General features: G+C 37.2%; 5 protein-coding genes, 3 long non-coding RNA genes, 1 other non-coding gene and 2 pseudogenes across 29 annotated transcripts in view; 5 read left to right on the top strand and 6 right to left on the bottom strand.

Annotated features, from left to right (window-relative positions):
• Positions 1-60,810: 60,810 nt before the first annotated feature.
• LOC103789015 (uncharacterized) lies at positions 60,811-785,634 on the bottom strand. Of its 4 annotated transcripts, none has more exons than XR_013530711.1 (11): positions 785,459-785,634; positions 692,946-693,072; positions 624,185-624,319; positions 466,939-467,026; positions 369,960-370,025; positions 279,731-279,887; positions 244,722-244,929; positions 166,873-166,925; positions 164,059-164,174; positions 87,311-87,526; positions 60,811-61,006 (listed from the first exon to the last, which is right to left on the bottom strand). It is a non-coding gene; the product is annotated as an uncharacterized LOC103789015 (long non-coding RNA). The 4 variants fall into 4 exon arrangements; XR_013530712.1 differs by having other exon boundaries at positions 164,059-164,178; XR_013530713.1 differs by lacking the exon at positions 244,722-244,929.
• Positions 712,027-712,476, bottom strand: LOC100405676 (high mobility group nucleosome binding domain 1 pseudogene; annotated as a pseudogene).
• Positions 785,635-796,374: 10,740 nt separating the features above from the next.
• LOC118151692 (U1 spliceosomal RNA) lies at positions 796,375-796,538 on the top strand. The gene has a single exon (XR_004740131.1). It is a non-coding gene; the product is annotated as a U1 spliceosomal RNA (small nuclear RNA).
• A 7,099-nt stretch (positions 796,539-803,637) lies between these two features.
• Positions 803,638-810,768, top strand: CCNG1 (cyclin G1). Its single transcript, XM_035284393.3, has 8 exons — positions 803,638-803,847; positions 804,988-805,251; positions 806,801-807,054; positions 807,958-808,036; positions 808,117-808,215; positions 808,438-808,562; positions 808,612-808,632; positions 809,435-810,768. Exons 2-8 carry the CDS (start codon positions 804,988-804,990, stop codon positions 809,499-809,501), a joined length of 909 nt encoding a protein of 302 aa, XP_035140284.1. The 5' UTR covers positions 803,638-803,847; the 3' UTR covers positions 809,502-810,768.
• An 8,287-nt stretch (positions 810,769-819,055) lies between these two features.
• On the bottom strand, positions 819,056-825,187 carry NUDCD2 (NudC domain containing 2). Its single transcript, XM_002744139.7, has 4 exons — positions 824,946-825,187; positions 822,905-822,953; positions 822,265-822,416; positions 819,056-819,525 (listed from the first exon to the last, which is right to left on the bottom strand). The coding sequence occupies exons 1-4, from the start codon at positions 825,132-825,134 to the stop codon at positions 819,442-819,444; spliced, it is 474 nt and encodes a 157-aa protein (XP_002744185.3). The 5' UTR covers positions 825,135-825,187; the 3' UTR covers positions 819,056-819,441.
• A 42-nt stretch (positions 825,188-825,229) lies between these two features.
• HMMR (hyaluronan mediated motility receptor) lies at positions 825,230-858,108 on the top strand. 2 transcript variants are annotated; one of them, XM_078358898.1, is made up of 18 exons: positions 825,230-825,406; positions 829,436-829,534; positions 830,281-830,360; positions 833,633-833,680; positions 835,568-835,756; positions 836,561-836,647; positions 836,738-836,838; positions 838,499-838,573; positions 838,702-838,880; positions 839,372-839,520; positions 840,726-840,940; positions 846,059-846,175; positions 850,476-850,622; positions 851,128-851,280; positions 851,374-851,473; positions 852,167-852,343; positions 856,312-856,474; positions 857,294-858,108. In XM_078358898.1, exons 6-18 carry the CDS (start codon positions 836,612-836,614, stop codon positions 857,311-857,313), a joined length of 1,632 nt encoding a protein of 543 aa, XP_078215024.1. In that variant the 5' UTR covers positions 825,230-825,406; positions 829,436-829,534; positions 830,281-830,360; positions 833,633-833,680; positions 835,568-835,756; positions 836,561-836,611; the 3' UTR covers positions 857,314-858,108. The 2 variants fall into 2 exon arrangements, with proteins under 2 accessions (XP_078215024.1, XP_008982845.3); XM_008984597.4 differs by lacking the exon at positions 825,230-825,406 and adding an exon at positions 825,602-825,829.
• Positions 858,109-871,978: 13,870 nt separating this feature from the next.
• Positions 871,979-887,108, top strand: MAT2B (methionine adenosyltransferase 2 non-catalytic beta subunit). 3 transcript variants are annotated; one of them, XM_002744141.7, is made up of 7 exons: positions 871,979-872,118; positions 880,363-880,557; positions 881,930-882,044; positions 882,214-882,366; positions 883,862-884,055; positions 885,344-885,457; positions 885,969-887,108. In XM_002744141.7, the coding sequence occupies exons 1-7, from the start codon at positions 872,089-872,091 to the stop codon at positions 886,137-886,139; spliced, it is 972 nt and encodes a 323-aa protein (XP_002744187.1). In that variant the 5' UTR covers positions 871,979-872,088; the 3' UTR covers positions 886,140-887,108. The 3 variants fall into 3 exon arrangements, with proteins under 3 accessions (XP_002744187.1, XP_078215042.1, XP_002744186.1); XM_078358916.1 differs by lacking the exon at positions 871,979-872,118 and adding an exon at positions 874,246-874,647; XM_002744140.7 differs by lacking the exon at positions 871,979-872,118 and adding an exon at positions 874,246-874,416.
• Positions 887,109-1,058,524: 171,416 nt separating this feature from the next.
• LOC100409079 (uncharacterized) lies at positions 1,058,525-1,079,128 on the bottom strand (annotated as a pseudogene). Its single transcript, XR_013530715.1, has 5 exons — positions 1,077,883-1,079,128; positions 1,075,137-1,075,343; positions 1,067,430-1,067,485; positions 1,065,575-1,065,636; positions 1,058,525-1,063,195 (listed from the first exon to the last, which is right to left on the bottom strand). The product of XR_013530715.1 is annotated as an uncharacterized LOC100409079 (transcript).
• LOC144580716 (uncharacterized) overlaps positions 1,078,176-1,153,433 on the top strand; it is a 611,731-nt gene continuing 536,473 nt past the window's right edge. For 4 of the 14 annotated variants that reach the window (XR_013530719.1, XR_013530718.1, XR_013530716.1 and 1 more), the window contains exons 1-6: positions 1,078,176-1,079,019; positions 1,080,946-1,081,061; positions 1,101,761-1,105,624; positions 1,105,707-1,105,900; positions 1,106,718-1,106,787; positions 1,109,240-1,109,353. This is a non-coding gene — a long non-coding RNA (uncharacterized LOC144580716). Of the gene's footprint in view, positions 1,079,430-1,080,945; positions 1,081,062-1,083,613; positions 1,097,652-1,101,760; positions 1,105,625-1,105,706; positions 1,105,917-1,106,717; positions 1,106,788-1,109,239; positions 1,109,354-1,153,433 lie in introns of all 14 variants that reach the window. The other 10 variants (XR_013530721.1, XR_013530717.1, XR_013530724.1 and 7 more) reach the window with 8 other exon arrangements.
• On the bottom strand, positions 1,099,815-1,100,880 carry LOC100409442 (putative NBPF family member NBPF5). Its single transcript, XM_078365962.1, is given in 2 exon segments — positions 1,099,815-1,100,207; positions 1,100,209-1,100,880. Coding segments are annotated over 2 exon segments (1,065 nt in total).
• Positions 1,105,573-1,122,307, bottom strand: LOC118150125 (uncharacterized). Its single transcript, XR_004737989.3, has 3 exons — positions 1,122,078-1,122,307; positions 1,108,115-1,108,236; positions 1,105,573-1,105,870 (listed from the first exon to the last, which is right to left on the bottom strand). It is a non-coding gene; the product is annotated as an uncharacterized LOC118150125 (long non-coding RNA).

A 1,153,433-nucleotide genomic window follows, 5' to 3' on the forward strand; every position in this document is an offset into this window, starting at 1 on the left:
AAAAAAGGACTTTTATAAGTGAAGATAAAATGTTTATAAAACTTCATACTTCTCATTTTATATCATGTCTCAACATTTTCAACTTGTTTTATCTTATTTGGCTTACCGAAAAAAACAAATGAAACCTTTCAGAACACACAACTAACTCAGCAATATTACTAAGACTTTAATCCTTATCTCCAAAGTCCTGTTCTGTGCCTTCTAGGCATTCTTTACATTACCACATTACCACTGCTACACTCCCATATATTTTCTTTTCTTTTCTTTTTTTTCACCCAGTCTGGAGTGCAGTGGTGTGATTTGGGCTCACTGCAACCTCTGCCTCCTGAATTCAAGTGATTCTCCTGACTCAGCCTCCTGAGTAACTGGGACTACAGGTGTCTGCCACCATGCCCAGCCAATTTTTGTATTTTTAGTAGAGATGAGGTTTCACCTCATGTTGGCCAGGCTAGTCTCAAACTTGTGGCCTCAGGTGATACACCCACCTCAGACTTCTTTAGGGACTCACATGTTCATACATAGATTAGTATTCATCCAATGTTTTGGGTGGATTTTAAATGTAGATTTTTGGTCTTTTATGGCTCTTCCTCCTGAATACCCTCACCCTCCCATTCTTTCTTGCTGGCTATTTTTTCAAATTTAACACTTTCCAACTTCAAACTAATAAATAGCATCTCATTGCTGCTCTAGCAGAACTGAAATATTACAGTTTATCTTTTCATATGTATGTTCCTCTAATTTCTCCCAACTTTTGGTCCATTTTTAGTATTTTCAATAGTTACTTCTATTTTGTTGAGATTGTATAATTTTTTTCTTGTAATAAGTTTGGCCTAATTACTTCTCCATTTCTAGAACCCAGAAAATTTACTCCTCCATTCCTAGAAAGCAGAGGTCTATCTCATATATTTCAAAACTAAAGTGAAAAGTTAGTTTTCACATCTTTCTTATGTGACTTGTTGCATATGTAAATATGATAATCTCTTAAAGACCAAAATGTGAGTTATTTTGCAAAGTGCCTTTGTGTGTGTATATAAAATGTGAAATATTTGTTGCATGCATAGCACATGAAGTAATTAGGTATTTAAGAATCATACATTCTTATTCTTATTCATTTATTCCCAAGGTTATCTATTTTCTTCTACAGCCTATGACACTTGGGATATAGATTTTTTGGGGTTTCACTGATATCTCCTCTAGTAATATGTAAAGTGATCACAAGACCATTAGAATACATTTGAATTTCCCACAAAAATAGAAATTTTCATGTGATCTATTGCTTTCAGTTTTTTCCGTTTCTATTATTTTTCACTACAAAGTTAACATTAATCTAGAATTACAAATGTTTTTAGTTGGACTCCAATCTTTGAGCAGCTAAAAGGAAAGTTTGAAAGCAAGGAATAAAGATGAAAAGAAATTTTTAAAACAATAGCTCTATGAAGATAACTCAAGACAATCCAGAAAACAGAGAAAGAATTTTTATCCATGTTAAATTTTGGTGGTAATTCCAGAATGCTCTCATTCTTATACTCTTTAAAATTGTTAATTACTATATTTAATTAAGGCAAAATACAAAGTCAGTATGTGTGCATATTTTCAAAAGACAAAACACATTACAAGACTTCAGTTATCGTGACTTTAAATTAGTTTTCTCTGCACAAATTTGCATTGCTGGTCAGAAAGGTATTTGAAGCCAGAAATAAAGGTCAACTCTGCCAGAAACGGTGGCTCACACCTGTAATCTTAGCACTTTGGGAGGCGGAGGGGGATGGATCACCTGAGGTCTGGACTTGGAGACCAGCCTGACCAGTATGGAGAAACTGTGTCTCTACTAAAAAATACGAAATTAGCCAGGCATGGTGGAGCTTGCCTGTAATCCCAGGTACTCGGGAGGCTGAGGCAGGAGAATCTCTTGAACCCAGGAGGCAGAGGTTGTGGTGAGCCAAGATTGAGCCATTGTATTTCAGCCTGAGCAACAAGAACTAAACTCCATCTCAGAAAAAGAAAAAAAAAGGAAGGCCAGCTCAACTATCTTTAATTGTTTAATAATTTTGTGTTTATTTACATATATATACAAATATATAAACATACTTAAATGAAGTCATTCTTTCATTAGCCAAAGACCACATACAAATGAAAGATGTTATTGAAATAAATAAGAAAACATACGATAGGGTTACACTTCAGAAATGGATTTATTATATATATTTCAAGTATATTTGATTCTTCTGTAAAACTTTTTAGTATTCCATATACTCAGTTCTAAAGTAGAATCTCAGCAACTTTTTATATGTAGCTGGGGTTAATAAGTGCTGAAAACATGGTTTATGGGGAAGTCACTTAAACTGAACAGGAAACGTTTTTGTTTGCTAATTTCACAATGTTTTTAGAAGACAGTTCTATAATTGCAGCATTCAGAAGATTAAAGAGACACTTTATCAGAGAGCAAGAAAATGTTGTTAACCAGAAAACAGTACCTCAGAAGAAAATTAAATATGATAAAATGATAAAAATTCCATTTACCTTGATACAATTTATCAGTAACTCAATGATAAGTGCAAACAAGGGAGCTAAAGATGTGAAAGAGATCGTTTAAGAATTTTAGGCAGTATATCGCAAAGGCAGAGAGTTGGTACAGCTCTATAAAATGCACCTCTAAGAAAGAGCAAGATTATAAAAATAGGCATCAGCACTGATAATACTGATAGTAAACTGCTGCAAGCACTAAGGGAAGTTTAAAATTGGAGGAATGAGCAAAATAATAAAATAATCCATAGAAAGCCGTTTGGTTTATTGAAACTGGTGTGCCCTTTATACCACAGAGGAGTGTACCTGAAGGCTTTGAAGGATGCATTTCTTTTTTCTTTTTATTTTAATTTTATTTTTTTGAATTCCAACTTTTATTTTAAGTCAGCAGTTACATGTGCCAAGGTGGTTGGCTGCACAGATCACCTAGCATCCATTAGTTATTCTTCCTGATGCTCTCCCTCCTCCCAACCCCTGCCCTCCAACAGGCCCCAGTGTTTGTTGTTCCCCATGTGTCCGTATGTTCTCATCATTTATCTCCCACCTATAAGTGAGAACATGCGGTATTTGGTTTTCTGTTCCTGATTACTTTGCTGAGGGAAATTGCTTCCACCTACATCCATGTCCCTGCAAAAGACATGATCGCATTCCATTTTATGGCTGCATGGTATTCTATAGTGTATATGGACCACATTTTCTTTATCCAGTCTTTCATTGATGGGCATTTAGGTTGAATCCATGTCTTTGCTCATGAATAGTGCTGCAATGGACATACACGTGCACGTATCTTTATAACACAAAGATTTATATTTCTTTGGGTGTATATCCAGTAACGGGATTGCTAGATCAAATGGGATTTCTGCCTCCAGGTCTTTGAGGAATCGCCACAGTGTCTTCCACAATGGTTGAACTAATTTATATTCCCCCCAACAGTGTAAAAGCATTCCTTTTTCTTCACAACCTTGTCAGCATCTGTTTTTGACCTTTTTTTAAATTGTACTTTACATTCGGGGGTACACGTGCAGATCATGCAGGTTGCTCCATAGGTACATACATGGCAATGTGGTTTGCTGCCTCCATCCCGCCATCACCTACATCTGGTATTTCTCCCCATGGTCTCCCTCCCCAACCTCCACACCCTCCCACTGTCCCTCCCTTTCTCCCTCAACAGACCCCAGTGTGTGATGCTCCCCTCCATATCCATGTGTTCTCATTGTTCAACACCCACCTATGAGTCAGAACAAGTGGTGTTTGATTTTCTGTTCTTGTGTCAGTTTGCTGAGAATGATGGTTTCCAGATTCATCCATGTCCTGACAAAGGATATAAATGCATGATTTTTTATGGCTGCATAGTATTCATGGTGTATATGTGCCACATTTTCCTTGTCCAGTCTATCATCAATTGGCATTTGGGTTGGTTCCAGTTCTTTGCTATTGTAAACAGTGCCACAATGAACATACATGTGCATGTGTCATAATAATAGAATGATTTATAATCCTTTGGTATATACCCAGTAATGGGATTGCTGGGTCAAATGGAATTTCTATTTCTAGGTCCTTGAGGAAGCGCCACACTGTCTTCCACAATGGCTGAACTAGTTTACACTCCCATCAACAGTGTAAAAGTGTTCTTATTTCTCCACATCCTCTCCAGCATATGTTGTCTCCAGATTTTTTAATGATCACCATTCTAACTGGTGTAAGGTGGTATCTCAATGTGGTTTTAATTTACATTTCTCTAATAACCAGTAATGATGAGCATTTTTTCCTATGTTTGTTGGCATCATATATGTCTTCTGTTGAAAAGTCTCTGTTCATATCCTTTACCCACTTTTGGATGGGTTTGTTTTTTACTTGTAAACTTGTTTTAGTTCTTTGTGGATTCTGGATATCAGCCCTTTGTCAGAGGGGTGGATTGCAAAAATTTTTCCCATTCTATTGGTTGCCAGTTAACTCTAATGATTCTTTCTTTTTTTTTTTTTTTTTTTTTAATTTTTTATTGGATTATAGGTTTTGGGGTACATGAGCAGAGCATGCAAGACAGTTGCGTAGGTACACACATGGCAGTGTGCTTTGCTTTTCTTCTCCCCTTCACCCACACTTGGCATTTCTCCCCAGGCTATCCCTCCCCACCTCCCCCTCCCACTGGCCCTCCCCTTTTCCCCCCAATAGACCCCAGTGTTTAGTACTCCCCTTTCTGTGTCCATGTGTTCTCATTTTTCATCACCCACCTATGAGTGAGAATATGCGGTGTTTCATTTTCTGTTCTTGTGTCAGTTTGCTGAGGATGATGTTTTCCAGATTCATCCATGTCCCTACAAACGACACGAACTCATCATTTCTGATTGCTGCATAATATTCCATGGTGTATATGTGCCACATTTTTCCAATCCAGTCTATTATCAATGGGCATTTGGGTTGATTCCAGGTCTTTGCTATTGTAAACAGTGCTGCAATGAACATTCGTGTACATGTGTCCTTATAGTAGAACGATTTATAGTCTTTTGGATATATACCCAGTAATGGGATTGCTGGGTCAAATGGAATTTCTATTTCTAAGGCCTTGAGGAATCGCCACACTGTCTTCCACAATGGTTGAACTAATTTACACTCCCACCAACAGTGTAAAAGTGTTCCTTTTTCTCCACATCCTCTCCAGCATCTGTTGTCTCCAGATGCTGTACAGAAGCTCTAGAGTTTAACTAGGTCACATTTCTCTATTTTGGCTTTTGTTGCCAATGCTTTTGGTGTTTAGGTCATGAAGTCCTTGCCTATGCCTATGTCCTGAATCGTTTTGCCTAGATTTTCTTCTAGGGTTTTTATGGTGTTAGGTCTTATGTTTAAGTCTTTAATCCATCTGGAGTTAATTTTAATATAAGGTGTCAGGAAGGGTTCCAGTTTCTGCTTTCTGCACATGGCTAGCCAGTTTTCCCAACACCATTTATTGAATAGAGAATCCTTTCCCAATTGCTTATTTTTGTCAGTTTTGTAGATCAGATGGTTGTTGATGGGTGGCATTCCCTCCAAGGCCCCTGTTCTGTTCCATTGGTCTATATCTCTGTTTTGTTACCAGTACCATGCTGTTTTGATTACTGTAGCTTTATAGTGTAGTTTGAAATCAGGTAGCATGATGCCTCCAGCTTTGTTCTTTTTGTTTAGGATTGTCTTGGCTATGCGGGCTCTCTTTTGGTTCCATATGAAGTTTAAGGTGGTTTCTTCCAGTTCTGTGAAGAAGCTCATTGGTAGCTTGATGGGGATAGCATTCATCCTATAAATAACTTTGGGCAGTATGGCCATCTTCACGATATTGATTCTTCCTAACCATGAGCATGGAATGTTTCTTCATTTGTTTGTGTTCTCTCTTATTTTCTTGAGCAGTAGTTTGTTGTTTTCCTTGAAGAGGTCCTTTACATTCTTTGTTAGTTGTATTCCTAAGTATCTTATTCTCTTTGCAGCAATTGTGAATGAGAGTTTGCTCATGATTTGGCTGTGTTAGTCTGTTTTGGTGTGTAGAAATGCTTGTGATTTTTGCACAATGATTTCGTATCCTGAGACTTTAATGAAGTTGCTTCTCAGTTTCAGGAGATTTTGGGCTATGATTGTAGGGTCTTCTAAATATACAATCATGCCATCTGCAAATGGAGACAATTTGACTTCCTCTTTTCCTAATTGAATACGCTTTATTTTTTTTTTCTTACCTAGTTGCTTTGGGTAGAACTTCCAATACGATATTGAGTAGGAGTGGTGAGAGAGGGCATCCTTGTCTAGTGCCAGATTTCAGAGGGAATGCTTCCTGTTTTTTCCCATTCAGTATGACATTGGCTGTAGGTTTGTCATAAATATCATTCATTCTTTTGTGATATGTTCCTTCAATACCAGTTTATTGTGAATTTTTAGTATGAAAGGTTGTTGAATTTTGTCAAAGGCCTTCTCAGCATCTATTGAGATAATCATGTGGTTTTTGTCTTTGGTCCTGTTTATGTGGTTCATTAGGTTTATAGACTTGCGTATGTTGAACCAGCCTTGCATCCCTATAATGAAGCCTACTTGATCATGATAGATAAGCTTTTTGATGTGCTGTTGCAATTGGTTTGCCAGTATATTATTGAAGATTTTTGCATCTATATTCATCATGGATATTGGCCTGAAGTTTTCTTTTTTTGTTGAGTCTCTGCCAACAAAAGGTATCAGGATGATGTTGGTCTCATAAAATGATTTGGGAAAGATTCCCACTTTTTGTATTGTTTGGAATAGTTTCAGAAGAAATGGTACCAGCTCCTTTTTGTATGTCAGGTAGAATTCAGGTGTGAACATGTCTGGACCTGGACTTTATTTGGTTGGTAGGCCTCAACTTCAGCTCTTGCTATTGATCTGTCCAATGTTTCAACTTATTCCTGGTTTAGGCTTGGAAGGGTGCAAGTGTCCAGGAATTTATCCATTTCTTTTATGTTTACTTGTTTATGTGCATAGAGTTGTTTGTAGTAATCTCTTATTGTAGTTTATATTTCTGTGGAGTCAGCAGAAATAAAGGGGATGATATCCCTTTTATTTTTTTTTATTCCATCTATTTGATTCTTTCCCCCTTTCTTTATTATTAAACTGGCTAGCAGTCTATTTAACTGATCTTTTCAAAAAAAAAACCCTGGATTTATTAATTTTTTAAGGTTTTTTTGTGTGTCTATCTCCTTCATTTCTACTCTGATCTTAGTTATTTATTGTCTTTTGCTGGCTTTTGAGTTCTTTTGATCTTGCTCCTCTAGCTCTTTCAATTTTGATGATAGGGTGTCAATTTTAGATCTTTTCTCACTTCTCTGGTTATTGCTATAAATTACTCTCTAGTCACTGCTTTAAATATGTCCCAGAGATTCTAGTATGTTGTGTCTTCATTCTTGTTGGTTTCAAAGAACATCTTTATTTCTGCCTTCATTTCATTGTTTATCCAGTTGACATTCAAGAGCCAGTTGTTCAGTTCCCATGAAGTTGTGAGATTCTGAGTTAGTTTCTTAATTCTGAGCTCTAATTTGATTGCACTGTGGTCTGAGAGACTGTTTGTTATGATTTCCCTTCTTTCACATTTGCTCAGAAGTGATTTACTTCCAATTATGTTGTCAATATTAGAGTAGGTGCCATGTGGTGCTGAGAAGAATGTATATTCTGTGGATTTGGGGTGGAGATTTCTGTAGATGTCTATTAGGTCCACTTGGTTCAGATCTGAGTTCAAGTCCTGGATATTCTTGTTAATTTTCTGTCTTGTTGATCTGTCTAATATTGACAGCAGAGTGTTAAAGTCTCCCACTATTATTGTGTGGGAGTCTAAGTCTCTTTGTAGGTCGTTAAGAGCTTGCTTTATGTACCTGCTCCCGTATTGAGTGCATATATATTTAGAATCATTAGTTCTTCTTGATGCATTGATCCTTTTACCATTATGTAACGCCCTTCTTTGTCTCGTTTGATCTTTATTGGTTTAAAGTCCATTTTATCAGAGACTAGGATTGCAACTCCTGCTTTTTTGTGCTTTCTGGCTTGATAAATGTTCCTCCATCCCTTCACTTTTAGCCTATGTTTGTCCTTGCACTTGATGTGTTTCCTGAATACAGCACACTGAGGGGTTTTGACTTTTTATAAAATTTGCCTGTCTTTGTCTTTTGATTGGGGCATTTAGTCCATTTACATTTAAGGTTAATATTGTTATGTGTGAATTTGATCCTGCCATTTTGATGCTAGCTGGATGTTTTGCCCATTAGTTGACACATTTTCTTCATTGTGTTGATGGTCTTTACCATTTGATATGTTTTTGGAGTGGCTGGTATTGGTTGTTCCTTTCCTTGTTTAGTGCTTCTTTCAGAAGCTCTTGTAAGGCAGGCCTGGTGATGATGAAATCTCTTAGCAATTGCTTGCCCATAAAGAATTTTCTTTCACCTTCATAGCCAATGTGACTGGTGTGAGACAGTATCTCATTGTGGTTTGGTTTTTAGTTGCATTTCTTTAGTAATCAGTGATTTTGATTTGTTAGATTGATAGAATGCAATAATTTTATCCAATTTTGTAAGTTGCCTGTTTATTCTGATGATCGTTTCTTTTAGAGCACACATTTCCTCACCATTTTTAAATTATTGTCATAGAAGTATCCTTTGTCCTCTCTAAATCATCTATTTCCACTGAAAAAAAGTTTTTGTATTTAAAGATGTAGTTTACGTTTGTATTAAAGTCATGTGTTATTTTGTAATAATGAATGCACTTTGATTAAAGGGAATTCTGTCATATTATTTGCTGCAGAGAAGTGAAATAGAAAGTTTTCAAAATTTGAAAACTTAATAATTCTTAGATCATTTGCAAAATAAAAGTTGTATGATTCTATATGTAGTTTCCATCTTTGCATATAGTTAGGAGTGGATTAGTTGATTGCTACTAAAATCCAGCATGATGTATTTAAAGCTGATACAGACTTATATGGATGATAGTTAAATCATTATTTGTCATGGGAGATAAGTAGGTCTTACGTTTTAAAATATATTTAGCAAGTCACCTGGTTGAAAAATTTAGCCAAAACTTTAGACCCCATGTGGTGGTTTGTAGCAGTCTTATCGAATGGATCCTACTTCCAGCACTAAGAGATTGTAAAACCTTCAATTACTGACTTTATTTCTGAAAGCCCTGATTATTTCATTTAATAGACTTCACAATAGTACTCATCTGTTAAATATGTTAGGAGTATTAAAACTGCAAATCCTGAAAAGCTGAGCAACAAATTCACTCTCTGGTAATTAGTTAATTTCCAAAAATTTGTAGTTAATAACTCATTTGATCCACATAATCATTAACACGATCTGTCTAGCAATATTATTTTTTCAGGCTTTATGATATAATATATTGGTGACTTGGAACCAAATAGAAATCAGACAGGTATCTTTGTAATCCTAAATTTTCCACTCTATAAGCTCCAAAATAGCATGATAACAAATGTCCCATTCTACAGTAAAAGCAGCCCACAGTAAGGAGAACATTTTGTATAAAACAACCTTCTATTTCATCTAATATGTGAATGATTTTATCATATATTTTGGTAATCAGCTATTTACTATAGTTTCATTAGATTATTCTAATTCTTATTCCATGAGAGTTCTTTTTTTGTTGTTATCAGATCCTGATTTCTTTAATACCACTCTACATGAAAATTTGCATGACCATTTTCTTTCCAGAGAAAGAACACTCTTTGGATATGGTGATACATCAAATTAATGAGGAAATAAACTTGTTTCTCATAAATTGACCATCATAAAAAGACTAAAATTCTCACAAGTGCTAGGAACAAAAAAAAAGCTATTATAAATTATAAAAGTAAAAGAAAAGCCAACATAATATGAAGGAAATTTTGTATTTTGAAAATCTCCAGAAGTTAAGTTTTGGAGTTACCAAGAAAAAAATGAACTAAGGAATATTCCTAGGGTAAAATAAGATGATTTGGTCAACGCCAATTTCTTTAAAAAAATTTTTGAATAAAATAAAGGATTTAGTTGACTATTATAGGGCCTATGATCTACTTACTTTATATTTCCCAGAGTTTCATTTCAAAAAAATTCAGTAGGGCGGCTATATTTGCCCCAAACCAAATTTCAATGAGATAAGTAACTACTGAAATAGACATTTTATTCATGAGTTTTTTGTCAGTTTGAGTTAAACCAATTATACGTAATGATACATTTAACACATGGTAGGATAGCTCTTCTGTCCAATATAGTAATTTTATGTGTATATGTTTGTATGTGCACATGTATATGTATATTTATGCCTATGTATATTAAAATGTATATCTGTATACCGAGCTATCTCCTCACTATACTATGTAATGACTGAAGCATCAGCTGCTCTAAAGGGCATTTACCACTTAAGAAACTGGGTTGTTTGATACTGGCAGCTGCATAAAACTCGATGGATAAAGCTTTGGGTAGTGCAAGAGGGGGAAACTCCTACAAGATAAAATGATGCTTGGGTAACTATATCTTCATTGAGAGATTAGACAAGAAAAAAACAATGCCTGCAAAGAAAGATAAAGCATAAGATTTTGTTTTCATACCAGTATCGTTTAGGAAAATCAAAAGCTTCCCTAAGAACCTACTCAATTACACTGTCAATTTTTATTTCTAACCTCTATGTTTATAGTGTCTGAAACACTAAAACAAATCTATAGGTATGTTGGAAGTACCAAGTAGTTCTCTGATAAATTAATGAAACATGTTAACTAGAAATATTAAAAGCAGCTAGAGGAAAACAAAGTCCAAAATCAACACCGAAGAACAAAATAAGAAAGAAAATATAAGGTAATATCTTCTAAGGATGTAAGGAAAGAAAGATGTAGAAAACCAGAACATTATCAAACTAATTTTAATAATTGACATTTTGGATATTTCTAGAACACACACTCAATAACGTCAGAATGTACATTTTGCTCAAGTGCACTATAGAGTCCACAAGTAGTCCCAAACCTGTATGGACAGCTGATTGTTTACACAGATGCAAAGGTATTTTAATGGAGAAAAGATAGCTACTTCGACAAATAGAGTAGAATCAATTGGATATACTTAGATGAAAAAGATATGAAAAGAAAATAAAAACAATATTCTGTCTGTAAATCAACAACATATACAAAAGACAACTCAAAGTGGATACTGCTATGATTTAAATGTGCCCCCAAAGTTCATGTGTTAGAAACTTAATCCCCAATACAGAAGTACTGAAAAGTAGGGCCTAATAAGAAGTTATTAGGTTATGAGGACTCCGCCCTTGTGAATGAATTAGTATCATTATCATGGGACTGTGTTAGTTGTTAAGAGAGTGGCCTTCTTATAAAAGCAACTTTGAACTCCCCTTGCTGGCTTGTTCTGTTGTGCACTCTTACCCTTCTGCCTTCCACAATGGAATGAAGCAGCAAGAAGACCTTCACCAGATGTAGGCCCCTTTACCTTGGATGTCTTGGCCTCCAGAATGGTTAAAAAAACAGTAATTTATTTATGTTACCCAGCCTGTGGCATTTTATATAGCAATATATAAAAAACTTAGACAAACATACATGTAAATCTAAAACCTTAATAAAACTATAAAATTTTTTGAGCTAACATAGGATAAAATCATCATGATTTTGAGTTAGGCATAAAAAGAAAAATAATTCCTCAGTACAATGGAACACTGATGAATGGCAGACTTCTAATCTGATGTAATAGAAACCAGTAAGCAATGGGATGAATGACTGAAATAAAAGAAAAAATTGGGCAAGAATTCTTTATCTAGCAAAACTATCCTTCAGAAATCATGGTGAGAAAAGATATTTCTAGATAAATCAAGACTAGTATAATTTATTGCTAGTAAACTTGCCTTTCAAGAAATACTACCGGAAGTCTCTGAAGGAGACATTCTAGATGTTATGGCAACGACTCTGGTTCCTGATTTTTATTTTCCCCCTGACAATTGTTCTTGTTTTTTTATTAAGTATCATGTCCAGACTAAATTAATTACATCTGTCTTTCTTACAGTGAATGTCAGCTCATACACAATTTATTATGATTGTTATTATTATTTTAAGCATGGCAGCTTAGAAGTAGCATATGTCTGCATTGCAGGGCCAGGACTAAGGCGAGGAAAGCAAGGAGGCTTGGAAGAAAAATTTAAGGAGGGATTGCTTGCAGTGTTGTGCAATACAGGATTGATTCATGTGTCTGTGTGTAGTCTGCATGGTAAACTCAAAGTTAGCCAGTTTTTAATCTGCCCTGATATACTTTTTGCTGGAACCTCTCACGTATCTTTTGGATGTTTGCCCAGCCTCCTGCAAGCCAGTAATATGTAGATATGTTGAGCTATCTCCAACCTTGGAAGCAAATGTGGGTAGACTCTGTGTTCAGTCAAGCATACTCAGAGTATATCAAGCCTGTCTCTGGCCATCTCACCTCCCAGATTCTCCTGTTAAATCCCTGGTTAGTCTGTTGCTCACCTCAACTGGGACTACAATCTTAGTCTAGGATATATTCAGGCCTTTCCCTTCCTCTGCTAGATACGGGTTTCCTGTCTTCTACTAGAAATTAATTAATCCCTTTTCCAGCCTCAGAGCTGCTGATTTTCTTAGATCATCCTCTGTGATAGAATCACCATGCCAACTTAACTGAGAGATGGTGACAGGAATGCTCCAGGCAAGAACTCGATAAACTCCTACTATTCTTGAATAGTCTGAAATTTAGTACTTTCTCATGAAAACAAAAAAACAAAAGACCTCGTATCAGTTTGCTGTATGCTTTAAGCTGCATCCCAGACCATATAGAGTCATTTTTTGCAGTCCTATCCAAGTGTGTAATTGCTTTTGGGGAGAGGATTTGCCAGTCTCCTCACCCTGACATGCTAAAAGTAGCCTTCTTTCATTTGACCATTTGGGAAAAATTTTTTCACATATGAATTGAGCCTACAGCTGAAAGTGCCAATTTCACAGAATTTATGTGTAGATCAAATGATATAATAGGCAGCATTGACTGATGGCTTATTTAATACTATAAACTATTCTAAGCAATTAAAATATTTACTTTATTTAATTCCCCAAAAATTCTGAATGCTTAGACACCCTAATTATCTAATTCTTGAGATGAGAAAACTGAAGGAATTGAGAAGTTAAGTTGTCCAATGTCACAGCTAGTGAGAAGAGAATGGATTCAGACTGAGAAGCTGCACTGTTAACTCCCATATTCTGCTACCTAAATTTAAAATTATAAGAATAAGATTTTGGTTTTGTTGTAGTTCATATTCTATCCCAGGCCCCAGATATTTATAGAACCTGTCAATCAATGATTCCTCTAATGATTTTTTGTTATCTATATCAGCTCCATGTCTTAGAGTGAATAATCTGTAGTTATAAATAGAATCAGAGTTTGCAGAACAGAGGGCAACAAGTCAAAGAGATTTTGATTAGGAAGCTAAGGGCCATGGCATGGAAATCATAGGGCAAAAGAGCACATGGCCTGTCTGGTTGTCATTTTGATAAAGTGATTTTTTTCCCTTTGGGGATAGTCAGAGTTTATGAGTCATTTTAAGTCAGCTGTCTGAAACATCTTTCTGATAAGCAAAGTTGTGCTGACAAGCAAATCATGTATATATTTTTCCATAACACTGTTTCTTCAGGCTTGAGGACATAACACATAGTGTTTTATTGTCTTATCGTAATTTGATTTTTTACTAAGGTCTTACTAGATACACAGAAAGGGTATCAGTGGAAAGGATACAATTGCAGTCTGGGTGATGACACAACATTTCTCATGGAGATGGATAAAACACAGCGAAACAATCTTCCCACTTTATCAGTTTATGTCATTGTGTATTTCCACTGGTGGCCACATGGAGGAAATGCAGTTGAAGTTTCCTTTGAAATACACAAATACACTCTAGATCTCTTGCAATAACAATCATTCACCCTACAGTAGCCTTTCTCATTTGTCAACATAATGTCCAGCATAAAAAACAGTGGCCACTTTTAATTTTAAATACCATTTATTCTGTATTTGTTTTCAAAGTAAATGTCAGTTGGGGAAACCAATGCATCAGTGTTTAAGTTGGATGTGACTGAATTGTAAAGCACTTCTGATTTCATGCTGAAAGTACCTGGGCTTGGTAACAGGGATGCCCAGGAGTGTACCCCTACAATCATCTTAGATTCAAATTCAGCTCCATCACCTACTAACACTGTAATATTGGTCTAATCCTGTTAATTCCCTAAGCACTGGTTTCATGACTGTCTGTAACAACACTTCTCTAACCTATCTTGTAAAGCTTTTGTAAGGGTGAAATAACATAATATTTATAAATTCTAATAGTGAAGGCAAAATCACTATATAATTACCATTTAAGGATATTTTGTTAATGAAAACCATTCATATGCAAGTTTTACACATATTTTTACAATGGATGACAATAATTATGCTTGCTGCTAATGTGGATTACATTAACATCACTCTTCTTTAATTTTATTCTCACACTGAGACCCCCCGATGGTCTCAAATTTAATTTTAAGAAAGAACCAACTAAAAGTAAGTTTAGATTGTTTCATATGGAGGACTGGATTATTTTATTGGTGAGCTGTAATGAAATCATTTTGTTTTGCAAGATAATCATTACAGGCATCCGATATACAAGAGCACAAAGACAACATTCCATGAATAGGGTATATGAAATCAACAGGATGTAGATGGCTATATATTTAGGAAAAAGAGAATAAGTTTTAAAATGGAATGGAACCAAATTCAAGTCCTGATTCTACTCATTTTTAGGCAAAGCACTTAACTGAACCTCTTTTTCCTGCTTGATTAAGTGGAAATAACAGAATTGCATCGCATCTACTGAGTATTCACTACAAACGAAGTGCTATATTACACATACATCATTTCCTTTTCAGAAAAACACAATGAAGAAGTTCTATTAGTATGTCCATTTCACAGATAATGTAACTGAGGCTTTCTGCATTTGGGTTACTTACTCCAGGTCACAAAGATGGTATATGGTAGAGTCAGTATCTGCATCCAGTCATATGATTCTAAAGCTGTATACTTCATAAATAAATTAAAATATCTCCTTAACACTTTAATATGATTACATTCATATATATAATGTTATAGTCATTTATCATTAGATGTTATTTGTAATTAAGAGGTTATATTTATACATATTTTTACATGTATAGTTTATATATAATGTCTTTATAGATAATCAGCAAATGACCTGTTGAATTCTTCTAAGATATCATCAAAGATTTTAACAAACTTATGTAATATTAATTATTTCAGGTATTGAACTATGGGTTTTTACCCAATTTAACTGATTGAATTTATATGAAAAACATTTTGAAGCAAATATTATCTATTAATTAAGTAGATTAGTAAGAAAAGAGGTCCAGGCAATTGAGTGACTTTTTCTCAATCACACAGTTGCTACTAAGTAGAAAAATTGGGATTTATTTAAATTTGATTTACTGGCTCCAATGTTCAGATCTTCTCACTGTCACACTAAGGATTTAAACTATGCTCTGTGGCTTATAAATATATTATTGATAATTTTTTTCTTAACAACACATCACATATTTTTTCCTCCATCTTTAAAAAAAAAACTTCCATTATTCTATGAACACATGCCAGGAGTGCAATTAATATATGCCAGGGAAGATGGATGAATATCGTGGTTACCAACAGGCATCTTTCTATGAATTCATAAACATTTTAAATCAGAGATAATGGCAACACTTGATAGACGTTCTGTTTTCAAGTATCTATTACTGTATATATTTCATAATCATCACTTTCTCATCTTATCGCACAAAATAATTTGTGCAATACATATGAAACTGTCAAAATCTCTGATTGCTTAATGCAACATGAAAGTAAACTGATGTGAACCTGGGTGGATAAAGGGGAGAAAATCCAGAGATGCCATGTGACAGTATTTTCTTAATAGTGAGTAATCTCATCTGGTAATCATGGCTCTTTTAATTTTTGGAGGTAAATTACCTAGACAGGAAATCAGAAACTCAAGAAAATGTCCACATTTCCTCACAGCATAATTCTGGGGTTTTTTTCTGCATTGGTAAACATACTGGAAAAAAAATTATGACTCTTTGAAATAGTTAAGAAATCATACAGACCTGGCTTCAATTCTGATATTCATCCCTATTCAGCTGGAATAACGTGAGTGAGATACTTAACCTTAACCTATGTCTCATTTATAAAGTGGAAAATTGAGTTATAGTGAGGATCACATGAGACAGTACATGTAGAGTACAGTGCCCAGTAGCTATTATTATTGCTGATAGTCAGGAGCAGGAGATTTTCCTTAATTTCACTCAGGTTCCTAACGGTAACAAGGTATTCATTGTTGATATCTTAAAATCTTCCTGATAATTGTGGGAAATCTTAAGAAAATGACTGTAAAATTTTTTTCAACTTTTTTTTTGCATTTCTATTTTTATGACTGGACTTTTGACGTTCATTATTTTGCCTTGTTATGTGACAGATCTTTGTAGTGTACATGGGAGGTAGGAGGAGAATGATTACCAACGGTCTTTGCTTTCCAAAATGTTGTAATCTATAGCAGGAAACAGACATAAATACAACTCTAGAAAAACTGTGCCACAGTAAGTTCTAAGTAATTGAAGAGTAACAGAAGAGTAACAACATGTCCGAGGGAGGAGAAAATCAGTGTGCTTCGGGGGATTTGGGAACAGTCAGAGCAGGAGAGGGACTTTAAAATGCTAGATCAGAAATCATTGAAGGGATATTAAAATAGAGAAAAATCAAGTAGAACTTAAGCAAATTTTTGGTAAGTGATAGATGATAGGCAGCAATAGAAGACCAAAACTAGACGTAAATTGATGAAGAATAGAGTGCAAGGAATAGTTTAAAACAGGTCAATTTGTTGCTTATTCAGGAGACTCCAAATCAAATAAGTAATCATTACACAACCTACCAGGTAGAGAAAAGTCATAAAATCACTTTAAGTAAACAACTACAGTATCTTCTATAACCTCCATGTCATATATCACCTATATTTGTTGGTATTTAAAATCTCCAATTAGTAGCACTGGAGTATGTCTTGGTGATTTATTATCTTTTGTGTTTTATAATTTTTAACAGTAAATTTGTGCTTATAAGAGGTGTTTACTTAATTTTTAAATCATTTTTGCCTGAATTTTAAATCATTCATAGCCTGAAGTGTGAAGGCAACATACTCTGAGGATGATTCTTCATTGTCCATATAGGGTGCATAAGATTATTGGTTCTGGGAACTTTTTTTGTTAATAATCTTAATTAATAATATTTCTATTAGGTAAATAGTGCTGAAGTTTGACCAATTACCTCTTCGTAGGTATGGCTGGGAGCCCTATTTCTAACTACGGCTTTCTTTCGTATTTTATCTCCAGACCATGAGAGGATCTAGACTATCTTACAAAAGGGACAGTACTTCTTGGATTTTCAATTCAGGCAAAAATCTCAGAACTTACTCCTCATGATGCACAAGCATAATGTCACGTTCTGACTTTCATTTGACTGTTGAAATCTCCACTCCTGTAGGCTACATTATCATCTGATACTCTAGTAGGCTGCAGGTCGTTGGTTGCTCACAATTCTGACTTTGAATTCTTCTTTTCTTGTATATACATATTTCTTTTTGTTTGCTTTTCAATGGTTTATTGAGATATATTTCACATATCCATATCATTCACCTATTTAAAGTATACAATTCATAAGTTTTAGTAAATTCATGGAGTTGTGCTTTCATCAGCACAATTTTTGAATATTTTTACCACCCTTAAAATAAACCACATACCTATTATCAGTTTCTCTCAATCCTCCCCTCTTATCCAGCTGTGGAAAACCACTAACCTGCTTTCCTCTCTATACATTTGCCTATTCTGGAAATTTCATTCAGATCGAAGTATTCAAAGTATACAAAGTGGTCCTTTGTAAGTGGTTCCATTTACTTAGCATAATTTTTTCAAGGTTCATCCATGTCGGAGCATTCATCAGTACTTATTTCTTTTTGTCAATGAATAATATTACATTGTATGTTTCCACCATATTTTCTTTATCCATTCATCAGTTGATGGACATCTATGCTGCATCCATTTTATTTCTATTATGAATAATGCTACTATGAAAATAAATGTATACGTTTTTCAGTATATATTGTTCTTACATGCCTTGGGGTGGAATTATTGGGTCAAATGATAACTTTATGATTATTATGGCACTGCCAGACTTTTTCCAAAGTGACTACTATGCTGCAGTTTTTCATTACATATATGGTTATAGTTGTTATAACTTGCTAATGACCCTCATTTCATTCTACAATATATTTTACCATTTTATAATTTATAAAATTTAAAATTTATTGAAAATTTAAATCAGTTTTGCCTGATGTTAGCATAGCCACACCACTATTATTATTTTTTCCTCTGAGACAGGTTCTCTCTGTTTTTCAGGTTGGCTTTGAACTCCTTGGATCAAGTGATCACTGCTCCTCAACCTCCCAAGTAACTTTGACTGCAGGTGTACACCACCATGCCTGGATACGCTACCTTAGTATTTTTATGTTTGCTCTTTTTATTATAAGTCATTTTTCAAACTTTATATTTAACTTATTTATGTATTTGAATCTAAAGTGTGACTTCTGTTGACAACACACAATAGGATATATTTTTCTTTTTAAATCCAGTCTGATAGTCTTTGCCTCTTCATTATTTTATCCATTTAGATTTAATGTTATTATAATATAGTTGAATTTTTATTTACCATGTTACTTGTTTTCTATATGTTTCATGACTTTTTTTGTACCTTTATTTCTTTTACTGTTTTGTTTGCGTTAGGTAAAGATAGTAAAATATTTTAATCTCTTTAATGAGTTTTTCACTACATTATTGAGTTATTATTATTACTATTATTATTATTAGAGACAGGGTCTTGCTCTTTCACCCAGGCTGGAATGCAGAGGTTCCATCATGGCTCACTGTAACCTCTGCCTCCCAGGATCAAGCCATATCCTTCTACCTCAGTCTAGCCAATATGGCAAAACTCCATTTCTACTAAAGAATACAAAGTTAGCCAGGTGTGGTGGTGCAGGCCTGTAGTCTCACCTACTCAGGAGACTGAAGCACAAGAATCACTTGAATGAATTCAGGAGGCAGAGGCTGCAGGGAGCTGAGACCATGCCACTGCACTTCACTCTGGATGACAGAGCAAGACTCAGTCTCAAAAAAAAAAAAGATATTTATCTGCAGATGCCCATATCAAATGGAGTTACTTGTAAACAGTGCATATTAAACATTTATTGCAACTCCTGACACAAAAGCGTTCAATATATATTAGTTTTTAGCTATATGATATAGAAAAAGTAGTTAAAAAATGAATGTCAATATATTTAACATTACTCAACTAGTATAAAATATATCTTCATTGTTGAATGAGAATAGTTTATTTTTCACTTTCTTTTATTATCTATGAAAAAAGGAAAATAGTCTTTATTACTTGACTTTTTACACATATATTTTAGAAATATATATTTAAATTTATGCAGAAAGGGCTGGATGCATTGGTTCACAACTGAGGGATCTGTGGGGATCGCTCCCATGTGAGGCCCCTAGAAAATGGGCCTCGCCATATGGTGAGCTTGAGCCCGGACACAGATCCCTGGTTGGAGGAGTCAAGCTGAGGGAAAGCAGGAACCAAGAGAGGGACTATGCTATTCAAAATAATTAACAGACATTACTTAATGGATATGAGGACTTGGGAGGCATTGTGTCCACTTTTGGCTTCTTATGGTTTATTGCTTGATTGTGCTCATTTTGGACCCTTGTTACCTTCATTGTCAAATATTAAGTATTTACACTTGGTAACTTACTTACCATAACTTACTGGGTGTAACTGTAACTTACTTACCATAACTTACTGAGCATAACTGTAACTTACTTACCATAACTTACTGGGCATAACTGTACCTTACTTACTGTAACTTACTGGGCATAACTGACTTACTGGGCTTAACTTACTGGGCGTAACTTAGTGGGTGTAACTTGCTTACTGTAATTTAAGTATGTTGATCTGGCGTAAACAACATTAACTTCAGAAAAGTATATAATGGAACATATTGCAAAAATAAAATTGCTGCTTGGACATAGCCTAAGCCAGCGCTCCAGACTCCGCTTTTCTTTTTTCTTTCACTTCCACGCACTCTCTCCCTCAGGTTGAACGAGACATCTATGTTGGCGGTCTTGGGGACTCCCGCAGGTCGGTAGCTCCCTGGCAGACGTGCCGGACCCCAACACATATCTGTAATCCCAGTACTTTGGGAGGCCAAGGAAAGCAGATCACTTGAGACCAGGATCTTGAGACCAGCCTGGCCAACATGTTGAAACCCCATCTCTACTAAAAATAAAAAAATAGCCAGGTGTGGTGGTGCACACTTGTAATTCCAGGTACTTGGGAGGCTGAAGCAGAAAAATCACTTGAAACTGGGAGGCAGAGGTTGCAGTGAGCAGAGATCACACCACTGTACTCCAGCCTGGGCAACAGAGTAAGACTCTGTCTTTAAATAAATAAATAAATAAAACAAATCTATGCAGAAAGAAATATCAGAAAATATTGAGTCGACTTGATGGTATTTACAACCCTTAGATGTGGAAGTAATCGGGTGTATTTAAATAGATCTAAGTCATTTTCCTACTTGGTACCAGGCTCTTAGGTGGGCATCTTTAGCCAGTGTTCCCTAAATTATGGTTCTCTAAATTCACAATGGGCCTTTCATGTAAAATACTCCAAAATTCTTAAGATTATCACTCTTGACAGTAGTATTTTTAAAACATTTTAAGCTATGATTTGTTTTGAATTCTCAAAGTGTTTTTATGGAATATTAGCATTTCATGTAAATACACAATGATTATCTGGATATCTGTGGAACATCTTTGTGTTTTATATGTCTAGACCTGAGTAGTTTGAAATTAATTGAATAATAAAATAATGCTGGTAAAGTTCTGTTTAAAGTATTGGCTAGCAGGTACTTTTGTTTATAATCAGGAGGGTTCAGATGACATTGATACACATGTTCAAATAGTTGCATGTGGTAGATTTAGATGTTATGATTACATTTGAATGTTACATATATAAAAACCCTACATTTGAAGGGAGTCTGGTTTTATTGTGATATTGAAGTCTCTCAGCTTTCTAAAGGACAATTTTGGTCCTACTGGCTTCTTTTTTGCATTGTTTTAAATAAAGGAGGCCAGAATAACAGATATTAATTTTTGCATGGTTACATGAAAATCACGCACTCATTTTTTATTTATTGTTTTTTCCTCAATCTTTTCTTTAAAAGACTGAAGGCAAACTTATAGATATGTTTTAATCATCAGTTATCCTCATACAACAGATACCTGAACCATTCATTAAGACATTAATTAGCTTTTGTATGTAATACAAGAGTTGTTTTATTTTGTAACTCATATAGTCATGGGCAAAACAAAATATATAATTTTAAATTATAAAATGTTTCTCTTAACTCTCATCCAACTAACCTCATGTCACTGAAAACACAAAAGAATAATCATGGTGACTTGGGGATTAATTAACTGGGTTTTTGTTTGTGGTCTTTTTAAATCAGTTGAGATTAAAGTGAATCTACAAAAATTCTTTTAAAAGTGAACATTTAGTATAAACTGAAACTCAAGCTGGAGTTTTGAATGATGATTAATCTTAGATTTTTCTCTCTTCTCAAATGTATGCTATTATAGCTTAATCAAGCATTTATCAGTATCATGGAACTAGATGTAAATTTTTCTTCAATGATTAAAAGTAATTTTATTACTTCATTTTCACATTAAGTGTAATTTTTGCAGTAGAGTGTTTTTCAGGCTCTGTTAATAACATTTAACGTAGTGCCCCTAGAGACAGAAAGAGGCAGCCATCTTCAGAAGTCAGAACTTCTCCCTTCTTACCTTTTGCAGCCTTTGATATAATTCAACTACATAGAGAAATAAAGAATAAGGAAAATTGAATTTTCTTAAGATTGCATGTTAAAAAAGAATTCTTCAACATACTATTTGGCTAAAAATGCAAATGTCTACAGTTGCTAGACAGGTAGTCTAAATAAACTGCGTGCTGGAAATGGTGAACTGGAAGATGCTGTCTCACTAAAGTGGCAGCAGGTCAGGTTCCAACTCACTGTTTCTAGCAAGAATGGAGTCTAGTATTTAAAAGACTACAGATTGCTTAGGAGAAGCCAACTATCCGGATATATGTGTACATGAAGGTATGTATGTGTGTGTTTGTGTGAGAATTCTCACAATTCACAAAGCATTGACTTCAATTTTCAAAACACATTACTACTTCCTTTTCTTTCTCTCCCCTCAAAAAAATCTAGGTATATTTGTTTCAGAGGCCACCATTCTGCATCCTGTATATGTCATCATTATCATTACAGTGAGTAGTGATATTATATTTTTTATCAATATACCAATAATTTATTGTAATCAAGGTTTGTTTGGAAAATAATGCATAATATACTGTATGTTTATGATGGATTTATTAAGAGTATTATTACAATGTCAACAGTCTACATAGATGTAGCTTGGTTTGATGGAAAGAGTAATCATTTTAGAAGTCAGTTCCAGTTTTAATACTCTGTTCTTCTACATATTGGCTACAGGAACTTAAGAAGTTTGATTGACTTTACCAAGCCTCAGATTCTCAATCTGTAAAATAATAATATTATTTACATTGCAGGATTATTGTGAAGTGTAGAACTGATGAATTAATAAAGCCTTCTCATCATGTTTGACTTACAAACAGACTGTATGGTACATCTGTTCAATGACACATTCCACAATCATTAAAATCATATTTTAATGAAAGCTAGGAACTACCCTATTTTACTCAACATACAAAAACCTTTAATAATTAATATATTTTGGATGTCTCAAATATCATACTGAATTGTAACCCCCAGTGTTGAAAGTGGGGCCTGGTGGGAAGTTACTGGGCCATGGAGGCAGATTCCTTATGGCTTGGTGGTGTTCTCATGATACAAAGTTCTCGTGCAATCTGCTTACTTAAAAGTATGGCACATACCCCCATCTTTTTTGCCTCTGCTCCCAGTAGGTGAAATGTCTGCTCCCACTTCCTCTTCCACCATGATTTTAAGCTTCCTGAGGCCTTCATCATGAAGCCAAACAGATGGTGGCACCATGCTTCCTGTATAGCCTGCTATGAGCAAATTAAACCTTTTTCTGATAAATCACTCAGCCTAAGGTGTTTCTTTATAGCAATTCACAGAGTCTAACACAGAAAATTGGTACGTGCCGTAAAGATACCAAAAAATGTTGAAGTAGCTTTAGAATTGGGAAACAGGAAGATATTGGAAGACTTTGGAGGGTTTAGAGGAAGGCAGGAAAAATCTGGAACTTCTTAGAGACTGGTTAAATGGCTGTGATCAAAATGCTGGTTGTGATATGAACAATGAATGAAGTCTCAAATGAAAATGAGGAATGTATGGGAAACTGGAGGAAGGATCACCTTTGCTATGCCTTAGCAAAGGACGTAATTGTATTGTGTCATCACACTAGGGATCTGTGAAAATTTGAACCTGGGAGTGTCATGACCTTGGGTATTTGGTGGAAGAAATTTCTAAGCAGCAAAGAAAGCATTCAAGGTATGACATGGCTGCTTCTAAGAGACTATGCTCTGATGCAGGCAAAGAAATGACACAAATCTGAAACATAAAAATAAAATATATATATTGCAAATTAGGTTCAGGGAAACATGTGAAGATCATTCAGTATTGTTGCATAGGTACATAAATGGCAATGTGGTTTGCTGCCTCCATCCCCCTGTCACCTATATCTGGCATTTCCCCCTCTCTAACCTCCCTACCCTCAGCTGCCCTTCTCCTATTGCCCCTCAACAGATCCCAGTGTGTGTTGTTCCCCTTCCTGTGTCCATGTGTTTTCATTGTTCAACATCCACCTATGAGTGAGAACATGCTGTGCTTGATTTTCTGTTCTGTCAGTTTGCTGAGAATGATGTTTTCCAGTTTCATCCATGTCCCTACAAAGGACATGAACTCATTGTTTTTTATGGCTGCATAGTATTCCATGGGGTATATGTGCCACAGTTTCCCTTTCATTCTATCATCAGTGGGCATTTGGGTTGGTTCCAGGTCTTTGCTATTGTAAACAGTACCTCAATGAACATATGTGTGCACGTGTCTTTATAACAGAATGATTTATAGTCCTTTGGATATATACCCAGTAATGGGATTGCTGAGTCAAATGGAATATCTATTTCTAGGTCCTTGAGGAATTGCCACACTGTCTTCCACAATGGTTGAACTAGTTTACACTCCCACCAACAGTAAAAAAAAAGTGTTCCTATTTCTCCACATCCTCTCCAGCATCTGTTATCTCCAGATTTTTTGATGATGGTCATTCTAACTGGCATGAGATGGTATCTTAATGTGGTTTAGATTTGCATGTCTCTAATGACCAGTGATGATTAGCATTTTTTCATATATTTGTTGGCCTCATATATGTCGTCCTTTGAAAAGTGACTGTTCATATCCATTGCCCACTTTTGAATGGGTTCATTTGTTTGTTTTCTTGTAAATCTGTTTTAGTTCTTTGTAGATTCTGGATATTAGCCTTTTGTCAGATGGGTAGATTGCAAAAAGTTTTTCTGATTCTGTTGGTTGCCGGTTTACATTAATGATGTTTTCTTTTGCTGTGCAGAAGCTCTGGAGTTTAATTAGGTCCCATTTGTCTATTTTGGCTTTTGTTGCCAATGCTTTTGGTGTTTTAGTCATGAAGTCCTTGCCTATGCCTATGTCCTGAATGGTTTTGCCTAGGTTTTCTTCTAGGGTTTTTATGGTGTTAGGTCTTATGTATAATTCTTTAATCCATCTGGAGTTAATTTTAGTGTAAGGTGTCAGGAAGGGGCCAGTTTCTGCTTTCTGCATATGGCTAGCCAGTTTTCCCAAAACCATTTATTAATAAGGGAATCCTTTCCCCATTGCTTGTTTTTGTCAGGTTTGTTGAAGATGAGATGGTTGTAGATGTGTGGCATTCCCTCCAAGGCCTATGTTCTGTTCCATTGGTCTATATCTGTTTTGGTACCAGTACCATGCTGTTTTGATTACTGTAGCCTTGTATAGTCTGAAGTCAGGTAATGTGGTGCCTCAGCCTTGTTCTTTTTGCTTAGGATTGTCTTGGCTCTGCAGGCTGTCTTTTGGTTCCATATGAAGTTTAAGGTGCTTTTTTTCGAGTTCTGTGAAGAAGGTCATTGGTAGCTTGATGGGGATAGCATTGATTCTGTAAATTACTTTGGGCAGTATAGACATTTTCACGATATTGATTCTTCCTAACCATGAACATGGAATATTTCTCCATCTGTTTGTGTCCTCTCTTATTTCGTTGAGCAGTGGTTTGTAGTTTTCCTTGAAGAGGTCCCTTACATTCCTTGTAAGTTGTATTCCTAGGTATTTTATTCTTTTTGTAGCAATTGTGAATAGCAGTTCGTTCTTGATTTGGCTCTCTTTAAGTCTGTTATTGGTGTATAGGAATGCTTGCGATTTCTGCACATTGATTTTTGTATTCCGAGACTTTGCTGAAGTTGTTTATTAGTTTCAGGAGATTCTGGGCTGCGACGATGGGGTCTTCTAAATATACAATCATGTCATCTGCAAATAGAGAGAATCTGACTTCCTCCTTTCCTAATTGAGTACCATTTATTTCTTTCTCTTGCCTGATTGCTGTGGCTAGAACTTCCAATACTATATTGACTAGGAATGGTGAGAGAGGGCACCCTTGTCTAGTGCCAGATTTCAAAGGGAATGCTTCCAGTTTTTGCCCATTCAGTATGATACTGGCTGTGGGTTTATCATAAATAGCTTTTCCTATTTTGAGATATATTCCATTGATACCAAGCAAATTGAGAGTTTTTAGCATAAGGGGCTGTTGAATTTTGTCAAAGGCATTCTCTACATCTATTGAGATAATCATGTGGTGTTTGTCTTTGCTTCTGTTTATGTGGTGGATTACGTGTATAGACTTGAGTGTTTTGAACCAGGCTTGCATCCGCATAATGAAGCCTACTTGGTAGTGATGGATTAGCTTTTTGATGTGCTGTTGCAGTTGGTTTGCCAGTATTTTATTGAAGATTTTTGCATCTATGTTCATCATGGATATTGGCCTGAAGTTTTCTTTTTTTGTTGAGTCTCTGCTGGGTTTTGGGATCAGGATGATGTTGGTCTCATAAAATGATTTGGGAAGGATTCCCTCTTTTTTGGATTGTTTGGAATAGTTTTAGAAGGATGGTACCAGTTCTTCTTTGTATGTCTGGTAGAATTTGGCTGTGAACCCATTTGGACCTGGGCTTCTTTTAGTTGGTAGGCTCTTAATTGCTGCCTCAACTTCAGCCCTTGCTATTGGTCTATTCTGGGTTGAACTTCTTCCTGGTTTAGGATTGGGAGGGTGCAAGTATCCAGGAATTTATCCATTTCTTCCATATTTACTTGTTTATGTGCATGGAGTTGTTTGTAGTAATCTCTGATGGTAATTTGTATTTCTGTGGAATTGGTAGTGATACCCCCTTTATCATTTTTTATTGCAACTATTTGATTCTTCTCCCTTTTCTTTTTTGTTAATCTGGCTAGCAGTCTATTTTGTTGATCTTTTCAAAAAACCAGCTCCTGGATTTATTGATTTTTATTTTTGTGTCTCTGTCTCCTTCAGTTCTGCTCTGATATTCGTTATTTCTTGTCTTCTACTAGCTTTTGAGTTGTTTTGATCTTGCTGTCTAACTCTTTCAATGTTGATGATAGGGCGTCAATTTTAGATCTTTCCTCACTTCTCTGATGGGCATTTATTACTATAAATTTCCCTCTAGTCACTGCTTTAAATGTGTCCCAGAGATTCTGGTATGTTGTGTCTTCATTCTTGTTGGTTTCAAAGAACATCTTTATTTCTCTCTTCATTTCATTGTTTATCCAATCAACATTCAAGAGCCAGTTGTTCAGTTTCCATGAAGTTGTGAGAGTCTGAGTTAGTGTCTTAATCCTGAGTTCTAATTTAATTGCACTGTGGTCTGAGAGACTGTTTGTTACTATTTCCTTTCTTTTGCATATGCTGAGGAGTGATTTAATTCCAATTATGTGGTCAGTTTTAGAGTAGGTGCTATGTGGCACTGAGAAGAATGTATATTCTGTGGATTTGGGGTAGAGAATTCTGTAGAAGTCTATTAGGTTTGCTTGGTCCAGATGTGAGTTCCAATCCTCGATATCCTTGTTAATTTTCTGTCTCATTGATCTGTCTAATACCAACAGTGGAGTGTTGAAGTCTCCCACTATTAATGTGTGGGAGTCTAAGTCTCTTTGTAGATCATTAAGAACTTGCTTAATGTATCTGATTGCTCCTGTATTGGGTGCATATATATTTAGAATCATTAGCTCTTCTTGTTGCATTGATACTTTTACTGTTATGCAATGCCCTTCATCTCTTTTGATTTTTGTTGGTTTAAAGTCCATTTTATCAGAGACTACAATTGCAACTCCTTTTTGCTTTCCATTTGCTTGATAAATCTTCCTCCATCCCTTTGCTTTTAGCCTATATGTGTCCTTGCATGTGAGATCAGTTTCTTGAATACAGCACACTGATGGGTTTTGACTTTTTATCCAATTTGCCCGTCTTTGTCTTTTGACTGGGACGTTTAGCCCATTTACATTTAAGGTTAATATTGTTACATGTGAATTTGATCCTGCCATTTTGATGCTAGTTGGTGGTTTTGCCCATTAGTTGACACAGTCTTTTCATTGTGTCGATGCGCTTTACCATTTGGTACCTGGCATGGCTGGTGCTAGTTGTTCCTTTCTATGTTTAGTGCTTCTTTCAGGAGCCCTTGTAAGGCAGACTTGGTGGTCACGAAATCTCTCAGCAATTGCTTGTTCACAAAGGATTTTATTTCTCCTTCACCTATGAAGATTAGTTTGGCTGGATATGAAATTCTACGTTGAAAGTTCTTTTCTTTAAGGATGTTGAATACTCGTGAGATATGGTTGTTTAAAAGTGGGGCACCTCCCCTCGCATCTTTCTTGTTCCTGCCACTTGTGATGCCTGCTCTCTCTTCACCTTCTTCCAGGATTGTAAGCTTCCAGAAGCTATCACCAAAAGCTGAGCAGATGTTGGCCCCATGCTTCCTGTATAGCCTGCAGATCTGTGAGCCTGCAGAACTTTTCCCATAAATTACCAAATCTCATGTATTTATAACAATGCAAAAATAACCTAACAAAATAATATTAGATATTTTAATTCCACAATAAAAAATAATAGGCCCAAGTGTTGCACATACACATTCACTGTCCATACTTCCATGCATCCATCCATCCATGCATCCATGTAATATTCATTCATTCATTAAAAATATGTACTAATTGTAAACTGTATGTGAAGTACTGTGCTAAATAAAGCTTATTTAAGCACAAAAATAAATGCTAGTCCCTATTTGCTGTAGACATTTTGAAAAAAACATGGTGACTGACATAAAATAAGGAACAAGAAAGGGGCAGATAAGGGGTTGCAAGTTTGATTTGAGGGGATGACGTCTAAACCAAAATACCAAAATGGAGAATTTTCCAGCAAAAGGAAGAATTAAGGTAAGAGTGTTCTTCTCATATAAAGGTTCCAGGGGAGATGAAAGCTTCAGAGATTAGTTCATTAGAGAAACAGAAGGAAGGCTGATAGATATGTATTTTGTGGCAGTCTTAAATTATCTCAATAAACTTTCCTAGTGTGCCTAAAGCTGCCTCACAAATCTGAATCATCAATCCATTATCAGTAAAAGTACCTGGACATATCTTGCTTTTATCTTTTCTATTTTTTTCTTTCCTAATTTTCTACTTTCTTTCCTAAACATTTGTTATGTAGACAACATTAAATTATCCCAGAACTAATATTATGACATTCCTATAATGTAGACAGTAATAATCATTTGGTAAATAAATGATTCAATGAAATAAATAGTAAAATTGAGACACAGACCAGCTTTTAAAATGAGGGGAGTTGGAAAGCCATAAATAAATAACTCTAATGAAGATAATAAAACATAAGCATCAATGAAAATTAAACACTCTTCATAAATGCCTAAAGTTGAAGCATTTTTAGACTAAGGCCATCATCAATAAGACTTGTATTTATCATATAAACAACAATACACATACTCTGTCTCATGTCAGGAATAAGTAGTCTTCCTTCCTATGTCTCAATTTCATTTAATAAATTTTTTTAGAAAATTGAATGACTACTTTTAGTACCCATAAGGTAATACTCTTTTTAAATTGTGTGAGACAATAATTTAATGTAAGTCAATCAGTACATACTCATATATGAAACATAATGCTGTCATTTTATTTTTTCATTCACAATTTCAGCACCTGTGATGTACAAGATGATTTGCCCAGGATGGCAATGTAAATATAAATAACATAAAAACCCTATTCAGAAGACTCCCTAAGGAAGATCAACAAAAATATTTACAATGAAGATGGAGGATTGGTATAGAAGAAATATGTCCTAAATATTCTAGAGGCTAAAACAGAAAGGATTCAACTATGGGGGAAGAAGTCACACACGACTTCTCAAAAATAAAGAACAATTTATTAGGCTGTTAAAAGTGTATGGGTTATAAGATGGTTGTATCAATACAGTAGAGAGATCTTTGGCTTTTGATATGGAAATGGAGGAAAAATAATTGATTATATGTAAATACCAAAATATGTTGTATCTGTTACTGTGTGTTATTGGCATTCAAGATGGACAGTCGACCATATGAACTATTGTTACTAAAGAAGGCTTTGAAGAGAAGAAAATTTAATCTGTGCCTTGGATGAAATTCTAGGATATAAAGAACACAAAAAAGCCATTGAAGATTATATAACTTCTATAAAAAGGAAGGAGGATTCAGTTATGGAACAGAGACGACTTGGGCCCACATGCTTCTCTTATTTTTTTTCCAATACTGCAAATATGCTGTTCACATTGTCATTGAATTCCAACCCTTCCATTCGTGCACTAGATCCGCTGTTCTTTTGCCTATTCAAGGACATGAATCCAGTGGTTTACTCACATCATTCTGACACCATAATTTCTTCTTTTTCTTCTAGATGCTTTCCCTCAGCTTACATATACATTGTAATTTCTACCATCATGTAAAGCAAATCCTCTCTTGACTTCATTTCCCTCTCCATCTAAGACCAATAATTCATTCTCATTTACATCAAAACATTCTGAAAATTTTATATACTCACTTTTTCCAATGTCTTCCCATTTATTTTTTATTGGTTCCTTCCTATCAGTCTGTTGCCTCCAATCTTCTTTGCTTATTTCATCTCACATCCCCAAACACTAAAGAAAGCTCAGTTTTAAACTATTTGTGCTTTTTGTTGTATTTATTTGTATAGTTTTATTCTTTTAAATTACTATTTAAAAATAATGTCTCCCAAAGTTATTTTTCTAATCCAAGTTGCTCCTATGAACTTTCATTCTTAAATGTTCAACTGCTTATCAGACATCTCCACTTGCATGTATAATAATAGACATCTCAAAATTATAGCATATTGATCTAAGTTTTTCCACTCCTCAATCCCTCAAATTTATTCCTCACACAATCTTGTCCATCTCAGTTAATGGGAATATAATCCTTCCAGTTGCTAAGGCCAAACCTCTGGATTCATTCCCGACTTGCAATCAATCAGCATTTTCTATTGGCTCTATTTTCCAATATCTTCAGAAAACTCATCACCTCTACTACCACTCTGGGTCAAGAATATCTCTTGCCTGGGTAATGTCCATAGCTATCCAAGTGTTTTGCCATCTTTAGCTACCCCACAGTTTCTTAATATTTAAACAACTCATTATTTATGCAACAGTCTAGTTATTTTTTTGAAATGTACTTCAAAACATATTATTTCTAAACCAGCAATGACTGCCTATTTTACTCAGATTCAAAGCCAAACCCATTCAATGACTTAAAATATCTTACATGATCTCACCTCTCGTTGCTTAAGGGTATACTGAAGCTCATTCCTCTGCCTGTAACATTCTCCTTCAAGATATTTCATATCCGTGTATCAATTTCATTCTTCATCTCCGTTGGGGCTTAGGTCAAATATCGTGCTTCCATCAAGTCCTTTTCTGCCCTTCATTTTGAAACATCCCTGTATCTCCTTATTTCCTGCAGTATAATCCTCTCTCTATACCACTGATCACTATGTACATATCAGTATCTATATTTATAGCTGTCTACCTATATAACATTTAATTGCTAATTTTTTTTCTGAAGACAGAGATTTCTTTTTGTCTGTTTTATTAGCTACTGAATCTCTGGTACCCAGAAAAATGTCTGACATCAGGTAATTATTCAATGAATATCTTAAATGAATTAATGAATAAATGATTGGATCAGTTTTACTGAGGTTAAAATACTGTAGAACATTAACATTATAGTGGAATATTATGATAATTTTTAAAATTACTTATGTATAAATTACCTATATCAGAGTAGAGGGTGTGGAAAATAAAAATGATACAGAACATGTCATGTATGAAAAACAGAACTGTGTCCCTGCCCAGTTAGGTAGTGACAGGCTCATATCACCTATTTTGCCTTCTTTTCTTGTCTTGGCTGCCTCTCACAGAAGCAGCAGTAAGGTAGATGCTTTTATACAGTGCCTGAACATAGGGTAAAATAATATTGAATCATATTTTCAGTAATTAATGATGTTTTCATTTTCTGTGATTCCTCCTTTGAGAAATCTTGCTTTTTTAACTAAGAGAGTGAAGGCTTCTGACTCAGAATCTTCAAGAAGCAACCATATTTATAGATAAGATTTAACAATATTTTGGTTTATTACACTAACGTGACATATTTTCTTCTCAGAGTAAAATATGTTATCTCTTAAAATACATTTATTTAATAAATTGGAAAATTTATGTAAAGACAAATATTTAAAAATTAACAAGCTTTTGGTGTGCAAAATGGCAAAATAATGAAGGTGATCCAAGAATAAGTGCATATATTAAACTTTAATTGAGTAAGAAAATGACTAAATTTGAGAAAATGGTAAGGTTTTTATCCAGTCAGGATTAGAACATTTATACAATAATATTGTCTTAGCTTTATCACAGAACTTAAAAAAGATTGGCTTGAAATAAAATATCTTTAACCTTCCTATCAATTCCTCAAGGCACAGCAAGTAGGATATTAGAATTAGTTCATACATATCTAATTAATGAGCCTGATACTTGAACATCTGCATGTTGCTCCTCATTTATTTTCCTTCTCTTGCAAAAACTTTCTCAACAGTCAAATTATATATAATAGAGCCAATTAGTAGAGAAGTCTGAATTTCTTATGAGAAGACATGGTTAGCTTAGCATTAAACCTGATTTTCTTACTTCATCTCTTTCCATTTCTCTTTTTCTGCTGCCAGTCTGAGTACAGTAACTATGAGTTACAGATTAAAACAAAGAGCCAAGGTAAAGCTATGACAAAAATAATAGCACTAGGTTTGGAAGGTCATCTACTGAATGTCAGCCCTGTCCTCATTTGGCATAACTAGAGGGCTTGAACAAAATTCCCAGAAATTGGAATCATTTCCTGCTGTCTACTCTATAAATCTTTACTTGGAGGTGGATGGCTATCACTGGTCCCTCATTTTTTTAATATGGTCAGGCTTCCTCTAATTCTTTTCTGATACTATTTCTCCTTTCAGAAATTGCCACCATTGTTCTCTACCAATGTTTCAAACCCCAAATAAAATCCCAATTCTCAATGAAGCCTTCTTAGATTATAGTAGCCACCATCGGTCTCTAGTAGTGCTCTTTTAAATGTTGTTTTCTCAAACACACAACTAACATTTGGTGTGTAAGCTGGCCATTTACTGGTTTTCTGTTGCAAAAAATTAGCAGTTTATTACACACAATCTTGTCCTCAATAATCATTTCATATAGTTAAAATGTTCCTTTTCGGGGCTAGAAGTGGCATTATATTCCTTTTAATACCTATAAGGCCTAGAATATGTATGTATATACCTGTAGAATGCATGATTTTGGAAACCATTTGGAACAGAAATGTCAATAACTTACTTGTCCTAATTACATAAGAGAATGCCTGCATGTGTTTTGAAATTTCCGCTCTTACTGATGAGAGGCTTCCATTTAATAAATATCCAGCTGTGACAGCTAAAATTAACCTATCTTTCTGTAACATTCAGTAGAATGCTCCATAAGACTGCACTGGAGTGGAATGCAGATTTTGCCAATTTTAGAACCTTTGGGAATATAGGGCACTTTTTTAGCTGCGATTGATGGCGGCACCAGTGTGCCAAACATCATAGGCTTTTGTCTTGCTAAATTTATAAATATTATGTAATTATCATTGTAGTAATGAAAGTTATTCATTGGTATGCTTACTGGGACACTGGGCACCTAAGATATTTAAATGTGTTATGCCAATTCTGTGATATAAGTATGGTTGTTACCCAAATTTTACAAATCAGGAACTGAGACCCACATAGTATGTAAAAGACAGAAATAAAATTCAGTCTGGCCCATTTCAAAGTTTACACATTGAAACATTAAGAGATTTTTTTCAGTTAAAAGAACAATAACAACAAAATAATCATAGTGAATGGATATAATCCAGAGTCACCCATTAGGTTCAAACCATTTCTCTTAAACCCCACCTTAGGAAAGTGTACCCCATACACACAACTCTGAAGCCAGAAGCCTCTCACTCTCAGAGAAAGTCTCCTCCTCTTTGTCCTGCTCTTTATTTCTAATACTGTCTTTGCCTTGGTAGATTCTATTTTGTACCTCTTGTCTAGTACTTGATTTTCTGCAGCAGTACTTGATCTCACCTTTGTCCTTTTTTGCTGGATTTCAGATATATATATCTCAATACCATTCCTTACCAATATACCTACAGTATATTGCCTACTGAGTAGAAATCACTGTCCCCGTATGTTATAATATGGGTCCTCATAATTGCTCAACCTGGCATATGGACTGCCACCTTTATATGAGGAGGCCTCTATCTGTTCATCAATCCAACAGACATTCTACTAAGTTTCTTCTATATGTCATAGTTTCAACAAGTATGAAAGACATCAAATGTTACAATGGAGCAGAACTCCTATGATCATGGATTCTACATTATATATTTTGAATTGTGAAGGTTTCCTGTTGCTGTTGTAACAAATTATCACAAATTTAGTGGCTGAAACATCATTAGCTTATTACCTTACAGTTCTGTAGTCTGGGAGTTTGGCATGAGGCTCCTGGGCTGAAAATCAAGGTGTAAACATTACTCTCTGAAGGTTCTGTGGGAGTTTCTGTCTCTTTACCTATTCAGCTTCCAGAGGCTGCCCACATTACTTGGCATGTGATCTTCTTCCTCCACCTTCAAGGCTATCAACTTTGCAACTGTTTGTGTCTTTCTTACATACTTACATCTCCCTATAACTCTACTCTTCTGTATCCTTATTTGCACATTTTAAATCCTTTGTGTTCACTTTGGGAGGCTGAGGCAGGCAGATCACTTGAGGTCAGGAGTTCAAAACCAACCTGGCTAACATGGTGAAAACTCATCTCTACTAAAAATACAAAAATCTCAGCTACTTGGGAGGCTGAGGCAGGTGAAATTGCTTAAACCCAGGAGGCAGAGGTTGCAGTGAGCCAAGATTGCACCACTGCACTCCATCCTGGGTGACAGAGAGAGACACTATCTCAAAATAAACAACCAAAAAAATTCCTTTGTATTTATACCAGATCAGCTGGATAATTCATGATAATTTCCCTATTTCAAGGTCAACTGATATCAACCTTAATCTGCAACCTTAATTCAATTTTGCCATGTAACCTAACATATACACAGATTCCAGGGAATGAGAAAAATACATTTCGTATGTGGAGGGGTGGCATTATTCTGTTTATCAGAGAAGGTGAAAGGGATATCAGAGAAAGAGAGATCTGTGAGAAACAAAACACAGAATATGGAAAGCACAGATAATGTATTGGGAATATCATAAATAGAAGTCCTACCTCATGTTTCATGAAGACATCTTGCAAATATAGATAACTAACAAGTACAGATAATGTATAGGGAATATCATAAATAGAAGTCCTACCTCATGTTTCATGAAGACATCTTGCAAATATAGATAACTAACAAGATTGCAAAAGCATATGAGCATTTGTTGCCAGTGGCTTCATTTGTCAAAGTAAGTTACAAAATATTAATAAATATGTAACTATGACAGACAAAGGGCAGCATATAAGTAAGGGGAAGATGAAAGGCCTCGAATGCTAATAACCCACATTGAAATTAGCAGACTCACTTCAGCCTAAAATGTCACTCCTGACATGTAGCTTCAGCACATCCATTCCCCTTTTAGAAGGTGGATTTTCTTCAACTTTCACTCAGGAGTAGGGTTCGGGTGTAGGAGGGGCCACTTAGTGAGATGCCGGCTTTAGCCCTCCCAATGTCAAGGCACAGAACATTTGTTTTAGGTCCAATTAAAGGTCTTTGGCTGGAGTAAATAAATAGAATGTTGGGCTTTAAGACAAACAGTGTGGAATTATATTTGTGATGAGTCATAAATGTTTAGAGTACTTTTGGTAAAAGATTATATTAACTTTTTTTAAATTTTATGTTAGGTTCAGGAGTACACGTGCAGGTTTGTTTGTAAGTAAGTTGCACATCATGGGGGTTTGTTGTACAGATTATTTTGCCACTCATGTAATGAGCATAGTATCAAATAGGTAGGTTTTCTTCAATCTTCTGACTCCTACCCACCTCCATCTCTAAGTAGGCCCCAGTGTCTGTCGGTCCTTTCATTGTGCCTATGTCTACTCAATATTTAGCTTCTATTTATAAGAGAACATCCGGTATTTTGCTTTTCAGTTCACTTAGGGTCATGGCCCACAGTTCCATGCATGTTGCTGCAAAAGACCATGGCTTTATTATTTTTATGGCTGTGTAGTGTTCCATGATGCATATGTACCATATTTTCTTTATCTAATCTACTATTGATGGGCATTTAGATTGATTCCATGGCTTTGCTGTTGTGATACAGCTGCAATGAATATATGACTGCCTGTGCCTTTATGGTAGAATTATTTATAGTCCTTTTTGGGATATAATCTCTTTAAAATAATATCACCTAATCTTTCAATTTCAATAATAGGATTGCTGAGTCAAAAGGTAGTTCTGTTTTAAGTTCTTTAATAAATCACCGCTTTCCATAATGGCTCAATTAATTTACATTCCCATGACCAGTGTATAAGCATTCCCTTTTTCTACAACTTCAACAGCATCTGTTATTTATTTACTTTTTAATAGTAACCATTCTGACTGGTGTGAGATAGTATTCCATTGTGGTTTTGATTTGTATTTCTCTAAAGCAGCAATTTGCAAACTTTTTAGCATCAGAGACCAGTTTGGTGGATGACAATTTTTCCACGGATGAGGTTGGGATGCTTTTGGGATAAAACTGTTCCACCTCAGATCTTTAGATATTTATAAGGAATGCACAACCTAGATTCCTTGCACAGTTCACAGTAGCATTCATGCTCCTATGAGAATCTAATGCCATAGACTGCTACTGGTTCACAACCTGGTAGCTGGGGACCCCTGATTTAGAGATTAGTGATGTTGAGTATTTCTTCATATTCTTATTGGCCACATGTGTGTCTTCTTTTGAGAAGTGTTGTTAATATCCTTTCCCCACTTTTTAATGGAGTTGTTTTTTGCTTGTTGATGTTATTTATTTTATTTATTTATTTATTTATTTTGAGACAGAGTCTTGATCTATTGCCCAGGCTGGAGTGCAGTGGTGTGATCTCGGCTCACTGCAATCTCCACCTCTGAGGTTGAAGCGATTCTCCTGCCTCAGCTTCCAGAGTAGCTGGGATTACAGATCCCCACTACCATGTCCAGATAATTCTTGTATTTTTAGTAGAGACAAGTTTTCACCATGTTGGTCGGTTGGTCTTGAACTTCAGACCTCAGGTGATCCATCTGCCTTGGCCTCCCAAAGTGTTGGGATTACAAGTGTGAGCCAACGCATTGCCCTTGGCTTCTTTATTTGATTTTCTTATAGATTCTGGATTTTAGACCTTTGTTGGTTGCATAGTTTGCAAATGTTTTCTCCCATTCTGTAGGTTGCCTGTTTATTCTGTTGGTAGTTTCTTCTCCTGTCCAGAAGCTGTTTAGTTTAATTAGGTCCCATCTGTCACTTTTTTGTTGTTGCAATTGTTTTGGAAACTGTCACAAAATCTTTGCAAAGGCCTATGTTCAGAATGGTATTTCCTAGGTTATTTCCCAGGGTTTTTAAAGTTTTAAGTTTTATATTTAAGTTTTTAATCCATCTTGATTTTTGTATATAGTGTAAGGAAGGGATCCAGCTTCAATCTTCTGTATATGGCCAGCCAGTTATCCCAGAACCATTCATTGAAAAGGAAGTCTTTTTTCCATTGCTTGTTGTTGTCACCTTTATTAAAGATCAAATGGTTTTAGTTGTGCAGCTGTATTTCTGGGCTCTTCATTCTGTGCCATTGGCCTATGTGTCTGTTTTTGTACCAGTATCATGCCTTTTTGGTTACTGTAGCCTTGTAGTATAGTTTGAAATTGGGTAATATGATACCTCCAGCTTTTTCTTTTGTTTAGAATTGCCTTGGCTCTTCAGGCTCTTTTTTGGTTCCATATGAATTTTAAAATAGCTTTTTCTAGTTTTATTGAAGAATGTTTTTGGTAGTTTTATAAGAATAGCATTGAATCTGTAAATTGCTTTCGGTAGCATAGCCATATTAACAATATTTATTTTTTCCACCCATGAGCATTAAGAATCTTTAAGAACTCATTTCCCACTGAGAAACCTTGGGTATTACAATTTTCTTTTCTTTTCTTTCCTCTTTAAAATAATATCACCTAAGCTTTCAATTTTGAAGACATAAGCAAGCTTTATTTTCTCCAGGAAAATTCTCCAAACTCTATTTTTAGTCAGTTGCCTACATCTTACCATTTAGCATTTGACTGTATACCAATATCTATTATTCCATAAGTTTTCTGCTACCTTAGAATGATTTTCCAATTTCATTACATGTTCTTCAAAGGCCACTTTAAATGAGAACACATGGACATAGGGAGGGGAGCATCACACACTGGGGTCTGTCAGGGAGGGGGAAATAAGGCAGGGACAGTGGGGGTTGGGGAATTGGTGAGAAATAGCATGGGGAGAAATACCAGATATAGGTGATGGGAAAGAAGGCAGAAAATCACACTGCCATGTGTGTACCTATGCAACAATCTTGCATGTTCTTCACATGTACCCCAAAACCTAAAATGCAATAAAAAATAAATAAAAATAAATCTTTATGTCTTCATAGTGATCAGTATATAAGAAATACAGGTGAGAACATCTGAAGGAACCAAGTCAGATACACTTCTCTTAAGTCAATTTATAATTCAAATGTGTTTAAATTTTTTTTTATCATTGCAATTAGCACAAGCATTTATGATTATATATATCATGCCTATGTATGCTTAAGTCTCACCTAATTGCAATAAGTAAGAAAAATCAAAATACCAGAATTACTATGTGTCAGAAGCCGTTTATTGCCAGTATTTTTTCTACGTTATCTCATTGAATATTGGTAAAAGCCTTAGATCACAGATTATTGTGAAGATTATGTGAAGGAATATGTATATATAAAGTCTTAGGCACAGGGTCTGACCAATAATCAGCTTTCAAAAACTGTTAGCTAAACTTAAAAAAAAATCTATATTGTATTTTTTACCAAAACAGCTAGAGTTCAATATTTTCAATGCCTCAATGTTTTGGTATTTAATAAAAACAGCCCCTGAATAAGAAGGAAGATATTATTAATAGCATAGTAAGTTATTCCGACCTTGTGTGGCTCATTTTCTTCCTCATGGACTCTTCTCAGTATCCACAGGCATTTGTTAACATTTCCCAGGAGTAGACAGCTTGCTTAATTTGCTTCCTATGGCATTACAATTATTCCATAACTAGAATTTTTTAAGTTAGGGGTCTTGAATGACTAAATTATAATGACCAGACATTTCAAAGCATCCAACAAAGCAATCTGAGCTCTGTGAAAATCTGAAGGCATTAGTGTAATGGCCTCCCTGCAGAGAGAAGGACAACATGAGAAAGAGTCACATTTTCTTTGTTTTCAAATAAAGCATCCAATTTTCAGAAGTCGCACTAGAGAAAAATGCCATTCTTTTGATTTGGAGTATACAACAATTGGGTAGTGTACGCACACTGACATACCTCAGGTGGGTTCACGTCAGAGAGACCTACTGAAGAGCTGCAGGAAGGAAGGCAATGAATACTAAACCTGAGGCAAACAACAAATGAGTCTGAGTATCTTTGAAAAAATGCTGCATCCTGTAACAAATCTTGAAAGAAAATAGGTATCTACTTAATTTTTGAAATTAAGTACATTAATTTCCATTATAATTTATCAATCATCAAAGCCAGCTTGTAGAATAGAGCTTGGGATGCTGTTCTTCAACGTGCTTCAGCAATTCTCAGGATTTAGCATTGCCTTAAGCTAAAATCATCATAGAGGTCCCACCTGGTATTTTAGTGTAAACTTAAAATATTATTGGTGCTGAACAGGAATATTGCATTTGGACAGCCATCTATCATGTACTCCCTTATTTCATTGTCTAGAGAATTGAAATACTTCAGTAATGAAATGGAAAACAGTGGAGGAGGAAACCAGATTTTTCACTCCTTTCTACTCCACATTTTTCATGAAAGTTGAACTATCAAACTCTTTTTCCAGCCCAGGTTTTTTAAGACCCCCTGGATGCATTTCACTCCCTGAATATCTTTACCTGGTTCCATCGTGTTCCTGACAACAGTTTCTCTTCCAGCTCTGCAACCTGAGGGCAAAATTTCAGAAGCTCATTTTGATATACTTTATGTAAGGAAAGCAATCATTTCACATAGTAGGAAAGCCACCTGGGTATAAAATACTCAACTTCATATATTTGGGTACAGTGATACCAGTCTTTAGATGACCAGTAAAGAAATAGTTTCTTAGTTTTTAAGCTTGTTTTGACACCCTATTTTACTTAGTTTTGTGACACGATTCACTACATTCATAGGTATGCCAATGATAATAAAGTTGAGACACCATTCTTTAAAAAACTAACTAGTCTAACTTGGGTGAAACATGTTACCCTCTGTCATCTATTTATTTAATATTTTATTCAACTGTTGGTATGTAATATATGAACAATAATAATAAAAACACCATCATCGAAAATGTACAAGGGGAGCTGGGAAGATGGTGGAATAGGAACAGCTCTAGTCTGCAGCGCCCAGAGAGACCAATGCAGATGGGAGGTGATTTTTGCATTTCCAACTGAGGTACCCTCTTCATCTCACTGGGACTGGTTTGGCAGTGGATGCAGCTCATGGAGGGCATGCAGAAGGAGGGTGGGCATTGCCTCATCCAGGAAGTATGAGAAGCAAGGGGCCTCCCTTTCCCAGCCCAGGGAAGCCATGAGGTACTGTGCTATCCAACCCAGATACTACATTTTTTCCATGGATTTTGCAATCTGCAGAGCAGGAGATTACCTTGTGTGCCTATACCACCAGGGTCTTGGGTTTAAAGCAAAAATGGGCAGCTGTTTGGGCAGACACTGATCTAGCTACAGGAGTTTTTGTTTTTGTTTTTCATACCCCATTGGCACCTGGAACACCAGCAAGACAGAACTAACTGTTCACTCCCCTAGAAAGGAGGTTGAAGCCAGGAAGCCAAATGGTCTCTCTCAGCAGGTCCCACTTTCAGAGACCCCAGCAAGCTAAGAACCACTGGCTTAAAATTCTTATTGCCAGCACAACAGTCTGAAGTTGACCTGGGACAATCAAGCTTGGTGGGGGATCAGTCTGCCATTTTTGAGGCTTGAGTAGGTAGTTTTCCCCTGACAGTACTAACGAGGTCTGGAAATTCAGACTGGGTGGAATTCAACACAGTGCAGCAAAGTGGTTGTGGCCAGGCTGTCTATCTAGATTCCTCTTTACTGGGCAGCAGCCCCAGTCAGGGGCTTATAGGTGCCCTGGGACAGAGCACCTGGGGGAAGGGGCAGCTGTGGGTACAGCTTCAGCAGACTTTAACATTCCTACTTGTCAGCTCTGAAAACAGCTGCAGATCCTGACAAGGAGAATTCTCCCAGCACAACACTCGAGATCTACTAAGGGACAGACTGTCTCCTCAAGCAGGTTCCTGACCCCTCTCTACCTGGGAGAGACCTCCCAACAGGGTCTGGCATCAGCCTAGTGCAACACTGGGATAAAGTTTCCCTTTGAAAACCAGTACAAGACAAGAATGTCCTCTCTTACTATTCCTATTCAACATAGTGTTGGAAGTTCTGGCCAAAGCAATCAGGCAAGAGAAAGAAATAAAGCATATTCAGATAGGAAAAGAGGAAGTCAAACTGTCTCTATTTACCAATAACATGATTGTATATTTAGAAAATCCTATCACCTCAGTCCCAAAACTCTTAAGTCTCAGGATACAACAAAGTCTCAGGATACAAAATCAATGGGCAAATATCACAAGCATTATGATACACCAATAATAGACAAGCAGAGAGCCAAATAATGAGTTAACTCCCATTCAAAATTGCTACAAAGAAAATAAAACACCTAGTAATACAACTTACAGGGGATGTGAAGGACCTCTTCAAGGAGAACCAGATACCACTGTTCAAGGAAATAAAACAGGACACAAACAAATAAAAAAGTATTCCATGCTCATGGATAGGAAGAACCAATATCATGGAAATGGCCATACTACCCAAAGTAATTTAGAGATTCAGTGCTATTCCCATCAAGCTACCATTGACTTTCTTCAAATAATTAGAAAAAAACTACTTTAAATTTCATATGAAACAAAAAAGAGCCCATGTGGCCAAGATTATTCTAAGCAAAAAGACAAAATCTGGAGGCATCCTGCTACCTGACTTAAAACCATACTATAAGGCTACAGTAACCAAAACAGCATGGTACTGGTACCAATACAGATATATAGACCAATGGAACAGCACAAGGGCATCAGAAATAACATCATACATGTACCACCATTTGATCTTCAACAAACCTGACAAAAACAAGCAATGGGGAAAGGAATCCCTATTTAATAAATGACTGGGAAAATTGGCTAGCCATATGCAGAAAACAGAAACTGGACCCTTTTCACATATTTTATATAAAAATTAACTCAAGATGGATTAAAGTCTTAAGCATAAAACCACAAAAACCTTAGAAGAACACCTAGGCAATACCATTCAAGACATAAGCATGGGCTAAAACACCAAAAGCAACTGTAATAAAAGCCAAAATTGATAATTGGGATCTAATTAAACTAAAGAACTTCTGCCCAGCAAAAGAAAGAATCATCAGAATGAAAGGCAACCTACAAATTGGAGAAAAATTTTGCAATCTATTCATCTAACAAAGAGCTAATATCCAGAATATACAAGGAATGTAAACAAATTTACAAGGAAAAAACAAACAACCCCATCAAACAGTGGGTGAAGGATATGAATAGACACTTCTTAAAAGAAGACATTTATGCAGCCAACAGACATGAAAAACAGCTCATCATCACTGGTCATCAGAGAAACACATGTGAAAACCACAATGAGATACCATCTCATGCCAGTTAGAATGGCAATTATTAAAAAGTCTGGAAACAACATGCTGGTGAGGATGTGGAGAAATAGGAATGCTTTTACACTGTTGGTGGGAGTGTAAATTAGTTCAACCATTGTGGAAGACAGCGTGGCAATTTCTGAAGGATATAGAACCAGAAATGTTTGACCCAGCAATCCCAATACTGGGTATATACCCAAAAGATTAAAAATTATTCTCCTATAAAAAACATGCACACATATGTTTATTTCAGCACTATTTCCAATAGCAAAGATTTGGACCCAACTCAAATGCCCATCAATGATAGATTGGATAAAGAAAATGTGGCAAAAATACACCATGGAATACTATGCAGCCATACAGAAAAATGAGCTCATGTCTTTTGCAGGGACATGAATGAAGCTGGAAATCATAATCCTCAGCAAACTATCACAGGAACAGAAAACCAAACATCACGTGTTCTCAGTCATAAATGAGAGTTGAAGAATGAGGACACATGGACACAGGGAGTGGCATATCACACACTGAGACTTGTTGGGGGTTGGGGGCAGGGCAGAGAGAGCACTGGGACAAATACCTAATGCATGTAGGGCTTAAAACCTAGATGACTGGCTGAACAGTGCAGCAAACCACCGTGGTACATGTATACCTATGTAACAAACCTGCACATTCAGCACATGCATCCCAGAACTTAAAGGAAAAAAAGAGAAAATTTAAAATGGCATTGTAATGGCTAAATCTGTATCATCTGTCATGTTAATTAATCCTCACAAAATAATTTTATGTGTCAAGTACTATTGTTTCACAAATGACAAAAATAAAGCACAGTGTGATTTAAGATCTTTGCCTAAGATCACACAAGTGCATAGCAGTCAGGATTTGAACTTAGGGAGCATGGCAACAAATGACCACACTCTGAAGACTCTCATGTACTTTGAAGTTAGTTGTTTATTCCACCTCTTTTCTCATATAGGAAAAAGGAATTGAGGATGGAAATCTAATATTTGATGAAGACTCAGTGTGCAAGTAATCATTGATGCACGATTTTTTTTATTCTGAGGTCTTTGTAATTTTCTTTATAGAGCACCAAAACAATAAAGAGCTTCTCAAATGGCAGTATTCAATGCTTTATAATATTAACTCATTTGGTGTGCATAACAACTCTATGAGGTAGGTTTTATTGTTATGGCCATTTTCTAATTGAAGTGTCTTCTGTGCAAATAAGTAATTTACCCAGGATTTTTCAGCTACTGAATAGCAAGATATTCATATACATGGTTCTCTATAGTTACCATAAATCTCATTAACAGTTCAATTAAGTGAATGGTTTCCACACTCAGAGGAGACTTTTTTTAATACCTGTGCTTTAACCAAGAAAGGCTGGGATATGGCTGTTAGTGATGGGACATTTTTTTTTCTGTCCTCTAGGAGTCACATTAAATAAGTTCTTCTTCACAAAAATCACTGGGCTAATTTTAATTTCTCACAGAATGTCTAAATTATTTCTCATAGCTCTTTCTGAAACAGTGGCCTTCCTAGGTTTCTAAGAACAGAAAAGCCAGTTAAGCTGTTGTATATACCAGGGCAATGATGAGAACAGATTTCACTTTGAGAGATTTAGTATCAGCTTCTCCAATAGAAAAAAAAAAGAGGTTTAGGAATGGTTTCAACAAGATGCAAAAGCCAGATTCTTATTTTCTAAAACTCACCATTTGCATGAGCTGCATGACTTAGTATGACAGGAAGTTATTGGTTTTGAAATTCTGAAACTAGAAATTATAAATATCTAGTAGAACTTAATAACACATTTGTTTTAGTCCATTTTTGAACTGCTAAAAAAAACTAAGTCAAATAATTTATAAAGAAAAGATATTTTACTGGCCCATGGTTTCACAGGCTGTTCCTGAAGCATGGTTGAGGAGGTCTCAGGAAACTTACAATCATAGCAGAAGGAGAAGAGGAAGGAGACATCTTTTCATATGGCCAGAGCAGGAGGAAGAGAGAGAAAGGGGAGGCGCTACATACTTTTTCTTTTTTTTACTTTAGGTTCTGGGGTATATGTGCAGGTCACGTAGGGTTGTTGCATAGGTGTATACATAACCGGGTGGTTTGCTGCCTCTATTCCTCCTTTGACTATATCTGGCATTTCTCCCCACATACTTTTAAACAATGGCATCTCACGAAAACTCACTCACTGTTGCAAGAACAGCAAGGAGGAAGTCTGCCCTCAGTATTCAGTCACTTCCTACCAGGCCTCTCCTCCAAAACTGAGGATTACAATTTGGCATGAGATTTAGGTGGGGACACAAATCCAAACCATATCATTCTGTCCCACCCCTCTCAAATCTCATGTCCTTTTCACTTTGCAAAACACAATCATCTCTTCTCAATAGTCCCTCAAGTCTTAACTCACTTCAGCATTAACAAAAAAGTTCACAGTCTAACAGCTCATCTGAGACAAGGTTAGTTGCTTCCACCTATGAACCTATAAAATCAAAACAAGTTAGTTATTTCCAAGATGCAACAGGGGGGAATGCATTGGGTAAATACTCTCTTTCCACAAAAGAAGAAATCAGCAAAAAGCAGGGACAACAGGCCTTGTGCAAATCCGAAACCCAGCAGAGCAGTCATTACAACTTAAAACTCCACAATAGTCTCCTTTGACCACATGTCTCAGATCCAGGCAACACTAATCCAAGGGGTGAGATCCCAAGATATTGGGAAGCTCTGCTTCTATGGCTTTGCAGGGTACAGCCCCTGCAGCTGCTTTCATGGGCTGGTGTTGAATGCCTGAGGTTTTTCCAAAAGCATGGTACAAGCTGTCAGTGGATCTGCCATTCTATTGTACAGTCTGAAGGATGGTAGACCTATTCTCACAGGCCCAATAGGCAGTCCCCTGTGGAGACTCTGTCTGGAAGCTCCAAACCCACATTTCCTCTTGGCACTTACCCTAGTACACATTCTCCATGAAGCCACCATCCCTGAAGCAGACTTCTGCCTGGACATTCAGGCATTTCAATACATCCTCTGAAATATAGGTGCAGGCTCCCAAGCCTCAACTCTCACACCCTACACCCCTATAGATTTAACACCACATGAAAGCCATCAAGGCTTATGGCTTGTACCTTCTTAAACAGCAGCCTGAGCTTATATTGCCTTTTTTAGTCATGGCTGGAGGTGAAAGAAGTATAATTCAGGGTGCCATGTCCTGAGCCTGCACAGAGCAGGAGGGCCCTGGCCCTGGCCCTGGCCCACGAAACCATTCTTCCTTCATATGCCTCCAGGACTGCAATGGGAGAAGCTGCCTTGAAGGTCTCTGAAATGCCTTTAAGGCATTATCCCCATTTTCCGGACTACTGACATTTGGCTCCCCTTTACTTATGCAAATTTCTGAAGCCAGCTTAAATTCTTCCCAAAAAATGGGTTTTTCTTTCCTACCATATGGCCAGGTTGCAAACTTTTCAAATTTTTATATTCTGCTTCCCTTTTAAATATATGTTTTAGTTTTACATCTCTTTTGCTCATGAATATAAGAATAAGCTTCTAGAAGCAGCCAGGCCATGTCTTGAATGTCTTGCTGCTTAGAAATTTCTTCTACCAAATGCCCTAAATCATCACTCTCAAGTTCAAAGTTCCACAGATTTCTAGAGCAGGGGCACAATATCTCCAAACTCTCTGTCAAGAAATAACAAAAGTGATTCTTGCTTCAGTTCTCAGTAAGTTCCACATCTCCATCTGAGACCTCTTCAGCCTGGACTTCATTGTCCATATCACAATCAGCAATTTGGTCACAAGAATATAACAAGTATCTAGGAAGTTCCATATGTTCCCTTATCTTGTTTTCTTCTTCTGAGCCCTCCACACTCTTCCAATCTCTTCCCATTACCCAACTCCAAAGCTGCTTTCATACTTTCAGGTATCTTTATAGCAGTGCCCCTCTTCTTGGTATCAATTTTCTGTATTAGTCTGTTCTCACACTGATATAAAAAATACATGAGACTTGGTAATTTATAAAGAAAAGAGGTTTAATTGGCTTATGATTACAGAAGCTGTACAGGAAGCATGACTGGGGAGGACTCAGGAAACTTACAGTCATGGCAGAACTTAAATAGGAAGGAGGCATTTCTTCACATGGCCAGAGCAGGTGGAAGAGAGTAAAAGGGGAGATGCTCCACACTTTTAAATAACCAGATCCCATGATAACTCACTCACTATCATGATAATAGCAAGGGGGATATTTGATCCCAGGATCAAATCACCTCTTACAAGGCCCCTCCTCCAACACTGGGTACTAAAATTTGACGTGAGATTTGGGTGGGGACACAAATCTAAAGCATGTCAATGTTTATTATTTAAAACATTATATTTTCTTGTGTGTTTTTAAAACTGATATTTATTTGAATTACATTTTTATGATAAAATCATTTATCTCTGGAAATTATCTAAGCAGTTTCAAAAGGAAAATAATTAAACCAGTGAGAGAGATAATCTAAGTAGCAAAAGTGCTACAGAGATATGAAATATCAAAGTGGAGAGAAATTTCTAGTAAAATAAAAATTCCAAAGATACAAAAATGTGATTTGATTGGGTCAATTGCCATGGGTTAATAAAGCTGTGGCTACTGACCACATTAAGGTAAGAAGATAAATTTCCACAAAATACTTCAAGGAAACTTGTCTTTTCTTACTTGCTTGCTTTTCTGCTTTTGTTCTTTTTCTTGTAATGTTGACAACCGAGATGAATTAGCAGCTATTCCCGCCAATTGAAATATTCATCTTTCTAGTTTATCTCTAGAAGATTAAATATAGTGCCAGAAAATTAATCACTTTGGAGAATCCAAAAATCTATACATTGCATGATGAAATGTTTGATCAGCACATTTCATTTTCATGATGAATTGGGAAAAAATAAAAATAAAGTTCCTTTACTGCAGAGTATTGTACATTGGCTTATTTAAAACAAACACATAACCTGATATACAAGCCATTGAAAACAATGTAAAAGCCAAATCATTTCCCAAGAAAAACAACATCTTTTCGATAAAAATTAGTATGAGACTATAAGCTTCATGAGAGCCAGCATAGTGTTTTCTTACTCACAGCTGCATTTCTAACACTGTTATACAGAGTAAATGTCCTCAAACCTTTTAAGTGAATGTATCTCTTCCATACAACAGCTTCCTGAAAATGTCCAGATGCCAGAAGTTCCACATCAACTCACCTTTTCAACCCAATCTTGAAATTGCCGAGCTCAGCATTCCAGTTCCAAATGCCTGCAACTTGTTTTGCAAACTTATGTGTATACTCTTTTGAACTCTAGCCCTCATAATGTATGAAACTGAACTTTTCTTGGGCTCCATCAATATGCTATTGCAAGTAAGAAATACTTCTACCACCTGTCCTCTCTCTTCAAAACTCAGCTTAACCAGGTCAGTTCACTTAATTCTTCAACAACCAAAGAGAATGAGGTTAAGAACTCACTCTTGAGAAAACAGTCAGTTATGGTTGTGGACAATGGTTTATGAGTTTCTGAAAAAAAGAAGCTTTTCAGAAGAAAGAGAAAAAAGAAAAGTATGTGACTACTTCTACTATAAGTGAAAAGAAAACAGAAATTACTGTCTCATGTGAGCAGATAGGATTGCTCTGCTGATGCAGTTTTCATCTTGCACAGTTCATTATTGTACTAATGACATCTCTTACTCTGGTCCCAGGTCTCTAGTGAAGAAGCCACTATGTCTAAAATTGCTTCCCACCTGTGACGGCCATTCTCCTGCAGAAATTCCTTCATTTAAGGGGCTTGTAATTCTTATGCAAGTACAGTCTGTGCACTACACACCGGCCTATGGATCCTCATCAAAGCCCTATTTCTATTTTCTTTTCTTCAGCCTCTGTGTTTTAAGTCAGTAATTTTTCTCTTCTGACTCCAAATGAAAAACCAAATTCAAAAATTAAGCATAAACGTTATCTCCATAGATATACCTGCATTATGTATAATAATAATATTACTATGAGCTTCTCCTTTTCAGGATATCAAACACCAGAGATAGGTAGTATGAATTATGCTCTGCAGGCACACTGCCCAATGTTCACACTGGTATCTACACATTCAGGCCTGATACTGTCCCATTTAAAATGTCTTGCCATAATCATGTACTGTATGTGCAGAATCATACTTTACTATTCCAAAGGGGAATAAAAATAACTCAGTACAGCTGGCTAAGAGCATACTGTTTCATGTTTCCAACCGAGTATCTCTTTGAAAAACAATCCTCATGGATTGTGAATCATGGCATCAACCAATCACCACTTGAGGAAAAAGCTGGCATAGTAATTGAGATTCCTTCCTAGAGTGACCAAGAGAATGGCTTGCCTATTTTTATGAGTTAAAATCAAGCTGCAAGCTCCCAGTCTGTCCTCTGTCCTTATAAAGAGTCGACAACATTTTGTTGTCTATCAATATCCCATTCGGTGCATCTCAACCTGCTGGGGATTTTTATGCCTTAGTTTATTAAAATACATGTTGTACTTTCTTGGTGTGACCAAAAATAAACAATGGCTCATACTGTGCGTGGGTTCTTGCTCATGACAGTCCAGACTGCTAACAGATTGCTAATACGTTAACAGCTCTATTTTAAGACTCTCAAAAAATGCAATTTTTAATGCCATTTGTGGAGTTGAATTCTCCATGATATGAGTATTGCATGGGAATGTTGGGATAGATGCTGAGAACTCCGTACACTTTCTACATGGTAGCATGATGCCTCCAGCTTTGTTCTTTTTGCTTAGAACTGTCTTGGCTATGCAGGCTCTCTTTTGGTTCCATATGAAGTTTAAGGTGGTTTTTTCCAGCTCTGTGAAGAAGGTCTTTGGTAGCTTGATGGGGAGAGTGTTGAATCCATAAATTACTTTGGGCAGTATTGCCATTTTCACGATATTGATTCTTCCTAACCATGAGCATGGAATGTTTCTCCATTTGTTTGTGTCCTCTCTTATTTCCTTGAGCAGTGGTTTGTAGTTCTCCTCGAAAAGGTCCTTTACATCCTTTGTTAGTTGTATTCCTAGGTGTCTTATTCTCTTTGTAGCAATTGTGAATGGGAGTTCCCTCATGATTTAGCTCTGTGTTAGTCTGTTATCAGTGTATAGAAATGCTTGTGATTTCTGCACAATGATTTTGTATCCTGAGATGTCTTATTTCCTTAAACTCCATGAACTAACCTCTGTTAGCTTCTTGCTTTTCTTCTGCAGCTCCCTTGTCTCTCTTAGCCCTTATGGAATTGAAGCCAGTTAGGGCCTTGCTCCGGCTTATGTTTTGACTTAAGGAACAGCTATGGCCAATTTGATCTTGCAGCCAGACCACTAAAACCTTCTCCATATCAGCAATAAAGCTATTTCCCTTTGTTATCATTGGTGTGTTCACTGGAATAGCACATTTCATTTCCTTCAGTAACTTTTTCTTCGCATGCACAACTTGGTTAACTATTTGGCCCAAGAGGCCTAGTTGTTTGGCCTATTTTGGCTTCTGACGTACCTTCCTCACTAAACTAAATCATTTCTAGATATTTATTTAAAATGAGAGAGTTTTATTTAAAGAGTTACTTGTAACTATTTCTTTCACTGAAACATATAGAGCCCACTCTACAATTATTGACAGGACTAATTTCAATATTGTTGTGTCTCAGGGAATAGTGAGGCTGGAAGAGAGAGGAAGCTATGGGAGAACAGCTGCTCGATGAAGCAGTCAGAACACCTGCATTTATTGATTAAGTCCATCATCTTATATTCATGCAGTTTGTGGTACCCTCAAAACAATTACAACAGTCACACCAAAGATCCCTGATCACAGAACACCATAACATGTATTATAAAACTGAAAAAGTTTAACATTTTGTAAGAATTACCATAACATGACACAGAGACACCAAGTGAGCAGATGCTATTGGACAAATTATTCCAAAATACTTGCTTGACACAGGGTTGTCACAAACCATCAATTTCTAAGAAACATAATATATTTGGAGTGCAAGAAATAAAGCACAATAAAACAAAGTATGTGCGCAAGCACACTAAACTTCTATTATACATGGATTAAAATAAGATAAATAATATAAAAATGTGGTTGTATCCAACCTTGACTTTATTGTAGAAACTTGTATTAATATAGTCTAGTAACTACAGTAAAATCTTGACAATTTCTTTGTTTGATATTTTCTCATCTCTGAATAATTTAAAACAACTTGTATTATTGGAACAGGGAGTTACAGTCCTCAGAAAGGGTAGATACTAAGCATTTTAAAAAGGTAGATAATATCATTTGCAGAAACTGAATAAACATATACTCATTTATATGCGTAAAATTACTCATCGTATGGGAGCTATGTAGTTTCATATCCCTGCCTTTGCCAGTTTTAATTCACACAGCTGGATCTACTGATTGTCTAATTTGAAGCTCTTGAACATCTCATTTGATAATGTTGAACCAGATGAAAGTGTCAAAGTAATGCCAACTCCATTAGCCCTTGGGGTATTGCAATATAATTGAACTTTATATAAGCCCAAAGATCTGTGAAGTGCTGAGAGTATGGGGCAGAATAGACTAGGCACTTTTAATCTCTCTCTCTATCCCTCTCACAATCCACCCTTATTGACCTACAATCTTTGTGTGATTCCTGCTTTACAGACAGCAGAATGTTATATGTCTTTCTAAGACAAAACTTCTGTCCTCAAGCTAGTGCAGTTTTTTTTTTCTGAATAATATGGTCTTACTTCTCAGATCCTCTTAACTTCCAGAATCCCAAATAATAATTTGCTGTCACCATCTTAATTATAATTATAATATTTAACATTTGCTGAGTACTTATTAAATATCAGACATTCTACAAAGAGCTTTATGCAAATGGTCTCATTAAATTTCTCAACAGTTCATAATGTTGATATCATCTACTTCTTATACACATGAAGAAACCGACATCCATATCAAACCACTTGCCAGGATGAGATAACTGAGGCTCCCCAAGAGTTAATCAAATTCAGAGTAAAGTGTATTCATTTTTCTCAGAAATAGAAAAAAAAATCTCAAAATTTATATGCAACCGCGAAAGACCCCAAATAGCCACAGCAATCCTGAGCAAAAAGAACAGAGTTGAAAGTATCATATTGCCTGATTTCAAATTATATTACAAAGCTATAGTAACCAAAACAGTATGGTACTGATATGAAAACAGACACATAGACCAATAGAACAGAATAGAGAACCCAGAATAAAACTACACATTTATAGTCAACTCATTTTTTTTTTTTTTGAGATGGAGTTTTGCTCTTGTTACCCAGGCTGGAGTGCAATGGCGCAATCTTGGCTCACTGCAACCTCCACCTCCTGGGTTCAGGCAATTCTCCTGCCTCGGCCTCCTGAGTAGCTGGGATTACAGGCAAGCACCACTGTGTCCAGCTAATTTTTTGTATTTTTAGTAGAGACGGGGTTTCACCATGTTGACCAGGATGGTCTCAATCTCTTGACCTCATGATCCACCCACCTTGACCTCCCATAAGTGCTGGGATTACAGGCGTGAGCCACCACGCCCGGCCAGTCAACTCATTTTTGACAAAGCTGCCAAGAACATACTTTTGGGAAAGGATAGTCTCTTTAATAAATGGTGCTGAGAAAGCTGTTTATCCACATGCAGAAGAATGAAATTAAACCTTATGTCTCATCATATACAAAAAAATAAAATAAATATGGATCAAATATTTAAATTTAGTATCTGAAGCTATCAAACTACTGGAAGAAAACACTGGAGAAATGCTCTAAGACATTGATCTGAGCAAAGATTTCTTAAGACCCCAAAAGTGCAAGCAACAAAATAAAAATAGGCAAATGAGATCACATAAAGCTAAAAAGCTTCTGCACAGGAAATAAAATAACAACGTGAAAATACGACCCACAGAAAGAGAGAAAATATTTGCAAACTGCCCCTTTGACAAGTGATTAATAACCAGAATATATAAGAAGTTCAATCAACTCAATAGCAAAAAACAAAATCTGATTTAAAAATGGGCAAAAGATCTGAATAGACATTTTTCAAGAGAAGACATACAAATGGCCAATATTATATGAAAACATGTTCAATGTGGCTAATCATCATAAAACTTCAAATCAAAATTGCAATCAGATATCAGTTAAAGGGCTTTTATAAAAAGACAATAACAGATGTTGGTGAGAATGCCAAGAAAGGAGAACCCTTGTACACTTTTGATGGGAATATAAATTAGTACAGATACTATGGAAAACAATTTGGAGGTGCCTCAAAAAAACTAAAAATATAACTAACATATGATCCAGCAATTCCACTAATGTCTGTGTACTCATCCTGCCTCAAAAAAGGGAAATCATTATATTGAAGAAATATCCGCACCTCCAAGTTCATTGCAGCCCTATTCACAATAGCCAGGATATGGAATCAACCTAAGTGTCCATCAATAGATGAATGGATAAAGAAAACATGGTGTATATATACACAGTGGCATATTATTCAGCCATTAAAAAATAAAATCCTGTCATTTGTAACAACATGGATAGAACTGCAGGTCATATTTCATGAAATAAGCTAGGCATAGAATGACAAATACTGCATATCTCAGTCATATGTGGGAGCTAAAATGTTGGTCTCATGTAAGTAGAGAGTACGACAATGGTTACCAGATGTTGGGAAGGGTGGTGGGTCAGGGGGATTAAATATAGATTGGTTAATGGGTACAAAAATACAGTTAGATTAAAAAAATAAGATCTCATGTTCAGTAGCACAATAAGGCAACTATAGTTAACAATAATGTTTTATATTTTAATATAACTAAAAAAACAGAATTGGAATGTTCCTAATAAGTAAATAATAAATGTTTGAGGTGATGGATTTCCTGATTACTCCAATTTAGTCATTAAACATTATGTTCTTGTATTAAACTATTGCACACAACCCCTAAATATGTACAATTATATATCCATACAAATTAAAAATTAAAATGCAATTAAAAAAGTGAAATCACTTGACCAAGACCACTCTGTTAGTAAGTTGTGGGTTCAAATTTTAATTTGCATTTGAGTGTCAGCTAAGCCTAGGCTCTTAACAAATACTCGATGCTTATTTTCTATCTCTCTCACATTTTCCCCCCATCAACAAACACAACTTTCTCATCATTTTCAAAGCCCAGTTCTAGTCTGTTTACTTGACCATTTGCCCAAATGCCTCTTTAAGAAACAAGAGCCTAGACCTTCTCAACAGGGTGGTCTTTGTGGCAGAGCGTTACTTTTCACCATGCCATTATAGTATGCTTTTTACTGAAATCAGCTCTCATTATCTCAAAATTAGCAGCTCTATTGTGCCTCTAAAATATCCACATGTAATTTGGGTTTAGGGTGCTCCTTAATATATCTTCAACTATGTGTGGAATTAAGGGAAATACTATTTGTGTATTTAGATTAGAGATTGTGAATAAATTAAAATGTTCGTTTTTTAACGTTGGAATTTAAAAAATTTACATCTCCAATGTAATATAGCAGCTCCTTTCATCTCTATAAATATGTCATTAACTCTAAGTATAGGCTTTGACTCACTGAACTTTCTCATTTTTTATGACACTAGTACCTCAGTTTCTGTTTCAGTTTATCAGATCAATAATGTAGAAAACATATTACTGAAAAAACTATTTGAATCAGCAGATCAAATATCCTAGAAGATTTAAAGGAGATTATGTAGGCTCTAGGCAATCATTTAAGGAAGCTAAATCTTTATTGGCTTTAGAAAGATGCAAAAATTGCTTAACATTCTGAAATATCAGTTGAAAGACATAATATTTGTTGTAGAATAAGCAAAAAAGATAATGCTAAAAATAAAACATCTATTGTTGGATAACCATGGGCTTAAGATCAATTTTTTCTAGCAAGACATTTCTAGAAAAAGCAAGAAACCATTTACTACACATGATTTTGGGATAGAAGTAAAACTTTAATATAGAATATGCATTTACTCTTAATGTATTACTAGCTTTAGGAGAAACAAAACTAGAAGGACGATAAAGAAAATATTTTCCCATTCTAATTTTTTTAAAAAGGTAAGTCCAGCGTAATAACAAGCTGTCAATTTGGAAAATTAATATGAAGGAAACCTGTGACCTGCTATTGAAATTGAGAAGCTCCAGAAATGTTGATGTTTTAGATTTAGGAGAACAGAACTTTGTCCTGTTAAACTTTATATAATGTAGAACCTTTAATTGCAAGAACAGAAACCCAACCCAAGTTTACTTTATTTTAAAAGGAAATGTTGGCCGGGCACGGTGGCTCAAGCCTGTAATCCCAGCACTTTGGGAGGCTGAGGTAGGTGGATCACGAGGTCAAGAGATCGAGACCATCCTGGTCAACATGGTGAAACCCCGTCTCTACTAAAAATACAAAAAATTAGCTGGGCACTGTGGCGCGTGCCTGTAATCCCAGCTACTCAGGAGGCTGAGGCAGGAGAATTGCCTGAACCCAGGGGGCGGAGGTTGCGGTGAGCCGAGATCGCGCCATTGCACTCCAGCCTGGGTAACAAGATCGAAACTCCGTCTCAAAAAAAAAAAGGAAATGTTTTGGTTCATGTCACTGTAATGCCTATAGCTTAGGATGTGATTGTGCCTGTAAGGCCAAACAATGTCTTATGTGCTGGTAGTTTTCTCACAATCATTAATTTCTTTATTCCTCCCTATTGGATTGACTATTGGCCTTTGCTATGCCAATCTTACAAGCTTCCAGCGCCAATTTTATTTAAGAGATAGATTTCCTCCTCCCAAAAGTTTGGAATTGAAGTCATTGTCCCTAATCGGGTAATAAGTCAAACTCTAAACCAATCATTTTGGCCAAGGAGATATAATTATCAGATTGTAGGCAGGCTTAGAACCAGGGGTTCGTTCAATTCTCATCAAACCATCTGGACTTAAGGGGAGAGAGGAACCCATGGAAACTGGGATGCTATTGCAAAATGAAGCAAGAACTGATGCTGGAGAGACAAAGCCACAAGATTCACTATAAGAATTGATCATTCTTTCATCTTTCTTTCTCTCGTTTCCTTCCTCTGAATAAAACAAACACTGAAACACCTCTGTTTCTTTTTTATCCGTATTTACCCTTCAGTATAGCCCTCAAAACTAACAACGGTTCCTTGAATGAGTCAATGCTTTCATTCTGTACATGCCAGGTCCCACTGCCTGAATTGTCTGTCTCTCCCTTATTCTCTTGGAGTGTCTTCTCTCTCTTGTTACTACACGGCCAATTTCATTAATGTTCAGTTTAAATGTCAGTTCCTCAAAGAAGACTTGGAGGTCTTGGTTTAGAAACTGATTTATCTATTGCCCTCTTAGATTAAAAACCAAATGAAAGTCTTTGCCCTTTTACACATGAGAAAGCATTTGCATCACTGAAGACCAGAAGCGGAGACCTAATGAATGCGCTGTATTGCATGATGGTAATACTGACTGAGAACATAAATGTACTGAAAGTGGAGATGGACAAAGAATGCAATCTGGAAAGAGTAAATTATCATGGCTAGAGAAAAATAAATAGAAAAGTTTGTTGAAGAGGGAAAAGTCGGAAAGGTCATAATTCTACAGTGGGTATAGTCTATGTGTATTTTACAGTGTTCAGTGGCTGCATTGAACCAAATATAAGCTGATGTGTGAAAATTTTAAAAAACCCAATGGCAATAAAATCATAAAATCCAAAGCGACTACATAATTGAAAAACACAAACAACATTCTGGGCAACTATTTCTAAAGTACCTCTTGCTCCTCTTTGATAATTTAAAAATAAATAAGTAAAACCACAGAGGCTACAAAAATATACTTAGAATGAATAAGATCTAGTATTTGATAGCACAACACAATGATTGCAGTCAGTAGGAATCTATTATCCATTTTAAAATAACTAAAAAACTATAACTGGAATGTTAGTAACAAAGAAATCATAAATGCTTGAGGTGATAGATACTCCATTTACCTTGATATGATTATTACACATTACATGCCTGTATCGAAATATCTCATGTACTCAAAAGATATATACATCTACTATCTACCCATAAATATTAAAAATTAAAAACAGAGGAAACAATTTAAAAAGAATAAAGGCATTTTTCAGGCTCTTTTTATATTATTTTTCAAATCTGCACTTTTGGCTGAGTTCTAAAATTTTAAATTAACAAAATGCTCAGTAAAGTTAATGACGTAAAATCCCATTTTCCTTATTTTGCATTTTTTAGACCGAAGTTCTTTGAATAAAATAAAGGAAACTCTGTTCTTGTGATCTGGGATACTCTCTTCTCACTGTCCTTGCTTAGCTAACTTCTGCTTAACAAGAAGTCAGCTCAAATGCCATTTCTTCAAAGAAACATTTACCTTGAGCAATTAATAAAAATTTTGGTCCAGCTGCAATGCTCCTATAGCGCTTTGCATTTTTCCCTCACTTATCACATATTTTTACTTGGAGACTATTTGTTTTTTGTCTGTGCTCCCTCCCAGGCTGCAAGTTCCATGAGGGCAGTGTATATGTCTGTTTAGTTTCTCCACAGTATGCCCAAAGGTAAGCCTGGTTCCGAAGAAGGCACTCAATAAATATGTGTGGAATGAGTAAATGTTACCTGTCCTCAAGACTCGGCACAAGTACCTGCAACTCCAGGCAGCCATCCTTGATACCACTGCCTATAGATGCCCTTGTTTGACTCAGAGGGCTCTGTATATACCACTGTCCTAGCACCTACCATATTGTACTGAATCCATTATTAATAGTGTCCTTCATTTCCTATAGGAGGCCTGACACAGTACCTGAAATACAAAAGGTACTAGAGTGAAGATTGTGTAATAAATGAATGTGTAAGTGAAGAAAATAATGAGTGTGCCCTACCTACATTAGTCTCCTCATGCAGAGGCACACGCAGTGCTCTAACTTGTCTGAGGAACCAAGAATCCCCTAAGCTGAATACCTCTGAAATATACTCTTCAGTTGGAAAGGTTACTGCCCAGAAACAAAATATGCAGTCATAAAGACCTCATCTTTTAAAGATGTTTTTTAGAGTCAAGCTTTTAGAATCCTCACTATCTTACAAAGTGAGAAAATATTTTTAGTGACTTGATTCTGAAGTTCGGCAATGTGACAATATAACAGTGTCGTTAACTACACTTTCCATCATGTGAATGAAGATTAAATAGTTGACACATTCCTTGTGAGGCACCGTGATTCCAGGATAATTCAGCTGCTCTTCAGGTAGTACATTAAGTGTGAGTGATTCATAACACCTGAGGAGCAGTGTGACTCCTCTTAAAAAATGCTAATAGAAAAACCAAATCACAGCCTGCAGGTCCCTCTCAGATGAAATAAATGAAGTTATATTTTTGACTACTAAATTTCCTTTTCATTTGGGATTTGCAAGAGACTCAAATGCCTTTGTGTATAAGAGAAATTTCATGATTAATAAAATGTGCTTTTGTTAGCAGCTAGGAAATCATACCTATATTGTGTACGTGTGCATGTGTACAAATGATTGATTAATATGTCAATTTCATATATAGATATATGTTTTGCATATACTATCTATACATAAATATTATATACACGTATAATGTACATCTGTTCTTTCAACAAATATGTATTAAGCATCAACCATGTACCAGTCAATGCTCTAGGCCCTAGGAGTGCACTAGTGCACTAGTGAATATAGCATAGAGTTCTTATCCTCATGGAGTTAATATTCTAAGAAAAGACATAAGAACAAATAAATAAAACATTCTGGTAAGTTTTTCAGGGATTGAACAGGGTAATATAATAACTAGGAAGGAGAACCACTTCATTCCATTTGTATACATATACATATTTGTAATAGGTAAAATGTACTAAACATTGCAATGAAAATCTGGCACATATTTTTAAAAAATACAACAGTGTAATAACATTATTTTTAAGAAATGTAAATAATAGATATTTTACATTTTCACATTTAAGCAGTCAAATACTTTCATTTACTCTGTGCATTTAAAAAAAATCAGATGATTCCCACACTTGGATTTTTCTAAACCTTCAGAATACTACAGATAAGATTGTTATTGATATTTTTCAAGGCGGCATTCTTAAATATAGTCTGACAAGCATCATCTGAGATGCTTTTGTAAATTCCAGATTCTGGTTGACCATCTTTAGATCTACATAACCATGATTTTGCGGATGGGACCTGCAAATATTACGTATTTTAAAAGCTCCCAAGATGATTTAGATAACTGACTAGGTTTAAGATCTATTCATCTAAGATGTTCATAATGGGCATAAAAAGACTCAGAGTAGTGTTTTTGAGATCCCGGTCACAGAGTGATATGGTTTGGCTTTGTGTCCCCACCCAAATATCATTTTGAATTATAATCCCTGTGTGTCAGTGGAGGTACCAGGTGGGAGGTGATTGGATCATGGGGGCAGTTTCCTTGCATGCTTGTCTTGTGATAGTGTGTTCTCATGAGAGCTGATGGCTTTAAAGTGTGTCACTTCCTCATTCTCTCACACATTCCCTCCTGCCACCTTGCAAAGGAGGTGCCTGCTTCTTCTTCACCTTCTGTCATGGTTTAAGTTTCCTGAGGACTCCTAGTCACACTCCCTGTTAAGCCTCCAGAAGTGTGAGTCAATTAAACCTCTTTTCTTTATAATTACCCAGTCTCCCATAGTATTCTTAATAGCAGTGTGAGAACGGACTAATACACACATCATGATAAAAATGCAGATGACTGCTCCCAACCTAGGAATCCTGATTCACCAAATCTAGATAGCTACTCATCTAGCTTTTGTAAAACTCCCTTGAGCATTGTAATGCACAACTACATTTTTGGAAATCATTGTTTTGAAGAAAATATGTCAGACAGAAAAATTGCCTGTAGGTACAAATATGGTAATTCTTTCAACAAATGTGGGGCAGACTACCAACGACTTTTCAAACAACTTCTTATAACAAAATGCTACAGAGTATGCCAACTCCTAATAGAGCTTTATAAGAAAATGCTTTTTTGGAAGAAATGTGAGTAGATGTTTACAATGGCTGAGAGTAACGTATATTTTGCTAGCTAGTTTCCAGGAGCATCTACTGGTTATTGCATGTAAATGAGAATGAAAGTTAATTTATGCATGCATGAGGAGACTTCAGATTTGCCCTGACGTTATTCCTTAAGAGAGTTGTTAGGCATGAAGACCAAATGATGAAATCGACGTTTATCCAGACATGAAACTTAGTGTACCTTTAGTTATTTTCTCATGTTTGTTCTCCTTTTACTTGGAAAATATAACTCTGTTCTTAACCATTTTTCTAGTCATTTCTTGATCCCTACTGAGTTATTACCCCTTTCAATGAATGACTTGCACTAGTTGAAACAAAAAGTTCTCATTTGAGCTGAAAACTATGGGTGAGGAAGGGGTTGGAATGGGATGTATGGCTTCAAGTAGAAAAAATAAAGAGGAAATGTGCAGATGGGCAGAAGGTATGACTTTCTCAGAGCACCTCAATGGGGAGCAATGATGTCTATGTGGGAATATATATCATAATGGCATACTATGAACATAAGAGCTTCCTCAATTCCTCAGGAATCAGGCTCAAAAGAGAGCAGGTATGTGGAAAATATTTGGTGAAAGAAAGGGAAGAAATAGATAGATTATTGAATGCCCTATGATTACTGAAAAGTAAATACCACACAAATCTACTGTAATTTCAACTATATGGCACTGAGTAAGAGAGCTGACCTACAGCTCAACAGAAGAAAACAGAATTTCTAGAAAATGAGCTGATTATATGTGAAAATTTCAAAAGCATTTAAATTAAACTTAATATGGATTAGTGGAATAATAATAAATCAAGTAAGAAAAACATAGCAACTCTCAATAAGCTGTTGCTATTTTTAAATATATTATCAAATATAATAAAATGAGATTTTACCCTTTTGGAGATGAGCTTGAAGAACAACTTGGAAGCTGTATATCCTTATTCCATTCTGTCACCTTGGCTTTGAGATGGCATATCCTGAACTCACCAAATAGTTCATATCTTTAAGAGCATCCCCCTTCAATTACCATATCAGGCTTCTTTCTATAAAGTTTCACTCTGGAAAGTCAACTGTCTGAGAAACTTGTAGGATTCCTTTAATCAGAAGTAAAGAAGCAAAAAAGATTTAAAAATTTTATACCTTTTTAAAATAACACAGTCATTTTTAGAAGGAAAGCATCTGCATTTATCTCAAGTTGACAGTTATTAATATAATACATCTCAGATTATAAATATATCACAATGTTGGTAAAGAGAGCATTTTTAAAACTAATAAGAACATGCCTTTAATTATGAAAAAACATTCTATAGACATTCCTAACAATATAGCATGTCAGTATATTCTCATCAACAATACCATCTTTGTTTTTAAATTTTACTAAGATGACAGATAACATTCTATGTTTTTATCATGCACAACATAAAGTATATAATATATACATTCATGATATATACAGCATTTTATAGACACACACACACACACACACATACACACATTGTGAAATGGTTAAATCTAGCTAGTTAACAACTGCATTACCTCTAGTTATCCTTTTAAAATAACATTTATCTTTTCTGTGGGTAGAGCACATAACAAATAACCACTTTCTTACATTTTTTTATGAATAGAATATATCACCCTTAACTATAGTCACCTTGCTGCACAATAGATCTCATGACATTTTCCTCCATCTTATTATGTATCCTTTGACCAACAATATCTTCCCATCTCTCTATCTCCCCAACCACCTCTGCTTCTGGTAACCATCATTATACTCTCTACCTTATATAATATAAACTTTTTAAGATTCCACATATGAGTGAGATCATGAGGTACTTCTCTTTCTGTGCCTGGCTTATTTTACTTAACATAATGTCCTCCAGGTTCATTCATGTGGTTACAAAGTACAGAATTCTTTTTCTTTTATAACTCAATAGTATTTCATTCTGTATATTTTCCTTATTCATTTCTTATTTCTTAATTTCTGTATTCATTTTCTTATTCAGTTCTGTATATTTTCCTTATTCGTTCACCTATCAATGTACACTTTGATTGATTCTGCGTCTTGGCTATTGTGAATAAACATGAGAGTGTAGGTATCTCTTGGACATGCTGATTTCATTTTTTGGATATAAACTCAGTAGAAAAATTGCCAAAAAATATGTTAGTTCTATTTTGAATTTTTGCAAAATTTCCATATGATTTTTCATAGTAGCTGTACTAACTTACATTTTCTCTGATAGTGTGTAAGAGTTCCCCTTTCTCCACATCCATGCCAATACCTGTTATCTTTGTCTTTTGATAATAGCCTTTCTAACTGGGAGATACCTCATCGTGGTTTTGATTTACATATCCTTGATGTATAGTGATGTGGACTAATATTTTTATATACCTGTTGACAGTTTCTCTTTTTTTCTTTTTGAGAAATTTCTACTTCAATCTTTTGCTCATTTTAAAAAGGTTTTTTGATTTTTTGCTGTTAAATTGTTTGAGTTCCTTATGTATTTTGGACATTAACCCCTTGTCAGTGTATATCTTAAAGATATTTTCTCTCATTCTGTAGGTTGTCACTTATTCGTTAACAACATTGTGTTTAGGTATTTGCATTTACACTGAGTACAAACTGAAATTGATGTTGTTTAGCTAAATAGTAGAAATTCTTTCCCATGTCCAAGAATGCTTGCTGAGAATCATTTCTCATACATAATTTTGCGAAATGACAAGAGCATAATGGTTCTAAGTACAATAGCATTAAGTGACTCAGAAGCAACCATGATTTCCAGTTTTGAACTGAAACAAAGCCAAAAGAAACAATCAAGTTTATTATAGGCCTCTGCCAAATGAATAGCAGAAAATAATCCATTGCAAAAAATGAAAAGCCTCCATTATTTTTGCTCATGTCCCTTATAGTGTGCCATCAATGTATAACAAAACTAAAGCCTGATGCATTCAGAAATAATATTTTCACTGCAACCTTTATTCAGGCACCTATATACATCTATTTATATATGTAAACAGATTAAAGTTAATATTTATCCTTATTTGCTCTGTTTTTTGACACATGTAATTATAACAAGACTCAGTATAATTTATATTATTACTTGATATTTAAAATGCATGGTCTAGAGTTTGCTGCAGGACACTGCTGTACATAATTAGCAGTTATTTTAAAAATATTCAACCAGAACTTTTTAAAAAAGGTTATTACCAAATGAAAATATAACTGTCCTGTTTCCAGTGGCTTGTAACAAAAAGAAATGCATTTACAATTCAACAAGGAATTATTTTGAAAAGAATTCTTTCTAAGGCCTAATTTCTCCAGATACAATAAAACTTTTTCTGGTGACACTGTTCTTCACAAATCAACATCAAACACGTCAGCCAAATATAATTTCAAACTATTGTCATGTTATATTTAATCTAGTCAGTTTTCCAAATATTAAGGTTGAATATACTAATCACATCATCCTTCTATATGACAGATCCAACAAGTAAAGAAATCTTACTGGTAACTTTCTTATACATGCAAAAATCAGGCCTTCCATTAATTTATTTTAAACAGTTTTCTATTTGGAAAATTTTGACTATTTTCAAAAATCCTTCATTTGATTTTCTCCCCACTCCTTCAAAGCTCCCAAAAATCTCAGAAAGAAAAATGGAAAGCTGCAGCATTAACTTACATACACATTAGCTCTTACCATCTATACTGGGTGCATTGTTTCATTTGTTTTACCAGGTTTAGAATGGACTGAAGGTTAATTGGAAAATATTTCAGAAGAAAAAGTGGTAGTACGAGGTCAAACAGTTTTTGGAGACATGACGTCTCATATTTTTTATGGGAAAAATGTTAAATTCAGGAACTTTCTAGTTTTTTTTTTAAAGTAGGGAAATTTTTGTCTATGTAAAACCTGGCTATGGTATGTGAAAGAAATAAAAATAAAGTTTCTGCAGATCCACTTTACTTAGCAGGTTAAGCAATATTTGTCACTATAGTCTTCAAGAGTCCTTTACATGAGCTTAGTCTATTTTTTCCAAGTGTACATCATAACATTCTTTGTTTCTAGGATAGGGACTGCTCTCTCCACCTTCCGAAATCCTGTACGTCTATTGACATTATCTCTAAAACCCTTCTCTTTTGAGTTACCTTCCATGGCTACCTGGCTGAATATTATATATTTTACTGACCCTTAGAACTTAATCTGCATGTATTTTCACTATGTATATATTTTTCTAGCTAGTCATCAATATTGTAACTTTTTGAGGCAACAGATATGCCTGATTCATCTTTGTAGCTTCTAGAACACAGTTATATGCACAAAATAAACATGTTGACTTGAATGAATTTGAGTAAGAATGGCCCATTAAATCTATGGAAAGAGCATAAAATTTTAGTTAAAAATTTCCTGACATCCAATATTTAAGTCTAATCCAAATACATCAGTACCTGCAGTCATAAACCAAGCTCCCTCTTGAAAACAATGTTTTCAGTTATTATGATAAAATCAAATGCTCAAGTGTTTCAAACTATTGTCAAAATGTCATTCAATCAGATGAAAGTAAAATCACCAAGGAAAAAATAGATGGAGGAAATAAAAATAATATCTAAAGATCATGAAATTGTTTTGAAGTGATCCTTAAAATTATAATGTACTATAAAAAGAATCTATGAAACTCTAGGCACCTGTCATGCAAATAGTTCCTTTTCAGGCACTATAATAATGGTGGTTATTATTCTTCTAGTATTTACTATTTGACAAATATGTCCTAAGCACATTAGATTTATTGTTTCATTTGTTACACAGTGGTCCTAAATTACTATATATCACTGACTCATAATAATCCTATGCATTATTGTGAGCATGACTAGTTTTAAGATGAGGAAGCTGAGTGTGACAACAGAATTGTATACTCACTGGATAGCTTCTCCACACTTCCCACTGCACCTAGCTGAAGCTGAGGTTATGTGACTAGCTCTGAACAACTGACTATGCATGGAATTAATAGATATTACTCAATGTGCAGTATATAGTATGGGTGTGAGCTTGCAAATTTTTTTATTCTCCAGGAGTGAGACTTTGAGATGATGATGATGTCAAAATATTGAAGCATTTTGGCCTACTTGGTAGTCAAATGTGGCATTCAGATTTCAAACATGGCATGGTCACCGATCTGCAGATTATATGAGCAAGAAATATATCTTTGCTGTGTTAAGCCACTGGCATTTGGGAACAAATTTTTACCACGGTATGACTTAATCTACTCTAGCAAGTACTCTAGGTCTCTACATTTTGTTTTATTTTAAATTTTGAAAAACGGTTTAGTAATTTTGAGAGAAGTTTATTTTATACCAAACCTTAGAGTCTTTCACAGTATGCTTCTTGTAGAAAAGCAATTCCAAAATTATAATGTACTATAAAAAGAATCTATGAAACTCTAGGCACCTGTCATGCAAATAGTTCCTTTTCAGGCACTATAATAATGGTGGTTATTATTCTTTTAGTATTTACTATTTGACAAATATGTCCTAAGCACATTAGATTTATTGTTTCATTTGTTACACAGTGGTCCTAAATTACTATATATCACTGACCAAGTGGTTTCTCTGGAATATGATTGCCTATGTCATATCTGCAGCATCAACAAAACATCACTGGCTTTCTTTGGTGGGACAGTGAATGGTATCTGTGCCAAGGTCATTCTGTGGAGATCAGATACAAGAGAAGCAACTGCTCCCTGAGTTGGTACTTCATCCTAATCAAATCCTCTCTCTGGGAAGTACAAATTCTAGGTACACAGGAAGAAGCAAGCTACTGGAGTCTAGCTCCAATTCTTTAAATAATACTGAGCTCAGGCTCCTATTCTCCATGAGATCATTTATATGAGCTTGGAAGTCTGAAATCCAAAATAAATGTCAAGCTGCCAAGGATGTTTCCCCAGCTATTTTCTTTTCATGTGTTCTTATAATAAATCCAGAGCAACAAAAACAATCTGACCTTGTCTCTTCTTGGAAATCACAAAGAACTTAATAAAGATATTTATTTCTTTTTTAAACAGCATGTTTTCAAAGTCTGGCATGTGCATTACCCTAAATGTCCTATAAAATTGTAGCCTAAGTATGTTATACTTCCACAAGTTGTTTCACAATTACATTTTCTAAAATGGGTATCAATTTGTAGTTATTTGCAAAAATGACAATCAATAATTCCAAATTGTTATGAATTGTGTTGCTTTTCTAATGTATATGTGTGTTCTGTGTGTGTGTGTGTGTGTGTGTGCATGTGCACCTGATATCTGAAGCTACGATTGCTGCTGTCTCTTTTCACAAGAAAGCCCTGTTTATCCTTAATAAGACTGCTTTGCATGCAAAAATTTTGCAACTAAAATGACCCAGAAGGACACATGCTTTTTAGCATACTAATTGCTTTTGCCATGAGGAGAAAATAATACCTTGTAGCTGGCTTTGCATTTCCTAAGCTACACATGTAGACATCCACATCCAGAAGGGAAATTCACTTAATGTGCTTTGTAACTTTCATAAATGATTGCCCAGTGGACCTGCAGGTCCCACTGGGCCTAGGGTATGGTACAACACATAGATTTGAAGCTGTGTTATTATTATAGATGTGTGATATGGGAAAAAAGGAGGAGAAGTCAAGCTTTATGTGCCATTGCAAGCTAAAATGTTAATCTAGTTACTTTTTAACATTTAATTAATAATACTTGGTTTCTTAAACCATCTAGGTAAAGATTATAGATGCCAAGTGCTCATTGAAATGATAAATATACCTTAGTATATTTTCTGCTGCTATAACAGAATTCCATAGACTGGGTAGTTTATAAAATAGAATTGTATTTGGCTCATGGTTCTGGAGGTTGGGAACCTCCAGAGCATGGCACAGGCATCTGGCAAGGCTGTCATCACGTGGCAAATGGGTAGAAGGGAAAAAAAGCAGAATGGTGAGGGAACGAGTGAGCACAAGAGACAGAGAGAGAAAATCAGAAAATTTTCATTTTTTAAATCAGGATATTACTCCCACAATAACTAACCCACTACCTGGATAATGGCATTTAACCATTCATAAGGGAAGAGTCCTCATGACCTAATCACCTCTTAAAGGCTGTGAGCTCAAGTGAGGTATCTTAGAGAGTGTACAGACTTCAGAAAAGTAGGCTTAGTACAAACCTCAGAGACACACTAGAACTAACATGGTCAGAGGGCCCTAAAAAGAGCAGAAAGAATTATTCACAGTAAGAAATGGAAGAAGAGAGAGTTTAATGTCACAGGACTGAAGAAAAGAACAGTTTTTAGGGAAGAAGTAGTTTTATCAATAGTGACAAAGAATGTATCAATATTGATACAGTAGTTGTTATCAATAGTGAAGAAGCAGTTGTTACCAATAGTGACAAACAAACATTAATTGATGAAATCGAGTCAGATAATGCCCGAAAAATGGCCATTGTATTTAACATCTAGAGACTTATTCCTATCCTTGTTGAGATCAGATTCAATAGAGTGGTAAGGAAAGAAGACAAATGATCTTGTGTTGAATGTTTGATGTACAAGTGATAACCAAGTAGACATTCTCGCAAGCAAGTTGGCCATCGATGAAAAGAATAAGAGATGCTGCTAGCTTGATAGGGATATTAGATTAGAATATATATACACACACATATATATACACCGTATAGGTTTGTGCAAAAGTAATTGCAGGTTTTCCTGTTACTTTCAATGGCAAAACTGCAATTAGCTTTGTACCAACCATATGTATACACGAATATATGCACACACACATATACATATATATATCATATCAAATATATGTCTTATATCCATATAAATTATTTATATATATAAGTATTCGATGATATTTAAATTCTCTTTTAGAAAGTAGTAAAAGAAGAGATATAAGATAAAAGAAGAAAAAAGTAATTGTTAATAGATAATTGGGCACTGAAGCTACCAGATGCAGATATATAGAAACTAGTGTAGTTTTTTCTTTGTATTGAAGAATACAAACCATGGTATTACAAAAAGTAATACTGAGTATTCATATATCTATAAATATTTTAGCCCAGCTTAGATGACGCTTTGTCTTCAAACTTTCTCAAAGATTCTGGAATCAGTCATTCATTAATGGTTTTACCTGGCTTTTTGAAATAATTACAAATAAAAAGAAGCTAGGTAAATCGATATGCCACTACTTTATCATACTTTTGTTTCCAAACCAAAGCAGAGTCCGCTCTTCTGGTTCAACAAGGCCATATGTCTACAGAGAGGTTTCCAGTGGGAGGGAGGAGGGTGACTGCAGGGCACCAAGCAAGGAGAATTGGGTAGCTCAAAGGCAAGACCCAATTTTCCCAATGGCTTGCAGGTTCAGGATGTTTAAAGGCAAGGAGGCAGTTAAAGCAACCTCATAAATCAATACATAGAGTCTATTCATTGATTTGACCTAAAAGGACAAGACATCTCAAAGCAGGGGCTTATAGGTCATAGGTAGTTTCAAAGATTTTTCTGATTTTTTAATTGGTTAAGAAGGTAAAGCTTTATCTAAAACTTTGGGGTCAGCAGAAAAGAATGTTAGCTCTAACTGTGGGTGTGACTTCCTCCAAAACCCTCAGGATGAATTTCAGAACAAAGAACAGCTTCAGAGGTCAGTCCTCAGTTCCCTTATACCTGAGGTCTACGTGCCAGTGAATCTCTGTGATGGGGAGTCCAGATTCATGAAAAACAACTCAGAAACATACGTTATCTTCAGTTTCTATAGGGAACATCTCATAACTCTAACCTCCATGGCTAATAGTGTTTTAAGCTACTATTACCTTCTTGCTTATACTGTTACTCAGTTACTTCTTAGTGCTAGTTAGGTGCTTAGTTAGGTACCCTGGAAGGAACTCAAGATTTTCCATTATCTCCATGCTGATTGGGGAGTGTTGTAGGGTGCCTGGCAGACCTCTTAGAGGGTGCCCCTGTTCTGTTTCATTTTTACAACTTGTGCATAGATACATCTGGTTTGTACAGAAAATTAAGTGAAGCCATAGTTCCAAATTGTATAACTTTAACATTCTTGTAGATTTCTATAGAAACACCATGGAAAACCTTATCTCCTTCCATTTTTCTATCTATCTTTCATCTATCTATCTACCTATCATCTATCTATCTATTCCCATGTATCTTTTGTTTCAGATGAAATATTTAATTCTGTAATTTCTGCATATTTTATATTTGTGTTTCTTTAGTAAACCTGCATTCTGTATATATTTTTCAAATTATGTGGAACTATTTATTTAATTAAATAAAGACTATAGGGATGAAACCTTCAACAGAACCTTAAAAAAATATGTTACTCTATTAAAAAATATAAATAGGCAGATGTCCAATTATTTAGTTGAGTATAGAAATACAGTTTCCCCTCTAGGCAAAAGCATCATTTGGATTCTGAATTAAAGCTCTCAAGCATAAAAAAATTAAGTGTAGAAGATAATTGATTAGCTTTTTATACAACTATCTCATAATCCAATTCACCAAAAAATTATACAGTGCACAATGACCATTTAATTTATGAAGAGCTCATTAATTTCATTGTTGCTTCAAGCAATGTTCAAAGAGAATTTTGAAGATATCGTTGCTATGTGGCTTAAGGCCATAGTTACTCACATTCAATCCCAAAGGTATTTTATAACAGATGGAAATAAAAATGACATGGAATCACAGCAATCTGAAAATGACTTTATAGTTTGGTAAATTTATACAATATTTTCACTTAAATGAAGAATTTTTAGAAATCAACATATTCGATTTTAATTTCCTCATGTATCTTTCCTTGGACAGATGGAAAAAGCCAAACAATACCTAACAATGTGTCAACAGCATAATGGAATTCATGCTTTAACAAATTGACTAAATAATGGCTCACAGTTAGAAAAATAGATTTTTAAGTAGTCTACTTACAGTCTTCATCTATATTTTAAAGACATTTCTTTCAAGGGTTTTAAACACTGTGTATTTGGTTTGTTAGGTAATGCAATGTATCATGTTTTGTCTTTAGGGCAAACAAAATAAACATATCAACTACTCTAGCAGTAAGAACTTCCAAGAAGCGTGGAAGTGAAAGGAACTGAGGAGACTGCTGAAACTTCTTGGGGAAGAAAATAGAATCTGACATATTCTAGCATCTTCTGTCAAGGAAGCCATAGAGAAAGTCAAAAGAGCTTAGGACAGGTGGAATAATGCCTACAATTCTTCCTGCTGTGAGAGGAGTGCAAATTAAACTTCACTGGCTTCACAGGTAAGAGTAAAAGGCATTGCAAAACTAGCCACTCTTCCCTACAGGAAAATTCATGACACTGAATTCTAGGAGGCACTACATACATGAAACTCTCCACATACATGAGACCCTACCCACAGCAATGAAGAAATGACCCCAATATTGCATGAAATGTGTTCCTAGCAAGAAAACTATATCATACAGTAGCAGCTGACTCTGCTATTTTGAAAATGAATATTTCTTGATTATGAGTCAATTTAACCCTCTACCTTTACAACAAAAATACATAGTGACTTGAGCCTTATTTCATCCTTCATGGTGCAGTAAGGCAGAGAAAACAAACCACAAATCCCCCGTAATTACAAAATTAAGTTCTGTGCAAACCATACAAATTCTTACACTCATCTTCCACTTAACTTTGAATGTGGAGACTTGACCTTAGCAGAGCAAATTTTGGTTTGATTTTTCTCTCAGCAGCTGCCTCTTTTTAAATGACTCACCAAGCTTATCATATATGATACACTTGTTTACAAGGAGTCTTGGTCTTAATTAGCAAGGGTACAATTCAATGGCACATGTAGTAATTTTCCTGGAAGTAAAAGCTTAATATCAACTAAAGTGACAAATCACAAACATCAGGTCAGCCAGATGCACAAGTTACCAAAAGAAAAAGATTTTTTTAAAAAATGTATTACCTTCTGGAACCAAAATGCTGTGAGGTCTTGCAGAAGAAGTAAGCTATGTGTTCATTTGTTTGTTGATTTTTTTTTTTGTTCATTTTGAGGCAAAGAGATTAAGAAATGAGTGATGTCTTTCTTCAGCATAGTTTATATTTACATACTGTATTTATGTTTGGAGAGAAATTAAATTTTCAGTAGAAAGAAACTCCTATGGACAGGATTATAAACACGTAAAAAGAATATATATGAAGCACCAAACTTCATAAGTCAAGCACAATTGAAACCTGGGCAACTTAGGAAATAGAAACAATTGGAAAATTACTTTCAGCCATGAACTGGGGATGATCCAATTTCCCAGAAGAAAACCCCGGGCTGGAGTTTCACATCCATCTGTTGGCTGGTCAAGCAGCCAAAAGTATACCTTTTACATACTTTTGTATACTTTATTTGAAAGTATACAGAAGGTAAAGAAGGAAACCTATAACTGGATATTTGGCCTGTGTCTTATCATTGTCCTTAGGTACATTTATTTTCTGCTAAAATTATCAATAGTTTCTTTTTCTTGCTATTTCAAAGGCTGGCTTATCTGCTCTTATACCATTAAGCCTATGTTGTACCCACCTACAATGTATCAGGTACCATATAATATAAACTGAAAATTGTTAATTAAATAACCTTAAGTTATTGAACTCAACCCATAGTAACATTCATAGGAAAGACAACTGAATTTTCAGTGCAAGCAGAGCTATGCTAGATGCATGTGGCTAATAACATTTTTTTTTCATGAAGCAATTTGAGGTATTCTACAGGAAAGGAAAGATAGATCTTTAGACAGAAAAATATCCTGGAGCTTACCACCCATCCATGTCAGCCCTACTGTTCACTGTTGTAAAGCAATGAACAACTTACAAAACTGTTTGTAAGTTGACCATAAGATGAAATTTAAGTTTGGCTGCTTTCTTTTGTCATAATATCCCTGGCACATGCACTTCTATTTGCCTGATTATTCCCTTATCCACTGCAGAGGAGAGGATTACTTTATTGCTAAGACATGAGGAAAAAAAGAAAACCTCTCTTGAATTTAGAGGACATTAAAAACTCCCCATAGCACCCTAGTGTGTTTGTATGTTTGTGTTGAGGGGAGAATTTTCCCATGTGATATACCCACTGATAATTCTCTAGGTAATCTGTCTACATAATGTTTCAAAACAAAATAGTTACAAACACAGAAGCTATTTGAAAATGTATTTATGGAAAACATGCTATGCATAAATATTCTGATTTTTGTAAAAGTAATAATATTTTAGTGCAATAAAAGAACTTACAGTCTATTAAAATTCAAAAATTGCTTCTAATCCAGAGCATCCCCTGTGACTTTTAAATACATTTTAATGTATATTTATTATTAAGAGTTATAAAGTAGCAGAGCTTATTTAAAATACCATAATAGGCTTATTAAACTTTGGTAAATTGTTTTTACCAAAGATTTATTTCAGAGAGATTTATTTTTTACCTAAAATAGTGCCCTCCTTGTCTGTAGAGTCTCATGAACTTTAGATCCCCTGACTGGGATTAGCATTCTTTCCACTGCGGTGGAGCTACAATCTTAAGTGTGTTGCCATGAACAGCCAGTGTTTCAAGAGAATCATTGAAAAGGTCCTTGAGATGCCTTTAGGATCCCACGAGAATATGGCAGGAGTGAAGCAATTGACTTCAAGGAGGAATTTGACTATTTTGTGTCCACACCGTTTTCTATTTACTCGATCATAAACATGAACACCGTAGAAATATTTTATTTTTCTTGAAGCCTCTCGCAATACCTCTGCTCCTGAAAAACACACACATTTTCATCCTGATGAAGCCAGTTTGCTAATCAGCAAGGTGCACCAAAAAGTCAAGTGCAATCAGGTGTTAAGAAAGAAGCTATTAGGGGAAAAAAAATATTTAAGAATCAGAAGCAGAAGTCATATTAAATGTTAATGCTTCTGTCTCTAAACTTAGAAGATTTTGCTTTGTGACATTTAATTTCTGTTCTCATCTATATTACTCATCTGCCTTTCTAATTACATTTTGCATTCACTCCCAATATCAACCTCTTCTACTAGTTTATGTCAATATGAAGCTAGTTCCTTTCAGCAAAGCAGGTCTTGAAGCAATTCTAATGAATCATAGTAAACTCTAAAGAGGTAGCTAGTTTAGACTCAACTCAATATGTTTTTGTTCAGTTTCTCAATTTTTAAAATAGACACATCACATTTTTATACACAACTCTTTAATGTGGTCAAATCAAGGGATGTTGGAGGTGAAACTTCTGTTCCAATAACATTTTAGAGTAATGCATGATAATAATTATTGAAACAATAGACTACAATACTTTTCTTATATTGACCTTTGGAAACTAACTATGGATCATGCTTACTGATTTTAAAGATTCTTTTATAAAAAATTATCATCTGAGAACGGGATTAAGTCAGACATGGCTCTTACAGGAACTCATTTCTACCATGACCCTGACAATTGAAACCATACAGAAATATACTTAATCAGCATTGGGAAACTGTTAAGGATTATAAGATCAAAAGAAAATTGTTTTCCTCTAAAACGGTATTTCTCAACCATAACAAAATATTTTTTAAAAAGCCCATGAGGAGCTTTTTACAAAATATTCACATCTAGATCTCAATGAACCCACCAAACAAACAAAAGTCAAGATTTTCTGGTGATGAAATTCATACTTGGCATTATTTCAGAGTTCCCCAGGTGTGGTCAATGTGTAGCTAGGGTTGACTAGAAAGTACAACACACACACACACACACACACACACCCCAAAGTAGTCATTTAAAGATTCCAGTGAATTGGATTAACATATATTCCCTAAGTTTCTGAAGAGTCATATATAAAGATGTTCCCTAAATTATAGTGGCAAAAGACCTCATGGATATTTTGCTGAATAAGAAATGCACACATTTTCCAAAATACATTAAATTGTTGGTAAAGATTTTAAAAAGACTTCAAAGAGGATAGAGTTGAGCACAGCATTCCTCAGTTTAGAACTATTGGAAGAAATTCATAAGACCTCAAGAACCCAGAAATTTGTTTATCAGAAATAAATTCTTTAACATTATGGTTCCTTTTATGTTTCTTTAAATACTGCAAAACAAATGTATGGGAGGCCATTGTTTTAGGCTCCTGTACTAGGCCCCATCAGACCAGACTACACCTGAATGGAATCACTTGTATAAAGTGCCATGTAATGAATGGAAACTGCGAAGGGGGCTAGTTTTCCCCAAATCTGTAGATTCCAGGAAACATGAGTCATTGTAACAAGGAAGTTCACATGTGTTTTAACCCCACAAGGAAAGTAATTTGGAATTGAGCAATCCACATTTTGTTTTCTGTTTCTGATTTCTTCAGTCCTTTTCTGCCTATTGAAGCCAAAGTCCTCTGCTTAGCTCATCAGAACACTTACTCTATTTTATAGAATAAGATGTTGCCTCATCGTAGAATCACAAATAAAAGACAATTAAGATTTTTAAACTAAATGTATTGTAATTTTTCTATTTTGACAATTCTTTCAGATATTTTCCAAATAATTCTTACAATGCTACTTAGAAACAAATCATTATCCCCTTGGAGGTCATCTGAGATATGTTAAATACTAAATTTTTTTGTCATTGAAAGAAATCACAACATGATCTATTACTTGTTATTCTTGTGGGTTGTTTTTTCTTCCATCATGAATTTGTTATCAAACTGAGGACTTTTCTGGACATAATATTTTTTATTAGCTCAGTTGATTCTTCATCAGTTTAGAAGCCCATTTTTTAGCATGTACATTCTCTCTCTCTCTCTCTCTCTCTCTCTCACACACACACACACACACACACACATTACTTTCCATTGTGTAACACTGCTATTGTGTCTTCCTGTCCACCACTGCCTAAATTACCTTCTTGGATCTGAAGCTCTGTCACATTAGTCTTTATGTTGGATCTTTCATGCTTGTTAGTGTGAGTCATAAAAATGAGAGTGATTATAATAATGCATGGTGAATCTTTTAAGAATGTAAGCAGGAATACTGATAAAGATATTGGGGCCTAGGTGGCCCAGATTTGCCCAGTACACAGTAAAACTATTCACAGGTAGGAGTTTGCAGATTAGAAAACTACCAATAAATAGTTATACTTTATTTTTCACGTATTATCCTAATGTCTCCACATCCCACTAACTCTTGAATGCACTACCCAATTTTTACTGACTCCTAATCCTCTTCTGTACACATGGGAAATATAATTCCTCAAAATCTCTCACAAGTTATATTTCTGGAGCTTCCCTGAACTTATATTCGCTTACAAATAGTATTTCAATTTTGATGCTGCTGATGCCTCCTCCATCAATTCTCATACTCCACAGAACTTCAACAATCTGTAACTAAATGAGATGCTCTTTAACACTGGGTTAGCTACAGAGTGAAGTACTCCACATCTCAACAAGTACTTCTAAGTGAATTAAATCTTTTAACTAGCAAACCTGATCTCGACCTGCCAAAAAAAACTTTACCTATTTTTCTTAATCATATCAGGACCAGTCACCATGCAGTGTCCAAGAATCCACTTGCCTGAGGCTCATGTTCCACTGTGAAATTTAGTTGATTGATTCGGTCCACGTCTTCCTTTATATCCCTTTGCAATAGGAATACCGGTATCTCTCCTCTCCCCAGGCCACAGTACAAGAGTCAAGCCCGTTTCTGTTTAAACCTGTCACTAACACAGTTTAAACAGTTTTCCCTACTGTTTTGCATCTAATGATTGGCATTAGATGCAAATCATTATTACAGAGTTGTTACTGCTTGCTTAGCTCTAAATTTTAGTTATATAAGTCTGATTTATGGTGCCAGAAACCCTGCCACATGTGATTTTCTCTCAGGCAAGATGGGAACTCTTTAAGACGGATTAAGTCTTCAATGCTTGGCTCCTTACTATGGTTCAATAAAGGTTATTGGACAATTATACAAATAAAATGTTGCAGGATTACTAAAGGGTAGAAAATGGTTAGGAATATCTAATATAGACTGTTTATGTTATAGAATTCTTTTTAAATTGAGAACCAGACTTTTCTCTTGGCTTAAAAAAGTGCCAAAGATATTTTTAAAAAATCATAAAGCCATCCTCATCCCCTAATTCCTCACTCAACGTAGAGGAATTATTGCTCTTGACTTCCCTTGGAAGAGCATTTCTGTGCTACAGCTTGAAAAGTGCACTTATCCCAGTAATAAAGGTTAAATCTATCTCAAGGAGCAGCTATTTTGCATAGGTAGGGCCACATGGAGGGATGACATACTGTGTAACAGCTATTTGGGTCAGAAGAACATGGGTGGTGGTAATGGGATTATTTTTTTTCAATTTGATTTCTGAGTCCTAAGACTAAAAACCTTAAAGAACACAGCCTCTCTTCTGAGTAAATGTAATGAGTTTCGAAGCCCTATTTACATTTCATTCATTAGATTTGTCTTTTGCATCTTTTTCTAGGAAGGAAGGGAGGAATAATATTTTTTCTCATATTATAGAAAAGACAAAAACAATTCCCGGCCTCTTAATACACTTGCAGTACCAGAATTCCACTTCAGCACACAGCAATGTAATTGATTTTTTAAACTTCAGTGCCTAGCACAGTGTCCTGCACATTTATATATTTCTTTTATTCAGTAAGTATTGAGCTTCTAGTAAGTTCTCAGTAAATATCTATGATAGTCTTATAAATCAAAGTGATAAAGAAGGTAAATAAGACTGTGGAATAATGATGAAAGGATAATGTCACTACACTGTGATTTTCTTCCAGGCAACAGCCATTTAAAAATAGTAAAGTTGCTGGCACATAAAATGTACCTAATAATATTTTTAAAAATAAGTTGATAAATTGTGACATGATCAGAAAATAAGACCTAAGCCAAGAAATGAAGACAGCAAGGATATTTTATGAGGAAATGTATGCATGATGCCATTCAGGGGTAGAAGCCTTTGAAGATGAACATGGATGACCCAGTATGCAACATGCACCTACGCTTTTTGGAATTGTTCAAGAACATGAGGCACTGTGTCTGTCCTCTCACTCATCTTACCATTTGGAGTTAAAAGCAAGACACACAGAAGTACTTGCTTTTGTGAAAAAGTGAGCACATTTGCATATGGTACTGTAGAAGAATTTAAGACAGTGTCAACTGAATGATGCAGACACACTTGAGTACAGAGGACTGTACAGAAACTTTGGGTTTCTTAAAGATGGTAAGACTTAGGCTATTCTCATTTAACAAATTATCCAAGTACTTTTTCTAAATGTATGTTCCTGGTAAACATCTATGTTTAAGAATATAAGTAAAACTTTTTGTCAGAGAAATACCAATTCTCTCTCTCTCTCTCTCTGTGTGTGTGTGTGTGTGTGTGTGTGTGTGTGTTCAGAAGTATAATTATATTTTATATATTGATCAAAATTTGTTAACCTGCAAGAGGATTTACAAAAAAAGTATATGCTTGTAAAAAATCACTGATTTAAATTAGACACAAGTAGACTTGTAAAACTGTTGGTAGCTTATAAGCCAAGGCCTAAAATGATAATCATTCACATTTCTTTCATCTATGATTACTTCATGACAACTATTTTGTTAAATATCTAAATACTGGTACCATTATGAGATTTTTTTTTTTTTTTTACTTCCCAAATAGCTTCCAACATGATGCTGAGAAATTTACTAATTCACATAAAGAGATGAATCACTGGACAATCTTAAATTATCTAATGTGATTTCCAGGTAAGCAAAGATTAAGAAACTTACTTTAAAAATCCAAGAATTCAAGAAAGGAATATTCATTTTTCTGCAATTAAAATATCAAAGAAAAATTTTCATAAGTTGTCCCTGAAAAGATTATAAAAATGAATAGCTTCAGCTGGCCTGACACACATTACAAAAGACAGAAATGGAAATAGATAGTATCATTGAGTATTCAGAAACTTGAAATGTATTAGGTTATTTGAACCTCTGCTCTTAGCAATTAGGACTTTGGGCATACAAACCCTTTGAAAAATCAGGTAATTGCAGGTTTGAATTTTTTTAAAAAGTGCTTTAAATGTGGTTGAAGCAACACTCAATTGATCTACTTCATAACCTTGGGGATAGGAAATAATTTTTAACAAAGGTCAAGGATTAAGTACTGAAAGAGGTAGAAGAGTCACACAGAAGTTAGTCAACACAGCAAGGAAGGCAAGAATCAATTATGTCAAAATTGCCCTTAAATTATCTATAAAATATATGTCACATAACTCTGCGTACTCAACCTAGTCCATAAAATAATTTGCTTACTAAAAGTTGAGAAACACTGAAGTAGACAAAGGAAAGAAAAATATAAAGTCTATATGCAGATGTATGAAAATCTCATCATTTTGCTTTTTCTACAATTATGAAGTTCCTAGAGGTAAGGGGTGGAGGGTGAGTGAAGGATTCTAAAGTGTTTGTCCTTGCATATTTTTAAATATTGTCTTCATATCTCAATATATTTAATAGATTTATTAACTGTTGTGAGAGTTTAAGTTCTAAAGTAAATGCATAATGTAAATCTACTAGTACATGACTCCCCTGTATCTTAGAAGGACCCCTTGCTTCCAGACTCTCCCTAACTGCCCTTTCAGGGTACCTGATTATCACACATGACTTACCAATGTAGACAATGATTTGACAATAACAGTTGTCAACTTAACAAAAAAAGTGAGGCAAAATTAACATAAGTAGAGAGCTTATTTGAGCCAAATTTGAGGAATGCAACCCAGAAAACACACCTACAAAGTTTGAGAGGTGTTCCAAGTTGGGGTAGTTACAGATTTTTTTTTAATTTTATTTTAGGTTCTGGGTTACATGTGCAGGTCATGCAGGGTTGTTGCATAGGTGCATGCATAACCAGGTGGTTTGCTGCCTCTATGCCCCCTTTGACTATATCTGGCATTTCTCCCCATTTTATCCTTCCCCACCCTCCCCACCCCCAGCTGTCCCTTCCCTAGCCCCCCTGCAACTGCCCCCAATGTGTGATGCTCCTCTCCCTGAGTCCACATATTCTCATTGTTCAACACCAGCCTGTGAGTGAGAACATGCAGTGCTGGTTTTCTGTTCTTGTGTCAGTTTGCTGAGAATGATGGTTTCCAGATTCATCCATGTCCCTACAAAGACATGAACTCATCACTTTTTATGGCTGCATAGTATTCCATGGTGTATATGTGCCACATTTTTTTTCGGTCCAGTCTATCATTGATGGGAATTTGGGTTGGTTCCAGGTCTTTGCTATTGCAAACAGTGCCACAGTGAACATGCATGTGCATGTGTCTTTATAATAGAATAATTTATAACCCTTTGGATATATACCCAGTAATGGGATTGCTGGGTCAAATGGAATTTCTATTTCTAGGTCCTTAAGGAATCGCCACACTGTCTTCCACAATGGTTGAACTAATTTACATTCCCACCAACAGTGTAAAAGTGTTCCTTTTTCTCCACATCCTCTCCAGCATCTGTTGTGTCCAGATTTTTTAATGATCACCATTCTAACTGGCATGAGATAGTATCTCAATGTGGTTTTGATTTGCATTTCTCTAATGACTACTGATGATGAGCATTTTTTCATGTTTGTTCAGATTTTTAAGGATAAACTGAAGTGAAATAGCAGGATAGTTGCAGTCTATTCATATGGAAATACCACGGGTTAACAAAATTAAGTGACTGGATGATTGGCTAAAGGATACAGTACTTCTTGGAATAGTTATTACCAATTACGAGTTTGTGATTAACCTCTACTTCTTGGAATTCTTTATGTAAGCAAGAGGAGTCCATGAATTTCAGGAGAAAGAGTGTGGCTTATTTGTCCAAATTTGTTCTCATAGTCAAAATGCAAATGTTTTATGAAAAAGGTAATTGCATGATTTTTGGTAAAGTAAACTAATTAAACTATCTGTAGATAGTTTAATTCATACTGCCCAGGTCTGAATGTATAGTTTCATTAAGGATATTGTTATTTATCTCTGCTGTCTAATACAGAAGCCACTAGCTACATATGGTTATTTAAGATAACTTAATTAAAGTTAAATAAAATTTTAAAATCAGCAGGCAGATCATGAGGTCAGTAGTTTGAGACCAGCCTGTCCAGCATGGCAAAACCCTGTCTCTACTAAAAATACAAAATTTAGCTGGGCATGGGGCACGTGCCTGTAATTCCAGCTACTCAGGAGGCTGAGGCAGGAGAATCACTTCAACCTGAAAGGCAGAAGTTGCAGTGAGCCAAAATCATGCCACTACACTCCAGCCTGAGTGACAGAATGAGACTCTATCTCAAAAAAAAAAAAACCAGAAATCAGTTACTCAATTACGCTAGCCATCTTTTCAGTGCTCAGTGGCCACGTGTGCCTAGTGGTTGCCATTATGGACAGTACAAATATGGAATATTTCCATTATTATTAAGAGCTCTATTGAACAGCACTGGTACACTCATGAATTTGTTTCATGGTATTATTTCTACGGGAAAACTACACAAGTGGGTGGAATAAATTTGGGATAACCAACTGATAGTAAGTTGAAAGCTATCTATAATTAACTTCGAGCCATGTATCTTCATGAACATGATGACAGTCTGCAATGAATAATCTCATTTTGCTGATTAATAAAACATTTTATTTTTAGACCAAAATGAATGAAATGCTGTGCTGTGACATTATGAAAATAGCAAGATACAATCTAGCCTATTAGGCTTTACAAAAAATTCATCTCTAATGTGTGTCTGTGGGGGGGTGTACACACAATCTTTTAGGGGCAGATGATATTTTTGATTTAATGATGATTCTAAAATTGAATGTATTTGAGCCAAGAAAAAAATTAAGTATGGTGGCTGCTATTGAGGGAAATTGTATGGCCCTTTGTCCTTCACCCCTGGCGACTGTTCATTTCTGAGAAAGAAATTTTGGGCACAAATGTCAATAACATGCTAATCTCCTCTGTAGAGATTTCATTTTCAAATAAAAGCTTTCTTCTTTGATTTTCATATTGAACACTTGGGTTCAAAGGCACAGAGCTACATAAGTAAGACAGTATAGATAGCCTTTTTCTCATACGGTCACATTTCCAACAGGCCTCTGTTGCTCCCTCAGTCCTGTAAAGAGGTTTACATTTTTCCTTTAATGTTTCAGTAATGTGAGTCTATAAAACAAACTGATAATACACAGATAAATAAGAAAAATGCATTCATATTTTTTACATGCACATGTGTGCACGGGAATTATATTAAATATGACAACTCTAAGAAACAGCTCCACGGCTGATGCTTTTATACCATCTTGAAATTACAAAAAGAATGGGGGCTGAGAGCATGGCAAAACAGTTTTTGGTGGCAAAACAGGTTATGGAAAAGGAAGAAGAGGAGGCCTGGCCAGCAAAACATCTCCTGTTATACAGACAAAACCTCACCGATAGCAGCCCTCAGAGTCTAGAGGGTCAATATTTCTTTCAGACCTTTAAAAGTGTCAGACTCTTAATCTTTTCTAGAGTTGGAGAAGGAAGGGTCTCAGGAAAGACTGGCAACAACCATGCAGATTTTCACTGCAGATGCAATTCTCTCCCACAAAAGGCAGCTTTGCAGGATTACTTCTGTCTGCAGTCCCTCTGAACAGCCACTTCAAACTATATCAAAATACATTTTGAGGTATCCAAAGCAGAATAAATGCATACAGGCATAAAAGAGGTAAACAAATACTGAGAAATGGACTCAGGTCAACTTTTCATGTTGACTGTCTCACTGATTTTCATTCCAAATCCAATTCACTCATTCATTCAATAATTATTATTTAGTATATAGTGCATGCTAGATACTGTTCTATGCACAAGACAAAGCAGGTCCCTACTCTCAAGGGACTTCAAGTCTACTGGGACTTGAGTAAGCCAAAGAGAAGGAAGACAATGAAAACCATAAACAAATACATAAACAGGACAATGTCAAATAGTGACATATGCTATGAAGAAAATAAAACAGGCTAATGAGAGAGAGGTGGCTCACATAATGGGTTATTTTGGGTAGGGTGTTCAGAAAAGTCATCCTTAGGGGTGACACTTGAGCTGACAGCTAAATGATGAGTAGACATTAGCTTTACAAAGACAAAGGAGTATGGAATTTTGAGAGAACTGCAAATGCAAAAATGCCTGAAACAGAGACATCTTCAGTGTGCATAAGAAATTTTAAAAAGGAAAAAAAAAAAGGCTAGGGTTGCTACAGTGTGGAAAAGAGAAAGAATGGTAGTGGCGAATTTAGAGACAGAAGGAAGGTATTAGAGTCTTGTAGACATGGTAATACATTAGGAGTTTATTTTAATTGCGATTTGAAGCCATTTGAAGCATTTTAAACAGGGAAGTGAGACAATCTGATTTTTATTTTTAGATCAGTCAAGTGACTTTGTGAAGAATGAACTAAAGGATGCAACAGAGCAGCAGAAATAGGAACAACAAGAGGCAGGTTGTTGCGACATTTTCACTAAAATAGTGATATGACTAGGGCCAGTAGAGGAAATTCTGCGAAATAGTCAATCCAACATCTATGTTGGATGTAAAATAGACTTGATTTGCTAATGGATAAGAGCAATAATAAAAAGGAAGAAGGAGGTTAAAGGACCCTAGACTTTATCCTGAGCAAGTGGGTGCATGATGGTTTTATTAACCTAAGCGTGGTTGTCAGTAGCTATGCTACTGAATTATTCTTACATAGAGGACAACTGTCAACGTTCATTCAGTCCAGCAAACCATAGAAGAGAGTTATTTCACAGTCACCAATTTGGTCATTGGAAACATTCTCTGATCAGAGATGAAACCCCCTAATTAGAGCCAATGTAGTTAATATAATATGACAAAGAAACACTACACTATACTTACTTTTATCTCGATATATATTAGTAACTTTACCATGTGCATAAATTAATATATATACCCTTAAGATATCAATACTCAGAATGGAGTGAGATGGTAAATATAAACCATCTCCATATCCTGAGATATGAGTTCAAATTCTTTCTTGGTAATGTGTAATTTTGGATGAGTCACTTCATCTCTTAAATCTCATCTGAAAGTAGAGGCAATCGTGTTACTTTATAGGAATGTAGGAAGACTGAATAAGATACTTTATGTAAAACACTTCAAATACTTCCTGTACTATGAAAATGTTCAGTAAATAAAGAAGTCCCTCTTTCTTCTCTTTCTCATTCCCTTGAGTTATTGCCAAGTTGTCATTCAGCCTTATCTACTCCACCAATTTAGCAATATTAGCATAAATATTGCATATGAGGTCATTCTTGCATTGCTATAAAAAATATCTGAGACTGGGTCATTTATAAAGAAAGGAGAATTAATTGGCTCATGGTTCTGCAGGCTGTGCAGGAAGCATGGTGCTGGGCTTCTGGGGAGGCCTCAGGGAGCTTTTGCTCATGGCAGACAGAAGGTAAAGCAGGAGCAGACACTTCACATGGTAAAAGCAGGAGGAGGAGAGGGAAGGGAGGTGCCACACCTTAACACAACCAGCTCTTAAGAACTCTCTGTCATGAGGACAGCCCCAAGCTATGAAGGATCTGCCTCTATGATCAAAATACCTCCCACGAAGCATCACCTCCAACACTGAGAATTACATTTTAACATGGATCTGGGTGGGGATAAATATCCAAACCACATCAGATTGCGTCTAACTCCTGATAGTGTCAGCCAGAGTTACAAATTTGTGTCTTATTTTCCTCTTGTGTGTGCACTGATGGGTCAGAGGTAGATTATGATAATTGGCCAGATGTTGCTCACTTGTCAATTCCTGGAATAACAGGGTAGGCTCAGAATTCTTGATTTCATGAAGATGAGAGTATAGTGATTCCACAATGCAAAATTAGAATGAGGTTACCTGAAGAGAGAGTAATGAATGCCGATCAGAAGAAAAACATCTGCTGCTATACATCTGAATGTTTTTCTTGAAGGAAATTTAGAAAATTAATAATTATTTTCCAAATTTCATTCTAAAAATACTAATCTTGCCAGTTCCTTCTCATCACGGAACAGCTTTGTCAGTATTATAAGGTAAGATCAGCTCTAGACAAGAAGTTGCTAGCTGAATTTCTAATCCTATCTTTATTGCTAATCAGCTTTTAGAAGTGGAGACAAGAGAAAACTTTGCTGCACCCTCAGGATGAGAAAACAAGAAACTCTAATTTATATTTTTTAAAGAAATACAGAATTCTGCATATAGATCTAACTAGAGATCAAATCTGGTCATGGGTCGATATTAATCCTCCAGTATTGCTAGCACCCAGAGGTTTCTATGTTACTCTCTTCTGACTGATTCCACAGAACAGGAATTCTTCTAGGGTGTTGATAGAAAGAATTTTACCCTCTAATAGGAGGTAAAAGAAGGTAAGTTTACTTTCTCAGCCAACTACTGCTTTCACTGTTTGGATGAAAACATGGCGTCAAAATTAACACCTTTCCTAAGGAAAGGAGAGTAGCTACTTGAAAGGGGTTGGGTTTGGAAAAAGTCATTGAAGAACTGAATGAATTTCAGCAACTGTCAATCTCTAGAATTGGTTTTGTAGGTTCAAGAAAAAAGTTCCCCTTTTGCCCTCTGAAGATCACTGAAAATCACCAATAAAAGACAGCTTAGTAAGAGAAAACATATACAGATGTATTTGACCAGAAGCCTTCAGAAGGAAGACCTCAAAGATACAAGGGAAACTCCATTTTTATGCTTGGGTTCAACAAAGTATAAAGAGCCATATAGAAATATGATTGGACAGTAAAGGTAAGATCTAATGCTAATAGATGGAACAGAGAAGCCCCAAAAGACCTGACTGTTTAGATTCTTCTTTGCTTGTCTACGCAGCAGTTTCTCCTTTCAGGTATGGGGCAGGACCCTGTCTGGAATGGGGGTCTTAAAACCTGTAATCAAAAAATGTAGGTCAGATAATTTCTTTAGGACCAGTTTTTACACAGAGAGGCAGAGGGAAAGATATGAGTAAAGTTCTTAGGTTTTATGGCTGGCTTTGGGGAAAAGGTGTTCTGGTTTCTATTACCCACTTTGGGGAAGAGAGATTCTAGTTTCTATGGCTAGCCTCAGGGAGACAAGGGACCAAATATAGGGGGGCAGGTGAAGGTCAGAGAAAACTTTTGCTTCTGAGGCCTTCATTTCAGGGTATCATTTTCTGATCTTCGAAAGATTTAAGTGAGAAAAATTAAACGATTCTGGTCTAATGAGATGCTAGTTGAGATTTTTGTTATGCCAAAGGAATTCCAACTGATAAGACAAGTATAATGTATTATGACGAGCCTTGCAAATATTCTGAGAACGAGAACATTAAAGCAAGATAAGTAGTATACATAGGACAAATGCCAGGAATTTTTAACCAAGAATTCACAGACCTCTGTGTTCTACGAACTCTGTCGAACTGTATGGTAAACTATGTGTACATATGCATACTTCCCAGGAAATTGTTGAACTAATATTTAAGTAGGCATGTGATCCAGAACAGGTATGTGATTAAAAATAGATTATTATCTTCTCCCATTGCTATATTTGTTACGGCATGACATAGTAGGCATTCAATAAATATTTAAATGAATAATTCAAAGATATTAAATAAATGCAAAGATAAATAAATGAGCAATTCAGTAAACAATGTCAACATTCTGCCTGTATATTCTGGATAGGTGCTGAAATACGAGATTTCAGTAGTGCCACTACATTACCACTCCTCAAAAATCCTGCATCCTAAAGGAGAAAAAAAAGGCATGGAAATTATTTTGCTCTGGAATGGTAACTGATAAGATAAATTTGCACACAGACGTTACTGAAGTACAGAGACCAGGCCTCTGTCTCAATAGAGAGTCACATTTTATAGACTCTAGACCCCTTCGGTGGTAATAAGAAATCCGCTCCAGAGAATTGACACAGTCTGAGGTTTAACTCTGAAGAAGAATCTAGTATACAGAGTAGTAGGTTGAATAGTATCTCCCAAAATTCATGTTCACCTGGAACCTTAGAATGTGGCTTCCTTTGCTGACATAATTAGTAAAAATGAAGTCAGACTGGACTACGGTAAATCCTAATTTTAATGACTGATGTTCCCATAGAAAGAACAGCGGGCACAGAGAGGCACACACAGGGAAGAAGGCATTAGAGTGGCAGGAATCAGAGCCATGCAGCTACAAGCCAAGCAATGCCCAAGATTTCTGGCACCCAGCAGAAACCAAGAGAGAGGCATGGAACAGACTTTCCCTCAAAGTCTCCAGAAGAGACTAATCCTGCCAACATCTGAATTTCAGATTTATTCCCTCCTAAAGCATTTGTGAATTAATTTCTGTTGTTTTAAGCCACCCATTTGTGGTCATCTGTTACAGCCCTGGAAAACTAATACAGGTGTAAGGCATTGGCCTGTAGAGGAAGGCTCAGGAAAAGCCATATGAAGAAAAGAAAGTGAGCTCAATTTAAAAGCTAATTCAAAGTTCTTGGCTGGGTTCACTCAAATTTAAAACAAACAAAAAGATCATAATAAAATATTTCAAAAGCTGCATCTATTCCAGAATTTTTCAATGGTCATGAGAAATCTACACCAGCATAACAGCAAAGTCACTTACCAGAGTCTGAGCTTTGTTAAACTATGAAAAAGAGCCCATCATCAAGCGTTTCCATTCTTGCCATTGGAGTGTGAATCCAATACTGACAAAATTGCCAGGAACTTATTGAAAAACAAATTTTGTGCTGACTGCCGTTTTCAATTTAGTAAGCCTCCAAACAAATCAACGAGGTCAAACAGCTAACCTGCCCAGAAAACTCATGGAAGGGAAATACTCATCCCACTGAAGGAATGATAAATCATGTATTTCTAGCTGATTAATACTGTTTTCCATGCGGTTTTGCTTTCCATTAACAACTAAGAAAATAACACCCATTCTTAGTGACTTAGACATGTGCATTATATTTTGTATTAATTCTATTTTTAATTTTGGGTATAAAAAAGTTAATCACTATATAAAAATATTTGTTATGTAAAATATATAAAATAAACACTAGTAATATAAATATCAAGCATTACACATGTAGAACGTTTTCACTCATAAACATCTGAATCACATAAAGGGGAAAATGGTTATATGCTGGGTTTTAAATTGAACAAGATATTTAAAGTAATAAAAATGTAATTAAAAGCAACTGAGAATCCTGCAGGGTGTCCACTCCAGAACTTTTGCAAAGTTTTGTTCATAGTCGCCCTCTTCATTCTTTGCTCCTATTCCTCAGGAGCTGGAATTGGAAGGAAAGCCCAAGTAATAATTACTCCAAAGATGTCGGTGCTTTATATCACCATATTTAGAAACTTCTATATACCATGCACTGGAATCAGGAATTCTCATGTACTTACGTAATTATCGTTATTTTAATTGTCAAAGAGCTAGTAAAGCTTATTCACTGCTCCATTTCTCAATTGCAGCAAACAGCTACAGTCCTATCTTCTGGAGAAAGGTTTTTGTCTGAAAACTGGAAGATTTTACTATTACTTCCTCCTTTAAGATTTCCTCAGGTCCTTAGATTCATCTTCTTCTCTTTACCCTAGGCCAACCACAGTTTTAAGCTCCTTCTGGAAGACAGAAAGCACATGTAGAACATGACCAAAATATCATGAAGGACAATCAGTGATATCAATAAGGTCATGATTCCTTATTATGATGACAGGTTTGTGTTGTCAAACATTTTTTGATCACTTACCCTGTGCTAGTAATGCTAGGCATGGGGTTCTAGGGGAAAAATGGATGTAATCTCCTATAGAAGACAATATTGTTTCTTTTAACTTGGGTGCATTACTGTTACTTCCTTGAGATCATAGTCTTCTTACTCTCCATCCACTCCTGACCATCTTGGAAACATCAGTTTTAGAATCCAGCAGAATTATTATTAGTACTAATTTCTGTGTTAGTCTCTATAGTTAAAGAAACATTTTGATAGTACTATCATGTGGCCAGATGGACTTCTCTTCCTATCTTGGGATGTTGTGTGTGTGTACTGAGGAAGAGAATCTGGAATCCTCCCAGGACCTCACAAGCTGATGATTATGTATCATCTCTTCCATTTACAGTTGGTTCAAAGTAACTCCGAATGAGAAATTTTAAAACATTTAAAGAGGTACATTTCTTCTACTCATTTTGCACTCTGTCCTCACAGGGTAAAATTTAGTCTTCTTATATAATAGTTACAACCAAGTGGCCAAATTGCTCACCTTTTAACATTCTATTTTTAACTACCTATGTGCACTAAAAACAAAACACAATGCAGCAGTAAAGGCACTAGCCTGCCATGTTTAGACCAAGGAGGAGTGATATTGTAGATGTTATAATTTACTTACTGTGAAATTCTTCTTAAGGAGAGATTCCAGAAATGCTTATGAACTAAAGGAACTATAACATTTAAATAGCCTCAGACTGCTATGTTCTTCTCCCAAAATACAAGAACTTTTATCACAATCAAAAGCTTTTGGCATACCCTTTTCTCCTAAATTCTGTTAACATTTACTTGCTGATATAGTATTACAGCTATACCGAATTGCTCTATTGTTGCCTTTAAGAATGGAAATGAGCTGAATTGTCCAATTTCTTTGTTTCATACCAAGCAAGTATACCCACCTACATTTTCATTTTTGTTTTGTTTTTGTTTTTTTGCAGACAGAGTGTCACTCTGTTGCCCAAGCTGGGGCACAGGGGTACCATCTTGGCTCAATGCAACCTCCACCTCCTGAGTTTAAGCAATTCTCCTGCCTCAGCTTCCAGAGTAGCGAAGTTTACAGGCACCCACCACCATGCCTAGTTAACCATTTTTTGTTTTTGAGTCAGAGCCTTGGTCTGTCTTCAAGCTGGAGTGCAGTGGTACAATCTGGGTTCACTGCAACCTCCACCTCGCGGGTTCAAGAGATTTCCCTGCCTCAGCCTCCTGATCAGTTGGGACTACAGGTTAGTGCCACCATGCCCAGCTAAGTTTTTGTATTATAGTGAAAACAGGGTTTCACTATGTTGTCCAGGATGGTCTCAATCTCCTGACCTCGTGATCTGCCCACCTCGGCCTCCCAAAGTGCTGGGATTATGGGTGTCAGCCACCGCGCTTGGCCTGTATTTTTAGTAGAGATGGATTTTCACTGTGTTGGCTAGGCCGGTCTCAAACTCCCAACCTCATTTGATCCTGCCCTGCCACAGCCTCCCAAAGTGCTAGGATTACAGGTGTGAGCCATGGCACCCAGCCCCCACCCACATTTAGCTATGCTGATTATGCTTACTTTTCATTCTCTTTCATTAGAAAGTTTGGAAACAACTTTTTCTGTCTTTTTTTTTTTAATTTAAGGGTTTTAATTTAAATCTCAAGTGATTCTTTTTCTTTTGTGTATTATGAAGAATTATTTAGACATCAAACTGTCTCCTTCGCAAATAATATTAAAAACATTCAGACTGAAAAACTCCCTATTATCCTGATGGTAAGACAACATTAAATGTTCATGAGGAAATATTTTATAACCAAATATTAATAGGCAATTATCTTCCAGAAGATATATTGATAAAAGTCTTTCAATGATGTGACACTAGGTAATAGATAATTGTATTTATTATAGCCATTTGCTTCAGTTATTCTCTAAAGTTAATTTTGTTCTGTCTAATGTTATTTTAATTAAATATACACTGCAAGTAGGTCAGTGTTGTTAGATGTTGGGTCAATATAGTTATGAGGCAGTTTATATTTATAATGACTCTCTTGCTTCTTTCTAGCAACATTTAATGATCTATAAATTAAAACAGAATTGGATTGCCTCTTTAATTGTTCTAAGAATTATCTTCAAGAGATAAACGTTCAAAGTAAGCTAACATCCAATGAATGGAATTGAGAGTTGATGACACACACACACACATACATATATATATATGTACATATAATATACATCTTGATTGTAAAATTTATGTCTGGGACATGTAAAAGTATATGTGTGTGTATGTGTGTGTGTGTAATTATTCTGGTGACAACAGCAATGAGTCGAAGAAGGAAAACCTCAGTAGTCACCAAATTTGTAGAGACAGTCTCAAAATCATCTTCACTGAATGAGCAAGAAATTTGTGTCCACCGTCACAATTTAAAAGGTGATGTTTATAAATTAAACTTCAGGAAGGCCCTCCCAACTAGAAGGTCCTATCAACTTGACCCTCATATTTCAATAACACATCTGAGTGGTTAACAGACATACAGAAATATCAAAGTGCTCACAGTATTACCTAATATTTCTTGATCAGACAGAATAAGCTTTGTGTCTGGGATATGTAAAAGAATGTTTCTGCCATGGGCACAGCCTAAGTACCCATTTCTTGGTCATTTGTAAGTTGGGATATGCTATAAAATGCTAAAATAGAAGAAAAAAAAGTATACTATACCTTAAGGTTTTTGATGTTGAAGACGATTTCTTTTTAGGGTATGGGAATGCAATGGAAGAAAATCTCTTCCTACGCACCTCCTTTCACTAAATGTAAAACTAACTTAGAGCGATTGAATCCTTCTTTTAAGTCACAGGTTCCATTTGAAAAATGTAATAGTCTATCTCACAAATAAGCATAGTCTCATCTAAAAGATGGAAAAATCTCTAAAATTTTAGAAAACAAAGTTCCAGAAATGTGTTTATTCATTAATACATTCCACAGCCCTACCTATATCTGGTATAAAGACAGCTGCAGGGAATATAGCAGCAATGATCCAAAGCATTTGAAATAGGAACATCTTGCTTTCATGGAACTATTCATTTAGCGAATAAGATAAGAGATGCACAACAACCATGATATGAAGATATAAATGTTCAGAACTAAGAGAGTGGTGTGGTGTGACACAAATTAGGTCATGAAAAAGGCTGTTCCTATTATGTTTGAAATGCTCCAAGCATCAATCATTATTTCTATGCATGTTCACATTTTCTTGTATAAGCCAAATATTTTCTAACCTGTGGTGTGTGTGTTTTCTGAAGTGTTAATCCTTTGACAAAGGAAGAATATAGCACGAGGGAAGGAGAGAGGAAGGTGGTAAAGTTGTATGTTTCTGAACGGTCCCAATCCAGACCAAAAACATTCAATTCAAATGTTAGTTACTATGGTTATCATTCCTATTTTTAATATTATTAATAACCAACCCCAAGACTCACACCAAGATGTAACTGAAGCCTCTATATTATGAATATAGGTCAACATTTTCTAAATTGCATTGTGCAGAGAATACTTAGTCTGTGAAACATTCGTTGGGGTTATGTTTTCTAAAAAAGTTTATCTTCCACTGTCAAGTAGATTTGAGAAATGCTGGCTTCGTCATTCAGGGAAAGTCTTCAAGACTTTTTTGAGTCTTTAATATAATTCTCCAATGGGGGGCACATACCAATGGCACAGCTTATCTGAGGACAGAATTCTTTTTCTCTTTATCCATTGCTACACTGTTTTTTAAGGTACACAATTTGAACTCCTAAATGGATGCCTATGGAAATTCTGTTAAGCTCAAGACTAGAAAGAGGAGACTGGCTAGAATTCACTCTCTTGTCATCCCTGGCTGGGTTATTTTAATCCAACATCTATATCTATCTATTTATCTATCTATCTATCTATCTATCTATCTATCTATCTATCTATCTATCTATCTATCTATCATCTATCTCTATCATCTATCTATCTGCCTGTCCATCCATTCATCCATCTATCCATCCATCTCTCTCTTAATTTTCCCTATTTTTATGACTTACAGAAAGTCAGATGGTACAGAGCAAGGTTCCTTGAGATCAGGGCAGGTAAAGTTTTTCCAGAAGCTGCAATATTGTGGGCACTAACATCATGCTTCTTAGGATAGACATGATCTGATATGGTAATCTAGGTTCTGAGGAGGAAAGCAGATTACTGAATGACGATATGAATTGAAGATAATGTTTACATCCAATGTGATTTGCTTTAGTTTGCTTTTCTCTCTGAACTTAGAAATTAAACAAATGCATTTTATAATGTAGATATAGACACATATATGACCAAGGTTGTAGTTCATTCTTGTTCTTGAAGGAAAGAAAGCTGCATTCCAAGTAGGCTTAAAGCATGATTTATTGAAATGTATTTCATTATGTATCGCACTTTGAATTCTGCATAGCAGGGCACTCTACTAATGATCATCTTTTTGAGTACTAACTCTACATTTTTCTTTCCTTTTCTATCATTCTCCCCAGTGCAAGTTTTCCTTATGTTGCTGTGACTCAACAGGGTGTTGGTTTGAGTAGCTATCAGGACTGGCATTAAGGTGAAGAAAGTAAGGTTCTGACCTCAGGGACAGAATAACAAGCTACCAAAATGACAAGCAAACCAGAAATTAAGATAAATAATATTTTAGTGAAATAATTTTAAAGTCAAAATTAATGTCAAACATCTATGATAAACAAAACATAAACATTTTGAGTAATCATAATGCTGATTTTTCAGTTTTGCCTGAGGCTCTAATACCGCTCTGCATGGCACCAGTAAAAGCCTCTTTAATCAGAATTTCCCTGGGCTGCATTCTGTCAACCTTACATCTGAGGATATTCAGTTGCCTTAAGTTGATTTTTACATAACCAGTATGAACAAGCACATTCGAAAACAAACAGTTTAATTCAGTCATTTAAGGTGTTATTTTGTTAACAGCCATTAAGTATTCAGTAGCTAGATTAAACTGATTGTTTTCTTTTTCTCTAAACTGGTTTGTAAATAGATAAATCCTACATTATAGATCAATTAAAAGTATAAATACTACTTATTAACATTCTCATGGAAAGCTCAAAGCCCAGGAAAGTTAACACAAGGTCAAATAAATACTATCAGATTCTGAACACAGAAGTTGTCTTTTCCACACTCAGGTTAAACTTTATTTTTGGCAAATAAAAGCAAAAATCATGATACTAACTTTTTTTTACTTTCATAAATGTGTTAGACCTATTTTGATAATTTTTCGAAGGGTTAGAATGAGGGATTTGGTTAGTTTTGCTAAATAAGCTCTATGAACCATTATTCTACTGCCCTCTATTGTTTCATAGTGAATAATAATGTCCTCGGGCAGGATCAAGTATAGAGTAAAATATCTTTGGCAGAGCTTTTGTATATATGTCTCTATATATTTACTGATAACCTAAAATATCTCCTGGAAGGCAAAACATATGTTTGGAAATCTACAATTCCAATTTTGTAAAATGTTGACATTCATACTCAGTACAAAATATTAAGATTTATTACATTTACGTTACTTATTTCAATAAATACAGTACATTTAAAAATAACTGTTGATCTCCAGATTCATCCATGTCCCTACAAAGGACACGAACTCATTCTCAGCAAACTGACACAAGAACAGAAAATGAAATACCGCATATTCTCACTCATAGGCGGGTGATGAAAAATGAGAACACATGAACACAGGGAAGGGAGTACTACACACTGGGGTCTATTGGAGGGAATAGGGGAGGGACAGTGGTGGGGTGGAGCTGGGGAGGGATAGCCTGGGGAGAATGCCAAATGTGGGTGAAGGGGAGGAAGGTAGCAAAACACACTGCCATGTGTGTACCTATGCAACTATCTTGCATGTTCTGCACGTGTACCCCAAAACCTAAAATGCAATAAAAAATAAAATAAAATAACTGTTGAAATATATAATTGTACAAAGAAGAATGTCAAAGTTCTCTAAATCCTATATCCAGAGATAAACACTATTGACAATTGACTCTATTCTTTCTGAGTTTACTGTACACTATTTTAGTCCAAAAAAAAATCTCCCTAACAAATATTCCTAAGTAAACTTTTGCTTTTACTCAACCAGTCTTTTTTTTTTTCTCAATCAGTTCTTATTAATATTTTCAGTGATCAATTGATTAAGCACATTTCCCATGAGGACTCTTGCTAGGAACAATGAATGAGGGCTACTTAAATAAGCAAAATAAAATTACTCAGTAACCTTGACTAACATATGACAATAAGCTTGAAACAGCCAACTAAAGAACACGAATGGCAGCATGACGTTGTAAAAATGAATCACAACTATGAAAGGAATAAGAAGCAGAGTGGCAAATGTAGTGTAGCTCACTTCTGTTGAGAGATGGTTATAAAAGGTTTTTTCATTTTGGAGAAAACATGGATGAAGGGGAGGGAGAGGGCATTATATCAAGTGTCATGTGAGGACTGAGCAGAGCAGTGGTGGGTTGTGCCACAGTGAGAGCGAGTAAGAGTCTTATTGAGAGCAGTGGGAACAAAAGCAAAATAAAAAACAGAAAACCTGACTTGGCTCACGCTAGACTGTGAGCTCCCTAAGTAGAGTAACTATTTCATGGTGTCTGAGGCATTCTCAGATCAGGATGTAGCAGATAATAAGCAGCAAAACGATGTTAAAATATAACAATTTTACAAAGGAGAGAGAATGGAGGTAAAGGAGGGACGAGGAAGCAGTTGAGGAAAACAGAGAAGAAAGGAAGAATAAAAAAGAAAGAAAAAAGAAAACAGGGAGGGAGGATCACAGACAATACTGAGAAACACAGTATTTATATATCCAGATATGTGTTGGCATACTGGATGAAGAGCACAGCTAATAAAAATGTCATCCATGAACAAAAAAGGAAAGTTTAAATTTCATCTGAAGTGCACCCAGGTAGACATTGAATTTTTGAGCAGGTGAATGATAGGATAAAAATATAGTTTGACCTTTGGAGATATGTATAAGTGCACAATAAATAAATGTTGACATTAACCAATCATGCAGAATGGTATTTGTAATAACATATTATTGTTAATGATTATCTTCCTGAAATTGTAATATACAGGGTAACATTTCCAACACTCCCTAGCCTGCTTAATCCATCTGCTATTCACTCATACATTTATTCGTAGAGCAAGCATTCATTGTATATCTTATAAGTGAGGGACATTGTTCCAGATCTAACAAGAAAATGAAGATTATTTATTTATACATGTACTTGTGCTGCACCTTTTTCCAAAAAGGATTTAAGACAAGGAAGTGTGATTAATATATGATTGCATCTCTTAAGAAGGCTGTAATCCCAGTGGGGAAGATGATAGGCCTGTATAATAAAAGAAATAAAAATAAATAAATTAATGCCATAAGTGAATGTATAAAATCATTTTATGAATGCTCAAAGGAGGGTAAAATGATTTCCAAATTCCTTAACTGAGGGAGTCTAGAGAAAAGATAAGTTGTAAGAGTAGAAATGTGAAGTAGATAGAATTCTAACAGGGAGACCAGAAGAGAAGGAGAGGGGAGAACAAGGGAGGGGAGGGGACAGGAGGGGAGGGGAGGAGAGGACATATACAGGGTATCACACGTATAAAGTGAGGTACTTGGCTGGGAATATGGCAGCTTCAAGGAATAGCAAAACATATGAAGAGGCCACAGTCCAGGTGGATGGGACATTGTTAGGTAGTGATGCAAATGTACTCAGTGCTAGATAATGTCACAGATTACTGATGGTGTTAAATACCATATGAAGTTTGGATTTTTCTTTTCTGTGAGAATAAAATATTTTCAGTCAACATAGGAAGAATCCATCTGAGTTTATAAAGTAATGCTATTAAGAGTATAGCAGTGAAGTTTAGATAGAACAGATAAGAGCCAAAGGACCATAAGGAAGGTTGCTCTAATACTCCAAAGTACATATGACTAAGGCTTTAAGTTTTTATGCTGGGAAAAATGCAAAATTGAATGAATCAACTATATTTAGTAACTAATATTATGAGAGAGGGTGAGTATAAGAAGTTGGTGAAATATGATGCTTCCAGCTTTAGTGATCAAGAGGTCAGTGATTTCAGAAGAATCTTAGATTTCAGAAGAAAGACTACTAATTAAATTTTTTGGGGTGTGGGGATTTTTTGGATTAGCATGGTATCTAAGAGGGTATATTATACACAGAACTATAAAGAGATATAAAAAGATATTTGGACTTCAGGTACAAATTTAGAAGTCATCCTAAGCAAGGAGATTTTAGGTTAAGCCATTAGACCAAAATTTCAGGGAGATGTTTCTGAGCTAGAATAAATTAGGACGGTAGACACAACCTAGAGAATAGCTATACTTCAAAAGCAGACAAAGGAACAGAGACACGAAAAGAAGTGGCCAGACATGCAAAAGGTAGAATACAATTATGATTTATTACTGATATATACTTCAGGTTATTAAAAAGATGTTTTTATTATAATAGACATAGGTATTATATTATTCTGTTAGGAATAGATATGACCCTGAGTAGCTAGCTATATTTCACCCATATAACTATGGGTACTGTTACATTCTTTGACATATGGACAGAACTTAGATGCAAAATTGTGGTTTTAATTCTTGCAAATGTGTGGGGGGGGGTTAAAAAAGTTATTTATTAAATTATACAATAAAGTCAACTTTTCCAGTGTATAAGTATATGCATTTTAAAATATATATTTATGAATATATCACCACAATCAAAATGCAGAATAGTTTCGTCAGCCAGAAAACCCCCTCATGCTCTCTCCTAGCAGTTTGTCATCATAATCTTCCTCCATCCCATCCTCTGTTCTGTTAATCTGTTCTCCATCAATACCAATTTTTCCAGAATATTTTATAAATAAAACCATACAGTATGTAGCCCTATGAGAATAGCTACTTTCACTGAACATAATGCCTTGGATTTACATGCATGATTTTTTATGTATCAATGGTTTATTCCTTTTTATTTTTGATAAGTGTCCCATTGTATAGATATACTACAATTTATGCATTTATCCATTGAAGGATTTCATAGGGGGTTGTTCCAGTTTTTGGCAATTATGAACACAGTTGTTATATGTTTTGTGAGAATATAAATTCATTTCTATAAGGTAAACACTCAGATGAGGAGTTGCTGGGTCATAAGGTGCTTTTAACTATGTAATAAACTGCCAAATTGTTTTTCAGTGACATTTTACATTTTCCAACAGCAGTGGATGAAAATGCCAGTTGTTTTACATTTTCTCAAGTACTTGGTATTGGCTATTTTAGCCATTCTAATAAGTGCAAAAAAGGTATCACATCGTGGTCATAATTTTCATTCCCCTATTGGCTGATGATGTTAAATATCTTTTCATTTGCCCATTTGCCATCTCTGTATACTCTTCAGTAAAGTGTGTGAGGCTGTAAGGCCTGTATTTTCCATATCTTTATTTCTATTTGCCTCACTTTTTGGCCTTGTTTTAATTTTTTTTCAACTTCTCTCTACTATACTTTCTTTTAAAAGCCACCTTAAATATTCCTGGAATAAGTATGCTGGGTAAGATGGGAGATAACACATAATTACATATAAATAGTTAAATATGCAAATAAATATCTTTCCTGATTTTAAAAGCTCAGGGGCCGGGCGCGGTGGCTCAAGCCTGTAATCCCAGCACTTTGGGAGGCCGAGGCGGGTGGATCACGAGGTCAAGAGATCGAGACCATCCTGGTCAACATGGTGAAAGCCCATCTCTACTAAAAATACAAAAAATTAGCTGGGCATGGTGGCGCGTGCCTGTAATCCCAGCTACTCGGGAGGCTGAGGCAGGAGAATTGCCTGAACCCGGGAGGCGGAGGTTGCAGTGAGCCGAGATCGCGCCATTGCACTCCAGCCTGGGTAACAAGAGCAAAACTCCGTCTCAAAAAAAAACTCAGGAAAATATTAAATTTTCTCAAGGGAATTTCTAATTTACCTAATCAGATTTGTAACTATGTAGTCCTATAAAAGAAGTTGGTTAAAGATTAATCAAGAACAGAGAATCCCATTCTTTTTCTTACTACTTCCTTATAGATAGGACTCTTTTGATGAGGACCAAATAGATTGGAATTTGAAATATTTTAATCAATGAAATTCATATTTACAGAAAATACAGGTACTCGCTATAAATTTAAACATAATGCTTGATTTTTTTATTTTTAGGACAGACTGGCATACTGATTGTATTAAGAAGACCTGAAAGCCCTAGGGCAAGAGGTATCTTCTAAATAAACAGAGTACTGTTATTTCCCCAGGCTCTGAAGAGAGGTTCTGGAACATCAGCCAGAGCTTAATTAAGGAGTCTCTGCATTGTCTCTGCATTGCTGAAATTGTCTCTAGCAGCTTTCTCCTGGCTGCTTGAAGAACTGTCCAGCAAATGAATTGCTGAAAACAAATATGGCATTTTTGCTGTAATTAGCTCAAATAAACCTGTAATCAAATGGCAGCACGTAGACTTCCATATCACATTTTCTCTCATATCACTGGTTTATCTAGAGCAATATAAATTTTCCAAAAAGATAAAAAAATATTAAAGGCCAAGACATGTTTCTCTTTTATTACCTCAAACTAACACCACATATCATTAAGTTCTAAAAATCAAATTCCAATCTACCAAGGCATCACAAAACTAATCAGATAATGGCTTAGAAAATTATATAAGAATAATGTGAGAACTTAGAGAGACAATAAAATACAAGTCAGAGAACTAAGCTGGAAGCATAAAACATTTTCATACATATTGTAATAATTTTCCAACCCCTTTGTGTATAATTTAAGAGTAATTTTCATCACAATTTTATCAGATCTTGATGTGGAGGGAGACTTTCAAGAGAAAAAAATCAGTGGAAATTCAAAATGTAATTATAAGGATTAGTCATTTCAAATAAAAATAATGTTATTTCATATGGTTCTTGGGTTTATTGTGAAAAATGACATATTTTTGAATTTATTAAAATTATCTTCATGCAGAGAGACATTTCTGACAGCCTTTAAATAAGCTTAATTCACAACCTATTAAAATACACATCTTAAAAAGTGCTTGCTTATATTAACTTTTTTTACACTGAAAACATGCTTAATTTCCCTTTAATGTACTTTTTATTAATCAATAATTAAATGAAAATGCTATTTCACATTAATATCTTGCCTGTGGCCAAAATTCTAATTCTCATTACCCATGTTACTATATTCTGGAGATAATTAAAGGGAGAATGAGATATCATATACTCTCTTAAAATTCACAGCATACTTTACAATAATGACTTCAATGTTTTTCCACGCTTTAGAAAGCTTATGCAGCAATTATTCATTTGCCTCCATTTTCCGGTGATGCTTCATCATTGCAAACAGAAAAGAGAAGAGAATAAAAGTTGAGCAAGAAGGTGAGGTTTTGAAAGCTAAAAGAAAAAAAGAGAAAGGAAAGAAAAGTTCTCTTGGTCTCTGAGCTATTGTGAAGGAAGTCAAACAAAGTGGATGATCTCAGGGGCCAGCCTTGATGCTTGCAAAATGTCAAAAAGCAGTGAGCAAGCAACATTACTTGGGACTTAAAAAGAAACCTGGTGTGACTGCAATTCATAAGATCTGCTGCAGGAATGGACATCAAATCTTCCCTCTCCTTTCCTCAAGGATATATATATATACATATGAAAAATAAAATGAATAGTAATTACATATATACTCACAATTGTTAGGTTAACAGTGAAAACTGAATCCTAAGTGCCAAATAAGTAAAGAAATTAAATCAAGTATTTCTCAAGGACTGGCATCAGCTTTTCAGGATAATCTTTTGAGGCTGGTGATTAGTAAACTGTATCTTGTATTACAGGTCAGTTGTTTTCAAAGTGTGTTTTCTGGACTAGCAGCATCAGCATCATCTTGGAACTTAGAATTGCAAATTTTCAGATTCTACCCCAGACCTACTAAATCAGAAACTTTGCATTGGGTATTCCAGCAATCTTCATTTCAACAAGCCCTTCTAGGGGTTTCTGATGTATTCTAAAATTTTAGAAACATTGGTCTAAGTAAAACTATGACACACTGGTGTAATCTGGAGGTAGTTTTTTTTATTCATTTGCTTATCTATTAATTGAGCTTCTACTAGGTGTCAGGCTCTAGAGATATATTGTAAGCAACATAACCTAGTCCCTGACCTTGTGCAATTTACAATCTAGAAACAATAGACAATCAAGAAATAAGCAAATAAAATAATTAAAACTGTGAAATAAAGGCCATTAAATAAACAGAGTACTGGAATAGGAATGACAGGGAGAAAACTACTTTGAGTGACAAGATCATGGAAAGTTTTTCTAAGGAGATAATAAGACATCTACTTTCAACATACGGCCTGGCAATGAAAGCATCATCATTACCTAGAAGCTTCTTTTAAATAAAGAATCTCAGGGCTTACTCAAAACATACTGAATCAGTGTCTGCTTCTGAACAAGGTCTCTAGATGTCAGATGATTTGTAAGGACAATAAGAAGCAATCATGTAAAAGAAAAGAAAAAGCCAACTAGGTGATGGGGTGGCATGTGCAGTCATTAAATCAACATGTGCAAAGGCTCTGTAACAGGAAACATCTTAGTGTAAATTTTAGAGTCTCCATGGAATTCAAACATTTATTCCCATGCAACCAGATTTAATCCCCTCAGAAGCATGTAAGAAAAGTTGCTCTGCCACTTCCTGTTACTAAGAACATAAAATCATGCCCCATCACCATTTATTTTTTTTCCAATGAATCCCAGAATAACTGTTTAGAACTATCTGTAAGGAAATTTAATTTCCTGACCCTTATTTTTTTCTGTGACAAAGCTGTATCGTCACATTCTGATTCGTCTCACAATTTACGTTATGTATAACCACTCAGGATTTGCATGACTTGTGACTTTAAAAAAAAAGGATAACTCGGCCAGGTGCAGTGGCTCATGCATGTAATTCCAGCACACTGGGAGACTGAGACGGGCAGATCACAAGGTCAGGAGTTCAAGACCAGACTGGCCAACATAGTGAAACCCCGTCTCTACTAAAAAGTACAATAATTTACTGGAAATGGTGGCTCATGCCTGTAATCCCAGCTACTTGCGAGGCTGACGTAGAATTGCTTGACCGGGACCCGGGAGTTGAAGGTCACAGTGAGCCAAGATCCCGCCACCGCACTCCAGCCTGGGCTACAGGGTGAGACTCCATTCAAAAAAAAAAGGATGACTCAATTAAACAATTTATTTAGTTTATATAAATACTTCATTTGATGAGCAATTTTGATACTGCAATACTGTTATTGTTATAAACACTACTCTCATAATATAGAGGGCTTAAATTTACTTAGAGGTAGAGATTGTTAAATTCTAGAAAGTTAGGCTTTTTTTCAGTTACTTAGTGTGATATTTAATTTTTGATACAGAGATAGCCAATATGAGGCATGGAAATGAGAAAGAGAATAAAAACCTGGAAAAGAATAACGTTATTACCTCAACCTATGGATGATTACTACAAGATACCTATCCCTGAGCTAAGCACTAGGTATAATAGAAAGACAGACATTTAATAAGAAAATAATTCTGTAACATTTGTATTCTCATGTCCAGTATCTCATATTTTCACTTGAAAAGGCAAAGAGATTAATGATTTTCCTGAGGTTTAGACAGTAGGACACCCTGGCAGGGTAGGGCGTGCAGAAGGGGAGGTAGTTGGACTGAACGGCAGAATTTAAATTCAAAGCTGTGTGATTCTGAAAAAGTACTTGAATTACAGTGCTTTCCAAACATCAACCATTGTTTTACTTCTATTGCAAAACTGTTACACCCAAATGAAACTTACACTGCTATTACTTTATTTCCATAAACAAATTTTACTGTGTATCACTCCCATAAATGAAAGTATATTCTTCTTAATTGAATTGAAAAGGGAGTAACTTATCCAGCTTCACCGCCATTTAATGTCTATTCCATAAATCATTTAATTGTAAATGATCAGACTGGAGCAACCCACACCCTCAAGGACTATTAGATTACACCTCACATATAACTGTTGACGTGAAAACAGACCGTTTTCCACTATATTTTAAGGAGTAAGCTTATTTCCTAGTTAATAAACACCATGTCAACTGATCAAATAACTTTAAACATACTTCTTATGAATATAGAATATAATCGAGTAAAATCAAGATGTATTCAGATTAGATGATCCTTGAGCACTGGACCGGCTCTCATGAGCCATCAAACTGTTTCTGGGATAAATAGAGACTGGAGAACAGAGACCTGGGTTCAATCCTGGACAGCCCTACATATTAGTTTTGTTACCATGGTCAGGTAACTTCTTTAGGCCATAGTTTCCTAAGGATAATAGATGAAAATAACAAGTGACTAACTGATAACATTATTGGATGTTTAAATGAGAGAGCATATGAGATTTAGTAAAGTACCCAGCACATGGTAAAAGTCCGATATGTGTTGCTGTGATAATCATTGTCATATACAAACGGTGGGGTAACAGAGAGGAAGCACCAATTTTTTGAATGCATACTATTATTCATCTGCAAGTTAAGCTGCAAACGGCAAGTAATGGCATGTCTTTCTTGACAGAAACAAAAATTTTCCATCAGATAGACCACTGTGTATGATTTCCATCAGATAGATCACTGTGTGTAAGTAGGCTATTTGTATGACTATTGAAAAATGTAGGTCCGGGCCCAGTGGCTCACGCCTGTAATCCCAGCACATTGGGAGGCCGAGGCGGGTGGATCACGAGGTCAAGACATCGAGACCATCCTGGTCAAACAAGGTGAAACGCCGTCTCTACTAAAAAAAAAAAAAAAAAAAAAAAAAAAAATTAGCTGGGCACGGTGGCACGTGCCTGTAGTCCCATCTACGCGGGAGGCTGAGGCAGGAGAATTGCTTGAACCCAGGAGGCGGAGGTTGCAGTGAGCCGAGATTGCGCCATTGCACTCCAGCCTGGATAACAAGGGCGAAAACTCTGTCTCAAAAAAAAAAAAGAACTAGAAAACTGTATACTAAGTTTTTGGAGTAAATTTGAACTCAAATAAATTCCAATGTTACCTGAAGTTATTTGAACATCACAGCATAGACTGTGCTTTGTAAAATTTTTGTTTCTGCTGCCAACCTTCACAGTGCCTCCCCTGCTACGGTCATCAGAATGAAACACTGATACCATATGTTAATGGCTCAAAATTTCACAGTCATATACAGTATTTAAAAATTACTTCCAGCCTCTGTGACCCATTCAGCAAACAGGAAGAAATTTGTTTTTAAAAAAACTCACAAATCTTTAAAAGTGGATTGCTTCGATATTAATAGAAGTATATGAAAGAAGCACATTATATAAAAAATATTTTTTCTTGCTAGATGTTATTTAAATTATGACAATTATGATGACTCTTTATTCTTACAACCAACATATCTTAGGCATCTGTCTGCTATGTTCATCTCTCTAGTCTTATGAATAAATATATTATAAAATATATAATACATATCATATTCTGGCATGAATTTAAAAATAGCTATATAAGGAAGCATGCAATTTACTCGGTGCTTTAATAGTTAACTTTTAGTAATTGCAGCATACTTAGTTTCTTCTGTTCTATAAGTATTAACTCACAGAACATATCCTCTCAGCAAGAACCCATATTACAGATGATGAAACAGATACGGCCAAAGTCCCACAGCTAATAAGTGATGGCACACGGTTTAAACTCATAGTCTGGTGTCAGTGGTGCCCATATTCCAGTGACTTTATAATTATAAATAATGATGGTGGCAATAATAATTAAGTCTCCTTTATAATCTGCACGTATATTTATATAATTTTTTACAAAAAACCTTGTTTTTATCTTATGATTGCAAAACCATATACTGTACCTTATAATTTTAAAAAAGCAGATAATGAAAGACAGCTCTTTCTATAGTTTATTATCAAATGTTATCAGCAGATAATTTTAAAAAAGCAGATAATGAAAGACAGCTCTTTCTATAGTTTATTATCAAATGTTATCAGCTGCATAAAAAACATTGAGTCTAACCTGTTTTCATCGTGAGAATGTTTTTTTCTCTGTAGAATATTTAGTATCAGGTTTCATGACCTTCAGAGCAAATTTCTTCTAGATTCACGTGCTGAAAAGCAATCCCAACTAATTCTATTCCCAAGACAAGTACCTTCTCTGAACTTTACATAGATGTCTTACAAAACTGAAACACATTCAGAAATTTTTATATAGCAGTTTCTGTGTTTGCTATATAATGTCTTTTTGTTGGTCACTTGTTATTTTATACACCATCTTGATTTGGTGATCATGACTCTCAATAATCAGTAGAATTGTGGATTCTGGAACTAAACCAAGTATCATCGCACCTTTACTTAATTGTACATTTTAAAATAACTGAAACAGTGTAATTGGATTATTTGTAACATAAAAGGTACATGCTTGAGGGGATGGATACCCCATTTTCCATGAAGTGATTATTTCATGTTGCATACCTGTATCAAAATATCTGGTGTACCTGAAAAATACATATAGCTACTATGTATTCACAAAAATTTAGAAAATGTTTTTAAAAGGTATAATCACACCTAGGTCAGCCCCCACTTTTTATTTCTCAATCATATATAAACTGAGACACACCATGTAACCAACTGTCAGATATTATTCCATGAAGGTGTTAATAAAAACGGCAGAGTTCTGAGGGATGATCACGACATTGGATTTCATGGCCCCTTGTCTTCCATGAACTCTCCTCTGCTAACAGAAGTCTGTTACCTGATTTCATTGCCAAAGTTACCTGTTTCTAAGATTCACATATATTTCCATGAAATAATATTCTCTAATATATAAATTGAGTCATTAGAAGTAGTGATGGAATAATCAAGGAAACAATAGAAAAAGTGAAAGCATAATGATGGTAATTGAAAGAAAACATAGGCTTTGTTTAGTATTTTCTACGAGTCCCTAGGTTAAGTGCTTTCCATGCAGTTTCATTTAATCCTCACAAGAGTCCATGCTGTTGTGCAATCCAAAAGCCAATGACTGTCAAACACAATTATCATGTTGAGATACTACAATAAAGATTCACACATGTGGGGCCGGGCGTGGCGGCTCACACCTGTAATCCCAGCACTTTGGGAGGCTGAGGCGGGTGAATCACAAGGTCAAGAGATCGAGACCATCCTGATCAACAAGGTGAAACCCCGTCTTTACTAAAAATACAAAAATTAGCTGGGCATGGTGGCGTGCGCCTGTAGTCCCAGCTACTCGGGAGGCTGAGGCAGGAGAATTGCTTGAATTCAGGAGGCGGAGGTTGCGGTGAGCCAAGATCACACCATTGCACTCCAGCCTGGGCAACAAGAGTGAAACTCCATTTCAAAAAATAAAAGATTCACACATGTGTACAAAATCTGTTATGGCTGCAAACAAAACTTTGCTTGGCCTTGAAAACCTGCTTATTTTTGTATAAACTATTTAATAATTACCATATAAAATTTAAGTGTTTTGATGTTCATTGGAAGGATTTTAAAACAGTCATATAAATTAGAAGAATATCTACAATAATGAATGAAATATAGCTGTAAATTTTTGGTCATATACAACATCTCTCAAGACTGTCATGTGTGGCTTTTGATTCACTTTTTCAAAGTATGATCTTTATATTTGCAGTACTCACATTTGAATTTAGACACTGCAAGTCCTCAATAGTTAGTAGGCACAGGTACTGGATTACCTACCTGTCATTCAAATGCTTTAATGGGACTCCAAAATATGTTTTAGTTTTGTTAAATGAAAGGGCAAGAAAAAAGAAGAGAGATGGAAGTACGAAAGAAGAGAGAAAACCTAGAAGAGCAAAGAACTGATTCTACATCTGTATGAAAAAATTGATAACCCACAGTTATCACCATCACTCAGTTTTTAAAAATAATGTGTGAAGGCATATAGCAAGTTAAAATCTTGTATTTTTAAAAAAGATTTTACTTGTTGATGATCTTCTTCACCAAAGGCTTTTTCTATGAGGTTTTTTTACACTTAAAAATTTATCTGTCTTCAGCTCATGTACATGATAAAATTCCTTTCGACAAAAAAAAAATTCCTACACTGTTAAGTACTATTTGTGTGTTCATCTTCAAAATGAGAAAACTGAAATTCAGAGTACTTAAGTAACTGGCCTAATATAATACATTTTGTAGGTGTCAGGACTAAAATACAAACCCAAGTCTTTCTTATGTGAGAGTAAATTATTTGAACTCTCCCGGTAGTAAATCATAACATCTAACGTCTGTAAAAACAGCAGTTCACAACATCCAGATGGAAATTTGGATTGATCTTTTAAAATTATGTCATATATAAAAATTAATAGGTTAGAGCTAAAGTAATATTAGTACTTATGTTCTATGTTGCAACAAAGTTAATGGAAAATTATATTCGTTATCAGTAATGTGAATTACACCTTGCAGAATGATGTGTACTGAATGCAAATGAGCTTCACTTTGCAAAATGCCTATTGAAGAGCTCAGTATCAGCAAAACAGACATGCTCATTATCGATTGGTAAAGATCTTAATATTTGTTTTGGATAAAAATAAACTATCAACTAGAGATGAAGTCAGTGCTCTGAGGAAAATTCTTTTCTGCTACTAGGGTGAGAAGTCAGATGTACTTAAAAAGCTTGCTGAGCAAGTGTGCAAAGTTCATCATATTTTCACACTTAGATGATGGTGATTGGTGACTAAGAATCATGTTTGGAAAGAATATTTTATTGGCAGTGATTTAAAAATACCACTGTTTATTAACTCAGATGTGGTTAGGTAAGTTGCCAGATGCTGTATCTACACGATAGAACTAAATATTATTCATGTTACAAAAAGAAACTTGAAACCGCTACAGGTGCCTCCCTGATGACATAGATAATAGAGACAGATAAAATTAGAGCTATGAACCATCTTTCAGCAGCATCTCCTGTAGATAGGTTGCTAGATTAGAAAAATATTATTGATGGATATTTAAGAGATTTATATACTAACCACGGCTGTAGGCTTATCTGATTTTCTACCTCTTTCTTATTCATAAGAAAGATATCCACTGGATAAGATAACATCAAATATTTATTTAGTTCTGACATGCCTTGATTTTAGAATTCAGTGGCTAGATCTTTAACTTCCCCATAATCATAGACTTGTTGTTAGCTACTGAATGGCTAGAAGTAATTTTGGAAAGTTAACTTTGAATGCTTTAGGGATCTCATACTTGAAGTGTTCAAAATTAACAGTCTACTGATCAACTATTCTGTGACAGACTGAGTGCTAAGTACTTTGTGCTACTGACTTATCTTCACAACCTTGTAAGATCCAAGTGGTGGCTCTATTAGAGATGGAGAAATTGAGATTTAGAGAAATTGCCTAAGGTCACATTCCTAGTGAGGGACATGCAATTAAGAGATATTTTTTTAAATTGTTGTTTATCTGACATTCAAATTTAACTGGGTACCCAATATTTTTATTTGCTAAATTGGGCAACCCTAATTCAGGCTCATCTTATTCCAAAGCCTTCTAATGTATTGTATTCTGCTGAATTTATTGTTTTTATATTCATTTACATTTTCTCATGAGCATTTCACAAAAAACCTAAGAGGAAAACAGTATTTTCCACATAGTATTCTTGATGTAAAGAGAAATAAAACATTTTTCAAGGTCAAGTAAATATCGTTTTTGAGGTACCATTTTCCTATGTTGCAATTATAAGATTTTGATGATATAAAAGACCTAGGCTTTGAATAAAATTCAAGCACTGTGTGTGCCACATGGTACGTATTTAATAGATGTTTATTGATGATTATTTTGTTAGTGCCACCACCATTATTGTTATTACTATAGGAGTCATCAGGACTGCTTAAGATTTAGAATCTTTTGTACACAGGGATACACAGGGTTTCTCTAAAAAATAGCTTCACAGATGACATATCGTCATATCCAATAAGCAACTTGAAATCATTAGCAAAACAGGAGACAAACACAAATGTTGAATGAGAGAAGAAAATGGTCATGTTTGAAAGGCTACCAATGGGTCTCTGACTAATTTTAGTGGACCATAAATGCTTTAGGAATCACCAGAGAGTAGAAAAACAAAAAGCGATTTAACTCATAAGTACCCCCCACTCCTCGGTTCTATACAGGGAAGAGCACAACATGCAGGAAAATTTGATTCTCAGATTTAACATCTCTGACTATCCACATGACCTTGGACACCTTATTTGGCTCCTCTAAACGCTGGATTCACATCTTTCAAATGGGGAAAACTTATATCATTGGGTGGTTATGACTGTTAAATGAGATACATATGCAAAGTGATTACTTAGCACATTGTCCAAATAAGTGCTGGCTATTAGTATTACCAATTTTGTTTCTCCATTCCTATTTAAAATACTTTGGTGCTCCTTCACAAACAACTTGAAATATGATTTAACTGTGGTTTCAATGAAGCTGACTCACCTGGTTAAATATGTCAAAATAATTTGTGGCTGCATATTTAATTTAAGTTGCCTATACCCTAATATTTGGGCTCAGTTAGGCCAGACTAATTAATTGTTTTGACAGCTGTCCCACTGGGCTGTTTAGGATTAATGGCTTAATGGCTTTGTTCCCACCTTAGCATCCTTTTTCAGGAGAACTAACTCTTGCAGGAAACGCCCATGATGCTATAATAAAAAAAACAAAATAAAATTAATCTTTGCAAATTCTTTCAGCAAAGGCCTAGCATAACTAGCACTTCTTACTGCTACTCTACCCTTTGCTTCCAGTTTACACTGGGGTTTTAGTTTATTGTATCTCTTGGTAACAAATGTTCACAAAGCTTCAAGCCACCATCACTGAACATTAATACCTTATAACTGTGGTCAGATGTGGTGGCTCATGCCTATAATCCCAGCACTTTAGAAGGCCAAGGTGGGTAAATCACTTGAGGTCAGGAGTTCAAGACTAGCCTGGCCAACACAGTGAAACTTCATCTCTACTAAAAATACAAAAATTAGCTGGGTGTGGTGGCACATGCCAGTAATCCCAGCTACTCAGGAGCCTGAGGCAGGAGAATTACTTGTGCTTGGGAGGTGGAGACTGCAGTGAGCAGAGATTGTGGCACTATACTCCAGCCTGGGTAACAAGACAAGACCCTGTCTCAAAAATATATATACCTTTTGTAACTGGATTTCAAACTATTTTCTAACTCATAAGCTTGTTCATCTGTCTTGAGAGGGAATTATTAAAATCAGTCAAACTGTAATCACAGGCCACAAAAGTGATTATTCTCTGCTGGGAGGCTATAGCAGGTTTTGTTTTATTTATTTATTTATTTTTGAGACAGAGTTTCGCTCTTGTTACACAGGCTGGAGTGCAATGGCGCTATCTCGGCTCACCGCAACCTCCGCCTCCTGGGTTCAGGCAATTCTCCTGCCTCAGCCTCCCGAGTAGCTGGGATTACAGGCGTGCACCACCATGCCCAGCTAATTTTTCGTATTTTTAGTAGAGACGGGCTTTCACCATGTTGACCAGGATGGTCTCGATCTCTTGACCTCATGATCCACCTGCCTCGGCCTCCCAATATAGCAGGTTTTAAGCAAAACAGGCAAACAAACAAAAGCTGAAACACAGAAGTCAACTCATAGTCTACTTCTGCTTCTCTCTGTGAAGGCTGTGTGTGAGCACTTCAAGTTGCAACTTATTTTCATACTAAAAAGTGTTCCTGTCCGAAAGTAGAATCATCCAAGGGAAACTTTTAAGATGATTACCTGGAATAGTATAGTGGCCAGTCACATTCACATTCAATTTGCTTCTGTCTCAGGAGAAAAAAAAAATAGAGCCACTCACAAAGTTAGAGGTCACTATCTCCAAAGTCTACAGAGCCAGACAGGTTACAGCAGCTTCTAACCTACAGTCGATATCTGCCATGTAGGAATAGAGTCTGGTGCTGTATTATTCTGCCATTTTTTTTTTTTTTACACAAGAAGAAAGAAGTATAGACTTTGTGCAAATTTATTGACTGTTAAATATCGGCAGCTAATTTAACTATTTGAGATATGTTTGTTACTAGAACTTTCAGGGAAGACCCAGTTAATGAACTACTGGATGAAGATTTGTTTCAAATCCTGAAAGATTGCCCAAATTAATTATTTTTAAAATATCTTAACTTGAATATATAGTAGTGCTAGAGCTAGTGAGATGCATTGTCATTTTACAGGTACCATATGCAATATCTATGCAGTTTGTCATGACTTTTCCTAGCCTTTATTGACCATTGGCTTGATGAAGTCCTCTGTAGGATACACACCAGAGGAACTATGGTATTTCATCCTGTTCAGTGAAAAGCACATTCTTTGCTTATGCCATAACAATGAGCCAAAGATCCATGTTCCTTTAGTCTCTTCCCTTTGGATCTCTCCTTTAATTACTGGCAATAGGATAACAGTTACCCTCCTTGGGTAGGTTCTCTCAATTTCTATGACTCCATTTCATGTGACTCCAGACCTCCAAGTTTGACAAAGAATCATTAGTGGTAACATGTATGAGACTTCATAACAGGTTTGCGTTACTATATTTAGGGAGTTGTCTCATCCTATAAACAATGATTATCCATTAATTTTAGAGATGAATACCTTTCTGCAAAGTGATAAAGCAAGAGCATCACCATCTTGGACAAACAACGTCATTTTAAGTTCCCCTTGATTAAATCCAGCCCAAAAATATCAGCCTAATGGCTAATGTCAGCATGATCATAAGCCACAAGGGGCATCTCTGACTAGAAACATTCCAACCCTGAGATAAAGCCCTCTCTGACCAGAAACATACCAACTCTGTTATAACCTCCCCCTCTGACCAAAAACACGCCAGCCTTGAGATAACCTCTCCTCCACCAGAGACATTCCAACCCTGCAATCAAACTCTCCTCTACACAGAAACATTCTGAACCTGCGATAAGCTCTCATTCCCTCAAACCTTAAATATCCTTAGTCTGTAAGAGAGAATGCTCCTGACGGAAATTGCCAGAAGCCCCTTTCAGGTTTATTCTCCAAAATAAACCTGTCTTTGACTGCTGAACCACTTTTTGTGTTTCTTTCTTCTTTCTTTAACTTTTTAACTCTTACATTTGGTACTGAAACCCAGGATGGGTATTGGGGTAGAGGCTCTCTTGCAACCCAGGAAGCAATAGTCAGCAGCAGCAACTCATCCCGTGCTAACTCCTGGATCCTGAGAGTCTCTGGCCAACCACCCCATCTCTTACTTCATTTTTTGAGTGATTTGCATGAGGAGAACAACTAATCTGAAGAGAACTGCAAGGGTCAGGCTAGGGCTACTTGCTGGTGGGCTCCCAAAACCCTTAAGTCTCAGGGACCACCGCTGACCATCTGCAATGGTATTTCACTCTCCAACCCTTGTCCCCTCTTCCTCCTTCCTCCCTTCTCAGTCTCTCTCTCTCTCTCTCCCCCCTCCAACCCCTGTGTGTGTGTTCCTTGTGTGATGTCAGTCTAGGAGGCCCTTTGCCAATTCCAACCAGAACATCCAACATCAGAACATCCAACAACAATCCATCCAACTAGTGAGAATTGCCTTCCCCTGGCTTTCTTGCAGTACCTAGAAAGTCAGGCCTGCCATCCTGGTCCTTGGAGGACCAGAGGGACTAATCTAGAAGAAGTCTTGGGGATGCCCGGTTTGTTCTCAGCTTGACCATTCTCTTCAAAAAGAGGAGTCTGGGTCTCTGTCTTTCATATGCGGATAACTAGAACAAAAACAGACAGCTTTGCCCTCCTCCTACCAGTCCATATGGGTGCCAATCACCCCCACATTCCTAAATCCTCTGCACTGGGGTGTCTCCTTCACAACCTTGCCAAACTTGGCTTATGGGGTAGCCTAAAGCCAAAGCCTTTTGCTTTTTATTGCAACATGGTCTGGCCCCAGTAAAAATTAGATAATGACAGCCGATGGCCCAAAAATGGTACCTTTGACTTTCAAATTCTCAGGGACCTTGACAACTTTATAAGCAGGAATGGCAAATGGGAAGAGGTTCCCTATATAGGCTTTTCTTCTTTTTTTTTTTTTTTTTTTTTTGAGATGGAGTTTTGCTCTTGTTACCCAGGCTGGAGTGCAATGGCGTAGCTCACCACAACCTCCGCCTCCTGGGTTCAGGCAATTCTCCTGCCTCAGCCTCCTGAGTAGTTGGGATTACTGGCACGTGCCACAATGCCCAGCTAATTTTTTGTATTTTTAGTAGAGATGGGGTTTCACCATGTTGACCAGGATGGTCTCGATCTCCTGACCTCGTGATCCACCCACCTCAGCCTCCCAAGAAATCCTTCTTCTTAATGAAAACTTTTCTGGGTCTCTCCTTCCACTGAAACCAATGTTTACTTATTATTTAATATTCTTATCTCATTACATAGGCTAAGATTTTCAAAAAAATGTTAACAAAATAGATTAATAGTAGGAATCCTTGTTTCAGCTCCAGTTAATAGAAATACCTTCAGTGTTTCATTGTTATATTTAAGGTTCTCATTTGATTTAATACTCTACTTCTGCATTTAAAAAAAAATTCAGTATTAGTTTGTTATGGGTTTTCTTTAGGAATTTGTGTTTAAATCTCTATAATGATCTTTAGCAGCACCCAAACAATTTTGCTCTGCTTTGTTTATTAATGTGATTCATTAGAGATGTTGAACCAAGCTTGCCTGCCTGAAATAAACTCAACTGAATCACATAAAATTATTTACTATACTGTAGACATACTTTGAAAATAACTATTCAGTATGTTTACATCTATATTCAAAAGTAAGATTATTATATACCCTAATGTTTCAGTGTTGCTTGGATTAGTTCTGAATGTACTTCATTTCCCTCTTTTACAATACTTCTGTCCATATTTAGAAAACCATGTCCCTTCTTGGGAATCCGAGACTGACAAAATATCTTAGAACCAGAGGAGAAAAAGTTGCGACAAAAATGACAGTCAAGAAATGAAATGTTAATCACGGAAAATGTACTGTCACTCAGGAAAAAAAAAATGCTGATGTAAAGACACAGGGGAAATCTTTTTGCAATATCTCCAGAGTAATAATTATCCATTATGTAGCATGGTCTGATAATATGTCTATTTTTATGTCTACATATTGTCACTTCAGAAAATGAATGAGAAAAATAAACTTAATAACTAAAGGCAGGAGAACATTAAATTTAAATGCTACTTTATGTATACAATTGTCTGTCATTTTAGTACATAGCGCCAAATATTTGAGTGCTATATTTTATGAGACTTTAAAGAAAAGAAATCCTAATGTGAACTTTTACTCTCAATATGTACTTTTATTTATTTTAGTTAACTAGATATGTTCACCCTAAAATTAATGGAAAGAAACTGCAAAACAGGTTTTCTTTTTCAGATTTAATGCCTACTCAAATATTATGCTCTAACGGACAAACAGAAAATTGAGGAAAAAATGAAAATTATCTTTCAAAACCATAACTTCCACAAAAGCTGTCAAAGTATCTTATGAAAATTATTTATCACTGCATTTCAATAAAGCAGAGATCATTTTCAGTTTAAATAATTGTGTGTCACTTTAAAGATTAACATAGTTGGAGATTTTACAGTAATTTACAGAGTTCCTTTATAAACCCAATTGCTTCTATGTAAATTTAAAAATACCTCCATATAAAGTAACAATATCTAGTTAGCAAGAACACATATAAATAAAAATGAATTCATTAAGCATGATAGAATGACTGCCTACAATAAAAAGAGAAATGGGAATAGAGTGTGTAGGGGGAGGTGATGAAGAAGAAATTTTACAAAAGCCTCTTATGATTAAGCTATTGTAAGTATAAAGGTGATGTCACCTCTAAAATCTGCTTGTTAAAAACCAGGGAAAAGTTAACATGCTAGGAAAATATACCCCCTTACTTTTGTCTAATTAAAAATATTATCTCCTCCCCTGTCTCTGTGAGAAGAGAAAAGATCATGACAAACTAAAAGGCCTGGATATTTCAGCCTAAATGGAAGAAAGCAATTCTCTGTGTAGAAATGATGATTCCATTCCACGTGATCTCCTTCAAGTTACCACGATGGCCACGAAAGCATTTGTGTTTGGGATTTTCTATGTATTATAAATAACTAAAATTAATACTCATAGAATTAAGACTATATTTTTCATGCTAATTTAGAGGATTGTGAAATATTTCTTGAGGATTCTTAATGCATAGTATTATCAATTTTAGTAAATTAACTTATTTACCCAAATAAGCAAAAACCTTTAGGAAAGAAATCACAGTAACCCCTGTGAACTACTGCCTCACACTCCAAACTCATAAAACTTTCCGACTGCCTTATCTCCCTGGGAGCGAAATATTTGGTAGATTTAGTAATTTTCATAAGACTTCAGTTGAATATTTTAATTTCTAGCCTATCTTGTGGAAAGAGTGGGTGCTTAAAATACTGAATTGTGTTTATTGAGTAAAATAAACATTCTTTTTGTGTTCCTATTGTTGACATTTTCCATGGTTTAACTAAAGGGGGATTATATAGTTCGGGGGATCTCAAATTTTAGCAGGCATCACACTCACCAGGAAGGCTTACTAAACATAAATTTCTGGACCCTTTCCCAAAGTTTCTCATTCAGTAGATCTGGGATGGGATTAGAGAATTTTCATTTTTGAAAGTACCCAGGTGATGCTATTAGTCCAGAGTTCTAATGTTAAGAACCACCACAGCCACAATGTAATTGTGAAGTTATGGGTTATGCATTTTAAATAACAGATTATTAGTAATATTGCTGTCATAAGAAATATTTACAACTGCAAATAACATTTGTATATGAAATTCATCACCTTAGGCCTATCGACAGAACGCCCTAAAAGATAAAGCCTCTCTTTAAGGAATTCTTCCATTATTTCTAGTTGTGTAAGAAGCCTCCAGTAAGCATACAGCATGGCCTTGCATAGCAAATACCCTTTTTGATGTATCTTTAGTTAAAATATGGGAGAAGAATACTAATCTTAACAACTTACAAAGAAGAAAGATATATACCTCAGGATTTTATAAACAACTTAGTGATTTTTAAAGCAGAATTATCAGGATTGTAAAATGGATTATTTAAAATTTACCAATGTACATTGTTTTATTGAAAAAAACTTTAAAAACTTTTCATACACACACATAGTCTCTGACTACATAATCCACTGCTCATGTTCAAAATCATATATTTCATTCAAGCTTATGAGCCCATGTACTATATGACAATGTTTTGTGTATTAGTTAAATTATAATTTTGAGTGATTCGTATATTTAAAATACAGCTTAAAATATTTATGTGCATTATCACACATCTTCTATGGGAAAAGACCAATTATTTTAAATACGTTAAAGGCAACATCTAATTTTTAAAAATTTCTAAAACTAATTTTATACTAAGTATCTTAATAGTTAACAATTTAAACTGTGCCTTAGATCTTTTACAATATTACAGCTATCAGTATTCTTAAAAAATAAAATTAAAATAACTACCTCTATTAGGATATTTTATTTAAGTACTTTATTAATATATGCTTTAACAGTGTAATGGCTCCATTGTTATTATTACCTACATTATATATTCTTAATAAACAAAAACTATCTGTCTTAGTTCATTTGGTCTGCTATAACAAAATCCCGTAGACAGAGTAGCTTATAAATACAGGAAATTTATTACTTACAGTTCTGGAGCCTGGAAATTCCAAGATCAAGATGTTGGCAGATTCAGAGTCTGGTGAGGCCCTAATTCCTGACTCATAGATAATGACTTCTCTCTGTTTCCACACCTGGTGGAAAAATCAAGGCAGCTTTCTGGGTTCTCTTTCATTAGGGCACTAAACTATTCATGATTGCTCCACCCTCACAATCTAATCATCTCCCAAAGTCTCTGCCTTCTTACATTTTCACATTGCTGATAAGGCTTTCAACATATAAACTTTTGGGGAGCATAAACATTCAGACCAGAGCAGCACCCAAATAAAAACACGGGGTATTTATTCAGAGCTTTCAACAGCAAAGAAAATCGTCACCATCACTTGCGTTTAACAAAGACTCAATGGCAGACTGGAGGAAGACCAAACTTTATAGTAACGAAAAAGAAGCCTTCAGGTTCTTCTTCTGATTGGAGATTGACATAAGAAAGCAGTAGGTGGGCTAACTAAAAGTTGGCAATTTATATGAATGGTTTGGGAAGCATATTTGACTTTCCCTAGTTGGTCCTGAATTGAAAGCAGAGGCAAATATAGGGAAGTTTGGCAGTTATTGATCCAGTCCTAGGCGTTTTGGACTGATTGCTGCAGAAGTTACAGTTTGGCTTCCCAGATCAAAGAGACTGTAGATGAGAGTTTCCACTTTCATCTATTATCTGGCCATTGTCCATTTTTATATTTTATAACTTATCCATATGATATTTAAACAATAGGGACCCTACATCTTCATGTAAACCTATGATCAGTAATATATGAACTCCTAAGGGTGCACTCAGAGCTAGTAAAATTATCTTTGTTGGTGTTCCACAATAAAAATCCTGATTAAATGAATAAGACAGAGGTGCTCAAATAGTTACTCTTAATCCAACATGATGTGATCACTGTTGTACACACAAAATGCTGATCTGAATAGAAAATACTTGTTCACTCAACAAATATTCATTGAGCACCATAGTGTTTGTCAAATCCTATGAAATCTAAAATACCGCTCTAACACTTCCTTTATCTTCTTGTATGAGAATCTGGTTTTCCCTTGGGGAGTCTCATCATTGGCTTTTTTTATATAGTTTAAATTCTGGGATACATGTGCAGAACGTGCAGATTTGTTACAAAGGTACACATGTGCCATGGTGGTTTGCTGTAGCCATCAACCCGTCATCTACCATTGACTACCATTTGTCCTAATGCTCTCTCTCCCCTTGCTCCCCATCCCCCAATGGGCCCTGGTGTGTGATGCTTCTCTTCCTGTGTCCATGTGTTCTCACTGTTCAACTCCCACTTATGACTGAGAATATGCAGTGTATGTAAATAAAGAGGATGAAGTGAAGTCACAAAGTTATTTACTTGGTGTACATCCTATGCAAATGAAGAGGATGTTTCCAGTCATAGCTGAAGTAGAGGTACAAAGTTATTCTCTTGGTCTTAGAAAGTTGGGGATTATTTTCCCCCATTTGATTTAGTTCTAGGAAGTCCTTAGGTTCTCTGCCCCCAGACCTTATTCTCATGCCTCAGTGGCACCATCTTCTCTGACCTGGACCATTCAGTGTCCTTCTAACTAGCTTCTGTTTTACTTTTACACCCAAGTTTCACGCTGTTCTCTACACATTAACCAGAGTGACTCTTGCCCAATATAAATCAAACCAATCATTGCTCTCTACAGAAACCTTTTCGTAGATGCTGTCACTTTTTTTTACAAATACAATATAAAGTGTTAACATGGTCCCGGAATATCTCACTTATGATTTTATATTGCAACCACTTCTCTCCAGGCTTAATTAAATTTTTCTTGTTCTTTGAACATGACAGAAACCTCAGGGATTTTTGCATATGCGGTTCCTTCTGTTTGGAAGGCTCTTCTCCCAGATGTCTCAAGTACTTCCTCCTACTTTATTCATACCAATATTAAACCAGCACCTCCCAAGGACACTTTCTCTGACTACCATGTTTATTTATTTATTTTTCAAATTTTTAATTTTTCGGATGGGAGTCTCAATCTGTTGCCCAGGCTAGAGTGAGATAGCATGATCACGGCTCACTGCAGCCTCGAACTCCTGGGCTCAAGCAATCTTCCCACCTCAGCCTCCCAGGTAGCTGGAACTACATGCGAGCATCATGAAACCTGGCTAATTTTCTTTTTTTTAGAGAAGGGATTTCGCCATGTTGCCCAGGCTGGTTTCAAACTCCTGGCCTTAAGCAGTTCTCCCACTTCAGACTCCCAAAGTGCTGGGATTACAAGCAAAAATGGTAGCTGGCTTGACTACCATTTTTAAAAGAACACCTTCCATCACTCTCTATCTTTTTCCTATGTTTCAAATTATTGTAGATTTTTGTCATTTTATTTACCTACTTATATTGTGTGTCTTTGTCATTCCTTATAAAAATGTAAACTTGAGGCTGGGCGCGGTGGCTCATGTCTGTAATCTCAGCACTTTCAGAGGCTGAGGTGGGTGGATCACGAGGTCAAGAAATCGAGACCATCCTGGTAAACAAGGTGAAACACCCTTTCTACTAAAAATACAAAAATTAGCTGGGCATGGTGGCACGTGCCTGTAGTCCCAGCTACTCGGGAGGCTGAGGCAGGAGAATTGCCTGAACCCAGGAAGCAGAGGTTGCGGTGAGCCGAGATCGCACCATTGCACTCCAGCCTGGGTAAGAAGAGTGAAACTCTGTCTCAAAACAAAACAAAACAAAACAACAAACAAACAAACGTAAAATTGATAAGAGCAAAGGTTTTGTCTCTTATCTGTTGTAATATTTTGGAGTCTAAACCATGACTGCCTCATAGTAGATATTCAGATAAAAACAAAGATATGAATAAAGGCACATTAACTATAAACCAGGCTTTTGTTCTGGTCCTGCCATCACACAACATGTGTTGAATATTAAAGAGAAAATAACCAAAACAAAAGCCAGATAATTACGAATGATGAAAGTGCTGTGAAAGAAATACAGTAAGTGATGTGTTTTGCAGGACTGAGTGAGACACCCTGAGGTGGGCCAAGAAAGGCATTTCTGAGGAAATGATATTTAATGGGAGCCTGGAGGTTAATTAAGACAACCTCTGAAAAAGCTAAAAGAAAAATACTTTCATAGAGAAAATCATACATATCAAAGTCCTATATTAAAAAAATAAAATGCTATGCAACTGACTTAAAGTAAGACTACCAAAGAGAAGCCGTATGAATAAATGCATGAGTAAACCAATGAATAAATTGATCAAACAGCAAGTAAAGAGATGTTACTTAAGAGTATTTGTACAATGATCTAAGCCTATGGTAAGATTTAATTTTTGATGATCACCAGAATTACCTGTGCCCTCATAGCCTAAACATAAGCCTGACCTTTGCCCCAAAATAACTACTTTGCTGGTAGCATATGGGCTAAGCTATTACACACTCATTGTAACCAGCACCACACTACTTTCAATGCTTTCAAAATACAGAATACGCAGATGGATGAGGCTATCCTGACACCTATTTAAGCAACTCAAAGTGAGTTTTAAACAGGAGTATATCAACAGCAAAGACAGAGAAAAATAAATTGTAGTTCCAGGTCTGACAGCAGCTTAAAAGGCAGCCTTGGCTACTGCACCGTGGTGCATGCCTGTAATCCCAGCACTTTGGGAGTCTGAGGCGGGCGGATCACGTGGTCAAGAGATCAAGACCATCCTGGCTAAGGTGGTGAAACCCCCGTCCCTATTAAAATACAAAACTTAGCTGGATGTGGTTGTGCGTGCCTGTAGACCCAGTTACTTGGGAGCCTGAGGCAGGAACATCGCTTGAACCCGGGAGGGGGGCGTTGCAGTGAGCCAAGATCACACCACCCCACCACACTCCAGCCTGGCAACAGAGCAAGACTCCATCTCAAAAAAAAAAAAAAAAAAAAGGCAGCCTTGCATTCATCGCGTCAAGTTACTGCATTTTCGTGTTTTTTGTTTTTTGTTACCCTTCAAAATAATGAGGAGGCTTTGACTAGATCATTGGTTGTCACATTGTGCACAGTGGAACTGACAAAGGGGTTCCCTTACGGAAGAGCTAACCAGAACAAGTAGACTTTTGGGCACTGAGCTCTGCTGTGACCAGAGAAGTACTGCATTTATTATCCGTTTTAGGAAATATTGAGGTTCCATGTAAGATTTAATTTTAAAGTAGATTTCTGTGCATATATTGATAGATACATAGTTAAAATTTTAATGGTAGAATCTAGGTTCTTAAAATATGGCATTCACTCTAAAATTATTTCAAGTTCTCTCTATATGTGAAATGTTTTAAACTCAAATGTTAAAACATGGGTTCTGCTAAAAAAGTTATAGAGTCCTTTGGTGTATTTTAAGCGTTTAATAGTTTTTATATCCTATGAATCAATGAAGTTTGTAATCTAGCCTTTGTATTTTAGAAACAGTTGTTAATATAATACTAATATATCAATGTTTAAATTGTTGAGTAATTATTGAATCTACATAATCTTATAGAGGATTACATGAAGCTTCAAGGCAGAGATGCTCTTATTTTTTTCTAGGTTACCAGTAATCAGCACAAGAACAAGCTCAAAAGAATCACATATCTGGTGTGTGTGTGTGTATGTGCGTGTGTCTGTGTGTGAGATTTTCAATAAAAGTAAAGAGAGGGCATAATAGTTTTTCAGAATTTTGCTCCTTAGTTCAGTTGAAACCAAGTTCCTGTCACAGGACCAGTAAAGATTAGGAATGCGGACACCTGAGGACAATTAGAGTGGAATATATTGCGTAACAGGAAAAAAGGAAAAATAAACCCTCAGCAAAGCGAGAGGGGGTTCTGCCAGCAGGCCCCCCACCTCACAGACTGATTCCAGGCCACCATACTGAGCTGAAGAGGCCAGGCCCCTCCCCCTTGCACAAGGCATGGACTTCCCATGGCTCCACCTCCTTTTCTCAATGTGCAAGCAAGTAGGAGATTCTACAGGGGCCCTCCCCTTTATCTGCCTTTTGCATCTTTCTTTGATAATGCAATTTCATTTTAGTAAGTATAAAGACCCTGTTACCATTAGGCCCTCAAAATTGTTTTGTACAGTTGAGTTTACAAGGTAGATTTTGCATTTGTGCAATATTCTTTCATTTCTCTTATTTTGAGGATGCTAAAAAAATAATAATGCAAAACAGAGTAAGAGCAGTGTGATTTAGGCAAAGTGAAACCACCATTGCAAAATTGTAACTGAGACAGTGAAAGATATCTGACCTAACCACCTCCATCTTGCTTCTAACCGCCAAGCTGTCCTCCTTGTTCATTCCTGGGCATAGGCTGAACTAACTTTGCAAGGAACCCAAAAACTGACTCAGTGACGAGAAGATTGCTTCCACTCCCTACAATTTCATCTCTGACCTGACCAATCAGCACTCCCGGCTCACTGGCTTCCCCACACCCACCAAGTTGTCTTTAAAAGCTCTGATCCCTGAATACTTGGGGAGACTGATTTGGGTAATAATAAAACTCCAGTCTCCTGCACAGCCAACTCTGCATGAATTACCCTTTCTCTATTGCAATTCCCATGTCTTGATAAATCAGGTCTGCCTAGGCAGCAGGCAAGGTGAACCCATTGGCAGGTATAAAAGTACTCACCAAAGAAAGCTCTGTCAGCTATTTAAGCCATCACCTCAGCAAGGTACATGACTAATTGCCATCATAATGTCCCAAACACTTTGCAGTGATTATCAAATCCCTCTCACCACCCAGCCCTGTGAATAGGGACAGAATTTTTTTCTTTCCTTTTTCAAAACATTATCAGATTCTATTTAATCTCAGAACATCAGTCTTTGAAGACTAGGAATATAATTAAGGTTACATAGGTTTGGCATTTGTTACAAACACTGATTTCCCTGTGTCCAATGGCAAAGAAATAGGGATAGTGATTATTTTATGAGTATTCCTTAAGGACATCTTAGAAAAGCCATTTACTGCAATAAATATCAAAACAGCAAATAATCAATGTAAACCTGACGTTCTAATATTCATACTGAAAAAAAATAAAATACACAAAAGATTTTTATGTTTAGTTCACAGATTGTAGAGCCAGGCATTCAGATTTTTCATTTAATGTTCACTGCATTTCATGACAATGACAGCAGGAGGTTACAAGCAGTTTCATCCGTGATCTGCTGACACATTAGTGAGTAAATTATGTCTCCTCAAATGTCTTCTGCTAAGTGGGTAAACATGCAGAGAATTATACTTTTGTTCAAATGGATTTTTCTTCCCATACTCTAATGACTTTTAGATGGTCTATGTTCATTTTACTTGTTAATTACAGTCTTATGCACACTGAAGCTGATGAATCTCTAATTCATTCGTATTAGGAGCAAGTAGTGTATTTCCAAATAGTTTCACTAATGAGAAGGTAGTTCACTGATATAGCAAATCAGAGTTTTAAAGAGCCAGCTAAAAATGGTATACCCTGATTAACTATGGTTTAGCAGTCATTACCTATTGTGTTTTAATAAAGAGATAAAGAATGACTAAGTGAATGCTTATTTTGTACCAGAAACTACCATAAATGTTTCAACTGTTGTATCTCATAGAATTGTAACAATCTTTTGAAGAATATTATTTGTTCTTAATTTCAAAGATGAGGAAACTAAAAATTGACAAGGCAACCTGTTCAGTCACATAGCTAGACAGTGGCAAAGCTAGGATGCCACCCAGTGCTGTTTGATTCTAAGGCCCAAATATCTGACCACTGCATTTGATAGTCCTTGTCCAATTACATTTCACTGTAACCCACACCAGACTAGATTGGAGGAAATTAATGCTTTTGTTTGCATAACAGCTTTATGCAAACAAAATTTTGATGACCATCAACTTTTCACCATCAAAATTTTGATGATCAAATGCAAATTTTTGTTTGCATCAACAAGATATGCCAACTCTTGTTGACATATTCTTTCTGAATTATCTTAGCATGTGAAAATGAAAATTGAAAATAAATATATTTTTATTTCCAACTTTTATTCCAATTTCAGGTGTCCAGGTACAAGAACTACAGGTTTGTTACATAGGTAAACATGTGCCATGATGGTTTGCTGCACAAACCATCGCATCATCTAAAAATTAAGTTCCTTATGAATTCTGGATTTTATATCTTGTCAGATGCATAGTTTGTAAATATTTCCTCCTATTCTGTAGGTTGTTTGTTTACTCTGTTGGTAGTTTCTTTTCCTGTACAGAAGTTCTTTCATCTAATTAGATTCCATTCATCAATTTTTGTTTTTATTGCAGTTGCTTTTGGCATCTTCATCCTGAAATCTTTGCCGTGGCCTATGTTCAGAATGGTAGTTCCTAGATTATTTTCTAGAGTTTTTGAAATTTTAAGTTTTACATTTAAGCATTTAATCCATCTTTAGTTGATTTTTTGTATATGTTATAAGGAAGGGTCCAGCCTCAATCTTCTGTATATGGCTAGCCAGTTAACCCAGCACCATTTATTGAATATGGAGTCTTTTCCCATTGGTTACTTTTGTCACCTTTGTCAAAGATCAGATGGTTGTGGGTGTGCAGCTTTATTTTTAGGCTATTTATTATGTTCCATTGGACTATGTGTCTGTTTTTTTATGAGTACCATGCTGTTTTGGTTACTGTAGCCCTGTAGCATAGTTTAAAGATGGGTAATGTGATGGCTCTGGCATTATTCTTTTTGTTAAGGGTTACCTTGGTTATTTGGGGTTTTTTTTTTGGTTTCAAATGAATTTTAAAATAGTTTTTCCTAATTCTGTGAAGAATATCAATGGTAGTTTAAAGGAGATAGCATTGAATCTATGATTTACTTTGGACAGTATGGCCATTCTTATGAAATTGATTCTTTCTATCCATAAGCATGGAATGTTTTTCTATTTGTTTGTGTCTTCTCTGATTTCTTTGAGCATGGTTTACAGTTCTCCTTGAAGATGTCCCTCCACTTCCCTTGTTAGCTATATTCCTAGGTATGTTATTCTTTTTGTGGAAATTGTGAATGCGAGTTCATTCATGATTTGATTCTCAACTTGCCTATTGTTGGTATATAGGAATGCTAGCAATTTTTGCACATTGATATTTTATCAGACTTTGATGAAGTTGCTTATCAGCTTAAGAAGTTTTGGGGCTGAGATGATGGGGTTTTCTAGATCTAGGATCATGTCATTTGCAAAGAAAGATAGTTTGACTTCCTCTCTTCCTATCTAAATAGCCCTTATTTGAATACCCCTTCTTTCTTTCCTTTGACTGACTGCCCTGGCCAGAACTTCCAATACTGTGTTGAATAGGAGGAGCAAGTGAGGGCATCTTTGTCTCATGCTGATTTTCAAGGGAAATGCTTCATCTTTTGCCCATTCAGCATGATTTTGGCAGTGGGTTTGTCATATATGACGGGGGGTATGTTTCTATGATACCTAGTTTATTCAGTGTTTTTAACATAAAGTGATGTTGGATTTTATCAAGGGCCTTTTCTGCATCTATTGAGACAATCATGTGGTTTTTGTCTTTGGATCTGTTTATGTGATGAATCACACTTATTGATTTGCATATGTTGAACCAAACTGATATCCTGAGGATGAAGCCAGCTTGATCGTGGTGGATAAGCTTTTTGATGTGCTGCTGAATTCATGCTGCCAGTATTTTGTTGAGGATTTTTGCATCAACGCTCATCAAGGATATTGGCCTAAAGTTTTATTTTTGTTGTTGTTATTGTATCTCTGCCAGGTTTTGGTATCAGGATGATTCTGGCCTCATAGAATGAGTTAGAGAAAAAAGAGTTCCTCCTTTTCAATTGTTTGGAATAGTTTCAATAGGAATAGTACCACCTCTTCTCTTTAACTCTGGTAGAATTCAGCTGTGAATCCGTCTGGTCCTGAGCTATTTTTGGTTAGTAGGCTACTTATTACTGCCTTGATTTCAGAATTTGTTGTTGGTCTACTCAGGGATTCAGTTTCTTCCTGGCTAAGTATTGGTGAGTGTATGTGTCCAGGAATTTATCAATTACTTCTAAATTTTCTAGTTTATGTGCATAGAGTTGTTTATAGTATTTTCTGATGGTTGTTGTATTTCTGTGCTGTCAGTGGTGATATATCCCTTATTATTTCTGATTGTGTTTATTTGAATCTTCTCTCTTTTCTTCTTTATTAGTCTAGCTAGTAATCTATTTTATTATTGTTCTTCCAAAAAAAAAAAGCTCCTGGATTTCTTGACCTTTTGAAGGTCTTTTCTTGTCCCCATCTCCTCCAATTCCACTCTGATCTTGGTTATTTCTTATTTTCTGCTAGCTTTGGGGTTTGTTTGCTCTTGGTTTCCTAATTCTTTTAGTTGTGATGTGAGTTTGTTAACTTGAGATCTCTCTAGCTTTCTGATGTGGGCATTTAGTACTATAAATTTCCCTCTTAACACTAGCTTAGCTGAGTCCCAGTGATTATGGCACATTGTATCTTTGTCCTCATTTGTTTCAAAGAACATCTTGATTTCTGCCTTAATTTTATTACTTGACAGGGTTGTTCTATTTCCATGTAGTTATAGGGCTTTGAATGAACTTTTTAGTCTTGAGTCCTAATTTGATCGAGCTGTGGTCTGAGACTGCTTGTTATGATTTCAATTCTGTTGCATTTGCTAAGAAGTGTTTTACTTCTGATTATGTGATCAATTTTAGAGTAAGTGCTGTCTGGTGATGAGAAGAATGTATATGATTTTGTTTTTAAGTGGAGAGTACTAATGGTATCTAACAGGTCTACTTGATCCAGAGATGAGTTCAGGTCCTGAATATCTTTGCTAATTTTCTGTCTTGATCATCTAATATTGTCAATGGGGTGTTAAAGTCTCCCATTATTATTATGTGGCCATCTAAGTTTCTTTGTAGGTCTCTAATAACATGCTTTATGAATCTGGGTGCTCCTATATTGGGTGCATATATATTTAGGATAGTTAGCTCTTCTTGTTGAATTGAATTCTTTATGATTATGTAATGAACTTCTTTGTCGTTTTTGATCTTTGCTGCTTTAAAGATTGTTTTGTCAGAAATTAGCATTGCAACCTTTGCTTTTTTTCAGCTTTCCATTTGCTTGGTAAATATTTCTCCATCCCTTTATTTTGAGCCTATCTTTGTCTTTGCATGTGTGATGGGTCTCTTGATGACAGCATACAAGTAAGTCTTGACTCTTTATTCAATTTGCCATTCTGTGTCTTTTAATTGGGGGCATTTAGCCTATTTTAGCCTATATTTAAGGTTAGTAATGCTATGCGTGAATTAGGTCCTGTCAGCATGATGCTAGTTGGTTATTTTGCAATCTTGTTTATGTGTTTCCTAATGTCACTTGTCTGTGTACTTCACCGTATGCTTTTCTAGTGGCTGGTAACAGTTTTTCCTTCCCTTTATTTAGTGCTTCCTTGAGGAGCTCTTGTAAAGCAGTTCTGATGATAACAAATTCCTTCAGCAATTTTTTGTGTGAAATGGATCTTATTTCTCCTTTGCTTACGAAGCTTAGTTTGGCCAGATATTAAATCCTGGGTTGGAAATTCTTTTCTTTAAGAATACTGAACATTGACCCCAATCTCTTCTGACTTGGAGGGTTTCCACTGAGAGGCCATCTGTTAGTCTCATGGGGTTCCCTTTGTAGGTGACCTTGAGTTTCTCTCCAGCTGCCCTGAACACTTTTTCTTTAATTTTGACCTTAGAGAATCTGATGATTATATGTCTTGGGGATGGTCTTCTCATGGAGTATCTTACTGGAATTTTCTGCATTTCTTGACTTTGAATGTTGGCCTGTCTTTCTAGGTTTGATAAGCTATCCTGGGTGATATCCCAAAGTATGTTTTCCAGGGAAAATTGAAAATATTTTTAAAAACTTCCTGGACTTTGCAAAGATAATATTTTGGCAAGGAATGTATATATTTATAAAATTAAGTTTGCCAGCATGTAATAACCAGAAGAAGAAAAAAGGTAATAAATTAAATAAATTTCACTTTCAAATTATGTATTTGGCAATAAAAGTAAAGATATGACACTAATTAATTGGTTTTCTAATGCTTTTTCTTTACTTACAATCTTTAAATGTGTACTGGGCTTTGGAATACTACAATGTGTATTGATACTCCACAAATACTTGATAGTTCATAATATTTTATATTTTAATGATAAATAACTGATTTATACCATAGAATTAAAGTCAACTTATGGCTCTCAAAAAACCCAGCTAGGCATGATGGCTCATGCCTATAATCCCAGCACTTTGGGGGCCCAGCCTGACCAACATGGTGAAACCTCATCTCTACTAAAATATAAAAATTAGCCAGGTGTGGTGGTTTAAGACCAGCCTGACCAACATGGTGAAACCTCATCTCTACTAAAATACAAAAATTAGCCAGGTGTGGTGGCAGGCACATGTAATCTCAACTTCTTGGGAGGCTGAGGCAGGAGAATCACTTGAACCCAGGATGCAGAGGTTGCAGTGAGCCAAGATTACACCACTGCACTACAAGCTAGGTGACAGAGGAAGACTCCCTTTTAAAAACAAAAACAAATAACAGAAATAAAAAAAAAACTAGGCCTTGTAAAATTGCATTTTTGCCACTCTTTTCCTCATATGTAATCTATCATTCAATTTAAACTTGGTATAGTGATGCTGCTGAATCTGCCAGTGCCCCTTTTCCTGCCTGCTAAATAAAGCTTGATTTTATTCTAAAATACAAACCTATCTTATGCATGTGATTGGGAGTTAAGCATATTATCAGTCAAAGGGACATATTTTTAATTAATTCAATATAGTCAAATGACCCAATGAAGCCCAGTGTCCTCAAGCCTAGGATTTCTTTAGGGGACTGAGTTAGGAAAGACAGTCTCTTTCAAAAAGGAATGCTAATCAATAAATGTAATATACCACATTAATAGAATTAAGAATGAAAATAATATGATCACCCCAATAGATTTAGCAAAAGCTATTGACAAAATCCAGGATATTTTCATAATTAGAGCTCTCAAAAGGTAGGTATAGAAGGAATATTCTTCCATATAGTAAATTCTATATATGACAAGCTCACTCTAAAATTATACTTAATGGGAAAAGCTGAAAGTTTTTCCTCTAAGATGAAGAATAAAACAAGGATTCCTACTCTTACCTTTTCTATTCAGCATAGCTCTGAAAGTCCTCACTAGAGCAAGCAGGCAAAAAGAAAAGAGAGAAGGAAAAAAGAAAGGAAGAAAAGGCCTCCAAATTAAACAGGAAGAAGTAAAATTGTCTCTGTGTTCATATAGCATAAGTTCATATATAGAAAATGCTAAAGACTCTACCAAAAAAACTCTTATAAATAATTTTAAAAATGCAGGCAAGTTGCAGGACAAGATCAGCATGCAAAAATCAGTAGTGTTTCTATACACTAACAACAGACTATGGAAAAAGAAATCAAGAAAACAATCTCATTTGCAATAGTATCAAAAAATACTTAGGAATAAATTTAACCAAGAAGGCAAAAGATATGTATACTAAGAAATTGTAAAATATTGATGAAATAAATTGAAGGAGTCATAAGTAAATGGAAATATATCTCATGTTTATGAATCAAAATAATCCACATTGTCAAAAATGTCCATTCTCTCCAAAGCAATCTACAGATTAAAATTCCACTGGTATTTTTTCATAGAAATAGAAAAACAATCCAAAAATGCATACAAAACTATAAAAGCCTCCAAATATCAAAGGCAATCTTGAACAAAAGAAAACTGAAGGTATCACACTTCCTGATTTCAAATTATATTACAAAGCTATAGTAATCAAAACAGTATGGTACTGACATTAAAAGACACATCAATAGAAAAGAATAGAAAGCCCAGAAATAAACTCATATGTATACAATCAACCACTCTTTGATAAAGGCCTCAAATATATTCAATGGGGAAGGATGGACACTTCAATAAGTGTTGTTGAGAAAACTGAATATCCACATACAAAAATTAAATTAAATTAAATCCTTTTGTTTCATCAAACACAAAAATCAACTCACAATGTATTAAACACCTAATACATTTATAAGACCTAAACTGTAAAACACTTACAAGAAAATAGGGGAAAAGTTTTATGATGTTAGTCCTGGCAATCATTTTTTAGATATGAGCCAAGAGTCACAGAAAACAAAAGCAAAAAAGACAAATGGGACTACATCAAACTAGATAGTTATTGCACAGCAAAGAAAATAATCAACAAAATGAAAAGACACCTTATAGAATGAGAGAAAATATTTGCAAGCCACATATCTGATACAGAGTTAATATTCAAAATATAGAAGAAACTCATTCAACTCAATTGTGAGAAAAGAAAAAAAAAGCTAACAACCCTGTTAAAATACAGGCAAAAGAACTGAATACATATTTTTCCAAAGAAAACATACAAATGAACAAAAGAGATATAAAAAGATGTTCAATGTTAACTATTCATCATGAAAATGCAAAGGAAAGCCACAAGGACATAAAGCTTCATACCTGTTAGGATGGCTATTATCATAAAAAGGCAAATGATAACAAGTCCTCATAGAGATGTAGAGAAAAGGGAGCCCTTACATACTGTTGGTGGGAATGAAAATCGGTAAAAATCATGGAAAACAGCATGGAGGCTCCTCAAAAAAAAAAATCTACCATATGATCCAGCAGAATCTCAATTCTGGGTAAATATCCTAAGGAAATAAAATCACTATTCAGAGCTAAATCTACACTCCTATGTTCATTGCAGCATTATTCACAATAATCAAAATTTGGAAACAGTCTAAACATCTCTCAACAGAGCAATGGATTAGAAAATTATAACATATAATAAATCTAACTATATATATTACAATATCTATTACAATTTCTTTATCCATTCATCTTTAAGAAACAGATTGTATATTGTATGTAGAAATTGTACATTCACACCATATGTATATATACACACACAGTGGAATATTATTTAGCTTTAAAGGAGAAGGAAATTCTGCTATTTGCTACATGAATAAACCCTGAGGACATTATGTTAAGTAATTGAAATAGCCAGATATAGAAAGAAAATATTGTATGATTTCTATTGCTTGTAGAATCTTAAAAAGTTGAGCTCATAGAAACAGAGAGAAGTGTAGTTATCAAGGGTCAAGGCCCAAGGGAAATGGGAGGTTGGTTACAGCACATACTTTTAACTGTAAGATAAATAAGTTCTGGAAATCGAATGTAATATATGGTGACTACAGTTAATAATAATGTATTATATACTAGAAATTTACTAAGAACATAGATATTAAGTATTCTTAGCACATATACATGCACAAACACACACACAATAATAACTATGTAAGGTAATGGATATGTTAATTAGCTTGATTGTGCTTATCATTTTATAACATATACATATTTCAAAACATCATGCTGTACCACACCAGTAGGTACTACTTTTGTTTACAAACAAATGTATGTTCATGCAAAAAAATGAACGAGTATTGCTAAGCAAATAAGTTGTGAGCCTGGATCTGCTGTTAATCCTTCTTCTACCTTTAAAGAAGACTAACCAGAGACTAAAGTCACCCTAAAAGAAAGCAGACTCAAGCAAAGGAAGGAGAAAGAACCCTGAAAACATCATTTGAGCACCTGGACTCAGCTCTGTCAGAAGCGTAGGGCTTCCCAGGTAGATTTTTATTTCCTGAGGCTATAAAAGTCCTGTTTTGTGTAAGCCTTATAAGTGGGTTTCTGGCATTTGTACCAGAAAGAGTCCTGTTAATATATTTTGGACCAAATGAAAGAAATAATCACTAGGGTGCAACACACATACAAAACTGAGGTTGCTTACTTATAATTAAAAATCACCTTCATATGGAAATTCTACTCTCTATATTGGAGGGCAATTAAGGAAAAAAAATATGGCGGTTGCAAAAATAGATTCCTGGCCTTAGCCCCAGAAATCACTACACAAATCCAATGTAATGTAGGTAAACATATCCACTTATTCTCTCATTGGCTCCCCACATTCCACAGATTCTTTTCATTGTGAAAACATGGTATCATTTACTGAAAAGACATAGCTTCTTTATAAGGCAAGAAGATAGTTGTCAAGGGATAAGACAATACAATGGAGTTAAAAGGCAGAAGACCTGGTCCTAAAAGCCTATCACTTTTTTTCCTGTGGTTGTCAATGTTTCATCAATTAAATAGGGATAACAAAATTTGCTGTGCTACTCAGGTTTATTGATAAAGAATACAAAAGAATGTTTATGTGTAACCAGTGGAAATACATGATACACATGTAAAACTTCAAAGCTTTGTTTGCATTACTTAATCACTAAAATGTGTTTCACAACAGAAAGAAAATTTTAAATCATAAACGTAAACCAGTTTTTATATTCCCAATAGAAATGTCTATTTTGAAAAATAACAAAAAGGATTTAACTTGCATAAGGCATGCTTCCTGAGTTTACTATCCAGTTGAGGAATAAAAAAGGGATAAAATTAGCCACATCTACCTTCTGTGTGTTGAGAACTGTGGTATCTCTGAGCTTGTAGAAGCAGATGTCACAATTCCAACTACAAAGTTATTGGTATTTTTTCTCTTTTAAAAGGGTTTTGAAATGATTCCTGCAGTAGTCACATAGTCTAAATGTTGTTCTCTTTATTTTATTTTATTTTATTTATTTTTTTTATTGCATTTTAGGTTTTGGGGTACATGTGCAGAGCATGCAATACAGTTGCATAGGTACACGCATGGCAGTGTGTTTTGTTTGCTTTCTCCCCTTCACCCACATTTGGTATTTCTCCCCAGGCAATCCCTCCCCACCTCCCCCTCCCACTGGCCCTCCCCTTTCCCCCCTATAGACCCCAGTGTTTAGTACTCCCCTCTCTGTGTCCATGTGTTCTCATTTTTCATCACCCGCCTATGAGTGAGAATATGCGGTGTTTCATTTGCTGTTCTTGTGTCAGTTTGCTGAGGATGATGTTCTCCAGATTCATCCATGTCCCTTTAAATACTATAGAAAGATCACCTCTCTGCTCTAACAGGTAAGTGTAGTGTTGTTCTGTTGTCCTGCTGACATTATCACTTCACAGGTGGCTTTAGTGGCACTTAAACTGACATTGCTCTTGATTGCCAAATGAACCCTTAACCTTTGCCAACAGTCTAGGTATGAAAGAACAAATGTGACCCCACTGACCTTTGGAAGCTGCCTGTTGGAGGTTTTTAGAAGAAACCATAAAGAAGAATTCTTAAATGATCATACTCAAATCACCATCTTTCTCACACCTACTGCTGTGAGTCACTGCACAAAGTGCCATGCTTATGAACTTGCATTAATTAGCAAATGTAATCAAAGTTGATTATAATTAATTATGCAATTATGAACATTCCAAGTTTAATTCCACCAAAATTATTTCATAAACTATGTTTTGAGTGAGACCTGGCTAAAGGAAAATAGATATGAAATAACCCTAAATCACATTTAATAGTCATTTGACAACAATCCATACAACCAACATGTGTATGTAGATTTCTGTTCATGTACCCGATTACTGATAAAACATTAATATCCCTAATTCTGCACTCATTTTCAAAGGCATGGTCTAAAATTCATGTTGACTTTAACATATGATATTGCTTAGTGACCTCTTAAATTGAGCTGTGAGCCATCACAGTATACGTTGCTGTGGTTATATGCTAGTATGCAGAGGATACAACATTGAACAATACAGAAGTTCTCTTTCCCTCAAACAGACTAAAATCCAGCAGAATATAGTAAATTTGATTAATGGATCAATACACACATGGAAAGATATGTGACAATGCAAATATAGCAAAATGGTAATTGTGGAATCTAGGTGGAGAATAAACATAAATGTTGAATCTATAATTCTTTCAACTTCTCTGTATGACAATTTTCACTATAAAATTTTAGATTAAAATGCAGCAATAGACATAGAAAATCTACAAACAAAAAATTCTTATCATGAGAGATGCACAAATTATTACGGGAGCTAATCATTTTTAAGGAATCAAGGAGGGAGTCTCAGATTTTCAGATGGAGATCACAGTAGGCATTAAGATGGTTACCCCAACAATTATTTTGTGAAGCCATGTGTTTGGTAGAGATGGACTCTATCTCCCAGTTGTGGGTTCTTTTTTTTTTTTGAGACGGAGTTTCGCTCTTGTTACCCAGGCTGGAGTGCAATGGCGCGATCTCGGCTCACCGCAACCTCCGCCTCCTGGGTTCAGGCAATTCTCCTGCCTCAGCCTCCTGGGTAGCTGGGATTACAGGCACGCGCCACCGTGCCCAGCTAATTTTTTTGTATTTTTAGTAGAGACGGGGTTTCACCATGTTGACCAGGATAGTCTCGATCTCTTGACCTCGTGATCCACCTGCCTCAGCCTCCCAAAGTGCTGGGATTACAGGCTTGAGCCACCGCGCCCGGCCTGTGGGTTCTATTGATTCAACTAATTTCGACCTAAGCCAATCACTATATAACAATTTACTGTAATTGAGATTGGGTAAAAAATAAGGCATGTGACTGACTTGAGGCCAAAGCAGAAAGAGTAGGTATTTTCTTGGGATGTAGAGAACTTTCTTTCTTGGATAGTTAAAAAAAAAAAAAAAAAAAAAGCTATCAGAAGCCATTTCTGTCTCTCTTTTGCATAGTGTGATATGCTTTGGTTGACAACTAGGATTGCTACACATTCATTTTTTTCTATTGTGATAGAAACAAAACTTAGGCCGGGCGCGGTGGCTCAAGCCTGTAATCCCAGCACTTTGGGAGGCCGAGGCGGGTGGATCACGAGGTCAAGAGATCGAGACCATCCTGGTCAACATGGTGAAACCCCGTCTCTACTAAAAATTACAAAAAATTAGCTGGGCATGGTGGCGCGTGCCTGTAATCCCAGCTACTCAGGAGGCTGAGGCAGGAGAATTGCCTGAACCCAGGGGGCGGAGGTTGCGGTGAGCCGAGATTGCGCCATTGCACTCCAGCCTGGGTAACAAGAGCGAAACTCCGTCTCAAAAAAAAAAAAAAAAAAAAAAAAAAAAAGCAAAACTTATAGCTGACAACTCAGAGTCCCCAGTGATGTCTTAAAGCCAGTGACAAGGTCAAGTTTACCCACAGACTTTCAAATTATGTGTGCTAATAAAGTTATTTTATTTCAAAAGTCATTTAGAATTACTGTTTTTAATTATTACAGCATAGATATGTGGCTGACATAGAAAAATCTTTTTATTGTTCATTTTGTTCTTAATATATATTGTTCCTAATTTCTCAATTTTAAGTGACTTTTTCAGTGTTTTGCAGCACCTGAAACGTACTCTCAGATGATAGGTCAAAAGACAATATGAATCAAAATACATGGTATTCTAATCCTACCTCGAGCTCATGGAACATTCTACTCCTACTTCTAGCTCCTTTAGCTAGAGGATTTTGATTCTCTCTCATTACCTCCAGAATTGCTTAGTTGTTGTCGATCCCAGGACATCATAGGTATCCGAATTTGATTGTCTCCCAACATTCCAAATTCTCAATTTGGTCATACATTAAAATCTGATAACAAACTTTTAACAGTGTTATAATCAAACAAATGTCTATTTGGAAATAGCTCAACCCATCTGTTACTATTTTTTCTCTGTTTTTAAACCAAAGCCTCCTCAAATGTTTATAATCGTAAAGAATAAACAAATACAAGCAAATACTGTCATTGTTTAAAAAATATATTCAGTGTTTGGGGAATGAAGGATAACTTTCTAAATAAATATTCAGGATCTAATATTGGCATACTTTATGACTACATCCACATATCCATTCAGGAAATTACTGAAAAGAGTTCTGACTACATTGTGGGGGTCTGTGTATCAGTGAAACATATTTTGCTCACTGCACCAATCTGTAAAAATTCTAAATTTTTCTCCATTTTTATTGGTCATTCTTGCAGATTTAAAGTAAAAATCTTTTGACCTGTAAATGATGGTAATATTCTATAAGGAGAGGTATATCTGGAGTGAAAACCCAAGAGCAGGAATGAACATCAAATATGTCTTCAACAGTCCTCAAATTCCTTTTCACAGTACTTTTCCTCTTTCTTCCAAATTCTGCTTCCCATCTCTGAACCTCTATACCCAAGACACTTGGTGCTGGTACGCTCTCTTATCTATATGGCTCACTTGTTGAAAGACCAGCTTTTATTCCACATCTCAGCCATTTTTGTCCTTTTATACGTTTTCTATTGTTACCAAAACAAATTACTATGAACATAGTGACTTACACAACAGAAACGTATTATATGAGAATTCTATGGGTTAGACAGCTAGGCATTCCCCGGGTCCAGATAGTTTTCTGTTCCAGGTTTCTCAAGGGCAGAATCAACATGTTACTGTGTTACTTTCTGGCATCTCCAGGGACAAATTTGTTTCCAAGTTTATTCAGATTGTTAGCCAAATTCAGATCTTTACAATTGTATGTCTGAGATTCTCATTTTCTTGCTTGCTGGTAGCAGTGGGTGAAGTGGGTCGTTCTCAACTTATGGCAGTTGAAATGCCCATCTTGGCTCACAGCTTTCTTCCCTCCATCTTCAAAGCCAGCAGCACAGTTGGTCTTCATGCTTTGCATCTCTCTGATCTCCCTGTTAGCCTCATTTCTCCTCTTACTTCTCTCTTCTACGTCTCTCTGACACTTCTTCTCCCACTTCTGCTTTTAAAGACTCATGAGATTAATCTCTTTATGTTAAAGTGAGTCGATTAATATTCTAAAATTTCTTCTACAAAGTTATTTCACAGTATCATCTACATTAGTATCTCACTGGAAATTCAGGGGATGGTATTGAAGTTGCTCCTTAGACTTTTGCCTCACCGCATTCCTCCATTCTTCAAAAATGCAATCATATTTCCATATTCCAGTCTGTCGGCCAGGAAAAAGGATTTACATTTTACTTAAGATTTATGGTGATTGGAGTTTACTAGCATCTTTCTTCCAAATGTCACATACATACATAAATATATAGGAGTCTTGCTCTGTTGTCCAGGCTGGAGTGCAGTGGCACGATCGATCTCTGCTCAATGCAACTTCCATCTCCCGGGTTCAAGTGATTCTCCTGCCTCAGCTTCCCGAGTAAGCTGGGATTACAGGCACATACTACCATGCCTGGCTAATTTTTGTATTTTTAGTAGAGATGGGGTTTCACCTTGTTGGCCTGGCTGGTCTCAAACTCCTGACATAATGTTACCATCCCACCTCGGCCTCCCAAAATGTTAGAATTAACAGGTGTGAGCCACTGCGCCTAGCCTTGATATATACTTTTTAGATGTTTACTTTAATGGGAAATCCTGATGAGGGAAAATATTTTGGACGCTCTTTTAAAATATTCTTTATATAATTACATTAGAGTATAATTTCTGGAGTTTTTATAATTCCCTACAGAAAATAAACAATGAATTCTACACTCCCACTTTTGGAACAGTGAACCTCTTTCCTCTGTTTGGGGACTTCCTCATCTTCTGACTGTCCGTCTTCCACTGTAAGAGCTACAGGGCTCTGACAGAGTCATGTGACCTATCCTTAGCCTGGTAAGTCTATCAGAACCAGTCATTAAAAAAGGGAGGGTGTAATGATGGATCACTTTCTCTTTATAGCAACAGTAGCAGTATCTGAAAATTATAGGACCAAGCTAAACTTTCAGTTTCATCAATAAGCCAATTTATTATTCAGTTTTGAACAGAGTTTCTGGCTGCATAACTTTGAGTTTGTTTTCCAGGACCTCAACAATTATACAAACTCCCAATATCCTTTTAACAAACTCATTGTCTGTTTAATCAGCCAAAGTCTGCTTTCGTCATTTGCAACCAAGAACAATATCCAACGTGCTAGTGAAGACGTTAAAGGAGGTCATGACACTTCACAGGGAACTCGACTTACTGCAACCCATGGCTCAGGTTCTCGAGAATGGACTACAACTTTGCTTGTCCTAATGGATCTCTGCCACTCATCCAGGGATTTTCCATTTGAAATAATTTATGGTTTTTGGAAATTGTCAGTTTAATTCCTACTTTATTTTTGTTTTGATATCAAGTCACTTTTCCCCCCATTACATTACTCAGTGTTCAATGATTTCTAAGCAAAATAAAAATTGACTGTCAATTTTGATACATTTGCATAAGAAATTAGTGTAATGGTTTTTAAATTGCATTCCAGTGAAATAAATTCATAGTCACAGTAATTCAGAAGAAAAACTGCATATTTTTTCTTTAATAAAATATAGAGTTTTGCATTTAGAAGATTAAAATTCAACTCCTTATGCACTTAGGCAAGCCTTGAGAATAGTTTTGAAGAACAGCAACAGAAACAACAATAAAGAGCCAAAGTATAAACATTGTTTTTAGCCTGAATCATTCATTTGGGACTGAACACTGACTCACGCTTATAATCCCACACTTTGGGAAGCTGAAGCAGAGGGGTGCTTGAGCCCAGGAGTTCCAGACTAGCCTGGGCCCCATAATGAGTCTTCATCTCTACAAAATAATAATAATAATAAATCATTCATTTGGCTGCACAATGCATTGTTTATTCCTCACTGTCTTGCTCTCTGTTGGCACAAATCACATGGAGCTAAGAGAGCCCATAATTCTAAGCGGTACCATCTCCAAAAACTTCAAATGATGAATAAAATTTGAAGTAGACACCTCAGAAAAAAATTAAAAACTCTAATAAAAACTAAATTTAAAAGGGAAAGAACATAGAAATCATGCACCAATATTTTTTGTCCACTGATATTACTACTTTTTATTTTGAGATACTGGATAGAGAAATGTCTAAGTTTTGTGCTGCTAAAACAAAATGCATTTTACTAATTTATAAAAAATAGAAATTTATTTCTTGCAGTTCTGGAAATTGGAAAATTTAAGGTCAAAGTACCAGCAGGGTCAGTGTCTGTTGTGAGCCAGATCTCTGCTTTCAAGATGGTGCCTTGAATGCAGTGTCCTCATATGGGAGAGGAGCAAAAGAGGGAAAGGACCCAAGCTATTTTCCTCCAGCCTCTTGATAAGGCACTAATTCATTTATAAGGACAGAGACCTCATTACTTAATCATTTCTCAAAAGGCCCCTAACTCTTAATACCAACACAATGAGTACTAAGTTTCAACATACATTTCGTAGGGGACACATTCAAACATTCAAACCATAGTAAACAGTTAAATAGTCAAGTTACCCAAAATACATCTTTATACTCTCTATTATGCCTTAAATCCAACCCTGGTTCTGAATCTAGATAGCAGGTCTAACTGAGATGATGCTCTTGACTTATATCTGGTTTACTATTACATATATTTTTAAAGTTAGTATTTGTTAATACTAACAAATTTTTGACTGCGTGCAGTAATTCACACCTATAATCCCAACACTTCAGGAGGCTGAGGGAGGCAGAATCCTTGAGTCCAGGAGTTCAAGACCAGCCTAGATAACATGGTGAAACCCCCTTTCTACAAAAATAAATTTTTAATACTTGGGCATGGTGGCACACATCTGTGGTTCCAGCTACTTAGGCGACTGAGATGGAAGGATTGCTGAAGCTCAGGAATTTGAGACTTCAGTGAGCTATGATTGCAGCACTACATTTCAGCTTGCACAATAAAGTGAGACCTCATCTCTAAAAAAGAAAAGGTTCTTTAAAGCATGACATCTTGTTGAATCATGGAATCATGATTCTTCCCCAATATCTTCAAAGGAAACTTTCACTAGAAACACTATTTATTTTGTGCCAATTTAAAATTCATAGAATACAGATAGTACACTAGGGAAGTTAGAGTTAACAACAATTTGTTTATTTCAAAATAGCTAGAAAAGAATTTAAATGTTTCCAACACAAAGAAAAGACAAATGTTAGAGGTGACAGATGTCCCAGTTACTCTGATTTGATCATTATACATTGTATACAAGTATCAAAGTATTACATATACCCCCAAAATGTATAACCATTATATATCGATAAAAACATATATATTTACAGAATACATATTCCAGAACTTTCTTTGTAGGCTGTGACTAGCTCTAACAAACTTTTACAGGCAAGTCATTACAGATAACTGTCTTATTAAAATTAAATAACACTAGGTTCATTTAATCTTACCTGACTCAAATGCTATAAATAAAATTAAGCATTTTATGAACACTAAATAGAGTGTATTTGTATAAGTGTGTGTGTGTGTGTGTGCGTACGTGCGCGCGCGCGCGTGTGTGTGTGTGTGTGTGTGTGTGTGTGAAGCATTCAATGCCCTCCCTCCTTGGAGGGCAATTCTTCATTGCAAATATAATTGGTGGGTTACTGAACATCACATCCCTCTATAGAAGTTGGGCACACAAGAGCTATACAATCCTATTCTGCCCACTTAATTGACAGCCATATGGACATACATGCACCTATCACAAGGTCCCAAATCTACTCTATTTTACTTGATTGGGAGGTAAACAGGAAGAACAGTTGTATACTTTCTTTTTTCCACTCTTGTTGCCCAGGCTGCAGTGCAGTGGCACAATCTCGGCTCACTGCAACCTCCACCTCCCGGGTTCAAGGAATTCTTCTGCCTCAGCCTCCTGAGTAGATGGGATTACAGGCATGTGCCATCATGCCTGACTAATTTTGTATTTTTAATGGAGACAGGGTTTCACCATGTTGGCCAGGCTGGTTTTGAACTCCTGACCTCAGGTGATCCACCTGCCTCGGCCTCCCATAGTGCTGGGATTACAGGTGTGAGCCACCGTGCCTGGCCAGAACAGTTATATTCTTGAATATGGTATGGAGCTCCCTGCTTCCAAGCCTCAGGCAAGCTTTTCCTCTACCTCTCTTGCCATCCTAAATACCTTACAAGTCTGGCTCTCCAGCCTTTAGTCTACTCTGTGAATTCCTAAAGCTTTTTATTTAATTTCTTTCTTTCCTCAGGATATTGAGAGTTTGTTTCAGTTGTTTTCAATAAGGAAACTAAAAACTCAAGAGTAACTGATGTTAAGTTTTAAAGAATGGTATTGACTACTTATAACAGTACCAGATATTTGGGATAAGTAATTTTATGTATGAATGAAGGGCATGAAATGTAATATTGTTGTTAGGTTTACAAACATTAACTGATTATCTGAATCGCCCCTCTTTTTCCATCTCCTTTTATAATAGCGTTAGAAATATTCTAGTAAATAGCTCAGCATTCTCTTTTCCAAGCAAGGACGTCCAAATTTTTTGAAAATAAAAAAAAGTCAGGTTTAAATCTTGGATTTAGCAAATATGTACTGTTTTAAAAAGACTAAATGAAAAACAGAAGAGAAATATTTGTAAAATCAACTTTGACTGCCATGATGATTATATACAAAGTTTGAGAAAACTGTTTATGCTTGCTTCTCCTACCTTCTGCAACTGAGCTTATGTACTTTCACTGATTACATTTTATTTGACATAAGTGAGAAGCTAAGTAAGTAAAAGCACTTCTAAAAAGATCTGTAACCAGGATCATCGTATTAGTGTTGCAGACAACAAACTCAGCTCATGAGCCTGCCTTCAGATTTAATTCTAGATGTCCTTTCTCTCTTGCACATGTGAATAAATAGAAAAAAGATTTCTGTTAGCTCGATGTCTGGTTTAAGCAGAAATGCAATCAACATGGTTCCTAAGTGTTATGTGTACACTTTCTAACTTAATTTTCTCAGCATTATTTAGACACGCTCACTGCTTAAACCTGATAGGAAGCCTTCCCACCCATACCAATTAACCTAACCCTGCAATTTGGTGTTACCTGGTTGTCCTTGAATCCTCCCTTGTTCTCCTCTATGCTGCTTATTTGAATTGGTTTGAATCCTTGCCCAGAAAGTGTTTGTAATCTAAAAATTGTCTTAATCTTTTTGGTACAACTTTTCTTGCTCTTTAATTTCCTGAGAAAACCAAGTGAATTTCCAAACTTTTCTGCAGATCACAGGAAACACTATTTTTTTAAGTACAATTCTCTTTTCGTGTTTTGCCCATAGACACTGGCATGCTAAAAACAGCAGTCATTGGCCAAGCCACAATAAAGAGCTTCTCTCCTTTCCATTCTTATGGGCTTTCTAGGTGTTTCTGTAAGATCCATGAGGGAAAGAAAAGACAAAAATATTTCTCATCTGTCAAGTTAATACTCTCTGCAAGTTAATCATTGGAAAATATATATCTGTTGAGAGCTATGAAGTCAACTGTGAACTTGGAATTATAAATTCTATGGATATTTGAGATTGGGTTTATATAAATGAATGAAGCTTAGAGAAATCTACAAGATGGCTCAAACAGAAAATTAATTACTAACCCATATGTACTTAGGATCATAAAAGCAAGAGACGGTCACTAGAAGGGATGAGTACATTCTCTGAAAAATATTTTATTTAAAAATTGGTACTCTTTAGGTCATCACCTTTAGCCCTTCTATAAGTAACCTTGAAATTACAGAATGGGCTCATGGATTTAATTGGATTATTTGGATATATGAATTTACAGATTTGTCTTCAAATAAGGACAAGGAGGTAGGTATCCACACTCCTTCAGCATTAGAGAGAAAGTAACTAAGACTTAAAATTGATAACATGTCCAGAGTTGCATACTAGTAGCTGATAGAGGCAGTATTTGAATGCAGGTCTATGTGGCTACAGAGTTTAAGTTCTTAAACACTTCTAATCTCCATGGAGAGCTACAAACATTTATTTCATAAATATAAATCTTACACATGGAAACTTCTTTGAGATGAAAGTTCTACCTGGCAGGAACAACTCTACTTGTACTGTTTATCCTTGGCAATGGGAAGGGAAGTCAGTCACATGAAAGCCAGAATTTTTTCCATCTATGCAACAATAATTTTCCTTTCTTTTTTAAAACAAGAGAAGAGTTGACATTTCTCAAAGGACATGACATGAATACAAACTAAATAGAGCTTTTGCTTAACCTGTAATTATAATAATCTGTATGTTCAAAAGTTCTAACTCTGAGACCAAACATACTTATAAGCAATGATCTGGTGACTCAGTCCTTTTGTAGAATTATACGATGAGCCAGGATAAAACATATTCCAGATATATAGGAGACTGGGTGCTTTGAATGGTTTATTTTGTATGCATGTGTGTGAATGTGTGTGGGTGTTTGTGTCTAATAGACATAGATAAAAAGGACAGTATTCAATACCATCTAGTTTCAAATAGTTATTTTAAGAGTTACCAAATGATACGTGTCTTCAGGGCATAGGGTGCTTTTAATCTTTTATTCAAATAACCCCATGTATCCTAGAATTCATGCGTAAGTTGATTTTTCTTTAATATGTTGACTGTTTTCCTCCTTTAAAAGCATGTGATTAAAACTGCATACTCTGAAATTGTCTTTGTTATATTTTATTTACTGCTGAGATGCTTGCTACATCAAAATATATCAGAAAAGGCTGAAATAAATAGCTAACCACATTACAGAATATGGTAGTAAACTGTGATGAGCTTAGAACTATGTATATTGTATTACTATGTCTTCTCAGTTTTCAAGCTGCAATTTGTAAAATAACTGTTTTTCCTCTGAACAAACATTTCACCAACAAATGGAATTTTGTATTTGTTCATGTCCTAATATATTTGATAGGAAATTTTTAAAAACAAATATGTGTGTGTGTGCATGTGTTGCGTAAGTCAGAGCCCACAAAATTAGAGTCTATGGGCTTTTGTTCATCTACAGAAAATTTTACCTGAACATAAATTTAAGCCAGTGTTTAAACCATATGAGAATATAGACTCTGGATTTCCTCATAAACTCTCCTATATTAAAAGCAGTAGTTGGACAAGGTGATCCTTTAGCTCTTTTGGTTTGAAACAGTCTGGGATGTTGAGTCACCCTTTGCTGAACATAGAGGGTTGCTCTCTACCATTTTAAAATAAAACATGTTCTGCAATTACCATTAAAGTGATACTTTCCCATGGTAGAGCTGGAGAGGAGGTTAATAGGAATGAATGGTAAAGTTGTTGACAACTCTCAAAGGTAACACCTTCCAAATTTTAGAGTATATAAGAACCACCTGTGAACTTGTAAAAATGCAGATTCTGTGCTATACCCTCAAAGGTCACAATTGAGAGATTTGGGATGGAGACCTGAGTATTTGCGTTTTGATTCCATAAGAGTCCCAGGTGAGGCTTATGTTGCTACACAGACCACAGTCCCACAGTCAGCACAGACTGACAGGAATTAGAATCTCAACCATTCAATTGACATCATATACAAAAATTAGCTCAAAATGTAATCAAAATCCTATAATCTTCATGATCCTGAATTATGCAAATATTTTGTTTTATATACGACACAAAACACATTATTGTCAACAAAAACAAATGACCAGGCATCATCAAAATTGAAAACTTTTTTTTGAGACAGAATTTTGCTCTTGTTGCCCAGGCTGGAGTGCAATGGTGCTATCTTGGCTCACTGCAACCTGCACCTCCTGGCTTCAAACAATTCTCTTGCCTCAGCCTCCTGAGTAGCTGTGACTACAGAACCCACCACTAACCACCAAGTCTGGATAATGTTGTATTTTTAGTAGAGACAGGGTTTCACCATATTGTTTACTTTGGTCTCAAACTCCTGACCTCAGGTGATCCACAAACCTTGGCTTCCCAAAAGGCTGGGATTACAGGTGTGAGCCACTGTGCCCGGCTGAAAATGTTTTTTGTTTGTTTGTTTGTTTGTTTGTTTTTGGCTTCAAATGACACCAGTAAGAAGGAGAAAGAATTCAACATAGTAGATATTTTGTGTAAATAATATATCTAATGGGGGACTTACACCAAGAATATATAAAGAATTCTTACAACTGTATAATAAAAAGATAAATAACCCAATTTTAAAATGGCAAAGAATTTGATAGGCATTCATCGAAAGCAGAGTTGTACAGAGACAGCCACAGCAACACACAGAGCTGTCTGTTGGGTTGTGGGTGAGGTACGAAACTAAGGGGGCTGCTCCAGAAGGGAGTATGAACACTTTAGGGGAAGAGAAATTCTTATTGTCTTGCTTTCTCCTCCACCTCTGCTGAAGAATTTTATGCTGTGACTGGATATTTATATGACATTATGGTGGATAATAAGTTGCAGTTATTACAGAGAAATTTCTTGGACACAGACTGCCAGGAGTTTGAAGACATAAAACATGTTCTGCAATTACCTACGGAATAAACTCACATACATGCCTATTTTTAATGAATGTATTTCTTTGGGAGAAAAGTATATTAAAGACCAGCTGCTGGAGCAGATACTTGGTTTTAACATGGCAGCCTTTACGACATTATAGCACCATAAAGTTGAAGTGTTTGGTGACATATTTGACATGCTGTTTACATTACAGGTCTGACAGCTTTTAAAGAACAATTTCTAGACTACAGAGAAGAAAAGCAAGCATTCATCTCTCTCTCTCTCTACACATACATAGATAGATTCCTCTCTCTCTCACTATATATATATAGTGAGAGAGAGAGAGAGAAGCTATACATAGAGAGAGATGAATCTTTGAATAATGAAAATTTCAAATAAAGAAGAGACTTTCATTATTCAAAGTCTCTCTTAAGCATTATTTTAAAATGTTTTAAAAATATATTTAAAATATATATATTAAAATATATATATTATTAAAAATATTTTTAATAATGCTTAAGAGAGAATTTTAGAAACAAGGTTGGGATTGGGATAAGCAGTGGTTTAGTGGTGACTTCATTGTGCAAATCATTGTCTATGCTAGCTTCCCAGAACGATCTGAAACACTCGGTCCTACCTCTAGCCAATTAATGAGATCATTCTGATGTCACTAGCCTAAAAGGCCAATAGGCTCAGCTAATAATGACATACAAATATATTTTGAAAGACTTACTATGTTCTGCAACTGTTCCTTCATGTGAGGAATTGATTGGCCAAAACCATAACGACCTGACTCTCCTAGACATATTTCTCCCGAAACACCTTCTTGTATTCATTAACTTTATAGTTTCCCTGAAGTGTTTAGTAACCGCGATACTCCTCTCCTCCCCAAGTAAACACCTGTCTCAGATGTTTCTCAGTCAGACTCCTCCAAAGCAAGCCCATGTCAAGCATTTCACCCGGAGGGCCCCTGGCCCAGGAGACATGTTGGCATGTTCACAGCATGGAATAACTCACCATCAAGAGCCCTCTTTGTCCCAGCAACTTTACATGAATCTTTCTGCACACTCACAGCTCTTTTTTACATGGTTCAGAGTTTGAGTCCTTCAGTCTCAATGGGTTTTTTAAATACTTATCTAGCATGTTACTCAAGCCTGCTGCCTGTCCTGATATTTCTGAATCTTCCATGATGACAGCTTGTCTTGGCTTTAGGAATCAACTGATGAAAAAGATGACCTTTACCTAAAAACTACAGGTGAAAATCAACTATTAGTCTTAACATTTGCAGTCATTGTGTCACTATGTCTTCTTCTGGTCTTGATGTAGTACCACTGTTTCTAGAAGTGTCTCTTAAACATTATTTAAAAATATATATATTGATGAATACTCAAGCTTATCTAGTGGTTATCATCTTGAAATTTGCATTATTCAAAAACCAAATTATTATATGCTGTGTGCTTTTTAGTCTTTAGTGCTATGAAGGCAAAAATGCTTCCTACCTTGTCCTTTGTTCCCATTTTACCAGGAATTAATAAATGTATGCTGTGTTTGGAGACAGACTAAAAGGTATTCTGTTCTTATAGCATGTTAAGCGTGTCTGTGCAGATTTGCAGAAAATTCTTTCTGTTTAAACCAGTTTGTTAGTCTCACTTTTGGAGTAGGTACATACTCTGTAATTCCTTCTTCTTCCTGTCAAAATCTCTTCTACCAAGACAGTGTTCCCCTGATTGAGCTCAATATGAGCAGAAGCTAGTAAACAGCTTTACTGGTTGTCTGTCTGTTTTGGTTTAGTACAGTTTGGTAGAATATTACGAGAAAACACATGTCACATATCTAGAAAAAAATGTAGTAGCTTAATTCCCAATCCTTTGAGGTTTTAAAAGTAAAAATAAGGATCTGTACTGACTTTCCACATCAATGAGCTACAAGACATGTGTTTTTCCACACTGATATGTTGATTAAATACTTTTGCACCATGAAGGACAAAAGCAGATATGCAACTGACCAATAAGTACATGAAAAGATTCTCAACTTTATTAAACACCCAGAAAATTAAAATCAAAACCAGGATGAGATGCTTCTTTACACACACTAGGATGGTTGTAATCAAAACAAAGGACAATTAGCAAGTGTTGGTAAGGATATGAAACCATCATATGTTGTTGGCGAGAATGTAAAACGGTGCAGTTCCCTGGAAAAACAGTCTGGCAGTTTCTCAAAATGTTAAACATTGATTAATTCAAGGATAACTTATTAAGCAATTTCACTCACAGGTACAGGTGAAAGTGTACGTCCAGAAAAAATTATTTATAATATTAAACAAATGAGAACAACCCAAATGCCCATCAACTGATAAAATGTGTGATATCCGTAAAACGGAATCCTATTTGGCAATAAAAAGGAATGAATTTCTGACGTCTGCTACAACACAAATTAACTTTGAAAACATGCCAGTTAAAAGAACTAAGTTACAAAGAAACTACACATTTTGATAATTTCTTTATATGAAATGTCTAGAATAAACACATTTATAAAGACAGTAAGTAGGTTAGTGAAGTGGATAGGAGGATTTTCCAGGGTAATGGCTAGGGTGTGGGTGGTTACTTTCAGGAGTAATAAAAATATTCTAAAATCAGTTTTGTTCATGGACACACAACTCTCAGAATATGCTAGAAACATTCAAGCATACAGTTTAAGTGGGTGAATTGTATGCTATGTGAATTATATCTCAATAAAGACCTTTTTGTAAAGACACTCAACAATATTCATTGAGCAACTACTGCATATTGATCACGGTCTTTTCCCTCTTTGTGACCTTCTAAGTTTCTGATTAAATAGCAATTCTTGAAATTTTTTCTAACCACCTTTTCCATTGACCTGATTTGATGCTTTGACTAAGTACTTTCAACACGCCCTATACTTCCCCTTCAAAGTATGTCTCAGACTTTAATTGATTAATTATTCCATGTTCTGTCACCTTTCTCAGATTCTAAGCTTCAGTGACCATGAATATCTTGTCTTCTATTATCACCATAACTTACTACAGTGCTTGGTAGAGGTGATACTTAATAAGTTATTCTTGAATTAATCAATGAAGAACATATGGCCTTTTGGGATTATAAACTTCCTTATTTATAATTTCATAACACTCCTGTAGCATGAGGTGAAGAGAAAGTGAAGGACTTCTGCTATTCACAAGCATGGCCAAGGGGGAAGACAAAGTGACTTTCATTGCTACCAAAGAGCACAGTGGCATATTTTTAAAAGGAGCATCAGATTGCAGTAAGAAGACATTAAGATCCAGATTACGTGTTTTTAGCTGTGCAACCCTGGGCAAATTCTTTCACCCAGAAACTTCTGCATATCAGTGAAATGCTGAAAATTATACCCACTTCTACTTTCTCCTCCCAGTGGTTTGGAAGATAACCTAAATGTTAACCCCTGGTTAAAATGTGAAACTGTACAATTGTAATGTGTTAGTGTTGTAGTATACTAGCAAAGAAGTCAAGCTGTGCAATTAAGGAAAGACTTGTGTTTACAGCAGAGCCCTCTAACAGTTATTCTAAAGTGCCTACACAGCAGCCAGCCTTTCTTCCTTGCTAACGATCCAATTTTGTTTGAGCAGCCATATGCCTATCTCTGAAAAATGAATTATGACTGGTCTGAGCAAATTATTAGAATGATATTTCCTTTACCTGCAGCTGCTCTCAGAATGAACAAGTGATGCAGTTCTTGCCAAAAAACGTACTCTAAATTCATTGTATGCTCCAGGAAAAGATTTTCCTCCTTGAAAAGAGGCACTCCAAGAAAAACTGTTTCTATTCACCTGTTTTGCTTCCTGCGTAAGATTCTTACCTATAAGGGCCTGAGGCTTAACAACGCTGCCGCCATCCTTTAGCCATGAAGGCAGGAACAAGAGAACCAGAGAAGCTGCACCAACGATGGCTACTGAGTCAACCTTGGAACCACATACCCCAGACGTCTTGTCATGTAAGTTGAATGACTGCCTTTGATAGGGTTTTGTAACAGTTGTTTTTGAAAGCATTCTATCTAATACTCAGCTCTTTGGGAAATGCAATGGCATGGTGACCTGGGGAAGACTAGGAATCTATCAGAATGCCTTTCTACGCTATGTAAAGCAGCAGCAGATTAACTTCCCTTTGTGTTTTGCCATTTTAGAGCAGTAACTATAGGCAATTAAATTTTTGAAAATTGGAAAACTTGTTCCTTAATTTAGGCAGATGAATTGAAATGATAAAAGGTATTTTAAAATGTTCATGTCTAAGCCCCTGTCACACTAATTTTGATGAAAGGAGAGAAGACAAAGCACAGGAGAAAAGGGTGGGATTTGCAAACCTGCGGGATGTGCTGATCTCTATTGTATTAAGAGATTCCTATAGATGCATGACACTGCTTTCAACAAGGCACAATGTATAGTTGAAGGCTAATTATACAATTATCTGTGTGGCTTGTGTAGTCTTGCTCTCCCAGCCAACATCTGTTTCTTTCGTTAGAGTAATCATATTAATGCAGCTGTGAGGGGCAAAAATACAGAAGCAGAGACACACACACTAATAATTTGTGACAATTCTTTCATCATTTTATCAAATAAAGAGAGTTGTTTATACCCAGTTGAGTTTCTCTTGGAGGTGATTTTATTGAAAATAAATGCTAACTCTCCACCCAAACAATGAATGGCTTACTTAATGGAGAGTTAGTACTTGTGTATTTTCTTAATATTCAATCTTATTAATATTTCTTAATACTGCCTGAAAAGAACAACCATTGACACATTATTTTCAATCATTTTATTTCTTTTCTCCTCAGAGATAAACCCAAGGCAGTCTGAGCTTTGGCAAATACAAATCAGCAATTCTCCAAATTTTAGCACCATATTTCTCTTTTATTTCCTTTTCTAGACCATTGTATTAGTCCATTCTCACATTTCTATAAAGAAAGACCTGAGACTGGGTAATTTATTAAAAAGGGGGCTTAACTAGCTCATAGTTCTGCAGGCTGTACAGGAAGCAAGATGCTGGTATCTGCTCAGCTTCTGGAAAGGCCTCAGGAAATTTGCAATCATAGTGGAAGGCAAAGGGAGAGCAGGCACATCCAGAGCAGGAGCATGAGAACAGGGAGGGAGGTGCTACACACTTAATGACCAGATCTCAAGAGAACTCACTCACTATCACGAGGACAGTACCAAGAGGGACATTGCTAAACCATTCATGAGAAATCTTCCCCCATAATACAATCACCTCCCCCCAGGCTCCATCTCCAATGTTGGAGACTAAATTTCAATATAAGATTTGGGCAGACACACAGCCAAACCATATTAATCATGGACCCTGAGCTTTTGTAAAATATCTCTCAAACCATATATATTAAGAATTTTTGAACCATGAAGACACATGTGACTGTATAAGTTTCACAGATCAGCATGAGCTAGAGTGAAGAATTGTTGGATTTCAGTTTAATTTGGTATGCAGATATAAATGAAGAGTAGGTAATATGTGGTCTCCGTTAGGCATTTGAAACATTGAAAATAACTCACAGACCCTCTGCTTATTGAAGAGAGTATGAGAAGAGAATCTAGGTTCAGAGTCACTGGTAGGCCATGTGGGCTATTCTGGAGAAGATACTTTGACCAAAAAAAAAAAAAAAAAAAAAAAAAAAGACCCTCTTGCATTTGGTAAGATCATCCTATTTACCCAAGCCCACATCTCCAAGTAATTCCACCAGTAAGTAATAGAAGGGGCTGTCATGTACTTACATAGCCAGAACAGCTAAGTTAGCCCTGAGATGAAAAATAATCTAACAAGATTACCTTTGCACCTCATTTTTCTCTGTGATAGTAAAGAAAATGACCTAAACTACCTCACATGAGACTCCCAGATCAACCCTATTGTCACTTTACTTGACATCGTCCTTCACACTAACATTGTTCATTCCCTTTCTCTAATTTCATAAGTCATGATAACCTTAAGAATACTCTTCTAAACTCTCTTCTGATCACTAAAATGCCATTCTTTCTTATAAGTACATATAGAATCAATTCATTATGAAGTAATATTTTCCTTCCCTGAAATCCTGAACTATATGTACTCTTCCCCACATTATTTGCCCATGCATGGTCTGTCCTAGATTATTTTACTATGCATAGCCTATTCCAAATTATAGCAGCATATACAGCCCACAGTGTATTAATTTTATCATGATTGCTATTATTTTTAACAATAGATACCCGTTATTCTTTACATATTGTGTGCTTCATAAATATATGTCAGGGTTACATCTTACATCTAAGGGTATATTCTGAGAACAGTCTTTCTCTTCTCCTAGCCTAGTCCAAAGTAGAAACAAGACTCGAAGAAGGTTTTGACCTAAATATATGTCCTTGATCAAAAAGTGACTGTGTCTCCCCTTGAGTCTTAGATGAAGAAATTATCACTAGACTTCTTTTTGATATTTTTTTCTCAATCAACACCCCGTGCATTTATAAAAACATGGTTTGAGAAAAGGCCAGGAATAGACAGAGAGGAAAAGAGTAGAGGGTTCTGATTAACTAAGAATAAAGAAGTTTTCATTATTGAGGACCATGGGGAGGCAAGTGGAAAGGGCAATTCTTCCAGTTATTCTCGGGAATGGATGACTCTTAATTTAAGGAAAACCCACTATCTCAACAGTCCTGATCACTTATAAGTCCCTGAACTAAGGGTATCCACATTTGGGAATTGTTATGTGGTTCTTCTTACTTACTCTGAATTAAGAGGCTTTGGTCCATTTCTATTTAGAAGGATTTCATAAAAACCTATTTTAAGGTTTATATATCTCCTAAGTTTACCTCAATTATAAACCTCTAAAGAACTAGAATAGTATTAAATTCATCCTCAGGATACAGCAAATATCCTACTAGTTAACCAGAGAAATTTAAAGACAACTTTACTATTTTACTTCTCTCTCTAAGATATAAAGTACTAGTAAACAAATTTTTTCAGGTTTATCTACTGTATAATTTGTGACATCATTGATCGTGAAGGAATTATTTTTGCCACCTAATTAGTGAAACAAACCTCCACTTAGCACCTTGTGCTGAAAACATGTCAGCACTTCATTACAAAGGTATTGGAAACTGCAATCTGGTTGCTATGGTGACAACAAGCTCCCATGGGGAGTTTTGTGTTTAGCTGGCAAACCCAGATCAGACAGAACGTGATTAAGAGGAAAGAATCCAACTTAAAGCACTTTTGTGCCCAAAACACTGCAAAATTATGTCTTTGAAACTGCCAATTTCAAATAAAATCATTGCATAAGTCTCCATAGAAATAGAGAAGTTTCTTTTTTTTGGCATCTCATTATCCTATGACCTGCATTTTTTACTTTGAACATAAGAATTATGATCACAGCAACACTCAGAACATAATCCCCATTGTTTCAATATTTTATTGATTCCAATAATGCATAAATGATGTTAGAAGTTACACACTTAAGCCAAGGCCACAAAGGTGAAAGATGTATGGCCTTAATACAAAAAGTAAGTCAGAAACAAAGACTGCTTTATGTTAATATGATTGCGTGACAATAATTGACAGAGAAGCATGGTAAAAAGACAAGTCATTAAAAGTTATAGCTTTGTTTGGTTAAATGCCAGGTTTTTTCCTGTCTGGCCTATAATGGGCTACTGCTGCATTCATTTGCCATGCTTGATTTGTACAATTTGACCTATATATAATTGATGTCCTGGGTCCATACTAAAATATAGAAAATATGCCAGTTGGCAAGTGATTATTGGGCTTTCGCTCATTCCAAAACAAATATACCACTTTGATTCATTATACTTTAACCCTCCTTTTTAAAATATAGTTGATTTCAAAATATTTAATGCCTTATTTGCATAACCCAATTCAACATCTAAACAAGGCATAACCCTGCTTAGGCTGGAGTAATCAGCTCTGTCATTTGTGACAGAAAAAGCAGAAACCAAAAGACCTAGAGAAGTGTAGTAGGAGATAGGGTTTGTGCTTGAGTTTGATTTCTAAGAAATAGAAGAAGATAAAAAAAAGTACTGATAACTGCCTCTACCCCAGCACTCCCCAAACAAACAAACAAACAAACAAACAAAAAACAACCAGTGTGAGTTGCCGCAGAAGGAATGATGCTAGCAGCAGACACTTTCCTTGGCTTCCCAATTTTTGGGAAGATTATACATCCCCATCTCACTGAGCCCAGGAGTGACCACATGACTTGGTTTCATTAATGTAATGTTGGAAAAAATAAAATGTGTTTACTCTGATCAGAAGTATAGGAGCCATCTCATGGTCCACATGTCTGGTTTTCGCTGTCTGTAAAAAATGTTCTAGATAAAGACTACTTTGTCTACCTGGATTATAGACCAAAGACAACACAAAACAAATCAGTTCTGATCTGCAATGCAAATACATTTTAAGTGAAAAATGAACATTTGTTATTTTACTCCACTGAAATTTGGGGGATATTTTTCACTTTAGCATAACTAAATTTATATTTTTTATATTAATTTCTGGTTAATATATGGCTGTGCACCTGTTCACTTACATGCCAAGTCTAAGTATCTCAGAAACACTATTATTGCCATTTTTCTCTCCCTCTGAATTTCCCTTTCTTTACGGTCTCAGTCCCATCAGCATGAAAACATATTTAAATAATAACTATGCAACTAAAAGGAATTCTTCCTGTATGCCAGCGATTGCCCCATATCCCTCTTCCTCTTTACAACAAAGCTCCTCCAAAAAGCAGTTTATAATTTCAGTGTTCACTTCTTCTTCCTACATTATCTCTTATTCTTATCAGAGTATTTTTCATGTCATTTCTCAAAATACCAAATTCAACAGTCAATGATCAATCCTTATCTTAACTTGGTCTATCAATAACATTTGTCATTTCAGAGCTCCTTTCTTCTTAAAGTCCTTCACTTGGTCTTTGACTATTTTCCTACTCCTTTACTCTTTTATTTTCTAGCCCTTCCTCTTCTAATCATTGAAGTGTCCAAGGTCCGACTTTTGACTCATTCTAGTTTTACCCTTTTAAAGCAATTTATGTATTAGTATATTATAATAGGTACTGTCAACTCTATATTTCCACATCCAGGTTAGACATTATCTACAAAATCCAGACTCCTATTTTTACTGCCAAATCAGCATCTTCATCTGACTGTCTTATAGACATCTCAAACTAATCAGGTTATAAATAGAATGCTTGAGTAGTTCCCTCAAACTAGTGTTTCCTACAATCTTTCTTTTCTTCATTATTCTTTCAGTTACTCAAGCCAAAATTCTAGAGTCATTCTTGGCTCTTAATTTACTCTCATCTCATGCCAATATGTCAAAAAATACAAACCTTCAAAACCCAGAGTTTCATTACCCGCTCTGAAAACCTTCATTTATACCACCCTGATTCAGGGTGGTATCATCATCTCTCACCTACTCTGCCTGTGTCAATGCTTGCATCCTTCTAGACTATTCTCTTCACTGCAGTACAGATTGTTTTAAATATATAATCATAATACAAAGTCAGATTATAAGATTTATTTGGTTAACATACTCCAGTGACTTATCCATTTCATAGAATAATATCCAAAGTCTACCATGACACATTATCCGTTGCATGATCTGGCCTCCTATTTGCTTTTTGATTTCACATTTGTTCCATTCCATCCAGTCTGACCTCTAGTCTAGACATCACCCTACCTTGCATTGTATTGGCTGTTCCTTCTTCCTGGAATGCTACTGCATATGATACAAGCATGGCTTGTATTGTTTTTCCCTTGCACTCTGCACACAAATACCAAATCTTTGAGGAGGCTTGCCCTGACTACCTCGTATAAAATAGCCCTGGCTCATTATTTTTTATATTTCTTTATTTTTCTTTAAATTACTTATTACCATCTCACCTAATGGATATATATTTGGTGAGCGAGTATTCCCCCTACAATAGAATGTGAATTCCTTGAAAATTCCTTGTATGTTTTCTTTTATTTTATTGCTGTATCCCTGATATCTAATACAAACAGCTGAAGTATTCAAAATAATTTAAGTAAATGAGTTAATTAATGTATTTTATCAAATTCTCCTTTTCTCTTTACCAATTGACAGCAAGTACATTCTAATGCTAGAAGTTGTTGTTTGTATTGTTTCTATATTATTTCCATAACTTCTCAGTGACTTCTATAGTTAAACTATGTTAAATATTCCCATTTAATCTGATGCCTTTTGCCTTAAATTCAACTTTTGCTTATGTAACTATCATCATTGCTACTTCTATGTGGTTTTATTTCTATAATAATTTCCACATTCTTATAGAGGTTGAGCATCCCAAGTCAGAAATTTAAAGTCCAAAGCCTGAAATTATTTTGAGCACTAACTTGATTCTCAAAGGAAATGCTCATTACAGCATTTTGGATTTTAGATTTTTGGATTTTGAATACTCAATCTGTAAGTCTAATACAAACTTTCCAAAATCAAAAAGAATTTAAAATCCAAAATACTTCTGATCTCAAACATTTAGGATAAGAGATATTCAATCTATATTTTAAATTGTTACATGTTTCTTACAAATATCTTCTAAATTGATTTTTTATTTTAATTTGCATGCATTTAAGGAGTACAAGTGAACTTTTGTAATATGGATCTATTGCATAATGATGAAGTCTGGGTTTTATTGTAACCATCACTCACTAAATGGATTGTGTAATTATTTTAGAAGAAACTTTTCATAGGAAAATATACTTTAAACATTAGAATTATTACTATTTAGGATCAATTACTCCTGTTATTTTTTTGTGTGTGCCATACTTCCATGTGATATGTATTTTTTCTTTTTCTAAATTTGCTAAGCTGGATATAGTGTACCTCCTTTTCTCTATTTTATTTGTTTGGATATATACATATACATATACTGATATACATGTATATGTATATATATTTATATACACATAAAATTCTAGTAATTATGTAACTATTGTATTTACCTATATTGTATTAATGATAATAATTAATAAATATCTACAGTGTATCCCTTGAATAAATTAAGATGTTACCATATCTTTTATCTTTCCTTTTTTGTCTCCTAGATTTTGTTGAAATAATTTGTAATTTTGCTCCAGATTGTCAAATCTGATTATTAACATTTATTTAGAACTAATTATGAGTTTAAATAATTGTACGCAACACAAAATTGTATATACTAAACTTTACAGCTTTTTCAAATTTACTCATTTTTTGATGAAGTATATTAAGCAAAAACCAAAAACCAGAATTAGGTTTGGGGATGAATGTTTTAATTCCTGATTAAGTCTAAAAATTGATTTATTCTGTCCTCATTTGTGAAGATTGACTGAAATTGTATTTTACGTATAATATTCTTCTTTTTCAGCGCATTTAGACATCACTTTATTGGTTTGTTTCATCCTGTGATGCCAAGTACAAACAATATATGTCTGACTGTCAAGCTATTATAGAACACGTCTTTGTTCATTGTAGGTATATATGAACGAGCTTTTAGCTTGATTCCTATTAGAAGCTAAAGTATATTTCCCACATCTAAGCAAAATATCTTGTCTGCCTTGCAATGCATAAAGAACTAAACTTCCAAGAGAAACTTGGAGGAGTGATGAGGGAAAGGTAACATAGCTCCTGGAGTTTTCTTTTAGAGAAGAGAAGCAGCATGCCTTTCCAGTGTTGGAAGCGCCTTACCTGCCCTTACATTTATATGGGGCATGGCTTGATACTTCCTCTGCCTCAAAGCTCACTAAAGACAGTGTCCTCCTATAGATCTCCAACTTTATCTGAAGAAACGGGCTCAGCCTTTGCTCCAACCCATTCACTCTCCCAGATCTTAATGCCTTTTTTTTCTGGGGTGGAAATTTATTATATATATTTATAATATATAATAAATATATATATTATATATAATATATAACATAAAATAAAAATATATAATATTTTTTATTATAATAAAGTATAATTTATTATGCTTTAATTTCTGGGGTACATGTGCAGGTTTGTTACATAGGTATACACCTGCCATGGTGGTGGTTTGCTGCATCCATCACCCTGTCATCTACATTAGGTATTTCTCCCAATGCTATCCCTCCCCAGTCCCCTCACCCCCTGCTGTTTGTCCCCTAGCCCCACACCCTCCTGGCCCCAGTGTGTGATGTTCCCCTCCCTAAGTCTGTGTGTTCTCATTGTTCAAAACCCACTTATGAGTGAGAACATGCAGTGTTTGGTTTTCTGTTCTTGTGTCAGTTTGCTGACAATGATGGCTTCCAGTTTCATTCATGTCCCTGCAAAGGACATGAACTCATCCTTTTTATGGCTGCATAGTATTCCACGGTGTATATGTGCCACATTTCTTTTATCCAACCTGTCATTGATGGGCATTTGGGTTGGTTCCAAGTATTTGCTATCAGGAACAATGCGACAATAAACACACATGTGCATGTCTTTATAATAGAATGATTTATAATCCTTCGGGTATATATACAGTAATGGGATTGCTGGGTCAAATTGTATTTCTATTTCTAGATCCTTGAGGAATCGACACACTGTCTTCCACAATGGTTGAATTAATTTACACTCCCACCAACAGTATAAAAGTGTTCCTATTTCACCACATCCTCTCCAGCATCTGTTGTCTCCTGATTTTTTATTGATTGCCATTATAACTGGTGTGAGGTGGTATCACAATGTGGTTTTGATTTGCATTTCTCTAATGACCAGTCATAATTAGGATTTTTTCATATGTTTGTTGGCTGCATAAATGTCTTCTTTTGAAAAGTGTTTGTTTGTATCCTCTGCTTACTTTTTGATGGGGTTGGTTTTTTCTTGTAAATTTGTTTAAGTTCTTTATAGATTTGGGGTATTAGCCCTTTGTCAGATGGGTAGATTGCAAAAATTTTTTCACATTCTGTTGGTTGCTGGTTCACCCTATTGTTAGTTTCTCTTGCTGTGCAGAAGCTCTTAAATTTAATTAGATTCCTTTAATAATCATGTTATCCTGGTGGGGCGTAGTAGCTCACACCTGTAATGCCAGCACTTTGGAAGCCCGAGGTGGGCAAATCACAAGATCAGAAGTTTGAGACCAGCCTGGCCAACATGGTGAAAACCCATCACTAAAAATACAAAAAATTAGCTGGGCATGGTGATAGGCACCTGTAATCCCAGCTACTCTGGAGGCTGAGGCAGGAGAATCAGTTGAACCCAGGAGGCAGAGGTTGCGGTGAGCCAAGATTATGCCACTGCACTCCAGCCCAGGTGACAGTGTGAGACTCCATTTCAAAAACAAAAAATAATAATAGTATTAATAATCATGTAATTCTAGGGATTTTCTGAGGAAAGTCACTTATGGGAAATTATTTCTTTCTTCTGTATGGGCCACTGGTTCTTTCTGGAAATTCTGTAATTGGAGTGGAGGAGGTTTTCTCTTATTAACCTTTTTGTTAAAAATCATATTGTTTCTGTTAAAGAAATATGAATTTTTGTTAAAAATATGATTTTTAACAAAAAGGTTAATAAGAGAAAACCTCCTCCACTCCAATTACAGAATTTCCAGAAAGAACCAGTGGCCCATACAGAAGAAAGAAATAATTTCCCATAAGTGACTTTTCTCAGAAAATCCCTAGAATTACATGATTATTAATACTATTATTGGTGATGAAAAATGAGAACACATGGACACAGAGAGGGGAGTACTAAACACTGGGGTCTATAGGGGGAAAAGGGGAGGGCCAGTGGGAGGGGGAGGTGGGGAGGGATTGCCAGGGGAGAAATACCAAATGTGGGTGAAGGGGAGAAAGCAAACAAAACACACTGCCCTGTGTGTACCTATGCAACTGTATTGCATGCTCTGCACATGTACCCCCAAACCTAAAATGCAATAAAAAGAAAAAAAAATCATATTGTTATTTTAGTGATCATAACTTAATGCTTTAATTATGTTATATTCTAAAATAGTTTTTATTTGTATGTGGGCATTTTACTGTGTTTTAACTATGTTTTAAGATATTGGTTTGGAGGATTATCATAATTTGTCTCACTTAAAATGAGAAACAGGTTAGATGTGGTGGCATGTGCCTGTAGTCCCAACTACTCTGGAGGGTTCAGTGGGAGGACAGCTTGAGCCCAGGAGCTCTGGGCTGTAGTGCACTATGCTGCTTGGTGGCCGCACTAAGGTACTGAGTTCAGGATTAATGTGATAACCTCTCTGGAGCAGGAGACCCCCACATTGCCTAAAAAGAGGCAAACTGGCCCAGGTCAGAAACAGGGCAGGTCAAAACTCCCATCCTTTGTTCTTACTTATAAGTGGGAGCTGAACAATGAGAACACATGGAGGCAGGGAGGGGAACAACACACACTGAGGCCTGCTGTGGGAGGGCAGGGGGCAGTGGAGGAGAGCATTAGGGAAAAGAGCTAATGCATACTGGGCTTAACACCTAGGTTATGGGTTAATAGGAGCAGCAAATCACCATGGCACATGTTTACCTATGTAACAAACCTGCACATCCTGCACAGGTACCCTGGAACTTAAAAAAATATAATACAATAAAATATAAATAAAAAACAAATAAAATATACAACACATAAAATTTTTTTTTAATCTTGCAATTAAAAAAAAAAAAAACAAAACTCCCATGCTGATTAGTAGTAGGATCACACCTGTGAATAAATAGCCACTGGACTCCATCCCAGGAAATATAGTAAGACCCTGTCTCTAAATGAAATAAAATAAGAAAATGGCTTCTAGTTAGATTTTTGTAAATAATGTTTTGTTTTATAGCTGGAGTACTGATTTAAGCAGAACCCTTAATAAAAATGCTTGATTTTCTCACCATGGAATATTATGCAGCCATAAAAAACGATGAGTTTGTGTCCTTTGTAGGGACATGGATGAACCTGGAAACCATCTCTCAGCAAACTGACACAAGAACAGAAAATCAAACACCACATGTTCTCACTCATAGGTGGATGTTGAACAATGAGAACACATGGACACAGGGAGGGGAGTATCACACACTGGGGTCTGTTGGGGGGTAATAGGGAAGGGACAGCGGGGGGTGGGGAGTTGGGGAGAGATAGCATGGGGAGAAATGCCAGATATAGGTGAAGGGGAGGAAGGCAGCAAATCACGCTGCCATGTGTGTACCTATGCAACAATCTTGCATGTTCTTCATATGTACACCCAAACCTAAAATGCAATAAATAAAAAAAAAAAATGTTTTTTTTTTTTTATTGGATTTTAGGTTTTGGGGTACATGAGCAGAGCATGCAAGACAGTTGCGTAGGTACACACATGGCAGTGTGCTTTGCTTTTCTTCTCCCCTTCACCCACATTTGGCATTTCTCCCCAGGCTATCCCTCCCCACCTCCCCCTCCCACTGGCCCTCCCCTTTTCCCCCCAATAGACCCCAGTGTTTAGTATTCCCCTTTCTGTGTCCATGTGTTCTCATTTTTCATCACCCGCCTGATTTTCAAAATAATTTTGTTCTGCCATTTAAATGTGATTTGTGAAATGGAGAGAGATAATCTTTAGTTCCCAGTTAGTTATATTAAGTCGGAAATGTGTAAACGCTAATAAAACAATGTGTTCTTCAGTCTCTTATTTTGAGCCTCTTCCACAGCACTGACAGCATAACAAAGGCTAGAGCTTGTGTCATATGTAATATGCAATCATTCAAAACACTACCACATGGGAATTGGCTATACACTACATCGTATAACAAAAATGACCTTGATGCTATGCATGAAATAGGGCATCCTAAAATCTTCACATTTCTATCTATATATTCCTTTTCATGTGGGGCTGTAACTCAATCTGTGCCAAGATCTCTAGCAAATGCATTCTGAAACACATAGCTGGCAAAAGGAACGATGGAAAATGTATTAAATAAGCATCAAGTACTTTGATTTGAAAAAAAGAATATCAAATCCTAAGAGGAGAATAGAGGACAGATATTCAGGAATTTTTCTACACCTTATTTTACTAAAATTTGTATTAATTTATGTTTAAGCATCTGGCTGAGGCCCCAGGTCAGTACAATTTTAACTTATGAATAGTCTTCAATCAAAAAAGTTGGAGAAAGTTTCTTATAGCTCTCAATAGTAAGAATAAGAAAAAGTGTTACATAAATGCATTATTCTTAAGCCTGTGAGAGTCCATGGAAGTCATCTATAGCTCTCATTCTCAACCACTATATGTATTAAAAAAAAATGTTACAGCTTAAGTGATATTGAATTTTCAGTGTTCGAGAGTTACAATTTATTTTCTATTAATCTAAATACTTTTTCATTTTAGGAAAACAAAGTATGTTTGTTTGTTTAATTTATAACTATATACCTTCCCTACTTTGAGAAAGGATTTGAATTAGCTTACTAAACAACAACAACAAGGCCCATAATACAATAAAACTGTTTAGAATGGAAATAAAATAAACTAAGAAGAAAACATGAACGAAGCAAAAATCCAGCTAATGTGCTTTCTATACATAGTTGATTTTAATTTACATTAGGTTTAAGCTGCTTTATTTTTGAGTCAGGACAAAAGAAAGAATGTGAGAGAGAAGAATGTGAATTATTATTTCAGTTAATATGTTTGCATCAAGAAAAAAGTGAAAAGCAATGGCAAAGAGAAAAATATGAAACATTTATTAAGTGCCTACTTTGTGACAGAAATGGTGTTAAGACATACACAAACATATATTTTGCGAAAAAAAAAAACTCGTCATCTTGAAAATCCTTTAAACTATAAATATCATTCTCATTTTACAGGTAAGAAAACAGCCTCTAAAAGATGAATAGTTTTTCAAAGTTCCCATTACAGGAAGGTGATATGCCCAGGATTTAATTTTGGTCTTGTTACACCAAAATAGCTTTCATAGACCATAACTAAGAGTTCTAAAAATAAATATAATCTCAGAATATCCACATGCATGCACATACATGCATCCAATATATACACACAACACACATAGAATATCAAAATGCTTCTCTCCATGTTCAAAAGCTGGGAGAGGAATGATACATCACTTCGGTCTGTAGACTCTTCTTGGCTATTAAAGGACAAGTTTGGGAATGTTGGGATGTGGTAGAACAAGGATCTTCTTTCCTTTCCTTATAGGAAGATAATTCTGGACTCAGCAAATGATCATCAAGTTGAATCATCAGCTCAAAACTACAAAGTGGATTTTACACAAATGTGTCACAATCCATTTTATGTAAGTAACTATGGCCATGCTGAGGTATTTCTCAGATCACATCCAGGGATGAAGGAGAGGCCCAGAGAATTGAATTTCTCCTGGCTCCTCCCTAACCTGCTTTGAAAATAGCAGTTCTATTTAAAACTTTTTTTTTTTTTTAAACGGAGTCTTGGCCGTGCGCGGTGGCTCAAGTCTGTAGTCCCAGCACTTTGGGAGGCCGAGGCGGGTGGATCACGAGGTCAAGAGATCGAGACCATCCTGGTCAACATGGTGAAACCCCGTCTCTACTAAAGATACAAAAAATTAGCTGGGCATGGTGGCGCGTGCCTGTAATCCCAGCTACTCAGGAGGCTGAGGCAGGAGAATTGCCTGAACCCAGGAGGCGGAGGTTGCGGTGAGCCGAGATTGCGCCATTGCACTCCAGTTTGGGTAACAAGAGCGAAACTCCGTCTCAAAAAAAAAAAGAAAGAAACAGAGTTTTACTCTGTCTCCAGGCTGGAGTGCAGTGGCGTGATCTTGGCTCACCGCAACCTCCGCCTCTCGGAGTCAAGCGATTCTCCTGCCTCAGCCTTCTAAGTAACTGGGATTACAGGCATGAGCCACCACACCCAGCTAATATTTGTATTTTTAGTAGAGAAGGGGTTTACCCATGTTGGCCAGGATGGTCTTGGTCTCTTGATCTTGCGATCTGCCCGTCTCCACCTCCCAACGTGCTGGGATTACAAACATGAGCCACCATGCCCGGCCTATTTAAAACTATTTTATATATTGGCACGACTTTATATGCAGCTGGCTATTACTGTATAACAAATTATTCCTAAGCTTAACCACCTAAAAATTATTATTTATTTTTTTACACGGTTTTGAGAGTCAGCAATCTAGGATCAGCTTAGCTGTGTTGTTATGATTCGGGGTCATACATGAGGTTGCAATTAAGATGTTGGTCAATGCTGCAGTCATCTGGCTCCAGGATGACTCATTAACATGGCTGTTAGCTAAAGGCTTCAGTTCTTACCACATGGGCTTCTTCATATGGCTAGCCCTCATGACATGGCAGTTAGCCTCTTCCAGAGTAAGTGACTCAAGAGAGGGAGCAGTGTCCTTCTTGACCTAGTTCCTTCCTGTCATTTCTGCCATATTCTATTAGAGGTGTGTCAGTAAGTCTAGCCTACACTCAAAGCAAGAAGGATTAGATACCACTTGCTAGGGGAAGGAGCATTGAAGGAGTAGACATACGTGAACCAGAGGAAAGAAAATTTGTAGACATATTTTCAAACCACAAAATAATTCCACATAAAATGCCATTTTTTAAAGTGTTTTGCTGCCTTAAAAAACAAAAGTTTAGGCCAGGCCCGGTGGCTCAGGCCAATAATCCCAGCACTTTGGGAGGCCGAGGCGGGTGGATCACGAGGTCAAGAGATCGAGACCTACCTGGTCAACAAGGTGAAACCTCGTCTCTACTAAAAATACAAAAGTTAGCTGGGTGTGGTGGTGTGCGCCTGTAGTCCCAGCTACTTAGGAGGCTGAGGCAGGAGAATTGCTTGAACCCAGGAGGCGGAGGTTGCAGTGAGCGGAGATCGCGCCATTGCACTCCAGCCTGGGTAACGAGCGAAACTCTCTCTCAAAAAAAAAAAGTTTAGAAAATGTTTCTCTGAATTAACTTCAATAATGTATGACAATTCAATTGTATTCCAATTTAGTCATTACAAAGCGTGTTCTTAAGACACCTTGCCAGAGGAACATAGAAAATTATGAAAACAGCAGTATAAGAGATGGTCTAAAATTTTATGAAATAGTCCATAAATATTAAGCAATATTTAAACGCTTTTGAGAACCTCTTTATCTCCTATAAAGACTATAGTAGGTTTATATATTGAATTTATAATGACATATATAGGACGCTCTAAAGAAGTGTGAACTATCAGTGAAATATAACCTGGGCTTTTGGCCATGAAACAATCATACTGAGCAGACAAGTGCTGATTGTTGATGCTAATATATTTCTGAGATCAGTGATACAGATAATTTCTAGTTTTATTCGTTCCAGTGGTATCAAGTTTAGATATCTACCTTATAGTTCAACCTGAGCATTAAGAGAGTCATAAATTGAAATTGAAAATATATAGCTATTAAGTTCAGGAATTAATTAAACAGGCATTGTTGAAATCCAAGTTAATAACCTGAAAGATTAAGAGATTAAAACCACCAAAAAATTCCACATAAGATGCCATTTTAAAAAATCATTCGATTTTGTCATAAGCTGATGCAAAAAATCATAATAAAGGAAAATAATAAGAAAGCATTAGAGAGTTGAAAGATGAATCCAAGAGTACTATCTACAAATAATAAGTAATCCAGAAAGAAAAAGCAAGAGATAAACATAGAAAAAGCATGATTAAGTAAATTTTTAAATTTTTCCTTAGAAAAAAATTTAGGAAGGAACTGTAATCAGAAATACAAATGTTACGATGGAGGAATCATTACTAGAGAACAAACTGAATAAGGGCAAGCAATTAACTTTGCAGAGTACACAGTTCAATCTAAATAGATAACGATACAGTGGCTGCAAATACGTAATTTAGGCACTAAGTAAGGCTTGCTGGCATAGAAAATACACACTATTTGTGAAAACATCATGACAGTCTGGCGCTAAAAGTACTAAGATATCTCAGAAAAAAATACACAAATAGATCATTAAAAATGGATAAGATAATAGAGGTAGACTGTTATCAGTATCTCCTTTCAGACAATAAGAAAACAGAAAAAGTTTATTATGAGGAGAAATTATTTATAAATTACTTTCATATAATAAATATATTTTACTATAAGCAAAGGTATGAGGCCATTAGAACAATAGAATGTACAATAAAACTCCCAAATAGCAGCTTGTCCCTACCAGTAAAAATGAAATGGCAAAAGGTAAACAATAATGTAATATAAACAGTAGACATACATGAACCAAAGGAAGGAAAATCTATTATATCCATTGTTATGCTAAATATGAACAATTAAAGCATTCACACTTTTGAATGAAAAAGATATCACGAAAGAAAACAAATAAATCATTCTATAGTCACACTTGTAAAGGGTCATTATTTATGAAGGACATTGGATGAGAAAAAGTAGAGAGACAGGAAGAAAGGAAGCAAGGAGAGTGCTTGGGAAGGAGAGAGAATCCTGTAAGACTTCACTGGAAACTTCCTCCTATGCTTATTAGAATTATTCACCCAGTCCAAGTACAGTGGCTCTTACCTGTAATTTCAGCACTTTGGGAGGCCAAGGCAGGAGGATCACTTAAACCCAGTGTTGGAGGCTGCTGTGAGCCATGATTACACTACTACGCTCCAGCCTGGGTAACAGTGGAGACCCTGTCTCAAAAACACAAACCAAAAACAGAGTAAGAATTACTCATCCAGTTACAAAGCAGAAGGAAAAACTTATTTTTAAAAAATTACTTAAGTTCCAGGATACATGTGTAAGATGTGCAGGTTTGTTCCATAGGTAAACATGTGCCATCATGGTTTACTGAACCTATCAACCCATCACCTAGGTATTAAGCCCCACGTGCATTAGCTATTTATCCTGATGCTCTCCCTTCCCTTCCCTGTCCCCAGACAGGCCCCAGTGTATGTTATTCCCCTCCATGTGTCCATGTGTTTTTATGGTTCAGCTCCCTCTTGTAGGTAAGAACATGTGGTGTTTGGTTTTCTGCTCCTCCATTAGTTTGCTGAGGATAATGGCTTCCAACTCCATCCACATCCCTGCAAAGAACATGATCTCATTCCTTTTTAGAGCTGCATAGTATTCCATGGGTACATGTACCACATTTCTTGTATACAGTTTATCACTGATGGGCACTTGGGTTGATTCCATGTCTTTGCTACTATGAATATTGCAGCAGTGAACATACACATGTGTGAATCACCATAATAGAATGACTTATATTCCTTTATATACCCAGCAATGGGATTGCTGGGTCAAATGGTATTTCTCATTCTAAATCTCTGAAGAATCACCACACTGTCTTCCACAATGGTTGAACTCATTTACATTCACATCGACAGTGTAAAAGCATTCCTGTGTCTCCACAGCTTCATCAGCATCTGTTGTTTCTCAGCTTTTTAATAATTGCCATTCTGACTGGAGTGACATGGTATCTCATGGTAGTTTTGATTTGCATTTCTCTAATAATTAGTGGTATTAAGCTTGCTCATGTCTTTGCCCACTTTTTAATGGGGTTGTTTTTTTTTTCTTGTAAATTCATTTAAGTTCCTTGTATATTCTGGATATTAGACTTTTGTCAGATGGATAGATTGCAAAATTTTTCTCCCATTCTGTAGGTTATCTATTTACTGTGATGATAGTTTCTTTTGCTGTGAAGAAGCTCTTTAGTTTAATCAGATCCCATTTGCCAGTTTTTGCTTTTGTCGCAACTGAAATCTTTGCCCTTGCTTACCTATGTCATGTGTGGTATTGCCTAGATTTTGTTCTAGGGTTTTTATAGTTTGAGGGTTTATATCTAAGGCTTTAATCTATCTTGAGTTAATTTTTGCATAAGGTATAAGAAAGGGGCAGTTTCAATGGAAACAGTTATTTAAAAGTTATCACCAGAGTTGGGGAAGATTTTTTAAGAAGTTCTGAAGATGGATGGTGGTGATTGCACAACAATGTGAATATAGTTAATGCCATGGAGTTGTACCCCTAAAAAGAGTTAATATAATAAATTTTGTTATTTATATTTAACCACAAGAAAAAAGTTAACACCTGGCTATTTGTGGTTTTAGTGTTCTAATAACTTTTAATGACATAGGAAAATATTAAGGTAACAACAACAACAAAAAAAGAGAGACAGAGAAAGAAAAGAAAATAATAGCCACTTAGTAGCAGTCCATCATTTAAGTCGAAATATGAACACAGAAAGTTTTCATTTGTTATTTTGAATGCCTACCATGCTCTTTTTTATTTAAAATGTGGCTTTGGAAACTAGAAAAGTACTCCTGGCTCTCAGCTCAAAGCAATATTGAGAAAATGTTGAATAAAAGGATAAAGGATGTGAATGCTTTTGTTCTAGATTCTTCTGCTTTTGGGTAGACACATATCATCTCAACTTCCTGATTCTCTCTATTCCCCTAGTAGAAAGCCATCAATACTGCCACAGTCAATTCGAGATATGCCCTCTGTATTAGTTTGTTCTCACACTGCTATAAATATCTGAAACTGGGTAATTTATAAAGAAAAGAAGTTTAGTTGGCTCATGGTTCTGCAGGCTGTACAGGAAACATGGCAGCATCTGCTTCTGGGGAGGCCTCGGGAAACACAATCACGGCAGAAGGCAAAGGGGATACAGGCTGGTCTTACAGAGCTGGAGCAGGAGGAAATTTGGGGCAGGCGGGGGAGGGGTTTCACATTTGTGAAACAAACAGATCTCATGAGAACTCGCTCACTATACAGTACCAAGGGGGGATGGTGCTAAACCATTTATGAGACACCTACCCCCATGATGCAGTCACCTCCCACCTGGTCCCACCTGGAACACTGGAGACTACCACTCCACATCAGATTTGGGCAGGGCACAGATTCAAAGCATACTACCCTATAGCTTCATGTAGCCCATACTCAGTGTATTTTTCTGCTAGAGTGGCCATATCAAAGTACCAGAAACTAGTGGCTTAAACAACAGAAATTTTATCTTCCCCAGAATTCTGGAGGCTAGAAGTCTGAGATCAAGGTGTCAGTAGAGTTGGTTTCTGCCAAGGTCTTCTTGTTTTGTAGATAGTTATGTTCTCCTTGTAGCTTCTCACAGTCTCTCCTCTGTGTGTGTCTGTGTCCTAATCTCCTCTTTAAAAACAGAGTCATATTGGATTAGTGACCACCCTTATGACCTAATTTTAATTAATTACCTCTCTACAGAGCCTTTTCCAAATACAGTCAAATTGTGAGATACTGGGAAATTAAGACTTGGATGATTCAAATTAATGGGAACACAGTTTAACACCTAATCCCTGGCTTCTTTTATAGCTGCTTGCTGAGGATAGGAGGGACAGCATTTCACTCACTCAGACTTACCAATGGGCAGGCTGCCAGGAGGCATGTTGTTGTTCATCTTCCACTTGCAAAATCTATAAAGAGACAGCTTGGAATTACCAGGGCCAGGATATATAGAACATAGCTTCACCAGCAAAACAATAGTCTCTGATTATTATATTATGGCATTAACCTGGATGTTTTCTGCCAGGCACTTGGTGAATATGGACTAGAGACAGAAATAAGAAAATGCTTGATAAAACCTGAAAGTTAGGATCTGAGTCATCTTCTTTTCCTGACTAGATGGCATTTCTCTCAAATCAAATTAGTAATTTTTGTTTAAGTTGCAAATGATTAAGGTTTACTACAACTTTTAAGGATTTCAAAATACATATGGTCTAGGAGGAGGGGGTGTAGAAAAGATAATATAATCAGCTTCAGAAATATAGAATAAGTTTCTTTGAAGTGTCTCTGTTCATTCATCAATCAAATATTGTTTTAGTATCTATCATATTAGAAGCACTCTACTAGTTGCTATAAACAACAATTACTGGAAGAGACCATCTCTGTCTTCTCTGGGCTTACAGCCTGGTGGAGAGAGATACTACGGGCTATATACCTTCTCTTCAGATCGCACATATCATAAAAGATGATGGAATATTCAAGCTGGAATGAAAAACATCAAATATTCTCAAACTTACTCTAAATTTGAATCTTTCAAAGTTCTATAAAAGTATTGTTATTTGAGAAACACTAAATTAAAAATGGATCATAGAATAAACAGTTTTCTAAAGAAGGTATACAAATGGCCAATAAGCACATCATTATCACCAGGGAAATGCAAATCAAAAGCACACTGAGTTACTACTTTGTATGCATGAGGTTGGCTGTAATGAAAAGGACAGGTAATAACAACTATTCTTGAGAATGTGAAGGAAATGGATCCATCACACACTGCTTGTAGACTTGTAAATGCTACAGCCATTTTGGAAAAGAATCTAGACATGCCACAAAGTATTAAACATATTCAGCATTTACCCAGAAATTTCACTCCTAAGTATATATCCCAAGAAAACAAAAAACATATGTTCCTATAAACATTGTTACACATTCAGAGCAGCATTATTCATAATGTCCAAAAATCAAGAACTCAAGCATCAATCAAGTGATGAATTGATAAGTAAATGTGGTATATTCACAGAATGAAATATACTTAACTATACAAAGAAAGGAAGTTCTGATTCATGCAGCAACAGGGACAAACCTTGAAACATTATGCTGAATGAAAGAAGTCAGTCACAAAAGACAACCTACTGCACGATTCCATTTGTATGAAATGTTCAGAAAAGGCAAATGTATAGATACCGAAAGCAGATTAGTGGTTCCCTAGGGTTTCTGAGAATTTGGAGGGAAATGGGACCTGACTGCTAATTGGAATGAGGCTTCTAGGTGGCTCCTTAGTCAAGGGGTATGATTCATGTTGGTAGGGGGTGCAGGAATGAGGCTTCGTTTTGGGGTGGTGAAATTGTTCTGAAATAGTGACAATGATTGCACAACTTCGTGAATATATGAAAAACTAACTTTAAACAGATGAATTATATGCTATATGAGTTATATCTCAATAAAGCTGTTATTTTTAAAATGCCAATTACTTCCATTTTAAACATCTTGTCAATATCACCTTAAGTATAATGAAAAAACAGGTACTAAAATATAATCATTATAATCATTAACATAACCCAGATTATGTATTTATTCTTCACAATTTTCATCAAAATCATGGCTTAACCTTAGCAAAGTCAGCGAAGGAATCACATTTTTCTAGCTCTCAGAACAATGTTCTTTCTAGTACACCATCATAATGCTTAATAATTTCTCCTGATTTATTGCATTCACAAGATAGTATAGTGAATATCACTCCATGGAATCCTGCAGTGCATTACACAAACAGCAGTACACAGTGACCCTGATTGGGTCACCATTCCAAAAGTTAAAAGAGGTCTACCATTAAATATTTGAACTCTCAAAGGTTATATAAACCCTGATTTGCTTACTGGGACTAACCATATATCTTGCATTTTATTATCTTTTCCCAGGACCATAAAATCAGAACTAGGAAAAGCAAAGCATTTACTGACAGCGTTTATTACAATTTACCTCTCTGAAAAGAAACCAGTGAAATCAGGGACCGCTCACTAGGTGAACAAATATGTCTCGGTGATTTTCTCCGGGTTAGCAACCCCAAGCAACCGTCAAAAACAAACCTAAATTACTTTAGCTTTAGAGGAATGCAAAAAGTCAACATATGATAAAATTTGGTAATTTAATTTGTTTCTTTTAATTTAATTTTCACACACCAGAGGTGCAGGCTAAAAGGGTGTTAAAATACAGAGAACAACTTTATAGAATTATCCTTGCTCCCTGTAAGAGGTTATGAAGATGACATTGGGGAGAATTTCCCTGAACCACTGAATTTTAATGCATGGCTGATTTGGGCATTTTGAGATGAATTGAGTAAAGGGCTGTTTTTCTTGAGATTTACTGTGTGCATAGATCAAAAATGCACATCCTTGGTGTTTCCCTGAGGTCCTTATGTTGTCTATTTAGAAGGCAGTGCACTATACAAGTACAATGCTGAATCATGTTTGGTCTATGGAGATGCTGGACACAATTTATTTTTAAACACTGATTCTTCTTCAAATGGTCCAGTGATAAAAAAAATTTATTTAAATAATAGAATAAGAAAATTGATATATTTAATAGCTTAAAAATCATGAAGAAACACAACTCATTCTACAGTAATAGTTATTAAAACGTTAATGTTACCTTTATTTTTTATTAGAAAGGTAATGTCTATGTCTTAAAAAAAGGTTAAATATAAAGAACATTTTCACTATCCTACGAGCCACTAGCATAAAACAATGTTAACATGTCAGTGAATTTCTTTCCATTTCTCTTCCTCATGTATGATCTGTTTTGTTTTTTAAATCATCAGCTGAAGCCATGCTGTTTATCTTTACAGTTTGGGTCCAATGTGCAGTATTTAAATTGAACTGTCATGTTCTTTACACACACACATATAACAAACACACTTCACTCATCATTCTCTCATCCAAAAGACAAGTACAATTTGCTCTAGTTTTCTTACTTTAGCCAGAATATGTACCCCGCTGCCTTGGAAGATAAAAGGTGAAAAATTCCAGAATTTAGAGCTGATTAGTCTGGTCCAAACAGTTCCCAAAACATGGGGTTGAAATGAAACCTCAAGAAGGGCAGTTGCCCCTGTCAATGCTGAAACATGCCAGCATCCTGGTGCTAATGCTTGGACCTGAACCTTCTTTTGAAGAAGTTAATGCTTTTCCAGGCAGGTCACAGAATTTCTTTAAGATGGAAGGTGGACATGGACAATCTTTCCATCAGTAATACAGGATCTAAGAATGTTTTACGCCATCACTGGCCTTGGATTCCAATATTATAACTATTCAGATTCAGTCACAAGAGCCATTTTGCTGAAGCCTTGCTAGCTGTCACCCATAAAAGAGCAATACCATTGTTTTTTTTTTAACCTGTAGTTTTAGAGCAGAGAAAAGCTTATTCAATCATGCTGTGACCTTCTACGTTTATTGACTATTTCATTGCTTAGGTTACATTGCTTTGACCTGATCCCACGGCCTCACTCAGGTCTTCTTCAGTCCAAATGTCTTAGGAGAAAAGAGTTGGGTCTTGATCCTAGCTCTCTAAAAAAGTTCCCAGGCACCTTATATAAATGAGCTCATTAATTCCAAGACAAACTTCCAGTTGCAAAAATCGCTGCCGTTCTTTAGGAGATAAAATAAAATTTTGCCTCAGCAAACCTACTTACTATAAAGACAAGGCAATATCATTTGGTAATCAAGAGCATGGGTTCTGAAGCCTCAGTGTCTTGGTTGAAATATCATCCATGTCATTTACTTTCTTTCTGACCTTCGTCAAAACACTACAAATGTTCTGTTCCTAGACTTCCTTGTTTGCATAACAGGAACGGTATCGCTTCTTCCTTTACAGAGTTGTTATGAGAATTCAGTAAGTTTACAAATGTAACGCACTTAGAAAAGTGTCATAAACACTGAGTACATGCTGGCTATCAGTATCTTGATTGTTTGTACTTTTGATATTTTGTTACTTTTAATGGCTACCTATTTTGTATTGAGTGTAAGGTTATTCAACAGTTCTCTCATAATTGGACATTTAGTATCTTTTCAGTTTTTACTATTAGAAACTATTATTTATTTTGATATAAACATCTTTGTGCATGTTTTTTCATTTTTAGGGGTTTCTTTGAGTTCCATTTTCCCCAAATGGAAATTAATAAATTAAAAAATAAATAGTTTAAAGCACCTGATACATTTTGCCAAAATGTCTTACAGGACCACTCTGATTATTCTCACCAGTTTTGGCATCAATTTAGTCTCAGAATTCAGAAGGTAAAATATGAAGAAGAAAAATGCATTTAGAAAAGTGTCATGTCACAAACACAAAGGAAACATGAAATAAACACAAGGATTTTATATCAACATAGTTTCTAATAGTAAAAACTGAAAAGAAACTAAGACTCTCCCAAAAGATTTTTTTAAAGATTTCAAACACAACCATCAGGCATTATTATGGCTCTTACCTGTCCTCATCTTTTGTTCTGAGAGCAATAATACTATGCCAAATTTACATGAAGATGTTCCTTGCTTTTGACTTTTTGAGGACTTGAATTTCAACTCAATAAAAACACAAAATTCTAGCTGACTGTAATACAAAGTCTCAATTGATATATCTGTCAGTTAATATTGCTTAACCATTTACTGTGTCAAAAGCCCTACAATGAAATCAGGAGAAATAAAGGAGTAACTTAGAGGAAAATACCCTGAGATAAACCAGAAAAACTTAACTGAAGGTAGTAGAGAAAGAAAGCTTGGAAAAACAAACTCCTTCCCTCCTGTCAAATGTCATTATAGAATAGCAGCATGCCACAGTAGTTAATCTAAGCTCTGGGATTAGACTGACTAGTGCAAATGTGAAATCCATCGCAAAAAACAAATTTTACTTTGAGCTAATCTTATCGTTAAATTTAGATAAAATCACACGGTATGTTGTATGTAAGTTTCAATATGGAGTTTATTGTGCATAGTGCAGGTATGACTGAATTTAGTTTGTCCCCTAATATTCAGCTCCCGACTCCTCCTACACATTTTGATGGGCATGTGGCCACGCAGCTATACCACATGCCCCAGCAAACCTTGCATCTGTGCCTGGCCGTGTGATAGAGTTTTGGCCATTGCGATGTGAAAAAAAATTAAAAGTACAATGTCTGGATATCACCTTTAAAAGGAGTGGGTGTGTACTCCATAGGCCTCTGCGTCTTCCTACAGGCTGATACTTGGTGAGAAGTGGTTTACCCCAGGCAGAGAGGACCACTGGAATCTTGGGGGAACTGCTCTTCGAAAATGTATAATGAATAGAATCTGAGTGCATGGGGTGAATTGTAATAGACACAGTGATGTGTCCCTCAAGAAGACTTGTGGCCTCCGCTGCTAGGAGTGATGACAACTAGCAGCCTTGAGCTGGTATAACCTTAAGGGATTGCCTCAGTTGTGAAGAGTCACTGAGTTCAAGGATATACCCTTTCCAAGGAAGCACACATTCAAAGACTAGTTGTGGTGGGTGGGGCGGGGTGGTGAAAGCCCAGACATTTCTGCCCAGAAAGGGACAATTTTGATGGGCCATTTTAACTCTGTGGGATCAACCTCAGCTGTCATCATACCTGCATTTCAGCTCTACCTCTCTCATTGCCCTAACTTGCTTCCTTCCGCTTCCACAGATTTTACTCCCACTGGTAGCCCCTAATGAAAACTGCATGTGCAACAATTGGTTTCAGAACCTGTGGCAGAGAATCCATCCTTTTGTGACATACATTTTATTCCTTGTACTCCTTGAAACACATTATTCACTTAGATTATAGACACCATAGTCATCTGTTTTTGTTTTGTTTTTTTCTATTTCTGTGGCCAGTATTTATTCACCCTTTTAGGTTATTTCCCTAATTCATCATGCCCCAAAATTCCTTTTTAGGTTATTTCCCTAATTCATCATATCTCACTTCCTAGTCCTTCTCCTTTTTTTAAAAACTCTCCCCACATTCTCTTGCTGATATTAGCTGGTTGTGTTGCTTTAAATACCATGCAATCTGTTTTCAATAGAGCAGCCAAAACAGTTATGTTAAAATACCGAGTTATGTCACTCCTTTCCTGAAAATCATTCCACAACTTATCTCAATCGAAGTCTAACCCAGTTCTCTGTTTTTGCTGGTTACAATAGTCTGCAAGACCTGATACCATTGGTTCTCAACCCTCGATGTACCTTAGAATCACCTGGAGATCTTTAATCACTACTCCAGCCTGAAACTCACCACAAACAAATTCAATAAGAATATCTGGAGTTAATATATGGTCCTCACTAATTATATAGCTCTTAAGAAGGGCATCTGGCATACATCTAAAGTTAAGGTGCACTGCCTCAGAACTCTAATTTCTTATTCTCTCTGATCTCCTCTCCTAGCACTCTGGCCACATCTCACTGAGTTTCAGTCTTACTGGACCCTTTCTCACTTTTTAACACACTAAGCAACACTCTGTACTCTGAGCTTACTATTTTCTCTGTTTAAGATGCTTTCCCTCATATATCTGCATGACTCACTCCTTCACCAGCCTCATATCTCTCACAAACTTCACTGACCCATGTAGTCATTTTCTGACTTACCTATTTGAAATTGTCACCCCCTTCTTCAAAATTTTTAATTTCACCAAAGCATTTATCATATGTCATTAAAAGTGTTTTACTTATTTGTTATTTCTGAACTTCCTATGCTAGGTTCCTATGGCCATTGTAACAAATTACTACATACTCCATCTTAAAATAACACGAATTTATTATCTTACAGTTCTGGAGGTCTGAATTTCAAGATGGAAGTTACTAGGCTAAAGTCCAAGGTGTCAGCAGGGCTTTGTTTCTTCTAGAAGCTATAAAGAGAATTCATTTCCTTGCCCTCTCCAGCCTCTGAAGATTGCTGGCATCCCTTGGATCATGGCCCCATTCCTCCTTTTGCAAAGTCAACAATTACAGTACTCGGGCCTCTGCTTCTGTAGTCACACTTCCTTCTCTGAGCTAACTCATCTGCTTTTCATTTTTTCTTATGAGAATTCTTGTAATTATATTGGGCAGCCTGATAATCTACGATAATCTTCCTAAGTCAAAATTCTTAATTACATTTGCAAAGTCCCTTTGCCATATAAGGTAATATAATCACAGGTTCCAGAGACTGGGATGTAGGTATCTTTTGGGGCCATTATTCTGCCTATTAACTTCCTCCTCTCAAATGTATTCTCCTTGAGAGAGGAATTTCTGTCCACTTGGGTCACTGCTCTATCCCTGGTACTTAGGCAGTGCCTTTTTTATTGTTTAATAATTTGCTTAATTAATTTATTAATTCAGTGACCTGTGACTCATCCAAAGCTGAGATGAACCCAATGGGTAATGAACATCTTGGAGATTTTTCCACCTCATCAAGTTATTTTATTTGACTACACATGATATGCTAGAAGGAAATTCATTTTTACACAGTGCTTTTAATAGCGAAAGTATGCTATCCTAAAATATTTTATGAACATCTGCTTTATATTTGCTACCAAGCCCATAAGGGACAATCTTAGCAGAATCAAAGCCAGATTCACTCAGCTTAGAGCTCAAACCAGACAGTTAAAATAAATTTAGATGGAGGAAAGCACTCCAAAGATTCTTAGACTCATCAAACCACAGACAGATTGGGAAGAAATATTTAAAGGTCACTTAATATATTCCCCTGTCATCATAAGAGATATAAAGTTCACAAACTTAGGCTTATCACTGTTTTAAAATTTGAACTTACCTTTGAGCTCTTTGAGATAAGGTATTATATCTTATTTATTTTTTATCTTCAGTACCTAGTACAGAGTAAGCATTCAATATGTGTTCTGGAATGATATATTGAATAAATAAATGTAACATAAAATTCTTCATTCCATAAAAGTCTAACATGGAGCTGAAAACCAAATTTAGAGAAAATAAGCACCTCATCTTTATGAACTAAAAAGAATTTTATAAAATGAGCTATATCACCATATCTCTAAATCAATTACAATGGTACCAAGAAATAACCGCTATGGCTGCAGCTATAGTAAAGCACATCCTTGATTACTGTTAAAGTCTGGTTTGCACTTATATCAATGACCTTTCCAACCATTCTCCCAAGTACACAAGGCAAATCTTAGAAATCATCTCTGCTTTTCCGCTTTCTCTCTCATCTTTATAGTCCAGCCACCACCAAAACCTGGGGCTCTGTTTTCAACTATATCCCTTGTAAAAGTCATTGTTAATGTTCAGCAAATATCCCCATTCTCTTGCAAATTTCCTAATCCCATGCAGTTAGGTTGGAGTCATAGGAATAATTTAGTCAAAGAAATCTGAGTGGCAACAGTGGGTACCTCCAAGGCAATTAGGAACTGATGGGCATCCTCTTCATCTGCTGTAGTGACATTAAAGTCCGCCTGTTCCAGACAGGACGGCTAGAAGATTGAAGATACTGGGATTCTTGAGTCACCATTTGGAGGACAGCCACTTTGGAGAGCTTCCCAAACTGTTTCAGACTGTGAGATAAATGCACTTATATCGGGTCCAGCCACTGAGATTATGGGATTTGGGTATTGTAGCCGCTAGCATTAATTACTCTAGTAAATAACAAGATCAGTATCAGGAAAGGGCAGGGACTTCTTTAACAAAAATTAAAACAAAAATATGTGGTGTCTCCTCAGGAGTCAAATGTCAGGACAGCCAGGAAAGGGATGTTGGAGGTTCTAAATGTATTGATCCTTCGTATATAGAAAGAAAACATGTGATTATGCTATTACGTACAGCAATTTATGATCATATAATTACTGAGCTAGCAACTCTAGGGAAATAACTGTAGAATAGAAAATTAGTAGTGTTAGTTGCCTAGTATAGGCTCTGAAAATGTTACCTCATCACAGAGGCCTTTTCTCTCCTCTCCACTCACAAGTTAACCCTTTATTCTACTTTACAATGCTTCACATTACTCGTCATTATCCTAAATTATAATATATCTTTGTTTATTCACTGGGAACCTATCTTACTAGAATAAAATCTCCATGAGAAAAAGGCTTGTCTCTCATTTACCACTTTATCATTAGAATCATTAACAATACCTGACAAATAATAGCAAAAATGTATAAAACAAATAAAAGAATGAATCGATACTCTCTATTGTTTCAGATGAAGGTTCCTTAATGTTTGTCAGTACCTGTCTTCCCTTCTCCTTCTCTCTCTCCCACTCCCTTTCACCTTCTTGTTCATGTTCACCGTCTCTCATCTCTTTTCTTTATGTATCTGCTTTATCTTTCTTTCCCTAAACACTGGTTTCTTTGCTTCCAAGTTGATATAGCAGCCCCACAGCATCCAAATTAATATGTTATCTCGGCCGGGCGAGGTGGCTCAAGCCTGGAATCCCAGCACTTTGGGAGGCCGAGGCGGGTGGATCACAAGGTCAAGAGATTGAGACCATCCTGGTCAACATGGTGAAACCCCGTATCTACTAAAAATCAAAAACTTAGCTGGGCATGGTAGCACATGCCTGTAATCCCAGCTACTCAGGAGGCGGAGGCAGGAGAATTGCTTGAACCCAGGAGGCGGAGATTGCAGTGAGCTGAGATCGTGCCATTGCACTGCAGCCTGGGAACAAGAGCGAAACTCCATCTCAAAAAAAAAAAAAAAAAAATATATATATATATATATAAAATCTCACCATACTTTAATTGCAAATTATTTTGAGAAATACTCTGATCTACTCTGGGTAATTTATGACCAACTCTTCATGGTCATCTGAGGAGAGGGGTATATACACAGTTGTCTATGTCCATAGCAAAAATCTCAAAAAAGTGTCTACTGCAAATGCTCTTGACAATAGAATGATAAAGATGATCAATAAATTTTCAAATAACAATCTTCTATTTAGAAACATAAATATTTTATTAAGTGGTTTCTCAGGAAACCACACACAAAAAAATTAATTTTAAAAGCCCTAAAAATTACATTCAAAAAAGGAAGTAGATGGCTGAGTGATACTATTATTTTGAAGAGCAAGAAAATAATAAATATTTAAATCAAATTGTATGCAAGGCAATATTCCAAAATCTTTGGGATTACTTATTTACAATCACATGTTTGAAGCAGCATTTTCTTTATTGGGAGAATATTAAATGATGATATGAGAAGAAAGAAAAATGGAATGAAAGTTATAAAAATAGAAGTATCTATCATCTTAAATTCCATATTCAATTGTTTTACTTCCTTTGTCTTTCTTTTAGGAAAAGAAAACTTAAATAGCTCAAGCAACCAATTCATAAGCAGATGGGAAAGAAAGTTTGCAAAAGTTTAGCATTTTCTTGGAAAAGCCACAGATTAAACTAAATGTTTTGTCAGGAGAAACCCCATTTATGAGTGTGATTTGTCCATAAAAATATCAACTAAGTTAAAATAAATGTATAGCTTATACTTTATGCAATATACAGTAAATATCACCCCATTTATAGTCTAGTTTAATCAAGTACAATTGCATTCTGATTTGGGAAAATAATTTTAATATATTATTTTATCACTGATAATTTTTAATGTACAAATTATGTACATAGCTTTATAATATACACATATGTATACACACATAAGCACACAGTATGTGTTGGATGAAAACATTAAAACTTAGTTTTAAAGCTACATCATAAATGAGCATCTTATCTCTTGCTTCTTCACAAATTCTTCAGACATCCATTGTCCTCTGCTGCCTGAAAACTGTCAAATTTTACAAAAACATGAGGTCTTTTTATTTTACTCCAAAAAAGGTCTCTTCTCTTTTCCTTCCCACACCAATTAGAAAATATATTCCAGAAAGCCAAATAGATGATTATGTGATGTTCTACACTGTAAAAATATTTTAACATTCCCTTCTTTTATCTTATTCATTTAGGAAGAGAATGAGATAGAGGAGAGAGAGAGTGTGTGTTTGTGTGTGTGTTTGTACACAATATACATAGTGTTGAAGAAACAATAGTGAATAAACCAACCTTCTGCCCTCAAATACTTAGGGTTTGATTAATAAATCTTATTAAGCCCTTACTATATGCTAATAGGCAATATGCAAAGTATAGTATCTCATTTTATTCTTTAAACCTTTGAGCAAGGGTTAATACCATTTGAAAGATGTGATCAATTATTTAACAAGCCCAAGCTCAGATAGTAACATTTTTTAAGTCTCTGGATATCTAATCTTCAAAAGCAAATATTAGTCATTGTGATTGCATTTGAGGTATAATTTGATAAAATTTGGGTAAGAGCCTAGGAACCCCAGAATCCCCTTTTATCAAATATTTCTTATATGATTGCTGAGGAAGCTAAATACATCCAATACTATTAAACAGAAACCCAAAATATTGCTCTAATTCTTAGCGGGATAGCAAGAACATCCGAATGCAAGACTTTCTTGTAAGCTAGCTCAAATACATCACCTTTAGACTCCAGCCCTAAGAAGGCTTGTCTGTCTTACCGGGGATACAACTCAATCAGGATGATTTCCTAAGGTTTAGGGAATGTTCTAAAAGGAAGCAGAGAGATACAAGAAGTGGAACTGACCGTCCCATATAGAAGTTCAACTTAGTCCCCTTACAAGTCCTGGAGATAAGGAAGACAGTAGAAAGAAAAGATACACCGTGACCCTAACCACTAGTAGCAATGGCCCAACCACTGATCCACAGTCTGAAGAATCAGATTGGATTTTTCTCCCTTTTGGTGAACAAACAAAATCAACAACAACAACAAACAAACAAAAACAGTGTCGCAGAAAAGAATGAGCATTTTCCCTCACATTAAACTAGTATATGTTTAAAGCCAGAATATGACTCCTGTCTTTTTTTTTTTTCACTTTAAGAACAATTATTTTAACTGCTCTCCCTTAAAAAAAAAGTTTTGTTAGCTTTGTATCTTTAAAAGAGAGCATTATTTACAGAAATGGCCCCCTAACTGATAAAATACTCAAATGATTATTTTTAATCACAAAAGCTGCCTCTGCTTCTATTTCCAGAAAACCATTTCTTCCTGCTATAGCTTACTCAGCCTATTCTTCACATGTGTATTCTAACCAAAGCAGATTTTCTCAGATATCATTAACTCTACATTTTAAGGAACAATCCAAAACTTTCCATGGGTGGTATTTGGTGGCAACAGAGAGATCACCAATAATTATCACGATTAATATATGCAAAAGAATGAAAATGTTAGTGAAAAACTTATGTAAATTAAAAAAATATATTTCTTATTTGCTTTTAACTTTAAACCTGTAATATTAATTAAAGCACTAAGTCTTCTTGCTTATCAGAGATGCTTATTTTGGGTAGTATGGGAAATACAACTCATGGAAACCTAATATCACTGTTGTTAAGTTGTACTACTTTTAAAAACACATTCACAACCTTTCTTCCAGCACCAGATTTCAAGACAGGTATGCTCTTCTATAGCTCTGTCTTTGACATTTGTTTTCCCTAGTTCTGTATTTTTTCCTCTTTCTTTACCTTGTGATTTCTGAATGAGCAGTCTTTAATACTTAGATCATATGATGAGTGCTTTAGCATTCCATCTCAGAATTCTGTCCCTGTAGAATTGTACACTTTCTAATTTGAGAACTTGCCACAGCATTTGCTGTGCCACAACACTGAAATTTTCAAAAAAGAAACCATATTCTATTCAACTCTGAAATCATCTGCACCCAAAATCCATCACAGTTTCGGCCTGCAAAATGAACAATGTTTAGAACAATGTTTAGAATGGACAATGAATGAACAATGTCCAGAAATCCACAACTCTAAACTCCCAGACAATTACACCTCTCTCCACAATCCCTCATCTCTTAATAATAACCACATGAATATAGCAAGCAAGTTCTGACTTGGTGTTTTAATCTCTATATAGTTTTGGGAAGTCTATGTCTTAGAAGATTTCTGGGGCCTAAAAAGATTAATTCATGGTGACTCATTCTGATCCATATTACACAGGACAACAAATTGTAAAAACTCAAAAGTTTTCAGAGTCCAATCCTACATTATTTACACGAACAGAGCCAATAGTGTAATTTTGCTACAGACATTATCCCTGGATTTATTATATTTTGTTGCTTTGTTTAGGTTTTCCTTATATAATTAAAAACATGTATGTTTATAAATGACCTTAAGTCGTTCAGAAAAAAAATTGAGAAATGGATAGACAAATGAATGATATATGAACTGACAATTTCTATTCCTTCCATTCGTTTTTATAAGCCACTGACAAATGCGAGTTCTCTAGTTCTAATATAGCACTACATTAAGTTTAATACTGAAAACACAATTGGTTATTTAAAATTTGATGTTGGGCATTCTCTCAGCACACACTTTCTACATCAGAAAGTTAGAGTTTCACTGTCCTTAATTCCCATCTCTAAACTCATTTCATATCCAAACAAGTTATTTTATTCAATAAATATTTATAAAGCTCCCTCCTGACATGCATTCAAAGTTGTTCTGTCAAAGAGAAAAGGTTAGTGAAGCTCAATTAGACCAAATGGAATGCTTGGGAGAACAGAACTGTCTTTGGCATTTTTTGAACACTAATACTGAGTGAGTCGATTCTGTGCCCTTGGACAAGGAATTTTATAGCTCTGGGCTGGAACTGAAAAGTTTGTCAGTAGCACCCACCCACACCAATCTATATATGGGGATGGGATAAACCATCACATAAGGGTTACACATAATTGTGTAAAGAAAAACTTGTTTTCAGGTAAGCATTTCCCAGCTATTTCATGTATTTAAAGAGAGCCTACACTGTTGCTTTGAGACTGATAAATATGTGCTCTATTCCACCTCAGTGGAAGGTACTATCGAGAGCAGAAATATCTTCAGAAGAGACAACTAAGCAGAATATTTAAGGAATCTCCTGGAAAATAAAGGAGATGCTAATCTCCAATTCACTGAAACTCCAATTGCTCATCTTTTAATTGTGCTTCTTAGGTAAAAGCTCCAATGTACAGTAATTTCCAGCTTGGTCACCAGAGAATTCTCATTTAAACACTGGATATAAACAGCTGAACCTGAGACTCAGACTGAGCAAATATTCAGTTTGGTAAGACAAATGCCTGTTATAGCTGTAGATCTGAAAAGAACCATGTAGCTCTAAAACATAATGCCTACAGCTCCATAGGATAAAGCAAAAGCAAATGTAGATCTTTTCTGTTACATGACTGATTTGTGTAACTGATAACGAAAAATTCTTCCAATATTAAGAAGTTACATAGAAATACAAAAAATTTTTTTTGATGGTAATGAAGTAAGAAGAGGGGGAATGGGTGAAATAATCAGCGTTTTTATTTCTTATCCCAACTATTTGTTACCAAGAGAGGTTCCCACACAAAAGCATTTCTAAATTATTAGTCAATGTTAGACATTTTGCCATCAAATCAAAAATACATCAGTTTTGATATTTAATGCTGCCACTAATTTGCTATATAAGTTTCTTTGTAAATCACTATTTTATCAACAAAAATGAAATAATATCTTTCCTCCATATCTTTACAACTTGTTACAAGAATAAAATGAGGTGTTAGGTAAAGTTATGCATTTATAGTCAAAAATCAATTGCTTGAAATAAGCCAACTGTCTATGAAGATCCTGCAATACATCAAATCAATAAAACTAAAACAAGAAAACAAAATAAGTCAATTGTCTAAATATGGATATGAGAGAATATACTTAAAACTATACTCAAAAAATAATATAATCTCTCATGGACACTTTAATGAACAGGTACTAAAAAGCTAATAAAATCTGAGACTATAAAAATAAAACTATTGTCTAGCTTAAGGGACACAACAGGGCACAATATTCCATATGGGTCATATTAAGTAGACATTGCTCAGAACTTTGAGAGCCTATACAAAGGGATATGTGAAGTGTTTGGAGACTGTGTCACAGGAACAGACTTTGAAACAATCAAGATGATTAGCCTGGGCAAGTAAAGTTTTAGAAGTATTGTCATTAGAACAGTACATTAACACAAGAAATTTGAATTAAAATACACCTAGCAATTACAGCTCTCCACAAGTGAAAAGACAATGCAGCAAAGCAGGGAACTTTCTGTCATTAGAGGGGTTCAGGTATAGGCTAGATAATCAGCTGACAGAGTGCTCTAGAGAAGATATCCTATGTATGCTCCAAAGTCTCTTACAACCAGACAATTTTTAAATTGGGATATAACAGTGATTTTTATTGTTTTTGAATTATACAGTATTACATTATTTATTTACATGCTACCACTCCACAGAAAAACACATATGCACAAGCCCACTTAACACTGAGTTGCTAAACCAAGGACCTAGTTGTGTATACACACACACACACACACACACACACACACACAAGTTCTGGGGTACATGTGCAGAACATGCGGGTTTGTTACATAGGTATACACATGCCACTGTGGTTTGCTGCATCCATCACCCCATCATCTACGTTAGGCATTTCTCCTAATGCTCTCCCTCCCCTATCCCCCAACCACCTGCTATCCCTTCCCCATACCCCCACACTTCTACAGCTCCTAGTGTGTGTGTGATGTTCCCCTCCCTGTGTCCATGTGTTCTCATTGGTCAACACTCACTTATGAGTGAGAGCATGCAGTGTTTGGTTTTCTGTTCTTGTGTCAGTTTACTAACAATGATGGTTTCCAGCTTTATCCATGTCCCCGCAAAGGACATGAACTCATCCCTCTTTAGAGCTGCATAATATTCCATGGTGTATATGTGCCACATTTTCTTTATCCAGTCTATCATTTATTGGATTTGGGTTGGTCCCCAATCTTTGCTATTGTGAACAGTGTCACAATAAACATTTGTGTGCATGTGTCTTCATAATAGAATGATTTACAATCTTTGGGTATATACCCAGTAATGGGAGTGTAAACTAGTTCAGCCATTGTGGAAGACAGTGTGGTGATTCCTCAAGGATCTAGAACTAGAAATACCATTTGACCCAACAGTAATTTTCAAATTAATAGTATTAGACAAAGGAAAGACTTTATCATCCTGTAGAAATACATTTCTCCAATATAAAAATCATTGAGTAATAGAGCTCACTATCCTATTTCAGACTGTTAGCATAGATTTAAATAAAGAACTTTCCATGAGCTGTGCAATTTAAAAACGCCTTAGCTTTTATAGCATGTACATATTTATCTGAGGTTACACATAATCAAATAAATACCAAAACTTTCCTAGATTTTGTAAACATACCTAGGAAAATTAGAAATTTACTCTAAAGTCATAATTGACTACATGATCAAATTAATTACATAATTTGGCTCTTTATTCTTTCTGCTATTCAAGTGCACTGAGTAAGCTCAAACAGGATTAGCTGGCTCATTCTAAATCCAGATACTTAGACTAAGATTTTGAGACTGTAATTGCCCACATTCACTATCTCCTGAAGGGAGTTATAGAATCAATTGTCATCACAGAGTGATAGAGCTTTTAGAAAATGACAGACAATCCCCTGACAAAATGCCTCAACCTCAATTTCTCAAAGTTGCGTGATGATCAAATAAAACATTTCTGTGACCTAGATCTGACTCCAAGTCAAGAAGCTAAAACTCCTGACCCAACGTTCAGCCATTTTATTTCATAGATAAGTAAACCCAGTGGATGTTGGGTTAAATAAGTGACTTTTTCAAGGTCACATGGTAAATTACGGCAAAGCCAGATCTCGATTCCATGTGTTCTGTTTTGGTTGCATCACACTTTTCAGTTATGTGTTTAACTCTATTACCGAAACCCAGAGCCTACGGTTCTGATATTTAAAATATTTTCATGCATGTAAAGATTGCGTTTCTTTGTTCATTGATGTCTAATACAAATTCCCTATTCTTTTTGCTTTTTCTATTAATAAAAGACTATAATGTGAAGTAAAACACAGAGAAAAAAATGATATGAACATATTTAGCAAGTACCCCTCTGAGTCTTGGTGAAATGCTATACCACTTTGTAAATTAAAAAGATCCAAAACTGGAATGCATTCTGAGAGGCTTAGTCAATAATGAAAATTGAGCCTTCCATACTCTATGCATATCCAGTTCTGCTACATTTGCAAAGAGTTTTTGTGGGGGAGAACAATAAACAATCTTATAATCCCAAGTAGGATTGGTCCGGCATGGATCTTCACAGTCTTCTATTATTAAAAGAAACTCTGTTAGAACAAACCAAAGAGAAATAAATATTTTCTTTCTAATAAGTCATTTACAGATAGACTAACATCCCACTTTTTTTCCACAGCCTAAACATATGTTATTGCATCCTCAGAAAGAGTCATTTTTGCTTAGATGAGACGTGGCAAGAAATTGGAGCCTTGAATCCAGTGATCTGCAAGGATGACATCATACCAGGAATAATCATCATGTTTACATTGGTTATGTCCATGAGGACATTAAGCATTTGTTGCTCCTATATAGGCCAGAGGAGAGAAACAAAAATTCTAATGAGTATCATTATTGAAGTGGCTTCAATCTCTGGGTCCAAATACAATTATTATTTGACATTTAATCTTCTGATTATATAGGGATTATTCAATGCCAATTTATCTCTTCTGGAAATTTGTTTTTCATTCTTAAAATAGAAGCAAGTACAGCTCTACCTTGCACACAATGATGAAAGATGAGCACATGCAGCTCAATCTATTTTTATGAATGAATTGGTTTGATTTCCTTTTTGGCAACTGCAGACTCAAAGCATAAGAATAAATGTGTTCATTCAACAAAAAATGCGTCTTGTTTGATTGAATAATGCTCTGAGCCAAGCAAAAGAGTCTTAGAAAAATGGAAAAGATCTGCAAGGAAGTCAGTGAGATATTCATATCTTAATGGAGATGAAACCACTCTCTCACTGGGATTTTTTAAAGACAAAGTTAGAGAGTCTTGTTGAGTATGAGAGTAGTAGGCAGATATTTCCTATTGGCCCTTAGCTGCTAAACAATAACACTTCTCTAGTCATTCCCTGGTCCCAGGACTACTATGTATCTAGTCTCTAGTATTAGTACTTCGTGTGTCCATTGGGATTTTGTTGGTTGTAATCAACACAAACCCACACTGAATAAGCACAAAAGATAAGGAGTTTTCTAGAAAGTTGTCATATAACACAAATTCAAAGATAATACCCATGAGCCACATTCAGGAAAGAACAAGAATTAGGTAACCTCTACTCAATGTTCAAATTCCCATAGGAACATGTGTGGCTTAATTTGGGACACTATGCTAAGAGAAGCCAGAATACTCTGGTAATTTCAGCAAAACTGCACAGAGGAAAGGTAACTTCCCAAAAGGAAAAGGAGGTGCTGTTATCAAATGGGAAGGGGAAGAAATCAAGTAGGTACTACATTGTCCTTTATATTTTTCGTCATTGATCAATGCACGATTGAGAACACGGATTCCAACAGAGGCCAAGAACATCAATACAGGCTCTTGACCAGTCCTCTTGATTTGTCTCCATCTTACTCTAGTCTTGGTTTCTGACCAAAAGTATATTTTCAACACTCCCTATTTGGGACCAGGCCTGTACCTGGGAACTCTTGCTGTTTTATACTTTTGTATCACAAGGACATAAAACTACCAAAGACCAGGGTAAAAACTGGTGGGATTTTGTTTGTTTTTATTTTAGTTTTGTAAAATACCTAATAATTTACTGCTAATGGTTTCTAAGCATCCCTACCTATCAGTCTAGAGTTCATTATAACAGAGTTCATTTTCTTGTAGTATCAAACAAGAAAAATTCATTTTATAAAACTCAGGGCAAATAACTCCTGATTTTTAGATTCACAAACTTTTGAACTTAAGGTGAACATAAGGATTCAAGGATTATTTCTGTATTTACAATGAACAACTAAAAACAGTTTTACATGCCCAATATGCCACAGGGGGCATTTTGACCAATGAATATTTTATAATGTGCTTAGTCAGACTAAAAGAAATTTTTATCATACCACCAGCAGCTGGAGCACCAATTGCTAGCATTTCCTCAAGTTTCAGGATATTTCAGACCTGGAGCTGGATGCTTTGCCGCCATCAGTCTCTAACACGGATGGTCACTTGTGAGAAGAATGGCTCTATTTCCATGTAGACTGAAAGTCTTCAGTGGTTAATTAACATACCTGAAATTATTTAGCTAGCAAATGCTTAAAACTGGAGGTTAAAGAAAGGCTTATTGGTCCCAAGGCTTATTGGTTCCACTGTGCCTTAATTCCACAAATCCACCAGATATTTTGTATATTATTTAAGAGAAATAAATCTAATTTATTCTTAGGTATTCCAAATTTAATTCAAGTGAATTAGGTACAGAAGACATCAATAACTTTTTAAATAAAAGAGGGTAAAATTCATTATGGGGAGGTCAAGAGCACCTATAATATGTGAATTCATGCTTAAAAATAAATTATAATAACTAACAAATTCAGCTGATAGCCTTTTTTTAAAAAAAAGTCTCATTACTCAGGTCATACTAGGAAGTAACAACATAATGAGAAATAATCTAACCACATGATAAAAATCATGGTTAATATTTATTGAGCACTCACAATGTGCTGAATATTAAATTTAAAAATACACTTCCTTCTCCCCACATCCTATTCTTCTTCCTTTCTCCTACACTGAAGTTGTTTTCTGTCCTTCTATACATGGTTTCTCATCATTGACCTTACTGACATTTTGGATTCTTTGTTGTAGGGGGCAGTCCTATGCATTGCAGGATGTTTAGCACTGTCTCTGGCATCAACCCACTAAACGCCAGTAGCACCACTGTCCACAGTGTGACAACCAAAACTATCTCCAGGCTGAGCCCAGTGGCTCATGCCTGTAATCCCAGAGGTGGGTGGATCGTTTGAGGTCAGGAGTTCAAGACCAGCCTGGCCAACATGGTGAAAACACGCCTCTACTAGAATCACAAAAATTAACTGAGCATGGTGGTGGGTACCTGTAGTCCCAGCTACTCAGGAGGCTGAGGCAGGAGAATTGCTTGAACCTGGGAGGTAGAGGTTACAGTGAGATCGCACCACTGCACTCCAGACTGGGTGACATATCAAGACGCCATGTCAAAAAAATAAATAAAATAATAAATAAATAGATTTTTTTAAAGTATCTCCAGAATTACCCAGAAGTGCTAAGAGAAGAGAAGAGGTAAAAATCACTCCCAGCTGAGATCCACTGTTCCAGTGACTCCTTTCTGTACCTGTTGCTTGTACCCATCCCTGCCACCTTTGCAAGAATCTCACCCTGTCTATAGTAACTTTTCTCTCTACAATCTTTAAATGCTCCAAATTGTTTCTTCCATTGGCTTTAAATACACAAGAAACTGCCTTTTAAGGATGGTGATTAATTAATTTAAATATTCTCCTGACCCTAATGTTTGTATCGGCTCCCATCCTGTCACTCTCCCCCGCTTCCTAGCTAAATTTGCTGGAAAAGCCATCTATTCTGATGTTCATTTTCTCACCCTCCTTTTCCTTCTTATTCCCATCTTTATTGGCTTATCCTTCTCCTTCTCTCTTTCCTTGGGTCCTGTGTACAAGTTCCTGATTTTCCTTTCTTTTTAAAAGTTTCTTGCCTCCTCCTTTTTCCCTCTCAGTTTCTTCTCTCTCTTATTTTCTCTTTTCTTCCCTCTCCCTTCTCTTTCTCCTTTTCTCTTTCCCTCTCTCCCTCTTTCTCTCTGTACCCTCTTTTCTGACTCTCTTCTCTCTCTTTTCTCTCTCCCCTCCCTGCACCTCTCTCTCTTAGACTCCACTTCTTTACTATAAAATTGTGGACTTTCTCAAGGCTGCTTCCTAATTCTTCTACTCAAGGTTCTCTGCCTCAGTAATCTCAGTCATCCCCTAGCTTTATAGGTGCATGTATGATGATGACTCACAAAATTTATCCCTGTCTCTTAGATCTCTTCTTGAAGCATCAACTAACCACATGTGTCCAACTGATGAGTTGACATTTCCTTTCAAAGATCCTAAAGCACCTCAAATTCCACATGTCCAAAATAGAACTTAAGGTCATTTTATCTTCCAAACTACTTTTTGTCCATTTCTTTTTTTAAAAAATGTATTGTATTAAACTTTAGGTTCTGGGGTACATGCGCAGAACATGCAAGACTGTTGCATAGGTACATACATGGTGATTTCTTTATTACAGTAATTGAATCTTTGATCTATTCCCACTTGTTATACAAGTGGGAAATGTGTCATTCCTAAAACTTACATCTTACCTTCCTATCTAGTTAATCACAAAAATATGTAAGGTTAGTGATTTATATGAATCTTAAATACCTCTCAGTTCTAATCTTTTTTTATATATATTTTCATCAGTTCCAGCCTAGAATACTACCTTCTTCTCATACCTAGTTAGGAGTTATGACAATAGTCTGGCACTGGGTCTGTGGAATCTGTTCTGGCCCACTCCAGCAGGTAAGTCACAGCAAGGTTGAGTGACATATATTTATAATGCAGGTCACTGATCTCATTAACTCTACGCCTTTAAAATCTTTAAGTGGTTCCTTAGTGCCTTGTGAAATACTCAATACTTAAAGTTTATATAATAAGCAAATCATATACAAGGCACAACAGCAAACTCATCATCAAGCTATAAGCCAGTGAGACCTATAATGATAATAATAATAACAATAACAACAAAGTCAAAACACAGAAGCTTTATTATGAACCAGGTACTAATCTCTAAGCATTTTACATACATTAGCTAATTTTATACTCACAGCAGCTCTAAGAAGTAGACACTATCTTTGTGCCCACTTTACAGATCAAGAGCTGAGGTAGAGAGTTGAAGTGATCTTAAAAAGACACATAACCGGCCGGGCGCGGTGGCTCAAGCCTGTAATCCCAGCACTTTGGGAGGCCGAGGCGGGTGGATCACGAGGACAACAGATCGAGACCATCCTGGTCAACATGGTGAAACCCCGTCTCTACTAAAAATACAAAAAATTAGCTGGGCATGATGGTGCGTGCCTGTAATCCCAGCTACTCAGGAGGCTGAGGCAGGAGAATTGCTGGAACCCAGGAGGTTGAGGTTGCAGTGAGCCGAGATCGCGACATTGCACTCCAGCCTGGGTAACAAGAGCGAAACTCCGTCTCAAAAAAGAAAAGACACATAACCATTAAGAGTGAAAGACAAGACTCAAATTCCACTAGTCTGGCTCCAGGTCCACATTCAAGATGATTACACTACAGTATCTCTCAATAATATAAGACATTTAATTAGCTCATAATATAGTCACCAGAATTTTTACTTAACTGAACTTTTCTTACCACTTTTACAGTGGTAAACACCATAAAAATTAGAAGAAAAAAAAAGGCATTCAATTGCTACCATTTAGGAACCATCTAAAATGTTCAATTAAATGTGTGTTGTAATAATGCTATCTTCTAAAGTGCTTGGACATGGAGGAAACAGAATCACCACCCAACTATGAAATGGAATGTATCAAGGAAAAGAGGAGAGTCATGTTAAAAATATAAAGTGCTCTCAACGCTACGAAACAGGATTTAATGCATTACAACTACTAAAGAAGAAGAAGGCATCAATCTGAAGGGAAAAGAGAATTTACAACGACTTACTTTTGCTATAAACAACCAGTCCCAACAACAACAGAAAACAGGCTGACATTTATTTTGCATTTACTGTAAGGAAGAAACTGAGCAGAGTCATTTAAGGCAGTAACTTATTTGCTTCTCGCAGCAATTGTGTTTGTGATAAATATTATCACCTGTAATTTGCAGGCAGCTAACTGAGGCTAGAACAACACTGCTAGAAAGGCTGAGGGCTGGAATTTGAACCCAATTTAGTATAACTCAAGTAATTATTTAAAAAAAAAAAAACCTTTTCAGAGAAAAAGAAAACATCACAAACACACTAATATAAACATAGGTCAGATCTTCCTAGGTTCCATCTGATAATGAGACTGCCTTTACAAGGCCATGACAAAGAAATCTATGAGAAAATCCTGGGAGGCTCAAGAGAAGGTAGGAAAATTTACTTATACAACAGCATTTCTCTTTCTTTCTTTCTTTTTTTGAGACGGAGTTTCGCTCTTGTTACCCAGGCTGGAGTGCAATGGTGCGATCTTGGCTCACCGCAACCTCTGCCTCCTGGGTTCAGGCAATTCTCCTGCCTCAGCCTCCTGAGTAGCTGGGATTACAGGCATGCACCACCATGCCCGGCTAATTTTTTGTATTTTTAGTAGAGACGGGGTTTCACCCTGTTGACCAGGATGGTCTTGATCTCTTGACCTCGTGATCCACCCACCTCAGCCTCCCAAAGTGCTGGGATTACAGGCGTGAGCCACTGCTTCTGGCCTGCTTTTCTCTTCTTCTCTGCTCTGAGATTTTGTTAATTGGGTTTCAAAGTGAGAAGCTGTTCTCTAGCAAAAGTGTCCTGCTCCAGCCTTTAGGTAGGTTAATTTTTTAAATGACAGATCATTCTCCAAGCACTACACAGCAGGGTTACTCAAGACAGGCAGTAACTAAAGATCTTGGCGACCAAGTCAGTATTGGGGAGTATTATTGGCTAAAAAATAAAAATGAATGTTTAAATTCAAATAAAAGCTGAATTGACAGAAGGTTGTCCCTTATTCTTCCTGACCACTAGAGAACTTGCTTGGAAATAATTACTTTTAGCATGTATTCAAAATGCCTGCATGAGAGGCCACTGTTCCAATGTATGAAAACTAGAAGGGATTGGATATCACTTCAAGACTCTGTAGGTGGCAGAGCTCCTAACATAAGTCTTCATTTAGAATGCCTCTCAGGATTTGCCTAACCATAAGCTTCTTTCTCTAAAGCATCTACATGGGTAAGATAACTTTTACTCAGATGAAAAATTAAAGTTTTAAAGAACAATAACAATTTGGAAAGAACAAAATCATCTGGTTGTGAAGAAAGATGAAACATGTTGCATAATATTCTTGGACATTTGTAGAAAGATATCTCTTTTCCTGAAGATGGATACAGTACAAAGCACATCTAAGGCTCTGTGATTAGACACATATATGACTTCAGTAAACATTTATTCAGTATGTCTTAGAACATGATATGATTGTTAAAAGCATGATTTTTATTTATTCTGCACTTTGCAGCAGAAAAAAAGGCTGACTTAAATATTCAAGCCACAGTTTACAATGCAATTCTAAATTCATGTCATAAAGAAATTAAGATAGTTATTAGGTAGCTTGCAAGAGCATTGTTTTAGAAAATAAAACAGAATGATTTTCCATTATTACTATTAGAAAACATGACCTATGTTGTGATAGTAGAGATGTCAGTTATATTAGGCTAAAGTACTCTAAAAATACACAAAATTCTAACGGCTCAAACACAATAGTTTCCCACTTCTTTCTCACTGTAAAGTAGGTGGTGTTGGCAGGTGGCTCTTTTCTTCACAGTAATACGGAGCTTGTACTTCTCTTCTGCCTTACCTAGATCCCTATCAATTTCTGTGCCCTGTCAGACAAAGAGAATAAAGAGCACACCCACTTTTTAGAGGCCATAACCCAGAAGAAATAGACATTCCACTCACATTTCATTAATAAAAACAAGGTGCATGGCCAAGTACAGATGTGAGAGGGGCCAGAACAGTAATCTCGGTCTGGGAAACCATCATACAACCATGCCTCTACTGCTACAAAAAAGAAAAAAGCATTTTGACTGCCACTTAGTCATCTCCATCACAGATTAACAAGAGTAAAAATTCAGCTTCACTGACAACAAAATTTCAAAGACACAATGTTTACAGTACAGGTTCCAAGGACCAATCATTCAAAATCAATATAAACAAATAAGGAAAACAGCACACATAATTCTAAAGTAAAAAGAATCAAAATATTGGCAGAGCATCATAAAGAAGAAATACGAATTCAATTTTTGGATCTGTGGTCAACAGTTGTGCTATTTTAGGCTGTTTCACTCCACAGAGGAGGCAGAATATAGCAAGAAAGTCAGACAGACCTGATTTAAATTAAGGCTGTGTGTACATCTAGGTGTGTTAGCTTGGGAGAGTCAAATAAACTCTCTGATTCAGTTTCCACTTCTCTAAAATGGAATTAACAGCATCTGTTCATATGAGTTCTTTTAACTGATTACTATGGAAAAAGATAGCAGAGTTCATGGTGCAAAATAAATGTTAAATGAAAAATAATGAGTATCATTATTACTATTTCTCATATAATTTTAAATTTTATAGGTTACCTCAACCTACCTAAAAACCAAGGCAAAATGCTGCCATATTTGAATACTATAAATCTTGTTTCCAAGTCCCTATAACATTTTCTTCATTCTTGAACCATAAAACTTCTTGAGCAGATCTGACCTGTGCTTTGACATCCCTTTCTGGCTGCTTATCCAGACCAGGCACTTTTCATATGACATACCGTTATCAATTTGTCTACATATTTTCTGTTTCCTTAGCTTGTTGATCTATTTTTCCATCAGACAACATTTGAATATATACTGCAGAATGGCATCTAACTCGTATCTGGAAGAAACAGATTATCTTTTTGGAGTCTTTCTTTTTGCAGCATTGAATCTGAGCCATTTGGTCTCCATTATTAAATGTAAAAAAAAAAATTAGTAGGTATAACTGAGAGCAAATAGTACAGACTTTAGAGTCAGACAGATCTGCTTTTGACTCTTGATTCTAGAAATTATTCCCTGTGTTAATTTGGGTATGTTACTAACTCTGGGCCTTATTTTCTTTATCCTCAAAATGGGAGGCATGCCATATTTTAAGATCTTTGAAATCAAATATCTCACGTTGATCACTCAGTTATTCATTATTATATTCCCAGTGCCTACCAGAGTGCCCTCCACATAATAGGCAACTAATGAGGTATCACTTTTAGTATTATCAGTTATAGAATATTATTAAAGATACCTAGAGAGATGGTACACAGCTCTAGGGAGAAGTAAAAAGTCATGTGTCACAGGTAACAGATTTTACTATGACAGATTATAGAAGAGCTAAACAAACAAACGCATCAAGCTAAAGACCACCCCTTACTTAGTCAGAATTCTTAACAAAGACGATTTTAGATACAGGATTCCATGTTAGCACATGACCAAATGCTCCTAGATACAAAAAACCCTAAAGGTCCTAATGAAAATATCTTCAGAAAAAAAGAAGGAGAAAAGTGAAATTTGAATTTATTTATTAAACTGAATCGCTGACATCTCTAACTTGAAGGCTATAGAAATAGATGAAGATTTGTCTCTAAAAGAATAACCAAAGATATCAGGTCCCCTAGAGGTTTATGTTGTAAAGTGAGCCTTACAGATATTTTCAATGAAATTATCTGACCACTTATAATAACAGACAATATTAATAAACTCCTCTTTAACTACATATGCATTGAGACCATCAAAATGTGCTGAAGACCTGATAGCACCATCTGCTTATCTTTTCAGTAGTCCTGGAACTAATGTGTTTTATTCACGTGCAGCAGTTACTTACTAAGCATTTCATTGTTTAAAACACAAATTGGTCTTTTATAACACAAATTTTGGGGGAACTGCATGTCCCCATAAAGCAATAAGGTATATTTTAATTTTGCCGCATGACATGACACATTCAGCTTCAATGATTTGCGTTGAGTCACTCAAATTATGAACAGTGGTTCCAAGGCACAAATGCAAACTAGGTCTGGTCGTGTTTTTGCATTTAAAAATACAGGGAAAAATGGCAATTGGAACAAACAGTGTTCAGTCCTTTTCAGAGTTTTGTTTTTAGTCAATGTCACAAACTGAACCACAGATTCAGCATAGCTTCATCTCAAAGCAAGCAATCAATAACTTACCATGGAGACACATTATGATTTTGGAAGACTTAGTAAGTTGTGCAACATAATTTTCTATTTTTGTTAACTCCATGCCTCTATCCTTAACGCAGAGAAGGCTTTAATATGCATCAAGGAAGGCAGCCCTGCAATTCTGTTCCCTCTGAGTCTGTGCTTATCAGAATAACAAACTGAATGGTAGAAACCAGAACTGGGGAAAAAAAAAAAAAGAAAGAAAGCGAATGTAAGAATTATGTTTGAGAGGAGGCAAAAGACAAGATTGCTTGGGTTGATTTTCCTCTCTCCAGCTGTAATCCTTTATAATGCTAAAATAAGATGGAAGTATCATCCTTCCAATTAGGCACCTTTATTTGGCATAGGGCCTTAGAATGCTCATATTCTGCTGGCCAGGCCCAGCAAGACCAGCACCCATGGCTTCAAATCAAAGTACTCAAATCCAGAGAGGAAGCTCAGGTTCTAGGAAATTATAGCAGTAGTTCCCGGCCCTTCAAGTAATGCGAAGGAAATCATTAAGGGAAACATAAAAAGTGAGTAGCAATGGAATTTCAATTACAGTCATATAAAAAACTATGCACACCCAAGATATCTCAAAGTCCTCTGGCCTTTGGGGGTCTCATTTGCAATATCCAGATGAGGTGGATCCATTTTATGCACAGTAGGAAAGCATTAGATATTTTCATTGGCTCCCAAGGGCCTATATCCTTTTGATCCATTTATAACATAGCCTAATTTCTAACTATTATTCTCATCCTCTCTTACTGTCTCTTTTTTATGATTTATTTTCTTATTGAAGATAGAGCAGGCAGTATAGCACATGGGAAAAATAAAGTTGAAAGAAGATTAGGGTTCAAATGCCTGCTCTGTGACTTACTAACACAACTCACAGAGTTAACAGTGGATTAAAATACATAAAAGTTATAATGTCCTGGCAGGAAATTCCTTGTAATTAAACAATATTACCACTGTATGAGAATTTCTGCATTATGAGATCTAACCCTATTAAGCAAAAGGAATTAAGCATTATTATATTTTTTAATTTGCTTAATTAATAATTTTACTTGAGAGGCTGTGCCCTGAGTTATCTGAAAGTCTCTAAATAAAGATTAGAGTGTATATATTTTAAAGCATATTTTTTCAATCCTAGCAAGTAAGTTGTTCCATTTTAGAAATATGGATGCTAACATCCAGAGATGTTAAGTATTTAGCTCAAAACCACAGATGGAAGCCAGAGCCTGTTTTAAAAACACACTCTCCTGACTGGTAGTTGTTTCTCTTCTGGGCAGATGGCCCTAGCTTTCTGCACCAGGTCCTAGATCTCTACCTTCCTCCAAGAATTTACATTTCACTGAGCCCAGCAAGTCTTTTAGATTCTTGCTTATCTCTAAAGCATTGATTCGCAATCAAATTAAAGGCAGCAATAAGATAAATAAAAAAGCTCCTTCAGAGAAGTGTCTCCTCATAATGCTGGGACACAGTTGAGTGACATCTTGACTTTCAGCCATATGACCCTTCTATAGAGCCACAGAAAATTAAATTCATTTGAAGACATTGCAGGGAGAGGTGGCTTCAAAGACAGTAGGGTTTCATAATGAGAATCATTTTTACACCAAAATACTTAGAGCCCTCATTATTTTATTGTAATGAGGCTTTTCCAACAGGCTTTGAAATTTTCATGTTGTTGTTGTTTTAATGTTCTCAAATAATTTAATCTGAATGACAAAAGGCACTGTAAAACAGTTACAGTGCCTATATGTCACCATTTTAGAACTTAATCTTTGAATCAATATTCCCTTCAGAAACTACTTTTAAATATAAATGAATAGCAGGTATGGGTTAGATACTTAATGCATTCTCTTTGGTTTAAATTAATTAATAATACTAACCATTACCTTTTTTGGAGTGTTGGCCATATGCTAAGTTGTGAACTAATCACTTTACATGAATTATCTTTAAACTGTGCAACAACTGTTTGAGAGATGATCTCAATAAATATTTGTTAGAACCAATCAATGTAATAAACCCTGGGGGATACAGTTTTCTGTCTGTCTGAAATGTCCCTCTCCTTTCTTTGGCTTCTGTTGGAGCATTACTCCATACCCTGTGTGGTCTCCTGGATGTTTTCAATTAAGAAGACTACCTTCTCCAACCACAGGGAGGGTAAACCCTAGACTGGCCATTGAGAGCACCATCAATCTCTTGACCACAGTAATAACTCCAGCAAGGCCAATCAGGTAATTGTTAGGTCACTGGAATGGAAAATTCTTCTTGGCTTATTCATTGTGGGGATATAAGTCTTGGGGTGACAGAGGCCTTCTTTTCTAATACAGAAAGAGTCTGAGAGTGAAACTGAGCAGAGGAAAAAACGGCTAACAGACGAAAAGAGTAACACTGACCTAGAAACATCTTTTGAACCTCTGAACAACTACGCCTAAAGCCAAAATTCTCCGTGAATTCCAGTCAGTCAGATTCCCTTGCTGGTCAATGTAGTTGGGTATGTATTTCTGTTACTTACAACCAATATTTTTTTTTTTTAATTTTTTATTGGATTTTAGGTTTTGGGATACATGAGCAGAGCATGTAAGACAGTTGCGTAGGAACACACATGGCAGTGTGCTTTTCTTTCCTTCTCCCCTTCACCCACATTTGGCATTTCTCCCCAGGCTATCCCTCCCCACCTCCCCCTCCCACTGGCCCTCCCCTTTTCCCCCCAATAGACCCCAGTGTTTAGTACTCCCCTTTCTGTGTCCATGTGTTCTCATTTTTCATCACCCACCTATGACACAAGAACAACCAACATTTTATGAATTAATTCCATTTTACAGATGAAAAATGTTATACTCCGATGTGTCAAATATAGTACTTAAAGTCACCAAAATACATGATGAGCCAAAGTTTAAAGCCAGGTCTCTAGGCTCCATAGCAGATGTGCCAGCATAGAAATTGGTGTGGGAATCCAGTATTTGCTGCCCTTGAAGCCATCACGTACTTTAAGCATTTGTTCCTCTAGTTGGTGATAATTTGTCAATTGTTCTCTAAATCTTAATCCTCCTTACCATCCACGGAACATGCTTCTGAGACAATGGTAGAGACCAGGAGAGTGAAGAAACTAAGTGGTATATCCAATATCCAACTTTGATCATTGTACTAAACAAGGATTAGAAGGTGAGAGAGGAAAAACGAAAAAAAAAAAAAAATCCTCCCCTTAAGGAGTACTGAATTTAAGAACATGCAGAGAGACACATGAATATGTAATTATAACATAATGTGATACGTATCATACGAGAGTTATTTATTCACATTGAGCTTTAAGAGAAAAGTATGAAAAGATATCTAAAGAATGTAAGGGATAATACTTAAACTGAGAATAAAAGAGGAATAGAAATGTACCCATTATAAAAAGTAGAAACAATAATCCAAACCAATAATACAGTATTTTCAAATTCAGTCAGTCAGATATAGTCAGAAAGTCAGACATAGTCAGAAGATGGATTTTGATAAGCATCAAATTTATGACTCCAACTTCATTAGCACCACTCTGGCATTTATTTTTGAACTAAATACATCAGTGCTTTAATTCCAGTGCTTTGTGTACTCTTCTAGGTTGTTTTAGGGTAAATCTATTTTACTCAGTTCAACAAATATTTATAGAATACTTTTTTTGTGATAGGAAATGAGTTGATGTGTGTGCAGGGGCAGGGGTGGAAGGTGGGAAGAAGCTCCTTGGACATGAAGGATGTATTCACAATAGTCATGTTCTTCAAAGAAGTTGAGGGAGAGATACAAACAAATAATCTCAATGAAATAGAAGTAGTATTTGTCTTTTGCCGTAAGAACACAAAGAGAGGGCATTTTGTAATAAGACGACTCAGAGGAAGCTATGTGGAGGTTATGCCACCTGACCCGAAAGAAGGAAGAGTTAGAATGAGACTGATGAAAAATATAGTAAGGGGGGCATTCTAGGCAAAAGGAGTAACTTGAACAAATATTTAAAGGAGTGAACTACACAGAGTATGCAAAGAATTTAAAATAATATGGTGTTCTGTCAGTACAAAGTAGCTGGAGAGGAGAGACTGGGTCAGGGAAGACTAAAAGTCTGTAACTTTACCCCATAGGCAAATGTGACAATATCATTCTGGTTTTAGCTGTAATGTGGAGAATAGAGCTAAGTAGAGGGGAATTAAACACCTAGATAGGAGAAGTAGGTGTTTAATTCTCCTCTACTTAGCTCCATTCTCCACAAAACTTTAAGCCTACTTCATGCATTTTTTTTTTTTTGAGACAGAATTCTACTCTTGTTGCCCAGGCTTGAGTGCAGTGGCAGGATCTTGGCTCACAGCAACCTCCTCCTTCTGGGTTCAAGCAATTCTCTTGCCTCAGCATCCCGGGTAGCTGCGATTACAGGTGCCCGCCACCATGCCCAGCTAATTTTGTATTTTTAGTAGAGGTGGGGTTTCTCAATGTAAATCAGACTAATCTCAAACTACTGACCTCAGGTGATCTGCCCGCCTCGGCCTCCCAAAGTTCTGGGATTACAGGCATGAGCCACTGCATTGAGCCTACTTCATGCATTTTTAAACCATGTGATTATATAGACACAGTAGTCCATCCAGTTTTGGGAGCAAGCTATAATTCAGGATCACTTAGACTCCTTCTCTATTAGCCAAGGGATTGAAAGAAAGCTGTTACAATCCTTTGGCCTCTCTGGATTATAAGGACAAGATAATAGTGGAGCTTGGCCATATAGGTTATATAGGTTAAAGATGAAAGCCACATCTAAGGTTAGATGTTAAAGAAGCCTCAAATCTTTTAAAGATTCCTCTACTCAAGAAAGGATTTTACTTGGTCCTTCCCTTGGCAAGCCTAGACAAATAAAATATTGTTGGCAGAAAAATAAATTATACAGTTCATTGCTCAAACCAATACAACAAAATCAACTGTGTGGATGTCCTTTGTTTTAAAATCATACTGAAGTTCTCATTGTAATAGCTCAAAGGTCAATTCATATCAGAGTTGTCCTAAAGTAGATCTGGAAGTGCATTTATCCAGTTACTTTAATGTGGCGTGTGTGTGTGTGTGTGTTTGGGTGTGTGAGAACTGTGAAATCTGAGTATACAAGGCATGTCAACATTATCATGAATAAGAAAAGCAATCCCAAGGATAGTATTCTTCATAGTTACAATCTACAAACTAACCAGTTTTCAGAGTTAGTGTGAACTGAGAAGTGGAGAAAAACTGACTTTTTGAAATACCATATTTGGAATATTTAGAAATTCTTTAAGAAGCCCAGCAGAAATTCTGTCTTTGAGGGTAATCCATGCTCATGTGATACAGTCATCCTCTGAGATTCTTCTGTGTCTTAGAGCTTAGGAAATGGTGGGAAACACCAGCATTTATCATGATAGCATATTCATCTAATTTGATAAGTTTTATTTAAAAAATTTAGAGCTTTGATTTTGGTTAGCTTGTCACATTGACAATGACTATAAGCCAGCTCAATCTTTCTCAAGGAAAAAAATGTTACAGTAATGCCATTATGTCTCATAAAATCCACAGAAGTAGAACTATCAAAGAGTTACATGCATATGATACAGATAATGTAGAATTATTGGTGGATCAGGTAGGTGTTGATTTTATTGTCCCACATCCATTCAACCACTTCTATAAACAGAACATCCATTAAATGCCAGATCTGTGAAAATCAACTTTTTCTCCTTATCCCAAAGTTGTTCGATGATATCAACACTACCGTAATCTCTAAGAAGGTCATGTAGCCTGTTCTGAAACTACTCAGCATACTTTATTCTTTGCTGCCAGTGATTTGTTCAAGGATAGAATTGTGGTCCATGTTGTAACAATTATAACCATCAAAACTCACTTCTGAGAGTTCTTTCTAAACAGTAAAGTGGACTCTATTTATCAGGATAGGGTAGACTATGCTGTACGCTGGCAAAGGGTCTTTGCTTATTGCAGGCACTCAAGGGCTAAGGCTAACAGAGACTCCATCTTGACACAGACTTCCATGATTACTGAACAAGGGAAGAGAGAATTTGGCCAACAGTAAACACCCCTTTCCCTCTAAATTCATTGGCCAAAAGAAATCATGAGGCCATGCTTGAGTTTGAATTATCAGAGAAGGGTACTTCTACCATGGGCCAGAAGGTTATTAAACACTTGTGAGTAGCCCAAATGATTCTCATGGACTGTTCCTATATTCATAATATTCTGTTTGCTTTTTCTTATTTGAAAAATATACTCACCACCTTTCCACCCAAGGGACAACTCCAAAATCCCATCCAAATATGTCTTTAAGCCTAAAGTTTGAAATTTCTATTTTCATCTTTATCTGGTCTGCCTGATACAGAGACTCAAACTAACAAACACACAGTCAATATACAATAGTGAAAAGGAGATAGAATTTCTATAATAAATACTTTTATACAGAGAGGTGAATAATGGCATCCCATGGAAAACACTGACCTCTTGTACTTGAGAAATAACACACGTCGTGAGGCATTTGACTCTGGGGGGTTTAGAAGTTTCTTTGGTTAGGCTCTAATTCTGACCATTCTTCAGTCTTTGACTCCCTTGGCTCTTGGCTGTCACTTTTGGAGAAAACTTCCTTTTCCACCATCTGATATCATTAGATCTGAAGAGAGCCAGCTGAATATGTCTGCCTTCCTTGGAAACTAACACTGGTTCTGCCCATCAGAACTTTGGAAACACAAAGTCATTTTCAGTCTCAAACAGCCACAGCCTGTTTCTTCTTGTGGCAATTCACTGCTTTCAAAACTTAGTGAGTTTCAGAGGTATCTGAGTCTGGTGGTCTTTACTTATGCAATAGCCATACCCACAAGTCTTTTGGAGAGATGCCTCTATTTCTGTTGAAATGTGAGGATGGTGAGTCTCTCTGTCTCCATGGATCAGCTTAGTCTTTCGTCCCATTGCTCGCTTTATCCTGGGCCATTTTTATCCAACTGAAAGGATTTATTCAATACCACTTTAATGATAAAGAAAAAGTTGGCTTTACTTTCAACTGAATCCTTGCTTCAGGTCTGAGTTCTAATTGAATTTGTAGTGCAGATCTCTTCTCAGTGTTATCTTTTACCCATTAGAAATAAGAATCAACAGGCCTCTTCCAACCTTGAAATTTTCTGTATTTCTAGACACTCTCCTGTCCCTTTTATTCATGCTTGCATAATGGCAAATAATTTCCTGAGTGGAACTATTGCTCACAGGTTTCTTATTAGAGGACAACAAAAGTAAGTAAACACACTAATAACATTCTGTTTTCTAGTATTTTCACCTACAGTTCAAAATCACTAGGCACATTATATGTCTGCAAAGTTATTATAGGCAATTTCGCTAAATCTTTCACCACTTCATAGATGAATCATGATTTTTCCACCTTGAACATTTTTCTCACCACTTTCCAACAGGCCCTGAAGTCAATGCCACATAGATTAGGTTTTCTGTTTTATAACATCTCATTTCAGTGCCCATTTTTATAGTGGTCAGGTTAGGCTCCATTCTACCACTGTAATAATCAACCTCTAAATATCTGTAAATTAAAGCACAAATGCTTATTTCTCACACATTCTGCATGCTCATGATCGGTCAGCAAAGAGGGTCTGCACATTGTAGGCTATCAGGGGTCAGACTGATGAAGGCTGTTACCTGACAGATGCCTTAGGTGATTACATAGCCTGGGAAAACACAATGTCAAGAATCACACGTTAGTTCTTAAAGCACTCTTTCTTTCTCTCTCTCTTTTTCTCTATCTCTCATTATTTGAACTTAGCATTTGGACTCCTGGAAGTTGTGTGGATAATTAGAGATAATTAGTTTGTCCAAGATGATCCAATTAAGTGGAAGATTTATCTGAACTTCAAAAATAACAAAACAGTTCAGATTACACTATTTATTTGAATCCTTGATTACGTTGTACCTAAAGCCAGATGACTCCTGGGCTTTTCATTACGTTAAGCTACTGCCATTTTCAAGTGAAATCTTACCAAATAGGACAAGGCAAATTACAACTGGGTTTCAGGAACAGCTAGAATTTGGCACTCAAAGTTCCTGCATTTTCTGTCTTTATGTCTCTTTAGGTATCAGCTTCATTATTTCTATTGCTAGAAGCTGACCTTCTCCTCAAGGCATAAAGAGCAGTTTCCATAAATACCGGATTTTTGAATATTGAGCTCAGTCTCTAGAGTAAAAGTTCCTGTTCTCTTTTGGATTCATGTAAAAAAATCCTAGGGAAGGAATCATTCATTAGCTGAAATTAAGAAAGTGCCCAACACAATCCCTGAACTGTTTCTTAAAGAGCTAACCAGTAATATGACCAGCTCTTGAGATGAAATCTCTGACCCCCTTAAAACAATAAATAATTAACAGGGGCTAGGGATGAGGTTTGACATGGCTGTTCCTGCGGAAATCACATGGATCAGTAAGCTAGAGATCACAATTCACAATTTGAAGATTGTCCAATACGTGGCTTTCACATCAAATATTAAAGTAATATCAGGCCAGGTACATTGGCTCATGCCTGTAATTCCAGCACTTTGAGAGTCTGAGGCAGGCAGATAACATGAAGCCAGGAGTTTGAGACCAGCCTGGCCAACATGGCAAGCCCCATCTCTACTAAAAATACAAAAATTAGTCAAGATGGTGGTACCCAGCTCCCAGCTACTCAAGAGGCTGAGGCAGGAGGATCACTTGAATCCAGGAGGGGGAGGTTGCCGTGAGCCAAGATAGTATCACTGTACTCCAGCCTGGGCAACTGAGCAAGACCCCATCTCCTAAATAAATAAATAAGTAAATAAAGTAATATCAAATGAAAGAAATAACTTTAAATCTAATCAAATATACAAGTCAGCCTTATTTCTACAATCTTGTTAAAATTCTAAAATTCACAGATATTTTATATCTTAGCAACCTTGTCTGAAGATGTTATTTTATACCTGTTGATGGACCATTTAATAAAATATTTCTGTTCATGTAAAGGAAGGAACTATTTATACTGCATTTGGTGATTATCAAAAACAAATTTCATATAAATTTATCAACATTTAAAGTACTTATTAAATGTCTATAATATACTTGCAACTGTTCTAAGTATCAAAAATGTATATCCTACCCAACAAATATAACTTTAGAACTAAATTTTATTTAAATATTTTATCATTGAACATATTCATAAGTAAAGTCCATTAAATAATTTAAACTATATTATACATTTGATGTATGTATTATTGCTATAAAACATTTCCACAACCAAATAACGAAACAACACAAATGTATTCTCTTACAGTTTGACTGTAAGTCTGACATAGGTTTCACTGAACTAAAATCAAGGTGTTAGAAGTGCTATGTTATCTGGAGGCTATCAGGGAAAATCTGTTTCCCTGCAATTTTCCAGCTTATGAGAGGATACTCACATTTCTTGGCCCATGGCCATCTTCAGAACCAGCAATATTGAATCTTTCTGATCCTTCTTACAAAGTCATATATTTTTCTGAGTGCTGCAGAAAAATGTTCTCCAATCTAAAGAACTCATGATTAGTTTGAGCCTGCCTGGATAACCACGCATATTCTCTGATCTAAAGTCCTTTCCTTAATCACATCTGCAGAGTCCCTTTTGCCCTATAACATAACATAGTCACAGGCAATGTGGATTTGGAAGTGAACATTTGGAAGCGGAGTGCAAGAATTATTCTGCCTACCATGATGTATCCAATTCATTTGAATGCTTCAAACACCTTTAAAAGTAGGCAAAATCACACAAATACAAGCATGACAAAATGTTCTATACTTACACAAATTTATTCTCAAAATAACACCAATTTTTTAAGAAGTTTGTCTTTATTTTAAACTAGTTTTATACCATCTTAAAATAATGATAGGCTTAGTTTGAGATCTCTATAGGGTATCAGAAAAATTACTATGAAACCTTTTGGTAAATGCAGTAATTCTAAGAAAGAGAATTCTTTCTTAGACTAGCTAAGGTGATAGAATCTGGGTCACTGATCAATGGATTCTTGATCAGGGCTCAGGACTTGACTGACTTCTTCCAAGGTGATTCAAATTCAAGTCACTGGTACTGAGGCCGACCTTGCCCTTTTTATAGATAAATTGCACTTGTTACGTCAATAAGACTTTTTGTTTAAGGTCCATGCCTCTGCAATAGATTTCAGTTCTCTCAGGTTGGGATCTACTGCCAAAGTGATAGATTTTTAAAACCCTGCTTAGTTTGCGTTACACAACTCATTGTTTGTCAGTTTGACACATTGACCTGTTCTCTTAGAATTCTTTAAAAGTTGATGCATTCCTTTTTAACATAGTATTACAATTAGCAAGGCTATCTAGAGGTTTTATCTCCTAAAAAATAAGGGATTGAGTCTAGGTAGTTAAATTCTATTTTTGAGAAATGTGCCTATTTGTAATCCAGGGACATACTATATAACTTTTGCTACTTGATAATTATATACAGACTTACTGTTCCTTTTGATAAATAGAGTTCTAAGATTTCAAAGACTATTATTTGTAACTTACAACTCTCTGTGTTTATTCTTTACTGTGTATCTGGATATAAACATACATTATTGGCAGATTCCTAATGAATACTATAAACACTATTTTTTTTAGACAGAATCTCACTCTGCCACCCAGGCTGGAGTGCAGTGGCCTGATCTCAGCTCACTGCAACCTCTACCTCCTGGGTTCAAGTGATTCTCCTGCCTCAGCCTCCCAAGTAGCTGGGATTACAGAAATGTGCCACCATGCCCAGCTAATTTTTGAATTTTTAGTAGAGACAAGGTTTCACCATGTTAGCCAGGCTGGTTTCAAACTCCTGACCTCAGGTGATTCACCTGCGTTGGCCTCCCAAAGTCCTGTGATTACAGCCATGAGCCACCACGCCAGGACTGGCCTATAAACACTTTTTAAAACATGCATGTACACACATACACATATATACATATGCATATTATCTATCTATCTAAACTGCTAGTTAGGAAAAATAAATTCATACCAAGGAGTACTATTTAAATTAATTAACAACTAGGAGAGTTCAAATGTCAATTCATCAGAACAGATGCCACCTCACAAAGAATAAATATAGCAGTAAATATCCACTGGTACATCCACAACAATGAATGCCTATCGAATATTAACCTTTATTACACTCTATATTTTCTAAGTTTCAAGAACACATGACCCTTAACAAACTAAAATTATTTTAATAGCTTTGATTGTTGTTGTCACTGGCATTATTTTTATTGATCTTGTCCTCAGATTTCTTAATCAATACAAACCCCTTAAGTTAGCTCCTTTTTCCTTCCAGCACTCACCTCTCAAGGCATTCTGACTCCTCTTAGAGAAGATTATTGGACACCCAAATCAAGGGGTAAAATGCATGAGGGTGGGTAGTGGTTAAATTTTTCTCTTTAATTGGACCACTTGTGGAAGAGCTATAAGATATTTTAAAGTTACAGGTTATTACAAATATTCCAATATGGTAGTGTCTGATCCCTCTCTTTAAAACAAAAATAAGTTTTATACTTTAAAAGTTTCTACTACAAAAACACCTCAAAACATATTAATACTCAAACACTTTATTCTAGTTTTTAGAGAAGTTCTATTTTCCTAATTCTGATCTAACTTTTCAACAGGTGCACAAATCCTTTAAACTTGAGAACTCTGATGACTGTAACCTCTATTTATTAAACCACATGAACAACACTAATGATATTTAGTAGTTATTTTAGTTAGCTGATTGGGAGAGGCAACACAAAAATGAGGTAACCTGTGCTGAATCCTATCCAAATTGATAGAGAAGTCATGACATTTATGATCAATGAAATTGTGAAAAGACCTACTTAGGCTAAATAATCATTTTTTCCTGTTTTTAAAAGACATAAAGAGAAAATCAGGTGAATAGTGATTAGGAGCTTAAAGCTTAACAAATGGCACAATTTAAATTTAAAATGCCTAATCCTATTTCAAAGTTCATCTATTTAGACTCTATATTTTCTCAAATTTTAAAAAGCACCTGCAGCTTTTTAAATTGGAACTACATATTTAATATTCTGGCATTATGGCCAGTCATTGAGAACAACATTTTGAAAATGTGTTCTTCAAAGTGATGAGGTCTTCTGGAGAATCTACTAATTGAAGTATATTAGTTCACGCTGCTGATAAAGACATACCCGAGACTGGGAAGAAAAAGAGGTTTAATTGGACTTAAACATCCACGTGGCTGAGGAGGCCTCTGAATCATGGAGGAAGCAAAAGGCACTTCTTACATGGTGACAGCAGGAGAAAATGAGAATGATGCAAAAGCAGAAACCTCTGATAAAACTATCAGATCTCATGAGACTTATTCACTACTATGAGAATAGCATGGAGGAAAGCGCCCCTGTGTTTCAAATTATCTCCCATCAGGTTTCTCCTACACACATGGAAATTATGGGAATAAAATTCAAGATGAGATTCGGGTGGGGACACAGAGCCAAACCATATCATTCCACCCCTGGCCCCTCCAAATCCCAAGTCCTCATATTTCAAAACTGATCATGCCTTCCCAACAGTCCCCCAAAGTCTTAACTCTTTTCAGCATTAACCCAAACGTCCACAGTCCAAAGTCTCATCTGAAACAAGGCAAGTCCCTTCTGTCTACAAGCCTATAAAATCAAAAGCAAGCTAGTTACTTCCTGGACACAATGGACATACAAAATGGGTAAATACAGCCATCCCAAAGGGGAGAAATTAGCCAAAACAAAGGGGTTTCAGGGTTCAAGCAAGTCTGAAATCCAAAGGGCAGTAAAATATTAAAGCTCCAAAGTGATCTCCTTTGACTCCAGTTCTCACATCCAGGTCATGCTGATGCAACGGGTGGGTTTGCATAGTCTTGGGCAGCTCCATCTCTGTGTCTTTGCAGGGTATAGTCCCACTCCTGGCTACTTTCACAGCCTAGTATTGAATGTATGTGGTTTTTCCAGGTGCACAGTGCCAGCTGTCAGTGGATCTACCATTGCAGGGTCTGGAGGACAGTGGCCCTCTTCTCACAGCTCCATCTCAGTGGTGCCCTGGTAGGGACTCTGTGTGAGGACTCTGACCCCACATTTCTTTTCTGCACTGCCCCAACAGAGGTTCTCCTAGAGGGCCCTGCCCCTGCAGCACACCTTTGTCAGGGTTTCCAGGAGTTTCCATACATATTCTGAAATCTAGGTGGAGGTTCCTGAATATTAATTCCTGACTTCTGTGCACCCACAGGCTCAACGCCACATGGAAGCTGCCTAAACCTGGGGCTTCCACCCTCCGAAGCAACAGCCTGAGCTGTACCTTGGCCCCTTGTAGTCATTGCTGGAATGGCTGGAATGCAGGGCACTAAGTCCCTAGACTGCACACAGCATGAGGACCTTGGGCCTTGTTCACCCTTTTTTTCTAGCCCTCCAGGCCTGTGATAGGAGGGGCTGCTGTGAAGACCTCTGACATGTCCTGGACACATTTTCTTCATTGTCTTGGGGATTAACATTTGGCTCCTCTTTACTTATGCATATTTCTGCAGCTAACTTGAATTTCTCCTCAGAAAATGAAAAAGAGTTTTTCTTTTCTATCACATTGCCAGGCTGCAAATTCTCCAAACTTTGATGCTGTGCTTCCCTTATTAAACTGGATGCCTTTCACAGCACCCAAGTCATATCTGACTGTTTTGCTGCTTAGAAATTTCTTCTACCAGATTCTCTAAATCATCTCAAGTTCAAAGTTCCACAAATCTCTGGGGCAGGGGCAAAATGCCTCCAGTCTCTTTGCTAAAACGTAACAAGAGTCACCTTTGCTCCAGTTCCCAACAAGTTCCTCATCTCCATCTGAGACCAGCTCAGCCTGGACGTTATTGTTCATATTACCACCAGCATTTTGGCCAATGCTATTCAACAAGTCTTTAGGACGTTTCAAACTTTCTCACATTTTCTTATCTTCTTCTGAGCCCTCCAAACTCTTCCAAACTCTGCCTGTTACTCAGCTCCAAAGTTGATTCCATATGTTTGGGTATCTTTGCAGCACCACCCTACTCTGCTAGAACCAATTTACTGTATTAGTCCATTTTCATGCTGCTTAAAGACATACCCGAGACCAAGAAAAGACACTTAATTGGACTTACAGTTCCACCTGGCTGGGGAGGCCTCAGCATCACAGTGGAAGGCAAAAGGCACTTCTTACAAGGTGGCAGCAAGAGAAAATGAGAAGTATGCAAAAGCAGAAACCCCTAATAAAACCATCAAATCTTGTGATCATTATTGACTACCATGAGAACAGTAGGGGGGAAAATCACCCCCATGATTCAAATTATCTCCCACCAGTTCCCTCCCACAACATGCAGGAATTATGGAAGTGAAATTCAAGATGAGATTTGGGTAGGGACACAGAACCAAATCATACCATCAAGAAAATAGTATTTTATTTTATAATATTTCTCTCCTAGCAATATGAGTAAGTGGCTATTAAAAATAGTAGGCACAGTAATTGTTTTTTATTTAGGAGAGTTTAGTCTCTCCAATTTGGCCTTGAATTTTTTTTTTTTTTGAGATGGAATTTCGCTCTTCTTACCCAGGCTGGAGTGCAATGGCGCAATCTTCGCTCACCGCAACCTCTGCCTCCTGGGTTCAGGCAATTCTCCTTCCTCAGCCTCCTGAGTAGCTGGGATTACAGGCATGCACCACCATGACCAGCTAATTTTTTGTATTTTTAGTAGAGATGGGGTTTCACCATGTTGACCAGGATGGTCTCGATCTCTTGACCTTGTGATCCACCCACCTCAGCCTCCCAAAGTGCTGGGATTACAGGCGTGAGCCACTGCACTTGGCCTGGCCTTGAATTTTTTAAATAATTTACCCATCTACTCATTCAATAAAAATGTATCTATAATTTAGAGTTCTACATTCTGGAAATAAAATGATGAAGAAAGCATATGCCCTTTTCCTGTAATTCTGTTTTGTCTTTTCCTAGCCATTCCCAACCTCTTCCTCCAAGATATTTCTTACCAAGATTTTAGAATTCTGCTCAGAAATTATATTCTCTGGAAACCCTTTATTGATCTCCCAAGACTAGAAAATATCCTTTCCATGTGCTTTCAAGATACTCTATTTAGCTTTTTTGTGGTATTTATATCCTAGATGGTCACTGGCTGTATTCTTCTGAATTCACAGTACATCCTGCCCTCCTTCAGTGCCCTGAATGCAATTGCTATATCATTCACCATGGTGTTCACACTGCCTAAATACTAAAACAATCAGATCTCCATCAATACTTATTGGTTGAATTAATACCAGTTAATGTGGGTGGTGTCCCTACTTCCCAAACTTTTACTCTTTAATGAGTCCATACTGCAGGCATAAGTACTGCAGAAGTTTAAGCATAGCACTATAGTAGGCACAGAATGTAAGGAGAGCAACAAAGGGAAGCCAGAGAACGGGCTCATGGTGAGTCACGGTCATTTCAAGTTGGAGTTGATAGCTATATCATCTACATCTAGAGGGCTGAATTTATTTAAGGGGAAACTTCATCAGAGCTTGCAGAGGGCTTGAGTTTCTTGGTAACTTACCAAAACTTTAAATAGATTTTTTCTGCCCCACTCTGAAAGACAGGTGAGAGAAGAATGCCTCTCCATTTCAAGTTAATCAGTGTTTTACTGTAAATTGAACGAACAAGTAGACAAATATCCCCACACCAAGGTCTAAGTGAATGAAAGATAGGAGCTTATCAACTGTCACTGCTGTCAAAGTGCTCCAATTTCACTCTCTGGCATTCTTCCTATTATGGAAGGGAAAAGATACCAACATGGAAAAATGACCAGGAGAAATGCAGGCTGAAATGAACCGGGTTATCATTACTTGTCTTAAGAACAGATAACTAAAGGCAGAGATTAGAAATTCACATTAAAATAGAGAGAGAATGACATCTACTGGTTGAGAGAATTTGGCCTTGTAGATAGCTAGTAATGGTTTTTCCCCATAAAGTTTAAATGTTTTCCTTTCTTCTTACATATATAACTCCAAATAATGATAATGGAAATTATCTACACACAATGAGGGTGGAATTGCCCTATTATCTATGCAATTCTAATAACAATGAAAGAAAGTTAATCCTTAATTGTCTGGCATTGCAGTTAGAAGTATTTTAAAAAAGACTTTAAATGACATTGACTTAATTTCTGTATATGTATAAGCAGTATTTTACGATAGCCTCTTGTACCAAACTGTCAACTTTCCTGTAAATAAAAATGTGTATGTGACAATTTTAAAAATCATTTATTGTACAAATCATAGGAGCTTTCCACACTAAATATTATTTATACTCCTAAAATCAATTATTAAGGGAAAAAATATGTGTGACCTTGGGTTTGGTGATAAGTTTTTAGCTCTATCACCCAAAGCATAATCTCAAAAAAACTGATAAATTGGACTTCATTAAAATTAAAAACTATTCTGTTAAGGACACTGCTGAGGCAGTGAAAAGACAAGCCTCAGACTGGGAGAGATTATTTCATTTTACTTTTTTTATATCTAAACAGTCCCACTGAGATTCTTCCCCTTCCTGTAAGGAGAGTTGAGGTTTCATATGGCATTTAGATGTACTCATGGGTTGTCACAGCTGAAGGCAAGGCTGCAATCAAAGGAGAGTCCATTTAAAAAAAAATAAAAACTTCAGATGAGAAATGAAAAGCTCAAATATTAACATTTGTTCTCTTATCTAGAAAAACAATGTAATAGGAACAAATTAATTTGAGCAGATATTTTGCTTTAAGTACTTTAGAGAAATTTTTATTTTAAGATAAAGAGAAATCCTTTCAAGGCCAGTGATATTAAAATAAACTTAATCATTGAATTTCAACCTTTCCAGCATTTGCTTTCTTCCCATAAATAACATTAAAGGACCAAAATTCAAATCAATAGTACCAAACTTACCTAGTTAAATCTAAGTCAAACATTATGTCCTAACTAATCTCCACTTCTCAGATTTACATGTTTCAACAGTTAGAATTATAGCCTTTACGACTGATTTTCTTCAAATTCAATTAGGGAACAAAGGGCTGTTTTAAAAAATCATAGCAGAGTTAAACATATACAGTCATGCATCACTTAACAACAGGGATATTTTCTGAGAAATGTGTCATTAGATGATGTCATTGCTGTGTGAACATCATAGAGTTATTTACATAAACCTTGATGGTGGAGCCTACCACACACCTAAGCTGTATGGTATAGCCTCTTGTTTCTAGGCTACAAATATTTACAGTATGTTACTGTACTGAAAACTGTAGGCAATTATAACACAATGGTAAGTATTTCTTTATATAAGCAGACTATACAACTAACATTCAGAAGAAAAGGGTTAAGAATACAAAATATCAGTTAATGGATACATAATCTTACACAGTCAAGTTGACATAGCCTGTTATACATAAAAGAAAATAGCAAAATTAAATTCTCATTGATAAATGAAGCACTCCAGCTTGCATTTCATTTTAGTATTATCTACGTCTGACCATAGGAAAACCATTTTTTCTAAATAAAACTTACTTTCATTTTTCTGAGCATAGAAGCAATTTGATATGATATTACTTGGAAACCATTTACAACCACAAATTTTAAAAATTACATGTAATTTTACCACTCCAGAAAAATTCAATCAACATTCTATTTTATTTCAAATGTCAACCTTATTTTAAAAATTAAATTGGGATTATAGCACACATGCTATTTTCATCTAGTTTATAATATATAAACAGAATTCTTACCAAAATATGTTTATGTCATAAGTTCTCTCCCATGTCAAGAAAACATTTTTTCAGTCTTTAATGGCTGCTTAGTCTTTCAGTATTTGATGAACCACAACTTATCTAATAAATTTCTCTAAAACCAAATATGTGGACTGCTTCAAACATTCACTATTAGAAGAAATGATAATATTTCTTGCTTTAATTGGTCTTTTTTGGCCATTGACCTACATTATCAATAGTCTATTTTTTTCCAGAATCTCAGCAGTCTTATTACCCTTTTCCATTGTAATTTCAGCTACTATTGTTTTTCTACTAACAAGATATTTGATCCAATATTTCCAATTGTCAGGGTCAAAAGTGAAATCTTATCTTTGAGTCTCCTTATTTAACAGATAACTTCACACATTTTGAAAAACCCAAACTTCCCCCGCCTATTACTTCACTCGCTAAGGTAACTTTGAATTTGTCATACAAATTTTATCTAACTCACTTTTACTTTGTAAGGTTTCATTTAAAACATTTTAACATTTGCCTGTGGCTTGAGACCCACAAGAACAACAAAGCTGATTATGTAACTTTTTTAAAGATACAGTTAATATATTTCTGAAACCAGAGACCAGAGGTGAATGGTCCAGACTGCTGGGGCTGCTCAGCTTCATCAGGTCAGGCAGGAATGTGGCTTCCTTCCATTGTTTTGTTGTTATTTTAGTTTTTGTGGGTTTTTGGTTGACACATAAGAATTGTACATATTTATGGGATACAGTGTGATGGTTTCATGCATGTATACATTGTGTAATCAGTATAACTAGTGTATCCATCACCTCAAACGCTTATCTTTTTTTGTTGTTGTGAAAACATTCAAAAGCCTCCCTTCCAGCTATTTGGAAGTATACAATACATTGTTGTTGCCTATAGTCACCCTGATCTATAGAATGCCAGAATTTATTATTTCCAACTGTGACTTTTTAGGTACACTCATCACCCAGTCAGTGGACACTGCACACAATGTGTAGTCTTTTTAAACATTCCATGTATGAGTGACCATCTGTCATTTGTCCTGTGCTTAGCTTATTTCACTTAACATAATGTTCTCTGAGCTCATCATGTAGTCACAAAGGACAGGATGTTCTATTTTTTGGCTGAATAGTATTTCATTATGAAGGTATACCACATTTTCAAAAATCCATGGATCAATCTGTGAACTTTTAGGTTGATTCATTATCTTGGCTATTGTGAATAGCACTGCAGTAAATGTGGGAGTGCAGATTTTTTTGACTAATTAAACTTTGACATACTGGTTTAATTTTCTTTGGATATATACCCAGTAGTGGGATTGTTGAATCACATAGTAGTTTTATTTTCAATTTTTGAGAAACCTCCATTATATTGTCTGTAATGGCTGTGCTAATTTACAATCCCAGCAACAGTCTATGAGTTCCCCTTTCTCCACATCCTGAGCAGAATTTGTTACCTTTTGTCTTCTGATAACTTGTTTTAGTGGCCACCCCCTGCCATGTTATACCACAACTCTCTCACTATGGAGGACTTAAATAGCAGTTTCACTGAGATATAATTCACATAAAATTCACTCTTTTCAAAGTGTACAATTCAGTGGGTTTCAGCGTATACAAAGAGTCATTCAGCAGGGTTCTTAATAATTCAATCCCAAAGGCATTAAGTAGAGTAAAGCTAAGTAAGTTTTTATGCACTGGCATAGGGGAAATGTGGTGGCCTGGAGAGAAGTAGACTAAAGTGTCTCCACAAATGTGAAGCTCCAAGCAGAATATTAGAGCCTGAATGAGGCATGGGGGACAAACCTGAAGAAGGGTAGTATGAAGTGCCAGAGCCCACCAGGATGAGAAGGGCATCCATGGTGGGCAGAGAGAGGATCAGTGTACCCAGATGCTTCTAGGAGAGCCTGAGCAGGATAAGTCAAGCATCCCCATAAGAGTGTGGTCCAGCATGACATGAGCCCAGCAGCATGAGAACATGCTATAGCATGAGCAAGTATCCAGGAGTGGGAATTCAGAGATGACCAGTGTGAAGAGGGCATCATCACAGAGAAAGAATGGCAATAGCAATAGAAGATGGGTTAAGTACAGAGAATTGACCAAATAAGTACACATATAAGAATAATAGGAGCCAGTCTTATGTCAGAGAACAGTGCTATAACTAGGCAAAAATGAGCTCTGTTATGATCCCTGAGGAGACAAAGTGAAATTGGAAATGTATGTGAATTTATGGTTTTTAATATATAATAGACTTAGAAATAAATGTGGAAGTAAGTGCACATGCATATATATGTGCCTATATTTACGGCATTCGCTGACATGGCCTAGAACCAAAACTGCCCTTAATGACAAGCATACCTAATGCTCCTGGTTTTTTTTTTTAATACTCATCTCCATCAAAAGGCACTTAGACTAATTATAAAAATGACTGCTTCCAAAACAGAGGCAGCAAAAGTAAAAGAGGAGCCTGGGACATATTTTTGTGCTAGAAAGCAAGCCAGTATTAAAGGAATTATAGGCCATGTCAAAGGGACATAAAGAAAGCTTGAAAGAGGCTCTTCTTGGCCAAATCTGAGGCAATTAGACAATCAAAATAACCAAAGTGATGAGTTAAAAAGCACTGGCAAAAATAGAAAGCGATGAGTCTATAATTTGATGAAGAATGGGGTAGATAAAAAGTAAGGCCCCACAAAATATTTATTAATTACAAAAGAGATAATAGCATCTGGCAGACGCCAACTTAATCAGTCATCAAAGTGAACATCATTAGTAGTTCAGCAGATCAGAATTATGTGTCACCTGATAGGGTGCAGGGAGAAGGACACACCATCACTTCTGCAGCATTCCTGATAAAAATTCAGAATTTAATATAGTCATGAGTAAGCAAAAGACAGACACAAATTAAAGGACGTTTGAAAAAATAACTAGTCTCATCTTCAAAAGTGTCAAGGCCATGAAAGTCAAGAAAAATCTGAAGAGAAATTGTTCCAAAATGAAAGAGAGTAAACGTCCATGACAACCAAACACAGTGAGACTCTGAACTGCTCTTCTGGTTATAAAAAAAAAATACTGGGATAACTGGTATAACTAGCATAGGATTAGTGTATTTATGATGGTAATATGTCTGTATTAATTTACTGATTTTGGCATTTTTGCAAATGTGATGATGTAAAACAATGGGGAATATTCTGCAGGTAGAGCAATGTTCTATTGCTTCAAAAGAATAAAAGATAAATTTCAAAGCTACGGGTAGCATGAGAAAAATTCTAAAGCAATTTGTTAAGCCCAAAATGCAGTAAGTACGCACTAAAGTATTAGGTGGCAACAGGGCATCAGGTTACTCTCTGAAATTTTACAGGAATAAAAAGTAATTTGTCCTTTCCTGTAAATTTGAGATGGTTTCAAAATATTTTAACATCCCAATGAAAAAGGATCTGAATTTCAGATAAATAGTAACATTCAATTCTTTTCATCATCTACAAAAGCCAACATATGACTGCAGGAATTGAAAATAGCTCACAAGGCTCAGGAAGACTGTCTTGTTTGATTTTTCCCACCTAGGAGAAAGAAAGCAGAGCCACAAAAGAATTATGCTTCTTCTTTCTCAGCTTCAAGAGGACATTTGATCATCAAAGCACAACTTTCTTTCTGCTTCTTGCAGAAAATTTTACCTGCATAACTGCCAAGTACCTCCTGAATTCAGCACCTAGGACAGTGTTTGGTAGATAGTAATAACATAGTGGTGGTCATAGAACACTCTTACTCAAGGTTATGCAGCTAGTGAAGGTTAAAGCCAGAATTTGAAAGTGAATTATTTGGCTTTAAGAGTCCCAGTAAACAAATATTTGTTGACTAAAACTTAACAAATGTACTCTTATTAATTGAGTAGTTTATTAAGCATGAAAAGGCTAATTCTCCCACTGGATTGCTTTTTTAAATCATCGAAGATATAATATTGGTCTGGTTTTTTTTAAAGCATCTGTATGTAAGGGCAATGTAAGCCATAATGTGATAGTCAATTTTGTTTGTCGAAATAATTACACAGAGGAAAATGCAGCTAATAAATTCAGTTTTAACAATAAGATACAGAATGTTCCAGTCATTCATATAATCATTTATTCATTCACTCAAAATAGATGTATTCTCTACTTCTCCCCAGAATGTGATTAAAAATATGAGCGCAAAGACAACAATAGCAAAGCAACATAACAAAAACAGGCTTAAATAAATCACTGAGGAAAATATTCAAAATGTTGTCACAAAATCTAAAACAAAAGCCAAAATAAGAATAAGAGGGAAAAGGAACCAGCATTGACATAAAATAGCAATAGCTCACATGTTTTCTAAGCGTCGGAGAATTATATGTTATTATCTCACTAACTTTTTACTACTTTTTGGATATGGTATGATTCATTGAGGAATCAAAACTAAATTGAAGTAGTAATATTCAGCTACCTGTCAATTCTCTCATAGAATTAGAGAGAAAACAGTTAATATATAAATCAACTGAAAATCCAGAAAGACAAAGTGGTTTGATTTTGCAAGTACAGGTGAACTGTTTTCCAAATGTGGTTATAGGGCAGGTCACTGGTGCTATTTGGGGAAATACAGAGAATGGTGAATTAACTGAATGTATTCCAATGTTCTGATTGTTTCCAAAGGAAAAAAAAAAGACAAATTTCCAAACAAAATTCCTGAAAATAAAATTAAAGTAATTGAATATACAGAAAATTCACAAGCATTTAAAAAATAAACTAGATCATTAAGGTTCACTAAAATAATAATGGCAATATCTCTCATTTATTGAGTACTTACTACATGCCAGGTACTATTCTAGTGTCTATATAAAAATTAATCCATTTAACCCTGCAAATATCCTATGAAATAGAAAAAATGCCATTTTTAGATGGAAAATGGAGACATAGATAGGTTTAATGATTTCTGCAAAATCATTCATATGACAATTGGCAGAATCAGAATTTTAATTCCAGCAGAATGATTTTAGAGCCTACACTTATGATATACTTTTGTTAGAAAAATACACAATGAAAATGTTATTGGTAAAGTGCAAGTACCCCAACATTATCCTATTGGGTGCCTGGCATATACTAAGCATGCAAAGGGTATTTGTTGAGTGAATGAGTCTTCTAGCTACTTCTATTATTTTTGCCTCAACACCTTTACGCATGTTGTTTCATTTGCCTAGAATATTTCCTCAAATTTTTTTTAAAGAGAGCGTGTTTTCAACATTTGGATCTGAGGCTGGGTATTTTCTCCACAGATAGACTTCTCCAACTGCCTTTACAACAAGGACACCAGGCAAACATTGAGACAAATATCCACACATATTCAGGCTGATCTCATCTTGGAATCATGAAATCTATCTACTTTACTTATTTACTTGTAGTTAGTTTGTTCCGAGTAAGATATAAGTTGTAAAAGAACAAGAACCCTGTCTACCATGTTCATAATTCTGTGCTCCTACTAGGCTTTTAATAAATGTTTGATGAATAATTGGATGAATGGATGAATAGATGGAAAGAAGGATGGATAAATAATGTATCTGGATATGAGATAGGCATTTGGTCATAACTTTTATGGTATCCAGGTGGGCTATATGTATTTTCAGCTGGTTAAATTACCAAACCTCCAAAATCTTCAATTTACCAAACTAATAACAGATTAGAGAAGTTCTCAAATTGCATGATAAAGGATTTCATCTTTAACACTTTCCAAAGTTTTTTTTTGTTTTGTAAAAAAATAAAAATAAAATGTAAAAACCTGAATCCATAAGCTCTAACATAGATGTCTAAAATATTTTATATTCAATTATTTTTGTTTCAATATCAGTAGACAATCTCTAGAATCATTTCTACACTCACAAACATTGTTATCATTTCAACATAGTACATACTAAGGCTTCACCTATGCTGTTCTTGTTCTGTGTGTGCGTGTGTGTGTGTGTGTGTGTGTGTGACAAAAAGTTGAAAATAAGAATATACACAGGAAGCATTTTAAAAATTGTTTTGCAATGGCCATAAAAGCCTAAGTTGTTACTTTTTAAACACATATGTCCAGAAATGCTATTAAAAAGAAATTGCAGTTTAATACCATGAATAAATATTAGATTCATAGGGAAAATGATGCTTTATAGGCATATACTAAACATTAGAAGATATGAGGATTCCTGCTTTAGAAAGTATACATCAAGTAGATGTTTGAATGGCATTTTCATTCTTCCCTAAACATGAGCATGTCTTCTTAGGTCATGTATAAATGACAACATAAATATAAGGAAATCTGAAAACGTAGCTCCTTTCCTCTCTCTATTCCCTACTCTGTCACTTGGTATCCTTACTTAGAAGCAGGACAGAGCACTGGATTCCAAATATTTTATTCCCCTCTTTCATAATCATGGCATGACACTGCCCACAAACAAACACACTCAACATATTCTTTTCTGATACAACACCATTCCATTAGCCATAATAATTTGAACAATCTTAAATATTACTTTTAGGAAGAACTGCTAACCTCAGTCAATTTGGGTACCTGTTCAGAAAACTATTTTCAGTCAAGGAAGACCTTTTGATGTCCCAAATCATGCATTGTGGGCACTTTCTCTATGCCTAACCTGAACCTTGCATTCTCTATCTGAGGCTGTATGCATTTCAGGTCCTGGGCATAGTCAACATGGAAAGACTGCCATCTACTGAATGACAGGCAACTAATTTGGAATATTGATGCATGTTTGATTTAATCTTGCTTGTGATAACTTGGTTTTGTTTTTTAATTGCAGATATCACTAATCCAGTCATTTCAAGGAGAAGGTAAGAGGATGACTAGCATGGAAGTGGTGACTGACAGTAGGTCAAGAATAATTTCCAAAATAGCCACTTGTTGTGTTACAAATAAAGTAACAATCAGGTAATTCTCAGTTGAATAAGAATTAGTAAAAACAGAATAACAAATTTCTTGGGTTAAATCCCAATATACATACTGAGTTTATATTGCCTTATTCACCTTTTCTGCCTGCAAAAGCTGTTATCAAGCTTTTCCTTGCTGAAACTATAAAATCAGAACAGTCCACTAACAGGCAAAAACAAAAAACAAACAAACAAAAATCCCACAATCTATCAAATCAAAGACGGACAATTCATAAAGATTTCTCACACCTTTCTGTGCATCTTCATCCATGTGATCCTTGCCTCTGCTTATCTACAACTTCACAAATCCAACCCCATAGATAAAAGTAAAGAGTTTTCTCCAAATTCTTACAATAATGGAAAATATTCATTATGAGCCACAACAACAACAAAAAAAGAAGTTTTAAATCACCATCCATGATTATCTGAAGTTTAAAGAAAAGTTAGTGTTGGGAAATCAAATATGAACTCATCAGAGAAAATAGTAGATCATCCTCCAATTCACTATCCGTGAATGTTGAGTTCATTAGCGAAAACAGAAAGCACAGATGCAGAAACCAGCTAATTTACAGAAAGGTTACCTGAATGATGCCAAGTACTTTCCAAATACAAATAAAAGCTTGATTAATGGCTTAACAGCCAATGAAGCTCATTTAAATTCACTCATGGGGGAAAATGTAATTTTCGAACTATGCTAATAAAATCTCACTGTTTCTTGTACTAAATGAACTTTATTAACTTCATTGTTTAAATTCATGATTACTTAACTTTTAAAATGTGTTTACTGTTAAAAACTCAATAGTTTATTTCATTATTTTAATAAGTCATTAATCAAATACCAAAAAAACAACCTCTAAAGTCATGCTTTAACAATGTGTTAATGTGTACTTTCCTTTCGAAATGATCTGACTCCTATATGTATACTTTAATCAATATTTCACCATCATTATAAATTTTCAACAAGTGAACAAATGTATGAATTCTATATACAAATAAATTAGAGCTCTCAAGTTATTTGTGAAAAGCCAAAGTAACGTATTTGCTAATAAATCTGTAAAGATTCTACTTTCCCAGAAAATAATATGCATATATATATATATATATATATATATAGATGTTTTCTTTTTGGTAAAAATACTAAAAATAGCAGCACAAGTTAGTGAGACCATCTTAGAAGATGCATACTAAGAATTTAGAAATAAAAAATTATAAGTATATGATTTAAATTCTAAGTATTCAACAAGATAGATAAATCAAGCAAATCTGTCAGAATATTTGCTTAAGAATCACAATAACAAATACCAATTATTGTTAAATATAGATTTTATGTATACATCTATATATGTACTCATTTTTCTTTCAATGTTTCTGTATGTTTAAAAATCCAGGTAACATAGATTAGGGAAAGGAAATAGCAGAAACCTCAAATAGAAGAGTTTCTGTTTTGCATATTTGAAAAATGCCCAGTCTCAAAAATGTTATTTTTGAGTGCTATTGATGAATGTATCAATCTAAACATATATCTTTATTATTATGCTCTAATATCAGAATTGGTGATACCTACAATTTAGGTATATATCAATAAAGATTTGCTATCCATAGATATTTTAGGGTCTCACAATTGTTAGAAAGCCCAAATAGGTTGAAAGTCTGGTTGGTTATTACACAAAGTAGAGCATCAAAATGACTAAAAAGGATTGAAAAACAGATACTCATATTACCAGACAAAGAGCTGGGTAACCATCTCCCTACTAATAAAGCATTATTTTCAATTTGAACTCATTCTAATTAACAGAACCTTAAAACTAAACTCTGGAAAATAAAGTAAACAATACCTCAGCACATCGATACATATATATACTATACAGGGACAGATGTTCATTTTTAAAAGTAGTCTCAATATGCACTTCTAAAATATAAAAGGGAGGAGCTCTGCAGACCAGCTCCCCAAGGAAAGGAGTGAAAATTCTTTTTAAAAGTATTTAAAGTCTCTCACCTTATTCTTAAGAACATAAAGGGAAATTAAGAAATATTTAATCAAGAAAATCCACTGAAATTCAGTAAGAACATTGAAAGTCTGGCGAATTTGAAGCATGAACTGCTCCCTCCTTCCTCCCACCCAATCTAGCATGATGGAAACTCCATTACAATTTAGTGTAGCCATGAACAGAGCTCCCTTTTCTCAGAAACCAATCAAGAGTTATGGTATTGTTGCTATATTCCCAGGAAGAGCTGGCATTTCTCATCCCATCCCTCACCCCCAGCTATATGGGTTATAGAAATTAAGTTTCAGGGAGTGCAGTTGAGAGGGAAAGAGCTCTCCTTACACCTAACCCTCACTTGTGCAGCAGAGGATACTGAGAATAATGGGGCCCTAATTGCCCTCACTTGGTTCATCTGTAGGGCAAAGGATCTGTGCCGGAGAGCCTTGCTAAGAACACAAAAGACAACTTCGTGGGTATCTCACAGAGAGAAGCATGCCACTGTCCTTATCACCAGTTCAGAAGTCCTGGGTCAGAGACTGTCCCAGGGAGAAAAGGTAGGCCATAAGCAGATAGCTTCAAAGGTCTCTCCAAAGAAATGCCTAACCAAGCTCTTTTGTTGGTAAGTAATTAATGGGAAATTGGTAACTTTATTAGAGGTATAAACTACACTACTGACAAACTAGCTTACCACAGAGAACCAGGAAAAGGAGGTAAGGCCCTTCCTGGAACTGAAAAAAAACTTCTAACACTAACCTCAAAAATTACCCCTGAAAGGAATCCTGATTAAAGTGGATCAAGTATGGTGGAAAAATTTATGCACCAAGGCAATGTTGAAAACAATAAAACAATTAACTGGAACTTAGTGAAGCTTAACAGCTGGATGTGGTGGTAGTGCAGGACAATCGAAGACGGGCCTGCTAAAACCATTATCATTTCAGAATAACTACATCCCAAAGGCTGAACCCTCTGAGAAGTAATATCAGAGGATTCACAATGCAAGAGAAATAGATCTTACTAAAACAGTCCAGTCAGTTATTAAATAAGTAAGCAAATGACAATAAGAAGTCCAAATGAAGACCAGTAACCAGAGTCACTATATGTCAATACATGATAAATGTCATAATATATTGATATTAATATATTATATAACATTGTACACTAACATATTCTATATTAATATATTATTAATTCACAAGAAGAGCTGGATGTCAGCATTTCTCATCCCATCCCTCACCCCCAACTATATGTTATACAAATTAAATTTCAGGGAGTGCAGTCAAGAAAGCAAGAGCTCTCCTTGTACCTAACCCTCACTTGTGAGGGAAAGGACACTGAGAATAATGGGGCCTATAGAATAATATTCTATATTAACATATTAGTAACAATGTATAATATACATTATAGTAATACACAATATGTAATATATTAATTATATGTTATTAACATAATATATTTGTAATATAACATATTATCAGTCATTATATTGACTATTAATATATATCAATATGTAAATATATTTTATAATATATTAACATATATTCTATTCTATAAGTATATTATTAGTGACTATAATACATTAACATATTATATAAAATGCACATTTTCCAACAAAAATTATGAAACTAAAGAATAGCAATGTGTGACTCATATACCAGAGAGAAAGCAGTGAACTGAAACTGAAAGTGACAAGACATTAGATTTAACAAAGACTTGAAATTTGCTGTATGGTCAAAGAACTAAATGAAACCATAATAATGGTGACAATGGCTTATCAAGTAAGTGGACAATATCACCAAAGGAATAGAACTTAAAAAATAACCAAATAGAATTATGGAGCTGAAAGTACAATAACTGAAATAAAATATTTGTCAAAGTGACTCAACAATAGGTATGTACTAACAAAATAAAGAATTCGTGAACTTGAAGATAAATTAACAAAGTTCATGCAATCTGAGAAACAGAACAAACGGAATGAAGAAAAACAGAATCTCAGAGAAATGTGGAACACTTTTAATCACACTAACATACACATAAGAGAGAAAAAATATTGGGAAAAATAATGCTTCAAGTATAAAATTCCAAATTTATTAAGAAACAACAACCTATACTTCCAAAAAGCTTAACAAACTCCAAATACAATTAAAAACAAAGAAATACACACATAGAGACACCATAATGAAAACTCTGAAAGTCAGTCAAGGAAAAATATCTTCTAAAAGTGGCAATAAATAAATAAATAAATGATTCATCACCTACAAGAAAACCACAATAAAATTAGCAGCAGACATCTCTTCAGAAACAATGGAGAGCAGAAGACAGTTGACAAATAATACTCAACCAATGCTTGGGAGGTGGGAGGACAAAACCTGTCAACCAAGAATTCTATATCCAGCATAACTGTTTTTCAAAAATAAAGGATTGTATACCATGACAAAGTGGTGTTTATTCCAGGAATGCAAGTTTGGTTGAAAATTCAAAAATAAGTTAATACAACACACCATGTCAACAGAATAAATATAAAACTCACCTCATCAACTCAATAGAGTCAGAAAGTGTATTTGACCATATCCAAAACATTCATGATAGAAATATTCAATGAACACAATAGAAAGAAACTTCTTCAACCTGATAAAGGATATCTATAAAAACCCATAACTGCCATTATACTTAATGGTATAATGGTATGAAATAATGGTATGAAAAATTATATTATTTTTCTCTAAGTCGTTTAACAAAACAAGAATGTATTCTCTTGCCATTTCCACTTAATATTCTTTTAAGATTTCTAAAGAGGGCAATTGAGTAAGAAAAATAAAGGTATTTAAAGCAACAACAAGGAAGTAACACTATCTCTCTTCCTAGATAGCATAATCTTATATACAGAAAATTTTAAAAATTTGTCTAAAAAACTATTATGACTAATAAAATGTTCAGAAAGTTTGCAAAATAAATATATAAAATTCAGTGTATTTCTATATGCTTGCAATAAAATAAAAATAAAAATAAGAAAATTATTTTATTTTAAAATAGCATCAAAAATAATAAAGTGCTTAGAAATAAAATTTACGAAAAGGAATGCAAAATTTATACTCTGAAAATGTCAAAATATTTTTCAGAGAAATTAAGAAGTTCCAAATAAACAGAAAACCATTCTATGCTGATAGATTGAAAGATCTAATATTGTTTAGTTGGCTGTTATTATGGAATAAGTTGTGCCCTGCTTCCAACATTTATATGTTCACATCCTAATTAATCCTCAGGACCTGAGAATGTGACTATATTTTGATACAGGGTCTTTAAAGAGGCAATTAAGTTAAAATAAAGTCATTAGGATGGACCTTATCTAAAATGACTGATGTCCTTATAAGAACAGGAAATTTGCACACAGATACATATATTGGGAAAAATGATGTAAAAACACAGGTAGATGTTGGCCATCTATGAGCCAAGGAGAGAAGCTCCAGAAGAAACCAACCATGCTGATCCCCTGATCATAGACTTCTAGGCTTCAGAGTTGCAAGAAAATAAATTCCTAACAGAAATAATCCCCCCAATTGACCTATAGATTCAATGCAATTCCCATCAGAATCCCAGCTGGTTTCTGTGTAAAAATTGACAATTTGCTTTTAAAATTCATATGGAAACTCAAGTAACCTGGCAACAGTAAAAACATTCTTGAAAAAGAACAAATTTAGAGGTTTGACACTTGTCAATTGCAAACTTAAGGCAAACCTACAGTAATCAAAACAGCATACTATTTGTATAAAGATAGAACAGATCAAAGGAATAGAACTGAGTATCCAGAAATAAGCTCTCACATTCATTATCAATTGATTCTCAACAAAGGCTCTGAGACAATTTAATGGTGGGGGGAAGAAATCTTCTCAACAAATGATGCTGGGAGAACTGGATATCCATTTACAGAAGGAAAAATTTGCACCCCTATATCACACCATGTACCAGAATTAACTGAAAGTGAATTAATAACCTATAAGTGAGAAGTATCACTATAACACTCTTGGCAAAAGAACATAGGCACAAATCTTAACATCCTTAGGTTTGGTAATGTTTTCTTAGATAAGACACCAAAAACACAAGCAACAACAAATATATTGATAAATTTGACTTCCTCAATATTAAAGACATTTGCACTTCAAAAAACATTATCAAGAATATAAATAAATAACCCAGAAAATGGGAGAGAATATTTGCAAATTATATGTCTGATATGGGACTTGTATCTAAACTATCTAAAAAACTCTTAAAGTCATTAGTAAATCATGTAACCCAGTTAAAATAGACAAAGAATTTGAATAGCTATCTTTTCAAAGAAGATACACAAATAACCAATAAGTACATGGGAAACATGTTCAGTACCATTAGTGATTAGGGAAATGCAAATCAACATCATAAATGAGATACCACCTCATACTCACTGTGGTCGTTATACCAAAAAGATAAATAATCAGTGTTCGAGAGGATATAGAGAATCAGAACTCATATGCTGCTGGTAGAAATATAATAGTGGAGCCACTTTAGAAAACGGTGTGACTATTCCTCAAATGATTAAACACAGAGCTAATATATGATCTAGCAATTGCATTACTAGGTATATATTCAAGAGAAATGAAAATGTATCCACAAAAACTTGCCCACAAATATTAACAGAAGCTTTATTCTTAATAGTCAAAAGGTAGAAACAACCCAATGTCCATCAAGTGATAAATGAATAAACAAAATATGGATACATTATCATAAATTGGAACATTTTTTCAGCAATAAAAACTCATTACAAACTCAGTTGGCTGAGGAGAATCACTTGAACTCAGAAGGTGGAGTTTGCAGTGAGCCAAGATTGTGCCATTGCACTCCAGCCTGGGCAACAAGAGCGAAACTGTCTCAAAAAAAAAAAAAAAAAAAAAAAAACAACGGATACATACATGCCAAGTGTGAGAAGCCCATCACACAATACCACATAGCATGTGCTTCACTTTATGTTAAATGTCTAGAATAGGCAAATTTATGGAGACAAAACATATACTAGTAGCTGCTTGGATGGCAAGAGGGATGGAAGAATGGGGAAGGAGGGAAAGGGCAAAGATGTTTTAAAACTTACTATGGTGATTGTTGAACAACTGTGAATATTCTAAAATCATTGGATTTTATACTTTAAATGACTTAATTGTATGGTATGTGAATTGTATTTTAATAAAGTTGTTACACAAAAGATTTATCTCACTTTTCCCATCTCATGTCTATGTATTTCATCAAATAACATATAAATTATTAGTGATGGATATACAATAACCAGTCCTTTAGATATTCTATCACAAGAGTAGAGACAATTAAGTTTTAATAAAAATAATGAGAATATGTAAGATGAAACCTCTATATAGGGTGTCACTGAATCCTATAAGAAGAGATACCTTACAAAGACTTGACGGGTTAGAAAGGAATGCCAGGAATTACCTAAACTGATTTCTGAGGAAGTATGGCATAATAGGCAAAGCATTCCAGTAATACACCAGAGCATGCACAAGTTCCAGAGGCAAGATAAACTATATGGCAGGAGGAGGGACCCTGAATTGTAAGCATGCAATATGGCTAGAAAAAAAATTAAAGGGAGAGAGAAAAAAACAGGTTTAGAGTAGATGGGGACCACATTGTTTCATTGATTGGCCAGAGGAGAGTAGGGCTTCGTGATTACAAGTGGAAACAGTCTGCTTCTACAGGATCATATTGCTTCATGCAGTATTCTTTATTGTTGGTGACTTCCTGATTTATTGTGTCTTACATGTGTTTCTTAGAGGTTTCAGGGATTCACAAAACAGGGAAAATTTTACTTGCAGTTTATACTCAATCTCTGTGAAATGTCACTTTTTTTCTTAATATTATTTGTGTTTTCTCTTCAAATCAAATCACCTGGTATCATGTTCTTCATAAGTCTCATGACTGTTACTTTTTAATATTGTTTTCTTTCTCCCACTGCAATATAATAGCTATGAAAGCAGGAGGCCTGTTTTGTTTACTGCTGCATCTTCAATGCCCCAACTAATTTATAAAACATAGTAGGAATTCAACACATCTATGTAGAATCAATGAAAATACATTAATCTTTCATTGGTTTCCAATTTCACTTATCTGTTTAAGATATTTTAAGAATATGTGGAATTCACATACCTTTACAGAGATTTCCCATGAATGGAAGAAGAATTGGTGATGGGGAGGGACTGGGAAAGGGTAAGGAAACTTGTTTTTCTCAAATTTATATTTTGAAAGGTAGATACATTGATATCCTTTAAGAAGTTGAGAACATAATATCAAATATCAGCTTCTGAAAGAATCTCATTAAGGTATTGACCTTTGGAGCACATGTCAAACACACTGATTTACCTAGGTGAGCAAGAATCCAAAGCTTCATCTGGATTTTCTATTTTTCTTTGTCATATTTAGTTTCAAAAAACTGACTTACATGGTTGCCATGGAAATGAGTGAAATGGTGAATCATGAAGCTTTTAGAAGAATACTGCATAAATGTAAGAATGGGCTATTTTTATTAATATTTTTACAATATTGGTAAATCTCATGACACAGAAGATTCTTTAGAAAAAGAGAAAAGTTGATTATAGTTCTAACCCTCAGTATGTTATGTAAATGCTGTGAAAAAAATTAATGCATTGTTGCAATGAATAAAAAAATACAGAAAGATTGGTTCTATATTCTGATTTTTTATTTTATATAAGTAAATATATCATAAATCATAACCTCTCTGAAGCAATGTAATAACAAATAAGAACCTATACATGTGTATAGGCTCTCTTGTCTAAGGTCAGCATCATAAAGTCTTTCCTCTTTACTGTCAACCTAGGCACACAGCTCTTTTTCTGTGAAGCCCAGCTCTTCTTTAAAAAGCTTCTGACATCTTTTAATGTGAGAAGAAACAAGTGTACATCTGTGAACCCAATAAGGTAACCATAGTGGGGACAAGGTATGAGCAGTTCTGAAAATATTAACTGACCATCGTTTAGAAGAATGAAAAAATCCACAAGATATAATCAGATTCCCCAGGTGGAAAATGAATACCAAAGAGCTTTCAACTTTATGTGTGAATTACATACTATGGTTTCTTTATAATAGCAGCTAATATAGCACAATTACATTATTTTTGGCTTATTAAGAAATATTCATTCTCAAATTAAATAATTTCAAATTGGCTTTATTCAACATATATGCAATAGCTACAATCGATTGACTTTCAAACATGATTAGTAAGATAGTAGCTTACACAAGACCAACTAAATTTATTGCTTTCATGACTGCTGCCACCTTGAAGACTGTTATCATATCTGAATGGTGTTTATTGAGCAGAGTATATTTTCTTTTTTGTTCCAAAGCTAATTCTTCAAGTTCTTTTGTCATTTTAGAAAAGGAGATAACCATAAGGACTAGTAAGCTAAGATGTAATCAACCTGCACTTTACTAGTTTTCTGGATGTTAAGGGATAGTTGCCAAATGGCACTTTGACATATATTGTTAAAAACTCTAAAATAAACGTTTACTTTCAACTTAAACTTTTAAGTACTGAATGGTGTTCTAGAAGTCCTTTCTATGAGAACTAACAGTTTTCTTCTGCATTAAATATATGAGAACATAAGGGTTACCTTTAAGGCTCCTACAATTATAACATATTTTAATTTGATGAGTCTCATTTATCCCTCCAAGAATATTATAAGATCAATAAATAATACAAAACAGATTTGCCTGTTATGGAAAGTCAAGGAAAGTAATTTCTTCTAGTGATAGAGAGAAATATTAGGAGATGAAAGAAATATTCAAAAGATTGTGTGTGGTGTTTGAAGTTACCTGCCATGATAGAATAATCAATAGCTAACTGGAAAGACCTTCATTTGATCATTCATGCCTCACTGTTCATAAGCATTATTAAATATTCTCTTGGTTTCTCAGCAGGTTGTCTTTGAAGTTGCCACATGGAACATTTTTGTGCATGAAGGATTATAATTCACAAAAAAATGTGATACTGACAGGTAGCTATAAGATAAAAAGAGATATAATAAACTTGCACAAGTTCATCAATTACTCACTGACCTTGAGTTACAGGATTATTTTTATCAAAATATGCTTGTTTCTTCTTGAAAAGTCAGTTTTGCCAAATGGCCCACCATAGTCTATTGACTATGTAGAAGTACTGGACATAGAGAAAACATTTAAATTATAGTTGGTACATTATATGGGAGATGTTAATAAAGATGCAATGAATATTTTTTCACCCAAGTATTTTTGTCAGAAGTTATGATAAATTAAAATCATTTTTTAGGATCATCATATTTTGCCAACAAAATTATTAATGAAAACATTTGCTGAGTCAAAATAAGAACTCAGAACTGCTGTGTCATTAGTGTTGTTGCTTTTCAAAATTCTAAATATGTAGCAAACCTGAATCAAAGCACAAGTGTCAGCTGAAAGAGGAATTTTATACATGACCACAAAGGCGGTATGGCCAAAAGCATTGAAATGGCTCATGTTTACAAAAATCTAAGATCCTACAGAAAATTTGTAATTTATGAAGGAGAATGAACCCTCAGGGAGGAGTCAGTTTTGACTATCATTTCATTCTTACACACACACACTCTCTCTCTCTCTCTCTCTCATTTGAAAAGATCTCACAAACCAATGCTAATGGTAAGAGTGAGATGAAATTTACATGAAGAACTTCATGACATGATCCTTAAACAATGACAAATCTTCCATTCCACCATAATGTTCCTATTCAGTCAAAAGGCATTTATTAATATTTGCAATAGGAACTGAAAATACAAGGATAAACAAGCCACATTCCTTACTCTCAAATCATGGGGAAAGCAGGCAGATAAACAGATCGCACTATTGTGTAACAAAACCCTATTCACAGAGAACAGCACTTGATTCTACCAGGGGGAGCCAAGAAAATGTCCATAGAGAAGATGATGTTTTTACTAAGCCTTGATGAGTAAGTAGGAGCTTGCTATACTGAGAAAATATGAGATGACAATCTCTAAAAAACACACAGGTTGGGTAAAAAACAGGAGTTTTGAAACTCATGCGCAGTTTGAGAATCATGAAACGTTCAGTGTTATAGAGCACAGAATGCAAAGAATAATGTGGCTAGTATAGGTGAAGCAGGGTTGTTGTTACCGTTTTTTACATTTTCAGCAGTTAAAACAGCAGAGAGCAGTTTGAACACAAGATTTAGTTAGAGCAGTGGTAACATTAAGGAAGCTAATCAGTAAGGTTTATAACAGATTGCATTATAGAAAAATACAACAAATAGAAATAGAGAAACGAGGGGCAAGGCAGAAGTTAAGGATGATGCTAAACCTTCCTGCATATATTTTCAGTGATAATGCCACTCTAGATAGAAAATAAAAAGAAAAAACCTAAAGGCAATGAATTCAATTTTTTACATTTTAAGTTTGAATTACAAATTCACTTGGTTTTAGTAACAAAGGAGAGGAGTCAGGTGCAGGAGACGCTGTTGGAATAAACAACTCAAGATGGCACTTGAAATTTGGGGAGTAAATAGTATCACTCATGGACAGCAAGAAGGAAAAATAAAGAATCAAGGACATTAAGGAATAAAGGAGAATGAGGAGAAGTCAAAAGTTCAGAGGAAAGCTAGGGGCATGGAGGTGAGGAGTGGGCAGGTAGTGAGGTAGAATGATTTTCTGAAAGCCTCAAAAGATTCCTCTAAGGAAGAAAAGCAGAGGGGATTGTGACAAGACTGTAAAACACAGAAAAAAGGTCAAAGAAAAACTGAAACAGGCCACTGGGTTTAGCAATTGAAAAAAAAGCCATTAGACTTTGAAAGAAGACTGTCTGTGTAACAGGAATACAAACCAGGTGTCCCTGGACTGAAGAGTTGAAATGAAGTGATGATGTGGAAACAACACTACTAAGTATAAAATTTCCAGAAGGATGCAAGAGAGTAACTAAATTTAGTTTAGCTAAAGGTGTTAAGTGTGAGTGCAGCTTTATTGCTTTTTTTTTTTTTTCATAGAAGGAGGGGCAAATAGGAATACCTAAGTGTGTTTTTAAACAAAGCACTTTTATACAAAGTGACTGGAGAGAAAGACAAAAACTAATGCACAAAGTTCTAAATAATTTGTAATAGAGCCTTAATCTTAGAAAAGGTAAAAAAAAACATGCTTATCTCAGATGAAACAAGAAGATAAAATGACCTTCAGAATTTAGGCATGTTTAGAAAAAGCAAGGAGCAAAGAAGTAAATGTTGTAGCATAATAACTTCTATTTTCTTTGAAATGTCCATTTCTCATCACTTGGGAAGTGTTGATATGGCTAGGATCTGTGTCTCTATCCAAATCTCCTGTTCAATTACAATCCCCAATGTTGGAGCTGGTGCCTGGGTGATTGGATCATGGTGGTGCTATCTCATGAATGTTTTAGCACCACCCCTTGGGTGCTATTCTAGTGATAGTGATATGAATGAATTATCCTGAGATCTGGTTGTTTAAGAGTGTGTAGCCCTTCCCCACCATTCCTCCAGCTCATGCCATATAAGAGGTGCCTGCTTCCCCTTCGCCTACTACCATGATTGTAAGTTTCCTTGCGGCCTCTACAGAAGCTGAACAGAAGCCACTATGTTTCTACAGTCTGCAGAACTGTGAGTCGATTAAACCTCTTTTCTTTATACGTTACCCAGTCTCACGTATTTCTTATTTATTTATTTATTTATTTATTTATTTATTTATTTATTTATTGTTGAGATAAGAGTTTGACTTGTTGCCCAGCCTGGAGTGCAATGGCATAGTCTCGATTCACTGCAACCTCTGCCTCCTGGGTTTAAGCGATTTTCCTGTCTCAGCCCCTGAAGTAGCTGAGATTATAGGTGCCTACCACCACGTCCAGCTAATTTTTGTATTTTTAGTAGACTTGGGGTTTCACCATGTTGGTCATGCAGGTCTCAAACTTCTGACCTCATATGATCCGCCCGCCTCAGCATCCTAAAGTGCTGGGATTACAGGTGTGAGCCACCACAGCTGGCCTCACGTATTTCTTTATAGCAATGCAAGAACAAACTAATACAAAGGTTTGCAAATCATAGCAAAATTTGTTAATCTAGTGATTAGAGATATGAAGATAAATTAGTTTTGGTATTTTGGTTATGAGGTCTATTAAAAATTCAAAATTATTCACAGTAACACAGTTGAGGGTTACTAATCAACACCTTTGGGTCATTTTCTGTCCTGAACATAGCTAATCTCGTCCTCATACACAATGTATGCCTATACATTTAACTAACTATAATTTCTTTTTTTTTTTTTTTTTGAGATGGAGTTTCACTCTTGTGGAAACCCAGAATACAAAACCTTTCAAATCTTAGAAATATGAGCTGGATGGGAATGCCAAAAGGCTACTAGGTACTGTGTTGCTTTTATATGGAGTCATATGATACTTAAAATAATGGAAACATTTGGCAGGGTATGGTGGCTCATGCCTATAATCCCAGAACTTTGGGAGGCCATGGCGGGCAGATCACTTAAGCAGAGGAGTTCAAGATCAGCCTGGGCAACATGATAAGACCCTGTCTCTACAAAATACACACATACAAACTGGGTAAGCTGGTGCAAGCCTGTGGTCCCAGCTACTCAGGGAGCTAAGGTGGGAGGATTGTTGGAGCCCAGAGATTCCAGGAAGCAGAGGTTGCAGTAAGCCGAGATTGTACCAGTGCTCTCCAGCCTGGGTGACAAAGACCCTGTCTCAAAAATATAAACTTTTAAAAATAAATAAAATAATCAATAATTCCTACCATAAATAAGATCCACTGGCCTGAGATTTATATCCAGACTTGTCATTTAAAAAAAAAAACTCCTTTGTTTTCTTTTTTTATTGGTGTTATTCTGCCTTAAGAAGAAAATCTGGAAAAGCAGTTTATTAAAATTCATTTCTTCAAGCAGAGTTAAATCACAAATGGGGAAAATTATCCAAAACTTGGAAAAGGGCAAGACAGATTAATGGATATCCTTCAGGATCATGATCCACATTTTCTAGTGGACCCCATGGGGATTGTTCAGTTCCATAAGCTGAACATCTTGATCTGACTTTCTATTGATTACTCAATTTTATATATCTCTAGTGACAGAAACTAACTTGATGAAATCTGGCAAAAATGTAAATTATTCTTACCCATAACAATGCAAATGAATTTTGTCTGGTGAAAATCCAATTGATTTATGCCTTGTAGAGTAGATAACAAATATTACATTTAACATCCTATATGATATTAACCAGCTTTGAATCTGTTCACAAATTCATTTACATAATCTTGCACACACACACACACAAACACACACACACACAAACATACACACACTGCAGTTATTCAAATTGTTCTTTGAACTAGTTTAACATCTTACTTGTTTTCTCATTAACTCATGAGTTAAATAAAATCTATGCTGTAGTCATTTTATATTTTTAAGAGTCACGAGTTATTTTTTTCTAAAATTGAGCTTTGCACAAAGCAGCTAAGTAAACTGGATACTTACTTTTAAAAAACATCTGTCGGCCGGGCGCGGTGGCTCACGCCTGTAATCCCAGCACTTTGGGAGGCTGAGGAGGGTGGATCACAAGGTTAAGAGATCGAGACCATCCTGGTCAACATGGTGAAACCCTGTCTCTACTAAAAATACAAAAAATTAGCTGGCCATGGTGGTGCGTGCCTGTAATCCCAGCTAGCTACTCAGGAGGCTGAGGCAGGAGAATTGCCTGAACCCAGTAGGCAGAGGCTGTGGTGAGCCGAGATCATGCCATTGCACTCCAGCCTGGGTAACGGGCGAAACTCCATCTCAAAAAAAGAAAAAAAAAAAATCTTTCTAAAATCATGTCTTCCAGATCTTCCAAAAAAAAATCCCTCATTATATCAATGTCACAACATTAACAAAGTAAATTTAAAGTCACAGTCTTACATTTATATCAGTTCACCACTGGAATATATTCAATTTTGTCAATAAAAAAATAAGATTAAGTAAAATTGAATTAGAACTGTACATATTTGTGTAATAAAACATCTGCTTATTGTGAAATAAATGTTATACCGAGTAAGTATTAGCTAAAATATTGACAAGTATATCCTTAGTTAGTGTGGAGCAATTTTTATAATAAAATCTGCACTTTGTCTAACAAGTTTCCATAGATATTTAAGAGAAACACAAATTGAAATGAAAGAAAATAGAGTTTGAAATTTTAGCATAAAAACTACATAGAATAACTTCGCATTTTAGGTAAATATTCAAAACATATACTTAATTACTGCCTTACTTTTTCATGTAATGAAATAGAATAAATTATTCAATCCCTTAATTTTAAATTTTATATAAAAATGCTAATAGAAAAAGCAAGTATATATTAAGAAAATTTGAACCATCGTCCTTTTTAAAAAAAGTTATAAATTTACCAATCTTAATTCACCAGTCCATAGAAATGACTTACTTTATGAACTCCATTTTAGCTCAAAAATAAATGTTTCCATGATTCAGAAAATTTGTTTTTCTGAATATCCATAAACGTTAACCTCATATAGTTAGTGATTTACATAGACAGACTCACCATTTAGATATTCAGAAAAAGTCATTTGTATAATGACCATATCAACAAGAAACAAAGACGCTCTATTAGTTGACTCTAACCATGTGACTGTGCAGATGAGGTTTCCTAGTTTGGTCATGTAAGGGACAATTCTGAGTATAAGACCAACATGCTCCATATATCTCAACAGTGAGGATTTTGCCTCCATCTGTTTTAATCATTTACTATAGATTAAGTATTGGTATTTATGAAAGAGTAATAAGGATACAATTTGAAATGACAAGCTCATTATACAAAAAAGTACACAAAGTACTAAGTGAGTAAACAGAGAGAGAGAGAACAAATATGTATTTGAGTGTGTGTGTATGTGTGTGTGTGTGTAGAAAAAAAGCCTGGAAAGAAACCATCTGAACTGCTGATAGTAATACCTTCTAAACCAGTTTATAGTGGATATGTTTGTTACTGTCTTCATAATTTTCTAATTTTTTCCCTAATTTTTTACAGTGAAATTGAATTTATCAAGTCTTTGTTTTTTCATCTGTCACAGATAGTGCTACTCATTTTTCTCTCTTCAAACTTTTCATCTGTTGTATCTTCACTTAAGTGTTTCTAAAGCTCAAGAAGAATCATGCTTCCCATTGTTTTCACAGTTGTTTCTATTTTGAAATAGAGTTGAGTTCACTGAGTAGACTCATAAACTCTCAACTATGGCCAAGTCCACACATTAACACCTTGTGACTGAGCAGTACAAATGTTTTACATGCCTTTAAGCTCACTTTGAGTAAGTCACGTGGCATAACTCTCCAGTATTACAAGAAAAAAATCCCCTCTGTAGGTATATCAATGACTTACTAGGAAGGAGTACTTTATTACATGGATATTTGCAAACTCAGGATAAAACTGATTATTACCAAGGAATTAAACACCATATTTTCAGTACTCAAACTAGAAGCAAATGGCCCTTTCCTAACAGCTATTTTATATCCTAATCATTATATTTCTTCTACATGGTTACAAAATAAACATATAAAATGAAAATGGCATTTGGAAATGCATTTTTGTTGTACCTCAAAGACTGAGAATATTAGTTTTATCTAGTACTTAGGAAAGTCCCACAGATATGCAATATTTTTTTCTGGAGTCAAGAGATTTTTAGAAAATGGTAGCTTCAGTGAATCCCAACTTGGTATGAATCTCAACTTGGTTAGCCTCTTAGTTCTCATCTGTCTACCTTTGTTGAGTAAGCAGCTAGTGGGAAGAGCAGACAGATGGGATACAAATGTGTCCCAACTATGCATTCCTCCTGATGAAGACAGTTCCTCTAGATCAGAAGTTGAGTTTGGACAGCAGCATCAGAGAGGACTAAGACAGAAACTAGATGTCAAGAGCAGGTCTGTTCTTAGAGTTGTCCAAGCACTCAGTAATTGTTGAAGAAGTGACTTGAAACCACCCTGTCCATTCAACTGAACATTTAAGAGGAGCACAAGGAGCAGAGAAGCTTCCTTCTGGGCATCCAGAGGTGACTGATAACTTGGCAACTGTTATAGCATCAGCCCCCAGGTACAGAGTTCAGTGACATACACCACTAGTAGGCTGTCACCACTTAAAGTGCAGGCAATTTTACTTTCCACAGAGTAAAATTACCATGAGGTCCATGGGATCCTATCAACACAAAAGAAGAAATGGACAAGCAAAACAAGCCCTAATATCCTTAAGGATATTAGAGCTCTGGAGAAGAATGATAACAACAACACCACACTTAGAATAAGCATACGAAAGTATATCAAGACATTTAAGAAAAGCATAAAACAAGTTGTTGGAAATGGAACACATCATTTCAAGCTAAAAAATGGTCTGAACTAATTTGCATTCCTCCCAACAGTGCATGAGTTCTCCTTTCTTCACATACTCACCAGAATTTGTTAACTTTTGTCTTTTTGCTAATAGGCATTCTGTCTGGCATGAGGTGATATATCGTGATTTGGATTTGTAGTTCCCTGACGATTAGTGACGTTGAACATTTTTTCATATACTTGTTGGCCATTTGTATATCTTTTTTTGAGAGATGTTTACTCAGGTGTTTTATTCATTTTCTACATCAGATTATTTGTTTTGTTTTGTATTGCTCTTGAGTTGTTTGACTTTCTCATATATTCAAAATAGCTAGAAGAAAGACATTTGGTGATGAAAATGCTAAATACCCTGAACTGATCATCACACAATATATATACGTATCAAATTAAATGTGTCAATGTACCAAACTATGTGTCAATTAAAAAGAATAAATGAATAGATACATAGATAAAAATGTTTTAAAGTGAGAGAAAAGTTTCCGATAACACCTGAATTAGTAGAGTAACATGCTCTGCTCTAATCTTCTAATGAGGTTCATTATTATTCAAAATAAAACTCCACCTTCTCACTGTTGCTTGAAAGCTCCATTATGAGCTTACATTCTACAACTTCCTGACCTAGATTCTACCTTCTCTCCTCTTACACTATTCTAGACTATTTGGCAGTTTTTTGTACACATAATAAAAGCATGATCATGCCTCCAGCCTTTTGCCTTGGTCTTCCTTCTGCCTATCTCAGTCTCCTCCCAGATAGTTACATGTCTTGCTCTCTCTTTTCATTCAATTGTCACTCCATTCAAGTGTCCTTGGTCTCCTAATCTAAAACAGATGTAACCAAAATCTCTCAAAATCTTTATTCATTTTTATTCATCCATATGATATATATTATTGTCTGGCATATTTTTAAGTATTCATGTTTTAAATTTTGTCTCCTTCCCAACAAGCATATACTCTGCATAAGCATGTCTAATTTATTCAATTCTGAATTTGTAGTACCTAGATCAGTGTCTGGCACACAGTGGGTATTCAACAAATTTGTTGAATCAGTGAATAAGTGGGTGATTAAATCAATATGTGAATAAATAAATGGTCTGTAACTTCAACTAAAATTGGTCTATGTCCTCAATTCTTGATATGGTACTAATCTCTGTTACAAAAAGCAATGATAAGCATTGTGAAAATGAATTCTTACATGGTTACATGTGTGTATTAGAATACTGAAGTGATGATATCAAATGCAGCAAAAAGCAGAGGCTGTGAGGCCAATATTTACTACTGCTGCTGAATTTATTATCTGTTTATAATTAGTTGCTTCCTCTGCACTCTTTCCATGCTTCCTTATAGGTAGAATACAATTCCTTGCCCCATTCCCCTGATTTGGGGCTTGATGAGGTAACTGGCTCTATAGCCAATGGAATGTGAGCTGTGATTTTTGCTGCATTTGGGCAGAAGCTTGGAAGGTAGTTTGTGACTTGGTGCCGATCCTCTTGTTCTGACATATCCATCCTAAGAACTGCAAGTTCTAGAAAGTTGCTGGCTATTTCTACAGCTTGGGTTCTGAAATTAAAAGACACACAGAGCCTAGGAGATCCCATCAGTATTGAAGCCTTCCTACAGCTTTATAACATTTGTAAGAAATTAAATGTATCATTATAAGCTACTGGGTTATTGGAATTTTTTGGCTGCAGAGAAACCTAATACAACTATGTATTTCAGAGGTAAAATATCTTTGTGAAAACTAGGAAAGATGAGAAGACATATTATTTATCTGCCTCTGAGTATCCCCAGAACCTAGAACCACAAACAATGTCAATATATTCCTAAATCTATATCCAGTGTCAATGTTAATTCAAATGAACTCTGTCCTTGATTTTGGAGTGGCTCCCTTCCGTATAACAACGTGGATTTTTGTGTTGCTTCATTCAGTCTCTAAACATTCAGAATTACACAGATTTTTTAGAAATGTCTTCTTTGATAAGTGTAACAAGAACAATAGAAGTTATTACCTTGAAGGTCGTATTTTTCTAATTGTGATTTAATAGGTTCTCAAAAAAATAAAAATAATAAAAATAAACGTACCTAAGAAGTGAGGAATGAATGTTCCTGCATATACCTGAATGATAAAAGTAAATGACGGAAACTTGTGATCACCACTAGGACTATTTCAAATACCCTAGCTTGACTGTGATGAACACATTTTGAACAATCCCGCTAACTCCATTTTGCGCACCCTGTGCTATGTATTTCTTTTCTGAGAGCCAGTGGTCTGAGACACCTGGCATCTTTGTAACCAATTTTCTGAGAAACAGGGCCCACTCGCCCTGCACATCCTATACCTGCAACTGTGTAACTGCCTACCACGCATGCTGACTAAAAAACAACTTTAAATAGAATTTTGTTGTTGGGCAACCCCCAACACACACTTCCCCTAACCTACTCCTTCTGCTTCTGTAATAATCTGCTTACTGCCCCTTGACCCTAAACTGTTATAAAAATGTTGACCGCCCTTTGTTCTTGGCTGAAAGGTTTGAGCTCTAGCTTACTCAGAACACTGGCCATTAAAAGTGGACTCTCAACAAAGTTAGAGTGTGGCACTTCTGTTTAAACTCGCTTGGGCATAACATATTCTCTACAAATATTTATTCCTATCTTCTGAACTCATAGCAGGATTATAGTTCTTTGGCCTCCTATAGTTGGATGGAAACAGGTGATGAGTTCTGTACAATAAGCTGTGAGTGAGTTACATGGGTCACTTCTAGGCGAAAACATTTACTTGCTGCTTGGGGACATTAAGAGTTCTGGCATGTGACTGCCAAGTTTCCAGATATAGCTTTTCCAGTAGCATGGATTCTGAGTGACTATTACGAATATATCTCTCCTGACAACGAATCTATGAGACGTAATTTAAAAAGAAAGTGAAACTCTTAAGTCATCAAAATTGAGGGAATTGTTAATAACTATGGCAACACTGGATAAAATATACATGTATAGTTGAGTATATATCCTCAGTGTATATGTGAACACACTAGCATAATACTGTAACTGAAACACCAGGGGTTCAGTCTAGGTCCTGCTACTCACCTAGCATAATACTATAACTGAAACACCAGGGGGTCAGTCTAGGTCCTGCTACTCACCACACAGAAAGACAATCACTGAGACAAGGAGTATTTCCAGGGAAGAAGGCTTTAACGGAGTGCTGCAGCCAAGGAGATGCTAGTCTCAAACTCAACTTACTGACTAATATTAGGGAGGAGGTTATATAGCAGAAAAAAAAATGTAATCATGTGTTGGAAAACAGGAACCAGGGAAGGGTAAGAAAACAAAATGAGGGGTCTAGTATCTCACTGTCTGGATACAGTGATCTGGTGAGTTTCAGTTCTTTGATACTTTTTGAGAGGCCTAAGCATCCTTTCCTGAGGAAGAAACTCAGATAAAACAAATGTGAATTTCAAGTTTTAAGATCAAAAGGATCAATTTTTACATTCATCCGAAGGAAGCATCTATGGGACTACTAGGTCTGTTTTAGCTTTCCCTTTCTCTTTTTCAATTCCTCAATCATGGAGAATCTGGTTGTCAATCTTTCTGGCTGCTTCATGCTGAGGAGTGGCTTTGTGGACAGCTCCATACCAAAAGTGTCCACATGGTCACTCAGGAATCAAACGCTAATCTAATACCATAGTTTTCTATGAAAACACAATCCTTTTATTTCCCTCTTCCATCAAAGACAAATCACAGTAGAACCAACCTATCTGCAAAATAAGCATCAGTCCAATATAGTTGGCCTGATTACCCATACACCACCTAGGCTTTGCTACTTGGCTTTGCTGGAACCTCTTACAAGGCCATTTCAGTTAAAGATTTGAAGAAATAACTAACGCTTCCAAAGAGGTCACATTATAAAAGAAACAGGTTCTTATTAGCCATATGCAAACAAACACATTCCTATGAATTAAGAATATTCACAAGTAGTTTTAAAATTGAGGTGAAATTAAGCAGAGAGAAATAAGCTTCAAATTCTGTTTACAAAAGTATAGTCTACTCAATAGACTTCAAGTGCACTTAAAGTTTATAAATAGGTCTAAAGAAAAAAATTCTCCAGACTCTAAGAAACAAAAAGAACCAGCAACATTTCAAACCAAAAAAGAAATAAAAAAATATTTCATTCCTTTATTAGTCTGCTCAATGCAATCAACTCTAGCTTTGCTTTATATTGGGTTAGCAATCTCTACAAACACATCAGCTTTTTAATTAAAAGCCTGGTAGTTTTCTCCATAATACAGTGGCACAATCTCCAAATTTACCAGAAACCCGCATTCAAGAGTCCTTTTCATAAACTCCTCCAAAGAAACAAGCCCTGGACTGTGGCTGATTGTAAGTCACTTTTTGAGAAGAATCAATGCAAAACAACAATTGTGGATGACAAAAGTATTAGGATAGCCATAATTAAAGATGCAGTTGACAAGGAAATTTGGCTATTTCTGTTGGCATGCAACAATTTAAATAATAATAATCAGTACTGACAACATATATTCAGACATTAGAATGTCAGGAATCTCATACAATCCTGGAATGCATATTAACAACATATCTATATAAATATAACCGAAAGAAAGTTAAATACCACCTCACAATTGATAGTGCTTCCTATATAATTCTAACATATCAAATAAGCCTAATATGTTTCTCTTGGACTTTAAGAGACCCAATATCCAAAAACATGTTAGTTTGAAGTCAAAAGACTGAATTTAGAACTTGAAATTTTACTATTGGAAAGTCTGTCAAATATGAAAGGTTTGGGACACTTGGTATCACGCAATAGAATCATAAATTACTATAAAATAGCATTGATTTAGCCAAAATGTTGAAACAAAAAAATCATTTACTTATTGATAGAGAGGAGACACAGTTTCCCAAACAAGAATTAATAAAGACAACATGAGTTCAATGAAATCTGTCTCTCAAACTCCCTCTTTGTTTTCTTCTGTAGCTTTCCACAAAAAGTAAACAAAATCTCTTATTCTCTCTTGCATGAAAATTTTGCTCAAACAGAAAACCAAATTGCATTCTATCTTTGTATAATATATTATTAATATTAAAGCTAGTTTTAATAAAACCTTATAAACAAATCTAATTTTAATCAGTTGGACCATAAGTTAAGATTTCTACAAACCTTTTATAACCTTTTACAATGTTCCATTAAAGAGTAAATAAATGCTACAAGAAAACCCTGTAATTCTAACCCATGGACTCAGATGCTGGCCTTTCATCAGAGTGCTTTTGATATCCATGTTTAATTTATAGAAAAACTCAACTAAGCTTCCCTCTCAAAATCAGTTCTTAAAATCTCACACACCCTCCTCTTCCACAATAGTCTCTGAGGAGGAGGTTGAAGAGTTTTAATTTTCAACCCTGTGTCTCACAATAGCAGTTCATTTTGTCACCTTCTCCCAGGTCTGAAGACAAGGTTTTGCATAGGGGTCAAAGTTCAAGATTTAGCAGGGGTCAGTGCCCTTTTCAGAACCAGGAGTCAAAGCTCTGTAACTTAACAGCACAAGGATTAGTTATTTATACTACAGAAATTCCTATCATTTTCTCTAACATGTCACATATTAAAACACTGATTTGGAGTCTAGTAGTTACTGCCTGCAACACTTCAATCCACTGTATTAAAGTAGTTAGGTTACTCACTGCATATGTCTAATTGCTAGCCTTCCAGTGATAGGACTGTGACCAAAAACATCACAAATGTCCTAAGTCCTGTGCCAAACTTATCAAAGTAAGACAACTAAACTTTCTCTCCATCAGTAAAAAAAATGGTAAATGCAAATTTCAGTTCTGGAAACTCAGTATGAAATAAATAATATTTCACTTAAATTCTATACTACAAAACTAGGACAAAGTAAGGACAACTTCACAATAATTTCTTTTCAGCTATTTAAAAGAGTGTCATCAAATATTTCTGAGACTGGTTTACAGATACAGCACTGATAATTTATTAGGTAACTTTCACCACTGAAATCTTCAATCCAGTGCAACACTTGTACATATTTTGTTTTCAAGTACTCACATGAAGGCCCATCAGTGATAAATTATTTGATTAAAAAAAAGAACCATTAAAAAGTTCCACTATTTTAATTTGTAAAAGTGTTTATTATTAATACTTAAACCAGGTGAATGTCCCTTAATGCTAATAATGGTAAACACAACTAAAGTAGTATGAGAGAAATCCCAGTCAAAATTATTTCCTTAAGGAAAAAGCCAGTCTTCCCTAAACACTAAAATTTTGTATACATATCACAGTTTATTCTCATTGTAAGAAAAGATCGGAGACCAACTCAAATTAGTAAATTAACTAAATTACTTTGGATATAAACACCACTTAAGCATTTCTACTCACATCTACTTTTCCAAGTAACAAGGTAAGTAATATATTATTTTGCCTCAGAACTTAGAAAAATAAGTCATTTATTTATTTATTTATTTATTATTTTTTTTCTTTTTTGCCAGGAACCTTCACGCTTTTAATAGGTCTCTAAATTAGAGGTGTACAATGTTATCCAGAGCCTTAAAAAAAGCACATGATGGACATGTTCTTCCTGGTATACAAATTAATTTCTTTAAGTCCACCAATACCTCTGTATGTTTTGTGCAATCAAAAAATTCTCTTTAGGCAAGTGACTGATAAGTTCTTTAGTGCTAGTATTATTTACATAGAACAGCAAAGACAATGTGAAGCAGTGCAAGCATTTATATGAAATTTAGCTTCATGCTAAACCTGGCTACATGCTTAGCTATATTAAAAAAGAACTGCTAAACTGCCAATGCATTTTTTTAACAATATTTCTTACCTTACCTTCATCAAGATTAAGAGCCTTAACTATGAGCAATGTTAATTAGCCAAATTCTCTAATTTTTTATTAGGTTTTAAAGACTATTTTACTCTTTAAACTTTTTCAAGTTTCTATTTTCTCTGTATGTAAATGAAGACTGGCACAGAGAAAAACAAAAAAACGGACAATGACTTACACAGACCATCTATGAATTGTTTGGACTTTCTGTTCTGTCCTAAATTTTCATTCTCCTTTTTTTTAAAAAAAAATAAGCAGTTATTTTACTTTAGAGCAAATATTTACCACACAAGATCCTGTTTCACACAAAAGTATTCTTGTTTCTTTGTAACTTTTCTTACCAAAAAATACATCTTTATATCCATAATTTTTTTTCATATTTACTGGTTTACTCTCTCCTATTTACTGGTTTCTTTCTATCTTGTTTCATAAACAACCTTTTCAAGTCCATGTTTTGAATTAATCTTAAGATAAATTCCGAATTAGACAAAATTTTTCTTTTTCTCACTAAGAATGTATCTACTTTGGCATATTTTATATTCAGAATTATATATTAACTATAATCCTTTTCCTTAAATTTTAGTGAAAACCTAGGAAGCATGAACTCCTGAGCTGTCTATCAGATGCTGGCATTTTATAGATGAGACTTACTCCACAGTTTTTAGAAATATGTTTCTCCATATAACTTTTTCATAATTGGAAATAGCCCAGACATCCAATGAGCATAAAAACTATTTTAAGATTTTAAATTACACCAAATTTTCACCTGCAAAATTTATTCCATTTACATGTACTCAATTCTTTCATTTCTGAGTTTATCCAGATTACGTTAGAAAAATTTATAGCCAGTGAACAGCAAGTGCTCATGCAAGTAAGAACCTTAAAGTTAAACAGATAGGTATTTTTGCCAATAACACAGATAATTTACCTCACATTAAATTAGTCTTGTTTGTTAAAGAAGGTACACAAACCAATATCATTTTATTTTAGCTGGGTTTATAGTCTTTAAATCTTCTATGGCAAACCCTGACACCTCAACGTATCTAGCAGAGACAAATATAAAACCCAGATAAAAATGTACACTTGCAATCCCAAAGACATTTCTATTTTTATTTTATTAATAATTTTAAAGCCAGATTGTTCATTAAATGTTCATATTTAAGTTATGTGAACTTGAAAAATACTTTAGACTTTCTTAATTTATGAATGGTCTTTTATTTATAAGCCAGTTTGGCAGACAAAATATATAATATATAAATGTATATACATCAACACACATATGCATACACATAAACACAGATCCAATAGCTTTTATCTTAGAACTCTAGCTATGAGATAGCAATGGAAACTCACTGGTTTACATGACTACACTCTGTTTGCCCCAATAGGTAATCCAGTGAAGGCTATGATCCAAAATGTCAGACAAAGCTATTTTCATGGCAGCTTGATTTTTAAAGGCCAAACCTCCCCAACCTCCAAAACACACTGGGGTCAAACACCACCACAGAAGAACATCACAGACTAACTAGGCCCAACTCTGCTTAGAACAGCAGCATAAAAGCCTGAATACACGAAACTTCATCATACTTTCCTATGCCACAGCAAACTCCAGATTCCAAACTGGATTACAAAAGGTTATAAGCTTTCTAATTCTAATTTCCCATGACACACACACAATAACCAAAACGTAATCCAAGTGCTGCAGCAGCAAATGAGCCCCAAGAGTGTACAAACTGAAACACGCATGTACTTCCTAATCTCAGTCAATTGGGCTTTTTCAACCTGCAAATGTAAATTCCTTTACAAATTTTCCAAATTGAGAGGATCAGATTCTGCTCTCTCGGCCCACAAAGGACACTTACCTATCTGGATGCAGATGTCAAATGCAAAGATTGTTCTTCCGAGGCAATCAGGAACATGGTTGGGGCTGGCAGTGGTAGGGCCAGAGAGAAGGAAACACACCTCCAGACAAAATTGGGCTGGCAGCTGCTTGTGAGGAACTCTGAGACTCCTGGCCCTTGGTAGCAGATCCACTAGCAATGCATTCATTCTCAGTCAGGGAACCAAAATCTGTTACCAAAACACCAGGGGTTTAGTCTAGGTCCTGCTGCTTACCAATAGAGTGAAGCTATCACTGAGATGAGTACTGCCAGGGAAGAAGGCTTTAATCGGGTCCTTCAGTCAAGGAGATGAGAGTTTGGTCCCGAGTCCATCTCCCTAATTAACTAAAATTAAGGGTTTATATAGCAGGGAAGAAATGCAATATTGTGTGGAAAAAGAGGAAGTAGATAGGGGTAAGGAGGTAAAATGAGGAGCCTGGCTCTCATTGTCTGGATGCAGTGATCTGCTGAGTTTACGTTCTTTGATATTTTTTGAGAGGCCTGGGAGTCCTTTCATGAGGAAGGAACTCAGATAAAACAAATGTAAGTTTGAAACTTTAGGCTGAGAAGATTCCATTTTTTTTAATTATTTAATTTTAATGTTTCTATAAGTTATTGGGGTACAGGTGGTATTTAGTTACATAAGTTAAGTTCTTCAGTGGTGATTTGTGAGATTTTGGTGTACCCATCACCTGAGGAGTATACAGTGTACCCCATTTGTAGTCTTTTATTCCTTGCCCCCTCACACCCTTTCCCTCAAGTCCCAAAGTCAATTTGTATCCTTATGCCTTTGCATCCTTTTGGCTTAGCGCCCACATATCAATGAGAACATATGATGTTTGGTTTTCCATTCCTGAGTAACTTCATTTAGAATAATAATCTCCAATCTTATCCAGGGTGCTGCAAATGCCATTCATTCCTTTTTATGACTGAGTAGTATTCATCTTATATGTATATTAGAGTTTCTTTATCAGTCATTGATTGACAGAGATTTGGGTTGGTTCCACAATTCTGCAATTGTGAATTGTGATACTATAAACATGCGTGTGCAAGTATCTTTTTTGTAAAACTTGAGAAGACTCAATTTCTGTGTTTATCCAAAAAAAAAAATCTATGGACTATTGGATCATTTTAAATATATCTGAAAGAAGAATACAAATTTATTATTAATAATTATCTCTAGTGAGTGGTAAGGAGGAGTTTAACAATTATACCCTTTGTTATGACTTTTTGTTTTTTGTTGTTGTTGTTTTGTTTTTGCAATGTGTAACAATGTTACTTTTTTTTTTGAGACAAGGTTTTGCTCTGTCAGGTAGGCTGGAGTGCAGTGGCACAATTATGGCTCATGCAGCCTCAACCTCCTGAGTTTAAATGATTTTTCATCTCAGCCTCTGGAGTAGCTAAAACCACAGGTACACAGGACAACCAGCTAATTTTTTTAAATCTATTTTTACTTTTAGCAGAGATGGGGTCTCACAACATTGCCCAGGCTGGTCTCAAACTCCTAGCCTCAAGTGATCTAACTACCTTAGCCTGCCAAAATGTTGGGGTTACAGATGTGAGCCACAGTGCCTAGCCAAAATTTAAAAAAATAATTTATCAAAATAAATCCAGCCTCTATTCCCCTGAGAAAACAAAGAGTGCCTTCTAGTAGGAAAGGATGGGAAACAACATAATTAATGGGAGCTATGCTTGTGTTAAAGAACTAGAAGCAGAACTTCAGAAAGGTCTAATATCGGCTGCATTCCTATGATTTCATTCTCTTGTGATATGGAGGCAGGGGCAGTAGTCAGAAGACAATAGGATTCCTGTTCTATCAGCATACGTTTTTAAAAAACTGTTCAAACCTAAGGTGACTTAGGTGGAAAATGTATGTATTAGTAAAACCTTGAGCTCCTAATCCTGCTAGCTGTACATGAAACCCCAGTAAAGCAGAGGAATCTAGGGGTTAACCCTGAGTTAACTCAGAGCTTCAGAGAGAAACCTTAGGTTAACGACCCCACCTTAACTAGGTTCAGTACAGACTAATGACCTATTTTTTATTCATCCTCTGCCCGTGAGCATCTCATTTTCTTTGCACTAAATGCAACCTTTCCAAGGCAACATTTTTTAAATGATTTCTCTAAATTACTGCCTCCCTTCATTTTTATCTATGGCAACCACTGTATTATTTCCATCATAGCATTTGTTATAATTGTCATTATCAATTTATTTGTTTTATATTTGTTTATTGCTGTAGTCCCCACCCCCTACAATATATGTTCCATGAAGGCAGGGATCATGACTATCTCTCTGAATACTTTATCCCCAGCTTTAGACAGTGCTAGATATATAGTACACATCCATTAAATATTTGTTTCATAAACAAATAGAATATTAAATAAATCATCATTGTTCCATATACCAAATAGCTCTCACTTCACCAAACTGGGAAAAAATAGAAAAACCACTGTTTTACTCATAGTTCCCATTACAGGAATTGTCTTAGTCAAAACAGAATTCATTTCTCATGTATTTTCTGGTTGTCACAGGCAAGCTAAGTGGGATTATTTCTGTATTTTTTCTTTTACATTTTAGGAAAACACATATGTTCATTCTATGGAATTTCATTGGATTTTGGGGGAAAATTTGAGGAACAGGCTTTGGAACTTACATGAGTTCAAAAGAGGCTGGGCACAGCAATGGCTTACACCTGTAAATCCCAGCACTCTGGGAGGTGGAGGCAGGTGGATTGCTTGACTTCAGGAGTTCAAGACCAGCCAGAGCAACATGGTGAAACCCCATCTCTACAAAACATTCAAACATTACCTGAGTGTGGTAATGCATGCCTGTAGTCCCTGCTACTTGGGAGGCTGAGGTGGTAGGATGGCTTAAGCCAGCCCAGAAGGTAGAGGATGCAGTGAGCCAACATTACGCCATTGCACCCAGTTTGGGTGACAGAGCCAGACTCTACATCAAAAAAAAAAGAAGAAAAATCAAAGGGTTCAAAATTATTTGAAGATTTCTGAAATTTTTCAAGAAGCAGATCGAATTAGGAATCTGTTTAAACCAATTTCTCATATTTTCTTAAATGTTTGCCTTTTGAAATAATTAATTTTGATAACTAAGGGATGGCTGTTTCTTAGCAAATTCTTTGGAATACCTCTATAATCTCAACTGCTGTTGATATTTTAATTGGAAATCTCAAGGAATTGCTGAATTCCTAATTTATACCAAGAAAAACTCAACGGCATATTATGCACAATTACTTAACATTTTAATTAAAAATGAATTTAAGAAACACTTTTGAGAACTCTTAAATGCTATTTGAATCTGCATAATTTAGATCCTGTAGAAATATGTTGAGGCTTTTAAATTCTTGCTCACTGAAATATACTTTCAAGATAGCTTTTAAAATTTTCAAAAATAGTTTAAATTTATATTTTAAGTTTTAATCCTCTTCAGGAAAAGCCCAACCTTAATTATGGTTTTCCCACAGCCAAATTTTCTTACTTAAAGTATTTAGACAAATAATTTTCACAAGGATATTTTTGCTAATTATTATTAACATTAGGGCTAAAAAATTATCTCACTTCCCTTATTAAATTAGGGCTTCATCACCACCATAATAAATGTAGATGAGGAAACCTGGCCCTGTTTTGGTTAACAAAGAGAACCTTAAACTGCTTACTGCTGCCTCTTTAAGTACATTCATCTATATTCACTGTAATAATGGATTCAGTGACAAGTTGGTTGACCTTCTCAAGTTTCTGATGCAAATCAATATTCATAAATAAAAACTGTAAGAGCCTGCTATTTATAGTCCAAAAAAACTGTCATGCCCAATAACATTTCTAAATTCTGCTTATTAAACCACTTGACTCTGCTTCTATAATTGAGAGAGGAGAAGGCTTGTGTCTGAATTAGCTAGATAAGTGCTTAATTCTGATGGGAACAATTTCAACCTAATGTCATTTTTCATAATGTACATATTTAACACTAGACAGTTTCTGGTAAGCCACATTCATGTTATTGACTTAATATCTAAGTTAGAAAGCAAAACATAAAAATATCTTCTTCTGTGGTTTTCAACAGGTAGTCCCTGCACCAGCAATATCAGCAGCACTACTTGGGAACTTGTGAAAATGATATTCCGGGACCCTCCCTGAGGTCTACTAAATCAGAAACTGGGTATGAGTGTATGATACTCTGTGCCTTAACAAGCCTTCTAATTAATTCTGATACTAGCGACGGAGAGTCTCTGCTGTATATCTTCTACTGTCCTCAGTGGACTCTTGAGTGCTGGCATCTCCTCTTGCGGTGTGGGCCTGTGGCTCAGCATTCTTTTGACTTGGAGAGTTGTTCTCTCTTCATAGACTGCGTTGGCCTCTGAAGTTGAGGTTCATCTCCCCAACAAATGAGGGAGATGGTGGGAAGCTGTAATGCTCACTTATATTTATATTCTTAACTGCCGTGTAACTGTGGCCATGCTTGTTGCTTGATTAGAATGTAAATTAAATTAAAACCAGCTTGATCCAAGTTAGAGTTGATATCATCACCAGTCTTCAAACCTAGACCAACATTTTGTATGCCAGATCAGTGCAATGATAATCTGAGAGAGCAAACAAACCAAAAACAATTCTACTGAATTGTCCTACATGACTGACATTCCACAGGATTTATCTAGCTAATCTGGATCTCTGGATAATGAAATCTACACTTAGGATTTTGACCCAAATAACTTACTTTTAATATTTAACATACAGGAGTCAGTCACTCGTTGATGCTTCACAATGATGCCTCACCAAGACCAGTATTATTCTTAGTATTTGAGATTTCAGAGGATATTGTTTTTATTCTGACCAGTAAATCTAAGAAGTTAGCATGTGATTCACTGGAACCATTGGCCTTTTGAAAGTGCCACTGTATAAATTTTGAGAATTGCTGTTTGAAATCATCATATGTCTTAAGCAGCATTACTTATATAAATATATATATGGGATAAATAGTTGTTTGAAGGAGATAGCTACTATAGAAGAGAAGACACAAAATTTGTTGTTTTCTGGACCACTAGTTATATTTTTAATGTTGAATTATATACATGGACTTTCTACTTGTATCCTTTGAGATTAGTGTATTATTTTTATTGCCTTCTGTTTTCTGTTTTAAGAATTTATCCATTTACTAATATCTCTATTTCATAGTCCTTTGGATAATTTCTAAAATTCAATTCCTATTTTCTTTTTATTGCTTAACAGTAAAAAACAACAAGACAATAGACCCATGTGATATACCTTTTGCAGAATGGCATACAATTTTTAATCTTCAATGGCTCCTTTGTCATTATCTACCAAAGAGTATATAGTTTCCGCATGATTTCTATTTTATCTTTAGAGTTTAGCATTTCCTTTAATTTTCAAATGCATAAGGGTTTCTAGTTAAACATTTTATAATTTATTTTTAGTGTATGGTGTTAATAATGGTAAGGCAAATGGTACAGTATCTACTTTGAGAAATTTCTGACACAAGAACAGAAAATCAAACACTGCATGTTCTCACTCATAGGTGAGCGCTGAACAATGAGAACACATGGACACAGGGAGGGGAGCATCACACACTGGGGTCTGTCGAGGGGAAATAGGGGAGAGACAGTGGAGGGTAGGGAGTTGGGGAGAGATAGCATGAGGAGAAATGCCAGATATAGGTGTTGGGGAGGAAGGCAGCAAATCACACTGCCATGTGTGTACCTATGCAATCTTGCATATTCTTCATATGTACCCTAAAACCTAAAATGCAATAAAAAAAGATTAATTGTAAAAAAAAAAAGATATCGGTTTTAATAACCTAGAATATAAATAATCAACATTCATTTTAAAATCTATATACCCTCTGCAACATACAACATTTTATATTTATATATTACATATAGCCTATTGATTTCATACTTCAAAATTTTTAAATCCTTGTTTTTATTTTCAATCTTTACCAATGCCTAGGAGAATATTTCTTCTTATACTCAAAATGGATTGCCTGTTTTACTAGAAGGGATGATCTTATTGCATGCTTGAATGCAATGTTTCTCTTTCTTGTGCTGCTTGTAAATTAAAAAGTACTTTGTCTTAATTAACTGGCAGTCATCTTGCAATCATAAGAAAAGCCAACCTGTGCAAAAACTGATACTACAGTAGTTCAGCAAAGCAGATAGGTAAATAGAATTGGAGGGATGATGATAGCAATAAGTCACAGAAACAACTAATACCAGAACTCTTTCTACCTCTAGGATTTCAAGTTGGTAACATACACTATTTTCCCAAATTATATAAATTTAGTTTCATTTACATCTCTCTTACAACAGAAGACATCCCTGACTTGTAAACAATTCTCTCTCTGATTTTCACTCAAGACAGTCTTAAGGGTAGGCAAAGTTAAATAAGTAATAGTTTGCTATATACATTAAAATTGCTACCATCACCATCTATTATGTTGACAGGAAGAAACACTTAATATTTCTCAGTGCTTCTCCTCTATAGGCAGGAACATAGATGGTTAATATGTGAAAGATAACATCAGTGTGAAACTATTTGATTTTTGGCATGTTTAAGAAGAAACTGTGTGACAGACAATACATCTCTAATTTCTCAGACATGCTAGTGAACATATGCCCAAATTAAACTCAAATTTTCTTATCCTTTGTCCGTGAGTCATTCCTCCCAGACACCTCCTTCGACATATTCCAAAGGTAAAGCTAACTGGATCACATCTTTCTCTGCCTCTAATTTCTAGGGATTCAGTTATAGGTGGACTTTAAAATTACAATATTATATTATATTGTAATTATATAATATAGTGGAGGCTTCATTGGAAGGCAAACAAGAGAACATATTTTCTGTCAACTTTAACTCTGCTGTATACATTCAGCATCATCTTTTCACTTATACAGGTGAAAGGATAAAAGGTTTGTATAGTTCTGCAGTCTTGTATCAGTTTTCTTGCAACTCAGTATATTTTACTTCAAGTCCATCCCTAGAAAAGAGAGGACTGGGTTCTCTTAACTAGTATACCTGTCCAAGATAACTGCACTTGAAATGATGCCTCTTTTTTAGAAACTTTCACAGACTCCTTGACATATTCTCAAAACCAAAAATATCATAATTGAATTTTAATGTTTATATACACATACTTCTAAATGCATTAACTAACTCATTTTGTTTCCAATACCTATCTTTCTATCAAAGGTTGTATATTCCAAAGATGAACATTGTGAGCTCTTTGAGTTGGCTACTGTGTCCTTTTGATGTATCTTACTATTATTATTATTATTAGGAACCTTCTTATTTTCTGGCACTACATGATGCTCCAGATTCATTTGTACATTTTACACCACAGCCCCAGAGTAAGCATCTCTCTGAAGAGTTCTGATTTGTTTTCATTTTTATTTTGTTTTGTTTTGGAAGTTGGTACTAGAAAGTAAGATCTGGACCCTATCTGTACTTGCTACTGGGGTGTCCCCAGTTCTAAGATTTCTTAACTGACAGAATAAGAAAACAGACATTTGTATACTATTCCCAGTTCTAAGATTTCTTAACTGACAGAATAAGAAAACAGATATTTGTATACTAACCCATGTGTTTCCATATTTCTATTAATCTACACATAAACATACACACATAAACACCACACATGTATATCCATCTGTATCAGTATTATCTATATTGAGCTAAACAACAGTTTGCACTGATATCTCCAACTCTAAACCATTACCCCAGGGTTCATTATGGCCTTCTTGCTTATTTATAAATCCCCACTCCAACAGGATAAACACAGCTCCCACCATCTGTTATTTACTCACTTAATTGTTCAATTCCAAGATATACATATCACAGAATAATGAGTAAATCGCCTATAATCCCATGGGAAATAATTTAATCATCTACACTACAGTATTTGTGTACTGCTAGGTTTTTGGGGGTGTTTTTGCTTTTGAGTGTGTTTTTATTTCTTTATAATTGGCCTTTTGTCTTATGTACTCTATTCATTTCTAAATTTATGGAGGTCAGCATCTTCCTCACACCTGCCTGTCTTCATTGAAATTGTTTAATACATTTGTAATACACTTAGTTTGTTTTTTCATATTCTGCATTCCACACCTGAATCCCTTGATCTACACCAAATGATATTTTTTAAATGTGCATACATTAAAGTTTACCGTTTGTGCTATGTATAAAGTTTTATGAGTTTTGGCAAGTGTATATTGTCATATATTCACCATTACAGTACTATACACAGTTTTACCAACCTAAGAAGTCCCTATATATTAACTTTTCAACCCCACCCAACTCCTCACAAACTCTTGGCAGCTACTAATTTTTTTAATAATCTCTGTCATTTTGCCTTTTCCGAAGTGTCGTATAACTGGAATCAGACACTATTTAGCTCTTTCAGACTAGCTTCATTTACTTAGCAATATACATTTAGGATTCATCCATGACAATCTGTGGCTTGATAGCTCATTTGTTTTTATTGCTGAATAATATGCCAATGTATTGATGTCTATCCGTCAATGTTTATTTCCATACAAAGTGTATTGCTGTTAATTAGCTGCTTCCAGTTTGGGGTAATTATGAATAAAACTGCTATAAACATTTGCATCAAGGATTTTGTGTGGACACAGTTGTCAAAATAATTGAATAATACCTAGAAACATGATTGCTAGACTGCATGGCCTTTGCTTTCTTTCATTTACACTTGCCCAATATTCTTTTGATCATTTCTCTGAGTTTTAAATTTTGTGTAATCTTGCATAAATAATAACATATCGCAGGGTTGTCCAATCTTTCAGCTTCCCTGGGCCACACTGGAAGAAGAATTGTCTTGGACTACACATAAAATACACAAATACTAATGATAGCTGATGAGCTTAAAAAAAATAAAAACAACACAAAAAAATCTCAGAATGTTTTAAGAAAGTTTATGAATTTGTGTTAGGTGGCATTCAAATCCATTCTGGGCTCGTGCAGACAAGCCTGATATATGGCATAACATATATTGAAAATAGAAGTATTTACTCAAACTAAAAATATTTAACTTTTAATATGTAAGTTAAATATGTATGTGCACATGTATAGTTACAGTAATATTTGATATATACACCTTTATATTTTAAAATTATATCTATGTATTTTTCTTTTAAACTGTCACAAGAAAGATACAGCATCTAGTAACTATCTCCTGTGAAAATCGAAAAATTGTGCATACTTTTATTTCCCTTTTCATGTTTCAGATCTGTTAATATAACCTAGAACACTGATTCTAAATCTTTTAGTAGTAAAAACTCATCTTCAAACAAATATTGCCTGAAAATCCAATACTTAAAACAGTTAAACATTGCAGCTGTTCTAATTGGGTCACCCTGAGTTTTCCTTCTTCAATTCTTTTTAATCTTCTAAGAAGGTTCCAAGATGGTCTTTATTTTATAATAGTATTTCTTTTCCATCTTATTATAATGTGCCAGTTCATCTTCTCCCAAACAGTAGGTTGGCTTTTAGAAGCAAGGTGAGTTTTCACTGTTCTATTTTACTGTTATTACTTATGGTAAGTAAGTCGAGTGTTTAACAAACCATTTTAATACCAGGTCTCCTCCTTAGATTAAACAATTTGAATAACAGAAGTGAGTTGCTCTAAAGGAAAATATTATGTAAATAATCAGAAATACAATATTTATATGGCAAAAAAAATCCTAATGGTAAACAAAGGAATAGCACAATTTTAGAAAACCCTGTTCTACAACCAAGTTTCCTAGAAGAAGTAAAGGAGATCAAGGAGAAATAGAAAGTGTTGCCTGGGACTAAATATACATAGGCTAGGGAGCTTTCAAAGATTTTAAATGAACAACAAAATATTAGAGGAAATATAACATTAGCAGATTTTGTGAGAAATTTTACAAGGCAACAGACTGTTCGAGTTATAGAATACTTTAGTTTGCCATCTTTCCTCTTCATTTTAAACTTCAGCAAGTAATCTGTCTTATTAAAGAGTAAATAATAATCAATAATAAACCACCACAAGATGAAAGCATGAAAATGCACAGAGAAAGTAACAATTACAGAGAACATGCAAAGTACATCTGAAGAAGAGTCAAAAATGCAAATAAGAAATGTTCAGGACATACTGTCCGGGCGTGGTGGCTCATGCCTATAATACTAGCACTCTGAGAGGCCAAGGTGGGCGAATCACCTGAGGTCAGGAGTTCCAGAGAAGCCTGGCCAACATTGTAAACATCCATCTCTACTAAAAATACAAAAATTAGCCAGTGTGGTGGCGCGTGCCTGTAATGCCACTTACTCAGGAAGCTGCGGTAGGAGAATTGCTTGAACCCAGGAGGAAGAGATTAGGGTGAGCTGACATTGTGCCACTGCACTCCTGGGTGACAGAGTGAGACAAGAAAGAAAGAAGGAAAGAAAGGAAGAATGGAAGGAAGGAAGGAGAAGGGAAGAGAAAGGAAAGGAAGGAAAGGAAGAAAGGTAGAAAGGAAGAAAGAGAAGAAAGAAAGAAAAGAGAAAAATATTCAGGATATAATAAAATTCTGCTTGAAATAAAAAATAATAATAATTTGAAATTTAGATTGACAGTCACCTATATATTAATATGACCTTCTAGTGACATATTGACATAACATTGCTAAACTTCAAAAATAAGGAATGAATCTAATATATGTATAATATTTTCTTGCCTAGGCAAGCAAACTTAGTAATGTGCTAAGAAAAAACTGATTTACTTCAAACTCTTCTATGGCAACACTCAATGCCAGAATAAAGTGAATTAATATATGCAGTAGGTTGAATAATGGTCACCCAAAGACATCAATTCCTAATTCCCAGAACTTGTGAAAGTTACCTTGTCTGGAAAAAGGTATTTGCAGATTTGACCAAATTAATAATTTTGAGATGAAAAATTAACTTGGACTTTCCAGAGGGGTTTTGGATGCCATCCTAAGTGTCCTTGTAAAATAGAAACAGAAGATTTCTTTTCTTTTTTTTTTTTTTAACATGGAGTCTCACTCTGTCACCCAGGCTGGAGTGCAATGGTGCAATCTCAGCTCACTGCAGCCTCCACCTCCCAGGTTCAAGCAATTCTCCTGCCTCAGCCTCCCAAGTAGCTGGGATTACAGGCACCCACTATGATGCCTGGCTAATTTCTGAATTTTTAGTAGAGTCAGGGCTTCACTGTCTCTACTAAATTTCGGCCAGACTGGTCTCAAACTCCTGACCTCAAGTGATCCACCTGTGTCGGCCTTTCAAAGTGCTGGCGTTATAGGTGTGAGCCACCGCACCCAGTTCCAAAACAGAAAATTTCAAACAGACGTGAAGAGAAGAAGGCTATATGAAGATGTATGCAAATATTACAGTGATATAACCACAAGCCCAGGAATGTTGAAGCAGCCACCAGAATCTGGAAGAGGCAAGGAACAAATTCTCCTCTATGCCCACTTGAGAAAGTACAGCCTCATTGGACTTCAGGGTTCTAGTTTTTAGATCATCAAGAAAATTAATTTCTTTTATTTTAAGTCTATAACTAGAGAGGAAGCCAAGATAGCCAACTAGATGCAGCTAGGAAGAACTTCTTCCATTGAGAGAGAACAAACCATCAAGGAGACCAGCACACTTTGAACAGATATTTGAAAAGAAGACATTGAGAGTGGACGGAGAAAGAATGCAGACCCCAGGCTTAAAGAGGAGGAAGGTGGGAATCCTGCATGAGGTTGCTAAGCACCAAGACACATTCTAGGCCATGAGCAGCTCCTGGGGAAGAGGTAAAATAGGTATGGAACAGCTCACTCTCACCATGGACCTCCAGAATCCCAGCTGCAGGAGACCCCAACACTCCAAAGGAGATTTGAGTTGCCAGGGAAATCTTCCTGGGGAGTTGACAGAAACAAAACTCCAGGCTGCATAAAACCCAGAAAGTTTTGCATGGGAATAGCTGCAGTGGGGCACAGCCATAATTACTCATCCACCAGTGCTTACCATGCTACTTACTCTAGGTGGCTTGGCCTTTGTTGTCTGCTGAACTTGGATAGAGCAGGGTTATCTTGTCCATGACAGAGGGCCAGTCTGAGTTGAGCATCCCTGATCTGCCAGTCTATCCCAGGGTTCCTGCCTGGCCATATCCACTGGCAAGTGTGGTTTCAGTGGCCAAGGTGAGGCACTTGCCAGCAGGCACTACCATCGTTTTCTTGCCAGCAGTCCCCACCTAACAGTTGGAGCACTTCTGCAAATGAGCCCCGAGCAGCAAGCACATGCCCACAACCCTAACCCATTGTTATATGCTTGCACACAGCCTCCCTTCACTGCTTCATCCACATGGGCACATGGGCACATGGGACCTAGCAGTGCCCACTGCTACCAGCATGAACATGTGGGGACCCCAACCACCCACTGACCCACTGCCGAGGTGTTTTTGCCAACACCCATCATCAGAGTGCCATTACTGGTTGACTGAGAACACCTTGGCCACTACAGCATAGCTGGTGTTTAACCTTAAGGGGCCAGAGAAAAAAGCTGTGGGCCTCATTCTAGCCTCCCAGGGTCAGAGCATGAAGTCCAGGAGTCCTGAGCTGAGCCTTGGCCCCCTGAAACAAAGTAAACCGAGTAAACCCATCTTATACCACTGTCAAACCCTTAAGAGCATCAAATCATATATAAGCAAAGAGCATCCAAAAGATAGCAACTTTAAACATTAAATGATCATAGGCCCACAGAGATAAGAAGAAACCAGTGTAATAACTCTGGCTACCCTAAAAGCAAAAGTGTCTTCTTACCTCCAAACAATTGCACTACCTCCCCAGAAATGGTTCTTAAGCAGATTGAAATGGTTGAAAAGACAGATTTAGAATTCAGAATCTAGATGGCAACAAAGATCATCAAGATTCAGGAGTTGAAACCCAATCTAAGGTACTAAATAAATAAATAAAGTCTAATGAATTAAATAAAATGATAAAAGAGATGAAAGACAAAGTAGGCTTTTTAAGAAAGAACCAAACAAGAATTTTATGATATAATCAAAAGTATTAACAGCAAAATAGACCAAGTTGCAGAAAACATCTCAGAGCTTGAAGACTGGTTCTTTGAACCAACTCAGATAAAAATAAGAAAAAGAATTTAAAAATGAAAAAATCCTCACAGAAAATGAGGATTATATAAAGAGACCAAACCTATATATATATTAAAGGCAGCTAGAAAGAAGAGACAACTTATGGAGAAAGAAAAACTCATCAGCCTAACAACAGACCTTTCACAAGAAACCTTAAAAGCCAGAAGAGATTGGGAACCTAGATTTGACATCCTTAAAGAAAAGAAATTGCAACCAAGAATTCCATGTCAAGCAAAACTAAGCTTCATATGCAAAGGAGAAATAAAATCATTTTCAGAAAATCAAATTCTAAGGAAATTAATTAGTAGCAGACCTGCATAATAAGAAGTCCTTAAGGGGCTGATAAATATGAAAACAAAAGACCATTACTTGCCACTACAAAAACACACTTACGTATATAGCCCACTGACACCACAAAGCAACTATATAATCAAATTTACATAAAAATTTGATAATAACATGACAGTATCAAATTCTCATATATCTATTTTAATCTTGAATTTTAAAGAGATAAATACCCAACTTAAAAGGCACAGCTGGAAAACTGTATAAAGAACCAAGACTCAACTGTATGCTTTCCTGAGAGACCCATCTTACATGCAATGAACTCAATAGGCTTAAAGCAAAGGGATGGAGAAAGATCTCTCCAGTGAATAGAAAACAAAAGACAAAAGAGAGCACTGGCTGTTATTCTTATTTCAGTCAAAACCAACTTTAAGCCAACAATGATTAAAAAACACGAAGAAGGGCATTGCATAATGATAAAGATTTCAACTGAACAAGAACACTTAACTATTCTCAATATATATGCACTCAAGACTGGAAAACCCAGACTGATTAAACAAGTTCTTAGAGATCAACAAAGAGACTTAGAAAACCACACAATAATAGTGAAAGACTTCCACACCCTGCTGACAGTATTAGATAGCTCAACAAGGCAGAAAACTCTAACAAAGATATTTGGGACCTAATGTTACATGTGACCAAATGAACCTAGCAGAAATCTACAGAATAGTCCACAAAACAGGAGCAGAATACGCATTCTTCTCATCTGTGTGAGAAAATATTTTAAATGGTCCATTTTAATAAATCTAAGTACTGGCAGCAGATGTAACTGCAAATGTAACAAACTGCACAGCTCATGCACCTGGAAAGTCACAATAACCAAACAGAATGTAGAGAAAGGGTCAGCCCATAAAAGAGAAGAAAGTTACATTATTTGGAAATTGAAACTTAAGTGGAGAAAGGATAGGGTATAACCTTATAAAGGGGATAAATCTTAGGGGATATCTGAGAAGATGGTAACCCCATAGTACCTGACAATGCGGAACTGAGGGAGGGACTTGAGTGATAGAAGATAAAGTACTTGTGACTGTCCCAGATGTGCCTGCTCACCAGACATCCAGTCTTGCAAGATCATTATTACAAAGTCTCACTTTCACTGTTCTTCGTGCTTCTAAGTCCATTCTTTGGGGTTAGATGGGTAAGTATGTTTCTCACAATCTGCACATACTCTAAGATCAAATATATCCTTAGTCATAACACAATTCTCAACAAATTTTAAAAACCTGAAATCACACCAACCACACTCTTCGACCACAGCACAATAAAAATAGAAATCAATACCAAGAAGATCTTTCAAAATCATACAGTCATATGGAAATTAAACAATCTACTCCTAAATGACTTTTGAGTAAACAACAAAATTAAGGCAGAAATCAATAAATTATTCGATACGAAGATACAACATACCAGAATCTCTGGGACACAACTTAAGCAGTGGTAAGAGAAAAGTCTGTAACACTCAACACCTACATCAAAGAGTTAAAAAGATTTCAAATTAACAAACTAACATTACACCTAGAGTAACTAGAAACACAAGAGAAAAAACAGCCCAAAGCTAGCAGGAGAAAAAAAAACAAAACAAAATCAGAGAAGAACTGAATGAAATAGAGATGTGAACATACACATAAATGATCAAAAAACCAGTTTGTTTTTTGAAAGAATAAATCAGATTGATAGACTGCTAGCTAGAGTAATAAAAAGGGAAGATCCAAATAAGTGCAATCAGAAATTACAAAAGTGGCATTACCACTATCCCCACAGAAATACAAAAGAAACTAACAAGCAACAACAACAACAAAAACACTCAGAGAATATTATAAACTCCTCTATGCATGCAAACTAGAAAACCTATAAGAAATGGATAACTTTCTAGAAACATATAACCTTCCAAGATTGAACCAGGAAGAAATTCAATCCCTGACCAGACCAATAACATGTTCTGAAATAGAATAAGTGATTTAAAAAAAAAAAAAAAAAAACCAGAAAACGCCTTGGACCAGACAGATTCATAACCAAGTTTTATTAGATGTATAAAGAAGAGCTCATATCAATACTACTGAAACTCTTCCAAATATCTTCTAAAACTCATTCTATGAGGACAACATTATTCTGATGCCAAAACCTGGCAGAGACACATTAAAAAAATAAAATGTTAGGTTAATATCCCTGATGACATAGATGCAAATATTTTCAACAAAATACTAGCAAAACAAATCTAGCAGCACATAAAAAAAGCAATCAAACATGATCAAATAGACTTTATTCCTGAGAGTCAAGGTTGGTTCAACATACAGAAATCAATAAATGTGATTCATCACAAAAACAAAAAAACAAAAACCACATGATCATCTCAACAGAGCCAAAAAAACTTCTGACAAAATTCCATATCCCTTCATGTTAACTCCCCCGCCCAAAAAAAAACTAGGCATCATAGGAACATTTCTCAGCATAACAAGAGTCATCTATGACAAAGCCACAGCCAACATAATGCTGAGCAGGAAGTAGCTGGAAGCATTCCTTTAGAAAACCAGACCAAGAGAAGGATGGTCACTCTTACCACTTCTATTCAGCATAGTATTGGAAGTCTCAAGCAGAGCAATCAAGGAAGAGAGAAAGAAATAAAAGGATTTGAATAGGAAGAAAGGAAGTCAAAATAATTCTCTTTGTAGATGATATAATTCTATACCTAGAAAACACCACAATTTTTGCCCAAAGGCTTATATATCTGATAAACAGCTTTAGCAAAGTTTCAGGATACAAACCATATGTATAAAAATTAATAGCATTTCTATATACCAGCAACATCCAAACTGAGAACCAAATCAAGAACACAATCCCTTTTGCGATAACCACAAGAATAAAATACTTAATAATACAGCTAATCAGGAAAATAAAAGATCTCTATAGCAATAGTTATAAAAACCTACTCAAAGAAATCAGAGATGATGCAAACAAATGGTAAAACATTCCACGCTCATGGAAAGGACAAACCAATACTGTTACAATGGCCATACTGCCCAAAGCAATTTATAGATTTAATGTTATTTCTATTAAACTACAAAAGTCATTTTTTACATGACTAGGAAAAACTATTCTCGAATTCATACAGAAATACAAAAGAACCGAAATAGCTTAACAGTCCTAAGCAGAAGTAACAAAGCCAGAGGCATCATACTATCCAACTTCAAACTAATACTCTTAAGCTATGGTAACTGATATGGTTTGGCTGTATCCCCACCCAAATCTCATCTTGCATTGTAGCTCCCATAATTCCCATGTTGTAGGAGGGATGCAGTGGGTGATAACTGAATCATGGGGGCAGTTTCCCCCATGTTGTTCTCCCAGTAGTGAATAAGTCTTACGAGATCTGTTGGTTTTATAAGGGGAAACTGCTTTCACTTGGTTCTCCTTCTCGTCTGCCACCATGTAAGACATACCTTTTGCCTTCCACCATAATTGTAAGGCCTCCCCAGCTATAAAAAACTAAGTCCATTAAACCTCTTTTTTTTTACAAATTACCCAGTTTGGGGTTTGTCTTTATCAGTAGCCTGAGAACAGACTTAATATAGTAACCAACGCAGCATGGTACTGGTACAAAATCAGACACAAAGAACAATGGAACAGAGTAGAAAACCCAAGAATAAAGGCACACACCTTCAACTATCAGATCTTTGACAAAGTCCACAATAGTAAGCAATGGGGAAAGGACTCCTTATTCAATAACCCTCATTTTATAACCTTATAAAATGCTGAGATTTGCCCATATGCCACAGCAAGTTAGTGATTTAGCCTGGATTAAAATCCACTTATTTTCAACAGGCACACTCCCCATTATTCTAAGGTTTTTAAAGATTTAAAGGCAATAAAATAAATGAATGTGGAATTAAAATAAAACAAATTAAGCCCTAATATGAAAAGTAGAAACCATTAGTAAATAATCTATCAGCTATTAGAGTGGCACAGTACTTTCATACATAAAAATCAAGAAAAATAAATTAGAAAGAAAAGAGTACTTAATATAATAACATAAAAGTAGTAGAAAAATACATGCCAAACAAGTTATTGTAACATCTCTGCCATTCATGAGGTAAAGGGTGACTTCTGACTTGTTTATTTCTGGAACTTCCAACTCTTAGCAGAGTCACTGGCACTCAATAGGATCTTAGTTCATTGTTAAAGGAAAAGAAGGAAGGAAAGTACCGAGGAAATGAGAGAAAAGAAAACGCAGAAATATGCCAAATTTTAAGATGACTCTATTGTGCTCTTTATGTTTTTTCTATTTCTTCACCTTTTCTACAATGAATACATTATTAAGTACATGTTACTTTTAAATAAAATTTTAAAATTCTTAAAATAACATGGTAGTATAGAATTAAATACATTGTAATATTCACCCTTTTTTAATATTCATTAACAAAATGTGATTGAAATTATCTTTTAATATATCTTTAAACTGTGTTTAAAAAACACACACAAATATCTATAAATTGTGTCTCTGAAAAGATTTAGTCTTGGTCTTGTAGAAAATAGAATTATTCAACTTTTCTTTGAAAGATTTGAATAATCAGCATGGATTAATAATTTAAGTATTAATGCAAATTTACTAGTTCCATTACTTATTATTTGTTTGATCTTGAACAAGATATGATGTACTTTTCACAGTATCTGGCATTTTGCTTTTATTAAAAAAAGGAGTTCATTAAAAACATAGCTATTAAGATTAATCTACAGAAACTTTCAATATGGTAATCTGAGAATGAAAAGAATATCAGTGGAAGCACCATGGCATAATAAAAGCAAATTTATACAATTAGAAATTATTTTATTGCCATTGTTAAATATCCATTCATGCCTTTTGAAAATAAAATCTTGTTCAAATTGCATTTCTTATAGAGCTGGAGAATATTATTGTAGGAGTGGGCAGATGAAGCTGATGGTCTCATCTAGGAATGTGAGTTGTTGCTAAACTCAACAGCTGCAGAGGATGAATTACTTTATCCCCCTTTCCATGGCAAAGCATAGTTCATTTTTTGCTTTGGACAATTTAAATAGGAAAAGCAAAGAAACTAGGATATTTGGAGCCACACTAAGCAGTATTAATATTACATGTTTGCTTACAAAAATTGAATCTTTCCTTGAAAAAATAATTGTTGACTTAAATAAAATGTAGATCTCATTAACAGTCACATAATGAGGATGAAATCTATTGAAAGTGAAAAATGAATTTCCTTTTTGCATAATTATAGCTGCCTAAACTTATCAAAGGCAAAAGAAACACTTGAAAGTATTTTTTAATTAAGTACAAGTTCAAAAATATCATATAAGCAAAGTGAGGCACATCAACTTTCCCTTACAAAAAATAACTTCATAAATAAATAATCTGGTGTTTAAAAATATTATCACTGCTCAAAATAGAAATCTCTGTTTTCAGGGTTTATTATACATTTTATTATCATCTGCTTGGTTTCTTGCAGCTAACCTTGGTACCTCCAGCAAGCATATTATTTCAAACTTTTAGTATAGTTTTTGGATACAATATTAGTGCTATTTACATATAGAGACTTTAAAAATAAGTATACTTAAAGTACTTAATAAGTAACATATTCTCTAGTATAACAGCATGATTTAAATAGCTAACATCTGTTGTATTACCAGAATGCATCTTGGCTCACTGAAACCTCTGCCTCCCTGGTTCAAACGATTCTCCTGCCTCAGCCTCCCAAGTAGCTGGGATTGCAGGCACCCACCACCACATGCAGCTAATTTTTGTACTTTTAGTAGACACAGGGGTTCACCATGTTGGCCAGGCTGGCCTTGAACTTCTGACCTTAGGTGATTCACCCACCTCAGCCTCCCAAAAGTGCTGGGATTACAGACGTGAGCCACCACACCCAGCCGGTTTCATCTTTCTTTGTTTCTTATTATGCTCATCAGCAGCAGCAACACAGTGTTTAGCACTTAGTTACATGATGAGGTTTAGCCTGGTTCCCAAGCTCAGGTAAAGGCCTGAGAGTGAAAGCTTCATGCTTTGTTTCTTTAAATGCGTCACTCATTATATGCCAATCACTTTTCCAAGAGGATTTTACATGTAGTACCTTATTTAATTCACACAATAGCCCTGTGAGATGGATATTGTTATTATATCTATTTTTCCAAATAAGGAATCTGAGACACAGTCAAATCAGGAGTTAATTCTAAACCATCTGACTGCAAAACCTTTTCTGTTTGATTGCATACAACCACACAGTAGATATCCAACAAGCACCTGGAGGACAGAAGAAGAGGTGAGCCAATCTCAGATTACGATCCTAGGATCTCAGTTCTAATGGCTCCTTAATGATCCGCACATGTAGCCCAGAACCTGAAGTACAATTTATATATATATATATATATATTTAAAAAACAAGTAGTGGGTATAAAATAAGAGGATATAGAAGGTATTAGAATGAAATTCATTCTAGTCTAGTCTATTGAAGGCACTTTGAAAGTAAAGTTCTTCTGGCACTCAAGTTCCTTTAAAAACTTTTCCTATTGGAATAATTTTAGACTCATAAGAAGTTGTGAATACAGCACTGAGAGTTCCATATAATCTTCACTCAGCTTCTGCTGTATTAACATCTTACCTAACCATACCACATTATTATAACCAGGAGACTGGCACTGATAAAATACTACTAACTACAGACTTCATTTGCATTTTATTCATTTTGGGGTGTGCTTGTGTCTCTGTGTGTGTGTGTGTGTGTGTGTGTAGGTCTATGAAATTTTATCTCATATGTAGATCCATGTGGTCACCACCTCCATCAGGATTTAGAACAGTTTCAAGACACTTTTATATATAAAATGTGCCCAGCACAAGCACTTTATTCTTTCAGGTCAGAGTTCTTACTGATCTCTGTATGTGTCATAATCTCTTGACTACATAGAACGCTTCTGGTCCACTGGTTTTACATTCACTTCTCTTAGAAATCACCATAACTCTATTTTCAAAACTTTGATAAATTATTTTTAAATGTTGGTTTTGGATGTTTCATTTTGTGGAAATGTATAAGCTTCATTATCTAAAGTTTTCTGAAACTCAAGGATGTGCTGAACTGTTGCTAGGGAACGAATTCCTATAGCTGCTAATCAAATTCCTAAAAGAGAGAAAGGATAAGAGCTCACAAATACATTTTTGTTTTTGTTTTTAATTAAGCAATTAAAGCAGTAGAGTTATGCAGACGGAAAGATAGTATCACATATATGGACCTTCAGATATGCAAATGTTTAAAGAAATATTTAATAGAATCCCTCATTTTATAACATGTTATAAAATGCTGAGATTTGCCCATATGACACAGCAAGTTAGTGATTTAGCCTGGATTAAAACCCACTTGTTTTCAACAGGCACACTCCCCATTATTCCTCACTGTCTTTTACAGTTGAAAAGAAAGAAAATACTTGTAAAGGCCAATTTCCGACAAGTGTCAGACATCCCAATAGGATTCTAACTTCAAAATCAGACCAAGTTTGCATGAAACAGAGATTTAAAGATTTGTGAGAGAGTTGACTAACTACACATGACATTAAAAACTTTCCAGTTTTCATTTTAGATTTGGTAATATTTAAATTAGCTATCTTTATTTAAAGTAATTTTTGATGAGTAAACTGAGCTATACTTATTAGCTAGACATGTGGTCTGATAATATTTAAACCACCTGGAATCACTGAAGTGTGATAGATTGATATTCAACATACCGGACCAATCATTTAAATGTTTTTTAACCACCTTAAACTTCATATGGAACCAAAAAGGAGCCCACATAGCCAAGACAATCCTAAGCAAAAAAAAAACAACAAAAAAACAAAAGCTGGCAGCATCACACTACCTGACTTCAAACTATACTACAAGGCTACTATACTGAAAACAGCATGGTACTGGTAACAAAACAGAAATATAGGTCAATGGAACAGAACAGAGGCCTCAGAAACAATACCACACAACTACATCCATCTGATCTTTGAAAAACCAGACAAAAACAAGCAATGGGGAATGGATTCCCTATTTAATAAATGGTGTTGGGAAAACTGGCCAGCCATATGCAGAAAGCTGAAACTGGAACTCTTCCTTACACTTTATAAAAAATTAACTCTAGATAAATTAAAGATTAAAAGATGAGGCCCAACACCATAAAAACTCTAGAGGAAAACCGAGGCAATACCATTTAGGACATAGGCATGGGCAAGGACTTCATGACTAAAACACCAAAGCAATGGCAACAAAAGCCAAGAGAGACAGATGAGATCTAATTAAATGTAAGAGCTTCTGCACAGCAAATGAAACTATTAATAGAGAAAACTGGCAACCAACACAATGGCAAAAAATTTTTGCAATCTACCCATCTGACAAAGGGCTAATATCCAAATCTACAGAGAACTTAAACAAATTTACAAAAAAAAAAAACCCATCCAAAAGTGGGCAAAACATATGAACAGATACTTTTCAAAAGTCATCACATATAATGACCACTGATGATGAGCTCTGTTTCATATGTTTATTTCCTCACCATCCTTTATGGTGAGGAAAGCTCTAGAGAAAACCTTAGAGCAATTTGTCTCCAGCCTGGACTATTCTTCCAGCAAGTTGCCTGACCTTGGGGAAGATATATAAATTCTTCACATTTCAATTAGGATTGATCTCTAGAATACGTCTAGCTTCAAATTATTAAAATTTTATTTAAGTTCTAAAAACATCCTTTACTTATACAGAAGAGAAATGTAATTTATAGCACAGCTTACATAATCAAATGTTTTAGATGATCTCAGTTTCAATATAACATAAGCCCTACTTTAAGTTAATTTGTGCAAGGCTATTTCAAACATAAGGACTAAATAAAGAGAATTTTGATGGTTTAAAAAATGGAGAATCTGGGATTAGTTGACTTGAATCTAAGACCCTACTTGACCTTTCCCAGTTGTCAGAACTTGAGGAAACTTTTTCTCTTTTCTTATTATCTTATCTATAAAAGGATACAGGTGGTTGTGGAGGAGGGAGAATCATTACAATAAATATTCCTTAAAGACCTTTTCACAGTTTTATTATATTGTCGGAGAATGGCATGACATTTCAACATAACCACTACCTCTGAAGGTTAAAGAAAGAAGATAACTAAATATTACTGTAAAAAAGGAATTGGTCACAGAAAGGGAAATGGAGACGGTGTCCTATGATCCACTAGAGAGAGGCTGGAACTGCAAGAAGGGTCAAGTCTGATTAGAAAGAAGGTAGAAAGAACTCCTAGGAAGCAAAATTATGTAAGTAAATTTTAACTTAGTCCTCCACCAAGGCTGCCTGGATACACACACACACACACACACACACACACACGTATACATACGCACAGGGTAACATAGAGGTTGTTTGTCTTCCAGCAGAAGGAATAACTTATTTTATACCGAATTATATATATACATATACACATGCACACATACCTATAAACATGTATATATGTGTATATATATACACACATAGCTCAAAAGTTATAAATATGTTATATATTGGTATATACTACAATATGTCATAGTTATATAACACTTTCAAATCTAACCCAAACTTTTCTTCTGAAGTGAAGCTTCATATGTCTGCTTTTGCTTAAATATCTCAAAGCTATTTTTGGCCTCACGATGTCCAAAATCAGACTGACTTGATTTGTTCTCTCAAACCTGTTTTCTGACTGTCACAATTCACCTGGGTGCTCAAACTAGAAATTTCTGTTTCTCCTTTTTCCCTACTCACCCCCGAAATTCAACCCATGAGCAGGCTGTAATAGTACACCTATAAAAATGTCTTGAATGAATGAACATGCTCTCATCATCACTGCTACTTTCTAGTCAAAGTCACTGTCATGTCTTCTCCCATTATTCCAATAGACAGCTTTCACCATTTTTTTTAATCTAACCACAATATAGTCTCTCTTTGACAGTTGGAATAAACTTATAAAAATCTAAATGGGATTGTCATTATCCTAACTGAAGCCTTCCAGCAGATCCCCACTGCACATTGTCTACCACACACTTCAAAATCCCTTATGATTTAGAACTGGCCTCACTTCCTCTTCACCCCCAGCTGGCTCTACTTGTTGATCAGTTTCCTTCAAAAGCTCATTTCCCCCTCAGAAGTTTTTTACAAGCTGTCTCCACTTGCTCTGCCTGGCAACTTTTCCGATTTCCTCTGTGGACCAGTCTGCTCTCCTTCATGTGGTCAGTTCCTTTCCATCCTTTAGGGTTTCATTTGATGCCAGCTTGACAGAGAAGCTTTGCAAAAGTCACTTTTTCTTAATTATTACCTAAGTCCTTTATTAGTTTATTAGCCATCTGTCCTTTATTAGCCATCTAGTATGGCTCATACTAGAATATATAATTATTTAAATTATTCATCTATTTATTTTTAATCTTTCTTTCCTTCCAGAGTATCGAACCCCAAAAGATGAAGAATAAATGTCTCATTTGCTATTGTTGTCCCAGTAATTAATACAGTGCCTAGTATATGATAGGCACATGGTAAATATTTGTTAAACAAATCATTGGGTGTTGGGGAACTTTCCCATCAGTTGAATTTTCTCATGAAAACCATTGGCAAAATTAGATGGCTTTATGATCATTTTGTCTAGTTTCTTTGTCAGGTTTATTCCACAAAACAGAGGAAAATTGAAACGTGGTAACTGAGAAACTGTTGTTCATTTATTTTCTTATCACTTTGGTGACTTGAACTTATATCTTTATTTCACATGACTCAGAAGTTTAAAATCTATTTTGTGTAGATATTAGACCATATTTTATACCTAAAGTTTTGAAAAATCTGACAGCATCCTCAGCATTTCTTGATAGTTTTCCTTTTTTTATTTGTGTTTTTAAATAAATTTACTGCAGTTCAGAGTTGCTGAACAGTTTCACTGGTACTGTGAAAGCTCTGAGAAAATGACTGGATATTTTAAACACAAATATATGTAGTATTGATACAGGATCATATGACAACGTCACACAGCACTTTTAACATAGTTATGCAATTGATTTTTTAGGTTAAGAATCAGATCTCTAAGTAGACTGCAATAAAATTAAACTTGCTTTAATTTGAATATTAAGTGATTTCATTTAATTCACAGAACAGTTTTCAACAATAAAAAGTGAAAGTTTTATTTAATAGTGCTTTGATAAAGTTGTATCAACACTTATGAATTAATCACAATGTAATTTTAGATCATCTTATATTCGGGAATAAGCATTTTTTATATCAATCCTGCTGTAAATTAAAACCAGTGAAGGATCAAATTAACCTTCTGGTCAAGGCAAGGAACAAGTCAACAAATCCGTTTACTTTGATTAATCAACGTTTTCTTTTGCTTCAGGGTTTCAAACCAAGTGATTAGGTTTATATAACATAACGCTTTCAGTTGAATTAAGAGCAGCTGGGAGCACAAACAATTTTTTACATGAACTCTTCCACAAAAAATTTTTTAAATTACTAATTAAAACTAATACTCGGAGTAAGTTGTAGAAAACTGTTAAAAATTTATTAACTCATAGTAAGTAAGATCTGCTTATGAGCTGTAAAAAACAAAAAGCAGCAAAAGATAAACAGGGTTTAGCCTGCAAAACTTGCCTGAGGCATCTCAAATTTATAAGAGTGATGATAAGTAGTCAGAGAAAGTCTTCTTAAATTAGCCAATTTATATTTGGATTTGGAAAAGAGAAAAACATTTTTTATCATTGTTCTGATAACTTTTCTGTTTAAAAATAGAAAGAATTCAACACATGTTTAACATTTATTGTGAAAGGCTTAGAGGTGAACTTGATCACAGATATCTACAAAAACCAACAAACAAAACACTCAGGTTATAGAATGTGGCAAAAGACTGAATATAATACATGGTAACAATTATTCCCAACACAGCTGCCATAGTGGTCTTTTGGAAAGATGAGTCAGATCCTGCACTTCTTAGTTCAAAACCCTGTTATGCATGGCTCCTCCTCATGCAGAGTCAAAGACAAACTTCTCAAAGGGAACTTGAAGGCCTTACGTGACCTGTGCCCCTATAGCCTCTGCACAGCTACAGCAGCCTCACTTCCCTCTTACCCCACTCCTTACCTCTCCTCCTCCCTCACTCCCCACCATATACAGGGTCTCCCTGCTATTTGAATATTCAAACACACTGCCACCTGAAAACCTTCATATCAGCTACTTCTTCTGCCTAAATTATCTTCACAAAATGAATGCCCCACTCTCTTTAGACTCTATTCAGGTCACCTTCTCAAGGATCATCCTAACCACCACAAGTTGCAACCTGCCCGGCCCTTATACATTCTTAATCCCTATTCTCTGTTTGACCTTTTCCTTTTTACTCTCATGACTTTTATTGCCTTCCAACATGTTAGACAATTTACTTCCTTTTCATATTTGTTATTTATTATCTGTCTCCCCTTATTAGAATGTAAGCTTCATGAAAACGGAGGCCTTTATCCCAAACATCTATAAGAGTACCCAGTATGTAGTAGTACGCATTCAGGGCATATCTGTTGAATGAATGAAATAATACACCTATAATTTTTCTCCAGTTAGAAAATGAAGTCTTTGGAAGAACACAGCCTGAATCAGGATTAAAAGCCAGGAAGAACTAGAGAGGATAAAGAGCTCAGGGAAATGAGGAAGGAAAAAGCAATTCTCAAATGAGAAAGTTTAAGGGCTCTAGTTAGCCCAAACTGGTCTTACTTTTTCTCTCTCTCTCTCTCTCTTTGAGATGGAGCCTTGCTCTGTCGCCCAGGCTGGAGTGCAGTGATGTGATCTTGGCTAACTGCAACCTCAGCTCCCCAGGTTCAAGCCACTCTCCTGCCTCAGTCTCTAGAGTAGCTGGGACTACAGGCATCCACCACCATGCCCAGCTAATTTTTGTATTTTTAGTAGAGATGGTGTTTTACCACGTTGCCCAGGCTGGTCTCAAACTCCTGACCTCAGGTGATCTGCTTGCCTTGGCCTCTTAGAGTGCTAAAGGCATGAGCCACCGCACCCAGTGCAAACTGGTCTTCTTCTGTATTTAATATATTCCCTACATTCCATAGTCATCTATTTGATAGCAGAAAGTCTGTGGTAACATTTTTGACACCAGGAAGTACTGTCTATGAAAGTGTTGCAGATGGCGTCTTAGTAAGAGAAGACTAAGAGGAAAGTGAGGCCATATCTATTTGGCTGCAAACCAGCAATCTTAATGGCAAGATGCCCTGAAGCCAATTGTGAATCTGTAGTATTTTCCTCAATAACACAGCTCTAGGGATTTTGTTAACCAGTAAAAACCATTTTCTTTGCATCCAAATTGGCATGCTATCCATCTTTGGGATTTCTGTGTGAAGCTTGAAGATATTCTCCATCTTTTTATTTCTCTAATTAGAATTGCCACTTTATTAAAAAAAAATTACTTCAATTTTAAATTAAGATAAACATAGAGGCCTGAGTTCTGTAATATGCTTTCAATATGAAAATTACTCATTTTCTGAATATCAGTGAAGTTGGTTGCATTTTTAGATATACTTAACAAAAATAAACTAAGGTCCCTAGAAATCTCATGAATAGAGTAAGCAAGCAATATGAGAGACGAAAAGCTAATGGACAGGCAAGATTCTAATACTGGTGACAGCAATGCAGCTCTTCTGCTATTTTGACAAATTACAGCTTTCTTCCCTCAAAATTTCATTCTCTTTCTCTCCTCTCCTCTCATCATTGCCTGCCTATAAATTTATTTGCACAAATAAATTTGCATAAATATCTTGGCAGTTTATTAATTTATTATTTATTTTAATATAAATATTAAAATTTATTTAATAATTAAAATTTATTTTAATATAAAATAAATAATATAATTTTTGGGGAAATTATCCAATCACTAGAACAAAAAACATCCACGTATTTGGAACTGAAAGATTATTTAATCTGTAGCCCAGGCAGATGTTTGTTTCACTATTTAGACTTTTTTTCTTTCTAGTGCTAAATAATTCCACACCAAGAACAAGGTGTATTTATTTATTCCTGCTAGTCTCAGGCCCTGACCTCATATGACACAACTACAATTGAAGTTAAAATACTGAAGCAGTGTCTTTACTTGGAATTTGCAGTAAAAACATTTGTTCAACATCATTCAATAAATGGAGGAAGGAAACGCCTTAGGAACTGCAGCATTAAAAAAAAAAAGGGAGCAAAGAATTGCATGATGTCATTTATGCTTGAAAAATACTTGTAAAAGGAAAGGTTTATGTTTCCACAGCAACAAACTTTGTTGAGTCCACTGAGCTCTGTTAAAAATAAAGAAAAGGAGAGAAATCGAAGTGAAGGACAGAGTCTGGTCTAATGTGGCAAAATAAGGAATTCTGATGTCAAGGACATTGGAGGAGGAATTTTAAAAATCCCCAATTGATCATGGGTTTCAGTTTCCTGGAAATTTTAATTAATTAATTTTAAACTTCATTATATTGTGGCAAAAACATAAGATCTATCTTCTCAACAATTTTGGGGGGTGGGGTGGGCATTTATTTATAGTTTTTTTAAATAAATATATTTTTCTTTCAATAGCTTTTGGAATACATGCAGTTTTTTGTTACATGGATGAATTATACAGTGAATGAGATTTTACTGTACCCATCACCTGAGTACTGTACATTGTACAAAATATACAGGGTTTGAAAGCCTCCAACTTCCATTATACCACTCTATATGCCTTTGGGTACCCATAGTTTAGCTCCCACTTATAAGTGAGAATATATGGTATTTGGTTTCTCATTCTGGGTGACTTCACGTAGAATAATGGCCCCCAGTCCATTGAACTTGCTGCACAACACATTATTTCATTCTTGTTATGGCTGAGTAGTATTCCATGGTATACATGTACAACGTTTTCTTTATTCACTCCTTAGTTGATGAGCACTTAGATTGGTTCCACAGCTTTGTGACTGTAAATTATGCTGTGATAAACATACATGTACGGGTGTCTTTCTGATAGAAGGACTACTTATTTTGGGTATATACTCAGTAGTAGGATTGCTGGATCAAATAGTTGTTCTACTTTTAGTTCTTTGTTTCTGAACAAAGTTTAAGTGTATAACATATTAACTGTAGACACAATGTTGTACAACAGATCTCTAAAACTTATTCATCTTGTACAATTGAAATTTTATGACCATTGATCAGTAACTCCCTATTTCTCTAACCTTCAGTCTACTCTGATTTTATCTGGTTCACTATGTAAATTACCTCATATAAGTGATATAATACAGTATTTGTAGACCAATAGCTGGCTTGTTATGCTGAGCATAAGGACTTCAAGGTTCATCCATGCTGTTGCATATTGTAGGATCCCTTTATTTTTTTTAAGGCTGAATAATATTTCATTGTATGTATGTATCATATTTTCCTTATCCATTCATCCATGAACAGACATTTAGATTGTTTCCACATCTTGGATATTGTGAATAATGCTACAATGACCATTGAAATGGTAATATCACTTAAACACACTGATTTTAATATTTTGATAAATATCTGGAAGTGAAATTGCTGGACCATGTAATAATTTCATTTCTAAATTTTTAGGAATCTTTGAATTAATTTTTATAGCAACTGCATCTTTTTGCTTTATGACAAACAGTATACAGGAGTTCCAATTTCTTCACATTTTCCCAACATTTATCTTTTTTTTTTTGTTAAAAAAATAGCCATCCTACCAGGTGTGAAGAAATAGCTCATTGTGATTTTGATTTGCATTTATCTAATAAGTGACATTTAGCATTTTTATATGCATGTCAGTCTACTATATGTCTTCTTTAGATAAATATTTACTTAAGTCTTTAGCCATTTTAAAAATTGGATTTTTATTTTTGTTGCTTTTGGGTTTTTCCTTATGTATTTTGGAAATTAACACTTTATCTAATATTTAGCATATAGGTATTTTCTTCCATTCCATAGGTTGCCTTTTCACTCTGTTCATTGTTTCTTTAAATATACAGAATCTTTTCGTTTACATCTTTTTGGTTTTACACAAATTCAACTTGTCTATTTTGCTTTTGTTGCCTGTGCTTTCAGTGTCATATCCATGAATAACTGCCAAGACGAATGTATATAGAGCTTTTTCTTTGTTTATTTCTAGGAGTTTTAAAATTTGAGTCTTACATTTTGAATCAATTTTGACATTTTTAAATGATCTATGATGTGAGTCCAATTTCATTATCTTCCATATGGATATCCAGCACCATTGTTGAAGAGACTATCCTTTCTTGATGGAATATTCTTGGCATCTTAGTTGAAGATCAATTGACTATACATGCATTCAATTTCTGGACTCTGTTCTGTTTCATTTTTCCAAGTCTATATTTATGTAATTACTATGCTGCTTTAATTACTGTTGCTTTGTACTACATTTTGTCTTGTTTTTTATTCCTTTTTGTGGAGAATGGGTTCTTGCTATATTGCCCAGGCAGGTATCAAACTCGGCTCAAGCTCTCCTCTGCTTCCTTAAGAGCTAAGATTATAGGCATGGGCCACACACCAGCAATTTGTACTATATTTTGAAATCAGGACATCTGATGCCTCCAGTTTTGTTTTTCTTTATCAAGGTAGTTTTGGACATTTAGGGTCTTTTTGGTTTCATAAAGTTTTAGGATTATCTATTTTTTTAAATGTCATTGGGATTTTGATAATAATTACATTTTATCTGTAGATTGCTATGGGTAATGTCAACACTTTAACAACATTAAGTCTTCCAATCTATGAACACTGGTATCTTTCCACTTGCATGTGTAGTCTTCAATTTCATTCACCAATGTTTTGTAGTTTTCTGTGTACAAGTGCTTTGCCTCCATTTAGATTTTTGCTAAGTATTTTATTCATTTCGATGGTATGGTAAATGGAATTGTATTCTTAATTTTTGAAGAAGATAGTTTGTTAGTTCATAGAAAAGCAACTGATTTTATGTGCTTATTTTGTATCTTTCAAATATTCTGGAATTATTAGTTCTAACAACTTTTTTGTGTAGGTTTTAGAGTTCTCTATGTCATGTCATCTGTGAATAGCAATTATTTTAATTCTTCTTGTTTTATTTGGATGTCTCTTATTTTTTTTTTCTTGACTAATTGCTCTGTGTTCGAATTTCTGGTACTATCCTTGCCTTATTTCTGATCTTACAGGAAAAGCTTACAGTTTTTCACGATTTATTATGATGTTAGATGTGGGCTTGTCATATATGGCATACATTATGTGGAGGTACATTCCATCTATAAATAGTTTGCAGAGTATCTTTTTAATAACAAAAGGGTGTTTATTGTTGTCAAATGGTTTTCTGCATCAGTTGAAATGATCATGTGACTTTTTTCTTTCAATCTGTTAATGTGGTACACATAAATTGATTTGCTTGAGTTAAACCATACATGTATCCCAGGGAAAATTCCCACTTGATCATGGTGTATGGTTCTTTTAACGTGTTATTGAATTCAGTTCGCTAGTATTCTGTTGAGGCTTTCTGTATCTATATTCATTAGAGATACTGGCTTGAAGTTTTGTTTTCTTGAGCTATCTTGTTCTCACTTTAGTAACAGGGTAATGCAGGTCTGATAAAATGACTTTGGTAGTGTTCCTTCTATGTCTATTTTTTGAATTGGAGAAGGATTGGAATTATTTCTTCTTTAAATGTTGATAAATTGATGAAGCTATTTGGTCCTGGGCTATTTTCTTGGGAGATTTTAAAATTACTGATTCAATCCCCTTTGATTCAATATAGATCGATTCAGACTTTTTATTTCTTTATGATTCAGCCTAAATAGGCTGCCTGTTCTAAAAATATATTTAATTCTTCTAGGTTACCCAGTTTGCAGACATAAAACTGTTTATAGTAACCTCTAACGATCCTTTTTATTTCTGAGGCATCTGTGGTAATGTCTCCATTTTCATTTCCAATTTTATTTACTTAAATCTTCCCTCTTATTTTCCTAGGCTAAGTAATGTTTTTTAAATTTTGTTTATCTTTAACAGAAATCAACTCAGTGTCATTGATTTTTCTATTGTTTTTCTAGTCTCTATTTTGTCTATTTCTTCTCTAGTCTTTATTATTTTCTCTTTGGGTCAATTTTGGCCTTTGTTTTTGCTTCATTTTTTAGTTCCTTGAGGTGTAAAATTAGTTTTTTTATTTGAAATCATTCTTTTTTTAAATATATGCATGTGTCATGTATATGGGTACTGTGCTTGTATCCCTCTTGTTACTATTCTTGCTACAACCCATAGTTATTGGTAAGTTGTATTTTTATTTTTATTTGTCTCAAGATATTTTCTAATTTCCCTTTGATCTCTTCTTTGACCCCATGGTTGTTCAAAAGTGTGGTGTTTAGTTTATACGTATTTGTGAATTTTTCAGTTTTCCTTTTGCCATTGATGTCCAGTTTCAGTCAATCCAAAGATACTTGGTATGATTTTATTCTTTTAAATTTCATAAGAATTTTCTGTGAGCCAAAATATGATCTCTGCTCCAAACTGTTCCATATATGCTTTTAAAAAAAGTGTATTTTCTGCTGCTATTGAGTGGAATGTTCTCTATATGTCTGTTAAGTCCATTTTAGAGTTGTTAATGTTTTCAATTTATTTGTTAACTTTCTCTCTGCTATTCTATCCATTATTGAAAGTGAGGCATTAAAATCTCTTACTATTATTTTATTGCTGTCTATTTCTACCTGCAGTTCTCTCAATGTTGTCTTTATATATTTAGGTGGTCTGATGATGGGTGATATCTATTTATTTTATGTCTTCTTGACAAATGTATTATTTTCTTATTATATAAGATTCCTTTTTGTGTCTTCTGACAGTTTTGATTGAGATTCGGTTTTGTGTGAAGTAAGTACAGCTACCCTGCTCCTTTATGTTGTTGTTCTCATTTCATGGGATCTCTTCCTCCTCCTTTAACACTCAAAGTGTATGTCTTAAAACCTAAAATTACTTGTAGACAACATGTAATTGAATCTTGTTTTTTGATGAATTTATCCACTTTATTTCTTTTGATTGAGGAGACTTCATAAACATTTAAAATAATTATTAATAAAAACATACTATTTGTATTTTAGTTGTTTTGTATCTCTGGTAGTTCTTTTGTCACTCACTCTCTTGCTTTCCTCCTTTAGGCTTGGTTGATTTTTTTGTAGTGATGTATTTTGATTCCTTTCTCTATTATGTATCTTCTTTTTAGGGGGGTCAGAGTCTCATTCTGTTTCCCATGCTGGAGTGCCATGCAGTGGTGCCATCTCAACTCACTGCAACCTCCGCCTCCCAGGTTCAACCAGTTCTCTGCCTCAGCCTCTCCAGCAGCTGGGATTACAGGCACCTACCACCATGCCTGGCTAATTTTTTGTAATTTTAGTAGATACGGGGTTTCACCATGTTTGTGAGGCTGGTCTTGAACTCCTGACTTGTGATCCACCCACCTCGGCCTCCCAAAGTGCTGGGATTACAGGCATGAGCCACAGCACCTGGCCCTATTTGTGTATCTTCTATAGATATTTTCTTTGTGATTACCAAAGGGATTGTAGAAAATATTTCGCAGTTATTAACAGTCTATTTTAAGGTCATAGCAACTTAAATTCAATTGCATATAAAAAACCTACACTGTTACTCTCCCTCGTGACACCTTATGTTATTGATGTCACAATGTACATTTATTTATAATGTGTATCCATCAACATTTTTGATAGTGTTGTTAATACTTTTGTCTTTTAACTTTTATACTAGAATTAAAAATGATTTACACGCCACTATTACAGTAATTATGGTATTCTGTATTTGTGTATATACTTAACTCGCCAAGCTTCTTATTTTTTATATTATTTTATTGCTCTTTAGTAACTTTTTGTTTTGGCTTTAAGAAGTTTCTTTAACATTTTTTTCCCAACACACTGCTTTCCTGTAACCTCTAGCATTTCTTATAGAGAAGTTCTAGTAGTGATGAACTTTATTAGCTTTTATTTGCTTGAGAAATCTCTCCTACTTCATTTTTAGAGGGGAACATTGCTGAGGATAGTATTCTTGTTTGCAGTTCTCTTGTTTTGGTTTGATTTCTTTTCTTTCAGCACTCAGAATTCATCTCACTGCCTTTTGGTCTGCAAGGTTTCTGCTGAGCAACTAGCCAAGAGTTTACATGAGGATTCCCTTATATGTGAAAAAATGATTTTCTCTTGATGCTTTCAAAATTCTTTTTGTCTTCAACATTTGACAATTTCATTATAATCTATTCCAGTGTGTACTTATTCAGGTCTTCTTATTTGGGATCCTTTAGGCTTTCTGTTTCTGGGTATATGTTTCCTTCCTCAGAATTGGGAAGTTTAGGGCCATTATTTCTTTGAATACGCTGTCTGGTTATTTCTCTCTCTTTTCCTTCTGCAATCTCATATTATATATTTGGTAAGCTTAATGCTGTTCATAAGCTCCTTGAATTTCTTTATTCTTTTTTATTCTTGTATTTGTCTTCTGACTGAATAATTTCTAATGACATCTTTAAGTTTGCTAATCTTTTCTTCTGCTTTATCTAGTCCGCTTTTTAATTACTCTACTGATTTCTTTGGTTAGTTAATTGTGTTGTTTTTCATGATTTCTGCTTAATATTTTTTAAGTTTTCTATTTATTTGTTGAAATTAATTTTATTCACACATTGTCCTCCTGACCTCAGTGACCATCTTTATGATGGTTATTTTTAATTCTCTATCTGCTACATCATATATCTCCATTTGACTGAGGTCAGTTTCTAGAAATTTATATTTGTATTTTGCTTCTAACATATTTCTTTTGTTTTTTATTTGTTTGACTGTCTGTGTTGGTGTCTTGGCATTACAAAAACCAGCCACTTGTCCTAGTGTTCACAGGCTGAACACTGTCCTAGTGTTCAGGTGGCTTCACAGCAGACCCTCCCTTATCAGCCTGACCAGAGAATCTGGGAGCACCTCAAACCTTCATGCTAGTCCAATCTGCTTTCTTTGTTCTTAATGGCTCCCAGAGGTCTAGAGTGCCAGGTCCACTAGCATTCTGACAAACGCAATACTGAAGCCAATTCCTCAGGAATCCTCCAGAAAAGTTGAGTCATTGGATTTTTTTGTCCAACTTATTACCACTGCAGGGAGAACCTAGAATCTGGGAGTTTTCATCCACTTTCTCTGTAAAAAGCCAAATGCAGGGGCTACTGTAACCACCTGCCCACAGCACTGTCACTGATCTTATTGGTCTTTGGCCACTAGAGAATGCAAGCTTCATCAGTGCTCTAAGACAACCTGGACAGAGCTGGATCCACTCCTACCTGGGTAGCTGCTAAAAGATCTGGAATACTGGACATATGGTATACCTCCTCTCATCCCCAGCAGGAAGCTTGGATGTGGGGAGATTCATCTCAATCATATAGTACTGTGCCAGTTTAGAAATTATGGCAAGAAAGTGTCTTGAACTTCCCAACCATCTTCGATGTGGCTGATTTTGTACTCACCTGGGATATAAGAGCCTCTTAACCAGTTTCTTGGTTTCTTACAAAGGGAATCTGTCCATGAATTTTTGTCAAATCAGTGTATTTGTGGAGGGAAGGAGGGTCCAGGACTTTGTATTTCACCATCTTGCTGATGTCTCTCTTCTAAATTTGAGAACAACTGTTGAAAATACAAATGGCAATTGGAAAAGTATGTTATGTATTTGTGTAAAGTGGTCAGGTGTTAATGAGTAAAAAAGAATCATGGGCTCCAACCAAATAAGACAGCTACTACTCAACTCCAATCTCATGCAGCCAAACCAGAAAGTCTATGCAGAACCATGAATTTCTATGAGAGATATCCCAACACTAGTGTTATTTTGCTGTCATAAATTATCACAAATTTGGGGGGGTTAAAATAACACTCCTTTATTTTCTCACAGTTCTCTAGATCAGAAATCCTGGTACAGCAGGACTGAGTCGTTTGCTGAGAGTCTTTCAGGTCTGAAATCAAGATGTTGGCAAGTTATATTTATTTTTTGAGACCCTAGGATGAATTTTCTTCTAATCTCATTCAAGTTTTGCACAATTCAATTTCTGTTGGTTGTAGGACTAAGTCTGTTTCCTCTCTGGGAACAGTCTTTGCTACTCAAAGTTACCTCCAATCCTTCCCACGCTTTGCATATGGCCTCCCTTGAACAATGGTAAATTCAATCTCTCTTTAATGATTTGAATAGTCAGACTTTCCCTGATGCCACAACTGTTTGCCTTCAAGGTAAGTAAAACATTTTGTTTTTAAATGTTAATATTAATAGATTGGGCCCATTTCAACTGGGAAATCTAGGATAATCTCCTTATTTTAAGCTCTGGTCCATAACCTTAATGTGAGTAAAGTCCCATTTGCTACACAAAGTAACATACTCATGAGTTCTTGGCTTCAGGTGTGGACATCTTTGGGGTGTCATTATTCTACCTATCATAATCCCAAATTCAAAATATAGACAAATAATTATTAACACTACTTAGGACGAAGAAAAACACATCTGTAGTCTACATCTTGACTTAGGAACAAAATTTGGATCTCTAATTCAGAAGATAAAGGTCACCAATAAGATTATTATTGTGCTGCATCTTTTAAAGTAGAATGTTATTAAATTAACTGACATTAAGATAAACATATTATTAAGAAGAAAATGGATATTTGTATTAGTCCATTTTCATGCTGCTGATAAAGACATATGCAAGACTAGGAAAAAAGAAAGAGAGGTTTAATTGGACTTACAGTTCTACATGGCTAGGTAGGCCTCAGAATCATGGCAGGAGGAGAAAAAGCACTTCTTATGTGGTGGGGGCAAGAGCAAATAAGGAAGAAGCAAAAGCAGAAGCCCCTGATAAACCCATCAGATCTCATGAGACTTATTCACCATCATGACAACAGCACAGGAAAGACCAGCCACCATGATTCAATTAACTCCCCCTGGGTCCCTCCCACAACACCTGGGAATTCCAGGAGATACAATTCAAGTTGAGATTTGGGTGGGGATGCAGCCAAACCATATCAATATTCAATTTTACTTTCTTTGTTCCTATATCCATTTGCTAATGCTACATATAGGTCAAGGTCCTTTAGCCTCAAATTACTTAATAGTTGAATAATTAATAATCAACATTTGCTTACAACTTTTCTCATTTTTGTAACACTATTAGTGTCATTAATATGGTTTACACTGGGTCAAAGATAGTTAAAACAAGTTGTTTCCTTGATGAACTCAATTTATATAATATATTAAACATATTTTATTGGGTCCAAAAACAGAAACAATATTAACCTACAGAGTAATTTATCATTTGTTTTTTCTCATTAGTTCTATGATAACATAATTCATGGAACCACATGAAAATACAGTGGCATTAAAAACTTTAACCATTTTATTTATATTTTATATCTTTAAACTAAATGTTAATACACTTTTTAATGCAGATACTTTTAAAAGGAAAACAGTGATAATGGAAAAGGCTGGCAAGAGAACTGCAATGTCTATTTACCAACTTGCCCACACCATAGACAATTGCCTTAAAACATCTCTTAATATTAATATAACAGAAGGCAGAGGTGTAGGCTAGACAGATAGATACTGGTTTGAGACCAGGATAAGGCACTATCTATTTGGCTAACTCCATACCAAATACTAAACTCTTTGAGCCTCAGTTTTCTGCTGTAAAATAATTTGTAAAATAAGTTTATCTATTATTCATAGATTGTTATGAGAAGTGAGACAATTCATATGAAGTGCTTAGACACAGTACTGTCAGCAAAGTATTTAAAAAACTCTAGTTTAGGTTCAAATTATATATTTGGTTCATAGAGTCTTTTCAGCCTACTAATCCTCCTTGAGGCAAATCTTTTTAGATTTAATCATTTTATTTCTAATTTTTGAATTCCTTTTCAAAACCTAACTGCTATTATTGTACTGACACATTTTCAGATACAGAGTTAAGAATTTGCAGTATTATATTTAAGATTGGTTTCGTTAATTATAGTCCTTAATTTTGTATGTATAAAAAATAATCATTAAAAAGACCATATTTAAATAAAATATGAAATAAAAATATAAAGTGATACATAATGTAATTATATATAAATAAATTACAAATAAAAATAATTTTGTCAGGAATAATAAATTGTTTTATTGTTTTGCTTTTTAAATAGTATATGCCATGTTTGTAATTTAAAAAGAAATTGTTAAAAACCCTTAAGGATTGATAAAATGCTTTTAACAGCTGTATATAGTCTCCTAATACATTTACAGATGGGAGCATTATTTACAAATAGAATTTTAAAAGTTAGAAGTAATCTCTGAGATCATCAGACTAGGCAGTTTCCACACTGGGTTGTCCATGGCACCTTGGGTGTAATCACATGGCAAGTTGCTATGAAGTATAGGTCCAAGCAGGCAGGGGTTCAGGCCTCTCTGGACATGCTTTCATTATGACAGTATCAATATTATGTATAAAAAAATCTATAAAAATGTAAGTATAACATTCATATCTTTATATATTTTATTGTAAGAAGTGTTTCTATTGCTTAAGAAAACAAACAACAAAAAGTCATAATTTTTTCATGTAGAAGAAGTAGTCTGGGGTCTGTTGGGGGGAACAGGGGAGGGACAGTGGGGGGTGGGGAGTTGGGGAGAGATAGCATGGGGAAAAATGCCAGATACAGGTGAAGGGGAGGAAGGCAACAAATCACACTGCCATGTGTGTACCTATGCAACTATCTTGCATGTTCTTCACATGTACCCCAAAACCTAAAATGCAATAAAAAATATAAAAATTAAAAAAAAAGAAGCAGTCACACTCACCAAATGTTCCATTTGCTCCCATATATTTCTCAATTCTCTTAAAGTTACAGGAAGCCAATGGCTGTTTCTCACAAATGAGATATGAGCAGAGTGATAACCTGTCACTTCCAAAACAAGGCAGTTAAAGGCTTATTCTCAGCTCTCCGATCTCTCTCTTCCAATGATGAGGCAAGTGTAGAAGGCTAACATTCACAATGGTTCAACTTAAAGAGAAGCAACCCTCCATCTGCTGGCTTCTGAGTGATGATATGATCCAGAACACTCTGCCCACCAACATGACATAAACTGAGTAAGAAGGAAATCTTATTATATTAAATCACTGAGTTAACAGGGTTACTTGTTACTTCTCGATAACCTAACTTATCCTTACTAATGTACCTTATTTTAAAGATGCAAAAACAGTTACAGATAGTGGAAGTGAGCAGTTCAAGGTTACTGAGATTTGAACTAAAACTCAGGTCTCCTGACATTCTAAAGCAAAGTTCTCATTATGCCAATCTGTTTGGTTTGAATGACCACAACAGAATACTAAACCGTGATGTGGGGTGGACTTAAAGATCAACTAATCCAAACATTTCTAAATTCAAAATGACAGAAGATCATCCAGATGTTGCTAGAAAGCAATGATGAACACATCACCATTTCCAGGGTTGTTTCATTCCTTTTTGATAGTTGCCATTATAAGTAATTCCTTGCCTAAAGACATGGCATTGTAAATACTGCAGCAAAGAAAGGGATGATTCATTCAACAATTAATTTTTGAGTTCTTTGTGATAAGCACTGTAGCTATATAGATACAAAAGCTCTGATGAGTAAACATACATATGATCCTTGCTTTTGTGCAGCCTGCAGGTCAATGAAGTGACAAATATATATTCATAAAATAGTCCTAAGCATGAATCTGTGATTGTAAAATTTCATAAGTTCTACAAATGAAAAATCTCATAGTATCATGAGAGACAAAACAGTGACCCAACTTAGTCTGAGGAGCTTAAGCAGGAGAAGATAAATGTGGCAAGGACAACATACACATTTCTAATTTTCCCACCCTGATAGATTAGAGCATCATTTGCTGAAATGAAGACACTGTATAAACACCTGGCTTGGAGAAGTGAAGAGAGTAGTGTTAAAGAAAGAATGAGTTCCCGGCCAGGCGCGGTGGCTCACACCTGTAATCCCAGCACTTTGGGAGGCCGAGGCGGGTAGATCACGAGGTCAAGAGATCGAGACCATCCTGGTCAACATGGTGAAACCCCGTCTCTACTAAAAATACAAAAAGCTGGGCACGGTGGTGCGTGCCTGTAATCCCAGCTACTCAGAAGGCTGAGGCAGGAGAATTGCCTGAACCCAGGAGGCGGAGGTTGCGGTGAGCCAAGATCGCGCCATTGCACTCCAGCCTGGGTAACGAGCGAAACTCCGTCTCAAAAAAAAAAAAAAAAATGAGTTCCATTTCAGAACGTCCAAAATTAGAGATGTGGATATAACATCCAAAACAAACATATACTTGAGGATGATAGAACGCTTTAAAGGAGTGACTATCTTTGCCTAAAAACCGAAACACCTAAAAAGAAAGAGCTAGAAAATGACAGTGTTTCACTTAGCTGAGAGCACAGACCCTCCCTGCCCATTCATTTTTAAGTCACGGGCAGCACGGGCAGACTTCTGCAACTGAGGTCCCACAGCTATTGCTCTGGTCTCCTTTACTTTCACACTTGCCCACTTGCCGATGACAGCAGCCTGTAGGGTAACTAACCCTGTCAGTGCAGTCCTTAAAGAGCAGCTTGGGTCAGGACATACAGGTGGCTGACCTTTCAGTTCACACCTCCTCCAGTCATCCCTCAGACCAGGAGTTTTCCAGTACTAAATAAAGTGCTCCCCCCTCTAAATTCCGGAATTCACCCAAAGCATTACAAAACCTTCTGTTTTGCAGCACAAACTTATTCTTTATGAAGATCCCTAGCAAAACCACTCAGCTACCACTGCTTGTCAATTAATTGTAATTTTCTATTTTTAAGAGATAAAAAAGCCTATAAGATGTATGCTACTAGAAATGTACAAAGTAATCAATGGGCCCTGAAATGTGGATCAAAAAGTTTCATAAACATAGGATTTAAATGTACCAACAATCTCAGTTTTGGAAGCCAGCTGCCAGTGACTAGCTATATTGCCTCAAACAAGTAATCTAATTATTCTGGGTCTCAGTACTGTTATCTATAAAATTAGGCTAATTATCAATTTGGGGTTTTTGTGACTGTGAAGCAGGTTTACTGTGCACTGGTTACCAACTTGTCTGAATCTGATAAGGAAGAACACAGTTAAATCCAACAAGTTAACATGAGGCAGATTTATTACTTACAAATAGGCATCAAGGGACAGAAGGCTAGAATTTGCTGTGAACTGGTCCCCTAAGGCTCAGGAAAGCTGCTTCAGGTTTAGACTACACATTCCCCACTTGCACTACAGCTGAGAGACCCTACAAAGCAGCCAACCCTGGGTTTTATACCTTAGGGGTAACATAACCCACTGGGCTAAAGCTTTGAAGGATATCTTGTTTCTGCAGGGGGCTGGTAATTAGCATGCACTGTTGTGGCCAGATCCCCCTTACCTCAGGATGTTGTATTCCCAGCACACTCTGCAGTTATTTTGAGCACAACAAGCATGAAAGTTGGGAGAACTGAGTTGATTCGAGGCCACCTAGAGAACTGTCCTGCAGTAATGACTGTAATTAATATAAGGACTTATGCCTGTGTGGCATTTGGAAACTTAATACATTTATGATTCATATTATTTTATATGCTAATTTGTTTCTGCCTAATCATATAAAAAATAATAGCTCACATTTACTAAGTGCATACTGTGTATCAGGCACTTTTCTAAGTGCTTTATGAGTACTATTTCATTTAATATTCACAAAAATCTAGGAGCTCACTATTAATTACCTTGTTTTTTCAGATAGTGAAACACAGATTGTTGCTTGCTCAGTATTACATAGGGCAGTAGAGTTTAAGCAGTCAGGTTTTGGAATCCACACTTAAATCCATTAAAGCTACAATGCCAAGGATGCAAGATTGAAATGTAATTAAGAGGCAGGTATGCCTACATATTGCATACCTCTTTTCTTAGAATCAATATTAATACTTGAAAATGATTTTATTAAATTGAAAGTACACCCTTCCTCAGCTCAGCCAGACAAGTAGAAATTCATGTTAGAGGGAAAGATGAAAGAGGTAAAGATTTGTGGGAAGTTAGTAGGCAGAATGAATATTTTGACTTGTTAAAGACAAGCTGATGGCTTCAAAAGCACATTGAACTGGAAGCTAGGAGAAGAGGCTATATAACATTTCACATCACATAACCTATCACTACCATGCTATTTTCATCTAAAATGAGGACTTGGGTCTAAAATTAAGACTCAATTAAATTAGATGGATAATCTCTAAAGATTGTCCCCACTCTAATTTAATTGTATGACAGCATTATATAAAAATACAGAAACATCCATCCTTAACCACAAGTGCCACCAGCAATATCTTTTATTTTTAATCGGATATTTTTCAAATTAAGTTTTTCATTAAGCTTAATGAGTGCATATTATTTTACTTAATTCAAGAAAAAGTAAATAGATATTATTTAAATCTAGACTGGGGAGGTCAGTACCCATTACCTGTCAGTTTTTGACTGATTGTCAGGTGCTTGAACAAGTCAATTTTTAAAAAATGAAGCACACTTAAATTTACCTTTTTAAAGTTGATACGTAATACATGTACATATTTTGGAGTAAATGTGGTATTTTGTAACATGCATAGACTGTGTAATGATCAAGTCAGGGCATTTGGAGTGCCTATCACCTCAAGTATTTATCATTTCTATGTGTTATGAAAATTTCAAGTCCACTCTTTCAGCTGTTTTGGAATATACAGTATGTTGTTGCTAACTATAGTCACTCTGTTCTGCTATGGAACAATAGAAATTTTTCTTTCTATTTAACTATTATGTTTGTACACATTAACCAACCTCTCTTCATCATCCTACCACCACCTACACTGCCTTCCGAGCCACTGGTACCTTTCATTCTACTCTATCTCCATGTGGTCAACTGTTAGCTCCCACATATGAGTGAGAACATTGAACACTTGTCTTTCTGTGCCTGGTTTATTTCCCCTAACATAATGACCTCCAGTTCCATTCATGTCACTATAAATGACATGATTTCATAATTTTTTATGACTGAATTATATTACATTTGTATATATACCACATTTTCTTCATTCATTTATCCATTGACACTTAGATTCATTTTATATTTTTGCTATTATTAATAGTGCTGCAGTAAATGTAAGGGTGCAGATATCTTTTTGATATATTAATTTCTATTCCTTTGAATAAATACCCAGTAGTGGGATTCCTGAATCATGCGGCAGTTCTGTTTTCAGTTTTCTGAGAAATCATCATACTGTTTGACATAGTGGCTATACTAATTTATATTCTTGCCAACAGTGTATGAGATTTTCCTTTTCCCTTCAACTTTGCTAGCATCTGTCATTTTTTTCTCTTTTTAATAATCATTATAACTGGGGTGAGATATTTCATTGTGGTTTTTATTTGCATTTTCCTAACAATTAGTGATATTTAGCATTTTCTCATATACCTGTTGGCCATTTGTTTTGAGAAATATCTATTCATATACTTTGCTAATTTTAATGCAATTATTTGTAGGGTTTTTTTTGAGTTTTTGAGATTCTCAGATAGTCTAGATTTTGTATATTTTGGTTCTTGTATATTCTGGATTTTTTATAGTTTGGATTTTGATGTTCTTGTATATTCTCTTGCCAGAGGAATAGTTTGAAAATATTTTCTCCCATTCTTCACTCTGTTTCCTTTGCCATTCAGAAGGTTTTCAGTTTAATTTTTTCAGTTTTGTTGCTTGTGCTTTTGAGGTCTTAGCCATAAAATCTTTGATACGACCAATTTCCTGAAGAGCTTTCTGTATGTTTTATTCTAGTAATTTTTTAGTTTGGGGTCTTACATTTAAGTATTTAAACCATCTTGAGTTAATTTTTGCATATGATGAAAAGAGAGGAGTCTAATTTCATTCCTGTGTACATGGTTATCCAGTTTTCCCAGCATCATTTATTGAAGAGGATGTCCTTGGTGGCTTTGTTGAAAATCAGTTGGCTGTAATATATGGATTTCTGGATTCTCCATTCTGTTCTACAGGTTTACATGTCTGTGTTTATGCCAATGCCATGTTCTTTTGGTTACTAGAGCCTTGTAATATATTTGGAAGTCAGGTAGTATGATGCCAAAAAGAAAGCTTTGTCCTTTTTACTCAGGACTGTGTTAGCTAATCATGCTCTTTTTCAGTTCCATACAACTTTTAAAACTTTGTTCTACCTCCATGAAAAATGACATTGGTATTTTCATAGGGATTGCCTTAAATCAGTAGATTTCTTTGAATAGCATGGTCATTTTAATGATGTTAAGTCTTCCAATCTAAAAGCATGGGAAACTTTTTCCAGTTCTTTGTGTCCTCTTCAATTTATTTTGTCAGAGTTGTTTTCCTCACAGAGGTCTTTCACCTTCTTAATTAAATTGATTCCTAGGTACTTTATTTTTTGTAGCTGTTGTAAATGAGATTGCTTTATTTATCTCAGCCTGTTCACTGTGGTATAGAAATAACAGTGATTTTTTTTTGTATGTTGATATTATATCCTGCAACTTTACTGAATTCATTTATCAGATCTAAGAGTCTTGGTAAATTCTTTTGGTTTTTCGGATATAAGATTATGTCATCTGCAAAGGACAGTTTGACTTAGTCTTTCCCAGTTTGGATGCTTTTTAGTTTTTCCTCTTGACTGATTTCTCTGGCTAGGATTTCCAGTTCTGTATTGAATAGGAATGGTGAAAGTGGACATTATTGTCTTATTTCAGTTCTTAGAAAAAAGACTTTCAACCTCTCTCTATTTCATATGATGTTTGCTGTGAGTTTATAATATATGGCCTTAATTATGTTGAAGTGTGCTTCTTCTATACCTAGTTTATCATGAATGAATGTTAAATTTTATAAAAGATGTCCATCTATTGAGATAATAATATGGTTTTTGTCCTTTTTTTAAATAACATATTCTATTTAATGATTTATGTCTATCAAACCATCCTTGCCTCCCTAGGATAAATCCTGCTTGATCAATGCTGTATCATCTTTTGTGATGTACTAATGGATTAGTTTGCTAGTAATTTGTTAAGAATTTTTGCATCTATATTCATCAAGGATTTTGGTCTGTGGTTTTATTTTTTTTATTGTGTCTTTGTCTATTTTTGGTATTAGCATAATGCTGGCCTCATAGAATGAGTTGGGGATAATTCCCTCTTAGTCTTTTTTTTTTAGATAATCCAAGGAGAATCAATGTGTGTTAGTTTTTCTTTGTAACTTTGGTAGAATTCAGTAGTGATGATTTGCTCCCAGAGCTTCCTTTGTTGGAAGATTTTTAATACTAACTCAATCTCCTTACACATTATTGGTATGTTCAGGTTTTCTCTTTCTTTATGAGTCAAGCTTGGTAGGTTGTATCCAGAAATTTATCCATTTCTTCTATGCTTTATAATTTGTTAGCATATAGAATTTTATAACAGCCTCTGATAATCTTATGTATGTATATATGGTTATCAATTGTAATGTCTCCTTCCTCACTTGGATTTTGAGTCTTCTCTTTTTGTATTTTAGTCAGTCTTGCTATTTAACTAATATGTTACATACAACTAACTATGTAACAAATAGTTACATAACTATGTTACTATTTGTTATTAACTATGTAACAAATAGTTACAAAGATGAAAGTAACTATTTGTTAGGATAATGGTATTCCATATACCATGTGGGGTTTGTTCATTCTCTTCTTTTCTCTTTATTTTTTTCTAACAAGGCTATTTTAAATGGCATTTCTTCAGGATCTGGAATTCCTTTTTACTGTTGAATCCAATCTATTGTTGAAGTTTTTGAATGTATTTTTCATTTCATTGAATGAATGTTTAAATTCTAGAATTTTCCCAGTCAACATGGTGAAACCGCGTCTCTACTAAGAATACAAAAAATTAGCTGGGCGTGGTGGCGTGTGCCTGTAATCCCGGCTACTCGCGAGGCTGAGGCAGGAGAATTGCCTGAACCCAGGAGGCAAGGTTGTGGTGAGCCGAGATTGCGCCATTGCACTCCAGCCTGGGTAACAAGAGTGAAACTCTGTCTCAAAAATAAAATAAAATATTCCAGAATTTGTTTGATTTTTTGATATCTATGCCTTTTAAATTTCTCATTCATGTCCTACTTTACTTCTTAGCATTTTTTATATTCTGTTGCATCTCATTGAGATTCTTTAATATCATCATTTTGAATTCTTTATCTGGGACTTTATAAATTTCTTTTTCACTGGAATCTGTTGCTGGAGAATTACTGTGGATTTTTCTGGAGGTGTGGTATTTTCTTGCTTTTCCATTTTTCATTTGTCCTTTATGTTGATATCTGTGCATCTGGTATAAAAATCACTTCTTTCAATTTTTTGAAATTGCTGTCATGGTGGAGGACTTTTTCCCAAAGATGTACCCATGGTGTTGGTTGGATAGGGTGCTTTGACTTTGATCCTGGGGGTGTGCAGTGGTGCACACAGTCTTAGCATGATTTCTTTGAAAACAACATCAGTAGTGTCTATGATTTTCTCAGTGGCTTAGAGTGTGGTTGTTAGTGGAGGCTGTGGTGAAATTTTGCTGGGGATTGGAACATCATCTGGGCCAATCCTCAGGCCCCAGTGGTGGCATTGCTTGGCTTGGTGCCCAGGGAAGCCCAGTATGCTGGTAGCACTGTTAGCAAATCCAGGTAGGCCAATTCTTGGGTTTCCAAGTGGCTTGCTCAGGTGCTAGGAATGGCAGCAGTGGACCAGGTAGATGGGTGACTCCTTGAGGCCCTGGGCAGCAGATGCGGCATAGGCAATGACAATAGCAGTGGTGAAACAATCATCTGGCTCCCAAATAGTCTGTAGTGGTTTTGGTGATGACTGCAATGGTCTGGATAGGCCAGATCCCAGGCCTGCATGTGGAGTGTGTGCATGTGGAGGACAGCTGTGGTGGCAGCAACAGGTTGGTTGGGCCTCTGCTCAGGCCCCTGGGAGGAGTGCTGAGGTATAAATGGTTGTTGATAGGGCAGGGCAATCCCTAGACCACTGGATGGTGTGTTAGGCTATAGGGATAAAGTTAGATTAGGCAAACTTTTCCTCAGGTCCCCTTGTCATGTGTATAGGATGGCTGTCATAGACAGAGGTAGAGTGATTCCAAACCCCTGGAAAAATGCTCAGGTTGGGGTGGGAGTGGGTGTACTGTGGCCCAGCTCCTGGGAGGGCAGGGCTGGTTTCAGAGGCAGCAGCCATACATAGGTAGCTGGAGAGCAAACACTTATAACCAGCTGGCAGTAACTATAAGTAGTGTAGCCTTTCCTTAATGTGTTTGCAAATGGCTCTGCTACTGGAGCTGTTGGGGTTGCTGTTAATGGATCACGATTTTGCCCTTGAGGCAGCAGCCAGCAGCAGTATTTGGGTACATGCAGGGGATATCAATGAGGCTCCAAGGATGTGAGATGCAAGAGCTCTTGGGTCCCAGTACAAGATGCAATCTAGTGGGAGGGAGGCTACCAAAATGGTGACTTACTGTGTAACTGCTTAGGACTTGGGGTATGTGTGAGCTCTCTCTCTGACACAATCTCATTGCAAAGTAGCTCCCTATATTAGTCTTAGGGCTCATGAGGATTCTGGGCCTCTCTCTTGGCTTTAATTGCAGGAGTTCATGTAGAAATGTTGACCATGGGGGTCAGCTTTTTCTCCATATATTCGCCAGCATCCATAATTTCCTGATTTTTTGATAAAAAAAAAAAACAGTTTAAATGGAGTGACATGATATTTCATTGCAGTTTGGATTTGCATTTCTGTGATTAGTGATGGTGAATATTTTTTAATATGCCTTTTGTATATCTTCTCTTAAGAAACATTTATTCAGATCTTTTGCTTATTTTTTAATTGGATTATTGTTTTCCATTGAGTTGTTAGAGTTCTTTATATATTCTCATTATTAATACCTTGTCATATGAATAATTGACAAATATTTTCTCCCATTCTGTGGCTTCTCTCTTCATTTTGTTGGTTTTCTTTGCTGTGCAGAAGCTTTTAGCTTGATGTAATCCCTTCTGTCTCTTTTTGAGCTACTCTCCAGACAGCTGCCTGTTAGTCTCAGGGACTATAAGAATCAAGAAGCTTCCCCATGGCTATAATTGCAGTAATTCATGGTAGGAATGTGGACCACTTGGGGTCACTCGCCCTTTCCCTGCACTGGGGAGCCTCTCCAACTCCCAATGGATCCCAGCTGAGCAAGTCACCTCATTTCCCTTTCCTTGCATTGGGTTTTTTTTCCTGTGAATTATCTGTTGAATTCCAGCATTCTCTCTTAGGTGAACTATTAGAAATGTGATTATCTCCTTGCTATTTTGGTTCTTCTTTGTGGATGAGACAAGTATCAGATGTCTCTTGTCAACCATCATAAAGCCCCAGCTCATTTTTGACTTTGAAACTCAGTGTCCTGACCAAAAGGGGTAATTTCTATTTCTTTTCCTGGTATAACATTTTATTCATGGGCCAGTTTTGACTAAGTTAACAAATTTTTGCAAACAAGCTTGTTTTATCTATTTAAGCATTTATGGAAAGTGCCTTAAAATTCATTGCTTTTCCAGGGATAAACAGCTGGTAATATTATATAAGACCAATGTACCAATAACAGACAGGAAGCCTCCAGGGAGTGCCTCTTTTCTAAAGGCACATGGCTAACTGATGCTAAAAGTTCCAGGGTTTAGACTCCTAACTTTCTGATTTGTCTATACAGGAAACTTTCAACTGCTAGTAATTAGCACTCTCTAGACATCTGTTTCCATGGGAAAAAACACGTAAGTCACAGAAAGATTAAATCTAATTATTATGATTTCCATATCTGGGGCAAGACCTTTTCATAAATAATTATGTCTTTTTGCAAAACTGGCAAATTTTATTCACTGGCCATATCATTCATAATAATGAATAGATTCGTAACCCACACACTCATTAACTACAGAAGGCTAATTAGGACTTTAACCAAAAACACCACTATGTGAACTGCTCACTGAGGTCATCATAACATTTTAGTTAAAAATCACCCACTTCTTACTCTATATCCAGAACCCAAGGACAAGAGGAAAGAATATCTGCCATATTGGAAAGAGGAGCTTACAGCTGTGTACAAAGTATACTTAAAATAAAGGCAGGTTTTTGTATTCCTGAGGATGCATGCACTCAAAACATGTGAAAATAAAAATTATGGCAGAATAAGATAATAATAAAAAGGGCAGTGAGCAGACTACAAGAAAGACCAATACCACATGCTCATAAAAACATCATTTAAAAAAAAAAAGATTAAAATTGTTAAATATGCATGGTGATAAAGAATACTATCACATTTTTGTCTAAATTTTTTTGTATATTAAAGATATTTTATAGTATTTTAGCAGTTTCATAGTTTCAGGTCTTAGATTTAAGTCTTTAATCCACCCTGAGTTGATTTTTGTACATGGTGAGAGATAGGGTCTAGTAAGCTGATACGGTTACTATGGTTTTGCATTATGTTTTGAAGAAGTCAGGTAGTGTGATGCTGCCAGCTTTGTTTTGTTGTTTTTGTTGTTGTTGGTTTTCCTCGAGATTACTTGGGCTATTTATATGGAACCACAAAAAGAAAGATATTCTGTGGTTCTATACAAATTTTAGGATTTTTTTTTCTATTTCCATAAAGAATGATATTGATATTTTGATAGGGATTGCACCAAATATATACTTGCTTTGGATAGCATTGATATTTTAACAACATTTGGGAAACATTCTAGGATATTGGTTTAGGCAAAACCTCTTTGTAAGACCTCAAAAGCACAGGCAACAGCACAGTAAATAAAACAATCAACAAAGTGAATAGACAACCCACGGAGTGGGAGAAAATATTTATCAATTATTCATATGACAAGGTATTGATAATAAGAAGATATAAGAAGCCAATAGCAAAAAAAAAAATAATAATCCATTTAAAAATGGGCAAACGGTCTAAATAGACATTTCTCAAAAGAGGATAAACAAAGGACCAACAGGTATAAAAAATGAACCCTTATCACAGAAATTTTAATCAAAATTACAATGAGATATTGTCTCCTTCCAGTTAAAATGCTTTTCGTCAAAAAGTCAGGGAATTATGAATGTTGTTGACTGTGATGAGAAAAGAACCCTCATAACTGTTGGTGGGAATATAAATTAGCACACACGCTATGGAAAACAGGGTTGAAGTTCATCAAGAAGCTATAAATAAAACTACCATATAATCCAGAAATTCTGCTACAGGGTAATTACACAAAAAATGAAAAAGAAATCAGTATATTAAAGAGGTATCTGTACTGCCATGTTTATTGCAGCTCTAGTCACAATTGCCAAGATATGAGATCAACCTAAGTGTCCATCAAAAGATGAATGGATAAAGAAAATGTGTTATATACACAAATGGAATATTATTTATCCATAAAAAAGAATTAAATACTATTACTTGCAGCAATGTGGATGCAACCAGAGGTCATTATGTTAAGTGAGATAAGACAGGTAAAGAAAGACAAATGTCTCATGTTCTCAATCATATGTGAGAACTGAAAACATCACTCTCATGAAGATAGAGGGTAGAATGATGGTTACCAGAGGGCAGGGAGGGAAGGCAAAATGAAGGACGAAGAGAAATTGATTAATGGGTGTTAATATTCAGTGGATTAGATAGAAGAAATAAGACCTAGTGCTCGATAGATACATAGGAGGACTATAGTGAACAATTGATTAATGGGTGTTAATATTCAGTGGATTAGATAAAAGAAATAAGACCTAGTGCTCAATAGATACGTAGGAGGACTATAGTGAACAATAATCTGTACATTTCAAAATAGCTAGAAGAGAATAATTTGAATGTTCCTACCATAAAGAAAAGATACAAATTTAATGTGATGGATATACCAATTACCTTGATTTGATCTTTTCAGATTATTTGAATATATCAAAATATTACAAGCACCCCAGAAATATGTACATCTATTATGTAGCAATGTTTGAAGTCAGCAAAAAATCTTATAATGGTTTCAAAGATTTTCAAAGCTATATCACTCCAGTTTTTGTTTTAAATACATTACTACTCCCTGGATTCTCTTCTGATATCTTGCACTCTACTTTAGAATTCATAAATTCCATATTTGCTAATGCTGTGCTATGTCATTGATTCACTATGGGTCCCTGATTGCATAATAATAATAATAATAATAGGTTTTCTTCTGGCTTCTTGCATTCTCCCTCACCAAGCCAAGTGCAGAACTTGACGTTCATAAGCGCTCCACGCATACTGTACATTGGCCTTTTTCTGCTCCCACAATTATGTTTAAGAATGTTTGTGCTTATGCTGAATAACATTTGTGAGAGATTCTTCTAGCTCCCTCAAAGAACAGCCAGTACAATTTAATTTAGTAGCCCATAAAATACTCTGTAAAAACAGAAGAGAAGGAGAGAAACTAACAAATGAGTCTCTGGCTGAGCACAGGACAAATTTATAATTTATTATGTATTCCCAACCAGGATTTACTCCCAGTAGGTAACAAATGGCATGCACACCAACAAATCACCATTCGCTAGCTGTGTCCTGCCTGGTTCTGAGCAGAGTCTGTTAATCTACTGCCTTCCACTCTACTCTGCAGTGCAATTTGGTAAATTAGCTATAAGGTCTAGCCTAAAGTGCATTACCATGCAGTTAGCTATTATAATGCATATGCTATGCTTCATTTACACAATCTGTTACACCCATTTCCAGTGGTTGATTTTACCTTTTATGATTGATTCAATGTTATTTCAGGAACTAAGATAAATTGATGCCTTTGCAGATTCATTCAGTGGCTCATAAACTTTTTGTGTAGGCTTGAACTTCCTTTGAATTGCTGTACAGGACCAAAGAAATAATCCCCATCTCCTAGTATATCATCTTACAGTAACCATTTTCACTATATATAAGCCTATTAAAAACCTCCAGGGCAATTTTAGAATTTTTAAAGCAGATTTAAAAAAAATACAAACAAAGGAAGAATGACAGATTTTAGGTGCCTTAAGGATCTGTTCCAAGATCAGTCCTAAGCATTGTCCTTTCTCTTCCAGCCTAAAACATTGTCCAGCATGTAGCTCCAGGACTCTGAAAGAGGCAAGATTTGTCTCCTCTCAAAGATGGCTCTTTTTTCTATTTTTTCCTGAGAGAAAATATGTTGGTAAACTTTCACTGCAGAGGGGACATCCCCAGGACACAAAAATGCAAATCAGATGTGATTTCCAGGAGCCACATAGAGGAATTGTGCTCAAGTTTCTTTTGGTCTCACAGTCCTTTTATAACCTCAAAAATTATTAAAGACTCCTAAGATCTTTTATGTCTGTGACATTTATCAATCTACATTTACCAAATTTGAAATGGAAATTGAGAAATTTTAAAATGTTTATTAATTCCTTTTAAAATAACAGTGATAAACCTATTATTACCTGTTCACGTGAATAATATATTTTGATGAAAATAACCATATACTCTGACACAAAAATAATTTACTGAGAACTACATTATCATTCCACATTTTTGCAAACTTTCTTAGTGTCTTGCTTGATACAAGACAGCAGTATTCTCTTTTTTTCTTCTGAAAAAATTTTGTTGTGATTTGTCATTTTGGTTCAAATATATGAAGAAAATTCAGCATCACACAGGTAAGAAACTTGGAAAAGAGTACTTTGTGAAAAAAACGGGGTTAGTTCAGCTTGTAATTCTAAAAGCTACCATACTTCAGTATGTAGAGGGTTTTAAATACACTTCCCAATTTGTCACACAGAATATTAAAAAAGATGTGTGTACGCAAATGTTGAGATTTATTACAAAAAAAATGATTTGACTGTTAATTAAGAATGTGAAATCAGTCATATATAGCTGTGAGTGCACAGTGGTTAAAATATATATATATATATATATTTTTTAAATATATCATTTTATATATATATTAAATGACTCCTAGCCCAGTTTAGTGCTAGTGCAGTGATTTGTACTAAGCCTCCAGCAATTTTACCCACTACTGTTTTTGTACCATTAGGGCAAATTTCAAAAACCAAAAATAGCAAATAATGTCTTAGTGTTATTATGAGATTAGCTCTCATTTTGTGGACCTCCTGAAAAGGTCTCAGGGATCCTTAGGGGTTCATGGATCCTACTTTGAGAACCACTGTCTTAGAATTTAGGACATGGAAAAACGTTTATACTGTGTGCTGCTTTAAGATTACATGCAAAAATGAAACAGTTAGTGGTTTGCACTTTTTCTCTAAAAAAGTGTTTTTGCTCAACAACATGCTTTTCTGTAGAAATAAAAATGACCTTCTACATGGCCCACCTCTTCCATGGCTAGTTACCTTATGCTACCACAAAAATAAAGCTGGTAATACCCAATGGAATTACCTAATCTCAGCCTTTTACACACAAAGAAACAGAGACAATGAGGAAAAAATTGACTAGACAAAGGCTACAATTTTAAGTTTTCTGATTACTAGCCAAATCATATTTTATTTTTGCATATATGACTCTATTCAACCATGTAATTCTTCTCTCTTTAGCATTTCACTTCCCCGGAACCTCCCTATTCTCCTTTTAATTAGACTCACTCCTAATCATATGGAGCAGTGTCTTATGCTTTTATATTGCTAGTTCAAACCACATCTTTAAAATATTATCTCTAGATGGTTTGACTACATTTAAACACTGCGTCCTAGCCCAAAACAATTAAAAATGCTTTAGTCTAAATCTCTGAGTGATAAATTTTAAGGTGGAAACAAAACACACGTAACTTCTAATTATCTTTGCATGGATTTGCAAAGAAATATTGTTTAAATGTGAATAATTGAAGTAGAGGGGAAATGAGTTCATCCTGAAACACTGTCTCTGAAGATAGCATTTTACTCCACCCTTCAGTGGCTGTAACTTTGCCTAAATTAAACATAATGAGTAAAAAACTATTCAGGAAGTAAAGCAGAAAGTAAGAGAGAAGAAAAATTCATTCGTTATTTTCAGTCCTCAATTACAGGTTTACTAATCTAGCTGTATCATATTGCTGATGTTGCTTGATTCATTATAAGTGAACCACAGCAAATTTTCTCCTACTCAGAATAGAATTGTTACCTTAACCCGAAAAAAGATGACGTGAGATGCAGCGACCGTCAAGCATTGGATAACAGCTTTAAAAATGTTTCCAACTGTACATTCCTGAGCACTAGTGCTAAAAAAAAAAAAAAGCAAGTTTCCAACTGAAACCTATTCTGCCTTTACCTATTAAAATGTGGCTAATAATTCCCTTGTCAGTCATTTTAGTGCTATTTAGGTCTTGTTAATTGAATTTAAAATAGCACTTTATAATAGAGAGAAAAAAACAACAGACTGGGTTTGAATATCTTTCCCAAAATAAATTTGTTAAAGGGCCTTTTTATGTCCAGCATTTGCAACAGGCTGGTGGCCTATTTATGAGATGTCATGTTGTTTCTAGAATCTCAGTGTAATAAACTGAATGCCAAGGACTCTACTAGATATGGATATTTTAAAGCTGAAGTTTTTGGCAGAGCTTAATGCTAGGTTTTTTTTTTAATGCTTAAGTTTGAGAATTATACCTTAGGTCTTACCAGGTTTTGTATTATTCAAATATAATGATGGCTTTTGGCTTATCCCAGCTGAGTTTATCTTTCACCAGACAGTTCTAGTTTATAGTACAACAAACAAACATGGATAGCTGTGTACTTCTTGCCAATCTTTCATGGTCTTCAATGGCTCAGATTTAGTGAGGACGGTACAGTAGATTTCCTTTTGTGGTGTTAGAAAGGCACATCATAGGCATCCATGGCTGTAGGTTTAAATATATCAACCAGCATTTAGACTTTAACCATACTAAACTATTAGAAATTGGAACTCATTTTGTTATCATATATTATAAATTGAAAGGGGTTGTCAAAAACCTCATCCTATTTCTAAAGTACTGGCTCAAATACATTTTGTGGTATTTTTATCTGATTCAACAACTATTTTGTCAAATATTCTACAATGTTTCAGAAAGCTGAAACAGTGAGTACCACTGAAGGCACTAAAGGCAGACCTGAAATTCTTTCCCCATACAAGTTTGGACTAAAAGCTTTTGGACAAATGACAGAAATAGAAGGGCTCCTAATGATCAATTCTTTCAGGGCAACTTTCCATTTTTGACTATGGATAGAACAGAACACTAGCAGGTTATTTGCAATGAGCCATGGTAAGAGATAAAGCAATGCCAAATCTGATGACTGAAGATAAACATGAACACTCCAAGTCCAAAACAAGGACTGAGTGGAACAAGCATGAGTATTTGGAGATTTGTCTTTGCTGAGTACAAACTGAAAGCCTCTTTCTGTAAAGGCGGCTCCACTCTCAGCTACAAATTTGGGGTGAAATTAAAACTGGAAAAGAAAAAAAGGAGCAATTAATCTCTATTTTACAAAAAAGCAAATGTCTTTATGTTCAACTCTCACTCAATTATTAAGACAAACAGATGTATATGGAGATGAAACTGGCTCAAAGAAGTATAAATGTGAGAAAAAGAAGAGGTGTTTAAATTTATGTTTCATGTTCTACATACATTCCAGAATATCAAGACAATGTGAATAATAATAGCAGCTACATTTATTGAGCATTTACTGTAACCATGACTCTGTCCTTCATAATGCCAAAATGAGAATAAGGCAAAGCAGATATTAAGATGCTCTTTTTACAGGTATGGAAAAAGAGTAAATGCAAGAGAGATAAGAATCTAATATTAAAAGTCACCAGAAGCAAAATGCACTGCCCAACTCTAAAACAGTCTACACTTAGACTTCACTGCCTGGGCTGCTTAACTAAACTGTCATCCCATGAAGGTTACTGGAGTTTTCACTTTTACATATATCCATGTTTGGTTTTAAATGTCTCCATATCTATATCTATCTTATTTGCATCTATAAGTGCATATATAAATATTCATATATATGCACATTTATTAATATAAGAAGATATACAGAGACATACATAAATGCATATATATATATATATGTAAAGAGAGGCAGACAGAGAAATAGAAAAAAATTCTGTTTATCTTCAAATTCATCCCTATAGTTCAATTCCCTTAGACAGTTGAAAAGAAACTGGGCTATAGTTCTTTTCATTAAAACTGCATTTGAACTATTATATCTGGCTTAGATATGATTATACCCTTTTCTTAAATGCAGTTTTTTCTTGTTTTAAAAAAACATGGATTTTCTGCACTGGATCATAACCTAAGTCTTTCCTGAGAAAACTTTATTAATAGAAAAGTGCTAATTATATCTATAGTAATTTTTAAAATATGGTATGTTTGATGCTTTCACAAGTGTAAAAATAAAAGTTAGATTCTTTGTCATTAAGAAGGGCCAAGAAGAGGAGAGTATGAAGACTTCTGTGTAACACCCAACATTGTGATTCTTAATGATTAATGAATGTACAATAAACAAAATTCAAAAATGGGGCTAGAGGGAGGCAGACTGATCTGAATCTTCTGGCTGAAGCAAACTAAACCAGGGCTCAGTTGTGCCTGCATCCTATAACTAAGGTTGTGTAATGACACTTAAAAAGAACTTGAACAGATTTCAATTATAGGAGAAATGACTAGAAATGAATCGGAACTTATCAAATTGTTTGTGCCTTGGACAATTTTAAAAGTCCCTGAAACAGGAAGTGAAGACTATCTGAGACAGGTGTTTGAGCTGAAGTGGAAGAAGCTTGAAGGCCCACTCAATTCTCACATCCACAAAATCTTTCACTATTGATTTGCATCTATAACTTCAATCAGTCTGATATGGTAATTCTGATCTTCTTGGTTAATAAAGTGGACATACTGATCCCTGGATTACATAGAACGAGCTTAAAGTATAGATAGTGTAAAAGTAGAAAAAACTATAGATGTAATAGTTATTACAGGTGTTGTGGTCAACTGCTATATTACAAATTAGTTGTTGGGGGACTTTTGTTTTACATGTGTTCAAATTTATCAAAAATTATTATAATATTTTAAATTATATTTTAGATAAAATCTACTTCTATCCAATAATGTAAATATTTAATTTTAAATAAAATGAATACAAAACTAAAACATCACAAAATGAAAAAACCTGGAAAGGAGGATATACTGAAACCTTTTTCATTTTCTTTTGAAGATGAAGTATTAATAAAAGGAGTCTTCAAAGATGTATCTTGACAGCAATATTCAAAGATACCAACTGTACCTTTATCAAGTAGAGAAATAAGAAATATTCTCAGGTTTATAGAATGAGGCATATTTGATTGTCTAAATTTTACTAAATAAATTCTTAGACAAATAGCATTATAAATGAGAACTGAGCAACATTAATTGAAAACCAAATTTTAAGTAAATGATATTGTGAATGTAAGGGAGGAAAATTTAGTACAAATACTGACCTTGCTTCTAACTTGGGACTCTAATGTTCATGCCAGATATTTTTGAACACAGATTTTTAAACCAAGATTGCTACTATTATAACATCTTAAGCTAAATTTAAAACAATAAAACTAATTAGACTTCAAACAAAATTTACCTAGAAATATAGAACAAATACAGACCAAAAATATAGATTTTTGAAATTCAGTTAATTTTCTAGCAATGAAGAATGAATTAATCTTACAGATGTGTCCAATAACTTAATTTCAGAGAGACAGAATGTATGGTTTTGCCCGTGTCCATCCTTGGATAAGATAGACTGGAGGAACTATGTGCATGACCCAGTAAACTACTTTGCAATAATTTATTTACACAACAAATATTGGAGTGCCAACTATGTGTCTGGAATCTGGGGCTTCCTGCTGAGATTACATAAAAGATAAATAGTTAAATATTCAGTGGTTAGTGTATTACTACCAAGGTCCTATATTAACATAAGGAACACATAATTGCAGTTAATTTTTGGACTAAGTCCCATAGTAACAAAATATAGAGGTCAAACCATCTGAGTATACAAGGACCAATAAATATGTATGACAAGATATTTTAATGTAGTTCTTTTTTTTAACCCAAATAAAAATTCAAAAGTGACATAAGAAAGCAAAATGGGGGGGTGGGGAGCATGCCAAGATGGCTGAGGAGGCAACACTGGAATGCAGTTCCCAGTGAATAAGACACAGAGTGCTAGAGGACTTGAGGACTTCACAATTCCAAGTGAGGTGCCAGATTTATTTCGGTGGGACTGGTAGGTCACTGAAAATAGCCCACGGAAGGTGAGCCAGAGCAGAAGTAGGGTGAGAGCACACCAGGGAGGACAAATCAAGACAGGGCGGGGTGCGTCCCTACATGGAATGTGCAGTCAGCTTGGAGAGTCAGGGACTTCACCCCCTCAGTGCTCCGATTTGGATCCTGTGTTTCCCTCATCCCCCCTGCAATCCACAGTCCATGAGAGCCCCGCCGAACTGAGAGGGGCCGTGGGTTGTCGATGCAAATCTGAGCTACAGCTCCTGCCTGGTGCGGCAAGTTGTCAGCAGGGACCTGGGCAGAAGTTTGGACTAAGCCAACAGGACAGAACTACCTATCCCACAGAAAGATGTAGAGTTGAAAGCAGGGAAATAGGCCATAAGGCCTGGAAGGCTACACCTCCACAAAACTCAAACTGAAGCCGTAAGGCTAGAGAGCTTTGCAGCAAATACAACAGTTTGACCCTGACCAGGAAGATTCAGCTCAGGGAAGGAGAGACGCCATTGGGAAGACGGGGCTAATCTCACCTGCCTAAACAAACTCCAGGAGAAGACCACCCACCCAGCAATCTGACTGAATCCGAGACAGCCCAGCAGCGCCTCTACAGGCCAAAAAAGATATAGCTCCAACTGCAACAGAAAGGACCTCCACTCAGATTCCTCGCGAAATCACCAAGTTCAAAGATCAAAGGGAGATAAATCCACAAAGATGGGAAGAAACCAGTGCAAAGGATGAAACCATCAAAGACCAGAACACCTCTTCTCATCCCAGGGATCACAACTCCTCACAATCAAGGGAACAAAACAAGACAGAGAATGAGTTTGACGAATTGACAGAAGTAGGCTTCAGAAGGCTGGTAATAACAAACTTCTCTGAGTTAAAAGACCATGTTCTAACCCAATGCAAAGAAACTAAGAACCTTGGAAAAAAGGTTAGACAAAATGCTAACTAGAACAATAAGCTTAGAGAAGAACATAAATGACTTGATGGAGCTGAAAAACACAGCATGAGAACTTCGCAAGTCATATACAGGTTTCAATAGTGAAATTGATCAACCAGAACAAAGGATATCAGAGATTGAAGATCAAGTCAATGAAATAAAAGGAGAAGGCAAGATTAGAGCAAAAAGAGTGGGAAAAAAATGAACAAAGCCTCCAAGGGCTATGGGAATATGTGAAAAGACCTAATCTATGCTTGATTGGCTTACCTGAATGTGATGGGGAGAATGAAACCAAACTGGAAAACATTCTTCAGGATATTATCCAAGAGAACTTCCCCAACCTAACAAGGCAGGCCAACATTCAAATCTAGTAAATAAAGGGAAGACCAAAAGATACTCCTCAAGAATAGCAAGCCCAAGACACATAATCCTCAGATTCACCAGGGTTGAAATGAAGGAAAAAATGCTAAGGGCAGCCAGAGAGAAAGGTCATGTCACCCACAAAGGGAAGCCCATCAGACTCAAAACAGATCTCTCAGCAGAAAGAGATCCCTACGAGCTAGAAGGGAGTGAGGCCAATATTCAACATCCTTAAAGAAAATAACTTTCAACCCAGAATTTCATATCCAGCTAACTAAGCTTCATGAGTGAAGGAGAAATGAAATCCTTTATGGACAAGCATTTGTTGAGAGATTTCGTCACTACAAGATCTGCCTTAACAGACCTCCTGAATAAAGTACTAAACATGGAAAGGAACAACCAGTGCCAGCCATTACAAAAACATACCAAATGGTAAAGAAAAAAAATGAAGAAACTGCATTAACTAACAGGCAAAACAACCAACCAGTAACAAAATGGCAGGATCAAATTAAAACATAACAATATTAATGTTGAATGTAAATGGGCTAAATGCCCCAATCAAAAGACACAGACTGGCAAACTGGATAAAAAGTCAAGACCCATTGGTTTGCTGTATTCAGGAGACCCATCTCACATGCAGAGATTCACATAGCCTCAAAATAAAAAGATGGAAGAAGATTTACCAAGAAAATGGAGAACAAAAAAAAGCAGGGGTTGGAATCCAGTCTCTGATAAAACGGACTTCAAACCAATGAAGAACAAAAGAGACAAAGAAGGGCATTACATAATAGTAAAAGGATCAGTGCAACAAGAAGAGCTAACTGTCCTAAATATATATGCACCCAATGCAGGAGCACCCAGATACATAAAGCAAGTTCTTAATGGCCTACAAAGAGACTTAGACTCCCCCACAATAATAGTGGAGACTTTAAAGTTCCACTGAAAATATGGGACAAATCGATGAGACAGAAAGTCAACAAGGATATCCAGGACTTGAAAACAAATGTGGACCAAGAAGACCTAATAGACATTTACAGAACACTTCACCCCAAATCCACAGAATACACATTCTTCTCAGCACATCACACTTACTCTAAAATTGACCACATAATTGGAAGTAAATTACTCCTCAGCAAATGCAAAATGACAGAAATCATAACAAACAGTCTCTCAGACCACAGCACAATCAAATTAGAACTCAGGATTAGCAAAAGCACTCAAAACCACACAATCACATGGAAACTGAACATCCTCCTCCTGAATGACAAATGAATAAATAATGAAATGAAGGCAGAAATAAAAATGTTCTTTGAAACCAAGGAGAACAAAGACACAACATACTAGAATCTCTGGGACACATTTAAAGCAGTGTCTAGAGGGAAATTTATAGCAATAAATGCCCACATGAGAAGCAAGGAAAGATCTAAAATCAGTACCCTATTGTCAAAATTGAAAAAGCTAGAGGAGCAAGATCAAAAACATTTAAAAGCAAGCAGAAGACAAGAAATAACTAAGATCAGAGCAGAACTGAAGGAGATAGAGACATAAAAAACCCTTCAAAAAATCAATAAATCCAGGAGCTGGTTTTTTGAAAAGATCAACAAAATAGACAGACTGCTAACTAGACTAATAAAAGAGAAAAGAGAGGAGACTCTAATAGAAGCAATAAAAAATGATAAAGGGAGATCACCACTGATTCCTTGGAAACAAAAACTACTATTAGAGATTACTAAAATAAGCTCTATGCACGTAAACCAGTAAATCTGGAAAAAATGGATAAATTCCTGGACACTTGAACACTCTGAAGACTAAGCCAGGAAGAAGTTGAAACCCTAAATAGACCAATAACAAGGTCTGGATGTTGAGGCAGCAATTAATAGCCTAACAACCAAAAAAAGTCAGTACAGATGGGTTCATAGCTGAATTCTACCAGACGTACAAAGAGGAGCTGGTACCATTCTTGTTGAAACTATTCCAAACAATACAAAAATAGGGACTCCTCCCTAACTCTTTCTATGAGACCAACATCATCTAGATACAAAAACCCAGAAGTGACACAACTAAAAAAGAAAACTACAGGCCAATATCCATGATGAACATTAATGTAAAAATCTTCAATAAAATATGGGCAAGCTGATTGCAACAGCACATCAAAAAGCTTATCCACCATAAACAAGTAGGCTTCATCCCAGGGATGCAAGGCTGGCTCAACATACACAGATCTATAAATGTAATCCACCACATAAACAGAACCAAAGACAAAAACCACATGAATATCTCAATAGATACAGAGAAGGCCTTTGACAAAATTTAACTGCGCTTTATGCTAAAAACTCTCAATAAACTAGGTATCGATGGAACTGCTCTTAAAATAATAAAAGCTATTTACTACAAACCCACAGCCAATATCATACTGAATGGGCAAAAACTAGAAGCATTCCCTTTAAAAACTGGCACTAGACAAGGATGCCCTCTCTCATCGGTCCTATTCAATATAGTATTGGAAGTTCTAGCCAGAGCAATTAGGTAAGAAAAAGAAATAAAGGTCATTCAATTAGGAAAAGAAGTCAAATTGTCCCTATTTGCAGATGACACGATCCTATAGAAGACTTCATCATCTTAGCCCAAAACCTCCTTAAGCTGATAAGCAACTTCAGCAAAGTCTCAGGATACAAAATCAATGTGAAGAAATCACAAGCATTCATATACATCAACAACAGACAAACAGAGAGCCAAATCATGAGTGAACTCCCATTCACAATTGCTACAAAGAGAATAAAACCCCTAGGAAGACAACTAAAAAAAAAGATGTAAAAGATCTCTTCGAGGAGAACTACAAACCACTGTTCAACAAAATAAGAGAGGACACAGACAGAAAAACATTCCATTCTCATGGTTAGGAAGAATCAATATTGTGAAAAGGGCCATACTGCCCTTTAATAAATTCAATGCTACCCCCATCAAGCTACCATTGATTGACCTTCTTCACAGAATTGGAAAAAATCACTTTAAACTTCATATGGAACCAAAAGAGAGCCTGCACAGCCGAGACAATCCTAAGCAAAAAGCCCAAAGCTGCAGTCATCATGCTACCTGAATTCAAGCTATACTACAAGGCTACAGTAATCAAAACAGCATGGTGCTGGTACCAAAACAGAGATATAGATGAATGGAACAGAACAGACGCCTTGGAAGCAACAGCACACATCTACATCCATCTGATCTTTGAAAAACCAGACAAAAACAAGCAATGGGGAAAGGATTCCCTGTGTAATAAATGGTGTTGGGAAAACTGGCTAGCCATGTGCAGGAAGCTGAAACTGGACCCCTTCCTGACACCCTACACTAAAATTAACTCCAAATGGATTACAAATTTAAACATAAGAACTAATACCATTAAAAACCCTAGAAGAAAACCTAGGCAATACCATTCAGGACATAGGCACAGGCAAGGACTTCATGACTAAAACACCAAAAGCATTGGCAACAAAAGCCAAAATAGACAATAAAATTAAGAGTTTCTTCACAGAAAAACAAACAATCATTAGAGTGAACTGGCAATCAACAGAATGGGAAAAAATTATTTGCAATCTACCCATCTAACAAAGGGCTAATATCCAGAATCTACAAAGAACTAAAGCAGATTTACAAGAAAAAAAACAAACAAACCCATCCAAAGTGGGCAAAAAATATGAACAGACACTTTTCAAAAGAAGACATTTATACAGCCAACAAACATATGAAAAAATGCTCATCATCACTGGTCATTAGAGAAATGCAAATCAAAACCACATTGAGATACATCTCATATCAGTTAGAATGGTGATCATTAAGAAATCGGGAGACAACAGATACTGGGAGGATGTGGAGAAATAGGAACACTTTTACACTGTTGGTGGGAATGTAAATTAGTTCAACCATTGTGGAAGACAGTGTTGCTATTCCTTAAGGACCTAGAAATAGAAATTCCATTTGAATTTACTGGGTATATTTCCAGAGGGTTATAAATTGTTTTATTACAAAGACACATGCACAGGTATGTTCACTGTGGCACTGTTTACAATAGAAAAGACCCGGAACCAACCCTAATGCCCATTAATGATGGACTGGACAAGGAAAATGTGACATATACACACCACGGAATACTATGCAGCCATAAAAAACAATGAGTTCGTGTCCTTTGTAGAGACATGGATGTATCTAGAAACCATCATTCTCAGCAAACTGACATAAGAACAGAAAATCAAACACCACGTTTTCACTCATAGGTGGGTAATGAACAATGAGAACACTGGACACAGGGAAGGGAACAACACCTACTGGGTTAGGTAGGTGGTAGAGGGGAGGGAAAGGGATGGACAGTGGGGAAAGGGAGGATGGGAAGGGATAACACTGGGAGAAATACCTGATACAGGCGACAGGGTGCAGGGGATGGAGACAGCAAACCACCATGGCATGTATGTACCTATGCAACAATCCTGCAAGATGCAGAATGTGTGCATGTACCCCAGAGCCCAAAGATGAATAAAAAAGAAAAAGAAAAGAAATGAATAGGAATTCACATTGAACTTAGTATGTTGTGGGAAAAAAGTGTGTTTTCTCTCAAGTACCCAAGAAACAATAAAATTTTGATAGTATATTTGGCCACAAGGAAAAAGTTAATAAATTAAATTATTTATATTAGAAAGATTATAAATCATATTGTGACTACAATCTCATTTAAAAAAAAACAATAGAAAGCAAAAGTTAAAATTATTATACATTCACCCCACTGAATAGTCAAAAGCATTCTTCTAAGCTTTAAGGCAAAAGAAAGGCAATTAAAAAGCTCAATTGCTGAAATTACTTTTCATTTCAAAATCCACAGGATGTGATCAAAGAACACTAATTTTCAAGGAAGAAAGGAAACAAAGTGAATGACTGTTTTGTTGTTATCATTTTTAGGACAGGGCAGATAATAAAAGTTCAGTCAGTCGGTTACATTGACTAAACCACATAGTAAGGTGGTCAGAGAAGACCCTGGTGATTGTATTGCTTCTATGTGCCAGCTGAATGAGCTTGTACACAGCTCCCGTCTTTAATAATGGAGGTGTTAAGTACTTTCTTCATGAGATTATCATGAAGAGAGTAACAATACTTGGTACAAACCAGATTTTCAATATTAGAATATTAGCAAATATTCCCATTGGAATATTAGCAAAATTCCAATGAGGGAAAATCCAAAGAATAGAAGAGCAAAATATATCAAATGTTAGAAAAACAGAAACAACATAGGAGTTGAGAAAGTGTCACTGGAGTTGAGCAACAAGATGCCACTTGAAATCTGAAGAATGTAATTTCAGAAGATTGAGGGAAGGTCAGGACTATAGATTGCAGGAGCTTATAATATTCCCAAATAAAGTATTTTGGGGAAAAAATCATCCAGGATTTCTAATAACCATTTATTTTATATCTATAATTTCAACTTTTATTTTAGATTCGGGGGTGCATGATGTGCTAGTTTGTTACATGGGCATATGACATAATGCTGAGATTTGTGGTACAATTTATCTTATCAACCAGGTAGTGAGCATAGTATTCAACAGTTTGTTTTCAACCTTGTAATAGGCATTTCTTAATGACTGGTATATGTAAGTCATTTTGCGAAGCTATTTTAAGACAGAAAGAAAAACTCACTTTCTTGTGTTCTCTCTTTGCATACAAAAGGCATTATTTACTTAATCACAAGTGCTCTGTATTTTTTGCATAGCATAGTCATTCTCTAATGTGTTTAACAAATATAAATTGAGTGACTATGACAGTGTCAATCTTTGTGTTCAAAGCTGGAAATTAATACATATCAATTTCAGAAGGTAAATCAAATATGACCTTTAAGACTAGCCAAAAATCTATTTATGTACAACATACCGATTTTTAAATGTTGACTCAAAAATATCAAGGTCACACTAAGAAACAAAATAAATAAAATATTACATAGAGTTTATCCCTTGCCATTGACTGACAGCTTAGTCATTGGTGTCCAATTTCACATCTATTCTCATTTTTAATCTCTTTCGATGTCTCCTACACAACTCACGTCATTTTCTGGAGAAAAAAAAAGGCTTCTAATGTACAAGAGATTCAAAACTAAGGAAGACAGAGAAGTATTACATACCCTTCGAGCATTTATTTTATGGCCTATGTCACCTCATTTTATGGGAAAGAACCATGCTGACCAGATTTCTGATTAAAGGTAGAGTTGACTGAAAAGAAAGTTAGACAGCTCTATCTCAACTGAACAAAATCCTTTTCAGAAATGAAACAAAAGAAAGTACACTTTTCTTTCAGGTATAATTCTTTCACAAAAATGAGAGAATTTCCTCAGCACTCAGCAACACCCAACTCTTAAATCCAGGAAATCCATAAAATACTAATTATTCTATAATTACCTAATATATTTGAATTGAGTAATTATTATCTTCCAGGCACTGTGCAAAATACTTTGCATCAATTATTATTCAAAAAATAGCATGAATAAAGAACTATCATTATTTTCATTTTCAAATGAGAAAGCAGAGACTCACCCAAAATACACAGTTTGCCATAGATCACATAGCTGAGATTCAAATTTTTGATTATGTGCTAAGGCTAGAAGGACCAAGCAAGCTAGGTAAGTTGAAAATAATAAAGGACTGAGGAGCAAAGAACATAAAGAAAATAAGATAAAAGATGAAAACAGCATAAAGAAAAGGTGGCAGTGGTAATAACAGATATAAAACCTCACATCCAATAGTCTGCCATTACAGAATTCTATGATTGCATTTTACTCTGTACAGAGAGACAGAGACTGAAGAAGGACTTTTGGACTGCACCTTCTGTTAAAAATGGTCTGTAACTTTCCAAGAACATCTGACAATAGAACCCAGAGACATACCACAAAATGTGTGATTATTTCTCTTTTTTCCCTAATTACTGAGTTTTTAAAAAAGCAGCAGCAAGAAGAAGATGGGAGAGCACGTGCTATTTTTTCATCTTTGCTCCAAGTGAGGGATTTGGGCAGATATTTTCATATTTCACTGCTTAACTTCAAAAACAGTTATTCTGGGATTCTCTTTCCTGATAGAATTAAATATCACTGAGTGTTATGTTTTTAATAAGATTCAAATCAGAAGTCTTTGACAGAGAAAAATGTACGCCGAAGGTCAAATGTGCCACTGTGAAGACTAGAGGATTGAGTAGAGAAATAAGCTACACTATCATTTATTACAAAGGAGCCAGGAGAGTCTCTCTTCATACATAGGTTTCTTTGTTTTTAGAAGTACACATATAATTTGTGGATCTTAAAATATTAAAAGATGAATAAGAATATTTCCTTGAAAATAAGATACCATTTTTTTTTCTTTTTTTTTATTGCATTTTAGGTTTTGGGGTACATGTGCAGAGCATGCAATACAGTTGCATAGGTACACACAGGGCAGTGTGTTTTGTTTGCTTTCTCCCCTTCACCCACATTTGGTATTTCTCCCCTGGCAATCCCTCCCCACCTCCCCCTCCCACTGGCCCTCCCCTTTTCCCCCTATAGACCCCAGTGTTTAGTACTCCCCTCTCTGTGTCCATGTGTTCTCATTTTTCATCACCCGCCTATGAGTGAGAATATGCGGTGTTTCATTTTCTGTTCTTGTGTCAGTTTGCTGAGAATGATGTTCTCCAGATTCATCCATGTCCCTATAAACGACACGAACTCATCATTTCTGATTGCTGCATAATATTCCATGGTGTATATGTGCCACATTTTCCCAATCCAGTCTATTATTGATGGGCATTTGGGTTGATTCCAGGTCTTTGCTATTGTAAACAGTGCTGCAATGAACATTCGTGTGCATGTGTCCTTGTAGTAGAACGATTTATAGTCCTTTGGATATATACCCAGTAATGGGATTGCTGGGTCAAATGGGATTTCTATTTCTAAGGCCTTGAGGAATCGCCACACCGTCTTCCACAATGGTTGGACTAATTTACACTCCCACCAACGGTGTAAAAGTGTTCCTTTTTCTCCACATCCTCTCCAGCATCTGTTGTCTCCAGATTTTTTAATGATCGCCATTCTAACTGGCGTGAGATGGTATCTCAATGTGGTTTTGATTTGCATCTCTCTGATGACCAGTGACGATGAGCATTTTTTCATATGATTGTTGGCCTCATATATGTCTTCTTTCGTAAACTGTCTGTTCATATCCTTTGACCACTTTTGAATGGGCTTGTTTGTTTTTTTCCTGTAAATCTGTTTGAGTTCTTTGTAGATTCTGGATATCAGCCCTTTGTCAGATGGGTAAACTGCAAAAATTTTTTCCCATTTAAATCAATGTCAAAGTTATATAAAAGTCAAGTAATGAGAAGACCAGAGTTATTCTTTATGATTTTACTAAGACATAGCTGGTATATATCAATCCATCACTTGCCAAGAATGTGTACGTAAATGTTCACTGTAAATGGAAACAGTGCAGCCTGACAAGTCACTCTGTTGAAGAGTAAAATAATTTAGCCATGAGTCTTCTCTATTGCTGAAAAATCTGCCTCACAATAGTTACAGGTTTAATTGTGGTTTTAATGTTTGTGCTGCAGAATTCATCTGATGCTAAAAAACTACTTTGCCATGTGTTTCTAAATCATTTGACATTTAGAGGTGTGATGAAGGTGGCCAGGTTTATAATAAATACCAAACTTCAGAAGGAGATATATTTTCCATCATTTCTTAAGGGCAAATGATGAGCAGAAAAGTATGTACCTGGAAAAATAATAGGAATAAAGGAAATGGCTAACCAATTTTGTTACACCTTATTTTCTTTAATATTGGTAATTTTTAAAAGATTATATAGTCTTGTGCTTTTAAATTTAATTTCTAATGTAGCTCTGCTGCCACAAGGGTATAATACAGTCTGGTCAAATGTTAACTCCAATGTTTACAGGGTCTAGACAGTGAAATTCAAAAGTTAAGTGAGTCCAGCTGGAGAAAAATCACACTGCCATCTTGCTCTACATTTTTGTCATCCATCTTTTGACAGCTCCAATGAGGATAAACTTATATGCTATATAAGTTTGATGATGAAGGGCAAATGTTCTTCAATATTGGGATCAGAGACAAGGGGAAATGGTGAGGACTTTGGTGAAGTGGAGACCCCAGATTTCACTGAAGGTTTCAGCCAATCCCACCTGATTGCTGCCTTCGAAAATGTACGTCCAGAGCTACCCAGTCTTTTAATGTTTTTGGATTTCTGAAAACATTTCTAAAAGATAACACAAACTAAATGCATGTGTAAAATTACATTTAGGTCACAGGTCTAAATGTAATTTATGTTGTAGTCGGAAAGTACAGAGTACAGATAACACAAAAATTATGTACTTATGTGTGAATTTGTAACATTTGGAGAACACCCCTACTGTGGGTCTGCCTTGATGTCTATTTTGTTAATTTCTTCTAGGTTATGTGTGCGAGGGAAAGGGAGGGGAAAGAGTGAAGAGGGCCACATAGATCAGTCTGCAGGAAGTCACAGAGCAAAACACACTGCAAGAAACTCTGTATACAATCATGTGCCACATAACATTTCAGTCAACAATGAATTGCATATCAATAGTGCTCTCATAAGACTGTAGTACAATATTTTTACTGGACCTTTTCTATGTTTAGGTGTGTTTAGACAAATAGTTATAATTGTGTTACAGTTGCCAGTGACATGCTGTATGGATTTGTAGCCTAGGACCAATGGGCTATAGCATACAGCCTAGGTGTGTAGTAGGTCATACTATCCAAGTTTGTGTACATTCACTCTGTGATGATTCCACAACGAGGAAAACTTAACAACACCTTTCTCAGAACACATCCCTGTCACTAAGCAAGGCACAAACTCGATTTAGTGCTGAAATCAAATTTACTGTTAACTAGCTTTATGACACTGTACAAATTATTTAACATCTCTATGCTAACAATTTCCTCATTTGAATTGATGACAATTAGACTAGATAATGTCCAAAATGTCTTCTACCTCTAAAAATCTAGAATAGATGTAGATAAAGTATTTCCAGCTTCTCAATGACAACTACTAAAGTTATTAATCATACCGTATCCAGCCTATAATTCCCCATTAAGTCTTCTTTCATAATCCTTTTCACTGACATAATTTTTGTATTTAAAATTCTCTTTTTATATACTTTCATGCATTTTGGTTATTTTATTCTTCCCATGCCTATGCCTTAAGAAGAGGATGAAAAATAGATCTCATCTTCTGTCAGGTCTAATATCAGAGCAGCTTCCCAGAAGACTGTGTTCAAAAGGATTGCAAGCACTTCCAAAGGTGCTGCGTGGAGGCATGATTGATTAGCAATGTCTGTATGGATGAGGGAGAACAAATTATAGTTTATATCACAGAAATTAGTTTAGAAGTATTGGTTCTGAATTCTAAGATTTCAAAATTACTAAACCCTAGATTAAATATCCACGATTCATGACTTTCTCCCTCCTGTTCTTAAGAGACTTTAAAGAGGTTTTTGGCAAAAATATCAGACGTCCTCTTATTTATTTTTATTTTTTGGAGAGGAGGTCACAGGGTAGATACTTTTTTACCCTCAAATTATAAGAGATCCTATCAAAAAATGCCCTAAGGTAAGTTGCATTTCAAAATTCTAGAAAATCATAGGCAAAACATATAAATAATTTTGAAGTGAAATTAAGCAAAGTTAATGGTGCTTATATCTGTTGCATTCTAAGGTATTTTCTTTTTTTATTAAACTTTAAGTTCTGGGATACATGTGCAGATCATGCAGGATTTTTACACAGATATATACATGCCATGGTGGTTTTCTGCATCCATCCCCCTGCCATCTACATTAGGTATTTCTCCTAATGTTATCCCTCCCCAATCCCCTTACCCCCTGGTATCCCTCCCCTAGCTCTTCCACCCCAAAAGGCCCCATGTGTGTGATGTTCCCCTCCCTGTGTCCATGTGTTCTCATTGTTCAACATCCACTTGTGAGGGAGAGCATGCAAGGTTTAGTTTTCTGTTCTTGTGTCAGTTTGCTGAGAATGATGGTTTCCAGTGTCATCCATGTCCCTGCAAAGAACATTAACTCATCCTTTTTTATGGCTGCATAGTATTGCATGGTGTATATGTGCCACATTTTCTTTATCTAGTCTATCTTTGATAGGCATTTGGGTTGGTTCCAATCTATTCAATTCTTCTCTCTTTTCTTTTTTATTAGTCTCGCTAGTGGCCTATTTTGTCGATCTTTTCAAAAAACCAGCTCCTGGATTCATTGATTATTTGAAGGGTTTTTTGTGTCTCTATCTACTTCAGTTCTGCTGTGATCTTAGTTATTTCTTGTCTTCTGTTAGCTTTTGAACTTGTTTGATCTTGCTCCTCTAGGTATTTTTATTGTGATGTTAGGGTGTCAATTTTAAACCTTTCCTTGCTTCTCACGTGGGCATTTAGTGCTATAAATTTCCCTCTAGATATTGCTTTAAATGTGTTCCAGAGATTCTGGTACATCGTGTCTTCATTCTCATTGGTTTCAAAGAACATCTGTATTTCTGCCTTCATGTCATTATTTATCCAGTAGTCATTCAGGAGCAGATTGTTCAGTTTCCATGGAGTTGTGCAGTTCTGAGTGCTTTTCTTAATCCTGAGCTCTAATTTGATTGCACTGTGGTCTAAGAGACCGGTTGTTATGATTTCCATTCTTTTGCATTTGCTGAGGAGTGATTTACTTCCAATCATGTGGTCAATTTTAGAGTAAGTGAAATGTGGTGCTGAGAAGAATGTATATTCTGTGGATTTGGAGTGGAGAGTTCTGTAGATGTCTATTAGGTCTGCTTGGTCCAGATCTGAGTTCAAGTCCTGGATATTCTTGTGAATTTTCTGTCTCATTGATCTGTCCAATATTGTCAGTGGAGCATTAAAGTCTCCCACTATTATTGTGAGGGAGTCTAAGTCTCTTTATAGGTCTCTAAGAACTTGCTTTATGTATATGGGTGCTCCTGTATTGAGTGGGTATATATTTAGGATAGTTGGCTCTTCTTGTTGCATTGATCTCTTTAGCATTATATAATGTCCTTCTTGTCTCTTGATCTTTGTTGCTTTAAAGTCTGTTTTATCAGAGACTAGGATTGCAACCCCTCCTCTTTTTTTTTTTTTGCTCTTCATGTGCTTGGTAAATCTTCCTTCATCCCTTTATTTTGAGCCTATGTCTTTGCACGTGAGATGGGTCTCCTGAATACAGAACACCAATGGGTCTTGACTATTCCAGGCCTGCCTTACAAGAGCTCCTCAAGGAAGAACTAAACATGGAAAAGAACAACCAGTACCAGCCACTGCAAAAACATACCAAGTGGTAAAGACCAATGACACAATGAAGAAACTGCATCAACTAACAGGAAAATCAACCAGCTAGTATAAAAATGGCAGGATCAAATTCACACATAACGATATTAACCTTAATTTAAATAGGCTAAATGCCCCAATCAAAAGATACAGACTGGCAAAGTGGATAAAGAGTCAAGACCCATCAGTATTTTCTAACAAATGAAGCATTCAGGTTTTTTCATTCTTCACAACTAAGAACAGGAGTAGTGTGAAATGCACAAGACCTGTCAAAATCTTATATTAATATATAAACTTCTTACTAGGTTTGTTCTGCCAACATTTAAAAAATATCTGTCAAGAGAAATACTTTTAATTTTGTGAGATTCTATTTTTTCTTAAATAGATTTTTTAAAGGTTCTGATTTTTAAATGTTCATATGTAAAATAGGAAGAACTGCCTAATAGAAATCTTATTTCTTCCTTGGTTAAGATATAAGATTAATTTGCAACCTACTCTATTAATTATCAGTATATAAATGTGTGCCACTTTGGGGGGTTAAGATACCTGTAAAAAAAAATGTTGTTTTTTTTCTGAATTTTATTTTATTTTATTATTGTACTTTAGGTTCTAAGGTACATGTGCAGATCACACAGAATTGTTGCATGGATACATACATGGCAAGGTGGTTTGCTGCCTCCATTCCCTATAACTGGCATTTCTCCCCATGTTATCCCTACCTCCCTCCCTTAGCCCCTCCAACAGAATCCAGTATGTGAGGCTTCCCTCCCTGTGTCCACATGTTCTCATTGTTCAATACCCACCTATGAGTGAGAACATATAGTGCTTGATTTTCTGTTCTTGTGTCAGTTTGCTGAGAATGATGGTTTCAAGATTCATCCATGTCCCTACCAAGGACACAAACTCATCATTTTTTATGGCAGTGTAGTATTCCATGGTGTATATATTCCACATTTTCTTTGTCCACTGTATCACTGATGGGCATTTGGGTTGGTTCCAGGTCTTTGCATTTGTAAACAGTGCCACAATGAACATATGTGTGTATGTGTCTTTATAACAGAAAAATGTATAGTTCTTTGGATATATACCCAGTAATGGGATTGCTGGGTCAAATGGAATTTCTATTTTTAGATCCTTGAGGAATCACCACACAGTCTTCCACAATGGTTGAACTACTTTACACTCCCACCAACAGTGTAAAAACATTCCAATTTCTCCACATCCTCTCCAGCATTTGTTGTTGCCAGATATTTTCATGACCATCATTCTAACTGGACTAGACCCCTTCCTGACACCTTATACTAAAATTAACTCCAGATGGATTAAAGAGTTAGACAAAATACCTAACACCATAAAAATTCTAGAAGAAAACCTAGGCAAAACCATTCAGGACATAAGCATAGGCAAGGTCTTCATGACTAAAACACCAAAAGCATTGGCAACAAAAGTCAAAAAATGTTTTTTCAAAATGGAGCATTACCTTAACTAACCTTTGTGAAGAAAGAGCTTTTTACATTGATATAAATTGAAATTACCACCATCATAAATTTTTGAATTAGTAAAGAATAAATTAACATGCAATTATCTACTATATTAGCCCATTCTCACACTGCTGATAAAGACATACCTGAGACTGGCAATTTACAAAAGAAAGAGGTTTAATGGACTCACAGTTCCACATGACTGTGGAGGCCTCACAACCATGGCAGAAGGTGAAAAGCACGTCTCATGTGGCAGTAGACAAGAGAAGAGAATGTGAGCCAAGCAAAAGGGGTTTCCCATTATAAAACATCAGATCTCATGAGACTTATTCACTACCATGAGAACAGTGCGGTGGAAACAACCCCATGATTCAATTATCTCCCACAGGTTTCGTCCCACAACATCAGGGAATTGTGAAAGCTACAATTCAAAATGAGATTATGAGATTTGGGTAGGGACACAGCCAGATTATATTATCTGCCATTCAAATTCATACTTCTTAATAATTACATTTAAAAGAAAAGCAACAACTTTTAGGAAAAAGCCACACTTTGAAAATTCAGGAACTGAAAAATGTTTTCTCATGAAGCTTGCTCAGATGAAAATTTTAAATCCCACTTAAAGTTCTGCTCGATATTAAATATCTATCTCTTCTTCTTGCTTTCCCCTCAAGACCCAGAAGCCAAGGCTTTTCCAATTACAGTGCTATGCTTGGAAATCTCCAAGTCTCTAAATAAAAACTCTCTCTGGATTCCATGAGAAGAATTTCCACGTGGGTCACACAACTACAACTTTAACTCTAGCAGGACTGTTAGGCTAAGAGTGCTGTTGACCCAGAGGAAAAGGAGTCTATTTATTTTTTATGCCTGCTAAAGAAAATTAGTCCAACTAGTCTGATAAACAGCAGCAACAACAAGAAGCACCTTTCATTTCTCACTCTGAGCTATTCCCCATTGAAAACCACGCCTCTTCTACCTTTGAGAATCTTTTTCATTAAAATTTTATGGTCTCTAAATTCTAATTTCGAACCAAACATCTCTGAAAATTTTCACATGATCTGGAATATTGCAATCTCTAAAACTTCACAATTCTAGGAAGTATCAATTATTACATTTATGCAAGTCTTTATCATCATGAGATAATTAATACATTGATTATGGGAAAACACCAAAAATTATACTGTAGGACTACAGGATCAGTTTTAGCATTAAAGGGAACCACATACCCTAAAGTGTGTCCTTAATTATTTAGAAGCAAGTAATCATCTACATGAAATTTATCAATAATTAATATGACTACCTTAATGCACTTTAACTGAACTCTTCTTTTGTATAGTGAATCAGCCATATTCAACACTAAAAAGTTTAAAGTTTTAACAAACTTAGAGGTGATTTCAGCAGCAGGAACTCAAGTGTGGGTCTTTGTCTTTATTACATTCTCCTCCTGGGTTCTCTCATGTAGTACTACATCTATAAATACCTATTACGTACTGCTGATATCTTTAAAGTTTATTTGTCCAGGTCAGTCTCCTCCACTTTACTCCATATCAATTCATTCAACTCCTTATTGAATCTTTCCAGTTGGATAGAATATGTAGTAAATATATTAAACTTAGTACTCCCAAAAGTCAACTCTATGTTATAATTTATAAAATCTACTCTTCTACCAATTTTCACCGAGGCAAAAAAAAAATGCCACCATCTACTCTGTAGCATGAATAAAACTACTATACGTCATCCCAGACTCCTTGCTTAGCCTCATTCTCTCCCTGCAATCTCTAGCAAGCCCTGTTTTATTCTACCTATAAAACAGAACCTCAGTGTGTCCACTTTAGCCCATCCCCATAGCTACACCTAGTCCAAACCACCATCATCTCTTCCTAGGAAACTACGATAGTATCCAAAATAGATCACTGCCTATATTCTTCTCTCTTCCACAATTCATTTTCCAACAAAAAGAGCGGCCAGGATAACCTTTTACAACAATATATCAATCCATGTCACCTCCCTGAAAAAAACCCTACAGTGACTTTACACTGTATTAAGAATAAAATCCAAACTGATTTTCTACCAAGACCATTATCAACTAATCTCTGCCTTATTCTTTGAATCCTCTGTTTATTATTTTTTGTTGTTAGATTCTCCCCACTTGAATTATTAGCTCCAAGAGGGCAGAGATTTTTCTGTCCAGTGAATCTTTGGCCTAACCCCTAGAGTAGTGTATGGTATATAGTAGACTCTGAATACATTACCGAGATTTCACAAATATGATTACAAATGTATGCCTGCAAAATACAAGAGGAGCAGTGTTGGTCTTTGTACTAAAATAGGGTCACATATGAAACATTTCTACATTTTTTGTTATTAAACAATAATCTGAGAGGTCCCTACTATTCAGGTGGTAAAGCTTTAGTTCATTTTTTTAATGATGCATAATATTGCATTAAACAGCTCAAAAAAATTTCAGCCATTGTCCCCACTAATAACCTTTTTGATTTTTTTGCAGCAAAATATAAGAGTATGTTTTTCCTGCAACCATTCAGTTTTTAAGACTTAAGGAAGCAGGGTTTTTTTTAATTTTTAGCATTTATTCAGTTTTATCATTTGTTTATAATAATTGTTGGTATGCTTTTACTACAACCTTTCTTATTTTAAATAATTTTTACCTTTTCTCTTGTTGTTCTTTAGTTTTATGTATTTGCTCTTAATGAAGAAGGCCCCCACTACCTTGAGATTGTAGATACAGTCTCCTACATAGTTTTGCAAGGCTTTTATTGTTCCGTCTTTTAAATATAAGGTTTTAATGCTTATAGCATTTAATTTTAAACATAGTAGGAGAAGGAGGATCCAGTATCATTTTCTTTTAGAGCTATTTCAAGGGTATTACCACCAACCTATTCCCATACTAAATTAAACTATCACCTGTGAACCCCAAAAATTTGAGAAAGGTCTGTTATTTTAGAAAGTTTATTTTGCCAAGGTTGAGGATGTGCCCCTGACACAGACTCAGGAAGTCCTGATGACATGTGCCCAAAGTTGTCAGGGCACCGTTTGGTTTTATGCATTTTAGGAAGACACGAGACATCAATCAATATATGTAAGAAGTACATTGGTTTGGTCTGGAAAGGCAGGACAACTTAGAAAAGACAGGAATACTTGAAGCCAAGCTGGGAAGGAGCTTCCATGTCACAGACAGATGATATACAGTTACATTACTTTAAGTTTCTGATTAGCCTTTCCAAAGAAGGCAAATCAGATCTGCATCTATCTCAATGAGCAAAGAAAGGGGTGACTTTTAATAGAATGGGAGGCAGGTTTGCCCTACACAATTTCCAGCTCGAGTTTTCCTTAGTGATTTGGGGAATATTTTCTTTTCACACATCCATTGTATGGTTGGTTGTTTATCATATTTATATCATGTATTTCCTTTCTCAAAATTTCTGGGACATATTTATGTCTACTGATTTATTTGCTTACTCAACATAGTACAATCATACTAAATTGGTTGCAGGCACTTTATAGTATATTCTCTTGTTCTTCAGGTTATTTGCAAGCATTAAGACCATCTTATAAATGAAATATTTATGTGGTATTCTAAACAGAATTGCATTAAATCTATGTTAATTTGGGGACAATTGACCTATTTATAAGAAGTCTTTCCATCTAAGAATATTATTTTCTTTTCCATTTAATAAGATCATGAGTTTCAAAACAAATTCTCACATAAATCGTGTGTCTCTTTTTCCTGAACTCATTACTAAGTAGTTTTCAGTATATATTTGCTATAGTTAATTATTTCCACGATAAGTTTTGCTATATTTTAAGTATTTCTAGAGTAGAAAAACAGGTATTAATTACATTTCTTGTCTCCATTATTTCTTATCTCCATATATTATCTAGTCTACTGATGAATTATATAAGTCTTTCCAAATATATACATACTTTATTTTTCTGCTTTAGCCATTTTACAGAAATATAATTCATCAGCAAAGACAGTGTTTCATTTTAGTTTTTCCAGTGTTTACACTAGACTTATTGAATGTTTAAGAATTTTTAAGGCATAAATGATATTTATAATAGATATACCAGTTCAGCTAACAATTCAAATAGTTTCATTTTTTAACAAGGCTGTTGACTTCATGTCATATTCCTTATAAAATTTACCTTTTCAGAATTTCAAATATTTAAGAAATATAAAAAGTGATTAATTTTATTAAAACACCTCAGATCCACTATGAAATGTATTCTGTGACTACTGTAACATATTTGACTATATATGAAATTAATTTTTAAAGTTTCTATCCTCTATATCTTATTAGTGCTCTTTTGGATATCTTCTTTATACTGGAAATTGTAGATACAGCTGTTGAATTTTGTCAAATACATTTTACTCTTTATTAAGATGAATTATTTGGTGTGTTAATACAATATATTAAGTGATATATTTTTGGATATTAAACTTCTTTTCCTTAGAAAAAATCCTGCTTTACAATAGTGTCTTATTTTTTGATACATTCCTAAACCATCTGCTAATATTTTGACAAGAATTTTGCTCCACATTTGAAGGTAAAAATAGTCTAACATTTCATAACTATCATTATAGTTATTACAGCAATACTGCCTTCACAAGAAAATGGATTGCAAAACAATCCATCACTTTATATGTTATCGGATTAGTTCAAATGCCATTAGAATTACTATTCTTCAAATCAAAATGAAACCAAAGCTAAAACTCAGTGTTGAATCTATCAAGTCCTAATTATTAATCAGTGGTTTATATCACCCTTCCTATTTATTTGTTGTAATTTATATTTCCTACTTCTTGTGTACATTTTGATGACTTGTATTTATTTTCCTGAAAAATATTCTGCTTTCTTCTGATTTCAGTTTTGTCGACACAGAATTGTCATAGTGTTCAAAGTCTTTGTAATTCTCCCCCTGATTCTTGGGCACCACTTGATGTCACTTGGTTGGCTCACTGGAAGAATGGTCTGTTTGTTGTGGGAATACATAAAGTCCTGTAGGTGGCAGAAGCAAAGTGGTCAATATCCCTGATGTCACAGTTGGCAGAATGTTAGTTTCATGTTGAGACAAACAGAAAGTTTCTGTGTATTCTGATCCCTAGAACTCATCAAGCTCCACTCATCCATTCAAGTTCTGGGATGCTTTGGGATTATGGGGCTCTTAACTACTTACATAATGTCATGATTGAGCTGATCGCTGGATGTCAGATATTCATCTTGTTCAAGCTCTCCCTAAGTTACCTAACTTCTGGTCCTCAACTCTAGATTCTCCACATACCCCTCAATCTCATGACAGAAAACTTCACAAACTTCACACTACTTTTCTTAGTCCCTCCACCATACTCTGCCAAAGCCTGAAGCTTTATGTATCCCCATCAACCCCATCAACTCTGGCTCAGAAAGTATCAGAAGCCTAGAGCTTAAATAGACACAAGGGAGCTACTATCAGATTACCATACTTGCTGAGTGGTCCAATTTTATTGCAGACATAATCACTGTTTACATGTAGTGAGTTTACTCTGGGAGTTAGCATGAAGATAGAGATTTAATCAGTTGAATGTAATAATTTAAAAATAATAGTAAAAGAATGTAACAATTTAAAAATAATAGTAAAATGAAACATACTAACCTTCTCTATTAAAAAGTAATGGAGGAGACAACACCTTTGCATATGTTTCTAACTCTGTCTAATGTCAAAGTGTTGTATCATGGTTCATCTAGTCTTAAAGTACCTATTCCTTATTTCTCTGATGTTTTAAATGGAAATAATGTTAGTTTACATATCATGGTGGTGTTGTGAAGACTGAATGAATTAATCCATGTAAAACACTACATAGCATTTACGGTATGCTCATTCAAAAATGTGTCAAATAATATTAGCACCTACTAAGTGCCAGGCATTTAGAGAACAAACAGGACAAAGTTTATATTCCCAAGAAGCTTTCCCCAGTAACAGCAATAAGATAAAGATGTCTGTTCTTGCTATTTCTTTCCAGCATTATGCTGGAGGCTCTAGTCACTAAAATAAAGCAAGAAAAAGAAATAAAAGGCATTCAGATTAGAAAAACAGTAACCTTTTATCTGTAGACAACATTATTGGGTACATAAATTCTATTTAACCTGGCTGGGAGCAGTGGTTCATGCCTGTAATCCCAGCACTTCAGGAGGTCAAGGCAGGTGAGATCACCTGAGGTTAGGAGTTCAAGACCAGCCTGGCCAACCTGATGAAACCCTGTCTCTACTGAAAATACAAAAATTGGCTGGGTGTGATGATACACATCTGTAATCCCAGCTAGTCAGGAGGCTGAGACAGGAGAATCACTTGAACCCGGGAGGCGGAGGTTGCAGTGAGCCAAGACTGTGCCACTGTACTCCAGCCTGGGTGACAGAGAGAGACTTCATCTCAAAAAAAAAAAAAAAACCTATTTAACCTATTAAAATTTTTACCAGACTTAATAAGTAAAGTTAATACAGATACCAAGATTAATATAGAAAAAAATCCATCATGTTTTTATAGTAGAAATGAATAATTCAAACTTGACATTAAAATATTTTTGTTCGCATAAAAATAATTAAACACTTATGGATTGTATAAGAAGTCTCAAAATAGGGCTGGGTGCGGTGGCTCACGCCTGTAATCCCAGCACTTTGGGAGGCCGAGGCGGGTGGATCACAAGGTCAAGAGATTGAGACCATCCAGGTCAACATGGTGAAACCCCATCTCTACTAAAAATACAAAAAATTAGCTGGGCATGGTGGCGTGTGCCTGTAATCCCAGCTACTCAGGAGGCTGAGGCAGGAGAATTGCCTGATTCTAGGAGGCAGAGGTTGCAGTGAGCCAAGATTGTGCCATTGCACTCCAGCCTGGGTAACAAGAGCAAAAAGAAGTCTCAAAATAAACAGAACCAATGGAAATATATATTCAGAATATATATACCATATTGTATATTATATATGAACAAACTGTGCATATATATGGACATATATATACACAGTTACATATATATGTATATATACACAGTTTTATAAATATGTATATATGTAATATTTTTCTTTTTTATTACTTTTTAAATTACTGCATTTAACTGATAAAATCTTTACCTTCATCCTAACTCCCAGAGTAAACTCACTGCATATAAACAGTGACTATGTCTACAATAAAATTTGGACTATTGTAACCTGATGAAAGCTCCTTTGTGTCTATTTCAACTCTGGGCTCTTCATACTTCCTGAGCCAAAGAGTTGATGTGGTTGATGGGTATACATAAAGCTTCAGGCTTTGGAGAGTATGGTAGAGGGGCTAAGAAAAGTGGTGTGAAGTTTTCTCTGTCATGGGATTCAGGGGTATCTGGGAGATATCCCTAGGGAGAGCTCAAACAAGATGAATATGTGACATCTGGTGATTAGCTCAATATTGACCTCATGTATATACACAGTTGGCCCTTAGTAGCAGTGGGTTCCATATCTGTGGATTCAACCAAGCACAGATCAAAAATATTCAGAAAAATAATTAAATAATGTGTCTGAACTGAACATATACAGACTTTTTTCTTATCATTATTTCCTAAACAATACAACTATTTACAATTAAAACCATAGAGAGATACCACCACAGACATATTGGATTCACTGAAATTAAAAAGACTGACTGTATCAAGTGTTGGTAAGGGTTTGGAGCAGCTGGAACTCTCATACACTACTGGTAGGAATGTAAAACGTGTCAACTGAGTAGAACTAGTTTGATGGTTTCTGGAAAAATTAAATATACACCCAACATATAACCTAGACATTCCAATCCAACCTAACAGCACTGAAAGCATATTCATACAAACATAAGTACACAAATGATCACAGCAGCTCTTTTTGTAATAGCCAAAAAGTAGATACAGCCTATTTTCTATTACCAGATGAAAATAAACTGTGATACGTGCATGCAATGGAATACTACTTAACAAAATAAAGCAATTAACTCCTAGTACTTGCAAAACTGCATGAAATTCAAAATAACTATGCAGAGTATAAAAACCTAGAAAAATTACATACTGTATTATTCCATTTATATAAAATTATAGAAAATGCAAAGCTACCACTAAAGGAAATAGATCAGTGGTTGCCTGAGAAGAGAGGGTCTGGAAGGAGAAAGGATTATAAAGGTGCACAAAGAAACTTTAGGGGACAATGCTTATCGCATGTGTTTGTTATCTTTAACAGCAATGTTTCCATATATATACATGAAAAATTTCTCAAATTGTTTACCTTAAATATGTGCAGTTTGTTGTGTATTAATTACACCTCAGTAAAGTTGTTTAAAAATTCCTAAGGATTTTTCTTGGTCTGTAAAATTACAAAAGATGAATAGGTTAAAGAAACTAAAAGAGATAATTTTGTGCCCTCCAGTGAGGTTGCCCCCATGAATCAGCCACCTCTCCTCTTGTTCTCAGCTACATATTCATCAAGTGTCAAACAGACATATGTCAGATGATTATATTTTTTTAATCCTAAAATTTTTTCTGAATTTTAAACTACAGGGCAAAACATGATATATAAAAATATTAAGGCACACATAATATATAAATGTTATATGTGAAACAAACATTACAGCATGCATAATACATAGAAATATGAAACAACTGGCTTGTCTACCTTTGCATTGATTGTAGGTATGTTGCTGAATGTAATAATTATAATGTACTTGTGCATATGTACCTTTAAGTAGGCCGAATTAACAAAGAACATTCATTAATACTCATTACAAGCATATTCAACATATTCTTAAGAGTTAAAAACCCTAATCCTGTCATTAATTGATTAAAGCAGTGTATGTGAGTTTGAATAATAAACTCTACATGCTCATTAAGCTATCCACTTGTATATGGGTTCATCTACCAAAAACTAATTGCAATTTAGCAACATCATTAATGCACATGGTCATTCTGAAAATGATGGTGTTGTTAATATCACGGCCATCAGCACAAGAACATTAAAGAGAGTTTTCTCCCCAGGCTTTAGTAAATTAGATTTTGTTCTGACAAAATGAAAAAAGTATTTAACATGATCTGATTATTATTTATAGCCATAGTGCTGAAATAACAGAGGAAAACTCTTTATTTGCCAATTAAGGAATATTTGAATAAGTTTCATACTGTAGGATATAGTGCAGTTATTAAAAATATTTTATGTACATAAATATGAAAAATATTGAAGTACCTTGGTGAGTGAAAAATGAAATTAGGGAATAATCCTATTTTAAAAGATGAATAAAAGTCATACTATAATATACACGTAAAGCCTTTTTTTTGACATGGAGTTTTGCTCTTTCACACAGGCTGGAGTGAAGTGGTGTGATCTCAGCTCACTGCAACCTCTGACCTCCCCACACCCGCCCCCTGGGTTCAAGTGATTCTCCTGCCTCAGCCTCCTGAGTAGCTGGGATTATCGGATCTTGCCATCATGCCTGGCTAATTTTTGCATTTTTAGTAGAGACCAAGTTTCGCCATGTTGGCCAAACTGGTCTCAAACTCCTGACCTAAGGTAATTTACCTACCTTGGCCTCCCAAATTTCTAGTATTACAGGCCTGAGCCACCATGCCTGGCTAGCCTTCTTTTTAAAAAAAGAAAATGTATGAAACAAAATGTTAACAGTAATCAAACTGTTAACATCAGTTACCTTAGACTGTGTGAAAAAGAATAGATTGTATCCTTTTCGTTTTTATTATTAAAAAGTAAATATTTTACTCATTTAATTATTGCCAACATGAACGAAATATTATCTTTCAAGAACATAATTTCAAAGTCCCAGAAAAAGACTTCTGAAGATAAAAATATCTATGTAGCATTATTCATTCAAATTAATATAGTACAAAAATTGTATTTCGAAGAGACATAGGTATGCTGTCCAATTATTACAACACTACAAAGTAATCATCACTATCTTTATTTTACAGGTAAGGAAGTTAGGATTCAGAGAGGGTAAGTATCATTTCCAAAGTCATATAATTACCAAGTAGCAGAAGCTAATATGAACCCAAGTCTGACTCTAAAGCTTGGACTTCTGACTATGTATTATTACATTTATATATTCATATTCTATCTTGATAAATTACACAGCATGTCCAGCACTGCAAATACTGTGCCTTGCCCAAAGAGTATGCCCATACTGTGTAAACCCAGCATGGGTTTGTGGGCAAAACAAATGATAAAACATTTCTCTTCATTGAGAGCATGCATATTACACAACTTTATGTGCCTGCTTTTGCCATATAGAGAAAATTGGTATGAGCTGGCTGTTTTGGGCTGTGTTGTCCAGGTCTCTGAAATAAGAGCACTTTCCAGGCAAAGCTTACTGGCATTTTTAGCTATTTCTGGTCTCAGATTCCCAAAAGTCATATGTTTTGAATAATGCTAATTGGCCTAGCACTGAAAATGATTTTTGAACATAATGTGTTGGACCTGGAAATGGATTCAAATGCAACAGATAAATTCACATGCCCCCAAGGGGGCTTTTAGTTTCCTTGAGGGAATTGTGCCTACTTTCTACCCAGTAAGAATTGTTACAATGTTCTCATAGGTTAGGCCACTTTCTATGTATTGGCTTGTATACAAAAAAACTATGTGTTTTATAGTATCACAGTCCTTAGAAACATGATTTTAATATGTAATGGATTCCCAAGGGAAGGATTTTGTTGACTAGTTGACTATCTGAAATGCACTCAAAAAGAAAATATAAAACTATTGGCAATGGCTTTTATTTTTAAATAGGTATGATTCTATGCTTCTTTTTTGGTTATTTTCTGTCCAAAACTGGTAGATTAATCCACATACAAGTAGATAGCTTAGTTATTACATTGAGTTTTTTAAATCAAATTCACATATGCTTGCTTAATCAATTAATGTCAGGATTGGGGTTTTTAATTCTTAAGGATATTGTTAAATATGGTTGTTTGAAATGAGTATTAATAAATTCTCTTTGTTAATTCAGCCTACTTAAGAGTACACATGCCCAAGCACATTATAGTTACTATCACATTTAGTGACATACATACAATTAGTTTCAAAGATACACACACACACACACATGTACGCACGTAGACCCATTTACTGCTAAATTGCAGCAAATTCAGATATAGAACAGGTCAAATGCCTCTTTTATTATATACCACTAGAATAATAAATATTTATGGAGTTTAAATCTATAATATTTTAACCTGGTCTTATAATTCATGAATGTAAAATTGGGAAAGCACCAATTTATTCACTCATTGCAGAAAATAATAGTAAATAGAAGTTCCTCTTCAAAGCTTTCTTCTTATTAAGAATGAATAATAGCTTCATCAAAGGTTGATTTACTCTAAAGCCTTTTTTTAATAATCGTAAGTAACTGTTAGTTATAAGAAAGAAATAGGTATATTCTGTGTTTCTAGTTCTTATATTATGGCCCAGATATTTACCCTGACATGTCTGGACAAGCCCAGGCAGGCCTCAGCCCATAGTTATTTCCCCTTTATTATTTGGAAATGTTAATTGCTTCTTTAAGTCTTTTGTAAATAATTTTCTCTTTTCCTTTGTTCTCTCTTGCCTTTACCCTTTTAGGAAAAGTTTTGAGTTATTAGGCAATCACTATAGTTTAGATTGTGAGGCTCAGCTCCAGCCAATGGAAGCAGGGCTCAGCAGTAGGGTCCAGTTAAGGGATAAATATGTCTGCCTTTCTTTTGTCCTGCCAGTGTTCTTGTGGCAAACTGATGGTAAGTGTACCCTTTCTGCAGAAAGTAAAGTTGCCTTGCTGAGAGAAAATTTATATTTGAGTGCTACTTCTTTTGTGGCACCAAAAATTTACATATAACACTCATTTGGTTATTCTAATAACCATTGAAGTCTATTGTGTATAAAGTAATGTGCGAGGCAGTGAATTTTTAAAAATGTTCAATGCTCAGTAATTGTTTTAAATAAACTTATGCAAACTATCAACTAAAACAACTATAAGACGTATTTGAATAAGTGAATAACAATCTGAGGGATCCATACTTATAAGATTTCAGTGTCTTATTTGATGTCTATTAAATACCAGTTTTACTGTTTTATTGGTCGAATGTACTACTAAATGTTTTCACATTTCAAAAATCATAAATAAATTTTGACAAATGAAAAAGGTCATTAGCTGCCTTAAAATCCTTCAGAACTGCTATAAAATATATTCTCCATGGAATATTAATTTCAAAACTAACATTTCTGTTAATTACCCTTGAGCAACACATAAATGTCATAAGACCATTGCTGGTAAAGAGATGACTGGTTACTTTTGGAATAAAAAGAAATGGAATGGAATGGACTGACTTTTCTTTTCCTTTCCTATTCTTAAAGACAGTTATTAAAATATTTAATCTACATTCAATTTTACTTAAAAATAAAAACAGAACTCTTAAATAATTTAATCACTTTGTTGTGGAAATTTTACTTTCATAAATTATTTCAGGGATAATTAAGAACTTGCATAAAGAGTTACTTACAAAAGCATTCTTAAATCCTTGATTATAACAAAATAACTGAAGCACTATTCAGTGGAAAAATATATATACCTAATATATCTGTTCATATACCTCATATATCTTTTCCTATATGTATAGATATACACAATTCGTAATAATTAAAACTGGGCCTAGTAATATATACAATGATGCCAACCACAGTCTAGAAGCTATGCTGGTAGATTTCTTTTATTTTTGCTTGCCTGAATATTCAGAATTTTAAAATTTTCTGTAGCAAGCCTTCACTGTTTGCAGAGTGAGAAAAATTTCTACCAAATTAAAAAAAAAAAAAACACTCAGTCCTGAGGTTTTGTAACTTTTAAGCATTAAGAATATACTTTATAGAAATCTTTCCCCATTTTATGAGCCTCATGAAATGCAAAGTTAATCTGCATGTCCATAAATTTGTTTCCTGACTGTTATCACCATGCTTCTCCACCCCTCCTCAATATGCATCCCAAAGACTTTGTGTAAGTATCCTTGGGAAAGTCATTCTTTTCTCTGAATCTCAGTTTTTCTTCTCTATATAATAAAGGCATTAGAGTGGGTTCTCTTTGTACTTTAACATTTACTATTTTATGATACTCAGTGACATTTCTAGGAAGTCTGCAGAATATAGTCCCTACAGCCTTGATTAGTTCAACATATAGCTTTATTCCCACATAGGTGAATGTAGTTTATTTTTTATTGATCAAACAAAAGCCTAATCACTGGACATTGATTTTCTCTCCTAGTCTACCCTAAATTTCCTGCAGTGCAGCCCTTGTAGTGAACATATATTTTGTTTTGTTTTTCCTCAATATCTCTCCTTTAGTCCATGTGATTTTCATGAAATTGTGAATGTAGGGTGATCATTTGATGTGAAAGCATCAAGGACAAAGAATACAGTGCTGCTGGCTACAGTTTTGCTGATGGCATAAAAAAAATGGAAAAATGTTCAAAGTCACTATTCATCAGAGCAATGCTATTATTGAAATGTTAAAAACAACAGATCTTCACATGGATGAAGAGAAAAACAAATGCTCATACGTTGTTGGTAGGAATGTAAATTAGCTTTACTTCTATGAAAAGCAGTATGGAAACTTCTCAAAAAACTAAAGGTAGAACCACCATTTGATCCAGCAATCCCACTGCTGAATATCTACCCTAAGGAAAAGAAATTACATTTAAAAAGATACCTGTACTCATATGTTCATAGCAACACTAGTCACAATAGCAAAGTCATTGAACCAACCTAAATATTCATCAAGGGCTGACTGGAAAAAGAAAGTGTGGTATATATACACAATGAAATACCATGCAACCATAGCAAAATAAAATCATGTCCTCTGTGGCAAAATGGACGGAGCTGGTGACCATTGTCTTCAGTGAATTAATTCAAAAACAGAAAACCAAATACTGCATGTTCTCACTTATTAAGTGGGAGCTAAACAATGGGCACAAAATGATATAAAAATAATAGACACTGACCACTCCAAAAGAAAGTAAAATAAGGGGTGGGGGCAATGGTTTAAAAATTACCTAATGGGTACAATGTTAACTCTTTGGGTAATGGGTGCACTGGAAGTCCAGTCCCCACCATAATGCAATATACACACAGAGTGAACACTCATATTTACCCACCTATGAATCTAAAACTAAATAAAATTAAAAATTTTTAAAAGATCCCATTTTGAAAAGCAGAAAGTATGACTGACATATAGAAGACATCAAAATTGAGAGAACAGAGGAAGGAAAATAAACACACTGATGACATTTGTTCAGCCTTTGGATTAAAATGGCATTACATCAATCTTAGGATGTCCCAGATATATAACACAATATCTTTCTCTTTCTTAATTAAGTTTTATTGGGCTTCTGGATGCTGTAGTCAAAAGATTTCTGGTAATTAAAGACTGATAATTATTCTATTTATTTGTGTTTTGGTTTTTGTTTTGTTTTGTTTTTGAGACAGATTCTCTTTCTGTTGCCCAGGCATTCTAGGAAGTCTTCAGAATATAGTCCTTACAGCCTTGATTAGTTCAATATATAGCTTTATTCCTATATAGGTGAATACCCATAGAGGTACAATGGTATAATCTTAGCTCACTGCAACTTCTGCCTTTCGGGTTCAAGCAATTCTCCTGACTCAGCCTCCTGAGTAGCTGGGATTACAGGTGCACACCCCCACTTGGCTAAGTTTTGGATTCTCAGTAGAGATGGGGTTTCACCATGTTGGTCAGGCTGGTCTCAAACCCCTGACCTCATGATCCACCCACCTCCCAAAGTGCTGGGATTACAGGACTGAGCCACTACACCTTGTCTGGTTTAAACTTTTCCCCAATGCCTACTATAAATTCTGTATTTTATGGCATACTCTCTATTGATCAAAATGCATGAGAAAATTTCAACCATTTGATTTGCACCTTCTAGGCAACAGGTAATTTTTTTGTTCCACAATATTCAAAAGTTTAGCTAACTATTAGAAACAAAAAATATCTCGGTCGGTAATACAAAACCTACATTTCTGTATTGGTGTCAACAGTAAGCAGAAAGTCTGCCTCACAGTAAATTGACATCAAGACTCAGAAGAAGAAAAAGTATTTGTTTTATTCGATAAAATCACTGTAGGACCCCAAATGAACATGTCTTCTGCATCAATCAAATCATCTTTGCCTCACCTCTTAGTTCAGTCACTGTTGGCAGCCACTGGCCCTTACCTCTTGCGTTAGTTTGTTATCACACTGCTATAAAGATATTACCTGAGACTGGGTAATTTATAAACTAAAAAGGTTTGATTGACTCACAGTTCTGTATTGCTGAGGAGGGCTCAGGAAACTTACAATCATGGTGGAAGATGAAGGGGAAGTGGGCACCTTCTTCACAAGATGGCAGGAAAGAGAGAGCATATAGAAGAAACTGCCACATTTAAAACATCAGATCTTGTGAGAACTCCCTCATTAACATGAGAAGAGCATGGAGGAAACTGCCCCAATGATTTAATCACCTACTGCCAGGTCCCTCCATCAAAACATGGGGATTATGGGCATTAAAATTAGAAATAATATTTGAGTGGGGACACAGAGCCAAACCATATCATTGCACCCTGGCCCCTCCCAAATCTCATGTCTCATGTTTTGAAGCACAATCCTGCCTTCCCAACAATCCCCCAAGGCCTTAGCTCATTCCAGCATTAACCCAAAAGTCCAGATTCAAAGTCTCATCCAAGACAAGGCAAGTCCCTTCCACATATGAGCCTGTAAAATAAAAAGCAAATTAGATATTATACTTCCAAGATATGATGAGGGTACAGACATTAGGTATGTGCTTCCATTGCAAATGGCAAAAATTGGCTGAAACAAAGGGGCTACATGCCTCATGCAAGTCCAAACCCCAACAGGGCATTCACTGAATCTCATTGTTCCAGAATCATCTCCTTTGACCCCATGTCTCACATTTACGGCATGCTGATACAAGGGGTAGACTCCCAAAGTCTTGGGCAGCTCCACCTCTGTGGCTCTGGGTCCAGCCCCTGTGGATGATTTCATGGGGTGGCATTCAGTGCCTTTGAATGCCAGGCATTCATGGTGCAAGCTGTTGATAGATCTACCAATCTGAAATCTGGAGGACACTGGCCTTCTCACAGTTCCATTAGGCAGTGCCCCAGTGAAAACTCTGTTTGGAGCTCAAAATCCACATCCCCCTCTCATTGCCCTAGCAGTTCTCCATGAGAACTCTGCCCCAGCAGCAGACTTCTGCCTGGACATCTATGCATTTTCATACATCCTCTGAAATCTACCCAGAGGCTCCCAAAACTCAACTCTTGCCTTCTGCACATCCACAGGCCCGACACTAAATGAAAACCACCAAGACCTGGAGCTTCTACCCTCTGAAGCAACACCCTGAGCTATACATTGGCTCCTATTAGCCATGGCTAAAGTTGGAATGGCTGGGACACAGGGTGCCATGTCCTGAGATGGCACAGAGAAACAGGGCCCTGGGCGTGGCCGACAAAACCAGTTTCCAGCCCTAGGCCTCTGGGACTGTGAAGGGAGAAGCCACCATGAAGATCTCTAAAATGCCCTGGAGATATTTTCCCCATTGCTTTGGCTATTAACAGTTGGCTTTTCATTACTTATGCACATTTCCGCAGCCATCTTGAATTTGTCCCCAGAAAATTTTTTTTTTCTTTTCTTTTCTACTACATGACCAGGCTGCAAATTTTTCAAACTTTTGTGCTCTGCTTCCCTTGTAAACATAAGTTCCAATTTCAGACCATCTCTTTGTTAACTCCTATGACTAAATGCTTTCAGAATCAGCCCGGTAACCTTTGAAATTACTGCTTAGAAATTTCTTCCACTAGAAACCCTAAATTATCTCTCAAGTTCAAAGTTCCTCAGAACTCTAGGGCAGGGACAAAATGACATCAATCTCTTTGCTAAAGCATAGTACAAGTGACCTTTGTTCCAGTTCCCAATAAGTTTATCATCTTCCTCCGAGACCTCCTCAGTTTGAATTTCATTGTCCATATCACTATCAGCATTTTGGTCAAAACCATTTAACAAGTCTCTAGAAAGTTATATACTTTCCCAATCTTCCTGTCTTCTGGAACAGCTCTCCAAACTGTTCAACCTCTACCATCACCCAATTTCAATGTCAATTCCACATTTTCAGGTCATCTTTAGAGCAGTGCCCTACTCCCAGTACCAATTCTCTACATTAGTTCATTTTCTTTCTTTTTTCTTTTTTTTTTTTTTTTTTTGAGATGGAGTGTCTTGTTACCCAGGCTGGAGTGCAATGGCGTGATCTCGGCTCACCGCAACCTCCGCCTCCTGGGTTCAGGCAATACTCCTGCCTCAGCCTCCTGAATAGCTTGGATTACAGGCATGTGCCACCATGCCCAGCTAATTTTTTGTATCTTTAGTAGAGACATGGTTTCACCATGTTGACCAGGATGGTCTCAATATCCTGACCTCATGATCCATCCGCCTCGGCCTCCCAAAGTGCTGGGATTACAGGCTTGAGCCACCGCGTTCATTTTCACATTGTTATAAAGATACTAGCTGAGACTGGGCAATTTATAAACAAAAGAAGTTTAATTGACTCACAGTTCCACATGGCTCATGAGGCCTCAGGAAACTTACGATCATGACAGAATGTGAAGGAGAGGCAGATACCTTCCTCATAAGGTGACAGGAGAGGGAGAGAGCACAGAAAAACACTGCCACTTTAAAAACCATTAGATCCTATGAGAAGTCCCTCACTATTTGGTATAGCCATCCAAGTATCACCAGGAAGTGATTAGTCAGCAAGCCATTTGACCATTTTTACAAATTGCTGATGGATTTTTTTCTTTTCCTGAATTCACTGCCTAATAAGATTCTCTGAAAGTGATCTGTAACCTAATGACTCAATTTAGCCTCTACTGCCTTAATTTTACTTTAATTACTTTTATTGTAATTAAAATATTTACTGTCATATTAACTTTGGAGGCCAAAAAAGTTCATCTTTGAGAAGTTATTATTTACAGACTCTTTGTTACATGAGAAACATGTAAAAGACTAATCTTTCTGTAAAACCCTGATATGGTTTTGCTCTGTGTACCCACCCAAATCTCATCATGAATTGTAATCCCAACATGTTAAGGGAGGGATAGGGTGGGAGGTGATTGGATCATGAGGGTGGTTTCCCACATGCTGTTCCTGTGATGGTAAGTGAATCCTCACAAAATCTGGTGCAGTTTCCCCCTTCCCTCTCCTACCACCACATAAGATGTGCCTGCCCTCCCCTTCACCTTCTGCTATGATTATAATTTTCCTGAGGCCTCCCCAGCCATGTGGAACTGTGACTCAGTTAAACCTCTTTTTTTGTTTTTATAAACTACCTAGTCTCAGATAGTTGTTTATCGCAGTGTGAAAATTGATTACAGAAAATTTGTACTGGGAGTAGGGCACTGCTATGAAGATACCTGAAAATGTGGAAGTGACTTTGGAACTGGGTAGCAGTAGAAATTGGAACAGTTTGGAGGGCTGTTCCAGAAAACAGGAAGATGGAAAAAGTCTGGAACTTTCTAGAGACTTGTTAAATGGTTTTGACCATCAGTTTGGAGGTCTCAGAAGACAGGGTGATGCAGGAAAGTTTAGAACTTCCTAAAGACTTGTTAAATGGTTTTGACAAAAATGCTGTTAGTGATTTAGACAATGAAGTCCAGGCTGAGGAGGTCTCAGATGAAAATGAGTAACTTACTGGGAACTGGGATAATGGTCACTCTTACTATGCTTTAGCAAAAAGATTGGTGGCATTTTGCCCAAATTTTAAGATCTGTGTAACTTTGAACTTGAAAGCGATGATTTAGGGTAACTAGTTGAAGAAATTTCTAGGCAGCAAGGCATTCAAGATGTTGCCTGGATGCTCTTAACAGCAGACAGTCATGTGTGTTCACAAAGAGATAGTCTGAAATTAAAACTTATGTTTAATAAAGAAGCAGAGCATAAAAGGTTGGAAATTTTACAGTTTGACCATTCAGTAGAAAAGAAAAGAAAAGAAAAACGTTTTCTGGGAACAAATTCAAGCCTGCTTCAGAAATTTGCAAAAGTAATGTAAAGTCAAATGTTAAATGTTAATAACCAAGACAATGGGGAAAATGTCTTCAGGGTATTCCAGAGACCTTCATGGCAGCCCCTCCCACAACAAGAATAGAGGCCGAGGAGGAAAAAAATGATTTTGTATGGCAGACCCAAGGCCTTACTGTTCTGTGCAGCCTCAGGACATGGCAACTTGTGTCCCAGCTACTCCAATTTCAGCTGTAACGAAAAGGGGTCAAAGTACAACTCAGGCTTTTGCTTCAGAGTGTGCATGCCCCAAGCTTCACTGGTTTCTATGTTGTGTTGGGCTGCCTGTGGGTGCACAGAAAGCAAGAGCTGAGTTTTGAGAGCCTCCACCTAGATTTCAGAGGATGTATGAGAATGATTGGAAGTCTAGGTAGAAGTCTGCTGCAGGGGCAGAGTTCTCATAGAGAACCTCTGCTAGGGCAGTGCAGAGGGTTATATGGAGTTGTAGCCCCAAACAGAGTTCCCACTTGGGCACCGCCTACTGAAGCTGTGAGAAGGCAAGCATCCACAGACCCCAGAATGGTAGATCCACCAACAGCTTATATTGTGTACCTGGAAAAGCCGCAGGCATTCAATGCTAACCCATGAAAGAAGCCGCTGTGGCTGGACCTGGTAAAGCCACAGAGGTGGAGCTCCAGAAGGTTTCAGGAGCCCAACCCTTGCATCAGCATGGCCTGAATGTGAGAAACAGAGTCAAAGGAGATTATATTGAAGCTATAAGATTCAGTGACTACCCTGCTGGATTAGAAACTTGCTTGGGGCCTCTAGCCCCTTTGTTATGCCTAATTTCTGCCATTTGGAATGGAAGCGTTTACCTAATTCCTGTACCACTGTCATATCTTAGAAGTAACTAACTTGATTTTTACTTTAGAGGATCATAGGTAGAAGGTACTTTGTCTCATATGAGACCATGGACTTGGATTTTTGGATTAATACTGGAATGAGTTAAAACTTTGAGTAACTGTTGGGAAGGCATGATCGTGTTTTGAAATGTAAGAAGGACAGGAGATTTTGGAGGGACCCTGGGCAGCATTATATGATTTGGCTCTATATCCCCATGCAAATCTCATCTTAAATTGTAATTCTCACATGTCAAGGATGGACTTGGTGGGAAGTGACTGGATCATGGGTATAGTTTCCCTCATGCTTTTCTTGTGATGGTTAAAGTGTGTGGCAGTCCCTTCATTCCTGCTTCCATGTTAGATGTGTCTTGCTTCCTCTTCTCCTTCTGCATTGATTGTAAGTTTCCTGAAAACTTCCAAGCCACAAAGAAATGTGAGTCAATTAAACCTCTTTTGTCAATAAATTATCCAGTCTCAGGTGGTTCTTTATAGTAGTGTGAAATGAACTAATACAGATCCTAACAAGTGAAAACAAAAATAGCACCTCTAGTGCAGTACAACTTGACCCATCAGTAGAGACAACACTATCTCTTTAATTATCAGAGTATCTTTCTTTCTCTAATATTTTTGCCATAAAAACTCACATATTCATCATTTTTCTGGCTGTAAAATTATTATAAATATGTGTCTTGAATTTTTGCTAGATACTTTTAGAATTTTTAAATTTTACTTGCTCATACTCTTAAGTGTTAGCATAAGATTTTATATAACTATTCTCAGTAAACCTCCACTTCTACTAGGAATATCATTCTATTTGAAACTTATGAGAAAATATTATTGTTTGAAGCATGGTCAACTGATGTGGTCTTTATGACATGATTTTTTTTTCAAAGTTCAATAGAGCTTCCTTTCTTATACTTTTATAGGTTAAAACTGTAGAGGAGTCATTCACCTGAATGAAAGGGTAATATAGAATGTAGTAACCTGTCATCCCAGGATATCTTACTCTATACCAGGCTGTGCTAATCCTTGAACCATGCTGTGAATATATGAAATTTATTAATTCAATTTAAAATATGCATTAACTATCTACCCTATTATGTAATAGACTTTTTAAGGAATTAAGTAGTATAAAAAAAGAAGTAAAAAAAAATTCCTTTCCTTCAAAGGTTAATTTATAAACAAATCTATAATTACTTAAAACAAATAAAATGTCACATAAATAAATATAATGTGGTATGTTTTATGAAGAGTAGATAGAGACTATATTAGGGTTTTAAAAAGCAGACATCAGGAAAATACTCCCTGAAAAAAAATACTATTTGAGCAAACCTAGAGGATGAAATTAAGTTAACTAGGAGAACCAAGGAAAGATAGAAGAAGAGAAAGGTTTTTAAAAACACGGATAAAGTTTTATGTTTGGAGTGGAGGTGGAAAGTAGACATGCTGAAGGAAGGTCAATGTAAATGAATTAAAGCAAGTGAGGAAAAGCCCTCAACATATGAGGTCCTGTAGACACGTAAGTAAAAAACTGTTGATCTTTATCCTGAGAACAGAGAAAAGTGGTGGAAGATTTTTAAGCAAGAATGTATTTTGGGTGGGAAGACTCGGGGTTTTGGTAGAAGTTGATAAGACATTTGGGGTTAGAGAGGAAAAAGAAGATGGTGCAGTAGGAGCAACTCAGGATTGCAGCTCTCAGTGAAGACGCAGAGGGTGAGTCCAAGCCGCATTTCCACACGGATCTTTGTTGCCCACAGAACGGGGAAATTCCCAGGTGTAGGAGAGACATGGGATGCCAGCGCAGCTGCTTCAGCTGGCACAACCATTTCAGCCGGCACCGCAGCACAGTGGCACTCCACACAAAACACACTGGTCTGGGTGCCCTGTTAAACCGGCAATCTGAGATTTGGGAGGGCAGATTAGCATATCCATCTCATTAAACGGGACTTGGGCAGTGAGCCAGACCAGGAGATTCCCAGGAAACGACGTTTGAGCCAGCGCAGTGGGTCACTGCATGGGAAATCACACAGATCCTGGTGCCCTATCAGCAGGCAACTGAAACACCTGGGAGAGAGTCAACTGTTCAACTTAAAAAAAAAGGGGGGTCTCTGAGGCAGGGAGCCAGGTGATCAGGCTTGGCAGGTCCCACCCCTACAGGGACAAACAAAACAGTGATTCAAAACGCTTGGGGTTGAGAGTTTCACTGTGGGCAAAGCTGAACCCAGGAGGGTGCAGCTCAATGGGAAGAGGCATCCACCATTACAGAGGCATTCTTCCCCTACTGAGGTACACTCCCATTGCTGACGCAGCCTGCCGTTGCTGAGGCAACATGCCATAGCAGAAAGACTTCACCAAAAGGGCGAAGCCAACGACAGCAGGGTAGAGCCCACGGGAAGAGGGCAGAGCCCATGGCAGCAGGGCAGAGCCCACAGCAACAGGGAGGACCCCACAGCAGCAGGGAGGAGCCTTGGCAGGCAAACAGTGATTAGACTGCCTCCTAGCTGGGCAGGACAGTGCAATGGATACTCATAAAAAAAGCCCTAACTCCCTGAGGCAGAGCATCTGAGAAAAAAAAAGGGGGGGTTTTATGAGTTCTGCTGCAGCAGACTTAAACGTACCTGCCTAACAGCCCTGAATGATCAATGGAGCTCACAGCTCAGCACTTGAGCTCCTATAAAGTACAGAGCGCATCCTCAAGCAGCTCCCTGACCCCGGTATATTCAAAGAGTGACCTCAAAAAGGACTGATCAGACTGACATTTGGTGGACATCATTCTGGGACAAAGATAGCAGAAGAAGAAAATGGTAGCATCCCTTACTATTCTGCAGCTGCTACAGGTGTACCCCAGACAAGCAGGGCCTGGACTGGAACTCAGCAATCATACAGCAGAGGGGCTAGACTGGTATAAGGAAAACTAAGTAACAGATATACTTCATCATCAACAATCTGGGCATCCACTCAGAGACCCAATTGAAAAGTCAGCAACTACTCAGAAAAGAGGTGGATAAACCCGCAAAGATGGGAAGAAACAAGCGCAAAAAGGAGGAAAACACCTGAACCAAAACACCTCACCACCTACAAAGGACCAAAACTCCTCACCAGCAAGGGAACAAAGCTGGACAGAGATTGAGCGTGATGAAATAATGGAAGCAGACTTCAGAAGGTGGGTAATGAGAAACTTCCGAGAGCTAAAAGAACATGTTCTAAATCAATGCAAAGAAACTAAGAACCTTGAAAAAAGATTTGAAAAAAGATTCGAGGAAATGATAACAAGAATGACAACTAAGAGAGGAATATGAATTAATTTAAGGAGCCTAAAACACAACACGAGAACTTCATGAACCATGCACAAGTTTCAACAGCCAAATTGACCGAGCAGAAGAAAGAATATCAGAAGTCGAAGATCAACTCAATTAAATAGAACGAGAAACCAAGATTAGGAAAAAAAGCGCAAAAAGGAAGGAACAAAGTTTCCAAGAAATGTGGGACTATGTGAAGAGACCTAACCTATGTTTGATAAATGTACCAGAATGTGACGAAGAGAATGAATCCAAGCTGGAAAATACTCTTCAGGATATTATCGAGGAAAATTTCCCCAACCTAGCAAGGCAGGCCAACACTCAAATCCAGAAAATACAGAAAACACCACAAAGATATTCCACAGGAAGAGGAACCCCAAGACACATAATCCTCAGATTCATCAGGGTTGAAATGAAAAAGAAAATACTAGCGGCAGCAAGAGAGAAAGGTCGGGTCACCCAAAAAGGGAAGCCCATCAGACTCACAGCAGATCTCTCAGCAGAAAATTTACAAGCCAGAAGAGAGTAAGGGCCAATATTCAACATCCTTAAAGAAAAGAACTTTCAACCCAGAATCTCATATCCAGCCAAACTGCAGTTCATAAGTGAAGGAAAAATAAAATCCTTTGCAAACAGGCAAGTATTCAGACATTTTGTCACCACCAGGCCTGCTCTACAAGAGCTCCTGAAAGAGGCACTATACATAGAAAGAAACAACCAGTACCGGCCATTCCAAAAACACACTAAATGCTTAAAAGCATCAACAAAATGAAGAATCTGCATCAACTAATGGGCAAAACAGCCAGCTAGCATCAAAATGGCAGTATCAAATTCACACATAACAATATTAACCCTAAATGTAAATGGGCTGAATGCACCAATCAAAAGACAAACACTGGCAAATTAGATAAAAAACCAAAACCCATCGATGTGCTGTATCCAGGAAACCCATCTCAAATGCAAGGATACACAAAAGCTCAAAATAAAGGGATGGAGGAAGATTTACCAAGCAAATGGAGAGCAAAAAGAAGCAGGAGTTAGGCTGGGCACACTGGCTCAAGCCTGTAATCCCAGCACTTTGGGAGGCCGAGGTGGGTGGATCACGAGGTCAAGAGATTGAGACCATCCTGCTCAATATGGTGAAACCCTGTCTCTACTAAAAGTACAAAAAATTAGCAGGGCATGGTGGTGCATGCCTGTAATCCTAGCTGCACAGGAGGCTGAGGCAGGAGAATTGCCTGAATCCAGGAGGTGGAGGTTGCGGTGAGCCGAGATCATGCCATTGCACTCCAGGTGGGGTAACAGCAGCGAAACTCCGTCACAAAAAAAAAAAAAAAAATGCAGAAGTTGCAATTCTCGTCTCTGATAAAATAGACTTTAAAGCAACAAAGATCAAAAGAGACAAAGAAGGTCATTATATAATAGTAAAAGGATCGATACAACAAGAAGAGCTAACAATCCTAAATATATATGGACCCAATACAGGAGCACCCAGATACATAAGGAAAGTTCTTAATGACTTACAAAGAGACTTAGACTCCCACACAATAATAGTGAGAGACTTTAACACTCCACTGTCAATATTAGACAGATCAACCAGACAGAAAATTAACAAGGATATCCAGGGCTTGAACTTAGACCTGGAAGAAGCAAACCTGAAAGACATTTACAGAACTCTCCACCCCAAATCCACAGAATATACATTCTTCTCAGCACCACATCACACCTACTCTAAAATTGACCACATAATTGGAAGTAAAGCACTCCTCAACAAATGCAAAACAACTGAAATCATAACAAACAGTCTCTCAGACCATAGTGCAATCAAGTTAGAACTCAGAATTCAGAAACAAACTCAGAACTGCACAGCTTCATGGAAACTGAACAACTGGCTCTTGAATGTTGACTGGATAAACAATGAAATGAAGGCAGAAATAAAGAAGTTCTTCGAAACCAACGAGAACAAAGACACAACATACCAGAATCTCTGAGAAGCATTTAAAGCAGCCTCTAGAGGAAAATATATAGCAATAAGTGCCCATATGAGAAGAGTGGAGAGATCCAAAATTGACACCCTGTCATCAAAATTGAAAGAGCTAGAGGAGCAAGATCAAAAAAACTCAAAACCTAGCAGAAGACAAGAAATAACAAAGATCAGAGCAGAACTGAAAAAGATAGAGACACAAAAAACCCTTCAAAAAATCAATAAATCCAAGAGCAGGTTTTTTAAAAAGATCAATAAAATAGACCACTAGCCAGACTGATGAAAAAGAAAAGAGAGAATAACCAAATAGATGCAATAAAAAACAATAAATGGGAAATCACCACAGATTCCACAGAAATTCAAACCATCATCAGAGAATATGACAAACAACTCTATGTACATAAACTAGTAAACCTGGAAGAAATGGATAAAATTTCTGGACACCTGTGTCCTCCCAAGCCTAAACCAGGAAGAAGCTGAAACTATGAATAGACCAATAACAAGGTCTGAAGTCGAGGCAGCAATTAAGAGCCTACCAAACAAAAAAAGCCCCAGTCCAGATAGGTTCACAGCCGAATTCTACCAGACACACAAAGAGGAGCTGGTACCATTCCTTCTGAAACTATTCCAAATAATCCAAAAAGAGGGAATTCTTCCCAAATCATTTTATGAGACCAACATCATCCCGATAACAAAACCCGGCAAAGACTCAACAAGAAAAGAAAACTTCAGGCCAATATCCGTGATGAACATAGATGCAAAAATCTTCAATAAAATACTGGCAAGCCAATTGCAACAGCACATCAAAAAACTTATCCATCATGATCAAGTAGGATTCATCCTGGGGATGCAAGGCTGGTTCAACATATGCAAGTCTATGAACGTAATTCACCACATAAACAGAACCAAAAACAAAAACCACATGATTATCTCAATTGACGCAGAGAAGGCATTTGACAAAATTCTACAGCCATTTATGCTAAAAACCCTCAATAAACTCGGTATCGGTGGAATTTATCTCAAAGTAATAAAAGCTATTTACAACAAGCCAACAGCCAATATCATACTGAATGGGCAAAAACTGGAAGCATTCCCTTTGAAATCTGACACTAGACAAGGACGACCTTTCTCACCACTCCTATTCAATATAGTACTGAAAGTTCTAGACAGAGCAATCAGGCAAGAAAAAGAAATAAAGGGTATTCTAATAGGAAAGGTGGAAGCCAAACTGTCTCTATTTGCAGACGACATGATAGTATACATAGAAGACGCCATCGCCTCTGTTAAAAACTCCTGAAACTGATAAACAACTTCAGCAAAGTCTCAGGATATAAAATCAATGTGCAAAAATCACAAGCATTCCTATACACCAATGACAGACTTAAAGAGAGCCAAATCAAGAATGAACTGCCATTTACAATTGCTAGAAAAAGAATAAAATACCTAGGAATACAACTCACAAGAACCATAAGGGACCTCTTCAAGGACAACGACAAACCACTGCTCAACGAAATAAGAGAGGACACAAACAGATAGAGAAACATTCCATGTTCATGGTTAGGAAGAATAAATATCATGAAAATGGCTATACTGCCCAAAGTAATTTACAGAATCAACACTATCCCCATCAAGCTACCATGGACTTTCTTCACAGAACTGGAAAAAACCACCATGAACTTCATATGGAACCAAAAGAGAGCCCGCATAGCCAAGTCAATTCTAAGCAAAAAGAGCACAGTGGGGGGCATCACACTACCAGACTTCGAACTATACTACAAGGCTACAGTAATCAAAACAGCATAGTACTGGTACCAAAACAGAGATATAGACCAATGGAACAAAACAGAGACATTGGAGGCAACACAACATATCTACAACCATACAATCTTTGATAAACCTGACAAAAACAAGCAATGGGGAAAGATTCCCTGTTTGATAAATGGTGTTGGGAAAACTGGCTAGCCATGTGCAGAAAGCAGAAACTGGACCCCTTCCTGACACCTTACACTAAAATTAACTCCAGATGGATTAAAGACTTAAACATAAGACCTGGCACCATAAAAACCCTAGAAGAAAATCTAGGCAAAACCATTCAGGACATGGGAGTAGGCAAGGACTTCATGATCAAAACACCGAAAGCATTGGCAACAAAACCAAAATAGACAAATGGTACCTAATCAAACTCCACAGCTTCTGCACGGCAAAAGAAACAGTCACTAGAGTGCATCGGCAACCAACAGAATGGGAAAAATTTTTTGCAGTTTACCTATCTGACAAAGGGCTGATATCCAGAATTTACAAAGAACTCAAACAGATTTACAGGAAATAAACAAACAAGCCCATTCATAAATGAGCAAAGGATATGAACAGACACTTTACAAAAGAAGACATACATGAGGCCAACAAACATATGAAAAAATGCTCATCATCACTGGTCATTAGAGAAATGCAAATCAAAACCACATAGAGATACCATCTCATGCCAGTTAGAATGGCGATCATTAAAAAATCTGGAGACAACAGGTGCTGGAGAGTATGTGGAGAAATAGGAACACTTTTACACTGTTAGTGGGAGTTTAAATTAGCTCAACCATTGTGGAAAACAGTGTGGTGATTCCTGAAGGCCTTAGAAATAGAAATTCCATTTGACCCAGCAATCCCACTACTGGGTATATATCCAAAGGACTATAAATCATTCTACTATAAGGACACACGCCCACGAATGTTCATTGCAGCACTGTTTACAATAGCAAAGACCTAGAACCAACCCAAATGCCCCTAAATGGTAGACTGGACTGAAAAAATGTGGCACATATACACCATGGAATGTTATGCAGCAAAAAAAATGATGAGTTCGTGTCCTTTGTAGGGACATCGATAAATCTGGAGAACATCATTCTCAGTAAACTGACACAAGATCCGAAAATGAAATACCGCATATTCTCACTCATAGGCGGGTGATGAAAAATGAGAACACATGGACACAGGGAAGGGAGTACTACACACTGGGGTCTATTGGGGGGAATAGGGGAGGGACAGCGGTGGTGGGGGGAGCTGTGGAAAGATAGCCTGGGGAGAAATGCCAAATATGGGTGAAGGGGAGAAAGGCAGCAAAACATACTGCCATGTGTGTACCTATGCAACTATCTTCCATGTTCTTCACATGTACCCCAAAACCTAAAATGCAATTAAAAAAAAAAAGACATTTGGTTGGTCAGACTTTACCTTCATTTTACCAGGACTTTACTTATCAAGAATATCAATTCCATATAATTGCAAGGATAAATATATTTTCTATTTTGCTAGGTGCAGTGAATAACTCTTAAATATCAAAGCACTTACATGCCCACAGATATCTAGTTTTACATATATTCATTCATGATATTTTATGCATAAATTTTATGAATAAATAACCTTACCTTTTACCTTTTTTTTTTAATGACAGAGTTTTACTCTTGTTGCCCAGGCTGGAGTGTAGTAGAGCAATCTTAGCTCACTGTAACCTCCAGTTCCTGGGTTTAGGTGATTCTCCTGCCTTAGCCTCCAAAGTAGCTGGGGTTACAGACAAGAACCACCACTCTCAGGTAATTTCTTATATTTGTAGTAGAGACGGGGTTTCACCATGTTGGTCAGGCTGGTCTCAAACTCCTGACCTCAGGTGACCCACCTGCCTCAGCCTCCCAAAGCCTTTCACCTTCTAATTCACTTTTTATTACGACAGTATCGTATTCTTTCAAAATTTTCAAAATTTTTACAGCAATATTACCTACTTCACAGTCTTAGTTTTATAAACAAATAAAAGAAAGCATCTATTATTTAAGGCCTAAAATTAAAGCCCAACATTAAGTGATGCCCTGACACCTGGGAGAAACCAGGGAACCTCAAGTGGCCTAATTGTAAGTTTCCTTCTCCACCCTGCTTCTCCTTATAAGGTTCCCCAGCCACACAGCCTTTCCTATCATGGAGACCAGGAACAGTTCCTGCTCATCCCTGAGTAGCAGGTTACAGTTTCTTGCCAGCCCCTGGAATTTTAAAACAAGCCAATCCCATCCTCCCATAGGATATGGAGGTAACTTTAGCTTTTTGGTACTGCAAAACATGCTTCCCAAAGCCCCTGGTTTTTCCCTGTCTTCCTGAGTGCAGGTCTTGTGTAGCCCTGCATGGCACAATGTCTACCTTCCTCTGGCTGTGAATATATGTAACTAATAAACCACTGCTGCCAAGTTCATCTGTTTAATGTTGGATGCCACGTGTTCAGCCATCTCCATAATCCTCAGGCAGAATTCCTTTATCACAAATGATGTGTATGACAGCTTGAATGTGTGCTCCAAAAGTTTGCATGTTGGAAAGCTAATCCCCAAATTCACATGTAGATTAGAGTTGGGTCCTTTGGCAGATAATTACGATTAAATAAGGTTACTTGGGTCAGTAGGGGAAGGGCACCCATGATGGGACTGGTAACTTTGAAAGAAGAGAGAGACCTGAGTTGACATGCATACTCCTTCTTACCATTTCATGCCCTCCCCAAGTTGTAATGCAGCAAGAAAGCCCTCAACAGATGCCTGCATCATGCTCTTGGGCTCCTCAGCCTCCAAAACTGTGAGTTAAATAAATGCCTTTTTAAAATAAATTATGCAGTCTGTGGTATTTTGTTCAACACAGAATGAACGAAGACAACCTGAAGATGATTAAAATAGTTTGTGGGGGAAAAACCAGCCTGTGCCTGTGAAAGTATCTGAAAGATATTAAGTGATTTACAAATATAAATCCAACCCCCAAATTAAGCTAGATCTCCCTTTTCTTGCTCTTAGAGTACTCTCTGCAGTTTTACAGATGAAAAAACTAGGGCTAAAGAAACAAAGTTGTTTTTCTGAGTTCATACAATTACTGAATGCTAAAACTGAAATTTCAAGCCTTTACCTGTCTAAATCCAAAGATCATACTATTCCTATTATGGCATATTGCAGTCATTTATCCCACTTCCAATGTGGCTAACAAGCAATGGTAAAAATATATTTTTATAATATTTTATATATTTTTTAAAGTATATATATACACACTTTTTTAAAGAACATAAATAACAAAGAAAAATTTTTCCTAAAATAATTTTCATGATTCCCATTACGACCACTCTTGATCACAGGCAAACATTTCATAAAAATGATCTGAGCTATCTCTCATAAATCAATCATTATTTTCCTTTGACACACAGGAATGGAAAAAAGCATTTATTATGTAAGGCCTAACACACATACACACACACACACACACACACACACACACAGAGAGTTTAATATGTAACCTAGCTGGGCCCTGTACCTTTTATCATCCCAAATTCAATTCACTCTGCTCATGAAAATTTCAGGGTGGAAAAGGCAAGGCAGCTGTGAAAAAGGAAAAAACAATTTGATTTTTTTTTCTTTTTTTTTTATTGCATTTTAGCTTTTGGGGTACATGTGCAGAACGTGCAAGACATTTGCATAGGTACACACATGGCAGTGTGTTTTACTGCCCTCCTCCCCTTCACCCACATTTGGCATTTCTCCCCAGGCTATCCCTCCCCAGCTCCCCCCCTGCTGTCCCTCCCCTCTTCCCCCCAATAGACCCCAGTGTGTAGTACTCCCTTCCCTGTGTGCATGTGTTCTCATTTTTCATCATCCACCTATGAGTGAAAATATGCGGTATTTCATTTTCTGTTCTTGTGTCAGTTTGCTGAGAATGATGTTCTCCAGGTTCATCCATGTCCCTACAAACAACATGAACTCATCGTTCTTGATTGCTGCATAATATTCCATGGTGTATATGTGCCACATTTTTTCAGTCCAGTCTATCATCGATGGGCATTTGGGTTGGTTCTAGGTCTTTGCTATTGTAAACAGTGCTACAATGAACATTCGTGTGCATGTGTCCTTATAGTAGAACGATTTATAGTCTTTTGGATATATACCCAGTAGTGGGATTGCTGAGTCAATTGGAATTTCTATTTCTAAGGCCTTGTGGAATCGCCACACTGTCTTCCACAATGGTTGAACTAGTTTACACTCCCACCAACAGTGTAAAAGTGTTCCTTTTTCTCCACATCCTCTCCAGCACCTGTTGTCTCCAGATTTTTTAATGATCGCCATTCTAACTGGCATGAGATGGTATCTCAATGTGGTTTTGATTTGCATTTCTCTAATGACCAGTGATGATGAGCATTTTTTCATATGTTTGTTGGCCTCATGTATGTCTTCTTTTGTAAAGTGTCTGTTCATATCCTTTGCTCATTTTTGAATGGGCTTGTTTGTTTTTTTCCTGTAAATCTGTTTGAGTTCTTTGCAAATTCTGGGTGTCAGCCCTTTGTCAGATGGGTAAACTGCAAAAAATTTTTCCCATCCTGTTGGTTGCTGATTCACTCTAGTGACTGTTTCTTTTGCCGTGCAGAAGCTGTGGAGTTTGATTAGGTACCATTTGTCTATTTTGGTTTTGTTGCCAATGCTTTCGGTGTTTTGATCATGAAGTCCTTGCCTACTCCTATGTCCTGAATGGTTTTGCCTAGATTTTCTTCTAGGGTTTTTATGGTGCCAGGTCTTATGTTTAAGTCTTTAATCCATCTGGAGTTAATTTTAGTGTAAGGTATCAGGAAGGGGTCCAGTTTCTGCTTTCTGCACATGGCTAGCCAGTTTTCCCAACACCATTTATCAAACAGGGAATCTTTCCCCATTGCTTTTTTTTGTCAGGTTTATCAAAGATTGTATGGTTGTAGATATGTTGTGTTGCCTCCGATGCCTCTGTTTTGTTCCATTGGTCTATATCTCTGTTTTGGTACCAGTACTATGCTGTTTTGATTACTGTAGCCTTGTAGTATAGTTCAAAGTCTGGTAGTGTGATGCCCCCCACTGTGCTCTTTTTGCTTAGAATTGACTTGGCTATGCGGGCTCTCTTTTGGTTCCATATGAAGTTCATGGTGGTTTTTTCCAGTTCTGTGAAGAAAGTCCATGGTAGCTTGATGGGGATAGTGTTGATTCTGTAAATTACTTTGGGCAGTATAGCCATTTTCATGATATTTATTCTTCCTAACCATGAACATGGAATGTTTCTCTATCTGTTTGTGTCCTCTCTTATTTCGTTGAGCAGTGGTTTGTCGTTTTCCTTGAAGAGGTCCCTTATGTTTCTTGTGAGTTGTATTCCTAGGTATTTTATTCTTTTTGTAGCAATTGTGAATGGCAGTTCATTCTTGATTTGGCTCTCTTTAAGTCTGTCATTGGTGTATAGGAATGCTTGTGATTTTTGCACATTGATTTTATATCCTGAGACTTTGCTGAAGTTGTTTATCAGTTTCAGGAGTTTTTGGGCTGAGGCGATGGGGTCTTCTAGGTATACTCTCATGTCGTCTGCAAATAGAGACAGATTGGCTCCCACCTTTCCTATTTGAATACCCTTTATTTCTTTTTTCTTGCCTGATTGCTCCGGCTAGAACTTCCAGTAGTATATTGAATAGGAGTGGTGAAAGAGGGCATCCTTCTCTAGTGTCAGATTTCAAAGGGAATGCTTCCAGTTTTTGCCCATTCAGTATGATATCGGCTGTTGGTTTGTCTTAAATAGCTTTTATTACTTTGAGATACATTCCACCGATACCGAGTTTATTGAGGGTTTTTAGCATAAATGGATGTTGAATTTTGTCAAATGCCTTCTCTGCATCGATTGAGATAATCATGTGGTTTTTGTTTTTGGTTCTGTTTATGTGGTGAATTACATTTATAGACTTGCATATGTTCAACCAGCCTTGCATCCCCAGGATGAATCCTAGTTGATCATGATGGATAAGTTTTTGATGTGCTGTTTCAATGGCTTGCCAGTATTTTATTGAAGATTTTTGCATCTATGTTCATCATGGATATTGGCCTGAAGTTTTCTTTTCTTGTTGGGTCTCTGCTGGGTTTTGGTAACAGGATGATGTTGGTCTCATGAAATGATTTGGGAAGGATTCCCTCTTTTTGGATTATTTGGAATAGTTTCAGAAGGAATGGTACCAGCTCCTCTTTGTGTGTGTGGTACAATTCAGCTGTGAACCCATCTGGACCTGGACTTTTTTTGTTTGGTAGGCTCTTAATTCCTGCCTCAACTTCAGACCTTGTTATTGGTCTATTCATAGTTTCAGCTTCCTCCTGGTTTAGGCTTGAGAGGACACAGGTGTCCAGGAATTTTATCCATTTCTTCCAGGTTTACTAGTTTATGTGTATAGAGTTGTTTGTAATATTCTCTGATGATGGTTTGAATTTCTGTGGAATCTGTGGTGATTTCCCATTTATTGTTTTTTATTGCATCTATTTGGTTGTTCTCTCTTTTCTTTTTCATCAGTCTGGCTAGTGGTCCTTTTTGTTTATCTTTTCAAAAAAACCAGCTCTTGGATTTATTAATTTTTGAAGGGTTTTTTGTGTCTCTATCTCCTTCAGTTCTGCTCTGATCTTAGTTATTTCTTGTCTTCTGCTAGGTTTTGAGTTTTTTTGATCTTGCTCCTCTAGGTCTTTCAATTTTGACAATAGGGTGTCAATTTTGGATCTCTCCGCACTTCTCATATGGGCACTGATTGCTATATATTTTCCTCTAGAGACTGCTTTAAATGCTTCTCAGAGATTCTGGTATGTTGTGTCTTTGTTCTCGTTGGTTTCAAAGAACTTCTTTATTTCTGCCTTCATTTCATTGTTTATCCAGTCAACATTCAAGAGCCAGTTATTCAGTTTCCATGAAGCTGTGCAGTTCTGAGTTTGTTTCTGAATTCTGAGTTCTAACTTGATTGCACTATGGTCTGAGAGACTGTTTGTTATGATTTCAGTTGTTTTGCATTTGCTGAGGAGTGCTTTACTTCCAATTATTTGGTCAATTTTAGAGTAGATGTGATGTGGTACTGAGAAGAATGTATATTCTGTGGATTTGGGGTGGAGAGTTCTGTAAATGTCTTTCAGGTTTGCTTGTTCCAGGTCTAAGTTCAAGCCCTGGATATCCTTGTTAATTTTCTGTCTGGTTGATCTGTCTAATATTGACAGTGGAGTGTTAAAATCTCTCACTATTATTGTGTGGGAGTCTAAGTCTCTTTGTAAGTCATTAAGAACTTGCCTTATATATCTGGGTGCTCCTGTATTGGGTCCATATATATTTAGGATCATTAGCTCTTCTTGTTGTATCGATCCTTTTATCATTATGTAATGACCTTCTTTGTCTCTTTTGATCCTTGTTGCTTTAAAGTCTATTTTATCAGAGATGAGAATTGCAACTCCTGCTTTTTTTTTTTTTTTTTTTTTTTTTTCTCTCCATTTGCTTGGTAAATATTCTTCCATCTCTTTATTTTGAGCCTTTATGTATCCTTGCATGTGAGATGGGTTTCCTGGATACAGCACACTGATGGGTTTTGGTTTTTTATTCAATTTGCCAGTCTGTGTCTTTTGATTGGTGCATTCAGCCCATTTACATTTAGGGTTATTATTGTTATGTGTGAATTTGATACTGCCATTTTGAAGCTAGCTGGCTGTTTTGTCCAGTAGTTGATGAAGATTCTTCATTTTGTTGATGCTCTTTAGCATTTAGTGTGTTTTTGGAATGGCCGGTACTGGTTTTTCCTTTCTATGTGTAGTGCCTCTTTCAGGAGCTCTTGTAAAGCAGGCAAGGTGGTGACAAAATCTCTGAGTACTTGTTTGTTCGCAAAGGATTTTATTTTTCCTTCACTTATGAAGCTCACTTTGGCTGGATATGAAATTCTGGGTTGAAAGTTCTTTTCTTTAAGGATGTTGAATATTGGCCCCCACTCTCTTCTGGCTTGTAGAGTTTCCGCCAAGAGATCTGCTGTGAGTCTGATAGGCTTCCCTTTGTGGGTGACCTGACCTTTCTCTCTTCCTGCCGCTAGTATTTTCTCCTTCATTTCAACCCTGGTGAATCTGATGATTATGTGTCTTGGGGTTGCTCTCCTTGTGGAATATTTTTGTGGTGTTCTCTGTATTTCCTGGATTTGAGTGTTGGCCTGCTTTGCTAGGTTGGGGAAATTTTCCTCGATAATATCCTGAAGAGTATTTTCCAGCTTGAATTCGTTCTCTACATCCCCTATCAAATGTAGGTTAGATCTCTTCACATAGTCCCACATTTTTTGGAGACTTTGTTCATTCCTTTTTGCTTTTTTTCTAATCTTGGTTTCTCATTTTATTTCATTGAGTTAATCTTTGACTTCTGATATTCTTTCTTCTGCTTGGTCAATTCGGCTGTTGAAACTTGTGCATGCTTCAAGAAGTTCTCATGTTGTGTTTTTCAGCTCCTTAAATTCATTCATATTCCTCTCTAAGTTATCAATTCTTGTTATTATTTCCTCAAATCTTTTTTTGAATCTTTTTTCTAGGTTCTTAGTTTCTTTGCATTGATTTAGAACATGTTCTTTTATCTCACAGAAGTTTCTCATTACCCACCTTCTGAATTCTGATTCCATTATTTCGTCACAGTCATTCTCCTTCCAGCTTTGTTCCCTTACTGGTGAGGATTTTTGGTCCTTTGTAGGAGGCGAGGTGTTCTGGTTTCGGGTGTTTTCCTCCTTTTTGCACTGGTTTCTTTCCATCTTTGTGGATTTATCCACCTGTCATCTGAGTAGTTACTGACTTTTCGATTGGGTCTCTGAGTGGATGCCCAGATGGTTGATGATGAGGTATTTCTGTTACTTGGTTTTCCTTCTACCAGTCTAGCACCTCCACTGTATGACTGCTGAGGTCCAGTCCAGACCCTGCTTTTCTGGGGTACACCTGTAGCAGCTGCAGAACAGTGAGGGATGCTACCAGTTTCTTCTTCTGCTATCTTTGTCCCAGAATGGTGCCCACCTAGTGTCAGTCTGATCAGTCCTTTTTGAGGTAACTGTGAATATACCGGGGTCAGGGAGCTGCTTGAGGAGATGGTCTGTACTTTATAGAAGCTCAAGTGCTGAGCTGTGAGCTCCGTTGTTCATTCAGGGCTGTTAGGCTGCTACATTTATGTCTGCTGCAGCAGAACTCTTAAAACCCCTTTTTTTCCTCAGATACTCTGTCTCAGGGAGTTGGGGCTTCGTTTATGAGTGTGCGTTGCACTATCCTGCCCAGCTGAGAGGCAGTCTAGTCACTATTTGCCTGCCGAGGCTCCGCCCTGCTGATGTGGGGTCTGCCCTGTTTCTGTGGGCTCTGCCCTGCTGCCACGGGCTCCACCCTGCAGCGGAGTCTCTCTGTTATGGTGGGTTTCCTCGGCAATGGTAGGCTGCCTCAGCAATGGGAGTGTACCTCAGTAGGAGTGGATTGCCTCAGTAATGGCGGACGCCCCTCCCCCACTGAGCTGCACCATCCTGGGTTCAGCTGTGCCTGCAGTGAAACGCTCCACCAGAGCGTTTTGAATTGCCGTTTTGTTTGTCCCTGTGGGGGTGAAACTCACCGAGCCTGCTCGCCTGGCTCCCTGCCTCAGAGCACCTTTCCTTCTTTCTTTCTTTTTTTTTTTAAGTTTAATGTATGGCTCTCTCCCAGGTGTTTCGGTCACCCGCTGTTAGGGCACTGGGATCTGTGTGATTTCCTGTGCAGCGACCCGCTGTGCTGGCTCAAACGCCACTTCCCAGGAATCTCCTGGTCTGGCTCACTGTCCAAGTCCCATTTAATCAGATGGATATGCTAATTTGCCCTCCCAAGTCTCAGATTGCCAGTTTAGCAGGGCACCCGGACCAGTGTGTTTTGTGCGGAGTGTCGCAAAGTGCCGCTGTGTTGCAGCACTGGCCGAAGTGGCCGCAACCGCCAAAATGGCTGTGCTTGCGTCCTGTGTCTCTCCTACACCTGGGAATTTCCCCGTTCTTTGGGCAAGAAAGATCCTTCTGGAAATGCGGCTTTGACTCACCCTCTGTGTGTTCACTGAGAGCTCTGATCCTGAGTTGTTCTTACCACACCATCTTGAATCCAGTCCAGGAATTTGATTTTATTTAAGTCAATAAGTATTCATTGAGTATCTGTTTTCTGCCAGAAATCTGTTACATTTTAAACATAAATTGTAAATCAAAAGCACACAATTTCTCTCACAGAGTTGATAGTCTGGCAAAAAACACAGATTTTTCTACTAAACTCTGTGGTTTTACTCTGTTTGTTTTGCTTATAGGGCTTACTTTTACTTGTAACTATGTATTTGTCTTTTTACAGTTTGACTCCTCCATCAGCAAATCTACCTTTGAGAAAAAAAAAGGCTACTTTGTGTCTACTTCTTTCATCACCGTATATTCTTCCCCTTGTAAATATCCCACATGTCAGACCTGTACTGTCGAGGTCCCCATACCACCCTCAGGTTCAGTGATTTATAGAAGTACTCACAGAATTCAGTAAAGCTGTTATATTCATGGTTATGGCTTACTGCAGCAAAAAGATACAGATTAATATCAACAAAGAGAAAAGGCACATATAGGAGAGTTCAGAGAGAACTGGCACAAGTTTCATTTTCCTCTCCACAGGGAGTCATACAGACAACACTTAATTCTCCCAGCAATGATGTGTGACAACACATAGCATGTATTGCTTACCAGAGAAGGACACCTGGCCCTTCTTACCAGGGTTTTTGTTTGGAGTCACTCACATAGGCATGGACCCACATGTAACTGACCTTAGTTACTTGATCTTTAGTCCCTTTCAAAGTCAAACTGATATAGCATTGCCCAAGACCCCACCATAAGTCACAGTGTCAGCATAAAGTACCTGCCAGAGCCCAAGGCCCCAGGTATACAAAGAGATACTTTTATTTCAAGGGATGTTTCAATGTGATCTCTCAGAAGCCAGTCAAGCAACAGTCTTTTCTTTGGACTGTGCAGTGTTGGAATCTCCCAAACCTAATGAATCAAGATTTTATTGCACATGGATATTTGTCAAATACTGAGTGAATGAAATGTGAGAAGTTTTAGAAAAGCAACGGACAGAGTGCTTTAACAGTATATAGTAATAGGTTTAGCTTAATTTATAAAACCACAGAAAGTCTTTCTGAGGGTATAGGTTTGGACTGCAAGCTGGAAGACAAATGGAAATTACCAAATTAAAAGATAGCGTATGTGAAGAGGGAGTAAAAATGGAGTTGCCACTTGTAGAAACAGTGTACCAGACAAAGTGAATAAGCATCACTGAAAAACCTGGAGACACACTTATCATTTTAAAAATACTCTTGAACCACCCATTCTCTATAAAAGCACACATTGATGTTTATAGAGAAGAGGAAACGCTGCATAAATTTCTTTGAGATGCATCATTTATATTTTATACCAAGAGATAACAATCCCTTCCTTTGGTTGCATAGTTTAGATCTGCTGTTTCCTTAGTTTCCCTTGGCAGTTCATTCATACAAAAAAAAATTATTGAGATTTACTATGTGCCAGACCTCAAGCAGAGTACTGTCAATATAGCAGTAAACCTGACTTTTTGCATTTAATGAGGCATTTAAAAAGAATTCATGGCAGTTTTACAAATTGTGAGACTGTAAAGGAAAGAAGAAACCATAAATGAGAATAACCTGTGGAATCAAACTTCTATCATTTCAATTGGGGTGGCAAGGACATCTTCCTGAAAGAATAACATTTGCACTAAGATATAAAAGACACAGAGGAGTTAACCAGAAAGATCACAAATGGAATGTGGATTAGGGATTTAGCAGCAGTCCTGGATAAGAGAGTTTTGGCCCATGGGAAGACCCAGAATGTGCCACAGAGACAAAAGGAAAGCCAGTATTTCTCAGATGTTATGTATAGGAGGGAAACTGGTTCAAGACACTGGTGCAGTGGAAAGTAAGGTCCAAATGATGGAAGTCCTTCTGGGCTATAATAAGAACATGTCTTTAATTCCAAATGTATTGTTAGAGTAGTTTCAGAACTACTCACTGTCTGTTGGGAAAAGTCAGCTAAGGATTATTGCCAGCTGTGAGCTCCACTCCTGGCCTGGACCTGCTGTTGCTCATTCTCCAAAACAACACATCATGCACACACACAATATACAACACAGACTTTGTACCCTTTAAAGAAAGAGAAGTCAAGCAATATTTACAGCCCACACTAGCTTTGGGACAGAGAGAGGCCCTGAGTTTGCACAACGATCATTCTTTGAGCCATATTCCTTGGACAGCTAGGGTTAGATCACCAACAATGCTATATGTATAGCTTCATTTAAGATGAAGACTTCTCATGCTGCATTTTCTAACTCCCAGTCCTGCCTCCCTTGTGCAGAGTTACCCAAATTGGGCCCTGAAAAAAATATTTATTTAATGGGGCCTCAATACCTACCTGTTTTTGAGAAATATAAAAAATGTAAAAGAAATATTTCCTGTATTTAAGTAAGCTTGGAACATAGTAGGCAAGATAAGATACAGACAGAAAATATCTCAAGTTCAGCCCCAGAATACAGCAAAAGTCAAAGGATGAGACAGACATCCTTCAGAAAAAGCAAGAATGGAATGTGATCAGACATTGCTTCCAGAAAAAAAATAATAGAGTCAACTCAAATATGGAATAGCTTCCACAAGAGTATGAAGTAGGTAAATGAGGATAATTAGCAGAAGCTCTTAGAAGATATAGATGGCAAGGTAGATGGATTGGTTGATTTTAGCCACTACTGATGAAAGCAAACTCCTACTTCTCTCCACATTTGCTAAGAAGAGTTTAAAATTTCTCCTTTCTGTCATGGGAAACCATATACAAAATACCCTTTGTCAAAGTAGTCTGAGCAATAGTTTTCAAGCAAAGCCAGCGAAGGAAACTAAAATTGTATCAAAAAACCTAAATCATGTACTGCTGAAAACAATGGGAATGTCTTACATTAGCAAAGTGTTTCAACTATGATTTCAAGATGCCAAAGGATAAAAGACGTGTGAACCTCATTGCAAGAGGGAAAAAGGCTGACTGAAAGCTCTTTGAATGAAACAGTAATCAAGGGTAGTGACTGAAAGTCCAATCTGCCCACAAGGTAAATTTCTCTGTGGTGCTATTTACATTGTGCTATTAAATTTTTCCTAAACAAAACCAGAGACAACACTCGAATTCCTTGTACTCAAAATGCAAACCCTTTCAAAATGATACTGTGACAGGTTAAATTCCTTATTCTGTATTTGAAGAATTGAGAGGTCCTTAATAGAGGTGGCAACACTGAAGAAACATTAAAAAACCACTTCATCTCATTTTTATTTATTTGCAGCAAGAGAATTTCTTTCCATCTCCCAGACATTTTGTTTCACATCTCCCAACATTCTCACCCCTCACTAAGTATTTAGTTTAAAAAAGCAGAGCAGAGGGGAAGACCTACATTTAACAAAAATTTCTTGAGTACTTACTAAGATCAGGGAATTCTATAATGAGCTAACAAGGTCCTGCTCACATGGCACATGTATTTTTCACAGTTCTCACATTTTAGATCCTTCATTATTTTGTGAAAAAACATTTATTACCCAAATAAAATTTGTTTGCCAACAGTGTTTCGCCATAAAGCACATTAAGAATCTAAATTGCTTTCCCAAAACATGTGAGGCTTCTGAGTGCAGGAAGTACCTGTTCAGTATGAAATAATGGGATCTTCAAAGAGGTAGAAGAAGACAAAAGAACTAGAAACTGAAGAAAAGGGAGAACAATCAAAGAAAGAAGGGAATTATCTGGTGATTGTCCAAGACAGATTCTGAATGAACAAATTACTGAATCAGAAAATTAAAGAATTGGTGTGTACCATATGTGGGGGAGTTAGTGGATTGTATCAACACTATCCCATGTATTATCAAAATAATCACAGCATTTATATTTGAGGGACTTCTATTTTTCCTTCCTCCTGACCCTTTCTTGGAGGAATGTCCTTACTGGGGAAGAATAAAGGGGTGTTAATATTCAAAGAGAAATTCCATTGTCTATATAGATTCTCCAACCTAAAGAATCTAAATCCTTCTCAATTGATATTCAAGATCCTGACTGTTCAGAATAGAGGGTTGTCCCATGGAAACAGCAAAGGAAGAAATGACGTGAACCCTTCTGCTAAGCACAGAACCCTTCTACTAAGTGCAGAACATTCTGTTCACTGTGAAGTAGGCATTGCTTAAGGCACTCACAGAGATTCAAACTCAGGCCTTGTCACAAAAGGTGGCCACCCTGAGGTTATGTGGCATACACCATTGGCCTAGTCCATGGGAGAGAGCCAAAAGAGAGACACAAGTTATAAAAGGAGATGTTACCTCTGTTCTGCCCTGGGAGACAGCAAGCTTCATGTAAGCAGACTTACTTACTTCCTGTAAGCTTCATGTAAGCTGGTGTTATTTAAGGTGATAATGAAATACCCTAGCTTGAGCTTGGCTATAATGAATACATTTTAAACAATCCTGCTAACTCCATTTTGCCAACCCTAAGCTATGTAGGGCATTCTGTTCCAAAAGCTTGCTGTCTGAGACACCTGGCATCTTTGTAACCAATTTTCTGAGAAATAGGGCCCACCAGCCCTGTACATCCTGTATCTGCAACTGTGTAACTGTTACCCCATACTGCTACCCTAAATCCTGAGTAAAAAAAAAATTTTAAGTAGAACTTTTTGTTAGGCTCCCCTTTTCCCCTAACTGCTCCTACTGCTTCTGTAATAATCTGCTTGCTGCCCCTGACCCTAAACTGGTATAAAAATGTTGACCGCCCTTTGTTCTGAGCCAAGAGGTTTGAGCTCGGCTGACTCTCGGACACCGGCCGAATAAAGGTGGACTCTCAAACTCTGGGTGGCGCTTCTGTTTAAACTTGCTCGGGTATAACAATAACAACAATACAAACAAAAGTACACAAGTGGATGATCTCAGCCTAGGCTAGACTGACAGCCCTCCAGCCTTCCTAGGTTATAGGATCCTGCCCCAGCCTTGCCAACGCACCACAATGTTTCAGTTTTGTTGTTCAAGATAAGACCTGGAGTTCTTTGTCTCAACACTAAGATAATTAAGGAATATGGCCACAAGGGTGAGGTTGGAGCAAAAGTTTAATAAGCAAAACTAGAAAGCTCTCAGCAATGGAAAGGGGGCCCAAAATAGGGTTGCCATTCTAAAGTTGGATACCAGGGATTTTATAAACAGTCTGGTAGGGTGTGATATTTCATTTATATAAGATCTGAAGAACTGGTTAGGACTAGGTATTTCATCTGCATAAGGTGTGAATTCCTGACAGCTCCCTCCTATCCTTTTAGTGTATGTGTGGGCTCAGCCTAAGTTACTCCATGTTGTTTCATTTCCCTTACTGCCTATGTGTAAGGGTGGGATTCTCCATTGCGGACATGCTGGGTTTTGTGTTACTCCTCTTAGGCATGTTTCAAGCAAACCTCCCTTCCCCGTCCCCTATGCAAGCACCCTTATCTGAGTATGTCCAGAAAAGGAAAGGAATGCGCTCACTGAAGCCTACCACATGCATATGTGACCCTTCCTCCTCATCTATCCTTGTGGCCTGATCTTTTAGGCTTTTCCTTTGTTAGAAAAAAAGGAATTCTACCAAGGACTTGTGCTAGCTATCTGCCTGATTCCTTTCTCTCTTTTTTCTCAATAAGAAAAGAGGAAAAGGAAGTCAGGACTGAAGATATAACTGGGTTTCAATGTTTAGAAGAGAGTGTAAGAAAAGCAAACATCTTGAATGCTCAGAATAGGAGCTGAAACTCACTGCAGCAGGAAATGTGAAATCACCCAATGTTTGTCATTAGAACAATGATGGAAAGATCAATAATTTCCCCAGAAAGGAGAATTTACTATGTCTAAACTCATTTATGGCAGGATAGGAAGACTTTAATTAGATAGCCTATGAAACACATAACTTTATATGGGTTATCTGAGAAAGGGGAAGTTGACATTCATCGCTCAGTTCCCTTAGGACTAAATTGGAACATGAAGAAGAAAAGCCCTACAGCAAGTCATTTGTGTTTAATAAGAATCTGATGCTATTTATCTAGAATAAAACATTCTCCCAAATTAGATAATGTAAAATATATTAGATCTTTAGCTCCACCATTATTAGATAAATCCAAATGGCATAAAGAATCCCTAATTCTAATCCCAGCAGGGTTATGAATGTCCCTCTTGAAACTACGCATAAAGCTCACTAAGAACAGTCTTTGGAGTAGGACTGCTCTACAGTAGTTGTGTTACTGTAGGCAAGCCATTTAATCTCTGACTGTCATGTCTTTAGAAAGTCAGGTTAAGTACCACCTTTGGATCTGGCATCAGGCAAGCACTGAAGAATAACAGGGAAACAGACGAAATCCTTGACTTCATAGTGTTTACATTATAGTGCGGAGTTTTTTTTAAAGAGAGTGAACAAACAATGCCAGTTTTATAAAAATGAAGATTTTGCAAAATCTATGTTATGGATACTTTATAGGTTGTTGTAAAGATGACATAAAATCATGTAGATAATCCCTTCATGTATATTGTTACATATGTTGTATATCTTGATTATCATTCATATAATTAGTGACAATGTGAGCATCGGAAAGGTATTTTTATAAAAGCCATATGGAAATATAAATTTTGTGTAAGTCTAAAAAAGTCAAGGAAAAAATCATTTCAAAGCAAAAGGAATTATCATTTCTAACAAGGATACCATAAGCACGATGGAAGTCACAGTGCAAAAAAATGTATTTTGTTATTTTTAAATGACACCCACATGGCAGACAATATATTCCTTTTACCTAAGAAAGTGCTTTTACCATTTAATCACAAAATCAAGATCTAGTTTAATGGTACCTAGATACTTTGAACAAAAGATAAGACCAGAGGCAGGTTTGTTACATTTCATGGTGATTAGAACATTAAAAGAAACTACGGAGGAATTTACCCTCTGGACAAGAATTTAGGGGATAATAACAGTTTCACTAAATAATAAAGACATCCATGGGAATGGGGCTGTTTTAAAGAAAATTCTGCAATTCACAAAGCCTCCTTTTTTGAAAGTTTGCATGTAAAGAAGACAGTATCAAGGAAAATAAAGTGGTCAAATAAAAACAAACAAAAGAAAACCTGCAAACTGTATAACAATCAAAAAGTAGGCTGTAAAGATTTACAAATCAAAGCCATTACTAAATTGTGGCCTCCTCTAGTCCTCTAGGACTTCTAAGTCAAGAATTAAAGTTTCCTCCTGTTCCCTGGTTTCATCTATGTACAGTGGTCCTTCAGGAAATACCTGCTGGGTAAACTGAACTTTCTGGTGTTTGTAAACTCCACCGTACCTGTTAATAATTCAGCGGCATAAAGTGAAAACATTGCTTAGTCATTCATTATGCAAAGACTTCACATGATACACCACAGTTTTATGAATAAGCCAAGGATTTCAACTTTAGTTTCATCTGACATGACACTGGAATAAATTTGTGCTATTTCCCCATACTTTTTCCTGTTCCCTTCTAACCATTTTCCACTTTCAGCTCTTAAGAGGTGACCCACCACAGAACTCAGTCTGAGCCTTAAGAGGTGACCCGCCACAGAACTCAAACTGCAGTTTGCTCTATTTCATCTTCAAATAGTATTTTAAATAATTTGGTTTGACTTTCTGATGTTGTTAGCATCACATGTGGAGGGGGCACAGTCTGAAAGAGGAAGACTACTGAATGAATAGTCAGTTTGCTGAGGCATGGGCTCAACAGTGTTGTCCCTAAAGGAATTCAACATGTAATTAGTTGCTAGAAGTTTCCATAAAACTCAATATAATAGTTATGTTCTATATTTTATGTATTTTCTTTTTAGAGACATGGTCTCACTCTATCACTCAGGCTGGAGTCATAGAAAAGTTCTTAACACGTATTCAATAAAAACATTTTCATACCAAATGCCTGGCAGAGTACCAGAAACATAATCCAAACCACTATCAACATTAACTTGTACCATTGCAATAGTCTTATATCATTTTCTTATTTCTGTTACTATGTCTCCACTATTTATTTGATACTGGATGGCCAGAATGATCATTGTAAAACATAAATCATAACACACTGCTCTGCTGTGTAAAATGTTCTAGTGCTTTAAACTGCATTTGGAATCAATCCATATTTTAAACTGTGATTTTTCAAGGTCCTATAGGATCTGGCTCCTGCAGGCTTCTCTAACTCCAAGATATACTAGGTACTTGGGTTTACTATACTCCAATTGCACTGTCCTTTTTATTGGCTCTATTTCTATTGGATGCACCAAGTGCCTCTCTTCCTTAGACCCTTTGCATCTTTTTCCGTTCACAGAAATGACCTGCACTAAGATCTTTCTAATGAATGCCTTCTTATTCACCTCATTTATCTGTTGCTTGTTCAAAGAGAAGTTTCTTCAGCAACCAGTCTAATAGAGCTGCTATTTCCAGAGGTCACGGTCACATCTCCCTGACTTATTACATTCATACATTTATCACTGTCTACAATGATTGTCTTCAGGTATTTGCTTACCTATTGATTAAACACCTATCTAATAAACCTTCTCCTAAGATTTTTAAGGCCTACTAATGCATGTTTAAATATTTAGAAGTTTAGAAATCAAGTAATAAAACTGCTAAGTAAAATACATTTTACCTTCCTACCTTGACCAAAATAGGTTGGTAATGAAAGGCCAAGTTCAAATGTAGAACTTTCGACTGCTTGGTGTTCTATGCCAGAATATAACAGTATTAGAGAAGGAAATCAACCCTCACCCATACCCCAACCCCTTTTTCCTCCCACCCTTGACATTGTCTCATACAGGAATGGGTCTCATGTTCATATGTGAGACACACCAGTGCATTTATATCCATGTTCCATCTACAGTGTCCATCTCATACCCCAGGTAAACTATAATTCCCCTGGCCACTCCTCAGACATAGAAGGGAGTACAACAGTGATACACTTTGTCTTGTGCAAATGGACCCAGGAAATAGGCCTGTGCACTCCCTGAAAGTATGGGCTTGAAGTTGTTTGGACAGGGAATTCAAGTGCCATTTGCTTAGATCATGATCTCCAGAGAGGAGCAAGTGGCCACTCCTTGGCCAGTAGTGAGAGATGTGCCACATCAGACCAGAGTGCATTCCTCTTATATATCAGGGCCAGGGCGTGGGCTGGCAGGACTGAATTTTAGGAAGGTATCGCAGTCTCAACCCCACTCCATCCAATCCTAATCAGAGTACAAATACCAAAAGAACAGACATATTTTGTGTTTGTATCTGTTTTCTTTACTCAACAGTTTCAGGCACTATTTTAATATATGCTTAAAATTTGTGGAACAAATAAATATTTGACATGAAAATATTCATAGAAATGAATATAATGTTTTAACTTCAAAATATTCTTGAGTATGTAGATACTTCTGTCCCCGTCTTCCTAGTGCAACAACTTGAATGCAGTCAGGAAAAAGAAATGAGTTCAAGTTTATACACTAACTGTCAGAACTCCAAATGAGGATTAAAGGGAGTCAAGTATCAAAGAATAGAGACTTAGTCATTGCTATGCACCAGATTGCCAATTCCATGCAATGTGATTTTTTGCCCTTCAAGTAACATAGGAGAAAATGAAAAATTTTAAAACTATACCTCATCACCAAAAAAAAAATAGGGAACCTGGATTGAAAACATGGCAATTTAGGACAACTGATGGTTAAGCTGCCCATGGGTCTTCTCAGAAGAGGTGCACCATTCCTGTTGGAACCCCTAGAATCCACAAGGAGACAGCAGTGTTCGGTGCAACTTAAGATCTCCTATTGGATCTCTCAGAATCCACTAGAGTCCAATAAAAGTGACACCGCTTGCTGGGGCTACAGTTTGCAAGGAAGTGACAGGGTAATACTGTCATCGTCCAAGAGCACAGAAGAGTCTGGGCCTGCCTGGACAGCACTGGGGATTCCTGACTGGTGGGCCCCTGGCACCTGTGCTTGGTCTCAACTTACTGGGTGGAGATTTCTCCTTAAAGATGATGATTATCAAATAATAAATATGTGAAGAAGGGGGTTATACATTGGCATCAAATTTTTCTAAGTGTATTAGTTTGTTCTCACATTGCTATAAAGAACAACCTGAGACTGCATAATATATAAGGAAAGGAGGTTTAATTGACTCACGGTTCCATAGGCTTAACAGGAAACATGGCTAGGAGGCCTCAAGAAATGTACAATCATGGCAGAAGGCAAAGGGAAGCAAGCACATCTCACATAGTGGCAGGTGAGAGAGAGAGTGAAAAGAAGTACCACACTTTTAAACATGAGAAATCGCTATCACAAGAACAGCATGGGGAAGATCTTCCCCTGTGATCCAATCACCTCCCACCAGGTCCCTCCTTGGACACATGAGGATTACAATTTGAGATGAGATTTGGGTGGGGACACAGAGTCAAACCATATCATTAAGCCTGAAAAAGCAATTGGTTCCAACTCAAAAGGAAGAACATCAGTAGTTTGATCACATGGCATAAGAACCATAGTCACAACAGTAATTATAGCTAATATATATATATATATATATTGAATTTACCTTCTCAATGCTATTAATCTTTTCCCCTCCCCTCTACTGTCTCCCTAAACCAAGGTGCCCTCAGCCCTCACTTAGCCTACTGCAGGATCCATCCCGTCCCCCCATCTTCTTCACTGTAATCAGAGTCCAAAATACAACATACTTACATATCCACCACCACCACTTCATTCTTCTTAAAATTATTTAGTGGCTTCTCAAAAATATTAATTAAAAAAAAAAAACAGAATCCATAATATGGTCTAAAAAGCCTTACATGTTTAAACCCCACTAGCATCCCCCGCAGCAGCTGCAGCACTACCCATTACGCTTCTCTCTCATTCCTGAGGCATCAACCACCCTGGCCTTCACTACTTTTCTCTGACACTCTCTGTTGATACAGGGTCTTTGCCTACGTTACTCTCCCCTTTCTTTCCCCACCATCCCTTAGTGTCTTAGGTCGTTTGGACTGCTATAACAAATAGCAGAGACTGGGTAGCTTGCTCACAGTTCTGGAAGCAAGGAAATTCCAGATCAAGACCCTAACAAATTCAATATCTGGTGAAGACCCACTTTCTCATTCATAGAGGATGTGTTCATGCTGAGTGCTCGCAGGTAGAAGGGGCAAGGCAGCTCCCTAAGGCCTCTTTTCTAGGGGCACTAATCCCAACCATGAGAGCACCTTATAATCTAATCACTTCTCAAATTCCCCACCTACCAATATCATCACAATGGTGAGTAGATTTCAACATATGAGTTTTCAAGGGATACAAATACGTAGATCTTTATACTTAGTTAACTTCTATTCATCTTGGGGATCTAGCTGTACTGTTACTTTCTCAAGGAAGTTTCCTGCTCTCTCAGACTCAGAACATGTCTCAAAGTTATAACACTGCATTGTTTTATTTGACAGCAATTATCACAGTTAACATTTCACACATGTTTATATGATTATTTAATTCATAGCTGTCTTTCTAACCAACTCACAAACCTCCCAACTCACAGGCTCCATGAAGGCAGCAGAATGAGCTTGTTTCAGCTCACTCTTTTGTTTCCAGAGCTTAAAACCGTTCTCAGGACACAGCTGGTGCTCAATGAATGTTTCTTAAATAAGAAAATGTGTGGACTGAGCATGTTTGTGTGAAGTAAACTGTGTTCTGCATTTTCTATATTCCAGATGAGGAAACTAAAGCTTAAGAAGATGAATTGTCCTAATGCCAGCTATTTAGTACAGAGACCATGAAGCCAGTAATCAAACTCACACTTTCTAATTCAGTTTCCAGACCTCACAAATTTTATATAATAATATATCTGCCAAAATGTACTTCCCCTTGTCTCCCATATCATGCCTCTTCTTTTTTCCATAGTATAGTCTTATATGAAGACAGTGTTTCAGTAGAAATAAAAAATATTCCTAAATTATTTCAATACATATTTTCAAATAGTGAAGAGAGACCATTCCTTCAAAAATATTTCCACTTTTTCTGAGATGGAAAAGACACTCAGAAATGTATTTTTTGATCATCAGGTAAATTGAAAAATAATGTCAGGTAACCATGGTCTTACACTAAATTATTCCCTTTCCTTTCCTAAGGCAAATGCTGTAATCAGCCTCATACCACACAAGTCTAACACCCCTCTGCCCCATGGTATTGAATTAACCTTTACCTGACATTTCTAGGTAATCATTTTGGGAGCCATCCAATAAATCATTTAATAAAATGAAAGTGAAATAGCTTTCCAGAAAGTGCATGTGCTCATTTTAAGTACTTCTAAATGGAGGCAATTGCACTCAACAACAAAAATAGTTCTTTGTACCACCAAACACAAATGAGCGGACTGGCCTTGTACAAAGGCAACAAGGAAGCATCTGGCCATAAACCAGAATGGACTACTTAATGACATCCTCAAACAAGGACACCTGTGCCTATGGGGTTTTCTTCCCTGTCCTCACCACTGTCTGTGGCCACCGAACGTTGGCAATTCATCAGAAAAACAGATTGCATTTGCAAGGAGATTACATCACTGTCTGGTAGAATAACCGATAGCAAAAATTCCTCACCATTTAGCTTAGGAGATAAGTTGTCTTTTGGAAACAGAAGTTGGCTCCTACTTTATAATACAGAAATGGATGGAGAGTCACCTTGAAGATACTTTTGCCTCTAAAAAGGTTATTCAGATAGTTATGAAAATGTAGAGAAATGGGTACCAGTTGTTATGTTTTGAGTACCTTAGTCAATCTATTTCACTTCTTGATATTCCAAGTTGATTTCTCAGAAAAAGTGAACTTATATGCCTAAGAAGGTGAGAGTCTGTGAGAGAAAAAGAAACTATGCCTGATATCCTGATCCTTGAGACTGGAAGTTAGAAAACCTGGAGGAGTTGTCCAGAATAGCTTCAGCCAAGGCCCAATAGTAAGACAAAGAAATAATATAAAGAGCCTTTTGAATGATGAGTCTTTTAAGCTGGCATCCCTGCCTCAACACAGTGTCTGAGATTGTAGAGAAGGGCAGAATTTATTGGGAAAAAAAATAGTTCGTGGCTGCTTCTTACCCTTGAACAGTAGCTTTTTATTTACTGAGTTCTCAGATAAAAAGATTTGCCATTTCACTACAGATGTGACCTTTGAATACACACACAGGCCTTGAAAACCTTATATATGATAATTGGCTTGAGAGAGCAGTGTAGTTAATGATTCTAAAAAGAAAGCACAGAATAGTGGTCACTTAGGAATTTCCATTCAACCACAACAAAATGAATATACTCATTATTCAGAAAAAGGCTAGACATTTGTTTATATTCCATAAAATCAGGAGAAAATTTGTCTTTATGGGAAGTGTTTACATCTAAATCAGTGGTTTTCAACTGGGAACTATTTTGGCCCACTTCCATGAGACATTGGCAACACCTGGAGATGTTGTTTGTCATAACAGGGGGCTGAGATTGGCATCGAATAGGCAGAGGCCGTGGATGCTGTGAATCATCCTACATTGCACAGGTCAGCCCTCCTCATATCACATCATTATCTGTTTGAAATGTTAATGGTGCTGAGGTTGAGAACCCCTGAGATAGATCAAAAAGGATCATCTTAATTTCACTGAAAGTCATCTTCAGATCTAATTACAAACTGTTGAAAAAGCCAGTGAATTCAAGAACTGCTAAAAACTTTGCAATCTTTTTATTTCTCAGACAGCTGGCTAATTTCTTCATCTCAGGAACATATTCATCAAGGCCACTGCAGAGAAACTCTTCAGTTGCATTTTCCTATACAATTCCAAATACACATGGATATTCTGGGGTAATCCAAGGGAGGCTTTGAGAATCTTATCTATGTTTAAAGTGACAAGCAATATTACTCTACAGCACATTATGGGGAATTTTGTATACCTGGCAGTTTAGCCAAATAGAATAAACAACCAAACAATATTCCAATAAAAATCCAGCATTGTAATGTGATTTCTAGGTGAAGCTCTGGGCCACATAAACCGGGCTGTTCTCCAATCTGCAATTTATCATGAAAAGTGTAGAGTCTGGCCAGAAAGAAAAAGTTTTAAATTCCAGTCGCTTTCAAATTAAGTGTTCTACTGTAGAATAAAGATTCATATACCTCACCTATAATTAATCATTGGAATAATTATTGTATTTATCTAAGGGACATATTGTGAAAATAAAATCAATTGTGCATATAAAAACATTTAGGAGATTAACAGCTTAAAAATAAATGTAAATAATCGTGACTTTGTCTCAAAATAACTTACAAAAGTATCACAAGATGAAACTTGATTGACAGAGGCATTTTTGAGAATTTTCTGTATTCAAAGTGTATCTTCTTGTGGAAATTTTGACTTTAAATATGACATCAATTTAAACTATTAAGATACTGAAAGATGGGGAATAAGCTTATGCATTATTTCATGCTAATTCTAAATCAAGGCATTTTGTTAATATAGATTTAAGAAAAAACTGACATAAAGAATAGTCACAGTTATCCAGGATTTCCATCATTTTACTACTATCGGATTTTAACTGTTGGATGGCCAATTATTTCAGCGTTTTGAAATCTCACTTACAGAAATAACTAAAATCATAAAAATAATGAAGACATGAAAAGCAACATAATTTTCCTGGAAATCACAAATTTATGCATCTAAAACAACACACAATAAAATGAAACAAATATATATGTAAATATAGATACACCATATATAATTCAAATGTGAAAACTGAGTGAGTCCTAAACTTCTTAATGAAATATTTTTAGGGAATATACCTACCTTATCTATCAGGAAACATACATAGCAACTCGCTGATCTCAAGGTACGTAACTATGCTACAGCATTAATCGCATTTGACTCATAACCTTTCTAGCTTGAAGCCAAAAATACACTCTGTTCAGTTATAGACCAATGGCTTACAGACATACATAACTTATTATTCTAATCTTTATAGCCTTCAAATGATTTGCATTTTCCCATGCTTGACCTGCTACACATGCCATGATCTTGGTATTAGAGATAAGATTTTGGCTTTGCTTTTCCTCTTGGACATTAGTGAAAGAACCACATAGAAGCTATATATGACAAGAGGAAAAGCAGCCTTGTGATGGGATTTGCCTAATATAACTTTTATGCTGCAATATCACATTATCAATAAACAAAACTCACATGAAGAAGAAATGCTTCATGTTATATCTTAGAAAGCTTGAAATTCTCCACAGTTCTCATCAAAAACTAAAAAGGAAGGAAAAGGGGAGAAAGAAACTTATTAGTAGGTAATGAATAATGTTAACTGTATTTAATATTATTAAAGAAGTTCACAGTATCATTTAAATGCATTTCCTAGAACTAGACCGTAGAGTATAAAATAATTTTTCTCACAAACTTCCACCTCAGTCCTAATATCTCCATGAAGGTTTAAAATTATCTCAATATGTGGGAATTCACTGTAGCAAATTACTTTACATACTTGTTTAAATATAGTTATTTAAATATAGAGAGCATTAGTGACAGTTGGAAACACACTATATGCAGAATAATTTGTTTTAATTATACAGCTAGAGTATGTGTTATTTGTTGTTCATATCTCTTTTGGCAGCCTTCTTTCCTGTGTTCCATGCAATTTGGGGAACTAAGATGAAGGACTGTTAGAAATGCATAAATACAAATCTTTAGGGAGGCTGCCTTTGCCCTCACATGACCAGAGTATGTCTGAGAATAAAGGCAACATAAAAGAAATGGGGTGCCAAAGAGAGCAAGAGATGCAGGCATGACGGTTTCTAATTACTCCTAATAAGGATTTCAGTCTTAAAGAGCTGTGAAGCTGCTGAAGGGAATCAATCAGGAGGCAGGCATGATCATATTTAAACATGGCAAAGATCATGCTGGCCACTGTACAGGATATAGTTTGGAGAAAAAGAAAACTGAGTTAGTATGTGAATTCCATTTCTGAGGTTATAACTGACAGGCAGGCAAGAAATCAAGGCATCTCTTCTTTTTTTTTTTTTCTTTTTTTTAATTGCATTTTAGGTTTTCAGGTACATGTGCAGAACATGCAAGACAGTTGCATAGGTACACACATGGCAGTGTGTTTTGCTGCCTTCCTCCCCTTCACCCACATTTGGCATTTCTCCCCAGGCTATCCCTCCCCAGCTCCCATCCCCTGCTGTCCCTCCCTTATTCCCCCCAATAGACCCCAGTGTTTAGTACTCCCTTCCCTGTGTCCATGTGTTCTCATTTTTCATCACCCGCCTATGAGTGAGAATATGCGGTATTTCATTTTCTGTTCCTGTGTCAGTTTGCTGAGAATGATGTTCTCCAGATTCATCCATGTCCCTACAAATGACGCAAACTCATCATTTCTGATTGCTGCATAATATTCCATGGTGTATATGTGCCACATTTTCCCAATCCAGTCTATCATCGATGGGCATTTGGATTGGTTCCAGGTCTTTGCTACTGTAAAGAGTGCTGCAATGAACATTCGTGTGCATGTGTCCTTATAGTAGAACAATTTATAGTCCTTTGGATATATACCCAGTAATGGGACTGCTGGATCAAATGGAATTTCTATTTCTAAGGCCTTGAGGAATCGCCACACTGTCTTCCACAATGGTTGAACTAATTTACACTCCCACCAGCAGTGTAAAAGTGTTCCTATTTCTCCTCATCCTCTCCCGCATCTGTTGTCTCCAGAATTTTTAATGATCACCATTCTAACTGGCGTGAGATGGTATCTCAATGTGGTTTTGATTTGCACCTCTCTAATGACCAGTGATGATGAGCATTTTTTCATATGTTTTTTGGCCTCATGTATGTCTTCTTATAAGTGTTTCCTGACCAATTTCAAATCTCATCAAGTGTTTGTCCCCAGTGCTTATGTACTCTAATGATACCTTGCATATTTCCTTTTTCATAGGTATCACAACTATATAGTTTTTGTCTTAGGTTTTTTAATGCCTGCTGTCCCACTAGACTCACACATGAGTGCAGGAATTTTAACAGTTGTATTTATCTCTTTTAATCTCCATACACAGAAGTGTACTCAGTACAGAGACGCCAAATAAATATTTGTAAAATGAACCTGAATGATGAAATGAATAAGAATTGACACTAATTGTTACTGGCCTTAGAAACATAGTTTCATTAAAAAGGTTAATTCTGTATATATCAGAAATAGAGAGTGTAAAAATAAATATGTGGCTGAAAAGTTATTTATGGCAATATTTTATACATCCACATGAAAAGTCTTCCCCCCAAGTGCTGTCAATAAAGTGGTCTTTTTTTTTTTTTTTTTTTACTTTACTCAACATTATACAAACATTTTACTAAGAAAATGAGCAGAAGTTGCTGGAGAGTGAAAAAGAGTTGGATAAGATATAGGGCAAGTCTTTTGGCTACTAAGTAAAAATGTTGCCTATAAACCAGGTCTCTATTAGTGTAAGATCCTAAAGTAAGCTAGAATATCATCTAATTAATAATCTGACAGATTATTCTACATTTTACCTCATCCTTTAGTAAATTGGCTGGATAATATAGAAATGGTATTTTTGAAAAATAACTACAACCCTAATTGAATTTTTCAGTCCCTTTCTGCCACCAGTCAGGAGACTACTGTTTCTGGTGCCGAAACTCCAAAGATGGATGACTACACTTTCTGAAGGCATAAACACAATCTCGGCTTTTCGTTCTGATGCATGACCACAGGCCCATAAGCCTGTTTCTGGATTCATAATGAGCCTCTCCCACTGACTTCGTGAGATAAGGTAGATTTTAATTACTTAGTTTCAGGTTCTGAAATCACACTGAGCACAAACAAGCACAGAATCAAATCATGCTGTGACTGACTAATCTGTCAAGCAATACTGAGTCATCATTTAGAAAAGGTTATATTTTGCATGCACTATTTAGATTTTCCATAATATGCCACTAATAGGAAATTTTATTTTATATGATTTGAAAATCTGCTTAAAGTAAAAGAAAATGTCTCATCTTTGCATTAAGAAAGCATATGCTATATGTATACTGTGATTTTTTAAAAATACATTTGATTCTACATTAAAGGAATGAAATGAATTCTTTCATGTTTATTTCTTAGATTATATGTTTTGGTTTATATAAAATCTGAAAGTACGGTTGCAACAACAGCTGATAAATGAGATGTACAGATTGTAAATGCATCATGGGAAAGGTACATGAGGCCAAAATTGCTGACTGTATTATTTCTATACACCCTACCTAGCTTCAAAGATCAGCCAGTTTCTGGAGTTGAAATCATTTTCATTTATTTTCAGTGGTTAACATGACTATTATTCACTAACATAGAAAAGCAATTCATCCTTTTTTGTTTAGTTGTAACTAAGCTATTTACTTATTATAGAGCTCTAAATTCAGTTAGCAAATATCCTTTGAGCTCTGGATGAAAAATTACATAGGCTGAATTTCTAAAATCATGAAGATAAGTAAGTATTTAAGTGGGTATGACATGTATGTTTAAGTAAATGTCTTGAGAAAAATTATTTTCTTCTAATTAATTATCTTCCCCAGAAGAGACAAAATAATTTTTATTTGGATAAAACTGAGGACACTGTTTATTTGGATTATGGCTCAGTTTCAAACACAAATATATGTCACATTAAGATCCTATTTCTATATGAAAGGAAAAGAGTAAAACTTATCTGATGTTTACATGAATTCTTCACAACAACCTAGCCATTGGAAACATGTTGAAATTCTGTGAAGAAAATGCAATACTCTGAAACCTTATCATATTCTGTTCTTGTTCATGCTCTATGACCACTTGATAGGGGAAAATAATTACTTTAAATAATATCTATGAGTACTGTAGAAACTCAGTGAATCATTTGGAATATAGTGAATTCTTTTTTATTTTCATTAAGCCTTAAAAAATTCTTTATTTATCAATATCTGAGCTCTTTTTCTACACTGTGTTGATGGGTCCACAAAAGAGAAAAAAAGCACCTTATAACTCTAGGACTCTCTAGAGCCTACAAAGGGATTTCACTATATTTCACTTAACACACACAATGAAAAGTAAGGTAGCTCACTGGAAAACAGATTCCGGAGAGATTGCTATTTGCCCAAGTTCAGAAAGATAGTGTCAGAATTTGGACTTGAACCTGGGATTTCTGACAATAGGTCCAGCATGTTTTCCTACACATGTTGCCTAACACAATGCTTAACCTAAAAAGTATACTACTAACTGAGAATGAAATGTAAACATACATAGAAAAGTTAAATTAGAATTTAAGTACCATGTTACAGAGGCAAAAAAAATGATCTGAACTAAATCATTGACCTATGCTGAATAACAACTGATATAAACTGAATGCGGAAAGAATATTGGAGCTTGAGGTGGCTTCCATTGGAAAAAAAAAAAACTAATAATTAGAGAATTCTAAGTAATTTAAGAGAATTTCGATTTTAAACTTGGAAAATTTTCTGGCAACTTTCATAAAGGAAAATCAAAGAATCTTTTATTTGACCAAAGAAATTAACTAAAGGCAATGTATATCAGATAAGGCTAAAATGTCACCTTCCAAAAGCTGTAGGCATCTAAAATACTATTCTCTATATTTCCAAGTAGAAAACAATTCTACAGAAATACTGCATATGCTGCTGTTTTGCTCTTCATAATGCTAGGAGTAGTATAGGGTGAATTAATATTTGCTGCCATACACATTGAAGTGGAAGACGGAAATTAAATTTCTGAAACATTTCCAAATGTGCAGATAATTCACATTTTGAGAGCAGTTCAACCACTACTTGTCTACCCTCTTAATATTCTTCCTGATAATATTTAATAGTAGGATCATCCCAAAATTGCTTGGATCAGAAGAAATTATGTTGCATTTGATAATTCAAATAATTTGTTTACTTAATGATCTGATTTATAGATATAATGAGGAATTGAAACCACTAATTTACCATCAAACATATGGCAAATACATAAATACACTCATATTTTTTACCCATAATCCACTAAAACTATAAAGAATTATATCAACTAGGTTGATTCTATAGAAAGTTGCTAATTAAATAATACTGGTTCTTGCTGAGAAAGAAAAAAAAACACAGGTTTTTGTTAATGAGAAAAAGAAAAGCACTTAGTGTGAACAAACCTAGATTTTACATGGCTGTTTTTTAGCAACTCAAATAAATCTGAGGAAAGGAGAAATTTTCTACAAAGTGAGTGGATTGTATGAGACAGACTCACTATAAAATTTATTTCTGCTCTTAAAAAAACTATGGTCAAAAATAATTTAACTGTATATTTGAAAATAACTGAAAGAGTATTACTGGGTTGTTTGTAACAAAGGCTAAGTGCAGGAAGTGATGAATACCCCATTTACCTGATGTAATTAAACATATTGCATGCCTATATCAAAGTAATTTATGTAACCCACAAACATATACAACTGCTATGTACCCACAAAAATTAATAATAATTTAATGTAGATGTTACTTTTTAAAAGTTTTTTATCATAAGATTATTCTGATTGCAAAAAGAAAAACACATTTCAAATTAGCTTACACTAAATAAATAAATAAGCTTATAAAGGGTGAGCCTAACTAAAATCTGAAGAATGAATGAGAGAAAAGTCATTTCAGAGGAGGTTACTACAATAATCTGAAAGAAAGATGATCATGTCCTCAACTGGTGTATTAGCAGAGGACATGGCTAGATGAAAAGGCAAAGAGATATATTTGATGCAGAAATGACAGATCCTCTTAGTTATTGGGTGTTGAGAAATGTACAATGAAAGAAGTGACCAGGAAAAATTATTTTTGCTCTGGTTATTTTGTTTTGTACATTTTCTTCTACTTCTACTGCTTTTATAATTTTACTGTCATATTTAAATCTCTAAGCCACAGAATATGTAAGTTCAAGGGAAATACATATAACATAATTTGTTTTTCTTATATTTTAAGTTCTGGGGTGCATGTGCAGATCGTACAGGATTGTTACACAGGCATACACATGCCATGGTGGTTTGCTGAATCCATCTCCCCATCATCTACATTAGGTATTTCTCCTAGCGTTATCCCTCCAAAATCTATCCACCCACTGCTATCCCTCCCCTAGCTCCACCAGCCCCCGACAGGCCCCAGTGTGTGTGATGTTCCCCTCCCTGTGGCCATGTGTTCTCATTGTTCAACACCCACTTATGAGTGAGAAAATGCGGTGTTTGGTTTTCCATTCTTGTGTCAGTTTGCTGAGAATGATGGTTTCCAGCTTCATCCATGACCCTGCAAAGGACATGAACTCATCCTTTTTATGGCTGCATAATATTCTGTGGTGTGTATGTGCCACACTTTCTTTATCTAGTCTATCATTTATGGGCATTGGGGTTGGTTCCAAGCCTTTGCTATTGTAAACAGTGCTGCAATGAACATATAACAGAATGATTTATAATCCTTTGGGTATATACAGAGTAATGGGGTTGCAGGGTCAAATGGTATTTCTATTCCTAGATCCTTGAGGAATCACCAGTCTTCCACAATGGTTGACCTAATTTACACTGCTACCAATAGTAGCATTCCTATTTCTCCACATCCTCTCCAACATCTGTTATCTCCTGATTTTTTAATGATCATCATCCTAACTGGCATGAGGTGGTATTTCAATGTGGTTTTGATATGTATTTCTCTAATGACCAGTGATGATAAGCATTTTTTCATATATTTGTTGGCTGTATAAATGTCTTCTTTTGAAAAGTGTCTGTTCATATACTTCACCCAATTTTTGATGGGTTGGTTATTTTTCCTGTAAATTTGTTAAGTTCTTTGTTGATTCTGGATAGTGGCCCTTTTTCAGATGGGTAGATTGCAAAAATTTTTTCCCATTCTGTTGGTTGCTGGTTCACTCTAATGATAGTTTATTTTGCTGTGCATAAGCTCTTAAGTTTAATTAGATACCATTTGTTTATTTTGGCTTTTGTTGCCATTGCTTTTGGCATTTTAGTCATAAAGTCCTTGCCTATGCCTAAGTCCTGAATGGTATTGCCTAGGTTTTCTTCTAGGGTTTTTATGGTGTTAGGTCTTATGTTTAAATCTTTAATCTATCTGGATTTAATTTTTGTACAAGGTGTAAGGAAGGCGTCCAGTTTCAGCTTTCTGCATATGGCTAGCCAGTTTTCCCAACGCCATTTATTAAACAGAGAATCCTTTCCCCATTGCTTGTTTTTGTCAAGTTTGTCAAAGATCAGATGGTTGTAGATATGTGGCGTTCTTTCTGAGGCCTCTGTTCTGTTCCATTGGTCTATATCTCTGATTTGGTACCAGTACTATACTATTTTGATTAAGGTAGGCTTCATCCCTGGCATGCAAGCCTAGTTCAACATATGCAAATCGATAAACGTAATCATCACATAAACAGAACCAAAGACAAAAACCACATAATTATCTCAATAGATGCAGAGAAGGCCGTCAGCAAAATTAAGTAGCCCTTTATGCTAAAAACTCTTAATAAACTAGGTATTGATGAAACATATCTCAATATAATAAAAGCTATTTATGACAAATCCACAGTCAATATACTGACTGGGCAAAAACTGGAAGCATTTCCTTTGAAAACTGGCACAAGACAAGGGTGCCCTTTCTTAGCACTCCTATTCAACACAGTATTTGGAAGTTCTAGTCACAGCAATCAGGCAAGAAAAAGAAATAAACAGTATTCAACTAGGAAAAAAGGGAGTCAAATTGTCTCAATTTGCACATAACATGTTTGTATATTCAGAAGACACCATCCTCTCAGCCCAAAAATCTCACTAAGATGATAAGCAAATTCTGCAAAGTCTCAGGATACAAAATCAATGTGCAAAAATCACAAGCATTTCTATACACCAATAACAGACAAACAGAGAGCCAAATCATGAACAAATTCCCCTTCACAATTGCTACAAAGAAAATAAAATTCCTAGGAATACAACTATCAAGGGACATGAAGGATCTCTTCAAGGAGAACTACAAAACACTGCTCAAGGAAATAAGAGAGGACACAAACAGATGGAAAAACATTCCATGCTCATGGTTAGGAAGAATCAGTATTGTGAAAATGGTCATACTCTCCAAAGTAATTTATAGATTCAATGCTATCCCCATCAGGCCACCATTGACCTTCTTCCCAGAACTGGAAAAAACCACCTTAAGCTTCATATGGAACCAAAAAGGAGCCCATACAGCCAAGACAATCCTAAGCAAAAAAATACAAAGATGGAGCCATCATGCTACCTGACTTCAAACTACACCATGTAACACAATTTTTAAAAAGAAAAAACAGTCTCCCACAGATCAGGGGTAATTGTGTAAAATGAATTAAGAAGTATTATCATCTCAGTTCTGAGCATCTGAGGACTTAAAAATGAAGTACAATAAAATTAAAAGTTTTCAGTAAAGAAATTAAATAATTATAACAAATAGCCTATATTTACATTAGGAGAATTAAGCCATATCTCAGATAGCTATACCCTGCCACTGAAAAATGACATAGATATTACCTACTAGTTCTATCTATATTTGGAATAAAGACACTGACTTTCAAAGAAGTCAGTTATTAATAGCTAATATGACACAACAAGATGTCAGCAGAGCTGAGACAGCCTTGTTTTCCCAATGATCCAATCAGTGTTTCTTATACTCTTCTATTTTATTTATTCATTCATTGTTAACCTGGCATATACTAGTTGCAAGAAAAGGCATATGGTAGATATTATCGAGAAGGCTGATAATATGTCCTTATGGCCAAGATTCTACAGTTATATTCACAACACTGTTAAATATACAAAAGTATAATATAAGAAAACATCTCCAAACAAGTGTTTGAATATAGCTTTTGAGTGCAAATCAGAAAAAAAATAAAGCCATGGTTAATAATTCTTGCCAAATATGTTAGTAAATGCTTTAGAGGTCTTTTCTCACATAATCCTCACAATGCAACTCATAAAACAGTTACTATTAAACCCATTTTACAGATAAAGACACACTGAGACTAGTTTAATAATGCGGAAAAGATAGCATAGCTGCTAAATGTTCAAACTCTGGCAATGACTCTAATTGCTGTATTGCACTGCTCACCTACAGTAGTAGGGAGGAAGGATGACAAAATTTGGTGAGAACATGAACTGTGCACTAGGATAAAAAGTATGCATAGTACTTCTAGTTATAAGACACAGGAGGGATATCATGGGTAGAAAAAGCATATTACAGATATCCACATAGATGGCAAAGTGCATGAATATTTGTAGAACAGTGTTAGAAAATTAAAATGGAAAGGTAGGAAGGGCCAAACACTCAAAGGGATTGAGTACCAAGATAAACTGCTGGGTTTTATACTGTGAGAAGTGGGAGATATCAAACCTCTCTGAGCATAGGAGATGCATACTCAAAACAGATTTTTACTAACATTAATATTAGCGCTTTTTTCTTTTCAGATGGCAAGAGTGAAGGGGGAGGGACAAGACGGCTGAATAGAGACAGCTCCAGTGCACAACATCCAGTGAGAGAGATGCAGAAAACAAGAGATGTCCTAGCTCCAACTGAGGTACCAGATTCATTTCAATGGGACTGGTTAGATGGTGAGCACAGCCCAGGTAGGGCCAACTGAGGTGGGGAGGGGTGCTGCTTCACCCAGAAAGTATATCTGACTGGATAATTTGGGGCTCTCTCCTGGCACCCTGCTCCAGAAATGGCACTTCCCACAAAGCCTCAGCAATTCATAGAACAGGGGATCTTCGCTGGTCAAGCACCAGAAAGTGCAAGTGCACAGTTGAATAATAATCTGGGCCGGTGCTGTGGATTCTTGGTACAAATCTAAGCAAATGCATAAGCCGGTCAAGAGGGCTGCAGACTGAGCTACTGTCACCCTCCCATCCCAAGAGAGAGGGAGCTGAAAGCGGAGAGGCAGATGGTGCAGCTGGGAGGGTCCCTCCCCCACAGACCCCAGTGGGCTGAAGCCCTAACACTTCAGTGTTTCAGTCCCAGCTGAACCCTGAATGATCCAGCTCCATGGATGAAAGGGCATCTGCCATTAAAGAGGTGGGCCTAATCTCCCTGTGTCAAAAAAAGACACAGGAAGCCTACCTAGCAATTGGGCAGAGTCCCTGGCAACCCAGCAGTGCCTCCACAGGCAAAAAAGCAACCTCATCAAGCAGCTCCCTGAGATCAAAGCTAGATAAATCCACGAAGATGGGAAGAAAACCAGCACAAAAAAGATGAAACCATGAAAGACAGGATGCCTCTTCTCCTTCAAGAGATCACAACTCCTCACCAAAAAGGGAAGAAAATATGACAGAGAACAAGTTAGAGGAACTGACAGAAATAAGCTTCAGAAGGTAGGTAATAACAAACTTCTCTGAGCTAAAGGAACATGTACTAACCTAATGCAAAGGAACTAAAAACCTTGAAAAAAAGGTTAGACAAAATGCTAACTAGAATAACCAGCTTGGAGAAGAACATAAACAACTTCATAGAGCTGAAAAACACAGCATGAGAACTACACAAAGCAAACACAGGTTTCAATAGCCGAATCGATCAAGCAGAAGAAAAGTTATCAAAGATTAAAGATAAACTCAATGAAATAAAATGAGAAGGCAAGACTAGAGAAAAAAGAGTGAAAAGAAATGAACAAAGCCTCCAAGAAATATGGGATTATGTGAAAAGACCTAATCTATGCTTGATCAGTGGACCTGAATGTGATGGGGAAAATGAATCCAAGCTGGAAAACAGTCTCCAGAGTATTATCCAGGAGAACTTTCCCAGCCTAGCAAGGCAGTCCAGCATTCAAATTCAAGAAATACAGAGAACTCCACAAAGATATTCCTCAAAAAGAGCAACCCCAAGGCACATAATCATCAGATTCACCTCCAGGGTTGAAGTGAAGGAAAAAATGCTAAAGGCAGCCAGAGAGAAAGGTTGGGTCACCCACAAAGGGAAGCCCAATAAACTCACAGCAGATCTATTGGCAGAAACCGTACAAGCCAGAAGAGAGTGGGGGCCAATATTCAACATCCTTAAAGAAAAGAACTTTCAACAAAGAATCTCATATCCAGCGAAATTAAGCTTAATAAATGAAGGAGAAACAAAATCCTTTACTGACAAGCAATTACTGAGAGCTTTCATCACCACCAGACCTGCCTTACAATGGCTTCTGAAGGAAACACTAAACACAGAAAGGAACAACCAGTACCAGCCAATGCAAAAACGTACCAAATGGCAAAGACCATTGCAATGAGAAAACCAAGTCAACTAACAGACAAGAAGCCAGCCAGTAACAAAAAGGCAGAATCAAATTTACACATAAAAATATTAACATTGAATGTAAATAGCCTAAATGTCCCAATCAAAAGAAACAGACTGGCAAACTGGATAAAAAGTCAAGACCCATCAGTATGCTGTATTCAGGAAACCCATCTCATGTGCAAAGAAACACATAGACTCAAAATAAAGGGATAGAAGAAGATTTACCAAGCAAATGGAGAACAAAAAGCAGGAGTTGCAATCCTAGTCTCTGATAAAATGGACTTCAAACCAACAAAGCTCAAAAGAGACAAAGAAGGGCATTACATAATGGTAAAAGGATCAATCCAACAAGAAGAGCTAACTATCCTAAATATATATGCACCCAACACAGGAACACCCAAATACATAAATCAAGTTCTTAACATCCTAAAAGGAGATTTAGACTTCCGCACAATAATAGTGGGAGACTTCAACACTCCACTGTCAATTCTAGACAGCTCAATGAGACAGAAAATTAACAAGGACATCCAGGACCTGAACGCAGATGTGGACCAAGCATACCTAATAGACATCTACAAAACACTCCACCCCAAATCCACAGAACATACATTCTTCTCAGCACCATATCACACTTACTCTAAAATTGACCACATAATTCGAAGTAAATCACACCACATAATTGGAAGCAAATGCAAAAGAATGGAAATCATAACGAACAGTCTATCAGACCACAAAACAATCAAATTACAACTCAGGATTAAGAAACTCACTCAAAACTGCACAACTACATGGAAACTGAACAACTTGCTTCTGAGTGTCAACTGGATAAATATTGAAATGAAGACAGAAATAAAGATGTTCTTCAAAATCAATGAGAATGAAAACACAACGTACCAAAATCTCTGGGACACACTTAAAGCAGTGTTTAGAGGGAAATTTATAGCAATAAATGCCCACATGAGAAACCTGGAAGTATCTAAAATTGACATCCTATCATCAAAATTGAAAGAGGTAGAGGAGCAAGATCAAAAACATTCAAAAGCTAGCAGAAGACAAGAAATAACTAAGATTAGAGCAGAACTGAAGGAGACAGAAACACACACACACACAAAATCCCTTAAAAAAAATCAATAAAACCAGGAGCTGGTTCTTTGAAAAAAATCAACAATATAGACTGACCACTAGCCAGACTAATAAAAAAGGAAAGAGAAAAGAATCAAATAGTTGCAATAAAAAATGATAAAGGGGACATCACAACCAAAGCCAGAGAAATACAAACCACTACAGAGATTACTACAAACAACTCTATGCACATAACCCAGCAAATCCAGAAGAAATGGATAAATTCCTGGACACTTATACCCTCCCAAGACTAAACCAGGAAGAAGTTGAATCCCAAAATAGACCAATAACAAGATCTGAAGTTGAGGCAGCCTACCAGTCAAAAAAAGTCCAGGCCCAGATGAGTTTACCACCAAATTCTACCAGACATACAAAGAGGAGCTGGTTCCATTTCTTCTGAAACTATATCGAACCATACAAAAAGAGGGAATCCTCCCTAACTCATTTTATGAGACCAACATCATCCTGATATGAAAACCCGGCAGAGACTCAACTATAAAAGAAATCTTCAGGCTAATATCCATAATAAATATCGATGTAAAACTCTTCAATAAAATATGGGCAAACCAAATGCAATACACATCAAAAAGCATATTCATCATGATCAAGTAGGCTTCATTCCGGGGATGCAAGGCTGGTTCAACATATGCAAATCTCTAAATATAATCCATCCAATAAACAGAACCAAAGACAAAAACCACATGATTATTTCAATAGACACAGAGGAGGCCTTTGAAAAAATTCAACAGCCCTTTATGCTAAAAACTCTCAATAAACTAGGTATTGATGGAATGTATCACAAAATAATTAAAGGTATTTATGATAAACCCACAGCCAATATCATACTGAGTGGGCATTCCCTTTGAAATCTGGCACTAGACAAAGATGCTGACCATTCCTATTCAATATAGTATTAGAAGTTCTAGACAGAGCAATTAACAAGAAAAAGAAATAAAGGGTACACAAGTAGCAAAACAGGAAGTCAAATTGTCTCTATTTGCAGACATGATTGTATATTTAGAAGACCCCATCATCTCAGCCCAAAATCTCCTTAAGCAACTTGTCTCAGGATACAAAATCAATGTGTAGAAATCACAAGCATTCCTGTATACCAATAACAGACAAACAGAGAGCCAAATCATGAGTGAACTGCCATTCACAATTGCTACAAAGAGAATAAAATATCTAAGAATACAGCTAACAAAGGATATGAAGGACCTCTTCAAAGAGAACTACAAACCACTACTCAAGGAAATAAGAGAGGACACAAATGGATGGGAAAACATTCCATGCTCATGGTTAGGAAGAATCACTATCATGAAAATGGCCATACTGCCCAAAGCATTTATAGATTCAATGCCATCCCCATCAAGCTACCATTGATCTTCTTCACAGAACTGGAAAAAAAACACTTTAAACTTCATATGGAATCAAAAGAGAGCCCGCATGGCCAAGACTAACCTTAGCAAAAAGAACAAAGCTGGAGGCACCACATTACCTGACTTCAAAAAATGATGCATTCATGCCCTTTATGGGGACATGGATGAATCTGGAAACCATCATTCTTATGTCAGCAAACTGACATAAGAACAGAAAACCAAACACCACATGTTCTCACTCATAAGTGGGTGTTGAACAATGAGAACACATGAACACAGGGAAAGAAGCATTACACACTTGGGTCAGAAGGTAGGGGCTAAAGGAGGGACAGCAGGAGGAGGGGAGGCTGGGAGGGATAACATGGGGAGAGATGCCAGTTGCAGGTGAGGGAGGGATGGAGGAAGCAAACCACCTGGCCAAATATGTACCTATTCAATAATCCTGCATGATCAGCACTGTATCCTAGAAACTAAAGTACAATAAAAAAAATAAAAATAAAAATAAAATGGCAATAGCATGTCATTTTAAAAGAAAAAAAATGCAAGAAGACCTAAGGAAGCTTTTGAAAACCAGGACAGTAACCAGACTAGAAATAATAACTAGCCATATTTGTTTAAAAAGTCCTCATCACCAATTATAACACACCAGATTTGCTTTTTTACCAACTGAGAAAAAAAATGCCCTCACTTCCAATGTTTGTTTTTACTAATTGGCACCATTTTCAATCATAATTACATTTCAATAACATTTTGAATAACTGAAATGTTGATTCTTAGTTACCCAAAACTCTTGGTTTTTATTATAGTATGAAATCATTGAGGATTGACTCTACTTAACAAAGAAATCCCTAAGTAAAATACATAGCTGGGATATCTATCCAAAATCCAACTTGAATTATACATGTTCCAAATACTTCCCATTGCAAAGGACCCTTTTGCATGCATAAATTGCTGAGAATTCAACACATATTTTATAATAAAAGATATTGTAATCAAGTGACCAGAAGCCATTTAAAAGCCAAAATATTATTCATATATAAGAATACTTTGTGTGAAGACTCATGAGTTATTTTTAAGAAGGGAAAAAAGAAAATTGCAGTAAAAAGCAATTTTCTACGTGAGTGAATTGGGCAAAATAGACCTTTCTAAAGAGTCTCTCTCCTTCCTCGAAAAAGAAAAAATAGAACACCTGTTCTGAGCATTTCTTCAATCCTACACTCAGTCAAATCATAATGACTCTACTGGTAGCTTGAAATTGGCCAATTGGGAAAAACATACAACATAGAAATCAGTAAGTGCAACAAATCTGAGCAGTTTTTTATCTCAGAGCCAATTTTCCAATACATAACTAATTATAAATGTTCCAAATGTTTTCTTGATTCAGAAACCTTGATTCTTACGAAAATAGTTGAGAATTTGGTGCCTGAAATAGAAATTTTATACAATACATTTGAAATGTAAAAATCAGTTTTATTTTATTTTGTAAAGAACAGAAGCCTTCTAAGAGTCATCAGTTTCCCATTGTCCAAGGAAGTCTCCCATAATGTTTTGGCATTCACTCAATATTTTTGAGGCTATTAATGAGAATGCTCCTTAAATCTTAATAGGCTACTTCACTCGTTCTCAAATACTAAAATGTTGATGCTTGTTAAAACACACTCCATGTGAAAAAAATGCTCATCATCACTGGTCATTAGAGAAATGCAAATCATAACCACATTAAGACACGATCACACACCAGTTAGAATGGTGATCATTAAATAATCTGGAGACAACAGATGCTGGAGAGGATGTGGAGAAAAATGAACACTTTGACACTGTTGGTAGGAGTGTACATTAGTTCAACCATTGTGAAAGACTGTATGTCAATTCCTGAAGGATTTAGAAATAGAAATTCCATATGACCCAGCAATCCCATCACTGGGTATATACCCAAGGGATTACAAATCGTTCTACAATAAAGACACATGCACATATATGTTCATTGAGGCGCTGTTTACAATAGCAAAAACTTGGATCCAACCCAAATGCCCATCGATGATAGACTGGACTGGGAAAATGTGGCACATATACACCATGGAATACTATGCAGCCATAAAAAAACGATGAGTTTGTGTCTTTTGTAGGGACATGGATGAGTCTGGAAACCATCATTCTCAGCAAACTGACACAAGAACACAAAACCAAACACCTCATGCTCTCACTCACAGGCGGATGTTGAACAATAAGAACATGTGGGAATAGGGAGGGGAACATCACACACTGGGGTAGGTTGGGGGGTGGGTGGCTAGGGGAGAAACAGTGGGGGTGGGGAGACTGGGGAGGGTAAACACTGGGAGAAATGCCTGATGTAGGTGACAGGGAGATGGAGACTGCAAACCACCATGGCATGTGTGTACCTACGCAACAACCCTGCAGGATGTACACATGTACCCCAGAGCTTAAAGTACAATTTAAAAAAAATTAAAAACTGCCTGGAGGGGTGGCTTATGCCTGTAATCCTAGAAGTCTGGGAGACCAAGGTGGGCGGATCATGAGGTCAGAAGTTCAAGACAAGGCTGGCCAACATGGTGAAACACCATCTCTACTAAAAATACAAAAAATTAGCAGGGAGTGGTGGCATTTGCCTGTAATCCCAGCTACTCAGGAGGCTGAGGCAAGAGAATCAGTTGAACCAGAGGTGGAGGTTGCAGTGAGCCAAGATTGTGCCACTGCACTCCAGCCTGGGCGGCAGAGTGAGACTCCATCTCCAAAAAACCACCACCACCACCACCTCCTGAGCTGCATGCACTCCAAGAATTTCTGATTCTGTAGGCTTGGGTTAGGGGTCAAGAATGTGCATTTTTAACAAGTTTCTGGATTATGCATATGCTCCCAGTTCAGGTCCCATACTCTGAAAACCTTTAGGTACTTAAGCATATTTTATTAGCAACTAGAAGATTTGCCCCAAATAATATAAAATATATTAACTTGTTGATGAAAATCCTTTTAAAAGGTAAGGGTCAGGCTGGGCACAGAGGCTCACACCTTTATTCCCAGCACTTTGGGAGGCAAGGCAGGCTTTATTACTGGAGTCCAGGAGTTCAAGACCAGCCTAGACAAAATAGCAAAACCTCATCTCTACCAAAAATACAAAAATTAGCCAAGCATGGTGGTACACGCCTATAGTCCCAGCTACTCAGGAGCTGAAGTGGGAGGATCACTTGAGCCCCAGAGGCTGATGCTGCAATGAACAGAGATGGCACCACTGCACTCCAGCCTGGGCAACAGAGTGAGACCCTGTCTTAAGAATATTAAAAATATATGAATTTTAAAAGGTAAGGGACCAGGCGCAGTGGCTCACAACTGTATCCCAGCACTTTGGGAGGCCAAGGTGGGTGGATCACTTGAGGTCAGGAGTTCTAGACCATCCTAGCCAACATAGTGAAACCCTCTCTCTACTAAAAACACAAAATATTAGCTGAGCATAGTGGCACATGCCTATAGTCCCAGCTACTGGGGAGGCTGAGGCAGGAAAATTACTTGAACCCAGGAGGTGGAGGCTGCAGTGAGTTGAGACCGTGCCACTGTACTCCAGCCTGGAAGACAGAGTGAGACTCGGTCTCAAATAAATGAATGAATGAAATAGTCTACATTCTTCAGAATTACTTACCAGACATATATTCGTATTTCTTAGATAAGGGATCTCTCTGTGCCATTAAGCCACCATTTAGATATCAGTTCTTATTTTTCTGCAGTATTTGAAAATCTAGCCTTGGACTTTTTGTGTCGCCCCACTCTCTGGCTCTCACATGTGTGCGTGCACATGTGTATACACACAACACCATTTCCAAATATTTTATTATTATTGTTGTCCCTTTAAGTTGAAGCAAAGCCATCTCGCTTTCCATAACTTAATGTTTTGCCCTAAAAGTAGAAATGTCCATTTTTCTCTTAGGGTTGTTGTGTTAACCAAGTACATAATACTGGTATATGTTGAGCAATATGACTGACAATGCTCAAGTATTCAAAGATACACTATAATGGTGAATCTAATTTTTATTTGAAAACTGAATTACTTTGCAAAACAAATAGGAAAGATAAAATAGCTATAAAAATGTCAGTGGACCTTATTTAAATTAAACATCTTGAATCTTATTTTAGATAGCACATTCTACATACCCCAAAGAATGTCCATCTATGAGGTGATTCACTTATATATCATTAATCTAAAATTTATTGAGTGCTTACTTTGTGTCAGGTACTGTGTACTGGGAATATAGCATTGAAAAAAAAAAAGACAGGAAGACCACTTTCATAACTCTTAGAGTCTACTAGGGCATACAGACATCAATCAAATAATCATTTTAGTGAACTTTTCATTTAAATGTGAAAAATTTATCCAAAGTATATTAGACAAATTTACTTTTAGGGCTACTGTGAGCACATTTTATAAAAAATAACTGACCTACATTTGACCATCAAGGAAATCGTCCATGAGGAAATGATAATCTTGTACAGAAATAAGGAGAATTAACAGGAGTTAACCAGGCAAAAAGAAAACTGTGTTCCACAAGGAGGAAGCAGTGCACAGAAACCTGGGATGAGTGAGAGGATGCTGGAGGGTTGAAAACTATGAAAGAAGACAGTATAATAGCCCTGGTAGTAGGAAGGGAGTGGAGAGAAAGACTGAGAAAAAGTGAGCAGGTAAGGCTGGATAGATCATGATAAGAATTTTACCATGGTAAGAATTTTAATTACCTTAATAACAATAGAAAGGCAAGGGTAGGTTATAAGAAGTAGAGAGAGATAATATAAACACATTTGTTAAAAATATTACTACCCTGGTTGCTTTAGACACATTGAATTGAACAAACTACATGACTAAATTAATTTCACTATTTTTTCTTCTTCTTCTAATGTGCCTCCTAGGAAATTTTAAATTTTATGTGTGGGCCTCACATTTCATGTGGAAGTCTTTTTTTTTTTTTTTTTTGAGACGGAGTTTGTTACCCAGGCTGGAGTGCAATGGCGCAATCTTGGCTCACCTCAACCTCCGCCTCCTGGGTTCAGGCAATTCTCCTGCCTCAGCCTCCTGAGAAGTCTTAAGTAAACTTTATTTTTCTCTATTGCTTTGGGCAAGGCATGTGAGAAAAAGTCAACGAACAATTGTTTATTCTTATTAGTAAGATTGTTTAAAAATTATAAGTACTACTAAACATCTAGTCATTTATAAACTGTGAATCACCCCATAGGAACTTATACACTTAATTCAGACCCCAGGCTTAGATATTTAGCCCAAAGCAGCAGAAAATATATTCTAGGATAGTACTGTCCATAAGAAATATAATGAGAGCCATCTGTAAAATTTTAACTTTTCTAGTGGTCACATAAAAAAATTAAAAAATGAAGTTAATTTTTTATTTAACCCCACAAATCTAAAATCTTATTTCAATATTCAATGAATATATAATTATTAGTGAGACATTTTCCATTTGTTTTCTAGTATTATGTTTGAAATCCAGTGTTTTTCTTACTCTCACAGTATATCTCATCTCAGAGTATTAACATTTTAAATCCTCAATACCTTCACAAGTCGTGGCTGCTGTATCACATGCCACAGCTCTTGCAGGTGATGGTTTTGGTATCTTATTTTTCTTCCAACACTAACCAATGTGGTGACCTTAAAAAAGTCACTTTTTCATTTTGTCATCTATGACATAGGCATAATATTAATTTTATCTGCCTCAAAAAGCTACAATAATAAAATAAGTTTTAAAACAATATATTTGAATATTCAACTCAATAGCTCACATTATTAAGAATTATTTCCATCTTACTTTACTTTTATGGTTTTTATCCCTTGAAAATTAATAATAAAAATAAACACCAAAAAGCATTACTAATACTAAAACAAATATCAGTACTATTTGTACTATGATCACTTTAAAAATGTACTAAATGTTGTTTTCTATAAATTAAATTAGAACTTACACAAATTTCCCTTATGAATGGAGTTATTACCCAATTATTCAAAAAACACACATGGGCATTTTAATAAATTGGAAATATCTAATGATGCTCTTGTATAAATACTGGGCAGATTCCTTGGCTATGAGAACCACAAGCATTTTCACTACTGAGGAAATTGGTAATAGCCTAGATTAAGAAGGAAATTGTGAAAAACAGTCCATAATTTTAATTAACATTTAAATGCACTAAGCTGAAATCATGACATATAACAAATAATGCAGCAACTCCAGATTTATATAACTTTATAGAACTGCTGAAAAGTAATTGAATTTGTTAAATAAGGTGTTCAGTACCTTGTTTTCCCAGATGTCTTATTTTTTCCATTAAAAAAAAAAAACAACAACAGGGTCTCATGCTCTGTCACCGTATTTGGAGTATAGTAGTACAAATACAGCTTCAAACTCCTGGGCTTGAAAAACCCTCCTGCCTCAGCCTCCCAACTGGCTGAGATGTGTACCACCGCACCTGGCAAATTTTTCAAGAAAATTTTTGTGGAGATGAGGTCTTACTATGTTGCCCAGACTGGTGCTGAACTCCTGGCCTCAAGTGATCCTCCTGACTCAGCCTCCCAAAGTGCTGGAATTATAGAAGTGAGCCACTGTGCACAGCAGCAGATATCTTAATGGTATCCATTTGATACAAATCATTTTAATTATTTAGTTATTATATGCATCATATTATATGCATCACAAAAAAACCTAAACAGGTTTTGAATTGTTCTCTATAACTAAAATTTGTCACTGTAACTAGTATTTTGTGTGCAATCATGGTTGGGTGTGCCATCACTGGTATTCTTGAACTCTGGACCGAAATTTAAACTCCTATTGCATTAGAGTGCAATGCTAAGACCTCTCAATAATTCTTAAAATCTATTATACATATCAGGCCACTTGGAAGAAAATGTAATATTGTAGTGCTTTGTAATAGTCTAGTGCTTTGATAAAAGTGCTACCACCTTTAAAGACTCCCACTTTGGTATATACTGCATGAATGTCTCTAATTCTTTGCCTTTCTGTGCACCCATTTTGCTACATGACTGCCACTAATAATTACTGATGAGGTTGAATGTATACCCTTGCTCTTTTGTATATTTTTTCCCTGTAGAAAAATATACATAACATAAAATTTATTATTTTAGCTATTTGAGTATACAATTCTGTGGCATGAAGTATATTCACATTATGCAACTATTACCTACCACCAACCATCTTCAGAACTTTTTTATCTTCCCCAACTGAAACACTGTGTCTGTTAAATATTAATTCCCAATTCCAGTCCCTGGAACAACTCTAGTTCTTGGCAACCACCACTCTTCTTGCTACGAATGTGACTGCTCTAGTAGAAGTGGAATCATACAATATTTGTCTTTTTGTTTCTGTCATAATTCACAGAATAATGTTTTCAAGTTTCAACCACACTTTAGCATGCATCAAAATTCCCATTTTTAAAGACTGGATGACAGTTCATTGCATAGGTACCACATTTTGTTTATCCATTCATTCGTTACTGAACACCCGGGCTGCTTTCACTTCTGGCTTTTGTGAATAATGTTGCTATTGAACAAGGGTTAGCAAACATCTGTGAGAATCCAATTTTTCAATTATTGGAAAAATAAATTATATTCTTTAAATTCTTTGAATATATACCTACAGGTGGAATTGCTGGATCACGTTGTAATCCTATGTTTAAATTTTTGAAGAATCACCATACCATTTTCTATAGCAGCTCCATCATTTTATATCCCTACCCAACAATGCACAAGTGTTGCAATTTCTCTACATCTTCAGGTTTCATTTCATTTTGTTCTGTTTTTCCAGCCTAATGGGTGTAAAGTGATACCTCTTTGTGATTTTTTATTTGCATTTATTCTCTTACTCATGAACCAGATTGGTTTGGTGACTAATTTTAGTCAATGAAATACTAGCAAAGTGACTCATGAATAAGATTGAAAATGTGCTTGGGCTTGTCTCTTGCCCTCTGCTAGTAATGGATGGTCCCTGAGTTACTATGGTTCAACTTAACAATTTTTAAACTTTATGATGGCTTTAGCAAGGTATCAAATGCATTTCTGACTTAAATATTTTTCACTTACAATAGGTTTATTGGAATGTAACCCCATCATAAGTCAAGGAGCATCTATACAATGGGAAGAACATACTTGGGCTTGCCTGTTGAAGAAAGGGCTATGAGAAACAGAGCCAAACTATTCAAGTCAGCCCAGACGAGGACATCCCAGATTAGGCGACAGGTAGCTGACCCTCGACCAAGCATGTGAGTGAGCCAGCCAAGATGAACAGCCCCTCCAAGCTAATTCTTCTTGGCTACAGAGGCATATGCAAGCCTAGCTGAGACCACCTAAGCACAGCCATGTCAGTCAAGCCCAGTTCCAATCAGTAAAACCCTATAGGCTCAAGGCTAAATAGTTTTGTTTATTTTGTAGTACTACTGTGAACACTGGATAAGTCATATACAATCTATGGTAGGAAACCAAAAAGTAAATAATTGCATGAAAGCCCACTGCTAAATAATAAATCAAGGTAGAAATATGGTGGTAAGAATGTGACAAAAGGAAAGATCAAGTTGGTTAATATTGCTGTAATATGGTGTATAGACCAGAAGAATGAGGATGGAAAAGCAATCTTGCTCTTTTAGGAATGTACGTTTTCCTGTCTGTACTCACTCTGTCAAATTATGGACAGTGTGTTTTGCTCCAGAAACCTCTTTCTAAAAATCTATCAGCTGAGAAACCAAAGAAACAAGGACATTTGTTTGTATTCATGTAAGATCAGGAAGGTCACAAGTCCAGGCATAACAGCCTAGTAGGAGACTGAAATTCTTATTGGCTACACGGCTATTTTTTTCACTTACACTCCAAACCTTGTAACCCTGGTCATCTCACAAACTCTGTTCTATTTTATACCTGGTCTCCTCTTAGACTCTATGTTTCCTACCTGATCTTTGTCAACATTTGAGTCAGAACTTTTGGTCTGGAATTATAATTTCCATTGGTTTCCTCTCATTGTGTTTGTCAGAAATGTAACTTTTTGGAAAATAAAAACAAAACTTAACATGGACATTTTAGATGTTACACCTAGCTTGCTATTAAAAATTGCTTTCTTTCACTATGAAAATGCAAGTTCCAAGAATTTTAAACACAGTGCTAGAAAGCATTATGACCTCCCCCCGCACCTTTGCTTTCTTTCTCTGAGATATTTTGCATAGTATTTTCAGAGTTGTCATTAGGATCAGTATTTTCATTGTTCATGAAATGAGCTGTAGAGCACACTCACAATGAAGCTAAGGGAACTTAATGCCAATTTTTTTCTGTGATCAATTTGAAACAGCTTGCTGTTTGGGTCTCCTGACTGAGACAAATTAATAACATCTTACAGCAAGATGCTAGTGATCAATCTACTGTTTTAAAAAAATTACCATGGCAATATGTTATTTCTGATATCTCCCTTTATTTAATTTTATAGTCTAACATTATAATAGACACCTTTTTCCAGCAAAGTCAAAGCACACTACACCACAGGAATTTTATTAAAATGCATTAAATGGTGGTAAAAATGACAACAGATCACTTAGTTTCATAAAGAAAAAAAATTAAAAGAAGAAAAGAATAAAATCTGCACCTAACTTCCATACACAAATATCATCTCAAAGATAGCTATTTTCAGTTTTTATAGTTTATGTTATGAGAATACATCAAAACTATTATTTGACATATAAAAAAGAAACCTGGTTGCATCTTATTCACCTTAATCTATATAGCAAGAATTTTTAACCTGAAAAGCTCAAGCCACCCAGGAGACCATGTATGAAACTCAAGAGGTCCAAGAACTTGAATGAATACAATTAGATCCCCTTTTCCCACTAACCTGTAACTGATTTAGCCTTACTTTAAACTATGAATGTAAACAACAGACCACAGTACTTTTAAGATCTGTGGTTCTCATCAAGAGAAATCACAATTTTCATATTATTAATATGCTAACGTTGTGAAAATAGTTCAAAATATTATATATGTCCACCACTATGTGAAAATATAGGAATAATCACGGAATCAATTACTAAATGTGTTGTAGAAGTGCATATATTACCATGTAACAAGTTTGTTTTTACTATATTTTTTGAAATGTATTTAAATATAGGTTTTCTTTAATCTTAGGTGTTTTATGTCCTCAATAACTTTAGAAGAGGGGGATCTACAGGTTGCACCAGGTGCCAAAGGGATCCATGGTACAAATATTCTTAATAACCTCTGCTCACCGGAAATACATTTACTCGGCAGAAAATTCTTGTTGAACATTTTAAGAAAGACAAAATTTAGCATCATATCTAGCAGAATGAAATTTGATGAGTCACTGACTGAAAACTTTGTGTGGGCAGCCTTAAGGAAAACTAAAATAAGCAGTATCCAAGGCCGCTCTCTTTCTCCTCCCTCTGAGCTAAATGCCCTTATTCTGCCTTATGCTGAAGTTATCCAGTATGCTCTCGAAAAGCAAGTGCTCTCCTCTCCTTTTCTGGCAGTTCTCAAATGTTGAGACTTCTGTCTATATCCTATTAAACAAGATCTGTGCTAAAAGTATGAGGAGCTGATAAATGTGTTAATTATCAATGCTTCATTGTAACACGTGAGAAAAATAGAGAAGACACCATCTATAATCTTGAGTCCAGAAATTCAAGTGTCTCTATTTACCTGAATTTCCCAAAAGCTCTAGAAAGGGTCAAGTTCACAAATGTGTCCAACTGGGCTACATTTTAGAGCTGAATTTTCAGGCTTCAGAATCTAGTAACCCTTCAGGAGTTTCATCAGACCCCGACAAAATTACCTTCCACCCCTACCATACAACCAAAGATATTTTAGGTTTCACTTTTCCCCCTCCTCCTTCTAATAGATCACCCGGATCAAAAGAAGCAGGTAACAAGCACGCACAAATGCAGCTCAAAACACTTTATTACTAAATCTTTAGTAATAAACAAAAGTTGGACTAAGCCATGCTAACATTTAGGGTTGGTTAATTTCGTGCCAGCCACTGCAGCCATACGGTTAACCCAGCATTGAAGTAAAGTGAGATTTTGTATGTAATCTAGGCCTTATGTATTGGAGATTGAAACTAGTAAGGCAAAGCCCACTGCGGCTTCGTTATTAGTCCATTCTCACGCTGCTAATCAACACATACCCAGGACTAGGTAGTTTATAAAGGAAAATGGTTTAATTGACTCACGGTTCAGCATGGCTCAGGAAGCCTCAGAAAACTTAGCAATCATGGCAGGAGGGGGAGCAAACACATCCTCCTTCATATAGTGGCAACAAAAAGTGCATAGTAAGAGGGTAGAAAAGCCCCTTATAAACTTCATGAGAACTAACTCACTATCACAAGAATGGGGAAACTGCCCCCATGATGCAGTTGTTTCCACCTGGTCCCTCCCACAACATATGGGGATTATGGGAACTATAATTCCAAGATGAGACTTGGGTGGGGACACAGCCAAACCATATTAAGTTGAATTAGGTGTCTTAGTTGGTTCCTTCTGTTACAATAAAATACCATAGACTGGGCAATTGCTAAATAGCAGGAATTTGTTTTTCACAGTTCTAGAGGCTGAGAAGTCTAAGACTGTGGCACCAGCAAATTCACTGTCCGGTGAGGGCTGTTCCTGCTGGATTGTGCCTTCTATGTGTCCTCACATGGCATAGGGCAAAGGGGACAAATCTGCTCCCTCAAGTCCTTTTATAAGGGCACTAATCCCATCCATGAAAGTGGAACCCTCATGGCCTAATCACCTCCTGTGCACCCCACCTTTTAATACTATCACTTTGGGGATTAGATCCCACATATAAACTTAAACACACATTCAAACCATAGCACTAGGGAAATGAATTCATCTCCTTTGCTGAATTTGAAAATAATAAAAATCACAATAAATCTTTTTTTCTTCATAGGAAAGACTCTCTGAAAGACACGTATGGACCAGTATTCCAAAGTTCAGATATTTTTAAAAGCTTAATGTATTTGTATATGTCTTCAATATAATTTAGTTGGTTCCAATTCATGTTCCTTTTCATAGATTTGGATATGTGAGTTAACATATATTCATTTCTGGTGAGACTAGCAGCATATGATATAAAATATCACAAGATAGCAAATGGTTAAGCCAAGTTCTTTTTTCTTTCTCCATTTCTCTATAATCTAGGGCACTCAGTTGATGGGGCAAAAGGAAAATTTTAAGATGAAGCTTTAGGTTGAAATTGGATAGGTTAAAAAAATGTATTCACATTTTTCTGCCTACCTCAAGGGAAATGTACTAACTGAGGATCACATTGAAATGGAGGTGTGTTCAGACACTTCCTGAGTTTTTATATTTAACTTCCTTTAGACTCAAAGCAAGAACACAGGGAGCCCACCTCCATTTCACATCCTGTTAGCACATTTCATAGGGGAGGGAAGAGATGATTGAATAGTTAGAATTTGTACAATTCTAATTATGAGGGATGCTGAAATAAGATCAGCAAGAATTGCAATGCTGAAAAGCAAACAATATCCACAGAAATGGGGTTAAGGAAAGTCTTGGCATTATTTAAGAGTATAAATCTCTTTCCAACTAGCATATTATAACAAGAATATTTAAGTTTAGTACATACTATAGAGCAAATTAGGCTGTCTCTCTTTTGTTAAGGTATCAATCTTTAACCTTTTTTTGAAATAAAGAACTTCGAGGATGAAAAACAAGCACCCCTGAAGTGTGAGGGTTCACACATGTTCTAGTATAATCGTTAATTAATAACTGCAATGTCATCTGTAGGTAGGAGGAACATGTCATCATTCCATTTAGACACATTCAGGGCCCCTCTGCTTGCAGATAACCTCACTTTGAAGTTTTACATGCAGCCAGTATTAACATATGATAAAGGAAATCATGGATTAGATAAACCCAAATATTTTAACAGATATGTAAATACTGATGTGATCAGTATCATCTTTGAAAACTACAACTAATATGACTGACTTCTATAAAAAATTTATTCACTTGGTTCATTGACAGAGTATCTGTTCTTACCCTCCCCAAATATTATTGAACTGCCAAGTTTTATTTGGCTAAAAGCTTTGAGCTATTTAAATGAAATTACACTTAAAACTACTTGCAAGGTCAGAGGACATCTTCTCAGATTTTGGCAAGACTTTTGCCATTTGTTCAATTAACTCACTGATGATCTGAAAGTAAATCTTGTGCTGAGGAGAGAAAGTTACATAATGTTCATCTGTGTGACAAGCATCTGAACTGGTTGGTATTTGCTGCATCTGAGAATCTAGAAAGTCAAAGTTACGATGAATGCAGGGCTCATCTGATGAGATGGGGGTGGTGGCTTAAGAATTCAACAACAATGTTAGGTTGGCTAAATCCATAGGTAGGTCAGATAGTAAGATAACACAGTACTCTCAGCTTTCACAAGAGCAGGGTCAGGATTGGGCTCAGTGGCTTACGCATGTAATCCCAGAACTTTGGGAGGCCAAGGTGGACAAATCACTTGAGGTTAAGAATTTGATACCAGTCTGGCCAATATAGGGAAACCCTCTCGCTGCTAAAAATACAAAATATTACCTGGGTGTGGTGGCACAGGCCTGTAATCCTAGCTATTTGGGAGACTGAAGCAGGAAAATCGCTTGAACTCAGGAGGTGGAGGTTGCAGTGAGCCGAGATTGCACCACTGCACTTCAGCCTGGGTGGCAAAGTGAGACTCTTTCAAGAAAAAGAAAAAAAAAGCCGAATTGAGTCTGAGAGATGATGCCTTCTTATATTTTGTACATTGGTGGCTTGCTTGCTTGCTGCACCCAGCCCTGCAGGAATTTTAAGTATTTTTGATATTTTCAGTCACATCTGATGTTTGGGTGAATATGATACAGGAAGGCAGTAGTATTTTCTTAAGTGTAGTTTAAGGTCCACCTAAATCAGGAGTATCGGAAAAACCTGAAAAACTGGGATTTCTATACTCTATCTTTTACTCAGAGAATGAGGCTTGATAATCTGCATTTATACCGTGCATTTTGGGTGATTCCAATGCATTCGAGAGAAGATCCTTCAGTATTTTCTGTATAATTGCATGATTGATTGAGCAAATCAACAGAATGTAAGTGGAGACTTAGGCAGTTAGTTGTTTAGAAATTGTACTCCACATTTTTCTTGAACTAAAAAGAAACAGTGGAAAAAAGAATGTCCACATATGAATTTATGCATTCATGTGACTTACCATGTTGCTTTTTCTAATAGAATATATTCCAATAACTTCAAATAACATTATATAGAAACATACTGATAAGAGCTGCCATTAGACTTCTAATTGTAGAAACATCTAAATTTGCAGTTTACCGGTGGTCCTGTTTCTGCTATGGAAGGATGTTTTATGCTTTTCAGGCTTGAATTCATGTTTGTTTCTTATGTAATATATAACTCTCCTGGGTCCAGCAAAGCCTTACTTGATAGATAGATACTCTGTTATCCCACTATTGCAGCAATGATTATGATATGAAGACATATTTTGGAGCTAACAAAATCATATTGTAGGCTCAATAGCTAAAGAGGCAGAACAGAATGGCCCACCAAGGTACAGTCTTTGAGAAAATATTGCGGCAGAATCATCAGCTAGGGAAAAAGAGATTGTTTTTGTGTTAGTTTAACATCAGTTATAGTACTTTGGGGGATTATTGAATGGTGTTTTGGAATTTGAGGGTTCTATGAATATGGCAAAAACTTTTTTTGCCTTTTCTAGGAACAAAAACCTACTTTCAGGGTACAGATCATAGGAAAGGATGAAGCTTTCACATCCCACTACTAGTACCAAGTCTCAGTCTCACCAGATTTGACTCTTTCCTTACAAGTAAAATGAGAAGACAAATGAGGTTGTCAATACCTAGACTGATGTGATCAAGAAAGTGGAGAATCCAAATATGATAAGCCACAAACAATGGAAATACAGTTTAATATACACAAGAAATAAGAAAATATTATGAGAAGCATTAATAAAATAGGTTTCTGATTCTTTTAAGGTACTCCTCTAGCCTCTTTGGTAAGGTTAAAATATGAAACAATGTTTTCTAAAGTGGTGCCCTGGACAATTTGTACAAAATCAGAGAACTTGTTTACAGTAATTTCATCAGAAATACATTTCTCTCTGTCTCTCAATCCTGGTTTATTATGTTGGCATCATCTTCAGGCAGGTTCTCTTTTGAGATATTTATAGGCAGCTCTAAGTTTCCAGGCTCCTCACAGCTAGCAAAACATGAGCTCTTCCATTCCAGACTTTACTAAGATTATATCCTATTGGCTTGTGTCAAATTGCTGATTCCTGAACCAGTCATTCTGAAAACATGAAATAGGTTGAAATAGGTTGTTTGACTAGTTCTGGGTCATTTGCCTAACAAGGATGGCAAAAGGTCTGGTGGATCTCATTTAAACCGTAAGATCTAAGAATATAGGATGGGTGGTGGCCCTTTGAAATCAAGCTATAGCTACCAACAAATGAAATAAAAGGTACTAGCCTGACAAAAAGCAAGCCTTCTACAGGATACTTTATATATCCTCATGTATTTATTGTATAAATAAAAGTAAAGCTCCCAGGAAGGACTTTTAAAATTTTTAATGACTCTCATCATTTTTGTCCTTGCTCTGTCTGTCTTTGTCTCACACCAGACTGACTCTCATTCTTTTCCCTATATAGCTTAGTCTTCCTGCCATCTTTCCATGGAATAAAGATGGTTTCCTGGAAAGCAGACTAAGAAAAAACAACAAATTGTTAAGGGTGTCACGTGAGTTTGGAATTCCATTCAGCTGCTAAAGCAGAGACCTGCAATAGCAATTGATTTGCAGGACAAAGTTTTATTTTCTTTTATTAAGGAAATCCAGAAGAGCTAGGCAGACAAAAGCTGGTATAGAAAATCCACAATATTCTCACCCCAGGCCCCTTTCATCTTCCTGTCCCACCATCATTAACACATGACTTTCATTTTCAAGTTTGAATTCCTGAACTCAACCAAAAAAAAGCAGATGCACTCCAGCTGTCACGTCCCCCTTACAGGAAGGAAGAAGAGAAGAGCGGGAGGATAAACAGGAAACATCTCTTTGCCAAGTTGATTCCTTTATAAAATTTTCCTGGAATCCTTACCAAATGACTTCTGCTTACATTGCATTAGTGATTCTTATTTGCAGACGAGGCTGGGACCTGCAGTTTTGTTTCGTGCAGATCTTGCTACTTCCCTACCCCATTTCTACAATTCGAGCAACTCTTACCAAGGAAGAAATGGATAATGGATATTAGGTAGACAACTTTTTTACCACAGTGTTGATGTTAGTGGTGGAATTATGGAAGACATTTCCCATATTATATGTTTCTGTAATGTTTGAATTTTCACAGTATTTTGATAAACATGAAGACAAAGTCAGGGAATCTGTGGAATACGTGTGATGCAGGTTAAGTCTACAATAGGGATGTCACGAATACTGGAATACAGATTATATCATGACATGTTGACTATATGCTGACTACTCTACCATTATTCCCTTTTTATCTATTCTTATTGCCTTCTCTAGTACCCACTAAAAAAATGTATTTAAGCTCAATTCTTTCATTATTCATTATTGTGACTATTATATAACAAACATCTGACTATCATTATTTAGAGGTGATGCATGAAAGTTAAAAAATAGTGTGCAGGTGAAAAGCACAAGTTATTGAATCAGAAAACATTAATATTGATTAACACGCTGTGCTACCCTGGCAGATCACTTTACCATTCTGCTCCTCAGAGACATCCCTTCTAAAAATAAAGGAGGCCTTCTGTGTTACTGATTAGACAATGTTTTTTTCAATTTAATCTATCACAGTCCCCAAGGAAAGCTAGTAATATGTGGATTCTAGAGGCTCATCATCAAAAACCTTCATCCAGTAGTCTGCAGTGAGCTAATGAATCTGCATTTTTACCAAGAACCAGCAGGTGATTTTGAGAAAGGTATCAGAAGATTGTATCTTGAAACCACTACTAAGATACCTTCCAGTTCTTTTACACAGAATTTGTGTTTTTTGTTTTGTGTGTGTGTGTGTTGTTTTTGTTTGTTTTGTTTTGTTTTGGCAATAAGGTCTCACTCTGTCACCCAGGCTGAAGTGCAGTGGCATGATCATGGCTCACTGAAGCCTTGACCTCCCCACTCAATCATTCCACCCACCTCAGCCCCCAAGTAGCTGGAACTACAGGCACACCTCACCATGCTGGGCTAATTTTTGTATTTTTCACAGAAATGGGATCTCACTATGTTGCCGAGGCTAGCCCTGAATTTCTGAACTCAAGAGATCAAATTGCTTTGTCCTCCCAAAGTGCTGGGATTACAGATATGAGCCAGTGCACTTGGCCAAGAATTTGATTTCTGCTTATAAAATATTTTGATTTTTAAAATCAGTGCATGAAGCAAAACTTTCATACCTATAGCTAAATTGGACATAATGATATCTTCTCTCAATAAGTCCAATAAAATCAATTTTTCTTCCAACATTGGAATTTTCCTTTCTCTCCCTCTATTTTCTTTCCTCCCCTTTCTCACTCCCTTGCTCCAGCTGAATCTGCAAAAGCTTAATGTCTACCTGATGAGATTCACCTGTCCTGTCCATAGATTCTTGAGACTCTGCAATGTCAAAACTCAAACTATAGAACAATTCATTGTTTTTAAAGAAACTTTCCAGGAAAAAATGTTGATAGGCCTCCCACAAATTAAAATGAAAATCAAATTGGTTTTAATCTCATCCAGTTTTGATTGGACAATAAATATTTTAGAGTAATTCAATGAATAAAAGTTCCCATATTTTGGAAAATAATGGTACCATAAAATAGAACCACTAAACTGCAAATAGACAATATGCATTGCCAATTTCTTCAAGGGGAAAGGTTTATCAACCCACGTTCCAGACAGAGTGGTAACACTGTCTTGTTATTGGAAGCTCTGCCATTTAGGTCTTTGCTACCAGATGAGAAACCTGAAGAAGCTGCTCTTTTGTGTAAAAACACGAGTACCTTAGTTCCCCAACCAGCTATTAATTTCACTTAACTGAATCTTAAAGCACATTTTTTTTGCCTGAGTCCACTAAATTAGTCATGTGGGCTTTTTTGCTCAACAGAGGCAAAAGAAATTCTTGTTAATTTTTGAGAGAATAGTGGAACGTAATAAAATATGGTTAAACAGCCATCTCTTGACATAAACATCCATTTAATGAAGAACAAAATGTAGATTCATTCATTTAGTTCTAAGAATCCATGTAGTCCAGATTGTTACATTCAGTAATGCTTTTCAGACTGTTCATACTTCCACTTTTGCCTTTTTTTCAACTTATTTTAATTGGAAAGTTGCTAACATCACCCATTTTTAATATGGTAAATTGGATAACCACAGAAATGATGTCATTTTAAAAGCAAGAGAGCTGTGAGAAAGCATACATTTTCTGGGAGTTCTATTGGCAGTGCATCCTTGCAATGACGGTGCTGTGGCAAGAAAATATTTTAAATTTTTGTTTGCTTATTTCTAGTTTGTTTTTTACTGCAATCCTAGCATTAATTCATTTTTGTTGTTTTAGCTAAAAGTCCTTGAATTTTCTTTGTATATAATTATAGTGGGACAATCAATCAAGGTCCCCTACAACTGCTGGCCAAGAGTAGGCAGGAGGCCAGACGTTCTCTTCCTGAAACTTGAGTCTTAAGCGGAAGGACTCACAAATAAAAAGAAACTTGGACTCACTCACCCACCAGTAGTGCCCTATTAAAAGTCATCCATTTTTATAATCATTCTATTACAAAGACACATGCATATGTATATTTATTGCAGCATTATTTACAATAGCAAAGACTTGGAACCAACCCAAATGCCCATCAATGATAGACTGGATAAAGAAAATGTGGCACATATACACCATGGAAAACTATGCAGCCATAAAAAGGAATAAGTTCATGTCCTTTGCAGGGACACAGATGAAACTGGAAGCCATCATTCTCAGCAAACTAACACAGGAACAGAAAACCAAACACCACATGTTCTCACTCATAAGTGGGAGTTGAACAATGAGAACACATGGGCACAGGGAGGGGAACATCACACACCAGGGCCTGTCAGGGGGTGGGGTGCAAGGGGAGAGAGAACATTAGGACAAATCCCTAATACATGCAGGGCTTAAAACCTAGATGGTGGGTGCAGCAAACCACCATGGCTCATTATGCCTGTGTAACAAGCCTGCACATTCTGCACATGTATCCCAGAAGTTAAAGCAAACATTTTTTTAAAGTCTATTTTTTTACCTGAATTTTCAGAGTGATTGTGGTCACTTTAAAACATTTTATCTTTATACTTCTGTTCAATTCTCTGAACTATTCCAAATCCTTCCAACAAATCCCTACTTTGCTTAGCCTTATCAGAGCCATTTTTTGGTTTGGTTTTGTTTTCTTTTGCTTGCAACTAAAGAACCAATCTGATATGAAGAGTAAAGCCAAAATGTTATAATAGCAAAAGTCCCCAAAGTCCTTTTACCTCTCTTAGTGCTTCTAAAGCAAATGATTGAAAGATAATCCTCCTTGATTCTTAAAAGAATGGCTCATGCTTGTAATCCCAGCACTTTGGGAGGCCGAGGCGGGTGGATCACGAGGTCAAGAGATCGAAACCATCCTGGTCAACATGGTGAAACCCCATCTCTACTAAAAATACAAAAAATTAGCTGGGTGTAGTGGTGTGTGCCTGTAATCCCAGCTACTCAGGAGGCTGAGGCAGGCGAATTGCCTGAACCCAGGAGGCGGAGGTTGCGGTGAACCGAGATCACGCCATTGCACTCCAGCCTGGGTAACAAGAGCGAAACTCTGTCTCAAAAAAAGAAAAGAAAAGAAAACCATAGGTTTTCTGTACAGTAAAAGTGTACATATCTCTAAACACTTAAAGCTCAGAGCTTCTGCACTGCAAGTCCGTGTCTTGCCACACAGATATTTTTAATGAATTGATTTTAGAAGATGTCTTATGCATAAAAGGAAAATTAAACTTTGAGCAAATCCACTGCTGTTTCTGAACTGGAATTTCTTATTTTTGCATAAGGGAATTTTCATGCTGAAAATAATTAGATATCCTGACCTCAGAATCACACTGAGAAATAAGAGAAGAAAAGATTCTCAGTAGAAATAACTTCCCTGTAACTCAGGTGTCTTCAATCTTTACCACTCTTTGTATCATTTTTGGCACTATGCAAAGACAGGAACATAAGACTTTTCCCTAAATGGTTCTTGTCTTTGCTCTTCTGCCTCTATCTGCTCCAGATAATAACTATTGGGAAATTAAAAGTGGCATGGGTTGAAGGTTACGTTGTTTGAGAAAGTGGAGTCAGAAATTATTTCTTGCTTAGTGGATCAAAATGTTCGGGCAGTATTGCTTAAGAATAAGAAGGAGCCATCCCTGAAGAGCGCTCATACATAAAGAAAAATATAGAATGTCATCCACATAAATTTCTATTGTTTTCCTTTACTACATATTCTCTCTCCCAACCTTCAATTTCATGTGCTTACAGTAAAAATTATTTCCAGTTTGTCTCTACAGAAAGAAATTAATTGAAACCTCAAAATAGTCTTTTCTGATGAAACGACTTTTGTCATTTATCAATGTTCTGAAGGGCTTTTAAAGCATCTAATAACAAAAGTGGTTTCTTTGATAAATAAAGAGGTCTCTAATGGTATTTGACAGTAATGACTTACATTTTACTTACTTAGCTGCACATTTGATTACCCATATCCAAACATAAAATTGGTATTATTTCTTTCAGCATATCTTAAAGACTTAAAGTAGGATATAAAATGAGAAATGTCACTGGGCAAAATATAACTAAATGAGCAATAAACTGCTTTCCTGTAAAAGGACTTTAGGTATGCTCCATGGAAGAAATAAAGAAATAGAATCAACTTGAATTATGCACAGGTGAGAAAATAATGTTTGCTTTCTTTAGCATTTTGGAAATGTAGCATCATGAAGTAATCAAGAACGTCTTGTTTTATTTTTATGTTTATTTATTTATTTATTTATTGAGAAAGAGTCTCGCTCTGTCACCTAGGCTAAGGCAATGGTGCGGTCTCGGCTCACTGCAACCTCTGCCTCCCAGATTGAAGCAATTCTTGTGCCTCAGCCTCCCAAGTAGCCTGGATTACAGGCACCCGCCACCAAGCCTGGCTAATTTTTGGTATATTGGTAGAGATGGGGTTTCACTGTGTTGGCCAGGATGGTCTCGATCTCCTGCCTCAGCCTCCCAAAGTGCTGGGATTACAGGTGTGAGCCACTGCACCCGGCCCTTGTTTTATTTTTAAATGATGAAATATTTTCACATAGAAAATCGCATATTTAACATTTAAATTTGTTAAGTGTGTAGCTTAAAGAATGACAAAACAAGAAGCCAGCATCTGGAAGCCAGTTTAAGGAGTAGATCCTTCCAGATACTTCTTGAAGGCCTCTTCATTCTTCTCTCTGAACATAACACCTCTATACTCCTGAGACATAACTGCTATACTAAATTCCTTTAATCATTGTGTGATTTTCCTTACTCTTGTCTACAAGTGGATGTGTCCCTAGTCAAAAGCCTACTAGGGCATGTTTTTAAAGTTTAGATAAATGGGCACATCTCCAGGTTGTTTTTTTCTTTGGTAGTAAGTTTTTGTTATCTATCTATGTTTCGTCACTAAAGAGGCATTGCATGCATAAACCAAAATTTATTTTTTCCATTTTCCTAGAGATTGACATTTGGGTTGTTTCTTCTTTGGGGCTAAGAAATTATTTCTCTGTTGAAAGAAATGCTACTATACATATGCATATTTTATCACTTAGACATGTGGAAGACTTTCTCCAGGTTATATATTTGGGTCTAGAATTTTAGATTCTTGAGGTACATGCATCTACCTTTTTGACTAGATATTATCACCTTGCTTTCCCAAGTGGTTACATACTTTCACCATGCGAGTATGAGTTCCCATTGTTCCACATCCTTGCCAACAACTTTACCACTGTGGTAACTGTAAAATGATGTCATGTTTTGGTTATAATTTATATCCTTCTGCTTCCTATTGACACTGGGCTTTAAAAAATATATTTATTGGACATTCATATTTCCTTTTCTGTGAAATGCTTGTTATAATTTGATTATTTACCTGTCCTTTTACTGATTTGTATGATTCTTTTATATGGTCTGGATATTATTCCTATGTCAGTAATAAGTATTGCAAATATCTCGGGTTTTGGTTTGTATTTTTGTAATTTATGGTATCTTTTGAAAAATGTAAATTCTTACTAATATAAAGTTATTTTCTCCTTTATGATTTCAGATTTTGTGCCTTGTTTGAGAATAGAGATACTTTTGAAACAAAATATTTTTCATGTTTAATATCACTGAGAACTGATATTTATGTGTGTATAAGTGTGGAGGTGAAAGAGGATTCAATTTTACATCTTTCCATGTTAACAAGCATGTATGTATCTAAGAACCCTTTATTGCTAAGCTCACCTTTTCTTCAATTGTCTGAACAGCACCTTTATAATATGTTTTTTCATATATTGTATATGTATGAAATATTTGGCTATATGATAAATGTCTACCATTTCTAGAGTTTACAGCTAAATCTCTAACATTCCATTGATTGGATTTTGTGTGTGTGCCTATTGTTCCCTCTACTTGGAAGGTCTTTGCTTGACTCACTTCTCCCCCATTTGGGGTATTTGCTCAAAGAGGACTTTTATGATAATTTTAACCTAAAGTATTTCCTTGCCTTCCACTGCTTTTTTATCTCTCATCACATTTTATTTTTTATATCCTTTACCACTACTGTATGTTTATATTCACTTGTTTACTGACTGTATTCTCCACTAGAATGTAGAACCATGAGAACTGAAACCTTGTCTTTTTCATTTCTGCATCTTCAGTGTCTTTGGAATAATATTTGAAAAAGAATAGGCATTTGGTGAAAGTTTAACCAAGGAATAAATGAAGAAATGTATATAAAATTTGCTCTGTTATTTATGAAATTAAGAATCTTATGAAAGCTACTTAATCATTCTGAATTGCATTTTTTAAATGTAAGGCTTAGAGATAGTGAATCTACTATGCCCACCATAGTGTCTGACACACAGAAGGTTCCTTGTAAATGATAGAGATTATTATATATAGTTTCCTGATGAGAAGAAGCAAGGTGCAATTTGCCATAAAGAACAACCCAAAACATAAACACATGAAATATCAAATGAGAGTTTTAGACTTTTACTTGATTATAAAAAATAAAAAAAAGAAGAAAAGAAAACCAAAAATGAAAGAAAAGAAGAAAGAAAGAAAGAATGAGGGAAGAAAGAGAGAGAAGGAAGGAAGGAAGGAAGGAAGGAAGGAAGGAAGGAAGGAAGGAAGGAAGGAAGGAAGGAAGGAAGGAAGGAAGGAAGGAAGGAAGGGAGAGCCTTCTGAAACTATTTCAAACTAAAGAGAAAATCCATTAGGAAATTATAGTGGTATCTTATAAAACCCAGAACTGAAAACAGGGAGCTCAAAAATCCTTCCTCTCCCTCTCTCATTTATGCTTTTCTCTGCAGTGAATTCAATGGATTGACTTCTCTCTCATTACAAACAGCATTCAGTTTATGCGGAAACCAACAGCTACAAAGACTATAGGTTACATATTCAGCCAATCAGAAATATGCTAATCTTTTTTTTTAATCCCTACTCCAAATTCTCACGAAAATAATTTATTTGACTGAATTGGTTTATACATGTATTTTTCAACAAATCAACTGTGGCCAGAGAGCTAGAATTATATTGAACAAACATAAAAGTTCCCTCTGATGCACATGAGAGCAATTACCTGCATAAAAAAGGAAGTAGTCTCCAATAAGTTAAGGGGGCTGCAAAGATCATAAATAGTCTATTCCAATTATATTTTAAAAAGAAAACCTTAACTAGTGTCCGATCTTGGAGCATTAGCTCAAAAAATAACCACAGTAGGAAGGTATAGGATAATGAAAAGGTCATTGCTCTGAAAACTGAAAGATTTGTTTCCAGTGTCTAGTTAACCGGCAGGAAAATTTCAGAGAAGTTGCTAAGGACAGTAGAAACATTACATTAAATACTATTATTTTTGGCTGCCTTAACGTGCAGGCAATCCTTTCAATGATGAGTTACATTTCAGAATATTTTAATGAATATAAATATTTTTGTCTTGAGTTATAATAATCCATGTGGGGCTTTCTAGATTTCTTATCTAATGCTGTAATTTTGTGTTTCTACAGTGGATTTAGATTCAAACATAAATCACTTGTTTAAAGAGACCCTAAGAAAAAAAATCTATTTTTTCTCCAAAGTTAAAGATAGAGATTGATACCGACTTTCTTATCACAAAATTCTTATTTTACCTGATAAACTGCATGGCTCCAAAAAGATAATAGTCTGAGAAGGACATACTTTTCTTCTCTCATTTGACTAACATTCCTTGGTAGGGGTCACTTCCATGGTGACAGCTACTGGCAAACTTTGACAGTATCATCACCAATTAAAGTGCCTCTTTCTCCTGACAGTCAGTATCCATTTCATTCTAGATGTGCAATTTGGCCTCTTTCTGTCATAAATCTCCTCTCCTAGATGGCATTTTAAGAAAACAGACACTTGTTTGATTTCTCTCATACCATGGGAAGTTTCAGCCCACTGGGGTGTCTTCCACATGGTACTAATTACTTTCTCCTTGCAGTTCTCAAAATAGAAAGGCACCATCCACAAGCCAATGATGCACAAGATTAAATAGATCATATTTTGCATATGATACACACAGTGAATCTATTAATGTGAACACATGATGTGTTCACTATTTAGTATGGTAATAATAGGCTAGATTCATCACACACACACACACACACACACACACACAATGAGAAAGAGAGCTAAGGCTTCTCTTTCTAAACAATTACTAGATTTCAAGTGTTTGGCTGGGTTGTTTAAGTAGTTTATCTTATTTAACCCTACAACATAATCTCCATTTTAAAATAAGGAAAAAAAACCTTGGAGAAGTAAAAAAGGTTTTTTCAAAATTGCACACAAAAAAGTAAAATTTAATGAAATATTTGCAAACTTAGGTGCTCACAGAGGCCAAGCAGGTAAAATAAATGAATTAATTAGGTGTAACACTTGTAGATTAAACTAAAAGAAATTTTTTTTTGCTTCTTCAAGTAAGAGTGCACTCTCTCATTACTTGAAAAGTTTCACCCTCTAGATTAATCCTTTCTTTTACAAATAATTATATCTCTACTAGAAAAATAAATAAGTGACCACTACTTACTGACACAGCTTTGGAGTGATGGCAACAACACAGAAGGATGGAAATTATGGAAAACTGTAGCAGATATGTCATGGTTAAATGCACGCAGCCACTGTACCTCTCCGGCTGACAGTTCCCATGGGTATGCAGACCTAGGGTGGTCAGACTTTATTTTTTAAGTGAAGATGCAAGCTCAGATTTTTTACATGAAATTATCCAATATTCCAATGTTTATATGCTGACTCAAACATTTTAAAATGCACAATGCATGGGCCAAATAAAATACACATGGATCATCACTTTTCAAAGATGTAGAGAATAAAAGTGAAAACATGCTATGGTGTACACATAGGTTTGAAAACTACCTGTGCCCCATACTAACTTGTACGTTTTGGATTTGTTTCTCTATTCTCAGTCTCCTCATTTGCAAAATAATTTGCAAAATCCTCATTAAGAGGATTACATGAGATAGTGGCACATGGCAAATAATCAATAAATATTTGCAAATGTTTATGCTAAGCAAATGAGTCAGAATTTAAAGGGATGTCTACCAAACCTCAGAGTCCACGCTTTTTCTACTACATTACCATTCCCTTTAACAAGCTGAGGATTCTTCACATTATTTGAAGGATCTCTTCTAGTTTTTCCTGTCATATATTTGCTTTCATCATCCTAAAATTGTTATTAGCACCATCAATTTCCCTCAACTGGCACACTCAGATGGGAAGAATGGTTGTGGTTACCAACAGAAGGAAACCTAACTCAAACTGGCTTAAAATATAAGGAGACTTTATTCACTCACATAAAGCTCAGGCTTAATTGTGTCACAAAATTTGTGTAGGTGTGTGTGTATGCTTCTCGCATTTCACGCTGCCTCCCAAGATACTTACATCTCCCTAAAAATGATTTATTTTAGCATCTCAAATGACTGTTAATACCAAGGGCTCCCTGTTTCTTCATTCATATTTAGTAGGAAAAGGGGCCATTTTGCTCCAGAATTCCCAGCAAACTGAATTTTCACTCTGAATGAGTTTAGGTGATGTGGGATTGGGATAGAAAGTCCTTAACCAAATGAAATGAAATGCTCTGATTGGCTTGGCCTAGGTATTCCAGCCCCACTCCAGCACTAGATGCCCAAGTGGAAATTGGTGACCATTTGGAAAAGGAACTGAGGACAGGGTTGGCAAAGAAGATATCAACAAATGTCCATTTACACTGATGTTTTAATGAGGGTTCTTTAGAGAGACAGAACTGATAGGATAGGTAGAGAGAAATACTAAAAGGGATTTATCAGGAGAATTGGCTGGTTTGATTATAGAGGCTGAGAATTCCCATGATAGGCCACTCACAAACTGGAAAACCAAGAAATCTGATAACGTAGCTCAGTCCATGTCTAAAAGCCTCAGAACCAAGGAAATTGATGTTATAATTCTCAGTCCGAGGCTGAGGCTCAAGAGTCCAGTGGGATCTCCAGGGGAGTCTTGGAGTCCAAAGGTCAGAGAACCTAGTTTTCTGATGTCCAAGGTCGGGGGAAGAAGGAAACCTCAACTCCAAGAGAGAGAGGAAATAACCTTTCCTTTGCCTTTTTGTTCCATTGGGGACCCCAGCTGATTAAACAGTGCCACATACATTGAGGGTGAAAGGGTGGATCTTCCACACTCAGTCCACTGATCCACAGGCCAATCTCCTTTGGAAACACCCTCACAAACACAGCTGGGGTAGCCTCGTCATTGAAATCCAAAGCAAAACCTCTTGGGCTTCCCTTTCAGCAGAAAAGGATGGGCCCAGACCAACCGAAGCACTGAGAATAAATAATGCTTTATCTGCTATCTAAACATCCCTTAATCCAATCAAGTTGACACCCCAAAGGAGCCACAAGTCCATTCCTTGTCAACTTGACACCCATACTTTTGTCTTTAAATCATACTTAGTCTCTACATACATGAAATAACAAGGTCGTAGTTCCACCTAACATGATATAACTATTCTGTGTATAACCAAAAATGTATTAATCCCCTCCCTAGAAGAGGTTAAGTCCTTGAGTGATGTTTACTCTTTTCCTCATATCCCATAACTTAAATATTATGATGTAAAAATGAACAATTGCTAATTAACGATATAAATTCAATTTTGAAATTTTGTTTATTTGGAGGGTTGAAGGGTAATACAGTAAGTATTGTATTATTAAGTGCTATTGAAACAGCCATGGATATTATATTAAATAATGACACTTTTTTTTGAGATGGAGTTTCTCTCTTGTTGCCCAGGCTGGAGTGCAATGGCGCTAACTCGGCTCACTGCAACCTCTGCCTCCCAGGATCATGCTCTTCTCCTGCTTCAGCCTCCTGAGTAGCTGGAACTACAGGCATGCACCACCATGCCTGGCTAATTTTCTACTTTTAGCAGAAATGGGGCTTCTCCATGTTGGTCAGGCTGGTCTCAAACTCCCTACTTCAGGTGATCCACCTGCCTCAAGTCCCCTAAAAGTGCTGGGATTACAGGCCTAAGCCACCATACCCAGCCAATGATATTCTTTAATACAAGAGTTACTTAGTAAAAATGGACCCTTACTTCTTAAGAACTACAAGACAGCTTAGGAATCAGTAGATATAACCTATTCATTTTGATAGCTTAATAAAATGGTTCCAGAAGAGCATAAATGGCATGTTTAATAGCAGCTTTAGTTTTGCATGGTGATGTCCAGTTGCTCCAACACCACTTGTTGAAAGACTACCTTTGCTCAATTATATTATCTTTGTTCCTTTATCAAAAATCAGTTGACTATATTCACAAGGATCTACTAGAGTCATTTTTAAATTAGTCCTACGCCCTCTAACTATTTCTAGTAGAAGAAAAGTGATCAATCCTTTCCTGGGCAAAGAAATACATCTGTCTGAATACATGCCATGATCCTACATAGAAATTTCATTTTGCATGGTTTTTAAATTCTCCAACCCATAATAGAAGACATGAGAGTGAAAAAGAAGAAACAACAAAAAAGAGGAAAAAAAGGAAAGGAAAAGTAAAGGAAAGAAAAAAAGATAATTACTTGGGCATTGTGTTTTGTCAAAGACAACTCTTTTTCTGGGTTTTTACATTTAAAAGAAACATTTTTATATTATTCTCTAATTTTCCATCTGCCAACTTCAACAGCAGAGTATTGCCAACAAAATTGGTAAATAATGCAATGCCAAAAGATATGCTTGTATTAGTCTGTTCTCACGCTGCTAATAAAGACATATTTACGATTGGGTTATTTATAAAGGAAAGAGGTTGACTCACAATTCCACATGGCTGGGGAGGTCTCACAATCTTGGCAGAAGGTGAAGGAGGAGAAAGGCATCTTACACGGCAGTAGGCAAGAGAGTGAGCATGTACAGGGGAACTGCCCTTTATAAAACCATCAGATCTTGTGAGACTTATTCACTACCATGAGAATAGCACAGGAGAAACCCACAGTGATTCAATTACCTCCCACTGGGTCGCTCCCACGACATGTGGGGATTATTATAATTCAAGGTGTGATATGGGTGGGGACACAGAGCTAAACAATATCAATACTTCAATTGATAGGAAAAAAACAAATTCATTAGAATCTACATATCTAAAACTGTTTTGTGTGTTTGTTTAGAGGTAACAACAGTTAAATAATAAACTTGCTGGGTGCGGTGGCTCAAGCCTATAATCCCAGCACTTTGGGAGGCGGAGGTGGGTGGATCCCGAGGTCAAGAGATCGAGACCATCCTGGTCAACAAGGTGAAACCCTGTCTCTACTAAAAATACAAAAATTAGCTGGGCATGGTGGCGCGTGTCTGTAGTCTCAGCTACTCGGGAGACTGAGGCAGGAGAATTGCTTGAACCCAGGAGGCGGAGGTTGCGGTGAGCCGAGATCATGCCATTGCACTCCAGCCTGGGTAACAAGAGCGAAAATCCATCTCAAAAATAATAATAATAATAATAATAATAATAATAAACCTGCCGTATACTTCCAATTTTAAAGTTAAACATTTTGTTTTCAAAACTTTCAAAGAGATTCACATATTTCTGCCCTCTGAAACTTAAAATCTGTGTAAATCCAAATGAGGTAAGTGAAAAAGAAATAAAAAGAGCAAATATTTTCTTTGTCTTTTTTTTTTTGAGATGGAGTTTCACTCTGTCACCAGGCTGGAGTGCAGTGGCATGATCTCGGTTCACTGCAACCTCCACCTCTTGGGTTCAAGTGATTCTCAGCCTCCCGAGTAGCTGGGACTACAGGCATGCACCACCACACCCGGCTAATTTTTGTATTTTCAGTAGAGATGGGGTTTCACCATGTTGTCCAGGATGGTCTCGATCTCTTGACCTCGTGATCGGCCTCCCGCATCTTCCCAACTGCTGGGATTACAGGCATGAGCCACAGCACCCAGCCAAAAGCAAATATTTTCTAATGACTTTTCCCAAAACAGAGATTTTTCAGTCTCACTATTCTCCCTGCTATTTTCTCACATAAAAAGTTATTATTTATAGCCTCACCTTTTAATGGCATAATTATTCTAATGTCAACATTATCTATGGTGTGGATGGAACTGCTGTGTCAGGCAACAGAAAAAAAGTTTGGAAAATAAGCCAAATTTTGTGTTTAAACATTGAAGATTTTTAAAAATTCCTTTATCTAGAAATAATAGACTCTTTGGACTCTTGTGATATTATAAAATATATATTTGTTCTTCTTCCCCATTTCCTGACATACAACTTCTAGAATCTGTAGAATCACCAATGTAATGTCTTTTTATGTGGTAATGAGTTGGCTGATGGCTGGCAGCCCCTAGATAACTTCAGAATGGGGCCAGGCACCAGAAAGAACAAAGCAGTATTAGCAGGTTGGGACTTTCGAGGCCTCCTCCAACCTCTGGGGAGGGACTAGGGACAGTGGAAGGGGGTTAAGTTAACCAAAGTGGCTGGTGATTTAATCAATCATATCTAAGTAATAAAACTTCCATAAAAACCAAAAGGACAGCTGGGCATGGTGGCTCATGCCTGTAATCTCAGCACTTTGGAGGCCAAGGAGGGCAGATCACAAGGTCAAGAGTTTGAGATCAGACTGACCAGCATTGTGAGACCCTGACTCTATTAAAAATACAAAAATTAGCTGGGTGTGGTGGCAGGCACCTGTAATCCCAGCTACTCAGGAGGCTGAAGCAGGAGAATCACTTGAACCCGGGAGGTGAAGATTGTCCAGCCTAGGCAACAGAGTGAGACTTTGCTGGTGGGAGAAAAAAAAAAAAAGACTGGCTCTCAGTGAGCTTTCAGAGAGCCAAATGCATGGAAATGCCTGAAGAGTGTCACACCCAAGAGGGCATGGGAGCTCCACATCCCTTCCCACATGCCTTACTCTGTGCATCTCTTTGTCTATATTCTTTGTAATATTCTTTATTAGAAACTGGTAAATGTGCTTTCCTGAGTTCTGTGAGTTCCTCTAGCAAATTAATCACACTCAAAATGGCAGTCATCATGGAAATCTCGACTTACAGCTAGTCAGTCAGCAGCACAGGAAAAATAACCTGAGGCTTGCTACTGGCATTGAAGTTGGGGTAGTCTTGCAGGGACTGAGCTCTCAACCTGTGCAATCTATGCAACCTCCAGGTATATAGTGTCAGAACTGAGTTGAATTAAAGGACACTGAGTTGAATTAAAGGACACTGAGTTAATGTCCACTGCAGAATTAATTGCTTGTTGCTGGGGAGAAATCCACCCACATCTGATGTCAGAAGTGTTTTGTGAGAGTATAGTGGGAAAAACTGAGTTTGTTTTTCCTTTTCAACTTTATGACTGCCCTTAGATGTTCCTAATTCACTGGTAATTAAACATTTGCAGAAAGCGTATCTGGTTGCACAGCAAATAATCTTTGCACTGCCTTTAAGTCTAGTTCAACCGGTTTTCTGAATGTTATTCATCAACGTATCATAGCACCTATCAATTCTGGAAGAAAATAATTGGCATAGTATAAAAATTATTTCTTTAACATATGGTATCAGATTTACTTTTATAGAGGAAGACAAATTTTTAGGAAAACACCTTGATAAGAATATGAGTTAGGAGAAAATGCATGTGGTTATAAGTTGGCAAAAGTCAAGACGCCAGAAGAAATAGCTAAATGTTCTGCAGTAAAAATAAATAGAACTCTGATGGGAAAGTGAGGGAACAAAGACGACAGGGTAAAGGGCAAGGGGGCCAAGAAACACAACCGGGGAGTCTGGAGCTCGATTTACAGAAATAGCTAAAGGACTTCCCAAAACAGGAATTTCTTACAGTGAATTTAAAATTGTATGTGTTACTTCACTGCAAAATTCTCCATATTGTCAAAAATCCAGGAAAACCTTGACACAAAATGTTATAAAATAAGTGGTTTGGTGGAAGTAATGGGAAAAGTCAATTTCTTCATCTGGGTCCATGTGGAATAGCGACAGAGACAAAATGGACAGATGTTCCCAGAATTGACCTAATTCATCAGAAAGTCTGGCTTAAAAATATCAAGAACCTAAAACAGTGGCTGGTGCATAGTAGCTGCTCAATGAATATTCTATCAGAATGAATGAATGACTTCATTAGGCATCAGGGATTTTGAGATGCCCCTTGAGAACCAAGAACATCTTGTGCAGATGGTTACACAGTTATTAGGGCATTAAAATGAAGTTTCCAGCAATTTAGTTGAAATTATATACATCAATAAAATCTTTGTTAATGTCTAGCTTACATCTACACTAATATTTAAGACTTTTGAATATTGTTTTAAGAGTAAATACTACTCTGTGCAGATTTTTTCAAATCTTAAAGTATCCTATTTTGTTCTCTTTTAATTACCTGTCATAAAACAAATCAAAACGCTTTTAAAGTCACTTTTAAAAATAAAGTTCCAAGTCATAATTTACAGCTATGGGAAGAAAAACAGCTTTATAGACACTCAAGTTAAACCAAAATCTTCTCCATCCATGCTGATCGTTAAGCATTACAAATTGCCTCAAAATGTAGTGCCTTAAAACAATAAATATGTATTATGGTATGGCTTGAATATTTGTCCCCTCCAGAGCTCATAGAAATTTAATCCCCAATATGGCAGTATTGAGTAGCACCTTTAAGAGGTGATTGCATCTTGAGGGTCCCGCCCTCATGAATGGATTAATCTATTCATGGATTAATAGGTTAATGAATTAATGGGTTATCATGAAAAGAACTGATGGATTTATAAGAAATAGAGAGTTCTGAGCTAGCACCCTCAGCCACCTCACCATGTGAGGCCCTGTGCTGCTTCAGGACTCTGCAGACTTCCTACTAGCAAGAAGGCCCTCGCCCAATATGATCTCTTGACCATGGACTTCTCAGCATCTATAACTGCAAGAAAGAAATTTCTTTCCTGTATAAATTACCATGTTTCAGGTGCTTTCTTGTAAGCAACAGATCAAGGGACTAAGACCTTACTTCACATTTTCTGTAGATGGGATGTGGAGCTACTTAGCCTAGTGATTCTCGCTCAGGGTTTCACATGAGGCTGTTGTCATGACATCAACTGAAGATATACTTTTATAAAAGTTTGAATGGCACTGGAGAATCTGCCCAAGATGGTTGATTCACATAGGTGGCAAATTGATGCTATCTCTTGGCAGAAGGCCTCAGTTTCTTGATGCATAGACCTCTCCATAGCACTGCTTGAGTGTCCTCATGACAAGAGGTCCAACTTCTACCAGAAGAAGTGAATAATCAAAAGAAATGAAGGTGGATGCTCCAATGTCTTCTATGAATACTCTTGGAAATGACACAATATTACTTCTATTACATCTTATTCATTAGAGGCAAATAACAAAGTCCAGACCATACTCAAGAGTGGGGAAGTTAAGCTCTGATATGGTTTGGTTTGGTGTCCCCACCCAAGTCTCATCTTGAATTGTAATCCCATAATCTTGTCATGGAAAGGACTCAGTGGGAGCTAACTAAATCATGGGAGGCAGGGTTTCCCCCAGGCTTTTCTTGTGATAGTGAATGAGTTCTCAGGAGATATGATGGTTTTGTAAGCATCTGGCATTTCCCCTCCTGGTATGCATTCTCTCTCCTGCCTCCCTGTGAAGAGAGAATAATTATAGGTTTCCTGAGGCCTCCCAGCCATGCATAACTGTGAGTCAGTTAAACGTTTTCTTTATAAAGTACCAGTCTCGGGTATTTCTTCATAGCAGCATGAGAATGGACTAATACGGTAAATTGGTACCAAGGGAGTAGAGTGCTGCTATAAGGATACCCAAACGTGTGGAAGCGACTTTGGAACTGGGCAATAGGCAGAGATTGAAACAGTTTAGAGGGCTCTGAAGAAGACAGGAAAATGTGGGAAAGTTTAGAATTTCCTAGAGATTTGCTGAATGACTTTAACCAAAAGGCTGATAGCGATACGGACAACAAAGTCCAGGCTAAGGTGGTGTCAGATGGAGATAAGGAACTTCTTGGGAACTGGAATAAAGGTAATTATTGTTGGCCAGGCACAGTGGCTCACGCCTGTAATCCCAGCACTTTGGGAGGCCAAGGTAGGCAGATTATGAGGTCAGGAGATCGAGACCATCCTAGCCAACATGGTGAAACTTTGTCTCTACTAAAATATAAAAAATTAGCTGGCTGTGGTACACACATCTGTAGTCCCAGCTACTTGGGAGGCTGAGGCAGAGGAATACTTGAACTTGGGAGGTGGAGGTTGTAGTAAGCCAAGATTGCACCGGTGCACTCCAGTCTGGCAACAGGGCAAGACTCCATCTTAAATAAATAAAGTAACTCTTGCTATACTTCAGCAAAAAGACTGGCATCATTTTGCTCTTGCCCCTGAGATCTGTGGAAGTTTGAACTTAAGAGAGGTAGTTTAGGGTACCTGGCAGAAGAAATTTCTCAGCGGCAAAGCATTCAAGGGAAAGCAGAGCATAAAAGTTTGGAAAATTTGCAGTCTTGTGATGCAGGAAAAAAGAAAAACAGTTTCTGGGGAGAAACTCAAGCTGGTTGCAGGCATTTGCATAAGTAATGAGGAGGCAAATGTAAATAAGACAGTGGGTAAAATGTCATCAGGGCATATTAGAGGTCTTCATGGCAGCCCCTTCCATCACAGAGGAGGAGGCTTAAGAGGAAAGAATGGTTGCACAGGCCTGGACTTGGCCATGCTGCTTTGTGCAGTCTCAGAACTTCGTGCTTGCATCTTGGCCATGGCTAAACAGGGTCAACGTACAGCTCAGACCATTACTTCAGAGGATATAAGCCCCAAGCCTTGGTGTATCACACTTGGTGTTGGGACTGCAGGTGCACAGAAGTCAAAATTGATATTTGGGAACCTCTGCCTAGATTTCACAGGATGTATAGAAACACCTGGATGTCTAGGGAGAACTTTACTACTGGCCAGGCATGGTGGCTCATGCCTGTAATCTCAGCACTTTGGGAGGCTGAGGCAGGCGGATCACTTGAGGTCAAGAGTTCAAGACCAGCCTGGCCAGCATGGTGAAACACCATACCTACTAAAAATAAAAAAAATTTTAAAAAGTTAGCAGGGCATGGTGGTGCATGCCTTTAATGCCCGCTACTTGAGTGGCTGAGGTGGGAGAATCATATAAACCTGGGAGGCAGAAGTTGCAGTGAGCCAAGATAGTTCCACTGCACTCCAGCCTAGGTGACAGAGCAAGACTCCATCTCAAAAAAAAAAGGAAGTTTGTTGCAGGGCAGAGCCCTCATGGAGAATCTCTGCTAGGACAAGGCAGAAGGGAAATGTAGGGTTGGAGCCCCCACACAGAATCCTTACAGGGTCACCACCTGGTGGAGCTATGAGAAGAAGGCCATCATCCTCTAGGCCCCAGAATGATAGATCTACCTATAGTTTGCATTGTGTGCCTGAAAATGTCCCTGACATTCAATGCCAGTCTCTGGAAGCAGCTGGGAAGGAGGATGTACCCTGCAAAGTCACAGGGGCAGAGCTACCCAAGGCCATGGGAGCCCACCTCTTGCATCAACATGATCTGGATGTGAGACATGAAGTTAAAGATCACTTTAGAACTTTAAGATTTAAGGACTGCTCTACTAGATTTGGACTTGCATGGGGACTGTGGCCCCTTTATTTTGGCCAATATCTTCCATTTGTAATGGTTATATTTAACCAGTGCCTGTACCCCATTGTAACTAGTAAGGAACTAACTTGCTTTCAATTTTACAGCCTCATAGACAGAAAAGACTTGCCATGTCTCAGATGAGACTTTGGACTTGGACTTTTGAGTTAATGCTGGAATGAATTAAGACTTTGGGGGACTGTTGGAAGGGTATGATTGTGGTTTGAAATGTGAAGACATGAAATTTGAGAGGGGTTGGGGAGGAATTAAATGGTTTGGTTTTGTGCACTCACCCAAATCTCATCTTGAATGTTAATCCCATAATCCCATGTGTCATGGGAAGGAACTGGTTGGAGGTAATTGAATCATGGGGGCAGTTTCCCCCATGCTCTTCTCATGATAGTAAGTGAGTGCTCATGAGATCTGATGGTTTTGAAAGCATTTGACATTTCCCCTGCTGGCACTCATTCTCATTCCTGCTGCCCTGTGAAGAGGTACCTTCTGCCATAAGCTTCCTGTGGCCTCCTCAGCCATGCAGAATTGTGAGTCAACTAAACCTCTTTTCTTTATAAATTACCCAGTCTTGCGTATTTCTTCATAGCAGCATGAGAGTGAATTAATACAGGCTCCATCTTTTGAAGAGAGGAATGGCAAAGATTTTTGACTATATTTTAAAACCACCAGTTATTATGAGTCAAAAAGCTATGTTTTTAAAAAATATTTTGCTTCAATTATACAATGCAATTTAACCATTTGATACCCTGCTATTTATAATGTTACTATAGTAAGTCATTCTTGGACCAGGAAGAAAGTTTTCTTAGAGAAGAAAGGAGTAGAGAAAGGAGGAGGAGGAAAAGAAGGAACGAGAGGAAGAGGAAGGAGAAAGAGAAGGTGGAAAAGAAAGACTGGGAAGGAAGAAGGAAAAAAAAGCAAAAAGGGGGAAGAGGAAAAAAACAGCCCTTATTGTCCATGTTCTGACTGGGTCATGTGTCATCCCTGATTGGATCACTGTATCAAGGAAATTCTGTGTCTTATTGGGGTAGATCCAAGGCATATAGGCATATAATGATTCCTGCTTTAGGGCAGATTCAACACCTTGGAAGCTTGTGGACTCAAGTGGAAGAAAAGTGATGTACCAGAGGAATCAGGGGTGTGGTTACCTAAAGCATGAGTTGATTCTAGGTAGCCAAAAACAGACGTGTGTGTGTGTGTGTGTGTGTGTGTGTGTAGTATGTATTTGTGTGTGAATTAATCACCCTGAAAGCTATTTGAAAAATAAAAGAATTTAAAGTTAAAAAAAGATAAAATATTAGAAGGAAAGGGGACACGAGGCATAAAGATATATATTTTTAAAAAATATATTTATTCAAAAGGAAACCGTAAGTCAAACATATATTTTTTAAATCTATATATCATTAGTAAAAAATGACCATGTTAGAATATTGTAAAGCTATGCAAAGCAAATAATATTAATTTTGGAATATTAGGCATCTCAGTACATATGGGGTGGTCAGAATGAAAAGATAAAAATGTGATTGGGTTCAGCATGAATAAAATAAAGACAGGGGAAGAACTGCCGTAGTCTAGGGACATGACCAGGGAAGCCTCAGTGACTCTCATTATAGAAATGGATGAATCAAGTTTTCATTACCAGATATTCTTTAATAAGTGGTAATAATCTATTTATCCTTATTGCTCTTATTTTGTGCTTATCAAATAACTATACAATATTTGGTTTCCCTGTATGTAGATTGCTCTATAAGAAAAAGAACATCTGGAAGTCCCCTTTAATATTACTCTTTCTGAATTAACTACCTGGCATCCTGGGAAGTTTCTTGTCAGTGTGTATCATGAGTGGTGCAAAGTCCGGATAATCAGATCCACGCATGTCTGTGTCTTTCCCCAAATGTCAGACTGTTATTGCCACTATCTCAATCATAAAAGCCATGAGCTACATGGAGTTCCCAAGAAGGAAGTTCTCCTTAGTAATTCCCATTCACTTGGTAATTAGAACTGTGGGCACACTGGCTCTAGCCACTTCACGAGTCAGTCAGTATTGCCAACCATACATAATATTATACTTCAACAATATATAAGTGTTACAGATTAAACATTCCACAACAAACTAAGTGACATTTAACATCAAGAGAAAGGGGATAGCAAAAAAAGATTAGCAAACCAGTTCATGGAGAGTGATATAGGCCAAACTAATATCCTGGTCTGGCCCAGACAGCCTCTGGTCTTTCAGGAGTCATTGAAGTGGACAGAGCCTTTGGTGGCAGATGCCAGTTGCTTATCACAAATGCTAGAAAGACAGTGTCTGTTAAGAGAGCCATTGTGAGCCGCTGTAAGTCCAGCTCTTTTTTTTTTTTTTTTTTTTGAGACGGAGTTTTGCTCTTGTGACCCAGGCTAGAGTGCAATGGCACAATCTTGGCTCACCACAACCTCCGCCTCCTGGGTTCAGGCAATTCTCCTGCCTCAGCCTCACGAGTAGCTGGGATTACAGGCACGCGCCACCATGCCCAGCTAATTTTTTTTTGTATTTTTAGTAGAGACGGGGTCTCACCATGTTGACCAAGATGGTCTCGATCTCTTGACCTCATGATCCACCCGCCTCGGCCTCCCAAATGCTGGGATTACAGGCTTGAGCCACTGCGCCCGGCCAAGTCCAGCTCTTTTTATGTCCACAGAATTCTCTGGTGATGACTGATAGTGGAAGAGTATAGTTGGTTATGTTCTTATTCTGGTTGGGTACAGCCTCTATTGATCAAGCAAAACATCTAGTCCCTGTTGGCAAGGTGCCTTTTGAAATGTAAGATGGAGTCTTTTTCTAAGATGCAGTTATTAATGTCATTGGTACTCTATACAATGAGGTTATCTTGTATCATTCAACCCTGAAATATTGAAATACTCTACATTTTAACTAAAATATGTTCTGCCGGCTGCCCTCAATTACAATAAAATACAATAATGCTACCTCAAGGTAGCCAGTCAGGCAACCTCTGTAGAAAACTCCATATAACTGTATTCTATTTTCAACTTTCATTAAGGATTAGTACTAAAGAGTATTGCTCTCTGCCCCATGCAGCAGATATGCATTAATCCAATGGCGTTACTCTGGTCATCGTTGAATTTATCCATTCCTCACCCCTGGTGGTAATACAAGTGGAACTTCCATTTACAGCATAAAGACCTAGAGGCAAGACTGAACCTGGTGTGTTGTCCCTTTTCTAATCCTTCTGTATTTATACTGTGAATTTGCTGGAGATTTGAGTTCAATCCCTAAAATCTAAAAGAACCTTCATTTTTAGTCAGCAAACTGTCTTTGCCACTTCATAGTCTAAAAAAAAAACAAAAAAGTAGGCAAGTGCACTTTTGATACAGTGTTAGCCAGCATCAGCCTGGGAGACACAGATTTTCAGAGGGAATATGGCTGCGGGCACCGTGTTTCTGACCATCCTCTTTGACTGCACTCACACTCCTGGCAGGCAGTGAATCGGGATGCAGTGCCTGCTGCTGCCCATCATTGCATACCAGCAGAACATGATCCATTGCTTGCAGATCAGGGTAGAAAACCACTACTGGCAGGACATACCCTATTGACCCTGGGACAGCAGCAGAGCAATGCTGCAGTGTGCAGGGCAGAGGCCATGCCATGGAGGCCATGAGGGCAACTACTACTTCCAAGGTCCCCTAACACCGATATATTGTAGGCAAGATTCACCATCTCAATGTCATCTAGAAATGGTCCTCTGAGTCACTACCTTTTGATTTTATAGATCACAAGGCTGCCCCATTGTTACCTGATACTAGAACTAAAACACTTATATAAAAATGTGAGCCCTTAGACCAGACTCATATTTAAACAAAAAAATATGAGTGTTATGGTCTGCATATAGGATATTTGGGCTCTAAACTTCTCAATACTTAAAAGTCTAATTATTTTCCTACTGTGTTTCTTGTTTCTTTAGCCTGATATGAAGATGGGGATTTCCTGAGTCATAGATAGTGTAAAACATATTTTGAATGAAAGTTTTAATACAGCCACTGGTATGGTTAGGCTTTGTGTCCCCACCCAACTCTCATATTGAATTGTAATACTCAAGTGTTGAGGGAGAGATCTCGGGGTGACTGGACCATAGGGGTGGTTTCCCCCAAGCTGTTCTCATGATAGTGAGCGAGTTCTCATAAGATCTGATCGTTTTATAAGGGGCTCTTTCCCCTTCTCTCTCTCATTCACTGCCTCTCCTGCCACCTTGTGAAGAAGGTGCCTGCTTTCCCATCCACCATGATTGTAAGTTTTCTGAGCTACCCCACCCATGTGAAACTGTATCTCAATTAAACCTCCTTTGTTTATAAATTACCCAGTCTTGGGTAGTATCTTTATAGCAGTGTGGGAACACACTAATACAGTCACAAACTATGAGTCTGGTTCTTTGCTTAAGTATGAGATACTTGATGGAGACTTAACATCAGTTTGTTTACCTTCTTAAACTTAAATGGAAATAAGAGCTTCTTTATTTAAACATGCTCCTAAAACTAACATTGTCTTCTGGGATTTGACTACTAAAAGTGAACATTTAAAAGCAAAAGATATTATCAGAACTATTTTTATAAAAGAGAGGAAAAAAAGTGGCATTTGAAGAAAAATCTTTGGATATTTTCAGATAAGCAAACTTCTTATCTTCTCATGACCTGCATTTTAATCTCTAAATGAAGGGGATTAAGGAAGGTGGAGCAAGATGGCCAAATAGAGTCCTTCAGGATCCACACAGGAACACCAAATTTAACAGCTATCCATGCAAGCAAAGACCTTCACAAAAAAAAAACAAAACAAAACAAAAAGTAAGTAATCACAGTACCTGTGACAGCCAGACAGTGGTGGCCTCAGGTCTTGGGTGAACTCTAGTACTATGATGGTCTTGAAAGCTGTGGGCTTCAGGTGTGATCCAACATGGTGCCAGCTGTGGTGGCCACAGGAGTGCCTGTGTCATCCCACCCACATCTCCAAGGACAGAGAAATACTCCCTCACAGAGAAATACTATTTCTGATTGGGGAGAAGAGAAGGAAGAGAGTGAGAGACTTTGTCTGGTAACCCAGCAAATTCTCCCTTGTCTTCCCTAAGTCAACCAAGTCTGTGTATCTAGGAGTCTGTAAGAGTGGCTTAGAAATCCCTCTCATGTGGAAATGCTGGAGGGACCACAGGCTTAGGTCACAACACTTAGTCCCCTTTGAGTTATTGGTAAGCCCTCTAAAGAAAGACAAATATAAACAAACTCAGACTGCAAAGATTAAAATAAAAACCTGCCTTTTCAATGCCCAGACATTGACAAATGTTCTCAAGGATCAAGAACATTCAGAAAAACATGACCTCATCAAATGAACTAAATAAGGCATCTGTGACCAATCCTGGAGTAATGACAATATGTGACCTCTCAAGCAGGGCATTCAAAATAACTGTTTTGAGGAAGTTCAATGAATACAATGTAACACAGAGAGATAATTCAGAATTCTATTACAAAAATGTAAGAAAGAAATTGAAACAAAATTTTTAAAAATCAAGTAGAAATTCTTAAATGGAAATATTCAATTAACAAACTAAAAAATGCATTAGAGTCACTCAATGACAAAATTACTTAAGCAGAAGAAAAAAATTAATGAGTTTGAAGATAGGCTATATAAAAATACACAATCAGAAGAGAAAATAAGAATGAAAAAGAATAAAATACATATACAAGATTTAGAAAATAGTCTCAAGAAGGTAATTCTAAGAATTATTGGCCTTAAAAAGATAAAATGGGGTAGAAAGCATACTCAAGAAAATAACAACAGATAATGTTTCAAACCTAGAGAAAGATATCAACATCCAGGTACAAGAAGGTCAAAGAACACCAGGCAGATTCAACACAAATAAGACTATTTCAAGGCATAAAACAGTAACCATCAAAAGCCAAAGAACAAATTCTAAAAGCAGCAAGAGAAAAAAAAACATATAAAAGAGCTCTGATAACTTCAGCAATGAACTTTTCAGAGAAAGTCTTACAAGCTAGGAGGAAGCGGGATGACATATTCAAAGCACTGAAGGAAAAAAACTTTCAACCTAGAATAGTATATCTCACAAAAATTATCCTTCAAACATGAAGAAAAAGTAAAAACTTCTAGGCAAACAAAAAAAAAATGGACAGATTTTGTCAACAACAGACCTGTCTTAAAAAGCGAGGTATTCAATCTGAAATAAAATAACATTAATGAGCAACAAGAAATCATCTGAAGTTATAAAACTCACTGGAAAAAGTAAGTACACAGACAAATACAGAATACTCTAACACTGTAACTGCAGTATGTAAACCACTCATATCTTTACATAAAAGATAAACCTAACAAAAATAATAGCTACAACAATTTTTTAAAAGAGATAGACAATATAAGGAAATAAAAGAGAAAACAAAAACTCAAAAAGCAGGGAGGGAATGATGGAATTTAATGTGGAGAGTCTTTTAGTTTTCTCTTTAATTGTTAGATATGTCCTTTGCAATGAGAGTTAAATTGTCATCAGTTACAAATAACTGGTTATAAGGGATTATTTGCAAGCCTACTGGTAATCACAAAATAAACATCCATAACAGATACACAAAAACTAAAAAGCAAGAAAATAAAACATACTACTAGAGAAAATCACTTCTGCAAAAGGAAAACAGGAAGAAGGAAAAAGGAAGAGAGTACCAACAAAACAACCTGAGAACAAATTTTTAAAATGGCGTAGTAAGTCTTTTAATATCAATAATAAAATTGAAAGTTCAATTAAAAGCATACAGTGGGTTTAATGGATTAAAAATAAAACTTGACTCTGTGCTCTGTGCCGCCTGCAAGAAATCCACTTCATCTAAACAGACACAAATGGACTGAAATAGAAGAAAAGTTAAAAAAAAAAAAAAAAACTTCATGCCAATGGAAACCAAAAAAAAGAGAAGTAGCTATAATTATATCAGACAAAATAGATTTCAAGACATCAAGACATAAAGTTTATAAGGAGACAAAAAGGTCACTCATAATGATAAAGGGTTCAAAACAGCAAAAGAATATTACTATTGCAAATATGTATGCATTCAGTGCTGGAGCACTTAGACATATAATATAATTATATTATGTTATAATTTAGTTCTAATATTATTAGAACTAAAGAGAAAGATAGATTCCAATACAGTAATGCCCCAACAACCAACTTTTAGCAATGCACAGATTATCAAGACTGGAAATCAACAAGGATACAACAAACTTAAGTTGTAATATAGACCAAATGGACATAATGGATACTTACAGAACATGCATTTAACAGCTGCAGAATACATGTCCTTCTCCTCAGCACATAAAACATTCTCAAGGAAAGACCATATGTTAGAACACAAAAGAATTATCAAAAAGAAAAATTTTAATTACACTCATATCAAGTAGTTTTTCTTATTGCAATGGAATAAAACTAAAAGTTAATAACAACAGAAACTTTGAAACTATGAAACACATAGAAATTAAACAATATGTGTTTGAATAAACATTAAGGCAATAAAAAAATAAGAATGAAATTTTTAAAATCAAGTTTTAATGAAAATTGAAACACAACATACAAGATCTATGACATAGAGCAAAAGCTGTACTAAGAGAGAAATTTATAGCGATAAATGCCTATAATAAGGAAAATTAAGAATGAAATTTTAAAAATCATAGTGTAAATAAAAATTAAAGAAAATTTTTAAAAATCATATGATAAATGAAAATGGAAACACAGCATACCTAAAGCTATGGGACAGAGCAAAAGTAGTACTAAGAGAGAAGTTTATAGCAATAAATGTCTACATTAAAAAAATAGAAAAATCAAATAAACATCATAGTGCATCTTAAAGAACTATAAAAGCAAGTATAAACCAAACTCAAAATTAGAAAAAGAAAAAAAAATGAAGATCAGAGCAGAAATAAATGAAATTTAGGCTAAACTAACAATACAAAAGATCAACAGGACAAAAAGTTGGTTTACTGAAAAAGTAAACAAAACTGACAAACCTTTTATCCATACAAAGAAAAAAAAAGACCCAAATAAATAAATTCAGAAATGAAAAAGGTTACCAATATCAGAGACCTAAGGTAGATAAATCCATGAAGATGAGGAAAAACCAGCTCAAGAAGGCTGAAAATTTTAAAAACCAGAATGCCTCTTTTCCTCCTCCGAAGGATCACAATTCCTCACCAGCAAGTGAACAAAACTGGACAGAGAATGAGTGTGATGAACTGACAGAAGTAGGCTTCAGAAGATAGGTAATAACAATCTCCTCAGAGCTAATGGATCATGTTCTAACCCACTGTGAAAAAGCTAAGAACCTTGAAAAAACATTAGAGGAATTGCTATCTACAATAACCAGTTTAGAAAGAACATAAATGACCTGATGGGGCTGAAAAACACAGCACAAGAACTCCATGAAACATACACAAGTATTAATAGCCAAATAGATCAAGAGGAAGAAAGGGTATCAGAGATTGAAGACCAACTTAATTAAATAAAGCATGAAGACAAGATTAGAGATAAAAGAATGAAAAGGAATAAACAAAGCCTCCAAGAAATATGGGACTATGTGAAAAGACAAAACCTATGTTTGACTGGTGTACCTGAAAGTGATAGGGAGAATGAAACGAAGCTGGAACCCACTCTTCAGGATATTATCCAGCAGAAATTCCCCAACTTAACAAGACAGGACAACATTCAAATTCAGGAAATACAGAGAACACCACAAACATACTCCTCAGGAAGAGCAACCCCAAGACACATAATCATCAGATTCACCAAGGTTGAAATGAAGGAAAAATGTTAAGGGCAGCCAGAGAGAAAGGTTGGATTACTCACAAGGGGAAGCCAATCAGACTAACAACAGCTCTCTTGGCAGAAACCCTACAAGCCAGAAGAGAGTTGGGGCCAATATTCAACATTTTTAAAGAAAATAATTTTCTGTAATCCCAGCTACTCAGGAGGCTGAGGCAGGAGAATTGCCTGAACCCAGGAGGCAGAGGTTGTGGTGAGCCGAGATCGTGCCATTGCACTCCAGCCTGGGTAACAAGAGTGAAACTCTCTCTCAAAAAAAAAATAATAATAATAATAATTTTCAACCCAGAATTTTATATTCAGCCAAACTAAGCTTCATAAGTGAAGGAGAGATAAAATCTTTTACAGACAAGCAAATGCTGAGAGAGTTTGTCACCAGCAGGCCTACCTTACAAGAGCTCCCAAAGGAAGAATTAAATATGGAAAGGAAAAATTCATACCACCCACTGCAAAAACATACCAAATTGTAAAGACCATTCACACTGTGAAGAAACTGCATCAACTAACAGGCAAAATAACCAGCTAGTATCATAGTGACAGGATCAAATTCACACATAACAATATTAACCTTAAATGTAAGTGGGCTAAATACACCTATTAAAAGACACAGCCTGGAAAATTGGATAAAGAGTCAAGACCCATCAGTGTGCTGTATTCAGGAGACTGGGTAATTTATTAAAAAAAGAGGTTTAATTGACTTACAGTTCTTTGTGGCTGGGGAGGCATGAAGGGAAAACACGTGACAGAGAGAGAGAGAGAGAGTGAAAGCAGGGAAAATATCAGATGCTTATATAACCAGCAGATAGGCTTAAAATAAAGGGATGGAGGAATATTTACCAAGCAAATGAAAAGCAAAAAAAAAAAAAAAAAAAAAAAAAAAGCAGAGGTTGCAATCCTAGTCTCTGATAAAACAGACTACAAACCAGCAAAGATCAAAAGACACAAAGAAGGGCATGACGTAATGGTAAAGGGATCAATGCAGCAAGAAAAGCTAACTACCCTAAATATATATGCACCCAATACAGAAACACCCAGATTCATAAAGCAAGTTCTTAGAGAACTACAAAGAGACTTAGACTCCACCTCAAATCAACAGAATATACTTTCTTCTCAGCACCACTATGCACTTATTCTAAAATTGACTGCATAATTTGAAGTAAAACACTCCTCAGCAAATGCAAAAGAATGGAAATTATAAAAAACAGTCTTTCAGACCACATTGCAATCAAATTGAAAATCAGGATTAAGAAACTCACTAAAATCTGCACAACTGCATGGAAACTGAAGAACCTACTCCTAAATTATTACTGAATAAATAAACAAATTAAGGCAGAAATAAAGATGTTCTTTGAAACCTATGAGAATAAAGACACAACATACCAGAAACTCTGGGACACAGCTAAAGCAGTGTTTAGAGGGAAATTTATAGTACTAAATGCCCATAAGAGAAAGCAGGGAAGATTTAAAATCAACACCATAATATCACAATTAAACAAACTAGAGAAGCACGGTCAAACAAATTCAAAAGCTAGCAGAAGACAAGAAATAGCTAAGATGAGAGCAGGACTGAAAGAGATAGAGACATGAAAAACCCTTCAGAAAAAATCAATGAATCCAGTTATTTGAAAAGATCACCAAAATTGATAGACCACCACCAAGACTAATGAAGAAAAGAGAGAAGAATCAAATAGACACAATAAAAAATAATAATGTGGTAATCACAACTGATCCTGCAGAACTAAACATGACCAGAGAATACCATAAAAACTTCTATGTAAATCTAGAATAAATCTAAAACTAAAAAAATCTAAAAGAAATGGATAAATTCCTGGAAACATACACCCTCCCAAAACTAAACTAGAAAGAAGCTGAATCCCTGAATAGACAAATAACAAGTTCTGAAATTGAGGCAGTAATTAATAGCCTACCAACCAAAAAAAAGCCCCGGACCAAACAGATTTACAGTTGTATTCTACCAGAGGTTCAAAGAAGAGCTGGTACCATTCTTTCTGAAACTATTCCAAAAAATAGAAAAAAAGGGACTTCTCCCTAACTCATTTTATGAAGCCAGCATCATCCTGATACCAAAACCTGGCAGAGGCACAACAAAAAACGAAAATTTCGGGCCAATATCCCTGATGAATATCGATGCAAAAATCTTCAATAAAATGCTGGCAAACTGAATCCAGCAGCACATCAAAAACTTTATCCATCATGATCAAGTTCACTTCCCTGGGATGCAAGCCTGGTTTAACATATGCAAATTAATAATCATAATTCATCAATAAACATAATCCGGTGACAAAAGCCACATGATTATCTCGACAGATTTAGAAAATGCCTTAAAATTCAACACCGCTTCATGCTAAAATTTCTCAGTAAACTAGGTGTTGATGGACTGTATCTCAAAATAGTAAGAGCTATTTATGACAAACCCATACCCAATATCATACTGAATGGGCAAAAGTTGGAAACATTCCTTTTGAAAGCTGTCACAAGACAAGGATGCCCTCTCTCACCACTCCTATTCAACACAGTATTGGAAGATCTGGCCAGGGCAATCAGGCAAGAAAACAAAAAAAGTGTATTCAAACAGGAAGCGAGGAAGTCAAATTTTCTACGTTTGCAGATGACATGATTGTATATTTAGAAAACCCCATCATCTCAGTCCCAAGTCTCAAGCTGAAAAGCAACTTCAGCAAAGTCTCAGAATACAAAATCAATGTGCAAAAATCACAAGCATTCCTATACACTAATAATAGACAGAGTCAAATCATGAGTGAACTCCCAGTTATTGCTACAAAGAGAATAAAATGCCTAGGAATACAACGTACAAGGGATTTGAAGGACCTCTTCAGGGAGAACTACAAACCAGTGCTCAAAGAAATAAGAGAGGACATAAATAAATGGAGAAACATTCCATGCTCATGGATAGGAAAAATCAATATTGTGAAAATGGCCATACTGCCCAAAGTAATTTATAGATTCAGTGCTATTCCCATCAAGCTACCATTGACTTTCTTCAAAGAATTAGAAAAAACTACTTTAAATGTTATATGGAACAACAAAAAAAGAGCTCATATAGCCAGATAATCCTAAGCAAAAAGAACAAAGCTGGAGGCATCACGCTACCTGACTTCAAACTATGCTACAAGGCTACAGTAACAGCATAGTACTGGTACCAAAACAGATATATAGACCAATGGAACAGAACAGAGGCCTCAGAAATAACACCACACATCTACAACCATCTAATCTTTGACAAATGTGACAGAAACAAGCAATGGGGAAAGGATTCCCTATTTAATACATGGTGTTGGGAAAACTGGCTAGCCATATACAGAAAACTGAAATTGGACCCCTTGCTTACACTTTACACAAAAAATTAACTCAAGGAGGATTAAAGACTTAAATGTCGAACCTAAAACCATCAAAACCATGGAAGAAAACCTAGGCAATACCATTTAGGACAGAGGCATGGGCAAAGATGTCATGACTAAAACACCAAAAGCAATGGCAACAAAAGCAAAATAGACAAATGGGATCTATATAAACTAGAGAGCTTCTGCACAGCAAAATAAACTAGGATCAGAGTGAACAGGCAACCTATAGAATGGGGAAAAAAAATTTTGCCAAAAAAATCTACCCATCTGAAAAAGCGCTGATATCCAGAATTTACAGAAAACTTAAACAAATTTACAAAAAAAAAAAACCACATCAAAAGGTGGACAAAGTTATGAACAGACACTTCTCAAAAGAAGACGTTTATGCAGCCAACAAGCATATGAAAAAACGTTCATCATCACTGGTCATTAGAGAAATGCAAATAAAAACCACAATGAGATACCATCTCATGCCAGTTAGAATGGTGATCACTAAAAAGTCAGGAAACAACAGATGCTCAGAGGATGTGGAGAAATGGGAATGCTTTTATATTGTTGGTGGAGTGTAAAGTAGTTTCAACCATTGTGGAAAACAATGTGGCAATACCTCAAGAATCTAGAACTAGAAATACCATTTGACCCTGCAATCCCATTACTGGCTATATACCTAAAGGATTATAAACCATTCTACTATAAAGACACATGCACATGTATGTTTACTGCAGCACTATTCACAATAGCAAAGACCTAGAACCAACCCAAATGCCCATCAAAGATAGACCGGATAAAGAAAACGTGGCACATATACACCATGGAATACTATGCAGCCATAAAAGAGGATAAGTTTATGTCCTTTCCAGGGACATGAATAAAGCTGGAAACCATCATTCTCAGCAAACTAACACAGGAACAGAAAATGAAACACTGCATGTTCTCACTCATAAGTGGGAGTTGAACGAGAACACATGGACACAGGGAAGGGAACATCACACATTGGTACCTGTAGAGCGATAGTGGGCAAGGGAAGGAATAGCATTAGGAGTAATGCCTAATATAGATCACAGGTTGACTGGTGCAGCAAACCACCATGGTATGTGTATACCTATAGTACAAACTTGCACGTTCTGCACATGTACCCCAGAACTTAAAGTACAATTATAAAAAAACTGTTACCTTGAGCAAAAAAAGAAAATAATAACAATAATAAATGAAAATAAAAGCAAAAAATAAAATACCCAGTCTGGGAAGTTCTTTAGAGCAGTGTGAAAATGGACTAATACAACAGTCCACTCATTTCTGAGAAAGGCTCCAGGAATATGAATTAAAGAAAGAACAGTCTTTTCAACAAATTGTATTTGGAAAACTGGTTGTTCATATGCAGAAAAAGAAAACTAGACCCCTATCTCTCACCATATACAAAAATCAAATCGAAATGATTAAAGACCTCATCTATGACTTCAAACTATGAAACTACTTACAAGACAACATTGGGAAAAATCTCCAGGATATTAGAGTGGGCAAAGACAAATACATCCCACAGGCACAGGCAACCAAATCAAAAATAGATAAACGAGATCACATCAAGTCGAACTTCTGTACAGCAAGGGAAACCATCAACAAAGTGAAGAGACAACCCACAGAATGGGAGAAAATATTTGCAAACTACTCCTGACAAGGAATTAATAACCAGAGTATATGAGAAGCCCAAATATCTCAACTAATAATTTGATTAGAAAATGGGCAAAAGATCTACATACACATTTCTCAAAAGAAGACACAAATGGCCAAAAGGCATATGAAAAAAATGCTCAATATTACTAATCATGAGAGAAATGCAAATGAAAACTACAATGAGACAGCATCGGACCCAAGTTAAAATGGCTTTTATGCAAAAGAAAAGTAATAATTGATGCTGGCAAAGATGTAAAAAGGGGGAACTTTCATACTCTGTTGGTGAGAATGCCAGTAGTACAGCCATTCTGATGAACGGTATGGAGGCTTCCAAAACAACTATGACTAGAACTACCATATGATCCAGGAATTTCACTCCTGGGTATATATCCCAATGAAAGGAAATTAGTATTATCTAAGAAATATCTCCTTTCCTATGTTTATTGCAGCACTATTCACAATAATCAAGTTATGGAATAAGCCTCAGTGTTCATCGTTAAATGAATGGATGAAGAAAAATGTGGTACATATATACAATGGAATATCATTCAGTCATAAAAAATGGAATCTTGTTATTTGCAAAAATATGGGTGGGACTAGATAATACTATGTTAATTGAAATAAAACACATAAAGACAAATATCACATGTTCTCACTCACAGGTGGGAACATAAAAAAACATGAACTTATGGAGATAGAAAGTAGAATTATGGCTACCAAAGGATGGGAAGAAAAATGAGAGCTGGAAATAAAGAGGGTATGGTTAATGGTTACAAAAATACACTCAGATAAAAGGAATGAGATCTGGTGTTCAGGAACACAACATGTGGCCATAGTTAACAATCATTTATTGCATATTTCAAAATAATTAAAGAAGTGAAATTAGAATGTTCCTAACACAAAGAAATAATAAATGTTTGAGATGGTGGATACCCCAATTACCCTGATTTGATCATTACATATTTTATGCTTGTATCAAAAGCTCACATGAACACCATAAATATATATAATTATTATGTATCCATAATAATTAAAAACAACTTAAAAATAATAATAATAATAAATAGAAGGGAACAACCATATTATGTTTAAAATCTCCTTAAACCCTAACATCCTCAGAATCTATGGTTGATTCTTTCTTCGGAGGGAAAATTACTACATTCTAGGCATCTTCCTTTGAAAACAGTATTCTTCAAGCTGTATAGCCTCTGAGCTACATATTATTTTCGCCTCAGTGTGATTTATCTCCTAAGCTATATTTTGAAATCATTGAATGCCAGAATATTTCACCACATTTTATATTCTAATCACACATGCTTTTCTTTCTTGCACAGTATATATACTTCAGAAATACTCATCTAAAAAATCACCAGGCACAGGGCTGGATGTGGTGGCTCCTACCTGTAATCCCAGCACTTTGGGAGGCCAAGGCAAGTAGATCACGAGGTCAGGAGTTTAAGACCAACCTGGCAAGCATGGTGAAACCTCGTCTCTACTAAAAATATAAAAAACTAGCCAGGCATGGTGGTGTGTACCTGTAGTCCCAGCTACTCGGGAGGCTGAGGCAGGGGAATCGCTTGAACCTGAGAGGCAGAGGTTGCAGTGAGCCAAGATTGTGCCACTGCACTCCAGCCTAGGTGACAGAGCAAGACTCTGTCTCAAAAAAAAGATTCACCAGTTCACCAGGCACAATGTATTGGCTTTGTTATTTCAATCCTAATACAACTAAATTAAAACACAGACAAACAAAGAAAACATACAGGACAATAGGAGAAATGGGAGCATTGGCTATTTAATGATGCTAAACAATGACTGTGATTTTTATGGACGGAGGTGAGTCAAAGGAGGGTGTGATAACAATATTGGTTATTTTAAAAGCAGAATTTCTAACATTTATGTTGAAAATTTTACAGATGAAGCTATATGAAATACAGGGTTTTCATCAAAATAATCTACAAAGGGAAATTTATTAAATAATAATGTGAACAAATTTAGATGTGAGTTGAAAATTGTTTAAACTGTTGATAGATACATGGGGTATCATATTTCTGTATCTACTATTGTAAATGTTTTAAATTTTTCATAAGCTTTTTTTATGAAGAGAAATATGTGTTGGCTGAGAAGGCTGCAGCTCTTTGGATGCTTAACATACATGGATTGCACTGCTGAAGGAAATTTACGAAAAAAGAAGGAGGAGGAGGTGGAGGAGGACAAGAACAAGAAGAACAAGAACAAGAAGGGAGGAGAAACCTAAGAACAAAAAGAGCATCAGAGAAATATTAGAGAAACTGAGATCTAAGGCTGTTCTTTGAAAAAAATTAAAAGGAAAACTCTAATAGTGCTTTAGGGGTAGGTGAACCACATAAAATTCACCTGCAACACGCTTTTGGTATGATGCATTAACTCAGAGACAGTTTCCAGAATACTATAACCTTTGCTGGGGTTCAGGGCATGCTACCCCAAACTAGGACACTATGGCAAACTGAATAGTTCTAGCTGAAGGAATTTTAGAAATGGCACATGCTGGAAGGACTCTGATCTACTTTTCTGAAGCAGGTCATAAGACCTGCATAGGTGCCCTCCCTACACCCAAAGGAAAGGAGTCTCCTTACATCCGAAGATGGAGAGGAATCTTAATGAATAAGCCTTACTAAGAATCCTCCAGTTTACTATACTTTGCTCATACCCTTTTGTCCTGTTACATTTTTTTCTGTAACTCTCCATTTTTAATCAAACTTAGTATGAAAACACTTGGACTTAATCATTTATTATTTTTTAGGGAGCTCCCATGTCACATAAAACATATTTTAAATGAATTAGCATGATCTTTTCCTGCTAATCTGTCTTTGGTCATAAAACTCCAGCTGAGAACATAGAAGGGCAGAATGAAAAGATTTTTCACCCTCTCTTACAGTTTCTGTTGACCACAAAGAGACAGAAAAAGCCTGGAATACTCTACTCATCCCAGGGACTACAGCTGAAGTCTGGGACAAAGGTCAAATCTGACAAAAGAATTGTTACCATGTCAGTTTCCCGGGTCTCTGTCCAGAGCGCCTGATCAAGAGAGGAAGGTATTAATAAAGCCATTTTCTTGTCACTTCCTTTCCAAATTCAGATTTGCAGGAGAAAAGTATTTGTAAGGACAAACTTTTTGAGTTGTGACTCTTGTGAATTTGTTTTCTGGGTATCCATTGGCTATTGATCCTGTCTGGGACAAGTATTGGTTTCCTGTTTGTCTTGTTTAGTGTCCTGGAGGCTTGGCTTGACTTTTTACCTGCTTGGGTAGACAGACTATTGGGCCCACATCTGCAGACAGTCAGCCGTTATACTGCGGATGTCCAGAATACGCTCGACAGAAATGCAGTTTGCACATCATTAGCTGCTAATGTCTTACCAACCTTTTGCTGTTTCTGGTGAGGTGGAGAGATTGGTGTCTTCATCTGTTTTCTCTTTGGCTATCTTTGGAAGTAATTTTGGATCTTGGGATGTCTGTATCTTTTGAAATATCTTTTGGGATACCTCTTTTGTCCATGGATAAGCCAAAAAAGGCTTTCTGGTTTTGGTGGTTTGAGTCACTTAGAATAGATGTACTCTTGGGCAAAAAAAAAAAAAAAGGGGGGGGGGGGAGTTAAGTCCCACCAGGAATATTTATTGTTTGGCCCCAATTTTTTAAAGTGCTGTAAGGTCAGAAGTTGGCCTAATCAGAAGCTGATGATATTCACAGCGTGGTAGGAGTTATTATTTTCTAAGACCTATCGTTCTTTCTATTTATATTGCTCCTTCCATGGGAACCTGTCGACTAACACTCTTTTCTCAAAATCATACTGACTCTATGCTCTGCCAGTGCTACCCGCCTTCTTCTCTTGGCATGATCTGCTGAGGATAATTTGGAATTTCACTGGCTTCTTCGGGAACTTCGGATCTCCACACACTGGCTCCCCATGATCTCTTTCTCCCCATTGCTTCTGCTCTTCTGTACTCCTTTTGTCACCTTCCATCTTCATTTCGTTTTCCTGAATTCCAAGATTCCCCTCCAAGGTCCTACCCTTTCCCATGTCAGCCTCTCAATCACTGAATTTTAGGTCCCTTTGTTGCCAGGGACTCGAGATCCCCCAAAAGCAAATAACTGAGGTTGGAAAGAAAAAAGGCTAATTGATAATAAACTGAATATTTAATCCACTCAGATGTGCTTTGAAGACCTCCAGACAGCGGCTGGATGTTTCTCCAGTCACTCCCTAAAATGTAGCTTACATCCTCCCTAAGATTACATATCAGGGCAAAGGAAATCTAGGAAGCCTTCTCCACAAATACTAGTGAGAAGTATTTGCCCTCATACTGAATAGGGACCCTCAACTTGTCCCATTTATCTGAAATACAATTTAGATAAAAAATATGGAGCAGATATAAGGCAGTGAGTTTCTTTTACTATTTTACTGACTCTTGGCTGCAATTTTAGAATAAAAGCTACGTCTCTTTGTGTCTATCTGTATGTATGTGTATGTCTATGTAGTGATATGTTGTGTAGGTGTGATATTTTTCCAACTCCAGGTAATATTACCAAATTAACTTATAAAATCCATTAAAGGAGTTCTATTCAAAATTGTTTAAAGATGAATGAGTACTTACATAAACTAATTATTCCTGAAACTCTCAGAAATAGAGAAACATCCGAATTTTTTCTTGAGGTGGGATATTCTTTGATATATAAAGCTAGTTTTAAGATTTTTGATAAATAAAAGCAAACGTGTCTCCAGAGTTGAAAGTCTTTCTACTGAGATTTACTAGTCAATCAAGCTTATCTCTACTCTAAGATTATAAAACTATAAATTTAACCTAGGAACAAATTGTGCAGAAAAAAAATAAACTGCTTTCTGCTTCAATGAGGTGAACTATTTTTAGCTTTCACATATAAATGAGATCATGCAGTATCTTTCTCTCTTATTTCATTTAACATTAATGTCCTCCAGTTACATCTATGTTATTGCACATGACAAAATTTCTTTCTTTTTAAAGACTGAATAATATTCCATTATATATACAGATGTATGTGTGTGTATATAGATACATATATTCACACACACAGATATATACATATCATTTTTATTGCTTCATCTGTGACAAACATTTAGCTTGTTTCCATGTCTTGGCTATTGTGAAAAATACTAAACATGAGAGTACATATATCTCTTTGAAGTACTGATTTCATTACCTAGTAGTAGGATTGCTGGATAATAATATAGTTCAATTTTTAATTTTTTAAGGAATCTGCATACTGTTTTCCATAATGGCTACACCAATTTATATTCTCAACAATAGTATGCAAGGTTTCTTTTCTCCATATCTTTGCTCAATACTTATCAAATATATATGTATAGATCCACATATATCTATATGTATATATACATATATAAAGTATATACATATTTGTATATACTTTCTTTTAGATGAAGTTTTGCTCTTGTTACCCAGACTGGAGTGCAATGGCATGATCTCGGCTCACTGCAACCTCCGCCTCCTGGGTTCAAGGGATTTTCCTGCTTCAGCCTTCCAAGTAGCTGGGATTACAGGTGTCTGCCATCACACCCAGCTAACTTTTCTAGTTTTTAGTAGGGACAGGGTTTCAACATGTTTCCAGAAATCCTGATCTGCCTCGGCCTCCCAAACTGCTAGGATTACAGGCATGAGCCACCACACTTGGCCCTATCTTTTATATATTTTATGATAGACATTCTAACATGTGTGAGATGATTTTGATTTGCATTTCTCTGATGATTAGCAACATTGAGCACCTTTTCATACAATTCTTGACCATTCGTATGGGTTCTTTTGAGAAATATCTTTTCTGGTCCTTTGATCATTTTTTAATGCAGTGATTTATTTTTTATTTTGGATGTTTTGCTTGCTATTGAGTTGAATGAGTTCCTTACATATTTTGGATATTAACCCCTTTTCAGATACATAGTGTGCAAATATTTTCTCTTGTTTCCTAGGTTGCCTTTTTAAGTCTATCTATAGATTGCAGGAGCTTCTTGGTTTGATTTAATACTACTTGCTTATTTTTGCTTTTGTTGCCTATGCTTTTGGTATCATATATTAAAAAAATCATATTTCAGGAAGGTTTTCCATATGGCTTCTTCTAGTAGTTTCATGGTTTAAAATATTACATTTAATGTTATTAATCTTATGTCTTTACTATTTTGAATTCATTTTTGTATATGATATGAAATAGGGTCAAATTTTATTTTTCTGCACATGGATATCCAGTCTTCCTAAACCATTTATTGAAGAAACTATCCTTTTCTCATTTTGTATGCTTGGCACCCTTGTGAAGAACCATGAACAGGCTCCACTCATAGAAGCAGAGAATAAAATGAAGGTTACCAGGGGCTGGAGGAGAACAGTAAAATGGAGAGATGGTGGTCGAGTGGTACAAAGTTTCAATTATGTAAGATGAAGAAATTCTGGATATCTAATTTACAAAAAAGTTACCATAATTAATAACATTTTTGTGCATTTGAAATTTCCAAAGACTGTCAATCTTAAATGTTCTTACCACAAAAGAAGGAAGGAAGGAAGGAAGGAAGGAAGGAAGGAAGGAAGGAAGGAAGGAAGGAAGGAAGGAAGGAAGGAAGGAACCCTCTGAGATGATGGATATATTAATTACCTTAATTATGGTGACTATTTTATAATGAATATTTATGTCAAATTATTAACTTGCACACTTTAAGTATGTACAAGTTTTAATTTTCAAATATACCTCAATGAAAAAATAAGTAAAATCTTTTAAGGATTATGTTTGTCTTCGTCAACCATATTAAAATATAATTATCTAAAAGCAAAAAAGAATCAAAGTTTAAATTAAAACAAGTTATAAAACTGGAAGACCTATCAGACATGTCAAAGATTCAAACCAGGAAGGGCGTGGAAGTCAGCAGGATGCCAGGTTCACATTTGCTTTGCTGTTGTTTGGAAAAAGCCTTTGTGATGCCTGTTTCAATTTCCATGCCTCAGCATGACAGATGCTTCTTTCTCCTCACATTTTATAGTGAATCCTTTGAGAGAATAGCAAAGACCAGCTTTATTTAGACTTGTGAAATGTGAAGATGTTCTAGCCACTATGATTTTTCCACCTCTTCCATCATAAGAAATTCTAATTCTACATTATCTGCATGCCTTTGAAAAAATCAACTACTGGCTTTCTGAAACCAGATTAAAAAAGAATAATAATTATTAACTTATTTCAAATATGTTTGATAATGAAGAAAGGAAAAAATATGTAAATGGATAAAGGTGAGACATCTAGAAGTAAAAACATTGTGTCGTATGTCCAGGGACCAAAGTCTAGTCCACTTCTGACATTAGCCCTGTTTTTTGAACAAAAAGTCACCTAAAGCTCTTGAAAAATTAAAGTTACTTAAGTCATTCAGTAAACTATAAAGTATTAGAAGTTATGTGATTATGTGCATATACATATTATATATTTACATGTGCATATAAGAGTATGTGTGTATAGTGTGTATGTATGCATACTATATATGTATGTATACACATATATACATGTATACACACATATATATAAAATGTTGTATATATACTTGGCCATCAGAAACCTCCCAAAATTTCTTTTCCCTTCATTCCCTTTAAGAGCTATTTGAAACTTCAAGTACTTATTGAACACAGGCAATTTACATGGTGCTGTTAGAATAAATCTACTCATTATATGTCCATAACAAGACATGCACTTTCTTGTTGTAAAAAGCTCTCAAATTTCCCATATTTTTTTGCTCTGCAGACTCAGGCTCTGTCTTTGGAAACCTAAGACTACATACTAAGGACTTTGAATCTCAGTCAGCAGATAATGTTCATTAACCCATCTACTTCATCCTTTTGTCCATCCATCCATTCATCCATTCAGTGTTCCCCAAACTCCAAGGAAGTAGCCAGTGACATGGTAAGGTTTGATAGCTAAAGGGAAAGAAAATAAGAAATCATCCCAGTTCTACTTTCTTGTTACTATTTGTTTGTTTCTTATTCTAATTGCTATTGTTTTTAATTTATAGAAAGGATGGCAGACAATGGGTTCCTGAGAGAAAGGACTATGCATTCTCATATATCTCCAGGAATTAGTGAGGTACTCATAAGTATTTGGAAAAATGAATGTATGAACATAGATATACATGAAGGTACTTCAAGACCAACATATTAAAAGGTTGTCTAGGAATACAGAATTATTTGAAGAAATCATGTCTGTGGTTTATTATGAGAGATTAAACCTGAGACTTGAAGGAATATTTTCTTATTCCTCCTTTGTTCAAACTTCACCATGTTTGAGCAGTGGAGGATAATAGAAAGAGGAGAAATAAATGGAAAAGGAGAAAGGGAGGAACTGGGAAAAACAGTCTGGAGTGCTGTAGGCATGGCCAAAAGAAGAAGCAGGTAGACGGTGTATAATAGTAGCAATACCAGGCGGGCACAGTGGCTCATGCCTGTAATCCCAGAACTTCAGGTAGGCCAAGGTGGGAAGATCACCTAAGGTCAGGAGTTCGAGAACAGCCTGGCCAACGTGGTGAAACCCCATCTCCACTAAAAATACAAAATTTAGCCAGGCATGGTGGCAAATGCTTATAATTCCAGCTACTTGGGAGGCTGAGGCAGGAGAATTGCTTGAACTCGGGAGGTGGAGGTTGCAGTGAGTGGAGATGGTGCAACTGCTCTCCAGCCTGGATGATAGAGCAAGACTCCATTCCAAAACAAAAAAAAATAAGAGTAGCATTACCAGTACCATAGCCTGCTGCCCCATCATTTCAAATCCAAGTGATTTCCATTTTAAGAATGATGCGGAATCGCCACACTGTCTTCCACAATTGTTGAACTAGACTGGACCAGGAAAATGAGGCACATATACCCCCTAGAATACTATGCAGCCATAAAAAACAATGAGTTCATGTCCTTTGTAGGGACATGAATGAATCTGAAAACCATCATTCTCAGCAAACTGACACAAGAACAGAATATTAAACACTGCATGTTCTCACTCATAGGTGGATATTGAACAATGAGAACACATGGACACAGGAAGGGGAGCATCACACACTGGAGTCTGCAGGGCAGGGGCTAGGGGAGGGACAGCAGTAGGTGGGGAGGTTGAGGGATAACATGGGGAGAAATGCCAGATATAGGTGATGGGGGAATGGAGGCAGCAAACAACATTGCAATGTATGTACCTACGCAACAATCCTGCATGATCTGGACATATACCCCAGAACCTAAAGTACAATTAAAAAAAAATGATAAAAATGTTGTTCCAATGCCATGAATGAATATTAATCTAGTTAAAATATCAATTTTTAAAATAAATTTAGAAATAAAAACAGTCCTATTCACATGCTTGCCACCAAAAAGAGAGAGAGAGAGAGAATTGCTTACTGTATATCAAGCATGGCAGGAAAAAAGAAAAAAATGTTTATGCTACAGTTTTTAGTTTCTTTGCCTCTGCGATGTTTGATACTTGCTTAATATGCATATGTTAGAAAATAATTTGACATGATGGTTAACTTTGTTTGGTATTATAGTACGTCTGCCTGAAAACTGTTTCCAAAAATTTTTTGGTAATTTGCCACCTTAATGCTATGCTAAGTAATATATACTTTAAATTCATATTAATTTTAAATATTAAATATATTAATAAAGGTATTAAATATTAAAGATATGAAAATTATTAAGTAAAAATCATAAGATAAAAAACTCAAACACTCATTAAAAAACATAAGTTTAGGCTGGGTGTGGTGGCTCATGCCTGTAATCCCAGCACTTTGGGAAGCTGAGGCTGGTGGATCACCTGAGGATGGGAGTTTGAGACCAGTCTGATGAACATGGAGAAACCCCATCTCTACTAAAAATACAAAATTAGCTGGGCATGGTAGCACATGTCTGTAATCCCAGCTACTCAGGAGGCTGAGGCAGAAGAATCACTTGAACCCAGAGGTGGAGGTTGTGTGACCCAAGATCCATTGCATTCCAGCCCGGGCAACAACAGCGAAACTCCATTTCAAAAATAAAAATAAGTTTAAATTTATATACTTTTGTCATCTTATTTTTATATGGTATAGAAAGGCTAAATATATTTCAGTCTGAATACATATTTATATATTAAAAAATTCTATAGCAGAAAATTTTTTGCTTTAGAAAACAAAAAATTCTTCCTCATAGAATTCATATATTCTGTAAGGTCATAATATGTTTTTAAAAATTGTGAGATGAAATATTCACAAAATTTTCTAGTCTGCTATAGAATGTTGGTATGTGACAGACAATTCACAATTGCCTACTTTATAGTATTCTCCATAAAAGAGTGGCCGTTAATGGCTAAAATTTATAATTAATATACGTAAATGAAATTGCTAGAAACTGTAAATATAAAGGAAAACAACTTTGTATGCCGAGAATGTGAGATATGAAGAATATGTTTTTGTTCCAAGGAAATGAAAGTAATTATATTCTAAGATAGAATACAGAGTATTTATTACAAAATGAGAAAAAAGAATAGACGTGTTAAAAAAGAAGAAGAAGAAGATCATAGAATAGGTTAGAAGGAAAGGAATTTTCTGGGCCGGGCGCGGTGGCTCACGCGTGTAATCCCAGCACTTTGGGAGGCCGAGGCGGGTGGATCACGAGGTCAACAGATCGAGACCATCCTGGTCAACATGGTGAAACCCCGTCTCTACTAAAAATACAAAAAATTAGCTGGGCATGGTGGTGCGTGCCTGTAATTCCAGCTACTCAGGAGGCTGAGGCAGAATTGCCTGAACCCAGGAGGCGGAGGTTGCAGTGAGCCGAGATTGCGCCATTGCACTCCAGCCTGGGTAACAAGAGCGAAACTCCCGTCCCAATTAAAAAAAAAAAAAAAAAAAAGGTAATTTTCTGTGTACTCAAGGTGCTAAGATTGAATGGATTTACTTATAAGTTCTTAAAACATACTGACCCTTGATTTCAAAAGTGTATTGAAGTAAAACTAGAATGACAAAGTTTTCTTGGATTATTGACCTGCTCTTAGTATTAAACAGTAACAGGATGTTTCTTTATCATATAAGGAGGCTGCCTAGGACACAAGGATTTTTTTCTATGTAAATAATTTCCTATGATTTATGCCAATTTAATTGGGTCTTTATTACTTCGGAAAATGAAGTCTTCTCAAAATTTATTTATTAAAAGGAGGTACATTTTTCTTACAACAATGTAAACTTCTTTATTTGCCTTTGCCTTTGGAATTTTTTTTTTTTGTCACTTTGGTTAAATAGCTAACTCTCTCTCTCCATATATGTGTGTGTGTGTGTGTGTGTGTGTGTGTGTGTGTATACACACACACACACACACACACAGTTTCTTAGTAATCTTTGATCTCAGTTATTCAAACCTTTTAATATTTTTGACAAACTTCCTAAAATCAAATCTAAATGGAGTCTTTTCAATCTCAAACTAACTTTAGGATTTTCCAGAGGGCCCTGGTTGTGGGAGTAATAAATATATATATTTATTATCCTTATAAAAGGAGAGATATTAAAATGTTTTATGTTCTAAGTCACATGGCAAACATTGTAAAATAAAAAGTGATACTTAGTCTTCATTATACTTGTTAGTCACTTTAAGTATTTTGTCATTTAAAGATACCATTTTATTTTCATGCTTTCCTGAAAGCTTTTGCAAAGTACAGATTTATGATAACTTTAAGGTCATGCCATTGGACTGGGTAAGAATTTCCAAAACTATAATGAAGAATTTGATGTGTTATTGAAACTGTTACCAGAAAAAGAGGTCTAGATCTAGACCCTCAGAGATGGTTTTGGGTCTTATACAAAAAGGAATTCAAGGAGAATCTCAGAGTGCTTTGAAAGAACCAAGTTTATCAAAGTTACTCCATTGCAGAGCATGATGTCCTCAGAATGCAACTGGAGGAGCACACCATATCTGCTTTAAGTTTTTTATGTATGGGGTCTTGCCTATGCAAAGACAACTGTGCCTGCATGCAGGTGAGCAGACAGAATGACAAAATTTATTATTCTACTGATTTAAAGGAAACTGCCCTTGACATTTTAGTCAGTACATCAAAGCATAAGTGTTATTTTTTTGAAAGCATATATATTTTTATGGGTATTGGGACATCTGGACTCTCTACTATTGTAGGAGTGTGTCCTTATGGGTATCTTTAGGCTGTTTCCTCAACTATAAACATCTCAGGACCACGGGTTGTGACTGACAAGGAACGTGCCTTCCTTGTTTTAAGATGGAGTTGACTTTAAAATGGTGTTACGCTGGCTCTCCTAGGCTTCTGCTTTTGTAACAAAACTGCTAACCCAAGATCAAGCAAACAATAATTAATTACATGGAACTGAATGAACTGAAATATAATTGTTATGGTTTTTGTTTTGGAAAATTGACAGGTCTTCAATGACTTGTTTTCAGATCTAATTAATGACTTTTTTCTTTTCTCTTAAGCTATCTATAACTTACAGCTATTTGGTAAAGTAAGCCATTATAAACAAAAATGAAATTTTTATTTTTTTCTTCCTATCTGATCCCTCCAAATTCAGAAACTCATATTAAATATTCATATTTTTAAGGCAATATGGTTATTTGCATAAGTTCAATAAGAATCTGTTACCCTTGTAACCGGACATAATTGGAAACATTGGTTACATTAGCAAGGCTTTCACTGGAATGTCCAGTTTTAAGGAACTAAGGTTGACTTTATCGGGTCAATGCTTTCAATGCCCTCTTGGGAAAAACAAAACAAACGAGAAAAGCAACCTGATATCGTGCTTACAGGATTGCTGAACTTACAGATAAGTAAGGAAGGTTGCTTGCTGGTAGGCCCAGGAAACTTCCAGATACTGGAAATGTTGAGAAGAGAGGAGTTCATTGAAATCTATAGGTATTATAGATGACATCTGATGACAAGCTCCTCTGATTAGCTTCCCAGCCTCTGGGGCTTTTAAATACCTAATTTGAAATTCCTTATGAAAAGTTTTACCAAAGCAAAGAAGAGTCTATGTGGTCAATTACTGATCTTGCCACTTTTAGGTAAATAATCAGGCCAAGTTTAATGAAACTATAAGCAAATTAGTCTTACTGTAATTATATTTGACATAAGCTGGGTGACTGTTGAGAGAAAACAATGTTTCGGTGAAAAACCATAGGACACATACATGAATAATAAAATCCAGTCCTGCTCACTGTAAAGTTTTGTTGTGTAACTCTAAATGGCTGAGTCTTTAATTCTTAATAGTTTTCTCCAATATCTGGCTACAACTCTCCAAATCAATGTTTCTGTATTTTCTCCCTTATGACTTGGAATTATTGAGAACAAAAACTGCCCTTTTCCTAAGGACCTGTGGGCTGACACTGGAGTATTTGATACAAACTTAAGAAAAATCTTCACAACACATTATATATAGACAAACTTCATTCCTGTTGCCATGTGGGTGAGTCAGAAAGTTCACTGGAACACCCAGTGACATAACCAAAGATATTCAAACTGTAAATCAGGAAAATCTATAAAATTGCTACTGCTATCTTTACCATCTTAAAAATATTCAATCTCAACATCTAAAAATCCTAATTGACTTCCATCTGCCCTTAACTTGATACAACCACTAATCTTTGTTTCTCTGTTATTATCATAAATAGACCTCCAATTAAATGCCTCATTGCTCACTTCATATAGAGACTTAATTTGGGTGGTCAACTATGCCCATCTATACTACTGACTTCCAAAATGAGATACAACTGTTGAACTGGATAGAACTGTTCAGAGGGCTGAGAGACTGGTTCAATGGGATGTGGGGCAATCTACCAACTCAGTTTTTGAATTGTGAAGCTTCTTGGGGAGGTTTCAGGTGAATGAATGACGGGGTTCATGGCATGATACCCCAAAATATGACAACAGGGTATATATAATAATTTAGCTGGAGTCATTTGAGAAATGGTAGGTGCTAGAAGATTCTCTGATCATCTTCCTTGAGGCAGGTCATAGAATTTCAAGTGAGAGGTACTCACCCTGTCCCTGGAGGAAAGAAGCCTCCTTTCTCCAAAGATGGAGGAACTTCAAGAAGAATCTGAAGGCACAGGCTTTACTGAAGGATAAGTTTCCCCCAATGAACTAGGAGAAAAAAGCCTAGCTTTTTCTCTGACTTTTCACTCTTTATCAAACTTAGTGTAAAAACACTCAGATTTAATCATATACTTGAGTCTTAATCTCTTTATTAAAACTTTCATATCATGTGACTTTTATATTAAATAAATGTTTATGCTCTTCTCTTGTTAATCTTACTTTTGTTTCAGAGACTGAGTAGAGAACCTAATGAGGCAAAAGGAAAATAATTCCTCCTCTACACTTTCTAAGCTAAAGGTAATTAGAAATAGATTTCTCTACTCCTGTGCAAGAAAAAAATCTTAACATTAATCAATCTTGCTTCCATTTCTGAAATGATCCAAATTTTATTAAGCTATAATTGTATGGTCTGGTTAAAATGAAAAAATATCATCTTTAAGATAGTGTATTCAGCAACACAATTCTTATTAAAATAACATCTCTTTTTGCAATTGATGGGGTGATGTAAATAGTTTTAACACAGTGAGAATCTCCTTCAAAATATTTAAATGTTATACATCATGCTAGCTCCTCCAGAAAAAAAAGTATCATTAATCTGAATGCTAATAACAATCTCTGAGTTATTCTAAAATTAAACAGCACTATTATGCTTGCATTTCATTGAATATTATTTAAGTAAATTAGAAAAACATTGCTTAGCAAATTTGAAGGAATCTAGTCAGTATAGTCCCTTATTGAGTAACACTATAAAGACTGTTTTTAAATTTCCATCTTAAATACAATGGCTTTACACCAAAGCAGCAAGATTTGCCAGGTTGGTATATTTTCTTCTCATTTTTCAATCTCTTTTGATTAATACCAACACTTTTATTAATTAAAGCTTGACTATCAACAAATGAGCCTGAAAAATAGTTTTTAAAAACAGACATTAATGCTTTGCATGCTAACAAAGTACAATGCTTGAATAGTTTCATTGTGCATTCCCAAAGAATATGTAAGTAGTTACAGACATTGTAGTGAATCAAAATGAAACTGATATTTTTATTAAAATCTCTATAAAGAGACAAGAGCTGCCCTTGGCCACTAGGTATAACATATTTTACTATATTATCTTTTAAAGGAATTGCTTTCAGAACACAATTTGTTTTAGCTATAATGTACACCACAACAAGAACCATAAAATATTGTCATAACAAAACATTTCATTGAGGAATTGCTGCCCTCAGGCAACACAGAGAATTTTACCATCAGGTTTTGTAAAATAATAAATATTTTATATATCTTATAGAATCCACCATCAAAGTGTTTTCATGAATAATGATATTAGATCTTAATACTCTTATGCTTATATGTGTTTTTGATTACTCGCTTATTAATTCTAATAACAAAAGGTCACAGAGATTGTTAAAAACCTAAAAATTAAATTAAATATTAGAGAATTTTCTTGAATAATGCAGTGTTTGAATAACCAGACTTGTTTTAATTAGCATCTTCCACTGTATATTTATTTGTAACCAGACAAGAGAATAATTTACATGCAAACTATTGAACCATTTTTTCCTGCAAAGTTTAGATAAATAAAGAACACCTTAAATAACCAGAAGTGAAAAAATATGATAGCTAATGATAAGGACTATATTTTTACCTTGGAAATACAGGTTAAAATCATAATATACACCTCCCTTGTATACTTATAAACTATGATATGCTATTTTCCCATATGCCATCCTCTCAAAGATCTTCTAATGTCATTGAAAATATTAGATCAGAGATCTAGAAGGATCTCAGAATCCATTTTAATGCAAATGGGCAAGTACTAAACATATTTTAATGATTATCAGTCTGCATAGTTCCAAGATTGAATGCACCTTCAGAGCATATAATGTGTGTGTGTGTGCATGGCATGTGTTTATGTGTGGGCATAAATATCCTTTTAGCTGAAGTCCTATGAAAAACATGACTTCCGTTAGAAATGGACATTATCAACAGACCTTTTCAAAGTTTTAAGGCAATATCATAAGTAGCAACAAAAGATATCTAACTCATCTATAGTCTAACATTTAACTGTTCATATCTAAATCCCAATATTAATGAGCATCTCTTCTCTTTCTCAAAGCAAATCATGTCAAAGGACTTATTTTCCAAAAGCAGGACCTCAGACATAAGACGAAGCTAGAAACAGAAATGAAAATTTAATCCAGTGTTGTGCTTGCAAGTTTTCATAACTGGAATCTTACTGAAAGTAAACAATTGTGGTTTAACCTTCATTTCTAGCATTTTTGCCATTTATTAATCGGTACATTATAGTTACATTTTACCTTTTGCTTTGTAATTTGAGAGGCATATTTGATGTTATATATGTAAGGTAACAACAGAAAATAATATTACCCAACTGATACATAATAACAATTCAAAACTAATATTTTCTCAAAAAAATTTAAATAAGTTATAGGCTATATAATTATAGTGAAATGCCTATTCCTAATACAAGAACAAAATCATCATAGTAATTTACTCTTACAAAGATTTTTAAATTTATTATAGCTCTTCTCAATATTAACAAACCTAAAAAAGTGGAGTGACACAGATGTTCAAATATAGGATAAATGTAAACATAGATGATTTTAAGAAACACAGTAATGTAATAGTCAATCTTTTTTATTAAACATCCAGTTTTTAAAAGTATGTGAACACACTTATCAATAGAGTTTAACAGAAAAAAACTATTTTTAAAATAACTGCGAACACAGAGAAAATCATTGTAAATATGCTGCTAAAATTCAAAACTACATAAAAAGAGGTTGGTTTAAAAACATAAAACTTTTAGAAATTTGAATAATAAAATGCTGCTACTAAAGTTTATAAAAGAAGGTGCATTACATGTCCTTAAAAGCAAATAAAAAGTAGGTGTATGTATTTGTGGGATACATGAGATGTTTTGATACAAGCAGGCAATTTAAAATAATCATATCATGGAGAATGGGGTATCCATCCTGTCAAGCATTTATCTTTTGCATTACAAACAATCTGATTAAAATATACAATTAAGTTATTATTGACTATTGTCACCCTATTGTGCAATCTGTTGATGGACACTTAGGTTGTTTCCAAATCTTATCTGTGGTGAATAATGTTGCAATAAACATGATAATTCAGATAGCTTTTTGATATATTGATTTTCTTTCTTTTGGGTATGTGCCCAGCAGTGGGATTGCAGGATTATACAATAGGTCTATTATTAGTTTTTTGAGGAACCTCCAAACGCTTCTCCATAGTGGTTGTACTAATTTACATTCCCACCAACAGTATACGAGGGTTCCCTTTCACCACATCCTCACCAGCATTTGTTATTGCCTGTCTATTGGATATAAGCCATTTTAACTGGTGTAAAATGAGATCTCACTGTAGTTTTGCTTTGCATTTCCCTGATAATCAATTATTTTGAGCACATTTTCATATGCCTATTTGCCATTTATATGTCTTCTTCTGAGAAATGTCTATTTAAATCTTTTGCCAATTTTTTTATTAAATTATTTGATTTTTTTTCCACATAGAGTTGAGTTCCTTAATATTCTGCTTATAAATCCCTTATCCGATGGTTAATTTGCAAATATTTTCTCCCATTCTGTGGCTTGTCTCTACTGTTTTGGTTGTTTCTTTTGCTGTGCAGAAGCTTTTTAACTCAATGTAATTCTATTTGTTCATTTTTGCTTTGGTTGTTTATGCTTGTGGGGTATTACTCAAGAAATCGTTGCCCAGGCCAGTGTCCTAGAGATTTTCCTCAATGTTTTCACATAGTAGTTTTATAGTTTGAGATCTCAGGTTGAAGTCTTTAATCCATTTTGATTTGATTTTTATATATGGTAAGAGACAGGGATCTAGTTTCATTCTTCACTTATTGATATCTAGTTTTCCCAGCACTATTTATTGAAGAAACTGTCTTTTCTCCAGCATGTAGTCTTGGCACCTTTGTCAAAAATGAATTCATTTTAAGTGTGTGGGTTTGTTTCTGGGTTCTCTATTCTATTCCATTGGTCTATGTGTCTGTTTTCATGCCAGTACCATGTTGTTTTGATTATTATGGCTCTGCAGTATAATTTTAATTCAAGAATGTGTTTCCTCTAGTTCTGTTCTTCTTGCTTAGGATAACTTTGATTATTCTAGGTCTTTCATGGTTCCACAAAAATTTTAGAATTGTTTTTTCTATTTCTGTGAAGAATGTCTTTGATATTTTAATAAGGATTGCATTAAATCTGTAGATTGCTTTTGATAGTATGGACATTTTAACAATATTGATTATTCCAACTGATGAACACAGAATAGTTTTCAGTTTTTTGGTGACCTCTTCAATTTCCCTCATCAGTGCTTTATACTTTTAATCATAGAGATCTTTCACTTGTTCAGTTTAGCTAATACCTAGGTATTCAGTTTTACTTGTGGCTACTGTAAATTGAATTACTTTTTTTTTCAGATTGCTCATTGTTACATATATAAATGCTACTGATTTTTGTATGTTGATTTTGTAAGCTTCAACTTTACTGAATTTATCAGTTCTAATAACATTTTTCTGCAGCCTTCATGTTTTTCCAAATATAAGATCATGTTATCCACAAACAAGGAAAATTTGACTGCCATTCAAATTTAGGTGCCCTTTATATCTTTATTTTGTCTGATTGCTCTAGCTAGGATTTCCTGCACTATGTTGAACAACAGTGGAGAAAGCAACATTCCTGTTGTGTTCTAGATCTCAGGAAAAAGGCTTTCAGTTTTGTTCCCATTCAGTATGATACCAGCTGTGGGTCTGTTGTATATGGCTTTTATTATGTTCAAGTATGTTACTCATATCCCCAAGTTTTTTTAGGGTTTTTATCATGAAGGGATGCTGAATTTTACCACATTTTTTTCAGCATTAATTGAAATAATCACATGGTTTTTATCCTTCATTTTGTTGATATAATGTATCATATTGATTGATCTGTGTAGGTTAAACCATCCTTGCATCTCAGGGATAAATGCCACTTTGTCATTATGAGTGCTCTTTTGAATGTATTGTTTAATTTGATTTGCTAGTATTTTGTTGGGGATTTTTACATCAATATTCATCAAAAATATTGGCTTTTGGTATTCTCTGATATGTCTTTTTCTGGTTTGGGTATCAGGATAATTCTGGTTTCAGAAAATTAATTTAGAAGTATTCCTACCTCCTCTATTTTTTGGAATCGTTTGAGTATGATTCATAATAGCTCTTCTTTAAATGTTTGGTAGAATTAAGCAATAAAGCCATAAGGTCTAGGCTTTCCTTTACTGGGAGAGTTTTTATCATGACTTAAATTTAGTTACTTGCTCTGGACAAGTTTTGAATTTCTTCTTGGTTCAATCTTGGTAGGCTGTATGTATCTAGGAATACGTCCATTTCTTTTAGAGTTTACTGGCATATAGTGCTCACTGTAGCCACCAATGATCTTTGGAATTTCTGCAGTATAGTTGTACTGTCTCCTTTTTCATTTCTGATTTTATTTATTTAGATCTTTTTCCTTTTTTCCTTAGTCTGGTTAAAGGTTTGTCAATTTTGTTTAACTAAAAAAAAAAAACTTTCACTTTACTGATCTTTTGAATTGTTTTCTTAATTTCAAATTTATTTACTTCTGCTCTGATCTTTATTACTTCTTTTCTTTTACTAATTTGGGAGTTTCTTTGCTATTGCTTTTTTAGTTCTTTAAGATGCATCATTAGATTTTTTGTTTGAAGTTTTTCATCTCTTTTGATGTAGACATAGGTATAAACTTTCTTCTTAGTAGTGCTTTTGTTACATAAAAATGCAAATTTAAAAATAAATTAACTGTTAATAAAAAATAAGTATACCATTAACTATATTCCCTATATATAAGGATTAACTAGTATATTTCCTGAGTTGTGTGTAACAGTATCTATCAAATATGAGGTGAATCACCTTTGATCTCAAATTTAAATTTAGTGCTTATTGCAGAGAAATCATCCAGTAATATTAATGCAAAAGTATATTCATTAGAATTATTTTTACAGCATTACAGTAATGCCACCAAATGGAACTAATCTAAGTGTTCATCAACAAGATATTGGTTATAAATTATGAAGATTTGTGCAATGAAATATTATGAAGGCATTGAAAAGAATGTGTGTTTACACTCACTGGAAAGAATACATTACTATGGCACATTGTTAACTAAAGAGGTGAACCCTATGATTAACCTCAGATCTTTGCCTGGAGAAACTTTCCAAAACATGTTGCAAAAGGAAGATCCTAATGATAGGACAGTAGTTTTGCTTATTTGAGAAGATAGAGACAGGACTTAGAAGAGGCTAGCTGAGGTTTAAGGAGAAAGAGCTGGAAAGGAGGGAACTATAAAGAAAATGAGCTTCGGGAATTTGCATAAAGTTCTTCTTAAATCTATTCAAGACATGCATGCATAAATTGAAATTCAAAAAGTCAAGGCAATTGATTTGCTATAAAATGAATACCAGAGTTCACAAAGTACTGTATATCATTCAAACTTCGATGAGCTATATAGGAAGAATTCCTTGCTGAACATCAAGGGTATTCAGTCAAGAGACCAGAAGGTTGATATGTTTTGCTGTCCTGAGTAAAGTCTTCTCCAAATCTTTCCTCATGTTTACAAGCAAGCTTTGTAATTATCAAGCTTACACTCAAGTAACCACTTTCAAAGTACAACCCTTTTTAAAGAATGCCAACGCAGTCCAACACTCAAAATTATACTGTTCAGTATTCAATTAAAATTATTAAAAATTCTTTTTTTTTTTTTGAGATGGAGTCTTGCTCTGTCACCCAGGCTATAGTGTAGTGGCACAATCTCAGCTCATGGCATCCTCTGCTGCCCAAGCTCAAGCAATTCACCTGCCTCAGTCTTTTGAGTAGCTGGGACCACAGTTGTGCACGACCACACCTGAATAATCCTTTTGTATTTTAGTAGAGACTGGGTTTCACCATGTTGTCAGGATGGTCTTGATCTCCTGACCTTGTGATCCACCCACCTTGGCCTCCCAAAGTGCTGGGATTACAGGCATGAGCCACCGTACCCGGCCTACAGATTTTTAGAAGTAGAAAACTATGGCCCATTACAGAAGAAAAATCAGTCAATGGACAAAAAACAAACAAACAAAAACAAGAAAAGTAGATACAACAGAACTAGTAGAAAATAATTTTAAAGTGACTGTTGGAAAGATGCTTAATATGTTCAAACATTCGTGGAAATCATTAATATGAGAAGAGCCAAATGGGACTTTTGAAAAGGGCAAAAACCACTGCATGGAATAAATAGCAATTTAAACAGTGTAGAGTATGAAATCACTGAAATTTAGTAATAGAAACAATACAACATAAAGCAGAGAGAGAAAAAATGCTCAAAAACAAAGTTATAGTTCAAAGAATACACAGATATAGATCAAAGGATATGAATTAATGAACAAACAAGTTTAGCAATCTAATGTGCAGGATGAGAGCTATAGTTAACAAACTGTATTGTATTGGACAAGTAGATAAAGAAACTATGGTATATAAACATAATGGAATACTACTTAGAATTAAAAAGGAATGAATTCTTGATATCTGCAGCAACCTGGAAGAGATTAGAGACTACTGTTCTAAGTAAAGTAACTCCGAAATGGAAAACCAAACATCATTCTCATTCATAAGTGGTAGCTCAGCTATGAGGATGCAAAGACATGAGAAGGACACAGTAGACTCACAGGGACTCAAAGGGAAAGGATGGGAAGAAGGTGAGGGATAAAAGACTACAAATTTGATGCATTGTACACTTCTCGGGTGATGGGTGCACCAAAATCTCACAAATCACCACTAAAGAACTTGTTATGTAATCTAACACGACCTGTTTCCCAATAAACTATGAAAATAAACTTTAAGAAAAAATATTGTATTACATCGGGGATTTTTATTAACTAAATACATTTTAATTGTTCTTGTCACAGAAAGGTAACTATGTGAGATGATAGATGTGTTAATTTGTTTCACTTTAGTAACCATTGTACTATCTATATGTATTCCATTAACATCATGATTTAAACCTCTAATATTCACAATAAAATGTATTAATAAATATAAGAACAAACTAAGAGGGATTGAGTAAATTGTGTAATAATATGAAATACTTTAACCTATTTATAATGGAGTCCTTGATAAAGAGGAGGAAAGACAGATAGAATATTTAAAGAAACAATGGCTATATTTTTTCTGAATTGGATAGAATCTATATAGATATTGTAAGAAGTGGAACACACTATTGGCAAGATAAATACAAGGAAGACCACACTAAGGGCACCGTAATCAAACCACCTAAACCAGTGAAAAAGACAAAATTTTAAAAGCGCCAAGTGAAAAAAAAGACATTACTTACAGGAACAGCAATAAGAACAACTAACTTCTGATCAGAAATTGGAAAAGATTTAAAAGTCTGAAATAATAAAAGAAAACCCAGTAAACGTAGACTATTTTATTTAAAGAAATTGCCTTCAAAATTAAAATGAAATAAAATCTTTACAAATGAATGGAAGCAATTCTTCAGTATAATAAGTGTTCAAATAACTTCTTCAAGAAAAAAAAAGGCATTAGATACAAATTTGAATCTATACAAAGAAACAGTGCCAGAAATAACACATTTTTCTCATTTTTAGTGTCTTTTAAAATCCCTCATTTAAAGCAGACTTGTAAGCATATAATATTGTACCTTTAACATATAAAAACATGGCAACAATAACAAAAATGAAGGATCTTTAATGCTACAAGGTTTAATGTCATTTGAAGATAGCATTTGATACGTTAGAGATGTATAAAATTTTATAACAAAATATGTGGTATATTTTATATACCAATAGTGGAGATAAAAATAAAATACAGAAAAATATTGATTAATTCCAAATAGAACAGGAGTGAAAAATATGAACAAAGATCAGATGGGAAGAATAGAGAACAAATAGCAAGAGATATGCCTATACATGTGCATGTGTATGTGTGTGTGTGTGTGTGTGTAAGCATCATGAAAATACTAATCATAAGAAAGCTAGATATTAATGCTGACTTGACAAGAAATACTGTCAGGGATAAAGTAGGACATTACATATGATGAAGGTGACAGTTTACCAAGAAGATATAAACATATATATACTTACAAACTCAAAATACATTAAACAAAAAACAACAGACAAAAAAAGTAAGGCAAATCCACAATTACAATTAGAGAATTGAGGATTTCAACTCTCTTCTCTCAGTAATTGATACACTGTATGAAGAGAACAGTAAAAAGACTGTAGAATATTTAAACATAGCAAGAAAATTTGACCTCAACAGTGATCTCACAACACACACCAAATTTAACTTGAAACATAAAAGTTAGAACTACAAAAATATTAAAAGAAAAATCAGAAAAAAGCATTTGATTTTTGGAGATGCAAAAATATTTTCAATAGGAGAAAAAAAGTATGAACCATAAGATAATTTAATAAATTTGACTTTATCAAAATTTGCTAAAAATGATGTTTGCTCTTTAAAAGAATTAAGAAAATGAGAAGTCAGCCACAGTCTTAGAGTAAATAATCGCAAAATATACATCTGACAAAGCACAAGTATCCAGAATATATGAAGAATGATGGCAAGTCAATAATAAGAGGAAAATATTTTTTCAATAGGCAAAATATTTGAAGAGACATTTCACATAAAAAGACATATGAATGACCAACAAGTATATTTCAAAATGCTCAACATTATTAGTTATAATGGAAATGCAAATTAAAACCACTACATAACCCCTAAAAGGCTAAAATTAAAAAGTGCTAGCAAGGATGTGGAGCAAATGGAATTTTCATACATTGCTGGCAGTTACACAGAATGGTACAAAATGGAAAACAATTTAGTGTTTTCTTATATATCAACATATATTTATCATTCAATTAAGAAATTCCACTCCTAGTTACCTAAAAAAGAAAAATTAAACTTCAGTCCACAAAAGTTTTGTACCTAAATATCAATAGATGCCTTAATTTTGGTAGCCAAAATTTGGAAACAATCTTGTCAGGTGAATACCTAAAAAAATTATGTTCTGTTTATAATGTAAAATATTACTCATTTTTTGTTATGTCTCTCCAAAGTTTTGGTATCAGGATGATGCTAGCTTCATAAAATGTGTTAGGGAGGAATCCCTCCTTTTCAAATGTTTGGAATTGTTTCAGAAGGAATGGTACCAACTTCTTTTTGTACCTCTGGTAGAATTCAGCTGTGAATCCATCTGGTTCTGGGCCTTTTTTTTTTTTTTTTTTTTTTTTGGTTGCTAGGCTATTAATTACTGCCTCAATTTCAGAACTTGTTATTGGTTTATTCAGGGATTCAACTTCTTCCTGGTTTAGTCTTGGGAGTGTGTCTGTATTCAGAAATTTGTCCATATCTTCTAGATTTTCTAGTTAATTTGCATGGAGGTGTTTATAGTGTTCTCTAATGGTAGTTTGTATTTCTGGGGTTGGTGGTGACATCCCTTTAATCATTTTTTATTGTGTCTGTTTGATCTTCTCTCTTTTCTTTTATATTAGTCTGGCTAGCAGTCTATCTATTTTGTTAATTTTCTCAAAAAAAGAAACAGCTCTTAAAATCACTGATTTTTTTGAAGGGTTTTTCATGTCTGTATCTCCTTCAGTTCTGTTCTGATCTTAGTATTAAACTTCAGGCCAATATCCCTGATGAACATTGATGCAGAAATCCTCAATAAAATTCTGGCAAACTAAATCCGGTAACACATAAAAAAACTTATCCACAATGCCCAAGTTGGCTTCATCCATGGGGATGCAAGACTGGTTCAATAATACAATTAATAAACATAATTCATCAGATAAACAGAACCAATGACAAAAACCACATGATTATCTCAATAGATGCAGAAAAGGCCTTCGATAAAATTCAATACCACTTCATGTTAAAAACTCTCAATAAAATAGGTATTGATGGAACATATATCAAAATAATAAGAGCTATTTATGACGAACCCACAGCCAATATCATACTGAATGGACAAAAGTTGGAAAAATTTCCTTTGAAAACTGGCACAAAGATAAGGATGCCCTCTCTCCCCACTCCTATTCAACATCATATTGGAAGTTCTGGCCAGGACAATCATGCAAAAGAAATAAATAAAGCGTGTTCAAGTAGAAAGAGAGGAAGTCAAATTGTCTCTGTTTGCAAGTGACATTATTCTATATTTAGAAAACTCCATCATTTCAGCTCCAAAACTCCTTAAACTGATAAGCAATTTCAGCAAAGTCTCAAGATACAAAAATCAATGTGCAAAAATCACAAGCATTCCTATGTACTAACAATATGCAAGCAGAGATCCAAATCATCAATGAATTCCCATTCACAATTGCTACAAAAAGAGTAAAATACCTGGGAATACAGCTAATGATAGATGTGAAGGACCTCTTCAAGAAGAACTAAAACCACTGCTCGAAGAAATAAGAGAAGATACAATAAATGGAAAAGCATTCCATGCTCATAGATAAAAAGAATCAATATTGTGAAAATGGCCATACTGCCCAAGGTAATTTATAAATTCAGTGCTATTACCATCAAACTATGATTCTTCACAGAATTAGAGAACACTAAATTTCATGTGAAACTACAAAAGAGTCTGTATAGCCAGTAATCCTAAGTAAAAACAAGAAAGCTGGAGGCATCACACTACCTGACTTCCTTCAAACTATACTACAAACCAAAACAGCATGGTACTGATACCAAAACAGACACACAGACCAAGGGAACAAAACAGAGACTTCAGAAATGACACCCACACATCTACAACCATCTGATCTTCAACACACCTGACAAAAACAAGCAATGGGGAAAGGATTCCCTATTTAATAAATGGTATCAGGAAACTGGCTAGCCATATGCAGAAAATGGAAACTGGACCCCTTCCTTATGCCTTCTACAAAAATTAACTCAAGATGGATTAAACACTTAAATGTAAAGCCCAAAACCTTAAAAATCCTAGAAGAAAACCTAGGCAATACCATTCAGGACATAGGCATGGGCAAAGATTTCATAACAAAAACACCAAAAGCAAATGCAACAAAAGCTAAAATTGACTAATGAGATGTAAAAGAGCTTCTGCACAGCAAAAGCAACTAGCATCAGACTGAGCAGGCAACCTACAAAATGAGAGAATGTTCTTTAAGTGTGAAGAACCACAAACCTTAGCACCATGAAATTTACCTTTATAACAAACCTGCACATATACCCCCTGAATTTAAAATAAAAGTGGAAGTAAATAAATCTCTTTAAAGCATAAATCTTATATGACCTATAAAACAAAAATACAATTTTTAAAAAGAAACATAGAAAACAAAGAACCAAGGTATATAGGCAACAAATAGCATGATGAATGGAATTTTACCTCATGTTTTAATACTAACATTAAACGTAAATGGCCTAAATGCTCCACTTAAAACAAACAGAATTGTAGCATGGAGAAGAACTCACCAACAAACTATCTGCTGCCTTCAAGAGACTCAGCTAATGTGTAAGGATTCATACAAACTTAAGGTAAAGAGGTAGAAAAAGACATTTCAGGCAAATGGACACCAAAAACAAGCAGGAGTAGCTATGCATATATCAGACAAAACAAACTTTAAAGAAACAGAAGTTAAAAAAGACAAAGAGGGGCATTATATAATGATAAAAGGTCTTGTCCAACAGGAAAATATCACAATCTAAACATATATGTACCTAACACTGGCACTCTCAAATGTATAAAACAATTACTATTAGACCTAAGAAATGAGATGAGCAGCAAAACAATTAAGAGTGGGAGACTTCAGTACTCCACTGACACCACTAGACACGTCATCAAGACAGAAAGTCAACAAAAAAACTATTGATTTAATCTATAACCAGGAACAAATGGACTTAACAGATATATTTGGAACATTCCATCCAACAACCATAGAATATAGATTCTTTTTTTTTTTTTTTGAGATGGAGCCTCACTCTTGCCAGGCTGGAGTGCAATTGTGCAATCTCAGCTCACCCAACCTCTTCCTCCCAGGTTCAAGCAATTCTCCTGCCTCAGCCTTGTAAGTAGCTGGGATTACAGGCATGTGCCACAATGCCCAGCTAATTTTTTTCTGTATTTTTAGTAGAGACGTGGTTTCTCCATGTTGATCAGGCTGGTCTCGAACTTCTGACCTCAGGTGAACCCTGCCAGCCTCAGCCTCCCAAAGTGCTGGGATTACAGGTGTGAGCCACCACACCTGCCCCAAAATATACATTCTATTCAACAGCATATGGAACTTTTTCTCCAAGACAGACTATATGATAAGCCACAAAATGAACCTCAATAAATTTAAGAAAATTAAAATTATATCAAGCACTCTCTCAGACCACAGTGGAATAAAACTGGAAATCAACTAAAAAAGAAACTTTCAAAACCATGCAAATACATGATAAGTAAACAACCTGCTCGTGAATGATCATTGGGTCAAAAATGAAATTAAGATGGAAATTAAAAATTTTTTGGAAATGAATGACAGTAGTAATACAACCTTTCAAAAACTCTGGGACACAGCAAAGGCAGTGCTAAAAGGAAAGTTCATAGCCCTAAACACCTCCATCAAAAAGTCTGGAAGAGCACAAACAGGCAATCTAAGGTCACACCTCAAGGAACTAGAGAAACAAGAAAAATTATACCCAAACCTGGCAGAAGAAAGGAATAAAGCAAGATCAGAACAGAACTAAATGAAATTGAAACAAAAAAATATACAAAAGATAAATGAAAGAAAAACCTGGTTCTTTGAAAAGATAAATAAAAGTAATCGGCCATTAGCAAGATTAACAAAGAAAAGAAGAGAGAAAATCCATATAAGCTCAGTAAGAAACAAAATGGGAGATTTTACTATTAACACGACAGAAATACAAGAGATCACTCAAGGCTGCTATAAACACCTTAATGTGCATAAACTAGAAAACCAGGAGAAATGGATAAATTCCTGGAAAGATACAACTCTACTAGCTTAAATCAGAAAGAATTAAATACCCTGAACAGACCAATAACAAGCAGTAAGATTGAAACGGTAATTTTAAAATTACCAACAAAAAAAGTCCAGGACCAGAAGGATTCACAGCAGAATTCTACCAGACACTCAAAGAACTGGTACTAATCCTCTTGACACTATTCCACAAGATAGAGAAAGAGGGAACCCTCCTTAAATCATTCTATGAAGCCATTATCACCCTAACACCAAAACTAGGAAAGAACATAACCAAAAATAAAAACTATAGACCAATATCCCTGATGAACCTAGACACTAAAATTCTTAACAAAATACTAGTTAACCGAATCCAACAACATATCAAAAAGATAATCCACCATGACCAAGTGGGTTTCATTCCAGGGGGGTTCAAGGATGGTTTAACATATGCAAATCAATAAATTTGATACACCACATAAACAGAATTTAAAACAAAAATCACATGATCATCTCAATAGATGCAGAAAAAGCACTGTTGAACAAAATCCAGCATCCCTTTATGACTAAAACTCTCAGAAAAATCGGCACAAAGGACATACCTCAATATAATAAAAGCCATCTATGATAAACTCACAGCCAATGTATTATTGAATGGGGAAAAGTTTGGGAGTTCCCTCTGAGAACTGGAACAAGAAAAGGATGCCCATTCTCACAGCTACTCTTCAACATAGTACTGAAAATCCTAGCCAGAGCAATCAGACAAGCAAAAGAAATAAAGGGCATCCAAATCTGTAAAGAAGGAGTCAAACTGCTGCTGCTTGCTGATGCTATGATTGCTTACCTCGAAAATCCTTAAGACTCTTGCAGAAAGCTCCTAGAAGTGATAAAAGAATTCAGCAGAGTTTCTGGATACAAAATTAATGTATACAAATCAGTAGCTTTTCTATACACCAACAGCAACCAAGCTGAGAAGCAAATCAAGAACTCAATCCCTTTCACAATAGCTGCAAATATATACATATTTGTAATCTATATAAATATATTCTTAGGAATATACCTAACTGAAGGGTGAAACACTTCTACAAGGAAAACTACAAAACACTGCAGAAAGAAATCATAGTTGATACAAATGGAAACACATCCCATACTCATGGATGGGTAGAATCAGTATTGTGAAAATGACCATACTGCCAAAAGCAATCTACAAATTCAATGCAATTCCCATCAAAATACTACTATCATTCTTCATAGAATTAGAAAAAACAATTCAAAAATTCATAGCCCACATAGCCAAAGCAAGACTAAGCAAAGGAACAAATCTGGAGCATCACATTACTTGATTTCAAACTATACTATAAGGCCATAATCACCAAAACAGCATAGTGTTAGTATAAAAATAGGCACATAGATCAATAAAGCAAAATAGAGAACCCAGAAATAATCCCAAATACGTAAAGCCAACTGATACTCAACAAAGCAAACAAAAACATAAAGTGGAGGCAGGACATCATTTTCAAAAATAGCGCTGGGATAACTGGCTAGCCACATGCAGCAGAATGAAACTGGATCCTAACCTCTCACCTTATACAAAAATAAACTCAAGATGGATTACAGACTTAAATCTAAGACCTGAAACTATAAAAATTCTAGAAGAAAACATTGGAAAAACCCTTCTAGATATTGGCTTAGGCAAGGATTTCATGACCAAGAACCCAAAAACAAATGCAATGAAAACAAAGATAAATTGCTAGAACTTAGTTAAACTAAAGAGCTTTTGCATGCCAAAAGGAATAGTCGGCAGAGTAAGAAGACAATCCTTCAGAGTGGGAAAAAATCTTCACAACCTATACGTCAGCCTGAATTCAAACAAATCCACAAGAAAAATCAAAACTTCCATCAAGAAGTGGGCTAAGGACATGAGTAGATAATTCTCAAAAGAAGATATACAAATGTCCAACAAACATATGAAAAATGCTCAACATCACTAATGATCAGGGAAATGCAAATTAAAATCACAATGTGATACCATCTTACTCCTGCAAGAATGGCCATGATCATAAACCCTAAAAACAGTAGATGTTGGCATAGATGCAGTAAACAGGGAACACTTCTACACTGCTGTTGGAAATGTAAACTAGGACAACCACTACGGAAACACTATGTAGATTACTTAAAGAATTAAAAATAGAACTACCATTTGACCCAGCAATCCCACTACTGGGTATCTTCCCAGAGGAAAAGAAGTCATTACACACAAAAAATTATTGGGCATGCATGTTTATAGCAGCACAATTCACAATTGCACAATTGCAACCCAAACACCCATAAATCAATGAATCAATAAAAAAACTGTGGTGTATATATATATATATACACACACACACACACACACACACACACAAACACACACACATTATACACACACACACACAATGGAATACTACTCAGTCATAGAAAGGAATGCGTTAATAGCATTCACAGTGACCTGGATGAGATTGGAGACTATTATTCTAAGTGAGGTAACTCTGAAACAGAAAACCAAACATCTATGTTCTCACTCATACATGGGAGTTAAGCGATGAGGATGCAAAGGCATAAGAATGAAACAATAAACTCTGGGGACTCAGGAGGAAAGGGTAAGAAGAGTGTGAGGGATAAAAGACTACAAATATTGTGCATTGTACATTGCTTGGGTCATGGTGCACCAAAATCTCATGAATCACCACTAAAGAACTTATTTATGTAACCAAATACCGCCTGTTACCCAATAAACGATTGAAATACAAAAATAATAAAAATTAAAATAAAACAGCATCAAGCACCCCATCCTCATGTTCCTTTCCCCACACCCTACTTTATTCTTTTCATGGAATTTCTCAATATATGATTTTTTACGTACATAAACATAAATATATCTTTATTATCTGCGTCTCCTCCTCTATTATTTTCTTCTTGAGGTCAAAAACCTCATAGGCTTATTTCACTAATGTATTCCCAGCACCTAGTACCTGGCACAGGATAGGAAAGCAATAACATCTATTAAACAAACTGAAGGACTAAATAAATGAACCAATGAATGAATCAATGACAGCATGGAAGATTATTCAACAAAATGTTATATAGATGTAACCATATTTTTAGTAGAGATGGGGTTTCACCATGTTGGCCAGCCTGGTCTCAAACGCCTGACCTCTGGCAATCCACTGGCCCCAGTCTCCTAACATGCTGTGATTACAGGCATGAGCCACCACACCCAGCCAGATATTTGTCCTTTTAAAAATTATATCAAAATGAGAGATGAAACTTGTCCTACCCAATGTTCTTTACATTCTTTAAGTGTAAAGAACCCCGAACCTTAGCATCATGCAATTTACCCTTATAACAAACCTGCACATATAACCCCTTAATTTAAAATAAAAGTGGAAGTAAATAAATCCACATAAAGAACAAACATTTTATGGACTTAACTGCCTGAACCTAAATTTCATTCAGAATTCAGAGTTCTGCACATGATACAATAAAGGAGCATTCAGATGTGATTTCCTTTGCAAAGTATACACAGAGATCTCAAATAGTAAGTTATAGCTCTTCCTCACATGACGCTTACTAATTCACACACAAAGACATTCTGCATGTTTGTGCTTGTCTACAATCTTACTCACAAGGGGGATTTCCATTTGGAAAAAAAGTAGATTATGAAAAATTTTTCAGTGTTAGTATATGTAATTTCTATGGCAAAGATTAAAATGACAGGATATTTAGTTATAATTCCCACCCAATTTATTAAATAATTAAGTATTGAGTGAGTCTTATATGCTGACAATTATGCTAGATCATAAATTGTCTGAGTATGAAAATAAACATTAATGGGTTTCCAGCCTTCAAAGACTCGTGGCCTTATTTCTCATTCTCAGCAAACTGACACAAGAACAGAAAATGAAATACCGCATATTCTCACTCATAGGCAGGTGATGAACAATGAGAACACATGGACACAGGGAAGGGAGCACTACACACGGTGGTCTACTGGGGGGAATAGGGGAGAGACAGTGGGGTGGGGAGCTGGGGAGGGATAGCATGGGGAGAAATGCCATATGTGGGTGAAGGGGAGGAAGGCAGCAAAACACACTGTCATGTGTGTACCTATGCAACTATCTTGCATGTTCTGCACATGTACCCCAAAACCTAAAATGCAATAAAAAAAAAAGAAAAGAACCATTCGACTTGAAGTTATGTAATGTAGGAGTTAAAGCACAGAAAAGTACAAGCTTTGACATCAGACCAAAATTCTAACTCATACTTTTTCTTTTTTTATTTTTGAGACAGGCCTTACTCTGCTGCCCAGGCTAGAGTACAATGATGTGATCATAGCTCCCTACAGCCTCAAACTCCCGGGCTCAAGCAATCCTTCCACTTCAGCTTCTTGAGTAGCTAGAATTACAAGTCCACACCATGATACTCAGCTAAGTTTTTAATTTTTAAAAATTTTTTGTAGATGGAGTCTTATTGTGTTGCCCAGGCTGCTCTCTAACTCCAGGCTTCAAGCAGTCTTCTTGCCTAGGCTTCCCAAAGTGCTGGGATTAAAGGTGTGAGCCACCACACCCAGTCCTAATTTACTCTTTTAATCCACATATGCTATTTCATTGTATGGAGGTAGCAGTATTTATCCAACCAGTCTCCTATCGCTATAGCATTCAGGGTTTTCTGTAATGAGGTGACATAGCAGTGCTGCAACAAACACCCCTGCATATGGAGTCTTATGTTCTGATGTGTTTATTTACATAGAAATTAAAAGCAACAGCCTCTAGATTCCTATAATAGTCTAACTAGTGTGCCTGTTCTGTCCTTGCTCTTTTATCATGTACATAAAAATCAGAATTTAGACTGCATCAGTCTTCTGCCCCAGTCCATCAGTGGTCTGCCAGTTCTCTTAGAGCAAAAGACAAAGTCCTTCGATGACCTGTGTGTCTCTTTGTGAATTGCTCATCTTCATCCTTGGTATCGTTTTGACCCCATCTCCTACCACTCCCTACCACAGTGACTTCACTCCAGACACACTGGCCTCAGCATATTCCATGAATCTAAAATGATGCAAGTCTTCACCTTAGAATTTCTTGCATTTGCTTGTTCCCTCTACTTGGAGCTCTCTTTGCTTAGGTCTCTGCATGCCCCACCCTCACACACTTCAGGTCTCCACTCACATGTCACTTTCTCAGCGGGGCCCTTCCTGAACATGTTACATAAAACCATTAACATACCTCCTCAAAAGAAGTAGTTGTTCTCCTTCCACCTCACCTTATTTGTTCAAAGCATTAAATACAACTGACATACTTTGGATTTACTTGTTTATGTATTTTCTGTTTCTAGTCCTACTCCAAATAACAATATGACCTACAGCAGTAAGGATTTACTTTTTTCACTGCCATATCCCCAGTAACTAAAATGGTTCCTGGCACATAGTAAGTGCTCAACTGATTTTTAATAAATGAATTGATAAAGGAATAAAAGATTCTCAAAGCTTGGCTACATGATGCCATATTAACCTCCCCAAAATGTTGCTGCAATCAATATTTGTCTGCAAGATGTAAGAATGATTGTAACTACTTCCCTATACTTTTACCGACACTAGACATTGTCAATCTTTTTATTATTTATGTATGTATTTATTCTCTAAAGGATAGTTGTAGCTTTTATCAAATGAATGTGAAACTCTAATGTATAACCAAACATATATATTTCATTTTCGTCAGTATGTTCCTAAGTGACACACTATACAGAATGCAAACAGAAACAATGCAGATAACTAAAGTTTCAGGCTAGTATTTTCAATAGTTCATGTCATAGATTTTTAGATCCAACAATTAAAATGCAAATCAAATACATCTTCAAGGATGTACCTGTCTAAGGCAGCAATCTCTCAGTTTCAAGGAAGCACCTTTCAGCCAGTACCATCCTTCTGTGAAATAAGCAGTTTCTTTGGCAAGTCTGAAAGAAAGAATGGGGAAAGTGAGAGGATCACTCATTATCATTTCCCTCCTGCAGTTCTTTCAAGAATATGCTTCCATGACAGATAAGGGAGTCCAGAGGCTAAGAGACACTCTGCTAAGATTTATAGGCAGCTTTGGCGTAGATCCAGAAGCAAGATAAATAACAAATGTGCACGGGAAAAGAAGAATGTGACAGAGTGAGAATATCTTTCATATGACCTGAAAAGCAGTGATTCTGGGGATGCAAACTCAGCCTGTTGAATAGTCCTTGAAAATGGCATTTTAAAAGAACATCAAGCAATTGGAAGACCTATGGGGAAACTGACAGAATCAAGAACTAGACAGTCATGTTGAAGTATTGTAAGACATGAATTCTCTTTAAAAAAAGAAAGTCTCAGTGTTAATAGATAATTTCCATTTGTAGTGTAGAAATTACAATGTTGAGTCATTTTTGGATAGTTCTGAATTAATAAAATTATAGCATAAACTGAAATTAACACTAAATTTAGCCATTTTTTTTCTAAGTTATTCTTTTCTCTCATATTTACTAGAGTTTTAGGAAAGAAAACAGGTACCTTTCCAAACTGCAAACTACGGATGTCCTACAAAACCCTGAAATATTCAGGCCTACTTCAGAAATTAGCCAAATTTCCCATTTGGTAGATAAAACTTAAGTTGGAGGTAGAGCCAATAAAAAGATAAAATCCTGCCAGAATACAGAAGACTCAGATGATTTCAATGATGTTGCCAACAGATGGCAAATACAGGGCAGTGGAAGATAATGCCAAAATAATTACCTCTCAAGCCTGAAGCCAAGCTAGGGAGTATGTTCTGAAAAATAATCAGTCTGCTCACTGCTCAGGAAAAGAACATAAACACACACAAATATTAGGAGGAAAATAATCAAATCTCTAGAAATAAAGGAAGATAACTTAGATTAAAATATTCTATCAAAGGAAATGGAAAAAGAGAAAGAATAGTTTAGATATGCCTCTTAAGAATAACATTGTATGAAAGTCATTCAATAATAAAAATGTTTGCCTTTTTAAAGCGATATGTGCTAGGACTTGTGTCAAATGCTTTTATAAGTATTTTTCATTCAACTCAGGATAATGCTGTGAGCTTGATTTTCTTATTACTCACGTTTTACAGAGGAGAGGACTGGGAGATAAAGAAGTTAAGCTCTCTTTCCAAGGTCACAAAACTTGTAAGTGGTGGAGCCAGGATTCACCACTAAGCATTTTGACTACAGAGACTCCACTCTTTCACATTACATTATGTATTAGGTCAAATGTTACATGCAAACACCTAAAAAGCAGGTTAACTTTCTATCTGAAGGCACCCAACTATGTAAGCCTGATACATGACAATGCTGCTCTGTTCACCTAAGGCTCAAAAACTCATTGATCCAAACATTTAATTGGCACTTACTATATCACAAATGTTATACTAGGCACTAGGGAGAAGATAATTTAATTTCAGCTCAGGAAGAGTATATTGTACTGGCTGGTATTAGGCCATTCTTGCATTGCTATAAAGAAATACCTGAGACTGGGTAATTTATGAGAAAAGAGATGTAATTGGCCAACAGTTCTGCAGGCTGTACAGGAAACAATGCCAGCATCTGCTTCTGAGGAGGCCTCAAGAATCTTTTACTCATGATGAAAGGTGAGGCAGAAGCAGGAACTTCACATGGTGAAAGCAGAATCATGAGAAGGAGTGGGGAGGAGGAGCTACACACTTTTTTTTTTTTTGGTTAATCAATGAGAGCTTGTAACGTTGCTCAGGTTGGCCCTGAACTCATGGCCTCGCCTCTTCAAGTGCCAGGACATCTGGCCAGAGCCACTGTGGCCCCCGAGCTACACAATGTTAAATGATGGGCTCTTGTAAGAACTCACTATCACAAAGGCAACATCAAGCCATAAGAGATCTGTCCCCAGGATCCAAACACCTCCCACCAGGACCCATCTCAAGCACAGGAGATTATAATTCAACATGAGATTTGGGTGAGGACAAAATCCAACATATCAGTGGAGAATAAGACAGACATGTAAACAGGCTGGGTGCAGTGGCTTACGCCTATAATCCCAACACTTCGGGAGGCAAAGGCGGGCAGATTACCTGAGGTTGGGAGTTTGAGATCAGCCTAACCAATATGGAGAAACCCCATCTCTACTGAAAATACAAAATTAGCTGGGTGTATTGGCACATGCTTGTAATCCCAGCTACTTGGGATGCTGAGGCAGGGGAATCGCTTGAACCTGGGACAGGGAGGTTGCAGTGAGCCAAGATCATGCCACCACACTCCAGCCTGGACTACAAGAGCAAAACTTCATCTCAAAAAAAAAATGATATGTAAACAAATAATCATAATGCTATGCAAGAAATGGTATGCTAGCAGATACATTCATGGGAAGGTGGGAAAAAAGAAAGGGATGAGAATTAACTAAAAGAATTAAAACAGAATATCCAAAGACATTAAGTTGGCATTCACAAAAAAAAAAAAAAATCTGTAAATAAACCCATTCAAATATGGAAAGCAGACATTGACCAAAGAACATAACTATTAAAAATGCATGAAAAAAATGCATGGAATAATTTTGCTGAAGAGTGTGCTCATCTAAGTAAGTTTGGAAAGGAGTGAAGACTGTAAGACTAATTGCAAAGGAAATTTAGCATAAGCACTAAACTCTCCTTGATAAAGTTGTTTCCATGGAGATATAGTTAACAGTTATTAGAAAAAACTACACTTTATATTGTAATTTTACAATAAAGTAAATGGATGATGGATGGTGAGAGAAAGATTTCTCACTATTGGAGTCATAGATAACAGACAAGCAGAGACAAGACTAGAATAATCCATGTGGTAATGGTTACAGTTGGGAACATCGGTATGAACTCTTGTCTAGCTTAATATAGATGCAGATGGAAATGTTTAGAGATGTGTGTGTGTGTTTATGGACAATTTAGCATACACACATATGTTCTTGTTCTGTCAGCTATAATCATCTACAAGAGACAACACACTAGTAGCAACACCTAAAGCCCAGATTTTGGTTTCTAACACCTTTCTCCCATAAAGGAACCAAATATCTTTAGAGAAATTCTGATTCTAGGACTGGGGCAGTACATGTACAAGATGAGTCTGGAGCATGTTACATTCAAGACTAAGAAGAAACAAAACCCACATTGATGGGTATATGACAAAATAATGGCACATGAATTAACTGCAAAAGCCCCTAATGACCAAAGCAGGAAGAGTAATAATAAAATTATATTGAATTATCACCTAAAATATAAAATAAATATCCATAAACCCATACCAATATAAAGAGCTAATTAAATAAACAGATAAGAGAGAAGAAAGAAGTTTCTCATGCCAAAGAATTCCAAATAATTTACAAAGATACTCCATTCTCAAGGAGGTGAAACATAACTCCTATCCTTAAAGTGTAGACTATATACATGATATCCTTCCAAAGAATAAAGTGTGAAAGAGGAGAAAAACATAACTCTATAGTGGAGCAACCTGACACTAATTCAGCCAGATAATCAAGGTGGTTGCATATGCTGATTAGTATGAACCCTTGCTATGACATGATGATAATGACACTTTGCTTCTGGGGTCTCCCTTCCCAAATTCCCATAACACCACTCTAATCATAAGTAAATCACAATATAAGTAACTACTGAAAAACTTTCTACAAATTGCATGAACAGCACTTCTTCAAAACCATCAAGGTCAACAAAATCAAGCAAAGTTTGAGAAGCAGTCGTGACCAGGAGGAGCCTAAGGAAACAGGCCTATGCGAAATGTGACGTCATATATAGAACCCTAGAACAGAAAAAAAGGAACTTAGCCAAAAACTAAGAAAATCTTAGAAAAATGTGAACTTTAGTTGACAATAATATGTCAACATTGTCTTATTAATGATAATAAGAGTATCATACTAAAGTAAGATATTAATAATAGGTAAAAACAGGTGTGGGGTATCTACTGCACAACTTTTGTATGAATCTAAAACTATTTTATATTTAAAAGTTTATTAAAATCAAATATCCATCACAAGAATTAAAAAGAATTCAAAGAATTTAGAAAAGAAAATTAAATGTTTACATTTATGAGCTTTTATAAAAAGAAAAATAGCATTCATTGAATATGTATCTCCAAATATTAAGAAATTAAGTATGCTAAAAACTTATACATAAGAAAGATAAACATTTATCCTCAATATACAAGAAATTTAAAGAATAGAGCAAAGTTTTAGCAAATTCTGAGAGGTAGAACTTCTGGGGAAAAAAAAGGCTCAAGCAAAGAGTTGCAGGACAAATTCATCTGACCTTCCTGAAGTGGATAGAATTGGTTCTATTGAAGGATAAGATTGTCTCCCTGAATGGCTCTCTCTCTGTGTCAATTTCTATCAAGTCTCTTTCTTATTTTGCTTACCAAAACATTAAAAAAGATGAGCCTGAAATGAACTACCAAGGACAGAATGAACTATGGTCAATTTTCACAGTAATTGAAAACAATAGGATCATAGAATCTCAGAGCAGGTAAAATCACCAGGGTCAACCCCTCATTGTGAGGAAGCTGAGACCCAGAGAGATAAGGTGTCGTGTCCTACAAAATAGGTGTAACTGGTGACTCATTTGACATTAGAACCAAGTTTTCTTTAACTCTAGGACCATGCTTTTACCCATGTATGACACCAGTGATGGAAAAGAACTGCTACATGTTACTTCTTTTAGCTATTCCTTACTTCCTTACCTTTCTCTCTCTCTCTTTCCAATGCTTGTCAATCACTGAGCAGATACAGAGATTAAAACAGCCCTCTACCCTATACATCCTATGCTCTAGATAATGAGTAGACTTATATTCCATCCCTAAAAGACAAAATGTTGTATAAGTATAAAGCAGCTATACCCTAAGTTGACAAGTTAATCCTGGAACCAAGGCACACCACCTCACACCAACATGCTCCAGACCATAATAAACTCAGAAACTTCACTAAAGCAATGTTCGCTTATTAAGCTGGAACCAATTAAAAGTAATCAGACAAAAAAGAGTGATCCATTTCTTCTACTATATTAATTCAATTTGAATGAGAAGAGGCTATACCTTGAATTAATCATTTCACTGGGAGTTGGTTAAAATGGCTAGGTTTTCTAGCCTATCAATTTTAAAATTCAAATGAAGAAAAACACAAAAGCAGTTTAATTTTATTAAAAGTTCAGCTTTGAACTTCAAAATAATCAGATATTGAGCAGACACAGCTATTTTTCCAACTTATGTTCTAATTAGTTTTCTCTGGTCTAAAACTGATATGCATTCTATAAACTTGCAAATTTAGCAATTATCTGTAAGAATCTTTTTCTTTAAATAGCTTGGGAGTTGTCTGCTGGGACTAAAAATATATGCAACAGATACAGAAATGTTTAAAAGTGAAAATTTTGCCTGTCTTAAATGTATTTAGAAATATGAAAAATCTGTCCTGAAATAAGTTACCTCAAAATTGCCTCATTTCAAAATTATTAAACTTTCAAAATCTCAAAGACAAAAGAAAAATGTCAGCTCTTGATGGTAAGCAAGCAAAAACTTTATATGGTTGTAATATTTCACAAACCACAAAATTTGAATTTCAGAGCAGAAAAAAATCTTTGCAATTACCTAACCCCAATTTTCACATTTATGCAATGCATCCACAGAGTTTAAGTAATCTTCTACAAGGCACAAAAGTAGTTGGGATTAGATCCCAAGGGTGCTGCCTGTTGGTGCAATGCTTGACACCTTTTTCCCAGTAACATGCAGTCCCCTCCGTTTCTTGTCTTCATAGCTGGGTGGTTGCCATCGCTTATATAATATGAAACTTGCATTCCCTTATTCTCATGTGTGTTTTCTTGGTTTCACTTCACCCTAAAAGTCAAGACTATTTACTTTGAGATCTTTATTTCTTCAAGGAGAAAAATACTTGACCGTTTGCTTTATAGTTTGAAGCAGTAGGTCTAAAATATAATGCAACCTTTATTCTTTTTCTCTCAGAATAGGGTGACAGTAAGTAAAGTATATTTTGCAGACACAGGATAAACAAAACAGAGGTTATGACAGTGAATGCCAAATTAACAAATAATCATGTTAAATAGAGTGCCCTCAATGACAACACATTGGGCTTAGTGGTTAATTCCAGGTGCCAGAGTGAGACTTTCCGACTTCAAATCTGCTTCTTCCACTGTTCAGCTGTGTGACAATAGGTCACACCCTCACTATTTTTATAGTTCAAAATAGATAGGTAAATAACATAGAAGACAGGGTCGTAAAATCAGAGCAAGGGAGTTCAGTGAAGTCCCCACTGTTTCCCACAATGACTGTCTAAATGCTTCTTTTAGAAATACTAACTACAAATTATTTCATTGTTTTTATCACATTTCTGCTTGACCAAACATTTTTGGCTTGCCTATTATGCAAGCCAGGGCTACTGACACAAGTTCCTTAATATTTCCAAGTCTCAGGTCTCCTCATCTACAAGGCTTACTCACACAATTTAATGAGACAGTAAGTAATCTGCTGTAAGTTGTCTATTGAGATTTGGAAGCCTTTTCACCCTTTTCTGTGCTTTCCCTTTTGAGCAAAGACTAGGAGCTAAAGAGCTGTATTTCCCAGGCTCCTTTGCTGACAGGATTCTGGATACAGATTGGGTTCTACCAATTTTGGTGAACTTGTAAGACAGAAGATGGCTGAAGCATATTTCTCTTCCTCTGGCAGTGACAAGCAGTCATTTGACCTTCTCTCCTCGAGTTACCTTCCTTGATGCTACACATTTTATATATTTTCTTAACATGAGTGAAAGCAGCAGTTTCCTGATCCTCTAAAAATCTACAGCAAATAGAAAACAAGTGATAGCCTTTCATAGCCTTTCCTGACCTTCACTCTTGGAGACCATTCAGTGATTTTCTAAGCACCTAATCCCCTGTATTAAATTTCTTTCCTCTCAAAATAGTTAGGGTGGCATCTGTTTCCTGACTGACCCCACTAATAAACATGTAATGTATCCATCACAGCACCTAGCTCTCTTAGGCACTCAATAAAGGATTGGCTGAAACTGTAGCAGTAGCAGCAAAGGCAGCAGTATTAGTGGAGGGAGTAAACTCAATCTCCACTTTCTCTAAGAAAACAAGGGTAGAGGACTATCCAAATTAGGGGAAATTCTAGATTATGGCCTCATAAGAGAAATATTACATGAGTATTTAGAATTCAATACAGTAATTTAATTAAGCTCTCATGCTATTTTGTAGAACTATGTTTGAGTTTGCAAGTATTGTTTGTGCATTTTATGTTAATGTGATTTGGAGAAATGACTTTTTGGCAAAAAAAAAAAAAAAAAAAAAACCAGCACATCTGGGTTCAAATCTTACTCAGCCACTTATTAGCTGTGATTTCACACAAGTCAACTTTCTATGCATTGTTTTCCAGTACACAAAATAAAATAACAAAAATAAATGCTCATAGAGGGTCGGTTCAGCTGTTTAACACTGTGCCTTTAGAATTAAGTATGTGAAGGCTTTTAAGGTCCTTGAAAACTATGGCTGGAAGTGATTTAAATATTCTCCCGAAACCATATGTATGTGATTAATTGTCCTAAGGAAGAAAACATTTGCATATCAAAAGGTATTTTTAATTTTAATATAGCCAAGCTGCTGTCCCAATTACCATCAAATTTTTATTAATAAAGTAAAGTTGTCTCATTTCAACCAATTTACAGTCAGGAGAAAAAAGACAGACCTGAAAAGTATCCATTTATTTCATTCATTCCAAGGATATCTCAGAGAACAATTATATACTGGTCTTTTCAATCATCAGAAACCAAACCAACAGTAGCTTCTAGCGAAAATTAAAATAAAATAAATACATTTATAAGGCTGGGAGAGATAGAGAGAGAGGGATACAAAGACACAGACAGAAAGACAGTCTGAGAGAGAGGTAAAGAAAGAGACAGAGAAAAAGACAGAGGGAGGTAATATAAAAATATTTTGAAAAGTGCAAAGCATTGAATGAATGTAAATATAAGAGGCTTCAACCACCTATCTGAAGAAATCACCAATCAATGAAATCCATTTCTTTATTCTGCTAGAAAATTTAAGTTCTCTAATGCAGTCCAGCATATGCTGGTTAGAGCATAAACTTTGGGTTAAGAGCTGGCATGGAGTTCAATTTCGGATTCCGTAATTAGTATCTGTTTGATTGTAAACAATTTAATTTCCATGAGCTTCAGCTTTGTATTAGTAAAAGGAAAATAATAACAGTAATCTCATAGAATTATTTGAATTAACTAATAAAATTCATGTATATACATGGATAACACCTACTCATGGTATTTAGTATATAGCAAATGCTATATACAAGGCATTTAGTATACATACAAGTTATTTAGTATATGGCAAATGCTCATTATATGTTAGTTACTCACATAAATCAGTCCTCCAACTAACCTACTGTTTCATTTCATGCACTATCTTTTGCTATTCCACTGGTATCTTTTTTTTTAGCAATTTTATTATTATAAGCCCAGCTCTAAAGGATTAATCTGACTTCAGTTTTCACCATTCTGGACGTGTGAAGAGAGGCTAGAAGGAAAAAAACTGAAGTCAGAAAGTAAATTCAACTTATTAAGTGGAAACCAAAATAGAATTATAAAGGATAAGTTTGGTTTTGGTTTGAACTGGTGATTAGGAATATTCTATTCTGTCACAACTCAATCTTTTAATTTACTTTTGTTTACAGCAGGTACTGAACCATCCAGTTCTAATCTCCTTTATAAGAAAGGACTTTGAGCTGGAAAAATACCAATATGCATACTGCTCAAATGACCTTTAGTGACACAGAGAATTCCTCAAATTTAAGGAAAGGGTCAAAAGATGCAAATCCAAGGATCCTGAAAAATAAATATTTTAATATCCTTATAAATTGGTGCTTTATCAGTCAGTTTTCTCCAAAGATGGTCTATGGCCCATCATGGGCTACCACAGTCTCCATGATGGGCCATGGTCTTTTCCAACTCAATAGAGTTGGAACAAATATTTACTAAGCATAGTATGAGCCAGTAACTATTTGATACTCAAGATACAGTGACAAATAAACTAGAACAAGCCCTTCATCTATTGGATTTACCTTCTCGAATCTAGGGACAGACACATAAAAATTAATAAGTTATATATATATTATCTGGCAAATGATATAAGTGCTTTAGAGAAAAATAAACAGGAAAGGGGAATAAAAATGCCATGATGGGAAGAGAGGTTCGATTTTATTTTATTATTTTTTATTGCATTTTAGGTTTTGGGGTACATGTGAGGAACATGCAAGATAGTAGCATAGGTACACACGTGGCAGTGTAATTTGCTGCCTTCCTCCCCTTCACCTATATCTGGCATTTCTCCCCATGCTATCTCTCCTCAACTCCCCACCCCCCACTGTCCCTCCCCTATTCCCCCCAGCAGACCCCAGTGGGTAGTGCTCCCCTCCCTGTGTCCATGTGTTCTCATTGTTCAATACCTACCTATGAGTGAGAATATGCGGTATTTCATTTTCTGTTCTTGTGTCAGTTTGCTGAGAATGATGGTCTCCAGGTTCATCCATGTCCCTACAAAGGACATGAACTCATCGTTTTATATGCTGCATAATATTCCATGGTGTATATGTGCCACATTTTCCCTGTCGAGTCTATCATCGATGGGCATTTGAGTTGGTTCCAGGTCTTTGCTATTATAGACAGTGCTTCAGTGAACATTCATGTGCATATGTCCTTATAGTAGAACGATTTATAATCCTTTGGATATATACCCAGTAATGGGATTCTGGGTCAAATAGAATTTCTATTTCTAGGTCCTTGAGGAATCACCACACTGTCTTCCACAATGTTTGAACTAATTTACACTCCCACCAGCAGTGTAAAAGTGTTCCTATTTCTCCACATCCTCTCCAGCATCTGTTGTCTCCAGATTTTTTAATGATCACCATTCTAATTGGTGTGAGATGCTATCTCAATGTAGTTTTGATTTGCATTTCTTTAATGACCAGTGATGATGAGCATTTTTCATATGACTGTTGGCCTCATATATGTCTTCATTTGTAAAGTGTCTGTTCATATCCTTTGCCCACTTTTGAATGGGCTTGTTTTTTTCTTGTAAATCTGTTTGAGATCTTTGTAAATTCTGGATATCAACCCTTTGTCAGATGGGTAAACTGCAAAAATTGTTTCCCATTCTGTTGGTTGCCAATTCACTCTAATGACGATTTCTTTTGCCGTGCAGAAGCTGTGGAGTTTGATTAGGTCTCATTTGTCTATTTAGGCTTTTGTTGCCAATGCTTTTGGTGTTTTACTCATGAAGTCCTTGCCTACTCCTATGTCCTGAATGGTTTTGCCTAGATTTTCTTCTAGGGTTTTTATGGTGTTAGATCTTATGTTTAAGTCTTTAATCCATCTGGACTTAATTTTAGTGTAAGGTGTCAGGAAGGGGTCCAGTTTCTGCTTTCTGCACATAGCCAGTTTTCCCAACACCATTTATTAAACAGGGAATTGTCTCCCCTTTGCTTGTTTTTGTCAGGTTTGTCAAAGATCAGATGGTTGTAGATATGTTGTGTTGCCTCTGAGACCTCTGTTCTGTTCCATTGGTCTATATCTCTGTTTTGGTACCAGTACCATGCTGTTTTGATTACTGTAGCCTTGTAGTATAGTTTGAATGGCCATACTGCCCAAAGTAATTTATAGATTCAACGCTATCCCCATCAAGCTACCAATGACCTTCTTCATAGAACTAGAAAAAACCACCTTAAGCTTTATATGGAACCGAAAGAGAGCCCGCATAGCCAAGTCAATTCTAAGCAAAAAGAACACAGCAGGAGGCGTCACACTACCAGACTTCAAACTATACTACAAGGTTCAATTTTAAATAGTATGTTCAGTGGAAGCTTCACCAAGATGATAACATTTGAGAAAACAGCTAAAACAGGTGAATAGCAAGCCTTTTGCATATCTGGAGAAAGAGTATGCTAGGCAGAAAGAGGATTCAGGCAAAGACATTGGGGTGAAAAAATATAAGCAGTCCATGTGGCCAATCTTGTCTTACTAAACTATCTTTTACATTGAAGGCAGTGGGGAGCCATGGGATATTTCAACCTTCCCAAAATAAACACCTTTCAAGAATCTGGAAAATCTTCAGATATACTTTTGCAAGTTTAGACCTGGACAGTGGACACCCAAGAAAATTATTTAGAATGACAAAATGATGTATTTCTTAAGTCTAAATGAATATTGCATCCAGCTATTATGGTCAGTACTTCTTAAATCTAGAAAATAGAACCCCTCTGAGTAAACACTTAAGAATAACAATCATGCAATATGGCACTCATTCAAAATTCAGTAAAATATCTAATAAGCATGCACTATGTTTCATGCATTATTTTTGCATTATTATCAAATACAAATAAGAAGATTGTACTTTCTAGCATCTTGGTCTTGGACAAATAACAAGGAAATGTACACATGGTCACACGATAAAACAACTCAAGCACATGGAATCAACTTTCCACAGGGCCAAGCACCATCAGCAACATTCTGAAGAAAATTTTCTTTGAAGTCTCACATTATAGATATGGTAATCTCCATTCACAGTCAGCAGATTTCCTATTTAACATTATTCACAGGTACTAGATAGCACCAATTCTGAAAATAGATAAGGACAGATTAGACTATTCTTTCTTAACAGAGATGAATTTCCCATGAAGCAAAACAAGAAATAAACAGATACTTTGTAGGGAAAAAAAATTCCAATTATTCTTTGGCTGGACACTTTTTTGGATTTTGTGGATGAGGAAAAGAGAATAGACAATTCCCCCGATCATCTGTTCCTATAATGAATATCAGTTGCATTTGCCCAAAATCCATTCTCCCTTTTTCTTGGAGAACCATCTCCTCCTCCTTTTTGAATCAGATCGTTTTGATTGAGAATTACAGCTCCAGGGGTGAGCAAGTGATCCAAACCAAGACAGAGTATTCCTTGTACCCTTGCTGGGCCACCTTCACTGGGGAACGGGGAACATGTGAGTCATGTGAATTTATAGGACCTTGCAGTCAGAAGTATCTCACACTTGCTTAATGCATACAGCCTCTGTCTCAAATTAGGTCATAATTTTGTTTCTGAACTTGTGTTTTTTAAGTAAAATCCAATGGGACTATAAGTTTTCCATGTGAGTAGAGTAAATATGCACAATGTCCATCACCCCATGCTACCCCACTCACTTAAAACATTTGCAAGTAGTATTCACATGGCCCCATGAATACAGAATTTCAGTATTTTCAAGGTCAGTGAGATTCAAAGCAAGAAGGTAACATTTGCATCTAAAACTGAATAACTGAGGGCCCAGAAAACCACATTTTTCTTTTGAGCCAGAATTTCCTCCAATAAGAAAAGAAGGCAATTGCATTCTAAGAAACACAGGTGACCAGAGAACCCTATCATATTTATTTTTTCCACTGTAACATTCCTGTATTAGGTAACCACTTAGCTCAAAATGATGACATTCTAGAAGGAAAGGAAAGAACGGGTCAACTCAGAGTTCTCCTTTTGGTCCTTCCTTACTCATCAATGAGCAAGACCAAGAGAGTACTGATAGAATGAGGACAGAGTGAGAAGTGAACTTAGTATGATGCAACATCTCTACATTTCTGGTAAGAACAAAATCCATATGCATGGGAAAGTTTATACTACATACATTTTGTAATTTTGATGAATTTGTATATGAATTAAATGTCATTTGAAACTGGCATTATGCCTATAAAGACAAATGATAAAATCTATGCTCTGCATTTAAAATTTAAATTTTCTTTACTTAGAATGACATTAAACAGCAAATAAAAAACACCATGACAAGTTGAATGTGAGCATGGAAGAAAGAAACTTCATATTTAATCACCTTTAACAGCACTCTTTCTTACTTTTTGAACAAGAAACTTCACATTTTCATTATGCACTAAGCCCTATGAACAGTATTGCTGGGCCTTCTTCCTGGCCACAGTGATTGGTTCAGAATGGGCATATGAATTAATCCAGGCCATTCATGGAGTTTTTTTGGGTTTTGCCTTTGTTTTTTTTATTTTGTTTTATTTTGGTTTTCTTTCCCCTGGAACAAAGAGACATAGAATGTCTCTCTCTACTGAAAGCAATTAAGGATACAACCTTGGAGCTCTTAATGGTCATCTTAATGCTGAAGAATGAAAACAGCCAGAGGAAAATAACTGAGCCCAGAGGTGGAGAAAGATTCCTCACAGTAACATCTGAGCATCTGAGCCCAGCCATGACTACTCCTGCTATGTTTCTGCTTTGTTCGAACTAGATGAGATCAATTCCCTTTTTGATCAAGCTGGTTGGAACCAAGGTTCTATTATTTACAACCAAAATATTCTTGCTGTTAGTATCCCCTTGCCACGTATCTTCGATGTGCTCCTGCTCCTTTGCATATGGAATAAAGGCAGTCCTTATGAGTTTAGCATTTACCCTAGGCCCCTACCTGATTTTCCATTTTTTTCCTTCCATTATGCAAACCACACACTTGATCTGTTCTGGCCAACCCCTCTGCTCCTGGTTACACCTTCCTATTTGTGCTTTACTTTTACTAACTCCGCCTACATGCAGAGATCATGTGACCTCACTTACTGCCTCATAATGCTGCATCACATCTTTCAATACCCACCTGCAATGTTCTTTCCCTAGAACGAACTCTCTTTGTCCTCAACCATGTTCTTTCCATTTCTTTAAACACTGTTATTTCAAATATACACTTGTGTAATAATAATTAATTATCTATATATATAGGTCTTGATAAGTGTAATATGACATACTACCGAAGCATCAATATTTTTTCTATTGTGCATCTGCTGTGTGCTAGACACTTTTCTAGATGTAAAAGGTATAAAATTAAAAATAACAGATGGAAATCTTTTCCATTATGAAATTTGTACACCATTAGAAAAGACAGATATTAACTCATTTTATACAAACATATGAAGCATACTTTATGAAGTTCAGGAGGTAATAAATGCATATAATGATAACTCGATCTTGTCTGAAAGGTTAAGGAAGGGTTTATAGAGAAAATGAGATTTGAGATGAGGAAGAAAAGATAAGTAAGACTATACCAACAGACACTGAATAAATTTAAAAATGAAAATATGGATGAAGTACAGAGATAAAGGAGAAAGAGAAACAGGAGGTCAGACCAGAAAGGCCAGCTGAGGCCAGATTATTTGGCACCCTCAGGGATATGTTAAAAACTGTAGTTTTAAAATAGGAACAATGGAAAGTCACTGAAGGATTTTAAGAGGAGAGAATATTATGTGGCAAGAAAACTGTGTTTTCAAAGACTACTATACCTATCCCTTGCAGGAATTGGTTTAGAAAAGTGCAGAGTAGCTGTGAGAAGTACACTTTAGAGGACGTAAGTGGTATAGTGGCTAAAAATTGTGGCTTAAGCTAGATAGTCATAGAGTTAAAAAGTAGATGAACTGATATAAAAATGGCATGACTTGATGATAAATTAGATATGGAAGAGGAAGTATCCATGAAGATACTTCCATTTCCACTTCTGGCTTCTGCTCACTGGACCCCCATAAAGGGAGACACTGTCTTGTTTTCTGCTGTACTGTAGTAACTCATGTAGTACACGGATTATAGAACATGCCTATATTCTTGGATAATTTTTGATAAATATTAGAGAAGGAACAGATTTGGTGAGGGGAGTGTTTCACTTTAGAGAGATCTTTGTGACCTCCAGGTAGTGATGCTGAGTAAGCTTTTGGAATACAGAGTCTGCAGCTCCCAGGAGGTCTGGTCTGCAGACGTAAATCTGGAATAGTCCCCTATACTTGATAACTGAAACGCTGGTCATATTTGTTATTGTTGGGCGAGACAATTTAGTATAAGTAGGAACGCTTGAGGAACCTGATTGTCCACAAACTAAATCAAATGTATAACTGCAAATAAATTCTACTTTGAAAGCTTATGTAAATATTCATGTTATTCTTATATAAATAAGTTGGGAAGACAACAGTTTTGGTGGTGTTTTTGCTTTGTTTTTTTTTTTTTACCTTGTTTTATTTCTCAGTCTCTTAGAGATAATTTTGTTTTTCTCTCAGACATAATTTTCATCCAGACACAAACACACAAGTGGTTCTCACATTTTAAAAGTCTGTGATAAAGCTTAACACAGCCTGAACTATTATAAATAAGAAAACTATTCAACAGCGCTTTCAAATAACTCCCTTTAGCTTCTAAATTTTCTAAAATGCAGAGTTAATTACTTTTGGGACATAATGGAAATAAAATTAAATGGAAAGAAGGCACATAATTGTCAACAGAAAGAATTCCAGAATCAAAAAACTGTGTTCTTGTCAGTCAAAAAGCGAAGAACGGAAAACCTCTTTATAAAGGCTGGCTTTTTCCCTTAGTAGAAAGAGAACATATGCATGAAATGAACAGTCTATACTTTATATCTACCAATACCATACATATACAGAAAAGCATTTAATCTCTAAGATTCTATAACCATATGCCAGTAAGAAAAACAGAGGCTAAATGTATTTACAGCATTGACAACACAGTCAAATGAAAGGAAACTTAAGGACATTCTTACTTCAAAACTTACTTCGGTTTAAATTGTCCTTGAATATTTGTTTAAGCTTCGTAAGATTCACGGAACAACGAAATATAAGTGAGATAAAGTGATATCCTGCAAGTCATAAGGAGCAGATATGAGATGTAGATAAAAGTGTGTCTTAGACCAGGGCTCTCTTCATCACACTACATTTCATTTTTCCCTCCTTGCAAGTTCTTCTATTAAAATGAATCTCAGCTCTATCACGTAGATTAACCCAAAGGTCATCATTCTAAAAATGCAAGAAAAGTGAAATATGAAATGTGTATTTGAATTTTACTGAGTCATCACCATCTGCTTATAAATGAATTAGAAAACCAGTTTTAAAAAAAGCGGGGGGCACACATGGTTACATCCACAATGAATCTATCCATTGGGTGATTTTACTGCTGGGTGGCATACTGCCCACCTCTGAGTAGCATGTAACTGGTTCTTCCCTCTGCTTCTGGAATTATATATATATATAATATCAAGAATCAGACTTACTTAATTTTAGATTTTAAAAATATAAATGAGGAAAATAGAGTTTTAAAAATCTGACATATAATTAAAATGACATGTATAAAGGACTTGCCTCCAGGGAACAAAAAGTTGGTAGGGAGTCACTCTTACATTGGATGAGATTCTGTTTATTACATTTTCTAGAAAGTTGTAATCAATGTATAAGTTCCCCCAAATAGGAAGCTCCAATGTCTATCTCTCCTCTGGGTTCCAGATTCATATCCACTTCACATTCACTTCTCCACTAGGTTATTCCATAGAAATCTCCAAAACCCAATTCCAGATTATCTTCCCCCTCCATATCTGTTCCTCCCTTAGCTTTCCCTATGACATTAAATTGCCTTCTAGGCATCTAGTTTCTCCTTCCCACAGCTCATAAAATTTATCAGCAAATCTATTGTTGCCATATGCAAAATATTCACAGAACCCATACACTCTGCTGCCCCTACCTTTGTGAAAGCCACCATCAATTCTCTTCTGCACAACTACATTGTCTCCCTGCCTGACTTCTCTGCTTCTAAACTCACACCCTACCCAAATTAATAGTAGCCATAGTGATCATAGAAAAATATAATCATCACCACATCATTTCCTGATTAAAATTCTTCATTATTTTGCTGTGAACCTAAAACTGTTCTAGAAAATATATTACTTTAAGACAAAAGCTTTCAGTAGCATTCAAATGAATTTCAAATAACACTTAAACCTCTTTTTATGGTCAAACGTGAGGCTCTGCAAGATTGGGCTCTGCCTACTTGGCCCATCTACTCCCCATCAGTACTCTCCAGTGTACTCACTGTCATTGAGCCACAGAGCTGAGTCAGAAGCTGCTCAGATACTAGAGGTCTTTCCCACTTCAGGATTTCTGCATGTGTTGAACTGTTTGCCTAGAGTTTTCTTTTATTTCTCTGCTTATCCGTGTTGTTCTTTTTTAATCTTTCTGGACCCAACCAAAATGCCGTCTTCTCCAAGAGTCCTTTCAGAGTCACCCAATCTGAAAAGAAACATCCTCTCCTCACACCCTTATTCTCCACCAAACACTTGGTAATTCATTCTTTTTTTTCTCTTTGACAAATAAAAATTGTATGTATTTATTGTGTACAACATGTTCATTTGAAATATATATACTCTATAAAGTGACTAAATCTAGCTTATGTTCATGTATGCATCATCTCTTACATACTTCATCTATGGCAACAGTTAATTAGATGTTGTGCACATTGTTTACTTGCTTATTCCTTGTTTTTCCCACAAGACTGTGAGCTTTGTGAGAGCTAGGCTTTGTTTTACTAATGTTTAACCAGCAGCCAGTACAGTGTAAGCATTCAATAAATACTTGCCGAATAAATGAGTGACAAAGTGGTAAGTGCTTCACCTTGGGGCATCATGACATAATCTTCAAATACGAGCCAAGCTGACAACCTACTGAATTCCAAACCCATTATGAGTAAGAAACTAAAACAAAAACTACAATCTGGTACTTTTGCTGCAAAAAGATGACTTTTTTTCTCTCATTTGAAACATGCTGACCATAGGGTGTCCTACTGATGCCTCCAATTTCACAACTCTTCTTAGATCTTAAGATTTTGTTCTTAATCTTTCCCCAGTTTAAAATGAGTGTTTTGGTCAGCATTAATGCATATGCCATGTTGATTTCAGAGCAGTGAAATGAAATTATAAGACTTTTATTTCCAGAAAGTTAATTAATTTGGATGTCATGAGAAGCTGAAGTCTCAGACATTTCTAATCTTTCTCAATCAGTATTTCCCAAAAAAATTTCTAAGGAAAACAGTTGTTCCAAGAAGTGCTAACATATTATGCAGTAATGCATAATATATGCATCTATATAACTACCTACTTACATAAGGTTTTTGTATAGTCAAAATTATAGGAAATACTTAACTAAACAAAGATACATAGGTTTATAATGGTCTTCTCAGACAGCCTTTATTAATACAAGCATACCACCAAGATATTGCAAGTTCAGTTCCAGACCAACACAATACAGCAAATCAGACAATTTTTTTGTTTTCCCAGTGTATATAAAAGTTATGTTGGCTGGGCATGGTGGTTCACACCTGTAATCACAGCACTTTGGGAGGCAAAGGTGGGCAGATCAAGAGGTCAGGAAATTGAGACCATCCTGGTTAACACGGTTAAACCCTATCCCTACTAAAAATGCAAAAAAAAAAAAAAAAAAAACAAGATCTGGGCATGGTGGCATGCGCCTGTAGTCCCAGCTACTTGGGAGGCTGAGGCAGAAGAACCACTTGAATCCAGGAGGTGGAGGTTGCAGTGAGCCGAGATTGCGCCCCTGCACTGCTGCCTGGGTGACAGACCCAGACTCTGTCTCAAAAAGAAAAGAAAAGAAAAAAGTTATGTTTAGACTTTACTGTAGAATATTAAGTGTAAAATAGCATATCTACAAAAGAATGTATGTTAACTTAAAAATACTTTATTGCTAAAAAATGTTAACAATCGTCTGAGCCTTCAGTGAATAATCTTTTTGTTGGTGGATGGTCTGACTTCAGTGCTGATGGCTACTGACTGATCAGGTAGTAGCTGCCAAAGTTCAGAAGGGCTGTGGCCATTTTTAAAAATAAGACAACAAAAAAATCTGACACATTGATTGACTCTTCCTTTAATGAAAACTCTCTCTCCATCGCATGTGATGCTGTTTAACAGCATTTTATCTATAGTGAAGCTTGTTTCAAAACCAACACCAATCTCTCAAATGTGGCTGATGCTTTATCAACTAAGTTTATGTAATACTCTAAATATTTTGTTGTCATTTCAATAATGTTCACAGAATCTTCACCAGGAATAGATTTCTTCTCTAGAAACCGCTTTCTTTGCTCATCCACAACAAGAAACTCCTCATCAATTCACATTTTATCATGAGATTGCAGCAAATCAGTAGCATCTTCAGACTCCACTTCTAATTCCAGTTTCCTAGCCATTTCCACCACATCTGCAGTTACTTCTTCCACTGAAGTCCTGAACCCTTCAGTCATTTTTGAAAGTGGGAATATGCTTCTTCTAAACTCCTATTAATATTGCTATTTTGACCTCCTCTTATGAATCACAAATGTTCTCAATGACATCTGGAATGGTGAGTCCTTTCCAGAAGGTTTTCAATTTACTTTGCCCATTAGAGGAATTACTATATGGCAGCTACAGTCTTACAAAATGTATTTCTTAAATAATAAGACTCAAAAGCCAAAATTATTTCTTGCACCATAGGCTGCAGAATAGATGTGTGTTAGCAGGCATAAAAAAACATTAATCTTCTTGTATATCTCCATAAGAGCTCATGGGTGACCAGGTGTATTGTCAATGGTCAGTAATAATTTGAAAAAAGTCCTTTTTTTTTTTTAAGCAGTAGGCCTCAATTATGGGTTTAAAATATTTAGTAAACAATGTTACCAACAGATGTGCTAATGTTCAGGCTTTGTTGCTTCATTTATAGAGTGCAGGCAGAGTAGAGTCAGCGTGATTATTAACGGCTATTGGATTTTTAGAGGGGTAAACAAGCACTGACTTCAACTTAAATTCACTAGCTGCATTTGCCCCTAACCAAAGAGTAAGTTTTGTCTTTGAAACGTTGAAGCCAGGCACTGACTTCTCCTTTCTAATTATGAAAATTCTAGATGTTATCTTCTTCCCATAGGAGGATGGTTTATCTATAACGAAAATCTATTATTTAGTGTAGATTTTCATTAGATTTTCTAGATAACTTGCTGCAGCTTCTACATCAGCCTTTACTGCTTTACTTTGCATTTTGATATAATATAGAATGCTTCTTTTCTTACACCTCATCAACCGACCTCTGCTGGCCTCCAATGTTTCTTCTGCATTTTCTTACCTCTCTCAGCCTTCATAGATTGAAGAGTTAGAATCTTGCTCTGGATTAGGTCTTGGGTTAAGGGAATGTTATGGCTGGTTTGATCTTACGTCCAGACCATGAAAATTTTCATCATATCAGCAATAAGGCTATTTTCTCTTCTTAGCATTTATCCGTTCCCTAGAGTAGTCCTTTAAACCTCCTTCAATAACTTTTACTTTGCATGCACAACTTGGTTAACTGTTTGGTGCAAGAGATCTAGCTTCAAGCCTCTCTGAGCATCACACATGACTTCTTCACCAAGCTTAATCATTAAGCTTTTGAATTAAAGTGAGAGACATCTTTCTTTCACTTAAACACTGAGAGGCCATTGTAGGGTTATTAATTGACCTAATTTCAATCACTGTGTCTCAGGGAAAGGGAGACCCACGCAAGAGAGAGAGATGTGGCCAGCCTATTGGTGGAGCAGCCAGAACACACACATTTATTAAGTTAACCATCTTCTATGGGTATGGCTCATACTCATCACCTCAAATACCTCACATTACTCTATGGTGAGAACACTTAAAAGCTATTTTTAAGCTATTTTGAAATATATAATACATTATCATTAACTATAGTCACCATGACATATAATAGATCACCACAGCCTATTCCTCTTGTCTAAGTGGAGATGTTGGTCAAAGATATAATTTTTATTAAAGCTAAGACTTGAAATGGAATAATGAAAATAGAATATACATCACTTAGAAATGAGATATTTATTATTTAAAGATGTAACTCAAGTTAAATTTTGAATACTAAGAGCAATAAAAGGGCAAATGATGAAATATCATCAAGAACTCATCAGCTTCAAACCCATTTCTCATTGCCCATCTACCATCACTTCAGTCACTTGACATTATATCCAAGAATCATTAACACATTACTGAAACATTCACTTTGCTTTAAAGTGTTGTATAATTTACTGTAAATGGCATGCTAAACTTTTCCATCATCATACACTTCCATACTAATGATCCTTTGAATACTTATAGTTTACTAATGGCTAAAATGCATTATAAATAGTTTACTACTTAATTACCTATTTTTATTCATAGCAGAGCTTCAGCAGTAGGCAAAAATAAATTGTAATAAAATTTTATAGATAAACTAAACTGAGTTTCTGGTGAGTATACATGTTCTCTTCTCTGAATTAAACTTAGAAAATAGAATTATCAGTAATTTCAGATATTTATACTTTCTGCTATATGCATGACTATTTTATAAATAACAGCTTGATGTTCTAGTTTTAATGAGGAATTATGATAAGCATATTCTAATACACTATTAACTGATACATTTCTAAAATAATCTATAACCATATAATTATTCTGATTGAGGCATAAAGAAAAGAACATATTATTTGGGGTCAAAAAAACATGGATTCTGTCACTGATACATTTATTCAACACATTTTATTGAGCATATATGATATCTCAGTCACTCAGATACTAGGGATATTGTATAGAGCAAGATAAAATATTTACCCTTACAAGGCTTACATACCAGAAGTGAAGACAGACAAACAACTAAGCACAGAGTAGAGCAGTCCATGTTATTAAAAAATGATATGAATCTATAATAAGGGAGGCGTGATGGAGAGAGGAGACCGGATGTGATAAAGTAGTCAGGGAAGGCCTCTTCAGGGAGAAAGCATTTGAGCAAAAACTTGAATGGAGATAGGGAAGTGAGCCATTTTAAGATCTAATAGAAGCGTATTCTGAGGAAAGGGAGTCAAAGGTGTTTTTTCCTAGAAAAGCACCTGTCCTCAAGAGGAATAAGCTTGGCATATCTAAGGAGCATGAGAAAGCCATTGTGACTAGACTGAGTGTTGTTCAAGATGAGGTAGGCAGATAGCTTGCCCATGCTAAGGCTTGTGGAGGTTACTGAGCATGATGAGAAGCCTCTAGAAGTCTGAGTGTGTTCCATTCTTGGACTTAGATTTTCAAATGTCCAGTCTAACTGCTGAATGGAGAACCAACAGTATTTAGGCAGATTTTAGTGGCTTAGTAATAGTCTTCCAAGTGAGACAGGAAGGTTCCACTTATAAGCACATGAACAAGTTACTCAGACTATCTGCCCTCAGTTTCCTCATCTACAGGCCATGAGTTATAAATGAGTTCTTCTTACATGCAATGTAAACTCTACATTAAAAGTTTAAAAAACTTCAGTGGCTGACCATAAGATTCTGCATTTAAAATCAATGTTATATTCAAATTCAACTCTGCACAAAATTGAAGTGATATCTTTCAGAGAATTTGTTTCATATGTACTGTATACATTTTGGAAGAACACCCAGCAGTATGAAAAATAGCATTAAAAAGTAACAGCAATTCTAACATGTGAAAATGCCAATTCTGAATATGTTGCTATTTTTCTTCCTAAGGATAGATTTTTGTAAACTTGCTTTTTTCCCTAAAGAACCATTTATCATATATAAAATCATTAAATATCCTTCAAAAAACATACACTTTTACTTATTTGCAGGCCTATATAATTATAAGCAAGGCTTTGATAATGATTGTGTGTAAATCTTTGCATATCTACTTGGGTATTTCCATAGAAATGTTCTTGAGAGTAGAATTTTTGAGGCAGTCGTATGTGTGTGTGTGTGTGTGTGTGTACATCCATTGGAGTCAAAATGTATCAGATTGCCAGCAATACATTGTATTTAAGGAAAACAAACACCTCTTCCAATCCTGGGAATGTACACACACACACACACACACACACACACACACACACACGAAAGAGATTGAACTTAACTCTGTTACAACAAATGGCTGAAAATTTTTAAGCAGTGAGTGAGCCAGTAGATACTGCATATATACATACAGACATACACACACACACATAAATGTAACACATTTAATATCATTGCCAAACTTATTTCCAGAAACTTATTCCAATTATACGGTTTTTTTCAAATCAATGCAGACATTGTTTCCTTTCCTCTGTTTCATCTGAATTTACTTTTCTCTTTTTCCTAGCTTCATTTTATATATATATAAATTATATATATAATTGCATTATGTATATATAAATTATATCAACATAATTGCATTATATATATAAATTATATATATAATTGTATTATATATATATTATATATATATATATATATAATTGCCTTTTAGGTTCTGGGGTACATATAAAGAACATGCAAGATTGTTGCTTAGGTACATATATGGCAATGTGGTTTGTTGCCTCCATCCCCATCACCTATGTCTGGCATTTCTCCCCATGCAATCCCTCCCCAACTCCCTAATCCCCACTGTCCCTCCACTAGTTCCCCCACCACAGGCGTCACTGTGTGATGCTCCCCTCCCTGTGTCCATGTGTTCCCACTGTTCAACACTCACTTATGAGTGAGAACATGCAGTGCTTGGTTTTTTGTTCTTGTGTCAGTTTGCTGAGAATGGTGGTTTCCAGATTCATCCATGTCCCTACAAAGGACATGAACTCATCGTTTTTTATGGCTGCATAGTATTCCATGGTGTATATGTGCCACATTTTCCCTGTCCAGTCTATCATCGATGGGCATTTGGGTTGATTCCAGGTCTTTGCTATTGTAAACAGTGCTGCAATGAACATACATGTGCATGTGTCCTTATAACAGAACGATTTATAATCCTTGGGATATATAACTAGTAATGAGATTGCTGGTTCAAATGGAATTTCTATTTCTAGGTCCTTGAGGAATTGCAACACTGTCTTCCACAATGGTTGAACTAATTTACACTCCCACCAGCAGTGTAAAAGTGTTCCTATTTCTCCACATCCTCTCCACATCTGTTGTCTCCAGATTTTTTAATGATCACCATTCTAACTGGTGTGAGATGATATCTCAATGTGGTTTTGATTTGCATTTCTCTAATGACCAGTGACGATGAACATTTTTTCATATGTTTGTTGGCCTCATATATGTCTTCTTTTGAAAAGTATCTGTTCATATCCTTTGCCCACTTTTGAATGGGTTTGTTTGTTTCTTGTAAATCTGTTTTAGTTCTGTGTAGATTTTGGATATAAGTTCTTTGTCACATGGGTAGATTGCAAAAATTGTTCCCCATTCTATTGGTTGCCGATTCACTCTAATGATGGTTTCTTCTGCTGTGCAGAAGCTCTGGATTGTAACCAGGTCCCATTTGTCTATTTTGTCCTTTGTTGCCAGTGCTTTTGGTGTTTTACTCATGAAGTCCTTGCCCATGCCTATGTCCTGAATGGTTTTGCCTAGGTTTTCTTCTAAGGTTTTTATGGTGCTAAGTCTTATGTTTAAGTCTTTAATTCATCTGGAGTTAATTTTAGTGGAAGGTGTCAAGAAGGGGTCCAGTTTCTGCTTTCTGCACATGGCTAGCCAGTTTTCCCAACACCGTTTATTAAACAGGGAATCTTTTCCCCATTGCATGTTTTTGTCAGGTTTGTCAAAGATCACATGGTCATAGATGTGTAGCATTGCCTCCGAGGTCTCTGTTCAGTTCCATTTGTCTGTATCTCTGTTTTGGTACCAGTACCATGCTGTTTTGATTACTGTAGACTTGTAGTATAGTTGAAGTCAGGTAGCATGATGCCTCCAGCTTTGTTCTTTTTGCTTAGAATTGACTTGGCTATGCAGGCTCTCTTTTGGTTCCATATGAAGTTTAAAGTGGTTTTTTTCAGTTCTGTGAAGTAGGCCATTGGTAGCTCGATGGGGATAGCATCGAATCTATACTTTGGGCAGTATTGTAATTTTCATGATATTAATTCTTCCTAACAATAAGCAGGGAATGTTTCTCCAACTGTTTGTGTCCTCTCTTATTTTGTTGAGCAGTGGTTTGTAGTTCTCCTTGAAGAGTCCTTTACATCCTTTGTTAGTTGTATTCCTAGGTATTTTATTCTCTTTGTAGCAATTGTGAATGGCAGTTTCCTCTTGATTTGGCTCTCTTTAAGTCTGTTGTCGGTGTGTATATAAATGCTTGTGATTTTTGCACATTGATTTTGTATCCTGAGACTTTGCTGAAGTTGCTTATCAGTTTCAGGAGATTTTGGGCTGAGATGATAGGGTCTTCTAAATATATAATCATGTCATCTGCAAATAGAGACAATTTGACTTCCTCCTTTCCTAACTGAATACACTTTATTTCTTTTTCTTGCCTGATTGCTTTGGCTAAAACTTCCAGTACTATACTGAATAGGAGTGGTGAGAGAGGGAATCCTTGTCTACTGACAGATTTCAAAGGGAATGCTTCCAGTTTTTGCCCATTCAGTATGATATCGACTGTTGGTTTGTCATAAATAGCTTTTATTATTTTGAGATACATTCTGTTCACACCTAGTTTATTGAGAGTTTTTAGCATTAACGGCTGTTGGATTTTGTCAAAGGCCATCTCTGTATCTATTGAGATAATCAGGTGGTTTTTGCCTTTGGTTCTGTTTATGTGGTGAATTACATTTATAGACTTGTGTATGTTGAACCAGCCTTGCATCCCCAGGATGAAGCCTACTTGATTGTGATGGACAAGCTTTTTGATGTGCTGTTGCAATCAGTTTGTCAGTATTTTATTGAAGATTTTTGTATCTATGTCCATCATGGATAGTGGTCTGAAGTTTTCTTTTCTTGTTGAGTTTCTGCCAGGTTTTAGTATCAGGATGATGTTGGTCTCATAAAATGATTTGGAAAGGAATTCCTCTATGTATTGTTTGGAATAGTTTCAGGAGTGGAACCAGCTCCTCTTTGTATGTCTGATAGAATTCAGTTGTGAACCCATCTGGACCTGGGCTTTTTTTGGTTGGCAAGCTATTAATTGCTGCCTCAACTTCAGCCCTTGTCACTGGTCTTTTCAGGGTTTCAACTTCTTCCTGATTTAGGCTTGGGAGGGTTTAAGTGTCTAGGAATTTATTCATTTCTTCCAGCTGTACTGGTTTTTGTGCATAGAGTTGTTTGTAGTAATCTTGATGGTGGTTTGTATTTCTGTGGAATTGGTGGTGATATCCCCTTTATTGTTTTTTATTGCATCTACTTGATTATTCTTTTCTTTTTTATTAATCTGGCTAGTGATCTATTTTGTTGATCTTTTCATAAAACCAGCTCCTGGATTTATTGATTTTTTGAGGGATATTTTGTGTCTTTACCTCCTTCAGTTCTGCTTTGATATTAGTTATTTCTTGTGTTCTGCCAGTTTTTGAGTTTTTTGATTTTGCTCCTCCAGCTGTTTCAATTTTGATGATAGGGTATCAATTTTAGATCTTTCCTTGCTTCTCATGTCGGCATTTAGTGCTATAAATTTCCCTCTAGACACTGCTTTAAATGTGTTCCAGAGATTCTGGTATGTTGTGTCTTCATTCTCGTTGGTTTCCATGAACATCTTTATTTCTGTCTTCATTTCATTGTTTATCCAAGTCAACATTCAAGAGCCAGTTGTTCAGTTTCCATGAAGCTGTGCGGTTCTGAGTTAGTTTCTGAATTCTGAGTTCTAATTTGATTGCACTGTGGTCTTTGTCGTTGGTGACTTTCAGATGGGGTCTCTGAGTGGATGTTCTTTTTGTAGCAGATGAAGTTATTTCTTTCTGTTTCTTAGTTTTCCTTCTAACAGGCACCCCTGCTGTAGGACTGATGGAGGTCGACTCCTGACCCTGCTTACCTGGGGATCACCTGCAGCAGCTGCAGAACAGTTAGGGTTGCTGCTAGTTTCTTCTTCTGTTATCTTTGTCCCAGAAGGATACCAGCCAAATGTCAGCCTGAGCTCTCATTTATGAGATGTCTCTTTGGTTATAAGGGGGTTGGGGAGCTGCTTTAGGAGTCAGTCTGTCCCTTATAGGAGTTCAAGTGCTGAGCTCTGAGCTCCGTTGTTCTGTTCAGAGCTGCTGGGCAGGTACATTTATGTCTGCTGCAGTGGAACTCATAACTGCCATTTTTTCCCTGCTGTTCTGTCCCAGGAAGGTGGGGCTTTATTTATCAGTTCCTGTCATTCTGTTGCCTTTTTTCAGAGATGCCCTGCACAGTGAGGAGGTAACCTAGTCACAGTCTGCCAGCAGAGGCATTGCTGAGCTGCTATGGGCTCTGCCCAGCTGCTGTATGAGCTTCCTTGCAGTTTTGTTTATAGGGGTATAGTTAGAACTGCCTTGGTAATAGTGGTCTGCCTCAGTAATGGCGGACTGTCTCTGTAATGGCAGACTGCCTTGGTAATGGCGGACTGCCTCAGTAATGGCGGACTGCCTTAGTAGTGGTGGACTGCCTTGGTAATTGCGGGTGCTCTACCCCCCACAGAGCTGGACCATCCCAGGTCCAGCTGTGCTTGCTGTGAAACTCTCAGTCCAGAGCGTTTCAGATTGCTGGTCTTTGTGGGGGTGGGACCATCTGAACCAGATCACCTGGCTCCCTATTTCAGCCCCCTTTTTTTCAGTTGAATGGGCAACTCTGTCTCCCAGGTGTTCCAATCACCAGTTGAAATGGCACCTGGATTAGTGTGAGTTTTTGTGCGGAGACTTGCTGTGCCAGCAGAAACAGCTGCACTGAAGATTCGTGTCACTTTTCCACCCAGGAATCTCCTGGTCTGTGAGCAGTAAAAATTTGTTCAGAAATGCGGTGACCATTCATCCTCTGCATTTTTCCTGGGAACTGCAATCCAGAGCTGTTCCTATTCAGCCATCTTGGATCCTCCCTTTTTTTCTAGTTTCCCAGTTACCCTTTTAATATTTGCCTGGCAAAAAATATTGTTTCTCTTTCTAGGGCTTTTCTGAGACATATAAAGCCCTCTTTTTACCAATTTTATAGTTTCTATCTCTGTTATTCTTGGGAAGTGTTCATGTTCCAGACTTTTCTTCTGAGCTAACACTGCACAAGTCTACACACTCAAAACCTCCCTAGGTATGGAGTCATAGCTGACAATGTTGATTCCCTGCATAACTGCCTTTCCCACCCTTCTCCCTGGCTAACAGTGACACTAGATTTGTTTAGGTATCAGATTGCCAGCAATACATTGTAATTAAGGAAAGTAGGTACCTCTTCCAATCCTGGGAATGGGGCAATAAATATTTATATTTCTAATTCATTGATGGGAAAAATTCATTCTTTTATTTACCAATTCCATTGCCTTTGACACAAATTAATGGCATGTGAATGATGTTTAGCCAATCAAACATAAAAGGAAATATGCTGGGGGTTTCTGGAAGAGCAATCTATGCTTCCCAGAATTTAGCAGCCATTGTGTAGCTGCTAGACAGTTAGGTACTACAATTCAAGATTTTAAAAAAAAGAAGAAGAAAATAAAAACAGGTCAAGGATGGCAGAACATAAGGATAAAAAGTGTCTGGCTTCTGGATGACATCAGACACTGAAAGAATCTTGAATGCCCAGCTAGAGGCTTCTTGTTATGTGAGATAATTCAGTGTATTATTGCTTAAAGCCACTGTTCTCATTTTTTCATTATTTGCTGTTGAATATATCCTATTTGGTAAACAAGGATATCTAATCAATCTCTCTACAAGTAGACATTCATTTGCTCCTGCACCACCACTATTAATTTCAATGTCATTGGGATTTTTTTTAGTTTGAACTGAGGGATTTGATATCTGTAACTCAGAAGGATAACAGTTACATAGTATGGTGTTCATAGGAATTTGCCTGCATAAGTCAATGACAGGAAGCTTCACTGGCAAAGGACTCAGCTGTTACACTCTGAAACCCTGGTCTGCATTTGTGCTGAGGCCAATAACTGAACACGGCAGGTTAAGAAAGGTCCATCCCTGGGAAACATGAGACTCCTCTGACAGCCAACTTTAATATGAAGATTCCCAGTGGCATTGCCATATCCCCCTTACATGCACAGCGGTCCAAGATGCATTCACACACCTTCTTTTGTGTCATCTTCACTCAGGACCAGACTTCAGTTGCAGTACAATGGTTCTCCCACCTTCCCCAGTTCCTACTCCATTTCTCTCAAAGGTGTTTCTCCTGGTAAAATCTTTGATTGTTAAATCCAACCACTAATCTTTTACCTATTCCACAGAACCCAGATGTCACTTTCAAATTATTCTCAACCTAATATTTCATTGCAACCACTACTAATAAGTAGTGCTTTTCATGCTAGATGAAACCTTTATACCATCTCTGTCTTAACCCAAAGGAGTCTTTATTGTTCACACTCCAAGAGTTGTGCCATATTGGAATGGAAACAAAATAAAGCAATGATATCTTAGGCACTTCTCACATAGCTCCATTATATACTTCCAAAGAGTCCCAGGCCTAATATATGCATTAGAAACTCAGAATGAGAGTAAAGGTTTGGGTCTACAGGGTTTTTTTGGGGAGGGGAGGAGCTTGTTTTTTGGTTTTCGGTTTTTTTTGGCTGTCCAGCATTTTATTTCCTCTTCCAAACTGCATGCAGCTTGTTAAGGGGTTAGCTCACTGGATAAAAATCTGGTGAGATCATCTAGAGACCTGCCTTCCCTTAGAGGAAACAGATAATTCCTCCCTCCAACTAAATTTTGAGAAAGGGAAAAGACACTGAAAATGATTGAAGTTTTAGTCCTTCTTAATAGTGGCATCATGATGTCAAAGAAAAGTTACACTGGGACAAGTTAAACAGGCAAGAAAGATTTTATTCAAAACTGTCACCATAGGAGAAAGAGATTGAACTTAACTCTGTTATAACAAATGGCTGAGAATTTTTAAGCCCTGAATGAGCCAGTAGATACTTCTGGAGGACTTTAGGTGGGAGATTGGCCAATGTAATTAATCCATCTGTGTTTGCTAATTGTCTCTCACTGAAGTTAAGCTCCTACTCTCCCACGGAGACTGGGAGTTAGGAGGCTTTCTTTTTTTTTTTTGGTAAATTATATTCCAAAGGGACAGCTCCCAGGTCCTTCAGAAAGACATCACTGCGTTCCAAAACTGGTAGGAGGCTGGGAAAAGATTTACATCTTAAAAGGGCAGAATTTATAGCTGCAAGTTTTTAAAAGTAAATACTCTAAGAAAACGTCAAAGACCTATAGTCAGGAAGAAAGTTGTCTAAAGCTTAGTCAAGCTTAGGGGAACATTAAGGCTATCTGGCTCAATAAACATGCTGTGTCTCCTTCTGAGTTTCACTAATTACTCCTTATTTTGAAGCCCTGTGCTAAAGAATTAAGTGAGCCTCTGATAACCTTTCAGCAAATTCCCTTTCGCCTTAAACAGCCAAAGTCAGATTCTATTGTTTGTAACCAACGTCCCCTGATAAATCAAATTTGCAGTCCTTATTTCACTTTGTTTTGAAAATTAGGAAATAAAACTGTATCTCCCATTGAGAGTATAATAAACTAGATATAGTAGGAAAGCTATATGTGGGCCTGGAGACCAGAGCTCTGAATTCTAGTTTTAGTTCAGTCACCATGTGTTTGAGCTCTGAGGATCATTTATCTCAACATGACAAATCAGAGGGTTGAACCAGATGGTTTCTGAGGCCCCCTCCAAATCTGCTATTCTAAAACTCTGTGATAATTTTGACCAGTTAAATAAATGCATCATTAGAAATGGAAAACAAAAAAGATTACTCCTTTAATCCCAAATTTTCATTGACTGGAAAAAAATTAAGAGAACTATGCCAAAACTGTCCATGGTTTAGTAAAAGTGAAATCACAGGCAGAATTTCAAATAACAAGCTTTGATTTGATGGGAGTTCAAAGCAGTTATAATTTACCCTCTCTTCAAAGAGGCTCTTAGCATAGACCTACACAAATTACCAATATAAAATGGTTGGCAAGTACAAAGGAAAAGACAAGAGTTACGTTGAGCAGACAAAGAGTTATTTTAGACACCAAAGAATACGTTAGAACAGTAACTTGAAAAAGGAGAAACATGACAAACAACATTATGGAATAAATTCATTTTCCAAGCACTCTAAAAGCAACAATCCAGAGTCATGAAATAAGACAGCAAATCACACTACAAGGGATAGATAGATCTGTACTGTTCACAAAAAGGAGGATAAATGAAGTTTATCACAGTGGATTCAGTGTTCAAAAGAGTAGAAAGTTCTTATAACAGCTGCTAATTGTGATGGATCTCAAGAATGTTTTTAAACGAGTAGATAAGGTCTCAAAATCCTTGCATTCTCCTGGGACTCAATCCTTTGGAAAAGGAAGGAGAGTAAAAAATAGTAGCTGAAACTTGTTGCCAGAAAATACTGAATAGAATTTTAAATACACCTTTTTTATTTGAAATATAATTCATAATGCAAAGGAAGGAAAGATAAAAGAAAATAAAACACATACTGCCATTGCCCATCTAGATCCAACTCTACTCCATGGTTCCTCCTAGTACAAGACCTCAGGTATTGCAGTGAGAGAATTATTTCTTAAATTACCAGCCACATATCTATGTGTTCAAATTGGAGATTAGAGAAGTGGACTGTTGCCTTTGCCTTTTCTGTCTCTCTACCTCTAACTATAAATACAATTATGTAGAAATTACTTAAAGACCCTCAGTGTGTTTAGGATGTAACATGGTTTTCCCAAGCTGCTAGCTTAGGCAACAGAGACGATCTGCTTCTACTGGTGAAAGCAGCCTGGGTATTACTTCTCGAACAAAGTCTGTAGCAAGGGTTCCCATATGTCAGGTTTCCCTTCAAAAGGAATTGTCAAGGTACAACTCCCTGCATTAATGTCATAGGTTCTCCCCCTACATGCCAGCACAATTCAGTCAATATTCACAGTGAGTAATAAATATTCAAGTATAGACTGTGCCTGTTGTCCCCTAAGGACCAGCTTCTAAGAAAGGTAAAAATGTTTTTGCACATAGCTCTACACTTATGTACCTGTTATATGAGTATCAGTTGAAGTAGACTTAGAAACCAGTGGGTAGCAGTCTTAGGTTTCCAGGGCAGGTCATCTTCCCAGACTGGGCTTTAAGACAAAATTACATTGACTAACACTAAACGTTCTGTCAAAAGGACTAATGAAGATTGCTATGGAGTTTTATATCATTAGCCAAAAACTTTTCATTTAGAGCCAACTGTTATTTCTTGGGATAAAGGAAGAGTCAATTACTTACATGTGTTTTATAATAAATGTACTACCAATCATTCAAATACTTTAAACATTCAAAATCTTCTAAGGGGGAGGACATTTCAAGCTAGGCAGCCAACACCAACTCGTTTTTGCATTACTTCAAACAATGACAACAAAAGAAATAAAACTCATTACCATTGAGTACTCATATTCTGACATTACATGATGTAAATCATCACTTCAGTGTGACGTTGAATTCCATTTGCTAATATTTTGTTGATGATTTTTGCAGCTATGTTCATCAGAAATAATAGCTGTAATTTTCTTTTCTTGTAGTGCCCTTGTCTACCTTCAGTATCAAGGTAGTACTTGTTTGGTAAAATGAGGTTGAAAGTAGTTCCTCCTCTTAAATATTTTGGAACACTTTGAGATAAGTTGGCTAACTCTTCTGTAAATGTCTGGTAGAATTCATCAGTGAAGCCATCAAGTCCTGGGCTTTTCATTTTGAGGAAGTTTTTGATTACTGATACAATCCCTTTGCTTATTATTAACCTGTTCAGATTTTGTATGTTTTTATGATTCAGTCTTGGTAGGTTGTATGTTCCAAGGAAGTTATCCATTTCTTCTGGGTTATCTAATTTGTTGGTGTATGATTGTTCAGAGCAATCTCATAATCATTTGTATTTCTGTGATATCAATTATGATGTCTTCACTTTCATTTCTTATTTGAGTCTTCTCTGTGGTTTTTTTTTTTTTTTTATCTAGCTAAAGGTTTGTTAACTTTGTTTATCTTTTCAAAAAACCAACTCTTAGTTTCACTGAACTTTTCTGGTCTCTGTTTTACTTATTTCAGCTCTGGTCATGATTTTCTTCCTTCTACTAACTCAGGTTAAGGCTTAGTTTGCTCTTCTTTTTCTAGTTCCTTTAGGTGCAAAGTTAGGTTGTTTATTTGGGATATTTCTTTTTTACTGTAGTCATTTACCACTATAAACTTCCCTCTTATAACTGCTTTCACTGCATCTAATGTTTCTACACATTGTGTTTTTCTTTATGTTTATCTCCAGATATTTTTTAATTTCCCTTTTGATTTTTTTTGGTTATTTAGGAGTACATGGTTTGTTATCTATATATTTGTGAATTTTCTATTTTTCTTCCTGGCATTGATTTCTGAATTTAGACACTATGTGGTCAGAAAAAAAAACTTGATATGTTTCCATTTCTTGAATTTATTAAGAGTTGTTTTGTCACCTAACATATGAGCTATCCCAGAAAATGTTTTATGTGCATTTTTTAAAAATGTGTATTCAGCAGCTGTTGGATAGAACATTCTGTATATGTCTGTTATGGCCATTTGGTGTATAGTGTTGTTTAATTCCACTGATCCTTATTGATTTCCTTGTTTCCCATGTTATTCATTGTTTAAAGTGGGGTATTTAAGTCCCCTACTTTCATCTATTGGTGTCTATTGCACCTGGAGGACACAATGCTAAATGAAGTAAGCCAAACACGGAAAGGTAAACAGTTCATGATCTTGTAGAATATAAAAAAGAAAATCAAATTCATAGACATAGTAGAATGGTGGTTTCCAGCGGATGTAGTAGGAGTGATGAGGAAAATGCGGAGATGTTGATCAAAGGTTTCAAAGTTTTACTTATGCAGCATGAATAAATTCTGGAGTCTAATGTATAGCATTGTTATTATAGCTAAGAATACCATATTGTATACTTGAAATTTGCTGGGAGAGTAGATCTAAATGTCCTCACAAAAGAAATGGTGAGTGATGGACATATTAATTAGCTTGATTGTGGTATCACAATCATTTCCCAATGTATATATATGCCAAAGCATCATGTGGTATACCTTAAATACACATTTTTATCAATTATACTTAATTACAGCTGGAAGAAAAAACCTCATAATTTGCATCAGTGATTGCAAGGTTATGTGCCACACCATATTACGACATAAAGATACAGGGATACAGAATACAGTAAAACATGGTTCCCACCTGTTATAGCAACAACAGCAACAACAAAAGAACGTGTTACCAACTGTCAGGTCTTGACTTCCCCGAACTAAGCATTTGAGAAACCATTACAAAGTACATTGATTTGTTGTTTATTCCAGAAGCAATCTATCTTTTGAAGAATATCAAAGATGTTAAAACTAGTGATTTACTCATAGTACAGATACACAAGACACAGACTGGAAGTAGACAATGTTAAACCTGGCATTCAGAAAGAAAGAGTGTCTGGGTTGTTTTTTTGCAGACTCTTGGAAAGGGATCTCAGAATCTCTTATTCTAGAAGCATCTGAAAAACAGGAAAGAATCCTGCAGTGAAGTATGAAAATAAAAGTAATTTTGAAAAACTTTTCAAAAATTATTGGAATCCAAAATGTGTTTCCCAAACTGTAATGAAGCAGAAAGTTCTCCCAAAGTTTCCTAACTAACCACCTTATGCCTGTCCTAAGTGACTTTTGATCAATGGCTTAAAGTCAGAAGGAGATATTTAATATCGATCAGTGTAAACACTTTCGGCTGTTGGTTGATGATTAAGTTGTATAACCAATACTACAATGGCATGTTACCTCTGTGATGTGGTACAGGAGTAACTAGATTAACTCACAATAATAGGTAGGTTCTGTGATGATTATCAAGTATATGGATATTCCTAATATAACTTAGTTGAAAAATGTAACCTAACACCACACTTAGAAAAATAAGATTGAGCTCTTTGTTTTGTAATATTATTTTCATTTAAAAAAAGAGAGAGGACTATCATGAAATAGATAAATTATGCTACAAATAAAGAATCAAGTATAAACTTTCCATTTTCTAAAACACTCTGCATGGATTGCATTTGCCTCTTTCTCAAGCCTCATATCCTGACACTGTTCCCTCAGAATTTCAAAGTTTATTCTAACTTTGCACTCACTTTCCTCTATACTAAATAATCTTTCTTCACCTGGTCTCTGAAGAGCTTACTCCATCTTATCTGGGGACTCAATTCAAATCTTAATTGTTCAAAGAGATGTTCCTTAACTTTGTACAACTTCATACCTTAGTCAACTCTGTGTTTCTCATGGTTCTTATCTACAGCAGAAAATATCTCACTTACCTGCTTACCATGTTTTTGTCCCTACAAGCATACAAATTCCGAGAGGATAGGAAACTTGATTATCATGTTTAATAGAGTCCTGTTTTCTACAAGACTGTCTAAAATATTTGTTAAGGAATGAATGAATGAAGTATATAGTGGCTTTCTAAGGAAGAAAAACTAAAGGAAAATTTTTTTTGTTCAGTACTGGCATGGTTTTCTGAACCTAGTGCAGTACTTGGCACGTATTATGTACACTCTTGGTATAAGATACAAAACACCATTAAGTCAAAATCTGATCATTGTAATCAGCAAGAGGTTAAAATACCTCTAGTGTCCTTGATTGCTGTCTACATAGAATGAATAAAATGAAAAGTACATGTCATATATTTTTACATTTTTCAGTGGGATCATATACTTGTTGACAACTGGCTCCCAGCATTTAATTGAATGTTATACTAATGGTATGTTTTAGCACTTTTGCACTCATTCTTTTCTTTAATCAAATCAAACCAAATCTATATGTCATCAGCCAGATACCACACATATCTGAAGTTCAAATTTCTTGTTGGCTATCAGAAAGATGTTCTGTCATATGTTCCTTATAGCACTATTCAAGATAGTAAAGACATGAAATCAACCTAGATACTCATTAACAGTGCATTGGATAAAGAAACTGTGGTGTGTATATTCCATGGAATACCATGTACCCACAAAAAAAGAATGACATCACATCCTTTGCAGCAACATGGATGCAGCTGGAGGCCTTTATCCTAAGCATATAAACACAGGAACAGAAAACCAAATACTGTATGTTCTCACTGATAAGTGGGAGCTAACCACTGAGTACTCATGGACATAAGGAAGGCAACAACAGACACTAGGGACAACAGAGGGAAGAGATAGGCAGTGGGGCAGAGGCTGAAAACTAACTGTTGGGTACTATACCCAGTACCTGGGTGACAAAAACAATCCTACTCCAAACTTCAGCATCATAACCATGTGGTGAACCTGCATTTGTACCCCATAAATTTAAAATAAAAGTTGAAAATATCTTTAAAAAGACAGAAAAGAAAAATGGGCTGAGTTGTAGCATGGTTTTCAACTTCTCTTCAACGTTGACCTGTAGCAGTTATTCTTGTCCCTGACTATAATATTGACTCATTCCCAAAAGAGAGGTGATCCTCTTCGATATTAAGTGCAATAATAAATTTTGGAGCCCTATCAAACCTAGGAATGAGTGGTGCAAATAAATATCAATTCCAGAGTTAATGTTCATGTTTTCAAACAATGATCTTGTTCTCCAACCTGCTGTTTCCCTAAAAAGTAATTTAAACATTGATAATTAAAACAAAATCTGTTTTTTCCCCAACCTCTACCTGCTCTTGCTACTCCTAGATTAAAATAATTTTACTTAGGCAAAAAGTAAGTTGAATTCCAACACCTTGCTATTTGAGGTGCCATGGGTTCCTGCTACTTGATTTAAATCTGGTTGCTTCATTATTACTTTCAGTGGAATTAATATCAACTGCCTATTTGTTTTTCTTGTCAATGTCTTTAAAACTCCTTGATTGGGGCCCCTAATAAAAAGACATCAAACGATAAGGCAAGTGATTTCTCTCCTTCCTTTTGGTGACTCACATCATTAATGTGATTAATGAGGTGATCAGGAAACCCAAATTGCTTGTCGCCATTAGACTGCTAATACAAACAAAGCTCAAAGGTAGGCAAGGTACAAAATATGAAAGTTTTCTCTTATGACTGTTCTCCTTCTTTCTCAAGGAGAAAAACAACCTACTCTTGTGTGAAGCTTTTTGTAACAAAATAGTAATCATTTTGTAGTGGTTAAGTGTTAAGAAAATGACAAATTTGTTCATTTGGTTCCAAATATTTGTGATGACTAACAAATAGTTATTTTACTTTGAAAGCTTAATAGTACATCCCAGATGACTGAATAATGATTATAAAACTTAAAAACAAACATCTGAATTTGTGCCTTTAATATAAAAAGTAAAGGGAAGGTGTATACTCAACAATGGCAGTGTTTAGAAGTCCAGTGGTAGTTTGGGCTTCACACACAGCTAAACTATCTTGCCCCTTCTCTCCGTCTTTTTCTCTTCCCAGTTTTCATTTTCTGCTCTAAATTTTTATGTTGTTTTAAAAATTTGAGAGAGAGAGAGATAGAGAGAGAGATATTCTTCTTTTCTCTCATTCTAGTAAAATCCCAAAATTAATGCAAAAACTCAGGTTGGTGACCTGCTTAGCCATAGAAAATGAGAATATCATATACACTGTCATGTTCACAGGAACCACATGCTCAGTCCTAGAAAAGGGAGAAGTCATTCACCCCGATGTGAAACATACTCCTGAGCGTGGAAAATCAAAATGGTTTTTGCCCACAGGAAGAAAAACAAACAGTCCCCAGCAGTCAAGTAATAACAATAAAATGTCTATTATAGAAGGAATAAATTATTTTCAAAGAGAAAATGGGTTTGCACTTGGTCGCATAAACTTTCTTCTGCAGTTATGCAATGATGGAATTCTTGTACATGGCTTGGGAGTATAAGCTTTAAAATTATTTTAGGGGTCCAAAGTGGCTCCCGCCAGAGGTCGTGGCGCTTGCGAAGGCGAGGTCATGAGTTCAAGGCTAACCTGAGCAACCTTATAAGCTCAAACTGATTGGCAAAAAAAATAAAAATAAAAATAAAAAATAAAATTATTTTAGAGGGCAATTTTGAAATCTTTTATATATGAATATACACTTTGGTCAGAAAACTACTACTCCAAGAATTTATGCTAAAGAGATAATAATAAATCTTCACAAAAAATATGTAACTAGAATGATGTTTATCTCTTTGCATATATGACAATAAAATACTGGAAGCAAATAAAAGCTTCAAAAAATAGGTAAACAGATTTAAAACAGCATCAAAAGTGGTATTTTTTCATGTATTTGTTTATCTGTTATTTATTTATTCATAAAATCTGAAAAGCTAAGATTATTTATTCATAAAATCTGAAAAGCCAAGAGGCTAGGAGTATCTGTCTCTCAGTAGTTGAAATATGGGTGACTTTTCCTGCTTTTGTTTTTTGCCAATATCTATTTACCAATTTGTTACCCAATGTGTGTAAACATGTATTAAGGTTTTTTGTACGTTTGTATTCTGAAAAGAGGACAACTTGAACACAAATGGCTGATTCACTCCAAACACCCTAAGTAATACCATATTTAAATATGAGGCATGGTGGGACATAGGACACTACTGAGGTGTCCTTAGGGATGAAGAATTAGCCAGAAACTATTCATTTACGTGTGTGTCAAAAGCTTAGAGGTTAGCCTCAGGGCAGAGAGCTTACTGTATTTGGGGTTTCCAATGATGACTCAGATGTCCTGGTTCCCTGAGAGAAATCAGCAAGCAGGTGCCTCCCAGACACCTACCCATTTGGAACATGTTCATACCAACCCCAAAGTTCTGGAAGAAATTACACTGAGGGCAAGAATGTCCCATTCCCTAAAATGGGGAGACGGCTGCTACTTGTATTCCAATTACCATGATACTTTACAATTAATTCCAGATGAAGTGAAGATTTAAATGCAAAATATAAAATAATTAAAATATTGTAAGAAACTTTGGAAGAATATTTGTATAATCTTAGATTATCATAAGCAAGAGAGAAAATCTAAAGGTTGTAATGAAAAGTATAGACATATTTCATTACATAAAAGCATCTTTTATGGCAAACATACCATGAGCAATATTAAAAGAAATAAAAGACGGGAAAAATACCTTCAATGTTTTCAATATTTATGTCAAATAAAGGATTTATGATCCCTGTATAAAATGATCTCCTCATGTCCTTTGCAGAACATGGATGGAGGCCATTATCCCTAGCAAACTAACTCAGGAACAGAAAACCAAATACTAAATGTTCTCACTTATAAGTGGGAGCTAAATGATGAGAAAACATGGACACATGGTAGAAAACAACAGACACTGGGGCCTACCGGGGGTGGGAGGTCGGTGAAGGGAGAGGAACAGAAAAAGTTACTACTGGGTACTAGGCTTAGTACCTGAGTCACAAAATAACCTGTATAACAAACCCCTGTGACATGAGTTTACCTATCTAACAAACCTGCATGTGTATCCCTGAATCTAAAATAAAAGTTTAAAAATAAAAGATCAAACAAAATGAATTCCATAAATACGATAGAGAAAATGGGAAAGGAGTGGAAGGGAAAAACGGAGATAGGCAAAGGCTGAAGAGGAAATCCAAAAGACTAATAAAAATACAAGAATCCTCCTAACTCTCTATGGCTTATAGGAATGCAAATTAAAACAGTGATGCCATTTTTATTCATCTGATATGCAGCACCAAGAAACAGAGATATAATCTCTGATGTGTAATAATTTGTGAATTGCAATGACCATTTTTGAAGGGTAATTAAGCAGTGAATATTAAAATTGAAAATGTTTACCAACTTTGACCTACCAATCTCACATTAGGGAATCTATCCTATAAAAATAAAAACCCCTGTGTTATGAGCAAAGAGGTTTGTTGCAATAGCAATTTATAGTGGAAAAACAAAAAGGGAAAATGAAGAACTACTAATGGGAAATGATTGGAACAATCATAGCACATCTATTACTTGCAATAATGGATAGCTATCAAAAAGAAAACTAGGTTAGACCAGTGATTTTCAAAGTGTGGCCCCTGGACAGGTAGTCAGAGCAACACCAATAAACTTGTTAGAAATGCTTACTCTCTGTCTCTACACTAGGCCTTCTAAATCAAAATCTCAGAGGGTATGGGGTAGTAATCTGTGTTTTATCAAGTCATCCTGGTGTTTCTGATACAGAAACAACATATCAATTGTCTTGAGAGATCATTTGCACTTGTAAACAAGAAATTTAATTTCCAAGAAATATATATATATATTTCGAGACACAGTTTCACTCTTGTTACCCAGGATGGAGTGCAATGGCGCGATCTCGGCTCACCGCAACCTCTGCCTCCTGGGTTCAGGCAATTCTCCTGCCTCAGCCTCCTGAGTAGCTGAGATTACAGGCATGTGCCACTGTGCCCAGCTAATTTTTTGTATTTTTAGTAGAGATGGGGTTTCACCATGTTGACCAGGATGGTCTTGATCTGTTGACCTCGTGATCCACCCACCTCGGCCTCCCAAAGTGCTGGGATTACAGGCTTGAGCCACCACGCCCGGCCCCAAGTAATATATTTAATGTGATTCACTTTTATGAAAACACACATCACCAAAGCATGTACATTTTTTGATGTACTTTTGCATAAAGTTGCATAAAAAAGCAGAAAGTGGTGAAATGATAGCTATGCTTGATGCCTAATCAGTGATGACACTGATTAGGGTGAGAAAGGAGTGGAATGGGAGAAAAAACCTCTCTCTTCACGCATCATTGCTTAATTTTTCACTATTAATAGTGAGTATATACCACTTTCTTAATTTTAAAAAAAGACATAAATAATAAATTAAAGAAAAAGTAGTAAATGAGCCTAGAATTTAACTCCATGTAGATCAAACAGATCCCAAGCTAATTGAGCATCAATTGATAAAAGTTTCTTTCTTTCCCCCAAGCATTAATCGGCCTCAAGATCTAGCTAGTGATGTTCCTGGCACAACTCTTCATTAAGCAAACTATTTAAATGTGTAGATAGGTCAGAGTACGGATTCTTGGATTTTGCATGAAAAAGTTAATAATACAATTTCTCTGTATCATTCTCTTGAAACTACCTGCCCAGTTAAAGACACATACATTGGACCTTCTGAATAGATTACAGTCACTGTAAGCAACTATGCAGATGTCAACACCTCTAAAACAACTTTATGGTACTTTACTAATTATGGAAATTCTGTGCATTGGTACTTTATCTCAATCCTTCTTCTCATTATGTTTTAATCTTAAACTTTACATCATCTAGAAACAAAGTTTCTTGTTTAAAACCTTAACCATTTATTGAACTACAATTTTTTTTAATTGCATTTTAGGTTTTGGGGTACATGTGCAGAACATGCAAGATAGTTGCATAGGTACACACATGGCAGTGTGATTTGCTGCCTTCCTCCCCTTCACCCACATCCGGCATTTCTCCCCATGCTATCCCTCCCCAACTCCCCCCGCCCCTGTCCCTCCTCTATTCCCCCCAATAGACCCCAGTGTGTAGTGCTTCCCTCCCTGTGTCCATGTGTTCTCATTGTTCATCACCCGCCTATGAGTGAACTACAATTTTTAAAGGTCAAGTTAAGTTACTGAATTATCACTTTTCTACCTAAGAGTTTTCTTTCAAGGACAAAATCTTTCAAGATTATCACTTGAGATTGATCCTATCTATATTTTAAATTACAAAATACATTTATTTTAAAACGTCCATCAAGTCAATAAATATCTGACCGTTGAACCCAAAAATTTCATCTCAGGAAGTCACACAAGCTACTAACATGGGCCAGAATAATCACTGAGGTTAGGTAAATTTAACTCATGATGTTGACTTCTTCCTTTTAATTACTTATCTCTTGAATGTAGTCAATAGTTTGATGAGCTCTGATTATGAAGAACTGAGCTAAAAATATTTTGAATTAATAATCATCTGCAATGTGACATTAAAGATTGTAGAAGTTTCATCCCCTGCACTTCTTCTCATTCTTTTTTTTAGATGGAGTCTAGCTCTGTGGCCCAGGCTGGAGTGCAGAGGAACCATCTCAGCTCACTACAACATCCGCCTCCCAGGTTCAAGCAATTCTCTTGCCTCAACCTCCTGAGTAGCTGGGACTATAGGCCCATGCCACCACACCCAGCTAATTTTTGTATTTTTAGTAGACACAGGGTTTCACCATGTTGGCGAGGATAGTCTCTATCTCCTGACCTCGTGATCCACCTGCCTCAGCCTCCCAAAGTGCTAAGATTACAGGCGTAAACCACCACGCCTGGCCTCTCATTCTTTTCTCATGAGACAACTTTTGGGTTATGACTAAGGTGAATCTCTAATGACTAGTGGCCAGTCGTTTGATCTTTACATTTTGCTAAAAAATTAACAGGAACATTTACTTGCCCTTAATAAAAATCTATATTCCACTGAAAGAAACTCAGGTTTAAAATTTCCCTAAGCCTGAAAAAATGCTTCTATAACCTAATATGTCAAGGTGGTCTAAACAAGGATTTTCCAAGACAATCACATAAAAAGAAGCTTTTGACACTAGACTTAAAATAGATTGGATTTTTAGAATTTAATAAATTGACAAAATCCACTGTAATTCTTTAGAAGTGGATCTCTTTTCATCTTCCAAGTTCATTGGCTTCATTACTGTTGCAAATAATGTCTAAACCAGTATTTCATCTGCACCTTTCCACAGAGCTTCTCAGAGTCCTGGAAAAACTACAAATTTTACAACATGCTTTAGTTTTCATCAGATATCAACAAAGAAAAGTCTTTCTGCCTTAGCTCTAAAATGTTTGCTCTGCATTAATATATTTTGCTAGTATATGTAAATAATCTTTTCCTTCAAGCAAATATTTGAGAACCTACTATGTTCCAGTTCTTGCCAAGCTCTTCAAGCATTTAAGGAAAATAAAGACAAAGATTTGACATACTACTAGTTTACAGTACAGTAACAGTGTTTTCCTAAAAGAGTTTTAAAATATATTTTTACTAACTCAATAACTACTTAATTAGATGTTTAATGGAACACACATACTATTTCCTACCCTTTTAGTAACGAATTAATCATTTTTCCTATTTTGCTTTAAATGTTGTGCCATCCTCCACACTGTTTCTTTGAATCTTTTCCTTCGTTGAGGCCTGGCAGTCACTAGCCTTCAACCAAGGAGCAGATAGTAATGTACCTTCCAAAATTAGTTGACTTTATTTCCATAGTACTCTTTCTTTTACAAAAGAATATTCTGAGATGCTTAGATTAGGAGGAAAATTTTTATTTTATGTTAGGAATTTGTACCCGCATAATTTAAATCACAAAACCTTCCTCTGCAAGGACTTATATGTTATGCTGAGAGTTTATCAGTTTTATCTGTGGTGTTAATGGAAATTCAAATTGTTAAATTAGATTCAGATATCATATTCATGGCTTCCATTACTGAGAATAAAAAGCAGATAGTTGAATACATTTGGAAACTGTGCATGTTCAAGGTAATGAGTATACTAAGTGTGATAAAAAATGTAGATTAGGCCAGGCGCGGTGGCTCAAGCCTGGAATCCCAGCACTTTAGGAGGCCAAGGCAGGTGGATCACGGGGTCAAGAGACCGAGACCATCCTGGTCAACATGGTGAAACCTTGTCTCTACTAAAAAAAAAAATACAAAAAATTAGCTGGGCATGGTAGCACGTGCCTGTAATCCCAGCTACTCAGGAGGCTGAGGCAGGAGAATTGCCTAAACCCAGGAGGCGGAAGTTGCAGTGAGCCGAGATCATGCCATTGCACTCCAGCCTGGGTAACAAGAACGAAACTCCATCTCAAAAAAAAAAAAAAATGTAGTTTTAGGGAAAAAGTCTTTCCAATATAAACTCTCAACTATAGCTATAAGATTTTTTTTCCCAGTAAATTCTAGTCTGTTCCTTATTCCAGAAAAAAATTTTTCAGTTGATGAGGAAAAAAGTTTGATATTAAAGAATTTATGTTGCTGAAATTCCCACCAGTTACTACTGTCTCTTGAGAGCCATGGCCAGACCTTAAAGGAGAGAAAATATATACCCTTCTGCAGAGTTCCCCCGTTAACCAGACAAATCACAGAACATATGGCTGAAAGAGTTCAAGTTCACCAGTCCCCTTCTATCATCAGATATTAAATTTCCCACATTTGCAGCAGATGATGATCCATAAGATACTTCCATGTATTTGCAACAACAATCTTTGAAAAGTATGATGCCATCCAGTAGGTGTTTTCCTGGAAATTTTCTTTAAATAGTACCTTAAACTTCACACTAGAATTCTTAGAAAGGAGATTTACAGAACCCACACTGAGGTTTCCTATTAGAACTACATCAAAGAGAATATGAACTAACATCTCTAGCTGACGGTTAGAAACAAAGATGCTGGAGTTAAAATGCCTGGGTTTAATTCCCAGCTGTGTAATCTTGCACATAGTAGTCTCTGTCATTCTTTTCCGCTTGTAAAATGGAGATGAAACTGGTGCTCACCTCAAAAGGTTATTATGAAGATTAAATAAAGTGCTTAGTACAATGCCTAGCACATAGTTCCCTCTCTACAAATTCCTCATTCAACAAACGTGTGCTACTATTAGGTCATTTTCAATGTTTTTATTCTCTATCACTTTTCTTAATATACTTTAAATCGTTTATTGGCATTTTCAAAGAACTAGATTCATACTGGTTTTCTAAAGAGTTTTTTTTTAATTTTCTGTCTTTTTATAAATTTTATAAAATTGAGATACATCTTTTTCTCAATATTCTGTTTTCTTCAGATACCTTGTTATCTCTAGGTTTTTTTTTTTATTTTGCCTTCTTTCCTAAATTAAGACACCGATTATCACTTGTACTATAAACAATAGGTTTGAGCATGTTTTCTAGAGTTTTCAATGTTCAAGATAATTTTCTATTTAATTCAAGAATAAACTGGGAGTGAATTTCTTAATTTTCATGTAGCTGAAATTCCTTTGTGTCATCCCTTGGGTTTTAGATTACTCTATTTGTTTGAGAATACCTTTTATTTTAGTGTCATCTCTATTAAAAAAGATTTTTGCCTTGACAATTAAAAATGTACTACCATCTAAGAAAATTTCTCTAAATTAGTAATTCTTATAAACCTTAATAATTTCCAAGAAGATTTCTGTGGGCCATGTAGCCTTGATGTTGAGAAACATAGAATAATTAGTAAAATCAAAAGAAAGTCAATGTTTGAATGTCTGGATATTCTGTTTCCTTATTATAAATTTCAAGTATCTAGTAGAAATCAGGAATAAGGCATGGGAAGAATTTTAAATATTTCTACTTGCTTATGCATTTTACTCCACTCAGCTTTAATAATGTCTTTATAATATTAGTCAGTCCAGGAAGTTTTCTGGAGGTAAATTGACAGGAACTAAAGCATCAAAGCAGAATGGTGAGTGTGAAATGGGCCCAGCAGACTGGGTTTGGGAAAGACACAGACTGTCAAGTTCAAGCCCATGTTTAAATATATATATATAAATAAGTAGACCATTTAAATAACATGTAATGAACATTAGATAAGAAAACCTTACTATTATGATACTTCTGCACCAAGAAGAACAAACAAACAAACAAAAAATGCAAGAACAAATAAATGGCTTAACTTCCAAGACATGGCCAACAACAGCGAAACAGACCTTCATGTAAGTTCTAGAAGTTTACAATTTCTGTCCCCCAAAAAAAAGACATTTCGCCTGAATCCACAGTTCTCACTATTTTATGCAGGGTTATGGAAAGTAAAACTATTTGCATAAAACTTCGAGCAGGTGGTTCTCATAGAATTTGTTTCCACACCTAATAAACATCTGTGGGGTGGTATCTGTACAGTTATTTTTAGCTTTAGCATTCTGTAGTTCTGTAGGCTGGTTAACATATGTCTACACTAAGCATTAAAAACTTACGAAGAGGCTGGGCATGGTGGCTGATGCCTGTAATCCCTGCACTTTGAGAGGCCGGGGCGGGCGGATCACTTGAGGTTAGAAGTTTGAAACCAGCCTGGCCAATGTGATGAAACCCCACCTCTACTGAAACAGAAAAATACAAAAATTTAGCCAGGGATGATAGTGGGTGCCTGTAATCCCAGCTACTTGGGAGACTGAGGCAAGAGAATTGCTTGAACCCAAGAGGCAGAGGTGGCAGTGAGCCAAGATCATGCCACTGCACTCCAGCCTGGGTAACACAACAAGACTGTCTCAAAATAAAATAAAATAAAATAAAAACATATGAAGAAAGTCCAACACAAATAGCAGGGCTATAAGATAACTTATTCAAATTATTTGGATTAAATACACAGCACCCTAAAGTATTATTTGATAAGACTAGTTTTGAAGTTATCTTTTGATTGATAATAACCTAAGTCTTTAGGCATAAAGATTAATCATGTCAGAAGTTATTGTATGATATGAAAATCTGATTTAACTACCTAAAACTGTAAAAAGAAAGTAAATTTCTGAATACCAAATATGGGCCAAGAATATGTGTTAGGTGTTTTACATGTTTTGTAAGTGGAAATGATGAACATAAAATTGCAAACTATCAGCCTCCAGCAGATGCTGTTGGTTCCCTGCCCATATCCCTTGGGTGCTGTGACTTCAATTTGCTCCTGCACAAATATTATGCAAACTGGCAATATCTGCATCTCTTTACCTAAAATCTGGGAAGCCATGGAAGGCCAATTTTCCTGCACAGAGGAGGCAAATGACTAGCTTGTCCATTCTACAGGCAAAGTGTGTGTTTTACACTAATAACTTAAAGAAACACCAGATATGAATTTACAAAAGGAAAGAGGAGACTGTACTTCTTTTAAAGAGTTACAGTCTGCAAGGTGGCCATTCCGAAGGCTGAGAAGCGTGCCTCAGGCCAAGAACAAAAACCTGGCACTTCAAAGGAGTTGGAGTGGGATCTTTATGCTAAAGGAATTGGCTAAACACACATATTCAAGTGACAGGAGGGGCTATGAATACAAAGGTAGTTCTGACACACCCATATTGAACAAACATGCATGTAACATACAACCTATGTTCGCCCTGCGGTAGAGACTTAACATTTAGATGTATTACAATTAGACACTATAAATCAAAACATCTTTTCAGGACGAAAAGGCACACAAGTGCACAATCTCTGTAAACAAGCCAGAACCACTTTGTGGTCAGTGGCCTTCTTATCTGAAGAAAATTACTAACATCAGTCTCTAATCCAAGATAAGAAAAGTCCCCTCATATGTTCAGGGGATATATTCCAAGACTGCCACTGAATGCCTGAAACTGAGGATAATTTACTAAGACAGTTTGACCTCAAATGGAACAAGTTTCTGTTTGTGTTTTTTGGTATATTTTTCAACTTTTATTTTAGATTAACGGGGTACATATGCAGGTTTGTTACCTGGGTACATTGCATAACGCTAATGTTTAGGTTATGAATGATTCCGTCACCCAGTCACAGAGTATAGTACCGAAAAGGTAGTTTCAATCCATGCCTCCCACCCATAATAGTCCCAATTTCTATTGTTGCCATCTTTATGTTTCTGAATACTCAGTGTTTAGTTCTCATTTACAAGTGAGAACCTGTGGTATTTTGGTTCATTCTTCCTGTATTAATTAGCTTAGGATAATAACCTCCAGCTACAACCATGTTGCTTCAAAAGCATGTGATTCCATTCTTTTTTATGGTCGTGTGATATGCCATAGTATATATATAACACATTTTCTTTATCCAGTCCACCAGTGATAGGCACCTAGGTTGATTTCATGTCTTTGCTACTGTGAATAGTGCTGGAAAGAACATGCAGAAGTATCTGCCTGCTTGGAAGAAAGATTTGTTTTCTTTTGGATATATACCCAGAAATGGCATTACTGGTTTGAAAGGTGTTCTAAGTTCTTTGAGAAATCTCCAAACTGCTGTCCACAGTAGCTAAAGCAATTTACATTCCCATCAACAGTTTATAAGCATTTCCTTCTCTCTTCAGCCTTGCCAGTATCTGTTGTCTTTTTGACTTTTAATAATACCCATTCTGTAAACAGCTCAGAGAAAAATATAAATGACTTGATGGAGCTGAAAAACACAACACGAGAACTTCGCAAAGCACACACAAGTTTCAATAGCTGACTTGACCGAGCAGAAGAAAGGATATCAGAGACTGAAGATCAACTCAATGAAATAAAATGAGATGGCAAGTTTAGAGATAAAAGAGTGAAGAGAAATGAACAAAGCCTCCAAGAAATAGGGGATTATGTGAAAAGACCTAATCTATGTTTGATAGGAGTACCTGAATGTAACAGAAAGTATGAATCCATGGTGGAAAACACTCTTCAGGATATTATCCAGAACTTCCCCCAACCTAGCAAGGTAGGCCAACATTCAAGTCCAGGAAATACAGAGAACATCACAAAGATATTCTTCAAGAATAGCGAACCTGAGGCACATTATCGTCAGATTTACCAGGGTTGAGATGAAGGAAAACATGCTAAGGGCAGCCAGAGAGAAAGGTCGGGTTACCCACAAAAGGAAGCCCATCAGACTCACAGCAGATCTCTCAGCAGAAATCCTACAAGCCAGAAGAGAGTGAGGGCCAATATTCAACATCCTTAAAGAAAAGAACTCTCAACCTAGAATTTCATATCCAGCCAAACTGAGCTTCATAAGTGAAGGAGAAATTAAATCCTTTACAAACAAGCAATTGCTCACAGATTTCATCACCAACAGGCATGTTTTATAAGAGCTCCTGAAAGAAGCAATAAACATAGAAAGGAACAACCAGTATCACTTCCAATAGTATATTGAATAGAGGGCAACCTTGTCTAGTGCCAGATTTCAAAGGGAATGCTTCAGCTCAAAATCTCCTGAAACTGATAAGCAACTTCAGCCAAGTCTCAGGATACAAAATCAATGCACAGAAATCACAAGTATTCCTATACACCAATAACAGACTTAAAAAGAACCAAATCAAGAGTGAACTGCCATTCACAATTGCTACAAAGAGAACAAAATACCTAGGAATACAACTAACAAAGACTGTAAAAGACCCCTTCAAGGAGAACTACAAACCACTGCTGAAGGAAATAAGAGAGGGCACTAACAGATGGAAAACATTCCATGCTCATAGTTAGAAAGAATCAATATTATGAAAATGGCCATACTGTCCAAAGTAATTTATACATGCAATGCTATCCCCATCAAGCTACCTATGACCCTCTTCACAGAACTGGAAAAAACCACCTTAAACTTCATATGGTACCAAAAAGAGAGCCCACATAGCCAATCCTAAGCAAAAAGAACAAACCTACAGGCATCATGCTACCTGACTTCAAAGTATACCTAACACTATAAAAACCCTAGAAGAAAACCTAGCCAAACCATTCAGGACTTAGGCATAGGCAAGGACTTCATGACTATAACACCAAAAGCATTGGCAACCCAAGCCAAAATAGACAAATGGGATTTAATTAAACTCCAGAGCTTCTGTACAGCAAAAGAAACAATCATTAGAGCGAACTGGCAACCAACAGAATGGGAAAAAAACTTTTGCAATCTGCCCATCTGACAAAGGGCTAATATCCAGAATCTACAAAGAACTAAAACAGCTTTGCAAAAAAAAAAAAATTCAAAAGTGGGCAATGGATATGAACAGACACTTTTCAAAAGAAGACATTTATGAGGCCAACAAATATATGAAAAAATACTTATCATCACTGGTCATTAGAGAAATACAAATCAAAACCACATTGAGATACCATCTCATGCGAGTTAGAATGGTGATCATTAAAAAATCTGGAGACAACAGATGCTGGAGAGGATGTGGAGAAAGAGGAATGCTTTTACACTGTTGGTGGGAGTGTAAATTAATTCAACCAATGTGGGAGACAGTGTGGCTATTCCTTAAGGACCTAGAAACAGAAATTCCATTTGACCCAGCAATCCCATTACTGAGTATATATCCAAAGGATTGTAAATCATTCTATTATAAAGACACATGGACATGTATGTTCCTTGCTGCACTATTTACAATAGCAAAGACTTGGAACCAACCCTAATGCCCATTGATGATACACTGGACTAGGAAAATGTGGCATATATACACCATGGAATACTATGCAGCCATAAAAAACAATGAGTTCGTGTCCTTTGTAGGGATGTGAATGAATCTGGAAACCATCATTCTCAGAAAACTGACACAAGAATAGAAAATCAAACACCGCATGTTCTCACTTATAGCTAGGTGTTGAACAATGAGAGCACATGGACACAGGGAAGGGAGAATCACACACTGGGGTCTGTTGTGAGGGAACAGGGGAGGGACAGCAAGGGGTAGGGAAATTGGGGAGGGAATACATGGGAAGAAATGCCAGATAGGTGATGGGGGGATGGAGGCAGCAAACTAGATTGCCCCATATGTACCTATGCAAGAATCCTGCATGATTTGCACATGTACCCCAGAACCTAAAGTGCAATAATATATATATATAAAATAGCAATAACTTGGATTTGCCTATGCCCAACAACTTGAACATCAAAGTAAAATAACTATGTACATATGATAGCATTGAAGTATTCAATATATATTCCAGTTGTGATCAAATATTTCCTTAATGTAAACTGAAACATAAAATACAATAACAAGTAGAAATTTAAAAGAAATTAAGGTAAAGAAGACTGTATACAGAAAAAAATAGCCATTCTGACTGATTCTAGATGTATATAACTGTGGTTTTGATTTGCATTTCTCTGATCATTAGTGATGTGGAGCATTTTTTTCATGTTTGTTGGGTGCTTTTTTTGTCTCCTTTTGAGAAGTATCTGTTCTTGTACTTTGCATAATTTTGGGGTTTTTTCATTGCATTTTAGGTTCTGGGGTACATGTCCAGAACATGGAGGATTGTTGCATAGGTACATACATGGCAATGTGGTTTGCTGCCTCCATCCCCATCACCTATACCTGGCATTTCTTCCCATGTTATCCCTCCTCAACTCCCTACCCCCACACTATCCCTCCCCTAGTCCCCCCCAGTAGACCCCACTGTGTGATGCTCCCCCAATATGTCCATGTGTTCTCATGATTCAACACCCACCAATGAGTGAGAATATATGGTGTTTGATTTTCTGTTCTTGTGTCAGTTTGCTGAGAATGATAGTTACCACATTCATCCATGTCCCTACAAAGGACACAAACTCATCGTTTTTCGTGGCTGCATAGTATTCCATGGTGTATATGTTCCACATTTTCCCTGTCCAGTCTATCATTGATGGGCATTTGGGTTGGTTTCAAGTCTTTGCTATTGTAAACAGTGTTGCAATGAACATATGTGTGCATGTGTCCTTATAACAGAATGATTTATAATCCTTTGGATATATACCCAGTTCAGCATTAAAATAAATGCATAGTTTTAATGAGATATGTGTCATTTGCTTGTAGATTTAAGTTTCTTATAGATTCTGGATGTTAGACCTTTGTTGGATGTATAGTTTGTGAACATTCTCTCCCATTCTGTAGGTTGTCTATTTACTCTGTTGATAGTTTTGTTGTTGTTTGCTTGTTTTTTGCGTTTTGTCGGATTTTTTGTTTGTTGTTTGATTGTTTTTTGTTTTGGCTGTGCATAAGCTCTTTGGTTTAATTAGGTGCCACTTGTCAATTTTTGTTTTGGTTGCAATTGCTTTTAGGGACTCAGTCATAAATTTTTTCTTAAGGCCAACATCCAGAATAATATTTCTCATATTTTACTCAAAGATTTTTATAGTTTGAGGTCTTACAGTTAAGTTCTTAATCCACCTGGAGTTAACTTTTGCATATAATGAAAGGTTGGGGTCCAGTTTCATTTTTCTGCATATGGCTAGACAGCTATTACAGTATCATTGATTGAACAGGGAGTTTTTCTTCATTGCTTATTTTTGTCAACTTTGTCAAAGATTAGATGGCAGTAGGTGTACAGTCTTATTTCTTGGTTCTCTATTCTGTTTCATTGGACTATATGTCTGTTTTTATGCTAGTATCATGCTTTTTTGGTTACTGTATCCGTATAGTACAGTTTGAAGCCAGGTAACATGATGTCTCCAGCTTAGGTCCTTTAGCTTAGGATTGGTTTCGCTATTTGGGTCCATTGTTTTGTTCCATATGAATTTTAAAATAGTGTTTTCTAATTCTGTAGAAAATAATATTAATAGTTTGATAGAAGTAGCACTGAATCTGTAGCTTGCTTTGAGCAATGTGGTTATTTTCACGATGTTAATTCTTCTAAAACATGAGCATGGAATTTTTTTTTCATTTGTTTATGTCATCCCTGATTTCTTATAGCAATGTTTTGTAGTTCTTGCAGAAATCTTTCACCTCTTTGGTTAGATGTATTCCTAGCCGGCGGGGAGGCGGTTGGGGGCAGGTTATTGTAGATGGAATTGTGATCTTGATTTTGCTCTAAGCTTTAACATTATTTAGGTGTATGGAAATGCTACTCACAAACTACATTGAATTTGAATTTGTATCCTGAAACTTTACAGAAGTTATCAGTTCCAGGAGCCTTTTGACAGAATCTTTAGGGTTTTCTAGGTGTAAAATCATATAATTTATGAAGAAAGATAGTTTGACTTGTACTTTTCCTATGTGGATGCCTTTTATTTCTTTCTTTTGTATGATTGCTCTGGCTAACACTTCCAGTACTATGTTGAATGGTCATCCTTGCCTTGCTCCAGTTCTCAAGAGGAATGCTTCCAGTTTCAACCATTCAATAGAATACTGATTGTGATTTTTGTCATGACTCCTATTTTTTTTGAGGTATTCTTTTTTGATGTATTTTGGTGGTATTTTTGCATCTATGCTCATCAGGGATATTGGCCAATAGTTTTCTTTTTTTCATTGTGTGTTTGTCAGGTTTTGCCATCAGGGTGATGCTTCATAGAATGAATTAGTGAGGAGATCCTCCTTCTCAATTTTTTGCAATAATTTCAGTAGGGCTGGTACCAGTGATTTGTTGTACATATGGTAGAATTTGAGTGTCATTCCATCTGGTCCAGGACTTTTTGGTTGGTAAATTTTTTTTGCTGATTTAATTTTGGAACTTATTCAGTATTTCAATTTTTTCCTGATTCATTCTCAGGAGATGGTATGTTTTCAGGAATTTATCAATTTCCTCTAGATTTTGTAGTGTGTGTGCATAGAGGTGTTCATAATAGTACCTGAGGATCTTTTGCATTTCTGTCATATTGGTTGTAATGTCACTTTTCTCATTTCTGATTGTGCTTATTTGGATTTATTCTCTTTTTTCTTTTTTAATGTAGCTAGCTAGCTATCAATCTTATTTATCCTTGCAAATAACCAACTTTTGGTTTTATTGATTATTTTTATATGAATTTGAGGGTTTCAGTTTTATTCAGGCCTGTTCTGATTTAGTTATTATTTCTTCTGCTAGCTTTCAGATTATTTTGATCCTGTTTTCCTAGTTCTTCTCCGTGTGATGTCAGATGATAAGTTTAAGATATTTCTACAACGTTAACGTAGGCATTTAGCACTATAAATTTTTCTTCTGAAAGGGAATGCTTATACACTGTTAGTGGGAGTGTAAACTACTGCAACCATTATGGAAAGCAGTACAGTGGTTCCTCAGAGCACTAAAAGCAGAACTAACCATTTGACCCAGAAATCCCATTACTGGGTATATTCTGAAAGGAATATAAGTTATTCTTCCACAAAGACACATGCACATGTGTGTATACTGCAGCACTATTCACAACAGCAAAGACATGGAATCAACCTAAGTGCCCATCAATGACAGATTGGATAAAGAAAATATAGTACATATATGCCATGGAATACTATGCAGCCATAAAAGAAAATGAGATTATGTCTTTTGCAAGAACATGGATGAGCTAGGGGCCATTATCCTTAGCAAACTAACACAAGAACAGAAAATCAAATACCCACATGTTCTCACTTATAAGTAGGAGCTAAATGATGAGAACTCATGAATGCAAACAGAAACAACACACACTGGAGTCTACCTGAGGGTGGAGGTTGGGAGGAGGGAGAGGATCAGAAAAAAAATATTATTGGGTATTAGGCTTCATACCTGGGTGACAAAACGATCTGTACAGCAAGCCCCTGTGATTAAAGTTAACCTACATAACAAACTTGCACATGTACCATTGAACCTACAATAAAAGCTTAAAAAAGAAAAACCGTTTTCCTAACACTGCTTTTGCTGTATCTCATAAATTTTGGTATGCTGTATCTCTGTTTTCACTTACTTTAAATATTTTTTTTATTTTTTCCTTAATTTCATTGTTTACCAAAAGTCATTTAGTTTCCATGTAATTGTATAGTTTTGAGAGATCTTGATATTATTTTCTATTTGTATTTCATTCTGGTCCAACAGTATGGTCAGTATGATTTTATTTGTTTTTTAATTTACTGAGACTTGCTTTATGGCTGAGCATGTGATAGATCCTGTATTAGGTTCCATATGCAATTGAGAAGAATGTATATTCTATAGTTGACAAGCAGAGTATTCTGTAGATGTCTTGGTTCCAACTGATCAAGTGTTAAGGTTATATCCAGAATTTCTAAGTTTAAATCTAGAATTTCTTTTTTAGTCATCTAACTTGATGATCTGTCTAGTGCTGTCAATGGAATGTTAAAGCCCCAAACTATTATTGTGTAACTAAGTCTTTTCACGGGTCTTGAAGTAGTTGTTTTATGAATCTGGGTGCTCCAATTTTGGTTACATACATATTTAAGACAGTTATATTTTCCTGTTGAATAGAACAATTAGCATAATATAATGCCTTTCTTAGTCCTTTTTTACTATTGCTGCATTAAAGTCTGTTTTATCTGATATAATAGGAACCCTCTTTTTTCTTTTCCATTTGCATGATAGATCTTTCTCCAACCCTTAACTTTGAGTCTATGAGTGTCATTACATGTGAAATTAGTCTCTTGAAGCAGACAGATGCATACTGTTTTTTAATACTACTGCCACTCTACGCATTTAAATTTGGCATTGAGACCATTTATATTCAAGGCTAATGTTGATATTTCGAGTTTTGATCTTAATATTGATATGTCAAGTTTTGATCTTATTGTGAGGTTGCTAACTGCCTGCTTTGTAGTTTCTATCATATGGTTGTTTTATAGGATCTTCAGGCTATGTATCTAAGTGTGTTTTTATGGCAACAAGTGCTGCTTTTTCATTTCCATGTTAAGAACTCCCTTAAGGAGCTCTTGTAAGGCTGGCCTGGTAGTAACAGATTCACTTAGAGCTTGCTTCTCTGGAAAAGCTTTCATTTCTCCTTAGCTTATGAAGCTTAGTTTGCTAGGATATGAAATTCTTGGTTGGAATTTATTTTCTTTAAGAATGCTGAATATAGGTCCCTAAGCTCTCCTGGCTTGTAAGGGTTTCTGCTGAGAAGTATTCTGCTCACTTGAAGGGTTTCCCTTTGTACATGATTTGCTCTTATCCTATAGCTGAGTTTATGATTTTTCCTTTAGCTTTGACCTTGGACATTCTGCTGATTATCTGCTTGGGTGATGTTCAATTTGCATAGTGTTTCACAGATGTTCTCTGGATTTCTTGTATCTGGATATTCTTGTATCTGATTATCTATCTCTTTAGCAAGATTAGGGGAGTTTTCTTGAAGTATTCCTTCAAATATGTTACTTTTTCTCTGTCAGGAATGTCAATAATTCATCACCTTACATAATGTGATATTTCTCAAAGACTTTATTTTTTATCTTTTTAAAATGTTTTTCTGACAGGGTTAATTCAAAAGACTGGTATTCAAGCTCCAAAATCCTCTCTTCCATTTGGTCCACTCTACTGATAAAGCTTTTCATTATATTTTGAATTTCTTAAATAAATTTTTCAATTCCAAAAGCTCTGATTGATTTCTTTTTAAGATGTTTATCTCTTCCTTCATTTCTTGGATTTCTTTAGAAATTTCTGTACATTAATTTTTTAACCTTGTCTTGGATTTCATTGAGCTTCCTTGCAATCCATATTTTGAATTATTTATCTGTCATTTTGAGTTTCTATTTTAATTAGGGATCACTGCTGGAGAGCTAATGTGATCCCTTGGTGGTACCAATAAATTCAGATTTTTCATGATGCTATAATTATTGAGCTTTTTTTTTTCTCATCTGGAGATGCTGAAACTTCTAATTTTTGTAATTATTTTCATGCAGGTAGAATTATTTTCCTTTTCTTTCTTTCCCTATATTATTTTTATTTTTTATTTCCTTTTTCCACCTTCCTGGGGGATGTGACTGTAGAGAATGCTGGGTAGGGTTTTTTGGTTTCTCTTCTATAGCCCTATACATTCTTTTTAGCAGAATTTACACTGGGCTGTGTATTCAACCTACATGCCAATAGTTGGTGCTTACAGGTAAGAGCTGGCTATAGTCAATGTGGTTGGATGTATATTTGATCCTTGTTTACTGGCCAGAACTCTCTGGTCTCAGGAAATGGACTAATTTGTGAAGGCCCAGAGGTCTGAGCTCCCTGATCAGCCCCAGGGTGCCACGTGGGCCATGAAGGGCACAGCCAGACCGAGTAGGTCCACCTATAGATCCTTCAGTGGCAGGCACAAGCCCCAGCCTTAGGGAGAATTCAGTGTGCAGCCACCAAACCTAGAGGTGGGCCTAAGCCAGGAGCTGGCAAACCTCCTCAACCCCAAATTCTCTGCAGGGGATTAGAGAGCAGCCTAAACTCCTAATCCAGGAGAGTAAGTGCTCCAGATGCCTAGAGATCTGCCTGGGTATGCAGCAGTTAGGGCCCCCTGCACTAGGATCTATGTCCAAGAAGGATGGAGAAGTGCAGGCTGCTGAACCAAATGAGTGGGTAGCGTGTTGTTTATTCTTTGAGTAAAGGGGTACATGACTTAACCCTTGTCTAGCATGGCCTTAGGTCTTGTTTATAATTTGGTATTTTATTGCCACAAAGAGCCTATTCTTTCAGTCTTATAATCTCTATTTTAACATTAATGCCAATCAGTTGTGTATAAACCAAAAAGAGAAGGGGAATAACAAAGCATTTCTGACCTCTGATCCCACCATGTCTGGGAACTCAGTTTTAAGGTTTCTCTGGGGTCTCCTTGGCCACAAAAGAAGGTCCATTCAGTCACTGGGGACTTAGGGTTTTATTTTAAGCTTACAACACTATTTCCTAGGATTCTCCAGAGGTACTAAAGTTTAGTCACTGACAGCAGAGGCTGCCTTTACAGTCCTTCCAACATTGGCTACCTCCATTTCCATGACTCTCTTCCCCTCCTCCCTACCCATGTTTCTTACATCTGACAAATAAGCTACTTGTACTCAAATCTTTGTCTTGTCTCAGGATCTGCTTCTGTAGGGAGAGACCCAGACCAAGACTGCAAGAGAAAGATTGATCCATTGCAAAAGCACATCTTCCAATTAAATTATGATTTTACCTTTACCACCGCACTTATATATACACTGAAATTTTTTACTCAAAATAAGAAACAACCTTGGCAAGAATCATGTATCTACAATCAAGAAAGTGATAACCACCTATAAAATAAATAAGTAAATAAATAAATAAACATGGATGTGAAATTTGATGCCCACCCTGGCAGCAAAGAACATGGCAGATACTTTTTTCACAAATGATGATATTAAGGCTAGTGGGAAGGGAACCAGTCCTTTAATTATCATTTTCTCTGCTTTTAAGAGAATCTTGAAGATAAAGACTTGAATAAGCATGCTTTATCAAGATAAGTGTGATTAAATGCACATTTTGCTGAGCACTAATTCTGAGTCTGAAAGCAAAATTTTGAGAGACACACCATGTGTACTGTCTTTCAGGAGCTCAGAAATAATGAAAAGAAGTATGGTGGCGATTCTCTAAAGGAAGAAAAAGGAAACTGACATTATCCCAGTTATGCTTTTAGCATAAAGTTCAAATCAAAGGTAAACTTCAAATTTTACCTTTAGAGGAATTAAAGAGGTAATTGCTGTTATAATATTTCGGTTCATATATGTGGAAGCAAAAATTATCCCTTCCCATGAGAAAGGAACAGAAAATGTCTGTTTCCATAATTCTGGTTTGCCTTTATGGAGTTAATTATAGTGATAAGCCTGATCCTGCATAAAACTAATTCTGATTGTGAAAATGAAAATTTTATGCTTGACTAATGCTAGACATACTTAGCACCCAGTTATAAAAAATGTGGTCTTTTTTTTTTCTTTTTGCTCATTCTCTTTCCCTTTGCTCTTCTCTCCTCTATATAAAGGGGAATTCTCTCGATAAACTCAGTCCCCAGGATTTTATATTCTAAAATCGGAGACCAGGTATAATGACTGATATCTAACTGGAGGAAAAGGGATGTTTCAAAAAATAGTAGATACATGGCTTGAGGCTTCCTAAGACAGGGAATAAAGACAGAGAATCAGAGCATCAGCGACCTCAGCGGCACATTAAAAACCGGGAGATGACAGAATATTTTATAAAGCATTGTTGTTTTATAAAACTGTGATTCAAACACAAATCACTCAAATGCTAACCTGAAAGCATAAGCTTATAGTATAACATAAGAAGTATAGTCTGGAAAACCAGGCTAAGATGTTTGTCCTATCCCTTTCTATCCAGAACGTACATAAAATTGTGCTAATGGTCTCCAGAGCACTAACAGAGCAATTCAGAATACTTCATTAGATAACCCAAACCACCAAACAGGCATTAAGTTATCATTTTCCAATCAAACACATTATCTTTTCTGTCTCTAAAAGATGGATATTTAAAGAGAGAGAACGTGTATATTTTATCTGGGGGAAAGTGGTAATTTTATTTCAGCTTTATGTACATCATTAAGTTGACGAGAATTAAGAAGACCTAAATTACATACACAAGCCATTTCAGGCATTGGGCTCTCTGGTAGGAAGAGGCAACCATCAAATCAGTCAGTTCACATCATCCTTGACATTAACAAGGTGGCTGCCTATATGATCACTTTAATAAATGACTTTCTGTTCCTATTAGCTGTATAGGAGTTATAATATACTCCTCTTACAGAAGCATGCACCAAACTAGTCTCCAGAAGAGTGTATTTAAAGGATGCAACTTTTTCCAGTGTTTATATTAAAATATAAGCTTAAAATTTTATGATATAGTCCTATAGTAGGTATAGGACTATAGGAGTATAGCCCTATAGCTGTAGAGGACTATACCCTAGCTCCTGTTCCAGAAGCATGTCACTAAACTAGTCTCCTAAAAAGTGTATTTAAAGGATGCGATTTTTTCCAGTGTTTGTATTAAAATAAAAGCTTAAAATTTTAGGATTCCTGGGCAAGATGGCCAAATAGGAACAGCCCCAGTCTGCAGTTCCTAGTGAGACCAACGCAGAAGGCAGGTGATTTCTGCATTTCCAACTGAGTTACCTGGCTCATTTCACTGGGACTGGTTAGACAATGGATGCAGCTCACAGAGGGTGAGCAGGGAGCAGGATGGGGCATCATCTCACCCAGAAAGTGCAATGGGTCAAGGAACTCCTTCCCCTAGCCAAGGGAAGACATGAGGGATTGTGTTGTTAGGGATGGTGCTATCTGCCCCAGATATTACACTTTTCCCACTGTCTTTGCAACCTGCAGACCCTGATATTCCCTCGGGTGCCTACACCGCTAAGACCCTGTGTTTCAAGCACAAAATTCGGCGGCTGTTTAGGCAGACACCAAGCTAACTGCATGAGCGTTTTTTTTAATACCCCAGTGGTGCCTGGAATGCCAGTGAGACAGAACCGTTCACTCCTCAGGAAAGGGGGCCGAAACCAGGCAGCTAAGTGGTCTTGATCAGCAGATACCACCTCCACAGATCCCAACAAACTAAGATCCACTGGCTCGAATTCTCTCTGCCAGGACAGCAGTCTGAGGTTGACCCTTAACACTCCAGCCTGATGGCAGGGAAAGGTGTCCACCATTACTGAGGCTTAAGTAGGCAGTTTTCCCCTCACAGTGTAAACAAAGCCACAGGGTAGCTGAGACTTGGCGGAGCCCACTGCAGCACCACAAACCTGCTGTAGCCAGACTGCCTCTCTAGATTCCTCCTCTCTGGGCAGGGTATCTCTGGAAGAAAGGTAGCAGCCCCAGTCAGGAGCTTATAGATAAACCTCCCATCTCCCTGGAACGGAATGCCTGGGAAAAAGGGGTGGCTATGGGCGCAGCTTCAGCAGACTTAAATGTTCCTGTCTGCTAACTCTGAAGAGAGCAGTGGATCTTCCAGCACAGCGCTTGAGCTCCGCTAAGGGACAGACTGCCTCCTCAAGTGGGTCCCTAACCTCTGTGCCTCCTGACTGGGACACACTTCCCAGCAGGAATCAACAGACACCTCATATAGGAGACCACTGGCTGGCATCTGGCTGGTGCTGCTCAGGAACAAAGCTTCCAGAGGAAAGAACTGGCAGCAATCTTTGCTGTTCTGTGGCCTCTGCTGGTGATACTCAGGCAAACAGGATCTGGAGTGAAACTCCAGCAAACTCCAGCAGACTTGCAGAAGAGGGGTCTAACTGTTAGAAGGAAAACTAAACAACAAAAAGCAATAGCATCAACATCAACAAAAAGGACAACCACTCAAAAAGCCTATCCAAAGGTCACCACCATCAAAGACCAAAGGTAGACAAATCCATGAAGATGAGGAGAAACCAGTGCAAAAAAGGCTGAAAATTCCAAAAACCAAAATGCCTCTTCTCTTTCAAGGGTTCACAGGCCTTACCAGCAAGAAAAACAAAACTGGACAAAGAATGAGTTTCACGAATTAACAGAAGCAGGTTTCAGAAGGTGGGTAATAACAAACAAGTCTGCATAAAAGTAGCTTGTTCTTATCCAATGCAAGAAAGCTAAGAACCTTGATAAAAGGTTACAAGGACTGCTAACTAGAATAACCAGTGTAGATAAGAACATAAATTACCTGATGGAGCTGAAAACACAGCACAAGAATTTCGTGAAGCATACACAAGTTTCTTTTTTTATTATTATATTTTACATTCTGGAATACCTGTACAGATCATGCAAGTTTGTTACATAGGTACACATGTGCCATGGTGGTGGTTTGCTGCATCCATCACCCCCTCACCACATTAGGTATTTCTCCTAATGCTATCCCTCCCCATTCCACTGCCCCCTGCTATTCCCCCACACCTCTCAGGCACCAGTGTGTGATATTCCCCTCCCTGTGTCCATGTGTTCACATTGTTCAACACCCACTTAGGAGTAAGAACATGTGGTGCTTGGTTTTCTGTTCTTGTGTCAGTTTGCTAAAAATGAAGGTTTCCAGATTCATCCATGTCCCTGCAAAGGACAGAAGCTCATCTTTTTTTATGGCTGCATAGTAGTCCATGGTGTATATGTGCCACATTTTCCTTGTCCAGTCAATCATTGATGAGCATGTGGGTTGGTTCCAAGCCTTTGCTACTGTGAACTGTGCTGCAATAAACATACATGTGCATGTATCTTTATAATAGAATGATTTATAATCCTTTGGGTATATACCAAGTAATGGGATTGCTGAGTCAAATGATATTTCTATTTCTAGATACTTGAGAAATCACTACACTGTCTTCCACAATGGTTGAACTAATTTACACTTTCACCAACAGTGTAAAAGCATTCCTGCTTCTCCACATCCTCTCCAGCATCTGTTGTCTCCTGATTTTTTAATGATCACTATTCTAACTGGTGTGAGTTGGTATCTCAATGTGGTTTTGATTTGCATTTCTCTGATGACCAGTGATGATGACCTTTTTTTCATATGTTTGTTGGCTGCATAAATGTCTTCTTTTGAGAAGTGTCTTTTCATATCCCTCGCCCACTTTTGGATGGGGTTGTTTGTCTTTTTTCCTTGTAAATTTGTATAAGTTCTTTGTAAATTCTGATTATTAGTGCTTTGTCAGATGGGTAGATTAAAAAAATTTTTTCCCATTATGTTGACTGCTGGTTCTCTCTATTGATAGTTTCTTTTACTATGAAGAAGCTCTTAAGGTTAATTAGATACATTTGTCTATTTTGGAGCTTTTGTTGCCATTCCTTTTGGTGTTTTAGTCATGAAGTCCTCGCCAGTGCCTATGTCCCAAATGGTATTGCCTAGGTTTTCTTCTAGAGTTTTGATGGTATTATGGCTTATGTTTAAATCTTTAATCCATCTACAGTTAATTTTTGTATAAAGTATAAGGAAGAGGTCCATTTTCAGCTTTCTGCATATGGCTAGCAAGTTTTCCCAACATCATTTATCAAATGGGGAATCCTTTCCCCATTGCTTGTTTTTGTCTGGTTTGTCAAAGATCAGATGGTTGCAGTTGTGTGGCATTCTTTCTGAGGCCTCTGTTCTGTTCCACTGGTCTATATCTCTGTTTTGGTACCAGTACCATGATGTTTTGATTGCAGTAGCCTTGTAGTATAGTTAGAAGTCAGGAAGCATGATGCCTCCAACTTTCTTTTTTCCTTTTTTTTTTTTTTGCTTAAGATTGTCTTGGCTATGCAGTCTCTCTTTTGGTTCCACATGAAGTTTAAGGTGGTTTTTTCCAATTCTGTGAAGAAAGTCACTGGTAGCTTGATGGGAGTAGCACTAAATCTATAAATTACTTGGGCAGGCATACACAAGTTTCAATAACCAAATAGATCAAGCAGAAGAAAGGATATCAAAGACTGAAGATCAACTCAATGACATAAATTGAGAAGACAAGATTAGAGAAAAGAAGTGAAAAAAATGAACAAAGCCTCCAAGACATATGGGATTACATGAAAAGACCTAATCTATGTTAGATTAGTGTACCTAAAGTAACAAGAATAATGAAACCAAGTTGGAAAACACTCTTCAGGATATTATCCAGAAGTTCCCCAACATAGCATGGCAGGCTAACATTCAAATTCAGAAAATACAGAGAATACAACAAAGATACTCCTCGAGAAGAACAACCCCAAGACACATAATAGTCAGATTCACCAAGTTTAAATGAAGAAAAAAATGCTAAGGAAAACCAAAGAGAAAGGTTGGGTTATGCACAAAGGGAAGCCCACTGGACTCACAGCAGATCTCTTGGCAGAAACCCTATAAGCCAGAAAGAGTGTGGGGCCAATATTTGATAGTCATAAAAAAAATTTTTGAGGCTGGGCGCGGTGGCTCAAGCCTGTAATCCCAGCACTTTGGGAGGCCAAGGAGGGTGGATCACAAGGTCAAGACTGATCAACATGGTGAAACCCCGTCTCTACTAAAAATACAAAAAAATTAGCTGGGCATGGTGGTGCATGCCTGTAGTCCCAGCTACTCAGGAGGCTGAGGCAGGAGAATTGCCTGAACCCAGGAGGCGGAGGTTGCAGTGAGCCAAGGTCGCGCCATTGCACTCCAGCCTGGGTAACAAGAGCGAAACTCCGTCTCAAAAAAAAAACAAATTTGAACCCACAATTTCATATCCAGCCAAACTAAGCTTCATGAGCAAGGGAGAAATAAAATCCTTTATGAACAAGCAACTGCTCAAAGATTTTGTCACCACCGGGCCTACCTTATAAGAAGCTCCTGAAGGAAGCACTAAACATGAAAGGAACAGCCAGTACCAGCCACAGCAAAAGCATACTAAATTGTAAAGATCATCAATGCTATGAAGAAACTGCATCAACTAATGGGCAAAATAACCAGCTAGCATCATAATAGTGGGAACAAATTCACACATAACAATATTAATCTGAAATGTAAGTGGGCTAAATGCCCCAATTAAAAGGCCAGACTGACAAATTGGAAAAAGGATCAAGATCCATTGGTGTGCTGTATTCAGGAGACCCACCTCACATGCAAAAACACATAGGCTCAAAATAAAGGGATAGAGGAATATTTACCAAGCAAATGAAAGCAATAAAAAGCAGGAGTTACAATCCTAGTTTCTGATAAAACAGACTTTAAACCAACAAAGATCGAAAGAGACAAAGAAGGGTATTACATAATGGTAAATGGATCAATGCAACAAGAAGAGCTATCATAAATACACATATAACCAATACAGGAGGACCCAGATTCATAAAGCAAGTTCTTAGAGACCTACAAAGAGACTTGGACTCCAACATAATAGTAGTGGGAGACTTTAACACCCCACTGTCAATATTAGACAGACCAACGAGACAGAAAATTAATAAGGATATCCAGGACTTGAATTCAGATCTGGACCAAGCTGATCTAATAGATACCTACAGAATTCTCCACCGTAAATCAACAGAATACAAATTCTTCTCAGCACCACATCACACTTATTCTAAAAATGACCACATAATTCGAAGTAAAATGCTCCTCAGCAAATGCAGAGGAACAGAAATCATAACAAACAATCTATCAGACCACAGTGCAATCAAATTAGAACTCAGGACTAAGAAACTCACTCAAAACTGCACAACTACATGGAAACTGAACAACCTGCTCCTGAATGACTACTGGATAAATAATGAAATGAAGGCAGAAATAAATATGTTCTTTGAAACCAATGAGAATGAAGACACAATGTACCAGAATCTCTGGGACACATTTAAAGCAATGTCTAGAGGGAAATTTATAGCACTAAATGCCCACAAAAGAAACCAGGAAAAATCTAAAATTGGCATCCTAATGTCACAGTTAAAAGAACTAAAGGAGCAAGATCAAACAAATTCAAAAGCCAGCAGAAGTCAAGAAATAACTAAGATTAGAGTAGAACTGAAGGAGATAGAGACATGAAAAATCCTTCAAAAAATAAATTAATCCAGGATCTAGTTTTCTGAAAAGATCAACAAAATAGACCACTAGCCAGACTAATAAAGAAAAAAAAAGAGAACCAAATAGATGCAATAAAAAATGATAAAGGGTATATCACCACTAATCACATAGAAACACAAACTATCATCAGAAAATACTATAAACAACTGTATGCAAATAAACCAGAAACTCTAGAAGTGGATAAATTCCTGGACACTTACACCCTCCCAAGACTAAACCAGGAAGAAGTTGAAATCTCGAATAGACAAATAACAAAGTCTGAATTGAGGTAGCAATAGCCTGCCAACCAAAAAATGTCCACGACTAAAAGGGTTCACAGCTTAATTCTACAAGAGGTACCAAGAGGAGCTGGTACAATTCCTTCTGAAATTATTTCAAATGATAGAAAAAGAGAGAATTCTCCCTAACTCATTTTTTAGGCCAACATCATCCTGATACCAAAATCTTGCAGAGACACAACTAAAAAACTTTCAGGCCCATGTCCCTGATGAACATTAATGCAAAAATCCTCAATAAAATACCAGCAAATCGAATCCAACAGCACATCAAAACACTTATCCATCATGATCAAATCGACTTCATCCCTGGGATGCAAGGCTGGTTCAATATATGCAAATCAATAAATGTAATCCATCACACAAATAGAACCAAAGACAAAAACCACATGATTATCTTAATAGATGCAGAGAAGGCCTTCAACAAAATTTAACATCCCTTTATGCTAAAAACTCTTAATAAACTAGGTATTGATGAAACATATCTCGAAATAATAAGAGCTATTTATGACAAACCCACAGCCAATATCATACTGAATGGGCAAAAACTGGAAGCATCCATTTGAAAATCACCACAATACATTGATGCTTCCTTTCACCACTCCTATTCAACATAGTATTGGAAGTTCTGGCCAGGGCAATTAGGCAAGAAAAAGAAATAAAGGGTATTCAATTTAGAAAAAAGAAAGTCAAATTGTCTCTATCTGCAGATGACGTGATTGTATATTTAGAAGACCCCATCATCTCAGCCCAAAATCTCCTACACCTAGGAATACAACTAATAAGAAATGTGAAGGACCTCTTCAAGGAGAACTACAAACCACTGCTCAAGGAAATAAGGGAGGACACACACAGATGGAAAAACATTCCATGCTCATGGTTAGGAAGAATCAGTATTGTGAAAATGGCCATACTGCCCAAAGTAATTTATAGATTCAATGCTATCCCCATCAAGCTACCATTGACCTTCTTCACAGAACTGGAACAAACAACTTTAAACTTCATATGGAAGCAAAAGAGAGTCTGCGTAGCCAAGACAATCCTAAGCAAAAATACAAAGCTGGAGGCATCATGCTACCTGACTTCTAACTATACTACAAGGCTACTGTAATCAAAACAGCATGGTACTGCTACCAAAACAGAGATATAGACCAGTGGAACAGAACAGAGGCCTCAGAAAGAATGCCACACATCTACAACCAGCTGATCTTTGGCAAACCGGACAAAAACAAGCAATGGGGAAAGGATTCCCCATTTAACAAATGGTGTTGGGAAACTGGCTAGCCATATGCAGAAAGCTGAAACTGGACCCCTTCCTTATACTTTATACAAAAATTAACTCAACATGGATTAAAGATTTAAACATAAGATCTAAAACAAAACCTTTTTTTATCTACACAAAAACTGTAGACAAAAACTTAAGCAATACCATTCAGGACATAGGCATAGGCAAGGCCTTCATGACTAAAACACCAAAAGCCATGGCAATAAAAGCCAAAATACACAAATGGGATATAATTAAACTAAGAAGCTTCTGCACAGCAAAAGAAACTACAATTAGAATGAACCGACAACCAACAGAATGGAGAAAATTTTTTCGATCTACCTATCTGACAAAGGGCTAATAACCAGAATATACCAAGAACTTAAACAAATTTACTAGAAAAATAAAAAACAAACAACCCCATCCAAAAGTGGGCAAGGAATATGAATAGACACTTCTTGAAAGAAGACATTTATGCAGCCAACAAACATATGAAAAAAAGCTCATCATCATCACCGGTCATTATTGAGATACCATCTCACACCAGTTAGAATGGTGATCATTTAAAAAATCAGGACACAACAGATGCTGGAGAGGATGTGGAGAAACAAGAATGCTTTTACAGTGTTGATGGTAGTGTAAATTAGTTCAACCACTGAAAGGAAGAGAGCATGTTGATTCCTCAAGGATCTAGAAATAGAAATATCATTTGACTCAGCAATCCCATTACTGGGTATATACCGAAAGGATTATAAATCATTCTATTATAAAGACATATGCACACATATGTTTATTGTGGCACTGTTCACAATAGCAAAGACTTGGAAGCAACCCAAATGCCCATCAATGATAGACTAGATAAAATGTGGCACATATACACCACAGAATACTATGCAGCCATAAAAAAGGATGAACTCATGTCCTTTGCAGGGTCATAGATGAAGCTGGAAATCATCATCCTCAGCAAACACAGGAACAGAAAACCAAACACCAAATGTTCTCACTCATAAGTGGGAGTTGAACAATGAGAACATACCGGCACAGGGAGGGGACTTTCATACACCAGGACCTGTTGAGGGATCAGGGAAAAGAGAAGGGACAGCATTAAGAGAAATACCTAATATAGATGATGGGTTGATGGGAGCAGCAAACCACCATGAAACATGTATACCTTATGTAACAAACCTGCACATTCTGCACATGTATCCCAGAACTTAAGTATAATTTAAAAACAAAATTAAGGGTAAGAATATTAGAAAGAACTTGGACCCGTGAGTCTTTGTATCTCTTCAACGGAAGTAGTCATCAAGGCAAATATTTACTATTAGAGCTGTTAAACAGGATGTGTGGACAGAAGCTTAATGTCCATGCAATCTGTTTCCAGTGCATTAGCCATTACATTACAAATGACAAGCAAAATTCATTCTTGTTTAAAATGTGTTCCACATGCTCAGAATCAATCTTCATCAACAGACTGCAGTATAATTTGGTGGTTCAGAGATGAGAAGATTATGGACACATTTCAATTAAAAAACAAATTGAGAGAAGACAACTTAATGCATTATGCATCTAACAACGTTTCTGAAAAACATTTACAAGTTGTCCAAGTCAATTCTGCACAAAGTCTTGTTCCACATTGCCAAATAAATATAATATAGATGTATCACTTATGGAAGCTATAGGCAATCTTCTGTTTTTTATATAACAAATTCTTTTTTTAAAAAAATTATTTATTTATATATATATATTTTTTGAGACAGAGTCTCACTCTGTCATCCAGGCTGGAGTGCAGTGGTGCCATCTTGTCTCACTGCAACCTCCACTTCCCACATTCAAGCAATTCACTTGCCTCAGCCTCCCGAGTACCTGAGATTACAGGCACACACCATCCTACCGGCTAATTTTTACATTTTTGGTAGATACAGGGTTTTGCTATGTTGGCCAGGCCGGTCTCGAACTCCTGACCTCAGGTGATCCACCTGCCTCAGTCTCCCAAAGTACTGGGATTACAAGTGTGAGCCATTGCACCCAGCCAACAAATTCTTAATATATATTTAAAAGTTGAATGTGCAAAAATAAAATGATCTGCTCCACCAATTAAAAGATCCTTAATTACTTGACATCTCTGATTCATACATTCATTCAACAGATATTTATTGTTTGCCTATTATGTTTGAGCCACTGTCTTAGGATCTGGGAATACAGAAGTCAACAAAAGAGCCTCCAATTCCTTTCACTTTTAAGTGAGGGAGTTAATAAAAAAGACTGCAGACAAATATACAGTATATTAAAACATGAGAAATGTTAGAAAGCAAAATAAGGAAAGCAGAAAATGGGTTATGAATTACTGAGGGATGGCATTTTAGATAGGGCCAGGTGAGGTGTCCCCGAGAAGATGACTTTGGATGATGACCTGAGGGCAGTGAGGGAGCCAGTCATGCAAATAACCATCCAGGGAAAGGCCATTCCAGGGGCAGCAAGTGCAAACACTCTGAGGCAAGACTGTGCCTAACAAGAAAAGAGGTGCAGGTGGCCAGTACGGAAAGGTGAACAGCAAGGTGGCAGAGGAGGTCAGGAAAATGCTGGAGTGTTGGCTGGGGGACAGACCATAAAGGCCTCATAATACACAGCAAGAACCTCAGAGGAAATGAGAAGACCTTGGAGGTCTTTGAGAAGAGAAGTGTTACCATCTGGCTTACATTTAACAGAAATAATAATAATTCATCCACATGGGTTTACTGGAAGATTAAATAAGATAATTGATGTAAAATGCTTCCCTCAGAGCATGGCAAAAGGTAAACATAAAATATACAGTGCTGTAATTATTTTTGTTACCTAGTTAGAGATTAGAAAAGAATAATTAAAATGAAGTTGTTGCACGATATTGTAGATTAGGTTTCTTATTTTTTAATTTTGCTTTTATCCTTCAAAAATTAGATCAATAACCCAAGGGGCAAAAGAGAAATAACAAGGATATGCTTTAGTTTATGGATCAAGTGAAGAAAATTTCTGAAACAATAAAGTGTTATTTCAAAAAATGGAGGAAGAAACTTAAAGGTACAAAGGAGAGGGAAATTAAATTTTCTAGGTAAATCTCTCAATATTCTAAGCACATAAATAATTGAAGATTTTTTGAAGCAATTCAAATTGCTGTTTCTTCTAACTTAGGCTCAGGAAGTAGCATCAAAAGTGTTTGTATGGCTTCAGCAAAGAGTTTCACTTAATAAATAGAGTTTGTTGTAAATAGATTCGAAGAGAGTTACTAATAGACCTCCCTGCTGGCTGAGCAAGATTACTTCGATAAAGCAAGGCAAAACATACTATTGCCTACTTAAACATTGTGGAATAAAAACTAATACAAAAGCTGGACCTCAGAGAAAAAAATTAACAGACCATGCTCAAAACATCATGGGAAACAAAGCATATTATATTTCTTCCAGTAAAACATGACAAGGGTACAATAGGCACAAATGATATGAAGAATGGAGAGGGATTTTTTTATTTGAACTTCCAGAGAATCTTGCAGGATCTTATTTCACACAGAGCCCAAAGAATAGTACATCTTTTAGTTTTATATCATTTTATGTATTTTGTTCCTTTTAAAAGAATTCATCGATTACCTATTATGTGTAAGGAGCTGTGGAAAATAGAAAATTGTGTAAGACATGGTACTTGCCTCCCAGGAAACTCACATTACAGCAAAGGATGACAAGGCATAGACTATGTATCACTGGACATAAGGCACTATGAATTTAAGTTAGACCAAAATAAGAAATTCATAGAAAAAAGAAAATCTAACTATACATAGAGTTTTAAAAACATTCCCCAATTTCAGAAACACTGAAATAGGAAATGCATACATTTATATACAAAGTCAGGTTTATAAATATCTACCCAAGGGAAGTATAAGGATCAAGGATACTTTTTTAAAAATGTTTTCATTTCCATAGCTTATTGGGGAACAGGTAGTGTTTGGTTACATGAGTAAGTTCTTTAGGGGTTATTTGTGAGACATTGGTGCACCCATCACCTGAGCAGATACAATGCCACTCAATTTATAGTATTTTATCCCTCACCCGTTGCCCACCCTTTCCCCCTAAGTCCCCAAAGTCCATTGTGTCATTCTTATGCCTTTGCATCCTCATAACTTAGGTGAGAACCTGAGTTACTTTGTTTAGAATGATAGTGTCCAATCTCATCCAGGTTGCTGTGAATGCCATTAATTCATTCCTTTTTGAGAGATATATATATACACACACATGTATATATATACATATATATATACACACACACATGTATATATATACATATATATACCTCAATATACGTATATATGTGTGTGTATATATATGTATATATCTCAAGGAGTGTGTGTGTGTGTGTGTGTGTGTGTGTAACACAGTTTCTTTATCCGCTCGTTGATTGATGGGCATTTGGGTTGATTCCGCATTTTTTGCAACCCTTCTAAAGAGTGGCTTAGGCAAGGATTTCATGACCAGGAACCCAAAAGCAAATACAAGAAAAAACAAAGATAAATTGCTTAAACTAAAGAGATTTTGCACAGCAAAAGGATCAGTCAGCAGAGTAAACAGACAACCCACAGAGTGGGAGAAAATCTTTACTATCTATACATCTGACAAAGGACTAATATCCAGAATCTACAATGAACTCAAACAAATTAGCAAGGATGCTATTTGAAATTGCTAGGTGCCACAGCAGTACAAAGAAAAAAGATACTGATTATTACTGGGTCCAATAGATGGCAAAACTCAGATGCTGTTAATATTTCAGCTGGGCTTTAAAAAGAGAGATAGAAATTCCATCATGGCAATGCTGGGTGAGAAACGCATTCCAGGCAGATGAAATAGCACAAGTAGAGGCACAGAATAAAAGTGATCTTCACAGAAGAGCAGCTATAAAATCAGATTGATTGGAGAAGTCTCATGTTAGACCCAGTTATAGAGGGCTTTGAATGCTAGGTAAAAGATTGTAAAACATTGCCCTGCCAGAAACCAGTAAGCTTTAAAAGTAGAGGGCAATTGCTCTCCTATACATGGCTTAGGAATATTAACCAAACAGCAGTCCACAGTGGGATGTAGGGAGGCTTGTCTTCAGAGTGGGACACCAGTGAGGAATCTTTGATGATAATATAAGGAAGAGGTGCCAAACTGAACCCAGGAGGCTAAAATGTGGGTTGAAAAGAAATGGATGTCCCTCTCCCTTTATAGTGCTTTTACTTACATGGGATACACAACAATGCAGCACAGGAAGAATAGTAACTCTAACTCAGGTTCTGAAAAAAGACACCAAGATAGAACATGTGTGATTTTTTTAACTATATGTATGTAGAGGTAGAATCAGCCACAGAAAACAATTTCATTGCTTCACAGGCAGATCTTTTGTTCTCTTCTCAGCATATTACTTCACTTTCATGGAGGTTTCTGGCCAAGAATTAAAAATAAATATTTTAGCCCAGGCCCAGTGACTCACACCTGTAATCTCAAAACTTTGGGAGGCCGAGGCAGGTGGATTACAAGGACAGAAGTTCAAGACCAGCCTGGCCAAGACGGTGAAACCCCGTCTACTATAAATACAAAAATAAGCCAGGTTTGGTGGCAGGCATCTGTAATCCCAGCTACTTGGGGGGCTGAGGCAGGAGAACTGCTTGAACCTCGTGGGGCAGAGGTGGAGTGAGCAGAGATCACACCACTGTACTCCAGCCTGGGTGACAGAGTGAGACTCTGTCTCAAAATATAATGAATGAATGAATGAATGAATATTTTAGGAGAAATAGAATGTTACAACTCAAGTGCTTCACCAAAGATGACTATAGTGACGCAGCAGTTCAATGTCATTCCACTGTTGACATTTTTGTGGCTATGACACTTGATAAAGGCATTACATCCACACCCAACATGTGGCCATGTAATCAGAAGTTTATAGTTGGTGACTTCACGGGATGAGCAGTGAATCAAAATTTTGGCTACTTCATTGAGCAAGACTGAATTCAGGGAGAAGAGGACTCAGTGAGGGCCTCCAAGGATGGCCAATAGGTTGTGCCCAGCACATGGCACTCAGCTGAAGAGGAGAGCAGGAGCAGGTTCTGCTTGCCAAGCCATGCATGCTGTGGCAGGGCTGCTTCATTTTTCTTACTGACCCATGTGGAAGGACTCATATGCTAGGCCAAGGAGATTTCTGGAGGGAAAAGGAGAGTCACAACGGAGAGTCTCAGAGGGGAGCCAGGCCCAGATCTGCATTTTGGAAGAGCGCCCCTGCCCCCAGAGAGGAATTAGAGAAGGGAATCTATATTTTCAATTTCCAAAAATAAAATCTTTCTGAAAGAGATTGGACACATACATATCATCAAAAGAAATTTCATTTCATTTCACACATCATCCAAAGAAATTTTACTTACCACTAATAGACCAATTACCAATTAAAATGGACTAACCTCTCCAAGCATCACTTAGATACTGAATATTGGTTCTCACTTTCCAAAGAATTCCTTCCTTAGATATTTTGGTATAGTAGATTGAAAAATGATGACCAAAAATAATGGAACAACTACGCCAGAATCACTTTGGGTGCTTCATAATTCAGATTATGAATCAGGACTGGATTCGGACATGGCAATATGTGGCAACCAGATTTGGGAAACATTACTCCAAGACATACTGTAACAAATAAATAGTTCACATGCAACCTATGAGAATAAATTAGTTTTTACCTTTAAATGCCACAATAGCTTCCATATTTCAATGTACTTCATGCCATTCTTTCCCAAGCAACCAATCTCTATATTTCAAAATAACTATATGAATGGTTGATACTAAATATATACGAAAACCATGTATTCTTTTGTGTCTGACATCTCTTAAGATTATTCACGGTATTGTGTGCATTGGTAGTGTGTTCATTTTTATTGCTGAGTGTAATAAGAAGGTTGGGAATAAAGGAGTAATCCTGATAACAAGTGAGATTTTTTTCGGTCATGAAAATGTTTCTTGATTAGTAAATGTTTACATATATAGGTACACACATTTATACATGCTACAAACTTCATTTATAGTTTCAAGATTGTTCTATTTGTATCTATAAGGTTTATGGTATATTTTACTGGCTTTGAGCAAGTGTTATATATTCAATGTCTCCCAAAAAGTGTTTTATTCAACAAAGAGAAGAACAAAAAGGTGATTCTGGTCAAATTCTTTGAAGGATGGATCTTTTATTGTATTGGTAATGAATTTACTCCACTTCTCTAGTAAAATATCTTCAATACTTCTTGATTATTCTAGAGAAACAAACATAAATATCTGATAGCTATTTTGTATAAATTGTAAAAAGTCATCAAGGGGTGGGCCAGAAAAAAATACTCCAAAGCAAATCTCCACAGACATTTTCTGTGAAGAGCCACACAGTAACAGTTTAGACTTTGTGGGCCATATGGTGTCTGTGACAACTCTGCCATTATGACATGAAAGCAGCCATAGGCAATATGTAGATGAATGAGCATGGCTATGTTTCAATAAAATTATATTTACAAAAACAGGCAATTAACAGCTATGAGATACCACTAAGCACCTAGTAGAGTGGCTAAATACAAAACACTGTCAACACTAAATGCTGGCAAGAATGTGAAGCAACAAAGTCTCTCATTCATTGCTGGTATGAATGCAAAATGATATAACTGCTTTGGAAGACATCTTGACAGTTTCTTACAATGCTAAGCATAGTACATTACCAAATGATCCAGCAATGGTCCTCCTAGATATTTACTTAAATAAGTTAAACACTAACGTCCATACAAAAACCTGCACATGGATGTTTATAATCGCTTTATTCATAATCTCCAATAATGGAAAGCAATTAAGGTAAACAACCTGTTATACAGTTGTACAATGGGATATTATTCAGCAATTAGAATAAATGTGCTATCAAATCATGACTAGACATAGAGGAACCTTAAATGCATACTGCTAAGTAAAAGAAGCCAGTCTAAAAGGCTACATACTGTATGCTTCCCACTATATAACATTCTGCAAAAGGCAAACTATAAAGACAATAAAAATAATAGACTGGATTGGAAAAATGTGGCACATATACACCATGGAATATTATGCAGCAATCAGAAATGATGAGTTTGTGTCATTTGTAGGGACATGGATGAATCTGGAGAACATCATCCTCAGCAAACTGACACAAGAACAGAAAATGAAACACCGCATATTCTCACTCATAGGCGGGTGATGAAAAATGAGAACACATGGACACAGAAAGGGGAGTACTAAACACTGGGGTCTATTGGGGGAAAGGGGGAGGGCCACTGGGAGGGGGAGGTGGGGAGAGATAGCCTGGGGAGAAATGCCAAACGTGGGTGAAGGGGAGAAGAAAAGCAAAGCAAACTGCCATGTGTGTACCTATGCAACTGTCTTGCATGCTCAGCTCATGTACCCCAAAACCTAAAATCCAATAAAAAATTTTAAAAAAAAATTTAGCTTTATGAAAAACTTAAAAAAAAAAAGATCAACAGTTACAGGTAGGGAGGGGAAGGATAAATAGGTGGAGCATGGGGGAATTTGAGGGCAGTGAAGGTACTCCATGATACTGTAATAGTGTGTATGTGACATGACGCACTGGAAAAGACCCATACAATGTACAACCCAAAGGGTGAACCCAAATGTAAATATGGACTTCAGTTAGTAATAATGCATCAATATTAGTTCACAAATTTTAATGAATATACACCAAAGGGAAGATGTTAGTAGCAATAGAAACTGTGGTCAGGGTGGACTGAAGAGATGGGAACTCCCTATACTTTCTGTTCAATATTTCGTAAACCTAAATCAGGTCTAAGAAAAAAGCAAAACAAAACAGAAAACAATCAGCCCCATATGGCCTGTAGGCTACAGTTTGCTGATACCTGTTTTAAAGAATGAAAACGTCATCAGAGAACACTTGGAATTTATAAAGCTGCCATTGTGAATTTCACTAACTTTGAGGAAGTTCATTCATTGTGGCTTCCAGATTATTTTTTGGAAAAGGAGTCTTCTCATAATAGCCATCCTGACAATTACACTCCTATGTTTATTTCTACAGCAGAAAGTTATCCATTATATCATCTCCTTTCCATACATGCAGTTAAACCTATCCTTGCTCAAGTATTAAGGGGACTTCCTCATAACCCAGCAGAACCCTGTGCTGGGAAACCTGGCATACCTTATTACAAACATAAGCAGAGCTCAAGTTATGTCTCACCTAGGCTGCTGGAAAATTCTTTATGTGATTGGATGTGACGTAGCTATCTTTAATAATGTCATCTTTTATACTTTAGAAAGCTTTGTCTTCTAGAGTTTTCACTTGTTATGTTACCACTAGTAGCACAATAAACAAGCCTAGCACTTTTTTAAGTTCTATAAACTTAATCTTCCTCAATCTTCATAGATACTTACAGCAGAAATGTTTATTGTGTTTTAAGATACTTAGTAGAATATGAGTAGAATTTGTTTTACTCAAAATGATATATGTCTTATTGGTAACAATACCATAAATAATCTGTTTTACATTTAATGTGACATTAAAAATATATATTCAATGGTATCTTCATTATTCTACACACTGAGTTGTTTTTGTTTGTGTTGCAAAATTGTAGCAATAAAATTCACTTTAGGTGCAATTGTGGATGCAAGTATGACTTTTATTTTCTTATAATTTGCCATAAATCATAAATAATACAATGCTTATAAAAAGCACAGCTGTCCTTCTTGGGGGGAAAATGTTTTTTTATTCTTGTAATTAGAGTAGAATCCGTCAAGAGTCAAGAGTAGAATTTTAGCTAATTCAGCATCCCTCAGCTGCCAGGTGATACAGGAAGTATAAAAGCCTTGTTTTCTTTAGGAAAAAACTGTAGCTGCTCTGAGAATTGTAACATGTACAATTTTGTCCCTTTTATGTAATTTTCAACACAGAATATACTAATTAAAAGTGGCAAAGTAGTCAACCTTCAACCACATAGCATGAGGATCAGATTGATTGGCTTGTAGGGGTAGGAAGACTGAGTTGAAATGATTTTTCTTAATATTTGTACACATAGCTATCTTCTATCTATAAAAGACTGACAGTGTTATTTCCTGGTCAGATCTACAACTAGGCTAGCAGCCATTTTGAAAAGTGGTGGATGTGTATATTGTGGAGAAGGTAGAATAGAAAAGATAGTAGCCAGAAAATTATTTTAAGTAGAAGCAAGATTATCTAAGTTATGAATTGAGTTTATCAAGTGTTCTATTTTTAGGAATGTATAAATAATCTTTATAGACATAATAGAGACATCTCAGACAACCAGCTATTTATCACATACAATGCTATCACAGAAACTAAAACATAAACAAAGCAAGGTTAAATACATAAGAATCCCTGTGCCATATAACTGCAGTTTGTTCCAATATCCTTTTTCTTTTTGTCTCTGGATTTGTATGTGTGGGAGGGAGGAAGGCAAGGAGAGAATCAGAGCTTGCAAGGAGAATTTTGCCTTGTTATTTTGCTAATTTAATGTTCAGCATCTGGTCCACCTGCTGCTATGCATGAGCTGCATTGATTTGACACTGATCATGAAATGCTGATTGAAAAATAATGAAGATTTGACTTTAGACTGAAATTCTTTGTGGCTGAACTAACAACATTCAAGCTTAATAAGACCAGTCAATAACTAACCAAATTTGTGCTTTTGAAGTATTTTAACAGATGGCTGCTTTATGTGGTTCCATATATCTTTCATAAACTTGAAAACTACTCATTTGCATTTTCTTTACATCTTAGAAAATAATTGCTGTGGTTTTTCACTCTTTATTCCCTTATGCATTTAAGTTCCCATGTTGAAATTTTTGCCTGGACTTTTTCTACTTTACAGTGGGAAGATTAGAATAAGTTAGTAATAATTAAGTGTGAGCCAGAAGCATATGTAATTTCTAACATATGCCTTGGAAACTCAAGTTGCCTAAGGAAAACATTTCTTTCCTCAACTGCAAAATGTGAGATTCTGAGTTTGTCAGAGTATCTTCTTATATAAGAAAATTTTTCAAAAGTTAGAAAAATTTTATGGCAATAACATGATTTTTCTAATAGTGACAGTGACTTTTCACAAATGCAAACAGATATTTAAGCAACGATGACAAAGTCACATCTCCAAGGTGCTTATAGGGCAAAGTTTTCAATGGCTCTATGCAATTTATACACCATCCTAAATCTAGAAACCTGTAGCAAGTGTCATATTTAAAGTGGTGCATTATACCAATATGGAATTTATACCAATCAGTAGATACTTTCCTCTCCTACTGGCTAGCATAATCTACTTCCAGAAACACTTGAAAGATTTTTTTTTCCTCATTGACAGGGCTTCCCTTTAATCAAGTAAAATAACTGCTATATGAAAGAAAGAGTAAGCCTTGATCTTTGAGAAGAAACATATAGACTTGTATGGTGAAGAGATGATCAATTAATTAAAGTATTCAAAAAACTTCTCCAAAAAATGGTATCAGTTCTAAGAATATCATCATTACCATCTGAAAAAAACAAGCAAACTAGTTAACTATACAAACTAGTTCAATGATACTGTAGCCAGTCAGTAACATTACGTCCACAGTTACCCAAAGTACTCAGAGAACAAAGCTTGTTCTGTTACACTTCCTAAACAAAAATAAAAACAAGGATGATGTAGTAGATTGGTTACATGAATAGTCCCAAATACTATCTTCCCTACACCCACGGTCTTTGCCCTTAACTGTATTCCTCTCTCACTCTGACTCTGGGATTGAACATTAGACTTGTTTTGCCCAATGGGATATTAGTCAATGTGTTGCAAGCAGAGAATGGATATTTCTGCTTGCTCTCCTGCATAATTGGGCTGACTCATTCCTGGAATTTAACAACACCAAATGAGCATGGCTAGGCTGGTCTGATGAAAAGATATGAGAGGCTTACAGAGTAAAGCTGAGTTGTCCAAGCAAAAGCCATCCCAGTCTAGACAGTCTCTTCCTAGACTGCAAGTTCACAGCAGATGTATAAACTGGCCCAGCTGAAGACAACCCAGTCTACATCGGCAGAATTATGCAGCCAATCCCACAGACTCAAGAGAAATAATAAATGCATGTATTTTAAACTTCTTTGTTTTGGGCTGATTTATTACCCAGAGTCCCATTTGGAGTAATAATGTTATACAACATTATTATGACAATTGATAATTGATACACCTAGTCATATTTGTAAAACTCTTTCTAAAACCTGATTAATCTACTGTTTTGACTGAATATGCTAAGTAACTGAACACAGTAATTTTCTTCATTTCTTCCTTTCTCCCTCAGTACTTTGAAATAAAACGCTTCATTATAGCTTTAAACATTACCATCAAAAAAATATACATTTCAGGTGTGACATGCTAATTAACCAATATTACTTATTCAGCTTCCAGGTCAATATTTCACAGTTAAGTACACCTTTTACCTAAAAGTCACCTTAGACCTGAAGAGAAATCTCTAAATATGAGATTTAACCTGAAAAATAAAATATCCTTAAGAGCTTTGGGTAAACAAACTACAGAGAAAAGAAACAAAACCCTATTCCAGAATGTCAAATAAGATCTTACTTACCTTGAGTATATGCAATTTCTTGCTACTATATTTTTCTTTTTGCATTTTCAATAAAAGACAGCTGATGATAACTAGAATCCATCAATCTACTTATTTCTTGTTGTTACAAATCAAACGTCATTTTACAGAGACCCTCCACTTCTTGCCGAGTTTGCCACATCTTTCTCAAGGATAGTACCATATCTACATGAGCATACTCACCAGATAAAGTGAAATACTTAAATAAATTATTTTACCTTATTCTGTGACGTCTTTCGTGGAGGGACAGGAAATTATCAATAATATAAAAAGAAAATCTGGGGCATTGGGGACATCATTTCCTTTCTGCTTGGCCTCTCAGAATCTTGTTTTTTTCTTTTTAGCATGAATCAAATGATGTTGCTGGGCAGAGAAAGGCTTGAAGAATATGGTACCCTGCTCCTAAATAATGATTATTTTCTCCATATTTCTGTGGGAGTAGGAAATACTACAAACCAGAAACTAGAAATCATTTCTTTACATCTTAAATTCATCAACACAGTTAAAGTTATAATATAGAAATTCAATATGAGAAAGTGGTAAATTTTTACTTTTTAAAGTAAAGACAGAATATCATGATTTCTAGTGAGTTTCTCACATGAAGAGAAGGTATAAGTTAGTAAACAAAGAGGTGAGGTTGCCAAGCTAGCAATCACTTCTTATTTCCTTGATATTGATAATAACTATGATATATCTGCTTCCTATGAGTCTTATTCTCTGCTAAGTGATTTTCAGACATTGATTTAATCCTACAGCAATGATGATTCAATAGCAAATGTAATTAGTTGGCAGATCGAAGAGTCAGTTGCGTCATCCTTCTTTCACACTGCCTTCCTCTGTACTGGCTAGAAAAGTGAAATACTCAATTTTCCAACCTTTCTTACAGCAAGAGATGGCCATGACAACTATTGGCCAACAATATATAAACAGAAGTAGATTTAAGAAATGTCTAGAAAAGCCTTTGGTTTTCTGATTGAAGAAACTGCCAGAATTGACATAATTGTTCTTCCTTTCTTCCGCTTTGAATGAGGATTTGATGCCTAGAGCTGTGGCAGCCATCTTGTCACCAAATAAAAAAGACCAAGAGTGTTGCAGATAAGCCAACCCTGATATTACTGAACCATTAAACCAATTCTGGCAGCCATCTATCTCCAGATTTCTTGTCATGAGAAGGAAAATAAGCTCCCACTTATTATAATTATTGTTAGTCAAATGTTTTACTACTTCAACATATAAATATTCCTGACAGAAGTTTCAAATCTCATTTTCTTAACCAAGCCCAATACTTCCTCTCTCCCTGTACTCAGTATTAAACTAGATATTGCATCAATAATATCTTCAAAACTTCCCAATACTAATTTTTATGCTAAGTTCCAAGTACAAGTGAGGTGCTGGTTTTAAAATGAAGTCAACTGATTGCTGATTTTAGCGTACTCACCATGAAGAGAAGCAGAGTAAGTAGTAACTACCAAAAGTTTGCTTTTTATCTTTCCATAACATAAATACTAAAAAAAAAAACAGAAAGCAAGACTAACACCAAAGTATAAACTGTAGGACTTTCAGAGAGCTTATTTCCTGAATACAGAACTTTCACTCATCCTTTTTTTTAAATATATATATATATATATATATTTTATTGTGTTTTAGGTTTTGGGGTACTCATTAATCCTTTTATTTCTGAAGGCTCTGCAATCATCAAGCTGCTCCTAATTTAGAGATCTCTGGAACAAAAGAATCATTTCCTGAGAAATTTGTGTTATGAAGACAATTGAAATGAAACTGCATTCACAGATTGTAGTATCATAGAAAGAGGGTAGACTCTGAAGCCAGACAGTAGCTTAAGCATCAGGGGTGATTATTTAGCCTGCTTGCATTTCAGGATTCTCATCTGCAACAGATAAGATGCAGACGAAAGATATTTCTGTAACATGCTTTGTATAGACCATGAAATTTATTAAATGTTCAGTAAATATTTTTTAATATGAGTATTTTTCTGATACTGGCTTTTAAAAAATCTTTAGACAAAGCCAGGAGAAGAAACATCCCAGTATGTTCAACCAGTCTCATAATTACTCAAAATGACTTTCTGGCCTCAAAATAAAAATCTTATTTTCAGCCTATAAATCTCCAAGTACAAAGCAAGGAAGCTGTGGTGAGAGCAGCCATTGATCCTGATGAGATCTCTGACTGGGCTAAGCCAACACTGGGTAAACTCCAAGTTCAATGAGGGCTGAGCGAATAAAACCACAGTCAGTTCTGTTCTGCTTGCTCCAAGTGTAAATGGGGTGTTATATCAGCCTTCATTTTTATTTGTTTAGCAAATGTAAAATTGGTCATGGAAGCTGTAGCACATTCTACAGCCCAGGTCACAAAATGTTAGCAATAAATGAAAACCAAGATCTTACACCATCTTCATAGTTGTTTTCCCCTCTAGACTGTTCATATAACAAGTATTTGAGATCCTTCTGTTTGTTAGGCATTGAGGATATAAAGATTAATAAGATACTCCTCCTACCCCTATGAAGAGGACCCAATCTGCTTAGAATCAGAAGCTGGTTTCTGGGGTGACCATGATGGGTAACACTGGTGGTTTAGAATGAGTTTTTTATAGAGATCATGGGAAATAAATGCTCAGCAGCTCAAGTTATAAGACAAGAAGTCTTCTCTTCTTGTGCCTCCCTCATAAAGCTTCTCTCTTCAAGTGCCAAGGCCGAGAGACAGGATCAAGTCAGACAAGATTATCTAGGCTTAGACAGAACTAAGATTATAAAACCAGCCCAAGAAAATAGAGTACTATAGGTCAAGTTCTGTATCCATGAGGCTGACTCAGAAACGTCAAATGTCTACTCTGCCAAGCAGCTCAGGTGGACAGCCCGGAAGCCTCTCTATGTCTTCATATGGTAGCTTTATCCTGAGCAAGAATGGTGGAATCTGTGCCCTGATAATAAATAAATAGGCTCTCTTCTTGCCAAACACAACAATATACAATTTGTCTGCAGCTACTGTGCTTCCTCTCCCTGCAATAGCTGAGTGAACAGAGATGGAGGAGTAATAATGAAATAGACAGGCAAATAAGTCCTTATAATGCAATGGACTATGAAAGTATAGATTAATGACCAATGAATTCACCTTGGTCCCATAATCAGATGCTCCCAGAAAACTCAGAAGACTTCTCAAGTGCTGATACTTATATTAAGAGAATATAGAGGTTTTGTTGAACAGATGCATGAAAAGAGAAGATAAGGAAAGAGTGTGCTGGACCAATGGAAGAGTATGCAAAGTGCAGAAAGGCAGGAAAGCAATAATTGATGTGTTCTGGAAAAGTCAAACAATTCAACATTGGAGTTCAGGTGTTCCATGTGTGTAAAGGATGAGAGCAGCCATTAATGGGGATGCAGTATCCCTGATGAGGCTAATCATTACATAATACATACATGTATCAAAACATAACACTGTACCTTAGAAATAGACACAATCATTATCTGTCAATTAATCTTGAGGGAAAAAAGAAAATTAAATTCAGTTGGATCTGGCGTTTTATGATTAAAGAGTCAGTGCAGCTCAAATTCGTTTCATAAAAGGACACATTTTTCATTTCCTATAGGTTACGTAACAGGGAGATTTCACATTTTAAAAACTTGTATTTTTGTTTTTTCTTGAAAACTCAGATGTGGCGCAATCATGAAGATGAAAGGCAGCAGTCATTTAGAGAAATACTCAATCTGGTTGCCCACCGGCCCTGCCCAGCCCATTTCATTTTTGTTTCCAGCCAGACCCTGGAAAAGAAGTGAGTTTTTACTCCTGAATTCAGTGATGAAAAGATAAAAATTTTAAACAGGAGACCCATGGGATTACATTAGTTTTATGTTCAACATGGTGAGCAGAGAAGGAAGGGATACCACACAAACTCTGTTATCCCCTGCCAGCATTTTAATAATTTAAAAATCCCTCACTGCTGCCTAGGCAATTTTTAATAGTGGGTAAGTGGATCTCAAAATCCAGCTCCCTTGCTACCAAATTCCCCTATTTCTTTCTTTTAGTAAAACGATTTTCAAATCAGAGTCAATTTTCAGAAAACCACAGGAGATAAAAGATTTGATTGTGCTAAATGTCTTTAAGTAATTCAAATCGAAGTACACCATGAACTTAATATCATTCAACTATGGTGTTTTGATGGTTATTAAATACCTAGGTTTGCTCCAATGAGTTAAATTAAAATTTATCCTGAATATGCAATGTTTATGAAGCCCTTCAGCATATGTGTTTCTGTAGCATGTGGCCTCACTACTCGATGGTGGTTAAGAAGTTTTGCCCCCAAGTCAGAGGAAAGTTGAGTTTAATAATATCAACGTATATCATTGCAATGCACTGATTTAAAACCAAATTAATTTTTATCCTCAGGCAATTCTTACTATAACCCAAAAAGTCTCATTGAAAGAGATTTATTAAAGGAACTTTTATTTTATTAAGTTTACTAATCAGAACTATTTCTAAGAGTCTCCAAACTGCATACTTAAGATGTAGAAAGATGTAAAGTTTCTGGAGAAATTGAGGTTGCAAAATCCTGTAAAGTAAAATATTGACTAATAGGAATTTTGAACAGGTATGTCTAATGCTATTATAATGAATGAACATAAGTGGATAAAAACGATTGACAGAAGAATAGAAGATCTCTAATATTTACTGAGTTCCTTCTACATGTCAGGTACTATTTTAGGTCTTTAATATACCATATAATACACCTAAACCTCACAATAAACCTACGTCAGGTTACTATCCTCAGTACTAACAGGTGCAGAAGCTGAGACACAGAGAGGTTAAGTAACATATGCAAGGTTGCACAGTTGCAAATGGCAATTAATTTTGAACTTAATATTTGTCTAATTCCAAGGCTGTGCTTTGGTGAGAAAGTAAACACTTAAAATGGTCAAGAGTTTCAAGCATTACCCCATCACGCTGAAAGACTGTTGCTAAACACGGCTGTATGGATGAATATGAAGCCAGATGCACACATTGGGAAAGGGAGGTTCATGGGTTGCCTACATAGTTCTTCTGTTAAGGGGTGTTCCTGCAATATTACATAGGCCCTTTCCCCCCTTATACACATACACACACACACACACACACACACACACACACACCCCTCATCAATCTGACAGCAGTGCCAACTAAATGTCTACGAAGTGATGACCAGATGGGCCATGACTTCTACCCAAAGATTTAAATTCTTTTCAAAAATATCAAATGTTGGGCACCTAGACAGACAGTGTCCCTTTCATTAGCATAGATAAATATATAAAATCCCTATAAGAAAAATAAAATAAATACATTCACATGCTGTCAATCCTTCCAACACTGTGAACTGAAATGAGCATCAGTAACCTTTAGATAAGAAATGTTTAAGCCAGAGACCCTCTTTCACTTGTTTCTTATTTTCTAGGTTTCAATAAAGGCTGGAAAACCACTCCACCACAGTAGCAATAATTCTACTTAAACATTTTTTTATTATACTTTAAGTTCAGGGGTACACGTGCAGAACATGCAGGTTTGTTATATAGTTATATATGTGTTACGGTGGTTTGCTGCATCCATCACCATGTCATCTACATTATGTATTTCTCCTAATGCTATCTCTCCCCTAGACCCCACCCCCCGACAAGCCCCACCTAGACATTCTTGTATGAGGAGGAACCAACCAATAAGATGTAAGAACAAGAACGAAGCTGCCCAAGGAGATGGATGTGATGGAAGCATGAAAGACCATGATATCCATCTAATGTGCAGGAGGAGGAGGGCTCCACTGCACAGGCTAGGAAACCAAACGTGGCTTGTTGGGCTCATCTGAAGCTCTTTAAGTGAAGACCAGGTCACAACAGAAATGCCCAGAGAGAGATTCTGAAAGAGCTGTTCTTTTCCTGATGACCTCATTTCATTTAGGAATTCACACAGGTACATGCCTACTTTCAAATTTTGCTACTTCCCTAATATGAACAAGCAAAAAGAGCAGAAAATAATGCCCTCCAAAAAAAAAAGTAATAGCAGTTATCAGAATTTTAAATGAAATCATCATTCTAGTTGATGGCAACAGCTCTTCCATAGATGGGCACATTTCCAGAATCTTGACACTTGTTTTATATCCAGATTTCACAATTTTCTCCAGTTACAATAAAATGTGCAGGGAGCACTTATGTTCCTGCCCATATATTATCTTAGATTTTAAAATATTGGAGGCAATGATATATTCTATACTTATTTTTATATAACCTACTGTACTTTCTTTTAAATAATAACTCATTTTCTTCATAAAGCAGATTATATATTTCATTTGAGTACTTCCATTATATCACTTTATTTGACTCTCATTATCCTGTGAGAGTAAGTAGAATGCCATTATTTCTATTTTACAGAGAAAGCCTTAAAAGAAGATAGTTTCCCAAGAACACACAGCTATTCAACAAGAGGGTTGAGGCAAGATCCAGCATCTTCTAATGTCTGGATAAATGAACCCAATTTTTGACTCATTTATTTTCAAGGAAGAATAAGGCTGCAGTGATTTTCATGTAATCCTCTTAAGTCTACTCAGCCTAAAGCACAGATCAAATGCTGGGAACCCATGGGCAAAAATCTTTAGAATATATGGTGTTTAGCCCAGATGCCGTTGTAAAGGGCAGTAGCAAATTAGTAAAGAAGTCTGTGGAAATGTGAGTTAGATAGTTTCTTTAAGGACAAAGTTTATTTTGATTGGGTTTATGTTAATTTTTAATGAATGCAATAGTCTATTAAATGGCTCAAAAATAAAGCAACAGTCATTACTATGAACTGAATATTTGTGTCCCTTTAAATTCCTGTGATGGTATTTGGAGAAGCAGTTTTGCGAAGGTAACTAAGAATAGGTTAGATCTCAAGGATTTGTTGCCATAATAAGATTAGTGACTTTATTAAGTAATAACTTAAAAATAAATAGGGGATCTATTTCATGGTGTGGGGAGAAGAAAGCCATATGAAGATAGAACCAGGAAGAGGACTTTCACCAAGAACCTGACCATGCTGGCTGCCTCCTTGATCTCAGATTTCCAGCCTTCCACAGTGAGAAATAAACATCTGCCATCTAAGCTCCCCAGTTTATGGTATTGGTATTCTGTTTCAGTTCACTGAGAAGACAGAGAGAGTCATTTAGTGGGCAAGTGTCATGAAGGCTCACAAAATAGCAGTTTAACACCAATTCCTTACACCAAATGGCCTCTGTTGTTATCCAAACTTGTGAGCTTGAGCCCCAAATAATAATTTGTTCTTACTGTCTTCCAAAAGGCAGTACACCAAAAATTCTGTTCTTTGTCAGTTATATCTCCTAAAATGCTACCAATAAAAAACTTTTCAAAACAAAATTAAAATATATATAAGCTGAATTAAAAATTCTGTAATATTGACTAAGCCCTCCAGACAATTAAGTCCATATGCAAGTCACTGTTCAATGAGATGTCACAAATTATCCTAAATAAAAATTTAAAACTTCCAATAAGACCTTCTAGAGACACTTTTACAGAGATATAATACCCAAATACACAGCAAAATATACTCTTCATATATATTAACAGCATTAATACATTTCCAAGAAAAAGTATAAGAAGTATATTAGTCTTTTGTCAGATATATAGATTGTGAAGATTTTCCCCACTTTGTGTGCTGACTGTTTAATCTGCTGACTGTTCCTTTTGCCATGCAAAAGCTCTTTAGTTTAATTAGGTCCCAGCTATTTATTTTTGTTTCCATTGCATTTGCTTTTGCATTCTTGGTCATGAAATCCTTGCCTACACCAATGTCTAGAATAATTTTTCCAATGTTATCTTCTAGAATTTTTCCAGTTTCAGGTCTTAGGTTTAGGTCCTTAATACATGTTGAGTTGATTTTTGTATAAGGTGAGAAATGAGGATCCAGTTCCATTCTCCTACCTGTGGCTTGCCAATTATCCCAGGACAATTTGTTGAAAAGGGTATCATTTCCTCCACTTTATGATTTTGTTTTCTTTGCTGAAGATCAGTTGGCTATTAGTATTTGGGTTTATTTCTGGGTTTGCTATTCTGTTCCATTGGTCTACGTTCCTATTTTCATACCAGTACCACACTGTTTTGGAGACTATGGCTTTATTGTATAGTTTGAAATCAGGTAGTGTGATGCCTCAAGATTTCTTCTTTTTGCTTAGTCTTGTTTTGGCTATGTGGGCTCCTTTTGGTTTCATATGAATTTTGAAACTGTTTTTTCTAATTCTGTGAAGAATGATGGTGGTAGTTTGAGGGGGATTGAGTTGAATTTGTGGATTGCTTTTGGCAGTATCGTCATTTTACAATATTGATTCTACCCAGCCATGAGCATGGGATATGTTTCCATCTGTTTGTGTCATCTATGATTTCTTTTGGCAGTGTTTTGCAGTTTTCCTTTTAGGGTTTTTTTGACTCCTTAGTTAAGTATATTCCTAAATATATATCTATATATTTGCAGCTACTGTAAAAGGAATTGAGTTCTTGATTTGATTCTCTGCTTACTCACTGTTGGTGTATAGAAGAGCTATTGATTTGTATATATAAATCTTGTATCCAGAAATTTTGCTGAATTATTTTATCAGTTCTAGGAATTTTGTGGAGGAGTCCTTAAGGTTTTCAAGGTAAACAATCATATCATCAGCAAACAGTGACAGTTTGATTTACCCTTTATCAGTTTGGATGCCCTTTAGTTTTCTCTTGTGTGACTGCTCTGTGAACTCAAATGAATCAGTTAGAAAAAAAAATAAACAATCCCATCAAAAAGTGGGCTAAGGACATGAATAGGCAATTTTCAAAAGAATATATACAAATGGCCAACACACATATAAAAAAATGCTCAACATCACTAATGATCAGGGAAATGCAAATCAAAACCGCAATGTGATACAACCTTACTCCTGCAAGAATGGCCATGATCAAAAAATCAAAAAACAGTAGATGCTGGCATAGATGTGGTGAACAGGGAACATTTCTGCACTGTTGATCAGAATGTAAACTAGTACAACCACCACGAAAAACAATAGGCATATTCCTTAAATAATTAAAAGTAGAACTACCATTTGATCCAGCAATCCCACTACTGGGTACCTACCCAGAGGAAAAGAAGTCATTATTCGAAAAAGATACTTACACAGGCATATTTATAACAGCACAATTCACAACAGCAAAATTGTGGAACCAACCCAAATGCCCATCAGTCAACAAGTGGATAAACTGTGAGATATATATGTGTGTGTGTGTGTGTGTGTGTGTGTCTGTGTGTGTGTACACGTGTGTGTGATGGAATACCATACAGCCATAAAAATGAATGAAGTAACAGCATTTGTAGTGACCTGGATGAGATTGGAGATCCATATTCTAAGTGAAGTAACTCAGGAATGGAAAACCAAATATAATATGTTCTCACTGATATGTGGGAGCTAAGCTATGAGGACACAAAGGCATAATGATATATATAATGCCTCATAGCTAAGCTATGAGGATGCAAAGGCATAAAAGAATGATACAATGGACTTTGGGGTCTTGGGGGAAGAGTGAGAGGGGTTAAGGGTAAAGAGACTACAAATGGGGTGCAGTGTGTACCGCTCCAGGGATGGGTGCATCAAAATCTCACAAATCGCCACTAAAGAACTTACTTTTATAACCAAATACTACCTGTACCCCAATAACTTACAGAAAAATAAATTTTTAAAAATAAATAAAATTTAAAATTTTCTAAAATATATATATATATATATATATATATATTGCTCAGCATTCAGCAAAATTTATGGAGCCTCTATGTGTCAGAAATTTTTCTAAGTGCTAAAAACCAACAGAAAATTCTGTCCTCTTAAAGCTTACATTATACTGAAATTATTAGGAAGAATCTTTACTGAGCCATCCAACAAGTTCAAGAAACAAGGTCTAAAGTTACAAACATCAGGTGTTGACCAATGAAATGAAGCTTACATTTGAACACATTCACATACACAAACACACACAGGCAGATCCTCCAATCAGCATTTCAGTGTTTCACTCTAAAATGTGTACAGAAAGGGAAAGATCACCAAACATCTGAGGAAAGTTTCAAATATATAAAATATATAGACCCAAAGACAGAAACTAAAAACAAACTATTTAAAGCAAACTAACTGTGCAGAAAAAATAAATGCTTCAAAAGCTATCACTAATATCTTCAGAGAGATAAAATGAATTTGTATCCCTGAAACAAAAATAGCATTTTATATATATTACATATACATGTGTGTGTATATATTTTTTCCACAGGCCAAGAGAGTTCAAGAAACTAAAAATACAATAACAGAAATGAAAGACTCAATAAAGAGTTGGTCAATAATATTGATAAAACCTCCTACGGGTATAAAATTGAAGAAAAAAGATTTGTAAACATTCAAAAATCAATTCATGGGGTTCAATATCTAATAATGAAAATGCAGAAGAGGAAAACAGAGAAACTATTTATAACAGAAGAGCAATATGTGAACAAAATAATTCATGAAAATTTTCCCATACTAAGAGATTTGAGTCTCAAACTTTAAAAAACACATAAGTTGTTCAGAAAAAAATAAATGTAAATAAAAAATCAAAGCATGCCTCTGAAATTTTAGAACATTAGAGAGAAAGAAAAAATATAAAAAGCTTCCATAGCGGGATAGAAAAGCAGATAGATTACTTGTTAAGTTTCATGTTTAAGAATGACTTCAGATTTTTCAAAATCAATACTGGAAACAGACAATGAAATAATAAGTTCAAAGTTTTGACATAAAATTATTTCCAACCTAGAATTCTATTCCAACCCAAATTATCTACTAAGCATGTTAATAGACTGAAGAGATTTTCAGATACACGAGGTCTCCAAAAATATCCTACTCACCATTTCATGGAAATAGTTACTATTAGCGATATTCCACCAAAATAAAGAAGTCATAGGATCCAGGAAATAGAGAGGCCAATCCAAGTAAGAGATGAAGAAAATCCTCCACGATGATAATGAAGGGAAAGTCCAGGCTCACAGTTGTAGAGGTGAATAGACTGGAAAAGTTCAAAGAGGTTCTGATACATTGTCAAGAAGATAGGGCTGGGCATGGTGTCTCACACCTGAAATCCCCGCATTTTGGGAGGCCAAGGTGGGTGGATCATTGAGGTCAGAAGTTCAAGACCAGCATGACCAAAATGGTGAAACCCCACCTCTAGGAAAAAAAACACACACACACACACACAAATTATCCGGGCGTGGTGGCATGCACCTGTAGTCCCAGGTACATAGGAGGCTGAGGCAGGAGAATTGCTTGGACCCAGGAGGCGGAGGTTGCAGTAAGCCGCCATGGCACCACTGCACTCCAGCCTGGGAAACAGAGCAAGACTCCATTTTGGAAAAAAAAGAAAAGAAGATAAAAGTAACAGGATACCTGATGTGTCTGAACAGGTTGAAAGGAGACATAGAAATATGTAACAGAAATGAGAAAATAAATATATATATGCACACATACACACACACACACACACATACGAATATGGAAAAATTATTACTGTTACCAATTAAGGAAAAAGAGGAAGTTATGCAACAAATGAATAGTGGTTAGAAAATACTACACAACTCTGTTTTGACTAGAATTTACAAGATCATAGTAAATGAAAGTCTGAAACTTCGTCTACTTAAAATTATGACATAACTATTTTGGCTGAATGAGAGGTTATGTTTTTATGCATGCCTATACAGGGAGAGGTGATGAAGAAGAGATAAATTGTCCTCCTCCATGGCAGTATAATGTTGAGGTTCAGGGGAACCCTCAGTTCCCCTGAGAGGACGTTTCTCCAGGTTCTTGGTCTGTCACTCCCCCAAGAATGGGAGAGGAGACCACAGAGCAGGGCGCTCGTAAAAGTAAATGTCGGACGCAAAAGTGTTTGCAGAAAGCAATTTATTTAGATAGAGAGAAAGAAACCGCTAACTCTCACATTAAATGAGAATCCAGACAGATGGAATCCAGGAGAGGAAAGCAGCTTCCAGACTGAGTGGAAGGGAGCAAAGAGAGAGAGATGGAGTTTAGGAGAGGAAGACAGGCTTCCACGAGAGAGTGGAAGGGGACTCCAGGGGAAAAATCCAAGAGAGAGAAAGACGGCTTCCACGTGAGAGTGTTCGTAGAAGGGGACCCAAACATGGAGTCCAAAGGAGTGTGGAAGAAGGGGACTTTTAACCTGGGAGGAACCCCCACCTTCTCCAAGACCCGGGGCTAATGAAAGGAGTTCCTTAGAACTTCTGCTGGAGTGATTGACTTTTGACCCTTTCCTGCCTCGGGGAAAATTAAAACAGAAACCATTAAATCTCCCGAATGGAGAGAGATGGAAGTGGGGCATGGAGCTAGGAAGTGCTTGCCCTTAGAACTACGCCCCCTTGTGGACCTGGAAAGAGAACACATTCCCTCAGTGGTAAGTTAATAGATGCTGGTTAAAACTGGAAGAAGAAAAAAAAAAAAAAAATCAATGAATAGTGCCATAAGCTGTTGCTCAGAAATGTGCGTGTGCTTTCTACAAAATTCTGTTGAAAATGGTTGCTTCCGGAATGCAAGAAATGGGCAGGAGAACCTGGGGACAGATATTCTTCCTATAGCTTTGTAGAACTTTATGAGTCTTAAAACTAGGTGCTGAAAAACAAACAAACAAAAAAAACCCTTTAATTTAAAAAATAAACTTAAAACATTTAACTTACTACCTTTTTCCACCTTAAAGAGGCCAAACTTTTAAGCATTCCTTCCATGAGCCAAAGCTTTCGCTACTTAACCATTAAATCATACATGCTTATTCTAGCAAACATCAGAGAATGCATTGTGTGTGTGTGTGTGTGTGTGTGTGTGTGTGTGTGTGTGTGTGTGTTTACCACTCTTATGAGAAAATTATTCTGCTGAATTTCTGCTAGCAGGAAAGATTGCTGGAAATGGTTAGAAGAATCACTTTTACTAGCTTGGAAGAAAGAATTGTTTTGTAAGAAATTGTCCCCAAGTTCACCAGAGAATAATGAAGTTAATTTCTAAAAACCCTGATGCAACTCTTTGTCCTACCTCTTGGGCTTCATCCATCTACTCTGCATTGGTAGGCGGAACAAATGCAGCAAAAACCCTTTCTTAATGTCATATATGCTAGGAAATAAAATCAAGTGATGAATGTAACCACAACTGGATAACAATTTAACACCTAATTTTTCCTGATTAAAGAGAATATGCTGATCTAGCAGTAAAACTTTAGAGATCACACAGGATACCCCCTTCACTAACATGTCATTCAGAATCTTTCTGTCTTATTTAATAATTCTTCACGTTTTGGGGGATTCAAGGTTTTTTTATAGTTTCCCATTGAATGTTTACATTTCTATCCCACTGCACGATGCTTTCCTGGAAATATTTAACTGGAACAAAAGCACTCTGAGATGTACACACAGGATATGCACCCCACAGACTCCTCAAACACACGCATTGACATAGAGCAATCTTTAATCTGGAGGCTGTAGTCATATTAACAAATATTTTAATTTATGCTGTATAGTTTTCTATTTCCACTAGTTTTCTATTCTCTTTAATAGCAACCCTCAATCTTTAGTTGAGTGTATAAGCATTACCCAAGGTGTATTTTAAATATGCAGATTCTCTACTATGCAGCCATAAAAAAGAATGAGTTCATGTCCATTGCAGGGGCATGGATGAAGCAAGAAGACATCATTCTCAGCAAACTAACACAGGAACAGAAAATGAAACACTACATGTTCTTACTCATAAGTGGGAGTCGAACAGTGAGATCACATGGACCCAGGAAGAGGAATATCACACACTAGGGCCTGTTGGGGGTGGGCAGCAAGGAGAGGGAGAATGTTAGGACGAATACCTAATGAATGTGGGGCTTAAAACCTAGGAGATGGGTTGATAGATACAACAGACCATCATGGTGCATGTAACCCTATGTAACAAACCTGCACATTCTGCACATGTATCCCAGAACTTAAAGGAAAATTAAAATAAATAAATAAAATTAAAATTAAAATGTAGATTCTCAGGCACCCCGTGATCTGGATTCTTTGTGTTTAGTGTTCAGTTCATGAATCTGCATTTTAACAAATCCCCCTCCATCCTATGAGTCTGCTGCCATATTTACAACATACTGGCCTGCAGGATTTTAAATGTCTTACCAGAATATACATAGTTCTCTCAACCTGGTCCTTGCCTATTTCTCTAACCTATATTTCTTATATCCCAGAATGAACACTATTGCTCAAACTGAACTATTGCCTTTCCATGCCATTTCAAATATTGGTAGCATATTTCATTTTACTTCTTAAAATGCACTTTTCCAGCCAGCATTTATTATTTTACCATCACACCAAGTATCTCCTGTGAATAATGGACTTTTGGGGGTGGGGTTGCTCTTTTATCTTCATTTCTCACTCCAAACACATTCTAATTAGAACTGCTAGCCATATATCTACACCCTTGGCCACAGAAAACCAGGGGAGGTCATGTGAGGCCAACCAAATGTTTTCCCTAGGATTTTGTTGAACTAGAAATTATATCCTTCTGTGCCAGGCTTATTTCAAAAAGAAATAGAACTTTAATAGTGAAAAAGCTGAGAGATGTACGGGTCAAGAGCTATATGAAATCTTGTTCCTTAAAAATGGAGGAAAGCCCCCAAGGAGAATAAAGCTAACATCCGTGAACAGCGGGAATAGTTGATAAATGCAAATTGATCAATTATAATTTTGAAATAGGTAATGCTGTCACACATTTTAAGCTAAACATATGGAAACAATGATTACTTGACTGAACCTGAATGAATACAGTCTGAGGTCTGCATGGTATGTTTTACAAGGGAAAAAAATGTATTAAATTCTAAGACTGAGTTAGTACATTAGCACTGTCCATAGTTCATTTAAACAGGTCAAAAATTTAATATGATATTATATATTAATATGTAACTAAGAGAAATCATTTCTTATAAATAACTCTAAATTAGAAGGAAATTCCAACATTTTCTGGATCATAGATTCCTTTGAGAGACTGATAAGAGTTTGAATTCTCTTAGGGGAAGAAAGCACATTTACCCCAAATTCAACAAACAGCCTCTGGAGAACCACAGATGCCCAAAACCTATTCATGGAGCTCTTTTAGAATTTCCAGGGCTCAATGAGACTTATTACTGTTCTGCTCTATATGACTGCCCTAACAGCCTACCTGTGTACATAGAAATGAATAAAGTAAGTTGGAATCAGAGAGGTTTGAAATGGATTTAGTTTCTAGGTTAGAGATGGTAGACAATAACTTAGACAAGAGAATTCCAAGTGGCAATTAAAAGCCAAAGGAAAATCTTAACATAGACAGTTTTAGAAATATAGTTCTCGATTTTTTGTTTTGTTTAATTTTTTTATTTGTGTCATTAGTTTTTCTATTTTGGAAGTATTGGTTGTTTAATTTTCTTATAATTTCTTATATGTATTTTATCTATTGCAAAATGTGGAAATTTTATTTTTCTTGATATTTTCTTGTAATTTTTTTTAATCTAATGCAAAGTACATGTGCTTTCGTGACACATTTCAGGTACTCTGTCTTCATATCTGTTGACTCTGAAGCTGGGGCAGCACTTTCAAATATCAAATAGGTAATTTAAGATTGGGCCAGGCACAGTGGCTCACGGCTATAATCTCAGCACTTTGGAAGGCCAAGGCAGGCAGATCAAGAGGTCAAGAGACCAAGACCATCCTGGCCAACATGGTGAAACCCTGTCTCTACTAAAAATACAAAAATTAGCTGGATGTGGTGGTGCATGCCTGTAATCCCAGCTACTCAGGAGACTGAAGCAGAATTCCCTGAACCCAGGAGGTGGAGGATGCAGTAAGCTGAGATCACCCCACTGCACTCTAGCCTGGCAACACAACAAGACTTTGTCTCAAGAAAAAAAAAAACTGAATAGAGGTTTAAAAAAAGATTGAATAGAGGTTCGACATATTAAGTAGAAGTTTCATACTGTCTACAGCAAGTATGTCATGAGATATTTAGACTATTTCATAGTCTGACATCTAATAATATATTTTATACTGCTTTTTAGTAATTGCATGCCTGTCTATCTTCTTTATCCTACTACATGGTAAATTACTTTGGGGAAGACTCTAGGTCTTCTCTTTCCCATGTTGTTTCCACATACCATGATATTTTGGTCAACATTATGAGTTGCATGTGACAGAAACAACTCAAACTGCCTTAGAGGGTAAGGAGAAAGGAAGGATTTTGGCTTCAAAAACTGAAGAATTCAATCAATCATTCTTCCTTTGGACACAGCTAGATCCAAGTGCTCCAACAATGTTGTCAGACATCAACCCTTCTACAGCGTGCACACTTTTTCTCTGTGTTGGCATCATCATTTGATGAGTTCTTCCCAGTTGAAAGCTCTCAGCACCTCCAAGCTTCTCTCCCAACTATACATTCTTACACACTTCTAGAATTGAGTACCATGTACCTACCCAATAATGTACCCAATTCTGAACAAGTCAGGAGATAGGAGTCGACTTCATTCAAACTATGTGGGTTAAAAAGTGAGAAGAGATACTTGCCAAAAGGAAAATAAAAGTACAATTATCAAAATAATGACAATTATGAGATGGAAATTTAAGACCGTAAGACTCTAATAGTGAGAATTCCATTCTATTTGTAGGCCAAAACTAAATAATTATTTAAGGAAAATGGTATCAAAATAAGAATTTGGATACAAAGATCATATCATTATCCACCATAAGAATGTTTAATTTTCAAGCAAGGTTACTAAAAATGCTTTATCTTATGAGGTAGATAAGTAATGGTGTTATAATCAGTAAAATTTGAAGTTTTAAGGATAATAAAGGTAACCAACTTTTGCTTCCCACTAAATGTAAAAATGTCTAATATTCATATGTATATATCTTTAAAATTCATATTGGAGTGAACAAACTAGCAGAGAATATTTGAAGAAATAAGTTATTTTAAAAGTGGTAAGATAGCATACATATTACAGTTTTAACTTCTAAAGAGCCATTAAAAGTAGGGTTTTTAAATTGTTTTAGCTACATTTACCATTTATATGTGTTGATAGTAAAGAAATGGAAATGAACACATCTTTTCATTAGATTTGAGTAAATTAAATTAACCACTAAATGTGTTCCTTTTCAGTGTTCTACTTAAAATTAACCAAATACCAAGAAAAGCCAAATGCTATTTACGATAGCTCCTTCCAACAGAGGGCAAAACAAAACTGATTTGATTCATGTGTAAGGTAACATTTAAACCATCTTGCAGTTCAAAATCTGCAAAATGTTATCTATTTGTTTTTACATATATATGTTCAGACTCGTACATGGGGTGAGTAGCTATCAGTAGGCTGAAATGAATTAGCAACTTGTTTATACTCTAAACATTTTCTTAACTCTATTTGTGTTCTTCAGCTTTCTTCAGCTGTGGTCATAATAAGCCTATTGCTGTGATATCTTTAGTGCATAAAGAAAAAAATATATAACAAAGAATGTCTCCAAAAACTTATCATCTCTAGTTCTTTGAGATTTGTGAAACTGTCTTTCTGGAATTTTCATCTCCCAGATCCCATGTCAGCATTCACCTTTCTAAGGAAGGAATTATACAAAGTATTTAAGGCAAAGGGTTTAAAGTCAGATGGAATAGAAGTTAAATTCTTCCTTTTTCACTTATAAACTGTAGGATCTAGGACAAGCCACTTAACTCCTCTCAGGCTGTTTTCTAACGTACATAGAATGTGAACATTACCTTGCAGGTCATTGGGTGGATTAACTGATACAAAATAAAGCCCTTAGGATAGTATCCAACACAAAATACTTAGTTAATTATAGCTATTGTTGAGAAATAATCATCATTTAAAATAAATAATAATAGCAATAATGACAGGGCCATTTCTACTTCTGAACTGCTATATATTACTTTTATAATAAGTATGGTAATGATTTTTACATAACTGTCCTACCCATCCTCATCAGACAGTGAGCTCCTTGAAGATGTTGATTTTTATGTTTTCACATTTAATCTTTGTACATATTACATGCTAAACAATTCCTGTAAATGGAATTGAAGTCAAAAATAGCTGCAAGCCAATTATTTCTTCTAGGATACATAACTATGCAGCTCTTTATTCTGCTTTATACATTTGAAGTGTATAAGACATATACTCTCTAAAACCTTCCATCAAATGCAAGAATAAAAGAGGCAGGTGTTTGTGGTAAAACAGGCTATGCAGTGCTCTAAATGGTAGCCGAGTTGAAACTCTCAAGGCAAGTACTGAGTTAATGTCTAACAAAACCTCACTGCTATTCCATTTTCAGTTCTGACAGTATTCTCAGCAATCTATACAGAAGAGAGAGGCTGCAACATTCTTTGAGATATTGCATCAGAACTCTTGGTTCTGGGCTTCAACCCTTGCTGTATCAATTTATATTCTGAAGGTTATCTTTAAAGCCAGAAAGGTGAGGAACAGACAAGGTTTAAAATAAAAATTTTCTAGGGTCTACTATATCTAAAAATCCTTATATTTTAAAATTGGCTTCACCTCGATAATAGGGCTCTGATTATAGTAAGAAACAGCCTTAACTTTTATTTCCCTTTGAAAATGTACTTTTCCAGTGTGGGAGAATGCACTGAACTACTTTTAAAATTATGTTCATGGATATTTCATAGGCTGCAGTATGCTTGTGAGTCCTAAAAGAGTTAGCATTTTTCTTCTCTGGAATCCTGATTCAACCCCAGGACCAATAATTAGCAAACTCAACTGAATCTGAGTGAGGAGCTTAGTGTACCTCCCACTTGTTTCTGAAGGTGCCTCAGGGACTTCCCTGGCCTAGATAAAATTCAAGAAACACTGAAGATGGGTGCTAAATTACACAAGGTAGAGAGGTGGACTAAAGTCAGATAACCTAACAATTGCATGGAGAGTAATGTAGAAACCTTTATTCTGATCTAGGAACAGAAAAGAAGGTGATGAGTTTACAATAAGGATAAAGAGAAAGGAGAAGGAACTTCAAGGTGAAGGGCAAAGCATAGAAGTAGAACGTCATCGATGGTCACTTTGGGTTAGTGTGTATCATGGTGATACACAATTAAGCATTTGAGTACATTCTCTGATTTGATTATTCAATATGGAAAAAGGCCACAGAAGGCTTCAGCAAAACACTGCACAGCGGAGTAAACTTTTGACACTCCAAATCTAGTAGATCTCGATGGATTTAAATATATTTTGCCCCTTCATTACTCAGTTCTCCAAATATACAGTGTTTATTGTGTCACTAGGACATGCCAAGCACAATGTATTTTGAAGGGTCACCACCAGCATAAGCTGAAGATATGCCGCATCATACTTCAGCTTTCAGAACACAATGCATACACACACCTACATGAAAACACACTCCCAAAGAAAGATAATATTTTGCCAAATGTAAAGTAATGGGCAAACATTTTCCCTACCCACAGGGCAGACAGCATTTTACATGTGAATGCAGAGCAGTTTGCAGTTCCCCTGTATACATTTACTCACACCAAGTCAGACTTTCTTTGCATAAGACACCAGCAGATAATGGTACATGTGCAAGCAACAAAGATATCTGCCTCGTAAGGTGCAAAAAATGACTTTTATAAAAAGCTTTGAAATGCTCTGTTAGTTTGTTTTTCCTTTTATCTTCATCCAAATTCCTTCCAATCTCCCACTTCCCCACAACTGGTTTCTATAAGCAAAAGAGAAACAGCATGGGGTGGGGAGGATGTATTTTCTTCTATTATATAAATACATACTATGTAAATATATGCATATACATTTTTATTTACACAGTCAAATTTGATGTATCTTAAAACATAACTGTAAGAGGGAAGCTTTTTTTCAAATGCAACTTTGTAAGACAGAATCTTAAAGTAAGATGATACTGCAGTCACTGGGTTCCTGAAAGGTGACCTTCACCCCTAACCACATTAGTCAGCAATTCCATTTTCTCAGTATCTTTAAGAGGTGATAATAGCTGCAAATTGTCTTGACATATGCTACCAGCTGCTTCTTTAAAGCAACAGTTACACAATTTGCTTTCTCTCAATTTGAATCAGAAAAAGTGAAATTCTTCTTTAACAGTTGTTTTTACATTTTCCAACTCAAGTTTGGAACTAAGTGTTGGAACTCCTATGTGCGGGGGTATCCAAGACCCAGTCTTGCTGAAATATATGAAAGTCACTTATACTGATATGTAATTTTACCTTTTCTCCATCTCATTATTTTTTTAAAAATAACTTGTAATGTCATCCTGTTTGATCACATTTACATCATTTGTCTTTGAAGTTTCACACTGCATCTGAAATAACACCACATTTTTCCAAAGAATGCTTATCCCTCACTCCATGAGAGCCTCTCAACCACTGTGAGTATGGTATGTGGGGTGGGTAATGCTAACCACAGTTCAGAGTAGCAGAAACGGAAATTCAAAGCATTAGAGTATGAATATTTTCAATAACTGTCTTGAGTTTCTGTTTTTCTTTCATCCTCCAAGAGAACTCTTGTACTAAGTATTGTAGACTCAATGCTCAACTTCATCCAATGGCCTCATAAAATTCTACCTCTAATTCCTCCCATTCATTTACACTCCACACTTGATTTCAAAATTCTCTTTTGAAAATTTCTTGCATATTTGGCCCATCATTCAAATTAAATAGAACATCCCCTATGACCTTTCTTTCCTTCATGAATTCCTGTTGCTGTCACCTCGGAAGCCAACTATGACTTCACCTTCAGATTTTTAGGAATTCTTCCATCCCTTTCCACAAATAAAATCAGTTTCTGGTCATCCAACTCCTCACCTCAGAAATCTCCAGTAGCTCTCCGATTCCTATTACAATAGGCTGAGATTTCTGCCAAGAACCCAGAGTCCTTTAATAACAACCTAGAATCACCTATCTACCAATCTCATTTTCAGATGCTACCCATTTCTCGCCCTTGGCGCAAATCAATTTATCCACCTTATTGTCTTATAAAGACATCAGCATCGTTCTTGAATGTCTGCCATTTATGTTTTTCTTTTTACCCAAAATTCTTTTCACCCAAAATTCTTTTCACCAATGATTCAGTCATCACTCTTCTCTCCCTGCATGCCAACAGAACTTAGTGTCATAAATTCAACTATTCAGTACTTTGATAATGGATATCCATTGTTCTCTGAAATTTTCTCATCTTTGAGCTCTTAAAGACAATGTGAACACAGATAATAATAAATTCTCTATCCTTTCCCAAGTACCCTAGCCCAGAGATTAGACACATGCAAACAACACAGGTGGTTAGGGTAATTCTGGGGTCGGACTCAGAAAGCTTAGCCTACTAGCAAGTTGCAGAATGTGGACAACCCACTTTACCTCCTGGATTTTAAGATCTCTATCTACAAACAGTGGAATGTTATAATAAGAAAAAGTTTCTCAAAACTCAATCATCCACATCCCATCTTCGTGATTCACTGATGGGAATGTTGTTGCTACTTATGTATATGCCAATAGGCATGACTGACTACTGAATCTCCTCAATCCAACATCACCTTTTACCTAGCACTCTTCTTTTATAGTCCCCTTTATGGCAAGACTGCTCAAAAAATTATTTTTCCATTTTTTCTGGATCCCATTTCTTCACTTCCATGTTTCTCTTCAATCAGTTCTGATTAGGCTTTTTGTTTCTTATATGCCAGTAAGCTATATTTGTCAAGGTAATAAATTATCTCCATCTTGCCAAATCAAAGACCGATTCTCAGTTCCCATTTTCCTAAACCTGATAGCGGTATTTACTACAGTTGATCACTCTGTCCATCTTGAGCCACATTATTAACCAAACTTCTAGGACACCACTTCCTGAAATGTTCTCCTACTTCATTGGTCACTCCTTTTCAGTCTTTGACAGTTTCTTCTCTTGCTGATCTCTAAAAGTTGAAATGTTCCAGGACTCAATATTTGGCCTCAGTCTATACTTGTTCACTAATCATCCATTTGACTTTAAATATCATCTATACATTTGCTCTTAAACATATATCCATTTATAACCTTTTCTTAGAGTTCCAAATTCATATATACTACTTTTTATTAAACATCACCACTGAGATATCTAAAAGGCATCTCATATTTAATATGTCCAAAATGAAACTCTTTAACAAAAAACTTGCCCCCCTTGAAGTGTCCAAATTTCTTCTTTCCCTGGGCTTCCTCAAGTCTGTAAATGGCACTACCTATCATCCAGTAGTTCAAACCAATAGTATTGAAAAAATTCTTGATGATTCTCTTTTCTTCAACCCACACATCCAATCCATTAGCAAATCTTATTGGTTAAACTTTTGAAATGCAATCTGAATCCATTTTTTTCCTCACCAATTCCATCAGCACAGCCCTAGTACAAGCAAGGATGCCATTAGTTTAAAATTGTCATCGTGCCAAGAGTTTAAAGGTACCCATTTGGGGTAGGTATATAGTTGGATGAGAAAGTGAGACATCTAAGAGATTTAGAAAAATGTTGTCCTTCTGTGGGCACATGGCTTAGCAGCAGATGACTTTGCAAAGATTTTTTTTAATGTCCATCAATGATAGACTGGGTAAAGAAAATGTGGTACATATACACCATGGAATACTATACAGACATAAAAAGGAATGAGATCATTTCCTTTGCAGGGACACGGATGGAGCTGGAAGCCATTCTCCTCAGCAAACTAATGCAGGGGCAGAAAACCAAACACTCCATGTTCTCACTTATAATGGGGAGCTGAACAATGAGAATACATGGACACAGGGAGGGGAACAACACACATTAGGACACACAACAACTTCTCACTGTCAGAGAAGGGGTTGTGGGGAGGGATAGTATCAGGAAAAATACCTAATGCATGCTGGGCTTAATACCTAGGTGATGGGTTGATCTGTGCAGCAAATTACCATGGCATACTGTTTACCTATGTAGCAAACTTGCATATCTTGCACGTGTATCCTGGAACTTTAAATTAAATTAAATTAAAAAGACCCTCCTTCCTTCCATGGAATATAACCTGTGTCAGGGCACTTGAGGGACAGATCTCTAGATATATTTCAGCGCTTACTTGATTCTCAACCTACGTAACTGTACTTAGTGGCCCTGAGTCAGAGCCGCCATCATCACCCGCCTAGAACACTAGTCGCTTCTGTTCATCCTGTCATTTCAACGGGGGAGTCTCCCTGCATTAAGGTCCCTACAAAACTTCCAAAAAGTATTTCTAAATTATAAAGCACACAAAGATCCTCTCCTTTTCCAAATGAGAGTCTAGATCCTCTTAGCCCTTTTTACCAGTAGGCCTTAACCTTGGGCTCTATTCTCAGCCCATTTAGTCCAATTTTAGCCATGAATCCTGCTGGGTCAGTTCATCAGAAATCCCCCACCACTGATATCTGATCAAGTTCTTCATCCCCCACCTTTGGTATCTGATCTCTCTTGACATCTTATCACTCTGGTGTGAGTTCAGCAAGAATCCTGTCAGGTCCATTTAGCCAGAGTCCTCCTTACTCCTAATGCTTCTTCTTAGTAATTTGCCACCTATTCATTGACCTCCCCTGCTGCTCCTTAGCTATAATAATCACTTGTCCTTATATTTGGAGTTGAACTCACTTTATCTCCCTTAGTGCAAAACCCCCATTATAGAAGTCTTCTTTAACAGCATCATGAAAATGTTTTCTTTAATAAGTAGATTGTGGTATATACCAACTAAAGCATCTCCAGAGACTTTCCATTATACTCAGAATACCATGCAAACTCTTTTGACGGCCAGTGAGGCCCTGCATGCTCTCACTTTTCCTCTTCCTTGACCTCATCTTCCTACATTATCGCTTACTCACTCAAGTCTAGCCACATGGCTTTTTGCTGTTTCTTTGGTATAACAAGTTTATCCTGCTTCTGGCATGGTGAGTTGCTACTCTTTTTGGCTACAGTCACATTCCCCAAGACCTCTGCATAGATTAGTCCTTCCATTTATTCCATTCCTCTTAAGAAAACTGTTTCCTTTTTTTTGTTTTGTTTTGTTTTTTGTTTTTTTGAGAGGGAGTTTCGCTCTTGTTTCCCAGGCTGGAGTGCAATGGCGCAATCTCGGCTCACCACAACCTCCACCTCCTGGGTTCAGGCAATTCTCCTGCCTCAGCCTCCCAAGTAGCTGGGATTACAGGCACGCGCCACCATGCCCAGCTAATTTTTTGTATTTTTAGTAGAGACGGGGTTTCACTATGTTGACCAGGATGGTCTCGATCTCTTGACCTCGTGATCCACCCGCCTCGGCCTCCTAAAGTGCTGGGATTACAGGCTTCAGCCACCACACCCGGCCAAAACTGTTTCCTGACTATCCTAACTAAAATAGTACACACAGACACCCTTTCTCTCTGTATCACTTACCCTGCCTTATTTTCATGTAATTTATCACAACACAGAATATTTTATATTTATTCAATTTGTTTTGTTATTTTCTTTTTCCTCAAAATGTTAAACTTCCTGGCCAGATGTGGTGGTTCATTCCTGTAATCCCAGCACTTTAGGAGGCTGAAGTGGGTGGATCGCCTGAAGTCAGGAGTTCCAGATCAGCCTGGCCAACATGGTGAAACTCTGTCTTTACTAAAAATATAAAAATTAGCTGGGTTTGGTGGCACATGTCTGTAATCCCAGCTACTTGGGAGGCTGAGATAGGAGAATCACTTGAACCCAGGAGGCAGAGGTAGCAGTGAGCCGAGATCATGCCACTGCACTCCAGCCTGGATGACAGAACAAGACTCTGTCTCAAAAAAAAAAAAAAAAAATTAAGCTTTCTAAAGGGAATCATATCTAGCTTATTTTTTTGCTATATTCCCCAATGTTTAGAACAAAAACTGGCATTAGTAGATACATAATATTTGCTGATTGAATGAATAATTGCTTCATTTATGTACCATCTTTACTATTGCTTACTATTTTAAATTAAATGCTTTTGTTACTTTAATGGTTATATTTAATGTGAGAAAATTTTGGAAGTAACTAATTAACAGTAGCATTAGCCACAAATAGAAGGTAATCTAAAAATTAATATGTTGAAAACAAAATAGTATTATCGCAGTCTAATTAGCTTTTTTTTTTTTTTGGTCAAAGACTCTGAGCTTGAGCCTCATGCTATTAAAAAGAAAATTACGGTCAGGCACACTGGCTCACGTCTGTAATCCCAGCACTTTGGGAGGCTGAGGCAGGCAGATCACAAGGTCAGGAGATCAAGACCATCCTGGCCAACATGATGAAACTTCATCTCTACTAAAAATACAAAACTTAGCTGGGCGTGGTGGCATGTGCCTATAGTCTCAGCTACTCAGGAGGCTGAGGCAGGAGAATCACTTGAACCTGGGAGGCAGAGGCTGTAGTGAGCTGAGATGGTGCCACTGCACTTCAGCCTGGGCAACAGTGGGAAACTCCACCTCAAAAAAAAAAAACAAAGAAGATTACAAAGTACTGGAGAGGTCCAAGGACACACTAACCCAAACTCAGGCTTTCTCCTTCTAAGAAAATCTGAGTAAACAAGAGGGAAACTAACTTATAAAATTCAAAGGTATTGAATGCCGTGCCATATTTCCGCTTAAAATCATCATATATATCATCAGTAGTAGACCTTTCTAATTTTGGAATGCCCTGCCCTAGATGGTGAAGCCCTTGTATCTCAGATTCTAGGACTATATAAGGAACCAAAAAACAGCCTGCTCAAGTTCACATAACGGTCAGAATAAACTAAAGCTTGGAAACTGATTTTCTGACCCTAGCCCAGGTTCTATATACTAAGTTAACCATTTTCCCCATTTAGCATAAAAAATGTGCCATTATATTTCTCCATATTTTTAATCTAGCTTTGGCATTCCCTGAAGCGATCAGATCTCCCAAGTCTTTGGTCAAGAATTGCATTCAAAGTTTACCCACCAGATAAAGCACAGTCTGGAATAACATTTCGCACCCCTCATGGTACACACCTGTAGTCCCAGCTACTTGGGAGACTGAGGCAGAAGGATCACTTGAACCCAGGAAGCAAAAGTTACAGTGAGCAGAGATGGTGCTGCTGCGCTGCAGCCTGGGGAACAGAGCAAAACTGTGTCTCAAAAACAAAAACAAAACATTTCACACCCTTTAGTACAAAGTCAATTATATCAAGGGTCTCTTTTTTAAGAGCTTACATCATTTGCATATGTGAGAAGTTGATGTACAGCCAAAATGACAGAAACAGATGCTTCTGCCATCACTTAATATGAGACATATTTTTCCATGCTGGTGAACAGAAGGCTATCAGTTGCAGAGGCTACAGGTGAAAAGGGTCTCACATGTTAGAACCTGTTGAGAATAAAATGTCACCAAACATTTTCTAAATTAAAATGCATTTTGTTTTGTTCATCTGAAAGTGATACATTTCTATATTGGGTTAGGATATAACATCTGCTGCTAATGGTTGTCCACAGGTTGATGCTTTCTCTCCTGCTTCTACGACATAAACTTCCAGCTTGAAAACCTGAGCCCTGGCAATCCTAGGCATGATAAGCATTGGTTCACTATAAATGGTTGTCATAGAAGTGAGCAGAGAATTGCAAAATATAGGTAGAACAATTTAGTTACAAAAAACTAGATAACTTAAAATACCCGGTCAAAGATATTTATGATAAAAGACTAAATCTACTATAGTATAATGGTGTTTTACATGTCCACTTTTACAAGCTTTTCAGCCTTAACTTCTTCATTTCTTCGACAACACTCATTTATTGTTTAGATGCAACATGGTATCATGAATAGGGAAAAATATCAGTATATATATATGTACCTGTCTGTTAATTTCTCCTCACCTCTCCCACTTATTCATTCCATGGCCTTAAATAAGAAATCTGGCTTTTCAGAGGCTCAGTTTCCTCTTCTACATAAAAGTGATAATACCTTTCAAGACTACTGTGGAATTAAATGAAATAACATGTGAGTCCACTATGGGGTTTGACGGCTACTAGACAACTACTAAATGCCAACCTACTCAAAACCCCTCTGCTTTGGCCAAGTACAGTGGCTCACACCTATAATCACGGCATTTTGGGATGGTGAGTTGGGAGGCTCCCTTGAGGCAGGAGGAACCCTTCAGGCTGAGAAGATCCCTTGAGAATAGGAGTTCAAAACCAGCCTGGTCAATATAGTGTGACCCTGTAGCTACAAAGGGAAAGTTTTTTAAATCAGCTGGATGTGAAGGTGCATACCAATAGTCAAAGCGACTCAGGAGGCTGAGGCAGGAGGATCACTTGAGTCCACAAGTATGATCAGTGAGCCATGATAGCAACACAACACTTCAGCCTAGCCTAAGAGACAGAGGCAGACCCTATCTTGAAAAACAAAAACAAACCAACAAATGCGCTGCTATGTATACATAATGAATACAAAGTCGTGTGGTATAGTCCTTCTCTCAGGAGTTCACAGTGTGAAATAATTCAAACTCCTTTCTACCTTAGTGTCATACATATGATTTCTCAGTCTGAAAGCTGAATCACAATTCTACTATCTTCTGTTCTCTCATTCTTTCTCATGCTTAATGTCAGCTTAAATGTCACCGCCTAAGAGAAGTCTATGCAGAATAATCCCTAACACATACAGTTAGTCCTAATTCTTAAGTCTCATTTATTTCTTTCACTGTGCTTCTATTTACATAGTCATGTGTGTGTGTGCGTGTGTGTGTATGCGTGTGTGTGTATTATTTGTTTACTACTAAATGGGAACAGGGCTGTGAACACATTTTTCTTGTTACTTATATTCCCAGTTCCTAGATTAATGCCAAACATTTAGTAAATATTCAAAGATATTTGTTCAACAAATGAACAGAGAAACAGTGTTGAACAATAAGTACACATATTTCACTCAGGAAAATATTCTAAAGTGAGAAACAAATATAAAAAAATTAAAAATAATTGTTAAAATAGCAATAAGAGCATCGTGTATGTAAAATATGCTAAGAACACTTATTTTGAGTGAGGAAATACTTATTTGTCAAGCACCATAATCAAGGAAATTTCAAAGTGCTGTGTGAACAGAGAGTGGAGAGAAAGGTTTGTTGTACTTAGGCCAAGAAGGGAAACCGAAAGTTTCAAGTAGCTGACGTTCTGATCTAGGACTTGAATAAGTATGGCCAGAAGTTGAAGGAGTAGGAGACTATTCATGATAGAGGTAAACGAACTCACATCTTCCATTGAAAATTTGTCATACAGTGGAAAGAAATCCCAAATGGGGGAATAAATAGATCTAAAAATGACAACCTAGAACTTCATTTGTAAGTTTGGAAGTCACTATATCTATCCTTACCCAAAAAAGCTGGACATAAGGACAAGCTGCAAATCAATGACTTTTCTTGGACTCTTTAGAGAACTGAATTTGCAGAGTGAACTGCCATCCCAAAATCCAAAGAGAAAGACTTATCCAAAGAGACAAAGCCAGGACCTGTTTAGCTACACAGAAGATGCTGAAGCCATAAATTTAAACTGTATTATTTTCCAGGGTCCCTGTAACAAATTAACATAAACTCAGAGGCTTAAAACCATAGGGATTTATTCTCCCACCCAAAGTATAAAATAAACATTCATAAATCCATACTGATATTAACAAATGAATGAATAAATGGGGGAGAATAGACAAATCTGTTCAGAATTCTGAGGAGCAAATGTAGATAATGACCCCTCAAGGAGATGGAGTATAATTCGTCAGTCCTTAAGTGTGAGCTGCTCAGAGTGGTTCTTTCCCAAAGTGTAGAGTATGAAAAAGAGGAAAAAAAAGAGTAACTCTGCAGAGGAGAAACCAAACAAACACTACCTCAGCCAGGTGATAAGGTGAATATCAACAGTGATAGCTGATGCTGTTAGTATGTTCCCTGGATAGAGTGTTGTGAGAATCACGTTTTACCTCTGTTGTTCATCTAGGAACACATCACTCCAGTCTAATCCTGAGAAAAATATCAAGAAATTCCAACTGAGGAACATTCTGAAAATTACCCAACCAGTACTCCTCAAAACTGTCAAGGACATTAAAAATAAAGAAAGTCTGAGAATCTTTAATACCAAACAGACCTAAGGAGACAAGCAATGTGGTATCTGGGAAGAGGGAAAAAAGACATTAGGTACAAACCAAACCTGAATAAACTATGCACTTCAGTTAATAATTTATTGATATTTATTCACAAATAGTGGCAAATATATGATATTTCTTTAAGATATTAACAACAATGTAACCCAAGTATCTGTATTGCATATGGGAGTCTCTACACTATTAACATCTTCACAATTTTGCGACAAATCTAAAATAAATTTAAAGTTAAAAGTTCATTTACAAATAAATATTTTCAGTGGCTACTTTATGAAAAAAAAATCCTATCTACATTATAGAAAACCCTACGTCTATAAAATCCAATTAGGCATGGAAGAAAAAGGCTAGTAAAACTTATACAGACAGTTATACTTACTAAAGCAATGACTCCTCAAGAACACATTCTTATCTTCATTCTTTTTTTCTTTTTTTAATTAACTTACTTTAAGTTCTGGGATACATGTGCAGCTCATGCGGGATTGTTACATAGGTATACACATGCCATGCTGGTTTGCTGCATCCAACCCCCCTTCACCTACATTAGGTATTTCTCCTAATGTTATCCCTTCTCAACCTCCCCACCCAGTGTTATTGCTCCCCTAACCCCCCACCCTCAACACACCCCAGTGTGTGATGTTCCCCTCCCTGTGTCCATGTGCTCTCATTATTCAACACCCACTTATGAGTGAGAACATGTGGTGCTTGTTTTCTGTTCTTGTGTCAGTTTGCTGAGAATGATGGTTCCCAGACTCATCCATGTCCCTGCAAAGGACATGAACTCATCTATTTTATGGCTGCATAGTATTCCATGGTGTGTATGTGCCACATTTTCTTTATCCAGTCTATCCTTGATGGGCATCTGGGTTGGTTCCAAGCCTTTGCTATTGCAAACAGAGCCGCAATGAACATTCATGAGTATGTGTCTTCATAACAGAACAATACATAATCCTTTGGTATTATAAGTACCCAGTAATATATACCCAGTAATGGGATTGCTAGGTCAAATGGAATTTCTATATCTAGATCATTGAGGAATCACCACACTGTCTTTCACAATAATTGAACTAATTTATACCCCCACCAACAGTGTAAAAGTGTTCCTATTTCTCCACATCCTCTCCAGCATCTGTTGTCTCCTGATTTTTTAACAACTGCCATTCTAACTGGCATGAGATGGTATCTCAATGTGGTTTTGATTTGTATTTCTCTAATGACCAGTGAGGATGAGCATTTTTTCATATGTTTGTTGGCCTCATATATGTCTTCTTTTGAAACATGCCTGTTCATATCCTTTGCCCACTTTTTGATGGGGTTCTTTGGTTTTTTCTTGTAAATTTGCCTTAGGTCTTTGTAGATTCTGGATATTAGCCCTTTGTCAGATGGGTAGCTTGCAAAAATTTTTTCCCATTCCGTTGGTTGCTGGTTCACTCTAATGATCATTTGTTTTTCTTTGGAGAAGCTTCTAAGTTTAATTAGATCCCATTTGTCTATTTTAGCTTTTGTTGTCAATGCTTTTGGTGTTTTAGTCATGAAGTCCTTGCCTGTGACTATGTCCTGAATGGGTATTGCTTAGGTTTTTTTCCAGGGTTTTTATGGTGTTAGGTCTTATGTTTAAATCTAGTCCATCTGGTGTCAATTTTTGTATAAGATGTAAGGAATAGGTCTAGCTAGTTTCAGCTTTCTGTACATGGTTAACCAGTTTTCCCAACACCATTTATTAAACAGGGAATCCTTTCCCCATTGCTTGCTTTTGTCAGGTTTGTCAAAGATCAGATGGTTGTAGGTGTGTGGTGTTACTTCCGAGGCCTCTGTTCTGTTCTGTTCCATTGGTCTATATCTCTGCTTTGGTACCAGTACCTTGCTGTTTTGATTACTGTAGCCTTATAGTATAGTGTTAAGTCAGGTAGTGTGATGCCTCCAGCTTTGTTCTTTTTGCTTAGAATTGAGTTGGCTATGCGGGCTCTCTTTTGGTTCTATATGAAGTTTAAGGTGGTTTTTTCCAGTTCTGTGAAGAAGGTCAGTAGTAGCTTGATGGGGAAAGCGTTGAATCTATAAATTACTTTGGGCAGTATGGTCATTTTCATGATATTGATTCTTCCTAACCATGAGCATGGAATGTTTTTCTATCTGTTGGTGTCTTCTCTTATTTCCTTCAGCAGTAATTTGTAGTTCTCCTTGAAGAGGTCCTACACGTCCTTTGTTGGTTGTAATCCTAGGTATTTTACTCTCTTTGTAGCAATTATGAATTGGAGTTTGCTCATGATTTGACTCTCTGTCTATTACTGGTGTATAGAAATGCTTGTGATTTTGGAACATTGATTTTGTATCCTGAGACTTTGCTGAAGTTGCTTATTATATTTTGGGGAGAGACGATGGGATCTTGTAAATATACAATCACATCATCTGCAAACAGAGACAATTTGACTTCCTCTTTTCCTAATTGAATACCCTTTATTTCCTTTTCTTGCCTGATTGCTCTGGCTAGAACTTCCAAAACTATATTAAATAGGAGTGGTGAGAGAGGGCATCCTTGTCTAGTTCCAGTTTGTTTTTGCCCATTCAGTATGATATTGGCTGTGGGTTTGTCATAAATGGCTTTTATTATTTTGAGATATGTTCCATTGATACCTAGTTTATTGAAAGTTTTTAGCATTAAAGGGCTGTTGACTTTTGTCAAAGGCCTTCCCTGCATCTATTGAGATAATCAGGTGGTTTCTGTCTTTGGTTCTGTTTATTGGATGGATTATGTTTAGAGATTTGCATATGTTGAACCAGCCTGCACCCCTGGGATGAAGCCTACTTGATCATGATGGATAATCTTTTTGATGTGCTGTTGCATTCAGTTTGCCAGTATTTTATTGATGATTTTTGCATCAATATTTATCATGGATACTGACGTGAAATTTTCTTTTTTAATTGTGTCTCTGCCAGATTTTGGTATCACAATGATGTTGGTCTCATAAAATGAGTTAGGGAGTATTCCCTCTTTTTGCATTTTTTTGGAATAGTTTCAGAAGGAATGGTACAGCTCCTCTTTGTATGTTTCATAGAATTCAGTTGTGAAACCTTTTGGTCCTGGACTTCTTTTGATTGGTAGGCTGTTAATTGCTGCCTCTACTTCATACCTTGTTATTAATCTATTCAGGGATTCAACTTCTTCCTGGTTTATGCTTGGGAGGGTGTACGTGTTCAGGAATTTATCCATTTTTTCTAGATTTACTGGTTTATGTGCATAGAGTTGTTTGTAGTAATCTCTGATGGTAGTTTGTATTTCTGTGGAATCAGTGATGATATCCCCTTTATCGTTTTTTATTGAATCTATTTGATTATTCTCTCTTTTCTTTTTTATTAGTCTAGCTAATGGTCTATTTCGTTGATCTCTTCAAAAAACCAGCTCCTGGATTTATTGATTTTTTGAAGAGTTTTTTTGTGTCTCTATCTCCTTCAATTCTGCTCTGATCTTACTTATTTCTTGTCTTCTGCTAGCTTTTGAATTTGTTTGATCTTGCTCCTCTAGTTCTTTTAATTCTGATGATAGGGTGTCGATTTTAGAACTTTCCTCGCTTCTCATGTGGGCATTCAGTACTATAAATTTCCCTCTAGACACTGCTTTAAATGTGTTTCAGAGATTCTGGTACGTATGTCTTCACTCACATTGGTTTCAAAGAATAGATTTATTTCTGCCTTCATGTCATTATTTATCTAGTAGTCATTCAGGAGCAGGTTGTTCAGTTTCCATGTAGTTGTGCAGTTTTGAGTGAGTTTCTTAGTCCTGAGTTCTAATTTGATTGCACTGCTGTCTGAGAGACTGATTGTTATGATTTCTGTTATTTTGCATTTGCTGAGGAGTGATTTACTTCCAATTATGTGATCAATTTTAGAGTAAGTGTGATGTGGTACTGAGAAGAATGTATATTCTGTGGATTAAGGGTGGAGAGTTCTGTAGATGTCTATTAGGTCTGCTTGGTCCAGATCTGAGTTCAAGTTTTGAATATCCTTGTTAATTTTCTGTCTTGTTCATCTGTTCAATATTGATAGTGGAGTGTTAAAGTCTTCATTCTTTTACTTACAAAAATGTTCTACCATACACCTGAAAGTTAGAGAAAGGCTTTGCCTTGGCAAGAAAAGTTAAAGAGAGAGCCATGTGCACAAATTTAAATTACAAATATGCACTCTCCTATTTTTATACCAGGAAGTCACCATTTTTGTTTTAACACTTTGGGTGCTCACTCGTCAGCCATTATCTGTTTTCTTATTTGCTAGCAGAGACTGCCTGGCATTATATAGTCTGAAAACATCAGATACTCACCTTCTCAGACACCCCTGAAGTTCAGATTTGGGTACATAACACAATCCTGCTCAATGGAATATAAAGGGAATTCTGCTAAGAGGTTCTAGGAATGGTTTTCATTCCTAACTAAAAGACATGAAAGGAAACTCTACTAATCCTTTCTTTCATATACACTTCATGGGTGTAATTGTATGAGGACATGATGCCTGGAGCTCTAGCAATCACATAGCAACCATGATAGGGTGGTCCTAATGGTAAAACTTAAGTCACCAAGAACAGTAGTTTACCAAAAGATGTAAAAAAGCATAAGGGAATCATTGCACTGCTGAATTAGCTAATCCTAAAATCTGTCCCCATATCTAGACTTTTTGTTAAATAGATAATAAATATCCTCATGATTTCAGCTTCTTTTAGTTTCATCTGAGTTAAGAGCACCATAACTGTTTTATGTCTAATTATGCTACTCCATAAATCCATTATTTCCCACTCCAACTTACGTTTGTCTACCCAAACCTGACCTATATATTAATCAAAGTCCAATGACATTTTTGATACCTGAAAACCTCATTCCAAGGGAAGACAGCCGTACTCCAGTTCATTAACCTTTATTGCCTAGAGCAATAGTTCAAACATCTCCCAGTCCATCAGAATCATTTAGGAACTTAAAATATCCAGCTTCCCAGGCTTGATTTCAGACTTATTAAATCAGTCTCTGAAAGAAAAAAAAATCTAGAAATTTGCATTTTTAACAAGCTACTTAGATGACAGTTGTGGTCCTCTATATTTTAAAAGCACTGATCTATATTGCATTAATATTTAGTTAGCCTGCTCATTTTCTAACCTCATAATCAGAGATTTGTTAGCTTCTAGAGGACAGAAACTAAGCTTGGGGGTGATGATATGTTTCCATTTTTCTGGCATATTTTCTATCTTCTGAAGTAATATTACTTACAGAATAGCCTACATCCCTGACAGGTGTAGAGATCATTTTAGTTAGGGAATTATATAAAACGGATAAAGGTGATATGCTTAATTTAAAAATATTGCCTAGAATTCAATTTCAAAGTAGCTTTTAAGAAGTAATCGGGGTAAAGCCACCTACAGGAAACTAAGTAAAAGAGCCCTGTCGGAATCCTTTGTTCCATTAGACACCAAGAATTCTTCTAAATTTAATTTTATATTTTCATTCTACTTATTTCATATAATGGTAACTTAGACATAAATAATATGTAAAAGGGGTGGCAGTGGAACTCAATGGCTAAATATTGGAGAATATTGTTCTATGGAATTGCAACAAATAGATAAAGTCTTAATTTTTGTAGCTGTGATGGTAATCTCTTGAACTAGAAAAAAAATTGAAAGAAAGTATATCTTTCTACTTGCTTTGGTGCTTTGCACTAAGTGTTGCACAGAATAAGAGCTGCATTAATAAAAAAAATAAAACCACATATTTTCCACCCTGGACAGTGGGGAGTGCATCTCATTCACGCATTCAGTCCTTCATTCAACAAATATTTATTGAGCATCTACTATGCAGCAAGCACTTTTCTACTGGCCATTTGGATGTTGCAGTGACGAAGCAAAAAAAACAATCTGGATGTTTTCACTTTTAGCAAGCAGTATGGTTTGGATGTTTATGCCTTCCAAATCTCATGTTGATATGTGATCCCCAGTGTCAGAGGTGGGGCCTGACGAGTGATTCTGGGGTCATAGATACAGATCCCTCACTAATAGCTTGATGCCCTCCCATGGTAATAAGTGAGTTCTCACTCTCTTGGTTACCGGAGAGCTGGTTGTTTAAAGGAGCCTGGCTTCTCCTCTTCTCTCTCTCTCACTATGTGATACACCAGTTGCCCCTTTGCCTTACAACATGATAGGAAGCTTCCTAAAGCCCTTGCCAGATGCAGATGCTGGCACCACACTACTACCTATACAGCCTGCAGAAGCATAAACCAAAAAAGCCTCTTCCTTATGAATTATCCAGTCTCAGGTATTTTTTATAGCGTGCTTATCCAACCCACAGCCCATGGACCACATGTGGCCCAGGATGACTTTGACTATAGCCCAACACAAATTCATACACTTTCTTAAAACATGAGTTTTTTTGCAATTTTTTAAGCTTTTCAGTTATCATTAGTGTCAGTGTATTTTTTGTGTGGTCTAAGGCAATTTTACTTCTTCCAACGTGGCCCAGGAAAGCCAAAAGTTTGGACACTACTGCTTTATACCAATGCAAACAGACGAACTAACACACCAAGCTACTTAGATGACTGTGATGATCCTTCAGGTTTCAGAAGCACCAGTCAGTATTACACAGATGTTTAGTTCGTATGTTCATTAACATTGGCCACACTGAACATATATTTTCCATGTGGGAGAAAAGAGACAACAAACAAATTAATAAACAATGCATAGTAAAACAAATAATGATAAATATTATATAGAAAAAATATATCAAAGTAGTAGCAACTTAGGACAAGTGATATTATTTTATATCCAGTAACAAGAAAAGGTTCCATTAATAAGGTAACATTTGAACAAGAACTGCAGAAAGGGAGTAGTAAGTCATGGGATATCTGGAGAAAGGGTGTTCCAGAAAGAAGAATCAGGGAAGTCTCCGGAGCAAGAGCTTAAGTGCGGTACTGAAGGGACAGCAAGGAGACCAGTATGACTGTGAAGCTGAGTGCCATGGAGAGGAGTAGAGAATTAAGTTAAAGAAGTAGTAGAGAGGCTGATCTTGAAAACCTATAAAATATTGAAAAGCCTTTTAGTATTTATTCTGGATGAAATGAGAGGACAGCTGAAGATTCTGAGGAGAAGGGCATGATATGACTTATGTTTAAAAAATATATTCTAGCCACGGTGTTGAGTATAGACCATTGAAGGAAAAGCAGGAAGATGAGTTGGATGATGAAAGCAGTAATGTGGGCAGGCTGAACTACGACGGTCATGATGAAAGAGACAAGAAAGAGGTCAATCCTGTGTGCATTTTAACAATACAGCCAACAGGATTTCTTGAAGGCTTAGAAGTAGGATTTTTTAGAAACAGAGAAATAAAAGGATAACTGCATGGTTTTTGGTTTTGTTCTTTTGTTTTGCTTACTTTGGGGTTTCTTAATTTTTTTTTTTATTTTGTTTTGTCTTGTCTGGGCAAGTGGAAGGAAAGAGTTTTCATTTATTAAAGTAAGAAAGACTCTTAGAAGGGTAATGTTGGAAAAAAAGGGAAATTAGAGTTCACTCTAGAATATATAATACTAAGCTTAATATGTCTATAGTACATCAAAGTGAAATGACAAGTGGGCATTTGAATATATGAGTTTGGAGATGAGGAAAGAGGTCGAGATTGGGACAAATTTCGGAGTTGTTAATATTTAAGAGATATTAAAGTCATGAGACCTGAAAGATTCACAGAGTAGGGAAGTGTGAATAAAGAAAAGTCACTATGTAAGAATTTAGCGCTAAGGCAACACAGATAAGTTGGGGAGATAAAGAGGAAACAGCAAAGACCGAAAGAAAGAGCCCAGTGAGGTACAAAAACAACCAAGAAAACTGGTATTCACAAAACTAAGTTGAAAATTAAGGCATTAACACCCATGTCAAATGATCTGAAAGGTCAAATGAAATAAGAACTGGGGACTGAACATTGGACTAAATAAAGGGAAAATCACTGATGATCTTGACAAGCATAATGTTGATGGATTGAGGGTTGAAAGGCCAAGAGTGAATGAGAGAAGAAATCTTGGGTACAGCTGATAGAAACGGGTATTTTTAGACGTTTTGTTATAGAGTTCCTGAAGAATGGGATACGAGTGACAGGAGGAAGTACAACTGAGACATCTATTTAATGGGTATATCTCCATCATCATGGGATTATGCTGATCAAAAATTAAAGCAGAAAAAATTATTTACAGGAAAGAGAAAAACATCTAGATAATATCCTTGAAAAATCACAGGAAAATTGGAGCTAATGTACCAGAGGAAGTGTTGGTCTCAGACAGGAAAACAGTTTTCCATAGTCAAAGAAGGGATGTCAGGATAAGTATGTAAAGATGCAAGTAGCTCATGTATGTAGTAGCAACAAATGTACTAAACTCTACCAGACTTCAATAATCCTAAAAATCTACATTTTATTTAACAAGAAAGAAAAAATATATCACGATTTTGTTTTTACACCAATAGCCTTTAATAGAGGATTCTAGTTGGATCCAAGTACTAAACACAGTTTCAGAAAGGTATTCTGACTAAATTAGCTGGAAAGAAAAAGTACCAAAAATTAATATTCAGATATGTAATCAATCAAAACCATCTTGCATTCAAATGCTTCCTAATAATAAATGAAGGTCTGAGGTTTGAAAACTTTCTTCCACTTTAGTATATTACTCTTACTATTTTTAGTATTAGCCATATGATTAATAATAGTATAACTCAGTGATATATAATTTCCTTCTGATCATAGTTGGTCTGAGCAACAGGATGAGGCAATCAATTGTAGTCTGATATGGTCAATGATGACATATCTTTATCAGCTTTCCCAAACAATTTGACTTAACAGTCTCCAAGTTATAATAAATTTGATATTGAAATGATACTTTCAAAGCCTGCGAAAACTGATAATGCTACTAAATGGTGCACATCTGGATGGCATCCAAAGGTGATTAACTGCCTACTCTCCCACTTCAGGCCAAAGTCCCTGGAATGCTGAAGCATCAAGTTCTTAGATCAGGGTCAGATTTGATTAACGTCCAGAATAAATCAATCATATAGGAAAAGTTGAACAGGATTGGCCATTAGGCCCTTGAGAATAACTGAGTTTTGCATTTCTCATTCTGATAAGCTAATAACAATTAAAAAATGAAATACTGAAACTACACAAGCAGTTGTAAAATTTAAGTATATTTTTCCATAAACTAGAAGTATATATGGCATATTCTCATGTGAGAATATATGTCATATTTTCAATATTCAATAGCACCCCTAAATACAAAAACATCTTTGCCCTATTTAAGAATATCTAATACATTCTAATACAGTTATATATATATATATATATATATATATATATATATATATATATATATATATATAACTACTACTATCTATATTTATGAACATATGTATAGACAGTTATATGAAAACTTTTCATATTTGGCCACAAAAATTATGGCTGAACCAAAGCCTGCAATTACTTTATTTCCATTAGTTGTTGAGAATCAGTCATTCTTCTGCTTCTGATATATTATATTTCTCCTCTCTTTCCAAATTAGCAGACAAAGAGTTTCCCTAAAAGCAGAACAATTCTTTTTGGCAGAACAAAATTAAATTGTTTACTTCCAAATATTGAAAGCTGTTAGAACTTGAACCTAGACTTTATCCATCATATGGTAGCCTATCCTTCAGTATGGCCAAATGAAAATGTAAAATACTTCACTCTGAAAGGGAGAATGTCATTATGTAATAGGCAAGATTGTCATTTTTTGGTACCTCACTTGCTGAGTCACTAATAAATAGATAAATGTGCATGAGGTGCAAGTCCTTGGAAAATCAACACAGGTAATTTGAAAGAAATGCAATTACCTGACAATCACAAGACATGGTGTCTTAAAGGACAAGTTGAGCTTTTCAAGTGTTCTAACCTGCATGAATCATTAATATTTCTTCAATCATTTAAGACCCAATTTTTATTTTTTAATGAAGGCAACAGGAGAAGATTTGTAATAGCCATGTTTAGTGGTTACAATAATACTTCTATTAACCTAAGTGAGAATATCTCATTTTATGTATGTGCCCACAACCTATCTCAATGCTAAAGATCAAATGCAAAGTTCAGTAGACATTTTTAACATTAACTAGCTTATCTGTATTAATCTCCAGAGTTACTAAAAACAAACACTTTTACAATTTTTTTTGAGACAAAGTCTCACTCTGTTGCCAGGCACCAGACTGGAGTGCAGTGGGGTAATCTCGGCTCACTGCAACCTCCACCTCCTGAGTTCAAGCAATTTGCCTACCTCAGCCTCCTGAGTAGCTGGGACTACAGGCACATGCCACCATGCCCAGCTAATTTTTGTATTTTTTAGTAGAGACAGGTTTCACCATGTTGGCCAGGATGGTCTTGATCTCTTTACCTCATGATCCGCCCGCCTTGGCCTCCCAAAGTCCTGGGATTACAGGCGTGAGCCACCGCACCTGGCACACTTTTACATTTTAAAATACCTTGTCATAAGGAACAGCAGTAGAGACAACTAGAAATATAACTGGACTCACTATCATTAGCTGATTTATAATTCCACAGGTAAAATATAATAATATAAATGCACTAACGGTTTTAACTATAGTTTTCTACTTATGGAACCAAATGTAGTGTTTCTCATTCTTTTTCCTAACTAGAAGTTTCAGGCTAAGTCAGAGCTAGAACTCAAAGTGAGGAGGGAAATGAGTCAGGAAGTCTTTCAAACAAGCTTTATAGCTTGTACCTAATTTTCTTATCCATATTAATAGCAAAAAATTTTCTCTACGTAATGTCATCTAATACTATAAAGGCAAAGTAATGTCATACGTAAAATAGACTTTCACTAATATTAGGGGCATTTCTTCAGGGTTCAGCCCCTGCTCCAGCTCTTTGTTTTTGAGACAGGATTTCACTCTCTTGCTCAGGTTGTAGAGTGCAGTTCCATAATTACAGTTCATTACAACCTCTAACTCCTGGCTCTAGCAATCTTCCCATCTCAGCCTCCTGAGTAGCTGGGACTACAAGCACATGCTACCATCATGGCTAATTAAAAAAAAAATAGAGATAGGAATTTTCTGTGTTACCCAGCCTAGTCTTAAACTAGTGGCCTCAAGCAATCTTCCTACCTCAGCCTCCCAAAGTGCTGGGATTACAGGTGTGAGCCACCACCCATGGCCAGGATCCACTTCTTCACGCTTCACATCCTTTTCGTGATTGGAAAGTGCATAAAACATACAGAATCCTCAGCCTTGATCACACATAAGAACAAGCCTTGTTTATCTGAAATCTATCTTTTTCATCAGAAGGAACACAATTTCACAACTCCCGAGAAACCCATGGCTTAGATTTCATTATTTACGATTTGTGTTCCGATGATGAGGCAACATTCAGAAAGCAAGATAAATGGAAATGGTTTTGAGTTTCCATTTGTAGTATGAATAGTGACAGCAGCTTGTCATGTCCCTGTAGCAAACCCCAGCAGTTGTTCATGGCATAAACGGTAGAAGCTAGTTACCACTCCACATCTACCAAAATGCGAATATTATTTCTTATCCTCTTGCTTTCCACTCTACCCTCCAGTAAGGTTATAGCCATTAAATATTCAGTAGATGACATATGCAACAATTCTGTAGGCCCAAATATACCCAAACAGTATTTTTCATTAAAAAATATGAGTGTTTTATTCCCCATTCATCAATAATGCATTAAAAACGTGCTTCTATAAATTCTAATGGCAACATTGCTTAGTAGAAAAAAAAGCATTAATGATTGAAAACCTACAGGCTACTTTAAGCCACTAAACATTTACTACTGCAATTCTGTCATTTTTCAGCTTCCCTTGCTTGGATATGGGACTGGGACCTGATTACAAAGAAGGGCTGTGAAATTTTGACTGAGAGAATGCTGGATACACAGTTACAACGGACAGTCATAGGCTGCACGCACTTTCCAATTCTATCATCACGACACTCCTTCCCATTGGAGAATAGGCAATGACATAGTGAGATAACAAGTTCAATGGAGAATGTCTTTGGGATTGAGTCAGGTCTCGAGGCAGAATTTTTAACAGTGTGTATCCCAGCAATCCCAGACTTTTTACAGCCTTTGCCTTTCACTTGTTTAAACAGAAGCAAGGATCCATCTATTACCTTCCCAACCTGCCCATCGTGGCTACTTCAGAAACCAGAGTTTCACATCTAATTGGCTTATTCATTCTGAGAGCAGAGACACAGTCAGGGAATCTATTTTTATGATACAAGTTGTGTTTTAATTAACTTGTGCACTGAGGAAAAGTCCAGCCATTTTTTAAAAATCTATAAATAAGTACAATGTACAATCTAGTTCCTTCTCTATGAATACTTTCCTCTGGAAAAAACTCTTAACTTTCAACTAAACTACTCACTAGATTAACAAACCCACTCTATTCCCTCTGATAACTCAGGAAACTGTCTAATATCCATGTGATAATAAAATTATAGGAGTCTTTAAGACATAAAGAAACCAAAGTGTTTTTCCTCCTCTCACACACTCAACATAGCACAGTTTTCATCACCTCTGGTCATGAAAGTGATTTGGGGGATTTCTTCCCAGCACAATCAATTCTATAGTACATACCAACTGGTTGTCCTATAATTCACTTTAATTCCAATACTACCTACCTGGAGGCAGAATACTACCAGGTCTCACATATTAAGAGCCCAGCCCCACAAGACTGTCCCTACTTCAGATGTTCTTATAAGCCACAGGTTGTGACCTGCGCTTTTAACCAACTAGCTATAAATCAAGGCTCCCATGACCCAATTCTTGAGTTTGATTATGTTGCTAGAATGGCTCACTGAACTCAGGGAACACTTACACTGACTGGTTTGTCTTAGATATAACAAATGGTACAGATAAACAGCCAGATGGAAGAGGTGCAGAGGGCAAGGCGTGTGGGAGGAGTAAGAAGCTTCCATGCTCTCCCTGTACACCTCACACTCCAGGAACCTCTATGTGTTCAGTAACCTGAAAGCTCTTGAGCCCTTCAAACCTAGTTCTTTTGGATTTTTATAAAGGCTTCCTTACATACATAAGATTGATTAAATCATGTGCCATTGGTGATTGACTCAATCTTCAGCTCCTGCCTCCTCCCTAAAGGTTGGGCTGAAAGTTCCAACCCTCTAATCCTCCCTTTCTTTCTGATGACTAGCCCCCATTATGAAGCTATGTAGGGGCCCCCAGCCACCAATCATCTTATTAGTGTTCAAAGACATCACTTTGGAGACTTCAAGGGTTTTAGAGGCTGCGTGCTAGGAACAAGAAACAGAAGCCAAATACATTTTTCTTATTATATCACGATATCATGGCATCCTCCTACCATCCTACTCAACTATGGGCCCACCAGGTGAGCTGTAGGAGTCATTTGTGGTGGTTTTTGTCCCTATTGCCCTTCTACGGCACTTGTTGAAGTAATCAAAATATTTTATTAACATAAAAAATAAAACCACTGAAATATGAATGCAAAAAAAATAAAAAGGTGTTTTGCTATGAAAACTAAATTGGATGTTTCAAAAACATATTCTAAATGTGACCACTATCAAAAATTGCTATTGAATTTGGTGTAAATGAGGTGGAGTCATCACAACCACAAAAGTCTAGATGGAGACTGGAAGCCAGCAGTTCCACAAAATTTTAAAATTCTGACCTTTTTTGAAGAATTAGAATCTGGAAACAGGATGTAAGAGACAAAGCATCATGGGTGTAGTTTAGCCACAAAAAATACGCAGAACGTCAATCACTGATGCTCATCTCGAAGGAAGGCCTCAAATTATTTTAATGAAATTGGCAAAGGAATAGAGAATGTCCCATTCTTAGAATGGTTCAACTTACAATTTTTCAACTTTCTGATAGGCTTTCAGGGTATTAAATGGATTTTGACTTGCAATATTTCTGATTTACTGTAAGTTTATTAGGACCTAACTCCACTGTTGAGTGTGTGTGCTTCATTTTTTATGATTCCCTCTCCAAATAACCTTCTCAATTAATCCATCACGCATTGTTCTTAATTGCCTCAGGTAGGAGGGCTTCTCTTGTTTTTCTAATCTAACCTTGTTTACTTTCTCCTGAGGCTGACTTTGCTTCTCCTAAGCCAAATCCAACAGAATAATATTTATTAAGAAATCTCCCTGTAGTAGGACTAAAAATGTTGGCAAATAAAAAGACAGCAAGGCTTTGCATTCTAACAGGGAATGGTGATAAATCCTACCAACTTGAATGAATCAAGACTTCATCTGGCTTCCATTTACTTTTTTTTATTTAAGTTTTGAGATACATGTGCAGAACATGCAGGTTTGTTACATAGGTATACACATGCCATGGTGGTTTGTTGCACCCATCAACCCGTCATCTATATTAGGTATTTCTCCTAATGCTATCCCTCCCCTAGCCCCCCACCCCGACAGGGCCCTGTGTGTGAGATTATCTCCCTGTGTTCATGTGTTCTCATTGTTCAATACCCACTTATGTGTGAAAACATGCAGTGTTTGGTTTTCTGTTTCTATGTTAGTTTGCTGAGAATGATGGTTTCCAGCTTCACCCATGCCCCAGCAAAGAACACAAATTCATCCTTTTTTATGGCTGCTTAGTATTCTATGGTATATATGTCCCACGTTTTCTTTAGCCAGTCTATCATTGATGGGCATTAACCCTGTTACCACAGAGCAAAGAGGGTGGCCAAGTTGTTCATCAAGATGTGATTTACTGTACTTTAAACTGAGTCTAGAAGTTAATAACTTTAACATAATGCATGTGCCTCATACTGAGTTTAATCAGGGTTTATTAAAAGGTGGGTTATTTATGCCTTTTTGCTCTTTATGTATCTTCCTTTAAAATCAAGTTTACCAGGAATTGAATAAAATCCTTCGTGGCACTCTCAATATTTTCTGAATTGTCGGCTTTTTAAGAAAACGACTTATCAGAACTTAAATGGTTAAAAAAGATTCACCAGCTTACCTATAACTCCTCCTCAGGCACATTATCAGCAGAAAGCACATTTCTCTTCACTCTGAAATTCTAGAAAGTGACACCTGTTTTGAAGCCTCTGAGATGCCTCACTAAACATGAATATTCAGCACCAAGAACAGAAACTTTGGCATATCAAATTTAATGTAACCTTAAGAAGGCTTATCATTTTGAAGTCATTTGCATCTTATTCCCCCAGATTTCCCTTCCCAACTGTGTAAGATGACTCGGCATCTCAACCTAATCAGCATTCATTTCACATACCGGAGGGGGAAAGAGAATGGCTCCTTCCCTGAAGCTCCAGCTCGAGGAGCTTGGGCCAGCCACCTGTAACAGCCATGCCACCACCAAATAGTATTAAATCGACCAAGGCAATGTGACTTGCCTTGGTTGATTTAAAAACCACATTGCCATGTGTGTAGCTATGCAACAATCCTGCATGATCTGCACATGTACCCCAGAACCTAAAATACAATAAAAAAAAAAAAATCAACCAAGGCTATCAGGAGCAAGGCTTGCATACTATTCAAGTCCTTTAAGGGTAAGAATGTGTTAGAAATTTTCAGCTAGAATTCTTTAGTTGCAAATATCAGAAACTCAAGGAAGCTGGTTTAAGCAACAGCAGGAATATATTGTTTCACTCATCCTGGAAGTGACAGGGGACTGAGGTGGCCTTGGGCACAGATACTTGGCAGGTTAAACCAACATCATCATATATCTCACTCTTTGCCTAATCTCTACTTCTCTAGTTAAACCTGCACCGCATAAAGACAGAGATAATGTGTATTGGTCCTTGGAGCCTACAAATTCAATAAAGAAACAGCTCCCCTGAGTGTCAATGTCAGTTCTTTGACTATGCCATCCCTATTTGCTTCACATGCCCATGCTTTGGTAGGAAACTCGGGACCACATACTTCTTTAAAAAAAAAATCTTTGTTTGTTTATTTATTTATTTAAATGGAGTCTTGCTCTGTCACCCATGCTGGAGTGCCGTGGCGCAACCTCAGTTCAAGTGATTCTCCTGGCTCAGTCTCCCAAGTAGCTGAGATTACAGGTGGGTGCCACCATGCTCAGCTAATTTTTGCATTTTAGTAGAGATGAGATTTCACCAAGTTAGTCAAGCTGGTCTCAAACTCCTGAATTCAAATGATCTGCCCACCTCACCCTCCCAAAGTTCTGGGATTACTGGTGTGAGCCACCATGCCTGGCCAGGACCACATATTTAAGAACCCTTTCAGAATTGCAGGATGTGGAGGCCAGACACTGTGGCTCACGCCTGTAATCCCAGCACTTTAGGAGGCTGAGGCAAGAGGATCACTTGAGGCCAGGAATTCGAGACCAGCTTGGCTAAAATAGTGAAACTCCATCTCTACTAAAAAATATATACAGAAATTAGCTGGGCATGGTGGCACATGCCTATTATCCCAGCTACTTGGGAGGCTAAGGCATAAGAATCACTTGAACCCAGGAGGTGGAGGTTGCAGTGAGCCAAGATAACACCACACTGCACTCCAGCCTAGGCAACAGAGCTAAACCCTGTCTCAAAAGGAAAAAAAAAAAAAAAAAGAATTGTATGATGCAGGGGGGAAAAGATAGTTCCTAAAATGAACAGATGCAGAACAGATCAAAAAATAAATTTAAAAAGTAGCCAACACCCACATATATCCCTTATCACAGCCAACAGGGGAGGTAGGTAGGGAGGATATATGTGGAGTAATGAAAACGATGCAAGCTTTGGAGGCAGAATTGTCTTTGAAAACTGTTTCTACCACCTACAAGCTATGAGTGCCTGAGTCATTTTTTTAGCCTGTTTTCCCATCCACAAAGCAAGTCCTACCTTGGAGGATTATTTCAAGAATCAGATGTCCTCCTTGTAAAGCACCTAGCATGGGGCTTACAACATAGTAGATGGTCAGTAAAAGGCAGTTCTTACTATTTGGGTGGAGCAAAAGAGCCAAGATTAAGGCTAAATCTCAACCAAAAAAAAGCAGAAAATTGGAAAGATATTTAAAAATACAGATTTACCCTCTTTAATAGCAAGTAAATAAATGACCATAATGTCTTTAAAATGTTTCAAATAAGAATTAGCATTCACTGGCTGGGCACTGTGGCTCATGCCTCTAATCCCAGCACTGTGGGAGACCAAGGCAGGTAGATCATTTGAAGTTAGGAGTTCAAGACCAGCCTGACTAACATGGTGAAATCTTGTCTCTACTAAAAATACAAAAATTAGCTGGGCGTGGTGGCTCATGGTTGTTATCCCAGCTACTCAAGAGGCTGAGGTGTGAGAATCACTTGAACCCAAGAGGTGGAGGTTTCAGTGAGCCAAGATCGTGCCCCTGCACTCCAGCCTGGGCAACAGAGCAAGACTCTGTCTCAAAAAAAAAAAAAAAAAAAAAATAGCATTAACTTATACATATGTTGTATTTGATATAAGTATCTTTTTTTTTTTTTTTTGAGATAGGGTCTTTCTTGTCACCAGGTTACAGTGTAATGGCAAGATCATAGCTCACTGCAGCCTCAAACTCCTGAGATCAGATCCTCTTCCCCATCCCAGCCATCCGAGTAGCAAGGACCATATGTGCACACTACCATACCAGGTTAATTCATTTATTTTATTGTAGAGAAAGGCTCTTTCTATGTTGCCTAGGCTGGTCTCAAACTCCTGGCTTCAAGTAATCCTCCTACCACAGTCTCCTGAAGTACTGGGATTACAGGCATGAGCCACTGCACTAGGCCTTAATACATTGTTATATGGTGTTTGTTGAAGTATTACAGTGGCTCATTTACAAACAAAGCATGTGCTCAGGGTGTGTAGTTGCAATAAATATGTTGGGAATATTTTCAGTCTCAATATTCACACTGATATTTAATATACTCTGAATAATTAGCACAACTCAAAATGGGCTAAATATGTTTCTAAAATCAGCACTAAGCTCGGGAAAGACCAAAGCCCTATGGGTGAGTATGAAGTGAAAGGCTATTTAGTGTTTGAAGTGCCATTTCTGACTCTCAAACTAAAACCTTGGCTGCCCATGCACTGACTTCTCAGTGCTCCTCCAGCTGAGAAAGAGGAAGCTGCTAGGCCTTAATCACCTCCAAAACACAGTTTGTGTTTCAGAACATGGCATGGAAAAAGAAAAAGATTTATTTCAATTCTTAAATTTTATTCACCTCTCAGGACAATTTCAGTAAGTGAGCACTTAATCAATACTTATGTATTCCTTTTATTACGCACAAAGATGATATAGGTTTTAATGTGTAAGACCAAATGTATTAAATAGTTATATTTCACAGTTAATATAGGAATTTAAGTTCACAGGATCACAGAACAATAGAGCTAGAGGTAACCCTAAAATTGAACTACTCTAGTCTCTTTATTTTACAGATGAGGAGAATCAGCATAGAATTCATATTTTCTAGGCATAAGTACAGAGAACTTTCATTTTACCATCCCACATAAGCAAAAAATTGTTAAAGGTTTAAAAGTAATGTTTAAAGCAGTATTAGTTCTTTCAACTATAAAGAGACAAAGAATATGAATAAGAAAACAAACATGTAAGAGGAAGCCCTGAACACAGAAATGCAGATTAGGATCTAGAAACTGGTTGAAAAGATTCAGAAAAACCATCAACCAAAGAGATGAATAGGAAGAGAAAGAGGAGAGCCTCTGAGAATTTTCACTTTATAACCTTCACATCTCACAAAGACTACACATGACTATCTCCAGAGTAGAGTCAGATAGACATACTCCAGAGGGAGAACTAAATACTAGAATTAAATGAAAAATTTCACTATACTAACAAATGTAACATTAGTAAATTAGCATTTGATAAGGGAAATGTTAAAGAAAATGTCCTCACATTGTACAGCTGTTTCGGGCAACTATGAGCAAATTCTACACAAATAAAGGACAACTACTAGCAAGCAACATATGCCAAATGCCTAGAAAACCAAGAAATTGATTGTGTTCAATGACAGAAACTTTCAAGAAATCTTAAACAGAACAGCGGCTATAATGTGACTGGACTGAACAGGACTTTGGGGATGGTAGAAAGAGTAGTTCACTAAATCCTCTTCTCAAAAAGCAGTTCTAAAACTGAACAAAATTGTTTAACACTGAGATTTCAGGATTCTGGAATAGACCAAAAGTACAATTTCTTTAGAAATGGTGCAAAGGGATAAAACAAAATAAGACATTTAGATTAAAAAAAAAAAAAACCTAAACCCTGGATAGTAACAGTGGGAATCTGTGAAGTTTTAGCCTAAAGCTGCTCCCTATCTGTACTTCCCAGCACCCATCAGTTTAGTAGCTCTATAAGGTTAGGTCATGCTGTGAAACCAGGTGCTTTATTGCCCATGGAGGGGATGTCTTAATTTGGAGCAGAGGTCAGGAGGAAAACCATGTTCCTGGGCACTGTCAGAAACAGTAACCATAGTAATGTTAAAAGAATAGGGAAAAACCAAAGGTCACAACTATCCTGATGTGATGATTCTGGAAGGGTCTAGTAACAAACTGGCAGACTAGCCAGAAATTTAACAGGAGGATGCAGGGAATGAGTGGGCCTTGATAAGCACTACATATCCCTGGTAGTCTGGAAGGCTATGCATGAGGCCATTCACTCATGCAGAGGTGAAACAAGCAGGCTAAGCAGAAAGTGAAAACCCGGGAGAAGTTACAAATTGACTGAATTCTAAATGCATTCCCAAGCCACAAATATATCTATTAGTAAAACGTGGAACTGTTACTGGCTTGAGATGATTAAACATGATCTCTGACCAATCATTGGCCCAATACCAAGTTATGCTCAGTCAAGGGTGACACCTAGAAAGCCAGATTTAACCAAAAAAAGAAAGAAAAGAAAAAAAATTCACTCAGAAGAGACAGCAGAGCCCACTAAGAGGGATACAGGCTTCACAGAATTAGTACAGGCAACTTACTAAACAAATAAAATAGCAGCAGCAAAAATCCCCAGCTAGGGAAAGATCAGAATCCAGAGTTGCTACAATATGACAAAAATGTCCAGTTTTCAACAAGAAAAAGATAACATCTGACAAGAAATATGAAATTTTGATTGCTAGTAATGGAAAAAAAAATCCACTAAAACTGTTTCTGAAAGTTTCCAAATGTTTAACTTAGCAGACAAAAACTACCAGACAATAATCATAGATATGTTCAAAATACTAAAAGAACCATGTTTATAAAAATTAAAGGAAATTATGATAACAATGACACATTAGAGAATCTCAATAAAACCACTAAAATGAATGAAATGATGATAGATAATAGATACCCACACATACAGTGAGTGTAAGTATAATTCTTGTCACTTGCAAATATTATACACTTAAATTACATCTGGTAACCTAAAACAACTTCTATGATTCCTTGATATTCCTTACAGTATGGGACAGTTCAGTGAGTCCTCTACCCATTTCAGTTCATGAACTGAAGACTAGGAAACTGAACTGAATAAAAGAGACAAGTGAGGCAAGAAGTTTTAAAGAGAAACTAAAAACATAATTCCCAACATATGGTATAATAAGATCAAGATGATACGTAGATACTAAATTTTATATTATTTCATATAAATAATGTGTAAGTTAGATGATACCTGGGTTAAATCATACATGTGGATGTCTCCTCATCCTATATATTCACATGAGAGACACCTAATAACCAAAAATAGTCTTAAAGAACAGTTCTAAGGGCAGAAAAATTAAATATGCACACTGTATATTTTTCTTTCAGTCATAACCAAGAGACAAAATGTGAAGTTTTTGAAATCATTGTTTTCCCACATAAAGTGCTACAAAAATTCCTTTTTCCACAATCACAATAACCCCTTACCTTTGTTTCTTTTTTTTTTTTAAGATAAAGTTTTTTTCTTCTTTCTAAAAACTGGCAAATACTGCAGTAAGTATGTTTTTTTAATACCCACATGCATTCAAAGAAAATTATATATTTTTTAAATTTATTGATACTGGTATAACAACCACAAAATTTAAATTCTTATAGCAGGCACTGGAGTCCAGAATGCTTAGAAACCACAACTTAACTGCAGGGTTATGGACCACAGAATGTCAATAGAGCAAAGGTTCTCTGAAAAGCAAACATCAAAAAGCTAGTGAAAACTGTCTCCTCATTAGTAACTTCAGTTGCTTATGGGATATGGGTTGTTAGGGAAACTGGAGTAAGAACAAGAAAAATTGGGAGACTGAAAAATATTGTCATAATGGGCAGGAGCTCTTTTATAAACTCTTTTTTTGTTTTTTGTTTTTTGAGACAGAGTCTGTCTCTGTGCCCAGGCTGGAGTGGAGTGCAGTGGCAGGATCCCAGCTCACTGCAACCTCCAACTCCTGGGTTCAAGCAATTCTCTTGCCTCAGCCTCCCAAGTACCAATTATTACAGGCATGCGCCACCACAGCCCAGCTAATTTTTGTATTTTTAGTAGAGGCAGGGTTTCACCATGTTGGACAGGTTTGTCTTGAACTTTGGACGTCAAGCAATCTGCCTGCCTCAGCCTCCCAAAGTGCTGAGATTACAGGTGTGAGCCACTGCACCTGGCCATCTATAAACTCTTCATAAAACCTTTCTTCTTTATCAAGTTGCCAGCTTGATCTCATGTTATCATCAAATTCAAAATATCTTTCAAGGTTGTAGGAATGAGTCCAATCTCTAGTTTTACCTTTGTCTCTCCAGAATTCTTAAGAGCCTGATTTACAGGGAATTGGGGAAAGTTTTATGGTATTAGTAACAGATTGATCTTATTTAACAAGTTTAGGGGATTACAAAGATCCTGCTTTACATGCTAGTATATACATTGCCTGTCTCATAAGCCTCTTAATTCTCCACCCAAGGGTGTCTTTTACTATTATAATGAGCATAGGTCAGCCCAAAGACACTAATCATGGTTTCTGCAATTGCATGAATTTGGGGATTTCCCCTTCTGCTCTTTTACCTCCTTTCTGCATGTTCTAATGAGCCCAGAAGGCAGTTCGTGTACTGTGGGGCAAATTGTTATCTCTGTTTGGAAGGTTCACTCCCTTTTAAAAGCAACTATGATCACCTTATCTAACCTCATAGAAGTGGAGGCATCTCTCATAGAAACCTTGTATCTCTCAATAAATGTGTCTCCTCTTATCACAGGTAAAGAAGTGCAACCCTCTGTGTTCACCAAGTGTTCATCTAAATTATATCTAGTCTGCATTTTCATGACATCAAAAATTACTTGTTTTTCACTACAGCATATTATCTGCTGGTGTTTTCCCCAGATGTTTTTAGATGTCAGTGTTACTGTTATTGTCATTTTTGAGTGGCTGTTTTTCAAATTATGAAGGTAGTTACAAGAAAACAAAACAAGGCATTTGCATTTATTTCAATCTTTTTAGCTACCTAGGAAAAACAATACTTTAATGCAACGAGCTTTGAAGTCAATAGACTTAAGCAGAAATCTAGACATTGTCACTAACCAGCTATGAACACTGGGCAATTTCCTTAATTTCTCTGAGCATTTACCCTGGGACTATTAACTACAAAATCTTTGACAAAAATTCTGGAAGAAAAAAAAAAGTCTGTAGATTACAAATAAAATGAAGACCAAGTATTCCAAAAAATAAAATTCTGGAAGAACATGGCATGGTTGTGGCCCCGTGACACTTCTTAGAAATCCTATATTTTGAGTAGTGGGAAGTTCAAAGTAAAAATAAGGCTTTTTAACATATTTGCCCACTGAAATTATCAATAGTCAGGTAATATGTAGAACAAGTTTATTACTAAGTGAACTTGTTACTTGAGTGACATTCAGGTATCAAAAAGTCACAGAAATGTTATCTCATGGGCACTAAGAGTCATTTTTCATGTGTGTCTGTTTTTAAGGTTTCAACAATTAACAGCACTCAAGCGACAGAGACTCATGAAAGATGACAGTCTATCAGCACTTCTCAACAAGGATTCCAGGAGAGCATTGAGCCCCGATGGCCCAAGACATCCATCATATTTAATGAATTAACTTATCTCCTGTGTATATAGAATATTAGTAGCATACCATCCTTGGGAAAACTGAGAAAAGAGTAGCCTGATCATGGCTTAATTTTCTCACAGAATACAGTAAATGAAAGCCAGTAGCTATGGTGTTGAAGGACCTAGGATTTAGTCATATTTTCTTGACAAGGCCTATAAATGTTCTACTCTCTGTCCCAAAAATTATCCTGATGTTTATGATAGATAATAAACAAGGTCATACAAACCTTACTAGGTGATTTTGGGTTTTCACCAAGATTTTATTGTTTAAAAGATTTAGACTAACAGAATTATTTAGGATTTCGGGTTGTATGCTTTATTTAGCAAGTGAGTAAATGAAGTATTTGCATAGAGAGCAAATGGTAGCATTTTGTAATCTCTGTTTTATTTCCTATTACAGTTTTATATGTTAAAAAAATGTCTATGGAGTATGAATTAGAGACAGACTAGGATGAGGCTATAAAGAAACCACAGAATCGCCAGAGCTCTGGAGTCAGACACCTCCTAACTATGAAACTTTGGACAATGATTTAATTTTCTGAGCTTCAGCTATGTGTAAAATGAGTATAAGTAATAACTTATAGTAGATATGATTTCTTCTTACTATTGTACCTAATTCTCAAAGTTTTTGAGAAGAAAGAACTACCTTGCTTTAAATGCAGCATACCTACCAATCAGAGCCCCAGTGAGTAGGGTATCTAGAAGATAGGAATTGGCTTAGAAATGGAGAAAGTAATTGAGAATATCTTTTGGTTTTTCAGTAAGTCACAGAGTCAAATAATTCAAAGATTTAAAATGATTAAGAGTCACTGCTCTTATCATCATTTGCTAGAAAAATAATGCAATTTAATAATGCATGAATTTCTGAAATAATGATTCAAATCTAAGTAGAAGGACTGGAGAATATGAGTTTCCAAAGAAAAGAGAATTGGATGTTCAAGAAAATTTCACTGGTAACTAGGGAAATGCAAATAAAATAACAATAAGATATGATTTTTTTATACATCAGTTGGTAAAGAGTTAAAATAGATAATAAATATCCATATTTGACAATGATATGGAGATAAAAACTGTCACATTGGTGGAAGTAGAAATTGGTGCAGCCTTTTTAGAGGGTAATTTTGGCATCTATTCTATGCGCATGTCTTTTTACTCAGTAATTCCACTTTTAGGAACCTACACTACAGAATTCTGACATGGTCAAAGATAAATATTCTAAAATATTATTTTTTTTTGTAATTAAAACAAAATGAAAATTTTACCAGTAGGAAACTATGTATATTAATCATTATTATACTGTGCTGTAGATGCAATGCAACCATTTAAATCATGAAACAATTTCTATATGGTGGTTTGGATAGTCATCTCAGATATATCACTAATTGAAAAAGAAAACAAAAAATAAAGCAAGTTCCAAAACAATCTTCAGAGTATGATATTATTTATGTCAAAATCATTGATGTGGATAGGGTGCATTTGTACGAGTGTGTGTGTGTGTGTGTGTGTGTGTGTGTGTTTGTGTGTGTGTAGCATTGGGAATCCTGTGTATTACATATCATATATGATTCCCAATGTTATGTATATGTGTGTATGTATATATAGAGAGAGCACTGGGAATCATATATATGTATCACATATGATCATATATGTATATACATATATATTCTATATATCTACATATATGTGTGTGCATATATATATAAAACATTGGAATCATGTATATTATACATGGCTTAATGAACAGATTTAATACTAGTGCATATATATACCATATATATACATACACTAGTATATACATATATGTACATATATATGCACTGGTATATACATACATACATATATGTATGTATATAAAGAGAAAGAGAGAAATTTCTTAAAACTCTCCTAACATTTCTATTATTTTTTGCTTTAGCTCTATTTTTTCTACTTGATTAATTTATGGTAGAAAATTAATCAATTAGAAGATTATGAGATCAAACTTCCTGGGCTGTACCAAATGAGAATAAATGTGTGTGTGTGTGCGCACGTGCACACACATATACATATACGTAGCATTGAGAATCCAAATGAGAATATATTCGTGTGTGTGTGTGTGTGTGTGTGTGTGTGTAAATAGTGATTCTCTTTGGAGAAAGGAAGGGATTGAGAGAAGGTCTTAAAAGGAGAGTTAATCATTTTTACACTCTACTATTTCACATATTTAAATTTCCCATCAAGCACACATTACTGTTGTGATAGCAAGTAGTTTAAATCACCAAACATGGTGGCTGTTGCCTATAATCCCAACATTTTAGGAGGCTGAGGCAGGAAGATTACTTGAGCCCAGGAGTTCAAGACCAGCCTGGATAACACAGAGAGACTCCATCTCTACAAAAAAATAAACTTTTATCCAGGCAGGTTGCTGCATGCCTGAAGTCCCAGCTACTGGGGAGGCTGAGGCAGAAGGATGGCTATAGCCTGGGAAGCCAAAGCTGCAGCCAGTCATGATCATACCACTGCACTCCAGCCTGGGCAATAAAGAGAGATTTTTGTCTCCAAAAAAAGAAGTATTTTAAATAATTACTAATGGATTTAATATCTGTCTTTTTCATTTGGTCCAGGTATATCCCTGGAAGTTTGATCTAATAATCAAGCCTTCTTCTACTTGATTAATCCTCTACTATAAATTAATCAGGCAGAAAAAATAGAGCTAAAGCAAAAAATAACAGAAATGTTAGGAGAGTTATAAAATCTACAAAATGAATGTCCTCAATTTAAATTCAACAAATTTAAATCGTGAACAAACAGACTTAATACTAGCAATGTATAAATCAGTGTGAGTTGCCTGGCGTTGAGAGAATATTAAAACACGTATAGCCTCTGGCCTCAAGGAGTTCTCAGTTTAGTGGAAGCAATTTATGTATAGGCAGATCATTTCACTATCCTGACATAAACTCAGTGCTTAGGGGCATGCTCAAAAGTTTAGAAAAACAAAAGAAGGAGTCCCAGAAAGGAAGTCTGGATAATGTTTGCTCCTAGACTCTAAGGATTAATCTTTAAGAACTGAGACTCTCACCCATCTAACTGCAAATAAGCCCAATTGAAAACATAAGTAAACAGGCAATGAACTCCTTAATGACTCTCCTATATATTTAAACTTATTGTTTTCCTTAAGAAGTTAAAAATTAGGTAGATATGTCAATACCATGTTATATTTTACCTTACTATAAATAAATCAGAAGATTTCAATTGCATCATTTATTTATTGCTGAATTCCCACCAATAATTGCCACAGACAATTATTTAGTCATGTATAATATACAGAGTACCTATGTGCGTATCATTTCATTTTATCCTTACAACTTTCATGTAGGGCAGGAAGAATTTTCCCCATTGTACACATTAGGAAAAGGAGGTTCAGAGATATTAAAATAGACTGTTCCTAGCCAGTGCAATTCTGCCATAAATGGGGCATTGTTCTCTATCCTGAAGAAGATTCTAGATTTGCAAATACCATATTTAAGAATTAGACAAAATATAACAAAGTGTTCCTGTTTTCTCTGCTATTAACTGCATGACCTTTTTCTATCATGCTGATATGATTACAGTAATTATCACGGTAATAAGAATAGAACATATTGTAGGATAAGGGGAAAATATCAGCCTAAACTTTCCTTAGAACTCCTAGAAGTGCTCAAAATGGCACCTTATACTTTTCAGATCAGAGTTTTCTTTGTGTTGTTTTCTCCATCCAAAGCACTTTTAGTAATTTAATTTTTCATATCTATGACTTAGTACAGCAAGATATTGCTTCAGCAATGAGACTTTCAGGAAATTCAGTACAAATATCTTATTTTTAAAAAGGAAGTTACTGAAATCATACAATTAAAACTCCAAGAATATGTTTGCTTCAGGTATGTCTTGATCCAAGAGTTCAATAATGACATGAAAACCTAGACTCCCTTCACCTACAGGTTCCACTATCCCAGAGTGCAAAATGGTTACCAGCAGTTCCAGACCACAGGCTTGCAGATTTAAATCCAGTAGGCAAAGTTCACATATCTCTTTCCTTTGCTGCTCACATAAGTTTTGTTGTGCCTTATTGGCTTTTATTGAGCGACATACTTATTCCTGAACTTTTCCAAATTCAGGAGAAAAGTGATACTTTGAATGGTTAGGTCTAAATCTCAAGTCAACCTTTTGATCTGGGAATAAGACAATGTCACGAAAAGCATATAAAATAAGAGAAAAAAGTGGATCCCCAGAGGAAAATCAGTACACTCTTATCAGAGAAATCTTAATAAATTCTGGATCACAAAAAGAAGTTATTTACGACAATTTCTTATAGATCTGATATTAATACTCCAAATACAATTTTATATTAACTGAAAGCTGAGAATATTTTTTGTGGCATAAAATTATATAAGGGTAAGGAAAGGCACTATTGATTAAGTTTCCTGGAGAGCAGACTCTGAAATGGAAATTTACAGGCATGAAGCTCATTAGGATATGCTTTCAGTATCAACATTCCTAAGAAAGTGAAAGAATAAGTAAAGAGTGGAAAAAGCTGAACTCTGAAAAAGTTGGCTGTAGCCAACCCCTTGGAGATCTCTGAAACTAACCTACTCTTGTAACAGTCTGCTCCCAAGTTGTCCTGAATTGAGCCAAGGACACCAGGCCCTTGAACTCCTTCTTTGTAATTGGATGTGAGTTAACTCCTGAAGAACAAATGTAAACGTGGGTGAGGCAAAGGCCTCCTGCTGAGAGCATCTTTTTTTGGGGAGGGACTCAGCTGTGCCTTCTCAGCTGTTAATACCTCCAGAAGCTGGGGGAACAAGTGCCTTGATACTGATGTAGTTATCTGGGCAACACACCACCGCATTCACGGGTCTACCCTTTGTTCCACCCCTATCCATCAGTAGCAATTAAGTCCACCTCATCTGCGAATACTTCCTCCAGGATTCGGTCATTTTATTTTCCTAAGGACACATATAAGCGAAAGGTTAGTGAGATAAATGACAGCCCCTCCACCATGGCAGCTCTTCTCAGCGCCTCAACTGATATTCATCATCGCTTTCCTCTGTTACCACCTCTAGATTTCCACCACACTCAGTTAGCACCTCTGCCAGTCTAAGCCCCGGGATGTAAGCCCATGCCTACCACAGCTTTTTTACACTACAGTTGCTGCACTTGTCCATTTATGATCACAAGTGGGCAGAGGTGTACCAAGAAACATCTAGGAGATCCTCTGGTGTTCATTGGAGGACAATAGTCCTATCCTTTTCTGATCATGAGGGTCACTGGTCACTGCTAGGTGCCTCCTTTACTTGCCTTCTGACTTCTTGGCACAAGGATTCTAAAGTGTTTAAGCCCTTAGCCATAAAATTTAATAGGATCCTTGCTGTGTCTCCTGGTGAAAGCACTCTCCCTCTGGGAGTCATAATCTCTAGACCCATACAACCAAAAGTTGTGGGGATAAGAAAGACAAATTCTATAAGAGAATCATTGAAAATGATAGCAAACTGGTCAACTCCTTCTACCACTTCTTTGGTTCCCAGACTTATGTAGTCTAGAATGTTTATTAGGGATACAGCACATTGTAATAGTTATTGATTAAGAACACATAAGATGTTCTGTCCCCTTACTAAGCTGCTCATTTCTCACTCTGTCACTCTGGCAGGCCAGTATTTTCTGGGTGGTATAAGATAGAACAGGGGTTATCATGGCTGTGTGCTCACAGCTACACTTTGTTTGCTGTAAAGTGGGTTCCTTTGTCTGCTGATGCATTATGTGAAATTCTTCAAGGACCAAACACTTCTAACCCCTTGGATAGTGGAGCTAGCCTGAGCTCTATGAACACAAAAACCTATATCATACCCAAAATCAATTTGAATTCCAGTCTACATGAATCTCTTCTCATTCCAGTATGAGAGCAGTCCAATATAATCAAACGGCTAGTTAGCTTTGAGGAATGGTGTCATATTAAGGGCTCAGCATTTGTCTATTGCTGGCACATTTCACATAAATAGTATCATAGCTGGATTAACATAGGCGAGTTGAAGCCCAACATGTGGGCTCATGAGTAGCCTTTGTCTTTGCCAACATGGCTACTTCCAGCACCAGAGTGGCTAATTTGACATTAGCTGTTCAAAGTATGGTTGCCTATTTAGTTGTTTAGTACCACTGCTGCACAGGCTTTTACTGGTGTATATTCATATATAAAACAAAGAACTTCTAATTTCAGTCAAGATAAAGTCTGAGACTGAATCTATACTCCCACCTGAAACAACCAAAAAAAAAAAAAAAGAACAGAAAAGTAGGAGAATACTATAATAAGGTTTTTACACTATTTTGACTATAAATAGAATTGTATATAAGCAGTTAAGTGTTAACAGTGGTAACTTAAACATTTGTATTTTAAATCCTAAATCAACCACTAAAATAGCAAAGAATTACAGAATCATAAAAAATACAATTAATCCCAATGAAAGCAGAAAAAGAGGAAAATGAAACAAAGAACACATGGGCATATAGAAGATAAATAGCAAGAAAAAAGATTTAAACATAACTATATCAATAATCACATCAAATGTGAATGATGTAAAGTATTCATTAAATGGCAGAGATTTATAAATTAGAGAAGAGGAAGATGCAACTATATGCACCTTACAAGAAATTCACTTTAAATATATAAACAAAAATTGGTTAAAAAGTAAAGGGATGAAAAAAGATATACGTTGCCAACACTAACCAAAAGAAAGTTGATTAGGTGTATTAATTTTGGCATCATTGCCAAGTAATGTGTTCTGCTAGTTTTCAATGGGACGGAACGAGATACCTCTTTTTTTCTCTTTTTGAGACAAAGTCTTGTCACCCAGGCTGGAGTGCAATGGCATGATCTTCACTCACTGCAACCTCCACCTCTTGGGTTCAAGCAATTCTCCTGCCGCAGCCTCTAGAGCAGCTGGGATTACAGGCATGTGCCACCATGCCCAGCTAATTTCTGTATTTTTAGTAGAGACAAGATTTTACCATGTTGGCCAGGCTGGTCTCAAACTCCTGATCTCAGGTGATCCACCTGCCTCAGCCTCCCAAAGTGCTCCTGCAATTACAAGCGTGAGCCACCATGCCCAGATGGAATGAGCTACGTCTATAGACCCAGAAGGTTCATGTAAATCAAGGGGGTTTTTTGTTGTTGTTGTTTTTTGAGACAGAGTATCACTCTGTCACCAAGGCTGGAGTGCAATGACGTGATCTTAGCTCCCTGCAACCACTGCCTCCCAGGTTCAAACGATTCTCCTGTCTTAGCCTCCCGAGTAGCTGGGATTACAGGCACCTGCCACCATGCCCAGCTAATGTTTGTATTTTTAGTAGAGATGAGGTTTCACCATGTTGACCAGGCTGGTCTCAAACTCCTGACCTCAGGTGATCCACCAGCCTCAGCCCCCCAAAGTGCTGGGATTACAGGCGTGAGCCACTGTGCCCAGCCAGAAATTGGAAGTTTTAAGTTTTGCAGGTACTTTGACTCAAATGTCTCCAGCCCAAATTCAACATTCCATTCCTTCTCAACCAAGATTCTTACCTTGCACGGCAGAATTGCTGGGCTTGAGAACTCAAATTCTCTGCTGTCAGGAAGCCCCAGTTCAGGTCCTGATATTCAGGACCCTCTTTTCTCTGGATTTGAGAAATTAGAGTTTCTTTATATCTTACTGCTGACATCCTTTGCCTTTCACAGATAAGTCAGTGATCAATCACCCTCAGCCTTTTGTTGTCTTTCTCCACTGTATCAAGGGCACTCAGCAAGAGACATTCAGTTCCACAGGTCTTATGATTACTATTTCCCCAGAAGCTCTTAAATACCTGAGCTATTGAATCTTATAGTTTATTTCCTTCTACCAGCATCTGATCTTGGTTTACTACCAATGGAAGTATGAATAATTGGACGGCTACATCATGCCACAAGCTATTTATAGGCTACATACCACCAGTAATGGTGTCCTTACTGCCAGTTGCCTTGCACATAACCATCTCCAAGATCTCATTTAAGAGTATAACTGTCATTTAGAATTTGCTGATACCAAATGTCCTAGGTCAGATTTCCTAGGAAACAGACTCTGAGATTAAGGTTTTCAAGTAGTTTATTATACTTGTAAAATAAAATCCAAGAGCAGTGATGGAAAAGATAGAATATTGGACAAAATGAGAACTTGAACTGTGATGCAGTTGTAACAGAGACCTCAGCTGATACCATGGGGTATCTCTGTAGTTGGGGTTCTCTGTTGTTGAAATGTCCCAAATAAAAGCAAGAGGGTCAAGCCCTTATGCCCCACATTGGCCTGTCTTTTAATAGGATGTTCCTGAAAAGGAGACATAATCTTGGGCAAGAAAGCAATTCCTTTTTGGAAGTAAGTCCTTGGTAGGCACTCAGCTGTGAGATGTCAATAAAATTAGGAGAAAATAATTTAAACATGTATACAATAAATCTTAACACAATTTTAAAAATAACGACTAAGTGAATGAATACCATGATGCTAAATGTAGCAAATGCTGGGAAAAGGCGAAGAGCAGGCAAGAAATTTGGGGTAGCACACCATAGATGCACCACAAAAGGAAGTATGAAATGAAAGGGGGAAATAACACAGTTAATTTTTTTTTTCTCATCTTAGTGTTCCAAGAGGTAGATCATAGGAAAAAGTTCGACTACTAACTCATTTACTTGGGGGAGGGGAGATGATAAGGAAAAAACAGGTCAGTGGGAATTTTGGGCACCTTTTCCAGAAGATCCTTAAAAAACAGATCTCCTTTACTTAGAGTTGTCAAATAGTCAGACACATATTATAGATGCACAGTCCTTTACTTCTTCAGGTTGACAGATGGACACATCAGTTTATCAGGGATGGAAAGGAAAAAGCCAAGAGAACAATAAAACTAGATGTTACTTATTTTCAAAACAAACAAGACTATTTGCCAAGTGCTAATTCTGCTTAATTTTCATCATGAGCCCAACTCTTCTATTTCATTCTCATGGGACCCATCCACATTGGAGAATTTGTCTACTTAAAGCAACAATGATCAATCAAAGTCCATTTTTGTGAAGATAAAAAAAAGTCCGAGTTTTTCCAGATAATCTCATGTGGGGTATTACTGGATCACAACTTTATTCTGCCTCCCCTTAATTCAAATGCTGTTGTAAAGTTCTCCTTTAGAGTTAATATGAGAAAGATCTATCCCAAAGCAAAGAGTTAATATGAGACAGATCTATCTCAAAGCAAAGCAATGTCCAAACACCAAATGTATCCATTTCATTTTTCTGACTAAAACTAGCTTTACTTCAAATGTATTTCAAACACAACTCATCAAGAACTCCTTATACATTCTCACATGGTACCTGACACAGCCATAAGAAGCTATTCCCATACAACCACAACAGTTTCCAACTACACCTCCAAAGTATGTTTTAACGAAGTACATGCTAGGAAACATGTAAACGGAGCACTACATTTTGTAAAAGACTAAAAACAGAAACAATATCTGCCTTTACAGTCCAAATGATTATTGTAGAACTCTGATGCTTGGATTCCTAACATCAGAGTGGTGAAATAACTAATTCACTCATAGATGAAAGATTATCTACCCTCTTGGCCAATATTTCAAGGCTGTTTTCAGTGTAGTGAATGAATGCCTGCATTTGCTGCCTTATTTTATAAGAATTAAAATTGGTGACAATAATATATTTAACAACTACTTTTAAATATATTTTAATGACAATAAGTAACTGGTTAGATACATACTTCATGTGTTACAGTCAAAAATTTCATTTTGTATTTTAATTGAATATTTTATCAGCTAATCTAAATATTTTGCATTATACAGAAAGCCCAAACATTGAGAAACTGTTTAACTAAATTATCTCTTAGCTAAATATTAAGGCAGAAGATCTTTTAATTCAATAATTTCTGAATACACTCAATAGCTAGAAAACATAATTTAATTTTTCTTAGTGACTGGGGATCTTATAAGGCTTCAAGAAGAATTTGATCAGCAAAATTATACTATAAATGTAGATGGTCAACATTACGTTGTTCTATGGATATAAAGGAGCACACTTATGTATTTTTAATCTTCTAAAAAGAAGATAGAAAAATGATTTTGAGTCCTCCATTAAATGTATGTAATACATATTGATAAAGAATATGTACAAGTCCAGACAATCAAGGGCTTTAAAGTTACCAAGGGAAGCACCCATCTGTTACCTAAAATGACAAGCGCTTGTCACAAATATTCATAATATCATAAAGTAGAAGGTGAAATTACTTGCAAAACCATGATCATCCTGGTTCTATTTTTCCCAGCTACAGAATATTCTGCAGACTGTAGGAATAACTGTAAACAGCTGCTTGGTCTTTAAAAAACAAAAACAAACTTGAACTAAAAGGCCTATATTATCTTTCTCTTCTGAGTATTTATACTTTCCAAAAGTGAGGCCATTTAGTATAAGAAGTTTGTATTAAACCACTCACCTCTCTACTCATTTTTAATCCAGAACTAGCTAGAACTGTCAGATTCCCTTCATATTTATCCTATATATAGTTCTTAGTTCCGTGCCCCATTTATGTTTCCTAGTCCCTTGTCTAGCCATCTGTGTTAATCTAACAGCTGTTTCTATCTCCCTAACAGAGCATTCAGCAAAGATGGCAGGAACTAAGGTAGAAAAGTAAACCGTTCAAGTGAATTTCTTAAAAGATGAATCTGTGTGTCATGGGAATGAGAATATATGCAGTTGCTCACAGAAATATTTTTTTAAATTCTAAAATTTGTGTGGAACCACAAAAGACCCCAAATAGCCTAAGCAATCTTCAACAAAAAGAACAAAACTGGAGGCATCATTTCAAAATCTACCACAAATCTATAGTGACCAAAATAGCATACTATTAGCATACAAACAGACACACAAACCAATGGAATAGAATAGAGAACCCAGAAATAAATCCAAATGTGAAGGATCAACTGATTTTCAACAAAGATGCCAAGAACACACAATGGGAAAAGAACAGTCTCTTTAATAAATGGTACTGAATACACTGCATATACACATTAAAAAGAATGAAATTAGACTTTCTTCTCACACCATACACAAAAGTTGACTCAAAATGATTAAAGAATTAAATTTGAGATCCAAAATTGTAAAACTGCTAGAAGAAAATATAGCAAAAAAAAGCTCCATGGCATTGGTCTGGGCATGATTTTTGGATATGATCTTGAAGGCTCAGGCAACAAAAGCAAAAATAGACAAATGGGATTATATTGAGCTAACAAGCTTCTGCACAGGCAATGAAACAATCAGCAGAGTGAAGCGCTCACATAAAGAGTGGGAGAATACATTTGCAAACCATACATATCATAAGGAGCTAATATCCAAAATATATAAGGACCTCAAACAACTAAATAGTGAAAAAACAACCTGACTTTTTTAAATGAGAAAAGTCGTGAATACACATTTCTCAAAAGAAGACAAATAACCAATAGGTATATGAAAAAATGTTCAACATCACTAATCACCAGAGAACAAGCAAATTAAAACTACATGAGATACTTCCTCACACCTGTTAGAATGGCAGTTATGAAAAAGACAAAACATAACAAGAGATGGCAAAAATGTGGAAAAAAGCAAATCCTTCTACACTGTTGGTGGGAATGTAAATTAGGATAGCCATTGTAAAAAAAAAAAAAAACAGTATGGACATTCCACAAAAAATTAAAAACAAAACTACCATATATGTGATCCATAAATCCTACTACTGGGTCTATATCCAAAGAATATAAAATCAGAATGTCAAAATGACATCCGTAATATCACATTCATTGCAGCACTATTCACAATAGCCAATATATGGAACCAAGTGTGCATAAAGAAAATATAGTGTGTATATACAATGTAATACTATTCATTCTTTTAAAAAATGAAGACATTCTTGCCATTTGCAACAGCCTGGATGAACCTAAAGGACATTACATTACATTAAATAAGCCAGGACCAAGAAGACAAATACCACATGATCTCATTTACATATGAAATCTAAATCCATGGAACTCATAAAAGCAGAAAGTAAAGTGATTTTGTGTGGGTTGGGATCAGACACAGTTGGCTACCGGACATCAAATTGCAATTAGACAGGAGAAATAAGTTTGAGGGATCTATCGTACATCTTGACAGCTGTAGCTAATGATACATTTTATAGTTAAAAATTATTAAGAGAGTATACTTTAAGTACCCTCACTGCAAAAACAAATTATAAGTATGTGAGATAAGGTGTATGGTAAATAGCTGGATTTAGCCATTCCTCAATGTATGCATATATCAAAAAATCGTATTTTCCATTGTAATTACCTACAATTTAACTTGTAAATTAAATAAATGAACTTTAAAAATAATTGGTGTACAATATATGACAAATGTTGCTATTAGTAAAATATTAAAACTTTAAAAAAGAATATATGAAGTCTAATAAATCAGATTTGGATGCAACGAAGTTACCTCACAGGAATTTACTTGACTAGGTTTCTTATGAATAAGGCCAACAAGAACAACACCCTCTTCCAAAGACCTCTTCCACTAACTCCACCAAACAAAACAAATATAGTCATTCTCTTTTCCATAGTCCATTTCTTATGTAGCAGCCAGATTTCCTCCTACACTATTTATAACTCTCCCACTCCAATTTTATTCATCTTATTCTCTGAGCCAGTAATCAGTAAGGTTCTAATTACCTTTCATCCTTTTTGGAAGGATCCATTCATCCACTAATCTTCACTAATAATGTCACTTAGAAAAGTCCTTTTATAGTCCATACATCCTAGAGCTCATTTTGAAATTCTTGGTTATTTGCATATATGATTCTTGAGCTGGTTGCTAAAATGTTGGGAGACACAGTGGACAAGATTGAGAAGTACATATTCCTATCTGATCCCACTTCCCTCCACTCTTAGATAAATTGTTCATTGAAACTGATAAATAAAGATTGCATCAGTATAATCTGCCCAAAATAATTTCACACACACACACACACACACACACACACACACACAGGTTAACAGTTGTAGTTGGTTAATATTTGTATTTGTTTGGATTAACTTTAAACGTATAAAATAAATAAATATATATATTATTTATATATCTTTCCCAAAGCAAGATGAAGTACGTACAATAGGCTATTAAAGCATGATCTTGGTTTGGGGGCACTCTACTTTGAATCCTCACACTCCTGTAAATATGCTGTGCTACATTCAGGACAAAAGCAATGTACATGTCTATAGGCCTATTTATCAAGAAATAAAAGTAATAAATGAAAGACACATTTGAATAACAAGAGTGAACTAGACATGAGAAAATAGAATGGGCCTAGGCAGCTTCAATTCTCCATCTTAAAATTACTCACTATTGTTGAGCATAATAGAATATCAAAAGAAGAAATGCAAAACTCAGATTAATTCCTATCCTCCCAGGAGAAGCTGCCTGCCTGATTCTCATCTGTCTTTCATGCGTTGTTCTCACTCAAACTTACAATTTCAAGGGCTAGAGTGTCATTCCAATATGCAAAGAAGTGTTGGCATTAATAAGAGTTATATTTAGAAATCCTTCTACTGTGAGATAGAATATTAAACTTCTGAATTTTAAGGTCATGACAAGGACACATTGACTAGCTAAAGTTTCAAAATTATGTAAATTAGCTCCTTTGGTAATCACAGGCTCTACAAATGTTCTGCCCAAATTAAAAGGGACAAGTTTTTCATTCTTCCTGCAAATCAGGACCATCAGGATGGGCATGTTATATTCTGGTAACAAACCATCCCAAACTCTCGAAGAGACTTTTAAACAAAGTTCTATTTCTTTCTCATCCCACATGGCCACCGTTTTACTCTTGGTACCAGCGGACAGAGCAAGCAACCATCCTAAATATTACTGGTCATTATGACAATGGGAAAAAATAGTCTTAAAGTGCATTGCATGAATGATTATTTCTATCTAGAAGCAATGACTGTCAATTCTCTCACAACTCATTGACTGAAACAAACTATGTGACCCCACACAAACGTAGTAAAACAAGGAAATATAATCTCTCCAGGTACCCAAAAGAAAATAAGATGAAAGCCAGAGCAGTAAACACAACAACAGCAATGGGCTTCTTTTCTCTCTAGCTTCCAGTGAGCATCCACCACTGAGAAACACAGGGGGAAATCAGAGGGAGGCAGAATTGTGGATGGTGTTGCTGCTGGCTGGCTGCATGCCCCAGCTAGGGTTAACATTCCTTTCAGGGAGCCCACACCACCTCCATTTTCTGTCTTTCCAGAGTAGGGGTCAAACCCTCTCTAGTTCTTTCAGATCTAAGAATAACTTCCTAATGTTTCTAGTCTCAGGGTACTGAAGTTTCCCCTGCGGTTTTCCTAATAGTTGTGGACTGAATTGCGTTCTCTCAGCATTCCTATATTGAAGCCTTACCCCACAGCGCGATGGTATTAGCAAATGGGGCATATGGGGGATAATTAGGTTTAGAAAAGGTCTTGAGGGTAGGATCTTCATTATAGAATTAGTGCCCTTATAAGAAGAAACACCACAGCACAGGCTCTCTCTTTCTTCTCTTTTCTCTCTCTCTCTCTCTCTCAACTCTCCGTCTCTTGACTCTCTCTTCCTTTCTCCCCCTCTCACTTTCTCTCATTCTCCCTCTCTCCTCCCATTTCTTTTCTTGCTGTTTGAAAATAGAGTAAAAAGGCAGCCATCTACAAGTCAGGAAGATGACTCTCATGAAGAATCTAGCCACGCTGGCACCCTGACTTCAGAATTCCAACCTTCAGAACCGTGAGAAATTTCTATTGTTTAGGCCACCCAGTCTTTGGCATTTTCTTATGGCAGCCCGGGCAGACTAAGACATTTATCCTACCTATACTCTTAGAATAATACCTTTATTAAACTCTTCTCAAATTACCTAATATGAATAAACCATCTCTTTCCTGCTGAGATTGTTACTAATGCAGTATGTATTTTTAATTCTCTGTTGTTTGTACCTATAATTTATCTCAAACTTGTAATTTCCTATATACATGACAGCTTAATTATGATAGAAAATTAGAACAAACTTCTGTTTAAAAAGGAGAAATGTTTAAGTAAATGTACCATTTATGTTTTATTCAAGGCACTGTAAAGAGGAAGGCAAAATTCAGCATAATCATTCAGAGAACAGGACTTGGGTTTAGGCAGACCTGGGGTTTAGTCACATCTCTGTACATTGTAGCAAAGTTATTTGCCCACGTTATTTAACTTCTCTAATGCTCTTATTCCTTACCCATCAAATAAGGATTATCATTTGCCTTATAACCAAGTTACAGAGTTGTATTGGCTGAAAACCTGGAGCAGAGAACACTGTTACTATTACTCACATACCAAAAATGCTTTCTTGGTATTTATATTCTTTGTGATATTGCTGTTATTGGAAGCTTCTCGAAACCTGAGCATATCTATGTGTGCTAATTCTCACAACCGTCACAGCCTATGGGACTTTTACATTAAGGGGAATAGATAAGTGCCCATCAACAAGATCCAAAAGCAACACGAGCTAAGACCAGGAGGCATCCTCCATTTTGCCTGCAGAACATTCTCTTCCACAGCAAAGCTAATCAAAGCTTTATTATCTTTAATGAAGTTCTCATGCTAAATGCAGGACACTTGAAATAATTTATCTTAATTAATCAATTTTTAATGCTTAGAGGAAGTTGTTTGACAAATTATTTGTTCTGCCTGCACATTCTCTCTTTATCATTTTTCTTGCCTGCAACTACATTAAATGTAGACATGACCTACAGAACAGGGTGAAAAAAACTAACAAGCAGTAAGCCCCTACTTCAGCAACTAACATGAGACTTATTCACACAAGACATCACTTAATTTTTCTTTAGTAACACAGAGTTTTCTATGGCTCAGTCAATAAGCATCTCACAGGAAAGTCAAACTAGGCTCTGGAGTCTCCATGTATTATGAGCCTTTGCAATGGGAAAAAGAACTTATGGGCAGGCACATTAAATCATGAAAGACCTGAAAACCAACAATTGTGGTCAGGCAACCAGAAATTTTTACTTCCTAAATCCCATGTCCAAAAATAATTCCTAGTAAATTGCTACTTACAAATGACCTTGAAAGTACCTAATCAACTCATAACTGCAAGATGAAAGTGTTAGGAAAATTAGTTATATAACCTTAATCAACTTCTTTAAACTCTTTAGTTTTAGACTCGTCATTAAGATGGGAGAAATAATAGTACCAAGGGCAAGTGCTGCTGATAAGAATGAAATAAAATAAGGCATGCAAAGTATAGCACCTGATATATAAGAAGATAATAACTGTTAGGTGTTTCAGTACTGTGATATCTGATATCCATTCTAGCTATGAAATATTATGATTCACTGACATTTAGAAAATTTGATCCATCTTGCAATAGAAAGAGGTTATTCTTGTTATATATCTATTCTTAGAATTTAAGCCTTTCCTCTAATCATCTGCATCCAAAAAAGATTTGACAGTGTTCAGTTGTCAAGGCTATCCCATGGGGGTATGTTCACAAAGATGACTAGCTTGTTAAATAATTCCATACCAATTAGCCAAACAGCTTTTTCTGATTGCTGGTTCACTGCAGTATGGAATATAATAGAAATTAAGTGTGGTTAATATTAGGTGTCAAGTTGATTGGATTGAAGGATGCCTAGATAGCTGGTAAAGCATTGTTTCTGGGTATGTCTGGGAGGGTGTTGCCAGAGGAGATTGACATTTGAGTGAGTGGACTGGGAGAGGGAGTCTCACACTCATTATGGGTGGGCACCATCCAATTGGCTGCCAGTACGGCTAGAACAAAGCATGCAGAAGAAGGTGGAATAAGCTGGCTTGTTGAGTCTTCTGGCTTTCATCTTCCTTCCATGCTACATGCTTTTGTCCATTCCTCTTGCCCTTGGACATCAGACTCCAGGTTCTTTGGCATTTGGGTTCTCGAACTTACACCAGTGGTTTGCCAGAGGCTCTTGGGCCTTCTGTCAACAGACCGAAGGCTGCACTGTCGGCTTCCCTTCTTTTGAGGCTTCCAGACTCAGACCAAGCCACTACTGGCTTCTTTCTTCCTCAGCTCGCAGATGGCCTATCATGGGACTTCACCTTGTGATCATGTGAGCCAATTCTCTTTAATAAACTCCCTTTTATATATACATATGTCCTATTAGTTCTGCCCCTCTGGAGAATGAAAATTCATAAGGTGACCTTTATCCTAAGTGGCCTTGAGAGCCTCAGGAGACCAGGTATTAAATATTAAACCTCAAATATCTACTAATTTGTTTTAAGAGTTCGCTTTAACTGTGAATTTATAACCTTAAAAAAAGAGAACAGAAAAAGGAAATAAGAAAAGAAGTTCTTACTCATGTTTTAAGGTTTCTTCGTTTTCTGATATGTATTTCTTTTATAACTTTATGACTCAAAGTATGTTTTAAAATAGGGAGGGGCTATTATCCCAAATGTCCTTTTTATCAATTCATCTACAAATATCCTACCATAACACAGCAATATTTCTAAAGGGCATCCGTGTCAGATAGCTGGGCATCATTACCGAGTGAACTAGTCAAAAGGAAAGCTTTTTCATGGAGTCAAACATTTCATAGTCCATTATTTTTACCCAGTCAGGGCTCAAAATGTAAGAAATTAGGCAAATGTAACTGTAGCCCTTTGAAATATTTTTGTTTAGTCAATTCCTTTGGAAAGAAGAGAGAGGACTTACAGCAGAAATAGCCATTTGTATTCATAAATTGTTGCCATATTAGCGTAAGAAAGTGAAGTATATCATTTAAAAGTGCAATTCAACGAAATTTGGCATGCCACTCCAGATACTCTATTTCTATATTGAAGTCTAATGCTGGGTGAAATTTGAGTTTTCTTATAGGATTCGATTTTTTTTTTTTTTAAGATTTAATACTGATTTTTTTTTTCCGAATAAATTTTCACAAGACAATCCCACTATTATGCCATGGGCAGATGCCTCCTGCTTTGTATCCATCCTCATCTAGAGTTGTCAACCAGAGAATCAACCAGTGACTGCCTACCAAAGACTGCAAAATAAAAGGGCCCAGGAAAGTGTCCTTTAAAACACTTTCAAAAACTCCTGAATACAGGTTGTTCTAGAAGGTGACTTTCTCGAACTCTTTGAAAGTGAGTATCATGAAAACCAAAAATAGACATACACCAAAAAAATAAGCAAGCAAGAGAGTAAGCAAGAAAAAAAAGAAAGAAGGAAGACTGAGGCACAGCCATTATAATGGCTAGATTTTTTTTAAATGTACCTTACCAAAGTATGTTGGCAAGAAGGAACTGGAACTCTCTCACACTGCTGTTAAAAATGTAAAATGCTACAACCGCTTTGGAAAACAGTTTTGCAGTTTCTTAAAATGTTAAACCTATACCTACTATATGATTCAGCCATTCCAGTCTAGAAATAGACTCAAGACAAAAAAAGCATATGTCTATACAAAGACTTGCCCACAAATAGTTACAGCAACTTTATTTGTAAAAGCCAAATCCTGGAAACAACCCACATGGGCATCAATAGGTAAAGAGATAAACACACTGTGATAGATCCACAAGACGAAATTCTACGCAGCCACAAAAGAATGAACTATTGACATATACAAAAACATGGAGGAATCTCAAAATAGTTACACTGAGGAAAAGAAGCCAGACACAAAAGAGTACATACTGTATGACTCTCTTTACATGAAAGTCTAGAAAATTCACATTATCTCTAGTGACAGAAAGATCCGTGGTTGCCGGAAGATGAGGGAGGAAAGTACAGTGGGGGCAACAGAGAAAGTTTACAAAAAGGAAACGAGAGGCTTTGGGGGTATGACGTACATGTTCATTGCTTTGATTGCCATACATGTCTAAACTTTTCAAATTATATACTTTAAACATGTCCAGTTTTATGTCAACTGTATATTTTAAATATATGCAGTTTTATGTCAACTATACCTCACTTTAAAATGTGAACAAAAAAAGATGGAGGGACTTCTCTAGATTAAAAGAGATTAAAATTCATCTAAACACATGAACATTGCACCCTTCTTTTAAAAAAAAATTACATAAGATGACTGCAGGACAATTGAGGAAACTTACATATGAATTACATATATAATATGGTACTGGGATTATTTCTTCTGAGATATAACAACAGTATTGCAGGGAAGTTTTTTCTTTTTTTTTTTTTTTTGAGTCTTGCTCTGTCGCCTAGGCCGGAGTGCAGTGGTGCAATCTTGGCTCACTACAACCTCCGCCTCCCAGGTTAAAGCGATTCTCCTGCCTCAGTCTCCCAAGTAGCTGGAATTACAGGGGGGTGCCACCACCCCTGGCTAATTTTTGTATTTTTAATAGAGGCTGGGTTTCACCATGTTGGCCAGGCTGGTCTCAAACTCCTGACTTCAAGTGATCCGCCTGCCTCGGCCTCCCAAAGTACTGGGATTACAGGTGTTAGCCACCCGCCTGGCCAATTTTTTCTTAATAAATGTACACAGAAAGGTTCAGGGTGAAGAATAGAGTGTAGATTCTTTTATTATAAAAGTTTCAAAAACACAAAACAATTTTTTAAAAGTTTAGACATGTACGGCAATCAAAGGACATTTAGATAACTTCAAACCAGATTTGATAACTAACATTACATCACATTGAATTTTTTTATTTTTCTTGGATTCCATGATTTACAGATTTCATAACTTTACTCTCTTTCATTGTACTCTTGTCCTCATTCAGTAAGATTAGTAGGAATAGTTTTAAATATCTTCCTGTTCAACAGAAAACAATAGTCATCAGAACTTCACTCATTTAACTGGAGAAAACTTATTCTCTCTCTGAGTGGTTAGGATTATCCCACAGATATCAGCTCAGGCTACCCAAGCAGCAAAAATCCCAGCTAATCTAACAACAAAAATAAACATGATAGTAGCAGCTAGCGGCCATGGACACCATGTTCTATAGTTTTTCCAGGTATTTTAAGTCTCTCATCTTTCCTAATGTAACTCTCTTAATAACCCTATAATGTAAATATTATCATCACCTTCTACAAACTGAATGTTTGTGTCCTCACCCCCCAAATTCATATAATGGAGTCTAAATCCCCAATGTGATGGTATCGGAGGCAGGGCCTCTGGGAGGTAATTAGGACATGAAAGTGGAGTAGGAGTAGTGCCTTTTATAAATGAAGTGACCAGAGTGTTCTCTCTCTCTCTTTCTCTCTCTCCCTCCCCTTTCTCCCCTCTCCCCTCTGTCTCTCCTCCATATTTTTTTTTTCTGTCTCTCTCTCTGCCATGTGAGGAGACAGCCTTCTGCATAGCAAGAGGAGTGCCCCATTAAACATGCTGGCACCTTGATCTTAGACTTCCCAGACTCTAGAACTGTAAGAAATAAATGTTTGTTGCTTAAGCCTCCCAGTCTATGATATTCTGTTATAGCAGCCCAAACTGACGAAGACATCATTCCTATTTTGCAGACAAAACACACACACTTTGCAGACAAAACAAAGACACACACACACACACACCACACACACACACACACCACACACACACACACACACCACACACACACACAAACTAACTAGCTTGCCCAGAATTACACAGGATAACTAGAAGAGCAGGGACTTATACACCAGGGCAGTCTGAGTCTAGAGCAGGTGCTCAAGTTTGAGCTACCAATGCCTCTGCAGGCCAGGCAAGAAACATAATGAGCGTGTGGGGCCTGTGGCAAACTGATACATTCAATTCCTGCTCCTCAGCCATTATTGCCACGTGTTTGGATTATTCAAAAAAAGCCAGACATTTGAATTTAAATGCAAAATTTCTTCATTGCTTTTGTTTAATTATTTGTTTACATTGGAGAAATTTCATTTTTTAAATATAATACTGATAAGATGTAGATATTTTGAAAGAGAAATTTTGCCCATAAGCCATCAATTTACAATCTATGTCAAAACTATTAAAATCCTTTGCCATTGCAGCATTAAGAAATATATTGAGAATTTCCAAGAAATTCTATCTTTATGGAATCTGTGATCCAAGCCAAAAGTTAAAATATCTACCCCTATCCGTCGGGCCCTGTTCAATGATATTTCTGAAACTAGAAACTTCTATCATGCCAAAACACCAGATGGGTAACAGGTTTTGTGGAATGCACAAGCACTACACACAGAACTTTGAGCATTCTTTCTCTCGCCACCATTTCACCAGTTCTCTGTGTCTATAGTACACAGAGGGGACGCAGAACACAGAAAAGACAATGTTAACAAGGGAATCCTTCTCTAACTTCTGTACCCAACAAACCCCCGCTTCTCAACTTTCAAAAAGGCAGATATAACAAAGTTAATAGCATCTACTTCCTCTACTCAGTGCCTCCAACAGACACTACAAATGCTGATAGACACCATACCTCATTTAGCACCCTGCTTGGGGTTTCTGAGAATTTCATGGCAGGCATGCTCTTGCTCTGTTGTTTTCTCTTCAGGACCAATTCCTTTTCTTCACCTCATCATTGGGCTCAAGTCCTCACTGATGGGCTTTTATTCTAAGCCTCAGGAAAAGGAACAAGGGGAGTAAAAGGACAGAAAAATTCCCCTCGTATGTGCATGACACATGTAATCCTCTACAAGGTGACGTTTCTGTGCTGGCAACTCCAGAGGCAGGTGCAAGAAGTTAGTGCCAGAGAGAAATCAAGGTCATAATAACAGTATTGCTTAAGCATTTATTATCTAATAGGTATGGGATAAGATACTTTCTAAACATCGCTAAAGCTCTGAGGAAGACTTATGGCCATTTCACAGATGGAGAAACTGAGACTCAGAATAAGTTTACTTGTCCCAGTCTACGGTTCACCTTTTATAAATGCCACACCAGGACTCCAATCCAGACCTCAGGCTGGTCCCAGAGCTTTTTCCATCATAACACTCTGTCTCCAGGAGCAAAGATTCACGATGAAGAAGAAAGAATGGGGCTAGAAAAAGAAATAAATCAACTTCCAAAACAGAAAAGCACACCTCCCTATCATAAGCCTCAGCCACCAGCTCTCCAAGACTAGAGCTTTCTTTCTCATCTCTCCATCAGACGTACCTGGGGAGCTCACTTAAAATACCAATTCCTGGGTCCTATTCTAGACTTAATGAATCCACATCTCTAGGGTGGGAAACCAGGAATGTGCATTTTTAATTGCAACCACACAGTAGATTTTAATCAGTGGTTCTTCAAATGAAGCACCGAATTTGATGATTCAGAAAAGGAGGAAGGCAGAATGTAGCAATCTCTACCAGATATGCAAATATAAAAACGAAACTTTAAAGTAATAACCAAGGAAGAAGCTTTTGCTGCCAGACATACAATTGTTAATTTTTTTGAGGAAAAGAATTATTATCAACAAACATCTAAAGGAAATCTAGCCCATTTATTTTACTTGTTTTGACTTCTGCAGATAATGACAGGCTACAGGGAAAGCTGGTTTAAGGGTTGCAGCAATTAGTTAATTTGTGACTGATTATTAAAAAATAATATATGCAGCGCCATGTCTCTCCAGAGCTGAGAGTTACAAATTACCATGTTCCTGTTGCCACTGCCACTGCTGATGTTATTATTTTTAAAGGATTGCAGCCTCCATATGTTTGTGAATATTAATACTGTTTGAGGTTTCTCAGGTTGCCATTGCCACCTCAGTTCCCTTCTGCTGGCAGGACATGATGCACCAGCAGTCAGAACTGTGAAGGAATCCACAAATGTAAACGCAACCTGAGAAGTCGCTTAAGCTGGAAACAGCCTCTTTCCTTCCCACAATCCCCAGTTTTGTTCATTAGTGACCAAAATGCACATGCTTCCAGCCTACTAGCCATCTCACAATTGTGTTCCACCCAGCACAGTTATCCTCACACATCTCTCCTCCATACCTCTGGTAACCAATCCTTCACTGTGCGTTTCTGATTCTTTATACACACATTCTGACTCAGTTCTTCCAGCAATACTCCCTCCACCTTCTCCTAAACTGAAACATGGCTCTTCCCTAATTACGATGATACTAACTCCTAAGTGTATACAGATCCTGGTGATCATTTTCTTTTCTAACCCATCCTTTACCCCAGCATCCCATTTTTTCAACAACTACAGGTACTGGGTACCAGCCTCAATGCTTCTCCTTCCTTCACTGTTTGAACATTTCAGGGACTCCTTTTATTAACCCCTGTATCTAATTTTGCCATGCCTTTCTGATCTCACTCTTTGTCTTCTAACCTCTGTGGAACCCCCAAGCTTTCCTATGGGTTCCATCTCCTATTACCCCCTTAAGGAACTACACAGAGATTAGATGCCAGCCTCAGCTACTTTACCTCCCCTACTCTAAAGCTGTTGCTTCAGCTCCATCTCTTGTTGATTTAAGTTCTACCTACAGGCCACATCAGATGCTTCTACCATAGTGATAAGTTTTCTACATTTCTAGGTTGGCTGACATTGTCTCTGGATCTACAAAGCATATGAAGCTGTAGAATACAGTGATTAGAAATGTGATCGTTGGATTCAACCATGCATGTAAAGTCCTGGCTTTTCCACTTTGTGCCACTGTGGTTCAGGACAAGTGATCTTTCTAGGCTTTAGTCTCCTCACTCCTAAAATAATCAGTAATAACATCTATTTTACAGAATCATTATGAAGATTGGAGAGACAACTTCTGGGTGTAATTTAGACTAGTTGAAAGTAAGAAAAAACATAACTCAGACTAGCATAAGCAGCCAAAGTGTATTACTGGCTCACTAATGTTGAAGTCCAGAGAAGAGTCTTCAGGATGGGTTTGATTTCAGTGGCTAAACCACAGAATCAAGAACCGGGTTTCTTTTTTTCTCCCTCTGTTCTGCCTTCCATGGAGTCAGCAGGCTTGCTTTCCCTCATAGGTACAAGGGGCTATTGTTGGGATATAGGCTTCTTCATCCAAAGCAAAGGAATGAACAAAATTATCACTTCAAAAAGTTCTCCCAGAATAGTGAGAGAGAACTTTTCCAGCCATTATCAGAAAACCTCTCATGGCCTGTAGTCTAGATGTGAGTGGCTCTTCCCAGGAGAAATGGCTTTTCCCATTCACGAAGTCCCAATTTTAAAACACTGCCTGGGGCAAGGGAATTCCTTGCACAGATTGGCTCAGACCTGCTCACCCTAGCACAGAAAAAGGGATTACATATCCTAGAAAACATTTTTTCCATCTAAACTTCACAGTAAGTATAAGCTAAGAAGAGGCAGTTAGATGTTGAGAGGATGACATAATATTCACAATGGACAGTCAAGGCCTTCACTAACAGTGGGAAGTTAGTGAACACCCTACTAAAATCAGCAGTGATTACTGTATCATTTTTACCTTTGATGACTACTTCTCATTCTTATTTATATTACCATTTACTGTTTATAAGATCCCTCTCCATACCCTGTGCTTTACTGAACTTTTCACCACTGACATACACTAACATGAACTTTTTACCACTAACATACACACCCCAAATTCTGTGTCTAGCAGCAGGCGTACAAGAAACCCAGCTTCAATACATGCTAGTTGAATAAATGAATAGACTGTAAAAGTGATCCCTACCCAATGTCAAAGTCTCTTTCTGGTAAGAATTAGAGATCATTCTCAATAATTTTATCATCTTCAGTACAGAAAAATTTTAATACAGTTTAAAAAGTCTTTTTATACAAAATAATATTACTATAATCACTGATTACATAGGCACAGAGAGCAAATACATCTTTGGTATTTTCTATCTGCCCAGTAAATGTTTATTTTTTACCACAATTACATGTAATTTCTTCCTTTTTAGCTTTCTTTCACTATTATTTTGGAGGTACACGATTTCATTTGACCAGACTAGATGTACTATGAAGAATAACATGAAACCTATAATTTGTTTTGGTCAGTGTACCCTCATAATAAAAGCTAAAACATCTTCAAATGAATAAATTCTAAGACCGTATGGTTTTCAAAACCACAAATTACCGGAAAATCTCCAATATTACACAGTGTAAAGCGATAAAATATTTACATAGGAAAAGATTTTCCTGTTAAGATTAATCTTTGAAATGTCTCATTTTCCATATTCATCATTTTATATCAATATAAAGACATATATTCCTTATTCTGCCCTACTTTTTTAGTAAATGACATCACTTCTAAACAGTTTTACTTCAATGCTTTTAAAAAGTAGATGACAGTAGCATTTCTACAATAATTTAAGTAGCAAAGGGATCGCTGTAATTTTTAGAGAGATGTGGTAAATGGCTCTATATGAGAGTTATTTCTTGTTTTTAATTCCTTTTAAAGCCTGCATGATTCCGGACTTTTGAAAAATATAATATTAAACTTGGAAATGTCGTTGAGAGAAGAAAAGTGTGTGTGGGAGACTACAAAACAGACTGGCCGTCTCACAGTAAAATGAAAGAAAATGTGGATGCTCTGTCTTTTAACAGAAGGCTGTAGCAGTGCAGAACCTTGTCTATAGAGACCATACAGTGAATTTTAAGAGTAGAATCTAATGAAAGAGTAATACAAGAAGTGTTTAGAGAATATAAACTAGTCAGACCATCTGAACTTCATGAAAACAGCACTAAATTTTAAAAGCATAATAATAGCACATGAGCCCAATCTAGGTAACACTACATATAGAAAGCTATATTATACATTATACATCTAATAATCCATATGCATGACCAGTCACATTTTTATTTCACATGCCTCCTAAAATTCCCACTTTGGTTTATCTCTAGCTGCAAGCTTTTCACTATCCAGTACAAAGCAAAGCCTCAGAAAATAATGAAACAAGATGAAGGACAGTGTATTCAGTGGACAACAGTATATCCCCACAGAATTTGAAGCCTGATCCAATTCAATGAAGTAGATATTGTTACCTGAGGCCAAGATGTTAAATAATTTTGCTCTATGCTTCTGAGTATTGGGAATCAGGTCCCAAAGCCACTGATCGCGTTGTAATTTAAGATCTAACCAATAAATCTCTTTCACAAAACAAAATCCAGCAGAGAAAGTGGGCACCATTGATCTCACACAGCCAACCAAATAGTCAAAACGCTGAGGAATATAAGTTATTATATTACCTCTGTGGAATTTGAATGATGAGTCACTTGGGTGAAGCTTTTGATATTTCCTCAGTGATCAGACTGCTTGATGGTACAGCCAAATTCATTTAAATCCATTATCCCTGCAGCCACCACTCTGGCTTCTTTGCGACCCTAAGTGCAAAACAGAGATGCAACCAGTACAATGAAAGGGCCCTCTTGATAATGATTATAAAATCACTTATTTCCAGGAGATCCACAGGCAAATAGGCTTACGAAGAGATGCTCAATCTCACTCATTATTCGAGAATAATAAATTAAGGCAAAAATTAAATGCTATTTTTACCCCAAAACTTAAACAATATGAGAATCTGGGGGAAAAAAATTCTCACTTATAGGAGGATATATTGATGCACTCTTGTTGTTGAATCTAAATTTTAAATATGCATACATTTTGAAACAGTAATTCCTATTTTTATAAATTTAACCCTACGTAAGTGTTCAGAGAGGCATACAGATGATATTACAGTGTGGAATAAGGAAGTAGCTAAATTAATTATAGTAAATCCTTGCAGTAGAATGTCATGAGGATATAGAAAGAATGAGGTAAATCTATATATACTGATATGGCAATTATCCCAAAGATACTGCAAAGTGAAGAAAAGTAGTTTGAAAAGCAATCACTATCACATGATTTCCATTTCCATGCTATGATTCTCATTTGTGAAAACAGTGTATACATATTTTTTCTTTGTGTACATAGAAATTTCTGGAAATATAAAACACCAATAAGTCTGTAGAAGGCAACACTAAGGTAGCAGGAGCAGGGGTGAAGTCAATGTGGATACAATAGGACCTTAACTTCCCACCTATTCTTTCTTTGACAAAAATGTTTACCATGAGAGGGGCACGAGATTCTCTTTTCTCTTATCTTGCCTGTATGAAGGCAAAATTGGATGTTAAGTGTCCAGTATAAAGAGCCTGTCAGACATCAGGAACCCAGTGAATATTGGATCCCCTATTAAAACATGACTGAGTGTGCACAAACATACACACACACACACACACACACACACACACACACACACACATATATACACACACACAACCCACTCCCTTCCACCAGCTTCTAAAACCTGATATCATAGTATATGCTTTCCATCAGAGAATGTCTCCATTTCTTCAAGGTATTCTTATTTCAAAGGAGGATTGGAGAGAGAGACTAGGACAAGAGTTAATTTGGGCATTGTTGTCACTCGATAATCAGTTTATATTTTTCTTTTTTCTTTTTTTTTTTTTAATTGAGACGGAGTTTCGCTCTTGTTACCGAGGCTGGAGTGCAATGGCGCCATCTCGGCTCACCGCAACCTCCTCCTCCTCCTCCTGGGTTCAGGCAATTCTCCTGCCTCAGCCTCCTGAGTAGCCGGGATTACAGGCACACGCCACCATGCCCAGCTAATTTTTTCTATTTTTAGTAGAGACGGGGTTTCACCATGTTGACCAGGATGGTCTCGATCTCTTGACCTCGTGACCCACCCGCCTCGGCCTCCCAAAGTGCTGGGATTACAGACGTGAGCCACCGCACCCAGCCAGTTTATATTTTTCAAAAGAGAAAGAAACTTGTGTTTTATTTTCCATTTCTAAAACAGAGAGAAATAAATCTTCCCAGGTGCTATCTGCGACTTGGGGAAATGCTGCATCCTGCTCCCCATTTCAATCAATCTTGAGAGAATGAACAACTAGGGTGAGAACATTTAAAATATACTTCTGCTGTGATTGAAAACTGCAACAATAATGAAGGCTTGTGCATAATAATGTTGAAACAACACACAGTGAATTGCGGGGATTCTGAGAGTCAGTGACATTTATAACTCCTTTTATCTCTCCAAAATCACAGAAACAGAAAAACAAACCAACGAACTACCTTCATTCAGTCAGTCAGTGGTCTCCAAAACAGACATTGCTCTCACACACCAGCAATAAAGAAATTTTGAGCAGGCAGTCACAATTAACTCACATATTTCACACCATTTTACTAATAGTAAATTAAAATGGATGACATTTAAAACATATAGAAGATCGAATTCCTAGCATTTTTTCCCACATCCAATAGGATACTGTTCCAAATAACTCATTAAGTAACTATAATGCTGTCTCTTATACAATTATAAGTTATGTCCCTAAAATATCGCAACTTCATCTACTCCACCAGCGAAAACTTTCAAGACAACTTTTTTTTTTTTTGAGACGGAGTTTCGCTCTTGTTACCCAGGCTGGAGTGCAATGGCACGATCTCAGCTCACCGCAACCTCCGCCTCCTGGGTTGAGGAAATTCTCCTGCCTCAGCCTCCTGAGTAGCTGGGATTACAGGCACGCACAACCATGCCCAGCTAATTTTTTTGTATTTTTAATAGAGACGGGGTTTCACCACGTTGACCAGGATGGTCTCAATCTCTTGACCTCATGATCCACCCGCCTCTGCCTCCCAAAGTGCTGGGATACAGGCATGAGCCACCGCGCCCCGCCTCAAGACAACTTTTACTGTTAAAATGCCTCCTTAGAGAGTGGAGGGGCATGCAATTAATTTGAGGAAATTATTACTATTCTTCTAATTTGGAGAAGGGGATACTATTATGAGTGCTTTGTAGGTGCCAAGTATTCTCAAGAGCCTTAAAACATCTGACTTTTAATTTTTCCAACCACTCTGGATAGTAGACCTTATTCCCATCTTACAGCTACAGAAGCTAAGGATTAAAGCCTCCAAAGATTAGTCAGAAACTGGTAAGATATCATATTGAAATCTTACTTTGATTGATTCCAAATCAAAACAATCAGTCTTTTACTGCTGAGAAAAGGAAAACATCAGGTGTAAAAAATGTGTAATGTGGTTACAGAATCAGAAATTATTAAATATTATGTAGTCAGAAAGATGAGAAGCAGTTTGAGAGCTGGGTCTTCTCTCATTCCATATCTGTGAGCTCTATCACTTTATAGCTACACAGAAAGATTTTTCTGTAGCTAACGATGAAATAGGACCCCACTTGTATTTACCACCAGGTACACTACACCTGAAGAACGTCGATAGGAAAGGTTTGCAAGCTTGTCCAACCTGCAAATGCAGCCCAATACAAACTGGTAAACTTTTTAAAAACATTATAAGACTGTTTGTTATCATTAGTGTTCACTAATTGGCCAAAGACAATTCTTCCACTGTTGTCTAAGGAAGCGAAAAGATTGGACACCCTTGGTTTAGGAAAAACCTTTTTTACAAATTTTAAAGTGGTCTCTTTATATCCTTCTATTACCTTATTTAAAGTGAAAATAAAACCCACATGGATTGTTTAAGTTAAATCTGTGCATATGATTGTGTGAGAAATTCTTCTTTAAATAGTTTACTCTATGGCAGTGGTTCACAATGGGGGAAGATTTTGGTTTCCAAGGACATTTGGCAATGTCTTGAGACAGTTTTGGCTGTCACCACTGGAGTAGGGGTGCTTCTGGCATCTACTGTTAGAGGCCAGGGATACTGGTAAACACTGTACAGTGTGCAGGGCGCTCCTCTACAACAAATAATTATCCTTCCCCAAGTACCAGTAGTGCCAGGTTGAGAAACCTCACTCTAAGGAAATAATCAATGATATTGTCAAAAATAACTACGCAGATGTGTTTATCACAGCACTACTTGTGACTGTTTAATAAGGAGATGTTAAATTACAGCACATTTATTCATTAAAACATTGTAGCCATTTAAAATGATATTGCAGAAGAATATTTAACAACATGAAGAAATGTTCATGAATTTACATGTGCTAAATTAGTATGTCTGCTATGGTTATAGTATAAAAGTGTGTGTGTGTGTGTGTGTGTGTGTGTACTTATGTACATCATGGAAAATATTTTAAAAGAACATTGAAAATATTAATAATGTCTGTTGCTGAAAGGAGATCCTATAAAATAATAGTCCATGACCAATGTCATTAAAAATATTGACACACTTCTCATCTGAGGAGGAAAAGTAGAGTTGACCTAATCTATCATCTCAAAATGAAAGCCTTCTCAACATATAATATTTTGTAACCTCTCTTTTCAGAACATGTCAGTGGAAGAGTTTTATTTCCTGACATCAAGTTGCTTAACGATAGAAGAGGAGAGCAGCAGGTGTTTCTCACCAGGTGCCTTCATGATGGAAGCAGATAGAGTTCACTGGAATATTTTTGTTCAGAGCCAAAATAGTACCTACTATTCTCGTGCCTTGTCTTTAAAACCCTTCACTGTTACACTATGATTCAAAAGTAAAATTACTCTCTTGCACTCACTCCAAGAACAGTATGATCATGACACTCTGCAAACTGAATGTTTGAAACATCATGAACATCACATATCTGCATATCAGAATGTTGTATGTGAGTTGGAGGCATTATGATATCCTCTGCTGTGCAGTCTCTTAACTTCCTATTGCAATTCAGAAACATTATTGATGTCCCTCCAGAAACACATCCTTTATTTAGTGACCATTGTGCCTCATTGCGAATAAGCCAAAAAATAATATAAAATGAAATGGCAATAAGACTTCACAAATACTATAATGTTCGTATAACCCCCCCAAAAAAAACTGATAAGGGAAAGTTGACTCACCAGTATACTTGAACTTCTAATCTGCACCAGCAAAAGAAAGGAAACAGGAAGAATTAAGGAAGGAGAAAGGGAGAAAGGAAAAGAGGACTATCAACTATTTACAAAGGAGCAAATATATAAAATAAGATGTGCTTGCTTATTTTCATCAAAAGATGTCCAAATAGCTTACAGTTATCTATGATACAAGGACCATTTCTTCTATTCTGAAATGTTAAATAAGAACAATATATTCTTAATGGCTTCAGAAAATAGAAAGCACTTTTCTTATAGTTTGTTCATCCATTACATTACATGTCATATAAAATCACTGAAAGCACATTAACTCTTTAACTCAAAATCATAAAATAATGACATATACATCCTTTTATTTCCTTCCTAAAACCTTGGGGAAATACCAACAAACGTATTTTTTTAAACACCAACCAACTCTGGGAAACAGAAAATCATTTAATCAGTGAGTCAAACTTTGAAAAAATTTCTGAAAAGCAGAGAGCAAACAGAATAAGATTGACAGAAGAGTTCAAGAGAGAGAATCTAAGAGAAACAAAAGAGAGGGCACTACAGAGCTACTTTTCCCAGTGATGATACAACAAAACTCCAAGTTTAGAGTCAACAAGAACTGGAAGAAGCAGCAGGACATGAAGCAATCTTTCGGGCAATTAATGAGTGGGCCAGTGCGCAGCCAACATCCATGGTACAGACAGGCTGACTGCAACATCCATCCCAGATCGAACACAGTGAAAAACAGTTCTCTAAACCTATGCTCTCCAATATGGTAACACACAAGTGGCTAGTGGCTTCCGTATAGGACAATACAGCCACAGGACATTTCTATTATAGCAGAAAATTTTATTAGATGCCACTACTCTAAACAAAGTGGGAGGGCTCATGAGAGTAACAAGAGTAGAGAAGGACATACAGGAGAGGAATTGAAAAAGCAACTTTCCTGTCATAAGCATAGTGCCTAGAAATGAAGCAGAAATGAGCTAAGATAACTTCAGACATACAGTGGGGAAAAGGCAGCTCTATGCAAAACTGAAATAAATTCTTTTTTTCCTCTTCAAGTAAGAGGCAGCAAGAATTACAATAGTTAAGAGAAAGGTCTCTGGAGCCTGAATGACTAGTGGTGTTCATATTTATAGCTATACAGCCTTAACACATTAAATGCATAAAGTAGAACAAATAAATTAAACCCTTGGTACATGGTTTCTTACCCATTATATCGAATAATATATAATAGTCTCTACCTCACAGAATTATGGAAATACTAGTTAATTTATATAAAATACTCAACAAGTGTTTGCTACTGTGATTGTTATATTATTATTACCACAATAAATTATTCTATACTCAGAGTAAAGCCATCCTTAATTTGATAGAAGTAGAGAGCCTAAGATTGGTATCCACCCTCCATGCATCCTAAGAAGGCAACCTATCCCCGGACACATTATTTACAAAGAGTTGGCTGGTAGGTAGTCCTCCCAATCCCGTGACAATCCTGTTTCTTAAACAAGCAAATAAAAACGAGGACTCACGTGCTAGATAGACTTTTAATCAACTTTGTCTTTTATGTATAAATTTGAAAAAAAAAATCAAACTTCAGACATCTGAGGACAACAAAAACATTAAAGAGAAAGATAAAAATAAGCATTAAAACTGACATACAGTGTCTTTAGAGGAAATAGACATTATGTAAGCAACATGATATTTTTAAAAAAGCAGACTTTGACACTTCACATATTTTGTAAGTAAAACAAGAAAGCACTACTTAAAAGGTGATCAATATTGTACTGGAAATTAAAAGTACAATTGAAAAAAAAAGGAAAAATATGCAGAACACCAAGAAAAGAAAAGAAGAAGGATATTTATATCTTATTTTCAGAAAGATATAAGTATTAATCACTTTTAAATTTTTAGAAAACTAGGTTAAAATTTATTCATTAAAATTTATGAGAAATTACTAAAATTAATATGATTTAAAACTAATAAAATAGTAGAAAATAAAGAAAAAAATTACTTAGTAAAATATAAGACAAAAGAAAAAGGAAATATAGGTAAATAGAAACATTAAATATAAAGGAATAACTCTATGTGTGTCAGGAATTACTATATATGTAACCAGATTATATTCTTCTGATAAGGAAAAAAAACACACACATATATATATATATAATTGAGGCTTATATAGCTACAGGCAATATAAAAGAAAAAAAGGTTAACTGCAAGGTATGAACAAAGGCACACCTTTAAGTGCAAACAAAATGAAAGCAAGTATGGTAATACAAATATTAGATATAGAATTCAAGGCAGAAGGTATCAAATTAACGAGAGCAAGCTGTTTCATTTTAATAGAAATTACATTACACCCAAAAGCAAACAAACAGGAAGAAGAAACTTCATGCTCTTAATAAAACAAGGTAAAAACATATAAATGAATAACCATGAAAAATATAAGAACTCATAAACATTATAGTAAGGTTGAGACTTTACATACTTAATTTAAAATGATATATCAACTAATCAAATATTGCAAAAGGTCATAAAATACTTGAGTAGCAATAAGTTTCTTATGTCTAAGACATAGAGAATATATAATCTTTTTTTGAATGCTCTTAAAACATTTACAAAAATTAGGCCATGCGCAGTGGCTCAAGCCTGTAATCCCAGCACTTTGGGAGGCCAAGGCGGGTAGATCATGAGGTCAAGAGATCAAGACCATCCTGGTCAAAATGGTGAAACCCCATCTGTACTAAAAACACACACAAGAAAAATTAGCTGGGCATGGTGGCATGTACCTGTAATCCCAGCTACTCAGAAGGCTGAGGCAGGAGAATTGCCTGAACCCAGGAGGCGGAGGTTGCAGTGAGCCAAGATTGTGCCATTGTACTCCAGCCTGGGTAACAAGAGCGAAACTCCATCTCAAAAAATAAAAATAAAAAATTTACAAAAATTAATCATATTTTTGAACCCCTACTGAAGCCACGTTTTCAAGAAGTAGAGACCATTTAGTCATTCCCTTATAATAAATGAGAAATTAATAATTTTTAAAAATTTGGTAAAGAAAAAATAAATTTTCCATAAAAGAACCAGATATCCCATACAGAATTTCAGGTAACTTAGGAAGACACTGCCCCATCTGAGAGCTTAACTCTCCACTCATTAAGTGTAGGCTTCACTTAGTGACTTGCTTAGAAAGAATAAGAGTATGGAAAGGAGGAAATGAGCGCTACCTCAGCCAGATCTTAATATGCTATAACAAGAATGGTACTTCATCTCTGTAATATTCTTTTCTTCCTTAATGTTTATCATGGAAAAAAATACTTCAAACCCAAAATAAGGGATATGCTACAAACAACAACAAAAAAAAAAAAACCTGACCTCAAAGCTATTAAAGTTATTAAAAATAAGGAGACTGAGAAACACTGACAAACCAGACGAAGCCAAAGAGACATGTAAAGTGGTATCTTGGCTGGGATCCTGGAACAAACAAAGGACATTATTTTTAAAAACTATCAAAATTCAAATGAAGTGTAGAGATTTGTTAACAGTAATGTACTGATGTTGGTTCCCTCGTTGTAACAAATGTAGCACAGTTATGTAAAATGTTAACAGTAGGAAAAACTGGGTGAGGTGTATATGAGAACTCTCTGTACTATCTTTGCAATATTTCTGTAAATCTAAAAGTAATTTGAAATAAAAAGTTTATTTAAATAAAAATTAATTTTAAAGTATAGCAAGAAAATCTGTTCAAGAAAGAAAGGCCGATTTGATTTGATTCATATGAAATTCTAGCAAATGCAAAGCTTTAGAACTAAAAAATCAAAACAATGCTTGCCTCTGGAACTGTAAGGTATTGAATGGGACAGGGCATGAGGAAACATTCTGGGCTTATGATAATATTCCATATCTTGATTTGGATTTGGATTACACAGCAATATGCATTTGGCAAAATTCAGCTAAGATAAACTTAAGAGTTGGGCATTTCATTGTACATGATTTTTAAATCGTGGCCAGGCATGGTGGCTCACGCCTATAATCTCAGGACTTTGGGAGGCTGAGGTGTACAGATCACTTGAGGTCAGAGTTCGAGACCAGCCTGGCCAACAAGGCAAACCTGTCTCTATTAAAAATACAAAAATTAGCTGGGCATGGTAATGCACACCTGTAATCCCAGCTACTAGGGAGGCTGAGGCAAGATAATTGCTTGAACCCAGGAGGTGGAGGTTGCAGTGAGCCAAAATCGTGAAACTGTACTCTGGCCTGAGCCACAGAGTGAGATTCTATCTCAAAAAATAAACAAATAAATATTTAAATGAATATTGAACTATAGTTAATGATATGTGTGATGAAATATGTAGAGAGAAATATAGTGAAATGAGCAATTTGCTTTGAAATTTATCCAAAAGAGAATATGATAGCTTAATGCATAGATAGAGCAAGGGGTAGGCGAATAGCTATGTGGTAAGCAAGTAGAATAAAATGTTGATGGTAGAATTCAGGTGATAGGAATATCGTGTTTATTCTCAAGTATTTTCAAAATCATAGTGTGTTCATATTAAAAAGAAATTAAGAAAAATTTAGAATTAAACTATGCTAACCATCAAAAACTACACTGATAGATTAAAGGGAAAAGATCATTAAAAGTTCAAGGAATTAAGAGACCAGACGTTGAAGGACAGTAACTGGATTTGCCAAGCATCATAATAGGCATTGAAGTTATATGAACGACAATGCAGTAGGGTAGGGACATTATGGGGAAAAGATACTATGCATTCCCAGAAGGAGCAGGGGTTTCTTTTCAAGAAAGACAGGGTTCTGGTCTAGAAAAGGTAATGAGAATGAGTATACAAATCCTAGCAACTACTTGAGGTACACGGAAGGAAGGAGGAGCAGGAAGGAAGAGGAAAATACAGCCTTTTTTAAGAGGATTGAACCCACAGAAACACAGATTTTGATCACAATAATAACAGAACATGATGCAAAGAGGAGAGAGAAGACACAGGACAGTTTACTGATCAACAGCGCAGGTCCCAGAGGATACAGGAAGCTTTGAGATTCTAACGAGAGGGGTTGGTGACGTACAACTCTTGTAAAGATGACAAAAATGGGAGTGATAATGAAAGTCCAGTAGGATTTTGCCTTCTAGAGATTACTAAAGTAAACAGAGATGTGTGGCATCATGAAATTAATCTTCTTAGTCTCGTAGAAGAAAGAGAATGACCAAATATCATACTATGGATTTAAATACTGAGGGAAAAAAAAAAGCAAACCTCACTCCTCTCTCAGACAGCATCTAGGTGTACAGCTAAAAAGGAAACTGAAGAAAGGAGAATGGAATCCATTTTTTAAAATCAGAAAATAATAGAAAACTAATCAAATTTTGAAAATGTAGACTAATAAAATGGAAGCCTTGTCCTCTGTAAAAATTAATAAAACAGACTTATTTACTTCTGGAAAGCATTATCAAAAAAATGAAAGAAGAAAACATAACTGGAAATTCAAAGTATTTCTGGTTTTCATTTTTGAAAAATGTCAAATATGTACAAAGATAGAAAGAATAAAACTTGATCAACCCATTAACCAGCTTCAGTAACTACCATAGCTTATTTTGTTCCATTGCTATCCCCCATGCACTCCCTGCAGCCTATATTATTTTGAAGGATGTTTTAGACATTAAACCATTTCAACTGTAAATATTCAGTGTGTATCACTAAAAGGTAGCATCTCTTTTTAAAGACAGCACTCTATCATCATCACAGATTCAGTGTGAATATTTAAGTTTTCATATTTTTTATTTCTTATCATTTTTTTGGTTTGTTTGTTTCAACCAGTATCCAAACAAGATCCATACATTACAATTGGTTGACATGTCTTCTAGGTCACTTCTGATGTTTCCCTTCTCTCCTTAGCTCTTGCTTTTCCCCTATAATTTTGTTGTTGTTGTTGTTGTCTTTTATCCTGTGGTTTGCTTACAGTCTGGATTTTGTTGATTATATCCTTCAGTGCTGTTTAATATATTCTTTCATATTCTTCATTTGCTGAATATGGGCAGTTACATCTAGATGCTTCATACAATTTGAATTCCATTATTTGATAAGACAGCTTCATAGATGATATTGTGGACCATTTCTGTTTTTGTGATGTAGCAGCCATGGATAATCATTGCCTAGCCAATTAATTCATTGGAGTGAAAAAATAATATTTCATTTATATTACCAAAAAATTATCAGAAAATTCTGTACAGCCTCACATCAATAAATCGAAAACTCTAAAAAAAAAAAAACTTCTCTTAGAACATGTTTTATGAATACTGAATCTGTAATCAGTAAGAAACTTTAATAAACTACTTACCATACAAAGAATTAAAAAGATAATTAATGAAACACTCATGTTTTAGGGACACATTTTCCCAAACCAAGGAACAAATAATTCCTTTGTTATAAACTGTTTCAGGCCATAGAAAAAGATAAAAAACTTCACAGTTCATTTTATGAAGCAATACTAATTTTGATATGAAACCCAGTAAGAGTATAATCAAAAGGAAATTATAAATCAGTTTAATTTGTGAGGATAAAAAAAATCATCTGCAGAATGAATCTAGCAATATATTAAAATAATTTAACATAATAGCAAACTGGAGTAGAACCAGAAGTGCAGACATGGTTTAACATTACAAAACAATTTCTATAAAACAAAAACAGATGGCTATCCTTTCTCACTTCAATTATTTGACATTGTTCTGGAAGTTCCAATTAACACAATTAAAAATCTAAAGTTGTTTAGTATTTGAAGATAATATGATTGGATATAAGAAAAATTCAAGAGTCCAAGTGAAAAACTTGTTACCAAAAAAACAAATACAAATAAGTAGGCTGGATGTAAAATTAATATACAAAAATGATGGCTTTAATATCTAAAAACAATAACTACTTCTAATAAATGGAATAAAATACCAAAAAATAAAAAGCAATAAAAAATAAATCTCCAAGAATATTATAAGTAATTATCTAGATCTAAATAACAAATAGACGTAAATACTCTTGAGAGATATAAAATGATAAATAAATGAAAGTATAATGTATTCTTACAAAGGAGACTCATCATTATAGAAATGTTATTCTCCTTAATCTGTAAATGTAGGGAAATCTTAACTCTTGAGATTTATATGGCAAAATAAGCACACAAAAGTAGCCAGGAAAAAATAAATCTGCTTAAAAAAAATCAAAGTATAAGAGGGACTAGCCCATAAGAAGAAGAATTAAACATTATGAAGCCAAAATAACTAAAGCAGTGTGGCGACAGCACATGAACAGACAGAGGTCATCAATGGACTACAATAGAAAGTACAAGAATGAACACAAAAGCACACAGAGATCTACATTATGGACACCTTAAAACAGCAAGGAAAAGATTACTTATACAATAAGGAGGGCTGGGACAAGTGGATAGCCATTTGAAAAACTGCATCTGTCTTATACCTAGATAAATTCCAAAAAAAGACTATTTTTTATATTTTATGTTGCAAGTGTACACAAAGCTTTGATTACAGTAGCAATACCCCCAAAAATGAAGTTAGACTAAGCTGGGTCCAGAACCCAGCCTTATCGCTTCTTCAGTATGTGTCTTTGCAGAAATTAATGTCACTGACCTCAACCAACTTTATCTATAAAAGAGTACTAGTAATATCTACTTCACAGGGTTTTTGTTGGAAAGAAAATGAGTTAGCAATTGTGAAGTTCTGGTCACACAGAGTAGGGACTTCATGGGTGTTAATGTTTTTTACCTGTTTTCTTCCCTTGCCCTCATACCTGGAGCATGGGCAGTTTGATTCTTTCAGAGCAAGCTGATCTGGATAGCTACGTGAACCTACTCATCTTACAAATGGTGAAACTGAGGCCATGCAGAGACATTTCCAGAGAAACTTCCCACAATGACATTGACAATGACAGTTTCCTCTCATCCCCCAGAAGTAGCCAAAACCACAAGTCACTGCCAAAAACCTCAAACTCCAAACCTCAACAGGGCTTTTGGTTGATTTCCCATGTCCCGTGAAATCCCATCCATCCACGAGATATCCAAGGTGACAATCCAAAAGTTAAAGAAAACATCCACCTTTTTTTTTTCTAGATTGTGTCCTTTTGAGAACTGCAGAACTGACTGCATAAGCAAGTTTGAAAGAGTGAATGCTGAGAATGCCTCTTGGACACAGCACAAGGGCTCCACCTTCAGCTTTAGACTGAAGAGGAATTTTTCAAAAATGCTGCTGTCAGAGTCCTAAGAAAGCAGATCTGAGATATAATCTCTTCTTATAAAATTTAAAACACACAACCTTTCACTTTTAAATATTTCAGTCCTGAATATTTATCTACTGCCCACAGGTGAAATGGAGACTCTTACAATGTGCAATATTGATATTATAGTGATAAGATTTTAAAATGCATTATATTTTCTTTAAATTATTCAGAATGTACATTTTCACATCATTTTCTTTATAGTTGTAGCAAAGTCTCATAAGCTCTTTTATTCTAATTCTCCTATGGTTTCACTCAATTGGACTTAAATTCTTTTAATAAAGAAAAAGGTTTATTCTTGTCCAGTAGGTCTATTTATAAATTACTAGTGAATTCTTAATATTCCAGTAAATACACTGCAGTTTTTGGAGGAGAATTTTTATATTGACAAAGGGAAGCAAAATTCAGTTCTATTCAAAGATGTTGGTTGGACCTTGAAGATCAGTATCTACCAGTGGGCAGTGGTAAGGAATACAGACAGCATCTAAAAACAAATTTCCAAGATTCCCATAATTCCACAGAATGAAAGTCACAAATCTAAGTTGAATTCTAAAGAAATTTATAGAATTACATTACAGAATGGAAGATAACCGTTTTTCAGCTACATATTTTATAGTAATATATTTTTTAAAGGTAACAAAGTGCCAATTTCTGTACAAATTCTGGCATGTAGGAGGGAAACTAGTGATTTTTCTACATTAAAATTAGTAGATATGGATTATAAGCAAATGTGCAACCACACAGACACTTTGACTCTTTCAAATTCTGATCATAAGTGTACACCGGTTGCTAGTTTTTCTCCATCTTTTTTCCTCTATCATACTCTCATATTTCTAAGTCTTAATGAAAAGTCATAGCCATTCAAGGTTATAGAACTGTGCCTCAGTAAAGAAAACTGGAAAATTAAACTTACGTGTTAAACCTCAGAAAGTTTCTACATGCCTTCTAATGGTTTCTTGAATTCTTATCTTATTTTCCCATTAGACTGTTTACAAACTAAGGTCAGAAGCTGCCACAGAGAAATGTGAGTTTTTTGTGTCCCAAAGACACTGAAATGAAATTACCACCTCACCAAAGCAAGGATTGAAACCAAGTCCAAACTTCTGTTTTTTCAATACTCAGTTTTCAAAGTCCTTGCCCATTTAAAGTTTCTTTTATAATGGTGAGGAGTTAAAATGTATAGAGTAATTTCTATGCATTTAGCATCATAGTATTTTTTAAATGGATTCTAATCCTCATAATGACTCAATGACAGTTGTTTTAAGATTCCTTATTTTATCATTAAGTAACCAAAGCATAAAGAAAGTGAATAAGCCCTAAGTCACATTGGTGCACCAGCAGGCCCAAATTCTTACTCCCTATCCTCTCTACGTATATCAACCATGACAGCTGTCACATTAACCCCGTACATAGGTGACTATCATAATACTTTTTGAGGCTGGGCATGGTGGCTCATGCCTGGAATCCCAGCACTTTGGGAGGCCAAGGTGGGTGGATCACCTGAGATCAGGAATTCCACTCCAGTCTGGACAATATGGCAAAACCCCGTCTTTACTAAAAATACAAAAATTATCCAGGCATGGGGGTGTGTGCCTGTAATTCCAGCTACTAGGAAAGCTGAGGCAGGAGAATCACTTGAACCTGGGAGGTGGAGGATTCAGTGAGCCAAGATTGCACCACTGCACTCCAGCCTGAGTGACACAGCAAGATTCTGCCTCAAAAAAATAAAAAAAGCAAATACTTTTTGAGCAATTTCTATTTGATAGACATTATGCCTTATGAAAATGATTCATAGAAATGTTAAGTGAGCTGTCTAAGATATCAGAGCAACTTCACAAAAATTGGAACTAGAAGTCATGCACTGAATCTCAATCCTGAAGAGCAAGCAGAAAGACTGAAAGTGAACAGGCTCTGGAATCAGAAATGTCTGCATTTAAATCCCAGCTCCACCACAGCTAGCTGTATAACCTAGGTCAAGTTACCCAACATTACTGTTCCTCAATTTTCTCTTCAATTAGTTCAAAAGAATAATAGCATGCTACATTTTTATGAGTATTAGAGCTATCATATAAAAAGAATCTGGTACAAAGTATGGATGCACACAAGTTATCATTTCAGAAGAACTTTATCATTATTCTTTATCATTTGAGAAGCACTAGGATCTCTTATGCATTCTCCTCACAGTGTAAGATTATCATAGGCATCTCAACCTTATGGACCTTGGTTTTCCCATTGGTGTTCCCACTTGCCTCAAACATAAAAAATTTACTACCCTAAAAGAATGAGCCTTTACCATGCCTGTCACCAAGTATCTAATGAAAATATTGGTGTAGGTACAAAATAAATGCCTTTGTTCCCTCCTCTTTTCTACCTCCTCTCTCACTCTCTCTCTCTTTCTCTCTCTTTCTCTCTCTCTCTCTCTCTCTCTCACACACACACACACACACACAGTGTCTCAGAGCAAAAAGAATCATCAATAAAAGTGTTTCACTCCATGGAAACAAGGGAAAAAATACAAACTCTAAAGAAAGATACTGAATTGCTTTCTAATGATAGAAGAATACCTCATAATGACAAATCCTTTGGCTAATTATTTTAACTTTTAAAAATTGAAAAATCATGATATTAATGTCTTTTAAAGCTTTCTCCTCTCTAACTTCATGCCTAATGTGAAATACAGACATAACATACATAGGCCTTTTTAAACATGAGAAAAGAAGTCCAGAAGTTATCAGTAATATATTTATTACTAAACTAATATAAAGGAAAGGTTATTCACCTCCCAAAATATCTTACCAAGATCATTCTTTAGGAGAAAAGTTTGAATTATGCAAACAATTCAATTTTTCCCTACATCATGGCTCATTCAGTTAATGCATGATTCTTCTTCTCAGTCACTTTGCAAGCTGGGGACCTCCTCATCCTGGATAGCAACACCCAACCTGGGCCTCGCTCAGTCACATTGGCATGCCCCAGCCCACCTGTGTTATAGCTTGTACCAATGTTCAGCAGTTTCTGTGCTCTTGTACCATGCCTAAGAAGAATGAGGCTATGTGGGACATTGAAGGAAGAAGAGGCAAGAGAAGAATTTTAACTGAGTGATGAAAACGGCTTTCAGCAGAGAGGGGATGCTGGGGTGTGGGAGTATGGTTCCCCTGTGTGGCTTGGTCTGGGTTCCTTTATGGACTCGGAATCTGGAGTGCATGCTGATTGATCTGTGAGTATACAAAAAAGGTTAAAGCAAAGACACCACTCAAAAGTGAACACAACCGTGTAGAAAACCAATTAGGAAAGGGTCAGTATATGTAAAATAGGTAAAGGGTAGAGGCCAATCAGAGGAAAGCACCCCAAACAGAAAGACAAATTTGCAATCCAGTCTGAGGATTTCACTTATAGCTTGACTTTCAGGCTTTAAACTGTCTTTGGCTTGGAGGTGGGGTTTCACTGGAATCCCACCCCTATTTGCTTATGCATTTGACTGCCTCCTGCTGCTGTCACAATTTTAGAGCTTCATTGATGAAAAAGCCAAACTCTGTAAAATATATGAAGAGATTTATTCTGAGCCAAATGTGAGAACCATAACCCATGACACAGCTATTACCAGAAAGGTGTCCCCACCCAGACTGCAAGAGAGAGTTCTTGGATCTAGCACAAGAAGGAATTCAGGGTGAAACCATAGAGTAAAGTGAAAGCAAGTTTACTAAGAAAGTAAAGAAATAAAAGAATGGCTACTCTATAGACAGAGCAGCCCGAGGGCGGCTGGCTGCCCATTTTTATAGTTATTTCTTGATTACATGCTAAACAAGGAGTGGATTAGTCATGAGTTTTCTAGGAAAGAGTGGGCAATTCCCAGAACTGAGGGTTCTTCCCCTTTATAGACCATATAGGGTAACTTCTTGATGTTGCCATGGCAATTGTAAATTGTCATGGTGCTGCTGGAAGTGTAGCAGTGAAGATGATCTTGCCGTCACTCTCACTGCCATATTGGTTTTGGTGGTTTTAGCCAGCTACTTTACCACACTCTGTTAGCAAGGCCTTTATTCCCTGTATCTTGTGCTGACCTCCTATCTCATCTCTCAACTAAGAATGTCTTAACTTCCTGATAATGCAACACAATAGATGTCAGCCTTATTCTACTCAGCCCTTGTTCAAGATGGACTTGCTCTGGATCAAACACCTCTGACACAGCCTCAGGAAGTTCAGAGAGCATGTGTCCAAGGTGGTTACAGGTTGAATTTATGCATTTTAGGGAGACTTCATAAGACATTAATACATGTGAGGTATACATTGGTTCTGTCTCAGAAGGCGGAACAGCTTGCAGCAGGATCTCACAGGACATAAGTAGACTCAAAGATTTTCAGACTGGCAATTGGTTGAAGGAGATAAGTTATTATCTAACGACCTAGAATCAACAGAAAGGAGTGTTTGAATTAAGATAAGAAATTGTGGAGATCAATGTTCTATTATGTAGATAAACTCTCATAGGTGGCCACCATTATGGCAATAGATGGCTAATGTTTCCTACTCAGATATTTAAAAGGTGCTACAATCTTCACTAATCTCTTCAGGATCAGCAATAGACCTGGAAAGGTAAGGGGATTATCTGAGGAATGTAAATTTCCCTTACAAGAAACAGCTTTGCAGGGCCATTTCAAAATATGTCAAAGAAATATATTTTGGGGTAATAATGCTTTAATTTCTTTCAGGGCCTTCTATCTATCATGCTATCCTAGAGTCAGGTTGGAATTTGGTATCTTATTGTTACTGTCTGTCAGTCTTAAGGTCTCTGGTTTAATGTTAATGCTAGTCAGTTGTATCTGAATTCTAATAGGAGGAGAGCATAGTGAGGCATGCCCCATCCCCTTCTCATCATGGCCTGAACTAGTTTTTCAGGTATCTTTGGAATCCCCTTAGCCCAGAGAAATTATCCAGTCAGTCTGTTGGGGGGCTTAGAATTTTACTTTTGGTTTACAGCTTGAAGAGTCCACTGAGATTATGTAGCCATTGCAGAAACCTCTGAAATATCTGCCTAGTTTTTCCTCCTCTTTTCTGAGAATTAGCTTCCCTTAAATGCTGGAGTAGACTTCTCAGCCATGTTTGTAATTCACGACTCCTCTCTATTTGGTCACCGGTACGAATTCCTGGATCAAGATTATAAATCAGCTTAGTCTTGAACTTCAAACATGCTACTTGGCCTCAAGGGCTAAACTATAGGCTAGAGAAGCCATATTTAATCATATTCATCACAAAGCAGGGGAAGTGAGTATGGAAGAAAAAGAAAACACACTTAAATCAAGTTAAACCAAAAGCTACCTCCTTACATATTTTAAGTTTGGTCTAAAAGTTTTTCTGTACACCATGAACTATAAAAATTGAAGGTAAAAACAGACCATAGCCTACACTCATGCTAATCAACAAGTTTTGGTCAATCAAATGTAGCAAACTATTTGAACCATATTCGAATAAGGCAAATGCCAATCTGTAACCAATCCAGCTGTTTCTGAACCTCACTTCAATTTTCTGTGTGTAAAGCATTCATTGTTCAATTAAATGCCTTTAAATTTAATTCAGCTGAAGTTTTCCTTTATCAAGACAGAAAAAAATGAGAAGGTACACGGAGTGAGAAAGATATCAGAAGAGAGAAAAAAAGAAAATGTTTTCCTTGCATTCTGACAATTTTCTACTCCCAAGTATTAGTAATTCATGAGACTAAGTCACTTTCTGCCCTTGGTTTACATGTGATGCTCTTGATTATTTTGTAATCCACTTCAGTCACTCTGAAGTTGTTTCTGGCAACTGTGAAATTCAATAATTCAAACTTAAAATTAATTCAAACTTAAAACTGTAGAATTTTAAATTTTTCTGAGCCTTGAAAGGATTGTGACTATGCAACCTGAGTCACACAGAATGCAGCCACAACTTTTGCCCTTTTTTCTGTAAATAATTAAGACCAAATGACACCAGGGAGAAGACCCCTCAGATTACTATCCCCCTTCATGGTGGAGTAATAAAATAATCTTCCTTGGAATGTACCAATCTGTGACCAACTAAGTTGTAGAGGTATATGCACTAGTCTTATATGGAAAATGCCAACATCTCTATACAAATGAAGCCTTAACTCTCCACTTAGGAACACTGACCCCATTCTCTTGGAGTCTATTTCCAGGTGTGTAGCCTCATGTTTTGTACTCTAATAAATTCTATATTTAATCATGTTTTCTGAATCTTACTATTTAAGGTTAACATAACCAAATGTTCCCTTGCTAATAATTAGATCAATGCCTTCTTCTATTTTATAAAACAGAGACTGAGACCCAGAAGGGTGAAGTTCCTGCTCATTTTCACCTACATAATTAGCAGAACTAAATTCAGTTCCTTTGTTTACAACTGAAGTTCTCTTCCTACTACACTAATTTCCATTGAATGTTCTAAAATACTAAAACAGAAGTATGAGAAACCCAAATATCATACTTCACAAAATCTAAGATACATTAATTGTACAACATACCAAACACTGCAAATTAAACTATGACACACTGCTAAGATCCCAATGATAGTAAGAGATATTCACATTTCAGATATATTAAAATATGAAATCAAAGGCTCATTTCAAAATCAGGGGAAAATGGTTATATAATGGATGAACTAAATTTGGGACAGGGCAGGTTGAAATGTATTAATCGTAGTACCAGTTGGGAAGGAAATGGCCACAAGTTTTCAGATAGGAAAATAAATACTGTGATTCTTCCTGTTTTAGAATCCGTTGTGTTGCCAGCATATGTGTTGCCAACAGTGGAGAATCTGAGCGAAGTTCACAGTACTTAAAAGATGAATGGAAAGGACACTTTCACCTCTTCTCTTGATTTGCAAGACCTCTTCCTGATTGATGTCAAAGTCCTAACACTAAAGTGAGGAAAGAGGTGGAAAATGCATAAACCCCATTTCTAGTCCTCATGCATCATTCTTCAATCAATGACATTTATTGAGTCCCCAGTCAGTGTTAGGCGCCGTTTCAATACTGGGTCTACAGCAGAGAACAAAAGAAGCAAAGTGCTTCATGCACATTTTTATATGACATTTTAATTTAATTTTGTTGCTTTTCATCTATTTTCTCAACTACAATGTCAAGTAGTATACAAGTTCAAGAAAATTAAAGGATAGTAAGGAGTCACTCCCTCATGAACCACACAATATAAAAAGGAGTCTTACATGCATAAAATAATTTTTCAAATCCTTTGAGACAGCAGGTGACTAAGTGTCCAGGTTAGTTGTTTGGACATTTAGTACACTAGAATTCAGAGGTTTTCTCTCAAGGCTCTCTTTTCACTTGAACTTAGATCTACCAACCGTGTCATTTGTTACTTTACATTTGTTAGTTAATTTGAAGACCTGGACTTTGATAAGAAACTGCTACTCCTTCTCTGCTAAGGTGGTCAACCTAGCAAGTGGGAATCAGTTGCATGTAAACCCTTTCCTTGATTTCCACAGAGTATGTGGGATCACTCACTACTCACTCTAGCCTTTGTTGCTCTATAACCAAACCTTCAAATATACCCTGAGGCAAGCTTGGAGGTATGAATTTGTGATCCCTGTCTCAGAGTCAGTGTCCCCTGGCCTCCCTCATGTCACCCCATGCTTTTCCTCAATGGTAAATACTAACTCTTTCTAGATGGTTGTCCAGAAGGTTTTCTTCATTACCATTTAGAGTAGTACCACAAAATTCCCAGGACAGCCACCTGAAGCTAAGTCCTATCTCTGCCATCATGTCATCTGCCTGAGGTTTAGCAGGGATTATTTAATTATGAGTTGTAGAGAAGATAAAAATCTGAATTTCTCAGAGAGCTTGAAGTTCTTTCTAGGAATATCTGTAAATATGTTTTTTCAATTAAAAAAATGTAAGCAAATAATTATTAGTCTTCCAAATCGTCAAGCAATAAAGATAATAAAAAGTATCCTTGTTCCCGTAACAGTCCAATCTCCTTAGAGGATTATTTTCAGAAGCAAAATTAAAACTATTAAAAAAATCAAATGGAAATTTGATAACTGAAAATTACAATATTTTAAATCAAAAAATATTTAGTGGATGGGCTTAATAGCAGAATGGAGATGAAAGAAGAAAGAGCCAGGGAAACTGAAAACGCAGCAATAGAAATATATGTGTCTTTTGACAATGATTCTGCACATTATTTATTAACAAATAAATATACAAAAAGGGAATTTTCTATAAGTATAATGTTAGGTAACCCACTTGTTATTCAGACATAAATTGTGAACACTATCTTTTTCTCTGAGTAGATATAGGTGTTATGTTCTTTTTAATGGCTACATAGAAGTCTATGGTATGGGAATATGGTAGTATATTGAACTATCACCATGTTGATGAGTTTCTTTCCAATTTTCACATAATGATGCAACAATTAACATACAAATACTTACTTGATGCATTGGTGTTTCCATATAATATATTCCTGAAATTTGAACTTTAAGGTCAAAGAAAATGCACACATTATATTTATCAAGCTTTCCATACTGACTATGAAAAAGACTGTACTAATTTGCATACCACTGTCATAAGTGGAGACTGCCTATTTTCCCATATATATACCCAAATTGGTTACCATTTTCATGTCTGATTATCTAATCATTGAAAAATGACTGAATCATGATAATATTTACTGAAAAACCATGGTATTTCCCATAATAATTATTCCTTTTAAAATTAAAAAATACATTAATTTGCTCAGCAGCAATAGAAAAATATTTAATTTAAAAATTTTTTTTAATTCATATTTACCCCAAATGTAGCTGATGTTAACGGTAGGAAATTTTTTACCAGACACTTCTAAAAAGAAGACATTTATGCAGTCAACAAGCATATTTAAAAAAGCTCATCATCACTGGTCATTAGAGAAATGTAAATGAAAACCACATTGAGATACCATCTCACACCAGTTAGAATGGCGATCATTAAAAAATCTGGAGACAACAGATGCTGGAGAGGATGTGGAGAAATAGAAACACTTTTACACTGTTGGTGGGAGTGTAAATTAGTGCAAACATTGTGGAAGACAGTATGTCGATTTCTCAAGGATCTAGAAATAGAAATACCATCTGACCCAGCAATCCCATTACTGGGTGTATACCCAAAGGATTACAAATCATTCTATTTTATAAAAACACATGCACAGGTATGTTCATTTCAGCACTGTTCACAATAGCAAAGACTTGAAACCAACCCAAATGCCCATCGATGATAGACTAGATAAAGAAAATGTGGCACATATACACCATGGAATACTATGCAGCCATAAAGGAGGATGAGTTCATGTCCTTTGCAGGGACTTGGATAAAGCTGGAAACCATCATTCTCAGCAAACTGACACAAGAACATATAACCAAACACTGCATGTTCTCACTCATAAGTCAGTGTTGAACAATGAGAACACATGGACATAGGGAGGGGGACATCATATACTGTGGCCTGTCAGGGTGGGAGGCTAGGGGAGGGATAGCATCAGGAGAAATACCTAATGTAGACGACAGGTTGATGGATGTAGCAAACCACCATAAAACGTAGCAAACCTATGTAGCAAACCTGCAGGTTCTGCACATGTACCCCAGAACTTAAAGCATAATTTAAAAAAAAGATTAAGAAAATAAACACTTAAGGAAAAACGGAATATCAGGGTACATGAGGTGCCAGCCAAATGGAGAATTTGATACAGGTTATTTCTTCACTGTTACAACTAAAAACTCTGAACAGACTGCAAAATGCACTATTTGAGAATTCTGAAAAGTAAATAATAGCAAATGAATTGAGAACTAGAATCAAAATTTAAATATTGGCCAACAAAGTGAGATTCCAGTCACTAGGAAATTCATAATGACAGTGAAGCTAAAAGTCTGAGAGATATACATCTTTCTGGCCAAAGGTATAAGGAAAACAAACCACTGGAAGCTAAAGAGTATGAAAGAAATCCCAAAGAGGAAAGAACCAAAGAAGGGGATTCTGTGTATGAAGTGACCTAAGTCCTGGGCTTAACCCCAAGCTGTGCATGTACAGAACAGACTCAAAGAAATCAACAAAGGCTTTAAGAAGTGAACTGACATATAAACCACTGTTCCAGTTCAAGACAAACTCCTAAGATGCACATGTGCCAAGCAGATTCAAAAAGCATAAGAAAGTCCTGAAAAACTGAAATGACATTGGAACCACCACCCTAAGGAGGAGAATCCGAACTTGTGGTCTGAACCCACCTAGCCAATTGCCTGCTTACACAATAAAGAAATAAACAATATTCTGCAGAGGATTTAACTGAACCTAGAGTCTATCAACATTGATATTAAAAATATCTTAGATACAATCCAAAAGCATTCAACATACAAAGAATCAAAGTTATCCAACCAATATCTAAAGAAGTAGATACTCAACAAATACCAAGCCTGAGATAACCCAGATGTTGGGATTATCAAAGACCATAAAGTAGCTCTTATAAGAATCATCCATTAGATAAAGATGAACACATTGAAATGAATGGATATAAGTTTTCAGAAGGAAAATTAAAACTATAAAAAAGAATCAAATAGAAATTTGATAAGTGAAAACTCATAAAAAATTTACTGGATGGGCAAAATAGCAGAATGGAGATGAAAGAGAAATGAGCCAGTGAAATTGAAGATGCAGCAATAGAAATTATGCAATGTAAAGATCAAAAAGGCTGCAAAAACTAAAAAAGCCTTTAACCTGTGCAACCATATCTAAGGATCTAAGATGTTACTGAAGTCAAAGAAAGGAGAAATAAATTGGTGTAGAAAAAAGCTGGGACAGTGGGTGGAAGAGCATCAGGATAAATCCTAATGCATGCAGAGCTTAATACCTAAATTATGGGTTGATAGGTGCAGCAAACCACATGGCACACATTTACCTATGTAACAAACCTGCACACCCTGCACATGTATCTTGGAACTTAAAATTAAACTAAAAACAACAAAAAGAAAAAAAGCCATCAAGAATCCTGTCATTCAGATATGATCAATTTTAATATTTGATATAGATATTTCAAGGCTTTTTTTCATATACTTAAGCACATGTGCAAACACATGCACACATATATCATAGGATGTTAGAGTATCTGCCACTGGTAAACTGTTTTTTTCTGTAATAATACATTGTGAATGTTTTTCTATGTCAATAAATGTACATCTTGTACAATAATTTTAATGGCTGGTTAATAGCTCATTGAATAATATAGCCATAGCATTTTATTTTATTTTATTTCATTTTTTTGAGAGGGAGTCTTGCTCTGTTGCCCAGACTGGAGTGCAGTGGCACCATATCAGCTCACTGCACCCTCCATCCTGGGTTCAAGCGAATCTCCTGCCTCAGTACCCTGATACCCATAATATTTTAAATTCAATAACCTACTTTTACTTAGCTTCCTTTCCCTTTCTTAGCCATTATAAAAATTCTGCACTCAGTCTTATTCCTAAATCATTTCACACCATTATTATTTTCTTCATTCCTATTCCTACAAACAAAATTGCGGTGTGATATGGTTTGGATATTTATTCCATCCAAATCTTCTGTTGAAATGTAATGCCCAATGTGGGAGGTGGGGCCTAGTGGGAAGTGTTGGATCATAGGGCAGATCTCTCACAGAAATCTATGCACCATTCTTGCAGCAATGAGCAAGTTCTTACTCTGAGTTAATGAGAGTTCTGGTTGTTTAAGAGTGTGGCATCTCCCCCTGGTTTCTCTTGCTCCCAGTCTTCCCATATGATTCACCAGATTCCCCTTCAACATCCACCATAATTGAAAACTTCCTGAGACCTCACTAGAAGCAAACCAGATGCCAGCTCCATGTTTCCTATACAGCTTGCAGAACCATGAGTGAATTAAACCTCTTGTCTTTATCACTTACACAGTCTCAGGTCAAAGACTTACACTGTTGTAAGAGAGTATTCATTTAACCAGTATTTGGCCAACAAATATTTATGTAGCATTTAATATAAATTAGGTACTGCCAATACGTGAAAGTACTACTTTCTCTGAATCTTTGCCAAATCTAAGCTTAATCAGCAACAACTGGTTAATCTTGAATGACAAAACTCAAAAATACGTCTATATTGGGTTTCTATAGAACAGTTAAAGTTGGTCTCAATGGTGCAAGATCAAGTCTCCAAAAAGTTATTTAAGAAAGAATGGAGCCAAGTCATTAAGTATTAAGAATACAGAAAACATGTTGTTGTTTTTTTCTTGTATATTATTTTTCTTTACTTAAATAATGGAAGTGTCTTTTACCAGCTACAAAATTGGCTCATATCAGAGCTACCCGTTTTCTCTCGGTCAGCACAAAGGTGATCCATATACACTGAGAGCCCCAATGGTCAGATCAGTGCTACAATCATCTCTGTATAATTGGCTATAATTATTTAACCATTTCTACCAAATAACCACTTTTACAAATTTTAAGATTGCTTTTTGAATGTTCTATTAAAGATTATTGACTATATGTTATGATTGCCTGAATGCTGATTCCCAACAAGTTAATCCATTATTCTATGTCCTGGGCATGGCAGAAGAGCATACAAGACATTATTAGTGTAAGATATTCTTACTCCCTAATTGGAAAAGTAATCCTCAACTATTTTGGGATCCCTCCCTCCTATGTGACCCCCACTTTTTCATGAATATACAAGTAGGATCGTATAGGTTAAGCAGTTGTAGAATTATACCCTTTGAAGTCTGTCTTCCCTGGTACACACTGAAACCTGTGAGGGCAGTAAAGTGAGTCATATTCATTTTATTTTCTGTTAGTTAATTCAGAAAAATGCTAGATACGGGTGTGCTGTTTTTTGTTTTGGTTTGTTTTAACGTATTTTGGTATTCTTCTTCACTGGGAATCCAGAAGATATTCCACTTAAAAACAAAGCAAATTGAAACAATGTGTGCTTGTTGCCAGATAAAATACAGGACACCCAGTTAAATTTGAATTTCAGAAAACAATTTTTTTTTAGTATAGGTATGTCCCAAATATCACATGTTTATCTGAAATTCAAATTTAACAGGGCATTCGTATTTTTATTTGCTAAATCTGGCAACCCAAAAATGAATGCACCAGAAATAACTGGAGATGTCCTAGAATATCCCTGAAACCAGAACAAAAGTTTCTCCCTGGCCTAGGAAGTAAGATACCCCAAAATCTTCATGAAATGGAATGGGGGATATCTGAGCTAACAGCTCACTAGAGAGATGTAAAGTGGGGCTAGATAGCCACTTTATCAGAAATGCTATATAATAAGTGCCTGCACTGCTTAAACTACTGGACAATATCACTTTTAAATCTTTATCTTTTTGTGCATTTTCCTTTTGCTTTAATTTCTGGAGTCCTTTTTGCTATCGGAGTTAGAAAATCTTGAACTTTTTAATTGATTTGTCTCCACCAGTGAACTTGGAAGCATGTATCTGGTTTTCAGTAGTCAGGTTTCCTCCTTGTTCCAGAACACCACCCTAGTAGATATTCCCAGAAAAACACCTTTGCAAGAAAGACCCGGTGTGGAGGTCAAAATATTTACATCAATGCACAACAGCCAGACTCTATTTCAGAAGCTATTTTGTGAACACAGATTTATTTGCTACCAGATCATTCTTGCTCAGTTGCTTTTCCCAAACTCTCAACTACTGCCAAGGTTAATGCAGGCTCTGCCTCTGCCTGTTGATTCCTATTAATTAAGCCAATCAATGATCTTGTATCATACAGTGTCTGTTTTTAATATAACCTATTTGATGAGCCTGTATTAATAAAGGAGAAATATGCACTGGCATTCTGGCCTGCACTCTTCCTAATTATCTTACAGCCCTCATTCAGCAGTGAAATTAGACTGGTTATCATAGCTAATGGAAGCCCGTAGCTCTTAGCTAAGTGATCTCCATCAGTCACCTGATCTTTTCTTGCTCTCAGCTGCATAAACATGATTGTGCTATCTATGCAGTCCCTGATGAATGCATAATTTGAGTATGCATATGAACGTTTTAACAAAATCTCCTGCTTAGATCCTCAGGGCAACAAGATGGCACTCCATTCTGGTACCTTTCCCTAAGTGGAAGGATAACAAGATTGGAATAAAAAAATAAATAAAAACAAGATTGGAATGCAAGCCTATGAAAAGAAAAGCTATACAATAACAGGGGCTAGATAAGGAGAGGCTGGCTCTGAGAAAATGCAAGAGACTTGAAACATGACCTTGCAGTTGTGTTAAAGGTCAGATGGTAAATTCTCCACAGAAGGCAGATAAGGGCATCAAAATCCTCCTTGGTAAGTGCTCTTGAGCACTACAGAGTCAATTCCACATTGTCCACCTTTCTCTTAAAAACTTAATGGAAGGCTGGGTGCAGTGGCCCTTGCCTGTAATCCCAGCACTTTGGGGAGGCCGAGGTGGGGGATTGAGCTCAGGAGTTAGAGATCAGCCTGGGCAACACAGCTAAACCTTGTCTCTATAAAAAATACAAAGATTAGCCAGCTGTGGTGGCGCACACCTGTAGTTCCAGCTACTTAGGAGGCTGAGGTGGGATGATCACTTGAGACTGGGAGGTTGAGGTTGAACTGGGCCAAGATCATGCCACTGCACTCTAGCCTGGGTGACAGTGAGACCCTGTCTCAAAAATAAAATGAAATAAATAATTATTATTATAAAATTATAATTTAAAAAACTTGGTGGAGTTCCTAGTCAAAACTACTAACTCCTGCTCTATTTTTCCATTCACTATATTCATTTGTTGATTCATTCATTCATTCAATAAATACCTACTAGATATCAGACACTGTGAAATGCACTGGGGAAAAACCTGTGAATAAAACAGAAATAGTCTATTCACAAAACTTCAGTCTAATCAATGAGACAGGTAATTAAACAAGCTAATTAAAATCAACAATTATAAATTGTGAAAATGCGGAGAATAATACAATAGAGTACTCTGATAGATAATGACAAGGAGGAACCAATTTTTGAAAGGGTGTCTTGGGAAGGCCTCCCTGAGGAGATAACATCTTAGCTGAGACCTGAGTGACCAGAAGGAATCAGCCAGAATGTAAGAATTGAGACAGCACAATCCAGCGAAGAAATAGGTATGCAAAGGTCCTGAGGCAGGAATAAGCTTGGTGTTTCTGAAACCAAATGTAGGCTGGAATATCTAGAGTTAAAGCTAAAAAGAAGAGAAGCTGAGAACGTGACCGTCTATAAACCCTTCTGCCACTGGAATCTGGGAAGTTAGTGGTTGTCTGCTTCTCTTTCCTCTTTTTCCACTGAATAATACACAATTTAAGGGCAGAAATGATGTAATGTTCATTTTTAATTACCAACGGTGTCTATTATGATGTCTTGTGTAACACAGGTGGCCAAAATATGGTGGCTAAACTTGTATTGATTTAAATGTATACATTCCAATTATATCTGTAAAAAGACAAAGCTGCTTACTCTCTGAAAAACTTGCTAATTTTAACAGTTAATACTTATTAAACCGTTATTATTTACTGGGTGCTATTCTAAGCTACTTATACATATTCATTGCCTTAACATGTGCAAAAATCCTGAGTAGATATTATGTTTGCCTTCATTGCAAAGGTGAGAAACTCAGGAGTGGATAGGTCAATCAACTTGAGAGTATAATTAGCGTCTGAGCCAGGATATGAATCCAGAGAGTCAGTCTCCACAATACATGTCCCTAAATATGATGGTAATGCTCCTAGCAGTCTGAATGTGAAAACTAATTAAGCCACTGAGGTATATCAGTACTTAATGCTCTAGAATTTATGACATGTCATGGAAGGAACATACTTACCCTGAATATATATTACCCAGGTTATATTAAATATGCCTTTAATACATTTCCATCTGTCTGTATTTTTGGTTATAAGAAAGAATTATCTATTCAAAAATTCAAAAGGTTTAAGTGTTGCTATAGAAACTGGTTTTCCTTAAATTTTAGAGATGGCTCTCAATTTGTAAGACACTTAGCTATAGAAACAGTAGAACATTTCTCAGTCCTACCAACAGTTCCAGCACTAAGGGGTGGCTCAGGGTAATTATCAGTTTTTCTCAATATTCTCCATCTTCTTTTCTCCCTCTTCCCCCAAACTAACTCAAATACGGCATCTAAATAAAATAATAAAATTAGCATGCCCGCTGTACAATATAGTTTTAGGACAAATTTTCTAGTCTTCCCCTGTAACCCACTTGCTTCCCCTGAAATGCTTTTATTTTTTTTTTATTATACTTTAAGTTCTAGGGTACATGTGCAGAACGTGCAGGTTTGTTACATAGGTATACACGTGTCATAGGGAGGGATGGCAGGGAGTGGCAGAATTGGGGAGGGATAACATTAGGAGAAATACCTAATGTAGATGATGGGGGGATGGATGCAGCAAACCTTGAAATGCTTTTAAATGAAGCTCTGATGAATCCCCTGCCCGCTGATGATGCAGGAGAGACTCATGGATTAGAAGACTCCTGTTCCTTAACTATTGCCTTCTTTGGGGACTTTTGCCTAGGATATAAGGTGAGGGCAAATGGAAAACATATGAATGGTATTTTAAAAAGTACGAATGTCAAGTTTTCTGGAAAGGAATGAGAAGGTACTGACATTTTGATAAAGCAATTCATCTGTCCTAGAAACCCAAGCCTCCATCATTCCTTTATTCATAGCACTTAGCACAGCTCTTGGTACCCACTAAGTGCCCAGTGAATGTTGGATAAATGTATGACATCTCTGGTCCTTTGAGAGGTAAATGCATGAGAATAAGATGGTAGGAAAAGTATAGAAATGTCATAAGACTATTTCCCCAATGATTCCCAGTGACACCAATCTCTAACTCCTTTTGCACATATTACTAGATCAACCCAATAAGCATCCAAGATTATCCTTGCAGCTGTTTTTAAATTCTCTAATTTTGTGATCAAGCCTGTTAACCACGCACTTATATATGTATATATTTTTTAATTTTTACTTAGGTTTATGTACCATCTCTCAAAGTAGATTTTAAATCATTGTAGTATTATTTCCCTTTTCATTGCCTGTAACATTCTTTTACGAACACACTGCTGGGCAGAGTAAACAGGCTCAAGAACCTGAAAAGGTGAAGAGCTTCCTAAGCAGTCTTGTTTTTCAAGTGAATACTACTTTGTCACTCAAATTGGGAGATTCACACAGAAATGAGAGCATTCCTGTAGTCCCTGCTACTCAGGAGGATGAGGCAGGAGAATTGCTTGGACTGGGCAGGTGGAGGTTGTAGTGAGCTGAGATCATACCACTGTACTCCAACCTGGGTGACATAGCTAGACTCCATTTCCAAAAAAGAAAGAAAGAAAGAAATTTTCAATTCAATCTCACTCAACAAATATTAAAAAGGAAGGAAGAAAAAAGGTAAGGGAGGAAGAGAGAAGGACGGTGGGAAGTGGGGAGAGGAAGAGAGAAAGAATTTGGAAAGAGCTGTTAGTTTGAGAGAAAGAATTTAGAAGGAGCTTTCAGTCTAGTGGGACTGAAAGCATATGGGTTTTGGAGTAAAATAATCTGAGATCTAATAATGTGAGAACCTTGGCAAATAATTGAGCTGTGTCTCTCCCTAAACTATGAATATTAATGCCTTTCTTAGAAAATGTATATAATGCTATGATTTTTAAAGAGATAAAACTCTTTTAGTTTCAGGTGGGAGGAATACATCCAGAACTAGCTGAAGCTTAAAGAGGAATACTGGGCTGCTCACAGAATCCAAGAGGCTGAAGGATTCAGGATGGTACAGAACCCTCAGAATCTTCTAAAGCTTGAGAATGGTGTAGATATAAAAACCACAGACTCAACATTTTAAATTAAAACTATGATTAATATTATCCATGCAGGGATAAGAGGAAAGAGGGAAACAATGACCATAGGTGGACAGTTTCATTGTAATTTGAAGCAGAATTAGGCTCATTACCTAAGGAATTCATTATATGTCTTTTTCCAAGAGCCACCTTTTTCTATAGCTAGAATTTTTTCTTATAAAACAGGGCAGTAGTGGGCAAGGCAACCTTGTGACACATGGAAGACTGAATGGGTCCAAGTGATGTCTTGCTAATCCTTGGCCAAGGACCAACCTGGGGCCATCTAGATGTCATCTTCAGGTCTCTCCTGTGTGGACCTCTCTGCAACATGGCAGTTGGCTTCTTCAAGGAAAGCAGAAGAATCTCTTTCATTCTTCAAATCTCTCCTTTTAGAAAAATCAAGCTTATGTCTCCATCTATCATTTGGCCTCTACTCCCACAATTACCTGAATATCCATACAAGGCTTGAATCTAAGCTCAAAAAGGAAAGATCTGATTGGTCTCATGACTCGTCAGTGGGCAAGACTTTTCCATTAGGGCAATATTACTTGGTCTACCTGTGAAGTCCCCTTAGAACTACCACATAGAAAACAGGTTATCTTGTGAATTGGTGACTAAGAATCAGGTTCATTTCAAATCCAATTTCTTATAGTCAGGGTGGCTGTGTGATAGAGATTTATGTAAAAGAAACCACTTTGGAAATGGGATGTAACAAGATTGGATTAATGAGTACATTGCTGTAACCAAAGGATAATTTCATAATATGGCATTAAGTGTTTTTCTTATGCCAAAGGTTTTGCATTTATTGTTTCATTTTATTTTTATATTTACAAAATTCTCATATATGTACAAAGAAGGTATTCTAATCATTTTTAAGTGGGAAAACTTAAGTCCAGCAAAATTAAGTCATTAATCCAAAGTATAGTTAGAAAGCCTAGTCCATATTCTGTAACTCAGAATTATTAGATTTTTGCTTTTTTTTTTTACTACATTGCATAGTTATCATTGTCCTCCATTCCTTTCTTTTTGTACTGTGCTTAAAAAACAAATCTCTTTTGCTTTTATCATCTCAAAGAGAACAATGGCCAGAGAAGATAAAGATAGCAAGAAAGGAAGAGAGAATGCGGCTGCTGTCTGAAGGCCTGTGGAAAGAAGAATAATCTTATAATCAGATCATATGCCAACTAGGACCAATTGGTAGGGATTCCTGAAACTCCATGTTGAGAATTTTAAAAGCATACCTGGGTTCTCCCGGATGGAGGGAGAGCTTCTTGTTACATTAATAATATCTAAGTGGAAGAGATGTTTTATGATTGCTTGTTACTATCCTCTATGGCCTCTAGATATATCGGCAGAAAAGAAAGAGATTATTTAGCATGCCAGGCCTGCGCTTTATTATGTCAACATTGCCCACCTGAAATAATGGCACAAAATATATTATTCTGTTGCTTTTAGTAAAATGAGGGGAAACAACTGTTGAGAATGGACCTATTTGGGACCTAAATTTATTTAGGGAGCTTTCTCTTTTTTTTGTTTTGCTTTTAATTTTTATTTTAAGTTCAGGGGTACATGTGCAGGTTTGTCATATAGATAAACTCATGTCACAGGAGTTTGTTGTACAGATTACTTTTCACTCATGTACTAAGCCTAGTATCCAAATAGTTTTCATCATTTAGCTCCCACTTAATATGTGAGAACATGCAGTATTTGGTTTTCTGTTCCTGCGTTAGTTCACTTATGATAATGGTCTCCAGCTCTACCTATGTGCCGACAAAAGACATGATCTCATTCTTGTTTATGGCTGCATAGCATTCTATGGTGTATAAGTACCACATTTTCTTTATCCAATCTGTCAGTGATAGGCACTTAGGATGATTCCATGTCTTTGCTACTGTGAACAGTGCTGCAGTGAACATTCGAGTGCATGTGTCTTTATGGTAGGATGATTTATAATCCTTTGGGTATATATCCATATATGGGATTGCTGGATCAATTGGTAACTCTGTTTTTAGCTCCGTCTCTATGTTCAAATTAAGTTAAAGCATGAAACTTTACTTTTCTTGTAAAAAGAAATTATGTATTTAGAATTTAGGGATGATAATCCTTGACAATGGCTGGCTTTGGTTAAAAGTATAAGACTGATGACAATAATGATGTTAATAAAGATGGCAACAACATTAACATCATAATACCTAAATATAAACTCTCTACAGAGAAGAAAGCAAATGAGGGAGAACTGACCTGAAAGAGTCACACATAGGCTGATATATAAAATATTTGCAAACTTATAAAAAAAATAATACGTTGCAACTTGTGTTTACCTCTGTAGAAGTGTTGAAGGGCCACAGGGAAATTAAAGCATCATCCAATTTTCTTCTTAATTGAAAAATCCTTAACCAAGATAAATAACTGTCCTTGTACAGAAAGATCACTGCGGATGCTAACATTTTTTAATTGTTTTAAATTATGATTTCTAATTCGGGATGGTGTTTGCTATTTTTGTCTTATTTTGTGGCTGTTTTATTATTATTTTCCAGCATCATCTCAGAATGTTTCTGCTTTGGGAAACAAATTAAAATAAAACCTCATTTCAAATTATCAGTTTGAAAGTCACAGAAAAAAACAAGGAAGTGTAACCAGTGATTCAGGAAGGCTTTCCTGCACCCAGATCAGCATGAGCCCAGGTATAAGACAGGGTTCAGAAAAGCAGGCAGCAGTGTTCTGGACAAGCAGGCAGCAGTGTTCTGAGCACTCCATGGCAGTAAATGAACCTGAAGACCACATACCAAAGACAAGTATTTTGCCTATGACAGGAAAAAAAAAAAGGTACACTTATTTTTAATTTCAGATAATCTAGAAAACTATTTCAAAAAAACATTAAAATGTAGAAAAATAAACTGACAGCAAATCAAACTTGTACATCATGGAAGAATTCCACAGGGATCAATTCAAGACACGTAACATCTCATATTAAAAAACTTTATACACACTCAGACACATACACACACATCGTCACATTAAGAATATATATATTCTGGGATATACATAGATACATTCTAGGATATATATATATATTCTAGGATATATATAAATTCATATATATGTAAATATATATCTATATATATCCTAAGAAGACCCTCCGTAAAATAGAAGCAAGAGCAGGCACAGTATACTCATATGTCTTATTAAAACAACATGGGACATTTTAAATTGGGCTTGGCATTTTTCTGGCAGAAAAAGAAATTTAGCCAATTTAAGACTGAAAATAAAATGGCACTACACATATATATCAAGTGGAAAGTAAAGGAGAAATGAAGTAACTGAGTCCAGGAATTTCAAATGGAGCTCACTAAAAAAGGAAAGGGAGAAAAGAGAGGCCAGAAGCAAAGGAGTCTAACCACGTGAGTGGTAACAAATGTACAATAAATGTAGAATAATTAGCCTCTGTCCTGAGGTTAGGTTTGACTCTGGGTTGGAGGCACAGTGGGTGAGGGTGGCCTGCAAGGCACAATATGTGTCAGAAAGACCAGAGGCACACATTCTTGTTGATGCCTATGCTTCCCCTTTTCTAGATCATGACCTCTGAGATTCTAGCAACCTCTGAATCTCTCTGAACAAAACCTGTAAGAGATCCCTATTCCATTGGATCCTGGTCTCCTGGCTTAGGCTTTGTGTCCCCTTCGCCCACGTGAAAACTAAACAAAAACATCCTGGTCTAGACCCTGTATTTCATCTCTGTAGATTCAGGGCAGTGTGTTTCTCTTTGCCTTATCAGGCTTTTCTAGTTTCAACATTCTTCTTACTCTCACTCAGGGATATTACGCCAGCTTGATCCCCCGCAGCCATTGGTTACCTCTCTATAACTCACTTCCAGCCTGCTCAAGCCACAGTATCTATCGATGAAAGGCTATGAAATGTGTAATATGGTGGAAGGAAGTTTTAGAGTCACACAGATCTGGGTCCATGCCTGTTTCTCCACAGACTGCAGTGTAAGCCTTAGCAAGGTCCTTTGCCTCTGTAAGTTTCAAGTGTATCCTTGCAGAGTTATTGTCTAGATTTACAATAATTTTTAAAACCTGAATGGTATATCACATATGTTCCAAAATTTTAGTTACTATTATCTGAAATACTAGTTTGACATTTCATTCCATCCTATTATTTTCTCCTTTCTGATCCTCTGCAAAACTAAACAAAAACATGTTTTCTTCTTTACTGATTCATTCATTCCAACATTATTTTGCTGGATGCTTACTAGAATAATGAGGCTCTGTAGTAGGCGCTGGAGATTCAGCAAAGAGCAAGAGAGATGCAAACACAGTGTCTACCCTCATCAATCTTTTAGTCAAGTCAAAAAGAAAAACAACAAAAGCATAACTACATGTGTTGCTAATTGCTGTGGTAATAAGTGCATGAAGAAAACCTACAGAGGATCCTAACCTACTTTAGGAAAGGGGTGGTCTGAGACAGTACTAAGAAAAACTCCTCGATAGGACTTAAACTGAGTAAACTGAGTTATTCAAAACAAAGGCAGAAGGAAGCATCCTCAAGTGTAGAGCACAATGTATGTGAAGCCCAGCAGTGGGAGGAATTTGGCACATTCAAAGAAGCGGAACAAGTGTGGCCAAAGTACAGTGTTCGGGTGACAAAGAGGGTCACTATTAAATATATAAATAGCAAATGGTTCAAATCTGAGCCATAGAAGGAGTGTAAGAAGAAACAATTCCCAAGCCTTTGAATTACCCAATGAGCCAATGAACAAAAGAAGCACAGCATCTCTGAGACAACTCAGTAGTAACAGGTTCCCTGCACAGAATCGAGCTGTAGGTGGTAAATCTCACAGCAACGTTGGGAAAACAATTGTGTCCCAGAGAGTCCCTGCCTTGTAAATATATCTCAATCTATTTTAGGGATGCTTTAAGGTAGCACTTGACAACTAAATAACTCTTGGCTACTATGTGTCGGTCAATCTCATAATGTTCTAGCTACAAATCCTTTCTATGGGTATACCCCCATAGAAACCTCTTTCTAACATTTCAACCAAACTTGGCTATAAATAACCACTTATTTATGTGTGTTCTCACATAAACTGACAATGTGTTATCTCCAGTGCCTAGAACACAGGGACACAAATTATATGCTCAATAAAAAATGTATTCATGTTTTCTTCTATGCTTAGAATATTCTTTCCCTCTCATTTCCTTTTATGATGATTATCTTTCGCATATACAGATGGCCTTTCTGTGTATTTCCATAAAACTTCACTCATCACTGCCCCTATCCACCTGTACTGTCATTGTCTCTTTTTTTCTCTCTACCCTATCAAATAGAAACCTTCATGAAAGGTCACATCTATTCTATTATAGTCACTATGGCCCTATGACCAATATAAGATGCTTAATAAATACAGGTTGAATTAATGTGTTGAATTCATGAAAAAAGAACTTGCTCACAAGGATTATTAGCATGATATGTTCATTTTCTAGACAACAAGATCTTCCTGGTCAGCAAATTCAGGTCAGCACTAGATTCAGAAGTCACCAAACTTGAGTTATTACTATGGAACTCATCTCATTGAATTTGGCTACCTTCCTATGGCAGACATCAAGGAAGAAACATTGGTATTTAAATTTTGTTTATTTGTTTTGTGTTGTTTTGTTCTGTGGAAGGAAATGTTTTGGTATTAATATCAGCTGTTTTTTTAAAAAGTCAAGGAAAGGAAAAATATAAGGTATAGCATCCTAAGCACTTAGAAAAAAGTCATCAAGCAAGAGACTGGGAAAGACCTATTCACAGAGAACAGAAAACAGTAAATTAATTCTAAGGCTCTTTGGGGGCTGAACACAAGTGAATGAAGGTTAGCAATGCTACAACATATTCAATAGTCATGAGTGTAAATTTGTTCTTTTAACAGAAAGATTCATGTTATATGATCTGAGCAGCATTTGCCTGAGTGCACCCTATGGAACATTATGTATGACAGTGCTGTGGTCAAGTATGTTTAGGCTGAATGCCTCTTCTTCATCTGCAATTAACAAATGTAATGGTGAAAAACTGGTTACACATTGTTCAATCTCACGCTTTCCAAATGAAATTAACATGAAAAAGCTTTTTTCTCCACCCTTTAACACTAATTAATACTTAGACAAAGCAATATTTCTCAAAACACTCTTTGGAAAACACTTACTTATATTTAGAAGACAGGAAATGAATAGATGGGAAAATCGCTCCCAAGAGTATACCAAGAGGTCTCTAACTGCATTTAAATACAATTTTTGTGATGGAGCATTGTCTCATTAATGTCTTCAGTTCTTCTACCAAAAAAAATTTTACTTGTTTGACACAAAGTAGCAAATGTATGCATGGAAGAAAAGAAAGCAACAGGCTCAAGGCTCTCTTACACCTTTCCCACAAGCTGTGAACCCTAGTCTTGGTGTTACAAACTGAACTGTTGGAGGCTCCCCACAACAGCACTAAGTCAGTCTCATGAAAAAGGAACAGTTGTCAGTGATACTGTTAAAGTTCTTTGGCTGCAAGGAAAATAAATAGAATCTGGTTCTCTTAAGGCAGAAAGGAATGCTTGGGAGGGACAAGGGACAGCCTACAGAAAAGCCAACACCCCAGACTTAGGAGAAGGCCCAAGCAGAGCAGCTTCAGTAATCACGGTTCATTGCAAGAACCGTCAGTCTCCACTAGACACTTCTATCAGGATAAAAAAAACCGGCAACTATTTTAGATCTCTATCATCCCCATCAAGATTCAAACTCCAGGAAGAGAGCATGTGATTAGGCTGGCTTATGTCTCATATCTACCCATTAGCCAAGAAGATGTAGAGCACCAAGACAAATATGATGAGGGAAGGATAGTTCCCCTAAGCAACATCAGGATGTGGATACCAAAATAAGAGAGAGGAGATGCTGAACAGACAAAATCAACATAGGCCCACCATAGTCCACATAGTATCATACATCTGGAAATTTATAAATAATCAGCCTACTCATTCACTGAACTTTACATCTTCTACAGTTTTAAATCAGATCTAAGATGGAGGAGGTGTTACAAGAAGCATAGAGAAAGCTGTTAAGAATAAGGTCTGAGGAAGCAGTCCGAAGGATTAAATCTTAGGTCCAACATTCACTAGTGATGAGAACCCTAGCCAAGTTTATTAACTTGTCTGTGCCTCAATTTTTTCTTTTTTTTCTTCAGAGACAAGGTCTTACCCTGATGCCTAAGCTAGAGTACAGTGGCACCATCATTGCTCACTGAAGACTCCAGCTTCTAGGCTGGAGTGATCCTCCCACCTCAGCCCCCCACATAGCTGGGATTACAGGCATATGCTTCCATGCCTGGCTTATTTACTTATTTATTTGGAGATAGGATCTTGCTATGCTGCCCAGACTGGTTTCAAACAATTAACTTCAAGCACCCTCCCACCTCAACCTCCTAAAGTGCTGGGAGATTTTTTATCCATAAAACTGGCATGATAATATTAGGTGGGGGTTCTATGAGGATGAGAGACTGGGAGGAAATAGAGGTGAAGCATGGACTGCATTTATTTAGTGCTCTTCTGGCATCTGATAAGCACTCAAGAAACATTAGTTACTGCCATCTAGCTGTCTGGCACTGTGACTTGCATAGATAATTCTCTCCCCCTTTTAAAGTGTCTTGTTTTGATTCTTGAGTTTCCTCTAGATGCTCCTACATAACATCACAATATCATAATAGAAATTCAGAGTGAGAAGCATCTTTATCTTCCCTGCCTTCTCTCCTACCTGAAAAGAATAGTCAAGACTTCATTTAGATTTCAAACTAACGTTCCATGACAATTGTTCAGCATGAGTAGCATTGAAAATATAATTCCAGTGATTATTTTCTTCTTTCCCAAAAGGCATACAACTAAGGTTAATAGAGGTGCCACTTTCAAAATATATCTGCCCTGAGCAACATAAAAGGATTATTTAAGAGGGCACAGTGCATAGGACACACCCTGGTATTAAAGGCCTAGCAACTAAAATTAATTTTACAAGCTCCTACACACACCAATTTTCACTGACTCTGAAGCTTCTGTCTAAATTATACTTTCCCCTTGTTCAGGGAGGTCTATGAAAATACGTAAAAAGAAGAAAAACCCGCTCATTTGCAAACCAATGCAGAGACAGCACCTGCACTTTTTAAACATTCAAAGATAAGTGACTTTGTCCTTTTGTCGTTTCTTTCTTGTTTTTCTCTGCAGTGTTGATTGACAGCAGTAACATTACAAAAATAAAATACTGATTTCCCCTCATCAAGTCTCACTGCTTTTTAAATTATCTTGGATAGCCTTCATTTGTAAATACCTTATCTTTGAGAGCAGATGCCTTTACATTTGCTCTAGTATAGCTTTTCCTGCATTTTAATCAAAAAACATATCTTCAACATAAGTAAAATAAAGAGAGACTTCTGATTTAAAAGAAAAAACCTTTTCGTTATGTCCCTAACAGGATTCTTTTTTAACTTGTTTAAAGTTTAAAATAGAGCATAAAGATCTAAATTAGACTAACCAGTTTTCCTTCAATTACATTCCTGGGATAAACATTTGAAATAAATTTCAAGCTAACAAATTATTGCTCAAAATGTTCTCAAAGTATTTCAAAGTCCAAGATTATGTCTTCATTCTCTTACACTTGTTTAGAAACTTACCTCCATTAAATACTTTGAATTATTATTTAAAAGCAGCCACATTCATTTACTCTTAATTCTGTTGGCTCAGTACTTTTGTGCATAATTTTACTTTTAAAGTTCTTTAAATTGGCTTCATGCTATTTACATATTACATAATTCAAGGACTAACAAACCAAGACATTACAAAAGGGAATATTTTCAGTTCTATAACTTGTTAATTAAGACTGCAGTACGCATGTAAAGATAGCGCTAGATTATCTAGAAGTCTCTAGAAATAGGAAAATTGTCCCATATTATAGAGGAAAGCAAACAGACACCTGACAAAATTTTAGAGTAAATCCCAATATGACCTGATGTCTAACTTGGTGCCCATTTTGCCCTTATTCCCTAAACCTTCGTCACTTGGACCTGCAATTTAAAAGAGAGAATAATAATAATAATAATAAGGGAATTTAAAGAGATATCTTCCATGCAGATCCTTTTAACTTCTAACAAAAAGTCTCATGAATATTCACACATAATAACAACTGAAAAAGAGCTTAAAATAAGGATGAACAGATACACTATTGCCAAAATCTGGGAGGAATTTCTCAGAACTCTATGGCTTATGAAACTGGATAAGGGAAAAAAAATCCTTACCCATGCGTGGGTTCATCAAACAGAACAACCCAGAGAGAAGGTAGGAAGATTGTTCCTCTTTCACTCTAGTCTCATGCCTGAGAGATCCAGGATCTGCACCAATAAGAAAACTCGGCAAGCAGTCATCTAGTACCAGAGTACCAATTTGGGATGTATGGTGAATATTGTTTTCTTATACACTCTCCGTGCTGGACCTTGGGATTTCAGTCATTGTCCATCATCTACCCACCCCCTTTGCAATTTCAAAGGAATACCCCATTATATATCATATTCATTTCTTAGGGCTGTAATAACATATTAAACCAATGGCTTAGAACAACAGAAATTTATTTTTTCCAAGTATTGGAGGCTAGAAGTCTGAAGTCAAGGTGTCAGCAGGACCATTGGTCCCTCTGAAGGCTTTTGGGGCAGGTCCTTCCTTGGCTCTTCCCAGGTTTTGATGGCTGCCAGCAATCCTCAATGTTCCTTGGCTTGCAGCTGCAGTGCTCCAGTCTCTACTTCCATTTTGGTGTTCTCCCCTTGTATGTCAGTGTGCAAACATCCTCCTTCTCATAAAAACATCAGGCATTGAATCAGGACCTACCCTCTTAACATGATTATATCTGACCCTGTTTTTAAATAAGGTCATCTTAACAGGTATTTGGGGTTAGAACTTCAACATTTCTATTTGGAAGAAACAACTGGACCTACAACTTGAGTATTCTGGTGTGAGACAACACCCTGCTGCTCTCTTTTTTAAAGAAAGGAGTACTATTGGCCCACTTTCCAGCCCAGGCACATGACCTATTTCCAGCCAACTAGACATGCCCACTCCATATGTTAATAAAGTTAGATTAAGTGACACAAAGGTAAAAGACCTTTATTCCTAACTGCAGCAGTTATGACCTCCCTACCATCCCAATACTTGTACAATGTCCTGACTTCTTCCAAAGTATTAAATCCTTTCTGGCTTAAAATAGTAAAGACAGTACTTGGTATTTCGGAATAACAACTTTCAAAAATATAAATGGGCGAAACAGAATGAGGGGCTCCAGAGGTGCATTTCTTCTAGAAGGTATAGTCTCACAAGAAAAAAATGTATTCTTAGAAAAGCTAAAAAAGAAAGAGACTGAAAGAAGTACATTGCAAGGGTTATAATTTTTATATTTGAAATCAGTTCAAATGTGAAGTTTCCAGGCAGGAGTATCTAAGAACCTCAGTACTGAAATCTGTAAGGCACTGGGAAGTGAGCTACTTTCTTGTGGTTGATTCGATACAAGAATTTAGCACACAGTGAGAAGCACCATAAGGAAAACATACAACCCTGCTGGTAAAAAAAAATCTGAATAAAGATCTGCTAATTTGAGAATGGATAGAGATAAAGACAGAGATTTCTTCAAAGAATAATATATACAAAACATTAAGAAGAGAATATCATACTGAAGAATTAAAAGAGCATTACTCTGACAGTCATTTACTAGTAGAAATAAAGAAAAAATCATTACTAATTTTATAACACCCCTTAAAAGGATGCCAGAATACCTAACTTCTATGAAATAAGAGCAGAAAATAAAGTGTAAACTAAGAAAGAAAAAAAGCATAATGATCTAGAGATAGAATTTATTAAGATAAATTTTGGGGTCCAAAGTGGCTCCCGCCGGAGGTCATGGCACTCGCGAAGGCGAGGTCATCAGTTCAAGGCTAACCTGAGCAACCTCATAAGCTCAAACTGATTGGCAAAAAAAAAAAAAAAAAAAAAGATAAATTTTAATAAAAAATTATTTTATTTTATTAAATAAAATAAATTTATTTTATTTTTACATGGCCTCAATCCCAGCATTTGGGACAATGAAGTAGGTGGATCACCTGAGGCTGAGAGTTTGACACCAGCCTGGTCTCTACTAAAAATACAAAAATTAGCTAGGCATGGTGGCATGTGCCTGTAATCCCAGATACTCGGTGGCTGAAGCAGGAGAACTGCCTGAACTCAGGAGGTGGAGGTTGCAGTGAGCCAAAATCATGCCATTTCACCCCAGCCTGGGCAACGAGCAAAAATCCATCTCAAAAAAAATAATAAAATAAGTAAAATTTTAAAATAAAATAAAATTTAAAGTATATTAAAGATTAAAAGAATCAATGGAGACATTAAAGAATAGGACTGACGATGTTGTAAAAGTTGGGCAGAGAGCAATTGTAGCTTTTGTTTTGTTATGCTTGTTTTTCCATCTAACCAAAGGGAAATACCTACCTGGCTAAAATACAAATAAAACAAAACAAGGACAGAATAGTGAGTAGAGTTGGTGACTCTCAAATCCTGTATTTACCATGCACCTCTTCATAGAATTATGCAAATAAGGTAAGAAGTCAGAAATAAAATTTCTTTGTTTTCTGAAACACTATAAACTGTTGTATAAACTGCCAGTTTGCCATATTCATCTGATACTTTAAATAGCATATGGCTTTAGATCTAAATAGCTCAACAGATCAGTTTGGAGATATGAGCCTAGCTTAACACATATTTCCCTGGAAACAGATAAACTACATTTCAACATACTGTGAAAAGATACAATACACTAAAGATCTCCTGGAAACTTCTTCTTACACCATCCCCTTTACCCCTATGCATTTTCACCTAGTCCCATAAAATAGAAACTTTAATCAAAACTTCTACTCTCACAAGGAAGAACTTGACAAAAAAACTTCCATACTTCTCTTCACCCCTTACTGGATTCTCTCCACAACAAGAGAGGCTATAAATGGTTGAGGAGTTTCGTGACAGTCTGAAATCTACACACCTACTTTAACATATGAAGTTTTCAACGAGGGGCAATTTTGACTGCCAGGGGCATTTGGAAATGTCTCAAGACATATTTTACTCTCGTGTCTCAGGGTGGATAGAGACCATGGATGCTGCTAAGTACCCTATAACACAGAGGACAGTCTCCCACAACAAGGAATTATCTAGTTGTCTGGGAATGGTGGCTCCTGCCTATAATCCCAGCACTTTAGGAGGCTGACTGAGGCAGGTGCGTCCTTGAGGTTGACAGTTCAAGACCAGCCTAGCCAACATAGTGAAACCCTGTCTCTACAAAAAATACAAAAATTAGCTGGGTGTGGTGGTGGGTGCCTGTAATTCCAGCTACCAGAGAGGCTGAGGCAGGAGAATCACTTGCACTGAGCCAAGATCACGCCACTGTGCTCTAGCTGCAGCCTGGGCAACAGAGCGAGATGAAAAGAAAAAAGAAGGAAAGGAAAAAGGGAAAAGGAAAAGGAAAAGGAAAAGGAAAGGAAAGGAAAGGAAAGGAAAGGAAAGGAAAGGAAAGGAAAGGAAAGGAAAAAGGAAAAAGGAAAAAGGAAAAAGGAAAAAGGAAAAAGGAAAAAGGAAAAGGAAAAGGAAAAGGAAAGGAAAGGAAAGGAGAAAGGAAAGGAAAGAGAAAGGAAAGTAAAGGAAAGGAAAAGAAAAGGAAGAAGGGGGGAAGGAAGGAAGGAAGGAAGGAAGGAAGGAAGGGAGGGAGGGAGGGAGGGAGGGAGGGAAAGAATTATCTAGTTCAAAATGTCCATAGTGTCAAAGTTGCTACACCAGATAAAGATCTCTGCTTCTGCCTGACCCAGTTTCATGTTCTTTCTTCCTACATTGACTACTTCTACTTTCCATCCCATGCAATTTAAAAAATAATAATGATTTAAATTAAAAAAAAAACAAAACAAAAAAAAACAAGCAGGATCTGGCTTGGTAGGTTCATCTGCATCAGGAGTAGAAGCCAACATGGCTTTGTAAGTGCTAGTCTCGCGGAAGAGGATGAGCAAGCCAAATAGCCAAGGTACCTGTTAGAAAATGATCACTCTAACAGCCAGAGTACTTGATCTGTTCGAAGAGAGCCAGAATCTCTTCCTATAATCATGAGGAAGTGTCAGGGATTCAGGAGCTTGGTGGGTGGGATCAAGACTTCCATCACATAGGACATATTTGTTGGCTATCTAAATAGAAAGGTCGTAGTCAGACCATTGGACATCCAAGTCTGGATCCACAGGAGAGAAAGGGTTAAAGATGTAAATTTGGGAGTTATTAGGGATAGCTATTTGAAATCATGTAGCCAAATAAATTATTTAGGAAATGAAGGAAGTTTTTTTTTTTGAGACAGAGTTTCGCTCTTGTTACCCAGGCTGGAGTGCAATGGTACCATCTCAGCTCACGGCAACCTCCGCCTCCTGGGTTCAGGCAATTCTCCTGCCTCAGCCTCCTGAGTAGCTGGGATTACAGGCATGCGCCACTGTGCCCAGCTAATTTTTTGTATTTTTAGTAGAGACGGGGTTTCACCATGTTGATCAGGATGGTCTCGATCTGTTGACCTCGTGATCCACCCGCCTTGGCCTCCCAAAGTGCTAGGATTACAGGCTTGAATCCAGCCAGGAAGATTTTTTAAATGAACATTACAATATGCATCTGAATACTTAGAGGTCACAAAGAAGCAGAGGAATTAGCAAGAAAACTGAAACCCAGAGGCCAGACAAGTTACGGGAGCCCTCTTCAGCTGGAAGAGTGAAGTAGATATTAAGAAAAAGTAATCAACCCAAATGCTCATCAATGATAGACTGGATAAAGAAAATGTGGTGTGTATACACCATGAAATACTATGCAGCCATAAAGAGAATGAGATCGAGAGACATTCAAGATGGCTGATTACTATCAGCTCAGGATTGTAGCTCCCAGTGAAAGCACAGAGAAAAAGAGGATGCCACACTTTCAGACGAATTTTTGTTGCTCACAGACCAGGAGATTCCCAGTAGAGGAGTCCCACAGGTCACCAGCGCAACTCTTGTGGCTGGTGCGGTGGTTTTGCTGGCACCCCAGCACAGCAGTTCTTGGTGCAGAGCAAACAGGACTGGGTCCCCTTTTGGTCAACGATTGGAGCTCCAGGAAGGCAGAGTCACCTATTCAGCTGATTGAAAAGGGGACTCAAGAAGGAAGCCAGACCGGAGATTCCCGGCAGAAAAGCACCACGAATCTTAATGCTGCTGTGCAGTGGGTTGCTCAGATTCCAACGCTAGGAATCAACAAGTTGGACGTCCACTCAGAGACCTAATTTGAAAGTCGGTGGATAAATTTACAATGATGGGAAGAAACCAGCGTAAAAAGGCTGAGAATACTCAAAATCAGAATGCCTCTCCCTCTACAGGGGATCACAGTTCCTCATCAATAAGGGAAGAAGGCCTGATGGAGAAAGAGTGCATTCCAATAACAGAATTAGGCTTCAGAAGGTGGATAATAAGAAACTTCTGTGAGTTAAAAGAACATGTTCTAGCCCAATGTAAAGAAACTAAGAACTTTGAAAAAAGGTTTGATGAAATCCTAACAAGAATAGACAATCTAGAGAGGAATATAAGTGAATTAATGGAACTGAAGAATACAATATGAGAACTCCGCGAAGTATGCACAGGTTTTAACAGGTTTTAGCAGTCGAATTGATCAAGCAGAAGAAAGGATATCAGAGGTCGAAGACCAACTTAATGAAATGAAATGAGAAGACAAGATTAGAGAAGAAAGAGTAAAAAGGAATGAGCTAAGTCTTCAAGAAATATGGGACTATGTGAAAAGACCTGTTTTACGTTTGATAGGTATACCTGAATGTCATGAAGAGAATGAAGCCAAGCTGGAAAATATTCTTCAGGATATTACTCAGGAAAACTTTCCTAACCTAGTAAGGCAGGACAATACTCAATTCCAGGTAATACAGAGACCACCACAAAGATATTCCTCAAGTAGAGCAACCCCAAGACATATAATCGTTAGATTCAGCAGGGTTGAAATAAAGGAGAAAATTTTAAAGGCAGCTAGAGAGAAAGGTCAGGTTACCCATAAAGGGAAGCCTATCAGACTCACAGCAGATCTCTCAGCTGAAACCCTACAAACTAGAAGAGAGTGGGGGTCAATATTCAATATCCTCAAAGAAAAGAATTTTCAACCCAGAATCTCATATCCAGCCAAATTAAGCTTCATAAATGAAGGAAAAATTAAATTTTTTATGAACAAGCAAGCACTCAAAGATTTCATCACCACCAGGCCTGCTCTACAAGAGCTTCTGAAAGAAGCACTATGCACAGAAAGGAACAACCAGTATCAATCATCCCAAAAACTTATCAAAAGGTAAAGAGTATCTCCATAATGAAGAATCTATATCAATTAATGAGCAAAATAGCCAGCTAGCATTAAACGACAATATTAAACTCACAAATATTAATATTAATCCTAAATTTAAATGGATTAAATGCCCCAATAAAAGAAACAGACAGGCAAACTGAATAAAAAGTCAAAACCCATCAGTACACTGTATCCAGATCCATCTCATAAGCAAGGACACACAAAGACTCAAAACAAAGGGTTGGTGGAAGACTTATCAATCAAATGGAGAGAGAAAAAAAAACAGGAATTGTAACTTTAGTCTCTGACAAAACAGACTTTAGTAGTAACAAAGACTAAAAGAAACAAAGAAGGACATTACATAATGATAAAAAGATCAATGCAACAACAGGAGTCAATGATCTTAAATATATATGCACCCAATATAGGAACACCCTGATACATAAGACAAGTTCTTAATGACTTATAAAGAGACTTGAACTCCCACACAATAATAGTGGGAGACTTTGACACCACATTGTTAATATTCGATGGATCAACAAGATAGAAAATTAACAGGGACATCTATGATTTGAACTCAGAACTGGAACAAGTAAACTCAGTGAATATTTATAGAATTCTTCACCCCAGGTCCACAGAACATACATTTTTCTCAGTATCACATTATACCTATTTTGAAAGTGACCACACAATTGGATGTAAATCACTCTTCAGCATTTGCATAGCATTTCACAGACTTAAATAAAATATTGGTTGGCTGTTTGTTTTTTTCTTCCTTTATTCCTTTCTGTCTCCGCTGTTAAGCGCAATTATTGGCATAGAAGAGGTTTTTAATACCTATTTTTAGATTGCATTTCAGCCCGGGCAATAGAGCAGGACTCCTATTCTCTCTCCCCCTTTCTCTTTCTCTTTCTTTCAAAAAAAAAAAAAAAAAAAGAAACTCACTCTAAGAAAAAAAAAAAAGAGAGAATGAGATCTTGTCCTTTGAAGGAACATGGATGGAGCTGGAGGCCATTATCCTTAGCAAACTAATGCGGGAACAGACAACCAAATATCACATATTCTCACTTATAAGTGAGAAATAAATAACAAGAACACATGGACACAGAGAGGAATAACACACACTGGGGCCTATGGGAGGGTGGAGGATGAGAGGAGGGAGAGGATCAGGAAGAATAAATAAAGGATACTAGGCTTAATATCTGGGTGATGAAATAATCTGTACAACAAACTCCCGTAAGTTTACCTATGTAACAAAACTGCATATCCTGCACATGTACCCCTGAACTTAGAAGTTGAAAAATAAATAGAATAAAGATAAATTTTAAAATGAGAAAAGAAATCATTACAGGAATCTTGAAATCCTTGAGAGACAGAGAAAAATATCTCAGTTCTTGTCTACAGTGGATATTAATTATTTTGCCTGTCCAACATTCATTCCCAATGTCTTAGCTTAGGTTATCTAGAAGCAGAGCTTGAGAAGGGAGTTATTTATTGAGACCATGCTCTTGGGAAAAAGGGAGTGAGGGAAGCGGGATGGAAGAGGTTGGAAAGCTAATCAGGGATAGGTTCCTTCCTGGAGCTCTAAGAAGAACTTGGATTATAGACCTATTCAGCCCTTGAAGCAAGGGGCAGACCTTTATCCTCTTGAATCCATCATTAGATGCAGGCTGCTTGGGGAGGGTGGGTCACCTCTTGGATGAGCTGCTTCCTTTGGCTGAAGTCAATTATCTAAGAAAGGAGCAGCAGTAGCCTATTTATAGCAGCTTACAGACAGATGTCCTCACTTGGTAAAGGGATCCAGGAGGGTTATCAACAGCAACTACTGTATCTTCTTCTCTTAAGATTTCAGTGTTCCTTCAGATCACCACTCCCCTACTCTCAACCTGTGGTGGTGATGCTGATTCATTGCCTGTTCTAGTGATGGTTCAACAAGAGAGAGGCGTCCTCAAATAGGGCTGTAATAGTTGATTTAGACAGAAGCTCACGATCCAGCATGGAACAGCAAGGGTCAAGTGTAGAATTTTTGCAAGAACTGTTAGGAAAAAGAATATCTCTTTTACAAGGGTTGCTAAGATGTGGAAAGGTAAAGTGAAGTTTAGTCTTACCACAATGAGAAAAGAGCCTACCAAAGAATGAAGCTGAATCAAAAGAAAGCTTAGCTTAGGGACAGAGACAAGCAGCAACTAACATTGGCTGTGCACCTGGATACAGCCACAGTGATTCACCCATGCTCTTCAGATTTGGGAAAGAAAAAATATCTCTTTTGCTTTAGCTAGTTTGAGTTGATTCTCTATCCCTCTATTCACTTCAAGGTCTGGCCATACTTTTTAAAACTGACTTTGTGATTCTCCTCAATTTTTCACCACAAATTCCCGAAGCACATTTGAATAGATCTGTTTTTCTTACAATTATGCATGCCCCAAGACACGAACACACTACATATAGTTTGAAAATCACACATAGTCCAGGCATGGTAGCTCACATCTGTAATCCCAGCACTTTGAGAGGCTGAGGCAGAAAGATTGCTTGAGCCCAGGAGTTGAAGGCTGCTGTAAGCTATGATGGCACCACTGCACACCAGCCTAAGCAACAGAGTGAGACCTTGTCTTTAAAATAAATCAAAAGATTAAAAAATGAAAAAAGTATCCTATAATTAAGTGGACAATGTCAACATTTCACATCACTGCACATAATTTGATCTTTCCTGAATGACTTAAAAAGGCCCTTCAGAATAATGCAATGCCTCAGAAATAGTTCTCCAACACCAAGTGCCATCATAAGATACATATTTTCCATTTGGCATAATATTACAAGTGGGGAGAATTTTACTGGCATTACTCAAAAACAAAACAAAACACGAAACTCTTCCCTTAGGAATCTAAATTGTGCTTATACTCTGGTTTTCTCTGGTCTTTTGCCTGATTTATCTTCTGTAAAATACTATAAGAAAACACACATTGCTAATATAGGTGTTATAAAATGCTAGTTAGAAATTACTATGTCCTCTACTAATCCATTGTTCATAAAACATTTATTAAAATATTGCTAATATACACTGATCCAGCACAAACCTAGAAATAAATATATTATAACTGACCTTGTTAAAAATCTGACAGTTTCATTTCAAACCTTATTGACATCTGGGTATTTATCTTTCTAAATTATGGTTCCAATATGCTGCAGTTGATCTTTGACCTCTAAAAGGTCATTCCTTTCATAAAGATTTCAACCACATTCAGTTATAGCCGAGACTGAATCCTGAGTCCCTGCCCACATCTCCTGTCACACACATTCATGGGTGTTTCGGGGATTAAGCTTTGTAAAGAGAGATCAATGTGAACAAATGGATCATGAAGAATTTGGGGTATTTAGTGTAAAAAACATTATATCAACCATTCAGAATAATACTGATAAGCATCAGTTAGGAAGATAATGTATAATGAGATAAAAGGCTACTGGGAAAAGTGTGATAATGGATAGATTTTGTGCTTATTTTTGTATTAATATGACATCACACACTGACAGGAGTCCTTGTCTCTCCACATTTTGTAGCTAGAGGAGAATCTTCAGAGGAGATGCATTTTTTTTTTTATTCTACCTCCCCACAATCCTCTGAGCTCCTGGGGAAGCAAAGTCAATTATGCCATCATTAAAGCAATGTCAATTATATCATCATTAATGGCATTTTAAAGAGTTTGTAAGGCAAACAGAGAATGTTAGTGCCGCTCGGAAGTACCAACGTGCACTGAGATTTCTCCCTAAATTCTGCAGCCCAACACATGCCTTTTATTCACTCATATCTAATCCTATCAACTGAGGGGACAGGCCACTGACCTGCTCTCTACCTTTGTAACTCAAACTCACCCATTAAAACAATCCATTTTCTAAAGGTGGACAGTGTGGAATACAGGTTGGGCAGCCAAAAGATAAAAATTCTTATATGCAGAGCATTATAATAAGGAGTCTGCTGTCTTTTTGGCTCCATGGATTAATCTTATTAAGATAAAATGTGTTTCGGAGTGACTCAGAAACATGAAAATCTGCTAGTTCATAAAAACGTACATGGAAGCTTAGGCTTCCAAATTAAGAAAACAAATGTGATAAACATGATCCCAAACTCAGTATGAAAGTGTCTGCTGCCACCAGAATGTCCTCTTTCTATTGGGTTTTATCATGTTATAATATTACAAAGAACTTTCTGATTGTGCTATTATGAAAATCTAGATGGCCTCACAGTTGTATCATCTCCAGTAATCTTTTGTGTAATAAAAGCTGTATCTGTAGTAATAAAGCTTAGAAGTCAGTAATTTACCTTCTAATGATGAAGTATCTACTCTGTAGAGGGCACTGTGCTACGTAATGAAGGACATCAAAAAAGGGAAGATGGAACATGGAACACACAGGTCTTGCTCACAAGAAGTAATCGTGTATTAGAGAAGGTACAATAAATAGAACAGAAGAAAAGATGCAAAAACTGCAATGTCACAACAAAGCAATTGCATATACATAGGGGTCCTTTTATAAAACTTGAAAAGCAGTACAGATGCAGAAAAAGGCCATATTGAGGCTGGTTGAGATCAGCTAATGAAACTTCAATCTCAGAATATTTATTTTATTCTCTAGAAAATGAAGATCTAAAGAATCTTTGAGAAGAGGGGTAGCGTGGTGGAGCAACAAAGGAAGACAATACTGTTGATGGTACACCTATTGCACTAGAAAGAGAGATTACTCACTGATGGCACATGAATTTAGGTGGTGTGTGAACATGAAGTCATATAATGTTGAATCACACAGTGAAAAATATATTCTAATTTTCTTTTTTAAAAATTACTTAAGAAAGTCTTTGATTTGGTACTAATATGATATTAACATCTTTCCAACACTTGTTACTATTCCTTTCAACAAAGAGAGAGGACAGTCATCCACTTTGAATGTCAATAATATTGCTTTTATTAAATTTGTACTTACTTTTACAGTTACCATCTATTTATGGTGATACTCTTTTCCTATTTATATAGATGTTTAACAAATAAAAGCTTCTATAAAAATATTAAAGTTAGTCAATTTAATGGAAAAATTATTCAGTATGTGCAACTGAGTTAAATTCAGAAAACACATACCTACGTTAGGAACCACTGAGCATTTTCTTTTTTTTTTTTTTTTCAGAGACAAGGCCCTGCTCTGTTGCCCAGCCTGCAGTCCAGTGGTGAGATCATAGCTCGCCACAGCCGAGAGCTCAAGGGATCCTTCTTCCTTGACCTTCTGACTACCCAGATAGGATTGCAGGCCCTTACCACCACAGCCAGCTAACTGTGTGTGTGTACATGTGTCTGTGTGTGTGTGTGTGTGCAGACAGGGCCTTACTATGTTTTCCAGGCTGATCTCAAACCTCTGGCTTCAAGCAATCCTTATGCCTTGGCTTCCCCAAGCACAGGGATTACACCCACAAACCACTATATCTCGCCAGCATTTTCTTGAAGAATACTTGTACATGTGCAAAAGAATGTCCAGATATGTTCATTGTTGTAATAGAGCAGTGGTTGACAACCTTTTTGGCACCAGAGACCAGCTTAACAGAAGACAAGTTTTTCAGGCTGGGTGCAGTAGCTCACGCCTGTAATCCCAGCACTTTGGGAGGCCAAGGTGGGTGGATCACCTGAGGTCAGGAGTTCGAGATCAGCCTGGCCAACTTGGTGAAATTTCACCTCTACTAAAAATACAAAAAAAAAAAAAAAGATTAGCTGAGCATGGTGGCAGGCACCTGTAATCCCAGCGCAGGAGGCTGAGGCAGAAGAATCACCTGAACCCAGGAGACAGACGTTGCAGTTTGCTGAGATCATGCCATTGCACTCCAGCTTGGGGGACAGAGTAAGACTCTGTCTCAAAAAAAGGGAAAAGAAGGGAAAAAAGGACAAGTTTTTAATGGACTAAGGGTGAGAGATGTTTTCTGGATGATTCAAGCATACTACATTTATTGTGTACTTTATTTCTATTATTACATTGTAACATATAATGAAATAATTATACAGCTCGCCATAATGTAGAATCAGTGGGAGGCTTGAGCTTGTTTTCCTGTAACTAGACAGTCCCATCTGGAGATGATGGGAGACAGTGACAGATCATCAGGCATTAGATTCTCATAAGAAGCGTACAACCTAGATCCCTCGTGTGTGCAGTTCACAGTAGGGTTCACATGCCTATGAGAATCTAACATTGCACTGATATGACAGGAGGTGGACCTCAGGCAGTAATGCAAACAATGGGGAATTGCTGTGTATACAGATGAAGCTTCACTCAGTTGCCCTCTGCTCACCTCCTGCTATGCGGCCCTGTTCCAAAAGGCCACAGACTATGGCCCAGGGGTTGGGGACCCCTGTAATAGAGGAAACATGAAAAATTCAATGTTCCTAAATAGAGAAAAGGACAAACAAAGCATCGTACCAGTATTCTAGAATACTGTTCAAAGCATGGGAAATATCTGCTTGTATTTGTATGGCAAGATTACCAATTTAAAAAACAAGCAAACTGAAAGAAACAACTCATAAAGCCATGCATTTGGCATGCTCCCAGTTATTTTTTTAATGTATACATACATAAGCAAGTGCATGCAAATGCACAGGAAAAGTACTGGAAAAAATAATTATCAAACAGTTAAAATTGTTCATCTTAGGAAAAGTAAAATATGGAATCCAAGGGGAGGGGAAAGACAGTCACATTTTCTGTCATATAATGACGAATTGCTTGAATCTTAAATTCATGTATTTTTGAATTTTTAACATACTTTTTAAAATAATTAGGAAAACCAGAGAGACCTTCAGGTAAATTTCTATTTATTTTATTCTTTCTCAAAACTACATTAAAACATCAGAAAAGAACGTTTTAAAGGGCACAAAACCACAAGGACAAGCAAAAAAGAGACAACGGCAGCAAAATTTTGAAAGCTGGATGAGTGGTAACTGACTAAAGGGTTTAAAGAAAGCTCAATCCTAAACCAGCAGTGGAAGAAGCCAAGAAAAAGACAAATATGCTTTGCAGAATCTACAAAGTCTCTGGAATTGGCAACATTAGTCCTCTGGGAATAGATATGAACGTAAAATTAAAAACAAGAAAATTGTCTGAAAGACCATTAAAGAAGCAGTTAGAGAATTCTGAGAAACAGTTACATCCCCAATTCCTTTCCTACTTCATTCAGCCAGTCTGTGTATCTCGCCTGCCCCAACAGGATAAAGGAGGCTTACTCTCTAGAAGAAATAAGAAAAGCTTACTCTGTAGACAGGAAAATAAAAGCCATAGATAAGGGTAGAGATAATATGTGGAAAAGAGGGATTCTCCATCAGAAATTCTCTCAATGAAAAGACTCGTTGGGATCAATCCAGAAGCCCCACACATACCCTCAGGAGATTCCTGTCAGCTGTTCATTGCCCCACTTTTGAGAGATCATCAATGCCCAGAGAAAACCTTGAACATGAAAGACAGGGTTTGAAAGGAATAAACATGACTTGGAGGAAACAATCTTTGCAGAGAGAATAAAACCTCAAATAAACTATCCTTGCTACATTAAAAAGATTAGACAAGCTATAATATATGCGAATACAAACAGTGTACTATTAATAAAGGTAGAAAAAGGGAGGAGAGTAAGAAGAAAAAGCAGAACAAAAAAGAATTACTGAGAACAATTTTATATAAAAATATATATATACACACACACATACACACACATTTATGTTTATAGATGTATATATAGGGGTGTGCATGTGTATGTGCATGTGTGTATAACTTGTTGGAATAGTTGAATCATTAAGGTGAGAAAATCTCCCAAAAATTGAGCAAAAAGACCTCAGAGAGTAGTTGTGCCTGTTTTTATCATGTACATGTGCTTTTTCCCAGAGTGGTCTGCTTGCAGCTTAGTGCAGTATATCCCATTTGTTCATCTTGATATTCCAGTTTCCCAGTTTCCTCTAACACTTGACTTTCCAGTGTTACCTGAAGGGCTCATTCCTTCCACAGAGAAGTTCTAGTTTGGGTTCCTCATTTTGGTTTTAAATCCAATTTCCCAATCTAAAAAATGTTAAAATATAAATATCTTACTTCCCTGCTTTTGGCCCCAGAAGAGGGGGAAGTCAACTCCTATAAAAGGAAGGGAAGAAAGAAACTAGTATTTATTTCTGTCAATCTCTTCCTCTTGAGTGTAAGCTACATGACTCATGGGGCTCTGCCTAGAATAGTACTGAAGTCAATAGGAGAGCATAAAAAATATTTTTGAATGAATGAAATAAGTGAATGAAATGAATATAAATAAGATATATGTGGCTTTTAGAAGTGGCATTGCAACCTGGAAAAAGTAATCTGAAAAACACAAAACAAAACAGGAAGGCTCTGATAAACACAGATTTTCTTTTTACCCTTGTTTGGAAAAAAACTCAAGAAAGGTGTCTAGAGTTAACTCCATTTCCCGAAGTCTAGCTCTAATCAGTCAATCTCTGTGAAGGCTTTCTTTACATGCATGCCTGTGGACTTGGGATTCCCATCTATTATGTTATGAGAGACTGTGTTAAAGAAACTTCTCTCCCTGGGTCCGCTAGGGGAAGGGTTTCAAATGCAGGAATTTCCCGGCTCCCAGCTTCAGATGGCTGGGGCTCTTTGAACATCCCCTGCATGCCTTCATCCGAAGACCAGAGGGGATTCAAAAGCAGGTATTTCCCAGCTCCCCACTTAAGGCGGCTGGGGCTCTTTGAGCACCTCCTCCACATGGGCCAGGTAAAATTCTTAGTCTGATCTTCCCACAGGCGGGAAGGCCAGGTGGGGCTCTTTTGTCCCAAATTCCCCACCACCCCAAAGCTCTGGGAGGATGGGGCTCTATAACTCAGGGTTGTAGAAAAAGAAGCTAATCCAGTGTCAAAGCCAAAGATCAATCAATCCAGAGGAAGTTTGAAAGAACTCCTTTCATTGGATGAGAATATGAATGGGGAAGAAATAACTCAAGAGTTAAAACTTCAGCTACTCCTGCCTTAACGGATTTCTGCTCTGGGTTCCCCTCCCAAAACAGTGTAGGAGCTGTCTTCTCTCTCTCTCTCTCTCTCTCTCTCTCTCTCACTAATAAATCGCTCTTCCACAAAACTCTTTGGGTCCACGAGTTTATTCAGACAGTAAACTCACCGTGCCTCTGGGGCCCCTTTTCCCATTCTTTGGGGTTAGAGAGGCCAAGAACCTACCTGGGTACCACCCTCCCTGTAACAGTTATATCCTTGGAAATATCCCCTACATCATTTTAGATGCCCCACTCTTGCCTCATGATAAGCATTTTTTTCCTTCTTGTTAGAAGCAGATGGTTTAACAGGCTGTGAGTTATTCTTTTTTGCTTAATGTTTTCTTAATTTTAGTAAAGTAATACATCCATGTAGCTTTAAAGTCACAATCAGATGATGGGGTAGGGACTGGGCCATTTGGTTGGGGAGCACCCAACTGTCAGCCTGTGTGCGTCCTTCCTCCTGGGCATAAAAAGCCTGGCTGTCAGTATTCTGAAAGCATTTCAGGAGAATAGGAATGAGGTATCTCACCAACCAAGTTATAGATATTCAGCATCTCACCAGGATCCCAGCTGTACAAACCTTTCCAATGTGAAGCTCCCACTATCTACCAGGATGGACAAGGGACGGGTTCCAGGCCAGGAGAATTGAGAGAGATAATTTGGGAGTCTAAATGCTCATTATACCAAGGTTTAATAAATTCCTCAGCTTTTACTTCTTTCCATGCCCCATTTTTAAAGGCACCTGGTATCTCCAATTGCTAAGCCTTTCTAGACTCTAGAACATAAATTTTTTTCTCTTATTGGCTTCATTCACTGCAGACTTTAGTTTCAGACTTTTCAAATTGGTTAACTCAGCTTCCATCTGCTTTCAGTTTCCAAAACGTTGTTAACTTCTTTCCTGTGTTGTCATCTTCTCTTCTGTTTCATTTTTTTAAATGAGTACATACTTTTTATTCATTTTGGGAGGTTTAGGAGAGTACAAAGATAAGTGCATGTGTTCAATCCTCCATATTTAATTGAAAGTTCGTATTCAATGTCCTTAAGCCAATGGTTATGTGCTTTTCTAAGAGACAAGTTGTATGTCTGCACTGCAAAAAGAAAATTGATAATATCATTAAATATCTTCTTAAAGGACTCTTTATTTAGAAATCATGTGTCTTGGCTTCTTAGGATTTTATAAAACAACAGTGATACAAACGAGGAAAAGGAATGTGATGAGTGAGTGTCACCAAAGGTTCAAAATTTCTGCTCTAAGAAAAATAATTGAGGAGGCAGAAAATCTACTCCCCATAACACACATACACATGCCTCCAGGATGGTCCTCTTTTCAAAACTGTAGCAGATTTGGTGTAGTGCTGGATATCCATCACTCTTTATTTGTGTCACATCAGCCGAGGGACAAAGACTTTTCAAAAAGTTGAAGAATCCCACATTTAGCAACTCGTGGACGCCATGCAGGTAATATCTGGGAGGTGACTTGGCACTGTTACAGACAGGAAGTAGATGGAAAACCAAGCCCTCTAACAAGTCTCTGTCTCTTTCAAATGCAAATGTCCTTCAATTTGCATTTCATTTGGAAACAAAGGATCCAAGTAAGACCTTCCCCACTGAAGCAACAGCCTTGAACCCAAATGAGGAACAAATTGGAGGGGCTTGCTGAATGTCAATTTTGGTGCATCGATCCTGATCCTATCACACTTCTTGAAATTCATTACTATGATATTCTACTAATGACACTGACCACTTTGTCTAGCATCCTGATTCCTGCTTCTTAATCCTGATATCACAAGTTGTGATAGTTAATATTGAGTGTCAACTTGACTGGAAAAGGATGCAAAGTATTCTTTCTGGGTATGTCTTTGAGGGTGTCAACAAAGGAGATTAACATTTGAGTCACTGAACTGGAAGACGCAGACCCACCCTCAATCTGGGTGGGCACAATCAGCTCCCAGCACAGCTAGAATAAAAGCAGGCAGAAGAACATGGAAAGACTATACTGGCTAAGTCTTCTGTTTCGTTTTTCTCCATCTGTTTCCTTTCTCCTGCATGGATGCTTTTTCTCTGTATTTCTCCTGTGCTGGATGCCCTGGAATATCAGACTCCAAGTTCTTCAGCTTTTGGACCCTTGGATTTATACCAGTAATTTGCCAGGGGCTCTCAGGCCTTTGGCCACAGACTGAAGGTTGCCCTATCAGCTTCCCTACTTTTGAGGTTTGGGGATTCAGACTGGCTTCCTGGCTCCTCAGCTTGCAGATGGCCTATTGTGGGATTTCACCTTGTGATCAGGTAAGTCAATTCTCCTAATAAACCCCCCTTCATATATACATCTATCCTATTAGTTCTGTCCCTCTAGAAAATCCTGACGAACACCCAGTTCTCCCTATTTCTACCTTGACTTCCTGACCTAGAGACCTCAGGATTCTTCTGCACACTGATATATCTGATGGCTCACCCGGCCCTTGCTGGCTTTCTTCCCTCTCCTTTTTCTGATTTGTACCTAAGAAGTGTTATTAGCTTGCTGCCAGCCGTATGTGTGACAGCATCGCTCCTGCTCCTACTTGTAATCACAGTTAAAGCTCATTTTTATGTTCCTACCACTCTAAAAAATTTTAAAATCTCATACTCAGCCTGCAACACAAAGCCATTCACAAACTCTCTTTACCTAAAAAGTACCCAACTGATGGTACCACTCCTTAAGCAGCACCTTTTCTATCACATATCTTCTCTAGGCCTGTTCAGTCCTCTGCATCCTTAAAGGGCTCCATCACATGTTAACACTTTCCAAAAGTCTCACCTCATATTTTGAGTTTACTTTCATCTTTCCTTTTCTACTTCTCTCAGCTTTAATGAGATACTGCCTCACATTGTGATTAACTGTTGCTAATTAAGTAAAAAACAAACAAGAAGAGTTTGATGAGAGAGAAAATGATAGACATATAGAAGAGGAACCAGTGAGCCAAGCTAGGAATAAGACGTATTTCCAAGCAACAAAACAGAGCAACTGAGACAAACATAATTATCAGTGTATATTTCTACAATTATATAAGTTTGTGATTAAAAAAAGGAATAAACTATGCAGTTAAGTAATGTTTATAATTCTTTCCAGCATATTTATAGTTAAAGATATGAACATTATGAAATCAGAATAGTTTAAAATCTAGATTTCCTTTTATTCTCTCTGTTGATTTTAAATATTTCTAACCAGTTCTTTCACCCACACACCCATAGTGTTTTTGGCCACAGCAACCTAGATTTCCTTCTTGCATTAAGGTTATACCATGGGGATGTTTTGAAGAGAACTATCTGGGATTACAAAAATTGTGAGCAAAGCACTCAGGCACTGTTCGCCGTGTATGACAATGAAAACTAGAGGCCATGGCCGAGCTCAGTGGTTCATGCCTATAATCCCAGCACTTTGGGGGGCCGAGGCAAGTGGATCATCTGAGGTCAGGAGATCGAGACCAGCCTGGCTAACATGGCAAAAACCCATCTCTACTAAAAATACAAAAATTAGCCAGTTATAGTGGCACATGCCTGTAATCCCAGCCACTAGGGGAGCAGAGGCAGGAGGATCGTTTGAACCTGGAAGGTGGAGGTTGCAGTGAGCAGAGATCATGCCAGTACACTACAGCCTGGGTAACAGAGCAAGATTCTGTCCCAATAAAAAAGAAAATGAAAAAGAAAACTAGCGGTCAAAAACAAAAATGGCCTCTTCTTACCTGCTAAAGTAGAGATGTTTCTATAATCCATATAGACTTGGTTTAAAAGTACTCTTTTCAAGCATCACATTGTCTCATGATATGGACAATAGAACATCCTTGGGTCACGAAGAATTAGTTTACCATCTTTTTTACGTAAACTTAGTATCTATAAAAGACCACAAGGGAAAATTTCTGATGCTAAAACATGACTAATTAAAGACATAATCCAAAAAAAATCTCTTCATTAAAAAAAAAAAAGAATAATTGTAATAAAGCCTGAGAGTATAGTTTGAATGCTTTCACCACATTCCATGAGAAATCAACAGAGGCCTATATCAGAGCACATCAAGATGAATATTTGGTTTACTGGAATAAAGAAAACATTTTAAAAGCAGGCAGGAGGAAGAAAACAGGCTACCTACAAATAATAAAAACTAAACTGGTCCAATATTTAGCAACCAATTGTATTTTGGAAAAAAAAAATTGTAATAAAGCCTGAGAGTGCAGTTTGAATGCATTCACCACATTCCATGTGAAATCAACCGAGGCCCATATCAAAGCACATCATGACGAATATTTGGTTTACTGGGATAGAAACAAAATATTTTAAAAGCAACTAGGGAGGAGAAAACAAACAGGCTACCTACAAATAATCAAAACTGGACTTACCAATATTTAACAACCAACTATAATTTTGAAAGGAAAATCAGTGAGCTAATAATTTGGTATCCAAATCACTTGTCTTTGATGTATAAAGGCAACATAAAGATATGCTCAAATTTATAAAAACAAAGAGTTTTCCCTGAGGATACATTCCAGCCAGTTAAAAGACAAATCAAAATGAGGAAATAAATTGAGAAAGACATGAAATAAAATTGATTTCCATACTTAATTTGTAGCCAACTTTGGGAATCCAGTTTGATTATGGACTAAATTAAAGAATGAAACTTGGCCCTATAGTGCCTTCCTCATATGTTTCTCTCCTGTTTTTCTCTCTTCATTCCAGAAAATATGTTTCTTCAGCCTTCTCAAAAATGAAGGGAAAAAGGATGGAAATTATATATCATCTTCTCCAAAATCTTACAGCAATTCACAGCAAAGAGAACAACATTAAACACTTAAATAATTTGCCATCCTAATGAACTTATTATCCTCCAAAAGGAAATAGAAACCACAATTCTAGCACCAAGGATTTTTTAAAATATATAAATAATAGAAAAGGTAGAAATGTAATGGAAAATCACTAATTATTATCCAAAGCAGAATTTATAGGCCCTAAAAAAAATGTGTTATATCCCTTGAAACCTCTAATATTCTTTTACATATCCATTTAAACAGGAAAAAGATCTATTACCAAAATTACTGAACTTAGGATGCTGGCCACAAGCACTCAATTTGGGAGCCTCTGTTGTTATTCAACATGAAGCTACCCAATATAATTGGAAAGCATTGTAGTATACAAAATACTTCTCATCTGTGGGGAAAAACAGAATTTATTTGCAATTGTACTGTTCCTTTCACTGATTTTAAGGAGGGAAAACACAATTTGGATTAGCCAGACAGATGGGGTCATATCACTTATCAAGCTATTTATCAAAGTTTTATGGCAGGGAAAAACTTGTACTTAAGAAGCAAATTATTTGTAAATGAGTGTTTTCTTTTGTTTTGTTTTTGCAAATGCCAAAGCCATACATGTAACTCTTGAGATGAGCTCTTTTTTTTTTCTTCTAAAAAAGATTACTCGATTGGAGCTCTCCTTGAATCCGTGGAGAGGTGAGTCAGAGCTGCATTTCCAGACTGATCTTTGTTGCCCACAGAACGGGGAAATTCCCAAGTATAAAGGAGATGCAGGATGCCTGGCAGTGCCTCTGCCTGGTGAAGCCGGCAGCCGGGGTGGCAGAGGCCGGCCCTACCCAGCACTACCCACAGGGCGCGCTTGTCCGGGTGCCCTGTTGAACCGGCAACCTGAGACTTGAGAGGGCTGGACTTGAGACTGAACGAGATTTGGACAGTGGGCCAGCCCAGGGGATTGAAGGGACAGAGCATTTGGGCTAGCCCAGTGGGACGAACAAAACCACGATTTCAAATGATCCCCATGCAGTTGGTCCCAGACGCTCTGTGGGGGAGGGGCATCCACCATTACCGAGGCAACCCGCCCCAACTGAGATACACACCCACTGCTGATGCAGCCAGCTGTTGCCGAGGCAACCCGTCCCTACTGAGATACACGCCCACTGCTGACGCAGCCTGCCGTTGCCGAGGCAACCCGCTACAACAGAGAGACTCCGCCTCAGGGCGTGGCAGAGACCACAGCTGAAGAGCAGACCCTGCCCCAACAGGGCAAGCCTCACAACAGCAGAGCGGAGCCTCAGCAGGCAAACAGTGGCTAATCTGCCTCCTAGCTGGGCAGGACACCTCAACGAACATCCAAAAATAAAGCCCGAACCCCCCAACACAGAGCATTTGAGAAAAAAAGGGTTTTTTTAATGAGCTCTGTTGCAGCAGAATCAAACATAGCAGCCTAACAGCCCTGAATGAACAACAGAGATCACAGCTCAGCAATTGAGCTCCTATAAAGTACAGACTGTCTCCTCAAGCAGCTCCCTGACCCCTCTATATCCAAAAGACTGACATTTGGCAGGCATCACCCTGGGACAAAGATAGCAGAAAAAGAAACTGGTAGCATCCCTCACTGTGCCACAGCTGCTAGAGGTGCACCCCAGACAAGCAGGGCCTAAAGTGGACCTCAGCAGTCGTACAGCGAAGGGGCTAGACTGGTAGAAGGAAAACCAAGTAACAGAAATACTTCATCATCAACAATCTGGGTGTCCACTCAGAGACCCAATCAAAAAGTCAGCAACGACGCAGACGACAAGCGGATAAATCCACAAAGATGGGAAGAAACCAGCGAAAAAGGAGGAAAACACCCAAAACCAGAACACCTTGCCTCCTAGAAAGGACCAAAACTCCTCACCAGCAAGGGAACAAAGCTGGACGGAGAATGACTGTGACAAAATGATGGAATTAGACTTCAGAAGGTGGATAATGAGAAACTTTTGTGAGCTAAAAGAACATGTATTAAATCAATGCAAAGAAACTAAGGAACTTGAAAAAAGATATGAGGAAATGATAACAAGAATGGATACCTTAGAGAGGAATATGAATGAATTAAAGGAGCTGAAAAACACAATACGAGAACTTCGCGAAGCATGCACAAGTTTCAATAGCCGAATTGACCAAGCAGAAGAAAGAATATCTGAAGTCGAAGACCACTCAATGAAATAAAACGAGAAACCAAGATTAGAGAAAAAAGTGCAAAAAGGAATGAACAAAGTCTCCAAGAAATGTGGGACTATGTGAAAAGACCTAACCTACGTTTGATAGGTGTACCAGAAGGGGACGAAGAGAATGAATCCAAGCTGGAAAATACTCTTCAGGACATCATCCAGGAAAATTTCCCCCACCTAGCAAGACAGGCCAACACTCAAACACAGGAAATACAGAGAACACCACAAAGATATTCCGCAAGAAGAGCAACCCCAAGGCAAATAATCGTCAGATTCAACAAGGTTGAAATAAAGGAGAAAATACTAAGGGCAGCCAGAGAGAAAGGTCGGGTCACCCACAAAGGGAAGCCCATCAGACTCACAGCAGATCTCTCGGCAGAAACACTACAAGCCAGAAGAGAGTGGGGGCCAATATTCAACATCCTTAAAGAAAAGAACTTTCAACCCAGAATTTCATATCCAGCCAAACTGAGCTTCAGAAGTGAAGGAAAAATAAAATCCTTTGCGAACAAGCAAGTACTCAGAGATTGTGTCACCACCAGGCCTGCTTTACAAGAGCTCCTAAAAGAGGCACTACACATAGAAAGGAACAACCAGCACCAGCCATTCCAAAATCACACTGAATGCTAAAGAGCATCAACATAATGAAGAATCTACAACAACTAACAGGCAAAACAGCCACTTAGCATCAAAATGGCAGTATCAAATTCACACATAACAATATTAACCCTAAATGTAAATGGACTAAATGCACCAATCAAAAGACACAGACTGGCAAATTGGATAAAAATCCAAAACCCATCAGTGTGCTGTATCCAGGAAACCCATCTCACATGCAAGGATAAACAAAGGCTTAAAATAAAGGGATGAGGAAGATTTACCAAGCAAATGGAGAGCAAAAAAAAGCAGGAGTTGCAATTCTCATCTCTGATAAAATAGACTTTAAAGCAACAAAGATCAAAAGAGACAAAGAAGGCCATTACATAATGGTAAAAGGATCGATACAACAAGAAGAGCTAATGATCCTAAACATATATGGACCCAATGCAGGAGCACCCAGATACATAAGGCAAGTTCTTAATGACTTACAAAAGGACTTAGACTCCCACACAATAATAGTGGGAGACTTTAACACTCCACTGTCAATATTAGACAGATCAACCAGACAGAAAATCAACAAGGATATCCAGGGCTTGAACTCAGACCTGGAAGAAGCAAACCTGATAGACATTTACAGAACTCTCCACCCCAAATCCACAGAATACACATTCTTCTCAGCACCACATCACACCTACTCTAAACTTGACCACATAATTGGAAGTAAAGCACTGCTCAACAAATGCAAAACAACTGAAATCATAACAAACAGCCTCTCAGACCATAGCGCAATCAAGTTAGAACTCAGAATACAGAAACCAACCCAGAATCACACAGCTTCATGGAAACTGAACAACTGGCTCTTGAATGTTGACTGGGTAAACAATGAAATGAAGACAGAAATAAAGAAGTTCTTCGAAACCAATGAGAATGAAGACACAACATGCCAGAACCTCTGGGACACATTTAAAGCAGTCTCTAGAGGAAAGTATATAGCAATAAGTGCCCATATGAGGAGAATGGAGAGATCCAAAATTGACACCCTATCATCAAAATTGAAAGAGCTAGAGGAGCAAGATCAAAAAAACTCAAAACCCAGCAGAAGACAAGAAATAACTAAGATCAGAGCTGAACTGAAGGAGATTGAGACACAAAAAAACCTTCAAAAAATCAATAAATCCAAGAGCTGGTTTTTTGAGAAGATCAACAAAATAGACAGACCACTAGCCAGATTGATTAAAAAGAAAAGAGAGAACAACCAAATAGATGCAATAAAAAATGATAAAGGGGAAATCAGCACAGACTCCACAGAAATTCAAACCATCATCAGAGAATATTACAAACAACTCTAGGCACATAAACTAGTAAACCTGGAAGAAATGGATAAATTCCTGGACTCCTGTGTCCTCCCAAGCCTAAACCAGGAGGAAGCTGAAACTATGAATAGACCAATAACAAGGTCAGAAGTCGAGGCACCAATTAAGAGCCTACCACTCAAAAAAAGCCCAGGTCCAGGCGGATTCACAGCCGAATTCTACCAGACACACAAAGAGGAGCTGGTACCATTCCTTCTAAAACTATTTCAAACAATCCAAAAAGAGGGAAGCCTTCCCAAATCATTTTACGAGACTAACATCATTCTGATACCAAAACCCAGCAGAGACCCAACAAGAAAAGAAAACTTCAGGCCAATATCCATGATGAACATAGATGCAAAAATCTTCAATAAAATATTGGCAAGCCGATTGCAACAGCAAATCAAAAAACTTATTCATCATGATCAAGTAGGATTCATCCCGGGGATGCAAGGCTGGTTCAACATACGCAAGTCTATCAACGTAATTCACCACATAAACAGAACCAAAAACAAAAACCACATGATGGTCTCAATCGACACAGAGAAGGCATTTGACAAAATTCAACAGCCCTTTATGCTAAAAACCCTCAATAAACTCTGTATCGATGGAACATATCTCAAAGTAATAAAAGCTATTTATGACAAACCAACAGCCAATATCATACTGAATGGGCAAAAACTGGAAGCATTCCCTTTGAAATCTGGCACTAGACAAGGATGCCCTCTTTCACCACTCCTATTCAATATAGTACTGGAAGTTCTAGCCAGAGCAATCAGGCAAGAAAAAGAAATAAAGGGTATTCAAATAGGAAAGGTGGAAGCCAAATTGTCTCTATTTGCAGACGACATGATAGTATACCTAGAAGACCCCATCGCCTCAGCCCAAAAACTCCTGAAACTGATAAGCAACTTCAGCAAAGTCTCAGGATATAAAATCAATGTGCAAAAATCACAAGCATTCGTCTACACCAATAACAGACTTAAAGAAAGCCAAATCAAGAACGAACTGCCATTCACAATTGCTACAAAAAGAATAAAATACTTTGGAATACAACTCACAAGGAACGTAAGGGACCTCTTCAAGGAGAACTACAAACCACTGCTCAACGAAATCAGAGAGGACACAAACAGATGGAGAAACATTCCATGTTCGTGGTTAGGAAGAATTAATATCGTGAAAATGGCTATACTGCCCAAAGTAATTTACAGAATCAACGCTATCCCCATCAAGCTACCATTGACTTTCTTCACAGAACTGGAAAAAACCACCATGAACTTCGTATGGAACCAAAAGAGAGCCCGCATAGCCAAGTCAATTCTAAGCAAAAAGAACACAGCGGGGGGCATCACACTACCGGATTTCAAACTATGCTACAAGGCTACAGTAATCAAAACAGCATGGTACTGGTACCAAAACAGAGATATAGACCAATGGAACAAAACAGAGACACCGGAGGCAACACAACATATCTACAACTATACAATCTTTGATAAACCTGACAAAAACAAGCAATGGGGAAAGGATTCCCTGTTCAACAAATGGTGTTGGGAAAACTGGCTAGCCATGTGCAGAAAGCAGAAACTGGACCCCTTCCTAACACCTTACACTAAAATTAACTCCAGATGGATTAAAGACTTAAACATAAGACCTGGCACGATTAAAAACCCTAGAAGGAAATCTAGGCAAAACTATCCAGCACATAGGAGTAGGCAAGGACTTCATGAACAAAACACCAAAATAGACAAATGGGACCTAATGAAACTCCACAGCTTCTGCACGGCAAAAGAAACAGTCACTAGAGTGAATCGGCAACCAACAGAATGGGAAAAAATTTTTGCAGTTTACCCATCAGACAAAGGGCTGATATCAAGAATTTACAAAGAACTCAAACAGATTTACAGGAAAAAAACAAACAAGCCCATTCAAAAGTGGGCAAAGGATATGAACAGACACTTTATGAAAGAAGACATATATGAGGCCAACATTCATATGAAAAAATGCTCATCGTCACTGGTCATCAGAGAGATGCAAATCAAAACCACATTGAGATACCATCTCACGCCAGTTAGAATGGCGATCATTAAAAAATCTGGAGACAACAGATGCTGGAGAGGATGTGGAGAAAAAGGAACACTTTTACACGGTTGGTGGGAGTGTAAATTAGTTCAACCATTGTGGAAGACGGTGTGGCGATTCCTCAAGGCCTTAGAAATAGAAATTCCATTTGACCCAGCAATCCCATTACTGGGTATATATCCAAAAGACTATAAATCGTTCTACTATAAGGACACATGTACACGAATGTTCATTGCAGCACTGTTTACAATAGCAAAGACCTGGAATCAACCCAAATGCCCACTGATGATAGACTGGATTGGAAAAATGTGGCACATATACACCATGGAATATTATGCAGCAATCAGAAATGATGAGTTTGTGTCGTTTGTAGGGACATGGATGAATCTGGAGAACATCATCCTCAGCAAACTGACACAAGAACAGAAAATGAAACACCGCATATTCTCACTCATAGGCAGGTGATGAAAAATGAGAACACATGGACACAGAAAGGGGAGTACTAAACACTGGGGTCTATTGGGGGGAAAAGGGGAGGGCTAGTGGGAGGGGGAGGTGGGGAGGGATAGCCTGGGGAGAAATGCCAAATGTGGTGAAGGGGAGAAGCAAAGCAAAGCACACTGCCATGTGCGTACCTATGCAACTGTCTTGCGTGCGCTGCTCATGTAACCCAAAACCTAAAATCCAATAAAAAATTTAACAAAAAAAAAAAAAGATTACTCTATCTATGGTTCTCTCTCACCTTTAAAGAAAGGTACTGGCTGGAGCATTGATGCCCATGATGAGAAAAGAAAGAAGATTGAATTATCCTGACACCTCTAAACAGGGGAGAGGAATCAAAGCACCTCCTTGCACTGCTCACAGGGACCCAGAATCATGTAGGAGGGACCAACAGGAGAGGCTGTAGCTGTCTCAATGAATGGACAATTATAGCAACAAAAAGTACTTACAGAAAAAATCTGTTCTGCTCCCAATCCAATACTTTAAACCCTAACTACATTTTTCTCAAAAAAGCTTTAGAATCAGAATGACCTGAATTTAAATCCTTAATATCTATGCCTCGTATATAATTTGGGCAAATTATCTTTTGCTTATTACCCTCTGTTTGGCAAAATGAGGATTATACCTGCCTCATAGAGTGCTTATAAAACTTTGAGTAAATACATGTAAACCATATGGTTATTCTATAAATATTATTAATAATGTCCTCAGAATTACTTAGAAGAAGAAATTAAGGGGTTTATTATCTGAAGTACATAATAATATAAACCAGTAAACATTTATTATAGACCTGCTATGTGTCCTTCAAGATTTTGGATGCCATAGAGTATGTGAAAGTTATATTTGCCACATTAACCAAATAATAGATTATTTTTTTGAGGAGGGGTCAGACTCTCTCTCCATTGCCCAGGCTGGAATGCAGTGATGTGATCTCGGCTTACTGCAGCCTCCGCCTCCTGGGTTCAAGCAATTCTCATGCCTCAGTCTCCCAAGCAGCTGGGATTACAGGCCTGTGCCACCATGCCTAGCTAATTTTTGTATTTTGAGCAGAGAAAGAGTTTCACCATGTTGGCCAGGCCAGTCTCGAACTCCTGGGCTCAAGCAATCTGCCTGCCTTGGCCTCCCAAAGGGCTGGAAATAATGGCATGAGCCACCATGCCCAGCCAAATAGTAAATTTCTGAGGATGATAAACTAAACTACAAGCACTAGAAAAAGTGAAAAGGTGAGATCTCCATAGAAGGCAGGGACAAGAAGTGAGAAACAGGAGATAAGTCTTAAAGAATGAGCAGATAGGAGAAAAAAGCAAGAGGACAGAACAACACACAGAGGGAATCAGGGATGTAGGGTATGTGTTTATGTGAGAGATACAGAGAAAAGAGAAAGGACCATATCTTGGGTTCCCAATGAGTGCTGATACTGCATTAATTGCTTTACATAGTAATCACATTTAATCCTAAGAATAACTCTGCAAGGTATTATCCCATTTTACAGAGAAGGAAACTTAGGATCAGAGAAATTAGAATGCAGAGCTTTTAGTGACAGTCAGGATTTGAAATGAAGAGTGTCTAATCCGGTATTTAAAATTTCTTTTTCAATTCCATGTCTGCCAAAGTAAAGATAAACATGATCAGACTGGAGTGCAGTGATTCTGTTGAGGAAAAAGTGCTTTTATGTTCAGAAGTCTCTGAATGTCTATTTTGTGAAACGATTCTAAATTTTCTTTAATTCCAAAATTGAGGTAAATGTCCCATTAGCTACTCTCTTTGATGTGTAGGAATTTAGCTCTTTTCCCCATAGGCAAAACTTGTAAAATTTTCAGGAACCCCTGGAAAGCCTACAATTCCCATCACATACAAAACCCCCTTCTTACCTACCTCCAAATCCTAGTAAATTGTATTTCTCACTCTAGGAGGAACTGATTTTCATTGGTATTCATCTGAAGTAGGGAAGGTCATGATTTAGAACATTGAAAATGTGTTGTCTAAAGAGCAGTTTGTATCTTGCTTCAGAGAGATCTTTAAAGATGCCTTGGTTTAGCTGACTTTTCTTACCCTCTTGGTCCAAGAAACATTCTCCAGGGAGAAAGTGAATTTCAAATCTGCACACTGCAGAGGCTCTGGGGCGGTCAATTGCAGAATGCAGAACAGCCTGTGTCTTCTCTTTTGAGATAAACAGAATCTGCGAAGTTTTGAAGGAAAAGTTTTTGAGCAATCTTCATAGCAAGGGTGTCAGGTTTGGGAAAGATTTTTTTTATTGTGTGGCAAATATACAATTTACTAACTTGCCTGGACCATTCTATTATGCAACCAAAAAACAAGGCTCCATGCCAGTCTAAAAACCAGCATGTTTCAATTTGAAAGCCATCCTGACTCTAGCCTTGATCCCCACTAAGAGAATGTATTTTTTATTTCCCAGGTGCTCCCCCAAGCTTTGAATATGATATGTAAATATTCTCAATTAGTCTATTCATTAGTTTTTTATTGCCAAAGTGTGTCCGTGACAGGAGGTTTATTTTTTAAATGGGATGTACGGAGAAATGAATTATTCTGCAGTTTCCTGAGAAAACATTCAGGAGAATCTGGAAGTGTTTAAAGTATATTTAATTACTCAGGCACAGACATTATCAAAGCATGCAGTGACTCCATATATCCCCTCCTAACATCTCAAAACGCATCAACTCTAACTCTGGATTTTATAATGTAAATTTATTTTTATTTTTTATTAATTTATTTTTTTGGAGACAGAGTCTCGCTCTGTCTGCCTACACTGGAGTACAATGGCGTGATCTTGGCTCACTACAACCCCCGCCCCCAGGTTCAAGTGATTCTCCTGCCTCAGCCTCCCCAGTAGCTGCTATTACAGGTGTGTGTCACCACACCCAGCTAATTTTTGTATTTTTAGTAGGGATGGGATTTCGGCATGTTGGCTAGGCTGCTCTTGAACTCCTGACCTCAGGTAATCTACCTGCCTCAGCCTCCCAAAGTGCTGGGATTACAAGCATGAGCCACCATGCCCGGCCCTATGCTGGGATTACAGGCATGAGCCACTGCACCTGTCCCTATACTATAAATATTTTTATATAAAATTGTCTGAAGAAAACAAAGACTGTACTCAAGGGAGCAAATGTTAGGCCAACCTTTGCTGTCACTAATGCTGGCCAGGGTCATGAATATTCATGCAGAATACTTTTCTAAAAGTCACATGGAGTGAATATCACTTCTTTTTTCTTTCCCCAACATTTTCCCACTCTGACTAGAATAATTCAAAACTTTGGGCTCGGCATCAACGAGATTACAGACATTTGTATGTTTCTATTGCAATGAATGGCCATGTCTGAAACTTACAGGACGTCCTTTCTGGGTAAAGGTGCTGGAGAAGCAAGAAGCTTTCATGACCTGAGCTCCACTCAGGTGGTGAGAAAATGAAGGTGACCCAAGAAGAGAATGACCAAAAGCCACAGGTCTAAGAAACTAAAAGAATAAACCTCGGCTGGGCACAGTGGCTCACACCTGTAATCCCAGCACTTTGGGAGGCTGAGGCAGGCAGATCATGAGGTCAGGAGTTCAAGACCAGCTGGGCCAAGATGTTGAAACCCTATCTCTATTAAAAAAAAAATACAAAAATTAGCCAGGTGCAGTGACAGGCGTCTGTAATCCTACCTACTCAGGAGGCTGAGACAGGAGAATCACTTGAACCCAGGGGACAGAGGTTGCAACGAGCCCAGATCGCACCAATGCACTCTAGCCTGGTGACAGAGTAAGACTCCGTCTCAAAAAAAAAAAAAGAATAAATCTCTAACCTTGGAAAAACAGTGCTATTTATTAAACACATGTACCAGGCCTATGTGTTTGGCAAACATTAGTTTAATCTCCACAATTGCATGGGGGCAGCATCATTATCACCTACTTTTCATAAGTGAGGAAAGTGAGGCACAGTTAGGAAGTAGTGGAGCCAGGGTTGGACTCCAGAGATCGCATTCTTAGCCACAATGCAAGCTGTTTTACTCAGTATTCTCCATAAAGACAACCGATCAGTTATATACTGGCATAGGAAAGACATTTACTATGAGGGATTGGTGATTATGGATGATTATGAGTATGTGATTATGGATTACATGGATTACATGATTATAGAGACTGAAAAAGCTGGAGGCCCAGGAAAGCCAGTGGTACAGTTTTAGCCTAAGCCCAAAGGCCTGCAAGCCAGTAGAGCCAAGGGTATGAGTCCTGGTCCAAGTCCAAAGGCTTGAGAACCAGGTGTGCTAATGTCCAAGGGCAGGAGAATAGGGAGGGCCCAGCTAAGCATTCACCCTTCCTCTGCCTTTTTGTTCTTTTCAGCTCCTCCACAGGTTGAATGATACCTCAACACACTGGTGAGAATAACCTCTACTTAGTCTACTGATTGAAATGCTAATCTTTTCCAGAAACCCTCACAGACACATCCAGAAATGTTTTGCAAACTATCTGGGCATCCCTTAGCCAAGCCAAGTGGAAACACAAAATGAATCTTCACTTGAGTTCATCTCTTTCTATTACTTTTTAGACTCTAGGCCCCATGAGATAAAAGACTTCATCCATCTTCTTCATTTGTGTATCTCCAAAATCCTAGAACAGTGTCTGGCAAATATTAGGTGCCCAATAAATGTTTCATTACTTAATTATATAAGTAAATGATGAAAACATGAATAAATGGAATTCTCAATCTCCACAATCATGTAACATAATCACATAATCATAATCATCCATAATCACCAATCCCTCATAGTAAATGGCTTTCATATGCCAGTATATAACCGATTGGCTTTTCCCCCTCGATCTTCAAATTTATTGGGTATAGAAAACAGGCCATTCTTAGGTGCATGAAAGGCACTATCAAATGAACAAACCCTGTTCCACCTGTTTCTCTGATGTGGACCCAGACAGTGGACATATACAATAGAATTGTCCTTCTCACCCCACCCTCATGGACATTTTTCCTGTTTTATATATAACCCTGACTAGCCCCTAATATATAATTTCCTGACACCATTCTTTTCTAGCATTTAACTAAACTGAATTTTAGAACAATGAAGAGAAAACAATTCCGCCTCTTCACATTTATCCATTGTCTCTCAGTGTGAGGTCCACGGAACTTCTGCTTTAGAACCAAGTGAGATGTTTGTTGGAGATGGAATTTCAGGGTCCTATTTCAGACCTTCTGCATCAGAATCTCAGAGCTTGGGGCCCAGGAATATGGATGCTTAATCAGCTTTTTTTTTTTTCAGACAGAATCTTACTATGTCACCCAAACTGGAATGCAGTGGTGCAATCACAGCTCATAGCAGCCTCAATCTCCCAAGTTAAAGCAATCCTCCCATTACAGCCTCCTAGGTAGCTGGGACTAGAGGCATACAGGTGTCACCATGCTCAGTGAAGTTTTTTATTTTTTTGTAGAGAAGAGGTGTCATTATGTTGCTCAGGCTGGTCTCGAACTCCTGAGCTCAAGCAATCCTCTTACTTCAGCCTCCCAAAGAATTGAGATTACAGGCATGAGCCAACCCGCCCAGCCTTAACCAGCTTTCTGTGTGATTATTATACAGACTTGTTCTTGGCAAACACAAGAATCTCTCCCTCCATAAAAGAAGCCGTACACTACTTTTTTCAACAGCCCCTAACATTGGGCACCAGTATTCAGAAAATCTCTCTTGAGGTTAGCTTCTTTCCCAATGCCAAACTGTTAATCTCTTCCAACGTCTGATGTCTCCAGTTTCTACCCTGCTGCCTCCCACTGGTTTTCAAAACTCTGCCCAGCTCCTTTGGCTGAACTGTGTGTCTGACTTGACTTGAGCTTCTCTCCTGGATGCCTGCTGTGTGGCCTTCCTAGGTGGCCCTTGAGTAGTACTGTCCCATAGTATATCTGGCTTTGGCTCATGGAACCCCAGGACTATCCAACACCTGGTCCCCATTTCTAGGGCAAGAATTTGAACATCAGTGAACTGATCCATATTACTTGGGGAGCATCTCTTCTCCCAAATATTGTTATTCAAAAGAAAGATATTATAAGGCTTAAGAATACAGGTTCTAATATCAGACAGAACCTACATCTCAGCTTGACTGCTTAGTAGCTGTGACCTTGAACAAGTTATTTTTCTTTTCTGCTCCCAGTTTCTCCATTCACAATAGTATCTCCTTTATAGGATGGTTGTAAGGATGAAATACACATGTGTAGAGCACTCAAAACAGTGTCTGGTCCACAGTAAATGCTCAATAAGTGTTTGTTGCTGCTGCTGCTGCTGCTGTTCTTGCTGTTGCTGTTATTTATGTGAAATGTGATTCCAGGAGCATCCAAGGACAGACTTAGAGTTGGGAAATAGATATCATGAATATGAACTCTAAGGGGAAATCAATGAAAAAAAGAGTTCTATCTCCCATTCTTGCTGCATGTGCTATGTGAAGAAGGACAGATTCATACATATAAAAATGATCTTCTTTTCTCTCAGTGATGTTAGCAGCAGAATCTTCTCCCTCTTTAACTCCTTAAATACAAAACCTACATCATAAAGACTTCATATTCCCCCTTTAAGACGTTAAGAGGTCCAGAATAAGTTACTGTGGTATCGAAGTTACTTTGAACTGAAGGCATTTGAGTTCCTGAAATCCTTTATCTGCCTAAAAGAAGATGCTCTCAAAAGAACTAATAACTTTATTGTCTTAAGTCCCCTCCCTAGAACTCTTAATGTTCTCTTCCTGGAGAGAGATGTCAGCACCACACCCAGACACTGTCAGAAGTTATTACATCTTCCTTCCCTCTCTCTCTCTCTCTCTCTCTCTCTCTCTCTCTCTCTCTCCCTCCCTCCTCCCCATGTGTGTGTTGCTTACACACACACACACACACACACACACACGTTTTAAATGCATGCAATATTCATAAACAAATACATAAGAACCCAGCAAGAGCGCTATCTCCTTGGAAGGAAAGGAAGATGGGGTGGGGAGAAAAAGACTTGCCTTTTATGGATATCCTTTGGAATCCTTTTAATTTTGAACCATGTACCTATTCACAAACTATATAAATATTGCAGCAAAATGTTTAATTTATAGTAATTCCCATAATAGAAACAATAGCTATAATATTAGACTATGTAAGAACACAATGAATATGTTTTATACATTTAACATACATAAGCAACTGTAATTCTGATGAGATTAAAGCAAAAAACCTGCATTACTGTGATACCTGAGAATTTCTTCAAAATAATACAGGAGGAGGAGAAATGGTAACTAAAAAAGCAATTGGTAATTGTTGAAGCTGATGGTGGGTACATGGGGTTCCTTATACTTTCATAAAGTATATTGGGGTTCTATCTACTTTTGAAAATAACTAAAATTTTCCTTAATAAAAAGGTTTTTTTTTTCAGCTTCACTAAGAGTCTATAATTAAGTAGTCAGGTTATTTATAGGGCTCTAAAGTAGATCAAATTGATCCCAGGATATGAAGCTCGTGAGGGCACAGTAAAGGGGGAAAAATTTTTGCACTTCATTGGTATTTCGTACAAGCAGCAATGGCTTGCAGGCAGCCACAGGATTTAGACTAGGCTGGAGATAGAGGGCTCACTGAGACAGAAGGTGGTAGCACTGTCAGAAGTAACCATCTCAGACCATTCTAAACAAAGACCACCATTCCAGTAAGGTTGTCAAGCTTCAGCAACAGTAAATATGTCTCTTACTTTTAATTGGATCTTTCTCATAACTTCATGTTGATATTTGCCATCTGCATATTTTCAAAGACTAAGAAAAAGCTGTAGAATGATTTTCAGTTGATCTCAATATTTTCACATATTGAATAAATTCAGATATTCTGATATTATAACTTCCCAACAGATTTTTCCTGCGTGCTGCACAAACAAAGACCATGACATTGCAGTAAAGAAAGAGCTTAATTGATGTGAAGCTGACCATGCCATGCAGGGGAAAGAGTTATTACTCTAATTAGTCTCATGGAAGACCCACAGTCTAAGGGATATTTAAAGATAGGGTGGGGGAAGGGGCAGTGTGGCCAAGCAATAGGTGCTTGCTACTGATTGGCTGGCAGTACAATCATCAGGGTGTATGAAATGAGTCTCCTGAACTAAGGGGTTTCTGGCTGGGGCCACAGAAGTTGGTAGGTCCAGATAGAGCCATCATAGGTGTCAGACATATAAAAAAATCTAAAAAGATATCTCAAAAGCTCACACCTGTAATCCCAGCACTGTGGGAGGCCCAGGCAGGTGAATCACCTGAGGTCAGGAGTTCTAGACCATCCTGGCCAACATGGTAAAACCCTGTCTCTACTAAAAATACAAAACATATTCTGGGTGTGGTGGTGGGTACCTATAATCTCAGCTACTCAGGAGGCTGAGGCAGGAGAATCCCTTAAACCAAGGAGTTTGAAGTTGCAGTCAGCCAAGATTGTGCCATTGTACTCCAGCCTGGGCAACAAGAGTGAAACTCTGTCTTAAAAAAAAAAACAACAAAAACGTGTCTAAAAAGGTCAATCTTAGGTTCTACAAGAGTAATGTTATCTGCAGGAGCAACTGGGGAAGTTGCATATCCTGTGACCTCTGGAATAACACTGGCAGAATTCAGGCTCCTCTATGCTACTAGGCTCCTAGCCTCTCATTAGCTTTTCAAAGGCAGTTGAGTTTTGGGGAAGGGCTATTGTCATTTAAACTATAAACTAAATGTCTCCCAAAGTCAGCTTGGCTTAAGCCCAGGAATAATTAAAGCAGCTTGAAGGATAAAGAGGGAGGGTGGGTTAGATCAGATCTCTCCTACTGCCATAATTCTCTCACTGATACAATTTTTGCAAAAGTGCTTTCAAAAAAATTAAAGAATATGACAAAAATTATTAAAAATGCACACTTTGAATGAAGAGACCCCCCAAACAGGCTTTGTGTGAGCAACATAACTGTTTATTCACCTGGGTGCAGGTGGGCTAAGGTGGAAAAGGCCGTTAGCAAAGGGCAGTGGGATAGGAGTTGGTTTTATTTTATTTTATTTTTATTTATTTTTTTAATTTTTTATTGCATTTTAGGTTTTGGGGTACATGAGCAGAACATGCAAGACAGTTGCGTAGGTACACACATGGCAGTGTGTTTTGCTTCCTTTCTCCCATTCACCCACATTTGGCATTTCTCCCCAGGCTAAGGAGTTGGTTTTATAGGTTTGGGGTAGGCAGTGGAAAGTTACAGAGTAAGATCAGTTACAGTGACGGGGACGGGCATGGAGTATATGTTCCCATAAGTTCAGTTACAATGGTGGGATAAGAGCAGTTAAGATGGTAGGGTGGGGTGAGGAGTATTCACATGATCATAGTAACAGGTAAGATGGCAGGGTTGGGCGAGCGGCTTGTTGGGGAAGCTCCGCTGGGCAATCAGGGACAATGGCAAACACAGGCAGGGAGTTGGAGGACGGTGGGAGATGAACAGCCAAGGCAGATAGGACTTCAGACTTTCAGGCTCCAGGCTTGCATATGGAGACCTGACAAAAATACTATTCCTATTTTAAATTCAAGGTGCTCAAGAGTTCAACACATACATTTTCTATGACCAACTCACTCAGTTTCTCATTATGTTGCAGCTGGATTTCTGAGAAACCAGGATGAACCAGGCAAGCCTATACAAAGCTTATTTGACACAGATACTTCCAGGACCCAGCACTTACTTGCAATAAAGATGAGGGCTTCAAGATGTTACTGCTAAGTTTTTTGTTTGTTTGGTTGGTTGGTCATTTTGTTTTGTTTTTTTGAGATGGAGTTTTGCTCTGTTGCCAGGCTGAAGTGCAGTGGTACGACAGCTCACTGCAACTTCCGCCTCCAGGTTCAAGCGATTCCCCTGCCTCAGCCTCCCCAGTAGCTGGTACTACAGGTGTGCGCCACCATTCCCAGATAATTTTTTGTATTTTAGTAAAGACAGGGTTTTACCATGTTGGCCAGGATTATCTCAATCGCCTGACCTTGTGATCTGCCTGCCTCAGCCTCCCAAAGTGCTGGGATTACAGGTGTGAGCCACTGCACCCGGCCTTGTTGCTACTAAGTTTTTAAAATTATCCTTCATTGCTTATTGCTCTCTAAATGGTGATCCCTTTAAAAATACAGCATTTTCACATATAACCTTTCCTCTGGAAAGAATTAGGCATACTCTACCATTTCATTCACACACAAAATGTTAAAACTGAGTATATGCCCAGTTAGAGAGGGGACGTTAGATAAATGTTTATTGGATGCTTTGTTCTCATGTTACTACTTCCTCCTCCCCCTTTTCTGTATTACGGGATAAGAGTATTGGCTTTGGTTCTGCAGACCTAGTTTCAAGCCCTGGCATATTTCTGTGCTTTAAAATGTTGAGTAATTAACTAGATTTCCATTTCCTTATCAATAAAATGGGGATAAAAAATCTATTCCACTAACTTTATACAGGTCTTGGAAATAAAAAGTCTTGTAAAATGATCACATATTACATGCTACTACATGCTGGTTTCATGCTGCTCAGGGGATACTTGGTGCCTCTTTCAGCACTCAGACACCTACTTCCTTTATACCTTTCTCCCCCATACAGATTTTCCTCACTTTTCTCACCTCTCAAACCACTGGGCACAGACCAGCTTCTATCTTCAGACTATACTAAAACTGTCCAGGCCAAAGTCACTGGTGACCTCCATGCTGTAACAATCTATTGGACATTTTCCGTCATTATCATTTTAGACTTCTCAATTTAACTGACCTCTTTTATTAGACTCTCTTCATTAAGATCTGCTCTTCAGGCTCCCGGTTTTTTTAGCAGCCTTTCTGGCAGCTGCTTCTTAACCCTCTTTGCTGGCTTAACTGTCTGTTAATTTAAATATTTTTCATTTAAGTTTCCCAAATGTTCTGTTTAAATAAGAAATTAGTAGAGACATAAGGTTGATTTTTTTTAACATTCCTTCCTGTAGAAGAAGGTTTTTTTTTGTTTAACAGAGAAAATTCACAAGTATTTATACATTAAAAAAAATGTACTCTTAAATATTATTTCCAAGACAACATATTACTATGCAAAACTAATGAGATTTGCAGAGTCTAGAGGTTAAAGGATATTTTCATGGGACTTAATAATATGTGAAGTCCTAGTGTGTTTTACAAGAAGCCATTGTTAAAAAATATCCATTGCAAGAATATATTTTATGATGCAAAATAGAATCTGCTTTTCTGTAGCTATAAGAAAAGGTGGGAAATTTTCTACTTGTGTCACTAAGATTTCTTGCACCAGCAGTTACAGGTACTGATGGGTTGAAGGCTAATGCTGGAATTCTGTCAGTTAGCTTAGTAAACAAAAGAAGCATGACTAAAAATGTGGAACTTAAAATGTGAGGGATGGGGAGAGGAGAATGAAATAAAATCTTTAACAAATGAAATGCTATCATTCAATGCATTGTATTTCCTTGGGCCAGATCTCTAACTATTTTAGTCCCTCTATGCTCAGTACCAGACCCCAGACTACTTGTCTTTCTCTGTACCCCTTCTCAGATGATTCCATCAATTCCCATGGCCATAATTAGCTTTTCTTTGCAAGTTACTTCCAGATTACTTCCATAACCTGACTTCTCTTCTGAACTTCTGACAGGTGATTGCTTGGAATCTCCACTTAGAAAACTCACAAGCACCTCAAAATTATCATATCCAAAACAGAACTCTTCAATTTTTGTGCCCTGTCGCCTTTCTCTTTCCTCGTCATTGACACCTGACTATGGCACCCTCATTCATCTATTGAATTTTTCGAAACAGAAATATGAGTCACCTTTGGTTTTTCTCTTTCCTTCATCCTCCTCCCACTTCAAGTTTTATTGATTATCCATCTAACTTACGTCTTCCTTAGATCACCTTTTCTTCAGCTCTGCAGCCATTACCCAAGTCCAGGCCATACTAGTCTCTTGCCTGGGCTATTGCAATAACCTTCTAACTGGCCTCTTGCTTTTGCTCTTGCCCTCATCTAATTCCTTTTTCCTATATCAGTCAACACGATCTTTTTAAAAAGCATAAATAAGAGCATGTCCCCTGCTTAAATCCTTTCCATTATATCCCCTTACATTCACAAAACCATCCAAGTGGTTGGTTCCCACACTTCGGAGAACTCACACGTTCTAGTGGCTACCGATCTCTTTTGTCTCTTTTACTTTATTCCACCTTTGTCTCCCTTTCACTGACAACACTCCAGTCACAATAGATTTTTCTAGTTCTTCTGACACAGCAAGTTCTTTTGCATCTCAGAGCTTGTAAACACATTAGAACATCTTGCTGCTTGTCTTTTAAAACACTAGCACTGACTCACTCTTAAAGTCAACACAACAGTCACCTCTTTAGAGAGGCTTCCTTGAGCACTGTCTCTAAGGAGAATCTCCCTGTTAAACTCGCTTGTGGCTCCCTGCTGTTTTCCCTCATGACTTTAAGTCATAATGTGAATTTTCCTCTCGTATTTCTATGTCGCTGTGTGATTCATCCATAAGACTGAATGGTGTGAAGAAAAAGACCATACCTAATTGGTTCTTCACTACACCCCAGCATTCAGCTTGAGCCTGGAATGGAGGACATCCATAATTCATTCATAAAAAAGCTGATTACAAACAAATTTATAAATCTTTAGGAGTATGTAAAGCAGAGAACACTGGTAGATATTTTCTCTAATTTTTTAATGGTGAAAGGAGAAAAATCTTCAACTAATTTTATGTTGAACTATGTCATAATAATTCTTTGACATAGAAGAAGGGCTGGGTCAGGTTGGGGACCATCCTGTGCATTATAAGATGTTTAGCATTATTTCTGGTCTTTGTCCACCAGATGCCAGTAACATCATCTCCCCTTGTTTGTGACAACCAGATATGTCTCCAGACATTTAGCTGGACATCTATAGGATGCCAAATATCTATAGGAAGGAGATGGTGGGGAACCAGTTGAAACCCATTAACCTACAAAGTAAACATTTTTTTTTTTGAGACAGAGTCACATTCTGTCATTCAGGCTGGAGTGGCATGATCTCAGCTCACTGCAACTTCCATCTCCCGGGTTCAAGCAATTCTCCTGTCTCAGCCTCCCCAGTAGCTGGGACTACAGACACATGCCACAATGTCCAGCTAAATTTTGCATTTGTATTAAAGATGGGGTTTTACCATATTGGTCAGGCTGGTCTTGAACTCCTGACCTCAGGTGATCCACCTGTGTCGATCTCCCAAAGTGATGGGATTACAGGTGTTAGCCACCATGCCCAGCCCAAAGTAAACATTTTATATATCATTTTTTGCTTCTCCTACCCCCTCCAAAATAAAAGTAATAAATGAGGAAATTATGCACAAGAGCACAAGTGACCTGTTCAAGACTGCATATAATTAAAAATAAAAAGGAGAGCAAAACCCACCAGCAGACATCCCATTTAATACTGAAGCAAATTCATGGCTCATAAACACTTTGTTGATCTGCTGTTCTGGAAATGAATATATTCACTTAGATAGATAATAGTAATCCCATTCCCATCAATGTTAACATTAATTATTGTCAACAAATTGAAAAGAAAGTTACAATGCATTTATACAAATTCTTTGAAGCATGGAATTATTTTTCCTAGTCTTCAGGAAGCCTTATATAAATGATTTTTATATAAGGCAGAAAGGCAGCTGGCATAAGGGAAATTTGGTAGCTGGGAGAAAGGTAAAACACTCTGAATGTGAGTTATTTTCTCATATTTTATGTACTAGCTCATCTTATCTCTTAATCAAATTCATTTGTTTTCTGGACTATGTACATCTTTGGGTTGTCCTCAAACCTAGAGTTGTGTTTAGAAAATATTAAGATATTGTCATTAAGTCCACATAAGCAGATGGGAAAGCTTTATCATCATAGGATAGTATCTACCTATCATTAATTGGTCTTCTGCTATGAGGCTGGTGCTATACTAAGTGCTTTACACTTAGGTACTAAGAATATAAAGTACCCAGCACTTAGGCTTTATAATAGCCTTTTGATGTAGGGACTATTACTCCCATTTCACAGATGAAGTAACAAAGAAATTAAGTGACTCACCTAATCTATTACGTGAAGTCAGGAGTGAAAACCCGGGACCCTTTAACCCAAAAGACCAAATGATTAACAACCAAATGATATGTGCTCCATGCCACAAATCAAAGCATATTGCATGTCCCAATTGCCATTTTGATCATGATACCTGGACACGTATTGGTTTTTCTGAAGCCACTTGAGGCTTAAGAGAAGCCTCATCTCTCATCCCAGAGAAGCCACAAACTAGAGACCATCTATGTCAAGTAAATCAGTCCTACACTTGTCCATATACCTTGAACTGAACCAGGTATGACATGTAGGAAGTTGATAAAAGATACTGTCTACTGTTATTGTCCTCCCTGAATTCATCCATGTGGACTAGAGTGACCAACCGTACTGTTACACCCAGGATCATCTCGGTTTTACCATTGAAAGTCCTGAATCCAAGGAAACTTGTCTATTGATGTGTTACCTCTCTCCCAGCTATCAAATTTCCCTTATGCTAGCTGCCTTTCTGATCTCTAAATGTCGCTTTTTTTTTGGAGGAAACATTAAGACTTTACCATACGATAAGCACTATATTAGGTGCAAAGGATATCAAGACAAAAACAAAATCCAAATTTTCCCACAGGTACTATCTGCCTGCCTTCTGTAACATTCTTACAAGTAAATATCCATCCTTTCAAAAACTAGCCAAGATTAAGACCTGCCACCTGCCACTGTACTGTATAAATACTAGGTCCCATCTGCCTGGTTCTTCCTCTGGTTGCTCCAGCAACTGCCTATGTCCAATTGCCATTCCCGCGTGGTCTAGTCTAGTCACCCACTGGTCGAACTCATCCTACACTGACCAAGGTTTCAGTACCCCTTTTCTGGATACATTCATCATTATTTATTTCAGCATGAAATGTTCTGGATGACTGTAGGTTATGTAATCATTTTCTTTATAATACAGATGGGTCCTTGACCCTCATTATTCTGAGACGAATTCGATTTTAAAATGGTTTCCCACAAATTGATATAGACACTGCTTATTAAAGAAAGCAAGAATGTTTGAAAAGAAAAATAAAGGAAAATGGATTTAAAAAAAGAAGCCACATATTTAGCCTACCTCGCTAAGGGAGAAACTGGAAGTGGATAAAGACAAAGAATGTTGAGTTAATGGTGTCAGTGATTTCCCAAACTCTAGACTATGGATCCTCAAGTAAAACACCAGAGCAATAGTTGTCAGAAGATCTCCCTTCTAAAAGACAATTGTGCTTCTTAGAAATCTGGTTTTTCAGCCAAGTGCGGTATCTCACACTTGTAATCCCAGCACTTTGGGAGACCAAAGCAGGAGGTGCTTGAGCCCAGGAGTTCAAAATCAGCCTAGACAATGTGGTGAAATCCTATCTCTACAAAAAAAAAAAAATCAAAAAATGTTCCTATGGTCCCAGCTACTCTCGAGGTGGGAGGGGGAGAGGATGGATTGAGCCCAGGAGGTTGAGGCTGCAGTGAGCTATGATTGCACCACCACATTCCAGCCTGGGTGACAGAACAAGACCCTGCCTCAAAAAAGAAATCTCATTTTTCCATTCTCGGTATTTTTGTCTATGTTTGCTCATCTTCTCCTTCTACTTGATGCCACATCTAAATTGAACACTGACACTCTTCTACATACTTCCCATATCTTCCTTTTATAAAAAATATATTGATGGGGGCCAGGCATGGTGGCTCATGCCTGTAATCCCAGCACTTTGGGAAGCCAAGGTGGGTGGATCACGAGGTCAGGAGTTCAAGACCAGAATGACCAACATGGTGAAACCTCATCTTTACTAAAAAATACAAAAATCAGCTGGGCATGGTGGCTTGTGACTGTAATCTCAGCTACTTGGGAGGCTGAGGTAGGAGAATTGCTTGAACTGGGACCCAGGAGGCAAAGGTTGCAGTGAGCCGAGATCATGCCACTGCACTCCAACTTGGGCAACAGAGTGAGACTCCATCTCAAAATATATATATAGATATAGATGAGTCAGACACAGTGGCTCACACTTATAATCCCAGCAATTTGGGAGGGCAAGGCAGACAGATCACCTAAGGTCAGGAGTTCAAGACCAGCTTGGCCAACATGATGAAACCTTATCTCTATTAAAAATACAAAAAATTAGCTGGGCATGGTGGTGCATGCCTGTAGTCCCAGCTACTCTGGAGGCTAAGGCAAGAGAATCACTTGAACATGGGAGGCAGAGGTTGCAGTGAGCCAAGATCATGATACTGCACTCCAGCCTAGATGACAGAGTGAGACTCTATCTCAAAAAAATAAAATATATTGATGAATATATTAGTACTAATTTGGCCACTTATTACCTCTGCTACTTTGATGAAGTCATAGCATCTTTTGGATCCCACTTTCTATAAAATGAATGATGGATACTACCCCAATATAATGAGTAACAATTACTGACTCATGTGTCATGAATAGCTAATGGTTTTACCTACTCAATATCCCTTCATCTTCTTTCTAGTAACATAACCTGTCTTATAAATAAGAAAACCATTACGAGTCATCTACACTCAGTTTGTACTAGCACAATACCTTTCTCCCAGCATTTGCTTCCCTTTCACCCCCAAATAATTCTGATTTTCTTTCTTGAGTACTCATCATCCCACTCTTAGTCAGGTACCAAAGTGAATGAATGAATTACATTTGGCTTAATACAGTTTCTGTATTGTAGGAGATCAGTCAGGATGGTGGGAAAAATTACAGGAAAGACACAAACCTTCTTGGAAGGCCGAGAGGTTTTGCAAAAGCTCTGGGGAAGGGTTATGGCTGAAGGCAGCCTAATCCTCTTACCTTGAGCTAATGGCAGAGGGCAGATAACAAGGGAGTGCAAAGGAATTTATCTAGGTAAGTCTGCTTCCCTATTTCTCCAGAAACCAACCTTTGATCATCCACATACAAGACTGCCCCTTACTGGGGGGTGGGGGTTGACAATATTAATTACCCACAAATGGTGTTTGCTCCAGGCCTTTGTCATTAAATCTGTACTAAATAAATCTAAGTGTTTCCAGCTTATCAGGGCCACACTTTCCATGCTGTTCCCTAGCCTAGCTCTGAGGCAAAAATACCTGTGTCTGTGAACTCTTTTCATCTGCTGCTCAGCCAGACTCTGCAGGAGACTTGGCACTGTATCCCATCCTTCAAGCCTCAGAGATAGGTTCAACGGGAGGCATGTGACCCAATGCCAGTCAGTCAAAGAGAGAGAGTGTGAATGCCAGAGATGATGTGGAAGCACTGAGAGAGATCCCCTCTGTTGATACAGATCACACAGTGTAAGATGGCAAATCATTTTGACCCTGTCAAGGGAGAACCTCAGCAGCTAGGGCCATGTATGGAACCTGACAATGAGGATGACATAGGACACAGAGTGGGGAGACAGAGAGAAATCCGATACTTGATGACACAGTTTGCAGACTGATCTTCACTTGAAATCCAATCTATAATCAGCATATAGATTTTCTTTCTTATTTCAAAAAGTTTGAATTTGTTTTTCTGTTCCTTGCAAACAAAAGGAATTCAAACCAATATGAGACGGGAGGTCTGGCCAATCAGAACACATCCATACTTCAAAGTACTTTCTATGGTTCACAGATCACGGAGGGGCCAAGTCAGGGCCTCCCCAGCTCTGTTCAGCCAGTATTCTTAGAGGAAAATGTTTATTTCCTTTCCCAGGATTGCCAAGCAATCTCTCGTTGCCCCCTGCAGGGAGATAACCTGTCCAGAAATGAATGTGTCTCTCTAATAATATTCTGTAAATTATGGAACTTAGAAGTACTAAATCCAGGTCTAGTCTTTGATTTTTTAGTTTCATTCCTTTTACTTAACAGGTTTGAATTGTATTTCTGCTATTTATAACTGAAAAGGTTTTGATGGGCCCCTATGTGCTAGATACTTTGGTAAGATTTTTGTGTACATGAGAAACTATAATTATCCTCATTTTATAGATGGAGAAACTGTGGCTCAGAGAAGCTCACTGACTTATCCAAGGTCATACAACAAATAATTGAGAGCTCTTGAACAAAACTTTGCTCCTAATCATTGTGTGAGACAGCTTCTAGATCATTTCCTGATGTTGTTCACAATTCCCCAATTCTGATGTGGCAGCAAAGCTCTATGGGAAACAATGGAATGGAGCAGCCGTGATGGATGACCTCACTGGCATGTCCTCTGAAACGATTTCATCAAAGGTTTAGCTCGCTAACTTCTCAACAAAGCTCATAACAGCTGTGGGTTCTGTTTGTCATTGTCAAACTCAAGTAATTCAGCATTATTCCTTGTCCTCCAAAACCAAGTGTGCCTCCCAGATGGATATTTATCACCTACTTTAAAAGAATGCATAATATTGGTGCCCGAAAGCAGGGTCAGCAACTTTCTATCTTCCACGGCTCACAAACAAAATGAGAATGTAGGCAGCTTAAGGATGTCAGATGGCAGCAGCATCTTGTGCTAAAATCAGGGGTCTGGGTGGTAATATCTTGAAAACACATATTTAAATCCAAACAAGAAGAATTCTACTGTCATAGGCCATTTGTATTGCTATAAGAAAACACCTGAGACTGGGTAATCTATCTCAAAAAAAAAAAAAGAGAGAGATTTAATTAACTCACTGCTCTGCAGACAGTACAAGAAGCATAGTACTCACATCTGCTTCTAGTGAGGGCCTCTGAGGAAGCTTACCATCATGGTGGAAAGTGGAGGAGGAGCAGCGTCTCAGGTGGTGAGAGTGGAGCAACAGAGAGAAGGGAAGGTCCTACACAGTTTATAAACAACCAGATCTCTGGAGAACTTACTATCACAAGGAAAGCACCAAGCCTTTCATGAGGAATCCACCCCCATACCCAAACACGTCCCATCCAGCCCTACCTCCAGCACAGGGATTATATTTCAACATGAGATTTAGAGGGAATAAACACCCAAACTACATCTCATCTACAAAGGGGTCAAAAGCAAACAAAACAAAATAAATAACCACCTTCATTAAATCCCTCAAACAGTAAGCCTATCTCATTCCATGGTACATTATGAAGTCACATCTTTTTTTTTTTTTTAATTTTTTATTGCATTTTAGGTTTTGGGGTACATGTGCAGAACATGCAAGACAGTTGCAAAGGTACACACATGGCAGTGTGCTTTGCTTCCTTTCTCCCCTTCACCCACATTTGGCATTTCTCCCCCCAGGCTATCCCTCCCCACCTCCCCCTCCCGCTGGCCCTCCCCTTTTCCCCCCATAGACCCCAGTGTTTAGTATTCCCTTCCCTGTGTCCATGTGTTCTCATTTTTCATCACCCGCCTATGAGTGAGAATATGCGGTATTTCATTTTCTGTTCTTGTGTCAGTTTGCTGAGAATGATGTTCTCCAGATTCATCCATGTCCCTACAAATGACACAAACTCATCATTTCTGATTGCTGCATAATATTCCATGGTGTATATGTGCCACATTTTCCCAATCCAGTCTATTATCAATGGGCATTTGGGTTGATTCCAGGTCTTTGCTATTGTAAACAGTGCTGCAATGAACATTCGTGTGCATGTGTCCTTATAGTAGAACGATTTATAGTCCTTTGGATATATACCCAGTAATGGGATTGCTGGGTCAAATGGAATTTCTATTTCTAAGGCCTTGAGGAATCGCCACACTGTCTTCCACAATGGTTGGACTAATTTACACTCCCACCAACAGTGTAAAAGTGTTCCTTTTTCTCCACATCTTCTCCAGCATCTGTTGTCTCCAGATTTTTTAATGATCACCATTCTAACTGGCGTGAGATGGTATCTCAATGTGGTTTTGATTTGCATCTCTCTGATGACCAGTGACGATGAGCATTCTTTCATATGATTGTTGGCTTCATATATGTCTTCTTTTGTAAAGTGCCTGTTCATATCCTTTGCCCAATTTTGAATGGGCTTGTTTTTTTCCTGTAAATCTGTTTGAGTTCTTTGTAAATTCTTGATATCAGCCCTTTGTCTGATGGGTAAACTGCAAAAATTTTTTCCCATTCTGTTGGTTGCCAATTCACTCTAGTGACTGTTTCTTTTGCCGTGCAGAAGCTGTGGAGTTTCATTAGGTCCCATTTGTCTATTTTGGCTTTTGTTGCCAATGCTTTTGGTGTTTTGTTCATGAAGTCCTTGCCTACTGCTATGTCCTGGATGGTTTTGCCTAGATTTCCTTCTAGGGTTTTTATGGTGCCAGGTCTTATGTTTAAGTCTTTAATCCATCTGAAGTTAATTTTAGTGTAAGGTGTCAGGAAGGGGTCCAGTTTCTGCTTTCTGCACATGGCTAGCCAGTTTTCCCAACACTCATTTGTTAAACAGGGAATCCTTTCCCCATTGCTTGTTTTTGTCAGGTTTATCAAAGATTGTATGGTTGTAGATATGTTGTGTTGCCTCCGATGCCTCTGTTTTGTTCCATTGGTCTATGTCTCTGTTTTGGTACCAGTACCATGCTGTTTTGATTACTGCAGCCTTGTAGTATAGTTTGAAATCCGGTAGTGTGATGCCCCCCGCTGTGTTCTTTTTGCTTAGAATTGACTTGGCTATGCGGGCTCTCTTTTGGTTCCATATGAAGTTCATGGTGGTTTTTTCCAGTTCTGTGAAGGAAGTCAATGGTAGCTTGATGGGGATAGCATTGATTCTGTAAATTACTTTGGGCAGTATAGCCATTTTCACGATATTAATTCTTCCTAACCATGAACATGGAATGTTTCTCCATCTGTTTGTGTCCTCTCTTATTTCGTTGAGCAGTGGTATGTAGTTTTCCTTGAAGAGGTCCCTTACGTTCCTTGTGAGTTGTATTCCTAGGTATTTTATTCTTTTTGTAGCAATTGTGAATGGCAGTTCGTTCTTGATTTGGCTTTCTTTAAGTCTGTTATTGGTGTGGAGGAATGCTTGTGATTTTTGCACATTGATTTTGTATCCTGAGACTTTGCTGAATTTGCTTATCAGTTTCAGGAGTTTTTGGGCTGAGGTGATGGGGTCTTCTAGGTATACTATCATGTCATCTGCAAATAGAGACAATTTGGCTTCCACCTTTCCTATTTGAATACCCTTTATTTCTTTTTCTTGACAAGAAGGGAGACAGCGACCACTGATAAGACATGGTATAAGGTATTAACCGGACTTGGCTTCTTTCTCTCCTGCTTCATCAGAGGCTGGACTCTCCTCAATTTTTGTTTCCCCGTTTTCTGCAGGTAAATCTTCTTTAGTTTCTTGGTTAGCCACTTCAGCCTGTTTTCCCTTTGCTCCCCTTTTCCCTTTTGTTTGCACTTTTTTGTCTGAAGATTTATCCTTCGCTGCTGCCTTTTTCGGCTTCGCTTCCACTTTTGCAGGAGGTTTCGCTGACAACCGCACAGATCTCCTCTTGGGCTCTTCCTTGGCGGCCCCTTCGGAGGAACTGACCTTCCTTTTGGGCATCCTGGCAGCTGGGAGGCGCGTGCCGGGTGCGTGTGGGCCGCGGCGCGCCGAAAGCCTTTGCGAAGCTGCGCTGCCTATCCGCTGCCACTCCTCTGAAGTCCCATCTTATCCCATCAGCTTTTCCCCACTTTGTCAAAATAAAGAAAAACTTCATTGGATGGAGGGTTTGACTGCACTGTTCTCCGGTACTGCCCCCTTATTACTGCCTGGACACTAGACAGCATTTAGAGCTGGCCCTAGTTTATTCACTCCTTTCAGATGGATTCACCCCTTGTAGCTCTAAGAGGCAAGAGTAAGGGTTTAGTATAAGCAATTGGACTCAGTCCTGCTCCTCAGGCCCGGAAAGTACGTATATCCAATTGAATTTTTAGGGTACTAGTTTTCTATTGCTGTTATAAAAAAAATTATTATAAACTCAGCAGCTTAAAATAACACAAATTTATTCTCCTATACTTTGGAGACCAGAAGTCAACATGCGTTTTAAGAAGCTAAAATCAAGATGTTGGCAAGGCTAGTTCTTTCCAAAGGCTCCAGGAGCACATCTGTTCCCTTGCCTCTTCTAGCTTCTAACAGCTGCAGCACTCTGTAACCCCTGGCAGCATCACTTCAGTATCTACTCTCATGATCACACAGGCTTCTCCTATCTTTGACCTTCTTGCCTCCCACTTATAAGGGTCATCAGGGTTACTGTCAAGGTTCACAGAATGATGTAGGATAACTCCATCTTATGGCTCTTTCATTATTAGTATACTTTAAGTTCTGGGATAAATGTGCAGAACGTGCAAGTTTGTTACATAGGTATACATGTGCCATGGTAGTTTGCTGCAGTCATCAACCCGTCATCTACATTAGGTATTTCTCTTAATGTTACCCCTCCCCTAGACCCCAACCCTTCAACAGACCCCGGTGTATGATGTTCCCCTCCCTGTGTCTATGTATTCTCCTTGTTCGATTTCTACTTAAGGGTGAGAACATGCAGTGTTTGGTTTTCTGTTCCTGTGTTAGTTTGCTAAGAATGATGGTTTCCAGCTTCATCTATGTCCCTGAAAAGGACATGAACTCATCCTTTTTTATGGCTACACAGTATTCCATGGTAGATATGTGCCACATTTTCTTTATCCAGACTATCATTGACATCTTATCACTCTTAATCACATTTGCAAACTTTCTGCAACATCTGCAACATTTGTGATAGTCATGGATTCCAGGGACTAGGAATATAGACATCCTTGGGGAACCCCAATTCAATCTACTATCATGAGGAAGGCCAAATTCCCACTGGACACTTGAATGGAGAGGAGTATTTAAAAATACAGATTGAAAAATAATAAGCTAGACAGCTTTCTAAGTGGAGGCAAACAGATCTGTGTGAAAAACAGACATGCACTGTCATTTGTAGGAACAAGCTAATTTACAACATGGTGCAATTAAGCCAAACACAAGAAAACTAGGCCTGAAATTAAGAAAAAAAGTAGGTTATATTCCTCATTCTGCCACTAACTCATTCTGTGAGAGCTTATATGAATTATTCAACCTCTCCAAACCTGCTATACTGCCTATAAAGTGGGAGACTTGCTCTCCTCATAGTGCTATTTTGAGTAGAGAAATAAAATTCATGTAAAACAAACCCAATGCTTGGAATGCAGTAACCTATAAATGTTAACCACTTAGACAATAGTAATGATAATAACAATAATTTCTGATTGTTCAACTTGTGAAATAAGTATACTGGCCAGGGAGATTTGAAATTTCTTAGGTTTTGGTTGTTTTGTTTTTAGTTTTGTTTTCAAAGCAAAACTGGAAAACTAGTTTTCTCAGAGACTGCCATAATTTTTGAAAGTAAAAGAGATCATTTTTGCCTGAGGTCTATCTCCAGCAAACAAGAAGAAATTATTGATCCCCAACTTGTTATGCAATCCTGCACTCTTCATAGCAGGAGCTTAAAAAGACTAAGATGTGTTTTTTATCCTCAGGAGCCTTGCACTGTGGTTAATGTTGACGAAGCCAACTTCTTTAAAACACAGAGGAAAATGAGAGACAAAATCGAATTGAGTGTAAATTATATAGAATGGTTTATGAGTGCAATACAATTCCAGGAGAAAAACAGATTTGTATGGGCTAGACGAGTCAGGCAAGAGCATGGGCATAAACTAGAACTTGAAGAATAAATAATATTTAGATATTCAGAAAGAAGGAGTAGGAGACTTAGAAACTGGGATGGACAGAGGCAAAGGCTAGTGGCCAAAGACAGTAATCATTTTAGCATGGCACCACAAGTGGGTATGTCAGAGACCAATGAAAGGAGACAAGTGCTTGAATTTAAAAGAAAAAAAAAGCATGGCAAAGGTCAGGCATAGATAGAGACTTTTAGAGTCAGGATATTTGGATCTGGATCAAGTCTTCATCCTTTGCTAGCTTTGTGACCCTTGGACAATTCATTAATCTTCTCTGATCCTCAGCTTTCTAGCCTATAAAATCAGGTTGATAATATCTACCTTACTGTATTGCTGTAAAAACCGAAGGACATAATGAACGCAAAATCCCTTGCAGATAGTAATAGTGAAATAAACGTCATTTACAGTGGCAGTGGTGTTAGTAATAATAGCAGTGGAATAATGATTCCAGATTTTGGAATCATAGATATTCAAACATAAAAAGGGTCACAGAGATTCTCTTATCCAGTCCCCACAGTTAATAAAGAAGGCAGCTGAAATCCATGCAGTCTTTCAGTGACAGAAGCCACTGTTTCTTCCACCACACCTGTCAGATTCAGCATTTCTACTCCAAGATATCTAGTTGTTGGTGTACTTGAATATGCTGAATTCGTGCTGATTTAGGAATCCTTTTTAAAGGACTGCTGAGTTTTAGCTGCCTCTAGTCAGAGAAGGGATATGAGAAAGCCAAATTCTACAAATACTTTTCACTCTGCATTAACCAGTCCACCAAGAGTAGAAGAAACTGGACAAAGGCCAGTATGGGCTTAAATTCATGTGCCTGGTCTTCCTCCAGCCTGCCTTTTGTCCAGCCTTTCAGCTTAAAAAAAAAAAAAAAGAAGTCCACTCTGGTCTTCAGGAATATAAACCAATTCCATTTAAAAACTCTCATATATGTTGGGTCCTTTTTTTTGCAGAGTGCTCTGAAATTTCTCAGCCCTAGAAATACATGTAAAAATAATTTCACAAAACACTTGGTGTGATTCCTAATATAAACACTCTGAAATGCAGATTCTTAAATGAGTTGGTGCAGTAAGAGATGAGCAAACCATGTTCTTATACTGCCCCCTTCTGGCAAAGAGCTGAAAGAGACAGCCTGCATGCTTTGGTGTTGAAGAAACTAGTTCAATTTCATTTAAAGAGATTCATTTGTAATCTCTTTGACTCTGCCCTGTTGATAGGCAGCTGTAGGAAATTTCTTCTGTTGCTTGAAAATGTTGCAAAGGATGATAAAAAACAATAATGTTAAAGTAAAGACATCTTTGGTGTCCTCAAAGGGCAAGAAGTAGGGAAAATATACTCAGCTGTGTTTCTATCAAGCAGACGCATGGAAGCTGGGTAAAAAACAGAACTCCCTCCTTGGTTTATGAGAATTGATGGTGTGAAATTTCCTCAGATGCCAAATTTATCTAAAGCATGGGAAGATTCCATTAAACATAAGGTAAGCAGAAGGAATAACCATCCTAGCTTGCTTTCTTGTTAAGACAGAAATAAAGAAAGGACAATTTCTACAATATTGTGGCTAAATAGAGATCAATTTGTGAAATGAATCCTGGCCTCTTAAAACTCTTCCTTCCTGAAGAGTGAAAAGAAAAAGGCTTAAAAGATGACTTAGGCTGGCATAATCCGTCTTCATCCAGATACAGCCTGTTGGCTATGATAAGATAGGCTATGCTGTAGCAGCAACCAGCCATAAAATTTCAGTGACTTAAGCCAAGAAAAGTTTATTTCTCACTCAAATAAAATCATGTGACTAAGGCTCATGCTCCTCATCACACTGTATTGTAATTCCCTACCTATCTGTTTTCACAGCAGATCATGATATTCTCTGGGTAGGAACTACGTCTATTAGGTTCTGTTGTGTCCTCAATACTTAGCACAACACCTGGCAAATAGAAGCTTACAAAATATTTGCTCAGTAAATCAAAGCATGAAAGGATAAAGAAATAAAGCAAACTAAATACCTCTGGGCATCATTTCCAGGAGCTCTGATTTCTCCCTCTCTACACTTTAGGACATTTGCCTAGCAAATGTCCATTTTACACCAGGGTCCATCACTCTGTCCCCCTAGGCCTCTGCCATGGTATCATGTCCATGTAACTTGTGTGATCTCTTTAAAGGTCTTAGTGAGCCCTTGACAAACCAATGATGTGAATAAACAATGGTAGCAGGAAAATATTCTTGGCCACCAGGCTTTGTGGTGCTTGCATTAGGGAGAGGGTAAAAGATGTAGAACACAGCCCATTGGAGCACTTAGGGACCACTTCACCAATCAGTACCAGTGCCAAGCACCAGAAATCAAAATGGACATGCAAGACCCAATGAGATCACAGGGGAGAAAGAAAAAGGGAAAACTTCTCCAGTTAGGGTTTAAAAAGGAAAAGAAAATGGCACCTTACGATGTGATTACCATTTAATTACTACTACTATAGTAAGCTATTTGAGGGTAAGTAAAAGAAGCCTTGCCCTCAGATAGCTTACTATATATATATATATATCTATTTCCAAAAGTCTTACTAGCATAATGGAAAACCCAAAGAGATCCTTGTCCTTTTCCTCTTTTCTTTTTTCTTTCTATGGCTCTCCACTTTTCACCTACCAAATACTAACCAAACTTATACTGTGACCCAACTATTTTGAATCCTCTTCTATGCTGTAGCAACAACCAGCCATAAAATTTCAGTGGCTTAAGCCAAGAAAAGTTTATTTCTCACTCAAATAAAATCATGTGACTAAGGCTCATGCTCCTCCTGTTTTTAACAAAGATCCTTCTAAATTATATGCTTTCATGGATACCAAGCTGGAAATCTGGGCTGTTTATAGCCATGAATCCTACATGGAATTATTGAAAAACTTATGGATTAGACTATAAATCCTTCTACTATAAGGACACATGTACACGAATGTTCATTGCAGCACTGTTTACAATAGCAAAGACCTGGAATCAACCCAAATGCCCATTGATAATAGACTGGATTGGAAAAATGTGGCACATATACACCATGGAATATTATGCAGCAATCAGAAATGATGAGTTCGTGTCGTTTGTAGGGACATGGATGAATCTGGAGAACATCATCCTCAGCAAACTGACACAAGAACAGAAAATGAAACACCGCATATTCTCACTCATAGGTGGGTGATGAAAAATGAGAACACATGGACACAGAAAGGGGAGTACTAAACAGTGGGGTCTATTGGGGGGAAAAGGGGAGGGCCAGAGGGAGGGGGAGGTGGGGAGGGATAGCCTGGGGAGAAATGCCAAATGTGGGTGAAGGGGAGAAGAAAAGAAAGCACACTGCCATGTGTGTACCTATGCAACTGTCTTGCATGCTCTGCTCATGTACCCCAAAACCTATAATCCAATAAAAAATTAAAAAAAAAAAGAAAAGAAAAGAAAAACTTATGGATTATTATTTTTCACGTAAAGCAGAAGAGAGGATGTCTTGTGGCATCACAAATGCTAGGACATAAACGTTCTGAACCATAAATCTTGCAGTTTAGCATGTATTGTACCAAGTACAATACTGAGTTTATCTACGTAAAAGGTTTTAGAAAAAGAGCAATTCTGTGTGCTTGGAGATGGAAGATTGGTTTACAATTTGTATTATAACAAAGAGCTGCTGGCCCCAAATCCTTTCTCCTTCCTGGCCCAGATAAACCTGATTCTTGCCTCCAACAGAGGATGCCTTCCCTGCCCCCACCGTGTGGTTAGAGAACTTCACCGTCATGGGGATTATATTTGCCCGACCTTTTGCATACTCACATTAGGCAACGATGACTATTTCAGGACAGCAGAAAACTAAGTGAAGAACAGATAGATTCTATAGTGTGCCTCCTAAGTGGCCTGTTGCTATGGTTTCCCACTGAAAGAACAGAATTCTTGCCATTAGGTTATCTGAAATCTGCAGGACTGTACCAAAATGTTTCTGCAGAGAAGAGGACTGTCCATTAAACACAGCTCCATCTGATCAAATCCAGTCTCAGATCAGCAGGGAGCATAATAAGTTTTTGGAAGCATGACTTCATTGAATGCAGTAGGATTTGCAGGGCATTTGTAAGACTGAAACTGAGGCATTGCCCTCTGTTGATGAGTGACCTTTCCTACATTTGTTATCTATTGTCCTCTATGCCAAAAAGTTGTTGAATCTGAACCACATGGGCGTGAAAATGGGAACACACTGCTCCTGCACTTAAAACCCTCCAAAGGCTTTCCATTGCTCTTAGATAAAATCCAAATCCTCATGCGTGCCTTTCAGTTCCTTGCGTGGTTAGACCCCAACTGCTTCTTTATCCTCATCTCACCCCACTCCATTTATGCCTTCTGACAGGACTCTACACTTTCATTTTATAGCACTTGTCGACACTTGAAATTAATTGTAGATTTTTGTGCTTCTTTTATATATATCTATCTCCCTCACTAAAATAGAAGTTTAAAGTCATGGGCTATGTCTTTGTTATCTTTGCTATATCCCCAGCACCTACTATAAAATGTGGCACAGTCTATCCTCATTTAATTAGTAATTAGGGGCTGAATATCTACTTATTCATTGAACAAGTAATAAACTGAAAAAAGTTAAAAGAAGCCTTGCTCTCAGATAGCTTGTGAACACAGTAAAAGGAAGTATGTCTGGGTAAACATATAGCCATATAAAAGTGAAACAGCAATTTCTTGTTATCTCCTGGAGACCTGGTGCTGACCATTGTGAGTAAGTAATGCCCATGCATTCAGCACAGCTGTGCTAGACATGTCTGAAGGACATGCTAAAAGGTAACTCAGTCAGTCTAGTAGAAACTCTTAGTTTATCGAAAACCTTCAACCACAATAAAAGAAGCCCAGAGATTCTATAAGGAAGACAGAAAATACTTTGAAGGCTATTTGTAGGGATAGAGTGACATTTATCCCCTCTCTCTCCTCAATCTACCTGAAAGGTTGGCAAAAGAAATCCTCAGGGAGGTAGGAGAAGAGAAACCCAGAGTGTGTGGAAAGAAGAGGAGGTAGGTGCTCACATAGAAAGGTAGCTGGACCAGAGTCCTCTTGAAAAGACTCTTGCTTTAGGAAGAAGGGTAGAAAGGTAGCTGGACCATAGTACTCTTGAAAAGACTCTTGCTTTAGGAAGAAGGGTAGAAAGGTAGCTGGACCAGAGTCCTCTTGAAAAGACTCTTGCTTTAGGATGAAGGGAAGTCAGCAGTGTACTGCCAATAGGCAGGAGCTAAGGGAAAGTCAAGAGCCTAAGAGGGCAGTATGTGCTTCTTATTGGGTACTCAAAGAGTTCTTATAAGGGCCCCATGTCAGGAAAAGCCAAAAGTTTGCCTTAACATGAAAGAAACCACTGGCAATCAAATAAACCAGCATCAGGCAAATAATACTTGCCCTTTCTCTGTAAATTTAGCACACATATTTGATATACACATATACATGCTCTCTCTTATTCTCAATTCTCTCTTTCTCTCACACACATGCTCAGTGCTTTACTCTAGAGGAGCAAGAAGCACAGATGAATTGGGGAGAAGAAGTGGAGCAAGCAGAGCAGAGAATGAGTCCGTGGCCCTGCCCCACTGGTGGACTGAGGAATCGGTAGCAGCTCAAGGAGGAAGGCTGGACAGAGAAACGTTGACTTGGATGAGAGATTAGAGTTCTGATCAAGGTTGTACTAAAATTCATACCTGATCATGAGATTGTTCTGATACCTGAAGGCATACAAGATTTGCCTAAGAAATCTTCTGGGATAGGGAAGGAGAATCCAAAGAGTGTAGGTGAAGGCAGTGCTTCTAAAAATGAAGCTACAGAGACAGAAACTAGGTAAGTGATTGGGCCAGAATGTAGGAGAGAGGATTCGGGGAGAAGAGAAACAAGAAATGACTACTTGTGGTTATTGAGTTCCTTTTCTGTGTGATGAAAATGTTCTAAAATTGATTGTGGTGATAGTTGTACAAACCATAGAACTGTACACTTTAAATGGGTGAACTGTATGATACCTGAATTGTATTTCAATAAAGCTATTTTTTTTAAAAAAAGAAAATAATGAAGCTGACTCCTGATTGCACTTCTCATGTGCAGTCTGTACAATAAAATATCTTCATAAAATAGAAAATAATAAGTTTAATGAGAAGAGTAAAAGTAAAGTACTATAGGATTCCCAAGTTGATATAATTAGCTCAAACCCTTCTCTACTTAGGAAATCACTTGATTTACCAACCAATGTTCTAGGAATATTTGGAATAATAGACTTGTACTTATTACATATGCAAGATGCATTCCTATTTTTCTCTTCCTTTAGCAAAAATTATTCATGAAAAAGATAAATTTCTCATCAACTCCCAGGAAAATTGTGTATCCTGCAACCATAGATAATTCAGTAAGTCTTGTGAATATAAAAGGATGATATCTTATATCTGAATATATTATTGTATGCAAAGACTTTTCAAGGACGAATGTTTCTCATCAATCATAACCACACTGGATGATTGGTAGAGGAAATATATCTGCATTTTATACACAAGGAATGTAGGACTAAAACAGGAGTCTACAAATTATGGCCCACTGGCCAAATTCATCTGTCACCTGTATTTGCATAGCCCATGAGATAAGAATGATTTTTACATGTTTAAATCATTGAAAAAAAAATCAAAAGAAATATATCTCATTAATCCTAAAAATAATATGAAATTCAAATTTCAGTATTCATAAACTTTTATCAAAACACAGCAAATGCTCCTTTATTCACACATTGTGTCATGCTTTTATGCTGCAATGACAGAGATGAGTCTTTGTATTGAAAGAAATTGTATGGCTGGCAAAACCTAAAATATTTAGTATTTAAGAAAAAGTTTGCTGACTTCTTCTCTAAAAGGCTAAATGATATCTTATTTCACATGCTTAGTTAGCTATAGAAAAAGGTATAAGATCACTAGTTAAGGTCATAAATCATAGTATTCTATTCCCTATACAAAAACAATAATATTTGTAGTATTTATATGTTCATTTCCCTCTTTTGTTGGGCCACCAAACTCTTCTGGAAATAAAGTCTTATAAAACTATTATTCTTATTATTATTATTTGAGATAGAGTCTCACTGTGTCATGCAATCTCAGCTCACTGCAACCTCTGTCTCCAAGGTTCAAGGGATTCTCCTGCCACAACCTCCAAAGTGGCTGGGCTTATAGGCAACTGCCACCACATCCAGCTAATTTTTATATTTTTAGTAGAGATGGGGTTTCACCATGTTGGCTAGGCTGGTTTCAAACTCCTGAGCTCAAGTAATCCACCTGCCTCAGCCTCCCACAGTGCTGAGATTACAGACATGAGTCACTGTGCCTGGCCCAAAACTATTACTTTGCTTGGAAGGCCCTTCCCCCATTTCTGACTTTCTTAACTCTTACAAATCCCCCATGTCTCAAATTAAAATACCACATCCTCAGATATCCATCATGTTAATCTAAAATAAGTTCTGTAGTCAGCCAATAGTTTCTTTCCGCCTGCTGCACAGACAAAAACCAATTCACTGAGACCACAGTATGGCAGTAAAGAAAAAATTTAATATAAGGCCAGCTACTTGGGAGCTCTACAGTTCTCATGCAAATCAGTCTCAAAAAGGCTCAGAGGTTAGAGTTTTTCAGGAATAGTTTGTTGGGCAGGGTGCTAGGGAATGGGAAATAATGATCGGTTGTAAATGAAATCATAGGGGTATGGAAAAGAAAATGTGGCACATATATATCATGGAATAGTATGCAGCCATAAAAAAGGATGGGTTCATGTCCTTTGCAGGGACATGGATGAAACTGGAAACCATCATTCTCAGCAAACTGACACTAGGACAGAAAACTGAACACCGCATATTCTCACTCATAAGTGGGTACTAAACAATGAGAACACATGGGCATAGGGAAGGAAACATCACACACTGGGGCCTGGGGGGTGGGAGGGCTAGGAGAGGGATAGCAGGGGTGGGGACATTGGGGAGGGATAGCATTAAGAGAAATACCTAATGTAGATGATGGGCCGATAGATTCAGCAAATCACCACCATGGGACATGTATATCTATGTAACAAACCTGCACGATCTGCACATGTATCCCAGAACTTAAAGTACAATAAAAAAGAAAGAAAGAAAGAAAGAGAAAAAGAAAAAGAAATAATAAGTGTATGGAAAACAGTTCTTATGCCCTGAGCCAGCCTCTGGGTGGGGGTCACAAGACTGGTTGAGTCATGAGTCATGGGTCCAAGTAGTCAGTTGGTCATCAGAAAGGCAAAAGTCTGATAAACATCTCAAAATTCCAATCTTAGTTCTATAATAATGATGTTATCCACACAAACAACTGGAGAAGTTATAAATTTTGTGACCGTGGAACAATGGTAAGTTATCACTTAACTAACCCTATATCTTAGAAGAAGTTAGCCTCCTCTCATATTCCTAACCTTGTTGGCTTCCATTAGTTTCACAAAGGTGGTTGAGTTTGGGGAAGGGCTGTTATCATTCTTGCCTTAAGGGTAAATTGTAAACTAATTCTTCCCTAAGTTAGCTTGCCCTGTAACCAGGAATGACCAAGGATAGCTTGACGGTTAGAAGCAAGATACAGTCAACTATGTCAGATTCTCTTACAGTCATAATTTTGCAAAGGCAGCTTCAGTTCCATTTTATACTGTCTGACAGAACCCTGCAGTCAACTGGAGAGTGCTATGAACCAGGAAGAACCTTAACAACCATATAATTCAGGAGTCAGCAAACTTTTTCTGTAAGGGCCAAATAGTAAATATTTTAGCTTTGTAGGTCACACTGTCTCTGCAGCAACTACTCAATTCTGTCATCATAGCACAAAAGCAACTATAGATAATACCTAAATGAATGTCATTCCAATAAACCGTTACTTAGAAAAAGACAGACAGCTGGATTTGGCCCATAAACTGTAGTATGCCAACCCCTGGTATAGCCCATACCCTCATCTTACATGTTATGAAGCTGTGTATTAAGACAGTACAATAGCATGAATGTTTATGTACCCTCAAATTCATGTTAAAATCCTAACCCCCGAGGTAATGATATTAGGACATGGGGCCTTAGGAGGTGATTAGGTCATGAGCATGGCATCTTCATGATTGGGATTAGCACTTTTACAAAAGAGAACCTAAAGAGATTCCCACATACCTTTCCACATGTGACCTCACTGTGAAAGGATTGCTATCTATGAGGAAGCAGGTCCTAACAAGACACTCAATCTGCTGGCTCCTTGATTTGGAACTTCTCAGCCTCCAGAATTGCAAAAAAATAAGTTTTTGTTGTTGATAAACCACTCAGTCTATGGTATTTTGTTATACAGACCAAACAGACTGAGATAAAAGGAAAGTGACTTGAGAATTAGAATCCATCTTCCTGATCCACAGCCTACTCCAATGTGATGCTACAATCTGACACTGTCCTAAAAAACTTAGACTGATGACTCTAAGATACTCAAAAACTCAAAGAAATTAATGCAGCCTTTAAATCTTTGGAAATTAGAGGGGGATATAATTTCATTTCTTTTTTGAAACATGCAGGAATAGGTAAGAATAAATTCTGCTTTTGCAAAGCCAATCTTCCTTGCAAATAGCACAAATGTTACTATTTTGAGCATAGCATTCCTATGAAACTGAACGCAAGGATAAATATTGAAAAGAGCTTACCTTCTCTAAGAAATTTTTTTGGTACACATTATTTTGAAGACAAATTTATTTTAAAATAACCAGATCAATTAAAATGCTATCAATTGCATTTGTTGAGCACTCACTATGTCAAAGCACAATGCCTAAAACTTCTTCATACCTCAAAAGACTGTCTGACCTTCAACAAGTAAAATTCACCACTTGTTCCGGCAATTCCATTCCCTTTCACCATACTAAATAAAGATAACCTTATTGCAAGGTGTTACAGGTTGAATTGTGTTCCTCTAAAATTAAAATGTTGAAGTTCCAACCTCCAGGCCTTGAGAATGAACTTTTCTGGAAATAGGACAGTTGTATATGTAATTAGTTAAGATACTCATTATGGCAGGTCCTAATGAAATATTACTAGTCTTTTTTGAAAGGAGAACATTTAGACAGAGACATGCACACAGAAAGAATGCCACGTGAAGATGAAGTTTGAGATACAGGTGACAATTCTCCAACCAAAGAATACCCAAGATCTCCAGCAAACTACGAAAAGCTAGGAGACACAAAGTAAATGGATTCTACTTCAGAGCCCTCAGAAAGAACCAACCCTGACAACACCCTGATCTCAGACTTCTAGTTTCAAAACTGTGAGACAATACATTTCTGTTGGTTAAGCCATCCAGTTTTCAGTACCTTGTTACAACAGCCCTAGAAAATTGATACAAAATACTTACATGTCTCTATCCCCTAGAACAGAGGTCCCCAACCTCCCAGGCCATGGCCTGTTAGGAACCTGTCCACATAGCAGGAGGTGAGCAGCGGGTGAACAAGTAAAGCTTCATCTGTATTTATAGCCACTGCCATTGCTTACATTACCACCTGAGCTTCACCTCTTCTCAGATCAGTGGTGGCATTAGGTTCTCATAGGAGCATGAACACTGTTGTGAACTGCACATGCAAGGGGATCTATGTAACATGATCCTTACAAGAATCTAATGCCTGATGATCTGTCACTGCCTCCTGTCACCTCTAGATGGGACTATCTAGTTGCAGGAAAATGAGCTCAGGGATCCCACTGATTCTACATTATGGTGAGTGTGTAATTATTTCGTTACATATTACAATGTAGTAATATTAGAAATAAAGTATATAACAAATGCAACGTGCTTGGATTATCCTGAAACCATCCCCCACTGTCACCTGGTCCATCAAAAAACTGTCTTCCATGAAACCAGTCCCTGGAGCCAAAAAGGCTAGAGACTGCTGACCTAGAATAAGTTCTTTAAAACAAACATATTCTTTTTATTTATTCATCCCTTTGTTCCAAAACACTTTTTACTAAATGCCATATTCTATGATTATTCATTGTTTGTATGTCCCAAAACTTATCACAAAACCTGACTTACTGGAGGCATTTGATAAATGTTTGATGAATAAATGAATAAAGGTAGATAATATGATTTGGCTGTGTCTCCACTCAAATCTCATCTTTATAGTTCCCACAATCCCCACATGTGTGGGAGCAACCTGGTGGAAGGTAGTTGAATTATGGGGGCAGCTACCTTCATGCTGTTCTTGTGATACCAAGTGAGTTCTCACGAGATATAAGCGTTTTACAAAGGACTTTTCTCCTTTTGTTTGGCACTTCTCCTTGCTGTAGCCATGTCAAGAAGGACATGATTCTTCTCCTTCCACCATAATTGATAGTATCCTGAGACCTCTCTAACCATGCTGAACTGTGAGTCAAATATTTTTTCTTTCTAAATTACCCAGTCCCTGTCCTTATAGCAGCATGAGAACAAAGTCATATAGTAAATTGGTACCAGGAGTGGGACACTGCTGTAAAGATACCTAAAAAATGTGGAAGCGACTTGGGAACTGGATAACAGGCAGAGGCTGGAACAGTTGGGGGGCTCAGAAGAAGAAAAGAAAATGTGGGAAAGTTTGCAACTTCCTAGAGATTTAGAGGGCTCAGAAGACAGGAAGATGTAGGAAAGTTTGGAACTTCCTAGAGACTTTGTTAAATGGCTTTGACCAAAATGCTGATAGTGATATGGACAATGACATCCAGGCTGAAGTAGTCTCAGATGGAGATGAGGAACTTATTGGGAACTTAAGTGAAGGTCACTCTTGACTGGTGGCATATTGCCCTTGCCCCAGAGATCTGTGGAACTTTGAACTTGAGAGAGATGATTAAGGTTATCTGGTGGAAGAAATTTCTAACTGGCAAAGCATTAAATAGGAAGTAGAGCATAAAAGTTTGGAAAATTTGTAGCCTAATGATGCAAAAGAAAAGAGAAGCCTATTTTCTGGGGAAAAATTCAAGCCTGCTGCAGAAATTTCCATAAGTTACAAGGACCTGAATGTTAATAACCAAGACATTGGGGAACATGTCTCCAGGGCATGTAAGAGACCTTCATGACAGCTCCTCCCATCAGAGACCTGGAGGCTTAGGAGGGAAAATGGTTTCCTGGGCTGGGTTCAGGGGCCCCCTGGTGTGTGCAGCCTTGGGACTTGGTGCCCTACACCCCAGCCACTCTAGCCATGGATAAAAGGAGCCAATGTATAGCTCAGGGCATTGCTTCAGAGGGTGCAAGCCCCAAGCCTGGCAGCTTCCACATGGTGTTGGGCCTTCAGGTATGCAGAAATCAAGAATTGTGGTTTGGGGACCTCCTCCTAAATTTCAGAGGTTGTATGGAAACACCTGGATGTTCAGGCAAAAGATTGCTGCAGGAGTTGAACCTCATGGAGAACCTCTGGTAGAGCATGCAGAAAGAAAATGTGGGGTCAGAGACCCCCACACAGAGTCCCTACTGGGACACTGCCTAGTGGAGCATAGGTCCTAGAAGAGGACAATTATCCTGTAGAATCCAAAATGGCACAGCCACCAACTGTTTGCACCATGTGCCTGGAAAAGCCACAGACACTCAACACCAGCCTATGAAAGCAGCCAGGAGGGGAGCTGTACCCTGCAAAGTCAAAGGGCAGAGCTGCCCAAGGCCATGGGAGGCTACCTCTTACATCAGTGTGACCTGGATGTGAAACATAGAGTCAAAGGAGATCATTTTTGAACTTTAAGGTTTAATGACTGCCCTAGTAGATTTCATACTTGCATGGGGCTTGTAGTCCCTTTGTTTTGGCCAATTTCTCCCATTTGGAACACGTGTATTTACCCAATGCCTGTAATCTCATTGTATCTAGGAAGTAACTAACTTCCTTTTCATTTTCCAGACTCATAGGTGGAAGAGACTTGCCTTCTCTTAGATAGACTTTGGACTTGGACTTTTGAGTTAATGCTGTAGTGAGTTAAGACTTTGGGGGACTGTTAGGAAGGCATGACTGTATTTTGAAATATGAGGACATGAGATTTTGGAGGGGCTAGGTGTGAAATAATATGATTTTTCTGTGTCCCCACTCAAATCATTTTTTTTTTTAGGAGAATGGGAGGATATGAGGGGCTGAAAAACTAATTATTGGTAACTATGCTCAGCACCTGGGTGACAGGATCACTCATACCTCAAACCTCAGCATCACGCAATATCCCTAGGTGACAAACTTGCACAAGTGCCCCGAATCTAAAATAAAAGTTGAAAACTACTATATAAAACAAAAACTAAAGTGGCTTGAATATCATGCAAACAATCAGATTAAAAACACGTAAAATAGACATAAGTCCACTGTAGCCACTGATGGTTGGCTTTTCTTTTAAATCATTCATTCACCTGCTAAAGAATAATGAAAGTTGGCCTTACATTCCAAGTTTGGTTTGTTGCAGCCTTGTATCTCATTTCACAGGAAACCTTTTCTTTTCTTTTCTTTTCTCTTTTTAGAGGATGGTTAGCAATTTTTAGCAATAAAATGTACATTTTTTTGAGACAGGGTCTCACTCTCTTGCCTTGGCTGGAGTGCAGTGGCGTAATCATGACTCACTGTAGCCTTGATCTCCCAGGCTCAAGAGATCCACCTGCCTTAGCCTTCCAAGTAGCTGGGACCACAGGGACATGCCACTATGCTTGGCTAATTTTTCACTTTTCTGTAAAGATGCGGTCTTGCTATGTGGCTCAGGCTGGCCACATAGTAATTTTTTAAATTAATAATTCCTAGGTTCAAGCCATCCTTCCACCTCAGCCTCCCAAAGTGTTAGGATTACAGGCATGAGCCACTATGCCTGACTAAAGCATTTTTTTTGTCAGAAAGAAAAAAAAAGGAGTGAAAGAGAGGAAGAAAGAGGAAGAAAAAGAGGGAGAGAGAACGGGAATGTAGCTTTATTCTAAAAATGGGTACTAATAATGGCCGATCAATATTTTGTGTATTTAAGGTGGAGAATGTATGTTTTGTGTATTTAAAATGGAGAGCTCTATAAATATTTATTGAGTTTACTTGTTCCAGATCTGAGTTCAAGTCCTGGATATCCTTATTAATTTTCTGTCTCATTGAGTCTAAATCTCTTTATGAGTCTTATGTATCTGGGTGTTGGGATCGTTAGCTCTTATTGTTGCACTGATCCTTTTACCACTATATTTTTGTTACTTTGAAATCTATTTTATCAGATGCGAGAATTGCAACTCCTGCTTTTTTTTATTTATTTATTTTTGCTCTCCATTTGGTTGGTAAATCTTTCTCCATTCCTTTAAGTCTTTGTGTATCTTTGGATGTGAAATGGGTCTGGATGTAGCATACCGTTAGGTTTTGGCTGTATCTTTTGATTGGGGGATTTAGTTGACTTAAATTTAGGGTTACTGCCATTTGATGTTAACTGGCTGTTTTATCCATTCGTTGATCTAAATTCTTCCTTATGTTGATGCTCTTTACTTTTTGGTATATTTTTAGAAAGGCTAATACTGGCTGTTCCTTTCTATGTATAATGCTTCTTTCTGAAGTTCTTGTAAAGCCAGTCTGGTGGTAATAAAATCTCTGAGTGCTTGCTTGTTCATAAAAGATTTTATTTTTCCTTCAATTGTGAAGCTTAGTTTGGCAGGATATAAAATTCTGGGCTGAAAGTTCTGTTCTTTAAGGATGTTGAATATTGGCCCCCACTCTCTTCTGGCTTGCAGGGTTTCTGCTGAGAGATCTGCTGTGAGTCTAATAGGCTTCCCTTTGTGGGTAACCTGACCTTTCTCTCTGGCTGCCCTTAGTATTTTCTCCTTCATTTTAGCCCTGGTGAACCTAACGATTACGTGCCTTGGGGTTGCTCTTCTTGCGGAATATCTTTGTGGTGTTCTCTGTATTACCTGGGGTTGAATATTGTCCTGCTTTGCTAGATTCAGAAAGTTTTCCTGAATAATATCCTGAAGAGTATTTCCCAGCTTGGATTCATTCTCTTTGTCATATTCAGGTACACCTATCAAATGTAAATTAGGTCTTTTCACATAGTCCCATATTTCTTGGAGACTTTGCTCATTCCTTTTTATCCTTTTTTCTCTATTCTTGTCTTCTCATTTAATTTCATTAAGTAGCTCTTTGACCTCTGATATCTTTTCTTCTGCTCAATCAATTCGGCTATTCAAACTTGTGCATATTTCGCTAAGTTTTGTGTTGTTTTTCAACTCCGTTAGTTCATTTATATTCCTCTCTATATTGTCTATTCTTGTTAGCATTTCGTCAAACCTTTTTTCAAAGTTCTTAGTTTCTTTACATTGGGTTAGAACAAGTTCTTTTAACTCCCAGAATTTTTTTATCATATACCTTCTGAAGCCTACTTCTGATCATGGCACACAGTCCTTTTCCATCAGGGCTTGTTCCGTTGCTGATGAGGAACTGTAATCCCCTGTAGAGGGAGAGGGGTTCTGATTTTGGGTATTCTCAGCCTTTTTAGGCTGGTTTCTTCCCTTTGTTATAAATTTATCCATCTGTCATCTTTACAATTACTGCCTTTCTCATTGGGTTTCTGAGTGGACACCCAGTTTATTGATTCCCAGCGCTGGAATCCGATCAACCCACTGCGCTGGCCAAAACAGCAGTGATAAGACGGATGGTGCTCTTCTGCCCAGGAATCTCCTCCCGTTTACTCTGCATGAAGAGCTGCCGCGACAAGGCACTGGCAAAACCGCTGCACCAGCCACAAGAGTCGCGCTGGCAACTCGTGGGGCCCCTCCGCTGGGAATCTTCTGGTCCGTGAGCGACAAAAGTTCGTCTGAAAGTGTGGCATCCTCTAGTTCTCTGCGCTTTCACTGGGAGCTACAATCCTGACCTGTTAGCGATCAGCCATCTTGGATCTCTCTCTCAAATCTCATTTTGTAATTCCCATAATCTCCACATGTAATTGGAGGGACTTGGTGGTAGGTAATTGAATCATGGGGACAGTTACCTCCATGCTATTCTTGTGATAGTGAGTGAGTTCTCATAAGATCTGATGGTTTTATAAGGGCCTTTTTCTTCTTTTGCTCAGCACTTCTCTTTGCTGCCGCCATGTGAAGAAGGACATTTGCTTCCCTTTCTACAATGATTGTTAAGTTTTCTGAGTCCTCCCCAGCCATGCTGAACTGTGAGTCAATGAAACCTATCTCCTTTATAATTTACTTGGTCTCATGTATATCCTTATAGCAGCATAAAAAGGAACTAATACAGCAGACAAAAAGGAAGGGAGAAATAAAAGAAGGAAAAAACACAAGCGAATCTACTCACAGTTCTTTTCTTGAAAGTGCTCAAAGTAGTGTTAGGGAGACAAACTATAAGCATGTGAAAATGTCTAGTATTACAAAGCCGTATATAATAAATGGCCCAGATATTGAGGACTGAACTCAGGAGACATCATGGGTAAAGTCAGATGTGAGGTGTGTATTAAAGTTTTTTGTTTGTTTTTGTTTTGGAGTGTTTTATTTAGCAGCATTAATCAAATTTGAATTTGGTGAAGAGAATTATCACATATGCATAAAAATCACTGTTTTGTAAAAAGCACATTGATCTTTTTATAAAACAGAAATCCTTAAGTAATACATATAATCACTATCTAGGCATTCTTAGTTGTAGGAGTTTTTTATGTTAGGTTTTCTTAATTCATGGCATATTTTTGTTTGTAGTAACAAAATTCCAAAGTAGAATTTTGCTTAGGCCAGTGGTTTTCAAATTTTAGAGTGCCCAAGAATTACATGGAGAAATGTGAAGCATAATGGAAGTCCTGGGCCCCACACCAGTCCATCTCAACTAGAATCTTGAGGGTAGAACCAGAGAATTTGCATCTTAAATATTCCTCCCTCATGTCATTTCTCTACAAGTGGTGTGTGGAGAACATGGCTTTAGGCTTTTGTTGTCATGAAAACTGAACTTATATTTAATGGTAAAGACGTTATAATTTTATAAAAAATGCTTTGCCAGGAGCAGTGGCTCACACCTGTAAACCCAGCACCTTGGGAGGCCCAGGAAGGCGGAAGGCAGATTGCCTGAGCTCAGGAGTTTGAGACCACCCTAGGCAACATGGTAAAACCCTGTCACTAGAAAAAATACAAAAATTAGCATGACATGGTAGCAGTCACCTTTACTCCCAGCTACTTTGGGGGCTAAAGTAGGAGGATTGCTTGGGCCTGGGAGGTTGAGGCTGAAATAAGCCAAAATCGCACCACTGCACTCCAGCCTGGACAACAGAGTGAGACCCTGTATCTACAAAACAAACAAACAAACCACCTCTGTAGTACAGAGTAAATAAATGTAAATATCTCAGAAACCATTGATTGGGGTTTAGAGTTTTTGTTTTTAATTTTATTTTGGGTTTGGTTTCATTTTTTTGGTTTAGGGGATTGTTTTTTGCTGATTTTTTCCAAGTCTGTATTTTTTCCAGTATCTTCCAGATACTAATCGCCTTCCAAGATTGCAAGTTTTTTGTCTTCAACTGACAATTAATACATTAATTTAAGAGAGAACTATGGCTTAATATCACCTGCCTTCTAAAATTTCTCAATACATTAACTATGCCTCTAAAAATTAGAAAGCTTACACATACACCAATTATTCTATGAAGTTGCAGAAAGGTTGAGTGCTTTTATTTTGAAGCTAATTTTATAATCTTGAAATATCAAACTACTTCTTAAATATATATAGTATCATGAATTCAAAAAGTCTACCTGATCTGTATTTGGTACACCAAGTTGATGACAGGGTCTACTGATCACTATTATCAATAAGTGTATGCCACCTACCAACAGACAGGACAGTATTTAAGAACTTAAAACTTTTCGTTCTTCCTACTCTCTGAGAAAATGTTTACTATACAAGGGCATTTACAATCATTAGGCTACCAAGTCTTGATCACTGGACTGAACTACACTATTAGCATATATAATGTCAACTATGCCTTTGCAGATGAACAAAATATCCACTCCTCAGGCTCTCCCCCTTAAAAACCTCATTTTTTATATTTTTATGTGAAAATATTTGGAGCCATGCTGATAAAAGCTAATTAACTGAGCACTTACTATTTACCAGGCACTATGATAAGCACTTCAAATACCAATATCAATGTATCATCATGACAGCCTGTGATAGAGGTTTCATTATCATTCTCATTTTACAAATGAGAAAACTGGTGATTAACTGGCTAAAAGTTATGAAGTAGCAGAGATGAGGTTTGAATTTGTGGTCATCTGACTTCGACTCCTGTGCTACAAGTTTTCCTCCAAATTATCAGATTCTGGTGAAGTGGAATAAGCACTGGGCTGAGATGCAAGAGATAAAAATGTTCTTGTCTCAGCTGTGATACAAAGTAACTGGGTAGTTTTGACCTCGATATTTACCCTCTTTGGGTTTCCGTTTCCTCTTCCATAAAGAGTGGTAATTGGACTACTGGATGAATAATAAAATTGCTTCCAACACTAATATACCATGATTTAAGAGCAGCCACATTACACAAAAAGAGGAATAGAAAGACAATGGGAGCCATCTGGATGTGAAAATGATGAATGGCAAAAGCTTTTGGAGGGGATAGTCTCAGATTAGCATTCAGTGCCTTGGGGCCCACACACCACATTGCCAGTCTCCTGCAAATTGCCTGCAGCTGCACTGACCTAGAGGTCTCTCAGACTGCAGAACCCTTAACCAACTGTTCAAGGTATTTAGCCTTGGGTTTCCCTAAGAACCCATTGAGCCCCATAAAAATTAGAGGTCTTGTAATTTTGCCAACTTTGCTGATAGAAGTATAACAAAGCTTTTTTGTCTGAACTAAACTATCTCTTCACTCCAGATAGCAAGAATGCCTTTGCAAATTATTTCTCAAATTGCTGATAGTAGAGGATTTTCACATCAGTGAAAAAATGAAAACCATCTAAAGAAACAATCATAATGATATCATGATGGAAGAAAAGCTGTGTTATTCTCATGAACTATGTGTCTTATCCACTTTTATAGGTCCATGCCTCAAAAATTCACTACCTCAATCCATAATGCCCAAGATTTCTACAGATTTTGGGGGATTTATATTATCAGTATTACTACTGACTCTTATTTAGAAATCCTTCTTAAGTCTCAATCTCACTCAGGCTAGCCTCCAATTATTTTCTTTCCACCCTATATGAACCCAAATGTCTTCCAAATTATTATTCCCACAGGGCAGTGCTGGTGATGACAAAAGAGAATCTCCTCACAGCATATAGAACAAACAGTCCTAAATCTAACATTATACATCCCTGTTCGTAAAAATTTCAAAGCCATCTTTGCCATTGGGAAGTTTCCAATGGCTATAATTTGTCTTGAAGTCCTGGCGTCTCTCATCATGTTGCTTGGCCCTCCCTCAATCTCTGTGGACCCTTGGGATACCCTCTCAAAAGTCATATACCCAAAATGTTTTTATGCAGAAACACTGACTACTTCTCTTGCATTATCCTTCCAGTCCATGTCCAGTGCCTATTTCTTCATACCCCAAAAGAACTCTACCACTGGCATGACAATTTATAGTAAATTACTTTTAACTACATTGTCTGCTACTGCTACTCAATCTTTGTACAATTATGTTATTGGAATGTAAGTGGGGTCTTTATAGCCTAGTCTCACCACAGTGTATTATTAAAAAAAAAAAAAAAAGGAATTCTGATTGACTCTTCAAGTTAATTAAGAGCTTTGATTTAAAACAAAATAATACCTCACTGCTTCACACTGATAGTGGCAGGAGGTAGACAAATGCCTAGGCAGATAGGGGTGGGTATCACCTTCAAACCAAGATAGCTTAAAGTCTGAAAGCCAAGCTACAAGTCTCGAATACATTCATGGACCTCTCTTCCCATTTGGATGCTTTCCTATCATTGCTCCCACCCCTTCACCTGTTTACATATACTTACCCTTCCCTAATTGTTTTTTTTTTTTTTACAATATTGTGTCCATCTTTGAGTGGTGCTTTTGTTTTAGCCTTTTTTGCATACTCACAAACCTATCAGCATGCTCTCCCCCATTCTGAGCCAATAAAAGCTCTGGACTCAGCCACACTTAGAGACTGCTCACCTTTGGGCACCTGACTTCAGAGAGGGGGCTGCCCTACTGGATCCCCTCCCACTGAGAGCTGTCACTCAATAAAATTCTCTTCACCCTTCAGTTGTCAGTGTACCCTCATTCTTCTTGGACATAGGACAAGAACTCGGAACCCGCTGAACAGGGGTATGAAGAAAGACTGGAACACTGTAGCCCTCTGCCAGTCCCCTCTGCCCTGACTGGCAAAGGGCAGCTGCCCCACATGATGGGAATCAGCAGTGAGGTGGAAGCAGCAGCAGGGCCAGTCCCCAGAGCCACAAGCTGAAGTAGGATAATGTGTCTACAAGAGGTGTAACACCTATTCTGGGCATTTGGGGTCATTGGCATCCCTTTTTCAGGTGCCATTGTGTTCTCCTCATCCAGACACCAATGCCCAAGCAAAAACAGATTACACACACCCAACCCAGCTGTGGACCGAGCACAGATCCTGCAGTGAGCATGATCTGATACAGGCAGGAGCACGAGCCAAGTGTAGCCCCCTGGGCCAAGCAGGCAGGGAACCTCCTGTGGTGAGCCTGGGCCAGAGAATGGCCTGGGCAGGGGTGTTACCAGACACAGAGGCTCTCCAGCTGGAGAAGCAGCTCTGAGAAAAATCCCGCATCAACACCTTAAAATTCTTCTTCTCCCATTTCTTTCCACTGCCAACTTTCATGTTAACTTCCCAAAATTGCTTTCCACTTTCTTCACTCTTCAGTTTTGAAAAAAGTATATTACCCAATACGCTCATATTCACAGACATTCCTACTTTCTCATTCCCCTCTAGAACCCCCTCTTAGAGTGACATAATACTTTTTGTTAATTTTGCATTTTTAAATTTAGCAATACCTCTCAGCCCATTTTGAAATAATCCACTGCTCACTCTTAGTTCATTCATTGGTCTAATCAACATAATAGGTAAAGGGAGAGATAGTAAGAACAAAATTTTTATCAAGCAGTGAAAAACAAAAGGGTACTGTGCGTACTTATACATGTTTATATTTGTCCCTTTTACAAATAAATTAACATTTTTGAGTGAATGGAAAAAACAAAACAAATGAATTGCAGTAGATTCATGCAGTGACAATTGTCACATCTGTAGTTCTTAGGACTTATAGAGATAATGTGGCAGAAATATTAAAGTTCTTTCTGACATGATAAAAGGCACCTTGAAAAGAGGTTTAACTTGAGAACTGTACCTGAAATATGACAGCTGTGAATTAATTTGAATGCAGCAACCTATATTAAAGGAAACCAAAAACAACTATTTACTACACATACAAAAGAATGTTCTATAGATTTAGGGAACATCTGGCAACAGAACAAACCAGAACCTAGCATAAAGAAATCCAGTTCAACTGAGTGTTGACATCAAAATGCATGTGGATGAAAACTCCTTAACCACTTAAAGTTTATTGATTGCAAACAAAAGATCCTAATTTAAATAGAATAGAATATCATTATTAAAAATATGAAGGAATGCAAAGAATAGAGAGAAAGATTTAAATCTGGCTATCTCTCTCCCCTGCTGGAAATGCTTAAATAAATTTCTTCTAAATATAATTAAGATCAAGACCAAGCCATCAACATTGCCTACAAATTGTGGATGACGTGGCTCCTTCCTCCCACTCCAGCAGTTTATTCTACCTCTCTCTCCATATTGCACTCACACCAGTCACTTTGTGGTTCCTTATCTATCACTGTCATCCCCTAGCCACAGGGCCTTTGCACGTGTCCTTCCCTGTTTCTAAATGTTCTTCCCTCCCACATCCCCCACTTCAACTAGTTCTCATCTACTCATCCTACAGGCAAAAGATGAAGCTGCTTCTCAGGTTAATGAGTTCAGGTGTGGATGTGTACATAAAATTCTAAATAAAACAACAAAACAAAATTATTAACCCTGGCAGGGAAAAAAGTGAAATAAAAGAAAACCAATTGTTGTATACCATATGACTAAGGCATGAACAGTGTTTACAGACATCAGTCATATTGCTGAACACTGAATTTTCTGACCAAAATTATGATATAACTCTATTTGGTGTGAGGTGTTGGTGCAGGGGAACAGGAGAGTAATTATAAGTATAAGGGGGAAGCAGGGAAGGGGGTGGTCAGAAAGTGGAGAGGGAGAAAGCTAAATCTTTTCTTCCAGTGGAAAGGTCTCAAAAGTGCGCCCTAAACTAAAAAATAGCTGTAAAAGTTCAGTCTTTGCATCTAGAGGATTGTAAATGGGGGAAAGTAGGGTATAAAGATGCTGCTGTCTTTAAAATAAATCTTAAGAAATTATTTGATTCTTATAGCCAGGTATATATATAATTTTATTTTTAAAATGATGCTATTTTCTAAAAGCTACAGGGAAATTAAAATAGAAAAGAAACATTAGGAATGAAGCTAATATGTGTTGTCAAAACTTGTACACCTGGTAGAGATGGGCCAACAATTTGACCTTGTCTAAGAATGTACTTTCTGAGAAAACTTTTAGGAAAAAATTATTATCAAAGAAATAGAAATCTTGGCTAGTTGTGGTGGCTCATGCCTGTAATCACAGCACTTCTGGAGGCCTAGGCAGGCAGATCACTTGAGGCCAGGAGTTCAAGACCAGCCTGGCCAACATGGTGAAACTCTATGTCTAATAAAAATACAAAAATTAGCCCGACACAGTGAATCATGCCTGTAATCCCAGCTACTCAGGAGGCTGAGGTGGGAGGATTGCCTGAGCCCGAGAGGCAGAAGTTGCAGTGAGCTGAGATTGTACCACTGCACCCCAGCCTGGGTGCCAGAGCCAGACCCTGTCTGGGAAAAAAAAAAGAAAAATAAATCTCTATGATTGCAATTAGCACCTTGTATCTAATAAAGTGTTTTCATTGGAAATTATTTGTTGACAAGCTACTGGTAGTGTTTTTAGAAGTGGTAGGTCTCCAGGGAAGGTTTACCTGGAAGAATTTCTTCCCCTAAATGCATCAGGACCACAAGTAACTTTTTTTCAAGATGAAAAATTATGTTTAACAGCCCATGTATATTGTAAGGCAATTATTTCTGATATGGCAAATAACAAGAAAGTCACATGGAGAAGCAAAGAAACCATATCCTCAGGAATTAGGAGAAGTGAACTTTGGATTTTTCTATAGTTTGAACCCCTACAAACCTCATGTTGAAATTTGATCCCCAATGTTTGAGGTGGATCCTAATGGAAGGCGTTTAGGTCATTGGGGTGGAACACTCAAGAATAGATTAACACCTTCCCTTGGTGGTAAGTGAATTCTCCCTCTATTAGTTTCCCAAAGCTGGTTGTTAAAAAGAGCCTGACACCTCTCCATTCTCTTACTTTTTCTCTTGTCATGTGACCTCTTTGATCTTTGCACACATGGGCTCCTCTTCGCCTTCTAGTGGAGTGGAAGCAGAGTGAGGCCCTCATCAGAAGCCGATGTCAGTCCCATGCTTCTTGTATAGCCTGTAGAACTGTGAGCCAAATAAACCTCTTTTCTTTATCAATTGCCCAGTCCTGGATATTCCTTTATAGCAACATTATACGGACTGAAACAGACCTGTATTGTAGTCATTGGTCACATGTGGCTATTGAGTATGTGCAATGTTGTTAGTCTAAATTAAAACATGCTGTAAATATAAAATATACAAAGATTTACTAGAAAATTTAAAATCACATCTGTGATTTGCATTATATTTCTGTTGGACAATCCTGCTTATTCTGAGTTTTGTCGTTAGTGTTTGCATGGTAGTGATATGAATGCAAGTCATTTAACTTTATTGGGCCTTGACTTTCTTACTTTCTTTCTTTCTTTCTTTCTTTCTTTTTTTTTTTTGAGACAGAGTTTCGCTCTTGTTACCCAGGCTGGAGTGCAATGGCGCCATCTCGGCTCACCGCAACCTCTGCCTCCTGGGTTCAGGCAATTCTCCTGCCTCAGCCTCCTGAGTAGCTGGAACTACAGGCGCACACCACCGTGCCCAGCTAATTTCTTGTATTTTTAGTAGAGATGGGGTTTCACCATGTTGACCAGGATGGTCTCGATCTCTTGACCTCATGATCCACCTGCCTTGGCCTCCCAAAGTGCTGGGATTACAGGCTTGAGCCACTGCACCCGGCCGGGCCTTGACTTTCTTAAGTAGAAAATGGGTGGGGAAGGGGAGCGGTTAGATAGGTGGCCTCCAAAGCCCGTTTTCATTCAGAAAGGTTACAAAGAATCCCAAGGTGTGATACAAATTAATGACAAATGGCTCACCTCCACCATGGTGAGCTTCCCTCTCTGCCACCAACTCTAGCCAAACATCTTTACCAAATGCTGTTCTCACCAGATACTCTTCTATGTCCTGGGCTGAATGCTTTACAAGTATTTCATTATATACTTATCCCTCCACTATGAAATCAGTAGTATTACACTGTTGCACAGATGAGGAAACTGAAACCTGAAAATGTTAGCTGACTTTGGAAGGCTTCAGAACAAGGATTTGGAGGAGTCAGGATCTATATTCCTCTGAATCCAAAATGTGAGCTCCTTATTAGTGTGCTCTGCTTTTCTTTATAGAAGCCAAATTGGTTTTCCTCCAGAACCTAAATTATATTAGCAACTTATTGAGCCAGTACAACTCTTTTGTCTTGTTTTTCACCCCTGGATCCTCAGCACATAAAAAGGATGATTAATAAATAGTACAGTATGATTAATACAGGATGATTAATGAACAGTACCATAATATTCTGAATTTCCATGTCAACTGGTTTAAAATTAAGATTACATTTAATGTATTCCTATAAAATAATGTGAAATTGTTGGGTTTTTAAGAATATATATACTATCAGTCATATCTAGAATGCAGCACATAAACAACCATCATTTACCTGAGAGGAAAAACTTTGAAAAGTTATTTAAACATTGCTTTCTTAATGTTTCTTAATCATCTTTATAAATTGTCCTTAGAGCCCAGAATATATTCTTCCTTGAATGTCTGAAGCACAAATTTTGTCTCCTCTTTCAAGTATTGTTTATGTTAGGCCAACGAACAAGCTATCAAACGTACTTAAGACCCAAATTGGACAGTCTTCCTAATGGCCTATGATGGGAGAAATTTGAGCATCAAAAATTAATAATAATAGTATCGGATTGAAATATAGCAGATACTTTTAAAAATATTTTTTAAAACTCTTTGGTCATCACCAGAATTTGCTGTATCACCAACGCATTACTATAAAAATTGACAAATATATGGATTATATTGAGCATTTAATTCCACTTTCCTCATTAATTATATTTCAGCATAACCAACTGTTGCTGAGTAAAGGGTCTTATGCAGAATATTTCTAGCAAATAAATTCAGAAAGAATGATAAAAAAAGAAAATCACCATTTGTAACCCCTAATAAAATAATGGGTCAAGGCAACAATCATCATAGATACTAAAACCATTAGTTAAAATTTGATAAGAAACTTTAAAAAGAAGAAATCATGCTGACTGCATTTGAAAGTGGAACATCCAAAATTATGTTTCACCTCATGTGATGCAATAAAAAGTACAAAGCATTTGCTTTTTAAAAAAAGAAAGCTGAATCTAATCAAGACTTCAGTTCTAACTTCTCATTTACAAGAAATATAAAGGCTAAAAAAAAGTTAAACAACACAACGCTAGAAAAACCAATCAGCCATATCTAGCATGCAGCACATTCTGCAGGACAGTAAGCTTGGTGTATTCAATAAATGGATGATGTTCTTTAATAAACATTTTAAAAGGGCAAGAATGGCATCAGCAAGATGGCAGAAAGGAGTTCTCTGGCTCCACTCCCTCCTTCACAGATGTCCAACTTGCAACTATCCAAGGGCAAAAATACCTTCATGAATATCCCAGAGCTCAGGAGTGTGGCTGAGATATCCTCTTCAACTGTACAACTGAGAAAAGCCAAGATAAAAGGTCCTCCTCAGGCCAGGAGGCAGCTGCAGGTTAGCATTTACCTGCAGGAGTATCTGGCCCTTCTGAACCCCAGCAGGTAAGAGGTGATCCAACTAAAACCAGGACAGGAGGTACCTGCAGGTTAGTGAGTACCCACCTGGCCCTGCACAACTTCAAATGCAAGTCTCAGTGCTCTGCTAAAGCCTGTCCTAGGCCAGAAAGCAAGCCTATATACACATATATCTCCGGAGCATAGCCTCTGGCCCTACCCAACTCATGTAGTCAAGCAGCAACCTCGGAGACCTCACCTAGCCTGAGAACCCAGCATTTAAACCTGCCCAATTAGATTCAACACAACAGTACTGTCTAACCAGAAAAGAAACCTGTAATCCTGCCTGACCAGAGATGATCGCAAAGCTCTGCCTGATGGCAGCATCCATCCAGTGGTCTCACCAGACCATGGAGTACAGCCAGCACTACCCATGTGTCCTCAGGGAGCAGGAAGCCACCTAGCCCATCTAGAGAGCCTGATACCAAAACCTACCTTTCCAGGTTTGCTACCAGCTTTCCCATCCAGGATTCTAGGCCAGACTCAACAGTAAAAGTCTATCACCACCAAAGTATGCCTGCACAGGCTGGAAGAAGTAGCTATCTGCAAATGTATAGGCATCAATGTAAGAAAACATAGATTATTATAAATCAAGGAACTATGACCCCACCAAAAGAAACTAATAAACTTCAATAATTGACCAAGAAGAAAAGGAGAGCTATATAATGATTGACAAAGAATTTAGGATAATCCTTTTAAAGTTCAGAGAGCTCCGAAAAATGTGAATAGAAAACTAAATGAAATTTGGATAACTCGATACATAAAAAATGATTCTGACAAAGAAATATAACAAAAAACAGAAAACCTAGAGATAAAAAATTCAATAACTAAATTAAAAAAATTTCAATAGAAACCTTCAACAGCAGAGTAATCAAGTGGAAGAAACAACAAGTGAGCCAAAAAATAGGACATCTGAAATTATTCAACTAGAAGAGCAAAAGAACAAAAAAAATAAAGAGGGCCCATGGTAATCATGAGACACCATTAAGGGAGCTAACTTCCACATAACAGGAATTGAGGACAAGAAGAGAGAGAAAAAAAAATACCTACAAACCATATTTAAGTAAATAATGGCTGCGATTTTCCCAAATCTGGGGAAAGACTGCAACACCAGGTACAATGAGCTCAGAATTGCCAACCAAATTCAAGCTTAAGAGGAGTTCTCCAAAGCACATTCTAAGAAAATTGTTAAAAATTAAAGACAAAGAATACCGAAAGCAGCAAAAGGTAAGAAGCATATCATATTCAAAAAGCTCTAATACACCTTTCAGCAGATTTCTCAGTAGAAATTTTGCAGACCAGAGACGAATGGAATGATATATTCAAAGTGTTGGGGGAAAAGCTGCCAATCAAGGATATTTGATTGGCAAATATCCAGCAAAACTGTCCTTTAGAAATGAGAAATAAAAACTTTCCCAGGAAAACAATACCTAACAGAGTTCATTATCATTAGGCCTGTGCTACAAGAATTGCTAAAATACATTTTTAGGCTGAAATAAAAGTTAATAACTGAAACATATACAAGTAGAAAAACTCAATGATATAAGTAATACATTGTCATACTCAGTATTCTCAAATACTGTTACAGTGATGTGTAAAGCATTTGTATCCCTACTATGTGAGTTAAAAGACAAAACCATTAAAAACAACTGTATCTACAATAAATTATTAAAGAATACAAATTACCAAACAAAGGTAAATCTTGACCTCAAAATTATAAAAAGTGGGAAGGGAGCGTTAAGTGTAGGGTTTTCATATGTGAGTAAAGTTAAGTTGTTATGAGACTATAGTAGCCTGTTACAAGGATAAGATGTTTTACGTAAACCTCATGGTAGACACAAAGCAAAAACTTACAGTAGTTTTACAAAATATAAAAAGAAAGGATTGAAAGCATATCACTACAGAAAACCATCATCAAATGTTCCTGGACCAAACTGAGGGTCAGGCTGCTATTTCTCATGACCCAATAGCAAGATTCAGATGAAGTGGGGAGGAAGAGAGTTTTTATTCCTATAGCTGGTTACAGGAAGAAGGCCTGGAAAATATTGCCAGACCAACTCAAAATTACAAAGTCTTCCAGAGCTTACATATCTTCTAAGCTACATGTCAATGTGTAAGTGTGCATTCATCTAAAGACGTAAGCGATTAACTTCTTTTAATCTATAACTAAGATCTGAATCCTGAAGACCTTCTGGAGCCTCAGTAAATTTCCTGATGGTGAATTTACTCAGTAAATTTACTAAATGGGTTCAAATGCTGGAGTGATTACCTTTATCTTATCTCCTGCTAAATCATGGAGGTTTGGGGAGTTTCTACAGATCCCCAATAAAACTTGTTTAATCTTAAACAGATCCTATTAAGAATTCCTTTGTTATTTTTTCATGCTTTAAGGTACAGAAAAGGCTTAGGCAATACTCTTGGTGAGCTCTTGTTACATTCCAGCCTTTGTATAAGAGCACTGTACCTTTCAACTTTTAATATTTCACTTCACCACTCAGTCAGTACTGAAAAAGTTGTTATGGAGGCCTGTGTTACACTGAGATCTGGCCTACCAGAAAACCACAAAGAAAGAAAGCAAGAGAGGAAGAAAGAAACAAAAGACAGGTAAAACTATCAAACACATTACTCGAAATAGCTAAATAAAGAATCACTCTAAGTGTCCATTAACAAATGAATGGATACAGAAAATCTGGTATATATATAAATGGAATACTATTCTGCCTTTAAAAAGGAAAATTCTGTCATCTGTGACAACATGAATGAATCCAGGGGATACTAAGCTAACTGAAATAAGCTAGGCACAGAAACCAAATACCACATGATCAACCTAGACGTGGAATCTTAAAAGACTGAACTCTTAGAAGCAGGGAGAAAAATTATGCTTACAGAGGCTCACAGAGGGTGAAGGTGGGCAGGGGAAGGGGGAGTAACAAGTCGGGAAGGGAGTGAATGGAGAACTGTTGATCAAAGGGTACAAACTTTTAGATAGGAGAAATAGGTTTTGAGATCTGTTGCACAGCAGAGTAAATATAGTCAATAATAAATTATATATTACTACTATAATCATAATCACTAATTATATTTCAAATGTCCCACCATAAAAAAGAAATGATAGGTATGCAAGGTGATGAACAGGTTTATTAGCTTGATTTAATCATGCCACATTTTATACAGATATCATAACATTGCACTGTATCTTATAAATGTATACAATTGATTTGTCAGTCAATATTAATAAGAAAGATAAAATCAAGAGACTATTATAGATTTAAAAGATTAAGAATATAAATACCAAATGCAATGTGAACATCTTGTTTAGACACTGATTCAAACTAACTTTTAAAAAATGTTTTTAAAGTAATCAAGGAAATGAAATATGAACTGGGTATTAAATAATGCTAAGAAATTATTGTTCATTTTTTAGTATGATAACAACGGTGTGATTGTGTTTTTAAAAATGTCCTTATATGTCAGGGATGCATAGTAAACTAATAACATAAGTTACATGAAATTAGGGACTTTAAAACATAAAATATACCAGCAAAATTTACCACCACCACCACCAGCAATGGTAGTGGTAGTGGAGATGAAAAATAAAAGAAAGCTAACAAAGTATTTATAATATGGAAACTATAAAACAGGTATATTAAGGTTCACTTTCTTTTTCTCGCTACATCTATAATGTTTGAAAATTTCCATAATAACAAATTATTTAAGCCTCAAATAATTTGGAAGCATGCCTCATGAGTTAGGTGGTGATTAACATGTATTACTCTATTTTGGTCAAAAACAATGCCTGTTCCTACTATAATAAGCAGTTTTCCTGTACATTTCTGAAGGCAATTTCAGAAGAGGAGAACTGGGTTTGAATTATCATACTGGGTGATCTTGGCCACTGTTTCTCTGCATACCTTGTTTTCCTTATAGGTTAACTAAGGAAGTTAAATATTAGATCACCAAAGTCTTTTCCAGCACATTTCTGGAGCTGTTTTTCTCAATGACAGAATGACTAGATATGGGAATAGTTATTTATGGCCATAATAATCATTGAATATATAAGTATTCATTTTAAAAATAATTTTTAAAAACAGCTTCATTACCTGTAATGAATATACTTAATAAATAAAACCATAATGATTTTACAAGGTCAGAAATATTCAAAAACAACTAATTCCATAAACAATAGTGTACGAGAAAACTGCTTTAATTTATTATATTCCAGTCAGAGTGAACCTATAATCCCTGGAAATTCTTACCTGCTAATAGTTATCTAATTCTGATTGTCTGCACAGCTCAGGTCACCAGATATTAGCTTAATTTACTACAGTGAATAGACTGGTTACCCTGTTACATCTCAAAGATACTCCAAAACAGATATCTGGTACTGAATAAATTAAAAGAAACAATTTGGAGGTTTTCTACTCTTTTTTTTTTTTTGAGATGGAGTCTCACTCTGTTGCCCAGACTGGAGTGCAATGGCACAATCTCGGCTCACTGCAACCTCCACCTCGGGGATTCAAGCAATTCTCCTGCGTCGGCCTCTTAAGTAGCTAGGACTCCAGGCACACACTACCATGCCTGTCTAATTTTTGTACTTTTAGTAGAGATGGGGTTTCACCATGTTGGTCAGGCTGGTCTGGAACTCCTGACCTCGTGGTCCACCCACTTCAGCCGGTTTTCTACCCTTCAAACAGTTATACTGATGACATGTAGTGTAGTTAACCTTGAGAATCAGATGTTTGACAGTGAATTAAATTATCCATTACACCCCACTTTCTAAACACACAGAGGTGAAGTGAAGCTATGAGGATAATCCATTGTTGAGTTTGGTTTGACTGTGTCCTCACCCAGATCTCACCTCGAATTATAGCTGCCATAATTAACACGTGTTGTGGGAGGGACCTGGTGAGAGATAACTGAATCACGGGTGCAGATTCTTCCATACTGTTCTCATGGTAGTAGATAAGTCTCATAAGATCTGACAGTTTTATAAGGGGAAACCCCTTTTGCTTGGTTCTCATTCTCTCTCTTGCCTGCTGCCATGTAAGACATGTTTTTTAACCTTCCACCATGACTGTGAGGCCTTCCTAGCCATGTGGAACTATGAGTCCATTGAACCTCTTTTTCCTTAGAAATTACCCACTGTTAGGTATGTCTTTATCAGCAACATAAAAACAAACTAATGCAGTTTTTAATGTTTTGTTTTTATTTTTTCATTCTCATGCCACCCTTCCTTTCCACAATTCCATTCTACACTTCATTAGTTCCTAGGAACTTTTCCATTGTAGTCAAACAAATCACTCCTTAAGAGTAATGTTTCTATACCCTTTTTCTCTTGATAAATTTACCTAATTCAGTTGCTAAAATATCACTGACATAATTTGATTCTTAAGCTATTTTTTTTATAATACACAGCTATTGTTAGTGTTGTTGGCCCTTTTTACTTAAGCTGATTATAAAACCAGAAGTCACTGTTTTTTAACATGGGAGGAAATATAACTTGCAATCAGTAAAGTAATTATTTGTATTGGAACATGACAGATATAATTAACCACAACTCTAAATATGTTTAATCTCAAAATATTTGTGTAATGACTAATTACCTTAAAAAATAAAATTGCAATTATCGGATTTGATTACTCAATACGAGTACTTTACCCACTTAATTGCATATAATCAACCAACCTGTCAGTAATTGTACATATCAAAAGATGTCAGATCTGGAAGAGAGTGGAATTTGGTGCTAAAGTTTTTAACTTCTTAGAAAAATCTCCGTTTCCTTGCTCTGCCTTAGGAGAAACATAATCACAATCAGATTTAGAATTTTGAGAAAGTTTAGGCAATTGCCTTTTGTTTAAGCCCCTTCAAGGTAAGACAACTGTGTTGAGGCAATGAGAGGTCTGATGAATTTGAAACAAAATATTGCTTTTGAATTACTTCAAGAATTTCACATCAGAGTACAAAATTTCTACTAGATGATCCTGCATTTAAAGTGTAAACTTTCCTTGAAATAAACTTCCCAATCCAAGCTATCATCTTTGCTTTCAAAAGCCCTTTGGGACACAGCTTCAAATTGTTTTATACTTTAATTGCTCAACAAAAACTATATGTATTTCAACCTCCAGCAGGCCACTGCATTGCCTAACTTCAAGCAGCGTCATGGTATTCAGCACCCAGAAATGAGGTTCCTAGGGCTATTCTGCATGGCTGTGTGCGGTGTCCCTCACCTCAGGCAAACGCATGCCCAATTTTATGAAAATGCTCTACCAAGAACAAACAATAGATATTTGTTAATTCACAAGTAGTTCCTATAACAGCAGAATATTGGTGAAATATTATTTGAATAGTAATAGAATATTAGAAGACTCAGATACCAGAATTTCTTAATAATAAAGTACAAACTGAATATATATTTGACAGTCTTTGAATTCATTTGTTAAGGAAAGATTGCCAAACGAGATTTGTAATTCAAATGCAGTGTGATAGTAGCCATTGGCCATACAAATACAATAAATATCAAAATTATGTTTTGATCTTGGAGAAAGACCTAATTAACCACGTCAGTGCCTAGCACAAAATAAAGCTTTCTGCAACTGCCTTCCTCTTAATAAAATATTGTCAAAGACATCTTAATCTTTTCTTTCTCTTTTTAATAATTTGGTACTATTATCAATATTGTTATTTTATTACGATGATTATACATTGGATTTGGAGACATACAACAGCTTGACCAGGTAGCAGCAAGCGGTAGCCCCAAAACTAATATCGATGCCTTCTAATTCCAAGACTTGAGCACATTCCACCACAAACCTCAAGTTCTATTTGAGCCATTCTTTAATTCTATAACCTGCTTTCTGGTCACTTGAAAGTAAGAGCACAATGAAAAAAGAACTAGGTCACTTAAAATAATTGTGATAAATAAAACTGCCAAAAATAAAGATATGCAAGTCTTCCTCCACATCACCGCCCCTTCTGATTTGGAAGTTTATAAAACAAAGGACATGAAACAAGGGGCCTACAGGTTGGCCTTTGTCATTAAGAAACGTTTTCCCCTTCAGTGACTCGCAACAGTTTGTGGAGAAATAAAATAGTAGAACTGGAAGCATTATTTCCTTAGAGTTCACATTTATTCCAAAAACCTGGGTTCTCACCTCTGGGTCCCTCTTGAACTTCTCTACCTTTCCCCTTCTCAGATCTCCTCCTGGGCCTAGACTCCCATGTCACAGCCTTCCCTAAAAAGGGGCTGTAGCACGTGGTGGCGGGACGAAGGCACAGAGCTGTGGCTGCATGTGCCAGCAGGTTGGTGTTTCGGAAAAGAGGAGGCTGAGGGAAAGCACTTCTATCCCAGGGAGCAGGCGCCAACCGTGCTTCCTAGATTCCTCTTCCCTAAGTCCTTACTGGCAACCCTTCAGTTTAGCACCCTCTTATTCTCAGATCCTCCTACTCTCTAGATTTCATCCCTTCCATCCTTGGGCCTAAACTCTTTTTCTCAAAAGAAGTGCCAGAAAGCCCAGCTCTATCTGCCCCTTCCCTGTTCCCACAAACTTTTTCCCTCTATTTTTCCTGACCCCCCAGCCTCAGAACTGCATCCTCTGCCCTGGCCTCTCCACAAGCTGTACCTTATTCTCTCCTGGCCATTGTCTTCACCTCTGACATTCATTCCTCATATGCTTACCTCAGTTAAAAGGACAGAGAGAGAGCCTTTTAAAATGATGTTAGCTTAGAAATAGACAAATATTATATCACATCTATAATAATGGGATATGACCAAAAAATGAAAGATACGCACCTAACTGAAGTCAGGAAACAGTGAACTAATCTGTCTTCTTTGGAAATGAGAAAACTAAAATCTAGTGAAGCTACAGGAATTGCTCAAAGTCACAAAAGGGATTAGTAGCAGAGGCTGAGCTTTCCTTTTCATTTTTGCAGTGTGTCTCTGCAAGCAGGGATGCATTCAGAATAGCTGTGTTTATTCAACACCAAAAGATACAGCATGCCTATTATAAAGAGGCCCAGTTTCCCACTCATTTGGACATACTTGAATGTCCTTTGTTTAAAGACTTCCTAGCTTCTTCTATTCCCCCATTTTCAATCATAGCTTCAAACTGCAGAAAAGCTATTTGTTAAAATTTGGAGAAAGACCCCAGGAACACAGGCAAGGGAACAACACATACTGGGACCTTCCTGAGGTACAGCAGGAGGGAGAGCATCAGGAAAAATAGCTAATGCCTGCTGCATTTAATACCTAGGTGATGGGTTGATGGGTGCAGCAAACCACCATGGCACACATTTACTTATGTAACAAACCTTCATGTCCTGTGTATGTACCCCGGAACTTAAAATAAAATTAAATTTTAAAAAAAGATTTGAAGAAAGAAATGTGGCTAGAAAATATTACCCCCAGTAGGCCCTATTAGTATCTTTTGAGTTTATTTGTATAAACACACACAACACACATACACGACACCACACACCACACACACCACACACACACACACAACTCAGAGTTACCTAGTTGAGAGATTTAAGTAAGAAATAAAAACTGCTTGAGTAATACCAAAAGACAGTTGCAGGTAAAAAAAAAAAAAAAGAAAGAAAGAAAAACTGCATATTTTTTCTTGTGGTGAGAAAAGAACTCAAATGTGGACAAATCATAATGGGGTTCTTTAAAAATACTGAACAACAATATCCAGTTTTTACACAGACCTCCAAATGCTGCAATCACTCCGCTGGTAAAACTTAGTCAATTTTTTTCCTAAGAAAGAAAGGAAAGATAATAAAGACCCATTACCTAAATCTGGGCTGAGTCTTAGTCACTGTGTAAACACACTTCAACTACCAGCCCACTTTCTCAAGAGTGAATCAATTGCTTTGAACAATGAAGGTAGTGAGTTCTTTCAAATTTTATCCTGTAGAAGAGTACCACTCATCATTGTTCCGTGAAAGGATGAATGTAAGTCAATATCTTCCGGGTTTGTGAGCTATTTTCTGTTTTGGAATTTAAATTTGTCCAGCATGCCTACAAAAATGAGCAACAAAGAGAAAAGGAGAATTGGCATGGTGCCATGAAGACACAAACAACAAGGAACTCAGAGACCTGGATTCCTTCTGTGGGTAAAACCACATCAAATCCCAAAGGCTGGCAAAAAAGAAAATTTACCAACTTATTCACCAAAAAAAATGCAATAAACTGGCCAGGTGCAGTGGCTAATGCCTGTAATCCCAGCACTTTGAGAGGCCAAGGTGGGAAGATCACCTGAGGTCAGGAGTTCAAGACCAGCCTAGACAACATGGTGAAACACCATCTCTACTAAAAATACAAAAAATTAGCTGGGCATAGCGGTGAGTGCCTGTAATCTTAGCTACTCAGGAGACTGAGGCAGGAGAATTGCTTGAACCTGGGAGGCAGGGGTTGAAATGAGCCAAGACTGCGTCATTGCACTCCAGCCTGGGCAACAGAGCAAGACTCCATCTCAAAAAAAAAAAAAAAAAAGACTGGGTACAGTGGCTCATGTCTGTAATCCCAGCACTTTGGGAGGCCAAGGTGGGTGTATCACCTGAGGTCAGCAATTCAAAACTTGCCTGGCCAGTATGGCGAAACCCTGTGTCTACCAAAAACACAAAAATTAGCCAGGCGTGGTGGCACATGCCCGCAATCCGGAGGCTGAGGCAGGAGAACCGCTTGAACCCAGGAGGCAGAGGTTGCAGTGAGCCAAGATCATGCCACTTTACTCTAGCCTGGGTGACAGAGTGAAACCCTGTCTCAAAAAAAAAAAAAAAAAATACAATGAACTAATTTCACAGCCTTTCTTTTTCAACAAAACCCTTGCTTTTGGGGAAAAAACTAGGGCACTACTGTTCCACTGTCCCCTCAATCACTTAGTAACTAGCCTTAGGCAAGTCATTTAAGCTTTATCAACACAGCTTCCCCCCACATACTTGTAAAATAAAATTATGCCACTATTACCTACTGCTTGTTTGAGAACTAAATGAGATAATACATCTAAAGCATTTAGCAATATGCCTAGAATGAAAGAAGATCTCAAAAAATGACAGCTATTATTTTGAGTATATGACAATGATGTGTTGCTGAAAAAATAGCTTGAAAATTACTCAAATCAGCTTACATGTGGTGAGAAATAAAGGGAAAGGTAAAAAGTTTTTTAAAAAAGAAAACAGGAAACAACATTCCCCTTTCTTTAGGATTTTGCTGAAGAATGACTCCAGGTTTAGAAACAGTCTGTAGCTAAGGCAAAAGGGTGTTTTTTTAACTATTCTCATAAAACTTAATCATTCCTCATACTCATGAACCCTTTGTTGACCCAAGTAGACTAGGGTTACTAGTTTTGGCAAATAAATATTCTGGATGCCCAATTAAATTTGAATTTCAGATAAACAATTTTTTTTAGTATAAGTACAGTATTCCAATGAAATAACCTAAAACATATCTTTACTAAACAATTATTAGTTATATGTCTGAAATGCAAATGTAATTGCTCATCTTGTATTTTATCTGAGGTGGGTGAGTGATCCACCCACCTCAGCCTCCCAAAGTGCTGGGATTACAGGCATGAGGCACCATGCCCTGGACTCCAAAAATCAGGAAAATCTAGGTGGTTCACCAAGAGCAACCCTCAAAGACCAGAAGCATGAGCCTGGGGGCTGATGAGAACATTTTTAAAAAAATGAGAATACATTTACCCTCACTGGCTGGAGTGAGTTTCTTTCCTTGCAATCAAAGACTTGACTGCCAAAACACATGTCTGTTTCAGTTTTTCTGTCTTAAAAGATGGAGGCGTAATACTCACAAGGCACTTGTAAAGAGAAAATAGAAACTAAATGTGAAAGTACTTTATAAACTAGGTTTTGGGGACTTCCGGGTAAAAATACTAGATTGAACACATGCTCCCTCCAGAAACCCTGCTAAAATAACAGGATAGAAATTGTTTAAGGCATGAACCCAAATTATGGGGAGATCCAAGAATATACTGAGAAGCCAAATCCCAGGTGGTAGTGGGAAAGAAGAGTAACTGCACTGAAAACATTAGCTTCAATTCTAGAAAAAAAAGAAAAATGAAAACTACATTTTTCCCAATACATTTTAAATATTGATGCCTGCAGAAAGTTTTCCTTGCCAGTGAAAAGAGAGCTTGAACTTTTCATATATGTATTATTGCGTTTGCTGTTTATGGACTACATTAGAAAAAGACTGTTTCTGTCACAACTGACAGAATGATCATTGAAAAGCAGAAGCAGTGGGAGAGCTTTATTGACTCATCAAACTTCAAAGTTAAGACTCGAAACTGACCTTCTCCAAGAATTAACATGATATCTTCCTTCGCTCTCCTTCCGTGTGTTGATTTATTCTTTCCTAACATGTAGAGATTTCTGCCCTAAAAAGCGGAGCTGACCATGGCTTCAGACAGGACTAAGACATTCTAACTTAGGTGAAACCTTAGAAGAGTGACAGTTTCACCAAGCGCCATGGCTCACTCCTGTAATCCCGGCAGTTTGGAAGGCTGAGGCAGGCGGATCACTTGAGGTCAGGAGTTCAAGACCAGACTGGCCAACATGGTGAAACCCTGTCTCTCCTAAAAATACAAAAATTAGCCAGATGCAGTGGTGGGTGCCTGTAATCCCAGCTACTCGGGAGGCCGAGGCTGGAGAATCACTTGAACCCGGAAGGCAGATGTTGCAGTGAGCCAAGATCACTGAGTTAATATAATCTGCAGCCCCAAAAGAATCACTTATTATGAAAGAATGACAGTTCCTACTAACGATGAGAGAACAGTGCTGTAAATCAGAATCAGGAACAAAGGATTGTAGGGCTGATGAAAAATAAAACCAAGTGGGCCAGGCACAGTGACTCATACCTGTAACAAGGGCAGGAGGATTGCTTGAGGCTAGAAGTTCACAACCAGACTGCTCAAGATAGCAAGACCCTTCTCTACAAAAAATTAAAAATTAACTGGACATGGTGGGGCATGCCTGTAGTCATAGCTAATTGGGTGGCTGAGGTGGGAGGATCACTATTTCCCAGAAGTTCAAGATTGTAGTGAGCTATGATTGTGCCACTGCACTCTAGCCTGGGCAACAAAGTGAGAATCTGTCTAAAAAATAAAAAATAAAGATGTCCAGCAGACGAACATGACTGACTTTGTTTGCAGATTTATAATGTGAACAATGGACCCTCACACTTTTAAGGGCTCCATAGCATTCATTCCTCATGCCCTCCTTTCCCCATTCTACCTCAGTCTAGGCTAATTGACTCTAAACTTAAGAAATATAATCCTGAAGGAGTTAAACAACTTTTATATCACAAAAAGGTCAACGAATAGATCTTGCAACAGAATTTCACCATTTCTGCATTCCTGACATGTACAGCAAAGGCAAAACATTCAAGCAAGGATACATACTTCTTGAGAATGCAAAATAAAAATATAGGCAACAAAAATAATGTGGAAAGTGGATAAATTTTCCACTCCTGCACAGCAGATTTTATTTCCAAACATCTCATTCCCTCCCAAAAAACTGCAGTGCAGATTTTGCAAACACGATGGGTTACATAAGTAGGATTATGTACTCTTCATGCAAACTCTGAAGCCAGCTGTCCATCCAGTTCTATTTTCCAGATAGGAAAAAGCATTACAACCCAGTTTCAACATGATGCTGGATAGATATTGATAAATTCTGGCTCTCTCGTTTCAGGTTAGAAGGAGGAAAATATATTTTACAAATTTATTCAGCTAGATTCTTTTAATGAAGTCGATGGCATTTAAATTACAGGAGTATGGTTTTATAATTATATATTCAGTGTGAATATCAGGAATCCATACAATACATTTAAGTGTTAATACGTTTGTTTCCTAAAAAATTCACATGTTGAAGTCTCAACCCCCTGTACTGCAGGATGTGACCTAATTTGGAGACAGGGCCCTTACAGAGGTAAACAAGTCAAGATAAGGTCATTAGGGTAGGCTCTAATCTGACTGATATTCTTATACAAAGTGGAAGTTTTGAGACAGACACACAGAGAGAATGCTACATGAAAATTTAGGCAGCGAGCAAGGTGGTGATTCTACAAGTCAAGGAACAGCAAACATTGCCAACAAACCACCAGAAGCCAGGCGAGAGTCTCTCTCTCAAGCCTCAGGGGAAATCAACCTTGCCAACAATGTGATCATGGGTTTCCAACCTCCGGAACTGTGAGACAACACATTTCTGTTGCATAAGCCACTCAGTATACAATACTTTGCTATGGCAGCTGGAGAAAACTAATACATAGAGTAAGAAACAGCATGTAAGAAATGAAAACAACTTTAATCTTTTATTATTACATTTACTCTAACAAAGAGTTTAGTCTATTCTCTCCAGACCAAATAATCAGAAATTGAAGTTACTGTCTTCACAACACAGGCCCAAAATTCTACCATGTTTTATAAGTAAAGTTACATTCCTTCCCGGTCCCTAAATTATGCAAATAACAGACTCAGCCCTCAGTTTTGGCTAGTCATTTTAAAGTAAGCCTGATTTAAACTAAAGGAGTTTAGATCACCTTTCACCAAAAAAGACGACACTTTCATTTCTCTGTTTATTGGTCCATAGAGAAGATACCAGAAAAAGGCTAGGTTTTCCTCCGCTGACCTGTGACTGCCTGCTAACCAAATCAGCCCTAGATTTATTGTCTGCCCTAATCCTCCTTCTCAGTTCTATGTGAGTTCATGTTTCTTCTTATGCAAGTGGTTGGGCATAGAGAAGGAAACATCAGATCATATTGGAAATGCAAGAGTAGCATTCCTTACTATCTGTAACAGTATGTATGTCAGGTAGGGTTGGGATCCAGTATCTGCTTAGGAGACTAAGGTGTTTCAACTTTTCTGTTTCAGATGTATTAGTCTGCCACCTAGCCAAAAAAAAAATAAGTCAGAACTTTAATGAGGTGTTATAAATCTATATACCTGACACTATGACTCCAATCCATGTTTTTCATAGGTCAATGTATGATTTTGACAGAATTATATGGTCCCTAGCTGCTTATTCATTGGCCAATCTGATCATGAAATTCAATTGTTTCTTCAATAGGTAGCAAGAAAGCAGGATGCAGTGAAGACAGTTACCAATTGGCCCTCACCCTGGAAAGCCTAGACTTTGTTGCCACACCAACCTCCATTGGAATCACTAACAGGTACAGAAATATAACTGGGTTCAGGATTATTGCATCATTCAAAAAGCAAGGATTCCAGGAGAAGCCAGTGGTCCTGTTCTTGCCTCTGTTATCCTTTTGTTACAAAATGTGGCTGTTTGTCAATTACAGAAGCTTACCAACAGACAATAAAAGAGCATGGTAGTTGTGCCAACCTATGTGTTCAAAATGGCAAATGCCAAATTATATTGTATAGGTAGATGGTATAAAGAACATTTGGAAAAGGCATTGAGGTGCATGTGTTCTCAGCAGAAATAAAAGTTCAAAGCTTCCAGGAAGCTTTTCAATTTTAGCCCCTCTGCCCTCCCAAATCTGCCCAATCCATCTAGCTTACATTCCTTTCACTTCAGGTTTCATTACTGCCTCTCTGCATGCCCCAGTCCTTTGGGATTTGACCCTTCACACATTGCTTTTTTTTTTTTGGTTTGTTTTGTTCTTAGGCCCAATACCTTTATTTTACATGCAGACGCTGAGACCGAAAAGAAACCTTAGGTGATCTGCTCCTGGTCAAACATCCATGTCAGGAATTCTGATTCCCATGACAATGACCCGTCAACAACATTATACTTTCCAGCCACTGGAATTTTATTTAACTAATTGTGCTGTACTTAATTGTTATTTAAGGTATTTATACTTATATTAGTTTAGATGTCAGTGTAAACTCAACAAAACGACGAATCATAGAAACACTTTAATACTCTATGTATGTTAAAACAAATGAACACTTGAACAGCAAAGTAGTGTCTGGTGAAAATTATATAAACGTTAAGGAGTCAAGTGTTCTCCTTACTTTAAGGAGTAAAGTTTCATTTAAAACTACAAATATATTACATCAAGTGATGTTACATTTAAAAATCACAGGAGAGCCAGGTACCCTGGCATACACCTATAGTCCCAGCTATTCGGGAGGGTGAGACAGAAGTATCAGTTGAACCTAGGAGTTCAAGTACAGCTTGGGCAACAAAGGGAGACCCTATCTCAAAGAAGAATGGCAGTCACGCAACATTTTAAATTTTCCTTTATATTCCTGAGAGTCACATTAAAGTAATACATTCTGAAATAATTTGCTTTATATTCCGGAGAGTCACATAAAAGTAAAACTTTCTTACCTACTGATTTTGAACTCACTTCCACTAAATTTCTCTATTTATACCACCTCCTCACTCCTACCTCAGCTCCACTCCTGTAGCTGAGAATCTTGTCTCATTCCTACAGCACAGCACCAGGTCCACCAGCAAGGTCAGTCAAAGCCTTGATTTATTGTTTTTGACGACTCAGGGTGGGGGGACTTAAAACAACAGGAATTTATTCTCTCACAATTCCAGAGGCTAGAAGTCCAAATTCAAGGTCAACAGGGGCCACAAGCTCTAGAAAAGAACGTTTCCATATTTTGCTTGCTTCTAAATCCCTAAGTTTTCCTTGGCTTGCGGCATCTTAACTCCAATTTCTGCCTTTATTTTTACATGGTGTATTAGACCATTCCCAGGCTGCTAATAAAGACATACCCAAGACTGGATAATTTATAAAGGAAGGCAGTTTAATTGACTTACAGGTCAGCATGGCTGGGGAGGTCTCAGGAGACTTACAATCATGGTGGAAGAGAAAGCAAACATGTCCTTCTTCACATGGTGGCAGCAAGGACAAGTGCCCAGAAAAAAAGGGGAAAAGCCACTTATGAAACCATTAGATCTTGTGAGAACTCACTCACTATCATGAGAGCAGCATGAGGGTAACCACTGCTATGATTCAATTATGTCGCACTGGGTCTCTTTGACTCCATGTCTCACATTCAGGTCAGGCTCACTGATGCTACAGGTGAGCTTCTACAGCCTTGGCCACATGGCCTTCTTCCCCCATAAGTGTCTATGTCCTATGTACCTCATCCTCTTCTTTTTTTCTAATGGTTACATAATGAGTATAATAATTCTGCTATGCATGTGATATTTTGATACATATATAAAATGTACCATGATCACATCAGAATATTTAGGATATCCTTCAACTCAAACATTTATCATTTATTTGTGTTGGGTACATTTCAGATCTTTTCCACTTTTGATATATTTGAAAAATTATTATTAAAACTATAGTCATCCTACTGAGCTATTAAATACTAGAATGTTTTCCTTCTATCAAACTGTACATTTATACCCATTAACCAACTACTCTGTACCTTTCCACCATGCTTTTCAATCTCTGGTAATTACCATTCTATTCTCTACTTCCATGAGAGTCACTTTTATAGCTTTCACATATGAATAAGAACATGCAATATTTGTCTTCCTGTGCCTGGCTTATTTCACTTAATCTAATGACCTCTAGTTCCATCCATGTGGCTGCAAATGAGGTGATTTCATGAATTTTTATGGCCAAATAGTATTACATTTTATATATATATATATATCACATTTTCTTTATCTATTGAATTGCTGATGGAACTGCTGGTTCCATATCTTGGCTCCTGTGAATAGAGTTGCAATAAATATGGAAGTGTATGTATCCCCTTATTATGTTGACTTCTTCTCCTTTGGATAGATACTCAGTAGCAGGATTGCTAGATCCTGTGGTAGTTCTATTTTTAGTTTTTTAAGAAATCACCATACTGTTTTCCATAATTGCTATACTAATTGACATTTCCACCAGCAGTGTCTAAGCATTCCCTTTTCTTTACATCCTGGCCAGCATTTGGTATTTTTTTGTCTTTTTGATAATAGCCAATCTGACTGGGGTAAGATTGTTTCTTCATATAGTTTTGATTTGCATTTCTCTGATAATCAGTGATGCTGAGCAATTTTTTATATACCTGCTGGCCATGTATATGTCTTCTTTGGAGAAATGTCTATTTAGATTTTTTGCCCACTTTTTAATGGGATTACCTGTATTTTTGCTGTTTACGTGTTTGAGTTCCTTACACATTCTGGATATGAGTCCCTTGTTGAATAGTTTGCAAGTATTTTGTCTAATTCTATACATTTTCTGTTTACTCTGTTTATTGATTCCTTTGCTATGCAGAAGCTTTTTAGTTTAATAGATTTGTCTATTTAACATAATTGATATAATTAATGTAATTAATAACATTTGTCTTTTTGTTTTGTTGTCTGTACTTTTGAGGTCTTGTCCTCAAAATCTTTACCTAGACCAACATGCTTGAGTGTTTTCACGTTTTCTTCTAGTAATTTTATAATTTTAGGTTTTATGTTTAATTCTTTAACATATTTTGAGGATGTTTTTAATATCGTAAGATATAGAAGTCTAGTTTCTTTTTTAATAGATACTCTATGTATACTCTACATGTTTTGACAAATATACTATATATATTTACATATACTTTATATATGCTCTTAAATATATATAATAAAAAAGTATTTTATACTTTTACTTTAAATTCAGGGGTACATGTGCAGGTTTGTTACTTAAGTAAGCATATTTCATGGGGTTTGTTGTATAGATTATTTCATCACCCAGATATTAAGCCTAGTACCCATTAGTTATTTTTCATGATTCTCTCGCTCTTCATAACCTCCTCCCTCTGGTAAGAAGTCTAGTTTTATTCTTCTATAAATGGATATTCAGTTTTCCTGGCACTACTTATTGAAGAGGGTGTCTTTTTCCTCTAGTATGCCCTTGGTGCCTTTGTCAAAAATCATTCACCTGTAAATATGTGGACTTATTTCTGGGTTCTCTGGTTTTGTTCTGTTGCTCTCTGTGTCTTTGTTTCAATAGCATGCTGTTTGGGTTATGACAGTTTTGTAGTATATTTTGAAATCAGGTAGCATGATGCCTTCAGCCTTTTTTTTTTTTTTTTTTTTTTACTCAGTATTCTTTTGGCTATTTGGTTTTTTTCTATGATTTCACATAAATTGTGGCACTTGTTTTCTACTTTTGTATTTTTAAAAGGGCATTGGTATTTTATCAGGAATTGCATTGAATCTATAGATGCTATTGAGTAGTGTGGTCATTTTAACTATATTAATTCCTCTGATCCAAAAGCATGGGAGATTTTTCCATTTGTGTTCTCCTTAATTTCTTTCATCAGTATTTTATACAGTTTTTCTTGTAGAGGTCTTTCATCTCCTGGGTTAAATTTACTCTTACATTTATTTTGTTTTCTTTTCTTTTGTTTGTTTGTTTGTTTGGCAGTGACTGTCAATGGGATTGCTTTCTTGGTTTCTTTTTCAGCTAATTCATTCTTGGCATATACAAATGCTACTAATCATTTCTATACAACAGTAACATTGAAGGTGAAAGCCAAATCAAGAACACAAACCCATTTACAATAGCCACAGATGCAAAAAAAAAAAAAAAAAACTAGTAAATACACCTAACCAAAGAAATGAAAGATCTCTGCAAGGAGAAGTACAAAACACTGCTAACAGAAATCAGACATGACACAATCAAATGGAAATATATTCCATGCTCATGGATTAGAAGAATTAATATTGTGAAACTGGCCATCCTGCCCAAAGTAATCTACAAATTCAGTGTTATTCCTACCAAACTGCCAACATCAATTTTTACAGAATTAGAGGAAAGTATTCTAAAATTCATATGGAACCAAAAATGGGCCTGAATAGCCAAAGCAATCCTAAGCAAAATACACACATACACACAAAGCTGGAGGCATCACATTACCCAATTTTAAAACTATACTATAAATCTACAATAACCAAAACAACGTGATACTTGTACAAAAACAGACAGATCAACAGAACAGAGGACCCAGAAATAAAGTTGCACACCTGCAACCATCTCATCATTGACAAAGTTGACAAAAATAAGGAATGGAGAAAGGACTTCCTATTTAGGGAAAACAGAATATCAATATGCAGAAGAATAAAATTAAACCCCTACCTTTCACTGCATACAAAAATTAACTCAAAATTAATTAATGATTTTAATGTAAGACCATCACACTATAAATTCCTACAAAAAAATGTAGGAAATGCCATTCTAGACATTGGCCTCAGCAAATAATTTATAACTAAGTCCTGAAAAGCAATTGCAAAATAAAACAAAAATTGCTAAGTGGGAACTAATTAAACCATAGAGCTTTAGAAAAATAAAATACTTAGGAATATACCTAAGCAAGGAAGTGAAAGACTTCTGCAAGAGAACTGCAAAAAACTGTGAAAGAACTCATAGACCACACAAACAAATGGAAACACATCCCATGCTCATGGATAGGTAGAATCAATATTGTCAAAATGGCCATACTACCAAAAGCAATCAACAAATTTTACACAAATCCCATCAAAATACCATCATTTTTCAGAGTCGTAGTAAAAATCATCCTAAAATTCATATGAAACCAAAAAAACCTTGCATAGCCAAAGCAAGACTAAGCAAAAAGAACAAATTTGGAGGCATCACATTATCTCACTTCAAACTATAGTATAAGGCTATAGTCACTAAAACAGCATGGTACTAGCATAAAAAGAGGCACATTAACCAACAGAGCAGAGTAGAGAGCCCAGAAATAAAGCCAAATACAGCCAACTGATCTTCAACAAAGCAAACAAAAATATAAAATGGGAAAAGGACTCTATCAAACAAATTGTACTGGGATAATTGGCAAGGCACATGAAGAAGAATGAAGCTGGATCTTCATCTCTCACCTTATACAAAAAATCAACTCAAGATAAATCAGACTTAAATCTAAGACCTGCAACCATAAACATTATAGAAGATAACATCAGAAAAACCTTCTAGACATTGGCTCAGACAGATGTCATGACTAAGAACCCAAAAGCAAATGCAACCAAGACAAAGATAAATAGATGGGACTTAATTATACTAAAAAGTTTCTGCACTGCAAAAAAAATAATCAACAAAGTTAACCAACAATCCACATAGTGGGAAAATTTTTTTGCAAACTATGCATCCAACAAAGAACTAATATCCAGAATTTACAAGGAACTCAAACAAATCAGAAGAAAAAAACAAATAATCCTATTAAAAAGTGGGCTAAGGATATAGAGAATTCTCTAAAGATATATAAATGCCAACAAACATATGAAAAATGCTCAACATCACTAATTATCAGAAAAATGCAAATCAAAACCACAATACAATACTACCTTACTCCTGCAAGAATAGCCATTATTTAAAAATAAAAAATAATAATAATAGATGTTGGTGTGGATATGGTGAAAAGAGAACACTTCTACACTGCTGGTAGGAATGTAAAATAGTATAACCACTATGGAAAACAGTATGGCGATTCCTTAAAGAACTAAACGTGGATTTACCATATGATCCAGCAATTCCATTACTGGGTATCTACCTAGAAGAAAATAGTCATAATACGAAAAAGACACTTGCACCTTCATGTTGATAGCAGCACAATTCACAATGGCAAAATATGGAACCAGCCCAAATGCTCATCAATCAACAAGTGGATGAAGAAAATGTGGTGTATATACATATACCAAGGAATACTTCTTAGCCATAAAAAGGAACAAAATAATAGCATTTGCAGTAACCTGGAGGGAGTTGGAGACCATTATTCTTAGTGAAGTAACCCCAGGAATGGAAAACCAAACATCGTATTTCTCACTTCTAAGTGAGAGCTAAGCTATGAAAACACAAAGGCATAAGAATGATACAATGGACTTGGGAACTAGGGGTAAAGGGTGAGAGGTCGGTGAAGGAAAAGACTACCCATTGGGTACAGTGTACACTGCTCAGGTGATGAGTTTACCAAAATCTCAGAAATCACCACTAAAGAACTAATTTATATAACCAAACACCACCTGCCCCCAAAAACTTACTGAAATAAAAAATAGAGACCTTTTGCCCAGCAAAAGAAACTATTAATAAACAGACAACCTACAGAATGAAAGAAAATACTTAAAAACTATGCATCCGCCAAAGATCTAATATCCAAAACCTTTAAGGAACGTAAACAACTGAAGGAACAAAAAACAAATAACTGCATTTAAAATGAGCAAAATACATTAACAGAAACCTGTCAAAAGAAGACATACAAGCAGCCAACAAACATATGAAAAAATACTCAACATCAGAAAAATACAAATTAAAACCACAATGCCATACTATCTCACACCAGTCAGAATGACTATTCTTAAAAAGACAAAAATAAATAAATAAATAACAGCTCCTAACAAGACTACAAAGAAAAGAGAACACGTATATGTTGTTGGTGGGGATATAAATTAGTTCAGCACTGTGGAAAGCAGTTTGGAAATCTCTCAAAGAACTGAAAAAAGAGCTACCACTCAAGCAATCCCATTACTGGGTGAATATGCAAAGAAAAATAAATCATCCTACCAAAAAGAACATGCACATGTATGTACAGCACAGCAGTATTTGTAATAGGAAATACATGGAATCAACCTAGGTGCCCATAAATACTGGATTAGATAAAGAAAATGTGGTACATATACACTATGGAATAGCATGCAGCCATAAAAAAGAATAAAATTATGACTTTTGCAACATTGATGGAGCTGAAGGACATCATTCTAAGCAAATTAATGCAGGAAGAGAAAACCAAATACCACATATTCTTACTTATAAGTAGGAGTTAAACACTGGTCCTTTATAGATGTAAAGGTGGGAACTATAGACAATGGGAACTATTAGAGGGTAGACAAGGGGCAAGCAGCAAGGGTTAACAAAGTACCTTTGGGTACTATGCTCACTACCTGGGTGACAAGATCATTCACACCCCAAACCTCAGTGTCACACAATATTCCCATATAACAAACCTACACAAGTACCCCCCTAAATCTAAAAAGTAATTGAAATTATTATTATTATTATTATTTTTTGAGACAGAGTTTCACTGTTGTTACCCAGACTGGAGTGCAATGGCACGATCTCGGCTCACCGCAACCTCCGCCTTCTGGGTTCAAGCAATTCTCCTGCCTCAGCCTCCTGAGTAGCTGGGACTACAGGCGCGCACCACCATGCCCAGCTAATTTTTGTATTTTTAGTAGAGACGGGGTTTCACCTTGTTGACCAGATAGTCTTGATCTCTTGACCTTGTGATTCACCCGCCTCAGCCTCCCAAAATGCTGGGATTATAGGCGTGAGCCACCACACCCAGCGAAATTATTTCTTTAAAAAGAAGGAAAATGCTACTAATTACTCCCAGCCCAACTGATTTCTCTTGAGGGAACTACTGATGTTTTGTATGTTGATTTTATACGCTACAACCTTACTGAACTTGTTTATCCCTTCTAAGAGTTTTCTGGTGAAGTCTTTGGTAGAAATCTTGAGGTTTTTCCACATAATTAAGATCATGTCATCCAAAAAGAAGAACAACTGGACTTCCTTTTTTCCAGTTTGTATGCCTTTTATTTCTTCCTCTTTCTCACTGATCTAGCTAGGACTTCCAACACTATGTTGAATAAGAGTGGTGAAAGTAAGCATCTTTGTCTTATTCCAGTGTGTTATCATTTTAGGCTTGCTCTGTATTACGAATAATATGTGATTTTATCCCCGTTGCCATTCATTGTTAACTGATAGATGCTGCTCAGGTCCTGTGTTAAAAAGTATTCTGAGATCTTAGTGGGAAAGGGTATCACAGCAATATCAGCCGTAGTCACTGAAAAGAGGAATGGAAAAACAACCATGATATAATATTTGCCAACCCTCCTCTGTATTACTAAATTCTATGCTTTGGTTTAATTATTTCCTCAAATACACACATACGCCTCATTTTAAAAGAATTATTACAGTCATGTGTTCCTACATTTCATAGTTGCATGTGATCAAGGCAATTCTATCCAAGTGGTAACCGCCTCGTGTTGCAAGCTCAGACATTTGAAAATGGGGTTTGCTAATTTAACGTGTAAAAAGAAAATATTAACCTGAAAAATTAAAAATATTCACACACACTTGTTTATTATCCATATTGCTTCAAAAGATTCTGAATGAAGAGAGCACCAAATAAATCATCTTGATAAACCAGAAATGGGGAGAGATAAGGTCTAAAACATGAGGGTAGTATCTGGAAGTTTAAGCTCAGTAAAATGGAAGGTCTTTGCCAGACCAGTCTGAAGAACATGGAAGAGATTCTGAAAAAAACAGAAAAGGAAAAACACCAAAATCAAGCCTCTTTATTTGAGGATTTCTGAAGGTAGAAGCTGACTCTAAGGAACATCTTGTGAATGAGATGGTGTTAGACTCTGTCCCAAAATGGATAACCCTGAAACTGAAATCCACAAAGAGAAAAATCACATGAATTAGAGCTTCCGTAGTCTATCTTTAAACAGAATTTTGGGGGGAAATCTATTTAAAACAAGCATTTAGAAAAACATCCTTTTCCTGGCATGATTATTATGTGCTTCATGTTGGCAGGAAGACTTCATTTCCAGTGATATTTTCCAATTGTTAAAATAAAAAAGTCCCTGCTGCTTTCTTTGCAATCCATAATTTTGTATTTTTAATTTAGATAACTCAAGTGTCTCAAAGCAGAAATTAGCTGCATATTCATGAGCCCTGATTTGCTGTAATCATTATTCTGAAGCTCTGCATCAGTGAAGACTCCAAGTATTTGAGTTCTTGTTCTTAAGCAATTATAACAGATTGGCCTGGAACTGAGGGAGGTGGGAGACCCCACTTCATTTTTCTCTTTGATGAGCTCTATTGGTCTATCTGAGGTCAACTTTCTCTGCTCCCAAACTGGGCTGATAATTAGTTGCTTCAACATTGGCAGAAGGGATAAAAGTCTATTTAATGTGTTAATTAGAGAATTGTTAACCTTTCATCAATCAGCCTTTGGTCATAAACAGCAAAGGGAAAAACCAGAGGAAAAGAAAGATATATTTAAATGATCTAAGCAAAAAGTAAAGGAAGTTTGGAAATATGTACCAACACATGGAAAAGCAAACAACGTATGATCTCACTTAAAAATAGAGAGTAGAACATTGGTTATCAGAGTCTGCTGGAAAAAGAAAGGAAAGGGGAAACTGAAGACACTGATCAAACAGGACAAAGTTTCAGCTACACAGGAACATGGTTTCGTGATCTATTGCATGGCACAGCTTAAAAATAATGTATTGTGTATTTCAAAATTGCTAAAAAATAGATTTTTAACATTCTCTTCACCAAAAAGTGATTAAGTTGGTGAGCTGATGGATATATTAATTACCTTGATTGAACCTTTGTATAATGTATACATAGGTCAAAACATCACATTATAGCCCATAAACATACACAGCTACTGTTTGTCAATTAAAAATAAAAGAGGCCAGGTGCAGTGGCTCACATCTGTAATCTCAGTACTTTGGAAGGCCAAGGTGGGTGGATCATCTGAGGTCAGGAGTTCAAGACCAGACTGGTCAACATGGCAAAACCCCATCTCTACTAAAAATAGAAAAATTAGCCAGGTGTGTGGCACACATCTGTAATCCCAACTGCTTGGGAGGATGAGGCAGGGAGAATTGCTAGAACCCAGAAGGTGGATGTTGCAGTGAGCTGAGATCATGCCACTGCACTCCAGCTTAGGCAACAGAGCAAGACACCATCTCAAAAAATAATAATCATCATAAAGAAAAATAAATGAAAAAATAAAGATGATTTTTAACTTCAAAAGAAGCAAACATACCAATAATGTTTTATATATGTGAAAAATACGGATGTAGAGATAAAAAATTAAAACATGGCTGAAGAGTAAAACCAAAAATAGTAGGAATTACAAAAACATCTAGAAATCATTTATCTTCCCATCCAAAACTTGGTTTCTCTTCATGGAAATAGCCCATATTTGTGATTCTAAGAAATAGGAGTTTCAATGTCAGCTGTGCTACTTACCAGCTGTGTCCCACGGACAAGTTCCTTAACCTCCTTATTGGTTTGCTTTCTTAATCAGAACTGATACCTTTATCCGTGAAAAGGGAATGATCACATGTCCCTCTTAAAGCTTGTTGGGAGAATTGAGTGAGATGTAAATAAAGAATACTGTATTGGGTCAGGCACAGTGGCTCACATCTGTAATCCCAGCACTGTGGGAGGCTGAGGCAGGCAGATCACTTGAGCCCAGAAGTTTGAGACCAGCCTGGGCAACATAGCGAGACCTCATATCTACAAAAAATACAAAAATCAGCCAGGCATGGTAGTGTGTCCCTGCAGTCCCAGGTACCTGGGAGGCTGAGGTACAAGAATCACTTGAACCGGGAGGCAAAGGTTGTAGTGAGCCAAGATCACGCCACTGCACCCCCACCTGGGTGACAGAGCAAGACCTTTATCTCAAAAACAAAAACAAAAAAGAGCATAGTATTGAATCTGCACAAAGTACACACTCAATAAATGTTAGTATCTTGCCTTGCTTGATTTCTCCTTTTTAACCTCTGGCTAAATAGCTTTTAGTTTTAAAGGACTCAGCACTCCACTTAGCAACAATTCCAGACTACAAGTATCCCATTTATGTTTTTCTTCAAAAAGATAGTACTATGAGCTCCACCAAGATGGCTGAATACAAACAGCTCTGGAGCGCAGTTCCCAGAGAGCATGATGCACAGGATGAGTGATCACCGCATTTCCAACCAAGGTACCAGGTGCATCTCAACGGGACTAGTTGGACAGTGGGTGTAGCCCAAGGAGGGCAAGCAGAGGCAGGGTGGGGCACTGCCTAACCTGGGAAGTGCAGTGGACCACAGGACCCCCACTCCTACCCAACAGAGGCCATCGGGGGCCCTCCAGCCACTCCAGCACTCTGGTTCAGATACTGTGCTTCATCTGCAGTCTTCATGGCCCACAGACCAGGAAACTCCTCCTGGCTGACAAGCGCCACAGGTTTCCAGCACAAAAACCTGCACAACTCTGGGTGGCCATTTTAACTGGTGCCTAGAATGCCCTTAAGATAGAGTAGCCCATTCACCTGAAAGAAGAGGGGACTGAAGGCAGGGAGCCAGGTGATCTGGCTTAGTGGGTCCCACCCCCACAAAGAACAGCAATTTGAAATGCACTGGCTTGACAGTATTGCAGCCAGCTCAGCAATTTGAGCTTGACCCCAATGGTCGAATGCCCTGGGAGAAGAGCATTCACCATTACAAAGGCAGTCCACCATTACCATGGGAGTCTGCCATTACTGAGGCAGTCTGCCATTACCAAAGCAGTTCTAACCTTATGTGTGTAAACAAAACAGCAAGGATGTTTACACAGCAGCCTGGACAGAGCCTGCAGCAGCTCAGCAGCACCTCTTCAGGCAGACTGTGACTAGACTCCCTCCTTGCTGGGCAGGGCATCTCTGAAAAATAGCAGCAGCACATTAGAGACTTATAAATAAAGCCCCACCTTCCCGAGACAGAGCACCTGGGAAAAGAGGCAGTTGTGAGTTCCGCTGCAGCAGATTTAAACATCCCTTCCCAGCAGCTCTGACCAGAACAACGGAGCTCCCAGAACAGAACTTGAGTTCTGATAAGGGACAGACTATCTCCTCAAGCAGCTCCCTGACTGCCGTATATCCAAAGAGGCACCTCATAAAAGAGAGTTCCGGCTGACATCTGGTGGGTACCCTTCTGGGACAAAGATACCAGAAGAAGGAACAGGTAGAAACTCTTACTGTTCTGCAACCCCCACAGGTGATTCCCATGCAAGCAGGGTCTGTAGTGGACCACCAGCAGTCCTGCAGCAGAAGCCTGTTAGAAGGAAAATTAAGATGAGCAGAAAAGATGTCCACTCAGAGACCCCATCCAAAAGGCACCAGCTTCAAAGACCAAAGGTAGATAAATCCATGAAGATGGGAAGAAACCAGTGAAAAAAAGATAAAATCACCAAAAACCATAATGCCTCTTCTCCTTCAAGGGATCACAACTCCTCACCAGCAAGGGAAGAAAACTGGATAGAAAATGAGTTTGATGAATTGACAGAAGCAGGCTTCAGAAGGTGGGTAATAACAAACTTCTCTAAGCTAAAGGAACATGTTCTAACCCAATGCAAAGAAACTAAGAACCTTGAAAAAGGTCAGATGAAATGCTAACTAGAATAACCAACTTAGAGAAGAACATAAATGACTTGATGGAGCTGAGAAACACATCATGAGAACTTGGCGAAGCATACACAAGTTTCAGTAGCCAAATCGATCAAGCAGAAGAAAGGATGTCAGAGATTGAAGACCAACCCAATGAAATAAAATGAGAAGGCAAGATGAGAGAAAAAAGAGTGAAAAGAAATAAATGAAGCCTCCAAGAAATACAGGATTATGTGAAAAGACCTAATCTACATTTGATCAGTATACCTGAATGTGATGAGAAGAATGAATCCAAGCTGGAAAACACACTTCAGAATATTATCCAAGAGAACTTCCCTAACCTAGCAAGGCAGGCCAACATTCAAATCAGAAAATGCAGAGAACACCACAAAGATATTCTTCAAGAAGAGCAACCCCAAGGCACATAATCGTCAGATTCACCAGGGTTGAAATGAAGGAAAAAATGCTAAGGGCACCAAGAGAGAAAGGTCAGGTTACCCACAAAGGGAAGCCCATCAGACTAACAACAGATCTCTTGGCAGAAACCCTACAAGCCAGAAGACAGTGGGGGCCAATATTCAACATCCTTAAAGAAAAGAACTTTCAACCTAGAATTTTATGTTCAGCCAAACTAAGCTTCATAAGCAAAGGAGAAATAAAATCCTTTACGAACAAGCAATTCTTGAGAGATTTTGTCACCACTAGGCCTGCCTTGCAAGAGTTCCTGAAGGAAGCACTACACATAGAAAGGAACAACCAGTACCAGCCACTGCAAAAATGTATCAAATGGTAAAGACCATCAACAAAATGAGCTAGCAGAAGACAAGAAATAACTAATATCAGAGCAGAACTGAAGGAGATAGACACACACACACACACACACACACAAAAAAAAAAACCCTTCAAAAAATCAATAAATCCAGGAGGTGGTTTTCTGAAAAGATCAACAAAATAGATAGACCGCTAACCAGGCTAATAAAAAAGAAAAGAGAGAAGAATCAAATAGGTGCAATAAAAAATGATAAAGGGGATATCACCACCAATTCCACAGAAATACAAACTACCATCAGAGATTACTACAAAAAAATTCTGTACACATAAACCAGTAAATCTAGAAGAAATAGATAAATTCCTGGACATTTACACCCTCCCCAGACTGAACTAGGAAGAAATTGAATCCCTGAATAGACAAATAACAAGGTCTGAAGTAGAGGCAGCAATTCATACCTTCCAACTAAGAAAAATCCAGGTCCAGACAGGTTCACAGACGAATTCTACCAGATGTACAAAGAGGAACTGGTACCATTCCATCTGAAATTATTTCAAACAATACAAAAAGAGGGAATCCTACCTAACTCATTTCATGAGACCAACATCATCCTGATACCAAAACCTGGCAGAGACTCAACAAGAAAAGAAAACTTCAGGCCAATATCCAGGATGAACATCAATGCAAAAATCATCAATAAAATACTGGCAAACTGAATGCAACAGCACATCAAAAAGATCATCCAGCACAATCAAGTAGGCTTCATCCCAGGGATGCAAGGCTGGTTCAACATATGCAAATGTATAAACCTAATTCACCACATAAACAGAACCAAAGACAAAAACGACATTATTATCTCAATAGATGCAGAGGGCCTTTGACAAAATTCAACAGCACTTTATGCCAAAAACTCCAAATAAACTAGGTATCAATGGAATGTATCTCAAAATAATAAAAGCTATTTATGACAAACCCACAGTCAATATCATACTGAATGGGCAAAAACTGGAAGCATTCCCCTTGAAAACTAGCACTAGACAAAGGTGCCCTCACTCACCATTCCTATTCAACGTAGTATTGGAAGTTCTAGCCAGAGCAATGAGGCAAGAAAAAGAAATAAAGGGTATTCAATTAGGAAAAGAGGAAGTCAAATTGTCTCTATTTGCAGACAACATGATTATATATTTAGAAGACCCCATCTTCTCAGCCCCAAATCTCCTTAATATGATAAGCAACTTCAGCAAACTGTCAGGTTACAAAATCAATGTGCAAAAATCACAAGCATTCCTATACACCAATAACAGACAAATAGAGAGCCAAATCATGAGTGAACTCCCATTCACAATTGCTACAAAGAGAATAAAATACCTAGGAATACAACTAACAAAGGAAGTGAAGGACCTCTTCAAGGAGAACTATAAACCACTGCTCAAGGAAATAAGAGAGGATAAAAACAGATGGAAAAACATTCCATGCTCATGGTTAGGAAGAATCAATATCATGAAAATGGCCATACTACCATTTTCAGTGCTATAGATTCAATGCTATCCCCATCAAACTACCATTGACCTTCTTCACAGAACTGGAGAAACCACCTTAAACTTCATATGGAATCAAAAAAGAGTCCAAATAGCCAAGACATCCCTAAGCAAAAAGAACAAAGCTGGAGGCATCACACTACCTGACTTCAAACTATACTACAAGGCTACAGTAATCAAAACACCATGGTACTGGTACCAAAACAGGAGATATAGAACAATGCAACAGAACAGAGGCCTCAGATATAACATCAAACACATACAACAGTCTGACCTTTGACAAACCTGAAAAAAACAAGCAATGGGGAAAGGATTCCCTGTTTAATAAATGGTGTTGGAAAAATTGGCTAGCCATGTGCAGAAAGCTGAAAGTGGACGCCTTCCTTGCACCTTATACAAAAATTAACTCCATGGCCGGGCGCAGTGGCTCAAGCCTGTAATCCCAGCACTTTGGGAGGCCGAGGCGGGTGGATCTCGAGGTCAAGAGATCGAGACCATCCTGGTCAACATGGTGAAACTCCATCTCTACTAAAAATACAAAAAATTAGCTGGGCATGGTGGCGCATGCCTGCAATCCCAGCTACTCGGGAGGCTGAGGCAGGAGAATTGCCTGAACCCAGGAGGCGGAGGTTGCAGTGAGCCGAGATCACGCCATTGCACTCCAGCCTGGGTAACAAGAGTGAAACTCCGTCTCAAAAAAAAAAAAAATTAACTCCAGATGGATTAAAGATTTAAACAAAAGACCTAATACCATAAAAACCCTAGAAGAAAATCTAGGCAATACCATTGAGGACATAGTCATAGGCAAGAACTTCATGACTAAAACACCAAAAGCAATGGCAACAAAAGCCAAAATAGACAAATGGGATCTAACTAAACTAAAGAGCTTATGTACAGCAAAAGAAAGCATGGTTAGAGTGAATGAGCAACCAACAGAACAGGAAAACATTTTTGCAATCTACCCATCTGACAAAGGGCTAATATCCAGAATCTACAAAGAACTAAAACAAATATACAAGAATAAAACAACCCCATCAAAAAGTGGGCAAAAGATATGAACAGACACTTTTCAAAAGAAGACATTTATGTGGCCAAAAAACACAAAAAAATGCTCATCATCATGGTTATTAAAGAAATGCAAATCAAAACATTGAGATATCATCTCACACCAGTTAGAATGGTGATTATTAAAAAACCTGGAAACAACAGTTGCTGGAGAGGATGTGGAGATATAGAAACACTTTTACACCGTTGGTGGGAGTGTAAATTAGTTCAACCTTGTGGAAGGCAGTGTGACGATTCCTCAAGGATCTAGAAATAGAAATACCATTTGACCCACCAATCCCATTACTGGGTATATACCCAAGGGATTATAAATTGATCTATTATAAAGACACATACACACATATGTTCATTGCGGCACTGTTTACACAATAGTGAAGATTTGGAACCAACCCTAATGCCCATCAAAGATAGACTGAATAAAGAAAATTTGGCACATATACAACACAGAATACTATGCAACCATAAAAAGTGATGAGTTTATGTCCTTTGCAGAGACATGGATGAATCTGGAAACCATCATTCTCAGCAAACTGACAGAAGAACAGAAAACCAAACACATGGACACAGGGAGGGGTCTGTTGCGGGGGGGCTAGGGGAGGGATAGCAGAGGGTGGGGAGATTGGGGAGGGATAACATTAGGAGAAATACCTAATGTAGGTGATGGGGGGATGGAGGCAGCAAACCACCATGGCATGTGTATACCTATGGAATAATCCTGCAAGATCTGCACATGTACCCCAGAACTTAAAGTAAAATTAAAAAAAGAAAAGAAAAAGATAGTAATAGAAGAAATCTCTAGTAAATCATATAAAGCACTTACCACAGCAGCTAGACAAAGCAGTATATCAACAAATTTTTATTATTCTTATGTCTATTCTAATCTTTCGATTTTCCCCAACAAAATATCAGCAAGCAAAAACCAAGTATATTTAGAAAATGTGCCCTTTCACAAGAACAGAAAATGAAATACCGCATGTTCTCACTTATAGGCAGGTGTTGAACAATGAGAACACATGGACACAGGGAGGGGAGCACTACACACTGGGGTCTGTTGGGGGGAATAGAGGAGGAACAGCAGGGGGTGGGGAGTTGGGGAGAGATAGCATGGGGAGGAATGCCAGATATAGGTGAAGGGGAGGAAGGCAGCAAATCACACTGCCACGTGTGTACCTATGCAACTATCTTGCATGTTCTTCACATGTACCCCAAAACCTAAAATGCAATAAAGAAAAAGAAAATGTGTCCTTTTATTTTTTGTAATTATTTGGCAACAGTTAAGTGGACATATCATTCAATTCCAGAATCAGTTTGAATCAACAGCTATGTTCCACACAAATCTTTCAATTATTCAGATGATGTATGTGAAGCACAGAAAGGTAAAAGCCCCCTTTCAGAGATCACATAACAGTGGAAATCTGAGATTTTTAAGACCATGAGATCAAAACTAATTATGGATTTGGGGGCAACTGGTCAGCTTCGTTATGTGGCTATAACTTTATTTTTAAAAATCTAATCATTTCTATCTTAAAAAAAATTTTTTTTTCTGTTTGTTAGACAAATTGAATTTGAGATACATGGCCAGGCGCAGTGGCTCATGCCCATAATCCTAGCACTTTGGGAGGCGGAGGTGGGTGGACCACCTGAGGTCAAAAGTTCCAGACTAGCCTGGTCAACATGGTGAAACCCCATCTCTACTAAAAATACAAAAAGCAGCCAGGCATGGTGGCTCATTCCTGTAATCCCAGCTACTCAGGAGGCTGAGGCAGGAGAATAGCTTGAACCCAGGAGGCAGAGGTTGCGTGAGCTGAGGTCCCACCACTACGTTCCAGCCTGGGTGACAGAGACTCTGTCTCAAACCCCCCCCCCAAAAATGAGATATATATCAACCCCATACAAAAAGCTACAATACATTTATCCACTGATTTATAGAATTAATCTATGCTAATGAAATAATCATCTTTTTCTGTTGTTGAAGGCAAGGATTACATCTTAATCTTCTTTCTATCCAAAAAAGTGCTTTGTAAAATGTCTCCTAATGAGTATTTGCAAAATAAATAAATAGAGAATTATATTTTCTCTTTGTTTCCCTACTCTTCCTGCCTCTTTCCTTACTGTGCCATTCACCAAAGACAGAGCTGCTCTTTCCTACCTCTGAATCTTTGCACCTGCTGTTCCCCTCCCTGGAATGCTCTTACTCATCTCTTCAATTGACCAGCTTATTCTTGGCCTTCGGTTATTGGTTTATGAGTCATTTTCTCAACAGGGGCATCCTGGATCATCCATCATGAACCCAAGCAACTTATTATCTTACACCCTGGTGGCTTGTTTGCTTGTGCCCATCACAGGGTGAATGACCAGTGGTGTGTTCTACATAAGCTACATAAAACACGGGAGGTTAACTAACTGGTTTGCTGCTATATGCCAAGCATTGTGTTAGCAACTTAAAAAGGCTCAATAGATAATCATTGAAAAAACGAGCAAAAGAAGGCAAAGCAGAGACCCAGAATGAATTTTTTACCTAGTATTAGGAAAAAAGGAGCTGACTCCTACTTGTCTTATGTTAGAATTAGAAAATATGGACTCAGTGCACTTGATTTTCTTTGTCATTAAAATAATTAATTAAATTCATTGCAGTGTGCAAATTTAGCACATTGGTGTGTTCTGAAATCATCACTCCCCAATCTGAAGCATTAGCTTGATTCTAGGCAAATATTACATCCTCTAAAGTTAAAACTGGTTACTACATTAGGGATTTTCTGTTTCTTTTGATAACTGAGCTCCACTGGTTATTCAAGAAATCAGCACTTATGCTTCAGTTTTTTTTCTGTTTTGGTTACAGAGACACAGTAGGTCGACTCACAGGACAATGATGAAAACAGCATCTCCCCCGACCTCTATCATCTTTCTATATAAGTGGATCTGAGCTGACAGGCCATTATAGTAGTACAGTACCCCGCTGACATTATTGACCGAAAAGCAACTACTTTGTTTATTTTCTGTTGACTTAATGATGAGACAGGCACAAATAGAGCTTGCTGTCTTTGCTTTTAGCCCTTAATCCCGTCATGGTGTTCAACCACTATCATACTGGTCATGTAGAGAGAAATATCCAGCTAAGCATAAACCCAGCCCAGGGATCTTTTGAGATGATTGCAATCACTCTTCCATTTACAATGTTCCCCCTTTCACCATATCAATCATGGGAAAATGCATCTCAAATCCCTCATTAAAATTTTTTTTGCCATAAAAACATCCTTAAACATTTTATAAATTTTATTTGCTAAATTATTTGACTCTAAGTAATATAATATACTTCATTTATACAAGCAATCATCCCCAATACTTGGAAATGCTTACAAGGAAAGAAAATTAAAACAAGATTTTAAATTGAATAGAATTCTTATGACTAGAATATTAAAGAATCATTAACATTTACAAAATATGTTCTATGAGTATTTGATTTAATATTCATTCTTTTTGTGCATTTTTCTCGTGTTTTTGAGCCACTCAAAACAATTTTTTTTCTGGTCTCAAACACAATTCTTACAAAGCTTCTAAAACCCTAATCTGTCTGCCAGTAGTACCTAAGCAGAAAAATCAGCCTTATACTTGCCTAATTCCTGGAAAAGTCAGAGTTAGAACTGATCACTTTCAATAATCATCCTCTATATGAAAACTGCCAGTGGATTATCCTGATATGTAGTAAAGTAATATGTATGTAGTAAAATATGTAGTAAAGTAAAATATGTAGCAAAGTAAGATAAATAAATATGTAGTAAAGTAAAATAAATAAATTTCATGAAACAGAGAAATGAATAGGCTCTTGATCTCTTTCAAAAATAAAGTACATTTTTGACAGCCCTATATACAAGATCTTTCAAATAGCAGACCCTCAAATACTTTTATTCATATGAGTTTCTTTAGAATGACTCATAAATATCATCAGTTTTTCCCCTTAAATCAAATACCTACACGTCTTTACCTGATGGTAGAAGTGATTATATTAAAATACTTTACCCTGAACTTGTATTTCTTTGTGTTCAACTGTTTGGAAAACTTCCGATATGTTTAAATCTCTTTGCAAAAGTTGTAATCAGCTTCAAAGAGATAGTTTACATATAAAATATTCTTTCCCATATCACTGAAAGAAATTCTAGTCACATATATATATACATTTTGAAACGGAGTTTTGCTCTCATTACCCAGGCTGGAGTGCAATGGCGCGATCTCAGCTCACCGCAACCTCCGTCTCCTGGGTTCAAGCAATTCTCCTGCCTCAGCCTCCGAGTAGCTGGAACTACAGGCGCATGCCACCACACCCAGCTAATTTTTGCATTTTTAGTAGAGACGGGGTTTCACCATGTTGACCAGGATGGTCTCGATCGCTTGACCTCGTGAGCCACCCACCTTGGCCTCCCAAAGTGCTAGGATTATAGGCGTGAGCCACCGCACCTGGCCACCAATATTTTTTTAAGAAAGTGTATGTGGGGTGCAAATGAGAAGATAAAATAATGCAGAGCATGACATATTCATATTCTTATTCCCTAACTGTTCAGTTTTAGCATTTGGTGTAATTTGAAGCAACCTTTTTAAATTGCATTGTTGATTAGGTAATTTTCCTCTTCAACTATCCAATTTTTCTGAAGCTCATCTTGAATTGAGTACATTAATATTAAAGTTTGCAAAATAGCAACCTTGAAAAAACATGCACTCTGACTTTTCCCCTTACAGAAGTGACTTCATCAGTGGCTGCAGCTCTCTGATGCCCAATCAGCTGCATAATGATGATGACGATTATTATTTATTGAGCACTTGCAATATGCCAGCACTGCCAAGCACTTTACATGCATTATTTTACTTAATTTCTTCAACAACAAGAGACAGATATTACTATCTCCATTCTATAGATGAGGGAGCTGAGGCTCAGAAAATTTAAATAAACTACAAAATCTCACCAATGAGAGACCGTATAATTGGAATTCAAAGCCAGGCAGTATGACCCAGAAGTTCCCACTCCTAACTAGCTTTTTTCTTAAGTGGATGGTTTAATCCAACTGGTTGTTTAATAAGAACAAGCAAAATTCAAAAAGATCATGAGTTTTTTTATTAGTTCAACAATTTTGACATTGGGATGACAAAAACACTACAGCCAGATCTCCCAACAACTGAGCTGATTATTTCTTATGGTCAATTATTCAAAACGATTTAACTGGTAGTAAATAAAGATAAAGGCTTTCTGAATGTGGGGTGGAGGGCTCATGAATTCTCATTTCAGTGGCATCAGCTTAAAAGATGTACTCTAAGAAAGTTAGAGCTTTTCATCTTCAAAGTCAATATTGATTGACCTGTATTTTTTTCTCTAACTTTTGAGAAAGATATGGAAAGAAAATAAAAGGGTTAGCTCAGCCGAGAACATGATCAAGGAGAGGATCAAAAAATATAATTCCACTGTTCTGTGCTCTTTGGCTTAAAGAACTAATGAGCCAACAATGAACTAATAATCTGTTCTGATATATATTTGAATAACTTCACTTGACTTGGGTGATTTGTCAGAGAAATTGATAGTCACAGAACTGTGAATATTCTTTTCCACTTGTGAAAATCTGCATTGTCTTTTTGAAGCTTTCTTCTATGTAAACTTTATTAAACATAAGCAAGGGAAGCACAAAATTCACCAAAATTCAATGGAGTATCTCATTTACTTTGCTTTTTTAAATATATATATATATATATATATATATATATATATATATATATATAAATTATTGCACTTTAGGTTCTGGGGTACATGTGCAGAACATGCAGGATTGTTGTGTTGTACTGGCCCAAGCAAAGAAAGTCAAAACCAAGACAAAAGTATGCCAAATTGCAGGGTTTTTATTGCCAGTGGCTATGGAGGACTTGCGTCTCTCCAACCAGTGGCCCCAAAAGGAGGGTGTCAAGACTTTTCACACCTATAAAACCACCTCAGGAGTGAGGGTGAGGGGCAGGGGTGGGGGTGAGGGGCTTCAGACATTCTGAGGGCTAGCGGGGTTCTATAAATCTCCTCCTGGGCGGAGATGAGGGTGAGGGGCTCTGGACATTCCAGTGGATTCCTGGGTGAAGATGAGGGTGAGGGGCTCTGGACACTCCGAGGGCCAGGGGATGTTTGACATTCTGATTGTTACTTAAGTGGTTCACAAAAGTTAAGATAAGCATTTGTTTATACATTGTCTGGGTAGGGTGGAAATCACAGACCTTAATTACTTATTACAAGTTGCAGGGGCCAAGATGGCGTGGGTTTGGACTGCTTGCCTGTCACATTAGGGGTTACAGAGAGCAGTTTCAACAGAAAGTGAAGGTATGGTTGAGATATGCAGTTTTATGGGGCTTTTAGCGTGTCACAGTTGCATAGGTACAAAATCAATGTGCAGAAATCACAAACATTCCTATACACCAATAATAGACTTAAAGAGAGCCAAATCAAGAACGACCTGCCATTCACAATTGCTACAAAAAGAATAAAATACCTAGGAATGCAACTAATAAAGGATGTAAAGGACCTCTTCAAGGAGAACTACAAACCACTGCTCAACGAAATAACTAGGACACAAACAGATGGAAAAACATTCCATGCTCATGGTTAGGAAGAATCAATATTGTGAAAATGGCCACAGTGCCCAAAGTAATTTATAGATTCAACGCTATCATCAAGCTACCAATGACCCTCTTCAAAGAACTGGAAAAAACCACCTTAAACTTCATATGGAACCAAAAGAGAGCCCACATAGCCAAGACAACTCATTTACTTTCTTATATGTTCGTTCTCTCTCTCTCTCTCTCTCTCTCTCTCTCTCTCTCTCTCTCTCTCTCTCGCTCTCGCTCTCTCTCTCTCCCTCTCTCTCTCCCTCCTTCCCTCTCTCTCCCCCTCCCTCCCTCTCTCTCCTCTCTCTCCCCTCTCTCTCTCTCTCCCCCCTCTCTCCCTCCTACCCTCTCTCTCCCCCCTTCCCTCTCTCGTCCCCTCCCTCCCTCTCTCTCCTCTTTCTCTCTCCCCTCTCTCTCTCCCCCCCTTCCCTCTCTCTCCCCCCTCCCTCCCTCTCTCTCCTCTTTCCTCTCTCTCTCTCTCTCTCTCTCTCTCTCTCTCTCACACACACACACACAATGAAAATGACCCTTACTTCACCATTGCATACACACCTCAGCTACTTATGGGCTTTTATGACTCTAATGTAAAGCATACAGAATTTCTTTCTGTATGCTTTAATCAAAGATTTATTGAGTACTGTTATTTACCAGGCACTATGAACAACACCAAGTACAGAAGGTAAATGATCTGTAACTGCCATTGAATTTTGAAGGATCTTTAGTTAAAAAGAGTCATATGAAAAACAAAAGAGCTAACATTTTTCCAAGCATTTATATGCCAAGCCAAGTGATCTTCATTTATTCTCTGCCTTAGTTATCACAAGAGCCTCAGGATGGAGGTACAATTACTTTCTTTCATTTGTCAATTGAGGTAACTGAAGCTTACATAAGCCAAGTAATTTACAAAGGATTACAGAGTTAGTGACATACCTACTGCTGCCATTACTATAATAGAAGGTCACTTACATTATGCATCTACTATGTACCATGAATTGTTCTAAGCACCTGATATAGTTTCACTTACTACTCTTATTGTCCACCATTTATGATGAAACAGTAGCACAGAGATGTTAAATAAGTTCTCCAAAGTTACCAGTAGAACTGGGGTACCAGTTGTTCTTAATAACTCACAGACTCAAGTCTGGCTTTGCCAAAACTCATGCTTGTAATCACTATGAAACCGAAAGATAATGGATGGACTCCATGATTAGGACAATATTCCAATCTGCCTGGTCAGAGGATACGAATGAAAGAGGAGATCCTGAAGAACATGGTTTATTCCCAAAGATCAAATGTAATACTCCGTGATCTCAATCTACAAATTTTTTTCTGAAGTTGTAAAATTCAGCAGAGAAATAGGGGCCATGAAAGTACAATTTCATGGCTCAAGTTTGCCACATTTTCCTGATCTACAATGAAGGAGTAAGTGACTAAGTGTCATCCATTATATAATACTTTCCAGCTTTGAGCAGGGTATTCCACAAGTAACGGGAAAGCAGAAATCAGGTACGTTTTGACTTAATGTTTTGTTTCAAAACCCGGTCATAGTGACTGGCGCACGGTAGCCACTCAATAAATTGTTACTAGATAGATGTTGGAAAAAAGCTGTTTTAACAAGCACTTTGCAGTATTTCCAGGGCTGGGCCTCCGGCAAAGCAAATGAGGCTCCTGTCTTGGCACAAAATTTAAGAGGCATCAAAAAACTCCTTTGGCTTCAGGCTCCAATATGATTCAGCACAGCATTTTTACTGATCCAGTTCTTACAAAAATGTAGATGTTTCACTCATCATAAATTATTTTGCACCAATTTTGCCCAAGCCCTGATTACACACACTCTTGATACTTTCAAGATACTTTCCTGCCACTTACTAGCTGTTTTATCACATGTAAGTTACTGAATGCTTTCTGAGACTCAGTTTCCTCATTGGTAAAATGGGAATAAGAAATTTTAATTTATCATACTATTGTAAGAAATGAATCAGGTGATGTGTGCAATCTGACTCAGTGCACAGCATAAAGTTGGTACTCAATAAATATTACTCCCCTTGCCTGACAAGAGAAGTGTCTATTAAATCTTTTCTTTACATAGTTAATTATTTTATTTAATTTTTCTTCCCCAAGAAGACCAACCAATCTTTACAGAATCTATCACTCAAGCTGGTTATTTCTCCCAACAGGAAGCTGCCTCTTGGGCAGACTGTCTGAGCTCAGGGGTTCAAGACCAGCCTGGGCAACATGGCTAAACACCGTCTCTACTAAAAATACAAAAAAGATGGCCAGGTGTAGTGGCACACTCCTGTAATCCCAGCTATTCAAGAGGCTGAGGCAGGAGAATCACTTGAGCCTGGGAGGCAGAGGTTGCAGTGAGCCAAGATCATGCCACTGTACTCCAGCCTGGGCAATACAGCAAAACTCTGTCTCAAAAAAAAAAAAAAAAAAGAAGAAGAAGAAGCTGCTGCCTCTATAGTATGTCAAGATAGCAGTTGATTCAGAAAAGTCAGATAGAAAAAATTGCAGCCAAAGGTTCCTTATTATTGAGATGGACTAATACAATTCATGGTTTCCACCTGGTGGTTTTGTCAGCCTATCTGATAGATACAATCCAGATACAGTAGAAACTCTCTTACTAGACTCAGCAGATTGATGAAAATTCGTGATCTCCTCTGCAAAAGCTACTGATTGCAGGCTAGGCTGAATGTTTGAGGCTTGTACGTGACCTCCTGGAATGCCATACACACTTCTGCTGCCTCCAGCTGCATGCTTACTAAGAGTGTGTTTGCACCTAGTCAGTAAAATTTAATACATAAGGCAAAGAAAAATTAGTGCAAAAAGGGAGAAAAGATGCTATCTCTATGAGAACTAAGTTCAATGCTTTAGAGAAACAATCGATACAGGCAATGTAAGCCAAGAATATTAAAACATGACTCAGGCAAGGAGCCTGCCTTCCTGGATTCACAAGGAAGTAGAGGATTTTAGGTACGGATGCAACTTTAATACAAAGTAGAAAGTGATGCCTACTATAAGAAAATCACACCTAAATTTCTATGCAAATAGATTACAGTTTGAAACTAAGGGGTTACAATTCTAACATTCAGTTAGAATCAGATATTTAATTTCTAAATCCTAAAACTGATTTATTTCCAGCTAGGCACGGTGAGTCAGGCCTGTAATCCAAGCACTTTGAGAGACTGAGGTAGGTGGATCAATTGAGGTCAGGAATTCAAGACCAGCCTGGTTAACATGGCAAAAACCCCGTCTCTATTAAAACTACCAAAATTAGCTGGGCATGGCAGCAGGCGCCTGTAATCCCAGCTGCTCAGGAGGCTGAGGCAGAAGAATCACTTGAACCCAGAGGCAGAAGCTGCAGTGAGCAGAGATAGCGCCTCTGCACCACTCCAGCCTGGGTCACAGAGTGAGAATCTGTCTCAAAAAACATAAAAATAAACTGATTTATTTTCTATAATAAATCTAGAAAAGGCTAACTTGCCATCCTGCAAATAAAGCCAGTGGAACTTTAATATTGCAATACTGAGAATATATTTTTTATGAAAAAAAAACCTTGTATATAATTGTTATTTTATCATAAAACCTGGAGTTGAATCTAGCTATACTTTCCTAAGATTGCAATAAACCTACTAATTGCAATGACTATTCCTCAAGAATTGAATGAATGTGGTTTACTGGCAAATTCATTTCTACGTTTCTGCTGGGTGGTCTTGGGCTCTTGCTAAGCCTCTCTGACGGTCGGCTTTCTCCTATGTAAAATTATGGATAACAACGCTTATTTCATGGGGCTGATGTGAAAAGTAAATGAAACAATTTATGTAAGTGCTGGCGCATGACAATTACCCTTCTCTGCCGCAAGGCAGTGCCCCCACGGGTTTAATTAAAGCTTTGGCTCTTTGCCTCTCAGTGAACAAAAAACTTTGAGTGTTATAATTAATGGATGAAGTCCAAAAAAACAGAATGTCAAAACCACACGCAGGATAAAAAACGAATGAGCTGGCATCCTTTTCAAACTCCTAGGCTCATTTCCCCCCTAAATTTAGACAGGGCTGGCTGCTTGAAAAATGGTGTGAGACTGCCATCTAGTGGCTACATGGAGGAAAACCAAACCCCTCATGTTCAGGAACCAGAGCTAGAGAATCTTTCCAAAAGGCTCCTCTAATTTTAAAAAACACCCCCTCAACACAAGACTTGATTGGCAGCAACTTGCCAACTTCCTTAATCACAGCAACGAAACTACTAACACATTCTTCGAGTTCTCCTCCACTGTGTGCCCCACATTCCTAGCCAAGGCCTTGCTGTTCTGTGGTCCCACAGGCTTCCACCCTGTCAAAGCCAGCTGTCAGCCAGCTGTTACGTTAAAAAGAATCTGATTCATTTACATGGTAATCTAATTTAAAAATAAGTTGTGCTGCAAAGTAACCCCATGGGGATTTGCATTTTAATTTGATTTCATTTAGATACTATTTGGCTTTGCTTTTGGTTTTACTATGCATTTAGCTAAGGATGCAATTCTTTAAGGCAGTGTCTCTCAAACTACATCAAAGTGCATCCAAATATGCTGGAAGGCTTTTTAAAGCTAAGAATACAGGGCCACATCACTACATTTTCTGAAAATGTGACTTTCTAATGAGTTCCCAGGTACTAGTGAAGGAAGTAAAAATATTTTACCCCGAAGTATATTACCTGACATATTTTGAGTTGGCTGCCAATGTACTAGCAAAACGCAGCAGCCCTGCAAGGCTGCCTTTTGTGGGGAAGATTTGCATCTGAAGAGAATCTGCATTCATGCAGGAAGGTCCTCCCTCGTTCAGACCTAAGAAAGATTACCTGAGTGTCTGACACCTTTAAATGTCTGAAGGAAACATTTACCATCTATTCTCTCTGAAAGCTGCTACTTTGCTATCTAACAAGACCACTTTTGTGAACCAAGCCTGTTCTTCTCCCCCTCCCATAACCTGTCTTGCCACTATAACCTGGTTTACCACCATAACCTGGTTTTGGTCTTGCAGTGAGTCTTCATTATTTCTGTAAGCTCAAGATGCACCCCATTAGGGGGTTGGGCGGTCACTCTGTAGTCTTTCCCATGTACACATTAATAAATTTTGTATGCCTTTTCTGTAATCCCAGCACTTTGGGAGGCTGAGGCCAGTGGATAACCTGAGGTCAGAAGTTTGAGACCAGCTTGACCAACATGCTGAAACCCCATCTCTACTAAAAATACAAAAACTAGCTGAGCATGGTGGCAGGTGCCTATAATCCCAGATACTTGGGAGACAGAAAAATCGTTTGAATTCAGGAGGCAGAGGTTGCAGTAAGCTGAAATTGCACAATTGCACTCTAGCCTGGGCAACAGAGTGAGACTCCATCTCAAAACTAAATAAATAATAAAATAAGAATAAATAAAAATAAAAACCTTTCTGTAACAAATACCAAACAGAGCTCAGATATCCAAGGTTACCTGGGTCTAAGACTTTCAGGATGCTGTCCTTACTTTGGCTCAGGAAACTCTTTAAATCATATTTTGTGCTTCAGCCCCTTGCTTTCAGGTTGATAAAACCTTTCCTGGCCAGGCGCAGTGACTCACGCCTCTAATCCCAACACTCTGGGAGGCCAAGGCTGGAGGATCACTTGAGGTCAGGAGTTCAAGACCAGCCTGACGAACGTGGTGAAACCCTGTCTCTACTAAAAATACAAAAATTAGTAGGGTGTGGTGGTGCGTGCCTGTAATCCCAGCTACTCAGAAGGCTGAGGCAGGAGAATCACTTGAACCCAGGAAGTGGAGGTTACAGTGAGCCAAGATCGTGACATTACACTCCAGCCTGAATGACAGAGCAAGACTCCATCTCAAAAAAAAAACTTTCCTACATTACCACCTACATTTCTGAAATTCATTCTCTCCATCTCCATTGCCACCACTGCAATGCACTTGAGGTGACCACCCCATCTGTCCAGGTCTCAGCATTTATGTCACTTCCTCCAGGACTATCTCCCTGACCACCAGTCTAAGTTCAGGGGCCTGTCTTAGAACTTTCACAGCACCCTACACTCCCTTCTACACTCAAGCCATGACCACAATAAATGTAAATTGAGTGTTCACTGGTTCCAATCCCAGCCCAGATGCTGAGGGTTTTACCATACACACATTGTATCTCAAATGCAGGGGCAAGGCCTGGCTCGGGAAAGGTGTTCAGTGTTTGTCAAATGGATGAACAAATGAATGAATAAAAATGAGTAATCGAGTAGCTGCCCTCTCCACTTGACCCCTTATATAAGACATAAAAAAGATGACTAGCTCTGCGTAAAGTGTTTCCCAGTTCAGAAATGTATAGCCTTGGTAGGAGCATGCTGACTTCCCAGGGTATGGTGAGTGGCTATAATCTGAGTAACAAATCACTGCTTCGAGTCAGGCTTATACTCAGGACGTGATGCAAGCGACTTAGCTTAAGTTCAACAAACACGAAGAAGCCTTATGGTAAATCAGGCGTTGTGCTCGAGAAACCAAGTATAAAGATCTCCTAATTGCTCCTGTGAGACAGGCACACAAACAGAACAGCACTGCATGATCCCAGAGGGGGAGAGCTGTGTGGGCTAATCAGGAAAAACGAATTAGGCCTTTGTCATGAGTTACATAGTGGCCCTTGAAAGATATATCCAGACCCCAACCTGAGTATCTGTGAAGGTGATGTTATTTGGAGAAAAGGGCTTTGCAGATGTAATTCAGTAAAGAATATTATGATGAGATTATCCAGATTTACAAAGGCCCTGTGTTCAATGACTAGCATCCTTCTAAGAGAAATGAGGGGAGATTTGAGAAAAGGAGAAATATGGAGATGGCTATGGGAAGCTGGAGGTAGAGATTGGAGTGACAGGCCAAGGAACACTGAGGACTGCCTTGTAGGTATTATTTCCCACTCACTAGAGGATTTTTTTCCCTTAGTTTTTCTTTTTACCTAAAATCAGCCACTTTATAACTAAAACATACAGGTATCCATATGATTGAATTCCAGGCATTGGAACGCCTTTTGTTGGTAAGAGACTCCCTGTCTTCTGCTAAAGATCCTGTAAACTACTCAACTGTGCAATGCTGTTTGCTCAAAGCATTTTTTTTTAAATGGAGGTTCACTCTTGTCACCCAGGCTAGAGTGCAATGACATGATCTCGGCTCACTGCAACCTCCACCTCCTGGGTTCAAATGATTCTCCTGCCTCAGCCTCCCGAGTAGCTGGGATTACAGGCATGCGCACCATGCCTGGTTATTTTTCGTATTTTCAGTAGATGGGATTTCACCATGTTGATCAGGCTCGTCTCGAACTCCTAACCTCAGGCAATCCACCCACCTCGGCCTCCCAAAGTGCTGGAATTATAGGCGTGAGCCGATGCACCCAGCCACTCATAGCATCTCTTAATAGATAACCCTGTAAAATAAGATATTGAAAATGAAAATAAGATAAATTTATATTTTTAACCCAAACAAGATCTTATCAGGCTACTTACTTTGAAACACATGGTCTTCTTCAGTACTTGCCCCTAATGGCAGTAGTCTTAGTAAAGATTTAATTTCGTAAGAAAAAAATGGTCCTTCTCAGTCCCCAAGCCAAATGTCCTCATCATCCTACCCTCAGAAACTCTACCCACACTTTGCCCAAGTTCCCAAAACTCACCAATCTGGATTTGATCCACCTCCAAGCCCAAGCGGGATGGGTGCTCACACACCTGTGATCCTCAATCTATGAGAGTAGCCAGCAGACTAGAGAAGCACTTGATCTGCCCAAGATGTCACAGGTGAGTTAAGTGGGTGCTCTCTGAGCCAGTTCCTAAAACTATAGCTTGGGCTTCTGGTCCAATCTAGGGAGAGAGCCCATGGTCCTCCAGGCTTTGCTGACCTCACACTGGTCTATATGACCTAGGGACATCAAAGTGTTGCTTTTGCCCCCTCTTCAAATTGTGCTGTTTCAGCTTCTATTTCTCCATCTTCATCACTATACTGTCTCCCTGGGGTTGGAATGTCAAGGAACCAATATAGTGAAATGTTCATAGCAACAAATGGTCTCCATAATCTTTCCAGGGAATAAATCAACTCTATTTTACTGTCCCAATAGGCTTTTAAATATCCCAGTTTCATATGAATTTACATCAAGCCATAATGAGACAGTGGGACAACATTTAAACCACATATCAACTACATGGCATTTAACTCACCAACTCAAGTGTGTAAGAAATTTCACATGTATTATTTTCTTTAAACCTAATTTTCTTATTATGTCCTTCTGTAGAGTTCCATAGGAATCCAGGGAGCTTGTAAGTACTTGAAAAAAATCAACAAAAGTTATTTAATCTTGAGCCCATTGCGATTGCTGCCACTATCCCCATTGTCTGATTTTGCAGGCCCTTTGAAATGGGTGACTCCACCGCAACCATGACATTGGGGCACAAGGCACTTTGCCAAGCCGCCTGAGGGTTCAGGCTCCTGGAGTTGAGCGTGCTATTGGCAGTTTATTCTGTAGCTTTGCCATTCTCTAGGTGGGGGCTGGGGCTGCTGCCAGGATTCCATCACGTCAGACTGCTATTGTATCATGGCCTCTTACCACTCCTAATCACGCAGCTGATTAGAGAGCAGTCCCTCTCAGGCAGTCTGAAGTCTGGCTTTGCTAGAACTCCACGATGGCCTAGAATAAACAGAATAAAAAGGTTCCCCCTGCCTGCAACCCCCACAGTCTGAATTTTCTCCAATGAACACTGCTGTTTCAGGCCTGATATATGCGCCCCCTGGTCATTTGCCCTTATAGATGCCCTATCCCAGAAAAGGGCTGATGAGCCTCTGGAGTATGAATCACTTCATTATATTTTATATCATTTTCTAAAATTATCTGATACTATAAAGCCATGCAAAAAGATTAAGGGAAATCTGAACTGCCTTTTAACAAGGTGTGCTGAAATATGGTTTATTGTCACTCCAGTTCAATAAAAATTCACTGAAGCAATAGTAAAATAAATGTAAAAAGTCCAAATTCAAAATGTAAAGAGAATGGGGGAGGAGACAATGAAGAAGAAATTACCATGATTTTTTTTTGAGATAGAAAGTTGGTATAGGAATGATAACTGACTTACCAGAGCTGACAAAGCTTAAAACATGACTTCAGGAAAGAGGTTTCCAAGAAGGAAATCCTACTCAGGAAAGAAAGTAAAAATGGAAGGAAGGAAGGAAGGAAGGAAGGAAGGAAGGAAGGAAGGAAGGAAGGAAGGGAGGGAGGGAAGGAGGAAAGGAGGGAGGCAGGGAGGGAAGGAAGGAAGAGAGGGAAGAAGGAAGGAAAGAGGGAGGAAAGGGAGGGAAGGGAGTCAGGGGAGATAGGGAAAATGAAGGAAGAGATAGAGAGAAGGTGGGAAGGGAAGGAGGGAGGAGAGATAAGCTCACAGAAATTGAAGGTCCCAGGTACCCTAGAAGATAGACTGATATGTGGGTGATCAATTGAAAATCTGTATCAAAGGAGCAGTTAAGCTCTCAGATCCCCATGCCCTCATCACAGCCAAGCAATTGCTCTTCCCCAACCCCCACAGCATAAGGCAGTGCTTGTTCTTGAAGGACTCTGAAGCAGAGAAACCCTAGACTCTGGAACACCAGGCATCCAGAAAGCAAGAGAAGGCATCTGACTAAAGACAGGCTCTGAAAATCCCAGATCCCTTCCCTACCTCACTCTCAAAGCACTTTAGAATAAACTTAGTTTTAAGAAAATCTCTGCTGACAGAATATCAGAGGATCCCTCGGTGGAAAAAATGAATGCCCCTCAAGAAACTCTCTATACAACTTTTGTGAAATAGTTTTGTGAATAGCTCTCTCATTTGTCTAATCATCATATGCCAGAGGTGATGATGCCAGTCACTTTGGCATGACTGACATCTTGGACCCTAAAATTCCTTGTTGCTGAGGCTGTCCTGTGCAATGCAGGACGCTTCACAGCATCTTTGGTCTCCCCAACTAAATGTCAGTGGTGGCCATTCAAAAATGTCTCCAAACAGTGCCAAATGTCTCCTGGGGAAAAAACTTAAGGCCCACATAAATACTGCCACCCTACAAGGAAACCCATTAGCCCATTAGTCAACAAATACCACAAACAGACACACAGCTACCAATCAGTTTTCTAATTACTCACTTCTAACGATGAGCAGTCAATGGAAACTCCAAGGCAAAATAAGAAACTAAAACCAACTGAACAAAGAAACTCTTAAAAATCAGACTGGGAGTATTTCTGTGTATATTTAAAATTGTCCATGAGAAAAAAAAAGTCATTAAGAACAAAATAAATAAAAATATGGAGATAATGTAAGAAGCAGTTAAAACACCAAGGAATTTTGTCTCAAAAATGAGGGTTCAGTGGCTCATGCCTATAATCCCCAGCACTTTGGGAGGCCAAGGAGTGTGGATTGCTTAAGGTCAGGGGTTTGAGACCAGTTTGGCCAACATGATGAAACCCCATCTCTACTAAAAATACAAAAAATTAGCCAGGCATGGTGGTGCACACCTGTAGTCCCAGCTACTTGGAAGGCTGAGGCAGGAGAATCACTTGAACCCAGGCGGTGGAGTCTGCAGTGATCCAAGATAGCATCACTGAACCCTAGCCTGGGCGACAGAGTGAGACACCATCCACCATCTCTCACATACACACACACACACACACACACACACACACAAAATGAATAAAATGAGAGTTGGGGAGATGATTTGAGTGACATCAGTAAATATGGAATTAGCTATCACTATTAGTGATGAGAAAACATAAGGTGATAACTGCCAAATGTGTGCACAGACAGGCAATATAAAAACTTAGAAAAAGTTATCTTTCTCTAGGGAAGTGGGTAGGGATGCCTCCACCCAAGAGACAGAGTGAATGATCTTTAAGGGCTGGTAACAATTAAGAAGGGTGGAAGGAAGTGTCGGGTGGGGGAAACATTTCAGGAAGAATTGTTTAGATGAGACCACACACACAAATTAGGAAAGGTCCAAGCATACGGAGACAACAGAATCAATGTCACTAGAACAGTAACAGGGAAACCAGGTCGGATTTGAGTTTCCTCAGTGGAAAGATAGGAGGGCTCCAGTGGAAAATCCCCAAGGTCATGTCAAACTCTGACTAAAATGTTACTAACTAGAACATCTAACTAGAATGTCTAACTGTAATCTACTGTAGAATGTCTAAATTGGGCTGGACGCAGTGGCTCACGCCTGTAATCCCAGCACTTTCAGAGGCTGAGGCGGGTGGATCACGAGGTCAAGAGATTGAGAACATCCTGACCAACATACCGAAACCCTGTCTCTTCTAAAATACAAAAAGTTAGGTAGGCATTGAGGCACACACCTGTAATCCCAGCTACTCAGGAGGCTGGGGCAGGGGAATTGCTTGAACAGGGAGGAGGAGGTTGCATTGAGCTGAGATTGAGCCACTGCACCCCTGCCTGGGGACAAAGGAAGACTGTCTCAAAAAAAAAAAAAGAATGTCTAAATTGAATCTATAGTAATTGTAAAAATTGTTAAGGGGGATATCAACCCAGTGTTTAGAATTAGGAAGTATCTTTAGGATTCCAGTCCTGGAGAGAGAATATGTTCACATCCAGGCCTTTGAGAAAGTGACAAAATGAAAAGCATCAGTTTATGATGTCATTATTTGAGGATAATTAGTAAAAGAAACATTGAATCCACTAAAAATGGGAATATCATTTCCTATTAAATAATGGAAAAATTTCATAGGGACAATCATATTCAGAAGAAAAACTAAAGACTTTTTATACATCAATCTTAAAAAATTGTTTATGCTTACAATTATGTCCTAATTCCTATAATAAACAAAAATAGAATTAAGGATTGACTTTTTGCTTTTGGCATGATCCTTTTGATAAAACTATATGAGAGCCCCTATGTCAGTCTTTCTTTCATATTCCATTTTCAGATTTTTGAAAAATCTTCTACAGTCTCATCAATTTTCCCAAGGACTTTACCTTATCCTTTGATATTGAAATCCCTCAATTCTGAATTATCTGTGTTGCCATCATCTTTTTTATTTTTTAAATACAGAATCTCCCTCTGTTGCCAAGCTAGAGTGCAGTGGCTCATTTTCAGTTCACTGCAACCTCCGCCTCCCAGGTTCAAGCAATTCTCCTGCCTCAGCCTCCCAAGTAGCTGGGACTAAAGATGCATGCAACCACACCCAGCTATTTTTTTTTTTTAATATAGACGGGGTTTCTCTTTGTTGGTTAAGATCGTCTCAATTCCTGACTTCATTATCTGCCCACCTTGGCCTCCCAAAGTGCTGGGATTACAGGGGTGAGCTGCTGCACCCAGCCACCATCATCCTTTTATAGGGTTTGCAAATTTATGGTATAATTTATTTGGGTTATATTTACACTACATATTCTGCTTGACATTGACCTAATGGGTGGGCTAAACACAAGTGCTGATGACTGAATCACTTAGATGAGACTAATATCATAAGTGTTTGGTTCACCAGTGAGTACTTTCATTTACACATTCATTGTAAGTGGAGCCTGAGCACTTAACAAGAACTGTGCCTATTACAATAGTCTTGAGCTTACCTATAATATAAAGGCCCTTTGTCCAGAAGAATGGTAAAGAAGGATTAGTCAAATATTCTGGTTAACTGATAACTTTGGGTTTCCCTAACCTTTAACCTACAACTCATGAGAGAAACATGGAGTGACAACAATAGGCCATAACAGCCATCACGAAGAATAAGAAGCAACAATCTTTCTTCTCAAATCAGAATCATAACTAACTCTCACAACCCAATATTCACTGGGTGCTCTATTCCACTAATTGTATTTGGTACCAGTAATTAGACTGATATTTGCATAAGAGTGTCAAATGTATCCATTTCTAGAACTTTCTGATTGGCAAAGGGACAAACAATAGAATTTTGGAGTAGTTATTTTCCCTGCCAGCTGTGGAACTTTCTCAACAGGCATGTATTGACCATGGAAATGATCAGGTCTGATTATACAAATGTCAATCACTTAGGCTTTAAGTTCAAAAATAGCATGAGGAAGGCACTGCTGATATTCTTGGCACTCAGTTGCAACAGAATCATTCTTTCTCTACAGAATTTTAGGTGACTTTCAAGTCCATTTCCTTTTCTGACTTTCCTTGACATATTACTGTTTTGACATTCATCTTACAAACTGTCTAATCTTTCCTAATTTTATAATTAGGTAGTTTTAGAACTTCAAAAAAGAACCTAAAACACTGATAACATTTTGATCATTTTGGATGGCAATATATCTCTAAAAGTTGAAGCAGTGGTGACAACAGACTTGTTAGAACACTCTCTTCATATTCTGAGATTAGTGAATTTACAGAAATAAATTCTACTTTGCATGGAAAGCTGGGCTCACTTATCTTTAGAAAAGTTGACTCTTTCCTTACAGAACTAGCCCATGTACTGTACACTATGTGGTTGCCTACATAGTATTTGAAAGTTACTGAACATGCTGCCTAAATATCTCCCTGAGAGGCATGCTTTATTGTCTAAAATTCCCACTTCGAGATTCATTCCTTTAGATCCCCATGTTATCTCATTAAAATTTGTATACTACCATTGAGAAATGTGGCCGACTGCATTTTCCAAAAATAGCCACTGCAGTATTTCTGCTTTCACACACCAGAACGTTACCACTTCCTATCAAGATTTTCATTTTCCTTGAATTGAGGTAGCCTGTTTGGACTGCCTTGACAATGAGAAAACAACAGAAGAGATGCTACATGACTTTCATGACTGGTTCCTAAAAGACAATAAAGCAGGCCAGGCATGTGGCTTATGCCTGTAATCCCAGCACTTTGGGAGGCTGAGGCGGGCAGATCATCTGAGTTCAGGAGTTCGAGACCAGTCTGGCCAAATGGTGAAACTCTGTCTCTACTAAAAATACAAAAAGTTAGCTGGGCATGGTTGTACGTACCTGTAATCCCAGCTACTCGGGAGGCTAAAGCAGGAGAATCTCTTGAACCCAGCAGGCGGAGGTTGCAGTGAGCTGAGATCATGCCACTGCACTCCAGCCTGGGCCACAGAGGAAGACTTCATCTCAAAAAAAAAAAAAGACAATAAAGCTTCTGCCTGGCATGCTCTCTCTTTCTCTATCTCCCTATCTTTGTGCTCATCCTTGGAACCCAGACACCATGCAAGGAAGCCAAGTAGCCACATTGGAAGTTCACATATAAGTATTCTGGCCATACCAAAGTTGAAGTTCCAAGTGACAGCCAGCATTAAAGCCACATATACAAGCAAGTGAAGCCATCAGAGGTTTCCGGTTACCAGCCTCCAAGCCACTTGAGCTGCTTCTAGCTGAATATAGCAGAAATGAGCTGTCTACATGTATTCCCAAATTACAGAATTGTTAGTAAAGCAAATGACGTCATATCTCTGTCACTTTGTTGTGGGGCTTTTTTGTTTTTCTATTTTTAGTGTTTTGTTTTGTTTATATGTAGCCATAGATAACCAAAACAGGACTAATACATTAATATTGGTACAAGTTACTTTTTAGATTAGCTATTTTGTAGCAGATATAAGAACCATGGGGATGACAACATGGCACATGTAAGATTTAATGAAGAGAAAGGGAAGGAGGGAACTACTGTATCTAAAGCAAGACTTTTTCCATTTATGGTGAATCAACCTGCCAGGGATGGGAAGGGGAAGAGAGAAGAGAGATGGCAGGAAGGCGAGAGGAGAATATAAGTAAGAATTTCCAAAAACAAATTCTTTGGATGGGGAGTATAGGTGATCATTCCATATTTTAGAGCAATGAGACTTTTTAAAAATAAACATGCAATACCTAGTTATAATTACCATTATCATTAATTTTCAAGACCAATTTTTCATTCCATGTTTTATGAGGTAGCCAGGACTCCAAACTATTCACCGTGGAGTTTTTTCTCCCACTTCCACATATAACAAGCATTTCAGAGAAAAACAACCTTCTACAACCCCTTCCTATACACCAGGAAAGCTCAAGTTATCCACAGACTTTATGCATATGACTTGCTGTTCTCAGGAAACTGTTGTGACTTCTTTCTATATAATATACACACACACACACTCACACACACAAACACACACACACACCACACCCCTTGGTATATAACTATACACACACACACACACACACACCACACCCCTTGGTACATAACTCTCTCTATATATACATACACACACACATATATATACATATAATCCCATATACACATATATATATATAATTCCATGTATATATATATAAAATCCTATACACACTTTTTTTACTTCAATAATGATAGAATATAATAAAGTATTGCAAAACAATAAATAAATGGACATAGCAAATGATTTACCTTACTAATTGCTATTTAGTTTAATACTGTCATTACGGCATAATTTCCCTGGAAATAAACCAATTATAAAATGTGGGGGTTTAGAAATACATCCAAAAAAATCATGACAGGGAAAAATGCTGCATGAAAAGTTACTATAAAGAACCTTAAAATGATCTAAAAAAATACATGAAGCAAAAACTCATGGAATTTCAGGGTAAAATAGACAATGCCACAATAAAAGCTGGAGACTTTATACTCTGCCTTCAATGATGAATAAAACAATTATGCAGAAGATTTAACAGGAAACTGAAGACTTGATCAACACAATCAGTGAACTAGACCTAACGTATATATCTAGAATACCCAACAACAGCAAAATACACATTCTTATTATTATTATTATTACTATTTTTAGAGAGATGTTGTCTTGCTAGGCTGCCCAGGCTGGTCTCGAACTCTTGTGCTCAAGTGATTCTCTGCCATGGCCTCCCAAAATGCTGGGATTACAAGTGTGAGCCACTGTACCTGGCCAGTACACATTTTTCTAAGGCACACATAGAACATTCTTCACAATAAACCATAGACTAGGTCATATGCCAGGTCTCAATAAATGTAAAGGAATTAAAATCATACAAAGTATATTCTCCAGCTACAAAGAAACAAAATTAGAAAATAACAATGAGAGAAAGTTTGAGACATCTACAAAATATTTGAAAATTAAACAAGAAACTCTCACCAGACGCGGTGGCTCAAGCCTGTAATCCCAGCACTTTGGGAGGCTGAGGCGGGTGGATCACAAGATCAAGAGATCAAGACCATCCTGGTCAACATGGTGAAACCCCGTCTCTACTAAAAATACAAAAAGTTAGCTGGACATGGTGGCGCGTGCCTGTAATCCCAGTTACTCAGGAGGCTGAGGCAGGAGAACTGCCTGAACCCAGGAGGCGGAGGTTGTGGTGAGCCGAGATTGTGTCATTGCACTCCAGCCTGGATAACAAGAGCGAAACTCTGTCTCAAAAAATAAATAAAATAAAATAAACAAGAAACTCTCGAACAACGAATGGGACAGGGAAAAAAATTTAAATTGGAAAATAGCATGTGATGAATCAAAATAAAAAACACATGCCAAAGCTTATAGATGCAACTAAAGCAGTGCTCAGAGAGAAATGTATAGCTTTAAATGCTTTTTTAAAAAATCTCCACTCAACAATGTCATCTTCTAACTAAAAAAACTAGAAAAGGAAGAGCAAACTAAAAGCAAGACCAAAGATGGAAATAATAAGTTAAAATAAAAATAAATAAAACAGAGAAGAGAAAAACAATTGAGAAAATTGTGTGTGTGTGTGTGTGTGTGTGTGTGTGTGTGTGTGTGTGTATAAACTTCCCAGCAACTTTGTTTACAGAGAAAAAATTTTTTAAAACACAAAAATTGTAAGTTTGCAAAAATGAACTAAAATGACAAATCCTGGCTGGGCACAGTGGCTTACATCTGTATTCCCAGCACTTTGAGAGTCCAAGGTGGGTGGATCACTTGAGGTCAGGAGTTGGAGACCAGCCTGCCCAACACGGTGAAACCCCACTTCAACTAAAAAAATACAAAAATTAGCCTGTTATGGTGGTATGCACCTATAATCCCAGCTACTCGGGAGGCTGAGGCATGAGAATCACTTAAACCCAGGAGGTGGAGGTTGCAGTGAGCCAAGATCATGCCACTGTGCTCCAGCCTGGGCAACAGAGTGAGACTCCAACTCAAAAAAAAAAGACAAACTTTTAACTAAATTGGCCAGAAAAAAATAAAATTCAAATTATAAAAATCAGGAAAGAGGGATATTACAACCAACCTCAATAAAATAAAAAGAATTACAAATAAATAATATTCATAACTATAGGCTAACAACTTAGATAACTTGGATAAAACAGAAAAATTTCTAGAAACATACAAACTTTTTAAATTAACTCAAAAAGAAATATAAAATCTGAATAACTTTATAATAATTAATTATAATGTTAAGTAATTTTAAAACTTTCCACAAGAAAAGTCCTTGCTGAGATGGCATCACTGGTGAATTCTATCAAGCATTTAAAAAAGAATCAATACCAGGATGGTTCATTACATAAAAATCAATGTAATACGCTCCATTAACAAAATGAAGGGAAAAAAAAAACCGTTTGATCATCTCAATAGAGGCAAATAGCATTTGACAAAACTCAACATTCTTTCATGATAAAATCACTCAACAAACTAGAAATTTAAAAAATTATTTTACCATAACAAACCACAAATAAAAACCCATAGCTGACATCATATTCAGTGGTTGAAAGACTAAAAATTTATTCTCTAATATCAGAAACAAAGACAATTATGCCTGCTTTCAATATTCCATATAGTCCTAACAACAATAATTAGACAAGAAAATTAAATAAAAGCCATTTGTGATGGTCAATTTAATGTGTCAACTTGACTGAGCTAAGGAATACAAAGATAGCTGATAAAATATTATTTCTGGCCGGGCGCAGCAGCTCAAGCCTGTAATCCCAGCACTTTGGGAGGCTGAGGTGGGCAGATCACGAGGTCAAGAGATCGAGACCCTCCTGGCCAACATGGTGAAACCCCATCTCTACTAAAAATACAAAAATTAGGCCGGGCGCGGTGGCTCATGCCTGTAATCCTAGTACTTCGGGAGGCTGAGGTGGGTGGATCACCTGAGGTCAGGAGTTCATGACCAGCCTGGCCATCACGGTGAAACCCCATCTTTTAAAATATACATATATATATGTTATTTCTGATGTGTTTGTGAGGGTATTTCTGGAAGAAATTAGAATTTGAATCAGTAGGCTGAGTAAAGAAGATCTGCTCTACCAACGCAGGTAGGCATCATCTAATCTGCTGAGGGACTGAACAGAAAAAAAAGCAGAAGAAACAATTCTTTCTTCTTGAGGTGGAACATCCATTTTTCTCTTGCCCTCAAACATCAAAGCTCCTGGTTCTCAGGTCTTTGGACTGTAGCCTTACACCAGTTTTCCTCCCATCTTTGGTTCTTAGGCCGTCAGATTCAGATTGGGAGACACCCTGTTTCTCAGACCTTCAGATAGGTTTCTTGGCTTTCCAGCTTGCAGACAGCAGTTCATATGATTTTAGCCTCCATAATCATATGAACCAATTCTCATTTTACATATATACATACACTTATATTTTATTAGTCCTGTTTCTCTAAAAAACCCTGATTATTACTTACTTGGCAGGGGAGATACTATGATCACAAAGGTGGTTTTCCCAGGGCGAGGCTTATCCATTGCACTCTGGACGTGCTGACTCCTGCAATTTCCCCAGATGTGGGAAACTCAACTGCATAATTTGTGGTAGCTGGGGAATGCATTCACACTTTCCCCTGAAAACAAACAAACAAACAAAAACCCTGAATAATACAGCATTCAAATTTAAATAAACAACAGGTGTAGTGACTCACATCTGTAATCCTAGCACTCTGATTTCAAACTATACCATAAGGCCATAGTCACCAAAACAGGTATAAAAATAGGCACATATACCAATGGAACAGAATCGAGAACGCAGAAACCCAAATACTTACAGCCAACTGATCTTCAACAATGTAAACAAAAACATAAAATAGGGAAAGGACACCCTTTTCAACAAATGGTGCTGGGACAATTGGCAAGCCACATTAGGAGAATGGAACTGGATCCTCATCTCTCACCTTATACAAAAATCAACTCAAGATAGATTAAGGACTTAAACCTAAGACCTGAAACTATAAAAATTCTAGAAGATAACATTGGAAAAATCCTTCTAGACATTGGCTTAGGCAAGAATTTCATGACCAGGAACCCAAAAGTATATAAAGCAAACCAAAAGTATATAAATGTAATTAAAACAAAGATAAATAGCTGGGACCTAATTAAACTAAATAGCTTTTGCACAGCAAAAGGAACAGTAAGCAGAATAAACAGAAAACCCACAGAGTAGGAGAAAATTTTCACAATCTATGCATCTGGCAAAGGACTAATATCCAAAATCTACAACAAACTCAAATCAGTAAGAAAAAAACAAACAATCCCTTCAAAAATGGGGTAAGGACATTAACAGACCATTATTAAGATACACAAATGGCCAACAATCATATGAAAAAATGCTCAACATCATTAATGATCAGGGAAACACAAATCAAAACCTCAATGCAATATCACCTTACTCCACTTAAGGAAAACAGAAGACCAAAGAAAAATAAAAAATATTGGTTTATATTTATTGGCTGATTTCTATTTCTCCCAGTTTATGTGGTCTTAGGAGATGCAATCCACTTTATGGTCAGAACAATATGAAGACTAACGTTATTGTAAGGACAAAGACTCTGATAAAATTGCCCAGTCATTGATGTCAGCAGTGCCATGTGTGGTAATTTATTTCTTTCTCAGAAAATGACTTATGTCTACAGATAATAATAATATCTGACATTTATTGAGAACTTACATGTACTTTTTTCCATGTATCAGCTCAATTGATACCCACAACAACCTTTTGGGTAGTACTGTTATTCAAAATATGAAGATCTGGAGGCTGAAAGCTTGTAAGTAGAGAAACAGGCCCAGACTGCAGTCAGTCCCTTAGTGCCTCAACCAAATCACTGCTATTAGTTATTAAAAGTTCTTCTGTAAGGCCAGGAATTACAGAAAACTTCATTATGAAATCTGCACCAATGTTATTTGGCACTATTATTTATCACTTCCAAGTATTTTCATACCAACACATACTGTGTTTATCATTACATGATGTAAATGTATATTTCCATTAAAAATATAAATATCCACAATGTACCTAAAGATTTTATTCTATTTGACCTAAATCTATGCATGGGTGACTTCCAACAAAATCTAGATATTTTAAGAAGGCTTGAACAAACTGATGTGCTATTCCTATCATATTTTCACTACATAAGGGCATATAAAATCCATGTTTTTATTTCTTCCTCTTACTTCGACACTGATGTAAAGCTCCTAAACTTTAGAAGTGACAATATTTTAAATCAGGAAGAGCCCTTTGAACAATTTGATACTGAAAATCAGGCATATAAAATAGCTACAGAAAACACAAACATTTATAAAGCATTTTGTGATCATTCTTAACATCTACTCAGAGAATTTTAAGCATGCTAAATACATAGAATTTCTGCTCTTTTGTGTTGTTTCCTTCCACTGTAGTCTGTATTTGTCTAGAAGCTTCTATAACAATACAGCTGACTGAGTGTAAATCGACTAGTGTCAATTAAATCGACCAGTGTCATATAAGGCCTCAGACTGTTCCAGCAGTCAGATACATCTTTACCCTGCTGGCTCCTTCCTGACATCATTTAAATAGGCACGTATCTAGCTAGCTCATCTTTGAAAAGCAAACTCCCCTTCTCATCACCATGTTCACCCTCTGTCCATTGCCTCTACCTCTTATAGTCAAGTTCCTTGCAAGAATGGTTTATTTACTTGTTGGTTTCATATTCTCTCCTTGTTCATACTGTTTTATCCTCTCTGCAGCACCAGATATCAGTGCTCATTCTCTCCTTGAAACTTTCTCCTGATTCCTATAACAGCCTCTCTTATTTCCCTCTTCCCTCTCTCTTTTCTCCTAGATTCCATTTAGAGATTCCTTTTCCTTAGATTCTCCAGATTTATCGTCTTCAACTCTCCCCAACTGATCTAGTTCCACGACTCAAATCACCTCCTAGTGATGATTAGTCTCAAAGCTATCTGTAGCACCAAATGTTTCTCCAGCTGCCTTTTCAACACCTCCACCTGGAAGTCCCTTAGATAACTTGAACTGAAGTTTTCCTCCAGAAAACATGATCTTTTTTCTGTATTCCCTGATAAATACATAAATAGAACCCCAACTCAAACTTTGGCTAAAGCTCACTGCAATCTTCTCAGTTTTCTTTCTAAGTTAAGGAAATGGCCTTTAAACTGCTCTTCCTGCTTCCAGTCTTGGCTCATCTCTCCAATCTTCACCATGATGCCAAGTGGTCATCCTAAATCACATACCCACTTGTGGTGTTCTCTTTAAATTCCATGGTAGGTTCTCCAAAGACTGCAAAGTCCAACATTTCAAGAATGGTATACATGTCCCCTCAACAAGAGCAACTGCTTCTCTCCCCAGTTTCACTGCTAAACCACCTCCCTCAACAGCCTCTGTACTTTAGCCAGAGTAATCTATATTTCATTCTTTCTCTTGTGCCTTTGCACATAATGTTGATTTTGTCTGCAATGCCCTTCACCAACCCTTGGAATGCCAAGGGGGGGCTCCTCACTGCCCTCTACCAGCCATAGAACCTGGCAGCAAGGGAGAAGCTCTAACCCCACCAACAGCAGAGGCAGTGAAAAACAACCTTGGGATGTACTAATTATTAGAAAACTGAGGTTGAGGGAGAGCAAAGAGCAAAGAGTTGGCGAAATCAGAGAGGGGGATAAAAGAGTTAAAAGGCTAGAAAGAAAACGAAAGTAGTAACCTGAAACAAGAAAGGCCTTACGTGCAGTATTTCATTTTCCAATTCTCAACTCCGCCAAAACGTTTTTGGGTACATGGTGTGTGTGTGTTTGCATTTGTGGGAGGAAGGTTAGCAGCCTAGGCAGAAACCTGGATAAGAAAGGAAATTGTTCTCCCCTTCCCATTCCTTCTCCTTCCAAAGCAGGAGACAACTAAAACACCAGCAGTGCTGGCTTCTGATAATTCTATCAGCTGATAAATATCAGCTGAAGGATAATTACCCAGCTGATCCTTCTGCTCTCTTACCTTCACAGAGAACAGTAGCCAACACACCCTATGGCACAAAAGCTGTAGCATTTTTTCATCTGGGATTACAAAATACCATGGTGTGGAAGTTCTCAAGAAATACTTGCTGATGGACAAACAAAGTAAATCATCAGCATGGGCAAAATGTTGATTACTGAAGCTGGGTAATGAGTTTGAAATGTTCTGAAATAGAAACTTTTTTTAAAAAATGCAGTAAAATCCAAATTCAAGTTACATGTACATTTAATAAATAGTAAATAGTTACTAAACATGAGATATGTAAAATATCCCACATTTCTGAAGATAATAATAATATCAGAGTTGTCAAAGGCATGTGTGTTTAAGTTCTGCACAATGGCCTGGCACATGGGAGATATATGATAAATGCAAACCCTGTATCCTACGTTATTGGCTGGTCTTGGCTTTGAGCTTTAATCAACGGAGTCTAAATAAAGCCATTAGAGAAGAGAGGATCCCCCTCTAATGTCACCCAGTGCCTTTATATAGCAGTGGTTACTGAACAAGTCAAAAATTTAGTTTTTCATGGAATATATAGTAAAACCTCAATTAATTGGAAGGGGTTATTTTATCTGAGTATAGAAGAGGTAGCTAGAATCTGAGCAGAAGGATATACATGCAATTCTTAATCTGGTTTTCAATGTATGTTTCTCTCTCCGTCTCCTCCCAGCCATATTTAATTTCCCTGGTATCCCAGGAGCTAATAAAGAATCAAAGAAGTCACTGCCAAACAAGTTATCTTCAAATGAGTAAGTCAGACTAGATGCACCACAGAATAGCTAGAGAAGTGGAGGAGGCTGTAAATGTGTAGTTACAGGAAGGATCAGAAAGTAGAAGGAGACTCAGCTGAGATCTTTTTGACCCTTACTTCCTTGGCCCTTATCATAGTTGGATAAGGCTACACACAAAAGTACTGAACATTTCTCAGGGAGCCTGAAGAAAGGGAAAGGTGATTGGATATTGTGTGTGCAGGAGGGAAGCCACAGACTCCCACACCTCCAAGACGGAAACAAACAAAGCCAACGAGGAATTTCCCTGTGAGTCAGGGCAGTGTTTGACACACCGCCATTGTTTTATACCTGCTTGTTATAATCTTTGGTGTTCAAAGGCATGTCTACAGTCTACCATGTGGAGAATATGATTAAATCTTTCAGTTACTGCCTGGATTCTTGCCCAGCCTCGAGGCCATTATTCTGCACATTAGTTCTCGTTGTACTTAACTGTTATGGAGAAGAAAGTGTGAGGATAGGAATTGAATACATCATTGAGCCTAGACTATACCCCCAGAAGTCAGTCGTTTAACAAATTTTTAATAGGAATTCATGATTAAATCCACACTTCTTTAAAAATAAAATCATAGTTAATGAAGGGCTCATTATCTCTATTTCATAAGAGTGGATAATTGAGTATTACACGTCCATATTTTGTTAATTCTGTCTTTTCAATTATTTAAATGATGGTCTATATTCTAACATTTTGAAATGAAAATGGCAGATGGGGTTGGGGAGGAAGAAAAGTAAAGAATATCAATTTGACTTGATTTATATGTAATTAATATCTCTCCAGTACTAGTGAAATAATTTTTTATGTAAGAAATTTGAGATTTTAATAAAAAGTAAAATATTATAATGTGAAATAAAATATTCTTATTACATAAACAATGATATATTACCTAGAAGCCGTCAAGTGAAAATTTCATGTCTAAAAAGGTGTAGAAATTAATACCTGCAATTTAGATACTTTTATCAATGTTAAACAAACAATTCTAATACTCTGATTATCCTTCTAGCTTGAAAACAGAGGACTAAGTCTGACAACAGAGAAAACACAATCGAAGTGTGATTAACTAAGAAATTTCAAAAGAAATAGTCAAGGGCTACCATTTATCAAGAAATCTACTGTGATCATAATGACTATGCGCTTTCTGTTATTTAATCCTCTTCATAACCCCATGAATAATGTATTTTTACTTCCTATTGTTGAGAAAAGAAAATGTGATTAAATAACTTGCTGAAAGTCACATAACTAGTTATTAGCTATTCCTGGAGATGAAAATAAGTTTATTTCATTCTAAAATCTATGTGTTTATATTGCCCACAGATTACATGTTCTACAAGGACAGGTACCAGTCTAGTTTGTTCTCCACTGGACTATGCTATATGTTCAATAAACATCAGTGAATTTATGCATACTTTTCCCAACCATAAAGATTTTTTTTTTTTTTGAGATGGAGTCTTATTTGTTGCTCAGGCTGGAGTACAGTGGCACTGCAACCTCTGCGTGGGTTCAAGCGATTCTCCTGTGTCAGCCTCCTGAGTAGCGGGGATTACAGCTGTGTGGCCACCACACCTGGCTAATTTTTGTATTTTTAGTAGAGACAGGGTTTTACCATGTTGGCCAGGTTGGTCTCAAACTCCGGATCTCAGGTGATCCGCCTGCCTTGGCCTCCCAAAGTGCCGACATTACAGGTGTGAGCCACTGCTCCCCGCCTGCCATAAAGATTTTATGATTCGTTAGCCATTTTTTAAAAATTGTGCATATACATTCCTAATTTTAGGAATTAGGAATAATAGGAACTAAAAGCCAAAAGGAAAAACTGCATCTATAAACTTACACATTATAGCAAAAAGTATTTTTTGCAATAAATGACTTGTTAAAGGTTATAAATTGCCAATTTATATTCACTAAGTAAGCTTATTTTCAAGAGGAACCAAGGCCTCTTCCCCATTTCAGCCCGTTTCTCAAACTGACCTGATTATGTGGCTGAGGTATTATTGTGAAGTATCAATGTTTTCTCTGGTTTTTCCTTCCCCTTTCCTCCCCACCCCTTTCCCCGCTTTCCAGAGTTTTGTTCTGTGGCATTGCCTTAGGTAAGTACAGGGCAGGGCAAACAGCAGAGGTGACAGCAAACCTTCCAAATTTTCATTTTTCAAAGCAAGAGAAACTGAACTGGGGCCATGAGAACAGAGATATGCAACTACTGTGTAATCCATAAGAGTTTAGAACTGACTTCTTGTGCACCGTTTTTCAGGCCCTTTTACTAATGGACCTGAATTTGCTTAAGCAAATTGATACAGGGTCAAGACATTACACAGTCTAACTCCATTATTTGATAAATTGTACAAAAAGGAAACTAAGGCAAGGATCAACTGTCTTCCAAAGTTCACGAAGAGAGCATTCTGGAAGTAGATAAACCACATCACAGAAATTCCACCACCTCTTTATCTGTAATGAAAAATCAAAGCCTGACTTTTTCTTTTTTAACTACTCACTGTATTTTTAGAAAGACGGGGCAGAACCGCTGTAGAGCTTCTAAACCCCACAGAACAAACAGTACATTCTGGAACAAAACCCCGGCCAATCGGCTGACAGACGTTTGACCTGACCCAGGCAAGGGTTGATGCAGAGTATTTAATTCCGCCCGCCTGTGAATGAAGACGCTTTGGAAAATTCTCCAGTGAGAGACGCTTAGAGGTAGAGGCGGGGAAGGGGGCGGGGAATTTGACGCCAGATAACGGGAAGTGTGAACTGATTGGCCAGGTTTCTTATTCCATCGCCCAGCCGTTTACGGATCGCGGAAGCCATCCATCAAAAGAATTACACCAATCAGCGACGAAAATACCCCCTTCTCGCGAGAAAGCTCCGCCCTCCAATATATTTCTCTGCAGAGCCGACGCGGCCCCTTCGGCTCCGAGCTGACCCTGATCTGAGCCGAGTTGTCTCGGCGGCGTTGCCGAGACCTCCACCCTGGACAGTCCCCCTCCCCGGGCCTCTCTCCTCTTTCCTGCGAGTCCCCTCTCCTCGTAGGTCACTCGGATCTGATATCGTGGGGTGAGGTGAGCAGGCCCGGGGAGGGTGGTTACCGCTGAGGAGCTGCAGTCGCTGTCGAGGTAAGTGGGACTGCGGGGGTGTTGACTGCCAGGTGCGGTTGGGGAGTGGGATTGGGGGCGCAGGGAGCTGGGTTGGAGGCGCGGGGCGCGGAGTAGGTCTGGCCCGCGCCCTTTTCCGCAGTTAACTCTACCGCTGCTTTGAGCACAAGCCCGGGCTTGTCCGCGGCTGGAGGGGCGGAGCCGGATCCGGCCTCCAGAGGTTCCTTACTGTCTCTCGGCCCGGCCCCAGGGAATAGTCAGTGGAGAAAGAATGGAACCCCTGCAGTTAGAGTTTCCTCACACGACCAACTCGGAAGACCTTTTGCCTTCCTCTCTTTAAGTTGGTGTGGCGAGGGATTTTCCTTGTAACCAGGGCTTAGCTTCTGCCCGGGACAAGGTTGTGTTATGCATAATTAAATCAGTGGAATTCCCAGGTTCACCTTTCAGACTACGTTAGCACCCCCGCCCGAATACGTCCTCCTAAAGTCACCTTTTAAGTTTCCTTTCCTAACTAGTTAATACTGAGTATTGTGTGCCAAGAACTGTGCTGTACTCTAAGTAGTGAATAATCTTATTCAAGCTTCACATTCAGCCACAGTTATTGTTACCCTCATTTTATAAATCTAGAAATAAGCTCAAGCTCATCATTATTGTTCAGTGTTTTTTAAGAACCTGCCATAACGTGCTAAGCTCTTTACGTGATTTCATTCAATTCACACAAATCTGTGAGGTAGGTCATAAACCTTATCCCTACTTCATAAATGAGGAACTAAGTACAATTATTAAGTAACTTGAACAATTGATGTTGTTAATAAATGGTAGAATACTTACTACTATTTGCTTTTCAGTTTCTATATCTTGTCTTACGGTGTCTATTCATGGTTATCTGTTGACAATAAATAACTCGAACAAGTATTTCTTGAAGATTTGCGTTTTATTTTTTCTCACAAGCATGGTTCCCTCCCTCTAGGAACTCGATTTAGGTTGTGACCAACTTGTTGAAGGGAAATAACAGATGGCATTTTGCAATGACTTAGATGCACTAGCCGCATTGGGGGATGGGAGACTTATAAATCACTTCTTGGCCCAGTACAAAGATGGCCAAGGAAAGCAGGAAGGACTACTCTCACACTCCTTTCTGGTCTTTTTTTCTATATATAGATGATTGAGGTACTCACAACAACTGACTCTCAGAAACTGCTACAGCAGCTGAATGCCCTTTTGGAACAGGAGTCTAGATGTCAGCCAAAGGTCTGTGGCTTGAGACTAATTGAGTCTGCACACGATAATGGCCTCAGAATGACTGCAAGACTAAGGGACTTTGAAGTAAAAGATCTTCTTAGTCTAACTCAGTTCTTTGGCTTCGACACAGAGACATTTTCTCTAGCTGTGAATTTACTGGACAGATTCCTGTCTAAAATGAAGGTATGTTTGAAGCTACACCTTTTTTAATTTTGCTCAGTGTGTTGTTTTGGAGATGGACTTGTTACCTTTTAGCTGATATTCATAAACTTGATCTTTTTTATTTTCAGCAAATAGCCACAACATTAGTTTTTGTCTACTACGGCATTAATAGGATTTCTTATCATAATCAAGAGTAGTACATCAAGTATTAGACTTAAATACTGAAATGAAAAAGTCTAGTATCAAGTAACTAATTGCAGTTTCCTGGTAAGAAAGTTGGCTGTTTTTTTTTTGTTAAAAACCCTTCTTGATGGGTTGGATTTGTCCACTTATTTACCATTTTTAGAAATTATTAGTGGCAAAAATTTATTAAAGGCTAGATTGTGGCTAAGAATTAAGATATATTTTTTTATCACTACCCATAAATAAGATTGTAAATGTTTTAGTCTTAGACCTAGTCAAGACTTGGTTATGCTTGGCATTTCCAGCTTCAGTGTACATGCATTAGAGAGGAGAGTGTATCTGCAGGAAGAACAACTATCCCAGATAAATAAGACTATGTAGCTTTCAGAGTTTAACTGTTACAAATGCATCTGCCTTTCCTGTACACCGTACTGGAGGAAATTAAGATGATGTGACAATTACAAGGAAACTCATATTTTAGTCCTTGGTATCTAACACAGTGCATCATGAAGAAGGACTTAAGTATTTGTTGAAGATTCAAGAAATGTGTTCAACAGACTAATTAAACTCTTTAGACGTTTCATATGTGTAGGCACTATCTTTGATTCTGTAAATGTTGCACAAATGAATAATATACAGCTGTCCCTCAGGTATAATTCACTCTTATGTGAGAATAAGATCGTTGCTCTTATGTACAAGTCATAATAAGAAAAATAACTACATTATGCCTTTAAAGAGACATAAGTGTACTGCAGAAGAGGTTACAAGAAAAGAGAGAACACAGAGATAGTAATACTGGTAAAAACTTAGTTTCATTTAAACTGGAGGTAAACGACTGGGTAAAGTTTTGACTGTGCCTCATACTGCAGACATTCACAATACTAAGTGATAAAGATTAGTTAGTGAATAGAACTTTACAGGCAGAGTAAACAGTATATGTTATAGTATTTTAAAACTGTTTTATATGTGTTCCTACAAAAACAGGAGCCTGGAAAAAATCCAACATCCTGGAAAGAAATGGCTTATTTTCTTATAGCCATAAAGTATTTCAGTCCTATGTCTTTGACAAGTTAACTTATTTGGTCAAACTATAACAATGTTTACTTGTATTTTTACAGTGATTAAAAAAACACACACATACAATTTTTCTATGCTGAACCAAACATTATAGTGAAACTCAGTCCAATCAGTCAAAAATTGGCTCCAAGTAGGGTCCATAATGTTGACAGGCTATATTTTAGGTATGAGTGGATTGTGTTAAGTTCATCACAGCTGAGAAATAAACCTCAAATATGCATTTTAAATTTGGGTCTCAGTTCTAGGTTATCCTTTATGTTTTAATTGAAATAAAGTAGAGTCATGGACTTCCTGGTTTTGTTTATTTTAGGTACAGCCCAAACACCTTGGATGTGTTGGACTGAGCTGCTTCTATTTGGCTGTAAAGTCAATAGAAGAGGAAAGGAATGTCCCATTGGCAACTGACTTAATCCGAATAAGTCAATACAGGTTTACGGTTTCAGACTTGATGCGAATGGAAAAGATTGTATTGGAGAAGGTGTGCTGGAAAGTCAAAGCTACTACTGCCTTTCAATTTCTGCAACTGTATTATTCACTCCTTCAAGAGAACTTGCCATTTGAGAGGTAAGTGCCCTTTGTTTTGAACAAGACAGATTAGGAAATCAGAATGGTATTGTATGGATATTGCATAAAATCAGTATTGTCATAGAATTCTAACAAAAATAAGTAAAATGACAGCTGTGGCTCCTTGAACTTTAATGTCCAGCATAAGTGGGAAAATGTTCCATCGTCAGTAGCTTCATTAAAGCTAATTCTTGGGATTAAAGTACATTTCAACTTTTATAGAATCTAGTAGAAAAGCATCTAACACAAATATATGGAAAAAAGGACCTTCAGTAGATATTGAAATATTTATTAAAACTAAAAGATCAGGCCGGGTGCGGTGGCTCAAGCCTGTAATCCCAGCACTTTGGGAGGCTGACGTGGTGGATCGCGAGATCAAGAGATCGAGACCATCCTGGTCAACATGGTGAAACCCTCTACTAAATACAAAAAATTAGCTGGGCATGGTGGCGCGTGCCTGTAATCTCAGCTACTCAGGAGGCTGAGGCAGGAGAATTGCCTGAACCCAGGAGGCGGAGGTTGTGGTGAGCTGAGATCACGCCATTGCACTCCAGCCTGGGTGACAAGAGCGAAACTCCGTCTAAAAAAAAAGACTAAAATATCGAGTTATACAAAAGACAGTTGCAGGTTAAAAAAAAAAAAAACTAAAAGAAAATAAATCTTTATATTTGTGGCATAGTACTGTTCATTTTAATTTTTTGGCTGAAATTATTTAAAACAGCCATATGGTACCCTTAAGAAGTTAATATCTCTGATGGAAGGGGAATTCCTTCAAATAGTTCACTTGGTATGATAAATATATGTAAGCTTCACTTTAGAAATTGACATCAATGTTTTTCTAAAAATATCTTTTGACTACATGTAGTATTACCTAATAAAAACAAAACCATTTTCTTTTTAAAGGAGAAATAGCATTAATTTTGAAAGATTAGAAGCTCAACTTAAGGCATGTCATTGCAGGATCATTTTTTCTAAAGCAAAGGTAAATATTTGATAAAGATTACACTTATTTATGTGACTTGTTTTTATATTTGGCATTTACTTTAAATGTCTCTCTTTCAGCCTTCTGTGTTGGCATTGTCTATCATTGCATTAGAGATCCAAGCACAGAAGTGTGTAGAGTTAACAGAAGGAGTAGAATGTCTTCAGAAACATTCCAAGGTATGTCAAGGACATAGCCTAAATCCTATTAACATAACAGCTGTAAAAGAAACTAAACCTCCTGAAGTAAAATGAGATGTCATGTGTTTATTTGAAACTTAAGTAGCTATCCTAACATTTTTTTAATGAGCAAAGACACATGTTCATAGGATTGCATTTATTAATGTAGTTAAATAAGGTGGAATGTACTTTGAATAATAATTTTTTTAAATTTATGTACAGATAAATGGCAGAGATTTGACCTTCTGGCAAGAGCTTGTATCCAAGTGTTTAACTGAATATTCATCAAACAAGTGTTCCAAACCAAATGTTCAGAAGTTGAAATGGATTGTTTCTGGGCGTACTGCACGGCAATTGAAGCATAGTTACTACAGAATAACTCACCTTCCAACAATTCCTGAAATGGTTCCTTAATTGGTAAATGTTTTTCTTAATTGGCAAATTCAGATAAAGAAAATTTTCCAATGCCATAATTTTCTTCAACTAAAGAATAGTAACTATCTTCAGAATAAACAAAATGGAGTTGGAATAGTAAAGGGGAAAATGACATCGCTGATCTAGTCAGCTAATATTTAAAGGCCTTTACTATATACAGGTACACCACCTTAGGAGTAAGGAATTATCCAACCTCTGATACATACATTAGCTGTTCCATTAAATTTTCAGCTTAGAGAACAGCATCTTTGTAGCAATAAAATCATGCTTTTTTTTTAATTGCACACGATCTTGCTGTATGTAGACCAAAACTCTGACTTATTTAAAATTACATAAGCTAAGCAAGACAACAGCACCAGAAGTCTGAAGCATGTATGAACTAATTTGAGACTGTTAGCTTATAAGTAAAGTCAGTATGAACTTGGATATTGTACTTAAAGAAAAAGTAGGCTATGATAGATGGTCTCTACATTAGGTATCTGGAAACTGCCAGGGTGTGTCAACACTATAGTAACCTATCATTGCTGTAGCAGCTGGACTACTAAAAAGTAGTTCTTTGCATTAAAAATGTCGACTTGCTTTTCGCATATGTGATATCCATTCTTGCCATCTAAATTTCCTAACTCAGTGATGATTTATCTTATTCTACTCAAAACTAAATGTTAACATTTAATACATCTACATATGATTACAAACACTAGATATGAACATTTCAGTTTTCTTAGTTTTTAGGCAGACTGCCTTCTGTTAAGTTGGATTTTGTTTGTTTTCTTTATTTAAATAGGATTATGACAGCACCAAAAACCTACTCTGAAGCCTTTCTCCGCAACCTTGTTCTATGGATTCCATAATGTTACAATGGATTTAAGCTACGAAGCCTCAAAACACGAGATAAGCATGATGGTCTCAGACTTTAGAAAACTGCCTAATTAATGTTATGCTGTAGTGGAATTATGTTTAGATTTGAATTCATCTGTGAAGCATTCAAATCAAAGCTAAAAGCCTAAATGTGAAATAGCCTGAGAAGGTAAACTGTGAATCTTCATTTCTATCATTGATCTAATTTTAGATATTAGATCATTATCTTTAGGTGATATTGAAAATGGTATTTGAGGAGCCACACTAATACCATCAACTATGTCTTCCCACAGCTTTAATCACTTTCATTATTCTAATCCTACTCCTACTTAATTTAAATATTAAATTTTAAGTTATGAAGTTTATGTCAAAAGCAACATTTCACAAATGCACCTTTAAGGCATAATAAGGGTTAACATTCTAGGCAGTATAAACACACCCCATAATGCAAGTAATAGATAATCCAGAAATGTGGACTTGATTGCTATATGGGAATTACATTTAAATTTGAGGGCATTTTATATAAAGAAAAATACAGACCTAGAAAGTTGGTCATATTCATTAAGGTATCTTTAATATTTTTTTCTAGAAAACAGGTGACATTTGTATCTACGATAAAATTTTTATACAGAACCTACTGCCTCAAACTGAATCCCATCAAGAAAAGTAGTTTCTATTGTATTAGTAACTCAGAATAAATTATCACTTCGAAAATTTGCTTTCCCACACCAAGGTAAGTTCAGGCTAGATTCAACATTCCAGAAGTTTTTTTTTACTAAAGACTGTTTTTAAATTAGAAATGATGGCAGTTTTATAAAAAGAGAATATACTTCCACTGATGCCCTTACTGTGCTGAAACAAAGTCTTAAGAAAAGCAAGTAGACACCTTCATAACTATGAATGAGGCTGCTGAGGTAGTGTGTAGGATTCTCCATGTCAGTGAATGTAAGAAGTACAGTGTTAAAGTGTTGTAAACAGTTACTCAGTGCAATGTATAGCCTAGGTCCATCCAGAATGGCTGTAACCAATTTGACATCATGTTATGATCAATACACAATGAAAAACCAAAGAACCACAGTATATCTTAACTTTTATAAACCATGTTTTATGGGTAACTTTTTAGTTTTCCCAAAAGGCTGATAAATTTCAATATTTTGAATATGTCCTTGTTAATTTTGAGTTGGCAGAAGTAAACTAACCAACTACCATTATGTTTTAGTACTAAGGGATATACCTTTCAATAAAGTTACTGAAATGCAATCCTTTGCTGGGTGGTTTTTGTTTCTGATTTAATTATGTTTTGGCAATGTGGTAGCAGAAAATTATAAAAAGCTATCTGTACTATGTTTAAATTTAGTACTAAAGTTAGATGCATAGTACCAGAAACAATAAAATCCCTATTAAAAATAGGATGAGTATTAGCTGATACTTTTTTTTTTTTTCTTAGACAAGGTCACTCTTGTCAGTCAGGCTGGAGTACAGTGGCGTGATCTTGGGTCACTGCAGCCTCGGCAGCCCAGGCTCAAGAGATCCTCCCATATCAGTTTCTGAAATAGCTAGGGTTACACATACATGCCCTGGAACCTGGTGGTTTTTTTTTTTTTTTTTTTAAAGAGACGGGGGTGTCACTATGTTGTTCAGGCTGATCTTAAACTCCTGGGCTCAAGTGATCTGACTGCCTCGTTCTCCCAGTGCTGGGATTATGGGCATGAGCCACCGCACCTGGCCTCTAGTGTTTTTTTTCATAGACATAGAGTGATGACAAATAATTGTTTATTGTGCATTAAAAGTTGGTGTTTATGTAGTATTAATCTCTTTTATCACTTAGATTCATCACTGCTATGGATGCTATCCTTAATACATATTTACTTAGTTTCAGCCCACTTGAAGTTTTATGCAAGCTCTCTTAAGCTAATTAAACAGCATTTCAACAGTGTGGTTGCTAATGCCAGGTAACCACAATGTGTTATGTTGCCCTGCTTGGATCAATTGTAATTCTTATTGGAACCGAAGCAATAAATATGATTTTGAACTGTTCATGTTCAAACTAACAAGACTTTTTTTTTTGAAATAGAGTTTGCTCTGTCACTGGGCTGGAGTGCAGTGGCATAATCTCGGCTCACTGCAACCTCTGGATTTATGCGATTCTCCTGCCTCAGCCTCCTGAGTAGCTGGGACTACAGGCACACGCCACCACTCCCAGCTAATTTCTGTGTTTTTAGTAGAGATGGAGTTTCACCATGTTGGCCAGGATGGTCTCAATCTCTTGATTTGCCTGCCTTGGCCTCCCAAAGTGCTGGGACTGCAGGCGTGAGCCACCACAACCAGACCTAATAAGACGTAAAGTGGACATTGCAAGGAGTTACTGATGAAAGACAAATTATTCATAAAAGAACAATTTGTTCTTTTATAATTGACTTCCCTTAGACTTATTTGGTAACTTTTCATGGTACTTTTTTTAAAAGGTATCTGAACCTTGTACATATTTCCAATTTTGAGACATCCTATCTAAAAACAATATATATTTTCAATCTGACATTTGTGGCTGGCAATGATAATTTTTACTGTCTGGTACTATGAATTATCCCATATAATCCTCTCAACTGAATGAGGTTATCCCAATTTGCAAATGAGCTAGAGAGACAGAGAAGCTAAATGACTTGCCCCTGATCTATACCTGGTACTTGGGAGGTAAGATTCAAAGCCAGGCAGTTCTGACTCCAGAGGCTGTGCTCTTAACCACTGTGTACATTACCTCTGGAAATAGAAGATTAATTGGACTCAAGTGAAATGGCTTGTATAGTTTCCAATCAAAACTAAATTCTGGCCACATTAACTTCTGTGCTATCACCATGATCATAGAATAACACTCAGAATTTATTTCTTTATACTAATAGAATAACATTGATAAAATTTTAAGTGTGAAACCTATTTTTTCAGAAACCAGAAACAGTAAATGTGAATCAAATAAGATGAATTAAAAAATAAGCCTATTTTTTATGCCGGACATGGGCATAGTGGCTCATGCCTGTAATCCTAGCACTTTGGGAGTCCCAGGTGGGTGGATCACTTGAGGCCACAAGTTCGAGACCAGCCTGAACAACACGGTAAAACCTGTCTCTACTGTAAATACAAAAATCAGCCAGGTGTGATGTCACACACCTGTCGTCCCAGTTACTGAGAGGCTGAGACAGGAGAATTGCTTGAACATGGAAGGCGGAAAGATTGCAGTGAGACAAGAACATGCCACTGCACTGCAACCTGGGCAACAGAGTGAGACTCTGTCCCAAAAAATAAAAAGATAAGCCTTTTATATTAATTCATCAAAGAACAGTAGCAATTAAAATTGCCAAGGGACATATAATGATAAAAATACATGAAGAGGCCAGGTGCAGAGGCTCATTCATGCCTATAATTCCAGCGCTTTGGGAAGCCAAGGTAGGAGGATTGTTTGAGGCCAAGACATAGGGAGACCCTATCTCTACCAAAAAATTTTAAAATTAGCTGGGCGTGGTGATGTACATTTGTAGTCCTAGCTACTGAGGAGGCTCAGGTGAAAAGACTGAGCCCAGGAGTTTGAGGCTGCAGTGAAGCATGAGAGCCACTACGCACCAGCCTGAGTGATAAACAAAACAAAACACGAAGCAAAAGTGATAACATTAAAAAAAGGACTGGACAAAACTTCATTTACAGTTGGAGACTTAAAACATTCCTCTCTCAGTAGTCTACAGAATTAATAGAAAATTAGCAAAGATGCAGAATAAGCATTCTTTTCAAGTACACATGGAACACTCACAAGATATACCACCACATCATGGGTCTTAAACCTTAACAAATTTAAAAGCGATAAAATCATACAAAGTATGTTTTGACCATCATCTAGAAATCAGTAACAGCAAGAAAACCTCCAAACTCTTGGAAATTAAACAACACATTTCTAAATAATTCATGATTCTACAGGGAAGTCCCAAAAAATATTTTAAACTAAATATTTAAATATTTTAAAATATCACAATGCTTGGAATGCAGCCATACTGGTGCTGCAATTTATATCAACCAACTGCTTTTTACTAAATTAGAAGAAAAAGGTCACGAATCAATAAGCTACTACTTTTAAGAAACTAGGAAAATTTAATGGGGTGTGGTGGCACAGCACTATAGTCCCAGCTACTCAGAAGGCTGAGGTAGGAGGCTCATGATCCCATGGGTTTGAGGCTGCAGTGAGCTATGATCACAACACTACTCCAGCCTGGGTGATGAAGTGAGACCTGTCTACAAAAAAAAAAAAAAGAAAAAAACCCAAACTAAACCTAAAGCAAGCAGAAAAAAGAGGCAGAAAAGCAATGCAATTGTAAACAAACTGATAGAGAACAATCAAAACCAAAAACTAGTTCTTGGAAAAGAGCAGTAAAATTGATAATCTCTAGCAATACTGACAGAGAAATTGCTAATCTTCAGAATCAAAGAAGAGATAACAGTATAGATTCTCATTAGGACACAGGACAGAAAGAAAATACCATGAACAACTATGCACATAGGATTAGATGAAATGAACCAATTCTTTGAAAGGTACACACTACCAAAACCTAACTAAAACCTCAATAAATTCTCTTTAAAAACTGAATTGTTTAAAACCTTACTAGCAAATTCATAAAACATTTGAAGATTTAACACAAATTCTACAAATCTCTTACAGAAATAATAATCACTTGTCAATTCATTTTATAAGACCAGAATTAACATGATACCATACCAAGATAAAGATAATACAAGGGGGAAAAAAGCCCAAAAACAACTGCACAATATCCAAAATGAACAGACATAAAATTCCTCAACAAATAAAATATATAAGGTGAATAATGTACCATGACCAAGTTTGGGATTGGGAGGAAAAAATAAGCTGTTTCAAAATTCTGGAATCAATAAAATCCATCTTATTTTTTTTTTTTTTTTTTTTTGAGACGGAGTTTCGCTCTTGTTACCCAGGCTGAAGTGCAATGGTGCAATCTTGGCTCACCGCAACCGCCTCCTGGGTTCAGGCAATACTCCTGCCTCAGCCTCCTGAGTAGCTGGGATTACAGACACGAGCCACCAGGTCCAGCTAATTTTTTGTATTTTTAGTAGAGACGGGGTTTCACCATGTTGACCAGGATGGTCTCGATCTCTTGACCTTGTGATCCACCCGCCTCGGCCTCCCAAAGTGCTGGGATTACAGGAGTGAGCCACTGTGCCCAGCATAAAATCCATCATAGTAACAGTCCAAAGAGGAAAAAAAAAAAAGACCAAATCGATACAGAAAGATTACAGAAAATTCAACATCCACTCATGAAACTGCTAACAAATTAATGGATAGGAACTTGCCCAACATGACAAAGGGAATTGATGAAAAGACTATACAGCTTGCATACTTAATGGTCAAAGACAATGCTTTCAAAATCCTAAGATCCAGAACAAGACTGGGATGGCCACTTTCTCCACTTTATTGTTCTGGCCACTGCAGTCAGGCAACAAAAATCACACGCCTACAGACTAAAAAGGATAAAATAAAACTGTTCCAATTTGTAGTTTATGTAGACAACTTAATGAGTTAACAACAAAATAACTCCCAAAACAAAGTTTAGCAAGGACACAGGATACAAGGTCAACAAACAATCAAACATATTTGTATATACTAGCAATATGCAATTAGATCCCCACGTTTCAAAAATAATACAACTAACAATAGTTCCCCAAAATGAACAGTGTGGCATATAGGCTGAAAACAACAGAACATGCTGATGACTGAAATCAAAGAGGTCCTATATAGATACCTCATGTTCATGGGTTGTGGAAGACTCATAAAATTGCATTCAAAACCCCAGTAGGATTTTTGGTAGATACAGAGTAGCTAATTTCAAACTTCATATGGAGGGGAAAGAAACTAAATTAGCCAAAACAATTCTGAAAAAGAATAAAGTTGAAGAAATCATGCTGCCCAGTTTTAAGACTTACTATAAAACTATGATAATCAAGGTAGTGTGGTATTTATGAAAGGATAAACACATAGATCAATAGAATAGAGTCCAAAACCAGACTCACATAAATAACAACTGATTTTTGGCAACGGTGAAATGACAACTCAATGGGGAATATACAACTTTTCAACAAAGTATTTTAAAACTGAACATTCATATGCAAAAAATAAATAAACCTACCTAAATTTCACAGCTTACATAAAAATTAAAGTGGATCACAGCTCTAAATATAGAACTTAAAATTATTAAACTTTTAGAAGAAAAAAATCTATAGGCTGGGCACAGTGGTTTATGCCTGTGGAGGCGGAGGCAGCCAGACCACTTGAGGTCAGGAGTTCAAGACCAGCCCGGCCCATATGGTAAAATGCCATTTCTACAAAAAAAATTAGCAAGGAGTGGTGGTATGCACCAGTAGTCCCAGCTACTTGGGAGGCTAAGGCACAAAAATCACTTGAACCCAGCAGGCAGAGGTTGCAGTAAGCAGAAATCATGCCACTGTGCTCCAGCATGGGCAACAGAGCAAGAGTCTGTCTCAAAAAAAGAAAACACAAAATAAAAATTCCTCATGACCTTGGGTTAAGATTCCTAGACATGACACCAAAAACATGATCCACCAATGGCATGATGGATAAGACTTCCTCAAAATTAAGTCTGTGTTTCAGAAGACACTTACCAACAAAAGAAAAGGAGAATAGGAGAATTTCTCCTTTTAGAATAAGAGAAATTACAAATCATATACCCGATAAGGGACTTGTACTCAGAATATATACTCTTACTACTCAATAAGACAACAACTAAAAAATGGGTAAAGGATTTGAATAAACACTGCTTCAAGAAAGATACCCAAACAGCCAATAAGCACAAGAAAGAACGCTCAACACAGACATCAGAAAATAGCAAACCAAAACTCCATAGAGATACAATTTCATATCCACTAGAATGGCTAAAATAAAAAAGTCAGGTAAACAAGTATTGACAAGGATGCAGAGAAACTAGAACCTGTCTACACTGCTGGTGGGAAAGTCAAAAGATGTAGCTGCTTTGGGAAACAATCTGACAGGTATTCAAATGATTAACATAGTTATCATATAACCTAAAAATTATACTCCTAGGTAAGAAACGAAAACACATATGCACATAAAAACTTGTACACATTAATAGCAGCTCTAGTCATGACAGCCAAAAAGTAGAAATACCCAAAATGTTATACTTACAAATGTATAAAGTGATTACAGCCATACAATGAAGTATTCAGACATACTAATGAATGTACTGATACATGCTAGAATATATACAAACCTCTTAAGACATGTTAAGTGAAAGAAGCTAGTAACCAAAGACCACATATTATCATTCCATGTATGTGAAATGTCCAGAATAGGAAAATCTATGAGATTAAAAGTGGTTGTATGGATGGCCTGGGATGAAGAAAGGATAAAAGCTAAACTATACAAGGTTTCTGTCTGAGATGATGAAAACATTCTAAAATTGATTGTGGGAATGGTTGCATTTATCTCTGTATTTACTAAAAGCTACTGAATTATACTTTAAATGGGTGAAATGTATGTTGCTACAATAAAACTGTTTTTTTTTTTTAATTACACGATTCCATCTATGACATGCTTTAAGACAATAACATGGAGACAAGGATTAGACCAGTGGTTTCCATTTAGGGGCTGGGAGAACGGTGTGACTACAGAGAGAGCATCAGAATTTTTATGGTGATTGAACTCTTCAATATCCTGATGTGGAGATGTTTACACATATCTATACTTAAAATTCACCAAACTAAACATCAAAAAAGTTAATTTTACTTTCTTTACTCAAAATAATTTTTTTTAATGTCAAAGAGAATCAAATTAAAAGAAAAATAGCCTCTTCCCCAACAATTCATTCCTAAAATGAGCAAGACAGGCATCATAGGGTGAATGGACTGCCATGGCCTGGAGTGAGGTGTTAGGGTCCAGGCGGGGTGAGGAGGACATTCCTGCTTAGCATAGGATGCAAAGCTTAAGCAGGGTGAGGAAGACATTCATGTGGGGAGATGATCTACAATAGAGAACCAAATAGAAATCAGGTTTCTCACTGCTACTAAAGGTAGTTATAAATATGGAAAGGGAAAAAATGAAAACGAAGCCCATGAAATTGTAATTTACATGTGAACTCATGCTTTTCAATATACATAGATACAAAAATGCAGATGGAAAGACATGCATTATATATACACACCAACAGCAACTGCACACTAGCACAGATCTTGGCTTTTAAATATTACCCACTAGAGAGAACCCAGGCTCTATGGAAAAATGGCTGATTCTTGGGCTAGTCAAGGAGCGCATGAGAAGCCTGGTATACCTTATGCCAGATAGTAACAATTGATTGAACAATGATGTCAGAAGGTCACAGAGGCCACCCAGAATGGTCTTATCCCAGCCAAATGTACAATAATTCTGAGCATCGAAGTACTGAGCATAGGTTTTTAACCCAATGAATAGAAAATCATGAGTCTATATACAGATATAATAAATTTAAAGTCTGATAACAAGGTAGCATTTTGCAACTATCTTCTCGAAAAATAATTATAACTACAGTGAAGAAGTCTGGCAGATACTATCTTAATCAATCATCTAAGAAAATCCGTCAGAAATGAGACAAATTGAAATTATTAAACCATGACAGGATGCACTCCTATCACATTTCTGCCAAAGATGAATAACCTGAATTTAATCATGAAGTATCAGACGAAATCCAAAATAAGGGATGTTATACAAACCTAGCCTGTAATCTTCAAAAGTACCAAGTTGTGAAACTTAAGGAAAAAATGAGAACTTGTTCCAGAATGAAGTAGACTAAAGACAGCTAATATCTAAATGGAAGGCATGACTCTGACTGGATCCTCTTGCTATATGGACATTACTGGGACAATCAGTTCAATATGAATTAAGTGAAGGTCTGAGGATTAGAGGGTAGTAACGTGTCAAGGTAAATTTTCTGATTTTAATGGCTGCATTGTAGTCATGTAAGGTAATCTGAAGCAAATAGTAATCAGTAATGAGGCAACATGTCTTCAACTAATTCACAAATGGTTCAGAAAGAAATTGTAACTTTTCTAAGAACAAGATTTAAAATTTTTTCAAGAAATAAATAAAAAGGACATAAATAGGATATTGAATAAAATGTCTACAGACAATTCCTACCTATATGCCTAAATCACTTAAGATCAAAACGATGCCAGTGATACACAATTAGTGATCTTACTTCACTTTCTGCCACAAACAAAGGACTCACCTAATTACCATGTTCATTTAGGTACTTCTCTTTTGTATCAACCCACTTCTATTGTTAGGCTTTTAACTATTTTTAAACTTCTTGACATAAAGTAATTCCTCAAATAATAATATTCTAATTAAGAAATTTTCATTAACTCTTACTTTACTTAAAATACATTTATGTACTTTTTCCTTTCTTATAATTGTTTTTAGCACTATACTTTTTTTCTGTGAACTGTTGTACTTAGGCAAAGGGATACACAATTCCTATTTAGAAAATTTTATTGAATACTGTATTTATCAAAAGAAAAAGTTAATTTTCCCTGAAGGCACCCTTCATTACACATGATACTCCAATGTTCTTTTGTATTAAAAATATGGTTAAATATGGAATTAGGAAAATGCAGCATATAAAACTCCATGCTGAGCAAAAACAAGTCCAAAAAAATTTACCATAAATCCACAGAATAGTTCCCACAGTATGTTTCCTACATAAATCATGTTTCAATACAATTTTTAGAACCATTTTTAAATATATTTTGTAATTTGTTAACTGTAGGCATCCCCATTTTTCTTCCATCACATAATCTGTTCCTCTGATTAAACTGGCAATATCTACTAGGATCCACAGAATGGAGGTGAAAAAGCAGTTATTTCTCAAGGTTTGAGAAATCTGGTCCACCTTTAGTGTAGTTTCCTGAGATTTCTGCTCCACTGAAGTCAAAACCAGGATTCTAAAAGATATAAAAATACATATAATGAAATAAAACCTACAAAGAAAAATAAAAGTACAAGCAGGCAATTGATAAAAAAGGATATCTAAATGACCAATAAATACACGAAAATATAACAGACTTCACTGTTATCACCAAAATCATATTTAAAACTATGAGGCATTTTTCAACTTTCCTAATCACAAATATTTAGAAGATCATATTATACTATGATGTTGGCAAGTGTATAGGGAAACATATATACTTCAATATAAGTCTGTAGATTTAATAGCTAGCATTTTTTGATAGCTTTCTATACGCCCACAAATTTCTAAGAGGTATACAGACATAGATTTTAACCCTCACAACAATCCTGTGAAGTACTATGTCAGGCCTTAGTCTTTTTGGTGGGCTATTTCATTTATCCAACAAACATTTGTTGAGCTCCTACTGTTTGGAAGACCATTAGAAGTATGTAGAATTCAAGAGTGAAAAGTAACAAAAATCCCTGCTCTAGTGGAACTTAACAATCTAGCACGAGGAAACAAACAATAAATCAACCAGTACAGGGTCTGGCAGACTTTTTAAAGAACTAGGTAGTAAATATTTTAGTCTTTGCAGGCCACATAGTCTCTGTCACAAAATACTCAATTGTCTGAAAGACAGTACACAAACAAATGAGCATCTGTGTATCCTTGAAAAGTTACAAAGCAGGTAGTGGGCCAAATTTGGCCCAAGGGCTGTAGTTTGCCAACCCCTGATCAGCTGTTAAAAGTTGGCAATACAGAAAAAAAAAATTGAACAGGGTAAGGGAAATAAAATTATAATATTTAAATGGGATGATCAAAGCATGTTTCATTGAGCAATGATAGGAAAACATAAAAGTGAGCCAAGTGCTCCTACGAGAAGAGCATTGTAGTCAGAAGGGCAGCAAAGAGATGGGCTGATACATTCTTTAAAGAACAGCAAACAGGCCAGTATGGCTACAGAAGAATCACTAAGATGGATAGCAGTAAGGGAGGAAGTAGTCAGGGAGATAATGGAATAACTGATCAGATAGGGTCCTTTAAGAGATAGAGACATGACTTGCAGAGTTCTGAGAAGTGGCATGATATGACTTGCATTTTAAAAGAACTGCTCTGACTGCTATTTTGAGAAGACTATGGCAAGGGTAAAAGTGAGAAGACCAATTGGAAGGTTATTAGAGTAATCCAGGCAAGATATCAGAAGTGGTCCAGTTCAGCATGGTAGGAGTTGGTGGTGAGAAGTGGTCAAATTCTAAATATATTTGTAAGGTAGCATCAGTAAGATTTCCTAATACATTGGATAGGATATGAGAGAGATGTAAGAATCAAGGATGAGTACCAGTATGTTTTTGACCTGAACTACTAGTTTTCATCAACTGAGATGAGAAGGTTAGAGATAAGAACAAATATGGAAGGACATGAGAGTGTTCAACTTGGACATGTTGACCTTAATATACATTAGATAGCCAGGTAGAAATCCTGAATAGACAATTGGATATGCAGGTCCTAAATTGAGAAAAAAAGTCTAGGCTACAGATATACATCTGGAAATCATTATCATAAAGACACAGTGGCTCAAACCTGTAATCCCAGCACTTTGGAAGGCCGAGATAGGCAGATCACGAGGTCAGGAGTTCAAGACTAGCCTAACCAACGTGGTGAAACCCCATCTCTACTAAAAATAAAATTAGCTGGGCATGGTGGGACAAGCCTGTAATCCCAGCTACTCAGGAGGCTGAGGAGAATCTCTTGAACCAAGGAGGCGGAGGTTACAGTAAACTGAGATCATGCCACTGCACTCCAGCCTGGATAACAGAGCAATAATCTATCCTAAAAAAAAAAAAAAAAGACGGAGATGAAAACACAGCTTTGTTTAAAATAGAGAAAAACAAAGAAATCTAAATCATATTAAAGACAAAGAGTTAAATAATGATGACATATCCAAACTACAGAATACTCTGACGCAGTTAAAAAGAACAAGTTTTATACTCAAAAGTTAGGTATAATTAGGCTTTTAATTATTTTTAAACTTCTTGACTTTTGTAAACTATTTTTAAAGTAATCCCTCAAGTAATAATATTCTAATGAATAAATTTTTATTAACTCTTAATTTACTTAAAATATATTTATGGACTTTTTTCCTTTCTTGTTTTTAGCACTATAATTTGTATGAATGGTTATACTTACACAAAGGGGTACAAAATTCCTATTTAGACAAGTTTATTGAATATCATACTTACCAAAAGAAAAAGAAGACATACAAAAAGAAAGAGGAAAGAGACCCACAGCATATTATTAAATAAAAAAGCAACATGAAGAACAATACACATGTGTGATCCTCCATTTATGCTAAAAATAATAGCCAACATATGAGACGAAAATGAGATAGATGCATGGAATGCAGAGAATAGTGGTGAAGGGGCCTTTCACTTCTGATACTAGGTAAGTCTATACTGGTTCAACTATATTAAGAGTTTATTCATGCATTACTGATGTACATAAAAGTATGCCTAAACTCACAAATCACAGCAATACAAATTAATTCCTCTCAAGAAAATATTTTGAAAAAATCAAATCCATACAAGAAAGGCCATTTTTCTAACCATTCACTTAAAAAATTCTTCTAGAAAATATAACTTTTCATAATGACATTTGAGTTTTAATTTCAAATAATATTTATTCAATGATTTTTATATATTTAATTACACATACTGACACACTTCATCTGACTTACTTCTTTTTGGAATCTCTCTAATGTAAGCTTTCTCTGCATTTGGTCTTGTACCCAAGGATCAGCTGCATATTCAGATTCTAGTAGAGAAGTCCAACAATTTGCTGCATCTCTCTTTGTCTTGGTAAGAACAATACGAACCATTTTTCTATCCTCTAAAAAAAGAAAAAAAAAAACACAAAGAAATTAGAGTTCTTCATCAAATTGTGTGTGTGTGTGTGTGTGAGAGAGAGAGAGCGAGAGAGAGAGAGAGAGAGAGAGAGAGACAGACAGACAGACAGACACAGGCCCAATCTCGGCTCACTGCAACCTCCACCTCCTGGGTTCAAGTGATTCTCATTCCTCAGCCACCCAAGTAGCTGGAATTACAGGCACACACCATCATGCCTGGCTATTTTATTTTTAGTAGAGACAGGGTTTTGCAATGTTGTGGACAGGCTTGTCTCAAAAAGTTCTTCATTAAATTTTTAAATTTTTTATTTTCAAATACCACTAGGTAATCTTTTCTCCCCCAACTAGGTAATTCTGACATACAACTGTTTTCAACACATTTCTATTGCTTTATCTTAGGGAAAAAGACAGTAAATTCCAAGACAAATTAATTTTAAAAAAAGATCTGATGAATTATAATAATTACCCTTACCCAAAGTCCATGTTCCCTCATCAGCTATTGTAGAATCAAAGAGTTTGCCCTGAAAAATAAACATACAAGGTGCTAAAAATAGAGAATTTGATTAATTTGTATTAAGTTTTTATGATTAAGTTTACCTACTTTCCTACCTAATCCACATCTATACCACTTCATCATGACATTTATAGCTGCACAACCCTAAATTTTCTCCCAGCAGGTAAAATGGAAACTAGTTTATACTGCATGGAATCTTTACTATGGCAAAGAACACAGAGCCCTCTAAAGAAAGATCAGGACTCCTTAATTTTTGTAAGATATAGTAATACTGATTACTGGCCACTGGCCAAATGTGAAATTAATATCTGAAATGTTTTAATTCTACCAATTAAAATTAGCCACAAGACGGGATCTCCTGCTAAAACTAAGAAATGTTGTCTTTTAAAGTAAACTTGTAAAAAACGGTTTAATCTTTTTGTTGGGCAATCAGCATTAAAAAAAAACAAACTTCAAAGTATATATTCCAGATGTGATAGATCAGTTGTGACTGATTGTTTACACACTCGTGTTTTTTGAAAAAATAAAAATAAAACATAAATGTAAAAGAGAACGCACCAAGCCCAGAGGCTCAGGCCTGTAATCCCAGCACTTTGGAGGTCAATGTGGATTGCTTGAGCCCAGGGGTTTGAGGCTGCAGTGAGCTACAATCTCACCCCTGCACTCCAGCCTGGGCAACAAAAGACCCTGACTCAAAAAATATATATTATATATATATATATAAATAAGAGAATGCATTAGCTCAAATCCGTTTTAATTTGTTGCCAAATTTAACTCACAGAAAGTGAAATTAAAATGTCACTAGAAAAAGCCCACATTTTAAAATGTCAAACCTAGTGGGAAAAAAAATCTCAGTGGTCTAGATGTACATCAAAAATCCCAGCGTTACTGCTAAATTCCTAAAGTTGCTGGATTTACTAAATTTAAATTGTAATCTAATACCATTGTTCAGGAAACTATGAATTGTACGACAATTCAGAAGTCACTTAGATCCAAGCTGACATAAATCAATGTTTTTCACAGGAATCTCGAGGCATTCAAAGCACCTCCACATATTATAATATATAATAATAGCTAACATATGGTATTAACTTATTACATACTAGTGAATACTCTAAGCTCTTCATATACATGAATACCATGTTATTCTCAAAACAATCCTATGAGAAGGGTACTAGAACTACCCTATCTTGTGGATACGGAAGACCTAGAGACACGGAACAATCTCTTGCCCAAGTTTACAAAACCAGCAAACAAGGAGTCTCCCTACACCACATTACACTGCTATCAAACATCTTAGGCAACCAACCTAAGAATAAAATCTAATTTCAAACTGTTAATTAAATTTAACTATTCCCTTAATAAGTGGGTGCAGATCCAAAGAGTATTGGTGAAAGGAAATTAAAAGATGGACTACTAATTTTATGCACACACCTCTTTACCACCTGCTTGACCACTCCACAAACAAGCAGGATTTTTACATTTTTAGATGAGAAAACTAATCACCTAACATCATCTCTAAATCCTCTGCCCGTTATCCTATCACTAGTTTCTTTGTTCTTTCCTATATTTATCTATTCATTAATACTCCCCACTACAAGAGCTTAACCTCTCCACTGCAGGGAACTCTTCTGTCTTGTCGTCTTCCTGCACCTTCCTTCCTGTCTTCAGTGACCGGAAGAAATATCTGTTCCTTTAGCAACTCAGTCTGTTCGCAGCTGAAACCCCTTAGAGAAGCAGAAGCAGCAGTCTGACTTGGTTTGAAAACTAAGCTGGAAAACGATCTCCTCAAGTTTCCACAATTCAGCACCTGCCCTGAAGAGGGAGGCTCCGACCAGACCCAACCCTGGTCAATGTTATCTACCCTCTTTCTCTTTCTGCCAGCCACATGAGTAGTCCGGACACCCAACAGTCGTTCAGGGAAACCATGAACTTTAGGACTCGGGGGCTGAGGCGGCTGGGAAGAGGAAACTGAATACAAGCCCCGAACTGCCGCTACCTTGAGGATCTCGCGGCCGCCCACCGCCAGCGCCACATGCCGGCTTTGCAGGCCGCACTGGATATCCTGGGCGCGCGTGCCTGGCGGCACCTGAACTTCAATAAACACCTCCTCCAGGGTCTGGTACCACTGGCCCCACGGAGTCCCGCACGGAACCACCCCACTCCGCTCCTCAAACGGGGCCGACATACTCCAGTCGCCTCCCGGCCGCCGCCGCACCAGGCGGAGCCAAGCGCAAGCGCGGAATCCCACGCTCAGGGTACGGCCCCTTAGCTCGGGTCACTGCACATGCGCAGGAACGCAAGCTGGCGTCTCGATGTCCGTCTTCGTTGTTTCCTTTGAATGACCATTTACGGCACCGGCGGAACCCAGTTGAAAGAACTGAAATCCAGAAAAGTTCACATGCAACGAACGATGGGATAAATTGGAACCAGCGAAACCGGAACTCACTATACCGTCACGTAAGTGACGCAAAAATGCACTGTCAAACGTCTCCGGAGTGAAATGCGCTTGCGCAAATGATATTGGTTCCTAGGTTACAACTGAGTAACGCTGGGAATGACTGGGTGGGTTGGTTGTATGGGTGGGGCGAGGTCTCCTATTGGCTGCTCGCCTAAACTCACAGGCCAGCTAATTCGACGCAGTCAGAAACCAGCATTCTTTCTTCGTGTTCCTGTGCAGGATTGGTGTGCCCAGGGGTTTGGCTTTCCAATTGGCCAGCGCCTGGATGGGAGGGGAATATGGGGAGATTTGAATTTGAAGCCGGTAGGCAGTGATAATCCGCATTCAGTTGCGGAGGAGTGCCAATGACTGTCGGTGTCTGGAGCTGGCCGTCAACATGTCCTTTCCTAAGGCGCCGCTGAAACGATTCAATGACCCTTCTGGTACGTAAGGGGTAAGAAGCTGGGGGACGGAAGGCGCCCTAACACCCTTTGCCTGTTTCGGTTCCATTCCTGGGAGGCAAGCAGGAGGCGTTTTTAGGGTCCAGCTGGGGCTCATTCAATTAATTGATTTGTATGCGCTAAGCATCTGTTACATGCCAAGCACTAAGCAATATTGTAAGGATACCGCAGTAAGTGAAAGAGTCCCCGCCCCGTGGGGCTTACATTCAAGCGGGGAGTACTGCCAATAAACAGCGGTAATGGAGAAACTACAGCAGGGCGAAGGGAATGGAGGCGAAGCGTTGGTAGCTGTTTGATTTTCAAGTCCGAGAGGGCCTCAGTGATAAAAACATTGGAGTATTAATGTTAGTCTGACCTTGTGATTTCTTTTATTCCATTCTGCCATAAAAGAAGTAAGATTGGTAAAGGCAATTTATGGGTGTAAAATTAAAGAAGCACTTACTGAAAACATAAACAGTGAAGTTATCATGGCTATTTACCACTTACACCTCAAGCACCGTGCATACTAAGCCTTTACATCGATTATTATGTTAATTTTCCACCAACTCTAAGGGGTAATCCAATTCATTATTTTATTGATAAAAAGACTGAGACTAAAATTTGCTCAGTGCTACACTACCAAAGTGGCAGTACTGGAATCTGAACCCAGCCCCCATCATGTGCTCTTGAACACTGCAATGCGTAAGCACAGTAACCAGGAAGTCCTAGAAGTGTTTGGTAGGCGCTCATCGTTAAAGATGCTGGGACTGTGCTACTAGATCTTGTTTATTTCTTCCAACAGCCAAGTGAGGAAGGTACTGATACTGACCTCATTTTACAGATGAGAAAATGGGTTTTGTAACTGTTGCACACCCAGTTAAGTGGTAGAGCTAACTATCTAAGCTTATGATTTATCCACTATAATACAGTATTTCATGGTTACACATTACATCCCTAATTTCCATCAGCCAGCATGTGAATGAAAATGTTCACAGCTACTCACAAAAGGCCAAATGAGCGCCTGTAGTCCCAGCTACTCAGGAGGCTGAGGCAGGAGAATTGCTTGAACCCAGGAGGCGGAGGTTGCGGTGAGCCGAGATCGCGCCATTGCACTCCAGCCTGGGTAACAAGAACGAAACTCCGTCTCAAAAAAAAAAAAAAGGCCAAATGAGCAAATGTATCAGTACAAACTTAATTTCTTAGTCAAAAGACCCAAGGACCACCCGGTGTGGCGGCTCACGCCTGTAATCCCAGCATTTTGGGAGGCCAAGTCCGGTGGATCACTTGAGGCCAGGAGTTTCAACATGGCGAAACCCCATCTCTACTAAAATATAAAATAAAATAAAATACAAAAATTAGCCAGGCGCCAGGCGTGGTGGCTCACGCCTGTAATCTCAGCACTTTGGGAGGCCGAGGAGAGTGGATCACCGGAGGGTAGGAGTTCAAGACCAGGCTGGCCAACATGGTGAAACCCCGTCTCTACTAAAAATGCAAAAAATTAGCTGGGCATGGTGGCGCTTGCCTGTAGTCCCAGCTACTCAGGAGGCTGAGGCAGGAGAATTGCCTGAACCCAGGAGGCGGAGGTTGCGGTGAGCCGAGATCGCACCATTGCACTCCAGCCTGGGTAACGAGCGAAACTCCGTCTCAAAAAAATTAGCCAGGCATGGTGGCACGCATCTGTAGTCCCAGCTACTGGGGAGGCTGAGGCACGAAAATCCCTTGAAACTGGGAGGTGGAGGCTGCAGTGAGCAGAGATGGCACCACTGCATTCCAGCCTGGGCAACAGAGCAAGATTCCGTCTCAAAAAAAAATACCTTAAAATTTATATTTCTACCTAGGATGTATTTTAGTGTCTACACATACATATGAAAGTTTCACAAAACAATGCTTTGTGGCATATGAGTCATGCTGATTTTTCTATTTTTACTTTTTACAAAATGCTAATCAAGATCTATGAGGCTGGGCACAGTGGTTCACACCTGTAATCCCAGCACTTTGGGAGGCCGAGGCTGGCGGATCATCTGAAGTCTGGAGTTCAAGACCAGCCTGGCTAACATACTGAAACCCCGTCTCTGCTAAAAGAAAATTAGCCGGTGTTGTTGAGAGACATTAAGTTTACCCTCTGCCCCCTTCGCTCCCTTGTGGAGAATACCTTTTAGTTTGTAATTAGTGCTAGGCGGGTTAATAGCTGCCTACTTGGTATATTTTTAGTTATGAGTAAATACAGAACACCTGTTTATTAATAAGAATCACCTGTTTAAGAGAGAATAAATACGTGGATGAGAATCTGCTGGTGACTTTCAGCCTGGAATGCTGTCAGCTCCTGAGGCTCTCAGCTCAGTAGGCTGCTGGCCTACCCAAATAGATCCACTCTGCTGTTGTATCTGGGTGTCTGCCTCTCATAACCTTCAGCGCCGCCTGGATGGAGGTCTCCCGACCGAGCTGGCACTCGGTAGGGTGTGATGGTGCATGCCTTTAATCCCAGGTACTCGGGAGGCTGAGGCAGGAGAATCGCTTGAACACAGGAGGCAAAGTTTGCAGTAAGCCAAGATAGCGCCACTGCACTCCAGCCTGCCTACTATTTTACAAACATTTAGGGGACAACAGTAGTTGCCTGGGAATGGTCAAAACTCCTTGCCCTTCTTATTTATTTGACTCTAGAGGGAAATCAATAGCTTTTCAGAGAACAATATCATATTAATCTATTCGTTCCTAACCAGCTTTAGGCTCATAGTATTTTAATTATTTTCAAGTTTTAGGCTCAGTATTTTAAGTTCTAAGAGCCCCGTCTCAAGTCTGCTATGTGTATTTACTCAGAAATGCCTTCAAATTTAGAACTTCAGTTAAGTGAAATTATGCATATAAAGTTCTGGAACATAGAAAGACAGTCTAGTACAATTTTTACTTTGCATAACGTTGGCTTTTTGAATTTTCTAAGCCTCACATTCTTTATCTGTAAATTATCACATAGGGTTCTTCTGAGGATTAAATAAAATAGCATCTATAAAATGCTTAGCATAATGCCTGGCTTAGTAAGTGCTCAAAAAGTTCTAGTTGCTCTACTGTGGTTGCTTTTCTTCTGTGTGTTTGAATTGCACTTGACATCATCAATAGGTCTAATATATTGATAATAGCCAGAGATAGAATATCACTATAAATTTTTATTCTAGGCTAAATATTCAGGGATAGACGGTTTTAATTACTTTATTTCCAGAAACCGATGGTAGTTACCTCCCTGACTCTCTTTGAGTAGAGTTGTCACCAGGTATTTTATTTGCTATATTCAGTCCTTAATAAGAAAGCCGTATTGGCTGTAATACATGATGTTCATCTCAAAACTGTCTTTTGTTTAGTTGCCTGTGTTCCTTTGACCTAATTGATATAAAGGACAAGATGATACTGTTCTTCATAAATAGAATAATAATATGAATAGATATTATAAAGAGAGGCCTTCTTTAAAATATCAAATGGATGCAGTTTTTTACATTAATAAAATAGAAGTAGTTTCTTAATGACACTTTACATTCATGTTTACTTTATTATGACATGCTTTAACTTAAGATCATAAATAACATTAGATGATATATTAATGTTTTCTATTTCCTCTAGGTTGTGCACCATCTCCAGGTGCTTATGATGTTAAAACTTCAGAGGTATTGAAAGGACCAGTATCCTTTCAGAAATCACAAAGGTTTAAACAACAAAAAGGTAATAGATCACCAGAGAACAATGGTTATGTGATCTTTTAAGTTTTAAAGTTATGAATAACAATTAAATTTAAAGATGTTATAGCATTTTTTTAAATGTGAAGCTAGAACTATATTTAAATTTTGATGGATTTATGAAAGTCAAGTACGGAATAATGCTGTTATTACATTGTTATATAAACAGGAATATTAAGCAAGATACTCATATTGATATGTAACTTCCCTTTTGTTAATTACCTTGATCTGTCAGGGAATATTAGGAAAATGAGAAAGGTGTTAGATGTGTAAAAATATTGTGTAATTATTTGAAAATGTACAATTAAGAGAAGAGTATATTGTTTAATCAATAGTTGCGATTAAAAATGTGGGGCTAGGCAAGATGGCTCATGCTTGTAATCTGAGCACTCTGGGAGGCCAAGGTGGGTAGATCACTTGAGTTCAGGAGTTCGAGACCAGCCTGCCCAACATGGCAAAACTCCATCTCTACTAAAAATAAAGAAATGAGCTGGGGGTGATGGGGTGTGCCTGTGGTCCCAGCTACTAGGGAGAGAAGTGGGAGAATTGCTTCAACCCAGGAGGCAGAGGTTGCAGTGGGTCAAGATCACACCACTGCATTCCACGTTGGGTGATAGTGAGACTGTCTCAAAAATCAAAAACAACAACAACAACAAAATTGGAAATTGTGTTTTGTGGGTAGTTAAAATATATCAACACCAACCATGATCTGTACAATTCGTTTTTCTGCAGATTCTAAACAAAATCTTAATGTTGACAAAGATACTACCTTGCCTGCTTCAGCTAGAAAAGTTAAGTCTTCAGAATCAAAGGTGAGGAGCTTTTATATGCCAGCTAGTTTATTAACTGTATCATCAAAACACCTGAGAGTACTGTATTTGATTAGAATGGGTTAGGTGTGTGAATCAAGGTTGTAAGTAAATATGTACATTAATGAAACAAATTATCATTAGAACTCTAGCAAGTTTTACATTTCTGCCTAGGTCATTAGGTTTAAATGTGCCCTTAGTTCACAGTTACAATGGTCTTCAATTCTCAATCACTTCTATGTGTAAATAACTTGTTATTACCTAGTAAACATTTCAAAATTATTTGATGTTTTGATTTATTAAGTACCACCATTTGAATTGTTTTGTTTTTGGGGAAGGGTGTTTTCGAAGAAAAAGGGGAAATGAATTCATCCGTGTGTGTGTGTGTGTGTGTGTGTGTGTGTGTATACACATACACACACACACACACACACACACACACACACACATATATATATTTTTTTTTTTGGGACAGAGTTTTATTCTTATTGCCCAGGCTGGAGTGCAATGGCATGATCTCACTGCAGCCTCTGCCTCCTGGGTTCAAGCGATTCTCCTGCCTACACCTTCCCAATAGTTGGGATTACAGGCATGTGCTACCACACTCAGCTAATTTTGTATTTTTAGTAGAGACAGGATTTCTATATGTTGGTCAGGCTGGTCTTAAACTCCCGACCTCAGGTAATCCACCTGCCTCAGCCTCCCAAAGTGATGGGATTATAGGTGTAAGCCACCACTCCCAATGTAAAAATTCCAATATTTAAGAGAAGTTTGCCACGGAGAAGCTGTTAAGGAGTGCTGGAGATTAAATTCTTAGTAGTCTTCTGGCTTGTGCAAGAGCTACTATTACTATTTTCGTAAGTTTATAATCAGGTAAGCTGCATAATACTTTTTTTATTTTTATTTTTATTTTTTGAGATAGAGTCTCACTCTGTCACCCACGCTGGAGTACAGTGGCAAGATCTCCACTCACTGCAGCCTCTGTCCCCACAGGATCAAGCGATTCTCCTGCCTCAGTCTCCCCAGTGGCTACGATTAAAGGCATTTTCCACAACGCCCAGCTAATTTTTGTATTTTTACTGGGGATGAGGTTTAACCATGTTGTCCTGGCTGGTCTTGAATTCCTGACCTCAGTTGATCCGCCCACCTTTGCCTCCCAAAGTGCTGGGATTACAGGTGTGGGCCACCACACTGGGCAGTATAATACTTTTTAAAAGACAGCCAGGGCCAGGCATGGTGGCTCACGCCTATAATCCAAGCACTTTGGGAGGTCAAGGCAGGCAAATCACCTGAGGTCAGGAGTTCAAGACCAGCCTGGCCAACATATAGTGGTCTCTACTAAAAAATAGAGTAGACGGAGGTCTCTACTAAAAAATACAAAAATTAGCTGGGCATGGTAACACACACCTATAGTCCCAGCTACTTGGAAAGCTAAGGCAGGAGAATCACTTGAGCCTGGGAGGTGGAGGTTACAGTGAGCCAAGGTGGTGCTACTGCACTCCAGCCTGGTGACAAAGCAAGACTCCTTCTCTCAAAAAAAAAAAAAAAAAAAGACAGCCGGGCACAGTGGCTCACACCTGTAATCCCAGTACTTCAGGAGGCCAAAGCAGGTGGATTGCTTGGGGTCAAGAGTTTGAGACCAGCCTGACCCATATAGTGAAACCCCATCTCTACTAAAAATACAAGAAAATTAGCTGTGCATGGTGTCAGGTGCCTGTAATCCCAGCTACTTGGGAGGCTAAGGCAGGAAAACAACTTGAACCTAGGGAGGCAGAGGTTGCAGTGAGCCAAGATTGCACCACAGCACTCCAGCCTGGGCAACAGAGCGAGATCTGTCTCAAAAATAAAGTAAAAGAGTTGTATAAATTAATAGGTATTTTGATGTGAAAAAGATTCAGAATTGGAAAAAGTTAGACTTAGGTTGTTCATTCATTTGGCAGTTGGCTAAGCCTCATATTCTGTAATATAGAGCCGTGTTGTTCAGTATAGAAGCAAAGCTACATGTGGCTATTGAGCAGTTGAAATGTGGCTTGTGCTACTTAAGAACCAATATTATTTTCAATATTATTTAATTTTAATGCATATTTAAAGGCATACTCGATTGTGTTAGTGGAACACTTAATATTTTTGGAACAATTTGAGTATATGAATTTATTTTTCTCCTCCTGTATGTTTTATGAAATTAAATATACATAAATGTGTCTGATGAAAATTTAGCATTGAATTGAGATGTGCTATAAGTGTAGAATACAAAGAAAACCTCAAAGACTTTATACAAAAATAGAACATGTCATTGATAATTCTATCCTAATGACATACTGAAATAAGCTATTTGATATATTGGGTTAAGTAAAATTAGCATTTTTACTTTTTAAATACACTACCAGAAAAATTTAAATGCATATGTTGCTTGCATTATTTTTATCGGGCAGGACTATTATAGAGACTCCTTTCTTAGAATTTGGTGTAAGTGGTTTGACTTAAATTTCTTGAAGAAACTGTTCTGAAATTTTGAAGTAACTATAGAATTTATAAAGCCCCTTAGAAAACTAAATTACATACAAGTTGGTTTGGGTCCCCTAAAAGTCCTTCCCCATAAAAACTTTTATGGAGTGTGAAATTAATAAACATGACACTGGTGTCATGCCCACCTCCCACCCCACTTAGAAACATCTAAAACAGATTTCATTCAAGATGTTAATGCCTTTCTTGCATTTTTACATGGAAAAGATGTTCTTTTTCTAGCCATGGTGTCAGAAAGGCTGTTGGATATAAAAAGATATAGTGTGAAAATTATATGTCTTATTTAGAATAAAGCCGATGAGGAAATTAGCATCAGAGCTTATGCTATTTCAGGTTTTATTTCTTTGCATCTATATATTTGGTTTCCTCTTTGGGTATCAAAGTTTAAGTTGATTTCTCTGTGTAAGATTCTTTCGGAGGTAGCATAATTAAATATTCAAGATGTATTGCTGTTTAACATTAGAGGGAGGCAGTCAGCTTTATTCATGAAGTTCCACCTGTTCTTTTCACTGGGCTGATTAGAAAAATTCTTATTTATTGGGTTGAAAACTTTTAAACCTGAAATATCTTGAGATTTTTAGAATCTCTGATTTATCAAATGAGTGACCTACAAACGTTTTAACACACTAGGTATAATGTTTAAAATAGAAACTGTTTCAATCCCTTAATCATTTCTGATAACTAAAAAACAAATTTGGCTGTGATACTTGACATTTAAATTTGCTTATACGTTTTCTTTGACTTTTAAACAGAAAGAATCTCAAAAGAATGATAAAGATTTGAAGATATTAGAAAAAGAGGTAAGCAGTGCTTTCAACTTATTTAAAAGTACATACAATAGAAAGAGAGTTGCACAGATTTAAGAGATAAGGATTCTGTGCAATATGAGAGTCCTGCAGTGAGGCAAACATGCCCTCCACAACCGTGTCTATAGGAAAACCGTTCTTTAGCTTGGTTACACTATTTCAGAGATCTATCTAGGCCATGTTAATGTGGAATGCTGGCAAAGCCGAGATTCAAGATAGCTCACTTAATGAAAAACTGGTAACTCAAAATCATTATGTCAGTTTATTGCAATTAGATATGTAGATCAAATATTTACATCTGTCCATCTCTCACACTCTTCCTGTATGCTAACTTACGTTAAGACAGCATAGCTAGAGGATTTCTTAGTGAGCATGCAATCCTAGCTGGTTAGAGCGTCATGAAGGTAGGCTGGCTAACTCAATGCATTGCTCTACCCAATAGTAGGTATATGCCTTCCTCGTGGGTGAGGTAACATAGAGCTATGCTGTTCAATATGGTAGCTACTCACCACATGTGACTATCTAAATTAAATAAGATAGAATTAAGAACTCTCAGTTCCTCAGTTGCCCTAATCACATTTCCGTAGACACATGTGGTTAGCAGCTATATACTGGACAAGGCATTTCCACCATGACAGAAATTCCTATTGAACAGTACTAACCTAAGGAATCCATTTACTTTCCAAGCAGTACTAAGCAGCTCACTGTGATCCTTGCTTCTCTGCAGCCTTTTTTTTTTTTTCCCGTTTCCATTGCTGACCAACTCTTTCTCATGGATATATTCTTTAGACACATTAAAATCTTCCATTTGATTACAATGAAATGTTGGCTTTGGACCAAGAGTGTGTCAGAGTAACTGCAAATGTCTGCACAGTTGCTCTGATTCTTTTGTATTTATCCTAGTAATGTTGGCTATCATTTTATTGAGGATACATGTAGGAGTTGATACTTAACAGGAATAATCACTGAGTCTCAGTGAGATAGCTGGTGAGTGGTAGAACCAGGATTAGAACTAATAACGTATGCCAGCGACTTCACTGGGTATAGAACTTTAGGGTGGCAGGTTTTTCCCCATATTATTTTTAAAATATCATTTCATTGTCTTTTGACTTCAACATTTTCTGTTGACAAATATTAGGTTTGGGAGTTGTTGTTGTTGTTGTTTTGAGACGGAGTTTCGCTCTTGTTACCCAGGCTGGAGTGCAGTGGCGCGATCTCAGCTCACCGCAACCTCCGCCTCTGGGTTCAGGCAATTCTCCTGCCTCAGCCTCCTGAGTAGCTGGGATTACAGGCACGCACCACCATGCCCAGCTAATTTTTGTATTTTTAGTAGAGACGGGGTTTCACCATGTTGACCAGGGTCTCGATCTCTTGACCTCGTGATCCACCCACCTCGGCCTCCCAAAGTGCTGGGATTACAGGCGTGAGCCACCGCACCCGGCCTAGTTTTTGTTGTTTTTAATCTGGTAATAGCAGTAAGAATGATGGCTTGCCAGTGCCTAGTACATTATCCTCAGAAGCCCAGCTCTGCCTTCTTGAAATAAAAAGTATTTAGCATTTTGAGCCAATTTGAAGTTGTGTAATTGAAGCTAGAGAAAATAACTATTATAGATGGAAATACCTTAAAAGTGAATAAAGAGTTTAATTGTACTTGGAATTTATGGCAATTAAAGTTCTTCTCCTCTTAAAATGTACTTATATTTTTAAGATGTATCATAGGTAAATATGATCATTCAAATAGCTAGTAAAATTAGAATATCTACAAACAAAATGTCAAGATTAGAGATTTTTCCAAAAGTTTTAGGGGTGACTATTTGTAGCATCTCTTTATGTTGGCATTCTATCAGCGAATCATTTATTATCACCTTGTTTTTTGTCCAGATTCGTGTTCTTATACAGGAACGTGGTGCTCAGGACAGGCAGATCCAGGATCTGGAAACGGAGTTGGGAAAGACAGAAGCAAGGCTAAATGCTGCATTCAGGGAAAAAACATCTCTCTCTGCAAATAATGCTGCTCTGGAAAAGCAACTTATTGAATTGACCAGGACTAATGAACTACTAAAATCTAAGGTATCTGAGCCTCATGAAAACATTTACAATTGAATAAATATAAACATGTTTATGAGTTCTAGGCTTAATTTAGCCCTTTCCTTCACTAAACATACCTTCAATATTAAGCTGCTTCAAATAGGAATTATATCTTTTATTTATTTATTTTATTTTTTTTTTTTTTGAGACAGAGTCTTGCTGTTACCCAGCCTGGAGTGCAGTGGTACAGTCTTGGCTCACTGCAACTTCTGCCTTCCAAGTTCAAGTGATTCTCCAGCCTCAGCCTCCTCAGTAGCTGGGACTACAGACACACGCCACCATGCCAGGCTAATTTTTGTATTTTTAGTAGTGATGTGGTTTCGGCCGGGCGCGGTGGCTCACGCCTGTAATCCCAGCACTTTGGGAGGTCGAGGCGGGTGGATCATGAGGTCAAGAGATCAAGACCATCCTGGTCAACATGTTGAAACCCCGTCTCTACTAAAAATACAAAGAAATTAGCTGGGCCTGGTGGCTCATGCCTGTAATCCCAGTTACTCAGGAAGCTGAGGCAGGAGAATTGCCTGAACCCAGCAGGCGGAGGTTGTGGTGAACCGAGATTGCGCCATTCACTCCAGCCTGGATGGCAGAGCAAGACTTGATCTTTTAAAAACAAAAAAAATTAAATCAATCAGTAATTATGGTGTCAGTCAAAGACTGTTCTCTCTACCAAAGTATATTGCAATAAAAAACAACCCCAGTAATAGGTAGAAAAATCAACATTTGTGTATTTTAAATATATCTTAGCAGAAAATATTTCTGAATTTTTAACGTGTTTGTTGTACTTAGTTTTTGGAAAATGGTAATCAGAAGAATTTGGGAATTCTAAGCTTGGAGCTGATGAAACTTCGAAACAAAAGAGAAACAAAGATGAGGGTGAGTGCTCCCTTTGGCAAGTTTGCTGTGCCTGAATCTGGGGTCAGAACAATTTCCTCATTTCCTAAAACAGATACCTGTGTTGTGTAGGATCTGATGGCTAAGCAAGAAGGCATGGAGATGAAGCTGCAGGTCACCCAAAGGAGTCTAAAAGAGTCTCAGGGGAAAATAGCCCAACTGGAGGGAAAACTGTAAGTGACCGAATGTGGAAAGAAATTGTTAAGTGGAAGCAATTCTTGATTTGACTCTCTTTGCAAGTTATTGTTTACTGAGACTTCAACCTTCGCTTAGCTCTTATCTCATTGCCTCCCTGCAGTTGACCTATTTCTCTTTTTAAATGAGACTTGAGCCCTAATCATTCCCAAACATGTTATGCTAGAAAGTTGTACGAATGCATTACTTTCATATACATAATTCTCTGGATTATGTATATGTATATGAGGAAAGGTTTCATGATCTTATGGAAGTGATCATTAGATTGAAACTGGTATAGGAAGTTGTGATTAATGCACAATCCTAGCCTTTGATTTTGAGCTTTAATTTGCATACAATAAAATGCATGGATAGTTAGTATTCAGTTTGGTGATTTTAGCGTTTATATACACCTGTGTAACCATTGCCAAACAAGATAGAGAACATTTTCATCCCTTCAGAAAGTTCCTTCACACCTTCTTTTTCCCCTGCTACTGCCTGTGTCGTATTCTCCATCCCCACAACTACTTTCTTACTTACATCATCAGAAATTAGCTTTGCCATTGGTTTATTTATTGTTATCATTATTATTTTTTTTTTTTAGAGATGGGGCATTGCTGTGTTACTCAGGGTATCTCAAATTCCTGGACTTAAGTGATGCCACCCTGGCCTTCAAGAGTGCTGGGGTTACAGACAAGGGCCACTATATACCTGGCCAGTTTTGCCTTTTTTTTAGGACATGCAAGAGAGAAAGGGAAAGAGCATGTGAATGTGGTTTCTTTTGTTTGATGTAATTTTTCAAGATTCATCCAAACTGTTCTATGTACTGTAATTTTTCCCTTTTTATTTCTGAGTAGTAGTTCACTCTGAGTATAGCTCCATTTGTTTACTCTTCTCCTTTTGATTATTTGGGTTGTTGCCGTTTCTGCCATTATAAAAAGACTGCTGTGAACAGGTTTTTAGAAATTTCTAGGAGTAGAATTCTTGGGTAATAGGGTAATATATGTATAATGTCTTTAAAAACTGAAAGCGGTTTTGCCATTTTTATACTCCCCTGGCAATGTATGATAGCTTCAGTTGTTCCATATTCTCGCCAACATTTAGTGTTGTCAGTCTGTTTGATTTTAGCCTCTTTACTAAGTATGAAGTGATATCTCCTCTGTGATTTTGTTACTATGAATGTTGAATATCGTTTTATGTACTTATTGGCCATTTTATGTGCATATCACCTTTTGTAAGGTGTCTTATGTCTTTTGTCCATTTCTTGCATTGGATGATTTGCAGGAGAGAAACAGATAAGTAATTGAATACCAGATAGTCTGGGACAAAAGCTTTATGGCACACAAAATGCTATTTAGTATGTTTGGTGGGTGGGGAAACCAGGAAGACCACACAAAAAAATTATTTTTAACACTCGGGATACTGTAATGATTGTTCTCATCATAATTTTTTTGTCAGTATTCAGAAAACTTTCTCACTTTAAAAATTTCAGTCTTCTATTTGGATATAAATTGTGAATTTGAGAAATTACGTAAAATAATAGTTAAGAGTTGGGACTCTGGAGTCAGCCTGCCTGATACAGTGGTATCTGGTACGTAAGTATTATGTATGATTATTAAATAAACTAGAATGTATTAACATATACCTTTTTTGTTTTAGTGTTTCAATAGAGAAAGAAAAGATTGATGAAAAATCTGAAACAGAAAAACTCTTAGAATATATCCAAGAAATTAGGTAATATAAGCAGTAGCTTTAAATTGAACCTTATTTTTTTGAATAGTGAATAATTTTCATCATTTTTCTGTTATTTTTCCCTGTGTCTAAATAGATGTGCCTCTTAAGATCATTTTATTTTAATGTAGTTGTGCTTCAGATCAAGTGGAAAAATACAAGCTAGATATTGCCCAGTTAGAAGAAACTTTGAAGGAGAAGAATCATGAAATTTTAAGCCTTAAGCAGTCTCTTGAGGAAAATACTGTTATATTATCTAAACAAGTAGAAGACCTAAATGTGAAATGTCAGCTGCTTGAAAAAGAAAAAGGTATTACAGTGTTTTATGGTTACTTTCTTTAGATAAGTGTTACAGGCAACATTTGGGAAAAATACTGCTATGGTAAAGCAACCTTTTAAATATAATTAGCTACATTAACATTTTAAATGTAATTAGCTATATAGCTACATAACGGCAAAAACCTGTACTGCCTTTTTGAATATTTTACTCTTATAATGTTTGTTTTCAATACAGTATATTACCTGTCTTGATTGAAATACATGCAGCTATATAGTTCATGACTTTTCCACTAGGTGGCTATTTAAAAAACAGTAGATACACAGAACAAGGTCTGTGGGTTTTATTATGTAGCACATAATATGTATTATAGGGAGTAATGATACAAAGTTAACAGTTTTGTTTTGTTTTTTTTCTTTGAAAATACCATACTAAAAGCAGTATAATGGAATATTCTGGGAGTCTGGGTTTTTAAATGTTAATGTTAGTATCTAATTCCAATATTCATGTTTTGCACTTTCTAGAAGATCACGTCAACAAGAATAGAGAACACAATGAAAATCTAAATGCTGAGATGCAAAACTTAAAACATAAGTTTATTCTTGAGCAACAGGAACTTGAAAAGCTTCAACAAAAAGAATTACAAGTTAATTCACTTCTGCAACAAGAGAAAGTAGTTTATTACCGTTATTTATTTTAGTGTTTATTTTGTGTCATACATTTCTCTATGTCTCTGAATACCTTTAAATTGTGTATATCCTTTGATCTAACCATTCTATTTTTAGAGTTTTATGTTGAGGATATACTTGTGGACATGCTGAGAATTTAGCTACGTATTTTCACTACATGTTCACCATAGGGTTATGAATAATGTGGGAAAATGACAACTGATACAGCAAAATAGGGAAATAATTTTTTGAAAAATTTCTGGGTCATTCTTGTGTTATTTAGGCTATGTAAACATTTACACTTACTTCATAAAAGAGTGTCTAATTACAGAAGAAACGAAACAATTTTTAAAATCCAGATTATGTAAAGAACATTTTACATATCACTGAAAAAATATGGGCTTAGGATAGAAATAGAGAAGGGGAAGTTCTGATGGCCTGTAAACATAGAATATGTTCCACCTTTGTAGTAACCAAGAAAGTAGAAATATATTTTTTTCACTGATAAAATTGCACAAATCAAAACATTTGATAATATAAAATACTGGTGAGAGTTGAGCCACCAGGCACTTACATGCACTGATGTGAAATATTATAGTGTTGGACAGCCTACAAGAGTTCAAGGAATTAAGTAGATCTATATACACTGACCTGGAAAGATTTCAGCAACAGAGTATATATATCATTTATATCCCTCCCAAAATATATGTGTATAAATGTATAGAGAAAGACAAGAAGGCATATATATTCCAAACTAGTAGGTATCTCTATAATGGAAAAAGTAAAATTAAGGGGGGAAGTTGTCAAACATAATATTAACATCATTTGTAATGTTACAAGTTTTTTCACAATGGTGATATATTTGTATATTGTATAGCTTAAAAAAATTAATATGGAAATCACAGCACTTATAATATGTGAAAATTATATTAATATCAAAGCCAGTTGTAAAACAGATATATGTAAAATTTTCATTTAATAAGTTTGTGCATGTGCATTGCTTAGAAAAAAGCCAAAATGATATTTGCCACAATGTTTACAAGGTATAGGAAATAATCTATGAAAACAAATATGTTGTTTCTATATTGTTTTAAGTTCTTGGTATCTCTTGAATTTAGATTTCATCCTTCTTTATCTGTACTTTTTGTCTCCTAGTACAACCTCACAATGCCATTCCAAATTATTCTGGTGGTTTTCTGTTTGGATATAGGAATTATCTTCTAGTCTTCATGAGAAGCTGTGTTCCTTTCAAGAGGAAATGGTTAAAGAGAAGAATCTCTTTGAGGAAGAATTAAAACAAGCACTGGATGAGCTTGATAAACTACAGCAAAAGGAGGAACAATCTGAACAGCTGGTCAAGCAATTGGAAGAGGAAACAAAATCTAGAGCTGAAGAATTAAAACTCCTAGAAGAAAAGCTGAAAGGGTTTGTATTAATAGGATCTCATGTTTATACATCACTTCAAATGTCAAAAATTCTTTTGAGTACATATTCTTAGTATTCTCAATCATGTGAGTGTGTGAGGTTGGAATTATTTTACAATTAAGTAGTAATTATTTTACAATTAAGTGGTAAACACAGTGTGTACACAAAATGTACATGCAAACAAGTAGCACAGCCGCTTTTTTTAAGTTAAAAGTGTTGCCCCCTTTTTTTAAGGCCAAAGAGAGTTTTAATAAATAAATGACAAGTTTTATATACTCCTTTACTATTCTGATATTTTCTGAAATTATTGGACATCAACATTAGAACAATAATGAATTCAGGGCTAAACATGGTAGCTCATGCCTGTAATTCCCACACTTTGGGATGTCAAGGTGGGAAGATACCTTGAGCTCAGGGGTTTGAGACCAGCCTGTGCAATATAGCAACACCTTGTCTCTAATAAAAATAAAAACTGGCTAAGCATGGTGGTGTGTGCCTACAGTCCCAGCTACTTAGAAGGTTGTGGGAGGAGAATCACTTGAGCCCAGGAGATCAAGGCTGCAGTGAGCCATGATCATGTCACTGCACTCCAGTCTGAGCAACAGAGCAAGACTCTGTCTAAAAAACAAACAAACAATAGTGAACTTAGGGGGAAAAATAATAAAGAATCCCTTCTGTTAATAAATAACATTCCCATTTTTTGTCTATGTATTTACTTAGTGTAAGTTATACCTTTAATCATATTTTTTCAGGGAGCCCAAACACTTCAGAAATAGTAATCAAAATGCAAAATGGGCTAGCACAGTGGCACATGCCTGAAGTCCCAGCTACTCAGGAGGCTGAGACGGGAGACTCTTTAGAGCCCAGGAGTTTGAGGCTATAGTGCTCAGTGGTTGTGCCTGTTAATAGCTATGGCACTCTATCCTGAGCAATATAACAAGATGCCATCTCAATCAGTAACTGATAAAAAGCAAAGGAGAAAAAAATAATTAGAACTGGAAAACATTCAAAATAAAAAATCTATTATTTAAAGTAGAAAGAATGAATCTCACTTTTCTTCCCTGACTCTAGTTCCTTGTAATTTCTGCCGCATTATGTTTCCTTCTCCAGTACATGTATTTCATTTTGTTCTGTTTCATTTTGTTTTGTCCACAGTATTTGCTAAATTTTTATTAAGAGAAACTATTCCTTAGCCTACATATTCATGTTTCATAGTTCAGGAACACAGGTCAGTAACAAATTCTATCCTACTACATTTATTTAAGTTAAAACATCTGGTTTGAATCTTGAGTTCAGATTGCAAATGAAATATTTAAATCCTTGGGATCTCATCATTAAAACACTCTTTGGCAAAGGACCATGGGCTAGATATGAGTTTATGTTATTGTAATATATCTCACACCTGTGTATACTGTCTCTTGTTGAATACTTTAGTTACTAAACTCTTCTGTTTTCTTGTGATTCGCGATGAAAATGAACAGCAAGGTTTTTCATACCTATGCTTTTTGGGGAACAATACAGAATTGTAATTAAGGGTGTTCTCTTCTATAGCTAGTCTCAGGGAACAGGAATCTTAAGAAACTAAGATAATGTCATTTTCAGAGATGAAAGAAAGCTGAGATAATTATTTATTCTAACTCAAACTGTGGGCCAATGGTCAAGAAATAAGGATTTTTATTGCTAGTTTTGTTAGCTAGCTGATTGATTCTGAGCAAGACAATCTTAGTTGCTTTCATTTTCTACTTCATTAGATATAGAAAAGTTTTATGAGATGATCTCTAAGATCCCTTCTAGCCTAGAAATTTCAAGCTTAAGAGAAAAACTAACTAAGGATCAAAAATAATTCCCCCAGGAGACAGGGAAGAAAATGTTTTTTATTATAAACCCTTTAGTGATATCTGACTGCCGTTGCTGTGGTGTGTATATTTTTGAAATCCCACACTTGTTAACACAATGAATTTGATCAGCTTTTTTTCTTATCTCATTGTCCACCTTAGTCTATAAGTACACAATGATTATTTGCAATTTTTAGTTTTGTATATTTTTTAAAAGCTCTCTCATAAGCTCATATACTTATCTAAAAATTTTATCACTACTTTGGAAATATATTATTTCCAAAATATCTCTGAGATTTAATAGTGTATGTTTATAAAGATGACTTAAAATCCATTCTGTCTATGCAAAATAATTGATTAAAGAAGTTATTGAGTCTTTGAGTAATAGTGTATAATGTGGGTTATTCATATAATCAGAATAAATCCAGGGTCTTATAACTCCTTCTATAATTTAAAATGAAATATCTTTAATTGTTTATAGTATTTCTCAAGTATCTAAATGCAGAGAATAAAACTTTATTCAATCCAGATGTTTTTTAACTGGTAATCTTTTGCAGTCTTTAGTACTGGCTAAAATCTTAAGTTTTTTTTAATAGTCTTTTATATCCTCTACCTTCTTTCCCCCCAATTTTTTTTTTTGGGGGGGGAGGAAGGCAGGAAGGGAGGGAAGGAGGAAGGGAAGGAGGAAGGGAGGGAGGAAGGAAGGGATGAAGGAAGGAAAGAAGGAAGGGAGGGAGGAAAGGGGGAGGGAGGGAAGGGAAGGAAGGAAATCAAGCAATGAGAGAGACATTGCTGACCTGGATCTAGAGGTTTACAAGTTGATTTCTTTTTTTTTTATTTTATTTTATTTTATTTTATTTTTTTTGAGAGAAGGAAAGAAAAAAAAATGAGTAAAGGAGAGGGAGAAAGAGGAAGAGAAAGAGGGAGGGTGAACGGAAATATTGCTTTATTCTGAAAAAAAATGGGTATTAATAATGGCCAATCAATGTTTCATTTAAACCTATGAGTAGGTGTGATGTGGTATTGACAAGAATGTATATTTTGTGTATTTGAAGTGGAGAGCTCTATAAATATTTATTAAGTTTACTTGTTCCGGATCTAAGTTTGAGTCCTTGATATCCTTATTAATTTTCTGTCTCATTGAATCTAAGTCTCTATGTATCTGGGTGTTAGGATCGTTAGCTCTTGTTGTTGCATTGATCCTTTTACCACTATATCTTTGTTGCTTTAAAATCTATTTTATCCGATACGAGAATTGCAACTCCTGCTTTTTATTTATTTATTTATTTATTTTTGCTCTCCATTTGGTTGGTAAATCTTTCTCCATCCCTTTGTTTTGAGTCTTTGTGTATCCTTGTATGTGAAACAGGTCTGGATGTAACATGCCGTTGGGTTTTGGCTGTCTTTTGATTGGGGGATTTAGTCGATTTAAATTTAGGGTTACTGCCATTTGATGTTAACTGGCTGTTTGATCCATTCGTTGATGAAAATTCTTCATGTTGGTGCTCTTTACTTTTTGGTATATTTTTAGTAAGGCTAATACTGGTTGTTTCTTTCTGTGTGTAATGCCTCTTTCAGAAGCTCTTGTAAAGCAGGCCTGGTGGTAATAAAATCTCTGAGTAGTTGCTTGTTCATAAAAGATTTTATTTTTCCTTCAATTGTGAAGCTTAGTTTGGCTGGATATGAAATTCTGGGCTGAAGGTTCTGTTCTTTGAGGATGTTGAATATTGGCCCCCACTCTCTTCTGGCTTGTAGAGTTTCTGCTGAGAGATCTGCTGTAAGTCTGGTAGGCTTGCCTTTGTGGGTAACCTGACCTTTCTCTCTGGCTGCCCTTAGTATTTTCTCCTTCGTTTCAACCCTGGTGAATCTAACGATTAAGTGCCTTGGGGTTGCTCTTGAGGAATATCTTTGTGGTGTTCTCTGTATTACCTGGGGTTGAATGTTGACCTGCTTTGCTAGTTTAGGAAAATTTTCCTGAATAATATCCTGAAGAGTATTTTCCAGCTTGGATTCATTCTCTCCGTCGCATTCAGGTACACCTATCAAAGGTAAATTTGGTCTTTTCACATAGTCCCTCATTTCTTGTAGACTTTGCTCATTCCTTTTTATCCTTTGTTCTCTAATCTTGTCTTCTTGTTTTATTTCATTAAGTTGGACTTTGACCTCTGGTATCCTTTCTTCTGCTTGAACCATTCGAGTGTTTAAACCTGTGCCTACTTCTCGGAGTTCCTGTATTGTATTCTTCAGTTCCATTAATTCACTTATATTCCTCTCTAAATTGTTTATTCTCAATAGGATTTTATCAAACCTTTTTTCAAAGTTCTTAGTTTCTTTACGTTGGGCTACAACATGTTCTTTTAACTCACAGAAGTTTCTTATTATCCATTCCTTGAAGCGTGATTCTGTTATTGGGATGCACTCGTTCTCCATCAAGCCTTGTTCCATTGTTGATGTGGAACTGTGATCATCTTTAGAGGGAGAGGCGTTCTGATTTTGAGTATTCTCAGCCTTTTTACGCTGGTTTCTTCCCATCATTGTAAATTTATCCTCCTGTCGTCTTTGAAATTACCAACTTTCAGATTAGGTCTCTTGAGTGGACGTCCAGGTTGTTAGTTCCCAGGGCCAGAACAGCGGCGTTAAGACTGATGGTGCTTTTCTGCCCAGGATTCTCCTGTCTGGCTTCCTTCTTGTGTCCGAAATAGGCGACTCTGCCTTCCCGGGGCTCCAAACCTCGGTCAGAAGGGGAACCAGTCTCATTTACTCTGCGCTGAGAGCTGCCACGCCGAGGTGCCGTCACAGCCGCTGCGCCAGCCTCAGGAGTCATGCTGGGGGCCCGTGTGGGTCCTCCAAACCTAGGTCCGAAGGGGAGCCAGCCCTGTTTGCTCTACTCTGAGAGCTGCCGTGCCGAGGTGCCGGCAAAACCGCTGCGCCGGCCACAGGAGTCGTGCTGGCCACCCGTGTGACTCCTCCACTGGGTATCTTCTGCTCCGTGAGCGACCTGAATTTGTCTGAAAGTGTGGTGTCCTCTAGTTCTCTGCGCTTTCACTGAGAGCTGCAATCCCGAGATGTTAGCGATCGGCCATCTTGGATCCTCCTCCCCCAAATTTTTAAAGCAAAATAAGCAGGAAGGATAAGTTGAAACTAGTAGAAAAGTGCATTAAGAGAATGTGCTTTTCGAGGTAAGTCATAAATTTGGATTTGAGCTATTTAGCAGGTAATCCAATGATGAAGATATGAGCTATATGATTCACAGTTTCAAAGGTAAATTTCTCTTTTGTTTTAGGAAGGAAGCTGAACTGGAGAAAAGTAGTGCTGCTCACACCCAGGCCACCCTGCTCTTGCAGGAAAAATACAACAGTACAGTGCAAAGCCTTGAAGATGTTACTGCTCAATTTGAAAGGTATTTTTCTTGGGAGCCCGCACTCTTAGATATAATGTGAGCATGTGCCTGGCAACATGGCCACTCCCCTATATCTCTATGTGTGTAGAACATCCTTGGTGCCCTGCATTTGCATAATAACAGGCTAGGGTGGATGGTGCTTTGCATTTGCATATTAACAGGGTAGGGTGGGAGGGCCAGTTTTTTGAAGGCTACGTGAATACATGCCTGGTCAAACCCATTTCCTGAGCCCTGTGCAAATCAGACACCGCCTCCTCCAAGCTCTGCAATACTCCTGGCTGGTATCCTGGCAGGTGGGGACCTCCTCTTTTGGCTTTGGGGCCCCCCTTCTTCTTTATTTGTACAGGGGAGCTTCTTCCTTCTGTCTTCTCCCTTCACTTCTTGCCTGTTAAACTCTCCTCTCCTTAAAACGAAAAATAAAATAAAATATATAATGTGAGCAGAAAGGGGTGCTTACCCAGGTAAATCTGAACAAACCAGTCAGAGTATGATTCGTATTAGTTTAAATTTCGTAATCACCAACCGTAAGTGGGCATTTAGCATTATTTAGTAATCTTATTATATTTATAATTTTTATAATTCCACTTTATAGAAATACCCCTTTCTAACTATCCACTTCAACTTTTGTGCACTGAGCCAGGTGTGGTGGCACATGCCTGTAACCCTAGCCACTCCATAAGCTGAGTTGGGAGGATCAAGTCATGCACTTAGAAGCATTTGGTGCTTCTGCCTTACTCTCTTGGTGTTACCATTTTCATAAAGAATTCAGAAGTTTTATCTCCTCATTAAATCCATACAGACACCCACATTTATGCTCCACCTATTACAGATGAAATGTCCTGGTCTTTTAACCTTTAGTGACCTCATTCTATCAGTTATCTTTTTTCTCTCATAATTTGAAACCTTTTTTACTGGAATTTTTCCAATCTCAATACAAAACGTGTTTTGATTTTTAAAATTAGCTGGGCTCTGTGGCTCACACAGTAATCCCGGTGCTTTGGGAGGCCAATGCAGGAGGATTGCTTGAGGCCAGGAATTTGAGACCAGCCTGGGCAATAGAGTGAGACCTTGTTTCTACAAAAAAATATTTTCAGAATTAGCCAGGCATGGTGGCAAATGCCTATAGTCCCAGCTACTTCGAAGGCCGAGGCAGGAGGATGACCTGTGCCCAGGAGTTCCAGGCTACACTGAGCTAAGATCACACCACTGCGCTCCAGCCTGGATGACAGAGCAAGACTGTTGCAAAAATAAATAAATAAATAAATAAGATACATAAATTGTTTTAAAAACTCTTTTGACCTTAATTTCCTTTTTCATCTGTCTATCACTACCACTCCTTCCGTTCTTAACCCAAAACTCTACTCTTTTTCACAGTCCTTTTCCTTCTACTTTTTTTCCTTCTCTTGACAGGGAAGATTCTCTCTGTAGCCAGTTTCTCACCTCCCATGCCTTCTACTTATTTTCTCCTTAAATAAAAAATTTATTTCGGGTGGAACTACAAATTACAAAGACCAGCATAATGAATACCTATGCATCTCACACCACAAGTATATTAATGTTAACATTTTTATTTATCACATGTACTTTAGATCATTTTGGGGGAGAGGTTCCTTTCTTTTGTTTATTTAATAAATACAAAAGAATGCATAGCACTGGGCACGGTGGCTCAAGCCTGTAATCCCAGCACTTTGGGAGGCCGAGGTGGGTGGATCACGAGGTCAAGAGATCGAGACTATCCTGGTCAACATGGTGAAACCCCGTCTCTACTAAAAATACAAAAAAATTAGCTGGGCATGGTGGTGCGTGCCTGTAATCCCAGCTACTCAGGAGGCTGAGGCAGGAGAATTGCCTGAACCCAGGAGGCGGAGGTTGTGGTGAGCCGAGATCGCGCCATTGCACTCCAGCCTGGGTAACAAGAGTGAAAATCCGTCTCAAACAAACAAAAAAAAAAGAATGCATAATGTATCCATAAATTATAAGGCTTGAAGATAAAACTGATATGCATGAATCTATAAAAGGCAACCAGTAAGCCAAAAGATTTTTAACAACTTAGTATCCATATATAAATTCCTCTATCATCCCATTTTCATGCTTTCCCTGAACAGATAACACTGTTCCGAAGCCTGCATTATTTCCTTGCTTTCTTCTCCTGTATGTTATATAATTTTATGACATGTATATCCATACAAAAAATGCGTTGTGTAATTTTCCTTCTCCCTGAACTGCACCAAAAAAAATGTCATCAGTATATGCCATTTCCTGGGACTTGTTTTTTCATTCTGCATTGTGTGTATTTTCAGGATTGAATTGTGTTGTCTGAGACTATGGTTTGCTCATAGTCACTGCTATGAGTATTTTATTATATGAATGTACCACAACTTATTCATTCTTTGGAATTTGGGTTGTTTCCCATTTGTTTAGTTGTTAGTAGTTATTTGGTGACTATTAGTATACATGTATGCAAGAATTTCTCTAAAGCCAAAGGTATATGAATGCTCAACTCTAAAACTTAATACCAAATCACTTTCCCATGTGGGACTAAGAATCTACACTCCCACTAATGTTGTGTAAGTTTCCAATTATCTTCTTTGCCAAAGCTTGTTAGACTTCTTAAATTTTGCCAGTGTACTTAGTGTAAAATGGCTTCTTATTGAGGATAATTCATTTTTCCTTTTCCATAAAAGACTTGTTTATGACTTTTTAAAATTTATTTTATAGGGTTATCATATTTCCCTCATTGATTTGTAGAGGGTTTTTTTGTTTTGTTTTAATCAGCCATATGGGTTACAGGTATCTTTTGCCAGAGTTTGGCTTACGTTTTTGTTTTCTTTCCGGTTTCTTCTGGTGAGTGGAAATTCTTGATTTCAATATGGTTAAAACAATATATCTGTATGTGGGCACTTTGCTTCTCATTTAAGAACTTCTTTCTATCCCATGAGTATAAAGGTATTCAACTAGTTTTCTTCTAGAAGTTTCGAAGTTTCATCTTCCATTTTTCTACCTAGAACAGATTTCTGCATGTGGAGCAATATAGAGATCAAATTCATTTTTGGTTTTCCACATGGATAACCAATTGCCTAGTTTAATTTAATTCATTAAACTGCACCCTGTTTCCCCAGTGATCTGTTTCCACATGTAATATGTTATAAAAGATATATAGGTAAATAATTTATATGTGTGTTTTTTATTTATAACTTTTATTGTGTCAGAACATATAAATTGTATAAATATATGTAAGTTACACATATATTTATTGCTGATATCAATCCTATAAAGGAATTTGCCTTCTTGTTAGTTTGAAGAATAGTGCTTCAGGAGGTTTTTTATCTGTTCTGTGTTTTCACTCATTATCCATATGCTCATGGCATTAAAATTTATTTCCTCAAACCAGACCTTTCTTTACAGCTACCTGTTCATATATCAAGTCACCTACTTGACATCTTCAAGTATATATTAAATATTAACCTATCCAAAGCAGCTTGATCTTTCTGTTTTTCCCCGGCCCTAATCAATCTTCCTCATAGCTCAAGTGAGCTACGCACTTACTTACAACTTACTTAGATACCTTTTTATTTCATTTATTTATTTATTTATTTTCTGAGATGGAGTTTCACTCTTGTTGCCCAGGCTGGAGTGCAATGGCGCGATCTTGGCTCATTGCAACCTCCACCCGCTGGGTTCAAGTTATTTTGCTGCCTCAGCCTCCTGAGTAGCTGAGATTAGAGGCATCTGTCACCATACCCAACTAATTTTTTGTGTTTTAGTAGAGACGGGATTTCACCATGTTGGTCAGGCTGGTCTCGAACTCCTAACCTGAGGTGATGCAACTGCCTTGGCCTCCCAGAGTGCTGGGATTACAGACAGGAGCCACCGTGCCCGGCCTGCTTAGACACCTTTAATGGTTCCCCTCCTTCCCCCACCGTACCTTGCAGTGATGACCGTCATGCCACCATCTTCGACTCCAGCCTTTCTTACTCATTAAGCTCTAGTGTCACATCTTATTTTTTGATTTTGAATAATTTTCATGTTTGATAGTTATTTTCTTTTCCATCTCTGTATGCATACTTCCTGCACATAGGAGGCACTCGATTATTTTTTCTTTGAATACACAGCAGATACCATGTAAACACATTAGTACTTACCTCAGAACACTGAATTCTTACCTGTGTTAAATGCATGACCACAATAAAAACTTTTTAGTTTTACCTTAAAGTATATACAATGTAAACCCATAAGTTATGATTGTCATACACCTTAGTTAGAAAACTACTTTGACTTTTTTTTTTTTCTTTTTAATAAGCTATAAAGCATTAACAGCCAGTGAGATTGAAGATCTTAAGCTGCAGAACTCATCATTACAGGAAAAATTGGCCAAGGCTGGAAAAAATGCAGATGATATTCAGGGTCAGATATTGGCAACCGAGAGTTCAAATCAAGAATATGCAAGGTAAGTAGAACAAATCATGGCCTTAGAACCGTTAAGACAACTTCATGTTGAAAGCGAGCTGGTAACTTGCTTTCTTCCGTCTTATATTGCAAATTGAGAACTTAGTTAAAAAATGGTACTTCTTGTAATCCCAGCACTTTGGGAGGCCGAAGCGGATGGATCACAAGGTCAACAGATCGAGACCATCCCGGTCAACATGGTGAAACCCTGTCTCTACTAAAATTACAAAAAATTAGCTGGGCATGGTGGCGCATGCCTGTAATCCCAGCTACTCAGGAGGCTGAGGCAGGAGAATTGCCGGAACCCAGGGGGCGGAGGTTGCGGTGAGCCGATATGGAGCCATTGCACTCCAGCCTGGGTAACGAGCGAAACTCCGTCTCAAAAAAAAAAAAAAAAAAAAAAAAAAGGTACTTCTTGAAGAGTTTCTTCAATTAAAAAAAAAAAAGGAAAAATGAATGAAAATGGCTATAAAATGTTTAGTGAACTCTTCTCTCTCAAACCAAAGGATGCTTCTAGATCTGCAGACCAAGTCAGCACTAAAAGAAAGAGAAATTAAAGAAATCACAGTTTCTTCTTTTCAAAAAATAACTGATTTGCAGAACCAACTCCAGCAACAAGAGGAAGATTTTAGAAAACAACTGGAAGATGAGGAAGCAAGGTACTCTATGATTAGAGCCGGAGTGCCTGTAACTGAGTTACGATGCTATGTTTTAAATAACTACGTTTTTCTCAATTTAATTTTTCCATGCAGAAAAGCTGGAAAAGAAAATAAAATGGCACAATTAACTGAAGAAATTAACAAGTGGCGTCTCCTTTACGAAGAACTGTATAATAAAGTAAAACCTTTCCAGGTTTGTCAGTTAGGAGTTAAACTTACTTGTGTTTATTTTAGGAATTCACTTTTTTCCTGTTACTGTCCATGACTCAGGATTTCTGCCAGATCATTTTGCTCTGCATTTACAGCGCAAGTTTAGCTTACTATTAAAGGTTTATACATTTTATTAAATTCTTATGCAGAATTTTTTCCCACATTATTGAAGTATAATTGACAAATTTAATTGACAGAGTTTTCAATGGACCCTTTATGGTTTTAATAAAAAAACATTGTAATGAGGAACTTAAAGTTTGGCAGAGAGCTTGCCTGGTATGGGCTTTTGATAATTAACCTATTTTAATTTGCGATATGATTTATCTCATCGCAAATACTCATTGTTTCTCAATACACTGATGTTTTAAGAGAAAAAAAGGATAAGTGCTGATCTTGGAACGTGGATTGAAGTACAGTATTGGTTATAATGTGGTGATCCAACTGATACAGATAAAGCTGGCCAGCTGGCTTTTTTTCCTTGTTTCTTTTCCTCTGGTTTAATTACCTTTCAAATGAAAAACACAAAAGTTTAAAAGATTTTCATAGAGTATCTCTGGAGAGTTCTGAGAATATGTAAACATACCCTGTTTCTATTTCTGTAGTGTTTATGGTTTATATGAAACTGGTAAGATCAAACTGTTTTAAGTCTTAACTTTATTTACAAAATCTTTTTTAGCTACAATTAGATGCTTTTGAAGCAGAAAAACAGGCATTGTTGAATGAACGTGGTGCTGCTCAGGAAGAGCTAGATAAAATAAGAGATTCATATGCTGAATTATTGGGTCATCGGAATTTAAAACAAAAAATCAAGCATGTCGTGAAGTTGAAAGATGAAAATAGCCAACTCAAATCGGTTTGTAAAATGACATTTCATTTTATTAAAGATATTGGAGTGGGGCTATTCTAACTGTAATACTTAAAATGAAAATCAGAAAAAAGTAGCAGTTTATAGATGAAAATTGATCTGTGATTTTAGTTGACTTATTTTGGAGTGTTGACCAGATGGTTGTCATTCCATGTTCTAAAATTTTCCAGCTACCTTCTTAATATATTGTAAATTGCTAGAGTAATTGGATGAATTCATTCAGCTTTACATATCTATTTCTGTTTGCAAAACTGCAAACTCCTTGACGTAAAACCATAAAGACAAGCAGTGTTCAAAAATAGTTGGACATTTAAATTTTTTGATATGTATTGAGATGTAATTGACATCTTATACAATTCACCCATGGAAAGTGGACAATTCAGTGATATTTTGTATACTCACAGATTTGTGCAACCATCACCATAGTCAATTTTAGGACATTTTCATCACCTCAAAATGAAACCCTGTTATCCTTTTCCTAACACCCTCCTATCTCCTCATCCTACCCCACCTTTCAGCGCTAAGCAACCACTAATCTACTTTCTGTCTCTATTGATTTTACTGTTGTAGACATGACATATTCATGGATTCAAATAATATGTGGCCTTTTGTTACTGGCTTCTTTCCATCAATTAGCATAATATTTTCAAGGTTCATTCATGTTGTAGCATGGACAGTACTTTTTTAATTGATTGATAATTTATTATGTGGGTATACCACATTTTATTCATTTGTCAGTTGGTAAACACTTGTTTACACATTTTGGCTATTATAAATAATGCTACCATAAACATTTATGTGCAAGTTTTTATGTGGACATTTGTTTTTATTTCCCTGAGAAATAATAGGAGGGAAGTCACCAGATCATTTGATAAGTCTATGTTTAATCATTTCAGGAAGTATCAGACTGTATTCAATTGAGATTGGGTGTTTTCAGGGTGATATGGCCTTAGAAAGATCAGACTGTATTCAAAAGCGTGTCAAACCATTCTGTATTCTACCAATAGTGTATGAGGATTCCAATTTTTCCACATCGTTACCAACATTTGTCTGACTTCTTTATCCTAGTCATTGTAGTGGATATCACGTGGTATCTCATTGCGACACGACTTGCATTTTCTTAGTTGGTAATGATGTCCGTCATCTTTTCATTGCTTACTGGCCATTTGTATATCTTCATGAAAGAAACGTCTATTCAGACTCTGCTTGTTTTTAAATTGGATTATTTGTCTTTTTGTTGTGAGAATTCTTCGTCGATTCTGGACACAAGTCTCTTATGTATTATTTGCAAATATCTTCTCCCATTCTGTGCATTATCTTTTCACTTTCTTGATGATGTCCTTTGACCCACAAAACTTTTATGAAGTCCAGTGTGTCTATTTTTCCCTTTGTTTCTTGGTGTCTGTCTCCTCTGCCAAATTCAAGGTCAGGAAGATTTACCCCTGTGTTTTCTTCTAAGAAGTTTATAGTTTTAGCTCTTACATTTAGATCGTTGTTTGATCTTGAGTTGATTTTTGTATGTGGTGCGAGGTTAGATCCAGCTTCATTCTTTAACATGTGGACATGAAATAGTTCCCACACTATTTTTGAAGAGACTATTCCTTCTCCAGTTAATGGAGTTAGCACCCAATTAAAAATTCATTTAGGGCCAGGCACGGTGGCTCACACCTGTAATCCCAGCACTTTGGGAGGCTGAGGTGGGCAGATCACATGAGGTCAGGCTTGAGCCACTGCACCTGGCCAAGGACTCTTTCTTTTTTATGATTTCATTTCTTAGACGTGGGGACACGTGGATTTCTTGTTTGTTACATGGATGTTTTGCATGATACTGAGGTTTGGGGTATGACTGGTCCCATCACCCAGGTAGTAAGAATAGTACTCAATAGGTAGTTTTTCAGCCCTTGTTTAATGGCTGAAAAACACGACATCCGATTACTCTCAAAGGCATTTTTTCTCCTTTTGTCCAAATATATAAGTTATACTTTTCTATTTATTGATATGCCATGTAATGTTTTATTAGAAAGTAAATTTTTAGATTATATATTGTAGCATTTCTGGGCACAGCTCCCCCTCCTTTTGAGGCTTATTTGCTTGTTTGCTTAATAAGCAGCTCAATTATTTTAGTGAGCTTATCCCGCTACCTTTCCAGCCCCCAACAGTGTTGCGCCTCTGATGTTGCTGTTGAGGGAGGTACAGTTTTCGGTATGCCCATAATTACCCTGGGATGACACTTGCTTTGGTAGGGCAGCTTTACTCTCTTTCCCTGAACCTAGTGGCTGTAAACTCCAGTAGATGCTGACTCCTTGCTTTATTATTTTCAACAGTAACCTGGGGCATAAATTACTCTATAAACGAATCCAACCAAATTCTGACTCTTGTAGGAATTCCATCTAAGAGCAGTGCTGGGTGTTTATTTTGACTACAGAAATGCTCCTCCCAGCTGTCTTATTCCCTAGTTTTCATCTGCAAACTAACCAGTGTACTGTGTAGCCTATGTATTAAATCTCCTCCCAATTCTCTCTCACTGTAAACTTTACTGTCCTTTAATGGTCCCCAACCATTTTGGCACCAGCAACAAGTTTTGTGGAAGACAGTTTTTCCACAGACCAGGGGTTGGTAGGGATGGTTTCAGGATCAAACTCTTCCACCTCAAATCATCAGGCATTAGATTCTCATAAGGAGCATGCAACCTAGATTCCTCATGTGTGCAGTTTACAATAGCGTTCACACTCATGATAATCTAATGCCACAGCTGATCCGACAGGATGGGGAGCTCAGTGGGTAATGCTTATGCTTCCTGGCTCTGGCTCACCACTCACCTCCTGCTGTGCAGCGAGGTTCCTAACAGGCCACGGACTGGTATCCATCTGCAGCCCAGATGTTGGGGACCCCTGCTTTAGAGCACCCTTAGGTTTCAGCTTCTCCAAGCTCTGTTGCAGGTGAAGTCAGTTCTTTTGCGAAGAAATGAGGAGTAGACCTACTCATTTCTTTATGGCCTACTTCTCTTTTCCGCCTCTTTCCCCCAACAATATCTCTAAGCCAGGACTAAACCTGAAATTGGGACAATGGCACCTTTCTCTCTGAGTGACATCTCTGCCCTAGGAGCTGAGTTTTCACTGGACTTGTGGGAAAGAGATGAGGAATAGCCTCAGGCCCTCTTGACTCACCTCTCCTGGTGTAGAACCATCCCCTCATCAGCCAAAGCAAAGGTGATCAGGGGCCCTGCATTTTCAACACACTGTGCCCAGAGTGAGCTTCTGTTTCATGAATGGGGCTGAGTGAAGGAAGGGATCCCCCACGTTACAACTACATTTGTCTAAGATGTAACCGCAGCAACAGGGAGCTGGGGACAAAATGAGAAAATCTGATATCCTGCTCCTCCTGGGAGGAAAGCCTCTGACTCGGAGTTGGAGGAAAAGAAGGCCCTGTGTTCTTGGCTGTTGCTATCTGGCAAGGACTCTGCCTTGCTAAGCTGGGTGTGGGAAGGCAGGAAGGAGTTTTGGCTTAAATACTGCAGACTCTCATCCTTTTCACCAAGTTTTTGCAGGTTTTCTTGAATAGATGTTTCTTCATTTGCTGTTTTTTCCTTAGGCTGATTTTCAGAGGCTTTAACTGGTCAACATTTTATAACTTTTAGTTTCACTAGGGAACAGGTCAGCAGAACTTTCATGCCGGAAGTCCATCTCAGCAATTAATTAATTTTGAGTTGAACTTTTATAAGAAAAATAGCTTTGTAGCTGTAGAGGGGCAAGGAGATTTAGAAGACTGTATCTCCTTGGTCACAGGTGTTTCAAGTCATTTTGTAATTCAGTCTTAAAGGCTGTGTCTAGTAGTGATTTTTGCCATTGGGTGTGACAATACAGAAACAACTTTGAAATTTGCTCACAACATTGGTAACACATTTCACTGACATAATCTTTAATAATTGTTTATTACCTATTATTTTTCTTACCTAGGAAGTATCAAAACTCCGCTGTCTGCTTGCAAAAAAAAAACAAAGTGAGACAAAACTTCAAGATGAATTGAATAAAGTCCTAGGTATCAAACGCTTTGATCCTTCAAAGGCTTTTCATCATGAAAGTAAAGAAAATTTTGCCCTGAAAACCCCATTAAAAGAAGGTAAGACATGAATAAATGTATAGAAGTGTCCTCTTCCTTTGGATTTGCTTTCACAGCATTTAGCAAGTCATCCATTTTATGAACTGTGAAAATTTGTTGACACCTTCTGATGTAAAAGCAGTTCTTAATGAGATTGTTGTGTACGACTTTTTTTTTCCTCCTATACTTTCTTTTTTATATATCCGGATTCTGCCTGTTCTTCAAGGCTAGGTCAAATTATATCTTCCTTGAAGCTTTGATTATTTGTCCCAAATTACTCCCTGTATAATGCCCTTAGCATTTTAACCTAAATGTCTTTTAGGTCCTTACTCATTTCCTGATTTGCAGTTTTGGAGAAGTGAATTTCTTATTTCTTGACCGTGCATGTTTGTCTTTCACAATAAATTAAAATTGGCTGAAATGATAAATGTAAATAAAATTTTCTTTTTTTTTTTTTTTTTTTGAGATGAGTCTCACTTAGTCACCCAGGCTGGAGTGCAGTGGCGTGATCTCAGCTCACTACAACCTCTGCCTCCCAAGTAGCTGGGATTATAGGCCCACACCACCATGTCCGGCTAATTTTTTGTATTTTAGTAGAGGCAGGGTTTCACCATGCTGGCCAGGCTGGTCTCGAACTCCTGACGTCATGTTCTGCCCACCTTGGCTTCCCAAAGTGCTGGGATTACAGGCATGAGCCACTGCACCTAGCCGAATAAAATTATCTTACAGAATATATTGCTTCATCTGCCTTAGAGACGATACAAGGCCTGTTTTTAGTTTACAATGATTGATAAATTCATTTTAATCTCAATTACTCATACTTTTCAATAATTCTTCTAGGCAATACAAACTGTTACTAAGCCCCTGTGGAGTGTCAGGAACGATGGAAGTAAACCTCTGAAAAACCTGATTATTTCATTCATACTGTTACTGATATTGTTATTCTGTTTGACATGGGTATTTTATAATGTTGTATTTAATTTTAACTGCCTATCCGTAAGTATGTGAAAGGAGCATTTTTTACCAAAGTGTCTATTCACATTTTATTTTTTCTTATAAATACCACCTTCCTAATGCTCACCTTTATCATCTCATTCTGAACCCTCTCACTGGCTTTCCAGCTAGCAGTGCATCTGATCAACTCAACATTCCTTTAAAAGTCAGTATCATGTTATTATCCCCCTGTTCTGAAACCTTAATTTCAAGAGCCTAATCCCCAGATTTTTCAGCTTGATCCTGGAGGTCTTTTCTAGTCTGAGCTTCTTTAGCTAGGCTGAAACACCTGGGCATATTCTGGCCTCTACTTTGATTCTAATAATGCTCACTCTGTCCTACCTATTATCCTTCCGCCTGTCCAGTTCAAATAAGAAATAAGGACAAGCCTAACTTCATAGGAACCTTTCTATCTTTAATTAGTTGGTTAATAATTTACAGGTTCTTAGGCTCCATCCTATTTGTATTAAATCTGGCCTTTAAGCCTGCATTTTTAACTAAGTCTTCAGTTAATTCTTAGATACACTAAAAATTCAAGAAACTCTGCATGTAACTATTACTTTATAGTTTGTCATATACTGCTTGTCATCTGCATGTCTACTGAGCATTTAATATTTATGTAATATGAAATAAAGTTATACAGTAAGTCATTTAACCATTAATTTTTCAACTTGTATTTTATGAAGTTACATGAATGCTTCTATATAAGATGTATTTATTGTCTCTGCCTTACCGATACTACCTTGTCCCCAGAATCACAAAAGATACTGTTTAGAAAGTGGTAAATCTTTATCTAAAATGTCTTTTTTGCACATTGGTATGATATTTATAAGCTACCTTTTTTATAATATGTCCTCATTGATGAACCAACAGAAACAGTCAGAATTGCGTTTCATAATCATTTTATTAGATCATAATACATGGTTGAATTTTAAAATGCAATTTTTTAAATTAAATTCAGAAGAAATGTAGAAATTATAAAAATAATCCAATAAAATAAAGTGGTTCAATAGGCTAGGCACAGTGCTCACGCCTGTAATCCCAACACTTTGGGACGCTGAAAAGGGAGGAATTCAAGACCAGCCTGAGCAACATAGTCATACCTTATCTCTAAAAAATATGTAAATAAATAAATAATAAAATGCTGCAGAACTTCTGCTTTTAACCAAGATGGGGTAACAAGATCAACCACCAGGTGCGCTGCCCAAAGTTCTGCCCACTGGGAGGATTTCTCTTCACCATTGCCCTTCAGGGACGTCCCAGAGAAGGGCTGGGATATCTAGCCTGTAGCTATCCACTTTCAGATGATGCCTACATATCACACAGAACCATATATAAACTACGCCCATGTTGTTTCTTCCTGTCAGCTCATCATAAGGAGCTCCCGATGAGCCTGGGAGAATAAAGGCAAGGTGACAGGAACAGGGACCTTGGGCATTTGGGTCACTTCCTCATATAACTAACTTTTGCCTTCAGGTCCTGCCTGGGCCCAGTCACACACATAACACTTTCTTTGATGACGTACTCCTGCTGTGCATACCCAGTATTATGGCTTATGGGTCAAGTAACACCCAGCTCGAGATGGGCAACTCAGGTCTCATAGTAACTTAGTTGACCATGGTAAGCATTCAGTCCTTATTGAGGCCCAGTAGAAGGCCAAGAGCTCCTTCTCAAAAGAGTAGTTATCTGCATCAGATAACAGGCCTTTCTTCAAAATACTAAGAGTCTGCACTGAGATTCATGTATATGGGCCTGCCAGAGGTTCCAACAGCATCTCTATCTGCCACTGACACTTCAAATACGATTGGATCTGCAAGTCCCTATGTCCCAAGCAACAATAGCCTGGACCTATTGCAGAACCTTTTCCTATTCTGAATCCTACTCAAAACTAGCAGCTTTTCAAGTCACTCAGTAAATGGGCCAGAGTTAACAAACCCAAATGAAGAAATCTTGTCTCCAAAATCCAGAGGGCTGCCATGTGCTGTGCTTCTTCTGGTTATAGGAGGCAGCAGATTCAAAAACTCTTAAGGTATTAAGAGGGGTATTTCAACATGCCTCGTACCACTGGACCTCTAGAAATTTTACTGAGACATAAAAAAAGCCTTTGAATTTTTGTTGGATTTGCTTCCCACCTCTGACATGCAAATGTCTTACCAGTAGGTCTGGAGTAGTTGCTGCTTCTCACTCATTAGGTCCAGTGAACATAATGTCACCAGTGTAATGGGCCAATGTGATGTGGAAAGAAAAGGCAATCGAGATTCCCGTGAACAAAAAGGACAGGGCTGGTGAGTTGATATACCCCAAGGTAGGGCAGTGAAAGTACGTTTCTAGCCTTGCCAGCTAAAAGTAAACTGCTTCTGGTTGGCCTTATGACAGGGATGGAGAAAAAGGCATTTGCCAGATCAATAGCTGCATACCAGGAAACAGGGGCTGTGTTAATTTGCTCAAGCAATAAATCTGGTACAGCAGCTGCAATTGGAGTCACCACCTAGTCAAGTTTGTGATAATCCACTGTTTTTCTCCAAGATCCATCTGTCTTCTGCTCAGGCTACTAAATAGGCGAGTCGGATGGAGCTATGGTAGGAATCACCACCCCACCTTCCTTCAAGTATTTATGGTGGTACTTCTCTCTTCAGTCCCTATAGGAAATGAGCATTGCTTTCGATTCACTATTTTCCTAAGTACAGATAGTTCTAGTGGCTTCTATTTGGCCTTTTCCACCATAATAGCCCCCACTCCATAGGTCAGGAAACGAATGTGTGGATTCTGTCAGCTGCTGACTATATTCTAATTATACATTCTAGAACTGGGGGACAACCACAGGAATTCACTGGGCCCATTGTGAGTTGGAACTAAGCTAAAACTCTGTCAATCGCCTGACCTGCATAAGCTGCTGCCCTGACAGTAACCCTTTGGATCTCCTGAAATTAGTGTCACTTCAGAGCCAGTGTCCACTAGTTCACAAAAGATCTGATTATTTCCTTTTTCTAATGCACAGTTACATTGGTAAAAGGCTATACATCCCTTTGAGAAAGACTAACAGTATAAATGTTTGGTTGTGGACCAGGGTCCTTGAGGTCCTCCTCTTCAGTTGAAGCATTTTGGCTCTATAAAGTGGCTCAAGTCTGGGAATTAAGGGACCATGATTTTTTGTTTTTATGATTCAAGTTCAACTTGCATCACTTGACTTAGAAGTTTTCAGCTTATTCATGTCAAATAAGACTTTAGTAGGCTTACTATCTATTTCACTTCCAGGAAGACCATGATCAACTAGCCAAAGCACAGGTCTGCACAAGTCAGATTATTCTGATTGTTCCTTTGGCTCTGTCCTTACGGTAACCACTTCATCTTGACTTTGGTGGTTGAGTCCCAGTACTTGAGCCTTGCCACCCTGGGATCCATTACATCCATTGCTTTTAGGTCTTCCACTTCAGTGACTGCAATTCCCGCAGTGAGCTCTGACCTACAGAAAGGAGCAATCACAGAGCTCTGAAAAAGATGCTGGAGCTCTCCTCACAAATTTATTTCTCATAGTATTGGTGAAAGGTATGCTTTCTTGACTTTCCCAGTGTGGGCGAGTAGTTCTTAAATGAAAAATCTAATTTTCCAATATTCTAAACCTTTCAATCCCCTCTTCTAGATTAAACCAAGGCATGTCCAGCACTTCTAATTCATCTTTTTCAGGTTTCAGCAAGCCAATAAGACTGTGAGCACCCTTTCTAACTCTCCAAGCTGCAATGTTAAATGCAGAATCTTTCCTTAGTGAGTTCATGTCAATAAATTTGACCTGATCCAACTTTTTGTTCCTTCCATCATTTTCCCACATCTTTATTATCCATTCCCACATATGTTCCCAGATTTTTGTCCGTATAAACTAGAGACTTTGTGTAACTCTTTGGAATATAGCACATCTCTTCATGGGTTACACTTTATTCCTGTCCAGTTTCAGGTCTAGAGGCAAAGAAGGGTAGTAGGGTGGGTCTGGAGGAGAATCAACATTGTCTTGCATAGCAACTGCCTCAGGGAGGCCATTACAAATTCCTCAGGCAATGCAGTGTTAATCATCTCAGACAGGCTGGAGGGTATTATCACTGGAAATGGAGAAGCTGCCTCCACTGGGTTTGGGAAACCTCTCCACTAGCAAAGAAGACTAACCAGAATTTAGGAGCTTAATGTCTTCAGCTTCATCAAGGTCTTCCCACATGTCCCAATCCAAATTTACAGAATCCCATTTTTTTCCCCAATGAGTGCCCTTATTTTAACAACAGTCACTCTGCAAGGCTAGAATTTTAATTTCTGTTGTAATTCAGCCAGTCACAGGATGAGATTCTGTGTTTGATTGTCAATAGTCTCAGCTCTGCTGCCACAGGTGATAGGGTCTTCAGGGTGCACAGAGAAGTTTTCAGATTATTTATGGAGCACTTGAGCTGGGAATCAAAATCCCTAAACTCACCTTTTTTGTACCACTTTATCCAGTGACATTAGAAACAACCAACTGTCCTCATTATACTCATTACGAGGCAGGATAGGTAGTCAAGGAAGTAAACATGTCCTTGGTATGCAGCAACTGTGGCTTACTACACCACATACCTCAACAAAATAAGCCCCAACATTCACATTTAGCCAAGCTAATTCAAGCAAAGCTATCTTCAGTAGGGAATTTCCCTGTAGACAGCATGCACATTTTGATTTCACCTGTCCTCAAACTGACCCTTTGCTCATTATAATAGTAAAAAACCCACCCCTGGGTGGAGACTTAAGATGCTAATGAGACATGCGATATATGAACAAGGATGTACAGCTACGGCTCTTGTGCCTCCAGAGGACCACCCAGAACATGCTTACTAGTAACACCTCTTCCCACCCCCTTACGAATAATCATGTAAGACCCCCCCCCAAGAAAGGGAATCTCCCTAGTGCCAGTCTTTGCTGTCTCATCCTTATCATCAGCCTCCTCTAAATCCTCTCTCTAAGCGTGTACTACCTTTTGTACCCTTAACTTTCAAAATATTCTTTCTCCTTTGCAATGAGTTGCTTTATGCTGCATCTTCTTTGCTGTGTGTCTCTTGTTTAAGTTAATTTAGACTAAAAAGACAAGAACAAAGGTTTCATAACACCCATCAACAATTTTCCAAAAAAAAAAAAAATTATATACATAGCCAGCTTCTTGCCTTTTATAACTGGTTGGTTAGGAGTACTTAATGCAAATATTTTGTTTATTTCTTTTTTGTATTTTTTTTTTTTTTGAGACGGAATTTTGCTGTTGTTACCCAGACTGGAGTGCAATGGCACAATCTCAGCTCACCGCAACCTCCGCCTTCTGGGTTCAAGCAATTCTCCTGCCTCAGCCTTCCGAGTAGCTGGGACTACAGGTGCGCACCACCATGCCCAGCTAATTTTTGTATTTTTAGTAGAGACGGGGTTTCACCTTGTTGACCAGGATGGTCTCGATCTCTTAACCTCATGATCCACCCGCCTCGGCCTCCCAAAGTGCTGGGATTATAGGCGTGAGCCACCTCACCTGGACCCTATTTTGTTTATTTCTATTGCCAGATAATGCTATGCACTCCATGCTCACCCTACTACTGGAATCATTAACATCTTTAATAAGATTAGAGAACCAGTTCCAGAAACCCTGAAACCATCACATTCTGTCCCTCTAGAACCACTCTCGGTACCAAAATCTTTATTAGTCATGATTCTCCAGAGAAACAGAACCAGTAAGAGACACAGAGAAAAGCTGATTTACGGGCGGGGCGCGGTGGCTCACGCCTATAATCCCAGCACTTTGGGAGTCCAGGGTGGGTGGATCACGAGGTCGAGACCATTCTGGTCAACATGGTGAAACTCTGTCTCTACTAAAAATACAAAAATTAGCGGGGCATGGTGGCATGCGCCTGTAGTCCCAGCTACTCAGGAGGCTGAGGTAGGAGAATTGCTAGAACTCAGGAGGCGGAGGTTGCAGTAAGCCGAGATTGTGCCATTGCACTCCAGCCTGAGTAACAAGAGCGAAACTCCATCTCAAAAAAGAAAAGTTGATTCAGTATGAGGAATTGGGTGACATGATTATGAAGACTGAGAGGGCTTGCAACCTGCCATTTGCAAGCTGGAGACCTAGGAAAGCAGGTGGTGTAGTTCAGTACAAGCTTGAAGGCCTAAAAACCAGCAGAGCCGAGGGTGTAAGTCTCCGTTCATGGTAGCAAAAGGCTGAGGTTACAGCTCAAACAGTCAGGAGAAAGGGATTAATTCTCCCTTCCTCTGTTTTTTGTTCTACTCAGCCCTCAATGAACCCTCAATCAGCTTTAGTGCATCCACTATATTCAAATATTAACCTCATTCAAAAACCCCTCTCGCAGACACTCCCTGAAATAATGCCCGTGGTCAGCCTGTGATCTAGTCAAGTTGATGTATAAAAATTAAACATCACACTGGGTTTGGGAACTGAATGCCCTATCTAGTCCAACTCATGCCCTATATATCTACAATAGCTTTTAACCTTGAATACTTGTGCATGTTTCACACAGTTGACAAGAGGATCCTTCAGAGATCAGGATGCTCTGCCTCCCTCCTCAGTATCCTTCTTCCAGAGCCTCTTCTTGCTGCTGTTCGTGACTTCTATGTGAACACCCCCTAAAACAGGGTGGGGAGGATGACAAAGGTGGTGGCAATATGAAACAAGGCCCCAGAACCTATTTGTGGATGAAGCTGGACCCCAAGACATTTATCCTTAGGAAGGTTTTACTTGAGACTCCAACTCTAGCTTATTTGTTAGTCCTTTAAATTAGGAATCATCTACGCTTCCATCACAGAGTGTGGTCAATACCTTGTCTCTTCATCTCTAGCCACAGTAACATTCATCCATTTTCCAAACTGTTACCGCTTCATCCATTGGAACTTTGTAGTTTTCAAGAAAAGGAGTGAAAGGCAAACTCTATCTTTAACATATAATAATGAATAATTATATACATATAGCTCACTGATTTGAATTGTTTAAAATCAATGCTCTTTTTTGGGAGAAACAATTTTAAAAAGTATTATATTCATGTATTTATACACTTAAGAATTTAGTGGTCTGAGAATAAAATAGAGTCACCTATAAGCCATGCTTTCGATTTTGATTTTACTGCAGTTCATTTATTCATTCTTTCATATATTCAAAAATATTTAGAAAATATTCATCCTGTGCCAGGGACTGAATTTGGTGCTGATACATAGAGGAGAACAAGATTTTGCCTCTTAAGTTTTTAAATGAAAGCTGACAGGTGTGAAGTAAATAATGGTCACACACACTTTTTTTAATGCTATAAAATAAAGGTATAGGATCTAACAGGTCTAACAGATCTACATCCTCACACTTTCACTCGCTTCCCTCCCTGGCTTGATCTGCCGCTCTTCCCCTATTTTCCTTCTTTTTTTTTTTTTTGAGACATGGTCTTGCTCTGTCATCCAGACTGAAGTTCAGTGGTACACTTCTCAGCTCACTGCAGCCTCAACCTCCCAGGCTCAAGCGATCCTCCTCCCACTTCAGCCTCCCAAGCAGCTGGGACAAGTATGTGCCACTATGCTCAGCTAAGTTTTTTGCATTTTTTTTTCTTTTGCAAAGATGGCGTTTTTGTCGTGTTGCCCAGGCTGATCTCGGCAACATGACCAAACCCCATCTCAAACTCCTGGGCCCAAGCAATCTACATGCCTCAGCCTCCCAACGTGTTGAGATTACAGGTGTGAGCCACCTGGCCCAGCTTTTCCTATTTTATTCTTTTTAGCCACACTGGACTCCTTGCAGATGCTTGAACACATCGGGCTGAGTAGGCCTATCTTCTGTGCACTTGTTTAATCTGCCTGGAATGTTCTTTTATCATTTATTCTTGAAACCAACAAAGGGACAAGCTCCTTGGACCTGCTCTCTGGATAACTGTACCAGGCAGAGCTCTGGCTGACCTCTATGATGTCAGCCTGAGTGGGAAGTAAAAACTTTTTAAGGTTAAGCACTGTGATCTTAAACTTGTTACCTTAGTGTAAAACTAGTCTGTCTGGACAAATAAATACCAGAGTTAACAAAACAGAAATTATTAATTTTTAATTTAAAAAGCTTTAATCTTTAGATATTTTTTCAATCTGTTAATTTAAAATGTCAAATTTAATCTTCATTTTCTTGACTACTGGTAAATTTGAGCATTTTTTCCTATGTGTTTTTGCCATTTAACTTTTATCCGCTGTGAATTGCTTTTTACATCTGATCTTATTTTTCTTCAGTTTGTCTTTTGCCTTTGTTAATTATCATCATTGTTGTTGTGCAGCTATTTACAAAACTCAATGCAGTTTAATTTATTGATATTTTCCCTTCTGGTTTCTAAATGGCACAATACGCTTATAAAAGGTTTCCTCACTCCAAGATTATTTTACATATAGTCTTCTAATGCTTTTGTTCCACTTTTTTAGTTTAACTTTTTTAAACCATGATAAATGAAACAATAATAGTTTAACTTTTAAAATTTGTCAAGTACTTATTTTAGTATAAGTGAATTAGAATTCAGCCGTATTTTTTTTTCAGTTTTCACACAAAGCATTGACCACCTTATTTATTTACTTATTTATTTATTTTATTTTATTTTATTTTATTTGAGATGGAGTTTCGCTGTTGTTACCCAGACTGGAGTGCAATGGCACAATTTCGGCTCACCACAACCTCCGCCTTCTGGGTTCAAGCAATTCTTCTGCCTCAGCTTCCCAAGTAGCTGGGACTACAGGCGCGCACCACCATGCCCAGCTAATTTTTAATTTTTAGTAGAGACGGGGTTTCACCTTGTTGACCAGGATGGTCTATATCTTGACCTCGTGATCCACCCGCCTCGGCCTCCCAAAGTGCTGGGATTATAGGCGTGAGCCACTGCGCCCGGCCCAACCTTATTTATTTTTTGAGATGGAGTCTTGCTAGAGTGCCGTGGCGCAATTTCAGCTCACTGCAACCTCCACCTCCTGGGTTCAAGGGATCCTGCTGCCTCAGCCTCCTGAGTAGCTGGGACTACTGGCGCGCACCACTACACCCAGCTAATTTTTGTATTTTTAGTAGAGACAGGGTTTCACCATGTTGGCCAGGATGGTCTCCATCTCTTGATTTCTTGATTTGCCCACCTTGATCTCCCAAAGTGCTGGGATTACAGGCATGAGTGGCCGACAGCCTTATTTTTTTAATGATCTATTTTAAATTTACTATCTTTATCCCTTAATAAATTTTCATATGCATATTTGAATCTGGTTGAGTTAATTAGTATAATGGTATCTTGCAGACAAACCTGGGAGGTTAAGAGGAAGATTTAGGTTTGGGAGACAAGACGATGATAAATTAATTTCATCTATTTTAGAATTTTACATGAATGAAATCATACTATTTTGTATCTAGTCTCTTTTACTCATCATAATGACTTTGAGATTCATTTACATAGTTCATTTCTTTGTATAGCTAAGTAATATTCCACAGCATGGATATACTACAATTTGTTTACCCATTCATCTGCTGATGGATGTCTACATTGTTTCCAGTTTTAGGCTGTTTTGAATTAAGCTGCTTTGAATATTCTTGTATGAGACTTTATTGATACATGCTTTTATATCTCTTGCATAAGCACCTCAAATTGGAATTACTAGGTCATGAATAGGTGTATGTTTATTTTATTTTATTCCTTTTTTTCTTATGTCTCTGAGTCATACATTTAACATCATAAAAACTGCCAAACAGTTTTCTTTGAGACGGAGTTTCGTTCTTGTTACCCAGGCTGGAGAGCAATGGTGCGATCTCGGCTCACTGCAACCTCCGCCTCCTGGGTTCAAGCAATTCTCCTGCCTCAGCCTCCAGAGTAGCTGGGACTACAGGCGTGCGCCACCATGCCCAGCTAATTTTTGTATTTTTAGTAGAGACGGGGTTTCACCATGTTGACCAGGATGGTCTTGATCTCTTGACCTCGTGATCCACCCGCCTCGGCCTCCCAAAGTGCTGGGATTATAGGCGTGAGCCACCACGCCTGGCCCCTGTCAAACAGTTTTCTAAAGTGATTGTATCATTTTATACTCCCTCTAGCAAAGAAAGAGCATTCTAGTTATTTAAAATGCTTGTTAGTGAAGGGTTAAGAATACGATACCCCAAAATATGCCACACTGGCATTTTGACTATTTTAAGTTAGAGACACTTAAAAAAACAGCAGGCACAAGAAGATACCTGTGACCTTTCTTCTGTTTCTTAAAAGCAGGAGATGAAATTCCCACATGAAAGATGCCCTCCCATACTAGAAGAAAAATAACATTTCTATCATCAAAGTCAGGAAGTTAGTGCCAAGATAATTCTGTACCAACTTTACTAAGATAACTGATCTAGCCTAAAAAATTTAGTCTTTTTCACAATTTGGTATTCTATTGAATTTGGTATTTAATTGCAACTCTGACTGCATCTTTGTGTCTTCACTTCCTTGTGAAGGGCCCATGCCACATAAAGCCTGTATAAAATACATTTGTATGTTTTTTTTCCTGTTGATCTACCTCAATTTAATTCTTAAGTCCAGCTGAAAAGGTAGAAGTAAAATTTTGCTTCCCCTATATTATCATTTGATGCTATCAGTCTTTTAATTTTGTCCATTCTGTTAAGTATATAATGGCATCTTGATAAGGTTTTCATTTGCTTCTCTGATGTTGAGCATCATTTTGTGTACTTATCGGCCATATTCTTATATTCCTTTTTAAAGTGTTGTATGGGCCAGGTCCTTTGCCCACGCCTGTAATCCCAGCACTTTGGGAGGCCAAGGTGTGTGGATCATTTGAGGTCAGGAGTTCAAGACCAGCCTGACCAACATGGTGAAACCCTGTCTCTATTAAAAATACAAAAATTAGGCCGGGCACGGTGGCTCACGCCTGTAATCCCAGCACTTTGGGAGGCTGACGCGGGTGAATCACAAGGTCAAGAGATTGAGACCGTCCTGGTCAACATGGTGAAACCCCGTCTCTACTAAAAATACAAAAAATTAGCTGGGCATGGTGGCGCGTGCCTCTAATCCCAGCTACTCAGGAGGCTGAGGCAGGAGAATTGCTTGAACCCAGGAGGCGGAGGTTGCGGTGAGCCGAGATCGCGCCATTGCACTCCAGCCTGGGTAACAAGAGCGAAACTCCGTCTCAAAAAAAAAAAAAAAAAAGTTGCTGGGCATGGTGGCACACGCCTGTAATCCCAGCTACTCAGGAAGCTGAGGCAGGAGAATTGCTTGAACCTTGGAGGCAGAGGTTGTAGTGAGTCAAGATCACGCCACTGCACTCCAGCCTGAGCGACAGAGCGAGACTGCGTCTCAAAAATAGTAAATGAATAAATAATATTTTTAAAAGTGTTGTATAACAGATGCACCTGACAACAACAAATTTAAACATACCTTGAGAATGACCCTGTGGTCTAAGAAGAATGTGTGCTTGGAGTCTGGAGCTAAGGAAATCAGGAATGCCCAAGGCGAATATTCACTCCTTATCTATGGAGGACATCTAAGCCCTGGGCTCATCCCTTGGAACAAAAGCCCTACGGGGGATCAAGGCCCTTTGTTATGGGTTAAATGGAGGCTGCCATGTGGAACGTGCTAAGTGAAAATCCTGTATAAACGCTGCTTTTTACAAACGGCAGTGGTTCTCCTGTCCAGCCCACTGCCACTGGACTGTCCCTTTATTTAAGTTCCCCCAATAAACCCTCTGTCTGATTCACTGTCTCTGAGTTTTTTCTTCAACTTCTCATACACGATGACAATCCTGTTGGACTCAATAGCGGTCTGAGATGACAAGTGTCTGTCACAAACTCTTAACCGTTTTTGAAAACTTGTTTTCTTCAAATTACTGAGTGGTAGGAGTTAATTGTTCTGAATATTAGTCCTTTTCAGATTGATAGATAGATAGATTTCCCCTCCCAATCTGTAGTTTATTCTTTTTTTAATGGTGCCTTTTGATGATCATTTTAATTTTGATGAATTTTTACTCATCAATTTTGATAAATTATATAGTTTTGATGTCTCTATTGTAGCTAAGAAATATTCATTTGCTTTTAGGTCTATATATTCTAAAATTTCTATTTTAGGTTTCAGATCTTGACAATGCTAATTTTTAAAGTACTAATTTAAATGTGTGAAGAAAAGTAATCTGAAGAGGAATTTGGAGGATAGAGCCTATTCGGGTGAACACTGTACAAACTGGGGAGGCAGAGCTTTTAGTGTAAACACAGGTGTATTCCAAAGAACAAAGGGAAGGCTCAGGGCTTTGTAGCAAAAGTTCCTACCCAATCAGGTTCCCAATCAGGTCCCTTTCTGCAAATAAAAGATTGAAAAGCACTTAGTTCTGATGGGTCAATGCAGCTGAGTCCTGATTGGCTGAGGGAGGTGAGCTATGATTGGTTGGTTCACGTAAATTCTGAAAGTCCCAAAGCTACAAAGATACAGACCCCTAGTCAGCAAATGGCCACTTGACTCTATTTAAAATTTATGCCCATAAGAATAAGACAATGAACTTTGGGAACTCGGAGGAAAGGGTGGGAGAGAGGTGAGGGATAAAAGACTACACACTGAAAACTGTGTGCATTGCTCGGAGGATGGGTGCACCAGAATCTCAGAAATTACCACTAAATAACTTTTTTTATGGGCAGGGCGCAAAGGCTCACACCTGTAATCCCAGCAGCACTTTGGGAGGCCAAGGTGGGTTAATCATTTGAGTTCAGTAGTTCGAGACCAGCCTGACCAATATGGGGAAACACCATCTCTACTAAAAATACAAAAAATTAGCTGGGCGCATGCCTGTAGTCCTGGCTACTTGGGAGGCTAAGGCAGGAGAATTGCTTTAACTCCGGAGGTGGAGGTTGCAGTGAGCTAACATCACTCCACTATACTCCAGCCTGGGCAACAGAGAGACTCTGGCTTAAAACAAATAGCAAAAAGAAAAGAACAGAATTTATGTACAAATAAATACATATTTTAAAAAATTATGCCCAGTTACAGAGGTTGATTGCTCATGCCTATAATCCCAGCACTTTGGGAAGCCAAGGCAGGAGGATCACTTGAGCCCAGAAGTTCAGACCAGCCTGGGCAACATAGCAAGACCCTGTCTCTAAAAAAAAAAAAAAAATTTTTTTTTTTAAATTAGCTGGTTGTGGTTGTGCATGCTTGTAGTCTTAGCTGCTTGGGAGGCCGAGGCTGTAGAATTACGTGAGGCCCAGGAGTTTGAGGCTGCAGTGAGCCATGATGGCACCACTGCTCTCCAGCCTGGGTGACAGAGGGAGATCCTGTCTTGAAACAATAAAAATAAAGCCACTTGGGATCCATCTTGAAGGACTGGCTTTTTCAGGTTAACATTTGTTCACAAATGCAGACACACACCAAAAAATTCTTCATAATTTATATTAATAAATTTCTCTGAATGCCTCTTAGAGTTTACTATGAGCTGTGTGCTCTAAGTGCAAATAACATTGAAAGTTAGATGATTTTTTTAGTTCAATTCGAATGGCAATTTTTGATGTTCTTAAATTGGTACAGAGTCATAATCCAAACAGTGGTGCAAAGCTCACTGGGCACATTCATCACCCTTGAAAGTGTTTGAAAACAGATTTCTGGGCTTCGCTCCCAGAGAATAATTTCGTTTTTTAGGTTCTGTGGTGCAGGCAGGTTTAGAAATCACTTATCTAGAAGTCCTTAATGCTTTGTGAAACTTAAGGGTACTCCGTCTACCATTTTCTCAGAGAGCAGCACAGTATTAATGGATATGACCACTTGCATTTTACTTTCTGAGTGCTGCCTTTGAAATAATTAAAAAGCACTGGGAAGGGAAAGCACTGGAGAATTTTACTAAACATAACCTGTTGCAATAAGGTGTAACTAAATAAAATGGTAAGAAAGGGCCGGGAGCGGTGGCTCACGCCTGTAATCCCAGCACTTTGGGAGACCGAGGCGGGTGGATCACGAGGTGGATCATCGAGACCATCCTGGTCGACATGGTGAAACGCCGTCTCTACTAAAAAATACAAAAAATTAGCTGGGCATGGTGGCGCGTGCCTGTAATCCCAGCTACTCAGGAGGCTGAGGCTGGAGAATTGCCTGAACCCGGGAGGCGGAGGTTGCGGTGAGCCGAGATCGCGCCATTGCACTCCAGCCTGGGTAACAAGAGCGAAACTCCGTCTCAAAAGAAAAAAAAAAGATAAAGAAAAAAAACCGTGCCTTTTAAAACAGGAATTAACTGCACGATCTGTGTGCTTTCCAAAAGTGTGGCTCACTTTTCTTCTCCAAGAGAAAACTGCAACAAATCTTGACAGGAAGTTGTTGGGTTTTTGTTTTTGTTAAGTAGTGAGTTCTACCAAGTAGTTTTGCTAATAGACCCAGGTTTGACTGGCAATTAAACATGAAACTTCTCATTGGGTATTTTCAAGACTACCACGGGGAATCAGCTACCAGCTTACTGCCATGTGGAAAACTGCACGAGATTCCGGGATCGGAATCAAAATGCTAATTTATAAGGTCAAGTGAAGCTGCGCCTCACGTTTTGGCGTGCCTGCGCTCTCTGCAGGCAGAAGCGGACAAAGACCCAGCAAGAGAAGGCAGAGGCTAAGACACATCCCGTATCTTCTCTCCCGAAAGAATTCTGGAATCATGCCTGAAATGCCAGAGGACATGGAGCAGGTAAGAACTAGCAATTTAAGAAATGAAGCATTCTAGAGTAAGAGATGCTTTAAAAGCATTCCAGTGAACGATTGCTAATAACGGAATTGGTGTGTAAAGAAAATAGAAACGGGTGTCATTCATTTCCTTAAAACATAACCTCGGGACTTGGAAGGAAAAAGCCAACTTTAGCTACTGACCTAGAGAACCAGATTATGAAGAGCTAAGTCTCATTAGCTGACAAAAATAAAATGCAAGACAGAATTGCAATTTCATTTACCATTTTAAATGCAATTAGGTATATAAAGTTTCCACATAAATAAGGATTTTATCTGTGTGTTTCAGATGTTCTTTGTCTTTGTATGAATTGAATCTGCTAACATAACTTTTAGTTTCAGGCTCCTCTCTTAAAATGCATATAGACTTAGCCACCACACCGAGTTGTATATTTTCTATGTAAGAATGGCATTTGATTCACATAGACCCTACTAGCATTAAAGAAAATAATTAAAAACCATATCCAAACATATGCCCCTAGAACTGTACCCAACTTTTACGGGGAAAGTATCAAGCCAGATTCTCAAAAGTAGCCAAGTTAAACTCTTTCTGTTCCTCAAGACAAGACTCTGAGAATCAGAATGCTAACTGCATATGCTTGCCCTTAAACCTTCAAGTTGAAGAATTAATTTTCTTTTTCCCCATAGAAAGGTAAGATTGGATCACGGGTTGCAACAAGAAACTTTAAAATGGATTCCCAGTTTTTAAGAGAGGAATATTAAGATGATCTTGGCTGCTCCCCCGGCCCCTCCCCTCCCTCTTCTTTGTTGTCTCCGTATTGTTTGTTTAGCGCTGGGGCAGTCCTTAAGGATTCCGTAAATAATGCTAAACTGATGAACAGTAATATCCTGTATTTTTTAAAAAACCGAAAAATAAGAGAACTCAGGTGTCTTCGACTACTGCTCTAGAGAAACTTTTATATTTATTTACACGAATAAGAAAATGAATTTTTGTTGGGGGTTGGGGAGGAAGGAAAGTCACGGGGTTCTGACATGAAAAAACTTCTTTAGAAAAGACTGCTTAGTCTTTAGTTTGAAAATAAAAAAGGATTAGGAGACGGGGAAGGGCCTAGGAAAATCCAAGCAGTAGTCACGTTTGTGGGCGACGTTTAGAGCTTGCTGTCCTGGGTAGACAAGAACCCTTGGACTGTTCGGTGCAAAGTTAGCAAAACTGCGAGCCCTGTGCCAGGGTTTACTTTCTGCCTAAATTTCAAAGGCGTCCTGCCCGGCTGGGGACTTTTTGCGGTTTTGAACTGGAAGGGAAATAAGTCGGCATCAGCACTTAGGGCTGGCTTACTTTTAAAAGGTGGGAGAATGTCCAGCATGACATGCCGCTGGCTTTAGTTCTCGGTGGCGTGGCCCAATCCTGCAATCCCCGAGGCTATTTTTCTTAAAGGGTGGGCTTGACTCGGTTTAAACCCATTAAGAAGTCGGACCCTGGGCTCTCCTACCAGTTTCTCATTCTGTAATTACGGGTGAAGTCCAAGAATCTCCGTTTTGGAGAGGTACCTAAGTAGTTCATCTTCCTCTCCCCCACACCTTATTTTTAATTAGTTAAAAATAGTTTTACATTTTTGAAATTTCACACATAGGTTTTTTTGCTTTTTAAAAGCATCCTAGGGAGACAAATGGCTCAGACGCCAACCCTTTTATTTTCATTCCTTGTCTTTTGCTTAAATCTTCCAAAATCCACAAATAGGGCTCTAGAGAAGGGTCCATTATGCTCTACCCACCTCCGCCCCGCTTCCCCAAAACTTTAAAATGCTTTTTATTCTACTTTATATGTATTGCTCAGCTGATCATGCAATGAGCAGTTTGCAACTTGAAACTCAAGGCGAACCAGTTCAATCTTTTCCCAAGTCGAATTAAGAAAAAAAAAAAAAGTAGAAGAAAAAGCACACTAAAATCTCCAAAACAAAACCTGAATCCACTGCCTAGGGTCAGGGCCTTTCTTTTGTGCGGAGCTTTAAGTACAGGCGCGTGGGCTGGAGGCGGATCGCGCGTGCCCGCCCTCTTTCTGGGGCGTCGGCGGAGCGTGGCCAATCAGCGGGCGCGACTATGGCGGCGGAAGCCGGAAGCGGCGAGCGGGGTCGTTCTGGGCCTAGGGGAGGCGGGCCGAGGGCATCTGAGTTGCGGCCCGCGTCGATCCTGGGCCGGAGGAGGTGGCGGCCGCTGAGGCTGCGGCGTGAAGACGGCGGGCATGGTGGGGCGGGAGAAAGAGCTCTCTATACACTTTGTTCCCGGGAGCTGCCGGCTGGTGGAGGTGAGGGAGTCGGCCCTGGCGTCTCCGGTGGGAGCGGGGTCGCCGAGGGGACAAGCCTCCGGGGCTCGGGTGGCTTTCCGGGCGTATCCCGCCCGGGTCGGAGCCTCCGGCCAGGCGTGCTCTCACCGCCACCCTCCCTGCACCGGATCCGAGGGCGGCGCCACCGAGTTTGTTTATCTCGTCGCACACGGGTCTAGTGTTTTCTCTTCCAGCCACTGCGGCAGGAAGCAAGTAGGTGCAGTTCTGTTCTGTCTCTGCTCCTGAGGACGGAGAGGTTTTTCAGACTTGTTTCTGTTTTGATTTTGTCTTTCCCCGTTTCTTCTTCATCTTTGGTTCGTATTTTTCGATTTTAGAAGTTCGCAGGTTTGAGGGCAGGAAAAGGTGACTTCTCACAAATAACAGTGCTGGAGATGACAGCTTATTGAACTTTTAAGTTCTCAACACTATGTTATGCACTTGACGGGCATTACTTTAATCCTCCACTGTGAGATACTGTTATTGCCTCATTTTGTAGATAAGAAAACAGGCATAGACATCGGCCCACGTTCATTCCGTAAGGTTGGAGCCAGGGATTCAGATACAGGTTTGTGTGACTGTCTCGGGCTTTCAATCACTCTGGAGTTTGCCTGAAGGAAGATTATGTGTTTGGAAGATCTGGTACTCGCAGAATGACCCGCGCCCCATCCTGCTTCCTTACACTTAAGGGCCTCCAGCATTAATCTGTCCACAGAACATATCCAGCCCTGGGGATAAGAACACTGCTAATGCCCAGAATGTGTCTTTTGGAAAGAAGAGAGAATATAAGATATGGCTGTTTCTGTTAATGTAAAGTTTTCATGATTCCAGATGTACTTAAGGTTTTCTTATCACTTTGGGTCTTTGAGGGTGAAGTTAGGATAAATCGTCTATTAAACCTCTGTGTTCCTAGGTCCTCCAAACGGTGCCGACTGCGTGTTACATGTTGTTTACATTTATATGTATGCATTAGTATGTGTACATGTGCATATAAAGCTTAATCTTTCACAAATAGAAATTCAGTATAAAAATGAAAATAGCTGAGAGGGTGGGGAGGAGGCAGAAAAAAAATGAAAATAGCTTTTCTTGTTTACCTTCATTAAAAATGATAGAACGTAGAGCTTGGTACAGACTTACCGCTCTCTCCAAACCTGTAGAATTAAAGCTCACTGACTCGTGAGAAGAACGGTCTCACGGTTAAGGTTAGAGAAGCAGCCTAGAGTGTGATTCCTGTTAGTATTACTGTCTGTGGGGCACAGTAGGGTCACAGTAGGAGTTAGACCAATCTCACCTGAGTAGTCAGAAAAATCTTAAAAAATAAAGCCCAGGAATGTTTACTTAAAGGTCTGTTTCTGGGGAATTAAAAAATAAACATGAAACCGTGCCAAGTTTTAAAGTTTTGAAAAACAACAAGGTATTATATTTACTACTGATATTTAAGAAGACCCCCCTCCACGTATTAGTAGTATTCCATTCTTTACTTTTCTGGAACATATTTAGTAGACATTAATGCAAGTGTGTAAAGTAGAAATCACTGTCCCAGAGTACTGTGTTAGACCATTTTGAAAGGGCCATATATCTCTCATTATCTATACAATTGGTATTATTAGATTAGATAGGATAATGAGAACAGGAGCCTCATGATTATTTATATGTACTTAATTTTTCAAGAATTTTTTTTTTTTTTTTTGGTGTCCATAAATCTGGTCTCTTGGAGTGGTTGAATTCTGTGCTTCAAAGTTTAGACAGTAAGAGGCAGATATGTTTAGAGTAACTTAAACTGATGTTAGGTCTACTTTCCCCCATATAATAAAAATTGAGAAAAAGTAGACTTCAGGCAGTCAAAGTATTGTGAACTCTTTTGTGCGTTGAGTGAACTAGTTAGCATTTTATTCTTTCATTCTGCGTTTCTTAAAGTGTTTAGACATTGTTGTGCACAACTAAAATAATTTATGGAGTGAAGGTCCAAGGTAGATTTTAGAGAGATTTCTTTTTCTAAAGAATGAACCAAAACGCATATTTGGTATCTTTTTAATTTCTGAGTAATGCGTATTCAGAGGTAAGTTACCTTATTTAAGTATGAAACTATTCAGACTCCTTGTGATAGGGATAATATGGAAAATGTTAGAAACATAGAACTTAAAAGCTGAAAGAGCCTTAGTCATTTTGTCTAAATGCCTCCCCCATTTACCAGTGCAGAATTAGATCAATAGAGATAGAATAACTTCTTAACACCAGTTTGTGGCAGAACAGATAAAACTTGATTCATTCATGAAACCAAATATCAGTTCAAAGGGGTGAGACAAAATGCAATGTGTTTGACTTGACCAGAGAAGCAAGAAGACTCAGGTTCTGGTTCCAGCTTCTTCTCTTTTACTGTAGACAAAACCTGTAACATTCTGGACTTCTTTTTACTTACTTTGGAAATAATATCTTTTCTACTAACAAGCTGCTGTTTGTTTGTTTTTATGCTCTGTAGCCCAGGCTGGAGTGCAGAGGCTCCATCTCTGCTCACTGCAACCTCTGCCTCCCTGGTTCAAGTGATTTTCCTGCTTCAGCCTCCTAAGTACCTGGGATAATAGGCGCCAACCACCATGTCCTACTAATTTTTGTATTTTTAGTAGAAACGGGGTTTCACCATGTTGGGCAGGCTGGTCTTGAACTCCTGACCTCAGGGGATCTGCCCACTTGGGCCTCTTAAAGTGCTGGGATTACAGGCATGAGCTACCGAGCCTGGCCTCAAACTGCTGTATTAAAAAACAAAAACAACTATGATTATATACTTGACATGTTAGTTTGCAAATAGAATGTTGTGCAGTATCATTTCCATTTCAGTAAATGCTTGCACTTCAGATCCTCACTCTTAATAAAGAAAAGTCTTGAGCATTGACATCTGACTGCTGGGTACTGTACACTGTTTTATATTTCCTTCTAGAGGCCTTACATAGTAACCCCAGGGTATAAGGATATAAAGTTGCATTTTCTCATGCAACTCTGCTTCCTTTTTTAAGTGTGTTATATTCCCGAACGAGCCTGGTTCTTTATGCTTAATACTGCATCAACTCCAAGAAGCTCTTGATTATAATAAGATCATCTGGGTTCTTATTTAAGTTGCACTAAGACAGCAAAAAGTACTGCCAAACTATGACAATTCATAAGATTTAATGTATTTTTGTATTTAATGGAGATGTTAAAATGAAGGAACTAGTTTGTACTTCACAGAATCAATGAAGTACACAGAGATCTTAATTCCCTGTTTAGTAACCTTTGTGGATTATATAATGCTTTGGCTTCTATTTCTAGTTTTTTTTTTTTTAAGGGGGAAACATACTGTTGTCGGTTTTTTTTTTTTTTCCCCTGAGACAGAGTTTTGCTCTTGTTACCCAGGCTGGAGTGCAATGGCGCGATCTCGGCTCACCGCAGCCTCCGCCTCCTGGGTTCAGGCAATTCTCCAGCCTCAGCCTCCTGAGTAGCTGGGATGACAGGCACACGCCACCATGCCCAGCTGATTTTTTTTCTATTTTTAGTAGAGACTGTTGTCTTTTTGAAAAAGGTAGATGGCACTTTTTGTTTTGTTTGAATAAGAGAAACAGATATTTATGAAAGCTTTGAACTTGCCTGGAGTTTGAGATTATACTGGCTCTCTAAGTGCAGTCTCCAAATCATGATGATCAGCATCACTTGGGAACTTGTTAGGAAAGCAAATTATCAAGTCCCACCCCTGACCTTCCTGTTCTAAAAGCCCTTCGGCTGATTCTGATCCACTCACTGAAGCCTGAGAACCACTGACCTTAGGAACTGTTACCTTTCCTTTGCTTCCCTAGAGTGAAGTAAAAAGTGAGAATCTTGGAAGAAACCAAATTATCTCTCTTTTGTAGTATTTTTTCAGGAATCTTTACAGTATTTATCCTGTGTAAATTGTTTTTTCTGCTCTTATCTGTACTAGACTTGGCATGTTTTCTCCTCTTTTTACAGTTCAATCTTTGTAGAGCTGTTTTCTTGCCAGATTTCAAAGAAAATATTTTGCTGGCTGAAATCCTTGTTTTCATGGATCAGTTGGTTTAGAGCCAAGTTTTGCAACTGAATGAAATTGCTTTCAACTTTTAAAATGTCTTGAAGTTGATTGAACTAAGGAAAAACAATCCTAAGAATTTACCTTTATACTAATTTTCCCTGTTAGTCTTTTCATTTTAGGTTTTTTCATATGCTAGAAATACCTGATTTTGGTGTCTTTTAAAAAAAAATATGTATGTATTCTGCTACTAAGTAATTTAATTGAGCTAAGGGCTTTATAAGGTCTTTGGTTATTGTATATGTATTTAAAATTTTTGACAGCTTTTAATTAGGTGACTATAATAACTCTTGAAATAAAATTACTGGTTTGTTTTTAATAGTAAAAGTTGCCTTTATTCAAGAGCCTGGTTGGAAACTTGATGTTACTCATCTTGGGAAGAAGGGACATTTTTGGGACTATGCTTGGAAACATGGAATTTACATTGTTTCCTTAATAGTGGTTCTTTTGCATTTCTGTGTGTAAGAATTTTTTTGTTTCACAGTAGCAACACAGATCAGCTTAAAATACTTTTTTCTTATCCTCTGTGTTTATTTAATTTTTTTTTTTTTTTTGTGACGGAGTCTTCTCATTCTTGTCACCGAGGCTGTAGTGCAGTGGCATGATCTTGGCTCACTGCCTCCCGAGTTCAAGTGATTCTCTTGCCCCAGCCTTCCAAGTAGCTGGAATTACAGGCATTCACCACCACATCCGGCTAATTTTTTTATATTTTTAGTAGAGATCAGGTTTTACCATGTTGGCCAGGCTGGGCGTGAACTCCTGACCTCAGGTGATCCACTCACCTCGACCTCCCAAAGTGCTGGGATTACAGGCATAAGCCACTGTGCCTTGCCAATTACTATTCTACATAGGTAATTTTAGGGTTAACTAAGGAACATTTACCAATTAGGTTAAATCAGGAAAACATTTAAGTGTGTAAGGACCAAGTTTTTTTTTCTCCTCATCAATTCCTTTGAAAGGTTGATTAATTCTTTACCTTGGGTCCATCAAAATATGATAAATCATTGAGATTTGAAAGAACATTTGGGATTAAAATCTGAAGACCAAAGATGTCAGCTTATAGGTATATTGGCAGATAAGACCCAAATACTAATCAAGCCTTAAAATAAGTAAACTTAAACTTCTCTCTAGAGACTCAGAGTACCTTCAGTCATCTCTCTAGGAGCAAGACAAATTGTGAAGTTTTGTAAACTGAAGCATGTAATGTTATTTACTGTTTAGGTACTTGGAGAAAAAGTATAAAAACGTTGCTGTTTATTACTCATTTGGGCATTATCAATCATAAAAATAAGATTTTCTGTTAACATGGGAAATATAAATCTACAAAATTCCTTGCATATTATTTTATGTTCTTATAAGAGTATTATTATTATTTTTTTTTTATTTAAAAAAATGTTTTCTTTTTCTTTTTTCTTGGGCAAGAGTCTCATTCTATTCCCCAGACTGGAATGAATGTTGTGATCTTTGCTTATCACAGCCTTGACCTCCTGGCTGGACTTAAGCGATCCTCCCAATTCAGCCTCCCAAGTAGTTAGGAATACAGGCATACACCACCTGTAACTCAGCTAATTTTTTTTTTTTTTTTTTTTAATATAAGGACGAGGTTGTGTCATGTTGCCCCGGCTAGTCTTAAACTCCTGGGTTCAAGCAATCCACCCGACTCAGCCTCCCAAAGTGCTGGGATTACAGGCATGAGCCCTGGTGCCCGGCCCTAATTTAGCTTTAAAGAATTAGCTTGCACATATGCGACATGAATCAAAATACATAGAATTAAGAAATTTAGGGAACAACGATGGTGACTAATTTATTTGAGAAAACTCTTTTCAAAGTTAGTAACTCTTTTCCCCTTCACCTTTTAGGAGGAAGTTAACATCCCCAATAGGAGGGTTCTGGTTACTGGTGCCACTGGGCTTCTTGGCAGAGCTGTACACAAAGAATTTCAGCAGAATAATTGGCATGCTGTTGGCTGTGGTTTTAGAAGAGCAAGACCAAAATTTGAACAGGTTAACCTATTGGATTCTAATGCAGTTCATCACATCATTCATGATTTTCAGGTATTAGGATATTTTTAACATATATATGAACAATATTAAGAGTTATCTGGATGATATAGAAAATATCCTTGTTCTCACGGAAATTACTATGCTTGAAAGCTCTAACCTGTTACGCAGTAGCAGTATATAGTGCATTTTTTTCATTTAGCTTCACATGGTATATGTAATCCTTAAAGTTAAATTTTGACATGTTGACAGAAAAATATGAAGCATTTTATAAAAAGCTTATGTTTATAGAGTGCCTTCTTAGTAATACTTTCTCTGCAGACGGTTTTCAAATGTTACTCTAAACCTTACAACACTGCAAAATATATTTTCATTTTAGTGCTGAGAAAGCAGGCTCAGAGAGGTTATTGGTATCACTGATACTGTTCTCCCTTTGACATGGATTTATCAGATATTTAAATCGTGTAAATTGTATAAATGATAGCTCTTTCCTCCTATGCAAATTGGGGATAAAATTTGATTTGATATAGGAACACTTTTGTTCTGTTTTGTTTTTTTGAGGCGGAGTCTCGCTCTGTTGCCTAGGCTGGAGTGCAGTGGTACATGGTACAATCTCTCACTGCAGTCTCTCCCTCCCTGGTTCAAGCAATTCTCCTGCCTCAGCCTCTCGAATACCTGAGACTATAGGCATGCACCACGACGCCTGACTATTGGTTGTATTTTTAGTAGAGATCGGGTTTCATCATGTTGGCCAGGCTGGTCGCTAACTCTTGACCTCAAGTGGTCCACCCACCTTGGCCTCCCAAAGTCCTGGGATTACAGGTGTGAGCCATCACGCCCAGTCTAGAAACATGGTTTTTAACTTTTCAGACAGGGTCTCACTCTGTCCCCCAGGCTGGAATACAGTAGATGGATCACAACCCACTGTAGCCTTGAACTCCTGGCCTTGAACTCAAGTGATCCTCCTGCCTCAGCCTCCACAACAGTTAAACTACAGGCTCATGCCACCATGCCTGGTTAATGTATTAATTTTTTTGTAGAGATAGGGTACCACTATGTTGCCCAGTCTTAATCTGGAACTCCTGGCCTCAAGCAGTCTCCCACGTCAGCCTCTCAAAGTATTAGAATTACATGCATGAGTCATCACACCAGAATAGAAATACAGTTGTTGACAGATTTTTTTTCTGGTTTTTGTCTACATATTATGAAATTACTCTTTTCAGTGCCTATAAATATTTTAAGTTTGAACCTTGCAGGGAAAAGAAGCAGCATGACAAAACTACATTAGAAATTACAGTGATTTATTCTTAGTTGAAGGAATGTTGATTTAATGCACATTTTTCTCTGAATTAACTTACTCTAAGAAGGCTGTAATTTCTCTTTTATTTTATTTTGATTTAAAAATACGTCAATGCTTAACTTCCAGCCCCATGTTATAGTACACTGTGCAGCAGAGAGAAGACCAGATGTTGTAGAAAATCAGCCAGATGCTGCCTCTCAACTTAATGTGGATGCTTCTGGGAATTTAGCAAAGGAAGCAGGTAATGATGACTTTATAAAATTTTCATAAAATATTAGGTGATTGCTGAGTTTTTAAAGGTTAAAGTTTTGTAGATGGTTATTTTTATATGTCATGAAAAACCATTCTGAATTCCATGAAAGAATAATGTAATGTAAAAATTTAATAGATTTGTCTTCTTTATTATGTAGCTGCTGTTGGAGCATTTCTCATCTACATTAGCTCAGATTATGTATTTGATGGAACAAATCCACCTTACAGAGAGGAAGACATACCAGCTCCACTAAATTTGTATGGCAAAACAAAATTAGATGGAGAAAAGGCTGTCCTGGAGAACAATCTAGGTAAGACATAATCTCTTCAGCCCCTGATTATTTTTGAGGACTTCAAAAATCATTTATACATATACATATAAATGTTTTTAAATTTAAAATGTTAGTCAATGAATACGAATCATTAAAGAAAAATTACAATATAATGAAAAGAATAAAACATTCTAAGAGGCCGGGCGTGGTGACTCACGCCTGTAATCCCAGCACTTTGGGAGGCCGAGGCGGGTGGATCACGAGGTTAAGAGATCGAGACCATCCTGGTCAACAAGGTGAAACCCTGTCTCCACTAAAAATACAAAAATTAGCTTGGCATGGTGGTGCGTGCCTGTAGTCCCAGCTACTCGGGAGGCTGAGGCAGGAGAATTGCTTGAACCCAGAAGGCAGAGGTTGTGGTGAGCCGAGATCGTGCCACTGCACTCTAGTCTGGGTAACAACAGCGAAACTCCATCTCCAAAAAAAAAAACTCATTCTAAGACATAACTACTTTGTGAATCCTTTAAGACAGTTTCCACTATCAGTGTTTGTATACTCTTCTTTACACATAGAAAACAAGTCAGATAATGTAAGATTTCATAACTTGTTTTCAAAGATCAGGGCAATATAATTTCTCTTAGAGTGAGATAGTCTGTATATGTATGTTATATATATTCTGTTATATGTATTTCTGTTATATATGTCCTGTTATATGTATGTTATATGTATCAAGATTCTGTTATATGTATAGTTTCTTTTTTCTTATATGTGAGTTTATGTATAATACACATCTCCATATATAAAAAGTATACACTCCTTAGAAAAAATTTAAAATTATTAAGAACAAAAGTTCTCATAAATGCTGCCTCAGAGAGATAAACACCAAATGTGGTTAAGTGTGGAAGCATTTTTGTATATTGTCAAAAAATGTATGCATGTTGTAGCCTTGACCTCCTGGGCTTAAGCAATCCTCCCACCATGAACGGCTAATTTTTTTACATTTTGTAGAGACGAGGTCTCATTATGTTGCCCAGGCGTGTCTCGAACTCCTGGGCTCAAGTAGTCCTCCTTCCTTGGCCTCCCAAGGGCTGGAATTACAGGCATGAGCCCCACCACACTCAGCCTTTGACTGTTGCAATTATAGCTCATTGCATCCTGGAACTTCTGAGCCCAAGAGATCCTCTTGCCTCCCAGGTAGCTGAAACTCCAGGTATGTGCCACCATGGCCAGCCAATTTTCTCTTTAATTTTTTGTAGAGATGGAGTTTTGCTATGATGCCTGGGCTGATCTTGAACTCCTGGCCTCAAGTGATCCTTCTGCCTTGACCTCCCAAATTGCTAGCATTATAGGCGTGAGCCACTGCCCCTGGCCTTGACTGTTTTTAACATTGCATTATCACAAGTGAACTGTGTCATTTTGGTATATTTTAATTAAAAGGCAAGATTTCTACTTCGATATTATTTAAATCCATACATTTGTATCTTACATCAAAATTTAAGAACAGTCAGCTTTATCTGCTTTTATTCTTCTTTAGGAGCTGCTGTTTTGAGGATTCCTATTCTGTATGGGGAAGTTGAAAAGCTCGAAGAAAGTGCTGTGACTGTTATGTTTGATAAAGTGCAGTTCAGCAACAAGTCAGCAAACATGGATCACTGGCAGCAGAGGTTCCCCACACATGTCAAAGATGTGGCCACTGTGTGCCGGCAGCTAGCAGAGAAGAGAATGCTGGTGAGAAAGATTCCTGAGTCCTATTTTAGTGAAGGTCCAGGTTGTCTTTTCCATGCTTGAACTTTATAGCTATATGTGGAGTGTTAATGAGTGAAAACTAAAAGTGTTTTTTTAAAACCAGGAGACCTGGCTGGTTCACACCTGTAATCCTAACACTTTGGGAGGCTGAGGTGGGTGGATCACCTGAGGTCAGGAGTTCAAGACCAGCCTGGCCAACATGGTGAAACCCCATCTTTAAAAAAAAATAAAAATAAAAATAAAACCAGGAGACCAAACAAAAGTAGTTTACATATAGTACATTATGTTCATGAAGAATAAAAATATTATGCTGTTCTGTTTGAATGTATTTCTTATGTGTTACAGACCCCATCATTTATTTTATGGAAAAGTAGTAGAAAACTAATCACCTAATATCTTTTAAGAAGGTACTCTTTGTGGGGCTTGGCATGGTGGCTCACACCTGTAATCCCAGCACATTTGAAAAGTTGGTATTAAATATAATATCCATACAAAGAAAGGTTAGACTGATTTAGTTTATAATATTAATAATAGTATGACCACAGTTTTTTAATGGATGAGAATTATGGTTTTTAATATATACCACCACAATGTTTAAGAAAGTTTAATTGGCTCACCTTGAAAAACGGTTCTGTTAAGTTTTTGTTTTAGCTTAGGATAATTAAAAATGCTCATTAACTTGGACTGTGTTTTTTTTTTTGAGACGGAGTTTCGCTCTTACCCAGGCTGGAGTGCAATGGCGTGATCTTGGCTCACCGCAACCTCCACCTTCTGGGTTCAGGCAATTCTTCTGCCTCAGCCTCCTGAGTAGCTGGGATTACAGGCACGTGCCACCATACACAGCTAATTATTTTTGTATTTTTAGTAGAGATGGGGTTTCACCATGTTGACCAGGATGGTCTCGATCTCTTGACCTCCTGATCCACCCACCTCGGCCTCCCAAAGTGCTGGGATTACAGGCATGAGCCACCGTGCCTGGCCTTGGACTATGTTTTCATCTCTAATTTTTGATATTCCCACTAAGTAAAATTGGAGCTTTTTTTTTATTTTAAAAATTCTTAAGGTTTAAATTCTAGAAATTGCTCTTTTGTGTTTTGCTGAGAGCATTGGTGGGAATTTGATATTAGATATCTTGAGGGGAGCTTTCCAGAAAAAGACGGTTGCATTTTAGTTCCTGGAACTTATTTTAAATAAGCTTTTTTGTCAAATCTATTATTCTACTCAACTCAAAAAGTTGAAACTATTGAATTTATTGTGTCATTGTTCTTAGGATCCATCAATTAAGGGAACCTTTCACTGGTCTGGCAATGAACAGATGACTAAGTATGAAATGGCATGTGCAATTGCAGATGCCTTCAACCTCCCCAGCAGTCACTTAAGACCTGTAAGTACGTGGTTTTAAAAACCTTTAGATCCATCACTATAGTATGTATTATTGATGTGTTAGATAACTTTATTTCTCAGTACTAATCAAAGTGAACTTTGCTTGTATACTTACTGGCTGTTCACAGTGCTACTTTTCTCTAAATTATCATCTGTAGGGAAGATCATGAGTATTATTGTCTTGATTGTGAAGGCATTTGGTTTATTTTTCTAGGGATGATCAACTCAGATTTCTTACGATAAGAGCAAAAATAAGTAGCAAACATAAAGCCTCAAAATGGCCAGCCGCAAAGGTTCATGCCTGTAATCCCAACACTTTAGGAGGCTGAGGCAGGAGGATCCCTTGAGCCAAAGAGTTTGAGACCAGCCTGGGCAATGGAGGGAGATCTCATCTCTGTTTAAAAAAATGTATATCTATGGAAGGTTGGGTGGGGTGGAGGGAGGGGGACAAAACCCTCAAAATATAGCCCTTCACTTACTTTTGATTTCTTGGTGTTTATCTTTCTTTAAAGATTACTGACAGCCCTGTCCTAGGAGCACAACGTCCAAGAAATGCTCAGCTTGACTGCTCCAAATTAGAGACCTTGGGCATTGGCCAGCGGACACCATTTCGAATTGGAATCAAAGAATCACTTTGGCCCTTCCTCATCGATAAGAGATGGAGACAAACAGTCTTTCATTAGTTTATCTGTGTTGGTTTTTTTTTTTTTTTTTAAATGAAAAGCATAGTATGTGGCACTTTTTAAAGAAGAAAGGAAATAGTTTTGTATGAGTACTTTAATTGTGACTCTTAGGATCTTTCAGGTAAATGATGCTCTTGCACTAGTGAAATTGCCTAAAGAAACTAAAGGGCAATGATGCCCTGTTTGCAGTAATTTTTCTTTTTATCATTTTGTTTGTTCTGGCTAAACTTGGAGTTTGAGTATAGTAAATTATGATCCTTAAATATTTGAGAGCCAGGATAAAGCAGATCTGCTGTATACTTTTCATATGAAATGCATTGTTCATTCTCATAACCTCCATATTTTCAGGATTTTTGAAGCTGTTGACCTTTTCATGTTGATTATTTTAAATTGTGTGAAATAGTATAAAAATCATTGGTGTTCATTATTTGCTTTGCTTGAGCTCAGATCAAAATGTTTGAAGAAAGGAACTTTATTTTTGCAAGTTACGTACAGTTTTTATGCTTGAGATATTTCAACATGTTATGTATATTGGAACTTCTGCAGCTTGATGCCTCCTGCTTTTATAGCAGTTTATGGGGAGCACTTGAAAGAGTGTGTGTACACGTATTTTTTTTGTAGGCAAACATTGAATGCAAACGTGTATTTTTTTAATATAAATATATACCTGTCCTTTTCATTCCATGTTGCTAAGTGATGTTTCATATGTGTGGTTGTACTCATAATATAATGGGCCTTGTAAGTCTTTTGACCGTTCATGAATAATAAATATGTACTGCTGGCATGTAGTGCTTAGTTTTCTTGTATTTACTTCTCTTTTTAAATGTAAGGACCAAACTTCTAAACTAATTGTTCTTTTGTTGCTTTAATTTTTAAAAATTACATTCTTACGATGTAACATCTGATACATTCAAAAGAATATAGTTTGTACTGAAATAAAACACAATAAAATTAACACTTGATCCAGAATGTGAACGTACTACCCGATTCTAGAATGTTAAAGATACTGCATCTATTTGTGCCAACTGATTTTTTTTAACTAAAAATTAATAGCTATATAATCTTACCTTATACGGTTGACCCTTGAACGTGTGGGTTTGGGGCCATCAACCTTGCAGAGTCTAAAATCCACTGTAACTCTTGACACCCCAAATACTTAATTAGTAAAATCCTACTGTTGACCAAAAGTCTTATTAATAACACAGTCGATTAACGTATTTTATATGTTCTGCATATTATATACTGTATTCTTACAGTAAAGTAACCAAGAGAAAAGAAAATGTTATTTAAAAAATCTCAAGGAAGGGAAAATATATTTACTATTTACTAATCATTAAGTGGAAGTGGATCATCATAAGTTTTTTTTTTTTTTTTTTTTTTTTTTTTTTGAGACCGGGTCTCTCTCTGTCACCCAGGCTAGAGTACAGGGGTGCATTCTCAGTTCACTGCCATCTCCACCTCCCGGGTTCAAGCGATTCTCCCATCAGCCACTCAAGTAGCTGGGATTATAAGTGCCTGCCACCCCACCCGGCTGTTTTTTGTATTTTTAGTAGAGGTGATGTTTTGCCATGTTGGCTAGGCTGGTCTCAAACTTTTGGCCTCAAGCAGTTCACCTGCCTCAGCCTCCCAAAGTGTTGGAACTATAGGCATGAGCCACTGCGCCTGGCCTGGATCATAATGAAGTTCTTATTTTTCATGTTGAGTAGGCTAAGGAAATTAACTGGGGAAATTTTACTGATACCTGAGTCCTACCCTGGGCTTACTGAAATAGTTTTGGGAATTGAGGCCTACTAATTTATTTTTAAATGTTTCCCAGGCAATTCTAAGGTTGCCAGTCTGGGATTGCGTTTGGCAACCACTGAATTAAAGGATTTCATTTTACATTTTAAGTTACTACATTTCGTGTAGTGCAAAATTAAGTTTCAGCGAGTAAAAAGTGTTACTCTTCTCTAGCCACCTATTTTTCATCTGTGGAAGAAATCGATGTAGATCAGTTCCTTACATATGTTTCTAGAAGCACACTATATAGAAGAATGTAATCACAAAACACACGTGTCCATACTGTCTGCCCTTTATTATTTTTTTTTAAGGGATTTCATCTTAAGGACTTGCGCCCTTTCTTTACACAAAGAATAACATAACACTTCTTGGAACTTCTTTTTTTCACTTGGAATTTATTGTATATTAATTATAATTATATAATTTTTTTTGAGACAGTCTTGCTCTGTCATCCAGGCTGGAGTGTACAGTGGAACAATCTCAGCTGACTGCAATCTCCAACTCCCTAGTTCAAGCAATTCTGCCTCAGTCTCCCAAGTAGCCGAGACGACAGGCACGCACCACCATTCCCGGCTAATTTTTGTATTTTTAGTAGACACAGGGTTTTACTATGTTGGCCAGGCTGGTCTCAACCTCCTGACCTCATTCATGATCTGCCTGCCTCAGTCTCCCAAAGTGCCTGGATTACAGGTGTGAGCCACCGCACCCAGCCAAGAAAGTCCTTTTTTAAAAACTGCATTTAAAAATTTAACTCTTAAAGAAAAGTTGCCATGATAGCATAAAGAATTCCTGTATTTCCCTTTCTAGATTTCCCAGTTGTCAGCATTTAGTGATATTATCCTATCATTTTCTTTTTTTCTACATGCACACTATATATGTGTACTGTTTTTTTCCCTAAACTATTTAAGAGTAGGTTGAAGATGATGCTTCATCACCCACTTAGTATATACACCTCAGTGTATATTATCTAAAAATAAGGATACACATCTACATACCCCATAGTGTAATCATAATGAAAAAATTACCATTCAATTCTATAGGATCCCATTCAGGTTTCATCAGTTGTTCCAGTTGTCCTTTATAGGTCTGTGTAGTCCAAGATGACTTGTGTTTGTCACCATGTTGCTTTAGCTTCAGTATGGAATAGTTCCCCAGTGTTTGTCTCTCAGGGTCTTGACATTTTTGACATTTCTCTGCATGAGAAACTGTAAGTTGACATCAGTAGTTCCAATTCTAGTCTTGTTCCACAGAGTTTAATTTGGCTTTGTCCATGTTTTTAGCACCTTTCTCTTGACAGCAACCTCGTTCCTCATTGTTTATTTATTTTTTTGAGACAGGGTGTCACTCTCGCCCAGGCTGGAGTGCAATGGCACAATCTTGGCTCACTGCAGCCTCCACCTCCCCAGCTCAAGTGATTTACCCACCTCAGCCTCCTGAGTAGCTGGGACTACAGGTGAGTGCCACCACACACAGCTAATTTTTGTATTTTTAGTTTTGCTATGTTGTCCAGGCTGCTCTTGAACTACTGAGCTTAACCAATCTACTCACCTAGGTCTCCCAAAGTGCTGCAACTAGTAGACATGAGCCACAGTGCTTCGCCCTCATTATTATATTTACTTATTTGCTTCATTCATCTATAAGAGTCATTCTAATGGCACTAGCCAATACTTCCTCTGCTCCCCACATTTCACAGACCTCCGAGCCAGCTGAGCATCCCTAGACCCATGTGACCTGGCCCTGATGACTGTCAGTGGGTGGGAGGGGGCACTCTACCTGGTTAAGGATCTTTCTGACCCATGGAGCACTGCACCAAGAATCACATGTGCCGTCATGTACCACCAGAGCACCAAAGAGAAGAAACTAGTTCTTTTTTGACTGCATTTATTCCATTGTATCAATGACAGAATCACAATTTAATCTTTGGTGTATAGATGGTCCCTGACTTATAATGGTTCCGCAGGATTTTTTTTTTTTTTTTTTTGGAGGCGGAGTTTCGCTCTTGTTACCCAGGCTGGAGTGCAATGGCGCGATCTTGGCTCACCGCAACCTCTGCCTCCTGGGTTCAGGCAATTCTCCTGCCTCAGCCTCCTGAGTAGCTGGGATTACAGGCATGCGCCACCATGCCCAGCTAAATTTTTTTTGTATTTTTAGTAGAGATGGGGTTTCACCATGTTGACCAGGATAGTCTCGATCTCTTGACCTCGTGATCCACTCACCTCGGCCTCCCAAAGTGCTGGGATTACAGGCGTGAGCCACCGTGCCCGGCTCAGCAGGATTTTTTGACTGCAGTGGTGTGAAAGTAATCACATTCAATAGAAACCATACTTCAAGTACCCATACAACCTTTCTATTATTCACTTTCAGCATAGTATTTAATAAATTACATGAGATATTTAACACTATAAATTTGCTATAAGATAGGCTTTGTGTTAGGTGTTGCCCAACTGTAGGCTAATGTAACTGTTCTGAGCTTATTTAAGGTAGGCTAGGCTAAGCTATTCAGTAGGTTTATGTGTATTAAGTGCATTTTTGACTTAGAATATTTTAAACTTAAGGATTCATCAGGATGTAACCTCATTGTAAGTTGGGTATCTGTATTGGAACACAAATATACCCCTTTGGCAGCCAAATAATCTCATTAATATTAAATACAGCAATAGGGTTTTTTGTTATTTGTGTGTGTGTGTGTGTGTGTGTGTGTGTGTGTGTGTGCAGTAGGTTTTAATTCAAGGGTAAACTAGTCAAGAGAATTTTTTTACTTGAAGGAAGTATTATGTAGAGTGAAAAGAACTCTAGATTCAAATGTGATTTTTCCACATACTAATAGCAAGTTGCTTTTCCTTTCACAGCTTCAAGGGTTTTTTTTAGGGTTAAGTGAAAGGAATACCACCTATTTCACAAGTCTGTCGTGGAAATACTCGGAACAGAGATACTAGCAAATGTAGCTGTGGACTTAACAAATGCCTAAGGGTTGGGGTATGGGGGAAAAATGGTGGTCTTGTTAATGTTACCTCAGTTTCAGCTGTAAGATATTAGGACTTTTCTCTCATAACTAAGACTACCTGGTTTTTCTTTGTGATTTTTAAGTATTTTCTAGATTTATTTTTAGTATTTTGGAAGTACATATTAAAATATTTCAAAGAAGATAAATTATTTTAGTGACTTGTTTTGCCTAAGGACTTCTGAAAGTTCTTTTCTGTATTTTGCAACAGAAATGGCCAGAATACTTGAATTTGTACGCACATAAATGTGTCTGGAAATTGGATCCATTCACTCAATGTGATTGCAAGTGATTTACATTGAAAGATGGCCATGAAATTGCTCAGCTCTGTCTACCATTACTTTTCTTTCTGTAGTCCCCATTTCAATTCTAATTTTTGACATCTATACATGCTATATATTATTGAACAATTTAAATTTTCCCTCAGTTTGTTGTAGATTTAAAAAATGTTGCCTTTGAAATGAAAATTTGATCTAGAGGCTTTAAAATGTTTTAATGTGAGATGCTAAAAATTATTCAGTGTAAGTAAAACACTTTGTTATATTGGAGGGCTGGGAATAATTTTTCATTTTCCTTATACAGTGTCACCCCCAGGCTTTATGTGCTTAGAACACATAAGGTCTTTGGGAAGTTGAAAGAGCGATGCTGGTTCTGGCCTTCAGAAGTGTTCTTCTATAGTTAGAATTCACCCCAAAACTAGAAGTCACGAAAGGAAGAGGAAAAAATACTTGCTGTATGATATGATACCAAATAAGATGACACCAATGTCCATGTAGTTGGATAACATTTCAGCGGCATGAGGGATAGTCATCTTTCATAATGTTAACCCCAAAGCATTGTGAATTTCTCTTAATGATCCATTACAGATCTGTAATCTATGACCCACTTAAGTCTGCCAGACCAATTTAACACAATCTCTGCCTATAGACAGTGTTGTCAGACCTAGATTACTTATTTTATTTAAAATCTTGAAGACTTGTGAAAAAGATGTGAATTTTGCAGCTTTTGTTTGAATACATTGGTTGCATCCCAACCGTAACTTTTTAAACAATATTTTTAATTGTGAAAAGAATAACACATACAACAAAGTACATAAAATGTGTGCACAGTTTAAAGAATAATGATAAAAGCCCATGAACCTGCCACTCAAGTTAAGAGCATTACAAGTAACTTAAAAGCTCTGCAAATGCTTTCCCCTATTGTTTCTGTATTAGGCATAATTTTCTCTCAAGAGAAAATAAACAATAGGGTGTGTGTGTGTGTGTGTGTGTGTGTGTGTGTGTGTGTCTTTTCTTTTTTTTTGAGATGGAGTTTTGCTCTTGTCACCCAGGCTGGAGTGCAATGGCACAAACTTGGCTCACTGCAACCTCCACTTCCCAGGTTCAAGCAATTCTTCTGCCTCAGACTCCCAAGTAGCTGGGATTACAGGTGCTTACCACCACAGACAGCTAATTTTTATCTTTTTAGTACAGATGGGTTTTCACCATGTTGGCCAGCGTGGTCTCAAACTCCTGACCTCAGGTGATGCACCCACCTCAGCTTCCCAAAGTGCTGGGATTACAGGCGTGAACCACCGCTCCTGGCTATTTTTCTTTTTTAAGAGATGAGGGTCGGCCGGGCGAGGTGGCTCAAGCCTGTAATCCCAGCACTTTGGGAGGCCGAGGCAGGTGGATCACAAGAGATGGAGACCATCCTGGTCAACATGGTGAAACCCCGTTTCTACTAAAAATACAAAAAATTAGCTGGGCTCGGTGGCGCATGCCTGTAATCCCAGCTACTCAGGAGGCTAAGGCAGGAGAATTGCATGAACCCAGGAGGCGGAGGTTGCGGTGAGCCGAGATCACGCCATTGCACTCCAGCCTGGGTAACAAGAGCGAAACTCCGTCTCAAAAAAAAAAAAAAAAAAAGAGATGAGGGTCTTGGTATGTTTCTCAGGCTAGTGTGCAGTGGCTCTTCACAGGTGCAGTCATAGCACGCTACATCCTCAAACTCCTGGCCTCAAGCAAGCTTCTCATCTCAGCCTCTTAGTAGACTACAGGCCTACACCACCGTACCTAGCTTGTGTGTGTGTGTGTGTGTGTGTGTGTTTAGAGACTGAGAGAGAGAGAGAGAGAAAAGTCTGCGAAGTTGGCCTGAAGGCTGAAGACCCAGGAGAGCTACTGGAAATGTTCCAGTTTGAGTTGAAAGGCAATCTGCTGCAGAACCAGGAAGAGCTGATGTTGCAGATGAAGTCTGAAGATCGTCTGCTAGAGAATTCTCTCTTGCTTGGGGAAGATCAGACTTTTTATTCTACACAGGCATTCATTCAACTGATTAGATGAGGCCCACTAGCCCACTGACATTATGGAAGATATATTAGTCCATTCTCATGCTGCTAATAAAGACATACCTGAGACTGGGTAGTTTATAAAGAAAAGAGGTTTAATTGACTCAGAGTTCAGCATGGCTGGAAAGGCCTTAGGAAACTTACAATCATGGCAGAAGGTGAAGCAAACACATCCTTCTTCACATGGTAGCAGGAAGGAGAAATGCTAAGCAAACGGGGAAAAGCTCCTTATAAAACCATCAGCTGTCATGAGAACTCACTATCATGAGAACAGCATGAGGGTAACCACCCCCAAGAGTCAATTACCTCCCACTTGGTTACTCCAATAACACATGGGGATTATGGGAACTACAAGATGAGATTTGGGTGGGAACACAAACCATATCAGAAGGTAATATGCTTTACTCAAAATTCACCAATTTAAATATTAATCATATCCAAAACACCTTCACAGACACCCAGAATAATTGACCAAATATCTAGGAAGCCTGTGGCCTAACCAAGTTAATACATAACATTAATCATCAAGTGTCACTTTTTCTCCCAGAGGTAATCATTATCCTGATTTTTTTTATTTTAAAAAATTGTAGTAAAATATATATACCACAAACTTTACCATCTTAACCATTTTGAGGTATACAGTTCAGTAGCATTAAGTACATTCCCATTGTTATGCATCCCATTCCCAGAACTCCTCATCTTGCAAAATTAAAACTTTGTAACTATTAAAACAACTGCCCCTTTTCTCTCCTCCTGCACCTGCTAACTAGCAGTCTTCTCTGTGAATATGACTATTCTAGATAACTCATACGAGTGGAATCATACAGTATTTCTTACAGTATTTGACTTGTGACTGGTTTATTTTAATTAGTAGTAATCTTAAGTTTCATCTATCTTGCAGCATATGTCAGAATTTTTTTAAGGCTGAACAATATTGCATTTTTTTTGTAGATATCAGATTTTGCTTATCCATTCATCTGTTGATGGACGTTTGGTTTGCTTTCACCCCTTGAATAATACTGCAATGAACATGGTGAATAATGCTGCAATTAACATGGGTGGGAAATCTCTCTTTGAGAGATTCTGCTTTCAGTGCTTTTGGATATACACCCAGAAATTGAATTGTTGGATCAAATGGTAATTCTATTTTTGATCTATTTTTCTGATAGTAGCCATCCTAATGGGTGTGATGTGATATCCTGACCTTTTTTTTTTTTTTGAGATGGAGTCTCAGGTTGAGCACTATGGCTCATGCCTGTAATCCCAGCATTTAGGGAGGCCAAGGTGGGCGGATCATGAGGTCAGGAGTTGGAGACCAGCCATGACCAACATGGTGAAAGCCCATCTCTACTAAAAGTACAAAATTAGTCGGGTGTGGTGGCACGCCCCTGTAATCCCAGCTACTTGGGAGGCTGAGGCAGGAGAATCATTTGAACTCAGGAGGTGGAGATTGCAGTAAGCTGAGATCGCACCACTGCACTCCACCCTGGAAACAGAGTGAGACTCTGTCTCAAATAAAATAAAAATGAGATGGAATCTCAATCTGTCACCCAGGCTGGAGCTCAGTGGTATGATCTTGGCTCACCTCTGCCTCCTGGGTTCAAGCAATTCTCCTGCCTCAGCCTCCTGAGTAGCTGGGACTAAAGGTATGCGCCACCACACCTGGCTAATGTTTGCATTTTTAGTAGAGACGGGATTTCACCACGTTGGCCAGGCTGGTCTCAAACTCCTGACCTCAGGTTATCCACCTGCCTAAACCTCCCGAAGTGCTGGAATTACAGGTGTAAGCCACTGCATCTGGCTGGTATCCTGACTTTTAAATCAGATTCTTGATTATCTTTATGGTTATTTACAATCTCTTTATGTATCTCCTATACATTACTTAGAAAAATAGGTACAAGCACAAACCTAGCCAGGGGGAAAAGGGCACTATTTATACTGCTAAACGACAATTCCCAGCAGATGATTAACCGAATGCCTTTGGCTTCAGCTTTACAGAGAGTTTACAGAGCTCCTTAGGATCCAGTGGGCAAAGGCGTGAGTCAGTTATGAGAAAGTTGGATCTATTACAGGACAGTACTTTGAGCCAGGGATGGGGTGGTCAGTAAGCATGTGGTAAGAGGAACGGGGTTACCCAGTATTTTCGGTTTCTGAGCTAATCATCCCTATGTCTGATTCTCAGGCTTATGCTTGGAAGGTAAAATAAGGATCCTCATCTATTCCAGTCATCACAGCTTGGAGAGCAGAGAAGGAACAAATAAAAAAGCTTGTCCAGGCTCATCCTTGGATTCTAAGATTTGAGGAAAAAATGTGGTACAATTGCAGAAGCCCTCTTAGTGGTAACAGCCTTCAACTGACTCTTATAAATCATTTTCCTCCAATATGGATCTCTTGCCTTATATTTCCCATTTCTCTTCACTATTGTTCCAGAATTTCCTTTGTCTCTTCTGTGTTGGGTCTCCTGTTAAGCTGTTTCATTTCTTTCACTTTGTTGTGCTTTCTAGTTGTGGCTGCACATCTTTCAGTAGCTTCAGTAGCTTCCTGAGGAAGGCTCCTGAAGAAATAAAAATGTGAAGACTTGACTGTGGATGCCTGGGTATATAATTTTAGCTGGGAAGTCATTTTTCCCTGGAATTTTGAATGCATTGTTCCATTGTGTTTATGCTTCCAGTGTTGATTTTGTGAAGGCCAAAGACATTATAATTCCTTGTCCTTTGCATGTTTTCCTCCCTTCTCTGGAAGCTCATCAGATCTTCCCTGTGTCTCTAGTATTCTGAAATTTTACAGTGGTGTCCCTTGTTGTAGTTCTCATTTTACCTTGTAGGCTCCTTCAATCTTTAAACTTAAATCCTTCACTATTTCACTGCTATTTTTCTTCTATTTTCTTTTTCATTCTACATTATAGATATCACATCTCCTATTCTAACTGTAGTAGGCTGAATAATGATACCCCTCTCTGGCATGTGCTGTGTCCAGCGCTGCACAAGGGTTTAAAGATCTAAGAGGGAAGAGCCGGGAATAAAGACATACAGACAGACATAGATAAAGCTGGGACAGGCAGTCCGAAAAGCTGATGATGTCAGTCTCTTCGTCCCTGTCCTGCCTCAGAGTACTTTATTTTATATGTCCACAAAGCACATAGCAGAGGAAGGGTGCAGTTACCCAGAACAGCCTGTGGTTATAATTCTCATACTTCAGTTAACATACCTCAGTTAACAATTATCTTGCAGCAAGGTTAGTGAAAGCTGGCTATCTTTTGCTAGGTCCAACTGCTCCTCTCCAAGACATACACATTCCTCTATTATGGTTTTACTTCTCTGAAGTTCACCCAAAGTTCACAGCAGCCTTGCTGCTGATCCCCCCAGAGGGGGTGGGCTACTCTGGCTCTCTACACTTCCCCCTTAACTGTAAATATAAACGTAACAAAAATTGGCACAACATTAAGCATTACTATTATTAATATGTAGGGTATAGTACATTGAAATAGACTACACAAGAATTTAATGTTTAAGTTGTATTCTATAGTAGGTGTCACCTTCACAACTAAGGCAAGCTAGATTTACAGCATTGTGGGGTAATGCTCAAAGCCTCAGGAGGGATTGCCCGCTAGGCACATCCCTGATGTTTGCTGGCCCTACTGTGACTGTGTCTGTCTTAGGTTGTCTTCCTTGGAGGATCTTACCCATCATTGACTATCCAGCCATCCCTTCAGGTTCAGCATCATAGTCAATATTATTTTTAGAGGCTACTAGCCTTGTAAATAATATTAGACCATATGTCACTAAAGAGCATATACACCCACATTTTTTATTTTACTGTTAGCCTGTAACTTTTGCTAGGACTGATATTCTGTGTATCTCCTTTTTGTACAAACACTTATAATTTTAATACCTATTTTACTGTGTGTAATTTTAAATGATGCAGTTTAACTTGTAAGTTTTTATTGTTTAGATTTTTGTGAATATAGACTGCTGCATATAACAAAAATAGAATAATTACACAGATAACAAGTATCATAAACAGAAGGCATGCCTCAGAATTTCAAAAAGATTAAATTCCTGTAATTGACCCAATGTCTTTTTTGTTATTTTTGTAGGGTCTTCTACATCAAGGTGTATATGTTGAATTTCATCAATCTTTTTGATGTAATTTAATTCAGTCACTGGTTAAATTATAATGGGCTTGAGCTCCATGAAGTTGCTTTTTAACTGCTTTCCGATTTTATTTTGTATAATTTCAAATTACAGGGGTCACACAGATGGCAATATAATTACTGTGACATCTGAGCCTTTGTCTTAATCTTACCATCTCCAGCTCATCTTCTATAACCATAGTGGCTGTCTTAAGAACTGCCAATCTTTTTACATTCTAACAGGTTGCTTTGACTTTTTATTTAATTAATTTATTTATTTACTTATTTTCCCCTCCCCGCCCACTGCTTTGACTTTTTAATACCCCTCCAAACTCTTCTACTAAATTCTTTTTTGTTACCATCTTCTTAATTTCTAACAGCTTTTCTTTGTCCTCTGTGTGCTCCTTTTAAAAAGGCCGGGCGCGGTGGCTCACGCCATTAGGGAGGCCGAGACGGGTGGATCACGAGATCAAGAGATCGAGACCATCCTGGTCAACAAGGTGAAACCCCGTCTCTACTAAAAACACAAAATTTAGCTGGGCATGGTGGTGCGTGCCTGTAGTCCCAGCTATTCAGGAGGCTGAGGCAGGAGAATTGCTTGAACCCAGGAGGCGGAGGTTGCGGTGAGCCGAGATCGCGCCATTGCACTCCAGCCTGGGTAACAAGAGCAAAACTCCGTCTCAAAAAAAAAAAAAAAAAAAAAAAATTCGCATCATTATCATGTTTCATGGATGTATGGGTTCTCATATATCTTATAAACATCAATGGTAATTTCGTTTTCGTTATGTGGAGTTTTTTTGCTGTTTTTCATTTTTGTCTTCAGGATATCTGTTTCTTCCATACTGCTTTGTTTTTGGTCTGTTTTCTTACCCCAGTAGAAAACCACTCTTCTCATACAATGTGAGTGGTTTCTTTTATTTGGGGAACCCCTAAAGTCATTATTTTTAGATTTTTCCTCTTGGGAGGTTAGACTTCCCAGGCTTCTTCCAGTCTCCTGCATGGAGGGCAAAGATTCTGACTACCCATGGCCTGGTAAGGGGATGGAAGAAGCAGCCTGAGATCCCTGCTGTTAAGCTATTTAAGTGAGAGTGCATCAAGGTGAACTTTTTCTTTTTTCTTTTTTAGACAGCATCGCCCAGGCTGGAGTACAATGGCTTGATCTCAGCTCCTGCAACCTCCACCTCCTGGGTTCAAGCGATTCTCCTGCCTCAGCCTCCAGAGTAGCTGGAATTACAGGAACCCGCCTCCACGCCTGGCTAATTTTTGTATTTTTAGTAGAGACCAGGTTTTACCATGTTGGCCAGTCTCAAACTTCTGACCCCAGGTGATCCACCCGCCTCAGCCTCCCAAAGGGCTGGAGATTACAGCCATGAGCCATTGCGCCTGGCCTTGGTGAAAGTTTTATCACAGAGAAGTGATGCTAGGGGAAGAAGAGAGCTCAGCACATCACTTTCATGGCTTTCAGCCACCGGAGCTAGCACCCATGGCTCCTCTCATGCCATCCACTTTCTACTTAGAGTGATCACATAATTAGTAATGTAGAGACTCATTGTTATAATCAAGGTTACCTGTTATATAATAGGCTTTTTTAAGAGTGCAATTTTCATCCAGTAGAGGCCTAGTCCCATGATAATATGGCAAACAATTTTGGACTCATAGCTAGATTATATTAGAGTTCCCACACAGTTCAAAGTTGCTGCAATTAGCATTAACCCTTCATGTATTCATTTAATCCACCTGTTTTCTGTGTAGTATCTGCCAATTTACTCCCCAACACACACACCTCAGTCTAGAACCCACCTGTGTCCAGGTGGATTCTGAGCACTTTCAGAGGATCAGGCAGGAGGATCACTTGAGCCCAGGAGTTTGAAACTAACCTGGGCAACATAGTGACACCCTGTCTCCAAAACAAAATTAAAAATTAGCCAAGTGTGGTGGTGCTTTGTAGTCCTAGCTACTCAGGAAGCTGAGGCGAGGACGATTGCTTGAGCCTGGGAGGTCAAGTCAAGGCTGCAGGGAGCGAAGATGGTGCTACTGCACGCCAGCCTGCAAAACAGACCAAGACCCTGTCTGGGAAAAAAAAGGAGGGGTGGGAGGAAAGAAAATAGAACCCACCTGTGTTGATCTCTCCAGGGAACAGATGTCCAGTCATCAGGAGCTGTTGGGTAGGGTGTCTGGGAATCTAACTTCACTTTTTCTTCTTTACTCTGTCCCTTCCCCTTTACCCAAGATTTCAGAGGTATCTGATCCCAAGCCTTCTGAGGATTTTCAGAGAAAGTTTAGTTCTCAATCCACTGCTGGCCAAAATTCAGCTCTTTTGAGTAGGTTAAATCTCTTACTATTAAGTCCCTTGCTTTTCAGTTTCCAAAATTTCATTCAGTTGTCTTCTTTCCTGTTCTCTCTGTCCTTGTTATTTTAGGTCTTTTTTTTTTTAATATTTTTCCTTGGGATTTTGGGAGGAAAATGAAACTTGATACATGTATTCAATGCACTATCTTATTATGGAACACCATACCATTATTGATTTTCGGGCTTGGATCTTGAACCTCCTAACCCACTTTATGAACTGAAACTGAGCTTTCTTTAGTTTGACACCTTACATAGCAGTGTGTATCCTCTGGCTCACTTGAATTGCTGTTCTTTGCCCTTATGTCTTTGAGAAAGTTAATTAACTACAACTGCAACACAAGTATCTTAGATACAGTCATCATTTAATACAAATGAAGCACTAAACTAGCCATTTCATTTTTAGCTACTAATATTGGCTCCCTTCACCTGGAAAAAATGATGCTGTTATTAGTAATAATTCCTATTATTTTTGGAGTAGTTTTTAGTTGAAAAGATCTAAATATTTCTTGAACTCCTATGGACTTCTTACGGAAAAAATCAATTTTCTGATTCTTGCCACAGCAATTCTTGGGAGATGATTAAGGGTCAGCGTGGCATATTAACATTGTTGATCTAAAACAAAAGCTAATATTTTTCATCCTTTATCCAATGTTCCAATCAGTGTTCTTAAGTTAATAATGTTAGCTTCCTGAAGTGAGCCTACGGTCTTTATATTTTCCATTTGTGAGATATGGTTTAATTGGATTTTAGCAAGCAGTATTTGAATTTCCATTCCGTAAGGTGATGCTAATGAAAATGCTAATTGTAGTAAAATTGGTATTAAATCTCTTGTATTTGGGCACTTTTGATGATCTGGGTAAGAAAATAGGTTATTATGTTGTAGATAGCATGTTCATTTTTTATGTGGCTTTAACAAATTACCACAAATGGAGTGGCTTTAACAACCCAAATATCTTACAGTTCTGTAGGTCAGTACGTGTAAGGGGGTAGATGCAGTCAATATTTACAAAAGGGTTAAAGTTCAGTCTTTATTAATTTGTAAATAAAGATTGAAATCTGACACAGGTCTTAGTGGGCAAAAATCAAGGTTATTTGCAGGCTGCACTTCTTTCTGGAGGATCTAGGTGAGCATAAGTTTTCAGCTCATTTGGATTATTGGTTGAATTCTTGAGTTTCTTGAGTCTGTGGGACTGAGGTCCTTGTTTTCATGCAGGTTATAAGCTGAAGGCTCTTCCTCCCTTTTGGAGGTAATTACCTTCCTTGGCTTGTGGCCCTGTCTTCAACCTTAAAAGCCAGCAGCAGCAGTTGGGTCCTCACAATCAAATCTCTCCAACTCTTCTATCCCACACCCCTCTGAACACAGTGTGGATAGAGTCTCCAATCTTAAGGATGCTTGCGATTAGATTGGGTACTTCCTGATAATCCAGAACAATCTCCCTATTTCAAAGTTGATTATCTTAATCACATCTACGAAGTGCATTTTGCCATGAAAGGTTCTGGGGATTAGGGTGTGGATATCTGTGGGGGACATCACCCTGCCTACATGTGCAGTAAATGCAGTTTGTTCTGTAACTAAACAAATGAAGTTATTTAGAATTGGCAGTTTGAAAATTCAAGGTAAAAACATTCTCCCAAAATGAAATAAGTGTTGTATTATTTGCTTACATCTCTTAAAGGAAGATAGCAGAAACAGAACTGGCTTTTTATAGTATATCTTCTCCTCCAAAAATTGGGTTTAGTTTTGGTTTTATCTTTACTTATTTAATCTTTGGTTAAGATTCTTCAAAATAATAAAGATTGTACTTTAATCCTTTTGTAAATATTGACTGCATCTATCCCCAAAGTGACAGCCTTTACAATAGGGCAGATAAAAATGGAGCAACTTCGTGTTGCTATTCTTAGACACTGACAAAGTCATTCAAATGAAACGCAAATTAAAATGGAGATATGGAATAGTTTAAAAGCCAAATGTTGCCTTTCTCTGCTTTCTCTTACCCAAAAACTTCAGGGTAAGATTCGGAGGCAGACTGGCAATATTGTCTACTGTCTTTTATCATGCTCCAAAAAGCAGTTGATTATCTTGGAAGGGCTTCAAAAGCAATTAAGAAAATCCCTTATGTCAAGTTACATTTCAGACAGGACAAATTAGATGTATGGGGAAATGTCCTGATAAAGTACTCAAGAAATAATGAATCTGTGTATAATTTGTAATTGCTCCTGCAAAAAATTTACAACATAAAAGGGCCTGTTAACCTGAGACTAGAAGCTCACTGATGGATTTTTTTTTTCATTACAAATGCAAATGCCTTTTGAAATTGAGCCCAGAGCATTTTTAAATGTCCAAAATGTAATTCAAAACATTGTTTATTACATTTCTGTCTGGGCTCTTCACTGCATCACAAGCTGCTTTGTAAATGCTGATTTTTCAGCCAGCAGGTCTGCAATGAAAAATGGCTGGTTTGGCTGGCTGATGTAGAGCGCATCCTAAAGGGCAGCTCTACGCCAGGATGAAGGGTGAGGGTTAGCACAAATGCCACAGAAGGAGGGTGATGGATGGTAATTGGAAAGACGTTCCAGTTGTTAAGTGTCACTGAGATTGTTGCGTTTGTTTCTTCTTTATGCATTAAAGATAGACAGATAACCTTCTATCTGCATAACCCCATCCCTGTAACTACAGAACAATGCAGCCTCCATGGATCACAGATAATAAGTTTCTCAGGGCAGAGGTTGGTGGGTTGGGTACTGGAGGCTGGGGATACTTAGAGTGAGGTATCATCTAGACAGAGTAATTTTATCACAGTGCTGGGAAATTCAAATGCAATTTCCTTCCCTTATGAACCACTATTCCCCTGTGAGTAAAATGATTTCAACTCTTCTAAACTACTAGGATTTTTTTCCTCAGTTCCTAACTTTTGAAGTATGGATGTGCTCACTGCTAATTTTTCCCCCATGATAAACATTAGCAAGTGGGAAGTTATTATAGGGTTATTATACAATATTTATAGACCACTTTTTATTTGTGAAGTGTTTGAAGGTCTCTTAAATATGAACTCTTTCCAAATAACCTTGGGCTCATTTTTTATCTTGATTCAAATCCCATGGAAGCAAACCAATCATGAAGTTCTCTTAAAAGTCATTGGGAGCCCCAGGCTCAGAACCCAGCTGTGCAGCATGAACTATTAGGCCCAGTGCTGTGGGAAGCTTTGAGTAACTGAACCATGGGGACTGATGTTCATTTAGGAATCAAAGTTGGTGCTTTGTTTCTGGAAGCATTTGCCTGAGCCAAGGAAGGTGGAATAAATCCCTCACAGGAGTTCAAATTGTATAGACTGTACTTTAAACACAAATTCTCGAAACATTTCCTTTTGAGATGGTTTAACAAAGTGATGTCTTTTCTGTTTAAAGACTAGGGAGCAACAGCAACAACAAGGCAATAAAAAAGCAAACTTGAGGGTGTTCAGATCCACAGGATGACTCCGATTTCTAAGTTTGTCTTCATTAATGTTCTCTTCCACTTTCTTCAGTCCAGGTTCTCTCCTGGCGAGCTTTTCCAAATTTTCTTCCACAGATATCATCACAGGTACATACTTTGAAATCTCCCGATTATTTCTGTTATGTCCATCTACTTTCCTCTGCTTTATTAATTATATTTCTACCTCTCGCCGAAGTATGTTTTTCCTGATTTGCTCAGAGTTATCATTTGACGTGATAATAATGGTGCCTACTAAGTACATTTCTAAGTGCTTGACTTGTATAAATCCCTTTGTGATAAAAATCACCCTATCGCATTTTATTATTGCGCCCATTTCACAGGTGGAGGACCTGAGACACAGTGATGATAAGTGTTTAGTCTCTTGTTGTCAGGTGGTGGAGTCGGGATTCATGCCCAGGTGACTTGGCTCCAGAGTTCACACTGCTCACCCGTGGTTTGCACTGGCTCTTGTAATGAGAAGAGTATTAGCTTTAAGGCCAGAGAGATCTGAGTTTGAATGCAGATCCTGACCCTTAAACATAAACATGCTGGAAGTTTGGCCTTGGGCAAATTAAACACCACTGAGCTTTAGTTTCCTCAACAGTAAAACAGAAATATTTTTGTGTGAAGAAAACTGAGATAACCCCTGTCAAAGTCCATGACCATGGTAGGTGCTTGATAAAGTTTAAATGTCAGCTAAGGCAAGGTGTGATTACTCACACCTGTAATCCCAGCACTTTTAGAGGCTAACTTTGAGACCAGCCTTGGCAACAAAGTGAGACTCTCTACAAAATACTTGCCTGGTGTGGTGTTGCCTGCCAGCTGCCACTACACTCCAGGCTGTCTCTAGAATAAATAAATAAATAAATAACAAAAAGTGTCAGATAATTCTTTCTCTCCCTCAATGTTCTCAGCTTCAAAATTTGCAAATGAAATTAATTTTTGTGTGTCAAAGAAGAAGAGATTTAATATGTTGCTTCTAAGGGAACTTCAGGCTTCCTGACTTTTCAGGTTGGTGGACTTCTCAACACTACAATCCACCTAAGGTAAGAGAGTTCCATCTCTGAAACTGGACCAAGACACATATTCTTGGGTGTACTTATTTTTCATCTGGATCTTTTATATTTCACTTACATGTGCTCATTGATATGATCTTCAGGAAATGTTTTGAATGAAGAAATGAAGTGGAGCAGCAACCACCTGCTTGTGGGTTTGTATCATATCATGAAGAGCTGATGGCCCGGTCTGGTGCTCCAAGAATGGCAATGACCCGTGGCAAATGCCTCGGCAGTGGCAGCAGTAGAATCCTCCCTGGCCATGGGGCCAGCTGTTTCTGACTGCACACCGTGTAGTGAGAAGTTTCCTTTCCAACCTGGACTTTTTCTGGGAACCACATGGGCTATTAATTTTACAGTGGCAAATATAACTGCAGATGGCTGTGTGCAAGACTGGGTGGCAGGACAAACATGATGAGGTACCCACTTTCTAGGGACAAAATGGACAAATTTTTCTTCTTGGCTTATCTCAATAGCAGTTGGAATCAAAAGCGATTGCTAAGTTTCAGGTACACGTATTGATCTGTGATGAGAAGGATATGAAAAGTTTGTTGTATTCAACAAATGAGCCCTCACATAATTTTTATCGTCAGTTTGAACTAAGATTTTGCTCTACACCCCTTACTTTACTTGACTTTTCCCCATGTAAATTTGGGCATGTTAATCCATAGGCATTTATTTATTATCTACTCTGTGTACTTTCCTGTGCATTTGGAAATATCAAGAAGAATCAAGTATGATCTTTGTCCTTACGGATCTTGAAATCGAATAAGAGCTAAGAATAAAACATATGCAAATGCTACACAAACATGTTAATATTTTTGGAATGGCTATTTGCAAACTACCAGTAATAAGGTATTTTTACAGAGGTAATCTATGCATAAATTAAGTATGCATAATAAGGTATTTTTACAGAGGTAGTGTGTATAAATACATATATTTATGTATATATTCCATTTTAAAAATACAGTTGAAAGGATATTGTACATATTGTTGTATTCCTTGCCTTTTTCCATTGAACAGTATGTTTTGTAGGTCATTTTACATATATATCTGCTTCATTATTTTAGCTCTGGGATACATGTGCAGGGTGTGCAGGCTTGTTACATAGGTAAATATGTGCCATGGTGGTTTGCTGCACCTATCAACCCATCACCTAGGTATTAAGCCCAGCATACATTACCTATTTATCCTGATGCTCTCCCTCCCACTGCTGTGCCTCCTCCACCCCCGACAGGCCCCGCTATATGTTGTTTCTCTTCCTGTGTCCATGAATTCTCATTGTTCAGCCCCTACCTATAAGTGGAAACATGGTATTTGGTTTTCTATTCCTGTGTTAGTTTGTTGAGGATAATGGCTCCAGTTCCATCCATGTCCCTGCAAAGGTCACGATCTCATTCCTTTTTATGGCTGCATAGTATTCCATGGTGTATATGTACATTTTTCTTTATCCAGTCCATCATTGTTGGGCATTTGGGTTGATTCCATGTCTTTGCTATTGTAAAGAGTGTTGCAATGAACATACACATGCATGTATCTTTATAGTGGAATGATTTATAATCCTTTGGGTATATACCCAGTAATGGGATTGCTGGGTTAAATTATATTTCTGGTTCTAGGTCTTTGAGAAACGCCACACTGTCTTTCACCAAAGTTGAACTAATTTACATTCCCACCAACAGTGTAAAAGTATTCCTGTTTCTCCATAGTCTTGCCAGCATCTGTTGTTTCTTGATTTTTTGATAATTGACATTCTGACTGACGTGAGATGGTAACTCATCGTGGTTTTGATTTGCATTTCTCTAATGATCAGTATGAGCTTTCTTTTTTTAAATGTGTTTGTTAGCTGCATAAATGTTTTCCTTTGAGAAGTGTCTGTTCATGTCCTTTGCCCACTTTTTAATGGGATTGTTTTTTTTTCTTGTAAATTTGTTTAAGTTTCTTATAGATTCTGGATATTAAAACCTTTGTCAGATGGATAGATTGCAAAATTTTTTTCTCCCATTCTGTACGTTGTCTGTTCACTCTAATGATAGCTATTTGGTTTTTGGTTTTTTTTTTTTTTGCTATGCAGCAGCTCTTTAGTTTAATTAGATCCCATTTTTCAATTTTGGATTTGTTGTAACTGCTTTTGGTGTTTTAGTCATGAAATCTTTGCCCATACCTATGTCCGGAATGGTGTTGCCTAGGTTTCTCCTTGGGGTTTTTTTTTTTTTTTTTAAATAATTTTGGGTTTTATATTTAAGTCTTTAATTTTTTTTTTTTTTTTTGAGACAGAGTCTTGCTATGTTGCCCAGGCTGGAGTGCAGCAGGGCAATCTTGGCTCACTGCAATCTCTGCCTCTCAGGTTCAAGTGATTCTCCTGCCTCAGCATCAAGTAGGTGGAACTACAGATGAGTGCCACCATGCCTAGCTAATTTTTGTATTTTTGTAGAGAAGGGGTTTTGCTATGTTGCCCTACTGGTCTTGAACTTCTGACCTCAAGTGATCTGCTCACCTTAGCCTCCCAAAGTGCTGGGATTATAGGCATGAGCTAATTTTTTGTGTAAGGTAGAAGGAAGGGGTCTAGTTTCAATTTTCTGAATATGGCTAGTCAGTCCTCCCAGCATTATTTATTAAATAAGGAATCCTTTCCCTATTGCTTGTTTCTGTTAGCTTTGTCAAAGATCAGATGGTTGTATATGTGCAGTTTTATTTTCGAGTTCTCTATTTTCTATTCTCTTCCATTTGTCTATGTGTCTGCTTTTGTACCAGTACCATGCTGTTTTGGTTACTGTAGCCTTGCAGTACAGTTTGAAGTCAGGTAGTGTGATGTCTCCAGCTTTGTTCTTTTTGCTTAGCATTGTCTTGGCTATATGGGCTGTTTTTTGGTTCGATGTGAATTTTTTTTTTTCATCTGCTCATGGTTTTTATCCATATGAATTTTAAAGTAGTTTTTTCTAATTCTGTGAAGAATGTCAATAGTAGTTTAATGGGAATAGCATTGACTCTATAAATTGCTTTGGGTAGTATGGCCATTTTCACAATATTGATTCTTCCTATCCATGAGCATAGAATGCTTTTGCTCCATTATTTTTAATAGCTTCATAGTATTTCATATGAAGTTAGTTATTTTCTTTTATTATTACCATATTTCTTTTTCCTTTGAGACAGAGTCTCACTCTGTCACCCAGGCTGGAGTGCAGTGGCACAATCTCAGTTCACTGTAACCTCTGCCTCCTGGATTCAAGTGATTCTTCTACTTCCACCTCCTGAGTAGCTGGGATTACAGGCACCCGCTATCAGGCCTGGCTAATTTTTGTATTTTTCTAGTAGAGACAGGGTTTCACCATGCTGGCCAGGATGGTCTCAAACTCCTGACTTCAGGTGATCCTCCTGCCTCGGCCTCCCAAAGTAGTGGGATTACAGGCATGAGCCACTGTGCCTGGCACTGTTACCTTATTGTTTTAAACCCAAACAGATACATTGAATCTGATTACTCACCTTCTCAATGTTGACTTAAATGAATTTTAATTGATTAAAAAAAATTCTCTCGAGGGAGAAAGTTTTAGTAACTGAGGATTTTGACATAGATGTTTGGGATATAATTTAAATAAGTATAGGTCTTTTCTCTGTGAAAATTTTTTGAAGGAGATAACATTTAGTTGGATTTATATTCTGGCTTATTTATTTTAAAAAGCAGCCTTATTAAGTCTCAGTCATAACAACATAAACAAGTGCTAAAAAAGCACTGAAGGTGTTCTGAGTATGGAGCAGTTGGGGAAGTGATCTTTAATAAAGTGGGGCCCTTTTGTGTCATGGCCACCGTAACCGTAGATGTAATCCCTGCCCCACTGCTCCGTTCACATGTGAAACTGGGGCTTTGGCTTTTTTAGTTTACTTGCTCATTTTATTTTATTTTATTGTGGTAAGAATACTTGACATGAAGTCTAACCTCTTAACAAATTTTTGAGTGTACGATTCAATATTATTAATTATAGGGATAATGTTGTACAGCAGATATCTAGAACTTACTCATCCTGTATAACTGAGACTTAATGGCCATTGATAAGGAACTCCTATTTCCCCTTCCTTCTAGCCTCTGGCAGCTGTCATTCTACTTTCTTTTATATGAGTTTTACTATTTTAGATTGCTCTTACAAATGGAATCATGCATATTTGTTTTTCTGTGACTGGCTTATTTCACTTAGCATAATGTCCTCAGGGTCTATCCACGTTATCTCCTATTGCAGATTTCCTTATTTTGGAAGCTGAATAATAAGTGACTTTATGTATATACCACATTTTCTTTATCCTTTTATCTGTTGATGGACATTTAGGTTGTTCCCATGGCTTGGCTGTTGTGAATAATGCTGCAATGAACATGGTAGTGATAATTTCTATTTGAGACCTTGATTTTAGTTCTTTTGGATAAAATCCAGAGGTTGAATTGCTGGATCATATGGTCGTTCTGTTTTTAATTTTTTGAGAAATCTCTATACTGCTTTTCATGATGGTTGCATCATTTTGCTTTCTTGCTAATAACATACAAGGGTTCCAATTTTTCCACATCCTATCCAACATTAGTTGTCCTTTGCTTTTTGAGCCTAGCTATTCTAACAGGTGTGAGGTGATATCTCATCATGATTTTTTTTTAATTTCCCTGATGATTAGTGATCTTGAGCACCTTTCATATACATATTGGCCATTTGCATGTCTTATTTGGAGAACGATCTATTCAAGTTTTAAACTAATTTAAAAATCTTGGGCTGGGCGCGGTGGCTCAAGCCTGTAATCCCAGCACTTTGGGAGGCCAAGGCGGGTGGATCACGAGGTCAAGAGATCGAGACCATCCTGGTCAAATGGTGAAACCCTGTCTCTACTAAAAATACAAAAAATTATCTGGGCATTGTGGCTTGTGCCTGTAATCCCAGCTACTCAGGAGGCTGAGGCGGGAGAATTGCCTGAACCCAGGAGGTGGAGGTTGCGGTGAGCCGAGATTGCGCCATTGCACTCCAGCCTGGGTAACAAGAGTGAAACTCCGTCTCAAAAAAAAAAAAAGATCATGACTAGTATTTTTACTATCAATTTATAATAATTCTTTGTATATTTTGAAAATTAACCTTTTATCTGATGTAGCTTTACAGATATTTTCTGCTGTTCTGTAATTGCCTTTTCAGTCTGTTTGCTTTTTCTCTTTTCTTCACTCTTGTTTTTACTGTTGTTATTGTTTGTTTGCTTGTATGTTTAAAGGCATCACAAAAAAAGAAAACAACATGCTCAGTAAACTTTGTGAACTGGTAATTTCACATTTTAATACCATAAGAGCTGATGCGTATAATCCTGTTTTATAAATTCTGAGACGCCTGTATTATTGTTGAAGAAAAACAAAATCCATGCTAGTTTAGGTACCAATATTTTATTCTAAAATTTTTAAAATGCATTTAGCTACTGGGCCAGGTGCTATCTATGCATTATGTCATTGAATCCTCACATATGTGAGGTAGATATTCTATATTTCACTGATAAAACAAACTCAGGGAAACTAAGTAACTCACCCTAGTTACACAGTAAGTAGCAAAGATGGAACTGAGGTCTGGTTGCATCCAAAGCCCTTATTATTTTTGTTCTCCCACACTACCTCTAAGTCTTTGAAAACTGCGGCTCTGAATATTATACATATGCATACACAAATATATGTGCACATCCACCCACATACAATTACTGGAATAGTAGTTCTGAGACATTTGAGGTAAACTTTTGTTGTAGATAGGGGTTTAGACGCCCACACTATAATGCTACACTGGTCTTTTTACTTTAAAAACCTTTTGGCAGCACTGCCAATAAGTAACCAATTTCACTTATAGAAATTTTATTTCACCTTCCTATTGTCTTCTTTGGGTTGGTGGTGATGTGATGAGTAGGTGGAAAAGTCATTGCTTAGCGTTCATTATGTGCTATACCAAGCAAAGAACTTTGTAAGATATACATGTGGAAGCCCACCTATATCACATAAAACCCCACTTTTCTTGAGGAAAACCTCAAGGTGCCACGTGGTTCCCATAGACTGAACTCCTCCCAGCCCTGTCCAAGGGTGGTCATATTATACTCACCTGTGGACAGAATACCCAAGTTTCCTGGCCAAAAGAATTGGATCAGGGATGGGCATATGACCCAAGTTGTGTAAGTTTAACTTTTCCATGAGACTTTCACAAAAGGAAAGGCATTTCCTCTTTATTTTCTAGTAGTTAGGGCAATGATTAGTTGCTATCTTATCCACCATATGCAGGTTTTTGCCTAAGAATGAAGCTGGGAGTTTGAGAGAAAGATTTGAACTCTCAATGAAATCACTTGAACCCTTTGATTCATTGCCTGGAACTTTCCAATCACACGAGTCTCCTTGGAGAAAGGGCTCATTCCAGGGCTGGAGTTACAAGATGAGCATAGGTGCTAGAGAATGAGGAAGCATTCAAAAAATAATGGAAGTATGTCAAAGGGACACAGGAATTAACTCAAAGGATCTCCCAATGGCCAAATCTGGGACAAGTTTAGTAAAAAATATATAATGATAATAATGAATTATAGTACATAGAATATATTTGTGTGAGTCCATAGTGATATAAACAAATAATTGAATGAACAAATCAGAGAGATGGGACAGCTCTTCCTTACAGGAGAATTCCAGTAAATACATATAGGATGCATGATGGAAATAGAAACTCACCATTTGCTAAACATCACAGTAATAATTATTGCAGGCAATAATTATTGATAGATGCTACGATTAGTGGATGGAAGTATGATGAGAAGAAATAGCATATTTGCATGGTCTCAACATATCACCTCACAAAATACTATTTACAGTAAGTCTTCAGTGGAGAAACTTTGTAAACATCACCTTGACCAAGTGATTAAAGTTAACGTCTCGAGCAATGAGACATATTGACACGTATCTATTGATATAATGCATGGAGGATGCAACATAACTTCTGTGATATTCTTATCAAAAATGCATAATCTCAATCTCTGTCATGAAAAAAATATCAGACAAACTCCAGTTGAGATACTTCTACAAAATAACTGGTCAGCATTCTTCAAACGTTTCAAAGTTAAGAAACACAAAGACTGAGGAACTGTTCCAGGTTGAAGGAGACTAAAGAGATACTAAGCCTAAATGCAATGTAGAATTCTGGACTGAAAAAAAAAAAAAAGATATTGTTGGCTGGGCACAGTGGCTCATGCCTGTGATCCCAGCAGTTTGGGAGACCGAGGCGAGTGGATTGCTTGAGTTTGGGAGTTCAAGACCAGCCTGGGCAACATGGCAAAACCCCATCTCTAAAAAAAATAAAAATAAAAACATTAGCCAGGCATGGTGGCACATGCCTGTAGTCCCAGCTACTTGGGAGGCTAAGACAGGAGGATCGTTTGAGTCGAGGAGGTGAAGAGTTGCAGTGAGCTGAGATTGCATCATTGCACTCCAGCCTGGGCAACAGATTGAGACCCTGCCTCAAAAAAAAAGAAACAAAAAGTAAAAAGACATTATTAAGGCAATTTCCAAAATCTGAATCAGGTCTGTAAATTAAGAGTATTCCTTGGTTTTAATCATTTTTTTGACAGTTACCAAGTTGTTTATATTTGGGAAATCTGGATGAAGGGTATTTAAAATTCTGTATAATATTTTTGCAGTCTTTCTGAGATCTAAAATTATTCCAAATGAAAAGTTATTTCTCTGTCTTGTCATTTTTAGTTATTTTAGTTTGGATTTCTCTCATCTGAAACAAAAAACCCTAATTTAATAAACACTTACCTTGTTGTTTTACAACAGTACTATAGTGCCAGGTATGAAACTAAGTCTTAGGGTTTCTGCCAAGAAAGTTCGTGTCCTTTGTAGGGACTTGGATGAATCTGGAAAGCATCATTCTCAGCAAACTGACACAAGAACGGAAAGCCAAACACTGTATGTTCTCACTCATAGGTGGGTATTGAACAATGAGAACATGTGGACTCAGGGAGAGGAGCATCACACACTGGGGGCAGTTGTGGGGAGTAGGGGAGAGACATCAGGGGGTGGGGAGGGTAGGGAGGGAGGGAAGGGTGGGGAGGGATAACATGGGGAGAAATGCCAGATATAGTATACACCTAAAGTAAAATAAATAAATTTTTTTAAAAAGGCAAAACATACCCCCCCCCCCGCAAAAAAAAGAAATTAAGTCTTAGGTAGCTTCAATAACTTTCCCAAGATCACACAGTCAATAAGAGGGCAAGGATTTGAACAAATGTCTGCATGACTTCAAAATCTTCTCCATATTGTAAAAATAATGAAACAACTGGATAAGTAATCCTTCTTATTTTAAAATTTACCATGTTTTCTTTTTTTAAATAAAATTTTCCTGGCAACTTTCATTTAAGAAATTTACATATTTTCAAATCTTGATCTTGTTCTGGAGAAGACTTGAGGTAGAATACTTCAAAGCTGGGTACAGGCTAGGAGAAATAATGGCACAATATTAGGAAATGTTTTACTATTTGTGTTTCATAAGCATACAAGTAAGACTCAGTAATTATATGGCACAGCAGGGCATGCCAATTAGCCTCAATATGGACGTCCTGTAAAAATAATTAGCATTTGACAGACAGTATGATCAAATAAACCAGATAACAGAAGCATTTTTCCAAAGGGATATATACTTAGTTTAAATCTTTGATGGACTGTTTTTCTATATTGAAGTAGTTTAAATATAAGGAAAAGCAAACAGTAGGGCATGTTAAAATATCCATTAACTAAACATCATGAAAGTGTATAAAGTGCCTCCAGCTGCCAAAAAACAATTAGGCTGCAAATATGCCTTTGGTTACCTAACCACACATTCCCTAAACATTTAGTTCTAATTAATTTTCTTCATTACACAACAATGCCTCTCCTAATTACACTAGAGAAATTCCATAAACCTTCTAGCTATTCGAAGTCTTTATTGCACAAATTATTCTGGTAGGTCCCTATTCTAAGCAAATCCTCACTCTTTAATTTATACGTACCTCATCTCAGCAGACATGGTCTACTTAGTAAACCCTTGACAGCCAGGCAAGCTAATCCTGTATGTGACCATATTTCAAATTAGTAATTTTAGTGAGATATACTATCAATGATGAATAATTGAAAACATACCAAGGTAAAGGTGAAAAGTACAAGCTCAGAAACCATGTAGCATCTGAATTCATACACGTGTTGTCAAGGCTTGTGATCCCTGGACTTCCAATTGAGGCTGATTCGAAGAAACAAAATTGTTCTTTTACTGAACTCACAAAGGGTAAGCAGTGGCAGTCTTAAGGCACCAGAAGCAATAGAGCAAAGATAATAATGTAAAGGACTGAATGGGTCCTAGAACCATAGACTCTTAGGGACAGGCAAAACCCACCACTTAATAAATGAGGAAATCAAACCCAGTGAACTGATAAGATGTGACATGCTCAAGGTTTGACATTCCAGTTGGCAGAGCTGTGAGTACAAGTATGATTCCCTAATTCCCGACCAGAGCTGTCTACACAAGACAGTGTCACTCTAGAGACAGTTTAGTTCAACTTATCAGAGCCTTTTAGCTAGCTGGCGACAATGTTTCTAAGTTGGACAAAAGACAGAGTGCGACCCCTGCTAAGCCATTTTTCATTTCCTTTCCCAGCCACATAAAAGTTTGTGGTTGGCCGGGCGCGGTGGCTCAAGCCTGTAATCCCAGCACTTTGGGAGGCCGAGGCGGGTGGATCACGAGGTCAACAGATCGAGACCCTCCTGGTCAACATGGTGAAACCCCGTCTCTACTAAAAATTACAAAAAAATTAGCTGGGCATGGTGGCGCGTGCCTGTAATCCCAGCTGCTCAGGAGGCTGTGGCAGGAGAATTGCCTGAACCCAGGAGGCGGAGGTTGCGGTGAGCCGAGATCGCGCCATTGCACTCCAGCCTGGGTAACAAGAGCGAAACTCCGTCTCAAAAAAAAAAAAAAAAAAAGTTTGTGGTCTTAGTTATCAGAGACAATCAGTATAAATGCATCTTTAGTATTCAATGCTCAAAGCCAACGGATGGTATTTTAGAAGCTTCACTTTCATGCCTAGTGCATGCTGATTAGCCAACTATTTTGGTCCAGGCCTGGGGATTGGCTTCATCTTCTTTTTAAAAAAAATATGAATATTTGCTCATAGCATTAGGGAAAAAATAACCTAGCGTTTTGCTACATAAAGAGCGGTCTGTGAATCAGCAGCATCAATATCACTTGGAAGATATTTGCTCCCAAACCTATAGAAACAGAATTTGCATTTAGACAAGATCCCCAGGTAATTCATATGTGCACAGAAGTTTGAGCAGCATGGGTCTCAAGCAGTGGTCCTCAAATTTTAGTATGAGTCCTTGGATTCACTGGCAGATACACCATCGCCAGTGTTTCTGGTTCTGTAGGTCTGAGCTGAGGCCGAGAATTTGTATGTCTGACAGGTGTCTCGAGAGGCTTCCAAGACAAAATCTTCAATGCATCTGACACTGACTCTGCTTTATCTAGGATTTGGGGGGTGCTGGAAATTCAATTGCTGAAAGTTTTGGTAGCTGAAGACTCTACCAGAGTTATTGTTCACAGAGTGTGGACTTGTGCAGTTTCTAAAGATGATTCTGGAAATTCTGCATATTTGTGGATAGCAATAAGTCAGTAGTTCCCAATTTTAGAGAAAGATTGTTAACGATACAAATTTCTGATCCCTATCACCACTGAAAAAGACGAAGGAAGGAAGGAAGGAGGGAAGGAAGGAAGGGAGAGAGAGAGAAAGAAAGAAAAAGAAAGGAAGGAAGGAAGGAGGAAAGGAAGAAAGGAAGAAAGAAAGAAAACAAACCTCAAGTGAGTGGGTCCTGAATGAGGACCAGAAATTTACATTTCTTATAAACATCCAGATGATTCTGAGACAAGCGGTCAATAGACACACTCTGAGAAGCTTGATTCAAGTGATGGACATCACAGGAAAAGAACAGAATCTGCACCCTCTTGACAGCTGAGTGCCAACATTCTCGCAGTGCTGTGGCAAGTGCTTTTCATAGTTTAACTATTGAAGCAGTTCTATGAAATCAGTCGACCGGGCCTGCTCCTCACTGATGTCCCAATAGGACTTGCTCACTCCCCTTTCTTAATTGTGTCTGGCCAGCAGTGGAGCACTCCGCCCACCTGCTCTTTAATCTATTTATCCATCTTAGACCTCCAATTAACCAGGTGCAGCCATCCATCTGGTTAATATGAGAACAAGCTGTTAATTTGTGAATGAAAAAAGAGATATGCAGACAACAAGCAAATCAGCAAGGGCGTCTGGAAGGTAATACTGACTTCAGTCTTTGCAAAGCAAGATAGGGGAACAGGGAAAATTATTTTAATGAAAGAAGGGATTGCTCTTCGTTAGAGGTAGGAGTTACAGAATTGAGGCAGCTCTTGGTATTCACATGATTTGCCCTCAGTCTTCTCAGAATGTAGTAACTAGCTGTAAAATAGAAAGATAACAGTACTTAATCTTCATCTCAGGGAGGGTAGGAGAGGCCATGACATCAAATGAGATAAAACACCTTGTAAAAGGTAACATACAGCCAGGCCTGGTGGCTCAAGCCTATAATCCAACACTTTGAGAGGCTGAGGTAGGTGGATCATGAGGTCAGGGGTTCTAGACCAACTTGGACAATATGGTGAAACCCCGTCTCTATTAAAAATACAAAAATTAGCTGTGTGTGGTGGCGAGTGCCTGCAGTCCCAGCTACTCAGGAGGCTGAGGCAGATGAATCACTTGAACCAGGAGGTGGAGGTTGCAGTGAGCCGAGATCACGCCACTGCACTCCAGCCTGGGCAACAAGAGCAAGACTCCATCTCAAAAAAAAAGCAACATGTATATTTTTGTTAGTGTCGTGCAGCATTTCTATTTTATGCAAATATGCAAATATATAGGGGAACTTATGTTTCAAGCACTTTGTTAGAGGGAGGGGATACAGAATTGAGGCAGCTCTTGCTACTCACATGATTTGCCCCAGGTCATCTCAGAAGTCAGTAACTTGCTGTAAAATGGAAAGATAACAATACTTAATCTTCATCTCAGGGAAGTTAAGAAACCCTATGACATCAAATGAGACAAAACAGCCAGATGTGGTAGCTCACGCCTGTAATCCCAGCACTTTGGGAGGCTGAGGTGGGCAGATCATTTTACAGTAAGTGTTTTTTAGCAAGCAGGTTGGACACTTTACTACTTGATAGTCTTCAAGTATGTTTTGTTTCCAGTTTCTAGAAATAGAACAGATTCCCCTGTGCCCTCAACCCATTCTTAAACTTTAGCTTGCACTGGAATCACCTGAAACTTGTTAAAACCCACCTGGCTTGACTCTTTCTCAGCCTGATTCAGTAGGTCTGAGAAAGGCCTGAGAATTTGCATTTTTGACAAGGTTACTTTCTTAATTATGCTGGTTGTGGACCACATGTTGAGAACCACTGCATTAAAACAACACTTCCCCTGATAATAAAATATAAGTTTCCTTACTTGAAAAGTTAATATCTTCCAGCTGAGATTCCTATTCCTGGTGACCAGAGTTCATATTCCAGGTTTAGGGCTGAGGCAGTAGAAAATATGCACCTGTGACCTTGGGTGCTCTTCTATTAAAAAACACTGTGCTAAGCCCAATTTCTTTCTTTCCATGTGTTTAAAAAATTTTTAAAGCCTTCCAACTACCCCAGGAGTTTATGATCAAGCTGCTGAGACCAAATAGACCCTATAAAACACTTTGTGAATAATTACTGAGCAAAATAAACCATAAATGCAAAACAGCATTGCCTAAAGTTCCCAGGTGAAAACTCAGTCAGTCACATTCCTAAAAGAAGAAATTGGCATTTAAATTCCAAATGCTCAGAACACCTACTTTATCACTTCATCTTTTTATAACAGCCAGCTAGAGGCAAACCTCCTGATCTCAGTTCAACCAGAGCTGGGGTAGAGCTTAGACCTCACTGTCTGCACTGTGTAATTAGATAACGTTTGAAAATAGTGTTCTCAGAGTGTGATCTGTGAACCATCCACAGTAGAATTGCCTTAGAAACCTATTCAGTGAGCATATTAAAAATGACCTATTGAAATAGAGTCTTGGGAGCAAGGTCTTGGAAACTTCTCATTCAACCAGCTCCCCAGATAAATCTTATGTTTGTTTAGTTTGAGAGGACATGCTCCAGAAGCTTCTCCCCACCCCCATCCAGCACATCTAAGTTTAGATGACCACAGTGTCCTTGAGGCAACCCTGTGCAGCATGCATTAATAAGTGGCAGCTGGCCAGAGATGTTTAGTTTTCAGTTTCAGCCTTGGTGTCTGGGTAGCTCCAAGATCCTAACAGGGACTTTATCCTACCTGTGATAGGAGTCTTCCTTTTGCACCTGTGAGAAGCACAGAGATCCATCCATGCTGGACAGATGGGAGCCAGGGAAAAAAAGACTCTGACACATGCAACAGAGGATAGGAATCGAAAAGGAGAGAAAAGGATCAAGGTCTGAGGCTGAATAGCCAAGCTACTGTTGATTGGTTCCTAGGGAGCCTGACAAGTAGTAAACTTGCTTTTTTTTTTTTTTTTTTTTTTTTTGTGAGACAGAGTCTCGCTCTGTCACCAAGGCTGGAGTGCAGTGGTGCTATCTCGACTCACTGCAACCTCCACCTCCTGGGCTCAAGTGGTTCTCCTGCCTCAGCCTCCCTAGTAGCTGGGATTATAGGCACCTGCCACCATGCCCAGCTAATTTTTGTATTTTTAGTAGAGATGGGGTTTCACCATGTTGGCCAGGTTGGTCTCGAGCTCCTGACCTCAGGTGATCTGCCTGCCTTGGCCTCCCAAACTGCTGGGATTACAGGCATGAGTCACCATGCCCAGCCCGAATTAGTCTTTTTTTTCTTTCTTTTTTTTTTTTTTAGATGGAATCTTACTTTATTGCCTAAGCTGGAGTGCAGTGGCATGATCTTGGCTTACTGCAATCTCCACCTCCCAAATTCAAGCAATTCTCCTGCCTCAGCCTCCCAAGTAGCTGGGATTATAGGCGTGCACCATCATACTCAGCTGCTTTTGGAATTTTTAGTAGAGATGGGATTTCACCATGTTGGCCAGGCTGGTCTTGAGCTCTGACATCAAGTGATCTGCCCACCTCGGCGTCCCAAAGTGTTGGGATTATAGGTGTAAGCTATGGTGCCTGGCCTTGTTTTTTAAAAGAATCCGATTTCTAAAAATAATTACTCTTATAACCCTTGCTCTCCAAAGGGTAGATGACATAAGTATGGGCAGTAAAGGGAGTTCTGTGGCCTAATTGTTAGCTTCAGGGTGGGCAGTCTTCTTCCAGAACTTCATTGAGCTCCTTTCTAGTTATGAAATTAATACATATCCAATGCAGACACCTCTAAAATCACCACTAAGTGCAAACACAAAGATATGTAATCACACCAAATTAATCTGATGATAGTTACTTACCATATATCAGTGTGGGATTTCAGATTATTAAATAAACAGAACCAAACTCCTCGTTTTCTACCTGCCATTTTCACCTAATATACAGTCACCATTTTTCTACCTTAAATGACAGTCTATGATCTGATTTTTTAAAATGACTGAATAGCTTCTTATTATATTGATGTTATGGTTTATATATGTGGTTATTGATGTCGGAATGTAGTATCCTTTGATGGTTTCAAACAAGATTTCCCTATCTTATACCAGATGGCTTTTCCTAGCTCTTGCCTAACAAGTAAGGGATAATGTTCTGATTATAGTAGTCGTGACATTTTCCTCCCTCCAGACCAATTAAGTTCTCATTTCATCTTTAGGGGCTCGCTGAAAGCAAATGCAACAATTCCAACCCCTTGTATTCTATTCATTAACTCGTGTCTTTGGAAAATATTGAAGAAATGGAGGTGATTGAGACACAAACCTTGTCTTCCATGGGTTTTATTCTGGTGGAGCCCATAGGCAATATACAAGTAAAAATAAATATATAATACAATAACAAGTGGTGATAAGAATCAATTAAATAGGTCTAGAGTTATTACTATTTTTTTTCCTTTGAGACAGAGTTTTGCTCTTGTTGCCCAGGCTAGAGTGCAATGGCCCGATCTCAGCTCACCGCAACTTCTGCCTCCTGGGTTTAAGCTATTCTCCTGCCTCAGCCTCCCCAGTGACTGGGATTACAGGCATGTACCACCAAGCCCGGCTAATTTTGTATTTTTAGTAGAGATGGGATTTCTCCATGTTGGTCAGGCTGATCTTGAACTCCCGACCTCAGGTGATCCGCCCACCTCGGCCTCCCAAAGTGCTGGGATTACAGGCATGAGCCACTGCACCTGGCCGACTAATTACTATTAACTGGAAAAACATTTGTTATATTGCAAATGTTGCTATAATTGTCAGCAAAGTCTGGGTCACAGGCTGAGCTCACCCATGGTAGACCAAGGGGAGGAGGTTGAGGGCTGTTCTTCACCTTCAGTATCTACACACTTCTCCATCAGTCACTGATGGTCTTTCTGGTTTCCTCTTTTGTCTACCACATAAAAAGACTATCTGATTATAACTTGATGCCTGGTAATTTCTAAGTTAGGTGAAGAACATCAGGCCTTCTTTCTAAAGGACTCATTTTGTTTATAGTGGCCCTGCATTTGACTTGTTGCCCATCGTTTTTGTGGTTTTTCTTTTGTTGTAACCTTATCCCTTTCCTTTTCTTTCTTTCTTTTATTTTTTTAATCAATAAAGGTTTATATCGGGATGGGCAGTGTTGAGTGTTTAGTTTCTTTTTTGAGTTGAGCACAATGCTATTTATTACGTATTACTGGCGTCAAGCAAATCAATAAAAGAGGCCAACAAATGCCTGCCCTTCAGGCGGCTCAGGCTCACTGAATGCGTGTGGCAAAAGCTGGACCTTTCTTAAGAAAGAGGGATGAATCCCAATGCTATCTGACTGCTCTGTCAGACAACAAATGAAGAGAAACCCATCCAAAAAGTTGTTATGGTTTCTCACTGGACTTCAAGTGGGCACAGCACTTGAAGTTACGAGTTCAAGACCAGTCTGGCCAACATGATGAAAACCTGTCTCTATTGCAAACACAAAGATTAGCTGAGCTTGGTGGCAGGTGCCTGTAGTTCCAGCTAGTCAAGAGGCTGAGGTAGGAGAATTGCTTGAACCTGGGAGGCAGAGGTTGCAGTGAGCCAAGACTGCACGACTGCACTCCAGCCTGGGAGGCAGAGTGAGACCCACATCTCAACAACAACAAGAAAAAGGTATGGTTTCCCGGCTCTCAAAATCCTCTGTTCTCCAGGCATTATCCATCCCTCCCCCCGGTCCCTGGTGACCATTGATCTTTTTACTGTCTCCATAGATGAGGTTCTAATTAACCAGAAATCTGTCTCCCATGGGGTCAATAAAAATCTAACACTTTTTTCAGAAGTACATTTTGGAGTGACTTTCTGGTCATTTTAGAGAGCATTGAAGCATACAAGTGTTTTACTTTCCAATGGAAGTTTTTTTCTATTAGTGCCAAAGATGAAATCTCCATGATCCTTTATATGTTTTTAAGCAGCATAGCTAAACATACCAAATAATTTTCTCAGTATTTTTCTCTAATTCAAACCTATGAAAGCTTAAAGGGAACAGTAATCATATCTAGGATTGGCTTGTATAGACCTAGATGGTTTTTGCATATTTTCATTACACATTTATTTAGTAATCGGAAGAAGTTACTTCGATTCTTATATAACTAGTTTCTCAGACAGAATAAAGTCCGAATATACCCATATTAGAGGAAAATATTCCTTCAGCCCTATCTTTATGGAAAAGGAGTTAGGAAGTGCAAGTCCAAAACTTGGTAAGTCTGACCACTGTACAATTTATTTCCTTAGTGTGCCATGTTTAAATTTTTTGTGGGTTAAAGAAAGAAAAGGTTGGATCAATTCTGAGGGATTTTGGGCATGGAGTCTTTCTGGAAAAGGTCTTTGCACATGTAAAAATCTTTCTAGGTAATGGGTTTCCACAGGATAGTGTGGCTGTTTAGGTTCCCAGAAGCTTCCTTTAGCAGGTTAAGCAAGAGGTATATTCTTTAACAACCAGACCTCCTTTTCCTCAGCGTTAATTCCCAGCCACGTTAAACACATGTTTCTGAACTTTGGATTTAATGCATATCTAAAGACCAATTTTGTCAAGGATTTACTCTGTCTTCTGTGTGCTCTTTGAGAAACTTCAGCAAGTCCACACATATTTTTTATAACCCGCCTCACTCTTTACTATGTATGTCAAGCGTTTCAGCCTTCATAAGGGAACAACTGTGCTCTCTCTGGATATAAATGTTACTGCTGTCAGTGAAATCAAGTCTATTTGTTCAATTATGGAATTTTCTCTGAGGCTGCTCACATTTGTAGTCCCAACACTTTGGGAAAGGTGAGGCAGGAGGATCTCTTGAGCCCAGAAGTTCGAGATCAGCCAGGCTAAACATAAGGAGATCCTGTCTCTACAAAAAGTAAAAAAATTAGCTTGGTAGGAGGATCCCTTGAGCCAAGGAGGTTGAGGCTGCAGTGAGCAATGATTGTGCCACTGTGCTTTCACCTGGGCAACAGAGACCTTGTCTCAAAAACAGGAAGAAGAAAAAAAAAAGGAAAAGAAAAATCATTCTGGATGCCTACAATTGAATATGTATGTTCAGTCATTTATTGGTCCTTTAGCTTCCAGGTGAAACTAGTAGGGGCAGGAGATGCAAATTTATTTTTTCCCTAATAATAATAATAATAATAATAACCTCATGAATACTCACTGTAGAAAACAGGAAAAAAATTAAAAAGCAGATCACACACAAACACACACACACACACACCCTTATTATTTTATCATGCAGAAATCGTCATTGTTAACATTTTGGCTACTTTCCTCCAGTCTTTGTTTGAGTAGTAATATAGATAGAGCATCTGCCACGTACTGAGTACTTTGCATTCATTGAGAGATAGGTATTGCTATCCTAAATTCTTAGAAACCACTACGCCACATTCAGACTAGAGGGCAATATGCTTTACGTTCTTGCACATCTACACACCATCATCAACAGACACATACATAAACACGCATGCATATTGTGTTCCTGTGTATTGGTTTCTCTGTACCTCATTTTACTCAATATGCTGTCATGAACATTTAAACATGAAAATAGATAATCTTCGAAGATGTCTTTTGTTAAGGGATACTATTTCAAGCTGTGGATACATCACAATGTACTCAGTCTCTTCCCAGTTGTTGGCTTTTTGGACTGTTGCTGTTGTTTTCAGCACACTTGCTTATTCTACCGAATCAGAACCAAAATATCTCTTTTCTGAGGCTTGAGTATTTCCAATAAGGGTTAAGGCCATTTTTTTTGACTGCCTGCAAACTATCTTTTATATCAGGTTACAAACAGGTCATAAACAAACAGACTTGGAATATGAGCACTTCTAGACAAAGGAAAGGGGAATTAGAACAACTCTAAAGGATTGAAAGCTCATCTTGGAATCCAGAGACAAGTCACACCACAACCCTTTCTCTCTCTTGACACTCTCCATTAATTCCACACACTACTTTTTTTTTTTTTTTTTAAAGGCGTGGGTAACTTTATTTTGTTACAATTATAAGCTTTGAAAATACTTGCAGGATATCGCTCTGCATTTAGTTGTCATGTGTCTTTATTCTTTAATCTGATCAGTTGCTTTTCTTTATCTTACTTGGTATCAACATTAAGAGCCTAGGCCACTTATTTTGTAGAACGTCCCTCAGTTTGATGCTTCCTCAAAATTAGATTCAAGTTATTAATTTTTGGCAGGAATACCAGTTGGTGTTTGCCCTTTCTGTATCTTTGTATCTCTGTATCTGGAGACTCATGCTTTCCATTGGTTCCATTACTGCTGATGTTGACTTTGATCCCTTAGTTAAAGTTAAGGGTGTGTCTGCCAAGTTTCTCTACTGAAAAGTTATTATTTTGCCCTTTGTAGTTGATAATTTGTCAGGCAGTGTTTTGAGAATATGTAAATATCCTATTCCTCCTTGACCTTCTGCCTGCTAGTTTTAGCATCTCTTATTGCTTGAACAGCTGCAGAACGGTGATTTTCAGACTACATAATTCGTACCCATTTATTAGCTGGCATTCTACTATAAAGAAAAACTTTTTGTTTTCTTTATTTAACGAAATTCTGGCACCAAAGTTCTCATCCCTGGGGCTGTCATTTAACTACTCACCTATAAACATTTATTAATATCAGTATAGGCTCATGGATTCTTGTTTTATTTGCTGGCTTATAATCCATTACTATCATTTTTTTTTTCCTGATGCTCAAATTGTGCCCAGATTTGACCAGTAGGAATCCTCCAGGCTGGCTTTTGTGTTTTCTTGGCATGTCCCCAACACATTGTAAGTACTTCTACATGTTGTAAGTTCTTGTGGAGTTTACATTTTGGTAGAAAGTAAGAGAGGCCTTTGGTATAGTTCTATTTTTATCACTGTGCTTGGCATTTCATGAACTCTTCCATCTGGAAACTTAAGTCCTTTGTTCTGAAAAATATTAAAATAATTTTTAGTTTTCACTTGAGTGGGCTTTCTAATTTTCTTGTCTTCATATTATTTTCCATTTCTTTGTCTCTTTTCTCTGATTTCTGAGAGATTTCCTCAACTCTTTCAATTCTGCTGTTTAGATTTTTACTTCTGCTGTCGTGTTCTTAACAGCGTTATCTATTACTTTTAAATTAAAAATAATATCCTGCTTTTGCTTCATTCCCATTAACTTACTGAAGATGTTAATGAAACTGTTTCATTTGAAGTTTTCATTTTCTGTATAGTCTTTTTTCATGTTGCATATGTGTGTGCATATTGTGGTGTGTTTTTTTGGTCTGCTTGTTTTCTTTCATGTTAGATTTCCTCAAATGTCTGGTGATCCTTGGCTTTCTGCTCATTTATTATTATTATTTTTTGAGACAAAATTTTTGCTTCTGTTGCCCAGGCTGGAGTGCAATGGCATGTTCTTGGCTCACCGCAACCTCCACCTCCCAGGTTCAAGCAATTCTCCTGCCTCAGCCTCCCGAGTAGCTGGGATTACAGGTATGTGCCACCATGCCCAGCTAATTTTGTGTTTGTTTTTTTTAATAGTAGAGATGGGGTTTCCCCATGTTGGTCAGGCTGGTCTCCAACTCCTGACCTTGTGATCCACCCATCTCAGCCTCCCAAAGTGTTGGGATTACAGGCGTGAGCCACTGCGCTCCGCCTCTGCTCATTTTTAAAAACTGGTTATTTTTTAGAGCAGTTTTAGGCTCATAGTAAAGTTGAGCAGAAAGTACAAAGATATCCAGCCCCTCCATGCACACATAGCCTCCCCTACTATTGACAGGCAGCAGGGTGCTATATTTGTTACAATTGAGGAACTTACATTGAAACATCATTGTCACACAAAGTCTACATTAGGATTCACACTTGATATTGTACAATTTTGTCAAATGCCTAATGATGATGTATATCCACTATCATAATATCATAAAGAATCGCCAGGCATGGTGGCTTACTCCTGTAAATCCCAGCACTTTGGGAGGCTGAGGTGGGCACAGCACTTGAAGTTACGAGTTCAAGACCAGTCTGGCCAACATGATGAAAACCTGTCTCTATTGAAAACACAAAGATTAGCTGGGCTGGTGGCAGGTGCCTGTAGTTCCAGCTAGTCAAGAGGCTAAGGTAGGAGAACTGCTTGAACCTGAGAGGCGGAGGTTGCAGTGAGCCAAGACTGCACGACTGCACTCCAGCCTGGGAGGCAGAGACCCCCATCTCAACAACAACAAGAAAAAGGTATGGTTTCCCGGTTCTCAAAATCGTCTGTTCTCCAGGCATTATCCATCCCTCCCCCCAGTCCCTGGTGACCACTGATCTTTTTACTGTCTCCATGATTTTTCCTTTTCCAGAATGTTGTATCATTGAAATCATACAAGTCTACTTATTTTCAAGTACATGGCATAAAAGATTGGAAACTGAGAGAGAGAGTGGGTATTGCCAACTGAGAGCACCACTCCAGGGTGACTGACTTCACATGCAATCTTATTAGGGTACCCCAAATATCAGTATTGTTAGGTTTTTCAACATTGGCTAGAGAAGTCTTTTGCCATGTTCTGCCCAGAGGATATAATTTGGAGTGTCAGCATTCTGGGTCCAGGCAGGGAAGAAAGGCTGGGTCTCTCAAGTTTTGGTAGATAAGCTTTCTCTGAATTCCCTTGACTTTGGTTGAGGATCCCTGCCTTGGACTGTTTTGTCTTCCTTGCTCCTCTGTGAGGAGGGAATCTGTGTATCTAATTACTTATGAAATAGACTCTATCACTTTTCTAGTTTTTCTTTTTCTTTCTTTCTTTCTTTCTTTCTTTCTTTCTTTCTTTCTTTCTTTCTTTTTCTTTCTTTCCTTTCTCTCTCTCTCTCTTTCTTTCTTTCTTTCCTTCCTTCCCTCCCTCCCTCCCTCCCCCTTCCTTCCTTCCTTCCTTCCTTCCTTCCTTCCTTCCTTCCTTCCTTCCTTCCTTCCTTCCTTTCTTTCTTTCTTTCTTTCTTTCTTTCTTTCTTTCTTTCTTTCTTTCTTTCTTTTCTTGTCTGTCTTGCTTTGTTGCCAAGCTGGAGTGCAGTGGCACGATCTCGGCTCACTGCAAAGTCTGCCTCCTGAGTTCAAGCAATTCTCCTGCCTCAGCCTCCCGAGTGGCTGAGACTACAGGTGTGCGCCATCATGCCCAGCTAATTTTTTTGTATTTTAATAGATTGGGATTTCACCATGTTGGCCAGGATGGTCTCGATCTCCTGACCTCATGATCCACTGTCTTGGGCGCCCAAAATGCTGGGATTAGAGGTATGAGTCACTGTGCCCAGCCTTTTCTTATTCCCTCCCGCCTCCCCTCCCCTCCCCTCCCCTCCCCTCCCCTTCCCTTCCCTTCTCCTACCCCTTCCTCTCTTTTCTTTTCTTTCTTTTTTTTTTTTTTGGAGACAGAGTCTCACACTGTTGCCCAAGCTGGAGTGCAGTGGTGAAATCTTGGCTCACTGTAACTTTTGCTTCCTGGGTTGAAGTGATTCTCATGCTTCAGCCTCCCTAGTAGCTGGGACTAAAGGGATACACCACCACACCTGGCTAACTTACTTTTCTGGTTTTTTAGTCTCATTCTTACTCTATGCTCCCTGAGATATTGAATGCCACAGCCTCCTGTGCATTTTGGGTTCTGATGTGTCAATGCATTTCTTCTTTAATCTCTCTATTGTCAATTTAGAAAATTGTTTTCTAGGTCTGCTAAATCACTTACCACTTAATCTGTTTTACAGATCCAGAAATTATATTTTCGTTTTCTCTTCTGTTATTTTTCCTGGTGAGTTTATACTTTTTTCTTTTTCAATTCCTTTACTATTGACATGAGATTTTAGAAGAGAGAGGGGATAATGTGTGTGTTCTAACTGCTAAATTTTATTGAAAGTTTCCTGAAACTTTCTTAGTGTTATATTTTTATTCTTCTTCTTTTTTTTTTTTTTTTTTTTGAGAGTTTTGCTCTTGTTACCCAGGCTGGAGTGCAATGGCGGGATCTCGGCTCACCGCAACCTCCGCCTCCTGGGTTCAGGCAATTCTCCTGCCTCAGCCTCCTGACTAGCTGGGATTACAGGCACGCGCCACCATGCCCAGCTAATTTTTTGTATTTTTAGTAGAGACGGGGTTTCACCATGTTGACCAGGTTGGTCTCGATCTCTCGACCTTGTGATCCACCCGCCTCAGCCTCCCAAAGTGCTGGGATTCCAGGCTTGAGCCACTGCGCCCGGCCTATATTTTTATTCTTATGAAAATGAAGTACGTTCTTGACTAAGAAACCCCCCAGTTCATCTTCCTGCATCATTCGTACAATTATTGGGTCAGCAGGAAGATAGATTTCTGTTCAAACAACTGCTCAGCCAGTACCACCTTTGTGAACCTGGTCAAGTCACTTCATTCTCCAAGCTTCAATTTCCACTCTTGTAAAATCAGGATTAAACAGGTACTTTGTCTCATATGAATATTTTAAGAATTATCTGAGACAATGGGCACTGATGTGCCATCATGGTGGCTGCCATGAAGTAGGTGCTTGGGAATGGGTGCTCTTCGTCTCCTGCTCATCCTCCTGCCAGTTTAAGATGCGGACACAAAATGGTCAAAGAGCTGTGACATTTTCAGGAATTGAGCCTGTTTCTGAAATGCTGATTTCTGTAGGAGGGAATTTGTGGGTGTCACCTGGAAGTGGCCTTTTCACATTTGAAGTAGAGTGATTCAATCCACAGGTGAGGGGCATAGCAGTCCTGGTGAATTCATTCATTCATTCAATAATGAGTGCCCATGGTATGGAGCATTTTAAAGTGAATATTATATATCCTGTCAGTGAATCACGAAATACTTCAGGATCTCAAAAAGGGACATCCTTTCATAGTAAGACTTTGTAGAATTAAAATGTTCTTCATATGATCTTATATCCAATATATATTCAAATTACTTTGATGATTACACATTTTTTTTCTAAGTAATTTCTCTGTTTATTGACTTGGTTTCCAGATGTGATCTATTTATTGTTTTTTGATTCTGAAATTTCATTTTTCTTTTAGCTTTTTCCCTCTAGATCACTCCTTCTTACTTTTTTCTCTGTGTTTTTGCTTATTTTATATATATATATATATATATATATATATATATATTTATCTGAGATGGAGTCTTACTCTGTCACCTAGGCTGGAGTGCAGTGGTGCAATCTCAGCTCACTGCAATCTCCACCTCCCAGGTTCAAGCAATTGTCCTGCCTCAGTCTCCCTAGTAGCTGGGATTACAGGTGTGCACCACCATGCCTGGCTAATTTTTTTGTATTTTTAGTAGAGACCGTTTCATCATGCTGGCCAGGCTGGTCTTAGACTCCTGACCTAATGATCCACTCTCCTCAGCCTCCCAAAGTGCTGGGATTACAGGCGTGAGCCACCGTGCCTGGTGTATCTTTACTTATTGAGGAAGCAAGGCACTTATCCCATACAGAAGTCCTATATTCTACATTTGGTCCATACTTCCTCAAGGTGCAGATTGACTTGTTCTTTTAGTTCCAGTATTCTCTGTGAGTAAGAAAGTAGAATTTAAGAAGGCATGTTAGTTTCTGTGTCATTTCATTTTTTATTTGTTTTTAGGGAAAATACAGTGTGCCATGTAGTTTATGTTCCACCATGTCATGCAGTATGTAATGTTTCACTGTTAAGCTTTTTGTAATAGTAATATCAATCAGGATTCAGGTAGTAATGTTCTTATCCTTTAAGTGTAAAATTTCCCATCAACATTTTATTTAATCTTTTTATCATCTCTTGATGACTGGATGATTGTTATGAGTTGAATTGCCTCCCCTCCAAATAGATAGGTTGAAATTCTAAACCCTGGTAACTGAGAATGTAATTTTATTTAGAAATAAAGTCATTGCAGATATAATCAAGTGAAGATGAGGTCATTAGGGTGTTCCTAAATCTAATATATGGCATTCTCATAAGAAGAGGGAAACACCACGTGGAGATGGAAACACATGGGGAGAAGACCACGTGATGACAGGGGCGGGGCTTGAATGACACAGATAAAAGCCAAGGAATACCACAGACTGATGGGAGCATCACCAGAAGCGAGATAAAGACAACACAGGATTCGATCTAGGGAGTCTTAGAAGGAGCACAGCCCTGCTGATACCTTGATTTTGGACTTCCAGCCTCCAGAGCTGTGACAGAATGCATCTTTGTTATTTTAAGCCACATCGTTTGTGTTGGTTTGTTATAGCAGTCCCAGGAAACAAATATAGTGACCATTGCCTGGTTTGGTTATTTTCCTATAAGTTAAGAAATGGTGATTTTTTGGATTCTATCAATTTTTTTCTCCATTCATTAGCTGGAATTCCTCTGAATGTTAATGTTTTCTATCCTTCACTAAGGTTATTTTCATTGCCTTGAAGTTTATTTACCCTTGACAGTTGTAGTATATGCTGACCATTTTTTTTTTAATTATCAGATTTCATAGTAATGAGTTAGTGCTCTAGCAACCTTCAGGGATGTCCACTGAATATATTTATTCATCCTGTCTTTCCTTTTTTCCCTTTTGAATATATTATGGACTTATGAAGGAAGTAAGACATTTCCTTTAAATAAATAAATAAATAATTCTGGGCCCCTGGGCACAGGTGTAAATGAAATGTAGAGTTTGTATATTTCCCTTGAGTAAAATATATGCTAAGGAAAATGACCTTGTTAGCATGTCTAAGAAAACGCCTTCTGGTGCCCCAGTGGATGTCTAAGTTCCGACAAGGTCGAAGTTGAGTTTGGTTGAGATAGTTCTCTGAGTACCAGTATAATATTGGGTATAATTATTTTGCTATTTGTTTTTTAGTTTGATAAATTTGATATCTCCTTGGAACTGTGACCATTCAGTCTGGAAGAGAATTAAACTTAGGTGTAGTGCCTGAATTTATTCCTATCTAAAAATTATTATGAATCCTAAGAGAAACCTTCTTTTCACCGGGCCAGTGAGCAGCAGGATAAAGAATTGCATAGTAGCGACTGGATGAAGATTTGTGATTATTGCAACATTGTCCTCAAAAACAAAAGCTCGGGTATGAGAATTAGTGTATTTGAGGGAAAAGGACAGATTACTTAAAATTGTAACTACCTTGGAAAATCCAATTGTATCCTCCTAGATATGTTTCATTTCTCCTCACTAAATTCAAGCTCCTCTAGAACAAAAGTGTGTCTAACTTATCATTATATCCCCCAAACACCCAGTTTAATGTTTTCACAGAGTAGCTGCTCAATAAATAAATGAATTTAATTAGAATTCAATGCAATTAAAGTTCCTCAAAAGACCAATATACTTTAGACAAATTTAGAGCAATGAACAACATTATGTGAGAAGATAGAATGGATCCAACTACCATAAAAAGGATATATTAACCGCATGCAAAATTATGTGGAAGTACAATGATAAAGATGCTTACAATATGAGAAAGTTATGTTGTAACATAGTAGCCCATTAGATAAAGAAAAATGGTAGGTAATATTTCAGTGTGAATTTAACAAGAAGAATATTGTGTGTGTGTGTGTGTGTGTGTGTGTGTGTGTGTGTGCGCAATGGGATTTATCAGTCAGGGTGTAATTAAGCAAAAAGAAACCATGTAAAAATCTTAGTATGAAGAATCTAACGTGGAGAAATGCTTATAAGATTAGATTGCTGAAAAAGCAAGAAGGGAATACTGAGGTATCACAGAGACAGTAGCTGTGGGACACACCTACTTCACCTCAGAACAAGAAACAAAGGATGTGGCCAGGGATCTTCAGTGCCTCAGAGGAGGGCTCGGTCCTCTGAGGAGAGAGCATTGCCTAGCTTTGGCTGGTACCTTTTAAAGGAGCTCCACAGAAATGGTTCTGGGAGTGCTTAAAAAACCCGGAGGCTGGAAGTGAAACTAACTGCACTCCTCAGGCTCAGTGCCATTACTGGGGTGACACTGACAGAAATAGCAACCAAACTGCAGGTGAAATGTTCCTCTCCCTTCCTGTCCTCCAATCTCCCTCTAGTCAGAAATGGGAAGTGTAGTGGACACAAAAAGGGGAGCAATAGACACAAGACTTTACTTGAGGATGGAGGGTAAGAGGAGTGTGAGGACTGAAAAAACTATGTATCAGGTATTATGCTCACTACCTGAGTGATGAAATCATTTGCACACCAAACTCTAGCGGCACACAATATACCCATGTAACAAACCTGCACATGGACCCCTTGAACCTAAAATAAAAGTTGGGAATAAAACAAAAAAGAAATGTGAGATTTGGAGTCCTGGTCAAAGCATCACAAAGAAGAATATGGAAGAGTAGCTTCAAAGTCAGGAGCTACCATCTTAATAACATTTGTATAAGGGAAAGGGATACAGACACTTGCTGTCATCTTTATGTATTTCTGCATTGTTTGAACTGGTTCTACAATGACCAAAGATAAGTAATGACCAGGACTTACTTATTTTTTTGTTGAGATAGTATTCACATACCCTTTTAAAGTATACAATCCAGTGTTTTTTTAGAATAGTCACAAAGTTGTGCAGTTACTAGCTCTATCTCATTCCAGAATATTTGCCTCAGCCTAAAGAGAAATTCCATGCCCTTTGGCTATCACCTCCTATCCTCCTAGCCCTAGACAATCATTAACCTACTTCCTGTATGTGTGGATTTATCTATTTTGGACATTTCATACAAATGGAGTCATGTAACATATGGTCTTCTCTTGCTTAGAAAATTGTTTTTTTTTCTTTTGTTTTTTTTTTTTGAGATGGAGTTTCGCTCTTGTTACCCAGGCTGGAGTGTAATGGCGCGATCTTGGCTCACTACAACCTCCGCCTCCTGGGTTCAGGCAATTCTCCTGCCTCAGCCTCCCAAGTAGCTGGGACTACAGCCGCCCACCATCTCGCCCAGCTATTTTTTGTATTTTTAGCAGAGACAAGGTTTTGCCATGTTGGCCAGGCTGGTCTTGAACTCCTGACCTTGGGTGATCCACTCACCTCAGCTTCCCAAAGTGCTGAGATTACAGCTGTGAGCCACCACACCTGGCTGGTACTTTATTACTTTTTATGGCTGAATAATATTCTATTATATGAACATACAGCATTTTCTTTATCCATCTATCTGTTGATGGACAATTGAGTTGTTTCTCCACTTTGGCCAGTGTGAATAATGCTTTTATAAAATTTTATATACAAAATTTTATGTGACCATATATTTTCAATTCTATTCATTATCTACCAAGCAATGGAATTGCTGGATCATACACTAGTCTATATTTAAGAGTTTCATAAACTACTAAACTGTTTTCCACAGCAGCTGTAGCATTTTCCATCCCTAGCAGCAATGTATGATGGTTCCAATTCTGTACATCTTCACTAAGACTTGTTAATTTCTGTCTTTGTGATTATTGCCATCTTCATGCATGTGAAGTGATAACTCATTAGGATTTCTTTCTATAAAATGAAATTATACATTATTAATAATGCTAGCATCTTTTCATGTGTTTGTCGACCATTTGTGTGTATTATCTGGAGAAGTGTCTATTCAATTATTTTGCTCTTTTAAAAAATTTTTCATTTGAGATGGAGTCTTGCTCTGTTGCTGAAGTGGAGTACAGTGGCGTGATCTCGGCTCACTGCAACCTCCACGTTCCGGGCTTAAGTGATTCTTCTGCCTCAGCCTCCCGAGTAGCTGGGAGGCACATCCCACCACACCCAGCTAATTTTTGTATTTTTAGTGGAGACGGGGTTTCACAATATTGGCTAGGCTGGTCTCAAACTCCTGATCTTGTGATCCACTGGCTTTAGCCTCCCAAAGTGTTGGCATTATAGGCAAGAGACACCAAGCCTAGCTTCTTTTACTCTTTTTTCTGCAACAGAGCTTTGCTTTGTGGCCCAGGCTGGAGTGCAGTGGTGCAATCATGGCTTACTTCAGTTTTGACCTCTCTGGTCCAAATGGTCCTCCCCGCTCAGCCTCCCAAGTAGTTAAGACTACATGTATATGCCACTGTGCCTGGCTAATTTTAAACTATTTTGTAGAGATGGAATCTCACCCTGTTACCCTTGCTCATTGTTTAATTGAGTTGTTTCCCTTATGTTGTTGAGTTGTAAGAGTTCTTTATATATTTTGGATACCAGATCCTTCACAGATATATGATTTAAAAATATATTCTCACATTCTGTAGGTTGTCTTTTCACTTTCTTGATAATGATGCTCAAAAGTTTTAAATTATAACAAAGCCTAATTTATCTATTTATTTTCTTTGATGCTCAAAAGTTTCAAATTGTAATGAAGCCAAATTTATCTATTTATTTTCTTTTGTTGCTTGTGTTTTTGGTGTTACAGCTCAGAATCCATTGCCTAATCTAAGCATAAAGATTTGTATCTGCTTTCTTGTGTTTTACAATTTTAACTCTTACATTAGGACTCTGATACAGTTTGAGTTAATTTTCACATGTGGATATACAGTTGTTTCAGTATTATTTGTTGAAAAGACCATTTCTTTTCCCATTGAATTATCTTGGCACGCTTGTTGAAAATAAATGAATTTCTGAGCTCTAAATTCTATTTCATTGATGTATATCTTTATCTTTATGATAGCACCTAGAATCTTGCTTAGTGTAGCTTTTTCCCCCCTAGGATTAGCTTGTCAATATCTACAAAAAAGGCAGCTGAGATTGTGATAGGAGTGGCATTGAATTCCATGCTTTACTTTTAGGAAAAACACTATTTCCATTTTGACCAGAAAGTCCATGATTTTCAAGATGCTAACACTCATGGTAATAGGCATTATTGTAAACTGTATTAAATAAGCTCAGATTAAAATAAAGATTTTGTCTCTCTTTTGTAGAAAATATAACATTGATAACTTTAAATTTATTTGGGTGCAATAAATATTTGTGTAATTTTGTGAAGACAGGAAGTATGTCTAGTGCTAATTACTGTGTACCCAGGCTAAGCCTAGCAGCCTCTACATAGAGTATGCTCAAATAATTGTCAAGAAATGGGTGCATCTTCTCTAACAGGCCAGGAAACAGGAGCAGAAGTGTATGTGTTCTGACGCTGTCCAAGGTACTAGAATATATATTTTAAAAAATAAATAAACAACTTAGCTTGACCAGACACAAAAGTACACACAGTTTACGATTTCTTTTACATGAACTGTTCGAAAATCTGGGGGTGAGAATATGGAGTGACTGTGATTAGCATGAGGTTTCTTTTTAGTTTGATAGAAATATTCTAAAATTAGATAGTGGTGATGATTGTTCTCTGTAATTGTACTATAATTCATTCAATGGTACACTTACAAACAAATTTTATGATATGTAAATTTTAACAAAATAAAGCTGTCTAAAAAGGAACTCCAGTTTAAAACTGAGGCCCTAACCACTTTTAATTGTTATTGAGGAAAACGATACAGACAAGGCAGGTCAAAGGGGGTGATATTTCACTGGCAAAAAAAAAAACAAAAAACAAAAAACACGTGGAAGTGGAATGATTGAAAGGAATAGTGGAGCTGTACAAAGCAGTTGGGACTAAAGCTCACAAAAAAAGGTGATGAGGGATCAAGGGCCAAGATTCCTGTAGGGAATAGGTCTATAAAAAGGCTTGGAATACAAAGTAGAGAAAGGACACTAGGTTGAAGGGAGACTTGGGACTGGAAGCTTAACCCCTCCATCCAGTTCTTGACAGTGAAGAAATGAAGAAGGTCGTGGTCTTGCTTTCCAGTGGTAGTAGGGGGACCACATTTGAAATGTTCCAGGGAAGGCTCGTCACCCTGGTGTGCAAAGACTATAGCAACTGCCAGAGAAACATGACAGTGCAAAAACCATCATTAGGAGCCATCACTTCGTCATTCACCCTTGTCAGCCCAGCTGCCAGGATGGCTCAGAAGGAAATGAAATGATCTATAGTGGCCCCTGACAGGGTACAAGGGAAAAAGTAAATGTTTGACAAGTGGCTTCAGGTCATGTTGGCCAGGCTCTGACTCCCAATCCTGCTCTTGAACTCTATGTTGGAAAGTGTGCATCCCTCAGAGTCTCCAAGTCTAAATCACTTGCACAGCCTGAGCAACATAGGAAGACCATGTCTTTACACATAATTTAAAATTAGCCAGAAGTGGTGGCTTGCATCTGTGGTCCCAGCTACTAGGAGGGCTGAGATAGGAGGATTGCCTGAATGGGGGAGATGGAGACTGCAGTGAGCTGTGATTGTGCCACTGTACTCCAGCCTGTGGAACAGAGTGAGACCTTGCTTCAACGAATAAATAAATAAATAAATAAAAGCAAAATAAATCACAAGTGAAGAGCTTCTGCTTTGCTACTTTTGTTCACTTGAAGCTAAAATGGGCTTGGCCTTCAAATGTGGTTTTGTTTATTAAAATGTCAACTCTCCCAGCATTCTTTAACATGAGTGATTGCCAGGAACTACACTAAGATCTTGCCAAGCTTCTTCACACCCACTTAAAGAGTAAGGGACTGTTAGCCCCATTTTACAGATGAAGATCTAATCTCAAACATGGATTAACTTGCTGAGATCACACTAGTGATAAGTGGCAGAGTTAGGGGCTTCAACTTGGGTGTGTCTGATGCCAGAGCCCCTTTTCTAGGACACTCTCCTGTCCTCTCTTTCTAAATATCTGCCTGTGCTGTGAATCATTACGCAGAAAGCGGACCAGCAATTTTGCCTTCGGCCTACCAGTTGAGCCATAGGGAGTGCCACTTGCTTTTGTGGCAAGGGCTGGCACAGTGCTGGGAGTTGGGGCTGGGCTTTGTCGCAGCAGCCTGCAGCCCTCAGATGCTCTGGGTCCAGCTGGTCGGCACCAGCCAGTCAGACAGCATTTTCTAACACTGACTGCAGCTGTGTAGACCTGGCAGCCATGTCAGCCTCCCAAAATAAAAGCTTAAGGGTCTTTTATTTTGTTACCAACTGGCCTGGTTTTGATACTTGCTGGGAACAACTACACATTCAAGTGCTGGGTTATATGAGCTCAGGCTACCCACTGCGCTTTCAGATGACCACTTAAACAATCACATGCATGAAATTTAAATCTAGCGCTTGCACCTCAATTCAAACTGGAATGCTATGTTAAAAACCTACAGGCTTTGTTCAATCTTGGAGAGACTTTAATTCCCAAGAGAAAAAAAAGTCCTATTGCACCTCAATCCTCCCTAGTGTGAGGGTAAGGATTAAGGATTATCATTTCCAGTTTATAGTTAAGTTGGATCAGAGGGGGTTTCTATCTTGAGTGTGCCTGGCACCTTGTTTTACATCAGTATATACTCTCCTTAAAATCATTGTATATTTGTTGACTCACCCTATAGTCAGGAAATGGGAAAAGGAAATAAAAGTAGGATTGATGTAATTTTAGTTGTACCGTTGTTCCAATTCTATCTGGTTCATCATCCTAGGAAAGTTCTCCTCTCTCTTTCTCTCTCTCTTTATTTCTTCTCTCTCTCTCTTTCTTTCCTCCTTCCTTCCTTCCTTCCTTTCTTTCTTTCTTTCTTTCTTTCTTTCTTTCTTTCTTTCTTTCTTTCTTTCTTTCTTCTCTCTCTCTCTCTCTTTCTTTCTTTCTTTTTTGAGACAGAATCTCACTCTGTCACCAGGCTGGAGTATAGTGATGTGATCCCGGCTCCCTGCAACGTCCACCTTCTGGGTTCAGGTGATTCTCCTGTCTTAGCCTCCTGAGCAGCTGGGACTATAAGCAGGCACCACCACGTCCAGCTAATTTTTGTATTTTTAGTAGAGATGGGGTTTCACCATGTTGGCCAGGATGGTCTTGATCTGTTGATCTTGTGATCTGCCCGCCTTGGCCTCCCAAAGTGCTGGGAATACAGGCGTGAGCCACTGCGCCCAGCCAAAGTTTTCCTTTCTATTTCTGTCCAAGTGTTGAATTCCTGCTATCCTGTGGGAGGATGACTACTCAGAAATGGCCTCTGGTTATCTTGGACTTGAACGGTGCAGAGGTACCAACTGAGGGTGTGAAGCCTACAAATGAAATGTGAGAAGCAACAGGTCTCCCCCTGTCAGCCTCCCTTGCAGCAATCCTGCAGGAAGGCAGTGAGATGGGAAGCCAGGTATGGGCCCTGTGGCAGGGAAATGACCAATGTCAGAGTTGTACCTACTTGCTATTCAGCTATTTTAATGACATTTTCCCCACTTGATTTCTTCTCCTTTCTGTAAGGTAATTCAATGTGGCAAGAAACCCAGAGACCTGAATCTGATTTGAGCAGAGGTTTTATTATAAGTGATATTTGTGTTCTATAGTCTTTTTGTTTTTATTTTGTCTTTATGTTTACAGTCAACACAATAGACATCTGTAATTTATCATTACAGTCAATGATATTTGTGTTCTTTACAGTGAAAGTTTTTTTCATATATTGTAAATGTTTTATATTTATGAAATCCACATTTTTTTAGTCCTAACTTTTCAAGCCTTTTTGGGAAAACAGCTGCACTATTGTTTTAGACCACATGAGGGCAATGGTGTCACGTGTAAAAGATGCCCGCCTGCTGCTTTCTGAACAGATGGCACATTTGTTAGACTTCATTGGATGTATTTTTCCTTTATTGAAGCACAGGGGAATTTCACATTTGCAGGTAGAATGGGGAAAGACAGTTAAAATTTTATACCGTATTTTTATCTCTTTGTTTATGCTGATAAAGGTAGCAAAGACAGTTGATTTATCTTCCTTTTTGCTGTTTTGAGGGATTGGTGTGCTAACAAGCTGAGGTGAGGTTCCATTACCACAGTGACCCTGGCAGAAGATGCTCTGTGGATTTTGCATTTCATTGGAAATGTCACAAAGATAATACATAAACCCCCTTTCCCCCCCAACCCCTCCAATACTCTTTCGATATGATTCTAATCCTGTTGTTCGTATTGGATAATCTTGGTGATTAATGTTTCTCCATGCCTATTAAGTAGGGAGACTACAGCCAGCTTTCTCTGAGGATAGAACTGTGTGACATGATTACAGAAACTCTGAAGTGTCCCTTTCACAGATGGGCTTAGTCCTGCTGGGTTCCTAATGTCCCCAGTCTCTGGGTTCTGGAGGTCTTCACTCAGAGATAACTAGCCGACTCTTCCTAAGGTAGAATAATGCAGAGGTTACACCCAAAGGTAGACACAACTAGCATCTTTTCTATGGGAATATTTGGTTTGTCATGTTATATTGGCTTGTCCATTTAAAAAAAATTAGTTTTCAACCCTTAAATGCAAAGAGTTCTCATTAAAGATCTAGGTTTCTTGCTTTTCTTGAAACATCGGACAGCATGGTATTTCTAGCCTGAACAGCTCCTGGTGATAATCAGCAGAGCCACCTTCTCTGTGGCTCTCTGCAGTCACTGAACACACAGATCGTCCCTTTTGTCTCCCCGACACTAAGGGAGGTGCCCTTTGTGATCACGTTTGTACTGTTTTCATTACAATAAAAAGGAAAATGAGAATTTAATGCCCGTCTCGAAGGGAGAAAAAAAAGAGGGAGGTATAGTAGGAGAGCCACATGTCTTAAGAAAAAATGATCCTAAATGTGGACCTGCCCGCTGCAGCACTTAGAGAAATTGCCTGGCCTTGCTGGCATTCGATTTTCAGCACCTGGGAGAGCTCCGTCTTTAAAAGTGGGCCGGCCTGGGGTTGTCCTTGGCTAAACCCCAAGGACACTTGAGAGTCCGGTGCTCTTTATCCTGATGGTTAAATGGGAACAACCTCATTTGCCCTTACAACAGCCTGCGAGGTAGTCACTGCCCTATATGGGTCACTGCCTAGCACCATGCCGGGCACGCATCCAGAGGCCGACCACGCCCTGACTTCTTAGCTTTATTTTGGAAGCAGTGGGTTTTAAGGATGGTGCTCCTCGGAGCCTCCTAACCATCACTCTTTTGGCAAGTTGCAGATACACTGCCTACTAAGCTGGGACAAGAAAGAGTTAAAGAAGGAGAGCGGTAGGGGCAAACCCTTTGGATCGTGGGCTCTGACCCACACGGGTCTCTGACCCACACAGAGCGGTCTCCATGCCCGCTCTGCAGCCTCGCGATGGCAGCTGAGCTGTGCGTAGCTGAAAGAGGCTGCAGGAACAGACAGGAAATCCATTCTTGTTCTGCTGATACGTCGGCAAAACGCCCAAAGCAAACAGCAGAGGAAGTTTGCTTTAGTGGAGACAAACTCACAACTTTGCTCTTTAAAAGCCTCTGTTTACAAGTCAAAGCCGAGGCTCAGTCGGGCTTTCTTCCCACACTCACCTCCAGAGGTGCTGCCTGCGGGTCTTTTCGCTACCAAAGACCCGCAGCGCCGCGGCTGGTGGGAGAAAAGCCGGTGGCTAAGGCTACAATGCGGAATCGCTTCTCTAGCCGCTGAGGAGTCAGGGCTGCTCACCGCATGCCTCCTGAGGTTCAAATTTGGGAGACTAGAGAGATGGGGCGGGGGGAAGGGGGACGGGAAGCCCGAAGAGCTAGTGAGCCCTAGAGTTGAGCATCATGCGCAGAGTGAGGTGACTCAAAAAGGAAATTGGCAGGTGCTGGCTTTGGGTAATTTCCCAGTGCCCAAACGTGCTAAACCACGCTGCTCGAAGAATAGAAGCCACCAACATATCTCTGAGTGGTTCTGTCATCTGCACTGTGTCCAATGTTATACCTGGATTAGGTGTATCTGTTAGCTTAAAATAAAATAACTACTATAATAGCTAGTGTCCGGAATAAAAGTACGTTACCCCAAGGTGAAGTTTGGTGATTTTTTCAAAACAATAGCACAGATCTTATGTAACTTTATATTCCAATAAAATCTTTCCTGTGGGGGAAGCGAGTAAAGATGATGCTTTCAGCTGATTAATGGGAGAACAGGCCCAGTGGTACCAGGTAGAGGCCATGGAGATTGGGTGAGTGGCCGACTCTCTTGCCATTGAGGAGCTGAAAGCAAAAATATCTCAGATAAGGTAGAACACTGCGGTCAAAGCCAATGGTTCTGGGGGCAGCTGCATTTGCTTTTGAATCCTGGCTGTGATACTTTCTAGCTGGGGATGCTGGGCAAGTCACACACTCTCTTTAAAACTTAGTTTTCCACTGCTGGAAAGGGGATGGAGACAGAGGTTAAGCGCTTCCTTAAGGTTACAGAGTGGGCAAATGACAATGCTGACATTCAAACAGAAATGTCTGATTTCAAAGCCTGTACTTTCCACTGCATACACTTCCAATGATTGAAAACCAGAACCCACCTCCCCAACCCTTGCAGCCCACCCTCCTTAAGATTTAATCTCAATGCAGATCTCGAGCTCTTAGATTCCATCTTTGCTGCATATATTATGATTGCTCAGTTCAGGAATCTGAATCTTTCTGTCTATTCAGGCTTTCCAATTCCTTTGTAATATGGCTCTAGTGTTTTTCCAACCGAATCTTCACCTCTTCTCAACCATAATTCCTGGTTAATCTTTGCTCCTTTTCATGCCTTTTTCTCAGGTCATCCACACCTTCTGTGATGCTCTTCTTTTTTTCTGCTAAAATTGGTGTGGCTCTCTGATCCTGCATTTCTCTAAACTATTTGTTTCTAGAGTGTTCCCTGTGGGGTTCAGTGGTCAAATAAGCTTGGAAGAATGATTGTTTTTTTAAATGGAGTTTTATGCTAATGTGTATTATAAATTCCTCAAAAGATGTGATTGTATGCAGGATTTCCCAAATAATTTAAACCTAAGAATTTAAAACTCACTCTTCCTCCCTCCCTCCTTTATTCTTTCTTCATCCCTTCCTCCTTCTCTTTCTTCCTCCTCCTCTCCTTTTTTCTTTTCTTTTAAAATATTCCATGGAGCTACAGTGTCATACTACACATTTTGGAGGCTACAGCTCTGACTATTATAGTTAAGGTTACTGAATTTCTAAGTAATGAACCCAAGGCCAGACTCAAGGACTAATTCTATTCCTAGGCAGGGTATGATGAGGACATCAATTAGCCCTGATGTTACTCTGCTGAAAATTCATATTTTGCATCTAGAACTATACTCTTTCCCACTTGCCTAGTAACCGAACGCCTGTCTTATAAGCCATTCCAGTAAGTGCATTCCCGCTTCGGGCTCCTGTACATTTTCCTAATTCCTTTGGCCTGATTTGTCATTTCAAGGTCTGGCTTCCTACCCAGACCCCAGACTGGACTCTGTATTGCTAGTTTCCCTTCATGACATGGCTTACATTGCCACCTGTGTCAATTTGCCTTTCTTGCTGGCCTGCCTCAGTATCCCAATCTTCATTATTGGTGCTACATCTTTCTGATCCATCCTCTCTTTGTCAAGTATTTGATGTGGTTTAGTTGTTGAAGAGTTTAGGCTCTTTGGCCAAACAGTTCCAATTCTAGTTCCACCATCTGATAATTGTAAACTCTTGTGTAAGTTACTTAACTTTGGACCTCAACTTTCTCATCTGTTAACAGGGGTAACTCCCTCATACAGTACTTACAAGGATTAAATGATAAAGTGCATGTGATTTGCTTCTAATATCATGTGGCACAGAACAAGAGAGTAATAACCACCTGTTGTTATATTACCCAAGTCTCAAAGCCTTCTTTGATCAATTTAGCCAACACTGGGCCCTCTGGTATCTGAATATTTTGTAATTGGTATCTCATGCTTAGCATTCAATGCTGCATATGACTTAGTTACAGTGTTCCAACCTAGATTTGGACTTTTTTTTCTCAAAATTATGAATAATTTCATACACATTCATTAGTAAAGAGAATAGTAGCATGGAACCTCCTGCACTTGTCACTGAATTGGGATTTTTGTGATAGTTCTTTCTTACTTTGTTCTATTGTTAAATGTATTATTGGTCCATACACTGGTGACAGGGAATTGGCCCTGACTTAGCATGAGCTACCCACTCTGTGTGAGTCTTCATGTAAAGAAGTATCTGCTCAGCCTCTCTTGCAATATGGGACCACCACAAAGTCTCTGGTTTTTTTCTAAGGAAAGGGGAGATGGAAAGATAGCACTAGCACCCTTCTGTATGGCTCCTGGAGAATCCACTTCACTTTCCAAAACTTTATTCTCCTGTCTCCCCTTGTCAGTTCTTCAAGGCCTGAATTGTGTTCAATTCATTTTTATATCCCCAGCCCCTAACAGAACTTGGTGCAAAATAATCCTTGAATGATTGTCTTTCCATTTTTGCTAAAGTTTTATTAGGCTTGCTTTCTAGTATCAGATTTGAATCCCAGTTCTAGACCTAGAGGCTTAAGGCTGCAGACTAAAGAAGACAGATCTCAAAGCTAAATCTCTCTCTTCTTCTCTCTTTTTTTTTGTACTGGGTGATTGACATCTGAGGACACAGAATATTGACTTCTTTTAAGATGTTGAAAAAAATAAAAACTATGTACAGGAGGAAACATGATCCTACATTTATTTATGAGGCATCAGACAATGTCTCAGGAAACAGATGTTTTGTGCTATAATTCCTCTTGATGGCACTGGAGCCTTAAATATCATCGCATTTAGGTCTTGCACATTCTAAATCCTATTATCTAGGTTAGCTCATCTGTATTCAAAAGATCAATGTTGCATTATTACAAAGATCCTTTCAAGTGTAAAAAGGATGGCACTTCATTACAGAAAGTAAAAGAAACTAATCAAACTTTCTTGGTGAAATCATTGACTTTTTTAAGTAAAGGGCAAATTTAAGAATTTGAAAGTCCGAGATGCGAGAGAACCCCGTGGTTTAGGCTCACTCTGGCATGTGTCTGGTTATAGCATGTGGGTCTTGGCTAACCCAAAGAAGAAAGAAGATTTCTTACAAAGAGTATCAATGCTCCCAGCTCTTCTCATTTCTTCTGTCACTGCTTGGTTGTATATCTTGGGAAAAAAATGTGCTTCTGGTGGCAATACTGAAAGAGACAATCTGTGCTGTGTGGTATACAGGCAATATTTGTATTGATCTGGTTAATAGAAATTGTTAAGAAAACATTGGCGAATGTTGTTTATTCAGTGTATTAACTATTCTTTCAACAGGCAGTTCTTGTTTCTTTTCATTGCAGGTGGCATTTTCTGGATTGTTTATTCACATACAGGATGTTTACTGGCTTTTGGGATTGGTGCCAGTGGAAGGGAGGGGAAGAAAAGAGGATGGGGTAGAGGGAGAAGTGGAGTATGGTGCATGCCAAAGGATATGTATACTCAAGGATGAAGAACTCTGAAGCTGGAATGGCCTTTCAGAACTGTCTTCCCTGAGAAGCAGAGAGGCCGCCCAACCGTCATTGTGTTATAAGTGAACCACCTTGGGAAAGGAGTTTGACGTTAGCAAGGCATTGCCTTTTGGCTGGGGCAATCCCCAAGGAAGATGGTAGCTAAGGACTATTTGCTAGCAGCTCTCCTAGCAGCCTGGGTAAAATTCCTTTTATTTCTCAAAGAAGAATCTGGGAAGCACATCACGGTCTCTACCGCTCTTAATATTGTTAAAGAAAATGCTCTTTGACCACCTTCAATGTAATAGGACTGTGGTAGGTACTGAGGCTTTTTATGGTGGATAAGAAATAGTCCTTGCCTTCAAGGTATTTGTCATCAGCCTCTCTTGCTAAGATTTGTTGATTATTGTGATATTCCAGGCACAGTTCCAAAGAGTCTACTTGTATGAACTGTTTTAATCCACTAAGCCATATGAGATACTTAGAGCGCTTATCTTCATTTTATAGATGAAGAAACTGAGGCACGTGGTGGAGAAGTTTTGGGAAGGCTCTTTTCAGAGTCCTGATAGCCTGCTTCTATATTAATTCCCAAATGTTGCCACTTCTGTAAGATCAAAACCGTTCTTTGTATTCTGGTCGCTTGTATCTGAGTTAACTATAACGTTTGCTTATTGACATATATTTAGCATGGCTATAATGGTAAAGCTGCCCTGTCCAATAATGGTAGCCACTAGCCACATAAATCTATAGAGCACTGAAAATACAAACAGTCCAAACTGAGATGTGCTCTTAAGTGTTAAACACACACAGGATTTCAAAGATGTACTGTGGAAAAAAGAATGTAAAACATCTCATGAATTTTTTTTTACATTGATTGCATGTTGAAATAATATTTTGGATACACTGAGTTAAAAGTATATTTTAAAAATTAATTTTAACCTGTTTCTATGTTTTAATGTTATCACTTGGAAATGTAAAATTACGTATGTGGCTTGGATTTTATTTCTGTTGGACGACAGTGCTTGAATACCTGAGATTTTTGCAAATGGGAAGTATTTTGCTCTTAAATGCAGACAAAGTCCTTATTTACTTTGGTATTGGGATCAGGTCCTTTTGGTATGCTTCATTTAATTTGCATTTATTAATAAGGATTCTATCCATCGGTAGCCACTACTTGCCGGTTGTTTAGTGATTGCTGAAAACTAGTTAGAGGCAGGCTGAATGAGATGAATTAAAGTTCTATTGTTCCAGGGGAAAAAGGTCATCAACTTGAGATTAATCAACAGATTTCAAATCACCAGGAAGGGATATTTTACCCTCAGCTTTACAGTTGCAGCATGTAAATTGCTGTTTAAAGGAGAGGCTGTAAAATCAATCCAGCCTTTCTCCTTTCAGAAATTAAAAGCAATTTATTTTTGTTTTTGGAAAATCCTGGAAAGCTGTTGTACATCCAACTCCTTCTCCCTGACACCACCTGTGTTACCTGTTTTTTAGGTCTTTGAATAGGGAGATGAGAAATTCGGTAGATTTTGGGTCTTACAAAATTTGGAGGAAACCCTTCTGGTCCCTGTTGGGGAGCCCATCTGTCCCCACCTGATACATTTTACTTCAAATGACTCAGAAACTCCAAAGCTAAACTTGGCCAAAGTAGTACATGTCATATGGACTCCACCCAAAACCATATAAATCATCCCCGGATCACACCAAACTTGGCCTTCAAACTGGGCACAGATTTTCCAGTCTGGTCCTGGAGTTTGCCAGAAGGCAGGAGGACCACAGGGATGTGTGGGATGCATCTGGCTTTTATCCCAACTTCTGTGGTTAGTGAAGCTTGTCTGATCTGGGATTGGGTATAAACACAGCCGTGTACTTGAAAGACACCAAACCACCTTGAAGGGTCATTTCACGCAAAGCCCTGCAGAAAAGACCTCTATACATAGCTGTGTAAGCAACTACTCAAGATTGAGAGATGGTCTGTAAATATATATCTCTCTATATCTATATATATGTATCTCAGGCATCCCAATTGATTGCCACCTCATTAGTTTTTAATATCAGTATTTTGTTGATAAACCCAAGCTGAATGAACTTTCACTTCTTTTTGAATAGATACATAGAGGCTGCCTTATTAGATAAGCTGACTCTTGAATACAACACTATTATGTTTTGTTCATCTGATTTTTAGGACGGGTCCTTTTTAAAGTTTTGTTTTGTTGTTGTTTTTAATGGAGAAAGAACAACAATGATTAACTTTATCACGTCTTGTTCTCCTTGGGTCAGGGCAATTTATTTTCTAGTTTTCACGGCGGCACACTCTGCTATATGGTATTTGTCTGATGTTGAAGTAACCTGTGGGAAGAAGACTGGGAAGTGTTGTTGGCATTTTTTTTTTTTTCTCAAGCTGTACCTGGACCTCTTCCCCTGTCCCTCTACCAAACAAACTGCCACTTCTACATGAGAGGAATGTCACTCTCAATCTATTCTCCTTTCTGCTCTTCATAACACCACAAATTAGTAATTCACCTGAAAATCAAATAAAAGCATTTATGGAACCTGAAGAACAGAGCTTTCCAGGAGATTTCTAGTAAAATCAAAATCACTGCTTTGAGTAAAAAGCCTTCTTCAGTCTGCCCGAGCAGCAAGGCAGCTGAGTAGGCATTCAGGATTTATTGTCTGTGCCTTTGGGATGGTTACTTACCCTCTCTGTGCCTTGGTGTCTTCACCTGTGAAAAAGGAATAAGACCTTATGTTATAGGGCTTTATGGGGCATCAGTGAGAGAATACTGTGGAATGCTGAGCACAGCATCTGGACTGCAGTGAGTATCAAACATGAGAAAGTGGGCAGCAGGGTGGTAGTGAAGGGTCATCTCTACCAGTCTTTTTTTTGGGGGGGCTTGAATGAATTTAATTGAATTTTAACTTTTAAAAATTGATGTATAATAGTTATATATATAAAAGTATAACATATTTTAGGGGTACTAGTGGTAATTTGATGCCTGATTACAATGTGCAATGATTAAATCAGGGTTTCTGAGATATCTAGCACCTCAAACATTTATCTTTACTTCCTCTAGTCTTATAGCTTTTCCACAGAGTTATTTGTTTAAGGCCAAGATCCATGGTTCATGCCTGTAATCCCAGAACTTTCAGAGGCCAAGGCAGGTGGATCACCTGAGGTCAGGAGTTCAAGAGCAGCCTGGCCAACATGGCAAAATCCTGTCTTTACCAAAAATACAAAAATTAACTGGGCGTGGTAGCGGGTGCCTATAATCCCAGCTACTCGGGAGGCTGGGGCAACGAGAATGGCTTGAACCTGGGGAGGTGGAGGTTTCAGTGGGCCGAGATGGCACCACTTCACTCCAGCCTGAGTGAAAGAGCGAAGCTCCGTTTCAAAAAAAAAAAACTTCTTTGTTTAAATACTTGAAGGAGTTCCTAATAGCATTTGTGCAGTCTGCTTCCATGAACGTCTTAAAAAGAGAGTCCATGTACAATTTCTTAAGAAACAGATTTTGTTTGTGCAGAGTGATAGTTGGAGTCAAGACCATGAATTTGATTTCCTCAAGTCAGTATTTTCTCCTGATAGAAACTGAGACGAGCTAGGGAGCTTTTAGCTCTCAGGCAGATGTTAACTGTCCGTAAGTTAATTGCCACCTTTCAAACACATGGTAGGACCACAGCAACCTAGCCGCAGCTTCTAGTCTCCTATCACTTCATAGGCTCATTTTTAATACCCAGCCTGACCAGACATCCCATGTGCCACTTGAAAATGACCAGAGAAAATTGTCCCTCATTTCATGAAGATGCTGTTTCCCATTTTGTATCACACTGATTGCTGGGGCATTCTTGTTTACTAGGAATCTGTCTTTGCTGACTTCACGGTTAACATCTGGTCTTAGTTCTAGATCTGTCCTTTGAAGAATGAAGCTATTCTCTCTCCCACATGCCAGTGTTTCAAATATTTGAGGATGTTTATTATCCTTTTCTGAAGTTTTCCATTCTCCAGGCTCAATATATGTTGTTCCTTCAACCATTCCTCATGTGGCAGGAGAACAGCCTGTGAAGAGGAAAGTTCATGTTTCAGTTATCTACTGTAGTGTAACAAACCAAACGGCCAAAACCACTTACTATATTAACGGTTATTATGTATGGCATGAATGTATAGAAAATAGTCATGAAGCTGTTATATCTCATGAATCTGCAGGTTGACTGAACTCACTGGGTGGTTCTTGCTTGGATCTCTAATGTGCTTATGTCCTGACTGTGAGTGGAACTGGCTGACTTGGGCTGTTTCTCCAAAATGGCTTTCATCACTCAGATGACTGGTGTCTGGTCTGGGGTGATTTGAATAGCTACAGCCTGTCCAGGCATGGTGGCGCACGGCTGTAATTTCAGCACTTTGGGAGGCTGAGGTGGATGGATCATCTGAGGTTAGGAGTTTGAGACCAGACTGACTAATATGGTGAAACCTCATCTCTACTAAAAATACACAAATTAGCCAGGTGTAATGGCATGTGCCTGCAGTTCCAGCTACTCAGGAGGCTGAGATAGGAGAATTGCTTGAAGCCAGGAGCAGAGGTTGCAGTGAGTGATCACACCAATCACACCACTGCACTCCAGCCTGGGTGACAGAGCAAGACTCCATCTGAAAAAAAAAAAAAAAAAAGGATAACTAGAGCTTGAGACAGGCTTGGCATCTACCATTCCACGAGGGCTCTGCATGTGGCTAGCTTAGCTTTTTCACAGCCCTCTGACCTCTGGATGGATCTCAGTACTCCAAGATTAAAATTGTGAAGGTCACCAGTACCTTAAAGTCTGGGCCCAGAAACTGTCACAGAGCCAGCTATAACCTATTGATCAGACCAGTCACAGAGCCCAGTCAGATGCAAAGGGAAAGGATATAGGTTGTTGGGATTAAAAAAAAAAATTAAATAGGGCTTTGTTTTGTCACCCAGGCTGGAGTGCAGTGGAGTGATCAGAGCTCACTGTAGCTTCAACCTTGAGCTAAGTTATCCTTCTACCTTACCCTCCCAAGTAGCTGGGATTATAGGTATAGGCCACCATGCCTGGTTAATTTTTTCTGTTTTCTTTCTTTCTTTTCTTTTCTTTTTTTTTTGTGTGTGTGTACACACAATCTCACTTTGCAGCATAGGTTCTGGGCTCAAGAGATCCTTCTGCCTTGGCCTCTGAAAGTCCTGGGATTATACAGGCATGAGCCAGCCTGCCGGGCCTGTATTTTCTTTTTTCCAATCAGCCTACGTCACGCATTGAGGATACAGGTTTGATGCTAGAAGCATCAGGACAATTTATGGCCATCTGCCTCTCCACTATGGGCTCTGCTGATGCTAATATCTAAAGTCACCTCTTAAAAACATGGCTAAAAGTGTCCAAAACAGGAAACAGCCTACCAGGCTATTAGAGAGGCCAGGAGATTTCCTTTTTCTTCTGGTGGTTGTTACTGCAGTTTATAATCTCCTAATAGCTTTTCTAATAGCTGTCATCCACCGTGGGCGTGTGGGCCTCTCATAATCCACTGGACTCTTCACATCTTTATTTTATCAACTGTTATTAGGCTGCTGTTTCATAGTTGTATAAATTCATTTTTGAACAGAATTTGGTTTTTGTTAATAGAGTTTCATCCTGTTGTTTTAAGCTGGTTATTGTTTTAATAGCAGTTGCCTTTAGGATGTTTGAAAAGCGTATACGTAGCTCAGATGGAGTTCGTGGCTTTGTTTGCTCCTGTCATTTCACTGCAGCAAGAATAAACTTCCGAAAACTCAATCTGGTTGTTGACCTCTGCATCAAACCCATCAGAGGTCCAAGGTGACATGTTCTCAGCAAAAACTCTGATTTTATGTATGAACTCTAGCCTCCTGATATACTGTCATTTTCACTTTTTATTGTGGAGGGAGCACCAACATGATTCCTTTTATAATTTTCTAATCGCTGATGTAATGGAACACAATAAAAAATTAATCTTATATCTAGCAACCTTTCTAATTCTTTTTATTTGTTCTAGTAGTTTTTCCACAAATAGTCTGGATTTTTTTATGGGCAGAGTGCCATTGCCCATGAGTAATACTTTATTTTTTTTCCTATCTAATAGTTTTTCATTTTATTTTTCATTGAGTTGTCTGCCCTTGAGTTCAATATTGAATAGAACTAGTGGTTGAACAACCTTGGCTTGTTTCTAATTTGAAAGGAAACACTTCTGACTTTTCATCATTAAGTATTCTGTTTGTTGTAGGTTTTCGTTTGAAGATATTATTTATCAGCTTAAAGCAGTATCTTTCTTTTTCCTAGTTTGTTACTTTAGTTTTAATGCCTGAGTGGATATTGAATTTTAGAAGGTGTTTATTTTTCTGAATTAATTGAAGATTATAATTATTTTCCTTCTTTTAATTGATAATTGGTAAATTACAACAATACATTTATATAGTTAAACCCAGTTTTTATTCCTGAGTAGTATTCCATTTACAGATTTAACACAATTTGTTTATCCATTTATTTGTTCATGGACATTTGAGTTGTTTGCAGTTTTTTGCTATTAAAAACAAACTGTGGGAATATTTATGTCCACATCTTTCTATAGACATATGTTTTCATTTTTTTTTGAGGTGAATACTGAGGAATAGAATGTCTGGATCATATGGCAGGTGCATGTTTAATGTGTTAACAAAAACTGCCAAACTATTTTCTCAAGTGGTTGTACTATTTCATGTTTCTATCATAATATGTGAGAATTTCAGTTGCTCCACATCCTTGTCTTTAATTGGTATGATTATGTTGCAAATTTTAGCCATTCTTTTGTGTAATGATATCTTATTATACTAATTCACATTTTCCTAATGACTAATGCTGTTTTCCATTTTTTCATGTGTTTATCAGCTATTTGCATATCTTCTTTTGTAAAGTGTTTTTTCAAAGCTTCTACTCATTTTAAACATTGGATTCTTTCTCTTCTTTTTTTTTCCCTTAAAATAATTTTTTAAGGGAAGACCATCCATCTTGCTCAGACGGTTGTTTGTCTTCTTATTATCAAGTTGTAGCATTCTTCATATACATTCTGGCTACAGGCTGCAAGACCTTTGTCTGATAAATGTTTTTGGAATTTTTTTACTAGTCTGTGACTTGCTTTTTTGTTTTTAAAAATAGTGTTCTGGCCGGGCATGGTGGCTCATTCCTGTAATCCCAGTACTTTGGGAGGCCGAGGTGGGCCGATCACGATGCCAAGAGATTGAGACACTTCTGGCCAACATGGTGAAACCCAGTCTCTATTAAAAATACAAAAATCAGCTGGGCATGATGGTGCGTGCCTATAGTCCTAACTACTTGGGAGGCTGAGGCAGGAGAATTGCTTGAACCCTGGAGGCGGGGGTTACAGTGAGCTGAGATCTTGCCACTGCACTCCAGTGTGGGCAACAGAGCAAGACTGTATATAAAAAAAAGTGTCCTTTAAAACCAAAATTGTTTAATTTTGAAGTTCAATTGATCTTTTTTTTCTTTTATGCCTGTGTCTTCTGTGTCTTACCTATCTAAGACCTTTGATCTATTCCAAAATTGCTAAGATTTTCTCCTATTTTCTTCTATAAGTTTTATAATGTAGATCTATGATCCATTGTGTATGGTATGAGATAGCAAGTTAATGTTGTTGGATTTAGTTTTTCAATTCTTTGTAAAAAATTATTTTTATACCTATGCTCAGATGAATTGATTTTTTTTTCTTTCTCTTACATTCTTTATTTCCTTCTTGGGTAAGGTTGTTGTAGCCTAATAAAATGAACTGGATAACTTGCTGCCTTTTTCAATTCTCTGAAATAGTTTGCATGAGATTATTTATTCCATAACATTTAGAAAAAATGATCCTTTAAACAGCTTTGGCCTGGTGATTCTGTGCGTATATATAATCATTGATTTAATCTTTTAAATGCTATAATTCTGTTTATATTTTCTGTATCTTCTTGAGTCATTTTCAAGATGTGGTTTCACAGGAAATTGCTCATTTATATCTGTCTTGAACATTATTAACATAAAGGCAATCTGGTTTAGATTTCTGTTTGTTAATATGACTGCTACCAGTTGAGAGCTCTTTGAGTATCGTGATCAAACCTTATTTTTCACTATAGTTTCTGGACAAACACCAAAACTGAAGCATCAGATAAATTGGTGAAACTGGAATTCAGTCCAACAGCACATCTGATTTGCTCTGCCTGAAACTCTATGCAGTCACTTCCTACTGTCTCCTCTGCTATCCTGTGACTGCAGTCAAGGCATCATCATCTCTTGTCTGGACTTCTACCACAGTCTCAGGGTTTCCCTGTTATCATTCTTGCTTACCACTTTTCATTTATTTTTCACAAAACTCTCAGAAAAATCATTTAAAAACTTCAAATAGATCATGTCACTCTCCTTGCTCAAAACCTTTTAATCGTTTTTCATTATACTTAGGATAAATTGCAAATGGAGTAGACAGGGAGAATTGACCAAAGGTGTCTTCTGAATCCCAAAGCTTTCTGTTTAGCATACAGAAACTAACGCTTCCAACATCCCCCATAGGTACTAAAGATTCCTCCTCTGTACTGTAACTCCAACCCACACCCCAACCCCTCCAGAATGTTGGCTGAGAGCTATAGAATTTAGGCGAAGTTCTTTCTGCTCCTTGATAGAGATGTTTTCCTTCAATGGAATTAGTACCATGTGCCAGGACCTCTCAGGGCCTCAATGCTACAGCCCTTCCTGTTGTGGCTAATTCATTAGTTCAAAGCGATACCACAATGCCCTTGATCACGTAACTACAAATATATCCAGGTGACTAGAGGACTATATTTTCATTTGGTAATCTCTTTTTCTTTTCTAGTTATTTGGAAGATTAAATTGATTATTTCATAGGCATTTTTAGAGGGCCAGTTCTATATGTATTTATGTCTATTCATAATTATTTATTTTGCCTGATTTCACAAAGGATTTGAGGCAATTTATAAGATTGCTTACTATAACATGAAAATATGCAAAAAGATTTCGAGACTATAGAAGATGTAAATTATACTTGGAGATAAATATGGTTAGCTCCAACACAATTACTCAGGTTGAAAGAACTTTTGGTTTCTGAGCTTCCTAGCAAGCACATTCAAAGAGGAAGCAATGTCAGTTAAATTATTTGCACAAATAAACAACATAGCAGTTCCTTGGGAGAGGAAAATCTTTTGTTGGTACCTAGCATATCTTTTCTTAATTGAATGATTTCCCCTCCCTGTTATGAAGAGGGTAGGATAATACCAAAGCATCCTCAAACAAAAGAAGGGCTTCCTGTTAGGGGTTTTCCCTGCTGGTGGCATTGCTTTATAACAGCAACTCAGTGAAATGACTTTGAGGCAACCCAGGCAAAATGTTGCTTTCTGATGGTCCAGCTTAGTTCCAGGATATAGTTTAGAATGTCCAGCATAAACTTTGATTTACAGAAGGATGACATGACTCTTTACAAATAATGGTGAAATCCTAAACTCTATCATAACACCTACTACCTTGAATAGCTGGGGATGAGGTCCATGTTTTTTTTTTCTGAGACAGAGTCTCAGTCTGTCGCCCAGGCTGGAGTGCAGTGGCATGATCTTGGCTCACTGTGACTTCTGCCACCCGGAATCAAGCAATTCTTCTGTCTCTGTCTCTCAAGTAGCTGGGACTACAGGCACGCACCACCACACCTGGCAAATTTTTGTATTTTCAATAGAGATGAGGTTTTACCATATTGGTCAGGCTGGTCTCGAACTCCTGACCTCAGGTGATCTACCTGCTTCAGCCTCCCAAATCCCTCAGCTGAGATTATAGGTGTGAACCACTGCACCCAGCCATGGGCTATGGTTTTTACATTTTCTTACTTTTAACATATTTCTTGAGGTATAATTTATATACCATTCAATAATCCATTGAAAGTGTACATTTCAATGTTATTTTTGTTTTTTAGTAATTTGCACAGTTGTCCCATTTTCACTATAATCTAGGGAAAACTGCATTTTTGAAATTTTAATTTTAGGTTCAGGGATATGTGTGCAGGTTTGTTATATAGATAAACTGCATGCCATGAGGGTTTGGTGTACAGATTGTTTTGTCACCCAGGTAATAAGCATAGTAACCTGATAGGTAGTTTTTGATCCTTTCCCTCCTTCCACCCTCCCTCCTCAAGTAAGCCCTGGTATCTGTTTTTACCCTTTGTGTCCATGTGTTCTTGTGTCTAGCTACCACTTACAAGTGAGAACATGTGGTATTTGGTTTTCTGTTCCTGTATTAGCTCACTTAGGATAATGCCCTCTATTTCCATCTATGTTGCTGCAGTGGTCAAAGTATCATTCTTTTTTATGGCTGCATAGTATTCTATGTTGTGTAGGTCCCACCTTTTCTTTATCCGATCTACCATTGATGGGCATTTAGGTTGATTCCATTTATTTGTTATTGTGAATAGTGCCACAGTGAACATGAGTGTGTATGTGTCTTTATGGTAGAACAGTTAAAAAAAATTTTTTTTTGGCCCTAATGTCTGTGGGGAGCAGAAAAATTTATCTTCCTTTGGGCACATGCCCAATAATCAGATTGCTGGGTAGAATGGTAATTCTGTTTTAAGTTTTTTTGAGGACTCACCATACTGCTTTTGACAATAGCTAAACCTGAATCCCACGCCATCAACAGTGTATAAGAATTCCCTTTCTTCTGCAACCTTGCCAGCATCTGTTGCTTTTTGACTTTTTAGTAGCAGTCATTGTGACCATTGTGAGTAGTATCTTGTTGTGGTTTTAATTTGCATTTCTCAAATGATTAGTGATGTTGGACTTTTTTTTTATATGAAAGCTGCATTTTTAACAGGGGACTTTCGATGGAGTGAGCTGGGCTTTCAAGTTGAGAAACCTGGCTTGAAGGGATCAGATGGGTTACATGAGCCTCATACATTTTGGTTTGAGCCTTAGCGCTAGTAAGCAGGTCTTTGGGTCGTAGAAAGTACACTTGGCAATGATAGAAAACCTCGGCAATGATATATTTAACATTGTTGCTGTCAGTATCCTCAGGTGATAGTAAGAGTCAATGATGCATGAAAATTTACCTTGACTGAGGGACAGATTTGAACTCTGCTCTCTGGGTCACTGGTTAAGACTGAGTCCAGTTAGTTCATGAGTCTCGGCAATTCTCCAGCAGCCATATTGCAAAACAGGTTTCTTGTGTTTTACTTACAGGCACAATAGCTAGTTGTCTTAAAACTGAGGAATTATGCTCCCAACAAAGCTCTGATTATCATTACTGAAAATGGAGGACCTTATTTCAGTACCAAAAATAGATGTCTTTTATTTCTAGGCAGAAAATAGAAATTTTGGATGCATTTAAAAAGGGTGCATGTTAGGGAGAGGATGTGTGTAATAAAATGTTAAGGAATGTGCATCAGCAATACAAGAATTCAGGAAATATGAGGCATTAGAAATGACAAGGTATACTTACACAGGTCTTCTCCAGTATTTCTCAAAACATGTAAATCAGCATGTTCCTCAAGAATGGGTTTTGTGATTAAATAAGTCACAAACCCCTGAAAGGGTCATCCACCTTATATCTGCAGGATGTTTCAGGGCTATTGTATGTTATGAATCTCTACTGGGATCGTGGATTTTACCAGGAAATTTACATTTTCCTGTAGAATATATTTGCAGGACTGTTGGTCTATTATTACTCTTCAGTCTCAATATCCAACTTATCTTATTAATGGCATAATATTGAGAAAGTTATAACTCAGAAAGATAAGTAGTTGCAAATGGTGACAGTGTTTAGAAACATATTATTTTGCTATGTTAAGATACTTATCCAACTCAGCAAAGAGGACCAGTATGACATTTTTGTTTAAATTGTCTATTTTTTAATCACTGCTGGATAAGACCTATATGCTTTTAGTTTTATTTTGTTATTTTATTTTATTTTTGAGACAGGATTTTGCTCTGTTGTCCAGGCTGGAGTGCAGTGGCTCAATCTCTGCTCACTGTAATCTCTACCTCCCAAGCTTAAGCCTCAGCCTTCCAAGTAGCTAGGTCTATGGGTGTGCACCACCACACCAGCCTAACTTTTGTAGAGATGGGGTTTCACCATGTTGTGAAGTCCAGTTGCAAACTCCTGAGTTCGAGCGATCCTCTTGTCTCAATCTTCCAAAGTGCTGGGATTATAGATGCGAGCCACCATGCCTGGCCTGGACCTCTGTGCTTCTCAACCAGTGCTACCCAAAGTATAATCTGTGCACCAGCACTATTTGTTATGGTCTAGGTTAAGAAAAGAACAGAAATTGAGAATTAGTATTTAGAAACTTTTACAGTAATTTGTGAGTGCTGATCAGAGGACTCTTCTTGTTCATCAGTGTCTGGTCAGGTTGGGTGATGTCAGTCCACATGGTGAGTTACATGTACTCCAGCCACTTACTGTCATCACTTCCAAGAGAACAGAAGTTAACAAACAAAAGCAGACTTTTTTCTTTTCTCTTTTTTTTTGTGTGACCACAGATCATTTGAGAAACACTACATTGAAGGAAAAGTAAGCTGTTGGTGTGTGTAATTATATACCCTCTCACTCTCCACATATATATATAGATACACACACACACACGTGAATATATATGTGTATATACATACATGTATGTATATATTTCCTTTAAATATATATGTGTATATATATTTAAATAAATACATATAAATATATATGTGTGTGTGTGTATATATATATTTAAAGGAAAAGATCAGATTGTTGCTATATCTATGACATTGTAACTAGTATACCTCTGAAAAGGCTGCTATACAACTCTTTGAAACTTGTTGATTTCCTAGAATCTTCCACCATTCAAAACCTAGTTTTTGATTCCAGAGACAGACAGCTTCTTTTTTGTTGGGGATATTCTTATCCTAGATATCAGAGACACCATGAAGATTGGTCTACCTGCATTGAATTAGCTATTCATCTTATCACCATGATTAAATATGGTCCATTGGCATTTTCTTGATTTGTAAATTCCGTTAAAATAGAGCTCAAGCCCCTCAATTCCATAGAAATTCTGGAGCAGCTATGACCTACAGATTTTAGTGCTTTTCTTTTTCTTTCTCTTTCTGGCTGACACTTTCAGAACTAGCACTGTGATGATTCCTAGTAAGAGCTCAGTACATGTTAAAAAAATCACTAAAATTATTCTCTGGTTCCTGTATGAGAAGAAAGACAATGCAAGCATTTTTATAAGGAAAATGGTGACACTGACTCCTTATCTGGTTATTTTAGAGGTCTATCACAAATGATAATCACTTTGGAACTATTTGATGGCTCAGATATGATTATTAAAAATATTATACCTGAATGCTTTTGCATTTTGCCTTATGGGCTGATGAATTTTTTAATTTTAAGAAAACAAGATTCAAAACAGCATGGTACTGGTACCAAAACAGAGATATAGACCAATGGGACAGAACGGAGGCCTCAGAGGCAACACCACACATCTACAACCATCTGATCTTTGACAAACCTGACAGAAACAAGCAATGTGGAAAGGATTCCCTGTTTAATAAATGGTGTTGGGAAAACTGGCTAGCCATGTGAGCAGAAACTGGACCCCCTTCCTGACACCTTACACTAAAATTAACTCCAGATGGATTAAAGACTTAAACATAAGACCTAACACCATAAAAACGCTAGAAGAAAATCTAGGCAAAACCATTCAGGACATAGGCATAGGCAAGGACTTCATGACCAAAACACCAAAAGCATTGGCAACAAAGGCCAAAATAGACAAATGGAACCTAATCAAACTCCACAGCTTCTGCACAGCAAAAGAAACAGTCACTAGAGTGAATTGGCAACCAACAGAATGGGAATAAATTTTTGCAGTCTACCCATCTGACAAAGGGCTGATATCCAGAATCTACAAAGAACTCAAACGGATTTACAAGAAAAAAATCAAACAAGCCCATTCAAAAGTGGGCAAAGGATATGAACAGACGCTTTACAAAAGAAGACATACATGAGGCCAACAAACATATGAAAAACTGCTCATCATCACTAGTCATTAGAGAAATGCAAATCAAAACTACACTGAGATACCATCTCATGCCAGTTAGAATGGCAATCATTAAAAAATCTGGAGACAACAGATGCTGGAGAGGATGAGAAGAAATAGGAACACTTTTACACTGTTGGTGGGAGTGTAAATTAGTTCAACCATTGTGGAAGACAGTGTGGCGATTCCCCAAGGACCTAGAAATAGAAATTCAATTTGACCCAGCAATCCCATTACTGGGTATATATCCAAAGGATTATGAATCGTTCTCCTATAAGGACACATGCACCACAAATGTTCATTGCAGCACAGTTTACAACAGCAATGACCTGGAACCAATCCAAATGCCCATTGATGATAGATTGGACAGGGAAAATGTGGCACATATACACCATGGAATATTATGCAGCCATCAAAAATGATGAGTTCGTGTCTTTTGTAGGAACATGGATGCACCTGGAAACCATCATTCTCAGCAAACTGACACAAGAACAGAAAATCAAATACTGCATGTTCTCACTCATAGTTGGGTGTTGAACAATGAGAACACGTGGACACAGGGAGGGGAGCATCACACACTGGGGTCTGTCAGGGGGAAATAGGGGAGGGACAGTGAGGGGTGGGGAGTTGGGGAGAGATAGCGTGGGGAGAAATGCCAAATATAGGTGATGGGGAGGAAGGCAGCAAATCACACTGCCATGTGTGTACCTATGCAACAATCTTGTATGTTCTTCACATGTACCCCAAAACCTAAAATGCAATAAAAAAATAAAATAAAGAAGAGAAAACAAGAGCCTTTTACCTTCTTGATTTTCCTCCTTCTTACTCAGAAGCATTCCTTTTTCCAATCATATATGTGACTGATATCAAACCTTATGCCTTGTCTTCTGATTTTACTTTATTTCTTAATGATATAGCTTGATCTTTCCATGTGTATACAACATTAAGTCCATCTCATTCTTAAATGGCAATTGAGTTTTCTGTTGAATGGATGTATAGTTACTGCTTCTGTCACCCTTGTGTTGGGGGATGCTTAGGTTTACTGACTGACCTGATCATCACTATATAGACTAGTCAAGTTGTAGAATATTAATGTAGATAAAATGTTTTGCACTCATGCAAATTGCCATGTGCTAAAGGGACTAAAGTAAACCCATGTGGCCCTAGAGGAAAAAAAAAGGCAGCATTTTCAAAGGCGTTTGAACAACAACACTAAAATAAATTAATTAACTTCCCTTTAAACAAATTCTTTTAAGTTTTCATGGCAATTTGTGCTTGTGAAAAATTCTTGGCATGTCTTTTACAGGGAAGACACTTACTCTCTGCAAACCCTAAAGATAGGAGAAAAAGAGATAACTCCAAGAAGAAAGGGAAGGCTCGGTTAACACTGGACAGAGCAGAGAAATGTTTCAGTTGCACGATTTTCTGCTAAAAGGCCCCTTGAAGCAATCTGAAACTCTGCAATGTTAATTTCACAGTAAATTTTTTCTCGTAGAATATTGAAATATAGTCTGGATGTGAGACAGTGTCTAGCTGGTTTCCAGTCACATTGCAGGTGTTCAAATATTTGTGGAATGAATGTGGCTGTGGGCGAATAGACATGGCTGAGGACTCACAGTGTGTTTACCACTGCTTGGACCATCAGCTCCAAAGAATGATCAGCAGCACACTGAGTCTACCTAAAGGGCTGAATAGTCACCCAAAAATTCAAATCTTAAGATCTGGAGATGGGAAACAGAAAAAGTTCTTTGACCAGGCTCCAATGTGTTACCAGCCTCACAGAAATTAGGGGAGGTTTCTGCTGTGGAAGAGTCTTTCTATGAAGCCCATATGGACAGAACATAAGACTCTTACAAAGTTGAAGGATGATTATTAAAAACAAACGATACTCTCATAAATCATGTCAATCCTTTATAGAGATAATTTAAAAGATTGCCATGTTGCTTATTTATTTATTGATACGAGGTCTTGCTGTATCACCCAGGCTAGAGTTCAATGGTGCGATCACGGCTCACTGCAGCCTCGATCCCTCCAGGCTTAAGCAATCCTATCACCTTAGCCTCCCAAATAGCTGGAATCACAGGCAGGCACCACCACATCCAGCTAATTTTAAATTTTTTTATAGAGGCGGGATCTCACTATGTTGTCCAGGCTGGTCTTGAACTCCTAGGCTCAAGCAATCCTCCTACCTTGGCTTCCCAAAGTACTGAGATTACAGGTGTGAGCCACCATGCCCATCTGCCATATGTTTTTAATTGGAGATATTACTTTTAAAGAACTCTGTGGCCATAGAATCGGGCTTCAAATGTAGTCATACACAGGGAAGAAAACCACAGATCTATAAACTCTAAAAAAATTTGACTCTACCTTTTTCAAACTGGTGTGGAAAGCTATAATTTGGTGTTGGGTGACAGATGATGATTTCCCAGAAACTAAACTTATAGGCTTTGGAATAATGTAATGTGATGCAGTGGACCAAGCATTAGATGATCTAGGGTCTCGTTCTTGTTTTTGTTCTTTTGTCATTTTCCCCTAGTGGCTATTTAGACTGTAACGATGTTCTCACCTGAGTTGAAAATTGGGAAGCCTGAATTTTTCTTTACTGGACTGAAAAAGACGCACACAAAATGAAACAAAAACAATCCCCCCCCCACACCACCACCAGAAAACAGTGATAACTGAACCAACATGGAGAATAAATCAAAGTAACTTATCAAGAAACTTATCCTGACCAGGCTTTATCATCAGAAAGTTTCGAATAAAAATACGAATCCTGCTTGTTTTGTAAGGTTGTTTTAAGGATGAAATGAAACAATGAATATAAAAACATTTTATAAACTGCTGTTATACAACTATAAAGTCTCATTACTTGCTCAGGATTACAATGTTCTCAAACTTCACCGTGTGGAGAAGAAGCATTTGTGGTGCTTGCTAAGAATGCAGTTTGAAGAACTTCTATTTCTAGCAATTCATAGGCAACACAGCCAGAAAAACTCCCCCACTATACAACTCCTAGAAATGCTGGATAAAGTAGAGCCAACATCGTTATAAATACGTAACTGAGCTTGTGATGAAGAAAGGAAAATTCCTAGGGTCAGAGACTGGAATGGTGAGCATCCACTTGGAGGCATAATTGGGTGCTAAAACCACACTATCCTGAGGGGCAATAACCTAGAGTTCTCCATCTCAGGATAGAGGGGGACAGAAAAGTCTGAGACTCACTCACAGTGGGGAATGGAAATTGTAACCTTCCACTTCCCACTGGGAGTGCTTTATTTTCCTCATGAAAAAGGCAAGCTAAAAGAAAAAATCTACCATTGGCAAGAGGAAGTGACAAGGAGATAACCTTCTTGGCCTGAGTTTCAAGTTGGGATGGGAAAGCACTCTTCCCTCTGGATTATTCCATAGACTTGCCCTTCTGAGGCTTCACACCACTTGCATGATCCAGAAAAACCTCAACTCTGAAACTAACTCTGAGTTCCTGGATTGGTGAAATTGAGGCAAGGAGGGTAGAAACCGGAGCATTTTTCCTTGCAGGGATGCTGCCTCTCTACCCAGGTGTCTCTGGGTTCCATATATCAAGCCCAGTCTAATATTAGCTCCAGTTCCCAAACCTGCAAGATCCAGCAGAAATATAGACTTTCAAGGACTTCAGCCATTGGATCTAAGATACAGACTGTTAGCATGTTTAAAATGTTTGGAAAGTGCAGATTCATAGGTCCCACCTTAGTCTTAATAAATCAATAACTGGGGTAGGTCCAGGAATCTGCAATGAAAATCAGCATCCCAAAAAAGTAAGATGCAGAGAGCTCTCTCAGAAGACCCACTGGAGAATACAGCTTTGCACATTTCGCAACATGTATTCAATCATCTACTTGAAATACTAAAGTTATTCATAACTGGTTCCACCTCTCCATCAGTGGGTTAAACAGACACCTATTGGTGACAAATTTCCCTAGTGGCTATTTAGACTTTCATGGTTTTCTCACCTGAGTTGAAAATTGGGAAGCCTTACTTTTTCTCTACTGCACTGAAAAACAAGCACGCAAAACCAAACAAGACAACCCCCCGACACCACCACCAGAAAACAGTGATAACTGAACCAACATGAAGAATAAATTGAAGTAACATCCTTTCCCCGCCTTCTGCCATCTGCTTCCCTGGCCTCCCTAGTGCATTGCTGCTGAATCTGGCTAGACTGGAGCTTCCCCCTCGTCTTGTTATGACTTATGGAGGTTAAAATGGTGCATAATGGGCCATTGAGGCAGATGGTAGCTTTCTTCACTGTTTATGTTCTTTCCATATTGAAACCTTGTAGTTGCTCCAGATGCATTTTGCCCCTCAGAGGAGGGGTGTAGAAGGGATCGAGGAAGGGTTAGATGAAGGTCTCAAGAGAAAAGCCACTAGGAAATTTTAGTCCCGGTTTTCCATCTTCTCATTCTTTGTTGCCTTTTTATCTATTGAACTCAAGATGAGAGGGGTATGCTTTTGAAAGGTCTATGCAGGGAAGAGTTGTTTTTCCTGTCTTTGAGCTGTTCAGCCATCTGTCCCAATTTCTTCCTGGTTTCCTGTTATTTTCATTCTGCCTTTTATAAAGATTAACATGCGGTGCAACCACATATTCTATTAAGCTTGTCTCCTCTCTACTTTATCTCATTAACTGCTTGATCACTGTGAATGAAAATAATCTTCCATTAAGTCACAACTTCAAACGTCTCTGAGACTTTAGATCAAGCAAACCTTCAACAGCTTAAAAAAATTGCTTTAAATCCAAGAGGTTCACTTCAAAGGAAAACCTATGGGTGTTCTCAGCCCAACTGACAGGTAAATAGTCATTTGTAACTAAAGATATGCAAGTGAGAAAACATGGCTTACCCTGGAGTTTGTAGTTTCTGTTAACTTCTCTGGTTGGGGTGACTAAGAGCTGACCCTAGGTGGAGCTGGCTTGATCACACAGTGCCCTACGCATGGAGTTGGGGCAGTATCACTAGGCAAATCTGCAGTTTCCTCTTCTAGTCACAATTTACTTTTCTATTTACAAAGTTAATTTTAAAAAGAAAAAAAATGGGGGGAGGTGTGTAGAATATTACCTCACCCACAGATAGCCACTGTTAACATTTTGTTAATACTCCTTAGGTTCTTAAGTTTATGTGTGTGTGTGTGTAAAACACATGTGCATACATTTATAAAAGTCACATACAGTTCATATAGTTCTGTAATCATCTTTATACTTTCTTTGTCAACACATATGGGTGGTCAATAGCTTTTGTGTGTGTTGATCTCCTTACCTAGGCTGCCCTTCTTTTACTCTTAGGAGGTATTTTCTGATCGCCCTGACTTGTCTGTTTCCCACTGGAATCTCTCATTGCTTAGTGGATTTCTCTTTCTGGGCACTAGTAACAGTTGTTAACTTTTTATATCTGTGTGATTTTTGATTGTTTCTCTCTAGAGACTATGCTGTGAGCTACATATGGAGGATTGGGACTAAGTATTCCCAAGACCTAGCATGGTGCCTGACACACAGTAGGTTAAACTTTGGTTTGGATGACTAAGTTTTCAGAGCTATAAGTTATTCCATCGCATGCATAAAAGTTTGCTTGTCTAGCTGTACTTTAACTTTGAGGTTGCTTCTTGGCTATTATAAATGGGATAATAAGAAACTTTATATGAAACAGTTTTACCTACATCCTTAGTTATTTAGAAAAATTTCTAGGAGTTGAATTCATAGACTACAGGGTAGAGAACACTTTAATTCTTTATATATATATATAGTTAAGTTGTCTCCCACAAAGGTACTAATTATTAATAGTCTCCAGTAGTAGATGAGAGTGCATGTTTCCCTGCATCATTGCCAAAATTGTCACTTTAAAATGTTTTATGGCTAATTTATATGTTTTTCTTTCTGCAAATTGGCTACTCCTCATTGTTATTTATTTACTTTTACCTGGACATCTATATTTTTGCATTTATAACAAATATGCAAATTGAGATTTTTGGTCATGTAACATGTATTTCTAGTCTGTTCACTGACTTAAAATCTTTTTTATTATTAATTGATATATGAATATATGAATGTGTAATTGCACAGATGCAAAACCCTCCATCTCTTTCCTTTATTGTTTTTTTGTCTTTTATACTTACACAGCTTTTTTCCACACTAAAATTAAAGAAATAATAGATCAGAAAAAAATCTAAGAGTGAGTGTATAGGTAGAAAAGACTAGTACATAGACTATAGGTAGAAAAGACTAGTATATAGATAAAAGATTAATCTATAAATGATGCTGGTGAGTTGGTTACTTTTACAGAGGGAAAAAAGTTATTCTCAGCTAATACCTTACATCAAAATATGTTCCAGATGGGTTAAAAACAAATTTGAAAAAGTATAAAAGAATGGAAAGAAAATATTGATGGATATACAGTTTCACTTATGTTTCTTTACTGAATACTCAAATTTGGGAGTCTATGAATTCCTTTTTTTGACTTTTAGAGGCAAGGTCTTGCTTTGTCACCCAGGCTGGAGGGCAGCAGCACTATCATAGCTTTCTGCAGTCTGGAACTCCTGGGCTCTAGTGCTTGGGATGGTAGGCGCAAGCCAGTGTGTCTGGCAAGAGCTACTTTAGATTGAAAAAAAAATTCTTATTCTTAAAATTCTTGGTAGGCCTGGGCATGGTGGCTCACAGCTGTAATCCCAACACTTTAGGAGGCCAAGATGGACAGATTGCTTGGGCCCAGGAGTTTGAGACCAGCCTGGGCAACATAGTGAAACTCCATCTCTATTAAAAATACAAAAATTACCCAGGCCTGGAGGTGGGCACCTGTAATCCCAGCCACTTGGGAGGCTGAGGCAGGAGAATTGCTTGAGCCCAAGAGGTGGAGGTTGCAGTGTGCCAAGATCACTTCACTGCATGCCAGCCTAGGCAACAGAGCAAGACTCTGTCTCAAAAAAAAAAGTTTTGTTAGAAATTTTGATCAGAAACTGTCCAAGTATTTTCTTGTTGAGAGGGAGATTTTAATTCCCTCTAAATTTTAACTCCCTCCCTAAATTCAGAGGAATTTCAAGAATCTGTTTCTGAATTCCATAATGTTGCTTCCCCTACTTAAATTAAGCCAGGGCAAATAAGTAGTATGGTGAAAGGAAACAGACACAACAAGACTTGGGAGTTGGAAGATGTAGTATCTGGTCCAGGCTTTATTTCATTACTCATCACATATTTGTAGTTAGATCATCTTGGGAAGACTTTCTCTTACGTATTTTCCTTATCTGTAAAATGGCCTAACAAAAATCTCTGCATGGTCTACTTCACAGAATTGTTGGAAGACCAGATCAGATAGTTTAAATACCTTGTATTCATTACTGAAGAGTGGTGTGTTCATAAGAATAGCACAATCTTCTTTATATTGTGCTATTTATGTTCCTGTCTATCTCTCCTACAGAAACATTTTTTTTGGGGGGGGGAGGAAGGCAGGAAGGAAGGGAATAAGGACGGTAGGGAGGAAGGAAGGGATGAAGGAAGGAAGGAAGGGGGGAAGCGGGGAGGGAGGGAGGGAAGGGAAGAAAGGATATCAAGCAATGAAAGAGACATTGCCGACCTGGATCTAGAGGTTTACAAGTTGATTTCTTTTTTTTTGAGAGAAGGAAAGAAAAAAAAAATAAGTAAAGGAGAGGAAGAGAAAGAGGGAGAGTAAATGGAAATATTGCTTTATTTTGAAAAAAATTGGGTATTAATAATGGCCAATCAATGTTTCATTTAAACTAATGGGTGGGTGTGATGTGGTATTGACAAGAATGTATATTTTGTGTATTTGAAGTGGAGAGCTCTATAAATATTTATTAAGTTTACTTGTTCTGGATCTGAGTTCGAGTCCTTGATATCCTTATTAATTTTCTGTCTCATTGAATCTAAGTCTCCTATCTGGGTGTTAGGCAGAAACATTTTTTAAGAGCAGTTTTGCTCTATTCTGTACTGTAAAAATGCTTAGCATAAAGGCTTTGTTGAGCAGATTATATTTTGCAATGATTAAGGGCTTTCAGTCTGAAGTCCTAATGAGTTTTTTTGAACCCAGATCCTGTCATTTGTGGTTGTTTGACTTTGGGAAAATTGTTTAAGTTTTAGTTTTCCCGTCTTTGAAAAGAGGAAATAATAGGATCTAACTGGGTAAGTCAGAAAGCTTGGGTAATGTGAATAATTCATATCAAGGTTGTGGAAATAGGAAAGATAATGTAGTCGTTAATGTATCTATATCTGTATCTATAATCTGTATAAAACACACTCTGCTGGAGTGCTTGATGAAAGTTTGATGCAGGGACTCAAATTATGATCTTGTTCTCTCCTTTTGATTTGCTTTTCTCTTAGTCTTTATTTTGCAAACAGGATTTGTTCACTTAGTAGAGAAGATGATATTTCAGCCTTGCTTGACATATCAAGTTCTCTAACTCAGGATTTAAACAATTTACCAATTAAAAAAATTGCGATGAACTAGTCTACTTGATTCTACTTGGTCATATTCTCACCCAGGATCACTCACATGGTCTGATGAATGGGGTGCTTTTATCATTTAGACCTGGTCTTCTTGCCTACTCTGCTGTTCATGGCCATGGGGTACTAGAATTGGCAGGCCCACACTATCATACTATTAGAGAATGGGAGGAGAAGCCTTTCAATGGGATGTGGTGGTACTATAGGCTGTGTTAACAGACAAAAACAGCCAGTCTACTACTTTCCTTATAAGACTGTCATAAGAATTCAAGGTAGAACTTTTTTGTATCCTGGTCTGGAATATAGCAAGTTCTTACAAATATGGTTATTTATTGGAAGGATGTTTGTATCTAGGCATCTTGCAGAAAGTAGTCACTTTGTGAATTGTTTAAGCCTCTGAATGGGTTTATACTAAACATGTAAGAATGAGTTCTAGGAAGTCGTCATACGGTAAGAGACAAAAGGCAAGGGAGCCATCTTTACTCTTCGTAGGAATTAGGCTAGAAAAGGGAACTGGAGGTTAGGAAAAAATGTCTATTTTTTTCAGCATGGGATTCCTCATCATAAGTGCTCATTTTTGATGGCAGCCATGGGAGTATCTAGTCCTGGGTCTCTGCTGTCATTCCTGACCTCACTTCAGAGTCAGAAGGTCGGTCTGAAACAGGATTAAAGTGACAGAAGACACTGGTTCCTCTCTATGTTCTTTTCTCTCTGTTGGTCAGGCTGAGACCCATAGATTTTTGTCCTTTTGTCTCTCCAGGTTTGGATTTATCTTCATTTTGACTTTTTCTTTTAGTGTGACTCAGATCATGTTAAGATGGAGCCCAACATTAATACTTGATGAGAAATGAAATTTACTTCAGCCTCTTTGTATGTGGTGCATTGTCGAGACTAAAACAAACAAACAAATGAACAAAAGAAAAAAAGAAGAAGGAAACCAGGTTGAACCTTTGGCTTGGAACCATGAAAACACTCTTCTTTAAGCACCACCAACTTCAAGTTGAGATTTCCAGCTGGCATCCATCATCACAGCAAGCAGGCAGACCTATCGAAATAAACCCAATTACATTTTTCTTAAAGACAGACATCAGGAGACATAACAAATCATGTGCAACAGGATATATTTTTGTGGTAATTTTCCTTAATTATAAACAACATTTTGATATACTTGTCTCTGAAGCATCTATAAGAAAGAATTCAAGTGAATAAATGGTTTCTGCATTTTATGATGTGATTTTAATTCCTTCACCTTGGCTGCTTAAGGATGACGACTTAATCTGATATTACTGAAAATAAGAAATATCTATATTTCCATGATCACTAAAAGTTCAAATTGGATTGTAAACTCAGATAGAACTGACCCGAGGCTTATCAGAGCTGGAGCAAAGGAAGCACATGAGAACAGAGAAGATTTAATCAGAAAGAAAATTCTGCTTGAGAAACAATCTTTGTCCCACCAACAGACACTTGAGTTTAGGAGGAAGGAGGACAGGAGATGAGAAACAGAAATAAGGACCATTTCAAACGTTATCTAAAAAATAGCAATCCCTCCACAACTTGTCTTTCTAGTTAGGTTCAATAAAAAGTAATCCCGCACATTCCTTGGACGTCTCCTGTTTATGTTCTTGAGGCAGGTGGACTAATGGAGACATTCCCCCCACTGGATAATAGTGCCCAACAATAACAGTGCATGCTTTATTTGCTATGCTTTTTGCAGCTGACTTGCTTTCCCCTGGCTCTGTAACTTAGCTTGCTTCTTTATTTATAGATGCAATTTTTATCTCCTCTTTTCCTAATGGGGATGTTTGGAGGACTGAGGGAACAGTTATGAAAACAACTCTATAGGGCAAATAACTGAGCCCGTGGTAGTGCAGTGCCCTCCTGAACTTACAACCCATTTTGGAGTTGATGTGCTACTGGGGCCGAAGGACATGCCCATCACCCGGTTCTGATACTATTCAGGGCAGACAGATGTGGGTACAGAAGCCGTTGCTATTGGAGGATTTTTCTGCTCAAGCAGAATGATGCGCTGTAGCTAAAACTTTAATTTTAGCAAGAAAGATGATGGTTACCGCTCTAATGCCACTGATTAAGGTCAGCAGCAACACTGCTCGGGAACAATTAAGATTGCTTTAAATAAAAAATCTATTTTTTTTTTCTATCGTGAAAGTTGGGGGATACCAGAAGGAAATGTGTTACTCTGCACAGATTATATCAGGTATTTATTGCTGGGTGGCATACCATCCTAAAACACAGTGGCTGAAAACAACTACCACTTATTTACTCACACTTCTGCAATTTGGGCAGGGCTCACCGGGGAGGCTCATCTCTGCTCCATGTGATGTTGGCTGGATGCACATATGTGTTTGTGGTCAGCTGGCTGGTTCTGGTGGCCTCAGAAATTGGGCTGTCAGCCAGGGTAGCTTGGTTCTCCTCCTCACGGTTCCCCAGCAGGATAGCCTGGGCTTCTTACATTGCAGCTCTCCAGCTATGTAAAACTCAGCCCCCTTGCCTTGACCGTTTTGTAAACTTCGAGAAGATGTGTCACAAATGTTCTCAGATGTTGAAACTGTGCTGCTCTGCCTGCTGATGCAATTTCTGCCTGCCCCTGCCTGTCTCCCAGCATGGCAGAGTTGCCATTGCAGCTGTCTCCTGCTGCAATGGAGCATTGGACCCACATGTTCCTAAAGCGGTGTGACAGTCTGGGGCAAGGTGGGAGCATTGCTCCTCTCTCCTTCGGGCTGTGCTGTATTGGAGAGGGCCCTGGGACTGCTTGTATCCTCATTTTGTTTATCTTTCTCCACCCTTCATTGTTCTTCATCCATTTCAGACCTGAGTCCAGCTGAAGCTTGGCTGGAATTGAATGGATTTGAATGGATTTGACAGAAGGCGCCATGCTGAACTTAATCCAATGACGTTTTATTCAATTGAGCCTGTCATGCCACATTCTCTCTATTTTTAGGGTGAATTCTTCCAAGAATCCCGATTTGCTAGACAGGCCTAGATATAGTTGATCCTCATTTAGCTCTTTAGCCAGGACCCCCCTTTCACTCTCATCCCTCTCTTGAACTAGCATCATTATTGACCAAAGTTTCTCTCATTTCAGAATTGAAGAAACTAAGTTAAGGAAATGGGAAATTGAACTTCTTGATTTAGGCAGTGGCTGCAGGTGAGTGAGATTCCAGGGCTCTATTTAGTCCATCCCTCAGTTGGCTAATCCTCCTTATCCTAAGGAATCAAAGATATCATGTGGGGGTAGCAACGAGAGACTCCATATGGTGTTCTGCTCTTTCTCACCCTTTTTAATTTGGCTCATTGTTCAATCTTAATTTGCAATTGTCACAGCTGCGATTACATTTCTGATGTTCCACCAACTCCAAAAACCCTTAAATCTGAACCCTTGGTGGTTTTAATCTTATTTTTGTTGAGAAAGGTCATGTTGTCACAATGGATAAAGCTAGCGCTTCAGCAAGGGAAAACATTTTTTTTGGGGGGAAAATATAATTCTAGTTTAGTATTAAGCCTTAGAATGGGCTGCAACTGTGGAACCTCAAGTGCAAGGGAGTTGACAACTCAGCCATAATCAAGCTAACTGAATTGGACAGAGCAATGTGAGACATAATTAGCAATTCCGTTCAGCGAGCTGTCTCCTGAAAAACTTAAAATACCTTCCCTGCCTCATGCATATTCAGTGCCTCATTTGCTATTGTTTTTACCCAACAGGTTGAAATTCAAAAGGGAAAAATTCTGAGTTGTCTGTCTCACTTTCATCCTCTGCATTCTCCTCTCTTTTCAGCAACCCCCTCCCACAAGCCAGTCCCGTTTCAATACAACAGGTCACCCCAATGCCAACTGCATATTGACAGATACAAAATATTCTGAGCACAGGGTTTTTTCTCTTGTTTGTACCCTTGTCAACCCCTCTACTCATTTAGATAAGCAGAGCAGGTATGTTTGTCCTGGGGAATCAGGGCCACTTGATTGTGTGAAGGCCCCAGTGCTAGAGTCAGGAATCCTTTTCTTCATAGGATTGCTGGGTCATGAGTAGGTTTGTGATGAACTGGAGATTGATTGGTGATCCTAGGCTTTTCCTCCTATCTCTGTTCACCTCGATGGGTTTGCTTTCACTTTTCTTGGTATTCCAGGTAAGTTGGGCATTTGTCTGTAGATATGCAGTGAAATCTCAGAGGCAATGAGAGGGGAGGAAAATAAAATCAAATACATTACCATGTGTTCATTGCATCCCCTGGTTAGCTGAGCCTAGCAGTTTCTACGTTAGAAGTCTGTCTGCTTGGTACCCAAAATGTGTCGGGTGTGAGCACTCTGGAAGGACTCTCCAGGAATTACTAGCTGTTTGGAGAGGCAGTGCAGTACAGTGAAAGGCAAGAGTCAGTTGGAACTGGTGTCAAATCCTAGTTTTGTGCTGATTAGCTGTGGGATAACTGTCTTAGACCGCTTGAGTTGCTATAATATATTAGTACAGACAGGGTGGCTTAAACAAAAGAAATGTATTTCTTACGGTTCTCGAGGCTGGCAAGTTCCAGGTCAAGGTGCAGGCAGATCTAGTGTCTCACGAGGGCCCACTTCCTGGTTTGCAGATGGTCATTTTTCCACTGTGTCCTCATGTGGTAGAGAGCAGAGAGAGGGAGCAAGCTCTACTGTTTCTTCTAAGGGCAATAATCCCATTCACAAACGTTCTGCCCTCATGACCTAATTATCTTCTAAAGTCTCCACCTCTTAATACTACCACATTGAAGGGTAAGCGTTCAACGTAGGAATTTTAAGGAGGCTTAAATATTTAGTCTGTAATATTGACCAAATAAAACTTTACCTCCCTGATCTTCAAGTGCTTCATTGGTAAAATGGAAATAATAACAACACCATGTGTGGATATTACTGAGGCTTAAATAAGATAACGTGTAGGAAAAACCCAGCAGAGTGGCTGGCACGTCATTGGGGTTCTACCATCGTGTTCTTCCTTTTTAAAATTCCTTGGCTTCCTCATCTTAGTCTTCCTTTCCCTTTTGTTTCTTTTTAAAATTATATTTTGCAATATTATTTCAGGAAATATAAAATATGGTGAAATTTCAATAGAATTATTCAGTACTTTCAATCTCTTTTCCTGCAAACCTCCTTTTCAAAAGACACATTTTAGCAATTAGTAAATGCTGATTTAAGTTGTATCATCTTTCCCCTTTGTGATTAATGTCGGCTAGAGGTGACTGACCAAAGGCATAAAGTTAAGTCAAATGAAAAATTAAATATTTTTTCTCACCTTAAATTCCTGGAAGCATCACCATATTTCCTCACTTCAAAATAGCCTCCCTCAGATTTTAGCTTTTCCATTTAGGGAGCATTAGAATAAGAAAAAAAATACGTTAAACTTTTCAGTTTGCTGACTTAACTTGGATGCCAAAGGTTTGATTTTTGCATGTTTTGAAAAAGTGGAAAGTAAGATGTTAAGGCATACTCAGACTTGTAGATATTTTAGAGGAGGCATGTACTCTAAATGAATTCCTGTATCAAATATGATGATAGTTGTGCTAAAGACTTTGAAGAGGAAATAGAAGGAGAAGGTTCTCCAGTGTTATACATTAGAGGAGGAGAGTTGGGAACTTGGTCCTTTTCAACGTTAAACTTGCTGTAGTAGGTTGACATCTGAATGAGTTCACAAGGTAATAAATGAATGCAAGGACTGAATTAAGTAGAAGAATTCTACCTCTGACTCCGTTCTGAAAGCCAATAGATATTATTATATGTATCATATCACTTGGCAGGTTATTTAGCACTTCATTGATTACCATCACACACTGTGCTCTAATTGTTTCCCAAGTAAAAGTCTTGCTTCTTTCAAAATATTGTAAAATACTTGAAAGGAAAGGTGATATCACATACTTATTTTATGTGGCTTCCTACAGGTCCTAGCCTGTCCTACACATGCATTAAGCAAAAAAGAAATACTTGCAACTTGGAGACAAAATGAGAAAAAAATGAATCTATGAAACTTCCTTCTATATGCAATATCCATTCATTTTTATGAATGAGCCAAGACTGTGACCCTCTATGGTCACAAATAGAAAGGAATGTACAGGAGGTTAGAAGAGATAAAGGCCAGAAGAAAAGCCTTTCAAATGAATATATTGAACTCCATCAATGGCAAAACGTGGAGTATGGGGTGATGATGGAGAGGTAGGGAAAGGCAGAAGAGGTGGTTGTTCAGCTTCCATGGAATGGAACACTTTGGGAGGCCGAGGCGGGTGGATCACGAGGTCAAGAGATCAAGACCATCCTGGTCAACATGGTGAAACCCCGTCTCTACTAAAAATACAAAAATTAGCTGGGCATGGTGGTGCGTGCCTGTAATCCCAGCTACTCAGGAGGCTGAGGCAGGAGAATTGCCTGAACCCAGGAGGCGGAGGTTGCGGTGAGCCGAGATTGCGCCATTGCACTCCAGCCTGGGTAACAAGAGCGAAACTCCGTCTCAAAAAAAAAAAAAAAAAAAAAAGACCATAATCAAGTTCCAAAACAGTCTCTATTTCCTAACGGTGGGGAAGAGGATAGGGGATATTCTAGAAATCATGACTCCCTTGACGGAACAACCTTAGTTAGGTCTTCTAGATACCCTCCTGTGTCTCTCATGCAGGAGGTTGACCAGCAATTTCTAGTGGAGAATTGGGGAAGCCAGCACTGTGATGAATGGGGACAAAAGAGCATCTGAATGTTTGAAGCTCAGGGCTTGCACACCATTAACAGTGAAAGATACCATCCTTTGCCTCCTTGAGCAAAAATTCCTAGAGTTTTGAAAGTAATTAATCTGGTGTTTTTACTTTAACCTCAGTAGAAGCCTAAATCCTGAAAAATCGCTGCAAAAAATACATTTTGTTGACAGGTTATTGTGTAGGGTATAACCTCCCACAGAAATCTTGTCTAAATCCACCAGAATGGCCACAATGAATGATACTGTATCAAAGTCGTGGCTGTATCTGCTGCATTGCCTTCGATTTTTTTTGCTTCTTTCTCACACTTTTTTTTTTTTAAGCAGCGAGTCTATTGAGAAATCTTATTAAAAATCACAAACTGAACAGCATGCTTTTTTTTTTTTTTGGCAAGCCAGAAACAGATTTTAAATGACAAAAAAACCTCCTTTAATCTTTTTGTAACATCTTGACAGTTGTGCCAGAAGATGTCTGCTTCTGCCTTCAAAATATAATTGCTTTTGGTCTGAAATAATTCATTTCCCACTCTTTTTCCTCTTCTAGAAAACCTTGCCCTTTCAGCTGGATATTTTTCCTTAATTTTGTGGCTACTTTTTTTGGAGGGCAATGGGAAGGGTAAGGGAGCCAGGAGGCTAAGGAGACCAGAATAAATGTCATAACATACACATCTTGTGAAGGTATAATGTAGAATAAAGAGAGGATCTGTGAGCCAAGGAAATGAAAAACTAACACATCTTGTCATAAAAATGAGGTTAACCTCATCACAGTTTTTGAATATCTAGTGTCATCAAAGGTATTTGACCTTTTAAAATCCATCAGAGCATGTTTCTATTTGTTTTATTTTCAATAACTCAAGTGCTCAAGATAGTTGAAACCTGTTTTTAGAAGCCAGTATCTTAAAGATCTCAAATCTCGCGTATTTTCCAAAGAATTATTTTAAAAACATTGGAATAAAAGCATCATCAAATTTCCATAAAATCTGCATTTGTGTATTCTTTAGCACAGAACACTTCTGATCTATAGTATACTCTTTATGGGAACTAGAAATAGGTGATCTCAGAAACAGAGAGAACTCTGATTTCGAGATAGGGAGTTGGCATCAGTGAGGACCCACCACTGCAAAGTAGCACAGTACATCCTTCTAACCTCTAGGCTCAAGTCTTGAATCATGAAGAATAAAAAAGAAAGATATGGCAGGAAAAAGAGGATGTGAAAGAGACAGGTTGATCATTGTGCAATGCATGATGTACGGATCATATGGGCTTCTTGTTGTGCAGTGTATATATTCTCCACCCATTTCTGTAATTTTCCCAAACCAGCTCTGTGAAGGTAAGTGTAGTGAACTTTTTTATGACTCAGTTTTATGAATGCTTCTGCTTTGTTTGCATCTGTCATCATTACAGCCCAGAAGAGAATCATGACAATGCTCGCTGTTGGTGGTGGTCGGATAGGGTATTGGAGGGGGATGATGGAAATTGCTGGATGTGAATATAGATTTGTCTGGTAGAACAACTTCTTTGCTTTTTTAATAGCTTGGGAAAATAGGAAATTCATGAATAAAAGAGGAAAAATGGAGTCTCAGGCCTCTGTTGCAGTACTTGCTGGAAACTGAATTAGGCACACTGTTTGTGATCTAGTTTCCAACAAGTACTGCCACAGAGGTTTGAGATTCCTGCTTTCCCTGGATGCTACTTAGTTATTGAGGCCCAGAATGGAAATGGTGCATTTCTAAAGTTCATTTGGAGAAGCAAGATTTCTTCTTTTTTAGGGGAAGAGAGGATAAGAATTAACATGCATTGAGTACTTACTATGAGGCAGGCATAGTGCTTGAGGCTCCCCATAGCATGTGGCTGGGCCTCTGTCCCATTCCTCAGGAAGGCTCAGTCGGGAGAATCAATTATCTTCAGGGCAAATCCAGAGTTTATGTTATGTATTTTTATGATGTCTTAGGAGTTTCCCAATGGATGAGAACAAAAATTCAACCTTTGCTAGCTGGGTCTCAGACCACGAAGTAAAACAATTTTTTTCCCCTTAGGTTTTCTTCCCTTGGGTCACATCTATGATAGGTATCTCAACCATTACTCATTGCCTGGGGGTAGACTTTTTGTTTCTGTCTCCTCGATTCAGGACCCGAGATGTCTTTTTCATTTCTCCTAAGTTGTTATTTAATGTTATCTGTCTTTCTTGGAATATGGGGTCTGTTTAGTCTTCATAGTCCCATTTCCAGGACTCTTACTATACTATGTTATTTCTTTTTCTTTTATTTTAATTGAGACAAGGTCTTGCTCTGTTACCCATGCTCCAGTGCAGTGGTACGATCTCGGCTCACTGTAGCCTCGACCTCCTGGGCTCAAGCCATCCTCCCAGTGTTATTTCTAATTCCATTCTTCCTTCTTAGGAGCATATCTCAGATCTATTCTAGCCTTCAGGGATTCAAACAATTTTTCACAAAACTGTTTGAATCCTTGAAGGCTAGAACAATAATCTTTTATTATTATTATTAAGAGGACCAGTGTTCCTGGGGGGGTCAGTTACCTCTTAACATCAGAGAGGAAATCTTATTTTATCCTTATAATAGTTTTGTGGCTAGGCACAGCAGCTCATGCATGTAATCCCAGCACTTTGGAAGACCAAGAGGGGAGGATTGCTTGAGGCCAGGATAACAGTGAGAGTCTGGGTAACATAGTGAGACACTGTCCTACAAAAACAACACAGTGAGACCCTGTCTCTACAAAAATGAAAAATAGCTGGGCATGGTGGGGCATGCCTATAGTCCTAGCTACCCAGATGGCTGAGGTGGGAGGATCATTTGGGCCCAGAAGTTTGAGGTGGAAGTGAGTTTGATAGTGCCACTGCATTCCATCCTGAATAACAGAGCAAGACACTGTCACACACACACACACACACACACACAAAGAGCTTTGCAGGGTAGGTAATACCATCTTTATTTTTACAAACGAGGAAACTAAGATTTAGAGAGCTAGATAACTTGCTTATATCACATCATTATTAAATGGCAGAGCCAGAAGTTAAACGCTGATATGTTAAAGTCTGATAGCTATGTCTGTGTTTCTGCTACACAAGGTCTCTTAACGACTAACATTTATTGAATGCCTGCTAATGGGTCCAGTACTATGCCAAGACTTCTGTGCTTAGAAATTCTGAAAGGGAGTTGGCATAAAAGTTGAAGATGATTGGCTTCCTAAAATACTGTGATGAGATTCTGTGGTCCTATCTATGTAGACTCAAGGGGGAAGGATGCTAGGATTGATTACTAATGTCTGTCATGGGAATACAATAGGGTGGTTTTGCCAAAAAAATAGTTAACTGTGCTCTGTTACCCATGCTCCAGTGCATACGGAGTTACCCAATAACAGATGCAGAATGATATGGTATTTAAAAGCTACATTTTGGATGTCTACAGACCTGATTCAAGTCCGGAATCCACAGTATACTTAACGGTGATGTCTTGAGGAAATTATTCAAGCTGAGTCTCTGTTATTTCATTCCATAAATGAAGATGATAATAGTATCTACTTCACAGTTATAGTGAAACTTAAATGAGACAGTGCACTTAAAAGCACATGATACAATGCTTGGCATATTGGGTCTTTAGGAAATGTTACCTATTCGAAATAAAAGTAATGAGAATGGAAGGTTACCTTGATAGACCCTTTACTATTTTTTATTTTTCTTTCTCTAATCTTAGAGTGGTTAACTCTCTAAGAATATCTACTTGATGTATTATTCACAGTGACATAAAAGAGGAATTATTTTCTCATTTGTTTCCCTGACAGGTTTCTCATCAGTTCCTTAAGATTAGAAGTTCTAATTTGGCTAATTGATTCCGTTAATAATGAGCACCAAATTGTAAATAAAAGATTGGTAAGAAGGGTTCTATGAAACCACTGATAAAGGTGTGATGCATTAAAAACATCAGACTGAATGTACTAATTTTAAGGGGCTGTGGTAGGATGCAGGAGTAGAGAAAATCCTAATGTCTGTGTTTTGAATAAAGATGATATTTCTTTTGCAGACCACAATTTCTCTGTCTAGGTGCAGTGTTGTGAGATAAGAGGAATATGAACGGGATTGAGGAGGGGTTGAATCTGAGAAATGTAGCCACAAACCACTGTTTTTTGTCCCAGTTCCATTAGCACCACACAGTCAAGTGCTCCGGTACCGTGAGTGTACTTCGGTAGCTTGTAATTGCCCTGTGCTTCAGTCAAGAGATGGGTAATTGCTCCTATGGGCCATGGATTTCCTGCTAGCAGCATCTGATTGAAACAAGCCATTTATTGTGGTTAAAAACCCCAGACTTGTTGCAGTGTTTACAGATAAACCTTCTGTGCGACAGTCATTTACTCTACCCAGCCATCCATATATTAAAAATATTACACACTACCCACCTCCTTTTTTCTTGAAGACAGATCAACTGTTCTTTTCAGTTTGATTAATTTCAGTATGCAGTGTTGATGTGCCAACTCTTTTATCTTGTCGCTTATGCTTTAAGTAAAGTTGCATTTCTCTGGACTTAAGTTGTATTCTATTTTGGGGGCAGGTGTTAATAGCCACATTCCACACGACTGTAGTTGTAGTCAGTTACTTTTGCAAAGTTGCCTTTTCTTTTTTCTGTTCCCCCAGTAAGCCAAATACAGATATTATAATACTCATATGTCTGTTGATGCCCTCATGACTTGGAACGTAGCAAACGTAAGCCATTTATTCCTAAGCAATTATGAGACTTTAGGTTTCTGGTAAGATGAAAGAGAACCATGTGTTTTCTGATTTTAATGATACCTGTAATCATAAAAGAGTAATTTTATGCAATGTATACAATCTATGATCCTCCATAATAACACAAGGTAGATGACACTCTGTCCATATTCAGTTTTTATCGAGGTTCCTATTCCTCCAGCTCTACATTTCCATTAAAATGAGGTTTCAGGGGTTGAATGAGCAGTTTGGCATCTACATATGACTCAAACCTGTCCAGCTGATCTTGTGATTTGGTTGAATTTAATTTAATTTCTCTATTTTTGAATAGTAACATTAATAATCATCTTTCACTTCTTCATTTATTCTTGTGTCAAGAACAGGAATGGTCAGTGATAAACTGGTTAGGGATAAATGTTTAGGGATAAACTGGGAATTCCCTGGACTTGGAAAATCAGAAACTTGGTCATTTCCCACCACATCCCCCTTTTAAACTTCCCTGCCAAACCTGTACACTTGTTTGGAGTTCATGAGTTATTTATGTTCTTTCTATAAGAATGATGAGGGCTGTCTGGTAATATTAATGTTTAAATATGGCTAATTCATTTTTTTTTTTTGCGACGGAGTTTCACTCTTGTTACCCAGGCTGGAGTGCAATGGTGTGATCTCAGCTCACTGCAACCTCCGCCTCCTGGGTTCAGGCAATTCTCCTGCCTCAGCCTCCTGAGTAGCTGGGATTACAGGCACCCACCACCGTGCCCAGCTAATTTTTTGTATTTTTAGTAGAGACGGTGTTTCACCATGTTGACCAGGATGGTCTTGATCTCTTGACCTCGTGATCCACCCGCCTCGGCCTCCCAAAGTGCTGGGATTACAGGCGTGAGCCACTGCGCCCAGCCTAATTCATTTTTTTAACTGGATAACTGAAGGATTTCTATCATGATGGTCCGACCTAGTCAAATAAACAAAAAAGACGAGGATAATCTTTAGTGTTTTCTTTAGCACTCTATGCTCTGTTTGCAGCCTTATCTTCCTTAAATATGTGGAGCTGGTCAGTTCATTTGTAATGCAGTGTCAAAGAATATATTAATTAGGATTCACAGGGCTCTATTCAAGCTTGGGTTCCTCAGACAATGATTACTAATTTACTCTCCATATTCAGAGGTTGAAATTAATGGTTTGAGCAAAAGCAATATACAGCAGTTGAATTAAAGCAAAAAACACTTGTCCATAGCACACAAATCAATAAATGTCATCCCCTGGTAGACGGACGATGAGCTGTGCATGTCTCGGTAATTGAGCATGGGCACAGGACAAGAAAATAAAAACTCAACCCCTATGATGGTACAGGTGTATGAAGCATTTTAGCAAATCCAAATTTCACATAAAGATTCGTCAAGTAAGAATTAAATTTACAAAAGTAATTATTCATAAATTAACACTTTCTTATAGGCTCAGGTAGTTGGCTTATGTATTTACTTCACCTAGATATATTCTCACCTTACCTAAAGGTGAAGATGCAAAGGCATTCGAAGGTTAAATAACTTGATCTAGGTCATAGAGTTTGAAAGAGGAACAGCTGGGATTCTAACTCAGAGTAGCCTGACTCCCAAATCCATGTGCTTTTCACTATTTCATTTGGTTCTTTGATTTTTCTTATGAATTCTCTGAATAGTAAATTTCCTTAGTGCAGTTAAATATGATCTGATTGATTGGTATTTGGTTTTTGCTTGGCTTTTAAAGAACTCCTTCAATTATTGATTCATTCGGCTAATATTTATTTTCGTATCTCCCGTGTGTCAGACATCGGTAGCCACGGAGAATACAAAGATGAATGCGACGTGGTTTCCGTTCTTTAGAAGCTTTCAGAGAGGGAACAGATATGCAAAAAATATTTATGATTAAGTATGAGAACCATATTAGAAGTATGTCCAAGTTTCAGGAGTGGGACAAACTGTAAGAAAGCATTTTGAGGGAGGAAATTGTATTTGGCAAATGAGTCTTACAAAGAAAAGGAGTTTTAACTGGGGTCTTAAAAGATAATGATGATGATAATAATGATAATTAAATAATAGCTACTAGTTTCTGAAAACTTAGAATATTCCAAAAAGCTGATGAATATCTTATGTTGTTTAAAACTCTCAACATATTTAGCTGTTATTTCTTTTCACATCTCAGTGATAAGAAAACAGAAGTTCATGGAAGTTAAGTAACTAACTACTAGATGATGGAACCAGAATACAAAGTCAAGGAGCTGGTTTCAAAAAGTCAGCCCCATTTTGTGGATCTGTTTTACTGAAGCAGTAGTGAGTAAGGGTTTGCCTAGAAGATTGTGGACTTGGGATGAAGTGGCAATTGAGGACTGCAGATGGGTTTGACTGGTCAAGTGACCAACATGTGCAAAGACAGGGAGAAGAGAAACAATGTGGTATAAATTGTGGACGTCTAGTTGCATCGTCTGGCTGAATTGTACCTTATATGTTGATTGCTAAGGAAGAAAGCCCCGAGGTTGTGTTCAGATCAAGAAGGACTCATTTGGACATGAGAAGGAGTTTGGACTTGGTGTCATTGGAGGATTGTAAGCAGGGGAATGACACGATCCCATTAATTTTCATCAGTGAGGTATGTGCAGGTAATTAGAAGACATTCTAAGTTTCAGGAATCTAAGTTAAAGCCCTCAAAAATGTTATTATGCAGAAATTTGATAACCTTAAATTTTTATTTTTTTTTCCGAGACGGAGTTTTGCTCTTGTTACCCAGGCTGGAGTGCAATGGCGTGATCTTGGCTCACCGCAACCTCCACCTCCTGGGTTCAGGCAATTCTCCTGCCTCAGCCTCCTGAGTAGCTGGGATTACAGGCACGCACCACCATGCCCAGCTAATTTTTTGTATTTTTAGTAGAGACGGGGTTTCACCATGTTGACCAGGATGGTCTCGATCTCTTGACCTCATGATCCACCCGCCTTGGCCTCCCAAAGTGCTGGGATTACAGGCTTGAGCCACTAAAAACCTTAAATTTTAATCACCATGATTTTTTTTCTAGTCATAGCACTTCTAACATAGAGGTTGGGTAAGTCCTTGAAACTGAAATCTGCAAATGTCATGCTCATTTATCTGGGTTGCATATGGAACTGAAAGAATCTCGATCACTCTTTTTTGTTGTTGTTGTTTTGAGACAGAGTCTTGCTCTGTCCCCCAGCCTGGAGTGTAGTGTTGTGATCTCAGCTTACTTCAACCTTCACCTCCCGGGTTCAAACGATTCTTTTGCCTCAGCCACCTGAGATCAAATGATTCTTTTGCACCACCATGCCCGGCTAATTTTTTGTATTTTTAGTAGAGAAGAGGTTTGTCATGTTGGCCAGGTTGGTCTGGAACTCCTGGTCTCAAGTGATCTGCCTGCCTCAGTCCCCCAGAGTACTGGGACTACGGGCATGAGCCACTGCTCCCGGCCTTGATCACTCTTTATGTCACCTGAGAAAGAGATTCATTTTGGACCAGCGCTTTGGATCAAATTGCTTTCTCCCCAAGGAGGGTCTCATATGGAGGATTTGAGAATTACAGATTTAGGTCTTTCTCCCTGCTCCCTCTCCACCACCTCAGCAGAATACATTCTAACATTTTATAGGCTATAATCTAAACCCCAGGCTTCCAACCCATAAAGTGGATATTGACAACCCATCTTGGGGAAGGAGATCTGTGGTTGAAAGGGCCCCTAGGTTACTGATCTTGATTGCTGTCTTTCTTAACATGGCAGCTATCAGATGGAATGCCCCACCTGAAGTTTTAAAGCCAGCTGCGGTGTTAATCTCTCCTGTTGTTTTTCTCTTTAGATTGGCTCAAGTATTGCCTGGCACTGGCAGCTGTTTTCCCTGACTTTCTCTGCTGTCATGTGATGACCTTTTCTTTGTTTATTGTTGTATTTGAACTTTCTGGGAGTTTATATAATTGATGGGCTTGTGTTCCACAAATGTCTGGAAATCTACTAGTGAAATATTGCAGTAGACATTGTAATATTTTACAATGTTTTTCCCTTTTCTTCCATCCTGACCCTCACCTCTGATGTCAGATAGTCCACATTGCAACTAGTGAGCTGATATGGTAATAGAGAATCTTCCTTATCTTGTAAGCAAAAGTTTGGATCTATCAGTCACCCAGGGTCAGCCTACATTAGAAATGTCAACTTTTTTTTTTTTTTTTTGGAGATGGAGTCTTGCTCTGTCACCCAGGCTAGAGTGCAGTGGTGCAATCCTGGCTCACTGCAACCTCTGCCTCCCAGGTTCAAGCAATTCTCCTGCCTCAGCCTTCCATGTAGCTGGGATTACAGGTACCCGCCACTGCACCTAATTTTTGTATTTCTTAGTAGAAATGGGGTTTCACCATCTTGGTCAGGCTGGTCTCTAACTCCTGACCTCATGATCTGCACGCCTTGGCCTCCCAAAGTGCTGGGACTGCAGGCATGAGCCACTGCACCTGGCCAGAAATTTCAACTTTTTATTGACAGTTTCTTGAACTTTGATATAATACCCACGTTGTAGGTTTTGATATATTTCTGAACAGAGACCCATCTCTACTCACCTCACCTAAGCTTGATGGGGTGTTGCAAAACACAAATCATGACATTGTTCATTACCTAAGAAAAATATGCAGTAAATGATTGTCAATATAGGTCTGCTAACTAATCATGTCATGTTTTTGTCTGATTTAACAAAGTTAGAAAAAGACACAGGAAATGAAAAAAAGCAAGTTACAAAACAGAATGTATAGGATCCCAGTTTTGAACTAAATTATATATGATATCAGTTTAAAACAATATGGAGGAAAAACATCAGAAAGTTAGTAGTGATACCCTTTGGGCCACAGGGACATTTTATGTCATTTATTTCTGTATTAGTCAGTGTGTGATTTCTTATATTTAGAAAAGTTTTAAAACACAAACATTGTTTAAGCACTGGCATAACTCAAAAGCCTCTCGTGTAACAAGGTAGAACAATTAGCAAATACATAAAATATGTTATATGCAAATAAAGAAGTTAATTGTTCAGTTGACATGGTTAAGTCTTAAGTTTCCTAGTTGTCATTTTTTTTTTTTTTTTTTTTTTTCTGAGACGGAGTTTCGCTCTTGTTACCCAGGCTGGAGTGCAATGGCGCGATCTCGGCTCACCACAACCTCCGCCTCCTGGGTTCAGGCAATTCTCCAGCCTGAGCCTCCTGAGTAGCTGGAATTACAGGCACGCGCTACCATGCCCAGCTAATTTTTTGATTTTTAGTAGAGACGGGGTTTCACCATGTTGACCAGGATGGTCTCTATCTCTTGACCTCGTGATCCACCCGCCTCAGCCTCCCAAAGTGCTGGGATTACAGGCTTGAGCCACCGCGCCCGGCCCCTAGTTGTCGTTTTAAATTGAACTGTGCTTGGGTTTTGTGGGAATGATTGAGTTTCTGATATTTTGACAGTAAGGAATCAGGCTTGGTAAGTTATTACTTTCATTTTCTTAGAGTCTGTGATCAAGGCAAAGTTTAAAAACACTTCCACTGGCTTTGGCAATTGATATGCAAATAGATGCATTTGCAGTTCACTCTCTCATGTTTGATGTTAGCCATGGTCTTCAATATATATAAGTTGAAATATAGATATATCTTACTATCTTTTCTGTCAGTCAGTCCTGCCCAACATCCATTAGGAGCAAAGGGTATGCCTAATATCCCGATGGGTGTTCAGAATAAGAAATACATGATGCCTGTCCTCAGGAGTCTCACGGTTGCTTTGAAAAGGAATTCAGTGTAAATATTGAATTTCAACACATCAGCTTAGATGTGTTTTCATTTATAGAGGGAGATGGATTCTAAAATTGTTATGCTTCACCATCCCTTCTGATCGGTGTTCTAAAACAAGGAAGGCATCACTGCCAGGCGATGTGATTGAATATTTTCTCAAGGGGGTATAGTTAATCATCAAACATCTAGTTTGGTGTTGATTGAGCAACAATTCTTCATGAATGTTCACAGTTGGGATATTCCTTAAGTTACTTAGGGTAGATTTGGAAATCTGCGGGTGAGAGCTGAAGTGTCTGGTTTGGCTCAAGGTCCTGATGTGAGGGGGAATTTTTAGAGTCTTTTCGGGATCCTGTAAAGTTTCTCCAGTGTCCCCTGCTCATGGAATAATGTTATAAAAGAGGTGCTTACAAGAGAAGAAAACTAACTACTAAGTAATGGAGTTGGCAAGAGAATATTTAAATCCAGAGGGGATTCATCAAGGTTGATCAGGCACTCAGATTGTCTGGGTTGGATCTTTGCGACCAGGGAAAACCAGCAGGGGGTGGGGTGCAGGAAGACATGATACTCAGGGATCCCTCTTAGTTCTGTTAGCAAATATGTCTGTTAGAAGATATTGTGTCTTGATATGCAAGATATCAAAACACAAAAATTCAAAAAACCCCAAAACAAATGCATTGAGAGAAATTTATGCCAGAAAACTTTCAAAGATAGAGAGAAAAGTGCGTATCCCTTTTATATCATTATTTGAGAGAAGGTATTCTGATTTTTGAATTATTTAATATTTTTTCATAATATTTGTGTTTATATATGGATTTGATCTATTTACCTATGTTTGTACGTATGTGTCTATTCATCCATCCATCCATCCATCCATCCAGATTTGACCTACATACATATATGAATTCATTCCAGTCATTTTCTGAGCCTAATTTCCTCTTTTATAAAATGAGGACACTGATGCCTTCCTGGCATGTGATAGACACTAAGATCAGTTTGTAGAGCTAAATTTAAAGTGCTTGGCACAGTTCTTAGAAAAAAGGAAGGCATTCAACGAATGTTACACCCCTTCCTCACCTTTATGTTGGGATATGAAGATGAGTGAGACACAGTGTCTGCCTTTGAGGACCTTCTTTCTGGTTTAGTAGGAAAGAAAACCAGGTTAATAAATAAATCCCATGAGACCTCCTATGCAACATGTTTTGGGCCTGAGAAGGCAATTCTCACCCCACCAGAACTGTCCAAGTCAGCCATGTTATTTGCATAGGATGCAATTGAATGTCTACCCCAAAGCCTTGAGGTCACTGGCAACCTACAAGAAAATGTTGCAATGGTGAAAGCGCTTAATGTGTACATTGTGTAGAGAGTAACTTTTAGCAGAGGGCCTGGATTAGTTTGCTAGGGCTGCCATAACAAAGTGCTACGAATGGGGTGGCTTAAACAACAGAAGTTTCTTGCCTCGCAGTTCTGGAAGCTCAAACTCTGAGGTCAGGATGTAGACAGGGTTGGTTTCTTCTGAGGGCCGTGAATCTGATCCACACCACTTTCCTAGATTCTGGTGGTTTGCTGTAATCTTTTGTGTTCCTCGGCTTCTGCCGAATCACTGCCTTCATCTTCACATGGTGTTCTCTTGTGTGTATAGCTGTGTCTGAATGTACCCTTCTTTTCAGATTTAGGAGCCCACCATACTCCACTGTGACCTCATCTTAACTAAGTTCATCTGGATTGACTCTCTTTCCAAATAAAGTCAAGTTCTATGCTACTGAAGCTTAGGACTTCTGCATATGAATTTTGGGGAACATAATGCAACCCACAATAGCACCCTTTTTGATATAAAAAGTAAGTGTTTTTGTATGTTTTTAAGGTACAAGGAGGAACAATGAATTAGCATTTCTCTCAAATGCCATTGGCATTGGAAAGGCAGTATTTTATCTAGATGAACACAACAGAAGAGAAGAGACACTGGAAGAGAAGGAAAGGAGTTAGCCTTCTTTGGAAGGCTAATAGTTCCTTTCTGTTGTCTAAACACTATTAAGTTCTTTGTCCAAGTTATTTCACTAAAATAATTTAGTTCTCATTAAGACATACTTATAGGGACAGTTCCACTTTGTAGATGTAGCAACTGAGGCTCACAGGCATGGAAATAACTACCCAGAGTTTGGAGCCACAAAAGGAGTAGCGCTGAGATTTGAAAAGTAATTCGATGGGTGCCAGAGAACATGTTTTTTCCTTCTAACATGATGTAATTCCAAGAAAAAACAACTGTGATGTTAAATGAAATATTTTGGAAGTCAAAGACCTAGAACATTGTTCTATAAAGAGTCGCTCTTGTCAACTGGAGTAGCCTTATCAGTCAAGGCATTAGTCATATTTTAAAACTTTACAATGGAAACAGATACCCCAATATTCTTTCTTTCTCCTTGCAAAGATCCTATTATAGGCAAACATAAAAACCATCAATCTAAACCTCAGTTCAAAAAATTTACAATTTTCTACATTTTCTTACCCCACTCATCAGCTTGTTCACCACTGTAAGAAAAACTGAATCCACAACTGGATCATAAGAAGAGCCTCTTCTGTTGGTTCATGTGGAAACTTTGGGCACTTAAAATGTGACTTTCTTCTGTTTAGCATTCAACATATTCAGTCCTCCCCAGTGGCCCCCACCCCCGCCACCATTTCCCTTTCTTCTTCTCTATTCTTGTCCTACCACATCCGTGTCATGGAAATGGCTACTGAAATAAATTAGTTTAATTTGTGAAATCACATTATGGTTCTCTCTGCTCATGCCAGTTTGCCCAGATTAGCCCAAGCAGATGGCTCCGGAGTTTCATCACTGGTGAGAAAAGGGGCCTTTTCCAGAGATGAAATACAAGTGTGGGAGAAGTGTTGTGGATGCCAAAAAGCTGTGTGCTTGGGTTTTTGGGCTAGCAAAAGCAGAGCTTCACATCAGGTCGACTCTGCCTTCCGAAGAGAGGGCTCTTGGAGAGCTAGAAGCAGCTGGTTCTGGAGAAAAGATGGCTTGAAAAGAATCAGAGGCATTATGAGTCTTAAATTATTTAAGTTCCTCCTGTGGCAGCGAACTGTAATTGCTTCCTATTTCTGTAAATATTAGCAGCTGTGAGCCTTTCAAGTAAGAAGCTAAAACAGCACTCAGTGTATCATACTTAACTCCGGAATATTGTTAAATATCTGACCTTGGGCTGTCAAAGCGCACTCATTACCCACACTAGCCTTTCTGCTGCGGAGTTGTTGACACTCTGAACTGGTGCTTTATTTTCAGCCTTGTCTGTAATAGCCTCAATGGATGGAGAACCGGCAAAAGGAATCACAAGCCACCAAGTAGCAACGTCTTGATCCGTTTCCTCAGAGGAGGTCGTTTTGGCGCCTGCTGCCTTTTAGTTGTTTTCACACCTGTGACTCCACCTACAGCTGTCATGACAGATCCTTCATTAAACAGAAAAAACTTGAAATCAGCTGCTACTCTCCCAAACTGCTTCATATGCCAGCTCTTACCTCTGTATTCTCCGTTGATCTCTCTGCCTTACGTTCCACACTACTAATATTTTTTTCAGCCTTTTGACCCATCGTATTCTCCCTTGTCTCTTGCAGTTGGTCCATGCTGAGCCCTCTGTTTGGAACACACCCTGCTCATCCCATTGCACCTCTGTGCTAGTGTCTACTTATTTTTACTGATGACACCTGCTTTTATTAATGGACCCCCCCACCCCCTTCCCTGACCATCCACATCTTGGCTAGTTATGTCTTATTTATTTCCCCATAAGAACACATATCATACTAGATTGTAAAAACTCATTTTGTCGTCTTTGTCTAGTGAGCTCCCTGAGGGTAAATGTCAGTCCTATTTGTGTTTTAGTTGTAGGGTCTGTGTGGGGGCTGGCACATAGCAAGTACTTCATAAATATTTGTTACGTTGAATTCATACCTCTATGTCTAGCATTGTTGAGGCCCATTACCAGGGGGCTTATTTTAGTCTTGAGGAAGAGAGCTGTCAAGCAATCAGTGTATGTGGCAGAATCTCATAGATGTCTTCAAATAGCCAGTTCCTCTTATTCCTGAAGAGAAGGCTCTCCGAGAGCTAGAAGCAGTTGGTTTCTTGTTAATACATTTGTTTGGACTAGAATGTGCCCAGCTCAGTAGGTAAATCATGAATGGCCTAAGTCAATTATTAAAATACCATTTTTTTGCCATTGATTGGTTCAGCAGTGGGCATGTGACCAAGTTCTGGCCAATGAGACATAAAGGGAAGTATGTTGAAGATTCCAGGAAATATACTGCATTTTCTTAATAGAGTATTGTGAGAAGAAAGCCATTTTTAATCCTTGCCCATTCCTTTCTACTTATGTGCTTTCATAGAAGATAAAAAGAGGTGCTACAAACCATGAGGAAATAGACCCAAAATGAAAGCAGCATATGAGAATGGGCAAGTGGAAAGATGGAAGGTTCTTAGGTCCTTGAGGTTGTCGATTTGCCATAACCAACCTTGGGACAATTTACTTCTGGATGTTTATAAAGCAAACGATAAGCCAGCATCTGGTTTTAGTTAATTTTTGTTACCTACAGCTAAAATTATTCTAACTGATATAGACACCTGGAAAAGGAAAGTGGGTGCATGGATTTTGGGGCTCATTTGAAATAACTGAAGAGACTCTAAGACATAATGAGAGAAGATAGCCTAGAAAATGTACTGGATTTGAGACTGAGACATCTTAGTTCTATCCACAACTGTCCTGAATCTTTTTTGTGTGATCTTGGACAAGCCGTTCTTCTGTCTTATTCTCTAGTCAGGCAATAATTTATTCAACAGGCAACAAAAAATGCATTTGATTGTCAACTGTGTGTTATGCACTATATTAAGTGTTTGTTTAGGAACACAAGGTTAAACTAGAGGATGATCTCTAAGTTCCTTTATTTATAAAACTGATTCATCTTTTATTTTTATGTCTTTGAAAAGAGTTTTAGAAACTGTGAGTCTGTAAAAATCCTGCACAACTTCCCCAGAAAATCTGCCTTGATTCCAAGCATGTTTACCACTGGCCTTTTATCCAAACTTTTTGCAGATCCCATCTAATAGAACTTAAAAAAAACCCCAGAAACCCACCAGCATCTGTCTCTGGCAAGCATGCTCATGAGTCACATCTCCTCCTCTGCAAAGCAAAGTCTCATAAAACTGATTAAAAGGAGAACATAAAGAGGGAGTAGTCTGTTGAATTTATTTTAGGTTTAGCCTCCTAATTTCCATTCCACATGCACTTATTTATTCAGTCACCAGATCTTGGCACTTGCAATATATTTAGGTGACCCTCCCCTGGCTCACCTCCCTAGTTTTCTGCTAGGGAATAAAGGTTATGGTGTTGCCATTAGTGGCATTAGAGCCACAGCTGAATACACTCAGTGGTGATTTCTCACTGGTTCATCATCATCCCACCTTGATTGGAACAGTGCTTTTGATTCAAACTTCCACAATGCTGTAAGTTGTTTACTGGTAGTAACCCCTGTTCTTGGTGGTGGTGCTGCTGCCACGCTGTTAGATGGGGAATCATCCTTGTTAGTTGGGGGGCACTGGGCAAAGGCTGAGCTACAGATAATCATCATTCCAAATGAGATCGAGGATGGTGAAGAGCTGACCAGCTTCAGGTTGTAAGTTTTAAGGTATTGTCTTGGCTGCCAAGTGTAAGCAGTCTAAACTTACACAGTAGTTCATGGCGTGTGGACTCAACAACTTCTGTGTTGTTGCTCTTCTATTCCTAGCATTTGACTTCTTTCTCTGGGTCTATGATGGCTGCTTTAGTTCCCATCACTGGGTTTGAATTTCAATAAGTGGGAAGAAAGAAAATAATAGGATTGCATGTGTCTTGTTTTTTGGATATAACCAGAAAGTTGTACAAGTAACTTCTGCTTATAACCTTCATTGGCTAGCACCTGGTCACATAGCCACATTTAGCCTTAAGGAAGGTTAGAAAATGCAATCTTTAACTAGGCAGGCATGCACACATATACAACTTCTATTATAATAGAAAAATTAAAATGAGGTAGGACACTAGGAATCTCAGGCATAGTTGTCCTCAAGGGATGGTAACAGGAGTAGCTACTTGATGAGTTTCAGCATCTATGCAGCTGTGAATTCTCTCTCCCTTTCTGGTTTGTTTTTTTTTTTGGAGACAGGGCCTTATTCTGTCCTCTGTTGCCCAGATTGGAGTGCAGTGGTATGATCTCGGCTCCCCGCAACCTCCACCTACCGGGCTCAAGAGATTCTCCTGCCTCAGTGTCCCGATTAGCTGGAATTACAGGTGTTCACCACTACCACTTGGCTAATTTGTGTATTTTCAGTAGAGAGGGTTTTTCCATGTTGGCCAGGCTGGTCTCGAACTCCTGAACTCAAATGATACACCTCCTCACCTCTGAAAGTGCTGGGATTACAGGCGTGAGCCACCACACCCGGCCACAGCTCTGGATTCTTTATGAAATAATTTTCGCTTGAGCAACACCTCATAAGTTTCCCTCTTGTATTCTCTTATTTGTGTTCTTGTTTCTTCTCCCAATTACTTTCCACTTCCTGGGAGTGGAAAAACCTGTTCTATAACAGGATCCTCTGGTACTGGGATTAGGTCAGTGGCACTCTTTGTGATTTAAATAATATTTTCACATTTGCTTCTGTTTTTACAGACTGGAGAAGCAGATTGACACTTAAACATATACTTCAAAATAGAGTTTTGCCCCATCCTTTCCCCCACTGTGGTAGCAGAGCCCTTTGCCTCTAAAGGGGAGAGCAGAAACCCAATCCCAGCTGGGATGCATAAAAGAGAGACAGTTAGAGAGGCAGCTTTTTTTTTGCCTGGTGAGGGTATGCTCTCTAGAGATGCATGTACCTTTTTAAGGAAAGCCAACCAAGCAGCTTTTGGTCTCTGTTTAAAAGTGTAAAAGACAGCAGCAGGTAACTTGCTCATTGCACATTCTCCAGACATTTCCAAGCTCTCCCAGAGCTAAGGAGAAATGACATATTATCTGTTTCTTGACAACTGATCTAGGAATATTCCTCCAAAGAACAATTCTTGATTTGTACTTTATTTCATCCTTTTAAGAGATACACTACTAGGGAATTTAAAAGTTGTAATGTTTCATAGTTGAGGGATTTAGGTTCTATATGTCCATTATTTGGCTGTGAATTGATGACATTTGCTCATTCCCCAATGAAGCTCTGATATGTCCTTATAAAGCTCTATGAACAGAGAGATCTACGCTCTGGTTTCTACAGTGAATGAAGGGGATGTTTTAGCAGTCGTCCTACAGTGTTCCGTATATAACTAATAGTTTAGAAAGTTAACTGTTTACTGTGGTGACTTATGTTTGTTTAGAAAAAGGGGCCCATTGGTGGAACTTCATTTTCTTATTGCATGGTAAAATTTACAAGGCCTTTCCTAATAGAAACAAGAGGAGAATCAGGGCTAAGGTGGTGTTAGGTGGGAAATGAGCAGTGGAGAACACCTGGGCCCCATTCCCTTACGGCGCTCTCTTCTTTTTGGGCTTAAGCTGCTCGGGAAATGTGACTTTGGTCCTGTATGTCAGTGTCCTCTGTGCTACAGATGCACCAGGCTCTTAATCTCCACATCCTTTGCTGTGTGGACAAAGCTTGGGTCCTATATTTCACATCTTCAGAGGCCAGTTCTTCGGTAGGTAAAAGGCTAACCCATCTCAACTGTTTACTTTAAGAAGACTTTCAATGACGGGAACACCAGGCATTTAGGGAGGTGGGTAGAAGAGATATTTTAGGGCAGATTTAGTTTTTTGTTTGTGTTTTTGTTTTTTACATTCCTTAGAAGCCCATTCCTTCCTGATTTCAGTTCTATGGACTTTCAGGAAAAAACAACTCAAAGATTAAATATTTTCTTATAAATGTGGAACCAAAAGAATGTCGAAGGGCAGATTCTTGAGTGTGAGAAAGAAAATTGGAAAATGAAAAGAAAGCAGCAAATTAAGTGGGTTGGAATAATCTGTGCTTTTTTTTTTGTATTTCTCCTTTTTTTCTGGTTTTATAAGAATCTGTATGTCTATTTCCTTCCTTCCTTCCTTCCTTCATTTTCTTCCTTCCTTCCCTCCCTCCCTTCCTTCCTTTTCTTCCTTTCTTTGTATCTAGAGGGAGGACTCTCCAAACATGGATAGTATCAAAAACTTGCTTTACTATTTAAGTCTTTACTTTAGCCATGCTTTACTACTTAAGTGAAGATATGGGCAGCAGGTGGAGGGAGATATTTGATTGCTAAAATGGGGTTGATGTCAGCTGCACATTTGTTGATGCATTTTTTTCTTGTATGACTTCTATCTTGGTAGAATTAGAGCATTTTTGCAACAGAAATCTGAAGTCCACCTTGTTCCACTGCTTTATTTTACATATGATGAAAACTTTGAGGTCCAGACAAAAGTGACTTGCATAAAGTCTTACAAATAAAATGCTGTTTTTTATTTTGGAAAATAAACTGTTTATTGAAAAATTATATACATTCAGAAAAGTGCAAAAAACTTTCCAAAGTGACTAGATCAGTGTAACTAGCTTCTCGACCAAGACCTGGAACATTACCAAGTACCCCAGAAATCTCCCTCATCTTCACCTGTCACCACCCAGCTCTCCAATCCCAAAGGTAACCACTCTTCTACTTAAAACACAGCATAATTTCTCCCTTTTTGGTGAAATTTATGTAAATGAAATCACATAGAATCTGTTCTTTTTTATGTGGCCTCTTTCACTTAACACAATATTTATAAAATTAATCCATGTGCTTAATAGTCTGTCCATTTGCATCGCAATGTTTTATTCTCATGTGTGAATGTAACACTATTTACTTTCCTGTTGGTTTGTTTTAATGACTGGAGATTCCTAGCGTTCATTTTTATGTTTATCCTAATTATCTCACATCAAGACAAGAGTATTTTTTCTAAATCAAACTACAAGGCCATTGTTTGAGGTTGAATCCTTAAGTACAGCAAACAGAAAACGAGTATAGATCACCACTGATTATCAGCTGTAGCAACTCCTTTTTCCTTTGGCCCTACTTTCTCTGACTATCGAGAGACTAGTTGAACAAGAGTCAGATAACATTCCCCCTCTTCCTTTTTCTTCTTCATTATGGACTTATGCTGTGAAGAATGGATTTACAATTTGGGTTTTGAACGATTCCTGCTAAAGTGGTTCATCTGGAGCAGTGACTTTCCTTGTTCATCCTTTCCAGATACTCTGGGAGAATCCAGATGGTTCTTGCATTTTTAGTGAATGAACACTTGCCATCTTGCATAATCTAATTGTCTAAAACTGCCCACATGCTTACCATCTGAAGTGGTGCTGTCTGCCAAAGGTGTCAGGTTATCTTTCAGATGACTTTAAAAAGAAGGCATTTTAGCCCGAAATCATGGCATCAAAACGCATCTCTCCTGGGTGGCTAACATTGACAGTTTTTAAACCCCTTTATTAAAAATACAATTCGTCAGTCTGAAAAAGAGAATCTAATTATTTAACTGTCAGCAGTTTTCCCCATGGAAAATAAACTTTAAGTGTTTACATGCAACTTAGCTAGATTTTAACCAATTTACTTATTTAACCAAGTATTAAAAAAATCTATATCATACCTTGTAAGTTCTTCTAAACTCTTTTTATTTCCATCGATTTTGACTAACCAGGTAATTGGCAGTTGATCAATAGGCACTCACTGATGAGGTGGTTTGGCTGAACCTTCCATGTGACAGAGCTCTGGGAAGAGGAAAGCCAGAGGTTTGCTGACACTCCAATCTATCTTCAATGAATGCAAGCTGGCTAATAAATATTTAATGGGCAGTTGTTTGCAGTTTAATAGAATTAGATAATTCTGTTAGAATCCTGTTTGGAGACCTACAGGTGTCATATATCACAGTTGAAGACATGGTTAATAATTTAAGCTAAGTGACTAGTAATTAGACAGACAGATTAAGCAGGAACTTTTGGTTTTAAGCCACTTGGGAATTGGTGTGTGTGTGTGTGTGTGTGTGTGTGTGTGTGTGTGTGAGAGAGAGAGAGAGCGAGAGAGACAGAGAGGGAGATGGAGAGAGAGAGAGAGAGAGAGAGAAACAGTGTGTGTCTATGAGAGCAAAAGAGAGCAGGAGAGTGTGAGTGAGCGAGAAAGAGAAACTAGATAGGATTTTAGCTTACAAACCATTACCCGGATTAGCTAATGCAGCAAGTCTGGGCCAAGCCTTAAATGTGATAACAAAGCATGAGGCCCCTGGGGTTTATTTAATATCTCATCCTTTCAGTTAATGAGATGGAAAATAGTTCACTGTTTAGCTACAGTACATTGAGCAGATGTTGCCAATTCCATTTTATGGAATGTAATCTTGGTGGGATTGTCTTCTGCCCATTACCTTTTCCTGGCTTTGATCTCTCCCATACTCTTCTTGTTTTGGGGGTGCAGATACCCTCTTGGCCATGGACTAGAGGGAAAAAGTTCCAAGGAATGACTTAATGTCTTTTCAAGTTCTAAATAGTCACTTCTAACAGGGTGAAGCTGGTTGGTCGACAAAGATTCGAAAACAGCTTCAAAAATGTGAAGACTGTTGACTCTCAGGACTCCTCTCAAATTACTGTTTATGAAATTCTTCCAGTTTGCAATTTATCTCATTGGTTTCATTTGCATCTTTTATATTTCAGTATTCTACAAATATATAATATTATAATTAGAGGGTTGTGTCTAAGAAACCTAGTATGAGTCTCATTTTGGTAAACCATTTCAATTATCCAAAACCATTAGGCAATTTGTACTTTTCTAAATTGTGATATCAGGAGAAAACCGCTAATGTACAAGTAATAAAATGGTAGAGATATAGTTTAAGGAAAGAAATAAGCCAGTTTAGGAAATGGCCTTTGGATTTGATAGGACTTACCTTTGCCTATAGCAGAAAGCTGGGGTTATCATGGGCATAAATATATAAAGGCTTGTTTTTTTAAATCAGACAAAAATGTCTAGGCATATGGGGCATGTGGTATTTGATATTAGATCAGTGGTGAAAGGATGACAGGGTTGAGGTCTCTGTGATTCTCTTGACTCTTTTTCTTTCTGTCTTAACAGCTGCTGCTATTCCAACCATTATGTTTGCATTCCAGGAAGGAATTGCAGAAAGGGACAATGTTTCCCAGAAATTCTCCAGAGACATTGCTTATTTCTCACTGACCCTTAGTTGCAAGGGTCTCAGAAAACTCCGTTTTTATCTCTCCAGCCTCTATAAGAGAGGAAGGAAAGGGAAAGAAAACTGGAATAAGTGTTGAGTGAGCCAACCTACAATATTTGCCATATTCTTTAAGGAAATTTTCTTATTTTGTAGTCAGTATTGACTTAAGTCTCTCTTACCAGAATGTAAGCCCTTTATGATTTCTTTAGGTTCAGTATTCTAAAAGGCAAATAGAAACCCTTGCACTGTGGCATATAGAAGTACTTGATAAATTATGCTACAGGCTTAAAGGAGGCCATAGAAAAGGGAAGAATTACTCAGAAAGGAGGAAGTCAGAGGCAAAATGTTATATATAAACACACTGTACACGTAAACACACATATTGACAGTCAAATCATAAATAAACTTTAGCAATCAAATCTCTCCCTCCACACCCTGCCCTTATCTTTGCTTAAACAGCAAAGCAGTTTTTTGATATATATGTGTATGTGTGTATATGTGACTGGTATTATTCTATCTTGTGACTGGTGTTATTCGCTCTTGCCTTCAGCAGATTTGTAGGAAATAGAGAAATTTCCAGAAATGCTTGTGGCCATCATAACAGCCTAGACAATAACAATTTAAGGTCTGTTGTATGATTTGTTCTTTTTGGGTTTTTTGAATAGTACAAAGAAAGGTCAGATTCACCTAATGTTTACTGAGATCATCATGCTAAGCACATGTACAAAACATTAACACAGCACTCAAAATCATCCTGTGTGAGGGTGGTCATGTTCTCTAAATAGCATCACTCTTAGCCTGTTTTTCTTGTCTCTCACATCTACTTACCAAATCATTCTGGCTCTACCTTTGAAATACATCTGAGTCTGATCACTTTCTATTTCCACCACTAGTACCTTAGCCTAAATCATTGTCATTATTTGCATAGACTGCTGCTAGTGCCTACCAACTGATCTTTTTGCTTTCCTTCTGCACCTGCTCCCCTACCAAGTTCATAATCATTTTCCTACAGAGAAGACAGAGTGAAAAGTGTGATGCGGTTAGTATATGAACACATTTTATGGCTCCTGATATCAAATGTATGTGTATAGTGAAGGAGGAAGAAGGTTTGGAAGAAAAGTACCGATTGTGACAGCTCTCCGGGAGAACATGGTCATATGGGGGCAGGGGTTCACATGGTGTTCCTAAAGATCTTAGAGAAACCTAGTAGTCACGGGACAAAGAAAACACCACAGGCCCCCCAGCCCCATAAAGAAAAAAAGCATGGAGGGAGATTGAAAAGGACTGGAGAATTTAGCCAGCAGCCAGCTGGCTCCTTTGCAAGTTGTACACACTCCTCAATACAATGTGTTGACTTTGTACACGGAGGCTGAGGTGCTGCTATCCATTCAGAAGACGCCGGTGTGCAATGAAAGCAGAACAGCAGGAGCTGTATAGTGGAGAGGACTCTTTTGATTTGTTGCTCCTTTTGTTGCATTCCTTTTGAGTTTTCTTGGTTCTGTGGTTTGGACCTCCATAGACCTAGAAAAGTTCAGAAACTTGAAAGGGAAAAAAGCCTTTCCTCCCCAGGGCTGGCTCCTCCACTTTAATCTGTGTCAGGTGTTCACGCCTCACAAAGATGGTGCTAAATGGAACTCTCTGCAACCTCTGGGTAGCTGGGAGTCCTTCTGAGATGTTATGTTCTGGGAATAATGGAGTCTTGTTACTACAGGCTGTTAACATACACCCTTCCATTGTTGAGAACAACAGCCACAAAGCACATGGCTTCCAGTAGAATCCTAGGCTCGAGGATCTCTTGGGGAGTTTGGTTCTGTGAAAGGAACATAGAAACCCCAGGCCCTTACTTCTAAGAGCTGTTTTTCTCTTTTTTTTCCCCGAGTAAGTTGTTTAATTTTATCTTTATGTTTGGCAACACAAAGAATTTAAAGTAGCTGGTTGTAACAAACCACCAAGGACAAGCAATTTCAGGGAGTTTGTTTGTAATATGGTTCTGTTATGTTCTTTGAGGAACGATAAATATCTATATCTACACAATAGGTTAGATATCTTGCTTTCTGGAATTTTCTATGATATCGTTTTACCTTGACTCTCACAGAGAATAAACATAGGGAATATGCCACCATCACCTGTGTATGTAGGCACTGCTCTTCAATCATGACATTCTTTTCTGCTAAGCTCTGATGTGGCTTCCAAAACATTGTCAAGAAGGATTCTAGGGAGTCACTCAATTGATTGAGATTTGTGCTTCAATTAAAAGATTTTTGTCTGGGGGCAAAAAGTTCCCTTTATGTGATTCTAAGGTCATATTAGCAAAGGCTTCTCTTAAAGGACACTCATTTGCTTACTTCCAGGATAAGAAAAGCAAATATGAAGTTTCATAAAAAGTTTTAAATAGGCATGGGATAAGAGGGCTGGTGAATTTGGAAGAGAGAGATGTGTTTAATTTATATTAGGTGTTTTGTCTGCCAGCCTGATTATATAAAAAAGGCTACTTCAGCAAATCAATTATAGTTAGAATGACAGGGTACAATGGTAATAGTTGAGACAAGCTTCATTAGGTATTTGTGAGTGTGGCTTTTTTCTTCTCAAAGGTCTGCCTGGGTCACTGGAATAACTGTGAATTTGGGTCAAGGACCTGAGTAAGGCGGGGAAGGCTCATTTATCATCAGAGAAGGGAGAGACAACTGTCATCACTCCATTTGACTCCAGCTGTGAAGTGAACAGCTTATTTTGTTTTGGTGATGATTTGAGAGACTCATCAATAAAATCATCAATACTCTTTTCAGTGCTGCTGTCTGTCTGCATGTCAGTGTGTGTGTGTGTGTGTGTGTGTGTGTGTGTGTGTATGTACATACACGTGCTTGTTTCAAGGAAAAAGGGAGGAAGCAGGAAGCAGCTTTGCCTTTACGTATATATGTTTACATATGACTTCCCATTCTTCATTCGTCGATGGTAGGGATGAATCTCAGAATCTCCAGCTGGTCCATCGTTGTCCCTAACGTTAGCATATTGAGCTTGTTTTGCAGTTTTATTGCTCAAATGTGCTGTGGTTGCCTACTGTGCTACTCATATAACCAAGCCCAGAGGATTCTTTGGAGGAAAGAGTGATTAACTGGAATAAATGGACTGAGTAGGCTGTCATCAATCTCTTTCCTTTATTTTCAAGAGCTCATTTCTTGAAACTTAATCATTTTGAAGACTCTAAGGTCCTTGTAATGATTTCCTGGGTACTTACTAAGCTAATACACACTTAGCACTTAACGATGTGTGAGGCACTGTGCTAAGCTTCTCTCTTTCATGGATTCATTTCATTCCCACAACTACACAGTGGGGTAGGTTCTATTATTGTTTCTTATATTAGTTAACTATATTAATGCATTAACTAATATAGTGTTTTAACAAATAGACCCAAAATGAAGAATGGCCCAGATACTGCAGAATTTTCTTCCTTGCTCATGTAATAGCTCTGTGTAGTTGAAAAGCTTAGAGGGGTGAGCCGCATCCACACAATTATTCAGGAAACTGGACTGATGGAGGCTTTGCCACCTTCAACACGTAGTTTTCTAGATGATCTTGAGGGATTATCTCCATTCCAATCATCAAGGTGAAAAGAATATAGAGAGAGTACTATCTGGGAGGTTTTTATGCGGCAGATCTGGAAGTTGCAGTCATCGATTTTGTTCACATTTGTCATATTGCTGCCACGAATTGTAAGGGTAACTGGGAAATGTAGTCCCTGGCTGGCCAATGACTCCCCTGAGACAATTCTACACTATGAGGAAAGTCTAACAGGTTTTTTTGTGATCTGCTAGTCATCTTTGCCCTAGTTTGTTCTTCTGGCTACCAAATTGCTAAGAGCACTTTTTAAAAATTATATTATTTTCTAAGAAAGACAATCTAGATTTCCATTAGTTATCACATCCAGGTCAAGGTTCTCTGGCTAATGCACTGCCTTATATCAAGTGTGGATAGATGTGATTCCTTGTGTCTTGCAACGTATGACCTGAAAGCTGAATTATTTTCCTTCCTCTTGCTATATACACAATAAACAATGACATTATGACAACACACATAGAAGCTCCATCCTGGAGAATGAAAGCATGGGAAACTCACAGCTGTCATTGATCCAAAACAGTGATGAATCATTTCTGGCTTAGTATATGGTGAACTTTTCAAAAAAAGTCTTATGGATATTTGAATAGAATGCACCTTCTCTGTCTGATACATACAGACACATACATATAAGTATAAAAGACATATTTTACATATTGAATCAATTTATATATATAATTTAATTGTATCCCTATAAATGTAATATTCACACTTCATATGTGAAGAGAGAATATATAATAATGAATGTATAATAGTGCATGAATCTTATTATTCAAATTATATCTTTAATCTTTTAAAAGTTAAAAAAAATTAAATTTATTTTGTAGTGATGAGGTCTCACTCTATTGCCCAAGCTGGTCTCAAACTCCTGGGCTCATATTATTCTCCTGCCTTGGCTTCCCAAAGTGTTGGGATACAGACATAAGTCATAATGCTCACGTTTTAATAGACTTTAAACCTTTTTCTTACCTGAAATTAAAAAAGATAAAAGTCTTTAAGAATATATGTATATATATATATATACAACTTAACATAGTAATAAAGTAAACATCAATACTATAACCATGTAGATCAAGAAATAACATTCTCAGCAAGGTGGAAATACTTGTGACAGCTTGTTCTATTACTGCTTAAAGTATCATCTTGACTTCATGGAATTCAAACCTTGATTTTTCTATGTAGTTTTACCACCTAAGCATGCATTCTTAATATACATACTTTAAATCTTTCTGTTTTTGAATTTTATACAAATGGACTCATACCGCGTACACTTTTGGTGCCTTTTTTCATTAAACACTGTAGTGTTTGTTGAATAGTACTCTAGTTGACTTATTTTCATTTACGATTTGAAAGTGATTATCTTATTCTAGCTGGTTGCATTTTTAAGCTTTACATTTTCAGGAAATATATTTGATTCTATGGTCTGCTGCTTTGCCAAAATTTAATCAATTATTATTCAGTTTTAAATATAAGACATTTTGATTTTTTTCACTTACCTCTGCTTTTTTCTTTTAGTTTTAGAGTTATAACTTTAGATGATCTTGAAGGATCATCTCTACTTCAACCACTGTCAAGGTGAAAAAACATATAGATTGAGTACTATATGGGAGGTTTTTTGTTTTTTTTTTTTTTTAAAAGATGGAGTTTCACCATAATGGCCAGGCTGGTCTTGAACTCCTGACCTCAGGTGATCCACCCACCTCGGCCTCCCAAAGTGCTAGGATTATAGGCGTGAGCCACCGCACCCAGCCATATCTGGGAGGTTTTTGTGTGACAGACCTGGAAGTTGCAGTCATCAATTTTGTTCACATTTGTTACATGGCTGCCATGAATGGTAAGGGTAACTGGGAAGTGTAGTCCCTGGCTGGCCAGCAATTTCCCCGAGACAACTCTACACTATGGAGAAAGTCTAAGAGGTTTTTTGTGAACTTGCATACAATAAAATACCTAAATTTTAAGTGCATAGTTCATCAAATTCTTACAAATGTATGTTCCTATGTAACCACCATCAGGATCAAGTTTATAGAACTTCCTAGCACCCCAAAAGGCTTTCTCATGACCTTCCCAGTCAATAGCCACCTTGCACAGATATTTACTATTCTGATTTCTATTATTGTAAATGAACTTTTCCTGTTCTTGAACTATATGCAAGTGAAATCACATAGTATATTCTTTTTGTGTTTGTCTTTTACTCATCAATATGTTTTGGACGTAACAGGAATTTTTTTTATTGCTGTGCAATTTTTCATTGTATGCATATATCACAACTGGTTTACTCATTCTGTATTATAATGAATAAAACTGCTATGAGCAGTCTTGAACATGTCTTTTTGTGGATATACAGACTTACTTATCTTGGAAATATGCAAAAAAAAAAATGGAATTCCTGGCTAACAGGGCAGCTGTATATTTAACTTTATCAAAAACTGTCAAATCGTTTTGAAAAGTCCTTGTAACAATTCACACTCCCAGTGGCAATGTCTAAGAATTCCAGTTGCTTCATTCATATCACCACCAACACGTAGTATTGTCAGCCTTTTAAAAATTTGAACCAGGGGTGACTAAGTTTTCTGTAACTGGACAGATGGTAAATATTTCAGGCTTTATGGACCATAAGAGCTCTGCTGCAACTACTTAACTCTGCCATTGTAGTACAACAAGCAGCTTCTGATAATACACAAACATGTGTGCACAGTTGTGTTTGCCCACCACTTTCTAAAATGTCTATTCCATCACTTCTGTTTGCTAGCCCATGGATAAAGAAGAGGGAAAGTAGACTGTTCTTTTATTAAAAGCATGGACCACAAATTACAAATACTACTTCAATCTACATCCCATTGGTTAAAATTTTGTCACATGGCCTATTTGCAAGACAGGATGTGAAATTATTTTTTTCCAATGTCCCCTAAAGCTCTCAGCTAAAACTGAGAGCTTTAATCTCAGCCTCCCAAAGTGCTGGGATTATAGGTGTGAGCCACTGTGCCCAGCTTTAGTTTTTGCTCATTTAAAAAAATCCTAGCAATGGTATTTTAAATTTTTGGATTCTAGTTACTGCTTTTCACAGTGTCTACTGTTTTGCAGCTGTAATGTCTGTCAAGTATTTAAATTTCCATTCAATATTATACATCAGCTCTGTTTACAGGCATTGACTATTTTATTTTTGGCCTAAGGTCTCTTTAATATTGTTAGTTTTTCTCACAAGTTTTGTTATTTGGGGCTTTTGCTTATATTTGTAAATCTGCATCTAGAATGTCCTAGTACTTGAAAAGGATTTCTTTAGCATGAGTGAATGTTGATGTTTTTAGATAGATAATTCAGTTATGATTATAAGATCTCTGGCTCCATACCTATGCAGGGCAGAGGAATAGAGAAACATTTAGTTGTGTAGCTTTTTCTTTAGATGCATGAGTGACTTGACTGTGGGATGCTGGGAGTTTCAGGCAACATACTCAGTGTTCCAAAGCTCACTTGAGTTGTCTTTTGGGGGCCTATCTTCCAGTTTATTTGGTGGTGTATTTGAAGCTTGTCCTTCAAAATTTATTGAAGCCACTTTGAAAGCAGGGACCAGTACAGTTGTTCTCCAGCCCCTCTAATGAATGTTCTCATTGATGATCACTCAATCAGGGGTCTCTTCCAGGGCTTGTCCACTCTTCCTGATTTTCTTATTTGAAGATTATTCTGAAGTTTTGTAGGTCTTCTCTTTCAACTACATGAAGTTGTATGTTCCTTAGTTCTTTAGGAGTTCACTGTCAATCTTTTTTTTTTGAGACAGTCTTGTACTGTTGCCCAGGCTGAAGTACAGTGGTGCAATCTTGGCTCGTTGCAACCTCCTCTTCCCAGATTCAAGGGATTCTCATGCCTCAGCTCCCCAAGTATCTGGGACTAACAGGTGTGTACCACCACATCAGCTTTTGTTTTGTTTTGTTTGGTTTGTATTTTTAGTAAAGACAGGGTTTTGTCATGTTGGCCAGGCTGGTCTTGAACTCCTGGCCTCAAGTGATTCCCCTTCCTCAGCCTCCCAAAGTGCTGGGATTGCAGGCGTGAACCACCATGCCCAGCCCACTGTTAATCTTATGTCATGTGTTTCTTATCTTCCAGAAGTTTCTTAATGATTGGGTTGGCTAATGCATCCCCAGTGTCAGCCATCATGAAGTAGATTTGCCTCTATTGGTTGAATTTTGTATCAGGGCTGTTGGTGAATGAGCCAAGAATCTCAACAGGGTTCTTGGAACAGACCAAAACTTTGAAAGCAATGTCCTTTTTATGTTTCAATAACTTGTTTAAAAACCTTCCAGCAAAATGTTTCATTTTGTTGGAAGCTTTCAGAAGGATAGTTTGCTGGTAAACTTGGGAGGTATATATCTAGAATCTGGTATAGGAGGCATCATGGGATTGTCAAGGGAGCCAGTTCCATGCCAGCTAATGCCTGGAGTAACAGAATCAAATAACCAAATGGGAGATGGAGGGGGTTTTGCATTTGAATTTAGTGTGTTGTGGTTTTGTTTGCTTTTATTTAAAATTAAATCCATCAACTTATTTTTAAATTGACTTTTGGCATTTTAAAAATACGTAAAGGAACAAAGTTGGGAATCTAACTATTGTTTGGCTTCATTAATAATTACTCTGTTAAAATTATTACATTTGAAGTTTTTAAAATTAGGTTTATTATTAAAAACATGTTTGTTTTTCTTATTACAAAAATAATATATGCCCATTATAAAAATGTTTGGAAAATGCAGATAAATAAAAATAATTTAATTCACTATCCAGAGATAACTACTGTTAACTTGAAAAATACGTATATTTTTTAGCCCCCTTTCTCTCACATGTGAATTAGGCTTAATAGAAATTGGGTAACTTACTGTCATGTGGTAAATGGTGAAACCATGCTATAAACCGAGGCACACTTACCCCAGAATCTTTGCTTTTAAACACTGCAATGTATACTTGGCCTTATGGATCAATTCCTGGCCCTAGGAAGTCCTGGAAGATGCAGGATTATAGCAGTTGGTAGCCATCAGCAAGAAGCTGAGCGAGGAGGTTGATGACTGTGAAGCAGTCTGTTAGATCCCAAAGGGAGTGTTGCTCTTTGGGGGGTTTGTTTCGTAGTTTCCCCAAAGGCCTGCTCTTGTTGATGACTCATATCTTATTGTCTCTGAAATTCTACTCTCTTCCAGGTATCCTACAGAGTGGATTCATTATGTTTAGTTGTTGTTGTTTTTTTTTTTAATAGAAACTCTGCACTGTTGAATTCCATAGCAAAACAGAAAAACTCACGTGGATTCTAATCTTGTAATTACCAATTTGGGTGCAGTTTTCTCCTTGAGATTGGGCAAAGTTAGAGGAGGCACGGTGCATGCCACAACCTTCTTTATTATCCTTGAATTTACTCATCTTTTTGGCAGGCTCATAGAAGTTAGCAAGGATCCGGAGAACTGGGTTGCCATAACATCTCTCTAAGACTTGCTTCAGGCAGTGCATTTCAGCAAGGAACAGACCATGGAGGATCACAGGGATCTGAATTTGCAGGTGATGGTCCAAATTCTTGGCTCCAAGTATAAAATACTGATTTCCCGACTCCTCTACCCAGGGCTTTCTTGCTCTGAGGCCAGGCTGGCACTGTTTGCATAAAGCACTGTTCCATTTGAAAACAGCTGTGCCTAGAAGCAGATGAGAGTCGACAAAGTAGGGATCATAAGTCAGCAGAACTGTGCTACAAAGGCATTTTCTGTTGCTGCTTTTGGTGGTTGCTGACTAGGAAATCAGACACTCCATAATCAACAGAACTTTACATGGTGCATTTTAGAAGCTAAAAATCTAAGATAAGAGATCCTTAATTGTTTACTCCCCTGGACAAAATCTGCAGCTCATAGATTCTGTGTTATCTGGCACTAATGTTGTGATCTTACTGAAATGAACATTATCAGAACTCCTTTTAAGTAGTCTTTTTGAAGTTTGCTAACTTATGGTTATAAGACGTGCCTTTTCCCTCCCCGATGAACGTTGCATGGTATCATCTTTCCTACTTGACTGGCATAAGCTTTCTTAACCTGCTGTCCTTGAGATAAATCTTGGTGGGGAACTTATTTATACTCAGCTACAGAAGAGACACTATCATTTTGAGGTATTTGGAACTGAGGAGTGATAGTTCCTATCACTGGAATGGAGAACACTCTCCTGCCTCCTTTACTGCAGTTCTTATAAATAATGCATTTCGGGGGGTTTCATTTTAGTTTCTTTATACATCGATGAGTCTGTGGTCTTTTTCTCACAACAAAGTCCAGCCATCCCTGGATGCCTCATCACTCCGAAGTGTGGTATAACAGAATTTGAATAAGACATGTAAGGCAAACAAGAGTTTGTGCTTTTATTAGAAACGCTGGGTAAGGAATTCTTTTTATTTTTTTTTAGACTGAGTCAAATTCTGTCACCCAGGCTGGAGTGCAGTGGCACAATCATGGCTCACTGCAACCTCCATTTCTCAGGTTAAAGCAATTCTCCTGCGCCAGCCTCCTGAGTAGCTGGGATTACAGGTGCCTGCTGCCATGCTGGGCTAATTTTTGTGTTTTTAGTAGAGACAGTGTTTCACCATGTTGGCCAGGCTGGTCTGAACTCCTAACCTCAAGTAATCCTCCCACCTCAGCCTCCCAAAGTGCTGGGATTACCGATGTGAGCCACTGTGCCCAGCCCATTCTTAATACACCTCTTTTTGTCATATGCCATCTGATGATTATCTTTGACTGTCATCTATACTCCTCTTCCACAGTTAACAGTCATGAGTTATGGCCCTGAATTTGACCTGAGCAAGAACCAGTTCTTAATGCTGTTGGCAAAGCTGCTTTTGGACTCACATCATGATCCAATTTTCTGAGATAGAGTCAGATACTATAACCAGCTTATTATTGCACTGGGCATAAAGCTTGGAAGCAGAGGCACCAAAAGTGAAGACAAATCAATAGTTTCTTATTCTTTAATAGTAAAGCAATTGTATCCTATTTCTGCTCCTAATAGTACACTTGGAGGTATCTTTATTGTCTGGTCAGATCTCCTCCGATATCCCCCCTACTCCCCAAAACAAACTCAGCATGACAACCATATGAAATTACTAACTATGAAGATGCAGGAGGATGTGCGTAGTCACTGAATGACCTTGTTGGTATTTGTGTTTTGAGCTTCAATAGCCCAGATGATGTTTCATCCAGATGCTAACATCCAGACGCCCTGCCAATTGATGTACTTATTTAAGTCAAGCCACATGATCCTATCTATTCCTTTGCCATTTTATTTGCTGGGGGGATTTAAAATGAAATGTCCTCCCTTGTCTGAACTTGCACTTTCAAAGTTCTTCATCTATCAATAGCAACAGAAAATGCAATGAACAAAACTATTTCTTTTAGATCTATTTTTGTATGTCTCATATTCTCAATGTCATTTTGTACTACCCTCCCACACCTAAGTGGTCATCTGGTCTTCCCTAACACAGTTCTTTGATTTCATTGAGAACAGCCGTTTGTCAGATTTAGGTGGCATATGTGCTAATCATGGTTTAATTGGTCTCTCCTGTTCTGCAATGGTACAGGTGTGATGCAAATAAAACCTATATGCGCTATGGAGGTGATTGGAATTACAGTCAACTGACAGGAGGCATCAACCTCTCGGTGCTTGAATAGCCAGTTTATTGGATCAGACAGGACAATTACCACAAATGGCCTGTCAGAATGGTTAGAGCTCCCTACAGGCTTTGAGGCAGGTGTTTGTGCCTTCAGTTTAATCTCTTCCTTTCTAGTTCCAGGCTACATGCAGCCCTTGGCACCAGCAAAAGCATTAATACAGAAATGTGGGTCACCTGCAAGCCCAGACCAGTGGATCTGGACTCTGCCAAATGAGGCATTCGCTCCCTGTGATGCAAGCTGGATGTCTCCAGAGAAAAGCTAGTCTGACCTGCAATCCTTTATGGATCATCTGAATGTTTGATTTAGTAGAATTATGGATATTTAGAATGCTTTTTCCTCAGTTCTAGTGGACCCTCTAGAGACTACAACATTCATATGTCTCATATTATGATTGAGGATTTGGAGTTTCTGAGAGGTTAAGCAAGTGCCATGGCTCAGCCAGTCAGTGGTAGAGTCACAGTGAGGTTTCAAGTCTTTGGACAGTGCTGATTACTGGACCCACAGCTGCCATCTGAGTGTCCTTTCCTGACACTTGACTGTTTCTGTTTATGGAACGTACTAAAGCCTTAACAGCTTCTAGAGATTGGATAAGCAAAACATATACCTCTATGAAGAAAAGCTACAGGCAGTCATTCCCTTCTTTAACTTCTGTCTTTTCTTTGGCATGATTTTTTGTATCTCACTATAATCAAAATCGTAGTTGTTCTATGGTGGTGCTTCTCCTTCTGAGGGTTAAAGTTGTTTGAAATCTGTGACAATTCTGTTATATAGCTACGTTCTATTTAATATATTATGGTTGGTTATCAAAGTTGGATTACATGGAAGGTGTGTGTTAGACATACCCCTACTTTAGAGGTGCAGCAGCTGGGCTTCAGAAATGTTTGATCACTTTCCTAAGGTCACCTGGACAGTAAGGCTGGAGCTGGGAGTTGAATTTGAGACTGGTTTCCCTTAAACCTGTGTTGCTGACCTCATGGTACACAGTACCTCAGAACACTGAGCCCTTCCGTACTCATTAGCTTACTTCCATGAGTAAATGCAGCCTTGGGAGAATTTGTTTCACAAGGTTGAGGCATTTCTCAAAACTCCTCTTTGAGGATCAGGATTTGGAGGGTAATTTTCCTCTTCTCATATTATGCCTATTTAGAAAATTGTTTCAATGATCAAACTTGTATCAAACTTAGGGTTAAGGAAATGGGCCCAGGCAGTGGTCAGGGTGATGGTGCCGCCTTTCTGAGAAACCCTTGTCAAGGAAGCCACTGCTAAGTGTATTAGATGTCAGTTCATTCTTCTCTGAAAGTAACTTAGTTTATTCTTCTTTGGCTAAAAAAGTGGTCCTGTGTTTTTATGTATTTATCACGTTCCTTATAGAAATATAGGCCTTGCTACTTAGGTTATTTCTACCAAAACTCAATAATTTCTAGACTAGTAAAAAATTTGAGCATTGCTGTTTCATAGACAGTTATAAAGCTGTTAGCTTTCTAGATGTTACCTTTTTAATTTGTGGATTTTTCTCAGAAAACCCTGAGACTTGAAAAGCCACTCTTTTTTTAAAAAAATAATATTAACAGTTCATTACACATCTTTTACCCCCTTCATATCCCTTGTGATTGTGTACAATTCATCCAGTTTCTCTTATTCTCATTACAAAGGACAAAAGTAATAAAGGCGGTAGAATGGCTTGTTAAGAAAAGCCAAGTTCTGGGAGAAATTGGCAGGCACCACTCAGTTATTGGTTTAGGAAAAACGCTTCTAAATCCTTGCTTGGATGGCAGGACTGAATGAAATTTGGGAGGCATTGTGATCCAGATGGCTTTCTTATTCCCTTGTAAGTCTACAGTTTCCTTTTTTTGGAGGATAAAGACAGAAAAATGAAAGATAGCAAAACTCAGTTTTAAAAAAAAATTTATTTGTTTTTATTTTTTAGGAAGGGAGGAAAGGAGAAAGGGAGGGAGGGAGTGAGGAAGGGAGGGAGGGAGGGAGAGAAGGGAAGGAAGGAAATCAAGCAATGAGAGAGACAATTGACGAACTGGATCTAGAGGTCTACAAGTTGATTTCTTTTTTTTCTTTTTTTGAGAGAAGGAAAGAAAAAAGGAGTGAAGGAGAGGAAGAAAGAGGAAGAAAAAGAGGGAGAGAGAACAGAAATGTTGCTTTATTCTAAAAAAAAATGGGTATTAATAATGGCCAATCAATGTTTCATTTAAACCTATAGGTGTGATGTGGAATTGACAAGAATGTATATTTTGTGTATTTAAAGTGGAGAGCTCTATAAATATTTATTGAGTTTACTTGTTCCGGATCTGAGTTCAAGTCCTGGATATCCTTATTAATTTTCTGTCTCGTTGAGTCTAAATCTCTATGTATCTGGGTGTTAGGATCGTTGGCTCTTGTTGTTGCATTGATCCTTTTACCACTATATCTTTGTTGCTTTAAAATCTATTTTATCCGATATGAGAATTGCAACTCCTGCTTTTTATTTATTTATTTGTTTTTGCTCTCCATTTGGTTGGTAAATCTTTCTCCATCCCTTTGTTTTGAGTCTTTGTGTATCCTTGCATGTGAAATGGGTCTGGATGTAACATGCCGTTGGGTTTTGGCTGTATCTTTTGATTGGGGGATTTCGTCAATTGAAATTTAGGATTACTGCCATTTGATGTTAACTGGCTGTTTTATCCATTCGTTGATGTAAATTCTTCTTTATGTTGATGCTCTTTACTTTTTGGTATATTTTTAGAAAGGCTAATACTGGTTGTTTCTTTCTATGTGTAATGCTTCTTTCAGAAGCTTTTGTAAAGCAGGCCTGGTGGTAATAAAATTTCTGAGTACTTGCTTGTTCATAAAAGATTTTATTTTTCCTTCAGTTGTGAAGCTTAGTTTGGCTGGATATGAAATTCTGGGCTGAAAGTTCTGTTCTTTAAGGATGTTGAATGTTGGCCCCCACTTTCTTCTGGCTTGTAGAGTTTCTGCTGAGAGATCTGCTGTAGGTCTCATAGGCTTCCCTTTGTAATTAACCTGACCTTTCTCTCTGGCTGCCCTTAGTATTTTCTCCTTTGTTTCAACCCTGGTGAATCTAACGATTATGTTAGATTATGGGGTTGCTCTTCTTGAGGAATATCTTTGTGGTGTTCTCTGTATTACCTGGGGTTGAATCTTGTCCTGCTTTGCTAGTTTAGGAAAATTTTCCTGAATAATATCCTGAAGAATATTTTCCAGCTTGGATTCATTCTCTCCATCGCATTCAGGTACACCTATCAAATGTAAATTTGGTCTTTTCACATAGTCCCACATTTCTTGTAGACTTTGCTCATTCCTTTTTATCCTTTTTTCTCTAATCTTGTCTTCTCGTTTTATTTCATTAAGTTGGACTTCAACCTCTGATATCCTTTCTTCTGCTTGAACAATTTGAGTGTTTAAACCTGTGCATACTTCTCGTAGATCCTGTATTGTATTCTTCAGTTCCATTAATTCACTTATATTCCTCTCTAAGTCGTCTATTCTCATTAGGATTTTGTCAAACCTTTTTTCAAAGTTCTTAGTTTCTTTACATTGGGCTACAACATGTTCTTTTAACTCTAAGAAGTTTCTTATTATCCATGTTCTGAAGCCTGATTCTGTTAATGGGATGCGCTCGTTCTCCATCAAGTCTTGTTCCCTTGTTGACGAGGAACTGTGATCCCCTTTGGAGGGAGAGGTGTTCTGATTTTGAGTATTCTCAGCCTTTTTACGCTGGTTTCTTCCCATCATTGTAAATTTATCCACCTGTCGTCTTTGTAATTACCAACTTTCGAATTAAGTCTCTGAGTGGATGTCCAAGTTGTTAATTCCCCAGGCCAAAATATGAGCAACCCACTGCGCTGGCCAAAACAGCGGCGTTAAGACTGATGGTGCTTTTCTGCCTGGGAATCTCCAGTCTGGCTTCCTTCTTGAATCCATAATAGGCGACTCTGCCTTCCCGAGTTTGTAATAGGTGACTCTGCCTTCCTGGAGCTCCAAACCTCGGTCAGAAGGGGAACCAGTCCCGTTTACTCTGCACCTAGAGCTGCTGCGCCAAGGTGCCGGCACAACCGTTGCGCTGGCCACAAGAGTTGCGCTGGTGACCCGTGGAGCTCCTCCACTGGGAATCTTCTGCTCCATGAGTGACCAAAATTTGTCTGCAAGTATGGCATCCTCTCGTTCTCTGAAGTTTCACTGGGAGCTGCAATCCCGAGATGTTAGCGATGGGCCATCTTGGATCGTTCCTTCAAAACTCCGTTCTTAGTTAGCTTCATGTTGAGCAATTAATCTAGTCAACCCATGTTTTGCATGTACTCCTTTTCATAATTACCAGTTAGCATATTTGAATATACAAATGAGCACTGTCACCTAGATAAAAACATGACCAGTTTCAAAGCCTGGGGGACATGCACAAAGAATCATTGCCCTACATAGATGTGTGGTGTGCAAGGTTGAAGATGACCTTGACCCCTTGTCTTTTCTGCCAGGAAGTTATTCAGGGCCTATGTGCGTACTTCCCATGTCTTCCTAGGCCATTTATTTTTCTTTATTTCTCTCTGTTTCTTCTTCAGTATTTATCTGTCTTTCAGCTACTATCAGAACTTGAAAGTGTTTTTAATAGCATCATTAGGAGGATGAACAGAGGGTTCAGACACTCACCCAAAATTTGCCTGTACCCTTAGATAGAAAAACTTTGGATTTTTAGTTTGAATGGGAGTTTAGTTTGAATTTTTAGTTTGAAATTTTTTGGAGTTTAGTTTGAATTTTAGTGTGAATTGGGGTTTAGCTTGAATTTTTAGCTTGAAGTTTTTTGGAGTATTGTTTGAATTTTAGTTTGAAGTGGAGCTTAGTTTGTTTGAGTTGAATACAAAACAGGATAAAGGAGGATGAGAGACAAACATGATAAAGATATTGTTGTCTTTCTTGCCGTGTACAATGAAATGAGTTTGAGTTCATTGGTTAATAGGGTGATGGCCAGAATTTGCGGGGTTGAAAAATTTTCAAGTAAGAGGATTCAGGGACTCACTGCCTTAGCAGTGGTGCTTCAGTGTCCAGGTGTCAGAGTATATACAGAATTGAAGAAGGATAATTATTTACACACAGTTTAGCACCTCTGGAATTGGCATCTTGAAGAATCATCTGGAGACCATGCTCTTGCCTAGATGCTGGCATTCACAGGATGGAGGTGATCAGCAGTTATTGGAGGGAGGCTGACAATATCTGTGGAGGCACTTGGAGCAGGAGAGGGGGACCACGTCAGTTTTATATGAGGACTATAGCTGACACATTAGTTTATGGGCATGTGTGAGGCATCCCCCTGGGAATGACAGTTACTAGGGAATATTTTAAGTACCTCTTAGAATCAATGACATTCAGGAATCAAGCAATTTTTTATTCATATGAGGGAAGAGTTTATTCGTTAAGTCTGCTGAGTAGGCAAAACTGTGAAGGTCTGAAATGTTATCCTAGTTGCAAGCTAACAAGTCAGCCTGCTACTGTTTCATGGATGCTGGCAGAAGACATGAGACTCCTAGTCAGAGAGAAGAACTTTATTATGCATAGCTGTGAGGCAGCATAAGCTTCATGTTTGAATGTGTTCTTACTGTCCCCCACGTTCCATAGGATTATGCAGAGGAGGATCTTGCTGAATACTAGACATACAGTGGGTTTGTGTCCCCATAGGAGATTTTAAAAGGGTTGTTAGCAAACCTGACCAATGTTTGCCTTCAAGGGAGGTGCCATCTTTCTTAAACTGGTCGGGAAACAAATCTGCCCTTTTCTGCAGAAGGAGACACTACCCCTATCTTCCAAGGCTGTTGGACATTCAAACATCTTTGATGAGATAGTCTAGAAAAAACTCTCAATTCTTCTGCTCAGATTTGCAAAAATGTGAGAGACTCATGAAGAATTGTCCCCTAACATTATATCCCAAATACTCATCTTTTTATTATAGATGGATCAGCCTGGAGTCATTGTAGTGATATCAGTAGACGTAAAATAGGAGGAGTATTTTGAGGGTGTGAGGGTCTTTTTATATTTACTGAGTTATACCCACTGAGGCTTTTCCTACTCTGGTTTATAAATTGAATACATTTTCCAGAGTGTTGTTTCTTTCTTGTTATTTAGATTCATCTGGCACAAATGCTTAGGATAGGTCTACAATTCTAATAGGTTTTGGCTTTGGTATGCAAAGAAAGGCTTCAGACTAAACATTTGAGTGTCCATTAAAGAGTAGTGACAGAGACCAGAAGGTATCATATCGTATCCTGTCATTGTGTAATGTGCTAAATTGCTTCAGCGGATTAACTAGAAAATAAGGAAAAATCTGCGTGAAAGTGAGTGAGTATATGTGGAGTGTGTGTGTGTGTGTGTGTGAGAGAGAGAGAGAGACAGAGACAGAGACAGAGACAGAGACAGAGACAGACAGATCAATAGCCTTCTGTATTCAGAAAGTGCCTGTATGCTTTTGTACTTTTAACACTGTTGGTCTAGTGTAGCTCACTTGAAAGGCATTTTAAAGCTCTTAGATGTGTTCTCTCCTACTTTCAAGACCTGCAAATGATAATCCAAGCTTTTTTGATGATAGTGATATTTGGTAAGCATGAAATTACCTTCAGATACACCACTTCTTAATTCAGATGTTGCTTAACTCAAAGGCTCAGTATTACAAAGTCCTCAAGATTTTGTAAGTAGGAGGAGAAAACTAAATCATTTTAACTAAGTATTTAAAAGAAAGTGAAAAGAGGAAAATAATGTTTTATAGGTAGAGCATCTTAGGCCTTTCATCGCTAATCTGTTTGGGATTCTGTCACTAGGGTGGAATAAATGTATTATAAGAGAGGCTCTATTGAACACAATGTGATGGTCGCTTAGTGTGACTGTGGCTGTGTCTCACATATCACTGTACCCAGTCAATACTCTATTATTGCAACTTAAGTGGTTTGCTACAGTATTCCACGCACTGGGAATTAGAAGCTGTGTTCCCTAATTTCCTAAGCAACAATAGTATAAGCAGTGTGCATTTTTTATTATAAAGCCTAACAATTGCCTCCTCAGAGCTAATGGTTTTTTACATGCTATTGATACCCAGGAGATCTAGTCATAAATCAGAGTGAAATTAAATATGAAATGTACTAAATTTTGGCAGAATTAGATTTTCTTCGGAAAGGTTGAAGTATTTCTTGAAATCAAACTTTGGTTTTCTTTCAGTGCTTTTATTTCTATTTTATTTAAATGGGTGTGTTATTTCCTGATTAAAATTGATTCAGAATAATTATAACAACAATAGTTCATTGCATGGGCCTGGGTAGCATCCTCTATAGCTCCTGGAGGCTGTCTCCATCCAGCCTTTCTGTCATCCGTTTTTCAGTGTGAACCATTTTTGAGACGCAGGAGTTATGGTTTTGAACGACATGACAAAGACTGTCATGTGAGACATCATTCCTCTTTTCAAATGACTGCTGTTTTCACAGATCAGGGGCTCTGTGTTCAAGGACAAATTTACTTGGTGAATTGCCTATCTACTGATTTTACTGTAGGTAGAAGGTAAGAAAGGCCAATCGTTTGTCTGATGAGTAGACATAGTTAAGGGTTGCTAGTGTCGAGGTAGCAAATACCCAGCCCCAACTAAAGGCAGAATTAGAGCTGCCCTGGGGTGACAGGAACTGGAAGTTCAAAGTCAGCACAGTCAAACTTACATTCTTATCTCTTTTACGAGGTCTCTTGGCTTCTCCGTTTTGCTTGTCTCTGCGCATTTACTTCATTTTTCTTTCTGCATGTGGGCTTTATCTCCTTTTTTTTTTTTCCAGACAGAATCTTACTCTGTTGCCCAGGCTGGAGTGCAGTGGTGCAACCTTGGTTCACTGTAACCTCTGCCTCCTGGGTTCAAGCATTTCTCTGCCTTAGCCTCTCAAGTGGCTGGGATTACAAGTGCATGCCACCATGCCAGTTAATTTTTTTATTTTTAGCAGAGATGGGGTTTCACCATCTTGGTCAGGCTGGTCTTGAAGTCCTTACCTCATGATCCACCTGCCTCAGCCTCTTAAAGTGCTAGGATTATAGGCATGAGCCACCACACCCAGCTTTTTCCATTTCTTTATACATGACAGATTATGGTAGCGTCACAGGATCCATCCCAGGTTGCGTATTTTCAATCCCAGTTACTGGTCCCACCCACCAGACCAGAGTCAGCCTGGAGACCTTCAGGAGTGAGGCCACATTTAAATTAATAGGGAGTGAAGGAGATGGGTGCTGTGGCTTGTGCTTGTAATCTCAGCACTTTGGGAGGCTGAGGCGGGCAGATCACTTGAGATCAGGAGTTCGAGACCAGCCCGGCCAACAGGGTGAAACTCTGTCTTTACAAAAATTAGCCTGTAATCCCAGCTACTTGGGAGGCTGAGGCAAGAGAATTGCTTGAACCGAGGAGGTGGAGGTTGCAGTGAGCTGAGATTGTGCCATTGTATTTCAGCTTGGGTGATAGAGCCAGACTCCGTCTCAAAAAAAAAAAAAAAAAAAGGAATAAAGTGACAGTGACAATAGGTGGGGTGTGTTTCTTACTTAAAAGTATTGAAATTAACCTATATTTATGACAAAACCAATTACAGACATAGTCTGCAGGCCAAATATACTCTGGAGGTTCCCTGTTTAAAATACTTCAACAAGTTTTTCTTAGACTGCTCTACAAATTTAGGGGACACCTGGCTGCATCCACAGGACTAGAACTGGGATGATGCAAGGGAAGCTCTTGTCTCAGGTACAACATGAACATTTTAATAATTTAGATAAATAATGCTTCTATATAATATTAAAAAAATCAAACTAGTGTAAAAATTCCATGATGAAAAAAATAGAAAATTTTATAGAAGACAGGATTATTATCACTGGTTTTCCTTTTCCTTCAGGTTCCAATATGGCTTAGCACAACATGTGTGGCCAGGTGTTGACTTACAGGCCAGTCAGTTGAGGGCAAGGGAGTGAGTCCCATCAATACACTGAGGGGTCCATTCTCAGCCATAGGGACATGGGCCAGGCAGGCACACCTCAAAAAATATTTGCTAAAGAATGTGTGTTGGAGCATTATACTTTATTCTGAAATATGGCTCTTGGATTAGTCAGTTCAGGTTGCCATAACAAAGTACTATAGAATGGGTAGCTTAAACAATAGAAATGTATTTTCTCATGGTTTTGGAGGCTGGAAGTCTGAGATCAGGGTGCCAACATGGTTAAGTTCTAGTGTAGGCTTTCTTCCTAGCTTCCAGATGGCCGGATTCTCACTGCATGCTCACATGACCTTTCATCCACGCATGAGAGAAAGAAATAGAGAGAGAGGGAGGGAGGGAGAGCGGGAGAGAGAGGGAGAGAGATGGGAGGAGAGAGAAAGAGAGAGTGAGAGTGTGAGCAACGAGAGAGCAAGCTTTCTGGTGTCTCTTCTTATAAGGACACGCATCCCATCATGAGGGCTCTACTGTCATGACTTCTTCCAACCCTAATTACCTCCCAAACGCCTCATCTTCAAATACGGTCACAATCACCGTGAGATTAGGGCTTCAATATGTGCATTTGTTGGGGGAGTGGGAAACAAACATCAGTCCATAGTAGCCCCCAAAAATGAGAAATACACCTCAAACATTTTTAACTTTTCTTTAGTAGTCTTTCTTGGATTTCTCATGTGTAAATTTTTATTTTCTTTGTTTAAATTTAGTTATCTTTTGACAGTGTTGTCAAAATGTAAGCCCAATAAATTTAGATTTTGTCATTGAATTCTTATTTCAAGTAAGTTGCCACAAGAGTAGCTTTTTATAAAGCTGAATTAATCATCAGCAGAGTGATGATTTAACTCCAAGATTTAACTAGAAAATGAGGCTTGGGTGCTTAACCATTTCCAAAACCCCCAGGACTTGACCAATAATTACTCTTCCAATCCATAAGAAGACAGAAGCATTTAGCATATGGTTTTCTTTTTCTTGTCTAGAATCAATCAGAATGTGTCACTTTGTAGCTTACTGTGGTCAATCAAAATGTTGTGCCGAGGAGTTCTAAATGTAAATCTCCTGAAGACATTTTTCAGGAAAGACTGTCAAATTAGTAAATGATAGGAATGTTGGTAGAGAAAATAATTCTTTTAGACATTTTATAGGTCCTGAAAATTAGGAAATGCTTTTATATTTTTTGAATCTCCTCAAGGGCAGTTTTGGTTCTGATTTCAAACACCATATTGGAAAACATTTTAACTGTGAATTTAATTCTGAAAACACTTTGAGCCCTGACAATATCTGTCCTGGGCAGCTTTGTATCAAGCTGGCAAAACAGATCCTGAAAAAATAGGGGAGTATTTTTGTTTTCAGAATGCTTTATATGCAATTCCCCAGAAACAGCTCAAAAAGATAGATACTCTTTTCTAAAAGGTTGCTGGTTTAGCACTTCCCAACTTATAAAGGTTGGAATTTCCCACTGGCTCAGCGGAGAGATTTGTATCAGTTATTTTAGATTCACTTAATAGCACATTTGTGTTTGAGATGAAGCGTGAGTCCCACCAGACAAAGTAAGATTGTTCTTAAAAATTGGCCTCCTTCTCCCTCCCCCCATGTATACTCAGATCTAAAGTTGCGTCTTCTAAATGTTATTCCACAGCTAGATATGACATCCCATCCTAAAACAGCAGCAGTAGCTGCTGTTTCTCTTTGTAGAGAACATGGCTGATGTACAGCACGCAAATTTGTGAAGGCTGGAGTTTTTCAGTTCCTTAAATGATGCCCTCACTGCGGTTTCCCCCCACCTCCATGCCCATGTGTTAGTGTAAATCGGAGTGAGGGCAAAGAAGGCTGGGTGTTACATGGAAAAGTACTGTGAAGGCTTATACAAAACACAGCCAGTGACACTTCCCTTACCACCAGTGATTTCAGGGAATTCAGTGCATTTTGTGTTCATTTTTGCAGGGACATTTATTATCCTCAATCATGTTTTGTTCTTCCCTCCTAAGTTTCCATGCTCCTTAAAGGCAGGGCTTCCTTGCAACCTTGTATCCTTCACCACCCCTGGTATTGTATGTGAGGGTCACTTAGAAGTGTGCCGAATGCTTGAAGATGCTGTGTGTGTTTGAATGAATCAGAAGTTCATTAAGGGGGAAAGGGGAGAATATTACTTATTAAGCATTTATGCCAAGCATTTGACATAAATGCATTTTTCCTGTGAATCTTCACCAAAGTCTTATGAGAAAGACAAAATTATTCCTATTTTGCCAAAAATGGAGAAACTGAGGCTTTAAATAGTAAATTGCTCTGCATCAGTAGAGTCAGCTGGACCCAGGGTTCTAAACAAGTCTATCTGGACTGAAGTTGATGTCATCAGGCTGGGCTGCATCTGTAATTAGAGCCAAGGTCCCAGATTCAGATGCCTGTGGGGTGCAGAATACAGGGAAGGAGCCATAGGAGCACTGGGGTAAAGGAGAAGCCCTGCCTGAAGAGCTTGTCCGAAGTGGGCAGACTGTTAGTTTCAGTCAACTTTACAACATTAAAAAGAGAGAGTCCATACATTTGCATTTTTTAGGGATTTTCAGAGTCTTCCAATTTTTCTATTTTAGCAACAAATTTGATAGTAATGCCTGTAAAAGTCAAAAACAGTTCAGTGGGCCAGTTTGCGGCTACAATCTGAAAGGTTTTAGCTGTTATATTAACGAATAGTTTAAAGAATTGCAACTGTTTCCCTCAAGCAGGCATAATCATCCCTTGATATCTGAGGGGGGTTGGTCCATGGATGCTCAAGGCCATTTTATAAAATGGCATAATATTTGTGTATAACCTATGTATATTCTCTCATATACTCTAGATTACTTATAATACCTACTATAATGTAAATGATATGAGGTAATGGTTATACTGTATTGTTTCGTTTTTTCTTTTCTATATCCCTGAGAAACAGATGTTTTAAAATTTGTATTCTTCTTTTTTTTTTTTTTTTAGGACTTTTCATCCATGGCTGGTTGAATCTGAGTCCGCAGATGTGGAACCCATGGATACAGAGGGCTGACTGTATTATAACCCTGAATGATATAAAGTGCTACCTGTCCCAGGAGAACTTGAGAACTAATTGTAATTACTAGTTTGCTATTTTATCAATATATGAAATGTTTATGAATAATACTTTTATAAGAAGCACTTTCCTATCTACTAGATGTGGAATGAGGACAGTGAATGCACCTGTTTACTTGTTTTGCTTACCCTACTCGATGTGACGTTCTGACTTGGACCTTCATGAAAACAGGAGTCATTTATTAAGCAGTAAATGATTGCCGCATCCTGAACTGTATACAGTTTTCTAAGTGTTTGATACAAATATATGCACTCTTGCAGTGATAGTGACAGGAGGCAGCCAAATGCCTAGGCGGATAGGGGCGGGTCCCCAGTGAAACCCCACCTCCAAGCCAAAGACAGTTTAGAGCCTGAAAATCAAGCTACAAGTTAAATCCTATGACCAGATTGAGAACTTGTCTTCCTGTTAGGTGTGCTTTCCTCTGATTGGTCCCCACTTTTCACCTATTTTACATAAACGTACCCTTTCCTAATTGTTTTTCTACACTGTCATGCCCACCTTTGAGTGGTGTCTTTAACCATTTTTATATAATCACAAACAGATCAGCATGTACTCCCCATTCTGAATCCCTAAAAGGCCCCAGACCCAGCCACATGGGAGAACTTTCCTGCCTTCGGGTAGGGGAACCAACCCCATATCCCCTTTGCTGAAAGCCATTTTAATTGTTCAATAAAATTCTTCTTTATCCTCCTCACCCTTCAATGTCCAGCATATCCTCATTCTTCTTGGGTATGGTATAAGAGTTCAGGAACTGCTAAATATGGGTAGAAGCTTTATAACACAAGCAAGCTAGGCATGCCCATGTGGCTGAGTGAGGCCTGGGTGGGGCATCACCAGCCGGGGTTCCCCAGCTTGCAAAGTGACTGAGAAGAAAAATCCTACATCAGCAGGACATTATGAATGACATGCATGTGTAACCACATGTAGTTTTGGCATTAATTATTAGTTACTCATTATGAGATGTTGATGATGCCCCTTGTCAGAGGCAGACAGGGTGGTTAGTGTCTTGTTCTTGATCTTGGTCCTTTTTATCTATTGTTATCCTGGCTCAGGTCATCAGCTTGTATTGTCATCCTCTTCACTGTCCCAGAGTGTGCCAGTCTCTCTTTTGACATATGCGTTGATATGATAATCACAGCAAAGTGTATCTCTCAGCTCAATTTCCTGACATTTGCATCTGCACAGAGTTCAGTTGAATTACTATTGCTTTAGCAATTTCTGTTCCTAACAGCTATTTCAGGAAGCAATGTAGTGAAGTGATGCCCTTCACTGTCAATGTTGGAATTCCTGTGAATATCCCCATCCAGTACTCCCTTGGTAAAATGACTTTGATGAGTCTCTGTAATTTCTATGTAGAAAAAATAATGTCTTCTAAGATGTTGCTAAGGTTCAAATGTTGGTTCTTCAATGATTGTCCCCTGCATTTCATTGTAGATAGGTCCACTTCCCTATTGCAAGAATAGTTCCTGTCCCTGGATTTTTCAGATTTCTTTGCCTTTTTAAAGTGGTATCTTGTCCTTTCTTCTACTTTTGCCCTGTTTCCTCTCTTTTTTCTCCCTATTTTGTCCTCCCAGAGAGAGCACTTTTAATTATTTTTAACTTATAATTGAGAATTTACCATCATGTCTCTAAATAACATGCTTTTATTGCTTCTTCTTGATTTTTTAATTACAGATGTTTTTCTGAAACTTCAAATGTGGAAGGTAAAGATTTAGCTCCATTTCTCTCCTGATTCCTGCCATAAAATGACCACCTTCCCATTTCCCATTTTTTTCTCATAGAATTGGTTGAAATTTGTTAGATTGGTATTCTTATATTCAATGTCTGTATTGTTATGGTTTCATAAGCACTACAAACAATCAAGCCAAGACCTACGCTATAATTCCTTTCCTTTACTTGGACTCTTCTTCCCCCAACTTGGGGTTAATAATTATCATGTTTTTCCTGTTGCTTAGTTTTTGTTTGTACTTACTTAGTTGAACCTGAAAAAGAATGAAAATAAATAAACAAAGCCTCCAAGAAATATGGGACTATGTGAAAAGACCAAATCTACGTTTGATTGGTTTGCCTGCAAGTGACAGGGAGAATGGAACCAAGTTGGGAAACACTCTTCAGGATATTACCCAGGAGAACTTCCCCAACCTAGCAAGTCAGGCCAACATTTAATTCAGGAAATACAGAGAACACCACAAAGATCTTCCTCGAGAAGAGCAACCCAAAGACACATGTCCATTCAATTGTTAATGGAAGTTTATGTTATTTACAATTTCTGGCTATTAATAGTAAATGCTATTATAAACATTCATATACAAGTTTTTGTGGGTTTTGTGTGAATATACATTTTTCATTTCTCTAGCGTAGGAGTGGAAATGGGAGGTTGTATATAATTCTATGTTTAACTTTTTTTTTTCTTTTTTGAGACAGGGTCTCACTCTGTTGCCCACACTGGAGTGCAGTGGTGTGATCATAGCTCATTGCAACCTCAAACTCCTGGGCTCAAGCAAGCCTCCTGCTTAGGCTTCCCAAAATATTGGGATTACAGGTGTAATCCCAGAGCCATGGTATCCTGCCACTGTTTAACTTTTTGGGGAACTACCAAACTGTTTTCCAAAACACCTGCACACATTTAAAATCCCACAAAAATGTTGGGATTCCCATTTCTTCAGATCTTTGTCAGCATTTGTTATTGTCTATTTTTTTTCATCAAAGTCACCCTATTGGGTATAAGGTGGTATCTCATTGTAGTTTTGATTTTCATTTCCCTGATGACTAACAATGTTGAGCATCTTTTTATGTGCTTATTGGTCATCTGTATATCTTCTTCAGATAAATTTCTAATCAATCTTTACACATTTTAAAATTGGATTGCCATTATTGAGTCATAAAAGTTCTTTATGTATTCTATATAGAAATCCCTTATTAGATTCATTACTTGCAAATATTTTCTCATTCCATGTGTTGTCTTTTTACTTTCCTAATGATGTTCTTTGAAGCACAAAATATTTTCTGATGAAATCTAATTCATATATTTTTCTTTTGTTACTTGTCATTTGGGTCATATCTAAATAACCATTTTCATTTTTATTTAATCCTACATATTCATCTAAGTGTTTTATAGTTTTAGTTCTTGCATTTAGGTTGTTGATCAATTTTGAATTAATTTTTATATATGGCATCAAGTAGAGGTCCAACTTCATTCTTTTGCATACAGATATCCAGTTATTCCAACATAATTTGTGGAGAAATCTGTTCTTTCCTAAATAATTACCTTGGCATCTTTGCAGAAAATCGATTGATCATATACGTAGGGGCTAATTTCTACATTGTCAATTCTGTTTCACTGACCTATAAGTTTAACTATTTTGAGAACCTCCAGATAAACCTGGGTTTCAGTACCAGAGTAGCTAGCAACAATGCCCCAATGCAAAATGAAGGGGAACTGGACATGGGTGTATGCAGTATGGCTTTCACAGAATACATTTTTACCTGGCAGGTGGTTTAATGCCTAGTTGCACAAGTCATGACCATAAGGTTTCTCATATGGAAAATTTATTTATCTTGGCAGATGCCCTGTGGCTCTTATTGCTCTGGCCCTGGGAGCCTGACCTTGTGTTCTGCTGAGGGTCCCAGAGAAAAGCTGGTTCAGGGTAGCCTGTATAGCTCTTCAAATGGAAGGTGCAAATTCAATGCACTACCGCAATATGAAATAAGTTCAAATATTTTTACGTACAGATCCTGGGCAGGGAGGGTGTAATGAGTCAGAAGGGTAGTCCTTCATTCTGGGTCATACAAGGTGGGAATGAAGAGGCAGACAGAAAAAGAAAGAGAGAGAGCATAGCAAATAGAGTTTGTGGGAAAATGCCTTGAATAATCCCTTTAAAGGAAGTTGGGGGAAAACAGAGAACCCTGTTAGCTAGGCAGGAGAGATGCCTGTAAGTTCTTGTGTCTGGGCACCTACTTGATCCATTTGGGTGTGGTGTTTTGCTTCTAATGCCTAGATGAAATCAAAATGGAAACTAAAAAATTATTTGAGGCCAAGTGCAGTGGCTCACACCTGTAATTCTAGCATTTTGGGAGGCCGAGGCAGGTGGATCACTGGGTCAGGAGATCAAGACCATCTTGGTCAACATAGTGAAACCCTGTCTCTACTAAAAATACAGAAATTAGCTGGGTGTGGTGGTGCACGCCTATAGTCCCAGCTACTCAGGAGGCTGAGGCAGGAGAGTTACTTGAACCTGGGAGGCAGAGGTTGCAGTGAGCCAAAATTGTGCCACTGCACTCCAGCCCGGCAACAGAGTGAGAATCTGTCTAAAGAAAATTATTTGAAATGAATGATAATAGCGACATAACTTATCAAAACCTCCGGGATACAGCAGAAATGGTGCTAAGAGGAAAGTTTATAGCATTAATGTCTGTATCCAAACACACTTTAGAATCAGCTTTTTGTATTTGCTAAAAAAGAATGCTTAGGCATTGATAGGGAGTGTGTTGAGCCTATAGATAAATTCAGTGAGTTGCCATCTAATAATATTTAGTCTTTGAATTGATGAACATGGGATATCTTTCAATTTAATTTGGCATTCTTTAATTTATTTCAACAACGTATCATAGTTTTCCACATACAAATATTACAATTCTTTTTTATTTTTAATTTTTTTTTGGAGGCAGGGTCTCATTCTGTCACCCAAACTGTATAGTGGCATGAATGTGATTCACTGCAAGCTCAACCTCCTTGGCTCAAGTGATCCTCCCACTTCAGCCCCCTGAATAGCTGGGACTATAGGCAGGTGCCACCATAACTTGCTATTTTTTTTTTGTTGTTGTTGTAGAGATGTGGTATTGCCATCTTGCCCAGGCTGGTCTTGAATTCCTGAGCTCAAGTGATCATCCCTCCTTGGCCTCCCAAAATGTTGAGATTACAGGTGTGAGCCACCATTCCGGGCCTATAATTCTTTTGTTAATTTTATTACTAGATATTTTATTCTTTATGATGCTATTGTAAATGGAATTGTTTTCTTAATTTCATTTTTATAATATTTTTTGCTGGAGTATATAAATACAATTGACTTTTGTGTATTGATCTGGTATCTTGTAACCCTGCTGAGCTCATTTATTAGGTTTAATAGTTTTTAGTGGATTTGTTAGGATTTTCTGTATATATAGAATATTTCATCTAAGAATGGAGATAGTTTTAATTTTTCTTTTCTAATCTGGATACCTTTTTCATTTTTTTTTCTTGCTGAACTTGGGTTAGACCCTCCAACACAGTGTTGAATAGAAGTAGTAAGAGTGGACATCTTTGTCATATTTATTTGTTGTTGTTGATTTTTTGAGACAGTGCCTCACTCTGTCACCCAGGCTGAGGTGCAGTGGCACGATCTCAGTTCATTGCAATATCTACCTCCTGGGTTTAAGCGATTCTTGTGCCTCAGCCTTCCAAGTAGTTATGTGCCTCAGCTTTACAAGTGTAAGCCACCACACCCTGCTAATTTTTTGCATTTTTAGATTATTTTTTGTTTTTGTACTTTTAGTAGAGACAAGGGTTTCAGCATGTTGCCCAGGCTGGTCTCGAACTCTTGGCCTTAAGTGATCACCTGCCTCAGCCTCCCAAAGCGCTAGGATGACAGCTGTGAGCCACTGTGCCCAGGCCTCCTTGTCATATTTCTGATCTTAGGCAGAAGTCATTCAAGTCTTCCACCATTAAGTATGATGTCAGTTTTTCTTAGCTGACCTTTAGGAGTAAAAGTATCCGTTTATTCCCAGATTGTTAAATGTTTTCATTGTGAAAAATTGTTGGATATTGTCAATTTTTTTTGCATCTAAGATGACCATGTTATTTTTATCATTTATTATTGATTTAGTATATTACATTGATTTTTCTGTGTTGCACTGACCTTGCTTTCTTAGCATAAATACCACTGGTCTGTGGTATATAATTCTTTTTACTAGATTGAGTCTGTTAGTAGTTTTTGCAACTGTATAAAAGAATTATTGGTCTATAGTTTTCTTTCCTGTTGCTGTCTTCTGGTTTCATATCAGAGTATTACTCTCATATAATAAGTTTTAAAATTTTTCCTATTTTTATATTTTTTGGAAGTTTGTGAATGCTTGATGTTAATTCTATGTTAAGTGGTAGAATCTGCCAGTGAAAACCTCTGAGCCTGAGATTTTCAATGTGACCTGTTTTTTGATCATTAATTCAATCTCATTATTTTCTTAGGTATTCATATTTTCCATTTATTCTTACGCCAGCATTGGTAGTTTGTGTTTTATTAAGTATTCATCCATTTCCTCTAGGTCATCTAATTTGCTGGCATATATTTATTCTTACTCTCCCCTTATACTCCTTTTTATTTCTCATATGTTAGTGATAATGTCACCTATTTCATTCCAAGTGTTAGTCATTGGATTATTCTCTTTTTTCTTTCCCTTAGGCAGTGTAGCTAAAGGTTTGTCAATTTTGTTAATCTTTTCAGAGACCCATCTTTGGATTTAATTCCTTTTTCTCTATTCTCTTATATTATTTATTTCATTCGTTCCCACTCTCTTCTTTACTATTTCCTCTTAGCATGGCTTTAGCTGCCTCCCATCAATTGTAGTATGTTTTGTTTTTGTTTGCATTCCCATCACTTTATTTTCTAGTTTTCCTTGTGATTTCTTCTTTGACCCATTGGGTTATTTAGGGCTCTGTTGTGTAATTTCCACATGCTTGTGAATTTCCCAAATGTCTATTATTGATTTATAATTTCATTTCACTGTGACTGTAGAACATATTTTATATGATATAAATTCTTATTTATATATATTGAAACTTGTTTTATGTCCTAGGATATGTCTATTCCGAAGAATGTTCCATATGCACTTGATAAGGATGTATGTTTTTCTTTTATTGGTTGGAGCGTTCTATAGATTTTTATTGGTTGGAGTGTTTTATAGATTTTTGTGTTTAGTTGGTTTATGGTGTTGTTCAGTGCTTTTATTTCTTTCTTGATCTTTTGGTTAGTAGTTCTATTTATTATTGAAAGTGGGATTTTGAAATCTCCAACTATTTTTTTGAACTGTGTATTTCTCACTATGTCAGTTTTTACTTCATTTATTTTGCCGTTTTGTTGTTAGCTGAGTATATGTTTATAATTACTGTGTATTCCTGACTGATTGACCCTTTTAATGTTATAAAATGTCTTTCTCTGTCTCTAGTAACAATATTGTCTTAAAGTTGGTTTTGTCTGATATAAATTTAGCCACTCCAGCTTCTTTTGGTTATTGTTTGTGTGGTATGTCTTTTAGTGTTATTTACTTTCCACCTATGTCTTTGAATCAAAAGTGTGTCTATTATAGACAGGATATAGTTAAATCATTTTTTGTTTTTGTTGTTATTGCTGCTTTTTAATTATTTATTTATTTACAGTTTTAAAATTAATAAATATTAGATATACATATTTTAGGGATACATGTGATAATTTGGTACCTTCAGATAATATCAGGGTAATTGGGATATCCTTCACCTTAAATATTTATCTTTTTCTTTTTAACTCTAGGAACATTTGAATTATTCTCTTCTAACTATTTGGAAATGTGTAGTTGATTAATGTTAACTAGAATCACTCTACTGAGCTGTCAAATACCAAGTCCTATTTCTTTTACTTAAGTATATATTTGTACCTATCAATCAGACTCTCTTTAATTCCCTTTTCCCTTACTTTCCCAGCCTCTGGTTATCGCCAGTCTGCTCTCTATCTTCATGAGATTTACTTTTCATTGGCCACTTTGTCTTTTGATTGGAGTTTTTAATCCATTTACATTTAATGCAATTACTGCTATGTAGAATTACATTAATGCAACTACTCTTAAGCAGGAATTAAGTTTGCATGTTTGTTATTTATATCCATATGTCATTTGCCCTTTCTTTTTCTCTATTTCTTCATTGCTGTTTATCTTTGTATTAATTATATATTTTCTAATATGCTGTTTGGACTCCCTAAGAATTCTGGTTTGCACAGCCCCTCTGATTTTTGTGCTAGTGGTTCTCAAGGCTACTGTAGAGCTAGATAAAGAGTGATGGGAACAGGCCAAGATAGAACAACACAGAACTCATTGCCCATATGAGAATTGGATGTTTTCCTTGAATAATCACTTCTTGGATTGATTTATGCCATTGGTTAATTTCAGATTTATGAATAAGTTGATTTTGACAATTTTTGCTGGTGTTTCTATTGCTTTTAAGGAGGACTAAATTTTCAAATGTTGATTCTCCACCATTCCAGAAGTGCTCTTGGGAATTCCTTGAAATCTAGTTTTCATTCTTTCTTTTGACCATATTTATTCTCTGAGTATTACTTTTTGGAAAAATAAGTTTCTGTTCTTGTTTTCTACACCAAGTAGCCAGGATATTTTATTTCTCTAAGGATATTAAAAATTAAAATATTTTTTCCCTTGTAGTCTCCATTTCCTCTTATTTGCTTCAGCCTCTTTTTTCTTTGCCTGTGTTAGAATTTTATTCATACAAAATGTCATCTATTATAGCAACCATTTATTGAAGAGTTACTATATGCCTCCTTACTCTTCTCAGTGCCTTATACATACTAACTTACTTCATTGTCACATTAACTCTTCGAGGTCAGTGCTATCATTTCACCAAGTTTTTTTGAAAACAGAGCTGAGACTTAAGAAATAACTTGTCAAAGTTACATGGCATTGAATTGCAGAGTTGAAATTCAGGTCCAGCCTGACACCTACATCCTCTTTATCAGATTTCAGCTCATCCTTGGGTTATCTGCTTACATTTACCAGTGGAATTCAAATACTTTGAGCATATGGGTGGGCCTCATTGACAGTTGGGTGTCTGGTACAATCTGTAGGGTAAGTTGGGTGCTTCTTAACTTTTTTTATTGCTACTTTGGAATTAAGCTTATTCTTATCTGCTAGTAAATTATCACGTCTATCAGCTCTCCATCCTCCAAAATTTTGTTTATGTTCTCTTTTTCTTGCATTTGTGAATATATGTCTTGGGGAAGAAAGGTTTACTATCACTTTAGTAGGCCTTTGGAAAGAATTAGAATTATATGCAAGTTTTCAAAACATTTTTAATTATTTTAAGCATACTTAAAAAATAATCTCTGGCTGTTATGTTATCTGAAGTTCTTGGGGGTCTATCCTTCTGTGTTTTTAATCTGCTGATTTATCATGAATACTAGATTTTCCTTTTGAGTTCTATAATTTTATCTTGCATGAGCATCCTCAGTGGGGCTTTATCCATGGGATTCCTGTGTGGTTTGGGCTGAATTTTTCTTCATCTAGATAAGTTTTTCATTTTCTTTTGCCAGGTGCTCCAGGACCACTTTTTATGTTAATTTCTTGCCTCAGGAATACAGGACTTTGCAAGGACAGAATACAATAAAACCCAAAGTCATGAGAAAGTAGGCTTCTGGCTAAAAATTTTCAAGGGAGGTTTTTTGTTACTACTCCTACCTGGAATGTGAAACCAGACCAGCCTCCTTTTTACCTCCCTGTTCCAGTGGGCACCTGAAAAACATTTCACTGAGAATGCAGCCCTCTTAAGGCCTGAATTAAGGAAGAGAGTCTGATTTTCAAATCTCTGTTGCCCCTAGGTTCAAAGTCTTATCTCCTATATGTGCAGCTATTAAAAGAGAAGCCCCTGGGCTGACTAAGACCAGATGAACCCCTTTCCCAGGCATGAAACCAGGGCGATGTGGCACCATCATTCTGATTCCCTTTCATATTCATTTTTGACCCCTAGTGATCTTCACTACTTTCTTGTGAGCTCAGCTATATGTTTAAAATAATCCTTGTGATATTTTAAACAGAGTATCTGTGTTTTATAACAAGATAATTTTTTATATTATCTGATTTATTTGCTTGACGCCCTAAAATTAACCTTTTTTGAATTATTTTGTGTATGCTCAATGGATCTTATCCTTACATTGAAAGTATCTATAATTTTTCGTTTATGGCTCCTCAATCAAATAATGTATTTTTAAGGTAGTCTAATAGGATTTAGAACCAGGTCAATCAAGATCAATAAAGGCTGTAATAGTTTCTTTGCGTTCTGTGCTGGCTAGCCTAACTGGAACATGGCATTTTGTTCGGGATACTGCACCTCCCAGAATATTAACAGACATTTGGTATGTTATGACAGAGAGTTAGGGTGATGAGGCATCAGGATATTATGTTAGTTGAAGAATGGTTTAAAACACTGAGAAATTTGCTTTGGAGAAGAAAAAAACTTAAGAGGATGTGATAAACTCTTTCATGAAACACCAATAGGATTTATTCTTTTTGTCTTTAGAAGGCTTCACAACAGATGGAAGTTACAGAAAAAGATCTTTGGGATTGATAGCAGGAAAACCTCCTTCTGAATACAGGCATCTGCACATGAAAAGATAGCCCACCTTGCAGGTAGGTGATGACTTTGTCCTTTCCCCATCATCTGCAGGAGTCAAACATACAGATACTATCTTAACTATAGTAGTTAAGATCACAGACTTTGGAATTAGAATTCTTGGGTTTGAATCCTAGCTTTACAAGGTACTAGTTTTGTGGCTATGGGAAGTTATTTAACCTCTCCGAGCCTCTGTTTGTCTATCTGCATGATGATATACTCACAGTACCTATGTCACAGGGTCATTGTAAAATTAAAATGGGGTAATACACATAAAGCTGTTAGAATATTATATGGCACATGGCAGGCCCTGAAAAAGTGTTTACCAATATTATTATCATTATCACTTGTCAAGGATGTGAAAGAATGCCTAGAATCAAAGTCTCACACAACAATGAAGTTGTGATTGATTGCATGAGTTTCCCTACAGCTGCTGCAACAAATGATCACAAACTCGGTGGCTTAAACAACAGCAATGTATTATTTCACAGTTGTGGAGGCCACAAGTCTGATACGAGTCTTGAAGGGTCAAAATCAATGTATCAGTAGGGCCGTGTTTCCTCTGGAGGCTCTGGGAGAATCTTTTCCTTCTCTTTTTCAGCTTTTGATGGCTGTCAGCATTCCTTGCCTCATGGCCACATTAATCTCTACCTCCATGTCCCATTGCCTTCTCTTCTGTCTGGAGTCAAATTTCCCTCTACCCCCTCTTAAAAGAGTACTTGCGATTGGATTTAAGACCCACATGAATAATTCAGGATAACCTTTCCATCTCAAGACTTTTTAATGTTATGATAGTCATGTCTTTTTTTCCATATGAAGTAACTTACACAGGTTACACGGATTAGAATGTGAATATCTTTTGAGGTTTATTTTTCAGCCTACTGCAATGACCCTTATGAACATCAAACCAATATATTCTCTATTCTAAGAACACCTCTGCAACATCTTGAGCAAGTTTCACAGTCTCCCCTTGAGTAGTACCAGTGTTGGGAAACTATTAGATCATGCCATAATAACCTTTATGATCTTTTCCTATTCTCAAGAATCTATAGTTTTGGAATTATTGTTTCAAATTTCTTTTGCAGTCTGGTTTATATTTGCTTAAATTCCATTTGTATAATCTATCTCTATATTAAAAAAATGTGCTAGACTCAGGCAAATTTATCCCAATTCATGCTTGAATAGTGATTGAGGTTTTCATAGTGACCTATCACATTTAAAATAAGAGAGGTATATTAATCAACATTTTATATTTGCAAGTGTCAAAAAATAAGTGACTTAAGAATTAATGGAAATTTATTGGTTCACATAACAAAGAAGTCTGGGAACAATTATAGCTTCAGCTGGATCCTAGTACTTTTTTTTTTTTTTTTTTGAGACGGAGTTTTGCTTTTGTTACCCAGGCTGGAGTGCAATGGCGCCATCTCAGCTCACCGCAACCTCCGCCTCCTGGGTTCAGGCAATTCTCCTACCTCAACCTCCCAAGTAGCTGGGATTACAGGCACACATCACCATGCCCAGCTAATTTTTTGTATTTTTAGTAGAGACGGGGTTTCACCATGTTGACCAGGATGGTCTCGATCTCTTGACCTCGTGATCCACCTGTCTTGGCCTCCCAAAGTGCTGGGATTACAGGCGTGAGCCACCACGCCCAGCCCGGATCCTGGTACTTAAACAGTGGCTTGGTTGCCCCAGACTTGGTCTCTCCATCTCTAAGTGCTAGTTCTTTTTGATTGATTTTATTCAGCTAGCTAATACTAAGATGACAAAGTGATCACTGGCAGATCCAGGCAACCATGCTATCTTCTAAGAACCTCAGTGGAAAGAGCTCAGTATTTTCAGTGACCTTTAGAATTTGCATTCATTGAGCTGACCAAGTCATAAAGTCAACCCTGGATAGAGCCAGCTCCATCTAAACTTCAGAGACGTAGGGGAAAGAGTAACAATTCTCTTTTTTAAAAAAGACTGAAAAGCCGTTATTAGAAGGAAGGAAAATATTTGCTGGTCGGGCCACAATAACAGATGTGATAGGCAAAACACGACATGTGATATACAAAGCATCACATATGCTATGTATTATCATAGTTTCAAATCTAAGTTTTGCCTCAGGCTTATGGAGTCAATCCCATTGCTCTAGTCATGTGTCAGGCTCTGTGTACATTTGTGTTTGTTTATATTGTAGATAAAATTTACCAGATGGGAAAAATCCATCAGTCCTGCCTAGCCAGTAAGCTGGCCTGGTGAAAGTGATCAGAGGATGTGGGTAAATTTATCTTTGAACAAATGAATTAAATATGCACAGTAAATGGTTTAATACGCAGCAAGAGAGTGCCGCCTAATTGTTGGGGAAGAAAGCAGAGCCAGCAGAACAGCAAGCCTCACGCAGTCATTCCTACAGTCAGGTCTGAGAGGTGGCCATAGCCAGGAGGCTAGCAGAGTGCTTTGTAGCACAGCACTCGCCCAAGTGTGCAATATGTTAACTACAGCTGGGTCTGGCATAATCATCCCTGACTAATGGGTGGAGAGAGGAGGGGGTGCAAAGTGCTGAATAAATAAATTACTTAATTACATATTATCGGAGAGAAGAACAGATGGTCAGCTTAGCCCATCTCCCAATGCCTTCGGCTTCTGAATGGAGAGTGGATCCTCAGAGACTGGAGCAGGTTGGGCTCTTGATTCTGTTTATCTTCTGGTCCTACTTGAGGCCCATGATCTTCAGGAACAAACAGGCCTCATTTCCCCAAGGCTAGAAGGCACTGGGTGCTCTAGTGCCTATGCTAAGCTGAATTAGGACAGGCCTAAGCTGGTCAGCATTTTCCACTTTGTTTAATTATGGCACCAGATGGAGGTGGAAATGGATTTGGTTTCCTGTAAAATGGTTGAAAAGTGATTTTCAATTGAGAATCTGATCAAATGTGAAAGGGGTAGTTGAGCAGTTACTTAATGTGCTCAGGAGCATCTCCTATCACTGTAGACCATATGCTTGTTTTCTTCTGCTTTGGATGTCCCCATAGAGAGTCCACTTCTTTTTCTGGTGTGTTGGTTGCTGTGGTGTTAGAGGGAAGGGTAGCTGGGGTTGTGTTCCGGAGTGTCCTGTTTGTTTTCAAATGCTTCAGTTTGGCATGGTAGGGTCTGCAGAGCAGTGGCTCCCAAATGCTCATCCAGGGATGCTTGCCAGGTTGGCTGGATCAGAATCACCTGGGTTGTTTGTTAAAGTTACATATTCCTTAGCTCCAAGAATAGGGATTCTGATTCATTAGGTCTTCAGTAGGGTCTGGAAATCTATTTTTCTAAAAGCTCCATAAGTGATTATAAAGTAAGTTTGGACATAACTGTGTTTCAGCTGGGGAACAGGACACAGATGGTAAACCAAAAAGGGTTATGAAATAGATTTCAACAATGGCCTCTTTACAAAGATGTGGGCAAGTTTAGGGGAAAATCTTCAGGGATGTTGAGGTTTCTGGGGCCAGCAATGGTGGAAAACAGGTACAAGGGGAGGGAGTGGCTATGAGAACGTGCTGAGATGTGTAGGTGTTAAGAGAGGACCCCCTGGACAGGAACTGTAGACAGCCACTGTCATCCTGTGGTCCAGCAGGGAGGAAAATGAGAACAGATGCCCAAATCTGTCTCTCTTTTGACTTTTGATCTCTTCCTGGTGCTTTTATTGGCCAAATCCAAAGGGCCAGGGAGCCCAGTTGATGTAGTCCATAAAGGTCAGAATCCTGAGACAGAAAGCAGGATGGAGAAGGTTGGAGGGTGGACCTAGAAGGGCAAATAGAGAATATCTAATATTCAGAGTATAGATAACATGTTGTAGTTATACATTCGTGTGCCAATTTGTGGATGACAAATCTACCAATATGTTTTATTCTATAGACATGCTTCTTTTCTCAGTGAAAATTGCCTCCACAGTTTCATCACAGAGACTGTAAACTCTTAAAGAGCAAGGGTGACATCTGATAGAATTACCTTCCTGTGTTGTGCCTACAGTTCAGCCAGTTCATATGCTGCTTCTGGCAAGAACTGTAAGGAGAATATTTTGGAAAATCATAATTGTCTGCCTGGCTGTCAACTTTAAATTTAGTGACATATCAGTAAGATATTCTATTCTTTCTTACTAAGTAATTATGGATCTATCATTCTGCAACTTTGAATTTACTTATTTATACTTTCCAGGGAGCTTTTTATATTTGTAACCAATATGGTCTTCATGTTGGTTATTCTCAACATATTTCCTTAAGAAACCACACATATATATATATATCCTTAAAGAAACCACATTGAAAGACAATCCAAGATGGCCGAATAGGAACCGCTCTGGAATGCAGTTCCTAGTGAGAACACAGAGGGCGAGTGATCACTGCATTTCCAAATGAGTTTTTACTGCCTACAGACCAGGAGATTTCGAGGTGGAAAAGCACCACAAGTCTCCAGCATGGCTATTTCAGCTGGTGCCTGGAATGCTTTAGAGACAGAGTCGCCTATTCAAGTGAAAAAAAGGGGGCTGAAACAGGGAGCCAGGTGATCTGGCTCAGCGGGTCCCACCACCACAAAGACTAGCAATCTGAAATGCTCTGGATTGAGAGTTTCACAGGAAGCACAGCTGGACCCGGAACAGTCCAGCTCTGTGGGGGAAGGGGCATCTGCCATTACCAAGGCAGTCCACCACTACTGAGGCAGTCAGCCAATACTGAGGCAGTCCGCCATTACCGAGACAGTTTGCCATTACTGAGGCAGACTGCCATTACTGAGGCAGTTCTAACTACAACTCTATAAACAAATCTGCAAGGAAGTTCACACAGCATCTGGGCAGAGCCCACAGCAGCTCAGCAATGACTCTGCTGGCAGACTGTGACTAGCCTACCTCCTCAAAAAAGATGCCTTTTTTCAGGCATCTCTGAAAAAAGGTAGCACGTCAGCAACTTATAAATAAAGCCCCACCTTCCCAGGACAGAACACCTGGGAAAAAAGGCACTTATGAGCTCTGCTGCAGCAGACTTAAACCTACCTGCCCAGCAACTCTGAACAGAACAACAGAGCTCACAGCTCAGCACTTGAGCTCCTATAAGGGAGAGACTGTCTCCTCAAGAAGCTCCCTGACCCCTGTATATCCAAAGAGACACCTCATAAAGGAGAGCTCAGGCTGACATCTGGCAGGTATCCTTCTGGGACAAAGATACAGAAGAAAAAACTGGCAGCAACTCTTACTGTTCTGCAGCCACTGCAGGTGATCCCCAGGCAAGCAGGGTCTGGAGTGGACCTCCAGCAGTCCTACTGCAGAGCGGCCTGACCATTAGAAGGAAAACTAAAAAACAGAAAGAAATAACTTCATAATCAACAAAAAGGATGTCCACTTAGAGACAACAAATCCATAGCCAATATCGTACTGAATGGGCAAAAATTCAAATTCCCTTTGAAATCTGGCACTAGACAAGGATGCTCTCTCTCACCACTCCTATTCAATATAGTATTGGAAGTTCTAGCCAGAGCAATTAGGCAAGAAAAAGAAATAAAGAGTATTCAGTTAGGAAAGGAGGAAGTCAAATTGTCTCTAGATGCAGATGACATGATTGTATATTTAGAAGACCCCATCATCTCAGCTCAAAATCTCCTGAAACTGATAAGCGACTTCATCAAAGTCTCAGGATACAAAATCAATGTGCAGAAATCACAAGCATCCCTATATACCATTAACAGACTTAGAGAGAGCCAAATCAAGAGTGAACTGCCATTCACAATTGCTACAAAGAGAATAAAATACCTAGGAATACAACTAACAAAGGATGTAAAAGACCTCTTCACGGAGAACTACAATCCACTGCTCAAGGGAATAAGAGGGGAAACAAAAAGATGGAAAAATACTCCATGCTCATGGTTAGGAAGAATCAGTATTGTGAAAATGGCCATACTGCCCAATGTAATTTATAGATTCAATGCTATCTCCGTCAAGATATCTATGACCCTCTTCACAAAACTGGAAGAAACCACGTTAAACTTCATATGGAACCAAAAGAGAGACTGCATAGCCAAGTCAATCATAAGCAAAAAGAACAAAGCTGGAGGCATCACGCTACCTGACTTCAAACTACACTACAACTACAAGGCTACAGTAATCAAAACAGCATGGTACTGGTACCAAAACAGAGATATAGACCAATGGAACAGAACAGAGGCCTTGGAGGCCACGCCACACATCTACAACCATCTGATCCTTGACAAACCTGACAAAAACAAGCAATAGGGAAAGGATTCCTTGTTTAATAAATGGTGTTGGGGAAACTGGCTAGCCATGTGCAGAAAGCAGAAACTGGACCCCTTCCTGATACCTTACACTAGAATTAACTCCAGATAGATTAAAGACTGAAACATAAGACCCGACACCATAAAAACCCTAGAAGAAAACCTAGGCAAAACCATTCAGAACATAGGAATAGGCAAGGACTTCATGACTAAAACACCAAAATCATTTGTCTATTTGGCAACAAAAGCCAAAATAGACAAATGGGATCTAATTAAACTCCAGAGCTTCTGCACAGGAAATGAAACAATCATTAGAGTGAACTGGCAACCAACAGAACGGGAAAAAATTTTTGCAGTCTACCCATCTGACAGAGGGCTAATATCCAGAATCTACAAAGAACTAAAAAGATTTACAAGAAAAAAAACAAATTCATTCAAAAGTAGTTGAAGGATATGAACAGACACTTTTCAGAAGAAGATATATATGATGTCAACAAACATATGAAAAAATGCTCATCATCACTGGTCATTAGAGAAATGCAAATCAAAACCACATTGAGATACTATCTCATGCCAGTTAGAATGGCGATCATTAAAAAAATCTGGAGACAACAGATGCTGGAGAGGATGTGGAGAAAAAGGAACACTTTTGCACTGTTGGGGGGAATGTAAATTAGTTCAACCATTGTGGAAACGGTGTGGTGATTCCTCAAGGACCTAGAAATGGAAATTCCATTTGACCCAGCAATCCCATTACTGGGTATATATCCAAAGAATTATAAATCGTTCTATTATAAAGACACATGCACCCATATGTTCATTGAGACACTGTTTACAATAGCAAAGACCTGTAACCAACCCAAATGCCCACTGATAATAGACTAGACAAGGAAAATGTGGTACATATACATGATGGAATACTATGCAGCCATAAATAATGATGAGTTCATGTCCTTTGTAGGGACATGGATGAATCTGGAAACCATCATTCTCAGCAAACTGACATAAGAACAGAAAATCAAACACCACATGTTCTCACTCTTAGGCAGGTGTTGGACAATGAGAACACATGGACAGAGGGAGGGGAGCAGCACACACTGGGGTCTGATAGTGGGGTCTAGGGGAGGGACAGTGTGGGGGTGGGGAGTTGGGGAGGGATAACATGGGGACAAATGCCAGATGTAGGTGACAGAGATGGAGGCAGAAACTACATTGCCATGTAGGTATCTATGCAACAATCCTGCATGTTCTGCACATGTACCCCAGAACCTAAAGTGCAATAAAAAAAAGAAAACCAGAAACCACATTGCTTTTATTTCCTGAAAGATTACATTCAGTTGTGTTGCTTTGTTTTGGTTTTATTTTATGTATTTTTTTCATTGTATTTAAAGCACACTTTTATTGACCAATTGTAATTGTGACTCCACATCAGAAGGTTTGGATTAATTTTGATTTTAGTATGCTGTGCATGAAGATTTGAACACATCTTAAAATATGGCACTGAAATACCTTTGCAGAAATTATCCATGGAATCCCTGAAGATTTATCTGTGGCTTCCTTACTAAGATTCTGGTTGTTTCTCCCAGTGAAGAAGTTATTGGTGTTTAGAGTCTCTCTTCATGCTAGACACTAACAGGTCAAAGAGAATCTCCTATATCAGCTTTTCACCAGGCAAGCCCTTATGCTTGGTAGGGAGGCCCAAATTCTGGGTTTCATATGAGGCAGCCTGCAGTAAAGGTTAAGAGCAGGGACCCACAGAAGCACCCCCAGGGGTATTGTGGAATGTGAAATACAAAATGGTGTCACTCTGGTTCAGAGTTCTGACTAAGAAGGACCATGTGCATAGCTTGGAACCTTGACAAAAAAAACCCCAGGAACTTGCCTTGATGCTTTTGATGGGGCCAAATTGCCCTGATCATAATATCCTGAAAAATCAGTTGAATTTTGCCAGCACTGAATAGCTCCTGAACAGCAACAACTGAACTATGGACTCATAAGCTAATCCAGCCACCTCCACCAATGATCATTCTTACAAAGTAACTTGTGTCAGCACATGTAGCTTCCTTTAAAAATAAAATCCCTGGGCTGGATGCGGTGGCTCAAGCCTGTAATCCCAGCACTTTGGGAGGCCGAGGTGGGTGGATCACGAGGTCAAGAGATTGAGACCGTCCTGGTCAACATGGTGAAACCCCGTCTCTACTAAAAAATACAAAAAATTAGCTGGGCATGGTGGTGCGTACCTGTAATCCCAGCTACTCAGGAGGCTGAGGCAGGAGAATTGCCTGAACCCAGGAGGCGGAGGTTGCGGTGAGCCGAGATCGCACCATTGCACTCCAGCCTGGGTAACAAGAGTGAAACTCCATCTCAAAAAAAAACTCCCTCTCTTTAGAATACAATTAGCTTCTAGATAAAACAGGATCTCCCACACTGCAATTCCTAACACCCCAATAAATGACTTACTGAATTGTAGTCTGGTTTTTCACTTCTTCTTGGCTGACAGTCTGAATTCTCACTCCGCCACTTACTGATGGTGTGACTTTTGGCATGCTATTTAACTTCTTGGTGCCTCAGTTTTTACTTATACAAAATGGCACAGAATTATAGTTCTATCTCATCAACATGTTGTGAAGTGCAAATAAGAATGCAAGTATGGGCCGGGTGCAGTGGCTCACACTTGTAAACCCAGCACTTTGGAAGGCCAAGGAGGGCAGATGCTTGAGCCTAGGAGTTTGATACCAGCCTGGGCAACATGGCGAAACCCCATCTCTATGGAAAGATATAAAAATTAGCTGGATGTGGTGGAGTGCGCCTGTATTCCCACCTACTTGGGAGGCTGAGGTGGGAGGATTACTTGAATCTGGGAGGTCAAGGCTGCAGTGAGCTTTGATTCCACCACTGTTCTTCACTCCAGCTTAAGTGACAGAGTGAGACCCTGTCTCAAGAAAAAAAAAGAACGCAAACAAAACACGTGGTGTCTGGAGAGTGAGCTACTGTTACTCACTGTTGTAATTCGTAAGTGTTCTAAAAGCTAAGGAAACTGTGATTTGGGTAAGGTCATGACAAATTGAAAAGCAAAAAGTGGTTACACTTAAATTTTCCTCCAAGTTTTCCTTTCCACTTTGAATAAGGCCCCCATATTTTTATAGAAAGAAACTACATTGTAGTGATCTACAGATCATTGGCAGAGTTCCATAGGAGTTGATGTTTGTTTCTGAGGCTCTTTTCTCACTCCTTTCTAGTTTCTATGATGCAGTAGAGCAGAGCTGTGACCAAAGATTCCTCTTCATTCAGTCCACTGGGTTTGAATCTCTACTCCTCCATTTACTAGCTCCTTAATTTTGGGCAAAGTATTTTTGCCTCTTTGTGTGTCAGTTTCCTTATATGAAAAGTGGAGATAAAAGTGGAACCTACTTCATGGGATTGTTGTGCAGATTAAAGGTGTGTGTTTATATGTGCATAAAATTCTTAGAGTAGTTCTGGCAGGAGGCTAAGAGGTCTGTGCATGTTAACTTAACTTACTCTCTGCTTCAAATTGCTCATGGTTTGTTACCCATCCCTTCATTCTGCACTCCTGTGTCCTCAAGGTGTTTATGCAAAAATACCTTGAGAATCTTTTGTTCAAACGTTCTCCCTTTTACAAAATGTCCAAGCTCCTCAGGATTCTGACACTTCCAGTACTGCTTTAGAATTGACAGGTCTTGTCAGCCCCATGCCTCATTTGTTCTTTCCCAATGCACCTTCATCTTAGTAAATAACATCATATTTCATCCAGGTGCTTTTACTTCTCTCTTTACCACATTGGATTCATCAGCAAGTCAGTTTTATTCCACATCTAAAATATTTCCCTAAGTTCTTCCACATCTTTCTGCCTCACTGCCACCATCCTAATCCCAGCCACCTTCTTTTCACCTGGGACTAAAATAGTTCTTTCTTGCATCAGGGCCTTTGCATCTGTTCTGTTCTTTGCCCAGAATGCCACTTCCTTATCACTTTCCAAAGATGGATCTTCTTCACTGTTTATATCTCAGCTCAAAAACACCCTAAAATATCTCCTCAGAGGTCTTGATTATTCACTCTATGTGTGATAGCCACCCCAACCCCAAACCCTATAACGCATTGACATGTTTATTTCCCTTAAGGCATTTTCAAACTTTTGAAAGTATTTTATTTTATTCTTTATGTTTTTGTCTTTCTACTATGAATCGTGCTGCAATGAACACACGTGTACATGTATCCTTATAATAGAATGATTTATATTCCTTTGGGTATATACCCAGTAATGGAATTGCTGGGTCAAATGGTATTTCTGGTTGTAGGTCTTTGAGGAATCCCCACAATGCCTTCCACAGTGGTTGAACTAATTTATATTCCCACCAACAGAATAAAAGCATTCTTATTTTTCCACAACTTTGGCAGCATTTATTGCTTCTTGAGTTTTTAATAATTGCCATCTGACTGGCATGAGATGGTATCTCATTGTGGTTTTGATTTGCATTTTTCTGTAATGATTGGTGTTGTTGAGCCTTTTTTCATATGTTTGTTGGACTCATGAATGTCTCTTTTTGTGAAGTGTCTGTTTATGTCCTTTGCCTACTTTTTAATGGCTTTTTTTTCTTGTAAATTTCAGTTCCTTGTAGGGTCTGGGTATTAGAGCTTAGGCTTTGGTTGGACAGATTGCAGCAATTTTCTCCCATTCTGTAGGTTGCATGTTCACTCTCATAATAGCTTTTCCTTGTTGTTGCAATTGCTTTTGATGTTTTTGTCACAAAATCTTTGTGCATTCCTATGTCCTGAATGGTATTGCCTAGGTTTTCTCTTAAGGTTTTTATAGTTTTGGGGTTTACATTTAAGTCTTTAATCCATCTTTAATTAATTTTGGTATCCAGTTTCAATTTTCTGCATATGGCTAGCCAGTTCTCCCAGCACCATCTATTAAATAAAGAATCTTTTCCCCATTGCTTGTTTTCATCAGATTTGTCGAAGATCAGATAGTTGAAAGTAATGGCAAAAGTTGCTATTACTTTTACACCAACATAATAGATGTGCGGCCGACTCTGACTCCTTCTTACCACCTGTGCTGCAGTACTCTGGTTCCAGTCACCGTCATCTCACCATTGGATTAATGGAGTTACATCCTAACTGCTCTGCTTGCTTTTCCCCTTCTCCCATCTCTTCTTCACAGTGTAGCCAGTGAAAACCCTATAAAAGGTCAAATCATGTTGCTCCTCTGTTCAGAATTCTCCAGTGGCTCCCATCTGAGAGTAAAGGTTAAATCATTATCAAAGCTTATCAAGCTAAACATTATCTTTTCCTCTGCCCTCTCTCTGTCCTTAACTCCTTGTAGTCTCCCCTTCTCTTGTTATATTCCAGCTATGGCCCATTTCTACCTCCTAGCCTTTGCACATGCTGCCTAGAGTGCTCCTCCCTGTTATATGCCTGGCTTATGCTCTCATTTCATTCAGATATTTGCCAAAACATAACCCTAATAAAGAAAATGTGGTATATATACACAGTGGAATACTATTTGGTCATAAAAGAGAATGAAATCCTGTTATTTGCAACAACACAGATAAAACTAGAGGTCATTATGTTAAGTGAAATAGGTCAGCACAGAAAAGACAAACATTGCATGTTCTCACTCATACATGGGAGCTAAAAAAATTGATCTCATGAAGGTAGAAAGTGGAATGATAGTTCCCAGAGGCTGGGAAGGGTGTGTGTGGGCAGGTCAGATGAAAGAGATAGATTAATGGGTATAAACATATAGTGAGATAGAAGAAATAGGATCTAGTGTTCAATTGCAGAGTAGGGTGACTATAGTTCAGAGCACTGTATTTTATATTTCAAAATAGCTAGAAGAGAGGACTTACGTTCTCAACACATAGAAATTGTGATCATTGATATTCTAAACACCTTGACTTGATCATTGCACACCCTATGCATGTAACATATTATTACATGTACTCTATAAGTATGTACAAATATGTATCAATAAAACAAAACAAAAGATAAAGATAACATGATTCTGTAAGACAGGTTATATATATACATATGTAAAATGTATTCAATCTCCTCATCACTCCTTTTTACTGCATCCTGTTGTTATTTTTCACTGCACATATTCCCATCTGACATATTTATCTACTTGTCTCTTACTCACAAGAATGAAAGCTTGTCAAAGGCTGAGGCTGTTTGGTTTATTGCTATATATCTCTGTCACCTGTCTTGCTAATTGGCACATAGCAGTGCTCATCAAATATTGGTTGAAGGAATGAATGGATTAATGAGTGAATCAACTGTTCTTAAGAAGCATATTGTCTACTGTTTCACAAAAATACCTAGAATTTTTCCACTTAAAGTAATATTTTAGTAGGTACTTATTTGGTACTTTGCTAAGTAGTTTTTTCAACCTTATCACCAATGAGGGATTTTTTTGATTCACAGCCATGGAATGGGGTATACATATTGCATACATAGAGATATATGTACATATACATACATACATATATATGTAAATGTGCATGCACATGTATGTTTAAACACTGTGCATATGGATAAATGTATGTTTGTATGTGTATGTATGTATGTATGAGTGTGTGTGCATTAATTTTTTTGGCTCAAGAAAAAGATGGCTTCTTACTCAATGTCTCATTGAAAAATCTCCGTCTTCTGCCCTAGGAAGTGGTGCCAGGAGTAGGACATGGAAGGAGATAGTAGAGACCTATACACCCAGGAAGAAACCTGACCATAGATGGTTTGGGAAATTATTAAGGGGTTGCACAGTATTTCTCATGGTCTTTGTGAAAACATTGAGTTACTAAATGACAGTGGAATATATTACAACAAACATAGTGACCTTTATTGGGAGTTTAGTTCTCCCTCTCTACCTTGGAAAAGAGCAGCTCTAATAAACTGAGGTGGTCAACATTTATGGTATGCCTGTCTCTCTCTTCCAGGACCCTTTGAAATATATACATTTTTCAAATTTAGTTTTGTCTGAAAAATCTGCATCCAATTTGAATGAAATTGAATATGTTTCAGGGCACAAGCAGCATGTCTTCCATCTGAAGCAAAATGGAGATGAATTTCAATTAGATGTTCCCATTATAATTTGTCTCCACCTGTAGTTTTCATCAAAATTGCTAGGAAGTGTGATATAATGTATGATCGGGATTTGCCCACTGGCAGCAGTGTCCCATTATCTTAGTAAAAAAGCACAAAATAATTAGTCTGATGCATATAGATAGCGGCTTCTTACAGCGAGTGACTTTAATTGTGGTGAGTAATATATATAGAGTTTGAAATCTTATATATTTCCCTCCCGAGAAGACACCAGTTACTAATTCAGTTGACAAAGTAACAATGTTTCAGAAGATTTAATGCAAACTGAACATCCTAGTCAATAGCCACTGTAAAATGTCCATTTTATGGCCTTATTTTTGCCTGAGCTTAATTTATGGTAATTTGGTGGTTGCATATAGCCTGGAAGTATGCTGTTGGCTTGAGAGTTAGTACTTGGGTGTTGCATAAATCATGGCTGAATGCTTTGGCTTCATCTAATGCTCTTCTTTCTCCTACAATTGGAATTATTTTCATCTTGTCATTTCCCCAGCTTTTTCCTGTTTGCAATTCATAGCACTCTGAGAGCTTAGTATTTAGGAGATCTTCATAACATGGCATCTTCACAGTGCTAGGTAGAGTGATCCTGGGTTTCAGAAGGAGGGAATTCAAATATTTTTTATGGGATAGAGATGTAACAGTATTTATGTTGCACTAGCCCATGCTAAGTGCTTTAAAAAAATACAATCTACTTTTCCTATCTTCTTTTCTGTCTTTAAATTCCATGTTAATATAAAATATGACATTTAAAAGTATATAATCTGATCATTTCTTTTCAGGAGAGGTTTATAGTAGTTATGTTTTGATTAAATTTTTTTTTTTTTTGAGATGGAGTTTCACTCTTGTTACCCAGGCTGGAGTGCAATGGCATCATCTCGCCTCACCGCAACCTCTGCCTCCTGGATTCAGGCAAATCTCCTGCCTCAGCCTCCTGAGTAGCTGGAATTACAGGCACGCACCACCATGCCCAGCTAATTTTTTGTATTTTTAGTAGAGACGAGGTTTCACCATGTTGACCAGGATGGTCTCGATCTCTTGACCTTGTGATCCACCCACCTTGGCCTCCCAAAGTGCTGGGATTACAGGTGTGAGCCACCACGCCCGGCCAATTATACAACACTTTTATGTGCATTATAACGTTTAGTCCGTATATCAACCTCATGTCATAAAATTTATTATCCATTTAAATTAATTCAACTACAGAAACAAGCAAATTTAAACAAAATATTTGAAATTTTATTATAACATTTTTCTAATCATAAAATAACAAATGTTTATTGTAGAAAACCTGAAAAGTGCCAGAAGTACACAGATACTGTTAATAAGAATGTATTAAAAATGGGAAAAAAGACACAAATTACCAGTATCAGGAATGAATAAATGGATATCACTACAGATCTTGCAGACATTAAAAAGATAATAAAAGAAATTTGGGCTGGGCGCAGTGGCTCACACCTGTAATCCCAGCGCTTTGGGAGGCCGAGGAGGGTGGATCACAAGGTCAGGAGATTGAGACAATCTTGGCCAACGTGGTGAAACCCTGTCTCTACCCAAAATACAAAAATTAGCTGGGTATGGTGGTTGGCGCCTGTAATCCCAGCTACTTGGGAGGCTGAGGCCCAAGAATCGCTTGAACCCAGGAAGTAGATGTTACAGTGAGCCGAGACTGAGCCACTGCACTCCATCCTGGCAATAGAGTAAGACTCAAAAGAAAAAAATTCAACAAACCACTCTTGGCATGTAAATCCAATAACAGATAAAATGTGCTAATCTCTTGAAGAACACAAATTAACAAAACTCACTGAAGATGAAATAGGTAACTGAAATAGCCCTATTGTCATTAAAAAATAAATTTACAGTTAAAAACCTTATGTAAAAGAAATCCGCAGGTCCAGGAGGTTTCACTGGTGAATTCTTACAAGCATTTAAAGAAGAATAAACACAAATTCTACACAATTTCATTAAGAAAATAAATGAGGAAGGAATACTTCCCAATTCATTTTATAAAGCCAGAATTATTCTGATATTAAAAACCAGACAGGCTAGGCCTGGTGGCTCACGCCTGTAATCCTAGCACTTTAGAAGGCTGAGGTGGGCAGATTGCTTGAGCTTAGGAGTTTGAGGCGAGCCTGGGCAATATGGTGAAACCCTGTTTCTACAAAAAATATGAACATTAGCTGGGTGTGATGGCACATACCTGTAGTCCAAACTACTTGGGGAGCTGAGGAGGGAGAATTGCTTGAGTCCAGGAGGTTGAGGCTGCAGTGAGCCATGATCACGCCACTGTACTTTAGCCTCGATGACAGAGTGACACCCTTTCTCAAACAAACAAAAAACCAAAGGCATTGCAAGCAAACAAAATTACAAAACAATAAAACATCAATGCAAAAATACTTCATAAAATTTTATCAAATTGAATCTATAATGTATACAAAGAATAATATAATATGACTATGAAAAACTTATCCTGGGAATGAGACTGATTTAATATTTAAAAATAAATCAAGATAATCCACTGAATAAATAATTTAAAACTCACATGGTCATTCAAATGATGTAACAAAAGTATTTGCATTTCCTGAATTTAACATCCATATATGATAATAACTCTCAAAAAAGCTAAAATAGAAGAGAATTTCCTTAGGCTAATAAAAATTATCTCTTTAAAAAATCCTATATCACAAATTATATTTGTTATCACATGACTTTGTTCCCCCTAAAAATTAGGAACAGGGAAAGGATGTCCTACCTTGCCACTCTAGTTCAATATTGTATTAGAAGGCCTAGCCAGTCTCAGCGGCAATAAAAAGAAATAAAAGACATGAATTAAAAAGAAGAAACAAAACTATCCCTGTTTGCAGACATGACTATTTACATAGAAAATCCAAATTCCAAGGTATTTACAAACAACAGCAACTCAAACCAAGCAAAACTCCTAAAACTTATAAGTGAGTTTTTCAAGGTCACAGAATACTAGTTGGTTACACAAAAATAAAAATCAATTTCATTTCTTAATAGTAGCAACATGCAATTGGAAAAAAGATATATATATATATATTTATATATATATTTATATATATATATATATATATATGGATATCTATCTACATCTATCTATTTATATATACCACTGAAAATATCTTCCAAAGTGAAATACTTAGGGAGAAGCTAATAGGATTTGTTCAGAAACTGTGTGCTGAAAGCAAAATGTTGCGAAAAAAGTCTAAGACTGCTTAAGTAAATGGAGAGGCATACAGTATTCATAGATGAGAAGACTCAATATAGTAAATATTTAAATTCTGTCCAAATTTATCTCCAGATTTGAAACAATTTCAATAAAAAATCTCAGCAGGAAGGATTTTTATAAATATACACAGCTGATCCTAAAATTTATACAGAAAGGCAAAGAAACTAAAATAGCTGAAGTAATTTTGAGAATGAAGGATAAAGTTAGAGAAATCAAACTAATTTTAAAATGTACTATAAAGCTACAGTAATCAAGACAGTGTGGTATTGCCAAGGGGACAAACATGTAGATCAATATAACAGAAATAGAGTCCAGAAATAGACAAACACAAATATAATTATTTAATTTGCACTTAAATGATTTTATTTATGTTAAAAATAAACTTTTAAAAGAGCAATTTTAGATTTACAGAAAAACTGAGAAGCAAATGGGATAATTCTCATTATACCTTGTACCCAATTTCTATTATTAACATATTAATATTAGGCACATATTACAATTAATGAGTATCAATATTAGTATTAACTACTATCCATTCTTTTTTCAGATTTTTTTTAAAGCATTTTCCTAATGTTCTTTTTCTGTTCTAGAATTCCTTATAGGATACATTACATTTAGTTATCATGTCTCCTTAGGCTTCTCTTCACTGTGACCGTTTCTCAAACTTTCCTTGTTTTTGATGACCTTGAGTTTTAAGAGCACTGGTTGTGTATTTTGTAGGATTTTTGTGATTTTTTGTTATTAGATCAAATTATGGTTTCCTTAAGACTATAGGGGTAAAATGTCATTCTTATCACATCAAGGGCACATACTATCAACATGTCTTATCACTGTTGGTGACTTTCATCACCTGTCTGTACTATTGTTTGTCAGGCTTCTCCACTGTAAAGTGATGCATGTTTCCCCCTTCCCATACTTGGCTCTTTGGAGAAAAATCATTATGTACAGTCTACACTAAAGGAATGAGGAGTTATACTCCCATTTTTTAAAGGTGAACTGTGTAAAAAAAATGTAATTTGAAACTTTTCCTCATAAAAGATTTTTTTATCCTCATTTATTTATTAACTAATTGATTTCTATAAGTATGGGCCCATAGATATTTATTTTATAATTTAGGTTATAATCCAATTTTTTCTTCTCAAATTGTTCTAACTTTGGACATGGGGTTGCTTTTAATCGTCTCCTGTTTCTCTTTTATATACTCTCCTCGTTTATTTCAGCAGATTTTACTTTCTGGCAATAGAAGATACTGCAGGCCTATATTGTATATTTCCTAGCTCAGTCCTAGAATCACCCATTTCTCCAAGGATCTCTGATTTTTTTATCTTGGAGATGGTATTGGAAGCCAAGACCTGAGCATTAGGTATGGTCATTGCTACTGCTTCTAGGCCCTCTTAACTGATGGATCAAGAAAATATATGTGTATATGGTAAACTGTGTGTGTGAATATACGTATATATCTATAAATGTTTCCACTCACAAGCATATACACCTATGTTAAGCTAAACATGATTGACACTGAGGTCTCCAACTCTAATTCTGTTACCATGTGGATCCCTCTAGTGCCTTCCCTAGCTTATCTATAAACTTCCACTCCAACAGTGAGCAATGTGGCTCTGATCACATACCCTCAATTTTCTTATTTAATTTCATTATGTGAAGCTGAATTGTTAGCCTTAATTGATGTGGCAAATAACTTTATTGATTAGATCATAGGGCCACATATAATTTCGTTTACCTTTAATTTTACAGCCTGAAGTAATTTCCCAAAGTTACTTAGGTTAGCACATTTTCCCACACCCCTTCAGAGAGGTTATTTCATATGTCTGTAGTACAGTTAGACTCCTTTGTTACATTCTGCATGCCATTCAGGAGTCCTATGACCTACCAAATAAACTTTTAATACTTGCACATATAATTACACTGTAAAATGCTGTAAAGTTCATGGGTTTTGATATATATGTAGTGTTCTGTATCAACAATTATGTGTCATATAGAATAGTTTTACCACCCTAAAAGATATGCTGTGAAAAACAAGTCAACCCCTCTTTGCTGAACCCCTGGTAACCACTGATTACTGTAGTTTTTGCCTTTTACAGAATGCCAAATGATTAGAATCAGACCAACATTTTTAGATTGACTTCTTTTACTTAGAAATATTCATTTAAGATTTATCATATTGTTTCATTGCTTGATAGATCATTTCTTTTCATTGGTAAATAATATTCCATTGTATGGGTGCCCTTTGGTTTTACAAAGATGCATAAGTAACTCAATTGAGAAAGTATAGCAATTTCAACAGTGTTGGAACTATCAGATATTCATTTGTAAAAAATGAACCCCTATGAATGATATATGAGAGAATCATAGATCTAATTTCACAATTTTACAATTAAGTCTGTGATTTATATATATGAGATGATATTCAGGTTCATCTATGATTAATTCAGAATTAATCATAGATCCAATTGTAAAATTATAAAACTTTTAGAAGAAAACCTTCATGACTAGGGGTTAAACAAAGAGTTCTTAGATGAAAAACACGGTCCATAAAAGAAGCTGATAAATTAGACTTCACCAAAATTAAAATGTTTGCCTCACAGCAGACACTATTTAGAGAATGAAAAGATAAACTACAGACTGGTAGTATATATTTGCAAACCAGATGTCCAACAAAGGACTTGTATCCAAAATATATAAAGAACTCAAAACTCAACAGCAGAGAAAACAAACTAATTATAAAAGCGGCAGAGATTTGACAGATATTTCTGCAGAATATATACAACTGGTGCAAGAAAAGATGTTCCACAACATTAACCAAGAGGGAAATGCAAATATACGATCTGGGGCCAGGCATGGTGGCTCATGTCTGTAATGCTAGCACTTTGAGAGGTGGAGGCAGGAGGACTGCTTGAGCCCAGGAGTTTGAGTCCAGCCTGGGTAACAGAGAGAGACTCTGTCTCTATTAAAAAAAGTTTTTTTAAAATATGAACTGGCCTGTCAGTACTTTTCTGAATTCCTTTCTTATAATCCCCTGACTTCTTCACATCAACCACACACATATCTTTGAGATTTCTGAAACATAAAAGATACAATCTTGACCTCTACCTGAAATGTATTTCCCCCAAATATTTACATAGCCAGCTCTCTCACATCTTTCAGACTTTGCTCAAATGTCACTTTCCTAACAAGGCCCACTCTCTCCATCTGTTTAGATTACAGTCTCCTAGCCCTGTCCTCACAATGCCTCTTACCAATTTCTTTTTCATAATATTTATCATTTTTCTAACAAATTACTTAGAGTATTAGTCATATTTATTTCTTGTTGGTGTCTTTACCTATTAATATCTAAATTGTGGAAGCAGAGGTCTTAGGTCTTTTTAAATGGCAGATCCCAGCATCTGATGTATAGTAGATGATCCATAAATATTTACTGCCTGTATGAAAGAAATAATGTTGTTGCCCACCATTTAACAGAATTTTAATACTGTGATGTCTGAATATCAAATATTTATCATTTTTATGTGCTTTAAGTTCTTGTCAATTAAGTAGTTAGTTGTAGAGGTAGTTTATCTATAAATACAATTACATTTTCCTGTATCTATATTAGAACAACATAATGTTGGCACAGAATCTCTAGTTAAAAGACTTCATTGCTCCTCTTTCTCAATGTTGTTTTATATTTCTATCTTTCTTTCTCCTCCTCCTTCTTGTTACATTTCATGGGAATTTATAATTGAGCTAGATTAGTGACACTCTTCTTTTTCTTCAAGTATAAATAAATGTTTTTTTTTTTTTAAAGCTCAGGAGTTTAAGTTAGTCTTATTAAAGTCTCATGAAAATTTTTTGTTTTTAGAAGGAGGAGATGATGTTGTAATAGACAAGGCTTTGTCTTTTTATGCCACTGAAAATATGGAATTGGATTGTGCATGGTGGTTTTTATCTGTAATTCCAGATACTCAGGAGGCCTAGGCAGGAGGATCGCTTGAGGCCAGGAGTTGGAGACCAGCTTGGATAACAAACCAAGATTCCATCTCTAAAAAAATAAAAAACAAAAAATTAGTTGGGCATGGTGGCATGTGTTTGTAGTCCCAATGTAGTTGGGAGGCTGAACTGGGAGAATTCCTCAAATCCAAGAGTTTGAGGGTGCAGTGAACTATGATCTCACTACTTCACTATAGTCTAGGTGACAGGGCAAGACCGCTTCTGGAATTGGGATAAAGGAGTACAAGTAGGAACTACCAAAAGTAAGCAGGTAAATGTTCACTTTCACTGAACAAATTGGATAAGATTACGTAATCAGGAGGTTGGCCAGTTTCATTTTTACCTTGCTGCTCAAGTTCAAAATTGAGGTTTTTGGATATACCTTCAATGAGAAGAAAAAAAAATGGAAAAAAGTCTTCAGTTTTGCAAAGTGTTACTCAAAACATGCATTATGGATGCCTCAGCTTAGTTCAGTTCTTGGCTCAAACTCATGTTTGAAAATATGGATCTTGTTATTTCTGCTGTGTAAAATGAATTGAGTGGCATAGACTTTAAAAGCAGTCTTGATATTGAGAGCCTTTTAGATTTAAATGGTTATTTATTCTTTGACAAATATGTTCAGAAAGCAGTGGAATGATCATTAGCTTTGGAACCACAAAGCACTGGGATTCAAATGGTGAGAAAAGAAAGCACAATCCTTGGCTTCCTAGGGAACACAGCCTAGTGAAGGGAGTTAAGTATTTAAAATGATCATGGTGACATGTAATTACAAACTACAGAGACTTCAAAATTAAAGTAGAAAGAGCAATATAGTAGACTAGAAAGTGATAGAATAGTCTGGGGAGCACTGGGCAGGTACCCCCAAATCGTGTTATTTGAGTTGGGCTCTGAAGGGTTAATTGCTGGAGTGAGATGAGATTAAGAAGAATCTCCCATTGGAGATAACAGTATTTTAGAAAACCCCTAAGGTGGATTGTAGTATATTGGGCCAAAAGAAAAAAGAAACCAATAGGACTCTTAGTATAGAGAGCAAATGAGAGAGTGTTGCTAAGTATGAGGTAGGCAAAGGTTAGATTGTGCGTTGCCTTAAGTGTTCCAAAGGGAATCTAGATATCTCTAATGGATAATTTCTAACAGCTTTGAAAAGCCAGAGAAAGGTTTTAGACAAAACTCAGATGCTCAGAGTTTGGTTTCAGAAATGTCACTCCACATGCCCAAATGTGGAAAATCAATTAGAGGAAGAGGAACTGAAAAATAAACAGGCCAGTTAGGAGGCTATTTTATATTAGTAATAACCAGGCAAGAGGTGGTTGTGACTAAGGTGGTTTGGACTGGGTGAGTTAGGAGGCAATTGCGATAATTCATGCAAGAGATGAGGGTGGTTTAATCTAGAGCAGTGGTAGAGGAGATGGAGAAAAATGAATGTGTTGTTCATAACTGTCTCTTTTCTATATCACATGGACCCGTATAGGTCATCTGTGTAATCAATGCAATGTATTAGCTGACTAATGCCAACTGATAGGAAGTTTGTAAGCAAGGCCATATATGGTCTAATGGATCCCAATTTAGAGATCAAATAATATTGCAGTTCTTTAAAGGACTGAGATTTCCAACAGACTCTGAATGATGCTTTTGGGAATGATGGTGCAGATAACCACTCAAAGCTCCAAGCAAACACCAGAAGAGGAGGACCCTTGAGTCAGCCGCTGTAATTCCTGGCAGTTAGCCTAGCAGCAGGAGGTAGGGAGGTGACAGACAGGCAAGGCAGATGTTCTGTTGAGCTATTCCATCTGGATGGGGGCTTTTAGTTCCACGGCTCTTTCCCACTTGTACAGGAAGCAAGTGCCAATGATCCATCTTCATTAGGAAGAACAGGACCTTGGGTAGAAGAAAAGCACTTGCCAATTACCAAACACTCAGGGTCAATGGGAACCCAAATACTGCACTGACAGCACTGTGGGAGACTGATGGGGCCTCTTCAACAAGTGTTCCTCCAAAAGAGGACTTGTTGACAGTATTAAGGGAAACCATCCAGTCCCAACCTGTTTTGATATAGGGATAAAACGTGTTAATAGTAGCCTCCTCATTGAATAGCCTGTGCCAGGCTTTTCATGATTTGCCTCCAGTCCTTTCCTCTTACTTCTCAGATCTCATTTCCCTCTGCCCTCCCGCAGCAGCCACTGCAACTCCTGATGGTGTCTTGAAGACCCCAGGCATGTTGCTAGCCCATGCACTCTGAATTATCTGTCTAGAATTTTCTTCTTCCAGATATGTGCATGTTTGCTCTGTTACTTTAATAAGTCTCCATTCAAGTTAATGCCCCAAATGAGGCCTTCCTTGATCACCTTTCTCCTCAATAACATTTGTTCCTCTCTGGCCTTTTACTCAGTTTTCTCTCCTTGCAGGATTCTCTGCACTGCTGAGCTATAAAGTGCATATATGTTTGTTTATCTGTTTGTCTCCACAGTAATAATGCAGGCTCTACGATGTGGAGATTTTGTTAGTTTTCCTCACTGTGCCATCCTCAGCATCTAGAATAGTCTGCACAGAGTAGGCTCTCAAGAAGTATAGGAGTGACCGATCAAATGGATCTCATTTAATATTCAAAGCACAACCTGATAAGTATTATTGCTATCCAATTTGACACAGGAGGAAATGAGATTAAACATTTTATGCAAAATCAAACCCATATTGATTTCAGAGTCTAATCTTTTTACTTAGGCTATTCTGTCCCATTTTAATCTTTGATTTTCTCTGTATTATATAAACTGAAGAGAAAAACCAGAAAATACTACTTACCCTTGTTATCAAGACTGTCCTTTGCCAAGCCCACGGACATAATACAGAGATAAAGCAATGGTGTGGATATTGGATACGTACCAGAAAACCTTTTTGGTATTGAAGGTAGAAACAGATGGGAAAATATTCTCTGAGCACCTATGATCAAGATTGCCTCTACTTCAATATAAGAGAGAATTTATATAGGTGTATGTCTCGAAGAAGCAACTTGGCATGATGCTCTCCCTGAGGAGCAGACAATGACCTTTTTTGGACAAAAGACAAATGACAGAAACTGAAGACAAATGTCTAGGAGATTCTCAGCCTCTTTCCAAGAAGGAAAACTAACCTCCTAGTCTCTTAAATGTGAAGCTCCAAAATCCCATTACTTTAGCATTTTGTGCAGCCAGAGGCAGAGAGTGGCGGTACTGATAAGGATTTAATGATGTGAGGTGCTATTTGTGTAAATAACTGTGAGAAATCCCAAAGCTTACAAGTGGTAATGACCATAAACTCCAGCTCCCTAAAGCCAGGTGGGCAGTGTAATCTGTTCATGCATAACCTAGTCTACCGTAGGTTAAATGCATTTGTTGGGTGGCCACTATATTAAATTTACTTCCCTATTTCTTAGTTCTGGGTTTGCTTGTACGGAAAACCAGATACTTCCCCCACAAAAAGATCTAAGCTGCTGACTCTGAGAATTTTTATTGTGAGTATGTCCTTGAGTGGTTATTCTTTTGTATTACTACTTGCAGAAATACTTCTTTCTTAACAAGTGCATTGGCAAATTATATGCATTTCAAATGATTTTGCCAGCATAAAAGATTAGAACTGTAGGTGTGGTAAACAATATATCAACACATAATCAGGACTTAGTGATAGAACTGGATAAATCTGAATGCTGGAAGTCTAGAGTATCACAGTTTTTTTGTATATTAGCTGAGGGTTAGGCATTCTCTTCCTTTTTTTTTTTCAACTCTAAAATTCTTTAATAATGTCTAAGTTAACTCTCCTGCCATTGAAAACAATATATTAAACCAAATAAAATCAACTTTGAATTAAAAATCTTAAAGTGTATCAGGTGCATATTTATAATTTATCAATTTTCATTGATTATAGTACATAGAAAATTGGCCTAAATGTTGCTTGATTATGAACCTAGAATTTAAAAAATTTTTCCTTTACAAATTTTAGCCAAGTGGGGAAATCCTAGTTAGATGAAAGTGATGTCAATTTGAATTTCAAAGCTCTACTGAATTTTTATATTTTCTCCATAAAATATTGATATGTCTCAGTTCCCTTCTTTTCTTTTTAAATATCAATTCAATATCTTCACAGTCTGATATTCTCTTTATTATAGTGCCATCTCTAAACTTCTAATAATGTACTAAAACTTCAATTTTATTTGTTCTTAGATTAGCTTACTTGATTTAAGCAACTTTAAAATAATAATTGTAATTGGGCTTTCCTCTTCTTTTTGAATATGATAAAGAAAAATAATAAAAGATTGGTTGAGAACCAAAATAAATGAAATAGGTAGTTTACCAAACTTGAATTTATGTATTTGTTGGCTTGCATACACATTTCATCCAAAATATATGTTATCTAAATAAAACAACATTTTACATAATTTATTATCATGACTTTAATGTATATTACTAGATTAGTTTTGTTTAACAAATCTTTATTTATAGCTCACCATATTCCAGGCATTATTCTAAGAGTTTGATAGGTATTAAATCTCTTCATTAATCATCATAACCACCCCTCTGGGGTAGAAACTATTATCCCCAATTTGCACATTAGGAAAAGAGACATGAGAAGTTACATGCTTTTTCCAGTGTTTTACTACTAACAGATAAAAGAGCTATAATTTGAGACCTCCAGAATATGTGTTTTTAACTACTGTGCTATGCTGTCAGTCTTGGTTGCTTAAAAGATGAAAGTGTTGAAAATGTCAACTTTCAGTGCCCATTGCTATTTGGGACTGTTAATATCTGGAAAGAGATGAATTTTATGACCTACCTCTTTTACCTCAGGAATATACAATGAATATTTTATGAGTATATGCATTTATGCATGTTATATATAGGCACATACTACAATAAGAATAGTTATGACTACATTATAGTTCTGGCATTTCCTTACAATTTGTCCTCTCCAAGGATTTAGACATTTCTGGAGAATTCTACAAGAGGCTAATGAAAATGTCTGAGTGCAGATCAATTTGTAGCTCTTATTTCTTTGGCCCTCCTTCACCTTTGGGGGCTGATTATCTCTTTGTATTCCATGCTTTTCTACATTCAATATGAAACCATAATGTACTCATGATTAACTTACATTGTGGATAATTTATTACAGCCAAGAATTATCAGTTAGCCTACACTAAAAATTCTCTCCATGAAGTAATATCAGAAGAGCTGGAATTTTTATTATGACTTAGATGTGAATAAGCATGTAGCTTTCTGATATGGTTTGGCTCTGTGTTACCACCCAAATCTTATCTTGTAGCTCCCGTAATTACCACGTGTTATGGGAGGGACCCAGTGGGAGATGACTGAATCATGGGGTGGGTCTTTCCTGTGCTGTTCTCATGACAGTGAATGGGAAGACCTGATAGTTTTATAAACAGGAGTTTCTCCGCATAAGCTCTCTTTTTGCTTGCTGCCATCCATGTAAAATGTGACTTGTTCCTCCTTGCCTTCTGCCATGATTGTGTAGCCTCCCCAGCCATGTGAAACTGTAAGTCCAATAAACCTCTTTCTTTTGTAAATTGCCCAGTCTTGGGTATATCTTTATAAGCAGCATGAAAATGGACTACTATACTTTCTTTGTTTTCCAAAACTAATTTTATATTACTCCCCTGTTTTTGTTTTACCTATTTCTTCTAGTGAAAGGAAAAACGAGTAAAACTTTCTAGTCATGTTTAAATTCTAGTTTAAAATTCTCTCTTGTAGATACAAATAAAGTCAGTTCAGAGTTGACACTCGCTTTCAAGGATGTTTTGTTCTGGCTGATTCCGACGGCATGTGAATTGCTGCTGCAGATCACTGCAGACCCTGTTCTTGTCTCTGGTTGTGAGGTCCTTACTCTCTGAGGTCTCCTTGTCCTAAGCCCTGGTCTTATCCTGCTCCTTTTAGCGCCTATCACAGAATGTTGTAGTAAAAGTTTTCAAAAGTAAAAATGTGTAACTGATGCACTTTAACCAAGATTAAATGGAGTTTATCTGGGGGAGAAGAACCCTTCAATCAAATCAGTGTGGTCAGAATACCGAAAGGAGAAGATTTTTGGGGGGAGATTTTCTTTAGATAATGTTATGCTAAATCTGTGAACCAGGGTTCTCCAGAGAAACAGGACCAATAGGATCTATGGGTGTATAAAGATATTTATTTTTAAAAATTGGCTCATGTGACTATGGATAGTGAAGTGAGTACAAAATCTGGTGGGGGAAGCCAGCAAGCTGGAGACCAAGGAAAGAGTTGTAGTTCATTCCAAAACCAATTCCTGGAAAACCAGGAAGAGCCAGTGTTGCAGATGAGGCTCAAGTCAGTCTTCTGGAGAATTTCCTCTTGGGGGAGGTCAGACATTTGTTCTCTTTAGGCCTTCAGCTAACTGGATGGGGCCCATCTGCCTCATGAAGGGCAATCTGCTTTACATAAGGTCCACTGATTTAAATGTTATTCTCATTCAAAAAAAACACCTTTACAGAAACATCCAGAAGAATGTTTGACCAAATAAGTGGGTACCATGGCAAGTACCAGCATAAGCTCTCCCCTTGTTTACTTGACATCCATATGCATCTTATTAAATCATACGTAGCCCCCAAGGACAACAACAAGATCATACTTCCACCTAACCTTGTACAACTAGCCCATGTACAACAAAAATACACTAACCATTTCCCCATAAGATGATGCAAAGTCCTTTAATGGTGTTTACCCTTCTTAATATTCCATAACTTGAATACTATGATGTAAAGTTAGCAGTAATTACATTCTATGACATAAAGTCAATATGTCTTTGTTACATGATAAGGAGATAAGAAAGGGAAGAGATACACATGCACATGCACATATTTATAACAAATTAAGGAAAACATATTCATGACATTATGATAATTATAGGTAATTTGTAATTATCTGTAACTGGTCATGTGGCTGTAGCAGGTATTTATTACTACCTTCTTCCATGGCTCATTCTGTATTCTCTTTGCCCTCAGCAAGTATCTTAGCTGGTCATACTTCTTTACCTGGTTGTGTGTTCTAAATTTTAATTCTTGAAGGGTCTAGGCCATTAGTAGTCCTGCCTGGATTGAGTTGTTACAGTTTTCCATTGGCATAATTCAGGATGTGGTAACACTAACAGATGCTCTGAGAGATCGCGTGTATTCTAGACATATTCTTTCTTACCTGCATTGTAGAGGGGCAGTCCAATTTCTCCCTAGTCCTCCAAGCACTTCGGGTGGGAAATTCTCAACTCCTAGTTTTAGGCCTAGTTAAGAGTTGGGGCCTGCATGGAACTTCTAGGAGAGCTTACAGCTGGTGCCACTGTGAATTGTGGGGCTTCACTTATGTCAGAAAGAGTTAAAAAAAACCTGAGTAAAGATGAAGAGAGTTGCTAGAAAACTGCATTTAGGAAGCAACTACATATCCCCTAATAGCCAAGCAGAAAATACACATTTTCCATGGACCAAATGTGGACCATATTAAGGTTAGACTTGTTCCTGAGCTATTTTAGGTTCTACTTAAGAGAAAGTGAAGAGCTTCCAATACTGACAGTCTGTGTAAAGTGGGCCATTGGAGAACCAAGCAGAGGAAGTCTTGTCCATGTCATTGGAGCTGTTCCCTGGCAAGCTCAGAGAGAAAGGAAGTTTTGAAATCCTCATAAAGTACCCAGGTGAAATATCTGCCAGGCCCAGAGAGCATGGTGTTGCTCTGTCACTTTCATGCCAAGTGGGGTGTGATGCCATGCTGAACACTTGGGCTTCTCTGAAATGTTCCCAGCCTCTTGGATACACTCAGGAAAATGGGGTACCCACTCAAAATGGCCTCAGATTCCCATAAAACTATCTCTGTGCCTTTTTCTTGCCCGGAGGTAGTGGATTGCCACAAAGCTTCCATCCTGATCTTTTTTTTCTTTTATTCCTTCATTTCTTCCCAATGCTAGAAAGGTTCTCTCCTTCATCCTTCTCTCTAGCAGAACCTTTTGCCTTATGTTCTGGCTGATTATTTTTCTACTCCTTCTTGGTGACATAATTCTAATGTAAGAAAGGATGCAGTGTACTACTGTATATTTAGCAAAAACAAAAAAACACTTTGGGAGTAAACTTTCGACTGTTTCTTCAAAAAAGCTTCTCTCCTTTGTGTTGCTAGTATCAGTGGAATTTTATGGGCTTGCTTTGCTTAAGGTAGGGATGTTTGGGTAGAATCCCCATTGCATTAAGAACCTTAACTCATGGTTGCTTTTTGCATTACACAACTTAGCCTTCTTTGTCCATTTATGGATCTCTTTTCTTCCTTTTTCTTTTCTCTATTTAATAATCATAAGGTTATTTTTCCAGCCTGGGTTAGAGAAGAATTATAATAACCTTATTTCAGTGCTTTACTCTCTTTCTTATAAGTTGTTTTTAGAAGCCAGAATCAATCATTAGATTCAAAAGAATGGATAAGTTGGACAATGTATTAAACTCTTTGGGAAGATACATGCAAGAGATAAAATTCCAGATTTTTCGTAGACAAAAAAAGATAACTGAATATTCAATCACAGTGATAGCTAATAACTTTAGCATTTTGTCTCAATAGATAGTGATTTTTTTTCTAGTGGGGGGTGAATAGAGGTGTATTTTCAGTAGAGATTTTAATTGTGTAATTTGACTTCTAAAAAATAGGATGCTAGAAGGAATGTCTGCATATGCATTTTCATTAAACATTCTTTTTAATCAGATATAGTTAAAGATTCTTGTTTGGGTTAAGTCAGATTTGTCAGCTCTTCAATCAGTTTGTAGTACATTGTAAAAGAATATACTCAAAACAGAGCTAAGCTGTCAAGCTGTGACAACTTGGAATGAGGAAGATTTTCAAAAATTATGAGTGAGATATTTTAAATGTCTCCTTGACATCCACAACACTATTCAAAATACTTCATCAGAGGCATGCGCTTTCAAAATGTACTTGAAAATTAATGTAAGGAGTGCAATTTGTCAGTCTTTGTCTTAGCAAACGTAGTACTGACTCTCATAGAGCATTCGCAGTAATATAGCACTGACTCTCCCCACCTGGTGCTGCCAGGCTGCGGGAGAGATGAAGTGACCTCTTCAAGGGGCAGCGAGAAGGGCCTCAAGCAAGGCAGATGCATAAGAGGCTTGATTCCAAGTCCTGTTGATACCTGTTTGAGCTGATGGCAAATGGCCCACTCCATTTGTCCTTTGCCAAAAGGATTGTGTGATTTAGTGATTCCTCGAAGGAGCCATTTCATCCTTAGCTATATGTTGAGGACATGAGCTATTTGTCCTGACCTCAACTCATAATATGGAAGGCTGTGGCAAAGAGACAAAGCCTTGACTATTTATTTTAAATAAGTCCCTTAAGGGGTGAAGGAACATCACAGGCTGGGGGCAGTCCTAAGTTAGCGTCCTCTAAATTCAAGGTAACCTTTTTAACACCTGACCTGGAAGAAACCTCCAGGGATACCAGTTTACTGGAGAAGGGCCGTGAATGAATCATATTGAGACATGAACTTTCACGTTTCTTTTTACTGCTTCTCCTTGCCCAGTAAATGCACGTGTTGTATGCTTGTCTGCAACCAATGTTTACGAAATCAAAGTAGGAAAGGTACCCAATGCTGGATATTGAAGTGTGAGATGTAAAATTGATTTTAAGGTGGTTCTGCCTTTCATGTGCATAGATTTTTTAATGTTTTAAGGTGAATCTAAGGGAAATTCAAAGTAGGGACTCATGACAGTGACACAGACCCCAGAAGTCACGAAGGCTGGAAACGGGTTCTAAGAACCAAAAGAAACTCAGGCAGCTACCGTGTATCAGACCATGGTAGCTACTTTTCTGTACATGTGTCTGCCTTTCTCTCTGTCTACAGAGGAAGGAGAGGTTTCAAGAAGTGAAGAATGGCTGTCATCTTAGATGCTGCAGTGGAATTGTACTAGAATAGTGGGTTTCGTGGAAACAGCCCTTGGGCTGAGTGATGAGAATTAACTCAAGGAGGGATGTTTCAGTGGGGTGGGGAGGAAACAAACTGTGCAGAAGTGAGTTGAGAAGTACAGGATGTAAGGACATGATGGTGAGACAGCGTTTTGATGATTTATTTTATATTTTTATTATTTTATTTTAAGTTTTGGGGTACATGTGCAGGATTGTTACGTAGGTATACATCTTACAGGATTGTTACATAGGTATACACATGCCATGGTGGTTTGCTGCCTCCACCCCCCCGTCACCTACGTTAGGTATTTCTCCTAATGTTATCCCTCCCCAATCTCCCCTCCTGCTTTTTGATAATTCATATATATATATACAAACAGTTCCCTAGCCAACTGATTAGGATAAAGGGCCTTAGAAAGGAGACAGAGGTCAAAGGACACAAAATAGCAGACACGTAGGATGAACAAATGTAGAGATCTAATGTACAATAATGAGGACTGAAGCTCGAAATCGTATCATCCTAGGGATTTTTGTTAAATAAGTAGATTTCAGCCACTGTTGTCACACATACAAAAAGGAACTAGGGAGATGGTAGATATGTTAATCTGCTTGACCACTGTAGCCATATATACTTTTTGAGACAGAGTCTCGCTCTGTCACCCAGGCTACAGAGCAGTGATGCGATTTTGGCTCATTGCAACCTCTACTTCCTGGGTTCAAGCGATTCTCCTGCCTCAGCCTCGTGAGCAGCTAGGATTACACACTCAACTAATTTTTGTACTTTTACTTGAGACAGGGTTTCACCATGTTGGCCAGGCTGGTCTCAAACTCCTGAACTTGTGATCTGCCCGCCTTGGCCTCCCAAAGTGATGGGATTACAGGCATGAGCCACTGCGCCCAGCCACCATTTTACTATCTATAAGTATTCCATAATACCATGTTATAAACCACAAATAGACACAATCAAATATATCTAAACAAATAAAAGAAAGATTTGATACGTTGCCTGAAATTATACCTCTAGTGAGCAGGGCAGATGTAGGATTCAAACATATGAATGTCTTCCCTAAGGGACAGGGCTCTTAGCTGTGATTACTTTTTCCATCAATTTCATCAGGGCTGTGAAAATATGGTCACTTACAGAATTGAGAGCCTTCTTGGTCCCAGAGTATGCTAAGTTACACAGGTAATATACAGTAGAGGTAGCTTCCATGGTTTGCTTAGTCTCACAGAAAAATAAAACAGTACAGGGAAGGAGTTTTAATTCTTAATCCAGTTATTTAGCTGGACTCACCATAGACATAATTGTCTCATTTGCCCTAGCCCTTCCGTATCCCTTGAAGTAAATATACTATTTGAGTGGCCTACTTTTTCTTATCAGGGAAGGAATAATGATAGAGTATTTTGCTTTTTGACTTGTACATTCTATCTGTAGCTTCTGGAATAAAAGAATAATAGAGACAATTAGTTCTGTTAAATGCATCTTGGAGTCATGTGTTAGCTTATCTATGGATTTTCTCCTTAGATGTTTAAATATTCCCCCTGCAATTGAGGTTTCATCAAACAAAGGAGATCTGATTTAAGATAATTCTCTTGGTAAGAAAGCAATTGCTGCTGCAATCTGCCATTCACCCAGAGCTATTGATCCCAGGATAAACATTCATTTATCAGAGAATTCAAAATAAAACACAACATATGCTGTCGTTTATAGCAAATTGATGAGCAGAATTCTGTATTCTTCCTAGGTTCTCCTATCTAAGCATTATTTCATTTACTTTGGTGAAAATTGCTTTAAAATATTAGTTCCATCTCCTTTTACTATTATTCTTAATTCAAACTACAAGCTGGTTAACATTGTATAAAGTCAATATATTATCTTAACCTCATTGTACAGTTTTGTTTATCTAAAATAGTCTTTTAAAAAAATTAATTGATGTTTTAAAATGGTCTCTTTTATAAACCACTCCATCCTTCGAAGCCATTCATTCTGCACTGTGTTAGTTAGGTGCTTGGGAGAAATTCAGGCATTTGGATTGTGACTTTGGCCTTGTGTGGTGACCTTCTTGCAGCAACCATATAATCATCTTCTGAAAGCTATAGTTCAGGTATAAAAGTGTTGTGGCCATGAAGAAATGCTTTTCATTAGAGTTGTCATTGGATTTTGCAATCTGCATGTAGCAAGTCAAATGACCATGAGATGATAATTAAGTGGTCTCTTTATTATTTCAGAGAGGAAAAAAGTTCACAATTCTGGTGATTGCAAAGCCTCTGAATTGGAGATAAAAAAATACAACATAAAACACTTGTGTGAGCATAGATTCTCTCCTTTCATTTTTAAAATGTAGATGATATTTTTTCTTGAATAATGACTATCTTGTAGGACAAGAGGCTCTTGACTGAAGGTTGGCATTAAAATACTTGCTGTCTAACAGCAGTATAAGCGGATTGTACAAAGGAGACTACTGTTTAATCACTGAAGTTCAAAACCAAGGTTTCTCTACAAGGGGTGTTTGGAGCCTCTAAAAAATGCAACAGATGGGTACCTCAAATTTAAATTCTTTTGATAATGATTAAGGATTTTTTGCTTAAAAATGATGAAAATAAATTTTTACTGACAGTCTTTGAAGATGACAGGAAAAGATCTATCAGAAAATTATAAATCTTTTGTGGGATTCATTTAAAAGTAAGTGGTTGTTACTTTTCTGCATTTTGATATATGTTTTCACTCGCACTCACATAAAACTCAGAATGAAGCTGTGGTTATACATATGAGTGTGTGCACTATTTCTTATTCTTTACTAAATTGAAAACCTGATTTTTAAAAATATCTCTGGTGAAAAAATGTTAGAGATGGTCCCAACAGAACTGTTAAATCATTTGTCTTTCCTCTCTCAGAGGAAACATATCTGAAGCAAACAAAACTGCCAAATGACCCACAGGACAGCGTGGTTATGTTCATAGATCTGTCTGCTAGTTTTCTCACCCGTAATCCAGATGAGATTATGTAAAATTTCATAACTATCAATTATGAACCTTTAAAACAATTCCTGATAAATTCTTAAGTTGCTTTCTTCATGTCATTGAGGAGTTGTTTTGAAAACTTCTTTCCACTGCAGTCGGTCCTTGAAGCATTTCCAGGGAGTTGCCACCCAGGGTTTTAATACCAGAGAAAGACTCTCTTGAACACATTCACTTTGATTATGCTTAATGTGTTTATTAACAAGAAGTACATTGTGTCTTCTTATAAAATTTGTCATTTTGGTTGTATACCAATGCTTTGCTAATTTGGTAACCACATATCTAATAAATTAATTCTGTATCTTTATTGAATCTCAAAAAGCACACTGTGTAAAGTGCTTGGTATCTGCAGAATACCTTTTTATATTATAAACTATCAATAATTATTGATTGGACTAGAGAAGGCTGTGAAATTCCAGAGGGGTAAATTTGTACTAAGTATAAATGAAACATCACATAGAATTATATAAGATTTTTTAAGCTCCAGAAGGGCTTTTAAAAAAAATCACCAGTGTATTTTATAGTTTGGATGGCATACTGAATATGAATGAAAAAAATTAATATTAAATGCATTTTATTTAAATTAAAAAATATACATCATATCCAAATGCAATAGCTCAATGGTTGCACGAGAACAATCTAAAAGTTGTTAATTCCACAGCATGAGGCCTTATATATGCAAAATGAGATGAAATCCACTATGTGCCAGTGCTCCAGATTGCCGACTGCCTTTGCCTTATGATATATGTGAAAGCTCAGTAAAATGTGCTATGTGAGAAGAGAAGTGAGTGAGTTTATATTATTATTTCTAGTAGAACAAACTGCATTACTCTGTTTATAAAAAACTTTCAAAGTCCATTGTTTCCTTTTCTTCTATTTTTATTTTAGATTATAAATTCCTCCCAGAATTTAGTGCAGTTTTTAAAAAAATCATTACCTTTAAGGAAGTAGTCATAAATCTACATATATTAGCCTTCTTAAAACTGTATTTGCATAACTGATTTGAATGTAACATTTGTTATAAGCTTAAGTCTTGATGCTATTATCCCATGGCAGTTAATTTCAACCACTGTGAAATGTCAAGGGTGACCTGTTTCTAGTGACTCTCATTCTTTTCCCTTGCCAAAGCAGAAGGCACAGGATAAGCACCTAGATTCTAGAAAGTGGAGGAACAGGCACTTGATACCCCTGATGATTGATTAATCCCCTTCTTCCCCAAATTGAATCAAAGGCATCCACAGCTGTTGGGTGGTCCTACTCTTTATTCCGTTTGATACTTCCTATTAGCTGCTACTAGAGTTAAATTCTAAAAAAGACATTTAATAATGGACTTCCACTGCCCTCAAACCTTTCAAGTGTCTTTCCTGGATGGTACCTTGAAATCCTACCCATTCTTTAATTCGTCTCTAATCTCACTATCCAAGTTGGAATTAATTATTCTTTCCTTCATATTTTTATGACACTTGGCTTTTCTATGTTATAAAGACAACCTCAGATTAGTTACTATACATGTATTTTTTTTTAATTGATGCTCACTTGTAACACTAGAGTGAGGGATTAAGTGAGCAGGAATTTTTTTTTATTTTGTACACTATGATATCCCCAGTGTCTAGCACAGTATTTCCATACCTAATAGGTGCTTAATAAGTATTTGTAGAATGGTTGAATGAATCCAATGGACTTTCAAGGCTTTTTTCTTGCAGTAAGCTCTAAGGAATATCATTATCTTGTTCACCTCAGTATTCCCAGTACAGAGGGCACTTAGCACCTCGCAGAAACAAGAGACTTTATAACCGTTTGCTTCATAGATGGTTGGCTGAATGAATGAATAAAGTTGTTTTCTTCAAAGCCCAAGATGCTTCTAAAAGGGAATTGATCTTTGAAAGGTATGATTCTGAGTATTTAAAGAATTTTTTTCATAAATCGAGTAATTAAAGGAGTAATATACCCACAGTAATAAATAAATAGCTGAAAATAAGAAAAAACAAAATGTTATATCACTTAAAGTGTTCCCACAGGAACAGACACTTTTCGAGAGAAGACTATATGCAGCCAACAATTATATGAAGAAAAGCGCAACATCACTGATCATTAGAGAAATGCATACCAAAACCATAATGTGATACCATATCAGTCTGAATGGCTATTATTAAAAAGTCAAAAAACAACAGAAGCTGGCAATGTTGTGGAAGGAAAGAAATAATGCTTTTTACACTGTTGGTAGGAGTGTAAATTAGTTCAACTATTGTGAAAGACAGTGTGACAATTCATCAAAGACCTCAAGACAGAAATATCATTCGACCCAGCAAATACCCATTCGATCCATTACTAGGTATATACCCAAAGGAATATAAATCTTTCTTTTGTAAAGACGCATGCATGCATGTATTCATTGCAGTACTATTCACAATTGCAAAGATATGGAATCAGTCTAAATGCCCATCAATGATAGACTGGATAAAGAAAATGTGATATATATATAATAGAATGCTATGCAGCCATAAAAAGAATGAGATAATGCCCTTTGCAGGGACATGGATGGAGCTAGAGGTGTTTATCCTCAGCAAACTAATACAGGAACAGAAAACCAAATAGTGCATATTTTTACATATAAGTGGGAGCTAAATGATGAGAACACATGGACACATAAAGGGAAACAACACACATTGGGGCCAAAGGGTAGAGTGAGAGGTGGGAGAGGATCAGGAAAAATAATAAATGGATACTAGGCTTAATGCTTGGGTGATGAAATAATCTGTACCACGAACCCCCATGATACAAGTTTGTCTCTGTAACAAACCTGTACATGTATCCCTGAACTTAAAAGTTAAAAATTGCTCCTAGTTTTTGGGTGATGGTATCCTAGACACTGGAGGTTTACATTTTTAGTTTTTATTCATGAACTATTTGGAGAGGTCTTTCCCAGCCACCCTATCCACAGCCTCTCATCAGAATGTACTTCTTTAACTGTTTTATTTTGCTTCATAACATTTATCCTTACCTCACATAATATTATATTAGCATATTGTTTTTACACAATAAAATTTCTACAGTTCTCCTGCTGGAATGTAACCTCCATGAGGGCAGAGAGGTCTTGTTTCCTGCCTGGAGAATTGTATTAATACCTGGTATATAGCAGGTACTAAAACATTTTTTTTTTAGCAAATGAAAACGTTTTCTTTAAAAGCAAATTGTGTCTCAATATTGCCTCCTGCAGTCCTGTGACTCTACTGTTTGACCATGGGAATATATGTTATCCCTCCTTATTTATTATCCCCATTTGAAAAATAAAATTCTTGTCCTCTTTGGAGATTGTCATGTTTATTCTATGGTTGAAGATTCCTTGGTTAAGGATGTATTCATGCGAAGTAATCAGTACAAATGACAATATTTATGTTAAGCTCTCTTTTCTATGAAATTATTCTTTAGAAATTTTGCTGCCTCTAATCTTTCCAATCTGCCATAAGATTATCTGTGAAATTGCTACAAGATTTGCCAGTGGTCTCAAGGTATAGGGGCTGCAGCATGAAGATTACACTACAGTATTTTAAAAAGTACATCAGAATTAATTTGTTGCTGTTTGTCTTCTGATCTATAAGCAGTTTAAATTCATACTGGCCTCTGCTGTGTGTGGGAAAGATCCATAGATAATTCGTGCTTTTAATGATAGAGTTTCTCACAATTCTCTACATGAATGTCCTGACAGGGAAGACAAAATTGTCTTTTTGCCATTTAGAAATGCAGGACAAAGCAGCTGACAAATGTCATCTGGAATTTTATATCATATAAACATATGTTCCCTGTGTCAGCAAGGGTATGCCTATATGATTTTAGCTGTTTCCGTCTAATTTCTCTAGAAATAATGGGTTAGTTCACACAAGACAGTCTTGAGATTATTGATATAATCACAAATTGAAATGGGACCCTGAACTCTCTGTTCACAGAGAAGCTTGCCTGGCTTTCTCTGTATTTGAAGTGATTAACGGTGGTGCAGCATTGTGGGAAAATGGTATGTCTATAATCATATGAAACCACAGGAGGGAGAAACCCTTTCTGAACCTGGTCTTTGAAGCCACCCAAGTTATTTGAGTTTAAGCCATTAGGGGGAAAAACAGGAAGAAAAAAGCAAGAAAACTATAAAAAAAAATCAGAATATGTAGTAGTGACACCGGTCTAGGGAGAGTCTGTGTGAGACAGAAACAAAACGGTTGGGGACATGAAAAGGTAACAGACAACAGGAGATATTGGTTTATCAGTTAAACAAGAGACTATGCAAAGCCAGAGCCCACATTCTGTTTGCTGATGGCATCACCCTGTCATCCTTATCACTCTGCCCTCCTTTCTAACCTGTAATATGGAGACAGTATTTCTCACCATCTTTTGTGGAACACAGTGGCACAGATAGACTGCTGAAAATAGAAAATATGATGTCAGTATTATAAACAATGATGTAGAAGAGGTTCATCCCTATTGCATCCTCTCTCTTTCTGTCTTTCTCGTATTTAACATATGAGCCTTCTTAAAATTTAGAAACATTTAGGACTTATGTGCATTTCAGAATCGCCTGTAAGGTGCAAGGGGTGTCTGGGACACTGTTTTCTCCCCAGCAGTGTCGGTGCCCTTCTCTCAGGAGATGGATTGTATTCTCTGGCTGCCTGGGGGCAGAGTTGGGTCGATACACAGCAGCCTGGCCAGAGGATGCGCGTTTAAACCGGCAGCTTATTTCCATTTCTGACCACTTGGTGCCACTCTAGCTTTAGAAACTGCTCAGCTACAACTAAACCCTGGGATAAAGCTTCCTTCTAGGTTGGCTTCTGTGGTTTCAAAGACAGTCATTGTTTTGAAGAAGGTCATTTGGAGAGTTCGGTGGCTGATGTGATTAGAATGTGTATAGCAAGTCGCATTCCAGGTGCTTTGTATGCTAACACTTAGGTGTTATTACCAGCATTAATTATCCAAGGGACATGTAACAAACACAGGTGGGCCCTTGTTGGTTCATTTAAAAGGCAAGGCTCTGCAGAATGCAAACCTCCAGGTAGCCACTCTGGCCTTTAATTTGGAGTTTAATTTAGGGGTAGCCGGAGCACACCAGACCTAGTCTATTCAAAGCTTGGATGTTATAAAAATAAAATTATTTCAATATTCGTTCCTCTCCAGTATATGACACACACACACACACACACCCCAGAGTTAAAAACAATCAGCAAGAACTTGAAAATGTTATTGTTGAATATGCTTCCCTGCATGTGATACTTTAGGTTTTTTCTACGCTCACCCTCTTTACTTGCATAACTTTTTATTCATTAATAAAAATGACATTTTTCTTCACAGAAAAAACCATCCATCAAATGAGTTAAGTACCCCAAGGTTGCAAAACACATCACCCAGGATGACACGTCTTCATCTTGTTCTCTACCTCCCTTTTTCTTCTGGGAACAAAAGGGATTCGAGGAAGACATTTGTATGTTTTTTTCCCCCCAGCATCAAGATGACTTTCTAAAATGGAGGACATTTCAGTATTTAGCTGAAGGTCCTTGTGTTCTGTTTTAATGGGAGCCCAGGAGGGGGTTTGCCCACTTTTAAAGATGCTAGTGAGAGCGGTGCTTTTCTGACTCATTAATTTGGAAAGGCAAGAGGAGGCTGCCGTTAAGAAATGTCTTTGCAATTAACTAAGTTTTTTTCTGACACATTGATAGAAATTGCTTTACCTTATTTACGCTGATACACTTCTGCTGGCCCTATTGTGAGTGGAATTGGCCCTAGGCAAAATTGAGGTGCTGCTAAAATCTGTTTCTGAGCCCCTTCTAATTTTGTTGCTCACCTTTTCCTTCTCTGAATCTAAACCTTCTTTTTTATTTTCCCTTAAATCATATTAGTTTTGAGTTCAATTGCCTCTGGCATTCCACTTACCAACTGTGGGCTGTCCTTGGGTTTGGGGGTCAGCAAGCTCTGGTAGGACCCTGACTCTGCCATTTTCTTGCTGTGTAAGTTTAGGGAAATTATTTAATTTTCCTATTTTGAATAACCAGTGAAACACGGTATGTGAAGCTTGATGTCTGGCATCAGAAGAATAGAACACAAAAAGTGCTTGTTAAAAATGAAATTTTCTAAATCTTATTCTAGACAACTGACTCAGAATTTTAAGGGAAAGACTCAGGAATCTGCCCTTTTAAAAGTGCTCTAAGAAATTCTTAACACTTACCTAAGTCTGAGAACTCCTGGCTTAAGAAATAAATCTTCCAAGGGGCAGCTGTCTTTCTAAAAGAATCAGGAAAAACAGCATTACCAAAAGGAGGGGGTGAGCAATGCGGGGACTTAGATATCATAGTTTTTTGTTTGTTTGTTTTCTGTAGGGAAGAGATTTTTTCGTCAAAACAGGATGTGATTTGATCAATTTGCTGTACTGAATCTCATCTAGACAGGACACGTTGGGCATTTGATTTAGTATGCTGTTGAGGCAAAGTACACAGCACTTCCTTTCTAAAGAGGAGATGCTAAATCCATCGATATTATTCCTTTAATGTCATTTTTTCCAACTTTTTAAAAGTTGTTTTCTGTATCCATATGTACATAAACAAGGCAGAGGTCATTCTCCCTCCTTTGCTGATTAGTAGATTCCGGCTGGACTGTAAGCTCCATGAGGGTGGAGGCCATGATTTTGCGTTCCTTTGGGATTTCAGGTTCTAGCACAGCACAAGCATGTGTGGCAGGTGTCTGGTCAATGAATACCTGAGATGAGTAGAAAAATTTTCTTAATCTCTAACACGTACTGTTCAATCTTCTCTTTCCCTTGTTCTGTCCACCTTTGTGTATAGACTTAAGTCTGAGCAGATTCAGATTCAGTGAGTAATAGAACTGTTTTAGCGGAGGTTGATACTCTGGAGGAAGCTAGGTTGCATTTATTGAAAATCAGGGATGGCTGGATTTATGAAAGGCAGATTTTGAGGGAAATTAATTCAGTATTGGCTTGCGCCTGGGCCATCTTTCTAGTTCAGATCATCTAGGAGATTAAAGATCCACTAACCCAATACCAGTCTGATTTGCAGAGCTTATTGATCATTTGGAAAATTGAGCGATGGAGGGCAAGTTACTCTCTCTCAGGCTTTGATGTTGACCCAGACACTTAGTGCCTAGTGAGAAGATTTTAAGGAGGAGCAATAGCGAGGATTGTTTTGAACATGGCTAATATTTCCCTGCGGCAGTATCACTAATTCTTCTCAGAATTCAATGTACATAGGTGAAATGCAGATTCCTGGGCGCCCTATTCTAGATCAAACCTAAATATTGCAAACTGTAGACCTGGAGGAGAGCAGAAGAGAAGCCCAAGAGATTTAATTGGACTTAGTCTGAAAGAGGCTTTTCGTGGGGTCCAGATCATCCCAAGTCTACCACTCTAAAGTCTCCCTTTAGTGCCTCATCATGGGCACTAAAGGGAGCGCTATCTGACATGTGTAGTTTATTCACTGCTCTCTACATGGGAAGTTCTGGCATAGGAGTTAGGAGTATATTTGGTCTATAATCACACAGCCTGTGACTCAAGGCCTCAGCTTTGTCACTGGTTTTTTTTTTTTTTTTGAGACAAAGGCTCATTCTGTTGCCCAGCCTGGAGTGCAGGGGCGTGATCTCAGCTCACTGCAACCTCCACCTCCCAGGTTCAAGGGTTCAAGCCATTCTCCTGCCTCAGCCTCTGGAGTAGCTAGGATTACAGGTGCCTGCCACCACGCCTGGCTAATTTTTTTTTTTTTTTTTGTATTTTTAGTAGAGACAGGGTTTCACCATGTTGGCCAGGCTGGTCTCAAACTGGTCTCTAGTGAACCCTGCCTTGGCCTTCCAAAGTGCTGGAATTATAGGCATGAGTCATCGTGCTCAGCTGGTTCTATAACCAAGAACTGCATAACTTTTTGAATCTCGTATGTTTTACCCATGAAATGGTTAAAGCAACAAACTTCTCTCATGTGCTCTGGCTATCCCAGTGCCCATTTTTTAATTGGGTTACAAGAAGAGTTTTATAGATTTTTGTTGTTGACTTTGAACTTTTGATATTAGATGGGTTAGAAGCTCAACTTACTCTTTTATTTTGAATAGTTTAGAGCAGTGATTCTCAAGATATGGTTCCTGATCTAGTAGTGTCAGAATCCCTGGGGAACTTTTTAGAAATGTACATTCTGAGACCCCACCCCAGACCTACTGGATAAGATGTTGGTGTGGAGCGCAGCAAGCTGTGTTGTAATAAAACCATCCAGACTGTTCTAATGCTGCTCTCATTTGAGAATGACTGAACTTTAGGGAAATATTCCTCATTGGATTAAAATTTTAATGAACACCAATTTGGATGAATGGATAATCCTTCATGCAGTGGAATTTAAGGAGAAGAGATCAAAGCCAATCAGGGACAGTGTGTGGTAAGAGGAGAGTAAGGCAGTATCTTGGATCAGGTTCATCACAGTTATCTCAATTGTTTTGGTTAGAGCTGACCTTATGGTTACATTAGAGAAATTATTTAAGCTTTGAGTTTTGTGGTCCTTGCTTATAAATTTGGGGCAATAATAGGAGTCCTACTTCACTTGGCTGCTGTGGGGTTAAATGAGGATGCAATAAAGTGCCTCGTGCAGTCTGGTGTGCCAGGTGTTGGGTGCATGGTCCTTTATGTCTCCTCACTGAGTGATGTGTAATTCCACTGGACTACAAGCCCAAGGAGGGGCAAGGCCTGCATCTCTTTTGCTCATTGTTACAGCCGTGGGAGCTAAGATAGTTCCTGACCCAGAAATTGTTCAATATATATAGGTTGTATGAACAAATGAATGAATAAAAAAAGTAAATGGATGTATGACTACCAGCAGTTTTGTAGATTGGCTGATACAGTATATGTATAATGAAAAGTTTATTTTTTGAGATAAAGTTTTAACCCATAATAAAAAAATTTAAGGGACATACAAGTACTTCCATATCATTAAGTATAAGGGAATAGAGTTCTTACACTAAAAGATAATGGTGAAATTAAATTAGTATGGGTGTTACTGATTCTGTGTAAGGGATTACATGAACATTTTCAAAATTTCAACTTAAGAAATACTGCAGAGATCTATCGCTGAAAATATTTAGACACACTGAAATTTAGGATAGGTCAGCTTTACAAACACATTTTTCTCCTTTGGTTTCCTTATGAATCATTTTTTTTGACCTTCAACAAATAAGGGTTGCCAAGAAAAAAAGTCTCCATTTACTTTAATTCATTCCCTCCTCCTTTTCTTCTTTGCCTTAATTTTCATAACCACTTTTTTTCTGGCTGGAGTGCAATGGCCCGATCTCGGCTCACTACAACCTCCGCCTCCTGGGCTCAAGCAATTCTCCTGCCTCAGCCTCCCAAGTAGCGGTGATTCCAGGCACCTGTCACCACACCCAGCTAATTTTTGTATTTTTAGTAAAGACAGCATTTCATCATGTTGGCTGGGCTGGTCTTGAACTCCTGACCTTGTGATTTACCCACCTTGGCCTCCTAAAGTGCTGGAATTACAGGCATGAGCCACTGTTCCTGACCAGAAGAGACCATTTTTTATAAGTGTGAAATGTTTAACCAGGTTCTAGTCACATACTGAATACTCATGGTATTCATATAAATTTCATTTCAATAGCTTTTGGGGTACAGTGGTATTTTTTTTGTTACATGGATAAATTATACAGTGGTGAATTCTGAGATTTTAGTGCACCCTTCATTCGAGTAGTGTACATTGTACCTAATGTGTAGTTTTTTACCCCTATCCTCCTCCTTCCTTCACCCTTCCGAGTCTCTAAAGTCCATTTTACCACCCTCTGTCTTTTCATACACATAACTTAGCTCCCTCTTATAAGTGAGAAGACATGGTTTTTGGTTTTTCATTCTTGAGTTACTTCACTTAGCATACTGACCTCCAGCTCCATCCAAGTTGCTGCAAAAGATATTTTGTTCTCAAGGTACATACATTAAATAATCCAGCATGTTCCACAAAACATAGTTGATTAAACAAGGGAGCTTAATCATATTTTCTTGAAGTGACTGTTGACTTTAGCTCCTCTCCTTCTTTTATTTACATACAGCTGACTGTCCACCATGACGTCTACCCAATGATGTCAGACTGTTGTTATGTAGAAATTCTAGTCATAGGAAAAATCACACTTCCCTTGGCCAACACTTTACTTTTTGTTTTAAGAAACCAGAAAGGCTAAGTACTGATGTTTTCTTAAGTAAAACTTCTAGGCCCTAACAAGTTGCATTTTTAGAAAAATCATACTCAACTTAACTCTCCGTGGTTCTATAATGCCATCTATAGAAACACATCTTGAAATAGTTGTGCCTCTTTGTCTCCGAAAGATTGCTCTTTCCTTGGTCCATGAAGATTTATAATTATGTTTATTTAAAAATACCCTCCAGCTTTGACCATATTTCCCTCTCTTGTTGAATTCTTGGTCTTTTATGATGAAAAGATACATGCTTTTTTCTGGACCCTTCTCTTTTTTTCTCACCCTTTCTTCAAAATAGGATGCTTTGCCAATAGCTTTACTAGTAGTACTATAAAAAGTCATGGCGGAGAGCCTAAGGCTTTGGAGTTTCAAGTCCTCACTTCATCACTCTTTAGCGCTGTGATCCTGGGCGAGCTACTTAGCTGCCTCAGTTTTCACATATGGACAATGCAACAATAGTATTAACTACCTTAAGAAATATCTTGATGTTTATAAAAGACATTATGTGATAAGAAGCTTAGCATACTGCCTGATTGGTGCCTCAACATAAGAAGAGCTCTCTTTTCCCCAAAATATCATCCTCCAGAAGATGCGGTGGCTTTTACTAAAAATTTATTATGGAATCTCTCATAAAAGATAAAATAGCACATTAAACCACATAAACCCTAATGACCTCAGTGAATATGAGTTTTCCATATCTAAAGAGATCATCTGCTATGATAGGTTCAGGAAAGAAGCCCCCAAAAGTAAGGAATAATTAGTAAATATTCCTGGAGATTTCACCTTATTACTTCAAGTATTGCATGTCACTGTAAACAAAATCTTTAAAGAGTCTTTAAAAAGAAGAATTCTGTGTGTTTGGGTTGTGGAGATTAGGTATCTACTTCTTTTTTTTTTTGAGACGGAGTTTCGCTCTTGTTACCCAGGCTGGAGTGCAATGGTGTGATCTTGGCTCACCGCAACATCTGCCTCCTGGGTTCAGGCAATTCTCCTGCCTCAGCCTCCTGAGTAGCTGGGATTACAGGCACGCACCACCATGCCCAGCTAATTTTTTGTATTTTTAGTAGAGACGGGGTTTCACCATGTTGACTAGGATGGTCTCGATCTCTTGACCTTGTGATCCACACACCTCGGCCTCCCAGAGTGCTGGGATTACAGGCGTGAGCCACCGCGCCCAGCCCTTAGGTATCTACTTCTATAGGATGAAGAGTCAATGCCCCTATGTAATGCTGACAAGTACTTGAGGCAGGAGGTAATATTGCTACCAGTTGCATCACACACAATTTCAAACAACTTCGAAGAAGAATATGAGTGCTAGAAGACTGTTCAACATCTCAAAATGTGGATTCAGAGATGATAATGACATGATGATGAAGATGCATGTGAAGAATTCCATGAAAATTGTTCCAAGTATTGTGAGAGTAGTAAAAATAATATGTCTGAACTACGTCTAAATTAATGTGCTTCATACAATACGTGATTTTAAATACACTCACATATAGAAATGTATAAAAAATAAATCTTAGAGGAAAATATTTAACTTTTTGTCTCTAAGTCAAAGTTAATATACTGAAATTAGCTAAAAAACATTTTGGGGATCTTTTTATTGAGATAATGGAGGACTCATATTCTGGGTCACCGTCTGTTCTGGCATATATGGTAAAGAGTACTAAAAGATTAGCCGCAATCATAGCAGTAACATTACAAAAAAGATCAGGTCTCTTTAAAAAGTAATCAGTTTGATATTTTGAACTGACATATGCATACATTTTGTCCCCATGAAGACTCCTTTTTTTTTTTTTTTTTAAATTCAACATTATATCTTTATGTTGCTCTCTTAAGCTATCAAATTATGCTTCCTGGATTATCATTTTTTTCTCCTATCTCAACCCACCAACTTTGCACACGTCCTCTAACCATACATGCATATTTTTTCATCTATGAAAATAAATCACTCTAATTTATGTTGGTTTATTTCATGGTAGAGTATTATTGATAACATTTCTGCTTAGTGTATTCTATGTGCCAGTCACTGCTTAAAGAATCTTATGATCATCCTATTTCATCCTCACAACTACATTTTCAGATAGGCACTACTGTTATCCCATATGAAAGAAGAATAACTGAGGCACGAAGAAGTAAAGCAATTTTCTCTGGATCACATAGCCAATAAACAGTAGAGCCAGTATTTGAATTTAGAGTCTGACTTCAAAATCTCAGGCCTTAGCTACAATTCTACACCTCTCCACTGGCTAGGCAGTCTTGTTTATGTTTATTTAACAAGAAGACAACTTTTTAATTACAAAAATAGCACAGGCTAAATGTTAAAAAGCAATAATAAAATTGCTGAATTTTAAAAACCTCAAACAATGGTAAAATACAAGTTGAGAATGAAAGTCTCTCCTCCACCTACCAATTTACCCAGAGATGACTATTATTAAAAGTTTGTTTTTAGCCAGGGGCGGTGGTTTGCATCTACAGTCCCAGCTACTCAGGAGGCTCAGAAAGATCACTTGAGCTCAGGAGTTTGAAACCAGCCTGGGCAACACAGGGAGATCCTGTCTTAATTAAAAAATAAGTTTGTTTTATATTATTTCTAGTTATATAGATTTAGATATGAAATATATATTAATAACATCACAGTAAACATTTTTCTGTAACTCATGACTGATTCATTTATATGTTACGCATGTCTTTCCATGAAAGGATGTGTGATTCTGCCTTGATTTATTGGTTTCATAGTATAGATGAAGCATCATTTCTTTAGTCATTCCACTTTTCATGGCCATTTAGATTATATTCATGGGAATATAGGAAACTATATGGAAATGAATATCCTAGACTTTATCATCTCTGTAAATGTCAATTTCATTTCTCTCCAGTTCAGGCTTAATCTTGATACTGCTCTTGCTGCCTCTCTTTCTCTAACATCCATATACAATCCATCAGCATATCCCACTGATTCTATTTTTAAATATATGCAGACATTGGTCATTTTGGCCATTTCTCATCACCTCTCTTCACTATCATCCAATCCATTACCTCTTATCTGAACTATTGTCATTACCTTGGATCTTGTTTTTCTACTTTCAAATAGCAGCCAAGAGTGATCTCTTAAAACTCAATTAGATAAAAATCGCTATGCTCAAAGACTCTCCATCTAAGTCACTAACAGTCAAAGCGCATGTCATGGTCTTTAAGGCCCTCCCTGAGCCAGCATCCTACTACTTTTCCAACCTTGACCTCTATCGTTCTCCCCTATATTCACATTACACTAGCCACATTAAAATCTCTGCTATTCCTTAAATATAATAAGCATAATTTCTCCTTAAGATCTTTGCATTTGCTGTTCCCACTCCCTACAATCCTTTGAGCCACCCTTCCCCCATATTTGCTTAACTGCCTTCTTAATTTCTTTTTTAGGTCTCTGTTCAAATGCTATCATATCTTATTTGTTGAATAAGTGTTGAGTGAATGAACATATCTTTACCCAATTGGATAAAGATTTCTGGAGAATAAATTTCTAGAAGTGAAATTGCTTATTTTTCCTTTTGAAATCCTTTGTGATTCCAGTCTTCCATCTTATATCCTTGCCTATTTTATTTTAGTATTCTCGTGCCCTTCTTCAGAATGCTTCTGTGTTCCTGTCTGCTGTTTCTACTGTGGAAGGCTGGCCGGCTTTCTCTCTCACCTGGGAGCTTTGGAAGAGAAGGAGACACTAGCAGCTGGTCTGATTCTCGTGGGCCACTTCATAAGGCTGTGATTTCAAGAGTGACCTTGGGGTGTGACTGAGTCGTCACTAAACCATTTATTAGGTGAAAGAAAGAGTCCCCTCTTCATACTTCAGTCACACTTATTTCTTTCCAAATATCTGGCACCATGTTGTAAACACTCAACACTGTAAAGAAAAGATTAAAAAAAAAATCTGTCTCATCATATTGATTTAAAATATTGAGGATGTATATTGAAATTAGAATAAATCAGAGAAATCCTGGGGTTTTGGTCATAAAATTTTTGCCCATATGTATCTTTAAAATATTATGACATTTTTGTTCATCCTTACCACATTCCACTTGAGAAAATCATGATAATTGTTAATGACAAAGCAATTTGTGATTTCCATTATCTCCTGGATAACTAGGATAAGAATGTAATTAGAATAAAAAATTATGGAATTTTGAACTAGGAGAGCTCATTTGTTTATTTTCCTAATTTTCTACAAAAAGGGAAACAGCCTACTATAGAGGTTGGGTGACTCATTCAAGGTCGCACAGCTAGTTAATGGTACAGGTGGGTCCTCTGACTCTCAAAAGAGTGCTCAGTAGCGTCCATGGAACAGTGTCTATGAATCAAATTTTCTGCTAAGTGAAGTTCTATCTGCTAGATAATTCCTGTTCCTTCCAATTGTCATGACACCCTGCAGTTTAGTTAGATTATGTGATTTGGCCTCATATTTCTTCTGGAGTTAGCTGAATAAGGATCACCCTATTAGGGTGCTTAATTTTGTGCTAATGATCCTTCTTTCTGTCTGAAGTCTTCAGGTTACAGTTTTTTCAAAGAAGCTCTGTGCTGCTTGTCCTTTTCCGCTTGCTGCATGATGTGCACATCAGTGCCTCCTGCAGCCTTCCACTTGTTAATTGCCTCTCCTTCCTAATGAAGCCTGTATCAGCTCCAGTGCTAATTGAACTTCGTCCTTCATTCAGACTGTGTTATTAAACAAATAGTCACAGTGTTTGGTCTCACTTTAATAGGAGCATTGATGTTTGCTTAACATCAAAAACTTATTAGTAATCCATTGAAAAGGCAATTAATGGAGGACATGTGAGTAAGGAAATTGAACTAGTCAGCACCACAGGACAAAGAATGGCAAGACACTCTGGTTTTCTGAGGTTTAACTGTCTGTATCCTGGTAGTTGCAAATTGATTGTTAAATTCTTGAGTCTTAACCCAAATCAATGAATTTATCATTTATGTAAAGTAGCATCTATGTGTCTAATATCAAAGTGAAGGACAAGCTGGTTTATCTGTCTCTGAAGTTTTCATTCTCCCTCTCTCTTTATATTTCCCCCAAGCTTTTTAGCCGCACTTACTTTTGTGGTTACAAAAAACATTAACAGGTGAAAAGAAGGTAATGAGTCACTTGCAGTCTTTCCACCTACAGCTAACCACTGACAAGCTTTGGTGTATATTCTTTGTTCTTTGGTGCTGCATTCTAACACACACATAGAGGAACAAAATTGGATTACATACCATATTGACCTGTTGTTTATTTTTTAATTGGTCGTATGTCCTAAATATCTTTCCTGGACAATAAATAGAGACCTATGTCATCATAGTCAACGGCTTTGGTATAATCTCTTAGTTGGATAGGCTGTAATTTATTTCATCATGTTGTTAGAGGTTTAGAAACAAGTGTCTCTTATTTAATTGTTTACATAGCCTTAGGTTGACTTTATTATTTGAATGAGTAATAGCAATACTAGAAAAATAAAATTGGTGGACTACTCTGTTGTAAAATAATTGTCCCCTCTTGTGTGAGAATATGCAATGTTTGGTGTTATCAGGGTACACATTTATAGGCTACATAACAACTTTTCTGAGCACCAGTTTTTCTTTTTACTTGCAATTTCACCAAAAAACTGTTAAGAAATAACAAGAGGCTAATCAAGAACTGTTTTTAGGATAATTGCTTAAGGTGTGGATTTTTCTCTACCTGTATCCTCATGAGCATAAACGATACCTGGGTACAAAGGAGAAACAAACTCTAAAAGTATGAATCTAATGGCATTTGGCAGTGGAGTAAAAGCATAGAAGATCAAATTTTCTTTACAATCCACGTTAAATAGATAATGAAAGGAGAAGCAATAATGGGGTCACTCCATTTGTTCCACGGACCTGGGATATAACATGAAACTTCCATCTGTGTTAATGAGTCATGCATGGCTGGGTCCCCAGGCAATATTTAGTAAATGAATAGTGTTACTGCCTGGCAGGGACCCTTTTAGAAAGTGCTGTGATTGAGAGAACCTAAATATATATATATATATGTATGTATTCTTGTTTAGCTAGGATTATGATGCATAAAATGTTGGTAGTAGGTTTAAAAGATTAGCATAGACCAGCTTTCCATGAGATTGTTCTTTATATAAAAAAGTTAAATGCTATTTCTAATGTCATCATAAAAGTCAGGCTGGAGGATTATCGATTTTTTGGAGGCTTTTACTAGATAGCTTGGTAATTGACTCTCTCAAGTTTTAACACTTGGCCCTGGGTTTGCTGTTTACCTTGCTCAAGCAATTTGGTGTAATTAATTTTTATAGCTGTATTTGCTTTTAGGGTTTATACATTGGTGGAAAGATAACTCTAGTCAAAACCTCACAGAATTACTTTTTTTTCTTTGAATTAAAACATACAATTGTTTTAAATAAGAGTCTCACCTATAAAATTAATAGACAGTAGAATGGAAAAATCTTTTAACATCTTTACAACTAACTCACATAGACATATCTGTAGATAGGATAGAAAAGAAACAAAACTGAACACAGTTAATGTGTTAGTAGAACTGAGCCATATTTTTAGTAAAGAATAAGTAAAAATAAGGGAAAAGAAAGCATGCCGTGAAGGTTTTTGTGTTGTTGTTTTTTTTTTTTTTTTTTTTTTTTGCTGGTAACGTCAGTTTTATTCCGTTGGGGCGGTGATTACAGCTTGGCTGGGGGCGGGGCCGGCCCTCATAGGTTGTTGGGTTCCCAACGGTCTGGTGCAAGGTCTGCTGTATCTCCACGTTCTCCTCCTTGGCACTGGCCAACATCTCTTCCAGGTCATCGGTGGTCTTCTCCAACTTCGCCATAGACTTTTTGACAAACTCTGCTCTGGTCTCAGCTTCCTTCAACTTCTCCAGCAGATTTATTTCTTCGTATTTATTTTCTTTTGTGGAATACTCCTTCTTGAGGCCATCAGAGACTTGAGGGTCTGGTCCATGGTTTGAAGTTTCTCTTCCAGCTGTCTGACTCGGTTCTTGGCCCCCTCAGAGTTCTCTTCTGAGTGTTCCAGGTCTGCCTCCAGGATCAGCAGCTTCCTGGCCACCTCCTTGTATCTCTGGTCTGAATCCTCAGCGATGCACGTGGCCTCCTTTCGCTGAATCTCCCCCCTCCGCCCCCATCTTCTTGTCCTTAAGTGCCAGGTTTTTATGACCTTTATTCCTCTCTGGCTTTTCATTGGCTGCCTTCTCAGTCTCTTCTAGCTTGCTCAGGGCTGTGGCCAGGCGCTCCTGGGCCCCGGCTGGCTCCTCCTCTACCTGTTGAAAGCAATGGTTTAGGGAGGCCACATGCACCTCAACATCGTTGGCCAGCTCGGCCCACTGCAGTTTCTCCTGGGCCTCCTTCATGGATTCAGAATATTCTTCTACTTCATCTTCTGTCCCCTTCAGCTTCCTCTGCTCCTCCTCCAGCTGCTTGCAGTGGTCCTCAGCTTGCTTCTTGTTGGCTTTGGTTTGCTCAGGGAGATGGATGGCGTTCTTCTTGCCCAGCTTTAGCATCTGCATCTTACTGATGGTGTCCATGGCCTGCAGGCAGGTGGTGAGGACTGGGTGGATCGGGTTGGCTGCGCGGACTTAGCGCATGGGTGGCGTGTGGGGAGCATCAATTGGGACCCAGATTTTTCTAATGCTTGTAAAGAAAACTTTTGAGTTGATGCTCATCTGTTGAAAGATTTGGCTTTAAAACCATGGTTGATCATGCTGACCCTTAATCGGTCAGAAATCACACATAATCCATAGACTTCAAAGAAAAAAGGAAAAACAAAGCAATGGGTGAAGGTTGTAAAAAGATAAGTTCTCCAGCCTTGGAGAAGCATTATCCCTCTTTTTCGTCTTCTTTTTTTTTTTTTTTCTTATTAACTAACTTGTTGGTAGTTGGCCTTTTGGAGTGTGTTTTTCACCACGTGATACGGGAACTCTCAATATCTCTCAGACTAATCAATCTCTCAGGTTAACACCCTATTCTTTCTAATCTGATGAGACACAGCATTTTTTTTTCCTTTTTTAAAATTTATGTAATGCAAAACAGACACATTTTAAAAGGAAAATAGTTTTGATCAGATGACTCTTTTGTGTTAAAATTTTTTCTTAAACATTTAAAAATTGATATTTAATGTGATACAAGCTGATTGCACAAACTTAGAAATACTAAGTAAAAAGAGGAAAACAAGGAAAATTGATAATTTATCCATTCAGAGATATATATCATGGTGTTAAATGGTTGTATTTCATTCATTTCAGTCTTATTTTCCTTCAACATGGGTACATGTTTGTATATATTTTTGCTAGTATAATAGAATAATGCGATAAACCTTTATGTATTCACATTTTGTGTACAGTTCTATTTCCTTAGGATTAATTTAAACCCTAAGTTTTAATACTCTGAATGCTTAGAGTTACTGTGGGGCTTTGGGCTGGAGAGATTGGTGGTACTGAAGCTGTTGATTACTGGAGATAAAGAACCATGCTCTTGAAATATTCCCTTCACCTCCACTCATAGTAATCCCTCATGGCATTGTAGAAATAGCATGGAATTGTCTCTAGCTAGATTATAATTCTGAGGACTCTGGGTTGATATTTACAGTATATGAGAAGAAAAAGTTAGAAAAGGTTTATATGCATATAAGTCACTCCTAAAAAGCTGTGTAGAGAAATGAAAGCTTATTTGAGATTATTATGTGGCTTTAAATATTCTGATCTATAAGTTCAATTTTTTTTCCCATTGGGGAAAATATAAGTCAGAGTATCTTGAGTATTCTTTCCTTAAAGGAGAACATGGGTTCAATAACAGAGACTCACAAATGGAGGAATAAAAGAAATAGGAAGTTTTGCTTTTGCAGACATACTGAAGTGGAAAATAGAAAAGCTGAAATCAACAATAACAACAACAACAAAAATGCCACATCCATTTGGACTAAAATACATGTATATATAACACAACTTTCCAAGCATAAAACGAAAACTCTCACCAAGGGAATGAAAAAAATAGCTTTTGAAAAACTGCTGAAATAGGCCTGTTGTTGAAATAGTTTTATTTCCCCTTTCGAAGATCTATTTACTACAATTCTGGGAGTGAGAGGGATGATTTTGAATAAAGAATAAAGCCATTTAAGATGTTGTGCAGAGTACCAGAATTTATGAAGACTAGTTTGAATTAAAACTAAATGTCACCAGCAAATAGGAGCCAACAGAAATGTACATTTCATTTATTGTATTGGGAGCTGGGGAGGGCAGCAGGGATGAGCTTACACATAACAGGACTCTCTTTTATATGGCACTAAATTTTATGTGGAGAACTTAGACCTTACAAAAGCATGTGTTTCTCTCAAATCTTCTTAGCTGTTCAGATTAATTCATTAATTGGCAGGAGTTGAAATCATACCTCCTACTTGGGTATAGTACAAGAGTGAAAAACTCAAATGTTTAATGCATTTATTTATTCACTCAGCAAATTTGTATTTGGCAGCTGCTGTTTGCTGGGTGTCATTCCTGCCACAGTGAGGACAATGGCAAACCAAAGAGACAGGTCCTTGTCTTTGGGACCCCTAGAGACGAGGACAGATAATTCATAGGAAGAAACAGGTGAGTTCTCTCTCAACAAGTCAAATGGAGTGATTGGGAGATGCTGGGGGAACACTTCAGGTTGGATGGTCAGAGAAGGCCACTGTGGTCACACCTGAGGGCTCTCCAAGATGATTCCAGAGGCTCACCCCTTTCTCTTTTTAATTTAGCATATCTGTCTTTCCTCCTTGTGTGGCCTTTACATTCCTGTAAAGGACTTACTATTATTATTTGCTTTGACAGAGGAAGTATAAAACTGAAATAAAGATGCAGTTTTAAAAAAGAGGCTGAAATACATTTTTAATAAATCAAAGGCTCAGGTGCACCATCCTTTTTTTCAACTCCAAGAAAATCATAAATTATTTTATTAGAGGGAATTACCACAGTTCTGGATCTTAGTGATGGCTGAACAGAGTTTTTTTTTTCTTTTCTAACATCAAGTAGCTGCCAGTTTTAATTTTCTTTTGGAATTTACACATTAAAAACATTGTTTTAGCTGTTCAACAAAACTGTCTCTTATATCCAAGGGATGGTGCCAGAGTATGAAATGTGCATCTTGGTTTGATTTCTTCCCCTCCAGCCTGATTCACGAGTAAAAGTCAGCCTTGCTTTTTATGACTGGAGGGCTAATATTCAGTATTAATAGCTATGGAAAAAATTAAATTCCAATTTTACTCTTTAATATCTGCATGCCTAGAAGTTTTATATTCAGGTATCTGAGAGTGGGTTGACCACATTGCTGGCGTCTTTACTTGATGGTACTGTGAGGTTCTTTCGCACAGATGATTAATGCAGTAATTCTGGCACTTGGGATTTCAAGGACCAGTACAATGGCAAAAAGAATTAACAATATTTATTTATTGTTTGTTATATGTCAGACACTGGTCTAGGATATGGAGAAATCATGGTGAACAACAACAAAAGGAAATTGGCAAAAATGATTGCCCTCTTATAGAGTATATTCAAATAAGGGGGGGATGAAGTAAATGTATAAATAAGTAATGCCACATGGTGATAAGTACTCAGAAGAAAGATTGCAGAGAAGGGATAAAGGGACAATCAGGGTGGAAGTGAGGCCTGCGATTTTAGACAGGAGAAAGATAACCTTTGGAAGTTCTTCCTGAGTTGGTCACTTATAAGGATAGATAGGAAGGGGGCCAGGCAGCAAGCCAATGTGAATGTCTAGGGAAGTTAGAAATAGCAAGTGTAAAGTCCCTGAGGCAAATACATGCCTAATTCTGTCTAGGGCCAGTAGGGGGGCCAGTGTGGCTAGAGTGTGGGGAGAAGAAGGAGGAGTTGTAGGAGATGAGCTCAGAGGTGAAGGGTCAGATCATGTAGGTTCTTAGCCCTTAGGAAGACTCTTTGGCTTTTGGTCAGAGTGAATGAAAAATGATTTCAGGATTGTGAGCACTAGATTGTCATGATTTGACTTCCTACAAATACACTAAAAGAGAGGAAAGGAAGAAGTAGAGAGACCAATTAGGAGACTATTTTAGTAATCCAGGTAAGAGGAGATGGTGGGTTGGACCAGAATGGTAGCAGTAAAGGTGGTAAGAAGTCTGCTTTTGGATACGTTTTGAAAATAAAGCCAACACATTTTACTGTCAGTTTGGATGAAGGATGTAAGATAAAGAGAAAGGTTAACAATGAGTCAGTCCAAGGTTTTAGGCTGGAGCAAACAGAAGGATAGAGTTGTTATTTACAGAGAACAAGAGGACTGAGGGTTCTTTTGGGGGAAAGAGCAGGAGCCTGATTTTGGACATACTGAATTTGAAGTGCTCATTATTGTTAAAATGGAGACGATAAGCCAGATACTGGGAATGAGTGGTTGAGATTGGAGGTATACATTTGGGAGCAGTCAGCACTAGCGTGTATTCTCTTCACTGATGTGCACATTGGCTTCTGTGTCATTCTGGCTGTGACTTGCATAAAAATAGTCTTTGTGGCAGCCTCAAGTTGTAACCCAGTTCCAAGCCAGGTATCTCTAATTGTATCTCTGGCTTACTTCTGGATTGGGGATGATTTTATTTATTTTTGTCAGTATTCATTTTCCCCTCTGTTCATTCACAACCATGCAGCTACTTACTATTTCTATTTCTTGAGGGGTGTGAGTGAAGGCTGAAGGGTCTGATACTTTATCAGCCACGGCAAATCCAGCCCTTTTTGATACTCCTTTGAAAGGAGGCTCTCTTTGAGAAAGTTTTGGTTACCTTTCCAATTAATCCATCTTAGAGTCAATTATAATTTTAAGCTTCATGATGCAATAATCTATAACATTTCTATAGCGCTATTATCTCTTTCCAAGTACTTTATGAACATTTGTTAATTGCTTGCTGCATTACCCCACAAGGCAGGTAAAGTCCCATTTGTATTCATTATAAGAGCTTCCCGACAGTGGGGGTTTGAGCCGTGAAGTGACTGCCCATCAAACACCTGGCCAGTTAGGGATAGAGGGATCAATAAGCAAGTAATGATGATGGCTTCATCTTCATTAATTAATATTATTTTAGTACCTCCAGCATTCCCTCATAAAAGTCAGAACCCCAAATGAAAATGGTGTTTTCTTTCCCTAGAGATGGTAGCTGATGCGATCAACTTGAACAGATGTGAGATATTAAGCACCAAGAGGGTGAATGAGGAGGTGGGCCCAAACTGCCTTCAACACTTTTCATTATGAAAATAGAATTGTTACCCCAGAGGACTTTAACGCAGTACTTAGTAATCTGGTAGAGTGAGAGTAGGAGCATTTGGCTGACTGGCTAATTACAAAGGCGACTTCATTTTTGCTTGCAGTGTTAGAGATCTCAGGCAAAAAATGTTGTCTTTCATCTCTTAAACTTCACTCATTGACTGATTGGTTGATACCTACTATGTGATAGTCATTTTATAGGCTCCAAGGGAGACAGTGATATATAAAACAGACTAACATCTCTGCCCTCATGGAAATTTCTAGGCGGGGAATAATGATAATTAACATTTCAGTATTTACCATGTGCCAGACACTTTTCTACCACTGCATTTAACAAATCATTTGATTATGATGAGTCGTATCATTACCAATATTATACAGAGAAGAAAACTGAGATATAGAGAGAATAAATTACTTGCTCAAATGCATAGTTAATACATTATGGGGCTTTAGGCCAAAGAGAACCACTATACTTTCGTTTTATTTTCTGCATGAAGTATTGTAGTTGAAGGAGATGATTGGTTTGAAGAATTCACATTAGCTGCTTAGGACAATGATAAATTTCAACATATTGATCTTAAAGTCTTAGGATCCAAGGTGCCTGCATGCAGAATTATGTCACAGGTCAGAGGAAAAATCATGGTCTTACATTGTTTTTCTCCAAGTTTTTGCCTTGAGCAAGTAGAACTTGGGTATTCCATTCTTAGATCTTGTCTTTCTTGTTCATCTCTATTTAATGAAGACTGCTGGTTCTTTCAGATAGGTCTTATGGCTAGGATATTTGGAAATGATAGTTCAGGGCTGGCTTTGAGCAAAAATATGTTGAGTTATGTTGAAAGGTAAAGTATGTTGAGTTAGGAATCTTAGAGGCTCTCAGTTTCTCATCATTTTCCCACCCTCTTTTTATTCACTCACTTATACAACACCTTTTCTTTTCCTTTGTACAAATGAAATGAATAAAAATAGCTTAAATTTAATTATCTCCCTAGTCAATAACTTTTATAGATTTTATAGATTTACTTTTCATGGAGAAATTTCATGCAAGCATTAGAGCCAGGCACATCTTGGGAGGACTTCTCAAAATGCCTTTTAGTGTTGAAGAATGACACAGGGAAAAGTAGGAACTTTCAGGTTGGATAGATTTGGGTTTTACTTCTGACCTTTACAAACTGTGAGTCACTGAAAAGAATATTAAAAAGAATATTAAAATCACTGGAGTCTCATTTTCCTCATCTAACTAGGATTACATAATTTCTAATATATGCGAATTGAGCTTCTCTGTGCCTAGTACTTGATAGGTGCTTAATAAGTAGTTCTGTTTGTTAATGTTCATTCAACAGATGTTTGAATTCTTGTTATATATGGGGAGAGAAATTATGCTTAATGCAAATACCACGAGTGCTAATAAAAAAGACAACAAAAATGGTCTTCATTCTGAGCCTCAAACCATAGAGTACATGTCTCCTTTTCCATCTATTCTCCCCCTTTTTTCCTTTGCATTGATGTGAATAGGAATCATTAAAACACTTTTCTTAGTGTCTTTTATAATCTCCTTTTTTAATAAGAACCACCTCTACTGATCATCTTGTCCTTTGTCTGTTCTAAGCTTCAGGAATTGGCCGTGAATGTTGCTTCTTCTTTTCTAGTGGGTTCATCATCACTGCTTCCACCTGCTCTGTTCTCCTGTAAGATATAGTCTTGGCATTCTGAGTGAAGTTCCTACATTACTAATGTCTGTGCTGCACTGCCTCCCTGAGATAGTGATGGTCTGAATTAGGGTCTCTTGGAAATAAAGCAGAGGAGTGGATTCTAAATCTAAGCATAAGTGGGAAGCAAAGGAGAGGAAGCTGTTTTTTCACAGAGTTCAAACCGGCAAGAATGGCAGTACCATTAACCAAAACCATGAATACCTCCAATGTGTGAAGGAAAGGGTGATAGGTCATGAAAGAGACTAGAATTTGAAAGGAAGGTCTGGGCTGGGAAGAGAGACAAGGTATGTATCCTGGAGACTTCTACATAGTGATGATATTTAATTTCATGAGGCCGAATAAACATACCAAGAATACTAAGGGGGTAGATAGAGAAACAGAAAGAGTAGGGAGGAAGATCAGGGTACTGCTGCGGAGAAACTCACATTTAGTGAAGGAGCAGCAAGAGAACCTGAGTTGATCAGACACCTACGAAAATAATGGTCCCATGGGAAAAAGGAGTTCTGGAAGGTAAGTTGACAAGACTACGAATGGTTACATAGGGAATTAGAAGAATGAGAATGGAAAAATAGCTCTAGAATCTTTTGGTGAAGGGGCCATTAGGAATCTTCAAAGAAAGAGATGGGCATGGTAGTTTGAACAGATTACTGTGGAATAAGAGTGAGTGAGCAATCTAGGGGAAAGAGCAAGTATGAGCTACTCTTTTAAGATCTCCAATGGCAGAGAAAGAAAGGGAGGCAGAGACATAGAAAGCCAAAGAAGACTTGAGAATGATGGGACCTCAGGGTAGGTAGATTAGGAGACAACTTTAGGTGGAGGAGAAGGTTCAGGTAGAGAGACATAGAGTAAGAGTGGGGCTGGGTGTGGTAGCTCACACCTATAATCCCAGCACTTTGGGAAGCCAAGGCGGCTGGATCACTTGAGGTCAGGAGTTTGACACCAGCCTGACCAACATGGTGAAATCCTGTCTCTACTAAAAATACAAAAATTAGCAAGTGTGGTGGAATGCACCTGGAGTCCCAGATACTCGGGAGACTGAGACAGGAGAATCACTTTAACCTGGGAGGCAGAGGTTGCAGTGAGCCAAAGTGGAGGTCACACCACTGCACTCCAACTGGGCGAAAGAGCGAGACTCTATCTCAAAAAAGAAAAAAAAAAAAAAAAAGAAAAGAAAGAGAAGAACAAGGGAAGGGTGTTAGTTCTTAGTTTTAGAACTAGTGGTGGAAAGAAAATAGATTATATATAGGGTACCCTATTGAGGAGGATGAAGTAATGGTAGAATTTAAGGAGAGAGTAAAAACTTAATATAGGCATTTTGTTATTTTTATAGTTGTTTTGGTTAGTTTTATTTTTGAACAATAATTATTCCAGATGAGAATAGTAGATATTTAAACCAAAACACATCACTACTGTTTCTCAGTTCTCATCAGTAATGCCTGTAGGTATATATGTGCTTTAACGTTAAACTTTTACCACTTTAATAACAGGAATATGAATATAGAAATTTGTGACTTGACTTTTGAATTTTTCATTATTATCACCTTGAGTATATACAATTGCTTTTCTATTTTCTATTTCTATTTACACATTCATTTTGTTCATATTTTATGGTAAAGAATGGTATAGGTTTTAAGAATGAAATTATTTAAGGGATCATGCACTTTAACTCATAGATTAATTTCAACTTATTGTCAGCCAAGAGTTTTGTGGCACTTGTGTTTTATTGAAGACATGACCTTCCTTAGAATGATGTAATAATCCTATATCCACAGCTGTCTCTAGAGAGACAGGTCGATAGCTGAGATTTTGGACAGCCTAGTTATTATTTATGTGGCCTCAGTATACTCTATGTCACAGGGTATGCTAATAACTGTCTCATGCAGTTCTTAAAGCAAATATGAGAAATTATACTTTTCAAATCCTTTGAACAGTTAAAATGTACAATGATGCATATTAAATTTAGTTACAGGCCTTGGAGAAACCTGTTGGCTTATTTGGATGATCACCATTTTACAAGTTTTGAATTCTGTTAATTATAAGATGTGATACATTAATTTAAAAGTAGACTTTAGGCTGGTCGTGGTAGCTTACGCCTGTAATCCCAGCACTTTGGGAGGTCGAGGAGGGCAGATCACTTGAGGTCGGGAGTTCAAGACCAGCCTGGCCAATATGGCAAAACCTGTGTCTACTAAAAAATACAAAAATTAGCCGGGCATGGTGGTGCACACCTCTAATCCCAGCTACTTGGAAAACTGAGGCAGGAGAATGGCTTGGACCCAGGAGGCAAAGGTTGCAGTGAACTGAGATCACACCACTGCACTCCAGCCTGGGCGACAGAGTGAGACTTTCTCAAAACAAACAAAAAAAAAAACAAAAAGAAAATAATTTTAATGTTAATAATTTCATATCCAATGTTTTTACTTATGCACCAAACATAAGTTTAACATTCTGTGTTTACCCACTTCCAAGATAGAGGATAAATAGTGTTAGTTTCAAAGACAGGTGTTTACAAATACCTACTAAATGCCTATCATTTTATGCAGTATTTGGTGGTGTGGAATCTTATTTGAAAATAAAATTAAATATAAAATTGTCCTTTTTAAGACTGAATAAAGATGGCCCACTAGATGTAGCCAGGAGAAGCATCTGCCATTGAGGGAGCAGAGCATCAGGAAGACTACACACTCGAGTCATAGCATGCCCAAATCTAACAGCATTGCCTGTTGGAATAACAAAAGGACAGGAAGGTTGCTTTGACAGCTCACTATTGCAATAGAACTCGGGTGCTTTATGTCTTTTATCCTCCTCCATCCTCTCTATAATTTTCCTCTTCCCTCTCTAGGTTTCTTACCTCCTAGTCACAAAGTGGCTGCCAAATGTCCATAAACTAAGTCCTAATGTGAGTGAACATGATCAAGGTAGGAAGCAGAAGATATGTCAGGGTTACAAAAGGGACAGATTTTAGGTTGCTTTGTCTTTTTGTGAGGCACAAAAAAATCTCAGGAAAACTCCACCGGTTTATTTTATTTAAAAAAATCAGTTTCATTGAGGTATAATTTATAGTAACATTCACCAAGGTTAAGGATGCAAATTAAGTTTTCACCAATGTATACAGTCATGCAAGCCATACCACAATGATTCAGAAAGTCAAGATGTTCCCAGATAGAGTACAATTTCTTTAACCAGCCATCTTAAAAATTCTTCTGTCTGTAATGATATTTTCATAGAGCTGATCCTCAGATCTTAATGAAAGCTGACATTTCAATAATAGCTAACCTTTATTAAGTACTTGCTGTGTGCTACTCACTACATTAAATTGTTTGCCATACTTTACCTCCTTTAGTATTTTTAAAGTTTGATCATGTTAAGACTTGATATTTATTGATATATAACAGTTGCATGTATTTTTGAGGTACGTGTGACATTTTCATATATGTTTATAATATGTAATGATTATGTCAGGATAATTAATATATCCATGATCTAAAACCTGTATCTTTTATCATTTTCTTCTAGCTATTTTGAAATATACAATAAATTATTATTAATTATAATCTCCCTAATATCAAATATTAGAACTTATTCCTTCTATCTAACAGTATTTTTGTATCCATTAACAAACTTCTCTTCATTCCCGTTCCTCCTTCTCTTTCCAGACTTTGGTAACCATGAGTCCACTCTTTTTTTAATTTTTAAAACAACAGGGTGGGATAAGTTTTATTAACAGAGCTGGCACTAGTACATATAGTACCTTTGTGTGAAATAGCAAAAGGTAGCCCCTCTGGTTGGATGCAGGAGACAAGGCCATCTAAGAAGACCAGGGATGGAGTTTGGCTTTCCGTTTCCTCCTAACCTAGACATCTTTGTGGTGTACATAAAATTTTGGATGAGAAAGCCTACTCAACTGTTCCTATTTTACAATACAACTTCAGCTTTAGAGAAGTGAATTATCGCATTCTAGGTTATGCAGTGTGGGGCATATCTTGGCTTTTCATGATAGGATTTTATTCACTGGTATCATTGTTAAGTCTGTGGAGAAGTGTCCTTAGCTAAACAATTCCTTGAATTTTTTTTTAAGATTTTGCCTCCTTCTTATTCACTATTTGCCAACTCTCATGTATTTATTCAGGCTTATCTCTTTCCTCATTGATTTAATAACATGAAATCATTTTCTCAGTTATGACACTATTAACCATTATTGCAATTACTATTTGTTCATAGAACCTCATATAATGTTATCTTTTTAGTGGAAATTAACTATAGCTGATAATTATTACAATAATTTTAAATTGACTAGCTACTAGCATTTCATATAAATATGTTTGCATTGAGACACAAGAAAAGCTCATATGTATGAAGTTTCCTATTTTTTGATAAAATTATTATTGCTAAAAAAACCTCTTTGAATATACATGTATTTTCTTTTATTAGTCATAGATGGTTATTAGGTTCTAATGAGATTGCTTGATGATGCCATAACATAAAATGAAAAATTCGGTCAAACATTGTATGTCTGGAACAATTTTTATACAATTTTCTGATTTTAAAGCTGTCATGGAAAATCCCAGGGGAAGTACCTTTGGGAATTGCAAAACAACTGCATTTGAAATGAATTGTTTAGAGTTTGTTAGTCTATACTGGTTTTTTGAATATAAATTGTAAATGGAATTTTCTTCTTCTTGAGGTTGAGAGAAAGTAAGTTAAAATCAGAAATTCATTTCTTGCTATTTAAGTCCATGGTTTACCCATCTTGTCCTCTGAAAAATAGGTATAATTAGATCTCTTGCATAATTTACTCACTATTCTATAAAAAGCAGTGTGTAGATTAGTGTAGAAATGATGGAAATAAAGACTCCCCATTAGAAAATGATTAATTTGTTGCAGTTGGTAAAATACTATTGTCTATTTTCAGATTCTAGGACTATAAAGCAAATAATTTAACCTGTAGCATCTATTGTGAGTTAAAAACAAAAACAAAGAGACTGTCAGTTCTTTTGAGGCACACTCCTTTTTGGAGTAGACCTATTTATTTATTTTTGTTTTGTGTTTGTTTCTCAGCGACAATATTTCTCCTAGAAATATCACAGGAGATCTCTTAAGCAAAAAAAAAAAAAAAAAAAAAAATTTTTTTTTTTACTACACTTTTGTGTTTGGGACCGCACATTACTTTAGAGCCATAGATCTCAAACTGTGGCTCTTGTTTCAGCTCTCAGTAGCATTAGCATCACCCAGGATCTTGTTAGAGATGCCAGTCCTAGGGGCCGCATCCCAGAGCTGTTGGCAGAAACTGAGACAGGCCCAGGGATCTGTGTTTCAATAAATTCTTCTAGGGGATGATGATGTATGCAAAGGTTGGAAAACTACTGTTGTGAAGGAACTTAATACACTCAAGTTAACTATGTTACTATTAATTATTTGCAATATTTTAGTGTTAGGTAGAATTGCTAAGTCACAGGATATGAACATATTCAACTTTACCAGGTAATGCTAAATAGTTTTTAAAATACGTGCTCCAATTTAGAGTTCTACCAGTAGTAAATAAAAGTCTTACTGTCTCACACCTAACTTTGTCAGACATTTAAGCTTTTACAAATCTGGTGAGTATGAACTGGTATCAAGTTATGGTTTGAATTTGAATATACTTAACAGCCTTTAGCATCTTTTCATGTATTTATATGTTTGTTGGTCAGTTACATTTATTTACACTTAGGTGAATTGCTTATTTTTATCTTATCATTTCTCAGTTGGGTTTTCTTTTTTGATTCATAGGAGTTTTAAGTATATTCTGGATACTAATCTTTTGTCATTTTGTGTTTCAAATATCTTTTCTGTGGTTATGAGTTTTATTATCACTTTTCCTGTTGTATCACAGAGGAAAAGAAGCTCACAATTTTAATGTAGTGAAATATATTTGTCTTAATTTATAATTTTTGTTCCTATGATTCATTTAAAAAATTACGCTTTATGCAGAAAGCAGAGAACTAGTCTCTGTTTTTTTTTTCTAGAAGACCTTTAAGGTTTTGTCTTTAACATTTAAGTTTTATTATATATGTACCTATATAAAAATTATATATGCACATATTTTACTGAGGTTTAATTAATACATAATAAAATATACCCATTTAATGTGTATAGTTTGAGTTTTGACAAATGTACACTCGTAACCACTACCACAAGCAAGATGTCAAATATTTGCATCACCTTGAAAAGCTCCCTTTACAGTCAGTTGCTCCCAAATGACCTGGCCCCAACCAACCACTTAACGGTAGAATAACTAGAGATTATTTTTGTCTTTTCTAAGAATTTCGTATAAATGGAATCTTACAGTAAGTATAGTTTTGCATCTGGCTTCTTTCACTCAGCATAATGTAACTGAGATTTCTCCATGTTGTTGCATGTAGCGGTAGTTGTTTTCTTCTTATTTTCTATTTGCCGAGCCTCATTGTATTGTGGGATAGTCCACAATTTGTGCATCTATTTACTTGTTAATAAACTGTTTCCAGTGGTTTTTAAACTATTTCAAAAAAGGTTGTCATGAATATTTGTATTCAAGTTGTTATATGAACAGATGTTTATCTATCCTGGAAAAATATCTAGGAATAATAAGTTAATATTTAACTTTATAAAAAACTGCCAAAGCGTTTCAAAAGTAGTTGTCCTATTTTGTATTCCCACCAGTCATGTATGAGAATTCTAGTTTCTTCATGTTCTCTCCTGCACTTGATATTAGTTGTCATTAATTTTAGGCATTTGAATGTGTGTTTAGTAATATCTTGTTGTGGTTTCTGTTTGCATGAAATTGATTTTTGTGATGTATGGGAGGAATTCAATTTGATTCTTTTTTTTTTCATCTAATCAACCAGTTGTCTCAGTACCATTGAGTGTATAATACATAATTTCCTCATCGATATGCAATGATAGTTCTATCATATCCTGAGATGATTCTAAAACTATGTAAAAACGATGAAAATGGGCACTCTCCTTTTTTTTAGAGCTTGGAGTAAAATGTAAAAGTTTAACAGGCATATTTAATTTCATGTTTTGAGTTAATCAATATTTTAATAAGCTTCATTTAGAAATTAGAATGCTTGTCAGTAAAGTCATCCCTTATTCAACCCTAACTTATTCTCTTCTTGTTCTGTGTCTTATCTATTTTTTCTCTTTTAAGAAATTCTTAGCTTTAAGGTTTAAAATGTGTTTTTTAAAAATTCTATATTTTATCTAAAATTTTCAGTGATCTATACTTGATCTGTACTTCAGATATCTGGTTAGCAATATTACTGGCAGTGAAAGTTCTCTTCATTTTACTTTTAAGATTTATTCTTCCTCTGAGTGAAAGAGAAGTAGGTATCCAAGAGAGAGAATTTGAAAAACACATAAAAGTATGAAGGTGAAAATTAAAAATCATGTATAATCTTTCCTCCCAGACATAATCATAATCTGCATCTTTTGTTTCCATTTATTTATCAAAATTATACCTGTAAATGGTAAAGAAAAAATAATTTGGAATCATTTAGTGTTGAAAGTTAGTCTTTAGTACTTTCTCCTTCTCAGTTCTATTCTTTAGTGTATGGTTTAACATTCTTTAAGTATGTGGTTGGTCCTAGAAGCATTATTAACTTTTGTGTTTGACTCTACTGTTAAATTATAAAATTAAAACCTAATAAAAAGTATTAACAGTATTGTGACTTTATATTTGGAAATTTTAATATAAATAAAATTATTTTAAGACCTATGGCCAATAAGGAAATATATGTAGCTACAGTCACAATTGAGAAAATATGTTGTAAAATACATCAAGATTGCAATATTATTTGAGCTGAGAACTATATTTGGTCTATTTCTGAGTCAAGGATGTTAAATTGTGCTAATGTTTAATTTTATATCACAAATTTTGTAGAAACCCTATAGTGCAGTAAATAGTGTAAATTGAATTAATTTGTTTTTATGTTTCCATGACAAAATTTATACTTTCATCTTCAAAGTAGACACTTCAAATTTATTTTCTAATATTTAAATTCCCTAGTTAAGAGTGGAGACAAGAAGATTTAAAATGTCTAATCTCTTAGGGTTTAAAAATACAAGCAATTATTGTGTGTGTTGGATTTATTACTTTTGTAGATTAAAATCAATGGGATTTTTGCAATTAATAACAAAATTGCATATAATGGTCTTATGGTATTAATAGTCTTAGTAAGCCATCTGTAGCAGTTTTCAATTCTCAACATAATTGCATAGAGTAGTTTATGTTTTCCAAGGAAAAATCTCTAGACAAACTATGCCTCATTTTACTTCTATTTTAAGCTAATCCCTTGACTGGATCTTAGATCTATGAGTTATTCTTCTTTGGAGATTTGGGAGTTTGCAGAAGTATGGGGATAAGAAAATGATTTGATAAGTTGCATACTGTTCAGCGATGGCAGGTTCTTCCTACACCAATATCAGTGTTTTATTGTTTCTGTATCTGTGTGGGTGGGGTAGGGGAAAGGTGAAAATAACTTTCTGTCCTTTCATTTGGGTGTGCAAGTTTATCATTTGGACTTAAGAATGTGTCATATATCTAGAAATCAGTTGGGTGAAATGGAATCTGTCAAATGACACTTAGTTATGTGACACAGATGGCCATTTCTCTCCTAACATGTCAATGTGTGCCTAAGAATGAAACCCAAAGAACCTTTTGTTTTTCCTAGTGTGAACTTCAGATACAAGAGTTGTTCTTACTCAATTCATGGTAATCTCATTGCTATATTTTGGTTGTTTGACCCTCCAAATCTCATGCTGAAACTTAATCGCTAATGTCAGAGGTGGGGCCTAATGGGAGGTGATTGGGTCATGGGTGCAGATTCCTCATGAGGGTCTTTGTGCCATCTTCACTGTAATGAGTTCTTGCTCTGTAAGCTGGTTGTTAAAAAGAGCCTGGCACCTCCCTCCTCTCTCTTACTTCCTCTCTCACCATGTGATTTCTGCACAGACCTGCTCCCTTTCAGTTTCCCTAGGAGTGGAAAAGCCTGATGCTTCCACTATATCCCCAGTTTTCCAGCCAACAGAATTGTGACTGTTTTTCTTTATAAATTAGCAAAATATACAGTTTTTCTTTATAAATTACCCAGCCTCAGGTATTTCTTTATAGCAACCCAAACTGAATTAAGACTCTTTTCATTGCTTTACCTTTTATCTTCTATGTTTTTTTCTTTTAGCTTCTACCATGATTCTACCCTATGTTTAAGCATCCTCTTCATTGAATTTAACATATAACATACCACCCTTTTGTTCATATGTTCATTTAGGTATATGTCTGTAACAAACATGCTGCTTTATTTTGGGGTGTTTTCAGTTTACATAAATGATGTTATGCTTCAAAATATGCTCCTTATATTTTCTCTCAGCATTAAAATATTTTATTATTAAATATTATTTGTTATTTTATGTTTCCATTATATGTATTCATTACATTTTACTTACCCATTCATTTAGTGATTGAAACCTTATAGGCCTCTAGCATCTTGATATGAGAAAAAACACTTTATTATCTTCACATGTGGCTCGCTCTTTAAGGACAATTGTTGGGTGCTGGGATATTCTCACACTCAATATTTTCCCACCAGTAGTTCACAAGGCTTTCAGTAGTTGATGCTATCTGACCTTTTAAATTTTGCCATTCTAATGTATGTAAAGTGGCATCTCCTTTTAATTTGCATTTTTCTGATTACTAATAAGGTTAAACATCATGTTCTTATAAAACACTTAAGGTTTTCATTTTTGTAAATTGCCTATTCATAACCTTACTCATTTTACATATAGATTTCCATTTTTTCTTGTTGATTTATGAGAATTCCTTTTATATTTTTGTACATATTCCCTTGACTGTCTTAAATATTGTGAATGTCTTCCCTCAGTCTGTCATTCATATTTTGTTTATGACATGCTTCACTGAACATGAATCTTTCATGAAATTTGATTGCATTAAAATTAATTTTTCCCTTTATAGTATCTATTTTGACTATTTTAAAAACTGATTTCCTAATCTACCCCCAAGTTTTCAAATATATTCTTTTATATTTTTTTCTTTAGCTTTATAGTTTTGAGTATACTGTGTTTTTCTCCTTACATAGAGAATTTACTCCATAATGCATCCTATTCCTACTGATTTATGATGCCTCTTTATTACGAAACTACTATATATTTTTTTACTGGCTTAATAGTCTATTACTGTACCAATTAGTACCTATCTATTGATCCATCTCTATCTATTTATATATCTGTCCATCTATCTATCAACTGTCTTTGTTTGGCTTCATAATATCCGCTAAAGCAAGTTATTCAGTTTCTAAACTGTCTTGCTGACTTATTCTGTGTTCTTAAAATTGTGGTAAGAGCCTATCAAATGGCAAATTTTACTAAATCTTTTTGAAATGACATGATTATAAATAGAGTAGTCTGGGTGACAATTGATGTCTTTTAACCATTTAATGGTTTCATCCTTGAACATGGTATTACTTTCTATTCAGTTTTAAAAATCTTCAATAGAGTTATTTTTTCCTGCACATGTTAGGAAGACATTTTATTTATTTTATAAATTTTATTTTAAGTTCAGGGGGTACTGTGCAGGTTTGTTGTATAGGTACACTTGTGTCATGGGGTTTGTTGTATAACATCACCCAGGTGTTAAGCCTAGCACCCATTAATTATTTTTCCTGATCCTCTTCCTTCTCCCACCCTCCACCCTCCTACAGGCCCCAGCGTGTGTTGTTCCTCTCTATGTGTCCATGTTTACTCATCTTTAAGCTCCCATTTATATGTGAGAACATGCGGCATTTGGTGTTCTGTTCCTGCATTAGTTTGCTGAGGATAATGGTTCCATCCATGTCCATGCAAGGACATGAACTCATTCTTTTTTATGACTGCATGGTATTCTGTGTTGTATATGTAACACATTTCTTTACTCAGTCTACCACACATGGGCATTTAGGTTGATTCCATATCTTTGCTCTTGTGAATAATGCTGCAGTGAACATACACATGCAGGTGTCATTGTAATAGAATGATGTATATTCTGTTGTGTATATACACCATAGTGGGATTGGTAGGTCAAATGGTAACTCTGTTTTTAAGTCTTTGAGGAATCACTACGTTGAAGAAAGCACTTTATTTAGGGTGATTCCTAGATATTCATTTGATACTTTGCTGTAGCAGTGTATTTTGTTTTCTATTGTATAATTTAGTTAGTTGTATTGGTAAAGATGTATCTATGGATATTTTTGTGAATACTTATAAGCTTTTATAAACTTATTAGTAAAAGTATTAACTTTCTTCAATGTTCTATGTAAGAAATAATATAATCTAAAAATTACAATTTCCCCTTCTTCAAAATCTTTATACTTCTAACTTATTTTCTTCATTTTGTGGCATTAATCAAGTCTTCTAGTACTACACTGAGTAGTGGCAGTATTTCTGATATTGTGCTCTTGATTATGTATTTGCTGTAGAATTTTGGGTAGATATTTATCAAGTCAGGGAAGCCTTCTTTTGTTTCAGGGAGTTTGTGGTTGTTGTTTTGTTTTCTTTAATCCTGAAAGGTATTGATATTTTTCAGATGCCTCCCTGCATCCATTGGAATGATTATGTATTTTTCCACTTTAAGTTATTAATATGGGGCATTATGGGTTTTCTGATGTTTTAGTTGCTACAATGCTGGGATAAAACCTGTTTGACTATGATGCAGACATTTTAACATAGCATTAGAACAGTAAGTGTATATATCTTATTTAGGATTTTGGGATCTATGTTCACGTATCAAAATGATCCTATAATGTCATTTTCTTATATCCAGATTTGGTTTGAGGTTGATATTTAGCTTTTTGACATAATCAGGAAGTTTACACTCTTTTTCTACTTTCTAGAATTTTTTGAATAAGACAAAGATTATCATTGCCTTCATAGCATCTGATAATGAGCCTAGGGTTGATTCATAGGGAAGTTATTGACAGCTTTATATCTATCACAATGAGATAGACACACACTGTGGTAAATACTTAACCACCTTTCCAGGGTGTGTGTTGAAGGTGGGGAGTAGGGGAAAAGTCCTGATAGAAATGTTTTCCAGTTTTTGTAGTGTAAATATTGCCACTATACCCTATTTCAAGCTATCAATATGAAGTCGCTGAATGTGAAGTCACAGAGATATGCACAGTCAACTCCTGTGACCTGGCACAGGTGGGCTCCAGTCAACCACCTGTCTGTTAACATAAGGTCTATGACAACCTCTAGAGAGGAATGGCAGCTCCTTCATTTTCACCTTCCTCATCTTTAGCACATTCCTTTTCTGGCCAGGTCTAAATCAGAAGAGGATTCTAGGAATCTTATTTCTGGTTTAACAAGTTATTTTTGGCTTCATGGAGAACAAACTGCCATTATTAGTATTTTTAATTTATTTTGTGGTTATTGCCCCCTTCAACTTTACTATTTGGACATTTTATATGTTTTCAAACAAGTATTCTTTTCATCTGGTTTCAAATTTTCTGGCCTATAGTTTTCCACAGCATTTAATAGTTTTAATACTTACTATAATTATTTACCCACCTTAATTATAATGTATACATTTTTCATTCTTTTTCTTTTTTTTTGATGGGCAAAAAATTTTTAATTAAACAAATTTAAAGTTTAAACATTATAACGAATAGACTACAATTAATTTTGGGTGAAAGTTAAAACTGGGGCAGAGAATATTCTTTTCCACAACAGAATGCCAGCAAAACAAATTAAAATTAAGTTTGGATGAAAGTTAAAATTTGGGCGGGGAATATTCTTTTTTGTGAAGAATGCCAGTAAAAACAAGTACATAGTAAAAATTTGAGAGAGAATATTCCCAATGTACAAATATAAATATAATAACTAACACAGACGGGGGTGATTAATTGATGATAAAATGGTCAGAGGAAGATGGTTAGAATATAGATGTTTAGAGTTTTTCAAACCACTTTTCAAATTAATTACAAATAAGGTGTCTTTACAAGGGACAGAGCTCCTAGACTTCTCCTTAACCAAGTGACCATTCTAGCTAGTATCATGAAAATGGGGATGGACACACTGGTCCTCTTCTGCCCGCAGAGGAACTGAGGTAGGAAGCTCATAGCATTGACTCGGCAGTGCTCCTGGCAAAATGTTTAAGCTGAATTTAATCATGAGGACACTTTCAGTCGACTTCAGAATGTAGACCTTTGAGCCAGACAGCTGACCTGTCCTCTACAAACAAAGCATTTTCAGCAAGAAGATAACATTGTTGATACTCTGCCCTGACAGAGTCCCGGGTGACATGCTGTCCCCTGCCAGCTGCTGTGGACTCCTGTTCTCTACAGGATAGAAATTGACAGGAGCAGGGCTAAGGCTTGTCGATGCTGTTTGACCATCTGGGAATTGGACTCCCTTGGTACCGATCACAATTGGAAGGGGATGAATCAAAGGAGCCTAGTGGGCTGAAATCAACAAGAACATTCTGTGGTCTAAAATTGAATCCTCAGCAAAGGATCCCTGCAGTGACTTGTGCTTGGACTTGAACTTGCTTTGCCATTTTAGTGTATTTTTATCAAGTGGAAAAGCTAGCGACCCCCCCTTTTTTTCTGACATCCTTTCATTCTTTGCATCCTTCTCACAGTATTTGGTGCCTCGGCACCCTGAGCATGAGGCCAACAGATCCACTTGCTGAATGGGAGTTTTAATCTTCTTTTGTTTCAGAACACTGGAGGCATGAATGTTGCCAGTGACTTGACGCCCTTGAGTGTTGTCTGCTGAGCCTTCGAGTGCATTATCTTCCAGCTGTGGAGGGTTCTTCATCCCAACGGAGGAGCCTAAAACAAGCTTGGGAGCCTGGTTCCTGCTCGATTCCAGGGAACGTGGGCAAGACATCGTGCATCTGAGCCAGTGGGTTGGGTCTTGGCTGAGGGTGTAAGAATCCGTAGTGAAACCAATGAGAATCTTGGAAGGACCACTGGTTTCCAGAATCAGCATTGTCTATGAAGCTGCAGGTGGTACAGGAAAGGACCCTCTTGGCTAAGCCATTCCCACAGTGGAACTCTTGATACAGCTGTAGTCGCTAATAACTCAGCACCAGGGTGCTTGGCTCCATCTGTGTCTGTGAAGCCTGTGCCTCTGACAGGGGGTGGCTCAAGTCTCCACTCCAAGTCCCTTGGGGACAGGTGGCCTGGGTGAAAGCGGCTACATCCAGAGCAGAGCACGTGAGCTGATCCTCCAGTGAGGACGAGGTGCTGCTATAAGGCTGGTGGCAGTCATACAGTTCACGCTGACCTCAAGGAGTCGAGTAAATTTCATCCAGGGAATCTTCTGGGGCTTCCTGCTCCTTCACCTCTAGTAAGTCCTGGCTCAACCTGGGGGCACTGGTGCTTTCCCTTCCTCTTCCTCATGATAATTTTGATTTCCTGAAAGAATGTTTAGAGTGTCCTTCCACTCATCCTGAGAGCTTTCACTGTCTACAATCAGAGCAGAGTCAACTTTGTCTTCCTCAAATGTGAGTTTGGTGCTTCTGTGAGGCTGGTTGGAGTTAGAAGGGCCGTAGCTGTTTGAACAAGTGGCAGCACATTCCTCCAGTGAGTCCTGAGGGACTTCCTTTTCCTCAGCCGTCTGCACCTCGCTGGGCGCAGCTGATTCCTGTGTTTTCTTGACCACCTCATCTGTGTCATCTTCCTCCTCCTCTTTATCATTTTCTGGAACTGGGCTGAGCTTGTTGACATGACTCTCTGCCGGCTTTGCACCCTTTAGCCAGCTGCTCTCGGAGGTCCTGACCCTGGGACTTGTCAGGGTCATCAGGAGTGAAGAGGGCCTTGAAATGCTGATTCAGTGAGCAGGAGGCATCTCTCACTTCCCTTAACTTCTCCTGTAACTGGGTCAGCAGATTTGCCTGAGAGTGAGCCAGGGCTTTATATTGCCTGAGCTCCTCAGCTTGCCTGAGCTCCTCTGCCAGCATCTCCTCTGTGAACTACACTTTATGCCTCAGCAGACAGTCTCTGATGTGTTTGTATTCTTCACACTCTCTGCACCCTGAGCATGAAGGCCAACAGATCCACTTGCTGAATGGGAGTTTTCTTTTAATCTTCTTTGGTTTCAGAACACTGGAGGCATGAATTTTGCCAGTGACTTGACGCCATTGTGTGTTGTCTGCTGAGCCTTCGAGTGCATCATCTTCCAGCTGCGGAGGGTTCTTCATCCCAACGGAGGGGGCTAAAACCAACTCTCTGTGCCCTGAGCATGAAGTGTATTTCTTCAGTTGCTTGGCCCGACAGTAGGCAGTAGCTTGACTTACAGGAAATTTCTTTTTGAGGTCTTGGAACTGCTGTTGGCTCTCTGCCAGCTGGGAGCGCAATTCCTGGTTGATTTCTGGGATGTTCATCTCTGCCCTCTCCCTGGATAAATGTCCAGCAGGTTCCACCATGCTGACGTTGGTGGCAGAAGAAGTATAACAGGGACCTCGTCCTGCCAAAGCATCTCCAAACACCGTCCAATTCCGTCAGTGATTCGAGCTCCTCTTAAAGCTCCCTGAAATGGGTCCAGATCTCAGGATGTCAGACACATTCCAGATACAAAAGCAACCCACACCGCAGAGCCACTGAACTCCAGCCTGGGTGACAGAGCAAGACTCTGACTGGTCAAGGTTTTTCGTGAATGGGCTGACACTGCGGGGGCAGAAATGTTCTGTGGTCCGGACTCACTGCTGCACGACTTGCCCCGGGACCTTCTTACTAAGAGCATTGGTGGAGCCTCCGCTTCCAATGTCACTGTTGCCATGACTGCCAAGATGCTAGGCAGAATGTTTCAAAACACTGGCTGCAGAACGCATATTCCTTTCCTCAGCATAGGGATCATCTTCAAAGATAGACTGTATGTTAGGCCACAAAACCAAACCTGCTATTCTGCATATGAGTGGGGATAGTAGGTACCGCCTTAAGCCTTCTAATTCAGGCAGAACTAGTCCAGCCAGGAACTCTGTGTAAAGCCAGTTGCCTTGCTGGGAGCTCGGACACCCATTCTTTTTCTTGATATGTCTTGCCGGAAGTTTGCTGTTGTATTAAAATGCTTTTTTAAAATCATCTCTATTTTACTAATTTCTGTCCTTACCTTTATTTTCCTTCTTTTCTTTCATTTCCATTACATTTTTCTTGTTTTGATTTTTGCTCCTTTAACCAGTTTATAATATCCTTTTTTGTTCATTATGTTTTTCTCCCAAAAGCTTGTGTTATCTGATATAAATTTGTTTTCCTGACTTTATTTAGCATTACAGTTACTTGGTATATCTGATTTATTTCTTTTCACAGGATTCAGGACCACTACCCCAAAATATGGCACCTTTTCCTTTGTGGGAACAACAGAAGCCGAAAGATTACTCTCATTTTCCTCTGACCTTTTTCCCTTGAAGCAGAACATAAAGAAGGATCTGACCTTCCTCTGAAGGAAAACTTCATTCCAGATGTACCCGCCCTATATCCAAAGAACATCTTTATCTTTAAAGACACAGAGATGTCAAGAAGAATCTGAACAACAGGCCTTGCCAGATCCCCCAGATTATTAATACTTGAACCATACTTTTGTACGATGTCCATAAAATACGCAATTTTTTCCTATTCCTTTGGGTATTTATTCCCAAAAGCTTCTGTGTCATGTAAAACCTACATTAAATAAATTTGTATGCTTTTTGCTTGTATGCTTTTCCCTCATGTCTTTTGTTATAAGGGTTTCAGCCATGCTCCTGGCAATGGGTGGTAAAAGAAATCTTTATTTTCTTTTTGTAAGTATTCATTTACATGTATTATCAGTTTCAGGATGTTTGGATTTATTTCTAAAATTTTGTTTGACAATTAAATCTCTCATCCATTCAGACATTATAAGGATTTGAAGACCCTTCAACATATACTGCTTACTCCCAACTAATATATTCTTGTTATCAAATACTTTACTTCTATTTTGTTTTTCTAACCATGCAAATTAAATGACTTCATAATCATCATCACTATATCCTAGAGTAAATTTTTATCCACAGTTACCATTTCTTTTTGTTCAACATTCCTTCTTCCATTTTAGACCTTTCTTCAGCAATTATTTCCCAACTTACCTGATGTACCTTTTTTCAAATAACTTTAATGAGTATATGTTTGCTGTAAAGTTTTTGTCTAAATAATGTTTATTTGACCTTTCTTCTTGAAAGTTAGTTTTGTTAAATTTATAATTATGGACTAATAGTTATTTTTTTCTAAAAACTGAAGATGTTATTACTCTGATTTCTGGCTTTCCTTGTTACTGGAGTGCAGTTGGCCGCAGCTTTGTCTTTTCCCTTTAGCTGCTTTTAAGATTTTCTCTATGTGTTTGTTACACTTCAGTTGTGATTACAATGTGTCTTTTTGATGTTTATTTTTATTCTTGCTTTAGATTTATGGTTTCCCAAGCCAAAGCATTACTGTCCTAAAGCAATCTTAAATGTTTAAATGTTCCTAAGTATTTTTTTCCATGATTTCTGGAACTCCAATTAAAGTGTGTTAAGTCTTTTTATACCTTAACTCCTTTATTCTTTTTTCCTTATTGTGTTTCTTTTCAACTCCTGTCTGAATTCTGGGTTATTTCTTTAGATCTTTCTTTTAGTTAATTAATCATCTCTTCAGAGGTGCCTAAACTGTTTAACCCATTCAATATATATTTTATTTATTTATTTATTTATTTATTTTTGAGACGGAGTTTCGCTCTTGTTACCCAGGCTGGAGTGCAATGGCGTGATATCGGCTCATCGCAACCTCCGCCTCCTGGGTTCAGGCAATTCTCCTGCCTCAGCCTCCTGAGTAGCTGGGATTACAGGCACGTGCCACCATGTCCAGCTAACTTTTTGTATCTTTAGTAGAGATGGTATTTCACCATGTTGACCAAGATGGTCTCGAAATCTCGACCTCATGAACCACCCGCCTCGGCCTCCCTAAGTGCTGGGATTACAGGCTTGAGCCACCGCGCCCGGCCCTTCAATATGTATTTAATTTTATCTGTTGTATTTTCTAGTTCTAAAACTTCTCTTTGATTCTTTTGTAAATGTTACTGACAATTTCTAATAGTCGCTTCCCCCACCCTTTCATATTTTCCATTTCTTTTTCCAATTCCTTAAACATGTTAAATATTTTTTCTTGATTTGTATTCTAAATCTTTTAATTCTAGTCTTTGCATCCTTCAAAGATAGACTTTCGTTTAAACTTCATATAATTATGTCAGTTTGTAACTTATTATTTCTATTTCAAGATAAGGAAAACTAAAGTGAGGAATGCTAGATAATTTACCAATGTCAAAAATTTAATAAACATGTGGGTTAGTATTTCAACTCTGATTTGCTTGACCTCAGAAATGCTTTTGGTGTGATCATACTTGAGTCTTCCAGTCATTATTGATTGAGCAACTAATATATGTACTAATATGTCTCATACTAAACTCTGAGTGTATTGAGTGTGGGAATAATTGTATATTTAATACTATATCCCATGCATTTATTAAAAAGCATAGAGACTTGGAGACAATATTTACAAGGTAACATGGCCAATCGTTGTCATAGAATCTTGTTTCTGGATCCCCTATTATTACAGACTGAGTTCATTTGTAGGATCAGTTAATATTTGGCTCATTAACCCCAGACCACCTCTGTAGTAGGATGTGAAGGCTAATAATCCTATGCACAATTACGGAATATCTTTGGTGTCTTCATTTATATTTAGTTCCATCCCACTACTTTTAGGTTGTGGTGTTGGCTGTGTCTTTCTTTACCTTTATTTATTTGGATTTTTGTGGTAGTTCATTCATGAATGCTAATCTCTTTCATTTTGTTCCAGTCCATCCTGGACGTGACTACAGCATTATTCTCTCTAAAGTGTAGCTTTTATTGTAAAGCTCCTTGACTCAAAAACTTTCAGTGTTATCTGTCTATTGCTTATATTACGCTGTCTAAAATCTTTCCATTGGTATTCATACCAGTCTTTAGTATGGTTCCAGTTTTCTATTTCAAGCTTAATTCTCTCTACCCCCTATATAATGACAACAGCTAACACTTATTATGCACTTTCCCTTAGAAGACTGGTATGCATCATGTCACTTAATATTTGCAACAAATCTAGTGATATGTACAATTATCCTTGTTTTGCACATGAGGACCCTAAGGCTTAAGAGAGTTTGCACAAGTTCACGCAACTAATAAGAGGTCAAAATGAAATTTGAATCCAGACAGTCTCACTCCAGAGCTGATGCTATAAATTACCAACTGAACATTGCTTACTTACATCTCATTCCCTATCCCAGAACCAAAAGGGATAATTCATTGTGTCTCAAACTTACATTACACTTTTTTTTGCTTATATTTTATCTTTTGCAATGCTGCATGAGTCACATGACGAAACCTAACACACACCCAGTTTAAATTTTATTTTTTATTTCTTACAAATCTTCCCTCATTTTTCAACTCTTAAAATATTACATGTTCCTCTTGCTGTCACAGAAACATTTATTTCAGTGATCTTTCGATGTGCCTTGCCTCTCTGGTTGTGGCTCAGGGATCAGTGTTTTGAGGAGAGATGATGACTTTAGTTCTCTTTCAGCAGTTAGCATGATGGATGTATTACTCCATTTTTGCACTGCTATAAAGATAGTACCTGAGACTGAGTAATTTATAAAGAAAGCAGTTTAATTGACTCACAGTTCTGCATGGCTGGGGCGGCCTCAGGAAACTTAACAATCATAACATAAGGCAAAGGGGTAGCAGGCAACTTCTTCAAAATAAGCAGGACAGATAGAGAGGATGCAGGAAAAACTGCCACTTTTAAACGATCAGATCTCATGAGAACTCTCTATCATGAAAAAAAAATAGGGGAAACTGCCTCCATGATCCAATCACCTCCTACCAGGCCTTCCCTCCACATGTGGGGATTACATATTGGAGAAGAGTTTTGGGTGGGGACACAGAGCCAAACTTTATCACCTGGGATTTGAATTAGCAGAAAGACGTTTGGACGCTGCTTTTGCCACTTCGTAGGTAGATGATTTTGAGAAAGCTGTTGTGAACACTCTCCAAGTTTCTGTTGCAGGATTTGTCCCTAGTTCAGCTAAAGATGGGGTTCCTGTCTGGCCCATGGCCACAAAAATTTAGGCTCTCAGAGACTTAAAGGGTGAGTAAAGCAGGGTTTTATTGGGTGAAAGGGGAAAACGGGAACCACGAGTGCGTCTGAGAGAATGCTTCCCACCCGGCAGTTTGAATCCCAGGTTCCACGTAGGAAGAGGCGGGGCCGGGGCACGAACTTCCCGAGGCTCCACCTCATTGCGCAGGATCGTTGCAGTTTCTCCAGGGACCCCTTCCAACTTGGCTGACTAATTTCCTCACCCATGAAATGAAGAGGCTGAGCTACCTCAGAGGGCTGTAATGAGAGAGCAACAGAGTAATGCAGGTAAATCTGATGGCAGGTAAGTGGTGTATCTCAGTGCTACCTTCTGTCCTAGTCCCACTTAGTTCAAGCGCAGGCCCTTGTTTATATTGGGTATGTAGTAAACAAGTTGTAAGAGTGAATGAATCTCCATTGAGTCTCACTGACAAACTCCATGAGTGTGTTCTGCTACTGCAATTTTTGCATGGGATTTTCCTGATGTTTGCCCCTCCTCTCAAATAAAAACTGCCAACTATGTGGCACATTTTTAAGGCTACTGTACTTTTTCTAGGTGATAGTGACTCTAATTGGTTCAAGAGATGAACTAATCCTTTCTCTTGAATTTGTTTTCTAATGATTCTCTGACGGCAAGTAAGTCTTAATCCATTTCGATGCAGAGACTCAAATTCTCTGTCAGTTTAAAGAAGTTTAATTTGGATACACTGTATTGACTTTTTTAAAGGAGCCTTTAAAATGCTCATTTTTCTCGTACAACTAATACTATTTCTGTTTTTATTCTTGTCCCAATGAGCAAGTGGCATAGAGTTTGTTGTTTGGATAACTGGAGAATTGGGAACAGAATTCATCATTACTGAGATCACTTTCAGCTTACCAGATGAGAAGTGAAAAGCTCTTGCATTTGTAAATACCATGTAAAGTGGCTACGACCAACAGGTCACAATGGCTTCTGCCACAACTGTATATGAAATTCTCTCTTTCCACTCTGTATCCCTGTCTATCTTCCTCCTGAGCAAGATATAGGAAACTGCTCTTGGAGCTGTCAGCTTTTGAGTCAAATTTAGAGTTCAATGGGATATTTTTCTCATTTTTCCAACTGTAGTTTCATGGAGAAGACGAGAAACAGTTTTTTTGGAGTCCACGTCTGGTCTCCAAAACAGTGTTTTAAAAAGGTAATAGTCTATAAAGACTTAGTTTTATTTACATATTAGTTTTCTGATACTCTTTATTTGACTCTGTTTTAACTGTAAGAACAGCTCTTATGAATACTTTGAAGAAAGAACATGAAATTGTCCTTTTGGGTACTTTGTTTTAGCTGCAAAGTGCCTACTCTCTCTGCAAATATAATCAAGTGAAGTAATCTTTCACACAAAGCAAAACAAAGCTGTTGCTGTAATTAGTATGAAGATACCAAACAAAACAAGGCTTATCACTGGAGGAGAAGACACAGAATGAATTTTGTAAGAAGTAGGCCATGTTCCTCACTAGGCAGAGGGGTGCGTGTGTGTGTGTGTGTGTGTGTGTGTGTGTGTGTGTGCTGTTCCCACCACTCTGGAGAATAGAAACTTTGATGACATTAACAGAGCTTATTAATTATCATTGTAACTAACTCCATCCACCTAATTAAATCATCAGCTACAATTGGTAACAGGGGAGTGTAATTTAAATGGAACTATTCTGACAAAGTAGTTTGCACTACATTCCTAAATATTTAATACTCCCCATGGCTGGATTAACTGGAATATTTAAGGAACTATTTAGCCAGGTCTTTCAAAGGTGATGAACAGACATGTTCTATGCTTTTAAAAAAAGACTAATTAATTATAAACTTCTACTTAAAATCTTCTATCATTGAGCATAATGTAGACTGAGAAGTTATAATTTTCAGGGTAAAAGCAGAGTAGAATATATACATAGCGCCTAAGAGCACCCCCCTCTCCACACACTTGCATTTAAACATGCCAAAAACTAAGAGACAAATAGTGTATCATTCAGGAAGTCTGTTTACTGAGCATCTACTATGTAACAATAATACAATAGAAGGTGTGGATTTGGTTAACAAAATGAAAAAAATCTCTGTGGTATTATATTGGGGGACATGGACATTAAACAAATAATTACAAGTGTAATAAGTGCTGCAAAGAAGAAAAGGGAACTGACAAAATCTTTAACACCGCACTGCTATCCATTCCAGGTCCTCACAGGAGAACGAGCCATGTAAAATAATGCCCACCTCCCAAAAACCTGCGCCAATTTTTCCAATCAGTCCACTTGCTAAGTGATTGGATACAATCTTAGCAAAATTTTTTGTTTATTTTTATCCCTTCAGAGAAGTTTAGATCATATTTCCTCTATGGGTTTGTGGAAAACAAAAGTATTGCTGTCTGGGGGCACTTAGACCAGAAAAAGGTATGCAGATTTGTAGCACCTGCTGCCTGCAATCTCCTGATTTGTTATTGGGATCAGGTTTATAGTTTCTGCAGACGGGGAAGCTCCCACCTCAAATAGACCCTTATTTCTCATTTACTGATTATTTCCATTTCTCCTCTGGTTGCGAGCTGGGCAAAGGAGTTGATTAGGGCAGTTTTTAGGCTCCAGATGGCAGGGAAAGCCTGGTTGTCCTTGTAAGAAAAACAGAGAACAGGAGGTTAACATTTCCTAACACTAAAGACCCCTTATCTTTTGTTAAGGAAAGTACCTACTATGTGTCTGCATTATGAACCGGCTGTTTTTTTTGCTGATTCCTACTAAGGTCAAAGAGAAATTGGCTATACCGCTGTGTTCCTTCCTAGGATGGCTTTTGTGTATGTATGGCTAAGCATTTGAAATAGGTCTTGTGACTTACTTCAGATGGAAAAGAAAGTGTCAGGCAGGTGAAAAGAGGGGAGCGTTTTTCTGGCAGAACAGCATGTTTAAAATTCTTAGGAAGTGTCATCCTTAAAGATTGGAGAGATTTCCAAAATGGTTAGCAAGGAGAAAGAGTTGTTTGAAATGAGACTGGGGAAATAAGAAGGATAAGCTTTATTTTTTCTTTAGACTGCATAGAGATTATGGATTTGTGGTTGTCAAAAATATCCTCCCTGTTGGATTTTTAAAAGTAAACTTGTACTTTTTTTTGTTTGTTTTTGAGATGGAGTCTTGTTCTGTTGCCCAGGCTGGAGTGCAGTAGGGTGATATTGGCTCACTGCAACCTCTGCTGCCCAGGTTCAAGCAATTCTCTTATCACAGCCTCCTGAGTAGCTGGGGCTACATGCTGTTATGCCTGGCTCATTTTTATATTTTTAGTAGAGACAGAGTTTTACCATATTGGTCAGGCTGGTCTCAAATTCCTGACCTCAGGTGATTCACCCACCTCAGCCTCCCAAAGTGCTGGGATTACAGGTGTGAGCCATTGTGCCCAGCCAGCTTGCACATTTTAAAATAGTTTTAGATGCACAGGACAGTTGCAAGATAGTAGAGAGTTCTGCCCCACACTCAGATTCCCCTACTATTAATATACTACATTAGAATGGTTCATTTTTCACAATTAATGAACCAATATTGATACATTATTGATAATTAAATATATACTTTGTTTTTTTAAATTTTTACTTAATGTCTTTTTTTTTTTTTTTTCTGTTTCAGGAGCCCACCTGGATGGCACATTATGTTTGCTTGTCATGTCTCTTGGTGCTCCTGTCCATTCTGGCACTCTCCTTGTTTTTGATGACCTTGAGAGTTTTGACGAGTACTGATCAGGTATTTTATAGATTGTCTCTCAATTGGGATTTTTGTGATGTTTGTCTCATGATTGGACTAGGGTTATGAGTTTTGGGGAGGAAGAGTAGTAAAGAGGCAAACTGCCATTCTCATTACATTGAATCAAGGGGACATTCTATCAGTAGGACTCATATATGTTGATATTAACTGAACATCTGGCTGAAATTGTGTTTGTTAGATTTCTCTACTGTAAAGCTCCTTTGTTTTGGTCCCTTTCCAAGCTATACCCTTTGGAATGAAGTCATTATGAGCAGCCTATACTTAAGAAGTGGAAATTATGCTCCACTTTTTTGAGGGCAATGTGTCTATTTAAATTATTTGTAATTAGTTACATAGAAGATTTGTCTTTTCTGTCCTTTTTTTTTTCTTTCAACTGTATTTTCTTGCTCAGATTGCTCCAACTTTGGCCGTTGGGAGCTCTTTCAGTTGGCTTCTGTTTCTCCTTGGTGTTACCACTGTTTGTGTGTTGTTATTTATCTTTTTGTTTTGTTTCATTTTTAGCACTTCTTCACCTCCTGGCACTGTAGAGTACTCAGGCTCATCTTGTATCTTCCCTACCCCGGCCCTAGAATCTGTAATTTCTAAGAGGAGCTCTGGCTTCTCTTGATGAAAAATGTTAGAAACAAAGATCAGGGCTTTAGATTTGCTCATTGCTACTGGGGTGTCATTGCTTCTAGGTCTTCTCAGCAGATAGAGTAAGAAAATACATGTGTGTGTAGTAGCAATGTATATACACACATCTGTAAATGTTTCTACATGTCCATCTGCATCAACATCATGCTAAACATGGTTAATACTGATACCTCTAACTCAAATCCATTACTCCATGATTGTTCTAGTCTCTTGTCCATGTTTGAAATCTCTCACTCCAACAGTGAGAAACCTGGCTCCCACCATCTGCTGTCCATTTACTTAATTGTGCAATTCCAGTGTACATACAGATTGGTTTCAGAATCATCCCTGTTGTTCTTCCCCTCCTGTTTTCTGATCTAGAAGGCATGCATTTGACAGTGGTCTGAGTTCAATCTCCAAATGCCTGCCTCCTTTCTTTCCATCTGTCTGTCTGCCCATATTATCTATCCATCCCATTTTTTATTTATCTCGTGAATACACATTTTTTGAGCTAAGTGAGCACATTGACTTTTAGAATCGGGTTATCAGTGGTAGATTTTTAGAACAAAGTTATAACAGACTCTCTTAACTAAATTCTATTAACCAGTATGCCATATTAACCCATGTTTTCCATTCCCCTTGCAAAATGCACTGTTGGTTGCTTTTAGCAGATTGAAGCCTTTCAGTGAGCCAGCTACTCTTTATCACACTCATGTTTATCTGTTCCCAACACGTGAGATTTGCACAAAATGAGATGGTTGTATTTATTTCTAAACGTTTTTGACTTTTTTAAATTTTATTTTGTTATGTGATTTAAATATTACACAAATAATGAAATTAACCAGTAAAGATTAAGAACTATGTTGAATACTTGGGAAACACTCAAAGTAGAGTAAAGATGGCTGTTGATTTGGGGTGGGAAAGATAATTGTAAAAAAATTGAAATTTTTTTTTAACCCAGAAGGGCTGTGTGCCAATAATGCTTCTCAAGTGTATTTAAGTTCTCATACAACTTTAAAAAAATAAGTGAAGGAAAATTATGGTAATGTGCTAAGGAAGGCATTTATTAAGGGGAGAGAATATGCAACTTTTATTGGTGGCAGACTAACATCAAAGAAAGGGACTTGGACTTTTACCAAAAACTCACAATTTGTGTACATTTAAAAATTAACAGCCAGGCCAGGCATGGTGGCTCAAGACTGTAATCCCAGCACTTTGGGAGGCCAAGGTGGGTATATCACCTGAGGTCAGGGATTTAAGACCAGCTTGGCCAATGTGGCGAAACTCTGTCTCTACTAAAAATACAAAAATAGCTGGGAGTGGTGGTGAGAGCCTGTAATCTCAGCTATTCAGGATTCAAGGAGAATCACTTGAACCCAGGAGGCTAGGTTGTAGTGAGCCGAGATTGCGCCAGTGTATTACAGAGTGAGACTGTCTCTAAAATAAAATAAAATAAATAACAACCAGGTGCAATGGCTGTAATCCCAGCACTTTGGAAGGTCAAGGTAGGTGAATCCCTTGATGTTAGGAGTTCAAGACAAGCCTGGTCAACATGGTGAATTTAATTTAATGAGTTAATATTTATCAGGAAAACACCTACTGATAGATGGGCTGGCACAAAGGTATAGATAGATATTGCTGCAGTGTATGAGATCATAATCCTCACAGGCTAGAATGTGGTTGCCTGGTTTTACTAAAAATATAAAAAACTAGCTGAACATGGTGGCAGATGCCTGTATTCCCAGCTATTCAGGAGGCTGAGGCAGAAGAACCACTTGAACCCGGGAGGTGGACGTTGCAGTCAGCCAAGATCACACTACTGCACTCCAGCCTGGGTGAAAGAGCAAGACTGTCTCAAAAACAAACAAACAAAATATTAACATAAAAAACTCCCCACATTGAACTGGGAACAGTGGCACCTGCCTGAAGCAGAGGCAGGAGGATCACTTGAGTCCAGGCATTCTAGGCTTTAGTGTGCCAGGATCGTGCCTATGAATTGTCACTGCACTCCAGTCTGGGCAACATAGAGAGATCATGTTTCTAAAAAACAAAAATCAAACAACAACAACAACAACAACAACAACAAAGCTCTCTCACTTTGATTTTTCTGTGATAAATCATTTGTCTGTGTTTGGAGAAGTGGGTTTCTACTGCATTTCCATTCTTGATGTATTATGACTGTAACAGACTTTTATTGCTTAGTTTGGAAAACGAGTCATGACTAAAAGTGTTCAGAGTTCTAAACAACAGTGGTAAACATTTAAGTTAGCACTTTTGGAGCTTGTACTGCACATCTTACACCTGCCCCTTCCAATCCGTTTTCTTCTCATTATTATTATTGCTTTTTTTACCCCCTTCCAATCTGCTTTCTACTTTTCTCTCCTCTCAGTGGCCAGGAAGCTGGCTAGCAAAGGTTTTGTCGATGGTGACCCCTTGCCTTCTGGCTTCTAATTGGATTAGCCTAATGTGTCCCTCTAGGAGACTGAGGGGCTGACAGAAAGTGAGGTGTGAAGAGTGGTTCTTCTAATTTTCTTATTGCAAGGCCACCTTTAGCTAAGTATGTCTCTCCAACAAAATCATTCTCTCAAGGCAGATTCCTTTATGTGAAGTGCTCCACTGCTTTTAGATTCAGATTACTGCACTATCCCTTTTTCATCTCTATACTCATGTTCTGTGGATCAACCCTTCATGGAGAAATACTCTTCCAATTATTCTGAACACATCCACAATACATACACTGTAGTCTGTCTGAAATATAATCTAATGAAAGATAACTCTGTTGGAGGGTGGCAGTTGAAAGAACTAGGTATTTTTGTCCAAATGATGTCATTACTTAGAGGGTGACCCCAGATAAATCACTTAACTTTTTTGAATCTTAGTTTCTTCCTATATGAATTCACTAGCCTACCAAATGATGTGAGAGTAGGGTTCTCGTACATGTGAAAGAGGATATACGACTATCCCCCTCTGAGTTCTACCTTCAGGCTGGGAAGTAAAAGGGAACTAGGGTTTGTTGAGCACATGCCAGGCATTATGTCAGGCATTCTCGCATCAGACTCACAACTACTCCATGATATATGGTGTTATTCCCATTTCACCAATCATGAAACTGAGGCCAAGAGCTCCTAGGTTGGTTACACAATTAAACTGTCAGTTTATCAGATCAATTGTTAGTTATATCCCCAGTATCCAGCATGTTTAGCAGAGGTATGTGCTTGTGAACGTTTGCTGGAAGAATGGATATGGGAGGAAAGAAAAGGAGGCAGGATTTGGATCCAATTCAGAATGATTCTAAAACCCATCTCAGTGTAGTTAACAAAACATAATTCCTAGTATTAAATAGATGAAACAAAACTCTTTTCAATTTTGTTGTGGCCTAACTTATGATCTCCTCTTAGATATTTACTATTAGAACTGTTTGACTTAGATTTATTGAGTTAATATTTGATACACGGGATGGCACAAAGGTGTAGATAGATATAGCTGCAGTGTATCAGATCATAATCCTCCCAAGATAGAATGCCTGTAAAGCACAGAGAATATTGGTGGACCTACTTAGCTATCTTGACCGATAACAACCTTATATAATAGGCATGTCCCAATTTTCCTTGTAGAGTTATTGACCTATTTTTGTTTAAGACGTTTGTGTCTTCTTTGGTAAGGGCTGAGGTTGGGAAGTAGGTATGACTTTATTCTATCTTATGTGAAATAATGTTTTCTTTTGTCATATATTTAACCCATTTGTATTTCAAAAGCATTTTTGCTTTAGCATTTTGGAATTTACATAAATTTGGTACCCGGCACATGTCATGGATTTTATAAATTTTGGTAAGGAACCTTTACTGCCTTCCAAAGCAAGTCAAGTTTTACAGGCTGTCCTCTGATGACAATCTCTTCATCTGCCTAGATGATCATGATATGGAGAAGTAAGCTGAAGATCAGATTGTTTTCTGCTGATGGCACTTCAAGTGGATAGCCTCTATGATTTGGCTGTTGTTGCTTTTGTAAACACATGGAACTATTATCATGTAAAAGTTTGTCATTTTCTCTTAGATATTTATGCACATACAAGTATACATATATATGCACATATGTGTACACAAGTATGTTGTGTATGTGTGTATTTCTGTTATTTATTTTTTCAACTTTTATTTTTGATTCAGAGGGTACATGTGCAGGTTTGTTACATGGGTATATTGCATGATGATAGGGTTTGGGATCCAAATGCTTCGGTCGCCCAAATATTGAACATAGTCCCTAACAGGTTTTCAACTCTTCCCCAGCTCCCTTCCACCTTCTTCTATCAGTCTCCAGTCTATTGATGCCATCTTTTTTTTTTTCCCTTGAGGCAGGGTCTTTCTTTGTTACCCAGGTGGGAGTACAGTGGTATGATCACAGCTCATTGCAGCCTCTACCTTCTGTGCTCAAGCGATTCTCCCATCTTGGCTTCCCAAAGTGCTGGTATTATGGGCGTATGCCACCATGCCCAGTGTATTGATGCCATCTTTATGTCCATGAGTACCCAATGCTTAGCTCCCACTTATAAGTGAGAACATGCAGTTTTTGTTTTTCTGTTTCTGTGTTAATTCACTTAGGATAATGGCTTCTAGCTGCATCCATGTTGCAGCCAAGGATATTATTTTATTCTTTTTTATGGTTGCATATTTTATGGTGTATATGTACCACACATTTCCTTTATTCAATCCACCATTGAGAGCACCTAGTTTGATTCCATGTTTTTGCTATTATGAATAGTGCTGTGATGAACATACGAGTACATGAGTGTCTTTTTAGTATAAGTGACCTACTTTCCTTTGGATATACACAGCAATGGAATTGATGGGTTGAATGGTTGTTCTAAGTTCTTAGAGAAATCACCAAACTGCTCTCCAATGTGGCTGAACTATTTCCATTCCTACCAATAGTGTATAAGTGTTGCTTTTTCTGCAACCTTGTCAGCATCTTCTGCTGTTTTTTAATTTTTATTTTTTGACAGAGTCTCATTCTCTCACCAAGGTTGGAGATCAGTGGTGCAATCTCAGCTCACTGTAACCTTTGTCTCCAGAGTGCAAGTGATTCTCATGTCTCAGCCTCCCAAGTAGCTGGGGTTACAGGTGTGTGCTACTATGCCTGGCTAATTTTTGTATTTGTAGTAGAGACAGGGTTTCACCATGTTGACCAGGCTGATCTTGAACTCCTGGCCTTAAGTGATCCCCCTGTCTTAAGCACCCAAAGTCTTGAGATTACAGGCAAGAGCCACTATGCCCAGCCTGTTTTTTCACTTTTTAGTAATAGCCATTCTAACTGGTATAAGATGGTATCTCATTGTGGTATTGATTTGCATTTCTCTAATGATTTGTAATGTTGATTGAGCATTTTTTTTCATGTGATCATTGGCCACTTGTACATTTTTTTTGTAAAGTGTTTGTTTGTGTCCTTTGCCCACTTTTTAATAGAATTATTTATTTTTTGTTTGTTGTATTTAAGTTTTTTATACATCCTAGATATTAGACTTTTGTCAGATGCATAGTTTGCAAATAGTTTCTTCCATTCTGTAGGCTGTCTCATTGCTCTGTTGATAGTTTCTTTTGCTGTGCAGAAGCTTAGTTTAATTCTGTCCTTCTAGGATTCTTACAATTGAGGTCTTACATTTAAGTCTTTAAATGTGCTTGTGGTTTCCCTTGGTATTATATTATCCACTGCTATTTGTTATTTAAATTCTGTGGTTGGAATTCGCTGTGTTTCTGAAATTGTGTACTAATACACATTCTTGAGTTACAGTCTCCCATCTTGAGAGACATAGTGGCCATTTGGCCTCTGGGCAGTAGTCCAGGAATAAAAATGTTCAGTCTTCTTGTTATGTAATTTAAAAATTTGTAGCCATAATCTTTTCTTCATGGGGATTTGTTGGATTCTTTTTTTCTTTTTATACCTAAGTCTTAGTTTCCTTCTAAAAATTGGAGGAAATACTGCTACCTACCTCACAGAGTTGTTGTGAAGATTAAATGTGCTAATGTGTGTAATGTAATGAGCCTGATGTGTTGCATTTAGTAAGTCATAAGTAAATGCCATACGCTAAAGCCATGAGTACTCTCAGAATTAGGTAATATGCTGTAGCAAACCTCACACTCATTTTAATTTGCCAATGTGAGCATTTGTGTTTGCCTGCCTTAATTTTTTTTTCTCTGAACAGTGCCTAGCCCTGGACCTCAGCATCAGGTAATAAGTAGCAAGCTCTAAAAGGTCCATTAATTTTTAGAGGCCACTAATGCATCATTTAGTAAACTGGCTCACTGAACTCTCTGAATGATATCCTAGAAGAGTTAACAGTTTTCCAAGAGGGGAAAGTAGTTTAATCCCTTCTCACTAGTATTTTCAGACCCATTAAACTCTAAGTAATGGTAAGGCTTCCATGACAGCTTGAGCAATGCATTATATTTTTTATTGTTTTTCCAAAGGGCCTGTAATGACTGTATTATTGAGTTGTTTGTTCTTTGGTTTCCATTAAAGAGAGTAATTCCAGTAAAGGTTAAAAAAAGGGTTTCTCTCTGAGTCTCATATAAGAGCCTTTCTATTAGCTGACTCAATATTTACTGATTATGAAAAAGTTAACCAATCAAAAAATTTAATAAAAGAGTTAAATAAAAACATTTAATAAAGTAAAAAGCATAGCATCTGTCAAAGGCTTAAAGGGCATTGTGGTTTTATTTATTTATTTTACTGTCAATGTATACAGCTAAAAAAAAGAGCTGATTATCACAGTAACTTCTAGATTGTGATTGGGAAAGAGAAGAAAAGAAATAGAAGAGGATTATTCTTCAGTTGAAACAAATTTCTAGGGTACCTATTCTGCCATATTGCTGGAAATGAAATTTATGAAATCAAAAAAAGTTGCTTATGAATTAGTAACTTTTGAAGGTTCAGATATGAGCCGTAGTATATTTGACTGTTTATTGGAATGAGTGATGGGTTATTTCTTTCTTACTTCATGTCACTTCACCTGTGAAATAGTAAAAGATTATTTTCACAAATCCAAAGCCCGTTAAAAAGAGGGCTGTGTAGATTACATCTATTGAAAGCTTAGCATTCAGCATTTCACCTTGGCTTCATATGTCTTGGTCACTGATTTTTACCTAAGTGGACAATTGCCTGTCAAGTTTTGTTCCCTTGCTGGCAAAACTGGACAGAGAATGAGTTTGATGGATGGACAGAAGTAGGCTTCAGAAGATGGGTAATAAAGTCCTGCGAGTTAAAGGAGCATGTTCTAACCCAATGCAAGAAAGCTAAGAACATTGATAAAAGGTTAGAGGAATTGCTAACTAGACTAACAAATTTAGAGAAGAACTTAAATGACCTGATGGAGCTGAAAAACGCAGCATGAGAATTTCATGAAGCATACACAATATCAATAGCCAAATCAATCAAGCAGAAGAAAGGATATCAGAGATTAAAGATCGACATAATGAAATAAAATGTGAAGGAAAGATTAGACATAAAAGAATGAAAAAGAATGAACAAAGCCTCCAAGAAATATGGGACTGTGTGAAAAGACCAAACCTATGTTTGATTGGTGTAACTGAAAGTGATGGGGAGAATAGAACCAAGTTGGAAAACATACTTCAGGATATTATCCAGGAGAACTTCCCCAACATAATTAGACAGGCCAACATTCAAATTAAGAAAATACAGAGAACACCACAAAGATACTCCTTGAGAAGAGCAACCCCAAGACATATAATCATCAGATTCACTAAGGTTGAAATGAAGGAAAAAATATTAAGGGCAGCCAGAGAGAAAGGTTGGGTTACCTACAAAGTGAAGCCCATCAGACTACCAGCAGATGACTCTGCAGAAACCCTACAAGTCAGAAGAGAGTGGGGGCCAATATTCAACATTCCTAAAAGAATTTTCAACCCAGAATTTCATATCCAGCCAAACTAAGCTTCATAAGCGAAGGAGAAATAAAGTCCTTTACGACAAAGCAAATACTGAGAGATTTTGTAACCACCAGTCCTGCCTTACAAGAGGTCCTGAAGGAAGCACTAAATATGGAAAGGACAAACCAATACCAGCCAATGCAAAATCAAACCAAAATATAAAGATCATCAACACTAAGAAACAGCATCAAATAATGGACACAATAACCAGCTAGCATCATAATGGCAGGATCAAATTCACACATAACAATATTAACCTTAAATATAAATGTGTTAAATGCCACAATTAAAAGGCACAGACTGGCAAATTGGATCAAGAGTCAAGACCCATCAGTGTGTTGTATTCAAGTGACCCATCTTATGTGTAAAGATGCATGTAGACTCAAAATAAAGGTATGGAGGAAGATTTACCAAGCAAATGGAAAGCAAAAAAAAGCAGGGGTTGCAATCCTAGTTTCTGATAAAATAGACTTTAAACCAACAAAGATAAAGAAAGACAAAGAAGGACATTACATAATGGTCAAGGGATCAATGCAAGAAGAAGAACTAACTATCCTAAATATATGCGTACCCAATACAGGAGCACCCAGATTCATAAAGCAAGTTCTTAGAGGCATACAAAGAGACAGACTCACACACAATTATAATGGGAGACTTTAGTACCCCACTGTCAATATTAGACAGATCAACAAGACAGAAATTAACACCAATATTCAGGACTTGAGCTCAGCTCTGGACTAAGGAGACATAATAGACACCTACAGAATCCCCCACCCAAAATCAATAGAATATACATTCTTCTTAGCACCACATAGCACTTATTATAAAATCAGCTACATAATTGGAAGTAAAGCACTCCTCAGCAAATGCAAAAGAATGGAAATCATAACAGTTTTTCAGACCACAGTGCAATCAAATTAGAACTCAGGATTAAGAAAGTCACTCGAAACCACACAACTACATGGAAACTGAATGATTTGCTCCTGAATGACTACTGGATAAATACCAAAATTAAGACAGAAATAAATAAGTTATTTGAAACCAATGAGAACAAAGACACAATGTACCAGCATTTCTGGGACAGAGCAAGAGCAGCATTTAGAGGGAGATTTATAGCACTAAATGTTCACAGGAGAAAGCAGGAAAGATCTGACATTGAAACCCTAACATCACAACTAAAAGAACTAGAGAAGCAAGAGCAAAAAAACTCAAAAGCTAGCAGAAGCAAGAAATAACTAAGATCAGAGCAGAATTGAATGAGATAGAGACAGAAAAAAACCCTTCAAAAAATCAGCGAATCCAGAAGCTGTTTTTTTGAAAAGATTTACAAAATAGACCACTAGCCAGATGAATAAAGAAGAAAAGATAGAAGAATTAAATGGACACAAGAAAAAATGATAAAGGGGATGATAGGACCACTGATTTCACAGAAATATAAATTACCATCAGAGAATACTATAAACACCTCTAGGCAAGTAAACTAGAAAATCTAAAAGAAATGAACATATTTCTGGGCACATACACCCTCCCAAGACTAAACCAGGAAGAAGTCAAATCTCTGAATAGACCAATAACAAGTTCTGAAATTGACGCAATAATTAATAGCCTACCAGCCAAAAAAAGCCCAGTACCAGACGGATTCACAGCCAAATTCTACCAGAGGTACAAACAGGAGCTAGTACCATTCATTTTGAGACTGTTCCAAACAATGGAAAAAGAGGGGCTCCTCCTAACTCATTTTTTGAGGCCAGCATCATTCTGATAACAAAACCTGGCAGAGACACAACAACAACAACAACAACAACAACAACAAAAACAAAATTTGAGGCCAATATCCTTGATGAACATTGATGCAAAAATCTTCAATAAAATACTGGCAAACTGAATCCAGCAGCACATTAAAAAGCTTATCCACCATGATCAAGTCGGCTTCATTCTTGGGCTGCAAGGCTGGTTCAACATATGCAAATCAGTAAACATAATCCATCACATAAACAGAACCAATGACAAAAACCACATGATTATCAAAATAGATGTAGGAAAAGTCTTCGATAGAATTCACCCCTTCATGCTAAAAACACTGAGTAAACTAGGTATTGATGTAATATACCTCAAAATAATAAGAGCTATTTATGACAAACCCACAGCAAGTATACTGTATAGGCAAAAGCTGAAAGCATTCTCTTTGAAAACTGGCACAAGAGGATGTGGAAAAGTAAGAATGCTTTTACACTGTTGGTGGGAGTATAAATTAGTTCAACCATTGTGGAAGCCAGTGTGGCAATTCCTCAAGAATCTAGAACTAGAAATACCATTTGACACAGCTATCCTGTTGCTGGATATATACTGAACGGATTATAAATCATTCTATAAAGACACATGCACATGTATGTTTATTGCAGGACTATTCACAATAGCAAAGACTTGGAACCAAGCCAAATGCCCATCAGTGTTAGACTGGATAAAGAAAATGTGGCACATACACACCATGGAATACTATGCAGCCATAAGATAGAATGAATTCATGTCCTTTTCAGGGACATGGATGAAGCCGAAAGCCATCATTCTCAGCAAACTAACACAGGAACAGAAAATCAAATGCTGCATGTTCTCATTCATAAGTAGGAGTTGAACAATGAGAACACATGGACTCAGGGAGGCGAACATCATACACTGGGGCCTGTTGGGGGACGGAAGGTTAGTGGAGGGATAACAGGGGGTTGGGGGATAGGGGAGGGATAGCATTAGGAGAAATACCTAATGTAGATGACAGGTTGATGGGTTCAGCAAACCACCATAGCACATGTATACCTATGTAACAAATGTGCACATTCGGCACATGTACCCCAGAACTTAAAGCATCATAAATAATAAATATTATTAAAATAAATAAATTAATTTTTTAAAAAACTTTCAAGATTAATGAGATTCATTTAGTTGTACCCTGGCTGGGAGAGGGACTTTGGGGCTTACTAGATTAAAACCTCAGGACTTATGAATTATGTCAGAGGAGGCTAGTCTTCAGTGCTGATTATAATTTTAATTTACAGCAAAACTTGCTAACTGTTGGAGGACCCAACCCCTTGAAGACTGCTGCAAGGGAGAATATTGTGACATGTCTGCAGAAGGTTCTGCCCAAGGTCCTACATTACTCTGGGAAATGCTTACTTTATTTTATTCTGGTCTTTTCTAGTTACACCTGATCTCGGTAAGGTTTCTTTTTCTTTGCTCTTGGCCAGACTGCCATGCTCTACATCATTAACCCTAAACTCTGGGGAACTGATCCCCTGACAGCATCTTTGATATTAGATTAGATCCCTTCCAGGCTGCATTTAATTGACTGAGTTCCTAGGGGGAATAACTGCTCCTGTTCCCTGTCTCTATTTTACCTGGCCACTTTTCTTCAGTAGCTGGTTTGCAAATTCACTGTGTCTCCATGAAGAAAGAAGTGCGACAGATAAAACACATGCTTATGGTTCTGAATCCCTTTTTTTCATTCTAATAACATCACTACAGTAACACCTGTCAATGAGCTCCTTTGTTCTTTCTGAATCCTCTTCCTCCAAGTAATAATAAAGTGGCCACTTTCCTCTTATGTCCTTCACATTGCACCTTATGTATATTTTTGAAAGTGAAAGACCAAAGAATACTGGTAATTAAAATACCAGTTCTTTTTCCTTGGCTCTAATGTCTTTACTTCTGTTTTTAACTTTTAAATCATTTTCTAAATGATTTTATATTCTGAATATTTTTGTTGATCTTTCTTTTTGTTGCAAAGATTAAAAAAACCACCTTGTTTTCCCCCAGATATAGAAGGTATGCTCAATGTGAAAACTTCAAACATAGAAATATATAATATAGAAAGTGAAAGATAACCATAATAATAATCTTTCTCTTCCCCCTGCAGACAAAACTAATCTTTATTTTTTTGGTGTGTAGTCCTCCTGATTTTTCTATGTATATAATGCCAATTTTTAATGGTAACATTGCTCTTCAACAATTAAAAATAAGCTTGGTGGGTAGTTGTTAAAATTCATTCCTATTCCTTCCCTAAGACATATCCAGAGGCCCTTAAGCAAACATGCGAGTTCACAGTCATTAATTTATAATTGGTTGAAATGTTAAAATCTGATTTGGTCAAGTCACTGAAATACCTCCTTCTAAGTTCCTTCCATTGCCGCAGTGGAGCTCCGAGACGTTGCCTGTGTTCTCTGATGTCACAAGCTGCTAATCCCAGCTTCTTTGTTTCTTGCCTGTGGCCTTAGTTCTTGATGTCTTCTCTTGAAATGATAGCTCAGGGCTAAGATCACACAGACATGTTGAGTTTGGGCTTTGCTATATACTACCTGTGCTGTGTACTACATGTCCTCATCTTCAAAATGGGAAGAATGCTGATTACTGTGGTTGCTAATTCCAGAATTTCCTTTTGTGTCTGAATAATCATAATTAAGTGATTATGAGAGACCCACTTGCAAAGCACTAGTTCCCTTTCTCCTTCAGGAAGATACAGGGCTCTGAGGTATAGGTAAACCAAGCAACTGACAGGTGCACCTTCCAACTCCGTGCAAATTGTGCCTCACCCAGAGCCAAAGTATTTTAGTTCCCATTGGCCCCATGCTCTGTGCTATAAGAACTTTAAAGTTTAATTTTTTTTCTTTAAATTAAATTTAAATTCTTTAAATCTTTAAAGTTTAATTTTTTTCTCCTGATATAAGGAAATGACTTAGTCATACTTCAGGCCAGGGCTTTTAAATATCTTTAAACATTTTCATTTATCATTAAATTGATAAAAGTTGCATATATTTATTGTGTACAAGTTTTGAAATATATAAACATTATAGAATGGCTATTTGTACTCAAGCTAATTAGCATATGTGTTACTTCACATACTGATCACTTTTTTTGTGGTGGGAACACAAAATCTCTCATAGCAGTTTTCAGATTTACAAGAAATATATTGCTATTAACTATAGTCAGAATGTTGTACAATAGATCTGTTGAATTTATTTCTTCCTTCTTACTGAAATTTTCTTTCATTTGACTAACATTTCACCTTCCTATCCCCTAGCCCCCATCTTAGCCTTTGGTAATCACTTTCTACTCTCCGCTTCTATTTGTTTAACTTTTTTCAATTTCATATGTAAGATCAATCATACGGAATTTGTCTTTCTGTGCTTGGATTATTTCACTTAACATAATGTCCTCTAGGTTCATCTATATTGTTGCAAATGACAGGATTTTCTTCTTTATAAAGTCTGAGTAGTATTCCATTGTGTGTATACAATACATTTCCTTTATCCATTCATCCACTGATAGCCAAGATATGGAATCAACCTAAGTGCCTATTGTGAATAATGCTTCAATAAATAGGGAGTGCAAATACCGTGTCAAAATACTGATTTCGTTTCCTTTGGATATATGCCCAGTAGTGGGATAGCTGGGTCACTTAGTGGTTCTATATTTAGTTTTTTGAGGAACCACCATACCCTTTTCCATAATGGCTGTACTAATTTAGGTTCCCACCAACAGTGCAAAGGTTCTCTTTTCTCCACATCCTAACACTTGTTGTCTTTTGCCTTTTTGTTAATGGCCATTCTACTAGTGTTACATGATATTTCACTGTAGTTTTAATTTGCATTTCTCAGATGATTAATGATGTTGACACCATTTACATGTCTTTTTTTTGGAATTATCTATTGACCCTCTGTTCATTTTTTAGCTGGATTATTTGTTTTCGTATTATGGAGTTGTATGAATTTCTTATGTATTTTTGGTATTAACCCTTTATTAGATACCTTTTTTGCAAATATTTCTCCCCTTCTTTAGGTTGTCTCTTTACTCTGTTGTTTGTTTCCTTGGCTGTGTAAAGGCATTTTAGTTTGATGTAACCCCAAATGTTTATTTTTTTTTGTTTGCACTTTGACATTCATATCCAAAAAAGTATTTGTCCAGATCAATATCATGAAGCTTTTATTCTGTGTCCTTTTTTAGTTGTTTTATAGTTTATTTATTACATTTAAGTCTTTAATCCAATGAAGTTGGTTTTTGTATATAGCATGAGATAAGTCTATATTTCATTTTCCTTGCATGGGAGTATCCAGTTGTTCCAAGACCACTTATTGAAGATACTGCCCTTTCCCAAAGGTCCAGTGTATGTGTCCTTGGCACTTTTGTCAAAAACCAACTGGTCATAAATATATGGATTTGTTTCTGAGCTCTCTGTTCTGTTCCATTGATTGATGCATCTTTTTTATGCCAATACCATGCTGTCTTGATTACTATAGATGTATAGTATATTTTGAACTCATGTAGTGTGATACCTATAGTTTTATTCTTTTTGTTCAAGATTGTTTTGGCTATTTGGGTTTTTTTGCAGTTTCTTACAAAATTCAGAATTTTTTTTTTCTATTTCTGTGAAGAATGTCATTGGAATTTTAACAGGGATTGTTTTGAATCTGTAGATCAGTTTGGGTAATTATGAAATTTTAACAAATAATTATTTCAAACTATGACCATGAAAAATCTTTCCATTTATCTGTATCTTCTCTGATTTATTTCATCAGATTTTAGTGTACAGTTTTCATTGTACAGATCTCTCGCCTCCTTGGTTAAATTTGTTCCTAAGAATTTTTTTATAGCTATTGTAAATGAGGTTGTTTTCTTGATTCATTTTTTTTGGATTGCTTATTACTAGTATATAGAAATGCCTCTGAATTTTGATATTGTTTTTATATCATGAAACTTTGTTGACTTCTTTTATTAGTTCTTACAGTTTTCTTGGTAGAGTATTTAGAGTTTTCTATATATAAGATCATGTTGTCTACAAACAAGGACAATTTAACATCTTTCTTTCCAATTTGGATGTCGTTTATCTCTTTCTCTTGTCTAACAGCTCTGGCTAGGACTTCTAGTACTATGGACATCCTTGTCTTGTTTCTAATCTTAGGGATCTACTACTTTTGATGGTGACTTGGCAAGTATGACAATGAATTAAAAAAGATTTTTGTACCACCCTACCAAACACTGCCAGAGTAATGCTCTCACGTATTAACTTTGTTAGCTGAATCTCCAAGTAAGATAAACTAGTTGAGCCAATTATAACAGCTTCTATCTTTCCTCTTGGGTCTTAGGATTAAAATAATCCCTTGAAAAATCTTTCCTGCCCTTCTTTCTGAAATGTTATCCTTAGAGGAGAGGTGCCAGGGAGAAGCTGGTTTGCTCAGGTGGACAGAAGTTGGGAGAAACCCTTTAAACTCTGAGCTCTAGTTTGGAATCTGGAGATGTAAAAGTTTCATTACATCTGTAACTGAACAACTTAGTGGCTTAGCCTTGAACTACATTCTAAAACTGTATTTTTCTTTCCCCTCTCCTTCTCCCCACAGCTCAGGCCCTAGATATAACTTTGAGACAAACTGCATATGTGTTGCCTTTCATCTTGAAATACAGCCTCAGAATGTGCTGTGAACCTCCACTCTCTTCCTTTTCCCATTCTATACTCCCATGCCTTATGCACATTTATTTACCTAGACGCTTGTAAGCACACACCATGCTCACTTATCTGGTCATATTTTTCCTTAGAAGCTTCAGGAGTCAGATCCTGATAGCGACCAGACGTTTCTCTCCAACAAAAGATTACTTCAAGGCTGGAACCCACTCTCAGCTAAACAGTGACTACAAGATTGACTGTATTAATTTATAACCTGGTAGGATCCACAATGGCATCCTCCCCTTCACCACGTGGAACAATAATTCAATATGAGCCATTGGAGCAAGTCATGCCATCTGATACCTCCTAGTCCCCTTGCCTCTTCTGCATTCCAAACCCTTTGTTTAAAAACCCCTATACTCCCTCCAGAAACTTAAGAATGAAACTACTTTTTACTCTTCCCTTTGCTGGCACCAATAATAAAGAAATCTCACTCTTTTTAAAATCACAACTCACTATTATTTTCACTTCTTTCTACAAGCGACCAGCAGCCAGACCCTTTTGCCAGTTACACCTCCACTACATCAAGACAAAACTCCAAGACCCTATTCAAATCTTTTAGCCCCTCCTAGGATGTCCCCATCTAGAAACATTTTCTAGATATTTCTAGAAAAATCATAACATCAGGCCAAAGACAAGCTACACCCATCCCAAAGCATCACAAGGCCAATTCTTGAAACTGATAAAGAAAGAATATGAAGTTGAAGGAGACCTGGAGATTGGTGACATTGCTATGTTATCTTTTTTTTGTTTTAATGCACCAAGTAAATGGGATCTCTTTTGTGTCCAGTTTAGAAGCTGCTTAATTTGCTTGAGCCATATGGGTGAGGTAGGAAAAGTTAATGGAAGTGGGAAATAATTGCAGTGAGCCCACTTGATCCATTCTGCAACACCTACAGCACCTGGTACCTGTAAGCATTTGGGAAATGATGGTTCTCTTCATGCTGGATGGTCCTGGCACCTTTCAGGGGTGTCTTGCTGCCTTATTCATGTCTTTTCCTAACCCTCAAATGATTCTTGTCATTCCTCAAAACTAAAGTTATCACTTTGCTGTCATCTCTCTTGTCTTTATCTGTGGTGACCTGGTTATTCCTGAAGCCGATGATGTTGAGTCCCCTGAAGAGAGGAGAAGAGGAATGTTCTGTTCACAAATATTCATAGTTTTTAATTAGCCTCCTCAATGGGTACCCTTTATGTTGTAACTTTTTATTTTCTTTTCTGATTTTTTAATTATCCCTAACCTTGAAAAAGTCAGGAAGGATTCTTCTAGGGGCTCTGTTGGAGAGTATCTCAAATAGCATCACCCAATTTCATCTTTAAAATTCATTTTCCATTTACACTAATCAGTCTTGAGATTGAATTAAATTAAATACCTTCAGTCCTTTTCTACTTTTGGATGACTGTGACTTATTCACATATATTTATTTCCTGTCTATTATATGCCAAGCATTCATTTCATATCGAGGAAAAAAAAAACCTTTCCAGTCCTAATGAGGTACTTATAATAGTAGGGGAAACAGGGTGATCAGAGGAGGTGATATTTACCACAAACTTGAATGGAATGAAGGGTCACTCCATATGAAAGCCCTATATAAAGCTTCAGGAAGGAAACAAAGAATAAGGCTAAGCCAGGAACGAGCCTACTGTATTCACACCACAGCCTAGGAGGCTAGGGAGGCTGGACTGAGTGAGAGGAGAGCATGGTGCCAGAAGAGTCTGGAGTGGTAGCCACAAAGATTGTACGGGATTCTGTAGGCCATGACCAAGAGTTTGTATCTTAAACCTATTAAGCACCATTCCCACTTATTTAAGAATTTCTATTTCAAAGTTGTCAGCAGAATTTACCTCATTATCTTTTCTCCCTGGAGATCCGTCAGGGTTTCTCATATGATGCCATATCTCACTGATTGTAAGATGAAATATTTTTCATTTTTATATCTCCAAATTTGGGATAGGAGCTGCAATTGAGAATGCCTTGGCATAGTGCTGTAGTTTGACCTCACTTGTCTTTCTTAGCAGTAAAGAAAATAATGGGCACCTTGATTTTCTGATGATATTTTAATTTGGGTGAAATTTTGGACTCCAAGTTGTTCACAATTGACATCTCTCACATCTCTCCTGCTACATGGTGACTTGGTAGAATAGAACCATTGTCAGAAGCTGGTAAACATTAAAGTAGTTTCTGTAATGAGAATAAATGCCTCCCAACTATTTAGACTTATGAATCAGTCCTACTTCTAATTATTAATTTTCAAGATAATACTGATGAGAAACAGGGATGGAATGACAGCTCTGGGACTGTGGTGTTATGATATATATATATATATATGTTTTTATGTGTGCTTTTTTTTTGAGATGGAGTCTCGCTCAGTCACACAGGATGGAGTGCAATGACATGATCTCAGCTCCCTGCAGTCTCCGTCTCATTGGTTCAAGCAATTCTCCTTCCTCAGCGTCCCTAGTAGCTGGGACTACAGGCATGCAAAATCATGTCTGGCTAATTGTTGTATTTTTAGTAGAGATGGAGTTTCACCATGTCGGCCAGGATGATCTTGATCTCCTGACCTTGTGATCCACCTGCCCCAGGCTCCCAAAGTGTTGGGATTACAGGTGTAAGCCACCGTGCCGGCCTATATATATGTTTTTGTCCATGGCTCCAGGATTTAAATTTCCATTGTCCTTGTTTTAAGGTTACATTGGTTAGGCCTCAGGGAACAGAATCTCACTCCTGTCCTCCTTTCACCTGTTCCAAGGCAGGACTCCCATCTCCCCTTACCCCACTGCCTCTCTGATTGCGGATTTTAAGACTCTTCCCAGAGAAGGTCCCACCTCTGGAAAGGAAGAAAAAATGCTGGCATCATGAAGTTTCCATAAAAATTCAAGAGGGTTATTATGGAGAGCTTAGGGAGCTTCTGGGTAGCTGAACACATGGAGGTTCTAGGACAGTAGTGCCCCCAGGGAAGACATGGGAGCTTCCAGCCCTTTCCCCCATACCTCACCCTACACATCCCGTTATCTGTATCCTCTGTAATATCCTTAAGTCAGTAAACATAAATGTCTCTCTGAGTTCTACGAGCCTGCAAATTAACCCAACCTGAAGAGGTAGTTGTGGGAACCTCAACTTGAAGCAGCTGGTCAGAAGTTCTGGAAGCCTGGGCTTGTGATTGCTGTCTGGGGATGTGAGAGGCAGTCTCCCCAAGAAGTCCCCAGTATGTGGAATCTGACACTCTCTCCAGGTAGATGGTGTTGGAATTAAATTGGAGGACAACCAGCTGGTGTCTGCTGCTTGGTGTGTGGGAGAAAAAGGCTCACACATTTGGTCAAAGAAGACTTCTGTGTTGATGATTGTTGCTGTGGTAGTGTTAGAGGAAAAATGTGGTTTGAGATTTTTTTCCCCTATACAGAACATAATTCGTTTGTGTACAGAGCTAACTGGGCCACAAAGGAAATGAATATGCTACCCTGACCTTATTATTAGTCTTCACTAACCAACTAAGCTAAACAGATAATGAAACATCTGTGGATATGGCACATTTTTAGTTTTTTACAACTTTTGTGATGCCTGTTTTCTCTCCTGAGGTCTTAGGACCATGCGCAGGTGTGTCTGCCTTTTGAATGAACCTATGGAGTTCCCATGTTAAAATGATTGTTTGCTTTCTTCCTATAGTGCAGATGCAGAGCTCTTTGAGGACAGGAACTGTGCCATTCATTTCTTTATTTTTAGTGCCTACTAGAAATGCCTTGCTCGTGGTAGACATTCAATAAAAATTGATTAAGTAGATGTCAAGAGTTACAGTTTATCACCTCAAGTAGCTTATGTTTCAAGGAAAAGCTTTCTCTTAACATATTGAAAACTTGCACAGATTCTTCACTTACTAGGACCAAAGACGTATTTTCTACAACTCAGACATAAAAATCGATGTCTTGATGATTTTTATAACTGATTTTATCTCGTTCTTGGACTCTCATTTCAGCAGGCAACAGAAAATATTTAAACTTTATGTTTAAAATTAATTCAAACTCTTCAGGTATAAAACAATTTTTGGATAAATATTCAATTCAAAGTTTGGCAACTTGTCAGGCTTATTTTTCTCTTCTTGGGCAGCTTTCCTTCTTTCTTCCATGATGACATCATGTGGAGAGTGACCTTGGTTCCAATGACATACTATTTCCTGGCTGGCTCCAATCAAATGTTAGTTCATCAATTCACCAGGTGTTCTTGGCAAGTGATACTAAGACATGGCATGTTCCACCTGATCTTTGGGGGATTGTATATTGGTCCCAAGCTGCCAGGGTGTGAGAAAACCCAGGCCCAGTAGAGAGTCCATGCCTATGCATTCCAGCTGACACTAGCCTCAGCTAAGATGTCTGGTACAAAGCCCGCATTGACTGCGAGGCATCTGAGTGAGTGAGCCTCCCGATGCTTCTAGACTTCAGCTCTCAAGTCTTCCAGCAGAGGTTCCAGACAGCAGGGAGCAGATTCAGGCCATTCTTGCTGTGCCCTGTTCAGATTTCTGAGCCATAGACTCCATGAACATAATGAGTGGCTGTTATATGCCACTAAATTTTGAAATAGTTTGTTATTCAACCTCTTCACCCTCCTTTCTCGGCCTCCTCTTCTTTCCTTCAAAAAAATTATTTTAAAGACTTGGAATATTTGGAGGGCAGTCTTAAAAATAGGACCATTTCTTCAAAGCCATACTAATTAGTATTTTAATCATGGGGTACTTTGAAAATGTGTTAGAGGAAAGCATTCACTTTTTTTAAAAAGGACTTTTGTTAGAGCCAAATTATATAAAAGAGATTTTTTTTTTAAACTCGGGACAATTCCACCATCTTCACCTCAGGCCAAAAGCTATTTTCATTAGAGAAAAAAATGTTTTTCATTTCCTCAAATGGTAATATGTGCACCCAAGTAAGTACAAAGTTGAAAGTCAAAAGTTGTGATACAGCTGGCTGCATTACTTGATCTCTATCTGAATGTTAGTGGCATGATTATTGGAGTTCGCTGTCACAGCAGGGTGGGGAGACGACGTGGCAGCATCAAAAGGAAATTACATTTGCTAAAAAATATGGGTGAAAATGTCTCCAGCAATTACCATAGGTCATCTCTGCTGCACACAGCAAATGGCAGAGAAAAAGGGCTTCCTGTGGGAGGAGCAGAAAGGAGGGTTAGAACGGTACTGTTGTGATGTGTGGAATCAAAAGGGACTCCCCATCATGCAGGCTTGCAGCAAACAGCAATATTAGTATAATGGGCTGTAATAAATTACCAGTAGTTTTTAAGATTTCTTTTTTGTTCTTTCAGGTCAGCAAAAATGCCATCATCTTTCCTTGCTTTCTGTTGTCCGCACTACCCTTTTAGATTCAGATGAGTCCCATTCTATTCCAGCTGGCTGCCTTTAGATTTTTGAATTAGCACTCAATATATTTTAATTCAATTTGGGAACTAATGGATGCCTGAACTTATTTAGCCCATCCATTCAAGCATCTTGAAGTGCAATTTTGATGGAGGCAGTTTTTCCAATTACAATTTTAATTCTTCATTTTTCGTTTTATCTCTCAAAAATTAAACTTTGCTTCGTTGATGACTGGCAAACTCTAGGTAAGCAGTCTAGGAAAGTAAAATATTAATGGCTCATCCAATTTTCTTTTTCCAAGTATGGCAGAAAAGATAAATATTAAATAATGTCGAACATTTGTAGATTGTAGCAGCCTTGTGTACAACTCACCTTATTTTTAACCAGATTTTATGGGTAGTCTGGTAGTCAAATTGTGTTTTCTCTAACCAGAAAAACTACAGCAACAACGACAACAACAATAACACAGAAAATAAAGACCTAACTTGTCATGGTTAACCTGTCAGACAGGTATTTCTCTTGTTACCTTGCTCCCAAGGGTTTTAAAAGGGTTCCTATAGTTGCATTTAAGGACAAACTCAGTAGCTTTCCACTTCAGTAAGCTAAATATATATTCCATATGTCATTTTGCTTTGCTGTTTGAAAGGCTGTTCCTTCATAGTGGGAGAGAGATGCTTGATGCCAAAACAGACATCTCCACAATGAGAAGGAAGGGTTATTTCCCTGTTACCAAATGTCTGGACAGCCTTTCCATTAAAGCCATAAGTAATCACCTAGAGTGGGTAGTAGTAGCTCTTTCTTCGTCATCTCAGCAGACTTTCTCTTTTCCCCTTTCTTGAAAATGTACTAAGGACCCTGAATACAGGAATGGCCAGAGTTGGGATAAGGTCTTTGTTCTATTACCTATCTCTTTACGAATAGAAATAGGTCCTAAGCCTGGGCTTATGACCTATGCAAAGACCAATAGACCCCTTAAGTGATCTCAGCTTATAGACATTGAGAGAAAGAGGCTTGTGCTTTCTGATAAGAGTATTTGTTTTGGCTAAGGTTCCTATGTTTCCTGTCATTCTGACTAACCAATTTCAGTTAGAGGACATGATGCATAAATGCAAGGAGAAACAGCATTGCAATGATGAAAGATGGATGCAGGGAGAGCATTTGTGTACTAACAGCATGAAGTCACTCACTCTTCTCCTCTAGGTCCTAGATTTTTGTAGCCTCCCCATCAAATCTGTAACCTACTCCAGTATTCCACTGCATTGCCAAGACATTTCTGTTTAGTAAAGTTTAGGTTGAGTTGGATTTCTATGACTTGTGATTAAGTCATGTTCCATAGGACTGCACAGGTAGGACAATATGTATAGATGAGTATTTCCTTTTTCCATTGTAAGAGATACACGGGGCTGGCCATCCCTATTACCTTTTTTTCAGTACCTTCTCCTCTTTCTCTAAATTAATTCATAGAGATATTTATTAACAATCTACTATGTATTGACTATTGAGGTTGCAAAGATCAATAAGAAATGAGTGCTATTTCCAGAAAGACTCTCTGGGAACTGTAGATAACCACATAATAAGTCACATTTCCCAAAATATTTGGAAAAACACAAGTTATTTTGTGAAGAAAAGGATTCCTGGTTTCAAAAATTTTATGATTGTATAAAATTGGGGAAAAATGCATCAAACCATAATCCTTTAGGTTTGATAGTGCATATTAGCATATTAAAATATGCAGAAATGCTACATCTATAGCCAAGTATTTCACAATTTATTGAAAATGAAAACTATTGTTTCCTGTATGACCTATTGACAAGCCATGAAACTAGTGCTCTTTGGAAACGATCTGAATAAAGACAGACAACTGGGAAAGAGTAGAAATGAGACAACTAGGTCACTTTTGGAGGGGATAGAAGTGACTTCACCGAGGAGGTAAGAATTTGAATTGAACATTAATGAGTGAGGTTATCTGCTCAGGAAAGAGAAAGGTATTCCAGAAAAAGTAACAATAGAAAAAGGCAGAGATCTGAGCATACAACTAAGGTTTTTCCGGGAATATTTAGCATTCTTTGGGACTAGAAACGGTAGCAAAAAGAAGAAAACTAAAGAGATTTTTTAAAAAGCCAAGATGGAGAGATATGAAGAGTCAGGATAAGACATTTGGGTTTCCCATTATAGTGAGAACCACTAAATACTGCTTTCTCCTGTCAGGTAATATATTTTATTTCAATTACAATGTGGCACTTAATATTTTGGAAACAAATATTTTAAAACATTTATCTAAGGTCTCTTTTCCTAACTGAAGTCTGAAAAACTTTGCTGATTGGAAGAATAAACAGGCTAAAATCGAGGCATTTCATTTAGAATGAGTTTTGTTTTCTTTGACCCCCAAACGTTTCTTCCCTCTGACAGTCTCTCTTTAAATTGGAACATATTCGATGATAAACAATATCGTTGAGTGTTAGCCATAAGGATATTTGCATTTTAGTAAGCTCAATTGTTTAGCAAAAATATTTGAAGTCTCCCTCCATTCTATTTTATCTGTTTACATTCCTCTAAATCGGATTTAGAGCTCTTTTTCCTAACTTCTCTTCCAGAAACTTCAACCTTCTCATTCATTTTATATGCATTTTCTGAGTACTTAATGTCTGCTAGAATCTCTGCTAGGCACTGGAAATCTACTACACTGCCAGAGCTGCAGGTCTCAGTGAGCTTTCAGAGATGAGTGGAGACACAGAGATGTAAACAAAAATTCCAATATGATATCTTGATTGGGGTAAATACAAGATGCTGGAGGGGTACACAGGTGGAATACCTGTTAAGTGTATGTGTGGGGTCTATCTGTCTGTCTTGTGAAGGGTCAGAGAGTCCTTCCCAGAGGAGATGATATCTAAAGCTAAATTAAAAGGAATAAACAGGAATAATCCAGACATAAAAAAATGAGTGAGAGTAAGGTCATTCTGGGCAGAGAGAAGACAGGTTGCCAGAGACAGGAGACCTTAGTGTTCAGTCTGGCCTTGCATATGAAGATGAATGGTAGGAGGTGAAGCTGCAGAGGTGGGCAGGGAATGAAGAACTCTTGTATCATTTAATGTAATTTTGACTTTTTCTGACATCTGTGGGGCATCATCAAAGTGGTTTAAGCAGTGAAGGTGATTTAATTAAGTTTGCATTTCGAAAACGCTAATCTAAGTTCAGTATGGGAGCAGCAAGGCTGGAGGCTGCAAAGGCTGCTGAAATTGTCAAGGCTAGAGATGTCGGTGACCAGAACAAGGGAGGAGCAATGGTGACGGACAGAATGAGTTGGGGAGAGAAGGAGGAGGGGGAGAAGATGGAATTTGCTGATTGATTGCATATGGATATGAAGGGAAGGGAGGAGAAGAGTTTTGAATGAATTCTCCACGCTATAAACTTCTGTAACTATTGAGTTCATCAAGTGTCAGCTAACTTAAAATATTCTGTCTCATGTAGTAATTCACCTTCCCTTCTCATTTGCTTCTTTCCCCATCTAATCATAAGCCTCACAAGGAACAGGGACATGTTTGTGTTATATGCAGCACATGGAAAGCATAAAGTAAGTGCTAAAAAGAAAAATAGTGAATCCTTTTATTTTTCCCCTGAAAAAAAGAGTCACATTCTGTGTTCTTCATTTTTTCTTAGAGAAAAAGCAGTAAATGCTATTTGCCACACTGAGTTTTGGGAAGTTTTTCTTTTTCTTTTTTAACTGAAATACAAACTAATAGCATCTAACCAGATTCTTAAATGCCTCTATTATTTTATCGGGATGTCTTAAAAGCAAATTTGGTTGTTCCATTTTCCCTTCCCACTGCCCTTTAATGTCAGCTTAAAAATGCTTTTTCCCTTCTCTCACTAATTCTGGCCATCATATCTTTAGCAAACTTATCATGGTAGGTGCATTTTATAGTTCTAGGTCAACCCTGTCCTATGGGAGCAAACTAAGTGTGGAGAGTCTGATCTGGGCCTTCTACGATATAACGAGGGAAGGGAAGATTGCCTCTGCTCTATCAAAACACTCCACCTCCAGTTCCACTGAGTATTGTAGATTCTTTATTAATCAGAAGAGGAAGTCCTGGAGACCTCACTGCTGGCTGCTCCCAAAGTCTGTGCCCTGCTCAGAAAGTCTGGGTGAGCAGAGAGTCAGGGGCAGGCAGAGGTAGGAAAGAAAGACCTTCCATTTGTTTGTGTTTGCTATGGGGCCAGTAACTATGCCAACAACCTAGTGGGGTAGATATTTATTCCCACTTTACAGATGGGCAGACTAATGCATACAAATTTAATTGATGTGCTCAAACCTATGCACAGATCAAGAGAAACAAATGGAATGAACACCTGACAGCAAAGCTTTGGTCTATCCATCACCAGTTGCAGCTTTTATTCTTTGTGGTTGACTGGGGATAAAAACATGATGCAGATATTTGTAGCACTGAGCATGTGTAAGGAACACTAGCATAAAGAGGGGGACCCAGGAGAAGACTGGGTTGTGTTTTAATGCTGTTGTGGACATTTAGATACCTTAGTTCTGGTTCCGGTTCTGTTCCTTTTAAGGTCTCTGGTTTTGAGCAATTTGTTAAATCAACTTGGTCTTTAGTCAGGGCTGCTGTGTCTGGTTGTATAGTTGGTGCACTGCACAAAAGCACTAGGCTAAGAGAAACTAGCTTGAAACAAGGCTGCATTTGCCCAGAGGAGCCACATAGGCTGATGTTGGCTTTGACTTTAGTTTTCATATTTTCAGACTAGGTGAAGTCCTCCATGAGGAAGAGTATTATTATTATTCAAATAAGTGGGAAAACCAGTCCTATTCCGTGTAGCACTTTATAATGAACAGTCTTACCATTTTTTTGGACCAATGTCATTTGTGAAGAAGTATCTCTTAAGATATTACATTAGGAATGAGAACTACATCTTTGAAGTTTATGGAATGAAGCTTTCATTCCTGGCTCTAACACTCGCTAATTTTGTGAATTCCTATATCTGCAAAATGGAGATAATGATAATGCCTTCCACACAGGATTGTGAAATTTCTGTGAATTAATCCAAGTAAAGTTTTTAGTTGTATTAATTTTTAGTTGTATCAAAAACCTGACTCAAATTTATTGAGTACTTATTACTGTGACTGTTATTTCCATTTATATCTTTGTATCTCCCCTCTGAAAGCTCTGGAGGTTCTCTCAAAAACAGTAAATAAATTGTCAGTTTTGACTTTTCATCTGTGAAAATGGTAGCTGATTTCTCTGTAATACATTTTCTGTTAGCAGTAACTTTTTTTTTAATCACCCACTTCAAATTGACTTAAAACAACATCTCACACCAGTTAGAATGGCAATCATTAAAAAATCTGGAGAAATAGGAATGCTTTTACACTTTTGTGGGAGTGTAAATTAGTTTAACCATTAGGGAAGACAGTGTGGCAATTCCTCAAGGATCTAGAAATAGAAACTCCATTTGACCCAGCAATCCCATTACTGGGTATATACCCAAAGAATTATAAATTGTTCTATTATAAAGACACATGCACACGTGTGTTCATTGCAGCACTGTTTTCAATAGCAAAGACCTGGAACCAACCCAAATGTCCATCAATGATAGACTGGACAGAGAAAATGTGCCACATATACACCATGGAATACTATGCACCCATAAAAAACGACGAGTTTTTGTAGTTTGTAGAGACGTGGATGAATTTAGAAACCATCATTCTCAGCAAACTGACACAAGAACAGAAAAGTAAACACTACAGGTTTTCACTCATAGGTGGGTGATAAACAGTGAGAACACTTGGGCACAGGGAAGGGAGCAACACTCACTGGGGCAGGTGGGGAGGTAGAGGGGAGGGGAGGGCAGGGACAGCAGGGGGCAGGGAGGATGGGGAGGGATAACACCACCAGGAGAAATGCCTGATGTAGGCGATGGGGCGGGGTGGGGTGGTGATTGAGACAGCAAACTACCATGGCATGTATGTACCTATGTAACAATCCTTCAGGATGCAGGATGTGCACATGTACCCCAGAGCACAAAGGACAATTAAAAAAAAGAAAAAGAGAAACCAGCAACAACTAGGATTCACACTGCAAGCAGCTAGATCCAGAGGTTCAAATAATTATTTGATCCAGAGGTTCAACTAATGCCAGGGGATGGAGGACTTTCTATCAGCTTCATGAGTAAATGAAGTAGTTACTCAATAGGCTGAGCAGCTCCTTGCTTATCCCTTACTTTTATTCAGGTCCAGCAGAAACCTTTTTCCTCTGTTCAAGGAACCTAGTAAAAGTCCCTGAATGTAGTCTGTTTGTCTTTTTGGAACGTGTGTTTATCCCTGAACCAGATACTCTGGTCACAGCAGAGAGGCTGTAATTGGCCAGGTTTGGGCCATCTGCCTGTTCCTGGGACTGGAGGAAGGTATGGGTTCAAATGATATTTAATATGGGGACAAACAGCTTGTTCCTCAAAGGAAGTTGAGGGTGCTGTTGCCAGAAGAAGAGAGAAAGTATATTGGGAAGGCAAAAAATGACAGGTGTCTACTACATTCCTCTTGCCCTTTTATGCTGCTATTGTCTTTTGAAATCTACAGTTAAAAATAGACCATCTTACAATAATATTCCTTTAAGCTATATGGAAAAACTGTTTTACACTGCCACCCAGACCATATACATAAAGTAGCGGAGAAAACTGGGGTTTGGGATTTTTCTTATTGCACATCTGCTTCAAATGAGTTGCAAAACTATTGAGAAGCATTCCTCTTTACATTGAGAAGGCTGTGCTATGTCTTTAAGTATGCTTTCAGCTCTAATGTTTTGTGATGGTTGTGAAATCATGCCCATTATTGGCAATCACTGGTAACTTCTGCTTTTTTTTTTTCCATCTCAAAGTGGAGAATGGTGCATATATCTCTTGCAAACTTTGGAATGTCATAAAAACTATACCCTGTCACTTTTAAAAAGCAGACAAAGAGCACTAATACAAGATACCGGTTTCTCTCTAGATTGCCCTAGAGTAATACTTCCAGATTGTGAACAGAAAAGGTTATGTTAGGAGAAAGGTTCATTTAGATCTTTTACTTCCATCTTTCCCCTCCAGTACATTTGCCTCTACAAGGAAGGAATCATAGAGAGGAATTAATATATGACTGGGACAGAGATGGCCCCCAGAGTGCCCTTGAGAGTTATATACTGGAAATGGAAGAGCTTCTTACCCCAGTTTCCTGAATGACTGAAATGCATGGCAGGTGAGCCCCACATTGGGGCTTAGACAGGGAAGGTTCTTGGCTTTGCTCGGGAAAGAATTGGAAAGCAAGCAGTGGTAGAAGAAAACAGCTTTCTTGAGGCAGCTCCATGGCTGCATCTGCAGAGCAGGGCTACCGCCTAAGCAGCGTGTGGAGAGTAGCTCAGGGACAGTTCTGCAGTCATGTTTATACCCACTTTTGATTATATGCAAATTAAAGGATGGAATATGTAGAAATTTCTAGAAAAAGTGTATTTCTGGGACATTGGGCCATTGCCATGGAAAAGGGCAGTGACTTCTGGGTGTTGCCATAGAAATGGTAAACTGTCATGGCACTAGGGGGCAAGTCTTATGGAGAGGTGCTTTTGCCTCTTACCTGTTTTTGCCAGTCCTCAATCTGGTCTGAGTCTGAGCTCTACATCCAGAGTCTGCTTCGTCCTTCAACTGTAGGCAGCAGGCCCTTCCTCACCTCCCCTGCATCCTCTGTTCCCATTCATGTCAACTGATTTGGAACTACTGTGAATTGTTATGTGAGCAAGAAACAGTCTTCTGTGGGTGTATCCACTGTGCATTTGGTTTAATTTCCTACTGCAGCCCAATATAGCCTAATGCAATGTATCATGAATTTTGGAAGGGGATAATACTGGTTAGAAATCACAAACTGCTGCACAAGTTTGGCCACAGTGTGTTGATTTTCTTTTGACTGAATTGGTTGCCAATTGATTTTATTTAATATCCAGATTTCCTGCTACCCTTAAAAAGTTAGAACTTGGCAAAGTTTTGGAAAAATTAGAAGAATTGGCAATATTGAGATTTTATTCCTCATGAAGGCAATTTTCTGGAGCTTGGTAGCAGTTCTGTGGATGGGGCCCATGTTTTCAAGTTGTTCACAGTTCCCATCATTGCCTCTAACACTCCTGGATGTTTCTGGCTTCACTCACTCACTTTTCTGACCTCTGTAGGTGTTTTGGTTTACATCCCTCATCTAAAGGGCAAACTGCCAAGTGCTCAGAGGCAGCCGCTGGAACAGCAGCCACCATGAGTACAAAAGTTCAGGAACTTACCTAGCTCAGGAATAAATTTGACTGCAGTATTTTAAAAGTTGTATTTGTAAAATATGGTGCTAAGAAAAGTTTTAGTGCTGAGAAGAAATGACATTTAAAAATTTGGTGTGAGTCCTTTTCCAGAACTTACTATGTCAGAAAATTGGATGCGCATGTGATTGTTTAAAAGTTTAACAAGCTAAATCTGAGTTTGCTTCACACTGCAGGCAGGACAGAAGTCTGGGTTTGTGGGGGGTCTTTACTGAGAGGGAATTTCCATCAGTGTGATTACTCAGGAAGGACAAGTGCCAAGCAGCATCCGCTAACTTCTGTGTTTTCCTGTGTGAAGGAAAATAATACTCTTCCCTGCTGATCTTGGCATACTGAGCTTCAGTTCTTCTTAATTTAAATTCCCTTACATGTTTGGAGAAAACACTGGAAAACAGTCATTTGCCATCAAGGACATGAAGATGATAGGGAAGCCTAGAAGGAGAATGATCCCTTGGGTGCACCACTTTCCTACCCAATTACCTGCAAGAAGCATTGACTTTTTCTCAAGCTGGGGAATCATCTAAGTAGTAGTGGTCATGAGATGTTATTCAGAAGAGGCAGACTGAATAAAATAGCTCTGTGTTTGTTCTATCATGCTTTAGATAGACCATCCTGGGAAGAAAGCTTTTCTAAAGCCGGAGAGCACTCAGAATTCCACCTGCCTCCAGCCTCTCTCTCACCTGTCTTCTTGTGTGGACCTCTCCTCAGCACAACTCTGAATTCGGGTCTTTCTGGTTTGGCTGTGGGGACTGTTCCCTTGTGCTGTACCGCCAAGTCTGTTGCCAAACCTGTGGTGTTGGCATTCCTTTTTTTTTTTTTTTTTGGTGTTGGCATTTCTAATGCAGGTTGTGCTTCCGTGTACTTCTCACTTATTACATCTCTTAAATTCAATTAGTGCCCTCATGCTGTGGGAGGCCAGGGCGCCCTCAGAGAGCAGGGAAACAACAACAACAAAAACCAGAGCTTTTCTGTGGTCCTTTTTAGGTGTTTTTATGAAGCCCTTACCTCATCACAAGTTAAATTCAGTCCACAGCAAGGATCACAAATCAGCAGTTGTTGGAATGTATTATGAAGAAATAAACATTTATCAAATTGTTTTTCAAGGAGGTGAATAATTTAGCAAAAGAAAAAAAATTACCACCACTGTCACCACAAAATTGTGCTGCTGACTGACAATTTGTTTTATTCCCCTGAGAGGTGAGGAGCTGGTGCATGCTGAGTGCATATTGATCAGCTGGATGTGGAGAAATGGAATTTTTACATTTTTGGGTTACTAACTTGTTGCCAATTAGGAACCAAAAGACATTTAAATGCCCCCATAGTATTAGTAAAGACCCCAGGGTTTGCTGCTGACTAAGGTTGCCAGTTTGTTATTGCCAAGTTATTGCTTAATTATGAGTTATTGCAGCAGTCCTGGAGAGAAGCCTTATTTCTTGGTCTATCTGTGTAAAGCTGGATTTCTTCCTAGAGAATATTTTTCTGAACATCTATTGATTTCATCTTTACTAGTATGTATTAAGTACTTAAATTGTGTTAGGTACTATACCATCTTTTTTATATAACTGATCTAATTTATTCCTAACAACTCTGTGTGATAGGTCCTATTATTTTAATTTTACCCACAGGGATATCAATACTCAGAGAGGTATATTCACTTTCCCCAAGGTCACACAGCTTGTGAGCTTCAAAGCAACGTGTCCAGTTCAGTCTAATTCTAAAGGCTTTGTTCATAAACACAACTGTATCGTATATTATTTCAGACATGAGCCCCTTATGACTGACTTCAAGTCATCCTTCATCAATGTTCATGATTTTGGGAGTCCATGATGGTATCTTTTTTTTTTTTTTTTCCCAACAAATGGGGTAATAGGAGTTTTTCTAAGCTGAAAATTGACACTCTCTGGAAACTCACATAGGGAGTCCTTCACCTGTGAACAGAACCAGGGATACTTGTTTGGCATTTCATCCAGCTCACTGGTCACATATTAAGCACCTATTTTGTGTTCATGGGTGAGGAGGAAGACAAAACAGAGCAGTGAGAGAGTATTTGTGGGCACTGGATTGGATTGGATGGCAGTGAGAGATGATGGACAACAGAACCCACTGCACCATGTTGAAGTTGGAATGCAGGATTGGTTCTGTAGTAGTCTGTTCTTACATTGCTATAAAGAAATACCTAAGACTGGGTAATTTATAAAGAACAGAGATTTAATTGACATATAGCTCTGCACTCTGTACAGGAAGCATGATGCGGCATCTGCTTGGCTTCTGGGGAGGCCTCAGGAAACTTAACAATCATGGTGGAAAATGAAGGAGGAGCAGGAATGTCACTTGGCCAGAACAAGAGCAAGAGAGAGAGGTGCCACACTTTAAACAGCCAGATCTCCTGTGAAGTCACTCACTATTGCAAGGGTAGCACCAAGGGGATGATGCTAAACTATTCATGAAAAATGTACTCCCCTGATCCAATCACCTTCCACCAGTTCCCAATTCCTGTACTGGGGAGTACAATTCAATGCAAGATTTGGGTGGGGACGCACATGTAAACTATATCAGATTCAGGGGTGGGTAAAATAAAAACTATATTAGGTTCTTTATTAGAGATCTAACTTTTGGCAAGTATGTCAAGTTTCAGCCTAAGTTCCCTGAACTGATACGTTGATGGTACTTCATGTGTAGGATATTTGTCTCTTTGCTGTCATAGTAACTGTTAACCCTCAGCTCTGAATCACAGTGGGGTTTGATACCTGCAACCTCCCTTCTTAGTTGGAGTATCCTAGGTTTGGCCCACAGAAGGCACTGGCGGGAGAGTAAAAAAGTGAAAAAAGAGAGAAGTGAGAGTATTTCTTTCTCTGTGGGCTCTGTGCAGCCCTTCCAGCAGTAGCTGCCTCTCCTCCACTGTTCCAGCTCCCATAGGACAAGTGGACTACTGCTTCAGCTTCCCTCACAGATGGCTCTGGTGACATGCCTTCTCCTTGGTTTCTCCAGCCCTGAGCTAAGAGCTTATATTCTGAATAGCTTTGCCATTCCTGTTAGGCTTCTCAAATCTCCCACATCCTGTGTATTGGATTTCATACATTCAGTTTCTTTTGTTTGAAATATCTAGGGTGGTTTCTGTTTTTCTAACTGGAGTTCGACTGATAAATGTTCTTTTCAGGTGTGCTAGGATTAAGTGGAGAAATGCATTTACAGCACCGAGCATAGACGAGGTGCCCAGTAAGCCTTAAAATGCTTCAGGATACAGGGATAGTGAGGAAGATAAAAATCTAAAGAATAATGTTAAAGTAGATTGTAACCAAGGTAGTAGAAAGTGCTTCAGGTGGAAGTCTGAAACCTCGTGTTTAATTTCTGGCTCTGAGTTTAGCCATTTATGAGAAATTAAGTGAATACCTTAAGTGCAAATGGACTCAGTGTACTTACCTATTAAATAAGACATTTGGAAAATGAAGTCTTCCTCAGCTGCAAAGAGACACATACTAATTTGGTTTAGGATAAATGGTGGTGCTCAGGAAGAACTTCATTAAGAGAAAAAATTTGACTGAGTCTTGAGAAATGATTTAACCCAAAGGCTATCAATGTCACAGCCAGACTGGACAGCTGGTCACAGTATGAACATTCTGGTTAAGGGCACATGAAAAGATTATGTCAGGAAGCCAGACAGCTCTATACAAGGCCCAAGGAGAACCAAGTTTGTTGAGGATGCTTAGGAGTCTTCAATCAGGAGAAAAGGAATACGATTTGATGACATTCCCAAATTCCTCCCACTCCTTATTTTATCTTTCTCTTGCCACAAACTCTAATCTTGGAAATCCTGCTGAGAAATAACAATGAAGACTTCTAGGAAGTTGTGATATTCTATTTCTTTGTGAGGAATTTTGCCCTGTGCTTCTACCTCTTACCGGATCATTTGGGATCCAAACGACTTCTCAAGAGAGATCATCCTTTGTATCCTGAAACAAATAGGGGTATTGGTGGAGTATCTGCTACTCAGACTTTTACATAGTTTTTGAAACCTGATGGTAACCTATGATACAGCCTCTGCAGAAACTCCAGAACCTTTCCTTTCCTAGGTAAGTAAAGAACTGTAAACAGATAAGTCAGGATTCCTGGGACAAGAACCTTGCTACTGTGTTGTGATTTATTTTACTGTCCTGAGATATATTTCAGTAAAGCCCTCCAAACAACTGATTAGTTGGAGATTGGTCTAGGAAAGTTGGGAAAACTCTCCCTTTAGAATTTTGGATGCATTAAACATTTTGGCGTTTTCAGTGGCTGGAGGCTAAGAAAATATTTACTGGGCGCAGAACATCTTTTCATCTGGGAGTGAAACCTGTCCGTTTTTTGTAGTTAGTGTTTTCCCCTGCCCGCTTTCTCACATGATGCTAATGAGGAAGTAGTTAAGTTGGAGTGAGTGGGACTGAAGGAACCGGAATATACATTTACAAAGATCTGTTGCACTTTTCTATCCGAGTTTCTACTGCCAGATAACTTGGCAGGCACCAGAAACAGCTACTGCAGGACTAGAAAGTTACATGAATACCAGAGGGAAAAAACTGATTTGCTCACTAGGAGGCTCTATTAAGTGAACATCTGTTAACTGTAAAAATCCCATGCACCAAATGGGAAAATATAATGAAATTCAGAGCTTTCGAGCAAATTAAAATCATAAAATACCAGTGGGCAGGAATCGCTGTGTGTTCCACCATTCTGAAATTTACACGGAAACTTGGAGCGAGGCAAAACAAAGCAAAAACACTTAACGCTTATTTACTGTAGATGTGGAATAGATCTATCCTGTGCTTTGGAAGAAAGCTAGGAGTTGGGGGAAAATGTCCTCGGTTAGGAAGTTCATGTTTAAAACTCCTCAGCTGATAAATATTGACACAATGAAAGATTGTGACTCTGCCGTAGGAGGGCTGTAGACAGAATAAGGAATGTCTGGGACTTGGCTCTATCCTTTGAAGAGTTGGGGGCTGTTACAGATTTGTGCTGTCCAGATGCTTCCGAATTCCTAAAGGAGGGAAGGGAGAAGCAGAGAATGTGTGGTTTTTCCATATGGTGTGTGCCTGAGAAAAATGTGGCATGTGGAGGGAATTGTATTTAAAATGCTCATCCCATTTGGTGCATTGAATACAAAGGACAATGCCAGATTGGGATTTGTGCATGCTCACAGTTGTGGAAATTCCATTAGCTGTTTCTTGGTTGTTTTGAATTGTAACCATCCCAGACTGGGCAACAAGAGGAAAACACAGGTTAACTAGGAAGAACAGATCTATGTCGAAGATAAGGTGAGGTCAGTTTAATTTCAATACTACATAAATCCCTGTGGCTCTGTGGGCATTTGTTATATTAATGGCTTTGAACATTTTAGCAGTGGCATTAGAGTTATTTAATCTTGTGATTATCTGCACTGATTTTCTATGGGAGCAAAGGAGGGGTGGGGAGTTAACAAGGGATTGTGAAACATAACGAAGGGGTCAAAGGTACCTAGAACATGAGAAAAATTTTGATTATTGTCAGGTGCATATAAATGGAAGGGGCTTTGGAAAGATGTGCTCTGCCCCATGTTTTGCTGAGCTTTAATTGGAGACCTAGCTTCCCTAATTGTGTGGTGAGGTCCAGCTGCTATAGTTAAGAGGGAAGCTGTATATCAGGGGCAGAGGGTAAAGCTTTTAAATAAGGCTTCTTTCCCAAATGCCTAAGCAAGAAATTGGAACAGAAATATACTGTAGAGCTAAAAAGTCTTAAAGTGCCTCTTAAATCTTTACTACAATTACCATAATGTAGAATAATAGAGCCGATACTATTTTTAAAAGCTTTTGAAGGTTGCAAGTAGCAGCCATAAATTGTGGGTTGCAGAAAATCTGTAACTGTAGTTTTTCAGAGGCTTTTTATTTTAATGAAAGAGAAAAGGTTTTAATAAAACCAGAGAGAACTAATAGGGGACATTAAGAGGTAATGGGAATGTCTCCTTAGCTCTAGAAGTACAGAGGAGTCTAAATGATTGGTCGGTGTGTACTTATTAAAAAAAGAATGAGACTCTCCTTCCTGGCCACATTTGGGGACATTTAGGTAAGTTTGATTTATTAAGTCAACAGCATGAAGGTAGCCAAGCATGACAGTGACAGCAAAAAATAATCTGACACTGGCCAAGATGTAAATTGTTTGGAGAAAATGAAATAGATATTCTGGCTTCCTTGGTGAAAAACAACAACAACAAAAACAAAATGCCATTAGGATGCCCTTGATGTAAAGAGAAACTCAGTATCAATGACCCGATTTCTCTGGTGAAAATTGTTACCATGTTTATTGAGATTTGTTGTGGGTGGAGTTCTGAAAGTAAAATGTCCTAGTTCGGAAGGGATGCTTACAGATGCCTTCCCTCCGCCATCTCTCCATCCTCCTCCCCTGCACATTCTTTCAAACAGAAGAAAAGTAAATCTCTTTTCAGCGTCTACAATTAGATATTAATCAAGGACACCTTTCCCATTGCCAGTTGAGACCAGTGATTAATCTGTCATGCAGCCATAAAAAGTCAATAATAATTCGATAGTTGAGCTGAACGTTGTTATTAACAGCAAGTGGGTCTGGTAGGAAAATTTGGCAGATGGAGTCCCAAGTGGTTTCAACTACAAAACACTTCTCAGCTCCACTGGCTGTGGTGACGACCAGGTGAATAATGGAGAGACAGAATCGCACGTTGTGTGAGAAGGATTTTTTCTTTATGTCCTCCTTTCTTTCTTTCACTCCCTTCTTCCCCACATGTTAAGCAAAAGCTTTTTGAAGGCAAGGACTGTCACTGTGTCAGGGAGGAAATGCATACAGGCAGTTAGAGTGTAACGTGAAACAGCAATGACAGTGGGGATGGGGCACAATGGTGGGTGCACCCCCACCCCAGCACTGGGGATGGAGGAAGAAGGTAATTTGCCTGAAAGTGTGAGTTGTGAAAGGAACTTTGATGGATGAGTTGGACGGGGATGAAAGGGAGGTGGGAGAGAGGAGTGAGGAAGGAACAAAGATAGAGGACTGAGACGTGGCATGTGTGCTTGGGGAAACAACTGTTAGAGTTGGACCGGTGAACACAGGGTCACAATGGTGATGGACATGGTACCTGATGCTCATGATGTTTTAATAAACATTTACTGGAAAAAATTTATGAATATCTGGCCAGTTGTTGGCTTTTCATTAGTAATCATCGTAATTATAAGTCTCTGATTCCATCTAGTCAATTTCTGCCTTGTTTTTAGTGACAATGCCAAAGTATGTGTAGGTCTATGTATTTTTACTCACGTGATTCTTTGTCCACGTATTTTTTACCAGCCATTTTCCAAGACAGTGCCCATGCTGTCTTCTCAGAGTTTTTACTCTATGATCTGTGGGATGTAAATATTCTTTACTCTTCCATGACAGACTTTTGTATCACTTATACCTCCATTTCTCCTATGATGTTATTGCAGTTATTTATGAATTTCTCTTTTTCCTTACGTCCTATAGAATTGAAAATGGGAGAAAGAGGAATCAGGATATAAAAGTGCATGTTGTGTGATCCCAATAAGTTTTTTAATGTATTGTACTATTTTCATATACATATAAATGAGAGGAAGAGAAGGTAGAGGCAGAAACAAGCAAGCATGTAAAAATGTTAGCTGGAATTATTTCTAAGCAATTGAATTATGAATAATTTTAACTTCATGAAAATTTTCTCTTTCAGTTTTCAACATGATTTATGACTATAATAAAAAAAAACTATATATTATTTAAAACACAGACCAAAACAAATGTATCCAAAATCAAACTTATAAAGTAAAATGTTAAGTTTGCCCTTTACTTTGGAGTTCTTGAATAAAGTGATAATTTAAAAATAGTCACAATACCCATACATCTGCTATGATATCTTCCTTAGGCACATTTAGTACTTTCCTTCTTTGCTTTCTGAAAGCACATGGTATATATCTCTTTTTCTAGTGCTTATCTATTCTATTGTACTATCATTTTTAAGTGCCTCTCACTCTTCTCTTGCCTAAATGTAAAATCTTAGAGAGATCTTTTTCTCCTTTGTAACTCAGCACTGGCAGCCGCAGTATCAATGATGAGATGATCGGAGGACTTACTAATGTGCTGTCAAAATAGCATAAAATTAAAAGAAGCTGGAGAAAACAGGATTAAAACAGAGATTCCCTTTACATAAGGAAAAGGAGAGATTCATAAATAACTGCAATAACATCGTAGGAGAAATGGAGGCATACGTGGTACAGAAGTCTGTCATGGAAGAGTAAGGAATATTTACATTCCACAGATCATAGGGGAAACACTCTGAGAAGACAGCTTTGGGTTTTTTTTCTTAACTGATTTTTCTCCTAGTTTTGGGTAACATTATTGCTGGGGCAGAATGAGCTGCTTATTTTATTTCATTTTCAATAGGGATATAAGCTCTATGAAGATAGGGCCTTGTCTGTCTTATTCCCTGCTAAATCCCCAGCTCCTGGAATAGGGAATAACTAAGTTTATCTGCCCTGTCAGTGACTGAGCTGGAGCTGAAACTCCAGATAGGGTTCCGTGGATGGGTAAAACCTGAGATGGGCATATATCGAACAAGGACTAACAGTACTCATTCTGGTCTGAGAAAGTCTCTCCTATTTTGTAGCCCTTTAATTTTGCTCTCTTCCTACCTTTCCATGCCCACCATTATCTCTTCTATGATCTACCACTTATAGAAAAAACTCCAGACATGCCTCTTTTGTTTTTTGTCCTAGAAAATAAGTTGAAGAAACAAACAACAGTTTGGCCATTAGCTTGTTACTCGGGGAGGGTGAGGAAATATAGAAAGAACAATTCAAATGAACATTTGTAGAAATTTATCTGACCTATACACACATACATGTCTTCTTCTATAGTATAGAGTCCTAGATATGCCAAATTGCGAGCTAGTATATAGAGAATATTTGGGTTGAACATTAGCCAGATTTTCCAGATAAGAAGTGAAATGGAGAGCTCTATGGCACAGTGACCGTTCATTTCAGTTCACTCCTTAAGTCTATAATCATTCAACAGCAAGTGCTCTGTCGGTATCTAAAAACCCTAGGCGTTGCCCCATTCACTGTCTAATTCAAAGTTGCACTTGCTTGTTGAGTTCCAGTAGCATCCAGACTTCACCAATCCTCTGATCAGTCCATGGTTGGAGGAGTAGTTCAAAAGACATAATATAAAAAGCAGAAAAAAGGAACCTGTTGTACATTTACTAGACTAATCCATTTCATCCCTCTTAATAATTTCTGGTTTCTATTCCAAAGCAATATCTTAATGAGTACATTAGATTTAGGTGCAGAGGCACTTTGCTATTTATAGACATATAACACATCATAAGCAGGAGAAAAATGAAACCCAGGACAAAAACAATAAAAAAATGTTAGCACTGTGTTTTCTTTCTGTGACACTAAAATTATGTTTATTGTGAGTTTCAGTGTAGAATAACATTTGATCAAACTGGTCAAGCATATGTTTTCTTTCTTTTACATCTTTCCCAGTTTTAATAATTTAATATTTAATTACAAAAATGTACTATGGCATTATTTAAAGTTTCACTGAAGTGGTGAACCATTAAAATCAAAACTGATTAATATGTATTAAGCATATTAATATGGACTACATGTGTCTCCCCAATATTTATATACTGAAACCCTGACCCCTTTTAGATGCGGTCATGTATTTGTACATTTTCATGCTGCCGATAAAGAAAAAGAGGTTTAATTGGACTTACAGTTCCACGTGGCTGAGGAGACCTCAGAATCATGGCAGGAAGTAAACAGCACTTCTTACATGGTGGTGGCAAGAGAAAATGAGGAAGAAGCAAAAGCAGAAACCCCAGATAAACCCATCAGATCTCAGGAGACTTATTCACTATCATGAGAACAGTATGGGTGAAACTGCCCCAGTCATTCAAATTATCGTCCATTGGATCCCTCCCACAACACATGGGAATTATGGGAGTACAATTCAGGATGAGATTTGAGTGGGAACCTAGAGCCAAACCGTAACATCCTGTCCCTGGCCCCTCCAAATCTCATGTCCTCACATTTCAAAACAAATCATGCATTCCCAACAGTTCCCCAAAGTCTTAACTCATTTCAGCATTAACCCAAAAGTTCCCAGTCCAAGGTCTCATCTGAAACAAGGCAAGTCCCTTTTGCCTATGAGCCTGTAAAATCAAAAGCAAGCTAGTTACTTCCTAAATGTAATGAGGGTACAGGTATTGGATAAATACACCCATTCCAAATGGGAGAAATTGGCCAAAGCAAAGGGGTTACAGACCCCATGCAAGTCCAAAATCCAGTGGAGCAGTCACATTTTAAAGCTCCAAAAAGTTCTTCTTTGACTCCATGTCTCACATCTAGGTCACACTGATGCAAGAGGTAGGTTCCCATAGTCTTGGCTTTGCAGGATATAGCCCCCACCCCTGGCTGCTTTCATAGGCTGGCTCTGAGTGCCTGCAGCTTTTCCAGGTAAGTGGTGCAAGGTGTCAGTGGATCTATGTTCTGGGGCCTAGAGGACAGTGGCCCTCTTCTCACAGCTCCACCAGTCAGTGCCCCAATAGGGTCTCTGTGTGGGAACTCCAATGCCACATTTCCTTCTGCACTGCCCTAGCAGAGGTTCTCCATAACGGCCCCACCCCTGCAGTAAACTTTTGCCTGGGCATCCAGGCCTTTCCATACATGATCTGAAATCTAGGTGGAGGTTCCCAAATCTCAGTTCTTGACTTCTGTACACCTGCAGGCTCAACACCACATGGAAGCTGCCAAGGCTTGGGGCTTCCATCCTCTGAAGCCACAGCCCAAAGTGTTCATTGACCCCTTTTAGCCACGGTTGGAGCAGATGGGACACAGGTCACCAAGTCCCTAGGGGGCACACAGCGTGGGACCTTGCGCCCAGCCTATAAAACCAATTTTTCCTTCTGGGCCTCCAGGCATGTGATGGGAGGGGCTGCTGTGAAGGTCTCTGACATGGCCTGGAGACATTTTCCTCATGGTCTTAGGGATTAACATTACGCTTCTTGCTACTTATGCTAATTTTTGTAGCTGGCTTGAATTTCTCCTCAAAAAATGGGTTTTTCTTTTCCAGTGCATTGTCAGACTGCAAATTTTCTGAACTTTTATGTTCTGTTTCCCTTTTATTATTTATTTATTTTTTGAGACAGTCTTGCTCTATCGCCAGGCTGGAGTGCAGTGGTGCGATCCCTGCTCATGGCAACTTCCGTTTTCCAGTTTCAAGCAATTCTCCTGCCTCAGCCTCCCGAGTAGCTGAGATTACAGGCACACGCCACCACGCCCGGCTAATTTTGTGTACTTTTTAGTAGAGATGGGGTTTCACCATGTTGGCAAGGATGGTCTCCATCTCCTGACCTCGTGATCCACCCGCCTCAGCCTCCCAAAGTGCTGAGATTACAGGCGTGAACCACCGTGCCCAGCCCTGTTTCCCTTTTAAAACGAAATGCTTTTAACAGCACCCAAGTCACCTTTTGAATATTTGGTTGCTTAGAGATTTCTTCTGCCAGATACCCTAAGTCACTTCTGTTGAGTTCAAATTTCGGCAAACCTTTAGGGTAGTGGCAAAATGCTGCCAATCTCTTTGCTAAAGCATAACAAGAGTCACCTTCGATCCAGTTCCCAAAAAGTTCCTCATCTCCATCTGAGACTACCTCAGCCTGGACCTTATTGTTCATATTACTATTGGCATTTTTGTCAAAGTCATTCAACAAATCTCCAGGAAGTTCCAAACCTTCCCACATTTTCCTTTTTCTCAGCCCTTCAAACTGTTTCAACCTCTGCCTGTTACCCAGTTCCAAAGTTGCTTCCACTTTTTGGGGTGTCTTTTCAGCAATGCCACACTCTACTGATAACACATTACTGTGTTAGTCCATTTTCACACTGCTGATAAAGGAAGAAAAAGAGGTTTAATTGGACTTACAGTTCTACCTGGCTGGGGAGGCCTCAGAATCATGGCAGGAGGTGAAAGGCGCTCTTACATGGTGGCAGCAAGAGAAAATGAGGAAGAAACAAAAGTGGAAACCCCTGATAAACCCATCAGATCTTGTGAGACTTATTTACTATGACAAGAACAGTATGGAGGAAACTGCCCCCCTGATTCAAAATATCTCCCTCAGGGTCCCTCCCATGACACATGAGAATTATGGGAGTACAATTCAAGGTGAGGTTTGGGCGGGAACATAGAGCCAAACCGTATCAGGTAATGAGGGTGCTGTCCTCATAATGGGATTAGTGTCTTTAGAAAAAGAGAAAGAGACTAGAGCTTCTTCTCTTTGCTCCTTGGGAAGATGGAATGAGATGATAGTATCTATATCACGGAAAGAACACCCTCATTCTAGACACCAGATCTGTTACCACCTTGATTTTGGTGTTCTCAGCTTCCAAAACTATGAGAAATAAATATTGGTTGCTCAAGTCATCCAGTCTGTAGTCTTTTGTTAGAGTGGCCCAATCTAAGACATGTATAACATATAGCTAGATGGTTTTACAGTATTACTTTTAGCATACTGCCTATGTCTGTTTTTTCTCCTTTCTTCTCTGATTCTATAATTGTTAAATCCAATCTTTAATCTCCGAAGTTTTAAAACTCTGAGTCATATTGAGTTTTTCACTCTTCCCCCTAACTGCCATGCATTGTATTTCTTCCATAATGTCTACATTAATTTTCTTTTGCTACCGCAGCAAATTACTGTAAACCTGGTGGCTTGATACAGTGCAAACTTATTGTCCTACAGTTATGTAATCAAGGTGTTGCCAGGGCTGCATTTTTTCCTGAGGCTCTGAAAGAATTCATTTCCTTGCTTGTTTTCTCTCCTAGAAGTTACCTGCATTCCTTGGCTCACGGCCCCCTTCCATCTTCAAAGCCAGCAATGCAAGATTGAATCTTTTTCATTTTGCATCACTCTACCACAGACCCTTCTGCCTTCCTCTTCCACATTTAAGGAGCCCTGTCATTACACTGTGCCCATCAAGATAATCCAGGATAATTTTTTAATTTTAATGTCATCTTATAATAGCAACTTTAATTTCATCTGCAACACTGTCTCTTCACAGATTCCAGGATTTAGGACATGGATCTCTTTTGGGGACCATTATTCTGCCTACCACAATACCTGTGTTTCCTCTTTTATTATAACTATGCGACTCCTTTATTTCAGACCCACTTAGTAAGATCATCACAGTAACTTTCTTCTCTGTCTTTAGTTTCTTATCTCCCTAAACATTCTATTCTCTGGTGGCTAACTCTATAAAGGCACGTATAGATTGTTAAATCTCTTCTCAAAAAGCTTCATTAGCAGCCTCTTCAGAATGGCAGTGCCCACCAAGCTCTTTTAATGGTGCAACCCATGAGTCCAAATTTCCATGTGCACTAACATGTTTTTATTTAGTTCTTTATGTTCATATACCATGTACTAATATATTTTAAGCTTATAAACCTACATAAAACAAATTCAAACAGATGTTCAAAAGGTGAAACAAACAAGATATTAAGAGATTAAAAACTTGTACTTATAATTCAATTAATATTTTCTGTGATAGTGTGATGAGGTTATGCATAATTATAAAACTCCTGGCTTAATATTTTGATTTAATAAATTAAATATTTTGGAGTTAAGTTCAAATTATTTTGATACTTGCTGTGTTATAATTTTAGGAGTTCCCTCAGAAAATACATATGAGAGTGTATATTATTATTGCAAAAAATCATGACACTCAATTTTGAATGTTTTGTGAGTTATATGAAAATGTTTTTCAGCTGAAATTTGACATTTAAATTTCTGTCTTCTTTAACATTAATTAGGTTTTCTTGCAAATTAATTATTCAAGTGGTAAATATTTGTAAGCAACTTCAAACTATCTGAAACTCTTCATTTAGAAGAGTTGTATAGACTAGAAAAATTCATTTCTAAATTTAAGTGTGGTGACATATTTTTTGAATATATTATATACTTAAGTCATTTTTAGTAACAATTTTTTTAAAAATGGTGGAAGCTTTCCAAACATTGATATTCTAGATGTTCTTTCCATAGCTTTTTTCTATCCCAAAAGCTCACTTTCCCTCCCTCCCTCCCTCTTCCTTCCTTCCTTCCTCCCTCCCTCCCTTCCTTCCTTCCTCTCTCTCTTTCTTTCTTTCTCTTTCTTTTTTTCTTTCTTAGGTATAAAAATGTTTACATTTACCAGGAAGGGGAAGATAAGGCATATGTGAGAATAATCTATTGTTATCATAGAAAATACCCACAAATTTGAAATATTTTTTTCTATAAAAGAAAAACACGGCCGGGTACGGTGGCTCACG

The sequence above is a fragment of the Callithrix jacchus genome, chromosome 2, assembly GCF_049354715.1.
Source record: "Callithrix jacchus isolate 240 chromosome 2, calJac240_pri, whole genome shotgun sequence".
Classification (NCBI taxonomy): domain Eukaryota; kingdom Metazoa; phylum Chordata; class Mammalia; order Primates; family Cebidae; genus Callithrix; species Callithrix jacchus.

Excerpts from the sequence above, each read along its gene's own strand:
- CCNG1 (XM_035284393.3), top strand. The coding sequence starts at position 804,988 with ATGATTGAGGTACTCACAACAACTGACTCTCAGAAACTGCTACAGCAG. Across the intron at positions 807,055-807,957 it reads GAGAACTTGCCATTTGAGAG|GAGAAATAGCATTAATTTTG; the intron begins GTAAGTGCCCTT and ends TTCTTTTTAAAG. Across the intron at positions 808,563-808,611 it reads ATTGTTTCTGGGCGTACTGC|CCTGAAATGGTTCCTTAATT; the intron begins ACGGCAATTGAA and ends CTTCCAACAATT.
- NUDCD2 (XM_002744139.7), bottom strand. The coding sequence starts at position 825,134 with ATGTCGGCCCCGTTTGAGGAGCGGAGTGGGGTGGTTCCGTGCGGGACT. Across the intron at positions 822,954-824,945 it reads GCGGCCGCGAGATCCTCAAG|GGCAAACTCTTTGATTCTAC; the intron begins GTAGCGGCAGTT and ends TTTATTTTTCAG. Across the intron at positions 819,526-822,264 it reads TAGAGAGATTCCAAAAAGAA|AATCCTGGTTTTGACTTCAG; the intron begins GTAAGTCAGATG and ends TATATCTTTTAG.
- HMMR (XM_008984597.4), top strand. The coding sequence starts at position 825,784 with ATGTCCTTTCCTAAGGCGCCGCTGAAACGATTCAATGACCCTTCTG. Across the intron at positions 825,830-829,435 it reads ACGATTCAATGACCCTTCTG|GTTGTGCACCATCTCCAGGT; the intron begins GTACGTAAGGGG and ends TATTTCCTCTAG. Across the intron at positions 851,474-852,166 it reads ATAAAGTAAAACCTTTCCAG|CTACAATTAGATGCTTTTGA; the intron begins GTTTGTCAGTTA and ends AATCTTTTTTAG.
- MAT2B (XM_078358916.1), top strand. The coding sequence starts at position 874,354 with ATGGTGGGGCGGGAGAAAGAGCTCTCTATACACTTTGTTCCCGGGAGC. Across the intron at positions 874,648-880,362 it reads GCCACTGCGGCAGGAAGCAA|GAGGAAGTTAACATCCCCAA; the intron begins GTAGGTGCAGTT and ends TTCACCTTTTAG. Across the intron at positions 884,056-885,343 it reads TAGCAGAGAAGAGAATGCTG|GATCCATCAATTAAGGGAAC; the intron begins GTGAGAAAGATT and ends CATTGTTCTTAG.